Source organism: Carettochelys insculpta, chromosome 18, assembly GCF_033958435.1.
Source record: "Carettochelys insculpta isolate YL-2023 chromosome 18, ASM3395843v1, whole genome shotgun sequence".
NCBI lineage: Eukaryota > Metazoa > Chordata > Testudines > Carettochelyidae > Carettochelys > Carettochelys insculpta.
This window is the reverse complement of record NC_134154.1, coordinates 12,272,473-13,210,860: the sequence shown is the minus strand read 5'-3', so window position 1 is coordinate 13,210,860 and position 938,388 is coordinate 12,272,473. Positions and strand designations below refer to the sequence as shown.

The 938,388-nt window shown below is 43.7% G+C and overlaps 6 protein-coding genes and 1 long non-coding RNA gene across 29 annotated transcripts; 4 read left to right on the top strand and 3 right to left on the bottom strand.

Annotated features, from left to right (window-relative positions):
• Window positions 1–36,447: 36,447 nt before the first annotated feature.
• On the bottom strand, window positions 36,448–137,351 carry TANGO2 (transport and golgi organization 2 homolog). 4 transcript variants are annotated; one of them, XM_075012531.1, is made up of 11 exons: window positions 131,102–131,233; window positions 130,515–130,687; window positions 126,653–126,736; window positions 121,119–121,238; window positions 109,318–109,406; window positions 104,744–104,863; window positions 103,830–103,944; window positions 73,067–73,137; window positions 57,366–57,519; window positions 54,135–54,239; window positions 36,448–39,482 (listed from the first exon to the last, which is right to left on the bottom strand). In XM_075012531.1, exons 2-11 carry the CDS (start codon window positions 130,589–130,591, stop codon window positions 39,362–39,364), a joined length of 1,056 nt encoding a protein of 351 aa, XP_074868632.1. In that variant the 5' UTR covers window positions 130,592–130,687; window positions 131,102–131,233; the 3' UTR covers window positions 36,448–39,361. The 4 variants fall into 4 exon arrangements, with proteins under 4 accessions (XP_074868632.1, XP_074868636.1, XP_074868635.1 ...); XM_075012535.1 differs by lacking the exons at window positions 130,515–130,687; window positions 131,102–131,233 and adding an exon at window positions 137,292–137,346; XM_075012534.1 differs by lacking the exons at window positions 126,653–126,736; window positions 130,515–130,687; window positions 131,102–131,233 and adding exons at window positions 114,936–115,029; window positions 137,292–137,303.
• Window positions 137,352–154,685: 17,334 nt separating this feature from the next.
• ARVCF (ARVCF delta catenin family member) lies at window positions 154,686–684,470 on the top strand. 12 transcript variants are annotated; one of them, XM_075012622.1, is made up of 24 exons: window positions 154,686–154,848; window positions 155,227–155,325; window positions 192,574–192,645; window positions 212,389–212,484; window positions 235,565–235,615; window positions 359,082–359,172; window positions 385,458–385,556; window positions 391,916–392,160; window positions 519,397–519,555; window positions 536,542–537,146; window positions 550,792–551,291; window positions 567,730–567,913; window positions 597,479–597,596; window positions 598,620–598,791; window positions 608,189–608,260; window positions 651,632–651,759; window positions 653,502–653,652; window positions 655,143–655,335; window positions 658,657–658,768; window positions 667,274–667,364; window positions 668,372–668,425; window positions 672,755–672,846; window positions 675,593–675,706; window positions 678,542–680,210. In XM_075012622.1, the coding sequence occupies exons 8-23, from the start codon at window positions 391,945–391,947 to the stop codon at window positions 675,692–675,694; spliced, it is 2,949 nt and encodes a 982-aa protein (XP_074868723.1). In that variant the 5' UTR covers window positions 154,686–154,848; window positions 155,227–155,325; window positions 192,574–192,645; window positions 212,389–212,484; window positions 235,565–235,615; window positions 359,082–359,172; window positions 385,458–385,556; window positions 391,916–391,944; the 3' UTR covers window positions 675,695–675,706; window positions 678,542–680,210. The 12 variants fall into 12 exon arrangements, with proteins under 12 accessions (XP_074868723.1, XP_074868724.1, XP_074868728.1 ...); XM_075012623.1 differs by lacking the exons at window positions 154,686–154,848; window positions 668,372–668,425 and having other exon boundaries at window positions 155,121–155,325; XM_075012624.1 differs by lacking the exons at window positions 154,686–154,848; window positions 675,593–675,706; window positions 678,542–680,210 and adding an exon at window positions 681,920–684,470 and having other exon boundaries at window positions 155,123–155,325.
• Window positions 250,596–327,973, bottom strand: LOC142022828 (uncharacterized). Its single transcript, XM_075013047.1, is given in 3 exon segments — window positions 250,596–250,906; window positions 325,510–326,700; window positions 327,436–327,973. Coding segments are annotated over 3 exon segments (2,040 nt in total).
• A 10,655-nt stretch (window positions 684,471–695,125) lies between the features above and the next one.
• COMT (catechol-O-methyltransferase) lies at window positions 695,126–756,399 on the bottom strand. 4 transcript variants are annotated; one of them, XM_075012915.1, is made up of 5 exons: window positions 756,264–756,399; window positions 710,855–711,137; window positions 704,184–704,377; window positions 701,236–701,367; window positions 695,126–696,013 (listed from the first exon to the last, which is right to left on the bottom strand). In XM_075012915.1, exons 2-5 carry the CDS (start codon window positions 711,135–711,137, stop codon window positions 695,834–695,836), a joined length of 789 nt encoding a protein of 262 aa, XP_074869016.1. In that variant the 5' UTR covers window positions 756,264–756,399; the 3' UTR covers window positions 695,126–695,833. The 4 variants fall into 4 exon arrangements, with proteins under 4 accessions (XP_074869016.1, XP_074869018.1, XP_074869015.1 ...); XM_075012917.1 differs by lacking the exon at window positions 756,264–756,399 and adding an exon at window positions 743,366–743,426; XM_075012914.1 differs by lacking the exon at window positions 756,264–756,399 and adding an exon at window positions 741,763–741,780.
• On the top strand, window positions 742,081–751,578 carry LOC142022753 (uncharacterized). Its single transcript, XR_012648031.1, has 3 exons — window positions 742,081–742,215; window positions 742,611–742,704; window positions 750,992–751,578. It is a non-coding gene; the product is annotated as an uncharacterized LOC142022753 (long non-coding RNA).
• On the top strand, window positions 756,284–811,995 carry TXNRD2 (thioredoxin reductase 2). Its single transcript, XM_075012907.1, has 17 exons — window positions 756,284–756,496; window positions 758,899–758,964; window positions 759,480–759,536; window positions 760,526–760,670; window positions 760,957–761,031; window positions 762,462–762,540; window positions 763,693–763,755; window positions 767,353–767,423; window positions 776,702–776,721; window positions 777,079–777,170; window positions 781,273–781,447; window positions 798,307–798,443; window positions 804,829–804,924; window positions 805,155–805,247; window positions 806,766–806,837; window positions 809,080–809,177; window positions 811,859–811,995. Exons 1-17 carry the CDS (start codon window positions 756,421–756,423, stop codon window positions 811,980–811,982), a joined length of 1,539 nt encoding a protein of 512 aa, XP_074869008.1. The 5' UTR covers window positions 756,284–756,420; the 3' UTR covers window positions 811,983–811,995.
• Window positions 811,996–823,874: 11,879 nt separating this feature from the next.
• Window positions 823,875–933,824, top strand: GNB1L (G protein subunit beta 1 like). Of its 6 annotated transcripts, none has more exons than XM_075012909.1 (8): window positions 823,875–823,960; window positions 900,043–900,089; window positions 907,622–907,759; window positions 908,003–908,128; window positions 910,812–910,974; window positions 919,734–919,832; window positions 926,125–926,340; window positions 933,122–933,824. In XM_075012909.1, the coding sequence occupies exons 3-8, from the start codon at window positions 907,644–907,646 to the stop codon at window positions 933,386–933,388; spliced, it is 987 nt and encodes a 328-aa protein (XP_074869010.1). In that variant the 5' UTR covers window positions 823,875–823,960; window positions 900,043–900,089; window positions 907,622–907,643; the 3' UTR covers window positions 933,389–933,824. The 6 variants fall into 6 exon arrangements, with proteins under 6 accessions (XP_074869010.1, XP_074869014.1, XP_074869011.1 ...); XM_075012913.1 differs by lacking the exon at window positions 823,875–823,960 and adding an exon at window positions 864,415–864,597 and having other exon boundaries at window positions 907,632–907,759; XM_075012910.1 differs by lacking the exon at window positions 823,875–823,960 and adding an exon at window positions 864,416–864,597.
• Window positions 933,825–938,388: the final 4,564 nt, after the last annotated feature.

The window sequence follows — 938,388 nt, the reverse complement described above, 5'->3', positions numbered from 1 at the left end:
CTTGCACAAAATTTGAGTCCGCATGCTTGCCCAGGAACACAACCTATGCGTAAGTAGGGGGTCATAGCATGGCCATTCTTATGTTCAATCAGCCAAGGGGCTAGCCCTGTGCTCCTCCAATAGCAGGGTGCCCAAGCAGCTAGCCCCAAGGTCAGCTCAGCTGCAGTGGGATCTGCATCTCTGAAAGTCATGGAGGTAATGGAAAGTCATAGACTCAATGAAATCTGTTAACTCCATGACAGAATCACAGCCTTACCCTTGAGCTACTACACACTGATTTATTAAATCTTCACAGGCCTGAAACCCTGAGTTACCCAACTTACAGTATATATGGTAGGACAGCAAGTGCTAGAAAAGACTGATTTTCTTCCCATCAGAGACTGTGTACTGTTTGTACGTACAGGCCTTTACCCCTGAAAATAGCCTGTGAGCTTAGGAACCTCATGTTCAGAAACCTCTTACTTAACCTATGCTAACTAGCCTCAGTGCTGGTGCTCTGCATTGACACCTTCCAAACACAGTAAGATTATTTTTAAGACATCATGCAACGTGTCTAAATCACAACCCAAGAGTTCCTTCACACAAAAAGTGAGAGGGAGGGGAATGGATGTCAGGATAAAAACCAAGACAATTATAGAAAGACTAGGAAATAAAAATTGTTATAGTTTGCCTTCTTTCTAATTCCATTATTACTGGGTGTTGCAACAATGCAGCAGCCCAATGCATGCTGACTTGTGGTATCATAGCTTCAGCAACATTAGGCTGGAGCATGGAATTGTCAGTTTCTTTTCCAAAAATAAACCAATATAAAAACACACAAATACTACAAATGAGGTGGCCAACTCCTGCCTTAGACAAATTATTTAACTTCTGACTCATAGAAAAGTAACACAGTAATTACCTCCCAAGAATATTGTAAGGATTAATATTTGCACAGTGCTCTGTATTTCATATATACTAGCACTTACTTAATACACTGCTCTTCAGCAGGTTGTTATACAATGTTATTGTGTAGAAATTTGCTATAGACAGAGCAGGGGAGAGTGAGACTGTACAAAATTTCAGAAATACCTCTTCCCTTAATTTGAGAGTTTTTCCTTTTAAAATAATAAACCATGTGGAAGAAAAACAAACAAAAAAGTTTAGAGTGCTTGTTTGCATTCCAGTTTGGAAAAAGTATGGCAGGTGGCTAATGTAATATACTTTCTTTATAAGAACTTTGCAAGATACAGAATTTTATAGAGGGATCTCAATGTCTTTTACAAAAACTAAGCCTCACAGAAGCCTGTGAACAACACGAGTGTCTCCCATTTTACAAGAAGCAAACGAGGTATACATAAATTAAGTGGTTTGTGCAAGATCACACCATAAATGAGTGTCAGAACCATGAAAAGAATTAAGGACTTCTGACTCCAATCCCTCTCGCTAATCAATTAATTAATCATCTCTGCTCCTGAACACATCCCATGCGGGTGGGGGGAAATGGGGAACATGAACTAGGAATCTCTGTTATATTTGGATCTTTAAAAGTGTCTTGTTCACTCTACAGTCGCTATTTTGTCTGGTCATGTTTTCTAAATCTACGTTGATTGCGAGTCTGAAACATTCAGCCTGACTAAATTAAGGAGGGAAAACTAAGTCTTCTATACTAGATACAAATGGTGTAAAACCCATCATATCATGTAACGGAGTTAAGTGTTGTACAGTAGTAAACAAGCATTCAACAATGGCCAAGTTTTAAGGCAAACAAGGCTTGCATATCACATAGACAACAATCTTTTAAAAATAGCATTCATACTAACCTCAAAATGGCTATGGCAAAAGAGTAAAAAATTAACCTGATTTCAGCAACTTCACATTCTTTTTAGTTAAAGTTCCAGTCCCTGTAATAATGCAAAGATGTGTGGCAGGGACAATTAGTCTTGTGCCATCATGGCAGTGCCCTCAAGCAGTGAACAGCCACCTACACAGTGAATGAGAAGCCAGTGCTGTATTCTTGATTAATATGAGTCCTCTCTCTTTCTGATAACTTCTATAGATTTTCTTCCCACAGTTGTTCCTTTAGTTACACTCAAATTCTTAAGTCTGTCTTCCCCTGGTGAAAAAAAAAGGAATGGGTGGTTACTGGACTTTAAAACAAGTCCAAGACAGAAGAAAATGTCCATATCATATTTTCATTTAATCAGGAAATAAAGGGGTCCATTAACCTGGTTCAGAACAGGACTGAGGTTAGTCTGCAGACACACAAAGGAACATTGTCATGAGAGAAGTTAGGCCAAAATTAGAGGATTCTGCAGAATTCTGCCTGCCACATTTGGGTGCATCAGGATTACGTTTGATTTTTAAACGTTGTTACTAAAACAGTGAGTGATGATGTTTAAGACATGCACAGGCTATAATTTGTCTTTGAATGGTTGCAAATGTGTATTCTGTTCAGGTCTGCATGCGCCCAGCATACCAAAACCTAAGAATTTTGCTTAACTACCTTAGCAATATTGGTCAGGGCAGCTGCAAGTCTTAAACCTGTCCTCTAAAGCTAAAGTATAATCATAGATTGGAAGGGACCTCAGCAGGTCATATATCCAGTCCCCAGCACAGAGGCAGGAGTATCATGTGGAGTAGGGGCTGGTGAAAAACAGTTCCAGGGCTAGATTCAGCCCACCCCATTCCTGCAGCCCAGCAGAAGTCTTGGACAGGCTGCCTGTGTGCTCTGTCCCCTGCACGCTGCTCGAAGTGGCCAGCTGTGGGAGCCATGTGTTCTCTGCACACCACATGCCCAGGAGGAGGAGGGATCTGCATGCTGGCCCAATCCCCAGCACAATCTTGCATCTTGCATTGGCCAAAAATTGGCCAACGGGACCCATTTTGGCTGTGCTTGTGCCAAAGACAGCACACGGGGGGCCTTTAATAGGGGTGCATGGCATGCAGAGGCCACATGGCTCCTGTAGCTGGCCACTTTGAGCAATATGTGGAGGGCACAGAAAACAGGGAGCCTTGAGGGTCCCACTGCGAGCTGCATAGGTAAGCAACTCTCAGCCAGAGCCTGCAGCTGGCACCCTAACCCCAACCCTCTGCTTCCTCTACTTCACCCCTACACCAGGTCACCACCCAAAACACCTGTACTTCAACTCCTGCACCCATACCCGCTTCCGCACTCTGCCACCCCAATCTTCTGCCTCTAGTTACGACCCCCTCCTCCACCAAAACTCCCTCCCAAACCCCACACTCCCTCCTGCACACCAATCCTCTCCCTGAGCTCCCTTCTTCACCCAACCTCCATCGCAGACCCTGCAGCTCTTTCATGAATATCATGGAAGTGTGGCCATTGACTTGGACTGGCCTTCCATCAAAAATTATAGCCCACCCCTTATGTAGGCCACCCCTGACAGACACTTGTTTAACCCCCTCCCCCTACTTTGGAGAGTCCACAATCTCCCTGGGTAGTTTGTACATTGCTTTACTACCGTTACAGTTAGGGAAAACGTCTTATCTTAAATCTCCCTTGCTGCAATGTAAGATCATTATTGCTTGTCCTGTCCTCAGCAGCTAAAGCGAAAAATGTATCACCCTCCTCTTCATAGCCATCTTTTATGTACTTGAAAATGTATGTCCCCCCCTCAGTCTTCTTTTTCCAAACTATACAAGCCCAGTTTTTTTCATTCTTTCCACACAGCTCATGTCATTTCTGTTGCTCTTCTCTAGACTTATTCCAATTTGTTCACGTCTTTCCTGAAATGTGTTGCCCAAGAACAGGACATACTATTCCAGGTGAGGCTTTATCAGTGCTGAGTGGAGCGGAAGAACAATTTCTCACATCTTGCTGCCGATATTTCTGCTAAGACATCCCTAAAAGATATTCAATTTTCTTGCAACAGTATTATACCATTGACCACTATTAAGTTTGTGATCCACTATAACCCCCAGATCCTTTCCTGCAGTGCTCGTGCCTAGGCAGTCATATCCCTTTTGTATTTATGCAATTCCTTCCTAAGTGTAGTGTTTTGTGTTTGCCTTTGCTGAGTTTCATTCTGCTTAGTTCAGATCATTTTTTCAGTTTGTCAAGATCATTTTGAATTTTAATCCTGTCCTCCAAAGCCTTTGTAACTCTCCCCAGCTTGGCATCACCAACAAACTTGGTAAAGTATACGCTCTGTGACATTAGCCAAATCATTATGAAGATGTTGACTAGAACTGGAACCAAGACAGATCCCTGTAAAGACCCCATGGGTGGTTGGTGAGCTGCTAGTCTGGGGACACTGCCAGAGAACCTGCTCCTTCCACACCACCAAATCCTCCCCACTCCCTTGCAGCTGCTGGCTCCTATCCCAGGCTAGCATTCCCCACCTGAGAGTGCCGGGAAGGCAGCACAGCCTCAGTCTTCTCAGCCCTGGAGCGCCAGGCAGAGTGGTCCCAGCTTTCCTGGTCCTGGAGCACCAGGGGAGTGGAAGGGGCTGGGGTTGAGCAGGGTAGCCCCAGCCCCAGAGTGTGTGGAGGACAGGCAACTAGCCACAGGAGAGCCAGAAGCAGTAGAGGACTGTGGGTGAAGTGTGGGCAGGCCACACCTGGCTGTTTGGGGCGGCTGAGGCTTTCCTTGTCTCATATGCACCACACAAGGACCATATTCAATATACCCTTCCAGCTTGATTGTGCAATGTCTGGGGATATACAGTAAAATCAATTACAAAATATGACGGCTAGCCCCAGATAGTGACATCTGCAAATTCAAGTGCAACCTGAACACATCACACTCACCTAGCACTTCCAAAAGTGGAGACAACAATCTAGGCTCAGGATTGTCTGAGACTGGCCAGTAACCGGCATGAGGACTAATGGCTGCATCCTCACAGCCCAATTATTAAATCAGAACAAGTAACTAAGGAGTTATGCTATATAAATAACTTAGGTAGGTGTTTTCAGTTCTAGGTCGCCAGCTCGACTGCAGACCAGGTTAGAAGAAAATGAAAGTTGTTGCCACCTGGTTATTTTAGGAGGACCCAGTTGAAAAGTTTGAAGGGGGTTCAGTTCACTTTCCATTGAAAAGGAATCTGCATATCATTTCCTATCACAAAAAATACCACTACGGCTGGAAGCCACAGAAAAGGGACCAAGAATTAAGTGGACTGTGAAGAGAGCACTTTCCTTCTCATCCCTTGAGATTATTATTGCCAATCCTCCAGGTTTGTCCTGGGGTATCCAGGAATTAAAGATTAAAGAATACGTTATGTAAAAAAACATCCAGAAATATGTCTAGCCACAATTGACAACCCTACATACAGTGGCTGCTCCAATTCAGGACAACCTGAGGTGAAGCTTGTACCACTTATAATGGTACTTATAATGGACAGCAAACAACAATTCATTTGTAAATTTGACGCCATCAGTCAAGGACTGAATAGATACTGGGAATGGCTGGCCAACTACAAAAGCAGTTTCTCCTCTCTTGGCGTTCACACCTCTACATCAGCTGCTGTAAGTGGGCCACACCCTTCCTGATTGAATTGACCTCATCAGTTCTAGCCTTCCTCTTGATTGATAACTCCCTTCTTTTCACGAGCCTGTATCTTTCGACCTGCCTCTGGAATCTCCGCTACATGCATCTGACAAAGCAGGTCTTTGCCTATGAAAACTTATGCTCCAAAAAATCTGTCAGTCTATAAGGTGCCACAGGACCCCTTGCTGTTTTTGTGGATATAGACTAGCATGGCTACCCCTCTGATAGTTATCAGAGGATTTCATTGTCCAGGACTGCCAACTTTCACCTTGTACAAGTAAATTCACATGAAAATTATGTTTATAGACTTCCGGAAGCCAGATTCAAAATGTCTCAAACACCCAAATGCTTAACTACCAAAGCCCTGACCCTTCAATATGCTCAGTGTACATACATCTACGTAGAGCAGCTTGTTTTCAGGGCCAGGGCTTAAGGATGTAACAGTAGGAAATTTAATTAATGGTTAGCACTAGCAAAAGTCATTTCCTAATGCCACAGGGCTCATGGTATGCAGGCAGTGGTGGGTAGAAACAAATCCTTGACAACAACCAACAATTCAATATAACAGTGAGTTTAAAAAAAATGCCAGACAGTTATGACTCCTGATAATTCCCTCCTTTAATTTTACTACCCACAATATGCCACAAGAAAACAAACCTTAACAAGTCAGGAGTTTTAGATTTGCTAATAAAGCTGGCAAGACTGCATTTTATCAGACTGAGAATTAGGTGGAGCTAGTGTCTTTTTCATTTCTACAGTAGCGTACTCTCAGTTTGCAAGAACACAAGCCCATCTGAATGGCAGTGAAATCATGTATTGAAGACTGATTTTGCTCAATGCAGGCTGGATACTGAATACGCAGTTTTCCCTATTGGTGTTAAAAATTCTTGTTTTATTAAATTACAATCACTTCCAACAAATCAATTATTTTGATTTCTTACCTTGGCTTTTCAAAACCATTTTAAATATCAAATCAATGCTATCTACATAAAGCCATAAAAGTAAGCTTTGTATATGTGACATATTTCTGTGTACATTTTACAAAATATCATTCTTCTGTGAGGTTAAAACAACATAGGTCAGATCATGAGTCAGTATTAATGGTCTAGTACTACAGGTTGAACCTCTGTAATCTGGCACCCTCCAGATCTGACCAGTGCTGGATGAGAGAATTTGCCAGACCACAGGTGGTCAATATTGTCCAGCAGCATTACTAACACTTCCACTGCCTACTGGGCTCCCAGAAGACATTTCGAGGTAAATTACAGGTAAATAACAGCAGAGAACACTGAGAGCCAGGACTGGTCGCTGGAAGCAAGTTTTATGGGACCACAGGCAACTTTGCCACTCCCATGGTAACTAGTCATCCAGGTAACTAAAATCATGCCAGATTTCAGACATTGCCAGACAAGAGTTTCAGATTAGAAGGGTTCAACCTGTACCAAAGCCCACTAAATTACATCAGTTTACACCAGCAGCAAATCCCATGCAATATTTAAAAACAGACTGACTCAGATGTGTTTTTAAAAATCTGCTTTAATTTTTACGATTTTGTAATTTGTAATGACCAATTGTTACATTTCAGTTTGCTCAGAAATTAAAGAGACAGGTCAGGTCCAGAATATTTTCTAGTCAGATTCTCTTTTTTGAGTCTTGTGCCCTAGCACAATGCTGCAATAAGTGCAAGGTCTGTACTCCTGAGTCCGTAAGTGGCCACATCTGTCTGCTGTCATCCAAAATCCATTGACATCAACAACAATCCGTCCATTGACTTCAGTGGGAATCAGCTCAGGTGTCAAGTCAGGTGCCAGCCTTAATTGTCACCACTGTAAAAGATTGCTTGGGTGTACTGTATTTTGGATCATATCTTAGTATACTGCATCCCAATAATACCTGGTTTCCTAAGAGCAGGGAAAGGGAAAGAGTAAGATGATGTTGGTCCCATTCTAGAAAGCTTTGTGGGAAAATCCAAATTCTTGTCCTGTGTGAGTTTTTTTGCTTCCTAGGCCAACAAGAGGTACCAGACATAGTCAAACAACATTCACAAGCACGGAGAGAATAGGAAAGTAGAATTTTACATTGTCCAAAAGGCTCCTTGGTGAGTCCTATCATGTCATTCTGTTGGTGGAATTAAGATTTTTAGGGGAGAGGTCTTCAGGCAGGGATGACAAAGAACCCCAGCAAAAATAAATTCTAGCTTCAGTCATCCAACTGTGTCTTTGGAGGCAAACTGCAGATACAGACCTGATACATCCCACCCAGGGAGGCACTCTTTGAAACCACTATTTTTTTTTAAAGCTGGAAAATGTCAAAATAGAATCAATGTGCAACAATTAAATCCTAAACCCATTGAAATCAATGACAAATCTGCCACTGAATTCGATAGGGTTAGGACATCATCCCCAGTTAAGGTGACCCTCAGTCCTGTTTTGGCTGGGACAGTCCCATATTTATGGTAACTGTCCTGACTTTTTTTAAAAACAAAGGCATTTGTTCCATATTTTCAGCTCCAGCGCTCTCCCTGCTCCGCAGCTGCAGCTGCCTCTTCCTTCTGGCTGGCAGAATGCCCAGCAGGCTGCGGCCAGCAGGGGGTGCTCTCAGGCAGGGCTCAGAGGCAGACACACAGGAAGCCAGTCATAGGAGAGGCAGCCTGTGTGTGATGGACGGCTGTGGGGAGGGTAACCCCTTCCCATGTGCACCCTAAAGCAGCATTTTGCAATGGTGGGTGTGTGGATGGGTGTGCGGAGTCTGCCAGCCCTTTCAGGCTGTGGGGCTGAATCCCTGGTCCCTGGCACTCCCACACCCCACATGGAAGCTGAAAGCTGCAGAGCTGAATGTCCAAGTTGGTGACCCCACAGGGCTGAGGGCTGAAGACCCAACCTCTGGTGTGCCCGTCCCCAGAGGCTGAAGATCTGCTCCCCAATGCACCATTCCTCCCCGCACACCAGGCTGGACCCCCTAATCCCCAGCACACTCTTCCACTTAGGCTGAAGCTCTGATCCTTGCTGTTCCCTTTTCCTCCTGCCAATGAAGCTGGGAGCTGCGGGACTGAATGCCTGAGCCCTAGTGATCCCTGTGTGCCCCCTAAAAAACTTAAGTAAAAGTGGAGGGCAGACCCAGGGACAGACCTACTTCTCCTCTCTCCCTGCCTGTGGCCTGCTCCATGCCCACTTTTCTCACATAATCAGTAAGAGCTGCAAGGGTGGGGAACCCAGCTCTATAGCTGGCAGAGCCCTCAGAGAGCAAGGGCTGCAGGGGACTCCTCCTGGCACACAGACTTTAGTTACCCCATCCCTGCCCCCAAATGATCCCCTGCCCACACACAATCTCTAGATATACCTGCCTGCCCAGAGCCCCTAGCTACCCTCCCTGCACCCTGAGTTACCCCCTACCTGCATACAGGTCTAGCTAACCTTCTCTGCACGATGAGCTGCCCCCCTGCTGCAAACAGCCCCAAGCTACCCCTTCCTTGCATCATGAGCAACCTACTTCCCCCACACAGCCCCTAGTTACCCCTCCCTGCACCATGAGCTACCCCTTGTCCACACGCTGCTCTTAGCTACCCCCTCCCTGCCCTCTGCTCTACCCCCAGCTGCATATATCCCCAAGTTATCCTCTGTCTGTCCCGTGAGCTATCTCTTGCCTGCACCCTGAGATAGCTGTCTATACACACATGGCCCCTAAGTTATCCTTCCCTGAACCCTCAGCTGCCCGCACATAGCCCCTATCTAGCCCCTGCCTGCACACAGCCCTTGGGCAAACCCCTCCCTGCACCTTGAGCTGTTTTCAAACTTTTTCAGCTGAGCTGAGCCTCCCCTTCCCCCACACACACCACAGCCACGCCAGGCTGGGTGCTCTGTTGGCATGAAGGGGGTGGAAGTGGTGCTGCCTCCCTGGTCCTGTCATATGGAGATGGCTTGAGCCTGCAGGGCCCTGCCCCAAAACAGAACTCATACTACAGCTGGACCTGAGGCCCCCCTCTTAACCCAGAACCTCATGGACCTCCACCCTTGCTGGGCCCTGGATCTTTTAAACCATGTTGGGAACAGGGCCCCTTACAGGTCCAGAGAGGTCTGGGCCACTCCCAGCTTTTGAGGGCCCTCACCATAATACAAATAAAAAAATGATACATAAAAACAAAAGGCTCTAAAAAGAGTGAGACAGAACAGGAATACTTTCTTGCATTTAACAAATGCTTTTCTAGCCTATCAACTGCCGAAAAATTAACACGTGTCTATATCCGAGGCTCCCTTTGAGCTTGAGGTCAATGCCCTCTTCCCTCTGATTGTCCCTGGCCGGGGAGGGTGCCACTGAGTTCTGATTGATTGCCATTGAACTTGCTTGAAGTTGAGCAGTTTTACAAGGTGTTCCATCTTCATCGTAGGGAAATATGGTCACCCTATCCCTAGCGCACTACCTGCCTGAGATCATATGTGCCAACAAAACAAACATTCAATTGCTAGAAACTGCTGGTATGTTTTGAAGGAGGGGGATGAGAAGTCAAAGCTGCTAGGAAAGGAGACAGGGAAAGCAAATGTATCCCTACCCCCATCACATTGTAGTTTACATTTAAAGTGCCAAACACCTATGAAGGTGCTGAAGCTGCACCTTTCAGCAAAAATAAATAACGTGAATGCCACTGCTTTCCTTACCTGGCCTCCACAAATAACCATCTCTGTCAGCTGTGGGAAGTCCAAATCTCATGGAAGAGATGTCAAGGAGACTGCATGGTCATGCCCAAGTCAGTCCTCTAATGTCAAACAATGTTCTTTGATTGCTATAGAAGATAATGAGAATAGACACATCCTTTGTCTCTGTGCTACAGGGAAATTGCTTATGCTGCTTGTGACATGACCTCTGGTTTCCAATTTAGGTCTATTAAGGCTATGTTGCTGTTTTGTCTACAGAAGCTCTGATGGTCTAAGCAAAAGTATACCCTATTTTTCGTTGGAAAACATCTGCCTATAACATGATTGACTTTAATGCTTATGAGATTTTAGTTAATTGAATTAAAACCCCAACATCTCAAATTAATATGTATTCAAAGTTATTTGGAGGAAGAAAGTTGTGCGGCTACAGCATTGGGATGCAACGCTAGAGATCTCATTTCCTACCTCTCTCATGTACTTCTTGTGCAACCCGGGTGAGTCATGAACAAAGAAAATAAAAGGGGGGGGTGTAGATACTGTGATAGATCTTGTCTTGCTTCATGCAATTTTTGACTGATAAAGATAATAAAGGTTTAACCTCTCTTGTCTGGCACCCTTCGTACCTGACTGGTGCCAAATGAGAGAATTTGCCGTACTATGGGAGGTCAATATTATCAGCACATCACCAACACTTTCACTGCTTAGTGGGCTCTTTGAAGACATTTAGGGGTAAATGAAAGCTAAATAACAGCACAGAACACTTAGAGCCAGGACTGGTAGCTGTAAACAAGCTTTATGGGACCACAACAAACTTGGCCATTCTCTTGGTAAGTGTTCATTCAGCTAACTAAAATCATGCCTGATTAGATGTTGCCAGACAAGAGAGTTCCGGATTAGAGATGGTTCAACCTGTTGTGTTGCAACAGATTTGTGCAAGGCATTTGACTTTGTACTGTACAACTACATCAACATTGCACTCATTAAATGGATTAAAAATTGGATAACTGTAAGGTCTTAAATGTAAATGCCTGATCGTCAGCATGTAGGTGTATTTCTAGCGGGGTGCCATACTAATCAGTTCTTGGGCCAACACTATGTGACATCTTTATCAAATGACTTGGAGCAAAGCAAAATACTAATTAATAAGGTTTGCATTTTATAAAGTTTGAGAAAGCAGTAAATAATGAGGACAGCTCTTGAGTTCAGAGTAAGCTCGATTGCTTGGGAAACAGCACATTCAAACGATACGATTTAAATATGGCAAAACATAAGGTCAGATGTCTAGGAACAAAGAATATAAGCCATATGTATAAAATGGGGAGCCTTATCCTCTGAAGCAGGGACTCCGAAGAGGACTTGGTCGTCATGGTGGACAGTCAGCTTCAAGTAAGATGCGGTGACCAAAAAAGCTAACGTAATTCTTAGACGTATAAATGGGGAATATCAGAAAGAAGAGGTGGTTATATTACCTCTGTATTTGCAACTGATGCAAGTCTTACTGGAATACCATGACCAGTTTTCATGTAACCACAGTTCAAAAGGGATGTTGAAAAATGGAGGAGGGCTCAGAGATGACCAACGAGAACAATTATAGAGTTGCAGAAGATGCTGTACAGTGAGATGCTATAGGACAGGGATGGGCAACCAGCTGATTCATAATATCCCATTGCAGGGAAGGTGTGGAAAGAGCCGGGACAGAGAGTGAATCAGGTGATTTGTGTGCTCCAAAAGTGCTGGGACGGAGAGGGAGGCATAGGAAGTATGGGGCTCCAGTGCACAAGAAATGAGTGGGCCAGGGGTATATGCGGGGGTCTGCAGGCCACAGATGGAGCCCCACTGGGCTGCAGGTTGCCCACCACTGCTCTATGAGCTCAATCTATTTAGCTTATCAAAAAGAAAGTTCGGGGCTGATTTGATCATGGTTTAGAACAGAGGTCAGCAACCTTTCCAAAGTGGAGCACTAAGATTTGAATTTTTAACCTCTATGTACAGTCGTAGTGCCAGTGATACTTTTTAAAGTCACCAATGCTATGTCTACATGGCAGGAACAATTTTGGGATACTGCAGAATCCTGAAATAGCTGCCTCACGTCCATGCAACATGCTCTTCATTTCAAAATATTTTTCGAAATATTAGGCACTCAGTTTTGGCATCCCTGTACACCTCACTGCAGGAATGCCTCACAATAGTGCTTTATTTCAACGTGCAGCACCATTTAGACAGCACCACCTTCTGAAATAGCTAATTTAGAAATCGACTCAAAATAAGCTATACAATTTGCATAGTGCAAATTGTGTAGCTTATTTCGAGTTTAGGCTGTTCTATAGACATAGCCTTATAGTCTAACTTACAACAGCTTCATTAGTAAATTAAGATGCAGAGCTTTACCGTTTAGGTGGTGGTTGGTAGCATTAGCTGGTCTTTTGTTAATCCCCAGGCAGCATGGCTTTGAACAAGCTCCCATCTGCATGGGGGAGGAGGGGCAGGGCTGAGCTCCCGTCTTGTGTGCCAATGAAAACTGGTTTGTGTGCCATTCTTGGCACCCATGTTGGGAGCTGCTGACACCTGGATAAAAAAGACTTACATGGGAAACAAATATTTGATAACAGAGGGTTCTTTAGTCTGGTACTATAAGGGCTTGTCTATACTAAGCGAAGATCAACTTGGTCAGGGTTGATCTTCCAGAGTTCAATTTTGCGTGTCTAGTGAAGATGAGGCAAAAATCAATCTCTCTGGGCTCCACAGTCCACTGCTTTACTAGTATGGGAAGTCAACGCTAGAGTATAGAGGCTAGGTCTTCACTAGGGAAATAAGTTGATTCCAATATGTTGATTCTAGCTATGCAAATCCCATAGCTAGAATTGTGTATCTGAAATCAACTTATTTCCCTAGTATAGGCTTTCTCTAAGGTATAACAATTCAGGAGTCAAGAGTTAGAAGCTGAAGCCAAACAAATTCAGACTAGAAATAAGGTACAATTTTTTTAACAGTATAATTAGCCAAAACTGACAAAGGGTTGTGGTGGATTCTCCTTTATTGGAAAACTTAAAATCAGGATTCGATATTTTTCTAAAAGATATGCTGTATTTCAAGCACAGCTATTGGACTTAATTCAGGAAAGTCCTACGCCCTGATATTATGTAGGGAATCAAACTAAATGGTCCCTTTCTGACTTTAAAAAGAAATCTACGAATCATATCTAGCAGTTGCTCAGTGGCTTTTAAATTAGTAATCTTGACTCAGTTCCTTAATGATACCCAAAGCACACAAACTTCTGGCAATTTTTGGAGACTTGGCTCAGATCATTAAAGCTTGCCAATTTTGCTGTCAGCATACACATTGCACAAAAGGTGTATCAGCCAGAGTTGGGGTCCCTGCGGGTTAGAGCTGAGCCTGTGGTGGTGCTGTTGTATAGCAACTGAAGCTGCCCTCCCTTGTACTTGATTTATCTAAAAAAAAGACTAATTTCCAGTGCTGCAAACCCAGCAACCCTTAAATAACTACTTTCACCTATGGGAATAAAAGAAAAGCATTTAAACTATTTCCATGAGGGAAAGAATGCCAGTCTTAATAACACTTCACTTTATATAGGTCCTTTCATCTCAATAGATCAAAGCATTTTTCGAAAATGGATAAATATTATCTCCATTTATACAGATGGATAAATTTAAGCACAAAGGACAACCAATCCTTCTCACCAGTTAGTGGCTGCTCCATTTCAGAACAGCTCTGACAAAAGCAGTTTTTCAAATGTAAAAGAAAGACCTAATAATTTAAACTAAGTACTTCTTAGAAGCTGGAGCTGTTACATTCCATTAATAACCATATATTGATATCTTAGCTCTGTAAACCCAAGGCACTACAAACTTTGCCAGCATAAGTATGTATAGTTAAGCTAGTCAGAGGTGTAAGGAGAGGTAATTCCTTGATCCACATAGATGTGCCAGCAAAAGCCCCTAGAATACAAACTGCACTGATACTGGTACAGTTTCTTTTGCTAGCTGGGAGTGAAACAATCTATGACCGTGTCTACACGTGCCCCAAACTTCGAAATGGCCACGCAAATGGCCATTTCGAAGTTTACTAATGAAGCACTGAAATGCATATTCAGCGCTTCATTAGCATGCAGGCGGCCGCGGCACTTCGAAATTGACACGCCTCGCCGCCGCGCGTCTCGTCCAGACGGGGCTCCTTTTCGAAAGGACCCCGCCTACTTCAAAGTCCCCTTATTCCCCATCAGCTCATGGGAATAAGGGGACTTCAAAGTAGGTGGGGTCTTTTCGAAAAGGAGCCCCGTCTGGACGATATGTGCGGCGGCAAGGCACGTCAATTTCGAAGTGCTGCGGCCATCCGCATGCTAATGAAGCGCTGAATATGCATTTCAGTGCTTCATTAGTAAACTTCAAAATGGCCATTTGCGTGGCCATTTCAAAGTTTGGGGCACGTGTAGACGTAGCCTATAATCAGCAAACATTCAGCACATCTGGGAAGAAAGGGTTAAAAGCAACCCAAAAGGAGCCTGCACAAACCCAGCCAATAAGAGCTTGTCTTACAGGAAGCCAATCAGAAGGCAGTTTGCTGGGCCTGTCCAGATATAAGGAGCAGCTCAGCAGCGCAGAGGGCAGTTAAGTCCTGACCAGCAAGGGTGACAGACTGCTCCCATGAAAGGCATAGCACTTTGGAAAGAGCAGCACTAGGCAGGCATAGAGGAGCTGGAGAGAAGATCCAGTCTGATACCTCCTAGGTGGTGCACCATGATATAAGGGGAGAGAAGGTGCAAGGGTAACTGGGAAGTGGCCCAGGGAATAGGAGCAATCAAGGGGAGTGAAGGTTCCCCACCTTGCACCACATCTAGCCACCAAAAAATGTGGCCTTTACAAACTGCAGCTTGCCCCTGAGGCAAGGGCTAGATGTTTGGGGCTGCATTTGGCCACACAGCCGGGTATATTGACCAAGGATAGCTGATGCATCCTGGAAGAAGGAAGAATGGTGTGGTGGACATTGCTGGAGGACAGTGTCCCGAAGTGGACACTGCAGACCAAGGGAGCCATGTTAGTGGAGACCAGGACAGCAAAGCAATGATGGGCAAGGTGCCAACAAGGATGTGGTACACTTAGAACTAATTCCTGTTGCACTGATGAGCACATCCCATCACAAAGATGCATTAAAACTAGAAACATTGACAGTACAGCATACTAGTATAGCCATAGTAATAAAGTAATAGGAGGGTCTACTAGTGTAGACGTGGTTACCATTGAATGGTCACAAACAGAAAAACCTTGTGTAGTTGCTTGGCAAATTTAAAACTATTCTCTTACTACTATTGTGTAAAACAGGGGTCAGCAACATGTGGCTCTGGAGCCACATGCAGCTCTTTAAGGAGTCACTTGCGGCTCTGGGAGCTGCTGACTCCTTTGCAGCTGCCTGCCCTGCTGTGGGTGAAGTAATGGAACTCAATATAATTGGTTTAACCTCTGGCAGGGCAGTGGGAGGGATCTGGCCATTAAACCAATTAAATTTAGTTCATTATTTCAGCATGGCAGGTCAGGGAGCTTCCCGCACTGCAAATGGGAGAAGTGAGCAGTAGAGCTGGGGGGAGGGGTGGCCAAGTCTGCCCCTGCTTTTAGCCACTCCAAACTGTAATTGTTTCAAGGAAGGCAATGTAGTAGCTCTACAATTACCACAGTTCTCAAAGTAAGGCTTGCAGCAATGAATATTCTTGTTCTGAGGGTCTGCACCTTCTGCCCAGGCAAGGAGGGACCCATCTCTTGGTGCCCTGGTCTGGCTGGCTCTAGAGCCTTTGAGACAAAATTATTGATCTGAGGATCTTTTCTGACAGGATGTCTAAATCCAGATCCAAGCTTGCAAAGATCCAGTGTTTTTGCATCCAGTTTTGAAAACCTGTTGGCTGGGAAACCTAAAATCTTTTTTCTAACCATTCCTAAGAGCTTTACTACCCCTCCCATCCCCTCAATTATGAAAAGCACATATCTTATACAGGCGAGCCTGACCCCACCTGGAAAAAGGGACATTTGTTTAGCACGGCAGGGGGATGAGGGAAATGAAATGTGGGAACATGTCATCAGATACTCGCATTCACCTGTGGGGCTTTTTTTCCCCATGCTGCACCAGTGAAAATAGCCAGAATGCTACAGGCCCTAGGGAACTGTGGAATAGGTTACCATAATACTCTGCTGGAGCAGTCAATTTAACTTATTTGTATGTGGCAGCAATAAGTTGATTTTGTGGGAAGCATGTGGGAATGTGAGGATGCTCAAAATTGAATTGATAAAACCCAGCATTAATAAATCTATTTTAATAAAACAATTTTAGCTCGTAGTGTAGACGCAGTCTGAGAAAGTTTAAGCCTGGGAATGTGGGGGCAGGTTTGCAGGATGGGGGTAAACCATGGGGATAGGGGGTGGATTTTGGGGCTGAGGTGGGTAAAGCCTGTATATGGGGGTAACAACTTTCTAACTGGTACAAATCATTGTGTGTGCACGGTGCTTAAATTAGGGGTGACAAAAACTGTGGTTTGACAATATTTATTAAGGACTGTCTTGCACTCACATGCATTGTGGCTCTTGAAGTATTGATTTTGTAACTGAATTTGAAAAAAATTATTTTTGCTATTTTGTCTGCAGACTCCTGGTCTAAAACCTTTGGTTTGTGATGGTATCAGTCAGGCTCCAAGTAGGCTGCATGGCAAGTTTTTTTAAAGGAGCATAAATCATTTGTACTTTTCAGATGTTTGTGTTTTATTTGGTTTTCATTACCTCTCAAGTGCTACATTATTTCAGGAGAATGAAAAATAAAAGAATTAGCTGCACATTTAGTGTACCAGTATGGTGGGAAATTATTAGATTTAAATGCATACCAAAAAGTAGATGACAAACCATGACCCATGTGTTGTCCTAGTGATACACAAAGCATTGTATCCAATGACTGCACGTACTCAGCTCAGTTGCCACATTAAAAATATGACTGGGAAAGAACTCTTTACACAGAAGCCAGTACCCATACTTGCTTTTAATGATTCAGACTCAGTTCCTTCTGTTTTTCCTTCATCTAGTGAATAAAATCCTCTTCATTATTAATGGAGGCTGAAATATTTGATTGGCATATGATCTACCAGATTCCAGCAGTAGGGCCAACTACCTTTCTGAACAGGACATATACATGTGTGTGTATTCAGTGCTAGGAATATCCACAACTTCAAACACTTGGTATTCAACCATCAGCCACAATCTCACAAACTGCAGCATCCCTTTCTGGTCTCACTTTCTGTTGGTTCCGCCGCAGCCAATACTGGAAAAGGCAACAACACACTAGGCTGGATCACAAGCTGTGACCCTTCCTGGGATCCTCAGTTATCACTTTTGTTGTGTTTAGCTAAGGTCATTTTAGTGACCAGGGTTCATCTTTGTATATTTTTTCGAGAGTCTACATCATGAGGGGAGATGGAAGGGGACAAGGGGAAATGTAGAAATTCAAAAGCAAATGCAAAATCTTAACTGAATCTTAAAAGGGATTTAGAATAGTCAAGAGAATTGATCTGATGGATGGAAGAGTCTTATGGTAAAGATTTTCTTTTGAAGAAAGTTTAAAGAAATCGTTAAAGATACTATGTAGGAGGAATAACAAGTTGGAGAACATTAATAGATTATGCCTACCCTTGTCTTCCATGGTGCCTGCCTTTCCTTCCTGCACCTAAAAAAAATTAAAATAAAAATTAAAAAAAAAACCCACCACACCCCCAAAAGTATTTTAAGAAGTCAGCTGTCTGAAGTGAGCTCTTCTGAGTTTCAGTCTCATTTCCAACACATCATATCAAACAACTTCACCTCGGCTAGCTTCCTTGCTCATAGGCTTAGCAGGAATTCACTAGGTCCATGGGCACCGAACGATACTTTCATTGTTAGAGTTGATACCCCAAGGTTGGGATTAGAGCACACCAGTGGTGCAGTGTAGAGAAGCTTCCATTATTTTCGCTGTCTGTGTTCTACCTGTTTTCATGGACTGAGGACTTTGGTCTCCAACCCCATGAATCCAGCGCTCTTCACAAGCCCCCTTTTTGCTTTTGTTAACAAATTCCATCACACTTATCCATGCTTTCCTCTGTATCCCCAGAAGGCCAGGCTCTCATCATAACAACTAGAAAAATAATGCTATGTTGGAACCTGTCCATGAAATTGGTACCTTATGGAAAAAAATTGAAAAAAAAAAAACAGACTGAATATAGACAATTGCCAATGTATCTGTTGAAACAGAGCGTGCAAGCCCCATATGTGTGGTCACAAATGTACGATATGCATAGTCCTAACATTGTATTTGCTCTTGCCACTGTAAAAGGTCATGCACTTAAACTGCAAAAACATTACTGTGCAGACAGCAGGCTTTGAAAGCCTCTGCCCATGTATTTCTTATCAGTCTTTTGGGGCAGATCCAAACCTTACTGAAGTTAATTGGAGTCATTACAGTGACACTAGCAGTCAGATCAGGTCCTATCCTCTTTTGCATGATAACAAAATCAAGTTGTCTTAAGAATTTACCTGCAGTCACAGCCTATGCCATATCTGAAGTTCTCCTCAGAGCATGACTACTTTTAGAGCAATTACATGTAAATACAGGGAAGAAAATCCTGTCTCCTCCATAGGTACAGAGGACTTGACCTGCATTGGAACTGGTGTGACTCTACGGAGCAGAGCAGGAAGGTATTCACCTGAATCAACTTATTCAGCAAAACAGGTTAAAAAAACAAACAAACAAAAAAACCCACACCACCTCTAGTTTTACTCCAGATTTGTTGCTGCTGGTGGGCTATAAGTGCTCTCAAAAATGCGGAGAGAAGTAAAGCAATGACTCATTTTCACACTGCATATCATTTAGCTATATTCATGTATTGGGATTCAATTATGCCAACAGTCTAGGATCAGGGTAGCCTGGAAAAGTCTTATTATGCATGTGATGTTTGGAGATAGAAATGGGAGGGGGACAAGTTGCAAAAGTAAGGAGTGGTAACATTATATGATGGGGTAAGCCCTCTGTACTTTTCCTAAATATTTTTGTTATGATTCATAGTACATTTTGGGCTTCAGCTTACAAAGATGGAGGAAAAGGTTTTAAAAAGATATATTGACAACTTCAATACAACTCTAGAATTCTCATACCCTACAAAAAATTAAAAGTGCTAATGAAGCACTTTTAAGGAAGATGACAATATTCAGCATCAACAAAAACCAATACAACTATTTTCTAAATGTCCCCTCTATTTCCCTTAAGTGTTGCCTGATACTAGAAAGTCATCTCAAGATCAAAAATATTTCTTTCAAAGATTTCTTTTAGGAAGAAAACAGACGAGATTTCTGCAATACTTTTCAAATAATACTAAAGCAATACAAAAACCTCCCAAGCCTAGGATACATCTACACTTACTGGGAATGTTGAAGGCTGCAACGCAACTTTAAGTACACCAATTACACACCTAAAATCAATTTTGCAGCTGTCAACATTCGTTCCTGTCCTCACTGCAGAATGTTGAAGGGAGCATTCCTCCTCCTGACATTCCTTAATCCTTGTGGCTCACAAGGAGTTCCGGGGTCAGCACTGACCCCAGAATGTGCTGTTTCACGCATGCGTGAAACAGTGTCTCAGAAGATCAAACCTAAGTGTTTGATCTTCCATGGCCAGGGTAGACCTAGTCCTAAAAGCTTGTTTGGTATTCTGAAAGAGTGATCGTCTGGATCTGGAAACCACACATGAAGTCATCTAGGGAATAGTAATGTTTATTTATTTATTTATTCTTCCTCTGAAGAACAGTATGGAAGGAAGAGCCATTAGGATGACGTAAAAAGTTCTATAGTTGTTGCGAGAGGATGGCAATTTTTCCTAAATGCCAGATGTAGGCTGAAGGGGTGAACTTTACTTTGTGCACTGACTCTAGGACAAACCACCCAATCACCACCACACCAATGCACAGAGCCAAATTAGAGTGACTTTAAGAAACACATTTCTGAATCTGAGCCCTCTACTTGACAGTGGGCAATGTTCTCAATTACCTTATGTTATAATCACAGAGAGGTAGCCATTTATAGTTTTTATCTTCACAAAACAAACAAGCAGTCCTGTATCACTTTACAGACTAACAAAATAATTTATTAGGTGATGAACTTTTGGGAGACAGACCCACATCTTCAGATCTGGAGAACTGTGATCAGAATTTTCCAGATCTGAAGAAGTGGCTCTGTCACCTAATAAATCATTTTGTTAGTCTTTAAAGTGCTACAGGTCTACATTATATCACTCTACCACCAGAAAAGTCAAGATAAGTGAAGATGGTAAGAAGATTCTCAAGTCTATTATCTAATTTATCTCTTAATGAACCCAAGCAGAAGCAATCAATGGATGTTTATCATCTGTTCAAGTTACTGCCAAGAGTTGTTTTGCTGCCTATACAGGCTAGCATATCAGGTGAGATATCAGTTAAAGCATTTCCTGTCACAAGAGAACTTTTAAGATGCTTTATTATGCTATCAGACATTGCCTTTTCATATCACACAGCAAGCATACAAGCTTTTATGTAATAGACTGAGATTCAAGAACCATTCCCCTTCAGGAAGCCAGTTAAGCAGGTGCTAAACTTCATGTGTGTGGACTTCAGTGGGCGCTAACAGACCTGAGCATAGGCATAAAGTTAATTGTGCTTAAATGCTTCCTCAATCAGCTTTGGAGTAAATAGTTAAGGGATATTAAATAAAATAGTGATTTACATAATATGGCTATTTCTTTTCTGTTCAAAAATATGAAGAGACAGTAGCAAGTTAAAATCACACACCTACAGTGTCATTTTAGCTTCAGACTATATGGTCTTTGACGATTTGTCTTTCAAAGTATGTTCACCAACATAGTATCCAAGGTAGGGACCAGATCTTTACATGAATTTTTTACAATGATTAAACTACAATTGGGCCCTGGACATTACAGGAATACAAAAGTATTTTAAAAAATTAAGTGAATATTATGTCTATTCATGTTAACATTAGGTGCAGAGAGCTGGTGTAACAAAACTATAACCAAAACATGAAGCAAGAAAAATAAAGATCAGATTATGTATTGCTATCAGAAAATAATTAAATTTTGCTACTGAAGATATTTGAGATGAGGGTGATCTGATGGAAACAATGGAAGGAGAATGACAGTATTAGCAGTAAGATTTTGAATATTCAGTTGAATGAAGGGCTGAGATTTTCAGAAGAGGGCTAACTGAGTTATGTACCCAATTCCTTTTTGGCTTTCAGGGCCCTCTGAAAAGTCCAGCTGAGATAAAGAGCAGAACTTATTTCTTTTCCTATCTATTCTATTAAACTTTCTCCCACCTATGAAAGACAAAACTATGTATTTTTGAATGTGTATGTCGTCAATGGCCTATATCCCAAGATGTAAGAGTGGAAGAGGCTTACTAGTACTACTACTACGTTGTAAAGCTCAGGCTTTACAATATACACAACCTTTCCATGCATTACATAATTCTTCCTTAGGGCTCAAGCTTTTTGCCATAACTGGTGCAGAGCTCCAACCTCACTCAAAATGGTAATAATAGCTACATCCCATTCTGTACGGGAACTAATTAGTTTTATCATCTCTTGTTAATGACAATATTTTTGTACATCTCCTGTGAGCAGGCATCACTGGTTAAAAATCATGTTCTGATTAGCAACGGTTTGGATAAAGATATTAGAAGCTGAACCTCTCTCTTCCGGCACCCTCGGGACCTGACCAGTGCTTGATGAGAGAATTTACCAGATGACAGGAAGCAATGTGCTAGGAAATACTGACCAACACTTCTGCTGCTCCCTGGGCTCTTAGAAGACATTCAGGAGTAAATTACAGCTAAACAATAGCACAGAACACTGAAGGCCAGGACTGGTGTCTATAAATAAACTTTATAGGACTGCAGGAAACTTAGCCACATTTACAGTTAGTGGTGATGCTGCTAAATAAAATACTGGATTAGGGAGTTTGCTGGACGAGAGCATTCCAGATTAAGGAGGTTCAACTTGTACTACATGTTGAAACACTCTAGTCTGGCACTCCCTGATAATGGCAACATCCGTGGTATGGCAGGATGTCCACTTATGAGTGTGGCCAAGTTTCCCGTGGTCCCATGAATTTTGTCCTGGGTCAGTGTTCTGTGCTGTTATTTAGCTCTAAATTTACCCCTAAGTGTCCTCTAAGAGCCCAATAAGCAGCAGAAATGTTGGTAATGATGCTAGACAATACTGACCTCCTGCGGTTCAGCAAATTCTCAGGTTTGACATCAGTCAGGTCCTGAGGGTGTCAGACTAGAAAGGCTCAACCTGTACAGTGCCAACAAGTATCCCTTTTCTAGCACAGATATTCTAGAATTAGTCCCCTTGTCATATGACCAGTGCATTTCCACTTGAGTCTATGCAGCATTTCTAGCACGTTGTTCAAAAATGTTCTCTTCCCCCATTCTATTTGTCTTTTCCACGCAGAATTAACTATTTTCACATGCTTCATTCCTCAGGCTTGTGAGCTCTTCTGTAGAAGACACTTCTGTTCCATTGCCACTACAGACACACCAAAGCCTTTATGTGAACCAGGAAGTGAGATTATTCTATTGTTTTGTATCATCTTCCACTCTTACAAGATTCAAGTTTTCATTTATCCACTGTAACATTTACATTTTCTATATTTGCTGTAAACTGTTTTCCTCCCGGTATTTATATACCATAACCTCTATGGTCCGTCAGGCTTTTGAGTTGTACAGGTTGGAGGATGTTTTAGCACTCTAATTGTATCTTGCTTTTTATATTGTTTCTACAACTCTTCTCCAGGCAGAATATCAGACAGATAGCATCTTTTTGTGTAACTACATTCAATTTTATATCTTTGCTCTCATTGTTAAGCTTAACTATTATGGCTTGATTCACACAGATGGGTCTGCAGTTCTCATTTGCTCTGCTTCCTCTTCAGTAGATTATAATATAGATTCCTGTCCCACCAAGTCTAAACCCTTTCACGAGCCTTCAAAATTCATCAACAAGATGTCCCTGTGGAAAATGAAGCAGATGAAAAAATTATAGTGCGCTTTGTTATTTGAATCTGAATGATGAGGAACTAATTTCGAGCAGTTAATATTCTGTATAAATAAAGATATGTTGAACCAGAGGCACTATATTTATTATTTAAGTTGTTTGGCTAAATTTCAAGTTTAATACGCTTATCTTTCCTATTTACTCCATGGATATTTCAAGGACTCTTTTTTGAGACCTTGGTAAATACCATTTAGCGTCATTGTGGAGGAGAATATAAATCTCTTAAGATATTGTCTCACTATTTGGTTATTGATATATTTCACCTGCAATCAAATAATTTAAAAATCCATAGACCTTGGATTATGCTCAGATGTCTACAATACTGCCCAATCTTCTGAAGACAATACTGTAAATTTCTTTGATGGTATCAGATCTGTCTAAGATTTAGAGTTATTCCATCTTTAGCAGGGTTTCTTGCTCTTCATTAGTGCACAAAGGAAAGGAACATGGCATCATAATATCCAACAGCTCCTTGGTACGTTTACAAACTACTTTCTTGCAATTGGAGAGAAAGATGATGTCTGTCTGGATCTGGTTTTACAAAGTACTGTTATTGTTTTTCCTATTGTTGCTTTTGCATCTCTGGGAATGATAGTCTACCTGCTTGTCAGAAACCTGATGATCCCATAGCACCTTTCACCCAAGTTTCTATTACACCAACCCTTTAAGACTCCAAATCTTGACAACCTCTCTTGATAACAAAAAACATTTTGTACAGGACTCTTCACAACCTAGCCATGCTGCTTCTATACTAGCTCTACATTAGCTGAAGAGGGTCACAACCAAGCAACCTGAGGTGTAAAATAAAGGACTGAAGCATAAATGACATCAGATTCATGAACCACCTCATTTCTTGAAGGATAGTGCATAGTACCAACTGCGGGGACAGTGAATCTGACCCAGCATTCCTCTGTGGGAGAGATGGGAGAGGGAGTTTGGGACGCTTGTTTTAGGTCCACTAATAAGGTGTTCCTCAAACATGCTTTACAATTTACTTAAGTGGCTTAATAGTTGGCCAGATAATGCTTTTGACTGCATGTTAATCATGGATTTATCTGGGAACTCTCTCTCTCCTTTAACATGCCACCACATTGACCAAAGTAAGGACAATTCTGTCTAAGGAGTTGACTTCAGGTCAACCTCTTTTAGTCTCACCACACTGTTGGGATCATCATTCATCTCATCTCTGAGGCAAAAATACACAAGTTCTCTCTTGAGTGGTCACAGACAAGAAACAGGTAGGAGAGCAAGCCAATAAGACCTTTGCTTTTAAGACTTCGCAAAGGCAGAACCAGGAACATGAAACCCTTAAGGTAATCACATATTTCCAGACTTCTATAAGAAGAGCAAACCTAGCAAAAAGATTATGCTGTGCATACGTTGTTTCATTCTTGAGAGACCAGACTGCAGGACTCTCAAATGCAATCACTGCCTTTCTGGGGAACCTGTGTGCAAGGCTACCAGTCTTGTGGACAGAAGTCAATCTGCTCTACATATCCTTTAAGATTATATAGCCCAAAGTCCAGTATGATTCAGAAGCAGCCCAGGGAACAAGTTGTAGACTGAAAACTGTAGCATCTGGCTTTCCTGGACCCTGATTGGCTACTTCACTGGTAGCCACTCGACCCTGCTTGGAGGAGTTCTCTACTGCCTTTTTCTGGGGCAGAGTATGGCAGGACCACAAGGCCTTCATCAGGGAGTCTGAGGGCCTAGCCCACCCCTCCAACACCCAAAATATTCCTCAGTTCCTTTGCCAGATCAGAATCCAAATGATATAGGATTCTAACAGTGAGGAATGGGGATGAGTTATAGCATATATAAGAACCACATACCAAGGAGAATCACAATTGCTGCAAAGGTAAGTAACCATTTCTTCTTCATTGCAGATGCTCACAGGCAGTAACCTGATCACAGGAGATGGGTGTTAGGAGCCTCCTCTCACTAATGTAGACTGGAGAACATTGAATCACTTGGAAGACAGAAAGCGGAAATGGCTGCTAGAGGAAGTTTTACAGAGCTCCCGGACAGTCTTTAATTCTTTAAGGACAAAAGCATTCTGATACATCAGGTGGCAAATTAGAGATGAGAAACTCAAGTTGCTGGGTTGAGACAGTGAATTATTTCACTTGGCAGAGCAAGCTAGCCCTGTAGAATTTTCTAATTAGGAAAAGAATATTCTGAACCTCCAAAGAGCAGATCTACTGTTAACCAGTCAGCATTCATGCTTTGAAGTGCAGGGAAGTTGGTTCCATGCTGTGGTGGCTAACATGTTAGTTACTAGCCGTATGTGGCTATTTGGCCAGTTGAACATGATGGCTGTGTCTACACGTGCCCCAAACTTCGAAATGGCCATGCAAATGGCCATTTCGAAGTTTACTAATGAAGCGCTGAAATGCATATTCAGCGCTTCATTAGCATGCGGGCGGCAGCCGTGCTTCGAAATTGACGCGCCTTGCCGCCGCGCGGCGCGTCCAGACGGGGCTCCTTTTCGAAAGGACGCCGCCTACTTCGAAGTCCCCTTATTCCAATGAGCTCATGGGAATAAGGGGACTTCGAAGTAGGCGGCATCCTTTCGAAAAGGAGCCCCGTCTGGACGCACCGCGCGGCGGCAAGGAGCGTCAATTTCGAAGCGCGGCTGCCGCCCGCATGCTAATGAAGCACTGAATATGCATTTCAGCGCTTCATTAGTAAACTTCGAAATGGCCATTTGCATGGCCATTTCGAAGTTTGGGGCACGTGTAGACATAGCCATAGTGAGCCGATGCTCAGGTGCCAGCTAAGGGTCTGATGGGGCGAAAGGGGGTGATGCCACACCAGCAGCTACGCTATGCAGCCAGAGCAGGCTGGGTTCTTTGGTTTGTGTTTAGTTCGGGTACAGCAGCAAGAGGAAAATTACACTTAGAGAGGCTTTAACAGTTACTTTTTATTTATACAAAGATAGAAACAATTTAACTAAGACAAATGATTAAAGTACAAGTTAGTACTCGTGGTTTTTTAAAGGGGAAACAACACAATTTAACTTAAGAAAAGTTTTAGACAAACTAGCTAGCTTAAACTAATACAATTAACGTGTACACAAGAAAGGCACATTGCAGGTGTGATTTTTACCCCTGCCTCTTAGACCTGGTGGAACCAGAGTCTTTCCCTCAATTTCTATAGGAAAGAAGTGTAATACAGGTGTAATTCTTACCCCTGCCTCCTAGATCCGGTGTGACCCAGAATCTTTCTCTCAGTCCCTCGGGAAGAAGTAGATACGAACCAGGCGTCCCCCGTCTCGGGAGTTAATTCCAGACCTGACCAGCAGGTGTAGGTGATTGGAACTCAAAGGAGGGGTGGGCTGCCAAACCCCTTTATACCTCTTTTTTCACAGAGGCTTCTTCCTGGTCTCAAGTGGCCAATCGGGAGGAATGTTTTTTTGAACCCCAGGTTTCCAAGGGAAAGTGCAAGGCTCAATTTGCACCTGTGAATTGTGGACAATTGGGCACCTTTGGAGGTGATGGGCGGGGGTTCCCCGTTCTTCCTGGGGAAGTGATCAGGCATGTCAATCACCGAGATCAGCCAGAAGGGCGGCCATTAGCTAGCCCATTCACTGTCTGGTTTTTGTGTATAGTAGAGAGGCTGGGCGAGACAGCATACCTGCGTTCCCAGGACATCAAAGGCTACCTGTCTCCCCTGCTTCTCTCTCTGTCTCTCCCAGTGGGGGGCAGGGAGAAGAAGTAAAGGCCAAATGGGGGGTTCATGTCTGGCGACACATGGGTAGTTGTCTTGAACAAAAAATACATTTTCAAAATTATATGACTAGATGCCTATATATCTGCTATCAGTTGTATCCAACCAGTTCTGAAGCAGTAGCCACTATTTGTCCCTTCCTTTGGGATATCACATCTGGCTCAAGAGTTAACTGAACTGCATGTTAAATGGAGAGATTCATCAAATCTGACAACCACAATTGTCTTGACCAGATCAGCGCCTGTGTAATGATCTGGGCAGAGTCCTGAGTCTTCCGATGATTCTTGGAATTAGTGGAAACAGAGGATACACACATTAGCCCTCAGCCCAGGGCATCAGAAACATCTGACAGAGATATGAGATCTTGACCTTCCCTGGAACAGAACACTTTTGATGACTTTTATTCTCTTCCACAGAGCAGGGATGCACAGGTTGGCCTCAGATGGTAAATATGTCCTATCTGCTGATGTCCTTCATTGACTATTTAGTGCATTTATAAAACTCCCAGTGCTGGTGGTCCACCAGAACATTGTGTAAGCTTTTTAAGAAGTGCTTCTCAAGCAGTTTCATGTCAAATGTACAGCTTCTTGATAAAGGGCAGGGTGGATCTCGCTCTGCCCTGCCTATTCTCACAAAACATTGCTAAGGCGTGTTCATCATGATCAAAATAATTTGATCTCTCAGAACTGGGAAGAGTACTATGAAAGTTTTCCTGAAGAATCCATGGGCCTTGCATGTGAAGACTGCTTAGTATACCCAACTCAAGACTTGAGGCACCTATCATAAAGTCTTTGATGGAAGTGGTGAAGAGAAGAACTCTTTTGCTTACTTTGGGGACATGTTCTCCAGGACTTCAAGGGTCATGTAGCTTCATATTTATATTATATTGGTCGTACTAACATACAGATTTCAACCTCTCTGGCATGCAGCAAAGATTAAATCTGGGATGCTGAGTAATGTACACGCAAAGGAAGCCATTTATCCCGTAAGTCTGAAGCAAATTCTGACATCTGAGAATGGGCTTGTATATGACTGATGATCTCCTATGTCTTAATCTTTTTGGGGAAACTAGAACTGCATGAGCTTATAATTAATGGATATTACTGCCTTTACAAGTACAGTTTTCACATCCTTCATACTTTGCTTCTACCATAAAGGGTGCACCAATATTGATTGAAGTTGCGACCCTGCGCTTGCGAACAGGGTGACTGCTAACAGGAGGGAGTTTTGAGAGGGGAGTTTAGAGAGAACTAGTTATTCTATTGCCCTTAAACATAAATCTTTATAATAATCCCCATCTGAAGCATTTACTTAAAATCCCCATATATAATTAAATTAAATTCAATCAGAGCAGGCAATGGAGGCAGAAGCCCAGCAGCACAGTGGCGGCTATCCTGTTTATTGCGTCAAGTGTAATATGTATGACTACCTACCCTGTGGGCGGGTGGTGTATGTGTGCACTCGATGCAAGGAGCTCCTGACCCTGAGAGACTGAGTGTGGGCTTTGGAGGCCAGGATGGCTGAACTGGAGAAGCTAAGGGAGGCAGAGAGCTATGTTGATGAGGCTTTCCGGGACATAGTAGGGCTGTCCCAGCTCCAATCTGACAGCCCTGATGCTGTTAAGGAGGATGAAAAGCTCGGGGAAGGAGAGCAGTCAACCATCCCATAGTTGGGACCCTCCTTCCAGAGGGTGCTATGTTATCCTCTTGTGCTGAGGATACCTCTCCGGGGGAGGAAACACCAGTTGTTAGGAAGAGGCAGGTGTTAGTAGTGGGGGATTCGATCATTAGAAATATAGATAGTTAGGTTTGTGATGACCGGGAGAACCGTATGGTAACTTGCCTGCCTGGTGCGAAGGTTGCAGATCTTTTGAGGCAACTAGATAGACTTATATGAAGTGCTGGGGAGGAGCCGGTGGTCATGGTACATGTAGGTACCAAATGACATAGGGAAGGGTAGGAGAGATGTCCTGGAAGCCAAATTTAGGTTGCTAGGAAGGAGACTGAAATCCAGGACCTCTATGGTGGCATTCTCAGAAATGCTTCCAGTTCCGCGCGCAGGGCCAGGTAGACAGGCAGAGCTTCAGAGTTTCAATGTGTGGATGAGACGATGGTGTAGGGAGGAAGGGTTTAGATTTATTAGGAACTGGGGACACTTTTGGGGTAGGGGGAGCCTATATAGGAACGATGGGCTCCACCTAAAACAAGGTGGATCCAGACTGCTGGCATTAAACATTAAAAAGGTCATAGAGCAGTTTTAAACTATGAGATGGGGGAGCACGTGGATCGGACGGAGACTTCTCTTAGACGAGACTCCATTGATAGAGATTCCCTAGAACTCAGTCAGAAAGAGAAGATGGGAGATGGTAAAGTATGGGCCAGATCAGATGAGAAACAATCACATATAAAAAAAAAAATCCAACGCATCAGTGAAGGGCAGACATATAGATAGTGGTAGTTTTTTAAAGTGCTTTTACACAAATGATAGAAGTCTGTCTAATAAGATGGGTGAACTAGAGCACCTCATATCAAAAAGGAGGAGATTGACATAATAGGCATCACAGAAACCTGGTGGAATGAGGACAATCAGTGGGACACAATCAATCATACCGGGATATAAAATATATCGGAAAGACAGAACGGGTTGTGCGGGTGGTGGAATGGTACTATATGTAAAAGATAATACAGACTCAAATGAAGAAAAAATCCTAAATGAATCAAATTGTTCCATAGAATCATTATGGATAGCAATTCCTTCCTCTAATAGGACTATGGCACTAGGAATATATTATCGACCACATAACCAGGACAGTGATAGTGATGCTGAGATGTTAAGGGAGATTAGAGAGGCCATCAAAATAAAAAAATTCAGTAATAATAGGGGATTTCAATTATCCCCATATTGACTGGGTACATGCCACCTCAGGACAGGATTCAGAGATAAAATTTCTCGATGCCTTAAATGACTGCTTCTTGGAGCAGCTGGTACAGGAACCCACAAGGGGAGAGTCAATTCTCGATCTAGTACTGATTGGAATGCAGGATCTGGTCCAAGAAATAACTATTACAGGACCACTTGGAAATAGTGACCATAATATAATAACGTTTAATATGCCTATGTTGGGAAGAACACCACAGCAGTCCAACACTCTGGGATTTAATTTCAAAAAGGGGAATTATACAAAAATGAGGAGGTTAGTTAAACAGAAATTAAAAGGTAGAGTAACTAAAGTAAAATCCCTGCAGGCTGCGTGGAAACTTTTCAAGGATACCATATTAGAGGTCCAACTTAAATGTATACCCCAAATTAAAAAACACAGTAAGAGACCTAAAAAAGAGCCACCGTGGCTTAACAACCATGTAAAAGAGGCAGTGAGAGATAAAAAGGCATCCTTTAAACAGTGGAAGTCAAATCCTAGTGAGGAAAATAGAAAGGAACATAAACACTGCCAAATTAAGTGTAAAAATGTAATAAGAAAAAGCCAGAAAAGATTTTGAGGAACAGTTAGCCATAAATTCGAAAAACAACAGTAAAATGTTTTTTAAGTACGTTAGAAGCAGGAAGCCTGCTAACAAAGCAGTGGGACCCCTGGACGATAGAGATATAAAAGGAGCAATCAAGGAAGATGATGCCATTGCAGAGAAACTAAATGATTTCTTTGCTTCAGTCTTTGTGGCTGAGGATATTACAGAGGTTCCCAAATCTGAGCCGTCCTCTGTAGTTGACAAATCTGAGGAACTGTCCCAGATTGAAGTGTCAGTAGAAGAGGTTTTGGAACTAATTGATAAGCTAAACAGTAACAAGTCTCCAGGACCAGACAGCATTCACCCAAGGGTTCTGAAAGAACTCAAATGTGAAATTGCAGAGCTATTAATGGTGGTTTGTAACCTGTCCTTTAAATCAGCTTCGGTACCCAATAACTGGAAAACAGCTAATATAACGCCAATATTTAAAAAGGGCTCTACAGGAGACCCTGGCAATTACAGACCGGTAAGTCTAATGTCAGTACCGGGCAAGTTAGTAGAAACAATAGTAAAGAATAAAATTGTCAGACATGTAGAAGAACATGATTTGTTGGGCAAAAGTCAGCATGGTTTCTCCAGAGTGAAGTCGTGTCTTACTAATCTATTATAGTTCTTTGAAGGGGTAACAAACATGCAGACGGAGGGATCCAGTGGACATAATATACTTAGATTTCCAGAAAGCCTTTGACTAGGTCCCTCACCAAAGGCTCTTATGTAAATTAGGTGGTCATGGGATAGGAGGAAAGATCCTTTCATGGATTGGAAACTGGTTAAAAGACAGGAGACAAAGGGTTGGAATAAATGGTAAATTTTCACAATGGAGGGGGGTAACTAGTGGTGTTCCCCAGGGGTCAGTCCTGGGATTGATCCTGTTCAACTTGTTCATCAATGATCTAGAAAATGAGGTAAGCAGTGAGGTGGCAAAGTTTGCAGATGATACCAAGCTGTTCAGGATAGTCAAAACCAAAGTAGATTGTGAAGAACTTCAAAAAGATCTCAGCAAACTGAGTGATTGGGCAGCAAAATGGCCAATGAAATTTAATGTGGGTAAGTGTAAGGTAATGCACATTGGGAAAAATAACCCCAATAACACATACAATGCGATGGGAGCAAATTTAGATACAACAGATCAGGAAAGGGATCTTGGAATTGTAGTGGATATTTCTCTGAAAACATCCACACAGTGTGCAGCGGCAGTCAGTAAAGCAAATAGGATGTTAGGAATTATTAAAAAAGGGATAGAAAATAAGACTATCATACTTCCCCTATATAAAACTATAGTACGCCCACATCTTGAGTACTGCTTGAAGATGTGGTCTCCTCACCTCAAAAAAGATATACTAGCATTAGAAAAAGTTCAGAAAAGGGCAACTAAAATGATTAAGGGTTTGGAAAGGGTCCCATATGAGGAGAGGCAAGAGAGACTGGGACTTTTCAGTCTAGAAAACAGGAGACTGAGGGGCGATATGATAGAGGTATATAAAATCATGAATGGTGTGGAGAAAGTGAATATTGAAAAGTTATTTACTTGTTCCCATAATATAAGAACTAGAGGACACCAAATGAAATTAATGGGTAGTAGGTTCAAAACTAATAAAGAGAATTTTTCTTCACGCAGCACACAGTCAACCTGTGGAACTCCTTGCCGGAGGAGGCTGTGAAGGCCAGCACTCTAACAGAGTTTAAAATAGAGCTTGATAAATTTTTGGAGGTTAGGTCCATAAATGGCTATTAGCCAAGGGTAAAGTATGGTGCCCCTAGCCTTTAGTCAAAGGCTGGAGACAGATGGCAGGAGACAAATCACTTGATCATTGTCTTCGGTTCACCTCCTCTGGGGCACCTGGCACTGGCCACTGTCAGCAGACAGGATACTGGGCTGGATGGACCTTTGGTCTGACCCAGTATGGCCATTCTTATGTTCTCTCAAAGAAAGGTTTAAAACCAAAAGAAAACAAAAAACATCCCTCAACACACTACATTAAAAAACAATCCTGAACTATCTTCTGGGGCACAACTATTTACAAAAGACCAGAAACGAATTACTGACTCATAGCCACTTGAAGTGAAACGGAAATGAAGGATGGGTAGAGTTGTCCCTCCCTTTATGCTCTTATGCGGGAGGCACAAAGACTGTCCCTCCGCAATGGGCAGCCAGGATGGCTGTCGGGTGCCCCAAGAGTCTGCCCCGTGAAGGCAACACGACTCAGCGCTCAGCTTTTACTGCACCCTGTCACTGACCAGGCTGATATAGCCAAAAGGCTAAGGTTCTTTGTTTTGTGTTCGGCTGAGTTACAGTAACTGCAAGGAGTCAGGCTGAAAGCTTAAATGGTTGCTATTTATTAAAAAGCAGAAACAAGAATCTTAATGGTTACAAGATTATTGCTGTATCTTCTTAACTACTAGTAGGATGATACATATGATATGCCAATTAGATTACAAGTGAAAAGTTACCCATTTGAGGACCAGATGCCTCAGCCTAAAGAGCTCTTACTATTAAATGTGCACAAAAGTACATTGCAGGTATAATTCTCACCCCTGCATCCTTCGACTCCGGCATAGCCAATGTCATTCACTGAATCCCTCGGGAAGAACAATGCGAGGAGGGCGTCCCCTGGGTCCTCGGGAGGCAAAGACCTTACCCGACCGGCAGGTATAGGTAATTGGAGCGCCGTTAGAGTGGTCTGTCGGACCCTTCTTTATACCCCTTGGGTCATGCACATTCTTCCTTATCTAAAGGTACCAATTGCACTGGTTCGTCTTTGTGACGCCAGTTCTTACAAGGCAGTTGCAATTTAATTTACACTTGTAAGATAGAGATTACTAAATCATTAAAACAGGACATTCTTTTCGTATGGGCGGGAGGTTCCTCTTCTGGGATGAAATGTGGGCGTATCGATGATCAGTACCAGCCAAGGGCAGTTAGAGGCCCTGTGGTCAACAGCTATCCTGTTAGCCCCCTTGTTTGTATTCTTCAGTCCAGGGTCATGCTGACATAGCACATCTGTGTTTTGAAGCACAAAACTGGGCTTGAGATAAGCGCATCTGTGCTTTCAAACATTCTAAAACCGTGCTGTTTCTTTGTGCTTTGTGCTCAGAGGCACCTAAAAGGGGCAAGATGGAGTAGAGCAGGGGGATTCGGTCTGGCCACACTTCCCTACATATCTAGGCAAGACTTAGTAATTATGTTCCAGATACCTCCTTGAAGGATCCAAGAAGAACCAGAGGTTGTGACAGAGGGACATAGCCATGGGTTGTTAGAGAGTCTTCACATTTTCCATCTAGTCTTGCGGGGCATGAAGCAGCATTTGTTAAAGCTTGTGAGAAAAGGGGCAGCTGCTTAGAAGACAGACATTGGCAAAAGTTGTGGTAGAGGCTAGTCTGGATTCTGAGATGCTGCAAGAAGGGCTATGCAGCACATACTAGCAGATGGCAAAGGCTACGGGAAGCTACTGGCAGCAGCTATATGCCAGGTGGATTCTGCTGAGGAAGACTGCCTCCGGTACCTCTCCCACTCCACACTGAGTGAGAAGATACAGGCTGAAGAACATGGCACAACGTAGAGGGGAGTCCACTCCAGGGACAGTACTGGTGCCACTAAAAAAAAAGCAGTGTATGTACATGCCTGCATCTGAGTTGATGTACACAAACAGACTCTGTTAATTCCTCTTGTAATCTGTCTATCCACTTAAACTCTGTGCAATTTCTACTCTAGTTCCAAGAGAATTTGTCCATTTAATATTGAGCATTTACTCCCAAAATCCACAGAGAAGTTTACTTAAAAAAAAAAAAAAAGCGTGCCAAACTTCTGCAGCCAAACACTTGTATGTGACCACAACTTCTCCCCGATTCTGTTATGTTAAACTTTTGGTCCTACCGGTAGGCCAATGCTAAGCAATGTTTGAAAAAGCCACCCTGCGGGCGGTGGGGGGAACAACTTATTGAAAACGGATGTCATTATACATCCATCTTATTTCTAGTCCCTATTAATCACTCAGTGCCTCTTTACAATATACCTTCATGTGCACACAGGTACAAAACATACATACACAATTATTAGTGTGGCAAAGATTTGGTCACCAGTTTATTCTGATTCTGGCTTTGAATACAGATATACAAATGACAACACTTAAAATAGCTTAAATCAAAAAATGGACTCAAACAGCACAAATAGTATTTAAAAATTCCTTCTAATCGTCATCACAATGAAAACAAGTATTTGGTAGGAGAAAGAGATTATGACTTTAAAAAATATCCCCAAATATCCCCAAATCTGATTTGTAGCTTTCCATTTGATTTTCTCTTTTTAATTACCTTATAAAAATATAACACCGTCTCTGCATTCTGTCTTGTCACTTGGTTACAAGTCACTTTTTCCAGTGATTGAAGGCCACTAAAACTAACATTTGCAATGAACACCAGTTTATGCAGTTAATTATACCTGAATATTTCCATGCTTGAGCACCACTGCTGATATCAGTGAAGCTCTGAGAATAGAGGGTCTGATCCTTTTTCCACTGAAGCTAAAGGAAAAACTCTCACAAGCTTCAACAAGAATAAGCTGCGGTCACTGTATTAACTGTTGTTATACAGCCAGCAGAGGAAAGCTATACTTATTTTGCACAGTGCCCCCAAAACTCTTAGCTGAAATTAGTTCAATCAGAAAATGGATATATGGAACAAATACAAAACCCATCCATCAAGAGACTGATTTAAATTGCAGAAAATGGCGTTAAGATCTCATGGGGTTGAATCTAAGCTCCAACACTGGCAATCTGGCTACAGTGATAAACCCCTGTCTCAATTTCCCCATCTGTAAAATAGATTAATATTTCACTTTAATACTCACCTACCTCATAAGGCTGTTATGAAGACTGATGTTTGAAAAATATTTGGAGGAAAAACCATTGCCAGTATTTTTACGTTTTATGTACGTAAGTTTAAATGTAGATCAAATTTTGGCCATTTATACTTTGGCAACATTTCTGACATATATAAATAGATGGTAAATGATCATTTAACACTTTTAGTAAAAGTTAAGTACATACTTTCCAGTTATGCATTTGAAATTTAAAAGCAGGTTTTTAGTACTACATTGACAAAAGCTTAGGAGATTTGAGGCTCAACCAAACACTGACAAGACTAAATCCTTCAACACAAGGGAATTCTAACTGACTGGGTTATAGAATGTTTGAAAATGACTTTAAGCATTAATTTTAAATTAGAAAATACTTCCATGTATTCCTGATTATAGACTGTTTTTTTGGTTGTGTTTATATTGATTATGTTTGCAAGTACAATGGATTATTTTGTTTTTTGTATGTTTATTAACCCACACATATACCTGTGCCCCAGAGGATTTGATAGAATAAAACAATCATATAAAGAGACAGCAAATTCCTCACACAGCTCAGAAGAAGGAAATCCAGGCCTCCCCCCACTGAGGTGCAGGAGACACAAACAGGTGTAACTGCAGTAATAGCCTGGTAGATAAAATTTGTCAGAAGGTGCACTTGTGCATTTATTACACAGTGGCCGTGTCTACACGTGCCCCAAACTTCGAAATGGCCATTTGCATGGCCATTTCGAAGTTTACTAATGAAGCGCTGAAATGCATATTCAGCGCTTCATTAGCACGCGGGCGGCAGCGGCGCTTCGACATTGATGCGCCTCGCCGCCGCGCGGCGCGTCCAGACGGGGCTCCTTTTCGAAAGGACGCCACCTACTTCGAAGTCCCCTTATTCCCATGAGCTCATGGGAATAAGGGGACTTCGAAGTAGGCGGGGCCCTTTCGAAAAGGAGCCCCGTCTGGACGCGCCGCGCGGCGGCGAGGCGCATCAATTTCGAAGCGCCGCTGCCGCCCGCGTGCTAATGAAGCGCTGAATATGCATTTCAGCGCTTCATTAGTAAACTTCGAAATGGCCATTTGCATGGCCATTTCGAAGTTTGGGGCACGTGTAGACGTAGCCAGTGTGGCCCAGATCCACCAACACACTTAAACAGATTCTCAACTAAGCATGTGAGAGTAAGCCTGGTATCGCCAAAAATATTTAAACAGGCAAAACTCTTATCTAACGTGATCACAGGAGGGAAATAATTAACATGAATATTGTTTTGGTATCTCCAGATAGTCATCACCCTGGAAATGGCCTTTTGCAGTCCTATTGTAATCCCAGAGAGAAATGTGATTTCCTCTCGCATCATAGACTATACCCAAAGAGTCCTCATTTCCTCTAAGCATTTCACTTTAAAATATAGGCCCTGAGTGGAGGAAACAGCTGAACCTCTCTGCAGGCAATACAGGAAATACTGCTACATTGCAATCCTTTCCACGTTCTCTGAACACTGCAGTAAAGAATACATACACTGAGAGGGGAAGGGCAATAAATGAGTCAAATCATTATTTAAGTTTTGGGATCTGGAGTAAGTTACAGTACTATCATAATGGCAGCAAAATAATTTAGGATTTTCAAATACTTTGACATTAGCAAGAGATTCCCCTATCACACACCGCTGGTACAGACTAATGGAAAGAAAACATGGATTTAAATAACCAGCTATACAATTTATAGCTAAAAGAAACATGGGATGTATATTTTAACACCCACTTGTTTCCATACTAGAATACTGTAATAATGTAACTAATGAGAGAATTTGCCAGACCATGGGAGGTCAATTTTGTTTAGCAGCATTACGAACACTTTCACTGTTTACTGGTCTCTTAAAAGACATTGAGGGGTAAATTACAGCTAAATAACAGCAGAGAACACTAAGAGCCAGGACTGGTGGCTGTAAGCAAACTTCATGGGACTGCGGGAAACTTGGCTACACCCATGATAAGTGGTCATCCAGATAACTAAAATCAAGCCAGATTAGTGATGTTGCTGGATGAGAGAGTTCCAACCTGTACCGTAAAATATCAGCAATCACTCCCAGCTTTTAATACACTATACCAGTACAGAAATAAAGTTCAAATCAAAACTTTCAAAAAAGTGTAAGTGTAAACTTCACACACATCACTTCTCATAAAAATGGAAGGCATCTCAGGATATCATTGAGTTCAGTTCCCTGCCCTCTTGCAGGACCGAGCAGCACTCCTGACAGATTTTTTTTCCCCTGCTATTTATTTGCCTCAAGCCCCTGGCCTCCTCAAGGACTGAACTCATGATGCTGGATTTAGGAGGCCAATGCTAAAACCACTGAGCTATTTCTCCCGTTGGTTCTATTTCCATTTGCAAATATATCCTACTAGTCATCATCTAAAAGGGTTGGGGTGGGGCAGGAGGGAGAAGTGAAGGCCTATGGTGCTGGTTAGACTGCAGGCAACAAGGTGCCATCATATAGTGAGCCTAATTCTTTCACATCAGAGAGAGCCCAACACAACCCATGGTGTTTTAAACTCTCCTGAGAAAGAGATCAAAAGCAAAGACCTAAACTTCAGTTTCACTACCTTCCTGAAAACAAGTATTGGATACAAATGAGTATCATGTATTGTCTCCATACTCAACACCATAATATGTAAGGGAAAATAGATTTGTGAAAAATAATATCCCTTTTCCTTATGCAGAACACTGTCCCACCATGTATGTTTGAAAATTTTTTCTAGTTATGTTAAAAAGAATAATGCTGCAAAAGGTAACATGCATTCACCAATGCCAACATCTGTGATTAAAAAAGCCCTACAAGCATATGTTGAAAGGGCAGAGACAGATTTTCTAATACTATTATGGTCTAAGATCAATAGAAATGTTTTTCTGTAAAATTCTAATGAATTTTTTTTTAGATAACCACCAGTCCCAAGGAGCATTTCCATAAATCAAATTACATATTTGTGCCAATTTATAAAGTGACTAGAAATCAACCATAAACAAATAGGTATGCAACTAGTTTGTCTTTGTCCAAACTGAGTAAAGTGCAAAAAAAAAAAAAATTATCATTAGTGATTCAGAAAGCTTAAGTAAGATTATGAAAGTCTTTGAACTTAATAATGTAGGACTTGACGTCCTAAGGGGCTACATACCTTCAGTTCCACCTGAAATCAAAGGGAGCTAAATCATCTAACACCTCATAAGAAATACCAATTGCATACCAAAAAATTGACTTTGCAGCCGTCAACTTCCACAGCCATCTTTATGGCAGAAGGTCAACAGGAACGCTCTTCCCGTCAACCTTCCCAAATCCTTGCAGCTTGGAAGGAGTTTTGGGGTTGATGTTGACCCAGGAACATGTTGTTTTGCGCATGCGTGAAACGGCGCTTTGGAAGATCGAACCTACGCGGTTGATCTTCTATAGTCAGTGTAGATGTAGCCTTAGTTAAAAACCCTATCTAGAAAATAAACTTTGGCTACATCTAAACTGACTACAGAACATCAATTGCTTATGTTCAATCTTTTGGGGCGCTATTTAACGCATGCGCGAAACAGCACATTGTGGGGTCAATGTTGACCCCACAACTCTTCACAAGCCGTGGGCATTAAGGAAGGTCAACAGGAGGAGTGCTCCCATCGGCCTTCTGCCATGAAGACAGCCACAGAAGTTGACAGCTGCAAAGTCGATTTTTGCTGTGCAATTGGCCTTCTGGATAAGTGCAGATGTAGCCTTTGTCCCTCAGATTTAAAATAGAGACTTGCACACAGAAGCAACACATTTTTAATCCAGCCAAAATTTTACTGTAAAAACTTTCTTCCCTTGGTTTTGTGCAAAAAGGTTTTGGTAGTTGCTAGGATATGCTATGGACTTAATAAACTTTTCCTTTCCACCTCTGGGTTCTGGAGGCTGATATAAAGCAGTCAGCAGAGTTCAATGGCTTGTTCTCTTGTTTCTTTTATCATGATCCATTCAGATGGAAAGTTGTTAACTGTACAGTTTGAACTCATAGGTGCTCGTTTTCCATTGGTTGATATCTTCATTGAGCATGGTACGTTCTGTGAAAGTAACACATCCTTCTGCATCAATGAGAAGGACTGTATTAGTCCTGAAAGAAAATGAGGGAAGAACAAATTTTAAACTTTGTTTTTGCCTAATTATTTACACAATACTACTTTACTAATTTAGACTAAAGTAGTATCACACAGAAATAGGACTGAAAAACACTACGAAAATTCCAATTTAAATGACTCACTTGGATTCCCCTCCCCACTTCCATTCCACTGAATCAAATGCAGTACTATCTTGCTTCACCAAGGTACTTACTAAGGCCACAACCACACAAAGCTTAAGGCTGATGTATAAGGATAACAATAAATAGTAGAGAAAACTAACAATAAGCTTTTTAATTGCTGAATATGTCCATTTCAGTTTTAGCCTAAAAATAAATTTTACCTGGTAGCATTTACTTGGCATGAATATTATCACAAACATACGTCCTTGCTGATTATTTATATTAGCGCTGTTCTGCAATCTTCTCTTTGATATCAAATGCACGTACAAATCTCAGCTTTCCTGCTCACCAGCCCACAATACCACTAAACACCACTTAGGGACACAGATACAAGGTCATACAAGAACCTCTCCGTTTCTCTCCCTAAGGGCACAATACTTTCAAGAGCAATTTCTGAGCACTGAGATGCAAGTCTGCCCACACACAAACATAAAACTGCTATGTGTAACTCCAGTGTCTTCAGTAAAGCTACTTCTGATTTAGACTGAAAAAAAAATCAGGCTTTGTGAGACCTTGCTGCCCACTGTGGCTATGATTATCAGTTCTAATTAGCCCAGCCCTAAATCACAAATGTTCAGGAACAATTATCAATTATCGATTGTCAATTATCCTTTATTTCAAACCTGCACTGACCTCTTTTTTACATGAATTGTGTTTCATACAGGCAATTTAGTCTACTGGTTCACTCAAAGAATTGGCTGTTCACACTTCTGAGTTCCATTCCTAATGCTACCGCTAATTCTGTGGCACTGATCATATCACTTCTGTTCACCCACCTGCAAAATGGGTACGTTTACCTGAATGGGTTGTTTGGCGTAATATTTATAAAGTGTTCAAACTGCTGGATGAGGTGATCTGTGCAGCGTATCAAGTGTAGTATCTGTTCTTATTTAGAACTGAATTCCTAAAGAAACAGCAATAGTAAAAAGATAATCTAGACTAGTTCTGCTTACATGTTTGCTACACTCTTCCTACTGTGTCTTACACTGGGGGGCTTATTCTGCTTTGATTCCCATATTCAGAACTCTTCGTTGTGAAAAATGGTGCGACCGTATTCTCGCCTAATTCCAGTGATGTGCTGAGATACAACAATGATCATGCATTTTATCAGCAGCAAGTTCTCAACATATGTGAAGAGTATGTCCAACAAAGATGAAAATACATCTGATATTTTTACACAAGGCAATTGTGAGTGTCTGGGATAATTAAGCAAGAAAATGTTTTAGCATTTATGTTGCCTTATGCTCAGAATTAGGAAATACTAGACCTGGCATGCTGAACTAAAATTACTAATGTATTGGGAACAGGTCAAAACTATACATTGCCACACTGCCATTTCTTCTTTCCCTAAAATTGGCAGAGTACGACCAGTGAAACACAAAAACATAGTATTCCAATTCATATATTCCTTTAGGACTTCATCAGTACTCAGTATATAAACAAATTGGTCATGCTTCTGCCTATATTTTATTACCCATCAAAGCTCTGCATTTTGCTATGCCTTCTCAGTCAGTTCTTCCCAAATCTGTTTAAAGGCTCTTATGTTATTTTGTAAATCCCCAAATGAAATAAGCACCCGCAATTTCAGAGACCACCTCTCATTTATTACTCCCTTAAGGCTATATCTAAACTGCAGACTTCTGTCCACAAAACTTCTGTTGACAGTTTTGTCAGAGGTGCATCCAAACTGCAGACCTGTCAGCAGAGATGTGCCGGTCGGTACCATTCTATTGACATCCCTGTACACCTCATTCCACAAGGAAGATGGGATACCTCAGAGGGTTTTTTCCCCTCAACATTTGAACCCGTGTGGATGAATCAAATTTTGGAAAAGCCTCTCCCAACAGAACTGCCAGCAAAAGTTACACAAATACATCACACAATTTGCATATCTTTTGTTAACGGTTCTTGATAATCTAGACATTGTCTTAGATAGCTACAGCAATGGAAATTCCACAACTGACGGAACCAGTGATTGCAGGGTAGCCAGTTTATTTTCCTGGCAGATCCATAGCTAACGAATTCTCTGCCTCTAGGAATCAGCTGAGACATAATCTTGCCAGATTCAGGTGCAAGATATACATTATGCAAGACTTTTCATAACAATAACTCATTCACAATGTTTACTGCTTTCTTCCTGGAGAGAGAAAAGAGAAGTTACTCACCTGTAGTAACGATGGTTCTTTGAGATGTGTCCCCGTGGGTGCTCCACAATAGGTGTTGGGCTTGCCTGGCGCCGCAGATTGGAATTCTTCTAGCAGTTTCTATTGGATCGCGCATGCGCCGATGCGTGCCACTCCCCTGAGCGCCCCAGGCCATGTGCGCGATCCAGTCCCCGCCAGTTCCTTGACCAACCGCCTCGGATGCTCCTGAAAAACACCAGACAGAGATCCGAAGTGGGGAGGATGGGCGGGTGGTGGAGCACCCACGGGGACACATCTTGAAGAACCATCGTTACTACAGGTGAGTAACTTCTCTTTCTTCTTCGAGTGGTCCCCGTGGGTGCTCCACAATAGGTGACTACCCAGCAGTAACCCAAGTAAGGAGGTGGGTAATCGATTCATGTGCAGCTTGCCCCCAAGAGGACTGCTGTCGACAGATGGGTATCCTCCTCGAATACCCGATGAAGGGCATAATGCTTGGCGAAGGTGTTGTAGGATGACCAGGTCGCCGCTCTACAGATGTCTTTTAACGCGATGCCCTTGAAGAAGGCTGTTGACGCCGCCACCGCCCTGGTGGAGTGAGCCCTAGGCAGGGCCAGCAAAGGGGTCTTTCGAAGCTCATAGCACATTTTTATACAGGATACAATGTGCTTTGAAATTCTCTGTGAAGAGGGGCCTTCCCCTTTTGACCTGGGAGCGAGAGACACCAGAAGCCCGTCCGTTTTCCGGAAGGACTTAGTTCTGTCTATGTAAAAGGCCAACACCTTTCTCACGTCTAGGAGATGCAGGCACGCCTCCTTGCTGGAGCTGTGAGGCTTCGGGTAAAACGAGGGTAAAACTATTGGTTCGTTAAGATGGAACTCCAAGGAAACTTTTGGAATGAAGGCTGGGTGTAACCGTAAGGTTACTGCCTCCTTTGAGAATACTGTGCAGGGCGGCGTTGCCATCACTGCTGCGAGTGCGCTCACCCTGCGGACTGACATAATCGCAAGGAGGAAGGTTGTTTTCATCGTAAGGAGTCGGAGGGGTACCATGGCTAATGGTTCGAAGGGTGGTCCCGATAGTGTGCTGAGCACCAAGTCCAAACTCCACGATGGCGGAAGCGGTTTTTGAGGGGGGTACAGGTTTACCAGCCCCTTCAAGAACCTTGTGACAATAGGGTGGGCGAATACAGTGGGCCCTTCCTCTGTATGCCGAAAAGCTGATATAGCAGCGAGGTGGACCTTTAGCGAGGATAGAGAAAGCCCGTCTCGTTTGAGGTCCAATAGGTATTCTAGTATTACGGTTATAGGAACGTCAAGGGGAGCTAACTGTTTGGCGGAACACCAGGCTGTAAACCAAGTCCATTTCTGTTCATAAGTCCTCCTGGTGGAGGTCCTTCGGCTACACTCCAAGACTTGTTGTACTCCCTCCATACACGTGCTCTCTAAGGCGCTGAGCCATGGATTAACCATGCTTGTAGGCGCAGTCCCTGAGGGTGCGGGTGCACTATGGACCCCTGAGCCTGCGTGAGTAAGTCCGGCACCACCGGTAGGGGGAGTGGTGGATGATCCGACGTGTAGAAGCAAGGGAAACCATTGTTGCCGGTCCCAAGTTGGAACTATGAGTATCATGTGAGCTCTCTCCCTTCTGGCTTTCTGCAGAACCTTGTGGATAAGCGTTGTGGGGGGAAACGCGTAGAGTAGAGGGCCCTTCCATGAGATCATGAAGGCGTCCCCCAGGGACCCCTGCCCTATTCCTGCCCTGGAGCAGTACTGGGGACACTTCTTGTTGTACTGGGTGGCAAACAAATCGACTTGGGGAAACCCCCATGTACAAAATATGCGCCGTAGCAGGTCGGAGCGGATCTGCCATTCGTGTGTGAGTGTGAAGTACCTGCTCAGCTGATCTGCCTTCACGTTGTGGGTGCCCGGCAAGTACGAGGCTTTCAACGTTATGTTGTTGGCGATGCACCAGTTCCACAATTGGACTGCTTCCGCACATAACCCATGGGATCGTGCCCCTCCTTGTCGATTGATGTAAAACATAGTGGAGGTATTGTCGGTATTGAGCCCGACTACTTTGCCATGCAGGTATTCTCGAAAATGTCTGCACGTGTTGAACACTGCTCTGAGCTCCAGTATGTTTATGTGCAGTGTCTGTTCTACAGGGGACCATAGCCCTTGCGTCACCTTGCTGCCAATGTGCGCTCCCCATCCTATGTGGGAGGCATTGGTAGTAAGAAAAATAGAAATTTGTGGTTGGTGGAAAGGCACCCCCACTAGCAGATTCTCGGGATTTTCCCACCACGCTAGGGATCTGCGCACCTCCGTCATGGGCGACACTACCCTGTGGACAGTGTGGGATGCCGGTTTGTAAACACTTGCCAGCCAATGCTGCAGGCTTCGCATGTGTAACCTGGCATTCTGTACCACAAACGTTGCTGCCGCCATGTGCCCCAACAGTTGCAGACATGTTAGGACCGGCACCGTGGGGCTGTACGTCATGACTTGCACCAGGGAGTTGATGGTGCAGAAGCGGGCGTCGGGCAAGTATACTCTTGCTGTGATGGAGTTTATGCGTGCCCCTATGAACTCTATATCTTGCGTGGGTTCGGTCTTTGACTTTGCGAGGTTGATAACTAGGCCCAGTGAAGTAAACGTGTTCGCGGTGATGCGTATCATGCGTAGGACCTCTGCCTTTGAGGCCCCTTTCAATAGACAGTCGTACAGATATGGGAAAATAAACACCCCCTGTCTGTGCAGGTAGGCTGACACCACTGCCAGGGTTTTGGTAAAGACTCTGGGTGCCGAGGATAGGCCGAATGGAAGAACCCTGTACTGGAAATGTTCCCCGCCGACCGTGAAGCGGAGGAAGCACCTGTGTGCCGGGTGGATTGTTATATGAAAGTAAGCATCTTGTAAGTCGAGGGCTGCAAACCAGTCTCCATCGTCCAGTGCCGTAAGTATGGAGGCAACTGTGATCATCCGAAAGCGTTGCTTGCGCAAGTAACGGTTGGGGCTCCGTAGATCCAAAATCGGCCTCCAGCCTCCTGTTTTCTTCTCTGTTAGGAAGTAGCGTGAATAAAAACCTTTCCCTTGGAATTGTTCCGGCACTCTTTCCACCGCCCCTATGAACATGAGGTGATCTACCTCCTGCTTCAGCCTCGCCTCACGGGCAGCGTCCCCGAGATGAGGCCGGGCGGGAGGCTTCGTCGGTGGAAGTGACTGGAAAGGGATCGTGTAACCCGTGGCTATAATTTCTAGCACCCATTTGTCTGTGGTGATCTTTTGCCATTGGGAGTGGAACGGTTTGAGGCGATGATGGAACATGAGATGAGAATGGCATTGAGCGATGGTATTGATAGTGCAGCCCCCGACATACCCGCCGAACTTGCTGTCTCTGGGCCTGTCCCGAGGGTGTACGGCTTTGTTGAGAACGTTGCCTGGGAGCCCTGTACTGCTGCTGCTGTTGATGGCGCCCTTGGTCGTAGCCTCGCTGATATTGAGCGCGCTGTGGTTGGTAAGCATAGCGTCTTTGCTGAGGATAAAATTTCTTTTTCTTGTATGGGGGAGTATAAATACCCAAGGTCCTAAGTGTGGCCCTCGAGTCTTTGCTGGAGTGGAGGACCGAGTTGGTTGAGTCCACAAACAGCTTTTGCTTATCAAAGGGAAGATAAACGATCTTCGCCTATAGGTCTCTGGTGATACCAGACATCTGGAGCCAGGATTCCCTATGCATTACCACTGCTGCGGCTGTTGAACGTGCCGCTGTGTCCGCCACATCCAGGGCAATCTGGACTCCCATCCACGACGACGCATAGCCCTCTTGGACAATCGCCTTTAACACTGGCTTCTTGTCCTCCGGGAGTGAATCCATGAGGGGAGTGAGTCTAGAGTAATTGTCAAAGTTATGGTTTGATAGATGTGCCGCGTAATTTGCCATTCTCAATAATAGGGTAGAGGAGAAATAGACCTTCCTGCCAAACAGCTCTAGCTTCTTAGCATCTTTATCCGACCCCCCCCCCGGGTTTGTACTGAGACGTCTTCGACCTCTGCTGGGATGATTCGACCACCAAAGAATTGGGTTGCGGGTGACTAAAGAGGAACTCCATGCCCTTGGCTGGGATGAAGTACTTCTTATCCGCTCTCTTGTTCGTAGGCGGTATATAGAGGCCGGAGTCTGCCATATGTTAGTGGCTGACTCCATAATGGCTTCGTCCAGCAGGATAGCGATTTTAGATGAAGCCGGGGTCTCAAATTTTTCAGGAGTTTATGGTGCTTCTCCTGCACCTCTGCTATTTGAATGTCCTGCGTGAAAGCTACTCTTTTGAACAGCTCCTGGAATTCTTTAAGGTCATCCGGAGGGGAGACATCCCCAGGGGCCATGGCCTCATCTGGGGAGGATGAGGAGGAACCACTGGGGTAAACCTCCCCCAAATCCTCTGGCTCCCAAGTTCGGTGATATACTTGTTCCCTGGGGGACTGTGAAGGGAAGTCTCGGGATTCTGGACCTAATTCCCCCTGGGACAAATGTGTTCCCGTCCCAGAGCGAGAGTGTACCCGGGAGTATTGACGAGTAGTAGGAGAGGACCTGCCCCCGGATCTAGACCTGCGGTGTCTGTGTTCAGCATGATGAGGATGACCATAGCAGCATGGGCAAGGGCCCAGTGATGGAGACCTGGACCACGATCTGGGAGTGTACCCATGATGTCTGGGAGAGCGGGACCTCTGTGACGACATAGATAGTGGTGAAGCCGGTTTGTGATAGTACTCAAGAGGATCCATGCCCAAAAATGGTGAAGGTGGCCTGAGCCATGGCGAAATTGGTTGGAGGAATGGAGAGGGAGGCCTGAGATAAGCCGGTGGAGTTACAGCCCGGCGGTGCGGCGTGTGTATCTCGGGGGGGGCTGGGTGATAAGGGCAGCGCGGACCTGCCTGGAGATGGACTAAGGTGCCGAGTTTTTGGTTTTGCCTTGCCCCTCCCCTGTGGGGTGGGTGCCGCCCCCTCCCGTGCCGGGGATCTCGGCCCCGTTATCGGTACCACGCTCGGCACCGTCAGCGGCGGTGCTGCGCGGGTAGCTTCCTCCGGCGCCAATAGGCTCTGTGCCAGGTGCCCCTGCGCCGTCGGTGCCGCGGAAGCCGGTGCCGCATGCATCGGTGCTACCAATTCCGGCGCTTGCCGCACTGGCGCTCGCGGCGCCTTCCGTGCCGCCTGTTGTGTAATTGGAGGCTCGGCCTCTGCCACGTGCGCTGCTGCACTGCCGCTTTCATGAGCTCGCAGCTAGGGGCTCTGCGTTCTGCTTGTCCTGCCCACTGGGCCCGCCAGCAAGGATCGAGCTGGGGAGAGTTTCCTCCTCTTCTGCACAGAGGGGGTCAAAGAGACTGCCTTCCTTTTATGTGACCCAGAGGGCCCTTCTGTGTGAGGCTTCTCCGGTGGTTCAGGCTGGCGAGCCTTATCAAACAAGATCATTTTGAGCCTCATCTCTCTGTCTTTCCTGGCCCTGGCTGTAAGCTTAGCGCAGTGGGAACACTTCTGGGTAACATGCGACTCTCCCAGGCAGCAAATGCATTCACTATGCCCATCAGAGGCCAGCATAGCCTCGCGGCATGACTCACACTTCTTAAACCCCGAAGAAGCCATCGCGGTGAGTCTTTACTGTTAATAGGGTACTTAGCCACTAATCAGTGCTTTCTAACCCAAAATAACATTCACAGCCTTCAGAGAAGCAGACAGCTTAACAGCCTTCTTGCCTGCCCCTCTCTCCTTCGTTCCTCTTCTCTCTGCTGTCTAATATTCTCTCTCTTCTTTTTTTAATAGTGACAAAACAAACGAACTACACGCAAAAAACAACTATCTTATCTGTCTCTGGCTTTAGCTGGAGCGGAGTCTGTCTGCAGCCGATGGCGGTTGAGAAGGAACTGGCGGGGACCGGAGCGCGCACATGGCCGGGGGCGTGCAGGGGAGTGGCGCGCATCGGCGCATGTGGGATGCAATAGAAACTGCTAGAAGAATCTGATCTGCGGCGCCGGGCAAGCCCGACACCTATTGTGGAGCACCCACAGGGACCACTTGAAGAAAGTGAGAATTCCCCATGCACAAATTCAGAGAAGAAAAGACACCAGGAGTCCACTGATCACAATATTCTTAATCTGTGAATATGGCAGCTAGTTCTTACAGAGGTTTGACCACAGTAAGTCCCTAATACAATATATATTGTATACTGTACTGAAGCCTAACATAATTCATCACTTCCTAGCAGATCGGTTGCTTTGGTAATATGCTGGCTCACGGAGATGAGCAGAGAAAAGGTAAGCAAAGCTGAGATTAGTAAAGCAGAATGAATCTTTCAGTTCAGTAGTTTATTTGCCCAAGAATTAAGTTCTGGATTGACCGAAATTACTTGCAAACTGAGGCTGAATTCAGCAAATGGTTTCAGCTAACAGGATATAATTTCCCCCCCCAAGTAAAAATGTTTTGTTTTGACATTTCAAAATGAGTATTGTGACTTTGTTTTGAAATTTCCAAATTTAGCTAGATTTGAACAAAAAATTGTAAAATACCCAAAACCAAAATGATATTTTTAGTTAAATGATTCATTTTGGTGAGAACACACCATTTTTTTTTCCACTTAAATTGATCTGAACTGACTCACCCACCCCCACATTTTTATTGGTCTTGCCACAAAGTTGGAAAAAAAATATCAAATGTTCAATCAGCTCTAGTGATAAATCCAGCAGAATGCCTAGGAAGCAAAATTCAATAATTATTGTCAACTTCCTTTGCAGCCAACTCCACATGTAAAGAGTCTGAAGTAGAAGAAAATGGAATAATCTTAAATCAGTTTCTCTTTATAAACTCTGTCAAATTCAGGCAGCAAAAAGGACAAAATTAAATGTTAAAATAAAGGCCCACCAGAGAAATGGAGGAAAACACAAAGGAGAGGATGAACAAATAAAATGGAACTCAAATTATCAAATAAGATGGGAATGATCAGCAACTACATATTACTTCAACAGATGTCCTAGAAAGGCAACAAAACACCTAGTGGTGGAATAGTACCTCCTTCTCCCTGGTATCTTCAATTACAGCATAAGATTAGCAAAATACACCAAGTCATTCCAAACAGGGACCCAAAGTCTGCATTGGTAACCTTTAGGAGAGTTTAAGTTTCACCTGATTTCCTCTGAGGACTGGTGAGTGGAGGAGTAAAAAAAAAAAAAAAAACAACTGAGGTGCTGGTGCATGTGGAATTTTGCTCTGAGCTGAAGTGCAAGTGCCCAGTATAGTATTTCCATGTCCTTAGAAGAAGTTGTGGCAGTAACTTGTTCATGTGTGCACAAAGGTGTGCAGAGACAGCGTAATTTGTTGACCCTAAAGAACTTTTATGGGGTGAATGTAAAGTAAACTTTCTGAAACTGGCATTCTGAACAGGAAGAGGATAGTTAAAAATTTTTTTTGAAAGGGTTAAACTACTTAATGTTAAGGAAGTTACAGTTAGTAAGTGATTGAAATGGTAAAGCAGGCAATGATGAGCAAAGCCAAGTCTAAGGCTATGTCCACACTACATCATAAAGTGGATATTAAGGCACTTAGGTCAATTTTACAAGATGACGGTCTTCACTGCAGATAGCACTAGGTCAATTTTAAGGGGTGCTAAGGTTGACTTTCTTGCCCCACCGCTCCGATGCAGTGTAAGACGAAGTTTGAATTTAAAAAGTTGGATTAATGCTAGTGGAGAAACAGTGTTATATTAAATAGATTTTATTGGCCTCCAGACGTATGCCAAAGATATCCCACAGTGCCCCTCAGGTGTCCATTCTGGCCACTTTCACCTCCACTGCTCTCCAGATGCACAGGAAGTAGGTAACAGAAAGCCCCAGCATTTGAATTAATTTTTCTTTCTAACCAACGTGGACAGCCCACCTCAGGCACCATCTCATTCAGCCAAAATGAGTTCAGGGTTCTAGTTTTGATCAGAGTTCTCAGGGCTGCAAAAGAGCCCCAGCATGGAGCCATAACGAGATCCTGAATCTCATTTCTGTCTGGAGTGACGAATCTATGCTGAGCAGACTGCAAACCAGCAAAAGAAATGTGGACATTTATGGGAAGATTTCCCCCAGCATGATGAAGAAAGGGTACACCAGGGATACTCAGCAATGCTGGGTCAAAATCAAGAAGCTCATGCAGAACTATCAAAGGGTGGGAGAAGCCAACAGGGAATTTTGGACATCTCCCAAAACACGCCACTATTACGAGTAGCTCAATGCCATTCTTCGGAGGGACCGAACCATGCTCTCCGAGGGTAGCACGGGCTCCTCAGGACATCATCCTCAGGTCTCTGGAGAGAGCCAAGAGGGTGAGTAGGAGGTAGAGGCTGATGAAGAAGAGAACACCACCACTCAGCACATGCCCAAAGAAGCTGATTCTGCCAGCCCAGAGCTCTTTGTCACCCTGGAGTCAGTCCCTTCATCAACACCTGATGCTCCAGGGTCCAGCAATACTGGAGAGGGCTCATCCGGTGAGTATATTTTTTAAACTGCTAAAAGTGGGTGGCAGCTGGGTTGGGGTACAGGTTTACTTCCGTTAAGCATATTTTTTAAACTGCTACAAGTGGGTGATGGGTCAGGTGAGATGGATCTATGCCCCGTAGAACAGCTTTTTAATATTTCTGGGGATGGAGCGCCTCTCTTTTCTGGAGATCTCCATAAAGGTCTCCGCCAGGTATTCTTATTTTTCACGTGAGGTTTTTTGGGGAGGCCCAATTTATTTCAGCTTCCACATAGCACACTTTGCCATGCCAGACAACCAGAAAGAACTCTGGTATCATGGCACCACACGGATTTCTGGGAAATTTTCCAGCTCTGTGCTCACACAGTATAAGCATATTTTCTTTTCCACTTTTTGTTATTCTTAGGAGGCAACACAGAAGCAGCATGGGGCAAGTTTCATTAAAATCTGTCTCCTTAACATTATTGCACTTCTCCCTGGTCATCTACATTTCCCAGGACTGCCCTGCCACACTATTGTATCAAATTTTTACCTTGACTGTCTTCAACAGACAGCGTGAGTGGGGGAGACAAGGCTGCTGTGATGCGTTGCAGGAAAATATCCAAACAGGACCTCATCCTGCAGCAGCTTGAAAAGGCAGACAGGGAGTGAGCCAAAGCTGCTGCTGACAAAGTGGACCCAGCAGTGGTAACAAAGCAGTGTGTTGTGTCACATTTAAAAATTGTATCTAAATTTTGACCTAGGCTGTCTTCAACAAGCAGCGTGAATGGGGCAGATAAGGCTGCTGTGATGCATCTCAGAAAAATTTCCAGACAGAACCTGGCAGTGGTGACGAAGCATGCTCCAGTCCAGGAACTATGACTAGGGAGAGCTACTGACTGCCGTCAAGGAGCAAAGCAACATCCTGCAGTCCATGTTGGTATTGCAGAGGGACACCCACCACAGTACTCAGTTATGTGGTCTCCTCACCCCATTGCCTGGCCTCCCCTCAATATTGTCCAATTCCACCTTATTGGGGGTCCCAAATACAGGGTGGGTGGGGGGTGAGCAAGGAAAGTCTCATGGACCACTCCCAGGACCTCTCCACACTGTAAAGCTCACATTCTACCACACGATTCCAGAATTCCCTTCTTTTTCCTACGCCCTTAACACACCTTAAATAAAAAGAATGTTTTTGTAAAAAACATTCAATTATTGGTTCACATGGGGTGGGGTGCAATTGGAGATGCTTTCATAAAGATCAAGTGCATATCACTTTGGGGGATGGGGATGGTATCACAACAGTTAAATGCAGCACATTCATGTGGCTGTCTACTCATACATAAAGCTATTTTCAAAGCCTCACTGATTGCTGAGGCTTCTGCATATGCATTGCTGAATGCCCTTGTGTCCAGTTGTGCATAAGCACTGCCCAGGGCATCTGCCTCTGCAACCCAGGCTGACATGAAATTTCCCCCCTTTGATTTGCAAATGTTATGGAGGACACAGCACGCTGCCACCACAGGGTGACGTTGGCTTCCCAAAGGTCTGAATGGGTCAGAAGGCACCACAATCTGACTTTTAAATGGCCAAAGGCACATTCCACTGCCATTCTGCGCTTAGTCTGTAGCTGAAGTTTTCCTGACTGTGGCCGAGGGTGCCTGTGTTTGGCTTCATGAGCCAAGGGAGCAGAAGGTAAACAGGGTTGCTTAGTATCAGGATGGGCATCTCCATGTCACTAATCTTGATTTTCTGGTCTGAAAAGAAAGTCCCACCCTGGATATTTTTGTACTGACCTGAATTTCTAAAGATGCGCATATTGCACGCCTTTCCTGATCATCCCGCAGAGATGTCAGTGAAATGACTTTTGTGATCCACCAATGCCTGCAACTGCATGGAGAAGTACCCCTTGTGCTTTATGTACACTGAGGCCAGGTGGTCCGGGGAAAGGATGGGGATGTGTGTTCCATCTATTTCACCAATGCAGTTTGACAACCCCATGGTAGCAAAGCCATCCACTGCATCTTGCACATTTCCCAGAGTCATGGTCTTCCACAGCAGATAGGTACAAATTGCCTTAGTTACTTGGATCACTGTGGCTCCCACTGTAGATCCCACTGCCCAGCTTAAACTTGATTTCCCACTGATTACTAGCTGTCAGGCATTGCAAACTTCCACAGAGCAATTGCCACTTGCTTGTGAACTGTCAAAGCAGGTCTCATTATGATATCGCTGTACTTCAGGGCAGGGGACAGCAAATCACAAAGTTCCAGTAAAGTGGTCTTGCACATACAGAAGTTCTGCAGCCACTGCTGGTTGTCCCAGAGCTCCAAAATGTTGCAGCCTGACCAGTATGTGCTGGTTTCCCATCTCCAGAACCAGCACTCCACCACAAGCAATGCATCCAGGGCAGCAAGCAGTTCTGTATTCCTGGTCTCCAGTTTTTCAATATCGGCATCTGAATCATCTTTATACTCCCACTGACTTTATCTAATAAAAAACTGCATGACACTTGGGGAAGTGGTCATAACACACTGTGCAATGGCTCTAAGCTATTCAGGATGCATGGTAGCACCATGCAGCCAGAGGCAGAGTTTGTGAAAGTGGCCTGAAAAATGGCGCGAAATTTCTTGGGCTACTTGTTTTCCAACAGCCAGGGGGAGGAGGGGAGGGCATTGCATACTGTGATAACGATATAAGATACCCACAAACACTTGCATTGCATTTTTTCATGTAACACACTGGGAAAAAAACCCAGAATTCAATGGGGCTGCAGGCACACACATGTATAGCTGATACAGTCAAACCTAGCTAAGGCAATGGAGTCATGCTATGTTAACTTTCTGGACATTTGCAGATACTCATCTTTAACTTTATAGAAGTTAATGGTTAAAAAGCTGACTTCAATAAATTCGACTTTATTTCATAGTGTACACAGAGCCTAAGACAAAAAGTTAAGGAATAAAAAAGATAAATAAAAAATAGAAGATGATATTTCACTGGATTACAAGTCATTATCAAGACATAAGTTTAAAATTACTGAATAAACCCACTTTGGCTACGTCTACACGTGCAGTCGACATTGAAATAGTCTATTTCGATGAATAACGTCTACACGTTCTCCAGGGCCAGCAACGTCGATGTTCAACTTCGACGTTGCTCAGCCCAACATCGAAATAGGCACAGCGAGGGACCGTCTACACGTCAAAGTAGCACACATCGAAATAGGGATGCCAGGCACAGCTGCAGACAGGGTCACAGGGCGGACTCAACAGCAAGCCGCTCCCTTAAAGGGCCCCTCCCAGACACAGTTGCACTAAACAACACAAGATACACAGAGCTGACAACTGGTTGCAGACCCTGTGCCTGCAGCATAGATCCCCAGCTGCCGCAGAAGCAGCCAGAAGCCCTGGGCTAAGGGCTGCTGCCCACGGTGACCATAGAGCCCCGCAGGGGCTGGAGAGAGAGCATCTCTCAACCCCCCAGCTGATGGCCGCCATGGAGGACCCAGCAATTTCGACGTTGCGGGACGCGGATCGTCTACACGGTCCCTACTTCGACGTTGAACATCGAAGTAGGGCGCTATTCCTATCTCCTCATGAGGTTAGCGACTTCGACGTCTCGCCGCCTAACGTCGAAGTTAACTTCGAAATAGCGCCCGACGTGTGTAGACGCGACGGGCGCTATTTCGAAGTTGGTGCCGCTACTTCGAAGTAGCGTGCACGTGTAGACGCAGCTTTTATGTTCTAGAATGTTAAGTTTGTGGTAATATTTTACTTCAGACTTATCTATTATAAGATACAGCACATAATTTACCTCAAAGTATTTATTTTACCTTGTTCCATACCCTGGGCAACGAACACACAGAGCTGCTATTTTGTCCAGTATTGGCTGTACATACTCCTTTCCTTGATCCTCTATTGCAGGGTCTGGTAGCTGACTGAAAAAAATAAATAGCATTTTTACATACCCAGTATTAATCCAAAACAAATCCTCCTACACTTACTAGCCATAATCAAACACACAGCTTGATAACAATAAAAAACAAACGGCAAAATGTCAAAGTAAACGTGATTTTTTTTAAAGAAATAGGGACAGAAGGGACTAAAGACAAAAAGGTTTGTCAGCTGTTTCCAAGAGAAAATTTCTCAGGGACTTAGACTTTCACTTCATCAGCTTTCTATTTGTCAAATATTTTAATGAAGTTTTGCCATTCTTTTTCCTTTCATTGCTATTCCCTTCTTTCTGTATTTGTAGTGTCTCCTGAAACAAAAGAACACCACTTCTATTGTCAAATAACTGAAGACAAAGGTTGTGTCTACACAGGCACAAATCTTCGAAATAGCTGTATTTCGAAGATTACTAATGAGGCGCTGAATTGAATATTCAGCACCTCATTAGCATTAGGATGCTTCCGGCTGTGGCGCTTCGAAAGCACTGCTTTTGAAAGCGTGCAGCTTGGCGTGGCTACATGGGCTCCTTTTCAAAAGGACCCCGCACCTTTCGAAATCCCCTTATCCCGATCACTGATATTCAGTTCAGCGCCTCATTAGTAATCTTCGAAATACGGCTATTTTGAAGATTTGTGCCCGTGTAGACACAGCCAAAATGTGTAAAAAGTGAGTATTGCTCAAGATGGACTCAGAGGGTTTTTGTTTGTTTCAGACAGAATGCTGTCTTCAACCTTTAAGAGGCATTTGGAGTAGTTGGAAAATTATATTATAGAATGCTTAATAAATTTCTGTAGTTAACAAGTTTGCCATGGGGTAGTTCTGCTGTAGTTGGTGGCAGCACAACATGAACTTGCCTTAGACGGCAAAATAATCGGGACTTGATAGATACCATCATTACTGAGTTTAGAAATTATTTCGAAACAGCACCTCACAGTAAAGTGCTTTGATATATGTGTAAGCTGTAACGAAATCTTAAAACCCAAGATTCAAAGCACCCAAGGTCACTGAATGCACAGTGGAGTTGTGAATACCACCCAGATCTCCTGCCTTCCAAAACACTAGGTCATGCTCCATCAAATGTGGAAAAAAAATAAAGCTCATTGTGTTAATGACCAACTAATCTTAGATTTGGAAAAAATAAAACAAAAACAACCCATAACCAAATTAAAAATGCTATTTCTTACACCCTATGCCTGAGTGTAGTTCTCTGCCTCTTCCATCCCTGTCACTCTTCAGGTTTCTGTCTCCTTCTATAGGGCAAGTTGTGCCTGTTTCTATCAGCATAAGACAAAGTTGAGGAGCCAATTGGGCCATTGGGGTGCCAAAGACGACTGTGGAAGAAGACTGACGGAGGGCAGGAAAAAAGATTCGACCTAAGATATGCAACTCCAACTATGAGAACTGTGTACCTGGAAGCAACTTATCTTAGTTCAAATTTCCGGAGTGGACTCACTGCAGGAGGCCGACAGGTGAAACTCTCCCAGTGACTTCCCTTCTCATGACAGTGAGGTGTGTCGCTGTTCGAGGGATGCCCCCAGAGTTCAATTTAGCATGCTCCTACTAGGTATGTACTAAATCAAATAACAGAAGACTGGCTGTAGCAGAATTGATCTTCCCCTTAGTGTAGGCAAGCCCTCATTCAGTCTTTCTTTTCTAGAGTTTTTCCTGCTGCACAAAGAGATGATGCAGTTGAACGTAAACTTTAGTTGTGCCTTCTATTGAAGCACACTAATTCCAGATTAGCCTAAATTTCTTTTAGGGAAAATAGTACAAGCAGACTGTTTACCAAATGGGGAGACGGGGAGGTGCTAAAAGGATATCATGCCTTGTACAAACTCAGAGAGACCTTGAGGTGGGTCTGTTGTGTAAATTAAATCTCATCCAATAAACCTATTAGACAGCTCAAAGAATTAATATTTATCAAGTGCCAAATCTTTCATATGAAAGATATCTTTACTTCTTAAATCCCATAGGCTTCTCAGAAAAAAAAAAAAACTCTCAGCCTTTTATTTTTAAAAGTTTCAAATTTTAAAAACAATAAGTCTGACAAAGCGGATCTTTGCCCACAAAGCTTATGCTCCAATAAATCTGCTAGTCTACAAGATGCCACAGGATTTCTTATTGTTTTTATGGATAGAGGTGAACAAGGACACCCCCTCAGATACTTGTCAAACTTTAAAGTTACCTTTAAAATCCTCCCCTTTTTAACCCAAGTGATACTCTGAGGTGTCTATTAGCACAACTGTATATGCATCTGCATTGTGCAGTATTCCACAAGTCTTTCTGCTAAGTTAATTGTATAACATAGTAAGTTTTCTGGAGTACAGTGTTTTTTATTTGTAACATCAAATGCATAGTAAAAATGGAGCTTTCATATAGTGGAACAGATGCACAAATTAGCACCTAGTTCAGTTTCCAAAGCCCTCACCCTGTCACAAGAATTTTTTTCTCTTCTTTACTTCTTTTGAAGCTTTGAAAATGACATATGAACACACAAGTTTTATTTTTAACCAGATTAAGCTGATGAAAGGCTGAAAATTTTAAGTCCACATTCAATAAAATGTACGTGCTATTCAAGTGGAGGTAAGGTGTTTATGCAGGATAACTGCTATCGTCCTCTTGAAGGACTGGGACTAAATCAGGCTTATTTACCAGCTACATGTCAAGAGAAGCAGCCAAACAGTGCCAATACTGACCCTTCCTTTGAGCCACCCCAAACCTATGGCTCAAGCTAGGGCAATGTCTGAGGTCAAGAGTTATGGTAAGTAAATTTAAGCTTATCATGACTTATCCATTCTATATCTTGCCTGTGCTACTCCTGCCCTGGCATGAGTAATCTTTAAGGTACTGCTAAGTCACAACACAGACCCACAATAATGCCGCTTTTGCGGTCATAATGTAGGTCAGTATCTATCTCATAAAAAAAGAAATCAATCAGTAGGGTTGGAATTTGTTCCAAGGGGGAAGAAAAATATATTTTATCTTCAGCTTTTGTTTTCTTGGCTTTGGTTAATATAAATGGAAGCTTTAGCATTACCTGAACGCAGCTTTTGTAGGTGAGTTTTAAAATATTTGCACTTAATAATGAAGTAAAATATAGGTTATATTCTTACGGGTCTTGATTATTCAGCATTTTAATGAGCTCCTGCACCAGGTCTTCTTTGGCAAGGTCCTGACTTTGCTTGATCACCTCTGTGAAAAGCTGTTTTCCATACTGAAGTTTCTTCCATGGGGTATCCAACAGAGCATTACTCAATCCATAGATTCCTGGATGGATGAATACATAAATAAAAATAATAATAAATAATGATCATAAACTCTGGGGCAGGTGAGAAAAATGTTTGTATTAAGCATTTCTGTTGGGTGAAAAAAAATTAACATATATACAACACAGCCAAAATTTTAACACTGCCCCATTTTTCATGGTCTGAAGGAGAAAATAAATCATACCACATCTGCAAAATGCATCACAGACTTTTTGTCATCTTATCAAGAAAATGTGCTTATCTTTAGCACTTAAACCATTCCCACCTGCCCACATTCCTACTCTGCCTCCAATACAGTAAAGGGCATTAACCTATACGACAACAAGAACTGTAGTACTGTATTCTAATAACAAAATCAGTAGATGTAAAGTCTCATTTCCAGATGCTTAAGTCTTCCAAAACAAAGAGAAATTGGCATTTTATAAAACACAAAATTTAAGTTTAGCAATTTTGCTGAATATAAAATATGGATAATCACTAAATAATCACATATTTTTGTCACAGCTATTAATTAAATGTAGATGTAGTCGTTAAATCAGGTGCAATTTCAAGAATAGATTTTTTTTTCAGGACGACGAAATTGTAATGGAAATATCAATATAGTATATGACCTGAAATGGAAAAAATCCTCAAAATTATGACAGTGCAGTTACGTCACAAAAATAAAACAAACAATACTTCCATCTTTGAACTCCACCAAATAAATGGTACCAGGAATCATTAACAAGAGGTTATACACTAACAGTATTAGATTTCAAAAGTCATGCATTCACAGAACAATCCCTATGGATCTCTTCTAGCTGCAGAATCTCTCTATAGCTGCTAGCCTATTTTCAGAAGAACAAAACCTTAGAAAGGATTTTGTAGTGATTTAAAGATGCCATGTACAGATTTAATCAGTTTTGATCTCATTTAAATGATTCCCTAGCTAATCTTTATCATTAGATATGCTATAAAACTTACGTCCTGGTACTAGGCAGTAGATTGGCACCCTCCTAGCACACATTAGGGTATGGTTGTTTTCTACAGTGTTAACATTAAGTGATTTTACTTGTTGCTATTCCACATCTGCAGCAATCACTGTAAACCTTTAGTTTGATAATTTATGGAAAAGTATCTTTAGAATTATTAGTACTTTTGCAATTTAGTCTTTCAAATGTATTCCTTTTATCATGTAATTCATTTTTCTCTCTCATGACTCTTGTATAATACCATACACTGATGACAGCAGGGAAAATGCTCTTCAGTGGTGCCCTACATCTTCTGGCAACAATCCAATCGCATAAGCAGTAGCTGAACAATGCAAAGATCTTCCGAACCTCAGCTTTCCCTTAGTAGGACAAATCTATAGAGAATGAACTCTTTGTTGGAAGGTGGAGATCACGAATACCTCTGCTAGATTCTGCAAATACTGGGTTTTGTAATAGAAACAGAGAGTAAGCCATGCTAGTCTATACACTATCAAAACAAAAAGCAGTCAGGTAGCACTTTAAAGACTAGCTAAATAGTTTATTAGGTGAGCTTTCGTGGGACAGACCCACTTCTTCAGACCATAGGAGTCTGTTCTGGTCTGAAGAAGTGGGTCTGTCCCACGAAAGCTCACCTAATAAACTATTTTGCTAGTCTTTAAAGTGCTACCTGACTGCTTTTTGTTTTGGGTTTTGTAATGCCATTAAAAAAAACCAACAGCATAACTAAAGTTGCTAGTCTTTCAGAACAATATTAATGTACAATACATAAGACAGCTTATTAAAAAAATCTAGTCCAGACTTGTTACTGGCATATTCTGAAGCTGTTTACCCAAGAAATGGAGGTGATTCTATATAAACATTTTACCCACGCTATCATCCTGGACTGCTTTTTTTCTGTCTGGTAACTTTTTGCTGTCAAGAGCTGCCACTGCCAATGACACTTGCATTTGGAGGAGCATGCCAGAGAATGGTACAGAAGGAATATACAGAATAAAGCAAAAGCCATCACTGAAGACCATACCTGTCACCTTCACACAATATCCATGCGATTCACAACTAAGACCTCCAGTTTTCTCCCCAAACAGCACCACAGTCACCCTGAAGATTTTTATTATTAGTGATTAAATTTAGTGCTCCTGAAGGCAGTGGATTGACACACAGCGACCATAGGAGCTGCAAAAGCTTTTTCCTAAATCCTAGCCAGCAATTGCTCTGTTAGGTTCAGGGTGCCTCTTGTGCAGAGCATGCCAGTCATTCTGCGCTGCGTCAAACTCGATGGTTGGTCTCACTTTACAACAGATATGGGGAACCAGGTTGCCACCAAATTTGTTTGTACAAATCTTTATTTAAAAGAGTGGGAATTATGAGTATTTTTGTTGTAAACTAGAGGCCCCGCTGCAGCTCCACTTGCAAATGGAAGCTGGGCTGGAAATAAGTTCCATACAGCCAAAGTGTATGGGCCAGACCCTAGGCTGTCCATGGGAGGAGGTCTGCTGGGTCTGGGCCAGACCCTTTGCTGGCTGGGGGAATGAGGCTCCGTTGGGTGGGCTAGACAGGCCCTGTGCTGGCTGGGGAATGGGCTGGCATGATGCGAGGGGGGCTCCATTGAGGGGCTAGGCCAAGCACCTTGCTGGTCGGGGGAGGGGGGAAATCTATTGGGGGGCTGGGCCAGACCCTGTGCTGGCCAGGGTGAGAGGCTGGGGCTGGCACCATGTTTGTGTGGAATCAACTGGTCCCTGTGCTGGCAGGGGGATGGGAGTTCCATTGGGGGTGGGGGCTGGGCCAGGCCCTGTGCTGGCAGGGGAGGAACTGAGGGACTGGCATGGTATGGGGGTACCCCTCTGTTGGGGAGCTGAGCCAGGCACTCTGCTGGCTGGGGGAGGGGCTGGGACTGGGGCTGGCATGGTGTGGGGTTCTGTCGGGGGAGGAGCTGGGCTGGGCTAGGCCAGGCCACGCCTTGGCCAGGGGATGGGCTGGGACCAGCACAATGCAAGGGGGGCGAGGAACATAAACCCTGCTAGTAATTGATTAGGGAGCTTGCAAACAGGGCGTTTGCTAACGGTAGAGAGTTTTAAGAAGAGCTCTCCTGGTGAAGGAGGCGACAATTTACAGCACCTTGGGGTAAGTGGCTGTCTGGAGCGTGTGGGTGTTTGTTTGGAGGTTCAGGGCTTGAGTTTGTTTGTTTGTTTGTTTCAAAGGCCATGTGCCCAGACCAGCAGGAAGCTGTGAGCCTTGATTAGGATTTGCAATCAAAAACTCTCTGCTCATTGGTCAAGCCATAGCCAGAGCCAAAGGGAGCCAATCTCAGCCAGACGGAGGGACTATCAGGAAGACCAGAGCTTTATAAACCCTGCTAGTAAGTGACCAGGGTGCTTGGGAACAGGAGGGAGTTCAGAGGGCACTAGTTATTTCTGACCACCTTTAGACGTAAAACTTTATAAAACTATCTCTCAAACATTTAAGTAGCGGCACTGTACATAAATCAATTTTATTCTTAGAACAAAATGCAGGCAGAAGCCCAGCAGCAGAGTGGAGGCTATCTCGTTTGTTGCGTCAAGTCTAACACGTATGATTACCTGCCTTGTGGGAGGTGGCAAATGTGTGCACCCCCAGTGCAAGGAGCTCCTGACCCTCAGAAACTAAGTTCGGGCTTTGGAGACCAGGCTGGCTAAACTGGAGGAGCTAAGGGAGGCAGAAAGATTTGTTGTTGAAGCTTTCTGAGACACTGTAGTCCTGTCCCATCTCCAGTGTGACAACCTCAGGGCTGTTAAGGAAGATGAAAGGCTTAGGGGAAGAGAACAGTCAGTTGAAGCAGAGGGAAATCATCTCACAGTTGGGAACCTCCTTCCAGAGGATGTTATGGTATCCTCTCGCATTTAGGATACCTCTCTGAGGGAGGGAAAGCCAGTTGTTAGGAAGAGGCAGGGGTTAGTAGTGGATGATCTGATCAATAGAAACATAGATAGTTGGGTTTGTGATGACCAGAATAACCATATCATGACTTGCCTGCCTGGTGTGAAGGTTGTGGATCTCTCGAGGCATCTAGATAGACTTGTGTGTAGGGCTGGGGAGGAGTTGGTGGTTGTGGTACATGTAGGTACCAGTGACTAAGACAGGGGAAGGAGAGATGTCCCGGAGGCCAAATTTAGGCTGCTAGGAAAGAGACTGAAATCCAGGACCTCTACGGTGGCATTCTCAGAAATACTTTCCATTCCACAGGCAGGGCCAGGTAGGCAGGCAGAACCAGAGTCTCAATGAGTGAATGAGATGATGATGTAGGGAGGAGGGGTTTAATTTTATTAAGAACTGGGGATATTTTGGGATAGGGGAGCCTGTACAGGAAGGATGGGCTCCACCTAAACCAAGGTGGATCCAGACTGCTGGCACTAAACATTAAAAAGAGTGTAGAGCAGTGTTTAAACTAGGAGATGGGGAAAGATGATCGGCGCGGAGGAGCACGTGGATCGGACGGAGACTTCTCTTTCAGGAGAGTCCATTGATAGAGATTCTCTGGGTTTTAGTCAGAAAGAGATGAGGGGAGAGGATATAATACGCACCAGATCAGACAGGAAACACTCACATATAAAAGAAGTTAATACATCAGGGAAGGGCAGACAAACAGTGGCCATTTTTTAAAGTGCTTCTACACAAATGCTAGAAGTTTAACTAATAAGATGGGTGAACTAGAGTACCTTGTGTTAAAGGAGGAGATTGACATATTAGGCATCACAGAAAGCTGGGTGGTATTAGGACAAATCAGCAGGACACAAATCATACCAGGATATCAAATGTATCGGAAGGACAGAATAGGTTGTGCAGGTGGTAGAGTGGCACTGTATGTGAAAGATAGTGTAGAATCAAATGAAGTAAAAGTCTTAAATGAATCAAAATGTTCCATAGAATCACTATGGCTAGTAATTCCATTCTCTAATAAAGAATACAGCAGTAGGGATATATTATCAAACACCTCACCAGGACAGTGATAGTGACTTTGAAATATTAAGGGAGATTAGGGAAGCCATCAAAATAAAAAAACCTCAATAATAATAGGGGATTTCAATTATCCCCAAATTGACTGGGTGCATGTCACCTCAGGATGAAATACTATGATAAAGTTTTTTGATGCCTTAAATGACTGCTTCTTGGAGCAGCTAGTACAGGAACTCACCAGGGGAGAGGCAATTCTCCATTGAGTACTGAGTGGAACACAGGATCTGGTTCAGGAGGTAACTATCACAGGACCGCTTGGGAATAGTGACCATAATATAACAACATTTAACATTCCTGTAGTGGGAAGAACACCTCAGAAGTCCAACACTCTGGTATTTAAATTTCAAAAAGGGGAATTACACAAAAATGAGGAGGTTAGTTAAACAGAAATTAAAAGGTACAGTGACCAGAGTAAAATCCCTGCAAGTTGCATGGAAAATTTTCAAGGACACCATAAGAGGCCCAACTTAAATGAATACCCCAAATTAAAAAACATAGTAAGAGACCTAAGAAAGAGCCACCCTGGCTCAACAGCCACGTAAAAGAAGCAATGACAGATAAAAAGACATATTAAAAAGCAGAAGTCCAGTCCTAGTGATGTAAACAAGAAGGAGCATAAACACTGCCAAATTAAGTGTTAAAATGTAATAAGAAAAGCCAAAAAAGATTTTGAGGAACAGCTAGACAAAAACTCAGAAAGTAATAGCAAAAGGTTTTTTAAGTACATTAGAAGCAGGAAGCCTGCTAAACAACCAGTGAGGCGCCTAAATGATAAAGATACAAAAGGAGCAATCAAGGACAATAAAGCCACTGCGGAGAGACTAAATGATTTCTCTGCTTCAGTTCTTCTCGGCTGAGGATGTTAGGGAGATTCCCAAACCTGCACCATCCTTTGTCCATGATGAATCTGAGGAACTGTCCCGGACTGAAGTGTCATGAGATGAGGTTTTAGAACAAATACAAAAACTTAAGAGCAACAAATCACTGGGACTGGATTGCATTCATCAAAGGGTTCTGAAAGAACTCAAATATGTAAACTGTGGAAATATTAACTGTGATTTGTAACCTATCCTTTAAATCAGCTTCTGTACTCAAGGACTAGAAGACAGCCAACATAATGAAAATATTTAAAAAGGGCTCTAGAGGTGACCCTGGCAATTACAAACCTGTAAGTCTAATGTCAGAACCAGGCAAACTAGTTAAAATGGTAATAAAGAATGAAAATTTTCAGACATATAGAAGAATATGATTTGTTGGGCAAAAGTCAACATGGATTCTGTAAAGAGAAAAGAAAGGTTACTCACTGTAGTAACGGTGGTTCTTCGAGATGTGTCCCCGTGGGTGCTCCACATTAGGTGTCAAGCTCGCCTGGCGCCGCAGATCGGATCTTCCAAGCAGTTTCTGCCGGACCGCGCATGCGCCGGTGCGCGCTGCTCCCTTGCGCGCTCCTGGCCACATGCGCGATCCGGTCCCTGCCAGTTCCTTGACCAACCACCTCGGATGCTCCTGCAAAACACTAAACAGAGATCCGAAGCGGGGAGGATGGGCGGGTAGTGGAGCACCCACGGGGACACATCTCGAAGAACCACCGTTACTACGGTGAGTAACCTTTCTTTCTTCTTCGAGCGTCCCCGTGGGTGCTCCACATGAGGTGACTACCCAGCAGTAACCCAAGATAGGAGGTGGGTAATCGGATTATGTGCAGCTTGTCCCCGAGAGGACCGCTGTCGAGAGACGGGTATCCTCTTGGAATACCCTGTGAAGGGCATAATGTTTGGCGAAGGTGTCATAGGATGACCAGGTCGCCGCTCTGCAAATGTCTTTTAGCGCAACGCCCTTGAAAAAGGCTGTTGATGCCGCCACCGCCCTAGTGGAATGAGCCCTGGGCGTGGCCAGTAAAGGAGTCTTTTTGAGTTCGTAGCACATTTTTATGCAGGATATGATGTGCTTCGAGATTCTCTGCGAAGAGAGACCTTCTCCTTTCGATTTGGGAGCGAGAGAGACTAGGAGTCTATCCGTTTTCCGGAAGGACTTGGTCCTGTCTATATAGAAGGCTAGCGCCCTCCTCACGTCCAAGAGGTGTAGGCGCGCCTCTTTGTTAGAGTTACGAGGCTTTGGATAAAACGAGGGCAAAACAATAGGTTCGTTAATGTGAAACTCAGAAGAAACTTTAGGAACAAAGGCTAGATGCAGCCGTATGGTTACCGCCTCCTTGGAAAAAACAGTGCGGGGTGGCGTTGCCGGAACTGCCGCAAGCTCGCTCACCCTGCGAGCTGACGTGATTGCGAGAAGAAAGGTTGTCTTTATCGTAAGGAGGCGGAGGGAAACCGTGGCCAAAGGCTCGAACGGTGGTCCTGTTAGCACATTAAGCACCAGGTCCAAGTTCCACGAAGGTGGAAGCGGTTTCCGAGGGGGGTATAGGTTTACCAACCCTTTGAGGAACCTGGTAACCATGGGATGGGCGAACACCGTGTGCCCTTCCTCTTCGTGTCTGAACACCGAAATGGCGGCAAGGTGGACCTTGAACGAGGATAGTGCGAGTCCTCCTCTCTTGAGGTCCAGTAAATACTCTAATATTACAGGTATAGGCACCGAAAGGGGGGCTAGCTGTTTGGTAGAACACCATGCCGTGAAGCAAGTCCATTTCTGCTTGTAGGTCTTCCTGGTGGAAGTCCTCCTGCTACTTTCTAGGACTTGTTGCACTTCCTCCGTACATGTGCTCTCTAGGGAGCTGAGCCATGGATTAACCACGCTTGTAGTCACAGGCCTTGGGGGTGCAGATGCACTATGGACCCCTGAGCTTGCGCGAGCAGATCCAGCGCCACCGGAAGGGGCATCGGTGGACGGTCCGACATGCACAGGAGTAGGGGGAACCATTGCTGTCGATCCCACGTTGGGACTATCAGGATCATTCGGGCTCCTTCCCTCCTGGCTTTCTGCAAGACTTTGTGGATCAGCACTGTGGGAGGAAAAGCGTAAAGCAGGAGGGCCCCTCCAGGAGATCACGAATGCGTCCCCCAGGGACCCCCATCCCAGTCCTGCCCTGGAGCAGAATCGTGGGCACCTCTTGTTGTGTTGAGTGGCAAACAGGTCTATCTGGGGAAAACCCCATGCGTGAAAAATCAGTCGTAGCAGATCGGGACAGATCTGCCACTCGTGTGTGAGTGCGAAACGCCTGCTCAGCTGGTCTGCCTTCACATTGTGAGCGCCTGGTAAGTACGAGGCTTTCAAGATTATATTGTTGGCAATGCACCAGTTCCATAACCGGACTGCTTCCGCACATAAGGCACAGGACCAAGCTCCTCCTTGCCGATTTATATAAAACATGGTGGAGGTATTGTCTGTACTGATCCCGACTACTTTGCCTTGTACATGGTCTCGAAAGTGTCTGCAGGCATTGAACACTGCTCTGAGCTCCAGTATATTTATGTGCAGTGACTGCTCCATGGAGGACCAGAGCCCTTGAGTCACCTCTTCGCCCATGTGTGCTCCCCACCCTATGAGGGAGGCATCTGTAGTAAGAAAAACCGATATTTGTGGTTGGTGGAAGGGTACCCCTGTTAGCAAGTTCTTGGGGTTTACCCACCATTGCAGGGATTTGCGCACCTCTGCTGTGGGCGACACCACCCTGTGAACGGTGTGTGCTGCCAGTTTGTATACGCTCGCCAGCCAGTGCTGCATGCTGCGCATGTGTAACCTGGCGTTCTGTACTACGAACGTCACTGCTGCCATGTGGCCCAGCAGCTGTAAGCACGTCAGGACCGGCACCGTAGGGCTGAAGGTGATGACTTGCACAAGGGAGCCGATGGCCCGAAAGCGAGTCTCTGGTAGATACACTCTCACCGTAATAGAATTTATGCGTGCCCCTATGAACTCTGTGTCCTGTGTGGGGTCTATCTTTGATTTTGCCAGATTGATAACCAGGCCGAGCGAAGAGAACGTGCCTGCTGTGACGCGTATCATGCGTAGTACCTCCTCCTCCGAGGCCCCTTTGAGCAGGCAGTCGTCCAGATACGGGAATATAAATACCCCCTGTCTGTGCAGGTAGGCTGACACCACTGCCAAGGTCTTGGTGAAGACTCTGGGGGCCGAGGAGAGGCCAAACGGTAGGACTTTGTATTGAAAATGTTCTTTGCCTACCATGAACCAGAGGAATCGTCGGTGAGCCGGATGGATAGTTATGTGAAAACACGCGTCTTGTAAGTTGAGGGCTGAGAACCAATCTCCATCGTCTAGTGCCGTAAGGATGGAGGCGATTGTGATCATCCGAAAGCGTTGCTTGCGCAGGTACCGGTTGAGGCCTCGAAGATCTAAGATGGGCCTCCAGCCTCCTGTCTTTTTCTCCGTGAGGAAGTACCTCGAGTAGAACCCTTTCCCTTGCAGTTGCTCCGGCACTCTTTCCACTGCCCCTATGAGCATGAGATGGTCTACCTCCTGCTTGAGCCTCGCTACATGGGACGCCTCCTGGAGGTGGGGCCTGGGTGGAGGTCGTGGCGGTGGGAGCGACTGGAAGGGGATGGCGTAGCCCGTGGCTATGATCTCCAGCACCCATTTGTCTGTGGTGATCCTTTGCCACTGGTTGTAGAATGGTCGGAGGCGATGGTGGAATAACCGCTTCGGATGACCTTGTGCGATGGTAGTGATGGCACAGCCCTGGATCTGTGTGTCAAACTTGTGGTCTTTGGCCCTGCCCTGAGGACGCACGGCACTGTTGGGAACGTCGCCTGGGAGTTCTGTACTGCTGGTGCTGTTGATGTCGCCCTTGCTCGTAACCCCTGTGGTACTGGGGACGCTGTTGCTGGTACTGGTACCGTCTTTGTTGAGGGTAGTACTTTTTCTTTCTGTATGGAGGGGTGTAAATCCCCAGGGTCCTAAGTGTGGCTCTTGAATCTTTACTGGAATGAAGGACCGAGTCAGTTGATTCAGCAAACAGCTTCTGCGAGTCGAAGGGAAGATCGACTATCTTTGCCTGCAGATCCCACGGTATACCCGAAGTCTGGAGCCAGGACTCCCTTCGCATCACCACTGCCGTAGCTGTGGAGCACGCTGCTGTGTCCGCAACATCCAGGGCGATCTGAACTCCCATCCTCGAGGCCGCGTAGCCTTCTTGCACGATGGCCTTGAGCACCGGTTTCTTGTCCTCTGGAAGTGAGTCCATGAGGGAGGTTAACCTAGTGCAGTTGTCGAAATTATGGTTCGCTAGATGCGCTGCGTAATTTGCCATTTGCAACAGTAGAGTGGAGGAGGAGTAGACCTTTCTGCAGAACAGCTCTAGCTTCTTGGCATCTTTGTCTGTTCCCCCTGTCTTGAATTGAGATGTCTTTGATCTTTGTTGCGACAACTCCACCACCAAGGAATTTGGTTGTGGGTGGCTGAACACGAACTCCATGCCCTTCGCCGGCACGAAGTATTTCTTTTCCGCTCTCTTGTGGACAGGCGGAATAGTCGCAGGGGTCTGCCATATCATAGTGGCGGACTCCAAGATTGCTTCAGCAAGCGGTATTGCTATTTTGGAGGAGGCCGGAGGTCTCAGGTTTTTGAGGAGCTTATGGTGTTTCTCTTGCACCTCTGCTGTCTGGATGCCTTGCGTGAAGGCCACCCTCTTAAACAGCTCTTGAAACTGTATGAGATCGTCCGGAGGATGGACGTCCCCCAGGGCCGTAGCCTCGTCCGGGGAGGAGAGCGAGGAACCACTAGGATACGCCTCTCTGGACCCTTCCGGTTCCTGTTGGTGATGGTACATCCGCTCGCTGGAAGCTTGCGAGGGAAAATTTTGGGGTTCCATAACCAGTTCCCCCTGAGATATTTGAGTCTCTGTCCCCGTTCGCGATTGCCCTTGGGGATACGGGACCGTCTGTGGGGATCTTTCCCTGGTAGATTGCCGGTGGTGTCTATGCCCCGCATGATAGGGGCGACCATGGCAGCATGGGCACTGTTCTTGGGAAGGTGACCTAGACCACTCCCTTAGTGCATACCCTCTGCGTCTGGGGGAGCAAGATCGTCGAGAGACCTGGGACACTGGAGAGAGCGATTTGTGATAGTACTCCAGCGGCTCAAACCCCAGGAAGGGTGAAGGTGGTCCCAGCCAGGGTGAGGCTGGTTGTAAAAATGGAGACGGGGGCTCCGGGTAGGCTGGGGGGACCCCTGCCTTCTAGTTGGAGTCTGCAGCATGAGCGGAGGGCTGAGAGAAAACAACTCTGCAGCCCTGTCTGGAGAGGGGCTGCGGTGCCTTGTTTTGTGTGCAGCCTTCCCCCTCCCTTGAGGGGGTAGCTCCGCCCCCTGACGTGTAGTGGATCTCGGCCCCGTCCGCGCTGTGCTCGGCACGCTTATGGGCAGTGCCGCACGGGCGGTGTCCTCCGGTGCCTGCAGGCTGCGTGCCTGCGCGCTCTGCACCGCTGGTTCCCCGGGGGTCGGTGCCGCTGCCTGCGGTGCCGCCGGTACCGGCGCTTGTTTAGCCGCCACCCTGCCTGTGGTGCAGGGCGGCTGTTTGATTATCGGAGGCTGAGCCGCCTCCACGTGGCTCTCCGTGCCGCCGCCGATCAGCTGTTGCTGCGGCTGGGGGCTGTGCGCTCCTCCCGTCCTGCTCGCTCTTGCTGCCAGCAGGGATCGGGCTGGGGAGACTTTCCTCCGTTTTTGCGCTGATGGGGTGAGGGAGGCGGCTTTCCTTTTATGGGCCCCGGAGGGTCCCTCCTGCTGCGGCTGCTCCGGCACGTCTGGCTGGAGGGCCTTGTCGAAGAGCAGCATTTTAAGCCGCATCTCCCTGTCCTTCCTTGCTCTGGCTGTTAATTTTGCACAGAAGGAGCATTTCTGCGTGACATGGGACTTCCCCAGGCACCTTATGCAGTGACTGTGCCCATCAGACGCTGGCATTGCCTCTCGGCAAGACTCACATTTCTTGAATCCTGAAGAGGACATTGTTGGTGAGTCTTTCAGTTGTTAATGGGGTACTCAGCACCTTCTCTGTGCTGTTTTCCCCCTCTCCGATAGCCTGCCGTGGCAGGAGGGCTAATGGCCCTAGGCTCCTGGCCTCCGGTGCTCCGCTTGTTACTAGGACTGGACTGAATGCCGTCCCGCTTGTTGTTTTTTTTTTTGTTTTGTTTTTTGAAAATAACAACTGGCTAACTTAACAGTAGCCTAAGAACTTGAAAACTTTAAAGAAAAACAGTTAAAACCAGTGAATACGCTAACTTGGCCGTAGCCTCGTCAGATTCCGTCTGCAGCCGACGGCGGTTAAGAGGAACTGGCAGGGACCGGATCGTGCACGTGGCCAGGAGTGCGCAAGGGAACGGCGCGCACCGGCGCATGCACGGTCCAGAAGAAACTGCATGGAAGATCCGATCTGCGGCACCGGGCGAGCCCGACACCTAATGTGGAGCACCCATGGGGACACTCGAAGAAGAATCATATCTTACTAATCTATTAGAATTCTTTGAAGGGCTTAACAAACATGGGGGATCCAGTAGATATAGTATACTCAGATTTCCAGAAAGCCTTTGATAAAGTCCCTCACCAAAGGCTCTTCTGTAAATTTGGTTGTCATGGGATAAGATGGAAGATCCTTTCATGGATTGAGAACTGGTTAAAAGACAGGAAACAAAGGGTAGGAATAAATAGTAAATTTTCTGAATGGAGAAGGGTAACAAGTGGTGTTCCTCAAGGGTCAGTTCTAGGACCAATCCGAAACAACTTATTCAATGATCTAGAGAAAGGGGTAAGTAGTGAGGTGGTAAAGTTTGTGGGTGATACTAAACTCTTCAAAATAGTTAAGACAAAAGCAGACTGTGAAATATTTCGAAAAGATCGCACCAAACTGAGTGATTGGGCAACAAAAAATGGCAAATGAAATTTAATGTGGTGAGTGTACAGTAATGCACATTGGAAAAAATAACCCCAAGGATACATTGAATATGATGGGGGCTAATTTAGCTACACCTGATCAGGAGAGAGATCTTGGGGTTATCATGGATAGTTCTCTGAAAATATCCACACAGTATGCAGCAGCAGTGAAAAAAAGCAAATAGGATGTTAGGAATTAAAAAAGGGATAGACAATAAGACAAAAAATATTTTACTGACCCTTTATAAAACTATGGTACTCTCACATCTTGAATACTGTGTACAGATGTGGTCTCCTCACCTCAAAAAAGATATTTTGGCATTAAAGAAGTTCAGAAAAGGTCAACTAAAATGATTAGGGGTTTGGAATGGGTCCCATATAAGGATAAGTTAAAGAGACTGAGACTTTTCAGTTTAGAAAAGAGGAGACCAAGATGGGGTATGATAGAGGTATATAAAATCATGAGCGGTGTGGAGAGGGTGAATAAAGAGAAGTTAACTTACTTGTTCCCATAATATAAGAACTGGAGGACACCAAATGAAATCAATGGGCAGCAGCTTTAAAACTAATAAAATAAAGTTCTTTTTCACACAGCGCACAGTCAACCTGTGGAACTCCTCGCCAGAGGAGGCTGTGAAGGCTAGGACTGTAAGACAGTTCAAAGAAGAACTAGCTAAATTCATGGAGGTTAGGTCCATACAAGGCTATTAGGCCAGGGGTAGGAAGGGTGTCCCTGGCCTCTTTTTGTCAGAGGCTGGAGATGGATGGTAGGAGACAAGTCGCTTGATCATTGTCTTCGGTCCACCCCCTCTGGGGTACCTGGCACTGGCCACTGTCGGCAGATGGGATGCTGGGTTAGATGGACCTTTGGTCTGACCCAATAATGGCCATTCTTATTTCATATGATAGAACCTTGCCCAGACAGACAGACGGATGGACACATCAAAAATAATACATACAAGTTTTTAGTTGCCATTCAAGAGAATGTGACAGCTGTTTCAAAGGTGTTATGGTATAATTTCATTTTAACTATTTGCTTACTGGCAGTATTTTAGTTAATCTTATGAAAGGTAAATATAGATGCCATAAACATAAAAGAAAATCAAGAGCGAAGTTCCCATAAGCTACATTGTTCAGAATATTTTAATTTTTTTTTACCATTCAACAAAAATCAGCCTTTTGGAGTTGAAATTTTGGATTCATGTTTTGTAATCAAAACAAAAAGCAGTCAAGTAGCACTTTAAAGACTAGCAAAATAGTTTATTAGGTGAGCTTTCGTGGGACAAGAACTGGGTCTGTCCCACGAAAGCTCACCTAATAAACTATTTTGCTAGTCTTTAAAGTGCTACTTGACTGCTTTTTGTTTTGATAGTGTATAGACTAGCACGGATTACTCTCTGTTACTATTCAACATGTTTTGTAATGTTTGCTCATGCAAGGATGAGCATATGTTTTGTCAGCAGATTTAAAAATTCAGTTACTTGTGACATCACCCAAGAGGAAAATAAAAAAAAGGAACAAATGTGAGAATTAGCAATTAAAGAATTATTTTTGACTGTACTATACTGAAGGTGGGATATTTCAAAATGTAAGGTATGTCTACACTTATCGGAAGATGAATGCTCTTGCAGTCCATCTTCCAAGGTTCGATTTAGCACACCTAGTGGGGCTTTATTAAATTGAAGTATACGGTGCCACTGTTGATCCTGGCAGTTGTGAAGAATAAGGTAAGTCGACAAGAGAATTTATCCCATCAACCTGCCACTGCGAGGATGGTGGCAAAAAAAAAAAAAAAATCAGTTTTAGGTGTGTTGACTGCAGCTATGCAATTCTCACAGATGGATCTGTGTATCGAAACAAAAAAATTGATTTTAAACTCCTAGTATAGACCTCACTTCACTGTTACTTAGTACTTGAATTAACAGTGTCTAGTGATCCTAGTTATGACCTAGGGCCAGAATGAGCTAGGCATTGAATAAATACACAACAGAAAGTACCTGCCCTAAAGAGCTTGCAATCTAACTATAAAACAGGCAACAGATGGACATAGGGCAAGTGGGGATTACAAACGCACAAAATAATCACAATACTGTATGGCATGATATACAGAGGTTTCATCACATCTGGAGCTGAATCACTTAAGTTTTTAGTAGGCATCATGACATAGCAGGGGTATAGAAGATAATGATTTTATATTATATATTTATGGGGCACTCATTTCTCTTTTATGCATGGAGTTGCTTATTCAAAATTTAACAAGCGGACAATGCAGGCTGGCCTTCTAGATCAAGTGGAGGCAAGGGTAAACATTTTAATAGTGAGAGAGAGAGACAGTAGTTGATGCCAATAGGAGAAACACTGCTTCCAATCATATCAGTGGCAGTTTTACCACGGATTTTTGTGAGAAGTAAATATTTTTGAAAATATCACCTGTACAGACATAGGCCCCAGTTCTACAGCGATATCAGCATGGTTGTAGCCTCTCCAACTGCAGTGAGGCCCACTTGCATGGAGACAATTGTAGGGCTGGGCCACAGCATGAACTTTTTATTAATGAATGCTCCATTTATGAGTTTTCACAAACAGGATTTAAAATAATTTCTTTAAAGAACAGAATGTATCATAAAATTTAGTACTTGAATGCGTGTTATCTTCACATTTTCCCTATTTGTAACTAAGAGCTTACAGTGAACACACATTTCACTTTTTTGAAAAGGCAACAACAATATTAACTTTTTAAAATAAACCCACCAGCATTTAGGAAGATAGGGTCTGGTTCTCCTTTGTTTCCGTAGTAGCAAATTACATCTCCCTTGGTGGTGCTAAAAAAATAAAAATAAATAAAATTTTCTCCTTGAAAAGTGACAACTCATCTCTGTGATGAATTTCCAATTTCCTGCAACCCTCAATACAGCAAGAAATATTCCCTATTACTACTATCTGGCTCTACAGCCCAGACATAAGATAACTACTTGTATTTGCCCTCCCTCCCTTTATAATCTCACATGAAATCTTTGCGCCACTCTCACTTTTAAATGTCATCATAAAAAGCTAATAAAACTTCAAAAATACTGCACAGTAATTTGACTTAGTGAGCCATGTGTGCGTTCTTAATCACTAGTTCTCAACTAGGGGTACCTGTACCTGTGTGCGTCTGCAGTGGTTTTCAAGAGGGTACTTCAACTCATCTAGACATATGCCTAGTTTTACAAAGTCTGCATACAAAGCCCTAGCAAAGTCAGTACAAACTAAACTTTCCCATGACAAGTTTATACTACTCTATAAACACAATACACTGAAATGTAAGTATAGTATTTATATTTCAACTGATTTTTATAATTATATGGTAAAAATGGGACAATAAGAGCTATTTCGGTCATAGCATGCTCTGACACTTTTGTATTGTTATGTCTGATTTTGTAAGTAAGTAGTTTTTAAGAGAGGTGAAACTTAAGTGTAAATAAGACAAATCACACTCCTGAAACGGAAGCCTACAAAAGGTTGATAATCACTGTTCTGAATAAGAAAATATTACATTACTTGATAAGCATTCTCAAAACAAAAAGCAGTCAAGTAGCACTTTAAAGACTACCAAATAGTTTATCAGGTGAGCTTTCGTGGGACAGACCCACTTCTTCAGACCAAGAAGTGGGTCTGTCCCACGAAAGCTCACCTAATAAACTATTTTGCTAGTCTTTAAAGTGCTACTTGACTGCTTTTTGTTTTGATAGTGTATAGACTAGCACGGCTTACTCTCTGTTACTATTCAACTTGATAAGCATTGTATTTGTTTTCTGGCTGCCAGATTTCAAAAGAATAATCCATTGAGGCAAACAGCACTTCTATATAATTTCATTTAAATCTTCCATTCTATAAAGCAGTTCTATAAAGTTCATTGTGGGCTGCTTCACAAGTCATTTTATACCCTCATTAGATAGGATGTAATATTTATCTCAAAAAGAAATGCAGCTGCAGGCTGCTTTCAATGAACTGCAGCTTCTGGCTGTGTAAACTTTACATTTCTAGCACAGGTTGAACCTCTCTAGTTCAGCATCCTTTGAACCTGCCTGGGTGCCAAACGAGAGAACTTGCTGAACCACAGGAGGTCAATATTGTCTGGAAGCACTACCAATATGTCTACTGCTTACTGGACTCTTAAAATACATTGGGGTAAATTAGCACTAAATAACCAGTGCAGAACACTAAGAACCAGCAATGGGGCTGTAAAACTTTATGGGACTGTGGGAAACTTAGCTACACTCATGATAAATGGGCATCTGGCTATCTAAAATCATGCTGGACCAGAGAATGACGGACTAGAGAGTTTCAACCTGGAAGCACAGTTTAAAAGACATACTTTGAAATACTGTCCAGACTAGAACTATTGTTTCTGAGCAGTCTCGCAACATAGCTAACTATTTTACTTGGCAGGGCTGAGAACAGCGTATTTCTCTACAATTCAGAATGGTTTGAACAAATCTGAGTTTTTAAATAGCCTAGTTGATGTTGGCAGCATGCCAAACTCAAGTCAAACAACAAGAAAATCAAGTAATCCGTCCTCAAGATTTTTCTCTCTTAAGGGAGAAGGAAGGAAAAAAAATATTGCAAGCTGCCATTAAATGGTTTGCTGTCAGCATCCTTTGTTCCCTTTTGCAGACATGTGAACAGAATCCATCAAACTTCTATCAATTTATTGGCCAGGACACACCTGTAAGATATTACGTGAAAACGGGCATCACTCTAGTCACCAATAAATAAAGTACAACTGTACTGGAGGCCTTAATATATAGAAGCCTCAGAAACATTACCTCTTAAAACAGGATCTCCTTTTTGGATTTAAAATTTAAAACAAAATTTGAATTTTGTATGAGAAGTACAGTATTAGTACAGCACAGCAGATGAACCATTTCTAGTTTTGTGTTTTTTCAATCAAGTAAAAAGACAGGCACCAATAGTGTGTGGGAAGTTGCCTGTGCATAAATTAGCAGTACAATACAGCTGTCTTGCCTTACAATTGACCAAATATTCTGGATGCTTAGCAGGAAATTGATCTGGTGAGTGGATGTGCTGAAGGAGGTGGTCTTTAAAAGTGACCTACTTTATCTTACCTACTGCTATTAGAAGAACACTGTCTAGAGAAAACAGAAAATGTTTAATCTTTGAGGCCTGAAAATATTTACAATCCTTATCAGCATTTTGAATTAAGAGATTTATACACATTGGTAAGCTGCAGTTCCCCAGTCCTGATTGTAGGGATGCAGGTGGCTTCTTTTTCATTTGGGAGACAAGCATCAAAATCTGTGCTTGTGTTCTCTTTGTATACTGCCAGGCCACACTTTGGATAATAGTGGCTAGTTGTTCAGTTGTAACTATGGATACGGTAGCAGCTACCGTGTCCATCACTGGAGACATGGGATTCTTGGAACAAAAACACATTAATGTTATGCATCTTCAACATGTTTGCGAGATACTTGCACCTTACATGTTAAGTTGGAGGAATGTATCCAAAGAGTGAATGTGGTTTGGGGGAAAAAGGCTGGGAGAAAAATATCCTGGTTCTTGCAAAAGTGTGATGCTACCTTGTGGAGGAACATGGCATGTGAGTGTAACTGCACCTGGCACATAAAGAAGGCAATATAAGGGGGCTCCGATGTTAATGCTCTGAGCTAAGATACCTGTCTAGCCAGTGACAAAAAAAAAAAGTTACTTTCTACTTTCCCTGGAATCTTAACCTGGTTCTCAACTCTCATGACCCTACCAACTGAGCCCTCAGCACCATGTTCCCTGCAACATCTGTCCCAGCACACTGGAGCTTCTGATCGCTGCTGTTATATAAATATTAAGTACATGTTAATTATAAATTTATTAAGTCTTCTGGTCCTAGGCTATTATCCGGTCCAGTTACAAATTACAAATACTGACAGTGACATAGAAACGTGTAATATCAACAGTCTCAACGCATTCATAAAAGGCTTGATCCAACTAACACTGAGACATGAAAAATGAGAATTCCTTTATTATGGTGATGGTCCCTATATAAAATAAGTACACGTGTCCCAGGTAGACCTTTGTCAGATCTCATTTGGAACACTTTATACAACATGGCATTGAAGAGTCCAGACAAGATTAATTTTATGTACACAGGGATTGCTTTACAAGGGAAGTCTTTAAAGAACTAACCATATTCAGCCTGAAAACCATGGACTTATCATTTAGAAACACTGAATGACTGGGCATAATCCTAAGGTAAAATACACATTAGATACCAGAAAGGACTTTTATACCCACAGGAACACATTAGGTAACTTGCACAGTGATACTTAACAGTGGACGTGGTCAGCAGTGTCATATTTCAATCTAGACTGTACGCTGCAACTAGTGTTACCTGAAATTGGGCCAGCTACTAAGCTTAGGGAGGACCCAAGAGAGTTTGGCAGAAAGCAGCATGTTTACTGTACTGATAACTAAGTTCAAGGGGGTGGGATGTCACACTCAAACTCACACACTTCCCCACACCCCTATTTTTCTGCTGTACCCTCCCAGGACAGGCACAGCACTGGAGATGTCGGGATAGGGTGAGGTCAGTTTCCCGCAGCACACTGATGGATGGTGCAGTGGAGGTAGGTCTTCTCGAGGCACAATGGAATGCAACGCAGCAGACCACTGGCTGGGTAGTCCAGGCAAACATCCTTCCTGGGAGGTCCATTCTTGTGTGCATGCTCCTGAGCACCTGGCTCCTTCCCCTTTCAAGGACCTGCTCCTTATGGTGTGTGGCTAGAAACGCCTTGGCCGTTCCTGGTTGGTAAAACCTCAACTCGGGCAGTGTCCATGCATGGGTCATGTGATTGCTACTTGATCAGAATCCCAGACACCTTACCTACCTGGGAGCTTTTCTGATCTTCCAGCTGCTCAGACAGCCCATTCACCTCCACAAACATTCCAGGAAAGAGGGAGACAGGGGGAAGCCATCTCACAGGCATTCAATGAGAGAGGGTGGGGAAAGTGTAACAGGCTTTTTAGATATACTAATCACCACTACTCCTACAAGAACTAGTTAATGTTTTGGGGTGTTTGCTGAAAACTAGGCATTTTCATGCAGCAGAGAATGGATTATATTAGGCAGCTATGATTCTCCATGTTTCTTGCTAGATTAGCCACTACACAAGTAGTAAGAGGCTGTACGCAGTACAGGCTGAATCTCTCGTCCGCCACCCTTGGGACCTGACTGGTGCTGAATGAGTAAAATTTGCCAAAGACAACAATCTAGCAACATTATCAACACTTCCACTGTTCCCTGGGCTCTTAAAATATATTTAGGGGTAACTTAGAGCAAAACAACAGTACAGAACACTGGGAGCCAGGACTAGTGGCTGTAAACAAACTTAATGGGACCTCAGGAAACTTGGCCACACCCATGGTAAGTGGACATCCAGCTAAACTAAAATCATGCCAGACTACAGATGTTGCCAAATGAGAGGGATGATTAGAGAGTTTCAACCGGTATTGTCCAGTCACTACATGAAATTCTTAAAAACAAATCCAAAACACTAAAACCCTCCATTAAACCCTTCAATTACTGTTCTAACTACACCTCTGCCCCATTTCCTGTTTCCACTCTAAGTTGTGCTCCCTGCTGACTCCTAGCGCTATACCTTTGATCACTGCCATTTACACTTGAGCTGACATTTAGTAATTCTCTTCCAAGCCTTCTTTCCCCTGGCCCCCTTGAGAAATCAAGAAACCCAAATATTCCATGACTTTTCAGCTATGAAAATCATCATGCTGTATTATGTTGTAATTCTGTTAACAACTTTGACTGCTATTCATTATATTCTTCCAACTATAATTACCAAAAAATAATATGTTTCTTGGGCCAAATTCTTGAAGTGCTACAGCATAAAAGTCGCTCATTTCTACAAAATTTTCATAAATTGCCTCACTAATTTTAAAATTGGTTCTTAATTTAAAAAGGTGTTTTTAACTTTTTGTCTTTTTAATCACCAGACTCACAATGAAGCATCATTACTTCCATGTTACTCATGGGGAAACCGGGGAACAGCTAATTATAGCTATTTTCCTAACCCAAACCAATGGCAGACCCAAGACTAGAAATCAAGAGTTCCCAAATCTCAGTGTAAATCATATATATCTAATATAACTTAAAAGCTGGGTCTACATGTGCCCCCTCTGAGGCAGTTCAGAAGATGCTAATGAGCAGCTGACATGAATATGCAGCACCACATTAGCACAATGGCTGCTGTGTGCAATTTGCCAAATACGAACAAGGGGCTTGCGAAGTCAGCGGGGGTCCTTTTGAAAAGCACCATCTACATGGGCAGTGTGTTCCAAATGCAGCACTTTTGAATTGTGTCTGGCAGCCATTATGCTAATGAGGCACTGCATATTCATGTAAGTGTCACTAGCATCTTCCGAACTGCCTCATTAGCATGCCCCCTCTGAAAGGATGGGGGGGTCATGTGTAGAACCAGCTAAAAAGATCAAATAAATGGGCCTCTCACAAATGACCATCCCTCCAAGTGCAACACTGGTGGGGAGATCAAGTGAGACACTGAGTTAATAGCAATTTTGTTTAATTAGGAAGGGGCTGGACACAGCATTTTTAGTCTCTGGGACTTGCTCCTATTGTTCGTTCAGTGGAGATTGAGTTCCCTTACCTTGGCTCACACTGCCTCCAATCTTCTTCTGGGAACATAGACACTGATTCTGTGGGTGCTCAGCACACACTGGAAGTGGTATAGGTCAGCAACCCCTCTCCCAGAGCATCCAGCTCCCTGGTTGCCCTGACAATAAGCCTCTCTTCCACCCTTCCTCTGCCTCTCACCCATTACAATCAGCTGTGCTACAGCATGCAGGAGGCATTGTGGGAAAATGAGGAGTGGGTTCAGGAAGAGTGGGGCACTGGGGATAGGCTGGAGTGGGCGTATGGCCTGGAATGGAGAACCCAGGAACAGAGTAAGATGGTACCTGGGGATTAGGGTGTCCTGATTTGGGCTACATTGGAAGGAATTCAGATTGGCATTTTAAAAGAATTAAAACATTATTATGGCTTAATTTGGTCCACAACCCAATTACTTGGTTTCATTTCCCCTGGTGGGGTGCAGGAGAGGAGGACAACAGACTTTTACCATTCATTAGTGACAATGTACTGTAAGGCCTACAAGGCCCAAGCTGACTATCTCAATTTACCTAAATTATGGCTGCAAATTCAGTCAAGTTGCTTTAAAATGTAGTTTCTTCACTAAGGGATCTACAAGTTGACAATTTCCCTGTTCTTCGCTTAGAATACCTGTATTATGAATATTCAGATAATTTGTAACAAACAGGCTGAAGTAACGAGGGTGGTAAACAAAAGACATGATGAAAAAAACCTTCATATTTATAATATAAACAGTCCCAGTTTTCTGCTTACCCTTCAACAAATCTAAGATAAATATAAATCTTATTTATAGAATTGGGTAGATGCAAAAAAATTTTTCGTCCCTTTCTGCTAGACACACAATAATAAGGCAAGTCTTTAGAAAAAACTGGAAACTATTTTGTGACCAATGGGCCTATGTGAATTAGCAATATTATTACTATTTTTTAAAAAAAGAAGTGACACGGCATTTTCTATGGGTTAGTGAAAGGTCTGCTGAAGGCTAGAGCTGGAAGAATAATTTATGGTGAATAACTTCAGGAATATCACCTGATTTCCTAGACATTTATAACAGATTCTCCAGTTATAAATTAAGCAATTTGAATCTGTAGTTTGCCCATGAACAGTGGAATGCATAATCAAGAGTAAAGCTGTTCTGATTGGATGTAAAAATCTTAAGTTTTCTGATCACATGAGCTTAAGTAAAATTAAGTTACCTGTGCACGGACCTGCTGTCACAAATATTCACTTATTTTGCAGTTTCAGAGACCATTTCTGCCAAGAAATGCTTGCAAATAAAGAAAATAGTCAAAGCAGATATTGTTTCAAAAACAGACACAGGAACTTCTGAAGCATTCTTTCAGCATCTACGCAGGGATGAACCTGTATTTTGAAACATAAACTGGGGGTGTGGGGATGGGGGAGAGCTCTGTGACAGCCTCTCAAGCTCCAAGTATAAGAACATGGTGCTTGTGGGATTCAGTCTGAGTATAGATTTATGGCTTCCCTGAAACATCTTATTTAATTGTGTAAAACAAGTAGCACATCAGAGCTGAGAAGACTTAAGGGCTTGCTTAGAAATTCTTGCTTATCAATAACTATAGGAAAGAAGGGGGCCGTGTCAGCAATCTTTAAAAAAATCCACCGGTCCACATTTAGAGGGACACCTCAAACCTTCCCCTTTGGGAGAAGGTGACTGGGAAGCTGCTGACCATTCAGTTCCAGAAAAACCTGGACCCTGGCAACATCCTATGTATTCTCCAGTCTGGATTCCAGGCTTCTTCTGGGGAAAGAACAGTGTTTGCTGCGACTATAAATCATCATTTTTTAATTTTAGATTCAGCCTAGATAGTGAGCGGGCCCTTAGTAGGCCTTAGCAGCTTTTGAAATGACTGCTTGAATTCACTGAAAGAACAACTTAATGAAAATGGTGGTGGGTCTGGAAGTGCCCTCAAGTCATGCCTTAGAAAACTGGCTCCTGTCACTGGTAACAGACAAGCATTTGTAATCACAGAGGAATAATTTATGGTATTCCAAAGAGCTCTCAGCTCCTAAGAATGAGATTCAATACACATACTCAAACCTTGTAAATGAAATGATTTTAAACACTTATAGCAGGCATCCATCGATCCCAAGGGATCATGGGTTTGCGCCCCAGTTGGACTGATTAGAGCAGCGTCTTCTGTGGCTGTCCAATCCAATCTGGGAGTGGCAGTCCTTTCCGCACTATAAGCAACAGTAGGCAGATGTCACTCTGGTATCACGGGCACGGATCTTCCTGAGGGCTCTCCTGTCTTCCGCTTCCTTCACCAAGGTAGTTTCATACATAACAAGAGCTTCCTTCACTCCCTGTTTCCAGGCATGCCTGTCTGAGGCCAGCAAATGCCAGGTGTTCACACTGATAGAGAGCGCACTGAGGTCACGCTTGCACATGTCCTTGTAGCACAATTTAGGTCGCCCTTTCGGCCTCTTTCCAGACGCCAGCTCGCCAAAGAGGAGGTCCTTCAGTATTCGGCCATCCGTCATGTGTGAGACATGGCCCAGCCAGCGCATACGCCTCTGTTTGAGAAGGGTGAACATGGAGGTGGTGCCTGCCCTCTCAAGCACTGCGCTATTGGGGACCTTGTCCTGCCATGAGACACCGAGTATGCGCCTAAGGCAGCGCATGTGGAATGTGTTGAGACGCTGCTCTTGTTTTGAGCACAAAGTCCATGTTTCACTGGCGTACAGCAGTGTGCTCAAAACACAGGCTGTGTAGACCTGCACCTTGGTGTGTACAGTGAGCTTATTGTTAGCCCATACTCTCTTCGTCACCCTGGAGAACGTCGTGGCGGCTTTTCCAATGTGCTTGTTGATCTTGCTATCAAGTGACAAGTTGTCTGAGATTGTCGGGCCTAGGTACACGAACTCATGGACGACTTCCAGTTCGTAGTCTAGCACGTTGGTAGATGGCTCGTTACCCACGTTTTGGCCCATCACCTGGGTCTTCTTTAAGCTGATTGTGAGGCAAATTTCCATATATGCATCCGCAAAGCGAGTTATGAGTGACTGCACTTCCTGCTGAGTGTGAGCAGCAATAGCTGCATCGTCAGCAAAAAGGAACTCCCTTAGATGCTTCGTAAGCACCCTGGTCTTTGCTCTAAGCCTCAACAGTTTGAAGAGGTTGCCGTCCATTCTTGTGCAGAGAGAGATGCCCTCTGTAGCAGTTCCGAAGGCATATTTGAGCAAAACTGCAAAGAAGATGCTGAACAGTGTTGGAGCCAGCACACACCCCTGCTTCACTCCGCTGAGAATCTCAAAGGGTTCAGATGTGGATCTGTCGTATATGACGGTCCCCTTCATGCCTTCATGGAAGGCCCTAATAATGCTGAGCAGAGTTGGGGGACAGCCGATCTTAGCCAGAATTGCGAACAGACCTTTTCTGCTGATGAGGTCAAATGCCTTGGTCAGGTCAATGAAGGCAATATACAGAGGTTTGTTTTGCTTCCTGCACTTTTCTTGTAGTTGCCTAACAGAGAAAACCATGTCTATGGTGGACCGTTCAGCTCTGAACCCACCTTGAGACTCAGGGTAGACTCTCTCCGCGAGAACATTGGGCCTCTTCAGAACAACACGTGCAAATAGCTTCCCCATGGTACTGAGAAGGGAGATACCGTGATAGTTGTTACAAGCACTTTTGTCACCCTTGTTCTTGTAGACAGTAACGATGTTAGCTTCCCTCATACCTTGCGGTACGCTGCCTTCTCTCCAGCATTGGCAAAGTATTCCATGCAGCTCTGAAAGTAAGGTACCGTTGGCGCATTTGAGGATTTCTGAGGGAATACAGTCTTTCCCTGGGGCTTTTCCAGATGACAGTGCTTTTAGTGCGTCGCTGAGTTCCTCCAAGGTGGGCTCAGCATTGAGTTCAGTCATGGTGGGCAGAGGCTCGATGGCATTCAGGGCTCTCTCTGTAACTACTGTCTCTCTGGCATACAACTGTGAGTAGTGTTCCACCCAGCATTCCGTCTGCTTGGTTCTGTCCTTCAAGACCTCGCCTGTGGCCGACTTAAGTGGGGCAGTCTTTCTTCGTGATGGACCAATGGCCTGCTTGATCCCATCGTATATTTGTCGCATGTTACCAGTGTCCGCAGCCTGCTGACTCTTGGAGCAGAGTTGGAGCCAGTAATCGTTGGCACACCACTGAGCAACCTGCTGCACTTGACTCCGAGCAGACTGGAGCGCCTGCAGGTTCACCTCACTGGGAGAGGACCTGTATGCAGCCAGTGCCTGTCTCTTCTTCTCAATCAGGGGTGTCAGCACTTCAGTGTGGGCTTCAAACCAATCAGCAGACTTGACTGTCTTCTTCCCAAAGGTAGAGATCGCAGTATTATAGATTGCATCCTGTAGTTGTTCCCATCTCTTGCTGATATCAGTGTCGTCTGGGAGGGGCAAGGCCTCTTCAAGTGCTTGGACAAACTCGCATACTTTTGAAGGGTCAAGAGTCTTGCCAGTGTCTATGCGCGGCCTCCCTTCCTTTTTGGAGCGAAAGAATCTTTGCGGCTGGATGTGCACTTTACTACACACGAGCAAATGGTCAGTGTCACGGTCTGTGCTGTGGTAGCTACGTGTCACCCTGACATTACCTAAACGGCTGCGTTTGGTGAGGATGAGGTCAAGCTGGTGCCAATGTTTCGATCTTGGGTGTTACCACGAAACTTTGTGCTGGGGTTTGACGTTGAAGAAGGTATTGGTTACGCAGAGGTCATGTTGGCTGCGTCTACACATGCACGCTACTTCGAAGTAGCGGCAGTAACTTCGAAATAGCGCCCGTCACGTCTACACGTGTTGGGCGCTATTTCGAAGTTGAAATCGACGTTAGGCGGCGAGACGTCGAAGTTGCTAACCCCATGAGCGGATGGGAATAGCGCCCTACTTCGACGTTCAACATCGAAGTAGGGACGTGTAGACGATCCGCGTCCCGCAACATCGAAATAGCGGGGTCCTCCATGGCGGCCATCAGCTGGGGGGTTGAGAGATACTCTCTCTCCAGCCCTTGCGGGGCTCTGTGGTCACCGTGGGCAGCAGCCCTTAGCCCAGGGCTTCTGGCTGCTGCTGCTGCAGCTGGGGGTCCGTGCTGCATATACAGGGTCTGCAACTAGTTGTTGGCTCTGTGTATCTTGCACTGTTTAATGAAAGTGTGTCTGGGAGGGGCCCTTTAAGGGAGCGACTTGCTGTTGAGTCCGCCCCGTGACCCTGTCTGCAGCTGTGCCTGGCTCCCTTATTTCGATGTGTGCTACTTTGGCGTGTAGACGTTCCCTCGCTGCGCCTATTTCGATGTTGGGCTGAGCAACGTCGAAGTTGAACATCGACGTTGCTGGCCCTGGAGGACGTGTAGACGTTATTCATCGAAATAGCCTATTTCGATGTCACTACTTCGAAATTAGCTATTTCGATGTAGCGTGCACGTGTAGACGTAGCCGTTGGGAGCAGAGTTCAAGGAGGGTTTGTCCATTTTCATTCATCTTCCCTGTTCCAAACTGTCCCAGACAGGATGGCCAGCTGTGGTGGTTGCTGCCAGCTCTGGTGTTGAAGTCTCCAAGGATGAATAGCGGCTCATGGGAATGTACCTCACTGATGGCAATGCTAAGTTCATCATAGAACTTGTCCTTAACTTCCTGGGCAGAAGTTAAAGTAGGCGCATGGACGCTGAAGATGTTGACCATGCCCATTGGTGTTTGAAGCTGGATTTTCAGCACTCTCTCAGTTCCCACATTTGGTGGTATGACTGAGCCAACTAGGCTGTTTCTGATTGCGAAGCCAACACCGTGTTCCCTGGTCTCTTCTGGAGGCTTCCCATGCCAGAAAAAGGAAAAGTCCTTCTCCCTAAGACATTCAGAAGAAGATAGCCTTGTTTCCTGGAGGGCCACGATGTCCATCCGCAGTCTTCTCAGCTCGTTGTTAATGATTGCTGTCTTCTGGGGGTTACTAATGCTCTGTAGGTCTTCTGTAAGGCCCGGAGTCATGGTCCTTACATTCATGTGCCCAGCCTGAAGGCTGGATTATTTTGTTGCTTGTATGGTAGGGTTATTAGTATTCATATATAAACTCTTGCCCTATGCCTACTGTATGTTTATCACCCTCCTGGAAGAACGCTTGGATAGTATTGCCTGTCCTCAAGCCTAGGAAAATAAGGTTCTTGCTTAGAAAGGATTATGAAATTTCATGTCACTTGTCATTGAGGGGAATGAAGAATGAGTCAAGTTTCATGGCCCATTCAAAACATTCTTTCTATAGAAGCCTCACAAGAATCAGACATCTGCAAAGCTCTTTATACTCAGGTAAGGAATTTGAAAAGACCAAAGCCACATTTTTCTGAACTGCAATGAAGGGTCCTGTGGCACCTTATAGACTAACAGAAAAGTTTTGAGCATGAGCTGTCGTGAGCACAGATTCACTTCATCAGATGCCGGTCTTGGATACGTGGCCCTGCAGGTTTCCAAGACCAGCATCTGATGAAGTGAGTCTGTGCTCACGAAAGCTCATGCTCAGAACTTTTCTGTTAGTCTATAAGGTGCCACAGGACCCTTCGTTGCTGTTACAGATCCAGACTAACACGGCTACCCCTCCGATATTTTTCTGAACTGTAATATCCATTCTCATGATCACAGGACCAGATTATTGTAAATCCCGCTTTATAAACCCCCAGCAATGCTTTCTGTTTAAATTACATTCGTGCATTTGCACACAACTTTGAGTGACCTCCATTACATTTAATCAACATGCTTGATACTGGCTACCTCTAAGAAATGGACTGGCTAAACTGACACCTTTTTAAAGCCCTTAACAAGACATGTCTGCATTGTATCTGAAATCATCCTGCGAGTCCTATACTGAATGGTACTTTTTAGTAAACTACCATCAGACCTTAGCTGAGCAGGCATTTGTCATATGAGTGTGACACACAAGAACTGGAAATTAATAGTCTCCATTTCCAGACTTAAGTGACATGGCATGGCCATGCATTACAAAACATTATGCCTCTGACATTATCCATTGGCTCTAGTCAGATATTTTCCTTCAATTCTTTAGAAAAAGGAATACTATAATTTACCATTTAGATAGAGCTCTCATGTCACTAAAGTGATGTTTCTATGCAAAAAAACTTATTGCCTAAAGTGTTAGTATTTCATAACTAAATAAAGTGTTTGGTGAAAAAATCAAATGCAAATAAAAGTAACCAAAACCAAAGTAATATAGCCTTCTGCAAGCACAGAAAAAAAATGACCTAGGATACAGGTGAGAGCAGTGACTCCTCACAAGACAAATCAGAGGACTATTTTATGTCTGACTCTGAAAATATGCCTCAATTACCATCTGAGCCACAACCATATTCCCATCACAATTATTTTTCTAAAATGTTTTCTGAGATAGCTCATTGCATCACCAGTAAGCACCCACCTCTGCCGTCTGCATTTGCTGCTTCTGAGTTGGTCAGATATTAACTTAGTGACCAACAATTAGTAGCAATCAGTCATGTCCTAATTTTGGGCACAAAAAGATAACATGCAAGCCAAGAATTTTTAAACAAGTATTACCAGTAAGAGCAGTGCAAACACATTGCACTCCTGCCCTTTCTATGGAACAGTATTCCTGAACTTGATGCCCCACCTTCCACCAGGAGGGTCTGTGGAGGAGTATCAGTGGAAGCACAAATTGCTATTGCCAATTGTTAGATGAAATTTGAAGATAAGTGATAGGAGCGCCATAGGCTGCATTAATACTAGAACTAGAGAATTTGTTAGCTACAAAAACTGCCATGCAGCCAAGAAAATAGGAGAAACAAATGCATTTCCTTTTTATTTATTTCTCTATTTTCTATGGAACAGTAAGCCAAATTTGACAGATGGAGCAATGAACAAAAGAATTTGAGTATGCATATCCCATTACTCATTGCAATAGGGTTTCTTCTGGCTATTTAATATATCTATGTTTTTGTATAGATATTAATTCCTTACAAACAAATGCTGGACACATGAGACCACATTAAAAAAAACACTGAACTTTTTTTAGAGGAGGAGTAGAGGAGTGCTCTCTCCTGGAAGGCAACATAAATAAATGTGGTGCTCAATAAAAAGACAGAATCACTTCGACTATTTTACAACCCCTTGGAGATTTTTTTTTATTAGCTACTGGATTATTACACTTTTTATACTGTAAATATTTCATGGAATAGGAGAATAAGGCAAAATTCATTAATACAGATTGTGACATTATGAGTTATAGTATCACAGTATATAAATCAAAAGTGCTATAAGGTATTATGTCTTTAAAGGCACCAACAATTTTAATGGCTGTTTTATTAATGTAGGAACAATATCTTTTCAGATTACCAAACCTATAAATTGCAGTAGAGGTGCTTTCAGGAAAAGAAGGTTAGAATTATTCATATACCCAAGGGTCTGAACAGGTAAAGAAAACCAAGGTTTAATGGAAAGGGATGAAAATGACAGAATAGTCCTTAAACACAGCTATAAGCTAAGCATTAACATATATGAGACTTCCTGCTGAATAAGAAGTCACTACTGCCTTCCTTTACTGATGGCTTTTTGCGTGAAAGGAATATTAATATTTACCATCTGCTTTGGGATTCTTGTGACTGAGTAACACAGTAATAAGATTCCCTGGCGTTGAACAAGAAAAAAAGATGAAGAGTACATACAAATCACCAGGTCACTAATTCAAGACATCTGTATCTTATTGTTTCTACATTCCACATATTCCCAACCATACATTTTTCTATTACACATACCTCAACCATAAAGCTGCTGCTGCAGCATTCATAAAGGGAATTGCTTTGTCAAAATAAGATTGAGATCTTCCAGGAGAGTTCCTAAATGGAGATGCTTCCAAAGTTTTAGCTCAATGTGCCAGTCAGCTACTCCTGCTACTCCCATTTGGTTTTGACAGCTCTTTTCCTACTGTTTACAGCTACTCTGTACTGGAGCCCAGTGGCAGAAGCCAAGATGAAGCTTCATTACAAATCTGATTGTGAAAATAGTACAGAAATGCGGGACAGGGCTTCCACAGGGCAAAAAGCCTCAAACTGCTTCCCTTTTCCCCACCAGCTTCACAATCAATACCATTTGTTCGAGGTGAGTGATAAGGGGCAATTAAAACGGTTGCCTTGCATTTTGAGATTTCAGCCACATTTCTTATAAATCTCAGGATTTGTCTGTAGCAAAACAAGACATCACAAAACATATGGTACTTTAGATTTCTTCTCTCCTTAAATATAAGTAGTAATAAATATTTTAGATAACAAGTCATAAAGTAAGAGATGACTGCATAGCAACCGAAAACTATTCGGAATGTATCATTCCTGACTAACCCAATATAAGCAGTGTGTCCTTTTGCACATTTGCCCTGCCTCTACATTCATCACAGCTTCTTTGTTATATTACTGTTCATTTGCAAAAAGTGAAATGTAATGAGGAAATAAAGCAAAACCATGGGGATGGTCATCATGAGATAACCGTACCCTTGGGACATAATGAGGTTTAATCTGCAAACAGGATGAGTATGTTATATACAACAACGCAGTCTGATTTGTTTTACAGTGAATGTAATGGGTGCATGCATAATTTTCTGTGCAAGGGAGAAAAAAAAAAAAAGATTAAACTGGCAGTTTAAAATGCCCAACAGATATTTGAGCTGAGCTGTGTGATCCACATAAATTAATCAATTTCTTTAGAATGCTCATGAGGTAATCAGAATGCTCCTTCTGTTCAGAACTTCTTAAAAAAATACTTGTAATTTTTTACATACCACCATACATACCCTACCAATGAATAAGATGATAGAAAAGCATGGCCAGGTAGTCACAGCACATAAAATGTTCCTCAGCAAGTCTGCTGGCAGTGTCAGAAAAATATCAGTGTGTTAGTGTTCTGCTTTTTGGTGAGGAAGAGCCTTTGGCTAACAAGAAGAGATATCGGTTCCTTCCATACTCCATTTCAAAACTTTTTTCTTCCTATCTATGCTGGTGCATGGGATGCTCCAAATCTCATAAAACTCTTAAATAACTAAGTGCTCAAACATCAGCATGAACAATTCAATGAAGGTGGTGTAAAAGGACAAACACACACAGTTGGGTCCCTGTATTCATCATTAACCCACAGGCAAGGTGGCTTTACTGTGCAGAGGTAGGGACAGGATGAGGACTAAACAAAAAAAGAAATTTAAGCAAAGCTTACAGAAAGTCAAGAACAATATCTGACCCTCCTTCCACTTTCCCCAAGTTTTTTGTATTCTTCTCACAGAGCATGTCTACACTACAGAGTTATTCTGGAATAGTATATTCCAGAGTTGAATAGTAACAGAGAGGAAGCCGTGCTAGTCTATACACTATCAAAACAAAAAGCAGTCAAATAGCACTTTAAAGACTAGCAAAACAGTTTATTAGGTGAGCTTTCGTGGGACAGACCCACTTCTTCAGACCATAGCCAGACCAGAACAGACTCAATATTTAAGACACAGAGAACCAAAAACAGTAAGCAAGGAGGACAAATCAGAAAAAGATAATCAAGGTGAGCAAATCAGAGATTTGAGGGGTGGGGGGGAAGGTCAAGAAATTGATTGAGCCAAGTATGCAGACGAGCCCCTATAGTGACTTAGAAAGTTCCATCACGATTTAAACCATGTGTTAATGTTCCGAATTTGAATATAAAAGCCAGCTCGGCTGCTTCCCTTTCCAGAATGGTGCGATAATTCTTCTTCAGTAACACACATACCTTTAGGTCATTGACAGAATGCCCCATTCCATTAAAATGTTGACTAACTGGTTTGTGGATCTGGAGCATTTTGATGTCTGTTTTGTGCCCATTGACCCTTTGTCTAAGGGAGTTGGAAGTCTATCCAATATACAAAACATCTGGGCATTGTTGGCACATGATGGCATATATGATGTTAGTAGAGGAGCATGAGAAAGTGCCCGTGATTCTGTGAGTAACCTGGTTAGGTCCAGAGATGGTATTTCCAGAGAAGATATGCGGACAAAGCTGGCAGCAACAAAGCAACCCTGCAACAAAGCCCGCTGCCAGCTTTGTCCGCGTATCTTCTCTGGAAATACCATCTCTGGACCTAACCAGGTTACTCACAGAATCACGGGCACTTTCTCATGCTCCTCTACTAACATCATATATGCCATCATGTGCCAACAATGCCCAGATGCTTTGTATATTGGATAGACTTCCAACTCCCTTAGACAAAGGGTCAATGGGCACAAAACAGACATCAAAATGCTCCAGATCCACAAACCAGTTAGTCAACATTTTAATGGAATGGGGCATTCTGTCAATGACCTAAAGGTATGTGCGTTACTGAAGAAGAATTATCGCACCATTCTGGAAGGGGAAGCAGCCGAGCTGGCTTTTATATTCAAATTTGGCACATTAACACATGGTTTAAATCGTGATGGGAACTTTCTGAGTCACTATAGGGGCTCATCTGCATACTTGGCTCAATCTAATTCTTGACTTTCCCCCCCACCCCTCCACTCTCTGATTTGCTCACCTTGACTATCTTTTTCTGATTTATCCTCCTTGATTACTGTTTTTGGTTCTCTGTGTCTTAAATATTGAGTCTGTTCTGGTCTGGCTATGGTCTGAAGAAGTGGGTCTGTCCCACGAAAGCTCACTTAATAAACTATTTTGCTAGTCTTTAAAGTGCTACTTGACTACTTTTTATATTCCAGAGGTGTTATTCCAAAATAAACTATTCTGGAATAATGCATCTACACTACAGGGAAACCCCCAACTAAGCATAAAACTTGTTCTAAAATTGCGTGTCCATACACAATAGAGCCTATTTCAGATTAGAAGCAGTGCTTCCAGGGGGCTCTAATCTGAAATACTACGTCTACACAGCAGCTTTATTTCAAAATAAGGGCTATTTAGACATAGCTTATTTCCAAATAGCCCCTATTCCCTGCCTACACATCCCCCATTTCGAAATAGGCACTATCCCTCACTGCATGACGTTTACCAAATTTGAAATAAGGCATCCACTATTTCAAAATAGGTAGATGCTTACAAAGTTATTTTGAAATAGCAGCCATTATTTCGAAATAACTTCGCTGTGTAAACACACCCAAACTGACCTTATTCAACACACCAAAGCCTCCTGAACTACTGTGTGGGCCAATTACTACACTGCTCCCAAGTAATCATTCTGTTGACCATGTTGAAAAAGGCATCCTGCATTTCAAATTCAGGACAGGGTGTCCTAGATTTTGAGGATTACATAACTTCTCTTCTAGATACCACTTTCTTAAATTAACTCAGTTTGCTTCTCTCCCCCTGAATTTTATTGCAGTGGTGTCATGACATAATTAAGTAACTCTCTATACTTGAATGTAAAAAGTTTGGTTTTTCAGTCATTTGCTATTTCAGCAGATCTCACAGAGTTCAGTCCCATACATCACTGCTTGAATAATAAACCCAGCCAAACCTATCCAAAATTAACAAAATTAAAGGTCTGAATGGGCACCAAAAGAACATACCCACTTCTGATGACTACTTGCCAATCTTTCTCCTTTGAATCACTTTACCTTCATTACAGAGACCACATGCAAATTAAAAGAGGTTGTACAGTTATATTTACACAGCAAAAAATGCCCCACAACTGAGTCTCAAAGCTTGGGTCAGCTGATTCAGGCTTACAGGGCTTTCACTGGGGCAGGGCAGGGCAGGGCAGGGAAGAGCACTAAAAATAGCACAGATCTTTGGCCTTGGACTGGAGCCCAGGCTCTGAGACCCTCCGACCTCACCAGGGGACACAATAATTCATCTTGTAAAAGCTCAGTTTATTGTATGTCAAACCCCACTGAGCTAAAATGATCCTGTCCATAGTTTCCTCTAAATCAGCAAGGAGAGTGTTGCTTCCTAAACATACCACTTCAGAAGAGATAACAGGTAAAACACGCCATGCTGTTTCAAAGTGGCATATTTAGGAAGCAACAACAACAAAGAAAACTGAAGTATAGAGATTTTTTTTTCAGCTGCAGCCCTGTCATTAAAAATTTTAAAAAAAAATCCATTAAATTAAAGGCTACAAACACCTGTGATGACACTAGAAGTGGGTTAAACTAGCAATGTTAAACACTGTTTTTAAAATGAAGACACAAACAAACAATCTAAACTTTAAAAATCCTCACTGTTTCTCACCCAATCCTTTCCTCACATGGCTGCACCTTCAGTCTAACAGGATCTTATTATGCCAGGACAGAGAAGACCAAAACATGAATGTGTACAAACCTTCCCCATGTGGTGGATCAGTCTAAAAAGGCACTTCCTATTGTTTGTAGTGTCACATGCTTGGAAACTTCCCTCCCACACTGACTTTGTTAGACACAAACTAAATTAATAGTAAAAAGAACGTTAGATTCCCATTCCTGTTTGCTATCTATTGGTTGCACAGTAGAAAGCTTTGCCAAAAGATTTATCCATCTCTCTTTTAATGGTTATTTTCCTGGGCCATTTTACATCAATGCATGCAATAATAATCATGTTTTTCATTTACATGGAAAACAATTTATAAACAACATTTCTTTCAAGATTATTTCTAATTTCATTGCATGATGAGTTCACACATTTGATAGGAATTACTTTGCATCGTTAATGGGCTAAGAATCTTACTTCAATAGTGAGCATTGAGAAAAATTAGTCAACATGTACATCTTTCAGAAAGATACACCTATCTTAGTTCTTGAAAGTCTGACCCAAAACACAAAGACAAATTGTCTTATGGACCGGATATTTACCCACAGATCTAGTGCAATTCTTCATATTTTTACTCCTGTTACTAACACAGTAAACTGTTTCATATCTGGCAGCCCCAGGACCTGGAGGTTGCAGGATAGTCAAATGTTCTGTATAACAGAGAGGTATACTGAGCAATGCATAACACTGAAGGAAAACAAGATAGCTCATTGGATAGATTATTAGCTTTGTAAACCCAGGGTTGTGAATTCAGTCCCTGAAGGGATCTTTGAAGGGTTGGGGCAGGTTAGATTTAAAAAAGCCTGTCAGGGATGGTGACAGGTCCTGCTGTGAGGGCTGGGAACTGGACTTGATTACCTCTAGAAGTCCCTTCCAGTTCCCTGAGATAAATATGTGTATTAAGAAAAAAACAAAATTACATGCAGAGTACTTTGTTTACCAACAGAAGTATTGTACACTGTGAAGTGATGCTGTATTTATTTGAATTTACTTTCACAATACTGTACTCGTGGAAAACATTTATTTATGGTTAAAATGCTGGTTATTTGAGAGTTCTAGATAACAAAATACCAGATATGAAAGAGGTTACTGTTAGTTGAGGATTGCCTCCCAAACTCTCTTACTGTAATTATGAGAAGAGAGAAAAGCTTCCTGAAGAATAATGAATATACAGTAAACCCTCAATTTTACAGATCTCATTTTAGCAGACTTTGGGAACAATGGATGCCCACCAGCCCCCTCCCTATTGTTCTCCAAGTATGGCTCATAAAATGTGAAATGCCCCAGTAAAAATAAGTTGACTTGCCCAAACTGACAGAGCTGCTGCTGCTGAAACCTCCACTGTCACCTAGACTGCTGCTGCTGGAGCTGCCATGCACGCCTCCCACCAGAAGTGGGGCTTGTATGGAGGCAGATGACACACCTGTACTCACCCCATCCCTGGTGGGAGGAGCACATGGTGGCTCCGGCTGCGCAGCAGCAGGGCCAGCCGGGCCAGCCACACAGCTGCGGGGTTCCTCCAGCCGCAGCAGGCTGGCAGTTCCATCTGTATGGAGGGAGCGCTGCTCCATCCGTGGTGGGCCAGCAGTTCCAGTCCTGTACGGTGGGGTCTGGTAGCTCCTCCAACGGTGGCAGCTCTGGTGAGTCGCTGACATTTTTTGGGTGGGCAGTAAATGATCACATTTAATGGACTTTCGGGTTTAACAGACACCCCTCCCCTCATTTGTCCATTAAATCAAGTGTTTACTATACAATAAGACCGTTATTTTAAGGCCTTGCTTGGTCAATTTCAATCTCATTTTACCTGTTTCTTAAACCAACAAGAAGGTACCCACAGAATTTTTTTCTGATCTCTTTTCAGTTACAAATGTTTTATAACCTGACTTACAAATGTATTTAACATCCAACATCAGATAAATCTGTGGTTACTCAGCATATAAAAAAAATGCATTACAAATTTTAAATAGCAAGCCATATCATGTGTAAAAGTGCTATTTAGCTAATGGCTATGTCAGTGATGGGTAACCATGAATGGCTGAGTGAGCCACAGGAGTAGCCCTCCTTCCCCTTCTGTGGGCTTCAGCAGTCCGCGGTCCAATAGGTTTCCACCTGCAGCCCTACAGCCCCCATCCGCCTCACATACTGGGATACTGGAGCACTGCACAAAGGGCAAGTACATCATTCCTGAAAGATGTAGTGAGGAGTAGAAGTATTTACCACAGCTTCCAATACTGAGCCAGCTGTGGGGAGGGGAAGTGAGGCTGGCTTTTTCATTCTTTTCACTCTATTGGAAAACGATGGCACTTTGTTGTTACTTACTAATGATACCATTAAATATCACTAGAGGACGGGTTGAAAGAATCAACAATGCCTTCTGAATTCCTGCCTCCAGTGTTCACCCTAGATAAGTAAACACACCACCTTTCCAACATGGATGACCTTTTCTCCTGTCAGCAATAGCTGAAGTCCATTCTGGCCATTAAACTTGGTCACTCTATTGCCATAGTGAGCAACTAGAGATGTTTAACAGTTAACCGGACAGAGTTCACCAATGGCCAGCCTTGCCACTCCAGACCAGCTCCGATCGTAAAGGGGGCTGCTGGCCAGGTGGTAGAACCCCACAACTGTAGGTGACTGGTCCCAAATTCAAAGAGTTGACTGTTTTAACATCCCTATAGGCAACCTTTGGCCCATCAGGCTTCTACATGTGGCCCTCAAGACACATTGTTTACTTTGGCTCAACTGCAAAATCCAGCAATCCTGAATGAGTTTTTTCTTAACGGTACTGTATTACAACAGAGACACGAGAAGTGAGATTCAGACTTACTGCACACAACATTGACTGTCAGAGTTCTGCACTTCCTCTGCATCCACTCAAAACACTCCTACAATTCAGTCAGCATTCCCTGCAAATTCTAGGCTCTCAAGTGCAGTCAGCAAAATTGCCCTGTGCTGGGAGATTGTCTTGGTTACAACAACTGTGCAGCTCTCTGAAGTGAAGAGCCACTCATGCGGCCCACTCACTAGCCTAGGCCAGTGTTTCTTAACCAGGAGTATGTGTACCCTTGGAGGTACACTGAGGTCTTCCAGGGGGTACATCAACTCATCCAGATATTAGTGTAGTTTTACAACAGGCTACATAAAAAACACTAGTAAAGTCAGTACAATCTAAAAGTTCATTCAGACTACGATTTGTTTCTACTGCTTCATATGCCTAATGCTGAAATACAGTACAATATTTTATTACAATTAATTTATTTGATAAGAAGATGGTAGAAAGTCAGCAAGTTTTCAGTAGTAGTCTTCTGTGATACCATTGCATGTTTTTGTAAGTAAGAAGTTTTTAAGTGAGGTGTAACTTGGTGGTATGCAAAAAGGGTACAAGAATCTGGAAAGGTTGAATGGCACTTGTTTCAAGACTTCGGATTATCTTAGCCCCATGTTTCTCTACTGCTGGTACATGTACCTTTAGGGGTATTCAAGAGAAGCACTCACAATTTTTTTAAAGGGGTACTTTATAAAAAAAAAGATTGAGAAACACTGGCCTAGGCTGCCCATCACTGCTATACTGCCATGCAGTACACAGACAATGTCTTATAAACTTTGATTCTATACACCTTTTGCATTTGAGCTCTTGCTGTTTTTCACTCCCATGTGCAGCCATTTGACAAAGCAGATTCTTCCTCAAGCATTTCTTCCTTATCCTCTGATGCTGCAGATCCAGCAAAAGCGTGCAACTCATTAAATCAACAAAGAAAATCCTGCACATGGAGCTTCTCCTGGGGTTCTTTCTTTATACAAGAAAAGCAGGTTACCAGAGAGGTAGGTTGTATGAAAGAATAGGCCACACAAATAACCCAAAAGAATGTTCGTAAATATGGAAATAAAACTCTGACTAAACAAACAAGCAGTCATGTAGCACTTTAAGGATTAACAAAATAATTTATTAGATGATGAGCTTTTGTGGGGCAGATCCACTTCTTCAGATCTACTGTACCAGAAATGGAATGACATTGTTATCACACAGAGATTTAAACAAAAAAAAAAAAAAAAGTACATACATAGGACAGAAAGCGGGGGAAGTGAATTAGTAACTAAGAGTCCTCCCTGAGATTACTACGAATATCAAAGATAGGGAAGCTGTCTTTGTAATGTGTGAGGTAATTGCTACCTTTATTAAGGCCTAGCCTTAACAGAATTTGAGCATAAATAGCAGTTCAAGATGTCTCCCTTTGTAATCTGCCGTGAAATGATTTCTGTTGTGAGATGCACGGCCCACTCCATTGAAAGGCTCACTGACAGGTTTATGTGTATTCAGATTCTTATTGTCTGCTTTGCGTCCATTCATTCTTCGGTGCAGTGATTGTCCAATATACATATCAGAGGGGCATTGCTGGCATATATAATGTTGGTTGAGGTATAGGAGTATGAGTCCCTGATCCTGTAATTAACGTGGTTAGGTCCAACTGACTGCGCACCCAAATTGTCACATATCATCCCACACTGGAAACCAGAGGGGGTATCATCATACAGTTACAACCCATGCTTGATGGGGACTGCATCCCGACAAAATATTTCCTGAATCCCCTCTTCTAGCCTTCAAACAGAAACGTGCAACCTCACCATGAGAAGCAAGCTCTCCACAGACAGGACGCGTTAGATGAAAAAATGCCATCAGATTCTGCCATAACAGATGCAAAATCTGTATACACAATATCATCCCTTTCGAAGATTCACAGGTCCCACACATGCCTATCACTACATACAGTACACCTCATCCAGTGTACTAAAAACCCCAAAGAACAACTGTGTAGTTGAAACAAGACAATCACTGTGCTCTTGAATGAACTTGCATTAAAATATACATTGTTTTTATATTATATCATTTATGGCAGGGCTGGCCAGGCTCCTGGGCTCCAGGCCTCTATTCAGTCCACTCTTCCCTGGCCTGGACATCGCTGCGCTTCAAGAGGAGGGGCAAGGGGGAAGATGGTGGTCTGGGGGCAACCCGGGCCCCACCCACTTGTTCCAGCTTCTGGCCCAGGGACCTTGTGTGGCTGCTGGTGGTGGAGGAGGGCTCCTCTTGTATTGAGCGTCACAGCTCTTCCCTGGGCCACTTCCCCAGACAATTCCTTCCCCCACCGTACCTCCTTCAGGTAGTGGCAGTGGCAGTGGTAGTAGCAGCAGCAGCAGCCGCCTGTTCCCCCTCCTGGTTTGGCTCCTTCTGTGGATTCAGCCTGCCTGGCCTTACTCCAGATCCCAGGCCTCCTGGGCAGGGCCTTTAGCCCCTTGTGGCTCAACACTCCTCTCCTTCTTTTTGGTCCCTCTAGAAAACTCTCTTTGCTTTGCTTTATTTACTTTGCTTTGCTTTGCATCTGGCCTCTCCTCTCCTCTCCTCCAGCTCTCTCATCCTCCCTACTGGGCAAGGGTTCTTTTAAAAGCAGGCTTAAGTGGGACCACCTGGCAGCAATTGACCTAGGGCATCTTCTTCCCCAGCTGCTCACACCCTGCTTGCTTCCCTGTCCTGTTTTTCCCTCTCGTTCTTACCCCCTCCCAGTCCTACCTTGTCACACATTACAACTGACCATTCAGTCCTCACCCTGAAAGAAAACCTGAGTAACGAAAAAAATAAAAAAAAAGCAGACTAGGAGCTCAAATTCTGAAATGCTTCCAGTTCCACGCGCAGGGCCAGACAGAGAGGCAGAACTTCAGAGTCTCAATGTGTGGATGAGACGATGGTGTAGGGAAGAGGGGTTTAGATTTATTAGGAACTGGGGACACTTTTGGGGTAGGGGGAGCCTATACAGGAATGATGGGCTCCACCTAAATCAAGGTGGATCCAGACTGCTGGCATTAAACATTAAAAAGGTCGTAGAGCAGTTTTTAAACTAAGAGGTGGGGGAAAGCCGATTGGTGCGGGGGAGCACCTGGATCGGACGGAGACTTCTCTTACACGAGGCTCCATAGATAGGGATTCCCTAGAAGTTAGTCAGATAGGGAATGTGGGAAATAATATATGGGCAAGATCAGATGTGAAACAATTGCATATAAAAAAATCCAATGCATCTGTGAAAGGCGGACATATAAATAGTGGTAGTTTTTTAAAGTGCTTTTACAATAATGCTAGGAGTCTGTCGAATAACATGGGTAAACTGGAGTACCTCATATCAAAGGAGGAAGTTGACATAATAGGCATCACAGAAACATGGTGGAATGAGGACAATCAGTGGGACACTATCATACCGGGATATAAATTATATCGGAAAGACAGAACAGGTCGTGCGGGTGGCAGAGTGGTACTATATGTGAAGGATAATATAGAATCAAATGAAGCAAAAATCCTAAAGGAATCAAAATGTTCCATAGAATCATTATGGATAACAATTCATTCCTCTAATATGAATATGGCATTAGGAATATATTACCGACCACCTAACCAAGACAGTGATAGTGATGCTGAAATGTTAAGGGAGATTAGAGAGGCTATCAAAATAAAAAACACAGTAATAATAGGAGATTTCAATTATCCCCATATTGATTGGGTACATGTCACCTCAGGACGGGATTCAGAGATTAAATTTCTTGATGCCTTAAATGACTGCTTCTTGGAGCAGCTAGTACAGGAACCCACAAGGGGAGAGTCAATTCTCGATCTAGTCCTGACTGGAACGCAGGATCTGGTCCAAGAGGTAACTGTTACTGGACCGCTTGGAAATAGTGACCACAATATAATAACTTTTAATATTCCTGTGTTGGGAAGAACACCGTAGTGGTCAAACGCTCCGGCATTTAATTTCAAAAAGGGGAATTACACTAAAATGAGGAAGCTAGTTAAACAGAAACTAAAAGGTAGAGTAACTAAACTAAAATCCCTGGAAGCTGCATGGAAACTGTTTAAAGACACCATACTAGAGGCCCAACTTAAATGTATACCCCAAATAAAAAAACACAGTAAGAGACCTAACAAAGAACCGCCATGTTAAAAAGGCAGTGAGAGAGAAAAGGGCAGCTTTTAAAAAGTGGAAGTCAAATCCTAGTGAGGAAAATAGAAAGGAACACACACACTCCCAAATTAAAGTGTCATAATGTAGTAAGAAAAGCCAAAAGAGATTATGAGGAACGGCTAGCCAAAAATTCAAAAAATGATAGTAAAATGTTTTTTAAATATATTAGAAGCAGGAAGCCCGCTAAAAAAGCAGTGGGGCCCTTGGACGATAAAGATATAAAAGGAGCGATCAAGGAAGACAGTGCCATTGTGGAGCGATTAAATGATTTCTTTGCTTCAGTCTTCACAGCTGAGGATGTTACGGAGGTTCCTAAATCTGAGCCAGCCTTTTTAGGTGACAAATCTGAGGAACTGTCCCAGATTGAAGTTACATTAGAGGAGGTTTTGGAGTTAATTGATAAGCTGAATAGTAACAGGTCTCCAGGACCAGACGGTATTCACCCAAGGGTTCTGAAAGAACTCAAATGTGAAATTGCTGAGTTATTAACAGTGGTTTGTAACCTATCCTTTAAATCTGCTTTGGTACCCAATGACTGGAAGACGGCCAATATAACGCCAATATTTAAAAAAGGCTCTAGAGGAGACCCTGGCAATTATAGACCGATAAGTCTAACATCAGTACCAGGCAAATTAGTAGAAACAATAGTAAAGAATAAAATTGCAAGGCACGTAGAAGAGCACAAATTGTTGGGCAAAAGTCAGCATGGTTTCTGCAGAGGGAAGTCGTGTCTAACTAATCTATTGGAATTCTTTGAAGGGGTTAATAAACATGCGGACAAGGGGCACCCAGTGGACATAATATACCTAGATTTCCAGAAAGCCTTTGACACGGTCCCACACCAAAGGCTTTTATGTAAATTAGGCGGTGATGGGATAGGAGGAAAGATCCTTTCAGGGATTGGGAATTGGTTAAAAGACAGAAAACAAAGGTTGGAATAAATGGTAAATTTTCACAATGGAGGGGGGTAACTAGTGTTCTTCCCCAGGGGTCAGTCCTGGGACCGATCCTGTTCAACTTGTTCATCAATTATCTAGAAAATGAGGTAAGCAGTGAGGTGGCAAAGTTTACAGATGACACCAAGTTGTTCAGGACAGTCAAAACCAAAAGGGATTGTGAAGAACTACAAAAAGATCTCAGCAAACTGAGTGACTGGGCAGCAAAATGGCAAATGAAATTTAATGTGGGTAAGTGTAAGGTAATGCACATTGGAAAAAATAACCCAAATTACACGTACAACATGATGGGGTCAAATTTAGCTATGACAGATCAGGAAAGGGATCTTGGAGTTATAGTGGATAGTTCTCTGAAGACATCCACGCAGTGTGCAGCGGCAGTTAGTAAAGCAAATAGGATGTTAGGAATCATTAAAAAAGGGATAGATAATAAGACAAAAGATATCATACTTCCCCTATATAAAACTATGGTACGCCCACATCTTGAGTACGGCGTGCAGATGTGGTCTCCTCACCTCAAAAAAGATATACTGGCATTAGAAAAGGTTCAGAAAAGGGTGACTAAGATGATTAGGGGGTTTGGAATGGGTCCCATATGGGGACAGGCTAGAGAGACTGGGACTTTTCAGTCTGGAAAAGAGGCGATTGAGGGGCGATATGATAGAGGTATATAAAATCATGAATGGTGTGGAGAAAGTGAATATAGAAAAACTATTTACCTTTTCCCATAATACAAGAACTAGGGGACACCAAATGAAATTGATGGGTAATAGGTTCAAAACTAATAAAAGGAAATTTTTCTTCACACAGAGCACAGTCAACCTGTGGAACTCCTTGCCGGAGGAGGCTGTGAAGGCCAGGACTCTATTAGGGTTTAAAAAAGAGCTCGATAAATTTTTGCAGGTTAGGTCCAGAAATGGCGATTAGCCAGGGGTAAAGTATGGTGCCCTAGCCTTCAGTACAAGGGCAGGAGATGGATGGCAGGAGATAAATCACTTGATCATTGTCTTCTGTTCTCCTTCTCTGGGGCACCTGGCATTGGCCACTGTCGGCAGACGGGATACTGGGCTGGATGGACCTTTGGTCTGACCCAGTATGGCCATTCTTATGTTCTTATGTTCTCATTCAAAACTCATGGACTGAAGAGACACATTGGATTAATGGTTTATTACAAAAATCTATAATCCACTAACCTTCCTACCACTGCCTTTTTTCCTCCATTTTGCTTCTGTGGCTAGAAGGGTATTAACTGGTCACATCATCTTAAATGGCTCTTGAAACATAAAGTGTCGATTATTCATTCAGCTCTGCTTGGAAGTATCATTCAGAAGATTCTCACTGCAGTCTGTAATTTGTGAGTCTTTCATAACCTCTCAGTATTCTTGGGGTTAACTGGTAAAACATTTAATAACACCAGCTATTCTAGTTGAAAGCTAGCCAGACAGTAGCAAGCTGGGGCGAGGGGAAAAAGAAGTCCACAATTTTAAATACAGTAGAACTAAAGAAGTGATTCAAAGTAAAGCATGTGTGTGATAATGAACTTTTCAGAGTAGAGCACACCAAAGGTGGGAGAAGGAGCACATACTACAAGTGTCCAACTCCATTTCTGTATTGCCTAGTTAGTTTGTGTTCTGAGAACAATCTCTGCATGGTCCTAGCCACAAATATTCAGTTCACTAGTTTCAGCTTCAATAAATGGCAAAAGACCATCTACTTTTCAATGAATGGTTTCTGCAGGTTAACGATTCCTCCTCTATACCAGTCAACAGTGCTGTCAAATAGAGAGTGTGTGTGTTTGTGGACACACCCCAGTAGTCTGAACTATGGAGCAATGTAGACAAGATCTCATCACCATCAACTCATCAGGCTTTGCAGTTAAGTGTTGTTCCCCCTATTCATTTCATTTGCCATCAGACCTCCAAAACACTGTCTCATCTAATTCCAGATGAGCTTCTTGGCTATTTGGTCCTTCACCTATTCCCTGTAGCAACAATATGAGGGATTGGTTTGGTGTTTTCACATTTCTCTGAACTGTTCATTTTCTCTTTCTAATGTTGCAGTTCTTGGATCCAAGTCATTTATCCCTGAGGAGGAGCAGCAAGCACTGAAAGACTATTGGTATCTCCACAGTTGGAATGAGTCTGCCTTGATAAAACATGTTTCTCCTTCCAGCAACTGAAAACAGTTTTATTTTCCCCACCCACCTTAACACAGCAGTTCCTAAAAAAGGAAATAAATAGCCTGGAGGCTATGGTATTATGCACCTGAAGATCTTTAAAGTATTTTAGTCCTAGTACTTTACCTAAAAATGTCAAGGTGTAAAAAGTGATTGGATTATGACCAATGGAGATCACTTGAGGAAACAACAGATGTAGCAGAGACATATTTGTTGACAAGATTCTAGAAAGGTATAGTATGTAACAGGGTGCTCAAATGGTGGCTAGAGACGCACATGTGGCTTTTTTTACTCTTTACTCGGGCTCACAGGTCCTGCCAACCTCCTTCATTCACTGGTTACAAGACTGGTGCAGGTGTGTGTCTTGGTACCTCTGCCTTGCCAAAGGGTGCTAGGGTAGGGGTTTCTGCCCAGCAGGGAGGGGGATGTTGGAGCTTCAGTGCTTTTCAAACAGGACTACATTAATGTAAACTAGCAATCTTTTAGCTCACAACTGCAGTAGCCACATGGGGGCATTGCAGCACACCACTTTAGTGTGCACTGCTAGTCACACACCCGAGTAGTCTCAACTGTGGAGCAGTGCAGACGAGGTCTCATCATCATCTAATCATTGGCTTTTGCAGTTAAGCGTTTTTCCCCCACTCATCTCATTTAATTGATACTGCCAGACTCCATCAAATATACTTTGTTGAACTGATCAAGTTTCCAGGTTCAAAACACTCCAGCACCCTTCTCACAATCATTTCCTTCTGCGTTCTTATTTGCTTTCGGTACCGAAAATCTTAACCCTGATCTCTCAGCATAGTTACTACAGCTCACTAATCAAATATTGAGGTTTAGTTCCAATAGCACCAATGTATTGTTTACAATATGGGGTTTGTACTATCAGGGCAATGTTTGTGTTAGAATAGCTTTTTATTCCAGGGTCTTTTTCAGCTTATTTAAAAGTCAGGAGACCAGCCATACTTGTTTGCATTAAACTGGCAGGCCAAATTCTGAATCAGAATTTTTGTAGTTGTCCAGAAGTCTGTCAGTCAAAACAACATGTATCACAAAATAAGGAAGAAAAGAAATTTGGTGACATTTCAGTGAAAAAAAATTAACTTCTTAAAAGGACACATAACCAAGTTTTCTCCCTTCCTTCAAATAAGACAACTAATCTTCAGAAAGAAAATGTGGATATTATTATAGATTACTCAAGATAAATATAAGAGAGGCAATGCAAGAAAATACAAATGATAACAGTTCCCTGCTTCTGGTAGAAACAAAAACAAAAAATTCTAGAAAGAAATGGAGTAAGATTCAGAACTTTGAAAATCCATACCTGTTAGTAAAAACAAAACAACTATAGCTTTTGCCTGTGACAAGTAACAATATTGTGATAATTTAGTGCTAATAATTATATGAACTTAATTGCTTTCTTTTTCTCTCGTCACATTTCGATCAGTCAAGTTTTATAGACTTACCTCAAGTCTGCTGCTATTAAATTAAATCCATTGTAAAGGTGTCCTTCGGATGAAACTTTTTTCAAGTATGAAAAGCTGTCCAAATCTGTAGTCAAGAAGTTTGTTACAAGTGCACCTAAAAAGAAGAGGAAAGGGTTCAGAATTAGTTAGAATGATTTGCATATGGAAAGTGAGAATAATCTGGCAAATTAACTCAACCCCACCCCCAGAAAACATCAGGTTTAGGATTTCTGTTACTGACAAGGGGCAAAATACACAAATTAAGGATTTATGTAGTGCACAGATTAAAACAAAACAACAATTATGACACTTATATTCACTCTGAGGAAGAACTCCCAAATCTAAATTAACTGTATCAGATTTGTGATTCTGTATTAGATGCTCTTTCCCTTTACTACTCTTCTCAATCTTTAATTTCATTTCCCCTACATGTTCCTTTGTAGTGCTGGCTTGGTATACAACTAACATGGCTGCTTCATTTGATCTATTTAATGTTATATTTTTCCACTGTAGGGCCTTATGACCTGAGTTTGCAAGCAGACCAAACGTTCCTCTAAAAGTAATGAGAAAAAGTACCCTAAAAGAAAAAAGCACACATTTTTCCATTTCATATTATGTTCTGCTCACAAAAGTGCCCTAGGAATGCATCAATTTAAAAAAAGAAAGCTCAACCACAAGAAGTTTCAAGTAAGAACTTGTTACGTATTCAAAACTCTTCAGAAGAGGTGGAGGAGAAGGAGTGTATAAAAAGAATTTTTTTTTTACAAGCCTCATTAACAGCTAGTAGGCCCACTTAATTCAATGAGAAAAGGGGGTCAAGAGAGACTTAGTTAAGGTTGTAACAAACATTCCATTAAATAGTCTTCATTCTTTTTTCACTCATACATTTTCATTTCTTTATTGTGACTCCATACCTCTTCCCTTTGCATTTTTATCAATCTTTGGCTGCATGTAGTTTGTCAAGGCAGCCATCTTGCCTCTCTTACTGATTCCAAACCACGTCCCACCTTCTTTTCCTTCCTCCATATCCAAACCTAATGCAAACAGTGGCATAAGCAGAATGAGAAATTCAGAACTTTGCTGCAGTATCGTCTAATTTCAGAAACCTTAAACAACAGCTCCTTAATAAAAACTGAGATTAGCTATGGCTGGATTGTCGCCTACAGTCCCAAGCTTTGTTTGTTTGTAAAGTAAAAATGAAATGAGTTAAACTAATTCAGCATTTTGCAATTGTGCAATATTTACTATTTAATAAATTACAGTAATGATACATAAAAGGTCAGTAAATTAACCTAAATCAAGATTTAAAAATTTAGACGGTTAAAAAGGACTATAATTGGATTAGGTGGAACTAGAGTATTGGTTAATTCATATGCAAATCTCAAGAAAAGATTAGCTGTTGTTGTGTCTCAAATTTCCAGAGGTTACAATAACAGAAACAGTTTTAAGAGATGTAGTTTACTGAATGGAATATTGATTCTGGTTATCGTAAAGCCCCTGATTAATTATAAACGTCATTCTATGAGAAAATTAGATGAATGTTCTCTCCCTTACTTTTTAAAGTAAAAAGGTTATTCATCACCAAACTGCACTGAATTCCTTTGTTCTTAACATATTAACCACTGTGCGTTTTTCCATTTTTCTTTTGTTTCATCATAACGCTTATTTGTCATGAACCTCTACCTTTATCATCTTCACATCCGATCATTAGCAGTCATCTGGAACAGCTGGGTTTTAATCCCCGGTCAGAAACTAGTTCATTTTCTAGCATCCAAGTAAATGTCAGCATGGAAAATCAGCGAAGCTTAGAGTGGACACTCGAGTGGGCTTTCATGCATGATGGACATGCAGTAACAGACTTGTAGCATGCTAGCTTCAACAAAGCTAGTGCTCTACAAGCAGTGGCATGGATGTCAAGAAACTGGCTAACCACCCAAACCCATCCTGCTTGGTTAGAGGTAGGGAAGAAGCTGCTCAAACAGCTGCAAAGGAAGAAGAGGTCTCTGCAGGGAAGGCAGCTCTCTATCAGGATGATGGGCACAAGTAGTTTCCCATCTCTGCGTAGAAGGGCTCTCTACATATGCAGATTTCCATCTCCCATGCATATGCAGGATGTGCTGCTCTCTGCAGGAAAGAAGAGTCAGGCTGTGTATGTGTTGTGTATGACTGTAAAGTCTATATCCTGGCCAAGTGTTGAGGGGAGGTCCTAGAGCTGGGACATATTCACTCTATCAGGTGGTCTCTTTCAGACAAAACTAGGCCTGGTTCCCCCCTCCAGCCTCACTACAAGCAGATTCGGAGAAGCCTGCCACAGCATTATATGACTTGAGTATAGCCATAAATAGGATCTTGATGATCTGCCACCTTCTAAGTTCTTGTGCTGCTGGATGCAGGCCTCCATCTGCTGAGATGGATATGCACATGGGGTGACTAAGAAAATGACAAGGCCAAGCTGCCAGGGCGTAACTTCCTGAAGTACTGCAGCAAAGCTTCGTCATAGAATTCAGTGCTACATTCCAGATCTGGGTGCTAACTGTGGCCCATCCATAGCCATGTCATTGGCATGTGATAGTTTTACTGATGTTAAATCTGCAGAAAAGGCATTACTGCCACTCTCCACATAAATGGTAAAAGGATTAAAAAATAAAATGTCAGCCACCATACCTATGATGGACAATGCCTGCAAATTATGCTATAACAGTACAAAACAATAAGCACTGGTTTAAGTGTCAAGATGATCATCAATATTAAATGACAACAGGTAAGAATTAGTAACAGAGAAATATCCATGCTAGTCTATATATTATGAAAACAAAAAAGCAGTCAAGTACCACCTTAAAGACTAACAAAATAATTTATTAGGTGATAAGCTTTCGTGGGACAGACCTAGTTCTTCAGATCATAGCCATACCAGATTGAGTCTGTTCTGGTATGGCTATGATCTGAAGAAGTGGGTCTGTCCCACGAAAGCTCATCACCTAATAAATTATTTTGTTAGTCTTTAAAGTGCTACCGGACTGCTTTTTTGTTCACGTAAGAATTAATTTGACATATTTACTTCTTTGCCTCTCAATTTTCATTTGAAAGTGAATTAATTCAAGCAAATCTGAATTCAAATTCAGATGTTGCACACACAAAGGCCCTTAAACAAAACCAGGGGAGGAGGAGAAGTTGTACATTACATCATCAAAAATAGATTATACTGTCTGTACCCTTCGCTACAGGCTCGTATTCAGTTAATGTTCTGATTTCAAAAGCAGAATGTTTTGTTCCTTCCCACCAGCCACTGTGTAATAAAGGAGGCAGCACCCAAAGCGTCTGGCAGGAATTTTGGAACATGGGCCAGAATTTCAGAAAGCTAGGAAGCTGCAGTGCAGTGGGAATAATTTATCCTCACAGCCCTTCCCTTGCCAATAATAACATCACAAAACATCAATGAGAATTCTTTGCATAGTCAGAAAGTTCTATTTAAACAATGCTCTGTCTACCTGAGCCTCACATTTTTATTTTGGGAAACATCGAGAAGGATGTCAAATTGAAACTGTATTCAAAAATAAATTCTTTATTTAAAAAAAAAACACGCAACATTAAATATACAGTAAGTGCAGGGTAACTACCTAACAACAGCCAGGCAGAAAGCTAATAAACAAAACAACTTTGGTTATTAGTCAAAAAAAGCCAAACTGGTAAGAAATGAGCCATAGATGTTAAAATTTTAAATCCTGTCAGACTTGTTCCATTTAACAATTCTCAAGTCACTTACTACTAGTCAGCAATTCAATTTCCAGAGGGCTATTCAAGGTACTAAATAACTAGCTGTGTTAGATGATATAGTGAGACGCAGTGGCCTTCTCCCGACTGAGGCAGAGGAAGCCTCTGAGAGACCTTGGTAGGAAGGCCCAGAGCACCTGTGCTCTGCCCTGTTGCAGGTGGCACCTATGATCGAAGTGCCAGAGGCAGGGCCCAGGACTCATTAAAAGTGCGGCTTCTGAGCCAATCCGGGGCTTCTGGTCGGGCTCCTGCAAGCAGGAGCTGAAGGGCCCATGCCAGACTGGCCAGACCAGCTGGCCAGCTAGCCACCGTCACCGAACCCTAGAGCCACAACCAAGTTTGCCTCTGGCCCAGTACCAGGAGTTCTCAGATCTACTGGGGCCTCCAGGCACAGTGTGAGCCCCAGATCCAAAGGACCAGCATCTGCTTGGACCTGTGAGACTACCTGCTGCTGGCTATCCCAAGGGCCCAGACCTTGCCTAATCTGGTGACCCTGCCAGCTGCCTGCTACCCAGAGGTCCAGGATCTACCCAGCCCTACAATCCTGCCTCCCAGCCACTATCCTGATGATGTGGAAATGCTCAAGTGGCTGGACCTGCCTGCAGCTACACACCCGAAAGACGTCAACCTACCTAATCTCCTGGAGGACTCAGGGTGGGACCTGTTGTCAATGGAGATAGAAATAGGAAGTGGCCTGGTGGATGCTCTGCCAGAGCCCACGTCAGTGTGTTTCAGCCTGGATCCCCACTGACCAGCTTCCTGCGTGAGCTGTTGCCAGGGCCCTGGGCTGGGGTGCCATGGAGTGGGTAGGCCTGTGCTCCCCTCCCCATGGAGACGTAGTTTCTCGCCTCACAACAAAACACTGCCTAGGTAGTGTTCTTACCATTCTACCCTGCTTCAAAAAAGCCCCAGCGTACTGTTTGGACTGCTTAGCCCTGCCAAAAGGACACTGGGCCTGGCTGATCATTGCCCTGCCCTGCTCCACAGACAGGGACTACATACCGCATTGCTCAACCCTGCTGCAAGGTGCTGAGCTCACTAACTGCTGTTCTGCCCTGTCCCAGGGCTTACAGGTTGTATTGATCAGCCCTGCTACAATGTGCCGAGCTCATTAGCTACTGCCCCACCTGCCGCAGACCCAGGGCTTATAAACTACACCACTCAGCCCTGTGGGAAGGCATTGGGTTTACCAGCTTGCAGGGCTTTAGTGGGGTGTCATGACTGTTCCTGCCCTACAGAGGGTGGACCCCAGGCACCAACTGCTGCAGACAGTATAATGCTTTGTCCCTACATTGCTTAACTGTGGCTTTAGGAGAACACATGATGAAGTGTGAAGAACATTCAATACTTTTGTAGTCAACAAAATGCAGCAAAAAACTCAGTGGACTTCATGTAAAATCTGACCATGAGCACTCACAGCTTATTTGCAAATTACCATCAAAGGATTCACTGCATGAATTTACTTTGTCTCTGAAACACTTCATTCCAGAGTTAAAGTTTTTAAGTTACAATACAGATTGAATATATGAAAGAGCACTGCAATTAAAGCCCATTCCTCTTTCAAGCCCATAAATTGGTTTTCAATCATTACATGTGAGGACATGTTCTCAGAACCTTTAAATGCTCCTGTGTTTCTAGCAAAGTTTTTGTAGATTTGCAAATCAAAAGTACCTGGAAAGAAAGAGTCAAGACAAAAATCCACTAAAATGTTACATACCACTAAGAATCTCGTTGCTGCTATCCCAAAAGTCTGCTGATTTTGATGGTCTGTGGTAAAGTTCATCTCTATTAGCTGCTACGATAAGCCTGTAGAACAACAGGAAGACTATGAATTTCCTGCACAGAGGAGGGGAAACAATGCTTGTTGATTTTGCCCCTGCTTCCCAAAAAAAAAAATAGTTTATTTTTGCAGCAAGAGGAGCTCTAGCTAGGGGAGCTGTGTTGCTGGAATCGACTTACCTGAAATTGAATTACCTGTCCGTCCTCACTGATGAAAGTCAACAGGAGAGTGTCTCCTATCGATCTCACCTCCCTTATTCCTTGTGATAGCGAGGAGTACAAGGGTTGACTGCTGACCCTGAATACGACGATTTCACACATCCCTGCCAGACATGCAAAATCGAACCCTGGAAGATTGACCCTGAGTAAACTGGCAACCCAAGATTTCATAGAATCATAGAATCTGAGGGTTGGAAGGGACCTCAGGAGGTCATCTAGTCCAGCCCTCTGCCTAAAGCAGGATAAACCCTAACTAAATCATCCCAGCGAGGACTCTGCCAAGCCAGGACTTAAAAACCCTTAGGGATGGAGATTCCACCACCTCCGTAGGTAAGCATTCCAGTGCTTCACCATCCTCCTACTGGTTCCTGCCATTGAGTCAGGTGGTAAGTCTCCCAAAAACCAATCACAGAAAGACAATTAAAAATAAAGCAAAATAAAAACCAATTCTCTTTTGGGACAGGAAAGTTTGGCCTTCCTTCTCCTTGGAAGCAAGTTCTAGAACAGAGAACTTAAAAAATATACTAATGCTTAAGGCTGAACACAGTAAGAGTGCTGACTGTGTGCTTGTTTATTATAACAACATAGTATATTTTTTTCCCTCACAGCATACTTCCCTCAGTCAGGACACAAGACAGATGGGGCTCACTCAGAGGGTAGCTATTGGATCCTCATTGTTCAAAGTGTCGACCCATTTCCTACACACTATTCAAACCCATATCTAGAGACAGAAATATTAATTTCCTCATGGAGTATTCTATGACACGCTTACCTGACTTTTATTAAGATTAAGAACTAATCTTCATAGCACTCCTCTGAGGTGAAGGGGCGATATTATCCCCATTTTGCAGATTAGGAGCTGAGTCACAGAAAGATTCATGTTAAAATTTTCCTGTAAGTATTAATTTTGAGATAACCAAGACCCAACTTTTAGAGCACTTAGTTTTATATAGCACTTTATATAGTCAAGAACAGAAACCACTGACTTCAGCCATAGTTGTGACTGAGTTCTCAGCATTTTTGCAAATCATATCTCAAGGAATCTAGCTGGGCACCAAGAAAATGACGCACACACAATTAAGGATGACCTGACAGAAGTCTGTTTAAAAAGAGGCTTGCCTAGCATATCATAAGAAAATTTTGACAGAAGTAGGGATAAAATCCAGTTCTCCACGCAACATTCAAATGTACAATCAAGAGAGTATTTTATCTTTGTCTGAAATCCGCTGTCTCATTCATTGAACACCTTCCAACTTCTGCAATAAATGAGGCAGAGGTCTTACAGACAACACCTGCATTATGGCACAACTCTAATTCATCCCCAGACAAGTCCACCTGTGCACATAATGAGGCAGGTGTCCTATGGGGAAAAGAATATATGGTCATGTAATTACAGATGGTACACACAGTACATAACTCACATGGGCCTTAGATTCAGGTTACACAGGCAAACTTAATTATGGAATTTCATAACTTCAGAGATCTTGACTCTGAAACTCTAATATAGTTTGTAATATATTAGATAAACAATTCAATCAAATATAAAATAAAAAAATGACCTCTTTGTCCTCTATTCACCTTTAAATAGATGGTCATAGATGGTATAGTCATTCTATCTTAGGCTACATCTACACTACGAGAAATTGGAATTTATTAATATCGATTTTGTAATGGCGGATTTTATAAATTTGAGTTGACTGTCCTCACCTCCCCATGTGCTCCTCACAAAGTCGAGTTATTGCTGCCACACAACTGGCAAATATCAACTGTTGCAGCAGTGCATTGTGGGACCTTATCTCACAGTTCCCTCATCCACGCAGCATTCTGGGTATTTTCACTGGTATTTGATTTCCTTTTTCCACATTGCATTGCCCTCAGTCCCCTTCCATTGTAAGCAAACATCCATTTTTTCAGGTGGAAGGAAGGAATAACTAGTGCATCAACAAAGATCGCCAAATGCACAGAAATCTCTTTCTTATATAACTGAATTGCTTTTTAAAACTGCAGCTGTAAATGAATTATGAAAGATTTTATAAAAATCAGCAGGTTCGTTTTTTCTCAACTGGCCCTCCACCACCGTCTGATCCCATTATATCTGATCCCTGAAAATAATACAGGGACAATGAAAAGCACGAAGAAAGAGCAGATAGTAAAGGTTTTGAAAAAAGGCATTTGATGAGGGAGGGTTTTTGGCTTCCCAGTACGTTATACAGCTCCTGTGCACCATCTTTATTCTCAACTGGCCCTCCACCCACTCTTCCCTGAGTGCCGGGGTCCAAAGTTAGAAGAAAGGATAGAAAAGGCTAGGAAGAAAGGGTTTTGGCTTCCCATTTCTCTACACAGACATTACCAAGACAGGGCTTGCCAAATTTCATTGCCATTGTGGGACAGTCTGATATTTGGGAGGTTGAATGGCCCGTTGACATGGTCCGCGAAAATCTTTGTCTGCGGGGTCCATTGTTCAAGGGCCACTTGAACCATTTCTCCCATGTGGCAGCCAGCCTCTGCAATTCCTAGCTGCCAGGGGTCCTTGTTGAGGCAAGGAGGGGGTCCGGGGGGGGGCAGTTGAGGTAGTGCCCCCAGGTGGCTGCAACCCCCACAATTTGTAGCTGTTGGGGGAGATTTTCCCTCGCCAGTGACAGCTAGCTCCCTGGGTCCTTGTTGAGGCGGGAGGGGTTTCAGTCAGTGTGGGGGGGGGGCAGTTGAGATAGTTCCCCCCCCAGGTGACTGCAAGCCCCCAAAAATCTTCTCAGCCACCAGGGGAGACGTTCCGCCAGTGGCAGAAAGGCTCCAACATTTTTGCTGGGGATCCAGTTGAAGCAGTCCCCTGGACAGCTGCAACCCCCTGAAAATCTTAGCCGCCAGGGGAGACTTCCTGTGCGCCTAGAGAGCAGTGGCCAGAGCAGAGCACTGTGGGGTACATACAGGACAACTGTGGAGGCTAAAATTCAATTTTAAGATGTGGCACTTCACAATGGCCTTTATTCAAATTTGATATTAGACCCAGCTGGTTCTGATGATAGTATGACACCGATATTCGTGCTCCCGAAATTGAGCTAATACCATTTACCGTGAAGAGAGCTCGATATTACAATGTGAGTAACTGCCTTAAATTCCAATTTATCTCATAGTGTAGATGTAGCATTAGACCCATCCCCACAGTGAAAAATGAGCACCAAGATCATTTGTCCAAGTCTTACTTTACTGATAAATGCTATCTTTCACAGACAAAGGGAAGTGAAAGGGAAAGACCATACCCTCCTTTCATGGTAGCCAGAAAAAGCTGCATGAAGGCTGAGCTTAAGCCTCCTGGGAACAGTACAGAGAAACAATTTAATCCTTATTGAGATTTGGCCACTGCGGCAAATACTGCAGTAAGCTCATGGAAATTCCATAATCAAAGGCTAGTACGAAATTAAGAAATAGAACATATAACTGAAAAATACTGTCAGATGAAATTCTCTGTCTGTATTTGGTAATAAGCATTTCTTATCCTGTGGGCTCTCAGACTGGGTTGTGCTTTACAAAATGTGTTGCAGCTCTGGACACATTGTCAAAATCTAAGTCATGCAGGTTTAGAAAGTCAAACAAATACTATGGTATCAATGCTGGGTGTTACTAGGACCTACTGGAGGTATAAACAGAATACAAATTTTCTTCCAGTTATTTGTCTTGTGTTTTAGGATTTATGTAATTATAACTGGTCCTTCAAGACCGCAGAGGCGAACACATGAACATTTCAAATATGACTGCACATACAAAAACCACATGCAAAAGTGTTTTAAAAATCAGGCATTGTGGGAACACAAACCAGACAAATTAAGAAACTACTTAATGTCATGTCAGCCAGGACGTAAACACAGAGCACATGGGAAAAGAAAAGTCAATACATTTAGATTGCCTCAGGGGATTCAGAACAAGTATTCTAGCTTTTTTAACCTTTAAAATATAAACTTCTCTCAATACAATTATTAAATCAACGCACTCACATACGGTGTATTCCAATGCTCACCAGGGACCATCCTATACTACCATTTCATTCCCGTGCTAATGAAAGTTCAGGCTCACGTGTCTGCGCCACCCTCATCTTTTTTTGACCAAAAAAAAACCAAAAACAACATTAATACCTGCAATTGGTTAAAATCTTTGGCAGTCAGTCAGCATTGGAACTTTGACCTATTGTCTTAAGGCAACAATAAGCATATGCTTACACACACAAAGTAAGCTTCAAGAATAAAATGAAACAGTACTTGCCATTCCATGCCTATACAGTAAGGTCTCAGAGTACGCAAACCCAGAATATGCAACCCCACTCCTATGCAGCTGACCCCCAATTCCTACAGTAAACCCTGGAAATGCATGATTTCCAGTTGCGCTTAACTTGCTCCCCTACCCCACTGGCCTTGGCTCAACACCCCTGGCTCTGCATGGCCCTGGCTTTACTCACTACACACGTTTCACTCCTGCTTACCCACCACCACTGCCTTTGGCTCTAACTCAGTATCCCTCAGGCACTACTCCAGTTCAACCCTCCTGCCAGCTCACCCCCCATGCCTGGCTCCAGCTCACCACCCCTCACGTGCAGCTCCAGTTAACGCCCCGGTATAAACCCCCTGCTTGCAGCCCCAGTGCCATCCTCCCACCCTGGTTTAAACCCCTGACATGCAGCCCTCGCTCCAGTTCAACACCCCTCACCCCGGTTCAAACCCCCCACAGCCCAGCTCACCACCCGAGCATGGCTCCAGTTCACCACCCCCACACACAGCTCTGGCTCAACTCCAACCCTTGCTCCCCTGTAGCCCTACCCCACCCCAGGCTTAGCGCCCCTCCACCCGCCTCCCATGGCCCCAACCCACTGTCAGTCTTAACTCTCCCCAACTGCCTCCCCGCCCCAGGACTTACCTTCCTGCTGCTATCACCCCTTTCTCTGTTTTGTATCAAATAGAAAAGTCGCATTCCATGCACACCCTACCATTCTAGCACCATGACCTTGCTTTAAGTTACTACAAGAGAAAGCTGCATACAAAATTTGGTGGTTCTAGCTTTTATCGTTTAGGAGTACTTGAACAAACAGACTCAAAGACTGATGGACACGTATTTCTAAAATATACAGTAAGACTTCCCATGTACCTATCTATTGTGGGATAGGAGATACTGAAAAATGAAGTGGTACTGCTTACTAAAAGTGAAAGATCCCATCACAGAAAGCCTTAAGTATTTATATAACTTCAAGAACCATGTTTTTACCCACCTACCCAAAACAAAAAAACCCCACCAAACAACAAAACGCACATACCCCTCACAAGATTACAATGCTCAGGGTATGCCTATACTTACTGTGGGTTTGACACGCCACTGGAGTTCATTTTGCCCCATCAGACGCAGCAAAATCAATGTCTCTGGGCTCGGCTGTCAACGCTGATGCTCCACGCTGCCGCATGGAGTAAGGAACGTCAGTGTGAGCTCAAAGAGCTCCAATTTGTACCAGGGAATAAAGTCGATCCTGAGGTGTCAATTCTAGCTACACAAATGGCATGGCTAGAATTACTTATGTAGGATCAACTTTGATTCTCTAGTGTAGGCCAGGCCTAAAAGATTGCAAACAACTAACTTCTTCATGCCAAAGCAAGGAATAGGGTGGGAGAGGAAAGGAAAGAGGCCAAATAAGTTTAACGTGAAAAGTTCAAATTCTTAAAATATTTAAGTGTGAACTTGGAGAGAAGTTCTTCAAACTAATTAAATGTATTTGTTCATTATAAAGTAATGTCAGTGATCTAAAGAGTCCTTTAATCCAAATGCAATTAATTCACTGAAATAGGGTACAATGACTCCTAATGTTTGTGAACCATTTATCAAAGCCAGTTTTATGTTCAGTATTATAGTTATAATATCAATTACCATTTGTTTTGCTAACAACATTAGCACTTTTCTCTCTGACCTAGAAAATCCAAATTATTCCCTACCTCACCTCCATCTCCTCTGAACCAAAGCCAAACATCTCTTGTTAGCTCATTGATACTGTATTTACAGTAAAAGCCTTCTTATTTGCAACTCTGATAACTGGCACATTTATTAACCGGCACTCAGGGCAGCTGCTCTGCTGGGGCCTGCTAAACAGGGCTGGCTTCCTGACCTGGGCCAGCAGCTAGCTGGAGCCAGCTGAGCAGGGCAGGCTCTCCTGGCTGTGGCTGGCTGCCATGGGGCAGCTTCCCTTGTAGGGGCTGGCTGGTTAGTGACAGCTTCTCAGCTGGGGCTGGCTGCTGCAGGATGGCTTCCCTGGCCAGGGCTGGATGCCATGGTATGCTCTCCATACCCAGGGCCAGCTTGAGTGGGGCTTGCGGCACTGCTGGGGTTGGAAGCAGTGGGGCACTGCCTGCCCTCCACTCCTCCCCCATGTCAGCCAGAAAATTAGATTATCCAGCAATCCCTGTTCCCCACGAATGCTGGATAATCAAGCTTTCACTGTACTGCTCTTATTTTAGCATTTGTTGGTTCCATAAGCTGAACTGTAGGAATCGGGGTATCCTTGAAATGGACATGCAGGCAGAGAGAGAGGTGCACATCCCACATACACCATTCCCTCCCACTCCATTATAAAAAATTCAATGGGCAGTTTAAAGTTTCATTCTAATTTTAAAATGCATTGTGCACTTGCACTACCAAAAAGTAGCATTCTGAAAATTCATTTTTTCCCCATGAAAATTTAGAACAGATTTAGGAACACTTCAAAAGGAGAAGGTGTTTGTAACTAGCAATCTGTAATGCTAAGTAAATGGAACTACAGGCTGAACTTCCGCCATGTTGCAATGAAAACTGCCTCCTGAATATAAAGTTGGTGCATAACTTTGAGACTTTTTGGATACAATACCTCATATTTTTAACAAATGTATCGATTTTAATGTTACAATCTACTGGTCTGTATATTCCATTTTTTGCACATATTCTTGTATGTGAAATTAAAAATACAGAGTATGTCTGCTTATAGTTTTAAATGTGCTGATGAGGGCCACTACTGGTGCCCCAGCTCTAATGAATGGGTGAACCATTTAACCACTTCTAAACAGCTTTGTTTGTTTAGAAGTCTAGAAGGTGATTGGTGCTAGAAAGACATGTGACCATACCAGCTGGTATGGAAAGCCATTTTGATCCACTGTTTTTGCAAGGTGTGAAAGGGAAGTTATAAAACAGAGGTCTCCCAATCTATGAAGAAGCCTACTTAAGCAATGGGAATCTACCAGGTCTTCATCTTCAGCCTGTTTTGGAATCTGCCTGAAACACCCTAAGAAGAAACAAAGAACTATGAAAGGCTGTTAATCTGTATCAGAGAAAAACAACTGCTCTGGTTTGAAGCTTTTACATGACACGACAACAGCTCTTCAGTGTAAGAATCTGTATGCAATAAGTCACTTAGGGAGGTTAGATCAAAGTTAAGTTACTAACATGAAATGAAAAGAAAATGTATAGCTAGTTATATCAGCTTTCACTTATAATCTCTTAAATCCTACTGGTTTTGCTTAATAAAAGTTCTTTTGTTTATGATTCAGACCTGGGTGAGGGAGGGGAACCTACCAATCTGCATATCGCCTTTCCATTGATAAAGGGGTTACCTGAAAAGCCCTCTGCACAACTTTTGCACACAGAGATGGATTTGTTCAGGGGTTTGATCCATTTTGGATTGGCTTCCTGGGTGCTGTGCCTTAGAGCTGCATCCTAACCAAGCTGACTTAAATCAGCAACTCCATTCTTCTGCTTGGGGGCAGTAACCCCAAGTCTGTGCCTTGGCTTAGGCAGACCACAGAATCTGGCCCAGCAGGTAGTGGGGATCCCCAGAGAGCAAGAAGACAGATGTCAGTGGCATGATCTGCTCTTTAGGGAACATTCCCAAGGTTTCTTCTGTGACAGCACTGCCTCACACTTTCCTCTTTGAATGCCATTTAAACTGCCATGATAATTTTGGTTTTAGTATTGTCTAGTCTCATCTGTTCTAGATACTTGTACTCTAGAAACCTAGAATTCTTGCCATTTTGCTTAGATCTAATTGAACAACTTTATATACATAGAAAAAACATGCATATCTAAGCTTTCAAAACTAAATTGGAAAGTGGTTTCCCCAAGCTCCAGCTAGCATCAAAGCTTCAAGCCAGGTTTTCTTGTTGAATGGAAATGCAATTTAAAATGAAATCTCTTAAGACTTACCAATAAATCAATTTTTAAAAAAAAATGTTTATAAACAGAAGCACAAAGTTTAATTTAAACACTAGAGTACTGCTAAAATTAAAACATGTTCATTTTGTCTCAAGTCACAGCAATTATACAAAAGAGGAGCAATTTAAATGACCTTTATGACCATATAAATTATATAAATACTAAAAATAGATATTCTTAACAGTTGAAATACTTACATAACAAAATGTGGTGGCAGAGAGATGAAAATATGACTAATCATTACATTATAGCATTTTCCTGTGATATAGTTCATTTCCATAGAAAAAGATTATGTGATTACAGATTTGAAGCCATGAAACCTGTTCTGTTTATTAGTAGGACACACAGGCTATGTCTACACTAGCTCCCTACTTTGAAGGGAGCATGGTAAGTAGGGTGTCAGGAGACTATTAATAAAGTGCTGAGGGGTAAAGGCACTTTGAAGTACCAGTGGGTTAGCTGCAGCTACATGCAAGCTGGCCCTTCGAAGTTTAACACTTTGAAGTTGTCGTGGGGGGCGGGGGGGTTGCTTAATGAAGTGCTGCATATGCAGTGCAGCACTTCATTAATAATCTCCTGCCACCCTACTTACCATGCTCCCTTCAAAGTAGGGAGCTAGTGTAGACACAACCACACAATGTAGTTAGGTAAAATGGGATGCCAGCACACCACTTTTTATTACAGTCCAGGTAGCCATTCCCCACCCAGCAGATGATGAAGTGCTTCACAAAATGACACTTAAAAAAAAACCCCATGGTGTAGCTTGGATATAAAGTCTGTAGACAAAGGATACAAATAATAGGACAGATGGGCAAGTTTGAGGGTGCAAGAAGGCAGAGGTCCAATGGTGTACGACAAAGATCTACACTAGGCTTTGTGATTACTTTAGTCCTAATGAAATCAAATCAGGTCAACAGCCCAATAAATGACGTGTAATCGAATGTGAAGTTTTCCTAAAGGAGTAGTGAATGCATAGGTAATTATTTTTCCCCAACAATACTCTACTCCTATACCATGCCTCACCCAAAGCCCTGCATTGACTCCACCCTCTCCCTCAAGGTCTTGTCCTTGCTCCACCTCTTTCCAAACCTGCCATCTCCCAGAGGCCCTTATCCAACCACCATCATCTTTGTCTGCCCTTCTCCAACTCCTCCCACCAAGCTGCTGATTGGGGGCACCACCAAACAGCTGCAGCTGGTGGATGTTGAACTCCCACCACTTTTTCCCCCGTGAGTGCTCCACTCCTAGGTAAATGTGTTTACTGCCTAAGAATAGGAACTGTAGATAATTGCCCTGCACTGGTTATGGGGTGAAATGAATAGGTCAATCCAACAGTTCTGCTTAGCCTTCTATTTCCATTAAACCAGAGGAAATACATCTATTAAACTAGGAGGTGGGAGGAACGTGTGTGAAAAAGAAGAAGATCAGTATATGGGTCCAAACAACAACATAGTGACCTTGGCTGGACCTGTGACAAATTCCCTAAAATGTTAGCACATGCCAAGGAAATCTTGACATTACATTGGCCAGAGAACAGAAATAACATTTGAAACTAACATTTGTAAACGTAAGAAACACTAATGTGTATTTGAGAGAAGTGAAAGTTCTAGTAATTTGACTTGCAATATATTGCAATCCTTTGGTATGACCCACAGAGGAGATCAATTTCAGACATGTCAACATGCTGAAACAAACAATGTGCTAAAATTTCCACTAAAAGTATTTATATAAAAGTGCTCAAACAGAAAAATGCCCATGTTTTATAAAAGATAAGATTATTAACTGCAGCAGGCAAGAGCCAAATCTAAAATTTAGTTGGCCCTGTAATACAAACCCCAATTTTCATGTAGTAAGAGAGAGGGAGCCGTGCTAGTCTATATACTATCAAAACAAAAAGCAGTCAAGTAGCACTTTAAAGACAAGGAAAATAATTTATTAGGTGAGCTTTCGTGGGACAGACCCACTTCTTCAGACCATAGCCAGACCAGAACAGACTCAATATTTAAGGCACAAAGAACCAAAAACAGTAATCAAGGAGGACAAATCAGAAAAAAAATGATCGAGGTGAGCAAATCAGAGGGTGGAGGGTGCGGCGGGGGGGAAGGTCAAGAATTAGATTAAGCCAAGTATGTAGATGAGCCCCTATAGTGACTCAGAAAATTCCCATCCTGGTTCAAACCACATGTTAATGTGCTGAATTTGAATATAAAAGCCAGCTCAGCTGTTTCTCTTTGAATAGCGGTGCGAAAATTTTTTTTTCAGTAACACGCACACCCAATTTTCATGGGTTCAGATTTGGCATCTCAAGTGATATTAAGCAAAACTGAAACAAATATTCACATGTACAGGTTGAAGCTCCCTCATCAATCACTCTCTCATCCAGCAACATCCCTCATCTGGTAAGAGGAGGGAAGCTGCTGGATCAGAGAGCAACTGTGGGACTCCAACCAGAGGAACCATGGCAGCCCCTTGTCTGAGAGTCAGGAGGGGGCCCACTGTTTGGCCCCTGGCTGCCCTCCAGGGATGCCTTGCATGGGTCAGAAGGGGGCCCCCAAGGGGCCATGGGGGCTGCCATGAGGCCAGTAGGGTTCCTCTCCGACCTCGTTGTGAGGCCATGCTGCTGCAGGCTCGTGCGGTGCCTGCAGCCACCACACTCTCAGCTTCCTGCACAGGACTTCTGGGCCAATGCATCTTTAAACTCAGCCAGTCGAAAGAGTGCTCTGTGGAGCACCTACACCGGACCTCTTTTGAAAGAGGGGTTTCGAAAGGAGGGGCTCTTCCTGACACAGAAAGGAAAGAGCGACTTTGAAACAGCACCGCAATCTTCCGAAATTAACTTCGAAAGAGTGCTTTGTGTGTGTGGACATGTCATGTGCTCTTTTGAAAGGGCTTGCTAGTATAGATGTGGCCAGATGGAAAAAGAACAGTAATACAATGCTAGTGAGGCATGGTGACCAAGTAGTTCAGGTGCTCAACGAGAAATCTGGATTTTACAGGTTGGAATCTTACTTTATCACATCCAGTCCACCCAGATGCAAATGAATATCACATCCACTGGGTGAGAGTGTCAAATATGGTGTTTGTACATTATGCTATTGTGTATAATTAGCTATAAAAACTGCACTGGATGCAACTCAAAGCAGAGTGACCTTCTTCACTTAGGAGAACTATAAGCAACACTATGGAGTGTTGGCATTATACCAGCACAGTCTGAAGCTCTACACATTGGATTTGAAACAGGGCATTATTAGGGTAAAAGTATCAAACTAAAGTTGTAAAGAGAAATATTTTTGCTTTAACCATAGTTACAATTACCTGTATGCATTTTTTGAAACTGGACGAGGATCAAACTTCAAGAAAAGGATGCACATAGGTAATGGCTGGTGAAATCTTGCTTCTTCCAAAAGGATTAGAGCAAGGTCATACTGCAACAACCTGTGAACAAAATAAATGCAAAGAAGGAGGATATTACACTGCAATTTCCTAAGCTTAACTTACATCCCTCCAGGAGTTTATCATTAACTGCACTCCATGTTGAAAATCAACAGGATTTCAATGGTATGTTTATCTTAATGGATCCTTTTCCTCACATTGTCACTTCAAGCATTGCTTAAACAGGAATTCAGTTAAGAACTTTGGCAAAGAAACAAGTGACATGAAAATACTGATATATCCGAGGAGCAGTTTCTAAAGCAATAACTTTCCTGTCAAAGTAGGGAAGACAAAGAATTTATCTCAGAATTTTCTACTGATTGCCAGCACAGTGCAACAGTGATGCTTTATTGTGTGCACCAGCAAATCTGGCAAGTCATTCTTGTCAAGGTTTTTTCTTTAAAAAGCAAATCTGGAGAAGCACACCCATGTATACTGCAGCAGAAGCAGGAAAAAACATAAAAAAGTGTTTGCTCAGACACTAAAAGTGCCATCTTTTTTTGTAGAACTACCTATTAAAAACTAGGAGGGGGAAGAGGAGATGTTATAGAGGAGGAAAATATCAGTGGCAATTGACTAGAGTGGCAATAGAACATACATTTCAATGAACACTGTTTCCAGCACTTTCAGTAACTTTGAAATTCTGTCCACATTTAGAAGCGTGACAAATGTTCTTTACAGACCAAAGTCTCATAAGGGGTTTCAAATATTTGCTAAACTGCCCTTATGGAAACTTGTCTGGAAATAAAATTGGACCATGACCAAGTTTCAGCTAGCAAAAACAACTATTAGAACCTTACTAATGGAGCATGCTTAAGCCTGTTCTGCTCCTATGGGCAGCTCCCTCTGTGCCAGAAGTTTTCAGAGTACAGAGATAAAAATAAATAAAATAAAATAAAAAACTAAACTCTGCAACCATTCTGAGTTTATTTTGCCCTGGTGAGCAGTGACTAAAGTGAGTGGTACTAAAAATTTAACTGAAAGATTTTACAAATCCAACAATATCGTTGAAGAAACAATTACTTCAGTTTCCTGATACATACATTGTTGACCTCATCCATGATTTCTCATGTTTTAAATTTCAACAGAAGCCAGATTTTCCCACAATTCACACTATTTCACTTTTACCATCAAACGCAGAGCTACAAGTATACCATTTATGGAGATTTAAGTTAACTGCCTGACATTAGGTGTTGGCTTCTACAGAGACACAGTTCAGCATTACAGCTAGTTTGTTGTCCTGGTCATGGAACAACATATTCAGCCTCCCAATCAACAATATTCTGCAAAAGATGACTCTGTTGCTGCATGTTATTTAATCTGAAACAGAACTGATGCAAAAGACAGAACTGTTAGGAAAAAAAGTGGGGATGGAATAATAAGAGTAGTTTTATTGTCTGTTCCTATGCATAATTACTCTTTTAACGAGTGACTTGAAAAAGTGATGATTTTTATAGCTCTACTGGATGAGAACGGAGATAATTTAGATGTATGTAATATTTTCTCTTAAGACAGAATACCCTAAACTAATGACTAAATTGCTGTGCAGTTGGCATTGTGGATGAAAAAAATTAAGTCATGCAGTAGACTCGACCTAAAAAATGAATGCATGTTGTATATAAAGACAATGAAAAAATCTTCAGTGCAAGAAAAACTAAGATGTAGAAATGGGCCAACAGATCTAGTATGTGGGTTTTTAACAGAATGCATGTATAAATAATCTTCTTTTAAAAGGCAGAATCACAGAATAGTGGAACTGGAAGAGATTTGAAGAGGTCATCAAGTACAGTCCCCCTGCACTCACAGCACAACTAACCACCACTTTGCTCATCCCTGAGAGATGGTTATGTAGCCTGCTCTTAAAAATTACGGCTGGGTCCACATAGAGCTGTGTCGACAGAAGGCCCCAGGGAGCATCTATGCACTTAAAGCATTCTGTCAGAGTCTCGACAGAACTCTGCATTTTCCTTGACAGTATTATCCTTCAAAAATTTGAGGCATAAACAATCTCTCAACAGAGTACTGTTGATAGGTGTGCAGTGTAGACACATCTGTCAACAGAGGGCTTCTGGTTGCCAGGCAGCCCTCTTTCCAGGACTGCCATTCTGCTTTCTGGCACCAGAGGGCAGTGCAGTCTAGCAGTTCTCTGTCGACAGAGCAACTTTGCCTGGAGATGCAATCTACCAACAGAGACAGTGGTTCTGTCGAGATTTCCCTGTTGATAGTAATTTCTGTCAACAGATGCTTCTACTGTAGACATAGCCTATATCTGCAATGGAGATTGCACAACTTCCCTAGGCAATTTATTCCAGTGTTTAAATCATTTTTTTAAATATTCAACCTAATTCTCCCAAGGTGCAATTTATGTCCATCGTTTGTTGTCCTATCCTCAGAGGTTAAGGAGAATTTTTTTTCCTCCCTGTAACACCCTTTCTGGAACTTGAAAGCTCTTGTGTCCCCTCTCACTCTTCTCTTTTCCAACCTAAACAAACCCAGTTCTTTTAGTCTTCCCTCATAGATCACATTTTCTAGATTTTCAATGATTTGTGTTGCTCTTCTGTGGACCTTCTCCACTTTGTCCATTTCTTTCCTGAAATGGACAGCGCAGAACTGGACACAGTACTGCAGATGAGGCCTAATCAGTGCAGAGTAGAGTTGAAGAATTCTCTCGAGTCTTACTTACAACACTCCTGTTAATAAAGTTAGCTTTTTTATAACAGTGTTACACTGTTGACTCATATTTAGCTTGTGGTCCACTATGTCCCCATAGCTCCCTTTCTGCAGTACTCCTTCCTAGACAATCATTTCCCATTTTGTATATGTGAAACTGATTGTTCATAACTGCTTTTTATTTTACAAAGAGGCTTCAGTCTCACTATTAGCTGATTTGCAAAGTTTACTCTGATCAGTAAAACAGTAAATTTTTACAATAAGAACTTTTAGCTGTTTGGACCAAGGCACTGCCCAAGAGAAATTGCAAATAAACACTGGCATGAAAACAGCTCTTGATTTTTAAGCAGCAGGAAAAATAGGGTTTTCCCCTTGAAGTTTTTTTTTCTAATGCATTTTATAGTTACTTCACGGACATCATATTTTTTCAACTATTAACATAATACCTTTCTAGAAGACAAACTGTCCTCAATATTAATTTTGCTCACTTGACAACCCTAGTGAACACTAACTATGACACCAAGAGGAAGACTTACTTGCCTAAAATACCAAATTACCAAAAGCCACAAATTCACAAACCTTTTAGAAGCACTTTTTAAAAATTATATCTATCATACCAATTGCAAAAAAGATAGGGAATTTAAGTTACATTTCAAAAATGAACTTTTCTACAAAAAATTCTACTTTATAATGGTCTTCAGTGAAGGTGGCTTATTGCACCTCTTTACCTATCCCTGAACTGAACTTCAGTTCTAGGGCTTGGTCTACATTAGGAGATTAGGTCAGATTTAGATGATTTAGGTCAAATTTGTAAGCAGTCAGTTCTCACTACAGGAGCCATTTTGTCCACTTCAAGAGATCTTAAGGTCAACTTTTGTACTCCTACGTCTCACAAGGAGTATCGCCAAATTCAACCATAGGGTAGTGGAGACGGAGGGCTCAGAAATTCAACATTTTTGGCCTCCTGATGTGTCCCATGGTGCCTCCATGTGACCACTCTGGCCATCACTTTCAGCTCCGCTGCTCTCCAGGATGTAGGAAGCAGCCTAGAAAAATTTCAAAGTCATCTCTTGTTTGGCCAGTATGGCAAGTGGAGCAGGCAGCACTCCTCAGCAGCATATCTGGCCACCATGAATTCTCAGGGTTGAAGATGAGCTCCAGGATGGAACATGGAGGAGACCCAAGACCTCACCACTGTGTGGTGGGGGATGAATCTGTGCTGGTAAAACTACAAAGCAGCAAAAACACTGCAGACACATACTCTAAGATCTCACAGGGCATGGAGGAAAAAGGGTACATCAGGTACATGCACCAGTACCATGTGAAAATATAGGCATTCAGGCAGGCATACCAAAAGAAAAATAAAGCAAATGGGCATTCTGGGTCAATGATGGAAGTCCACACTGGCTGGCTGTGGCTACACTGCCACTCTCTTTCTGAAAGAGCATGCAAATGCAGCCAATTAGAAATGCAAATGAGGTGCAGATTTAAATATCTCATGCCTCATTTGCATACTCATATGGGATCTCGATTCTGGAAGACCTGATTTCGAAAGCCAAAACAGCCGTGTAGATGGGGTTCATTTGAAAGAAAACCCCGCTTTCAAAAGCACCCTTCTTCCTGAAAATAAATTAGGAAGAAGGGTGCCTTCGAAAACGGGGTTTCCTTTGAATAAACCCCATCTACACGGCTGTTTTGGCTTTCAAAATCTGCTCTTCCAGAATCAAGATCCCGTATGAGTATGCAAATTAGGTGCAAAATATTTAAATCCAGACTCATTTGTATTTCCAAATATTTAAATCCACACCTCATTTGTACTTCCAGTTGGCTGTATTTGCATGCCTCCTCGGAACGGGGGGGTAGCATAGCCACAAGCACTGTAATTTCATTCAGGTGGTCTAGGAAAACATAGTTAAGAAGATATATGCACACTTAAATATTCCTATGGTCTACATGAACAGCCACACAAACCCCCTTCACATCTGTGTAGTACAATGCCTGATATAAAGGGAGAGTCCTAAGTGGCTGAGTCTGGAAAACCCTCAGGAGAAGGTGCATCAGCTTCTTTGTTAGAAGCTCCTGAAACGTGTTCTATATCTAAGTTGCGTCTTGGAGAGCCAAACTCCATCAAAGGAGCTTCTTGTTAGACTCTTTGGCTGGGTCTACACTAGAGATTATTGTCGACAAAGGGGGCCTTCTGTCGACATAACTCAGGGAACAGCTACACACTTACAGCATTCTGTCAACAGAAGTGCCTACACTGCACTTCTACTACACTAGCAGAATCTGTCAACAGAAGTTACTGTCAATAGGGAAATCTCGACAGAACCTGTCACCAGATTGCATCTACATGCAAACTTGCTGTCGGCCAAGAACTGCCAGACTACGCTGCCCTCTGGTGTCAGAAAGCAGAATGGCAGCTCTGCAAAGAGGGCTGCCCAGCAACCGGAAGCCCCCTCTGTCGACAGACGTGTCTACACTACATGTCTGTCAACAGTACTCTGAAGGCCCCTTCTGTCAACAAAACTCTCTAGTGTAGACACAGCTTCTGCATGAAGCCACTTTAGTGCAGAATGAAAGCATCATTGCCACACATATGGTTGCAGCTTCTCTAGAGCATACACTATAGCACAGCATTCTTTTCCTGTAATGAACCATTGACTCTTCCTCTCAGAGATTTTGCCGAGAAACACGATGTGCCATGAACGAATATAGGGAAAGTGTTAACTCTCACAGAGACAACTCACTGCAGGAGTTGGTCAGGTAAGCCACTGGAAGAGAAACTTCTGAATGGAGAATAATTGCAGTCTGAGGGGTCTTTGTCTGTGTGGCTGCAGAGAACAGAGAGAAATTATTACTCTTAAACAGCTGGAATCAATCCAGTAAATATCCTGTCCATCTCATAATCAGCCATAGATATGTATTTAGACACAATCAGGTTACAGTTATTTTGAATTTACTGTGGACTTTTTTCAGTGGCTGTGCTTAACGTTTTCTTTTCCCTATACTCTAACACTTGTAAACTGAATCCCAGGAAAATAATTCTTTGTGCTGCATGGACACACTGAGACACAGTATCATGGGACCGACCTCCTCGATAAGACACCGTTCCTCGTCAAGCCACCAGTAAGTCATCCAGAATCATGGCATCACAAAGCAGTTTTGCACAACAGGCGGCCCTGTGCCCCACATTGAGTTAGTGTTCATTCCTTATCAGGCTCTTATTCTAAGCAGATTGGTGTCTCTTCTGGAATCTAGAAGCAGCAGGGTTAGGAACATTAAGCTGCTATATGATAGTACAAGCTACTCTACCATGCCCGAACCACCCACACAACCCCTTACCCAGGCTGCTAGGAAATTTTCACTGTTGTAGCAGAGCAGAGCAGAGCAGAGCAGGGTGGGCGGACATGTGGCTGCCCCAGAGAGTTTCAGGGGAGGAGTCCCATGCAGTAACCGAGAGAGCCAAAGAAGCTGCTCTGCCCTGCTGGGACACCACCGCCACCAGCACCACCCCACCCCACCCCAGGCTACTGAAGGAAGAAAAACTTTCAGTGCCCCAGCCAAGTGCTGAGGGGGAGACTATACAGTGAGAGAGAGGAAGGCACACACAGTGACCACCACTGTCACAGCCCCTTGCCAACCCCACACCACACACACATCTCTTTGCAGCATGCACAGCTGCGGAAACTGCTTTTTCAGTTACAGGCTTGAAAGTATGTCCCCAATCTGTGTCTTACCAAGCTGGAAGGGAATCATTTCAAGCAGATCCCTTAAGATCTCTATGCAGTACCTGCTGGACAGAGGATCCTTAAAAGCCCAAATTTGACCTTGCAAGGAAAACATGCCATCTGTCTTTCACAGAGGTACATTCAAGAGCTTCCTTTGTGTAGTGTTAAATATCAGCGGGGTAGCCGTATTAGTCTGTACCCACAAAAACTAAAAGTCCTATGGCACCTTATAGACGTAACAGATTTTTTTGGCACATAAGCTTTCATGGGCAAAGACCACTTCATCAAATGCATCTGACGACGCGCGCCTTTGCCCACAAAAGCTTATGCTCCAAAAAAATCTTTGAAGTCTATAAAGTGCCACAGGACTTGTCATTGTTTCTGTGCTGTTAAAAGTATCTCATCTACAGTAAATGTATCCCCTTAATGTCTCTCCTTCACTTAAGATTTGTTGCAAAATGCTCCTCAGCTCCTCTCCTCCCCCTCATGGTCGATACACATCTCTGCATTAATCATTTTAAAATATAGATACACCTCTGTATTAATCATTTTCACAAGTGTAGCTCTTCATCAATCTCTGTATTAAGCCTCTCTATACAACCTTCATTTGCATATAACTTTTTAAGTTCTTTCACATATAACTTTGCAATATGTCTTTTGCATTAAGTAAGGCAAAGAAAATGCCTTTATACGAGACAAGACCTCTCCCTTTTTACTTAATTGATTGCTCTACTGAATGAATGAGGTACAAATGGATAAGGCATGAAAAGCAAGTACACCCCAGCAACAGTGTTTGGAAAGGGGGTGGAAGCCAGATCCAAGAACTATAAGACACATGAAGTAGGCTCATTAAAAGAAGATGGGACAGATCCATGGCCTTGGGAGTCAGCAGCAAGTACCTGTTTTGGAAGCATCCTCTCTGAAGAGTGGCAACACTAAGACAACAACCAGAAGGCACCACAGATTCTGCACATGTATGTAATGACTAATTACTACAGATCTACATGAAAGAAAAGCTGTTATTAATCTATGGTATCTTGCAGGGGGACCCCAAGTTTCATTTCATTAACACTGGAGCACCAATCCAGATTGGCAGAAGCCCAGCTCCAGATTTCTCCCATCTAACTCACCTGATCAGTCAAGTTAGGGGGAGCAACTAAGACGTAACAACAAGGAGTGTGCTTGTGTGTGAGTAAATGAGAGTGATACATCATATGCATATGATAAAGTGGTGACCAATCTATGCATTACCAACTTATGTGGCATTTTGCCTTGTCACTCTGCAAAATTCTTAAGTACAACACTTCAGCTGTTAGACTGGTACAGATCAGCCAAAGAAAACTAACGTGGGAAGACATGTTCATAGAGCACATGAAGGCCACCTGCACAGAGAAGAAACAGTTAAATTCATGCAGTAGAAACAGGCTGCAGGAGAATCCAGCTGGTTCGGCAGAAAGGAGAGCAGATCATGAGGTAAGGAGAGAGCACAGAGAGCTTGAACTGCAGACTGCAGAGGGAGATGCTGCAGCTGATGAGGCAGCAACCAGAGCTCCTGCAGTCCCTGGTACAAGAGCACAGAGCCCACGGCAACCCAGGAACCACCACATGCTCCCCTCCCCATGTTCCCTAAATGCTCCTCCTCAGTGTCCCAGAATGCAGAGAAGAGGAAGGGGGTGGGGGGAGAGTAGAGGGCAGCCTTACATTCCACTTCCAGGGACACTTCTGATATCTCCCCACATGTAATAGCAAAATGCCCTTGCTTACCCACACCCAAAGCCCCTGCTATGAACTCTTTTAGTGTACCCTGAATAAAAACAATTAAGCTAAAAAAAAAAAACAGTGTCTTTATTGCTTGTGCTGAAAGAGGGGAGGGTGGTTTACAAACTTTACAGCAAGCACACATCATTCCTTAAGAGAAACTGATGTGACTGTCATGTCACTGTTTGGTCATTCATAAAGTTGTTTTTCAAAGCCTCCCTGATTTGCAGTGCCTCTCGCTGCCATTTCTTTATTGCCCTTATGTCTGGCTGCTTGTAATTACTGGCCAGGTGATCTACCTCTGTCTAAAATTCCCCCTCTTGCTCTCACATAAATTATGAAGCGCACAACATGCTACACCATGAGGGGACGCTGACTCTGCTGAGACCTGAGTCAGGAGGATCCTCCACTTGGCCTTTAAACAGCCAAATGCACTTTCTATTTCCATTCTGCACTTGCTCAGCCTGTTGTTGAACTGCTCCTTATTGCGGTCCACGCTTCCTGTGTATGGCTTCATGAGCCAAGGGAACAAGGGGTATAGTGGGTCACCCAGAATCACTATTGGGATCTCCACGTCTCCAACAGTGATTTTCTGGTCTGGGATGAGAGTCCTATTCTGCACCTTTCTAAACAGAACAGAGTTCCTAGCCCATATCATGCACCTTTCCTGACCATCCCACACTGATGTTGGGGAAACGACCCTTGTAATCCACCAAGACTACGGAGATGTACCCCTTGCAGTTTACATACTCTGTGGCAAGGTGATCTGGTGCCAAGACAGGGATGTGTGTGTCTATCACCCATCACACCAAATCTGTCCCCTATGTCCTGCACACTTCCCAGTCACTGTCTTTCATAGCAGAAGGGTATTGATTGCCTTGGCTACCTAGATCACAGCAGCACCCTCTGTAGATTTGTCCATTTAACATTGATTGCTCACTGACCGGTAGCTGTCTGGTGTTCCAAGCTTCCATGCAGCAACTGCCACACACTTCTGAACTATTAGAGCAGGTCTCATTTTAGTATCGCAGCACTTCAGGGCAGGGGAAAGAAATGCACAAAGTTCCATGGAAGCGGCCTTATGCATGTGGAAGTTTCGTAACCTCTGCTGGTCATCCCATACCTGCAGAACAATGTGGTCCCACCAGTCAGAGCTTGTTTCATGGCACCAGAACCAGTGACCCACTCTGTGCAAAGCATCGAGTGCAGCCAGCATCTTCCAGTTCCTCCCTCTACAATGTTTCACATTTGTATATGTCCGTGTCCTCGTTGGAGTCTTCATCACTTTTATGGCTACTAAGACGTGAAACATGCCACAGCACAATGCATTAGGTACTCATAATACTTGCCACAATACCTTTAGCTGCACAGGTTCCATGCTAGCCTTGCAATAGTGCCTGCAGGGATATGTAAATAAGATACAAAAACACTTTGTCGTTGCTTTCCAAAGGGAGTGGGAAGGGTGAAGTGCACTGTGGGATGCTGACATCACACACCCACAACAACCTGTAGCAAAATTTTTGTCACATCACACAGTGGGACAGAAACCCACAATGCAACATGGCAGAGGAACGGTGAGATAGCTACCCATAGCGCATTGCTGACAAAGTTGAACCGGCAAAGTTAATGGGGAGACACCCACTATCCATTTAATGTACCAGTGTGGACAAGCACCCTCAACTTCACAAAATCCAGTGCTAGAAAACTGACCTTAAATTCGACCTGATTTCCGAGTGTAGACATACCCTAGATGTGCAGGGAATGGCCATATCCACAGAGCCCTGTTCATACACAAAGTTGGTATCTGCCACTACAAAAATTATCTGCAAATATCCACATCCACATCTGCAGATGGAGACGTAAGATGGATATCCGCAAATCTGCAAGGTTATAAATACAAAATTAGCATTCCCCAACCACACCCAAACCTGCAAAAATGAGACACGGACACATGCAGGGCTCTACTTATCCATATTTATTTGTCACAATCAAGTTACCAAGTTTGCTGGAGGAGTTTCTACAGTAATTGTGTATAAGAGAAATTTAACTGATTGACACGGGCACCCCTCTCAGTCAAGTGCACCCTCACCCAGGGGCTGCCCCCCATCCCCCTTCCCATGAGATTACTCACCTGCAGCCATGCAAGCTGCCCAGGGCTGAAGCTGCACCACAGCAGGAGGAACGGCTTCCAACGCTGCTGCCACGCACTTGTCCCACCATGTGGTGGGGTGCATGCGCAGAGCAGGTGGAGGGGCACCCCACGTGTGCAGCTCTCCTGAGCCACATTTCACCACACTACACTGTGATGAAAGGGGAGGGTACTGGACACCGCAGTTCTACAGCTATCAAGGATAGGGAGGCAGGAGAGTCAGGAAAACACCCTCCACAGGTTGCACCACAGCCACACCTGATACATTATTGCTATCATCTGCATTGCAACAGACTCTGGGTCTGCTGAGCCAGACCTTTCCTAACTTAGCAGGTATACCAACAGGCTGATCTGCATGGGCTTGAGTCCACCTGAGTCTTCCGAGAGAAGAAATGGGTTTGGGCTTCAGCTTTAGCTCCGGGACCTCACAGTGTGGAATGGTCACAGAGCTTGGGCTCCCGCTTGAGCCTAGAAGTCTGCATAGCAGTGAAACAGCCCCTCACCTTTAATCCAAGTCACCTGGCATGGGCTAACCATAAGCTTTCTTTGCCACACAGACATACCTAAGAATCTGGGGGGGGCAGACAGGGGGAACAAATATAAAGGTTATTTCGTTTGCGCAAAATAATTTCAGATATCAATTAAACATAATCCTGACCATAAGCTTCTCATCAATACAATGTTTAAAAGCTTTGAATTACAGTTAGCAGGCAATTATGGAAACATAAGCTTTGAAAATAAAGAATCAATACTCAAGTTCCACAACTACAGAGCTGAGATGTGTGGCCAAGAGCCTTGAAAAGCAACTCAGTTAAGTAATGTCATTTTCACCAGGCAACTGTATCCCCTCCCCGCACGAGTCGAGTCGCCACTTCTCCTCCCGCTCCAATGTCTCTCTCGCTCTCTCGGAGCAGTTCCCGCCCTGCAGGTCCCCCGTCCTCCGGACCATCGTGATGGCACTTTCACCAGGCAAGTGGTGCAAAAGTTGAGGTATTGCTTTCAGGATGGATAGCACAGAGAGGTAGCTGTGTTGGTCTATATCCTCTCTCTCTCTCTCTCTCTCTCTCTCTCTCTCTCTCTCTCTCTCACACACACACACACGTCCTGTAACACTTTGAAGACAAAGAACATTAATTTTTTAGGTGATGAGCTTTCATGGGACAGACCACTTCAGAGTTTTTGCCAATCTGTCAGAATCAGTGGCAGTCTCTGCTAATGGAATATAGGAACATCTTAGCATATTCATAGATGAGGAACTGTGAAAAGAAGATATTTTACCCTGAACAGGCCCCGTAGGCAGGTCAGCAGCCTACTTCCTGTAGGAGTAAGTATTCTGGGCTTAATGCTAACAAGATAAAACTTTGGAAGTTTTGTGCACATTCATTGTTTTTGGGGGTTTTTTTTTCCAGTTGTTATACACCAGAACAGAGTACATATATCGACAACATGGAATGTAACGAGAAGTTATCAGGCTTAACTACATTACTGTGCAATATTACAGCAGAAATAACAACTGTCTAAAATTTCAGGTAATACAAATGAGACAATTTGTCTTTGTGCTTCATACCAGAACCTCATGTTAACTCTCAGAAGACCCATAACAACCGCATTTATAATCTATGAAAGCCTAATGAAAGTACCAGGAAATGCTTTCATCCTAATTCAAGATAGTGACCAAGATTCTCACTCATTAATCATCTTACTAGTAGATGCAGACTCACAGTATCCATAGGAAGATAAGGATTTGTTCCCCACTGTAAGTGTTCTAAAATCCACTAATGCAACTAACAGGTTTTTTTTCTTTTTTTAAACTGTAGAAACAGAGATCCAGAAACAGTTTTATTCATCCTTTATATCCCAGCTGCTGTAGAAGTTACCAGCTTTCTGACACAGCAGTTTGGACATGTTCGTTTTGTGTCAGTTAAAGGTGGAAGGGTGGATTGGTAAGACTTTACCCTCCCCACATGGCCAAGATGATTGTTTGCTAACATCTCAGAAGACGGTTTTGACTCTGACTTTTTTAAAAGAAAGAATATCCTGTTTTACTGAATTAAGTCATTGATAAAAGAAAAGTTACTTAAAAATAATCAACTGTTGCTTTTACTAAAGTAAGTGTCCCATTGGTTTTAACTCAGCAAAATGAAGCGATAGCATGAAATCTGCCCTTGGCTGGAACTCAAAATTCTGCCTGTTTACTTCAGAAAGGAGAAGATTACAGATTTTAATAAAGATTTAAATAGGTTGACTTTCGCATTAGTTGTGTTCTCAGTGATTGCCCAAATACTTTTTCACTTAGCTCTTAATACAGGGTCACCCTCTGAAATCAGTAACATCCCAGGAACATCCCTGGTCTCGCAGAACCATTAATGCTGCAGCACTAGAGACCCTCAGTGGCCAGGAGTGGGGGACAGCTGCGACCTGGCAGCTGCAGCCCAGATGGTGACCAGGAAGCTGGCAGCAGTCAAGGAGGCCCCGCTGGGTGCCAGTCTGCCAGAAGTAGCCAGGGATCCCATGCCAGGCCAGACTGCTGAGCTGGGAGCAGAGCCCAGTAGCTGGGGCTGGCCTCTAGGACCAAGCCAACAGCCCAGAAACCAGCAGGGGATCCTTGATCTCCCCTGGTCTTGCAAACTCCTGGTTCAGGATCGCTCAGGTCCCAAGGGTGCCAGACCAGGGAGATCCAACCTCTATACTGCCAGAGTAGTGGCTCACTTTAATATATTTTTGCCATCTGTCCAAAAGATATGAGATGTCCAGTACCTATAGTCAACTCATGATTTTATCAGGTCTCAATATTTGTTATTTCTTAAAGCCTCTGATTCTGCATACAAATCATCAGGTCAGAACTGGAGTTTTCATTTTAGGGAAAAAAAATTCTCATCCTCATCATTAGAGAGCAGTTTGGAAATACAATTTCACTCTACACAAATGGCTCACAAAAATCAAAAGGCAAATTAAAGAAGCCAAGCATCATTATTAGATTAAAACCCACAAATTTAAGAGTACTTCATGGTGATTTTTGGAGGCATGACATACAATTTTTGAACACTTGGAATTGGCAATGCTAGATAAACTTGAAGTGACTTTTCAAAATAATGACCTATCTGTAAGGAGAAATATACGCCTGTAGCTCAACTTGTAGTTAACTTTAAGGCTCCCCTCCCACCCCTGAAATATATAATTTGCAATGCTCATAGAAGTTTTTGTTTAAAAAAAAGAAAACACACTGGTTAGGGCAGGCTCTTGCCCCAGCCTCCCAACCCCAGAAGTTCATGAGAGGTTGTGTATTGTAATCATTTCCCCCTGCAGGTTCTCCTTTTAACCTCAATATTTTGAAAACACTATCTTACAGATTTTCCAATGCAATCAAAATGTGTCATTATTGAAATTACAAAGTAATACATTCCATGCAGCAAAGACAGAAGTTCTTTTCTGAGTACTTCTATAGCAAATCAATCTTGAAATATTGTTACATTTGCAAGGTAGGAGAGATACTACTACTCCATCTCCATGCATCTAACGAAGCAGGTCTTTACCCACAAAAGCTTATGCTCCAAAATATCTGTTAGTCTATAAGGCGCCACAGGACTTCTTGTTGTTTCCATTTCCATAGTTACTCTTGTTAACTTCTATACAGTTACATTCTTAGGCTCACTTGGAAACTTGCCGTTACCTACTACTTTCACTGTATGTTTACATGTCAATATTTTCTTATTAGTTGATCACTTGTTCATATTTATAATTAACTTTTTTCTACTCCCAGCAGGCATTTAATAGCATCATTTGTACACGCCATCAAGAACAATGCCAAACATACTTAGGACCACTATTACAATTCTCTGTCCAAAACATGTCTATTAGTTTCAGTTTTGGCAATGCTGACGCTGTTACAAATAGACATCCTCTTGAGCGCCTGTGAAAGTTCCTGCTTTGGTGCATGATCTGACATGCTTTTAAAGGCACCACACAAATGGAAAAGAAAATATTTCCTCCTTATTTTTTCATTTACAATAATCAGAGGTTAGTGCTGTTCTTCATTCAGGCTGGAGGAATGGCAGAACAGGGAGCCACTTGCCTGGAGGCTTTCATCCACTGCTCCCATTGGCTGGAATCGTCACCAATGGGAGCAGCAGGGGACGGTTCTGTGGAACATGGTGCCACGCGTCCCCTTAAGGAGCTATACAAGTTAAGCACCCCTCCATCACCCTCAAGTATCCCCTCCCACCCAGACCTGCACCCCAACCCACTCCTGTACCCCCCATCCCTCATTCCACCCAGACCCTATAAAACCATCCGCAACCACATCTTACTCCTGCACTCTCCATCCTGCTCCACAGCAGCCCTCTCCTGCACTATGAACCTCTAATTTCTGGGTCCACCCAAAAGCCCTGGCAGGATGGGACCCACAAAATCTAATAGCCCTGGGATGCTACAAGAGTTAATATGGCCAGGGGAAACCTGACCATCAGTTTCTTCATACCCTTCCCTGCATGGAGCTAGAGCACAGGGGGAACCAGGTGTCTCAGCCAGGGACCATATCAGTGAGCACTGAGGGTTTGGTTTTAGTTTTGGGTGGTGGTTTGTTTGTTTTTGTGCTTCCCACTGATTATTTTTGTGGGTCAGTGGCCCCCAAGCCAAAAAAAAATTCCCCACTCCTGCATCTAAAGCCTCCAGAACATTAGCTATTTGCTGTCCAGCACTTTGTGTGGTATGAAACTGAATATCACTAAATCACCATATCATAGTATAACATAGCATTAATGAGACCCTGTGACACAAATCAGCTTGAGAGAAAAATAAACATCTAATTCCATAGCACAAAGAGAAAACGAAAGACACAATCCCAGGGCAATGCAACCTAGGATTGTGCTCAGTCATCATGTAACATGGTAGTTACAAGCTAACAGGGCATAAAAGTAATTTTACCAATGTTAATTCAATAATCTTCATACTGTCAACCCTAACCATTCAAAAGTCATGAGTCAAACCCAAAGAAAAAGAGTAGGACAAATACGAGATTTGAAAGAGTAATCTGGGCTTCTTTTTATTTGTCTTCTGATGTTTAAGTCACTGAAGTTCATTAGAATCCAGACTTCTCTGCAAGCAAAACCTTCCTCACATCTTTTTTGTTGAAGCAAGGATCCTCAGGTGACCAACCTGACCCCAACAATCAGGGAGTTAAGAACCACAGAACAAGACCAAGGCTCCCTGCAAGCTGAACTCTTGGGCATCTGCCACACGGCTCATTAGCAGAGTACCCACAGCAGGCACCATGGATTTCTACTGATGGTGCACATCTGCCCATGCCTTGGTGCATGTAACATTTATTCCAGCCATGGCTAGAAAAAATTAGAGGGAACATTGAACGAGACTTGTGACAAATCCCAAATGTTGCCACACTGCATCCTCAATACCCAGATGAGGGAGGGAAAGGATCTCAGCCCCATTTATGAGCCAGGAACTGAGGTAGGGGTCAGATTAGGTGACGTGCCCAAGGTCCCACATGAAGACAGTGGCAGAGCCAGGAAAAAAACTCCAGATCACTCACGACCTTGACCTCAAGGCCATCCTACTCCGAGTGGCAGGTCACAGCTCAGACCCCCTCAGAGCTCTGAGGAAACCCTCGTGCGAGAAGCCCGCGGGGGCTCAGAGCCCTCAGCCCAGACGAAGACCCTGTCTATTCACACAGCCTGACACCATCACGATGTCCTCCTGCCCCATGGAGCATCGAGACGCTGACGCTCTCACACTCACCCGGCACCCGCACGCGCAGCACAACGCCGACCCTTCCTCGGGCTATCACACTTCCCGAAAAGCGCGACATCACAACAACAGACACACCCATTGGCTTCTCAGGCCCCTCCTTCTTCTCAGCTATTGGTGTTGGGGGGAGGGGCTCTTTTCTTCCGATCTCTGATTGGCTGGGTCCGGTGTCGCTTTGACCCGGTGCTCCCCATGCCTGGTGTGGCTGCTTCGTTCTGGGCGTTCCCCTCCCCTCATGAGTCGCCACTTCCCCTCCCTCAGCTCTTCTCCTCCCGCTCCAATGTCTCTGTCGCTCTCTCGGAGCAGTTCCCGCCCCGCAGGTCCCCCCTCCCCCAGACCATCGTGATGGAACCAGGACGGGGTTAACTGGGGGTGATGCTGTGGTCCTTAGCCCAGCAGCCCAGCTCAGGTGCTCTGTTCCGGGGCAGTGCTGGGGTTTCAACTGCACAGGCTGCTGGGAGTCACCTCACGCCTCACTTGTCCTCGGGGAAGTTCCTTCAAGATGCCCCTTCTGGTCCACCTCAGCATCCAGATATGGTCCTTAAGAAATAGCCCTGATGCCAGGGCTCTCTACACCTGTCATACTCACTTCAGTGGCTAGAGTGGCCTAGTTTGATGGATACATTACTGGAGATTTCATCAAATGGCAATCTTTTATTTAAGATTCGTATTTACTTGTCTTTTATTAGAGACAGAATTGCAGAATGGGCAACCCTATCAGTGGCTTACAGGCAGGATGGTGGTGATCCAGCTGGTGATGTCTCACCTGCCAGAAAGGCTCCCTGCACCCCGCAGCCACCTGAGCCCTGAGCTTACTCTCAGCTGGATACAAGGCAGGATCCCTAATTTATCCCAAGGGAAAACAGAAGGAAGCATTGTTCTCAGTTAGTGGATCAAATACAACATGGCCAGAATTGACAATCCTTTGATGATTCTACTTGGCATGGCCAATGGATGGAATCAACTCAACCCTCCATGTGTGCAGACTGAAATAGTGGCTCAAAGAATTTACCATGCAAGTCTTTAAAACAAGATGTTACTTAGGTCCTGCCAGCTTTTCTGAGCAGATAATGGTAGTTGTGTGGCTTCAGTGGAAACTGCTGTAAATTCAAACTTGAGTCTCAGGGGAAGGTAACATTAGAAACACTGCCTGCCTTCTGTGACAGCCGATGGAGATCCCCTGTGGACGAGTATGGTCAATTTCCATGGGAGTTACAGATCTTCAGGTGGCTGATGACTATCCTTGAACCACAATTTCTATTAGAGTGAGGACATGTAACACCTATCCTGGTGAGGTTAAATCAAGCCACTATGCAGACAGTATGAAAACAGTTCTTTAATATGAAGCACTATCACAGGAAAAGAGCTTCCAAAATAGTAACTATCATAAGATTGCATTTGTAGGAGGATGCATGGCTGACATACACAATAAAATTGAACTGTGCATAACTGTAGAGAAAAATAAATTTCAGTTTTGAGTTTCCTTTCGCATAAGGCAAATTAAACAAGATCAAGCTATTCTATAAAGACTTGACGAAGACACTGAAGGAGATACTGAAGAGAGATGTGTTGATCATTGTAAGAGACTGGAATGCAAAGGTTGGAAGAAATAGCAAAGATTGGGAGAGAGTCATGGGAATGTTTAGATATGGAAAAAGAAATGAATGAGGCGAAATACAGCACTACTAGAGTTTGCTACGGAGCATGAGATAGTGACCTGCAACACAGTATTCCAACAAAAGGACTGTAGGAATTGAATGACAGGAAGTCCAAGAACATGATAGATAGGATCTTGATAAGAAAAAGATGGGTAACATGAGTAAAGCAGTGCCAGACTTTCCAAGGAGTGGAGATAGACTTGGACTACAGTCTAGTGATCACAAACATCAAGATGAAACTCAAGAGAAAGTATAAGGCACAGTTTAAGAAAAGAGGAGACATGGCAAGTCAAGGCAAGGAAGAAATAGGGAATGCGTACAGAGCAGCTTTCAAAGAGAAGATTAGGAATGCGAGCACAGAGAAAGATCTAGATAAGAGAGTTGAAGAGATAACCATGGCAGTAGAAGAGGCAATTGAGCAGACTGTTCCAGAAAAATAGAATGTCAAAAAGGAGTGGATTATGCAGAAAACACTGAAGATGGTCCAAGAGAAGAGAGTGTTGATGATGAGAAGGGTTGCCTCTGAGAGGGTGGAATAGCAATGTAGAATGAAATACAACAAGGTAAGGAAACCGGCCAGAAAGGATAAGACAAAATGGTTAGAAGAGCAGTGTGAAGATACAGAGAGGTGAGTGTCAGACCAGGGTGGTGTACAAGATGATCAGAAATATTGATAGGAAGTGGCAGCTGAAACAGATGGCGATCAAAGACAAGAACAATGAGGTGCTCATGAACAAGGAGAAGGTTGTGAAGCGATGGATGAGGTATGGCACCAATCTGTACACAGTACAGCTGGATCTGAGTGTCACAGAGGGACTGATCAAAGAACTGAGAGAGAAAGCTCCGCTGAGCATCAAGAGCAAGACCTGTATTTCAAAGGGGGAAGTAGAAAGAGCAGTGAAACAAATCTTGGTAGTCCGTCATGTCCATCAATGACATCTTGAGCTTACACAGGGTGGATATTGGCATTTGAGAGGAGTTATAGAAATATCCTGAGAATAGGGTACATGCAGAAGGTCACCAACGAGGAACTATATAGGAAGATACAGCCAAAAGAGAACCTACTGCAGAGGGTTATACAATGGAAGTTACAGCTATTTGGGCATATCTGCAGAATTAACGATGAACGAAAAATCAAGACCCTGGTATTTAGCATAATTTATAGTTTGAATAGGAGAGGCAGACCCCACAGAGAATGAGTAGGTGATATAGTAGATTCATGCGGAGCTAGTCTATAGAAACTAAACCACTCTGCACTGGACAGGGAAAGATGGAAGGAAATAGTGAAAGAGGCATCAGACACCAACAGGCACTGTGCCCATGGTTGATGATGATGAAATTATACAAGCCTATCAATCTGCATGATTCTGCAACTAAATAGTTAATTGTACAGGGCTACATCTAAGTGAGAAGTCTCTGTCAACAGAAGTCACTGTTGGATGGGATTTCCCAGCAAAACTGCTGTTGACAGAATGCCTCTACACATAAAAGCAGATTGAAAGAGCAATCCACTCTGTCAACAGAGAGCAGCCAGAGTGCCTGGCCCTCTCTTGGCAGAATGGCTGTCTGGAAGTTCTGCAAACAGGGCTGCCCAGTGAACCAGAAGCCCTCTCTGTCGACAAAAAGGTCCCAGAGTACACAGCTTTTTTGATGACAAAACACTGTCAGGAAGGGCATTATACTTGAACGCTGCTGGCAGATGTGTCAGGTTTTGCGAACAAACTGTTGAGAAAGCACATTTTAGCTACGTCTACACTTGAACGCTATGTCAAAATAGCTTATTTTGAAGTAACGACACTGATATATTACTTTGATGCATAGCATCCACACATCCTCTGGAGCTGGTGCTGTTGACGTTCAGCATTGATGTAGCAATGTGCTACATCAAAAGGGGCACCGCAGGGGAGGGTCTACACACAAAAGCTGCCCCGATCAAAATAAGAGAGCTAGGAAAGCCTGCGGACAGGGTCACAGGGCGGACTAGCTCTTCTGGGGCTGCAGCAAGCTGCTCCTTTAAAGGGCCCCTCCCAGACACACCCATCCCACATGGCATGAGGTCCATGGAGCCGACACAGGTTGTAGACCCCGTGTACACAGCTTGGACCCCCAGCACCAGCGGCAGCTGCCAGAGGTCCTCAGGGCCGTCTCTTGGGCAGGGGCCTCCCTGCTCAGTGCCGCACAGGAGGCTGCCCAGCACCTCCTAGAAGATGAGCCCTCCTTGGGGGATGAAGGAGCTGCCCCAGACCATCACGGGGCCCTCCCCCCTACCCCGCCGTACACTCAGCCGCCTATGGAGGTACCTCACCAGCACAGAGTGGTGGGAGCAGCTGGTGCTTGAGGAGTGGGATGACGACCAGTGGCTCTGGAACTTCCGGATGAGCTGGCAGACATTCCTCGAGCTCTGCCAGTGGCTCACCCCTTGCCTGTGGCACCAGGACACTCCTATGCGGCGTACCCTCACCGTCGAGAAACAAGTCGGCATTGCTGTCTGGAAGCTGGCCACTCCAGATGGCTATCGATCCATAGGACAGCAGTTCGGTGTGGGCAAAGCCACCATTGGGGCCGTCGTCATGGAGGTAAGGAGGCCTGGGAGCGGACCCTGGGGGGCAGGGGGAGTCCGGGAGGTGGGGGGAGAAATCCCAGGGGGCAGAGGGGGAGCCTGGGGGCAGCTCGGCAGGGGGCCAGGCACACCCCACACACCCCTCACGGGTGCTTATGTCCTCCCCACACAGGTGGTCCGCACACTGAATTCTCTGCTGCTCCACAGGCTCGTGCAGCTCAGGGACCTGGATGCGGCCATCGCGGGGTTTGCTGGCATGGGATTCCCTAACTGCTTTGGGGTACTGGATGGGACCCATATCCCCATCCGTGCCCCAGAGCACAGTGGAGGATGCTTCCTGTACAGGAAGGGCTACCACTTGGTGGTCCTCCAGGCCATGGTGGACAGCCAGGGCTGCTTCCAGGACATATATGTTGGCTGACCTGGCAGCACCCACGATGCCCGCGTTTTTGGGAACTCGGGACTGTGCCGCTGGCTGGAGGCGGGGACCTACATCCCCCAGAGGGTTCTCCCTCTGGGGGACACCACTGTGCCCCTCTGCCTCATGGCAGATGCGGCCTACCCCTTCCAGCCCTGGCTTATGTATCCCTCCACAGGCCACCTGAGTGTCAGACAGGAGGGGTTCAACACCCGCCTGCACCATGCACGTCAGGTGGTCGAGCGGACTTTCGGCCGCCTCAAAGGCCGCTGGAGGTGCCTCCTCACCTGCCTGGACATGAGGCTCCCCAACACCCCCCAGGTTGTGGGCGCGTGCTGCATACTCCACAAGCTGGTGGAGAGCAAGGGGGAGGCCTTCGTGCAGGGCTGGGCTGTGGAGGCTGGCACAGCCTTCCCGCAGCCAGCCACCACCCTGAGCCGCCAAGCCAACCACAAGGAGATCTGGGTCCGGGAGGCCCTGCGGGCCCATTTCAACCAGGCTGTGGGTGAGTGCTGGTGTGGCCATGCCTGGTGGGCCACTCATTGCCCCCCCCCACCCACAACACACTTCTGCCCCCACCACGTATAACACACTACTGCCCCCACACCCACACTACTGCGCCCTAAGAACACATGACAACACAGTTTTTATTTTCAAAAAATAATCCTGAATAATTATTTAAACCAACAAAAATGATGCAATATTTTTAACAGGAAGCGGGGAACTATGTACATTGGGGGGACAGCTACTAAAGGGCGGGGGGTGGGACACAGCTATTTAAAGCGAGGCGGGGGGAACTATGTACAAAGGGGGGAGCCTGAGTGGTCCAGTCCTTGGCCCCCTTACTACTGTCCTTCGCTCAGTGTGGGGTGGAGCAACCTACACCTGGGCCGGAGGCCCCATTGAGGCCAGGAGGACCTCCTCCTGGAGGACTGGCAAATATGGTCAGGCCGGCTCCTGAGCCCCATGGTCTTTCTCCTTGGCGGGCTCCAGGGCAGGAGGAGGGTGTCTGGGAGGAACGGCGTCTGGAGCAGCTGGGGGCGGCATCTGATCGGCTATCCACTCCAGGGTCCCAGCAATTTGATCAAATGTCTGCAAGGAGGACCGCCGGGCCTCCTGGTGCCAGGCCAGTGCTCGCTCCTGCAAGTGGAGGTGGCGCTCCTCCACATGCAGGCAGCGCTCTGCCACCTCCACCGGGCGCCGGAGGGTGGCAAGGACCTGGGAGTCAGTGGCCTCCCATGGCTGGCTCTGGAGGTGGTGGGCTCATCCCAGGGCTGGTCCCTGCTCTATCGCCTGGTTGCCATGGAATGATGTCCCTGGTGGGCTGTCTGGCACGACAGACACGGCACCAGCGCTGTCGTGGCCCTTGGATTGTGCGGCTGCGGAAAAGAGTGGGGAAGAGAAAGGAGAGCCGTTAGTCTGGGCCCTGACCCGTGGCCCACACCCCCCTTCCCTCCCATTGCTTGGTCCCCATCCCCTGTCCCCTAGCACAGGTGTGGTGTCCCCATGGGTGACCCCCTTCGGGAGTTCTGCTCCCCACTACCCACAGGGATGGGGTGTGGTGCTGTCCGTGGGGGACGGGTGCTGACGGGCTCTGGGAGCCGTGCTGCTGCGGTCTTGGGGCCATGGTCTGGCTGGGCCGTGGTGGGCCGGGGTCAGCTGGGTGTGTGAGGGCCCCTGGTTGTGTCCATTGCCTTCGCCCCTTAACCCGGGGTGTGTGTCTGTGGGTACATACCTGACAGTCTGCTCCCACAGTCGGGGGACACCCGTTGGGCGGACGCCCTGCTGGAGCTGCAGGAGGGGAGGTCTATGTGGAGGTCCCCATCGCTGGAGCCCTCCTCCTCCTCCACTGTCCCAGGGGTGGGCTCCTCTGGGGGCCCCTGGGGTGCAGGGCTGGCCTCTGGGTTGGACTCCGGCTCCGAGGTCTGCTGGGGCTTCTCCTCAGCCACAGTGTCGGGGAGGAGGTGTAGCGGGGGCCCAGGATCTCCCTGAGCTCCCTGTAATAGGGACAAGCAGCAGGGGCGGCCCCAGACCATCTGGCTGTGTCACAGGCCAGGGCGTAACCCTGACGCAACTCCTTCACCTTACTCCTGACTTAGTCAGGAGTGAGGGCAGGTGACACTGGGCAGCCAGGCCCTTGGCCAGCCAGGTGAATGCATCTGCGTTCCATCGCTTGCTCTCCATTACCTGGAGCACCTCCTCCTCACCCCAAAGCCCCAGCAGGTCCCAGATTTCAGAGTCCATCCAAGAGGGGCCCTGCTGCCTCTTCCCCCCCGGCTGGACTGCTGGGAGCCCTGATTCCCCTGGGAGGGTGTGCCCTGGGGCACTTGGGGGGCTGGCTGGCTGCCACAGGTAGGGATTGGGGCCTATGGAGGGCATGCAGGGCGGCCATGTGTACGTGCTCCTGCCTGCACGCTCTCAGCTTCCTGCCACAGGATATCTGGGTGTGTGGTGCTTTAAGGGCTGCTGCAGACGGTGACCACAGAGTTCTGCAGGGGCTGCACAGCACGTCTCAACCCCTCAGCTGATTGCCGCCTTGGAGGACCCCACTATTTCAAAGTAGCAGGATATGGATCGTTTACACATGCCCTACTTCAACGATGAACGTCGAAGTAGGGCGCTATTCCCATCTTCTGATGGGGATAGCAATTTCAATGTCTCGCCACCTAACATTGATTTCAACTTCAAAATAGCGCATAGCGCGTGTAGACATGACGTGCACTATCTTGAAGTTGGGCCGGCTACTTCGAAATTGGCGACTGGTGTAGATGCGGCTTTTGTGTGTTGATGTGCCACGTTTTTTCCCAACAAAAGCCCAGTTTTGCTGGGAAATGCCTCTGATGTAGACAAAGTCAAGGGGAGGTGAGAGCACACAGTGACTGACAAGCAGTTACACAAGGATGAGTCTTGTAGCACCTTAGGCTAGGTGTAGAGAGTTTTGTTGACAAAATCTGCTGAGCATCCACATTACAAAGGCATTCTGTTGACACTAAGACAGAGCCGGGCACTTTTATTGACCGAGTTCTGCCATTCCCTCAGTGAGGCCTCTCGACAGAGATCTGTCAGCAGAAAGCCAATCTGGATGTTCCAGAGGGCCCTTGGTCAGCAGAAAATGCCTCCAGGGTGCTGTACAACTGCCCCAGGAGATGCCCTGTTCATAGCAAGCAGAGCTGTATGGTTGAAGGATAGTTAATTTTAAATCCTTTACTGAATGTTCAGGGAGACAGTTACACACTAATATGCAGAATTAAGGCCGAAGTTTGTTTAGAAAGATCTGTTGAATTCCATTGGGTTTTATTTAGCACATTTATAGATGATCTAGCAGATCATTTTGACATTAAGCAGAAGAAATCACTATTGGGAAGAAATGTCTTAAAAAATGCTTTAGAACAGTTGATCAAAGTACAGTAAAACGTTGTAAGTTATCCTTCTAGAGACTAACCATATTGGTTGTTTACCAGAGGCAGATGGGTAAGAAAGGACAAATAAAGTATGCTGAGATACTTTAATGTAGCCTTTTAAGACAGGAGTTTTCCTGATAAGGATGGTACCTTGAATAGGTTTGAATGCAATTTGAACAAACTGTGTTCCATAATGAATAGTCTCTCAGAGGTAGCCATGTTAGTCTGTATCTTTACAAAATAGCAACAACCAAAAATAGTCCTGTAGTGCCTTAAAGACTAACAATACTATTTATTTCTATTTATTAGGTGATAAGCTTTTGTGGGACAGACCCACTGCTTCAGATCTGAAGAAGTGGATCTGTCCCATGAAAGCTCATCAGCTAATAAATAATATTGTTAGTCTTTAAGGTGCTATAGGACTGCTTGTTTTGTTCTGTGTTCCATGGGTACTTCGTATTTTATCTTTGTGATATTTTTCTGTTTTAGCATTTTGATGTGGTATCCCTTCCCATGATAAGACTGTTTCTGTAAGATGCTAGTAAGGTCTTTTAGGAATCTAGAGCAGCTGTTCTTTCTTGTTGAAAGTATTTAACCAAATTAGAAATGCTTCTTGGCTTGATACCTATTAAAAACCGTCAGATGTTAGGGCTCTGTATGTCTTCAGCAGAAGATGCATCCCTGGAGAAGACGAAGAGGAAAATTCTCTATCAGTGTGAGAATGTAGATAACTGTGTTGACTTTCACTCCTAAGGAGGCCACATATTTTCTAGTTTTCTGTGCATTTTAAAAATGTGATTAGTTTTACTATGGCATTTGAAGGCTTTGTTTAATTAAGGAGGTTTCCCAAAAGCAGACTGTTAAGGGCTGGTAGACTTTTACTGGGTCTATGGCATATTTAATCTCCTGCTTCTCTTTCCTGTACCTATGGTATTTTCTTGTTTTCTTCAAAAATCCCAGTTGCAATTATATTCTTTGTTAACCCGTCTATTGAGGAATTGCACGTAGTGTTTATGACTAACCAAATTACATTAGTCCATTCTCAAGTGGATACAAATCACGTGTTTGTTTTGTGTGCACTCAGTGAAAGAAGTGGTAGAGATTCTGAGATGGGGGTCCATATGCCACTGGTGTTCTGTGGAGCATTTGCTGGTTGTCTAGAACAAGGGTGAGCAAAGGTGAGCAAATTTTTTATGTTGGGGCCCCACTTTTCATCCCTATAATTAGCAGGGTTCCCCCTGCAACCTGTCTAATGTAATCCAAACCGATGAAAATTTTGATTATGTTCATATGGAAAAAAAACCTTGTGGCATGTGTAAGAAAATAATTATGTTGAGTGTAAAAACTTCTAAATTGATATATCAATGTGAATACACATTAATAGAACAGTAACTGATTTGAACATTTTAAATTAGACAGATAAGCCCGAGTCTGGGTGGTGGGGAGCTCTGGCGAACTCCAAACACTGGCACTAACTGACTCCCAGCCTCCTCCTGCTGTGATCACTATGCAAATAGGGCTGGGAGGCCTGTGGGGTTTGGTCTGGGGCTGGGATTGGAGCTAGTGTGGGGCTAGGAGCTCCAAACATTTGTACTTAACTGTCTCTAAGTTTGCTCCTGCTGTGTGAGGGGGCAGATGCAGAGCAACAAAGGCACCGCGCTCTGAGAGATATCTCTGGACAGCCCCGAAAGCAAGTAGTGGTCTCCCAGAAGTGACGTGCCATGCTCCATCAGCAGTGGCAGAGGCCAAGACAGTCAGCAGAGGCCATCGGGGAGGGGTGGTGGTGGCTGATCGCACTGTGCCCCCAACCCGCTTACAAAATTTCATGTTTGCCTGCTTTGCGCACCACTGGTCTAGAGCAGTGAATGGTGCTACTAGTTCCTCCTGCTTATTCCTAGATGCTTAATGACCTCACAAGAGCTAAAAGAATACATTAGACTTTCCTAATTTTACTGTGACTGTCCATATGAAAAACTAGAAGATGTACCCAGGGTTGCCAGGGCTCCAGTGCTATGGTTACACTAGAGTGTTTTGTGGGCAAAACCCTGGTTTTGTTGGCAAAACTCATTGGGCGAGCATGTGCAAACGGAGATTTGTGAACAGTATCTGGACAAAACACAGCACTTTTGCTGGCAGTGTTCTGCGTCAAAGCTTTGACACCGAATGTTGAACCTGTCAACAAAAAAAGCTGTGTGGCCTCTCTGGGGAGTCTTCTCTTGACAGACAGGGCACCCACAACAATGGGCTGCTCTGTTTGCTGTGCTTCTGGGCACCTGTTTTGTTGAGAGAGCAGCCAAGCAGTCTATCTGCTCCATTGACAGGGCAGAGTGCTCTCCCAATTGGCTCTTGTGTGTGGCCGCACTCTGTCAACAGAAGTTTTGTCGGGAAATCTCTTCTGACAGTGACTTCTGTTGACAGAACTCTGTAGCATAACCATAGCCCAGGTGTGGGATTTGCAGGAATCAGGTTTTGGAGGTGAGGAAGGGCTTAGGGCAGTGTGTGTGGGATGTAGGAGTCAGGGCAGGGGGTTACGAGGTGTGGGAGGGCCCAGGGCTGGGGATGGGAGGTGCAGGATTTAGAGTATGGGGGGTGGGGAGGACTCAGGTCTGGGGTCTCAGAACATAGGACTGGGAGGTCAGGGGAGGGGGGCGCTTACCGGGGCCACCTGCAGCAGCGAGTGCAGCGCTGCTCCAGTGGCTATGGTTGCCTGGAGTGTTTGCAGAGACAGGGATCTGCACTACCCACGCCCCTTTCTGGTGCTGAGGCTAAGGGCATGGGGATTGTGCTGCAGCTATGGGGAATGGGGGCGAGGGGGGGTCACACAGTCTGCCTGCCAGGTTCTCCCCCTGAGGCTGTGTGGCAGTTGCTACCTGGGGCAGGTCAGGGTGTTAGGGGCTGTACTGCCGTCCAGCAGGTACTCTCTGGATCTGGGGTGCTTTCTGCCTCCCACCCCCATGGTCATTGGTGAGTGTAACTGCCCCTTCTCTCCTACCCTTCCTTTTCCATGTGATGTTCAATAATCACACTCCATACACAACCCCTTATCATGGAACCACCAAACCCTGACATCGCTTTATGTTAGGACAAAAGGAAGCTGCATACCAAATTTGGTCATCCTAGCTCTTACCATTTAGGAGGAGTTCTTGAACAAACAGATGCACACACTGAGGGCTGGATACACAGACAGATGCATAAACTCTTTAAAATATATAGTAGATTATAGCCACAGGAATGTGAGAGGAAATGTATTACACAACTGATTTAGAGGAGAAGTGGCTTGTGAGGCTTCTGTTTAATATGCCACTTGAACCTGATGGTTTAATTAGCTGGATCCTACAAGCATTATGATAGTAAGTTCAACTGAAGCCAAGGGAAATTCCAGGCAGAGGGCTCTTACAGAATCAGTCCCAGTTTTTATTATAGATGCTACCCATCTGCAAAGTTATAATTGTACTGTTGTATCTCATAGGGGTGTTGTCTTAAAAAACATATTTTCAGAGGTAAGTAAAGATTTTGCGTACCTCCATTTTGGATTGCCTAATTTGATGACTGGAAGAAGGGTCTGATTTACAAGGAGTGTCAGACTGAGCACCCAAAACCTGAGACCATATAAAGTCATGTTACTTTGAATATCTAATCTAACTGACGAATTTTCAGGAGGTTGGACTCACTTATTTTGAAGTGTAGGTGCTTCTGAGGTGCGTAGAGGCACATGTATTAATGTTTTCTTATATGAAAGCATACTTCCAACAACTGCAAAAAGAAGTTCTGCTTCAACCCTTCTGAACAATTAGCGTGGTATGGAGGTTCTTGGGAAGAGAAGGGAGATCTGGTTTTGATTTTTGACTGTGAGAATTCCTATGGTATTTGGAAACGGTATTTTATAAAGTGCTTTTACTAATATGTACTTTTGTTCAGAGATCACTTTTTGAAAAAGACAAAACTCATGGAGGTGAATGAGAATTTTAGCTGAATAAGGAGAGCAATATTGAGCCCAAAAGTAATACATACAGATGAAGGACTCTAAGGATGTGTTTCACTACAGCTCTGTTTCAAAATGAGAGCTTTTGAAATAGAACATCGAAAGACGGCCTTTCGAAACAGAGCATCCACGCACGCCAACAGGGACTGAAGGTTTGGTCTGTTCTTCCAAAAGGCCTCCAGCACAATTTCAAAAGGGAGCATCCACGCATACCAGGGCACTCTTTTGAAAGAACGGGGCAGGAAGCGCCACAGGCAGGGTTGCATGACGGATGAACCCTTTCGGGGCCACCACCTGCCATCCCCTTAAAGGGTCCCCCCCACAGGCCTTGGTCTGCACACGCATAGGGCCAGCAACCTGTCTCCAAGCACATCGAGAGAGAGAGAGCGGAGGAGGCATTCTGGGCCCCCATGGACCCCGAGCAGCATCCCCCCAACATCAAGGCTGTGGCCAGTGCACTGGGTGTGGTCCTGGTCGCTGTGCTCCAGTGGCTCTGGGTGGCCACTCTACTGTCCGCCCTCCGGGAGGCTGTCCTCAGGGCACGACATCCCCAGCCAGTCCTGAGGGTCATCTGCTGCTTGTGGAGCTTCCCCACAAGCAGCAACTGGTGGGACTGTCTGGTGCTGGAGGACTGGGGCGATGACTGGTGGCTACAGAAGTTCAGGATGGCCAAGGGGATGTTCCTGGAGCTGTGCCACTGGCTTGCCCCACTCCTCCAGCACTGGGACACACACATGAGGTCGGTGCTGCCCCTAAAGAAAAGGGTGGCCATCACCCTGTGGAAACTGGCCAACCTAGACAGCCACCAATCTGTCGGCCACCAGGTCAGGGTAGGCAGGGCCACTGTCGGGGCTGTCCTCAATGAGGTAAGCCATGGCTGGGTCACACCCATGCCACACACAGGGGTCCCCCAGCAAGGAGCACTATGGGGGACCGGTGGGGCATCCCCCGCCAGGGACAGGGGTGGGGAATCGTGGTGGGCAGGTGTGGAGGTTGCATCCCAGGCCACACTCATGAGCACATCCCCCACTGCCCCACAGGTAGTCTGTGCCATCAACAAAGTGCTCCTGCGGCAGCTGATCCATGCCAGGGACCTGGACAATGCCATGCAGGGCTTCCTGAACTGCTCTGGGGCCCTGGACGGCACCCACATCACCGTCAGGGCCCCAGAGCACAGTTGCCGGACTTACGTGAATTGGAAGGGCTACCACTCCATGGTCCTGCAGGTGCTCATCAATGCCAATGGCCGGTTCCAGGACATCTGTGTGGGCTGGTCTGGCCGCGCCCATGAAGCCAGAGTTTGCACGAACTTGGGACTGGGACACTGCATGGCCAAGGGGACCTTCATCCCCCAGTGGGAGCTGCCTGTTGGGGACATGACAATGCCGTCATGTATTGTGGCGGATGCGGCCTACCCCCTGCAGGCTTGGCTCATGAGGCCATACACGGAGCACATCCAGCCGAGCCAGGACCATTTTAACGAGCAGCTGAATTGGGCCCACAATATTGTGGAGCAAGCGTTTGTCCGCCTCAAGGAGCGCTTTAGGTGCCTCTACATGAGGCTGGAGGTGGGTCTGGCTGATGTCTTGGCAGTGGTTGGGGCCTGCTGCACCCTGCATAACCTCATCGAGGCCAAGAATGAGCCATTCATGCAGGGGTGGGCTGCTGAGCTGGGCCACGGGTACGAGCAGCCCCCTGCTGCCCGGTGCCTCCTGGCCCAGGAGGATGGGGTGCAGATCTGGGAAGCTCTGTGCCAGGTCTTTGAGTGGGGGCCACCATGACCCCCCTACCCTGCACACACACACACCACCATCCTGTGCGCACACACACACACCCCACCACCACCACCCATGCACAGGGGACATGGAGTGGAACACAAAAATAAACTCTTTACTTAAAACAACTGCATACAACTATTTTTCAAAAATTATTTACAAGGGGGGTGGAAAGGGTAATGGGGGCAGGGGGTAACTATTTACAGGAGTGGAGCAGCCTTAGTGGGCTTCCAGGGAGCCTCTGGGGGCCTCCATGAAGGGAGTCGGTATTAGCCCTCTAGGGGGCTTGACAGGCATGGTCCCCATTGACCACGCCTTGCCCGTTTTCCGCCCATGTCCAGGAACTCCATTGGGGCTGGGCTGAGGCCGGCAACACGGGCAGGTAGGGGTGCAGCTGGCACCAGGCCTGTGCAAGGTCGGCACAGGGGAAGCAGAGGGCGGGAGCCACGGCCTTCTCCTGCTTGGCCCTGGCTAGCAGCACCTGGGCCAGCAGGACAAGGTTGGCTGGGGGGCAAGGGGGTTGGGACCAGGGCAGCAAGGTTGGGCATTTGGCAGGGTGCACTGGGAGGGTAGGGTCGGAGGGTGGGGTGGGGGGAAGCTGGGAGGCCAACTGGGGGACTGGGGAGAGTGGGTGGGTAATGGGTGGACGGGGGTGGGGTGGGGGCGGGAAGGATGGCTGCGGGAGCGGCTGGTGATGAGGTGGCAGTTGGAGCCGGGTGGCCGACCACGGCCTGGGTCAGGGTGTCCAGGTTGGCCGCCACCCGGTCCCAGGCCTGCTGCTCCATGTCCAGCCACTGCCGCAGCATGCTGGAAAGATCCTGCAGTGTGGGCTGCATCCCCTGTTTCCTCCTCCCCACCCCGGTGGTGCTGGTGGATGGCCTGGTGCCAGGCCCACACAGGGACAGAACGGGGTCTGGGATGCTCCCCTTTGCCCTCAGTGGTCAGGCTGGTCCGGCCACTGGCTACAGGAGCTGTGGAGACAAAAGGGGAGAGCGGAGTTGGGGGGACATTAGTCCCAGGCACAGAATCTTGTGCCCCCCCAGGTGCCCTGCAATGCCTACGTCCCGGCATTCCGTGCATGGATGCCAAGGGCGCAGGCTTTCCCAAGCCACCCCTCTGGTCCCTCCACAGCCGGCCAGCCTGTGGTGCTGTCCTGCCCACGTGGCACTGAGCACTGTGCATTGACCCCCTGCCCAGGCCTTGGGAACGTGGCCATCTGGGGTCCACCGGCCCCGGGGGTGGCAGGCATGTAGGAGGGCTGCAGCCACCCAGGGTGGGACTGAATATCCCCTCCACAATCCCTGGGGTGGCTGGTGTGTGGGTCACCTACCTGTGAGTCCCTCCAGGAAGCTGGGTGAGGTGTGGATGGATGGGGCCCGGCTGGACAGGATATTGGTGACGAGGGCCCCCTCACTTGAGCCCTCGTCATCGCTGGTGGTAGCCAGCCTCTGTGGGTGCCTGGTGCTGGACACAGGTCCAGTTCGTCCAGGGGTCCCACCTCCTTGGGCCCAAGGAGGCAGTCCAGTTCTTGATAGGAAGGGCAGCTGGTGGGAGATGCCCCTGACTGCCTGGCTGTGTCCTGGGCCTGGCAGTATCCAGGGTCCAGGTGGGGTGACCCCGGCCAGTGAGGCCCATGGTGAGGTGCTGGAATGCTGCCGCGTTCCTGCGCTGCACCCCTCTCTGGTGCAGGACCTCCTTGTCTGCCCAGAGGGCGAGAAGGTCCCGCAGCTCAGCATCTGTCCAGGAGGGGGCCCAGCGCTTGGGGGCTGGCTCCCTTTCTGGGAGTGCTCCCAGTTTCCTTGGGGGGCCCCTGGGGTGGGCAGGGGTCGGGGTGCTGGCCATGATATTGAGGAGGGTGCTGGTCTGGCTGGAGTGTCGTCTCAGGGAGCAGGCTGTGCAGCAGCGTGGGCTCCCAGCTGCCTGCACGCTCTCAGCTTCCTGTCTGAGGGTTTCTGGGAGCCTGCGTCCTTAGACACGACCGGACTCTGGAGCCATAGAGCGCCGCTTATGCTGTGAGCAGCGCCGCCGCCTGCCAGCTGATCGCAGCCATGGAGGACTCTCTCTTTCGAAAGTGCGGGCCGCAGAGCGTCTACACTTGCTCTCTTTCGAACGGAGGCACACTTCCCATTCCGGGAACGGAGGACTGACTTCAAAAGAACGGGGGAGCTCTTTCAAAGTTAATTTCGAAAAGAGCGCCGTGTAAGTGTAGATGCTCTGTGGGTTCTTTCAAAAGAACTCCATCTTCCGACCTGGATTTCAAATGTACTTGCTAGTGTAGACGCCTCCTAAGTATATGCAGCACAATAAAAGATGGTTCAGTTTGTAATGTTTCCAGCTCATGTATTTTGTTGCCTGATTCAATATCTGGCATTCCCTATAGTCCCAGCTCCAGGACTGGTCTGACTGCAAGAGAATCTCTGCTTGCATTTGAAAAAAGTAAATGTCTTGAGTAGAGCAAAAGCTTGAAGATGTGGTATGAAATTTAAAGTTTTAAAAAAAGGAAAATCAATTTTTTTAAACTGTAGACTTTTTATAATTCTGATTTTTGGGCCCTGCTAAATATTTGAATGCTTGAACTTGTTGATACTGAGTTTATGTATTATTATGGTGGGGTGCTATGTAAAACTACTTGCAATCCTTTAACAACCAATCCGGTATCTTGGTATTCAATTCTTTCACTGACATCAGTGCAGATTTGGGGTATATCTGATTGTAAAATCAGATTCCTATTTGTTTGACGAGACTGCTGGACTAAAAGTGCTTGCTATCCAGATGCCCTGTTTCCTTTTCAGATTGTTACGTGTTTTAGAATCTGCAAAGTGTATATCTGTGATGTGTCATAAGGATTTTTAATTCCCTATTTTGTTTTTTTTTGTTAATCACCATGGCATTTCAAGCGATTAAACCAATTAACAGCCTTAAATCACAATGTATTTATTCCCAGACTGCATGCGACTTTCTTTCCCTCTTAGCGGGTGGTTAATTCCACTTTGACGGACATTTATGCTGTCCAATGCCAAACTGCGCTATCAGGCAGTGACCAGACTTGAGGAACTTCACCAATGAGCTGGTCGTTGCTGGGTTTAACAAAACAACGATGGGAAAAATGGCTCTCGCGGACTGCGTCGTTTTGTTTGCCGACTGCAGGCGGACAGCTGCGAACTGGGGGTGGGGGCGAGAAGCAGCACCAGTAGCAGTACCGTTGTCTGGATTTGGAGCACAAGTCAGCTCTTGTCCCCTACTCTCCCGCTTGCCCCTAGCACAGACACACCAGCCTGACTGCCCTGGAGGGAGGGGACATGAGTCCTGCTTCCATCACTCCGCATCCCCTCCTCCCTCCACATGCGATGCCGAGGAGGGATTAACACCCCGCCGAAAGGAGTTGGAAGGATGACTAGCAGCACCCGTTAGTTTGCAAGGTCCAGCGGCGGCTCTGGCGGGCCCCTCACAGAGGGGCTTTGGGAAGGGGCCTGTGGGAAATTAGGCATTCAAGCTTCACAGGTGACTGTGAAAGGTGCCCCTCAGGGCAGGGTACGGGCACGCCGTTTAAACAGACGTTATTCCTCAGCATTGTCTTGGCGGGAGGTGGGGGCAGCTTTTTGGGAAGGACCGTATGCCCGGCTGATTCTCCGTGGGACACGAAGAGCGCCAGCCCCTGTAGGAAGATAATGGCAGCAAGTTGGTCTTTTAAAAAGTAGGAATCCCAAGTGGGTTTTTTTCCCTAAGAAAAACAGCAAACAACCAACCCAAAAAGGTAAATAAAATCAGTTCAAAGCTCCCTCCTTTCTTCCCCCCTCTGGAGAGGGATCTGTTCTTGGTTCCCCTTTGTCAATGAGGTGGGAGGGGGGAGATTCAGTCAGAGCCTGATGCAGCAACTCTGTTCTCTCGGTAGATGAGGAGGGAACTGAATCTGCATCCGACGTGCTCGTTGTGATCCTTGAAGAGGAATTTATGAGTTGGGGGATGGAAAGGCGTTCAGTCCAAATCGCAGGCACCTCCGGCGTGTCTCCTGGGGTCGGGGAACAGGCAGTAGGGATGTAAAGGTGTTTCCTGCTTCTGGGGAAAGAAAAGGGGGAAGAGGACGAGGGTCGGTTGCTCTCCCGCTGATCAGTTGCTGATTATTTTATTTCAGAGGGTTTGTTTGATTTTTGGTGCACCGCTTCGTCGTGATTCCCCTGAAGCCGGAAGAGGCAAAGAAAATAAGCCCAGGACAGAAACAGAAGACGATATGGTGAGCAGATCATTGGGGGAGAAGGAACTGGACTGTTTTGTATCACGGATCTAGTGGGTGAAGTGAATTTAGAATGACTTTGCATCACGCTTGCAGCAGCCGAGCTTTGTTTGCTTAAGGTTGCACTTCAGGCTTGAAATGATACGTGTTTGTTTGTCCTGTGATATGCACTGGGAGAGCTGAGCTATGCGAATAGCTAAAATTGCAAATAGCCGCCAGACGCGCGCGCGCGCGCGCGCGCAAACCGTAAATAAACCAACAATGTGTGTTAATTCTGCAATATGATGGACAGCTCTCGTCATGGAGGGAAATGACTATTGCTCAGGTTATTTGTGGTGTGCATAGGGATGAGCCTCTTGCTTTGTAGCACAGAGCAAGCAAAACTAATCTTTTTAGCTTAATTTGTGACTTGATTAAATCCTCTTGCAATCTTACCATCCAAAGGAAGTGTTTTTTACTTTTTATTTGCAGTATTACTTTGCAGAGGTATAACTTAATGTTTCCAAAACTTGAGCAAATCTTCAAAACGTACAGATCACGCATATAAATGACAGAGACCTTCTCTTTTTTATATACTGTAGTAGATAGAGTCTTCTGAAATATTTATTTCCAGTTTTTATAATGCACTCTTGTGGTTAATTATGATGAACTCCAGATTTTATTCTTAGCATGTTCAAAATATACTAAGCTGAATTTTCCACAAGTTATATCACTTCACATTCCAATTCTATTAATCTTTTTAAACATTAACAGTATGACATTCACAAATAGGTGCATAAATATTTTTCCTTACTGTAGTGAGGATTTTTATGGTAACACTCTTGATTGCAAGTGACAGAATGTTGACAGTGGCTAATTGTATCTTTGGATGCAGTGCTGCAGTCTGCACCTATTTCAGCTTCTATGGCTTAAAGCGGTATCTTACTAAACTGCAGAAATTCTGTATTGTCAGTACTTGAATCTGACATCTTCTAAAAATGTCAGAAGAAACTGGAATAAGATAAAAGTGCAGTTTCATATTAAGTCTCCTTTGGAGCAAATTAGTAAGTGTTATATTAAACTAGCACTGCATATATATGAAGTCTGAAAGAATTGGAAGATTGGATGATTCATAGTTTATACAGAAAAACAACTTGTGAACTGCATTGTGGCCCCAGTAATGCAAAATATTTAGATAGATGGTGTTAAATTTATTTTAAGCAATGTCTTGGTAAATGGTTATCTGAAATATTTAAATTATACGCTCCATTAGCAAAATGGCTTTTTTTCCTTGGCTAGAGGAATGTATTTGGTGGGCAAGGTTTAGAGGAATAATGCATGTTTTGTCTAATGATGCTTAGGCTTTGTTTTATTTGATACTGGTTGTTATCCATGCAAAAGTGCCATTGCTGATGTGCTTTTATTTCATGGCTCCCCTGAACATAAATAACTAAAGCAGTGGATTTAACCATAGATTTGAACTGATACTATGTAGAAATAACTAATTAAAAATTATATCCCATTGCTTGTGGTTTTTCTCTGTTAATTCAAAATTCCTGCAGTAGAACTTGATTTCAGTAATACTTTGTTGTTGGAAGAACTAGTAGCAAAATGCAGTTTGCAGGATATATTGTTTGTAAGTAGTGCACTGGCAGAGGGTAGACTACTTCCTTTTAGTTGTACTTTATATTTTGCATAAGCTATAGTGGAGACTGGCATTTTATCATAGAAGTTTGTGTGCATGAATATGTTATACAAATTTAAGCATCTTTTATTTTATGTAATTCAATCAGCACTATTTTGCATTGTTTTTGGTAGATTTAAATTCACATCTGAAACTGTATACTGTCAGACAGTCTGCCAGAACTGTTGTAATACTAGATTTATAATTTGCTGCTCTTAATGATTTATATCCACATAATAAAATATTGACGCATATGCTGTAAACAAGTGCCTTTATAGCTGAAGAGTGAGACTACATTTAGTTTATCCACTTCCAGTTTAAGGGAAGTATGACACTGTTATGTAGTGGATTGTGTTAATAATTTCTGTCAGTGTAATCTCTAAAAAAGAAGTTCTGATAAAATATTGCTCTCCTGCTCCTCACATCTTCTTAGGAGAATAAGGACCAAATTTTGTTATGTTAGTATAGATTGGATTTAGTGATTACTCTGGGTTTACACCTGTCATATTGAAAGTAGAGTCTAGCTCCTTGTCTTTAGTGTAAATTCACATCTCCTTGCAGTTCAAAAGAGTCAGTCATCAAAGAATATTTACCTTCCTAACACAGAACACTTAGGACACAATGCAACAAGGCAAACTTTGCATTTTCTCCAAAAATTAGTGAAAAATATTGTATTGATATAACATTAAAAACAAGAAAAAAGACATCCTGTGCTATTCTTTGGTACACTGGCAGAATAGGCATTTTTACATATGTAATCAATAAATAAGGCTAAGGTTTTGGCATGGGTAATTTTGGTAAAGGTAAGAGACAGACAGGGCTTGGGCAATAAATAATAAATAATTGAAGCCACCGCCCTGCTGCCTAGGGCTGACAGCTGGACCCCAGCCTCAAAGGATTGAAGTTGCTGAGGCTATAGAAAATCACAAACTCAATGACCAACCCATAGCCTTAACGACCACAGTCATGTATTCAGCTGTCTTTGGAAAGCAGGGAAAGTTGATCTCATTATTAAAAATATTTCTGATCTGTCTTTCACTATCCATTTGAAAGAAAGCAAAATAAGTCTGAAAAACAGTGGCACATTTTCTATTAGCTCTTTCCACTTCCTCAACCATCAAAACCAAACAATCCACAAGAGCTTGAGGGTTCTATTATGATATACCAAGGTTTTAGGGCTCTAACTCCTGTGATCTAGACCAAGATGAACGTATGTGAAAAATCTGGTAAGATTGGGATATGCAAATTAATATGCGTACACTTGTGGTCACCTTATCTCTAAAAAGATATTTTGGCATTAGAAAATGTTAAAAAAAGGGTAACTAAAATAATTAGGGGTTTGGAATGGGTCCCATATGAAGAGAGATTAAAGAGACTAGGACTTTTCAACTTAGAAAAGTGGAGACTAAGAGGAGATATGTTAGAGGTATACAAATTATGAGTGATGTGGAGAAAATGAACAAGGAAAAATTATTTACTTGTTCCCATAATATCAGAACTAGAGGACACCAAATGAAATTAATGGGCAGCAGGTTTAAAACAAATAAAAGGAAGTTCTTCTTCACACAATGTACAGTCAACCTGTGGAACTCTTTTCCAGAGGAAGCTGTGAAGGCTAGGCCTGTAACAGGGTTTAAAAAAGAGATAGATACATGCCTGGAGGTTAGGTCCATTAGTGGCTATTAGCCAGGATAGGTAAGGAATGGTGTCCCTAGCCTCTGTCAGAAGGTGGAGAGGGATTACAGGAGAGAGATGGCTTGATCATTAGCTGTTCGGTTCACTCCCTGTTGGGCACCTGGCAGTGGCCACTGCTGCCAGACAGGATACTGGGCTGGATGGACATTTGGTCTGACCCAATATGGCTGTTCTTATGTTCTTAATTATGTGCTTTTTGTTTTCTGTCTCTCTGCAATGTTTGGTAATCAGATTTTCAAAAAGTGGCCCTTTGGTATCCACAGATATGCTGTTCTGATTGCCAAATGGTTGGCAGCAAGCCTTTCAAAAAATGGAGTTTACTACACTTTGCTGCCTTTTGCATTCTGAGCTCAACCACAAGAGTTAGAGCCCTAAAACTTTGGTATAACATCAGGGAACCCTAAAGGTTTTGTGCATTGTTTGGTTTTGGTTGTTGAGGAAGTGTTTAAATTTTTAGAAGTGTATGCTTCTTTACAGGCTACAAAATACTTGCTGGTCTTGATTCTAAATCTTTGCACTGCAGCCTCTCTCTAAATATCCCTTCACTATTCTAGCTCTCTCTCATCTAAACATTACTCATTCAGATAGTGTAGTTCTTGAGTAATCAGTTGCTGTGGCTTGCAGTGAGAAAACTTGAGTAAGGATTTGCAGGATCAGCCTTTTTTTTGATAATTTTACAAAGCGAAGTTAGGGTTTTAGGTCACAGGATCAATTTTGACTGGATTTGCTTATAAACGGAAAGGAATTATCATGCAAAACCTCTCTTGTGGCCTTTTGAAATGACAAGTTTGTCTTTATGTGCTGGTGGACAAGTGTAGCAGTCTCAGAGATCCACAGACTGCACTGGCATGGAGAAATTGGAGATATGTGAGTTTTGGTGTAAGAGACGGAGCCTCCATTTTAGTTTTGGGCAGCTGGTGGGAAACTTTCACTGGTGTTGCACTAGTTTTGAGGTACGAAGATTTCACTCTCCCAACACCGTAAATAAAGCACTGTCTGTGGGCACTTAGTCCACTTAAAAATAGAACGAAATGATAAAATTATGTTGTCACAAAATAGTGTGGAAGAGTTGGACACGTAAAATGGGGCTACTGCTAGAGCCCTATAAAGACTGCGGCACAAGCCCATGATTTTACAGTACTGACGAATTTGATGGTATTGGGAAGTAAAATAGTGTAATGGTAAGAAGACCTCATCAGTGGGAGCTGTCATTTGGGTGTAGTGACTGATTTGTGTGTTTTGGGGTCTTCAACTACTTAATCCCGTTTGTCTTTTATCTGTGAAAAATACCTGGTGGCAATTTTAAAAGGTATTAAGATTCATCAAGAACTTATGGGGAAGATGGTGCCTCTCTTACTTCACTAATCCATTTTATACTGTACTGTAAGACCATTTTGTGATGTTGGAAAATCTGAAGTATGCTGTGTTTCAACAAATATGACAGCATCCATAAGACGCTGTAAAATCTTTATTCCATATGATACTTGAGTGTACTATTTTAAATCTCCTGCATCTTTGCTACCATTTTTATAAGTATGGCTTTTCTGCTTCTTGTGCACAGCCTTTTTTTTATTTCAGAACCTTCTATAATATTTCCATGAACTACAGTGTAGAAATATGCCAGTGCACCAGTTTCTGATTTGTCGGTCGGTGAGAAATTGAGATTTTGCTACCTAAGCAGTATCATCTCCTTGCTGGTTCAGTGCTTGTGTGACATTTCAACTTGGCTAAAGATTAAAAGGAACTGTTGAGGTATCCTTCACAATTTTGTTTTTATTTGTATACTTACTGCTGTCATGAGACCTCGGAAGCTTGAAATCTGAAGCCTTACCAACAGTCTCTTTTCCTCCAGAACAGTGGGTTTTTTGTGGTTTACATAAGAATACTGAAGTATTTAGAGGGGGGGACAAATTTTTGAAGAATAACGTTGCAATAGTGAATAATGCAATGTGGTTTAAGGGGAAAAAGCAATTACAATTTTGGTGTAGGGAACTTTGCTATTATTTCATTATGTTAAAAATCAAGTACTGTACTTGATTTCCTCTCTCCCGTCAACCCCTTTAGAACTGTGCCCTTTATTCATCTTGAGAGTGTATGGGTAGGACTTCCTGTTCATAGAATCATAGTATTGGAAGGGGTCTTGAGAGATCATCTGGTGCTGTCACCTACACTCGTGGCAGGACTAAGTACTTTTTACACCATCACTGGGAAGTGTTTGTCTAGTATGCGCTTAAAAATCTCCAAAGAAAGAGATTCCTTAACCTTATGTGTTGACATTCTTATCAATTGACTTCCAAGACCTTCATTCTCAGTTGGGTACATTTTAAGTTGTAATACAGTGTTGTTCAAATCACAGTCCCATTGAGTTATTTTGGGCTCTATGTAGTTGTGAGGTCCTCCTGGGCAAAACACTGTACAGATCAAAGTTTCACTCTGTATATTGCACATTATGTCGCTTAGGAATGGATTTATTTCAGAACTTATTTCTGGGGCATAGAATATGCACTAGGTGCTTTCCAAGCAGAAAAAGGAGGACAGTCCATGTCCCAAGGTTGCTTACAATCTAAAAACCAGGGGTGTGGGAGGAAGGTTATGATATTAAGTTTGATTTGTAAACTGTTGGCAAAAAGCTTGAGAAGTATTTTTCAATCTCCTCCCCATAGTTGTCTTAGCAGAGGAGAGTATTCAGTGAAGAAATTCAACATGAAGAGAAAAGAGGTCTGAAGGATGAGCTCAGGAATGCTGTCACATTTTATAAGGTTGGAAACTTGCATTAGTCCAAGTTGCAAGGACTGTTCTTGTGGAATAAAATGATGCGTAATGATGAGGTCCTAGATGGCCACAGACTGAGTACAGCACTGTAAATTGTTGTTTTTGTAGGGTTGTTTATATTACAAAGTGTGCTTTTGGAGATCTAATAGAAATGCACAGTAGGTAGTTTTGACAGCGTTCAGATCTCTGAACATACGTTAAAACAAAATCTTCTAAAAATTCAAGATTAATATCCATCGGAAAATGTATTAGAAATGTTTAAAATCTTGCTTATTCTTTAAAAATGTATTTAAGAAGACTTCCCAATTGGATCCATTTTGAATTGCCTAATTGGAAAGTTGTTAGCCTGTGGGAATACTGCAAGTTCAGACAGGTGTATATTAAATCAGTCTAGAGCAGAGTTAGTTGCACTGGGATTTTTTAAAAATATATAAATTAGATAAAGCATTGTCCTTGCAAAAAGCAGCCCCCTGTTAAATATGGGTAACAGATACAGTGTTGATATTTCTTGGAGATTAGAAATTCATCTGATTTGATATGCTCAAATATAAACAAGTACTCTGCTTTAACTGAATAGCTCCAGTGAAGATATTTCTTTTTAGGGAATTCTATCACTTATCACAGTGATCATGTCTTTGCTTAATTTATCTATTTTTGTTTCAGTGTGAAACAAGTTAGTGAAACCAAAGCCACTCTAGCCAGGGATTTAATAGTGTGTTAATCAATTGTTATGGCAGCATAATTTCTGCACATGACTTGGAAGCATATCAGCACAATTCCTCCAAGGGGCTTTTTCCATTACAAAACACAATTCTTGCTTAATATGGGTTATGCAATGAGAAAGTGTCACCTTTATTTTTCACAATTAAATCTTTGAGCACTGAATTATTCTGATTATGGAGAGCAATAGAAGTGCTCACTTAGATAACTAAAGTAGTCCTTTGTGTAACAGATGTTACTACTGGGTCCACTGCTCGCTTACTAGCGGACTAGTTAGGCAGTTGGATGTACAGAAGAGGATTCTATTAACTTAGTTTTTAGTATTTTAAGTTTCAAAACTGAAATCCTTTGTAAACCACAGACTAGTAGCAAAAGTTGGAGATGCCAAAATACATCAGATTCTTGGCTGCCTCGCTCTAAAGCTGCCTACTAAAATGTGTAGAGCCCTACAGAAATGACAGCCATGCAAAATGTGTCACAGACCGTGCAATCTGGTGTCCTGTGAAATCTAACCTCTGTGTGCTTTTACTCATACTATAATTAAGGGAAGTGGGGAACCAGAGCTTCTCAAACTTGGGTCCTGACCCAGAAAGGAGTAGCAGGTGGATCACAAGGTTATTTTAGGAGGGTCATGGTACTGCTATCCTTACTTCTTTGCTGCCTTCAGAGCTGGGCAGCCACAGAGCAGTGGTTGTAATGTTGGCTAGGTGCCCAGCTCTGAAGGCAGCACCGTGTCAGGAGTAGGGCAGAAGTAAGGGTCGCAATATCATACTCATGTTGCCCTTACTTCTGTGCTGCTGCTTTCAGAGCTAGGCGGTTGGAGAGTGGTGCCTGCTGACTCAGGTCCCGACTCTGCAGGCTGCAGTGCAACAGTAAGGGTGGCAATACCATACCAGGCCATTCCTACTTCTGCGCTGCTGGATTCCTGACCAGCAGCCTCTGCTCTTCAGCTGCCCAGCTCTGAAGGCAATGCTGCTGCCAGCAGCTGTACAGAAGTAAGGATAGTAATACTCTTGTGACCCTTCCACCTCCAATTTAAGCTAGGAACTCTACAATTACAACACCATGAAATTTCAGATTTAAATATGGGAAGTAATGAAATTTACCATTTTAAAAAACCTGTGATTGCGAAACTTGACCAACATGGACCGTGAACTTGGTAAGGCCCTAAAAATGTGTTATGTCTTGGGGAGTTGGGAATCTCAGTACGAAGCTAGCCCTTAAGTAGATTTCTGTTTGTACTGGAAAAACATTCACTTGGGTTGTTAGTAACTGTACGTAAGGCCCATCTCTAAGATTAGCTTTTCTAAAAGATTTTCTAAAAGTCCTTTTCGTAATTTTGTGCCTTTGGCAGCATTTTGTCAGTTTCATGTTAATTGGTAATTTAACTTTTTGTGATGTGCACTGGCATGATAATATCATCCCTGTGCTGACCTGGAATGTCAAGAGAGCATGTACCAGTACTGTAATAGCAAATCTGAACTGGAATGTGAAGAGGAATTAGGCAGGAGTATGTTCAGAGCAGAAAGTAGTCTCAAGAATTGTTGGTGTGATTGTTCTGGAGCTTTCAATAGCACCATCTGAACATCAGCTAATGTACAAAACACTCCTAAAATATTTGTTAGAATGAATTAAAAAATAACGATGGGCTGTTCAAATGGTGGACAGCAGTGGTAAATTGAAGTTTTAAACATTCAGCTTGACAATGTCCGTTTAGATTAGAACTTGTACAAAAGAACCCTTTGTGATTATTAGTGTAGTTATTTTTAGTCATGGCCTGCTCTTCATTTTGAGGCACCTAGTAAGTATTTCTAACTATGCATACCAGACTGAAGTGCTTTAAAAGCTAAATTTCTGAAAGTATAAAACCTTTTCCGTCTTGTGCCTCAACATCCATTTTGGGACTGTTGTATATAGTTCAATGTCACTCTAATCCCAAAGTGGAGGTTGAAGCACAAGAGGGAAAAGGTTTTATGCTTCTAGCAATTGTTCTTATTTGCTACGTATAACAGATTCAGGTCAGCTGTAAAATCCATGGGTACAGAATGCTTAAGTATGCATTTCTGATAATTAAGATCAGATCACTTCATCTCTATTAAACTTTATAGTAGTTCTTACTGTCACTTAAATTAGCAAATAGTAATCTGCTACAATATATAGTATGGAAATTTTGATTTAGAAGTAAACTTTATTAAAAAAGAAAGCCTATTAAATAAGTCTAACATATTTGAGAAAGCTTTAAGGCCAAAGTGTGATGCAAGAAAGCTTTATACATACCAATTTGAAAAACAGTAGCCTATGATGAAACTTGTCCTGTGCCAGTTTTGCAACTGTATAAATAATAAACAGAAAGTATTTCAAAAGCAAAATTTTACTGTATAAAGGAGCCATAGATGTACGAGTTTCCCAGTAAGTTTAAGATGTAATATCTTTCTATGAATACATATGATATTTAACTTTGTCACCATAACACCAAGAGAAGCATCAAATACATATCCTGACTTAAACTGGGAGGTTGCATCTACACGGACAGCCTCTATCAAGAGAGGAACTCCTCTGTCGACAGAACTCGCCGAGCATCTATGCGGCTAAAGTGCTCTGTTGAGAGTCTGTTGACAAAACTCAGCTGTTCCATTGGCACCATTACTCCTCTCTCCGTTCAGGTGTAACACCTCTGTCGCTGGTGTTTAGTTGGTAGAGTGACCGTGTAGATGGTTCTGTCGACAGACCAGGTACTCCGTGGTGGCCGGCAGCTGGAGCCGGGAGACTCCCTCTCCACAGCCGGCAGGGCTCTATGGTTACTGCTTTCACTTCCCCTTAAAGCAACAGGGCTTCAAGAGCCTAGTGTAAGCAGCTGGGGGCATGGTCACATGCTGGCAGCATGTGCTCAGTCCCATGCCCCAGCAGCCACTTCCCAGCTGGCACAAACATGGCACATGCTGCCCGGGACTGCCCTGGCCTTTCCCAGAAGCCATCCCAGGAATCTGGTCAGGGGAGCTACAAGTGGGCACTGTCCTGATCCAGCGCTGAGGTCCAGGACCTGATAGCCCTCTCGGCGGATGAGCCGCTCGTCCTGGATCCCAGTACCACGCGCCGGAATGCCCCAGCTACGTTCGTATAGCCAGAGCCCTGTCGCAGCATGGGCACCTGACATACACCTTCCAACAGGTGTGCAAAAATCAAGGAGCTGCACCAGGGCTAAATGCAGGCCAGGGATGCCAGGCACTGCTCAGGAGGAGGGGTGCCCTTCTGCCCCCACTGCGATGCCCTGCTGGGGGGCGATGACAGGGTGCCAAGCTGGGAGACAGTGGACACTGGTGAGGAGATCCCTACCACCGAAGCTGTCACCTCAGACTCAGAATCGTCCCCAGAACCACAAGACAGCTTGACTTCCAACCCTGATTCCAGTCAGGGCACATAGACCATTGCCCTGTCTTCCGGCCCCTCCAGAGCCACAGTCTCGACTCGGGCATCCCTGGACCTGTTTCCAGCACCCTCCATTGAGTGTCCCATGGGGAGCGTACACCTGTTGAGGGGGAGGAGCCAGGGTGTGCCATGAGCCCTGATGGGAAAGCCTCGCCAGGAGCCTATCTCCCAGGCATGCATCTGTGCCGTGCACCCATCGCGGCATCCAACCCAGACCCCAAAGGTGACCCCCTGGACACAGCTGCCAGGCCAATCACAGCTCCATGATGAGCCAGCTGACTTCCAGGACCTCGGGGGAGGCAGCTGCTTGCCCCTCCCATGCCTGGGAACACACCAGCCACCCAGGTGACAGGCCACCCCACACACTGCCCCTCAGGGCGCAGCTTCCTACTATTGGGCACAGCCGCAGGTGATGGCCAACACCTACTCTTCTGGACAGTGCTACAGGCTGCATGCATGCAGGGGGAGGCCCTCTAGGGGCGGGGCCCAGGAAGCCTGCTGCCCAGAAGTCCCCATCCAACATGGTCTGCTGTCCAGGGGGCAAGGGTACACACACCCCCAAAGGACCCATCCCATGGTGTGGGGGGGGACTGCTGCCTGCAGGGGAGGGCTAGGCCAAAGGGGCTGTGCAGCAGTATGACCCCAGTGCTCCCCCACCTTCCCACGCTAGACCTGCACCATCTAGGGGCCAAGCCAGCCCTGCCACCCAGCCAGGCAGCCCTGGTGAGGAGCCCGAGTCAATGGGACCAGGACAAGCTTCACCCAGGGAGGACATATCACCACCGCTGGCATGCACCCATGGCCCAAGGGTCTGTTGCCACCCAGCAGAGAATGGCTACCGGGCATTGGCAGTCGCCATCCGGGAGCAGAACGCCAATGCCTGGAGCAGCTGGAAGTGGACTGGGAGCAGCTGCAGGCGGAGCAGGGACAGCTGCAGGCTCAGGTGCAGTCCTCGGAACTTTGGCTAGCCCAGGTGGACCATGCCCTGAACCTGGTCAAGGCCTGATTGGCCCGGTGTTCTGGGCCCCTGCCACCCCACAATTCCTGCCGCTGATGTCCCCTCTGCCACCAAGTCCATGCCACGGGTACTGTTACAGGTCATGAGGTGGGCAGCGGCAGTAACGCATGCCCTCCAGATCCCTCTGCTTCCTCCAGCCTCCCCACCGCCCCCACCGAGCCTGACTACCCACTCACCCCTACCTCCCTATGGTCCTGACCCAGCCCTAAGGTGGCTACTGGACCAAGGGTGGGCGGGAAACCTGTGGCCTGCATGGCTTGAGGCCATTCAGGCCCCCCAGGATGGTGCCCCGGGTCCAGTTCAGAGGCCCCATCATCCCAACCTCCACCCCATAGCTATGTGTGTAGTTCACAGATGTACATAGTCCATATAGAGGTCTTTATTTTTGCAAAGTTAGTTGGTTTAGGTCATTCACAGTTATCTATTGTTTGGCAAATGGCTTTGGCTTTTTTTGTAAAGGTTTGGTTGTTTTAAGATCATACCCCACATGCTTCCTTTTGGGTCTGGGTGGTGTGGGGTGACGGGTTGGGGGCTGGAAAAGCTGCAGGCCTGGGGCATCCCCGGTGGTGACCTAAGGAGGGTTATCGAGGGTCATGGGTGATGTGTTCCCACAGTGCGTCCTGGATGTGGACCCCCTTGGCATGTGCCTGCTGGCTAGGTGCAGCACCCGGGTGTTCGCAGGGGCTGCCACCCTCCGGACCCCACTCCTGCGGAAAGTCCTCCCCCTTCCACTCCGCCAAGTTATGGAGGGTGGAACAAGTGGCTGCAAAGCGGGGAACATTCTGCTCCCCCATGTCAAGCCAGTTCAGGGGGCACTGGAACCTCTCCTTCACATGCCCAAAGGTGAGCTCAGTGGGGTTCCATGCCCATGCCAGCCTGGTGTTGAATTTTTCCTGGGTGGGGTCCAGGTGCCCTGTGTAGGGCCTCATTAGCCATGGGAGGAATGAGTAGGCTGCATCCCAATGATGCACTGGTGCATCTGTGTGTTCCCAATGGCCATCTCCCAGTGGGGGATGCAGATGCACACCTCCATCTGCTGGAACAGGCTGGAGTTCTGGAAAACTCTCACGTCATGACACTGGCCCAACCACCTGATGTAGATGTCAAGGAATTGTCCTCGGCGGTTCACTGGGGTCTGTATCACCATGGAGTGGTGGCCCTTCTTATTAAGGTATTGGCCAGCACTGTGTTCTGGGGCCTGGATGGGGATGTGGGTCCCATCCGGTGCCCCGAAACAGTTGGGAAAGCCGCTGTGGTTGAAGCTGGTGATGAGGGTGTCCACGTCGCCGATCCACACCAACCTCCACAGCAGGACGGTGTTGATGGCTCGCACCACCTGTGGGTGGGTGTGACCAGATACACTTCTGAGGGTGTGGGGTGGATGGGGCCCCTGGGCTACAGCAAGCTCCACATCCCTCATCCCCCTGTCCTTTCCCCTCCTCCTCTGTCCCCCCATGTCTCCCTGTCTTCCCCTCTTCCACCTCCGCCCCCTCTCCTCATCCCCTGACCCCCACTCCCTCTTCCCCCTCTGCCCCCTCCTGTTGTGCACAGCCTGTGGCTGGATGGTTTCCTTACCTGTATCATGAGGGCCCCAACAGTAAATCTCCCAATGCCGAATTGGTGATCTATGGAGTGTTAGATGTTGGGGGTGGCCAGTTTCCAGAGGGTGATCATGACCCTCTTCTCCAGGGGAATGGCCAGCCACATGTTAGTATCGTGACATCTTAGGGCAGGGGCAAGCCAGTTGCACAGTTCCAGGAACATGCCCTTACGCATCCTGAAATTCTGTGTCCATTGGTCGTCACCGCATTGCCCCAGGACCAGCTGGTTCCACCCATCAGAGCTGCTGGGGTGCTGCTAGATCCGCCTGGTCACCTGAGGGGGTGAGTGTGGCAAGGGAACTGTGCTGTTGGGGGCTTGTTCTTCAGGTTGTCTCTTGGGGTTGTCCCCCCAGGTGTGGTCATAGAGACTGATAATGTCCGGTGTCAGGGCCAGCAGGAGCTGGTCCACAGTCTCAAGCGTGCCCGGGAGCTACTCTGCCATGGTCATGGTCGGGCGGGAGGGAGGGTTGTTGGGTCAGGGAGGGTGTAGGGTCTGGCGGGGTTTAGGTGTCCACAAGGGTGGGGTGTCAGGGAGGGTGAGGAGTCAGGAAAGATAGAGAGCAGTTTGGGAAGAGTGGTGTCTCTCACAAACAGCAAGGAGCCCTGCAACAGCTGAGCTTTCCCTGCAACGAATATGCAAGCCTCAGCATGGGCAGGGAGTGGGAGTAGGGGGTGCCCTTTAAGGTTAAGTGGAGACTGTGTGCCAGGAAGGGCTTTTCCCTCCATGCACGCCTGCCTTCCAGGGTAAAGGGCTGGTTCTGTTGACAGAGTGGCTGATGCGTGTAGACACTCTCTGTCAACAGGGCAGCTCGCTGGTGCAAGCCGCTTTTGTGCGTGGACAGACTCTGTCAACGGAGGTATTGTCTCAGTTTCTCAGTGACCTCTGTTGACTAAGGCTGCCCATGTAGACATAGCCAGGCTGTTCTGTTTCCTTGTGCTGTAGCCTGGATCATACCATGCTGGTATAACTACTCCACAAATTTTAGCCTAGCTATTCTTTAATTCATTGTGACAGTACAAGTACTGAGTTATTGCTGGCCGCTAAAGTGACACCATTATGACTGTAATCAATAACCCACCTGCACAGAATAATAACTACCACAGGGAACATATTTTGTATTGATTCAGAAGTTGTGCCTCCTTCAGTTCACCTCCCCCCCCGGCTTTACTTGCTTCATTTATGCAACAAAATCTGTACTTTTGAGAAGCTATTACAGAGTTTAATATTAAGAAAAGATGCTATATCCAGATGTAAATTACACAGTAAAGATTTCACTGTAAACAGAAATACCGCTTGCTAACTTCCCATGGATTCTGATTCAGGACCAAAATGCTTCCTCACCACAGTTTGCAAGATAATGTAAATTAAAAGCCATATTTAGACAATGTGCTAAATGGGGTTTGTGACAACGGAAGCCACTCAGTGGCCTCAAATAGTCCTAACTAAGCTGGAGACCTTGATAAGATTTCCTGACCAACAGGCATAACCCACATTCCAGCTCCCATTTCAAATTAAAATTTAACATGTGCACACACTCCTTCCTCCCTAATTTCACACTTCATCTTTTTCTTCTGATTTTCTCATTAATTGAGGAAGCTGTCATAAGAGGGCACCATTTTAAAAGATTGTTGCTCCCTAAAGGCTTACCTTCATCACTGGCAGGATTGATGCTGCAGCCATTGATCCAGCCGAGTGTTGATTTAGCAGGTTTAAGTGAAGAACCATTAACTCTACCTTCAGTCGCTAGCCTGTCAGCTATGATACTCCAGCAGAATGAGAAGAGTAAATGGAGTCGATGGGAGAAACCATTGACCCAGAATGGCATGGACTCCATGGAAAGTAGATCTTTAAGTTATGTCGTCTGAAGTTGTGCTACTAATGTAGATCAAATTGTGTAGCTTAGATCAACTTTTTCTTGTCACGTAGACCTGCTCTATCTACCTCTTCTGTGCCTAATTCTACTGAAATTCAACAGGAGATATGAGCTAAGTCCAGAATGCCAGGAACTACAGGATTTTTCTTGAGAACAAGACATCTCTGGGCCATCTGGGGACACATCCGCACCTTTCCAGCCCTGCCTAGCAGATTAGGCAAACTAGGCTGTTGGCAAGCTACCACACAGATTTATTAGGTGGAATAAAATCAAATTAAGGGCATTAAGAATTTGAACAGAAAACTTGTTCTAAGATTTTATTGTGAATAATCTCAGTATGTGAAGCGTTCCCTCGACTGCAGATACAACAGTCCATATATTTTTAGTTGTACTTTGTAGACTTTGCATTTAAAACTGATTGAAGAAACTTCAAGACTGAAAACTCAGATCTATATTCTGTTCTGCTAGTATTCCACTCATTAGTTCAGCTCCCATAGATGTTAAACCTCACTGCTGATATAAGTCCATATTAACCCTTTGTGATGCCTGCTCAGACTGTGGCTCCACACTGCACTGAGCCCCTTTCACTGCCCAAGCCTTGCCCACACTCGGTTTCTTCTTGAAACCCCGCTCGCCACTCATAGGGGGTGGAGAGGAGCAAGTGGGAGTTCTTGTGCAGAGGGGGCAGACTGCAGGCAGAGTTGGGCTGAGCCCTTTCTGATTGTGGCTCTGGTACCATTGTAAGCTGATACCATGCTTAAAATGCTCATTAGGCCTTTGCACCAGAAGCATCTACAATTTGCTTCAAGTGGTCACCCCGAAGATCTTCTTGTTGACTATCTTCTTTTCAGAAGTAGCTACCAAAGCTGTGATTGCGGTGGGCTTGACTGAGGCAAAAAAGCATTGGACTGCATTTTAAGATGGTGTACAGGGTGTACAACTGGTGTACAGGGATTCGGAGGGTGGGCAGTGGCCCTGTGCATCTATTATACTCCCTCCCCTGCCCGTGCACCCTCTATTCCCCTGGAAGTGCCTCACTGCTTCCAGTGAGCATGGGGGCAGTCTGCCTCCCCTCCCCATGATTGGTGTTGAAAAAGAAAATCGTCCGTAGGCATCCGTCAGTCCCGGAAGACTATATGGTGTGTTGTTGCACCCGGGTTTGGATCGACAGCAGCGTCTAGTGTGGCTGTAAAGTCCGATTCTTGAGTGACAGTCTTTTCCACACAGGGTACAGGAGAACACTGAACCCTGGTTGATGGACTGGGGGTGGGACTTCCTCAGGGTTCTTTTCTCTTCTGCTTGTTGCTTGAGGTTGTCTTCATACTGGGACAGTCCCTTTTTCACCTGTTGCTTCCACAGGCATTGATTGTTGGCGAGTGTCTCCCAGGTGGCAGTGCTGATGTTAGCAGCCTTCAAGTCGTGCTTGCACACATCTTTGTAGCGGAGATGAGGTCTTCCAACTGGCCTGGTCCCTGTCACCAGTTCACTGTAGAGCAAATCCTTAGGTATGTGACCGTCCTGCATACGGGAGATGTGACCTAGCCATCGTAGGCATCTCTGCTTGATCAAAGCGTGCATGGTGGCAGTCCCTGCTTGTTCGAGCACTGTGTTGTTGGTCACCTTGTCCCGCCAGGAGATTCCCAGGATGCATCTCAGGAAACACATATGAAATGAGTTGAGCCTATTTTCATACTTGGAGCTCAGCGTCCAAATTTCGCAGCCGTACAGGAGGGTATTCAGTATGCAGGCTCTATAGACTTGTGCTTTGGTGTTCTCTGTGAGTTTCCTGTTGGACCATGCTCTTTTTGTTAGCCTGGATAGTGTGGTGGCAGCCATTCCGATACGTTTGTTAATCTTGCTTTCAAGGGAGAGGTTGTTGGATATTGTGGAGCCCAGGTAAACAAACTCGTGGACAACTTCCAGCTGGTGATCGTTGATGCTTATGGCAAGCGGATGTTTAGTGTCCTGACTCATCACTTGTGTTTTCTTGATATTGATGATAAGCCTGAACTCTTTGCAGGCATCCGCAAAGTGATTCATGAGGTGCTGCAGTTCCTCCTGTGTATGAGTTGTAATAGCTGCATCATCCACAAAGAGGAAGTCTCGCAAACACCTAGTTTGCACTTTGGTCCTTGCTTTTAGCCTAGACAGCTGGAAGAGTTTGCCATCAGATCTCGTGTGAAGGTAAATGCCTGTTGTGGCTGAATCAAAGGCATATTTGAGCAGGACGGAAAAAAATATTCCAAGAAGTGTAGGGGCCAGAATGCAACCCTGCTTCTCTCCACTGTGGATACTGAAAGGTTCAGAGGTGGATCCATCATAGACAATGACTCCCTTCATTTCCTCGTGGAAAGACTTGATGATATTGAGCAGGGTGGGGGGACAGCCAATCTTTTCCAGAATTTGAAAAAGACCATTTCTGCTAGCAAGGTCAAAAGCCTTGGTTAGGTTGATAAGGATAAGGAGATGTTATTTACTTTTTCCCTGAAGAACTAGGGGTCACCAAGTGAAATTAACAGGTAGCAGGTTTAAAACAATGAAAAGGAAGTTCTTCACACAGTGCACAGTAGGTCTGTGGAACTCCTTGCCAGAGGATGTTGTGAAGACCAAGACTTTAACAGGCTTCAAGAAGAACTAGATACATTCATGGAGGTTAGGTCCATCAATAGATATCAACCAGGATAGGTAGGAATGATGTCCCTAGCCTCTGTTTGTCAGAGGTGGGAAATGGATGTCAGGAGAGAGATCACTGTTCTTTTCACTCCCTCTGGGGCATCAGGCATTGGCCCTGTGTTGGAAGAAAGACAGTGGGCTAGATGGACCTCTGGTCTGACCCAGTATGGCTGTTCTTTATGTTCTTATACTGCATCAGGCCACCAGTATCCTGTCTTCTAACAGTGGCCAATGCCAGATGCTCCAGAACGAGTGCATAGAACAGATAATTATCAAGTGATCCTCTCCTATCATCCATTTCCGACCTCTGACAAACAGAGACTAGGGACAGCATTCCTGCACATCCTGGCTAATAGCCAGTATTGGACCTAACCACCATGAATTTATCTAGCTCTTTTTTGAACCCTGTCGAAGTCTTGGTCTTCACAACATCCTCTTGTGAGGAGTTCCATGGCCTACCATTTTCTATGTGAAGAAAAACCTCCTTTGTTTGTTTTAAATCTGCTACCCATTAATTTCATTTGACCCCTAGTTCTTACAGGGAAAAGTAAATAACATCTCCTTATTCACTTTTTCAACACCAATCATGTTTTCATAGACCTCCATCATATCCCCTCTAGTCTTCTTTTTTCTAAGATGACCAGTCCCAGTCTTTTTAATCTCTCATCGTATGGCACCCTGTCCAAACCCTTAATCATTTTGTTCCCTTTTCTGAACTTTTTCCAATGCCAATATATCTTTTTTGAGGTGAGGTGACTACATCTGGACACAGTATTCAACATCTGAGCATACATAGATTTACATAAAGTGTGCCATATAAGATATCAGAAAAATCATAAAGTGTGACAACATATAGAAGAAATTATTAGATTCCACTGTATAGTGTTGATTAACAAGTGTTGTAAAATGAGATTGGCAAAAAGATCTGCCTCAAACAAAGGAGTGTCTGCTCCGCTTGATTTGCGTTTAAGTATTAAACATACCCAACAAGAACAGAATCAAAGGATGCTCAAACATGTGGGTAAAAGCAGCAGAGAACATTCTTCAACATGGACTTTTTATGTCCAGGTACCCTGGTAGAAATATTTTGAAGGGGGTGGGGGTGCTGAAGTGATAAAAATGAAGGACAAACACTCCAAGGTACCTATTTCTCTTTTCCTTTCCATGGAATCTTTGCCCCTGAAGAGACAAAGTAAACAGTTGTTGGACTCGGGGGAGGGATTCTGGCCTAAGAAGTTTGGTTGATAAGACTCGTGAAAGCATGCAATGAAAAAACTTTGCTTTGAATTCAATTAGTTAAGTTACGTACCAGTTGTACTTTCTCTATTTTTTCTTGTAAACATTTCTGACTTTTTTGCCTCTTTACTTATACACACTTGAAGTGTTCTCTCTTTGTAGTTAATAAACTTTTCTTACTATTTTATCCTATTCAGTGGGTTTGAATTATGTGTCTGGGAAACTCCATTTGGGCCATGTCTACACTTAGTAAAAACTTTGAAATGGCCATGTTAATGGCCTGATGGAAGAATACTAATAAGGTGCTAAAATGCCTATTCAGCACCTCATTAGCATGCCGGCGGCCGCGGCACTTCAAAATTGCCGCATTTCACTGCCACGCAGCTCGTCTACACCGGGGTCCTTTCCGAAAGGACCCTGCCAACTTCCCAATCCCCTTATTCCTATCAGCCTATAGGAATAAGGGGATTTCAATGTTGGTGGGATCTTTTCGAAAAGGACCCCGGTGTAGATGAACCGCGTGGCAGTGAAATGCGGCAATTTCGAAGTGCCATGGCCACCAGCATGCTAATGAGGCACTGAATATGCATTTTAGCACCTCATTAGTATTCTTCCATCTGGCCATTAACATGGCCATTTTGAAGTTTTTACTAAGTGTAGATGTAGCCTTGGGGTGGCAAATTGTATGCCTATTATTTCTGTTAAAAATAATGGACTTACTGTAACTTGTGTGTCCAGAAGAGGGCTGGGGAGTGAAGTAGATACATTTCTGGGGGAAATATTCATGACAGACGCTGTGTGGGAGTCACGCTGAAGCATAACCAGTGCTGGGGAAAGCCAGAATGTAACTCAGGTGTGTCTGGTAGGCAGCAGTTGCACGTAGACACTCAGGATACATCTACACTAGAATCATCTGTCTATAGAAGTTACTGTCAGAAGAGATGTTCCAACAAACCTTGTGTCAACAGATAGAGTCAACACATAAAAGTGGATTGATATTTTGACCTGCTCTGTAGAGAAAAGGGGCCCCCAGAGCATCTACACAGCTTTTTTGTTAATAGTTTCTGTTGACAAAACACATTTTGTGTATAGACACTCCACGAGCTTTGTCTACAAAACTCTCCAATGTAGATGTAGCCTCAGAGTGTGTATGCCTGAACAAACTGTTGTGTGCAGTCCAGGTGGGGACTCCGTTAGCAAAAAATCATAAGGCGTCAAGATTACAGGGCAAGGGTGGCACACCTACTCATTAGCCTAGCTTGTACCCTCATATGTCACACTCCCCTACTACCATGTGGGAATCTTGTACTGTTCAAAGGAAAGATATGTTCATGGAAGAATTTTTGCCATATTATCCTTTCCTACTAATTCTTTACTCTGAGAAGTTTCATAGATGTTAAATGCACTTTTCAGCCTTCACAAAACACTGGTTGAATTGATGATTGTATCCATGCAATTCTGCTTTGTCAAAGAAACAACCAGCTTGACTTGACACAGGGAAGTGTTCATCAGGGTTTCAGAGCAGAGAGTCATTGTACTGGTATTATTGAGTTTCAGAAAGATTGATATTTACATGGCCATTGATGTCTTACCACAGAATTGTAATTTGTTACATCATTAAGTATGAAGGAATTATAAGATTTGTCAAGGGGGTTGTAATAGAGGATCTGAAAGTAATGTGCCAGACAGTGTTATTGTTCCTGTTTTTGAAAAAGTTAATGGTTTTGATAATTGGAAATCAACATAAACACAAAGTATTATTGATCCTTGTGGATTGAAAGCATAATCTGTGCGTTCGTTTGCTGCTAGACAAATATTGGCATTTAGCTGAATGGAAAGTAACAAGAAATTCTCTTTTTCTGAGAGATGCTTTCTGATTAGATTGAAAAAATTTACAACCTTCTAAAATGAGAAGCCCTATTGTCTTCTCAATACATCTATTTCCAATTCTACTGAGATTGACTGGAAACACAGCAAGTTGATAGAGCATTTCCTGAGGGGCTGTACCTCCTAGCTAATGAGACGTTCAATTCTGAGAATTGTTATAAGTTTTGCAGGCATTACTTAACTGTGAACAAGCAGGATGTAATTCATTGTGATCAGATAATTCAATATTATATTGAAAGAATATCCATATTGACTGGACAACAAAATGAGCGTAATCTGCCAATGCAATGGAAAATAATGCATATTGGAAAACATAATCCCAATTATACAAACAAAATGAAAGGACATAAGTTAGCTGTTACCACTCAAAAAAGATCTAGGAGTCGTGGATGCTTCTCTGAAAACCATCTGTTCAATGTACAGTAGCAGTAAAAGAAGTTGACAGAATAATAGGAACCATTAGGAAAGGAATAGATAATGGCTGGGTCTACACTTGCCCCCATCTTTGAAGGGGGGATGTTAATTAAGGCGATGGGAGATTACTAGTGAAGTGCTGCAGTGAATACACAGCACTTCATTAGGCTAATTCTCCCCGGTGGCAACTTTGAAGTTGCTGGCATCCGTATACTACTTTGCCTGCACTACTTTGAAGTTCCTTTACTCCTCAAAATTTTGAAAGCAGCTCAGGCACTTCGAAGTGCCCATGGTTACATGCATACCAGCACTTCAAAGTTTGACACCACGAAGTTGCCATGGGGGAGGATTAGTCTAATGAAGTGCTGTGTTTTACCTGCAGCACTTCATTAGTAATCTCCCATCACTCTGATTAACATGCCCCCTTCAAAGTTGGGGGCAAGTGTAAACAAGCTCCATAACACACACACACTATTATAATTTCAAAACAAAAAGCAGTCAAGTAGCACTTTAAAGACTAGCAAAATAGTTTATTAGGTGAGCTTTGCTAGTCTTTTGATAGTGTATAGACTAGCACGACTTACTCTCTGTTAAAATATTATAATGCCCCTATTAAATTCAGATACATCCACACCTTGGCTACTGCAATCATCGCCCCATCTCAAAACACATGTATTAGAACTAGAAAAGGAACAGAGAAGGGCAATAAAAATGATTAAGAGTATGTAACAGCTACCATATGAGGAGAGATAAAAAAAGACTGGAAATGTTCACTTTGGAAGAGAGGCAACTAAGGTATGATGTAAAAGAGGTCTATAATACTATGAAAGATGTGGAGAAAGTGAATAAGGAAATGTTATTTACCCCTTCACATAACACAGGAAGAAAAACTCACCCAATAATAGGCAGCAGGTTTAAAACAAAAGGAAGTGCTACTTCACTCAATGGGTGGTCAATGTCTGGAACTTCTTCCCAGGGGATGTGGAGAAGGCCAAAACTATAAATGGGTGGATGAATATTGAGTCTGTTCTGGTAAGGCTATGGTCTGAAGAAGTGGGTCTGTCCCATGAAAGCTCGTCACCTAATAAATTATTTTGTTAGTCTTTAAAGTGCTACTGGACTGCTTTTTTGTTTTGATAGTATAAAGACCAGCACACTTATCTCTCTGTTACTGGGTTGATGAAAGGGTTAGATACATTTATGTGGGATGGGTGACTGTTACCCAAGGTAGGCAGGGATGCAATCCCATACTGTGGATGTCCATAGACCTGTGGCTGCCAGAAGGTGGGGCTGGAAGATGGGATGGATCACTCGATAATTGTCCTCATAGGCAATGTGTGTGAGGTGCACTGGGGGCCAAATGCACACCTGCCACTCACCTTGAGCACTGTGCTGCTTCTGTTCAGTAATGGGACAGTGGAACCCCTCCACTGCAGTGGTACAGCCTGAAAGCATTACTCCTAGGCCATGCTGCTCCAGAGGAGAGGAGGCGCTGCCCTCGCACTTATCAGAAGCAGCAAGGTGCTTCCATTGGAAGAGGCAGGTGGGGCTAGAGCAGAGGTCGAGAGAGGGCGAAGCATGGGCAAGGCAGGGGCAAGTAAGAAGTGGGACATGGGCAAGGCAGTGCTGAGAGGGGCAGGAGGAGGTAGAGAATGGGCAGAGCAGGGAATGAGGAGGGGCAGGGCAGGGCCATTTGGCCAGTGACCTCCTAGAATCTCTGCACTGGTCACCTCTGATTGTGCTGTTTATTCCCCCTGAAGCATCTGGCCGCTGTCAGAAGGCAGGATACAGGGTATATGGATCATTGGTCTGACCCAGTTTGGCTGTTTTAAAGTTGGAACAGCTGAACTCAGAATAAAAGGAATAAGAGCCCCTTGGTGGCTAAGCTAGAGAAGACCCTATTTCAGCTGGGGCATAAAAAGCTCTTAGGGAGTTAGTGACCAACTCTCATCAACCTGATTCATAGGCTTTCTGAAAGTTTCAGCATGAGGATATGGCCCTTAAAATGGTGTCATTTTGATAAAATTTACTGAAATATTTAAAGGGCAGTAAATTAATAAAACATTTTCCAGAAAGTCTGTGGGTAGAATAATTTTATAAATATGTACCAAATTCCCCAGGCAATCCAGCTAGTAGGAGTATTTTGCATCCACTGGTAGCCTACATTTACTTTATTTTTTTTCCTTTAGGTCCTCTGACACTTTTATCATGGTGATGTCACATTAGCCATGGAACCTCAAGGAAGCTTGAAGGCAACTCATGTTCCAGGGTCCACGTATTTTAGTTTTATGTATGTGTGCAGTTTTGCAAAGAGGAAAATATGAAGCCCCTTTTAACCAGCATGTGTAGGGTCACTGAGCATATTTGTAGACTTTTTAAAAAAATCCATTTGCAGGTTTCTTGTAACTGTGAAGAGCCTTTGCATACTACTTCCATTTATCTAATGAAGACTACATGTCTAAATCCATGCTGCAGTTAAGACTTCACCATTTAAAAAATATTGAAATTTATACCCGTCTAGGGCTATCTAGTAGGTTAGGTTGCCCACAGATAAACATAGAAATAAGGATGAGCATAATTTCAAACAGTTTCTTTTCCAATTAAGCAAGCTGATTTTATTTCCATCCCTGTAGGAAAACAGCGTTTCTGCTAAATGGAACATTGTGTGTGTCAAGTCCTTTTCTTCTGGAAGCCTTATTCCATCTTAGTACACTGAGCTTGTTTCTCTTTTTTTTCAGGTTTATGTCTATTTTACTTTATAACCTCAAGCTTTTCTTCCAATCTGCTTGACTGGACTTAAAAATAAAAAGTCAGCTCTTCATACTTTGGGTGTCACAAGGGTGATTAAATGTTATCTGGGCAGCAATTGAAAGTTTCACAGTTAATAATATGTTTTATAGTTCGTGGAGGATACAATCAAGGCAGGAGGCAAAATCAACATAATTTCACTTTGGGAACCAAAAATACACGTTCTGAGGCTTCTATGTCCAATATTTCATTGTAGTTCTTGGATCAGTCCATGAGAAGTGGGCCAACCACACCTTTTAGGCAGGGAATCTTGCTGTATTATCCATAGAAAGTACAGCATTCACAGCTTATCTCAGTACAGTATTGCAACTGATTCATGCACTTACTCTTTTCAGATTTTACTATTACTATTTGCTATTACTGCTGGATCCTCGAAGTAGGTGTTAGACGTTTATCCACTATCTGGTAGGCTTGCAAGGTCCAGCTCAATTCATACTGCAATCTGCAAGGTTTTTCTGCTGTCTGAGCGATGACTGATATAACTGTAATAACTGTTTTATGTGTATTTTATCACATCTACCATACTGCAGTGAGATGGTATACTTATCCACAGCCAGTGGACACCAGCAGTTGGGCATACTACTTAATGCATTATGTCAAGGTTCTTAGATACTATGGGCATGAGTGTGTTTTAAGAACCTGTGTACAATAGCTATCTCTGGTCTGAAAAACCAAAGTGGAATCATCTGTGCTCAAGAGCCTGCTGACACAGCAGTGATTGGCTAGTTATACAAATTTGTGTGGGTAGAATTTACCTGTCTGAGAGTCCAGAATGAGAGTGGCTATAGTCAGATGAGCAAACAGGCTGGACCTTGTCCTGGGGGAGACATGCGACAACTGCAGTAGCCCCAGAGTGGGCTGTCTGGGAGGAGAAGCCCCGGACCTCCCTTGGTCTGGCAAATTCTCCTTTGGCACCTGTCAGGTCCCAAACATGCCGGGTAAGGGAGGTGCAACCTGTAGCAGATTGATGAGGCACGATTTCCTTTTGCAGAAATCCTGGTGACTTTTCCCCAACACATTACATTCCTCTATGTGTCTGACTATTCTGTCCTTTACTATAGTTTAAACCAATTTGCCTGATTCTGAAGTTAGACTTATTGACCTTTATTTTGCAGGGTGACTTCTAGACCATGGGTGAGTGAACTTGTTGAATTGGGGCCCACTTTTCATCCCTGCAGTTAGCAGGACCCCCCAATTTCTCTAATGTCATCCAAACTGGTGGAAATTTCAGTTATCTTCATACAGAAAAAAAAACCGTGTGTAGAATGTAAACACTATTAATTGGTCTACAAACATGAAAAGACATAAAAATAATAACATATTTCAACATTTTTCATGAGATGGATGAACCTGAGACCCAGCAGCTGACTGTGCTGCATCCGCCTTATGAAATTTCACACTTCCCCTGAGGGGGCCTGCTCTCCACTTTGTACACCCAAGCTTTAGAGCCCTTTTTAAAAATTGATACCCTCCTTTCATATGCTGTGTCGATGGAAAAGAACTGTTAATGGACAAATGCGAAACCCCTCATAGGGATAGAGCTCTGTGCAGTAGCTTTGTGGAAGCAAAATCAAAGCACCTTGGAATGAAGTCATATGTAATGTCAGGAGGAGGTCATGGCCATGTCAGCCAGCAGCTGTCCAACATGAGGCTTCACTCAATTTTCTGCAACATGCACCCCTTAGTGTGTTGAGCACAATTAATATGGAGATGCTTCTGAATATTTATAAGAGACTTACTGAGCTAGTTCTCAGTGCAGTTGTTCAGTAAATATACTCATTACTTCCCAATAAGTGCAATGCTAGAAGATTGTTAGAGCTTATGTTACACCACTAGATTAAATGTTCTTTTCCATCATTTTTCTTTCATTAATGGTGTTAAGCAATGTTACTCACTCAGCAAGTTAAAAATACATTTCCACTTTTATCGCTGCTATACTTCTAGTTTTGGCCTGGTTCCTAAGAAATCCATACCTTTTGGGAGCTGCAGTTTTGCAGACTAAACTTTTCTAATAAGGTTATAAATGATGACGGGAAGACTTATCTGCCTCCAGTACTGCTTGACTTGCTTAATGTCATGCAACAGGGATATCCAACAACATATCTGACATATGCCTTATAGAATTTCAACACTAGAGATTTTATGAGACAAAAAGCTAAATGCAAGTTTCATCAGCAGGTGAATGTAGCTGTGTAATTCATTTATGGTTTATTTTGTAGAGCAGACTCACACCAGCTTGTTCTAATAAACTTCTAACAGGGCTTTGATGATGCCAAGTCCTGACTTTATTCTGATGAAAGTTTCCCTTGCTCCAGTAAGAGCTAAGATTGTGGTATCTCTGTCTCTGTCTCACGAGTTGGCTGGCCTAATAATGAAGTAGGTTCAACTCCTCGGTCTCAGAACAAGTACTCACATTTGGCCAACTAAGACAAAATGACAGCAGGTGGGGATAGTAAAGCAGGCTCAGTGAAGGAGAGACCCATTGAGTCAAGTCAGACTGAGTCAGCTAGGAGGCAACATGCTAGAACCTGGAGGCTGTGTGGTTCCTGGGAGATGGTTGAAGGCAGATGAGCAGCAAAAGAGGTTTGCTGGTTGGTGTTCCTGAGAAGCAGCAAAGAAAGTTGCCTTCTGGCTGTGCTCTGGAGAGGGCTTAAGGCAGTGGACAATAAGTGAGCTTATCACTGATAGTCCAGGGCCAGACAGCTATACCCAGAAAAGCAGAGGAGACTAGGGGAATGAGGGCTGTGGTACTGGTAAATATGGTCTTCCACCAGAGATACTGTTTGGGTTCTGGCTGGGAAGGGCTGGGTTTTAAGGACTGTTCTTAGGAAGTGATACAGACTACATTTTAGGGATTGTTTAAGCAAGAGAACCTAGCAGTGGGTTTGAGGTAACTGAAGGGGGAAACAGATGCAGACAGTCTGCAGAGAGCATCCTGAGGGGGGTCACTCCATGCTGGCCACTTCTTCACAAAGTAAGAGACAATCAGTTGTGCTTTGTAAACAACAACTAATATAAAGGGACAATTAAAGTTCTGAACTTCCTCCAGCCATGAGTAGTATGTGTTACAGACAGCCATAAGCATATCCTTGTGTTACAGGGAAAGAGTCTGATCATTTTTATAAGCAACCTATTGATCTTATAACAATCTGCAATTGATTTTTATTAAATCATTTATCTCTTTTTAAACTGTTAGTGGGATCTTAATAGAAATGGTCTCTTAAAGCTTCCTTATGTGTGTCTCATATCTGTGTGGAATGGATGAAAAAGTGAGCCCACTAAAATGGCACAAGTTATTGTCCAAAAGAACTGCAAGAACTCTTAAGTTCAGACTCGTAAGGCCATAGTACAAGGCTGGTGAACATACCCCATTCCAAAGTGGACATTCAAAGCTGTCCCAGTCCTAAGTAAACAAGGGCTGCAGCAGATGCAGCTGCCCCTGGGTAGTTTGGTTTGCTCCAGCCTCCCTGTATGCACATCTGACAAAGTGGTTTTTAACTATAAAAGTTTATGCCCAAATAATTCTGTTAGTCTTTAAGGTGCCACAGGACTCTCTGTTGTTTTTAAGAATTCTGATTCTAGGAATGCAATGAAAGAAGTGTCTGTGTAGGGAAGTTACAAGTGATCTACTCCTCTTGCCTCCTCAGCTGAACCATTGGGGATACCTGCACAGTAGAGAGCAAATGGACAGTATTTTGGCTGCTAGCATGCTACACTTAAGCTACGTCTAGACCAGGAGTCTGCAGCTTGCACCTCTGGAGGCATATGCAGCTCTTTAAGGACTTCTTTCTGGCTCCCAGTGCTATAATTGCAAAGTAAATGAGAAACCCTCCTGATTATTTCTGATAAACATTGAACGTCTTTAAAAGCCCAAAAATGAAAAACTCTTATCTAAATGTCAAACAATATGTCATCTCAAAACATTGGATAACTCTCCTTAGTGTCCTCCAGAGAGAGCAGGTTTGGGAGTGAAAGTCAGGAATTCAGTGGTACAAACACACATAAGCTACGTCTACACGTGAAGCCTACATCGAAGTAGCCTATTTTGATGAATAACGTCTACACGTCCTCCAGGGCTGGCAACGTCGATGTTCAACATCAACGTTGCGCAGCACCACATCGAAATAGGCGCAGCAAGGGAACGTCTACATGCCAAAGTAGCACACATTGAAATAAGGGTGCCAGGCACAGCTGCAGACAGGGTCACAGGGCGGGCTCAACAGCAAGCCGCTCCCTTAAAGGGCCCCTCCCAGACACACTTGCACTAAACAGCACAAGATCCACAGAGCCGACAACTGGTTGCAGACCCTGTGCATGCAGCACGGACCCCCAGCTGCAGCAGCAGCAGCCAGCAGCCCTGGGCTAAGGGCTGCTGCACATGGTGACCATAGATCCCCGCAGGGGCTGTAGAGAGAGCGTCTCTCAACCCCTCAGCTGATGGCCGCCATGGAGGACCCCGCAATTTCGATGTTGCGGGACGCGCAACGACTACACGTTCCCTACTGCGACGTTGAACGTCGAAGTAGGGCGCTATTCCCATCCTCTCATGGGGTTAGCGACTTCGACGTCTCGCCACCTAACGTTGATGTTAACATCGAAATAGCACCCAACACTTGTAGCCGTGATGGGCGCTATTTTGAAGTTAGTGCCACTACTTCGAAGTAGCGTGCATGTGTAGACACGGCTAATAAAGTGTAAGGAAATCAAATATGTAAAAAGTTTTTGAACTTCCTGTGGTAAATATGTATCACATTACAAATCATTGTGCATGCATTGTTCTTAAAATAGGAATTACAAAAAGTATGGTTTAATGTTATTTATGAAGGACCATCTCAGATTTGCATGCATTGTGTCTCTTGAATTATTGAGTTTTTTACCGAATTGGAAAAAAAATGGCTCTTCTTGCTATTTTGGTTGCTGATCCTATGTCTAGACTGTCTCCCTAAATCAAAACAGTTTATTTTGAACGTGGCGCTGAAGTTCAAAATGGGCAGGTATTTCAAGCTTTCTGCTACCCCTCTAATGATGAGGGATAGCAGAAGTGGAACACCGTGCTCAAAATAGCTGCTCTTTTGAGCGTGGCAAGTAGCTGTGGAGCCACTATATTCTAAACACAATCTATATAAACTATATCATAAACATAGCCTGAGAGAGTAAGGGATTTCCAGACATGCCCTGTTTTAGGAGCTGCATTCTTGTAAGAAAAGCATGATGAGGGAACCTGGAAAAGCCATGATTATGTTTACTGTGAATTTCCCACTGAAATAAAGTCCTCCCTTCTGTGGTGGGATTTACGTAGCATATCAAGGAAGGGTTTGCTGTGGTTTTTATGCAAAGCTTATCTCTTTATAGGAAGAGTTGATGATTTTGTGGGGTGTTTTTTTTTCTTTAAGTCCCAGCTCCTGGAGACATGAGACATAGCTTTCATTTTTATGTTTGCAAAGAAAAATTAGGAAACAGAATTCCTATAGGGCTTCAAAACCCGAGAAGAGAGGCCAAAAATGTAGTTTTAAATTCATGGGGTTTTTTTAAGCTAGTCATGTTATTTTGGGGTCCTGACTTGTGATTTTTGAACACTTGGGAGTGGCAGTTTTTACATACAGGATACAAAAGAAGTCTGATGCGGTTCAACAAGGAGAAGTGTAGAGTCCTGCAACTGGGGCAGAAGAATCCCAAGCATCGTTATAGGCTGGGGACTGACTGGCTCAGCAGCAGTACAGTGGAAAGAGACCTAGGGGTTATGGTGGATGCAAGGCTGGATATGTGTAAACAGTGTGCCCTTGTAGCCAAGAAGGCTAACAGCGTATTAGCGTGCATTAGGAGGAGCATTTTGAGCAGATCTGGAGAAGTAGTTATTCCCCTCTATTTGGCACTGGTGAGGCCACATCTGGAATATTGTGTCCTGTTTTGGGCCCCCCAGTATAAAAAGGATGTGGATTTGCTGGAGCAGGTTCAGTGGAGGGCAACAAAAATGATTAAGGGGCTGGAGCACATGATCTATGAGGAGAGGCTGCAGGATTTGGGCTTGTTTAGTTTATAGAAGGGAAGACTTAGGGGTGATTTAATAGCAGCCTTCAGCTTCCTGAAGGGGAGCTCTAAAGAGGAGGGTGAGAAACTGTTCTGAGTGGTGTCAGATGGCAGAACAAGGAGTAATGGTCTGAAGTTGAAGAGGGAGAGGTGTAGGTTAGATATTGGGAAAAACTGCTTCAGCGGGAGGGTGGTGAAGCATTGGAATGTGTTGCCTAGAGAGGTGGTGGATTCTCCATCCTTTGAGGTTTTTAAGTCCTGGCTTGACAAGGTGCTGGCTGAGATGACTTAGTGGGGGTTGATCCTGCTTAAAGCAGGGGGCTAGACTAGATGATCTCTTGAGGTCCCTTCCAGCCCTATGATTCTGTGATTGTATTATGGCAGGTCCAGAGCTAAATGGAAGGATTGATGCTAGCAGTGCACTTGTCCTATCAGCACTCCCCTGAAGGAGGCAGCCTGGCCGACTGCAGGGTGAGAGAAAGCTTGCCTGCACTGCTACAATTGTCATTTTTGAACACCATGGAAATCAGAGGGAGATGAGAGTCTCACATCCTTGTAAACACACCTCACAGATAACAAGAGTCTCATTCTCTGCAGTAGGAATTTTTGCTTGTACAATGAGTGCCCACGGTAAAAATATTAGAATTTAAGATTTTGACATCCAGTTTCCCTGAGTTTTCTTAATATTACAGTCATAAATTAAGACCGGTTCAGTCAACATTTATTCTTTTTTGACCAGATTCTTGCTGGTGAATTTTGTATAGGCTACACATTGCACTGATTGCTTTTAAATAAGAACCAAGAGAGCAAAGTGCAATATGACCCTCATTTTATATTTCCTAATATTGCAATTAATGTAACAGTTTTAAACTACAGCAGGTTTCCACCTGTAACATTACCTTAATGAAATCTTTATTTTTTGTTCTATCTTGTTGTTTTCACTGTATAATTTTTTTCCTTTGGGTAAATGAAAAGGGGTGTATGTATGTTTTATTTCTGGAAGGCTAGTTAATGCAGAACAAGATGTTCTGAAGGAATGCCAGAATTCTCTCTGACCTCCAGATCGAATTGCTCTGCAGGTGAAGCCTGAAATGCTAATAGAAATGATATTTGGAGAGGGTAAGATTCTTGGCTAAGGTTGGATTTGTTCAGATTCAGCGTAATTCTCTGACTACCAGCTCATGTCATTGTGGTTTCTGGAACACAGTGACCTTATTAAACCACTTTTCTTTGGTGGCAAACATATTTTCCGTGTATGTGCTTAAATTGCCAATATGTTTCTTCCATTAGTAATGGAATTTTTCCGCTGTTTTCCTTTGGCTAAACAAGATGTGGGACTTAATGGGACTTACTTATGAGAGCTGATGTAGATAAACAGAGCATCCTATTTACTAATTATGCCAAATAAACCTGCATCAAATGACTTCCTACAATTATTGGAAGTTGCTATATTAAGGTATGATGTTTCCTTGTACTTATAAATTGCCAAACCAGACAGAAAATTTACAGGGGATGGCAGTTGCACCCTGAGATGCTCAAATGTATGGTACCCAAATTCTAACTGGCTTATGAGAATGGAAAAAATCACACCATATTTGGCTTCACCGTATTATAATTTGTTTCCTCCTAAAACCAGGATCGGACCTAGTGTTATATTATGCAAATAGCCATGCTTGCTATTGCTAGTCCTTTTAAAAGGTGGTTATCAATTGTTTTATACAACAGTTGATTTTGTGATTTATTCAAGTTCTATACAGCCTTGTCATTCACATCTCATAATTTTTTCAATAGATGTTAGGCCCTTTATTTAAGGGGAAAAAATAACCTCATTGGATTCTGCTGTCAGTTACAGACTTAATTTCTATAATGATACACTGGTATAAATCTAAGGTTACTGAGATAAGAATTAGTCTGGTTAGTAGTAAATGCATCATAGATTAACGAGCCACTGTGTGGAAATGTATCTAGTTGTGTACATATCCTTTGTGAAATATTTGGTATTTTACACAAACTTGCAACTGATGGGTTTTTTTCCAAAATTCATACGTCATGAAAGCTCTAACAAGTCTACTATGTATTTTGGAAATATGTGTCTGTCTAGCCATCTGTCTGAGTCAGTTTGCTTAAGAACTCCTCCTAAATTGTAAGAACTAGGGCAGGGGTTGGCAACCAAAATAGCAAGAACCACCATTTTTTTTTCAAATTGTTTAAAAAAAGCAATAATTCAGGAGCCTCAATTCATGTGAATATGAGATGGTCCTTAATAAATAACATCAAGCCATACTTTTAGTAAGCCCTGTTTTAAGAATAGTGCACACACATGATACATCTACACTAGTGAGTTTTCTAGAAAAAGCCAGGGCTCTTTCAAAAAATCCTGTGGAGCCTCTACACACAAAATATGTTCTTTTTATATTAAATTGGAAGAATGCAGCACTTTTTCCGGCAGCCCTCTTCCTCCCCCAGAGGAGGAAGAGTGCCTTTTACTGAAAGATTCTGAGGGCCGTTTTTTCGAAAGAGTAGTCCTCATGGCTCTGGATTTTTTGATCCCTGGGCTGCTCTTTTGAAAGAGCGGGAGCTGTGTGGATATTCTCTAGCTAAAGAATGGATTGGTTTTTTTTCGATCCACTTTTTTGTGTGTGGACATGCTCCTTCAGAAGAAGTTTTTTCAGAAGAGATCTTCCAGAAGAACTTCTTTCAAAGGATTGTTGTAGTGTATATGTAGTCACAATAGTTTGTAAGGTGATACATGTTTATTGCGGGATGTTCACAAACTTTTTACATATGTATTTCCTCACACTGTACGTGTGTGTTTGTACCACTATCTTCCTGACTTCCACTCTCGAACCTTCTCTCTATCTGGAGGATGCTAGATTCTGAACAATTTTTTGTTTTTGAAATCACTGTACAGATGCGCTGATACTTTGATAAAGGTCCCTTTTATATATTCACCATCCATGAACAGCTTTCCTAATTTCATGATCTCTTGAGTTGTCACAGAACTAGCCACAGTTATGCTACTTGATGATTTCACCCACTTAGTGAATGTGTTCTTACTTTGATCTGCTTTGCTTAGCAACTTCTCCATGGCTTTTTTTCTGGCATCTCCAGCTGGAAACTGTTCAGCAAAAGTAGTATGTTTTTTGAGAAAATACCTATAGAGTTTGCATTTTTGGTTTTTGGTGAATTCTCATTGCAAATGAGAGACATAAAGGGAGTCCAGATTAACTTGATATAAATGCAAAGGACAGGGTCCATTCAGTTTGAAATTATCTGTTTTCATTTTCAGTTTTGCTCTTTTTTGAAGCCATTCCAAACCCATTTTAATTATGTCAGTTTTTCTTCATGTTTAATGTCAGTTTTCTTTCTTAAAATGCATGTTGCCCTTCACAGCAGGAATTCTGCAAGCTTTCCTTTCCTTTTCAAAATCAAGATTTTATTAAAAAGAACGAGAAGTCCTGTGGCACCTTATACACTAACAGATTTTTGGAGCAGATTTTTTGCCCATGCAAGTTTATGCTCCAGAAAATCTGCTAGTCTGTAAGGTGCCACAGGACTTCTAATTGTTTTTGTGGATACAGACTAACATGGCAACCCCTCTGATACTTGTCACCATGTAAGATTTTATGAGCAACACAATCAAAACACAGATACAGAATCATATCCCACAATGCACTGTACATATTAAAGGGGGATTTATCCAACATTACGACATCACATATTGTTTGCTCTTTAGATAGGAGTTGTTGTTCATTGTTGGGCTTTTTGACATTCACTATTTTATAAAAAAAAAAAAAAAATAATCAGGAGGTTTTTTTTTTTACTTTGCAGTTACAGCGTTGGGAGCCATAAAGAAGGCCTTAAAGAGCCACATGAAACTCCGGAGCCACAGATTGCATACACCTGAGCTAGGGCCACCAAATTTGGTATACAGCTTCCTCTTACCTTTACTTGAAGCAAGACACACTCCAGAGCCTCAGACCAAGCTACTCCTCCCTCTGGCCCTCAGCCCCAGTGCCAGACCAGGAGGTGGGAGCTCTGCCACCCAGCAGTCCCCACCCCTGGGAGCAGCCACCAGCCAGAGTTGTTCAGGGCATCCCCTCCTGGGGGAGCACCACTGGCAGAGCTGTGCAGCTGCAGCTGGCCTGGAAAGCGGACACTGGCTGGGGCCAGCCATTGCAGTTCCCACCACTGTATCCCCTTCTAACCTTTCCTCCCCTCTGGGTCCCCAGAAGAAGCTGCCAGCAGAGTAGTGCAGCCCTGAACCATCTGGGACGAGCCACCATCCAGACCCCAGCCACTGGGCAGACAGCACAGCCCTGGCTGGCCTGGGGAGCAGCCACCAGCTGGGCAGCATAGGTCCCCACATGGCTGCTCCCCCAGACTAGTTTTGTATAAGATAGAAGAAAGAATGGAGGGATATTTTTTTTTTGTTAGCATTATAGTGATTCATTAACAGTGCAAATGTAGAACACCAAGACTGCACTTTTCTGCTTATCCAAGATCATGTAGAGTTTAAAACTATATAATTTGGACTAGATAACAATTAGCCCTGCTATAAGTTTAGGGTGCTGGTCTATGTGAGCTCTTGAGGTCCCTTCCAGTCCTACGATGCTATAGTTTAAATGCATAATGTTGCCTTAAAATTATTTTTTTCTACCTTCTCTATGTGCGCAATGCCAACATGCATAAAAACCACTGGAGGTATATTTGGGAAAGTAGCCAGTCCTTTTCTATTTTTTCATCCCCCATCAGGTTGATTAGAAGTTGTGTAAAACAGATTGCAAAACTTTGTCAGATTTATTAGTGGTGGTCAGGAGTCCTCTGGTACTAACATCCAAGCATTCTGCTACCCTGCTGCATATATATAATTATACTATCAAAACAAAAAGCAGTCAAGTAGCAATTAAAGACTAGCAAAATAGTTTATTAGGTGAGCTTTCGTGGGACAGACCCACTTCTTCAGACCATAGCAGACCAGAACAGACTCAGTATTTAAGACACAGAGAACCAAAAACAGTAAGCAAGGAGGACAAATCAGAAAAAGATAATCAAGGTGAGCAAATCAGAGAGTGGAGGGGTGGCGGGGGGAAGGTCAAGAATTAGATTAAGTCAAGTATGCAGACGAGCCCCTATAGTGACTCAGAAAGTTCCCATCACGATTTAAACCATGTGTTAATGTTCCGAATTTGAATATAATTTAAATTGTTTAAAAATCTAATTCTTGATCTCCCACCCCCCACCCCTCCACTCTCTGATTTGCTCACCTTGATTATCTTTTTCTGATTTATCTTCCTTGCTTACTGTTTTTGGTTCTCTGTGTCTTAAATATTGAGTCTGTTCTGGTCTGGATATGGTCTGAAGAAGTGGGTCTGTCCCATGAAAGCTCACCTAATAAACTATTTTGCTAGTCTTTAAAGTGCTACTTGACTGCTTTTTGTTTTGATAGTGTATAGATTAGCACGGCTTACTCTCTGTTACTATAATTATACTATGGAATTCAGGGATGAAGACTGATTTTTTTTTATCAATGTCTTATAAGGCCAGAGTAAAATCCATCTCCTTTTTTTTCCAGCATAAGTCACAATCTGCCAAGAAGCTTTTTATTTGTTTAATGGGTTGTTTGTATTATTGTTCCACCTGCTTTGGAATAAGAATTTCAGATACTTTGATAAGTAGATTAGTGAAGTTCTCTTGTAGCTTCTATAAGTGTGTGTAATGCGAGGACATATAAATTTTGTTACTTCTTGAAGCTAATGCCACCACACTGGATAACCTTCTGACATTTACGCTAGTGATAAAAATATCATAGGAGACAAAACATCTTCCTTATCATATGTGAAGTTGTATTTATGTATGTGATTGAAGAAGAGGTACATGATGGCTGTATTCTGGTAGTTTTAATCAGTTATTTAGTTTAATGTAATCTACTACTGGGTGCTGTATTTTGTTTCACCTTGTATATTTTCCAGTCTCACTTCAGAAAGACTGAATTATCCTCTCGTAGTAAATTATCCTTAACGAGGTGGATTCACAAAAACAATTAAACAAGATTTTTTTTCTGAATATAAGTTCCAGGCGAACTGAATAATCATAGAAATGTAGAAATAGAAGAGACTTTAATAGGTCACGTGGGGCAGTCCCATGCACTGCAACAGGGCTAAGTATTCTCTGCACCATCTGCAATGGATGTTCATGCAACCACTGGCTCTTGCTGGAGAAATGCCAGAGTTTTGTAATTTTGTAGGCAGGGGTATTTCTTTGTTTCTATTTTAGTACATTGCATGGAGTTGGATTTTGGTTTTTAAAAAGCCATGATTAGTGTACCTGTGACACTAATAATAAATGAACAGGCCACGATGTGTTAGATCACTGTTTCAAGCACAGGCCTACCATTCTTCAGTATATCTACTGTATATTTGAGAGAGTTTGTCTGTCTGTGACTCTGTCTGTTCAAGAGCTCCTCTTAAACAGTAAGAGCTAGGCCCTTCAAATTTGGTATACAACTTCCTGTTCTCATAATTGAAAGCAAGGTGAGGGTTTGGTTGTTCTAAGAAAATGGGGTGTGCCTAGAATGGGATTGCTTCTCATAAAACCATACAGAAGAGAGACCGAAAGGGACTGTTTCTGCCCCAAGCCTCCCACACTCAGGTGTCCTTTAGGGAGGATGTGGGACGGAAGCTTCCCCCTTCCCCCTATTCATACTGGAACATTGTTGGCGTTTCCCTTCATCCGGGAGCAAGGGGAAAGTGCACAGTTTGTTGCATTCCTCACTCTGGCTGGTGAGAGCAGGGGGCAGATGAATCTGGATAACATGCATCCCTCCCCTAGCTGAGCACTCTGCAGCAGCTGTGGTCATGGAGAGTCACTTCTCACTTGACCCCAAGTTGCTGTGGTGAGAGAAGCCTGGGGTAGTCCTCTCTGTGTGGGGCAGCCTGCATACTGAACCCTTCACCCCCAGCCCTATCCTGGAGCAATAATTTTAATGAAGCGTGTAGATTTTCGTTTTATTTTCAAAAGCAACAAAAATTAATTGAGTTAAGGACCTCAGCAGCACCGTCTAAATCTTAAAGTATATAATAAAAGGAATAGGAGAGACGTATGCTAGACTGTGTCTTGTCATTATATTTTTCGAGCATTGTGATATTTTTGAACTTTGTTGGAAAAGGTTTCAGTGGAAGCCTGCTCAGTTGCCTAGCAGCATCTGAACCAAATGGGAAATGTCTTCTGTGACCTTGGATTGTCATAAACAGTAACTCTGAAGATCACTGAAAGTCTCATCATTGCAGCTTTACTCTCTGGGTACAACACTGCATTTAAAAAAACATTTTAGGGTGAGAAGCTGTGTTGTTGAAACTCAGCTCCATACAATATTTGTTCCTTTATTGGCATAGATTCTGAAACAATGGTCTCTCTGCCCCTTGTGTTTTTCAGGATCATCCTCATGCTTATTAAAGTGGGCTTTGTGAATTGTGGAAGAAGGTTGTCAAGTTGGTCGAAAGAGTGGTAAGAGCTGTCACAGATTTCAGAGATACGAGGATTTTTTTTTTCCCTTCGTTAACACACATTTGCCTAACTGTGGAATCTAGAATGCAAAAGTGCTGCTACCCTCTCTCTCTCTCCTACCCCTTATTGTTCCAGTTTGCATGACACTTGTCATTCTTTGCCTCACAAGAAAAACAGTGAAAGAATAAATTCATTTTCTGGAAATCATTTTAGTGTCCTTTCTGTCAAACAACAGGACCATTGTATTGATATATTTGTAAATTTAAGATGTTCAAGAGCTTGAATTAATTCACTTGGCACAGCAAAAATACTACGGGAAAACAAATTTCAGCTTAATCAAAATGTTGGCTAATTAACAGGCTATTGTAACAGTTAATAATAAAGCCTTTAAAACTTTATAAATGGATCCTTCTGAATGTTCCTGCTGACATCCCACTTCTAGATAAGGGGTGACATGGTTTTCTCCCTCTTAATCAAGAGTGTATCTTAATTGTTCTCAACAAACAGCAGTTTTATGTCCAATTGTAATGATACCGGCTGTGTGTGACTGTGCCCTCACAATACAAATGTACTTACCACTATTTCCAGCTAGGGGGGATCTTTGGTGCCAGTGGTAGAGACTTTTGTTATTGAAGTAAAAGGATCAAGCTTTAATAACCTATGTATAGGTGTCATTTATCTAGTATTTGGGTTTTTTTTTCCTACAGCATATAGATATTACACAGGTGTTGTGATGGCAGTTATCTATTTGCATAGATCAGTTGGATTGATCACTTTCCCAGATAAGTGGACCAACAACTGTTGGCCACATGTGCTACATTCACAAGTGCGTGAACTGTAAGCATGCCCTAATCAGGGTTGACTATATTTATTAGAATAAGGTTCCAGTGAAACCACGTAAGCATGTGACTGTTTTTGTTCTTATTGGAACTCATCAAACATACGTAAATTGATGTCCATAGTGTGATTCAAACTTGGGATGCCTTCACCGTAGTCAAGGATGATACCGTATCTCCATGGGTTCACAGCATCAGTCAATCCAACTGATCTACATATACTCCTTTCCCACCACCAATGCTGTGAACCTGTGGAGATATGGTATCATCCTTGACTATGGTGAAGGCATCCTGGGTTCAAATCACACTATGGATGTTGGTTTAGGCACGTCTGATGAGTTCCAATAAGAATGAAACTGCTCATGTGCTAAATTGGTTTCATCGGAACCTTATTCGAACATCTGTTTGTGTATTGTTTCTTCCCAGGCTGCTTATCTAATGTTCAGTGAAGAGTTCTCACTAGAACAGTACAAACGGCAGAGTTGAAGACCAGGTATTTCACTTTGATCACCTTAATTTTGGGGAATTGTTCCTGGGATATCTCATCCTACCCTGCCATGAGACAGAAGTTTTCTAACACTAGATAAAGCCATTAAAGTAGGTACACATCATGCTTTAGGTGTAATTGAATTCAGGATAACTAAAGGCGGAAGGCAGCTATGGTTACACAAAGAAAAAGTTGGTTACACAAATTGAAAGATTTTTAAATTGTTCAGTTTTCCAATATCTCTGAAGTGGTCTCTTGGCAACATTTTCTTTAGAATAATCATACTGTTGGATAAAGAGGAAATGCTATTAATATGGGGGGACGGAAGCAAGACTAAGAATTATGACTTCTTCACATGATGAGTAATACATGGCGGGCAGGCAAATTCTGAGGAGATCCTGTAATGAAGTTTTGCTCCTGTGTGAGTTTGCTAGTACATATAGCCATTAGAAGGTTACTAAAAATAGAAAATTGGCAGGGACTGGATAGAAATCATCCCTATCAAACCTCTTCATTTGTTCAGAATATGGTAAAACAGTAGACAGTATAGCCCCTGGCATCAAATTAATGCTGTGGGTGTGGGCATGAATAAGCAACTGGTTATTCCTTTAGGCTATGTCTACACTAGAAGCATCTGTCGACAGATGTTAGTGTCAATAGAGAAATCTTGACAGAATTGCTCTTGCACAGGCTGGGTCTATGCTAGAGAGTTTTATCAATAGAAGGGATATACTGTCAGCATAACCCAGGGAGCATCTACACACTACACACAGATTCTCGACAGAAGTCTGCATTTGCCTTAACAGTATTATCCCTCAAAAGTTTGAGGCACGACAACTTGTCGACAGAGAGAACTTCTGGTTGTCGGTCAGTCCTCTTTGCAGAGTTGCCCTTCCACTGCCCGGCACCAGAGGGCAGTGCAGTCTGGCAGCTCTCTGTCGACAGAGCAAGTTGTGTGTAGATGCATTCTGTTGACAGTGGTTCTGTTGAGACTTCCCTGTTGACAGTAACGTCTGTCGACAGATGCTTCTAATGTAGACATGGCCACACACAGCTTGCTCTGTTGACACAGAACTGCCAGACTGCACTGCCCTCTGGTAACGGAAAGTGCAGTGGCAACTCTGCAAATGGCTGCCCGGCAACCGGAAGCCCTCTCTGTCAACAGAAATGTCTACACTGCACGTCTGTAGTGTTATTCCTCAGATTTTTGAGGCAAATGCAGAGTTCTGTCGAGACTCCGTCAACAGAATACTTTGTGTGTGCAAACGCTCCCTGAGTTATGTTGACAGAAGGCCCCTTCTGTTGACAAATCTCTTGTGGAGACACAGCCTGAGTGAGTGTCAGTGATTGTAGAGGGGAAATTGTACAATGTTGTTGCTGCAGCTGCATTGAAAAGGGCTTCACAGAGTTACAGCCTAGTGGTTAGGTCCATGGATTATGATTCTCCCCATCTCTGTTGTGCCCTGCTTGTGGCCGCTCCAGCAAAGTGGCAGTCTCTCTTTTAAAAGATAGTAATTCAGCCCTCCAGGAAGGTCACCACTGAAAACCACCTCTTTTCAGGGCAACAGAGTCCAACAAAGTACAATATTCCCTAAAAAGATGTTTCTGGACCAATCTGGGTCCCCCAAATAACTCAAATCCTTACTTCAGGGCTTATGATAACCCTAACCCTATCCCACTTAACTCCAGAACGTGTTATTTATATGACCCTCATAGTTGTCTGATAGGGGAGCACAGGCCTTCCCTCTATTGTGCTCAGACCCTGGGCTCTGGAAATAGCATTAAGATCAAATATCCAGGAATGTTTGGAGGCTGCCTTCCCGGACCACTTCCTACTATTTCTGGGCCATGGTCGCAGTCTCACAAACATTCCAGGAGAAGATAGTGTGAAGTATTCTGTAATCCTTAAGGACAAGCTAGTCCCTCCTTCAGCACCTAGGATAGCTTCTGCTACTTGCACACTCCTCTACCAGTCTCATTATTCCTGCGTTTCTCTACCTATTGTGGGCTGCATGTGCAGTTCTGTGTTATATGGGATGCATCCACACAATCTATATATTACCTTTATGGCCCTTCGGTTGTCACATGGTTTGCAGCTCAGAGCTGCTTGGGCTGCAGGTTGTCTGCAAGTTTAAAAGTACTGCACTATATCTTACTGAGAAACTGTTTTCACCAGGGCTACCTAGTTCTGTTTTAAACTTATCTTCCAGGTTGAGTCAGTGCAGTTGAGCATGGCTGTTTGGGCCTAGAACAGCTCATTAACCCCTTCTATCTCAGTCTGAAATTTATATAGCTCATCACAGGTAGTAATAGTAGGATCATTACAAAGTTATTTCTATGGAGCTTGTGACTGAAACTGATTTCCTTGTTTCAGGAGTTAGGTGTCCTCTGCACATTTTAGAGACGATGTCACCTTTGGTCAGGAAAAACATGTCTTTTCTGAATGTTGATGCTTTCAGTTGATTGCTTATCAGACTTGGGGATACATTGACTAATTTCTTTACAGTGTGTAACGTGCTTGTTCAGGTAGTTTATTTCTACAATAAGTTTACACTTAGTTTGATTGGTGGATAGTGATCATAACATTTTATTTAATTTGCCACAAGCTATAGATAACTTGATGGAAAATCTTAAAAGCCAGGACTCTTTTGCTCAGATTCTCTTCAAATTCAGTGCTTTAAATTTTATTGCTTTCATTAGGAGCAATACCAGTCCTATATATCTAAAATTTATGCCATTGCTTTCAAGCACAATTGTAATATTGTGCTATAGTTAGACTGACAAAAAACTGTGCTACTTTCTGCATGGCTAGTATGAAGAAAGGAGTTGCTTTCATATGATGTGTTTAGGTTGGGAATTCTATGTGCTTCTTCCATGCCATCCATATTTTCCTCTTGTCCAGATCACATTTTACCATTCGCAGACCAAAGTTAGAGAAAAAAAGTTAAGTGCTCAGACTGTTTTTTATTTCCTCTACTCCAGGGGTGGGGAATGTTTTTTGGGTCAGGGGCCATTGATCCATAGACAAATCAGTTTTTTGGGGGGCAGGGCACATAAGTGAGAAGCAAAACAACAACAAAAACACACCTCACTGACATAGTTCCTGACTGAAAAACAAAAAAACACTCCCCTTGTTCCTCTCACACGCCAGCCCCAGAGCCTAGAGAGTCCGGGGTGGTACATTTTGTCATCCCCTTTAGTCTCTGGGGTGGGGCCAAAAATGAGGGGTTCATTGTGGGAGGGAGGGTGGAGGAGCAGGCTGGGGGTGGGCAGTCTGGACTGGAGTGGGGTGCAGGAGCGGTTTGTGGATGGGGGTCTGGGTGGGAGAGGGATGCAGGAGCAGGCTGGGAGTGGGGGTGTGGACAGGAGGGAGATGCAGGAGTGTTTGGGACATGGGGTCTGGAAGGAAGGAGTCAAGGTAGGGCTGAGGGGTGTGGGAGGGAGGCGGAAGGAGCAGGGTCGGCGGGGGAGGGAGTTTGGGCCAATTAGAGCAGTAGGATTAAGTCTGCAGACAGTGTTGCTGCTGCCACTGCCGCTCCTTCTCCATTTCCCAAGCTGGGGGAAACGGTAGCAAGTCATTTCCTCCGCACCCAGCCACCCGCTGCCCGCAGGCCCTGGACTGTATCCGGCCCCAGCTTGTCTGGTTCCAGCCTGTGAGGCTCCAAGCTCCTAGCCTTGGGTCTACATCCAGGCAAGCAGGAGTCTAAATTTGGATTGCAGGCTGGGGTCCCCGTCCCTGTTCTGCTGCATATAGCGCCAGAGCCTTAAGGTGCTAAGCACCCTCGTTAGACTGATGTCCGTGAGATCTGCACTTGTTGGGATCGGCTGTATAGTTGTAACTTAAGCCCCTTTGTGGCCAGGGTGCAATCTGCTCTGCATGAAGCTCTGACCAAGAGCAAGCGTGCACAGAAATGCAACAAGAAAAGTCCACTCCACCCCAGGAGCACCTGTTCCAAACCACTCAGAGGGATCACCCCCTCCACCCCCCGCCCACAAAAAAGTACAGTGAACATAGGAAGGGGATGAGAGGAGAAAAGCAGCAGAGGGGAGTACGGTGGGAGCGGAAAAACAAGGTTGCATTCTACTCTAGGCCCCGCTGGCCCAGGCAGTACCACAGTCTGGTGGGGTAGACACTGAGCAATGAGTCTGCACAGAGTTCAGGAGCCCTGGGCAAATTCCAGTCCAGCAATGAATCTTGGTTGCTCCTGGTCATCTTCAGTGCCAGTAAACTTCCCGCAACAAACCCTTCTGGTGCTCTCTTCTGCTGCTTTCTGCAGTACTGCGCAGAGTGACAACCTCCCCACTTAATTAACTAACAGCTTCCCTCCTCATTTCCAATGCAGAGTCACAGGCCCCAGTACTCATGGCTGCATACACCACTAAGAAGTAGCAGTAGTGGGTCCTGTTCTAGTTTATCCTTCTTGGGTGTTTCATCCGTGGTACAGTGCTCCTCCTGGCTCCTGTCCTGGGGTGTCTCACATTGCCCTCTCTGTCCCTCCAAAGCGTCAGGCCAGTTTTTGGCTGCTTCACTCCGAGAGGGCCTGCTTGCGGCAGCCTCCCATCTAGAAGTGCAGACGCACACAGTTTCCCCCTCCCACCAACAGCACTTTCTCCCTCTGGAACAATCAGCACCCCCGCCTTAGGAAAAAGATTTAAAGGGGACATGGTCTCTAAACCCTACAAGGGATTATCTAGTGAACACCAATGGCTAAATTCTGCAGCCCTAGACATCCCTAGTCACATCCTCAGAGATTCAAGAGAGAGCTTCAAAGCTACTCTGTACCTCTCTGTGCTAAAATTAAAAGGAGGGATTCAATTTGAACCTCAGATCTTGTGTTTTCTCAAACTGCGTTATTATTTCAGTTCTGCAGTCTTTCAGTCCAATACAAAAACAAAAATTTGATATGTCCTGACCTCATTCTTGTATAGACAGTTATTTTCCAAAAGTGTACACTTTTCAGCAGGCAAGAATATATTGACTATGTAGTAATAACTGCCATTAAATGTTTAAGAAGCAAAGGTGCCATTACAAGCAGCTATTGTATAGACATCTCCTGACAGTGTTCATCCTGGAGTGATCTTTGAAAAAATAATCATTGCTGCTTGCTCAAGAGTTCAAAATATGTAGGTTTGTCAGATGAAATCAAAATTTAAGCTGAACTGGGTAAAGATGAATTTCTTTATTTCTTTTCTGAATCCACTGTTGCTTAGCTGCTTGTAGTCAAAGCTACTCTTTTTGCTTTGATTATTCCAAACTATAATGTGAATTATGGTAAAGTGTTTGATATAAAAACACTTGACCTCAAACCTGTGAGTTTTAAAGGCCAAATTCTTGCCTCTGAAATGTGGGTATCACTCCTACTGATTTCACTGAAAGCATGTTTGGTCTAATCCTATATCCACTGAAGCTAACTGAAGCAAGATTTGGATCACAACTGTGTGGTTTCAGTGATTACTTTGTATGATCTACAAAAGCAATTCTAGACCTTTCCAGTAAATGTATAACAGGCTGGTTCTGGTGCTATATGTTCTAATAGGTTGATAATGCATAATATTTTACCAAAATTTGGAGGAATAAATGCTATTCCAGAATGCTTGACTTAAGTATTTTAATATCTTTTGAACATGAGCTTTTGATGGTATAATTTGTTTGTCACCATGTTTGGCCACATAAGTCAGTTTGTTGGTTCTTTTATTTTATCTTTCATTAACTTATGATGATACATTTTGGCATTCATCACAGGAGCTGGGAGTTAGTCTTCCTGAATTGATAGATTCTTCCAGATCAGGGAGGGGTAAATACTGGCCTATGGGCCAGATCTCTGGTGCACTGTATTTAGCCATGCCTTTTCAGTATTGGGTGATCACAGCTCTTGTTGACTGCAGTCCATTGTTTGCAGCCAATGGGAGTAGCCGAAAATGGTGTTCAGGTCCACGATGATTTCTGCTGCTCCCATTGAATCAATCCAGTTAGCTTCTGTGTTGAGGTAAGTGTCTCCGTGGACATGGGGAAGTCTATGGATGTGATATACCAAGTTTTTGTTTTAGTCTCTCACAGTGTTCTTGCCCACAAGTTAAGGAAGTATGGATTGGATCAATGGACTGTAAAGTGGATAGAAAGCTGGCTAGATGATCAGGCCCAGCGGGTAGGGATCAACAGCTCTATGTCTGGTTGGTAACTGGTTTCAAGTGGAGTACCCCAGGGATCAGTTTTAGGGCTGGTATTGTTCAACTCCTTTATTAATGACCTTGGTGAGGGAATGGGTTGCACTCTCATCAAATTTGTGGCTGACACTAGGCTAGGGGGACAAGTAGATAAGTTGGAGGTTTGGGCTAAAAGAAATCTGATGAGGTTCAACAAGGACAAGTGCAGAGTCCTGCACTCTGGATGGAAGAATCCCAAGCATTGTTACAGTCTGTGGACCAGCTAGCTAAATAGAAGTGCAGCAGAAAAGGACCTGGGGATTACAGGGGATGAGAGGATGCGTATGAGTCAACAGTGTGCCCTTGTAGCCAAGAAGGCTAATGGTATATTGTGGTACATTAGGAGGAGCATTTCCAAGAGATCTAGAGCAGTTATTATTCTCCTCTATTCAGCGCTGGTGAGGCCACGTCTGGAGTATTTCATCCAGTTCTGCACCATCACCACCCCATATAGAAAGGATGTAGATGCATTGGAGAGGGTCCAGTGGAGGGCAATGAAAATTATTAGGGGATTGGAGCACATGACCTATGAGGATAGGCCGAGGGATCTGGGCTTATTTAGTTTGCAGAAAAGAAGAGTAAGGGGTGATTTGATAGCAGCCTTCAGCTTCCTGAAGGCAGGCTCTAAAGAGGATGGAGACAGGCTGTTCTCAGTAGTGACAGATGGCAGAACAAAGAGCAATGACTTCAAGTTGCAGAGGGGGAGGTGTAGGTTGGATATTAGGAAAAACTATTCCACCAGGAGGGTGGTGAAGCACTGGAATGTGTTACCTAGAGAGATGGTGGAATCTTCATCCCTAGAGGTTTTTAAGTCCCATCTTAACAAAGTCCTGGCTGGGATGATTTAGTTAGGGTTGATCCTGCTTCAGGCAGGGGCATGGATTCAATGACCTCCTGAGGTTCCTTTCAGCCCTAGGGATGCTATGATTCTATGCTTGACCATGAACGGTGGTCGGTGGCCAACAACAGCTGCAATTGCCCGATACCTATGGAGGTGCAGATAAATAAAGCAGCAGCAACCCACCAGGGATTAAACCTGGTTGGCCACTGTTTTTTTTTTTATTGTGCACCCAGTTCTAGATTATGCAACTTCTAATTAATTTGTTTCATAAATTGAGCTGATCATTTCAGTTTCCAAAAATTCTCTTGATTTGTAAGTCTATTCTGGAAGACTTGGAGCCAAGCCTTGACATGTCAGGTTGGATTTCAGCATCTTAATTCCACAGGTATAATTTCCAAAGATAGCTCCCTAGTCTATAAATGTTTGTGCTGTTCAGCAAATTGGAGTCAAATATTTTAAAAGGAAAAATAACAAGGAGTCTTGTGGCACCTTAAAGACCTAACAATTTTTTTATGGCATAAGCTTTCATGAATTGCACCTCACTTCATCAGAGGCAAGAAGTGAAAGAAGAAAGAAACAGATGGTAGGGATACAGAGATAGAAGTATCGGAGGGGTAGCCGTGTTAGTCTGGATCTGTAACAGCAACGAAGGGTCCTGTGGCACCTTATAGACTAACAGAAAAGTTTTGAGGATGAGCTTTCATGAGCACAGACTCACCAGCATCTGATGAAGTGAGTCTGTGCTCACGAAAGCTCATGCTCAAAACTTTTCTATTAGTCTATAAGGTGCCACAGGACCCTTCGTTGCAGAGATAGAAGTGTTACATCAGAGCTAATTCAATCAGGGTAGATGTGGATAAGAAGGTGAGACTACCGAAAGTGGAAAATTAATTATGGTAATGAGTGAGCCATTCCCAGTCCCTATTCAGACACATTCTGTTGGCGTCACATTTGGATATGCATTCCAGCTCATCAGTTTCACATTGCAGCCTATTTCTGAAATGTTTTGCTTGAGAATGGCAGCTTTCCGGTCTGTAACCTTGTGTTCAATGTACATGTCAGAGAGACATTGCTGGCACATGATGGAATATATCATATTAGTAGATGTGCAGGTGAACGTGCCATTGATGCTGTGACTGATGTGGTGTCACAAGGACAGATGTGTGGACAGAATTGGGAAAGGGTTTTGTTCCAGGGACGGGTTCCTACATTAGCGTTTCTTTTGTGGGATATTTGATTGGTGGTCAGTATGTTTTTGTGTTTGGAAGACTGTGAGCAAGGACTGGTCTATCTCTCAAGGTCTCTGAAAGAGAGACAGATTGTGTATATGTGTGTGAACGAGAAACACTTGGTGTGTGAGAAACAGGCTTTGTGACACAGATTGAGTGTATGCTGGAGTGCATGGCTACGTCTACACGTGAAGCCAACATCGAAATAGGCTTTTTCGTTGAATAACGTCTACACGTCCTCCAGGGCTGGCAACATCGATGTTCAACTTCGATGTTGCGTGGCACCACATCGAAATAGGCACTGCGAGGGTACGTCTACACGCCAAAGTAGCACACATCGAAATAAGGGTGCCAGGCACAGCTGCAGACAGGGTCACAGGGCGGACTCAACAGCAAGCCGCTCCCTTAAAGGGCCCCTCCCAGACACAGTTGCACTAAACAACACAAGATACACAGAGCCAACAACTGGTTGCAGACCCTGTGCCTGCAGCATGGATCCCCAGCTGCCGCAGCAGCAGCCAGAAGCCCTGGGCTAAGGGCTGCTGCCCACGGTGACCATAGAGCCCCTCAGGGGCTGGAGAGAGAGCATCTCTCAACCCCCCAGCTGATGGCCGCCATGGAGGACCCAGCAATTTCGACGTTGCGGGACGCGGATCGTCTACACGGTCCCTACTTCGACATTGAACGTCGAAGTAGGGCGCTATTCCAATCCCCTCATGAGGTTAGCGACTTCGACGTCTCACCGCCTAACGTCGAAGTTAACTTCGAAATAGCGCCCGACGCGTGTAGCCGCGACGGGCACTATTTCGAAGTTAGTGCTGCTACTTCGAAGTAGCGTGCACGTGTAGACACAGCTCATATGTGACAGTGACTGTGTGCGCGGCACAGATGGGCTTTGTGTGAGTGTATGTCCCGGGTGCTGCTGGGTAAGTTTCAGAGATAAGCCATCCTCTGTTTCTTGAAGGGAAATCTCTCCTGTACTCTTTTCTGCCCCCTTCCCTGCTCTGCACTCCTGAGTCACTTACTATCCATGCTTCAAACTGGAGCAGCTTTGCTGTGTCCCAGTCCCTGATCCATGCTCTGCAGAGCTGGGGCAGAGGGGTCGGGGAACATGTGACTACAGCATTATCCTCTCCCTTCTCCCCCTCATCCTCCCCCCCCCCGCCCCCGCACAGCTAGCAGGAGAATCCTAGGAGCAGCTCAGCTGCAGAGAGAACAGGGTTGGGGGCAGCTGAACACACGCATGCTGTGCTAATTAGCTGGGTGGGCCCGAGAGAAATGCTTGTAGGGCTGAACCTGTCCTCTCCCCCCAAGGTGTGATTTTGACCACCCATGCGCTAGATGATTGCAATGGTCCTTTCTGGCCTTGGACTCTGTGAATAAGAATGTAATGCTCCAAAAACAGCTTCCTCTGGTGCAAGCATAACATGGCAAAGAGGGACGTACAAACCTGGGGGGATTAAAGTGAGAATTTTCATACATCCACAGCTGTGGGTTCATAAACCCATGAGTGCACAGTAGGTAAATTGAGCCATTATTTAAGTCACTGGTTAATGTTGGGATCTTTCTTTCACGTATATTAGTTCTGTGCTTCTGCCAGACTTCTAGGTGGGACTTTCGTTCATGTTCTGATTTGGAAATAGACAGAGGGTTGGGGGTTAGCTGGAACACAATGTCACGGTGAATTTGACTCAGGGAATAAATGTTTTGCTTAAGGAAACCCAATGAATCAGTGGCACAGACAGAGGCAGAAGTCAGTGTGATACTCTGATCTTTAGGTAACATTATATTAAGTGTTCCCTGAATGTAGACATAAAAGGCCATATTTTTAAAGCAGGTGTCTCAAGCTCCAGGGCTAAGGACCATCCCCAGCTCAAGTGATTGCACAGTCTGGCCTTGGACTCTCAGTAGGCTGGCGAGTCCATGTGTGGGGGCGGGGGAGTTTCCATTACTGGCGTCTAAATCTAGGGTTGCCAGATGTCCTTTACAAAAATACAGGACACCGGCAGTGATATGTGTGTGTGTGAAAATGTACAGTAATCCCTCGGTACACGCATCTCTCCCATTAGTGCAATTGGAGTGGGACCCCAGAGGTTCCAGCCCCAGGCAGCTGTTGAGGTGCTGGGGGGGGGTGTGTGGAGAGGAGAGCCCCCTGTCAAAGGGGAACAGAGCTGGCAGCAGCTACCTCTTCCCTGTAGTGTCACCATGGGGGGGGGTGAGGGGAGGCTCCAGCCTCCGCTGCATGCCCCCAGCTCCGGCTTCCACTGCATGCCCCCAGCTCCAGCCTTGCCGCAAGCCCCAGCTCCAGCCTCCACCGCAACCCCCTGGCTCCAGCCACTGCGGCTGTGGCTCCAAGCCCCCCGACCCAACCCCCACAGAACTGACTCAGCTCCACTCCCCATCCCTCTTGCAGCTGTAACCCACCCCAGGCTTAGCCCCCTTTACCCCTTCCATACCCTAACCCACTGCCCAAGCCCCCTGACTTACACGAATTTGAAAGTACATGAGGGCTGCTTGGAACACAACCCTTGTGTACCTTAGGGGATTACTGTATTTTCTTTGGGATGGAATGGGTGAGCAGCCAGCCCCTCCCCCAGTTGGGATGGGAATGGGACGGCAAGGGATTCCCCATATCTGAGACATAACAGCACCGGCCTGGAGCAGTGAGTTATGTGACGGATTCACAAGCTCAGACTCCACATGCGCTACAACTTCACCTCCGGTTCTGCCACACCCACTATTTCACCCCCATTGCCCAAGTGCCTGCCACCCAATCACAGAGCCCGGCGGGATAGAAGCAGGGATGCGGTGGCCAGTGACCAATTAGAGTTCCATCAAGGGGCTGGGAAGAGAGAGGCATCCTGCCCATACCAATTATCTTGTGCAGGAGGTAGGCTTGGGGGCGCTGCACTGCCAATCACCAAAGGAAGCTGGTGGTGAAGACGCCCAAGGCCAGTCCCAGAATGGCTAGGGATGAGACCGAGAGCCCTCCCCCAAGTCAGACGCAGCACTGAAGGCGGGGTGGGGGCAGCGTATGGGGAGGCCAATCGCAGAGCTGTGCGTGTTCAGAAAGGCCCCGCCCCTCCACTGGCTGACAACTTATAATGAAATTAAAATATCAGACATTTATGTGTCTGGTATTCTTTGTTTTTTTTTAACTGGACAGAGAGCCCAAATACCAGACTGTCCAGTTCAACACTGGACACCTGGCAATCCTATCCAAGACCCACCTCTTTCTGCCATCTCCCTCCCCGTGATACCCCATCCCTGAGGACATGGCTTTGAGGATCATTGGTGGGGACATGGGATCACATGGTGGAAGTGGTCATGTCCCCCCACGTTGACACCAAGCTCCATCCAGTGATCCCCAAAGCTACATTATCTGGGATGGGGTGCTGTGTGGGGCATATGGCTGGCCAATGGCATGACGGGGTGGTTTTGGGGGGCTGGTAATTGACAAGCCCCTCCCAGGAGTCTCGGGTCAGATTGTGCAATTGCCCTGGCTGGGTCTGGCCCATTGGGTGGAATTTTGAGACCCTTGATTTAAAGGAACTTCCTTTTAAACTCCTTTTCAGATTGTTGCACATGCAAATGATTATTTGTGACCAATTGTATACCACAAGCATATAGAGTTGGAGTTCCTACAGCTGTAGACTTAAGAAATGTTTTAAACAACTTGACTGCCTTCAGTGTATTTATTTACCTGTCTTGGAAGTTCATACTTATTTCTGGGAAGAGTTTTTACACAAAGTGAAGAATGATCTTGGGGGCACTGTAGTAAGAAACCTGTGGTCAGTTCTTGGCCCAAGATTTCCTGCCTCCCACAGCTAGTATGAGCAGTAGGGGCCATGTAGGATACCTGTGATGGCATAATGCAGTGCCCAAGGCAGGAGAATTCTCTGGATGCTTGTAGGCTGCTTCTGGTTCAGGGAAGAGGAAGGAGTTGGGTGGTATCTGAGAAGGAAATAAATTCTGAAGCAGGGTCTGGAGCTTATACCAGTCCTAAGTGGATAGAAAAGGTAGCTGAATGGATACCCACTAAGCACAGCAAAAAGTTAGGATCTCTGTAGTTTGTATATGTATATTAGAGAAAATGATCCACATGAACAGAGATAGTAAGAAACTGGAAAAAATGATGGTTTCCCTCAGCCCAACTGTAGGGCATGCCACACCCATCCTTGCTATGAGTTCTGACTGTTCTGACCTAGGACCTAGAATTAATGTAAGGGGGTCTAAAAATGGCTGCTTGTTTGGAATCCCAAGAAACATGTCCCAGCCTACTTATGATTTAAGGCAGTTTATTCAAGTTAATTACAAGGAAGCATGTTAACATCTTGAGACTGGACTTTACAGTTACATGAAAGCTGTCAGGACAAAGTTAGCATTATTTTGTACAAACAAAGGAGTTGGTCAAGCAGTAAGTTAAGAACACTGACATTTTAAGTACTAAATATATGTTTAAATTACTCATTAGGGAAAGAAAGTATATATACTAAACCTGGGAATTAAACATTATTTTAAAAAAAGTCCTACAGGGAGTTGGGTCCTGGGAAGTTTATGTCCCAAGAGGCTACAAATGGGCTACAGAAATATTATTTCACCATTGAGTTAGTAATTCAGTGCTGACTTTGGTAATAATGATTAGAAATTAGCATTACTGCATAGCTCTGAAGCACCTTTTATGGGTTTCTAGTGGGAGATTGGTAGACCCAGAAACCATAGCCCCAGGAACTAGTGTTCTAAAGCCTGGTTGACAACTGGAAGAAGTAGGAACCAGTTGAAAGTGCCAAAGGTATGTTTCCACAAGGGTTTTGTCTTATGTTATTTACTGAATGACTAAAGTAATGGAATATAAACTTAGGCTTTCTTTGTTAGTGCTAGATTTATCTGATGATTTTGTAGTTACTTTAACATCCTTCAAACTTAGAATGCTGCCTTCCACGTTTCAGGCTAGATTGTCTCACTCTGCTGAATGCTATAAGGGTTAGTGTGGAAGTGGATTGACCCAGCTGGAGCTCCAGGAAAATAAGGGAAACATGGCCAGAATATTTCCCAAGAGCAAAGTGCAGGATGTGTTCCTTCTTATCTCCCTGTATAGTATAGTGCTATTTGTGGTGGTGTTGTAGCTGTGTTGGTCCCAGGATATTAGAGACACCACAGGTGAAGCAATATCTTTTATTGGACCAACTTCTCTTGGTGAAAGATACACATATTTGAGCTACACAAAGCTCTTCTTCAGCTCTGGGCTTAATGCCAAATAGATTTGAATAATCATTTAGTAATTTTGAAAACCTTGTGAATGCAAAGGGAGATTTCTGCTTCCCCTATACACACTGTACAGTAGTACTCTTCCTTATTTGGGGGCACCTTAATTGGCATACTCATTAGGCTAAGTTGATCTTCATTATGCTCTTCTTTCAGTATTAAATTCGGAAAATTAAACTGTGGTCTCTGGTTAGCGATTGTTTATTGTTACGAATAAAAATTTAAATCTAGCGCTTCCTCTTTTTAAAAGATGGTTATAAACAAAGGAAATTTATAGTAATGTTAATGGTTTGGGAACTAGACAACAGAAATGTGATGAAGTGTACCAGGTTTTTGTGGGCCCCTGCAAGAAAGGAGCACTGGAAGTGAGGCCACCAAGCAGCCTGGAGAGGTTGCCTGGGATGCAGCCAATCACAGAACCTTTGCTGCCCTTATAAAAGGAGATGCAGTGCAGAGCAAAGGTCACTGGCTGCCTCTAGCCAGAGGAGTGAAGGTGATGCTCTTGGGTTGAAGGCCTTGGAGAACCTCAGACAGAATAGTTGCTGGCTTGGAACTCGAGGAGGAATGGTGCTGTACCTGGCTGGAAACTGCAGCAGCAGGACAGAGCATTTGTTGGCTGGGACTAGAAGTGAAGAGCTGGAAGGCCCCACAGGTACGCTGGGGAGAAATTCTGCCAAAGGTGAGACAGGACTGTGAAGCTCTCCAAGCGCGGTGGCTTGGAAGAGAGAACCTTGACAAGAAGGGCTAGAGACTGGTATAAGCTCATCAGGTGAAGGTTCCTGTGAGAAAAAACCAGAGAGGATAGGGCTGAGACTGTTAGACACTCCTGAAGCAAGGGGGCCTAGGACAGAGCCTGCTTAAGAGGGAACAGGATGAGGACGCAAGAAGCTGATGAGTAAGAATCTGAAGCAGCCCAGGGAATGCAGCAGCGGACACTAGTGAAGGAAGCAGCAGGTGGCTGCTAGTCTTAGGGTCCCTGGATTGGGATCTGGAGGGGTGGACAGCAGCTGGATTGTAATGACTGCTAAGCTACAGATTTAATTCTTTAATGACAATTTGTGTCTTGAGGAGCTGCAAAAATTCTGTAAAGAATCAATGTATTGAAGTGTGCATTCTCTTTTCACCTCGGGGATTTTGTGGGAAAGGTTTCAATGTGGGCTAGAATAGTTCCAAACCCAGTTAGTGCATCCTTGTTTTAAAGCAGTATATTTTTCACCAATCTAATTTGGTAAACATTTCTTCTAGAGGCCAAATAGTTATCAATGTACTTGTACCATATCTGTCTTCTGAAATATAGAAGTTGCCCAAAGAAGTGGCTAAACTGTTGATGTCTCTTTTTTGATGTCCAGGAGCAGTCCTCTTATATGTAGGTTGTCCATAGTGAGGTATGTGTAAGAAAAAATTATTTCTTTGTGTAAATTACTAGAGCCCTACAAATCTGCAGATAGTTGCTTTATATCTGTGGGTGTCCACATCTGTGGATGAGAATGCGGATATCCGTGGCTCATTTTTGCAGATGTGGAAAGAAATTTTATCTCTAGAAAACTTGCAGATTTGCAAATGCCCACTTTATATCTGTGGGCTCCTTTGTGTAGATATAGATCCAGATGTGGATACAATTTTTTTATCTGCTTAGGACTCTATGTCTATAAATCCCTGCTCCAGAAACAGAGTGAATGAACAGAAGCTTGAAAACACTTTTGTCATATCTGCTGTCATCATAGAAGATGAAGGAAAAAGTAATGAATTAACACTTATGCTCTTTTTACCAACTACATCTATCATGGAAGTGCTTACCAGGACTTTTTTAATGTTAATTGAACAGTCTTACATTAGGAATGCATAATATAGTTTCTCTTATCATTATCCATTGAAATGACAGTGCCTCATTTTGCAGTTTGAGACTTCAGTCTTAAAATTGCATGAAATATATTTGTGGCGAAGCCACTGACTATGGTTTATGAATCTAAAGCAGAATAAAACAGGATTAATTGTAAGCTTGGAACACACAGAGCAGTGGAAAGAATGGGGGAAAATCCTCAGTGAAGTCTAGAGGATAGCTTTTCTGGGTTTTGATATGATAGAAAATGTCAGTGGTCCAGGTGCTCTATTTATAGGACTCTTATTTATTTATGAGAAAATTGTGGTGTCTTGAAAAGAGCTTCTTGCAGCTGTCAAAGCTGAAAATTTTTGTCATGCAGTCTGTCATGTAATAGGTAAATTAATTGGACCAGTTTCATGTTAATGATGATTCAGTGGTACGCGCCATTTGGCAAAAACTGAGGCCCTTAATTGGGTGTGACAACTGCTGACTTCAGCAAATAACCACAGGAGGAAAACACTGACTTGGGTGGGAGTTGTACCTTATTAAGGCCTTCAAAATTTGTTTCTGTTTAGAAATTCAAGCTTATTCTACAAGGTTTTGGAAAACTGCAGTGTACATTGGTAGCGCTAAATTATTGATTTTTCACAAATACATTATGCATCAGTTTGACTAGCGCTGGGAATCTAGACCTGGAAGTACACAACGCTTTCATAGGTAGTCTTTCTCTGACAATCTCTATGTGCCTGTTGGAGTGTGGGACAAATTCTTCTTTGTTGCAGATCAGGAGTAGATCCACTGATATATTGGGGTTTTTTCCAGAATTAAACCAGTATGAATAAGACCATGCTGTTGTCTTGGAAGTTTTCTGGTCACATAAAACTGCTTCATCGGTTTGTCTTTGTTTTATGAAGGTTGATTTCTCTCTTGTCTGATTACTGAGTCTGTAGACTTGTGAAATTGCTGCATAACACCTGCAGCATTCTGGCACTTGCTTCACCAGAACTATGAGTGTAGCTCTTTTATATGTGGCTAGCTATTCTAAGCCTGTTTGATGTATTTTCTCTTCTATTCAATTATATGTCACTGAGACTCTTTTCTGGCAATGTAAAAGGCGGTGCCATTCACTGAAGTGCATCTCAGGAAGTCTGTGTGTGTGTGTGTGTGTGTGTCTGTGTGTTTTATAAATAAAGTAAGTACATGGATTTGAGCAACACTGTCTTTAAGAAAAGCAGGCGTGTACAAAATCCACATTGGAACAAGCTAGGAAGGGGTTAATGACTTGTCAATGAGAATGTGGCTGAAATTGTCTTCTCCTACACCACCTCGCCCCAGTATCATACTTTGGGGGAATGAAAAGAAGAGAGAATGTCTAGGGTGTAGGCTGAGCAGTAGAGGTGGGTAGGAAATGATTTTCCTGCCTTGTAAAAATTTTCAAGTTCAATTATTTTTCACCCTCCTCATTCTGCATGGGGCAAGACAAAGATTTCTTGACCCATCCATCCCATGCGTATGCCATTACTGCTGGGCTTTTACTTATTCTAGGCTGGGTCTCTTTCAGTTTCTGAGCAGCCCTTGTCTGTGATCATCTAAGATGAGAACCTAGGAGCAGACAAGCTTGGGAAGAAGATTTGAACAGCATTTTCTTACCTCATTTTCTGTGTCTGTCTAATATATGGTTCCAAAGTTAGTACTTAGAGGAATGTGAGTATTGCTCTTCTATTAAGGTCGGGTAGCCCAGGATTCCTCTCCACATCCTGCAAATTCAGGTCATTTGGGGTAGGAAGCAGGATATTATCCTGTCTCCTCCTAAACTCTAGATGTGCTTTATGCTATCTTTGCTGTGAATTAAGCAAAACAACTCCTCGCCCAACTTTGCATCAAACTGCCCTAATCTGGCTTTGAGACCATAAGCTATTTGGGACAGGATTTTTCATTTCACTCCTGGAAAGGGTCATGAATACATTTGACACTAAATATTAAAAAATACTGTGATTGTTACTCAAAGTGGTAGGATTTCCTGGTTATGGAAATTTCTGTTAGTGGTAAGGAGCCACATTCACAATATGGCTGTGGTGCAGTTCCTCATTACCATGCAGCGAAGGATTGAAAATAACCCCCAACATCTATTAATCTTCCCCTTGTAAATATTATAGTGACTGAAAATGATTTTGTCCTCTTCTGGCTTATTCCCGCTCCCCTCAGTTGTGAAGATTAAAGTATTATCCCTCTGCTAGTTGCTCTGTGTGGCTACGTCTACACGTGAAGCCAACATCGAAATAGTCTATTTCGATGAATAACATCTACACGTCCTCCAGGGCTGGCAACGTCGATGTTCAACTTCGACATTGCGCAGCACCACATCGAAATAGGTGCTGCGAGGGAACGTCTACACGCCAAAGTAGCACACATCAAAATAAGGGTGCCAGGCACAGCTGCAGACAGGGTCACAGGACGGACTCAACAGCAAGCCACTCCCTTAAAGGGCCCCTCCCAGACACAGTTGCACTAAACAACACAAGATACACAGAGCCGACAACTGGTTGCAGACCCTGTGCCTGCAGCATGGATCCCCAGCTGCCGCAGCAGCAGCCAGAAGCCCTGGGCTAAGGGCTGCTGCCCACGGTGACCATAGAGCCCTGCAGGGGCTGGAGAGAGAGTGTCTCTCAACCCCTCAGCTGATGGCTGCCATGGAGGACCCGGCAATTTCGACGTTGCGGGACGCGGATCGTCTACACGGTCCCTACTTCGACGTTGAACGTCGAAGTAGGGCGCTATTCCAATCCCCTCATGAGGTTAGCGACTTCGACGTCTCGCCGCCTAACGTCGAAGTTAACTTTGAAATAGCGCCCAACACGTGTAGCCGCGACGGGCGCTATTTCAAAGTTAGTGCCGCTACTTCGAAGTAGCGTGCGCGTGTAGACACAGCTTGTATGTTATATAATTTCCAATGTTAGTTTTTAGGAAGACCTTTGCTTTTCAAAACTGACTTCTGTTCTATAGCAGCTGCTTTTTTGGGACCTGAAGCTGAAAATAAATGCTTAAATCTCTCCTTTCAGTGACATCCATGAGAAGTGACTTTTATTATGTGGAGAAGATTCTGCTTGGACTAGTATGTGCTGAAAATCTCCGTTAATAATCCATAGTTGCCTCAGGTAAGTTAGACTTCATCTCTGTCTCTCTCATAAAAAAGCAAAGTGTTACTTAGTGTAAGAGAGGGAATGGTCCCACCATTGAGGGAAGCTCTCCAGATTTCTACCCTACGCTGCCCTGGTGAAATGGGCCCGCGAAAGCATCTGAGTCTCTGACCCCATGTCCTTTTCCCAGAGGCCTCCCTGACCCTGAGGGTGCCCCTTCCACTCTCCTGTGTGGCAGAGTCTGTGTAACCCCAACAAGGCTGGGCCCAGGATTTCTGGGGGCTCAAACCACAACCTTGTTGTGGTCACCTAGGGCTGGGCTTAGGGTGTCCCCATTCCAGGGTCCTCTCTTCACATTGAATGCTTCCCTGGCCCACTAATGATTACATACAGTTCAAAGCCAATACAATTCCTTAAAGAAAATTAATTAAGAAAAGAGGGAAAAAAAGGAAAAATAGAAAAGTTAAAGTGAGAGCACATTATTCTGCTTTGTGACACAGGAACCTCACAGACACTGTCTTGGGGATATCAGGGCAGGTCGCAGTCTGTTCCTCGTAGGACCCAGGGCCTCCTTCTCAGGCCCTGGCTGTGCTGCAGGGATGCTTCAGGTCAGACACTTGCTCTCGATGGCAGGACCTTTTTTCCCAGCATCAGTGCCTCCCTTGGCTGGTGGAGGCTCCCTGTCTTGGGCCTCTGCCCAGTGTCTCCCCTCTTTTTCCCCTGCAGTTCCCCACACCCAGCTCCAGCATGCTTCAGCTCTACTCTCAGCTGCACTGCTTCCAATTTCTGGGCTGCTTCTCTGGCTCTGTGAGCACAGCTCCATTCCCAGCATGGCTGTGCTCTCTGAGCTGTGGCTTAGGGTCTCTGGTTGTAGCTCTCCCTCCAGCATGGCTCTGCTGCTGGTCTCCGTCTCAGAATCTCTCTGGCTGGCATGTGTCTGCTCCCAGCCCAGCTCAGGCACATGTTGTCTCCTTAGCTTGGTCCTACTCAGTCTCACCCAGGTAGATCCAATTCACACGGAGGACAGGACTCTGGCCTCCTGAGTCCCTCGTTAGCCTGCCCAACCTATCAGTCAGGCTGACCTGGAGCAATGGCCTCTGCTCATGGTTCCTGGGCATTGTCACTCTCTGGGTCCTTTGATTTCTCATGTATCCTTCCTTTTCTTTTGGTACTGGGGCTAGTCAGCCAAAAAAAAACCCACTGAGTTTCAGGAAGGGGTTAATGGTCCCCTTACATTAGCTGAGGTGTTGGGTGAGTCCTGAAGGGAGGAGCATCGCATAACATCATAATAGTGAGTGTTAGTATAATGTATTTGATATGCTGATATTGGAAGCTATTTGTACATATAGCACAACAAGCTAAGCAGAATAAAAATAAAAGTTTACTGTCTCCTGTTAATTTCTCAACTCTATATTTTATGATATATATAGGTCTAATGTAACTTTGCTTGCTTTAAGTGTGGCTTTAGTTGAACTATTGTATTGCAAAATATTTCCACTTCTGAAGTTATAATAGTAGCATTCATCCCATTTGAATGTAATTGCTACACTTTGCATTTTATTCAGGAAATGGGATTTAAGCAAAGAATTCATCTTCACTATTGCTTTCCTGCCTGGTGGAATGTGCCACCCCCACCTTTAAATGACACCAAACAAAGAGTCGGCAGTGTTAGTCATGATGAAATCAATCCTTTGATGCCCCTCTGCAAGCTTAGGAAAGGATTCATCTTTACAGTATTTGTAAATTACTAAATAGAAATATGACACGTATATTTTGAAAGAGCACCATTCACTAAAAGCTGCTTAGATTTCTGGGTAAGGTGACAAGCTCAATTTGTAGTTTTTCACATTATGGTATATTTAATCCTACTTTATGGGTGGGACCTTTGCAAAATTATTGTGCAATTTCCAAATCTGTCAAGTGAGGAGAATACTTACAACTGTATCACAATCTTTATTTAATTGACATTTGTCAAATGTATTGCGATTCTCCAGAGGATGGTAAGTGTGAAGAGCTAACAAACATCTATTCCACATAACAAAATAGCAGTAAGTGTCTTGGTAGAATATCCATGCAGTACTGTCTTGTCTTTCATAAAGTCGTACTTAAAACGCCTGGGAAGAAGTCTCTTTAAAAACTTAAAATAAGCAGCACACGTGTAATTGCAGTGTCAGAAGTTAGTTTATAGATAAGCTGACACTGAAAACATTACCCATCGTGCGCCAACCTAAGTCCCATTTTCAAAATTAACTTTGCACTTAGGTTCTTAATTCACTTCTGGTACTTTTGCAAGTGTTATCCTGCATGTCCCTGTTGCCATGAACACAGTGTATTTATATCCCCTTTTCAGGGCAATGTATCACACTCAGCATATAGTTGCCTTTGCCCAGTTGTGTAGATTTGATTCTTGAAGGTGGTTGTAGAAAGCCCAAGGCCTACACAGCTGAAGAGAAACACATTTCAGGGTTCTGAGTCAAACAAATGAATATTTTTCTGGGACTTCAGCTTTACATTATACCTTTATTGCTTCAAGCAAAATAAAATAGCCTAGTAAAGTACCTGGCCACATTCATGTCATTAAGGCAAAATGTTTTCAAGCTCAAGCTGTAAAATAAGCATCTCCTATCCTTCGATAGCTCCTTGTCTGACACCTAGGGAGGCTCTTCTTTCTCTCCTGTAATGAAACCAGTTCTGCCAGTTATCTGATGTGGACTAAGGAGCATAGATCTTTCTCCAGTTCCTTTTAGCTTAGGGAGCCATTCCCAGACAGGAGGTGATAAACCTAATTGGAAAGCATGGCTGTGATTTAACCTTGAATTCTTCATGCTCCTGTCTCATTCCCTTGGGAAATGACCAAGGCTGGATATTTATCACAATGGACTATTTTGCTTGAGAGGAAAGACAATTTTAAAGGAAACAGCACAGCCAGATACAGTTCTCAAAAAGAAAGACTCAGGACTCCCATTCAGGTACGTGGGTGAGGATTATAGCTTAAGGACAGCTCTGTTCTCCACCCACAGTCTCTTAACACCTTTCTTTTTTTTTCTTTTTTTCATTAAAGAATAAATTGAAATATATTGAGATGTAGCTTGAACACAGTATCCTCCACTCTACTACCTACCCTCTTGATAGAACCCACTGTCAGGGTGACTGGATAGCAAATATGAAAAATTGAGAGGTAATAGGTGCCTGTATAAGAAAAAGCCCCAAATATCAGGACTGTCCCTATAAAATCTGTACATTTGGTCCTTTTACCTGCAGTGATGAGAATCATCTTTTGATGCAGATGTACTCTCTACTCTGCAGTAGCGTACTGGCTGCGCTCGGTGAAGAGACCAATGTGCAAATCAAAAGCAATGCAGCAGACAGTGGACTCTGAGGCATCTATGGAGCATTATTAACTCTTCACACACTACTTAGCTGCTGGAGGAAGCCTGGGGAGTGGAGCACGCTACTGGGTGTACAGGTTATCCTGTCTTTTTTATTCTTTACTGCCTGCATCAGTGTCGTCACTGGATGTCTTGAAATATTTGGGTCCCTGGGGGTTGTCTTCATCTGCAGTCTTGCTCCTGAGCAATTTCAATGCTACTAGCATCTAGTTTAGCATTGTTTCTTCAAGGATTATGTCCCTGACTGATTGCAGGGGTAAAAGAAAAAGAGAGATTGCAAATGGGTTTCTGTGCTATCAAAACTCTAAATAGCCTTGGCACTTGAATGCATGTCATACTACACCTCTGGGAATAAGGGGAAAAGCCTTTGAACCATAAAGAGCTTCAAATTCTGACATGCTGAATCAAGCTGTGATATTAGCCAATGTCTGGTGTCTGCTCAGTGCTAAATAAAAAAACCGTCATGTAGCACTTTAAAGACTAACCAAATAATTTATTTGGTGATGAGCTTTCGTGGGATAGACCCACTTCTTCAGATCATAGCCTTGTCAGAACAGACTCAATATAAAAAGCACAAAGGTCCAAAAATTGTTATCAGGGTTGACAAATCAGAAAAATTGTTATCAAGGCTGGTAAATCGGGAGAGCCGGGGGGTGCGGGGGGGGCATGGAGTGGGGAAGGTAGGAGTTAGGTCAAACATCAAAGTATGTGAAAGAGTCCTTATAATGGGTCAAGTAATTGCTGACACTGTTCAAACCAAGTGTTAATGTGTTGAATTTGAATATGAATGTTAGCTCCAAACATTCTCTCTGTAGACCGGTGGTTTCCAATTTTTTCGGCTTCATGACCCCCTTTTTGATATTTGAGAAACCCTCGTGCTCCCCCTCTTTTTTACCACAAGTCAGCAACCCCAGCTGCCTGTGAGCCGCCTGCCTGAGCCGCCCCCTCCCCCGAAAGCCAGGCACCACCAGCTCCTCATCTAACCCCATCTTCCCCCCCGCCCCAGCCAACACTAACTCACCTTTGCAGGGGGCAGGTAGCTCCACGTGGGCCTTTGCCGGCTGCCTGCTTTTTATAGCAGCTGCGTGGGGTTGCCCATGTGAAATGGCAGGGGCTGAGAGCCGGAAGCAAGGGCCGGCTTTTTCTTCAGGTGGGGGAAATGACTGGGGGAGCTGGGTTGCCTTGCACCTCCCCCTCTGGAATTTCTCCATGCCCCCCAGGGGGGCACGCGCCCCAGTTTGGGAAACCATGCTGTAGACGGTTGTTAAAGTTGCTTTTCTGCTGAACACAAACTCCCAGGTCTTTAACAGAATGGCCCACTCCGTAAAAGTGCTGGCCGACAGGTTTGTGTATTTGGAGATTTTTGATGTCTGTTCTGTGTCCATTCATTCTTTGTTGAAGACTGTTTGCAGTTTGCCCTATATACATGGTGTGTGGGCATTGTTGGCACATGATGGTATATATGATGTTAGTTGAGGAGCAAGAGAATGTGCCTGTGAGTCTGTGATTAACATGGTTAGGTCCAGTGATGGTATCTCCATAATAGATATGTTATAGATATAGATACATTAATTACAGAATCAAGGGCACAGGGCAGGACTGGAGGTTCTGCTCCTTTTCCTGGTGAGAGGCAGAGTAGGAAAAGCAGCAGAACTACCAGCATTTCGTCTAGCTGCCACACTGCTCCCTTCTGCGGGGATGCTGCTGTACAGGACCAGAGGAGACGTGGGTCTGTGGAAGTGGAGCGATAGGGCTGGGGGTTCTGCTCCTGACCTTGCTGAGAGGGGCAGAGTGGGGAAAGGAGCAGAATTCTGGCACCTTCTTTGGCTACCATCCCACTGCTGTCTCCCTACTCCCCACCACCCTGGTCTCCTGTGGCACTGTGTACAGGTGAGGCCAGAGAAGGGGCTGGAGTTGCTACAGTGCCTTCCTGGTGTTTTGCTAGCTAGAAATGTCTTGCTTACTTGCACCGCTGGAACTAGTGGCATTCACAAAATCCCTGCTCAGCAGCTGTCTGATCCTTTAGATGCCTAAGTTTCCACTATTACAGTCTCCAAGCTGCCTAAATTTCAGCAGCTGGGCTGGTCCATGGTGCCTAAGGACTGAGACTGCCCAGCAGGGTTGGTGCTTAACTCATGCCTAAACCCTAGCAGTATTCCTAGGTTAGGTATTTCCCCCACTTATCTTGCCTTCAGCCTTGATCCACTTGGTGTGATTGATGTTCACCTAAATCCTTGCTAAACATGGGGGAAGAAGGGACACAGCTGTTTTTTAAACTTTTTCATACTGTTTGCAGCACTCAGCCAGGATACGGAAGCCCCCCCCACCCCCATGGTTCATTCCCCCCATGGTCTGATGTAGAAAAAAGATTTTAATGTGTGTCTCCCTCTACTGTGAAAAAACCTCAGACATGAGATAGTCCTGGGTGGGGCCCCTCAATCTCTATTGTTTAAATTGGCCACGCTATGTAGATACAAAGTCCTAGGGCCTGAGAAAAAAAGCTAATTTGTATGGAGAGATACTACATTGTAAGCTGGGGTGTAATGCGGTAGCCTAACACTAACTGGCCATATGGACCCTGTTACTATGGACGAAAATTTCCATAGAGTGCTTTTATCAACTATGTGAAAGCACACTTTGGAACTTGTAGGGTGTGGAAGTAGAGTCCATAAAGCCAGTAAGTTTGTAGCAAGCGATTATGCTGTAGATTTCCAGATAGTTATGACTTGCTAGCTCACTACAGACAAGGGCAAAGATGAAGAGAGAGTGATTTTTTTTTTCTCAGTGGTGAGGGCATTCAGCTGGGATATGGGAGATGAAGGTTCAGATCCCTACTCCACCTGTTGCAGACCCTGAGTTTCTCACATCCTGGGTGAATGCAGTAGTCACTGAGATAAAAGTTACAAGGGGTGTGTGTTCCCTCTTATTTTTATTTCTAAAACAGGCTAATGGGACATTAGATGCACAACTCCAGGAGTACATTCATGTCTCTGAATCCGAAGAGGAGGAGGGTACCTGATTTAGGCACCTAAGTCCTTATGAGGGGTATAGTTAGTGCCTTATTTTTCTGCATTTTCTACTGGCTAGCTTAGGCAGGTCCCTTGCTTTTGTGAATTCCATCATTAGGGGACTAAGCTGGCCCATGCATTATATGTGGAACTCAGGTGCCTATCATTGCAGCACCAAGGCCTCCCTTCTGAATCACATACTTTGAGTTATAATTTACCATCTGAAGGTTTCCAGTGGTGAAATGCTGAGAGAAGTCAGAGTAAGGAAAAAGTTAAGAACTAAATGTCAATTTTTGACCTCCTGGGCTATTTATAAATGGCTCTATTAAACATTCATATAATAACAAAAAATCTACACAGCATGTTGCAACACATACAATAGAAAACAAACCAGTGAAAAAATTCCATGGGAGAAGATTTTAACAACTATTCTTATGCAGATTGGAAGGTTAAGAGGCAGCTGTGCTAGCAGAGAGGTGATCACAGAAGGCGGAGTATTACAACCCTAAAGAAGAAGAATCTAATATTTACTAAAGTTTCAAGCCATATTGTTACAGCTTTTCTTTCTTGGTTACAACTAGATCTATGAGATGTTTTTCCTTTGTGTTTCCCTGAACAGTCTTACTTTTTCTACCATCTCTAATTGTAAGTTTGAAAACCTCCAGTTCAAATTTACTGCACCACAAACCTCTAAAACTTCAGTATCAATCCCAAAAGATCTTGACCAATCAGTCAAAAAGAGTTTCTGGCACAAAGGTTGTTAGCAGGGAGAAAGAGCTAACAGCCCAAAGTCTATATGTCATAAACTCTGATTTTGAGAATGAGTTGAGTACAGTAATGGTGTTTTGAGTTTCTGAAACTCTTCATTTGAAAACTAGGCAACTGAAGGAAAAAGCTACAAGTCCATCCAACCTATGATTTTAATTCTACTGGCTATTTAAATGTTTAGTGGAATACCGTAATACAATTTAATTCTAAACAGATAAATAAAGGTCCAATGAATGTGATGGTTCTTTGTAATATTGTCATGAGACACTTAGCATGCAGGTACATGCTACAACTACTAAGTTCTGCATTAAAGCAAATGAAAATGGGGCTAGAATGGATGTTTTCTGGACCAATAAGTGGAATTTGCTTCCCAATCACTTTTTTATCCCCTTATTAATTTTGCCATGAGTTCTTTTGTATTAAGTTTAAAACTGGCAGATGGAATGTTTTAAAACTGTGTGGCTGAGCTTTGAAGTGTCTGTTTCTTCTTATGCCTTTGATGTAGTCTATATGTCTTACATCTGTAAGGCTTACTGCCAAAAGCAATGAAAGGGAAATTAAAGGGACACTCAAGATCACCACTGAAAAACATTCCCTAACCTGGCAGAGGTTTTGAAAATATATCCTGTCAGTGGTGATTTTCTGCAAGGATGGCCTCCAGGCTTCATGTAATGTTTTCACGACATTGTTCCTTGAATACCTGGCATGTAGGACTTCTCTTCTGCTGTTGGAAAAATGCAGTGCTTCTTCTTTTCTCACATGAAAGATAACTGGAAAACAGCTGTAAACTTGCAACCCCTACTGCTGTATTATGTCTTTGGCTGTTTGGAATATCATTCATTGATTTATATCTTCACTAAAGTCCTTCAGCATAATTTATTTTTGAGGTGGCTTGTTGTGCCCTTCTGTAACGACTGTAAACCTTTGATAACAACTCTCTAGGAATGATTATCCGACCAGTTATATACCCATTTTATAGTAGCCCTATCTATGTTATATTTTTCTAGTTTATTAATGAGAGGGTAATGTGAAACTGTATGAAATGCTTTAATAAAGTGTAGGTGTACCACATTTACCTTTCACCCCCTTATCCACAAGGCTTGTTATTCTGTCAAAGAAAGTTCTCAGGTTGGTTTGACATGGTTTGTTCTTCACAAACCCTTGCTGACTGTTACATTTCACCTTGTTATCTCCTAGATGATTACAAATGGATTCCTTAATTATTTGCTCCATTATCTTTCCTGGTACAGAAGTTAAACTGACTGGTCTGCAGTTTCCTGGGTTGTCCTTGTTTCCCTTTCTGTAGATGGGGACTATATTTGACCTTTCCCAGTCTTCTGGAATCTCTCTCATCTTATATGACTTTTCAAAGACAATAGTCAATGGTTTTGTGGGTCTAGGTCTCAGTCCATCCCTCCCCAAAATCAGACTTACATTATAAATTATTTTTCTTAGCAGGGTGGGTCAAAATAGGAGGCCATCTTACTTGCTAACTTAAACTGTTACCACGTAAACCCAAGTAAATTAGAGAGGGAGGAATGCCTCTTTTATGAGCTCTTTGGGAATTCTCCTCTCAAAGACTCATACAATTGTCAAGGACAAGAAGGATTCATTGCACATCCATCTACAGGAGCAGCATAATACATTCTCTTCCATCTTACCTGTTTCAGAAGACGGATAGAGAGGTGTGGTATGCAAAGATACAGAAAGCAGGGTCAGGTTTTTATGGTCCAAGCTTTTTTTTTTTCTTTTTAAGATTAAAGGGTTTCCATGTGCTATTCTCCCATCACAATCTTAAACCAATTTAATATGAAAATGAGGTTATTGTCGTGATGTTGATGGTAATGCTGACCAGGATCAGGTGACTGGGACATGAAGTTAAAAATCAGCCTTATGCCAATACTCCTTTGTGACAGAATAACTTTTGTTAAAATGAGAGATGAAGGCACTTCAGTGGGATAATATTTATCGTGAACCTTCAGAGCCTTCAGAACTCCTTGCAAATGTGTATATGGGGAGGTAATTCTAATCCTTTCTAGGTTTAATGTGGTCCTCTAAAGCAGTGCTCAGCAACCTTTATCACCTCGTAGCACATTTCAGCACTTGTTATAATTTCTTGGCACACCCCATATATATAACCCAGTCCCCTCCCTCTGACTCTTCCCCGGAGCTGTGCACCTCAGCCTGTACCTCCCCTGCTCTGACTTGATGCCGGCAACTCACCAGAGCTGACGCCACTGATCCCACAGCCCCAAAGCGGCTGCCGCTGCCATGCACTTCTCCCACCAAGCAGTGGGGCGCATGCACAGAGCACCGAACACGCAGCTCTAAGACACACCAAGTGCTGCTTTGTGGTGCACCGGTTGCAAATCACGGCTCTAAGTAGATACAGTAAAACCCCAATTAACCAACATAATTGGGACTGACAGATGGTCAGATAACTGGAAATGTTGGATAATTGGGAGAAAAGGCAAGCGGGCGAAGGGGAGCTGCAGGCTGCCCATTCCCTTCTGCAGCGGGGCCTGGCTGCCAGCTCCCTGGGTCAGGCTGATGGCTGTCACAGAGTCGGTACCCAGCTGCCTCAGGGTTGTGGGAGTGATTATCGGACTCCCCCGATATCCAACATTCCATTTTATCCCACACCACCCTGGGCCAGTGTTGGGTAAAACAGAAAGTTGGATAACCAGGGGTCAAATAATTGGAGTTTACTGTATATAATAATTTTTGAATAGTTTTAGCTGTTTGGTTAGCCAAAGGACTACAGACATGTTTGGAATATCTGTGCTCGCTGATTACAAATCTCTGATGTCCTTGACTACATGCAACTTATGAGGGGAAAAATCTGGTCTATGTATCTTGGTTTTACCTTAAAGATTATTCTTTCAAGTTTATTTATCTTGGTAATAATACCTTAAGTACAAAAATGCACAAAAATACACTGTTGTTTTAGAAATTAATTTAAATGAGCACATATATTTGTACACTTGTAAGGTAAGGTGCAATGGACTTTAGTCCTTTTGTTTGAAAGAACAATGGAACTAATCTACTGATTTCACTGAGTGGTAAAAAGCAGATATAGTCTGTTGGAACAGTGACTTCTGCTTATTCAACATAAACCTTTGCTATTGCTGGTCATATAATTGGAAATAAAATCTGAACATATTAGGCACAGTTTTTAAGTGGCCTATCCCAACACTAGAAGACCAATGTGGTCATAATTACTTCACCAGCCTCTCTCTCCTGCCCTCCCTCCCCCGCAGAGACTGTATGCTGTTCAAAATTCTTATCTTGAAAAGAAAGACCATGTGGGATGGTAGCTTTGTTTTGCAAGGGCTGAATAGCAGGAACTGTGAACAAAGCAAAAGTGTTGGGTTTCTGCCTTGATCTCTAATTGGAGTTGTTTCTTGAGGCGGAGTTTCTTCCTGGGATCCTGGAATTGACAATGGACTAAGATTCCTGAAAAGGTTTCTCTGCCCATTTTTGACCACCTCTGTTCCATAAGTGGAATATATCCATACTCCCTGTCACTGATTTCTTATGTACTAGGTAGCCATCACAACTGCTATCACCTCCCAGAAGGGCATCCATACTTAGTTCTTACAAATACTGAGTAATTGGGGCTATTGTGGACGAAGCGATTATTGCTAGGGGCATTTCACAAGTTGAAAAACGGCAGCACAGTGACTTTGAGGCCGTCTCCATTGAATTAACTTATTTCATATTCATAGTGATGTATCGAAGAGCTGGTTCTCGTACAAACAAAGGCTATGTCTACACTAGAGTGATCTGTTGACAGAAGTTACTATTGACAAAACTTCTGCTGACAGATTGCAGCCAGACTGCAAAGCAGATCGAAAGAGCAATCTGCTATGTCGACAGAGAGTGACTGGACTGCCCAGCCACTCTATTGGCAAAATGGCCAACTGGAAGCACAACAGACAGGGCTGCCCAGTGTCCCAGAAGCCCTGCCCGTTGACAGAAACACACGCCCGCCCCCCAGAACATCCAGACGGCTTTCTATGGACAGATCTCTGTCAACAGAGGTGTTGTGCCTCATGGGGGAGCAGCAGAATGCTGTTGACAAAAGTGCCGCATTCTGTCAGTTTACTGTTAGCAGAATGCCTTGGGAATCTGGACACTCCCTGGGTTCGGTTGACAAAACTCCAGGTTTGTTGAGAAAACTTTCTAGTGTAGACATAGCCAAAGTCTGTATCCACTTTTGCAAACTGTGCATGAGTCTCCACTGCCTGTCTCACCTTACATAGTCAGGCACAGGAGTACAAAGTAGATCTAAAACGCCACCAACCTGATTTGGTCGTATTTTACAGCCCCCTTACATATGTGTAATTGATTATGCAGTATGTCCAAATGCATAGGTTATACCTGCAGTGAGTTGCTGAGCAGCATTTGGCCCTTATTGTTGAAGCTGGCCTATTTAGTCTTTTGGAATCTGGAGTTTGACAAGAATGGATGGGTGAATGAGTATATTTGAATTCACTTGAGTCTCAGATTTACTGTCAAATTCAGTAGTTTGGCTTAGGGTTATTTCTGCCATTGACATCAGTCTGGGAAATATAGCTAATGAGCTCCCAAGGCTTGTGTTTATGATTGTTCTTATTCCCCTTCTCTGTAGAGCTTCCAGCTATATGTTCTCCTTTCAGTGCAGCAGTAGCAGCCTGCATGTGTTTTTTAACTTAATGGGGAATAAATATCAGAGAGGTAACCAAGTTAGTCTGTATCTTCAAAAACAACAAGAAGTCATGTGGCACTTTATAGACTAACAGATATTTCGGAGCGTAAGCTTTCAAAAGGAGCTACAGGACTTCTTGTTATTTTTAATGGGGGTAGACAGACTATGGGTTTTAAGAGGTTAAATGTTAGAATAGCTCCTTCTTGCTATTCCTTCTTCTGTTTGGTTGACAAACCTCAGAATGTTAAAATGGGGGATGTGGAGACCAAGGTGTGTTCTAAGTACCTATTTCCTCTTTACCCTGGAGTGTGTTTTGAATTTTCTGAAAGTTCTTCGTGTTTTAGATGTATGTAGTGTAGATATTAGACTGGTACATTCACTTTTCCATATGTGGGATGAAATTAACTTTGTCATAAAGACAGTAAGTCAGCTGTATAGGTTGGAATACTGGGAGATCGGACTTTGTGGATGGAGTGTGGGAAACTGGGGAGACCAAATCTCTTCCTGTTTGAAAAAGTGGGATCTTCAGAGGCAAATACTTTTTAATCTATTAATTGCCTACTTGTGTCTGTTTACATGGGAACCGCCAGCTGTTCCGTTGCCAAAATGTAAATTTCTCACTCACACCACTCTTCCTGACAAAGAATGCTCACTTATTCCAGTGATGTTCCATATCATTTGGCTGAAACCTGGCTGAGGTGCCTGTGTGCCTTTGTGTCTGATGAACTGGTTTGTGCCAGTTTTACTAAATTTGGAGCATGTCTCAGTAACGTCATACAACTTGACATACACTGTCGCCACACATATTTTATATTTAGGATGGAGGAGGATGTTCTGACCAAAAAAATCAAAGAAATTGTGCCACCGGTTAAAAAGGTTGCATATTTATTTGTCAACATAACACACTATAATCATGCCAGTTTCAATTATATTGGTAATCTATGTGTCAATACCTGTCAACAATACAGACCAAAAAAAGAGTTAAGTAATTTGTGCTGACAATAGATTCCTTAGGCATATTAATGTAGGTAATCAATATGGGTAATCAGTTTACATTACAATACAGAAACGTATTTCCCACACCCCTCAGAACCAGTGCAAGGGCTTGGGTACATCAGGAGTAACAGAAGAGCTAAGGAAAAAGGAAGGTGCCTAAGAATGAACCTGGAGGGTTGTTGGGTGTGGGTGGGAAACCTATGGGACAGGTTTTTGGAGGCGAGCAAAAGAATATTAGGGAGTTGGGGGGCCTCCCCATGCAGACCCTGGTTGACCCCACGCCTTTCCCATTCAGTCAGGCACATCTGTCCCTGTTCCTATGTGTTCCTGTATCACACATTTCCATACAGCTCTGTTTTGAAAAAGTAGAAAGTAAAAAGACGGGTATGAATGTTGTGTGGTACTTTGGTTTGACTTTACACTTGATCTAAAGAGTTATAGTTGTAATGACAGCACAGTTAAACAAGACTGGGTAAGCTTTTTGTGATGGAAGCTCTGTTGCTGAGGGTTTGATAACATGTCAAATGGCATACTTAGTCTGTAGGTTGTCAGACTTAATGGACTTTTTAAAGGATAGCTTTGAAAGTGCATTCACATTAGGAAGTTTTTTGTAATTTTGTAAGTGCATTCACATTAGGAAGTTTATTGTAATGAAATTATTTTGTACTTAATAGCAGCTCTATTTAGAAAAGTGACTAAGCAAAAATGGCACCACCTTAGTTTTGGTCAAAACAGAAGTTGCACTGGTTTAATTGAAAGTGTGATATTGCATTATGTGTGTTATGCCAGTACAACTTTGTGTGCAGATACTATCCCATTTAAAACCTAGATTTACATCGTTTACATCCTAATTTACATAGGCTTACTTTGTCTGTGTTATTTAAATAATAATGGCTACGTCTACACGTGAACACTACATCGAAATAGCTTATTTCGATGTAGCGACATCAAAATAGGCTATTTTGATGAATAACGTCTACACGTCCTTCAGGGCTGGTGCCGTCGATGTTCAACGTCGACGTTGGGCAGCACCACATCGAAATAGGTGCTGCGAGGGAACGTCTACACGCCAAAGTAGCACACATCGAAATAAGGGTGCCAGGAACAGCTGCAGACAGGGTCACAGGGCCGACTAGCGCTTCCAGGGCAACAGCTAGCTGCTCCCTTAAAGGGCCCCTCCCAGACACATGCAGCCTGCACAGCACGCGGTCTGAAGAGCCATAGGCACGCACACCTCGAGCGACGCAGTCATGGACCCTCAGCAGCAGCAGCAGCAGCAGCCAGAGGTCCACCCAGCCACCCCTGTAGGAGCAGTGCTCTCCCTGCTCCATGCCATGCAGGAGGCAGCTGAGCACATCCTTGCCACAGAGGAGGAGCTGCCTGCAGGGGAGGAGGACACAACCCCCAACCCTGCAGCACCCCGCTCCCCCCACCACCTCATATGCCGCCGGCTGTGGAGCTACCCCACCAGCACCGACTGGTGGGAGCGGCTGGTGCTCGGAGAGTGGGACGACGACCGCTGGCTCCAGAACTTTCGCATGAGCCGGAAGACGTTTCTGGAGCTATGCCAGTGGCTCACCCCTGCACTGAGGCACCAGGACACCTTCATGCGGCGTGCCCTCAGTGTGGAGAAACAGGTCGGCATCGCTGTCTGGAAGCTGGCCACTCCAGACAGCTACCGATCCGTGGGGCAGCAGTTTGGCGTCGGCAAGGCCACCGTCGGGGCTGTCCTCATGGAGGTAAGAGGACCCACGGGGGGAAGGGGGAGGCAGCCCTGGCAGGGGAGGAGAGCCCTGGCAGGGGAGGGCCACACACACCCTGCACACCCCTCATTGGTGCTCTCCCATGTGCTTCCCCTGCAGGTTGTCCGCGCCATCAACGCCCTGCTCCTCCACAGGCTCATGAGGCTTGGGGACCCGGATGCCGCCATCGCGGGTTTTGCCACCCTGGGCTTCCCCAATTGCTTTGGGGCTCTGGATGGGACCCACATCCCCATCCGCGCCCCAGAGCACAGTGGAGGACACTACTTAAACAGGAAGGGCTACCACTCAGTGGTCCTCCAGGCCTTGGTGGACAGCCGGGGCCATTTCCTGGACATTTATGTGGGCTGGCCTGGCAGCACCCACGACGCTTGGGTATACCGGAACTCAGGCCTGTGCTGCCGGCTGGAGGTGGGGACCTACATCCCCTAGCGGGAGATCCCTGTGGGGGACACCACCATGCCCCTCTGCGTCATTGCAGATGCGGCATACCCCCTCCGGCCCTGGCTCATGCACCCTTACATGGGCCACCTGTCAGCCAGCCAGGAGCGCTTCAACCAGTGCCTGAACCACGCACGCCAGGTGGTGGAGCACACATTTGGGCGCCTCAAAGGGTGCTGGAGGTGTCTCCTCACCCGCCTGGATGCGGGCCCCACCAACATCCCCCAGATTGTGGGCGCGTGCAGCACCCTCCACAAGCTCGTCGAGAGCAAGGGGGAGGCCTTCTTTCAGGGCTGGGCTGTGGAGGCCGGCAGGGCCGATGTGCAGCCACCCGCTGCCCCCAGTCTCCAGGTGGACCCTGAAGGGACCTGGGTCCGGGATGCCCTGCGGGCCCATTTCGATGAGGCCGCGGGGTGAACGGTGGCAGGCCCCCCACTGCCCCCCCGTCCTCCACAACACTCCCTGCCCCTACGCACACACCCAAGAGCACCCCCCCCCACCTTTCTTGAAAATAAAAACAGACATTTGTTTATAAAACCAGATCTATGTTGAATTCTCCTTATTAATATCTTAACTAACTATTTACAGGCCGAATAAATATTACTTATATATATATTATAAGTCTAATAAGATGAAAGAAAAAAAGGAGAAGACAAGGAAGGGGAGAACTATGTACACCGGGGGGCAGGTATCAGCATTATAACAACAACATAACAACAGGGGTCTAATAGAAACTATTTACAAACTAACATAAAACTGAGGGGAATATATACAAAGGAGGAGGGGGGGGCCACGTCCTGGGCCCCACACCCCCTAATATCCAGTGCTGGGGGTGGGCGGCCACGATCCACGCCTCGGCCTCAGCCCTGGCCGGGGCTGGCTGGGGGCCGGGAGGACTGGGAGATAAGGCCGGCGGGTGTCAGCTGGCCCCAAGTCCCCCTTGGTGGAAGGGCCCTCGGTGGCGGATGGCGGTGCGACGTTGGATGGAGCAGCGGGTGGAGCAGCGGGTGGAGCAGGCAGGGCGGGCAGAGCGGCGGCCGGCGCGGCATGGGGGGTCAGGTAGTCCGCGATATGCTCGAACGTACGCATGAAGGCCCCCCATGCCTCCTGGCGCCAGGCCAGCGCTCGCTCCTGCAGTTCAAGGCGCCGCTTGTCCACCCGCAGACGCTGCTCGGCGACCTCCAGCTGCCGATGGTGGATCTCCAGCAGCTGGGGGTCCGTCGCCGTCCAGTGGTGGTGCTGGGTCTGCTGTCGTCCCCGCCGTGGGGCTGGTTGGTCTTCTGCCGAGGGGCTGGCCTGGAGTGATGGTCCCGGTGGGCTCTCCGGGACCACTGACACCTCGCCGGTGCTCTCTGGTCCTTCCGATGGTGCAGCTGTGGAACATGGGGGGAAGAAGAGTGGAGACATCCATTAGTGTGGGCCCCGAGCCATGGCCCTTGTCCCCCCACCCCACTGCCGCAGGTTCCCCATCCCCATCCCCGGGAGATGCTGATGATGATGGGTGTCCCACCCCCTCCCCCTGGGGGACCCTAGGTTCCGCTCCCCCCAACCCCCGGGGATGGGGCATGGCACTGTTGTGCTGGGGGGCAGGGGCTGATGCACTCTTCTGAGGGACATGCCACTGCTATCCTTGGGGCCATGGTCATCTGGGCATGTGGAGGGCCGTGGTCATATCTGTTACCCCCTCCCCTCAACCCTGGGGGTGCACACCTGGGGGGTACATACCTGATGGTCCGCTCCCATGGTTGGGGGCCACCCGGTGGGCGGACGCCTGGCCGGAGCTCCTCGAGGGCAACATAATCCGCAGCCCCTCGTCACTGGAGGATGACGCCCCTTCTCCTCCTCCGGTGCCCCAGGGGTGGGCTCCTGGGGGGGCCCCCGGGGTGCGGGACTTACCTCCAGGGTGGACTCCACTTCCGGGGCCTGCTGGGGCTCGTCGGCCGATGTATCAAGTGTGTCCGGACGGGAGGAGGTATGCCGGGGGCCCAGGATGTCCCTGAGCTCCCTGAAAAAGGGGCAAGTGATGGGGGTGGCCCCAGATCGGCCGGCTGCATCCCAGGCCCGGGCGTCACCCTGCTGCAGCTCCTTCACTTTACTGCGGACATGATCCAGAGTGCGGGCAGGGTGAACCCGGGCGGCCAGGCCCTCGGCCAGCCGAGCGAACGCATCCACGTTCTGCCTCTTGCTCTGCATTACCTGGATCACCTCCTCCTCACTCCAGAGTCCCAGCAGGTCCCGAAGCTCAGCCTCCGTCCAGGAGGGGCCCCGCTGCCACTTCCCAGCCTGGCTGCTGGTCTGGGAGCCCTGGCTCCCCTTGGGGGGGGTGCCGTGGGGGTGCTTTGGGGGCTGGGGGTCGGCCATTGCAGTGGTGGGCGGCTGTTCTGGCTGCAGAGGAGCGTGCAGGCTGGCCGCATGGCTGGGCTGCCGCCTGCACGCTCTCTCAGCTTCCTGCACAGGAAGGCAGGGGGCGGGGAGCTTTAAGGGGCCACTGCACGCAGTGACCATCGAGCTCAGGGGCTGGAGAGAGCGTCTCTCAACCCCTCAGCTGATGGCCGCCATGGCGGACCCCACTATTTCGATGTTGCGGGACATGCAACGACTACACGTTCCCTACTTCGATGTTGAACGTTGAAGTAGGGCACTATTCCCATCTCCTGATGGGGGTAGCGACTTCGACGTCTCACCGCCTTACGTCAATGTCAACTTCGAAATAGCGCATGCCATGTGTAGCCGTGACGGGCACTATTTCGAAGTTGGCGTGGCCACTTCGAAGTAGCTGGCACATGTAGACGCAGCCAGTGTGATTAACAGCGGCATGCTAAACTAATATAAGCCATTTTGAAACTGGTGTAGTGTTCACACGTAGGCTACATCTACACTAACCCCCCTTTTGGAAAGGGCATGTAAATGCCGCAGATAGAAAATGCTAATGAGGTGCTGATATGAATATCTGGCACCTCATTTGCATAATGGCAGCCACACAGCACATCGAAAGTGCTGCTTTCAAATAGAAAACTAGCTGTGTAGATGATGTTCCTTTGAAAGGAAACCCCAACTTAAAAGCACCCTTTTTCCCAATGTTTTTTGTGAAGAAGGGTGCTTTTGAAATCGGGGTTTCCTTTTGAAGGAACCTCATCTACACTGCTACTTTTCAATTCGAAAGCAGCACTTTTCACACTCCAAGTGGCTGACATTATCCAAATGAGGTGCTGAATATTCATATCAGTGCTTCATTAGCATTTCCGATCCACAGCATTTACATGCCCTTTCTGAAAGGGAGGGGTAGTGTAGACGCGGCCATAAAGTTGCATTGATTTGACAAAATTAAGCAGTTATACAAGTTATATGGTTAAACCCACGCAACATGTGTAGAAGAGATCTTACTGATCAGGTCTTCCGGGTGTAGCTGTACTGCAGCTTGGAGTGAGCCTCCTAGCCTGGATAGGGAGAATCCAGCCAACACTAAATATAGCAGCAAGGCATTGCATTTTAAACTGCAGCTCAGGGTTTCAAGCCCAGGGGATCAGGTGGGTTGAGAGCTTGAGATGCAACATCCATATCACATTGCAGGTCTATCTACAGAGGCTGGGAAACTCACTCCCAGATGCAGCATCATTGTACTTGGAGCAGTTCTCCACTGCTTTGCATCTTGTATATTTGCTTGCTCCTGTTCTAAGTGGGTTTTAAATGCTACTATTCTGATTTAATAATATGTTTTAAACTCAGATAGGTCAGATGTAAGCCTACACAAATCACAAGACCAAGGAGAATCAGGCTTCTTTCATGTATTCCTAGCAACATTAGCACTTTAATCATCATATTAAATTGAGTGATCGTGCTTTCTGTGCTGAATTGTTTCATCTACACACAGGTCCACTTATTTAAAGTGCTGAGGTCTTCCTGGGAGGTATTGAGTACTCCATGTTTCCATTGAAAACAGGAGGTGCTTGAGCATGTTGCAGGATCAATGTTCCATTCTAACTGCAGGGCCAAATTCTGCCTTCATTTGCATGTATGCAATCCCTTTGAAAATAATTAATTTGCACATGCATAAGGGAGGGCAAAATTTAACCAGCAGAATCTATATTAGAGTTGATGATTTGTGGACTAGAAAGAACTCAGAGTAACTAAGTCTAAGTGCAATTTGTAGGATTGGCTGATAGAAAATACATCCTTTTAACTTGTAGTACAAATTTCTGGAAATTAGAGGTGAGAAATGTGAAATCTCATAGCATTTTTACTCATCCTTCAGGATACAAATGCATTGTAATACAGATTAAAGTTCCAATCAAAACAATAAGTAAAACAGTCTCTTGTTGGAACTGTATGACAAAGTTGCCATAGCTAAGTGCTGATGTTTTTTGGTTGGCTTACAAACTGTATTCTCTCACCAATGCTTCCTTGCATATTGAATTAAAAAAATAGATCCCCAAAATTTGTTTCCCAGCTGGAGAGTCCTTATGAAGTTGAGTGCATACTCACTTAAGACCTGATCCTTCAGCCTTCACTCAGGATTCTAACTCTCATAACGTCTGCAGGTCTGCAGTACAGGCAGGCAAAACAGTGCACTGGCGTGGAGACACCTTGAGCTCTTGTAGGGCCTCCTTCTGCATGCCTTTCTTATTGGCAATTCTATGCAGAGAACGTACAGGATGGAGCGCATAGCTTGGAACATCAAATAAGAAGTACACTGCACAATGCCTTCTTTGGGAGCCTGGGAAGTGGATGAGTTAGGCAGGTGCTATTTGAAATTGAAAGACTTGGTAGAATGTTTCATAACATGCTTCTTAAAAATAAATTAGTATTTTAATCCTAAAATCCTTGAAACGAGCAGATGACATGTCACTTTTGTATACTACACGTAGATTTGTTTTGCTCTTGTAGTGGCAAATTAGACTTGTTTTGGTCCAAAGCCAAATAATATATGAGGCAATTTTATGCCTCATGAATTATCAAAAAGAAAGTTAGGTATGTGTAACTTGTGTCTTGAGCCTGCTGGCTCCCCTTCCATTTCACTTAATCCCTTTGGGAATCTTAGTGTGAACCACCTTTCATGGCTTAAATAGTTTCTGAAAGTTGGGAGATTGCTCCAGCAGAATGAAAGGAATTTCAAATATGATCCCTTTCCTTCCTGATGGAATTTCTTCTTGCTAATTCCAGATGGTGGCAAAATATGCTTTAATCTTACCATAAAGGTCATCCTTGTCAAAAAACACTTTCTGAACTTGGGCTCAAAGGACACTAAAGGCAGTTAGTTATCTTAAAAATATTTTTCTGGGCCTTAGTATAAACTTTCTGAAAGACAAAATTAAAGTGTGTTTCTGTACTACAATATCTCTTCCTCCTTTACATCTTACATGCTAACAAATTAGGGTAATGCACAAGGGTGAGTCTACTGAACTTACTTTTTAAAAAAAGTTAAATCAGTTTGTGAAGAGAGAGGGAGGAAGAAGGAATTAAATTTTCTTAATACTTGTGCTTTAGATATGTGTATTATGTATTGTGCTCACATTTCGATTAAATCAGGGCTACTCTACCAGTTATTCTTTAGCAACCATATCAGTCTGCTATCCATGCTGGACGACTCCAACACTGCCCAAGTCACTTTCTGATCTATATTGCCAAATGCCTTCTGAAAATCAACAAAACAATTGTAGATGTTCTTGTTCTTTCCTCGAGCTTTCTCTGCTATCAGTCTTAGAGTCAATATCTGCTATATGGTACTTCTGTCCTTCCTGAATCCCACTTGCTTATCCGCTAGATGGTCTTCTATCTGCAATCTCAGTCTCTCCCTCAGCATCATCATCAGCATGTTCTCTAGATGACTTGTTAGGGAAATTGTTCTGTAGTTCTTGCATGCTAATGTTCTTAGTTTCTTGTGTATTTTCCCTAGCATGGATCTTGTCCATTCCTTAGGTGCCTTCCCTTCTCTCCATGCCATATTTATGACATAGTCAGTGTATTTCCTGAATCATACTTTCTGCACCATATTTGATCATCTCTCCCATGATCCTGTGATTTCCAGGGCTCTTGTTGTTCTTTAGTCATTTCACTGCTCTTTCTACTTCCTCCTTCAAAATATTGGTCTAGCTCTCGAGGGCCAGTTGAAATATCTCTTTCGGTCCTTCGTTCAGTCCCGCTGAGACATTTGGATGCAGCTGTGCTTTGTACATATTGGTGCAATATCTTGTTTATCGCTACACAGCTTTCTCCTTGTTCACGAGCACCTTGTCGTTCTTGTCTTTGATCGCCATCTCCTTTGGGTGCCACTGCAACGACAATGCGGAGTCTTCGGTGAGAACATGCAGAGAGTTGTGAAATTGGTTTAGAATGAGTAGAGGTACAAGACAAGAAGATCCGATATTGTGCACCTAGAGAGAGAGAGAGAACGATGGACAAGATCAAGGAAGAGGTAGAAGGGATATCTGTATACAGGATGAGAATCGACAACTTGAGGTTTGCAGATGATGTAGTTACTGTTTGAAGAAGATGAAGAGAAGTTACCGAGAACGATGCAGGTGCTAAAGTGGTATGGACTGATTATGAACATCGATAGAAATAATGGTATTGGGAGATAAGGAAGTAGGAAGGAAGATAAGTGTAGATGGGATCGAACTAGAGAACGTAGTAAATTTCACATATCTGGGGAGAACAAAACGTGTGATCTAGACTATAAGAAGGAAATAGCAACTAGCATAGCGAAAACAAGAGTGAGTTTGAAGGTGATGGATAAAATCTGGAAAATAAAAGTGATAAGCTTACTCCTCAAAATTTTGAGGAGAAAGGCGACTTCAAAGTTGCCCCAGCACTTTGAAGTACCAGTGGGTGCACCACAGCTAGACACATGCTGGTACTTAGAAGTTTAAAACTTCGAAGTTGCCATAGGGGGGGAATTTGCTTAATGAAGTGCTGCCTATGCACAGCAGCACTTCATTAGTAAATTCCCAACACCCTAATTACCATCCTTCCTTCGAAGGAAGGTGGTAGTGTAGACACAGCCATAGTGTAGTTACATGGCATAATGCCTAATGGCTTTGCTTAATTTGATAAGGAGCAGAGATTCAAATTTTATTTTCTGTGTTGGCATGAATAGTCCCCTTGAAATCAGTAGGGCTACTAACCTACTTGTCTGAGTAAAGAGGAAAAGGATTGGCTCCATCTTTTTAAAAAGACCCACAACTTGTATGAAAGCGCTTATTATATTAACATGTTAAAATATTTATGTAGTTTTTCCTCTTTCCCTTCCCCCATGTAGGATGGTAGAGTTTGAAAATTTTGCCTTAGTTATTTATGTACTGTATAGAGCTTAACAGTTCAGTTTTATTAGCTCTTGAGCCTTTTACCATGGCAACAGAAATCCCACGATGCAAAAATGGGCCCTAATCCGGTTTGCCTTCTAGTCCATGAAAGTTCTACTGTTTTTTTCAGAGGGCTCAAAATCAGGTCTGCATTCTCTGACAAAATGGGGCAAAATTAAATATAAATGAAAGTAGATAAATGCTGCTTACATGTTTCATACATGCAAACTAAAACCAGGGGACAGTCCCTCCAGATGTATACATCAATCAGGATAAAATTGCCAATACCTCACCTAGAATCAGGAGAAATAGTGTTTTAATATTAAGAAAGTGGGCTCCTAAAATGCAGTAACAAACTTGAGCACATGTCTGCATTGTATCTGGGAGGGATTATTTTTTCTAAAATAGCATGAAACCAGCATTGTTTGTTTAAGAGAGTTAACATTTTTGGGCACTATTTTAGGTACTGACAGGATTTTTCTGCGTTGTTTAAATTGGTCTTCTTTGCTTCTGTTTTTTTTTTTAAAGCTGCTGAACCTAGAACCAGACAGTATGTATAATACATTTTTCCTTTTATGAGTCATTTGAGCAACAGTGATGACTAAGCAATAACATGAAGAGGAGCTTCATGCTAATGAGCTACAATGTACTTGTATTTAAAATGTGGTGAAACATATCTGAATTTTTTGTTAATGGTTTTCCATTCTGGCTCAGTAGATACTGATTATGTTTTGACTTATCATTACAGAGTTCTCAATCATATGTCACATGGAGCTACTGTCAAGTTAGATCTGAGAAGGTAAGACATTATTTACCGTAATAAATAACCTCATTCTGACAAGATGATCCAGAAAAAGCAACATTTATTGTAGTAGCATAAGCAGACCTCAGCTCATGGGAATAAGGGGACTTCGAAGTAGGCGGGGTCCTTTCGAAAAGGAGCCCCGTCGGGACGAGCCATGCAGCGGCGAGGCGCGTCAATTTCTAAGTGCCATGGCCGCCCGCGTGCTAATGAAGCGCTGAATATGCATTTCAGTGCTTTATTAGTAAACTTCGAAATGGCCATTTGCGTGGCCATTATTAATTATATATTAAAATATATATTTGCCTCTGCTCAGTCTGACTGTTCTGCTTTATCATGATGTAGATGTTGTGTGTAGAACATACTGTTTGGAAGACAGAGTATAATTAATGTAGGGTTCTGTATGTACCAAGTACTCACAGAAGAGCATTAGCAATAGTGGCAACTGTTCATAAGCCATTTAATGCCTTGTTTGTCTGTTGTTTAAAAGGTAATAGCAACAGCACTTTCAAAACAAAAACACAGCGTTCCTTGTCCTTTTCTTTTACTTCAGAAACATGAATAATTACCTTGGTAAATGTCTCCCATTAACAGAAAATTAATGTGTGTGTCTGGTTTATAGTTTTCTCATTGCTTATCAATGAAGGATTGTTTGGGGGACATAGTTTGTCATATCAAAATGTGTGCTAAATGTCGATCAAAATTATTGAAACCCCTTTTGTATCATCTAAGAAAGAGCAGCCTACTAGTTAAAACACATAAGTGGTAGTTGAGACATGAGCTCTGTTTCTGACTCTGCAGCAGGCTGCGTGTGTGATCTTGGATGATTTGATTATCTCTGTGCCTCATTTTCCTATTAGTAAAATGGGGAATATACCTGGTTCACAAGTGTTAAGAGACTAAAGTTTTAATGTCTGTGAAAGTGCCATGAAATCCTAGATTTGAAGCTCTTTGGGGTAGGAACCATGTCTTTACATGTATTTTTACAGTGTCTACAAGGAGAAGCCCACAATCCTGAGCTGGTTTCTCTGGATATTACTCCATAGTTTGAAATAATCCTTGCATGGAGGGGATATAGCAATATATATATTTTGAAAAAGACATAGGTTTGAAAAAATGCAGGGGAATTGTGGTGGGATGCAGTCACAGAAGACCCCCTTGGGATGTTTCTCTTTGTGCTGATCAAGCCACTGATATCCTCCTTCCTGCTCTTTGGGGCTTCTCACCACCCTGTCCTGCTGGGCCAGATCCTCTGGTTTCCCCCAGCCAATGCACAGAGTTGGAGTTACAACCCCAGTGCAGACACTTATTTACTACAGCTCATGGAGGATGCAGTTCTAGGCCACAACACCTGGGAAATCAACCCCCAGAAGGGATCAATATCTGAAGTCAGTCAGTTTCTCTCTGTGCAAAAGATTTGCACAGGGAGGACTCATTAGGCAAGCCCCCTTTATCGGTGCAAGGGAGATGGGCACAGCGGTAGCCCTCTCCAGGTAATAACTTACACTGGGCATGATTATAAACAAAGGAGTTTTTATTAAGCAAAACAGTAGGATTTAAGTGATTATAAGAAAACAAACAGATCCAAGGGAGTTACCACAGTAAACAAAACATTTAGCTAATTATGTTCCACTAAGAATCTAGTTACTTGTAAGTTCTTACCATATGTGAGGTCTTACCATAAACAGATGCCTTTTATATCAGGTGAAAGCTTCAGGTCAGAAAAGATCCTATCCTGACCTTGGTCTCCAGTATACTGGAAAGCACAACCGTTTCTCCTTAGCCTGTATCAGGCAATTTCCAAGGCAGGCTAAAGACAACGATGGAGGAACCCCAGGGCCCTCTTTATACCTTTGCCCCGTGGAGGGAATTTCGCTGTTCTCTTTGTGTAAAAGAATACTCCAAAATGGAGATTGTCACGAGTGACATCACCTGTCTCTTTTTTTTAAGCAATCAGACATTGCTTATTTGTTGGTCTGAAGGTAGACAGCAAAGTTCTTCAAATGTGGTTTGGCACCCATTTATTAATTAAGTACTGCTAGCACCTGACAAGTCATGCTGTCACAATAGGGTAGCCACTCCTCCTCTTGAGGTCTTCACAGAGATAAACATTTGAAACACAGATATACAGATCAGGGGTCAGCAACCCCCCAGTATGGATGCCAAGAGTGGCATGCGAGCTGATTTTCATCAGCACACAAGGCTGAAGCTCAGCCCCACCTCTCCTCCCCCATGCAGCCAGGAGCTTGCTCAAAGCCAGGCTGTCTGTGAACTAACAAAAGGGCAGCTAGTGCTACCAGCCACCACCTAAGCGGTAAAATGCTGCACCTTTATTTATTAATGAAGTATCACTGCCACTGTACAGGAATGTCAAAAAGTCAAATTTCGGCACTCTGCCTCAGAAGGGTTTTGCTGATCCCTGATGTAGACAGGATTTGTAACTTCATCTAAAAGACTGATGCGGAGAAATGAGATTTACAGATTCAGCAGGTTATAACATTAAAATGACCAATTACAAGCCATATTTTTGCCAAAACATTTCTGAGTTATGCATGTTTATATTCATAACGTATTTTCTATAAAGCAGGGAGGGAGTGTCTGTCAAAGGAAGCTGCAGAGGAAGTAAACAGCAGGAAACTTTCAAAGAAGTAAAAAATAGGAACTTTCAAACTCCCCGTGTTTCCAGATAGAGTTGCTGTTTGTCAGTTATGCTAGCAGCCCTCAGCCTTGTATCGTGTCGATAACCCTTTCTTGGACAGAAGCGTGTTCTCAGCCGCTATTGGTGGTGATGCTTTAGCAAGTATTTTTCAAAATGATATTTTTCCTCTTTAAAATCTGAGTCTTTCGTCACATTAGCTGTTCCAAGCTGAGCTATTTTTGTTCATTTCAGCTCCTCCTGGAAAGTACAGTGAGGCATGAAAAAGAAAAATCCCAATATCTGGTGTGTTTTTATTACAGTAACTCCTTACATACTTCATCCACTGTTTTAATGGAGCCACCTCTGGGGTGGAATTCTGCTTGAAGGACAGGACAGGACAGGACTCTCCTTCAAGGAGAGAAGTGGGATCTCTGACCATGAGTGCTGTATGACCTCTTCAAAAGTGCATCTTCCCATAGTGGGACGTATTGACTGGAAGGATGGGCCACCAGACAAGGGGACCAAAAGGTTACCTACCTTGGGGCCTGGTGGTTTTAAAAAGGCCCAGGTCTCTCAGCTGGCCAGAGTCCTAGCCTCTTTAAATTGCTGCAGGAGCACTAAGTGGTCTGGGCCAGGCAGCACTGAAGGGAGGCCAACCCCCAGCCCTGTCCCTTCCATGGGAAACTCCACCCAATCCAGAGGCCTGAAGCTGTCCCTCCATCTTGCCTAGGGGCCTAGCAATTCTGTCAGCAGCTGGCCTTTTATGATTTCTTATAGGCTGTTCTCCTTGGAAGGCCTGAGGGAGGCTGACACCTGAAGAAGAGCTCCATGTGAGCTTGAAAGCTCATCTCCTTCACCAGCAGAAGTTGGTCTAACAAAAGACATTACCTAACTTACTTGTCTCCCTTGTATACCTGGGGCTGAAATGGCTGCAAAACTGCATACAGCTCTTTAGGTGTGGGAGCTGATGAGATCAGGCTCCAAGATGCAATAGCTGCAGGCCACATGTGCATTAGCTGAACATCAAGACAAGTGTGCTTTTAGTTTATTGATTTTCTGTTTCCCTATTAAAAATACCTTATTTAATAGGAAGACATTTCAAACTGTTCTACTGTAACTATAACAAACAAGGCTCTTACCAAGTCAAATCTGACATTGATTTAATGCCTTGGGTTTTTTAATGTTTAGCTCCTATCCTTTACTGCTTTGTGAAAATATTCATTATGAATGGATGGCTTATCTTACAGTATTCTCTGTATGCCTTCTAGTTGCATCAAACAATCTATACCCTAAAGGAGTATTTAAGCTAGGGAGTAGCACAACAGCTATTCAGTCCTCTGCAGGATTAGTGACTGCAAAGATTCTGTTAGCAAGTCTTTGTGAACAGTTCAATAGATGCTGTAGTTCAGCAAGAGATTGGAAAGTGGTTGTCTTCATGTCTCCTCATGATGATTCATCTATCTTGAGGATTAAATTCACTTTATTGCTTTTATTCAATTATTCTAGGCTAGTGTGTGTCCTGCTTGCTTTTACTGCCCTTAAGTATTGTGGCTTCAAGGTATTTAGACTAGGCTGGTGTCTGCCATTCATAGCTAGACACAATTGGACAGCTTCTATAATAGAAGGCAGAAATGGTATTTGAATTGTGATTCACTGAGCAGCCTGCTACTTCATAGCTCTTAGCTTCTAGTTCTCCTCTTTGGGGTGGGCATGTTCTGAGACTTCATTTTCCTGGTGCCAATGCTTTATCTCACCTATGTATTTTCTGTTGTTTTCACTCTGTCTTCAGTCTGCCCCCACCCCTTTATCTCCATGTGTTTTTCTGATTCTGTTTTTTGTTTGGTTCATTTTTTATTCTTTTGCCAGTTCTCTCTCCTCTTTTCTGACCTCCAGTTTCCTGATCTGTTTTTCCCTCTCTCCCTTTCCTGCCTCTTTTCTTGTTTCCTTTTCTAGTTCGCTCCCTGGCTTCATTCTTCTTCTGTTCTTATTTGTTCACAATGTTTAATTCTTTAGTAATATTTTCTACATACTGTCATTTCTCCTGTAAGTGTGAGGTCTGAGGTTTTCCTAACCCCAACTGATTGATAACTCAGTGGGATTATTCTGGTGAATTTTAGGTTATTTTCTTGGAAAGCAGGCGGCCTTGGTTCTTAAGGCTACACCAGCGCTGCAAGCGGCTGTCTGTCTGGGACAGCAGCTTGACTCAGGGTAGCTGCCCATGACAGGAAACCACGCCTGTCAGGGGCAGCATCTGCAAGTCAGGCTGCTGTCCCTCTCAGGAGTGGTTTTTCCCCACCTGACTCGTGGCTGCTGCCCTTGACAGAGTGGCTGCTGCCCCAACAGGAGCAGCTGCTGCCCCGACAGGAGCAGGGAGCCAGTTCTGTCAGGGGTGGCAAGAGTCAGGCTACTGCCCCTGACAGGAGCAGTTTCCCCACTCCTGTCAAGGACAGCAGCCTGATTTGCAGTTGCCACCCCTGTCAGCAGTGGTTTCCTGCTCCTGTTGGGGCAGCAGTCGTGTTAACCTGAGACACATGCAGCTTGATTGCGCATTTCTCAAGGGTTTTCTGTACTTAGATTTCTAGAAATCCTGTGACAAAGTTCCTCACTAAAGGCTCTTACGTAAATTAAGTTATTGGGAAAATTCTTTCATGAGTTGAGAACTGGCTAACAGACAAGAAACAAAGTGTAGGAATAAATGGTGAATGTTCAGAATGGAGAGGGGTAACTTGTGGTGTTCCCCAAAGGTCAGTCCTAGGACCAGTCTTATTAAACTTATTCACAAATGATCTGGAGAGAGGGTTAAACAGTGAGGTGGCGAACTTTGCAGACGATACTAAACTGCTCAGAGCAGACTGTTAAGAACTTCAAAAAGATCTCACAAAACTAAGTGATTGGCAACAAAATGGCAAATGAAATTTAATGTGGATAAATGTAAAGTAATGCACTTCAGAAAAAATAACCCCAACTAGACATACAACACGACCAGGGCTAATTTAGCTAGAACTATTCAGGTAAGAGATCATGGAATCGTCCTGGATAATTCTCTGAAAACATCTACACAGTGTGTAGCAGCAGTTAAAGAAGCCAACAGGATATTAGGGATTGTTAAAAAAGGGGGATAGAGAGTAAGACGGAGACTATCTTATGCCTTTATGTAAAACCATAGTGCTCCCACATCTTGAATACTGCATACTCCTCATCTCAAAAAAGATATATTGGCATTCGAAAAGGTTCAAAAAAGGGCAACTAAAATGATTAGGGATTTGGAAAGGGGCCCATATGAAGAGAGATTAAATAAACTAGGACTTTTCATTTTAGAGAAGAGGAGACTAAGGGGGGATATGATAGAGACAATAAAATCATGAGGGGTGTGGAGAAGGCGAATAAGGAAGAGTTATATATGTGTTCCCATTATATAAAAACTAGGGGTCACCAAATGAAATTAATGGGCAGCAGGTTCAAATAAAAGGAAATTCTTCTTCATACAGTGCACAGTCAACCTGGGGGAACTCCTTACCAGAGAAGGTTTGAAGGCTAGGACTATAACAGGATTTTTAAAAGAGTTAGATAAATTCATGGAGGTTATGTCCATTAATGTCTGTAAGTCAGGATGGTTAAGGAACGGTGTCCCTAGCCTCTGTTTATCGGCAGCTGGAGACAGCTGGCTGGAGAGAGATTGTTTGATCCTTACCTGTTCTATTCGCTCCATCTCGGGTACCCAACGTTGGCCAATGTTGTCAGAAGGCATATTGGGCTGGATGGACTTTTGGTCTGACCCAGTATGGCCATTTGTATGTTCTTATGTGGTCTTCCTTGCAAAACTCAGACCTATACATTTTGATGTATATGAAAATACAAATGGAAATGGAAAAAGTAGCCAAAAAAACCTTGAATAAGGTCACCCCCTGTTGCAGATTCAGTTTTAAAGGATTTTTTCTGAAAAGGTTTTTTCTCTGTTTCTCCCTCTTTTGTTTTAAGTTATTCTATTGGGAAATGGGGAAGTGATAGCATTCCCAGTGTGGAAGACATTTTAAAGCTGAAGCGAAAGCACGGATAGAGGTCTTCTCTGTCATTCTTATTCTTTATCTATTTACATGTAAAAGGCTGGATTATTGACACTTTATTGACACTGTATGATATTTGTTATACATTCCTGGATCTTGTTGTCATAGTTACAGCCTAGTAATCAGAAAGAGTTGATCTGGTTTCAATGTTACACAAATTGACGGTTTTGCAGGGAACATAATCCTCAAATTTCAGGTGCTAAATGATTATTCTTTCGCTAAAACTTGGACAATGGTTTTGTGTAGCCGTTTCTTATTGATCAGACTATATATGTAAACTAACTTTTTTGGTGAGAGGAAGTTAACTGCCAAAAGCTTTCAGTCAGTTTTGTCCTCCTTCCCCAGAACTCTGGGAAAGCTCTTTTCATTCATTGCTGGCATAAATTTGTGAGAAATGTCATTGTGTTAAATGAAATATTTCCCTAAATCTGAAGGAGGTGAGCACGGGTGAGCCCACTCTGACCTCATCTTGCAGCAGCAGTAGGTGCTATCCTGTGCAGCGGAGCCCAGCTCCTCGTTCCAGGTGTTGTGACGTAGCGAATATGATCCTAACACCATTCGGTTTTGGCCTGATTACCCCTCTGTAAGGATGACTGTGCTGTTATGACAGTAAATGGACAGGCAGGCCAAGTTTAAATGAGTGGAACTCTAACTGTTGCAGTGCCTGATTTCAATCAGCTAAAAAGGTATATGTGTGCAAGTTACACTGCCTGAGTGTAAATCATGTCTATACTACAGTCCTGAACTGATACAGCCACTTCAGTAACTAAATCCCAGTGCAGACCAGGACTTATTGACCTAACTAGGGTGGACATGTAAAATTAGTACTCCTTATGTGCAGTAATGGTTACAGAAATCCTCCTTACTTCCATCACTTATTAGCTGGGATACAGGGAGCAACAGCTCTTAATCCCGCTCCCTGGTAATTTCCTTTTAGTGCTATACATTTGGAAAGTCTTAAATTGAGTGCTCTGAATACTGAGTCTGTTTTAATGTCCAGTGGTAATTCAATTAAAAAATAAAACCTTAGGCACTTCCAGAGTTAGCAAAGTTAGCAAAAAGAACTTGTAGCGCTATCTGTGTATTTTGAAATGAAGGGGTGGTATGGGCAAAATTATTAGTGCAATCACTTTAAGCTGCTCTGAGGTAGAAACTGATTTGGGAGCACTTATACACATATTTCTGAGCTAGAGATGACTCTGAATAATGGGGAAGAGACTGTATTAGCTACCCCTATCCTTAAAGATATGGCTCTTCGGGCAAAAAGGGTATGTTTCCGTTGCGTCAGTATTATGGAATTTGTTTAACCCTGTTAAAAAGCCCCATTAAGACATAAGAAGCTGTTTTAGCCAAGGCTCCCTAATGTGCTGAATTATGGCTAACATGGCTTCATACGTGTTAGCTTGTATCTTAGACTATGTCTACACTACAGCACAAAGCTGGCTTTAAGGCAGCTCAATTTTACAATGTCACTGTCTTCACTGGAAATACCATTAGGTCAATTTTAGGGAGTGCTAAGTTCAACATTCTTACGTGGACCTTGTGAGATGGCATAATGCCAAGTTCAAATTTAAAAGGTCATATTAATGTAAGTGAGGAAATAGAACTACTTTAAATTGATTTTATTGGCCTCCAGAGGTGTCCCACAGGTATCCCACAATGCCCTACAGGTGTACCTTCTGTCCGCTTACACCTTCCCTGCTCTCCAGGCATGCAGGAAGTAGGAATTCTTCTTGGAGTGATTGCTCATGTGCATTCGAATTTGGGTGTGCGCCGAGCGCATGCTGTGGGAGTTCTGCTTGAAAGAGAGGCTGAGAAACTTCTTTTCTGCATTGCATATTTGTACGGGGTAACTCGCTCCCCCACGGGCACCATATGGCTGGTAGGCTAGCCCCAGCCACACCACACCATGTGCCTGCTGTGCAGGGTGGACCATGCTTCCAGACAACAGCATGTCCTGACCTGCGTGGCGTGAAGGCTTCTGTGCTTCACATTTTCCAGGGCTCCCCCAGTGCGGGAGGGGCTGGTTCCCCCCGTGGCAAAGATTTTTGGGGCTGGCTGGCCCCTGTAAGGCAACACACTCCAGGGATATGACTTATAAGAAACTAGATGACTGCACCATATCATCAGGAGCCTTGGTTGGTCCTTGTTTATGTTCGGGGGGCCAACCCCCAGCTGCTCCTGTTTTCGCAGCTGCCCCCCCCCCCCGCGTAGACACACAAAATGGCGGGGGGGAATGCAGGCCCCACAGAGGGAAGTGTAAATTTTCTGGGCTGACCCCCCTGCCTAATAAGAAATCAGGTGCTTAAACCCTGTCAAGAGGAGCCTTAGCTGGGCCCTGGTTATGTTGGGGGACTGGTCCCCGACTGCTCCTATTTTTGCAGCTGCCTCTATCACCTAGGCACACAAATGTGGGGCAGACTGGCCCAACAGAGGGCAATGTACACTACTACACTACTCTCCCTTCCCAAAACGTGTGGCTCGGGGGAGCCACAGTCTCAGCAGGGGTCTGCTTGCTGCATTTTTACCAGGGAAACACTGTTGCCATGATTCCCGCCCTACCATTCTGCATGTGGTCTGGTTTTAATTCTCTATTATTGGAAGGAAAGTGGGATTGAAAGTTCCCTGCCCTGTGAAAGGTGTTCTTTCACGAGGGGGAAAACTGAGGTACCTGTTGACATGGCAGAGTCAGCTGTGTGCACGCAGAGCACATGTTTGAAGAGTACTTCAGCTTCTGAAGCCCACCTCTTTGGCTGTACTTCCCTTGGGATGCCCTACTTTCCTTCTCTGGGGATAATATTAAGTCTTTCCCTATTCACATGGATCCAGATTCTTTCATTGTTTGATGTTCTTTCACTGGGGGAAAGCTAGTTGAGAAACCTGGTGACATGGTTCCTTCACGGTTTTCTTTCCTCTTGGATTCACTATTTTTCTTTCTTGCTTTCTGTAAAATGACCATTTGCTTTCAATGGGAGGGGGATCAGGGCAATGCAGTCTGGGAAGATGACAGGGGGTGCTCTCAGGATACATTTGGTTAAAAAGTCCATAATGTGGATGACTCAAACAATTTAACTGGGGAAAGGGACTTCTAAAAAATGGCCATTTGTTTTCAAAGGGAGGAGAAAGAGGGCAATGCAGTATGGGAAGATGACATCACACACCCACAACCACTTGCAGGGCATTTTTTCCCATGGAGCACCAGCAAAAAAACCCAGAATGCAGTAGGTCTGAGGGAACTGGGGGATAAGTTCCCACAATGCACAAAGTCAAACTTTGGTGATTTGGTGTGGATGCACCATGTTGACTTTGGGGAGGTGCAAGCACTCAATTTCTACTTTATAAAACTCAGTGTTACAAAGTCTACTTTAATAAATTTGACTTTATTTCATAGTGTAGACATAGCCTTAGAGAAACTTTTCAGTTGCATTAAGCTACCTTGACTGAGCTGACACAGTTGAGCTGCGTCTACATGTGCACGCTACTTCGAAGTAGCGGCACCAACTTTGAAATAGCACCCGTCACGGCTACATGTGTTAGGCGCTATTTCGAAGTTAACTTCGACGTTAGGTGGCGAGACGTCGAAGTCGCTAACCCCATGAGGGGATGGGAATAGTGCCCTACTTCGACGTTCAACGTCGAAGTAGGGAATGTGTAGACGATCCGCGTCCCGCAACATCAAAATAGCGGGGTCCTCCATGGCGGCCATCAGCTGAGGGGTTGAGAGACGCTCTCTCTCCAGCCCCTGTGGGGCTCTATGGTCACCGTGTGCAGCAGCCCTTAGCCCAGGGCTTCTGGCTGCTGCTGCTGCAGCTGGGGATCCATGCTGCATGCACAGGGTCTGCAACTAGTTGTTGGCTCTGTGTATCTTGTGCTGTTTAGTGCAAGTGTGTCTGGGAGGGGCCCTTTAAGGGAGCGGCTTGCTGTTGAGTCCACCCTGTGACCCTGTCTGCAGCTGTGCCTGGCACCCTTATTTCGATGTGTGCTACTTTGGCGTGTAGACGTTCTCTCGCAGCGCCTATTTCGACGTGGTGCTGCCCAACATCGACGTTGAACGTCGACGTTGCCAGCCCTGAAGGACATGTAGACACTATTCATCGAAATAGCTTATTACGATGTCGCTACATCGAAATAAGCTATTTCGATGTAGCGTGCACATGTAGACGTAGCCTTGAAGCACATCCTTCTGGTCGTCAGGATAAGGTCCACAGGAGCACTCCTACTCTCCCATACCTTTCTGCAACATTCTTGCCTGGAAACTAGCCATAAACTAGCATTGGAATCCACCTGCAAGGAAGCAGATTGCTTATGCTTTCAGCACATTAGTTTATACTGCTAGCTGTCACAGCTTTAAATTAAAACTACTTCAGCTTATGAATTGTTTAGGCAATACCTGGTGGCTGAAGTACAGGATGAATTGTCCAGAGGGTCAGATTCTATTCCTGGCCATGACACTGACTTCTAGCATGACTTCACACAACTATAAAATGATAAATACATAGTTTATTATTTCTTGTTTTAACTTGTGTAATTAATATATATTAAGCTTGTTGAAATTACTGAATTCAGTGTGAAACTAATGTATTCTGTTAGCCTGACAGCAACATATGTTCTCCTATCCTAACCTAGAATCATAGAACACTAGGACCGGAAGGGGCCTCGAGAGGCCATCGAGTCCAGTCCCCTGCCCCGACGGCAGGACCGACCACTATCTACACCATCCCTGATAGACATCTATCTAATCTGTTCTTAAATATCTCCAGTGAGGGAGATTCCACAACCTCCCTTGGCAACTTATTCCAGTACTTGACCACCCTGACAGTTAGGAACTTTTTCCTAATGTCCAACCTAAACTTCCCTTGCTGCAGTTTAAGTCCATTGCCTCTTGTTCTCTCCTCAGAGGCCAAGAAGAACAAGTTTTCTCCCTCCTCCTTATGACACCCTTTAAGATATCTGAAAACCGCTATCATGTCCCCCCTCAATCTTCTTTTTTCCAAGCTAAACAAGCCCAATTCTTTCAGCCTTTCTTCATAAGTCATGTTCTCCAGACCTTTTATCATTCTAGTTGCTCTTCTCTGGACCTTCTCTAATTTCTCCACATCTTTCTTGAATTGGGGTGCCCAGAACTGGACACAATATTCCAGCTGAGGTCTAACCAGCACAGTAAACCCGTGGCTTTACTTTTTGCTGTTGTTTGCTGTTGATTTGTGGAAACCCAACACCCTGCTAAAAAGGCTCTAATTCAACGGGAGGTTAGAGGGATGTGGTATATTCAGTAGTTTGTATGTCAGTTTATATTTCTAATTTGCTTTGAAACATAGTGATAATCTTACATTTATATGTTTTATTATCAAGATTTTTACCATAAATGGGATTTAAACTGAAAGCCCCTTAGGTTTTGTTTTGTGAAGCAGTTTTTCCTATTGTCTCCAGTGTGGTCTTCCAGTGATCTATGGGGATAGGTCAGTTTGGTTAGGGAAGTGTCTGCTTTCTTGCTGTAAACACGTTCTCCAGAGCTAAATAGAAAGCTAAATATACTATGAGGCAGTATTGAAAGTTGCTTCTCAAAGTGTAATACTTTCTCTTAACTAGCCTGGCTAATAACATTAACTGCATAGCTGATAGGACAATTAACTGGTTTTCTCTTTCATAAAATCTATAAATTTGGAAGACATTGCTTATATTCAGCCACTGCATTATCTTGAAAATGTAACATTTATGACCAAAGTGTAAACAAAATAAAATCTTCACTGCATGGTTTCAGTAAGAATTACTTTTATTTGAGGTTTGGCGAGGGGGAAATAGGACCAACAGCAACATCAGCCAGTACTACCCTGGGTAGATCCTGAGACTTCTGCAAGACATGCTTTTCCTTTAATTCCTCCTCTGCAAGTGGTGCTCAGTGCTCAGTAGCTTGCAGATTTGAGACCCTGTGATCTTATGGCTACTCTGGAAGCATGAGTGACATTTGCCAATGTAAAAGATTTAAAATAAAACCTGGAGCTTTAAAAAATAGTCTCCTGTGACAAAGATTATAGTTGAGTAAAATACCAGTGTTCACTGTGAGCGCTAAGTTAGTCTTGTTAACATGGTACATTTAATTTAACAAACCTATATAATTTTGTACAAGTGGTAGAATTTGTCAAGTTATATATCCACCCCCCACCAGCCTTCCGAATTCTCTTGATTTCTTTCAACACATGACATATATTTTTTCAGTGCAAAGAGAATGTTTTTTCTTCAAATGAAAACTTGTGGAAATAAAGTTGTCTTTAAAAAATGAGGGAATGTACTTCTAACGGTATTTTACGTAAGAGCTCTCGCTATATTATCTAGATTGACAGAATTCTGCCTACAGTGACCGGCTTCAAAAATTGGCTTGTGTGCCTGCGTGGTGATTTCCTAACTTTGCCATGGAGGTCACACTGTCAGATGGTATAGTAGACCTATTGTACTTAACAGAGAGGTAGCCGTGTTTGTTTGTACTTCAACAAAACCAAGCAGAAGAAATGTAGCACTTCAGAGACTAACAAAATGCTTTATTCAGTGATGAGCTTTTGTGGGACAGACCCATTTGCCTGATAAATGGGTCTGTCCCACAAAAGCTCATCACCGAATAAATGATTGTTAGTCTTTAAAGTGCTACATTTCTGCTGCTTTGCTGTTGTACTTAAGTTACAGCCTAAGTATTTTATTATAAGTGTGGCTTTGATGCCTGACAGCATGCTCATATGGTAAGCTTGGTGTTATTCATGATCCCCAGTTGTATAGTGCCTATGCTGTTACCAGAGCCAGTTTTATGGTCCTTGCATTATGTGCTGCTATTTTACTTCCCAAATAATTTATTATAGTTTTAAAATGTTGTCAGTACATCAATATAAAGAGTCTTTTCTTGGACTTAAACTGACACCAAATTTAAATTTTTAATGAACATGTTATCCAAGTCTGAGATGAGACTGGGGGGTTGAAACTGTCCTATACCCAGAATAAAACTTCTGGTGGGCATTTAAAAGAAAACCTGACACAAATTACCACAGGTCTTGATAACACAGCAGAGCCCTGATAATTTACACTAAGTATGAGAGTTAGTAAGTGAACAGAGAGTTAAGTGAGCTGAGGCATAAAATTATCAAGGACTTTTTATCATAAAATGTACTTCAGTCTCCTTATTTCAACAAATGTAGTTTAGTTTTCATTATTTGTGATTCTTCTGGCATATTAGGATATGAAGACATGTAAAGAAGTCTTAGTAACACGAGACTTCTCTACAGCTGTGCTGTTAAAGTTTTTGCTGGTAAGTGGGGTGAGGCTGCCAGATTATGTGTGTGAATTACTAGGTTTTATATATCATCATCATCGTCAACCACCATGGGCTCAGAGCCCATTGGTGTCTGATGCCTCTCTCACTATTTCCTTCCCTCTTTCCCTGTCCAATGTGGAGTGGCTTAGTTTCTGTAAACTGGCTCTGCACCAATCTATTATATCATATATCTGTTCTGTGTGGGGCCTGCTACTCCTATTCGAACCATCCATTATGCTGAATACCAGGGTCTCGATTTTTCCTTCATTATTCATTCTGCAGATATGCCCGAATGGCTGTAACTTCCTTTGTATAACTTTCTGCAGGAGGTTCTTTTTTGGTTGCATCTTTAGATATAATTCCTTGTTGGTGACCTTCTGCATCCATCCTATTCTCAGGATCTGTCTATAACAACTCCTTTCAAATGTCAGTATCCTTCTCTTCAAATCTTTTGTTATCACATTCATCACATATGTATAACATGCTGCTGAACACACGTTTTCAAGACGCTCAGCTTCATTCCTAAGCTAATTGCTTTGCTTTTACAGATCTTATCTATCACCTTCAAACTCACTCTTGCTTTTGCTATTCTAGCCACTATTTCCTTCTTACAGTCTAGATCATACGTTATGCTGCTCCCCAGATATGTGAACTTCTCTATATTCTCTAGTTCAGTCCCATATGCATTGATCTTTCTTCCTATTTCCTCATCTCCAAATACCATTGTTTTTTTATCAATGTTCCTAATCAGTCCATACTGCTTCCCTTTCTTGTTTAGCACCTGCACCATTTTCTCTAGCTTCTCCTCATCTTCCTGAATGATAACTGTATCACCCGCAAAGCTCACGTTAATTCTTTTCCCATGCACAGATACCCTTCTACCTCTTCTTTGATCTTGTTCATCACTCTCTTTAGATGCATGATGAAGATGCTTGGTGATATCAGATCTCCTTGTCTCATACCTCTGCTCATTCTAAACTAATGAGGCTCTTGGACCACCTTCAGTGTCTCCTGCGTAATCCACTTCTTACTGATCTTCTTTGCTTCTGGACTGTGCTCAGTTGCCTCTTCTATCGCCATGGCTATCCCTTCGACTCTTCTATCTGGGTCTTTCTTTGTGGCCTCGTTCCTAATCTTCTCTTCCAGCGCTGCTCTGCATGCATTCCCTACTTCTTCCTCGCCTTGCCTTGCCACATTTCTTCCCTTCTTAAACTGTGTCTTACATTCTCTCTTGAGTTTTAGCTTCATGTTTGCAATCACTACACTGTGGTCCAAGTCTGTATCTGCTCCTTGGAAAGTTCAGCACTGTTGTACTGATGTTACCAATCTTCTTCTTATCAAAATCATCTATCGTGTTCTTGGAATTCCTGTCATTCGATCGCCATGTCCACTTCCTATAGTCCTTTTGTTGGAATCTCATGTTACATGCTCCGTAGCAAACTCAAGTAGTTTCTCACCTCATTTGTTTCCTTCTCTGTATCCAAACATTCCCATGACTCTCTCTTAATCTGTGTTATCTGTTCCAACCTTCACGTTCCAATCTCCTCTGATGATCAACACATCTGTCTTCGTTATTTCCTCCTGTGTCTTTGTCAAATCTTTATAGAATAGCTCAATCTCTTCCTCCATGCTGTCTGACATGGGTGTATACATCTGAATGACCTGAGATGTTGAATGGTTTTGCCTCGAATCTCACTACCATCATTCTTGCACTCATACCTGCTCTAAGTATTTTATTAAGAAGGAATCCGACTCCTGCCTCATGCTTTCATTCCCTGATCAAATGTCTTTGTAACCACACATCTCTTGCGATGCCGTCCAGTGCATCTCCGCCAGTCCAAGTATATTGCCTCAGCATCTCTCCATCTTCTTCCGAAGTGGCTCTAATTTTCCAGTTGCCCACAGTGATTGGACAGTTAAGTTCCAATTTATATCATGCTAGTTGCAATTTTCTTTTGGTAGACAACTTCTCAACCCAACCCTGATCTCTCAGTTGGTGTTGTGGACCTTGTGTATCCAGGTGACATTTGAGACAGCATTTTTATAATTTAGTTGTACTAGAGTCAGATTTCATTCGCATTGTTGTTTAACGGTCAGCACATCATCAGTCATCTGACCAACCCTCCTCCTTCATCCAAGCTTAGGTCTATCATGGAACCCCTAGAGGCTTCATGGCAGAGTTAGGTTTTATATAGGAGCTTCCCTAATGTAGTCTACCTTTATTTTGTGTTAGTTCTTCAGCCTCATTGGTTCTTCTCTTGAGTTGAACAAGAGAGTGGGAACTCGTGGGAGTTAAAGTATATGCACATGTCAAAGAAACAGTAAGAACTGAAGGGCCAGGGAGATTGGAGTCTTTGAGAACAACAGTAGTCAGCAATAAAGGGATTAATTCTGTTTTTGTTGCATATGTGAGGCTGTGCCCAGTCTGGGATTTGCATAGGCATATGCAGAGGTAGAGTGCATTAAAGGTTCCATTTTATTGGTTGCGTCATGCCTCCCACAAGCTTCAAAATGAGTTTTCCCCAAATTCTGCCCTCAGTTATATGGGTACATTTCCTTTTGATAATGGTGCCTGTGTTACTGATGGGCTCTGGTGAGTGCTGCCTTTAAGGTAATTTTAGGCAGGGGACTGCAAATAGCTTTCTAATTGAATAACTAGAGTTCAGTAAGATAAGGAGTGAAGACTACAGAAGAGCCCTCGGGGTGCACACCACCTTGAAAATTGAATACAGTGCCTTATATTGGAGTAAAGTTAACACTCTAGTCATTACGGAACAAAACAACTCTCTGTCGCACTTATGTATCAACCATATCTTGTTCTGTGCTTGTGGGGTTGAGGGAGTATTAAACACACAAATTGCTGTAGAGGCAACTACAAGGTAGCAACAGTTCAAGCCAGTGGGCCAAATTCATCACTGTTGTTAGCTGGAGGGTAGAAGTCGTTACAGGTACAATATGATTGAATTTCATAGGTTTAAAGTAGGGACAAATGTACCTCAGTGCTGTTAAATGGGAGGCCTGAGTTAAGGACAGATACAGCAACTAGTGGTTGAAGGACGGGTGTTGGGAAGGTGGAGGCATAGTGTATTAAGAAAATTAGATTGAAGCCAAAAGTTTCGTTAAGGCAGGCAGAGAGGTGAACTAGAGGTTGTCATTAAAGATTTTAAGAGATGTGCAGTTAAATATCAAAAGTTAAATTAACAGTTTTGAATTTCAGTTGCTATTTAAGGAATTTAGCACATAATGTTGCATCTATAACTGAACAGACACTTATTTTTATAGTCATTATAAGGAGAGCTGGTAGCAAACTCCATATTTCAAGTTGTCTGATGCTTTCCATTAAGATTTTTGTGGCATTTTTAAAAGAAATGCTGATACCTCTTGTTCTCAGCTGGGTTTTTAAATCCAGCAGAAACTAAAACTCTGGTGCTGGAGATGTGCCTTGTCCCAGGAAATTCTGATCAGGTTTGGCTAGTTATAAATTATACTTATGTACTGGGTAAAACCTTATTAAGGGATCGAGATAGATAGATAGATGCAGATTGACGTTTCAGTTAACATAAGAGTAAGTATAAACTCCCACATAAGACAAAAGGACTGTGCTTAAGGTTGCATATTAGGTGAATACAAGGGTGCATTGAGTCACAGTTTGGAAAGCAGAACGAGAGAAACTAGAAAAGATGAAAAAGGGCAAGCACACACCTGAAGGAGTAGCTGAAAGCAGGGTGGCTGACCCTGGAAGAAACTTGGGTGAGAGTTTTGGATCAAGGCTACAGGCTGAAAAGGGTGGTTTTGGTGATGATGCTGTTTCCAGCTATTTGATTCTTTCGGTGTTCAGACACAGGACTTCATACATCCTTTGTAAATAAAGGAAATTGCATTTAAGAAAATACCAGACTCCATCTATTCTGCTTCCAACTAGACCATCCCCGGGGTTCTGAACTTTGACAAATCACACTTGTCAAAAGAGGAACCCTATTAATCACAATTTCCTCCCTCTCTTGGTTCCAATTTAGCAGTATTTCAGAATAAGTGAACACAGACGTTCCGAAGAGCCAGATCACCATGGCAGCACACAGTTTGTTCATGGACTCTCAGCAGCAGTGTTCCCTGTAAACTGTGCACTTGGGTGGCTACCCAGGAGATATTCAGGGTACAGCTACACTATGGTAGAAAGTCGATTTCTGATACGTAGTTCTAGCCACACCATTAGTGTAGCTAGAATCGATGTATCAGAATCAACTTTCTTACCCTGCGTACATCAGGGCTCTTCAGGCTCACACTGACGTCCCGTACTCCATGCAAAAGCGTGGAGTACCAGAGTCAACGACTGAGCCCCGAGAGATCAATTTTGCCGCTTCTTAACACGCGTGACAGAATCAAACTCCAGAAGATCAACCCCAACATGGTCGATCGGCTGGCAAATATAGATTGACCCTCCGATGCTGCCCAGCTGATTAGCAGAGCTCCCACAGCTAGTAGCGTGTATTTCTACTGGTGATGCGCATCTGTTCTTGCCTTGTTGTACACAACAAAATTTATTCTGCACATAGTTGTCAAAAATTAGAGGGAACATTGCTCAGCAGCCTATATGATCTGGAGCAGGCAGAGGAAAGAGGACTGGGCTTCCCTTAGCCACCCTCAGGACTATGATGCCAGCAGCCCACCCACACCATCAGAATGCCTGTTTCTTCCTGATGTCCTCTACCATAGTCAGTCTTGCAGTTCAAGCTGTGTTGTCATATTCTTGGTACAGGCTTGAAACCATGCTGGGGATTCATGGTAGGGATGTGCTTTTGTAATACACTCACCTGGTGGGTGTCATTCATTGGCCCATGTACTGGCACTTGAGACTCATTCTTTCTCTCTGGAATTTGTCTCTCTCCAGCCTTAGCTGAGTACCAGCTGTGTGTTAATTCAGACTGTAGAGGCTCATGCACTAAGGACTAGAGTCTTCAGGTTTGAGTCTGCCTGTCTTTGGTTAGAGTTACACTTGATTTACCTCCACCTTGCCCTATTTTTAAAACTTTTTTTCTTCCCTTTAAAAATAAAAAGCACCTAAGAAATTGCACATCAATAATTTTTGCTTTAATATAGATTTAGGTTACAAAGTCATTAACTTGAAAATTAGGAAAAACAGGCAGATGTAACCTTAATTCTGTCACCTTATGCATATGATAATATTTAATTATATTATTTAATAGATTGTATGGCCAGAAGGAAACACTGTGATCATCTGATGTGGTCACATACTATTTTCTCCTTTGATTCTTGCTGCATTCTTTGTAGACACTCAAGGGGTAAATTAGAATTAAGAATAAATGAGTCTCAGTAGTTCTGGCATTTCCTAACTTTACAGCACTTGATTTTGCAATTTGAATAACTTTATCTGAACTGTTTTTTGCATGTAATCAAATATATAATTTTAGAACATTCTCATACTAATTTAAGATTTTTATTAACATATGTTTTGTAGCTATACAGGTTGCAGTTTGATACAGAACAATTAAGTTAGTTGAAGTTTAATACTTAAGTAATTATTTTCATTACCAAGACAGCAGTATGTTTTCATTATTTTTTATTTTGGAATTTTATGCTATCATAATTGATGACAATGTGTTTTCTTGAAGTAATCCTTCTTGGATTAGAGCGTTCAAGGTCATTCAAAAGTAGTTTTATATTAAAATTTTACTTTGAACAGTAACTCTTCTATTAGTTATACAATGTTACCCTACAGTATATATTTTATAGACAAAAGATTCACGTTAGTTTAAATCAGATATGGGAGAGGGAAGATGATGCAGGGGAAGGTAAGGAGATATAGTTCTTAAAAGTTAATGGTAAAATGAGTATTTAAAAGGTATGTTTTTGAAAAAAGTATGATATAGGAGGGTAAAAGAGGAATATCAAACAAGAAAGTAGGATTTTTAAATGCCAGGCAGCACTTACTTATACAAAATTATTCTATTCAATCTGGATAACTGTTTATGTAAATACATATATAACTGGCCGTTTGTTTATGAACTTACCTGATGTTTTCATGATCATACTAATGATTATTGAAAATAAAACACACATAATATGCAGGCACAATTTAAAAAAAAAAGTCAGGTCCTTAAATTTCAAGAACTGAGTAGACTGTTAGTGGATTCTCCTGGAATAATTAATTATCTTTTGAATATATAATCAAAAAGCTGATTCTGATCACTAACAAATACAGTGGCTACGGTTATACTAGTTCTGCCGACAAAACTCCAAGGCCATGTCTACACTAGCCCCAGACTTCAAAATGGCCATGTAAATGGCCATTTTGAAGTTTACTAATGAAGCGCTGAAATACATATTCAGCACCTCATTAGCATGCAGGCGGCTGCGGCACTTTGAAATTGATGCAGCTCATCCCAACAGGTCTCCTTTTCGAAAGAACCCCGCCTACTTTGAAGTCCCCCTATTCCCATCTGCTCATAGGAATAAGGGGACTTCGAAGTAGGTGGGGTCCTTTCGAAAAGGAGCCCCGTCGGGACAAGCCGCGTGGCGGTGAGCCGTGTCAATTTTGAAGTGTCTCGGCCACCCGCATGCTAATGAGGCGCTGAATATGTATTTCAGCACTTCATTAGTAAACTTCAAAATGGCCATTTACATGGCCATTTCGAAGTTTGGGTCTAGTGTAGACATAGCCCAACAAAAGTGGTGGAATGTCCATGCGCAAAATGTGTTTTGTCAACAGTTTTTCGACAAAATTCAACACTTTCACCTCTCAGCCATGAGGCATAACACTGCTGTTGACAGATTCTGTCGACAAAAAAGCTGTATGGATGCTCTGGGGGGACTTCTCTTGACAGACAGGGCATCCAGAGTAATGGGCAGGCCTGTCTGCTGTGCTTCCAGCCACTCTGTCGGCAGAGAGAGCAGTCTTCTAGTTGGCTTTTGTGTGGCTGGGTCTACACTAGAGAGTTTTGTCGACATAAGGGGCCTTCGTCGACATAACCCAGGGAGCACCTACACGCTTAAAACAGTCTGTCGACAAAGTCTTGGCAAAACTCTGCATTTTCCTTGACAGTATTAGCCCTCAAAAATTTGAGGCATAACAATCTCTGGATAGAGTACTGTCGATAAAAGTGCAGTTTAGACACTTCTGTCAACAGACAGGGCTTCTGGTTGCCAGGCAGCCCTCTTTGCAGAGCTGCCATTCTGCTTTCTGGCACCAGAGGGCAGTGCAGTCTGGCAGTTCTCTGTCGATAGAGCAAGCTGTGTGTAGATGCAATCTTGACAGAGGTTCTGTCAAGATTTCTTTATCGACAGTAATTTCTGTCGACAGATTCTTCTAGTGTAGACATAGCAGCTGTGTCTACACTTGCATTCCTCTTTCAAAAGAGGTATGCAAATGAGGAATCTCAGAAATGCAAAAGAGGTCCAGATTTGCATATCTGGCACCTCATTTACATATTCTTATATCAAAAAAGTGAAGAAGGATTCTTTCAAAGATGAGGTTTACTTTCGAAAGAGCAGCATTTACACTGGCTTTCTTCTTTCAAAAGAAGCTCTTTTGAAATTAGAATATGAAAATGAGGTGCCACATATGCACATTATGCCTCATTTGCATACCTCTTTCGAAAGAGGAATGCAAGTGTAGACACAGCCAGCCTGTGTGGCCACACTCTGACAGAAGTTGTGTTGGGAAATCTCTTCTTTCAGTGACTTCTCTCAACAGAGAGCTATTGTGTAACCGTAGCCAGAAGGTGTTTTCTAAACTTGCATGGGTGAAGTTATAGATGGTTAAATGTAATTTGTGATTTAGTCTGGATTATTTTAACATGCTTAAAGAGCAGAAAGAAGTGAAAAGTGGAGGTTGTTCAGAAGTTACAAATTCTGTTCGTCTTTCTATTAGTAATAAAAATCTGATGTCCATTTAGGATATAATTTTTGGTCTACTATTACTGGATCATGTCCAACCCAAGAATGCCTGTGTAATTCCATATGCTATATTGCCAGGGGTCATATGTGTTTAGATTGTCTAAATTATTAAATTATACCATTTGTTATTTCAGCCTGTAAATTGAATTCAAAGTCTACTCAGTTTATCAATCATTGTCAGATGTGAGACTTCAAAAAAGAACTTAGGGTTCTTTTGCCTTATTAGAGTTTTTGGTTTCTCAAAGTGTCATGAACAAGGAGGTAGCAAAAGTGTCATGTTCTATGCACCATTCAAAAGAGGGATGTGTAAAGTAGGGGTGAGCAAACTTTTTACTTTGGGCCTCACTTTTTGCCCCTACAATTAGCAGGTTCCCCCACTCACAACCTGTCTAATGTAATTCAGACCGATGGAAATTTTGATTATGTTCATGTGAAAAAAAATCTCCTTTTGGCACATGTAAGAAAATAAGTTTGTAGAATGTAGAAACTTTATTAATTGGCCTATCAATGTGAATACACATATATAAAATCAGCGACATATTTCAACATTTTTAGTGAGGTGAATGAACCCAAGACCCAGCAGCCCTTACGAAATTTCATTCCCCTTCGAGGAGGCCCGCCCCACACTTTGCTCACCCCTGTGTTAAATAACACCGGTGAGGGTGAGGCTAAAAGGATAAGTCAGCTGCACTCACTTGAAGAAAATGGCTCCCATTTTGCTAAGCAGTAATATTTTGTTAAAGTACGGAGAGATAGGTTTTCCTTTTTTGTGTGGAATTTAATTGAAAATTGCATGTGGTATTTTTGAGGTTTCGGGGGGCAGAGTGCCCAGTGTGCTTGAGGCTGAAAGAATCTTGTTTTGGCTAACTGACCTGTACTTTTGCTTAGCTGGGCAGAATTATTAATTATGTGCCGCCAGACATAAGTATAGTAACAGAGAGGAAGCTGTGCTGGTCTATACACTAGTCTTCAGAAGTGGGTCTGTCCCACGAAAGCTCACCTAATAAACTATTTTGCTAGTCTTTTAAAGTGCTTCTTGACTGCTTTTTGTTTTGATAGTGTATAGACTAGCACGGCTTCCTCTCTCTGTTACTATTCAACATGCAAGGCACTACATTTAGCCGTTTGGAATGGAGATCAGGCATAAGTATGTTACTGGAAATTCCAGCTGAAATCTCTTTTGCTAGTTTCCATGAACATCTAGGCTTTGGGACTGTGCAGTGGATTTACTGGGCTACTGATTGTCTGATTGGAAACCAGGAGAGATTAGTAGTAATGAGCAGAAACCAGATAAACAGTTCTAAAGGAGTCTGACGGAATTTCCAGGAGAGTGCTACTAAAGTGCTCGGCAAGTCTGTGCTGTTCCCTTACAGAGGAAACAACTAACTGCTTGGGCTGGAGCTACACTAACCTCAGCCAATGTTCAGGCAGTTGTGTGCCATTTTTCCACCATTAATACCCCTACTGTAGGATTATTCCCACTGGAACCAGAATTTAAACCACGCAAAAATTATGGCTGCTCGCACTGCATAAGTGGGGCAGGCTTAGCTTATTTGTACTCATTGGCTATGTCTACACTACAGCGATCTGTTGACAGAAGTCACTGTTGGATTCCAACAAAACTGCTAGGCTGTGCCTACACTAGCACAAATGTTCAAAATGGCCATGCAAATGGCCATTTTGAAGATTACTAATGAGGCACTGAAATACATATTCAGTGCCTCATTAGCATGCTGCCGGCTGCAGCTCTTCAACATTGCTGCTTTTCGCTGATGTGTGGCACTCATCCAGACAGGGGTCCTTTTCGAAAGGACCCTGCCAACTTTGAAATCCCCCTGTCCTATCTGCTGAGAGGAATAAAGGGATTTCGAGGTTGGTTAGGTCCTTTTGAAAAAGACTCCCGTTTGGATGAGCTGCGCTGCAGTGAAAAGCAGCAATTTTGAAGAGCCGCGGTCGGTGGTATGCTAATGAGGCACCGAATATGCATTTCAGCGCCTTGTTAGTAATCTTCAAAATGGGCATTTGCATGGCCATTTCAAAGATTTGTGCTCGTGTAGACATAGCCCTATTGACAGAATGCAGCCACACACAAAAGTGGATCAAAAAAATGATCCGCCCTGTCAATGGAGAGTGGCCAGATTGCCTGGCCCTCTCTTGACAGAGTGTCCAATTGGAAGCACAGAAGACAGGGCTGCCTGGTGACCCAGAAGCCAAATCTGTCAATAGAGGGAGACCTGGAGTATCCACATGGCTTTTTTGTTGACAGATTCTGTTGAGAAAGGTGTTCTGCCTCGTTTTTCTGTGTGAACGCTCGAGTGTAGATGTAGGCTCTGTGTATGATTAATTAAGAGGCCTAGAGATGCACCGGAGATTAATGTGTTATGAATGGGCGTGGTTTTGTTGGAGAGAAGGGAATGGTTTGTGATTACATAGCTTACTGCATATTTTCTTGAAGTTTGACTCGTTTTGAAGATTTCATCAAATCTTGAACACTAAGGTAGAACTGAAAGTTGTGTGTACATTTGTCTAGAGTACATAAAGTGGTGTAAGAAATTCTAGTTTGTCAGTACAAAGTGCAATAAAAGGCAATTTATGCTAATAGGAGAAAGGACTGTATCTCATGGGCCGTGTCTATACTAGCCCCAAACTTCGAAATGGCCACTCAAATGGCCATTTTCAAGTTTACTAATGAAACGCTGAAATGCATATTCAGTGCTTGATTAGCATGCGGGCGGCCGCGGCACTTTGAAATTGACGCGCCTCGCCGCCGTGCGGCTCATCCAGACGGGGCTCCTTTTCGAAAGGACCCCACCTACTTCGAAGTCCCCTTATTCCCATGAGCTGATGGGAATAAGGGGACTTCGAAGTAGGTGGGGTCCTTTCGAAAAGGAGCCCCGTCAGGACGAGCCGCGCGGCGGCGAGGCACGTCAATTTCAAAGTGCCGCGGCCGCCCACATGCTAATGAAGCACTGAATATGCATTTCAGCGCTTCATAAGTAAACTTCGAAATGGCCATTTGCGTGGCCATTTCGAAGTTTGGGGCTAGTGTAGATGTAGCCGTGGAGTAGTATCAATACAGCATAGTTATAACTGACATTTTTGTTTTACCACTGAGGAAGAAGCTGGTCCAATAAAAGATATTACCTCTCCTGCCTTGTCCTTAAAGACTTTTGCGGCCTTGATTGAACAAATTGTGTATCCAACTTTTAAGCACAAGGTTTAGGGCAACTTGAATGGGTTTTAAGCACACACTGAAGTGCTTTGCTGGATCTGGGCCAAAGTACTTCAATTACCAATCTAATTTAACACTTTGACATTATTCACACATATATAATTACAGCACAAGATACGCTGGAGATGCAAGAATATGGCTGCTGCTGTTCAGTTGAGTTAAGGTAGATTTTAGGGGCTGAAACAACATTGTAATTTATTTATAAATTACATTTTAGAGTACATAATGTGGAAATAAAACTATGGTTTTGCTAAAACATTTTATTTTTGTATGTAGGGTTAAAAAAGGCTACCGGATTTTTGAACAAATATTTTATTTTATAATGCAGAGGAGAGTGAAGAGTATAAATTCTCATGTGTAAAAGCCTAAAAATTTAACACGAAGGCTGTGTCTACACGGGCACATATCTTCGAAATAGCTATATTTCGAAAATTACTGATGAGGCGCTCAATTGAATATTCAGCGCCTCATTAGCAATTAGGGCGCTTCTGGCTGTGGCACTTCGAAAGTGCCGCTTTTGAAAGCACGCGGCATGGCGTGGCTACACAAGGGTCCTTTTCGAAAGGACCCACACCTTTCGAAATCCCCTTATTCCAATCAGTGACCCTCACCTTTCGAAATCCCCTTATTCCAATCAGTGACCCGCACCTTTCGAAAAGGACCCCTGTGTAGCCGTGTGCAGCTGCACGCTTTTGAAAGCGGCGCTTTCGAAGTGCCGTGGCTGGAAGCGTCCTAATGCTAATGAGGCACTGAATATTCAATTCAGCGCCTCATTAGTAATCTTCGAAATGGCCATTAGCATGGCTATTTTGAAGATTTGTGCCCATATAGATCTACACTTGCATTCCTCTTTCGAAAGAGGCAGGCCAATGAAGTAAATTGAAAATGCAAATTAGTTATAAATTTCCATATTCAGCACCTCATTTGCATGTTCTAATTTTGAAAGAGCTTCTTTCAAAAGAAAAAAGCCAGTGTAGGTACTGCTCTTTTGAAAGTAAACCCATCTTCAAAAGAATCCTTCTTCCCTTTATTTAATGGGAAGAAGGATTCTTTCAAAGATGGGGTTTACTTTTGAAAGAGCAGCGTCTATACTGGCTTTCTTCCTTCGAAAGAAGCTCTTTTAAAATTAGAATATGCAAATGAGGAAATGAATACACAAATTCATAACTAATTTACATTTTCGCTTTACTTCATTTGCATGCCTCTTTGAAAGAGGAATGCAAGTGTAGACACACCCATAGAGTAAAATCTCTTTTGTTGCATACATTCAGTTGCAAGGTGCATTTGAAGACAAAAAAAAAAATCTTAAAAGTGAGTGGGTATGTGTACACTAGCCAAAAACGTTGAAATGGCCATGCAAATGGCCATTTCGAAATTTACTAATGAAGCACTGAAATACATATTCAGCGCCTCATTAGAATGTGGGCAGCCACGGCACTTCAAAATTGACGCGGCTCACCACCACTTGGCTCGTCTAGACGGGGCTCCTTCTCGAAAGGATCCCATCTACTTCAAAGTCCCCATATTCCTATGAGCAGATAGGAATAAGGCAATTTTGAAGTAGCCAGGGTCCTTTCGAGAAGGAGCCCTGTCTGGACGAGCCACGTGGCAGCAAGCCACGTCAATTTCGAAGTGCCGTGGCTGCCCACATTTAAATGAGGCACTGAATATGTATTTCAAAGTTCCATTAGTAAACTTCGAAATGGCCATTTACATGGCCATTTTGAAGTTTTTGGTTAGTGTAGACGTGGCCAGTGAAACACAAATTTTACTTTTTAAGGTGGAACGAAGATAACTTATTTGATACCAGTTAATACTGAAAGTTGTAATGCGTACCTCCCTCCACTTTCAAAAGCACCCAGATTCTCACGAAACTGCAAGCTGTCATTCTTTTCTGTAACATATTCTAGCTATAAATAATTGCATGTTTGATACACACTATAAATAGGAAGAGAACAAAATAATACTGATAGAACAAAAATGTTTAATATGTTTATCATTTTGACTTAATAACTGACAGCCTACATGAATTGGAATTGTTAAACAATGTTCAGAAAGAACAATTCATCTCAGCGCTGTAGAGACACTACTTATTTTTTATTTGTACTGAAGGAGCAAGTATCTATTTGGAGAAGTGTGATAAGATGCTACTGCATAACATTTTTCTAGGTGATGTCACTTAATCGCAGTTAACTCATGCAACAAAGTTTAAAAAAATCGCAATTTAGAAATTAATTGAATTTTATTCACACTAAAAAATTGAATATCAATTTAAATTTATTTTGGATGTTTTTGTACATTTTCAAATATGTTGATTTCAGTTGCAATACAGAATATTACGTGTACAGTGCTCACTTTTTATTATCTTTATTGGGTGTGTCTACACTTGTATTCCTCTTTCGAAAGAGGTATGCAAATGAGGTAAATCAAAAATACGAAGGAGGTATAAATTTGCATAGTTGGCACCTCATTTGAATATTCTACTTTCGAAAGAGCTTCCCTTTATTTAGTGGGAAGAAGGATTCTTTTGAAGAGCGGGTTTACTTTCGAAAGAGCAGAGCCTACACTGGCTTTCTTCTTTCAAAAGAAGCTGACAGGGTGAAAGCACTCCCCTATATCTATTTTGGTTGCTGGGCAGATTTGCTGTCATGTGGCATGGTCCCACCCTGTTCCTGTTTTGCTGCCAAACTGGAAAAAGGGAACCACAAGCCTGGAGAAGAAGGGGCACCAGGTTGAAGGCCAGGTTTTCCTTTTTCCTCTCCAAGATGGTGACCTCAACCAAGATAGGAATAATCTGTTTTTCTCCAGCACAGCTGCAACAGCGACATGTGGGTGCTTGTTCTCACTTTCAGGTGGGGTTGTAAATAAGAAGTGGGCAATATTATTTCCTGTACATATAAACAAACTTGCCTGAGCAATTAGCTGAACAAGAAGTATGACTGAATGGCTTTGTAGGGTTTAAAGTTTTCCATTGTTTTATTTTTGAATGCAGGTTTTTCGTACGTAAGTCTATTTGTAAGTCGACTTTCATGATAAAGAGATTGCACTAGACTACTTGTAATGGGGGAAATTGAAAACCACTCACTTTTGGTTTTTGTAATGCAAATATTTGTAATAAAATTTAATATAAAGTGAACATTGTACACTTTCTGCTCAGTATAATTTAAATCAAGATATTTAACAATGTTGCAAACATACAAGGATTAACATTTTAAATTGCTTGGCAGCCTGAATTTTTACATATCTAACTCTTCTGGCCCTGGAAAATCTACCAACCCTAAGGTAAAAAGCACATGGAACAGTCTGAGAGACAAATTAGTTCTTTATCACTACAAGTCATGTGAACTTGTGAGAGGTTAGCCACACATTGGTCTTATCTACACTTGCCCCCAACTTTGAAAGGGGCATGTTAATCAGGGTGATGGGAGATTACTAATGAAGTGCTGCAGTGAATATGCAGCACTTCATTGGGCTGATTCTCCCCTGCGGCAACTTTGAAGTGCTGGCATGTGTGTAGTCATGGGCACTTTGAAGTTCGACGTTTCGAAGTTGCCGTGGCGGAGAATTAGGCTAATGAAGTTCTGCATATTCACCGCAGCGCTTCATTAGTAATCTCCCATTGCCCTGATTAGCATGCCCCTTTGAAGTTGGGGGCAAGTGTAGACCTAGCCATTGTGTTGCAGCTTGTCTTTGCACTACTGCTCTGGTTTTGTAAAATAACTCTCATTATAACTCTTTCAACCATTAATGATTTCTTGACCATGAGTGGGTATTGCAGATTAAATTTCCTCCAGAAAACAAACTAGCTAGTCTCCTTTCATTTTTTAAAATAACTTTGTCACAGTTCTACTGACTTCTGCATATTTTGTGAAACAATCACAAAAGACATCACTTTGGGTAGCAGGCTGCAAAATGAATATTCAGAATAATGTATGGAGAGTCAAATAGTACAAGGAATAGCATGATTCCCTTTAAGATTGGATACCTGGTTTGAATTATCTTAAGCCTCCCTCTTCTCACGCAGATATAAGGCCTTCCTTGGGGTTGTTCAAAGGACATTAATCAACGAAGACTCTTTGTTCACTTGATTACAGGGATGTGCTCTAATGCATCTGCTGAACCACGAAAAGACACTTGCACAAGTGTCGTGGGTGAAGAGAATGATGAGTCACTGTGGGACTGGTAAATAAGGCTTTAAACCACATAGGCATGGATTCGTGGCTTTGCTCTCAGGGCATTAACTTACAAAGGTTTGTGTTCAGTGGGGGTAAGATGGGATGAAATCTTGAAGTAAATTGCAGAACAGAAGTCCTTCTGTCCTTTAACAAAACTGGTAAATTGTTTGTCTATCCTTTTGTGTGCTAGTAATAGTAGTGGAGCTGTCCTAGGTTTAAATTCTTGCTCTTATACATAGATTATTTCAAGTATAGAGAAAATATTCTCATCCAACCCCTGTGTTTGAATGGCATGAAAGGAGATCCTTTGACACCTCTCTCTTGCCTTGCACTACAGCAATGCCCAAGAGGCAGTACAAGGCTAGGTCACCCAGCTGTTTGTGCAGATGGACAGTTATCTTTTTTGAGAGGAAGAACTGAACTCAAATATCTAAATATCTGACCTGTATCTGACTTGGAGGAAACAGTTACTAAAAAGCAAAGATGGTCAGATAATTTGCATGGACTTTCAGGTCCTCCAGTACTACCTTCTGAATCTGGTAGTCAAGGGTACTTCTCGCTCTGCTTTAGTACTAATTATTAGGCTCTTTGAGTAAAACGTAAGCACAGAAACAGCAGTGGTATTTTAAATACTGTATCTGGATGACACATCTCAATGGGTCCTTTCTTCCTTTTTCTGGTCCATAGCCAGGGTAATTCTGAGTGCCCTCTGGTAGAGTACTTTAAACTGCTTATCAGGTCTTCCTCTCCCTTCTGGTTCTTTCCATCAGCTTAGAGAGATCCATCGTTCAAGATAACAACACCTAGAAAAGCTGTGTCTACACTTGCATTCCTCTTTCAAAAGAGGCATGCAAATAAAGGGGTTATCATGGAGAGTTCTCTGAAAACATCCACGCAGTGTGCAGTGACAGTCAAAAAAGCAAATAGGATGTTAGGAATTATTAAAAAAAGGGATAGAAAATAAGACAAAGAATATTTTACTGCCCCTTTATAAAACTATGGTACACCCACATCTTGAATACTGTGTACAGATATGTTCTCCTCACCTCAAAAAAGATATTTTGGCATTAGAAAAGGTTCAGAGAAGGGCAACTAAAATGATTAGGGGTTTGGAATGCATCCCATATGAGAAGTGGTTAAAGACACTGGGACTTTTAAGTTTAGAAAAGAGGGGACTGAGAGGGGATGTGATAGAGGGATGTCAAATCATGAGCGGTGTGGAGAGAGTGAATAAAGAGAAGTTATTTATTTGTTCTCATAATATAAGAACTGGAGGACATCAGATTAAATGAATGGATAGCAGGTTTTAAACTAATAAAAGAAAGTTCTTTTTCACACAGCACACAGTCAACCTGTGGAACTCCTCGCCAGAGGAGGCTGTGAAGGCCAGGACTATAAGAGAGTTCAAAGAAGAGCTAGATAAATTCATGGAGGTTAGGTCCATAAAAGGCTATTAGCCAGGGGGCAGCAATGGTGTCCCTGGCCTCTGTTTGTCAGAGGCTGGAGACAGATGGCAGGAGACAAGTGGCTTGATCATTGTCTTTGGTCCACTCCCTCTGGGGCACCTGGCACTGGCCACTGTCGGCAGACAGGATGCTTGGCTAGGTGGACCTTTGGTCTGACCCAGTAACGGCCATTCTTATGTTAAGGAAATTGAAAATGCAAATGAAGCACTGGTTTACATATCTGGTTCCTCATTTGCATACTCTTCTTTTGAAAGAAAAAAGCAGTGTAGGTGGGGATCTTTCAAAAGTAAACCCCATCTTTGAAAGAACCATTCTTCTCATTTTGTTTCCGGAAGAAGGAGTTTTTGGAAAATGGGGTTTACTTTCAAAAGATCCCCCTCTACACTGCTTTTTTTCTTTTGAAAGAAGTTCTTTTGAAAGGAGAACATACAAATGAGGTGCCATATATGTAAATCAGTGCCTCATTTGCATTTTCATTTTCTTTCATTTGCCTGCCTCTTTCAAAAGAGGAATGCCAGTATAGACACAGTTAAAGTGTTTATTTTCTTATAAGGGATTCAGCATTCCAAATCAGACGTGCCCTGAATCAAGTGTCCCCTTTTTTCATCTAATGCTGCTGTGATTCTCTTGATGCATAGTAATTTTGCAATGTATAAAGAACTTAGTCCAGATTATGGTCTGTTACATCCATGCATTTCCAGTCATGCCATTTACGGATAAAGATAAAAACAAGAACCAGAACTATCTGTTCTTGCCATGTCGCACTAAGTACATATGCACAAACAGAACTCCTTAATTGCTTCCATTTTGTCCATCTTTCTGACCAATTGGTAACAAACACTAATGTATAGTTTGGGCAGTGGTCGGGGGGAACCAGCCTTCTAACCTTATATCATTTAAGCCTTCCTTCTTTTCCTCTGCCTTTTTCACTTTATCATATCATGTATCATCCACAATTCCAATCAGAATCATTCACGGTAGATAGGAACAACTTCTAAAGTTCACTAATTCAGTGTCCAATTGCATAAAATGTCTGACCTGTAACACTGTTATCCCGGACATTCTAGTAGCTATTGTGTGCTATTCTAACTGGTAGAAATACCTAAAAAAGACATATGGGTAAGCTCAAAAGCTTGTCTCTTTCACCGAAGGATGTTGGTACAATAAAAGATTTGCTGGGACTGACACAGCTACAACAATACTATAAACAAATACCTTGTGATGATTTTCTTTCACTAACGTATTTTGGATAAAATGATTCATAGCACTAAGCAAGACTATTAAGAATATCTGTTAGGAAGGATAAAGTCAAAGAACTATTACTGACCTTGCCATTCTGACAGGAAGGTTTACAGTGCAGAAGAAGAAAGAAGTTTGCCTTGCAGTGATTAACATCAAATGGATCTGTTCTTATCAGATCAAATTATAATTTGTCTTTGGGTAAGAACTGTATTTGTAAAGATTACAAAATTGTAGTCTGGGGTTATCTGTCACATCTCTTGGGTGGGGACAAATCTGGATGATAATGTTAAGTCTTCTGGAAAATAGTCACCTTGTTTAATTGTGAAGATTTGAACTACACTAGATTCTGGGTATGAAAAATACAGAATATATTAAATTGACAGTGTATTAAGCTTTGCACCATATATTTAGAGAAAACTGTCTTAATATTTTCCCCATATTTGTAAAATGTGCTATGTCAAACATACTTACATCTAGACAGCTTGTCATTCTTGGACAGCTGTGCATTAGTTTCCATGATTTTGGTCAAATGCTATGATAAGAATGCCAGACTTGCAAAAGAAACTAGGTTTTGGCTCACATAATTGAGATTATCATAAAAAACAATACAACTGGGGGGGAACAACTTATTCATAATATTGTTCATATTGACAGACAATTAAAGCAGTATGTGAATGTTCACCTAGCCACGGTGCACTGTGGTCTCATCCTACAGGTCCTCATTTCTTCCTTAGCTGTTCCTGGTTTGCAATTCATTTTGGACAGATTTTTTCAGTGTGCTAATCAGTTTTTCAAGAAGTCCGGAATACAGGTTGGACCTGTCTGGTCCAGAACCCTTGGGACCAGACCAGTCCCAAATCAGGGAACTTGCCAGAGCAGGGGTGGTCTCCTGCTGCTGGCCCCTCAGCACTTCTGTCCCGGCTGGCACCCCACTGCTGGCTCATGCCTGGCTGTTTCGGCCCAGGTACCCATCCCTCCTGCAGCTGTAGGCTGCTTTGTCCCCTGGCCCTGCTGTGGCCTGCCCCACCCCCCTGCTTGCCACAGCTGCTGTGGCCCCATCCCCCAACCCTGCTGTGGCTGCCACGGCCCCATTCCCACAGCTGCATGGCCTTGGCTCCCAGCCCTGCTGTGGCCACCCTGACAGAGCTGGGAAATAGAGGCCACTTCAGCAGTACCACTCCCTGGCCACTGTTGGGCCACCACTTCTTGGTCCTAGCAGCAACTGCCTGCCAGTGTCACCACTCTCCAGCCCTGGTAGTGACAGTCACTCCCCCACTGCTGCCCAGCTGCTGCTCCCTGGCCATGGCTCCCTGACCACTGCTGGGCCCTGCTCTGATCCCCAGGCTCTCTGGTCCAGCGAAATCTGACCAGAGAGTGCCAGATTTCAGAGGTGCGACCTGTAGTCTCTTCTTTTTCACAGATGAAAGCTAATGACTTTGTTGGGCTCTGTTCAAACTGCGTTAGAGAAACCTGGGTACACTGGTGTTGCAATGCCATATAAATTGGCAGACTCAGGGAATGGGCAGGTGAAGCTAGTCCAGGGGCAAAAAGAGATTATAAGAGTTGGGGATTTTAGAAAGAGCAAGCCCGGCCTTAGGGCAAAGCAAGCAAAGCAGTTGCCTTGGTGGTCCCAGGCTCCAAATGACAATAAAATTCACTGCTAACCAGCTGGGCCGCGCTGTTAGCATGCGACCTCGGGCCCCCCTACCATCTGGGCCCCCCTAGGCCAGCTCAGATAGATATTATTAGGGAATGGGAACAATTTATCTCAATGTTTAGGAAAGATAGGAAGGAAAGAGATCACACTGCCTTAAATAGGAGATTTTGAACAACCTGAAGCTCAAAAAAGAGTTATACCAAAGTTGACACTAGGTCAAATTAGAAAGGATGAGCATAAAACCATCTCCCCCAAGCACACTGGGGCAAAATTAGAAAGGCCAAAGAACAAAATGAGGTTAAAGTAGCTGGAGACAAAAAGAGTAACAAGCAAAGGTTTTACAAATACATGAAAAGCGAGATGAAGGCCAAGGTAAACGAAGAGCAAAGCAGACGCCATTACTCAACACGGAGAGAAAGACAATAAAAGAAAACAATGAAATGGTCAAAATCCTAATTGTCTTTAGTGTTTTAGTTTTTTCCAAAAATGATAAGCAACGGTGAGATGGCAAACATAGTGAACATAATTATAAGTGAGGTAGGAGTTGAGGCTAAAATAGAAAGAACAGATAAAGAATTACTTAGAGAAATTAGATATATTCCACTTGTTGGGCCCTGATGACATACATCCTCGAATAGTTAAGGAACTAGGAGAAGAGATATTTGAGCCATTAGTGATTATCTCTGAGAACTCATGACGGATGGGAATGATCCCAGAGGACTAGAAAAGGGCAAATGTAGCACATACCTATAAAAAGGGCAATAAGGAAAAACCAGGGAAGCATAGATCAATCTGCTTAAATTAATAGAGTATAATGCAAAGAAAGACAAGAAAGCAAATAATCAAGCACCTGGGAGATAATCAAGTGAGAAGAAATAGTCAGCCTGGATTTGTTAATAACAAATCATACCAAACCAACCTAATATCCTTCTTTGACAGAGAAACAAAATTTATGAATAAAGGGAAAGCAGTTAATGTGATATATCTAGATTTTAGTATGGCTTTTGTTACTATCACACATCACCTTTTCATAAACAAACTGGGAAATATAGCCTACAAGAACCTATTATAAAGTGGGTGCACAAATGCAAACTACACTCCCAGGCTGCATCTATACTAGCAATTTCTTTCGGAAAATCAGGCCTGTGTTCGAAAGAACACGTGGAGCGTCCACACACAAAATGCTCTCTCTCGATCCGAAAGTGAAAGAATGTGCTCTTCCTCTGGAAGCCTTCTTCTGCTTCTGGATCAGGAAGAGCCCCTCCTTTTGAAAGCTTCTTTTGAAAAGAAGAGTGTGTAGATGCCCCGGGGCCCTTTTGTCAAGAGAGCGGTCCTCATGGCACCAGATTATTCAATCCCTGGCCCATTGTTTTAAGAGTGCGGGGGTGGGGGGGCACTATGCAGACAGTCTCTATAAAAGAGTGGATTGATCTCTTGATCCACTTTTTTGTGTGTGGATGCACTCTTTTGAAAGATCTTCCGGAAGATAATCCTTCGAAAGATTGCTGTAATGTAAACACGGCCCCAGAGTGAAAACTACAAGGAGACCTATGGTATCTGAAAGGCTAATAGAATTATTTGGACATAAACTTTTGTGAACAAAAAAACCACTTCATCAGATTCTTTTGACAAAGCAGGGTTTTGCCCAGGAAAGTTTATGCCCAAATAAGTCTATTAGTCCCTAGGACTCCTCATTGTTTCTGTGGATACAGATTAGCACAATTACCTATCAGATCTCACAGTGTAATTATCAACGGTTTAAACTCAAGATGGAAGTGTACATTGAGTAAAGCCCTGCAGGTGTCTGTCCTTGGTCCAGTTCTGTTCAGTAACTTCATAAATGATTTGAATAATGGCATAGAGAGTATGCTCACGAGAGTATATTGTGGCCAATACCAAGGTGGGAGGGATAGGAAGTGCTTAGGAGGATGAAATGAGAGTTCAAAATGATTTGACAATCTGGAGAAATGATCTGAAATAAATAGGATGAAATTCAACAAGGACAAAGGTACTAACACTTAAGAAGGAATAATGAACTGTACAAAATGCAAAGTGGGAAATGAAGGAAGGAGTCCTGCCAAAAAGATCTGGGGATTCTCATGGATCACGCACTAAATATGGTTCGACAATGTTATACTGTTGGGGAGAAAGCCCACATAAGACACGAGGGCTATGTCTACACTAGAAGCATCTGTCTACAGAAGTTACTTTCAGAAGAGATATTCCAACAAAACTTCTGTTGTCAGATCGCATCTACACATAAAAACAGTTCAATCTTTTGATTTGCTCTGTTGACACAAGGGCCACCAGAGTGTCTAGACAGCTTTTTTGTTGTCAGTTTCTGTCGAGAAAATGCAATTTATGTGTAGATGCTCTGCGAGTTTTGTCAACAAAACCCCTTTTGTTGACAAAGCTCTCTAGTGTAGACGAAGAAGTAATTTTTCCACTCAACACTGGTAAGGCCTCAAACGGAGTACTGTGTCCAGTTTTGGGCACAACACTTCAGGAAAGATTTGGACAAACTGAAGAATGTCCAGGGGGAAGAAAGAGCAATGCTTAAAAGTCTCAAAGATATAACATATCAAGAAACATTTTAAAGGGGTGGTGGGTTAGTCTAGAGAAGAGAAGAGGGGTAGAGGAAGGCATGGTAACAGTCTTCAGGTCTGTAAAAGACTTCTATAAAGAGAAGGGTGATTAAATTGCCCCCCTTAAGCACTGAGGAAAGCAAGGAGCTGAAATTGCAACAAGGGAGATTTAGGTGAGGCATTAAGGAAGAACTTCCAAACTGTTAGGGTAGTTAAGCACTGGAACAAATTATCTAGGGAAGTTACAGAATATCTGTTGTTGGATGTTTTTTAGCACAGGTTAGACAAATACCTGTCAGGGATGGTTTATCTAATACCAACTCTCACCTCAGAGTAGTGGACTAGATTAGATGGCCTATTGAGGTCTCTTTCAGGGTCCTACATTTCCATGATTCTGTATATGTGTAAATTTTATTGCGAATTGTAGCTTTATGAAAGAGAAATACTTGATGGTGGGTGACAGCTTCTTAATGTTTGGACTTCATTCTGCTTTGGAGGATAGTTGGCATAGCTGTATTCAGGAAAATTATTCCATATTATACTAGACTCTAGCTGCTGCTGTCAGCTTCTGTCAGAGCTGGAATGTGGCACACAACCAACATGGTGCTGTGCTAGAATTACAGTGAAAACATCCGGAGTGGGTGTTTACTGCAGTTTCAGCTGTAGCTGTGATATCAATATAACTACAGTGATTCTAGAGTCCTCTTTCACTGACAAAACAGTGCAATGAAGACCATGCAGCATGAGCCAGTTCTTTTCTGAGCTGCTGACCTAAGCTTGCTTGTTTTCTTATGAATATGTATTGTTTTGTTTGTTTTTGGTAAAAGAACCACTTCCGCCAGTTGGCAAGTTCAAGCTGTTCTTCAAAAAGGAATGTTATAAAATCATCTACTCTGCTAGGAGCACAGCTAAGAGGTTTATGAAATACTAGGATTTAATAGTCATTACTATTCTTTGGATTTGTTCCCTCTCAAACAGGAGATGGATGTCATGTTGGCCCAACACCACTAGGAAGCAAGAATAAATATTTGGTAAAAAATTCACGAATAATGAATCCTGTAGGGTTTGTATTATGTTTATTTTTACAGCACCCGCATGTGTGCTAGGCATATTGTGGAGATTTAAATTATGAGCTCTAGTTCCTTTTTATCTTTCTTTTTTTAAAACTTCCAGTACAGCAAAACCTTTTTATTGCTTGCCAGGTTATCTTACATGAGGAGGGTAAAGTCTAGGAATAATACTTGTATTGGATGATTCCAAACTCGAACTCTAAGAATATCAATAAATGTTCATTGTTTTTTGGGGTGGAGTGAGGTGGGGAGTGGAGGAAAGGGTATTGCTTCAAGGTTAACACTTTTCATCAGTGCCCTTGGGATATTTAGACAATCATATTATTTTTTGAAAAGCTACTTACAGAAATATGTAAGTGCCAAATCATGGGCCATTGAAGCCAGTGGGAATTTTGCTATTGATTTTGAAGAGATTAAGCTATGGCAGAGGTTCTCAAACAAGGAGTCAGGACCCCTCTGGGGGTCATAAGATTAGTACATGAGGTGCGCAAACTGTCAGCCTCTGCCCCAAACCTTGCTTTGCCTCTAACATTTATAAGGGTCAAGCAGTCCTGTAGCACCTTAAAGACTAACAATTTTATGTATTGAGCTTTCATGGGTAAGACCCACTTCCTCAGATTTCAGATTTTGCGGGTCTTACCCACGAAAGCTCATTACCTAGCATAAAATTGTTCGTCTTTAAGGTGCTAAAGGACTGCTTGTTTTTTGTGAAGCTACAGACTAACACAGCTACACCTCTGAGGCTATTTATGAAGGTGTTAAATACATGTAAAGTGTTTTGTTTTTTTTTTTAATTTTGGGCAGGGATCACACTCAGTCTTGCTGTGTGAAAGGGGTTACCAAGTACAGAAGTTTGGGAAACACTGGGCTATGGCATTATAGACATAGGTTTCTAATTCAGTTGAAATAACACTTCCAGTACAGTATACGGCATTGAAACCATTTATAACATGAAAGTAAAGTGATTTAAACATCCTTTTCCCCTATATTTGGAAAAAGATCTCAAGAATATTTGGTAATTTTCAGTAAACCCTCAATACCGCTGACCCCGTTTCACTGGACATCGGTAATAATGGACGTCCGCTCTCTTCCCCTCAAAGAAAGGGAATGGCGACTCATTAGAAGGCCACCATCCTCTCCCTTCCGTCTCCCGTGGCTGAAACCACCACAGCCATAGGGTCCGTGGCCATGGCTGGGAGAGCTGCTGCCGCCACTGCTGCTGGGCTTCCCCCCGCTCCCACGGCTGAAAGGGGGCAGCTCCAAGCCAGAGGAGCTCCTGCGCTCTGCCCTGAGATCAGGCAGCTCAGAGCCAGAGGAGCCGCCATGCTCAGGGCAGAGTGCAGAAGGCTGGGAGCTGAAGGAGCTACAATGCTATGTCGGAGCCAGGAGGAGCTGGAGCCAGAAATAGTTGTGAAGATCAGTGAGAAATCCTTGGATACAACAGACTTCTATTTTAATGGAAACCCTTCCCCCCATTGTCCATTATAGCGAGGGTCTACTGTATTTGTAAAGCTTTGCACACATCTCTAACTAAGTGAGCATGATGACTGTAATGTGTTTGTTTTTAGTGCCTTCCTTCAACTGGTTTGTTGCCCAAGATCAGGGAAACTGTGCAATATAGACAATTGCCATCAGAGGTAAATGTGACCAGCAAAACTGTATCCACAGTTTTTATTTTTGCTTTTACTGCATACGAATAGAAAAATGATTTAGCATAAAGACATTCAAACTAGAATATGACTGGTACAACAAACACCACCACCAGATTAGCAAATTAGAGTCACTCAGGCTCTGTCTAGATTGCAGGCTTCTGTTGGGATCCTGGAAGTCTGCTGCTCCGGGAGCCTTCTGCCGACATCCTGGTCATCCTTGTGTGAGGAAGAACAGATGTGTCGGCAGAGGGCATTTTCTTCATGTTTGGCCCTATGCGGATGGGCCAAATGTTGAGAACACCTCTCCTAACAGAACTGTTTGCAGACGATACACAAATGCGCTGTGCGGTTTGCATATCATTTGCCGACAGATCTCTTCAATCTAGACATAACCTCAGTGTAACTAGCCATATTCCTTACATTTAACAACACAATTGGGATTATATGTGTGCAACTGAGAAGAACACTTGGCCCACTCAGACAGTACTCTATAGAGGTTAGTTCTGTTTGTTTTACTACTGCCTAAATAAACCATACAGAAGTCTGGTCAGTTGCACAAGATAATTGGAAAAAGGCCAAGGCTCAGAGTTGGTGAAGGCTTTCAATATTTTTGAAAATGTTGGAGAAAGTGTCCTTTTAGAATACAAAATTCAAGAACTTGCTTTAATGCCCTTTTGGTAAAATTTGATTTTATTGAATTATCTGCCACTTCTGAACTACAGTAGCTTGATCTGTACTCCCAGTAGATATTCTGATTAGGTGTGCAGAACCTGGATTGTTTTTGAATCAGTGTTTAATTTGAGAATGAAAGCTGCCAATTAACCTGTGATTAAAAATCTCAAATACAGAACAGAGCCAGAAGGTTGCTTGTCCTATGTGCGCTCTTGTTGCCATGATCATTCATATCTTTGCGGGATTTTTTTAAGTTGGTGAAACGTTGCTCCAGTCAAAATCATCTACTTAGATGCAAAGAACTGTAATCATTCTCAAATATATTGTTGAAATATAAACTTTTTCAAAGATCTTAGTTCTTTTCAGGAGATGCCATCTCTTATCAGTGGTAAAAACAGGGACTGTTTATTTTTACATTTCTTAACCAATTAACTAATATGATCTGAGGCTGGAAGGGAACCACAGATCTCATTGTCATTTTTAGTAGATGCCGCAACCAGGCTGGCTAGTTTCTCTCACTTCAGGCATTTGCTCTCTTCCCTCATGCCCAAATTGTTTGAATGGTCCCAACTCACTTGTGGTGGAACTATAGAAATTCTGGTACAGCTTGTTGTCCTTTTCCTCCCCTCCCACAAAATTAAATTCTAAATTGGAAAGCACACTTGAAAATGTCTTGTTTGGATTCCCATCTTTAACTTGAGTTAAATTTGCAGTTTTCCCCCAACAGCAAGTCCAGGAATTCAAATACATTTCTCATGTAACCTCAAAAATTGCCCATTGTGGTGTTTAGATTTCAGCTGGGAAATAAAGCTGCTTCATGCATTCACTCTAATAATGTTAAATTTGTTGTACATGATTTGCAGCTAAGAGATTTTAAATGTAGGCATCCAGCACTGAAAAAGCCAATGACTCTGCTTGGCGGTTGCTCTTGTAAAATTTTGATTAAACTGACAATATCTGAAATCATTTATTTCCTTAAAGTAATTGGGGCATTTTTGTTTTATCTTTCCTTCTTTTTATCTTTTGAACTTGAAATTATTGTGGAGACACCAGGAAACAAACATTGAATTTTACATGTCTTTTTATTTCCTTATCTTTGCACTAGTGTAGTCTATGATAACACATTTCTGAAAATAGATTTTTTTTATGTTGCTTTTTAAAATCTTCAAAACTACAATGGTCAGCCTTATGTGAGTCTATAAATAGTATCTAATTTTAAAAAATAGACACTACATGCTTACATTTAGATGATGCAACATTTCATAATTAGCTTTTTCATCCTCTCTCCAGCTTTAAATGATAGTGGCTATGTCTACACATGCCCCAAACTTCGAAATGGCCATGCAAATGGCCATTTCGAAGTTTACTAATGAAGCGCTGAAATGCATATTCAGCGCTTCATTAGCATGCGGGCGGCAGTCGCGCTTCGAAATTGACGCTGCTTGCCGCCGCGCGGCGCGTCCAGACGGGGCTCCTTTTCGAAAGGATGCTGCCTACTTTGAAGTCCCCTTATTCCCATGAGCTCATTGGAATAAGGGGACTTCGAAGTAGGCGGCGTCCTTTCGAAAAGGAGCCCCATCTGTACGCGCCGCGCGGTGGCAAGGCGCATCAATTTCGAAGCGCGGCTGCCGCCCGCATGCTAATGAAGCGCTGAATATGCATTTCAGCGCTTCATTAGTAAACTTCGAAATGGCCATTTGCATGGCCATTTCGAAGTTTGGGGCACGTGTAGACACAGCCAGTGACTTACTTTTAGTTACTGCTTCCTATTGTTTTAATGACAAAGGCGTGGCTACTAAATCAGAGATGTCCCTTTACAAATTTCATGGTTATTAATGAGGGATACCTTAAACTGTAGAAATATGGGGTGGTCTTAAAGGCACAGAAGACTTTTATTTCATTCCCGAACTAATTTTATTTAAATATACTTAACGTGGCAGAGAGAGCCTGCAGTTAACTTGGACCTGCCATATTCATTTCTTCACACAGTAGTCCAGAGTTCTGTTGTCTATTATGAATGCCACATGCACATCCTTATATTATAATGAGAGCCATTTATATGATAGGATGTGATAGGACATTATAAATGGGTAGAGGGGAAATATGGTGATGCTGCTAAACTTCTGTATCCCTGTGTCTTAAGGGATTAGCAGAGCAGGGCCAGATTGAAGCCATTTTCAGATGAATAAATCTGTCACAAGAGCAAGCATGCAAACATGATTGGCACTGGAAGGCTGATTGAAGAGAGAACCTCCAAAAATTTATTGTGCTATGCTTGAGCATTTTCTCTAGTTTTGCCTGGTAAAGAATGGCCCAAACTTGTTGGCCATGGTTACACTGACATGAACCGCGGCCGCAGTGTGCAAATGGTTAGTCTTGAAAATGCAAATGGATGCTCATTTGCATACTTGCTCACTGGCAGATGCTGCTGTCGGCACAGAAAAGCTGTGTAAACGTGGTTCTGCAGGCGAACACCCCCTCCCCCCCGGCCTTTGTTGGCAGCCTCTTACACCTGAGATATAATGCTGCTGGCAGATATGCTGGGTTTTGTCAATTATCGACAAAGCACACTTTGTGTGTAGACACTCTGCGTTTTTTCCTGACAAAAGTCCAGTTCTGCTGGGAAAAGCATCTTGTGTGGACATAGCCTTTGTGTCTTAACCTTCCTAATTTTGCCCCTACATACTCGCATTACTTCTTTATATTTATCCTTTGTACTTTGATCTAGTTTCCACTTTTTATAGGACTCCTTTTAGATTTTTAGATCATCGAAGATCTCCTGGTTTAGCCAAGGTGGTCTCTTCCTGTTCCTCTTCCAAGGAATCCTCAGGCAGCGTCGGCTCCGCTGGCTTGGCCACGGCCACAGGATGAATGATGGAAGGATTCCTAAAGACATCCTGTATGGTGAGCTAGCCTCTGGCAAAAGACCTCCCGGATGCCCCCAGTTGCGCGACAAAGATGTCTGCAAGAGAGACCTCAGAGAGGTAGACATCAAGCTGGACAACTGGGAAGAACTAGCAGATGACCGCAGCAGATGGAGGCAAGGGTTACACAAGGGCCTTCAGAAGGGCGAGATGAGGATCAGACAGCTAGCAGAGGAGAAGTGAGCACGCAGAAAGCACACTGAGGACTTGCCAGACACCCACCACATCTGCAAGAGATGCAGCAAGGACTGTCACTCTCATGTGGGTCTTCATAGTCACAGTAGACGCTGTAAATGAAGCCCTCAATTGAAACTATAAAGGGCACGATCCATAGTCTATGCAGACTGAAGGATGCCTACTACTACTACTGTTTTTTCTATGCAGCGCAGTAGAGTGTTCTTGTGCCCTTAATGATGCCTCTTTGAAAAACTGCAAATTCTCTTCAATTGTTTCCCCTTTTAATTTTGCTTCCCATGGGACCTTACCTAAGAGCTCCCTGGGTTTCCTTCTTGAAAGCCATTGGCTTTATTTTACTGTCCTCCCTTCTACCATTCCTTAGTACAGGCAGGCCTGGGAGTCATTTGACCTATGTTACAAAGGATCAATCCAGAGGGGGGCACTTGGAGTACTGAGATGAGGAAGGCATGCCTCCTGCCTTTCCCAGCTAGTGTAGATATGTCTTCAGTTCTCGAAGGTCCTATTTCTGGGCATCGTGAAGCATATTGGCCTATTGAGCCGCACAGAGTAGAAAGCAGTTTCCTGGCCTTCACAATCTTGAGTGCATTGTAAAGAAGGGTTCCTTTGCAAACAAAAACTTGCTTCTTCCCTCCCTCCCTCCCTCCGTTCTGCTGAACAGGTAGTCCATTCCACTGCTCAAGCCTGAAGTATTCATCTCTGTGGCAAATATAAGATTGTTTAGCTAATATGAATGATTGACATAGTTACGGCTTCTTTATTGTGTAGTCTGTAATCCCATGTTAAAGCACTGTAATATGATTAAACTATTGCACATGGCTAAAATGTGTTTGGAAGAGGGGAGGAAATACCTCAGTCTAGGAATAGTCTTCTATCAGTAAAAATTCTGATAAACTCAGCTTGGCTACTTATAAGGTCCAGGAATACATTTTTAGTCATGTAAATAGTCCCCTGTATCACCCCTGTCATCTCTGCATCATGCTGAAAAGCTATCCAACCAGCCTTTTTATTTTACAGAAGCTGGAGAAAGTGATGAGAGGAGACACTAGTCTGGATTTGGTTCTGATAAACAGAAAGAAACAAGTAGGGTGTCTGAAGATGGAGTAGAAGGCATCTTGGGTGAAAGTGATCATAAGAACAGCCATACTGGGTCATACTGAAGGTCCGTCTTTCCAGTATCCTGTCTTCCAACAGTGGCCAGTGCCAGGTGCCCCAGAGTAATGAATAGAACAGAGAATCATCAAGTGATCCCTCCCCTGTCACCCATTACCAGCTTCTGACAAACAGGCTAGGGACACCATTTCTACTCATGTTAGCTAATAGCCACTAGTGGATCTATCCTTCATGAATTTTTCTAGCTCTTTTTTGCACCCTGTTAAAGTCTAGACCTTCCCAACATCCTCTGGCAAGGAGTTCCACAGGTTTACTGTGCATAGTGTGAAGAAATACTTCCTTTTGTTTGCTTTAAATCTGCCACCTATTAATTTCATTTGGTGACTCCCAGTTATTCCGTTTTGGGAGCAAGTAAATAACTTTTCCTTATCTACTTTCTCAACAACAGTCATGATTTTTTAGATCTCTATCATATCCCCCCTTAGTCTCATCTTTTGTAAGATGAAAAGACCCAAACTTGTTAATCTTTCCTCATATGGCAGCCATTCCAAACCTCTAATAATTTTTGTTACCCTTTTCTGAATAGGTCGCTGTACAGACCCCTGGGGACACCAGTAGTTACCCCTCTCCATTCTGGCTAGTTCTTCAAATTCATTTTTGGCCTTCCTAGTTATATTTTTACACTTCTTTGACATAGTTTATGCTCCTTTCCATTTTCTCCCCTAGGATTTAACTTCCACTTTTTTAAATGATATCTTTTTATCTCTCTCATTTACTTGGTTGGTAAGCCACAGTGGCACTTTTTTGGTTCTCTTAATATGTTTTTTTTAAATTTGGAGTACACATTTAAACTGAGCCTCTATTATGGTGTCTTTGAAAAGTTTCCATGCAGCTAGGAGGGATTTTATGTTTGTCATTATAACTTTTAATTTTGTTTTTATCTAGCCTTCTCATTTTTGTGGAGTTACCCTTTCTGAAATTAAACATCACAACAGTGTTGGGTCGCTGTGGTGTTTTTCCCCACCACCTGGATGTTAAATTTAGTTATATTATGGTCACTATTTCCAAGTGGTCCAGCTATAGTCAAGTCATAAAATGATAAGAGATCATGATTCTAAGGAATGGTTGAAAAGAAAATAGAATAATGACAGTGGACTTCAAGAAGGCAGACTTGAAAACTTATGTGATTGGTTGGTAAGATCTCATGGAAAGCAAATCTAAGGGGAAAAGAGTTCAGAAGATGTTGGGGATATTTTAAAGAGACATTATTAAAGACACAAGAGCAAACTATACCAAATTGCAGGAAAAATAAGTGGTATGGTAAGAGGCCATCCTTGATTAACAGGAGGTCTTCAACAGCCTGAAACTTTTTTTTTAATGTTGCACACAAGAAGTGGAAACTAGGTCAGATTATGATGGATGAATATAAAAATAACATAAGTATACAGGGAAAAAAGTAGAAAGGCAAAGGCACAAAACAAGGTTAAATAGGTTAGGGATATAAGGGATAAAGGATTGTATAAATACATAAGAAGCAAGAAGAAGACTACTGGACAAGTTAGCGTCATAATTTAGGCTATGTCTAGATTATTGTTGCTATTTTGGGATACTTTTTTGAGCATGGTATTTCGTTTCTGTTACCCCATTTCATGAGAGGATTAGCAAAAACATCGAAATAGCCCCTTATTTCAAACTTCAGTGTCATTTGGATGGCAGCAGATTTGGAATAAATAATTTACACAATTTGCGTTGTGCAAATTGTATAAATTATTTTGAGGCACAGCTACAGTCTAGACATAGCCTAAGTGAGGAAGGAAAGACAATAACCAGAAAATGCAGCAGTGGCCAAAGTATTAAGTACTTTACTTGTTTCAGTTTTTAACAGAAAGGTTAGGGGTGATTGGACAACTAATATAGTTAATATCAGCGTAAATGGGGTTGGATCTGAGGCTAAAATAGGAAAAGAACAAGTAAAGAATTAAGGCAAGTTAGAGGTCTTCAGGTTGGCTGGGCCTGGTGAAATATATCCCAGAATACTTAAGTATCAGGCTGTAGACATCTCTGAGTCATTACCAATTATCATAGAGAATTTGTGCAGAATGGGAAAGATCCCAGAGGACTGGAAAAGTGCAAACATAGTATCGATTTATAAAAAGGAGAATAAAAACAACTGAGGAAATTGTAGACCAGTCAACATAGTTTCAGTACTCAGAAAATAATGTAGCAAATAATCAATCAATCAATTTGTACGTATCTATAAGATAATAAAGTGGTAAGTAAGAGTCAACGTGGATTTGTCAAGAATAAATAATGTCCAATCAACCAAATATTCTTCTTTGTGAGGTTAACAAACCTTATGGATAAGGAGGAAAGAGTAGGTGCCATATATCTTGACTTTAGAAAAGCTTTTGATATTATATCACACAATCACTATATTCATCAGAATGGCCGAGTGATTAAAGTGTTGGGCTTAAGATCCAATGGGTGTATGCCCACTTGGTTTTGAGACCCGCTTCTAGTAGCAGTGTTCTTTTGTGAGGACTAGGACTATAACGGCATTTTAAAAAGAGCTAAATAAATTCATGGAGGTTAGGTCCGTTAGTGGCTATTAGCCAAGATAGGTAAAGATAAGGATGAGGTATCAGGGTTCTGTTGGAAAAAGGGGTTTTTGCCGACAGAACCCCATGTACACGGCATTTGTTTGTTGCCAAAATCTCTCCTGACAACACGATTGTGCAAGATTATGCAAATGAAACACAAGATTTGTAACTCGGTGCTTCGTTTGCAATATTGGGTTCCCTCATTTGCATTTCTCCCTCACAAGAAGAATGCTGTGTAGACCTGGCCATTATGAATACTGTGCTCTTCATTAACGAGTTTGTACTTAAAGAGCATCTTTAATTTAGATGTCAATTTTTTTCAAAGTGGGTAAATCTGTTTATCCCTGTAATACAGGTGAAAATAGTGTTCTGTGGAGTTGGTACTTTACACACTGAGCAACCAAAAAAGGAAGGAAGGCAGGAAAGAGATCCTAGGCAACTATAAGCTTTTAGCTTAGCAAAAGAAAGGCTGAAACTGCCTACATGAAGAACAAATATTTGATGTAAACGTAGGACAACCATAACTCCCTGTCCCAAATACGGGACAGGGAGATGTGGGGGAGGGGCAGCTCCTCCCATCTTCATCCAGCCCTTGGGAGCCAGGAAAGAGGCGGCAGCTGCTGACACTCCCCAGGAGCCCTGGGAAAGCAGCAGCTGCCAGCCCTCCCCCAGAACCCTGGGGAAATGGCAGCCACTGGCCTTGCCCTGGAGCCCCAGGGAAGTGGTAGCCACTGGCCCTGCCCTGGAGTCCTGGGGAAGCAGCAGGGACATGGCAGCGGCCCGCACTCCCCTTTCTTCCTTGAGGCTTGGGGAAGTGACTTCTGCCAGCAGCTGCATCTGCACAGCTGCTTCTGGAAAAGGTCAGCAGGGAGACTGCCCAAATTTGGGACAATTCGTCCCTTTTTAAAAATAAGTCGGGACGCCTTTTTGGAGTCCCAAATACGGGACTGTCCTGCCCAATACGGGATGAATGGTCACCTTTTGTAAAGGTCATGGAACTATGTGATAACAGTGTTTCCCTCTGACTTGGAATGTCTTGTTATATTTTTTAAAAAGCTATTTCTATAATAATGTTGAAAAACTCATGTAAACCTTCTATTGATCTTGACGTAAGATCCTATTTTTGCTAACCTGACATCTGAGTTCGATTTGTCTTACCTTTGAATTTCTAAACACTTCTTCATTTTAACTTATATTTTTCTCATGCCGATAAGGCAGCTTCCAAATGAGCCATTGGCTTGCAACAGTACTTTTAAATTATTTGGACTCTGTCCCACGCAGCTCAAAATCCGTGATTGTGCCATCACATGCTAGTGGTCTGGTTGTAACACAAGAGTTTAAAAGCAGACAACATTGTGTTGGGAAGATTATTGCCAACAGTGAGGGACTGCATGAATATCCACATATAGCCTGAGATTCTGTGAAGTGAGGCTGGAATCCCAGAGTTGGGTGACAGTGATATTTAGAAGGCAAGATCAGCCACTTTCTTTTGGTAAAGAATTGCTGCACCTCAGATCAGGTTTCACATCTGTGGTGGCCATGATTACTTTATGTATGGGGCTTGATTCTAGAACAGTGGTCAGCAACCTTTCCTAGGCGGAGTGCTGAAATTTGACCTTTTAACCTCCAGGTATGGTCTGAATGCCGGTGATAATTTTTAAAGTCACTGATAGTCCTACTTAAACAACTTCATTAATAAGTAAATTAAGATGCAGAGCTTTACCATTTACGTGGTGGTTGGTAGCATTGGTTGGTCTTCTGTTAATCCACATGCGGCCTGGCCTTGAGCAAGCTCCCAGATGCATGTGGGAGGAGGGGCAGGGCTGAGCTCCTGCCTCGCGTGCTGATAAAAATTGGCTCGTGTGCCACGGGTTGCTGACCTCTGTTCAAGGGTGTTGTTCCTCGTGGTCGTGGGAAGTAAGCTCAAAGCCTGGTTCAGTGACTCAGATATCTCACTCTGACTCTAGGCCTTCTGGGGCAGCTCACAGTGAATTCCCAGGCAGCCTGCTGGTACTTCTCCTGTGGTGCTCCAGCCATCTCTGTGGTGGAGGACAGAGATGGTACTTCTTGGGTTCCCTCTGTGGGAGGGAGAATCTTTCCTTGGGCTGGAGATCATTAGGAGATTCATTCATGGAATCATTCATTTTGTATTATATGTGCATAGCATGTAATATATTGAAGAGTAATGCAATATTTTTAGTACTGACGTGGAATAATCATGAAGTGTGCAATTTTTGCAGCATGACTATGGAAAATACCTTCGAGCCAAATTGAATATGAACATTTGTGAGAATGTGCCTGTAAGTCTGGATATAAAGGAATGAACAAATACCAAAGTGTTCTCATGAACAGAAATTACCTTCTAAAGTAATGTGAACTTGGGATGACTTTTTATTCTTTCAGTAATGAAGGGGAAATAGTTCATTTCTGCTCTTTTACCAGATGCTGCCTTCGAATTGTAAAAAGAAAGGAGGAGGGGGACACTGATAATGATTTCCAGTGAAGCCCAATTTGTTAAAAGGAACAATTAAGCTTTGAGATAAATAATTTAGCTTTTAAAACAGAAAGAGTAAAGAATTACACTCTATTCATAACCACAGCCTGTAAGGTAGCTTTCTGGCTCCCTTAAAATAAAGCATTGTGCATTCCAAAAATCTTTTTCATGATTGTATTCTGTATCTCTTAAACTGTATATCTGCAGAGACAGCTACTTTGCATCCATTTGAGGGCAGGTTATCTTATTCAAACCAGTAGGAGAAATTTCTTCTCCTGAGAAGTAAAGTATGTTGCTATAGCTACTGAGCTTGTGGCTCTAGTAGGATTTTTTTTAACCAATTTCCTAATGTAATTGTTAAATAAGGGTGTTATTGCCTGTAATATTCTTGTGCTGAGGCTGTTTTCAAGATGTATTTTTTTCTTCCTGCTAACATAGGAAGATATGCATATATTCCATTTGTGTGTGGCTATAGCCGGCATCAAATGCAGAGTAGATGAACAGCAAACATTCTTTCTCAGCCTGTGTTTATTTGAGAGTGCTCTCTTGATTTTCTGCCTATTTTACTTTGGGAACTATTCTAGGCTTCAGAATAATGAAGTTCAGTAAATGATATTGTAAAATGGGGCTCCTCTATGCACCATATGCTGAAATTGTGCTCTTGAAAATAATCTCTTCCCTCAAATATAAATGTCTGTACTGCAACTGAAATAGATGCACTAGTAAAAGGATTACTACCAAATGTGAACTGCTTATTTTATGAACATATTTAAAATGGTCCTGGGGCACTCTGAGAGTAAGTCACCTAGTCTACTGAGCAGTTCCTTGTTTAGAAGAACTTCTGATCCTTCATCTCACTTGCAGCAATTTCCACATTTTTTCTCATCTCTATCTGCAGTGATCCCAATTATGTGCCTTCTGCAGTAGCTTCCTAGTTATGTTAGCAAACCCCTGATTTCTAAGAGACATTGCTGAAATGGGTCATGGTTATGAAATGCTAGTTCATTATGGAAAGAGGCTTATTCATGTAAATAGTCCCATTGATTTAGTAAATACTCATTGGTCTAAGAAGCTGCCATCCAAATGACTGTTCAGATACTCCAAGTGTGTGCATAAAAGCATGATGTTTGTATTTAGCAGTAGTAACTTTATTAATGCATAGAACTAGAGTTGCTGTACAGACTTGTTCACAGATTTCCTTGGTAGCAATCACTTAACTGGTTATGGGAGCATAGTTGTCATGGTTGATATACTGTGCCCTGTAAGGCAACATGGCATGTGTGTGTTTATCAGCTCTTGGTGGAACTTTTAAAGCTTGTCTGTACTTACCGCTGGGTCAACATGATGGTGATCAATCTTCCAGAGTTTGATTTAGCATGCTTAGTAGGGCCATGCTAAATCGAATGCTCAGGGCATAGCTGTTGATCCCAGCACTCTTGACAGTTGCAAGGAGTAAGGGAAGTTGACGGAGAGTTTCTCCCATCAGTCTCCTGCTATGGGGGTGGCACAGAAAATCGATGCAAGGTACTCCAGCTACACAGTTCATGTAGCTGAAATTTTGCATCTTATGTCAATTTTATCCTCGGTGTAGACCTGAGATAAGTTGGAAATGGAAACCTCAGAGCTAATTTCTGTAGCAAGAACAAAATGGCAGATATCTTTATCTCAGGAATCTGCTATCTGGGGTGAAGGGAAATGCTGTAGCTGGAAAGCTAAGATTTGTGGTAGTAAACCATATTTAAAAAGTATTTAGGTGACTAAAGACATAGACAAGCACTTGGTCAGATTTTTTAAAAGTGAGATAGGTGCCCATCCAGCTGAGATGCTTTCGAAAAACCTGACAAGGCAACTTTCTCCCTCACTATATGTACACTGTTAAACATTATCAGGACGCACACTTAAAATCTGCATCAGACTTCTGTCAGGTCTAAATATGCCTTCACTTCCAACAGCTGTGGGACTGAAGGCGTATTTGGGAGTCACCTGAAGCGAACATTCTTAGGGACAAAACAAAAAGGCAGTCAAGTAGCACTTCAAAGTCTAACAAAATATGGTCTGAAGAAGTGGCTCTGTCCCGTGAAAGCTCACCTAATAAATTATTTTGTTAGTCTTCAAAGTGCTACTTGACTGCTTTTTTGTTTTGATAGTATATAGACTAACATGGCTCCCTCTCTGTTACTATTCATAGGGACACTAGTTGAAGAAGACAAAGAGGTGACCCTTTGTGCAGTAACTTGTCCTTTGAGGTGTGTGTCCCTACTTGTTCACCTACCAATTCACTTGCAGTCTTATGTACTCTGTGTGCAGCCATAGGTTGCATAAAACTCACATGCAAACCAAATGGATGTTGTTACGAGACAATCTCCAATCAAGGGCTTGCACTTGAAGTGGAGCTCCCTTAGGGACATATATCTAGATGAGCCACTTCTCCAATTCCTTGCATTTTTGTTGCAGCCTTAATAATTTTTAGCTCTTTGTATGTTCTAATGCTGTTCTGTTAGAACAAAAGTACAAAATGGTGATGCAATGATATATACAATCTGTGGCATGTACAAAGGACTCAGTATCCTAGTGGCCCAATAGATAGCGATTAATTTGCAGTAGTTGAAATATTTCTCTGGTAAATAGATTTTCTGGTAGAACAATAGCGTTCCTGACTTCTGTCTGCAGCATTTGATTTGAAATTAAGAATCTGAAAATTCTAAAAGTGTTTCCAAGCTAATTTTGGTGGGTCGCAATATGAGATTACCAGTTTGTTCACTGATGAATTCTGTAATTTAAAATAGATGCACAGGTTTCTTCATATCTGTATTGAAACGTGATGTTTGTGAAAACTGTATAGAGGGGAAATAAGTGAATTTACCTGTGGGTTATGCTTATATTATAATATACTATATGTTAAAATTAACTTCAGTTATACAAAACAAAGCAGCAGAAATGTAGCACTTTAAAGACTAACAAAATGATTTATTCGATGATGAGCTTTCGTGAGACAGACCCACAGTTGACATCTGAAGAAGTGGGTCTGTCCCACAAAAGTTCATCACCAAATAAATCATGTTGTTAGTCCTTAATGTGCTACATTTCTGCTGCTGTGTTTTGTTGGAGTATAGACTAACATGGCTACCTCTCTGTTACTGTTCAGTTATACAGTACAAGTAACTTCCTATTCCAAGTAAAATCTGAAACATTTCAGATTAGATTAGTATTGAGGGAATCAGTTATGATAATTTGGATAGATTATATTCCCAATACCTTTAAAAATAATTTGAACATTGCCATTTCTGAGTAATCACTTAAGATGATTATATCCTGTAATTTTCGGAGTGACTGTGACCCTGGACCTTGAGATTCTTGGCTTTAAAAAATTCCAAGCTTTAATCATTGCTGACTGAATAGTTTTAGCTACAGGATTTAAGCATTATCTGAAACAGAAATATATTAAATATATTAAATTCATAGAATTCATAGTTTTTTGGCTGCTATCATGGTGTCTGGAATGGCTCACAACTGTGAGTGCCTTCCCCTGGAGGCAGGGATAAAGGGGATAGCTGGAGCACAGCTACACTGGTGCTGGCAGCTGGATCCCTACCACCCAGGCTCAAGTACTCCGTCCTTCTCCCATCCCCATTCCCTCACTGGGAGGTAGCCCAGGCTCAGGCATCTTCCCTCCCCTAATCCCTTACCTGGAGAAAGCAGCACTCCAGCTCCCAGCCCCAGGGTGTCAGGAGTCAATCTATCAACCCCAGAATAGTAACCGTAGCATGGAATTAAGGGCTATAATGGGGCCCTGAATCTTGCTATAAAAATATATTGACAAATATCACTTTGCACATCGCCACCTTTCTGCACTGCTACTGACGTGATGCTGTTGTCAGAGCTGGGCACCCAGCCAGCAGCTTCTGCACTCCACTCTGCCTTCACACCCGTGTGACAGTATGAGTACCTGGGCAGAGAGCATAAATGACTACAGATATAAAGGAGAGAAGGAGGTGCAGATCAAATAAGTTTGAGTGCCTTTGATCTGTGCCAATACACAAGTGGATTGACCTAAGCAGACTCCAGCATGATCTGGTCTGCCAGTGTCACATCCCTCCTTAGCTACTCTAATTCCCTTTCAGTAGTAAAGAATCTGTTGCAGATTGTGGTAATGGGTGCGTGCTAGGTTATAGGGTACTGCTACAGTAATACCATATAAAGCTAATCAGCTCATGCTGAAGATAAATGAAGTGCGTAGGCACCAAATTTTTGTAGAAAAATTTATTTAAAAATATTAACTGCTGTGGTTCTTGATCATTTTAATGTGCAAATAGTACTTGGTGGTCAATCTTCTGTAGTTACAATGAAGCCACCATTGGGTGAAATATGAAAGAAGTTGACCAGCACCATTGCCCAATAGCTTAGGGCAGAAAGTGAAGATACCGTCTCTGCTTGAAACTGCAACAGGAATTTAGCTGGTGTAACATGTTGTTCTGTACTTTCTCTGGTAGCTATTACTGGTTCCATCTGAAAAAACTACTTCTTTGGCTCATGTGGTGTGGAATCCATACAAAGGCGGTGGTCTAGGCGGTATAGATAGTGCTTGGTGCTGCTGTGAGGGCAAGGAACTTGACTCGATGACCTCTTGAGGTCCCTTCCAGTTCTAGTGTTCAGTGATTTTATTTTGAAAAATCATAAGTACAGTGCCCACTGACAGTGAATGTGGGCTAGAATTAAATTTTGCTCCTGACATTAAGTTTAACATCTTTCCCCTTGTTTTTTCATGTCATCCAGCATCTCAGATGACCTGCTAATGTCTGCCTTGCCTTTGACTAGCGTGGAGACAGAAGGCAACCCAAAGAGAAGTTAGTTTTCCTTTGGTATTAAGCACATTTCTAGCAGTCAATAATAAAGATTTTTACTCTTACAAGATAAGAACTATTTTATTCTGGTGTAGTTTTTATTAAATATTAAGGTTTATTTTGATTTATTTAATGGTGCCTGAGACTCTTGGGCTACGTCTACACTACAGAGATCTTTCAAAAGAAGCCCTTCCAGAAGATCTCTTCTGAAAGAACTTCTTTTGAAAGAGTGCATCCGCACACAAAAAAGCAGATCAAAAGAGCAATCCGCTGTTTCAAAAAGAGAGTGTCCACACAGCCCCCAGTTCTTTTGAAAGAATGGGCCAGGGATGGAAAAGTCAGGCCCCATGAGGACTGTTCTTTTGAAAGTAGGGCCCTGCAGAGAGTTGACACGGCCATGTCTACACTAGCCCCCTCCTTTTGGAAGGGGCATGGTAATGAGGGATTTTGGCAGATGCTAATGAGGAGCTTTCATGCATACGCAGTGCCTCATTAGCATAATGGCGGCTGGGCATGATTCGAAAGGGCAGCTTTTGAAACACATGCTGCCCATATAGACGGGGGCCTTTTGAAAGGACCCCCTGATTTCAAAAGCCTCTTCTTCCCATTTGGCTTTAGGAAGAAGGGGCTTTCGAAGTCTGGGGAATCCGTTCGAAAGGCCCCTGTCTACATGGGTGGCATGCATTTCAAAAGTGGCACTTTCAAATCGTGCGTGGCTGCTATTATGCTAATGAGGCACTGCATATTCATGGTAGCACCTCATTAGCATTTGCCAAAATCCCTCATTAGCATGCCCCTTCTGAAAGGAGGGGGCTAGTGTAGAGGTGACCTATGTGTTTTCTTTCAGAAAAAAGCTTTTGAAAGAAGGTGCTCTACCTGAAATAGGAAAGGAAGAGCAATTTCTAAAGGTGCATCACATTCTTTCAATTTACTTTCGAAAGAACACTTTTTGTGTGTAGATGCTCCACGGGATTTTTCAAAAGAGTTCCCTTCTTTCGAAAAATCTTTTGAAAGAACTTGCTAGTGTAAACACTGCCTAGGTGTTCATAAAAGTAATTCAGAAAAACAATTAAAGTTAGAAATCAACAGCAGATAGCCCACCCCAGAAACACTACCCCCAAAATACAAACAACAGGCCGCTGAAACTCAACAAGAATACCTTTCTCTCTCTCCAAAAACGAATCACTTTATAACCACCCTGTGCTTTTCAAACCCTATTTAGCACATACAAGAAAACAGGTTGTTCTTAAGCATGAAATGAAGGGGAGGAGTCTTAGTTGTATATTCAAGAACCCTGTCTACACTGCAGTGAGGGGGCTGCAGTTCAGTTCTGTTCTTAATCGTTACTTTAGCTGTACTGCATGGGAAGAGAGGTCATCCCAGAAATAGGAGGTCCCAAACCAAAACTTCATTTCACTATCAATAAGCAGATAATGCAGATCCTAACCACTGACCAGAGTGGTTGATCTCTTTGAGACACCCTATTTAGCAAGGCAGAGCCTTCATTCTTTCATGTGCTGGCATATATTATCTATTTCCAAATGGATTCTTTGAATGAGGTTAGCTGAGTAAATGTAAGATTGGCATCTTAGATTTATTTATTTTGCTTTTGACGGTTAGTGTTTCTCAGACTTTTCTGCCTGTATTTGGCCTTGATCTTGCAAAGGCTCTCCTATGTGGAGTTCCCTAAAATTAGCATGCACCAAAACCATTTCTCAGGGTAGGGAATCTGTCTTGTTTTCTTTTGTCAGTAGGTTTGTGATTTTCCTATATTTACAATAGAGCTTGATTAGTAGCGTACTATGTGTTCTATCCCAACAAAGATGGAGCTTGATGTTAGTGTGGTTTTAATTTGCGGCCTCTTTTTTGTATAATTATAATCAATGATTTTGGTAGCACCTCTCTGGAAATGTAGGCTTTTGTTGGCTGTTATAGGGCCAGCAGGGAGAACCCAAGAGCACAGTATTTTGGATCTGTCTGTGTTCTTGAGACTTTAATTAATTTGTTGGCTACAAAGCTGAATTTCAGATTGTAGTAAATGGAAATATTTTAAAGTAGATGAGAATTTGGGCTCTTAATTAGTATTTCGTACTAATGTGCTTTTAAAATAAAACTTTTGCAGTTATGATCCACTCATGCCAATATACTTCCATGAATGAGGCTTAAACTTACAGCTATCCACATCAGAAGCACCAGGCCTTTTCTATTAAGCTGGAACAATAAAACATGTGAGAACAACAAGTCGTGTGGCACCTTTATAGACTAACAGATATTTTGGAGCATAAGCTTTTGTGGGCAAAGACCCGCTTCATCAGATGTATGAAGTGGGTCTTTGCCCACGAAAGCTTATGCTCCAAAATATCTGTTAGTCTTTAAGGTCCCACAGGACTTCTCGTTGTTCTCGAAGATACAGACTAACACGGATATCTCTCTGATAATAAAACGTGCTAACTCTACACTTTTAGCCTTACTAGAGCCAGCCAGTAGAGGGAAACATACATTAGATTAGTGTTACACAGTAACACTGTAATTTTGCATACATTTCATTGCACCATTGTAATTTAGGGTTTTAAATAGTTGTTCATCTACATGGCAGCTGTTGCTTCTCCTTTCTTCAGTGATAGAAGAAACTGAAAGGATGTGTATGTTAATTTTCTTGGGTGGAGATAAAAAGGAAGAGAGGACTATAAGTGGATCCTTCTGTGTTTGAAGGATGCAGAAGACCAATAAGAATTAAATAATGTTGGCCTTAACAGTCACACTTTCTCTCCAAGCTTTCAATAATTCACCATGATAGATTGCAGAATTCTTGTTTGTGTATATGTCTATGGTTAATATTGTTCCAATGTTTTAGATACAAATTTGTATTCTTAATGTCACCCATATAAATGCAGGATCAGTTAGGAATGAACATAAGGGGAAAACAGTGTCATGTTAATTATAGCGGATATTGTTAAAATTAATTGTTATGATACTTGCTGCTGACGAAGTCTGATATTTTACTTGAACATGCTAGAGTTGAAATGACCCTTCCTGATTTTTAACCCCTTCAGTTAAAGGCTTTGCTACAGTAAAAGCTGATCTACGGCAAAGAAAACTTTAACAAGACAAGGTTCTGGCATTCAAACAGCAATATGTAATTGTTTTCGTGTTTCTCCAAAACATCTCCCTCCTTTTCATGAGCCCATGTATTTGAACACTTCTCTGGAACCCCCTACTCATGCATCTGACGAAGCAGGCATTTGCCCATGAAAGCTTATATTCCAAAATATCTGTTAGTCTGTAAGGTGCCACAGGACTTCTTGTTGTTTTTGAAGATACAGACTAACTCGGCTCCCCCCTCTGATACTTATTTTCAGCAGTAACTCTCATAGTCAGGGAAACAAATCAAAAATGTTCAGCGAAGTACAAGAATTTTTCACTCAATCAGAAGAATGTAATCTTGGTGCAGAGCCAGTTGTTAGTCCCAGGAGAGTCTGGGAAGTGAGATCCATCCCTCAAAAGCAGGTTTCCTGCAGAAGTGGGTTAGATAAGCTATACCTTTTGGTCAAGGGATGTAGGATTAGGGAAGGTATATGGCACAGGAATTCCAAAAGGAGTAAGAAACAGGCTTATTATATTTCAGTTATCTGAAGGAGGCAAACAGGAGGGTTGAAAGTGAGTCTTCCCTGTGTTAAAGAAAAACTGTTGGAGTGAAATTTTTGGACTCTGTTGTATTGTATATTCATGGACAGTGGGGAAGGCAAGCCCCAGACCCGCGCCGAAGCCTCACCTCTTCTGCCTTGAAGCCCCTCCCCTTTGGCAACCTTCAGCCCTACCCCAACCCCCATTAAGCCAAGCTCCACCAGACCCTATCCCAATCTTAACTGGCCATCTGGAGGACCAGGGCTGACATGCCTCAGGCCTAGCCCTCCTGTGCAGCTGGTGAGCTGGTCTGCCATTCCTTGGCCTCTGCATTCCCTGGCCTCAGGAAGCATAGGCAGTATTGGGTAGGCAATGCCTTCCCTTGCCTACATTACCTACTGCTCATGTGTATCCTTTTGTCTCAGTATATCCTGGCTGTCTTGCCTATGAGGATCTTAACAGGCTGTCTTCTCTCTGGCTCCCATAAGTCATTTGTGACTTATGAGAGAGCATCCTTTCTGGGCACAACAGCAATATGCATCATTGGCCATTGTCATTTGGGCTATGTCTGCATTAGAGTGATCTGTCAACAGATATCTTCCAATAAAACTTCTGTTGACAGATTGTGGCCAAAGTGCCAAGTGTACTACAAGACCAATCCACTCTACCAGCAGAGAGTGGCCGGATTGCCTGGCTGGTCTGTTGGCAAAACAGCCAACTGGAAGCACAACAGACAAGGTTGTCTGGTGTTCCAAAAGCCCTGTCTGTTGACAGAACCCTTCTCCCCCACCCCCCAGAATGTCCAGTATAGCTTTCTGTTGACAGATCAGAATCTGGACACTCTGTGGTTTTTTGCCAACAAAACCATCTTGTGTAGACATAGCCACCATGTCTTCCTTGCTTTTCCTCCTGGAGGGGAATCCTGTGATTCTGTAGTCTTGAAGTCACATAGTTGGAAATGCTCTTTTGTGAATGGCTCAGTTTATAAACACACCACATTTTTCATGAATTACTCTCTCCCAGAGGCTTCGCTTTTGATGGTTTCAACTGCACTTTCAGATCATTCAGGTTTCCTTGTCTCTCTGATGGCTTTTGCCAGTCCCTGTGTGTCACAGTTTGGGGAGGAAGATCTAAACTTGTTTTCCATGCAACCTGTTGATTGTGCCAGTCATAGGAAGGCAACTGAGGAGCAATGTCTCATTACTTTTTAATAATTGTACTGGACTAGCCAGAGCTATAACCTGGGTGAGGTCCAAAATAAAATCTGATTTTTATTAGGCGATCGGAGAAATAGAAAAAATAAAGACACTGTAGATATGAAACTCCATCACATGCACAAATGCTGTGAAACAGATCTATACTGTATTGTTAACAGCAATATTTATTTATATTGTGGTAACGATCAAGGGTCCAGGCTGCATTATGCCAGGCTCTCTATAGGTACAGTGTTTACAATGTAGATGTCAGACAGGAAGTATGGGTGGGTGGGTGACAAGATGAACAGTGTTCCATAGAAAAAAGGTAGGTGGGTTGTGATGTCTAAGTATGTGAGTGGTTGAGGAGGCATTCTGCTCTGAAACAGAAGGTCTTCTGCTGCACTCTCTGGGATGGGGTATCTCCCATTTTCCTTTACTAAGGACTGGCCCTCAGATTTGGCCCAGAGAAATAATATAAATTGGCTGTGCAGTTTAATAATCTGTATTCTGTAAAGCATGCCTACAGGCTGAGCTGTCTATTGCACCAATACTTTTTTCCAAATAAAAACTCTGCTAAGAGATATCTATTTAGCCTGTAGCTACCACATAGCACCATCTGAAATCATCATAAAGAACAAATGTTTTTATTTTACGCAGGACTGAGTTAATGGTGATGTTTAATTCATGCTCAAATCCTTCAGCCTCTGAATTTCCTTTTTCATTAGATTACTTCTTAAACAGACTTAATAAGAGCTTCAATTCCCATGATTACCTCTTTGGAGATGTCACAGTATATCCCAGCTGCAGAGGAAGTTCTGCACAGCATTAATTATGCAGTAAAAACATAATGAAAGCACTTGACATTTCCCCAGATCCATATTGTATTCTCTTACTGTGTTTTGTTTGCATTATCTCTATTGATTGGAAAACTATGACATAACTTGTTCCAGGAGAAGCTTTAGGTACCACATAGTAGTTTCTACTTATCATCCATATGGGCTAAATGCTTTCTCCATTGAGTAATCCCTAAAATAAGTTTGTTGAATTCTACATCTGTATGACCTTAATCCAATAAAACTAATTAGATCATTGCTAGTTATTACTTTCCCTTCTTATTTTGTGCCTCCTTATCTGGTATCTAATGTATTCCATATCCTTTGTTCAATTAATTAGTCACTGTTTGCATCTTATTATATCAGGTCCTGTCTACACTACAGATGCCGTACTGTAACACAGTTGCCCAAGGTGTTTGACATCTCCATTTTATAGTATATACAGAAGCAAAACATTCAGAATAGTTAATTACTTCACACTTTTTTCACCTTCCTTCAAAATTCTTCACTGCATTAATTAGTTAATTAATTTGTGTGGGCTTCTTGTGAGATAGATACTATTGCCATTTTCCCAAACAAAAACATGAGGTACAGAAACAAAATCTAAGGGGACCAGTGGCAAAGCCAAGTAATTAAGCTCACATATTTTGACACAAGCACATCCATTGTCTCATGTGATTCAAAGGAATGTAGCTGTAGGTAGTTACAAAACATTTCTCTAAACGATAAAGTACTTATAGACCAATGGTTGTGATTGGAAAGTTTAATCTATTTATAAAAACAGTTGCTGTTCTCACATCAAGACAAATGGAACCATAAATAATGATCAAAGGAAGTTGGTCTCTATCAAGTGCAATTTAACAAATGTTTCTAAGAAGGAAGCATGGAACTGTTGATAATTCCCAGCTCGTCCTAAGGGACAAGATCACTGGTAGCAAGTTTTAGTTCTATATAACCATTAAATAAACAAATCATGGGACTGAGCCAGAAAAGTCAGCTAGGTTTCCCTTGTGCATTTCCAGCAGTGCCTCCTTTGGTGGGAGCTGTTTGGCAAGGAACGTGTTGTCTCTGGTATTGGAGAAACACTTGGAAATGCATGTTGTACTTTTAGTTTTGTAAACAGACTTCACATCAAGTTAAATTTTTTTTAAAAATCAATATATCAATTAAAAGGCTGTTGGAGATGCCTTTCTCCTAAAGTCTGTATAATCTGAGTATCATAAACTGCTGCTGTAATGAGATAAGTTGCTTTGGAATGAAAAGCCATCACTTTATGCAAACCAAGCCTTAGAATTAGTAATGCTGAGAGGTTTTATCTAATTTTTCTTCTTATGATTTTTACTTGCTTACTTCCCCTGCTTGGGTGAACACAGGAGAGATTTGTGTTAGTGCCAGCACTGAGCAAAAGAGCTAAGGTGACCATCCGTCCTGTATTGGATGGGACGGTCCTGTATTTGGGATGCCAAAAAGGTTTCCTGGCTTTTATTTTAAAAGGGACTCATTGTCCTGTGTTTGGTGCCCTCCCCCCACCCCCTGCTCCCAGCCTTGGGGAAGCAGGGGCAGTGTGGGCAGCTGCGGCTTCCTTGGGGCTCTGGGGGATTGCCAGTGGGTGCCGCTTTCCTGGGCTCCCGAGGAGCGCCGGTGGCAGCCCTTTCCCGGGGCTGCCATGGAGCACTGGCTGGCTTCCCTGGGGCTCCCAGTGAGCACCGGCAGCTGCTCCCTACATCCCGGCTCCCCAGGGCGTCCCAGGGCTTGGAGGAACCACCCTTTCCCTCCTCCACCCCATATCCCCTGTCCCGTATTTGGGACAGGGAGATATGGTCACCTTAAAAAGAGCATACAGGGTTTTGATAACTATCTACCCAAGGAGACATGCAGTCTCTGTCACATGGGGGCCATAATTTTGCACATGGCTTTGAAACTCCCTATAAAAATAAGTACTTGAGCGATAGCCGACTTAGTCTGTTTCTTCAAAAACAACAAGAAGTCCTGCGGCACCTTATAGACTAACAGATATTTTGGAGCATAAGCTTTCATGGGCAAAGACCCGCTTCATCAGATGCATGAGCTGCATGATAGATGCATGACTCATGCATGTGATGAAGTAGGTTTTTGCCCACCAAAGCTTATGCTGCACTATAAAAATAAGTTCTTGTTAAGGTGGGTGGGAGCTCAGAATGATACAGAGGCAGCATGGTCAGCCCTGTAAACATTCCCCACCTCTGGCTCTTTTAGGTGACTTAATGGAGATGCTGTTGTGAGAAGTCACTGAGTAGGTCATAACCTGAGTGGCTGGTAAGGTCCAGGGGGTGAGGGAATGTAAAAAGAAGACGTATGGGGGAAAAAGAAACTAAGTCTCAATCTTTCAGTCTTTTCTGACACGAAAAGTCTGGTTAAAGCCAGTGTGAAATCCTCTGAAATTCTGAGCACTGAAATCCATTGATTTTCATAGGAATCATAGCTGCTTAGCATTTATCAGGATTTCAGACTTCCTCTGTGCCAATGCTCAGGGTGATGCTTCAGGATTTGGCCTCAAAACTTCATAAAAGAATAAGGGCTGGAAGTCTGGCTCCCTACTACAAATTGTCTGCGTGTTTTATCTTTGGATCATGTTCTTTACTGGTCACATAATAGATTCACCTTTATGTTTTGTATTTTGGAAATATCTAGGTCACTCTAATAAGTTTGTGCACAGGTGGATGGTATGATGTTGTGTGTAGACAGTGTTGGACTAAATAGCCTATCATAGGACAGATGTGGACTAGAGTTTTCTTCCCACACAGGAGAATCAACCAGAATTCCTTAGAAATGGAAGAGGGGTAAAGAACATAACCAAGCATATTTGTCTCTGCTGGTAGTGTACAGGTACAATTGTGTTTGGCCTCAAATGGAGCTGTGATGTACTATGCAAAGTTACTGTAAAATGGCAAACTTCTGACAATATATTTTTACAGTCCTTATGTAAGTGACTGTGCGAGTGGATGGGAACAGAGAATCAGGCTGTGGATCTCCAAGGTTTAAGAATCTGTAAAGAGCTACACAGAAGCTGGATAAAAGCAGTAAGTGAACACACTCTAAATGGATACTCTAGAGGTGCATCTACACTTGCATTCCTCTTTTGAAAGAGGTATGCAAATGAGGTAAATTGAAAATGCAAATGAGGTGTGAATTTGCATATTTGGTACCTTATTTGCATGTTCTAATTTCAAAAGAGCTTCTTTTGAAAGAAGAAAGCGAGTGTAGATGCTGCTCTTTCGAAAGTAAACCCCATCTTCAAAAGAATCCTTCTTCCCTTTATTTAATGGTCTTGCTTTAATCTTTGTATAACATAGATCAAAAAAGGAAATAGCTACAATTTGGAATATTACTAAAAGTGTAAATACAGCTTTGTGCAGAACATCTGTCTATACTGGCATTTGTAGATATTGTAAAAATTCATCAGTTGCTACTCTTACGCTTAATCACTTCATTAAGATGTTGTCAGGACCCTGGTACTAAACCCAATTCTGCAGCAGGCTCCTAATTGCTGTGTGTGTAACCAACATCCCTGGAGACCTTGCTTATATCAAAAAAGACTACTCAACAGGAAGAGAAGGCTGTCCCAGCAGCAGGTCACTGCCTGCTGGTTGCATCCTACACTGTCTTTCCTTTCTGCCTTTGCATAACCTTGTCCTTACTCCATGCTGCCTCGCCTGCTTATTTCGTTTGAGCTGCGTCTACATTTGGATTCCTCTTTCGAAAGAGGCATGCAAATGAGTGAAATCTAACATACAAATGAGGCACTGGTTTACATATTTGGCACCTCATTTGCATATTCTCCTTTTGAAAGAGCTTCTTTCGAAAGAAAAAAAGCAGTGTAGATGCAGCTCTTTCAAAAGTAACCCCATCTTCGAAAGAACTTTTCCTCCTGTTTTGTTTCAGGAAGTGCAAGTGTAGACACAGTTTTGGTGTGTGTCGCTGTGTCACTCGACCTTGTCTTATAGCTGCCTGATCTTGCCTTGCTAAGCCACTGACCCAGCCACTTGGTTTGGCTCTCCTGACTACTGATCCCTGTGATAACTCTGATCCTTTTCCCAAACTGTCGCTGCTACTGGTTGACCTCCTTGTTACCTGACCACCTGTGTGCATTTGACCACTGTTGTGTATTGCCCTTCGTCTGCATTGGCCATATTAATAGAAGGCATGTTTCATAATGACCTACACTCTACTAAACAAGAAACAGTGAAAGTCATTACGGCCATCAGTGTTTTGGATGCTATAAAGTGTGTGTGTGTGTGTGTGTGTGTAAAGAACATGAGTGCAATTCTATTCTCCTACTGAGTTGACAGCAGTGTAGCTCCTTTGCAAACAATTACTTGCAGTTAACACCAGTGTAAGTGGCAGCTGCTTTCATTTGGCCCAATGATTTTTCTTCGGATAGTCAGACAAAAGCAAAAGTTCCTAACTGTCAGGGTGATCAAACACTGGAACAAATTGCCAAGGGAGGTGGTAGAATCTCCATCACTGGAGCTATTTAAGAAGAGGTTAGATAGATGGCTTTCAGGGATGGTCTAGAAAATGCTTGGTTCTGCCATGAGGGCAGGGGGCTGGACTCGATGGCCTCTCGAGGTCCCTTCCAGTCCTACTCTTCTATGATTCTATGAAAACAAGTATAGGAACCAAATCCTTATTCTCGTTGGCTCTGTCTACACTATAGACTTTTGTAGACAAAAGTGGAGTTTTGTTGATAAAACTTTCAAAGCATCTACACACCAAATGCATTTTGTTGACAGAAACTGTTGACAAGAAATCTGTGTGGATGCTCCAGGAGTCCTTTTATCGACAGAGCTGATCAAAAGAGTGATCTGTTTTTATGTGTAGATGCGATCTGTTGACAGAAGTTTTGTCAGAACATCTCTTCCAACAGTAACTTCTGCAGACAGATGCTTCTAGTGTAGTTGTAGCCAAACCTGACATCAGGAGATTACTTAGGAGAATAGATGGAGCGGGACGTATAATCCCCAGTTTGAAAAATGGTGCTTAAAAGTATTTCTATCACCTTTGTGATCCAGTGAGCATCTTGGACCATGGTTGAAGGCTTGAGTCCTTGCTCAGATATTTTCTTGCAACTGAGTGCTCCATGTAGTAGAACACATTACAAAAGTAATTGCTGAGTGGTCCATCGTTCTTTTCTACAGGTCTTAATGCCTTTTTAAATGCTAGAGTTCTTGTTTATGTTGCCAAATAACAGACCTCTCATTAACACATGCTCTGAAAATTTACGTCCTGACCATCTTTTAGAGTCATGTTAGGTAATATGATTACACATCTGTCATGTCGTTCTTTCTCTTCCGATAAGACTGTGTTATTTTTTAAATGTATTGGAATTTTTGTTTGCTGTGCTGTGTTTTAAGGAAGCTAAGATCAAAGAAGCATGGGTTGCATTTGGAAAGGACAGTAATTAGTTACGAAGTGATTCTTGTGTCCACTGTGAGTTCATTCCACAGTCTTGGACAGTTCTCCAAGACAGCTCTCTTCTGCACAAATGGCATTTACTAAGGTGATAAATGATTCCACTGTGCCAGAAGAGGAGTTTATGACTTGTTCTTATTCTGGAGCTATACATGGCCTTTTAGGTAACCTGCGTTCAGATTACTGTGTCTGTTGAAGATAAGGACAGACTTATCTGTGATTTTGATGTGATACTCTTCTGGGGAGCCACCTTTGTGGACTTCCATCTGGTTTGATTTGTTCATGGCAACTTCTGTGTCTGAACAGGTATGCAGATGCACGTTGTACTAGTTGTCATTTACATGGGGTTGATTGCTTTTTGTGTCAGTAGATTGCATTGTTGTGCTCCAGGAGGGATGGTAAAGGCACTTATTACTTGAGGGAACATCCTGCTGCAAGGTGCTTCAGCTACATAGCTAAAGATGAAGAATACTTGTAGTCATGGTTATGAGAGCTTAGTGTTCCTGGTTTTCTCATGGATGCCAAACTGCCAGTTGCCTTAATCAGTTGTAGGTGTGCATCTTTACCAGGAGGAAGCTGCTGTGGCTGAAAACTCAGCCAAGCTTTTTTTTCTGCCAACCAGTGTGACCTTCGTATTGCTGGGGCCCATAATCTGATTCTGGTGCTTCCCAGCTGATTAGGAAAGAACCCAAAGCTAGCAGCCTGTGTTTCTACTGGAGGTGCACATCTTAACATGCCTCAGTGCATGTAACAAAATTTTTTCTTCACAGGAATGGAAATCATAGAGGGAACATTGCTTATATTACAGGTTTTCTGAAACGCTATCATTTTTGCTCTCCTCTGGACTCTCTCCAGTTTGTCTACATCTTTCTTCAAGTGTGAGGCCCAAAACTGGGCGTGATAGTCAGCTGTGGCCTCACCAGGACAGAGTAGAATGGACAGATGCCTCCTATATGATACGTGCAACATTACTGTTAATCGGCCTCTGAATGCTGTTACTCCTTTTCACAACTGCACTACGCAGTTTGACTTTTTCTCAATTGTACCACATATTCAATTTGCGATCTACTATTACTTTCACATTTTTTCAGCCATATTATCACGTAGCCCATTATTCCTCATATTCTAGCTAAACCATTGATTTTTTCTTCCTTTGTTTAGTACTTTGCACTTGTCTTTATTGCCTTTCATCTTCTTGATTTCAGACCAATTCTCCAGTTTGTCAAGGCTGTTATGAATCCTAATCCTAGCCTCCAAAATGATAGCATCCACTCCCAACTATGTTGTCAAGGCTGAGGCCCACTCTCACACTCCAACTGCAAGGTACCTTTAAAATACCTTGCCTGTATAGGCTTCTGCTGAAAAGATTCCCAAGGTCACAGATTCCCTGACCCTGGGTTGCTGCTACCACTCAAGTAACCCCTTTTTAAAACCAAGGCAGACACACTTTGGATGTCTGCCTGTGGGGAAACCCCAAGCTCTTACCCCTCCCTTAGGAGAGAGCTTGAAAACAAAGAGGAAGAAATTAAGCTGCAATCTGATATGAGGGATCTCAAAACACAAAAGCTGTTCAGTGAACACTTCAATGGAGTGGGCCATTCTGTTAAAGACCTGAGAATTTGTGTCTTAGGACAAAGAGACTTTAAAAACAGATTACACAGAGAAAATTGTGAATTGGAGTTCATATTCAAATTTGACACATTAACACTTGGTATGAACAGAAACTATACTTACCTCACATATTAGGTAATTATTTCAGGCAAGACACTTCACATCCTCCACCCTTACCCCCTCCTTCAGTGTTATGTACTTGATTTGTCAGTTTTTATTGCAATTTTTTTGGACCTTTGTCCTTAGAGATGTCACTCTGTACTGGTAATCAAAACACAAAGCAGTCAAGTAGCACTTTAAAGACTAGCAAAATGGTTTATTAGGTGAGCTTTCGTGGGACAGACCCACTTCTTCAGACCATAGCCAGACCAGAACAGTGGTCTGAAGAAGTGGGTCTGTCCCACGAAAGCTCACCTAATAAACCATTTTGCTAGTCTTTAAAGTGCTACTTGACTGCTTTGTGTTTTGATAGTGTATAGACTAGCACAGCTTCCTCTTTGTACTGGTAATGTGATTGATCTGATGAAGTGGATCTGTCCCATGAAAGCTCATCACTGAATAAATCATTTTGTTAGACTTTAGAGTGCTACATTTCTGCTGTTGTGTTATGCCTTACACTGAAATGTAAGTGCAGTATTTGTATGCCAATGCATTTATTTGATAATAAGACTGTAAAAAGTCACCAAGTTTTCAGTAGTAGTCTTCTGTGATATTTTTGCATATTTTTGTAAGTAATTTGTAAGTGAGTTGTAACTTGGTGGTATGCAGAACAAATTTGACACCTGAAATGGGTACAGTAATCTGAAAGGGTTGAATGGAACTTGTTTTAAGACCTCAGATTACCATAGGAGCATGTTTCTCAACAGGTGGCATGTGTAGCTTTAGAGGTATGCAAGAGAAGTCTGGGGGTACTTAATTTTTTAAAGGGTACTTGATTAAAAAAAAGGTTGAGAAACACTGGGTTGAAGCACAGAGAATTACTTCCCTGGGACTCAGTTTAAAAGTTACAGTGTAGGGAGGGTACATCAGCCAGCCTGAGAAGTCCCACATCAAACTCAGATTTAAAAAAAAAAATAACCTGGTTGCATCTAACTAGATATTTCCTTTCTATTTACATATCTGTATGCCCAGATCGCCTTGTGGCCTGAATGTTTACTGAATACCTTAACCTGTTCAGTCTTAAACATCTCTGTCTCTCTCTCCTCCAGGTACACAAAAGAAAGAGTCTTTAGCAGGAGCTGTTTCAATTAAAAAATCTCCCTCTCTCTTCCCATTGGCTCACTTGGCTTTTGCCAGCAGAGAACCCACTCTCCTTGGCTGCATCTACACTAGCAAATTTTTTTGGAAAAGCTGGGCCTTTTTAAAAAAAACTGTGGCACATCTACACGCAAAATGCGCTCTTTCAATCTGAAGTTGAAAGACTCCTGAAAAGGATACAGTAACCTGGAAAGGTTGAATGGCGCTTATTTTAAGACCTCAGATTACCATAGGGCCATGGTTTCCCTTCCCATGCTTGCTCTTTTTCCCGCAACCCTCTTCCTCTCCCAGCTGAGGAAGATTGCCTTTTTCCAAAAGATTCTTTTGAAAGAAAAATGTGTCCCTTCTTTCGAAAGAGCAGTCCTCATAGCACCCGGTTTTTCTTTTCTCTGACCTGTTCTTTTGAAAGAGCAGGGGCTGTGTGGATGCTCTCTATCGAAAGAGTGGATTGATTTTTTTCATCCATTTTTGTTGTGTGGACGAGCTCTTTCGAAAGACGTTTTTTCGGAAGAGATCTTCCAGAAGAACTTTTTTCGAAAGATCGCTGTGGTGAAGTTGTAGCCTCTGAGTTTAACCCTTTACAGGCATTCATTCATGACATAGGTATGATCCATAAATTTTATAAGCATAATCTCTACCCTGTTGTCCAGTTCATTAGTAAAAATTCTGAATAGTGCTAAATGGTGTCTATGTTGTGGCCTTATGTGTCCAGAGAAGAGTATCCTTTACTCTTTTGATCGCAGCTAGGAACTGACCTGCTAAGCTCCTTTTATCTGTGCTGGCTGGGCACCGGTGTGCTACTTCTGTTAGGTGCCGCTGTCTCTAGGGCAGTGTTTTTCCACCAGTGTACCATGGCACACTGGTGTGCAGTAACAGCTGTCCAAGTGTGCCATGGAATTTCATCTATTTCTCCTTGCTGTGGCTCTTTTGCAGAGACATTGTGGGGTAGCGGGGAATTGATGACCACCTGCCAGCTCAGGCTCAAGCAGCAAGGCTGCCTGCGTCCCATCTGGCAAGGGTTGCATCAATTTCCCCTCCCGCTGTGGTGGCTCTTTGCAGATGCCATCCCCTCAGGATCCTGTTCGCACTGTGCGGCAGCTGAAATTCTGCTTCTCAGCCCAAATGAGCTAGCAGGGAGCCCATGCTGTGGCAACGGGGCGGGAAGGAAGGTGGGAGGCTGCTGGAGCTGGGATGTGGTTTAAATGCTGAGTCCTGGCTCCAAAGGGCTGGCAGGGAGGGGAGCCTGCTTTTAGTGGTTACTCGTTTACTCTACATCCCTAGCATGGCATTGAGCAGATTTTGAAAATGTCTGTGCTTGCTAACTCAATGCATTCTGTGGTGGATTTGAAACCTTAATGCATTTGATCCTTGTTTAGCTTGTTGTATGCACTACTGTTTTGCAAACCTCTCTAGTAAGATTGTGACTGTAATAAATGTAAGTAAATGTGATGTTTCTGAGCAGTCGATTCAGCTGAAAAAAGTGGGTGTGCTGTAGGATTGTTTGTCTCATAGAAGTGTGCCATATTACTGAAAAGGTTGGGGACCATTGCTGGAGAACTCACCTTTGCTGCTTCTTTCCTCCTACTTTGCTGTTTCATGAGGTGGTGTGTAGCAGGACTGTGAGGTCCTCGTGTAAGGAGCCACAAAGGCCAGGTATGCCCAGGTATACTGAGAATTTGTTTAAAACAAAGCAGCAGAAATTTAGCACTTCAAAGACTAACAAAATGATTTATTCGGTGATGAGCTTTCTTGGGACAGATACACTTCATCAGATCAATCTCGTTTCCAATACAGACTGACATTTATAAATACAAAGGCCAAAAATATATATATTGCAATAAAAACTGACTGATCAAATAGGATTGAAGGAGGGAGCTGAGGGGCAGGGGGATGTTAATTGTTATATCTGAGATAATTACCAGCATCAAAGGAAAGGAAGCAGTCCTTGTAATGCTTGAAGTAATTGATGTCTCTGTTCATACCACGTATTAATGTGTCGAATTTGAATATGAACTCCAGCTCACAAATTTCTCGCTCTAATCTGGTTTTGAATTGTTTATGCTCTTGGACACAAATTCTCAGGTCTTTAACAGAATGGCACACTTCATTGAAGTGTTCACTGACTGGCTTATGTGTATTGAGGTTCTTGATGTCTGCTCTGTGTCCATTTATTTGGTGAAGGTTTTGCCCAGTCTGTCCAATATACATAGAGGTAGGGCATTGTTGGCACATAATGACATATATAATGTTGCTGGATGTGCATAAGAATGTGCCTTTGATCTTGTAACTAACATGGTTAGGTCTAGTGATGGAGTCCCCAGAATAAATATGGGGACAAATTTGGCAGCAAGATTTGGTGACAGGAAAAGTTCCAGGATTAGTATTATTGTGGTGAAGCCTGTGATTGCTGGTGAGAATCTTTCTCAGGTTAGGAGATTTTCTACAAGAAAGGAAAGGACTGTGAGAATTTGTTTAGCAGTCAGACTGGAGATCAAGCATTCCTAAATTACTAAGGCATTTGCCACCAGTGACCAGTAAACAGGAGTCCTCAAGGTTTGCGATTGCCATGAATTGCAATCTGCAGTTCTGTAATCTTCTTTGAATGGCTTTTGCCTCCAAGGATTTAACCAACATAATAGTTATGATAATAGCATTTTTTATAGAAGGAATTGGAATCAGGCAATATCTCCTGGGCCAACCTTCTCTCTCTGGTTAACCTAACAAGGGTGTAGCAGAAATTGCTTTTCAAAAGAATCATGTCACAAGTATAGCAGAGTTCATTCTAGATCTAAGGCTCTGTTCCTAATATCTGGAGAGGAGAGCAAGCAGGTAATGAGATCCCATTTTCTGACTCACAGCAGTGATCAAACCTGGACTCCAAACCAGCATCATCTGCTCCCTAATTGTTTATCATACCATCGGTCTAGCTTAGCATGTCTGAAATGAATAAAGAACTTGTCTAAGATAAAAATCATACTGTCTATACTGCAGAAGTATAAATCTAAGTGTATAAATCTCTCTCAGCTCTGTGCAGCTGCGTATCTAATAAAAAGAAATCTTTCACCTCTCAAAATTGTGCTGTTTAAATAAAAAAGTTGTGAATAATTTACATTTTACTTACAGTGGTTACTACTTTAAACTTTGATTGCAATATCTAATTACCACAAATATTCCTGTAATAACAAAGGCAACTGAAAAAAGCCTTTCGTGTCTTACACCCCAAAGGATCCCAAAACACTCTACAAACAATTACATTGCACTACAGCAATGCTGCCAAGTCCTGAGTAGAGAGAGGCAGCTAGGCGAACAAGTAGTCAAAGCTCTAAATCACTAGAATAACTCATAATTTGCAGTAAAAGGATTGGTTCCTGCTGCACATGGCAGTATGCCTGCTGGGGTCTAAACTAAATGACTTCACAAGGTCCATTCCAACCCTACTTTTACAAGATTTTATGTAGTTTCAGGGAGAAAGTCTCACACACTCATCATATACTTCATATTTTTATTTCATTCACATCATTTTAGACAGTAGATGATGCTCAAAAAGCAGATAGAGCAAGACCACGTGTTTGTCCAGAAAACTGTCGCCTTGGGTATTGTTCCCCCTAGGCGCTAAGTTTTGCTCGCAGATTTGGGCCCTTTTCTGATGTTGTAAAATAAATTATAAAATGCAGTTGTTTTTGGAGTTGGGCGTAGGTATTCTGTACTGCAAAGTGTGACTTCATTTTTATGTTCCTGCCATACTATCCTGCAGTCCTGACTAGAGCCCCACATATCCATGGATGTCTGTGGATAGTGGAACGGATACCCATGCACTGTGTTCCTCCCGCCCCACCCAGCCAACAGGAGGTGTGGGGTGCCAAAGCAGGCCCCTGCATTGCTAGAAGGGAAAGGATGCCACAAGCTCCATCCTAAATCTCCCTGCGGGAGGGGCTGGGTGCTGGCCCTCTCTGATCCCCTCGTCTTTCTCGCCACCACCTGCCAGCTGCACATGGACCTGTGGAGCCCCAGCCTGAGTCCCTGCTGCTTCTCACACGCCAGTACTTGCTTTGATGCTGCCTTCCTCTTCCCTGCACATCCCTGGCCCCTCCTTGCTAATCTGTGCTCCCTGCCCGCTTCCCTCTAGATCCTTTGCTGCATGGATGCAAGTGAAATCCAGACTGTGGATTAGACAATACACTTTTGTATCTATGCAGGGCTCTATTGATAGCCCAGGCTTAGCGCATACTTATTTTTGGGAAGATGCCATGTAACAAAAAGAAAAACCAGCCAGTCGACAATGCTGATAGCTGCCTGTGTGAAGGAATTAGCTGGTCACTTACAGGTGCAGATCATAGGAGTGTTTAGTATTTGATCATTTAGATTCTGTGTCTAATAGAAAATGCATCCACTTTCTTCTAAATCAGCAGGAGAATATGAAGATCTGTATAGCTGGAATCAGGAGTTTGCATATAGCTCTTGCTAGGGAATCAATCTCCTAGACTCAGCAGGAGGCATACTACAGAAATAGTAGGAAAAGTCACTTGAAATGATGTGGGATGACTTTTCTTTAATGTAAGTGTAGGTTCATATAACCTCAGTTGTATGATTCACCATGTCTAATATAGAGAAGAAAAGGCACAATAGGTCCCGTTTTCTGAGGGTGGAAGTAAATTTGAACAAACCTAAACAAAGAGGCAAACTATAGAAAGCTTTTGAGTATCTTTGTCTTCAATGTCTGGCCTAGCATCTGTATGGTTACTTCTTTTATACTTGTCTAAAAAATGTTTTGGCCATTACTTCCAGGGGTGATGCCCAAAGAAGGGTCATTTGCTACAGCCATTATACTGTGCATACTTGTTGTTTGGCTGGACCTGAAAGTGTGCCAGGGTAGAAAACTTAGAGAACAGATAAAAATACATAATTCAAACCCAGAGAGCTCATGGTCTGTCAGGCATGATTCAATTAAAGGTTGTAACAAAAGAGTTGGAGAGGTAGGAACAGAGAAAATAAAGTTAAATTATTTTTAAAAGTAGAGATTGATCCATGACTGAACCAGAGCCAACATAGATTTGTTAAGAACAAACCATGCGAAACCAAACCAGCTTTCTATTTTGACAGGCCTAGTGCATTGGCTCATGACCTTTCCAGTCTACTGTATCTCTTTCAGACGTCTGGCTTGTCCTGTATACACCCAAGTTTCACCTCCCTTTGAAAACTGACTAACTTACTTGGCTTAAAGCTTTGTACCCCAAGTGGAGCATAGGTCATCTACTACTCTCCTCTTCACTCTGCCTTGGGACAAAATTTCTAGCTGACTCCAGGAATATCCCAGTTGTCGTTCAGTCTGAACAGATCTTCTCCATGTTGTCCGAGTTCTTCCTGTTTTGCATTTTCCTTGCGGGATCCATTTGAGAGCTTGATGGACTACACAACAGGATGGTTTTCTGAGAGGGTAGCCTCTCCATCCCCACGTTCTTCTCTTGATTTGAATATGAGGTGATTCATGTCTTGCTCTGTTCCAAAGCTCCTTGTTTGTGATCAAGTCTTACCAGATGAAGCAAAGGAAACACCTCATCTGCTTATGAATATCTGTAACTTGTGATTTTAAGACTTAAAAACTACATGCTTAAAAAATTAGACAAACACACAATTGATGAAAAATTGAATACTTTTTCATTGTTACATATAATTATAAAATAAATTGGAATATAAATATTGTACTTACATTTCAGTGTATAGCAGACAGAGCAGTATAAACAAGTCATTGTCTAAATGAAATTTTACCTTGTGCTGACTTTGCTAGTGTTTTACATGTATCCTGTTGTAAGACTAGGCAAAAATGTAGAAGAGTTGATGTACCTTCTGAAAGGCCTGTGTATACTTCAGGGGTACTGCATTGAGAACCTCTGGCCTAGTGGGTAGGTGGAAGAGGTAAATATAACATATTTTGATTTTACTAGGGCTTTCAACTCAAACTCCTATTACAGTCTCATAAGGAAATCAGGGAAATGTTGTCTAGATCATAGCTGCTGTGCAGTGGGTGTATAAGTGGCTGGAAGACCACAGTGAAAGGGTAAAGTTTTAAATACGAATCGGCAATGTCCATGCAACTGTGTAAAAGCTTAATTTTATTCTGAGTCTGGGATGGTCAATAGGTGGACTGCAGGCCAAATCTGGATCTCCAGATGCTCTTGAACAGACCCCCAAATCTTATTTAGCTATTATCATCATTGGTATTGGTTTTTAAATTATTAATATTTTCTCACGAGTGTGGATTTTGACTATACCTTAATCAAGAAGTTCAGCGCTTAACAAAAAATAATTGACTTATCCCTGTTTTGAGGTATATTAACAGCACTGTGATGTGTGTCCCATGGGAAGTAACTGTCCCACTTTTCTCTGCATTGATTAGGCTGTAGCTGGAATATCATGTCCAGCTTTGGGGATCACACTTTAGGAAAGATCTAGACAAACTGGAGAGAGAATCCGGATGAGAGCAACAGATGAAAGGTTTAGAAACCTAGAGATGTTATAAAGGAGAGAGTGATCGATTGTTTTCCATGTCCCATGGAGGTAGGCCAGGACGTAAGGGGCTTAGTCTGCAGTAAGGGAGATTTAGACTAGACATTAGAAAAAACTTTCCACCTAGAAAGGTTGTTGAGCTCTGTAATAGATTTCCAAGAGAGGTCCAGGAAGCCCCATAATTTGTGTTTTTCAAGAGGAGATTAGACAAATACCTGTAAGGAATTGTATGCTTGGTCCTAACTCTACAGGAGGAGCAGTGGAGGGGAACTGGACAAGATGACTTCTCAAAGTCCCTTCCAGCCTTATTTTTATTATTTTGTTTCCAGATATTTCAGCCATTTAATTTCATGTCAGCATGTTGATCAATGACACTGTCTCCTGTTTCCTAACACCTTACCTGGCTTAAAAACAAAAACGCAGTCCAATAGCACCTTAAAGACTAACAGAATAATTTATTAGGTGATGAGCTTTTGTGGGACAGACCCACTTCTTCAGATCATAGCCTTACCAGAACAGATTCAATATTTAAGCCACAGAGAACCAAAAATAGTAATCAGGGTTGACAAATCAGAAAAATATTATCAAGGTGAGCAAATCACAGAGTAGAGGGGCAGAAGGGGAGGGAGGGGAGAGTCAAGAATTAGATGCAAAAGAGCTCCTATAATGACCTAAAAATTCCTTACCTGGCTTGTTTGTTCATTATTATTTGTGTTATGATCAGGACCCCCCCCAGCATACAGATGAGTAAAATAAAGAATATTCTCTCCCCATGGAACTCGACTAGCAAAGATTAGATGTGATGACAGTTGCTGATTTTCCTGTGTGCATGCACACCTAAAATGATAAATCAAAACCTGTCATATGGAATACACAATACAAAGTATGGCTATTTCTCTTCTGTTGTCTTTGTCGTAAGCGTCCATGTACATGAGGAGGCAGCAGGAGAATTTGAACAAAATATTCAGATACAGGGCATGTTCTTCTTTCTTGACTTCAGCTTTGCAAAAGCCTGTCTTTCTAAAATCTAGAAGAGATGAACGTCAAAAACGTTCACTAAGCAATTCTCAGGTCTCACTTTGTGTAAAATATCTGACCGGGAGTAGGTGGCATGTCTAGATGTTTCTCCCCTTTGTTTCTCATATCTGTACAAGAGAGGCTGGGGGGGAAGGGGCAGTGGAGAGAAGGCAGCAGTTGCTGGATTCAGGACTTCATCATTGTTGCCATTTTTGGTGTAATTCCTCTCTACAGTCTTCTCTGAAATCCCACTGGTGCCAGCTCAGCAGTGCTCTGAGTCCTGAATATAGAAACCATCAGATACGCTGGAAATTGAATATTTTAGCCCAAGACAGAAAGAAGCATAAGAGAGACTTGGTGCAGTTTGCAATACCCAGTACTGTCTACGGTGCATCAGAAAAAAGTCTCAGAAGGTCACTTAATAAGATATATTTGTTTATGGAGAGGTAACTAAGACCCATAGGGTGTGTAATGTGTAGTGTATTATATATGACTGTGATAGAGGTAAATGGTAGCTTCCATGGCTCTGGAAAGGAGAGAAAAAGATACTTACTTTTCTAGACTGGTTATTTAGCTGTTGAGACTGATCTGTCCAATCTTTTAAAAATAATGTTTTGCACAGAAGTGAGGTGAGTAATTTCTTCACTGGTTTGAGCATTGGCCTGCTAAACCCAGGGTCGTTAGTTCAGTCCTTGAGGAGGCCATTTAGGGGCCTGGGGCAAATAGATTTAAAAAAATCTGACAGAGATGGTGCTTGATCTTGCCAAAGGGGCATGGGGCTGGACTTGATGACCTCCCGAGGTCCTTTCCAGCTCTATGAGATGCGTATCTCTTCAGTTTGTTACAGACAGTTGAGGATGTTGTGTAAAAGCGTAGATTACTATGAGAAGTGTTCACTCTTTATATTAATTTAAGATGTTGGTTGCAATGAGTCAGATGAAATTGTGCAGTAGGACCCTTGTAGACATCTACTGGATTTGCATGGATGGGGGAGAGGGAGAGAAGAGGAAATTGAGGCTAGGATATGGCTGCAGAAAGGATAGCTTTTTGTTGAGCCTCTTTAGGTTATTATTCTTTTGGGAAGTAGGGCTGCATGCGTCAGGGCACAAAAGCAGAGAAAATACTGTTTCACTGTTCCATTTCTGGGCTGCAAAGGGTTGCATATTCTATAGTACCAGTGCATTTAATGTTGAGAAAAGGGTCTGGAGGGAGGTGCCTCATATCACTGAATCCCCATCTCCATTCCTGCTGAATCAAAGGGTAACATTGCCAGATTCCACAGGTAGCCCTGTACATTCTCAGACCGCAGGTGCCCCTGTGACTGGAGGCCTCTGAAGCAAATGCATTAGGCTGTGACATGAAAAGGAACAGGGAACAAATTGTTCAGCAGACTCACTTTTGTGGCTTGTTGACAGCATAACACGCTGCACAGTTTTATGTTGGGAAGTCAAATTAGTTCTTAGTAGTATGTCTGCTACTCCAAAACGCCTTTTTTAGTGATAATTATGGACACTTCCAAGTTTTTGGCAATAAAAAAATTCTTCCTCCATGTTGTATTTCATTTCTTTGTGCACCTCATTCGCTCCTTACCTTAAAATACCCTTTCACTGCTTGTCCAAGTGGTTTCTTGTTGCTTTGTTTGTGTTTGGATTGATTTTTCAGGCTTCCACTCACTTCCTCTTTAAACAGAGGTCTGTAGCTTTGTAATAAAGCCAGTTGTTCCATGCAAAGCTGAGCTCATCAGCAGGATTTTAATGCTCTGGAGGAGACTTCTAATGAGAGTGGAGAAGCAGTGCTGTAATACAGTTGGCCTGTATGACTAATCAGTTAGATAAAGAATTCAGACTGCAGAATACCAGAGCCTTCATGCCTGATGGATGATAACAGCAGCCAAATGACTTATTGCCCTTACTGTTAGCATCCTCCACACTGTTAAAGAGAAGATTTCCTGTACTGTACAATAGATTTGTTCTGTTGTGCACAATGCGAGATCTTGTTGCACATGATACTGAAATCAAAAACAGAGGAGGTCAAACTGGATGGTTCTCTATATTTATTCACAAATGCAGTGACCTAGGAATGTGAACTCATGCTTGTTATGTCCCTTTCCTCTTGTACACATAACGAGAGCTCAGCTTATGTGTCTGAATTTATCGCAGTATGAAGAATTTGCTGTCTTGACCCTAATGACCTGGATCATGGGGGTTGTTTTATTTTCTTGTAATAAGTCTCCTAGAGCAAGGGTGTGCAAAGTGGGGGGGGTTCCTTGGGGGAGCATGAAATTTAATTGGGGGTGCCCCACGATCAGCTGTTGGGTCTCAGGCTCATCCATCTCATTAAAAATGTTGAAAAGTTACTGGTTTTATGCCTGCATATTTACGTGTATATACCAATTAATAACATTTTTACATCCTACAGACTTATTTTCTTGCACATGCTGAATGGGATTTTTTAATATGAACATAACTGAAATTTCCATCCATTTGGATTACATTGGAGAGGTTGAGGGGTGGGAGGGGCCTGCTAATTGCAGAGATGAAAAAGTGGGGCCCGAAGTAAAAAAGTTTGCTCACCCCATCCTAGAGCATAGGTGGGGCTAACTTCTGTGCATTGTGGTTATTTTGTTAACATACCTAAGCATAGAAATGAATGAATGAAATAATATTTCTTGTAAGGAAACAGTGGGAAAAAGAATTTGCTTAGTTTAACTTTAACTTATTTTGTGATATGGTTTAAGCTGTAAACGGTTCTTAGAAAATCATATTGACTGTTTGTGCCTAGTGATTTGAATCTACAGTCATATGTAGAAATATATGAAGCAAATAGTTACGTTGGGGAGAGGGGAGGAGGTTGGGAGAAGGGAGATTCTGCTGTGAATGAAAAGATGGAAATTCTTTCCTTGCAGAATCTGAGGTCCAACTGTAAACTTTAGAGTGCTACTTCACTCACTGTTCCGGAAGAAGTAATAAGGGAGAGGATTTGCTGGAATTTCTAACCCATAGCTTTGGTAATGTTTTATGTGAACTGTGTGAATTAATGATATATCTAACTCCTTGGGCTATTGTTTTGGAGTATGTGACTTTCTGGACCCTATAGCACTAATGGAGCAGAATAATGTGACTTTCTGGACCCTGTAGCACTGATGGAGTTTGTATTTTCTCCATTTGTGATATTCATCCATTGTGACTGGTACATTCACGAAAACAGAGGTGGAGGACATCTTCTGATGATTGGGTGTTTGGTCTACTAGCATAAAACATTTTTGAAACAGAATTCCATTGATTGCTTGGACTACCATCCTGGGCATTCTCACAGTTTACTAGAGTCATTGAGCTTCCTGAGTTCTAGCACATACTTTGAGAGGCTTCTTGTAGAAAGTGCCCAAATTGTAACTATCTGTCTCGAAGTCATTTCCATGCAGAAATTGCTCTTGATACTTGGCAAAAAACACTAGAATCTAATGGCTCACCATATAAGAACTAAGATCGGGTTCTGACTTTGAATGTGTACAGCATGGATGGTCCCTCTCACCACAATTTCTCACTCTTTTAAGTACAAAAGGTTCAGAGCAGAACATTGGTGTGATGCCTACGCCCCTTTAGCTTTGGAGAAACTTACACCTGGATAAAATTTACCTCATTCCTGACTCACATGCACACACTGCCTGGAAAGATTGTCTATGGCCGTGTCTACACGTGCCCCAAACTTCGAAATGGCCATGCAAATGGCCATTTCGAAGTTTACTAATGAAGCGCTGAAATGCATATTCAGCGCTTCATTAGCATGCGGGCGGCAGCCGCGCTTTGAAATTGACGTGCCTTGCCGCCGCGCGGCGCGTCCAGACGGGGCTCCTTTTCGAAAGGACGCCACCTACTTCGAAGTCCCCTTATTCCCATGAGCTCATGGGAATAAGGGGACTTCGAAGTAGGCGGGGCCCTTTTGAAAAGGAGCCCCGTCTGGACGTGCCGCGCGGCGGCAAGGCGCGTCAATTTCGAAGCGCGGCTGCTGCCCGCATGCTAATGAAGCACTGAATATGCATTTCAGCGCTTCATTAGTAAACTTCGAAATGGCCATTTGCATGGCCATTTCGAAGTTTGGGGCACGTGTAGACGTAGCCTATGAGTCTCTCCAGAATCTGTCAGGCAATAGGTGTTGGAATCTTCCCTTCAATTATTGGATGATAGCATTGAGATGTTGTCGCAGTTACTCTGAATGGGCACTAATAACTCAGGGTATTCCTGGCCCACAGTTTCTATAACAATACTGTTGCTACCAAAGACAAGCCCTGGTTCTTTAATACAAACACAGCTGAGTTGTTCATACTGGAATGCACTCTTCTTGCGAAAGGTATTAGTGCTAAGGACGGATTTTCAGAATAGCCAGGTTTAAGAAAATAAAAGGTCACAAGGGGTGTGTATACACGGGCACAAATCTTTGAAATGGCCATGCTAATAGCCATTTTGAAGATTACTAATGAGGCGCTGAATTGAATATTCAGCACCTCGTTAGCATTAGGACACTTGCGACTGTGGCGCTTCGAAAGCGCCGCTTTTGAACATGCGTGGTTCAGTGCGGCTACATGGGGGGTCCTTTTCAAAAGAGCCGGCAACTTTCAAAATCCCCTTATTCCGCTCAGCTGAACAGAAGAAAGGGATTTTGGAAGGTGCAGGGTCCTTTCGAAAAGGAACCCTGTGTAGCCACGTTGAGCTGCATGCGTTCGAAAGCAGCGCTTTCGAAGCGCTGCGGTCAGAAGTGTCCTAATGCTAATGAGGTGCTGAATATTCAATTCAGCGTCTCATTAGTAATCTTCAAAATGGCTATTAGCATGGCCATTTCGAAGATTTGTACCTGTGCAGACACACCCAAGCTGATTGATTTAGTTTTTGAGCTATCGGTTGTTTCTGAATGGTTTTTCTTTGTTGGTTCTAGATATTTTTGCGTAAAAGAGAACTTTGCTCCTGCGCACTTCATTCAATGATGGTAGAGTCCAGGGTACTGAAATATAACAGCAATATTGAGTAGCTGGTATTTATCGTCAGAATTGTTTTGGTTTTTGGAAGAAAATTTGGCACCGATGAAGGTGAGAAACTGTCAGCAGTTGCTGAAGTCCAGGCACCTTTGGGAAGGATCGCCTCACATCAGCTTTGTAATGGACAGTCAGTTGTACGGCACTGTCCAGTGTCTGGTACAGTTAAATGACCATCAAATTTAAATTTTCTTCTGATGTAAATGATACTGTGAATTTGGTCTCCATCTTTAGGTAACTGTAAACCAGGCATAAGTGTCCTGTTTAATAACTACCCTTTGGGTGGTGTCAGATACTACTCAAACTGGTATGAGTAACTTAAAATATAGCATTTTAGATTGTAATATAAATGTTCTGGATTCATAGATATCATAGAATCATAAGACTGCAAGAAATCTTGAGAGGTCAAGTCCAGTCGCTTGCACTCATGACAGGAACATCTAGACCATCTCTGACAGGTGTTTGTTAAACCTGTTCTTAGAAATCTCCAATGATGGAGATTCCACAGACTCTGTAGGCAATTTAATCCAGTACTTAACCACTCTGAGGGTGCGTCTACACTTGCATTCCCCTTTCGAAAGAGGTATGCAAATGAAGTAAATCAAAAATGAAAAACAAGGTATGAATTTGCATATTTGGCATTTCATTTGCATATTCTACTTTCAAAAGAAGAAAGCCAGTGTACACGCTGCTCTTTCGAAAGTAAACCCCATCTTTGAAAGAATCCTTCTTCCCTTTATTTAATGGGAAGAAGGATTCTTTCGAAGATGGGTTTACTTTCAAAACAGCAGCGTCTACACTGGCTTTCTTCTTCTGAAAAAAGCTCTTTTGAAATTAGAATATGCAAATGAGGTGCCAACTATGCAAATCTGTACCTCATTTGTATGTTCAATTTACCTCGTTTGCATTCCTCTTTTGAAAGAGGTATCCGAATGAAGAAATCCAAAATGCAAATAAGGTGCATTTTTTATGGGAAGAAGGATTCTTTTGAAGATGGATTTACTTTTGAAAGAGCAGTGTCGACACTGGTTTTCTTCTTTCGAAATAAGAATATGGAAATGGGGTGTTAAATATGCACCTCATTTGCATTTTGGATCTCTTCATTTGCATACCTCTTTCAAAAGAGGAATGCAAGTGTAGACGCACCCTGACAGTTAGAAGTTTTTTCCTAATGTCCATCCTAAACCTCCCTTGCTGCAGTTTAAGTCCATAGCTTCTTGTCCTTTCATGAAGGGAGTAATTTTTCTCGTTCCTAGTAACTGCTTTTTATGTACTTGTAAACTTTGATCATGTCCTTTCTGTCTTCTCTTATCTAGAATAAACAAACCCAATTCCTTCCATCTTTCCTCATAGGTCAGGTTTTATACCTCTTTAATAATTTTTATTGTTGTTCTCTGGTCCTTCTCCTTTTTGTTTACATCTTTACTGAAATGTGCCCAGAACTGGACACAGTATTCCCATCTGAGGCCTCATCAGTGCAGAACAGAGTGGAAATGTATCTGCATTACTTTAAGCTCCAGAGATATCAGCTAGTTTGCTATTTTGTTAAGAAATACTTCTACTGATTTGGTAAAAAGCAAGGCATGAAATGATGAACCTTCCTTATGCTGCATCTCCTAAACAGATGCCAAATAAAGAGGTTATAAATCTGGTACAAACCAGGATGCTATAATGTTCCCCAGACTAACAGCACTCACTCTTCTGTGGAGACATCCCTGCTTAACACCTTGTAAAAGGATCCTAGTGTCAAAGTCTGGATGGGCCACAGGATATGCTGCATGTGTGATCATAATGAAGATGGAGTTTTGTGTCATTTTGCTCAATGGAAGCAAATGTACAATCTTTTTCATTCTTATTTTTTGCAGGTTAGGCATGTTTTACAGACAGATTAAGATGATAAATTAGTTTAACTCTGAGGCCTCTGTTATTCAGTTGCCTACACTAGGATCAAAACAATTGATATTTAGCCTGTTTAGAGTGTTGCTGTGTCTGAATTGCTGGGTCTGGCGACAATTTTGGCTGCAGAGGTCTGCACAAACAGAAAAAGGAAAAAAAAAGAGAAGAAACGGGGATACATTGAAATGGCAAGTCATGATAATCTTGCTAGATGTGCGCCAGTCCCTGCCCTTTTCACCTCATAGCAACATGATACACAGTTGCACAGATGTATCCATTAGTGCTTTTTGTTTCATGAGCAGAATAAAGCAGCATGTGTAATCCTATTTAAAGGAACCACATAAATAAGTCCACAGGGAACTCCCAAAATAATTTTATAACAACAGAGACATGAGAAACAACACCAGACAATATAGAAGTTGTGAAGAGAGAAAACAAACACTGTGAGTGCTGTCATGGGTAGAGCTCAGTCAGATTTGCAGTTGCAACAGCAGAGTCAGGATCATAACTTTCCAGTGCTGGAGCTGTGTCCAACCAGCAGCAAAAGAGCAATGTTCCTAATATGCCTCCGAAGTGTTGGCTTGGCAGTTTGTGTTTTATAGCACCTTTCACCTCAGGAAATCTTTTAAAAAAGTGTTAGTTCCAGGGAAAAGAATCTTATCTATCTCAAAGTCAGACCCTCCTTGACCAGTCCACACACAGCTTCAGATACACTTGGCTGTTTAGGTAAAATTCATAGAAAACATTTGGAGGTATTCACCATTCTCTAACTTTAATGTTAAAAAGCGGAGTGTGGGTTCTTCTTACCCTCTGTTTTAATCTCATTGCTCATAAACTTGAAGCAGTTCCACTCAGGTTTATTGGGCTGTTCAGTGGAACTACTTCAAGGCAGTAGTCAATAAATCTATAAAATGTTTTATATTACAGTGACTCTTATGTCCTAACCTGCTTTTACTGTTCTGCCTGCTCCCACTGTAGAGTGAAAATTACAGAGCAAGCCAGCCCGTCAGGCTGGCAGGAGCCCTGTGGCGGAGTACAGAATTAGATAATACAAAAGATTGCTTTGCTTGTGTAGCAGGGTGAGATATATGGAACAATTCCAATGTTAAATTAAAAATATTAGAAACACACACAGTCCTTTTCTCTGCCTTTTTTCAGGCGCATCTAGTGACTACCTTGCTAATCCTGTAAGCTAGAAAAAAATCAGAGGTGATTCTTTCTGTTGTCCTAGTTCTGGCTATGTCTACGCTAGAGAGTTTTGTAGACAAAACTGGAGTTCATCGACAAAATTTGTGGAGCGTCTACACGCAAAATGCCATTGACAAAAGATCTGGGTAGATGCTCGGGGTGGGGGGGGGCTTTTTGCTGACAGAGCAGATCAAAAGATCAATCTGCTTTTATGTGCAGGTGCAATCAGTCAACAGAAGTTTTGTTGGAACAGCTCTTCCAACAATAACTTCTGTAGACAGATACTTCTAGTGTAGATGTAGCCTTAGGGTCTAGGTATGCATACCCCCTGATACTTCCTTATACTCTCACATGTTGGTCTGTAATTGCCATTGCATATTCCCCCTTTGAGAGATTAATTTACCCTCCACCTTTCCCCAGTGTATTCCTTAACGTCGTGTTTCATTGAACCGCAAGAATACTTAGAGTATTTCTGTACAGCAGTGTTAGGACTTCAGCCACAACTCACTTCCTGTTAATTTGCCACAGAAAAGAGTTGAATGACAATAACATTAATAAAAAAGCAGTAATATTTACTAGCAGAGGGGGCTGTCATTTTTCTTTCTTTTTTATAGAGACAGTTGCCCCTTATAAAATTCTTCCTTCAGAGTGGCATCCTCCATTGTTGCAGGCCTGGGCCAGCAGAGGGCACCTTCAGTCATCCCACACAGCCCTTCCTTGTGTCTTGTACTGTAAACCCCCAGCTTCTACATAGGTTACGTTCCTGGGCAACCACACATAAGTGAGATTTCGTACAAGTTGGGACCAGGTGGGGGAGAGGCCCCCGGTCCTGGCTGCTCCTTGGTCTCAGCTCCCCTCTGCTTACGGGAGCCAGGAAACTGACCAGCACCGCTGCTCCCAGGAGTGTCAGAGAGCTGGGAACAAGGCACAGCACTGGTCAATTTCCTGTCTCCCGCAAGCAAAGAGAAGCCAGGAGTGGAGGGGAGCCAGGAGCCAGGCTCTGTCTGGGTTCCCGCTCCCCACCACTCAAGATTTTGACTCACATTACTGCAAGTAATGCATAAGTCGAAATCATGTATGTTGGGGGTCTTCTGTATTGCTGCTGTTCTATAGTTAATGAAACCTCATTAGCCCACAGCAAATCCTGGAATTTCCCAGTAAGTTCCTGAGATCAGGACTCTGAGACAGCTGAATGGACTATTGCCAAGTTCTGAGATACCCAAAGGCTTCCCAATCAGTCATTTTAAATTATTAGGGGTGGCCACCACAAAATGAAATTTAAGATTAACTGAAAGAGCTTTTATTGGTCATATACCAGTGTTTCCTTTGCTCTTTGCAGGTCTAGTTTCGTTTGTGTTGTATGAGATTAATAGCTTCACGGGTATACCGATATTAATAAGCAATTCTTTGTTCAAGGTTATTTGAAACTGCTGAAGTTGGAGATGGAACTCTGCTAGGACAATACTGTGCATAAAACAGCCATCCTACTGAATTGTAGGGGATAAAATAATAATCTGCACAGTCAGATGTTTTGAAGCCACAGAGGAAGGCAATGGGATTTGAATGCAGTTGATTCACCTAGTAGAAGAACCAGAATACAAGCAGCAAATTCAGCAAAACAACCCACTGGTATATCAATTAAATCATTCTAGTAAATGAATCAAACAAGTGAAGTTTGGCTTTAGGCTTTTGATAGTGTTTCTGTAGCAGTAGTTTATTCATCAGTTGACAATTCTAATAATTAAATAATACTAGTACTTTAGTCTTCAGAGAACTGTGAAACATTAATGCAACAGTGCTTGCAAATTAAGTAAATATTCATTATCCCTAATTTGCAGATAGAGAGAAAGGGACTTGCTCAAGGCCACCCAGCAAGCCTGTGTTAGAGCTGGGACTGTCTCCCAGCCTGTGCTCAGACCACTAGATAACACTGTCTCTTTTGAACCTCTTAGAAGAAGTGACTATGTACCACAGGAAGTGGTACTTTATTATATTTTATTTTGGTGAGCTTAATGTAAAGAAATAGAAATGCGACTTGAAATTTTGATGGCATTCAGTAGTCAGCCCTGGCAAACATTTTATTTATTATTTGACGTAGCAGCTCAGAGTCCCATTCATGGGTGGGACCACTTTTATGTTCTTGGCGGGAGATACTGCTAGCACTTACCCGGAATGTAGGTTGAAATGCTGATGTTATGCTGTGAGGGACAGAGTACAGGATATGGAGTGGGGAATGTTCCTTGCCTCAACAGACACACCTTGCTTCTCTATTTTTATGCTTGGATTAGATTTTACGGCATTGAGAAGTTAATGGTGGCCATTTGTGCTGTCAGTGAAAGACTTGTCAATGTTAATATAAAACTGGGTATACTAATGGAGTTCACAAGTAAAGTAATGGTCACTTCATGGGTGGCCCTATGTGAGTTCATTCTGTTCTGGCTGAAAGAGGCAACCATAATCTGTCTGCAGAAGGTTGATGAACGCAGGGAGATTAGTTACCTAGTGTTAGCCCATGGGTGGAAGTACAACAGGAGAGGAATGCAGTAAAGAAACGTGCCTGAGAGTACATCTACCTAAGCAGTCTGCCAAAATGTCAGAAACCCCTCCTGTTCCGAGACATCCCTTCTTCCTCGTGGAACAATGTGTACAAGGATGTCGATAGAGCTCTCCCTGTCGGCGGATCTTCTGTGGGAGATCTGCAGTCTGGAAACAGTGGGTCTGTCCTACAAAAGCTCACCTAATGAATTATTTTGCTCGTCTTTAAAGTGCTACTTGACTGCTTTTTGTTTTGATAGTATATAGATTAGCACGGCTCCCTCTCTGTTTCCATTGACAGAAATTTTGTTGAAAGAAGCCTACAGTCTAGACATAGCCTTAGTGTGGCTTGATGATTTATCTCTCCGGAAAAAGAAACCTCATGAGAGAGCGCTCTAGACTACGTTAGTCTTTTTCAAGGTTTGTAGAAATGGTAATGTGTTCAGAACTCTGAACATGTGTGCTTCCATTGCCTCATAATGCTCTCAGATAATTGCGTCCCACCTTGTTTCCTATCTAAGAGAACTTCCTAAACAAATTAACATACGTTTGTTGCGGGCAAAACAGTTCTCTTCTGAAACCTGTCCCTACTGTAAGGATTAGAACTGTTCTTGCTTTTAACAAAATCATATTTTCAAGTAGCATCTACTTCAGTTTACAAACGTCTGACCATATGTTCCCGTATCTAGCTTGCTAAAAATATAACTTCTTACCCCAAAATTTGCCTCAAAAGCTTCCTATTGGTGTTCAGTCATAGGAAGTTAGTGTAGGGCCACGAAAAAGGTGGAAACAAGATCCACAAACTCAGAATTACTGTGGTGGGATAGAAACAAAGTAAAGCCAAAGTACTACATCTGCTCCTAAGATAAATCCGGCGTGTATCACTACAGAAAATATACAGCAAAGTAAAACTGCATTCAGTAATCCTACAAAATTTACAAAGTGGTGCTACAAAAATTGTCTAACTTACAATGCCCTGGTAGTAAGGGTAACAGAGGGATAGCTGTGTTAATCTATATACTATCAAAACAAAAAAGCAGTAATTTATTTTCTTAGTCTTTAAATTGCTACTGAACTGCTTTTTTGTTATGGTAGTAAGGGAACTTTGAAGGAGCACAGGTATTTTGAAGTGCCTGCAGCTAGACTGCTTGCCAGCACTTCAAAGTTCTTCGAAGTTCACATGGTGAGAATTATGCTAATGAGATGCTGCATATGCAGCACAGCACCTCCTTGCTATTCACCAAGCAGGCTCGTTTACACTCCCCCTTCGAAGGAAGGGGCTAGTGTAGGCGAATCCTTAGGAAGGAAAAATCAAATGTATACTTACAAAATTGGGAATGGCCAGCTAGCTGGGTTGTACTGCTAAAGAGGATCTGGTTACAGTAGATCATAAATTGAATATAAGACCATAATGTGATGCAGTTACAAAAAAGGCTAAGATCATTTTGAGGTATAGAAATAGGATTGCCATATGTATGTAATTGTAGGAGGGAATTGAGTTGCTCTCTTCTGCAGTGGTGAGGCCTCAGCTGGAGTGTTATGTCCAATTTGGTTGCTGCACTTTTGGAAAGATTTAGACAAACTGGACAGAGTCATGGGGAGAGCAAAAAATTGATAAAAGATTTAGAAAACCTGACCTTTGAGGAAAGGTTAAAAATCCTGGACATGTTAGTCCTGAGAAAAGACGACTGAGGAGGAACCAATAGCAGTCCTCAAATATGTTTAGAGCTTTTATAAAAAGGATGTTTATCAGCTGGTCTTCGTGTACATTGATGGTAGAACAAGAAGTAATGGACTTAAATTGTAGCAAAGGAGATTTAAGTCAGATATTAGGAAAGCCTTTCTGGTGATAAGGGTAGTTAAGCTCTGGAACTTCATTTGTAAAATGAGCAAATTTAATCTGGAATCATTGGGGTCTTGTTTAGATAACTGGGGAAAACAACTTTTTCACTAGCTTAGTTCGATGTCTCCTGACACCTCCAAAAACTCCATTTACAGCTATTGTACACACTTTAACATCTTTAGTTTGATTTTCAGCAGGTCAGGTTATATCCTAGACATTGATGTTAAGTGAGGTTTTAATTGGGTTAAGCTAGTTAAGTTTTAGGTAGTTTTCTTTAAAATAAATGCATGCCATATTTTTCTAGTCTAGACAGAACCTGACAGAAGGACACTTATCTAGAATTCCTTTTTCAAACCAGAGCTGCATTCTAAGAGTCTGTCTTGCAATGCAAATTATAAAATGATTGTTTGGATTAAGGCATTTTTCAAGTGTGAACAGTCCATGCTTCCCCTTTTCCTTATGATGCTGTAATTGAATGAGGGAAAATAGTGACTTTTTTCTCCTCTGCCATTCACTTTTAAGTACATATCTCTCTGTATATTTTTAGAGTTTGTCTGTCTGTGCTATGTTTGTTCCAAGAACTCCTCTTAAACTATAAGAGCTATGGCCACAAACTTAAATATGCAGCTTCCTCTTACTCTAGCGTAAACTAAAGTCAGGGTTTGGTTGTTCTGGGAAAGTGGGAAATGCCTGAAATCCCAAGATTTCTCAGAGCATGGAAAGAGAGAGTGGCATAAGCAGCAGGGAAAAATGTGGGGGGTACAGACAGGAGGGACGCAATACTGCGAGTGGCCACTGGGGGCAGCACTTACTTAGACTTAGGTCCACCTGTGCATCTGGGCACATTGGGCAACAAGTGCTTGCCAGCGATTTCAGTCGGCTGCAAATCATTCCGCCTCCTCCCATGATATACCAGTGTTTAATAAGTCTTCCTTAAATGTGGTGCACTAGGTCTTGAGTGGTCTGCCTCTCTTCCTTCTTCCCTCTGCCGGTATCCATCTCATTGCAGTCTTTGGGTGCAGTTGATCTGGCAGATGCAGAACGTGTCCAGCAAACTGCACTCTGTGCTCTGTCACAATATCCTGCAGTGCCCGTGACCTGCATCTTTGTAGCATCTCCTCATTGGTAACGCAATCGTGGTAGGTGACACCCAGGGCCTTTTGTAAGCAACACTGGTGGAATACATTGAGCTTGCATGCTACTCTTGATGTTATTTTCCACGTTTCGCTAGCGTAAATGGTGACTGGCGTGACGATGGTGTTATACAGTTGAACTTTTGTTGCAGTGTCGATTGTTGGTGCAGACCAAATTGGGCGCAGTCTTTGGAACACTGCTGACGCCTTACCGATTCTGCAGTTAACATCTGCCTCGACACCTCCGTCGTTAGACAGAGTGCTGCCAAGATAGGTGAATTGCTGTACTTCTTCTATGGGTTGGTGTCCGACCACTAGTGGTGTGTTTGTCTGAGTGTTCCCAACCCACATCAACTTTGTTTTATCACTATTTATCCTCAGCCCAATTTTCCCGGCTTCTGCTTCCAAATTTGTCATCATGCCTTGCAAGCATTCGCTCGTTTCTGCTAGCAGTACAATGTCGTCTGCAAAGTCCAGATCCATGAGTCGACGCTGATCTTTCCATGAGATACCTAGATGTGCGTCGCTCATCACCTTTCTCATGATGAAGTCCACCGCCAGAAGGAACAAGAATGGAGACAGGACGCACCCTTAAAGCCCTCGGAGTCAATGTTGAAAAAATCTGTCATCCCATTATCGGTCCTCATGCAGCAACTAGAATTTAGGTAAAGATTTCGGAAGATGTTGATGTAGTGTTGTGGGATGCCATATGTTCGCACTATGTTCCATAATGATTCTCTATGAACGCTGTCAAACGCCTTTTTAAAGTTGGTGTAGTTAATTAACAGCGACTGTTGGAACTCGATACTCTGTTCGATGATGTTGCGCAATGTGAAGATCTGTTCACTACACGATCGTCTGCAGCAAAATCCGGCTTGCTCTTCGCGTAGTGTTTTATCCACCACGCTCTGCAACCTCCTGAGTAGGACGGTGCAGAAGACCTTACCTGGGACCGAAAGGAGCATGATACCTCTCCAATTGTTACAATCAGTGACATTCCCCTTCTTTGTTAACTTGATAATCATTCCCTTCCTCCACTTGCCTGGGATGCACTCTGTTCTCCAACATTCATTCAACAGCCCTGTCAGTTCCTGCACCACGGCATTTCCACCATACTTCAATAGTTCAGCTGCAATTTGGTCTAGGCTAGCAGCCTTGTTGTTCTTTAGCGCCTTTATCGTTCTATGTGTTTCCTCAATCGTGAGCATGTCTAGGTCTACTTCCAGCTCATCAGGGAGACTGAAGTTACTGAAGTCGTAGGTTGCAGTTGGGTTCGGTTGATTTAATGTTTCTTTGAAGTGTTCTATCCAGTGCGCATCTTGCTCTTCTTTACTGGGTAAGATCTTCCCATTCTTGTCTTTGATGGGAGAGTTGCTATTGCTTCTTGCTCCTGTTAACTCCCGGACAATACGATATAGTGTCTTGGTGTCACATTTCTTCGCTGCCTCTTGTGCTTCAGTACCTTTATGTTCTAACCATTCTTTCTTGTCAGCGCTACAGCTTTTCTTGACTATATGATCCAGCAACTGGTACTTCGCCACAGCTTCCGCTTTCTCAGCTGGCAACTTTGCCTGATCTCTTTGCCTCTTCACAACCTTACGTTCATCAATCAACTGCCAGGTCCTGTCCTGTATCCAGCGTTCTTTTTGTGTGCCTCTTCTTCGACCAATCATCTCTTCTGCGATCTCAGTCACTGCTCTTTTGAACTGCATCCACTGGTCTTCGAGTGAAGTTTCACGTTGCATTTGTTGAAATCGGTTTCTAAGTTTAAGTTTGTACTGTTCAACTATGGCTTGGTCTCTTAACTTTTCAACTGTATAGGGCCGAGTTGTTTGCTGTTCTTGTTTTCTTTTAAGGCGAAGATGGAGCGATGCCATCAAAAGATGGGGGTCTGACCCGACATCAGCTCCATGGTATACTCTCACATCTAGTAAAGCTGGATGCCATCGTTTACTGATGCAGAAATAGTCTATTTCATTGTTAGTGATACTATCAGGCAACCTCCATGTTTTCTTGTGGATATTCTTGTGTGCAAAATAGGTGTTTCCAATGCACAAGTTGTTGATGCTACAGAATAGTAGTAAGCACTCTCCATGGTCACTCGTTTGTGTTGACGATCCGTACGGGCCAATCACATGTGTTGTCAGATGCTACCAGCGTGGTGCTCTGCTCTCTCCAATGTTGGCATCACTTGGCTGCATGCGTGTGTTCCCTCTGTGCGCTGCCCCAGCTCTGCAGATAGCCAACACAGCAGACCTGAAGAGAACCCCCAATGACCACAGAGTCTAGTAAGGTGCGAAGGCACGTCGGCCAGGTTTATTGCTGTATTGGACACAATAGTAGTTCCCCGTAGACTTCTTAGTCTAAGTCAGGGCATACTACAAATATGCACCCACGATCAATGGACTCGGCTCAGTCAGTGGCAGGACTTTCCACTGCCCCCTCGGCCGGACCCAGACCACACCCCAGGAGTACATTCTTATACACAGGTACAAACAATTTACACATCACTCCTGATGTATTGAGGTACAACCCTTCTACGTAGTCAGGTGCCGCCTCTCACCTTGTACATGTTGGTTTGAACAAAACAACTCTATCCATCATATTACCCTTTTGCCCCTGTCATTGGGATGGGTCGGCCTGTTCTTTCTTATCTGTGGAATGTTCCAGGGTAGGGTGTTCTGGTACCATGTTCCTACTTCAGTATGCTAGGTAGATAAGTTTATGCAGCATCAACCCTCTTCTTGCCAACTTCTGTGAGCAATGCATTCCTTTAGCTCACAGCTGAACTTTGCTTTCTGTTAGCAAAGTCTTGACCATTACTTTGGTTCAGGCCTAAGGCCTCATACTGGGCCTGTACTTACTACAACATGTTCCCATCCCTGTCTTCTGTTATCTATTTGCACGTTCATATCACCTATGAGTAACTTGATATCATGATTGGGAACATCACTGATGGTGTCTTGTAACAGATTGTAAAATGCGTCTTTTTCAGCTTTGTCAGCATCCTTGGTTGGTACATACACTTGGATGATTGTAGTCTTCGCATGCCTTGACTTGAATCTCGCTGTGATAATACGTTTGTTCACTGGCTTCCATCCAACCAATGCCCGTGACGCTTCCTTACTTAATATCAGGCCTACGCCGTGTATATGCTGACTATTGTTCCCTGAATAAAGAATGGTTTTCCCATCACTAACTAGCCTATTACTTCCTGTCCATCTCATCTCGCTAGTGCCTAAGAGGTCCATTCGATAACTGTCAAATTCACGGAGTAATTGCGCTAGCTTTCCTCATTGGAATAAGGTCCTTGAATTCCATGTTCCAATTTTTGTTGTGGTTTTGGCACTTAAAATCGAGCTCTGCATCAGGTACTGAACTTCCTTTCGGCTTTCATCCAGCACCGTCATAAAAAAAGAGTCGATACCTTCGCACCAAGTTAATTTTTGTTTATTTTGTTTGGTTGCACTTGTTGTTTCTGTAGCAATTGGTAGGTGTTACGGGATTGAGTTGCTAGCCCGACGCCCAACCTTCTTCCTTTTTCATCCGGGCTTAGGACCGACAATGGCAGAGTTTGGGGACAGCAACAGCACCAGAAAAGAGGCCAGCAGGGCTGGGGCTCTGCCTTCATGCCTGCCAAAAAGACTGGATAAGTAGCTCCCCTGCTCCAAACCCAGAGCCTGCTCTCTGCCCCCATGAAGAGCATATAGGCTGCAGAGGGGGCTGGTGGAGGGAGAAGCAGTCCCCAGGCAGCCTGTAGGCCATGGGAGGAGATGCCTAAGGCTGAAGGCAGCCCCTTGAACATTGCCCCACCCAGACAGCCTGCAGGCCATGGGGAGGGGGACTGCTGGAAGGAGGGACAACTGGAGAGAGGGGGCAGACCCTAGAACCTGGCTCTCCCCAGACGACCTACAGGCCCCAGGGGGGTTAGCCCTCTGGAGCCTGCTCCCCTCCTTGGACAGCCTGCAGACTGTAGGGGCCCAGCTGGAGAATGGGCAGCCCCCAGACACCTACAAACTACAGGATGGGGGTGCTCGAAGCTGGAGGCAGCCCTGGAACAGGACCCTACCCAGACAGCCTGCAGGACCTGGGATGCTGCTGGTGGGGGGGGGGGCAGTTGGAGAGGGCAGGACCCAGAGCCTAGCCCACCCAGACAGCCTGCGGACCATGGGGCAGCTGGAGTTGGCCCCCCTCTCTTGATAGTCTGCAGCCTACAGAGGGGCTGATGGAGAGTGGGACGACCCCCAGGCAGCCTGGAGGTTGTGGGGGAGGAGAAGCCCCTTGGAGGCTGGGGGCTGCTCCAGGAGCCTTGCCCCCACATGCAGCCCCGGATCCTCCCTCCCAGGAGGAGTCGCTGGGTGGGGAGCACAGCCACGGGGCTCATGGAAGAAGATGCCACCATAGCAGTGTTATCCTCACCACCACAGGGGGCCCTAGTACCACCCACCTCCTTGCCCCATGTCTTGGGACCCCCTGCCCTAACTTCTGCACCCCCCACCTTCCTTGACTTCCACCCCCCACCCTCTGCTTTGAGCCCCACATCAACGCTCTGTCCTAGGCCTATTATGTCTTCTCACCCCAAACCCTCACTCCAGCCTCCATTTTTCTTCGCTTTTGAGAAATGCTATCATTGAAAATACTTTTCATTTATTTTCAAAATATTACTTCAATTAAAGAGCCGAGCAACGCCGGGGTACATCTTCTACTGTAAAATAAAAACACTGTGTAATTGTTTCCTGCAGCCATTGTATCAATTAGAACTATTTCCTGCATGGTGGACACCACTAAAAAATTCAGTGTTTTCCAGAGTTAACACATCATGGTTTGACATACCACAGTTATTTCCTGGTGTAAGTAAGGAGAAATGCTGTGGCATCTGTGTGACAGTTGTTGACTTTTTAATTGTAAACACAATCCATATCATACACAATATCTGTCTTCCTTGTGTAATTCAAAAAAGCATGCTATTTTTCACAAACCATGCATTCATTGCATGGTAATTCCATGGTAACTTCCATTATTGATTCCATGTTCTCTCCAGAGATGAGTGAAATCATGCAGTTTCCCTGTTTCCCTTTTATATACAATAAAGCAAGAAATTATACGTTACTGTATTGGATTGAGAGTTTTATCGAATTATGTTGCTATGTTCCATTGCTCAGGTAACAAGATGCTCATGTTATTCTTCCCTCAGCTCTCCAGATTTAGTACGTTTGGTTTCTGCAGCCTGATTTATTTGTTTGTAGAGAAGGAAAAGACTCTAATTGCTGAATCAGATTATTTATGTATGTCTATGGGATGAAGCTGCACAAGTTAGCAAAAATTATCTTGTGAGGCCGCATCTGGAATATTGCGTCCAGTTCTGAGGCCCCCAGTATAGAAAGGATGTGCATGCGCTGGAGAGGGTCTAGCAGAGGGCAATGAAAATGATTAGGGGGCTGGAGCACAAGACCTGTGAGGAGAGACTGAGGTACTTGGGCTTATTTAGTTTGCAGAAGAGAAGAGTGAGGGGTGATTTGATAGCAGCCTTCAACTTCCTGAAGGGAGGCTCTAAAGAGGATGGAGAGAAACTGTTTCCTGTAGTGATGGATGGCAGAACAAGGGGCAATGGTGTAAAGTTACAGAGGGGAAGGTGTAGGTTGGGTATTAGAAAAAGCTATTCATCAGGAGAGTGGTAAAGTACAGGAATGAATTACTTGAGAGGTGGTGGAATCTCCCTCTGTAGAGGTTTTTAAGTCCAAGCTTGACAAAGTCTTGATTGGGATGATTTATTTAGGGTTGATCCTGCTTTAAGCTGGGGGCTGGACTCTATGATCTCCTGAGGTGCTTTCCAGCCCTATGATTCTATGATCCTATGAAATTAGAGATTATAATAATTGAATTTCAAGGTATTCAGGATATGGCAGATTCATGATTCCTATCCAATCTTAAAATTATGCATGACAGCAATATCACTGTAAGTTGAAATACACCAATTAGTGTGTGTATGCACAGATGCTTATCTGATACGAATACTCCAAAATGATGTCATTTGTAGCCATTTTATTTTTTATTCAGATTCATTTTCTGTTGTTCAGGCAACGCATGATGCAAACTTGCCTACACCTTAAATCTCTCTACAATCATGAGCATAATAAATTGTGCATGCAAGAAACCACAACTGCATGGGCCCATGTGTACCATTATTCAGGAGTTTAAATTTTAATGCAGATTTTACAGGGGGAAGTATCTGTTCATTTGAAAATTTCCCCATATTTAATAGTCCATCTTGGCGGTCACTCGATAATGAGCAGGACATCTTCATGTCACCCTCCTATTTGCGAGTCTGTTGATGGCTGACCAGCCTGGTTCTGGAGCTGCAGATTTTGTCACAGGAGGGGCAGGTGTTGGCAGCTGTTGAAGGGTCATGGGGCAGTTTTTGAGGCTCTTTTTTCTCTGCCTTTCTTTGGCTGTACTGTGGCGGGACATGTCAAATTGCATCACCCTGTCACAGATTACCATTCTCCACTAGAGACAGTCCAGGGCAAGTTCTCCCAAGTGTCAACAGCAATGCCTGACTTTTTCAAGTGTGCCTTCGGCATGTCCTTACATGCTTCCACTGGCCCCTATGGCTCCTCTGTCCTTCCTCCAACTCGGTAAACAGAAAGTTTTGGTAGGTACTAATCAGATTTAATAATAATAATAACAATAATAATAATAATGTATTGATAATTTAATAATACTTAGTGCTAATATAGCACTTTTTATCAGAAGATCTCAAAGGGTGCATCTACACTTGCATTCCTCTTTGAAAGACGCATGCAAATTAGGGAAATCAAAAATGCAAATGAGGTGCAGATTTACATATCTGGCCCCTCATTTGCGTATTCCTCTTTTGAAAGAAGAAAAGCAGTGTAGATACTGCTCTTTCAAAAGTAAATCCCATCTTTGAAAGAATCCTTCTTCCCTCTTTTTTATGGGAAGAAGGATTCTTTCAAAGATGGGGTTTTCTTTCAAAAGAGCAGAGTCTACACTGCTTTTCTTCTTTAGAAAGAAGCTCTTTTAAAAGAGGAATATGCAAATGAGGTGCCACATATATGAATCTTCACCTCATTTGCATTTTCGATTTCCCTAATTTGCATGCCTCTTTTGAAAGAGGAATGCAAGTGTAGACGCATGCAAAGTGCCTAAAGGAAGGCAAGTAACCACACTTTTACAGAGGGAGTAATTTCCCCAATGTCTAATAGTGCTTCAGAACGAGTAGCAGAACCCAGATTCTTTGACCTTTGATTCTATTCACTGAACTAAATGATTTCCCTTATCTTCAGAGTCCCTGTCTTAGGAATCCTCTGCATATAAATATTAAAGTTAGGGATCATGCCATTTATTGAGAAGCAATATGATGCATGGTTGAAGCTTGGAAGTAAAGATCACAAAATCACTTCAGTTCCAGCTTTTGCATAGTCATACCTTTGAGGCAAGACACTTAACCATTCTATGCACCTGTTTCCTGTTGAAAAATAGAGATGATCATTTTCTCACCTTTGTGTTGAGCTATTTAGATGGAAAAAGCTCTGAATGCAAAATGTTTTACAATAAATATAATTGTACTATTCACTTCTTACAGTCTCCTTCATTGGTGGAATGATAAGTGTCCCTCCACTCTCCAGATGTGGCGGGTGCTTCATGTTCTGTATCACATGATTTTTTAAGTATTTTAAACTTGCCTTTTAGCACCTCTCTGACAGCAGCCTAAAACAGGGAAGGAGGGGAATTCTGACAAAGAATTCAGTGAGTTAATTATCCTCTTGAGTTGTCAGTTTGGAATGCCAGCAAAATGCCAGTTGTCTTTACAAGATATGTTTGCTTTTTAGCCCAGGTGTGAAATGACTGATGATAGACTTCAGAAGTGGTGAAATACACTCTTTTTATCCTACATTTATATTTCATACTTTCAGTTAAAGGTATAATTGTAGGTGCTATTTACCATTGTGCTGCAGTCTGCCTCTCATGTCTTTGTGGAAAGACTGGATCATCTTGAGTAACCGTGGAGTACAACCTATTTTGTGGAGCAGTTTGAACAGTCCATCCCTGCTGACCAAGTCGAAAGCTTTGGTTAGATCGATGAAGGCAGTATAGAGTGGCTTCCTCTGCTCCCTGCATTTGTCCTGCAGTTGCCTCAGAGAGAAGACCATGTCAACGGTAGATCTCTCTGCGCGGAATCCGCACTGTGATTCAGGATACACCCTCTCAGCAATCTTCTGGAGTCTGTCGAGGATGACGCGAGCAAACAGTTTACCAGTGATGCTTAGGAGGGAGATTCCACGGTAGTTGTTGCAGTCGCTTCTGTCTCCTTTGTTCTTATACAAGGTTACGATGTTAGCGTCGCGCATGTCCTGTGGAACCTCTCCCTCTCTCCAGCACAGGCACAGTAGCTCATGTAGGGGTTCCAGGAGAGTGTCTGTGGCACACTTGATAACCTCTGGTGGTATACCATCCTGGCCCGGGCCCTTTCCTACTGCAGTGTTGTCAGTGGCTTTCTTTAGTTCATCCACCGTTGGTTCCTGATCCAGTTTGTCCATTACTGGTAGGAGTTCGACGGCATTGGGGGCTGAGTCGACCAGAATGTTCTCGTGTGAGTACAGCTCGGAGTAGTGCTCGACCCAGCGCTCCATCTGTTTGGCTTTGTCAGTGATGACTTCACCAGATTTGGATTTCAGAGGTAGCATCTTGTTCTGGGTGGGTCCTAATGCCTTCTTGATGCCCTCGTACATTCCCCTGAGGTTACCAAAGTCAGCACTGGTCTGGATGCCGCTGCATAGCTTGAGCCAGTAGTTGTTGGCGCAGCGCCTGGCCATCTGCTGTACTGTTTGTCTGGCTGCTCTGAGCACTTGCAGGGTATTCTGGCTTGGTGAACGTTTGTACTCCATGAGCGCAGCACACTTTTTTCGATGGTTGGAATCATCTAATCGGAGTTAGCTTCAAACCAGTCATTTGTGTTTCTAGCCCTTTTTCCAAACACCGACAAGGCCGTGTTGTACATTGTATCCCTCAGATGCTGCCATCTGGATGTCACATCAGCACCCCCAGGGTTGCTGCGCAGATTCTCCTCGAGGGTCACTCTGAACTTTTCAGCTCTCTCTGAGTTGGCCGTCTTTCTGGCATCGATGCAGGGCCTTCCAGTTGGTTTAGAGCGGTGCAGCTTCTTGTGAATCACCTTGAGTTTGGAGCAAACTAACGAGTGATCCGTATCAAGATGATCCAGTCTTTCCACGAAGACATGAGAGGAACTGTCCAATACAATGGCACATTATCGGATGCTTTTCGCATCAGGAGCGGCGTCAAACAAGGATGTGTCATTGCTCCGACATTGTTCGGGATCTTCTTCGCACTCCTCCTTAAACACGCCTTTGGATCTTCAACAGAGGGCATCTTTTTGCACACAAGATCTGATGGGAAACTGTTTAATCTTGCAAGGCTGAAAGCTAAATCTGAGATGTGGGAAGTCCTCATCAGAGAGATGCTGTTCGCAGATGCTGCTGCTGTCGTGTCACACACAGAAGACCAGCTTCAGAAGCTGCTGGATCGGTTCTCCAAAGCATGCAAGGACTTTGGGCTCTCCATCACCCTAAAGAAGACAAATGTACTTGCTCAGGATGTTGCTGATTCTCCATCAATCAGCATTGACAACTATACTTTAGAGGTAGTCCACGAGTTCGTTTACCTCGGGTCCACCATCACTGACACCCTGTCCTTGGAGACTGAGCTAAATAGGAGGATTGCTAAAGCAGCCACAACTCTGTCCAGACTCAGCGAGAGAGTGTGGAATAACAACAAGCTGTACACTCACACCAAAATGTAAGTCTACAGAGCCTGCATCCTCAGCACCCTCCTTTACGGCAGCGAGTCTTGGACCCTGTATGCCCGCCAGGAAAAGAGGCTGAACGTCTTCCACTTGCGCTGCCTCAGGCGCATCCTTGGAATATCGTGGAAAGACAGTGTCCAACACCGCCGTCCTTGAGCAAGCTGGAATCCCAACCATGCACACCCTCCTCAGGCAGCGGCGGCTCCGCTGGCTTGGCCACATCCACAGGATGAATGATGGAAGGATCCCAAAAGACATTCTGTATGGTGAGCTAGCCTCTGGCAAAAAACCTCCCGGACGCCCCCAGTTATGCTACAAAGATGTTTGCAAGAGAGACCTCAGGGAAGCAGACATCAAGCCAGACAGCTGGGAGGAGCCTTCAGAAGGGTGAGTTGAAGATCAGACAGCTAGCAAAGGAGAAGCGAGCCCACAGAAAGCACAGCAAGGACCTGCCAGACACCCATTACATATGCACCAGATGCAGCAAGGAGTGTCACTCTCGTGTGGTCTTCACAGTCACAGCCGACGCTGCAAATGAGGATGCTGAACGGAACTACGAAGGGCGCGATCCATAGTCTGCATAGACTGAAGGATGCTACTACTGCAGTCTGCCCTACAAAAACATTTTCTCTGCTCTTGTAATCATTTTAACTTTGTTGAGGGGAGGACATCACACGTCAATGCTTATACGATTCTATTGTGTTCTTCGCTGCAGGTGGATTCACAAGCAGGAACTCGAGAAATTTTGAAGTTCCTTGTAGTTGGCGCCTTAGTCTTATCTAGATTACACATAATGAAAATATTCACCTGGAAAAAGAGCTTGGGCTCTGAAAGTCAAGCTGAGTTCTTGACACTTTGCATATCACCAGTAATATGGATTTTGTCGGTCAAAATTTACCCTCCCTGACAGTTGTGCAACTCTGTTGCCATTAATGACTTTCAGCAGTGTAACTTACTTGCTCAGAAGAGCCTCCCTGGCTGCAGTGGGGTGCTAGTTGCATCAGGGTAGAGGAGAAAGTGAAGCAGTAATGGTGTTACCTCCTTGTGAACAGCCTGTGGGGATGAAGGCTTTTGAAGGGTGCTGTTGAGGATGAGCACAGTGATTTGAAGGCCTTCCCCAGGGAGTGCTGAATGTAGGAAAGACTTTGAAGGAGATTCAGAGCTTGTCCCCTAGAATTCTAAGTGCTCCAGCTCTCTGCATAGAAGCTGGAGAGCCCAGATGGCAAGTGATTGTTATTCCAAACTGCTACAATTTGGTTTAAGGAAAACTGCAGCAACTTTAACTGTGGAGCAGTTTAACAATCTTCAAACATTATTCCTGGAGTAGGTTCCACGTAATCCCTGTATGCAATAAATACGAAAAGTCTAGTAACCTAGTCAGGTCATGGCTTGTAGACCAAGAGACAGTTTCATACTCACACGCTTATGTGAACTATTTTTTTTCCATCAAGTGGTGGGGTCAGGGGAGACCGGTCATGATCCAGTAAATTTGATTGTCATGCACAGAAACTTTATTTTGGATAGCAAAATCCTGATGGGCTCACCTAGCAAATGTGGAGGGATAATCCATTTCTTAACTTTTAAAACATTCTCCATGCAGATGCTTAATTATAAAATATGTGATGTCTGAATGAGCTTTGTGTGCTACTTAAGCTGCAACATTATTTTTGGGTAAGGGCAGGCCTGGTACTTGGAACTGAAATTGACAAAAGCATGAGTTTATTACAGAATTGAAGCATATCCTGCAACTTAACAGGTTAAGAATATCAAAATAATGCTTATTCTTTTTCGAGACAGTCATGTATTAAATCCTTTTAAAATCTTGGCAGAGCATTGCTTTAAGCAACAGGGCCATTACTGTGATTCCATTCAGCTTAATTTATGCAAACTTGACAGTTTCAATAAATTGCACCAATAAAACCTTTGTTCCCAGGAAGCCAAGTTGTAGTTTAATTCTTAAATCTTTGGAATGCTTCTGGATTTCCATGACAGTTGGATGGGGTTCATTTCCTCAACATTGGATCCCCATGGCAGATGAATCAGTAAAAGCTTTCCTGCTGAAAGTTTTTTTTTCTCAAAGGCTTAAAAAATACCTACATTAAAGGAGTGTTGAGGTTATGAGCCCAAACTGCAAAAGGATTAAAATTCACAGTTAAGTATCAAGCCTCTAATACCATGACACAGTGGAGCACATCAGAGTAATTTTAACCATTGTGGTGTTTGTATTAGAATTTTGATCCCGATTTGGGAATTCCCATCCTCTTATTGGTTTAAGTCATAATGCTTTGGGTGAATTTTCTCTGAATTCACATTCAGTGCCAAATCATGCCATCCTTGGACCGGCCTCTGTCTAAGTAAGAACTGGGGCAAGACGACAGTGTTAGGTTCCAGATGTCAGGCGTATTGTAATAACTGTGGTTAAGATTAAAACTTTGTCACGTTTATTTTTGTTAAAAGTCACAGACACATTATGTGCACTAAACAGAAATTCACATGAGCCTGTAATCTGTCTGAGACTTCCACAAAACATAAATGGGGATGAGGAGGGCAGAGGAATGAAAACTAGAGCCACATCTGGAGGGCAAGACTAAGTCCCTCTGCTGTACTGGTGGGAAGGAGCACACATCCCAATCTTCATCCAAAACCGTGGGGCGGAGGTGCACAGCTCCAGCCCTGGCCACAGCCACAGGCGGGAGGACGGGGGCACATAGCCCCAAGAGAAGCCATAGTGTAGGAGCACACAGACTGGTTTTGGCCCCAGTAGTAGCCTCTGAGACCCAAAACCAACAAAACCCATGGTGGTCTGGTAAAGTCATAGAATCCTTGGCTTCTGTGACCTCCATGACTAAATCCTATCCTAAATTGTGGTGCGTATGCCAGCTATAAGGGAATTTGTGCCATAGTTCTCTGTTACAGAAAACAGATAAAATGGAACCCCCATTATATGCTTAAAAGATAGTGCCAACATTTTTGGGCTACGTCTACACTAGAGAGTGTTGTAGACAAAACTGGGGCATAGACATAAAAATTTACGGAGCATCTACACACAAAATGCATTTTGTCGACAGAAAGTGTACACACAAAAGCTGTGTAGGTGCTCCCGGGGCCCTTTTGTCAACAGACAGGATCAAAAGATCGATTTGCTTTTAGATGTAGATGCGATCTGCCAGCAGAAGTTTTGTTAGAACATCTCTTCTGAAAGTAACTTCTGTAGATAGATGCTTTTAGTGTGGATGTAGCCATACAGAATGATCAAAATCTGTGGAATGGTGGTATATTTTTACTTACAGAGCCAGCTAATATAAACTTGTTTTCCGTGCAGAAAGTCTTTGACTTCTTTTCCTCGTTTCTTCCAGGCACAGTGGAAAACCCATATGTTTTTTTGTCCCCAGTGGTTCTATGGAGAAGGATTAGAGATGATGGCAGTTTACTTTGTTCTTATGATGGGTAAATATTAGCCCTTTTTCATTATGTGGGCAGGCCAGTATATTGCAGCCTTGCAGAATTCTGTGCACCCACTTGCTTAAGGTGATTTAAATTTTTTGACAAGCAAGTAAAATATCATTAGATTTAGCATTACCATCAGTCATGACGGTAAACTGGAGGCGGGTAGACTTTGTGCCTCAGGTGGTAAAATTTCATGTAAATTTTGCAGGACTGTTATGTTATATATTGTCCTCATAGTATGCATTTTATTTTCTATATTTTAAACTTGTGAAGTGCCTAGAGCCAGTGACATTATCTTGGCTGTAAGTCAATATTAATATTCATTATCTCACTTCTCACTGATTTTGAAGCTATTTATATGAAGATGTTTTCCCCATTTTAAACAGACTCTGTCTGTCATGTTGAGGTTCCAGTCCAATGTCTTTGGATTCGTGATTCTTTCATGGCAGTTCACCTGTGATAGCACAAAAACTAGACAATAACAGGCAGGAAGTGTAAGAAAATTTGCACCTGCACACCAATAGCTTGATGGGGTCTTCTAATGATCTATTAGAGATATTCTAAATCTGCTTGCAAAGTTCCCCCACACTCATGGAACTATACACTATTGCTTGCAGTTGCTTAGCTGTTTGTAATAAATAGGTGTTCATTCAGATTAGAAGCACAGATGGAAGCCACATTCTGTATCTTAAATCTGAAGGTTATAAATATTTAAGATGCAAATCAAATCTGTGCAGCAGAATTATTACTTCTGTACTTTTGACAGTTAGGCCTATTCAGTTTTTATCACGCTTGAGGCTGCTAAACGGACACCGTCAGTGCTGGCAGCACTAAAATTAGATCTGCCACTTCTGTTTTTGGTTTGTGGGCACTCCTGTCGCATTGCCCTCTGTTTTACCTGCTGCATTTTTCTGAGCAAGGAGAGGGTTTGAAATGTGATGAGCAGTGTTCTTGAACAGCAAGTCTCTTGTAAGTCTCCATATTCTCCTTTTCCTCTGAGACTGGAACAGACAGATCAGCACTGCAGCATGATGTGCCCACAGTGTCAAATAAATCCCATGCCTTGTTTGTTATTTCTACCTGTTTTAAAATTTTTATTTTGTTAGGGGAACGAAAGAAAAGGGTTAGCATCTATTCATCGTACAAAACTTTTAGCAAATAGGAATGGTAAATGACCTCAAAACTGGTGAACACATAAGGTCTTCAAGCAGTGCTTATGGGGATCTGATCAGACCATGAATAATAATACTGCCAACATCTCAACCAGTGTCAGGAACTATGGTGATGAAAGTGGTGTAAATGCTTAGATGAAATAAGCTAGACAGACAGCTGGCAGGGTCATTGCCAGCTCCGTGTGTGCATTAAAATGTGGATCATGCTTCCTAACCTTAGGTTCTACCATAGAATGCCCTTCCATGGCTCCTGTCATGAGGGACAGGAAAGAGGGAGTATGGAATTGATTTTGCTGACGATGTCACCCTTCTTTCACACCAACTTGAAAGCATGGAAGAAAAGGTCACTACATTAGACAGAATTGCCTCAATGACTAGGCTGAGCATTAACATGGGAAAGACCAAGACAATGAGGATCAACCAATCCAACAACATCATCACCACACTGGGTTGGAATAACTTGGAAGTTTTGGAGCAGTTCACCGACTTGGGGAGTATTATGGGCAGAGACAGAGGAACAGAAAAGGGTATCAGTGCCAGGATAGGGAGAGCAACAGCTGCGTTCAAGATTTTTCATCTCATGTGGAGTTCACAAATATCTGCGAGACAAAACTGCAGCTCTTCAACACAAATGTGAAGAGTGTGCTGTTGTATGGATGCAAGACCTGGTGTACTGAAAAGTCTTAAATCACAAGCTAAAGACATTCATAAACAGATGACTGAGGCATATTCTTCACATCAAATGGTAAGACTGTCACAAATGAGGAGAGCAGGATAAGAACCACTTGATGCTCTAATCAAGAGAAGCAAGTGGGGATGGCTAGGCCACATTCCGGAAGACGATCATCCAGCATAGTCTGTCAAGGTCTCAAATGGAACCCGTAAGAAAAAGTGCAAAAGAGGAAGACCTCAGACAACATGGAGAAGATTTACTGAGATTGAAGGACAACAACTGGGGTACTCCTGGAGTCAGCTGGAAGTTTTGTCCCAGGACGGAGTGAAGTGGAGGAGACTTGTAAATGACCTATGCCCCATTCGGAGTACAAGGGTTTAAATCAAGTAAGTCATGGTTTTTGTCAGGAACCAGAATTACGTCTGGAAATCTCCCCCTAAAAGTCATCCTGCTTTGGATCAGCTCCATTAGAGTCACACATTTACGCCAATAGTGAATTTAGCACAGTTAGTCTGTCTTGATATTTAATACCTGTAATTTGCAAATGATGTAATATGGTTTTATCACTAAAAATTAGTTTTGAAGAGTGTGCTCCAAAATGGATCTTGACTTGTTGCCTTTATAAGGAATCTTAGACTGTGCTTACTTTCTGGGCCTAAACTATGGTATGTACATTAAATCTCAGAATAGTAACAGAGGCTATGTGTACACTGAAACAAAACTTTGAAATGGCCATTTCAAAGGTTACTAATGAGGCACAGAAATGCATATTCAGTGCCTCATTATCATGCCACCAGCTGCAGCTCTTTGAAATTGCTGCTTTTTGCTGCCGCACAGCTCATCCAGACAGGGGTCCTTTTCAAAAGGACCCCACCAACCTCGAAATCCTGTTATTCCTATCAGCATGCTAATGAGATGCTGAATATGCATTTCAGCACCTCATTAGTAGTCTTCGAAATGGCCATTTGCATGGCCATTTTGAAGTTTTGTTTCAATTTACACATAGCCAGAGAGATAGCTGTGTTAGTCTGTATTCTGTCAAAACAAAAAGGCAGTCCAGTAGCACTTTAAAGACTAACAAAATAATTTATTAGGTGGTAAGCTTTCATGGTGGGTCTGTCCCACAAAAGCTCACCATCTAATACATTATTTTGTTAGTCTTTAAAGTGCTACTGGACTGCCTTTTTGTTTTGAATTCTCAGAATGAAACTGCTAACATATAAAGAGGAAAGTTATTGATATAAAATTACTGATGAGAAGCTAACTTTCAAATTTGCTCTGAATTTTGATGGTGCTAAACTTTTTGGGTTTTTTCCCCCTTTCAGCATGCAGAGTCTCTCTTCCATGAGATGTCATTCCAATGTCAAGAAACCCATGTATGTGTTGGTACACCCATTTCCAAAAGTGGGTTCTGATTTTGAGTAATCAACTGGGGGTACCCATGTGACCCAATTTTTCAGATGTGCGGAGCATCTGCAGTTCTAACTGAAATCAGTGGTCCCAGCAAGGGCTCAATTGCTATGAATGTTGGGCCAAATTTTCATTTAAATTTGTGCACCCAAATAAAAGTTTACAGTATTTTGAAAAAATGAGTCCTAAATATCTAGCCATTCACACTAAGTACTCATGGATATCACAGATTAGGGAAGACAGGAAATAACTAATCAATAGCCTTCTTAGATTATAAACTGAATCCTGCTTACTTTTCTTGAGCATATATTCCCATGTCAATCTCTGGTACTGCTTGTACAGTTCAGAAAAACAGGATTTTTGTCAGAAGGGTAGCCATGTTAGTCTGAATCTGCAGAAACAACAAGAAGTCCTGTGGCAACTTGTAGACTAACAGATATTTTGGAGCATGGGTTTTGTGGGCAAAGATCCGCTTAGTCAGATGCAATGTAGTGGAGATTCCAGAGGCAGGTCTAATTATACAGGCTCTTGGAAAGGAGGGAGTCCCAATTGAGTGGAAGGCCAGAGTTGTCGAGGTCAGTTCAGTTGGGGAAGTAGGCCACATCTTCCACCAGCTAATGTGGAGTTATGAACACCAAAAGAGAAGAAACTGCTTTTGCAGTTGGCCAGCCATTCCCAGTCTTTCCCATGTGCCAGCAATGTCCCTCTGCCATATACATTGGCCAGACTGGACAGTCTCTATGTATAAGAATAAATGGACACAAATCAGATATCAGGAATGGTAACATACGAAAGCTTGTAAGAGGACTCGTCAGTTTCCCTGGACACTCAGTACCAGATTTAAAAGTAGCCATCCTGCAGCAAAATAACTTCAAAAACAGACTCCAAAGGAGACTGCAGAACTACAATTCATTTACAGATTTGACACCATCAGTCAAGGGTTGAACAAAGACTGGGAATGGCTGGCCAACTACAAAAACACCGTTTCTTCTCTCTTGGTGTTCACACCTCCACATTAGCTGCTGGAAGTGGGCCATATCCTCCCTGACTGAATTAACCTCATCAGCTCTGCCCTTCCTCTTGATTGGGACTCTCTTCTTTTCATGAATCTGTATAAAAGGGATTTTTGTCCTTATAAGAGCACTTAGCAGGAATAGTACACAATTCTAGATGGTAATTATGTGACTTAAAGCCCACGCAGCATCTTGAAAACAAATCTCTTCTATGCCTATAGAAATTAGGAAATTAGGAAGTTGAAAAAATATCAAGCATTGCTGAAACTGTCTCATCGTTAGAAATATGGTCATTATATCATAATAACAATTTCAAGGAAGCATGTGCAATATTGACACTGTCTCTGTTTACTCCTCCTCAAGTGCCATATGCTGTCCTTCATCCACATGCCTAAAACCCGTTGATATGCAGGAATTGTTCCTACTATTTGTAGTCTGAGATTGTTTTTTTCCTCAAAACTATGTGATTTGAATGCTAGGTTTGTATTGAAATTAACGGTTTTCTCACATCCTTGGGATCTTTGAAAAATTCATCAATTTTGTTACAGCCACAAAGGGTGTGGATTTTTCTAAGAATTATTTTGCAGTTGATCTTTCATTTGCAGCTGCCTCTTTTCTTTTCTGTCAGAGTTATTTAGTAGGATGTTATCAGCTGCATTTTGCCATAGCCCATCACTTTGCTTTCCCTGCTTGTGTATTCTTTCCTAGCAATGGTCTCCATAGTAGCTGAATCAGGTACCAAAGCGCTATCCTCAGAAGATCTCTAGTTTCAATTACTTATTTCAAACCTTGTTATGCTCTTTCTAGGCAAGTTCTTGTAACAGCCACACGACAGGAAGGCACTCAAAGGGATAAATACAATGATTCAGGCTCTTATTGACTCTATTTTTATCTTAGTTCCAAATGAACATTGGCATAAGCCTACATTGCCAATTCTCACTTGGCATTGCTGCTTCTGTTGACAGAGTGAGAGCATGGATCCCTTAGGCTTCTTCCTTGCCAGTTTTGCAGTGTTCTTCCTACGCAGAAAGTGAATTTATATCAGCAAGTTTCACGTGCTAGGCTTTGTGGCACGTGCTACACTTTTCAGTATTAGTGTCTGGTTAGTTATTTGGATTCTAGGTTGGTCTTTCAAAGAACTGTTTGATCTCTTGTTCATGCCTCCAGAGTTAATCAAATGCAGTGTTAGGGACAGAGTGAGATCAGGCTGTTATTGAAGATAGCTATAGTCAGTTTGCTATAATTGCTAATTTTCCTGTGCTCTGTGATTTGATAGTTAAAGGGGAACTGGCAAGTATTCTCATAACTTCGTATTTTAACCTTGTTTTTGTATCCTCTCATATCCTGGAACACATATTTTCCTGATCAGTTTTGTCAATTTAGGGGATAGATTTTCCTCCTGTATTTTTAAAAAAAGAAGTCAACAAACCCTTGAAATTAACAAGGTTAATTGCTGTCAGCGTAGTTGCAAAAACAGGGTTTGTTAATTTATTCTCCCATAGCTGGCCAAGCAGATGAACACAAAACCTTGTAGATCCTAAGAAAATAGTTCTAAAATGTCTGCAAGAAGAGCATAATAAATGTCCCACATCAGCAACGGTAAACTAGACAATGAATATCAGTTAACATCCATCATCAAGAGAATGGAAGCAATATGGTCCAATAGATCAATGTATGGGGAATCAGGAGGAACAGATTTTATTCCAGCTTTGCAGTTGATTTACAGCACTAGCATAAGCCAAACATGGGGCTGTGTCCCTTTAAAAAAATCGTCAGTTTATAAATTGCACAAGGTACTATCGTTTCGATAGTGATTGCCTGTTTTTCACCCTTTGAATATAGCTTATTTTGATATGTATCTTGCTTTTCTAGGGGCACTGGGCAAATGGCGTAGTGGTCTTGTGATTTTAGTGAGAATTTCCTTTGAGTTTTATTATGGAATGAATAACACAATGTGTATATGAGATAATTTAGCAAACACTGGTGCTTTTCTGATTTGTCCACCTTGAGTACTATTTTTGGTTCTCTGTGCCTTAAATATTGAGTCTGTTCTGGTATGGCTATGATCTGAAGAAGTGGGTCTGTCCCACGAAAGCTCACCTAATGAACTATTCTGTACATCTTTAAGGTGCTACTTGACTGCTTTTTTTTGTTTTGATAGTATATAGACTAGCACAGCTTTCTCTCTGTAACTGGTGCCTAAGTTTCTTACAAGGTATTCCATATTCCTACTTCGGCATACATATGGTACAGAAAGTACTATAGCTTTGACTTTCCAGATGAATGCTTAGAACTCATTTTATTTCTAACCCAACATATGTACATAATTCTATAGCTGCTGAACTCCATAACCTGAGAATCTGTTAGAAAATTGGACATGTTTATAGTTTTTTTTCAGTTGAAAATATATTCTCAGTGATCCCATATTTTATTTCTTTAAGATCTGGGTATTCACATACCTGGAAATTAATATGTCCTGGTCCACTTTAGTAACTCTTTCTGTTGTAAAAAGTAGTTGAACAAAACTATGCCACAAGTCTTAATGTGATAGCTTCCCATTAAGTAACCTAGATTCATCAGTGTGGTTGCCCAGCAGTTTGATCCTATTAGAAATGAAACATAGTGCTTGACACATACTCTGGATTTGGACCACAAATATGTTTAAAAAGCTCTTTTAGTAATCTTTCATTTGTTGTATATGTGGCTTGGTTTGTCAGTAAGGTGAGTAAACTTTGATCTATAGCAATTACAAATGATGCACTTCTTCTTTGCTTATTATCCATCTCACTATTTCTTTACATTGATGGGTCTCAGTGGTTGAGAAATATTTATAGCTCCCTCGTCTCATGATTGGTTTTCAGTGTAGAGTGCTACAACATTTCACCTTCAATTTTCACCTTCTTCCTTGGGTCCGTTTATATTAACAATCTAAATCTGTGCCTGTGCAATGCTGTTCTACATGTATGACTTAAGTCCAAGGTAGAACTTGTGTCTTTTGCTCTCTTCCTGTGAACATCCCATCGCTTTTCTGGCCAACGTCAATCAGTATGTCCTTCTTGATTATTTTTGAACAAACACACACATGCCTTTTTTGTAGTAAATAAATGAAACTAGTATATTTTCTCCAGTTTGTTGGATGACAACTTTCACATACTAATAACATTTATCTGCTCAGGATTCAGTGGCAGAATACCTTCTCCTCATAGTAACATGACTGAGTAGGTAATATTTTATGGAGACAAGTATTGGAGGGGTAGCCATGTTAGTCTGGATCTGTAACAGCAACGAAGGGTCCTGTGGCACCTTATAGACTAACAGAAATGGCAATATACAAAAACCCGTAGAAGAGCACTTCAATCTCCCAGGCCACACAGTAGCAGACTTAAAAGTAGCTATCCTACAGCAAAGAAATTTCAGGACCAGACTCCAAAGAGAAATTTCTGAGCTACAGTTCATCTGCAAATTCGACGCCCTCAGCTCAGGCTTAAACAAAGGCTGCGAATGGCTGGCTAAATACAGAAGCAGCTTCTCTTCCCTTGGTGTTCACACCTCCAGATCAACTGCTGGTAGTAAGCCTCACCCTTGCTGACTGAGCTAACCTTGTTATCCCCACCCTCGCTCTGGCTTATTTATACCTGGCCCTGCAGATTTCCAGGACCAGCATCTGATGAAGTGAGTCTGTGCTCACGAAAGCTCATGCTCAAAACTATTCTGTTAGTCTATAAGGTGCCACAGGACCCTTCGTTGATTTTATGGAGAGTTTGGAAAGGGCACTTGAAATGATCCAGCTCATATTTGTTGATACTATCTTTTCATTTCGTAATAGTTCATTATTCTGACGTTTGCAGTTGGTCCAGTCAGGACCCATTTCTCTAAAGTTCCTTGCAACAAGCATAGCACTCCTTGGGCTCCTCTGTGGAGATGCTTATTTTGATTTCACTATTCTCCTGCCTGTCTCCTGTCACTCACTCTTGGCACGAGACGTAGGCCAGATGGCCTTTTCAAAAATGAGGTGGAGTCCACTGCCTTGATAACAAATATGTAATTGTTAATGTCCTGTTTTCTTCAATTGTGCTCAAGAAAGCTGCTTGACATAGATAATTGTAAGAGGTGGCAATGTGTCTGAGGCCTGTTCTATCACTCTATTAGAAAGAAAGGGAGAGTTTAGTGGTTAAGGCACAGTTATGAATTGAGAAATCTGAGTTCAATTTATGCCTTTCTTTGGCCTTCAGCAATCTTCTTATTCTTGCTGCATCATTTTACGTACTTCTGCTTCTGTGGTGTATTCCTTTCTCCTATCCTTAGGGCTTATCTGCACTATCACGGAAGATCGTTGCACTCAGGGGTTTGATTTTGATTGACTTGCTCAATCTTCCATGGTTTAATTTTTGTTTCATGCATGTAGTCTCAACCTTGTAGTCCCTGTGAGATATGAGGAGTAAGGGAGGTCAAAGGGAGAAACTCTCCCACTGACCTTTCCCTGCATAAACAGGCAAGTTAGCCAAGTGCAGATATGTCGATTTTAGCTACAAAATTGGCATAGCTAGAATTGCATATCTGCGGTCGACTTTCTTGGTCTAGTGTAGACATAGCCTTAGTCTCATGTCTGTTTAGAAAATATTGGGAAGGTAAGGAGTATCACTTTACTATGTTTTATACACTGTATGGTACAAAGGAGGGGGACTAAGTTAATGAGGGCTGTTAAGTACTATGTAAAGTAACACTATTTCAGCATGGCTCATATTGTAGGCTGTAATTATTTATGCAGTTACTTAGTTCTAGTGTAACTTTGAAATGGAATACAGTTGTTAAGGTAAGGCAGGCTTTTTAATTCTAATGCATAAAATTCTGTTAATTGTCAAATGTTTGTTTTCCCCCCAAAATAAATGGGAGAGTCCTTTTTTTCCTTTGTCTATGTTAAAAAAGAACTTGAGGTTTTTTTAATACGTGGTTTAAGCAAGAAGTAATCCAGCAAAATAAAATATCTGGTGACTGCCTTTTGTTCAGAGTTGAAACCTTGCCAGCTTAATTGCTAAGCTGGTAGATGTTAGCCATTGGCAGCCAGTACAGCATAATTAAAATTCTAGAAGGATGTCAGATAAACACAGAAACATCTGACAGTGTTGACTGTAGAGTGCATCTGGTTATTGTAATTATAATAAAATTGTTACAGCACTGTATGGTTTTATAGCAACTAATTTGGGCTGTAAGAATACAATAAGGAATGGATTGTAAATCACAGTTTTCTTTGTACATTAAAATTGATGCAAAGATTTCTTTTCTTAAAGTTAACTAGTGAAAAATCACGATTCCTGTGAGAAGTCTGCCTTCTGAAAGAGATAAGTGAAGTGTCTGTGTAATTTTTAAAAACAGCGAGAAGTCCTGTAGCACCTTAGAGACTAATAGAGTGGGCCATTCTGTTAATGATTTAAGAGTTTGCATGTTACTGAAGAGGAATTTTCACACCACTCTTGAAAGAGAGGCTGCTGAACTCTCTTTTATATTCAGATTCGACACATTAACACGTGGTTTGAACCAGGATGGGAATTTTCTGGGACACTATAGGGGCTCATTTGCATACTTGGCTTAATCTAATTCTTGACACCCCCCCTTCTGCCCCTCTACTCTCTGATTTGCTCACCTCAATAATTTTTTTTTCTGATTTATCCACCGTGATTCCTGTTTTTGATTCTCTGTGCCTTAAATATTGAGTCTGTTCTGGTCTGGCTATGGTCTGAAGAAGTGGGTCTGTCCCTTGGAAGCTCACCTAATAAATTATTTTGTTAGTCTTTAAAGTGCTACTTGACTGCTTTTATGTTTTAATTAGAGCAGGGATGTGCAAAGGTAGGGGTGCGCCCCATTGGGGAGGCGTGACATTTCATAAGGGGAGTGCAGCACAAACGGCTGCTGGGTCTCAGGCTTATCCATCTCACTAAAAATGTAGATATATGCTAGTTTTTATGCTTGTGTATTCACGTTTATATAGCGATTAATTAAGTTTTTACATTCTACATGCTTATTTTCTTACACGTGCTGAAGGTTTTTTTTTTTCCATATGAACATAATCAAAATTTCCATAAGTTTGGATTACATTATACAGGTTGGAGGACCCCTGCTAATTAAAGGAACGAAAACTGGGGGCCAGTCTAAAAAGTTTGCACACCTCTGTATTTATAGCATAAGCTTTCATGGGGAAAACCCACTTCATCAGATGGACTGGCCGCTATGTATATAATTACTGCCAAAAAAAAATAGATGTTACTCTATTGTGTGTGTATGTATGTGTATATATCTGTGTGTATATATGTTATGTTATATTCTATCTTACATGTATACCTGCCTTTGCATTTCTACTCCAGTCCATCTGATGAAGTGTGTTCTACACACAGAACCTTATGCCCTAATAAATCCGTTAGTCTCTAAGGTGCCACAAGACTTCTTTTCGTTTTTACAGATACAGACTAACACAGCTATCCCTCTGTGCCTATTTTTGGTCTTTAAATATACAGTAAATCTTTCAAAGCAATTGTTGTATCACAAATATACTAAATTTCCCTTTTTCTCTAGTTGAAATCTTAATATTACTTTTCAAAACTTTTTGAGATCCCTGCCATGGTTCCATTTTGCTACCACCTGGATTAAATTACAGTGAATTTGATTGTTCATTGCAAGAAACTCAAATATAGTGTTGAGCAGAATTCACTACTGGAATCAGTGGAGCTTTGCCTCCTGCAGTCAAGCGTGAACATGGCCATCCACCCTAAAACTAAACAACTTTTTTCTTTCCTTTTCACTCCCTCCTTTGCCCTCTTCTGATAAAGATGGAGCTACACGCATCTCATAGAACTGGAAGGGACCTCAGGAGGTTGTCGAGTATACTTTTATTTGCTTCCGGCCTCTTTAGTTTCCTCTGCGTATTCCCTATCTGTTCTTCAATTGTGACTGCTAGAGTGCATAGGCACTAATCCAGATTAAGGGAGCCAGGCTCTGAGGCTACTTCCCTCCCCTAAACTTCAGTTAGGTTTCTGGGTTGGTTGAAGAACTGAGTAGTTTTGGAGTTAAAAGCCCCGGAATCAACAGGTTACTCAGAAAAGCAGGATTTTCCTGCTGGGGGATGAGCGGTGCAGCTCTCACAGTGAATATAAGACAATCGTTTTGTGGTATTTGATCCTTAGCAGAAACTTTCTAATTTAGTTTGATCATGTAAAGCAACTGTTTCTCTCATGTATAAGGGAATGTCTTGTGCATATATCTTGAAAATAAAAATATACCACTCAAAAGTTATTAGAATTATTATTATTTAATAAACGATTGGCTGTTCTGCAGGGCATCACAAATCATATACTCAATGACTTCTTATTTCTATTTCACAAGGTTACAATAATACTTATATTGAAATTTAAATTTATTGCCTTAGTGTGTGTCTACACTTGCATTCCTCTTTCGAAAGAGGTATGCAAATGAGGTAAATTGAAAATGCAAATGAGGCATAAAATTGCCTATTTGACACATAATTTGCATATTTTAATTTCGAAAGACAAAAGCCGGTGTAGACGCTGCTCTTTCAAAAGTAAACCCATCTTGGAAAGAATCCTTCTTCCCTTTATTTAATGGGAAGAAGGATTCTTTCCAAGATGGGTTTACTTTCGGAAGAGCAGCGTCTACACTGGCTTTCTTCTTTCGAAAGAAGCTCTTTTAAAATTAAAATATGCAAATGAGATGTTGAATATGCAAATTTATACCTCGTTTGCATTTTTGTTTGCCTCGTTTGCATGTCTCTTTCAAAAGAGGAATGCAACTATAGATGCACCCTTAGGCTACGTCTAAACGTGCACCCAACTTCGAAATAGCTTATTTCGATGTTGCGACATCGAAATAGGCTATTTCGATGAATAACGTCTACACGTCCGCCAGGGCTGGCAACGTCGATGTTCAACTTCGACGTTGCTCAGCCCAACATCGAAATAGGCACAGCGAGGGAACGTCTACACGCCAAAGTAGCACACATCGAAATAAGGGAGCCAGGCACAGCTGCAGACAGGGTCACGGGGCGGACTCAACAGCAAGTCGCTCCCTTAAAGGGCCCCTCCCAGACACACTTTCATTAAACAGTGCAAGATACACAGAGCCAACAACTAGTTGCAGACCCTGTATATGCAGCACGGACCCCCAGCTGCAGCAGCAGCAGCCAGAAGCCCTGGGCTAAGGGCTGCTGCCCACGGTGACCACAGAGCGCCGCAAGGGCTGGAGAGAGAGTATCTCTCAACCCCCCAGCTGATGGCCGCCATGGAGGACCCCGCTATTTCGATGTTGCGGGACGCGGATCGTCTACACGTCCCTACTTCGATGTTGAACGTCGAAGTAGGGCGCTATTCCCATCCCCTCATGGGGTTAGTGACTTCGACGTCTCGCCGCCTAACGTCGATTTCAACTTCGAAATAGCGCCCAACACGTGTAGACGTGACGGGCGCTATTTCGAAGTTACTGCCGCTACTTCGAAGTAGCGTGCACGTGTAGACGCAGCTTTAGTGTTCTATTTGTTTTGAGATGTGACTAAGCTGTTTTAATTGATGAAGTTTTATTGAAAAGAGCAAAGAAATTAGTAAGCTGTTAATAAGATAAGAAAAAATTGAACATTTATACTCACAAGTGGTAAATTCATCTTACTGACTGGCTGACTGTTCATGATGAAATCTTATTGAATGTGATATTCTGTGGAGACCATATTAAAGAGGAATGATTTTCAGTGCCGCTTGTTCTCGGCAAGCTCATCACCTAATAAGTTATTTTGTTAGTCTTTAAAGTGCTACTGGACTGCTTTTGTGTTTTGATAATGAGAAAAAGAATCTATGAAATCTTCACATGTTCAGTGTTCTTGGCCTGAACTTGCCCTCTTTTGGTGACAGAGGGGGTTTTTGGCTGTTTTGCCTGTTTACTGCCGGCAGCACCCTCTGCCTGCAGTGAGATCTTGCACGGCTATGCTAATGAGCTGCCGAAATATGCTAAAGAGTAGTCATTTGCAATTGCGAGACTGCTCATTAGCATGAAGCTGCCAGCAGTACGTCTCCATATAGACCCCACCTTGGACTTACCTATGTTATCATCCTTTCTAATGACTCATCCTAAGGAACACACCAAAGTGCATATTATCCATACACAGCTCTGCTTTAGGGTGCTAAACAAATCTGTGAGTCAGTTAGAAATACTCCAAAGATTGTGGGACGGAGTGTGGGAGGCTCAGAGAAGTGGGTTGGCAATGTGGGTGTGCAGGTGTCAGGGTTGGAGTATATGAGGTGCTCAGGGTACAGGATTGCAGTGTGTTGGGGGTGCAGAAGTTAGGGCAGGATGCTGGGGATGTGGAGGTGCAGGACTCAGGGTTGGGGTACATGGGGGCTAAGGGTGGTGGGGGCTGCAATATGTGGGTTCAGAAGTTAGGGTAGGATGCTGGGGATGACACGGATACAGGAGTAAGGTCTGGGACATGGGAGGGGCCCAAGCAGGGCACTGGGATGGGGAGACAACGCAGTGGGCTGGACTTGGGAGCAGGGTGTAAGGTGTATGGGAAAAGGGGACTACCCTGGGGCTCGGTTATCTTACCTGGTTGCTGGTGCTGGACAGCTGAGGTTGGGTCCAGATTGGAGATGGGCTGCTGCCATGTCTGGGACTACTGGGGCTACAGCTGCTGCTGCTGGGGCAGGGCCACCCCCAGTTCAGCACCACACTCCCTGCTTGGCCAGATGATCCCGCCCCTACTCAGTCCCAACATCCCTCCCTGCTTGGCCCAAACACATGCACACCCTGCTCGGCCTGAACATTTCCCCATCTGCCGCTCAGCCTGGACAACATCTCCCCCCATATGCTCAGCTCAAGCACCCCCATACACTCAGCACAAACACCCAACCCCGGCTGGTGCCAGGCCCCAGTGGTGCAGGGCCACCACACCTGCCTCTCCCCATACAGCCAGCTGAACTTTGCAGGAGAGGAGGTGGAAAGGCTGCCATCATGGCCAGGACCACTGGGGCTACAGCCACTGGATCTGGACCACCCCAAGTTCGGTCCCCTCACTCAACCCCTTGTTCAGCCCACAGACACACACTCCCCATCGTCCCTACCACTTGCCCCGAAGACATCCTCCCCCCACGATCAGCCTGAACAGCCCACTCCCGGCCAGTGTTGGGCCCAAGCCACAGCTGCTGCACTCGCCCCTTCCCCACAGCCAGATGATCTTTGCAGGGGAACCAGAAGAACCTTGAGTGCTGCCGACCTTTTCACACCCTTCACACACCCCCAACCCGCATACAGGCCTGAAAATCTTCAACGGTTTCTTTAGTGCCTAGGATTACTTGCTGGTGTCATATGAAGTTAATATACTACGTTGCTTTCTGTTGGCTTTTGTAGTTATAGATGGCTTTTAATTTTCCTTGAAGGTAGAAATATGCTAAACTTAAAATTACTGTTTCAGCAAATTACTGTCTGAATCTACAATAGGAAATAGGTGCATTTAGTTTTCCAACCTTAGTTTAGAGGGCATTTCCTTAATAAATGATTTACATCACTGCCATCTTGTAACGACTTGGGTGACATTTTATAAGCCGCTGTGCATTTTAAGTCCTGACATTTTAGGAAGCCATAGCTCTTGTTTATGGCATGTATGCATGCTGATGTGCCTTTGTTCACTTCTTATGTAATATTTATATACAATTTAATGGTAATAGCAGCTCTCACCCTTAACATCTATTTTGGAAGGTGTGGATATCTATCCAGCAGGCACTTTTAACTGGTGAATGAACCATTATTAAGATTTTCTGTAATTTTCTAGAAGTTCTGCCCTTGCTTTCTTTTTAGTCTTTGCCCAGGTTTTTAATCTCGTATTCTGTTGATTTAATTTATGATGGCCTTCTCCATAGTAATTTCACCAATTTACAGTATAATTAACAGTGAGTAGGAATTTGCAAGGGAGTTCAAAATCATGAGTTACACAAATCTATTTTTTAATTAATTCTTAACAATAATTAAATAAGTATTAGCGAATCAGGCAGCTTGGAGTCTGCCTCTTCTGGATGGACTATATTATGCAAATATGTGAAGCGTTACAATTTATAATCTGTACGGTGTGGTATACATAGTTAGTATCTATTGTGACTTGTTTTTGGTAGAGTATACTTTTAAATGGAGAGATTTAGCTCCCTGCTACCATTTTATATGTTCTTCAGATGCAGCCTGAAGTAGAGGTCACACCTACACATTTGGCTGCATTATGGGATACCTTATGATTGTTCTTTCTTGTTTTATCGATATTTTAATATAAAAACAACCATAAGCTTTCAGTCAGAATGGCCTGAGTCTATGGAAAAAAATAACAAGAATTCTGCAAGGACAGGAGGTGAAACGAGAGAGCTCAGAAAAGCAGTTCGAGATTCTCTCTTATTCTTTGTGCCCTTGTTAGAAAGAAAAAAAGTTACAGCAGAAATGAAGTATTGGGCAGTAGCATGGACACTCAGAGTGATTGTCACTTTAGTTCAGCTTAAAGTTCCTACTTGAGTGGTTTTATAATTTGAATGCAAGAACTGGTTACAGTTAATACAAATTGAACAGAAATTGAAGGTCAAATTGGACTTTCGTGTAAAGGTGCATGGTTCTTTTCTCATCGCAGGTTTGTACTGGTGCAAATGACTGAAGAATTGATCCACTGAAGTTGATTCTAGATTTCAGGTGTGAAGTGAGAGCTGCCATTCCGTGGGTTACTTTAGTATAACGGCATAAGTTACATAAGCCAAATTCTCCATTCTCCTTATCTGTGCGTTACTGCGTAGGATGCCTACGAGGGACAGATGCCTGACATCATTGTGTGTTAGGCCTTTCTATCCTGCTTTCACTGTGTCAAAGTCTAAGACAATTCTCATAGGTAAATTGATAGGCATTTGCAGCAGATTACAATGCCACTTTAGATATTGTTGGGCAACCATTTAAGAGAAATGGGATCTGTATAGTTAGAAAACCAGTCTTGTCATTCAACTTGGGTTCATGCCATCTGAAGTTTTCACTTGTTCAAAGATCCTTCATCAGGATGGTATCCAAATTCTTTTCAGTCATGGCAGTGGGAGGCTGTATTTCACTTCCACAGATCAGAAGGATGACCACTGATGTATTATCCTCAGCTTTGTCTCAAGGAGGAAGGGAGTGCTTATTACATTATATGGAGGGGCTGTTCAAGGCGTTCGGAGTGATGCAAAAGATGGCACAATTGAAGGGAGCAAGCATGGACAGAGTTAGGAGTTGTGGGAGGAGATGAATGCAGAGGTCCAAGCTGGGACAGATAGATGCACTGAAGATGACAAGAAATTCTCAATGGATATGTGTTTATTTTCCTATCCATTTTGCTGTTCAAGACAATTTGATCTGGTAGTTACAACTGCCTGAAAGTATTTATTTGCATTAGTTGTCACAAGGTTGGTTTAAATGTGTCTAATTTTTATTTTTATTTTTTTTAATGCTGAAGATATTTGGTTGAGAGAATGTAAAAAGCCTAAGACTCTTGTACCTGCCTGACTTGGGTAATTAGTTGCGAGTGAGAGAGAACAAGCAATTAGAAAAACCGTTAAAGGTTTTTCTCCACTTTTAAGACCTGAGTGCTGTTAGATATTTGACGTTATCACAGATTTTAAGTATAGCATTGGAATGGAGTAGCATTTACAATACAGATTGTTGCGCTTGGAACTTGTGTATGTGTCTCTGGCTTTTTGTCTCTGCACACATGTGCATGCTCCCCAGGTCATGTCATTGAAATGGACAGCAGCTGAGTATTGTAAAAGGGACTCTGAGCTATAATGATGAGCATCAACATGCTCCAGACTTGTAATGACTCTGGGCTTGATTTCTCCGTTTACCTTTCAGCAGTGTAAATCTTAAAGAACGCTGCTGAGGTCACAGTGTAAATGAGGGAGAATCAGGTCTTTTGTAGATTCAGAACTTCTCAAGTTCTGTAAAACAGCTACCTACATGTTCAGTGTAGTGGCAAGTGAGAAAATGTCTTTCCCAAACAAGGCCACTTGCTGATGCATCCAGCATAAAAGAATGACGGGGCCACACAATTGGCCTAAATGTGGTTTGATTCTTGAACTGCCACACTGGGAATCCTGGTGACTGGTGTCCTTTGTTTATTCATAGGAGGGGCACAGCACATGGAATGGCAGGATGGCCATCCCTACACTTTCTCTGTCACTCTAATTCTGACCCCGTGTAGCGTGTTCTCATATGAATGTTATTTTGGAGATATCAAATCAAAATTCTTCACTTCTTTGGGGGTTATGTAGTGCAACCATGTCTCAACTCATCGCAAATCCTTCCTTTTACTTTGCATGTTTCTTACTTCTTCCTTTCGAGCCTGATGCAGTTCCCACAAAAGTGAATGCCATATAAGGTTAGAATGAATATTTTATCATCTAAGTTGGTATTCAGTAGAGGCTATGGACTGTGGGGTAAGGGGAGGAGAAGTGAGTGAGTGATGGAGAACAGAACAGAAAGTAGTGTAAGTGAGATTGCAAGCTAATCACGCTTCTCTCATCTGAGAGCTCAATCTCACACAGAGTTTTGAAAAAGGATTCTAACAAAGGAGACAATTGGATTGCTGGACATCTTTACACAGCCAGGGAACTGAGATAATTTATTCCCTTAGTTGACAATATATGTCATTCGATTTTACTTTTCAGTTCTCATAAAACTCCTCTTATTCACTTATATCTGGTAAATCTCCCAAAGTGGAATGGGAAACAGGGAATCAGTCAATAGTACAGCAAGTATGCTTTGGATATTATTACTGCTTCTCTTCTGTTACCACATTAGTTATTACTACACTAATAATACAATCATTGTTACTTTGTATCTAACACTGTTAAGAGATGTAGTGGGTAAGCAGTTCAGGAGTATAGGACATTTAAGCCGTGTCTACACGTGCACGCTACTTCGAAGTAGCGGCACTAACTTCGAAATAGCGCCCGTCACGGCTACACGTGTTGGGCGCTATTTTGATGTTAACATCGACGTTAGGCGGCGAGACGTCGAAGCCGCTAACCCCATGAGGGGATGGGAATAGCACCCTACTTCGAAGTTGAACGTTGAAGTAGGGCACGTGTAGACGATCCGCGTCCCGCAACATCGAAATAGCGGGGTCCGCCATGGTGGCCATCAGCTGAGGGGTTGAGAGACGCTCTCTCCAGCCCCTGCGGGGCTCTATGGTCACCGTGTGCAGCAGCCCTTAGCCCAGGGCTTCTGGCTGCTGCTGCAGCAGCTGGAGATCCATGCTGCATGCACAGGGTCTGCAACCAGTTGTCAGCTCTGTGGATCTTGTGTTGTTTAGTGCAAGTGTGTCTGGGAGGGGCCCTTTAAGGGAGCGGCTTGCTGTTGAGTCTGCCCTGTGACCCTGTTTGCAGCTGTGCCTGGCACCCTTATTTCGATGTGTGCTACTTTGGCGTGTAGACGTTCCTGCGCAGCGCCTATTTCGATGTGGTGCTACGCAACGTCGATGTTGAACGTCGATGTTGCCAGCCCTGGAGGACGTGTAGACGTTATTCATCGAAATAGCCTATTTCGATGTCGCTACATCGAAATAAGCTACTTCGATGTAGGCTTCACATGTAGACGTAGCTTTACAGGCTTTCCCTGTAAATCCTGTCTATTATACTACACTTAATTATCTGATTCACAGGCCACATTTATGCTTAAAGAAACTTTAACAATAAACTAGACTTATTTTTAATACAATGTACATTCTTCTTTGAGGAGTGTCCCCATGGGTGCACCACCTAGCTATTACAGTGCCACTGTGCCTGTGGTTGGAGAATTATGGTAGCAGTTTCCTGGTGGGTTGCACCCAAAGAGCCGTCAGCACTTGTTGAATGTGGTGGCTGCTGTGCGTGTGCAGCCTGATGACCCCTCAAGTTCCTTCTCTGCCGCCATTGGCACCATTAGAACACACAGTTTTTCCTCTTAAACTTCACTTTCCTTCATAGTTTAGTTTGTTTAGATCGTTACTTGTGCGTTTGTTCATAGTAGTAGTTATGGTGTTAGTAGAGTTCATTGTTGTTTTTAAAAAACATATTCTACTGTTAGCTGCTTCTCTTGGGTCAGTCATGCCTAGCTCACTAGTTTTAAAAGATGCTTGATCTGGAGAATGTCCATACCAGTTGCAGATGGACATTCTCAATGGCTGTGTCTACACAGGCACAAATCTTCAAAATAGCCATGCTAATGGTTGTTTCGAAGATTACTAATGAGGCGCTGAATTGAATATTCAGTGCCTCATTAGCATTGGGATGCTTCCAGCCGTGGTGCTTCAAAAGCGCCACTTTCAGATGCCCTCGGCTTGGCGTGGCTGCACCGGGGTCCTTTTCAAAAGGACTCCACACATTTCAAAATCCTCTTGTGCTGTTCAGCTGAGCGGAATGGCTATTTCGAAGATTTGTGCCCTTGTAGACCCAGCCAATGTGTGTAATATCTTGTGAGGGACACTCTACAAGCAAATGTCTCCACTGTAAAAAGCTCACCACCAGAACAAGAAAGGTGAGAGCGCTCCAACTCAAGCTGTTCCTTATAGAAGAATCCATGAGGCCAGTCTCCACTCCTGCGCACTCATTGCCACTCAGGCAACCTTCACTGCTGGGGAGCTCTCGTTGTAAAATAAACACCAATTAAGTTCAAACAAAAGAAGAAAAGTCAGCACTTGTCTAAAGTCAGCTTCAGAGCCCAGCCCTCTCCCCATTCAGGAGAATGAATTGTTTTCTGTGGGGTGACAGAGCCGGCCCTGTGTGAATACCACTCAGGGAAAAAGCTTCCAGTACTGGTGCATGTGGTGAGCACATACCTATAATGGAATGGACGTGAGCAACACATCTTGAAGAACAACATTTAAGAAAGATAAATTGTCTGTTTCCAAATAATGTAGTGGGATATGAGTAAGGTATTTTCAGTTGAGTTTCCACATGAGACACGGGGCAACAACCTATGCCAAAGCAGACTTGTTCTACAGCAATTTTTCCTGGTTGCAAGTAGGGATGTAAAATCCCATGTAATTGGTTAGCTGGTTAAACACTAGACTTAAATGGGTTGAGGTTGACAGCTGTGGAAGCTGCTCTGTGCCAGGTGGGCTGGAGAGTCCCCCTGTCGTGGTCAGGAGCTGCTTCAGCTGGACTGGAGCTCCTGTTTGTGGCACACTGGCCTGGCTGGAGCATCCCTGCCCATGGTGCTGCTGTGGGGGTGGGACACTCCAGCACAGCTGGAGCAGCCCCCATCTGCAGCAGCCTCAGGTGTGCCACAGGGCTGGGGCACTCCAGCTGGGCCAGAGCAGTCCCTGTCTGCAGTGGCCACTGGTGCACGGTGGGCAGGGGTGCTGCAGCTGGGCCAAAGCAGCTCTGGTCCCCACGCCACAGGCAGGAGTGCTCCAGCTGAGCTGGAGCAGCCGCTTTCTATGGCAGGGAGGCCGCCCCACCTCAGCTAGGCTGGAGTGGCCTCCCCAGCTGCCCTTCCCCCCCAGGGGCCATCACTGACAGGACTACTCTAGCACTGCTGGACTGCACCCCACCTGTGATGGCCCTTAGGGCATACACCAACCCCCTGATTGCGGTGGGCAGGGGTCTGCTCTAGCCCATCCCACTTAACCATATCCGATAAGCCTCATGTGTTTTGGATGAGCCTAACCAGTTAAATGGTTAACCTTTAACATCCCTAGTTGTAAGAGAATTGAAGGGAACTTGACTTTATTTTTGGTGGGGAACAAACTTTGAGGCAGAATTCCTGTGCCTCCCCTGTCATAGAGAATCATGGATTCACATCTGTGCACAAAAGCAGGGGAAGTCAAGGAGACTGAACATTGAAGTGTTTTTACTTCATAAATGTCATTCTTTTTGTAAACACAGTAGTTCCCTCCCCTGGCATAGAATAATACATCTTTCTTCTTTCCGATAGATACAGTTATCATCAGATATTCCCTGGGCTTAATACCAAGGGAGAAGAACTTTTCTTTTAAAGCAACTACAAGAAGAGGACAATACAAAAGGTATTGTGTTTCTGCAGTTGATTACAGTCCGTTCCTCTTGTGTAATTTTCTGCTTTGATACCATATTAGGGTTTTTAATTCATTAAGTCTTGTTTTAGTTTTAAGATTCTGTTTTTGTTCCTTTGTAAAACACATTCAGTCTTACTCTACTAAAGACCCTAAATCTGTAAAAGTGGGTAAGAAAGGAGGAAGGGGGGTTGTAGTCAAGATGAGAATCTAAGTTCTCTGAGACAAGCAAAATAGACTGTAATTTCAGATTTTCGTTCACAAACTCTGTAGTGACAGAGCCATAGATAATGATGAAATTCAAGTGCTAGGCAAGAATATACCTTACTAGCTTGTTCTTCCTTGCTTCCATCCTGTCTGGTTTCTTTCTCATACCCAAGTTTCATACCTCTCTCCTCAGACACTCCCCACTCATCAACTGTTCACCCTCTCTAGGAGGGTCCGTTGCCAGCTTTGTCCACATATCTATTCTGGAGATACCATCACTGGACCTAACCAGAACAACAAGAAGTCTTGTGGCACCTTATAGACTAACAGATATTTTGGAGCATAAGCTTTTGCGGGCAAAGACCCACTTCATCAGATGCATGAGTGGGGGTGGGTGTTCAGAGGGGTATTTAAAGAGTGGCGTCCCAGTAAGAGGGAGGGCCACAGCTGACAAGGTCTGTTCAGCAAGGTGGAAATGAGCCAGTATCAACAATACTTATCAAAAGAGGAAAAAACAAGTCAGATCAGATGGGGGGATGTGAGCCTTTGTAGAGTCTAATGGGGATATATTAGCAGCCAGAGCAGAGAAACTGTCTTTGTAAGCTGCGAGCCACTCCCCGTCTCTGTTTCGTCCATGGTTTATGGAGTAAAATTTTCAAATAAATTGCAGCTCAGAGGTTTCTCTCTGCATCTGATACTTGGACCTAACCAGGTTATTCACAGAATCATGGGGACATTCTCATGTTCCTCAACTAACATCATATATGCCGTCATGTCCCAACGATGCCCAGATGCTTTATATATTGGACAGATTTCAAACTCTCTCAAAGAATTAATGGGCACAAAACAGACATAAGAACACTCCTGATTCACAAACTGGTCAGTCAACATTTTAATGGAGTGGGCCATTCTGTTAATGACTTAAAAGTTTGCGTTTTAATGAAGAGGAATTTTCACAACAGTCTGCAAAGAGAGGCTTCTGAACTCTCTTTTATATTCAAATTCGACATATTAACACGTGGTTTGAACCCAGATGTGAATTTTCTGGGTCATTATAGGGGCTCTTTTGCATACTTGGCTTAATCTAATTCTTGACTCACCCCCACACGTCTGCCCCTCTATTCTCTGATTTGCTCACCTTGATAATTTTTTTCTGATTTGTCAACCTTGATTACATTTTTGATTCTCTGTGCCTTAAATATTGAGTCTGTTCTGGTCTGGCTATGGTCTGAAGAAGTGGGTCTGTCCCACGAAAGCTCACCATCTAATAAATTATTTTGTTAGTCTTTAAAGTGCTACTTGACTGCTTTTTTAGTTTTGATAGTATATAGACTAGCACGGCTTTCTCTTTTTCACTAGGATGGTAGTATGCTCTCTTCCGGTATAACCTCCTGCAGCCATGCTTCCAGGGGATGGACTACAGGGTTTCTTAGGCAAGATGGTCTTCTTTTCTTGTGCACTTCAAAGAGATGTCTGTCTGTGCTGTACCTAAATCTGGCACTGGTGAAGCCACCTAAGATTTGGGTGGCTCCGCTACTGGATTCCAGAGCTCCACACTGTTGCTGAGTCAATCCCAAAATGATTGGTTTGAAATCAGGATCATACTCTGAGAATTGTAACAAGTACAAATGAAATCAGAAGCCACATTCTTTGTCCAATAGATGAGTTAGAGTAGGAGAAGTAACATTTTCACTGTGATTTTGGTGTCCTGTATGTTTTTCATGTGAGTACTTGTGCTCCAAAAATTCCATTATTGAGCATCAACAGTGCATCAAATATTAAAGGTTTTTCTGTTTGTTTCCCTGAAATGTTATTCCATTCATGCACTCTGTTTCCTTTGTCTCGTTTTAGGTGAGTTAAAGCTTGAGCCAAGCATTCTTCTACAAATATCTTGACTGGGAAATGGCTCTCCCAGCTGTCTAAATTAGCAAGTTTCATATATTCTTTTCTGATTTTACTTCTTCCCCCTTTGCAGATGATTATTATTTTTGTTAAACATTGTCTCTGGTTTGTGAGCCAGAGCTGAAGGTGTTTGTAATTCTTATTAAAGTTCTCAAACTCTTTGTAGGAAGGATTCTGAAAAGTTTACTTAGTCCTTGAATTTTCTTTGCCAGTTATCTATATCACTTATACAAACTTAATAAAAATGAGTTTAAAGATATGTTTATTATAGCTAAAAACCTGTTTAAACAGCTCAGGTTCTTGATGTAGTAGTGGAGAGAATTTATTATTAAACATTTGAAATGGCCAGACAGTGCAAGCAGATCTTATTTTTACCCATGCCTCAACATAAGTAGCAACAGAGTAGTTATTAAAAAGGGATGGTTAAATTCAAATCTAGTTTCAAGCAGATCTTAGGTAATCATCTGGAAGCTAAATATCTCTACCACTAAACAGCTGCAGTTAGGCACTAGTGAAATATTCCAATGGAAGGGAAACAACCCACTGATGTGGAGTTTAAGCTGTGAAGAGCATTGGGAGTTAGTCAAAGGGCACTGAGATTAAGTTACACAACTAATGGAGCTATGGACAGAAAGAAGGCATTGTATGGCTACATCATCCTGGAAGGAAATAACTGGGGTTTCCAAAAGGTTAAGTGGAGCTAAACTCTAATCCAACCTGCCTCTGGAAATTTGAGGTGGTTTGGACTGGGATCTGAACTCTGCAACACAGGCCAATATTTAATTATTATTGATTCCCACTTTGATCAGGGCGCCCACTGACAGGATCTTCTATTAACAGCACTTACAACATTAAACTGAGATGAGTGTTGAAACCTCTACTGCTCTGAGTTCTTTTTTGCCAAGAGGTGGGAATGGTGAAACACTCTGCTCCTGGATTCCCTGGCTTTCAGTTGAAATTTTGATGTAGAGGAATCTTTCTCTATGCTCACTCTCTCTTCTGCTTGTCTCCACTGGGGAAACCAGACAACCCTGAGATCACTTCTGCACTCTCTTGTTTGGAGGGCTGGCGGTGATCGATTGCTTCTCTGTAGTAGAAGCAAAGAATCCTTTGGGCTTTGTTAACTGCTCCTGTTTGCTAAGCTAGGCAGACTCCTGGCATGGAAAGCTTCAGTCCAAATGCATACAACTTTGCAATTAGAAGCTGTTGAAAAAGGGGTCTGCAAACAAAAGTATCAGGCAGTTTTAACTACAGGAGCTGCCTATAGAATCATAGAACACTGAACTCAAAGGGAACTCGAGGTCATCAAGTCCAGTGTACTGCTCTCATGGCAGGACCAGGCACTGCCTAGACCATTCCTGATTATGTCTGTCTAACCTGCTCTTAAATATCTCCAGTGATGGAGATTTCACCAGTTCCCTGCGAAGCTTAGTCCAGTGTTTATCCATCCTGACAGTTAGGAAGTTTTTCTTAATATCCAAACTAAACCTCCCTTGCTGCACTTTAAGCCCGGTACTCCTTTGTCCTGTCCTCAGAGGCCAAGGAGAACAATTTTTCTCCCTCCTCCTTGTAACCCTCTTTGAAGCACTTGAAAACTGCTCTCATGTCCCCTCTAAGTCTTCTCTTTTCTAAATTAAACAAGCCCATTTATTTCAGTCTTCCCTCATAGCTCATGTTCTCTAGACCCCTAATCATTCTTGTTGCTCTTCTCTGGACCTTCTCCAACTTCTTCACATCTTCCTTGAAATGTGGTGCCCAAAACTGGACACAGTACTCCAATTGAAGCCTAATAAGTGCTGAGTAGAGCGGAAGAATGACTTCTCATGTCTTGTTAATGACACTCCTGTTAATGCATCCTAGAACTGTGTTTGCTTTTTTGCAGCAGCAGCCTCACACTGCTGACTCATGTTTAGCTTGTGGTCCACTATGATCCCTAGATCCTTTTCTGCGGTACTCTTTCCTAGACAGCCACTTCCCATTCTGTATGTGTGCCTTACTAAAGTCTAGATATACCACAGCCACAGCTTCTGCCTTATTCACAAGATTTGCTGTCCTGTCAAAGAAAGCCATCAGATTGGTTTGCCATGATTTGTTCTTTACAAAATCAAGCTAGCTGCTACCTGTCATCTTATTTCCTTCCAGATGTTTGCAGATGAATTCCTTTATTACTTGCTCCATTATCTTTCCTGGCACAGAAGTTAAACTGACTGGTCTGTAGTTTCCATATTTGCCCTTTTCCAGTCTTCTGGAATCTCTCCTGACTCCCAGGACTTTTTCAGAGTTGATAGCTAAAGGGTCATATACCTCCCCTATCAGCTCCTTGAGTTGGATGCATTAGAATGCATTTCACCAGGCCTTGGTGACTTGCAGACATCTAATTTTGCTAAGTAATTTTTAACTTGTTCTTTTTTTATTTATCTTCTAAACTTACCCTCTTCCAATAAACAATAACATTGATTTTGGCTAAATGTCTGAGTAGAGTATTTTGAAGTTTAAGTGTGGACCACACCTGTGTTTCACTTAAATATGAGACACCTCTGGATTAGTAAAGGATGTGTGGAAGTTCAGGGTATTTTTCTCACAGCATTTATTTGAATTGGCACTAATCTGTGAAATCACTCTGACTCTTTGGCTTACCAAATTGTACAAGCTAGGCATAACATTATCCTCTGGTGGCTAAATTCTGCTGTTGATGCAACACTCATATCAGTGTATCAGCATGTAAAACAGAACTTGATCTGGTTCTTGGAAGACCAAGTGCTAAAATCTGTACTTCCAGAAGCCGCCAATTTCTTGTTCTCCAGCGGTTGGAAGTTAATTGGCCGGGTTCCTGCTGCTGTTTTTGCCTCTCAAACAAGCAGCTACACTCTGGATTAAGAGGTTGTCATTGTCCGTAACAAAGACTGCTCTGTTGGCAGTGTGTTATATGCTAGAATCTATCATATGAAACCATAGGTCTCTGAGACTGATTAAAATGTATCTGTTTTTTCCTGCTTTTGAATGTTTATGCATGAAACGCTGATTATTTGAGTTGCCTAATGAGCTGAGTACATTTGTGTCTTGCACATATTCATTAGTTCCCAAAATATATATTTGCATTGTGAAACTAGAATGCTGAAGTTTTGTCCAGGAGGGAACTGGATTGTACTTTACATTTATAAAGCTAAACTGAGACGTGGGGTAAACAGACACATCTCTCTTGACTGAAGGGGAGCTGGCCTCTGCTTACTCCAACTCTGAATTTGTTTCCTAAAGACTACCAACCAAGGTATCCTTCAGTCTGCATGGACTATGGATTGCGCCCTTTGTAACTCCTTTTAAGATCGTCATTTGCAGCGTTGACTATGACTGTGGAGGCCCACATGAGAGTGACAGTCCTTGCTACATCTGCTGCATATGTAGTGGGTGTCTGGCAGGTCCTTGCTGTCCTTTCTATGGGCTCGCTTCTCCTCTGCCAGCTGCTTGATCTTCATCTCGCCCTTCTGAAGGCCCTTGTGTAGTTCCTGCTTCCAGCTGCTGCGGTCGTCTGCCAGCTCTTCTCAACTATCTGGGTCAATGTCTACCTCCTTGTGGTCCCTCTTACAGACATCTTTGTAGCGCAGTTGGGGGCATCCGGGAGGTCTTTTGCCAGAGGCTCTCTCGCCATACAGGATGTCTTTTAGGATCCTTCCATCATTCATCCTGTGGACGTGGCCAAGCCAGCGGAGCTGCTGCTGCCTGGGGAGGGAATGCATGGTTGGAATTCCAGCTTGCTTGGGGACAGCGTTGTTGGGCACTCTGTCCTTCCATGATATCCCAAGAATGCGCCTGAGGCAGCACAAGTGGAAGACATTCAGCTTCTTTTCCTGGTGAGCATACAAGGTCCAAGACTCGCTGCCGTAGAGGAGGGTGCTGAGGACGAGGCTCTGTAGACTTGCATTTTGGTGTGAGTGTACAGCTTGTTGTTCTTCCACACTCCCTGGCTAAGTCTGAACAGAGTTGTGGCTGCTTTTCCAATCCTCCTGTTTAGCTCAGACTCCGGCGACAGGGTGTTGGTGATGGTGGACCCGGGGTAAGTAAACTCGTGGACGACCTCTAGCGTGTAATTGTTAATGCTGATTGATGGAGGTTCAGCAACGTCCTGACCAAGTACGTTTGTTTTCTCTAGGCTGATGGTAAACCCGAAGTCCTTGGATGGTTTGGAGAACTGATCCAGCAGTTTTTGAAGCTGGCCTTCTGTGTGTGTCACTACAGCAGTGTCATCTGTGAACAGCACGTCTCTAATGAGCACTTCCTGTACCTTAGACTTAGCCTTCAGCCTTGCAAGATTAAACAGTTTCCTGTCAGATCTTGTGAGCAAAAAGATGCCCTCTGCTGAGGATCCAAAGGGATGCTTCAGGAGGAGTGTGAAGAAGATCCCGAACAATGTTGGAGCAAGGACGCATCCTTGTTTGGCGCCACTCCTGGTGCTGAAGGCATCCGATGATGTGCCATTATATTGGATGGTCCCTCTCGTGTCTTTGTGGAAAGACTGGATCATCATGAGTAGCCATGGTGGACAGCCTATCTTGTGGAGCAGTTTGAACAGTCCATCCCTACTGACCGAGTCGAAAGCCTTGGTCAGGTGGATGAAAGCAACATAGAGTGGCTTCCTCTGCTCTGTGCATTTCTCCTGCAGCTGCCTCAGGGAGAAGACTATGTCAATGGTAGATCTCTCGGCACGGAATCCGCACTGGGATTCAGGATACACCTTCTCATCAAGCTTCTGGAGTCTGCTGAGGATGACACGAGCGAACAATTTACCAGTGATACTTAGGAGGGAGATTCCACGGTAATTGTTACAGTCACTTCTGTCTCCTTTGTTCTTATACAAGGTTACAATGTTGGCGTCCCGCATATCCTGTGGAACCTCACCCTCCCTCCAGCACAGGAATAGCAGCTCATCTAGGGATTCCAGGAGTGTGTCCTTACACTTGATTGCCTCTGGTGGTATACCATCCTGGCCTGGGTGGCCTTTCCTACTGCAGTGCTGTCAGTAGCTTTCTTCAATTCGACCACAGTTGGTTCCTGGTCCAGCTCATCCATGACTGACAGGAGCTCGACAGCATTGAGGGCTGTATCAACCACAGTGTCCTCGCATGAGTACAGTTTGGAATAGTGCTTGACCCGTCGCTCCATCTGTTTGGCTTTCAGTGATGACTTCACCAGATTTGGATTTCAGAGGTGCGGTCTTGTTCTGGATGGGTCCCATTGCCTTCTTTATGTCCTCGTACATTCCCCTGAGATTACCAGAGTCAGCACTGGTCTGGATACTGCTGCACAGCTTAAGCCAGTAGTTGTTGGCACAGCGCCTGGCTGTCTGCTGTACTATTTTTTCTGGCTACTCTGAGTGCTTGCTGGGTGCTCTGACTGGGTGAGCGTTTATACTCCAGAAGTGCAGCACGCTTCTTTTTGATGACTGAAATCATCTCATCGGAGTTAGCTTCGAACCAGTCATTTGTGTTTCCAGCTCTTCTTCCAAACACTGACAAGACCGTATTGTAGATTGTGTCCCTCAGGTGCTGCCATCTGGATGTTGCATCAGCACTCCCCGGGCTGCTGCGCAGATTCTCCTCAATGGTCTCTCTGAACATTTCACCTTTTTCTGAGTTTGCGGTCTTTCTGGCATCAATGCGGGGCCTTCCATTTGGTTTAGAATGGTGCAGCTTCTTGGGTCTCAGCTTGAGCTTGGAGCAGACTAGCAAATGATCTGCATCGCAGTCGTCACTATGGTAGCTGCGTGTCAGAAGGATGTTTTTGACATTGTCACGTCTGGTGATGACCAAGTCTAATTGGTGCCAGTGTTTCGAGCGTGGGTGTCTCCATGACACTCTGTGCTTTGCTGTATTCGGAAAAATGTGTTTGTGATGCACAGATTGTGGTACGTGCAAAGTTTGAGGAGATGCTGTCCGTTGTCATTCATTTTTCTGACACCAAAGTGACCTAGGCAAGAGGGCCACGAGTCATGATTGGCTCCAACTCTTGTATTAAAGTCACCCAAAAGGTACAGTTGGTCACGAGCAGGTATTTGCACTATGGCGGCACTGAGCTCGTCATAGAACTTGTCCTTTGCTTCTGGTATGGCATTCAGGGTTGGACCATAAGCACTGATCGGGTGGACGGGACCGGCGCAGGTTTGAAGTTTGACCTGAAGGAGTCTTTCTGATCCGCCCTTGACTAGTTCACCATTTGCAGAAGGGTGTTTCTGATGGCAAAGCCAACACCATGCTCCCTGGGTTCCTCTTGGGCTTTGCCCTGCCAGAAAAAGGTGTAGTCCTTTTTCTTTAGGGATCCCGAAGCTGTGAGTCGCGTCTCCTGCAAAGTGGTGATATCAGCTCGGACCCTCTTCAGTTCCTTGTTGATGACAGCAGTCTTTCAGGTGTCGCTGATGTCCTGAAGATCTTCAGTCAAACCAGTCAACATGGTCCGTACATTCCAACAAGCAAGCTTGAAACTTTGATGATTTCCTTTTCTTAATAGTTTTCTTGTTGGTTTGTCTGGTGCTCATTTCAGTCACTTGTCAGGTTTGGGAACCTTAAGCCTCGTGCACCCAGTGAGGCAAGTGAACTGTGGCGAGACAATACCCTACTGGCTGGGGGCTGCCCAGCTTAAGGCAGGCGGTGACTGTCCAATGAGATGCAATGATCTCTCCCACCATCGGAAGCAACCCCTGGCACTCGTTCTCTACGCCAGTCGAGCAAGAGCTTATAACCGGTATCTGTTGCCTCCCGTGTTGGCTCACCGCTGTTAAGCGATGCTGGAGTACCTCTCCAGGCACGAGCCTGGGCAATTTTTATGGAGACCCTGGGCTGCCCAGACACCAGGCCCCTGCTCTCGGCTTTACTGATATAGTCCAAAGGAAAGGATAAGCTCTATGTTTGGTACCAGCTCAGGTGCAGGAGTTGCCAGGACAGTGCCAGAAGTTGACACAGAACCACCTTAGGACGCCCCTCTGGATTTTCTGTCAGGGTTTACTCCCTTAGCCTTACTCCTTCCCAGGATAACCCACAAGGCAGTGGGGCATCTTCCTCCGCCTTCACAGGATTTGTCGATTTGCAGCACCGCACCTCCTGGTCTGTCGTTGAGACTGTGCATTAGAAGGGAGAAGGAACAAGTCCCTTCATAAGGTCAGTATGTGAGACAGACCAGACCCCCCCTCACTGTGTTTCACCTGCGAGCTGACGCAGTTGCCCGGGGGATGGCGTCACTGTAATGCACAACAGCTGCTAGGAGCCAACACTGAGAGCTGAGTGGTGGGTGAGGACCGGTGCTTCCGTCCGCCTGAAAAGGCGCAGCTGCTGGAGAGTCAAAGGAACTACCTGTACCCCAGACACCCCATATCCTAAAGACTACAGAAGACAAGTAAAGCACTGATCTGTATGTGTCTACACAAGCTGGAAATTACACCTCCAACACCAGTGTAATGTGTCCTTAGAATGGGACATACACTTCCTGGAGAGAATTAGAGCACTTGAGTCTCATTCTGTTTTCACCCTAGCTTCACACTGATGTCATTGACTTCAGTGGCATTTGCCCAGTTTAAAATAACATGAGATCTGAATTTGTTTGCTATTTCTCAGTGACACAGAAGCTGCCATAAGGGAGAGTAATGCTTGTGGGAGTGGTTGGTAAGCAGTTGTTAAAGTCAGTTTGTTTTTGTAGCTTTGGGAATTTCAAGCATGAACATGAACTATTGTTCTGTCAGAGGTATTATTTGTACATGTTTTTGCAGACCCTCTGAAGAGGTGGTGAAGAAGCCACATATCCCATAGGAAGGTGAGGGAAAGATTTTTAAAATAAGGTACACATTGAGAGAAACAGTAAAAGGGGTATTTTTTTTCCTCTGTTCTCTAAGACCCTTTAGAAAAACATGTTCTGAAATCCGTCTGTCTGTCTAATCTAATATGGTGTTTCTCCCCCAGGAGTAAATTTGTATTGCCAGAAAACTCATCCTGCAGAGTTCAGAACATTTTATATATATATTTTAAAAAAATTTTCGATTCAGGCTTGTAAAAAATATTTTCTGCTTTGATACCTTTGTTTGCATTACTTCCATAAGTGCTAGTGAAAGTTGCCCTCATAAATCCACTGTGAACAGAGCACTAGAATTGCAAAACTTTTGTTAGTAAAGAAAGTATGAACGCTCTGTTATTGGAACTAGCCTTCCTTCCACAGTAATCTACAGATCTCATTTAGCTACAGGCATCCCTGCACTTCTTCAACATAAAAGGAAGCAAATCTCTCAATAGCCTGAAATCAAATTAGGTCTGTGTTTATCTACATGTAAAACACCTGACCCACTGTGCCTCCCTTGAGTGCAAATAATTTTGCTGATAAACAAAACTAGACCATGGGCTTTGGATCTGAGATTAAGCAGCTTTGTGTTTTTATCTTGTGATACTATTTATAGAATCAATTAACTCCTCATTGTTGGGATAAGTTGTTTGACGCATCTGTTGCTGAGCTCAGACACACACTCCTCTATATGGTGGCAGTTTGATTTCTTCCTCTCACCTCAGAAAAAACACTTTCTTGATTCCTTGGCTCTCGTACCCTATTACCCCTTCTTTACTTATGCTACATCGATGACATCTTTATCGTTTGGACCCACGGTAAAGAGACTCCAGAGAGAATTCCACAGAGATTTTAACTTGCACCCTGCCATCAGTCTCAGCCTTAACTATTCCGCACAGGAGAGAGATTTTCTGGAACCACAGTACAAACCACAGATCACATTAACACTACTCTCTACCTGAAACCCACTGACTGCTACACTTACCTGCATGCCTTCAGCTTCCATCCAGCACACACCACACGGTCCATCATTTATAGTCAAGCCCTCAGATACAATAGCATCTGCTCTCATCCTACTGACAGAGACCGAAAACTTCAAGACCTCTAGCAAGCATCCATAAAACTTAATTACCCACTGGGAGACATAAAAAAACAGATTGACAGGGCCAGACGAATACCCAGAAACCAGCTACTTCACAGTAGCCCCGGAACATCAGTAACAGAATACCACTTGTCATACCTGTAGCCCCCAGCTAAACCCCCTGCAACACATCATTAAAAACCTACACCCTATTCTAGATCATGATGCTACACTCCGGAAGGCTGTAGATGACAGGCTTGTCCTCTCCTATAGACAACTTCCTAACCTAAGAAAGTTTCTCACTACCAATCACAGGCTACACCACAGTAATACTAATCCTGGAACTTTTCCTTCCAACAAACCCTGCTGCCAACTTTGTCCACATATTTATTCTGGGCATACCATCACTGGACCTAACCGTGTTATTTACAAGATAAAGGACTCATTCTCGTGTACCTCAACCAATATTATATATTTCATCATGTGCCAACAATGTCCCTTTACAATGTACATTGGACAGACTGGGCAAACTCTTGGCCAAAGAATGAATGGACACAGAGCAGACATCAGGAATCTCAAAACACATCAGCCAGTCAGTGAGCACTCCAGTGGAATGGGCTGTCCTGTTAAAGACCTGAGAACTTGCATTTTACAACAGAGACTTTAAAAACACTGCATAAAGAAAGCTGTGAAATGGAGTTTATATTCAAATTTGACACACTAACATTTGGTATTAACAAACACAACAATTACCTCACGTATTACAAGGACTGTTTCCCTTCCTTTGATGCTCATAATTATCTCAGGCAAGACACTTAACATCCCCCCCTTTTCAGTCCTATGTACTTGATTTGCCAGTTTTTATTGCAATTTTTTTTTGGATCTCTGTACTTATAGGTATCAATCTGTATTGGAAATGAAATTGATCTGATGAAGTGGGTCTGTCTCACGAAAGCTCTTCATCAAATAAATCATTTTGTTAGTTTTTAAAGTGCTACATTACTGCTGTTCCTCTTTCTAGCTATCTATTATCTTAAAACTCCTGCCTAGTGATTATTATTGCACTGTTTGTAGTCTATGAAGCTGGCCACAGAACCTGAACAACTTCCTTCATCCCTGCCACTTGCCATATTTTTTTCCTTTGTCATCACAATCACATTATCTGTGAAAGGATGAGGCTGCAGGGTTTCCACATCCTGCTGCAATGTTTTTGTTGCTGTATGTTGCTGTAGAAGGGATCTCCTCTGCCTGTAACTGTTGAGATGACTCCCTAACTGCCTGTTCTTCTGATCTTAAATGTTTCAAAATGGTGATTAACTATAAATGTTTAGAGTCTAGCAATTGACAGCTTACAAGCAACTCCAGGCTAATCCAAATGTTAGTACAGAACTAATCTAATTCAGAACTCTGTCGTCTGGCAACGTTCGTAATCTAGCATGTGGCGACCACTTATCATGGGTGTGGCTAAGTTTCCTGTGGTCTCATAAAGTTTGTTCACAGCCACCAGTTGTGGTTCTTATTGTTCTCTGCTTTTATTTAGCTGTAGTTTACCCCAAATGTCTAAGTGCCCAGTAAGAAGTGGAAGTGTTGGTAATGTGCTAGGCTGAGGTCTGCAAACTGAGGCTCTGGAACCACATGTGGCTCTTTAAGGACTTCTTTGTGGCTCCCAACTCTGTAATTGCAAAGAGGGAAAAAAAAACCCAAACAGCCAAACCCAAAAAACCTCCTGATTATTTCCGATAAACGGTGAACATCTAAAAGCCCAAAAGTGGACAACTCAAATCTAAATAGCAAATAATATGTGATCTTGAAACGTTGAATAACTCCCCCTAGCATCCTCCAGAGAGGGAGAAGGTTTGGGAGTGAAAGTCAGTAAGACAGTGGTATAAAAACACACAAAGTGCCTTCCACATAAACCAACATATTCACCTCCCAATCTTCTTCCCCAGGCCTCTCTATGATAAGAGAGAAGCAAATATTCTATACACTTGACATCAGGGGAGCGTTAGCATTCTGGTTGTACGCAACAAAAATTTTCATAACATCCCCTAAACTAGTCCTTGCAATTGCAGAGAGATCTAAAAGATCCTCTGTCTCATAACAAAATGGGTATCAAATTGCATCATCTATTGCTATCATATGCACAATCTTCAACCTCCATCTGGAGTTCCCACTCATTCCATGAGATCTGTTTCCATTTTTATAGTCTTCAGAAAAAAAAGTTCCCATCACAGAAATATGTGCAGAGCAGCAACATGGGCATCCATTCATATTTTGGAGACCATTATGAAGTCACCTATGAGTCAGTATCAGACGCCAAGTTTGAATCCATAGTATTATAATCAGTACTAGACTCAGTTCCAAAGCCCGATCTCTCCATCATGGATAGTGCTATGAAGTACTCAAAGAGGAACACCCATAGGGACACTACTACTTGAAAAAGAAGAGGTTGGTTACTTACCCTGAGCCATAACTGTGGTTCTGTAAGATGTGTGTTCCTGTGGATGCTTCAAGACCCCCCCCTTTACCGACCTTACTGCAGAGTTGTTAGGAAGCATCTCTGCACTAGAGCAGGAACTAATTGCAGTTTATCCACGCAGCCCTTGAAACAAGTCATGAAACAGGGAGGCTGTTTCTACACAAGCCACTTCCTTTGGAAGTGGCATGCTAATACATGGAGCGAAAGATGCTAATGAGGCGCAGATGCAAACTCCCTGTGCCTCAATAGCATAACATCACGTGATTTGGGGTCTGGAAGACCATTTTTCCGGAGTCCAAAATGCTGTGTAGAAGCGTGGCCACGGGCGGGCTTCTGGAAGGAAGTCCTTCCAGATGCCCCTTCTTCCCAAAAATTTTCTGGAAGAAGGGGCCTCCGGAAGAAGGACTTTCTTCCGGAATCTACCCCCGGGGCCATGCTTCTACATGGCGTTTTGGAGTCCAGAAGAACGGTCTTCTGGACTCCAAATCATGTGACGTTATGCTAATAAGGCACTGGGAATTTGCATCCATGCCTCATTAGCATCTTTTGCTCCGTGTATTAGCATGCCACTTCCGAAGGAAGTGGCCTGTGTAGAATCGGCCAGAGAGTGCACATGCAGGCCTACTGGATGCTGTTATCTAAATTCTCTGATCTCAGGGTCAGGGATGGAAAGGCTCCCAGAGGGACATATATCTCAAAGAACAGCAGATACTGCACAGAGTGGGTGATGCCGCCTTGTATTCCTGATACAGATCTAACTTGTCAGTTCTAGCTTTAGATTAAGATCAAAATAATGGATCAAATATAAAATTCCCTAGTAAATTTCGCTTCAGTTCTCGAATGCAATAAAAGAATAAATATAGAGAAAAAGATCTAATTATGCGGGGAACACTGGTGTCCTGAACAATAATCCTGTTTATGAAGAACAAATGAAACCAAGCAAACTGAAATGCTTTGTTAAAGAAGGATAGCAAAATTGGTGATGAACGCAAAGAATGATGATATAAAGTATATTTGGACCTTGGTAAATATTTGAGCGGATGTTGGAAGTGATCATGATCTAGTGATGATATCATTCCGCCTATGCTTGCAGAAGATCTTAAAATCAAGGCACACAAGAATTAAGTTTGACCTTGAAAAGCTCAAAGATCCTGAGGTGGCAGAAGCCTTCCAAGTAAAAATAGGAGGGAGACTTGCACCACTGTTCATCCTTGGTGCTGAAGAAGCAGGTGAGGACATAATGGCCTATATCTTTAATACAGCAGTAGTAGAAACAGCTACTGAGATTCTTGGCAAACACTGCCCAAAGAAGAAACCTTGGGTTACTGCTGATCTGCTTGACCTCTGTGACAAACGGCGAGAACTGAAAAAGCAGAAAGGTGAAGCTGGTGGGACTGAGAAATACAGAGAAATCAACAAGACCATCAGGAAAGGCATGAAGGCGGCAAAACAGAATTGGGTAGAAGACCAGTGCAAGGAAATAGAAGACAGCCTTAACAAAAATAACAGCAAGAAGGCATACCAGACAGTAAGAGAGCTGACAAACGTTCGACAACCTAGAGTTTCCATAGTCCAGAACAAGGCAGGGAACTGCCTCACTGAAGAGAAAGGGATCCTTGGCAGGTGGACAGAATACTGTTCTGAGCTGTACAATGATAAGGTCGATGGAGGCCCAGAAATACTGAAATGTCCATATGCTACCGAAGAGGATGGCCTCCCAATCCTTCGGGAAGAAGTAGAGGCAGCAGTGTGATCACTGAAGAAAGGAAAGTCAGCTGGAGTGGACAATATCCCAGCAGAATTGATACAAGCAGGGGGAGAAGCCATGATCAGTGCCCTTACCAACATATGCAATAAGATCTGGCAGACGGGAAAATGGCATATGTCATGGACCCAGTCGCTAGTGATTGCACTTCCCAAAAAGGGCAACCTCCAACAGTGCCGAAACTATCGTATGATAAGCCTCATTAGCCACCCAAGTAAAGTCTTACTGAAAGTAATATTGAACAGGTTGAAGCCCCAAGCTGAGATGATTATTGCTGAGGAGCAAGCCGTCTTAAGGCAGGGCGGAGTACCACTGAACAAATATTCAACCTGAGAATTCTCTGCGAGAAATATCTGCAGCACCAACAGCACCTGTGCCATGTTTTTGTGGACTTCAAAAAGGCCTTTGACAGAGTTTGGCAGGCAGCATTATGGGCCACCATGAGAAAGTACAACATCAGCCCCAACCTTGTCCAAGTTGTTGAACATCTGTATGACAATGCCACCAGTGCAGTTTTCTACAATGGTACCATTGGAAGCTGGTTCAGAACGACAGTGGGCGTCCGTCAGGGTTGTCTGCTTTCCCCCATGCTTTTCAACATCTTTCTGGAGCGCATCATGATTGCTGACTTCGAAGACCATGAAGGAACTGTCAGCATAGGGGGCAGAATAATCACCAACCTTTGCTTCGCTGATGATATAGACGGATTAGCTGGAGGAGAAGAGAAACTTGCCAGCTTGGTAGAACGGCTGGATACCACCTCGAAAGCCTATGGAATGGAGATAAATGCAGAAAAGACAAAACTGATGACCAATAACACCAAAGGCGTCAGTAGGGATATAATGGTGAATGGACAAGCTCTTCAATGTGCGTCCAGCTTCAAGTACTTAGGTGTAATCGTGTCAGATGAGAGGTCCAGACCAGAAGTCCTCTCCAGAATAGCGCAAACAACAGCAGTGCTTGTAAAACTTAGACCCATCTGGAGGGACAAGAACATCAGTCTGAGATCGAAAGTAAGATTGATGCGCTCACTGGTCATCTCAGTGTTCTTGTACGCTTGCAAAACGTGGACCCTTACAGGAGAACTGCCGAAAAAGATCCAAAGCATGGAGATGAGATGCTATAGGAGGCTTTTGGGCATCTCTTATATTGAACATGTCACGAACGAAGAAGTATGACATAGGATCAGGCATGTCATAGGCCCACATGACGACCTGCTCACTGTGGTGCAGAAGCGCAAGCTCAGATGGTACGATGACGTCATTAGATCATCAGGCCTTTCGAAGACCGTCTTGCAAGGCACAGTACCTGGTGGTAGAAGGAAAGGCAGGCAAAAGAAGAGATGGGAAGATAACATCAAAGAGTGGACAAACCTGAATGTGAGCGAGTCACAGAGAGCTGCACAGGACAGGATGAGGTGGACTGAGTTGATCAGGAAGTCATCTGCGGTGCCCCAATGACCCTCAAAAGGGGTTCTGGGATAGAGATGAGAGAGAGAGATGAAATATTTGAGGCAATGTTTCACAAAATCTTACTTGAAGAACTAATTTACATTGGAGTGGATTAAGTTATTGTCACGTGGATTAAAAATTACCTGAGAGGTTGTAAACAAAGGCAAACTCCAAAATATCAAGCAGGGAAGAGAATTAGTGGAGTACTGTGCTAGATACAGTGCTTTTTTTTGTGCCGGTACGTATCGGTACTGAGGTCTAGCACCTTGGCAGCCCCAGCCTTGGGATTGGTTGGGGCTGGGGGTGGTGAGCCAGCTGAGTATCAGTTCCTCTGTTTTTTTTTTTAAAAAGACACTGGTTAGATCCATTCTTATTTAACATCTTTATTGCAGGGGCACCATTGCGGGGAGGCTAGTGAGGCTGTTTGAATTCATACTTGAGGTCTGCGTAAAGTGCATGCTGTATCCCCTGACCCAGCTCTTAACTGCAACAGAATTTGTGCTGCTCCAGCTGTGCCTTTGGGGCAAGGACTTTGTTTGTAAACAGAAGAAGGCAGCTTGTTTAAGATAAAACAGTGTTTGTCATTCAAGTAAATGAAAGATCATTATATGATCATGAAAACTTTGCCAGCTACTCTACTTAAAAGATAGAAAACAAAGAGTAGTAATAAACAATGGAGTCTGTATTTGGGCCATGGCTGTTCAGCTATCTTGAAAAAGGGATAAACGGGGCAAATTTTGCAGCAGATGATATAAAATTACTCAGAATAGTTATGGCCTAAGGTGACTGCAGGGGGTTGCAAAGGGAATTCACAAAACTGAGTGATTGGGCAACATAACAGCAAATGGAATTCAACCTTGATAAGTGCAAAGTAGGGTGTATGGAAAAATATAATCCTAGCTATACATACAAAATGATGGGATTTCAATTAGCTGTTACCACTCAGGAAAGAGATCTTGGGATCATTGTGGATAGTTCCTTGAAAACATCTGCTCCATGTGCAATGGCAATCTAAAAAACTGACAAAGTATTGTGAATCATTAGGGGAGGAATAGATAACAGGACAGAAAATATTATATTACCTCTCTATGGATAAAGTCACATGTACCCACATCTTGATTACTGCATACGGACCTGATCACCCCATCTTGAAAAAAGGTACATTGGATTTGGAAAAGGTACAGGAAAAGGGAACAGAAATGATTTGGGGTAAGGAACAGCTGCCACACGAGGAAAGATTAAAAGACTGGGACTTTTTAACTTGGAAAAGAAATGATCAAAGCAGGGGTCAGCAACTTTTCCGAGACACAGTGCTGAAATTTGACCTTTTGACCTCTATGTACAGTCCAAGTTCTACTTTCAAGAACTTCATTAATAAATAAATGCAGGTGCAGAGCTTTACTGTTCAGGTGCTGGTTGGTAGCACTAGCTGGTCTTTTTTTAATCCTTGTGCGGCGTGGCTGTGAGTAAGCTCTCCTGGCTGCACTGGGAGGAGGGGCAGGGCTGAGCTTTCACCTCACATGCAGGTGAAAATTGGCTTGTGTGACATGCCAGGGGTTGCTGATCCCTAAACTAAATATTAGGGGAGATATGTAGAGATCTATAAAATGATGCTGTGGGAAAATTGAATAAGGAAATGTTATTTATTCCTTGACTAACATAGCACAAGAAGGTCACCCAATGAAATTTATAGACAGCAGATTTAAAACAAAAAAAAAAATATTCACAGCCAGCCAAGGGATGATGGAAAGGCCCACACTATAGCAGAGTTCCAATCAGGATGAAATAGTTCATGGAGGACAGGTCCGTCAATGGCAGCTAGCCAGGATGGGCACCGATGATATCACTATCCTGTTTGCAAGAAGCTGATGATGAGTGATGGGATGGATTACTTGAGGAGTGCTTCATTCCTTCTGAAGCACCTGGCATTGGCCGCTGTTGGAAGACAGGCTAGATGGGCCATTGGTCTGACTCAGTTTGGGCGTTTGATGTTCTTATAGAGAACGCAAATGTATCTGCCTCCGTTGTAACCCAGTAGATCCCACTCCCCTTCCAGAGCTGAGATAGAGCCCAGGAATCCTGTTAGCATCCCTCTCTCTTTCCACAGAGTTACTAACAAATTAAGAATATGCATTAACATTTTAAGCCTAGTCAAGGGTCCCTTCAGAAACTTGTCCCAAGAGGTCAGAAAATGTTAGTATGAGAGCTGAGTGGAAATAGTTATTTAATTTTCTTTCTTTTATATAGGAATTAGATACAGTACTCCTGTCAGCGGATTGCTGAATTATCTGCCGAAGCACTAACATTTTCAAGTGCCTTAGTAGCGCCTGGAAAAAGGTGATGTTAGTTGCGGGGGGAAGGCAGACAAGGTCAATCTCCCCCACCTATTTGCTGCCTAGTTTATACTGAGCATGCTTAGGAACACAGCTCAAGCCAATGTTCTCACTCTACACCCTCACTCCGCCCTCACTCTGACCTCTCCGCTATCGAGGAAATGGTGCACCTGGTTAATTGATGGCCTGAAAAGGGGGTTGAGTGTAAATGGGGAAGTTTGGTAAACCCTGATTACAGAACAATAATAAAAGGGACCTAAACTGGTTAATGTGGAGTATGAGGGAAATATCTGATTTATTGTAAATATCACGTGCATCTTTGTGACATTATTTTGCTGGACCCTTAAAATAAATCAAATCAACTGGGGAGTACCCTGACCAGGCCCCAGCATGGTAGGCAAAGTGTATTTTTCCCAGACACAGGATCAGTGGAACAGATTGAAACGTTTTATTTTAGTGAATGTTTCAAAGTCAAGTTATAGTAGAAGTTTAAAAGGCAGCAAGGAGATAGGGAATTTGGGATCAAGTTTTGGGTTGGGGGAGAAGGACAGAAATCAGTGTACATAATGGATGAGATCAGGTACACGGTGCTCAAGGTTGGTGTATGTAAATGCTTTAGATATTTCATTATGTCATGTGACTTCATGTACAGAATCAAATTTGCATAGTCAATAAGATATATAGGTTTCACATTGTGAGAGGGTAACGAAACTTTCCGAGTAGCTGCTTATTCTGAACTTCGGTGCCGTTTGAATGGCACCAAGTTCAGAAAAAGGTATTTCAAGATTACTTACACAATTTACATTGCACAAATTGCATAAATTATTTCAAAAGACAGACACAGTCTAAACATAGCTGTAGGCACATTCTGTTGGGTGACAGATGTGGGATGCAGGGTTTGGGAGTACAAGAAACAGGTTACAAAGTTCCCAGTGTGTATCTTGAGTGTCACCTGAATTGACCGGGCTGGAGGTGGGTGGGTGATTTCTAACTCATTCCATATGAGGCTTTGGGGATACTTCCCCAAATTATAGAATCATAGAATTCTAGGGCTGGAAGGGACCTCAAGAGGTCATCAAGTCCAGCCCCCTGCCTAAAACAGGATCAGTCCTAACTAAAACAACAAGAAGTCCTGTGGCACCTTATAGAGTAACAGATATTTTGGAGCATAAACTTTTGTGGGCAAAGACCTGCTTCATCAGATGAAGCAGGTCTTTGCCCATGAAAGCTTGTGCTCCAAAATATCTGTTAGTCTATAAGGTGCCAAATGACTTCTTCTTGTTTTTGAAGATACAGACAAACACGGCTACCTCTCTGATACTTGTAATCCTAACTAAATCATTCCAATCAGGACTTTGTCAAGCCAGGACTTAAAAAACTCTAGGGGCTGAGATTCCACCACCTCTCTAGGTAATGCATTCCGTGCTTCACCATCCTCCTGGTGAAAGTTTTTCCTAATATCCAACCTATACCTTCCCCTCTGTAACTTCAGGCCATTGCTCTTTGTGCTGCCCCTAAGGCGGAAAGAGTCTTTGCCTCTGGCAAAATTATCTGGCTGCAGCTTGACAGGCAAGGTATATTCTTCCCAGATTCAAAGGGGTACTAAAACCTTTAAGATCCTAGCCCATGCAGAAAGGTTGGAGGTTTGAGTGAGTTGTTTTCAGAAGCTGGGTAGGAGCGAGTGGCAGAGTAAGACACAAATTGCAGCAAATTACTGGGCTGAATGAAATTTATCAGTGCTGGGAAGGAAAGATTAAGACTTATCATCCCTAAAATGAATAAAGATTTTTTTGTTTGTTTGTCTTGTCCTTTTACTTTGTGTGTCATGCATCTTTTGGGTAAAGTAATTTAGTTTGAAAAAACAGTTTTTAGTTACTTTAATCTGCTCCTGTCATACTTCCCCAGAGGAAAACAGCTCACGGGTGCCAAGCACAGTTGTGTTAGCACAATTGGGAAAGAGTCTGTCACCAGAGATCTAATCCAAGAGTGGCTAGACCACAGGGGTCTATACTTACAGATGCAAGGGGCCTGAATGGGAACTAAAGCACAGCTTGCCCTTTAAACTGTGACAATTAGAAATACGGGAATAAACTGAATGAATGGGAGGATAGAAGAATGTAAGGAAGGAAACACTGATGATCAATGAGAATGAAATACTTTTAAAATACTACTATCAAAAGACATGTAGCAGTTATAAATGGACGTAACCGTCACTAAATATGATGTAAGGCCTCGTTTATGTCAAAAACTTAGGGTGGACCTGGATGTATTGTTCCAGGCTTGAAAAATGTCACACTATGTGCAACAGATAGTTCAACCGAACTTCCTCTGCTGTAGACAGAACTACATCAGTGGAAGAATTCTTACATCAACCCACCTACTGCCCCAGGGAGAGGTGGATTATGTATACAAACAAAAGGGATTATAAAGGGCTGATGGAACAGCACCTACAACATGGTATGTGATCAGTTCTGGGTCTCTAAATACCAGGAATAATTTGCCAAAGTTGAGAAAATTCAGAGAACAGCATATTTGACTAAGCATAGATAAGGGATTGAAAAATCATAAATATCTGTTATACAGCATGCAAGGACAATGTTGAAATGTATGTAAAAGGTAGGGATCAAATTGGAAGAAAAATGATGATGTGGCACTCTTCCAAACTTTCCTCATAAAATAAACCCCACCTATCTGAATCACAAGAATGACACTGAATTCCCAGTAGAATGTGCTGATGTTTAAAATAAGATCATAATTGCTCTCTGTTTCTTGAGCTTACTTCCCCCTCAAGTATGGCAGTTGGTCCTGCTTGTTACTTTATACTTAGCTTCTTGATTGAAAGAAAAAACAGGTGTTATCTCCTAAATGCCAACCACTTATGGCCCCAAAATAAACAAGTTTTAGCAAAGTGTGCAGAACTATTATCCCCTCTGCACTTTCTTACATGAGGAATGAAGTAGTTATCAATGTTGACATTTCAGTTGTCATCACTGAGTATGTGAAACTGAGTTAACACCTCACTGAGATGAATGTAGCAGATCACACCTCAGAGCGACTGTTGCAGGCTCTTGCGAATTTTCTCACACATCTCTGCACTGATGACGTTTCATATTTCTGAAGTTTTCTTTGTAAAACTTATGATTAAATATTGCTTTTTCTGTGTTTTCGTGGAAGTTGAGATTCTGGAGAACAAGGTCTCATTTTAAAGAGATGCTGGTAGGATGTACCAGCTCGAGATGCTGGTAAGGTGCACCAGCTCAAGCTGAGTCCTACTGGAAGTTTTGGAATATTAAGAAAAGATATAAATTATTGAGTTATTCCCAAGAGGATAATTTGGCATGGTCTACACTTCAAAATTATGCCAAAGCAATGAGGGGGCCTTTGGGACCTTATAGACTAACAGAAATGTATGAGCGTAAGCTTTCATGGGCAAAGACCCACTTCGTCAGGACCTGCATCTGACAAAGTGGGTCTTTGCCCACGAAAGCTTATGCTCATACATTTCTGTTAGTCTATAAGGTGCCACACGGCCCCTCGTTGCTTTTGCAGATCCAGACTAACATGGCTACCCCTCTGATACTTCAAAATTATGTCAATCCGGCTATTTTGGTTGGGGCTTTTTTATGTCTGTTTTAACTGAAATAGTTCAGCTGTTACTGTTTTAAATATGGATGCACTTATAATGGCAGAAAGGTACCTTATATATCTTACATTCCTATAATTTTCCCCCTTCCTGTGCAGGAATAAGCTATACCAGCATGAGCACTTCTGTACTGGTAGAATTGGGGAGGTTGTACTCCTTTAATTGCACCAGTATGATTAAACATATACTTCTTTTATGTGGAGACAAGCCTTAAGATTGATTAGAATTAAATTTGTGATAGAAAACTTAGTCTGAAAAACCAAAAGAAATTCTATCTGCAAGCACTATTGGATTGTGGAATAATTTCCCAAGGGAAGTCGGAGAAAGTCTGTGGCTATTCTCTTATAAAATATATACAGAACAATCTTGTGTTGGTAGTAAGGTACAATAATTGTTCTTAACTTCTGTGTTAAAATCCATGAAAAGATTATGTTTCTACAATACTTTTTTCATCCAGTGACCTCAAAGAGCTTTCGTCAGTGTGAACTCCTGCCTTCTGAAGAAGGTGAAGGTAAACTGGTTAGGGTTGTACTCAGACAAACTGAGGCACTGATAAGTAGTTTGAGCATCTTACCCAAGATTTCACAGGCTGTAGGTGAGTGAAGCAGTGGCATAGGCAGGATGGGACAGGTGGGTGGGCCCTAACTTCAGGTGGACAGGCAGTGATGTGGGTGTGGGAACTAAGAGCGATAGGGCCACCTCTCCCACCTCCAGCTGGCCTAGAGTGGTTAGGGACAGATGGTCTGGCTAGGGGCCCTGTAAAAATGTGCCCCCTGTGTCCCCATCCACTTTAGCCCACCACCTGGCGCCCAGAGCTTGCCTCACTCCAGCCAGTATGTGCTTCTGCAAGGGGTAGTGATCAGACCTTGCCCTCCTCTGTCCACTGACTGCTCCTGCCGGGGGGTACGGTCAGGGCACCAGGGTTTGCCATGCTTTGTCCACCCTGTGGTCCCAGTGTGGAGCAGGTACACTGCCCAGGGGGCTTACCCTGCTCTGACCACCTAGTACTGTAGCAATGGAGCAGGGTTGGCGTGCAGAGGCTTGCCCCATACGGTGCTCCAGCCACAAAGCAGGACCAGTGGCTTGCCCTGCTCCCCCTGTCCACCACCATTGGGATGCAGGAGCTTGCAAGCCTTTGGTTCCATGCTCTTGCAGGAGTGTTGGGCTAGCAGAGTGGAACAGGCCCCGAACCCACTGCCTGGGCCCAGCTGGAGCAGGGGGTGGACATGGATGAAATGTGTAGTCAGTGTTATGCCCCTGGAGTGACATCCAAGAATCCTGGTCCCCAGCCTCTGGTTTGGCCCCCTGTATAAGAATGGGAGTCCAAGCATGTGTGTGTGTATCTGAGACTAATTCTATTTTTCTAGCCATTGCACCTTTTTGTGAGTTCATATGTGATTTCTCTGCCTTTAATTGAGAGGTTTATTAGGGAAAAATAACTTTCAAACCCACCAGGAAACCAGTTACATCTCATTATTAAATTGCCACAGACTGAATTTAATAAAAGCTCCTTTGAGCCGTCTGATTGTGGAAATCTCAAATGCTTTGAGAAAAAAATTGTGCTGGAAATAATGAAACTGGGGAGCTGCGAGATGTGCTGATTTATCCACACAACACAAACTCTAAAACCACAAAATTCCTGCCCAAGGAAGTGTCTGCTTAGTTGTCCTGTTAGCACTTCCACTGTCCTTGTTCCTTTCCTGGTGGAAGCCTTGTTTCACAGACTGCTTTTATCCCCAGTACCAAAAAAAACCCTAACCAGCCTTTTTGTTTCTTTTGTCACCAACCGAGTATGTCAGCCTGTGCCTAGGCCAGAGCTATATTGAAATAGCTTTCTTTGTGAATTTCTCATTGCTATTCATGGGTGGGGACGTCGCTTAAGGGTCAAATTAGAACTCAGTCAACCAGAGCGGCGACAGTGAGTGGAGCCAGCCTCCAGCTAGATTTCCCCTCTTAAGTTCTGAAAAGCTGTTTACTTAAAGTTCATCCCATGCATTATATATTTGTCTTGCAAAATGCTTTTTTCTTATGCACAGGCTGAACTCTGTTTTTGTTTCGTCCTTGTGGTCATTTATGTTGAGAGCTCACCTTTTGCCCTATCTGCTTACTTTCATCTTGGCATCACAGGATATGTGCGTCCTTTCAGATGAGCTGTTGATAACTAGTGTTGAACTTCCATCATTTTAAGGAAAACTGCTTATTTGAGTGAAATGGATTTTTTTTCTCTTCTCTGGGATTATACAGTAGTAAATTTGTAACCCTTGACCTGAAAGAGTTCTGGCCCTGAATCCTCCTACAGGCAAAATTGTATAAAAGGCAGATTTGAGATTCTTTGAGCTACATGCAGGTTGTTAACACTAAGGATCTGCCTTCATTCAAGTTCCCTGTAGGAATGGAGTTCAAATGGCTACTTTAAATAGATTAAGGTAGTTTGTTGTTGTAGTCCAAGATGGGCAATAATTTTTGATAGGGGACCACGCCAAGATTTTGGTAAATGATCCAGGATTGCACTTTTCTACAGAGGGGGTTTGAGGCAGAGGTTGGGTGCCGAAGGCAGCTCAGAGTAGGGGACTGGGGTGAAGAGTCCAGGAGAGGATACAGGTGCAGGAGAGGATTCTGGTCTGAGGGAAACATGCAGGGTCTGGATAGGAGCTGTGACCTGAGACGGGGATGTGGGGAGTGCAGAGGAACTGAGTGGTAACCTGGGACAGGGAACTGGTGAGTGGGATATCAGAGGCAGGCTCTGGCCAGGAGGCGCCAATCTAGGCAGCTTCCAGCCAGCAGCCCAGAGGGACTGTCAGGCAGGTTCTCTGCCTGCTGCAGCCCCAGACTGCTCAAAGAAGCTTTGCTGCTCTATGTTCCTGTCTGCACCACGTGCCTGGCAGGGACAGGAGGGAGGTTTAACAAGGTACATGGAACAGTGAGATGCTTTGAGCAGCTTGGGACCCAGTGGGGGGGCTGTGGGTGGGGTCCAGCCCTCAGGTTGTATCTTGCTCACCCTTGTTGTAGCCTGTAGCAGAACATATATCGTAAACTTGACCAACATCAATGGGATGTTATGTTGGGTTGACGTTTCCAATCTGAGTGCCTAATGTTAAGCATCTAAATAAATGGGTTGATGTTTTGTTTCCCATTGTTGATAAGCATCCACAGCCACCCTGGAGTTTAACTTGGATGTGGGATAATCTGCCCTTCCTAAAAATGGGTGGCTCAATTTCCTAAATGTGGCTCTGAGTGCCTGAGATTAGGCCCCACATTTTGAACATTCTGGCCATAATGTCAAGGGGTATTAATTTCTGAATCCAACCTGAGAGCCAGAATTTTCAGCTCATGTAGGACACTTGCAGTACATTTCTCCAGTAACAAGTAAGTATTTCCATCAATAATAAATTGGTCAATGTGATTTTTGTAAAGCTCACGTGTTTGATTCTATATATGTGGTTTCTTTTTTTCTTCTGAGTTCTGCAGAAAATGATATATATTCAAACTGTGACTTTCATATTGCATGGAAAGAAAGACATATGGAGTGACCATGTTTAGAAAGAGGCTATTGAAGTACTCACTTTAACTATGACTGACTTTTCTTCTTCTTCTTTTCTGTTGTAGCTGATTCTACTTGAGACTGCTGTCCTGCTTTCTCTACGCTTTTCTAGCCTTAGTTGATGTTACAGCATCTTTAACATTCAGATCCTCATACTCAGCTAGGTGTGTATTGCTTGGTTTTCAATGCATGATTTCTAATGTTGCATGGGAGATAGCATTCACTCTCGGACTGCTTGTGTACGCTGGCAACTTTTAGCTTTGAATCAATAGACTTTTTCAACCCTAGTTTCTGTTATGTTATTTCCTTTTCAGACGCACATAGCTTTTGTGCCCCTGCATACACATACATCTCATGTTCTGTCTTGCTTTCTCTTGTTTTCCCATAGCATGATGCTTCTTGTTACTTCCCAAGCAGTATTCCTTGTTAGTAGGACTTGTTTGCTTGGATGCAAACTGGGTTGTGAGAGTAGCCACAAGCCATCAGCGGGGTTTGTAACTCATAACGTGAATGGGGTATAGAGGTCACTGGGCATGCAAGAAAATGGTCACATGCAATGAGATTCTGAGAAGCATGCTGTCCTCAGAAGAGTCTAGCACAGACTCGATGAGCCTCATGGCTGACCCAGCTCTGTTTCTAAATGCAGCTTGCTCAGGTAGCTGCTGTTCTTCATTTTCAGGAAGAATAACTGCAAATCCCATACCTGCTGGCGTGTTTAGGCTCAGATTTCTGAAGTAGCATAGAGAAGTCAGCCCTGCTCCCCCCACTCGAATTTCAGCTGCATTATGTCTCCTCTTCTCCACAATAGCCGGATGCGAGCCTCTTATGTGGGTAACCGACCCCTGCTGTCAGGATTCAAGCTAGTGTTCGAAAAGCAGCATTATGGATATTGCCGCTGGGGCAGCAGCACAGGCTCCCAAGCTTGCCTGAACCTCCTGGGTCTGGGTTTGGTTGCTTAGCTGGCCTCTCTGCTGGACTTGCAATATACACAGTGGGTTTTTTTTAGCATGTTAGTTCCTGATCTGCTAGCACAAGAGTCTGCCTCGGGCTGGGAGGCTGGCTGGCTCCCAGCTGCAGTGTTGACACATTCCTAGAGCCCCTCAGGCTCTTTTAAACTCCCCAGGCAATACTTGTCCTCCACCCCCAGCCCATTAGTTCAGAGAGCACAGTTCAGTGAACAGTTAGGGCTTTACTCACATTCCTGAGCATAGTGCAGAGATTTGTACACAAAAGAGACAATCTGGAAGTCTCTCTGCATGCTAGCACTTTGACTCTTCAAACCTCAGAGTCCTTGGGGATGAATCGCCCCTTTGCAGAAGACTGGCAAAAGGCCTGTGCATTCCATAAATTCCAAAAGATGCACACCTTAAAAGAAAGGGCATAAGTTGGATGTAAGTGGTATGTAGCACTTTTGTTGGTCCTTTTGTGAAAGGGGGACTATTACCCTCCTTTACACTTAAACTAGTGTTGCTTATGTTGACCCACATGAGGCAACTCGGTGCATTGATTCTAAATATGAGCATTCAGAAGAGACACACCAATATACTGCAGGTCTGTATTGTAGCTGTGATACAACATAATAGGGCATTTAGAATCACATATGTAGGACAAAATAGATTTGCTTTTGTCAGCATAGCCTTTGACACTCTTTATGCAGTTGTTTGCTGTGTTCAGAGTAAGCACAAGGAATAATCCTTACCTGGCTGCTCTAGTTTAAGTATTTTTCATTTATTTATAGGGTTTCCAGTGCTGTTTAATTTATTTACAAATGGTAGCAAATTGCAAGTGACAGGCTGCGTACCAAACTTCATGAGTCAGTCCTTTTTTACATAGTCTAGACTGCTGATAGTGTAAATTGTTGAAACACTAGGTAAATAATTGGAAGGGCAATCAACAGCAAGCAAGTATTTATCTACTAATCTATCATTTGGAATGCATAAGTTTGTCTTTGCCCAGCCATTCTTAAAAGGCGTTTAGTGGTTGTGCTGCTGCTTCTGTGTAGCAATCAGGATTTTTATGGTCACTAATTGTGCATATATTTTCTGCTTGTGTTTCTCTGTACGCAAAGAAAAGAAACACGATATTTATGGTTGCAAAGAGGTTCACATGTTACTTCCTGCATGGAGTCTTATAAGATTCTCTAGAGATTGACATTATTTATATAATTTCATTTTTGCAGAGGTGGCAAGCATCAGCAGCCATCTACGTTTGTGCAAAGATTTTTCTGAAGGGGAATCTTTGTCACACATTCAAAGAGCATGACTTGAAAAGTATATAGCAACTCAGAGATCTAGCCCCATCTCTTTCCTTGTATATTAATGACACTGCTGTGTTAAATCATCAGTTGGACCGGAGAAGACAGGGCAGGGGAACTATTCATCTTTCAAACTTTAGTTGTTAGATGTTCCTTGTGAGAAAGACAATGTGAATTGTACAGCATTTTGTTCTTATACTGCTAGGGGAAAGTAGATTTGTAATTTGTTTAAAGTTGTTTATACACTCTTTTGGTATCCTCTCCTCCATCTCAGTCCCAGCTAATTCCCCTTCTGTAGACAATCAAAGCATCTCATAGGAATATTTCGAGTGTCCCACAATGAAAATAGAAACATGAGTAATGCATTCGGTGTGCTGAGAAAAGCTTTGTTAGATCAGGCCAAGACAGATGTTTGTTGATCACTGAGGGTGAGTCTACACTCGCATTCCTCTTTCGAAGAGGTATGCAAATGAGGTATAAATTGTGTATTTAATACCTCATTTGCATATTCTAATTTTGAAAGACCTTCCTTTGAAAGAAGAAAGCCAGTGTAGACGCTGCTCTTTTGAAAGTAAACCCCATCTTCGAAAGAATCCTTCTTCCCTTTATTTAATGGGAAGAAGGATTCTTTCAAAGATGGGATTTACTTTCGAAAGAGCAGCATCTCCACTGGCTTTCTTCTTTCGAAAGAAGCTCTTTTGAAATTAGAATATGCAGATGGTGTCACATGCAAATTTATATCTCATTTGTATTTTCAATTTACTTAATTTGCATACCTCTTCAAAAGAGGAATGCAAGTGTAGACACACTCTGAAAGTCTAAAATATGAAATTTGTAGCTATATTATTCTTACTTTGGGCTCAGTTATTTTGTTTTCTGGAAGTCATTACTTTTATGAATCCCTACAGTTGGAATGAGCTTAAATTCATGATAGGCTCTGCTTCTGAAAGATCTTGATTTTATTTTGCTGCCTCTTGTTGGCTATTAGAGGAAGCAGGGTAAGTTTTGTAGAAGTGAGTTTTCCATAGGAACTCAATGTCAGGCTACTCTTGAGGCAATCAAGGAAACATTTGGAGAAATTACATCAGGACTTCAACTCATCACATATATTTTCTTCCTGTTAAAATCATGTATGGTAGTAGATCTCTATTTATGGTCTACAGACTACTCTGTGGTCCATGAACCACTCCCAGGAGGTCTGAAGAGCTGCGTACATAGGGAGGTAACTGGCAGTTTTCAAACATTTTTTTTTCTCCACAGGGATATTTTAACCAAATTCAGAACTCTTACGATGCCCAGAGGATTTTTGGATCAGTAAATTGATAAGAAGACTATCTTCCCACAGGTTTATCTCTGCCAGGTGCTCCTTAGGTATAAATGGTGCCATGATCCAAAGTTGTGGATGACTCCAAAACTGGAGAAGTACCAAATACAGAATGTAACGAAACTGCACTGCAATAAAGGGAGATTAGAAAAGTGAGGGCTGCAGACAACCAACACAAGTTCAGTCCTAATAGATTGGAAATCCTACAAATATGAAGAAGAAATGAACAGCACAGCTACAGAGTGGTTACACAAACCTTGCTCTCCACGCAGGGTGTGCACTGCATATCAACCAGATCTCTGCTACTGTATCACAATTTAACAGTCCTGAATAGGGCTAGGAGAAGGGAATGGTTTGCTGCTTTCTGCGTATGGTGTTCCTTAATGCTCTCCAGTTCATCCACTGCAGTATTAATACAAACTTTGCATGTTTGCATAGCCCTTGGTTCTACCTAGGTGAAAAGGGGATGTTGAAGAGGGAACAAAACTTCCTTTTCCCATGGCTCCCTTTCATAGCAGCTCACCATAGACAGGCGAGTGAAGAAGGCTGGTGGCAGGGTGCATCTCTTCAGCCTGTTAGATTGGTGGATCTGATTTAGCCAGAAGTCCTTCCATATCTCTTTACTACAGGGTTGGGCCTTGTAGGCTTGATCTAGCCCAAAGTCTGTAAAACACCATGAAGAGTCAATTGTGAAATTCCCAGAAAGAAGCATCAAACCATGGAGGAGAAATTAGACTTGTTATGGTGACCGCCAGGCCCGTATGCAGGAATTTCTCGGGGGGAGGGATGCTTTTTTTGTAAATGTGGACCCTCACCGTGGGCCCTGCCCTTCTTCCCTCACTCCTGGCTCTCCATCTGGCCTTGCCCCTCTGCTTCCCCTATGGTCACCCTGGTTTAGCCCCACCACAGTCACCCAACAGTCCCCTCCACCCCCTCCAGGCCAGAAGATCTGCTCCACCCTGCTTCTTGGCCCAAACATCCTACCTCCCCTCAGCCCAAGGATCCCCCCCATGCCTCACCCCCCACTCAGACTGTCCCCCCGCCGCAAGGCCCTGGACTGAACACAGTCCTCCACTCGGCCTGACCACACACACCCTCAGAACAAACACCCCACCCCCTCTTGAACCAAAGTTTCCCCCACACCCCCAAGTTGGCCTGGTAGAGGGAGGAATACCTAGAGTAAGAGTCTGGGCAGTGGCAGCAGCCTCAGGGGATTGCCCTCCCCCTCCTCCTAGCACTCACCACACAGCGCTCCACATTGGCCTCCTGGTCCGCTGAGCCCTGCTTCTCTGTGGGCAGTTGGGAGGCCTCCAGCCACCCAGCGGAGCTCAGAGGGCTTGGAGGAGGTGGCGGAGTGCTTTGTGGTGAGTGCCGGGTAGGTGGGTTAGGGAGATAATCTCTTGCAGCTGCTGCTGCTGTCCACCACGTGGCCCCCTTCTTGGGTGGGGGAGGAGTGGGAAAGGAGTTGGGTAGGGCCCTACACCCCTGCACCCCCTTGCATATGGGCCTGACAGTAGAGGTCTTGTGCTTTTCAAGTGCAATTGAAGAAAATCATGTAGTGTCCATACAGAAAAGGATGGTGGGCTATTCCTTAGGGGTTAACTATATGTTGCAGGGCTACAACAATACAGGGTGGATCTTTTGTAGAAAAATAATAGAAGGAACTACCGACATATAAGTAGAGCAGGTAACTATATCTTGTGTATCACATGTAAAATCTTTTGAAAGGACATGTTCTGTAGCTCCTGACAAGATAGGACATTTGCAAGCATTGTGGGGAAAACAAAGAATATTGTCTTGTGAGCACACCCAAGTTACAGACTTTGTAAGTAGTTTACTCATTATGGTTTAATTTCAGTAAACACTTTGATCTGAAACCATCATGCCCCTTTGCATAATGTTCATAATTTGTATATAAAATATTTTAAGTCCCCATTAACCTTAAACATTGGCAAGGTCAGTGGAAAGTTGTGCATCATGGATAACATACACACTGAGAGGGCTTCATACAGAGCGCATCTTTAATATAATGTAGTCAGCGCAGAGATATCTCAAAAGAAACCTGACTGATTTGCTGTGTTTTTCCAACATATGGAGACAAGCAGACCTGTACATTTTCCGTGGAAAGTGTCCTTTTGTTTTTTCTCATTTACATTAATAGGAAGCAGCTGCATGTCTAACTCCTATGTGTAAAAATGTTTATTGGTTATCACGCATGCATATAGCATGGTAATACGATCTAAGAGAAGGTGCTGAAATCATGACAACTGCATTTAAAAAGCATGTTCTGTATATAATTTGCCATTCCCTTCTCATTACAGCATGTCATGTTTTTGTCCAATTTTCTAAATTTACAAGGATCCTTCTATTGTTTTTAAAGGATTCTTTACAACATGTACCCAGTTGGTGACCTTATTAGGATAAATGTATAAAACCAATAAGGGAATGGCTTTAGTTGTCTGGAAGCATGAAATTTCACTGTTTGGAAGCCTTAACTATTATTATAATCCCTGCTGTCAAAGGCAGAGATGTCAGATGAAAAGTTATAAAGAATATGTTCTTCCAGCCAAAAAAGGAAAGTAAGATAATTTTTATATCCTTTTAAAAGTACATTATTGTTTGCACAGTGAAATTAGTTTTGCAAGAGGCATGAAAACCTCTTGTGAGACAGAAGTTTTAAGATAAAGATAAAGGAATTATACAATAATTCTATCAAAGGTGAGGTTTTTTGTTTGTTTTTTTTTTAAATGGAAAGCCTTGGAATAATTACTTTTAATTTGAAATCAAATCAGTGGATGCAGATGAAGTCTTTTTAAAGAGCAATTGGAGTTTGCATCTTAGAATGAATGCTATTTAATAGAGTAATTAATATGTATTTTTATTCTTAACCTCTGACCTGTGCCCTCCTGCCCCTTTACTTAACCCTTTCCATTTGCCCTGGTCAGTTAACAGGCAGGAATATTTGAGAACAGTGATGGAGGACTATGATATCAGGTCTGCTGCCAGCATTTTGGCATCTGTTAAAGAGCAAGAAGCTCGTTTCGAGAGGCTCACACGTGCCCTTGAAGAAGAGCGACGCAATGTCTCCTTGCAGCTTGAACGTGCTAATCAGCCCTCAGAACGAATGAGCATGTGCAGCATTGGCAATGGTCAGCCACTGGCAACTGCGTGGCAGCAACTTGTCCTGCAGGTAACAGCCTGCTTCTCTTACCTGTCACTATAATTCACACACCCCAGACCTTCCCATTCCAGAATGCGAAGAGCCTCTTTCAATTTGTTTGTCACCAGCATTTCATTCCATAGTGTGTGCTCGGAAATAGAAAAACATTGAACTCGGTATGTTTGTTTGATTGCCTGAGGTGAGTAGCATGGGTTATAGCATCTAGGTTAAAATGTTACACCCCTCTTTTTATCTCAAGGATCATTCGTAAAAATGGTAGATCTCTGAGATTTAAACCCAATAAAGAACTTCACACCCACTTTTACAGCTGTGTGCTTTGTACAGTGTGGTGCTCGCTGCGCTTTTAAATGCTTTAAATGCAGGGCCAAACTATCATTTTCTTTTGAAGGCAACTAGAGTTCAATAGAACAGGGACTGGGTGAACACGGTGGATTTCCTCTGTTGAGGGCTGCAGGCCTGCTCCTTGAATAAGGGCTTCATGATTTGACACACGTGTCGGGCACCTCATTTGCATATTGTTTTGAAAGAGCTTCTTTCTAAAGAAGAAAAGCAGTGCAGATGTGGCTCTTTCGAAAGTAATCCCCATCTTCGAAAGAAACCTTCTTCCTCTTTTGAAGGTGGGGATCATTTTCAAAAGAGCCATGTCTACACTGCTTTTCTTCTTTGGAAAGAAGAATATGCCAAGGAGGTGCCAGATATGTAAATCTGCACCTCATTTGCATTTTCGGTTTCCCTCATTTGCATGCCTCTTTCAAAAGATAAATGCTAGTGTAGACACAGCTACTATGTTTATTGAGATGAAGGACAACTCTGATCTGTATGTGTGTCTATTCATAATTCCCTGTCATAGTTTTGCCTCTTGTTTGCTCCTTCACACTTTTTTAATGTCAAATGACAAATTGGTTGCATTTCTAATTGATTCTTCAAACTAGCAAATTTTTTGGAATCCTGAGGTAAATGCGGTGAGAACAGTCACATTGTGAAGGTTCTGGTCCACAATGGAACCCTGATCTTCTAAGGACTTTAGAGCTTGCCTCAATGATACCAAACTCTTGCATTGATCAGTACATGTAGACGGTGTTCATGTTACGTCAAAACAGCTGTGTGCTAATACATTTTTGGTGGCCAGTATTTCATGGAAGCTGTCTACGTCAGAGAGTTCTATCTTGGTGTTCTGTCCCGTACAGATTCAGTGGGTGGAGGTAGAGGAATTTATTTAATGAAAAGCAGCTGTACAGAAAATGGGTGCCATGTTACTCCATGTCGTCACTGTTTAATTATCTTTACCATCTGTTGTCAAGTAGAACATGCAGCTGTAAAGAGCTGACCTTTACCGCTTGGGCAAAAGGAATAACTCCATTAACTGTTAGCAGTTGTAAGTTGTTATCCTGATGATTAGCCACTGGGGGGGGTGCTGCATACATTTTAAAAGAATGGTACACCTGCACCTATGGTCTGCTCTGAGTACGGGGTTTAAGTAAGTTAAGTACACATCCACCTTTGCTTTTCTGAGTGACTTTGTGAAAGGTGTGTGATTAACAGACCCAGCGTCAAGTTCTTTGTCCACAGATCAGGGACAGGATGAGCTTTCCTGCACTGCCATGCCTTAAAGTCCAATCAACTGTTAAAATCAGTAGGAGAGCTGATGTAACCTGTCCCTACGCTATCCTTCTTCTGGAAGGCACCTCCGGCATAAGTGAAACCAGTATTCCATCTATGTGTGTATTCAGTCCTTGGCCTCTTGGGGGGGATAGACATGAAATGCTTCATTTGTAAACATTAGTGTTCAGCTTTTTGTGGTAGCTTGTATAGAAAAAAATGGTACTGTTTTTGAAATAACATTTTTAATTGGCTAAAGATGCACAATTAGGACTTCATAACAATGTGTGGTTAACATTTATGTGAAATACCTGAAAACAATAATGGTCAATTTAATTTCTGGTGCAACAGCAATGACCTTATTAGAGTTTAGAAGAGGGATGAAATTTGCCCATACAGTCTCATACAGAATATTTAAAGATTGCAAAAGTACAGGTTGAATCTCTCCATTCCAGCAGCCTCAGGACCTGACTGGAGCTGGCTGAGAGCATTTGCTGGACCACAGGACATCATTATTGTCTAGCCAACACTTCCACTGCTCACTGGCCTCCCAGAAGATATTTAGGGGTAAATTATCGTTAAAAAACAGCATAGAACACTGAGAACCAGGACTGGTGGCTGTAAACAAACTTTTTGGGGCCTTGGAAACTTGGCTACACTATGATAAGTGGTTGTCCAACTAATTAAAATCATGTCAGATCACAGATGTTGCTGGAAGACAGTGTGCTGGACTATAGAGGTTCAACCTGTAGTACCTTTACATTGACTTCCTTCTGTCATTTAAGGTTACACCCAGCACTTGATAGTCTCAGTGCTGCTGAGTGGCTGTAATTTGTTGATGGATGATGAATGCACTCTATGCACTACACAATCTCAAAAAAAAAGTGCTAGAACTGGAAGAGGTACAGAGAAGGGCAACAAAATGAGTAAGGATACAGAACACTTTTCATGGGAGGAGAGGTTAAAAAGACTGGAATTATTCCACTTGAAAAAAATCAACCATATATATATAATCTTGAAAAAATCTACCAAAATCAATCAAAAATATGGTAGAGGTCCATAAAATCATGAATGGTGTGGAGAAGGTGAATAAGGAAGTGTTATTTATGCCATCTCATAACAGAAGAACCCAGGGGCAGCCAAAGAAACTAACAAGCTGCAGGCTTAAATAGGGTTGCCAACTCTATCAGACTGTATGGATCAGATGCCATTAACCACAAATGACACCCAGTCCGTCCAGTCGGGAGAGCTGGCAACTGGGTTCAAAACAGAATTAGATAATTTCGTGGAGAATAGGTCCATGAATGACGATTAGACAAAATAGTCAGGGATGTGCTATGCTTTGGATGTCCCTAAATCTTTGCCAAAAAGCTGCAGTGAGATGAGTGGATTGATCACTTGATAAATTTCTCTGTTCAGTTCATTCTCTGTAAAGTATCTGGCACTGGCTGCTGTAGGAAGATAGGAAACTAGGGTGGATAGACCATGGGACTAACCTAATGTGGCTGTTCTTACGTTTCATATAATATAACTGTTGCTGTCTATGTATTCTTAGTGTTATTCCATTTGACACTACGCAGGGAACATAATCATCCCTTCTGGAATTTGGAAAGAAATGAGGAATATCACCCTGTTCTTTTGGAAAGTGCCATGTAATCTGTATGAATCCTGTGCCCAGGACTTCTCTTTTACATTTTGTCTGACAGGTGGGGTGGAAACTGACCAAAGAACATGCTCGGTGAAGTATTTGTAGGCAAAGCTTTGCTATATGCTTGCAGCAGCATTACTGTGTGCTTTTCTTTGTATTAACACACTCCCAAGCTTCTCCCAGATAGAATTCTTAGCTGAATTTTCTTTCTTTTTTTTAAAAAAAAGAGTTTATTTAAAAGGAGACGAGGACAGAGGCAATGTGCCAGAATTAGAACAGTTTTCTGAAGTCCTCCAAAGACCAAATCAAGGACTTATGCAAATGTTGTTTCTAATTCATTTGAGATATCTTGTCAGCTGCACTCCTTTTTTATTTTTACTCCAGCCTTAAACTCTCGTTATCTCAACAGTGTCTCCTTGTTTTAGCAGCTCAGCTAGCCATTTCACTAAGTGGAAAGAAAAATAATCTTATGATATTCTGTCTGTTCAGTCTGATCTGGGAGTGCATAAATAGCAAAAGCTAATTGTATTCCATTTGTCTATGTTTGTTTCATGTGCTTCAGGCATTATTTAGCTGTTTACATAATCTCTTAACCGCCACCTGGAAATGTCAGATGGGCAAATGATGTCAGAGCTGCTTTCTAATTGCAAGAAGATTTTAACTTAAGTGCAGTTATTTAAGTGGGGGGAGAAAGCCTTCGGGGCAAAGGTTGCTGAAAGCTTTTTAAAATATTTGTTTTGATGTCCAGAGAAGTAATTTCACCAACTCTCCCACTGTAAGTACTCAGTAAAGGATTGTTTGCATGGTAATCGGAAATGTCTAGAATGATGCTTGAAGATTTTTTGTCTACAGGACCAAATTTGATGATGTACCATGATGGGAAAGATCTGCTCAAATATTGTCACCACACTATGGTCTGCTCCTCCTGAGAGCTGGTAATATTTGTGATTCCTATTGACTTCAGTGAGTTTTGCCAGAGGAAAAGCTGAGGCAGGGGAGCGGGGAGGGGGAGACGACTAATTATGGTTGGCTTGCACAATCCTTTATTGTAGGTAGCACGCCTGCCAAAGCAAAGCTTTGGAGTATGCAGAGGCTGTGTGCTTGCTTGTACTTTCCTTGGTTAGGGGATGATTAACTAACTCCATGTCGAGGGACAGCGCCATGTTGTTCCTGGAGATAGGAGTAACAAGTACCACGTGATTAATGCTGCTAAACAAACTGGGATAAATGCGTGGACATTTTTGTAAATATAATCCCTATTTTAATGGTACTAAGACACAGATAATCCAGACTGGTTTCTAGCTATGTTTTTGTTCAGTCAAGCTTACAGGAGTTGACTTGAACTGTCTCCTGCATTGCCAGCATCATAGCATCCTTAAAATAATGTAGGAAACCTTTCTTGCCCTATGGCATGCTAACAGCATGTAAAGTTTAAATGCGTATTAGTCTTACAGAGTTCATTGCTAAAATCCACACCACTTCCAGCGCCACTCAGGTCAGTGTATTCTTCTGGAGATTTGGGCACTAGAAGGTGTGTAGCTACTTTGCTACATGTTACTGACCCAAATCCAGGTGCACTCAACTGAGCAGAGCCAGCTGTCCCTGCATGCTTGTGTTTGCTTTCCTACATGTTACTACAGAACAGGGTGCACAAAATGGGGGGTGAGCCCCATCAGGGTGTGTGTGAAATTTTGTAAGGGGGGCTCAGCGCAGTTTGGCTCATCCATCTCATTAAAAATATTGAAATAAGTTACTGTTTTTATGTATGTGTATTCACATTTATGTACTGATTAATAAAGTTTTTACATTTTATATACTTAATTTCTTATAATTGCCAAAAGGTTTTTCTTTTTTTCCATGTGAACTTAACTGAAATTTCCATTTGTGTGGATTACATTAGACAGGTTGGAGGCAGGGGCTCTGGTAATTGCTGGGACGAAAAGTGGAGCCTGATGTAAAAAGTCAAGAATGTGAAGAGGTGACTCTGTAGTTGGATGTCCCAAGCTGTCAGTGTACTGGCAGCACAGAGGGATTTGGCCATTTTAGTCTTTTACCCACACTGACACAACACGATAACCTTTTAAGTGTGGCATTTATGACTAGTGCGTATCGTGTTTCTTTCACAAATGTTGAAGACCCTAGTGATGATGTCATTTTTATAAGCTTGATAAAGCTTAATACTCTTCATGTGTGAGGGGTTTTATTTAATCTGCCTGCTTCTATTTCACTTCTCTTCCAATCAAACTTCAACTTAGTTCCTTCTATGAAGAGTGGTAGGGTAGAAAAAAAATATGGAAGTGCACATGTGCAGGGTCTTTACCATAACATCATGAAGAGCAGCAATATTGCTGTTGGATCATGGCTAACCATGCAATTTTTTAATATTCAAGAACATTCTTTTTAACAGAAACAGCTCACACACATGAAACTTATTATAGAAAATGGCTGGATTCTTAGCAGATGTAAATTGACATTATCTTTAATAAAGTTCTGTCAATTCGCATCAGCTGAAAACCTGACCAAAAATGTTCACATTCAAAGGCTCCTGCCCCTGTCAGTACACTGACAACTTCCATTAATGTTAATGCTTCTTTAAAAAAAAAAAAAAACCACACCGTTTTCCTCAATTAAATTAACTTATCCCAATATACAACACAACAATATTTTGATCTCTCTCCAGTCTTCTTTCCAGTGATCTTGCAGTGCTTTACAAGGATTTCAAAGTATTTTCCTACTTATCATGCAAGGAGGCGAGTATTCCTGTTTTACAGATTGAAAAACTGAAACACAAAAATTAAATGACTTGTCCAAGATTTTAAAGTGAGTCTGTGGCATAATTTGCAGTAGATTCTAGATCTTTTTAATTCTGTGTCCCATGCCTTGCCCACAAGACAGTCCCTCCTGTCCTTCAGATTGAGACTATTAAAATGGAATCTGAAAAGACTTAAAACTGACAAAATCCTACTGAATTAAACTACTCACTGCATTTCACTGCTTTGACTTTGAGGTCCCATTTTTTTTAATCTTCATTTTGTAAATTCTCCGCAAATAGAGCTTAGAATTTTCTTTAACAGTTGGCTGAAGAGTCACTCGCAGGTAGTTTATGTCCAAAATGGAAGTTTCATATGGGCACATACAACATACATAACAAACAGTCCTGTAGCACCTTACAGACTAATAAATTTATTAGGTCATGAGCTGTTGTGGGTAAGACCCACTTCCACAGATGATTGGAATAGACAAATAGAATCCAGGGTTTATATAATGTGGGGTGGTGGGGAGGAAGGAAGAAAGAGAAAATAAAAGGTTACCTGTAACTAGTAGGACTAGCAAATTAAGTAGGATGTGTCCCATTCCTGTGAATATCAAAGGTGGGGAAACTGCCCTTGTAATGCATAAGATAGTTGAGATCTCTGTATGTAGGAGGGGACTGGCCAGACAGCCAGTCTGTAGGCTGTCCCCTGCAGACAGCCACCCACTCGAGAAAATACTCACCAGCAGAAACACACCATATACCACAAAAACACTAACCCTGGAATCTGCCTCTGCAACAAACCCCATTGCAAACTCTGTCCACATATCTATTCAAGCGACACCATCAAGGACCTAACCACCTCAACCATACCATTAGTAGCACATAAACCTGCACGTCCACTTATGTGCCATGTGCCAGTGAAGTACATTGGACAAACTGGGCAGTCTCTGCACCAAAGGATGAATGGACATAAATCCCATATCGGGAATTGGAATACACATAAACCTATAGGGCAACACTTTAACCTCTTTGGATATTTAATAATGGATTTAAAAGTAGCCATTCTTCTCTGAAAGCATTTTAGCACAAGATTTCAAAGGGAGACATCTTAATTGGAACTCATTTGCAAATTTGACACATTTAAACAAGTATCAGAGAGGTAGCTGTAAACTAGACCTTAACAGAGACCTCAGATGTGTTATGTACTACAAAGTCTATTTCTCCACCTTTGATATTCGCAGGAATGGGACATATCCTACTTAATTTGCTTCTTGAACAAGTCCTAGGAGTGACAGTCAACCTTTTTTTTTTTCTGCCTTCCTTCCCTGCCCCCGCCCCCATGCTATATAAACCCTGGATTCTATGTGTCTACTCCAGTCATCTGAGGAAGTGGGTCTTACCCATAAAAGCTTATCTGTGAAAACTCATGACCTAGTAAATTTGTTAGTCTGTAATGTACTACAGGACTGCTTGCTATTTGTGAAGCTGCAGACTAACAGTTACCCCCTTACACTGTATTCCATACCTAGACTTACAAAACCTAGCATTGAAAGAAATGTGGGTATGAATTCACCCAGAGGCACATCTTGCCTTAGAATATTAATCCTCTGTCACCTATTTGCATTCTTTCTGTTTAAATTGATAGACTGTGTCTACATATGTGCCTCCTTTTCGGAAGGGGCATGTTAATGAGGCAGTTCAGAACATGTTAATGAGGTTCTGACATGCATATTCAGCACCTCATTAGCATAATGGCAACCAGTCATGCTTTGAAAGTTCTGCTTTTGAAATGCAGACTGGCTGTATAGACGTGGGCACTTTTGAAATAAGTGCCACACTTCAAAATTCCCTTATTTGCAAAACAAATTGGGAATAGGGGAATTTCGAAGTGTTGGGTTTATTTTGAAGTGCCTGCGTCTATACAGCCAGTCTGCATTTTGAAAGCAGCACTTTCGAAGTGTGACTAGCTGCCATCATGCTAATGAGGTGCTGAATATGCATGTCAACACCTCATTAACCTGTTCCAAAGTGCATCATTAACATGCGGCTTCCAAAAGGGAGGAGCATGTGTAGACACGGCCATAGTTTTACTACTGTGAGCGCTCTGGATCTTTGCTGTACTGTATGGAGTACTGTTTTATTGGAAATAATAGCTCTCATGGGGAAGGAAAGCTGGGTTTAGTGTTGTGCTGAGAACATGGAATTGGCATACATTGTTAAGGAGTGACTATTGACTGAACCGTGGTTGTAGGGGAGCTTGTGGTGATTATATACCTATTCCTCCCAGCAAGTGTATTGTTTGTGAGGAGGAGATGTCTTAGGAGACCTAGAATTGGAAACTATAAATATGATTAGTACATTGATTTTCTTTTCAGTGGCTGCTTTTCCCCTGAATGGAATGGCAAAGTAGCTCCAGAAATGCAAAACTAAAAAGCAGTCTGTAGCACTTCAAAGACGAACAAATGATTGGTTAGATAATGAGCTTCCATGGGACAGACCCACTTCTTCAGAGCTGAAAGTTCTGTGAAAGTGAACCGCAGTTGTTTCTAAACACAAATACCAACACTGAGTTTTTCACATTATGATCTGATAACCTTTAACTGTTGTTTGGCGCCTGTGTTAGTCCAGCAGCTCCACAGCTTCAAAGATTTATTTCAGATTGGGCACTGGGAAACTAATCCTTTGGCCCTATTCTAATTCCGGGATGCAATCACACTGTACACTTAGGTTTCTTGTTTTCGAAGATACAGACTAACATGGCTACCTCTCTGATACTGTACACTTAAGTTACTATTTAACTCTCACATCTGCTTTCGTTCATCTGAGTGCCTGATCCTGCACTTAGGTCAGTGATGAATATGTGTGCCTGTCTTGTAAAATCAGCACTGCTGAACAGTTGTGCAAATGCATTAGCTAACATTGAATGCCCAAAGATCTGAAGGTGGGATTGAGCTTCTTCTTTGTACCTTTTGTTATTCAGCACAGAATAATTTACTCTCTTACTGAATGAAGAACTTCTCTGCAGCTGAGTTTGTGATTGTCCTGTTTGTAAAGGGTTATTAGAGATTCACTAAGGCCAAGTCTTCACAGCTTCCATACAGATTTAACTGTTTCATGTGGGGCTCTACGAATGGGTTGACTCATTGCCAGGAATGTCTTAGGAGCTGTCTTCTGAGGTTCTCCACCTGCGGCTGCTCCACCTCTGCAGAGGTGCTGACTTTGAGTTTCCATCATGGTGGGGGTTGACACTGGCTCTCCCTGGCTACACCTCTGCTTCACCACTTTTCTCAAACTCCCGTGATCCACCCCACCTCTTTCTGCCCTGCCTCTTCATCTCCCATTCTACAAATAGAGCCTAAGCCTCTCCCATCTCTTCCTGCCCCCGCATCTTCCACCACCAGGCCTCCTGCATGCAGTTGAACAGTTAATCACTAGCAGGTAATAGGCCCTTGGGGCAAGCAAGAGGAGCTGACTGGCAGGGCTGCCATTTTTATTGTGGATGCTCCAGCTTTGAGCACCCACTGAGTTGGTCCTTGTAGTGCCCTGCCTGTTCTTGTGACTTGGCCCTTCTGGGGTACTTCCTAAAGTGAGCAAGGGGAATTAATGCCACAAAACTGAATGAACAAAAGATACAGGAAATGACATCCCCTCAGGTGTGTTAGGATCTGTCCCATCCCTTCTTCACGGAGGGGGCTTCTGACTGGTTGTCTGACAGCCTTTTCCTTAGGAACAGGTGGTTTAGTGCCTGTTCTCTTCCCGTGCCTGCTAACAAGAGAGCTGTTCTGCTCCCCCTTTAAATAACTCCTCCAGTCTGTGCATGCCTTGCTTGCTGTGGTGGGGTGGAGCTAGCTGAGCTCAGAGCAAATCACCTACCTTTTATTGCCCAGTGGGGGGTATGTATATCTCATCTCAGGCTCTCATTTGCTTTTTGCTTTACTGAAGTACAAACCTGAGTGTGGAAGAAGTTAGATTGATATAGAAGAGCCTTAGACTGGTAAAACCCCATCCACATTCAGGGAATTATACGGCTTTAACAATTCCAAACTGGGATAGTTAAAGCAACAGAAAAATTATGTGTAGATCAGGCTGTTTCCAAAAAGAAAAAAAAGTGGTTCCATCATTTCAATTGACAATGCTCTAGCACAAGGATCCTTTGTTACTGACATTTTGATTAACTTGTGGGTCCAGACTCTTGCTACACTGGTGTTTTGCCTTAGAACTAGTGAGAAACCTTTTCTTTAGCATAGGCGTATCTTTATAATAATAATAATAATATAATATATGGTCCCTTTTCATCTCGAGAGACTGTGGCTAGCAGTGGTGGTGAGGATCTATGGGCAGTGTTTGAGTCTGCAGCTTCTCTTGTGGCTTATCCATCCAATATTGGATTTGCACGCTTGATTGCAATAACCGCATGTCAGTCTATTTCGGAAATCTGGAGTCTAAGAGTTTTTCCTGCTAAGGTGAAGGTCTTTTGTGTGGCTTGCACATATATTATTGAAGGATGATGTGCCCTGTTGTAGCAATTGTCACCAGGTATTTCCATCTGATGATGTACATTCCTGGAATTTTGGATCAATGTTGAACTTTTCAACAGTTCAACATCTTTATTCTATGTTGTCCATAAATCACTAAATAATTTTGGTGCTCGCTTTGCCTTTTTCTTTTAATTTAACCTAGGCACTAGGGAGGTGCCAGTGAGGGGAGTTAAGGGAACATGAGGGAAGAAAGACTTGAGAGATCCCCACATTAGTTGTCTTTGGGCTTGTGTAAACTACTACCTTCCTTCGAAGGAAGGATGGTAATTAGGGTGTTGGGAGTTTACTAATGAAGTGCTGCTGTGCATAGGCAGCACTTCATTAAGCAAATTTCCCCCCCGAGAAACTTTGAAGTTTTAAACTTCGAAGTACCGGTACATGTCTAGCCACAGCGCATCTGCCGATACTTCGAAGTGCCAGTGCAACTTCGAAGTCCCCTTACTCCTCAGAATTTTAGGATGTGCGCCGGTACTTTGAAATTTAAAGCTTCGGAGTTGCCACGGGGAGAGAGGGGAAAGAATTTGCTTAATGAAGTGCTGCCTATGCAAGGCAGCACTTCGTTAGTAAACTCCCAACACCCTAATTACCATCCTTCCTTTGAAGGAAGGTGGTAGTGTAGACACAGCCTTTGTCAGGACAACCTGAAAACACAGATCAAAATGCCATTAATCAAGCGAGTTACAAGTAACCCCACTTAAATCTTTTTCCACTGTGCGAGTATGGGTCTGGCTGCTCAAGCAAAACCAACTTGCTAAAAAAAAAGCTACAGAATGTTTCTTGTTTGAGATCCTGTTCACTTATCTTTCTGGAGCCAGCTGGAACAGGAGAGAGATTATAAACGAGCAAGTGGGTTATTTTGTAAGTTTTCTGTCTGATGTATTTTGTGTCAGTAATCAAGTGCCAGCATTTTTCTGTTCTACATTAATATTGTGGTGCCTTTGTGGTAGAGTGGTAGAACAAACGCTCTTGCCAAAAGTGACATTCCTTTTGGGGAAGTGAGGCTGAGGTTCAAGCACAAGATAAGCTCAAAAGTACAGCAGAGCATACAGCAAGAGTACAAGCTACAAGAAGAAATTAGTGCAAAAGTTTGCTGAAGAACCCCTCCCCTCACTTAATTACTTAGTGTTTCACCTGTGTAACATTAAGCCCATTGTTTAGCTGACCCAAATATCACATTGGGTACTTGATAGACTCAGTAAACCAGTGGATCTACCTTTTTGCTTTTTGTCTCCAAATTACAGAGCTCAATCAATTCCTCAGATAAAGGCAACAAAGTTTATCTCCTAAGATTGTCTGCCCTGAATAAGTCTGTGGAACTGGACTGTTGAAATTTAGAGGCCAGTTCTGTCATCTTGATATTATAGGTGATAAATGCATTAGAAATGCGTATATGGTTACAGATAGTACAGCAGAGAAAAAAGGTGTAGCCTGATCTAAACCGAGGCTTTGCTTGAGTGCCTGGGGAGTTTACTTGTCCTTCCATTTCACCCTCCTACCCCCATGCAGAGTGTATGAAGTCCCCTTTTCAGCTGTTTCACTATAGTCCACAGGGTCCCCTCGCTATAGGGAAGTTCATGCTTTTGTTCCAGTGGAACTAACATATTTGCACTCATGTTAAGGGATTGATCGTACTAGAAAGTAACATGCATTCTTTCCTTATGGGTAAGGTGCTGGAAGAGGTGCAGACATGATCCCTGTTGGTTTGCAACTGCTCTCTGGAGTGCTGGCATGCTATTTCTTTCAGTGCCATGAGTCCCACTGTTTGAGAGGTCCAGCCAAGCCTGCCAATGGAGGAGGAGCATGGAGGGTGGGAGGGTGCAAGAGGACAGTTACCCCAGGGCCCAGCCTTGCAAAGGGGCCCAGACCTCTGGCTATAGCAGCAGCTTTAATCCTAGTCTAAATTCAGTGAACACCATAAAAATGAAGGGGCTGCTCCTTCAATTGTTACTCCTGTCTGACATCTCATTGACTTTCCAGGAAACTATCTGGGGCAGATTTTGATAAAACTCTCACATGGATGCACAATAAAGTTGCACTCACTGCTCTTTTACCAGGGCTAGCCAGAATCCCAACAGGGTTTGTAATTCTTGCTTCCTCTTAGGGCACCACCACTCATAGGGTATGAAATAGGGTGAGGTCATCACAGAGTCAAAGGCAGTGTGCCTGGCTCCTTTAAAACCCTTTTTGCACTCCAAACAGTGCACAGGGCAGAATCTGGCCCCACAGGAATGGGCTTTAAATTAATGCAAGAATTGAGACGGTGAAAATGCATGTCCAAAAACTGGAGCATTATCGTTGATTTCAGTGGGATTACAGTTGGACCCTTAGGAACAGAGCCCATGACATGCAAAGACCCTTCTGCGTGGAGGTGACCAGTATGACCACTTTTAAGGTCTACTGATGTCAGCTGGAGTTAAGAACACTCCGTATCTTGCAGAGCAACTCATTAGAATTAATAGTCTCAGGGAGGTAGCCGTGTTAGTCTGTATCTTCAGAAAACAATAAAAGCAGTCCTCTAGTGCCTTAAAGATTAACAGTATTATTTGTCAGGAGATGAGCTTTCATGGGACAGACGCACTTCTTCAGATCTGAGGAATAACTAATAGCTGGGAGAAAAAGAATTTAAAAAAGACAGAAAAAAATGAAAGAAAAAGCTGATGAATCAGCTGGATGGAGGGAGGAGGAGAAAAAAAGCCTCTGCAAGTGTCTATAAAGTTAAGTGGGATGCCTGCAATCACTGTCAATATCAAAGGTGGGGAAATTGTCCTGGTGGTGTGTAGGATAATTGAGATCTTTGTTGAATCCATGGTGATGGGTATCAAACTTGAAAATAAATTCCAGTTCAGATGTCTCCCTTTGTAATCTGGTGTCAAAATGTCTTTGTTTTAAAACACTGTAAGGGAACGTGAGGAAGGCCTGGAAGTGCAGGGGCTAAACAGAGCCTGTTTGCCCAATGAGCCCCACCTCGTTTCACCTGCCACCAGTGTCAGGCTTGGAGGCAGAATAAAAAGAGGACGCTAGCCCAGGTAAGGGCTGACCAGCCAAGAGGTAGTAGCTGGCTCTGATGCCCCTGGGTCAGCCGCCGGAGGATGCAGCCTCCAAACCCTCCCCCATGCTCAAAGGAGGAGAATCCCGTAGAACTCTCTTCCTAAGGAGGGGAAAACTAGACTTGCAGGGCCACTCCCGACACTGAGGCTACAGCATCTAGTGAGTGGGCTCAAGTCCTACACCTTGGGCCCATAGGCTCCACAGGGGCCTAGCCACTAGGACACCCTACCAATAGTGGTACCTGTTTACAAACACCTTGGCTGTGTCTACACTAGCCCAAAACTTCGAAATAGCCATGCACATGGCTATTTCAAAGTTTACTAATGAAGCGCTGAAATACATATTCAGCGCCTCATTAGAATGCCGGCAGCTGCGGCACTTCGAAATTGACGCGACTCGTCCAGACAGAGCTCCTTTTCGAAAGGACCCCAGCAATTTCGATATCCCCTTATGGGAATAAGGGGATTTCAAAGTTGCTGGGGTCTTTAGAAAAGGAGCCCCGTCTGGACGAGCTGTGTGCCAGCGAGCCGCGTCAATTTTGATGGGGATTTTGAAGTTGCCAGGGTCCTTTCGAAAAGGAGCCCCATCTGGATGAGCCGTGCAGCGGCGAGCCGCGTCAATTTCGAAGGGGATTTTGAAGTTGCCGGGGTCCTTTCGAAAAGGAGCCCCATCTGGATGAGCCACGCGGCAGCGAGCCACGTCAATTTTGAAGTGCTGCGGCTACCGGCATTCTAATGAGGTGCTGAATATGTATTTCAGCGCTTCATTAGTAAACTTTGAAACAGCCATTTGCATGGCCATGTCGAAGTTTTGGGCTAGTGTAGACGTAGCCATTCTGTTACATCTTTGGTAGCATGTCCTACCAAATTGAAATTCTCACTTACCAGTTTATATGTATTCAGATTTCTAATGTCTGATTTGTGTCCATTCACCCTTTGGCAAAGCAATTGGCCTGTCTGCCCAGTTTGGCGAAGTGATTGTCCACTTTGTACATGGCATAGTGGCATTGCTGGCACATGGTGGCATATATCACATTAGCGGAAGTGCAGGAATATGAGCCCTTGAGTGTGTGACCGATGTGTTTTGGTCCAGTGATGTTATCTCCAGTGTAAATTTGCAGACAGAGATGGCAATGTGGTTTGTTGCAAGGAAGGGTTCTAGCAGTAGTATTTCTGTGGTGTGGTGTGTGGTTGCTAGTGAGAATTTTCCTGAGGTTGGATGGAAGCTGAAGGCATCTAGGTAAGAGTAGCGGTCAGTGGGTTTCCGGTATAGACTGGTATTGATTTGACCATCAGTGGTTTGTACTGTGGTGTCTAGGAAATGGATCTCTCGTGTGGAATGGTCAAGGCTGAGACTGATGGTGGGGTGCAAGTTGTTGAAATCCCTGGGAATACTTCAGTGGTCTCTTTACCATGGGTCCAAATGATAAAGATATCCTCAAAGTAGCGTAAGTAAAGGAGGGATAATAGGGGATAGGAGCTGAGGAAACATTGTTCTAAGTCAGCCATAAAAATGTTAGCATACTGTGGGGACATGCAGGTGCCCATAGCAGTGCCGCTGATCTGGAGGTATAATTTGTCCCCAAATCGGAAATAATTGTGGGTGAGGATAAAGTAAGTGCATGTTAACGTTTTACATAGATCTGCAAACAATACAGTGTTTCCTGTTAGGACTTCTGTACTGAGACCCTTCCAAGCTTAATTTTATACAGAATACCAGCCTTATGAAACCAAGAAATCTGATTGTCCTCCTTTGCAATGTGCCATTTTGTATATCTGATTATTGCAGGGTTTGTTGATGCATCTCAAACAGGCAAAAGCAGGAACAAACAGCATTAAGGACTAAAATAATTAAGTAATATTGTGTTAAACAGGATCTGTTTTTTCAGAAAAGCATGCTACCAACATTAATCTTAGAGAATTAAAACAGCATCTTTAAGTTTAAAACTTTCTAGTTCTCATGCACAATTCTGCGAAGTTCTAGATGCTGAGAGGGGAAAGTTTAAAACCTGACAATAACTTGTTTTCATTAGACCTTTTTTTAATTTCTTGGAATCATTTTATTAGTTTGCTTCCTGATCATGCAGATGTATCTGAACAGGCAGAGGTGCTTCACTGAAGCCATGTGGCTTTGTAAGGGTTTGCCCTACCTATCAACCTGCAGGATCAAGCTCATGTTTTGTAGAGATGTCATACAAACAAATTCTTGAATTTTGAATCCAAACTATCAGTCTTTGTTTTAAAACAGCAAAAAACATCTGCCCAAAACAAAAAGTTGAGCGCCACTCTTGGCTACCCACTGGATTGCTGGGGGTGAGGAAGAGCCTTTCCAGGCAAAAGTATCTCAGGGCCTCTCCCCGGCTGCAGGTCTCTGTTGCCTCTCTCCCACATAGGCCTCTGACCACAAAGCTCCGCCCTGCCTTTCTTGATCCTGAGACATTTCTAGTAGCTTAAACACTTACTGTTCTAGAACTCCAGTGCTGTGACATTGTGGGTGCACAGGTTAACTCCTCTAGTGGTTGAGGTACACTGATACATCGCACAGCATTCTGATTCTACTTAATCCCACATAAAATGCACAGATTTGTACAGAAGTAATAAACTCTGCTGTACTTACCATGCCATGCCACTTGGGATGTGATTAGCATTGTCTGGCCTACAGTTGCCAACTCTCCTGACCATGTGCCATTTGGAGCAATGGCGGGACCATCCAGAATCCCCTGTTGCAGTGCATAGATTGTTTTACGAAACATGGAGCCTTCAGATCTCCATTTGTCCTCTTGGACCTAGGCTGGTCTTTCCCCTTTCTATTTTCTGCTCAAAAACTTCTTTTGCGTCATTGAATCATCCCCACTGAGTCCTTTTTAAAGACTAAAATCACCGTGTTGGTGTATTGGTTCTGCTGCTAGTAATTTTCCACTCCCCCCAACATATATGCTGGAAGGAGAAAAGCGGAGACAGTATCTTCTGGCTTCAGCTAACTCATTGTCATTCAAATATTTCCACCTATATTGGCAGCCCTTAAATTCTAATATCTCATTGTTGTCCCTTGTCTGGCAGAGACACAATACAGCCCTGTTAACCAATGGTGAATTCCCCATTTATAAAGAGGCTTTCACTGAAGCAGCAATTTTTTACAGCAGCACCTTCATAATATTAACCAGAATACTTAAATTGTGTAGCCGATTTGCTCAAATCTTCCATTTGATTTTGTTTTGCTGTCTTGAAAGCTAAAATTGAGTTAGACTTGTGAAAGGAGTTTGTTAATGAAATTGAGGGTTATAATTGCCATCACTGAATTATCGAATGGCTACGTCTACACTAGGGGAAATCTTTGAAATGGCCATGCTAATGACGAAATCGGAGAATACTAATGAGGCACTGAAATGAATATTCAGCCATGTTTCGCTCACGCGCAGCTCATCTACACGGGGGTCCTTTTCGAAAGGACCCTGCAAATGTTGAAATTCCCTGCTAGGAATAAGAGGACGTCAATGTTTGCAGGGTCCTTTTGAAAAGGACCCCTGTATAGATGAGCTGCGTGCAAGCAAAACGTGGCACTTTCGCAGTGCCACAGCCAGCAGCATGCTAATGAGGTGCTGAATATTCATTTCAGCACTTCATTAGTATTCTCCGATTTGGTCATTAGCATGGCCATTTTGAAGTTTTCCCCTAGTGTAGACGTAGCCAATATGTTGCTAGCCTGGGTCATCATATGAAAAGTGTTTTCATGCTTTATGTGTCAGATTTTGTTCGTAGGCCAGGTCTACACTGCAGACTTATACCAGTTTAACTGTGTTGCTCAGGATGTGAAAAATCTACACCCCTGAGCAACTGACCTAAACCGCTAGTGTAGGCAGTACTATGTCAGTGGAATTACTACAGGTTGAACCTCTCTCGTCCAGCACCCTCAGGACCTGACAGGTGCCGATTTGAGAGAATTTGCCAGACAATGGGAGGTCAGTATTGTCTAGCAGCATTACCAACACTTCCTCTGCTTACTGGACATTTAGAGGTAAATTACAGCTAAATAACAGCACAGAACACTGAGAGCCAGGACTGGGGACAGTAAACAAACTTTATGGGATCACGGGAAACTTGGCCACACCCATGATAAATGGTCATCCAGCTAACTAAAATCATGTTGGATTATGGATGTTGCCGGACAGAGAGTGACAGACTAGAGAGATTCAACCTGGATTAACTCTGCCAGTAGGAGAAGCTCTTTGCATCAGCGTACTCTTGTCTTTGCTAAAGCACTGCTGTGACACAGCTGTACTGATGTAGCTGCATCTATGTAGCTCTGTATGTGAAGAAGAGCCCTTTGCTTCACCATTGGAGGCCTGAAATAATTCACTGAAGTCAGTGGACTCAGCAGTGGAACTCAAAACAGAATGGCAAAGGATAGCCATCAACAGCCTGAGGTTGAGTACCAAGTGTAATTACAGCCCTTATTTTAAAATAAACTTCACAGTTTATTCATGGTAAAAAGCTTCTGTCATTTCTAAACTGAAAATTGCTGGGCAGAACAAAATATTCTTTTAACTATAGCTGTGGAGATGGAAAGTTCTACATAATGTTACTGAAGTGCTTTTAGAAACAGGACTTAACCAGAGATGTATCTTTAGCCAATGACACAGTGATGGTTTTAGGCCACTATAGTTAAAGGCGGGATTTGAATTTCCATTAATTGTTCTCCTCCTCTGCAAATCTATTTTCATGCGTGAGTCTCTGAAGTGCATGAACTTTGCCAAGGGCTAAGATTTAACACACAAGGCCTTTACTCAGGAGACTTTACCCCTCATTTCAGAAGAAAATGTAGAGTTGTTTCAAATGGCTTATTTTTCCTTTGCATTACCATTCAAAAACAGGTTTTGTTTTGTAATAAAAAAAGTTAGACTAAATCAGGAGCAAAGAAGATATATAACTGCTTTTGAGATTTTTGAAATGAATAAACCATACCAACCACCTTCTGCCAATAAAACTTTGAATTTTGGCAAATTAATGTATCCCCCAAAAGATCCATCCCTGAGTGATGTCTGACACAAATGTATACCAATAAATGCTCCCAGAACAGCATACAAGAAAATCATCCAGAAGCTCTTGCTGTATGATCATTTGATTTTGACATATACTAGTATGTGGATTTTTTTAAGCAATTACTAAAGTGTTTAGTAAATAACTCCTTTTTAGCTCATGCAGTTTTGAAGGATAGCTGGAAATAATGGACACTCTAAACGTAAAGGAGGCTCTTTTTGGAGAGTGCCTTGAAGATACAGTGGTTTATTTCCAGCTGTGCTTTTTAAAAGAATTAAAATAGGGCACACCTACACATGCCCGTGTACCAGTACTTAGTATTCTGGTGCTCTTTGCTACTTTTTTTTCACATGCTAAATGGAACAGAGGCAAGTGGTTTACCCATGATGCTAAAGTAATAAAAAATAAAAAAGGCTGACTGGTATTGAGTGAGTACTATGACAGGCAACCCGAAGATTTCTGTCTGTATGGAGAGTTCTTGAACTGCTTTGGTAGCTCCTGCTTTGCTGGCTTTTTATGAAAGCTACAAGTCACTGAAGTCCAGAGGTGAAAGTAAAGCGGGTGCACCCTGGGGTGCAGCTCCAGCAAGAGCTGGCGTGGCTCTGGCAAAAGCCAGCAGAGAGCTATGTAAAGAGCTGGCAGGGAGCCATGTTGTAATAGGACAGTACCTGCAATAAATTTTAAGTTGTTTTCACCCCTGCAGAAGTCATATGCTGTGTCTCCAGGCAATGCTCACTTTTACTCCTGAGCAAATGCAGGGAAGATTTCTAGAGTGGTTCACCTGAATATATCCAGGGAAAGTGGGATTAAATTTAATAAAACAAAAAGGAAATCTTAGGCCAAGCACTGAGAAAAATTGTATTGTGAGATCTTATTGTGATATAATCTCTGAATCAGGGGTTGAAATCTCCTTGGGGAAAAACCTAGACAGGTTTTACATTACTAAAGAAAATCCTGCATTGTTACAGAGTTAAAACCTTCTTTTTCCTTCTAATTTCTAAAAGAGAAGAAAAGCTGCATCTGCAAGAAAAGTGGTACCTTTAAAAAAGAAAAAAAAATCAAGTGCAGAGAAGTATGGAAGGAAAGACTAGGGGCAAAAAGCAACCCTTAGAATGAGATAGGCGAGTATCATCACCAACATTCAGATGGCAAAGGACAGGCAGTCTGTTGCCATCATTTAAAGTTCAAAGGAAGTAATTTAAGGGTTCGGTCCTGCAAACACATCTGATGAAGTGGGTCTTTTCCCACAAAAGCTTGTGCTCCAAAATATCTATTAGTCTATAAGGTGCCACAGGACTTCTTGTTGTTTTCGAAGATACAGACTAAGTCAGCTATCCCTCTGATACTTTTTAAAGTGAATAGTAACAACGAGGAAGCCGTGCTAGTCTATACACTATCAAAACAAAAAGCAGTCAAGTAGCACTTTAAAGACCAACAAAATGGTTTATTAGGTGAGCTTTCGTGGGACAGACCCACTTCTTCAGACCATAGCCAGACCAGAACAGACTCAATATTTAAGGCACAGAGAACCAAAAACAGTAAGCAAGGAGGACAAACCAGCAAAAGATAATCAAGGTGAGCAAACCAGAGAGTGGAGTTGCTCACCTTGATTATCTTTTTCTGATTTGTCCTCCTTGCTTACTGTTTTTGGTTCTCTGTGCCTTAAATATTGAGTTTGTTCTGGTCTGGCTATGGTCTGAAGAAATGGGTCTGTCCCACGAAAGCTCACCTAATAAACCATTTTGCTGGTCTTTAAAGTGCTACTTGACTGCTTTTTGTTTTTAAAGTGACTACTTCCATTTGTCTCTGCATCAGACTCCCCATTGCCTGCTACAGTTACGTCTACATGACAGCCCTTTTTGAAATGGATATTTCTAAATATCTTATTTCGAAATAACACAAGCAAACACAAAATGCATTTAAAAATAGAACTTAGCTATTTTGAAATAGCATTTCCAGTCCATAACATTATTTCGAAATAATGCCATTGAAGCCCATTATGACTTATTTCACAATGGCTACGTCTACACGTGCAGCCAACATCGAAATAGGCTATTTCGATGAATAACGTCTACACGTCCTCCAGGGCCGGCAACGTCGATGTTCAACTTCGACGTTGCTCAGCCCAACATCGAAATAGGCGCAGCGAGGGAACATCTACACGTCAAAGTAGCACACATCGAAATAGGGATGCCAGGCACAGCTGCAGACAGGGTCACAGGGCGGACTCAACAGCCAGCCGCTCCCTTAAAGGGCCCCTCCCAGACACAGTTGCACTAAACAACACAAGATACACAGAGCTGACAACTGGTTGCAGACCCTGTGCCTGCAGCATAGGTCCCCAGCTGCCGCAGAAGCAGCCAGAAGCCCTGGGCTAAGGGCTGCTGCCCACGGTGACCATAGAGCCCCGCAGGGGCTGGAGAGAGAGCATCTCTCAACCCCCCAGCTGATGGCCGCCATGGAGGACCCAGCAATTTCGACGTTGCGGGACGCGGATCGTCTACACGGTCCCTACTTCGACGTTGAACGTCGAAGTAGGGCGCTATTCCTATCTCCTCATGAGGTTAGCGACTTCGACGTCTCGCTGCCTAACGTCGAAGTTAACTTCGAAATAGCGCCCGACACGTGTAGACGCGACGGGCGCTATTTCGAAGTTGGTGCCGCTACTTCGAAGTAGCGTGCACGTGTAGACGCAGCTAATAGGTGTTATACCTAGGCAGTGGGGTTTACCGCAATTGAAATAATGCACCTGGTATTTTGAATTTATTTCAAAATAGTGTGTGTGTCATTTAGGCTGTGGCCAGACTAGCCCCTCCTTTCGAAGGGGGCATGGTAATGTGGCACTTTGGGAGATGCTAATGAGGCAGTACTATGCATATGCAGTGCCTCATTAGCATAATGGTGGCCACGCGTGCTTTCAAAGTGCCACTTTCGAAACGTGCTCTGCCTATGTAGCCAGGGGCCTTTCGAAACGATCCCCCTGATTTTGAAACCCCCTTCTTCCCATTTGGTTTTGAGAAGAAGGGGCTTTCAAAATTGCGGTCGTTTCAAAAGGCCCCTGGCTACACGGGCAGCATGTGTTTTGAAAGCAGCACTTTTGAAGTGCATGTGGCCGCCATTATGTTGATGAGGCACTACATATTCATGGCAGCACCTCATCAGCATCTGACAAAGTGCCACATTGTCATGCCCCCTTCAAAAGAAGGGGCTAGTGTGGCTATAGCCTTAGAGAATGCCAAAGTTATTTTGAAATAACTGCTCATATTTCAAGATAACGTGGCCATGCAGACGTAGTCTAAGAGTTCAAAAACTCATGAGCTGAGCCCTTAAAATATTGTGAGATTGCCTTGGAAATCATGGGACCTGAAATACATTGTGAATTTTTGATTTGCCTTCTGATTTTTGAGCTTCTAGGGTTTACATTTTCAAGTTTTTCTCCAGAACCATAAAGGTGACAAATTTGTTTTTTAACAAACACTGAGATTCTTATATACCAAATATCACAGGGCTTGCAAAAATATGAGCTCTGACAACGTGAGAGTACTTACCTGTGTTAGAGCTGCCAGAGTCATGTCTGAAATTTTCCATTGCATTGGCTTTCATGCACAAGTAGGTCTTTCAATGTTATATTGATACAGACTTTACACTCCGTAAAAGAAAATATCATAGAGGCCTGGGCCCTGACATATATCCCTGCACGTTTGGCATGTTTTCTGTGCCATGGCTGACTCTGCAGAAGTTGAATTGTTTTATTTAGTTAACTAAAAGAGGGCTCACTTTTCTTCCATGCTATTAATACACATTCCTTTTGCCCTGCTTTGCCATGACTTTAAGAATGTTTTCACAGCCTGTTGCCAGCCTGCCTCTAGTGTAAACTGCTACATTTTAATTGAACTCTGAACATTTCTTGCCCGTTGGAGCAAACTGGGGTGGCACAGGTAACAAGAGTTTTAGATTGGGATGAATTTTGGCATAGCATCTACTATTGCTGTCAGCCAGAGGAGCCTTTGTGATTTTTTTTTTTAAACTGTCTGATCTGAGACTTAGGCTACGTAGTTCTGCTCAGTTGTCTGGCCCTTAAAATGCAAAGCCTAAACCATTTGTCCCAGAGCGCTCACGTCCAGCTCAACCTCTGACTTGCTGGGCAGTAAGAAAGCTGAAGATACAACTCTGATTCCTACCTGTTTTTTGAACATCACTCTGGGATACTCCTCCATCTGATTTTCATATTAAAATTGATGTTAGTTGAGGTTGGTAGCTGGGGTTACTATCTGGCCAGTATTTGACCAGCCTTACTGGATTTTTTCAGTTTGTTTTGTTATAGATTTGCCAGTTGTCCAGAAAATAATTTATCCTACCTGGGTGTAGTTTACGTGTGTCTAAAGATTTGCCTTATTTACACAATACAGTACACTGGACATTCAGTGTTAGAAGTTTCTGTGACCAGTTCCCACTTGTGCAATATAAGCAATAGCTGATCAAAACTGTTGATAGCACAGCAGCTGTCTGCCCACTAGCATGTGTGCAAGAGAAGGGTTGAGTCACAGAAGAGTAAGGAGATGTGTGATGTTATCAATCTTGTCTGTACACCTTATCAGTCTACAGGTTGCAGAGTTGCCTTGAGGTTGAAACTGTCTTGGGGGTGCGGGGTGTTGCATTTCAAAGGTAGTAAGTACCTATTGGTAACAGGAGCTGGAAACCTCCTCCAGAATTGAAGGCAAAAAGTGTGAGAATCCTGAGGGTAAACAAGCTTGCTGTGTGAAATCGTGTGCTCCAAAAATGCACAATATTTGTGTGTGACCCTAATTTACGACTCTCTGGTACCTGGCTCCAGAGTCTATTGATAGCTGCACCTATTTTCCACAAACATGCTCTAATTTGGAGCCTGGTGCCCTGCAGCGCAGTTAGCAGTTCATTCCTAATTACCATTGTTCAGACCGCTGGCTGCTAGAGTGATGAATTTATTTATTGCACGGCTTGTTTGCTGCAGGAAGCTAGTCTGAAAGGGACAAAATATTCTCAACCCATTGGCTAGTGACTGAGAGTTAGTTAGCATTGGAGGCAGGGCTTAGCTGGCTGACTCAACCCCCACTGATGGCTTACATCTGAAGGGCAGGGGTTCAGTGTCAGAATGCTTGGTAGGTGACGTTCTGTTTCCCTCTCCTGGATCAGCAGGTGATCAAGCGGTCACATCAACTAAGGTAGGTTTCCAAGAACAGAGCTTTTCCAAGAGACAATGTGCTTGTGGGGTATGAATTTCTCTTGCTGCTCTTTGCAAGGTGCAGAGAGAGGGATCAGACGCTGGTGCTGAGGCATGGGAATTGGTCTTCCTCAACAGTCACTGCTTTCAGGAGGGCAACTAAGATGTTTTGTTCAAGTCAGGGTAGCTTGTTTCTATTAAGAATATCAAGATCCTGCAGTATCTGGATGGCAAAGTCTTTGTTTTTTCCACTGAGCAAAATAAATATGAAATACCAACACAGTCCACAGTCTTGGCTAAAATAATGCCCCACAAAAAGTGCAAAATTATTGTACAAGAATATGTATGGTTAATGGACTCAGAGCAGTAGCAGTGCCAGTTCGTAGCTTCACAAATAACAAGCCGTCCTGTAGCACCTTAATGACTAGCAAAAGTATTGGGTGATGAGCTTTGCTGGGTTAAGATCCACCTCCTCAGATTTCTTATCTGCAAAAGCTCATTACGTAATAATATGTGTTAGTCTTTAAAGTGCTACAGGAATACTTGTGATTTGTGAGACGTGTGTATGTGTATTATGGCAGTGCCTGATAGCAACTTCCCTGTGTGTTTTTAAATGATAAAAAAAATTATTTGAGGATTGTAGTTAATTGTAACTCCCAGTTTTCCTGTGCTGGGAATTTAAGAGGGGAGGAGGCTGATTAAAAATGGATGATCTTCCTTTTGTGCTGGCCAGTCTGTTTACTTGCCTGGTCCGAAGTGAGGGAATTGCAAACAAGTAGGAGGATTTTTTTTTCCTTGCTCAAGATTGCAAACTGATGAGACCCTGTTCCTAGTTCATCAAGAAAACTGCTTAGCTGCACTTCAGGTTCAGGGGTGTTTCACTGAGAAGCTGCTTCGGAGGCTGTGGAACAACCTCCCTCCTGTCTGAAAACTTGTCTTTATTTTTGCACGTAGTAAGAGAGAGGAAGCCTTGCTAGTCTATATAGTATCAGAACAAAAAAAAGCAGTCCAGTAGCACTTTAAAGACTAACAAAAAATTTATTAGGTGATGAGCTTTCCTGGGTCTGTCCCACCACAGCTCACCTAATAAGCTGCCCAGCGGCGGGGTTTGGGCCTGGCCGGCCGGGCAGGAGAGCAAGGCTGCCTCTTCCGTGCGGCTGCGGTGCTGGGAGGAACAGCCTGCGCGAGCGACCCCTCCCCTCCAGCGCTGCTGTCTTACGCCGGCTCCAGCCTGTGTCTCCCGCTCCCCGGCTGCCGCCCGCTGGGTGTGGCTAGTGCCGCTTTATTGGCGCTTCCAGCTGTGGCTGTCTGTCAGGTGCCGCCCCCGAAGAGGAGTGAGTGGGCAGGGGCTGGGCGCTGCGGGAGGAGGAGCGGGACGAGCGGCGGCGCGCGGAGGTCAGGTTTGCTTTCCCCCGGGGAGTGGGAGAGAAGTGGCGCGGGGAGGGGAAGCCCCTTTTCTCTGCTGGCCTCACCCCTTTGCCTCCCGAGCAACTTTGGTTGTGGGCTCTCGTCGCTGGCGGGGGGCGGGAGGCTGCGGAGAAGCTCTCAAGCGGCCACTGAGCCGATTACAAAGGGGGTGTGGGGGGCTCATTGAGAAAAGAGGCCCGGAAGGCCGGTGAACCGGATTGCCAAGCCGAAGAGCCTCCCATAAGCCGGAGTCTTTGCCTAAATAGGGGACTGTAAAACTCTGCTCCTTTTCACGAATGCCCCGCAGAATTCAAACAGGTTAGTGCACAACTTGCATTGCTTTCCTCCCCCACCCCACCCGTCCTCTGTGCATGTCCGCGTTTATTTAGGCGAGTCTGTTTGGAGGCTTGTGTTAGAGTGTCAGGGCGATGGGGAGGGAGAGGTTTTGTGTCTTTTTGTTTTAAGTGGGAGAGGAATCTAAGATGCTTTTTCTAACAGACTGTTGGAGAGAAATTTTGCTTTTGTCTCTTGTTAACTGTTGAATTCCAGTTCTCACCCCCCGCACCCAGCAAGCTATTGTGTACTTTGACCTTCAATAAATCCAGGGCACTCTTGGGCACTGAATAGCTGGAAATGGTGTTCTTTATTTTTTTTTAAAATGACACTGTCAAAGGTTTGCTTGTCACTCAGTATTCTTCTGCTTTCTCTTCAATTTTGATTATTGAATGTCCCAGAAGATGAGGTTTAAACAAGAGAGAAGTTGGTTTAAACAAACCCTTCTTACATTATGAGTCATAAAACGTGTTACTATTGTGCTCTGTGGAGGAAAAAAAATTAACATTCTCTCTTACCTTGGAGTGTGATTGGGTAATGCTTAAAAAAGCTCTTTGCAAGTTCAATATAAATACAGATCCTGTAGACTTCAGTTCCCCTGGAATAAGGGGAGCAAAACCTGCAGATGACACTGTGTGCTTGTGATACCAGCTAGCATGCTGAAAGTGGTGGTGATTCAGCTTGCTTTGATTATCTCAGCTGGAAGTTATCCATGCATCTTAGTAACATAGTTGAATTGAATTTCCCAAAGCAAGCAGAGTATGAAAAAGTCACTCTTTTTCCTGGGGGTTTGTGGGAATCCTTGAATCATTAGTGGTACACAAATGGTTGTTCCAAGCACTGATCTTTCTGCTAGAGATGGTAGGATTCCTATCGTGTTTAGGTGCTGCTTGTCTGTCTTTTTAATCCTGTGGACTTTTCAAGGGGAAAGGCATGGCATTTTACTTCTTTGTACTGCTTGATCTGTAACTCTTGTGGCCATCAAATTACATGTGGTTGGTGGCTGATGTACACAAAGATAGCAACAGAAACCTGTCTCCTTGGATATTTTTCCACTGGGAGGAAAAAGCTGGAGGTGAGGAGCAGAATGCTAACTACCAAAAAGGCACATCTGAGGTGAACAAATTTGTGTGTTTCTGTATAGGCAGGGAGGAGACAGCATAGGAGAAGATGAAATAACCACATCAGTAATACATTTCAAATAATTTCTCTATGTAATTTTTTTTTTTTTTTGGTATCAGAATAATAGGCTAGTATTATCATCTTAATTTTACGTGCATCTGTATGTGTTTTAAGATAAATAGGTTTTTATTTCCACTGCCTTTCTTTGTGGATAATGGTGGATTGAGGTCCCTTTACAGTGTAACTTTCAAGCAGTACTTTAGTTGGGTATTAGAGGGTTCTTCATTTTAAGAATGGTGAGGGTTCCTCGACTGTTTGTCAAAGAAACTTTATTGTGCAGTTGCAGAGAGAGGAGTGACAGTATTAAAGGAAACCAACTCTAAAATAAAACTAGACTGTGATAAAAGTTCTGTCTACAAAGCAAATACAGGCCAACATTGAAGTCGGCCAGAGAATAATCTAAAATTATTAGACTGGAGAGGAGATGAAAGTTGCCACATAGGAAGAGGCAAGACTAGACAGGCTGTTTATATGTGAAAACATACTGCAGTCACATGAGGCATCTTGATTATAGTAGTTGCTTTACAGAGGGTAGGGCTTGGAAAGGGCACCAAGTTAAACTAGGTCCAAGCCCTAGCCATGTAGGCTAGGAGGTGCTAGGATCAGAACTGGGTCCTAATTGCTTGAAGTGAACTAATAGTGTTTTAGTTTATTTCGAGCTATGTGATTACACATTAGCCAGTGGAAATGCAAAGTTTTCAGGCAAATGTTTGCCCAGTAATATGACTGAAACTTTTATCAACACAACAGCTGAAACCCTGCCAAAAACTCATGGACCTTAAATCCATTGTTAAAGGGACCAACACTAATCTTCAGTCATCCTCTAGCTTTTATGAAGTGCTGTCGATTGTCTTCAGATTTGTAGGTACAGCAGCTACATAAGAATGATGTCCAATGAAATACTTATTGGGGGATCCTTCTCCAGTCTTGACTGTAGAAATAAGAGCTTCCTGGTTATGTGACACAATTGCCAGCTCTGGTTTTCAGCTCCTACAGATAGTGATATTCCTGAGCTTGCCCACCTGTTTCCAGTTGAGTTGGCCAATGTCAGAACCACAGTCCTCATCAAAGGTTATGTCTTGGAATTAATTCTGAAAGGGGTTAAAGTAATATGGAGTCTGATACTTGTGAAGTGTAGATCTAGTTTTCAAAGCCTCAAGGTTTTGTGAGTCTTTGCATGCAGAGTCGTGGTTTGGCCACTACGGTGATGTGACATTCAGACTCAGGTTTGAAATGTAGATATGGGATGTTGCTTCAGGGCTCTCAGGGGCTCCAGAACTGGCTCAGACACTAACTTGGGCCAAATATCAAAGTCCACAATTCCCTTTTGTTGTAACTGCTCTGTGTGCTGTATTCCTCCTCTGTTGAGGAGGAACAACAGAGAGGGGACAAATGTCAACAGAGAGAGGTGCTTGTCTACATTAGCACAGAAAGGCATTTAAGGACAAGCTAAATATGAGTCACAAGTATAATACTGTTGCCAAAAATGCAAACGCTTTTCTGGGATGTATTATAAGCAAGACAGGAGGAGTAATCCTTCTGCTCTACTCTTGCTGATTAGGCCTCAACTGGAGTATTGTGTCCCGTTCCAGGTTCAACATTTCAGGAGACAGGTGAACAAATTGGAGAAAGTACAGAGAAGAGCTACAAAAGTGAATAAAGGACTAGAAAACATGACCTGTGAGGGAAGATTAAAAGAATTGGATTTGTTTAGCCTGGAAAAGAGAAGACAGAGTACATGTTTAAAGCTTTTAATTACCTATGGGGTTTCTACAAAGAGGAAGGAGAAATTATTCTCCTCATCTGCTGATGATAGGACTTGAAGCTGTGGGCTTAAATTGCAACAAGGGAGGTTGAGTTTGAACATTAGGAAAACCTTACTATCCGTCTGGTATCAGAGGGATAGCTGTGTTAATCTGTATCTGCAAAAACAGTGAAAAATCCTGTGGCACCTTTATAGACTTAACAGGTTTTTTGGAGCCTAAGATTTCGTGAGCAAAGACCCGCTTCATCAGATGCATGTAGTGGAGTTTTTAGAGGCAGGTCTAAATATATGGGCTCATGAAAAGAAGGGAGTACCAATTAAGAGGAAGATCAGAGTTGATGAGGTCAGTCCAGTCAGGGATGTGGTTCACTTCCAGCAGCTGATGTGGAGGTGTGAATGCCGAGAGGAGAAACTGTTTTTGTAGTTGGCCAGCCATTCCCAGTCTTGGTTCAGTTCTTGCTTGATGGTGTCAGAGTTGCAAATGAATTGCATCTCTGCAGTCACTCTTTGGAGTCTGTTTTTTGAAGTTGTTGTTGCAGGATGGCTACTTTTAAATCTGTTACTGAGTGTCCAGGGAGATTTAAGTCTTCTCCTACACCTATAGGTTTTTGTGTGTTACCGTTCCTGATATCTGGCTTGTGTCCATTTTTTCTTTTATGTAGAAACTGTCCAGTTTGGCCAATGTATGTGGCAGAGGGGCATTGCTGGCACATGAAGGCATATATTACATTAGTAGATGTGCAGGTGAATGAACCCCTGATGGTGTAGTTGACGTGATTAGGTCCTGTGATGGTGTCACTGATGTAGATATGTGGCAAGAATTGGCACCGAGGTTTGTTGCAGGCATTGGTTCCTGAGTTAGTTACTGTGGTGCAATCTGTAGTTGCTGGTATGAATTTGTTTCAAGGATCATTACCCACGATGGGTTGCAGGTCACTGATGATGCGCTGGAGAGATTTTAGCTGGGGGCTGTAGGTGATGGTCTGTGGTGTTCTGTTATTTTCCTTGGCCCTGTCTTGTAGCAGGTGGTTTCTGGGTATGCATCAGTGCATCATTAGTTACCTGCTCCCCTGGCCTCCTTCCCAGCACTTTGAGACTGCATGAATTGTGCTCTCTACTTGCTCTTCCCCATCCCTTCCCAAGCTGAAGCAGCAATGAACAGCTGCTTTACAGCATTCCAGCTCTGAGAGGGAGAGAAAGGAGCAGAGATGGAGCATGAATCAGGTGAGTCACAGATGTCTGAAAATTCTGGGAGGGGAAGGGGAGGCTTTGGAAGTGCAGGGCTCTAGTGTCCTGGTGAATGAGAAGGACATGGGGGAGGGAGGAGAAGCTTGGGGGGTCTGCATGCTACAGGTGGAGCCCCAGTGGGCTGCAAGTTGCCCCGCACTGTCTTACACTAATAGACTAAGCGGGGGGTGAGCTACTGTAAGTGAGACGTTGATGTTCACCAGCAGTTCAACCATTATGACTGAGGCCATGTCTGCACTAGCCCTTAAATTTTATTGTGGGTATGCAGTTCCAGCTATGGCAACTGAGTAGCTGGAATTGACTTGTCTACAACCAACTAACCCGGCCATCCTCGCTGAGGAAGGTCAATGGGAGAAACTCTCCCATAGACCTCCCCTACTCCTCGCGAGATTGAGGAGTACAGGGCTGACCCTGGTAGCTCAGTTGCATGCATCCCCATTTGGTGAGAGAGATCAAACCCTGGAAGATTGACCCTCACCAGGTCCATCTTCCAAGTAGCAAAGACCTATCCTTAAACTTGCTCTGAAAAGCATCAGATTATGCACTGGTTACAAAGCGGTTGGCCTGTTAACATAGGACCGGGGTCTGCAACCTGTGGCTCTGGAGCCACATGCAGTTCTTGCAGGACTGCTTTGTGGCTCCTGGTGCTATAATTCCAAAGTTCTTTTTAAAAAACAAAAACAAAAACACCCTACTGATTATTTTCAACACTTGGGTGAACATGTAAATGCCCAACAATGAACAACTCATATCTAAATAACAAATGATATGTGATCTCAATGTTAAATAACTCCCCCTTTAATACATGCAGTGCATTGTGGGATATGTGCACACACTGTTCTTAAATTAAGGGTTACAAAAAGTACAGTGTGATGTTATTTATGAAGGACTGTCTCGTATTCATATGCATTGTGGCTCTTGGATTATTGTGTGTGTTTGGTTGGTTGGTTTTTACTGAATTCGAAAAAATGGCTCTTCCTGCTCTGTTGGCTGCCCACCACTGACACAGAGCTTTGGCCTTTGGATCTGCACCAGTAGCAGGATGTTTGAAAGAAAATGTTACTGTTGATACAATACGAGTTTTGTGACTTTAGTTTTTAAACTCGCCTTAAACCTCCTCCTGAGTAAATTGGTTTCCAGCATGATTTGGCCAGTAGGGACCAAGCTAGAAAGGGGGCTGAATATCTTGCATAGATCAGTGTCTGGGCTGGTGTGCACATTTTAAACATGGGTTGCTCATGTCTACGTTGAACAGTGCCACTTCGAGGGGTGTAACATCCTGGAGTTAGGTAGCGATTAAAAACAATTTCAGTATCTATCAAAGACGAATCCTGAGGTCCTTAGACAAGACATGATGAGATTTTTTTTTTTTATATATATAAAAATTTATATATAAATTCAGATAAAACTTCAGGATTTGGATCATAGTGGATGCTGGATCTGCTGTTAGTGAATGTTGGCCTTAAATTGTGTTACTGTCAGGAGGAAGGGACAGGAATATGTCAGTTGGGCCCACTGACAGGGTGGGGATGCTGGTACTGGGGGTAGGTACCTTGGGCCCCAATGATTCAAAAAGGCCAGGGCTCCTGGCTGTGGCAGCAGTGGCCCGAGTCCTGCCCTTAAATCATCACGAGTGCTGCCCCCCAGCCCTAACCCTTCCGCCCGAGGCCCCTGGGGAAGGGGAGGCAGAGGGGAACGGTGCCAAGTCTGTTCAACCCCCTGATGCCAACAAGCTTGTAGGCACTGTGGTAATACAAATAAGTGTGCATGGATTATGAGCAGTAAGTGCTTAATAAATTAACATTTGTTTTTTAAAAGGGCTTTTGATCAAATGTTTTGTCATGGACAATTGGTAGGCATTATGAACTTTGCTATCTCAAAAAATAACATGTACCTAGGAATGTGTTAAGCCCGCGTAATAAGGTGAGTCAAGAAAAAACATTTGAGTGTGATGATTGCATTTCCAGGGTATCGTTTAGCTCTCTGCCTTACAAGTCACAAGGTGAGCTGTGTCATGGTGCATTGATGGTCCTGGCTTTATGTCTGTTTTTTAGTGTTGTCATAAAAATAGACTGAAATTCTTTTGGTACCTCAAAGCTTTCCTTTTACAAAGACATATGAAATATTGGGACTTTAAAAAAAAAAAAAAAATAAAAAATTGCTGGGATTGATACTGATAGAACTTTGAAAGTGTGTGAGGTTCAGCATTTGAAGTAACTTGTGCATTCAAATGTTTAAAGGTTTCCTTTTTATTTAGGCATTTTTTGATATTACCTTCAGTAGGAACAAGGTCAGGCTAATTATGTGAAAATAGTTATGGCACATATGAAATGTCTGTTAAATCCTGCACAGCAAAGGTGGCATTCCTCTAAGCACTGAGGATTTTAACATGAGTTCCCAGTAACTTTTTTGTGGCTTACTACATTTTTTTCCTCAGATGTGTAACTTTAATTTCTTCCTCAAGTATTTGCAAAATTCTGGAATAGCATGCAAGGAAAATATTGTGCCTGACCTGCTGCTTTATTTGAAGTATGTTGTAACATTATTGGAACATGTCACAAAAGTACAGAACATTTATGTTGCTTCTCTTGTCCCAAATACTGTGAGTGTGCCTAAAGTGCATTATGCGATGGTGGTAGCAAATTTTGTAGTAAAGATAGATGGTAACTTCCACTTATAGCCTGACTTTTTAATACCCTGCTCTTTCTATTCCACTTCTCCTTCCCCCATCCCCTTCCCCCCCCAAAAAAACCTTCAAAATGTTGCTGAGCCTGTTTATTTCAGAATAATGTTGTTTTTTTCCTTCAGAATTTGGATTTATAAAGAAGTTTCAGGTAACTACCACTTATCTCCTTTCACTTCTTTGGTGCCTCAGATCTCCAAAATGGCATGGCTTGGTGTATTTGGTTTGGTTAGTTCTTCTGCAGATCTGGGCACTGAGTGAGGGGTTAAACATGATGGTTACAATGTTGCTCTTTATGTGCTTGAAAGTGGCCATTCTTTCCTACCTCTCCCCTGATTTATGCCTTATGTATCACCTTCTGCAGGCCATTTGCAACTAGTAGGGGGTAACGTTAAAGCTGCACAAGTGCAATGATAGTGGTTGAAATACATAGCTGGGGAAATAAGTGTCCTTTAGCTGTGTATGCCCAGACTTTTTAACTTGTAGAATTTTTGGAAAGTGTAAGTGGAGTTCTCGGGAAGCAAGTAGAGTTAATTGAAACATACTTTCAATGTTAACTCCTACAAACAGAATCACAGGGCTGGAAGGGACCTCAGGAGGTTATCTAGTCCAGCCCCTTGCTTCAAGCCAAGGCCAAATCAGCACTGTGGGGATTTCATGGGAGAGGGTGTGGGAAAGCTTTTTAGAGGGGTCATTTTATACACCAATTGAGTGCTGTTTGGTATGAAATGTGGGGGCTATGTAGCAGACTACAGTGCTTCAAGGCAGTGAAGAATACCTTGTCCCAGTTCAATAGCAGTTGGGCCAAACTGGCAGAAGTGTACGTGTGTGTGTTGTGTTGTGGAAGCATGCTGCAAAGGAGTAGGAACAGGAAGTCTAGTTAATGGGGAGCTAATACAGGAGTATATAGTTAGTTGCAACTTGAGTGGTGTTGCACACAGATAAATGCTAAAAGTGCAAAGTCCCAAGCATAAAGGAGACCTGGGGTTTTGTAGGGGACCTTGTCCCTGTAATAAGGAAGGACTTAACTCTTACATAGACCTAGATCTAGGTCTATGTATCCTCTGCTCCTCTTATGAGAAGGGCTATGTCTACATTAGAGCGATCTGTCAACAGACGTTTCTATCTTCTGACAAATTTTCTCTTGACAGATCGTGGCCAGATGGCCAAGCGGATTGAAAGAGCAATCTGCTGTGTTGAACCCAGAAAATATTTGGACTCCAGAATTGTCCTCTTTGCAGCATGCTTTCTGCAGCTAAATCACTTATTTTTTTCCCTCCTAATTGTATTCTGTATAACGTTCATGGTTATTGCAGCTGTGGCTTCTGACAATCTTGAGATGTTGGAGGCATTCCAGAAGACCTCAGAAATCACCCAGAAGCCTGAAATAAAACAGGAATTTCACAGCCTTGTTTTAAGTGACAGTGTGCACTGCATGTGTATAAGGAATTTAGACATACATATGTGAAAACCCAGGCAGATGTCCACTAGCCCTTAAAGTTGGTCACAGACACACAATTCCAGCTACAGCAATTGTGAAGCTGGAATTTACACATCTATGACTGACTTTTCTGGCTGTCCTCACTGAGGGAGGGCGACAAGAGAAACGCTCCCATTGACCTCCCTTTCACCTCCTTGAGAATGAGGGGTACAGGAGTCAGCTGTCTACCCTGATTGTTTGGTTTTTCTCATCTCTCTAGGTGTGCGAAATTGAATTCCAGAATATTGCCTCTGACCAGGTCAATCTCCCCACTACTGTAGATGTACCCCCCCCCCCCAGAATCAAGGCCACTTTGTGGGGTTACACTGGATGTCTAGTGGTAAAACAGGCCCAAATCAGATCTGTCATTTAATTACTACTACTACTTAACCTTTGTACTCAAGTGGACCATAGGTCATCTACAATTCTTCTCCACTAGACTCTGACTCAGGACAAAACTTCTAGCTGTCTCCAGGAGTACCCCGGTTGTTGTCCTTTGATTTCAGTAGGCAAGGTCTTTCTCTTTTGTGTCTTCCTTGCAGGTTCCATGGGAGAGCTTGATGGACTATGATGGTTTTCTGAGAGAGTGGCCTAGCCACCCCTTTCCCCCCTTGATTTCAGGGTCAATTGGTTCTTGTTCTGCTCTGTTCCTAAGCTCCTCAGTTGTGACCAAGTCTTAGCATTTGATGTGAAGAATGTACCTCAGTCATCTGTTTATGAATGTGTGTAGCTTGTGTTCTTGAAGATTTTTTTTGGTAAACCAGGTCTCTTATCCATACAACAGCACGCTCTTCACACTTGGGTTGAAGATAGACAGTTTCTTCTTCGCAGATATTATTTGTGAACTTCATATGGGATGGAGAGTTTTGAATGCAGCTTTTGCTTTCCCTGTGCTGACACTGATATCCTTATCTGTTCCTCCATCTCTGCACACAATACTCCTCCAGTAGGTGAACTGCTCCACATCTTTCAGTCACTTGAGTGGAACTCCTCCCCATACATAACCTTCATAGACTTTGGAAGAAGTCTTTGACAGCGTTGATAGACACTTTGTGGAAACTACTACAACGCCATGGGATCCCATCCAAAATTAACTTGATTCGTTCAACGTATGAACCCTTGACGTGCCAAGTTGTTCACAATGGTGTCTTGACAGAATCCTTCAGCGTACTCTCAGGAGTGTGACAAGGGTGTGTGTTGTCACCTTTCCTGTTTTCGATCACAGTGGACTGAATGATGAATGGGACCATAGATGGCCATCAATGAGGTATTCAGTGGACACTTTTCAAATGGCTAGAGGGCATTGGTCTTGCTGACGATGTTGCCCTCCTTTCACACTGACATGAAAGTATGGAAGAAAAGGTCACAATACTAGCCAAAACTGCCACAGTGACTGGACTGAGCATTAACAAGGGAAAGACCAAGGCAATGAGGATCAGCCAGTCCAACAACCACATCATCATATTGGGTGGGGATGACCTGGAAGATGTGGAGCAGCTCACCTACTTGAGGAGTAATCTGGGCAGAGATGGAGGAACAGATAAGGATATCAATCTGTCATATAAATGACCTTCCAAATGGAAAATTAAGTTGTAATTCATTAGGGAGTGGATATGAGACAGGACAGCTCAGTTTATTCAATGGCAGAGCTCTGTGATGCAAATAAAGTTCCTATGAATACTGAGGACTATTCTGGTATTCAAAATACAAGCCGTTAAAATTTAGCAAATTTTGCATCTTTAGCCATTTACATTTTTTTTCTTGATATGATAGCCAAGGGAGTTTTATAGTTGATAGCATAAAGGCCTTGTCACTTTCAGGCACATCAATATGTAGGCCTCAGCCAGCTTGTTTTCTGGTTCACTTAACAAAGAAGTAAACCACAAGTACACACAAAGATTAGAGCTTTACAGACTTGAATGAAATGAGAGTTAGGTAATTAAAGAGCTTAGAAAAGGCTATTGACAGTATATTAAATGTTTTTAAGTAGCTGTGGAGAAGAATTTGAAAGGGAGGCTGGTATAAAGTTATATACTGTATTTCCCACTGTATTGAGTTACATCTACTCTATTGAACAATACATGGTTGAGGGTGAAACACATTCTTGACCTAGACAGAAGAAAGCACATAAATTTGTTTTTAAAATGGTTATACAGATGGCTGCGTTTTTAAATTATCCCCTTTGTGAACCTTTATCCACATTAGCAGAGCCTGTCCTATTTCCATAAATTGAAATGGTGGCCTGGTGTTCACGGCGTTAGAACTTCACCTGTGTAAATTTAGTTCTGTTCCTCCTACTCCTTCCCTTAGAAGAAAAAATTTATTATAATTTTGAAAAATCCTCTTGGGAATTTTCCTACTATAGCAAGATTAGGCCCAGGTCTGCTTTCTTTGACTAAACAGGGACTTTAGGGTCCCCAAGGAATGCAGTTCCACTTCTGCTTGGTTACTTTCTTGCCCACCTGAAAATGCTCCTATCACATTTAAACAGATGAATATTGCTAACACTGGTATCAACATAGACTTCTGTTAATGTCTAAGTTAGTTCTATGCCTACTTAGTTTTAGGCACATGAATAGTCCCACTGAAGTCAGTGGAATGACTTACAATTCAGGGCTTATCTTCGCTTCCATGGAGAGTGACCCAGTCAGGATCGATCTTCTGGAGTTTGATATTTATGCCTCTGGTAAAGGTGCGCACAATTGATCTCTTTGGGGTTAGCGTACTCGTTATCATGAGGAGTAAGGGAGGCTAACAGGAGAGGTGCTCCTGTCGACCTTCCTTAGTGAAGACAATCAAATAAATCAAATTCCAATCTGTCAATTCTAGCTGCACAATTACCATGGCTAGAATTGTGTATCTGAAATTGACTGACTTTTTCGTAGTATAGACCAAGCCTCAGTTAAATAAATGTGTGTTTAAAGTACTTTAATGATTTGTCATAAGTGTGCTGTCTTAACCCTTCTTGCTAACAGGGTCGTTCTCCCGTTACTCATAATATTGATTCCCAACCTCTTCAGTAACACAGCATACTTTGAGACCAGTAATTTCATGGCACACCCCCTTAAATATTGCTCCCCTCTGCCAGCCCATTGACGCTGAGATGCAGCATTTAAATAGCATCCCAGCTCCAACTGGCTCCTCTTCATCTCTTGTCCTCCCTCCCCCCTTGCCAGAACAGGCATCCTTGCTGCTTGAGCCCAAGCTGGCACAGGGCCATCAATTCCCCCTGTGGTGGCTCTGTAGAGAGCCACAGTAAAGGGAAACTGACGAAGTTTCTCAGCACATGTGGACAGTTCTCATGGCACACTGGATGAAAATCATTGCTCTATAAACTTCAGCTAGAGGAAGAACCCTTTACAACTTTGTTTAGCTTATGCTATGTATTATTGGCCTGAATTACTGATGCAAAAATTGTACTATGTTCTTTGGGACAGCAGTAATGCCTGTTCTGGTGATTCCTTCTCCTGTGTCTCTACTCGCTCTTCCCAAATCTCTTAGGAATCATAGATGTGGTTTTTCATCAGCTGCCTTCTGTGCACAGCTTTTTAGCAATTCTATATTAATATGCTGTTTACATGATATTTTAATAACCTCAATAGTAACACAAAGTATTTATTTCTCCTTTTCGGAGACTTTAAATATTGCCTCCTAGCTAAATGCTGTAGGGGCATATAGCAGCCATAAGTAATATTTCTGGGTGTCTATGCATAAAATATGGCAATATTGCTACTAACTGTAGAATTTTACTTTCACGTCCATAAATTAATTTACAGCCTCAACTGGTGTCATTGGGAACCTAAAACTTCCCCTCTCAGCCCAGTATTTTACAGCTGATTTTTTTTTGGATAACTAACAACATTAGTGAATTATATTTCATAGTTTCTCTAATAAAGTGGAATTGTGTTTTGTACATTATAATTTCAAAAACAATTCAGCTTTATCAGTTCATTTTAGTGTTGATTGGTTTGCGTGTTATCATAGCTTAGCTGTTTCCGTTGAGTTAATAATATCTGAAATTGCTGGAAGACAGCCAAAGAAATTCTTTACTCAGTACTTCCTTATCACCTTGTTTTATTGTTGCCAGTTCCTATGAAATACAGTCATAAATCAGTATTTGAGGAGAAAGGGTCTTCACATCTCATGAGCCCTGAACGCTCTTGAATGAGATGATTGGACTTCATGGGTGAGAGATTCTCCTCTATTGGGTGGTTTAGTTTTCTCATTCACTGCCCTTCATGGTTTTTGTATTGGTAAAAGAAAATGAGTTGGAAATGTAAGCTCCTTCAGAAATGATAGTTATTAGATAATATACTGCACTTAATCGGTGGAAAAATATCTTCTCTATAGTAATAGGTGGCTTAATGGTAGTATTTAAAAAAAGTTCCTCCCCAAACTTATGAATGCTGCTGAGCTGACCACAAATGAAGACACTGTGCTCTTAAGTCTAAATTCCATTTGTGATGACTTCAGAAGATTGATTTTTCTTTTCTCCCCATTACCCCACCCCCATGGTTTATGTACTTTATAGGCCTTTGTAGGGTTGGTTTGAAGTGGGGTCAATGCAAGTGGAAAGGGTGGAGATGGGGAGGTTAGAAGTTTTTCTTTTTGTCTCTGGACCCCTCAAATTGTGTAAACAAGTTTAGCTTTTTTTCAATTTAAACTGGTTTTAGTGCTGTTGTCATCTATTAATAATAGCATATTGACTATCTGAAGCTAAGCACATTAAAAGCTTCCTGGATGCGTTTCAGAAGAGATCACACACGTAAGGCTGTCTTATGTTAGAAGCCTTTCTGTGCTGTCTAGCTCTGACTAGGTACTTGGTGGATATTTAATAAAGTAGATTGGGCCTTTCTTACAGATGAGGTGCTGAAGACACTTGGGCATCATGATGATGCAAATGTATAAGATTGTGAATAGACTCTCTTAGTGACAGCTATTCAGAGAGCCACAACAGAACAATAAAATATTTTCTGTAAACAAGATGGTAAGAGAATGGACTGAGAAGAAGTTACAAGATATTGTAAATGGTGAATGTTCACGTTTTATATTTGTCCTTTCCAGTTTCATCTTATCTGGATAGATTGTCCTCTTTTCTTCACCAAATTCTGTTATTTCCTGAGGCTAAACTGCGTGTTGGTCAAGGCTACAAATTTATATTGTATTTTATGATGTGATCATATCGCATCCCATTTCTGTGCTCTTTCCTCTTCAACTTTTCATCAGTCACTGACAGTCCTGACACCAGCTGGTGGCATAGTAATACCAGCACTGTGTATTACTGAACACAGCTTGCAGCTTTTATGCATGGTACCCTGTTTTGAGGTATGATATGCTTTTTGGCAGGCTATTTCTGGAGGGGAGAAATATTTGTAATTACATCAGAACACCAGCTATGGATCACTTTTTTTGCCACAGGAAATAGCAAAAAGGCCTTCCTTGGGTGGCAGACAGGAAATATGAAGAAAATAACCTATTTTCTCTCTCTACTGAAAGAATAAAAAGCAAGGAAATGCTAATTCTGTTTAAGAATCGGGAATTACCATATTGTACAACATCCATGGTTTAATGCCATTATTTTATGTACAGTAGATCCTTGCACATCCTCAATAAGTCAGATGTCATATAATTTGGGGGAGCCAGGAAACTGACCAATGCAGCAGTTTCTTGTCTCCTGTCAGTGGTGGGCAGCCAAAGCCTCCTGTCAGTGGGGCCCAGCCTGACTCTGCTGTCCCTGAGGGGAGCGGAGAAACTGCTCCTGTTGTGGGGGGGGAAACCTGGTCAGTTTCCTAGCACAGCAGCTCAGGTCTGTGTCCCGGCTCTCTTGAGTGGCAGGCAGCTTGGAATCAGATGCCAGCTCCCTGCTGCTCAGAGTTGTGTTAACTTGAGATATGCGTACTCAAATTGCATGTATCTCAGGGTTCCACTGTCTGTTTATTTTACTTATTTATTTATTTTAACAAGTTTTTTTTCATCAACTCACTAAAAACACAAGCATGGTAAAGGGAATCGTATATTTACATAAATCCCTGCCTGCAGACATTGAGGGTTTTAATTTGCTGGAATTAACATGGAATTTTTTTTTAATATTTGTTTTTGAAAGAAGAGCTTTTTCTGCCATATAGGCAACTAAAGAAGGGCCAGATTTTCAGAAGAGCTCTATCAGCTATCACCTACCAATGTGATACTTAATCAGATATTTTTCAAAAGAGTGCTGAGTACTTTTGGAAATCCTATTATGTATTTTGAAGCCAAAATGGGAAGTAAGCTCTTATGATAAAATCTTGGTCCAAATCACTTGAAATCTAGCGTTAACATGCTTTTTGATCTCCAGTAAGTGTCTTCCCCCCAGCTTTTTAACTGAGGCTCAAAAGCCGATTTTTTTATGAGGGGTTGTCAAAATTTTGTGTTGGTATTATTTAGCTTGAGTTTTTCTCTTTTTTTTTTTTTTTTTCCAAACTCTACTTTTTCTGTAGAAGATGTTTTTAAAAAAAAAAAAAAAAAAAAAGACCACCACATCCCAAAGCAATTATTTTTAAGACCCACATAAAATATATTTTTTCTGCTTTGCTGTCTGTAGAAGAGGCATAACAAATACTGTATAAAACTCCCAAAGCCTGGCATCCGTGCAAACATATTCTGGAAAAAGAAACTCTGATAAAATCAATGTCTGCCATGTGCAACAAAGATAGCTACAGAAAGATTTGTGTTCACAGTGGTTCCAATGTGTATAATAAATGTTATATACTTAAATGGGTGGGTGCGTTTCTAAACTTACTGCTTGTCAGGCTTTCTTGTGTCCAATTTGGCTTATAAACATTTTGTGGATATCGTTTTGGCAGCTGGAACCACAAAATTGGTTACAAAAGACTCTGGTTCTTCCACCTCTTTTCCCAGCCCTTCCTGTTTTTAAAATAGAATGAGGAAATTTTATTCCTCCCTAAGATGTTTGGATTCTGAGGTTTGTTTATTTCAAAGAAAAGTAGACTCCAGTGGGTTTGCTTATGGGCATAAATTATAGGCAATTTAAACTTCTGAGGTTCTTGCCGATTTCAAGTTGAGTTAGGGACAGTAAAGTGACATTAAAACATTGTGTTTCTTGATCCTCAGTGGCTTCCCAAACTTTTTGTAGACTATCAGATAGAAACATATTTTTGTTTCTCTCCTCATAACTTTGTACTTCATGCTCTGGTAACCAAAATGAAGTTTCCTGATTGATGCTGTGCATCGTAAACAGGTGCAAGTTCTGGGAACTAGGTTGATGAGTGGCTAATTACTTTTGTGTGGATTTTTTTTTTTATTTAGATGCTAGGCTCTTTTGTATTCTGTGTGCTGATGGTAGTGAAAAATATGGGCTGTCCTATATCCCTGGTAAAATTACACTAACTGCTGTTGAGTTCCACCAAGGATTGCAATGCCCTATGATCTTTTAATGCACTACCTGATATGGTTGAGATGTACACAGGGGTAAGATGCAATCTCAGCTGCAGACACAAAACTATGCTGTGCTGATGTCATATAGATTTCTGTACAATGACCTTCTTCAGGTAGGTTTCCTGTCCAGGCTAAAATTTCAGCTTGTCTCTGACATCTCCTTGTGAATGTTCAGCCGCCAGCTCAACTTGGCTAAAACAAGCTCCTAAGCTTCCCATGACCTCCTTTGTTGATTCACTGTGGGCAAAACTGTTAGTTATCAGGCCTTAACCTGGGTATCATCTTTGATTCATACTTGCTATGTCCAAACATCCAGGCCATGTCCAAAACTTTCTGTGTAAGGTCACTAAGGGAATGTCTACCCATCTTCTAAGAGGTGCGATTCTGAGGTTTTTGTAGGCATAGACACTCCAGCTCTGCTTGATCTAGCATATGAAAATATCCTAGCCTGAGCTGTCCATACCACCTTAGCCATCTGGCTGAGTACAATACCACTTCACTCCCTTATGCCTCCTTCTCTAAGGCTCCTAATCTGGCAGCTGGCCTGAGCCACCATCCATGTTTCCTTGGACACATTGCATTTGTCAAGACCACAGGGAAGCATGTTAAGATAAGAGCTGTGCGGATGGAGAAGAGAGGCCATGACAGGGATATGTCTACAAAGCAGCATGGAGGTGTGATTATGAAGCTGGGTAGACATACGTGTTCTAGTTCTGCTTAATCTAATCTAGCAATTAAAAATAGTGATCTTGTTAGTACCATTTGTATGCAAGCTACTGCAAAGATCATTTCCTTAGCTTGTTGCCTTGACGGTGTCACTTTCTCTCTCTGAGTCTGTCCACTGGTTACCTCCTCTTAGAGCATCAGGTACAAGCTTCTTGTTCTTTCTTAAGGTTCTTCAGTCAGTCCTTACCCTGCCTATCCTCTTTGATTCTCACCTTCAACTGGTTCATGCTGCTGGTATCCAGTACTCACTTGTTTGATTTTCAAAGAGGTGTCTTCATGTTTTCTCCCATGTGTTTTGGGAGGTCTACGTCCACAAACCAGGGGTCAGCAGTGTTTTCAATGTAGAGTGCTGAAATTTGACCATTTGACCTCTCTGGTCCAAGTGCTGGTGATACTTTTTAAAGCCACTAATAGTCCTACTTACAACAGCTGCATTAATAAGTAAAGATGCAGAGCTTTACTGTTTAGGTGGTGATTGGTAGCATTAGCTGGTCTTTTGTTAACCCCCAGGTGGCCTGGCTTTGAGCAAGCTTCTGGCAGTATGAGGGAAGAGGGTCAGGGCTGAGCGCCTGCTCATGTACTACTCTTGGCACCTATGCTGTGAGTTGCTGATTCCATGCCATAAACATTTACATGTCTAACTCCCTACTCTCCTTTGCTGTAATGCTTGCAAAAAACTTGACGATGGTAAGGTTGCTGGTGTGTGGAGACCGCTATCAGTCACACCGACTAATAGTGTCTTACTGTTCAGTTGTTCTCCCATACGTGTCAATCTTCTTTGCCTCTTACACTTGGATTGGAACCTTTGGGGAGTAGAGATCATCTGCTTGCACATCACCTACCAAAATGATATTGGTCTCCTAGATGCTTAAGCAATGCTAGTAATAATTCTAGAGTACTAGCTGAAAGACCTAGCTGCACAGTTCTCTTAATTGTGTAACTTTTGTCAATTTTTGTCCTTACTTTTTGTGAGTTGCAAAGTGGATACAGTTTCTAGGTGGAAAGACTTCTGGGTCACTGATGTCAGTGTGGTTTTTTTGCTCATATACCCGTGACTTCAGAAGGACATACATACTCTTGATTTATGCTTGTGGAAGTGGAATCAGACTCTGCCCTCTTTGAGTTGGCAGATATAAATATTATTGTAACCTGTAGTGGAGGGGCTAAAGAGGTAGAGGTGATTATGACTTGTGCTGAGCAGTCAGTGTGCTGGAAAATAAAGAGTTTACAGCACTGGAATCTCAGTTTGGGGGTTGTGGTCTCTTGAGAGAATGCCATTAAGTACTATTTCACAGTTGTTTTAGTTTAATTGACATATCCCAGAAAGTAACTTTCCCTTATGAATCCTTGACAGTGGCTTGTCCTTGTTGTACAAGCTAACAAGTGGATTTTTTGTTTAGTTCTGAAACTCCTGTGTAAAAGTAGATGCTTGTGTGATTCAGGAATATGTTTGTTTACCTGCCCATTTTAATTGAAATTCCAGTCATTGTTAATTTCTTTTTGACTTCAAAGTCCTTTCTAACAACCTTATAAGTGCGTGGACTTATTTAAGGAAAGATGCATTTGAATTTCATTGGAAGCTGGTTATCTCTTGGGATTTCAGCTTGCTTCAGCCTAAATTAATGAAAGCTCTTTTTCTGCTGCAGATGAGACTGTTGTGCAGAATTTTTAGCCCCAAGCTCTCATGATAAATGGGAGGGTTAAACAATAGATATTTAAATATATATTTTGGCTGTAAAAGTGACATCAGGATTGCACCTTTTCAACAGCTTGTTCTAGCAATAACATTTCTCTGCTGCAGGTGAGTCAAGCTATAAAGCATAACTAAACCAGATGATAAGCAGCCCCTTCTCATGAAATGTGCAGGGATGCAGACACTTGCAGTTCCCAGTAGAGTTTTACGAAGTGTTTACAACAGCAGCCCAAAGAAACAGAATTATTGCTGTTCCTGGGCAGGATTATCCTAGTTCCTTTTCTTAAGCCTTGTCATACTACTGTCTTTTGCCCCTGCTGTGTCCTGTGAATGATAAAATATATTCTCTGTAGCTGCTAGTGGAAATTCGCACACAGTAGGAGCTTTTTGCTTAAACAATTTTGCATTTGCTGGCTGGCTTTTTTCAAAAACTCCCTTTTAAAGAAGGATGAACTCCACCACACACAACCTGAGTACTCCTGTTTAGTATTTAATCTACATCTGCACTCTAGTTGTCCATTTTGGGGCTGAACCAAAATTTAATGTCTGAACATCTTGGAAATTTTGAGAGAGCCCAGAACTGAATTATATTGACTCAAGCCAATTTCCATTGCTATTTTCCCAACATCCCAGCATTTTATTAGCTTAAAATTTATTTCCAAAATAATTTAAACTAGCAGTCCCATATCACAATATTTTATTAATAGGTACATGCTGGTATGCAGAACTTCGGAGAGTAGATTCTTAAAGGTGTTGAACAACATCATAAATCCATTCTACAAAGTGTAATAACCTCTTTAGTGGCTTTGTTCAGAGAGTTTATGCTTCTGTGCGTGTGATTTTTCTGGGAGAGTTATGTAACATTAGAAAGAGTAATTGGTGTGTTCCCAAGGCTGTGACTTCTTTAGTTGAGTTCCCTGCCAGCCACTGCTTCCAGAAAGATGGATCAATGGTAACGTGGGTGGGCTAAATAAGAAATGACAGCTAGAGGTCATGACCTAGTGAACTCCACTTAGAATTAAGTGGTGTGTGTGGCTTTTTTTCCTTCCAGCCGTAAGTAGGATTTGAATTGGGGGTGGTTTTGTTTTTAAATTAGAATAAGGGGTTTTAAATCCTTTGTCTTCGTGTCTGATTTGTTAGAGAAAGATGGATCAAGAAAAGAGACCCAGGTAGAGTGTCCCTCTGTTGGCTACCCATCTCATAGAGCATGTGATCCCGATTTTAGGGAATCTACATGAAGACCAACCAGAGAAGTCTCATGACAAGTGTGGTGGCACAGTGAAGTGTATTAGTCCCATTGGGCTAAGTGTTCAGTGGAGCATAAAGAGGAAGGGCAACATGGGTGCTGGAGAGGTTATGTATCAGCCTCCATAAGATATGAATAAAACTGGCAGAAGACAAAATTAACTCCTGTTGTACTAGCTGATGGGGCAGCAGAGCATGAAGAACCAGGGCCATTAAATGTAGTGTTCCAAGTGCTTGATTTGAATGGTGATTGGTAATGCAGTGGTGAACGTTGTTCATAGGCTGCCATTAGAGAGACTGGCCAATCAGCAGGCAATACTTGTTTGTAAACCCCCAGCCAGAGCCTAGGACGGAGTGGGCAAATACTGGTGCATGGGCCAGATCCAGTTCCCCATCATTGGCCCCTGGTGGGCGGCTGCTGCTGGTCTTAGATGGACCGTTGCAGGTAGAGGTGATTAGCAACTCCTCTTGGCTGTGGAGCACTGTTCCCAGCCAATGGGAGCTGCAGGGAGTGGTGTTCTGGTCCACGCCACTTCCTGCAGCTCCTATTAGTCAGGAACAGTGATCCATGGCCAATGGGACCTGCAGAGATAAAGGTAAATATAGCAGCAGCCCACCAGGGGCTAAGCCTGGTGAACTGCTGCAGGTTTATTGCCCACCCCAGTCTGGGAACTCCATCTAAACCTCGGCGAGTCTCCGCCTGCTAAGTACCTTCGTTTAGAATACCACGTACACCGTTGCATGAAGGAGGCAAATGTTCCTCTCCCCAAACTCAGTCTGTAACAGTGTGGCATCTGAACACTCTCACCTTCTGGAGGGTTGTTTTATAACCATGAGCAATGTTATCTATTAGGGGTTGGGGTTGGAAGATAAAGGCAGTTCTGCTGGTGGTCGAAAGCTTTATGTCCTTGGTTATGTTTCTGTATCGGTTATGTAATGTGCCTGCAATTTATGATAGCCACAGGGACTAAATCTAAATACGTTCATTACATCAGCCTCCTTTTCCAATTTTTAACCTGCTTTCCATCAGATGAATAGTTTTTTTTGAGTACAATAAACCCTTGATTTAACAGACCAATGGGGGGAAGGGTGTCTACTATTCCCGAAAGTCAGTGAAATGAGAGGATTGGCTGGAGGAGCTGCCGCGTGCTCCTCCCACCAGGGATGGGGCATGTATGCGAGTGTCAGTCTGCCTGTGTTCGCTCCCCACGCCTGGTGGGAGGAGCGCATAGCAGCTCCAGCAGAGGAGGTGGCGACTCCTCTAGGCTGTGGCAACAGTAAGTCTCTTAATGCGTTTTTGGAGGGGGATGACTTTAGGGGCACCAGTGGACTTTGGGAACAATGAGGAGGCATCTGTTTTTTTCCTGAAATCTGCCAAATCAGGGTTTGTATAATCGAGGGTTTACTGTATTAAGGTGGTGTGTTTTAAAACCTGTTTAATGTTTATCATGACACAGAATGCCAGGCCTAGATGTGCTTTATAAACAATGGAAGTTCACGCAGCTCCCTTGCTTCTTAGGTCATAGATTGTGGCAGATGTCACCAGTTCTGTTTTTAAGTTTCCATTCCTCACGGGTTTCCACCTTACTCATACTGGTGTAGTTCTTCTACAAACCTTTTACGTTCAGAACCTACATATATTGCCTAATATTAACAACATTTTCAGTTGATCTGCTTTTAAATAACAAAATATGGCAAATTTTACATATATCCTGTAAAGTCATATATAGTAAAGCCAGGGGATGTATTTTTTTTTTCTTTAAAAAGGGGAAAGGGTGTTCTTCCTACCTCCAGGGCTCTTGTAAGCGAATAACCTGGAAGAATATTATTACATGCAGCTTATTGTTCAGTCACACAGTATCTATTGTTCACGGTCAATGTGATTTTAGATCTGGGGTGGCTTGCAGGCTAACTGTGCTGCATTCTTTGTTTTGTGTGTTCCAGGACTGCCCCATGCTCTGGTTAATTTAAATAGGCTTACCATTTATTTTTAGTCAGTTTTTAGAGGGTATTAGGTTTTGACTATATTCTGCTGGGAAAGCTACTTTTTGTGCTGTTCAGATGACAAAAACCTGGAGTAATAAGAGAAACTGTTCAGCCTCCCGTGCAGCACGGTGCAGATTTAACACTTGATCTGTAAAGGAACGTTCTGGTGTATGCACTTGGATTCACAATCTGAAGCATGTTTGTGTCCTCCAGGTGAAATTTCAGCTCCCATTAGGGCATAAAGTTAGTGGACTTGAACCCTGTGCCTTCTGAGGTGGAATTTCCCCCCCCAGCCCAGTATTCAGTGTGCCAGAAAGAAAGATATATTTCTGTAGCCACTGGCACAGAAGCCTCTGGGACACTTACAAGTATCTGACACCTTAGCTAGAAATCAGATGTAGATATTAAGGTGTGACCACACCAGCACTTAGTGTTCCCTCCTAACGTTTTATGTCCATATGTGGAATGACTTCTGAAGTGTGTGTACTGACAGAGTGGATGTATCCCATAACAAAAGTCATTCCTCACGCGGGCAGTGTGTGATAGGGTGGGACCAAGAGGTGGAAGTGAAGGCTGTAAATGGGGGGGGGGCTCCAGGTGTTGGAGGGGGCTCTGGGCTGGGGCAGGTACTTGGGATAAAGGCTCCAACTGGGGGGCATGAGCTCTGTAGAGGGGCTTGGGGTGCGGAAGGGGGTTGCAGGGTGTGGCCGGGGGATTTAGACTACAGGAGGGGGCTGTGGGTTGTGGCAGGGGGTTGAGGTGCAGGGAGAGTGTGTGGAACCAGTGCATAGGGTGGGGGCAGCATGTGGAGTCCTCCCAAGGAATTGGAGCTGCTGCTGTCTGCTTCCCCACTGGCCCTAGCAGAGCTGCCCCAGGCATAGCAGCTGTTTTGGGGCTGGTGGTGAGAGGTGCCTCTCCCCTGGCCACAGCAGCTTCAGGGCTTGGGGAGAGGCTTCTCAGCATGCTGAAGTCCTAAGCCCCTGCATGGGGCTAAACAGGAAGCTGTTCAGCCTAGAGGTAACTTAGCTTGTGTCAGAACAGCCTAGTGTCTGAGCCATCTTTGTTGCCTATACAGATAGGGAGACAGCTAGAAGGCAGTGCGGAGCCCTCCTCCGCTAAACTGCCAGACATGAAAGGAAAAGGGAATTGCATTGGGATCTGCCAGTATCTGTTTTTCTGAGTATCTTTCAGTTGCACACACTTTTGATGATGCTACGGCTACTTCAGAGATGGATTCTAGGGTTTTGTCTGCACTGAACAGTTTTTAGCCACATGGGTGTGTCAACAGAGCCATGTCACTGAAAGTCAGGCAGTATAAACACTGTCAGCATTATTTCTGACAAAATATTCCACCTGCCACTAATGGAGTTGGGAGGAGCTCGCTCCTGCTGACCACAAGAAGTTTACACTGCCACTTGCCATGGCAAAGCTTTGGTCTTTCGGGTGTAACAAAAAATTGAGGTTCATTTGGCAGTGTAGACAAAGCCTAAGCAGTGTTGAGCACCTGGCAGCTACTCTGAGTCACAGGAAGTTTTGGACACTTAAGACTAGGGTTACCATATTTGACCTTTCAGAAAAGAGGACACCGCTGAGAGGAAATGTGCCTGTATCAGTATCTAAAAACTCAGGTTGTATTAATGTGCTATGTATATTATAACACATTAATACAATGTAACTTGGGAGATGCTGATACAGATACACATCCCCTCAGTGGCATCCTCATTTTTATATGGTAACCCTCTTAAGTTGGGATCAGGCCCCTAACTTGGATCTCCTTTTCTTAGAGAAGGACAAACTAGTTCTAGGAAAACTAAGGAACTTCTGAAAGCAACCTGTTCCTGAGTCTGGGGGAGGAACATTTAGTTCACTGTTTCTGACAGCAAATTAACTTGGCTGTTGGTGGTGGCGGTGGGCAGTTTTTGCTTCAGAGAAGAACCCCTGAAGCAAAGCAAAGCATAGGTGACACTGCTCTTCTGATATTTCTGGTCTGACTTTAAGCAGGAAGTACCGAGCTTCTGTGTAGAGAGCCTGTTCTTAAATCTGTCCTTCCTAAGGACTCAATCCTATACCACTGCCATTGATGAGACTTTTACCATTGATTGCTACTGGAGTGTGATCAGGCTTGTTTCATAGAATCATAGAATGCTAGGACTGGAAGGGACCTCGAGAGGTCATCGAGTCCAGCCCCCTGCCCTCATGGTAGGACCAAGTACTGTCTAGACTGTCCTTGATAGACATTTGTCTAACCTGTTCTTAAATATCTCCAGTGATGGAGATTCCACAACCTCACTAGGCAACTTATTCCAGTGTTTGACCACCCTGACAGTTAGGAACTTTTTCCTAATGTCCGACTTAAACCTCCCTTGCTGCAGTTTAAGCCCATTGCTTCTTGCTCTATCCTCAGAGGCCAAGAAGAACAAGTTTGGATGATCTATGAAATGAACATGAGTAAACAAACATTTGGGTGCTCACCTGCAGTGACCGAGGTTCACCTTTGCTGAGTATGATTTTTATTCATATTGATTGTTTGCAGTGCTGAGTTTCCCTTTTTATTTTGCCTGATAAGGAAATTTTGGGTATAGTGGCTATATGACCACTACACTGAGTGAACATGGTACTGCTTTCTTGATGAGGTCCAAATTCCAGGCTTTTAAAGGTGCAAACTGTTAGCCATCGCAAGAATGATTTCTCCCCGCCGCCCCCAACCTTGCACCTCTCGTCAGGCATGTGCAGTCAAAAGTATTTCTGTGCTTTGTTGAGAAAGTGTGTCTAAAAAAGCCAGTTAAATTTACAGCAGATGCAGACAGCTTCTTGTACAATACACAGGAGAACAACCTGAACGAGTAATTAACTCGAAGAAAAGAATCGATGGGGAAGGGAGGGAAATTATTGCTTGACATCTGTGATAAATGGTCACTGGTAAACTTTTATTGTATTGGCCTACTGAAGTTATTGGGAGTACTATAAAGGTTGAGAATTCATGCAGCTTTGTTGTCCAGCTGTTGGAAGGACAGTACTGTTTTGCTTTTAAAATATGTATATTTGCCATTTGTCTGCTCTATTTCAGTGGAACTCTTCCAGTCTACTGCAATTCTTCAGTGGGAGGGATCTTCGGACGTGCTTAAAGGAATTGGAAAATTAATGGGTGCCTAACTCCCTTAAGTGCTCTTGAAAACATCAACTTGTCTCTGTGTATAGCCCTCAAATACGGGCAAGCATCCTTTTCAGCACTAGAGACAGAAGAATGTAGCTGGCTTCCTTGAAGGCCTTATCCTCTCGAACTCTGACCCGCTACAGCAGGTGGAGAAGCTATTTGAATGTCGAGGATAAGTTGTTCCAGGAATATGTGATAGGAAGGAGGCAAGGGTGGCCAACATGTCTGGCTCTTTTCTCCGACTCCCAGGGAATGTTTCAGCAGTGGAGATGGGATAGCTTTGGGCCCTCACCTGTGGTGTTAAAGGCAGAGTACTGAAGCCTTTAGAAAGGGCTGCTCCCTCGCTTGTGTTCTGGCCATTGCTGCAGATTGCCGTCTGGTAACACCTTGGTAACAAGTATGGAAAATGGATATTACTGAGCACTAGGAGTATGGTAACCCCGCTCCGAGCTTTGGTGTTGCATCTCCTGTAGCTATTTTACACTGTACTAGGTACTCCATAGAATGCTGCTGCTTAACTAGCTGGCCTAGGCATAGTGGTAGGTCAAGGTACTATATTTTCTTTTGGCATCCTTGCTTTTGCAGCTGGCAGGCAGCTTGGCACAGCTTATTGTCTGTAAGCAGGAGAGACTGGAATAGCAGGATTGTGGCAGGTCAGGTTTCAGGTGTTGTAGAAGAGCTACATTGAAAAATCTTCTACAGGACATACGTGTGCTGTGTTGTATTGGCCTTTCACTAGTGATGCTATTCTCCATCTTCCATGGGGTTTTAAAATGAATTTATTTAAAACAACAAACTCACAACCTACAGTAGTTGGAATGTGTGGAATGAAGAGTGTCTTGCACTGGTTGTGTTTCCATGGTTGATGGGGGCAAGGCTGGGGCAGATGAGTGTGAAACACATTAGGGCATAATCCCAGGTGAACGTAAGCCATTGTGTCCCTGATGCACCACTCCAGCATGGTGGGGCACTCAGCTGCAGGAGGAGGTGTGGGCACTCCCAGCCAGGCTCCAGGGGCTTTTCTGCTAAGCATCAGGCTAGATGAGGTGGGCTGAGGGGTGTGTGCCCTCTACAAAATTAGGGGGAGCACTGCTGCAGCCCCTCCTGCCTCCTGAAATGGTTCCCTTGTCACTCACCCCTACATGTGCCCCAGCCCTCTGCTCTGAGCCCCCACACTCCCAGCATCCTGCTTTGAGCCCCATCTAATATCCTGACTCCTGAGCCCCCCACCAATGTCAAGCTCCTTCCCTGACTGCTGCATGCCTCACATCCCCATCCTCTGCCCTGAGTGCCTCACTCCCACTCAGTTTTTTACGGATAATTACATATTGCATCCCCCACATCTTTGTGCCCTGAGCCCTTCCCCTGGGCAGAGCAGGAGAAATGTGCCCAGGGTGAAAGTAACAAGTCATGTTGCACAATACAACTCTAAAATGTAAATCTAAATGGGGAACCAGTTTCTCATGGGCTTACTGTGGATGTTAACCTGTTGTGATCTGAGAAGCCATGTCTACATGGGAGAAACAGGGTGGAACTAATGTTAGGAGAACAACATGGACACCCACAAACACTAACTACACACAGAGGTGTGGCACAGCCCCCATCTCTAAATATTTTGTTTGTTGTGTGTTGCCAGTTTTAGGAGGTTCAAGTCCTGCCATGGATGTTACTGGACTAGAGACCCAAGGTTGGTAGGGGGAACTTGGCTACTCCACGCAGGGCTTGTGTCCCATGTGGCTGGACTGTGGCATCCATAGCCAGCAGCCTGAGGTAGGTTTGGGCAGGAGGTGAAGGGGCACCAGGGGTTTTGTGGGACAGCAAAAGAGGAGCTGGTAGCAAGAAGGGGTGGCAGACTGGGTGGTCAGAGCTGGGAGACCCCCATTCATCAGGCCAGTTTCCTTGTTTGGGACTAGACAAGGGAGGTGCAACTTGTAAAAATAGTTCTTTGGCACTAAAATTTGATACAGCATTTTGCTAAATAGGTTCTGCTTATAGGTGGTGGAAGCCCAGGGAGCCACTAAAGAGCTGTATGTGCCCCTGCCCACTACATGATTAAAAGGGGAACCATCTCTTGAGTTGCTTGGGCTTAGTGTGCTTATGCCTAGTGCCAGCTTTAGTCCTGATCCTACAGCTGGAATGACATTCCTGCATGGGCCTGCTTTTGTGCGTCTGGGGCCATCAATGATGCATGTTTCCTGCCCTCAGGAGCGTATAAACTTAGACAAGTCACACGTTTGCAGAGAGGGGAGGTACATAATGATTACTGATATAGGAGAAGGAGAAAGGACAGTGTGACTAGCCAAGTTTTGAGAGGGTATTTGAGAGAGATGTAACTTGTACGTACTGTGGATCGCATGTACTTTTACACTAAAAAGACATTTAAAATTTTTCTTTCTTTGGTTCCTTGGTAGACAGTGAAAATGCAGTTGAGAACTGTGATCTACTCGCAATTGTGGCAAATCTATTTTACTCAAGATAAGTAGCAGAATGCTAGATATAATACTATCCTCCTGTACAAAAAGGAATGACCTTGAGATTATATAGAGGACAGCCTCTGTATTTAGTAGACATCAGAAAAATCTAATTGTCGGACAACAGTTTGAATACTGATGAATTTTTTTATAGTATTATTATTGCCAAAAGGGACACAGTTTGTTGGAAGGAGGGGAAATATGTTTTAACCACCAAACCTCATATCTTTAAATTCAGTGCAATTAGATATTCTTGAGCCAGGTGTAAATCGAGTTGATATAATCATTGGACAATGTCATTTGTTTCTGTGTTTTGAGTGAAGAACTGACTTGTTCATGAAGTCGGCTTTTAAGCACTGATCTTCCTCTATCTGAAATGTAATTTTGAGTGGGTGTAAAATCTTTTCAAGCCTTTTCTTGCCTCAAATTGTACTTTTTTGATTTTTTTGTGCTTTGTGGCTTTTGGACAGCTGCATTGTGAAATCAAGTAGGCGTCTAGTAGATGGACCGTATTTAAAAGGTTCTTTTTATCTGCATCTGCTGGCATTTTGAAGGCTGAACAGAAGATTCCTGTCTTTGTTTTTGCTGATTATTTTGTGTCACAGTAAGAATGTTGTGGGTGAAGTCCCTTTATTTAGTCCTGAGGAAAGATCACTGGCATTACCCTTCCATTTATAGTCACTGTGGGTCTGAATGCAGTTGGAGGCTATTATAAGAGTCCTCACTCGTGTTTTCTCTCCTGGTGTTTGTCAAATGGGAAAACTCTCTAAAGAAGAGGATTCAGATTTATACCTCTAAAAATGTAAACAGAGTCTGAATGAGGTCTCTCCTGACAGCTAGTTGGAGAGGGGGAGAGTGACTTCAGAAGCAAATTGTATTTACATATACACACCTATCTGCCTGTGTATCCCTCAGATAGTTCCTGTATAGCTCCAAGTAATTAACCTTGACTGATGTTAGGTCACAAAGCACTGAATGGAAAGCTAGTGAAATGTTATCAGTGTTGTTGTCTTTATTGTATGAATAATGGAAAGCAGAATAGTGCTTGTCACCTTCAGCTAAAAGGACCTTGTTAAGTCAAGGGGTGTGAAAGTCAGTGCGGTGGAATGGGTATCGCAACAAGGAGGAGTGGACTCTGCCTAAGGGTCACTGATGTGATCTAACCTGTTTCTCACAAGTGGATCTTTGCCCGCAAAAGCTTATGCTCCAAAATGTTAGTCTATAAGGCGCCACAGGACTTCTTGTTGCTCTTGAAGATAGAGACTAACATGGCTGCCTCTCTGATACTTGTTTAAAAATAGAGCTGCGTATGCTCTGTGGTGGAGTGGCTGCCCCCTTACTGGCATCTAAGAGGTTAAAGACTGCATGGGTGGAAGTCAATACGGAAAAGGTTTGTAGAGCCACCCAATTAGGAGAAGGTTTATTGGAGGCAGCCAATCAGGGCCAGCTTGAGTAATATGAGAAGGGGGTGCTGAGGAGAGGAGTCACTCCCTGAAGTTCAAGTAGGGAGGAAGACTGGCTACCCTGAAGGAGGAAGAAGAGACGGCACCATGGACAGCAGTGCTAGGCAGGAGCAGGGCTCTGCTTACAGGGTGCAGAAGGTGCTAGGGCTGCAGGGAGGTGGCCCAGTGAAACAGATGGTGGGGATTGGAAGTGACGCACCCCACAGCTGCTAGCCACAAGTCCCCCTCCCATTTAACCTTATTTGTCCTGAGGGGAGTGGCTACAGTGTGGACTGCAGTTGGCCACTGAGGCAGGTAGCTAGGCTATGGTCTGCAGCAGGCTGCTGAGGTTAGTGTCTGGATACAGGACTGCTGTCCTCCCAGAAGGGTAGACTGTGGCCCTGATAACAACATGAGTCTTGATGACAGCAGTGACAGTGGGGAGATGCCCCTTGGTGAAGGCACACAAGCAAACCAAAGCTAATTTGCAGGATGTCCAGGAGAAGGTAGTGATTGACAAACCCCTCCCTCCTTTCCAGTTACTAAGAGGCTCCATTAGTAACTTTGTTTTAAGCACTCAAAAGGGCTGGCCATCACTCCTGGTAGGCCAGCATTTCTCTCCAGCCTAAAAGCTTAAAATCACCAAGAGACTGAAGAGGTCACAGCAGAAAGTGAGCAGTTGGTGATAGGGGGCTGCTCAGATGTCAGAGCAAGCCAGACGCCTTCTTCCCTGGGAACTTGTCGCACCTTCTTTGAAACCTGGATACTCACTGACCAAGGACATACGCTGAGTGTGTGGTATGGTGGAGGTGTGGGGGGGGCGGGGAATGGCACAGCAAAGGAATCTTTGGTTGTAGAACTGAAGAACATAGGTAGAAGACATTCTGGGGTGGGCACCCTGCTTTTTGTTTTATGTTTATGAATCCTGCTTGTGGCATTTCCCCTGACTAATGTAGGGTGACTTCTCTCCTTTCTTTTCTATACTCGCACTTTGCGCGCGAGTGGGGAAGTATTGCCTCTGAGGTGCCCAAGGGCAGAATGTTACTTGGTGGAGACTTCAGCTGGTTCTGTGTCTTGTTTAAAAAGGAACTTGTAGATTTTGAAACTGGCTCTGGTTGATGCCAGCTCCACCTGTCAAAAGGGTGTCCAAAAAAACAAGGCTTGTGCTTAAGAAATGCAGTGGTTAAAAGCCCTTTCATCATATTTTTCCTGCTGCTCTTATGTGAGGACCTAGGCCTGCTTTGAACAAGCCAACAAAAATCAGGAAGCCTTGGACATTAATCTAGAAAATCCTTGTGTTACTTTGTATGTTTAGATGGTTTTGAAAAACTACTCAGGTTAGACTACCATTTAGGAGCTGCTATAGGTTAACCATTTGATGGGAATCCCCATGGTTCTGCGTCATAGGGCTTGTCTATGCTGGCGGGATTTTTTGCAGGAGAAAAAAAGACCCCTCAAAACCCATGGAGCATTCATGTTGCTGTGCATGAAAAGTCAAGATATATAAGGGCTTTTCCCTCCAAATCATAACTCTAGCTCTGCAAATGACTTTCATCTCCCCTACCTGACTCCAAGGTTCAAAACAAATGCATGTGAACAAATCACAGCTCTTATAGGCTTATGTGACTGCAGCCTTTTGCAATGCTATGGCTGTGTGAGTGCAATATTTCGACAGACTTATTTTGACCTTGGGAGGTCAAAATGAATTTTTCCCCCCCCAGGGGCACGTAGGGGTGGCAGGGGCAGGGCAGTGTAGACACAGCCATAGATTTAACCTGGAACTGGCATCGCATCTTGCTCTGTCACTGGCTTTACTTAGTCTTAGTGTACCTTGGTCATTCTTACAGTTAGGTAACACGTGGTTTTATCTGAAGACTGACTCAAGAACATCAAAAGAGCATATAGAAGGGGAAGATCAGCGAGATACCTCTTGAGGAAAGCACTTCGGCATTTGCTTGAGGCTCGCTGATTTGGGGCTTCAATTAACTTAGTGCACTCAAGGGATGACTTGTGGGAGATGGATTTATCATTATTTACATGACAAGGATGATAAATTGAGCAGGCTGCTTTATTAATATGGGAGGAAATATGGGAGATGGAAAAGTTCTACAAGCCAGTCTGTCTTTCCTTAAGACTGTGTATCTCATGTGCTTCCAGCCCAGCTTCTACCAGGTTTCCAGGCTTAAACCTAACGCTGATCAACTTTTTTGACATCTTTCTTTGAGTGCCCTTCATAACGGACTTAAATTATTCAATAATTTTACTTCAGTTACTCTAATGTCCATGAGCTGTTCAGTGTCTTAGCCCAGGACACTGCTGTGTTAGGTGCTGTATGGAAAGTGTCATGTCAAATATCCCTCTTACTGCCAGCATTTTGAAAAGATTGAACTGTTCCCTTGTTAAATATGCAGCTAAATCGTTTTTTACAGTGCTTTGAATAAAAGGCCTCACCTTTCACAGGGCATGTCTACACTTGGGAGCAAAGTTGAATTTGTTAATGTCAAATTTTTAACACTAGATTTTATAAAGTCGAGGTTGTGTCCTGACTAGCTTTGAAAGTCAATTTAGCGTGTTCCCACATGGTTGCCTAAGTCCGACTGTGGAAGCAGTGCATTCTGGGCATCTATCCCATAGCTCCTGCCGTGTGTGGCATTTTGGGATTTTGTGCCGGTATCTTTTGCAGGGAGAGGCAGGGAAGTCGTCATAAGTGGTTCTGGGTTTCTCATGGCATCATCCAAGAATGCATTTTCCTCATCTCCCTTCCTGGCTCGGGGGGGGGAACTGCATTTTTGCACGGTTTTCTTATTGTCTGCCAGCCTCCATTACAGGCACAAACATGAATTCTGGGTACTCTTCGAAGTTTGATGCAGTGTTTTTGTGCTCAGTTCCAACACTGTGGTGTGGTATCTTCTGAACAGAATGCTCATGCAGAATTAGCTTGTAGTTTCTGGGGGCATTGACAGAGTTGAGAAGAACAGCAGCGTTTCTGGCAATACTGGAAGAACTATACAGCATGAAGTGCAGGTTTGGGAGCCATGAAACTACTACAGACTGGTGAGGCCACGTCATCTTGCAGTCCTAGTCCGATCAGCAGTGGCTACGAAACTTGATGTGTCAGGCAACTTTCAAGGAACTTTGAATGGCTGTCTCCCACCACGAAGCACAGCGATACAAGAATAAGACTTACTTTGACAATGGAGAAGCACATCACAATTGTTCTTTGGAAGTTTGCAATGCCAGACAGTGACTGGTCAGCGGGAAATCACTTTGGAGGGGCCAGATCTCTGGTTGGGGCTGTCATCATCCAGGTAGCCAAGGTGATCAATAGGCTTCTCCTGTGGGAAATGCGCAGGAGATAGTGGATGGATTTGCTGCCAGTCAGGTTCCCCAACTGTGGTGGAGCCCATAAATGGAATCACATCCCTATCCTGGCACTGGACCACCAGGCTTCAGAGTGCGTTAACTGTAAGGGGTACTCCTCTAGGGTGTTGCAGGCATTGGTGGATCACAAAGGTCATTTGACCGACATTAACGTGGGGTGGTTGGGAAAGGTGCATGGTGCGCGAATCTTTAGGAACTCTGGTCTGTTTAGAGGGCTCAAGAGTGGAACTTCCTTCCCAAACCAGAAAATTAATATTGAGAGCATGGAAATGGCCATTGTAAAGGTACTGGGGGGAAGTTTCATACCTGGCTGGGGGAGGGGGGGAGGCAGAGACCCTGTTGAGAAATTATCAGCAGCTGACTCCAAGGGAAAATAGAAAGGCTCAGAAAGAGGCACTGAAAATCAGGGGTGCCTTGAAAATCATGTTTGCGAATGAGCACATACTGAACTGAGATCCAAGATCTCCTGATGACTGCATGCTGGGGCCCTTTTACAATCCTGGGAACTCATGGCTACAAGGTGTGCTGCAGAGATGTGATCCACACATCTGCTTGCCACGTTGGCTAGAGAGGAAAGGAAATCAAAATTCCTGGGCTGACTAACAGTGCTTCCTGTCACCTACTTCTAGCTCAGCTGGAGAGCAGCGGAGGTGGAGCAATGCCCAGAAAAAATGCCTCAAGGGGCTCTGTGGGACAGTTTAAAGGCTAATAAAATCGGTTTTAATAATGCTGCCATTTCCACTTGTATAGTTTGACTTTACAAATTCAAGTTACTTCAGGGGGAAGTCAGCATTGCAAAAGTTGACCTGTTGAGTGCTGGGGTGTAGACGGATAGTTTTATCTGTTCAAATTTAGACCGTTTAATTTGACTTAATCTCCTAGTGTAGTTTGGGCGATAAACACTGCAGGTCCCACAGTGATTATATCTATTTTTGTTCACACTAGATTTATAAAGGCCAGCCTTTCTATATACACTTACTGGGTATATTGAACATTGTTGGAGCATTATTAAATCGCTTGGGATACTGAACCAGAGACTTTTGAAATAGTAAACTTGCCTTTCTCTGTGGTTATAGGAGGAGAAGCTCAGTTGAGCAACTTGAAAGAGAAACATAAGATGCATGTACTTTCAGGTATTGGTAGCATCATAGTCCTGTATTTGTAAATAATCTAATAGAAAAGACTACAACTTCCACTGGAATGTTTTTTGTTCTTGCTGAGGGAAATGAGGTTTGATTTAATTGATTGTGAAATTGTGGTTATGTCATGGTTCTATGGTTTTCTTAATCCATTTATAAATCAACTTTGCGGTATTTTTAAGTGGAGGTAGTGTTTTGCTGCTCTCACTTGAGAATCCTTAAGATCCCATGTTTTAATAGTTTATACAGTTAGAGATGAGGACTAACTTTACAAATAAACCCCCCCCACTATGATTGTGTAAAAGGAAGGTGTGTGCGTGCGTGTAAGTAAAATACATCTATGGAAAATGGTAGGGAAATTGGGAAATCTATTGCTGAATTTGGAAATTGTAACTGGTATGTTTTCTGGTTAGGATTTTATGGGCAAGTGAAATTACATTCTAGCCCACAGAGGAAGAATAATATAGTGAACAAAAGCATTTTAAACTTCCTGGAGGGAAGTGCAAAATAAAAACGAAATATGTAGATATCTTTCCCATGCTCAACCACTTTTATCTGAATTGGCAAATAAGACCATACACTTGATAAGATTTCAGCTCTGACCCTTATCAGCTAGTTTAGTGATCCAGAATGACTTTTTCCTCTCTTCCTGAATGTGGAAAACTCCACTGTCATTTAGTGCCTCACAAGCTAGTGGGTAATACAGTTTGTTTTGTGTTTTTGACTTGGAAGAAGTCAGCCTTGCCTTTCACAATGGAGAGAACCTGCTTATTTCAGAGTTGCTTGAGGGTGAGTTTGTTGTTTTGTTTTTTGTTTCTGTTTCTGTTTAAAGTTGAATATTTTACTTATGCCTGTGGGGAGAATCTGTTAAGCTTCACTGCTAAATAAAACTAGGGAACATCTCTACAGAATTGTGTTCAGAGCAAAGGCAGAAGATTTGGACTAAGTAGTAACTTGATTTTTAGTGACAGTGAAATGAGGAGAGATTAAACTTTTTTTTGGTTTTGGGTTTTTTCTGTTGGGCCCAAAAGTAGTAAAATTTTTGGTGTGAGGAATCTGGCTTTAACCCAAAAAAGTGATGGCAGCACAGAGTTTTGGAGGAGGAGTTGTGGAGTTTTTTGTTTTGTTTTTTTGTCTGAATTAAAGTGTGTTCTTACAACTATTTTTAAAAACCACACGTACACAGTGAACAAGTACTTCTCTCATACTGTAAGTCAATTCACATCTACCAGATAAACAGAAAGGGCCACAATTTTTCAAAAGGGATGACAATAAAGGATCTATTCAGCAAAAAGCAGATATTTTACTTAAGTTCTTAATGGCTCTAGGCATCTATCATGCTCAGCCCATTTTGCCCCTTAAGAGACTCCATTTCATGGACCATCAACCCAACAGATTCTAATGGGCCTCTTCTGAGCTATTTGGTTCTGTCAGGACAGTGCGGGGCACTTCTGATATGGGGGTCAGTAGGAGTTCAAGTTAAAGACCTTCACAGGCCCTTAACTTGTGTTAAACGATATGGCTCAGTCTTCATTCAGTTTGAAAATGTCTGTCTGATTGTATATATCATCCAAGGCTGAAATTTGGGTCAAAATTGTCATGGGCTTACAGAACCCAGATTTTGGTTTGTTTTGTTTCTACTGTTTGTATTTTTTTATTTCTGTAGGTTCCTGTTTTTAGATTAGTGTGTTGGAGCTCTGTCTGTCTCCTTTCTGAGGAAATGGAGGGGATGTGACAGTTATGGTTTGTGCAGTAATGCGGACGGAGTTCTGATAATGGCAAACTATGGAGGCCAACAACATACAGGGTGAGGGAACAAATATGTCTGCCGCAAAATGAGCTATGTATGTCAAGTGTACTAGGTTAGCTGAATGTAATTTCTGGCTGTTTAAGTTACTCTTTTTTTTTTTTTTTTTCCTAACCAACTTCAGAGTTTTGTTCAACCATTCGTATTTATTCATTCACAGAATTACCGTTGAATGTGAAACTTTCACCAGACTCAGGCCCTTGTTGCAAGTTGGGCTGGAGCAAGAACAGAGAGGGAAGCTTAGCCTACTGCATGCTGTTGCATTTTATCCATTTACCATGGAACTTTCGTTTCTTTCCTCCTCCAACCGCTTAAAACATAGTATGAAATGCTGAATTGAAATAGACCTAGCCTGCTCTAACGGTCACTCTAGCCCCGAGCCACAAGTTTTAGTGCTGAAAATTGCCATTATAGTTGTTTGTTCAGGGTGGGGTTTTTTATCACCAGAAGAGCTCTCCCCAACAGCAAAGCATCGCTATGCTGTCCAGGTCACAGCACTGCAGTAGTAGCAGTGCTGCCAGCCATGGTATGATTTGGGCAGTGTAGACATATCGGTAAACGTATAGATTCATCCCTCCTAGAGTATTGGGGAAAACAGCAGTATATGGTGCCTTTGCACTTTGAACAGTGAGGAAGGGAGCTCTTGAAAATCCAAAACATACCAAGGAAGTCCCTCACCCTCTTAGTGAGCTGGAGAGAGAGATGGATTTTGCAGTGTGGGTAAGGAACTTGGACAGTGTAGTTTTGTTGTGGAAACACAGTAAATGTATTGCACTGGGACTGATCCCAAAGTTCCAACTCTGCCAATTGGTAACTGGAATGCTTCAGGGACATTTTTGAAGAGGAAGTTGTTGTATGGTAATTGCAGAGCAAACATTGTTTTGTTTGGTAGTTCAGCAACAGGGTTGAGCACTCAACATTTTTAATTGTGGTATGTGGATCCTGCTGATGTTTCCAGAGGCATTTGGAATGACAACAAATTATTTAGCCAAGTGTAGGAGAATCATTGTTGGGAAAATGCTCCCCATGAAATTTCTAGCATTTAAAGGGACAGAAAGAACTCTTTGTTCTTTTTAAATGTGATAGATGCTGTGCAAATGCAGAAATGTTCTCACTTGTTCTTGGAACTGATATGAGCTTGCTATTCTTGTGGCTTTGAGTACTTCCAACTTCACTGTTCTTAGAGGCAGAGGTAGCACACCCGCTGAAACAACAGGACATCTTACATTCTTGGAATATGGCTACTGGAATCATTGCCACCCTATTAGAGTCTTCATTTCTCTTCTTTCTCCTGTGCATGGATTTGGTTTCTTTCTCTGTTTTTTTGGATTCGGTTTAAAACATTTCATTAAAAAATACACACTTCGCCGAGCATATCAAGCATGTGGCCTGGGGCCCACATGCCACCCATCGAATTTTTTTGCGGGGTGTGACTACATGTTGATAATGTAAGTGCGGCCAGCATGCCTGCCCCAGATGTGCTTCACGGGAGCTTGTCTGCCACGCCCCTTGCCCGCCTGTGCGATTTGCCATGAATGACCGACTGGAGACAGCAGCAGCTCCTCCTCCCCTTGCTCCCGTTGGTGTGGGCAGCGGTGGGCTGAGGAGCTGGCTGGGAGCTGCTGCTTGGTATGAGGAGCAGCAGGTGGCCATCCCCCAAGCCAGATACTCTAGGAATGGGTGTGGCAATGGCCCCAGCCTGATGTCTGGCCGGGGCAGCAGGAGCAGTGTGGGGACCTGTCCCTATTCAGTCCCAACATCTAGGCCTCTTGGCACTGCTTGTCAGTATCCTGGGCTTGTATTACTACTTGGTGGTGCTGCACTCCTGCTTCCAGTGCCTGCATATCCCCACCCCCTCTTCCTGCTCAACATCAGCTGCAGCTGCCACCAGGCCTGGGTTGTGGCCAACTTGCCCCTGGGACAGCTTCAGCAGTAGCCTCTTCACTAAGGCAGGGAGCCCCTCTGACCCTTTCCCCACCACATCCCCCCACTACTGCCCGCCTCTCTCCATCCTACACCGTCCCTCCGTATTGCCACCTCCCACCATCAGAGGTGGGCTAGCAGGTCATGCCCCCCCGCCTTTTTTTTTTTTTTTTTTCCAATTCCTGCAAGGGAGATGGGTCAGGTCATGGGCACATGCCCCACTCTCCAGCAGGAGTGCCAGGTAGGCAGAGCAGGTTGGGCACAGGGCCACCTCTTTTGTGGGGGCTCCAGATTGGTTGGGATCCCTGTTCACAGCAGGTTGGCTCAGTGGCTAATCCACCACTGCCCCCTATATCGCCCACCTCATGATAAACTTGCTCCATTTACCACCAGCCCTCTCTTTCTCTTTCCCCAGCCTCATCATCCCACAGCCCCTCTACCCACATACTGTACAATGTTTCCTCTCGTTTCACTTTCTAGCTCAAACCTCTACCCATGCTTTGTCCTCTGCCTTCCACCACCACGTTACCCCAACTCCATCCCTTTGCCCCAGTCCTACAACATGCTCTACCTTATCTCCCCCGCCCCATCTCCAAATCCATCAATGTATTTTCTCTATATCCCTACTGACTCTATTCTATCTGCCCACCAACATATTCCACCAGTTTTGTTCTCTGATTAATAGTTTCCCCATCACCTCTTCCTTTTTTTCCTCCAGCACCTGACATTTATATTTGAATTAAAAATTATTATATATGCACAATTTCACACACCAATTTTATGAACTATTAATAACATTACAAAACAATACAATTCATATTAAGTATTAAATTCAACTCTAATTTTGTATTATTGAAACAAAACCTGAAAAATATTATAAAGTATACCTAAAGCCTAGTCTATAATAAATAATTATGACTTTCTAATAGATGTACATTTTCTTTGGTGGCCCTGAAAACTATCAGTTTTTGTGTGTGTGGCCCATGGTAGGCTTTGAGTTCGACATGCCTGCACTAGCCCAACATTCAGTATCCTCTGTGTATTGAGGCACAAGTTCCGTGCACCACTTAAGGGTTCAAGTGGGACTTAGCCAGCACTAGGCTTACGTGCTGCTTATCTGCACAGGAAGAGTTTTCCCTCCAGCTGATTGGTGTCTGTTGCAATTGTTTATTGATCTGCCCATCAGTTTTGTTTCTCAGTAGCCGTGTCTACACGTGCACGCTACTTCAAAGTAGTGGCACTAACTTCGAAATAGCGCCCGTCACGGCTACACGTGTTGGGTGCTATTTCGATGTTAACATTGACGTTAGGCGGCGAGACGTCGAAGCCGCTAACCCCATGAGGGGATGGGAATAGCACCCTACTTCGACGTTCAACGTGTAGTCGTTGCGCATCCCGCAACTTCGAAATAACGGGGTCCACCATGGCGGCCATCAGCTGAGGGGTTGAGAGACGTGCTCTCTCCAGCCCCTGCGGGGCTCTATGGTCACCGTGTGCAGCAGCCCTTAGCCCAGGGCTTCTGGCTGCTGCTGCTGCAGCTGGGGATCCATGCTGCAGGCACAGGGTCTGCAACCAGTTGTCGGCTCTGTGGATCTTGTGTTGTTTAGTGCAAGTGTGTCTGGGAGGGGCCCTTTAAGGGAGCGGCTTGCTGTTGAGTCTGCCCTGTGACCCTGTCTGCAGCTGTGCCTGGCACCCTTATTTTCATGTGTGCTACTTTGGCGTGTAGACGTTCCCTCGCAGCGCCTATTTCGATGTGGTGCTGCCGAACCCCAGCCCTGGAGGACGTGTAGGCGTTATTCATCGAAATAGCCTATTTCGATGTCACTATATCGAAATAAGCTACTTCGATGTAGGCTTCATGTGTAGACGTAGCCAGTGTCATCTCTGCCTTATGTGTATTTCTGGCCTATTTTATGGGAAATAAAAATGAGGCATCATAGTGTAGCACAAGACCTGTCAACTTAGTCTTGAAAATAATCCCAACTTTTACCCTCTCTGCAAAATCTCAGCACCCACAAGTACATAATCTGCAGGTTTGAAGGTCTGTTGTTGAACCAAATGGCAAGAACATAGAAATGTAAAATTGAAATCTGTGCCTGGTGCTGTTCCCTCCAAGATACCTTGGAGTTGTGACCTGATGGGAGTCTCTCTTGAAAAGACTGGCCATCACCCACAGACTCTGCTCACTCTGTCAACGTCCACACTAGGGGCAGCATGAGTGGTGTAAGAAATGCCCTGTGGGTATGTATCCTGTGCAGCTGGTCGCTGGCATTCCCTCCCAGTTCTCCTGCAGCCTCTGCAGCTACCAGGAGCAGCATTGTGAGTAGCTGAGTTTTCTGTGCTAGGGAATGCCAGAGCAGCAAAATCTCTCTTCACTGTCCCAACAGACTCCCTGCTGCTGCAGCGTGCTTGCAGATACGTTCCTAATGCAAAGCAGAGCAAGAATGGTCCCCAAATGGAGCAGTACAAAGAGCAAAGACCAAAACACTGAGCAGAGCAACCAGGGCAGGTGTTCCTAGAATTCTAGAACTGGAAGGAACAGTACTCCAGTTGAGGCCTAATTAGTACAGAGTAGAGTGTAAGAATTACTTCTCGTGTCTTGCTTACAACCCTCCTGTTAATATATCCCAGAATGGTTTTTGCATCAATGTTATTTGTTGACTCATATTTATCTTGTGGTCCACGATGACCTTTTCTTCAGTGCCCATTTTAGATAGTCACTTCCCATTTTGTACATGTGAAACTGATTGCTCCTTCCTAAGTGGAGTACTTTGCATGTGCCCTGATTGAACTTCATCCTGTTTACCTTAGACCAGGCATGTCCAGCCCGTGGGCCGCATGCGGCCCTGGACAGCTAGTAATGCAGCCCCACAAGATCCTAAACTTTTAACATTATTATGTGATTTATATTCATTAACTACATTTTATATGCGGCCCAAGACAATTCCTCTTCACTCAGTGCGGCCCAGGCAAGCCAAAAGGTTGGACACCCATGCCTTAGACCATTTTTCCAGTTTGTCCAGATGATTTTGAATTGTACTCATGTTCTGCAAAGCACTTGCAATCACTCCAAGCTTGGTATCATCTGCAAACTTTATAAGCCTACTCTCTATGGCATTCTCTAGTTAGTTGATGAATATATTGAACAGAACCAGTCCCAAAACTAGTCCCTGCAGAGCTCCCCTTGTTATGCCTGTCCAGCATAACTACAACTCATTGATAACAATTCCCAGAGAGGAGTTATCAAACCATTTATGCACACTTGTTTATAGTAGCCCAGTCTAGGTTGTATTTCCATAGTTGTTAGAGATCATTCAAGACTGTGTCAAATGCCTTCCTGAAGTCTAGATACACCATATCTACCATTTTCCCCCTTCTGCACAATACTTTTTATCCTATCCAGGAATGCTGTCAGTTTAGTTTCATATGATTTGTTTACAAATCCATACTGACTGTTCCTTTTCTTATCTTCTAGATGTTTGCAAATGGATTTCTTAATTGTCTTTTCTGGCACAGAATTTAAACAAACTGATGGATTGTTTCCTGGGGTGTTGTCCTCATTTCCCTTTTTATAGATGGGCACTATATTTGCCCTTTTACCGTCTTCTGGCTTTTTTAATGTCTTCCATGACTTTTCAAAAATGATAGCTAATGGCTCAGATATCTCTTGATAACAGCTGCTTTGAGTGTTCTAGGATTCATTTAGTGATGATTTCCCGCCCCCCCCCCCCGCGCTTTATGAAAACTCAGTGGTTAATATATATCACTTGAAGATGCTTTAAACAAAACTGTTCCATGTAACCCATCAATTTCAATGTTTCATTCGACTGGATCTGTATATCCTATTTTTGTGCACGTGTAATTCTTGTTCTTGAGGTTAGAAATGTAAATCTGTTTTATAATTCTAAATGTGCTAATGAGAGCCGCCATTCGTGTCTGGGAAGTCTAATGATTTGGAGATCAACTGAATGACCTTATAAACAGCCTTGTTTTGTCCTGTAAGTCCAAGCATTGGTTGGTGCTAGAAAGACATGTGACCATCCCACCTGATACTGAACTGTATTTTTAACCTGGTAGTTTTCCATGAGAGGGAGGGTGTAAAACGTTGGATTCCCACCCTGGGAGAAAGCCTGTTTAAGGAATGAGAAGTGATCCTCTTTTGTCTTTGTCTGGCTTTAGAAAATGCCAGTCATGCCCTAAGAGGTGTGGGGAACTCCTGCACCGTGATCTGGGTGTGGACTGTGGCTTGTCGGGCTCCGGCCCCCAGGTTCAAGGCTACCATCTTCAGCATTCAGCCCACTGAGCCTTGTGGACCAGATCAAGACAAGCCGGGGCTGGAACTAGCTCAGAGGCCCTGCCTTATTGGGAGCAAGAAGCAGAGACACTACTGCTACCTGTGTCGCTGCTGCTGCTGCTACTGCCGCTTGCACTGTCCTGGCTGGGAGAACAGCAGCTCCCTAGAGGGTCTCTTCTCCCTGTCTCTCCCCAGCAGGGCTCCCTGCTGCTCTGATTGGCCAAATTCCAGGTAAAACTTCGTACTTCCCCCATTTTTGACTCCACTCCAAGCCCCCAAGAGTGTCTTCTGGCCCAGGGGAAGCCCTGAACCTCAGTCCCCACTTTTCCACTCTCTGGCCCATAGGGCTGGCGTCTGAGTTGAGTGAGGTGTCTCATTCAGCCATGTGCGTGGGTGTACTGTGTTTGTGACACCCCCTCCCCACTGACTTTTCTTTCCCCCCCTGTGGGTCAGTGGCTGCCAACCCCAAAAAGGTTCCCCATCTATGCCCTAAAAGATACAAAGAATTTTAAAGAGGGCTGGAGACCCAAGTTGGAATAAAAAATTTCTCTGACTTCGTTATTATCTGAAGTAAGAACAGCTGTGTACAGTAAGATTTTTGCATGTAACAAGTTTATCAGTGAAGTAGAACTAGCGATGGGTTTTCTATGAATTTTAATTGAGTAACTTTGATCTGTCTTTTTCATGTGGAACCACTTTAAAACCTGCTTGGTTTTTTTTTTTAGCTTTAGTAAATGAAAGTGTCTTTTATTATCCGGCCCAGTGTAAGTAAACGTTACAGGGCGGGGTGGTGGGGAGCAATCACTGTGCATCTCTTGCTTTCATTGTTAAAGGGAGCTTTCCTGATGAGGTTTTTTACAGAGGTGGGTTTAGTTGGGGTTAAATTCCTTTTTGGTGCTTGGTTTCCTAGGTGCCATTCCCTTGAACTCTCTTCCCAAAGCTGAAGTGGTTCAGTGTTTGCATTGCTTTGCAGGGCATGGTAACCCCAACTTTATTCTTTATCTGGGGACACCCAATAGGACAGGGTGGTGGGGAGCCCCAAAGAGCAAGAAGGTGTGTGTAAGTGGCAAGACAATTCTGAGATGTCATCTGTGACCACACCCTATCACATATTTCATCAGGCTCTGGTGACTTGAAGACATCTAACTTTTCCTATTTTAACTTTGAGCTTACCTGATTTTTCTCCCTCATTCACTGTGCTGTGTCCAGTCACCACCAACCTTCTGTGTGAAAACCGAAACACCAACACACACAGTATTGTAGCTGTCACAGCATCTCGATGTGGTACATCAAACCACTGAGTTGCCTGGCACATTATGCCAGTGTTCATAAATCACTGGCAGATACTGAAGCCGCTCCAAATGCTAAGTCCTGGAGGTGTCAGTCAGCCATGGTGGATCCAAAAACAATTGACACACGGCTAAGTGAGAGGTTATTTTACTAGGACTGTCAGAAAGAGGAAGATTACAAATAGTCTTGGCACAGAGGGTTAAATACTGCAAATTAGGATCAAACTAGTGGTTTCTAATTGTGCATGTAAGGAGCTTGCCTGCTGTTCCTCAGATGTCTTACCATGGTCAAATTCCCTGCTGCTCCAGGTTTTTTCCCATGAGGCTGTTGCTCACCCCCTAGTAAGATTACTTCCTGGACCAGGGTCTTTCATTGTGATTGTCTCCTACCCCTACAGTAAAAGGATGTGCATGTGTGTCCATCTTACAGGGTCATGGATTAGTGTGGAAGGAGTTAAATGTTAGTTTCTCAATTAATCATAGTAGCATTGAGCTCAGACCTCTGCTCATGCACCCTTCATTGAAATGAACAGATGCTAAAAATCCGAAGATTTCCTTTTATACAGTAAATCAATAATTAGTTGCTTGTACATTGTGTGACTGTTTCTAATGTAATTCATCTTTTTGGGGAGCTTGCCTCAAGAAGACACGAAGGAGTTCTCTCTAACGTGACAAGCCTGATATTATTTCAATGAAAGCTTTTTTTAACCTGCTAACTGTGTGGTAAATATATTTTAGAATCATTTCCTCTCTCCTACATAGACTGTGAAAAAGGGGAATGCAAGTTTAGGCAATCCTTATCGCATTTGTATCCCTTCTTGTCATGCCCGGCTCTGGCATGAAACATACTCGGTTGAGAGGGAGATTAAAGACTTGACTGTAAATTCCTGCTAAAGTTGATTTGTTGTCCAGTAAAGGCATTGAAAAATATATAACAAATGTACTCTGCGTGTTGCAAACTGAGTGCCTTATGTTACATGAGCTCCATGCTCATGAGCCGCAGTAAAAGTTACGCAATAGATGGCAGATTTTTTTTTTTTAAAAACCTCTGGTGTGGAAAGAAGCTACATTTTCTTCCCCCCCCCCCCCCACATCATGTAGATTCCATGAATAACTTTATCGATGTTATTTGTGTTGATTAAAGATGTAGTCTCGATTTATTGGGGATTTTTGAGCTCATATGACAAATGTCATTGTTGGGTGAAGTTGATTAGCGGGTGTTGCTTATGGATAATGGAATGTCAGATTAATACATATTCTAATGCTTTTGGCTAAGGTTGAATGGAAGTTATTCAAATGAGAATTTCCCAATAACACAAGAGCCTGAAAGTTGCCCTTATAAAGTGTGAGGTTCAGAATGAAGAGGCTTTACTGGAACATAACAAAAAAGACAAGTTCTAAGCCAAATAAACCTAAATCAAAGCTGCTTGTTTAATGTGATTTGGGAGGCTTGGAGTATATCATCTAATGGCTATTAGGGCATCCTTATGGGATCACTGTAGAATGATGATTTTATTCTTGTCCTGCACTAATATTCACCCATTAAGTACACACAAACTAAAATGCATTTGCATGCTTCCAAAAAGATTCCAGAACCAGCACTGAAGTAATAGATTTGCTGGAATGGACGAGCCACACCCATGTAGAATTTTCACTGCCACTGTGGCATTCCCTGACCCCACCCAGGGTTGCCTCTAATTTTTTCTACCCATGGGCAGAATAAATTTTATGTGTACCACAGCATGCGGTGATGTGCATCACCGGCAGAAATACATGCTGCTGACTGTGGGTGGCTGTGGGCACTCTGCTATTCAGCTGCTGGCCATCTCACTCTCTCCTGGGTGTAGCTGTCCAGCCACTCAGGTTACAGGGAACTCTGCACACCCTCCGACTTACATGGTAAACTTCTGTTGAGTAACCAATCAAGAGGCAGGCATTCGTAGAAACCAAAAAAAAAAAAATGCCTGGGAAAAAAACCTGGGTCCATTGTGCCATTGTTAGTAACTTATAGGAAATGGGAAGTGAACACATCAGTTTGACAAGCCAAAATAATAGCTGTTGTGGGATGGTTCAGTTACAGCAGCAAGTCAGCTGCAGAGGAGGTGGCACTTCATGAGGCAAAGAAATGGGAATTCAACTTAGTGAACACAAGTCAGTAATTCCCTTTGTGACTGAGAGGGAAGGCTGTAAATCAGCACTTTTCAGCAATGCTAGCCCACCATAGGGATGTTAATGGTTATCCGGTAAGCCTCATCCATTTTGGTTATGGTTAACTGGTAGGGGCTGGAGCAGTCCCCAAATGTCCAGTTCCTCTCTGACCCCACCTGTGACAGGTCGGGGGCTGCTTTGGCTGGGTCAGCCATCCTCTGCCCCTGGAAGCAAGCTGAGGATGGGAGGGTGCTCTGGCTGGACTACTGCCCCCCTTGCCCGCCCTCCAACCCCAGCACGCTGGGGACGGGCTGCTCCGCCCAGCTGGAGCAGCCCCGGTTCTCTGCATGCCGTGGGGGTGGCTGGACTGGGAAAAGGCAGCTGCCCTCCTGTAGTTGTTTAACAGATTAAACCTACTGATTTAACTGTTAACCAGTTAAAGGGGGGATTTGGCATCCCTAGTCCACAAAATCTCTTGCTAAGTCAGTCTTCAGCATGGGCAGCTGATGACTACTTGAATAAATACTGATTTAATCATCTTGGTGGAAGGTCATTCCAGCCATATCTAGTGACTTATTTATTGTGGAGAGGTTCTCTATTATGTGCCACAGTACCTCTTCAGTCCATAGTTGTCAATGCTCTAATTCCACTTACTCGCAGTCCTTTGTTTTAAGGTAGTTGTAGTTATATCTCTTGGGAAATCCACAGAGGAAGGCACTGTTAGAACCTAGTAGAACATTGGATGCCGTTGAGCTCTACAGTCATCTGCTAGGCTGCAAGGAAGTACTGAAACCTGTATTGTGTAAATTAAGCCAATGCATGTTCAAGCAGTCTACAAATACATGGTGAGACGCCATAACAGTGGCTCTCTGGAGTCTGTAGCTGTAATGTGTTTGCTGTCTCCCTGAGGTACCCGTGAAATGATCTTAGAAGGTAAAGCTGTTAGATTTTTAACAGGAAGAGAGAGTGGCTGTTTATTGTCTCTCACGTTGTGTGTAGTTTTGCCATATCAATTTTTCTTCTGTAACCAAAATATTAGCACCCATCGTTAGGTCCTTTCCCTATTCCATTCTTTTTGCTGTTTATTGTAGATATTTGTAGTGTTGGCTCTTAGGCTCAATCTAAATACCCTGAGTAAATGAAGATCTGGATTTGTGGTTTCCAGGACGATTGAAGGGGTTTTAAAGGAAAATTGAAAGACTTGAGGTTTCGTCAGGGTGCTTAACTGCACTGGAAATGCTCCATTTTCTGTGTTGTAGTGTTCACTTGCTTTCCTGTGGCTACCTTGAAGACTATCTGATGGAAATGTTTTCAGTCCCTAGTTGGTTGGTTTCTTGTTTGTTGTGTGCTAGCCTGAAAATCTTTTTCCAGGAGTGGACATTGCTTCCTTGTTAGGCCGATGGAAGCTGTGGACCTGTTTGTTTGCCTTTTCAAGACCAAATTCCTCCACAGCTGAAATCTGAAAACTAGCTACTTATTACTGCAGCATCCTGGAGGTTTTATCGTGAATTTACATGCCACACTGAACTTAATTTAGCATTAAAATGCAGGTGAGTGCAGGAACCAGTAGTTGAGCTGGGATGGTGCTGCTGAGTGTTCCAGGGGAACATTGTTTTCACTAGCCTGATGAATATATGCCCACTCTGCACACCAGGGAACCAAAGGCCTTGGGTTCAGAACCTAACTTCAGTTTCTCTACCACAGATTAAGGTCAGTGTGGAGGTGAACAAGTTAGACTCCAAAGATTGAGGTTGGCCAAGGAGTGTGGTGAGCTCTAAAGTAGGTATTTGTTGGTTGATGGCCCCTGCAATAGAGAGAATGATTTGTTGAAAAGAGTATTCAAGGCAGTCTGCATGGCTGGCGTTGGCACTTATGGGTGGGAAACTGAAACTGTGCACGTGTCCCCAAGGGGGAAACTGCAAGACTTAAGTCTTGTTATTGGCGGGGAGAGGAGAGAGTGCTGCCATTGTACTGTTGTATAAAAGAATGCAGTAAATTTCCATCTTACCAGTCCTGTAAGCTCAAATGCATGTTTTATTGGCTCTTGGCCTTCCCTATGTCTTGGTTTCACGTAGCTTCACTTATCAGAGGTTTATGAAGAGGAGATATTTCAATTCAAACTTAAATGAACAGGTCCTAGTTCTGTTTTAATTTAAAATATATTTTTACTATTTTTTGTTCCACCAGAGGTGGTCCAAGCATGCTAGAAACAGAGCCAACTAAAACAGTGAATAATTCAGCCATTGGACAAAGTGCTATCAGAAAGAGAACCTATTTAATGAAAGCAAAAAAGCCTCTATGGTTTCTGAAGAATGACCATCTGCCTTCTCTGTGAACCTGTTGAATTTCATTATTGCATTTTATTTCTCCTTTCTCTAATTTGGGTTTTGCCTGTTGTTCTGGCATCTTCCCAAAACCACCTGCTGGCTTCCTATCATGTGTCTTCTAGACACAAGATCATTTGCCCATAAACCAAGCAGTTCCTTTAGGGCATGGGTGTCCAACCTTTTGGCTTGCCTGGGCTGCATTGAGTGAAGAGGAATTGTCTTGGGCCGCATATAAAATATATAATATAGTTCATGTATGTAAATCACATAATAATGTTAAAAGGTTAGGATCTTGTGGGGCTGCATTACTAGCTGTCCAGGGCCGTATACGGGCCACGGGTTGGACACGCCTGCTTTAGAGTAAGGGTCTGCAACTGAAACAGCAAGAAGAGCCATTTTTTCAAATTGATTTAAAAACTCAATCGTTCAAGAGCAGCAATGCATGTGAATACAAGACAGTCCTTAGTAAATAATGTCAAACCTTATTGTTAATCACCCCTATTTTAAGAACAGCACGCACACATTGATTTTTGTACCAGTTAGAAAGTTGTTACCCCCCCATCTCCAGGCTTAACATGCCCCCCGCCCCCAATTAACTGGCCTCAGTGCATGCAGCTTCTCCGTGTCTGCTGCCGCCTCTGCGGAGTAGTGTGGTTCTGGCAGGGGCAGGCTCGGCCACCCCCTGCCCCCCAGCTTTCCTGCGGGCTTAGCGCTTCCCCCACCTGTAATGGGGGCAGCTCCCTGCTGTGTTGCAGCTTTCTTCTCCAGGGCTTCCTACCACACCTGACTGCTCGGCAGCTCCAGAGGCTGCCACCGCTTAAACAAAACAAAATCTTAAAATTCAACTGGGTTAATGGCAGGCAACTGAATTTAATTTTTCTGTTTTTAAGCAGAGGCCACCTCTGGAGCCACAAGAGGAAGTCAGTGGCAGCAGTGGCTCTGGAGTTGCAGGTTGCCAACCCTTGCTTTATGTGAACACCAGATTATTTGGCAAAGCAGGATGGGAAGTGGAGCTTCATTAAAAGCTACCTATTGCTCCCTCCTTTCGTGTAGTTGTTTTTGCTTAGCAGTTCTTTAGTCATCACTTCCAGGGTCAACTTCCACAGTGTGCTGTTTAGATTGTTCTTACTGTATGTTAGAGGTGTAGACATAGTCCTAATTTCTGAGCACCTTGCAAGAGGCATTGGTACAATAACACGCACCTTCTGTTCCCCAGGAGCTGCCAGTCACTTCCTTAACTTCTCCAAATCTTCTCAACTTGAGCAGCTAAATCCCGTAAAGTATTAATAGCACCTTTTATTTCTGCTGGAAGTAAACCTAACCTCTTGTCTACACCTTTCTCCTGCCTGACTTTCAGAAATATTCATTTCCTTTGCAGTCAAAGCCCCTGCTTCGTCTTGAGAACGAGCTATGACTAGTGAGTTTTGGATTGTTCAGTTTTTGACAGCCTAACTTCTGACATCTGAAGTTCTGTTTTGAGGAAATGTTGAGCATTTGCCCTCTGAACTCTGACCCCCTTCACAGTATTGCAAGGTGGGCACTTAATCATTAATCACTTCAGAAATATTTAGGACTTTGCCTTTAAGTGGTATGTTTTGGTAAGAATATGTGGAATTGGAACCTGGCACCATGTGATTTCTGAGTTCTGAGCTGGGGATGCTGCCATTGCAAGTTGAGGCTGGGTTTCATCTGGAGGACCCTGTGAAACTAGGTGCTGCAAGAAGTACCACCAAGCAGGACCTGAATGGGGACCTCTTAGAGTTTGACTGGCTCATGCTGATTATATAAAGCAGGAAGTCACAAAGGGAGTTGTTTGAGCAACAACGCAGACTTACCTGGCTTTCCTCTGCTCTAGGCCTTGCCTTGCTGTGAATCCTAGACTCCATCTTCTGACTCAGATGTGGCCTGCTGTTTGTGAGCTAGTGCCTGACTCTCTGATATCCTTACTCAGCTAAGCCCTGACTCTACACTCAAGAGACCAGGAGCAACTTGGTAATTGCCCTTTGCATATAGGCTGCCAGTAGCCTGGCCCTGACAGGGTGACATAGTCTTGAGATTAGGGTTGCCAGTTTTAGTTGGATGTATTCCTGGAGGTTTCACCATGTGATGTAATCTTTAAGGTTAATTTGTAGCAAATGGGCTGTCTTATTATTGGCAAATGGGGGCTGACTCCAGCTCTGCTTCCTCCTTCCCTCAAATGCTTGAAGGTAACAAGGCGAAGTATGGAGACTGGTGGCTACTTGGCTTCTTGTGATGGTGGGTGGTGTCCAGAGCAATGAGGTTCCACATGCTGTTACTCAGTAGTAGTAGTAGTAGTAGTAGTAGCAGCATCCTTCAGTCTACGTAGACTATGGATCGCGCCCTTCGTAGTTACATTTGGGATCATCATTTGCAGCGTCGACTGTGACTGTGAAGGCCCACGTGAGAGTGACAGTCCTTGCTGCATCTGTTCCATGTGTAATGGGTGTCTGGCAGGTCCTTACTGTGTTTTCTGTGGGCTCGCTTCTCCTCTGCTAGCTGTCTGATCCTCATCTCACCCTTCTGAAGGCCCTTGTGTAGTTCCTGCCTTCATCTGCAGTGATCATCTGCCAGGTCCTCCCAGCTGTCTGACTCGATGTCTACCTCCCTGAGGTCCCTCTTGCAAACATCTTTGTAGTGCAGCTGGGGGCGTCTGGGAGGTCTTTTGCCAGAGGCTAGCTCTCCATACAGGAGATCTTTTGGGATCCTTCCATCATTCATCCTGTGGACGTGGCCAAGCCAGCAGAGCCGCTGCTGCCTGAGGAGGGTGTGCATGGTTGGGATTCCAGCTTGCTCAAGGACAGCCGTGTTGGACACTGTCTTTCCATGATATTCCAAGGATGCGCCTGAGGCAGCACAAGTGGAAGACGTTCAGCCTCTTTTCCTGGCAGGCATACAGGGTCCAAGACTCGCTGCCATAAAGGAGGGTGCTGAGGATGCAGGCTCTGTAGATTTGCATTTTGGTGTGGGTGTACAACTTGATGTTGTTCCACATTCTCTTGCTGAGTCTGAACAGAGTTGTGGCTGCTTTTCCGATCCTCCTGTTTAGCTCAGACTCCAATGATGGTGTCAGTGATGGTGGACCCGAGGTAAACGAACTTGTGGACGACCTCTAACATAGAGTTGTCAGTGCTGATTGGTGGAGGGTCAGCAACGTCCTGAGCAAGTACATTTGTCGTCTTTAGGCTGATGGAAAGACCAAAGTCCTTGCATGCTTTGGAGAACCGATCTGAAGCTGCTCTTCTGTGTGTGATACTACAGCAGCATCATCTGCAAACAGCAAATCTCTGAGGACTTCCCACACCTTGGATTTAGCTTTCAGCCTTGCAAAATTGAACAGTTTCCCATCAGATCTTGTGTGCAAAAAGATGCCCTCTGTTGAAGATCCAAAGGCGTGCTTCAGGAGGAGTGCGAAGAAGATCCTGAACGATATCGGAGAAAGGACGCGTCCTTGTTTGATGCCGCTCCTGATGCTGAAAACATCCGATGATGTGCCGTCATATTGGATGGTTCCTCTCATGTCTTTGTGGAAAGATCCCTGCTGACCAAGTCGAAGGCCTTGGTCAGGTCGATGAAGGCAATATAGAGTAGCTTCCTCTGCTCCCTGCATTTCTCCTGCATCTGCCTCAGAGAGAAGACCATGTCAACAGTAGATCTCTCTGCACGGAATCCGCACTGTGATTCGGGATACACCTTCTCAGCAATCTTCTGGAGTCTGCCAAGGATGACGCGAGCGAACAGTTTACCAGTGATGCTTCGGAGGGAGATTCCACGGTAATTGTTGCCGTCGCTTCTGTCTCCTTTGTACTTATACAAGGTTATGATGTTAGCATCGCGCATATCCTGTGGAACCTCTCCCTCTCTCCAGCACAGGCACAGTAGCTCATGTAGGGGTTCAAGGAGGGTGTCCGTGGCACACTTGATAACCTCTGGTGGTATACCATCCTGGCCCAGGACCTTTCCTACTGCAATGCCGTTGATGGCTTTCTTTAGTTCATCCACAGTTGGTTCCTGATCCAGTTTGTCCATTACTGGTAGGAGCTCGACGGCATCGAGGGCTGTATCAACCACAACGTTCTTGTGTGAGTACAGTTTGGAGTAGTGCTCGACCCAGCACTCCATCTGTTTGGCTTTGTCAGTGATTGACTTCACCAGATTTGGATTTGAGGTGCCATCTTGTTCTGGGTGGGTCCTAATGCCTTCTTGATGCCCTCGTACATTCCCCTGAGATTACCAAAGTCAGCACTGGTCTGGATGCTGCTACATAGCTTGAGCCAGTAGTTGTTGGCACAGCGCCTGGCCGTCTGTTGTACTGTTTTTTTTTTTTTTTTCTGGCTGTTCTGAGTGCTTCCAGGGTACTCTGGCTCGGCGAGCGTTTGTACTCCAGAAGTGCAGTATGCTTCTTTTCGATGGCTGGAATCATCTCATTGGAGTTAACTTTGAACCAGTCATTTGTGTTTCTAGCTCTTCTTCCAAACATCGGCAAGGCCGTGTTGTAAATTGTATCCCTCAGATGCTGCCATCTGGATGTCGCATCGGCACCACCAGGGCTGCTGCGCAGATTCTCCTCGAGGGTCTCTCTGAACTTTTCAGCTCTCTGAGTTTGCTGTCTTTCTGGCATCAATGTGGGGGGCCTTGCAGTTGGTTTAGAGTAGCACAGCTTCTTGGGAATCACCTTGAGTTTGGAGCAAACTAGCGAGTCATCTGTATCGCAGTCGGCACTATGATAGCTGTGTATCAGAAGGACACTTTTGAGGTTATCATGTCTAGCGATGACCACGTCCAGTTGATACCAGTGTTTCGAGCGTGGGTGTCTGCATGACTCTCTGTGCTGTGGCTTGGTTTGGAAAAATGTGTTTGTGATGCACAGATTGTGGTACATGCAAAGTTCGAGAAGACACTGTCCATTTTCATTCATTTTTCTCACACCGAAGTGGCCTAAGCAGGAAGGCCATGAGTCACGATTGGCTCCAACTCTCGTATTGAAGTCACCCAAAATGTACAGTTGTTCGAGAGCAGGTATTTGCGCTATGGCAGAACTAAGCATGTCATAGAACTTGTCTTTTACTTCCGGTGCGGCGTACAGGGTTGATGCGTAAATGCTGATCAGGTGGACAGGACCAGCACAAGTTTGAAGTATGACCTGAAGGAGTCTTTCTGATCCGCCCATGACTAATTCCACCATTTTGTCGAAGGGTGTTTCCGATGGCGAAGCCAACATCATGCTCCCTGGGTTATTCTTGGGCTTTACCCTGCCAGAAAAAGGTGTAGTCCTTTTCCTTTAGAGATCCCAAATCTGTGAGTCTCCTCTCTTGCAGGGCAGCAATGTCAACTTGGAGTCTCTTCAGTTCCTCATTGATGACGGCGGTCTTTCAGGTGTCACTGATGTCCTGAAGATCTTCAGTCAAACTGGTCAGCATGGTCTACACATTCCAGCAAGCAAGCTTAAAACTTTGATGGTTTCCTTTTCTTGTTGTTTTTCTTATTGGTTTGCCTGGTGCTTAAATTTCAGTCACTTATCAGGTTTGGGAACCTTCAGCCTCATGCACCCAGTGAGGCAGGTGAACTGTGGCGGGACCGTACCCTTCTGGCTGCGGGTGGTGACTGTCCAGTGAGATGCGACGATCTCTCCCACCGTCAAAGGAAACCCCTGGCGCTCGTTCTCTATGCCAGTTGAGCAAGAGCTCATAACTGGTATCTGTTACCTCCCGTGTTGGTTCAGTGCTGTTAAGCGATGCTGGAGTACCTCTCCAGGCGCGAGCCTGGGCAATTTTTTGGGACCCTGGGCTGCCCAGACGCTCTGTTACTCTGGGGCTGAAGTATTATCCAGATTGGAATTTGTTTATTTTTGTTTCCACCATCACAGTAGCATGGTGGTGGTTTGTTGCATTTTCCCAATCGCTGAAACATCCTACCCACTGAAAGTGCTGCAGTCCCCAAACTACCTTTCTTGGACATGCTGTTAGGGGCCAGTCCGGAACGTTTCAGGGTGTAATTTAGCCATACGTTCAACTTCAAAAAGTGGAATAACCAGAGTGTGAAGGGCTGTGATAGCAACTTGAGCGCACAACTTTTTTTCCATGGAGATGCTGCACTCTTCCAAAAATGTGTGGTGGGTCCATGTGTCTAATGTACCCATGCTCAGAGTTAAGGAAGACAGTGAGGCTTAACCAAAAGTGTGAGCCTTTAGGTAACACATGAGCTGTTTGCTTATTAGGTCTGAATTTAGAGTGTTGTAAATCGTAGATAGTCCTTCATGTCCGACGACATCTTGAGCTTGCACAGGATCATCGGTTGTGGACTTGCATGTGGCTAAGGAGTCCAGGCTTTGAACGGCATGGGCGTTCACAGTGGGGGCAGGGGGATTGTCCTAGCTCTGTTGGTGCAGCTGTTGCTTTCTTCCTCTCAGAGCATCAATGAGGCGTACGTGTTGCTGCTCTTCAAAGTTGTCATATGAGTGTTATATGACAGCACACCAGCCTGTTCAGTCTTTTGCATGCTGCTCTAGCTGATCTGTATTTAAACCAGCATGAGCAATGTTGGCCTTCACGCAGTCTTTATAGCTCTTGAGAGTATATTTAGAATCATATATTTAGAGTATTGGAAGCAAGTTTTAGACTAATATGTGCAATAGGCCTACTGGGACCCAGGCAACTTCAAATACATTTTCAAGAGAGAGATGCTTGTCTATGTGGAACTTCACACATTTCTCAACTCAAAGATCTGAATGCAAAATGTTGTACTGGGGTCATCATACAGTTATGTGCCTCTTTGGGAAGGGGGAGCAGGACTTTGAGTCCATAAAGTCTTGACAAGATTTTACTGATCCATATGTGGTGTTTTTCAGTTGTAACCATATAGTCTTCCTGTAATTTGTAGTAATAGGACAAGAATCTTCTTGCACACAGGTTCCCAAACTTTTTGGCATCACACCCCACTTTTGATTTTTGAGGAAACCGTCATGTCCTTCACCTTTTCTTTATCATCATCCAACCCCCCCTCAGGAAAAAAAAGTTCAATTAGTAATTTTAAAATAAAGTTGATTATAAAACTTGATACAGAAGTGTTACCTAAAATTAAAAATAAGCAGAAATAGTTTTTCCTGTCTCCTTGCAGGTGCTTGGTACAACCCCAGCTGGCCGGCTGCCTGAGCTCCATGCCAGCTCCTTGCATCACCCCCCCCCCCCAACCCAACTCTGCCAGAGCCACCTGCCCAAGCCCCACACTGTTGGGGGCCACCCGCCTGCCTGCCTGCCAGATGCCAGGGCCCCATGTCTCTGGGGCCAGCTGCCCGCCCACCCACCAGATGCCCGAGCTCTGTGCTGCTAGGGCCGGCTGCCTGGCCACCTGGGCCCTGCACTGCTGGGGCCAACCGCCCTCCTGAACTCCCATGCTGCTGGGTCCAGCTGCCTGCCTGCCAGTCTGAGCCCTGCAAGCCAAGAGCTAGCTGCCCAAGCCCCTCCCCTCCCCTAAAGCCAGGCACCACCAGCCCCCTGCTCTTACCCCATCCCCCTCCCCAAGCCAAGCACCCCTAACTCCCCTATCTAACCCCATTCTCCTTCTCCTCTCCCCTGCCCTCCCCCCCACCCACACTCTCACCTTTGCAGGAGGCAGCTAGCTCCACATGGGTCTTCACTGACTGCCTGCTTTTTTAGTATTGGAGAGGTAGCCATGTTAGGCTGTGTCTTCAAGAACAAGAAGTAGTCTCGTGGCACCTTATAGACTAACAGATATTTTGGAACATAAGCTTTCATGGGCAAAGACCCACTTCATCAGATGCATGGGGAGGGGGAGGTTGCACCTGATGAAGCGGGTCTTTGCCTGTGAAAGCTTATGCACCAAAATATCTGTTAGTCTATACGGTGCAACAGGATGTCTTGTTGCTTTCTTAGTAGCTGCGTCAGGTCGCCCACATAAAATGGTAGGGGTTGAGAGCCAGAAGCAAAGGCCAGCTCTTAGGGTGGGAGGAATGATGGGGGGCGGGGGCTGGGTTGCCTCATGTCCTCCCCCAGAATTTCATGCCCCCTGGTTTGGGAAACCATGTTGTTGTACATCAGTAAATGGCCATGCACTGTGATAGAGCTGTGTAAACAGCTTGTTTCCCCCTTGATATCGTACATCTGACTTTTGCAGTCCGTAAAAGAATCCTGCTGCTGCCATATACTTGGTCAAGGAGTTTTGCATCATTTTTTCGGGTGAGATGCAACATTTCATGGCATGTGATATCCTGCTCATTTGACATGAAAGGCATATAATAAACCTGCCTCTTAGCCATGGTGCAATTGAAAAAACACAGTATGATGATCAGTTTGAGTCATGGTACATACTTCAAAATGTTGCTTTCCCTATTCGTGTGTCATAAGTGGTTCTCCTTTTATTACCTGAATTTCAGAAAGCACAGTATAAACACTACTGGGCATAGTGTTGAAACAGAAAGGAAAGAATAAGTTGTAGGGGTAACTATACTGAATCCCCCCTGCTTTCTCCCCCCACCCATAGATGGTTTCATTCAGTGGGACTATAGTGTCGACCTAAATACAGTATCATCCTAATGCAGTAGCTTCATCTGTAATTGATGTGGATAAATATTTTAAGGTACAGATTCTGTATCGTGCTTATAATCTACTCTCTGCTCCTGTCTATACTTGCTAAGAAATTTTAAGCCAATAGTACTAGCCCTCAAACAATTTCTCAAACAATTCTAATTCAGATGCTCTGATCTTTTTTTTTTTTAATCTGCAAAATTACAATTAGGTATTTTGCATCAGATTAGAAGGCAGAATCAAAATGGAAGCCTTGCTGGCCATATGTGTGAATGAAACAGTGACCATGAAATGAAAAAGTGCAGAAGAAATCAGAGGCATAGCCGAGTTAGTCTGTATCTTCAAAAACCACAAGAAGTCCTGTGGCACCTTATAAGGTAACAGATATTTTTGGAGCATAAACTTTTGTGGGCAAAGACCCGCTTCATGAGATGCCTCTGACACTATCTAAAATATCTGTTAGTTTATAAGGTGCCACAGGACGACTTGTTGTTTTTTGCAGAAGAAATGTCTCCTTTCTTGTGAAGTGCAGACACAGCACTTGCCACTTCCACTGAAAGTGAGTATTTGGCACCTTTTCAGGGTCACACATCAAAAGTGCATTGTTTATGTTGTAGTGTGCAGTGAGGCTTCCTTTTTCAGTGTGTTTTTTGTTTTTAAATAGAGTCCTGAGCTGAACCCTTAGTCAGGAGCTAGTGTGCAATTAAACTTTGCATTTTGTAATTTTAGGGGCTTTCAGTAATTCTTGTAAGCCATCTAGTTTATTTCATGTAAATGACCTGATTGCTTTCTCCTGCATGAAGACACTTCCTGAGCAGAGCTCTGCACAAAACTTGCATTCTTATTTAAAAAAAAAAAAACACATTTGGGTTCTTCTGATTTGCCTTCAGTTTGCTGAGCCATTCAGTTTGTTTTTCAAACTGTTTTCTTTCCTCTAATTACAGGGGTCTACACTTTCTACAAACCAATTTTTTGAAAATTAAAGTTACATTTCATGTAATTGGTTGGTTGTCTACAGAGGCTGATGCTTAAATTGTAGCTCCCAAATATTGCCCAACTTGTGATGGCATTACCACTGCTTGCAGTTTTAAGTTGGACTTACCCATCAAACTGCTTAGGCTGGAAGGTTGAGATCTTTGCATACTCATACTAGGAGTTCTGGCTTTTTGGTTCCTGATTTCTCCATCACTGTATCAGTTGGATAGAAGTGTAAATGCCTGGAAGTGACGCTTTCATGCTGTTGCACCTAATTGCCTAGCCAAGAGTACAGTGCAGTTACAAGGTCTACACCACTATTCATGGAGACAAGGGCAGATCTGTACATCTGCCTAAGCTTTGACACCCTTCCTTTTCATAGGAGCCACTCATGTTAAAATATAGCTAATGGGATGGTGCTTTAAAGTGCATTTCCATAAGAAAAGTTAAGCTAGTTTTAAGTTTCTCGTAAAAACTCCCTCTGTTTTCACTGGTGGTCTTAATTTTATTTTCCCAATTACCTGCCCACTAGCAAATGCATTATCAAATATATGAGCGGGCCAAGTTAATAAATTCTAAATAATTTTTGTCTGCCTTACACATTTGAGGCTATGGCGGGCTCAGTTAACACAGGCCGGGATGAGTTGGTAAAATGAAACTCTTTGGATTTTCTCATAATACTGATATTGGTTACTTTGATTTGTATTTACAAAGTATTTGAAAACATCTCTCCAAAGTATAAAACCAGGCAAGCGTGCCCCAAATATCTTCTCTAGGGAAAATTTCCCCAGATGAGGGGAAAAATTGTTCTGATAAACTCAAATCTCCTGTAGTAACAGAGAGGAAGCCGTGCTAGTCTATATACTATCAAAACAAAAAGCAGTCAAGTAGCACTTTAAAGACTAGCAAAATGGTTTATTAGGTGAGCTTTCGTGGGACAGACCCACGTCTTCAGACCATAGCCAGACCAGCACATACTCAATATTTAAGACACAGAGAACCAAAAACAGTAAGCAAGGAGGACAAATCAGGAAAAGATAATCAAGGTGAGCAAATCAGAGAGTGGAGGGGTGGGGGGGAAGGTCAAGAATTAGACTGAGCCAAGTATGCAGACAAGCCCCTATAGTGACTCAAAGTTTCTTTGTGACATTCTGAGTCACTATAGGGGCTTGTCTGCATACTTGGCTCAGTCTAATTCTTGACCTTCCCCCCCACCCCTCCACTCTCTGATTTGCTCACCTTGATTATCTTTTCCTGATTTTTTTTGTCCTTGCTTACTGTTTTTGGTTCTCTGTGTCTTAAATATTGAGTCTGTTCTGGTCTGGCTATGGTCTGAAGACGTGGGTCTGTCCCACGAAAGCTCACCTAATAAACCATTTTGCTAGTCTTTAAAGTGCTACTTGACTGCTTTTTGTTTCAAATCTCCTAGCAATCCTTAAACCTCATCTCTATCAGGGAACAATTTGCGTTACGCCAAAGGAGTGGGGTATGGGGACATGGACCACATCCCAGACTAGATGGGGCTTCAAATCCATTAGACAACTGTCCTGCATGTGATTTATCGTCTGCCAACTTAGAGAAGGAGCCTTATTTTTACCTTCTTACCCCAACACCCAAGGAAAGGCTGGGGACATTAATCTTTAGCTCAAGTAACAAGAAGTCCTGTAGCATCTTAAAAACTAGGACATTTATTAGGTACCTTTTGTAGGTAAGACCCACTTTCTCAGATTTTATTCCTTTACCTCAGTCGCAGTTATCCTGAATGTAGGAGGCTACGTTGCTGTGCAGGTGATGAGCTGTAGAGTAGCTGCTCTGTGATTAAAACAAAAAAGCAGTCCAGTATCACTTTAAAGATTAACAACATCATTTATTAGGTGATCTCTGTGATTGTTTCCCTCCATCCATCCTTTCTCCTAGGATCCTTAAAGCTCCAACAATTCACTGATCATGCAGATAAGCTCCGATGGCCTGAGGGGAGTGGGAAACGTTTCCTGAACAGCAGTTTTCTCTTTCAATCAGTTATTGGCCAGTTTGTTCCTTTTACTCCTGCACCACCCGGGGTAGGTAAGGAAATAGCCCATTGTCATAAGCCATTATCAGTAAATGACCCTGACCAAGAACATCTCATTTACATTGAAAAGAATAGCATTCTTTCTGGGTGTATCTGATTAAGAAAAATCATGTTTTTTGTGTTTTTTTTTGTTTTTTTGTTTTTTTTTTAATTGGTAAAGACCATGGGTAAAATTTTCCAAAGCACCTCAATCGTCTCAACTTTTTAGGCACTTGTGAGTATTTTTGTCCGATAAAACCGGATGAAACTTTAAACTAAAAAACTGAGTCAGTAAAACTTGTCCAAAGAACAGATTATATATACCCACTTAGTACATAAATTAGCTTCAGTTATTTAGCATATTAACATATTAAATGCTTCCGTGCTGAGCAGTCAAATTGCTTTTTACTCTAGACAGCTGGCACTAAGGAATTAAATAGCCTTTGTGACTGCTGTAAGGCTATTTTGCATCCAACGTTGACACAGCATCATCAGTTAGAACTGAGCACCATACCATAGGACTATTTCAGTTAGGTGTTTTGTTTTTTTTTCGGTGGAACACCTCATTTTTCCCCTGTAGACTAAACCATTTTCATTCAAGTTTCTACACTTCTGATTGATCTGAAGGAGTAGGTCTGTCCCATGAAAGCTCATCACCTAATAAATTATTTTGTTAGTCTTTAAAGTGCTACATGACTGCTGGTTTGTTTTGTTAGAATACAGACTAAAATGTCTACCTTTCTATTTCTTCTGAAAGTGTATTTGCGCAAATGTAGCGGAGACAGTGGTTTGAATGCCCTAGAGAGAGCTTGCTGCATCGCAAGGGAAGATACTGTCAGCACATGGCGCTTCTAAGGCGAATGGTGATAAAAATCTATCGTCCAAAACCCATTTTGCTGTGTGCTTCAGACTGCCTTCAGATCCTGTTACACAAGCTTGCCTGGTGGCTACACAGCAACAAAAAAATGAACCCTTGGTGTGAAACAAATCACTGTCCGTCCATTGGTGAACTTACACAGATTTAAGCAGGCAGGGGTCAAGAAAAATACTAATTTTGACCACAAAGGCTAGATGGCTGTAGGTTTGATAAGCAGATAATGGTAGGCTAGAGATGCTAAAAATTGTAGCAGATACTTAGCAGTAGACGTGCATGTGAAGTACATAATCAGAATTTGCGAAGAGGCAAAGTCAGTAGAACTTTTTGTGGAAGTGCGCTAGATTTTGCGACTGTACTTCTAAGCGGGATGTATGCTCACTTGACAAAGAAGTTTCCTTAGTTTGCTGTACTACTCATGCCAAATGCATTGCTCTTTCATGCCGGGAGTTGAGGTTTAACATTTGGAGTGCATATACAGATAGCTTTGCTGTGGAGACCTGAAGAGCGATTTTTTGTTTCTGAGAGAAAAGGACTTTCAAAATATATGAATGTACTCTTACAAAAATATTTTTGAAAGCACATTTTAATTCATATTGTAATGATTCTGTCAACTGCAGGTGTGGTAATTTCATAGAATTGAGTCTTTCACTACATAGAAATAAGAAATTTGGGGGATGGGCATATTTCTTTAATCTATCCTAATGAAGAACTAATGTTGCTTTAGTTGATCATCAGAGACATTGCTCTTCCTCAAACAAGCACATGAGCAGAACTATGCTCAACTGGATGCATCTAGTCTTTATGCTCTCATCACCCATTATTTTGATGTACCAAAAGAAGGCCAGTATTAAAGAATCTTTGAGATTTAAGTGAATTTCAATAGACAGATATTTTCCTGGCAGGAGTTAAACTACTATGTGATGGTGCTTTTGCATAAACCGGGGGAAAACAGGTGGTGTTATATAAGACTTTAACACACTGCTTTTTATTCTTAAAGCTCAAAACACTTTACGAAGTGTATAAATATCATTTATCTCCATTTTACAAGTGGTGTGAGAGAACAGGGGGTTTAAAAGATTCAGTGGTAGTCATCCCGCAAAGTAGTGATTGAGTTAAGGGCAGGTCTATGCTGGACCTGAAAGTCGAGCTTAGATATGCAATTCCAGCTACAGCAACTGCATAGCTGGAATCCATGTATCTAAGATAAATTGATCAGTCCATCCTCTGGTCAACTTCCTTTATAACTCACAAGAGTACTAGGGTTGACTGTTAAACCCTGATGGATAGATTTAGTGTGTCCCCCACTAGATGTGCTGAATCAAACTCTGGAAACCAGATTCAGTCTTCTGGTAAGTATAGACATACTCTAAGACTAACCCCCCCAGTTGTGTTACAAAAGTGTCTGCAAGAGAGACCTCAGAGAGGTAGACATGGAGCTGGACAACTGGGAAGAACTAGCAGACGACCGCAGCAGATGGAGGCAGGGGTTACACAAGGGCCTTCAGAAGGGCGAGTTGAAGATCCGGCAGCTAGCAGAGGAGAAGTGAGCACACACAAAGCACAATAAGGACTTGCCAGACACCCACTACATCTGCAAGAGATGCAGCAAGGACTGTCACTCTTGTGTGGGTCTTTATAGTCACAATAGACGCTGTAAATGAAGTCCTCAATTGAAACTTTAAAGGGCGCGATCCATAGTCTATGCAGACTGAAGGATGCCTACTATTACTAAGACTAACCCACCCCTGTCTTGAGTCCCTATCTAGTGCAATTTTCAGTATGTAACATTCCGTCCCTTAGCATAAGCAACAAATGTGGTAAAGTGAAAAGAGATCAGGTACAAGCAATACTAGTTGTGATGATGGATTGTTTCTACTCCCTCCAGTCTACTAAGTGAGTCTATCTTTGGTTCCATGTTTATATTGAAAGGGGATGGAAATAAACTTAAGCAGAACTCCTTTGATTCAATAGTTCTAAAAGGCTGCTGTAAAAAGGGAAGAAGAAATTAACTGCTCTTGCTGTCCTGCTGGTGGAAGAGCTGATTTTTCAGAGTTGCTAAATGGGAGGCTGAATGCTTCAGATATGCATTGAAGAGATGGATGCACGGCACCAAATGCCAAGGTAGGATGGGCCATAAGGAGGCAAAGAATTATTTGACAATGTCTAAAGAGATAATGACCATTGTGTTGCTGGAAATGGGAGCTTGTATGTTCAGAACTTAAGAAAAATCACAAGAGTGTCAAGGACACTGAATCCCTGCAGGGGAAGGAATGCTTATGAAAATTACCAATGATAAAAGCCTGGGCTATAGAAGAGCACTTAAAGTATGAACAGGAAAAGGAAAAAAAAGTGCAGAGCTTAGTGATTTCACCCTGACTGGTCATGTTGATTCAACTTGTAGCCATATAAAGACCATGGAATTTCATATTCTCATCACAGTGTGGAGGGAATTATGATTACCATTAATGGGAATTTTGTAACTTCCCACAAATTTAATCCTTCAGGGTTGAGGTGATCCAGCAAACTCTTACATTAACAAGAACATAAACTGATTGTGCAACATCTGTGTAGAGGATTTCTGAAATTCCTCAAACAAATTTGAGGCAACCAGTTCTACATTTTAACCTCGCTTTTCTGTGTAACTTTACAAAACACGCTTCCCAAAAAGAATTAAGTGGCAGAAAGCCTGAAAGATTTTTTTGTGATTAAGATACAGGACTGAGCCAGGAGAGAAAAACCTTCTTTCTGTTCCAGGCTTTCACAGAGGCTGACTATTAGTGGTTTGTGTAAGTAGGCGGAGGTTTGGTGTTTAGTGTGATGAGTTAACACATTAGCCAAACCCAGCCTAAAATTGACCTGTTTCCCTAATCTAGACAAGTTCTGTGCCAATGTGTGCCTCAGTTTACTCATATGGGAAAATATAGATGTTACTACTAAGCAGGAGTATTGCGATCATGCTCGTCAATGTTTTATGAGCCCTGGGGTTCTAGGATGGCAGTTTCTCTAGAATTGTAAATTACTATTATTGAAAGGGATTGAAAAATATTGTCAGCTGCACAGTATGAATGAAAACAGGGCCCTTGTTTGGTCGGGGACATGTCCTGCAGCGTATTAAAGCTGTTCTTCTCTCTGCTCCTTACCAGGGTCATTCTGTCAATATCCTCCCAGATGTGAATCCTTGTGGTCTGTCCAAATGTGGCTTTTCCCTGTGTGGTGTTAATAGTTTTTGAGCTGGCTTCCAGCAGGGCTCCACCCTAATGTTTTCACCTTCTTGTTTCAAGTTTCCTATCTTCTTTCTGCTTTTTAAATTGTTTGCATGTCAGCCCTCCCCTAACAGGACAGTTAATTAGGGAAGAAGTCTTTCCCATTTTCCATTTGCAGCAGAGAAGCGTTAAGGGAAAGGGGCCCCCAAAGCAAATTATAGTAGGTGGAGGATAGGAGATACTTGAAGAATCATAGCAGTAGCAGTCTCTGAGAAGTGTGTATCCTGTAGCAGATAGACTACTGCTGGACGCACTGCCCTCCTTCTGTAAAATCAGGCACACCCTCAAGGATAAGTGGGTTAATGTGAATGTTTTGGTTAAAGGGTGGGGCAGGGACCCAGAAGCGTTTCTGCATGCCACAACTCTACCACTTGATTTGTCTGGCAGCGCAGAAGGTTTGTGGGGGCAAGGAGCAGGGACCCTATCTGCCCACACTTTGGCATTAATCACCACTGCAAGTATCTCATCTTGAAGAGCAGCAAATGATGCTATGTAAGGTCATAGTTTTTTATTTTTCTCCTCATAAAATGCATGTTCACTTTAGGGGTGAAACCACATGCTTCTCTGAAAACGTGTGGTCTGACCATGTTATTACTCAGTGTTTTAGTGCAACAGACCATGTCTAGTAGATAGCAGCCCGGAGATAACATGGGTGTAATCCAATCAAAACTACATTTTCCCCCCAGTTGTACTGGGTCAAGCAAATAGAATGTTACCCAATTCTGTGTTTGCTTCCAGCATAAACTATTATGTGCTTTAGTCTTCACAAATATTTGGATTGGAATGTGTTTGTGAGTTCTTTCACCAAGTATGTGTCTTGTGGACATCTTGCAATTATTTTTAGAGGTAAAAAAGTTCAGGAAAGAACTCCAAAATCTGCTGCTTAGATTTGTTGTTTTTTTTTAGGATACCTTCTCCCCACCCCATTTTTTTTCCCCTTGGCAGGCACGAGAGATTTGGGTCTTCCTTCACTTGTAGTGGTGTAATGTCATTGCTTTCAGTGAAGTTAATGATCTGCATAATGATCCCATGTGCCTGATTTTACACCAGTATATGCAGCATATATAGTAACGTAGAATAAGTTTAAGGATGACGCCTTGCTTGGCTTTGCCTTAGACAGTTAACGTTCAGCGTCTTTCATTTTGGGTCATTAATATAAAGATGGGCCTGAGTTGGGTAAGGTGGAACTAGGTCCAGACTTTCTCATAGTTGACAGAGCTTTAAAAGAAAAAATATAGTAAAATAGGTCACTGTTGAATATAGATCAGTTCAGGTTCCACACATGGATATTTTTTTTTTTTTTAATTTGGGAGGGAGAGATGGGCTATGTCTACACGTGCCCCAAACTTTGAAATGGCCATGCAAATGGCCATTTGGAAGCTTACTAATGAAGCGCTGAAATGCATATTCAGCGCTTCATTAGCATGCGTGCTGCCACGGCGCTTCGAAATTGACGTGCCTCGCCGCCGTGCGGCGCGTCCCGAGGGGGCTCCTTTTCAAAAGGACCCCGCCTACTTCGAAGTCCCCTTATTCCCACATGGAATCCATGTGTGGAACCTGAACTGATAGGGCTTTACAGCTATAGATCCTGAAGAACTTCACAAATCTGAGTAATACATATCATTGCCTCTCATTTTATAAAGGGGATATGGACATCAAGCTGTTTTTCACCTTGCTCTGTGTCCATGGCAGAGATGGAACAGAACTGCAGTCTCCTCAGTTCCTCATGTCTGTGTTCTAGCTACTGGAACGTGCTTCCATCCCCCTTACCTCTCCATGGCCGTGTCTACACGTGCCCCAAACTTCGAAATGGCCATGCAAATGGCCATTTCGAAGTTTACTAATGAAGCGCTGAAATGCATATTCAGCGCTTCATTAGCATGCGCGCTGCCTCGGCGCTTCGAAATTGATGTGCCTTGCTGCCGCGCGGCGCGTCCCGATGGGGCTCCTTTTCAAAAGGACCCTGCCTACTTCGAAGTCCCCTTATTCCCACACGTGCCCCAAACTTCGAAATGGCCATGCAAATGGTGAGGTGAAAAGCAAGGTGAAAAACAGCTTGATGTCCATATCCCCTTTATAAAATGAGAGGCAAGGATATGTATTACTCAGATTTGTGAAGTTCTTCAGGATCTATAGCTGTAAAGCCCTATCAGTTCAGGTTCCACACATGGATTCCATGTGGGAATAAGGGGACTTCGAAGTAGGCGGGGTCCTTTCGAAAAGGAGCCCCCTTGGGACGTGCCGTGCGGTGGCGAGGCATGTCAATTTCGAAGCGCCGCAGCAGCGCGCATGCTAATGAAGTGCTGAATATGCATTTCAGCGCTTCATTAGTAAACTTCGAAATGGCCATTTGCATGGCCATTTCGAAGTTTGGGGCATGTGTAGACACGGCCATGGAGAGGTAAGGGGGATGGAAGCATGTTCCAGTAGCTAGAACACAGGCATGAGGAACTGAGGAGACTTCGGTTCTGTTCCATCTCTGCCATGGACACAGAGCAAGGTGAAAAACAGCTTGATGTCCATATCCCCTTTATAAAATGAGAGGCAATTATATGTATTATTCAGATTTGTAAAGTTCTTCAGGATCTATAGCTGTAAAGCCCTATATTAAAGATGATCACTAGGACTGTCATCCACGAGTGAACATTGCAATTTAAGGTATTTTGCCTTGCTTTTTTTGCCATTTAATCTTGCAGTAAACACTGTAAGACACATTTAGGTCTTACGTGAATTCATTTAATTGATATCAGTGCAGATGGGCAATATTAATCTCTGGCACCAATATTAAATCTGGGCTATTTGATCAAATAAAACCAAGATAATTCCTTCACTGCAACTTCAAGCAGACTGTGAGATTTTGATTTTAAAAATCATAAATAAAAAAAAAAGATGCACACAAAATGGATTAAAAATTGGTTGATAGGTCTCAACTGTTGTCTGTTTACAATTACATTTTCTTGTGTGTGTTTTCAGTGGGGACCAGCAGGGATTGGTTCTTGGCCCTGTGGTATTTGACACGTCTGTAAATGAGCTGAAAGAAAACATAAAATAATCACAGATCAGTGATGACACTAAAATAATGAAGAGGACGGGAAACTCAAAGTGAGTTAGCTGGTTTGTTTAATAAGCTGGGTGTGCACAAACACTATCTAGTTTAATGTGGATAAAAATAAATACATCACTTGAAACAAAGACTGTGGGCCATACTTACAGGGTGGACTCTCTCCTGGGAGGTGACTCAAAAAAGATTTAAGCATCATGGTGGATAATCAGCTGAACATGAACTCCCAGTGTAATTCTGTGGCCAAAAGAGCTCATGTATTCCTGGGATGCATAAATAGTGGAATCTTGAGTAGGACTAGAGATTTGTTTTATTTCTGTATTTGAGGCTGGTATGGCTGCTTCTGGAAAGCACAATGTGCTGCTTTGGGCCCACAATTCAGGAAGGATGCTAGAAAATTTGAGGGGGTTCACAGAAGAGCCACAAGAAGGATTAAAGGAATAGAAAGCAAGACTTGCACTGGTGGACCCAAATAGCTCAATCTGTGCATCTTAACAAAGAGAAGGTTAAGGGTGATTTTGATTACAATCTACAAGTACCTACACAGGGAAGAAATATTTAATAATGGATGCCTCAGTCTAGCACAGAAAGTAGAACATGATATAAGGCAGGAAATTTGAATCTAGAAAAATTCAGGCTAGAAACAGGGTGTAGATTTGTCAAGTGGAAGTGATTAACCATGGGAACAATTGACTAAAGGTCGTAGTGTATTCTCTGTGGCAGACAAGTCAAGCTTGGATGTTTTTTGGAAAGGGGTACTCCCTGTGAATGATTTGGGGAAGTTCTTTGGCCTGTATAACAAAGGATTTGAGACTGGATGATCCCAATGGTGCCTTCTGGCCTTGGAATTTATGGATTGTGTGTGAGGTCTTTTTATAATGCAGCTGTCTGAAACAGTGTGCCAAAACAGCAATTGGTGTACAAAATTTACAGCCCAAGAGGGTTGGCAGTATTTTTTCATTGACGTGCTGCATTGTGTAAATTCTCCTCAGAGTCCTAACTATTTTTCTGTGTTTTATCTTCCTCCTACTTTCCCACAACTGTCATGTCTTCCCAAAAATCTACTGCTGGGTATAAAATCCAGGGACACTGCTCAGCAGGGCTTCTGCAGCTCCTGTGTCATAACTTTCTTCCACCTTGTCTATAAATCCATTCCAGCTAATGTCCCTGGTGCCCTTTGTGGGGGAATGATCCACATCGTCTCAAGTGTTCGATAAAGTATTGAGTAAACTGTTCAGCAGTTTTACATAATAAACATGGAGGATTAAATGAACTTCCTGGCTTTTTAATGGTTTAGTTCATTACTATCTCAAGAAATGCATGTTTTCGTAGGTGTAAAGAGGGGAAAGCTAAACATCTTCTTATGGAATAGTAACTGAGAAGTAGCAGTGTTAGTCTGTACTCCAACAAAACAGCAGATATTTGTACGTTAAGACTAACAAAATAATGTATTCGGTGATGAGCTTTCGTGGGACAGACCCACTTCCTCAGATCAATTTCATTTCCAATAGACTGATATAAGTACAGAAGACAAAAAAAAAAAAATTGCAATAAAAACTGACAAGTATCTAGGACCAAAGGGGGCAGGGGGAAATGTTAAGTGTCCTGCCTGAGATAATTCCAAACCTCAAAGGAAGGGAAGCAGTCCTTTTAATGTGTGAGGTAATTTAGTGTCCCTGTTCATACCACGTGTTCATGTGTCGAATTTGAATATGGAATTGGTGGTGGTAATATCTGTGTACATGAACTGATTACTGTTCAGGTAGATGGTTATTTCTTTTTTTCCAGTGTGCTCATCTGCTTTTGGATGATCCCATGCCTGAAAAGTGATGAGCAGGGCCAAATAGTATGTACTGAGGGCATTTGATTGTTTTCCCTTGAAAATACATGCCATATTTGGCTCACTTTTATAGGAACACCAATGTAAATGGTTTTGTTTAGATTAAAAAGATATCATTTTTACCAGCTCAAAATCAACTTGTACTACGATTACCACTCCTGCCATAGGGATTGTCAACCTGATAGCAGACTGTTTGTTTTTGTTCTTATCCCGGGCTCCAGCTGTTACAGTGTGACTGGAGATGAGTTTTTGGTGTGTAGTAGCTGAAGTTGGCAATGGTTCTTGAGCTGTCAGTACAGCACCTCAGTCTGGTACACGGGCTAAGTCCAATTACCATCTCGAACAGTGAAAGCACCTATTTCGATGTGCATTAAATAATATGAAAATTGCCAGTAAATCTGCAGTCGTCTTCCTAGTTTATATAAATGGAAATGAAGTGGAGAATGGTGAAAAGAATTTCATCTTTGTGCTAAGAAATCATGAGTGCTGTCACGTTTGTGGAGGAGGGGAAGCCTAATTGCAGTTCCCAGTGCACTCTCAGTAGTTGTTTTGTGCTCATTCCCCAGTGGAGGTTCTTCAATATTTCTTAGTTACAATAGAAGCCATAATTCTCAGGGCAGCAGCTGTCAGAGAAACTGTTTTCTTTGGCTCTTTATGTACAATATGGAGAATTCTAAAGCATTCAGAGGTCAAAGTGGAATCAAAAAGTGAGAATTCCACCATGTGCACTTGTTTGGCATGACAGCTCTTCCCTTTCCTCCTGGTGGAGCCCTGCCCTAGTAACTGGATACCACAAAAGGCTGCTGCAGTGTAGGCACACAGACAGCTGGGATTAATGGGCCAAAATCAAAGTAAGGAAAAAATCAAAGTGAAAAGAGAATGGGGAGCTTGGTTAAACACTAGAATGGTTGCTTGAGGACAGTGGTAGAAACCAAATTGCTTGGGATAATTGGTAAACAGTATAAAGCCCTGGATGATATTGCAGCATCCCTGCTATGGCAGGATGATGTGCCAGGTAACCTCAACAGGATTCTTCAGTTTGTAACTTCTCACATCTAAACACATGCTTTGTGCTTATTAGCTGATTGTTTCTGCTTCTTCCAACTTGCTCTGCTCATCCTTGAAGCTGCATCTGGGGATTAGGTGTGACAGTCTCATCCCTACCTGCACTTACTCACTCAGTGTCTGTCTCTTGGAGAGCTGCTGCTGCTTCTTCATGGCATGCCCCCCACTCCTCCAAGTCACTATAGTTCTTCCCTTCCAGAAAGTTTTTGCATGCAGTCAAGCCCCCTCGAAACTGTTCCAGGCAATCTTCCCATTCACTAACCTTTTAATGGCATCATTCCCCAGTGGCACATAGTTGAACCCACATCCATCCTCTTCATTGGGTTCCATCCCAGGGGCCTTCCAATGAGCAGCCTTCGTTAGCACGGTCCAAAACCTTACTGATTGTATCCCTGGTCTGCTTCCTACCTTGCCTTCTCTGACCCAAAAGGGCAACCCTCTACAGCCCCCATCTCTGCTGCTACCAGCTGACACTTAAAATTGTGGTCACCGGGCTTCAGAGTTAACAGATACTGCAATGAAAGAAGTCACTCACTACTTCTTTAGTTGACAATGCATCACACTGTCAAAAATCTGCTCTTTATTTTTAGAAGGGTCACTGCATGTCCAATACAGAAAATGCACCATGGTCACCATTTTAAAAAGTTGCCGCCTTAATTTGGAGGAAGATTTTCAAAGGTACAAATGAGATTTAGGTGCTGAACTGTTTGGGATACTTTTGAAATACTCTTCCTTTTTACTTCAACTGTTGGAAATTTTGCAGTGCAAGTTGCAGCTCTCAAATTGGGCACACTCTTGTCTGACAACATCTGTGGTCTGGCATGAGAGTGTCGCTGGCTGAGGTTGCTGGGCCAGGGCTGGAGCAGTAGCTAGCAACCCAGCTGGGAGTGGGAGTAGGAGCCCCTGGTCTGCCCTGCACTGGGAGCCTGGGCTAGGGCTGGAGTCCTGGAGAAGGCAGGACGTGGGCAGAAGCCCTCAACTAACCTGCTCCAGCAAATTCCCTCATTGGGGATTTGATACTATGGTAAACTTTCATATCTGGCAACCATGGGACCAGGAGGTTGTTGGATATTCAAATATTTATAGAGAGGTGTACCCTAGCAAGACCTAACATCAAAGAAAAACAAGATTAGATGTTAAACAAAAAAATGTATGTGGAGTACTTTATTTGCCACCAACAGTAGTATTGTACACTGTAAACTTATAGGCTGTGTCTACACTACAAAAATGACTTCAAAGTACAATTTCAAAGTCAGAGACTTTGAAGCTGTGCATCTACGCATATCCTACTTTGAAGTTAAACTTCAAAGTAGGGCACTACTCCATTCCTGGGAATGGAGCAAGGACTTTGAAGTTGGGGAAAATGGGTATAGACTCTCTCTGCTGGCTACTTTTGAAGTAGTGCCTAACTTTAGAGTTAGCTCCGAGTGTAGATGCACCCATACTGCATTTGCTGTATTTGTACTTTATTTGTATTTATTTCACTATTACACACTTATGGAAAATGTAACTAAAATTTTCTTATGGTTAAAATGCCGGTTCTTTGAGAGTTCTGGATGATAGAATGCTGGATATCAAAGAGTTTACTGTATGATGTATGTGGTAAATAGTAAAAGCTGGATGTTTCACTGCAATAGTCTTCCACATCCAGCAGTGTCCTTGAACTGCAGTTACCTTTATCGAAGTTCAGAGTGCTCAACACCTTGCAATATTAGGTCCTAACTACCTACAATTACAGTTGCAGCAAATCTCTCTCCTTAAAATCTTCCAGGCTGCAACAGACTTTAGGACACTGTCTAATGTGCATAGGTTTAGCTGAACCTGTCTATTTGCCAGACCTTCGTTAGTCTGTCACTTGTGAGGGTTTTTTGGGATGCACATCGCAGTGTAACTGAAGACTTGCAAGAAATAGTGTCACCTCACCTTTGCCCCCCCACTTGCACCTCTTCCTCTGACATCTGCCCCTCCCTTTCCTTTTTCTTCTGTTTAGCTGATCATCTCCTCAGGAAGCCCGCCCAAATAACATGACATTTACTGCCCTCACGTTGCCAGCTCTGTTTGTGTGTTCTTCTGCTTCCCCCCCGCTTTGTCTGTCTCCCCATCCGTCTATATCCATCTATTGTCTCTTGTCTTTTTATTTAGATTGTAAATTCTTTTGGGGCAGGGACCAGTGTTTTTGTTTTGTTTGAACAGTATCTAGTTCAGACAAGGTCCAGCTTCATGACTAAGGCTCCTAGGAACTATGGTAATACAAATAATAATTTTTTTGCCTTAAAAAGCCCCTTTTAAGAGCAATAGCCACTGTGGTAAAAATCACGGGTAATCCTGAAGGCTGTTGTCTTCAAAATACTATAGAGGAGAAACAGATGAGCTGGCTTTTATATTCAAATTCGGCACATTAACACGAGGTTTAAACCAGGGTGGGAATTTTCTGAGTCACTGTTGGGGCTCGTCTGCATACTTGGCTTAATTTTATTCTTGACACCCCCCCCCGCCCCCTCTCTGATTTACGCACCTTTTTTTCTGATTTGTCCTTCTTGCTTACTGTTTTTGGTTTTCCATGCCTTAAATATTGAGTCTGTTCTGGTATGGCGATGGTCTGAAGAAGTGGGTCTGTCCCACGAAAGCTCACCTAATAAACCATTTTGCGAGTCTTTAAAGTGCTACTTGACTGCTTTTTGTTTTGACAGCTACATTTGGAAGGTTATCTTTTTAATGCACTCGAGCAGAGAGGAGATCTTTTAGTGACACAGAATGCAGTGCAAGACCCATTCTTGTGGGCAGCTGTTAGCTGCATTCTTTTGGAGTTGAAAAAGAAGTGTTCCTAGAGATGTAAAGTGAAGCTGTCATGTGAAGTCCAGCCAATGCAAGAGTTAAATGTCGAGAGTTGTAAACTGGAGTTGGTGTCCCTGTGTTAAGTTTAGAGGGAAAGGAAGTTGCCATGATAAATCTGTATATTGTATGCTCTTCCCTTCTCCAGTGACTTTAAAAAAAAAATTATTCCTATAGAAAAATAGCTGGAGATCCAGAGTTCGGTCTCTAAGGATTTTCAGCAAGGATTGCACAGGGTTGTTCAAGTCACAAAAGGAACTAAAGATATGAATGTGATCAAACAACTATAAAATCTTATGGTGAAGAAACAAATCTCATGTTTTATAACAAGTATTCTATAAACCCACAGACGTTATCTTCACAGTTGCAATAAACAAAGAAAAAACAAAAGTACGACATGAACAGTTCAGCGCGCACACACAACACAGTAAGAAGAAGCTGAGAGATCCCAAAAGCTTAGGTTTAGTTCATCTAAGTCTCAGTCAGTGTCTTTGATCACCAAATCTGTACAATTTGCTGAATTTGAACCATTTTCCCTCCCCTAGCTTGTAGGGATCCTCAGTTGGAATCCAGGAAGATTTTCCTATCCTGTGTATCACTGCTAGATAGCCAATTAACCAATTTAGCTGTGTGACTGATTAATCACAAGTACACTAAACACTCAATTTAATGGACGAAGCCCCCAGCCTCTCCTCCCCACCCCCCGAAAGCTGTTGACTTGCTATAGTTGCTGCTGCTGTAGCTGCTGGAGGCGTCCTGCCGCATGTGTTCTGAAGCTGCTCTGTCATGCATGGCTGGAGGGGCCACTGTGAGGCCTGAAGGAACTGCTTCCATTGTCAAAGCCAGCCTGCCGCTTCTCCCAACAGGGGTGGGGTGCATATGCAAGTGCCACCTGCCCGCATATGTGTCCTATCGCTGGAGAGAAGAGTTGCGTGGTGGCTCCTCCAGGCCATGGCAGTGGTCAGCCCCTTAACTGTTTTTTGGGAGGAAGTGGCGGGGGCTGGCGGGGGGGGGGGGTGTCTGGATTTTACAGACCCCAGCAGACTTCAGGAACAGGGTTGTCCATTCCCGAAGTCTGCTAAATCAGGGTCCATAAAATCGAGGGTTTATTGTATGCAGACTTAAAGAAAACGCTGTTACAAGAAAATACAAAGACCAGGAAAAACAAAATAGGAATGACTTTCTCCACTGTTCAGTTAACAATGCCCATGTTGCCCGTTTAGAGGATTAACATGAATATCTGCTGCAAAGGGCTTCAGAGTGAGGGACTCCAGCCTGTTAGCTGCTCCTGAGCTCAGCTGCTCCCAGCTCACACATAGCACAAGGCCTTAGAACAGCAGCACCCCTGTCTGCTTTCTCTCATGGAGTCTGACCCTACTAACAGAGCCTACTGGAGCAGACCCCATGATGACCGCACCCAATTCCAGAAGCTTCTGAGTGTGGAGTGTTAAATCTGCCTCGCAACAATGACCCAGACGCGATTTACTCCCAACGGCCTGCCCAGGAGTCTCTTAATGAGATATCTCCTGATTAGGTACATGGGTTACACTCAGACTTTAAATGCAACTACAGTACTTAATCTGCACACCATCCCTCTTCCCTTAATTCCTGTGTAGAATATTACTTTAAAAATACAAATCAGGTCCGGTTTTATGTAAGATTTGCATCACTCAGCTCCCAGTTGCACTGATGCATTGGCTTTGTATTGGAACTCCGGCACTGGGGTGTCTTGTCTTCAAGGGGGAAAGGGACAACTATAGCTATTCCAGAATACATTGAAGAGTAAGCAAACCACTTAATGTGGATTAAAGTTGCTCTTATGTCACAATAGTACGACCACGTGGGAGAGTCGATCTGGCAAAGCAATTCTTGTGTATTTCAGCTGTAGCTATTTTCCCATGTAGGCAACTGGAAATGAGGAAACCGTAAAAGAAATGGGGGGGGGGGCGTTGGGGGTGCTTCTGACATTCCCATACTACTAAAGCAAAAGATGACTTGGCAAGATCTCTTGAGGGATCCTTCTGATATGCTCGTATGCTGTAGGAAGCAGCTGCAATAATGCAACGTCTGTTGGATTTCGGGTCTAGGGAGACCTTTTATTTCTATGTACTTTCATAAGCACTTAAAAATGTGTAGGTGCAGTATATCTAAATAAATCAAGCAGTTTGGTTCTGCTAGCTAGGTAACCGTGTCTATATACGTTGTAAATTGTACCTGTCATTTCCCCTTTCCCCCAGTTCCTAATTCCCTTTCTCCCCCCTCTTCATTGTTCTCATTTTGATTATCTGAAATGCTATGTCTTCTGGTGGACCACTTCAGTCACTCCATCTGGAATAACTTCGGAGTGGGAGGCACTGAACTGCATTCTGTCATTAAAGTTGACTTCAGGCAATTTTAATAACTCACTAGGATTGTGTTGCATCCATTTAAGTAACTGGCGGGTTTGATAATTCAAGGTGTGACATCCCTCCAGGGTCTGTTTCTGCGGAACATGGGTTGAACCATCTATAGGATGGATTAGACCATAATACACTGAAGTTCTGTCAGATCAGTCACTTGTGAATGTGGGGTATCATCGTCTTTGGTGTATAGACATGAGAACTGCTTGTAGGATATTTATACTTGAAGGGTAAATAGATGGTGTAAGGGATTATTTAATGTTCTTCCCCAATCTATTATGAATAAATCTAGTTAGGTATAAGGAAGGCAGGTTCTTCCCGTGTAACGATTACGTTGTGTGGCATACACACTGAGCAAGAATTTTGCCTTTGTGCTTTGAGTTGGCATATGTTGTCCACTTGAAAATACTCCTCAGTACCGACGGTTTTTTTCCCCTTTCTAACTTTTGAGTTCCCAGATATTGTACTGCACACACACACAAAAAAAAACAAAAAACAAGACTTACGGCTGCTCGCAGTCTCTCTCAGCTTCATTTTATGCCATGTTCTTTTTGTTTTAATAAAACAGAGGGAAATTGGGGAGAAGAGAGAGAAGTCCTAACAGCTGTTTGCATTTGATTTTTCTTCTTGGAGGTTAACCATTTAAATGTATGAAATATATTCCCAGGCATGGCCCTGTCAACATACAGGGTATCCCGTAGCCTAGTGGAGTCAGAAGAAAGATGCCCATTGACTTCGAGCCCCTATGTAGAATATAAGTGGCATCTTTTTTGAATGACTGACTCTATATCGATGGGGCACTGTGGGCACCACAATTACTGAACAGCCTTTCATCAAACATTTGCAGGGCCTGCACCGACGATCAACGTACCTCAAAGCCAGACAGTCCTCAGACACTAGCTAAAAGAGCAGAGTCTGAAAGACACATCCTCCTAAATGCTACATCAGAGGATTTTAATCATTAGGAAGGGCAGAAAGTCTGACTTGAAGAGCAGCAGTTCACAGGTTTGCAAGAGATTTGCCAGCTCAGAAAGATGAGTGCCTTACTCAGTTCCATATGGCATGCTGCAAACCTTTCAAAAACCGTGATCCCAGTGACGAGGAAGCTTGTCACCACCTTGGCTGCATCACTACTCATTGCATCGTACACCAGTACGCCTAGCTGATAAATTTCAGAAGTCTTCTTTTACATGTGCCCAGCATCAAAAGAAAACATTTGCCAGGGAGATGAGTGTCTGCTGTGTGCCGCCCACATGCGGAACAGATGTTGCTTTTGCGACAGCTAGTGTGAATGTTTTTTTTTTTGTTGTGTTTTTTTTTTTACAACTAATGATGTGCGAGATGGAACAGCTCAATGATTAGTGAAGCACTTTGATTAAAAATGTGGAGTAAGTGTCTCCCCATACTCCCCTTCATTTCTTGTGAGCACAACCTACTGTGCTTTTCTCAGCAGGTGGGCTAATTTTGGGCACATTACAAAGCTTCACAGGTTAATAAATAGATTTATTTTTGGAACGCTTTCACCACCATGATTACAGCAAAGAGCCTTTTTGGAATATCACAGATCTGCTCTGCTACCAATAACAAGAAGTCCTGTAGCATCTTATAGACTAACAGATATTTTGGAGCATAAGCTTTCGTGCATCTAATGTTCAAGTGCATCTGATGAAGTGGGTCTTTGCCCACAAAAGCTTATGCTCCAAAATATCTGTTAGTCTATAAGGTGCCACAGGACTTCTTGTTGTTCTCAAAGATACAGACCTAACACGGCTACCTCTCTGATACCTGCTACCAATATGACCCTTTGGTTTATGCTTCTTTTTGTGCAGATAGAAATGAGATAGTTAACTGAGGTTGTATTCAGAGCTTTCTTGATGTGTGGTTTTGGGTTTCTTCTTTTCCTCCTTCTCCTAGAATCCTGTGTAAATGTTGGTAACTAGATAGGCACCATTTTAACTTGCATGATATACAATACTACAGTTTGAGAGTTCAGAGCAGAGGGGTTGTGATCTGCAACATAAGGATATTGAAACCACTGCATACAGATTTAATCCGGACTGCTCCTAGATTTTGCAAGGACGCTATCCAGATCTCCTGGAGACATCTGTAATCACAGATAGCTTGAATAGTCCCCTTGTGAGACTCCTGGGTGACTTAGGTTCTATTGACATCACAGCATGCAAGCTCTAGAACAGGCGTGTCCAACCTGCGGCCCTAAACAGCTAGTAATGCGGCCCCACACGATCGTAAACTTTTAACATTATTATGTGATTTATATACATTAACTATATTATATATTTTATATGTGGCCCAAGACAATTGTTCTTCACTCAGTGTGCCCCAGGCAAGTCAAAAGGTTGGACGCCCATGCTTTAGAACAAATAAAATCATAGCCCCATGTAATATTATGTAGTTGTTGGCAAAGATCGGGGAGGAGTGTTAGTGTGCATGCAGATTAGGTACACCACTTGGGACATGGAATGAAGTTAGGTCACAGTCCCAGTGAGTGGAACCAGTCAGCTTGTGTTTCACCTGATGACTGCCTCCCACGATGTTGTTGTCTGTTACCAAGCAGTGAATGGAGGCTAATATTTAGTGACCCTGTGCTGTTGACAAGTTTATACGGGGTTTTCATTAAAAAGATCTGTGTTCTGACTTTAATTAAATCAAGGGAATTGTCCTAAATGTGTTTAACCATTACCTGCAATGTGTGTCTTGAGATCAGTTTTGCTGTAAGGTTTGGAATAGCTGAATTTACAAGCTTTCTGGACATGTTGGTACAGTTGTCTGTCTGAGCAGTGGCCGGACATCTGGGCTTGGGGCCTGGAATGCTTGCTTACAATAGTGTGTTGTTATAGTGACAATGTGGTTGTCAGAACTTGAAATACGACATGCTTATTTAGCAAGGATAAAATTTTGATCCCAGAAATACTGACTTTAAAAATACGCCTGAGAAGAAGCCAGTTTTGTCTGGTGTGTGGACACTTCTGAGCTGTACACAGTGCAACTTGAGTCTGCCGCTGGGTGTGGTAATAATAGTTGTTACCATGTTTCTGGATTGGGCTAAATGGACCCTACCCAGGTGATGGACAGCTGAAATTAGAGAGCTAGAGTAAACTGACATCTGTGGACAGACACAGACGACATTTTTTTGGGATTGGAAGTCATTGACCCACAGAAAAATCAGTTGGGTGGGTGGGGGAGGTGCACGCAAATGAGAAGCAGAAAAGAAACAAAAATCCCCTCACTAACCTGGCCCCCAAGGGAGAAGTGGTGGGGGAAGATGCATCATTCCGCTTGAGGTCCAGCACCACGGTGTGTGGGGGAGGGGCGAATGAGGCCAGGGCTTTTCCCCCTATCGCTCCACTGCATTCGGCAGAATAACTCTTCTGGGAGCCTGCTGCTAGTAGATTTTTGTGGAGCCCCCTAGGCTCAGGGGTGAGGCCAGAACGAGGGGCTCAGTGCAGGACTGGGCTGAGTGAGCCCCTGTGTGGAAGGGGGCAGCCAGGGAAGGGCTCGGTGAGTTAACAGGGCTTCTGGGAAGCGAGGTGGAGGTGGGGATCTGGGCAGGAGGAATGGTGCTGAAACGATCTGGGGGATGGGGGCTCCTACTTGTTCCATCTCTCCCGGAGGGGTGGATGGATCACTGCTTGCAGGCACTGCCATTGGGCAGTGACAAGGGTGGAACCCGCAAACAAGCACGGGGACAGAGCTTCCCTGTGTCGCCGTTCTGTCTGGGTGGGGGAGAAGGCAGGAAAGGATGGCAGCTCCTTGATCCAGGCCACAAGGCTTGGGCCTACCCCCCGCCCAAACCCCTGCAGCAGTGAGTTGGCACTGGCACTCCAGCCATAAGAGGGGCTGCCATTAAAAATGTTTCCCCAAGGGCAGTTATAAGACAGAGATTTCTTTGCTCTATGATCCTATCAGAGCCTGAGCTGAAGCAGACAGGTCAATGAAGGAAAACTCCTACACCAGTAAATGAAAAGTCACTGATCCTGCCAGCAGACGTTATTTGTGTGTGTGATTGAAAAAAGACTCTGAATGAAACCAATAGCATTGGAAAATGTCGTCACCATATAAGCTCGTGCCAGGTGCGCTGTCAGAATCCAAAAATATTCCTCCTACACTGTGTGCTGATGAAAGGGAGTGGGACTGAGAGGATACGCTGGATTTAAAGCTTAATTGGATGGCAGTAGCAACAGCTACTGCAAATAGATTTTTATATGGAGCCTAAAGGTAGGTATTTGGACAGAAGTGCTCTATTCTGATGGATGCTTAACTCATAGGGGGGGGTGGATCCAGACCAGTCTCTTCTGTCTTACCTACTAAAAATGCTGTATCTTCCCAAAAGAGGCTATACTTCTGTCTGAAGGACGAGCATAAGTCATTCTTATGTAGTTGGCTGGATTTCTTTTCAGACTTCTTAATTTTCTCTTAAATACAGAAGAAATGCTTTGTGCTTAGCAAAACCAGAAAACCAAGTAGGTAGGTTTTGGGATTGAATTTACTGCTCTCAGGAGCCTCTTAATTAGGGGTTACACAGGCCAGTTTTATCTATAGATCGGTAGACTGGGAGCATGGTAATTTAATTCAGTTGATCAATTAACAAATACATTTTGCTCTGGGGGAGGACCTTTTTAAGTCCACCTCATAATTAGCTCACAGGTGGGGTGTGTTTCTCTGTATGCTAAATACAACATTTTGTAACTTTTGCTACCTGTTTTGTTTTTCAGATATTTTAACATATACATTTTGTGTGCTTAACAGAAGCCCTGTTTCAGGACAGGCTAGCAACATGTCAGCCTCATGAGTATCATGCATCTGCGTTTGCAATATAGCTGATGGTTCATTGATGCAAGCATTATAAAGATGAATTTAAAAAAAAGAAATTACATCTCATGGCATGGAAACACTGATGGCAAATCAATATATGCAGTTCTGATAGAATAATAAAGTAACACTTGAGCTTTAGTTTGGTGGTTGACAGAAAAGATCTTGAAAATCTTCTGTCCCTGTTTCTGACAGCTAATTTGGTTCAAAACAAAAAGCAGTCAAGTAGCACTTTAAAGACTAGCAAAATAATTTATTAGGTGAGCTTTTGGTGGGACAGACCCACTTCTTCAGACCATAGCCAGACCAGAACAGACTCAATATTTAAGGCACAGAGAACCAAAAACAGTAAGCAAGGAGGACAAATCAGAAAAAGATAATCAAGGTGAGCAAATCAGAGTGGAGGGTGGGGGGGGGAAGGTCGAGAGTTAGATTGAGCCAAGTATGCAGACAAGCCCCTACAGTGACTCAAAGTTCCCATCGTGATTTAAACCATGTATTAATGTGCCAAATTTGAATATAAAAGTCAGCTCGGCTGCTTCCCTTTCCAGAACGGTGCGATAATTCCTTTTCAGTAACACACGTACCTTTTAGGTCATTGACAGAATGCCTCATTCCATTAAAATGTTGACTAACTGGTTTGTGGATCTGGAGTGTTTTGATGTCTGTTTTGTGCCCATTGACCCTTTGTCTAAGGGAGTTAGAAGTCTGTCCAATATACAAAGCACCTGGGCATTGTTGGCACATGGCGGCATATATGATGTTAGTGGAGGAGCATGAGAAAGTGCCTGTGATTCTGTGAGTAACCTGGTTAGGTCCAGTGATGGTATTTCCAGAGAAGATATGTGGACAAAGCTGGCAGCGGGCTTTGTTGCAGGGAAAGGTTCCAGGACTGGTATTCCCGGGGTATAGACTGTGGCTGTTAGTGAGGATCCTCATGAGATTGGGAGGTTGTCTGTAGGAGAGAACAGGCATGTCACCCAGGGCCTTCTGGAGTGTGACATCCTGATGCCTGTTCTCTCCTACAGACAACCTCCCAATCTGAATATCTGAAACTTCAAGTTAATGGTTTAAGAAAAGACATAATATTTTAGTTTGTTATGGTTTGGCTTTGAAATACAGCAAATGTTCTCAGTAATTCTTTCACCACTTTTGTTTTGGATGTTTAATTGTAAAATCCAACTAAATTAAATTATATGAGCTTGTACTGAAGTTTATCTCTTCATGTGTTTGATATGAACTAAATATTAAAATGGGGACAGCCTGTGTCACACGATCACCTTCAGAATAAAATATTTGTGTTCCTGCTTATGTCTGAAAAGGACACTTAAAATAAGTAATATACAGAAGGCTCAGCCCAGCAGTCCTCATCCTGGCAAACTCCCACTCAGTTAAAAATAAAACGACAGAGCTTACAAAACCAGCAAAGTGACTTTCGGTTGTCTTTAATAATCCAAGATGGATTCTATCCTTGTCTCATCTGGAAAACATTGGAAGTTTCCCTGCCTACAGGATCAGGCCAAGAGTATTTAATTCCGCCTTCCATGGAAACTTAAATTCTGCTTATAATTTAAAATCGTCGTCTTTTAGGTGTGTGTCAGCTTTTAGTGTTTGGAGCCTGCATGTTTGCACTGGAGAAAAAGAGAGGGGTCTTCATGACCAATCCGGGGTGCAGTGCCCTCTTTTCTTGTTTTGCTATTGAAAACATGTTCTGGAATGTATTTGAGACTAAAGCAATTTTCTGTGATTACATATTTATAGAATGAAATTTTGAAATTTAAAAAAAGAAAACAAGGGATAGCTTCCAAATGATGAAAGCTGAAATATAGATAATTGGAGTTCATGGTATGTATTTTGAAAATAATGAAATGCGTTTTCAGTATATGTGAATTCCATATGGCTCCTGAAAATTCCTGTGGAGAAGCTATCAGCATAAAGGTCCATAAAGTGTTTTAGTTGATCACGTCTCTTAAAAAAAAAATTACCTTTTTTCTGTTTGCAGATCACTTGCAATCTGAAATAGATTTCCACAAGCATTAATACTCTGTGTAATAATTTAGATAAACAATATTTAGCTTATTGGATATGAACCAGCACTTCCTTTAGACTACTCATTTTCTAAAGTGAAGTTGCTCACCTCGGTCACGTGGCATTGATTTTGCTCCTTGATTATATGACTTGAGACTTTTTATAAAGTAAAATAGTGAATAATTAATATTTTATTCATGCATGAAGACTCACGTTTATATGTGAATTACCATTTATATGAGAGAACAGCATTTGCCAATAGCTGTTCACAAAAGCTTATGCCCATAGATGTTTGTGAGTGTAAATAATGAGGTGGCGGCAACATGGCTGAATCAGTGATTTTAGAACCTGAGTGTTCACAAACTGTCTTCTAGTATTCTATCACTGTTAGTGCTGTGTGTGTGTGTGTGTGTGTATATATATATATATATAAATATATATGCTGCTGTTTCTGTTCTTTAAAGTTCCCCAGTTCTCAGTAGTGGAATATATACCTTTTGCAACATTTGTGCTATCAAAATGTCTCTTCTCTCTTTCAGCCACGTACATACTTTTTTACCTTATTTTCAGCCTAACCCCTTAGTGGAAATTATTAGTCCCCGATGATTGTAACTAAAATGCCACATGAAGTCGACAAAAACCTTTTTGCCCCCAGTGAACTGGCAGAGAAGGCTTATAACCAGCAAACTGCAGAGCTTTGCAAGATATTGTGGTTTCAAAGGCACAATGAATTATGTCTACAAGATTTAAAAGACTAGAATTAACAAATGGCTGTAACTTCTACCACCAGGGTCATAAAACAAGTTATCTGGTATTCTTCAGTTCCAAAATATAGTAACAAAAGTATACCAAGCATCTGTTAGAATATTGTGGCTTTATAATCAGAATTGAATGGTCTGATTACTCAGAGGATTTCCTTTAATTTATCAGATAAAGTTTACTTCTTGATCTTAGGCAACAAATCATGTACTCAAAGATTAGGGTTGGAAGAAACTCAGTTTGTCATCTAGTCCAATTCCCATACTTTTTTTTTGCAAACTAATTTATTGATGGCCAACTTCAACTAGACTTTTTCTGACTCAAGTTTTTTTAATTTCTGCTTGTTGATAAATGCTAGTAAACTATGAACACCGAAGTAGGGGATCATTGTACACAGAGAACTTTGAATTAAATGAGTGGGACTGGATTTTTCATGTGTGAAAGAAAACTCCAGATATTTTGCATAAAAGTGTATTTGCTGGAAAAGAGTCCCAAATAGCTGCAGTTATGTACTGCACAGATGGGTACTTTAAGTTCTTTGCACAAAACCATCCTTTTTAGTAGGCTTTTATGCTCATTTAGGAAGGCTCCATTATTTTTCTCTGCTTAATACAAAATGTATTAATAGATGTTCTCCTGTAGCATTTTGACTTTTTTCATTCTTGCTTGACTCTGGAATTTGTCATCAATTGTTGATCTCTGTCATCCAAGCCAGCTGAGCTACATCTGTGAAATTCTGCTTCTTGTTTGGATCAGGAAACTCAGATGAGGAGCAATAGCTGTAGCTTTCCAAAGTAGGATGTGGCTGAATGCCTTGTATTTGCATTGGCAGCCCATTCTATGAGTTGCTTGTAGGAGCAGCTCTGCAATGAGTGAGAACGTTCCTATTGAACATGTTTCCACTCTGTGCTGAAACCTGGATCATCCGGTGATATTTTTTTTAAGTAAGCATACTGTGTTTAAATATACTGTAATTATAAAAAAACTAAGTATTTTGAAGGGAGGACGTTGGCTGGGAATAGTGAGGTCTAACTTTCTACATTCATATCTGTGCATGTGCACAACATAAGCAAGTGTTACAATTTATGTGTATGTTCTTTGTGCCAGTACATGAAGTTAGAATAAACCTATAAACAGGGCACTGTGCCATTGTAATGTCTTTTGGTTTAAAGATACTGGAAATTAAACAAACCTCAGTCTCCTGAAATGAGCAAGACTAGTTTTGTTTTACGCAACCTTTTAATTTCCTAGCCTCACCACTCTCAACTCTTCAAAATCTTGAATTCAGCATTTACATACCAGTGGTTACCTCTTACTGAAATATTTGCCTTTCCTTGAGTACTAAAATGACAAGAAGGCAGATGTTGATAGAGGCTTCTTTATCTCCCCCCCCGCCCCCCCTCCCATGGTTGCATTAAGTTGACAGCAAGGCCTGTGCTTGAGGTTCTTGTGCTTTATCTTTCTTCTCTGGGGATACTGGTATATGATATTCCTAGTGAATGTTTGGAAACCCAAAAATAACATATGCAAACTATATATATAAAAAGCAAAGACTACCAACTGAATTGTTTGGAGACCTGGAGGTCAGGGGGTGGGGGGGAGAGGAGGAAATGTTGTGTAAAGTAGCATGACAAAAGGAACACTTAACAAATAAGAAAACAAATGGAAGATTTAAATATGTAGTGTTTACCCCATTTTACCTCCCTCTCTTTTTCTACCACTCTTCCATTCATCTTTCTTCCTGCATTCAACTGCCATATCCTAAAATCTCCTTTCTGTTTTTTCATTCTCCTGTGCATCTTTCTCTCTCCCCAGTGCTGACTCCTCGCATATTCTTTCACGATTCTCATCTGACCCCTCCTCTCCTCTCTCCCTCTTAGTCCCATAATAGCTTTTTTTCCTTTGCTCTGCTCCAATCCACTGCTCCATGATTATCCCACCGTCTGATTTAACAAGCTGGACTGCAGAACTGCATTGCTGTTCTGCTTTGCTTGCTTCTCCCATATTAAAAAGAAAACAAAAAGCAGTGGCTTTAGTAGATGGTACAAAGCAGTAAATGTTGTTATGGTTGCCAGCCATGGGCTCAGTGTAAGAAGGTTAGTGAATTAGCGAAAACAAAAACACATGGCAGATGCTCAAGCTTGTTTTGTTTTCCTCTGTTCAGACAAACCTAAGGCCAGCTGCCTTATTTAACAGGAATAGAGTGTGAAGCTGTGTTGGGAGCATTGATCTGCCAGTTCTTTCCAATAACTCCATCACCACTTGGCCTTGTCTGAGTGAATGCCATTGATGTGTGTGGGTCAAACTGAACATGTCTAGATCCTTTCTGTGAATAGGAACCGGGAAGCCTTTTATAGCTGCTGCCAAACATAACAAAGAACTGACAGAAGATAATGGCATGATTGCTATATTTGTGCAACTCCTGTTGTTGTTTGGGTTCCTGGTTAGCTTGATGGATGGAATGATGCTTCCTTTTATGAAGGAAGGAAGCTTCTATAAAAATATAAATATTTTGTTTTCATGCCTTGCTAGTGAAGTCTGTGACCTCACGTTGCATTTGCTTGACTTCTATTGTAGCAAAAAAACAGTGATTTAGATTTTGAAGTTTTGTCCTAATATCACCCCTGTTTATAGAGATGACTCCAGTTGGGAATGTCATTAAGAATGAAAGCTTAGCTGGATATCAGTGGAGTTGAAACATGGTATAGCAACATTTGAGCAGAAGTTATGTGCTAGCTATGTCAATTTCTTACAGTATATTTGGGAGATGTTACCATATTAAGTTTATATGTCATTGTGTGCAAGAGACTGCAACCTGAATTGCATGGGGCAGGGTAATCCTAGCTTCCTGAGCAACTAAAACGTGTGTGTAGGGATGATTAGACAAAGTCACTCAAGTTGTAATCCTTCAGAGAAGGACTACCACCTAGAGAGGCTTGTGTACATACTTCGAACCTGATTCTGCGGAGATCAACTGCCCTTTTCCTAATTTAGCAAATGGATAGGTCCTTCAGTCCAAGGAAGAATCCAACCCTATAAGAGGGATTGGAAAGACTCATCTCCTGGGAGCCCATAGGACTGCTGGGTTACCTTTGGTGAGATGTTAGAATAGATATAAGTATGTATGTTTCTTATATTTTCTCTTTGATGCTTTTACCAGAGGAATAAATGTGCTTGCTGACGACAAGCTGGGTAGTAATTTATTAAGGCTGGCAATAAGCTGTCTGTAGCACTAGAGGAGAAAACTAAGCATAGGTATTGACTGTCTTGCAAGGGACACTGGAGTGCCATCCAGGGAACTGTGCAGCCTTAAAACCCCTTATCGGAGAGGGGAGAGAGGCAGATTTCTGCCCAAATGATTAATGGTAGTCAGCTATGTGATGAAGGGGCGGTGTGTATGTGAGGATTTTATTCCCTTGATAAGGTTGCAGGTGTTTCCTACTGTCTTGTAGTAACCTGAGGTATATGCCTCAGTTTCCCTTGGTGCAGCATCAGTGTATAGTGGTGAACCTTTCAGTGTGATGACTTCTCGCATTTTCACAATGATCCTCCATGGCCTTCGTAACCTAATCAACCAGCTGACATCTTTTTCACTCGGGAAACAGGACAAAGGAGGGAGGAGGGGTTTGGCTGGTTTGAATTGGAACTGGGCTGTGGAGTGAAGCAGTCTCGTCTAGCTGGAGAGGGAGGAAGGAGGGCCTGGGCCCCTGCTCCCCAAGGTAAAGTTTACTGACCGTTTCTGGTTTCTAGCTGACAAGTCTGTTCTATGCTGTGTCCCTGTTGATTAATAAACCTTCTGTTTTACCTGCTGAATGGACTGCACTTGGGGTGCAGAGCCTGGTGAAACTGGAAACCTTTAAGTGCTTTCCCATGGTGGACCATGGAGGGGAAGACGAGTACAGTTGCTCTGAACTGTGATGATTTATATATGTTTAGTAGGGACTCCAAAAATAAATGGGAAAGTGCCATCTATTTTAAGAACAGAGCGGCAGTCTGATGTTCCAAAACCTAAGAAAATGAACTCTGCTTGGTGTATGGTCTCAGTAAATTATCCATTGGATTAGCTATGGAACATGGATTGATGGTAATGGCAGCCAGTCAGTTTATTCCGTAACTTACATTTGGAGGAATCTTCTGCTCCTGTGTACATCTCTTGGCAGTCACTCAATGAGTAGGATGTCTTCATATCACCCTCCTGTTTGTGCGTCCAGTGAGTTTTCATGTCCACCACAAATTTCTTTGCTTCCCTGTAGAAGAATTACTTTCTGAATGCGAGGTGGCAAGGGTGATCATGTGTTCCTCCCCAGCTGCATATGAGCACATGGTTTCAGGCTTCCCAGGGTAGCCAGAGAAGAGGTAGGTCACTCTGGTGAGGAGGGTAGGGCTCAGGATGTCGTGGCTGGCACAAGGTTGGACCCAACCCCCATCTGCCCAAATCACATGCATCTAGATTCTCCCTTCTTCATACTCGGATACCTCCATTGAGCCTCACCCCTCCACACCCAGAAGCTCCAACTGAGCCCCGTGAAGCCAACCACCCCAATTCTTGGTGCACACTGAGCTCCCCGGTATCTAGACATCCCTTCTGAGCCTCACTCCCCACCGCCTGGTCCTCCCTAGGCCCCTCCAGGGCTGGGCCTGCTCCATTGATGGCTCGCACCCAGTGTTGGGCTCAGCTGGGAGCTACTCCCCACTGGGCTTCAAGTGGGAGAGGTGTGTGTTTTCCTTACATGGAATAGCTCCTGCTGTGTCAGATCAATCCTCAGAAACCTCTCCTGATTCTGAACTTTCTCTTGCTTCCTGCCCCATCGCTCATTAGCCATGGTGGGAGTAACTGTATGGGGAGTGGCTCACTGATTAAAAAGGGTATTCATCATCTGCTCTCCAATTCCATAATGCCAATTATCAGGCCCTTGTGACAAAATATCATTAAAATACTCCAAACTGAATGACTTTATTGAATGCAGGACAGTTATATTGTGACTCATTTAAGGCCATTTTCTGGTAGATCCAATTAGTGGCAAAGAGATTTCTGCAGTCAGCCCTCAATAAGTGGCTAGCTCCAGCTCCAGATGTGGTGATGTGACAGGCATCATGGCTCCTCTTTCAGGTAGCCTGAAAGATGGAACAATATACAATTTGAGCACCTGCCTTTTGAGGGTTCACTGATCCCTTTCCTGGTCCTTCCACACCTCGCTTCACAGAAGAGAATGTGTACCCCACATCCCAGCTTAAGGAGTCTTCACTTCAAGGCATGTCTTTTGCTTAGTTCCAACACCTAGAATGCTATTGGTCAGGGGAGGTACAAGAGGTTCAGTTACATGACAGAAAGTCCTCAACTTGACAAGTTACCTGCAAAAATGATCCAGGTTTCAGATTTGGTGCTCTTTGCAATAAATTTCCTCAAAATCCAGAAGTATTCCACATGTCCTAGAAAATGCATTGGCCCTAAAGAAATGGGGTCTCTTTCTAAGCTCTCTCCAGATCCACCTAGCAATTACCCAGTTCTCCACCAGTCTGTTGAGGGATACTCAGTGCTGTCACATCCAGCCATTACAAGGTTTCTCATGAGTGTAGTAAACCTCTTCCCACAACTGCAACTCCCATGTGGGACCTAAACCTGGTACTTGAAAGCACTGAGCTTTCAAACCTACGTCAGCAAACGCAGCTGTATCATTCCATGAAAACTTTCTTCCTGATTGCAATTCCCAGCCAATGATAGCTACAGAATCAGTGCTGGGGGCCTGGGCAGTGTCTAAGGCATAAACTTGTCTGGGAGGGAGGGAGTGGCAGGTAGGCATGAGCACACAATTAGAGCAGCTGTATCTCTAACATTCCTGGCAAAGGTAATTGCTATCAGTGGGAGCTACAAGGACAGTGGCCACAGGCAAGGGCAGGGCATGGAGTTCTCCACTCCTAGTGGATGCAGGGACATGCTGTCTTCTTCCAGGAGCAATGTGGGGCCAGCTCAGGTAGGGATGCCTGCCTTAGCCCCACTGCACTCCTGACCAGGACCCAACCAAAGTAAGCTCTGCCCTAGCAGACCCTGCACCTCAGCCCTGTCCCAGCCCTGAGCCCCCTCCAGTACCCAAATTCCCTCCCAGAGCATGCACCCCATGTCCACTGCCCCAGGCTCAGCCTAGAGACCCCTCCCATATGCCAAACCACTTGGCCCCAGCTAATACTCCAAACCCCGCCCCATTCCAGTGACAGTGAGTGACAGTTGGGAACTCTAGGAGAGTGGTTTGCCTTGCGTTTGTTTTTGGAGTGTAAACAGAACCAAGTCGTGATCTCATGCATCTAACAACCACTGGATTTGGTTCTGGGAGCAGCTCCTGAACTCTTAAACTGAGATCTAATACCCCCATGTTAGATGCAACGTATCATCAGTTAGTCTTCTATAGTGCTTAGAATTCCAGGGATGCTTTCGTAAGAACAGCATGTGAGGAGCGTGTTACTCAGATTTAAGTCTCCTTTTATAACCGTTTTATTTCCCTTTAATGATAGGTGTTTTAAGACTTACCTTCACAGGGACACTCAGGAAGGTTAAGCTGAATCAAGTAGATACAAAGTAGATATGTATAAATTAAAACACAAACATGGTTCCTGCTGCTCTGCATGCTTTTATTCATGAGTACGGTGGGTTTAGTTAACTCAGTTTAGCAACTCTTGAATGAAAGCACATATGGAGGTCAGGAACATGTTTAATGTACACATTGACATTGACTAATTGGCCTTAACCTTGCTGTGTGTCCCTGTGTAGATAAGCCCTCAAACTTAGTGGGAAGTTGAGCTTTAGCAGGCACCACCTAATACATCATCTTGTGCTTTACCTGTTAAAACACTGGTCCATAGGCTTTCACGATCCTTTATATCTGAGTTGGAAATGGATAATGCCACTTTTTGTTTTAATCCCCTCCTTTTGCCCATTTGGTCCTTTCTGAATAGGTTGTAACAATTGATTAACATTCCAGTCATGCAAAATCTTCCTACCAGCTTTCGGTAGTAGGTTGAATTTATGTTCATAAATGAGCAATTACAATTCCCCTTGTTTTTTACCTCTGTTCCTCACACAGTTATATACCTAATTAAATAATTCTCTTTGCGTCCCTTGGTGCCTCCATTACCTTTCCCCCCACCCCCACACTGTGATTTGGATGTAAAGGAGCATACATAGGTCTCCCCTTTCATCTTGCCCTTCTGTTGCCAGTCTGTATTATTAGTTTAGGGTCCGGTTTTGCAAACCTTTCCTCACGTGAGCCATTGTTCCTTTCTCAAGTGGTCTCTCCCGTATGCCTAGAGACTCTGCTGGTGTAAGTAAGGGCTGCAAATTCAGCCTTTTGCTATATATTTCAAGGTGGATGAAAGTGAGCAGGATAAAGGAAGAAAATGAAAAATTGTCAGTGAAGTCTCTTGGGTTGTTACAAAAAGGCAGTAACTGCCATTGCCACGTGGTCTTTCTGCTGGAATCCATTTTCTTATTCTTTTGGAAGGTTTACAGTAAAAGAAGCAGCCCCTGGTTTTGCTGGTTGATTTGCATCTCCCATGAAGGTACTTTCCTGCTGTCACTGTTTTGTGTGTTTGTTTTTTTTAAACTCTTTGTGGAGACATACTATTGAGAGCCAGGCTGGTGTTAAGAAGCTGAACTCGCGTACCCTGCTATGTTCAGTTTAGAAAATGGCTTCTTACAAAAATAACTTTATTTAACATAGATCGTCGTCCTTGGACTGCTGTTGACTTGGCTTCTTAATTCCAAACAAACCTGCCTTGGTGCTTAACAGTAGGAAATGTTGGCCAGTTCCTGCTGCGTGGGATAGGTGAGGGTGAGATTTATCACCAATCACTTCATACTCCCCAGAATAAGAAATGATTTATTTAAGAAATGCCTCTCTTTGAATTTAGGCTGTAGAACAGCCTTTTATCAGGACCCACTTTGGGCTTGTGCAGGTTTGAGGGTTTCACTTGATGTAGTTCAAACAGCTGCACAAGTGGGAGGAGGCTAAGTTGAATGTAGTCTGGAGTTGACACACCACTGGGACATATAGAGAAATTATGGCCAAGTCTTGGTGGTCATCCACTTCTACAGCTTCTGGATTTACTTGGCTTTGAGACACATTAGGTATTTTGTGGAAGTTCTTTATACCAGTGCAGTTTACTTGCATAGTTTCCTCACCACCATGCAGCCGATGTGGTGTGCTCTGTGTGTATATAGAAACCTGAAACCAAAGTCCATCCAGTTATAACTATTGGGCTCTGTGGGACTCAGTGTGCATGTGTGCACAGATGTGTTAGTGATTGACCTAAGTGACTACTTCCTAAAAAAGGAAATCTGTCAAGCTGAGTAAAAGACCTCAGTTGCTCCCATATATATGTAAGCTTGGGGACTTTATGCACATATAAATACGTGCAACATCTCAGTTCCTGATCAAAACCTTGGCTGGGGGAGGGGAGGAGAAATGTATCTTAAATGTCTGACGAGAAATGGGCAGTGCGAAGGACTCATCCTTTCCATAACCCTGTATTCCAGTATTACATAGCAGCAGGCCAAGTGGAAGAACGTTGTGTTGAAAGATTGTACTACATAAAACAACCTTACCACTAAGAAGACTCTCGCTCAGTTTTACTTCATCTAGTTCACCTGAAAACCCTAGGAAGCCAACAACTAGATGTCTGTTGTGTTGAGCTCAGTACACAACTGATACTTGTTCAGTCAAATTTTAGATGTGCTAGCAATGTTTGTTACTTTTTTTTTTTTTTTTTTTTAAGTAAATCTCCCTGTGGTATTTGTTTAGTCTGTGGCTTACTAATAGCAGTTGGCTAGCAAATTGCAGGTCTGTAATAGTGCAAAGGAAAGAGCATGTTATCTGTGCAGTTGCAGGAAGAATGTGTTTTCCTCTTGGTTTAATATGATCTCATGGTGGACAGATTTTTCTGATTTAAATACTGGAAGTGCAGCTTATGTTGCTATAGCTAAGAGAAGCATGATTTGTCCAGAGTGCAATCTGCCTTGTCTTTTTTTAACCTACCTAAAGCCTGTCACCCCAAAAAGAAACGACTCTAAAACCTACAGCGCACACACGATATGCTGTTTGTCTAGTTCCTGAAGCTAAGCTGTTAAGGTGAATAGCTGGCCTTGTGACTGAGGCTAACCAGGACACCTTGGTTCAGTTCTGAGACTTGTCTCCTAGATTTCTGAACTTGCCCAAGTTCAGAAAGTGTGGTGTCCCTTTGTCTCCCCATCACAATGGTAAGGATAATGCCTGCCTCATTCTTTCAGGAACGTTGTAATAAATTCATTCCCTGAAAATTCCTTTGCACTCTATGGCTGGAAGGTGCTATAATGTGCCAAGTGTTTTGAGTGGTGCTTCTGCTTGTACAAGTTTTGTCTAAGGGCATGCCTGCACGGCGCAGAAAACAAGTTCCCCACTGCAGTAAGTGTCATAGACTGAGTCAGTTGACTTGGGCTCATGCAGCAGAGCTAAATTTAAAAGACTTGTCTCCGTCTGGAGCCCAGGCTTGAAAAATGCGTGCGGAGTCTAAGCATGGACTCCAGCCTTGCCCTAAATGAGCCTAGAGTGCTCTTTTGAACCTCCCCCAGCCTGAGACTTGCTGGTGCATATTGATAGGTGTGTTTGTATAGACATACCCAAAGAAGCACCTTTTGTCTTTGCACCACTCAGCACATATGTTTAGTGATTTCTTCCTGTGCTACTTCCCATAGAGGTCAGAAAATGCACTGTTCTTAGGCAGAGCAAGTTCGCTCAGCATCAGTTGGAAAAGGTAAGGCTCCCCTGTTAGTTTTGAATCTGTCTCCAATCTTCCTTTTTGTCAATGCCAGATGTCAGTGACGAAGCGGGTCTTCGTCCATGAGAGCTTATGCTCCAAAATATCTGTTAGTCTATAAGGTGCCACAGGGCTTCTTGTTGTTTTTGAAGATACGGACTAACCCGGCTACCTCTCTGATACTTGAAACACACCAACTTAGTAGCTGTTTCATTTTGTTCACAATGCAGCTCTCGGTCTAAACGGAGTGCTCATCAAGACAGATTTGGGATTGTTGAGGTGGTTTGCTCCAGTGCATGCACTATGTGGCTGCTTCCCAGTGGCTGTCCGTAAGTCACCGGGCCTGCCTCATTCATACGTTACTTGTTTAATGTGGTGGGACGGTGAACATATAATACACGCAGATGCACATAACCTGCTTTGAAGATGGCCGGGATTTAAAGCATCAGCCTATTCACTTTGCACCAAAATGGTCTGGAAAAAAATGATTGTTGTAGCAAGACAAGGTGACAGCACCGTGAGACCTCCTCTTTGTCAAAGTGGTGAATTGCTGTTTCTGATCTACCAGGCCAGCTTGCCTGGTAGAACTGTGCAGCACCGTAGCCTTCAGCTAATGGAGGAAGGGACGGGAAGCCTGTGGGGAAAAACCTACTGTTCATTGTCCTCCACCTCACCACTTTTGTTACTGCCTTGGGTTCAGGTTTTTCATTTTCTCTCCTCCCAAAACAATTTTGTTGCTGGCCTATAATTGCCTAGGTGATCCAGCAGGTTAAGAGAGAGACAGTGTCTCTGGAATTCCCTTCCATTCTTAAAACCCTGATTAGTGTATCTATGGTTTTCTTGCTTTGTGGAAAAGTTCAGTGGGTCAGTGTCCTCTCTACCTTCATCCATCATTCCAGTCAATTAGAAATAGTTGAGGGCCAATTGACCAGTCTTCCATTAACTGAGACACCTTTAGATAGTTAAAATAGCATAAGAGCTCTCTTTGTCTGCTGGGCAGAAACTGAAGATTTCCCTGTTGATGGGCTGAACAGAACACTAGTGTATTTTGCTGCACTTCAGGGATGAATATTTCTACTGCTAGTTCTGTTTGGTGTGTGTGTGTTTGTTTTTTTTTCTTTTTTACTTACCTGGAAAGATGTGATACCTCATGGAGCCCTCAGACTATGAATTCCTGTAGCCTGTTACACTGCCCACCTCTGGGGCTGAAAATACTTTCCAGAATGACTTTCCAGTGGTGGAAAAGCCCCTTCCTTATGCAGGCTTGTAAGGCCTTCAGCATCATGCTTTATTCACCCATCTGTTACATGCTTGTGTCTGAAGGTCATGGGGAGTGTGGAATGGCTCTGAGAACAGCTGTGGTGCCACTGGGGTCATTGTGGTATAACTTTCCTGGCTAGTGTTTTGTTTTGTTTAGGGAAAATAGTTTTTCTTTTGTGCAGATTTGACTGACTTCAGGATATGGCTTCTGAGAGTGCCCACGCCATGGAGCCGAAGTGTCATTTAGTCCAGTGGTCTCCAACCTTTTATATGCCCAAGATCACTTATTTTTAAATTTCAGGGCAACCATGGATATGCAACGTCCCTTCCCCACAGCTCCACCCACTCCATTTCCCCCTCTCTCCATCACTTGCTGTCCCCCAGTCTCGGTCTTTCACTGGGCTGGGGTAAGCTCTGGACTGGGGCTGAGGGATTCAGGTCCAGGAAGCAAAGATGGGCACGAGCTCTGGGAGGAGTTGGAGCACAGGAGGATACTGCAGGGTAGAGCAAAGTGTTAGAGTAGAGAAAGGTGGGTTGGCTCTGGCAGGGGGCTTCAGGCTGGGGCAGAGTTTGGGGTGCAAGTGGGAGTGCGAGGTATAGACTCGGGGAGGTGGATCCCAGCTGGGCTCAGACAGGCTGCCTGCCATGGCCCATGCTTCTCCCAGAAGTGGCCAGCCGCAGGCTTCTCTCTGTAATCCCCCAAGCTTGGAGGGGAGACGGACAGCAAGTCCACATCCTCACAGTTCCCATTGGCTAGGAGCCAGCCAGTGGTGCTGCAGGCACCAGTAGCTTCCACATACCGGCTGTCCCCCTTCCACCCAGGAGAGCGCTGAGATGAGCCGGCAGCCAGCTGCTTCTGGGAGCGACATGGGGCCATGGCAGGCAGGCCTGGCTGAGTCCTGCTCTGCTGCCGACTTCAGTGGACCAGAGATCGCAAGCAACTGGCTGAAACTCCAGGATCAACCTGTCGATTTGCAGTTGGTGGGTTGGTGACTGACCTAATCTGAACTCCTGTATCACACAGTCAAGTGCCTTCACTAAGACTCAACTTGGCTTGGGCTCCCCGTCACAGGACAGTGACTTTGAGTGCTCATTTCAGTGAGTTCTGTTGTTTAGTTTCAATTAGTAGTGGTAATTCAGTGTGACCTTGAGTCCCCAACCAAGTGTAGGTTCCTATTGTGCTATCAACTGTACCACTATCAAAGTCCCTGCTTCAACGAGCTTACAGCCTGAGGATTTGTCAACATACAGAGTTACTCTGCCTTAGCTGGTGCACTTTATATTCACAGCCTAACTTAATCTGAAATATCTGTTCAAGAGTACTCAAGCCCAAATGCTTGATCCTGCAAAAAATGACTTGTGCTCTTCACTTTATACATGTAAGTAGTCTTACTACATAAAGCCATTCATGTAGTAAGGACCAGGGCTTCTATAGAAAAGTCAGACAGGGTAGGAGATGAGACTGACTTTTATTCTAGTAGAAATATCATCTGAGTTAAGTATGCCCAGATTTCTAGTATATTTCCAGTAATGAACACATTTTGGTTTTGTGTACACGAGGCTTTTATTGACAAATGTCCCACTGGTGTAAGCACAGCCTTGATGTCTTGCTGAAACATGCAACCCTGCTATCTAATGTTCACCTGTAGTAAACCTGAATAACCTCCACTGCAATCCACTAAACAGGCGGTTACTTCAAGATGGAAGATTACTAGATGGATATGCCGTGAATGTTTTTGGAAAGTGACTGTTTTGGTGGGAAGAGGTGAATTCCTGTAACTGAAACTGCTTAATAAGTAGAGAATAAAATAAAATAACTTCTCAGTCTCAGTGTAAGGTGTGCGATCCTTCGGGGGGAGCTTATTCTTTTATTAAACACACACAAATAGTCACATTGATGGAAAGATAATGCTGGAAATCAAAATGATGATGCGATATTCTAATGTCCAGAAGGCCCTAGATGATATTTCTGTATGGCAAGTCACTCTACTTTTAACAAAACAAGAATTACTATTTTACCATTCTTGTCTGAAATGTCTAAAACTGTTTCAAATGCACTAAACTTTTACAGGTTGGGGATAAATTGTTTTTGTTTTTTGTTTCGTTTTGTTTTTAAACAAATAGCTTGTTTTTAGAGGCTGCTGGAAATTTCAAGCCCAGCTAAACAGGAATGTAATTCATACATTACGCTGATGAAGGTGACGGGGAAAAGCCTTTGAGAGTGATACATATTCCCAATCCAATTATTGAGAAATCCTTGTTAAAAAAAGTTGCGTTGACTTCTGGTTTCCTTGTGGCAGACTCGGATAGAATGGCTCATGTGCTATGTTCAGTGAATTTTCTGGGTGACACGTTGCAGTATGCTCTTTTATCATAAGAGAACTCCTGCCAGGATTTTATGTAAACGCTCTTAAATTTCTGTAGTCCGACCATCAAGCTTGAATGGTTAAATGAGATGTTTTGGTCTCTGGAAGGCAAGGCAGGGAATAAAGTCTCTCTCCTGACTGTCTAGAGCAGGGTGAGAGATTCTTTTTTTTTTTGAGCCAGGGGCCACTGATCCAAAAAAAAAAAAAAAAAAAAAAAGTCAGGGACCATACAAAACTGAGAAATGTCCCGTCCACCCCGCCCTGCCCCCAACAACAAACAGCCCTCTCTGATGTGGCCCCTGACTGAGACACCTCAGTCCCCTCATGCTCCAGCCACATGTTGGGGGAGGGAAGTAGAAATGTAAAATCCTGCTGAACTGTTTAAACCAGAAGTCTGCAACCTGTGGCTCCAGAGATGCTTACAGTATTGTAAGGACTTCTTCGTGGCTCCCGACACGCTAATTGCAAAGTAAAAAACCCAAATGTTTCCTGATTATTTGCGGTAAGATGAACATCTAAAAGCTGAACAGTGAACAACTTGTATCTAAATAGCAAATGATATGTGATCTTGAAATGTTGTTTAATATGTGCAGTGCATTGTGGGATATGTGCGTACACTGCTTTTAAAACAGGAGTTACAGAAAGTACAGTGTGATGTTATTTATTAAGAACTGTCTCATATTCACATGCATTGCAGCTCTGGAATTACTGAGTTCTTTACCAAATGGGGGTGGGGGAAGGCTCTTCTGGTTGCTGACCCCTGGGTTAAACACTTTGGTGCAGCCCTGATTCCCACCACACTGTGTGCACTGCGTTTGAGGGTGGCACGTGGGGGCTGGTCCAGCCTGGCTAGGCTGGAGCAGCCTCCCTGGTATGCTCTCCCCACCTATCCAGCTGCCACAGACAGGGGCTACCCTGGCTGTGCTGGAGTGCCCCTCTCTGCTCTAGCTCAGTGGGGCTGGAGTAATCCACTGGCAATGGGGTCTGCTGGAGCATCACTGGGCTGGAGCACCAGTGTGGGCTCCTCGGGGAAGAGGCAAGCCCTGAGCCTCACAGGCCCGATCCAGGCAAGGTATGCGTCAGATCCAATGCATGGCCCATAGGTTTCCCACCCCTGCTCTAGAGCAGTGGTTAAACCTCAGCTTTCCCACAGTGGGCTCCTTCTTTCATTTAACTATGGAAAGCGCAAGAGGGCAGGGCTGTCATAGCCCCCTACACCTGTTCAGTCGCCAGAGTAAGAAGTCCTGCTCTAAATGTAGGCAACTCATGTTTTGCCTGCTAGTACCCTAGCAAAAGGAGCAAAGAAGTTGGGATGTGGGTCAAAGCTGGAATCTCCTGCTGTGTGAAGGGATATGAAACTGGAATGGAATGATCTAGTTGGGACTGGCCTTGCTGTGATCGGGGGGTTGGACTAGAAGACCTACTGAGGTCTCTTCCACCCCATATCTTTGAGAGTTTGTCTGAGTGAACAAGCGAGTCTCTGTCCATCTGTTGGTTTAATCAGTCCTCTTAAATGGTAAGTACTAGCACCACCACATTTGGTTTGCAGCTTCCCCTTATAACTTAAAGCAAGGGTAAGGGTTTGATTGAGCCATGATGATGGGATGTGCCTGGAATGCAATTGTTTTTTACAACCTGGAGAGGGAGGTGGCTGCTAGCAGGGATGGTTATACTGGATAATGAACACAGCAGGGCAGCAAGGGACCAGGACAACTATAAGCATTTTTTTCCACGTGGTTACTTACTCTTTCACCCAAAACATGAGTTAAGAACTTTAAAAAGGCTTTGGAGATCCGAGAGCCTCCTCTTGGAAGTCTGCTGGGGGACCAGAAGGTTGAATGACATTCCACCCTCCTCGCTCACATGTCTCTGGATAGTTTATGCTATAAGAAGGTAGATCCATGCAAATGCAGTCTAGGTAGCTGCATTGGGAAATCTACCTTGAACTAGGTAGGTATTTAATCTTTAGATGCACAGGACAGTCTTCTCCAACTCAGCACACTATGTTAAGGATGCAAATCCCCTGTCAAATCTCTCAGGATCATCATTTTAGAAGCAGCTATAGGAGAACAAGCACCAGTGTTCATTTAAAGTCAGCGTGCTCTAGTTTGCAGTTTGCTCATGTTTAAGTGCCAGGCTTTAAAGATTTCTTTTGGCCATACGCAGCCTAAATACAAAGGCAGATGATTATTATTGCTGCTGCTGTTTTGGGATTTATTCTATTTATTACTTTAAAAATATCACAAAAACAGAAAAAGGACAAACCACTTTTTGTTTCCCTCCATTTTCCTAGGTTTGTTATCACAAAGCAGGGTTTGCCTCCCAGAAATTTAGAGAAGGAGAGAAACTAAGTTAGTTCAGTAGCTTCAAAATGCAGCCAGAAGTGAGTGGGTGTGCAAGGGAGAGAACAAAATCTTCAGCTTTAAACATTATGGGGATTTGATACCACCTGAAAGTTGGCAGTGAAGAGAATACAATGAACTGTGTCTAATGGATGTGGGTATTGTGTAACTTTTATAGTGAAGAATAGTGCAAGTCCTGAATCCTTCAGTGTGTTACAATATACCACTTGCCTTCTGATAATAGAGAATCTCCTCTTAACGTGAAATTTTTCTGTGGGGTGGCAAAAATGGTTCCTTATAAGGAGTTGGAATTAAAGCATATGGGAGGTTTTGTTTCTTCCTGGAAAATATGAAGCTCTGAATAGATTTGCCACAGGATTTAATTTCCCCTTTCGCCTATGGCGATACAAAAAAAAAAAAAAAAAAAAAAAAGCTTAGAATTGCAAGATTCAGCATGTATCCCAAGTCATTGGCATAGTGGTTAGAGAAATGAAAGCTTGCAAACAAATGGGCAATATATTTTTTTTCTGCCCCCCTCTGGGATTTTTATCATATTCAGGCTAACAGATTCTCCAGTCTGTTATGCTGTGTTCCCAAAAGAGTGCTTACATCACCAGTTAATTTGGCCCAATGTCTTCATTCCTTTTATAATTTTGTTCTCCTTCTGATTGCATCAAGCTGTGTGCATCAGCTGAATGTCTGTATTGAAGTCTGTGACAGGGTTAATATTAATGTCCACCTGGACATGAAAACTATTCACTAGTTTAAAATATAACCACAAATTGCACTAGCAGGTATTAGCTGGAATGTCTGCCTTTAACTGTAAATAAAGTCAACTGAACAAGGGCACCTTACCCAGCTTGTTTCAAAGAAGGTTACAAATCATGTGAGAATTAAATGAAATATTTTTTTTTCTGTTCTGTGGAGTCTAATGAGAGAGTTCAAAGCCCTGCTCCTGTTTGTTTTGCATGAAGTCTGCTTGGAAGTATACTTGCCTTCAGGACTTGACAGAACTCTTGTCACCACATAGGATGCCAACCAGCGTGCCATGGGGATGAAATGTAATTTCCGAAATAAAATACTGGAGTATATTGTTTTGTAGCTTCTTAGTGATTGACAGTGCTCCTAGGTGCAGGCCGTTTATCGTAACAGAATTATTTCACCACCTGCATAGAAACAGTTTAATCCCCATCATTTTGTTTCCATATGAGGTGAAGAGAGCTTAGAATCATAAGGCTGGAAGGGACCTCAGGAGGTCATCTAGTCCAGCCCCCTGCTTCAAGCAGGATCAACCTCAACTAAGTCATCTCAGCCAGGACCTTGTCAAGCCAGGACTTAAAAACCTCTAGGGACGGAGAATCCACCACCTCTCTAGGCAACGCATTCCAATGCTTCACCACCCTCCCGCTGAAGTAGTTTTTCCCTAATATCCAACCTATACCCCTCTAACTTCAGACCATTGCTCCTTGTTCTGCCATCTGACACCATTGGGAACAGTTTCTCACCCTCTTCTAGATTCCCCTTCAGGAAGTTGAAGGCTGCTATTAAATCACCCCCTCAATCTTCTCTTCTGTAAACTAAACAACCCCAGATCCCTCAGCCTTCTCTTATAGGTCATGTGCTTCAGCCCCTTAATCATTTTCGTTGCCGTCCACTGAAACTGCTCCAGCAAATCCACATCTTTTTTTATACTGGGGGGCCCAAAACTGGACACACTATTCCAGATGTGACCTCATCAGTGCTGAATAAAGGGAAACAACCACTTCTCCAGATCTGCTCAAAATGCTCCTCCTAATGCACCCAATATGCCATTAGCCTTCTTGGCTACGAGCGTACATGGTTTACTCATATCCAGCCTTTCATCCACCATAACCCCAAGGTCCCTTTCCGCTGTACTGCTGCTTAGTCAGTTGGTCCCCAGCCTATAACAATGCTTGGAATTCTTCCATCCCAAGCGGAGGACTCTACACTTCTTGTTGAACTGCATCAGATTTCTTTTGGCTCAGTCCTCCAATTGATCCAGGTCACTCTGGATCCTATCTCTACTCTCCAACTTATCTACCTCTCCTCCAGCTTAGTGTCATCTGCAAACTTGCTGAGAGTGCAATTCAGTCCCTCATCCAGGTCATTAGTAAAGATGTTGAACAACACTGGCCCCAGGACCGAGCCTTGCAGCATTCTGCTTGAAAATGACTGCCATCAAGATATTGAGTCATTGACGGCTACCTGTTGGGCCTGACCGTCAAGACAGTTTTCTATCTGTCTTACAGTTCATGGATCCAATCCATACTTCTGTGATGGGGTTCAGGGGTCCCCCTGCACTGCACCCCGTCCGCTGGCAGGAGTGATTCTCACTCAGCAGGTACAACAGGAGGCTTATTAGGCAACAGATGCCCAGTTTCTCACAGAAGCGTCAGTACAGCAGCTAGAGACAGTCCTTCCAACCCATCCTGGGGAGAAGACCCCAAGGGGTGCCCCTCTGGGGTGTAGCTTTCCCCCTCCTCTGGCTGGCTCCTTCCAGCTCTCTCTCTCCCTAGCCTCAAACTGCCGCCCCCTGATTCAAAACCCAGCTCGGCTCCTCCCTCCTCTTTGTTCAGGGCAGAGGTGTTACCTGCCAGTTGTAGCCCCAGGGTCATCCTTAGCCACTGGGAGCTGCTGCTTGCCTCAGACACCCAGCCTGACTCTCACATGCATTCCCCCCACTCCATCACAACTTCCCTAACTTATGGGCAATTACGGCCCTACACCTTCTCTGATAACCCGCTTATTGCTAACATACCTGTAGAAACAGTTCTTGTTACCCTTCACATCCCTTGCCAGCTGCAGTTCCAATTGTACTTTTGCTTTCCTGATTACTCTCCAGCATTCATCAGTCATGTTTTATACTCCTCCTTAGTCAGCTGTCCACATTTCCATTTCTTATAGGCATCCTTTTTGATTTGAAGCTGACCAAGGATTTCCCTGTCAAGACAAGCTGGTTACCTACCATATTTGCATTTCTTACTGTGCAGTGGGATGCTTTGTTCCTGTTCCTTCAGTAACACTTTAAAATACTGCCAGTTTTCTTGAACTCTTTTCCCAGCCCAGGTTTCCACCCACTTCTATTTCTCTTACTAGATCTTCCCTGTTTGTGAGCAGCAGGTCAAGTTGTGCAAGACCCCTGGTCAGTTCCTTCAGCACTTGTACCAAGAAGTCATCCTCCACAGTCTCCAAAAACTTCTTGGATTGACTTACCCACAATCATTTCATAAAAGGGTCAGTTTGCATTGCAGTTGATTCTACGTAGGGCCATAATACTTCACTCCTGTTTTTTAGACATTTCATTATCGTAATAAATATTGGCATATCATAGATTCTTCATCTAGTAGGACATAACTTTGTAAGAATAAGTCCTGATTCTGCTTTAGGCTCTGAACTCTTAAACTTGTGCACAACCCACTGGCTTTTGGGAGTATAGCAAAAATGAGCAATGTTTATATTATTGTTCCTATCCAAGGATTGCAAAATATTTTGGAAACGTCTTTATTTCTCAGTTTATAAGCCAGTACTTCATTTGTCCATGCATTCGGATGCTTTTGAAATTCATTAATTAAGCTATACCTCTTCTGATTTCTGTTGCCATGCGAGAGAGACTAATTGTACAAGAAAAAACTCAACAAATTTCTGCTGGAGAGGCAGAAGAATCGTCTTTGGGTAGTATTTCTCAAGAGAATTCTCCTTTGTAAAGAAATTTTGTGTTCTACAGCTGAATACTCTGTGCGTGCATGCGTGTTTGTGTGTGTGTTACAACTTTTAACTGATATTGTGACCAGCTGGGCTTTGTCTCTACTGTAGGTTATTCAGCAGAAAAATTCCCACTTCTGAAACCATCAGTTCAGTTATGCAGTTCTTTAGCTAAATACATTTCCTTAATTATCACCTTTACCCATGTCAGATGTATTCGAGTACTAAGTAACTAGAAGGCCTTGCTAGATCATTTACAGCCTTGTGCTCATCACTACTGAGGTCCAAATAATGCATTTTGTCAGTTTAAAATAAGATTTTGTCAGTAAATAAGTTTAAGAACTCCGAAACATATGATCCTGTTTACCATGGAGCATGAGGGCTATTGTTTTTTGGGGGGTGGAGCTGGGGGTATTAATGCACAGATACTCCACTCATCCTAGATTAAACGCAAAATAAAAAAGCAGTCCTGTAGTACTTCAAAGAATAACAAAATAATTCATTAGGTGACAGCTTTCGTGGGGCAAACCTAGGTTAGATCTGGAATTAGTGCTGAAAATTAAGACTAAGCACGGCAGGAAAAGTGCAAATAAAAAGTAAATGTGAAGAGTGTCTCTTGTAAGTGGGCACAAATGCGGAGTCCTTGATGTCAGCTTCAAAATTCTCTACTTACTGAGGTTATCCAGTCAGGCTGGTGTACCCTCAGCTGGTTATTCCTGTGTCAGTCAAACCCTCCTTTCTGAATCTGTGTTTCCAGGCATCTAACATCTTACCCGTTATTTTGAAACAACAAATAACTTTCTAGGTAGTGCTGGTATAAATGATGAACCTGTTCCAATTTATTTCTTAGGAGCAAAGCCCCAGCAACCAGACATCAATAACAATGATGCAAGAGCCACAGGAGATGGTAGAGGAGACTGTGACTGTGGAGGAAGACCCGGGAACACCTACTTCCCATGTATCTATTGTGACTTCAGAAGATGGAACCACAAGGAGAACTGAGACCAAGGTAGGAATTTCTAGACCATGTTGGGGATGTGAGTTAGGGATATAAAAAGGATTATTTCAAAGGTAAGGCTTTCTCTTCTTTTATCATGAGGTCCATTATGGAGAAATGATAAAACCTCAGACTACTTACACAAGAATAAGAATTATTAGTAGCAAGTAGAATAGGAATAGAATAGTATAGTCATGCCTCTGTGTATCTCTATTTGCGATCCTTATTAATAGCATGAGTCTGCCTTGCTTTGTTCTTCAGAAAATAGCTTTGTAGTTTCCAGTATGTAATAGGCATAATGGACAGTTAGAAGAGGAGAGGCAGGTCCAATACAGAATGGGTAGATGATATAGTAGATTAGTGCAAAGCAGGTCTATAGAAACTAAGCCACTCTGCACTGGGCAGGGAAAGACGGAAGAAATAGTGAGAGAGGCATCAGACACCAATGGGCAACGACCCCATGGTGGTTGTTAGATTTTGTGTTAAATATCAACACAATTGCAAACTTTGGTGAAAAGATCTGAGAGAGAATATCTGCTTCTAATGCACCTGAGTGATTCTGTAGGGCCTCTGTCTGTACCACGTATGTAGAATACCAGATTCATTACGAGTATAGATCTTCCCATTGGTCTTCCTTCCCCTTTGCTCACCTTGTGCTTACTTGCTCCCATCACTTTGTCTTGTCTCTCATAAGTTTGTTTTCCATGGGAAGAGTCTTGTGTTTTTGGAGCTGCTTAGCACAGTTTGGTAAGTTCTTAGAATAGCATTGTGTCTAAAGATCTGGATCTCACAGTTAAGCTGACATCTTTAATAGGGTTTAGTTCTGTGAAGGGTCAAGGGTGTTTCCATTTTTAAACCTGTTAGACAGCATCAGTTAAAATGAGACTGTCCAGCTGTTTCCCTCTTAGACTGCATATAACTGGACAGCCAGAAAGGCTGTGGAGAAGTTACCCTGTGGATAAGTGTATGTAATTGCAATCCCTTAAGATATCAGTTCAATCTGTCAGGTCTCAGGCTGGTGCAAAGGGGAACTTTTCTGCTAAAGTCAACAGAGCTGTGCATATGCATACACACAGACCCCCACTACGATTCTTAATTAGTATAAATGTTCTTTTGGCTGTTTTAAATGCATCTCTCTCTAGAGTTCAAAAAAAACTGCCCTTTTCTAGTATGTTTTGTGTATAGAATTCAGAAGGCGCCTCACCCTCCTCCCATTTTATTTGTGGGGTTTACAGTTCAGTATTTTAAGGTTTTAAAACTGTTACATCTTTAAATTATATGGACTAAATATATTTGTGTGTTCTCCAGCAAAAAAAAAAAAGTATACGTGAAGGAAGTAATAAATTTAGGCACGGATGAGATGGTGTAGCTTTTTATAATTTAATTATATTGCACAGCTTTGAGGCCTTTCAAAGGGATAAAATGGTAGATGTGACCTAAAGGGTAATGTGGTTTGTAAAAATAACAGAGGCCTCCTTTCCATGCAACGGCTGCTAGATAAGAGTACTACGTGGATGATGTGGTTTGTCCAAAATAGTCGTATCACTGATAAAGTCTTTTTGTTCTTGTCATGTGAATGGAGTAATCTCATACATGACATACCTGCGATTTCACCATCTTCCCCGCATACCTTAAATACCATACCTGTCCTTTCTCACTCAGACAACCTTTTTTTCCATACTCCGAAGAAAATCCTATCCAGAAAAACATGGCAGATTTTGGAATGTAGCAGAACTATTTTCCTGAGACAATAGTTAATTTCCCCATTTTGATTCAAGAATTACCTTGAAATGTTAAAATTCAGATTGGCCCAACCACTTGTAATTCTGTCAGAAAAGCATTGTGGTTTCAAAGGAGATGTTTGCTCTCTTGGAAAGTCCATGTTTTTTAGTTCTGTGTTTGTATGTGGTTTAGATGTTAACAGCCCCTTAGAAGTGAAACTGGTCTTCAGCTTGTCGTTCATTTGATAGCAAATGCAAAAATGGAGAGAGACTTGCAGTGCTTTGGAAGTTGATTGGCGTTATTCTAGTTAGTGCAATGATGGGAGCTATATACACACCTATCTGAACACCTGTCAAAGAAAATTAAATTTTATGGTTACTCCTTCGAGGTAAAGACGTACTGTCCCCGTTTCACAGATAAGAAGGGAGAGGTACAGTTGCATAGGAAGTGTGGAGCAAACGGGGTGACTGACAAAATTGCCAGGTCCTTGGGGGTTTGGCTTCAGACTTGCAGAAGGGGTGGGGTCTCAGGTGGAAGAGGCAGTGTTAGGGAGCAGCCAGCCCTTTTCGCTGCTCAGGCAGCTTCATGCTTCCAGCTGTCTCTTAGTGCTGGGCTCAGGGCTCTGGCTGTTGTCACTGCCTCAGTATACCTAGGGCAGTTTCCCTCTTTGTCCTCTCCCTCAGCAGGCCCAGGGCAGAGTCCAAGTTTCCTGACTGTTAGTCTTGTACCATAAGACTGGCCTTCATCCCAGAAGTTTAGGTGCTAGCTTGGGGTTCAGGAGACCCAGGTTCACTTCCCTGCTCCACCACAGACCTCCTGTATCATCTGCGAGAAGTCACTCTCTCTCCATGCCTCAAGTGGGGATAATGAGGGTTAGAGGTACCCTGCCCATAGGATGGGGGGTGGGGGGGATTACCTGGGACAGGGCCCAGGTGGCAGGGATAAGTGGTGGCAGCAGCAGCAGCCCCAGGGGATAGTGTCCCCATGTGGAGCAAGTGACAGCTTGCTCTGCTCTGCCCTTGCCTCCCAGCCCAGTGAGCCACATTTCTCCATGGGTGGTTGAGGCCTTTGCTCCTAGCCACCCACAGAAAATTGGGGCTCAGTGGGCTGGGAGGGTTCTGTGGAGTGACATATGGTTGGGGGGGAGGGGGGGAAGCCAAGGGAAGGTGACCCCATTTGGCTGCTGCTCTCTGTTGCTCACTCCCTGCCCCAGATAATCTCTGGGCAGGCTGGTTGGGGAGGAGGCTGGGATCAGCGTGAGTGGAGCAGAGAAGGGATGCTGTGGTTCAGGGGCTTGTCCTGAGACCCCGTGACTGCAGGAGTGGGGGTGGGGATGCCCAAGATTCTGCTTCTGGACAGCCCTGTTGAGGGTTCCCTATCACAGGGTAAAGAGAGACTGTGAAGGGCTCAAAGAATACAATGATGGGCACTAGGGTACCATTACCCACTAGCCCACTTTATGGCCATTTATACCATTACAGGACACAACAGTGGAATCTGCTTGGCAGAATAAGTGATAGGCAATGACAGTTAATTACTCCTTTGTCACTGACCTGATTATTTAGCCATCAGATTTTGATCTGCTAAGATACTTGTGGTCACCTCTGTACTGGTTTGGAGTAGGACCGGGAACTTGTGTGGCCAGTCTCCTTAAACAGGGTTTTTCTAATGACCTGTGATGCACCGATGGTTAATCCAGACCATGTTGTGTATCCCTGACTGGTGCCCAGTTGACTTATGTGGCTGGCAGACTCCTGTCTCTCCATGTGGTGGTTGATGATGATGACGCCGCCATCAGGTAGCTGGGCGCATTGTGCATACGCTGAGTAGTGGAGGTAATCAAATAATAATAAACTAAAATAGATACACCAAGAGCTGCTTTGATACATCCTGGTCCAGGATTCCTACCAGCAGAAAACAGGACTGTGTTAGGGAGCTCCCAGATGGCTAATGTAATCATGTATGTGAGGAGGAGGATGGATGGAAGAGGATACAGAAGCTTATAGATATGCTAATTTATTTAGTTTCTTCTAAAATAAAAAAAACTACCACTAGTCAGATTACGATGGAGTTGCTCCACCTGAATGGCTTAAAATAGTGCTAGTCACTGTTTTAAATGTGCACTTGCATTTTTGCACTTTTTAAAAACAGTATTTTAGACACTAGCATTAGGACCATCTTCAGACGCACACATTACATCTATTTCACGTAATGTTTAATGCATTACTTTAATAAAAGTGGTATTAAAAATTGACACTGCTCCTATTTTATGTCTATAAATACATACTACACCCCACTCCCCGCACGTTTCTCAGCCAGCAGCTCATTACCTTCCCTTGCAACTAACTGCCCCTGAACACTTTGGCCCAGATTAACCCTTCCGTCATCTGAGACTTGACTCCTAAACTGCTCTGGCACAGATCATGTTCTACTTCCTGCCTAATCATTACATGTCAACTTTCCTCCCATATGCCAGTCAATTTCCCTTCAGCTTTCCAGGCAAGTCATCGATCCTCAGTTCAGTTCTGCCCTATTTGCTCTCCCAATATAGGTCTCCAGCTGGAGACTGCTGCCTTTCCCACTCAGATAAGAGCTTCGGGGCATGTCCACTCTAGGCTTTTTTACCTTGAGTTAATGGATTGCTGGTGAGCTTGTGGTAGTTTAACACGTTATCATGGCTTTTCCAGACTACAATCCTTTGTTGGGATGAGACTTCCCTGTCCCTCTCGTGGCAGCTGAATGTTCTGGAACAAGCCAGGCCAGCCACTTTCCCCAACTGTTCTTCCTCTCAAGGGAGCAGCAGTGCCAGACCGCTCCTCTGACGGGCGGTTGTTCTGAGTTCAGTGTCTTGAAGACCAGAGAAGACAAGGATCTGCTCCTCCACCAGCCAGGTGTGTGAGAGGAGCCCCCCAAGGTCCCATTACCTCTACGGGGACTTCTTTTCAACGATTACTTCAGCGCTGGGGGGTGGGGAGAGGGGGTCTTCAAGCCCTATAATTCTGTGACTTGCTCAATTTGATGTGCTATTTAGAACATGCTTTTGGAGATCGAGAACGTTTTGATGTTTAGATTTTGGGCTCCGTTTCTTTCACTTTAATTTTGCATATGAAACTTCAGAGCAAGAATTGAAATCTAGCATCTGATATAAATGTCGGTGCACCTGCAAATTCTGTTCCCTTGTGCTTTCTTTTATACTTGTTTTTTCAGGACCATAATATACTACTGTTTTTTGTTTTGTTTTTTGCAAAGTATAATTCAAGCAGATAGTCTCAACTCTGAGGCACTGAAATTTGACACTGTGCTTTTCCTTTCTTCTTTTCTTTGAAACTGTCCATTGCAGTGAGCTGTGTTAAGGAGGGTTAATGAAACTCAATAATTGACATCTTTTAACTGGAAAAATCCTCCCTTCATGCAGCATTTTGAAATGCACTTTCTGATACTGCTCTCCAAACTATTTTGCTGTTTACTATACATACCTTGCTGGCTTGATCTCTGCATATCATATCACATCACATATATATATATGCTGCACAAAGGATGTATCAGATATGCTCCACCTCAGCTTTACAGGCTGTCCTGGAAGGCAAATATCTAACATGTTTAAAATGGTGAAGGTCACCTTGGGGAGGAAGCTACCACATTTAGTTTTTAGCATAGGAGCATTGTGGCAGGTTAAATGAAGCCTGTTTTTAAGTGGTTGAAGAGCACATTATTTTGGAGGGAGTGCTAATAAATATACTCCTTCCTCTATTTTTTGGATGTTTATTCTCATCTTCACTGACATGCTAAGCACTTTTTCAAGAGCGTTTTGGGGGCTTTTTTAGTTGCATAAAACAATATGCATATATTATTAGATGTTTTGTATTTTTAAAACACAAAAACAAGCCTGTCTGAGATCATGCACACGCTCTGCCTTGTGATTTTCATTGCTTGCCAGGAGCCCAATCCTGCAAAGTGCTGAATATCTGCTACTCCTATTGTGGGGATTGAAAGTGTTTGTGATTTAAGCTCCAGATTCCTGTGGTGTCTTTTAGTTCCATAGGGCAGCTGTACACTTATGCAGAGCTTTTTGAAAGGGCCTTAAGGGGACTTAGGCATTGCAGCTGGAATGAATTTCAGTGGGAGTTAAGTACTTCACTGGCCCAGGCCTCTTTGAAAATGTCAAGTTTAAGTGGGGGGGGGGGGGGGGAGAATTTGAGCTGTGTTTTTGAAAATCTGTAGGGTTGATTCCACCCCGGCTTTAACAGGAAGGTAAAGGCTTGAATCTGTTTGGCCTGATGATTTGATAGTCTGCAGTTCAAAAATAAGCACTCAGAAATGTCTGTGTGTTTTTTATCCTTGAGTGCTGCCTTCTTTCCTGTTTCTATTTTGTGACATGGTTTTAGCAACCTCTCTTGTCCTGTCAGCTTCTGTAAAATATTTCGCTCTTCAGAGGTGTTCTGCAAAAATAACACAACATGGAATGTCGGAATTGTAGATACTGCTTAACCAGGTGTATACATTTGAACAAAGGTAAACCATTAAAATAAAATCCTGATATGATCTTTCTCTGTATTAAGGTTTGCACTTCTCACTCTTTGAGAAACCAATATGTGCTGTGAGCGTATCTATCGAGTGGTCTCTCATGTACAATAATTGCTGTAATTTTTTTCAGTTTCTCCATTCGCTGTTCCTATGACTTCAAAGCAGGTTCTTATCCTCCAGTGGAGCTGAACAGGCCCCCCAGAAAGGAAACACTGCTGTCTGAAAGGACTGGCGGGAGGTACAGCCAAGCCAGAGGAGCTGTAGGTGGGGAACACTGGCTCCTGGGAGCAGCAATCCCATGTTCTGCTTCTTTCGCTGCTGTAGTTCCCTGGAGAGCCCTGTGGTTCAGCACATACAGACTTCCATCCATGGATACCTGTGTCCATAGGTGTAAACTTGTATCCATGCAGGGCTTTAGTCATGGAACATCTGCACGGGGTGGGGTGGAGATGTTGGTACTGTACAGGTAAGAGAGAAAATCTGCTGGTGTAAACATTTGTCATAGGGCAAGCTGGAATTGTCAATCTGCAGTGCCCCAGCATGCTGAGCATTGGCTTTCCATGAGGGCAACATACTGGGGAGCTGATAGTGCAGGTTCCCCAGGGAGAGTCCATCATGCAGCTTGGCAGAGTGCTATAGATTTCCATCCCGACTTCATGCATGTTAATGCCCCATTTAGACAGCCTTGGTTTATGGAGAATTGACTTTCATGTCTCTTTTTCCGATGCCCCATGGGATTGCAGTAGGGAAAATGTTGAAAACCTCTGGATTAAGTAATCTATTCAAAAACAACATTTGAGTAGACCAGAGAGCGTATCCACTTCGTGCGTGAAGTCTTCTGGCATTGTCATAAGACAAATTTTTGCCCTTCCAGGATGAGAGTTGAGCAGTTGGCTGAGCAGTAACAAAGTTCATGCCGTGGCAGTTATGATTGGGCATGTTGTGCGATCTCCTCCTTTTTATACCCAAATGTGCAGATGTCGTCTGTCTTCCTTTGAAGAGGGCTGTGTACTTCCAGTGATTGATCACTGACTCTTCACTTCCTGCTAGGAGGGGTTAAATAATCATGGTAAAAAACTAAAATCCCTGGAAGCTGCATGGAAACTGTTTAAAGACACCATACTAGAGGCCCAACTTAAATGTATACCCCAAATAAAAAAACACAGTAAGAGACCTAACAAAGAACCACCATGGCTAAACAGCCATGTTAAAAAGGCAGTGAGAGAGAAAAGGGCAGCTTTTAAAAAGTGGAAGTCAAATCCTAGTGAGGAAAATAGAAAGGAACATAAACACTCCCAAATTAACTGTCATAATGTAGTAAGAAAAGCCAAAAAAGAGTTTGAGGAACAGCTAGCCAAAAATTCAAAAAACAATAGTAAAATGTTTTTTAAATACATTAGAAGCAGGAAGCCTGCTAAAAAAGCAGTGGGGCCCTTGGATGATAAAGATATAAAAGGAGCGATCAAGGAAGACAGTGCCATTGCGGAGCGATTAAATGATTTCTTTGCTTCAGTCTTCACGGCTGAAGATGTTACAGAGGTTCCTAAATCTGAGCCAGCCTTTTTAGGCGACAAATCTGAGGAACTCACTCAGATTGAAGTGACATTAGAGGAGGTTTTGGAATTAATTGATAAGCTGAATAGTAACAAGTCTCCAGGACCGGACGGCATTCACCCAAGGGTTCTGAAAGAACTCAAATGTGAAATTGCGGAGTTATTAACAGTGGTTTGTAACCTATCCTTTAAATCCACTTTGGTACCAAATGACTGGAAGACGGCCAATATAACACCAATATTTAAAAAAGGCTCTAGAGGAGATCCTGGCAATTATAGACCGATAAGTTTAACATCAGTACCAGGTAAATTAGTAGAAACACTAGTAAAGAGTAAAATTGCAAGGCACATAGAAAAGCATGAATTGTTGGGCAAAAGTCAGCATGGTTTCTGCAGAGGGAAGTCGTGTCTGTCTAATCTATTAGAATTCTTTGAAGGGGTTAATAAACATGCGGACAAGGGGCACCCAGTGGACATAATATACCTAGATTTCCAGAAAGCCTTTGACACGGTCCCACACCAAAGGCTTTTATGTAAATTAGGTGGTCATGGGATAGGAGGAAAGGTCCTTTCATGGATCGGGAATTGGTTAAAAGACAGAAAACAAAGGGTTGGAATAAATGGTAAATTTTCACAATGGAGGGGGGTAACTAGTGGTGTTCCCCAGGGCTCAGTCCTGGGACCGATCCTGTTCAACTTGTTCATCAATGATCTAGAAAATGAGGTAAGCAGTGAGGTGGCAAAGTTTGCAGATGACACCAAGTTGTTCAGGACAGTCAAAAGCAAAAGGGATTGTGAAGAACTACAAAAAGATCTCAGCAAACTGAGTGATTGGGCAGCAAAATGGCAAATAAAATTTAATGTGGGTAAGTGTAAGGTAATGCATGTTGGAAAAAATAACCCAAATTACACGTACTACATGATGGGGTCAAATTTAGCTACGACAGATCAGGAAAGGGATCTTGGAGTTATAGTGGATAGTTCTCTGAAGACATCCACGCAGTGTGCAGCGGCAGTTAGTAAGGCAAATAGGATGTTAGGAATTATTAAAAAAGGGATCGATAATAAGACAAAAGATATCATACTTCCCCTATATAAAACTATGGTACGCCCACATCTTGAGTACTGCGTGCAGATGTGGTCTCCTCACCTCAAAAAAGATATATTGGCATTAGAAAAGGTTCAGAAAAGGGCGACTAAGATGATTAGGGGCTTGGAAAGGGTCCCATATGGGGAGAGGCTAGAGAGACTGGGACTTTTCAGTTTGGAAAAGAGGCGATTGAGGGGCGATATGATAGAGGTATATAAAATCATGAATGGTGTGGAGAAAGTGAATATAGAAAAATTATTTACCTTTTCCCATAATACAAGAACTAGGGGACACCAAATGAAATTGATGGGTAGTAGGTTCAAAACTAATAAAAGGAAATTTTTCTTCACGCAGCGCACAGTCAACCTGTGGAACTCCTTGCCCGAGGAGGCTGTGAAGGCCAGGACTCTATTAGGGTTTAAAAAAGAGCTTGATAAATTTTTGCAGGTTAGGTCCATAAATGGCTATTAGCCAGGGATAAAGTATGGTGCCCTAGCCTTCATAACAAGGGCAGGAGATGGATGGCAGGAGATAAATCACTTGTCTTCTGTTCTCCTTCTCTGGGGCACCTGGCATTGGCCACCATCGGCAGATGGGATGCTGGGCTTGATGGACCTTTGGTCTGACCCAGTATGGCCATTCTTATGTTCTTATGGTAGTAGTATGGCTTGTTAAGCAATCAGCAGAGGGAATTGCATTGTGGTGGTTGGTGAGATGCATACATGTATAAAGGGCCTGATCTTTCCGAAGTTTTGCCCAACTCTAAGTTCTTTAGTTTATTAGTAAATCTGCTGAAAAATGCAGCTTCAGATCAAAATCAGCAAATACTTTCAGACAAATAAAAAGCAAAAATTGAGTTAAGTCCAAATGGTTCATTTTAGAAATGTGATTTTTTGAAAGGAATCTCTCCCTCTCATCCCTTCATCTCCACCGTGCGCTGGCCCACAGCCCTACGAGTGCCCGAGTTGTCCACTCAGCGGGGATCCAAACCACAACACACTGACTCCGTGATCCCTGGGCCACTTCCAGATTCCCCCTCCGGGGCGTACCTCACTGGGCAGCAGGCTCGGTTCCTCCATGTCTGTGTGGAGCAGGTTCTCTGTCCCCACTTGTAGCTCCTCTTCTGTGATGTCAAGCTGTTGGCCTGGTGGTCTGTGCCGTTCTTCAGACTCCTTCAGGGCTGCATCAGTCTCCCAGCCTGAGAGCTTGAGACGGGCGTCTAGCTTCTCTGGTGTCCGGGCCTCAGCTGAGCTCCTGGGCTTGGCTTTGATACTTCCTGTCCCACCCCCTGGCTTCTGGTCAGAGGATGGGCAGGTGTGGGGCTCTGCTCACCAGGGCTCAAGGCAGGGTTCTTACCCCTATGTGTCGGTGAGGGGCCATTCCACCTCACTGCAGTGTGACATTACTAACTTCTCAATTCTGGCTATGTCCCTGAAGGGAAAATGAATGGACTATGCCATAGTTAGATTTCCTGCAGTGAGAGTGTTTTGCTTCCTTGGAATCCTAATGCAGTAAATTCTTTCATATCTGTCAGCCCTGGGACTGGGAGGTTGCTGGACATTCAAATATTCTGGATAATAGAGAGGTATCCCTAGCAATACATAACACTGAAGAAAAACAAGATTAGATATTATGAAACAGATGTATTCAGAGTACTTTATTTACCAACAAGAGTAATATTGTACACTGTAAACTTATACTGTATTTGCTGTATTTATTTGTATTTACTTTCACTGTACTGTACTTATGGAAATCATAACTAAAATTTACTTATGGTTAAAATGCCAGTTCTTTGTGAGTTCCGGATGATAGAATGCTGGATATGACAGAGTTTACCGTGTTTATGGTCTGAGGACAGTTAAAAAGAGGAAATCACACGTGATGTAGCTAGTAGTAGCCCTGGCTGTCCTTCTCTATGCAGAAATCTCTTTAAAGCTACTTGAGCTGTCTCTCTGCCTGTATCTTTATTCCTGGATTCGTCTCCAAAAACACAGTAATATTCAAGATTGTAACCTCCTGTTTTGTCTTGCTGCTGTAGACAAGTCCCCACGTGCACCAACCTGAGAGATTTTCTACCACTTCAAAGTAGTTTTGTATCTGGCATTGGAAAGGGTGGAATTGAAAGGTAGCACCCACTTTCCTGGCTGGGTACTAGCAGCTTTCTACTTATTTTAACCCATACCACTCTCTTCCTGGGGAAGCACCTTTAATTGGATGAGACAAACCCCGTTGTGTTTTGCAAATATAATAAAACAAAATATAAACTGCCAGGCCCTATTAATTCAGCAAAACTGTTGTTGGTCTCTTAAGTGTGGTTCTCCATCTTTTGGTGAACCAGAAGACAAAAATAGACTAAGCTGCAGGGAGGGTACTAATTACGAAGGAAAACCTTCAGGATGCAGACAAAAATTTCTTTCACTTGTACTAAGGACAGAAAAGATCATGTTATCAGAGTATGCATCATTCAGCTCATGATGCTTAATTATGCTGTTGGTAGAGAGCCATTCTTGCCATTTTGTAGACTTACAGGACTTAATCATTTCATTAAGCTGAAGTGTCATTTGATTTCAGATGTATCTGGGGAAAAAACACTGCTTGGGTGAAATTTCCTGTGTCAAAACATCTGGCTGGAGGATATGTCTGGAGCAGCTTTAAAAGATGTGCTGTCGTTCTGTTCTAACAGTGGCTTGGCTAATCTGGTCACCAATTGATATTTTTTAATCAAAGGCTGCGGATCGAAATCTGTTTGGGCTTCTGAGCCATCGAACATACCGGAAGCAAATTTGGTATCTGCCATTTTATTCCTGTGTTGTACAGTTTAGGTTAAAAAAGTGTAACATACTTAGCTTATCCCTTTAACACTATCCATAGTTTCTAATTCTTTGGTTTAAAAATATCTTTCTCATGATTTTTGTTCTTTTCCAGTGGCTAAGACAGGTTAATATATTCTCCTCCTCACTCCGTTGTTTCTGATGTCAGTAATTAACATGACTCTATAACCTGCTTTATATGAGGAATGTCACATTCCTTGAGGCTAGCATAACTTTCAGAATATTGTATTATGAGCTAATTGCTACTGCAGTTCTAACAGGAATATCACTTTTCCCCTTTTTTGATTAGGGGTTAGATGGGCTTTGGAAGAGACACAAATCTTCATGCCTTAGCTCTCAAGCCAGCCTTAGGGTTCAGAGGAAACTTTCCATACAGAGAGATTATCTCTGCACTCCTTTGTCTCCTCTGAAGCAGCTTTTACTGGTTTATTGTGATAAATGGGCCACAATTTACCTTAGTGGTCAGCTTTCATAAGATGTCGTAATCATCTGTAACACATGGGAATGAGAAAAGTTGCAAAAGTAAGACCAACTGAATTAGTCCACAAAACGAACAGCAGTCCTGTAGCACCTTGAAGACTAACAATAGTAATTATTAGGTGCTGAGATTTCTTGGGACAGAGCCACTTCTTTGAGTCCTCGAGGGTGCTCTACTCTGGGTGTCAGCTCATCCTTGCACTGGCGCTCAGAGATTCTTCTATAGCTGTGTTTCCTATGCCACGCGTGTGCAGTAGCACTGCCTCATGCTATCTGCTATGTGTGCAGTGTGGGCCCCTCAGTTCCCTGTGTACCATCCCAAGCTGCAGACGGAATCTCTCTCTCTCTCTGAAAGACAAAGAGCAGCTTAGGTAGATAGATTAGCATTTATTATTCCCTTATTCAAGTTCTCTCTCCTGTTCAAATAACAAAAAAAGTTAAGTGTTTAGAATTAGTTGCTATGTCGTCATCATGCCAGGGTCCCTGGGCTTCAAGAGATGCGCAGCGTGTAGGGAAGCCATGTTGGCCTCCGACAGCCATGCCTCCTGCATCAAGTATCTGGGTGAAGGCCACCAAAACCAGTCCTGCACCCATGGCTCCAGACTCACAGCAAGGGCCAGGAGTGACCAAGCCAACAGGCCCCAGACTTATCTATATGAAAAGTCCCCCTCAACCACTGACGCTGGAGAGCTCTGCACCGAGAAACTGGCAGAGAAGACCAGGTGTATGGACACTCCTTATCCCTTTCCTCCTTGCCACAACCTCCTGCCTCAGGACTTCGCATCCAACCTTCACCCTAATCCGTTCAAGCTGCGTCTCCTCATGTGCCTTTTTCATGGTTCCAGAATGCCAAAATCGCATGCTCTGAAGGGGTAAAGAGGGTTCTTGTTAACAGCAGATGGGAATCCACCCACAAATCCTATCTCTACAGGCGGGCACTCTTCTCTGTGTGGTTGCATGCTGATCATTCTGTGCTTCCTCATGCTGCACCCCTTCCTGTCCTCCTGGACTACCTGCTGCACCTGAGGACATACCCTCGGTAGTGTCTGGATGCGTGCCAGGTGTTGGCAGCTTTCCACGGACTGGAGGATGGGATTTCCTTCCTTGCCTGTCCCATCACCAAACGTTTGCTGATGGGTCTGCAAAACATCTTTCTGTCAGTACATCCTCTGGTCCCTATTTAGGACCTTAACCATCTACTCACCTGCCTCATGAAACTGCCCTTTGAACCCGCGGCAAGATGTTCCTGGCTCCAGCTATCAATGAAGGTCTCGTTTTTTGTTTCTGTCACGTCAGCTGCTCTAAGGGCTGAACCTCCTTTTTTGGTGTTTATTAAGGATAGAGTCACTCTTCACTCTCATCCTAAGTTTCTCCCTAAGGTTCCCTTTCCATGTCATATCAATGAACCTATCCACTTACCTGCGTTCTTCCCAAAGCCACACTCCAACCCTGCGCATGTGGCGTGGCACACTCTGGACGTTTGTCAGGCAGTGGTCTTCTACATCGAAGCCTTAATGCAAGTCTCCGAGGCTCTTCCTGTCGTCCATGGAGCAATCCAAGGATCTTCTCGTTTCATCTCAGCAACTGTCCAAGTGGGTCTTCACTGGTATTCACACATTATGTGCTTCATCAAAAAGAGCTTCCAGGTGGTGTCACCTCCCATTCTACCAGGGTTGTGTCTTCCACCGCTGCCTTTCTCAAGACTATGGACACATGCAAGGTGGTGACATGGTCTTCCTCCAACACGTTTGCATAGCACTATGCTCTTGCGTCTTCCATTGCTTCCTGCATTCAAGTGGGTCAAGCAGTTCCGCCAACTATAATTGTTACTGGGTTCCAAACCCACCTCCAAAGTGCAACTTCTGCTTTATAGTCACCCAAAGTGGAGCACTAACAGGGACACTACTCAAAAAAGAGGAGGAAGTTATTCACCTTGTTCAGCAATGATGGTTCCTCGAGATGTATGTCCCCAGGGGTTCTCCACTTCCCTCCCTCCTTTTTCCTGCTTTGGAGTATCCTGCTGTATTGCAAGGGTAGAGAAGGAAGGGAAGGGTCCGCACCATGTGTGCGCCAGATAACACAGAGATGCTACTGCACATGCACGGTGCAGGAAGCCACTGCTATAGGAGATTCTCCAAGTGCCAGTGTGAGGATGCGCTGACAGCCAGACTGGAAAACCCACAGGGGGGACACATCTCAAAGAGCCATCATTACTGCACAAGGTGAGTAACTTCCTCTTCTTCAGATCTGGAAAAGTGGGTCTGTCCCCTGAAAGCTCATCAGCTAATAAATAACATTGTTAGTCTTTTGAGGTGCTACCAGACTGCTTGTTTTGTTCTGGGAAGGTACAGACTAACATGGCTACTTTGCTGGCTTCATCCAAACAGACCAACTGATCTCATTCAAGATTTCTGATAAAATCATGAGCAAGAGAAACGGGGGCCTGAAATGAGTGAGCCACAAATAGTGGGTCAGACATCCAGCCTATTGGGTAACAAAATAAGGGAAGACAGACTATTCTGCCTTATACTTGCTTCGTGGTTGCCACTTTTACTGTGTCCCACGGCTCTGTCCCTCCGTCATTCTGATCATGAAAAACGTCTGAACAGACTGGGCCAGTTTACACTCTCTTCTCCCCCGGCCCCAACACTCTAATTTCTTTCCATTGATGTGCAGAGTAAAATTTTGTTGTAGGTGCCAAGACACGTGTTGATGTGCACCACCAATAGACAGCTGTGGGCATTCTACTAATCATCTGGGCTGCACCTGAATCTCTCCTGGGCAGCTGCCCAAGCACTCAGCTCACAGGGAACACTGACTACCACCTCACTCTGGGATGTGAGGTTTTGTTCTTACCCTCACCGTTGCCCCACTATATTCTGTTTCTGCTGGCAAGACGATATTTTACAATGCAGTTCTAAAGCTGCGGCCCAGCGCGAGGCAGGTGAAGCAGTGCTCTAAACCAGAGAGGCAGAACCTATGGCCTATGACTGACTTTTTGATTCAGCCCGTGAGGCGTGGGAGTCATGGTCAATGGGTGTTTCCAGCCCAGTGCCTGCAGGGAGTGCTCCCCTGCAGCACGCAGAGCTGCACAGAGCCATGTTTGTGGGCCCCCAGCCCCACTTTCTCACCCACCTGAAACCGTTCCAGGTAGGTAGCCCTGTCGCCTGCCCCTCCTGCCCAGACCCCACTTCCTACCTGCTCCTGCACCCTGTTCCTGCCCAGATCCCACCCCTAGCCCACTTGTTTGCATCCCCACCTGCAAATTGAACCCCTAATTTTGGTCCCATCCCAGAGCCTAGGAGGCCCCACAAAATGTATTAACCCCAGTCTCCCAGAAGCAGGTAAGCCCTGAGCTTCCGCACTCCATCCCTCCTGTAGGACTGGAGTGTGAGGGGAGTATCTTCTTCTTCTCGCTTACAGACCAGTCGTTGAGGGTACTTCCCACAATTCGTGTGGCTCCCAACTGATATCTTTTTCCCCCTTGTGGGTCAGTAGCTTCTGACCCAGAAGATGTTTCCCACATCTGCCCTAAACAGTCTGAAGCTGTTGTTGTGTTCACTGTGTTTTCCGTCTTCGCTCAATGACTGTGCCAGCCTATCTCAGGTAACTTTTTATTTTTGTTCCCTCAAAAGGACCGTTATTACCACCCTAATACTGTCTGAGACAGTATTTTCCAGTGTTCTCCAGGTAAAGAGAAGGGATGTTGTTGTTTAAAATGAAAGCTTAATTTAACAATTAACATTTGAAATGTTAAGTGTTCTCTGTATTTTTAAACAAGGTTCCAAGTGTGCTGGCTATGATATTGCGCTGGCTGAAGTTTTCATATACCAAATCCTGAGCCTTGTTAAATATTCTTTTAATGTAGGATTGTGCATGTGTCATATTTGCATCTTTGTTTCTTTTGGCCCAATTGGCCCATCTGAATTAATTCAGCAGGCCACTGTTAGTGAAAAAGGCTGCATTGGACACCAGTTCAGATCCAGAATGACTTCCCCCCCTCCCCCATGTCTGTATGTAAAAGTCCTTATTTTCTTTTGTTGTCACCTTATGTTCTCCAAACTCTGTTCTCGTGTATGGTCATTAGCTATTCCTCATGTATTTAGAGGGACCACAGCATGGGAAATGTCACATCCCATGGTAGAGGACTCGCTCCCTTGGCCAGGGGCCCTAATGGGTTGAGCTCCAGAAACCCTGCTTTGTGTCCTCTCAAAGCTGAAGTTTGTTTTCACGTCTGTGTGTGATCAGTGTGAAATACCCAAACAGTCTAACCCCATTAGCGTTGGAATAAACATGATTTATAAAGAGGATAACATTTGTTATAAGCATAACTTTAAAAAGTGTCTGAAATTCTGCAGAAGCTCACTACATGGGTATGGTTTGGGATGGATGCAATTATGAAAGTCTTCCATGTAGTTATGTTAGATTATCGCCAGCATAATAGAGAGTAGCCAGTGGTCTTTGCAGGGGTTTGGTATGAGGGGTACAGGAGTGGTGCCTCAAAGGAGAAAGAGTTGGATTAACTAACATCCTTATTCTTATTTCCTTCTGCTTTGACTGTCCACCTTTATATAAAATCAATTTTCTAATTGTTAGGGTGGTTTCCTCGGACTAGTTTGAAATCTATAAATCAGTTGGGTAACCTAGTGCCTGCCAGCATTTCACTTGCAGTATGTTTTTCCAGTGCCTTTCCTAGATTAATTTTAGACTGCCTCACTAGGAATTTCCCTTGTACTCGTTCCAAAACTTAGAACATGGCAGAAGGAAAAGGTTAACGTCTGTATTGGTTTCTGCTTTACAGGTTACAAAAATGGTGAAAACAGTCACCACTAGAACTGTACGCCAGGTCCCCCTTGGGCCTGATGGACTACCGGTAATGGATGGCTCCTCTCCCATGGGTAGCTACACAGATTCAATAGACAGAAGATACATGAAGAATGGAGAGCGTTACATCACACCTCAAGCTTCGTCCACATTGACCAGATCCTACAATAGCTATGATTCTTATCCTGATGGCCATGATGGTCAGTATCGCCCTTTTGTCAGCCATGATGGCTATGGAGACCTAGCTGACAACTACGGTAGCTTGTCCCGGGGCATCAATTACCGTCCTCGCTATGCCTACATGCCAGGAAATAGTTATCGGCCTGAAGATGGTAGTTTCACCTTGCCAAGCAGGAGAGAGAACTATGGTCCCATTGCCCAGCCCCAAGTGCCAACAGGCAGCAATGTTGACTTGAATCGCTCCCAGCCAGAACGTTTCCAGCCAGAGCCTTATGGGCTGGAGGACGATAACCGCAGCCTTGGGGTTGATGATGAAGGGTATGAACTGGACCCAGATTACTCTATGGTGAACCGAAGGACATCTGCTGGGGTGCCGGAGAGGGGAAGACCTCACAAAGGAAGGTAAAATCCTGTGGCCAAATGTTTGCGGTGCTATCTGCTGCTCTTTTAGTGATGTACTTTTAAGCTTAAGACATTAACCTTCTACAGTGTGCGTAAGCATCTGGAGTGCTTGAGCAGCAAAAGCAGCCACAGTTGCAGTCTCGGTGATCTTTCCCAGAACAACTAACCTTTTATAATTGCAAGAAATCAAAAGTACCTAACAATCAAAAAAGGAAAAAGTGTAAAATTCTTGCTTGGGTTTCCAATCCACTTCTGAATCTGGGTGTGGAGATGGCTTTCTCCCAAAGGATTTCTGTGCCTCCTAGTTAATATTGTTTCAACCCTTCTCCGAACATCTAGCAACAGGGAGTCTGAATGGGGTTAGAGAAAAGATGGCCGCCGTGAGGCAGTGGGCTTCATCTGAGAGAGTAGCTTGCTTACCACAAACCACCAGTCTGTGTGTAAAGATCCTTTCACAATTTCAGGGCAGCTTAGTTTCAGGTTATATTTAGAAAGAGAAAGCGCTGACTCTTACAAAGGGCTGTGTTGCTTTATTTGTAAAGAGGTTGTGACTTGTATTGGCTTCCCCCACGAGGCACCAACAAGGGGAAATGGAGTAGGGAATTTCGAAAGGACTGGGCGTCAGACAGATTTGCTGGTTCGCTGTACAATGTGTGTGTGGTGGGCTTTGCGCTCCCAGGAGGCAGCAGGCAGTCCTCAGCACCTCCCTGGATCTCACTGCACCAAGCCTCTCCATTCTCCCACAAGCAGCCCTCAAAGACAGTTGCCTGCTTTCATGCTCTCCCCTTCTCTCCCTTCCCATCAGCGAGCTTGGAAAGGGCCAGAATCCTATGTAGCTGCCAGACGGGAATGTTAAAATTAGCAGCTGTCTGGTTACAGTTCTAGGAGGCTTAGGGCTGTTGTTTCATGTTGCTGAAGGAATACCTCTTCCAATACGTGTGCTCTGGTGAGATACACAGTGTGGAGATACGGGTGCTTGGCACTTCCCAGGGCTTAAAAAATGGTCTCTTGTGAGAAAACTTAAGCTCAAGAGCAAGGGGTTCCTTGTCAGTTGAAAGTCGGTGGTTGGCTTTAGAAACCTTTGACCATTTAAAGTGTGTTTGTGACTTCTAGCTATGAAATTCACTGACTTTTTTTCATTTGTTCACCCCTGCCCCACCCACCCTTCTGTGGGCTGATCTAGCTGGAATACAAACTTGGCCTGTCTCTGATGTGCACTTAATGCCTGTCATTTTTCATGTAAAATAAGTTAAAGTCATGGGTGCAGTAACTTGTGTCAAGCTCCATCACCCTGACAGCATTTTGGGGGTTACTTCTGAAGATACATAAAAGCAGGGCCACGGATGGTGGGGAGGGGCCTCCAAGACAACAGCTGCCCAACAGCCTGCTGCTACCTGGGCAGGTGTAGCAGCTGGATCCTCAGGCCCTTTATCATGGCATCCAGTGTGGCATGCCCTCTAGCACTGAAGGGCTGGCTGAGGGAGGCTAGCCCTCAGCCCCGCCCGTTCTGTGGGTTAGAGACAGCACCAGCTACCCCCTGCCTGGCAAGTGTCTTGTCAGCCCTGCCTAAAAGCAATCACCACAAACTGGTACCTACAAAGACAGACTGGAGGAGAAGTCAGAGCTGCACCACAGGAGCCTCTGAAATTTCCACTTTGCCCTCTCTCATGCTTACACCTATCAGGGGCTGCAGTGAACACTAATCTGACAGCTGGTGGGTACTGAACTATTGATTCATCTACCAAGTGTGGGTAACCTCTCTGTTTCCTCGAGGCGATGTTTTTATTTTATAGCCCTTGTTATAAGTTGTCAGGCAACAAGGGACTTCAGTTTTTGTTACTGTTATGCAAATGACATGCCAGATGAATACCTAAATACTCTTAGAACCTATCAATTTGCATTTTCAAAAGTTTTTTGAAATATCTCTTTTGATGTATTGTTCCACAGCAGTCGTGATAGGACTAATTTACAATTTTGCATTTCTTTTGTTGCTTTTCCATATTTAATATGATCACGGGGCTTTGACAAGCAATTATTTTGAATGTGGCAGTAAAGTTTAGCTTGTGAAAACTTAGGAGCGAATGAGGTCTACTTCATAAAACGGTTGCTTTTAAACATTTTACAATTACTCAAAGAAACATTTTAACAATTAAACCTGATCTCAGGTATGCCCTTGATCTGTAAGAAGCTAATGCAACAAATAGTGCTTCATGTTTAGTGATGAAGCCTCACAGTAATTGGTGCCTGATTACAGCTGTTCAATTCTCTGTAGTTTTTTTTTCCCATCTTAAAAGAAAAGTTCCTGCCTGTCCAGCTGTCTGGAGTGGTGCATGACTGAGTGTGCTAGTCTCAGAGCGGACTGTCAGAAGTAGGGCAGACATCTGAAACTGGTGGTATGTTCTATTAGATTTCACCAAACCATTAACTAATGTGAACTCCTTGATGACTAAACCAGTCTTATCACAGGATTGCAGACAGACCCTTTGAGACCTCCAGTCTGTCTTGCCAGGCAAGCAAGACTTAGTCGAAGTGGTCACTTACACCCAAAATTACAGCAACTTCCAGATGCATGAGGCTAGTCATTTACCTCAGATCAGTTTGTTCCTTAAATTTCACATCAAAGACTGACAAAAGAAAGGACAGATGTAGTAGTCAGCATTGGCTGTCTTGTTCAAACTTAACCCAGATTAATAAATTTATATTTTTAATCTTGTATCATGGAATACAAACATTACAAGTAAGATTAATGCTACTTACAAACATATAGAGGCCAAATCCATGTCTACACTAGAGGGTTTTGTTTTGGGGTGGGGCTGGCCCAGCCCTCAGCTGGTATAGATGCAGCTCTAAGGAATATAGGGAGGAGAGACGGTGAGTCATTCATGCAGTGCAGCTTCTGATATCCTGCCCCCCCCGGTGAGCAACAACCAACACCCAGGGCCAAGGTATAGGAATGACCCAGGAGAAAAGCCTTGTGTGGCCTGCACAGTGGGACCTGCCACATGGGGACTCTGTCATTTGTCGACAGATCTATGTCAACAGAGGCGTTCTTCGTTGTAGGGAGCTGGATAGAGCTGTTGACTAAAGTGCTGCTTTCTGTTGACTTACTGTCGACAGAACACACTTATGAGTAACTTGGACATTCCTGAGGTTTTGTCGACAAAAGCGTGCCTTAAGGTGGCTGAAGGCACACTCGGACCTGCATTCTGTCCTGGTTGGGGTGGACATTGAAGAGTTCCTGGCTGGAGTCCACTTGACCAGTGTACAATTTCATGAGCTACAGCATGAGGGGGTAGGCCGTGTCCCTGGTGATTCACGTTGGTATCTGCACATCCCTGACTGCTCACTCATGGCGGGGGACGAACATGCCCACCTCCATCCTCTGGCATAGGCACAGTTGTGTGCCCAGCCTGACCACCTGATGTAAATGTCTGTGAACTGTCCATGGTGGCTGACTAGGGCCTGCAGCATTGTGAAGTATTCCCTTTGCTTTATATACTTGGCCACGCAATGCTCCATGGCACAGATCGGGATATGGATCCCACTGATAATCCCAGGGCGGGAAAGCTGACCACAACTGCATCCGTGTCTCCCAGACAGGCAACCCTCCACAGCAGCATGGTGTTGGTAGCTGTCTTGACCTGCAGAGGGAGGGGACTGAACACATGTCAGGGACTCAGGGAGGGAGTCCCTGGGCCTTGGGGGGGGGGCCCTCCTCAGGCCCCCACACTGAAGATCTTCAGGAGCCCCCCTGTGTGGCTGCACCCTAACCCCCCCCCTTGCACCCCCAAGCCCACTTCGTGAGGCTCTTCCCTGATGTAGGGACTGCAGACAGAATGTGCCTTACCTCCATGAAGTGGGCCCTGATGCTGGACTTCCCTACACCAAACTGGTTTCCCATCAAGCGGTAGCTGTCGGGGGTGGCAAGCTTCCATAGGGCAACTGTGACCTGCTTCTCCATGGGGATGGCAGGCCTCAGCCAGGTCTCCTATCTCCAGAGGGCAGGGGTGAGCCAGGCACAGAGCTCCAGAAAGTTATCTTTCTGCCTAGGGAAGTTGTAGAGCCACTGCCGGTTGTCTCACTGCCTCATGTCCTGCTGGTCCTGCCAGTTGGAATTGGTGAAATGCTTCCAAATCTGGCTGTGCATCCAGGGGGGTGGACGTAGGTATGATGTCCAGCAGCAACAGCAAGCTCCTTGAAGGTGGTGGTGGGCTCGCCTTCCCTAAGGAAGATGGTGGCCATAAGGAGCTGCAGCAGGTGCTGAAGCACGGCAGCATGGGGCCAGCGCAAGCCTAGGGGCTGCTCTGGCACCCTGGGTCACTGAGAAAAGCTGTTGCTCCTAGCGGGTGTTGAAACCCTGCTGCAGCAGCTGCGCTTTTTCTTGCGGAGGTAGGTGCACTTCAGCGTGGACAGGGAATGGGTGTCTTGTGAGGGGGCCCTTTTAAGGGCGCATCTCACTGAGTCTCCGGTAGGGGATTGTGGGCCACGAGACCCTGTCTGCCGTTAGTCTGGCTGGCTCCTTTGTCTGCAGTCTGTTGACAGAAGTTTTGTTGGAAGATATCATAGAATGCTAGGACTGGAAGGGACCTTGAGAGGTTGATGGTGTTTATTCTCAACACACTCCATACCAAACCGCTCTTAGCACAGTGTTGTGTGAGGGCAAGATATACAATGATACTCATCAGTACCTGATGGGAGGGCACTGTTCACAGAGGAATGCCAGGGAAAAGGTATTAAAAAGGTGAATGGGTGATCCCATGGTTGATCCCCAATCAAAATATTGACCTGCAATTAATTATTTCTGTAAGAGAAATTATATAAACTTGTGTAGAAAGGTGAAAACTGGAATAAATTCAACACTTCTGAATCAGTTTGTTAGACTGGTGGCTCTCTGCCTGTAGCAGGCACAGGGCCTTCTGCTTTTGGCAGCGACCTTGGTATTTTTGCTGAGTTGGATTCACACGTGCCTCTGATAAGACATTGTAGAAGTACCCCAGATCTTCCCTGACTTTGCCAAACTTCTTGATGCTCCAGTTTCAACATAGTTTCCTAAGCAGCAATGAATTGTGCAAGAGATGAGTTGTATGTGACAATGTTTCTGGTTCAACAAATATTATCTGGAGTTCAGAAAAGACCAGCAGATTTATTTTATTTTGTCCCAGGTCATTTTCAGGAAAAGTTGATACTTTCAGGAATAAATTACACATAATAAACAAGTATCGGAGGGGTAGCCGTGTTAGTCTGGATTTGCAGATTTCAAAGACCAGCATCTGATGAAGTGAGTCTTTGCTCACGAAAGTTCATGCTCAAAACTTTTCTGTTAGTCTATAAGGTGCCACAGGACCCTTCTTTGCTGTTACATAATAAACAATATGCCAGCATGCGGTGATAAAGTGCTTGAAAATGGATCATTGTGTGCTCAAATCTCAGCATCTTTTGCTCTTTCATTGCATGGAGTTGTGAATGAGCTGGACTCGGCTTGTGGCAGAAATCCAGGTTTAAGGCCCTTTTTAAATGCAATTTTTTAAACTATTGCTACCTTAAGATGTTACTGGAGTTTAAAATAATAAATATCATGATCTGTGCCGGGTGTCATTCCATCCCTTCAAACTTAGTTAAAAGCTAGTCACTAGGTCTGCTGCAGTATATTTTACCTCATGCATTGTGTTGACGTGATTTAACTTCATAAGAAGAGCATCCTAATCATGTGGATTATTGTCTTGTCCAGTTGGTGGAGGGGAAGAAAAATTTTTATCCATATCCAATCAGCCAGCGTTTGACAGTAGTCTCATTCTCCTCTCTTCACCTGACTAATTTAGACCAGTTGTATTTGAGTAGAAATTGAAGAAAAGAATTGCTTCGTTGTTGTCATCTCTTCAAATACAGATGAGTGTACAAAGCCAATTTTTCCATTTGTTTGCATTCCCTTGCATGTAGCTGTGGTTGGTTTTGCAAAGGCATCTTTGCTCTCTCTTGAGCATTTGTTTGAATTGTACGCATTTATGGAATGCATCCTTCAGACAGACCCTAACAATTCAGAACTCAAGCAACTTTGTGATTGATGTTAATGTCATGTCCCCAACACTGGAGTTTAGCTGACAAAACTGTTTAGTTTTTGTGCTTTCTTGTAGGAGGTAAAAAACAAACATGCAAGACATTGGGTGCAAAACTGTCAAAACCGGTCAGAATTGTAGACCTATGTTGAAGTGTCCCTGTAGGTCCTAAAAAAAAAAAAAAAGCATATTTTAAACAAAGGAATTAAACCACCAAAGTATGTCAAATGTGAGGTTGACTAACATCTGCCAGAAGTCTAGAAATTGGTGCACTTGAGTGAAGGTTTCATTGGTAAAGGGATTCTGTACAATTTCTATGACCAAAATTAATACTTTGTTAGTGTTTGTCTCTTATTATAGGTTTTATCTCACTGATTATGATGCATTTTCTTTTTACTGGTCCATGCTACGACATATATTGCTGTTTAACAGGAGAAAAATTGTATAACCATGCTCGGTTCTTGAGGAGTGTGCACAGGTCTGCTTACAGTGGCTTCCACAGTAATTTAAGCAGAAAGAAATGCACTTAGATCTTGGGCAAAATAGAGCCCTGGCCTGCCTTGCATTAAATGTGATTTGTCAAAGTATTTTTTTTTAATTGGATTCATGCCTTGTGGGTTTTTTCTTTAAATGCACTGGTTTTTCTGCATTTTTAAATCTCAGGACTATCTGCTATTCAGTTTTTAACTTTATTGGAACATTTGTTGGGGTCTGACAGGATGTATATTCGTGAGCTTACACAATTGACTGAGGGACGGGAAGTGCTAAACCATTTTAATCATTTTAAAGCCTTCTGTTCTCCACAGTATTTCTTGATTTTAAAAGCTAAATGGATGTTGTTAAACATTAAGAGAAATCAGGATTGTAGATCTCTTCCTGCAGATTGTTCAACTTTCACTCTCTTGTAATTCTTAGTGTCAGCATTCTACCGATGGAGTATCAATGGTGTGGGTTGTTTTTGTGGGGTTTTTTTTGTTTTTGTTTTTCTAAACTACCCCATTCATCATTACCAGAGAATATTCTCAGCTAGACAGGACCTGAATTTCTAATATTTATACAACAAAGTCTTTTGAAGTCTCTCTCTCTCAATATATTGCGAAAGCAGAAATAAATGAGGGCACACAAGCCCAATTAAAACAAGAGAAAGCCCTCCAGGTCACTTCTAAAGTAAACAGACTCTAGAGCATCTCTTATATCTGACCAAGTAATGTTTAGTTCTAATAATCATGAGTGTATATCCCTTCTACTGTTACACCTAAATACTGTGGAAGTTTGAAACTGGGAGATAAACAATATGTATAAAAACTTACATTGCGAAAGTTGATTTTTGTGGGTAATTAGTCTTTCACTTTAAGCAGGACTATGCTTTTAATGTTTTTTTTTTAAAAAAAAAAAAAAAAAATCTGAAATGCACCAGGCAAATACTTTCAATTCAGGTCAGTTTTCTTTTAAACAGAGGGGGGGGGAAATAGGGGGGAGAAGCAGATTTTGCACCAGAATGAAGTTAACCATGAGACACCAGCTTAGTTCTGATAGAAGAAATGTTCCTGCTGATCTTTCCACCCATGTGCGGAATAATTTTCATATGCACCTAGTTATGTGTGAATGTGCACCACCAGTAGAAACCAAAAACAAACAACAAAAACCGAAACTAAAACAAAAAAGCCTAGCACTGGGTGATGTGCTAATCAGGTTGGTGGTATTTGAATCTCTCCTGATGGGCTGTACAAGGCACGCATAGGTTTCAAGGAACACTGGGTGGTAGTGTATTGAGATGCCTGGCCAGAGTCAGGCAGAATGAAGTTCTGATGCAGTTCAGAATTTTAATTATTTTCACGTATTTTAATTTTCTGTCTCAACAGTCAGTGCAAGCTTGTTTTTCTGATTAGCCTCCAGGGGTTATATTTTTCCATGCAGAGGTACAAAAAGTACCCCTGTAAAAGTACAGCTGCTTTGGGGAAAAAATGTAATTATTGTAAAAGTTGGAGTATGCCTTATGGAATGCTACTTGAGTAAATGTACAAAGCATCACATCTTAGTTGTACTCAAGTATCCAGAAATGTCCATGGATTTCCATAAGGTGGACACTTCTGGAAAATTGTATGCAATCAAGGTGTAATATTCTTATACTTTTATTCAAGTAGTTTTCCACAAGGACCTCTGAGTTTTATTTATTTAACCATCCCCTCCCATCTCCCCGTCCCCAGTAACTTTTTGGGTACTCTTCCCACCTCATGTTCCTTTTTCCTGGATGTTTGGAAGCACCTCTGCAGAGAGAGAATGACCTGTTAAGTTTTCCTGTTTAAATTCCCAAAAAAACCCTATTTTCCCCATTTTTAAAAAGTGTGTTTATTTTTTTAAATTATTATTCTGACTTAATGACTTTTACTATTTTGAACCTGAGCTCAGACAGAAACCTGTTTGCATTCATCGAGCCCTCTTCTATTCCCTTTAATTCCCTTTCAACAGTTCTGGGTTCACAGATATTAACTCATTGCCCTGCATTGGAAACTTCCAGATGTTGCTTGTGCTAGATGGAGAGGCCATTCCCGGTAGGTTAGCCATGCATCAGATGAGGGAAAAACTACCTTTTTTCATTCAGTTGAGGTCCACTGGGCCAAAATTTGTGTATACTTATTAACATTGTGTACCGCATATTAAAAGTTCCCTAGAAAATACTTTGAAGTAAATGTTAATCTTGTTTAAGGCAAATACCATTATATACCAAGGATTGCAACAGATTTGTAATCCTCTTGGTTTCACTACAATAACTGTTACATGGAAGATGACTTTCATTGGTAAGAACAGAGTTTGCGGAAGTCTGACAAGCCTATGCAAGAATCAGACTTAATAGGAGGATTAATAGAGTTGGGTACCTGCCAACATTTTGTGCAGTGCAGGCTTTTGTGTGGTTTTTTTTTCGATGTGTGCTTCTAGTCTGACTATGGGCTGGCAGCTAGCTTGGCATTGCTTGACTGGTCAAGCTGTTGCTGATGGCTACAAAGGAGCATTTCCTTTTTCCTTGCTTTCCTTGACTTTGATGCACACAGTCTTTTTTGCACTTAGGGGCTCAGGAGCACATCGGATCTGAGGGAAAATGAGGCATTTCGTGCCTTCTCTTATTGAATGCAGGGTTATGCTGAAATGATTGGATTTCAGCAGAGTGATACTTCTACAGCAAGCCTCAGCAAAATCAATAGGTCATTGTGTTACGTGCCTAGTTTTGTATTGGAGTAATCCAAGACACGAGCCTTTCCTCCCCATTCTGGTTCTTCAAAGTAGCAAAAGTGGATTTGATCCTTTCGAAGAACTTGTAAATACAATTTACTAGCATTTTAGTTTATTTTAAATAGTTTATGCTTGAATAATTGGTAATACAATAATAGAGTGTTGTGGCATACAAGAGGACATAATTGTTTCACTTGACTCCACTACTGCTTTCTTGAATTTTGGTTCCTGTGGGCAGGCTTTATGAAATCAAGGGGCGTATGTTTGGACTGCTCATTTGAATCCAAACTACAAGACCAATACCAACGTGAAAAGAGGCTTTCTTGTAGTGAGTCAAAAAATCTTGTTTAGAGATGAGGCCTATTTTAATTTTCATGCATGAAACCCCCATGATTAGTTGGAAGAGAATAGTATAGACCAGTTGAACCTCTCTAGTCCAGCACCTTCAGGGCCTAATCAGCCAAACCAGAGAATTTGCTGACTCACGGGAGGTCAGTGGTGTTGTCTAGCAGCATTACCAACTCTTACTCTGCTTACTGGGCTTTTAGAAGACATTTAAGGGAAATTAGAGTTAAATAAAACAGAACATTGAGAGCCAGGACTGGTGGCTGTAAACAAACTTTATGGGACTATGGGAAGTTTGGCTCCTCGCATGATAAGTGGATGTCTTGCTAACTAGAACCATGCCAGACCATGGACATTGCCAGACTAGTGAGTGCTGGATGAGAGAGGCTCAACCTGTACTTAATTTTACAGTTCAGTTGAATTGGTAGGTGGTTTACATGTAAACAGTTGACCTGAATGTCTTTTGATTGACAAGTTACCTAGGCACAACAGCAAGTCTGTAGAGGGTGATTCTTCAGCGCTTATTTCTGTCTCCTACTGCTTTGCTGGTGCATCAGAGACAGCATTAGGAACTAGATCGTTGCAAGGAGCTAGCATGTTTTCCATTCTATCCTAAGTGCAGGTTGTGCACAGTTTGTGTATATAAAAACAAAACCCCACTTGTTACGGTAGAGTTCTGGTGCTTTCTTTACCCTTTTTGTTTTTATATAGCAATACATCATTTTAATGTTATTGCTTCCCCTTATAATGAAGACTGAAAACAGCTTTGATACATAACGGGAAATGTAATGGCTGTTCAGACACTGTAAATTGCAGCCTGGAAAAAGTAAGGAATTACACATACACAACTGCATCACTAAAAGGATTTTCTTCAGCTGCTGTCACAGTGGTGTGAATACCTGTCTGTTGATTTATATACTTTGCCTTCTTCCTCCCCACCCATTTCTGGTTGTGATCAGCAATTAGAGTATCTTAAAGTTAGAAGAAGATGCTTTTCACACACACATTAGTTGTGCTGTTCTGAGCCCAGACTCCATCCACAGTTGCTCTTCTCAGGGTTCTAGTTTAATTAGCAGTCCCTTAGAAAAATGCTGTTCTCCTTTTTGCAGAGTATTAATAGTCTGTTTCCTTCTGCATGACATGAGGGATATTTCGGCACTGCACAATGCGTGCCTAAAATCAAACTTTAAGAACCTTTTTCCTGCAATTAAAATTGCTTGTTTGACGGAGAGAGTCACAGTTCCAATCTGTCCACAACAATGGCAGCTGGCAAAGTCTTCCACTGCTTAAATAAAGCAAATAAGCTGGACTTGCTATTTCATGTCTGTTCCCACACACACTTGGTGGAAAGGGCTGTGTTGTCTTGGATTCTGCTGGGCTTTTCTAAATAGTAACCTTAATAGTCATCCCATCTGTCAGGTTTATTGAGCAATGGAAGAAGTAATGTAATTAATTTCTAAGAAGTTGCTTTATTTTAACAGATGCAAAAAAATGCAATTAATTGAAAGAGAGGCAGAACGTTCCCCTTTTATACACCATAGCTGTATGGATGCCTTATGATCTTCAGCATCTGGTTTAAAACTGATTTATTGTCACACAGGTTCAGATCCTCCTAGAAGTAACTCATTTGTATGAGTGAAGTTAAGAATATTGATGTGTTTTCAGTTGCGGTGGCTGGCTTTTCCCTCCCCCTGCCCCTTTGATCCCACTGTTGTGTGATATGTTGCTCACTAGTGAGATTTTACTGGTTATAGGCTATGTCTACAGGTGCACGGTACATTCGAAATAGCTTATTTCGATGTAGCGACATCGAAATAGTCTATTTCGATGAATAATGTCTACATGTCCTCCAGGGCTGGCAACATCGACGTTCAACTTCGACGATGGGCAGCACCACATCGAAATAGGCGCTGCGAGGGTACGTCTACATGCCAAAGTATCACACACCGAAATAAGGGTGCCAGGAACAGCTGCAGACAGGGTCACAGGGCGGACTCAACAGCAAGCCGCTCCCTTAAAGGGCCCCTCCCAGACATACTTGCACTAAACAACACAAGATCCACAGAGCCGACAACTGGTTGCAGACCCTGTGCATGCAGCATGGATCCCCAGCTGCAGCAGCCAGAAGCCCTGGGCTAAGGGCTGCTGCCCACGGTGACCATAGAGCCCCGCAGGGGCTGGAGAGAGAGCGTCTCTCAACCCCTCAGCTGATGGCCGCCATGGCGGACCCCGCTATTTCGAAGTTGCGGGACGCGCAATGACTACACGGTCCCTACTTCGACGTTGAACGTCGAAGTAGGGCGCTATTCCCATCCCCTCATGGGGTTAGCGACTTCGACGTCTTGCTGCCTAACATCGATTTCAACTTCAAAATAGCGCCCAACATGTGTAGCCGTGACGGGCGCTATTTCGAAGTTGGTGCCGCTACTTTGAAGTAGCGTGCACGTGTAGACATGGCCATTGTATTTTACCTGTGCTTTAAGATAGTTTGCGAAATGCTGAGCCTACATGATAGAAGAGGTAAGGTCCTCCTCCCAAATGTCATTTTGAACAGAAATGATTAACTATATATTCCTTTCATTAACAAATTCTTGAGCTTAAAAAAAAATCTCCTTACAAATACAGTAATACATTGAGATACATGAGGGTTGTGTTCCATGTACCTTGAATTGTGCGTAAATTGGAGAGGGCTTGGAGGACGGTTTGGGGCTCTGGAAGGGGGGCAGGGGGCACCTGCAGCCATCGCTTCCTTGGGGATCTGGGCGGGGAATGCCCGCGGCCACTGCTTCAGCAGGGCACCAGGGGGCTTTGGCAGGGCTCTGGGTCCAGGATCACCCATGGCCGCCTCTTCCCTAGGGTTCTGGGCAGGGAAAAGGGGCCTTTAGCCTGTGAGCTAAAAGCCCTCCCCCTAGCTTCCCAGAGTGATGCCGAGAAGCTACACAGGCTGAGGGCCCAGCAGCTTCACATTGTGCAAAACTTGTGTTAATGAGGATTTACTGTTTGTTTGGAAGAAACTTCACAACTGGATGCCTGAGAGACCATCTTTCTCAAAGCAGGAGGATAAAATTGTCCTGACTGTCATGAAAAAGTCATTGCCGTAACTGCCATGAACGAGTCAGTTTCATCTGCTAACACCTACCCTTCTTCCAATAAGGGCTTTTCAAAGAGAGAGAATATTTGGGGTGGCTGTGGCTGGCCTTTTGTCATAACTATATAAAATAAATTTACAACGCTTTTAGTTAGAGGGAGATCAGTACAGTTCTTAATTCACGGAATGTCTGCAGCTAGGGTCTTGCGTTTGGGTTTAGCCATGGTCCAGGAGGGAAGTGACAGGGTGGTGACATGACTTGCTCTAGGTCATATAGCAGTTCAGTGGGGAAATCCTGGTCTCCTGGCAATCAGTTGAGGGTATCAGTCCTGGACCACTCTTCAGAAGAGATATTTGATATGGGCTTTGATCCCAAATATTGGAAGTTTCATCAGTCATGCATGAATTGAGGGAGCTTGTCTAGGCCTTAGGAGCATGCTCTGAGTTGGAAATGTAGTGAACCGTGTTACACCTGCTAAAAAGTATGTGTTGGTGCAATGTTCGGGGAGAGGACTACAAGAAATTTAGAAGTGCTTTCTGTCCATACTTCAGACGCCTTCGGTTTGATTTCTAGCTCATCATAAGAGGAGGATCATTGGTGGGGTTCAGTGTTTCCTGTCAAATTGCTTTGCTAAGTAGCCTAAACAAACACAGCATCTCTGAATTACAATTCCTGTCATTATTCTACTGCTCACCAAACAAATACTGTGCTGTGGTGTTGTCATTGCTGAGTTCTGTTTCATGCTGCTTAGTTGTTGTTGTATGGTCAGAACAACACTATTTGGAAAAAAAGTAATTTTAAATATCCTACCTGTAAAGCTTTTTTGATGTTAAAGGGATTGATCGTCCCCCCCAGATATTAATTCTGGCTCGGAGGCACTGAATATGAACCACACTTCTTTTTAATTTTGGAATGTTCTTCTGTGTGCAGGGGCTATGATGACCCTATTGAGACAGAGATGGTTGACGAGAGGATCCCTTATCTTCATGGTGGCTACGCAGCACCATTAGCACAGCCAGAGAGAGGGAGCATGGCCAGCATTGACCGTCTGGGCAAGCGCTCCCCCTCCATTGACAGCATCCGCAAAGACCCCCGGTGGCGGGATCCTGATCTCCCTGAAGTAATTGCCATGCTCAGCCATCCCATTGATCCAGTCAAGTCCAACGCAGCGGCATACTTGCAGCACTTGTGCTATGAGAACGATAAAATAAAAAAGGATGTGCGACATCTCAAAGGAATTCCCATCTTGGTGGGACTGCTAGATCACCCAAAGCCAGAGGTCCATCGCAAAGCTTGTGGAGCGCTCAGAAACATCTCTTATGGGAAGGATAATGAGAACAAGGTGGCTATAAAGAACTGCGATGGGATCCCAGCATTGATCAGGTTATTGCGGAAGACAAATGACATGGAAGTGCGAGAACTCATTACAGGTCAGTGCCTGTGTTTTTCAAGGGAAGACTTTATCGGTTTTAGGAGCAAGAATTTTTGAAAGTGGCAGGATTGTCGAAGAGTTAGGAATCACTAACTGCAGTCATTTGTCCAAGGGCATGTCTGTACAATGAGTCAGCATGTGGCAGGGTGTGTGTGTGTGTGTGTGAGAATATATAGCACTGAAGTAGGCTATGCCCTAAAAGTTGGTAGGGACCTCTGTCCACCATAGAAGTCTAGATTGTGGGCATGTCTGGCTCTTAAGTCCTTCAGGATATTGCAATGAAGACAAGTCCTAAGAGTGCTACTTTGGGTACATTTATACTACTGGAAGATTGACTGACTTATTCAGGATGGATCTTCTGGGGTTCGATTTAGCACTCCTAGTGGAGACGTGCTAAATCAAACGATCAGGGCTCTACAAACAACCCTGGTACTCCTCACTGTTACAAGGAGTAAGGAAGGTCAACAGGAGAGTTTGTCCCACTGATCTCCTGCTGTGTGGACAGACAGAAAAATCAATCTGCAGTACGTTGATTCCAGCTACGCAATTGCTGCAGATGGAATTGCGTATCTGAAATGGGCTTTTTTAATATAGTGTAGACCTGGTCATAAGTATGTAACAGATCAAGTTACTTCATTCCAGCAAGCTTAGCTGGAATGAGAGCAATAACATTCAAGCTGCAGAGTGAGTTGCATCCTTACGGTATTACTAGTGAGCACATCAAGAGCCCTAAGAGAACCATTTAGCCGAAATGAGAGATCTGTATATCTGGGAGTCTGGTTATGGGTAATATTTGAGTTGTATTCTGTGAAGACATTAGGTGCCTGATGTTATAAGAGATGCACTGCATGAAGCAGCATTATTTCCTGGTGTAGCTGCTTGTAGCTGGGGAGAAACCAAGGTGGCGTGTGGTGAGGTTGCGTGACTAAAGCTAAAGGCTGGAAAATTTGCAAATTCATAGGCCCAAGGACTGCTGCTTGGGTGGATTTGGGAGGGGATTGTTCATTTTAATACCAGGAAAGGAGACACTATTGTTTTTAAAAGTGCTAGTATTTGGTACATAAGTCCTTGTGATTTTTTTCCACTTTTGAGAGAGTCCATTATTCAACCAGCTTTTGTTTGAACTTAGTCTTGGACATACTCCAAAATGAGTACTGAATTACATGCTAGGTGTCAGTGTTAAGCTATTGAGTTATTGGGGGTGGAGGAGGGGGCAGTGGGAAAATGGGTTGTCAGCTCTTTACGTTGTTAAGATGAATTCGCCAACCTTCCATAACTCGAAAGCAGGAATATAGATTTTCTTTTCCCTTCTCTTTGGAGAGTTGAGGTGGGGGAGGAGGAAGAATGACAGTTAAGCAGAAACTACATGTGGGATTTTACACCAAAACTAGTTCTTCAGAAAGTTCTGAGCATGTGCAAATAGGTCTGTATGACTGAAATATTTAACTACCTTATCTGTATTGGGACCTGCCAAGCAAGTGCAATTATAAATGTGGCATAAGACATTGGACATAAACATTATAATGCTATAATCATCTTAGAACTCATTGTGGCAACTGTCCAGGATTTTCAGTCATTGCCCTTCGAGAAAGGTGGTGATGTTCCTCAAGCATTATTGTTTGTTCAGCAACCTGGGCAGAACCATAAAACCTACAACCTAGCTTCCCTCTTCCCCCACCTCCCCAGTCCTTCTCCATAGAACAAGGAAAGGGGAGGCCTTCGTTAAAGTATTTGATTCAGTCTGATGGCCGACTTTCCTTTGTCTGAGGAAAAATTGGACAAATAGAATGTGTTTTATCTGCAGTTCTGGTTTGCTCAAAACTCATTTCTTGAGATCTGCCAAGGAATAAATTTATTTAGTCAGATTCAAAAAAGAAAAAGCTAATCTATAATTTACTCTGTAGGAACATCCTTGTAATGTTAAGTGGTAATCAGTCATCTCAGACATGACAAAAACAAACTGGAGTTTGCCCACCTTCCCTCTAAATGCTGTTTGCTTTGAATCACTACTGATGAATTAATTTTACAATGTCATGTTCCATTTGATCCTACCTCAGCAGTAAAATAGTAATTTTGCTCTGCATCCTTATGTAGGTATAGTTCCTACTTGCTGTTTTAAGCTGTTTTTCCTTTACTGAGAAACACGCCAAATGTTAAAGGTATTAATCTAAACAGATGTCCAGCGGCAGATGAGGATTCATCACTCTCCATCAATGTGGGGGTGCATTTAAATCTTCTCTTAATCAATAGTATCAGAACTGCATGCTTAAACATTCAAGGGGAACAGTGTTCTAACCACATTTGCATGGGCTGAAGCTGGTGGAATTGCAGCTGATATTCAGACTTGTCTGAGAATGAACCACCCATTTAGGAAAAAAAAGTGTTCAGAAGGACAAAATCAGGAAGAAATAAGAGTCAAGTCATTAAAACAATATAAGAGGAGCAGTCAGCCAATACTACTGCAACAGGACTACATGCTAAGCAGTGTTTCATACACTGGTTACAGTTCTGGTGCGCTCATGATGATCAGTTGACTTTCGTATCAGAATAGCTTCCCACAGCAATAGATCAGGATATCTGTTTTCCATGAATATATTTTATTCCATCTGGAATGAAAGCTTTGGCAACTTTCGCCACCATGCAGAAGTTTGTTCAGATTCAGATGGAGGTAAAGAAGAATGAGCTTGATTTCTTCTTTTAAAAGATTGAAATTTCAAGCCGGTTTTTACATGTTGTCTAGACTGATATTCGTGAAAGGAGATTATGATTGCTATTCAAATCTGAATTGTTGCCAGCCATTAAGGGGCCATTCTAGTTGTGGTTGTATTATAAAAGAGGTTTGAGATTTCCAGAAGGTCTAAGTTTATGTTCCCGAATCCCACTGCAAATTTGGCATCTCACTGCCTTCAGCTCCTCTAAAACAAAAGCCTCAGCCTGGATGTTTGTATCAATATGTATCCTAGAATGCTAACTCTGAAAGGACACAGGTTAAACATTCATGGTAAAACAAAAGCAAAGAAACCCCAACCTCCTGAGGCGAGTCTCGTTGCTGAGGCTAACACTAATTGGACTCATATTGTAGAACTAAAAAGGGCAGTTGTAACTGTTTCAGATCCAGGCTGGAGCTGGGGCTCTGAAACCTGGCACATGGGGAGGCTCTGAAGTCCAGGCTCCAGCCCAAGTCCAAACAGCCACGCTGCTATTTTTAACCCCACACTGTGAACCACACAACTTGACCGTTTGACTCTGGCCGCCTGAATTTCTGCTGGGGCCAAGGCGGGTTTCTGGGTAAACATATTCATTGTTTCACCCAGCAGTTTAGATGGATGTTCCTATTCTGATATTCCCACTACTGCTAGACTAGGTAGGTCTGTAGCTTTTTTCTTCTGGTGGTATTTCCCTCCTCAGAACTGAAAGACTCTTGTTGCTCAACATCATAGCTCTTTTGCCAGAAGTCCTGCATATATCTGGGAATGGCATGATGACCCCTCAGCATGCGCGCCAGGCATTAAAAATTCCCTGGCAATTCCCCAAGATGAAGTCTTCAATCTCACTCCTTTTTCAAAAAAGTCAGGGGAAGAAAAAGTCTAGAGTTGCCTGAAGAGTGTGCACTGATTCCACTGCGGAAATTTCAGTTTAAGGTTTCCAAAGCTAAACCATGAAGAGCGCGGCAATCAGAAGTGCTGCTCTGAGGAGATCTTCCTTGAATCTATCCCCGGTTATTCGCTTGGGTTTGTACAAAACTATCCATTCAGTGGATCGTTTTCTGACTTCAGACATGGGACGAAACAAGAGCTGGGTTGATAGAAGAAGAAACTTGTTCTGATCGGAAAAGCTGCGAAGGTTTTTTATCTTGAACAATAAGGTTTGCTGGGGAACAAATGTTCCCATCAGATATTCAAGACGGGAATTCTATTACACTTGTTTGACAAGCAATCAGAAGTTAGTCGCTTTTAATGAATTTTTCATTCTTTGTGTCTCATTGAAATGTAATTTTGTTGTTTAACGACACTGTGTGATATTTTAAGTGGTGCAGAACGTTATTCTCCTGACACTCTGTATTGGCAAATTGGGTTCAGTTGAAAAAAATGATTGACCTTAAATGTTCTAAGGATAAAATCTTTAAACAAATAATGCTCTATATAGAAGCTTGCTGACTGACACAGCCAATCAGAATCCATTATTCTGGGCATTAATTTGTGTAAGAAGCCTGGTAGCTAATAAGAATTCATTTCAGTGGCATTAATGCCTCTTGGAAGTCCACAAATATGATCAGTATGTTTACTAATAACAGATGAATTTACTTCTTTTTTTTCCCATTGGGGAAACCTGTCAAAAGAATATATATTTAATGAAACACTCTGTAACCCAGTAATTTATCTTTGGATCCTGTGTGTGACTGCTTTCTGCCGGGGATGCACAATTCCCATCACCAGAGTTCAATTTTTTTTAAAGACTGCATATATAATATATGTCAGACAGATGACTGCGGAATCGACTTATATCAAGAGCTCTCAATGAATATATGCAATTTAAGTTAGATGTCAAATGATTCAGTATACTGCGTAGATGAAAGGTAAACAGGTTCTTGATTTGTTTTAATTTAACAGTAGCATTGGATTCTGCAACTAAGCAGAGCAAGAAAACAAATTCTGTCGTGAATTTCAAATAGTGTTAACATGTCTGTTTGCACTTTCTTTAATCCTTCCCATCAGAGGCAGTTACTGAAAGGTGACACCCAAAGCATTTGGAATTGTAGCTTAATAGCTTGTGTATGGCTACATCTACACTAGAGTGATCTGTTGACAGAAGTTATTTTTGGAAGAGGAGATCAGACAAAGCTCCTGTCGATAGATCAGGTCCATACAGCAAAGTGAGTCACTCTGGTGACAGATCCGCCAGACTGCCCATCTGCTTCCTCTACAGAACGGGCCCTGGAACGCCATCACACAGGGTTACATGGATGGCAAGGTGTTCCGAGAGCCCCGGCCAGGTGCTGCCCCCATTGTATGTCCCCATTCTCTGCTTAGGCTTGCCTACCTTGTTGAGGAACAGCATACCTACAGCAGTGCTCCCATGCTTTCTGTGAGAGTTTGCACTTTCCCATATAGCTGTGGTGCCAGAGCAGCCCCTGGGCTTGCCTTGGACCCACGCACGTCTGCTCAAGCTGCTGATCACCCTGATCATGGCTGTCCTCCATTTCTTCTGTGGGATGAGCCCAACTCTGGTATTAAGGAGTACTCCCTGGCTGCTGTACAGGCTCACCTATGCCTGCCCCCTCAGGTGACCAGGAGGGCGTCGAGGTACACCATCAGTTCTGACTGGGGGGACCAGCTGGTCATGGGGCTGTGGGGTGACCACCAGTGGCTCCAGAACTTCCATATGCAGAAGCTCACCCATGCCCTTGGCTCGCTCATGCCCTTGGGAGATAGGACACCCACCTGTGGCCCACCTTCTCCATGGAGAAGTGGGTCGCAGTTGCCCTCTGGAAGCTCACCACTCCATACAGCTACCACTCCATTAAGAACCAGATTGGTGTCGGGAAGTCCACCGTCGGGGCTGTCATCATGCGGGTAAGGCACTCTCAGTCTGCAGGCCCTGCATGGAGGGGATGAGAGGGGGCCAACCTAATGAGGCTCCTCAAGGAGTGGGGTGAGTGGTTGTGGGAGGGGGAGCCCTATCCCTCTGGGACTATGACATCCCACCCTCACACAGATCTGCTGCGGGGTGGGCATCCTCGTGGGGAGAGGAAGGGGGATGGGAGGAGGCAGGGGAGCTGGCTGGGGCCTACGGGCGCTCTTCCTCACCCAGGGACACCCTCTCTGTCCTTCATGTATGTTTGGTCTCCTCTTGCAGGAAGTTATGGCCATCAGCGTGGTCCTATCCCAGAGGGTCTTCTGTCTGGGAGACATGGATGCAGTCATGACCAGATTCACGGTTGTGGAGTTCCCCAACTGCTTCAGGGCAGTCAGTGGAACCCACATCCCAATCTGTGCCCTGGACTTCAGTGTGGCCTAGTACATAAATGACAAGGAAATATTACTCCATGGTGCTGCAGGCCCTGGGTCGACCACTAGGGACAATTCATCAACATACGTCAGGTGGTCGTGCCGGGCACACAATGCCCAAATGTTCCGCAATTCCGGCCTGTGTCGGAGGATGGAGGCAGGCACCTAGTTCCGCCTCTGGGAGCTGGCAGTCAGGGACGTGCACATGCCACTCTGCATTGTGGGGGATGCCACCTGGACCCAAGCCAGGAACTGTTTAATACGCAGTTCAAGCACAGAAACAGGCTGAGTGTGCCTTCAGCTGCCTGAAGTCACTTTGTAGGTGCCTCCTGACCTGGCTGGATGTGGGGGAGCACAATGTCCCACAAGTCATGAGGGCATGCTGTGCCCTCAACAACATAGTGGAGGGAAAGGGGGAGGCCTTCCTCCTGGGTTTGGCGGTGGATGCTGGTCATGCCTATGAACAGCCAGGCGGAGCTCCCATCCACCAAATCCAGGAGGCCCTACAGGAGAGCTTCTCCCAAGAACCCTCCCTGGGCGGGGTCTCTGGCCCACAGCCCTACCTGTCCCCACCCTGATCCCTCCACATCCCCACCCCAATAAACATGGATGCAGGGGTGGTGTTCAAATACTAGTTTACTTAAAGACAGGTAAATGTAGAAAATAAACTTTGTGAAAACAAACTATGTACACTGTGCAATGCACTCTAACTATATATAGTGGAGGTGTCTTGGAATGGGTTGGAGGCGTCTGAACACAAATGGGGGTCTTGGGATAGAGGTGGGGGGCCATCAATCCAGGGAAGGGGTGGGGGGCCATGACCCTGTGGGGGAGCGAGACCCTGAACAACGTTGACCCTGGGATCCCCTCCCACCATGGGTTCAGGGTCCCTTTTGGGGCTGGGTTGGGGCCAGGAGCATGGGGAGGTATGGTTACAGTGGGGCTGTGGCAGGGGTGGGTGTAGCATGGAGGCCTTCAGGAATCTGGGGACTATCGTGGCCATCAGCCACTGTACCATGTCCAACACCCCTTGAGGGATGGCTGGGGGTGGGCAGCTGCAAGTGGCTGGGCCAGCTGGTCCTGCCAGATGCCAGTGATGGTGTCTAAATGGAACATCAGTTGGCTTCAGGCCCACATCCTCCACTTCCAGTCTTCCTGCAGCTGCACTCTGGGAGGACAGTTAGCCTCCAGAGGGTGGCAGCGTGAGCCCTCTGGTCAAGGTGCTGCCCATGCCTCATTGGGTTGCTGTCCTGTCCTGGTGCTGGTCCTGGTACGCCTGGCTCTGGCTTCAGGCTGGGGCTGGCCCAGCCCTTGGATGGTGCAGGTGTAATGAAGACAAGGAGGAGAGATGGGTAGTCATTCATGCAACATAGCCCCCGAAGGCTGCACGTCCCCCCTCCACCGAACATGAGCAGTGGCTTCCACCCCTTGGGATGTCCTGGGAGCACAGGTATGTGTGTCTTTCATGGCAAACCCTGCTACATGGGGGCTCCCCACTGTCTTGGGGATGGGTAGACTGCCTCCTCTCCCCACTGGATGGGCTAGTAGCCAAGGGGATGTGTCCGGCCAGAGAGAGGTCCCTCCATGATGGTGGGTGAGCCCAGGTATGGCCTGACTGTCCCTGGGGCCCCCACACAGGTGTGCGGCTTGCAGCGCTGTCTGCAGAAGCGGGTGCTAATATTTGCTGTGGGCATGCCCGCCTGCCAGGAGCTGCACTCCTCAGTAGTGTGTCCAGGGTCAAGTTGGTACCTGTGTGGCTGGTCCTCTTCCAGCAGTGGCAGGGTACACCACCCCCATGCCCCTGAGGGGGTGTGATACGCAGAGCTTTGACTTGCAGCTACTGTTTTAATGGGGTGATTTATCTTTAGAGTAATTTTGCTGAACTCATAAATTGACAGAAGTTTTTAAACTAACAATGTTTGCATAGCTTAATTGTGCTAATCAATGCAGTGAATAACTAAAGGCAAAGATCAAATCACAGGTGATTTTAATCCTTGTCACTTTTTGTTCCTGCTCCTCTTAAATTCATTTCCTTTAAACTGTACATTAATCTGTTAAAGAATAAACTCATGTTGCTGTGATTGCCACCATGAGAAACTCTTCCTGAGCTTGGTCTTGAGGGATGCCTAGAAGTAAAGTTGTGATGTAACCTCCTGGGTTCATACTATTGGAAAAGAAAATAGTTTTACTGATTATTATCTGCATCTATTTTAAGCAGTCTTTCCCACATCACCAAATGTTGCATATATAGTATGAACAAAGCTTGGCCTCCTCTGGACCACTTTTTGCATATACAACTAGTTGTCTCTCTGAGTACTGTTTGATGGAGATTATTTTGATCTGTATTCCCCATGTAGTCAGCTACTGGAGTCTTGTAATTTCAAGTGTTTATTCCATTTGAACATCTTAAAGATTCCACTTGCATACTTTTTGTATAATATGGGGTATCTTTTGGGTCAGTTGTTATAGTGCATTGATGTCTCCTGTTGAGGATCAGGAAAAGTTTTGTGAAACCATAGTTGGAGCTTTGCGCCCAAAAGGGACAGAGAAGTATGGGTGAGGGGTGAGGTGTTCTTTTTGCTGTCAGCATGTTGTCTTGCAGCCCCTACAAGGAGCAGCTATTTGGCTGCTCAAGTGTGCGTTTGGTGTTAGTCTTGTTAGAGTTTGCAGACATTTCTTTAGAAACGATGGATGAAGGTGCCCGTGAGTACCTTTTGCTTATTCAAGTAGTCCCACTCTTGGTTTCATTGTCACCAATGGTGTGAGTGAAATGGTTCATGTATTACATATTTTGCAGGGCTGTTTGTTTTTGTGGTCATTCAAGCTGTGCTATCCAGATGTGATTCTGTGGAATCCCGTTAGGATTTAGTCTGTTCGGAAATAGCTACCAGTAACTGACAACCTAGTTCAGATGAAATTTGAAGATAAGATCTTTATTTTACGTATCTCAGGCATATTAAAAATATTCACAGATGTTTTCAAGGTGGTATGCAAGTACTGGAGAAGTTTCCCAAATCCTCTGATATTAGGACTACTGGTTTTTCTGTGGTGGTAGAAGTGCTAAAGCTTTTTGGTTTTCTTTTCCCCCCTGCTTTCTGTGTTTGAAGGCTGTTGCTAAATTGGACTATTCTGTCCTAATTCTAATAGTAAAATTTCAGATTATTTTTTAGACTTTTTTAAAATAATTTCCCAGTTGATTCGTTTCTTGAGATTAGAAAAGAAATTACTTATTCTTGCAGCATAGCGATGCAATTAATTGTCAGCGCTCTAGGGCAGGGACGTCCAACAGGTGGCCTGTGAGCCAGAACCCGGCCCGCAAAGCCTTTTTGTCTGGCCTGTGGGGCCAGAAGCCACGTCGGCACTGGCTTCCACAGGGCTGGGGTGTGTGACTAGAGGCAGAGCAGGTGGGGAGGGATAGCTCAGTGGTTTGATTTTTGGCCTGCTAAATCCACGATTGAGAGTTCAGTCCTTGACAGGGGCCATTTAGGGATCTGGAGTGAACAGATTTACAAAAAAAAAATCTGTTAGAGATGATGGTAGGTCCTGGGGAGCAGAGCCCTGAGTGGGGTGTGGAGCCAGCCACAAAGCCCCGGTGGCTGGAGTGCCAAGCAACCGCAGGCCCTGGGGTGCAGGACTGGCAGCAGATCGGTTTGGAGCTGCTATGGGGGGTTAAAAGCCTGTGAGTGGCCAGGGAGTGGGGCATGGAGTGGGGCATAGATTGGGGTTTGTTGGGGGGTAGGGGGAGGGTTACAGTTGGGTGCTGAGGGCTTTAACCCCGGGGAGGTGAGGGGGGCTATTTTGTTTGGTCCCACAGAACACACACAAAATTGCCATGTGGCCCTGAAGAAGAAAAACTTGGATACCCCAGGTCGAGAGCAAGGGGAGAGAGGAAACATCCTGTTTCAGAGAAAGAAAATGTTGTTGTGAATCTTTTTAGCAATAAAACCACTCAAATATGATGGGTGTAAAACTTTTAATACTTAGTTCAGAAGGTGTCTGTGGCCAAGGGGATGGGAGCGGGGATATGATAGCAGTTTTCAGGTATTTAAAAGGGTGTCATAAGGCAGAGGGAGGGAACTTGTTCTTCCTTGCCTCTGAAAATAGAACAAGAGGCAATGGACTGAAATTGCAGCAGGGGAGGTTCAGGTTAGACATTAGGAAAAAGTTCCTAACTGTCAGGGTGATCAAGCACTGGAACGAATTGCCAAGGGAGGTGGTAGAATCTCCATCACTGGAGCTATTTAAGAAGAGGTTAGATAGATGGCTTTCAGGGATGGTCTAGAAAATGCTTGGTCCTGCCATGAGGGCAGGGGGCTGGACTCGATGGCCTCTCAAGGTCCCTTCCAGTCCTGCTATTCTATGATTCTGTATTGGACCCTCCCAAACTCAGAAGTATGGGTTAAAGATTTATTTTTTTTAAATCTAAAATTGTTTTATTAGCTCAGGTGAAGAACCACGGTAGGAGAGTAGAAATATAGGAACCAGAGATATTGTCCTATCCATTGCATGACACCAGTGATCAATCTCTCTTGTTATCGTGGTTCTGCCAGTTGCAAACGCCCGGTGCTTCAGAGCAAAGTATAAGAAACAGTTATGCAATAAATAAGCCCAAAAAACATTTTGTAAGGACCCAAGGGCTAGAACCTAGGTCTGCAGAGCATGGTGTAGCTGATATTCCTACAGTGCCACCAGGAGGCCAAGTAAAGGTGTAACTAGGAAGTGCTGTGGATAGTAGGCCCCACAGGAAGTACTGCCCACGAGATCAGAATGCCAGTACCCTTGAGACTACGATTGGCCATATACCCCTACTTAACCCCAGAAAGTTGTTTGGCCTGCTGCAATGTCAGATTTTACATTATCTCCTGATTTTTATTCTCTGATTCTAGCTCAGCATTGCCTCTGACTCTTGTTTACAAGAGCTGGCCTTGTAATTTATCCAGCTCCTGCCCAATGATGTCCATTCCTGGTGGGGGCAGCAACGAAGGGTCCTGTGGCACCTTATAGACTAACAGAGAAATTTCTGAGCTACAATTCATCTGTAAATTCAATGCCCTCAGCTCTGGCTTAAACAAAGACTGCGAATGGCTGGCTAAATATAGAAGCAGCTTCCCCTCCCTTGGTGTTCACACCTCCAGATCAACTGCTGGTAGTAAGCCTCACCCTTGCTGACTGAGCTAACCTTGTTATCCCCACCTTTGCTCTGGCTTATTTATACCTGGCCCTGCAGATTTTCAAGACCAACATCTGATGAAGTGAGGCTGTGCTCACGAAAGCTCATGCTCAAAACTTTTCTGTTAGTCTATAAGGTGCCACAGGACCCTTTGTTGCTGTTACAGATCCAGACTAACACGGCTACCCCTCCGATACTTCATTCCTGGTGGGCAGACCTAAACTCAGTGGTGACTGCTAGGTTAGACCTCCCATGCTCCCTTCCTTTGCATATTTTTTCCTTAACCCCCATCGGATAAAGGTTGACTTTGACCCTGAAGCAATAAGGGTTTATGTTCCTTAAATTTTAATTTTGTCTGTTATAATAGTGAGTATTCTCATTTCCACATACTTCATATAGCCGTGATGTAGCAAAACATTTAAGCACATTCATATCATAAGCACATTGGCCATTGAAGTCAGTGGGACTATTGACAAGCTTTGATGGGTCATGAGTAACAAGGATGACTTGTTAAATCCAAGGGTTTGATATGGTTCTGATGACAACTTATTGAACAATTCTGTGTTGCCTGATTTATAAATATTTTACATTGATTATGTAATTGGCTTTGTGCTTTCTTTGTTGTATCTCTGTTACCTGAAGAAAAGAGAAATTGCTATGTGCTTTTTTTTCAGAGCAAAGTGGAGATGTTAAGCTTTTATTTTTCTCATTGCTTTCCTTTTTTTAAACTATCAGAGTGTTCAGTAGATTCTGTGATAATGAGGACATGTTTATTTAATTTATAAATTGGTAACAATTGAAAGCTAATTTACATATCATTTATATTATCTTGTAACCTGTATTTAAATGCTAAATAAAATAATTTCCAAAAAGCACACACACCTTGTATTGTGCTGTCTTGGTACAGTAGGTGAAATACGCTAAGTAAATAATATCTGTACCTAGAAAGAGATTAAAGTAATGAAAGACGTGTGTTAACATCTGAAGTAAATTCTTTTGTTTACAACCGGATTTGTTTAATAATTAATGTGTTCAATTACATCTAAATAGATGCCTGGGTTTTGTAAGCGCCACTTCTAATAGGAGGCATCATAAAGTATAAGTCTCTAAGTTCTGTTAATTGTCAGCTGCCTGAGTTATAATTGCCACTCACTACTGGTAGTAGACATAGATACCAGATTGGAAAGGAATTAGAAGGCTACGTCGACACTAAACATAAATTCAGTTTTAAGGGAGTTAGGTTGATTTTTATAATGTGCCTGTCTTCACTACAAATATCATTAGGTCAACTTTTAAGGGGTCCTAACCTCGAATTTTCTGCCCCAGCTTTTTCATGAGGAGTAATGCCACATTTGAATTTATAAGGTCAACTTAATGCTAATGTAGACACAGTAGTGTTTAATTTGATTTTTATTGGCCTCTAGAATTATCCAGAAATGCCCCAAAGGTATCATTCAGACCATCTCTTTCATCTGCACTGCTCTCCAGGTAAGCAGAAAGTAGGAATCAGCCTGGGTTCTCTGGCTTGGGACACCGCCCCCACCCCCTCACGCACCACACAGTTGCCGGGCTCTCCGGCTTAGCTTCCTGCATCACGTGGCTGCCAGGTTCTCTGGCTGCTCCCTTCACCATGCTGCTATTCCCACACGCACCACACGGCTGCCAGCTCTCCAGTTGCACCATGCAGCTGCCCGTCTCTCTGGCTCACCACCCCCCCACCCCACCACATAGTTGCTGGGTCACTTTGAAGCATTTCAACAATACCAAAAACAGCTTTTTCAATAGCTCCAAATGCAAATTTTTCAGATTTTTATTTCTGCATTTTACATTTCTTAGGACTGGGCCGCTAGCCTTGTAATGGTGTGTGTCAGGGGCAGGCAGTAGAAAAGTGGCACAAAAATGCATTTGGCAGCTTGTTTCCAATGGAAGTGAGGGCAATGCACTCTGGGATGAGGACATCAGATACCCACAGCCACTTGAAGCACATTTCCCCCCCAGTAACACAGAAACCCAGAATGCAACAGGGGTGCAGGATCTGTGGGATAGGTACCCACAATGCACTGCTTGTACAGATGAACTTTAGCAACGGCAATGGGGACACACTATGTTGACTTTCTAAATGTGTGGACGCTCATCATCGACTTTATAAAATCTGTAGGTTTAAAGTCAACTTTAAGAAGTTTGACTTTATTTCACAGTGTAGGCATAGACTAACATGTAGAGTTACTATAGATTGACTATATACAGCGCACTCTGTTGAAATAGAACACTAGACATTTACCATCTCTTGCTTGTTGCAGTGAAAGCTTGAACATTAAGCATTCATTACAACCTACAGCAGGGAAGATTCAGTATTACAACTTTTATTTTTGTTGATTTACCTAAAGGTATAGCAGGAGTGGTCTGTCTTTCACATGCACTGCTTCTGCACTGGTAGAACTCGCTGATTTCACTGGCATTACTCCTGATTAACACCAGGATAACTGAGCATAACTGGGGACAGCGAGGCAATATCTGGTACATAGTTTAAAAAGACTTTTGGGAGAAGAAATTGGATCCATGAGAATGGAAGCTTTTATAACCTCGAAACTTGGAGAGATTGATGTAGGACTAAAACAATAGTCTAGACATACACAGAATCACAGGGCTGGAAGGGACCTCAGGAGGTCATCTAGTCCAGCCCCCTGCTTCAAGCAGGATCAACCCCTATTAAGTCATCCCAGCCAGGTCCTTGTCCAGCTGGGACTTAAAAACCTCAAGGGATGGAGAATCCACCACCTCTCTAGGCAATGCATTCCAATGCTTCACCACCCGCCTGGTGAGGTAGTTCTTCCTAATATCTAACCTACACCTCTCCCTCTTCAACTTCTGACCATTACTCCTTGTTCTGCCATCTGACAACACTGAGAACTGTTTCTCACCCTCCTTTTAGAGCTCCCCTTCAGGAAGCTGAAGGCTGCTATTAAATCACCTCTAAGTCTTCTGTTCTGTAAACTAAACAAGCCCAAATCCCTCATCCTATCCTCATAGGTCTTGTGCTCCAGACCCTTAATCATTTTTGTTGCCCTTCGCTGAACCTGCTCCAGCAAATCCATATACTTTTTAATGTTCCAAGTGATTTCTCGTCAAGTGTTAGACTAATATTTGCAGCTTAAGGAGTTGGTATGCAAAAATATGTAGGCCTAATGCTGCAGTTTGCATGTATATTAATGGTGTGTATTATTTAAGAGAGTCTCCCTGGATATTTAGGAAAGCTTGATCATTTTTCCATTCAGCCCCCTTAATTCTTGTGCGTTTCAGTGGAGAGAGAAGCTGTGTACCTGTTTCTCTCCCTGTATATGCTTATTTATAGTTTTGAAATGTTGCCAAGTTGGAATAATAAATTCTGTACCATGAAATGAAGACTCTATTTTAGTCCAAACTCAGTAAGGGGTAGCCTTTGTAAACTGCAATTTTGAAGTATATTGTAATTCTGCATTAGTTTGCTTGACACAACGTATGGAATACGGAAAGTTTTAGCAAAAATTTTCTAACTAGATATCAGCTTTGTCCTTTGGTTTGGAGGTGTGACTCTGCTGAAAGCATGAGGTGAACAAAAATAAGGTTTTATTTACCTTTCTCGAATTAGTCAGCTTTGTGAAGGCTGCATTTCATCTATTTTTCAACAGAAACCGAGTGATGTTTACAAAAATATACTTCATCTTGGCTGTCTCTACACTACAGGAAGAACTTTGAAGTAAGCAGTTTCAAAGTTGAGAGTCTACACATACCCGACTTTGAAGTTAAACTTCGAAGTAGGGCACTACTCCATTCCCAGGAATGGAGTAAGGGCTTCAAAGGAAGGGGAAAAAATGTGTGTAGACTCTCTGGTGGCCGCTTCAAAGTAGTTCCTAACTTCGAAGTTAGTTTCTAGTGTACACACACCCCTTCTGATTTCAAAGAAAAGTCTAAATTATCCAATTAAGAAAACCCTAAATCTAGAATGGTCTTTTCTTGAATAACTCTATTTCAAGTTGAAATAACTGGTGTCCAAATGTTTTACCTTGTACAGTGTTGATTGTTTCAAGCCATTTTTAAGGGTTGGTCTGTTTGAAGTTCTGACGCTTTCTGCTTGAACTGTGTGAATACAGATGAACACATCTTCCCCTGAGTGTAGATGCTGTTATAACAGTTTCAAAGTGAAATAAGGTATACAGGCCCCCTTATGGGGGATCGATGGGGGGGAGGGCAAACGAGGCAACTGCCCCAGGGTCCAGAGATTCAAAATAGCCCAGGGCTCCTGGCTCCTGCTACTGTGGCAACAGCTAGTGCCCAGAGCTCTTCAGATTACAGAGCTCTGGTAGCTCTGAAGGGCTGGCAGCCATTTGGAGGAGGGTAAGCTAGCCTCAGCCCCTCGCCTTCTGCCTGAGGCCCCACCTCTTTCTGTGAGCACAGATCTGGCCTCTCCTCACCTGGCTTAGTGGCCCTGCAAGTCTGTTGGCCTCCCTGCCGGTATAGGTACCTGTATATTAGTATCTCAGCATATATTAGAGTTTTAACCAGCATAAGCACTGGCAAAAACCAACCAACCAAAGCAAAAGACCTTCCCCCAATTGACAGTTACATTCTACAGGTGTGGTTCAAAGTCAAGGTGAGCTAAAAACAGGGTTATAGGTGCTCCGCCTTCCCTAGGAACAATGCCCTTAGTAAACCCTATGTGCCTGTGACACAGTGAATAATATGGCAGTAAATATGGAAAGCAAAAAGTGTGAGGTGGAATTTAACCCTGTGTAGAGTTAACACCAGAGCTGTGTGTCTCTTAGAGCCAATGTAAGCCCCATTTTGAGGTGTTATGTGACACGCTGGCATTTCACGGGCTTCTGCATCGGGGTGAATTTTTTTTAAGGCGTAAGTAGATTTGCAAGTTTAATTATATTAGAAATATATATTATATTAACATTAAATAAATGACTGTATTGAGCCTTTACGTACTTAGTTTATGTAGATGATTAAGGAACACTTAAAGTGCCTCCTGTACATGATATGGCCCAGCAGTTTCAGATGCTCTACCTGTTCTAAATATAACTGCATTTGGAATGGTTGCAGCTCCTGAGTGAGTCCTAACCAAGTGGTTATATTGAATTGTCAGGAATGTTGTCAGACGAGTAATTTCCCCTGTTCACGTTGTTTTATGATTTAATCTTTTGTAAATGCTATTCTGCATGAGCAGTACCTGTAAACTACTTTAACTTGGCTAATGATCATTACTCTTTTCTAAGGCACTCTTTGGAACTTGTCATCCTATGAGCCCCTAAAGATGGTGATCATTAACCATGGTCTGCAGACACTGACAAATGAGGTGATTATCCCACATTCTGGATGGGAGAGCGAGCCAAATGAGGATTCTAAGCCTCGGGATGCTGAGTGGACCACGGTCTTCAAGAACACATCTGGTTGCTTGCGGTAAGATGGGAGCATGGATTCTACTTTTGCTGTTCATAGCATCTTAATGAATGTTTAAGAAAGTGGTTGATTTTCCCCTCACTTTGAAATCAAATATCCTTAATTTGTTTTGCCTAGGTGCACTTTGGAGGCCAATGTGGTGATATGGAAGGTGGTTGTTTTTCCCACAGAGTTTCTCGTACTAGAGCTTTGTAAGTGCTAAAACAATGAGGAGTCCTGTGACATCTAACAGATTTATTTGGCCATAAGCTTTCATGGGTGAAGCCCATTTCATCACATGTATCCGATGAAGTGGGCTTTACCGACAAAAGCCTATGCCCAAATAAATCCATTTGGCCTTTGAGGTGCCGCAGGACTCCTCATTATTTTTTGCAGATACAGACTAACATGCCTACCCTGCTGAGATTTGTAAACATGGACATTCCAGTCATGTGTGGGAGTGGTTGATCCCTTTTGTTACATAATGTTCCATCTGTGTATAAATTTTAACCTTTCCCCTAGTGGGGTCAATGTTTAGTAGAATGGTGATTGTCTGGTGATATCCAGAAAATAAAATAGCCCATTACAAGCATAGTCAGAAGTCCTAGGGACCCAGTTTTATTTCCTCAGGAATGCTGGGAACAATAGGTTGATTCTAGTTGCTTGTTGAATCCTTTCCTTGGCTGCCCATTTGAGGGCTTTTTTTTTTTTTTTTTTAATGACAAGCATTGTAAGTGATTTAGTTTTTTTGAAATTGTAACTACACAAGTGGAATTTTATTCCAGTTAGTGAAGGAATACATAATATCAGTATTAGCTTAAATCAATAAAAAAAAGTTAAATCTAGAAGATTTGGATTCAGATTTATCTGCAGACCGCCCAGATGAAGATATCGACTAACTTGATTTCAAATTGCAGTGCGGAAGGACCTGTGGGATATATATTATGATCCTGTCGGAGATGCACATTCAATATATTTCCTAGGCATTAGCTTTAGCTACAGTTTGCCTGCTGAGCATTTGAGAATCAGCTTCAAGTGTTCCTGGTACAAGAGATCTTTGATTAAGTATTTTTATTTCTGAATTCTCCCACAACTGGATAGTGTGTGTCAGAGCACAGGGTCTGAAAGAGCCCGTGAAGATTTCAGGTATCGACATTCTGTCCAGAATGATTGACTTTCATTTGGATACGTTTTCCCTTGATGTTTTCGTAAATAGTCTATAAAAGATTAAACGGTGCATATATGCTGTTAGATTCTTCACTGGTGAGATCTAATAATTCAAACAAAACTAATAATGATTCTATGTTGCACCTTGTGGTGCACTGACATGTATTTCTGTCAGATTTCTACTGATTAATGCATCTTCAAAAAGTTGGTTCATTTCCATTTCTTGGGCTTGTGGTCTCTAAATTGCACCCACTATTCCCAAGAATAACTTCATGAATGGAGAAAATAATAAAAAGCATTCTGAAATGGCCCATTACTGCAATTATTTGCAATCCCACTGGAGATGAAGGTCTTCTGAGTAGGATCCAGACATCCTCATTTTTCCTTAGCGGTGCCTCCCTTTCTAATGGTTCTGCAAGAGGAAATTAGTTATGGTCAGGATAAAAATTATCTGAACGAGTATGAGATTCTCTAATGATTGCAGACAAAAATTGATTGTTAGTAGATTAAGCTGATCCATGTCATAAATTTTCTATTAGCACCTGCCTACGGTGCTCTGATCTATTTGGAGTTTTTCATACCAAGTGATTTAAAAAAAAAATACTGCTTTTGGAGGAGTAAGAAGAATAAGAATTTTATTTAAAGACCCAGCTTTCTTCGGTGTAGTGAACGTGGATGTACAGAGCTAGTATGGTGTTAAGACAAGCAAAATAGGCCCTGGGGGCTGGATTTCCCCCCACCCCCAAAGCCTTTTAATCTGGTCCCTGACGGGCCCCAAGGGCTGCCGAGGGAGCAGAGCTTCAAGTACTGTCCCTGACCCCTTAGGAAACTGTCTTAGCTCTTATTGGCTGGAAACCAGCAAATGGGAGGTGAGAAATTGGGTGGCACTGCCCCATCTCCAGCAAAATCTCTCAGTTCCTATTGACTGGATGCACAAAACGGACTGGTGGGAACTGAAAGATTTTGCTGAGCATAGGGATGGCACAGCACAATTTCTCAGCTCCCATTGGCTGATTTCTGGCCAACATGAGCTGAGAGATTTTGCTAAGGATAGGAGTGGGAAAGCCTAACTACAGTGCCCCATCTCCAGCAAAATCTCTCAGTTCCTATTGACTGGATGCACAAAACAGACTGGTGGGAACTGAAAGATTTTGCTGAGCAGTGCAGAGAGCCACGTGGAACAACCAGTGAGGTGGAGCTGCTGGTCAACAGGAAAGCTAGGGCTGTCAGGGAAGCTTGCCTGAGAGTGCTGCTGGCCAGGAGCTGCTTAGGTCAGTGCCTTTCGACCAGAGTCTGCTTCTGATACCTCACTTTGACTCCCTCTCAGACCCTGCACCCCCTTTTGCCCCTCCCCCAGGCCAGCATCCTCTCCTGCTGAGAAACCATACTTCATCCTGGACTCTGCACCCCAATACCACTCCTGAGGTCACAACCCCCTCCTTCATACAAACTCCCTCTCAGGCCTCCCTGCTGTCCCTCCTGCACCGCAGGTCCCTACCCTGAGCTTCCTTCTGCATCCAAACTGTGTCCTAGATCTCACACATGCTCCATAAAAACAGTGCAGCCCTTGAGCACTTACCAAGATCTTGGTGTGCCCCCCTCCAATCAAAAATTATTGCTCACCCGCTTGTTAACATCTGCTTGGTACAGAATTTCACCTCGTTTTTTGATAAAGTGGTCCTGTTTTAAGAAACTATTTGAATTACATTGTAATGGCACTCAGAGATGTATATGGTCCCTGCTGCTAGAGCTGAGCATAAAAATGTCCTACAGTCTTCATGTCTGCGGTCTTTCTTCTGTTGCTATGTGGAGAAGATCCTCCCTCTCTCTCTCTCTCTCGCATATGCGCGCTCTCTCTCTCTCTCTCTCTCTCTCTCTCTTTTTTAAATTCAGAGAGAGCTAGTCATTGGAGAAGGCTGAGTTTGTGACCGAGCAGTAGCTTAAGTAAATGGGAAAATCTGGGACAGTTGAAGAAGCCAGATTGTCAATTTTTGTTTAAAAAATGTAGTTGGACCAAATAGCTATTGTGCAGAGACTAGGGAGTTGGTTGATACAACTGGTTTTATTCCATTGCAACCAGGAGGCATCGAAGGGGAGGCAGGATGAACCACACATAGAGCGAAGGCTTGGGAGAAAGGAGAGGTGACTCTTTTCAGGCTGTGGGGTTTCCCCTTCTGTTTTATGTGGGTAATTACACACCACTTCTCAAAAGTGCTGTGGGTAAAAGGACTATATAAGTAGAAAGTATTACAATGGTTTTTGGAAATCTTTTGGCATCTATAACAGCTTGTTGCCATTCTTTGAATCTATCATCAACATAAGATGGTTAATGCTATCAATAAATTGTGTTGTTTTAGCTGGCTTATGCTGCAGCCATCTGTTTGACTGACAGCCATATTAAAGCCCCCTTGCCTGCTCTTCTGTGGATGCAGCAGTTGGTCATAGAAATTCAATTTTTGGTGAAGGGAGCTAATTACAAACTGTGAAGAATACTTACTGTTTGCAAAAAAAAAAAAAACAAAAAAAACCCACATGATCAGATTTGTACTTGGGAGGTTATTTCTCTTGATCGTTTGCCAAGCCCACCTCATCTTCTCTGCAGGTGATTCTGAAGGGATTGCTGCACTGCTATCTGAATGAAGAAGCTGAGAAATGAGCAATTATTTTGACTGAGTTCTTGGAAGTAATTAAGATCTCTTGGACTCAGCAGTGCCAGTACACAGCATGCATATTACACGTGCACAGCTGCTTTCATTGCAGTGTTCCCTTTTTTTCCCCCGAAATGTTAATGAAATTTGCCAGCGAGTGTGGGTGGGTTTGCATCAAACTCCTTACTTCACTATTGAGTTGCTGCTATGCTAGCCTCTGCTTTTGCAGGGGTATTTCCTGATGTTATCTTGTACTGGTTTGCAGATGGGGAAGCTGGGGGACAGTGCTAATATGACCAGGTCATAGGCACTAACTCTCTGGGTGCTCTGAGGCTGTAGCATCTATGGGGAAGAATTAGTGGAGGCTCAGCACCCACTGGCAACCAAGCTCAGTGTTCTGCCCACAGCACCTCCTGCCTGCCTCAAAACAGTTCAGGATGCTCTGGGAGGGAGGGGAAGGACCAGGAATGCAGTGCCCTTGAGGGAGGAGGTGGAACAGGTTCTAGGGGGAAGATGTATAATGTGTGGGACAAAGGCAGGGTGGGGGTGTGGCTTTGGTGGAAATGATGGCTCGAAGGCGGGGCTGGAAATGGAGGGGAGGGAGGTTGTGAAACCTCAGTTAGAGGGCAAGCTGGCATCTATGGTGCTGATATTGTGAACATGTGCAGGATACTCTGGCTGAAGAGCAGCGTTCAGAGATAGTATCTCAGCTGAGATCCAAATGGTCACTGTGATCTCAGTGCTGGATCTGCTTTTATTTAGGGTACCTACTTCTTTTAACATTGTGAAGTTTAAAGAACACACACAAACCAAGGTAAGTTGCTTATGATTTAGTGCTAGACCTCCCATTTGCCAAGCTGGCAGAAACACTTAAGTAGAGCCTGATGTTGATGATAGCCATGATGGCTGGAAGGAAGCATATTCCGCAGGTGCTAAGAAACATGGGTTATAATTAGTGACTAGAGACCAGTAATAAATATAATGTCCCTTTCTGTCCAAAAGCCTAAATAAAGAATCCACTTGATATTTGTTTCACCCAAGTTCTCTCTTCTCTGCCCTAAGTCACATAATTCCTGGACAGCCAATAACCAGATGAAACACTACTCTGAGCTACCAGAGAATACACATGATCTTGAAATGCCAAGTAGGGACCAGAGGATGACAAAGCTTCCTTCCCACACTAGGGTTGATTTTGGAAATATTATTGTTTTGGTGGTTGCTTTTGCATTGCTGGGGCAAGTTCCTATTGTTTGTGTATCAATATTAGACTGAAATATGAAAAGCAGCTTCCATCCATCACCCTAGTTCTAGCCACTCCACCTTCACTGTGTATGCAATCTAATGGTTACCAACTGCAAATTATGAGCAGGAAAACATGAGATTTCATTCTGTTAGTGCAAAAGGTAACAGTTACAACACTGTCACCAGGAACTGGGGTTGCTGTATGTTGTCTGTTTCATCAGGAATCTGGCAATCATTCATGAATTTGTGGAGATGATCCTTATGTTCTCTTCTGTTTTTTTAATCATTGTCCTTGTTGAAGGAACAATGAATTGGCCATTTTCATTGCCAATATCAGATTCCTGAGACTGGGAAGATCATCTGACAGCTCAGAATAGCCATAAGTCTTTTCAAACTAATTAGAATGTTGCACAAGATTTGACAGTTCCTTATCCTAGTGGCCATGCACAGAGAGAAGGGGGAGTGTTGAAAATCAGGGAAAATGTTATATGCTTTAACCTTTTTCCAGGAGTGTGTTTGCTGGTCTCTTGACCTAGAGAGGCTGTATCTCAGTTTTAAGGAATTTGGTTGCTATGTAGGATCAGGCTTTGGAATGTTGTTCCCATTTTGTCAGTGTATATTTGGAAAACTCAAGGTAATCCCATAAATAGTTGGATCCAAGTTCCAAAGATCTGAGCAATACGTCTTACTGAGAAAGTTCTATCCTGGGCCCTATCTATAGTATAAAAATGCTGTTTGTGTATGAGTGTTTTCAGCTTTCTAAAAAACATTCCAGGTGATCTGAACTGTATAACACCAAAATATAATCACCAGCCTATTGCATGCCTCCCTCTGAGCTTGATTTCCTCACCAGCCAGCAAATCACTGATCTGTCCTGTCCTTTTCTTACCTGCCATAAATTGTTTAGCAACCCTTCCAAAAAAGAAAAGTTGTTCTACTGAATTATTCTGATGTGTGGGACTAGGAAGGAAGAAGGGACCTTGCCAACAGAATCCATAATAAACACAGGTGATTCTCTTACTTCATTTGCTGTGCAAATTTGATGTCCTTAAACAGCTCTATTCTTCTTAGGTGTGTGGAAAAAGAGATCTTTCAATTTCTCTCCCCCTCTCATTCAATTCCTGCCTGCATTTCCAGCCCAGAAACATTTGCTTTTAAGCTATACTGTACTCCAGTTTAAATAATGCGGTGACTAGATGTACCTTTAAAAGGCCATTTAGCAATCCTTCGTTCAGCTTTGACTAAGACATTAGGGCTCATTAGTGAATGGGTGCACTTAATGGGATCACTCAGGGAGAGAGATGGAATTCAGGTTAGCCTGCTGCACACATTAACTCAGTGCCGGAGACCTTCAGTATTTCTCCATGTTCTTGCTCAGTTGTTTCTATTTGGCTCATTCAGATAGTACACTGTTTGCTCGTGGTCAGGAGTAGCAGTGTGAGACCTTTCGTTCAGGAACTGCTGTTCCAGTCAGACTTTTTCATTTCCTATACAGTTCTATATCACGACTCTGAGTCCTGGAGAAGCATCAAAGCTTGTAACTGCTTAAAATTAATTCTGTGATTAATTACCATCCCCCTCCTTTAAATGACCATTCATTGTCTTTTGCACCTTGAAGATTTTTTCCAGTTTTCAAGGGGAAGGAAAGTAAAATTTAGATCCTAAATTATGGATTTTATAATGTGGATCGTGTGCTAAACTGACTTGCTGTCAACAAATAATTGGTTTGCTTACCTAGTAAACAGATGAGAAGCGTTACTTTTCCAGGTTGCCATCCGCAGCTTTTCCTATCAATTTCCCTATTACACAGGGACCCCTGCTCACATGTAGGGCTTACTCCTGGCCATGGAAGTACAAGTTTGTAAAGAGAGACTCAGCCTACTTGATTTACACCAATAAATGAATGCTGTACAAAACAGTCTTGCACAGAATGGCTGTTCAGGAAGGAAAGCACTTATCTGGGCTCTGGATGATCCAGGTTCAGTGACTGCTCCGCCACAAACATCTTATCTGACTCGGGGCAAATCATGGAGGCTATGTCTAGCTGAAAGTAATTTATGCAGTTTGTACAATGCAAATCAAGATCCCTTATTTCAAATTGGGTGCCCTTCAGACTGCACTGAGGTTCAAATAAGGGTCTGTTTTGAATGCTCTGTGACCCGCCCCCATGACAAGGGGTAGCAGAACTGGAATACTGTGCTTGAAATAGCCACGCTATTTTGAGCATGGAGAAAATCCACAGCATTGCTATGTTGGGATACATTTGTATCCGGAAATAGAAACCTTAGTCTAGACGTAGGTGTAGTGTGTCTGTCTCATTTCCAGTTTGTAAAATCAGGAAAAATAGAGAAGTACTAGCTCACATTAAAGATTATGGGGCACTTCAATGCTATGATGATGGTGGCTGAAGCATCCAGTTTAGGCCAATGTCAATAGCCCCATTCTTTGAAATCAAAATACACAAGAAACTGTGTGGGTGTGTGTGTGTAAAAGTAATACTCAAATCTTTGTACACTATTCCAGGTGGTTTGGGGAAAAGGGACTCATTGATACACTAAACTCTCAAAATTTGCAACTTCAGGTTGCGCTTAACTTACATTAATGCGCATTTAAGCACAACTCAAAGCCACTTTTCAGCTGTCTGCCCACCAGGCTCCCCTAGATGGGGGAAACCAGGGCAGACCTCCACTGCCACTGGGCAAAGCCAGGGAGAAGTGGAGCATGGCTCTGAGTGGCGGGGAACCAGGAAGCAGGTATCAATCCTGGTTCCCTGCTCCCTGCCACTCTGGGAGCCAGGAAACTGACCACCCCACCAGGGCTGGTTAGTTTCCTAGATCCCACCAGAGGAGGGGAGATGGGAACCAGACCACTGATTGGTTCCCAGCTCCCCCACCCCCTGCTTGCAGGACCCAGGAAACTGACATAAGAAACTAGTGGGGTGGTCAGTTTCCTGGGTCCCGCTAGCAGCAGGGCGATAAGAACCAAGTGGCAGCCTAGTTCCCAGCTCCCCTGCACTGGTGGGATCCAGGAAACTGACTTATGTGCTGGTCAGTTGGCCAGGTCTCACAAGCAGCAGGAAGAGACAAACCAGTCTGCTGCCTGGTTCTCACTCCCCACCACTCTGGGATCCAGGAAACTGATGGGTTGGTCAGTTTTTCTGCTCTTGCAAGCCCAGAGGAGCTGGGAACCAGAAGGCAACCTGGTTCCCATCTCCCCTGACTTGTGTAAAACTTGAGTTACATGGGGGGTGCAAGGAATACAACTCTGGCTCAACTTAGGGGTCTACTGTACCTTATAAGTCACTGTATTATGGACATGTTATTCCAGATGTATTTAATGGTAGTTTAACTGTCTTCTTTCAGAAGCCAGAACATATTCTAGCACATGAAGATTGCCCAGCAGAATGAATTCATTACTGTTTCGAGCATGGAGTGTGACAGCAGCAGCAATACAGAGTACAATCTGTTAACCCAATACCATTCCTTTAACTTGTTGTTTTCTCCTCCTTCGGCTATGGGAAATGTATTGGTAGCTACTAAGCTCTGTGGGGCTTCCGTAGGAGGTAGTGGGTCTAGCATGACACTTCACAAGGTGGACCTGTAGAAAAGCTCTGTTCAGAGATCACTAGTTACCAAGTCATGGTGGCACCAGTGAATAAGAAAAATTTATTTCTTTTCCCTCTCCACCTGTGTGAAAGGAAAGCCCTGATAAATTGCCCTGTTGGAAGAGTAACAGGGACTATTCCCACTAATTTGAGAAGTTTGGCCTATGCATGTGTAATGGAGAGCTGGGATTGAGTGCTCTACTTAAGGTTGGTTCCTGTATGGGCATGCTAATGTGTAGCCATTTTGGAAAGTAAGCTATAGTGAGAATTTTTCTGGGGTCTGAAACCTCTTTAAGGACTTTTGTGGCTGCAGACACTATAATGGCCAAGTATTTAGGGGGAAAAAAAAAGCCCCCTGATTATTTTAGTTACATGGTGAACATGTAAAATCCCAACAATAAACTCATATCTAAATAGCAAATTATGTGATTTTGAAATGTTGGTTAGCTCCCCTTTTTAATGCAATGCATTGTGGGATATAATACCATATCTGTGTTTTGATTGTGTTGCTAATAGTCTTGGTTTTGAAAAGGAAGTTTGTGGCATTTCTGCAGTGAAGAGCAATCTCCATTTTAAGAAAAAAAACCCTGAAATTAAATATTAAATATTAAAATTGGGATAATTAAAATAGGTTTGGGAGTGAAATTGAGGAAGACAGTGGTACAAACCATGCACATGTATAGTGTGAGGAAATAGAATATGTAAAAAGTTTGTGACCATCCTGCAGTACACATGGCTCATTACAGATAATTGTGTGTACCCTGTTCTTAAAATAGGGGTTATAAAAAGTATGATTTGACATTATTATGGAATTTTGTGTTCACGTGCATTGTACTCTTGAATTACTGAATTTTTACCAAAGTTGGGGGGGAAAAATGGCTCTCTTTGCTATTTTGGTTGCTGACCTTTGTCTTGTACTTTTGTGTCCCACTGTATAGCTTGGCTTTTTCTGCCTGTTGAAGGTATGTTTTCACCAGCGGCCAGATCTATAATGTGGCTAGCCTAAGTAATTGTTATGTTACCTTACTCTGTGAGGTGAGGAGGAGGGAAGGATTCTTCCAGGAATACATCATTTCCCATGTACAAGCCTACATGCACACTCCTCTCCAGCATTGCTTCACAGGGCTTCTCTCTCTAATCAACGAAAACTGGGAGCTGCTCTCTTGATTTGGACAGTAGAGGCTGAACCCCTCTAATCTGGAACTCTCGTGTGACAGACTCCATAATTCAGCATGATTTTAGTTAGCCAGGCAACCACTTTCCCATAATGTTTGTTTACAGCCACCTGTTCTGGCTCTGTGTTCTGTGCTGTTACTTAGTTGTAATTCACTCCTGAATGTCTTCTAAGAGCCCAGTAAGCAGTGGAAATGTTGGTCAAGTACTAGACAATATTGACCTCCTCTGGTTCAGCAAATTCTCTTGTCCAGCACCGGTCAGGTCCCAAGGATGCTGGACAAGAGGGGTTCAACCTGTAACATGTTTGCCAGCTAAGGGGAATGGTATTAAAATGTTGCAGGCAGATGCAAGCTTCCCATACTTCCACTCCTGGAAGTGGGGGACCATGCTCAGTCATCCAGATGACCCCATTCTGTTACCTTTTCCAGAGCCTGACATCTGTGAATGTTGAGTTCAAAGGAAGGAGGGAAAATAAGATTTGTCAAAATGCACCAATTATAGCCTCTTTGCCTGTTAATAATGATTAATGTGTGGCTTTTTCTCCAAAGAAAAGTGGAATTTGTTTTCCAATTAAATAACTGTCGGGCTTTGCCTTCCAATCCTGCAAGCATGGTAATAAATACATAATAACCGTAGCATTATATTTCTCCTATCCACCCTCCCACCTATGTGAGGTAGCGTTGAACACAAACTGACAGAAGTGGAAAAGCAACAAAGCGTGAATCTTGGGCTGGGGAGAGCTGGCTGTGTGTGTTGCTTCTAAATAGCTGCATCTGCTAAAGGAGAGGGCATGGGAGGTGAGGCACTGGGAGATCAGTACCTACTGTCAAGCTGCTGCTGGCCACCGTCAGGGAACATTGATTCATTTGTCTGTTGAAGCATGGCAGGACAGAGGTGGTTTTCAGATGCAGGCTTTCTTAAAATGACAGCGAATTAATAACTAGTTGTAAGTGGTAACAGAGAGCCGTGCTCGTCTATAAAGTGCTACTGGACTGCTTTTTTGTTTTGATAGTATAAAGACTAACAAAATAGCCTTGCTATGATCTCAAGAAGTGGGTCTGTCCCATGAAAGCTCATCACCTAGTAAACTATTTTGTTAGTCTTTAAAGTGCTACTGGTCTGCAGTTTTGTGTTAATCGTAAGTGGTGTATATTTTATACAGAGAAACATCATTCCATAACTGCTCTCCGAGGGCCAAGAAAGGGTCCAAGATGCCCCTTGACCCTGTAACGTGATGGTCTTTTTGTTGGTCTTTCTCCATTTATCACCCCCATTCCTCAACTCCAGTCTGACCACCTATTTCAGCTGGTATCCTTTTAGCCCAGGAAGATTGAACAAGGCCTCTTTCAAAGCATATCAGTGCGGTCACACACAGGAACTGTAGCTGAGTGGCCCAAAGTGCTGCTGAATTACTGTTCACCTTCACCATCTATAGAGACCACTGTTAAAATTTCATCATTGTCACAGTCAACAGCATGTGTGGGGCATTGGGCTAGTTGCCTGACCCTGTGTTTCAGTCAGTGTACTAGAAAATGAAGTTTAAAAATGTGTATTAGATTTTTGCTGATAAACAGGTACATTTTGAGCTTAACTATCCTCAGGGAAATAACCTCAAAAAGTGAGGAAAATTGAATTGATGACATTAAAACAACTTTTCTCTTTAGGGTCAGCAAACACTGAACAAACTGGAAAGAGGGTAAGGTTTATCTGAAGAGCGCATACTCAAACAGGCTGCTAAAGAAGCTTAATAAAGAGGAGAAAACTAAGTCAGTTTCTTAATTACGTTACTGATACTGTCATAGCATATGGTTGTCTTGGGGCTTGTATGAACAGCTGAGTGTTTAATTCCTGCTAGGAGGAGCTGTTAGAGTTCTGCCTGACGGTTCCTGATGTTTAGCTTGCAATTTAAATAAATAATGCATAGATTTTAGTAGCAGAGACTTAACCTAGTTACACACAACCTTAATGCTTTACAACCAATTTGAAGGTATAAATAAAAGTTTTATATTTGCTTATTGCCTTCTGTCATTTCCTTAGGAAGGAATATGAGTCCCTTACCTCTTGGTTCTAAGTGAAGGCAATTAGAAAATGTGTGTCCCTATGGTTTGATGAAACGTGAGTTCACAACAAAACTAGTAATGCCAGTACCTTTTGAATGGGGCTGCGGTAGGAAGTGGGCATAGCTTATGCTCTGTACACCTAATGGATGCAGAGTCTGGCTGTTTTCACACAGAGTAATTCAGAGGGTCTTTTCACATTGTAACAACTGCAGGCAGTAGGGCAAGCAGAGTCTTAGCTTTCTCTCAGAGCAAAAAATTGGAATGATTCTGAAGCTAAGCAGCAGCCAGCCTTTCCAATATTCTCTTGCAGCATGTTTTGGAGCAGCTCATTGTTAGAAGAACAAAACAAGGCTCCCACAAATAGGTCACATTAAGGGTAACTAGCAAATACTTTATGAAAAAAACGCTATGTGTATTTTTATGTGCTGCATGCCCCAAATAGCAAAGGGCAAACATCACAGCTGCAGTTGAACTTTGTCCAGCTGTGCTGGAAGAGCATGAGATAATGGATATGATTTAAATTAGGACACAACATAATTATCTTGAGTATGTGGGAGTATCCAGCAAATAAATTGTACAGTGCCGGTTGTCATAATTTCCAGAATTCTTTTTATATGTGTGGGGGGGCTGCTGTCTCACAAGTTGGGTGTCATTTATGAGCTAACTCGTTTGCCCCCTCCCACCAGGCACCCAACCCACTTTTCCTGGGATCTGGGCAGGAAGTTTTCCCTCACTGCCAGATTGGCTGAGGCAAAGGGCGACTAGCAAAATTCTCACATGTGGTCATGATGAAACCTAGTACTTCGACTTCTGCCATGGTTGGGAAGGTGGGTCCTGCCAGGCTAGTCAAATTGAAAGAGGGCTTTACAGAAACTACATAGGGCATATAAATATCTCACTTTCTTCTGGTTAGCTCAGGGAGAGCCCTTCCTCACCACACAGAGGCTGTACAGCTTCCTGCTCCTCCCTTGCTGTGAACTGGAAAGGGGGCCTTAAAGGGGCAATCGCCTCTCTCTTTCCGGCCTGCTGGAGGTAGACCACATCAGATGCGTTACTGAGGTAAATACTGCTTCTCTTTTCTTTTTATCCAGCTGGTTACTTGACCCACTATATATGGTGTCACTGTTAAACAAAGACACCGGCTGTTCCCTTCTTGGTTACCCCTGGGACCTGCATAAATCGGAGAGAGTCAGGAAGGCAATGGTGGGCTTTCTTGGTTGTCTCTGCACTATCCCAGTTTCACTAGAGCAGAGATTAAACTCCCTGTTAGAGAGCTTGGCTGTCTGGCAGCTGTTTGCCAATATTTGACCGATTTTTGAAAACAGCTTAGCTTTTGAATAGATAAAAGGGCCTGTGCCACGTTGAGCAGCCATTGCTGCAGAAGCTCTATTCTGTTGTCCTGATTGTTTCTCCATGCTGGATTCCCAGCTTTCCCCCGCAGAGAGACCTCCTGATCCCATCCTTGGGCTTTGTCCTTCTCTCTGGTTTCTTACTGTCATCTGACCTCCAGCGTTAAGATCCAGATCTGACTGCCCTTCGGCTACTGTTGCAGAGCCTTCTTTAATGCCAGTGATCTCTGTACAGCCAAACAATTCCCATTAGCTTCCTTCTGTTACATGTCATCTCTTGGTGACTGACTTTGTCCCTCTCACCCCTTCCTAGGTCCTTTTTCACATTGCAGGCTACTTTCCATTTTATTCAAGTTACTAGGATCCATGTTCCCTGAATTTCAAAGTCAGGTTGCTTGGGTTCAGTGGAATTCATCACATCTTTACTCAAAATAGAACCTTGGGCTTCCAGACTTCTTGGTCAGCTCTCCATGTTAGCAAATGATACTACTTTTCTGCAAGATGGCTGACACCACAGTTGTTTTTGCTGAAAGAGATTGTATAGTCTAACATCCTGGTTACTTTCTCCAGATCTGAGGTCTGTGAGGCTCAAATGCATGTGTGTTCCACCAACAGAAGCTGAGTCAATAAAAACTGCATTCTGTACCTGGTGTTACTGTGAATTGTAAGTTTCTGTGATCCTTTTGTCCATACTTTGGGGGCATTGCTGCTCTTCCAAGTATCATGACGGCTTTTATTTGTGTTGAAAGAGTACAAATTAAGTGCTATGTATTTAATAGATTGAAAAAATTTTCCTGTTGACAATGATTTGTGAAGCTCAGATAGCAGAGGCTGCATACCTGTCTCAGAGAGGTAAAGTCAGTCAACTCAGTTATTGTGGACCTTGATATTACATTGAGAGTATGTCTACACTTACCGGATTGAAAGGGTGATCTCCTGGAGTTCAATTGTGTGCCTCTGATAGAGGCATAAAATCGATCTCTCTGGGTCTGCAGTCGACCCCCTATTCTCTTGATTTTGCAAGGAATAAGGGAGGTTGATGGGAGAAATGCTTCTATCAGACTCTCTCATTGAGGACAGACCTTACAATCAACTGCAAATACATCGATTCTAGCTACGCAATTACCATTGCTAGAACTGCATACCTACACTTCTAGCTACGGCAATTGCATAGCTAGAATCAACATATTTGCAGTTGACTGTAAGGTCTAGTGTAGACCAAGTCTGAGACTTACATATTAGAGCGGTGTTTCTTAAACGTTTTGAGATCATGGAATACAAAACAATAATATATTTGTGCAGAACACCTATGAAATTTTCTTCAAAAAAAAAAAAAGAATTGGACCAAAAAACAAAACAACAAAAAAAAAAAAAAGCCCTAACAAACAGCAACATATACAGCAAAACCAAAATGAAGTAATTTAATCAGACATCATAGCAATGAAGACACAACATTGTATTTGGTTTTAATAACAGAAAATATATACCATTAGTGTATGATATCAAAAAAAGTGTCGGATACTTGCAGCACATCTACGAGTTCTTAATGGAACACCAGTGTTCAGCAGAACATAGTTTAAGAAACGCTGATGTAGAGGCTGATGTGATAGTTACTAAAGCCACAGCTAATAAAAGCTGGATTCTTCATGTTTACTCTTCTTTTTCATAGTCTTTTATACCAGCAGACCAGATTCCTAGTGTGATGAATTGCTATGCTGGGAGGTATTTACTTTTATTTAATATTTACTCGGAGTTCCTTCATTCTGTTTTTCTAGGGAAAGCGAGTATTTAAACAACCATACAAATCCTCCTTTATTCTTCCTGCCTACAGATCATTGAGTAATACTTTTGAGATGGGAGAGAGAATATTTAGGTCACCTTCTCCTTTAGCTGAAAGACGGGAAGAGGGATGTCAAATCCAGATGTAAGATTCTGCACACTACTGTTTCTGTGCCTGACAGCTTTTACATGAAATCAGTCATGCACTTACACTAATTCTAGCAGAATCATTCATTATGGTGCATTCCTGGTTATGTTTGTCCTAACTGCATCTTTAGTTAATATTAATACTGGCCTTCATATGTTCCACTATGGCTTAAAGATGCCATCAGTGTTTGTTGAGGCTCTCTATTATTTATACTACTGTAGCCCTCTGTTGGAAAGGTCCGAAGAGCAGGGATTGACAAGAAGCCAGAGTTCCTTGTGCCAGGAAAGAGACTGTTCAGCATTTCTTCATAGAACTCTGAAGATGAAAATTCCTTTCTGATCAAAGAGTTAAGGAGATTCATAGCTTAAGGCCAGAAAGGACCATCAGCTCATGTAGTCTGAGCTCCTGTAGGGCATAAGCTATAGGATTTCTGCCAGTTACAGTTTATATTGAGCCCAACAAGACTCCTCACCAGATTTTTAATAACTGGAATCTTTTTCCTAAATATTTTCTTAGTTTTTAAAATCCATTTTCATTCTGGGGAAAAGTTGCTGCATTAACAGCCCTGGAGCCAGACATCCAGAATGCTAGAAGGGAGAATGGAGCAAGTCAGACATGTAGCAGCTGGATTCTCTTCACCAATTAATCACACTGGCACACAGAATAAGCTGAGGCATCCTCCCCCAGTTCCCATCCATTTAGACAGGCAGGCAGATTATTTCATCCATAACATCATGTTCCCCTTCATGAATGTTTGAAAACTTAAATTGGCCTCTAACTTGAACAACAGAAAACCATCCCAGACTTTACTGAGACCGCTGGGCCCAAATACTATGAGCTAGAGCCTCAGCTTGTGTGTATCAAATTAACTCAAATTATCCAAGGTGATAGACAAACACTGGCCCAATGTTTTATCCCATTTTCCCTCTCATTCCCCCTGAACACAGACTTCATTTCTCCTTTGGTTAGTTGTATAAAGGTGTGTTTGTGTATGAGATGTATTGACAATGATCAGCAAAAAAGCATAACTCTGTACCTGAGATCTGCGTTTGCCATATGTTGCCTCTGTGCCTGTTGCATGCAGTTCAGAAATTTCTGGATCTGTGGTCAGTAAACCCTGGTGACGCTTCCTCCTCTTTCTCTGGAATATCACACTGTCCAAGCAGTCTACAAATGCTCATTTATATCTACTGGATGCTGTGGAGCAGCGGTGTCAAATAGGAATTCAAAGATCGCCGCACGTGCGGTTGTCATCCTTCCATATTTTCCCCAGGGTCTACCTGCGTGCACACTCTAAATAAATGCCCTGCCAGGCCCCCTAAGCCCCCTGTTCTAAATCAATGCCAGCTACTCACCAGACCCACATACCAAAAATGTATACTTGAATGATGTGCGTGTTGCCTGTCAATAGGCACCCAGGAGAGATTCAGATGCCACCCAACTGATTAGCTCAGCACCTACAGTTAGCAGCATGTGTTTTTTATTGATGGTTCTCATCCCTACGTCCCTTGGCAAACATCATAAAATGTATTCTGCCCATGGATGGAAAAAAATTAGGGGGAAGCCTTGGTGTTGCATGTGATAGAGGACAAGATATGAAGTAATGATCCCATGGCCATTTCTAGTGATTCTCCTCCCCTTTATAAGGTGAGAGATGCAGTAAAAATCAAGGTGTGGGGAAGAGATGCACTTCAATATGGTGATATGGGTGTGGAATAACATAATTCAGTTGAGTTTCTGGAGTCTTAAAGTACACTAACAATCTGAGCCCTTGACGCACAGTTCTGTCAAAGGCATAAGCAAGGTTGCAAGCCCCTCGGAGAAGATACTGATGCAACATATAGAAGTGTGAGAGGCGGCGTCCTCCAGTACCTACCTGTGAGAGGATAGAGAATTATTATGAGCTTAAATATTGCTCCTTAAGCTTCTGCCATGGTCTGAGAGAGACAGTCAATTCTTTGCCTATGTTCAAACATCTCCCGAAGACACACTTCCTATGACAGTTACAGGTTGTTAGCTGACTGATGATGACAAGGTTGAGGACCACTGGGTGGTTAGTTCTCTGTACACAAGGGTGCAGAGGTAGGGTAAATACCTGTGAGGGAATAAGGACAGGAGGAAAAAGGGGAGGTAGAACTGGTGAGAGTAGAAGAGAAGCCAAGAAGAACTCTCTCTAGGGAGTAGTGATGAAGGCCATCCTACATGGAGGAGACTGCTCCACATGGTTGTGGGTAGGGGCCACAAAGGTGGCATTTCCTCAATTTTCAAGCCTCCATGCCCCCAGTCTTGGGGTCATTTGAGGAGTATTTCAGACCCAGGGCAAATTAAGTCAAGTGGGCTTCTCTACCTTTGTAAAGGCCCCTGTGAGCTGTTATACCAGGGTGGGCAAATTTTTTGGCCTAAAGGCCTCAACTCAGTAGGGAAATTATATTGCAGGCCATAAAAGTAGGGGTGAGGCAGGTGATTAGGGGTCAGACAGGAGTACAGGGTGCAAGAAGGGGCTCGGGGCAGGGGTTCGGGGCTTGGGGTTGAGGTGCGGGGTGTTAGTTGGGATGTAGGCTCTGGTTGGATGCAGCTTATCTCAGGCAGCTGGTGAAGACTGTCTGTGGAGCCCTTTGTGACATCTTCCCCCCCACCCACTCCTTGCTGACCAGGGGCTGCAGGGGATGTGCCAGCTGCTTCTGGGAGTGGCACAGGCTAATAGCAGGCAGAGAATCTACCTTTGCCCCCCGTGTCCCTGGACTGGTAATCCTAAAGGCAGATTAAAAGCCTTAACTGGCTGGATGTGGCTCATGGACTGTAGTTTTGCCCATCCCTGTCTGGTATTGAAATTGCCAGAGGAAAACAACATCTTTCAGCCAAAACCATCCCATCCCCGTGCTGGGTAGCCAGTTCTGTGTGGCAAAGCACTGTCGTCTAAGCATTCCCTATAAAAGGGGAATACTACTCCCCCAGCTGCTCCGCTTTTTGTTTGCATTGCCAGAATGGCACAAAAGGCACTTAGCCCACATCCAACCCTTATACTAAGTGGATTTAACCTACCTATGATGCTGTTGGTGCGTTGTCCCTTGGGGAGCCCGGCATGTTTGCTGTGAGCTGGAATAAAGCACCGTTTCGTGCCTACAATTTATTGTCCTGGCTCGCTAACTGCCACAATGAGCAGAAATCTAGTGACCCAGCTGGACACAGTCCCAAACACCAGGTACTCTCAAAAGCAGGTGTAGTTCCATGAGTTGTTTATAAAGAGGGGATATGTCCTCTCATAGTGTTACCAAAGGGAAGGTGGATAATAACTAGTGGTAGCAACCTTGCCATGTGCTAGTAATGGAATTAAAACCTTGACATCTAGTGTTGTGTATGTTCTTTACAGCATCACTAATCTGCTGACCTGATTCTTTTTGTTTACATTTATCCTAGGATTTGAGAGAGACAAGGGGTGAGGTATCAGGTAATACCTTGTATTGGACCAGCTTCTGATGGGATGAGGGGCAAACCTTTGAGCTACACTCACAGTCGTTCACTGCTATGGCATTTAAAGGGACCCCGAGCTGCTGCCTCTGCTACTATGGCAGTGGTAGCAGCTGACTCAGTGGGCCCTTTGAAAGGCCAGCCCCAGGGGCAACTGCCGTCTTTGCCCCTCCCCTTCCACTGTCAGTGGATCTGTATTTACCTCACCCAACTTGTCCTTCTTTTTATTTTAGTTCCTTACACCATAATGTATGCTTGTGACACATGAGAATTTACTTTTAATGCACGTGCAGCTTAGATTTCAATCCTTTAACTCCTTAATCCAAGGTGCATAAAGGGCTTCTAACATTCACAAATTGAGATTTTCTTTATTGGTGCATTTGCAAGCTATGTCTATGCATGTGCACATTAATGTTAATCCTAAAAATAAAAATGTTTAGGAAAATACAAAATCCCTAATGTTGCTGTAAGGTAAATCTGCAAATGCATGAAATGAGCATTATTGTAAGTGTGGTTTCATAAATGACCCATTTAAAATTCTCTTCTGTATGGATGATAAGGTGAGGGAGGGAAGACATTCTGTCTGTGGAATAATCTGATCATCTCTTCATTACAGTTTTGTCAGTTTTCCTTAAATTTAAAAAGAAGAGAGATTAAAATATATAATAGGGGAATTGAAGTAGGACATGCAACTCCAGGTGGTCCATTCTCATTGTACATTTGTCACCCTTCAGCTTAACACCTAATGTTACATTTTAATGTACATGAAGGTGGAGCATCTATCACTGTCATTTTTAAAACTGCTGTTCAGTTACCAAGAGAGAACTTAAATCCTAATTTCAGTTTCACAAAGTTAGAACTCTCAGCAGGCTTTTGATACTACTTGATGAGTACAAGAGGAGAAAAAATGCCATACAGAATTCAACTTTCCACACATCCAGTGAAAACTCATCCTTGGCATTCACTTCTGCTGCCCCTTTATTGGCTGTTCTGAGCGGAGATGTGTATTATGGTTTGAGAATATGATTTTATTTATCATTACATTTTTCTTACATTCTAACTATTAAGAGTTAATATGCTATAACATGAAACTTATAATTCAGTGTGTGTTTGTTTGTATTTTGAAAGGTCTCTAAGCAAATGTTTCCTTTTAGTTATCTAATTAACATCTCAACATGCCCATAAAGATGTGGGTAACGATTAATTTGTTAATTTAATTGAACAATATTGGTAGTACTTGAAATGAAATTGGCTGTGCGGGTCAAATGGAAAAGGGCAGTGATTCCAGAACTTGGGCTTTTGAGAGTTGGCATTTTTCGTACAGGATTCTGAAATTCAAAGATTCTGAAGTTGACACATGGCCCATGTTTCTTTTCATATTCATTAGTAACTGTCCATCTTTGACAATCACATGGAAGGAGGCTTCTAAAGAATGCACTCAAGCATGGTGCAGGAGCATTTTCATTCCCTTGAGTGTGAATGGAAGTAGGGAAGCTAAATTTTTCTGAAGTGCTTGCAAAATTGGATTGTAATGTGAAGTTGGCTGGGAGAAGCAGTTAGTTCTTCCAGTGTATGACACAGAAAAGAGAGCGACATTGTCTCAAGGTGCATTGTTAGTTCAAGTTAACGTAGTTGAAGTGCTCCAGTCCAGCTAAACTAGATCAAACGAGTAGCCACTGGACAAAGGGTGACTTGAGCCAGGCTCAAGTTCCTGCCTGTGCGCTGTCACAATACCAATCTGAGCAGAGGTGCTTGCTTTCTGGGGGAGCATGTCCTTGGGTTCTTTTCACTCCATTATTTCTAGCTCCTCCTTTCAATCTCTGTGGTGTAGTTTAGGTGAATGTTTTGTCAGCTGTGGGCGCACAGAAGTAGTGGTTGCCCAGCAATTAATTAGAGCTCACCATTCCCTTTTGTGGTGTTTATCTGCACTCTGGTGAGAAGCCACGATTCTTCTTCGAGTGTCCCCGTGGGTGCTCCACAATAGGTGTCGGGCTTGCCCGGCGCCGCAGATCGGATCTTCCAAGCAGTTTCTGCCGGACCACGCATGCGCTGGCGCGCACCGCTCCCTTGCGCACTCCTGGCCATGTGCGCGATCCGGTCCCCGCCAGTTCCTCTTAACCGCCGTCGGCTGCAGACGGAATCCGAACTAGGCTAAGGCCAAGTAACGTATTCAATGACTTCAACTGTTTTTCTTTAAAGTTTTTTCAAGTACTTAGGCTACTGCAAGTTAGCCGGTTGTTATTTTTGCAAAAAAAAAAAGCAACGAACAAACTACAAGTGGGACAGCTTCAATCCAGTCCCAGAAACAAGCGCCGGAGGCCAGAAGCATAGGGCCATCAGCCCTCCTGCTGCGGCAGGCCATCGGAAGGGGAAAACAGCACAGAGAAGGTGCTAAGTACCCGTTTAACAACTGAAAGACTCACCAACAATGTCCTTTTCAGGATTTAAAAAATGTGAGTCCTGCTGAGAGGCGATGCCAGCGTCCGATGGGCACAGTCTATGCATAAGGTGCCTTGGGGAGTCCCATGTTGCACAGAAATGCTCCTGTGCTAAATTAACAGCCAGAGCAAGGAGAGACAGGGAGATGTGGCTTAAAATGCTGCTTTTTGATAAGGCCCTCCAGCCAGACGTGCCGGAGCGGCCGCAGCAGGAGGGACCCTCCGGGGCCCATAAAAGGAAAGCTGCCTCCCTCACCCCATCAGCGCAAAAACGGAGGAAAGCCTCCCCAGCCCGATCCCTGCCGGCAGCAACAGTGAGCGGGACGGGAGGAGCGAGCAGCCCCCAGCCGCAGCAACAGCTGATCGGCGGCGGCACGGAGAGCCACGTGGAAGCGGCTCAGCCTCCGATAATCAGCCAGCCGCCCCACACTGCAGGCAGGGCGGCGGCTAAACAAGCGCCGATACCGGCGGCACCGCAGGCAGCGGCACCGACCCCCGGGGAACCGGTGGTGCAGAGCGCGCAGGCATGCAGCCTGCAGGCGCCGAAGGACACCGCACGTGCGGCACCTCCCTCGAGCGGGCTGAGCACGGTGCAGACGGGGCCGGGATCCCCTGTGCGTCAGGGGGCGGAGTTACCTCCTCCAGGGAGGGGGAAGGCTGCACACAAGAGGAGGCATTCCAGCCCCTTTCCGGACAGGGCTGTGGAGTTGCTTTCTCACAGCCCTCCGCTTCTGTTGCAGACTCCAACCAGAAGGCAGGGGTCCCCCCTAGCCTACCCGGAGCCCCCTTCTCCATTTTTGCAACCAGCCTCACCCTGGCTGGGACCACCTTCACCCTTCCTGGGGTTTGAACCGCTGGACTATTATGCAAAATCGCTCTCTCCAGTGTCTCGACGATCTCCCTCCCCCAGAGGCAGAGGGTATGCACCAAGGGAGTGGTCTAGGTCACCTTCCCAAGAACAGTGCCTATACTGCCATGGTCGCCCCTACCACGCGGGGCATAGACACCATCGGCAATCTACTAGGGAAAGATCCCCACAGACGATCTCGTACCCCCGAGGGCAATTGCGACCGGGGACAGAGACTCAAGCATCTCAGGGGGGACTGGTTATGGAACCCCGAGATTTTCCCTCGCAAACCTCTAGTGAGAGGGTGTACCATCACCAGCAGGAACCGGAAGGGTCCAGAGAGACGTACCCCAGCGGTTCCTCGCTCTCCTCCCCGGACGAGGCTACGGCCCCGGGGGACGTCCATCCTCCGGACGATCTCAAACAGTTTTAAGAGCTGTTTAAGAGGGTGGCCTTCACGCAAGGCATCCAGACAGCAGAGGTGCAAGAGAAACACCATAAGCTCCTCAAAAACCTGAGACCTCCGGCCTCTTCCAGAGTAGCAATACCGCTTGATGAAGCAATCTTAGAGTCCGCCACTACGATGTGGCAGACCCCTGCGACTATTCCGCCTGTCCAAAAGAGAGCGGATAAGAAATACTTCGTGCCGGCGAAGGGCATGGAGTTCCTGTTCAGCCACCCACAGCCAAATTCCTTGGTGGTGGAGTCGTCACAACAAAGATCAAAGACATCTCAATTCAGGACAGGGGGAACAGACAAAGATGCCAAGAAGCTAGAGCTGTTCGGCAGAAAGGTCTACTCCTCCTCCACTTTAACGTTGCGAATGGCAAATTACGCAGTGCACTTAGCGAACCATAATTTCGACAACTATTCCAGGTTAACCTCCCTCATGGACTCGCTTCCAGAGGACAAAAAGCCGGTACTCAAGGCCATAGTGCAAGAAGGCTACGCGGCCTCAAGGACGGGAGTTCAGATTGCCCTGGACGTTGCGGACACAGCAGCACGTTCCACAGCAACGGCAGTGGTGATGCGAAGGGACTCCTGGCTCCAGACTTCGGGTATACCGAGGGATCTGCAGGCGAAGATAGTTGACCTTCCCTTTGACTCGCAGAAGCTGTTTGCTGAATCAACGGACTCGGTCCTTCATTCCAGTAAAGATTCAAGAGCCACACTCAGGACCCTGGGGATTTACACCCCTCCATGCAGAAAGAAAAAGTACTACCCTCAACAAAGACGGTACCAGTACCAGCAACAGCGCCCCCAGTACCACAGGGGTTACGAGCAAGGGCGACGTTCACAACAGAGCCGTGCGTCCTCGGGGCGGGGCCAAAGGCCGCAAGTTTGACATACAGATCCAGGGCTGTGCCATCACTACCATCGCACAAGGTCATCCAAAGCGACTATTCCACCATCGCCTCCGACCATTCTATGACCAGTGGCAAAGGATCACCACAGACAAATGGGTGCTGGAGATCATAGCCACGGGGTACGCCATCCCCTTCCAGTCGCTCCCACCGTCACGACCTCCACCCAAGCCCCACCTCCAGGAGGCCTCCCATGTAGCGAGGCTCAGGCAGGAGGTGGACCATCTCGTGCTCATAGGGGCAGTGGAAAGAGTGCCGGAGCAACTGCAAGGGAAAGGGTTCTACTCCAGGTACTTCCTCACGGAGAAAAAGACAGGAGGCTGGAGGCCCATCTTAGATCTTCGCGGCCTCAACCGGTACCTGCGCAAGCAACGTTTTCGGATGACCACAATCGCCTCCATCCTTACATCACTGGACGATGGAGACTGGTTCGCAGCCCTCGATTTACAAGACGCGTACTTCCACATAACTATCCATCCGGCTCACCGGCGATTCCTCCGGTTCATGGTAGGCAACGAACACTTCCAATACAAGGTCCTACCATTTGGCCTCTCCTCGGCCCCCAGAGTCTTCACCAAGACCTTGGCAGTGGTGTCAGCCTACCTGCACAGACAGGGGGTATTTATTTTCCCGTATTTGGACGACTGCCTGCTCAAAGGGGCCTCAAAGGGGGAGGGTCTGCGCATGATACGCGTCACAGCAAACACGTTCTCTTCACTCGGCCTGGTTATCAATCTGGCAAAATCAAAAATAGACCCCACACAGGACATAGAGTTCATAGGGGCTTGCATAAACTCGGTTACAGCGAGAGTATATCTACCAGAGACTCGCTTTCGGGCCATCGGTTCCCTCGTGCAGGTCATCACCTTCAGCCCTACGGTGCCAGTCTTGACGTGCTTGCAGCTGCTGGGCCACATGGCAGCAGCGACGTTCGTAGTACAGAACGCCAGGTTACACATGCGCAGCATGCAGCACTGGCTGGCGAGTGTATACAAACCGGCAGTACACACCGTTCACAGGGTGGTGTCGCCCACAGCCGGGGTGCGCAAATCCCTACCATGGTGGGTAAACCCCAGGAACCTGCTAACAGGGGTACCCTTCCACCAGCTGCAAATATCGGTTTTTCTCACTACAGATGCCTCCCTCATAGGGTGGGGAGCGCACATGGGCGAAGAGGTGACTCAAGGACTGTGGTCACCCACGGAACAGTCACTACACATAAATATACTGGAGCTCAGAGCAGTGTTCAACGCCTGCAGACACTTTCGAGACCATATACAAGGCAAAGTCGTCGGGATAAGTACAGACAATACCTCCATCATGTTTTATATAAACAGGCAAGGAGGAGCTCGATCCCGTGCCTTATGCGTGGAAGCAATCCGCTTATGGAACTGGTGCATCGCCAACAATATAATCTTGAAAGCCTCATACTTGCCAGGTGCGCACAATGTGAAGGCAGACGAGCTGAGCAGGCATTTTGCACTCACACACGAGTGGCAGATCCGTCCCGATCTGCTACGGCCGATTTTCCACGCGTGGGGCTTTCCCCAAATAGACCTGTTTGCCACTCAGCACAACAAGAAGTGCCCACAATTCTGCTCCAGGGCAGGACTGGGATGGGGGTCTCTGGGGGACGCGTTCGCGATCCCGTGGAGGGGCTCCCTGCTTTATGCTTTTCCTCCCACAGTGCTGATCCACAAAGTCTTGCAGAAAGCCAGGAGGGAAAGGGCCCGGATGATCCTGATAGTCCCAACGTGGGATCGACAACAATGGTTCCCCCTACTCCTGCGCATGTCGGACCGTCCACCGATGCCTCTTCCGGTGGTGCCGGATCTGCTCACGCAAGCCCAGGGGTCCATAGTGCACCCGCACCCCCAAAGCCTGCGACTGCAAGCGTGGTTAATCCATGGCTCAGCTCCCTAGAGAGCACATGCACAGTGGAAGTACAGCAAGTCCTAGAAAGTAGCAGGAGGACTTCCACCAGGAAGACCTACAAGCAAAAATGGACTCGCTTCACGGCTTGGTGTTGTACCAAACAGCTGGCCCCCCTTTTGGTGCCTATACCTACAATACTAGAGTATTTACTGGATCTCAAGAGAGGAGGACTCTCGCTATCCTCGTTGAAGGTCCACCTTGCCGCCATCTCAGCGTTCAGACACGAGGAGGAAGGGCACACGGTGTTCGCCCACCCTATGGTTACCAGGTTCCTCAAAGGGTTGGTAAACCTATACCCCCCTCGGAAACCGATTCCACCTTCGTGGAACTTGGACCTGGTGCTTACCACGCTAATGGGACCACCGTTCGAGCCCTTGGCCACGGTTCCCCTCCGCCTCCTTACAATAAAGACGACCTTTCTTCTTGCAATTACGTCAGCTCGTAGGGTGAGCGAGCTCGCGGCAGTCATGGCAACGCCACCCTGCACTGTTTTTTCCAAGGAGGCGGTAACCATACGGCTGCATCCAGCCTTTGTTCCCAAAGTTTCTTCTGAGTTTCACATTAACGAACCTATTGTTCTACCCTTGTTTTATCCAAAGCCTCATAACTCCAACGAAGACGCGCGCCTACACCTCCTGGACGTGAGGAGGGCGCTAGCCTTCTACGTAGACAGGACCAAGTCCTTCCGGAAAACGGATAGACTCCTAGTCTCCCTCCCTCCCAAATTGAAAGGAGAAGGTCTCTCCTCGCAGAGAATCTCAAAGCACACTGTATCCTGCATAGAAATGTGCTACGAGCTCAAAAAGACTCCTTTATCGGCCACTCCCAGGGCTCATTCCACTAGGGCGGTGGCGGCATCAACAGCCTTTTTCAAGGGCGTTGCGTTAAAAGACATTTGCAGAGCGGCGACCTGGTCTTCCTACGACACCTTCGCCAAACATTACGCCCTTCACAGGGTATTCCAAGAGGATACCCGTCTCTCTGCAGCGGTCCTCTCGGGGACAAGCTGCACATAATCCGCTTACCCACCTCCTATCTTGGGTTACTGCTGGGTAGTCACCTATTGTGGAGCACCCACGGGGACACTCGAAGAAGAAAGAGAAGTTACTCACCGTAGTAACGGTGGTTCTTCGAGATGTGTCCCCGTGGGTGCTCCACTACCCGCCCATCCTCCCCGCTTCGGATCTCTGTTAGTGTTTTGCAGGGGCACCCGAGGCGGTTGGTCGAGGAACTGGCGGGGACCGGATCGCGCACATGGCCAGGAGCGTGCGAGGGAGCGGCGCGCGCCGGCGTATGCGTGGTCCGGCAGAAACTGCTTGGAAGATCCGATCTGCGGCGCCGGGCAAGCCCGACACCTATTGTGGAGCACCCACGGGGACACATCTCGAAGAACCACCGTTACTACGGTGAGTAACTTCTCTGTCCGATCCCAAAAGAAGAGCTTTACAAACTGCTGATCTTTGTAGAGCTGTCGTTTTGGGGACACAAGCACCTCATGGAGTACTAGATGCAGCGAAGCAGTCTTTCGACATTGGCTCGTCAACCTGAGAAGATGGGAACAGGCTTTCCAGAGTAGACCATGCACACTTACAGACCTGGTGGGCGAGTAGAAACTCATCGTGCAGCCATTCAGAGTTGTGCAGTGCTCCTGTGCAAACCTGTGGCTCCCAGATGAGGATCATAAGCACCAAGTAAAGGGTCTCATAGAATGACCAGTTGTCAGACCCTGCAGTTCATAGTAACAGGGCAGGGAGGTGACAGAAGCAGACTGAGCCTGGTCCTGTAACCCACTAACCTACTGTTCGTTTGTTTGTTTTTTGTCTATGGCCAAAGGGTGTCAATGGGCCAGTTTACCTTGAATGATCCCTCAGAATATGTGTTAGGGATTTAGGCCATTGGACCCTCTATTTGGCTGTGATGCTCAGAGTATCTTTTCCAGACCTGAGGAGGAATTCTATATAGTTCAAATGCTCATCTCTCTCACCAACAGATCTTGGTCCAAAAGGCTGTTCAGTGGCCACCTTTCCTGGGACACTGTTGTTTTTAAAAGGTTAGACTGCCTCTTTATATGCTTATGTGTCAGTACCTGGTTTGAGAGAGAGCAGTGTCCTAATCTATGCCCCTTGCAGTTGCTTGTCCCACCCCAATCCTGCATTCGCAGGCGTTTGTAAGTTTGTATTAATAATGCCTGCTATGTACACATGCAGCTGTATTCTACGTTAGTCAGTGTCACGTGTTGACAATTTTTTCCCACTCTAGTAATTCATCTTGGATTCCATGTGCATGCCGAGGAGAGGAATGGTGGTTCCAATGTCCAGAAGCAAATGAACAATCAGCATTAACTAAAGCCTGCCTTCCCGATGTGAGATGTGTTTGTGTGAGAAAGGGAAGGGTGGTTCTACCTCCCTTCCTCCAAGGAAGCTGTATACAGTATTTCTTAAAGCCTCGACCTCCGCCAGATGATGCGTCTCTGTAGAGGTCATGGTAGATCCCTTACATCATAACTCCTAACAATAACAGTGATGACTGGAGGCCGCCCCTGGCTGGAGTGGTGCTGTTTCATCTGCCACTTCTTCTCTATATCCTTCCTCTCTGAGTTCCTCTACTACTTTCCCAGAGTCCTGGACAAGGGCAAAGTGGCTGTAGCCACCCGATGGAAAGTGTTGGTGTTGCCTTGTCTTGACTTCTGTGGCTGTTACCAGCTGTAGATCATCCACTGGGACCTCTGCACTAGGTCACTCTTTAGCCTCCACGATGGTACTAGAGCTGTCAAGAAGATAGGACAGGATTTGTGGTGTGGGTGCTAGAGAGCACCCAGCTAAAATGCTTGTCGTACAGGATGCTCGTTGGATTTTATGAGGCTTGGAATTGCAGTCCACTTGTGGCGTTTTCGGGGATTAGATCTCCCAGCTCTGGTAACCAAACCATTGGACCCCTTCCTCAAACAGCTGACATATGTCGTCATGAGCCAGCTGATGTCATATTGGAATTTCTAGTATAGGTCTGGTATGAGCGCCAGGCTAGCTCATCACATGCTGGAAGGGTGGTTCTACCCTGTGTCCCTGGAAACCTTCTGACTGAACATGTAAAACAGAACTACAGGTGCTGTATGTGGAAAGAACTGTGCATAAGGCAGGGTCAGAAAATCAGAATGGTTTAGAGCACCACTTAACTTGAGCCAAAACCACTTTTGTGTTCTGATGGGAGTCATGCTAAGACCAGTGCTTGCTACAACAGTGAAGAAATGGGATAAAAGTCATCCATACATGTTGTGGGTCTGACTCTCCCCCTTAAATAAGGTGCAGGTTCTTCCAGTAGAAGAATGAAGGAGGTATGAGAGGACATCAGCATTGAAGCGCTAGTCAAAGGCAGTAGCAGACAGTGCTCTTCAGACAGTGCCACCTACTGCCTTTGCTTGGTACAGAGTTTCTGCACATTAGTCCCACCTCTTTATTGAAACTACCATGATTAGATGTTGTAACAGAAACATGTCCTGGTTTTGGAAGCCAGCTCTTGTTTGCATGCCTGAGAAACCACCAGCTTGAGTTCCGTAATTGCACAATTTTCAGCTTTGTTGTGTGCTTTTGACTAATGAGAGATCATTTATCGGAAAATGCCTTTTGGGGGGTTTTACAGGTGATCTCTGGCTCCTGTCAGTAGAATTAGGGCTAGTAAAAATGGAAAATGTGCACTATGTATAGATTCTGATTAAATAAACCTTAGCTCTTTGGATTTCAGCTAATCTTAATATCTGTTGTTTCATGAAACTAAAAACGTGATGTACAGGAAGAGACTTGTGTGCTGTATTTTAATTGCCTGTGAATTCCTGGGAAATGTGCTGCTGCTCTGGAGTCTTTGGTTTGGGGATGATGCGTAACTTTGCAAACTCCTTAGGTCAATCATCTGCACATGATCTGTCGCAAAAGAAACACTTCTGTCTTGTAGACCCAAGTAGGTAATGCTGTTTTTGCAGATGAATTTGGTTGAGAAGGGATTGCAGGTTTGGGTTTAAGTGTAATAACTGGAATAAGTATATTGTGAAATGAGGTTTGAGCTGCAGTGGAAACCAGATGAATAAACTGATCAATCTTCCTGTAATCATCTAATCCCATTTTCATCCAGAATTGTTACTTGTCTTGTTTATGGTCCTTGCTTCAGACAGTAGGTGAAGAAGATCTCATGCTTTGTCAGTCTCTCTCTCCAGCTGAACCCTTTCTTGTTACCAGAAATCTCCCAAGGTCAATCCATGTGTTTTGGGTTCTTCAAAAATGTTGAACAAAGGTATGCAGTTTCGGTCTTCACTGTGAAGTTACAATGCCAAATGTTGCTTTTGCATTTGATTTTTTTTTTTTTTTTGTCAGGAATGTAAGTTCGGATGGAGCAGAAGCTCGCAGAAGACTAAGAGAGTGTGATGGCTTAGTGGATGCCCTCCTTCATGCTCTACAATCTGCAATAGGCAAGAAGGATACAGATAACAAGGTGATCTTGTGTATTACTGTTTGAATGAGTGTTTACTCTGAGTTCAGTGAAAGCTGAGTTTTGTTTGCCATGCAAAGTAGGCCTGCATTTGTCTGAGTCTTTCTGGAAGGATAATCTAATAGTTTATCTGTGAAGAGTAGAGAGTATTAGGGTGGGAGGAAGGAACAAATGGAAAGAGAGTGCCACAGTAAATACTTTTCATTGTAGTTACTCTTCATTTATTTTATGTTTGTGCCCTAAGACAGAACTGGTGCCCTATTATGTTAGGCTTTGTATGAAATATAGCTAAGGAGACAGTCCCGCTCTAGAGAACTTTAGTTTTGTTGAGACAGTATTGTATACCTTGTTACAAGACCAAATTCTTTTTTCACACTGCTCTCACTGAACTCATCAAGTACTGAGTGCTCTCTGAGGGAGCCACTTGGCCCATATGGCTATACCATATCCCATGACATGTAAGTGACTGACTTATGAGACAGAAAGCCAAATGCCTTCATGTCCTTGAAAAATCAGGGAACATGGTAGAATGTTATTACTCTGAATGCTTTGTTGGTTATATAAAAAGCCTTAGCTTTATATGTTTTTCTTCAAACTAATGAGTCCCTGTATGAGACCTGCAGAAGCAAACAGAATTTGGAAGCTTTGACGCTTAAATCACAGACCATTTTGAAACCACCTGGTTTCCTTTGCAACCACAGAACAGTAAAGATTAAGTATTGCAACAAGACATCTGCAATGGTCAGTTTGAACTTACAGTAGGTCTGTATTCTTTAAATAAGATCAGTTAGTGTCTTTGATCAGAGAACATGGTGCTTATGTGTGAAGGGTGTTTAAGTACGGTTAAACCAATGTTTTAAATTTCAAGTAAGGTTTATTTGATCAAACCCACTTTGAAAACTTTCTTCCCTGGAAAGATTTTTAATCCCCCCCACCCTCCCCCAGTAGTCTTAAAAGTTTGCAATATGAGGGTGTGTTCGTTTTTTTTTTTTTTTTTCCCTCCTCGATTTAAATCTCTTCTAACAGTCTGTGGAGAACTGTGTGTGCATTATGCGAAACCTTTCCTATCACGTCCACAAAGAGGTCCCAGGAGCTGAAAAGTACCAAGAGCTAGAGGCAAATCAGCCTACCAGCACAGGAGGCTCGCAAAAGAAGAAGAAAGACGATGCTGGCTGCTTTGGAGGGAAGAAAGCTAAAGGTGTGTGTGATCGTGGTCTCATAAATAAGAGTGATTCTTGGAGCCACATTGCCGTATTGCTGTGACTTACCCTGCTCCTGCAAACAAGCTTGTGAAATTTTACTAAAAAATAATTTGATTGGAACCAGTGGGACTACTTGCATGAGTAGTTACAGTTGCATGTTTATAGTACTGGGGTATGCGTTAATCTTCCCTGTTCATCCTTACTAAATATTTTAGGAACTATTCTTTCATTGACATGTATGTGTAACATCCGTTTAACAAGAGTGTTAATGTGCACTGAAATATGACCAGCCCCCTTCTTGTCCACTGGTGGCGGTTGCTGATGTGTTCCATGTCTTGTTATGGGCCAGTGTTGCCTTATGCAGCAAATCCCCTGAAAGTTTCATGTTATTTCCATCCATCTTGTTCTGCAGCATTTGCTGATTTACCTGGAAGCAAGCCAAGTACATGCTAATTTCCATGCATGGTTGTCCCGTCTCTGCCAGTTTCATATTTTTTAATCTGTCTCGTTTTTAAAAAAGCACAATGCCGTCACTCTGACATTCATTTAAATTGCAAATGTGATTCCAGTACCTTTTAATTGTCAATCACTTTAGACCTGTTTTCTCCTTGTTGGGCACGAGTGTCACAAATACGTTGCATCTCAAGAGAGGATTAATAAAATCACAGTAAACCTCCTTTTTTATCTTCCTTTCAAATGCCGACACTCAAGTTACATATTTCCTCATTAGTTTTGGAAATTCAGCTTGCAGACTGAATTGAGAGAATTGCTAAAGTTTCCAAGTTGGGAACCTAGTTCCTTGTTTGTGTGTACTCAGAGTACTTCAGGCAAGAGTAACCAGATACTGTTTGGAGTTTTTTTTGCTGCTAATTGGCTAGGCATGGAATTGCTCTAACTTGAGTGCACAGATTGAAGGCCCTAAATAACCTATTGCTCCTAGGTTTAAAAATTTAGTCCCCATACATATACTGAACTTAAATACAATCAAGATGTTCTGTTTCAGTGTACTACTGTAATTACTGTACTATGTATCCCAGTATCTACAGTTTGTGTTCAGCTTGCCCTAATGTGATTTTAAATAAAAGAGAGAGGATTTTAGCAATTTGGAAAAAATCTCCAGGGAGACAGAAAACATTACTTGTTCTGCCAGGACTTACACAGGGTTTATATGGGCAAAGGTAACGTGATTTTCTTTACAAACAATTAACTTATGCTCACTGGGACCATCTGTTCTTTCCATTTGTGGGTCCCCATTATCCTGCCACTTGAGAACAAAACCGCTAGGGTGGAAGCATGTGACAAAATAAATATGATGTGTGAAATATATTCCCTGTGTAGATGGCGAGCGAGTGCGTGATTGAGATCTAATGGTTTTCATCTTGATGAGTGAAGAGACTGAGAACTTTTGCATGACTGCTTTTCTCTTGTATGTCAGGCATCTGTCCATGTCCCATAGGACCCAGCTCTCTATATGTGTTCTGTCTGTATATGACTTTTGCATTTATAATACCATTTATAATAATTTGGGGAAAGGGCACCAACATCATAAGGGACATAAAGGACAAACCAACTTTGACCTGAGTGAGAGATGAGGGTACTTGCTGGCCTCTCAGTTTTTGGCTCACAATGTTCAGCAGAAAATCCCAATTTTTCATGAGCACATTTTAGCTCTTTCCCCATTCAGCACTCAGTCATAAAAATTCACGCTGTTCTCTAGGATAGAACTGATTAGTAGCACGGTAGCACTTCCAGTTGGTGATGTGCAGATCAGAAGGGGTGTGAGGGACAGTGCAGGCTTAGTATTAACACAAAAACAAAACCATTAATAAGTCTGCTTTTAGAAACACACACAAAGTAACTTCTCTTACTTATAAATTGCTCTGAAAATCTAGACTAACAACCCTTTATGCTTCTTGCTCAGTCTAGCACTTGAAAATAGATCATTTCAGTTTTTTCTTTTTAAAAAAAATATTTTGTGATGCTTTATTTTATTTCATGATCATTGATCATAGCATTTCAAACACCTCTGGAAAGGGATAGTCAGCCTCCTTTCCCCCGCAGTACCTTGAGCCTTTTTGGAAATAACAAAAAAGTAAAAAAGAACCTTCTGGGGAAAAGAATATTCCTCCGGCAGGAACAAGAGGGGAGGGAGAAGTGTTTTGATTAGTGAGACTTGGTTCAGACTTGTACATGTGAGGTTTGAGTCTGTGCTGTGAAATTCTGCCTCTTTGTGATTGTTCCTTTTTATGTTGTTCCTTCCTGTAAACTTTTGTTTTTCCTTTACTGCTATTCTGGTAATTAGAGGAGTGGTTCAATCAAGGTGAGTCCTTCCAGTACTCTTTCGAACATTGTCATAATCTACTTCGTCCATGTTTTCCATGTGAGGATCAGAGTTTGCACAGTGGCCTCAGTGACCTAATGCCTGAAATACAGGCGATAGCTCTGTTTTTCCCTGGTGTTCATTTCTGCTGCTGTCACCTGGAGATCTCTTACATGCACACAAGCCACTCCCATCTGATGAAGGGGCTGTTTCCAGTCTTGTTGGTACTATTTGGATGGAGCCACCCTCTTTAAAGAATACAGGGCTGTGCTCATCCCAGACATAAGCCCACTAAGTGCATTGAATTTTATTTGGGAATTTAGCCTTATATTCATGTGCTAAGGGGTCAGGAAAATGTACATGGCCAAATTTGTCCCACCAAACACAGTGAGAGGCCTAGTCTAGCGCTCTGAATTTGACACTAGGGTGCCAGAAATCTTTGTTCTAGTCCCAGCTCTTTACTAACACCATTTATCATCCCACACAAATCACTTAACCTACTGGAGCATGTTTCCCCCTCTCACCTGGCAGGTTTAGGATTTGTCAGTTCAGACAGTGCCTTGAAGATGAAAAGTGATGCTCTGTTGGTTGACGTTGATTTGCTGGTGGCTGCTAGAATGGTATAGGTTTCAGGCAATGACATATGATTAGCTGCTGGAGGTGTAGTGGATGGAAGAACTCTAGGGTAAAGAGCTGGTGGTGGCCTGCAGTATCATTAGGGAGAGAGTGTCCCAGCTTCCCATTCATCAGGCCATGGAGCGGGAGTATTGCTAAGGTGGATCTCACCTTCTGGGAGCACCAAGTGCCTCATGTTGCTTAAGTGGGCTTCTTTCTAGCTGATGCATTAACAGCAAGTTATTGACTGGTCCTTACAGGGCTCTTCCCCTTTCAGTTCTTTTCACCAGAGAGATGCTGGCTGGGATTTTGTCCCTGAGGGAAGTGTGGTGTAAAATGGAAGACACACAAGGGATAGCCTTTGGGCTTTGGATGGGAGCGTGCGACTGTTGTGGGAAGAACACTGAACTACTACTCGTAAATAACACTGGGTTGCATCCTGAAGTCCTTACGAACTCTTCAGAAAACATTTGATCCAGTAAGGGTAACAGGACATGAGCCAGAGGAATGTTTTCTAAAGGAAGAAACTTTAATTTCACTGCTTATATGTATATAAATCATGTATTACACCATCAAGTTTCTTGCCAGGCTGCTGTCCCACACCAGAACGTTGTACCAGCTCCTCTAGCCCAGCCCCATAACACAGACCGCTCAGCAGCTGCATTAAAAGCTGCCTTTTTTGTAGTGAGGTTCTGAGCTGTGCTTGAGATCTGACTGGGGAGAAAAAAACATTAGCACAAAATTTATCCTTTAAAATGTTTTGTTGTCATTTGCCAGTGGAATCCTTAGGCATCACTGTGGTTTGTGAGAATCACTGAAGGAGTGTCTGAATTTGTCAGAGGCTTAGGGCAGAACTTCATGGAAGAGGGCTGATCTGATGTAGGTTGTGTGGGACATGAGAAGGGGAAGAGGCTCATGCCACACAATTTTGTAGTATGGTAAAATTGTGATTGGATTTTAAAATTGATAAATTGAAGCCATTTTTTTCCAATGTCCGTCCTCTCATGGGAGAGCGGCAGAAACCATTTTAAACTAATCCAGCTCAGTAGTCCAAAGAAGACCATAATTGTATGAACCTCCCCAGCCCCACACACGCTTCTCTTGACTCCTCCCCTACGTCACAGACTTGAACATCCTCCCTACAGGAAAAACTCTGAAAATGTAGATACCTCACAATGCAATCTGCAGTTTCTCAACCCTGGCACTTGGTGGACCAACAGGCAGAGGTGCAAGTGAGGCGGTGTGCCCTGGTGCACCGCTCTGGTAGGAAGGCACCAGCCAGTGTTGGGGTGCTCTACTGCAGGTGGAAGAGGGGTGGCACAGTCCCAGTCAGGCTCCTGGGGATGTCCTGCAAGCTGGCGCTAGCCCTGTGCACTGCGGTGAGTGGCGGGAAGCCAGGCAAGTTAAAGGGACTGGCTGGGGGCATGCTGTAGGAGGCATGCATGTGTCCAGTCAGGCATCCACATCCCAGCCTGTCCTGTCCCTCACCCACCATTCTGGATGGACACCAGGCAGCGTGGAAACAGGAGCAGCATGGGGCGGGGCCCTACCCACAGCCAGGTAACCTGTCTGCGACTGGTCCAGCCCCAGCCCCTCCCCACAAGATTGCCTTTAGGAATGAGGGGGGATTGGACCCCTGCCTCAGATTCATGCCAGGATGCTGCTTGCATTTCTTCCCCTTCCCCTTGCTCTAAGGGCAGGAGAAGAAAGTACACCGCTTGCATCGCTTACTGCTCTGCCCCCTCCCCTCCCTGACCAGGAGTGAGAGAAATGCCCACAAGTCACGTTCTTTTCTCCCCCTCTCTGGTCGTGAGGGGATGAGTGAGCAGTGTCCTGGTACGAATCTGAGGTCTTCAGCCCTCCTGCCCTTCCCAAACGGTGCCCTTGTCCCTCCTGCACGCCCTCCGTACACACATACGCAGCCAGCTCCCTGTACTTAGCCACCCCCCAGCCGCAGCTCCCTGCTCTGACTGCACCACTCTGAACACTCCCCAGCCCTCTGCCCTACGTCCATCCCCAGCCCTGACTCCTGCACCCCCTTACCACACCTGCCCTGAGCCTCTTCTCTCTCAATCCTACACTTGAGTTTCTTACGTGTACTGCTATATCACAACCTCAGTCCTTGTGGTCTGACAGTACCTGTCAGAAATTTCATTTGCTTTCCTCCCCTGTTGACTGGGAAGAGGAATTTCCAGAATGCAGGACTGTCCTCGCTGAGAATATAATGTTTTCCCTTTAACCTGCCAGTTGATTACAGCTGCTGTCATACCACGTGAGACGCAAAGCTGCTTCTTATGTGGCCAGGAGGCAAGTCACCGAGGGCTTTGTAGGGGAAAGCCAGCACCTCTATCTTGCCCAGAAACTGAATGGCTGTCAGTGAGAATCACAGAACACAGGTAGGATGCTCCATCCGTGTGAGGTACTGCTTAATAAACAGGTAGTTGCACTTTGCACCCCCAGTATTGCAGGTTCTGCAGCCTAAAATTGGCTGTGTCATCTCTGTGAACTGCGTCTTCAGAGATCATGCGCAGAAGGGTCTTGTCTGAGTGTAGTGAACAGTTACGTTGATGATATGCACAAGGAGGAGTGGAATCCAGCCCACGTTCTTTCCCTGCTAACTCAGCAGAGCTAATAGGAATAACCAGATCCTCCAGGGAGCGGGGGAGGGAAAGCAAGAGGGTCAGTTGCCCCTGGGGACCCTTGATTCAAAAGATCCCAGAGCTGCTGGCTGCCAACACTGCTACTGTGACATTGGCAGTGGCTGGAATCCAGGCCCCTTTGCATTGCCCTCAAAGCGCCACATGCATGGCGCTAGGGTGGGGTGCTCTGCACTCTGAGCCCCACTGAGGGCTGGCTGTCCTTAGGCCTGCCCCTTCCACCCAAGGTCCCACCCTTTCCAGGCACAGAGCTGGTTTCCCCCACACTTTGCCCTGGGGTCCCTGGTAGCTGTCAGTCCCAGTGAGAATAAAACACAAACTTCTATTTTAAAGTATGTAGGACTCCAGGCAGATCTGTTTGGTGTTGCTTTCTGCAGCCTTCCCCCCCGCCTCCCCAGGGTTAGAACTGTGCTGAGTTTGGAACTTGCCAGTGCTAGTGACAGAAGACGTAACGGCCTGCAGTAAAATTATGATCTAAACTAAATTGTGCATATAAAACGGAGACACTTCTTCTGTGTGCATACAGAGCTTCCCTGCCCCCCGCGCCCCACTAATTTTAAGCCTCCCTCCCTTCAATGTTCCTCTTTCCTTTGTTGAGGGATTTTTCTTAGCTCTGAACAGCAACAAGCAGAGCAGAGTTCTCAGCTGAAGAGCCAGGTTCAGCTGTCACCATAAAACATAGCATCCCTTCATAATGCCTGACATTTTGTCTTCCTTCTCACTCGCTCCCCAAGCAACATATTGCTGAATTTTGCCATGTCCCAAGAACTGGAGCGGGGGTATAGGACTACCATGGATTCCCCGTCCCTCATTTCAGCAAAGATGTGTTTCAAAAGGAATGGAACGAAATGTAGTGGTATGAACTGTTGGCAGATAAGACGACTGGGCTTTATGATCTGGTACAACTAAGAAAACACTTTTCAAACCAGCAAAGCTTTAGGTTCATGTGCCCAGTGTCTGATATGGGGCAAAAGAGAGAGCACTATGCAGTAGTTAGGGGCAAATGGTAGTTTGTGAAGATGAATTTGGTCAGCAGTTGTCATGTTGGTAAATGTTCTTTAAGGGACGATCTGGTTAAATTGAAGCAAACTGAAAGATTCCCACTGACTCCAGTAGAAGGTGGAATGGGTGCTAAATGGTTTTGGAGCAGTTAATTTATTTTGGAGCCCAAAATATTGACACACGAGTGTGTTTCTTGCATTTCACACTTACAGGCATTTCCCATCTCATAACCAGATCCTGCAACACAGCCAGATTATTCACTGCATCATATTTTCAAGTGCTTTGTCCTGTTTACTTTTAGATGACCCAATTGATGCCACTTCCAACCCTTCACTTGGGAAATTATTCTGTAGTCTAATAGATGCTTGCCTAAATTGTTTTGTTCTGAATGTCATCCCATTGCTCCTAGGCCTGGTTTACACTAGGGATCCATGTCAATCCCAGCTACACAATTCTAGCCACATCGTTCGTGTAGCTAGAATCAACATCAGGATCAGCTTCGTTCCCTGGTGTAGATCAGGTCTCTTCAGGCTTACACCAACATCCCTTACTCCCTGCAGCAGTGTAGAGTATCAGGGTCAATGGCCAAGCCCAGAAAGATTGATTTTGCTGCATCTTCACTGATGCAGCAAAATTGAACTCAGTTGCACCTCGTGGAACCCGCAGTAAGCATGGGCATTCCCCTAGTTAAACCCATTTGTACCATCCTAAGTAACTCCTTGATTATTGTGTGTTGTGAAAAATAATTATGCTGTGGCCCCTTCACTTAGTTTACTGCAGTATTTACAGTAAAGCTTTATTTTCTCATAAGCCTTTCAACCTCTTGATCTTTCTTCAAACTCTCTCTAATCTATCAGTGCTTTTCTGATGGTAAGGATCCCTGAAGTCAACACAGTTTCAAGGTGTGGTTGCCCTAAAACAAAATGTTTCCTCTCTACATCTTAGTAAAGAAAAAAATGGTGAAAATTAAACCATTTACCACACACCCCCACCTCATCTCCCCACGTCGTTATTTTTGGAACACATTGATAAATTTAACAGTGCTAGGTTACCAAGACCACGTGGTATTCAGCCTAGTGTTAAGTGTTGTGAAGAAATTCAGATACTAAACTGCAAAATTACTAATAGTTGTACATGTTGCTTAAATCAGCATCTGTACCAGGTGACTAGCGGTCGTTAATGTAATACCAATTTTTTAAAAAAAGACTTGAGACAGTCCTGGCTATTACAGGCTAGTAAGCCCAACTAGAACAAAATTATCAGGCACACAAGAATGCAGTGTGTTGGGGAAGAAGCAACTTGGCTTTTGTAAGGGGAAATCATGCCTCTGCAATCTAGTAGAATTTTTATGAAGCATCAGTGAAGGTGGGCAAGGCTGATTAAGTACATTGCATCAACTGGGAGCTGAGAGCTTTTGACAAGGTCCCTGACTCATGGTTCTTAAGAGAAGAAAACTTTGATAGGATAAGAGGAAATATCTTCTCTTGGCCCAGTAACTGGTTAAAAGACAGGAAACAAAGAAATTCAGAATGGAGAGAGAGAAATAGTTACATCCCTGAGGAATCTATACTGGGACCAGAGCTGTTCAATATACTCCTAATTCATCTGGAAGAGGGGTAGTCAGTGAAGTGGCAAAATACAGAGGTGGAACCGAAGTACTCAAGCTAGTTACGCCCAAAGCAAGCTGTGAAGAGTTATGAAGAAATCTAAGAAAACTGTGTGATTGGGCAACAAAATGGCAGAGGAAATTCAAAGCTGATCAATGTAAAGTAGCATACAGGGGAAAACATAATCATAAGTACACATACAGAATGATGGGATCCAAATTAGCAAAGGTCCATCAATTAGTCATATTCTCGTTATCCTAATTGCCCTGGTCTGTTCATTTCTTCTGCAATGGTGGCCAATGACAAGAGCTTCAAACAGGATTTTGGGCCAGATAGACCACTGATCTGACCCAGTATGGCTGCTGCTAGGTTCTACTTTTGGAGCCCTGAATTCAAAACTTGACTTTAGTTCATGCATGCACCAGAAAATCCATATTTCCATGGTTTTTGTCAAAATGTTCAGAGTGCTGCCATTGGCTAAACTAAACTTCCTTTAAAGTAAAGTTGATGGTATGAATCTGCCCATATGCCTTAGCCAAGTGTTTAAAGCACAAAATCATTTCCCTTAGTGTTTAATAAGCAGCCAAAATTACACTGTGTTGATTGAAGGGCAGTTTAAGGTTATTTTCCATCCTATTGCAGTACATTAACCCCAGGCCTTCTAGTTCAGTAAATATCACTAACAAGGTGATCCATTCTATTTCTTGCTACACTTCATCCTTGTTTTAATATACAGCTGTTCAGTGAATCTTAATAGTCAAGATGTATCTTCTAAAAACCAGACTAATCCTCATGCAGCTGTAAGCCTGTGAGGCAAGAATTTTTGTCTACATTTTTTGTAACTGGATGAGCCACTAAATTTGAGTGAGGATTAACTTGGCAATGAAGCTAAATGACCTGAATTTCAGAGGAGCTGAGTGACCCACAATACTCGCTGAATTGAAAGGAACTGAAGATAGTCAGAACTTTTGTACATCAGGCCAGGAAGTGTGCAGTTATGTACCTAAATTGCTTGTAAAGGCGCAATGGCTACATGCACAGACTGAAGGCTGAATATATACCAGTAAAGAAGATCTCTGTTGCATAAATGCTGGTACTGTCACCCCCTTTCATACTGTGGTTGCACAGAATAGTACCTGTTGTAGCCATGCACTGAAGCCGTTTGTCATTTATTGTCTTGTTTTATGTTCAGGAAAGAAAAATGGAGACCTGGACAGGAATTTTGATACACTCGATTTACCCAAGCGTTCTGAAGCAGCAAAAGGTAATATGCTATTCTGCATACCTGCCCTTGAAAATAAGGGAAGTCGAAAGTGGGGATTCTTAAAGGGACTTGCAAAATGAGCAACACGCAGTGCTTATTCCTTTATTTTGTGCTCAGGTGAAATAATGGATGCATGTCAGTGCTCTGGTTCTCTTCCCATGTACAATACTTGATGTAGGTTTCTATTGATTAAACTGATGAGAAGAGATAATCTGAGTAGATTAGACTGAAAGTCTAATTTCCCTCTAAGCCCCACGCAGGGCTCAGTGTGGTGGTGGGGAGATGCACCTCTCCCTCAGTGTAGACCTGCTGTGGTGGGAAGAGGATCCCTCTGCTTGCTGGCCTCAACCCAGATCTGCCACAGTTGGGGACAGGCACCCTCGTGGCCCTGGTGGATCCTCAACAACCATGGAGAAGCACCTTTCATCTGGCTCCAGGCTGCCACAGTGATGCTGTGTGGGGAGAAAGGGATTCATCCCTTAGTCAGCCTGCATCCCAAATGTCTCATCCCAGCCCTTCCCCAGAGCCCTCTCCACCTACACCCCAATCCTCTACCTCACATTTGCCCCCTCTACTTCACACATGCACCCTGAATCCCTCGGCCCCATCTCCACTATACGCCATCCATGTATGGAATTAATTTCATTACATGCAGCAGTAGGGAGGTGAAGTCTAGCCATAGAATCATAGGGCTGGAAGGGACCTCAGGAGGTCATCTACTCCAGCCCCCTGCTTCAAGCAGGATCACCCCCCACTGTGTCATCCCAGCCAGCACCTTGTCAAGCTAAGACTTAAAAACCTCGGGGGATGGAGAAAAATGTAACACAATTAATTCCACACAGGAATATAACATATTAAAGGGGATATTTCCTTGGGTTGCTGGCAAATGACTCCACTCGGAGTAGAAACATGGGAGCCACTCGTAAAACAATTTTGCACTTTCTCCACATTAGATGCAAGCTTGGGGTGTTGTGTAGATCAGGATACGTAGGAGGTTATTTACAAGAGCTGTCCTCTTCCATTGTATGCTGTCCTCACAATCTGCCATGACTGACAGCTTTAAGATTCTCCACTAGCTGGCATTAGTTTAGGGTCTTTGGAGGCATTATGTCATCAGCTGTTGGTTGACTTTCCTCGATAATGGTAATTTGGCCTGCTGCAGTCAGCAGCACCGGTAAGCGTTTCGAGGCATCCAGAGACTTGACGGTCCACAGGGCAGATTTTGATGGATTACACAATGCCAAAGAAAGCCAAAGTATATGTGTTTCAGCTATTGGGAGAAGTAAAATCTCTTCTCAAACATTTGCTGCATAGCAGTCTTCTCAGCAGTAACATAGGGAATAATTTGGGGCTCTTCTGTGACTTTGACTGCATGCTGCAAGTTTCTGCAGATCTCAGGCTTTCAGTTAGAATAAAACCTTCTTTCCACTGCCAAGATACAGCTTCTGCCATGCAAACTTATGCAGTGCTGCCGTGCAGAAAATTTTCTGTGAACTCCATTCACCTAAATGAGATGTGACTACCAAGATCTAAGTGGGTCTAAGTGAAAAATTTAACATACCCAAGCATTTTTTCTCATTTTTCTTTATTTAAAAAACAGAAAAGGAAAATAAGAGAAAAAAATGTTAGTTTTCTATTTGCATGTGTAGTTTATACAGTGTGTTGGGGAGGCAATGTGAGACTCAAGATACCTGGATTCTGTTTCCAGCTCTACCACTGACCTGATGCAGATGATCTTGGACAAGTCACTTCTCCTCACTGCGTCCAAGTTTCTCCATCTGTAAAATGCAGATACTGCCATTTATATACATGTTAAACACTTAATTTTTAAAGTAGGAACCAAATATTTCATAGGCAATGAGACTGTTATTTGTATATACTGATACATTGGGCTCAATCTATTATATACTGGTTTATATAGAGACACAATTTGGCTCTCTTTGCTGAAAACTGCAGTTGTGTTTTGCTAGACAGGTGCTTCAGTACAAATTTTGTTCAGGGGTTAAACTCAGTGCTCCTGGAAATTCCTAAGAGCTTTCACAGACCTATTGATTCAGAGCTAGGTCCCTGGTTTGGTTGCAGAGCAAAAGAGGCCTTTTAAGCTTTTAAAAAACAAAACAAAAAAATTAGTCTGGGCCTGAAGTATGTTCCAGGAGTTGGGGTTGGCTTTTTGTTTGGGTTTTTAAGAGCTTAAATGAGTACTTTGCCTTTTTGAACAAATGGGCTTGATAATTAGAGAATTGAGAAATGCGAAGTAAAAAAGGAAAGGAAAACAAAGTTAACATGTATGGCATAAATCAAGTCTCAACCCTTTAATTTACTGTAAAGTGTGGTTGCAACATGCATGCCAGGCAGAGAAAAATGGACATACAAGATTTCTACAGAGAAATGCATCTTATGCAAACATTGTATTATCCCCCCCCAAAAAATGGGGAAGGACTTTGTTGACAACAGTGTTTTGTATGTAGATGTGCCTACTGGGACTCTCAACTGTGTCACATTGCCTGTGCAATGGTGGAATAGCCATGTTTGGTCCCAGGATGTTAGAAAAACAAATGAGTGAAGTAGTATCTTTTATTGGACCACCTTCTGTCCAATAAATGATATTACCTCACCCACCTTGGCCTCCTCATCTCAGTGCCTATTATCATATTGGATTGTGACTGCTAAGATTATGTGCTGTTGCAAAGGTTTTCTTTGATAAGAAAAAAAGACCCCCCCCTTAATCTATATGGGTAATGCTAGTCTGACAAAATATCGCATAGTAGGTTAGGGCAAAAGATTAATCAAATCATCATTTTGATAGATGAGGACTCCTGGGAAACAAGGGACGTGAAAAACCATTTACTGAAGTGTACTTGTAAAGGAAAAACAAATTAACTTTTATGACTTTTTTTCTACCAGAATTTTCCTGCAAAACAGCTAGATTACCAGTAATCTCTGGGTCCTGAAGGTTCTAACAAGATTTACGCTACATTGAATTGTTCAGAAAGATAAGTAAAATAAAACTGCAGTTTCAAAACAGTTCATAGCTCAGGTCAGATCTGGGCCATGGAGCCTAACTGACTCTGAAGAAATCAGCTTCAACTGAGGCAGAATCTCATTTTGAAGATAGAAAAATCATGCAAGTTTTAATGATCAAATGCATTTGGTTTGAGTGACACAATGAAGTGCTTTCTCAGAAACCAACAATTACAGATTAATCTGTGTCATGTATTATTAAAGCCGTATTAAAGTGAGTTTTCTGCTGGAATCTTTGTGCAAGGAAATGAAACTACAGTAGCTAATCAGAGCTGTTCATGCTCAGCATCAAATAAACATTGTGGTTAACAGATATTGGGAGGCGGTGGTACTAGGTTTTCTAAATCTTAACCCTAGGGTTCATCAGGCAAGCAAAGGAGCAGCCTTAAGAACTGCAGGTCTTGATTTCCTTATAGAAATGCATCATAAATGTAATCATTGGGTTCAGTTGAGCTGGTATTCCTGTTGGCTTTAGAAATCTGTGAACTAGAAAGAGAGCAGTTTGTTTGCCAATATCTCTAGTAAGCGCTTGGCTTTATGTGTGTGTTTTCTGCCCTGGCATAAAGCATTTTGTTGCCAAGTGGAATGGAACTGATGGTATCGTGCAGGTTTTCAGGCAAGGATCTCAAGTCTTAAAAATGTGAGCTGCTTTCTGACGGTGATTGTTCATTTTTAAATGCATGTCAAACTATCCTGTAAGCAAAGTTTGCCTTGCCTTAGATCTCATTAAACACATGTAGCCTTTCCCTGCCTTGGTCTGGGAAACACTTTTTAGCTTAAGGCTGCTTATTTGTGGATAAATCTGTTAACGCAGGGTTAGGATGATACAGGGTGTTTTGAGAAATGGTCCCATCTAATAGAAGAAGTCTTGGCTGGCATTGTCCAGAGTGCTATGCTCATGGTAAGAGAGGAAGTCTAAAGAACTGCATTCCCCTTTTTCCACCTCCTTGAAGGACATGGCACATGTTTGGCTGTGTCTACACGAGGTTCTAAGTTCAAGTTAACAGATGCAATTTCAGCTATGTTAATTGTGTATCTGGAGTCAACGCTTTGATTCGAACTTCAGCGCCATCCCCATAGCAGGAGGGTGGTGGAAGTAGATGGGAGTGTTTCCTCTCTTTACTCCTTGTGACTGCGAGAGTACCAGATTCGACAGGCACATCAGCAATATTTGATTTAGCATGTTTCTATTACAGAAGATAAATCGAACCCCAGAATAACCACGTCTGGAGTGTTGATCCCCGGGTAAGAATAGACATGCCCTTTGTAACAGGTGAGGCAGGGGAGTAAACTGGTGGCTAACCCCTGAGAGTCCAAAGGGAACAGCATAGAGTGCTAATGGGAAAACACAATGGCTAAACTGGGGCAGTCATGATCAAAACTCCCATTTAGAGTCCATTGTTAGATAAACTATTGGACAGACTTCATCCTCTCTTAGACAGAGTTAATGGGCACAAAACAGACATAAAAACACTCCTGATCCACAAACCTGTTAGCTGGCATTTTAATGGAGTCTGTTAATGACTTCAGAGTTTGCGTGTTATTGAAGAGGACTTTTCACAACATTCTTGAAAGAGATGCTGCTGAAATCTTTTATATTCAAATTAAACACATTAACACATGGTTTGAACCGGGATGGGAATTTTCTGGGTCACTATAGAGGCTTGTTCACATACTTGGCTTAATCTAATTCCTGACCCACCTGTCCGCCGCCCCTCTACTCTCTGATTTGCTCACCTTGATAATTTTTTTTTCTGATTTGTCCACCTTGATTACTGTTTTTGGTTCTCTGTGCCTTAAATATTGAGTCTGTTCTGGTATGACTATGGTCTGAAGAAGTGGGTCTGTCCCACGAAAGCACATCAAATAAATTATTTTGTTAGTCTTTAAAGTGCTACTTGACTGCTTTTTTGTTTTGATTCTAAAGTAAGTTGAGAAAAATTCTGTTGGCTAATTGCCTCCCCTGCAGCGTGTCCTTTTTGAAAGTGAATACCACAAACTGTGCAAGGATTCATTTCTCCTGTGCAAAACAAAAAAGAAGAGTATATACAGCACAGCCTGTCTCCTTTGCTTTGCGTTTGGAGCCCTTACTTCTACCACTGGTAAGGTGGTAAGGTGGAAATAAACTGACAAGACAATGAAGGGGATCAGGAGTGTTTTGATGCCATCAAACACTTTTTGATGTCAGACATCAAAACGCTTCTGATCCACAAACCAGTTAGTCTACGTTTTAATGGAGTGGGCCATTCTGTTAATGACGTAAGAGTTTGCGTCTTATTGAAGAAGAATTTTCACACTGCTTTGGAAAGAGAGACTGCTGAACTCTCTCTCATATTCAGATTCGACACATTAACACACAGTTTGAACCGGGATGCAAATTTTCTGGGACACTACAGGGGCTCTTTTGCATACTTGGCTTAATCTACTTCTTGACTCCCCCGACCCTACCCCTCTGCTCTCTGATTTGCTCACCTTGATCATTTTTTTTCTGAGTTGTCAACCTTGATTACTATTTTTGCTTCTCTATGCCTTAAATATTGAGACTGTTCTGGTCTGGCTATGGTCTGAAGAAGTGGGTCTGTCCCACGAAAGCTCACCTAATAAATTATTATGTTAGTCTTTAAAGTGCTACTTGACTGCTTTTTTTGTTTTGCTAACAGGTGAATTGCTTCTCTGTGTACAGTAAACTCTTCCATATCTGGCAGCCTCAGGACTGGGAGATTGATGGATATTCAAATATTCTGGATAACGGAGAGGGTCCCTTTGCCATCTGGGAACTGTACAGTGCCAACACTCCATTCTCTGAAGCCTTGAGCACCCTGCCCCCAGATCACTGTCTCCGCCAGTGCATCCTGCTCCATGCTTGCAGCAGCTCGGGCCCTGTCCTGTGCTGCTGTGAGCGGGGTGGGAGAGGAGCGCTGGCTCCCCATGCTCTGACCACCCATTCTGCTGCACTCCCTGCGGGCCACTGGGTTTAAGCTGCTCCCAGCAGCAGGCCCCAGCCTGTGCTGCCACAGGGGGGAAGTGGGAGGTGGCTGAATTCCTGTGCTCTAGCCACCTGTCCCTGCCAGGGTGAAGCTGCCGGGTCCTCCAGCCCACGCTGCTGCGCCAGGGGTGGGGCAGGGCACTGGGCAGGTGCTCTGTCCTGCCATGCAAGGGGTGGGATTGTACAGATGGGTGCTCTGGTCACCTGTTTCTGCTGTGGGTTGAAGAGCTCCCAGTGGCACAGCTCCCCTGGACTAGGAAATCCAGGTGCCAGGAATAGTACCTGGTGTCAGTGCCGGTTATCTGAGAGTACTGGTTAAATGAATACCGGTTACAAGGACTGTACAGTGTAGCACAGTGATCAGTGGCTTTCTGTCTAGTCTCTGATACAGTGAACAGATTTTCTGTTCCAAAAGGTGAGTATTTCAAACTGGCTAAAAAATCTCTTGTGTTGCGGCCCATCAGCAGCTGAACTTAGACTTCTTCGAGTGTCCCCGTGGGTGCTCCACATTAGGTGTCGGGCTCGCCCGGCGCCGCAGATCGGATCTTCCAAGCAGTTTCTGCCGGACCGCGCATGTGCCAGTGCGCGCCGCTCCCTTGCGCGCTCCTGGCCACGTGTGCGATCCTGTCCCCGCCAGTTCCTCTTAACTGCCGTCGGCTGCAGACGGAATCGGACTAGGCTACGGCCAAGTTAGCATATTCAATGGCTTTAGCTGTTTTCTTTAAAGTTTTCAAGTTCTTAGTCTATTGTTAAGTTAGCCAGTTGTTATTTTCAAAAAAAAAAAAAGAAAAAAAAAAAGAAACAACAAGCGGGACGGAGTTCAGTCCAGTCCTAGTAACAAGCGGAGCACCGGAGGCCAGGAGCCTAGGGCCATTAGCCCTCCTGCCGTGGCAGGCTATCCGCGAGGGGGAAAACAGCACAGAGAAGGTGCTAAGTACCGCATTAACAACTAAAAGACTCACCAACAATGTCCTCTTCAGGATTCAAGAAATGTGAGTCTTGCCGAGAGGCAATGCCAGCGTCTGATGGGCACAGTCACTGTATAAGGTGCCTTGGGGAGTCCCATGTCACGCAGAAATGCTCCTTCAGTGCAAAATTAACAGCCAGAGCAAGGAAGGACAGGGAGATGCAGCTTAAAATGCTGCTCTTCAACAAGGCCCTCCAGCCAGACGTGCCGGAGCGGCCGCAGCAGGAGGGACCCTCCGGGGCCCATAAAAGGAAAGCTGCCTCCCTCACCCCATCAGTGCAAAAATGGAGAAAAGTCTCCCCAACCGGATCCCTGCCGGCAGCAACAGCGAGCAGGACGGGAGGAGCGCACAGCCCCCAGCCGCAGCAACAGCTGATCGGCGGCGGCACAGAGAGCCACGTGGAGGCGGCTCAGCCTCCGATGATCAAACAGCCGCCCCGCACTGCAGGCAGGGCGGCAGCTAAACAAGCACCGGTACCGGCAGCACCGCAGGCAGCGGCACCGACCCCCGGGGAACCGGCGGTGCAGAGCGCGCAGGCACAGAGCCTGCAGGCACCGGAGGACACCGCCCGCGCGGCACCACCCAAGAGCGTGCCAAGTGCGGCATGGACGGGGCCGAGATCCCCTGCACGTCAGGGGGCGGAGCCACCCCCTCAAGGGAGGGGGAAGGCTGCACAGAAAACAAGGCACTGCAGCCCCTCTCCAGACAGGGCTGCAGAGTTGCTTTCTCTCAGCCCTTCACTCGTGCTGCGGACTCCAACTAGAAGGCAGGGGTCCCCCCAGCCTACCCGGAGCCCCCGTCTCCATTTTTACAACCAGCCTCGCCTTGGCTGGGACCACCCTCACCCTTCTTGGGGTTTGAGCCTCTGGAGTACTATCACAAATCACTCTCTCCAGTGTCCCACGTCTCTCAACGATCTTGCTCCCCCAAACGCAGGGGGTACGCACCAAGGGAGTGGTCCAGGTCACCTTCCCAAGAACAGTGCCCATGCTGCCATGGTTGTCCCTATCACGCGGGGCATAGACACCATCGGCATTCTACCAGGGAAAGATCCCCACAGACGGTCCCGTATCCCCGAGGGCAATCGCGAACGGGGACAGAGACTCAAGTATCTCAGGGGGAACTGGTTATGAAACCCCGAGATTTTCCCTTGCAAGCTTCCAGCGAGCGGATGTACCATCGCCAACAGGAACCAGAAGGGTCCAGAGAGGCATATCCTAGTGGTTCCTCGCTCTCCTCCCCGGACGAGGCTACGGCCCCGGGGGACGTCCATCCTCCGGACGATCTCAGACAGCTTCAAGAGCTGTTTAAATGGGTGGCCTTCACGCAAGGCATCCAGACAGCAGAGGTGCAAGAGAAACACCATAAGCTCCTCAAAAATCTGAGACCTCCGGCCCCCTCCAAAATAGCAATACCGCTTGACGAAGCAATCTTGGAGTCTGCCATTACGATATGGCAGACCCCTGCGACTATTCCGCCTGTCCACAAGAGAGCGGACAAGAAATACTTCGTGCCGGCGAAGGGCATGGAGTTTCTGTTCAGCCACCCACAACCAAATTCCTTGGTGGTAGAGTCGTCGCAACAAAGATCAAAGACATCTCAATTCAAGACGGGGAACAGACAAAGATGCCAAGAAGCTAGAGCTGTTCGGCAGAAAGGTCTACTCCTCCTCCACTCTACTGTTGCGAATGGCAAATTACGCAGCGCATCTAGCAAACCACAATTTCAACAACTACACTAGGTTAACCTCCCTCATGGACTCGCTTCCAGAGGACAAGAAACCGGTGCTCAAGGCCATCGTGCAAGAAGACTACGCGGCCTCGAGGACGGGAGTTCAGATCGCCCTGGATGTTGCGGACACAGCAGCATGCTCCACAGCTACGGCAGTGGTGATGCGAAGGGAGTCCTGGCCCCAGACTTCGGGTATACCGAGGGATCTGCAGGCAAAGATCGTCGATCTTCCCTTCAACTCGCAGAAGCTGTTTGCTGAATCAACTGACTCGGTCCTTCATTCCAGTAAAGATTCAAGAGCCACACTTAGGACCCTGGGGATTTACACCCCTCCATACAGAAAGAAAAAGTACTACCCTCAACAAAGACGGTACCAGTACCAGCAACAGCGTCCCCAGTACCACAGGGGTTACGAGCAAGGGCGACATCAACAGCACCAGCAGTACAGAACTCCCAGGCGACGTTCCCAACAGAGCCATGCGTCCTCGGGGCAGGGCCAAAGGCCACAGGTTTGACACACAGATCCAGGGCTGCGCCATCACTACCATCGCACAAGGTCATCCGAAGCGGCTATTCCACCATCGCCTCCGACCATTCTACGACCAGTGGCAAAGGATCACCACAGACAAATGGGTGCTGGAGATCATAGGCACGGGCTACGCCATCCCCTTCCAGTCGCTCCCACTGCCACGACCTCCACCCAGGCCCCACCTCCAGGAGGCCTCCCATGTAGCGAGGCTCAAGCAGGAGGTAGACCATCTCATGCTCATAGGGGCAGTGGAAAGAGTGCCGGAGCAACTGCAAGGGAAAGGGTTCTACTCGAGGTACTTCCTCATGGAGAAAAAGACAGGAGGCTGGAGGCCCATCTTAGATCTTCGGGGCCTCAACCGGTACCTGCGCAAGCAACGCTTTCGGATGATAACAATCGCCTCCATCCTTATGGCACTAGACGATGGAGATTGGTTCGCAGCCCTCGACTTACAAGACGCGTATTTTCACATAACTATCCATCCGGCTCACCGACGATTCCTCTGGTTCATGGTAGGCAAAGAACATTTTCAATACAAGGTCCTACCGTTTGGCCTCTCCTCGGCCCCCAGAGTCTTCACCAAGACCTTGGCAGTGGTGTCAGCCTACCTGCACAGACAGGGGGTATTTATATTCCCGTATCTGGACGACTGCCTACTCAAAGGGGCCTCGAAGGAGGAGGTACTACGCATGATACGCGTCACAGCAGGCACGTTCTCTTCGCTCGGCCTGGTTATCAATCTGGCAAGATCAAAGATAGACCCCACACAGGACATAGAGTTCATAGGGGCACGCATAAATTCTATTACAGCGAGAGTGTGTCTACCAGAGACTCGCTTTCGGGCCATCGGCTCCCTCGTGCAAGTCATCACCTTCAGCCCTACGGTGCCGGTCCTGATGTGCTTACAGCTGCTGGGCCACATGGCAGCAGCGACATTCGTAGTACAGAACGCCGGGTTACACATGCGCAGCATGCAGCACTGGCTGGTGAGCGTATACAAACCGGCAGCACACACCGTTCACAGGGTGGTGTCGCCCACGACAGAGGTGCGCAAATCCCTGCAATGGTGGGTAAACCCCAAGAACTTGCTAACGGGTACCCTTCCACCAACCACAAATATCGGTTTTTCTTACTACAGATGCCTCCCTCATAGGGTGGGGAGCACACATGGGCGAAGAGGTGACTCAAGGGCTGTGGTCCTCCACGGAGCAGTCACTGCACATAAATATACTGGAGCTCAGAGCAGTGTTCAACGCCTGCAGACACTTTCGAGACCATATACAAGGCAAAGTCGTCGGGATCAGTACAGACAATACCTCCACTATGTTTTATATAAATCGGCAAGGAGGAGCTCGGTCCCGTGCCTTATGTGCGGAAGCAGTCCGGTTGTGGAACTGGTGCATCGCAACAATATAACCTTGAAAGCCTCGTACTTACCAGGCGCTCACAATGTGAAGGCAGAGCAGCTGAGCAGGCGTTTCGCACTCACGCATGAGTGGCAGATCCGTCCCGATCTGCTACGACCGATTTTTCAAGCATGGGGTTTTTCCCAGATAGACCTGTTTGCTACTCAACACAACAAGAAGTGCCCACGATTCTACTCCATGGCAGGACTGGGACGGGGGTCCCTGGGGGATGCATTCGCGATCTCCTGGAGGGGCCCCCTGCTTTACGCTTTTCCTCCCACAGTGCTGATCCACAAAGTCTTGCAGAAAGCCAGGAGGGAAGGAGCCCGAATGATCCTGATAGTCCCAACGTGGGATCGACAGCAATGGTTCCCACTACTCCTGCTCATGTCGCACTGTCCACCTTGCCCCTTCCGGTGGTGCCGGATCTGCTTGCGCAAGCCCAGGGGTCCATAGTGCATCCGCACCCCCAAGGCGTGTGACTACAAGCGTGGCTAATCCATGGCTCAGCTCCCTAGAGAGCACATGTACGGAGGAAGTGCAACAAGTCCTAGAAAGTAGCAGGAGGGCTTCCACCAGGAAGACCTACAAGCAGAAATGGGCTCGCTTCACGGCATGGTGTTCTACCAAACGGCTAGCCCCCCCTTTCGGTGCCTATACCTGTAATATTAGTGCATTTACTGGACCTCAAGAGAGGAGGGCTCTCACTATCCTCGTTAAAGGTCCACCGTGCCGCCATTTCGGCGTTCAGACACGAAGAGGAAGGGCACACGGTGTTTGCCCATCCCATGGTTACCAGGTTCCTCAAAGGGTTGGTAAACCTATACCCCCCTCGGAAACTGCTTCCACCTTCATGGAACTTGGACCTGGTGCTTAATGCACTAACGGGACCACCGTTCAAGCCTTTGGCCACAGTTTCCCTCCGCCTCCTTACGATAAAGACGACCTTTCTTCTCGCAATCACGTCGGCTCTCAGGGTGAGCGAGCTTGCGGCAGTTATGGCAACGCCACCCTGTACTGTTTTTTCCAAGGAGGTGGTAACCATACAGCTGCATCCAGCCTTTGTTCCTAAAGTTTCTTCTGAGTTTCATATTAACGAACCTATTGTTTTACCCTCGTTTTATCCAAAGCCTCATAACTCTAACAAAGAGGCGCGCCTACACTTCCTGGACGTGAGGAGGGCGCTAGCCTTCTATATAGACAGGACCAAGTCCTTCCAGAAAACGGATAGACTCCTAGTCTCTCTCGCTCCCAAAGTGAAAGGAGAAGGTCTCTCTTCGCAGAGGATCTCGAAGCACATCGTATCCTGCATAAAAATATGCTACAAACTCAAAAAGACTCCTTTACTGGCCACGCCCAGGGCTCATTCCACTAGGGCCGTGGTGGCATCAACAGCCTTTTTCAAGAGCGTTGCGCTAAAAGACATTTGCAGAGCAGCGACCTAGTCATCCTATGACACCTTCGCCAAACATTACGCCCTTCACAGGGTATTCCAAGAGGATACCCGTGTCTCGACAGCAGTCCTCTTGGGGACAAGCTGCACATAATCCGATTACCCACCTCCTACCTTGGGTTACTGCTGGGTAGTCACCTAATGTGGAGCACCCACGGGGACACTCGAAGAAGAAAGAAAGGTTACTCACTGTAGTAACGGTGGTTCTTCAAGATGTGTCCCCGTGGGTGCTCCACCACCCGCCCATCCTCCCCGCTTCGGATCTCTGTTTAGTGTTTTGCAGGAGCATCCGAGGCGGTTGGTCAAGGAACTGTCGAGGACCGGATCGTGCATGTGGCCAGGAGCGTGCAAGGGAGCGGTGCGCACTGGCACATGCGCGGTCCGGCAGAAACTGCTTGGAAGATCCGATCTGCGGCGCCGGGCGAGCCTGACACCTATTGTGGAGCACCCACGGGGACACATCTCGAAGAACCACCGTTACTACGGTGAGTAACCTTTCTTTTCTGGCAGATTCATGGTAATGATCCTAAGATAGTAGATTACAAAAATACTATTAATTTTTCTTTGACTACAGGTGAAACTGTGTGTGGGGCAGGGGGTGAACGAGAGAGAAACTTCATTAAAAGTTTTATCTTGCTTGTGGGTTTGTGAATAAGCTCTGCCACTGTTCTAGCACTTACTATCACTTTCACTTGGTTTCTTTAAAACCTTACAAGTTTACTGAAGTGTTCCTGTACCATTTTCTGACTCCTTTCACTCATGAGTTTTGATTGCAGTGCTGTGAATAAATGGTTATGACTATTAATACCACCACACCCACTTCTTCTCCTGCCAATGAACACTGTAAGGAGAGTTTTTCTCAATCCCCTAGAATAACTGTAACGTGTTATTACATTACCATCTAAGTATTAGGCACGTGAAATTGAGAATTCCCATCAGAATTATTAAGTATCTCATATTTCTGTTGCTTTACTAAATACAAGGTTCATTTTAGCCCTCGGTGTTCATACTTTACAAAGCAGTGAAAGACTGCTCATCTGTCTTTCAGTAGCTTGAAACAGAGAAACTTTATTACCTTGGTTAAGAGAATCCCCTATGCGGCCTTCTCTTGATAAACTTTTTTGTAGTCTGATGCATGTAAATTCTCACTTGTCCTCTTGTGCCAGGAATTTAGACTGGGAGCCATTTGGTTTCTGCTTCATTATTCAAAACTCATTCAGATAAGCCGTTGGTTGACTTCTAAAAGTTGGGTGATTTATTCTGGGATGTTTGTGTTTTTTACTTTATTTTGTACCCTTTTGGATTTTTTCCATTGATCCTTGGTTTCTTCATCATTTAAAATGTGGTATTGGATTGCTGAATGGTCCACTGAAATTGAATTATGGGTGTCATTCAGATGGAAAGTTTAGTTATTTTGCAGCTCTTGAGCATCTCCAAAAATAATTACGTGAGTCATGAATCACTATATGACTGAAACTGTTCTGAAAAGTCTTGAGGACCGTAGACTACCATGTGGGTGTCCAATTCAATTAGCTACATTATATACAAAATGAGTCTGATTGACTGAAATGGACTTTACACCAGACCCTGTATTAATTTAAACACCACATCTAAGTTTTATTTATTTGGCAGTACCTCTTGTGTGCACACCTTCTGTTTGTATGTGGGAAGACGCCATACTCATTGCAATAAAGGCTAGGCAGCACTTATTTCTAATCACTTTTTTGCCAGTTCATTTTGTGTGATTCTTCTGTCATCAAATTTCTATTTCCTCACCTTGGCACAACAACATGTAAAATCACCTGAAGCGTAGTCCAATCATATAACACCTACCAATGTATTATCTAAAAAAGTGCTTAGCTTGGACAAGTAACTATAATATTTCCATTAACAGATGACCCTATCGGGCTGAGATGTCTCAGCATAGTTCTTCTCGGGTTGGCAAGCGACTCCTCTTCCCCTTGGAGTTTAGTGGGTGAACCGTCCTCCTTCTCTGTGTCTTGTGGAGGTCCCTGGACCTCCACCTCAGATGAATGGGACGCTCTCTGTGACAGAGCATCAGAGGAGAATAAGCAAAATAAAGCTGGTCCAACTGAATGAATCTTATGTAGCTTCAGTTCACCTTCAGGCATTCAAGGAGCCAGGACTACCACCATGTGGCTTACAGAACTCCATTGCAAGCAGTCCAGCTCAAAATTCAGAAAGGCATGATGAAAATTTGTAACCCACATTAACACAATGTGTCACCGTCTCCCCCTTCCTTACTTCAGTAGTGAATGACTCAAGATACCTTTTACCTGAGGCAGGTACCAGCCATTCTGTTAACATGGGTTATGTTGGTCTCAAAATGTTCTGTTATTACCTTGATCGTGCACTCTGTTCACGTTATGAACAAAATGTCCTGAATGAACCAATTGCATAGAGTTGTTTCAGAGGCACAAATTTTTCACAAACTCAGAGCGAGGTATATTTTGATTTAATTTGTTCTGTAACCGATATTTTATCCAATTTTGTTAGTTGTCACCAGAGATGTGTCCACTGTATGCTGAAAAGATGGCTGTCTATTCTTTGCCTTACCTAAATGTTTCTTCTTGTCTTCCAAGCCACCTACTTGCAAAAATGGTGGTGTATTTTTTCAGAGTTGAATGTTCTGTGACACTTGCATGGGTGTTGGCCAAGGGAGAAAAAACACAGCAGAAAAAGTTGCCTAAGTATGCATGGCAGGATCAGCTGTTTGGTACAAATCTATTGAAACAAGAAGTCTTTTTATAGCTGTGAAATCTACATTCACCGTTGCAATGTAATAGTGTAACTGTTAAAGATGGCTGTCCTCAGCACTATTATTTTCCATTCTATTCAGGGAGTTTTCTGACATGTATGGAATTTAAAATCCCTTTTACAACTGTAGCTTATATTAGGTTGGTTTGTTAGGAGTATCTTTCCCTTAGCACAGATGTCATTATTTGAGATGGAAAATGTCATCATTTTGTCATGACATTCCCTGCCACGTACATTATTCTAAATGCCTTTATCATCCTGCAGTACAATACCAGTATTAGCGGGTAGCATTTTTCTGGTAGGTTTCTGACTGCTGCTTAATCATGCAGGGCTGTTGAGTTTCATCACTGAAATAATCTTACTAGGTACTAATTCACAGTCTTGTCTTGCGGTGAACCCCCACTGCTACACAGATGTTGCATAAAATAAATCATTAGCACAGCACTTAAAAGAAATGCTCCTTGCTTGTTTGCTTTTCTGCAGGTAGTAGGCGCTGAACGGTTTGGCCTTTGAAGTGTGGTGTCCCTGGTATGACCTCCATTTTCCATGTAGATTAGCTCTGGAGCAGGAGGTTTTAAAAAAAAAAAAAAAAAATCCTACCAACCAGTTTCAAAGAGAGATTTAACTGGCTGAAAGGAGCAGCTTGTCCCCAAGTGGCTTGTGTCCCCATAAGAATAACCCTAGTTTTTCCCCCATATATTTTCCATAACTTAAAGTATGGGCTGGGAAGGGACTGAGAGAGACGGCAAGAAGAGGCTTCTGGCTGGCAAAAGCGCAAATACTTTGTAAAGGTGATTGCTGTTTCCATGGTAGCAGCAGTGCTGTAAGACTCTTGCTGTTTTTCTGCCCCCATATTCCCCATGTGTAGCATTTTCTGCTGCTGAAGTGGTGTCGTCCGTCATCCCCTCTCTTCCCTCCTCCCCGCAGGATTCCTGTGGGGATTCAGCTCTGCTCAGTGCAGCTGCAGTCCTGGCATCTCTGTTTGTTTAACTGAATGCTTGGCTGTGTCTGTTCCTGGGCTGGGAGATCTCAGAGGGATGCCAGCCTCTTGGTAGGCTTCGCTGTTCTTGGCCATCCCTGCCCTTGCAAACTGCTTTTCGAAGTTAATGTTTTCTATTTTTGACCTCTACACATTGCAGATTCTTTCCTTCCGTGACCACAGAGTGGCTTCTAACCCCAGTCTCCTTTCAAAATGTACCATAGATTTGTGACACACCAGAAGCTGCAAATCTGCTAAGTGGTTTTTCTGGTTTGAGGTTTTTTCAGTGAGCTCAAAAGGTTTTTAAACTATTAACCACTGGACAGAGAACATGATCTCTAAGGTCGTCTCCTGCAAGGTGCTGAAGTTACTCCAAATGACATCTAGGAAAAGCTGAGGGCCTGGTACAGAGCACCTGGAATACACAGTGGAGTGCAGGGGAATGAACCAGATGACCTCTTGAGGTTTCTTCCAGTCTTATGATTCTATGAAATGTGTAGTATTCTTTGGATGCCAGAAGAAAACTAGTAGAAAATAAAACCATCTGACATTTCCTATTAACGCTGCTTTGGAGAAATCCAGGAGGAGGTGAGGGGAGCTGGCTAGTGCAGCTGCCTGCTAGAAATGCAGCTTCGATAAATGTTTAATAACTGAGAAATAGCAGTTGAGTCTGTTCCAGTTTACTTTCATATCTTGGTCTCCTGCAGAATAGCGCACCAAGCTTCCATGGTCACAGTGCCTGCCTCTATTGTTTCCTCTATGGTCAGAAAGTGTGAGGGTTCTTTTCTCTCCTTCCTCTTGAATCCTGTGGTGTTTGTGTAAGGTGATGGGCTTGTATTTCCCAGCTGACTATTGAGAACATATGCTAGCATTGCTTGCTGTTGTCCTCTAGCTCTTTGTCTCGGTTTTGCTGAGTATTTAGATTCTGTTCCCCATTTTACCAAATAGACAGTATGAATCTTTCCAAATGACTTATTCCACACGTATTCAGGAATAGAGATGGTTGGGACTTCTCCTGTTGGCATGTTTACGTAAGCACTTACTTCATAGCAAGCTGTGAGTATAGCTCTACATTGCTCCAGTGTGCCACCCAGGAAGTGTATGCGAGGCTCCTGTTTATACAAGTTCCTACTGCACTTCGACGTACTGTTGTTCCAAATTGCAGTGGGTCACTGTATATTATGGGACATTCCATGCACATCAGCTAGGTCTACATGGACACTTTGTGGGTGGCAGGCAGGCAGGACTGTAGAGCTACACCCCTACTTGTCTAGGAAGTGCTTATCTAGACATGCCCTGAGCATCTGGCCTGTATTGTAACCTTTTAGGGAATATGAATTTAACTTCTTGTGAAGGAAATACTAAGCCAGGCTATTTTAGATGCACACATTAAATAAGGCTTTTGGGTTGGAAAAGATACAAATTTCAGCACTCTTCCATCTGTTGGAACGTTTTTCTGAAGCTGGGCCTGTAATGGCTAACTGATTTCCCCACCTCCTGACTCACAATGAAGACATTAGCACAGCTAATGATAGTGAAGGTACGTCCATGTTCCCCTTATTCTATATCCATGAAATAAATGTGGGAGAAGAATTGACAGGCTGAGACTAGATGGTCCTTTTGTCCCTTCAGGTTCTGTGACCTGTGGCTCTCTGGAGGCTATGTAATAACTTGATTTATTTCATAAATTCGTTCCCAAATCTCTTGTTCCTGACACCCAAGAATACAGCTTTAGTATAATAACTAGCAATATATTCAAAAAGCAGGAGTCCCCATGGTAAATTTCCTCTTTCTAGCATGTTGTAAACTTGTGGCCAAATTATAAATTTGCAGGAAATGAAATTTATAATGCATGTGCTTATAACATCTGAAAATAGGAATGAAAAAATACATTTATGGAATAGAATAGCCTTTGCGTAACCAAACAGCAGACACTCCACTGCTGTACAGTGTACTTATGACAGCCATGAGAGAGAGCATGTGTGTTCAGCAAAGAAAGGTACTGGAAGCTAAGAAACTTATTTTGATACGAGCATAGCTACTGACTTGTTGAACGGCCTTGGGCATGTCTGTTGATCTCCGAGATTGTGTCTTTAAGAAGCATATTTTAACATATTGTGCCATTGTGCTAGACTGTTGTATAATCATGTCAGAGTAAGTAGCTGACGTGATAGCAAAAACAGCAACAGCTGCCAGTACTTAATCCACAGTAGAAATTCTGCCATTGGTAGTACTGCTGATATCGGTGGGAAATGTTAGTAAAAAGCTCAGTGTAGACAATGTTTCTGTCAGTCCTAGATGATGCTCATTTACATCTCCGAGACTGGATTGAGTAATTTATGGTAAATGAAGCTTTTGGAAAATGGAAAATCTTATGAAGAGCTTGGTATTTTACTGTTCAGTCTTTTAATAGTTTTCCTTTATTTGGGTAACTAGTGTCATGACACGTGTGTGCACATGTAAATCTATAAATAAAATTAGGTCTTTGGAAGATTGCCCAGGTAAGCTATTTGATTTAGCTACGTCAACATACGTTATCTTACAATTATGAAACTAACAGTCCAGGTTGAACCTCTCTAGTCCAGAACACTCTGATCTTGCATGATTTTAGTTAGCTGGATGTCCAGTTATCATGGGTGTGACCAAGTTTCCCTGAATCCTATTGAGTTTGTTTTCATCCACCAGTCCTTGTGCTGTTGTTTATCTCTAATTTACCCTTAAATATCTTCTGTGTGCCCAGAAAGCAGTGGAAGTGTTGGTAATGCTGTTAGACAATATTGACGTCCTGTGGTCCAGCAAATTCTCTGGTTCAGCACCCAGTCAGGTCCCGAAGGGGCCAGACTAGAGAGGTTCAACCTGTGTTTTAAAATTAGTACCATTTGTGTATTTGCATTTCCTTTTTACTTAAGTTTGAGCTATGTGACTACCGTTTCTGAAGATACCAGCTGCCACTGGAAAGTGACAGCTATCTGGTTGCTACCATTGTTTCTTCTTTCTCCTCTCCTTCCAAACTAAACCCTGTGTTATGCATTGCTGCCTGCTTTGGCTGAGAAGAGTTAATTTTTTTTCATCTTTCTTGGTTTGTGTGTGTGTGTCTCATTTACCACTTCTATTCTACAAGCAATTATAATGGTTACTCCAAAATAGAATGACTGTTATTGGAGTCCAACTCAATATGCAGATCCTCTTATAGAATTGTGTATAAAATGAGAATGTGCCAAGCAAGTCTGCCAGGAATGAAAACAGAGGAGTTGAAGGGAGAAGGGCATTTTCCATATTATTGCAGCTGGCTTGGTCTTGGGACTTAGTCACAGTGGTAAAAAACTGCCCATCCATCCAGAACAGTTTAGAACGTAAGACCAGCCATAGTGGGTTAGACCAAAGGTCCATTTAGCCCTGTATCCTGTCTTCTGACAGATGGCAATGCCTGATGCCCCAGTGGGAAAGGTAATCATAAAAGCAACTCCTGTCCTGACATCTGTTTCCAACCTCTGACAAACAGAGGCTAGAGATATTGTTCCTACCTCTCCTGTCTAATCTCCATCGATGGACCTAACTTCCATGAATTTTTCTAGTTATTTTTTAAACCCTATTAAAGTATTGGTCTTTGCAACCTCTTCTGGTAAGCAGTTCCACAGGCTTACTATGCGTGCTGCAAAGAAGAACTTCCTTTTCTTAGTTTTAAAGCTGCTACCCATGAATTTTATTTGGTGACCCCTAGTTCTTTTGTTATAGGAACAAGTAAATAACTTTTCCTTATTCACTTTTTCCACACCAGTCAGTTATATAAACAGAGATGCCAGGACTGCAGCTGCACTCAAACAGAGCTAAATGTTTACAGGAGCCCCCTCTCAGGGGTGGAAGGGGGTTCAGTGGCAGAAACACTACATTTGGGCGGGGGGGCAGAAAAGAAGCAACATTCTTACAGCACTGCTGCTACATCACTGTTTACCGCTTTTTCTAGATCATTTATAAATACGTTGAATAAGATTGGTGCCAGAACATATCCTTGGAAGACACCACTAGTTACCACTCTCTATTCTGAAAATTTACCGTTTTATTCCCACCCTTTGTTTCTTGTCTTTTAAGCAGTTTTCAGTCCATGAGAGGACCTTCTCCCTTATCCCATGACAACTTATTTTACTTAATAGCCTTTGGTGAGGCACCTGATCACAGGCTTTCTAGAAATCCTAAATTCATGACACCCACTGGATCTGTGAATTGTTTCACTATATCCACTGGATCTATGGATTATAGTAACAAATAAAATTGTCAAACATGTAAATGAACATAACTTGTTGGGGGAGAGTCAATATGGTATTTTATAAGGGAAATCATGCCTTACTAATCTAGGAGAGTTCTTTGAGATGGCCAGTAAGTATACGGTATTTACTTACCTGCATACTTAGTGGCCATCTCAAAGAACTCTCCTAGATTAGAAAGGCATGACTTCCCTTATAGAAACCATATTGACTTCCCCCAACAAGTTATGTTCATTTACATGTTTGACAATTTTATTCGTTACTATAACATCAGCTAATTTGCCCGGTACTGTCATTAGACTTAGTGGTTCATAATTGCCAGGATCACCTTTAGAGCCCTTTCAAAATATTGGTTGCACACTAACTATGTTCCAGTTAATAGGTGCAGAATAGGTGCAGAAACCGATTTAAAGAATAAATTACAAATCAGTTAATAGTTCTGCAGCTTCCCGTTTGAGTTCTTTCAGAACTCTTGGGCAAATGCCATCTGGTCCCGATGACTTGTTACTATTAAGTTTATCCATTTGTTCTAAAACCTCCTCTGACACCTCAGTCTTGACCAATTCCTCAGATGTGTCACCTGAAAAGAATGGCTCATGTTTGGGTATCTTGCTAACATCCTCAGTGGTGAAGACTGAAGCAAAGAATTCATTTAGCTTCTCTGCGATGGACTTATCTTTGAGGGCTCCCTTAGCATGTTGATCTACCAGTGGCCCCACTGGTTGTTAAGCAGGCTTCCTGTGTCTAGTATACTTAAAAACATTGCATGTATTAAAGGGGGACTTATCCAACATTACAAGATCACTTATTTGTTATTTAGATGTGAGTTCATTATTAGGCTTTTAGATGTTCACCATTTATCAAACATAATGAGGAGGGTTTTTGGTTTGATTTTGTTTTTAGCTTTGGGAACTACAAAGAAGTCCTTAACGAGCTGCAAGTGGCTCTGGAATTGCAGGTTGCAGACTCCTGCCTTTTCCTATGACTGGTGTTCCTTCCCCTGGAGAGGTATCTGTAGTGCAAGAGTATACCATAACATTATTTGGAAGGAGGGTCCCAGCTGTGGGATGATTTCCCTCTGCTCTAGTTGAATGGTGGTCTCCTTCCCTGAGAATTTCACACTCCTCAACAACACAGCGGCTGTCGGATTGAAGGTGGGATAGTGCTACAGTGTCCCAGAAAGCCTCATCCATGTACCTCTCTGCCTCCCTTAGCTCCTCCAATTCAGCCACCCTGGCCTCCAAAGCCCATACCCTGTCTCTCTGAGGGCCAGGAGCTCCTTGCATTGAATGCTCACATATGCCACCTATCCATAAGGCAGGTAATCATACATGCTGCACTAGGTGCAATAAACAGGAAAACCTCCCTTCTGCTCCTGGGCTTCCAACCATCTACAAATAATTATATTTTTTTTTATAGGGGGCTTTATTTAAATCAAGTAAGTTTCATTTTAGTTTAATTTAGAATAGGTATTAAAGAATGCCACGTGTATCTAGCTCCCTCTAAACTCTCAAATTCCCCCTATAAATTCTCTCACAGAACTCCTGTTAGCTGCTCTTGTGAGCTCAGCTCCTTTGTCTCAGGCTCTGTGATCACTTTACTTGCAAGCTTTGTATAGCCCTTGCCTTCCTGATAGCCCCACACCCAGCTGGTGTAAGTAAGTTTTCTGCCATGCCAGTTCTTCAATTTCAATTAAGCAGCAACAACAAAAGACTATTCCATTTAACGTAAGTGTTTTTAAAAAAAGCCCAAAACAATGGAGCTGATGCTTTTAAGAAGAGTGACAGTCTAGAAGTTGCCTAGCCTACATTATAAAAAAAGGCAAGGAATAAGCACTAAGTTGCTCTTGTCAATGCGTGGAGCTTAAATTTACTTGTTGAAGTCCTTTATCCCCTAACTTTGTACAATATGGTTTTTGTATCTACCCTTGCAGCAAAATTCTAGTGACGGGCACTTGCCAAATTCAGAGATGGGCAGAGTGACAGTGAACTTTGGATAAGATGGTAAACTGAGTTCTCTAGTTGTCCAGACATGAATAGAACATCCTGGATAATTTTTCTCAACACAGCCGCTGAGGGTACTGAGCTGCTGCAGCTGAAGGTGTGATGGGCAGCTCACCTAGATGTATTCACACTATCTGTAATCTAGCTAGTGCACTAAAGAGACGTGAGGAGGCTATGGTGTCCTCACTTCTGTTTTTGGTGAGCTAGCAAGAGTGGCTCACTTGGGTGAGTCTGCATGACCTGCCATTCACAATCCCCTGCTCCAGCTGTCGTGGTGGTGATTTACCTTGAAAATACGTTTCCAGGTACATTGGGATCTGGTCCCATGAAACTCAGTGTGGATTTCCCAAAGAAGACTTTTTTCCTGAAAGGGATGATATTGGCAAAGTCAGAATTAGAACTGGCAAATGACCAAGGGGGAGACTGGATCTGCTCTGTGTGTTATCGACAGATGTAACTGCTCAAGTCAGTGACAAAAGTGTTTTTATTGTCTTTCACTTCAGTTAGCCCTGCAGGGCCAGAGGAAGGCGGTGAATTCCCTAAGTTCCTACTGTATGGCCAAATTGTGAGGTTAACTTAGGGCAGAATTCTTCAGCCCTCAGAACTTTTATTTCTGAGCCATAATGTGCAAAACTCTGCTGACTATCAGATCTCAACTTTGACTTTCAAAGGGTAGCAGTTAATAACTTAAGTTCACTGTAACCTGAGCACATTTCATTTGGAGGCATCCTAATACAAAATATGGAACCCTCGCAGTACCATTTTAAATCACTTTTCAAGAGCATGCTTGAGATCTTGAAGAAGACAAAAAACAAAGAAAAGGAAGAGAATAGACAACAGAAGTCCAGCAAAGAGGTCTTTGCTACAACCAAAAAGAGAGAGAAGTAATGCATATCTCAAGATCTGAGCAGCTTATCAGTTCAACGAGAACTATTTTTTTCAAAAAGTTAATGATGAATTTTAATCAATTGAAAGATAACTTGGCACCTAACCATTGATATACAAGGATGGAATTAAGATGCATGGACTTGTTTGCAGAAGGATGTTACAGAATCAAAATATAAAACTTCTGTTTCCTTTCTATTTGTAATAACTAGTACATTTACCTAGATAGCTTGCTCAGGAAGGACCAGCAAGGAAAAAAGGGAGGAAGGGGTGTTGAGATATATATAAAAAATGTATACACTTGGACTGAGGTTGAGATGGTATAGGACACGGACCTCAAAGAGAGCAACTTACTGTGCTGATTAGGCCTCTGCTGGGGTACTGTCTCCAGTTCTGAGCACCACATTTTAGGAAAGATGTGTACAAATTGAAGAAGGTCCAGAGTAGAGCAAGACAGATGATTGAAGGTCTGGAGAACATGACCTGTGAGGGAAGATTGAAAGAAATGGGTTTGTTTAGTCTGGAGAAGAGAAGGCTAGAGTGGGGGGGTGGAGTGGGGGAGAGGGGTGAAAGAGAGGTACAATAATGGCTTTCAAGTAACTAAAAAGTGGTTACAAGGAGGAGGGAGAACAATTTTTCTCTTGAATTTCTGTTGATAGGACAAGAGGCAACAGGCTTAAATTGCAGCAAGGAATGTTTAAGTTGGAAATTAGAAAAAGCTTTCTAACTTTCAGGGTGGTTAAGCATTGGAATAAATTGTCTGGGGAAGTTGTGGAATCTCCATCTTGGGAGATTTTTAAGAACAGGTTGGGCAAACATCTGTCAGGGATGGTCTAGATGGTACTTGGTCTCACCATGAGTGCAGGGGAATGGACTCGATCACCTCTGGAGGTTCCTTCCAGCTCTAGTAACAGAGGGAAAGCCGTGCTAGCCTATATCCTATCAAAAAAAAAAAAAAGCAGTCCAGTAGCACTTTAAAGACTAACAAACTAATTTATTAGGTGATGAGCTTTCGTGGGACAGACCCACTTCTTCAGATCATAGCCATACCAGAACAGACTCAATATTTAAGGCACAGAGAACCAAAAACAGTAATCAAGGTTGACAAATCAGAAAAATATTTTTTTCTTTCAGTTGTTGTATTCTGTGATTGGTCTAAGGTGATACAGCAAGGCAGTAGTGCAGCTGAGATTAGACCCTTGCTGTACTGATTTTGCAGCTCCTTCAAATGTGCCGATAAGACATGCAGATAACTTTTTCTGTATGAGACTGTCTTATTTTCCATGTTGACACTGTATTCAAATTCAATATCAAAAGAATATTTAATGAGCTCTGCTCTGAGACCTTTGAAATCATAATCATCAAAGCTGTGATCATGATCAAGCCCAGAATTACATCATGTCCAACTGAGAGCTTAAAAAATGATGAAGGAAAAGCTTCTTCTAAGACTCTTAACACACGTGCAAGGGCAGGAACATGAAAGGACCTGGAGAACGGGGTATGCTTTAGCTAGCTGGTTTCCCAAATGATTTTAAATGCTTAGGAATGGAGGCTTTTTGACCTCCTCTGAAAACGTGGGGTTTCTGTTTCCCTTCCTCTGGGTGAGTCAGGTAGTAGTAAGTGGCAGCCCTTGCAGTAAGCGTGAAAAGACAGCTAACAGAGGTTGAGGAGACGAGATTAGTAACAAAGATGACTGTGGTGCTTGATTCATCGTGTGCATTGGGACTTCTCAAGGAAAGGAAAATATATAAACGTTAAGCGCATGAGCTCAATTAAATGAAATTTGCTCCAGGAGAACGTTTTCGTTTGAGTTATGGGTAGGTTATAAAATTTAATAGGCTCAAGAGGGCACATATAACTCCCATATTTGTGCAACTCAAAGTTTTTTTCCTTAAACTATATTTAGGCTTAAATGCAACAGGCAACTTCCCTTCTGCCTTCCACCCACTCTCCCTCCCACTGAAAATAAAACTGAAGTTAATCTGGTGGGGAGCAATTGTAAAGCATTCCACATGTGGCCAAACGTGACCCTCCTAGACTGTGCTGACCAGAGGCCGTGCCTGGCCTGCCTGAAAGCCGGTGCTTCCAATTTCTTAATCCCAGTGTGAGCCAGCTATCCAGAGAGACACTCCTTGCTTTATATTTCCCTGATTTCTCATTTCTGAGAAAGTGAGTCTGACACATGAAAACTCATCATCTAATATATAAAAGTGTCAGTCTTTTAAGATGCTATGGGACTGCTTGCTCTGTTTTGTGAAGGTACAGACTCACCCAGCTACTGCTCTGAATCAGTGAAGAACTGTGTGTCTCCCCAGCATTGTTTCAGTAAATGTCTAAAAAATTGAAGTAGGTGCTAATGTGGTAGAAAATGTGTTTGAATGTACATAGGATTATGCTTATTGCCGAGTTCCCATCACTTTTTGTTTTTCAAGCTCCATGCAGATCTGAATAGCTTCTATATGGAATTGTACACTTTTCCCTAAAATCCATGAAATGTTGTTTTAAAAATGAACACCTCAGCCAAAATATCACTATATATCTGCATTATGTGATCCAGTTTTAATAAAAGATTTAAAAAAAAGTCCCTAATGGTACAATTTTCACAAAGATTGGAGGGGTGTTACTATCTTTTTTTTTTTTAATAGTGTGGAGGTGAAGTGGTTAAAGCATTTATCAGAACTCCTGCTGTTGCTCTCTGTGTATGCATTTGCTCCACAGAGAGAAGCTCACAGGGCTGAATCCTAGAGACTGAGTCGACTGACTGAGACTCGTGGCTCTTACACTGCAAGGCTAAAAACAGAGTAGATGTTCACACATCAGGTGACCCCAGAGTGAGAGTGGGGCTTCAGCTGTTAACTCCAAAGCTTGAGCGGCACATGTCTGAGTCAAAGTTGATCTGGGCTTTGAGATTCCTTGCAGCATAAACTTGTCCAAGTGTTAAACTTTCTTTGCTATGCTGCTTTGAGTGTATTGTGAATAAATGCCTGTAAATGGTTGAACCCACTCTCGCTGGGTCTTGTGTTGGCAAGCAGCCTGGTGAGCCAATAGGAAGAGAGGGGAATTTTTTAATTCAAATAGTTACTCGCTGAGGGGTGGGTCTTTTGTGTGGTCAGAGGAGAGTGAGATAGAGACCGTTTAAGCCTGAGCAGACTTGGGGAATTCAGTAAATATCTGGGCCTCAAGGAGAACTGGGCATACAGATATGTAAGTAGAAAGGAAATGTTTAGTTAAATATACAATTACCCAATTATGTCTAAGATCTGGTGTGGGGCTTCTCAGGCTGGCTGATGTACCCAGCTGTACTCTAACTTGTTAGTGTCTCCCAGGGATAAATCTACCTTTTTTTTTTTTTTTTTTTAAAAAAAAAGTTTCTTTAACATCTAGCAACCAAGTATGCCTTACCATGTAAATCTTTAGTTAATAAATCGTTTTTTTTAAAGGCAATGATTTGATCCTTGTGTCCTAGAGAAGAGTCTGTGTATATGCATGCCTAAGACTGAAAGGTTAACTATCACATTGCAGCTTAATTTCTTACTCTTTGTTTTCAAGCTGTGCCCTAAGAGAGGGTTAAGAGCTTAGGGTTGTCCCACAGGGAGCCCTCCCAAGTGTGTCTTCCTGCATTCTAAAGAGGGATTTTCTCACGTGGGTGCTGTCAGCTAAATCCCAGGGTCAAGACATCTGTGACCTTGGAATCTTTTAAGCAGAAGATTGAGTAAGAATATGGTTGGAGCCAGTGTGGGGGGCTGGTGATGACTCTAGCAGTATCCGAGGGTGCATAGAGAGGAATGCAAGCAGATGTGCAAAGCAGGGATATTGGAACGGCCAAAATTTACAGTAATCAAGGTACTTGGGCAAGGAGTTCAGAAGTGCCCTTACGAGTTTGTCTGTGTATTACGGTAGTGGTTACAGTTCCAGTTGTGCTGGGGCTCCATTGAACTAGTTCCTTCTCCCAAAGAACTTTATCTCAATAAAGGCAGAAATGGGTAGTGGGGCAAACTGAGGCAGAGATGTGAAGTGATTGAAGATCACTAAATAGGTCAATGGCAGAGTCTTAGAATAGGAGTAAAGTCTCCTGAATCACAGGCTGATACTCTAGTCCTACTTTGCCTTCCAGTCAGTAGGAAAGTGCAGATTTTGATATTACATAACTTCATTTTTATAGTCCTCTGCACTCACGACTGCTTAAATCACTTACGCTTCCTGTCTCCTTTTACCACTAGTGTCCAATGGGAATTCAAAGATTGCTGCCATTGTGGTTGTCATCTTTCCATATTTGCCACATTATTCACACCCCCAGTCCTCCTCCTGCCCCGCTCTAAATAAATGCACCCGCCTCCTCCAAAACCAGGCACCTCTCCGCACCCCCTCCCCCCTCTCCCAATTCTAATTTAAAAACAGCAACTCACCAGAGCTGCCTGGGCTGCCACCGCGAACTTCTCCCACGCAACGATGGGAACACGTGTGGAGCAAGTGAATGGCACTCCCTGCGTGTGGCTTTCAGGAGGAGCCACATTCACCACAATGCGGTATTGGACATCATAGTTCTATTCTCTTTGTCCCAGATGTGCAGGTGGGACACTCTCTCTCATCAGGATATTTGAGAAAGGATCTGAAAAAGTCTGCTCTTTTCAGAGAGCTTAAAGATGATTGTGTTCTACACTGACCCGGCAGCTATTTGATGCTGAAAAGCTACTTTGTTCTGGTTACTGGGAGATGATTCTATTGTCTGGCAGCAGCAGACTGGATGGATGTAATACAGAGATAGAGGGGTGTTTAGAAGCACAAGCTTTCCTCTGGAGATGTGTCACAGCTTTCATGAAATTCTGAGAACTGAAGTGGGAAGTAATTAGCAATTTCAGATAGCAGGCAAGATTGGAGGATGCATTTGGCTGTTCGTACAGTAGCTTATTAAATATCAAGCAAGTTAGGAGCATCTCATAAATACATCTGATTGTTAAGCACTTTTGAATACCTTTTTGTGGGTGAGCCTTTTCTTAGTTCTTGTACCTAATAATAGCAAACTGCTTAGTGGTAGTTGTCATTGTAAACTTATTCCCAGTGCAATTCCACAAAACTCTGCCTGCAGCGGACCAAATACTAGCCCTTAAGGGGAAGCGACAGTGGCCCAGAGTTACTGCAGGCTGAGATTCAGGTTGCATATGGTTTCCTACCACAAACCAGGATTACCTTTCCCACAAAAGTTCCATGTTATCTTATGAAGAGTCTTTAGCATGGTCATTCCTTCCGGTTTACATCAGAGCAGTTCCCTCACTGGTATCCAGTGTGAGTCTGAAGTGACTCTGAATTTACTCCAGTATGTGATAATGAAGAATGCGATCCCTTCTCCTTTGGTATGACATCTTGGAACGCAACCCAGAGGTCGACATTCAAGTTTGCCATCCAGTTAGCTGCTTCTAGTGACATGGGGGAAAGAGTACGATTTTTAGGATTGGGTGTTCCATAATTTTTGTCTCTTCTCTGTTTGCATATCAGGCTGTCCTTCATTTTCTATTTGTGTGCCACATAATTGTAACCCCTGGGTGAGGTTGTGGGTGATTCTCTGGAAGCCGAGGGGTGCAGAGTTCTATTCGCTTTTGTCACCTGATGCAAACTTCAAAAATCAGGAGCAACTGAATTAATATTTATGCTTTGAAACAAGAGAGTCAAAGTGAACTCCCTGAAGCATGAGTAACCTAAAAACAAGCTTTCCACACCATAAAGTTAGCTGCCAAGCGTGGCGTGATGTGTAGGTTTTGAAAGATCTGTTTTGTTTTCTAAGTTGCTTTTGCCCAGGCACTGAATATAAAACTCAAACAACCTGCTTGTCAGAGTAAGAACCTGACAGGTGTCAGCCCTAGCTGAAATGTGATTAGACAGACAACATCTGTTGAAGTTGGACAGTGCCCACCATTGTGGAACCTGAGTACCATGTCGTGGGTGTGCGTGCCTTTAAAACAGGAGTAGAAAGTAATTGATGATGCAGTGAATGTTTGAAATGTGATAAGCGGAGGTCCCATAGTCCTGTCCCAGACAGAACACAATCTCATTCTCCAAATATCCAAGTGATGTTCTATTTTCTTCACCCTGGGGACAAATATCAAATTGTAACTACTACTACAAAGGCAAAGGGCCCAGAATCATAGAGCCCTATGGCCTCTCACAGGCCCTCTGAAAGCCAGAATGTGTTTGGAGGCCCAGTGGAGAGGAGGGAACGGCACCCTTCACAGCACCCATTCACTAGGTGTAGCCAGGAATTTTCCCCAAAAAGCCTACCCACCATGACACAGCGGCTGTGGTCCCTCTCGATGATCTCCCCAGCTGGGGTCACTGGCACTGCCAACATTACTAGCTGTTCTTTTCTTTTCCTGGCATAAAGTTAGTTTATGCTGCCTCACCCCTACCTGGCCCACTAATGTGAGGAGTGGCGCTCTGTGATTGATTCTTCACTTACCTCACTCTTGTAGGTGACGGCAAAACTCAGCCCTCAAGTAGTGGGCTCCATGAGTGAGCATGTGAGTTTGACTACCTGGTTAGTTGAGGGACCAGCATAATGTGTCTTCGCTTTTCCCGTGTCCTCCTTGCATATCTCACAATCTGTCATTTCCTCCTTTCCCATTTTGGAGAGGAGTTCAGACCTGTGAGAGGTTGTCACTCCTGCTCTGTAATCCAGGTGCCTTCAGTGCTCTTCTGCTCTGATGGCAGAACAGTGTTGAGTTCACCGAGTGTCTGCATGCTGTGTAGCCCTGGTTCAGCACTCTGACCACAGCTGCCTGCCTATAACACAACAGTGCCATCCTAGTCTTCACCAGCTCTAGTTACTAGTCGCTTGTGATCCCAGTTCACCTCCACCCAGTGTTCCCTGTAACCTGTGCACTTGGGTATCCACCGAGGAGAGAGTCACATGCTGCCCAGCTGATTAAGCAGAGTGGCCGTAATTGGCAGCATGTGGTGATACACAGCTGCACCTGTCTCAGCGCACATGGATGAAAAAAATTAGAGGGAACATTGCCCCTGCCCCAAATTCCCCCTGCCCCAAGTATCCGCCCACAAATGTCCAGCCCTCATTCAGAGGAGTCCACTGCTCCTTTAAAGAGATGAAAACACAGCAGCTTGTTGTCTTGACTGGAGGTAACCATCACTGAAATTCAAATGCCGTACTGAGTCGGTGTAGATCGTTTGGTTTACGAAGACAAATTTATTAACAAAAGAGAGAGGGGTAAAGTGAGCTCAAGTACAAGGGTTAGAGACAGAATGATTACAAGCAAGTGAATGTAAAATACACTTCCTAGTGGCAATAGTTTGACTTAACTCACCATGGCTTTGGTAAGAAGTCTTCCTAGAACCAGACTCTTCTTCTCAGTCATGGCTGAATTTGTTAGTCAAGACTTACACAGAAGTACAAGATTCTGGTTTCCCTTCGTCATCATCAGTGAATGATCTTTGCCTCAGCAGGTTTCTCATGTAGATTTGGCACCCAGAGACTTCAGTCTTTCTGATTGAAAGGTCCTTCTTTTTCAGTTTGCGAGGGTATGGTGCCTTCTGTCTGTCCAATGATGGATCCTGAGATGGTTTCTCCTCTCTTTCTTCCCCATGACACTGTTCTGTTCCCAGACTCAGAATGACCCACTTATTCTTCCTTTCCTGTTCACTTCCCATCCCCCGGCAGCGTCACATGTCAATGGGGGCTCCAATGGTTTTGGTCACACTGTGCTTAGTGGTAGATCACTTCCTTTATGCCTGTCTGGGAGAGAACCTGCTTCTCCCTTCATTTGGTCACAGACCACAAAATCAGTGATACTGATCACTAGTGTGTCATTAGCTTTTTCTGAAAGATCTTAGCTGATACTTTTTTACAATACACAAATATAGTATATAATCCCTTGACTCAAGTACTTATTTCAGGTTCAGATCCTCATTCCCCATTTGGGAGGTTATTGGTTTGTTTCCTTTAATGTGAGTGTCGTCACTGTCTCTGATGGCAAGTGAATACACATTCCTGTGCCTAGGCAGGCTGGGTTTATGCATTGCTGGTCAAATACATTTTAAGAATAGCATTGTAGTGTGTGTCCTTATCTCTCTTCATGCGCCCAGTACTTACATAAAACAAGATCAGTGGGTTACGAGCTTTCTAGAGGTATATTTCATGCTGCTTTTTGGGTCTGTAATGTGAAAATAGTGTGTTGTAAGTTTGTCAGGGCTGATGAGTTGCTGACAGACTCGTGTACCACCCAGGGACTCTGTTACACCTTTGCTCCTATAGTCGTCTGCTCACTGTGATTTATGACTGTAGATAAAACCCTTAAAGATGTAAACAGTCAAATACTGGAAACTTTTTATCAAATGAGTTAACTTACATGCCCCTGTAGCAAAATGGCATGTAGATTTCCTCTTGCCATGAAAATTTCTTCACACATGGATTACAGAACTGGAGAGGAAGCTAAAAGCTCTCTAACTTGGAGTCAACGCAGCTGATACGCATCTGCAAATACTGAGCACTCAAGGGGCAGAGAACCTAGCTGAGACTGGTCCGAGAGGAAAAGAATATGAAGTTCGGAGCATCCAGTCTGTAGCTGACAATGCATGAAGTACTAGAAGAAGCAGAATGGTGGGTCCAAGCAACTAGAAGTGCAAGAAGGGAGTCCTGTAATGTCACCTTCTCAAGCTGTTGAAGTAAGAAATTGCAGCATTCGTAGTTATTGGTTTTGCTGACGAGAAGCCAAAGCACCATTTTTTAAAATTGAAAATACCCGTGGCCTTTTCATGGCTGTTCCTTCAGCTATCTGCTTGGGCCCTCACTTTGCCTAAGAAGTCCTTTGGACCTTTTGATAATTCGTCTGGATAAAGAGGCATCACAGAGAATCAAACTGAATTCTGCAAATAGGCAGTTGTGATCAGAAAATTGATGGTGCCTCTTTGGTGACTTCTGAGTCGCATCTGGTGGGGTCATGAAGAAAATAAGCACTCTCCCTTTTGTTTTAGGAAAAAAGTCCTCTTGTGATTTTCAGGCACACATGCAACCAGCTCTAAAAGCACATCAACTGAGTCAGTCTCGACTTCTAATACAGAATTCCTCAGTCATGCTCTCTTCCCCCATTTCCTGCCCACCCTTGGAAAGCCTGGAGGAAAAGTCATTAAACCTAAGCTCTATGAAACCACAGGGGCAGAAGCAAATTCCAAACTAGAGGACCCTCCACTAAGAAGCTGAAAGATGGTTTCTGTGTTCACTTGTATGAAGTGTCAGTATTTTTTCAGCATTATCTGATTGCTAGTAAGTGGCTTTCCTTGAAGGCTGCAGTAGTGGCTTCTGTTGGCATGGGGTCTCCCGGTGTTCTTGGTTTGTGCTCAAGGCTGGTCAGCAGATACCTGTCAGAGCACCCGGGTTCCCTGCTTGTGTAGCTGGCCCAAACTCCAGCAAGGCAGATGGGATGGACATTGTTCCTACTCCTGATTTGTTTTTCACAGGTGTTGCAATTGCTGTGCCTGCCGGAATAGGAGGGGTGACAAAACTGAGCTTTGTGACACACTGCACGTGAATCAAGAACCTTCAGGGCAAATGAGCAATCACCAAACACTACCATCTGGGTCCTTTCAGGGAGAAAAGAATAGAGCCATTCAAGTATGACTCTTCCTATTCGTGCCACGGTCCACCTGTTTTTCAAAAACACCCTGAGGTCAGCAGTAGCAAAGAGATAAAATACATATTGGATAATCAGCATGGACACTTGATCTTTGTCTAATAATGGCAGATCGCCAGCCAAAGACGACATACTATTCTCCGTACAATGCCCCAGACTGGAAAAGGATGTGGAAATTCTGAGGGTCAGGAAGGGATGATGACCCTGATCAGAAAGGGCTGAGGGAAAGGTGTGATACCTGGCAGAACTGTCAATGTCAAAAACCTTCAGCCTGGGCCAAATTGCCACCTCCCAGCTCATCTTGCCTTTCTGAAAAGATGCACTAACAATTCACACCACTGCCTGAGCCAGTTTCTTCGGTAAAAATTATCAGCTGTGAGGATGAGCATTGATCCAAATAAAAAAGTTTCAGGAAGATGTTCCCAGGAACTTGGGAGGGAGACTGGCTGGAGTGCAGAATGTTTTGCATTTGTATGTTTATGCCGTGCCTATATGTGGTTATACGGACGGGTGGCATATGGCTTCTGCAGGACAAACAGTTTGACCCAGTGACATATTGTGTAGCCCACACAGCTATGGGAGAAGGAAAGGGATTCTACTCTGGATCAGGTATCGTGAGTAGAATTTTTGTTGGTTCCAGTTACAGGCTCTCTTTGTCTTTGCCTGGTGGTTCAGGGACTAGAAAGAACACAGCTTTTCCACCTCTTGAATGGGTTTGCAACCTTGTCAGTCAAAGGAAACAGATAATATTTGTATGCAGTTAACTGTGGGAATCCCTAGAATGTCTTTATTTTAAAGAGTCCCTTTTCAACTAATAACCACACTTTGAAATGGTTTGTTTTGTAGGCAGCACGTTCTCCCATCCCACTCCCCAGAAATGAAACACGCTTAGTGCTACCACTGAGAATTAAAAATCCACAACTTTGGCAAGAAAGAGAGCCTTACCGCTTGATGTACTGTACTTAAAAAATCCAAGGTCAGATGTGAGTCTTCAGGGACTGTTCAGGGCAAAAAGTGACTTACAGGAACTGTGCATTTTAGTCATTCCGCTGAAATCCTCAGTGGTGACTTTGGAACTGAAGCAGATTCAGTTGTGTGATGGGGTGGGGCATTTTTAAAAGGGGATCTACAAATGGTATGTCTATGTATTTGACCATCACTCCTACTAAGCAGAGGAAAGGGAACCTTGCACACCTCACCCCTCCCCACACCAACCTCAGTGGTGGGAATTTCTTTCCCCTTCTGTCCCCCCCCAACTAGGCTGAGAAGGACATCGTTAGAGCCCTGCGTGGATACGAAAATGGTGTCCACATGTGCAAAAATGATCCACATTGGTGGATGTAGACACCCACAGGGGTAAGACAGATGTCTGTGGCTTTGGGCTCTAGGCATCATCCCCCCCTTACTGAATTGCCACGCCGGGGTCACTTAGTATTTCCCTGAATTTCAAGTTAGACTCTCTCCCTGCTGAATATGCTGATGGGCTTCTCAAGACCCTAAGGCCTCCTTGTCTGGGTGGGCAAGAAGAGAATTGTTGCTGAAATCCCCTTGAAAGCAGGAGGAAGGCCCACGCTATGCAGTGAGTGCCAGTGGGCGGGCATAATACTGTTGAAACAAACCCCGATTATGATGTCATTTTGCAGGTTGCTTGCAGGGAGGGATAGCTCAGTGGTTTAAGCATGGATCTGCTAAACCCAGGGTTGGGACTTCAATCCTTGAGGGGGCCATTTAGGGATTTGGGGCAAATAGATTAAAAAAGAAGGGGGTGGGGGGGATTGTGCTTAGTCCCACCAAGAGGGCAGGAAACTTGATTAAATGATCTCTAGAGGTTTCTTCCAGCTCTGAGATGTGTATTTCTATATATTATTATTAGCTCAAAGATGTGGCCACATGGAAAATGTGGAGTGTTGGGTTGTTTCATTGCCACATCTCTTGTTTAAATAATGTATATGCAATATATATATTCTATCTGAATAAACTAAAATCGTATGTCCTTGTCTTGTGCCGTCTCTTTCTGCTACAAGAGTCTCTCCCGCTTACTCAGCCACCCATCCCTATCTATTTCCTGGGCATCTCTCCATCTGCTTTATATTCAGGTGGATTCATTCTCATGTCCTTGTGCATTCCACTTTGTGTATCCCTGATAACTGATTCCATACATTCCTGCAGTATCCTTTGTGTGCCTCTGGCTTTCATGCCAACATCTTTCCAGTGTGACTATGGGGGTGTAAACAGTACGCAAGTTTGTTTACTGTTAGAAATCCAGTATGTAACTTAACTAAAGCCATGCACTCTGGTCTCTTTTGCTACCTAGATAAGTCCCTCCTTGACTTTCCCTTATGGTTTGAGTCTCCTGTGTCAGTTTTTGCGAGCTCTTTTCTGCATTCTTCAAAGACTGTTCTGTCCTTTTTCTTCAGGGATTGTAATCTGTGCCTGATAAAGTGCTGTTGAGCAGATCTAACTATTCAGTACGTTCTGTTGTAAGAATAATACATATTCTGATATCTATTGCACCTTGAAGTGAAGGCTATATGGATTATTCAATACTTTACTTTTCTCACTGCTTCTTCATAAGCTGCAGCATTTTTTCTATCTAAAAGGTATCTCTTTTCTTATCCCTCGACAGTTTGACATTCTGTATTCTACATTGATCTGCTCTGAGCTGCATTTTCCATCTGTCATTCCAAGCACTTGGCTGTTAGATCTGACTGCATCTATGCTACCTTAAAACCCTTTAATTCAGAGAAACCTTCAAATTTATCTTGATATTCAGGTTGCTTTGTGTACCATGTATTGAAGCACAGAATACAAATGAAATGGCACTAGTGTTAATTTTAGAAAAACACAAATCATGTTTTGTCATCTTAAAAATACATGTTTAAGGAGATTTTCTCAAATGATATAATGTAGAGCAAAGTCTCTTGTTGAACTGCTTGAATGTGCATCCTTTCAAAGCGCCCGGTTTCAATTGAAAATGACCATGAACTCTGGTTTTACAACTGTTTAATGCACCACCGGTGAACTTACATGGTTTGTAATGAAGTTAGCAGCCCATTGCTGAAATAGGGCAGAAGTCCAAGATTTGCTAAGTTTCTCTTCCTTACAGAATTTAAAAAAAAAAAGTTGATTTCCATTACTGACATGAATGTTTCCTTTTGGCTCATTTTCCTAGTTGCTTAGGGAACCATTCGCTTTCTCTACCACATGTACTTTTCTGTGACCTTGCAGGGGAACAGTAGTTCCAGTTTGGGATTCCTCTTGCACCATCTGGTGGTAGCTATCAAGTTAAGCACTGTTTGATCTGGCTGACACAGACACCTCAGCAATGGATAATCAACAAGCTACAGTTACGTGTTTTTCTAAGATTGATGGACTTGCTATATAGCTCTACCAGGGTGTCTCCTATACCATCTTTGTAGGGCATGTGCTCCTCTCCTTTGAAATTGTGAGCTGGATTTATGCAGCAATAGAAAATAAACCAACAAAGCTGTTTTTCTGCTCCAGTAACTATTCTTAGGGGTGTAGTCTGTCATCTCAGCATAGCGCATATGTGCAGAATTCCCCATGTCTACCAGGGGGCAACTAAACTGCTGAATAGATGATGGAGAGGGAGAGTATGGCAGCCTTGCTCTGAGAATAATCACTTTGGTTTGGAACTGCACTATCCTGCCAGGGTAATATACTTGCTACAGTCATTTCCATGAGTACCAGAGTGGTGGTGGTTAGAGATGTAATTTGTGTAGTCATAAATAGGTTCTGTGGGGGGACAGATCTGTGACTTAGCAACAATGCTGCACACAGGACCGGGATGTGACCCCTTGTCTGGATTTTCCCATTTTTCCTCTGTGCACCAATTGTGATAGGATAGAAATGCTGCAGAATTTACACCCTCCACTACCATAGGTGGAGAAAGATGCTTTGTGGTGGCTAGAAGTGCCCGTACGAAGGGGGGACTGTGGGGTTCATCAGTTGGTCGGGGAACTATAGCACCTTACCTCTTGGGATTCACATTGTGACCGAATATTCATTCTAAATTGATGATTCTTTGGGGACCAGGCATGGTTTGGCAATGCACTTTCCAGTCTTCATCCACTGCACGGGAATTGGTACTGTTGTTGGCACTCTTAACAAAGAGACTGAGGATTGAAAGGGCTGTGAAGATCGAATGCCTCTTGTGTCTCATGGGGATCCTCAAAGTCAAGGTTGAGGCACAGTGGTGAGACCGTACATGCATTACTTCTGCCTCTCCACTTCTGTGAATAAGGAGAGGCGTGGTACCTCTGGAGAGTGCTAGATTCACAGAAAATAAACTCCTCTGCCAACTAAGGAACAATAAATAGTAACAGAGGCTCATCTGCCCCCCGCTCCACCCCACCATGCTCAATTAGAGAGATGAGACTGCAACAATTGTTAAGAGGAGCTAGCACAAGAGAACATCAGACTCCACCTGAAAAGGGAGTGACAAACCTGGATAATAGAAAAGTTTTAAGGAGGGAAAGGATTATAGGGGAACAGCTATATATTTCTTGAACAGCTGTTCCAATAACTGCCTGCTTTGCCTCTCTGTTTAGCAGGAATTCTCAAGTACCCACAATGGTGATGTCACCTGATCTTTCTCGTAATCCTTAAAAAAAAAAAAAAAAAAAAAGGCTAAAAACCAGCCAGTTTACTAACCACCATATCCTTGTTTCCTCCTCTCTTCCCCGCCCCCGACCCCCACCACAAAAAGGGTATGGATAAATTTAACATATGCTTTTCCAGGAGAAGAGCTGAGTCACCACAGCTCTTAAGCACATGCCTGAGTCTGTTTACTTCAGTGAGATTTAAACATATGCTTCAGCACTTGCTGAATTGCGGCCATAATTCAAACGACCTTTTAAAGAAACAAAAGGAAAGCAATTGACATTTTTTCGTGACTCATTACCGATCGTGAATGATCCTCTCCTTTTTTAAATTCTATTTTAAAAATGGATACAGGTGATTATCCATATATTACACAAGTACCTGGAAAAATAATTAAGATCTTGAAATTGAAGAAGTAAGTTTAGAAAAGAAACAGGTGCTTAATGGAGGTGAGGCCAGCTGTGCTTCCCAGGAGCGTGGGAAAGTACTTCAGAGAAAAGAAATCTGAGGCCTCTGTACACCACTGGAAAGAAATTACAGTACTTCCGATAAAATCTGTCCTATACATAGCAGAATGGGCTTCATTACATTAGGCAGATGGAGAGAATACAAAATTCTTTCAAGTGAATACAAGGTTTAGGAAAAGTGAGGTTGAAACCAATGGGGAAAGTCCTTCAGGAAGAGCATTAACTTTATCAGTACAAGGCTCTTGTCTTTGATCATGTGCATCAACTCAAGAGGTCCTGGTTTAGCAGTCCCCCTTCTCCTGCAAGGTTAGCAAGATGGGTAGGGGTAGGCTTTAGAGAATAAGCCTATAGGGGCAGGGAGATAAAATTATGGGGTGGTTATTTTAGGGATGGGGTCATTCACCAGAGTGTCTGTTTAAGGGATAGCACCCGGGACAGAAGCATACTCGTAACTAATAAAGGAAATGCTGATCGTAACTTAGACCAATAAAAAGTGTGAGAGGTGCTCTTACGCTCACGTTGGAAATACAGGGAAACAAGCAGAAGAAAACCAGGGAGCTCTTTTGCAGGAAGAAAAGTCATGACAGCGGCACAGCAGGAGATGCAGGACTGGAATGCCAGTGTCTCCAGACAGCTTCTGTCTGCAGTAGGTGGGATGCAGGAGGGGGAAGTGGAGATGATATGGTTACTGTGTCAGTAATACGCTGTGTGAACTAATGTGCAGAGCCGAGGAAGATGAAAGTGTCTGGGTTCAGCTAAAGTATTTAGAACTTGGCACTGATGGTGAGGATAAATGATAAGCGATACAATGAGGGAGCAGGGGAGGATGACCCTCTCCTGGAGCTGTTTCCAAGAATGTCAAAGTTATGACAACACTGTCTTAAAGCAGTGCTCTTAAGTGGACTTTGAGTGAAAAATTGCCAGCTATTTAATTGCAGTCAGCGAAGAGCTCCTGTACAAAGCTGATCTCCCTCTTACAATGATGTTTAGTGTGTTGTAACACTGCCGTTATCCTTCTGGCTTGTCTGATGCATGTTTAAAGTTAAAACATAGAGTAAAAAGGTTTTTTACAAGGTACTGAAATGCCTATAAATGATAATTCTTGAGGTAAATTAATACAAAAAAAGTGTAAGGTCCACTTATGGCCCAAAGAATATTTTACTTGATGGTGACTTGTTCCCTATGTCAAATGTGAAAGCAGCAACACAGGGTCTGGCGTGCGGTGTGGGGGAGTGGTCACAAAACTGGCAGATTCGTGGTGCAAATGAATTCTAGAAATTCACAATAGCCATGGAGAAGGAGATGGCTCAGGTCACTGGTCAGTTCTGACAGCAGGCAGTGCTCCATTCCTGCTCCCAACCCTCCCACCGTGGTGCTGGGAAACCATTGTGCCGTTCTGGATGCAGGAGATAAGGAATCACCACCTACAGCAGAAGCAGAGAAGCCTTGTACCCCCGAGGCTGAGAGCTGCTGCCATCAGTACGAGGAGACAATGTAGGGTAGTGGTGGTCAAAGGCACTCCTCTGAAGGGGACAGAGGCACCTATCTATTACCCTGACATGTCCTTCTGGGAGGTGTGCTCCCGGCAAGGAGCCCGTATCTGAGATGTTACAGAGGCACAGTCGAGGATTAGCTGGCCTGCTGACAACTACCCCATGCTGCTCATCTGTGTGGGCACAAATGATACTACAAGGTGTAACCTTGAGCAGATCAAGTGTGACTACAGGGCTCTGGGAGTACATGTGAAGGAATTGGGAGTGCAGATAATGTTCTCAGTCCTTCCTGTCAAAGGTGGGGGCCCAGGCAGAGACAGGTGCATCCTGGAGGTGAATGCCTGGCTGAGAGGATGGTGTCACCAGGAGCACTTTGGCTTCCTCGATCATGGGATGCTATTTCAAGAAGGGCTGCTAAGGGGGGGATAGGGTTCACCTTTCAAGGAATGGGAGGGCTGTATTTGGATCAACCTAGTGAGGAGGGCTTTAAACTGGACTCAACAGGGATAGGTGACCAAAGCCCACAGTTAAGTAAAAAACCTGGAGACCTGGGAATTGGGTTGGAAATGGGAAGGATCGTGGGCCGTAATAACAGAGAAAAAAGAGGAACTAGGCAGAATTGGGAGGCAAAAGTAAGTCAGTATCTCAGATGCCTATATACAAATGCAAGAAGTGTGGGGAATAAGCAGGAAAAACTTGAAGTCCTAATAAATAAATACAACTATGATATATTTAGTATCACAGAGACTTGGTGGGATGATACACATGATTGGAATATTGGTATAGAAAGGTGCAGCTTACTTAGGAAGGATAGGCAGGGTCAACAGGGAGGAGGTTTTGCCTTATATATTAGTGCACACCTGGACCGAGGTAGAGATGGGGACAGACGCACTGAAAGTCTCTGGGTTAGGTTAAAAAGGGTAAAAAACCAAGGGTAATGTCATGCTAGCGGGGTCTCCTACAAACCACCAACTCAGCTAGAAGAGGTAGATGAGGCTTTTTCTAAGCAACTAATAAAATCCAAAGTGCAAGATTTGGTGGTGATGGGGGACTTCACCTATACAGACATATGTTGGGAAATTAACATAGCAAGGCACAGACTATCCAGAAAGTTTTTGCACTGCGTTGAGGACAATTTTTTTATTTCAGAAGGTGGAAAAAGCTACTGGGGGAACAGCAGCTGCTAGATTTGATTTTAACAAATAGGGAGGAACTGGTTGAGAATCTGAAAGTGGAAGGCAGCTTGGGAGAAAGTGACCATGAAATCATAGAATTCTGGATTCTAAGAAGTGATGAAAGGGAGAACAGCAAAATAGAGACAATGGATTTATGGAAGGCAGATTTTGGTAAACTCAGAGAGCTGGTACGTGAGGTTCCATGGGAAGCAAGACTAAGAAAAAACAACTGAAGAGAGTTGGTAGTCTTTCAAAGACACATTATTAGGGATCCAAAAGCAACCCATACGAAAGTGTAGGAAGGATGGTAAGTATGGTAAAAGGCTCCCCTGGCTCAGCCAGGGGATCTAGCATGATCTCAAAATCAAAAAGGATTCATACAAAATGGAAATGAGAAATTACAAAGGATGAATAGAAGTAAACAAAAAGTGCATTCAGGGGCAAGATTAGAAAAGCAAAGGCACAAAATGAGCTCAAACTAGCTAGAGACATAGAGGGGAAAAAGGAGACATTCTATAAATATATTAGAAGCAAGAGGAAGACCAAGAATAGGGTAGGTCCACTGTTCAGTGAGGAGGAAGAAACAATATCAGGAAACTTGGAAATGGCAGAGGTGCTTAATGACTTTTGTTTCAATGTTCACCAAGAAGTCTGATGGAGAAATGCCTAACATGGTGAATGCTAGTGGGAAGTGGGTAGGTTTGGAGAATAAAATAAAAAAAGAACAAGTTAAAAATTACTTAGAAAAATTAGATGTTTGCAAGTCACCAGGGCCTGATGAAATGCATCCTAGAATACTCAAAGATCTGATAGAGGAGGTAGCAGAACCTTTACTTATCTTTGAAAAGTGCTGGAAGTTGAGAGATTCCAGAAGACTGGAAAGGGGTAAGTACAGTGCCCATCTTTAAAAAAGGGAAAAAAGAACAACCCAAAACAAAGGAGGTCATTTTTCCTTTCTATTCAGTGCTCATTAGGCCTCAACTGGAGTACTGTCCAGTTCTGGGCACCACATTTTAGGAAAATGTGGAGAAATTGGAGAAGGTCCAGAGGAGAGCAGCCAGACTGATGAAAGGCAAAGAGAACATGAGCTATGAGGGAAGACTGAAAGAACTGGCCTTGTTTAGCTTAGCAAAAAGAAGGCTTGGAGGGGACACAATAGCGGTTTTCAAGAACCTTAAAGAGGGTTACAAGGAGGAGGGAGAATAATTGTTCTCCTTGGCCTCTGAGGATAGGACACGGAGCAGTGGGCTTAAACTGCAGCAAGGGAGGTTGGACATTAGGGAAAACTTTCTAACTCTCAGGGTGGTTAACCACTGAAATAAATTGCCTCGGGAGGTTGTGGAATCTCCATCACTGGAGATATTTAAGAGCAGGTTAGATGAACATCTGTCAGGGATGCTCTAGACAGTGCACGGTCCTGCCGTGAGGCCAGGGGACTGGACTCAATGACCCCTCAAGGTCCTTCCTAGTTCTAGTATTCTGTGATTCCCTGCTGTCATGGATTGTAGCCATTCGTTAATTTGTCAACCTCATAACACCAAGCTGAGTGTTACCCTCATTCTACAGTTGGAGAAAGGACCATACAGAGTGGTTGAGTGACTTGCTTGAGGTCAGGCATTACGTGTTCTGGTCTTGACAAAACCTGCTTTTCCCAGCTTTGTGCTCTAACCATTTGGTAATACTGCATTCTGTTAGGACATTAAAATCAGTTGTGGTAATAAGTATAATGTGTAGAATAAAAGAAAAAAGGTAAGGGTGTATGCAGTATAATAGATGAAAGCCCGAAGACCAACAATAGCAACAAAATTTAAAAATACAAGGATTATATTTAAAAAAGGTGTTGGGGGGGGTCAGTTGAAGGTAGTAAAAGACCTGAAATACAAAAAGGATGCTCCTCTGTGGGAAGTGAGTAATTGTAGTGAGATAAAATAAGGGAGGCTAAAAAGCAAAAGGAAGTATTTCTGCTTGTACGATTATAATGTTGATATGCTACATAAAAGCTCGTCACCATGGTGAAACATCCTCTTAACACTACTACCATAGACTAAAAGCACCTGCAGTCTTCAGCTCAATGGATGTTTAAATGGCATCAGCTAATGTAATTAGGCTTACAAAACCTCTCCAAAGTAAATAAACATCATTCTCATGAAACAGGACCTAGTGCACTGGGGTACTGGTCTATGCTTAGGGCTCCTAGATGCTATAGTCATACACACAATGCATCATCAACATAAGTGTACAAGTGAGGATGCTGAGCTTACAGTTCTAACTTGCCCAAGATCACCAGGGGGAGTTTGTGGCAGAACCAGAAGTGTGCAAGGCCTTAACTGCAGAACTGATGTGTTCTGTGTGTTCCATCTATCACTGCCTCAAGATTTAATACAATGCTTGTACATTTCTTTAATAATTGAGCCAAAATTATTTAGTTGTATTTCTCTGCATCTCACCAGCTGCTGATTCTGATCAATCAACTTTTCATGACCTTCTTTTAGCAGGCAGGAGGAAGGAGGCCTATGGTATGACTATGCTGTATGTTCCCACTATGGGCTTTATTAATCTTGTCTAGAAAGTGACTGAAATGGAGTGTATAAAGCTGTGCAGATTGACTTCATACCCTGGGTTGCTAAGCAATACAGGTATGGATTTGTGTAAACAGACCCACACGCTGAGCATGTGTGTGTGCGGTGTTAATTTAAATATGTGGAAGCAGAGTGACATGTAGGTTTCTAAGCAGTCAGCCATGAGGTGGGATCTCCTTCCTGAAAATGAGCACAGTGAATTCGTGTGCCAGGGTTCTCGAACCTGCAGAGCTGAAAACATGTTCCAGCAGGTGGCTAGAGAAGAAGCGGAGTTTAAGTGAAAGTCTTATCTGTAGTCTGGCAGCATACTGTGTGTTGCCATGTTCCTCGTGCACGGTGAACTAAAGACATATCCAATATTGATCTGTACATTGCCTCTCCCTGTTTCCCCCTTTTAGGCTTTGAATTGCTCTACCAGCCAGGAGTGGTCCGGCTCTACCTCTCTATCCTCACGGAAAGCCAGAACTTCAACACTTTGGAAGCTGCAGCAGGAGCTCTACAGAATCTCAGTGCTGGAAACTGGACAGTGAGTGCAGCCTTTTCCTTTGCGTAATTCTAGCTAGAAGTTGGCACAGTAGAAATTCTCTTTTAGCGCTCTAGGACTGATGTTGCTCGGTAACTTGCAAAGTACACTCTTACTTTTTCATTATGACCCTTCTGAAAGGTTTTTACTTGGGGTTTGAAGAAAGTTTAAATGATTTAGCTTTTTAGAAAAGATTTTGGTGTCACATTCAAGTATTTTAAAAATAAAATAGATTGTATGTACGCTTCTGTTTGACATATTCATCGAAGGCCTGATTCTGGCTAAAGGTGAAGAACAAACTCTTTCTTTTCAGAGAGGCTAAATCTAGTCTTTGCGGTATCTGGGTCAAGTTCTCAAGGGCCTAATGACTTTGAATTTCAAAGAGACTTAGGTGGTAACTCACCTGAGCATTTTTAATAAATTTTTGAAGTTCTCTTTTTACCGGTAAACATGGAGGAGTCAACTCCCAAAGAAAACCTGCCAGTTTTCTGTTACTAAAGCAACACTGGAGATAAGACAGACACTGTGACAAACAGAAGTAGAATTGCTCAATTCTGTTGACTTTCCAGTTGTTCTGACATTTGTCATCTTTACTGTTGTCAGATAAGCTAGATGCATGGGAGTTCTATTTGGAATTTGCAAACAGTGTATGTGACTGTTGCCACCTTGCAAAATTATCATGAGAGTTTACCAACTTGGGCACAAAAATCTACTATTTCTTTACCATGATGATTGATTGGTAATGGGAAAAATCCTGATCCTATTTTAACTTAGTTGGTCAGACAAACAATAATTCACTTGTCCCAGGCAAATAGAATTTTGTATTGCTGGAGTGTTGTCACTGAGATTAAAGAGAATGCAGATCTTAAGATGAGCAAGTGCTACTTTTTAGACCACTTATGTGCCCCTTTCATTTGTGGGTTTCTTCAGCAGTTTTTAGAGGTTGTCTTGTTTTTAGTTCTGGGCAGCCACAATGGTTCATCAGATACCCCTGGGAGTTTGCTACAATCAGTCCACTTTTGACAAAGAATACAGGAATGTCTTTGAATATGACAAAGTGAGGTCACCCACAGCAGCTGCTAGTCTATGGAGCAACAAGTTAACAGGCACAGTACATGCTTTGCTGGGCCCTCTAAGTGACATTTTTTCTGATGGAGAGGAGCATGGTTTCCATTGAGGAGTATATGGTAGCCTGTACCTTTCTTCAGCTGCTCTTAAGGTTTTTATAGAATGGATGATATTTCTTCCCTATTCCATCTTCTCCTCTCCTCCCCTCTCATCACCCAGATATTAGGTGAAATGCCAGAGGTGGAAAAAGTACCCAAAAAGTTACTTGAGTAAAAGTGCAGCTGCTGTCACTTTTGGGTACTTGAGTGCAGTAACGATTACATGTGTTCTGTACTTTTACCCAAGTAATTTTTCAGAGGGACTTGTACTTAAATACACCCCTACCCACACCCCCAGCAGCTGTACTTTTACTCAAGTAACTTTTTGGATACTTTTCCCATCCTTGTGAAACACTACCATTCACCTGCTTTTTGTGCTTGGTGCACAATGGACTTGGACGGTGGGGTAAGTCATTGACACGTCAACATGCAGAGAGTGAGGAGGAACTGTTAGCATTAGGGGAAATATTTTAATTTCATGCTGGAAAAAATCAGAACCCAGTACTGAAAGAAATTCAGGAAAATGGATCTCTAAATTCACAGTAATACGTGTTGCTTTTCTTGTATGCACACAATCAGTGGTCCACGTACATCCGGGCAACAGTACGAAAGGAGAGAGGCTTACCTGTCCTCGTTGAGCTTCTCCAGTCTGACTCTGACAAGGTTGTGAGAGCTGTTTCAATTGCACTGAGGAATCTCTCTATGGATCGGCGCAATAAGGATCTCATAGGTACCTTCTGAAGTTCTCTTACAGGACACGCATGGGCACTGTAAAACTGTTCAGGCTTTTGTCAAGTGTTGAAGCTGAGGTTTATTCTGCATATAAATCCCATTCACTCTGGAGTCTAGTGTAAGCCTCCAAGTGAAGAATTGCTATCTAAAAATTCAGTTCCAACCCATCCAGTTTCTATACCTGCACATGATGATGTGATTTCAATGGAAGTGAATCTTTACAGCTGAAATCAAAGCATGATGCCTTTTTCATAGAATCAGAGCGCTAGAACTGGAAGGGACCTCGCGTGGTCATCGAGTCCAGTCCCCTAGCTTCACGGCAGCACCAAGTACTGTTTGGAGCATCCCTGATAGGTGTCTGTCTAACCTGCTCTTAAATATCTCCAGTGATTGGGGATTCCACAACCTCCCTAGACAATTTATTCCAGTGCTTAACCACCCCAATAGTAAGTTTTTCCTAGTGTCCATCTAAACCTCCCTTGCTGCTGTTCACGCCCTTGATTGGATATGATTCCCCCTTTGGTGCTCTTTGCTCTGTCAATGTCCTTTGCTTCTCCCACTCTTAGCCTTTTGCCTTTTCCTGTGCAACCAACTGTACCTAGAAGTCAGCTGCCTAAATGCTGGTCAGCTCATCTCCACTTAAAACACTACTTCTCTGCAATGCTCTGCACTCTAATCCACATTAGCACAAATGCACTCACCTGCTCATTAAATGAAAACGGTAGAGGCTGAACTGTAAGCTAAAGCCTTTCTTTGGATTTCCCAGTACATTTCCTGGGCATTTTGTCCTCTCTGTTTGAACTGTAACCTCACCAGGAAAGGAAAAGTTTGTGCTGCGTACAGAGCACAGATGCTGATGCAGATCTTCAGTTCTACATTAATATGCCTACAATTCATAAAAACCACAACCAATGTAGAGCTGTAGATAGCCAGTGGAGTAAACACACACCTGGGAGTCATGGGCCTGGGATTCCTTGGATTTTCTTCAGTGCTGCCTAGTGTGAAGGCCAAATGCGCCCCAGAGGGCAGAGGTTCTTACCATTCAGGGGAAGTTTAATAGATGCATTTATGCATGTCTTGCCCCTGCAGACTTCTTACAAGGCTACGTTGAGTAAACTGTGTGTGCATGTGTTAGCATTAATATGGGACTGTTAGCCACAGTTGCTCTGCCTGTGGCAAACAAGCATTCAGAAAAGTGTGATGTGTTGGTTGTGAAATTCTTTATAAACATTCCATGTTCTTTGTTCCATTGATACCTGTAGGATTGATTAGGCACAGCGAGTTTGCTTTGGATATCTGTTCTCACATGCCTTGGGAAATTTAATGAGACACGCAGTAGGCAAATGGTCTTAAGATTCAAGGAGGTTACATTAGAAAAATCGTTAGACTTTGGGAACTTCCTTATGTTTTAGCTTTCAGGACAGGAAACTATTTATTTCATGAAATGATTGTCAGGTATGACTAATGGTAGCTCTTCTCCTTATCTAGGTAGTTATGCCATGGGTGAACTGGTAAGAAATCTGCCTAGCAGGCAGCAGAGATCTGCTAAAAACCTGGAAGAGGATACTGTGGTTGCAGTCTTGAATACCATCCATGAAATCATTACTGACAGTTCAGAAAATACAAGGTCCCTGATCCAGACACAAGGCATTCAGAAGCTGGTTGCTATCAGCAAGTCCGGGTAGGTTTTGAACTAGAATAGAAAACAGAAGAGAGGATTCTGTTTACTAACCCGACTGTGATGCTGCCTGGACATTTTGACCTTTCACTTGTGACACTGAAGTATTTAAAACATGCAATAAAAACAAGTCCTAAGTCAGTGCCTTTAATGCAGTTAGTTGACTTAGAGTGGGGAATGTTTTTGGGTCAGGGACCACTGAGCCGCAACAAATGAGTTGGGGGCCATAGACAGAGAAGCAGAAAATCCCAAACCCTCATTGATCTGACCCCCAAGTAAGGAGAGAAAAAAAACCCTCCCAGATGTGACCCCAACTGAGATACAGGAAAAGAAAACAAACCAGCAGTCATGTAGCACTTTAAAGACTGGCAAAATCATTTATTAGGCAATGAGCTTTCGTGGGGCAGACCCACTTCTTCAGATGTGGAAACAGACATGGAAATTGGGAGTCGGGGGAGACACTTGCCTCACTCCCCTCGCATCCCAGTCTCACAGTGGGGTTCAGGGCTCTTTCCTCAACCCCACCCCATCTGGACTGGATTAACTTGGCGGGGGTGAGATGATTGTGTGAGACCTCCCTAGACTCTAAGTTGAGGCCAAACTGATGGGTTCAGTGTGCAGGAACAGGCTAGGGAATTGGGGGATGCAGGGTCTGGGCAGGAGGGAGGTAGGCTATTGGAGCGCTTACCTGGTACAGCTCCCAGAGGCATAGGTGACTTCAAGCCATCCTACAACAAACCCTCGATTTAATGGACTGATGAGGAAGAGGGACGTCCGTTAAATCCAGACATCTGTTAAATTGGAGGGTTTGAGACCCACCCCTGCCAGGCTCCCCCAGCCCGTGCTGCCCCACCCCCAGACGTCCCCACTACTCACCTGCTGCTGGAGGAGCTGGAGCTTAGTCGGGGGGGGGGGGTGCAAATGCCATCTGCCCGCATACGTTCCCCACCCTGGATAAGTCCCCTTTATGGGGGGTGGGGAGTTGGAGGGCGGCAGGGGAGATTTAGGATTTTGCAGGCCCCAGTTAAGCAGGCGTTGGGAGCCGTAGGGCTCTGGCAGATATCCATTGTTCCCTAAGCCCCCTAAATTGGCATCCGTGAAATTAAGGGTTTGCTGTACTTGCAGTTATCACCTCCTGCCATTTTCATTGCTGGCCAATGGGAATGAAAGGTGGAGCATGAAAGCAGAGGACAGATGGAGATTCCCTGCACTACCCTGTAAGTTGCCTCCTTCCCCTGCTAGGCAGAGCCCACAGGCTGGATGCAGCCTGTAGCTTGCCTTGATCCAGCCCGTGAAGCTCAGGGCTCCCTTGCACCCTGGTGGGGACCTGGTGCTGGCGCTCAAGCCACATCGGGGGAGATGAGGGTTGGAGACTCGTTGCATAGCTGGAATGCCGGTGCCAGCTCACCCCGCTGCAGTGGTGAGGATGGGAGCCCTGAACCTCGCAGGCTAGATCAAGGTGAGTCACAGGCCGTAGGTTCCCCCATCCCTGCCCCATCCCTGACTTGAGGGCTGAAAAGTTCTGTCATCTCAGGATACCGTCTCTGCTTGTTATGTGCCTTAACATTGTACATGCATTGAGCTGACGTCCTGTGCAGTGAATCTCAGACATACGTTAGCGAAGTGGAAGACCTTCAGCCTGTCACATTCCATTCCTGAAATGCCAGTGATGCAACTTGGGTTCTGTTAAATTGAAATGGTTAAAGATTTGCACTAATCCTTCTGTCTGAAGGACAGCAGTGATCATTTAAATGGTGCTTCTGTACCATGTAGCCAGGGCTTACGACACACTTCACTGTGCCCTGGGCATGGGACGGGCGGTTGGGGGTCGGGGAGAGACTGGCTCCTAGGGCCCCAGAAGGTGCAGAGCCTTAAGTGCAAGTGGTGGGGAGGCTGGCTGCAGCCCTGGGCCCTTTAAAATCACTGGGCCCTGGAGCAGCTGCCTCTTTGCCCCCATCCCACTTGTTGGCAGCCTTGCAGGTAGCCCTGTTGGAAAGCTGTTTTCTGATTGGACAAGAGTGAACTCCTTCAGCCAACTAGAAATGAGCTCATTTGTAAATGCCTTTTTAACTATCAGTTGAGAGATTGGCTGAAGATTTCTTTAACTTTTGCCTTTTCTTCAGAAAGGGCTCGTCTGTACAGTGTTTAGCTCTCATCAGAGGGGTATAAATTTTATGCTAGTGTGTCACTCGCTAACTGGCCATAGGGACATCACTGGCCTATGCTAAGTTCTATGCTGTGTGGTGTTGTCACAATAGGGAATTCTGTGTGCATCAGGAGGGTCAATGCCAGCAGGTTAGTTCACCACAGGTTAGCAGAGTAAACTCTGCACCCCTCTGGTGCAGACAAACCTTAAGAACCAGCAAGCAGTTGAGCAGCAGGTTGTTCTGAATGGCAGACTGGTGCTCACTTGGCAAGGAATGGAAGAATTAATGCCTTTCAAGTGAGAACTGGTCATATTCATTCTTTGGCCCTTGTGCTGCGGGGGCGGGGCGGGGGGGGCTGTTTCAAACATTGGGTGATTTCAGCTAAATTCTGTACTTCTGCACTCTTGGGCCAAACTTTTGAAAAGTGGCCTCTGGGTTTCTTTTGGTTCCCCAACTTTAGATGTTAAGTTCTTGTTTTCCAGAAGTGATTAACTACTGATTTCTTTTTGAGTTTTGGGTGCTGGGCACTTCTGCTTTGACCTGTTGAATGCCTATTGAAATCCAGTAGCTCAAAGGACAAAGTTATCCAACTGGCCTCTGTACCCATGTGCTGTGAATATGAAAATTAGACATCTGTATATTATCTGTTGCTAATCCAGATTACTCCTTTGAGTGAATGCGTATTTATACATTTAGACACCCACATAGAAGGTGATAAAGAATTTGGCTCAAAGAATATATATTTGAGCTGTCGCACACTTTAATCCTAGCCTCAGAGAGGTAGCTGTGTTATTCTGTATCTTCACAAAACAAAAAAGGAGTCCTGTAGTACCTTTAAAGACTAACGATAACATTTACTATGTGATGAGCTTTCATGGGACAGACTTCTTCAAATCAGGAGAATACTGATGCATACGTGTGGAGTACCAGTATTACCAGTATTTTCCAGATCTGAAAATTTGGATCTGTCCCACGAAAACTAAATAACCTAGTAAATGTTATTGCTAGTCTTTAAGGTGCTACAGGACTGCTTTTTTGTTGTATGACTTTAATCCTGCCTATTGCACCTCTTCATGCAGACCTCCTATACAATTATGCATTTTAAAGTAAAGGGGTCAACATACAAATGAGTTTGTATTGCTAATGTTTGAGGCTCTAATTTTGTCTCTCAAACTAGCCAGTCCGCCAGGGAAACAAAGGCTGCATCTCATGTTCTTCAGATGGTCTGGAGTTACAAAGAGCTACGAAACGTTCTACAGAAAGATGGGTGGAACAAATCCCATTTCCAGGTAAAGATGCAGAGTCTTAGTCCAGGTCAGTGGTAACCAAAAATTCCCTCCATATTCAGGCCCCCCACCCATTGCTGACAATGTCAGGCAGACCAACTCAGTAGTTTCCACAGTTATAGTAAAAGGATACCATAAATGCACTCTTGGGTGCATATCTGTAAGAACTGTGGCATGTGCCTTCCACATTTTAGGGGTTATTCCACCTTAGATATACCAAATCTACCCTACAAATAATATATATTGCATCAAGAAAAGACATGCTCCATTTTCATCAGTTGTGGCCCCCTTGGGATATAGCATGTAGCAGGTTGGACATATGGCTGTTCTTTATGTGAAGGTGCTGCCCTTTCCCTGTGTGAAAAGTAACTGGCTTTTACCATGACCTGTAAAGCAGCTACTTGCTTACTCGACCAGATGGTGAGAGAAGGCGGAATCATCGGCAAAACTGCAGTGAATTAAAAAATATTCAGAATCCCAAATTAGATTCCAGCTGAACATCAGTTTATCACGAGTGGATGGAATGGGAACATGTTTCCAGACATTTTTCAAGTTTACTGTTTTTTTTTTAAATGGTTTACTTCTGCCTCTGTCACAAGAGGTCAGATCAGTGGTCCATCTAGCCTGGTATCCTGCCTTCTGCTAGTGGCCAGTGTCAGGTGCTTCAGAAGAGGAAGGAAACAGAGGAGGGCAATTATCAAAGGATTCATCTGCTGTCATCCAGTCCCAGGATCTGGAAAGTCAGAGCCTTAGGAACGCCTCGAACAAAGTTCCATCACTGACTGGCTTGGCCAATAGATGTTGACAGACCTGTCCTCCATGAACATATATAATCCTTTTTTGACTCCAGTTGTGATTTTGATCTTCACAGCAACATCTGGCAACGAATTCTACAGGTTGGCTGGGTGTTGTATGAAAAAGTAACTTCTTTTGTTGTATGTAAATCTGCTGCCTGTTGATTTCATTGTGTGACCACAAATGGTCATGGTATGTGAAGGGGGTAAATAACACTTTCTCCACATCACTCATGATTTTTTAAGCTCCTGTCTCATTCCTCCTTTCTTGTTTCTGTTCCAAGGGTAATGGTCCCAGTCTGTTGTATTTCTCCTCATAGGGAAGCTGTTTTCCAATGTGCCTCACTTCGCATTTGTCAAAACTGAATTTCATCTGTTTTATTGCCCTGTAGCCCAGTTTTGTGAAATTACTCTAACTCTTCTATAATATTGGAGGTTTGTCCAAGCCCAGCTGAGAGAGCCAAATCAAAGCAAAATGCTTAAAACAGGGCTACTTACAACCCAAAACTGGGTGTCCTCCACTACAAGTCACAGCAAACCAGTTACAAAGAGCACCCCGTTGCCACTCTGTCCAGCAAGAAGATACACAAGCAAATTGCTCAGGAACTCCACCTTCCCTTGTGCCACAACCTGTATCCCTCCTTACGCAGATGAGAGGTAATGTAAATAAATGTCACCAGATCCAAACAAGTTCTTCTCATCCCAATGGACCGACCACATTCCCAAGTCAATATATATCTTAGATCTTACCCAAAAGAGCATGCTGTGCCGGTCTGTTAGCATCTAACATCTAAAGGTGTCTTAATAAAAGAAAGAATAGGATGAGAGTAAAATGGTTAAAGCAGTCAAATTACATACACCAGTCACACAGTTCTCAAGGCAGGCTTGCAGCAGCGGTGGAATAAGCTGCATCTCTGAAGTCTCTGGAGTATAGCCTTTGTTAGCATGAGTCCATAATCATTCTGGGCTCAGTTCATAGCAGAGCTGCCAGAGGGCTAGGGTATTGCTCTGATCAGACACGGGTGTCTCACCCTTTCTCAGCGACAGGCAGAAAATGTGCACCAGAATTGTTTGGTCTCTGGGATTTTCTCATGACACTAACAGGATTCAACCGAGTTTACAGCATCATGCTCCCTAGCAGACACAAACTTCGGACCATTCCCTTTCTGGGCTTCGGTTATGTCAAGAGCCAACTCTGGGACAACTGCACTACCCTTGGACACCACAGTCTGATAGGCACCTTCCTTAGACAAAGGACTAGCTTCCTCCATGGGCATGCCCCTCCTGAATACAGACAAACAATTGGAGACATTCTCTTCTTTGTCCCAGCCACCATGGCTGGTTTCAGACACACACCTGGAAATTGAGACAACTCCCTTCACAGACAACCTGCCACTCCCAGCAGAGAGAGACTGCTAGTCTCCACAGACAGTGGCTGATTACACTGAGCTCCTTTACACAAATCACCTTCGTCTCATTCAGGTTCACCTCTACACATTTCACTAGTACCATCACAAACTTCACTCTCTTTCTTAGTTAGGTTTTCAACCTGATTACCAATTTCAATCTGCTTTAAAGAAAATTTTTCCAAGTCACTGCATTCCCCCCGTGCTTAATCTAATTCCACATTCCTTTCAGATATATTAGACCAACATTCAGAAATCTCACACTCTCACATGCTTCTTTTCTGTACAGACACAGGCATCCTCCCATGGCATACCTCAAGAGAAACTATTCACAGGCAAGTCAATGCCCCTAACAAAGGGTCAGAATTATTCCTTCCCGATGCTGTGTTCATGATACTAGCTGGACTGAGCAAAGCTGTAATATGATTCCCAATTTAAAGATCCTTAGGAATTGAATTTTCTTCATCGAGTGTCCCCGTGGGTGCTCCACAATAGGTGTCTGGCTCGCCCCGGTGCCGCAGATCAGAAACTTTCCAGCAGTTTCTCCCGGACCGCGCATGCGCTGGCGCGCGCCACTCCCCTGCGCATCCCCGGCCACGTGCACGCTCCAGTCCCCGCCAGTTCCTTCTCAACCGCCATCGGCTGCAGACGGAATCTGCTCAGGCTACGGCCAGAGTCAGCTTAGTTAGAGTTTTTTAGTGCCCGTGCTGCCATGGTCGCTCTTACCATGCTGGGCATAGACACCCCAGGCATGCACCTAGGGGCAGGTCCCCCCCGACCGTCCAATACCCCCGCGGACACTCTCGGACAGGGACGGAAACACAGCTGTCTCAAGGGGAGTTCATTTTGGAACCCCAAGACTTTTCTTCGCAAGCCTCTAGTGAGCTTGTGTACCACCGACCGCAAGACCCTGAGAGTTCAAGGGAGGCTTACCCTAGTGGTTCCTCCTTGTCCTCCCCCGACGAGGCTACGGCCCCTGGGGACGTTGCTCCACCAGACGACCTCAAACAGTTTCAGGAGCTGTTTAAAAGGGTGGCTTTCACGCAAGGCATCCAAACGGCGGAGGTACAGGAGAAGCATCACAAACTCCTCAAAAATCTGAGACCCCCGGCTTCATCCAAAATCGCTATCCCGCTCGACGAAGCCATCATGGAGTCAGCCACCACCATATGGCAGACTCCAGCTTCCGCTCCACCTACAAACAAGAGAGCGGATAAGAAATACTTCGTCCTGGCGAAGGACATGGAGTTCCTTTTTAGTCACCCACAACCAAATTCATTGGTGGTAGAATCGTCTCAGCAGAGATCAAAGACTTCCCAGTACAAAGCGGGGGGTACGGACAGAGATGCCAAGAAGCTAGAGCTGTTCGGCAGAAAGGTATACTCCTCCTCCACCCTGCTGTTGAGAGTGGCAAATTATGCAGCACATCTAGCGAACCATAATTTCGACAATTACTCCAGGCTTACTTCTCTCATGGATTCGCTTCCGGAAGATAAGAAGCCGGTGCTGAAGGCGATTGTGCAAGAGGGCTATGCAGCTTCGAGGACAGGAGTCCAGATCGCCCTGGACGTGCCAGACTCAGCAGCACGCTCAACAGCTACAGCAGTGGTCATGCGCAGGGAATCCTGGCTTCAGACATCGGGTATCCCGAGGGATCTGCAGGCGAAGATTGTTGATCTCCCCTTTGACATGCAGAAGTTGTTTGCAGATTCAACCGATTCCGTCCTTCACTCCAGTAAGGACTCAAGAGCTACACTCAGAACCCTGAGTATTTATACCCCTCCATACAGGAAGAAAAAGTGTTACCCTCAGCAAAGATGATACCCGTACCAACCACAGCGTGCTCAGTAGCAACGGGGCTACGACCCAAGGGCGACATCAACAGCAGCAACAGTATAGAACTCCTAGGCGACGTTCCCAACAAAGCCGTGCATCCTCGGGGCAGGCCCAAAGGCAACAAGTTTGACAGGCATGTCGAGGGCTGCACGATCACTACCATCGCGCAATGCCATCCCCAGCTAATGTTCCATCGCCGCCTCCGACCGTTCCACCCCCAATGGCAAAAGATCACCACAGACAAATGGGTCCTGGAGATCATAGCCACGGGTTACACGATCCCCTTCCAGTCACTCCCACCGCCGAAACCTCCGCCCAGTCCCCACCTCAGGGATGCTTCCCACGAGGCGAGACTCAAACAGGAGGTGGACCACCTTATGTTCATAGGGGCAGTGGAAAGAGTGCTGGAGCGATTCCAGGGGAAAGGTTTTTATTCACGATACTTCCTTACAGAGAAGAAAACAGGAGGCTGGAGGCCGGAGGCCCATCTTAGATCTTCGGGGCCTCAACTGGTACTTGCGCAAACAACGTTTTCGGATGATCACAGTCGCCTCTATACTCATGGCACTGGACGATGGAGATTGGTTTTCAGCCCTCGACTTACAAGATGCGTATTTTCATATAACGATTCACCCGGCACACAGACGCTTTCTCTGTTTTATGGTCGGCAAGGAGCATTTCCAATACAAGGTTCTTCCGTTCGGCCTCTCCTCGGCCCCCAGTGTCTTTTTACCAAAACCCTGGCAGTTGTGTCAGCCTACCTGCATAGACAAGGGGTATTTATATTCCCATATCTGGACGACTGCCTTCTGAAAGGGGCCTCAAAGGCAGAGGTACTACGCATGATACGCGTAACAGCAGACACGTTTTCTTCACTGGGCCTGGTCATCAACCTCGCGAAGTCCAAGACCGACCCCACACAAGACATAGAGTTCATAGGGGCACATATAAACTCTATTACAGCAAGGGTCTATCTACCCGACTCCCGCTTTCGCGCCATCAGTTCGCTGGTACAAGTCATTACATACAGCCCCACGGCGCCGGTCTTAACGTGCTTGCAGCTGCTAGGCCACATGGCGGCGGCAACGTTTGTGGTGCAGAACGCCAGATTGCATATGCGCAGCCTGCAGCATTGGCTGGCGAGCGTCTACAAGCCGACATCCCACACTGTCCACAGGGTGGTGTCGCCCACGACAGAGGTGCGCAGATCCCTGCAGTGGTGGGTAAACCCCAAGAACATGCTGACGGGGGTACCCTTTCACCAACCACAAATCTCTATTTTTCTTACTACAGATGCTTCCCACATAGGATGGGGAGCTCACATCGGTGACAAAGTGACGCAAGGACTATGGTCCCCTATGGAACAGTCACTGCACATAAATATACTGGAGCTCAGAGCAGTGTTCAATGCCTGCAAACACTTTCGAGACCACATACAAGGCAAAGTAGTCGGGATCAATACAGACAATACCTCCACCATGTTTTATATAAATCGACAAGGAGGAGCTCGATCCCATGCCCTATGTGCGGAAGCAGTCTGGCTGTGGAACTGGTGCATCGCCAACAATATAACGTTGAAAGCCTCGTATTTGCTGGGCGCTCACAATGTGAAAGCAGACCAGCTGAGCAGGCGCTTTGCACTCACGCACGAATGGCAGATCCGTTCCCATCTGCTATGACCGATCTTTCACACATGGGGGTTTCCTCAGATAGATCTGTTTGCCACTCAGCACAACAAGAAGTGCCCCCAGTACTGCTCCAGGGCAGGATTGGGGCGGGGGTCCCTGGGGGACACATTCGCGATTTCATGGAAGAGCCCCCTACTTTACGTGTTTCCCCCCACAGTGCTCATCCACAAGGTCTTGCAGAAAGCCAGAAGGGAGAGAGCCCGCATGATTCTAGTAGTCCCAACGTGGGATCGACAGCAATGGTTCCCCTTGCTTCTGCGCATGTTGGACCGCCCACTGCTCCCCCTTCCGGTGGCGCCAGACCTACTCACGCAGGCCCAGGGGTCCATAGTGCACCCACACCCTCAAGGCCTGCACCTACAAGCATGGCTAATCCATGGCTCAGCTCACTAGAGAGCACATGTACGGAGGGAGTACAGCAAGTCCTGGAGAGTAGCCGAAGGACCTCCACCAGGAAGACCTACAAGCAGAAATGGACTCGATTCACTGCATGGTTTTTTGCCAAGCAGTTAGCTCCCCTTGACGTTCCTATACCGGTAATGCTAGAATACTTATTGGACTTCAAGAGGGGCGGGCTTTCCCTATCCTCACTAAAGGTCCACCTCGCCGCTATATCTGCTTTTCGGCATGAAGAGGAGGGGCCCACGGTATTTGCCCATCCTATTGGTACCAGATTCCTGAAGGGGCTGGTAAACCTGTACCCACCTCGGAAACCGCTTCCACCATCGTGGAACTTGGACCTGGTGCTCAGCGCGCTAACGGGCCCACCATTTGAACCCTTAGCCACAGTTCCCCTACGTCTCCTTACGATAAAAACAACCTTCCTCCTTGCAATTACGTCAGCTCGCAGGGTGAGTGAGCTCGCAGCAGTTATGGCAATGCCGCCCTGCACAGTATTCTCAAAGGAGACGGTAACTTTACGGCTGCACCCAGCCTTTGTTCCGAAAGTTTCTTCAGAGTTCCACCTTAACAAACCCATAGTTTTACCCTCGTTTTACCCGAAGCCTCACAGCTCCAGCAAGGAGGCATGCATACATCTCCTGGACGTGAGGAGGGCGTTGGCCTTCTACATAGACAGAACTAAGTCCTTCTGGAAAACGGACAGACTTCTAGTCTCTCTCGCTCCCAGGTCAAAAGGAGAGGGTCTCTCTTCACAGAGAATCTCGAAGCACATTGTGTCCTGTATAAAAATGTGCTACGAACTTCGAAAGACTCCTTTGCTGGCCCCGCCTAGGGCTCACTCCACCAGGGCAGTGGCAGCGTCAACAGCCTTTTTCAAGGGCATCGTGTTAAAAGACATCTGTAGAGCGGCGACCTGGTCATCCGATGACACCTTTGCCAAGCATTATGCCGTACATCGGGTATTCCAAGAGGATACCCGCCTCTCGACAGCGGTCCTTTCGGGGGCAAGCTGCACATAAACCGATTACCCACCTCCTTACTTGGGTTACTGCTGGGTAGTCACCTATTGTGAAGCACCAACGGGGACACTCGATGAAGAAAGAGAAGTTACTCACCGTAGTAACAATGGTTCTTCGAGATGTGTCCCCGTGGATGCTCCACCACCCGCCCATCCTCCCCGCTTCGGATCTCTGTTTAGTGTTTTTCAGGAGCATCTGAGGCGGTTGGTCAAGGACCTGGCGGGGACCAGATCGCGCACGTGGCCGGGGATGTGTAGGGGAGTGGCGCGCGCCAGCGCATGCGCGGTCCGGGAGAAACTGCTGGAAAGTTTCCGATCTGCGGCGCCGGGGCGAGCCCGACACCTATTGTGAAGCACCCACAAGGACACATCTTGAAGAACCATTGTTACTACGGTGAGTAACTTCTCTTTTCACTTCCACTACTATGGTGCCATCAAATCCCTTCCATTTAAGATGGATTTTAGCCAAAGGCACTGTTAAAAAATATTCAGACAAGGCTACAACAGTCAGATTCCGGCAAATAATCTTCCTCCTTGACAAGGCATGCCTTAACCAGAGTAACTTCTGCTGCAGTATCTCTCCATGCCTCACACTCTACTCCATTCACTTCAGCACCACTAATAAATTCTGCATTGTGGTTCCCATGTTTAGCCCTAATCGGAGTTCTAAGGTCAAGCCCCGCAGAAACAACAGACACAGCATTTGCACACAGGGAACCAGCGCCCTCTGTGGGCCTCACCTGTGTCTTTATAACAATTTGCAGGTTCTGGATTTGGAGACTTATTTTTTACAATGGGACGCTGATTTCATGGGTCCAGGTGTCCCACACAAGTGACAGACCACTTGCCTTCCCTTGGAGAAGGAGGTTTTCTGTTCACGAGCTTTTCTCTGGGAAGCTGGGCTGGTCCCAACTCTAAACCCTTCGCTCCTCCTAGATTGGGGTGAATAAGGATTACCCTTGCTAGGGGCTTTATACCCTTCTCTAGCTGTGTTCTGGGTATGTGCATCTGCAAACTTTGCAGCCCGTAGGACTGACTCAGGCTCTGTCACACACAGTTGCCCTAATATGCTCAGACCCAACATCTAAAAATTGCTCCAAAGTTATTAAATCCAGCATCTTTTCAAAACTCCCAGGCCTATTTGCCCCCATAACCCATTTTTTAACAAAACCCAACAGCTTTTGAGCACTTTCCACAAAGGTACATTCACTAGACATTCAGAACTTTCTAAATTGAACCCTGTTGGTTCAGGGGTGACCCTGAATTGCCTCAATACAGTTTTATGAGATTACTGTGTAACTCCTCGCAGTCTGCCTTGGACTTACCTATCCTGAGTGTTCCTATTCTTCCATTTTGTCTTCTAGTCTCTCTCTGCAGCACCAAAGGGATCCAAAGCTACTTCTGGCAAGTCTTGCTACGATGACAGTACTCTGCCACTGGTGGATAAAAGCCAAGGTCAGTTCTCCTTCTTGATGTGCACCAGAATGGTTTTCCTTGCGTTATTCCCCATTTCTGTGAAGTGCATTTCTCTAATTGGATAACTGTTATCTCTTAGGGTGCGTTTTGTCCAAGGATTTAGAAATAGTTGGCATTACAGACTGTATAGACAAGGATCACTTTCTCTGCATGAAGTATATGACATCCCATTCTGGACAAAATATTCCATTGAAAATTGTAGGAAGTACTGTAGATAGGCACAAAGTAACTACTCAGTAGGAATTTAACCAAGGACCAGACTAATGACTGTGATAAGTGGATGGTGTTTTTACTGACCACAAGTTATCAAATCTTGCTGTTGGTATTTCATACAAAGGGCATCACCTCCACTAGTGTACAGGGACATGGGTTTAGTGCTGATTTATATGGGGTACCCTCTGTTGAATCACCTGCCCTGTGTCACTTAGCTTTGCAATGGATGTATTCTGTCCAAGTAGTGACCCAACCATGTTTAGTGTGTCAGATTTGACAGTAATCACATCAACAGTGCCCTGGTTCCAGGCCACATTGATTTTCTTAATCTTTCAATTTAGATCATGATGGAAATCAAAACCAATATTATCCCATGAGACCTTTGATCTCCTACTTATTGCTCTTTTCTGTGGGTAGAGTAGGGAACCTCATTCCCCCTTGGAGGGGTCCAGAGAGAAATGCCAGAAAGTGTAAGTGGTTCAGAGCAGTCTCAAAGTCGGTGGCATTCTTTGGATAGAGGAATGTATGTGATGCAGAGCCATGGCACAAGATGTCAATTTAATGCGGTCTTTGGGATCTGTCGCTGAACCTTTCTTTGTGAACTATCAGAACATTAATACTGTTTCATTATAATGTCTTGAGTCCTCATTATAGCCTCTTAAAGAGAATGATTTATTGCACTTACTTCTTCCAGCCCTGTGATTAATCCTAGCCTGCTCTGCTTTAGTGTCAGGAAGCATGGGACAACCAGTTTCAATGCTTCTGTTTTGTAGATAATGAGAAAGCTGGAAGTCGTGATATGATTCCTCTGGATGAACTTGGTCCAGGTAAATGCAGTCCCGGATTGACCCCGTCTCTTTCAATAGAGCACACTGTCATTCATGGGAAGGTTCAGTGCTTTGTCTGGGAGGTATTCTTTCATGTGGATAAAGCTGACATTTAAAAACAGAACTTTTCCTTCCATTGCTAGGTTTTTTATAAATGTGTATCCTGCATGTATATTGGTATCCTCACTACTTTAACCATGTCATATCTACCTGAAAGAGACTGGAGAAAGGAAGTACAGATTGAACCTCTTTAGTCCAGCATCCTCAGGACCTGACTGGTGCCAGACCCGAGGAGGTCAATATTGTCTAACAGCATTACCAACACTTGCACTTCTTATTGGGTTCTTAAAAGACATTTAGGGGTAAATTACAGCTAAATAACAGCACAGAACACTGAGAGCCAGGTCTGGTGGCTGTAAAGAAACTTTATGGGACCATGGGAAACTTGGTGACAGACATAAGTGGCCATCTGGCTAACTAAAATCATGTGGGCCAGAGAGTGCCAAACCGTAGAGGTTCAACCTGCACTTCTATTTTTCAGTCTCTATTTTTGGTTTCCCTGAATTCAGTCAGCAAGTTAGTCAACCTGTGGCACACGTGGGTCTTACACAAAAAGAGAAGAAGAAAAACATTTCTCAAAAATAGGAATATGTGAGTGTAAAAATCTCCTAAGTATGATAGGAGTTATGCTGGAGTTTTTCTGTGTGCAAAATAGAGCTGAAAAGCAGATAGGCATAATTAATCCAACAGCTCTAACCTGTTCCTCGTTGGCTCAATGGGATTTCTGCCTGGGTGAGGACAGAACAAAATCTGAGCAAGGAATAATAGGGTGTGTGTGTGTGTGAGAGAGAGAGATTGAAAAATGAGATGAAGAAATAACCTCCATCCCTCCTTCCACGTACAAAATGCAGGCTGTGACAAAGTAATGACTTCTCCTTCTCTTAGCTCCACCAGTCCATCACATGCATCTCTCAAAAGCCAGGCAGACTGGCTTCATTTTCCCAGTACAAGTGATAGGAATGGGTCCCTTTCACCAAACTTTTCTAGAGATTCTTTTGGGTTTGAGACCTGCAAGGACCAGTGAAGAACAAGATGCTACAGACCACAGCACAATCCCTGTCATCTGTCTTGGTAACACCGGCATTAGTGTGCTGTGCAGTCCATTGAAATAGAGGGCATCCAGCTGCCTTGTGCACAGCAACCGGTACTGGACAGAGAGAGGAAATTTCACCAGTATTTGGAAAAACCTCCACTCTGGTACAGGTGCACCTAACATAAAGCAAACTAGGCCACCAGGATCAGCAGAGAGAGGATTTCCCCTAAGTCCAATGCAATAAGGACCACAGATAAAACCCCAGACAGCTGGGTGATATTGAGAATGTTCTTCAGCTGTGGAGTAGCAGCAGCAGGAGGAACCCATGGCTCTAAAGACAGAAGCAAAGCTCCATCCATGTGAGAGATTCTTTTTCAAAGTACTGCTCAATTAGGTGGCATGGATGTGAGAGTAATTTATTCAGGGCCCTGGGCCCTGAAGAGGACAAAGATAATTGAAAGCCTGAGCTGCTGCTTTGTCTGCAATAACTGGAAAAAGAGGAATTAAGTCATGTGATTATGGACCTTCCTCTGGCATGAGAAAAAGGGGTTTTCCTGTTAATAGCCACTTCTGAGGCAAGAGGTTCTCCAGATAAAGGTTTCAGTGTTGCCTGGAAAGCAGGGGTGTATGAGCGGGCAGGGCTGTGAGTCAAGAGATGGGATTGGTGCTCCTGACTGCCAATGACTCGCTGTGATTGGTTCTGCCTCAGTTTCTCTATCCATAATATAGGAATGAGTTGATATTTCTATGGGGCCCTTTGAGACTTGAAAGGCCCCACAATCTGGGACATACCATCTATTTCCTTTTACTAAAACAGCCTAAATTTAGTGTTGTTGGGCATATGACTCAGTTGTCCAGCTGCAAATATTTGTATTTCACTTGTCAGCAGGACTTCTCTGTAGCTTGTCACCAATACCTTCAGAGGCCAACTCACAGGGAATATGCTAACTCTAGGTAACTGATTTGCTCCACTAAACTCCCCCATCCACCCCTCTCCCCCCCAAAAAAGTTAATACTTGACTCTCCCTACCTCCGTCTCCTCCATCCAAAGTTCACATTGCTTATACCCTCCTCCGGCACCCTCCAGGTTGCTTGTCATTCCATGTAGACTAAATTAAATTTGATGTTTAGAATTAATCTTGAAACACTGGGAAGGAACTGAGTTTGCTAATAGTGCCCTGCAGGCAGTGACCCCTGGTACAGAGGTATTACTGCACTGGTACAGCTTCTTCAGTATAGTTTTCATTTTAATAAGTTTAATCACTAAACCGTCCTACCTCAGTTGCTCTCTTGATTTATTCTCCAATCAGCAAGTGCCTTTTAGTGCCAAACAAGCTATAGAAATTGACACATGCAGCACAGTTAACCAGAGATCAATGTTCAATTGAAAATATGTGCTACAAAATGCCTTGTAGCTCAGCCATAAATCCAAAGAACCTGACCATTTTTATCACTTTGCTTCAGATTAGGATTCTGAAGGCTGATCTAGTGAGTAGACATGAGTTTTTACCGACTTAAAATATCTACTTTTTTTCATTTGTACGTAATGGTAGTCTTTACCTTCTCTCCTAAACTGTTGCAAAATGTGAAACGCTAGAGATTTATCCTCTCCATGGCTGCTGCATTTTGGGGGTGGGTGAATCCTTTGTAGTTTACCTATTCTTAATGTGCTTTGTGCCCCTTCTTAGTGAAAGGTGGTACCCAATATCAATGGTTTATTATTTAAGTAACTATGACTAAATAAACTTTCAAATGTGAAGAGTTGCTGCTGAGTTGACAACCAAGATTAGTTGGACGGGGGTGGGGGGGTGTGTGTGATTTGAAACTGAATGCCTGTTTGTACACTCCTCCAATAGTGTTGGTTAGATATATGGTTGGGAATTTTTCGTCTTACTGTCACAAACAGGGATGCTAGGTTTCTTAGCTGTTAGCAGAGAACTGAAAGTAAAACTGTGTAGCTGTGGTTCTCAAAGTTTGTTACCTAGCACATAACCCAAATGTACTTGATATGGTGCCTTAGTCATTTTATCAGTGTAGTTATGGTTTTTCTTTTTATGCAATATTGATCGTAATTAAACATACAGACCGTATCCAGAATGCCTGGTCATTCTGTAAGGCTTGTACAGAAGAGGATTTACTGAGCCAAGTATAAAGACAAACTAATTGGATTGCAGCCTGAGTTCCCCATTTTGAGAACTGCTACTCTATAGACTACATTTGCCAGGACTCACTCTGTGTACAAAGCTTTTTGTTCTGCAACTTAACATGACGCACAAAACCGACATCTGGAGAAACTGATTGATTTTAGCAGGCCTGTTGAATGCAAGCAATAAATGAAGACATGATGCATTTTGACATTTCATGTAAACTCTCTTTGATGAATACAGTTTGACAGGAAGTAGAACCTGTAATGATTCTTTAATTACAGGGAGAGATGCAAGCCATAAACTTGACTGTCAGTTAGTCCAGATTACAGTGCTATCAAAGCAGGCAGGAGAATCTATTTGTCCGTGATAATGAAGGAAACTTGATGCACCTGGGAAATAAATTTAATATTTGTAACCTCTGACAGGGAATCCAAGTAGTTTGTGAAATAATTACAGGATTTCTTCAGAAGGCTCCTTCACCCGCTTCTCTCCTGTTTCTCATATATTCACATTGCTTTTCATCTGCTAGGGAGAGAAATCACCAACAGGCTGTGCCACTTCAAAATGAGAGGCAGGTCCACCACAGCAGGGTTTGCATCAAGAGCTCATAAAACTCCACAGGCTGCCTTCCTTATCATTCCAGGGTGATGTCTCCAAAGTTTGTCATGTTCTGCTGGTAGTCAAGTTTAGAAGGAGTAGGAATGTGTTGCATGCTGCTCAGAGAAGGAACGCAGCCAATTAATCAGGTTGTTAAACTCAGAACATGATTTCAGCTGGATTTGGAGCTCATTAGTCACAGGGTATAAAGTAACAGCTTGCTGCTTTCCTTGAATGGACTGCTACTACACTGTAGCAGGCCAGAATGGAAACTTTGCTGTTTTTTAATGAGATACCAGCTTTGATGCTGAGGTGGTGGTAGGAAAGGAGTTGGTTTTGAAAAGAAAAGTGGTTAAAAATAAGGTTTTTCTAAGCATCAACACATGAAAAAGGCACATCCCTGTATCCTTCTCTCTAGTGCTTTGACGATGTCAAACAGCTAGAACACCCATGGTTTTGCTGCTGCCCGATTGTCATGTCATTTCTTCACAGATGGGTACTCCACCATCGATCACCGGGACAAAGAGCGCAAATACAAGGCCAATGACAATCTAGGTGATGCATTGGAGAAAGAACCTTTAAAAGTAAGCTTCCAGCTATTCCATGGGATGCTTAATGCCATTATAGAATGGGACGTACAGTGTCAGGCAGAAAGGAACTTGTGTGTCGCAAGTACTCAGCAGGGGCTTGTAAATGGTTTTATAAGCAATGAAGATGGTTTCATAAGTGATCACTGGACAGCCTTAAACGGACGCAAAGGCTGATTTCTAATAAGGGAGCAACTGCAGGAGAGGTTTTATAAACTGATATGTGCTCAAGTTCCTGCAGGTAAATAAGTTTTACAAAGAATGTGTTTGCTTTATCACATCCAGGTCCTCCCTCTAAGTACATTCCCCAGTCCTAGAATGTGTAGCTGGGCAAGATACTTTATTCTGAGAGTAGCCACATCAAGCAGTTGCTTCCCACCTTGAGAACTATAAAGCAGAGTTAGGTGGAAGCATGTATCCATGTTGTGTACATAGCTCCTGGGCCTCACTCATATTCTCCCACCAGTGGGCTCTGTATATAGGTTAGTCTCTTCCACTCTCTTAAGCAGAACCTTAGTGAAAATGAATTTTCAACTCTTCTTCCACACAATTTTCATACAGCAAAATCAGACTTGAATTTTCCGCTTCCATTGTGGGCTGCTGTTTACCAAAACAGGCTGCATACTAGGAATGGATTCTCTGCAATTTTTCTTACATTCATGCATCATTTTAATTTTTTATAAGCAGTTGCTTTTTACTGCCAGTGGTGTGTTGGCACATGGGAGTCCCCTGTTTTGCAACAACTCTTGTATTCTCGCCTGTGTCTGTCAGCTGTGAGGAAAAACAGACAACAAAATGAGTTAGTGACAGAAGACATTTCTGCCCGCCCTGGGGCTGGTGTTAGGACCTCAGTGCTAGGGAGTTCTGAACATCTGTTGTGAAATGTCCTCCATGCTTTATAGAAATACCAGGGGATCAAGATGCTGCAGGTTAAAAGGCTGTGCAATTGAAAATGAAAGACCTTCCACGCAGTGCAAGGCACTGGAAGAAATAAAATGGAGAAAAATGTTTCCACAGACTGAGACAGTAGCACACCTACCCAGCTATTAACATGTGGACACAAGCCTCCCTCCAGACAGAGCTGTAGTTACCCCGCCTCTCTATTAAAGAGAGAGACCAGCTGCAGTCCACCCTTTAATTGTTTAGAGACAAATATTTTTCCCCTCTTTAGTTCAAAGGCTCTCTTAAACCTTCACCTTGTGAGAGGCATCTCATCTAGCAACCTCATTAATCTCAGCCAATGTCTTCTAATATCCCTCCAGTGCCAAATCCTGCAAGCCGGCTGTTCCATTAGCCAGCCTGAATGAGTAGGAGACTCACTTGGTGTGGCTGCAGTGTGACTGAACCACTGACCTCTTCACCCTCTGGTACCCAGCCTCCAATCTCACTCTAATGTGACCTTCCACTATTCAGCACTGTAAGTGGGTGAAGATTATGGCTGTGCATGGATAAGGAGACCTCAGTGACTCCTAACGCTGCACTGCACTAGCTTTCCTATTTAGTCGGTGTACAATCCATTTCCTAAGCCAGCACCATAGTGCTGTCTGTACATAATGGGATTTGACAGCGCTTGCCTTTTGGTCAGAACATGTAGAATTGTAATTACATTTATGCTTTACAGTCACTAGTGTAGATGAAAAGGAGGCAAAATCATCGGTTGCTCTCCTCTTTGCTTTTGGAAGTGGATGGAGCGCCCTTCGTTTGTTCACTCTCTGTCCTATCCTGTGCAGTAGCCCTCATCAGAATGGGAAATTTCTGTCACAAGGGCTTAGGAGCACTTCACTTCATATTATGCCAATGTTTCAGGGTAAATTTCCAAAGTGCTACACAAGGGTTGAGGCACAAGTCTCTGAAATTGCTGCTAACAGAAATCAGGTGTCTTAAGCTTGGTTACCCACTTTGGAAATGCCATTTGATTGACACAGATGTTGTTCTGATATGGAAACAGATGGCCCAGGCTGAAACTAAGCTTACTGGCATAAGCTTGCAAATCCACCCAGCCACATTTGTTGTGTACACTGCAGGATGCTGAGGAGGAGGAACAAGGGAAGATGGCTGCAAAGATTATGATGCTGTTCTGCAAGGATGACAGAACAAGTTTTTACCAGAGGAAAGGGGTTGGGGTAGGAAGAGAGGAAATTAGCAAGCGCTTATTACACGCGTAGCCAAATACAGCCCAGAGAGTCATACAGTGCAACCCAAGGCTGAGATGCAGAGAGGTTCCTTGTTCAGTGTGTTGGCTGGAGCAGAGCAGAAGTTACTTGCATCAAGATGCATTACTGGGACCCAACTCTTCCTCGGTCTGTGCTTCCTTCCTAGTTAAGATGGAGGTCAACCCAAATACAGTCTGTTTTATACTCCTAAGGTGCTCCCTTTGGCTTCCTGCCATGTTGCTGAAACAGCCATTACTTGGGCAAAGTCTAGGTACCCCCTGCACTACCTTAGCCAGTAGAAATACGTGTGCTGATTCCTAGCTGGCAAACAGTCCACTAACCCCATGACTCAGAGGCACCACAAGGGGCAAGAACTTGTGATTAATGATTGCAATGAAGTGAAGTGCTTTCTTCTTGGATCCTGCCAGTGCTTTTGTCCGTGCCTGTGGAATAGCTCACACCTTTGCCAGTTTTGTTTCTTTCCGTGTCTCCACTAATTCCCTCCTTGCAACCTTTTGAGCTGACTGATTTGTTCGTGTTTGATTAATCCGCTCTGTTTTGCCTTTAACTCTTTACCCTGTTTGCTGCAGAATGACACAAATAGGAAAAACATTAGCAGGAGTAACAGGGCTTCGGTGAATCTGGTGGATGCCCGTGACATTAAACCCCAGCCTGTTGACTCCTGGGTCTAATTTGCATGCATGGTAGGTCCTTTTTAATGGTAATTGGTGCTAGTGATTACCTTGTCTCATTGTGCATGTTCTGTATTGCTGCAGGATCTGTCTGAGGCTGCCGGCTAACTGGTTCCTTTTAGGCAAATGAAAATACAGTGAAAAAGGGATGTGTATAGTGCACACTGTATCTTCAATAAAACACGATAAACCACTGCTGTTGGATTTAACAATAACCTGTCCCGTAACCAGGCAGTGAATTAATATCCTGATTGATGGTCTGTCAGCTGAAATGTGAAGGATCTCTGCCATTAGGCTAGGCCATGGGAATTAAATAGAATAGCATTGTCTTGCCTGATCTGAAATGTTTTAGCTGGGTTTTCCCCCCCTCAGACTCATGACTGGGTTTAGCCTGTGCCCTCAGGAAAAGTACCTCCTGGCTATTCATGGATTTCCCCAGAGGCTCCCAAGAATTCCCTGGTCCTGGCCCCTGAGGGACCGTGGGTGGCCATGCATGCAGATTCCCAGGGGAGAGAACATCCCTGAGAGTCATTTAATAAACAGGGAGCTGCAAGTCCTACCTCCTGCTCCTCCACAGTTCAAGGCTTTGTTTTTTGGTCCTTTTCTTGTTCTCTGCCTTCTCTGTGTGCCACTCTCTTCAAAACTGTGCCAGCTTTGACCACTCCTGCTGCCACTAATCTTCCTCCTGCTGCCCAGTCTGTTATCCATGTCACGCCTCCCGGCAGACTGTTGGACACCGCATTGTGGGTATTACCACAGACTGCGTGGCTGGCTGCTGACAACAAGAATGTCTCTAGTAACCAAGAGGATTGAAGTCTGCAGCTTCTCCTTCCCAGTGTCTGATAGTCCCTGATAGCCAGAGATAGTGAGCATGCAATACCCATTGCTCCGTGATGCAGCAGATCAGTCCTTTTCTGTACGTGGAACTCACATAAATCAGTGAGAAGGAAGCTGATTGGAGCGCAGAGCAATATAAAGGATCCGAGTTCATGACTCGTTTTTCTTTCTGTGGTGAAAAGGCCTGGAAACCTCTGTCCACTGCAGTTTATAACAGACCCATATAAGGCCTTTCTCACCTACTCTCCTAGTCCTGAGGGAGAGCTCAGCGTGGTTTGAGAGCGTCTCTCTCTCCCCAATAAATATTGGTGCAATAAAAATAGTACCTCAGTCATGTTGTCTCCATAGTTCTCCCCATGTGTATTCGGTCCTTGGCTCCTAATTGTCCCTTTTCTGGTCTTAAACTGCTGACAGGATGTGGGAGCCAGCACTGCCACTTTTTAACCTGTGCCTGTTACGGAGGTGGGTCTTTGGGCTTCAGTCCTTGGGTGTGTCAGTCAGGCCCCTCGACCTGGCTTTGTGCAGGCTTTAGAAGAAATTACAATTTCTGATGGGGCTGCTTTGCTGGCACCCCAAGTGTTGTTCCAAAGAATAATTCCTCCACTTCCCAAGAACACTTGGAAGACCTGCCATGTCTTGTCACAAATTCCTGATAGAAATATAAGGCATTGAGGAACAATAGAGGTTTAAGAGAGACATTCTCAGGGCTTTGGAGACTCCCAAGAGAATGTTTCTAAAAAAATCAAACATGAAGCTGTTAGAGTAACTTTGCCATGTAAGTATCAGTGAGGTAGCTGTGTTAGTCTGTATCTTCAAAAACAACAAGAGGTCCTGTGGCACCTTGTAGACTAACAGCTACTTTGGAGCATAAACTTGGTGGGTCTTTGCCCACGAAAGCTTATGCTCCAAAATATCTGTTAGTTGATAAGGTGCCACAGGACTTCTTGTCATTTTTGCCATGTAAACAGCCCCTGGCGCTGCTGCACTTCTTGGGCTCTTGGCATTCTCCTCATGACTCCTAGAAAGTAACTTTAAACCTGAAACCTTTTGGAGGTCTCAAATTTAGATCCACTTAGGGAAGTTACAAAGACCTTAAAATGATGGGGAAGGAAAAAGCTCCTCTTCCTGTTCAGAGGCACGTCAGGGCATTACGTGCATATGAAGGTGAGGGGTTGTAGTGCCAGCAGACCATTTGCCACTGCAGCTCTGCACTTTGCTCCACCTGCAGTGCTCCAGCTGTTCCAGTCCTGAGTCCTTGTTGACAAGACAACACTGACTGGGCCAAACTGTGTGGTAGTTTTGTGGTGCAGACCCACAAGGGACTGGATTATGCCCAGCAGACTCCTTTTCACTTGATTGAAGAGTTGAGCCCTGCTCTCTCGAAGTGCACAAGCCCCTGGGCTTCCTGGTGCCCCCTTAGGACAGTGTTTCCAGTCTGCTGCTTTAGGAATCTGGGCCCTGACCATAAAGTCTTTACTTGAGAGATTTGCATTGAAAGCAGGTGGAAGTCTCTCTGAAGCAAAAAGAGGAAGTTCAGGCACCTGATTCCCCCAGGCTCTGTCCTGAAAATTCATGCCCATCTGGCTACTGCACATGGGAAACACCTGGAGGCTTTGTTGTTGCCATAGATTGTTCTTGGTTGCAGCGCTACTACCATACAAATAATCAGAGCCCCCCAGGGCTAGCAGCAGTAGGAAATTGTGGTCCCTGCTCCACAAATGGAGATACAAAGCTTTGATCAGACACAGTAGTCCCACATTTGTGGGATGTTTCTTCAGAGCAGAGACAGCATTGAGGGTGGGTGAGGGATCCGTTTTAAACTTGGGAGTGTGGGCTTTTGTTGTGTTCCCCCCCCCCCCCCAACTAATTTCTGACCTTAAAGGAATCATGATATGGGGTGTGTGGGTGAATGTTTCCAGCTGTCCTGCTACCTGAGCTCACACTATATGTACTTGAGGTCATCAAAGGTGCATCATTTCATCTATTAATCAGCATGGCTTTATCTTCCAGGCCTAGAGTCCAACTACTTTTTCATTTTTTAAACTGAGGGGAAAAAACAATTTGAACCAACACACAGGATCTCATTAATCACCACTGCCATTCAGATTCGGAGGGCGCCTCATCCGTGAACTGTCTGCAGATTCTGGGAGGATGTAGGGAGAAAACAGACAACTGCCCTCAGCCCACCCTGGAGCACCATGCCTTACAGAAAGACAATTTGCTTTTTAAAACTCGGTTACATTCCCACCAGATGCAGCGTCCTCCCTTTGCCTCCCACTCCCTCGAAGAAGAAAGAATCCAAGCTTATGTCTGACTGGTCAGATTCTGAGATGACTCTTAAAATGAGGATGGTGTCAAGTATGAGAAGAGAAGGTCCAGTAGTGGGAAAGAGGAGAGCTTTGCAAGTGAAAGAAGAACTGCAGAATATTTGAAATACATCTTAGGTGTAGTCATGAGGAAACTAGCACTTTTCATTTGTTTGTCGCGGGGAGGGTTGTTTTGAACTGTGAATTTAATTAAGAGTTTTATTTTTAGGGAGTTAGAGGGTTTTTTGGTTTGGGGGTTTTACACTTTTTCACAAGGAGTGCAGGAATGTTGAGTGGGTTTGTTGGATTTTGATGAAAGGAAAAAACTACGCTGGTTTGAATGAACTGGAATGTGGACAGTCAAGTTGATGCGAGCTGTATAATCTGCTATTAGAGTCAGCAATATCACACTGTGCTGTATTATCATTATAATCTGGTGTAAAATACTTCTGCCTTTTGACTTCTGTAATGGTTCTGTTTTTACTTCCACATATGTAAACAGCTTGTTGAAGGTTCTGCTGTCCCAATTCTGAACTCCATGCTAAGAAATGGAGTACATTGCAATTTTATTTTTGTTGCTCATGACTGCAGTAAAGGAGTTGCTCTTTTCCCCCCCTCTTAAGTGTTGATAATGGATGGATGGTGATTCAATCTATAACATAATTTTCTTCCCATAGCTGTTAACACACGGGAGAGGAATGGAAGCTTCCTCATTAGAGAGTCACCATTATAACACTCTGTAGCCCTCAGATGGGTTGGCCCTTTGTATTTTTGATGATTGACTCAGCTGCTCTTGGAACCATGTATGGTTTGGGCTGTAGAGGTTGTACAAAGGAGACTGATGTTTTTTAAAGAAATCATCATCCTGGTTTTGTTGTATTGGTTTTTGTTTTGAATTTGCCCACTTAAGGGTAAAATTCAGCCATATGCTGACAGTTGCTTCAAAGCCGTCTTACAGGCCATAGGCAGTATCTGCACAAGGTTGAATTTTTGCCCCATGGGGTCACGTTTTACACACACCACTATCCAGTGATGCTATGTATTAAATGCAAATCATTGATTTCCTTTGGGTTTTGGTCTGAGAGAGAAGGATGAATACAAGAATCAAATCTCTGTCCTAGCACTGGATGGATGCCTTTTACCTTGTTTAGTTACCGTTGTCCTTTGGTTGCCATGTTCACACCTACAAGTTCTTAAATGCAGTGTGATTGGAAAGCACATTTTTGAATCAAGCAAAGTTAATTTTGGGTTTTCGGTGCCTGCCATTTCGTTTGTAATTTAAAAATGGGAAAAAAAAACCCACAACAAAAAAAAATTCCTGTAATAGTAAACGTCTAATTTTTTGTACAAAATTAAAAAACTAAAAAAAGCAAGCATCAAGAGCTTTGTATCTTCTTGAATATAATAAAATTTGACAAATACATATATATAATATATGTATATATAATATATATATGTGCATATAACTGTGCAGATGATAGATTTGCCAAAACCACTTGAAGTGGTATGCAGGAGGACTGATTCAGGGAAAGGCTGATGCCCGAAGCTGCCAGCAGTTTGGATGATACATGCACTAACTTGCTCCCCCTTCCCATCTCACTCACATGCAGAGGTGTTCCTTCTGGGTCCTTAGAAAAGTGAAGTTGTTGGGTGCAAAGTAAGATGACAGTCATTGGTCCTTTACCCTTCTAAGGGGATGTTATGTGCTTAGCCATTCAGGGGATCCATCTGTGAGTACAATTAAACTCTTCCATATCCAGCAGCCCAAGGACCAGGAGGTTGCCGGATATTCAAATATTCTGGATAATAGAGAGGTACACCTAGCAATGCATAACACTAAAGAAAAAAAGATTAGAAATTAAGAAACAAGCAAAAATGTATGCAGCGTACTTTATTTACCAACAACAGTAGTATTGTACACTGTAGACTTATCCTGTGTTTGCTGTATTTATTTGTATATACTTTCAATATACTGTACTTATGGAAAACGTAACTAAAATTTACTTAGGGTTAAAATGCTGGTTATTTGAGAGTTCTGGGTAATAGAATGCCAGATATGAAAGAGTTTATTGTATTTGGATTCTGATGGGCAGGGGTTTTTTTCTTCATGTAAAGCATAGTGGGTGAAACCAGATACATAGTTTTAGTGTATATTCTAACAATGGTGCTCTTTTCATACTACTTCTTCTAATAAACAGAGACCCTTTTAACAAGGCTGTTACATAGAAGAGTTTTATACCGCTTTGGGTTCTGAACCTCGTGTATTCTTTTTGTATATGAAAAGATTTTTTTAACAAACTTTCTTCAGCATTTAGCAATGGAACCTTCTTTGTAGCATATCAGAAATGCATACGAAAAGGTCCCAACACACTCCTGGTGTCAATCTGTCCCTCATTATTCTTATCAAAGTATTATTTACCAAAGGTGTCTCAGCAAAAGATTACTTGTGGCAAACAACTAGCCAAATGTTTCAAGGCATTTTGGATAAGATAATTCCAAAGCCAAGGAGAGGTTAGCAGGGAGAATGGCCAAAAGGGAAGACTTCTCCCTGGGGAGAAGAAACAGGCCAATAAACATAAGTGATCTCCTGCCCATGGAAAGGCTTGAAACAGAACTCCAGAGCTAAATGCCCGTGCTATGAGACTGCTCAAAATCTGGATGAGAATCCACAGTGGGCAAATAACCTCTCTTTACAGTGGGCTGAACGAAAAACAGATGGATGTTTTGAGAAGCAGATTGTGGTTTGTATTGTAAGCAGAACCCATCCCCCCAGATTTGAAAATGTGGAACTGGTTGCTTGGAATCACTGTAGCTAATTGCTCTTTTTCTTTGTTTCTTGCTTACTCTTTTGTGACTTTGTTCGCAGGGCTTCTTGCTCCTTAGTAATAGAAGACTTCCCTCCCTCTCACCCCGTTACTAATATGTGGCGTTTTTATCAGGAAGCAAAATATCAGGACTGTTAACAGGAGCAGTGTGGCTCCAAGCACACTCGTTACAGTGATGATTTATTCAGAGTATGTTGCAATAACAAGAATTTAATCATGTACATTTCACTGCTTTTCTTCTGCTCCTCTCTCCCAAGCCTTACCCCGGACACTGAGCAGAGGGAAGGACTCCCAAGGCTGACTTACACATGGGAATGGCCTCAAGCCTCGGCAGCACCTTCTACCAGCCCTAGACCAAGTCAGGAAACCCTGTCCTCTAAAATGACACTGCCAATCTATCCTAGCGTTGCATTCAGTCAAGAGGCAATGAAAGCCTGTTGCAGGAGGTGGGCCCACCTGCAGGAGAAATATGGGGATAGGGACAATGTGTGGGAGCTGTAGCTAGCTGATACCATAGTGGGACCTTTCTAGATGTGTGTTCCCACCTGTCACTTCCAATGCTTCCCTCCAGCATCCACCTGTTGCTTCCCAGCTGGGTACAGACTTCATTTGAGAAGACAGGGAATGTGAAGGATGGACGCCATCAGCATTTTAGCAGGGTTTGAATGCAGAGGTGGGAAAATAGAGTGAGAAACTAGTAAGTCAAGCAGCTTCAGAGGCCCCTGCCAAGGTATGCAGGTCAGTCGGGTCTCAAGAATAAGCATGCAACCTCCCCACTGTCATTTGCTCCAGGCTTCTTCACTGCAGTACCCAGAGGCCAGGTCTACAGCCAGGGCAGGTTTAGGGTATGCTGAGGCCCTAAGCTATGCCAAATTTGAGGCCCTATAACATGACCCAAAAATGTGTATTATGCTATTAGCAGCTCCTCATCATCTGAAGCCCTAACCTGTAGCTTACCTACCTTGTGTATAAATCTGACTCTGTCCACAGAGGGACAAGGACTAGAAAAAAATGCACCAGAGTTTCGAGTGACGTATTGGAGGAAGCTAGAGTAACAGTGGGTGCTGGCTTCCTGGTGAGCAGGAGGAGGAGGGAACCTCTGTTGCTCCAGCTGCGGCTGTGGTGAAGTGGGGGATAGTTTGCCCCTAAGAGATGCGAGTTATCCCACAGAGCTCTGTCCCCAGGAGGCAGTGGCAGTACAGCCCAGGGCACTACACTGTGACCACTGAAGAAAACAAGCTCCCAGTTTGGTGGGGCTGCCACACTCCAGGAGCTTTCTGTGGCTGTAGGTTTCGTTGCTGTGTGGTGGAGGAATAGTGGTACCAAGTCAGTGGGTTCCTACACAGACAGGGTCAGATGCCCACATTAGGTCGGGCTGCCTAGTGCAGGACCATGGGAGAGGTGGGGAAATAGGGGTTCTAAGCTACCTTTCTGCTCCCCTGATTCTGGAATTGGCCAAGTGCCAGTTCCCCCCATCTGCACAACTTGGATGAGCCCAAAAACTAGTGGCTGGATGGGTGGCCGGCTGTAGATTTGGTTTGCTCTGGCCACCCCAAGCTATGTTCTCAGGAATGCTCCCAACAGAGGGTGGAGTGAATGGCACAGAGCAAGTGGTACACTTCTTTGCCACCAGGGGTTCCTCCTGCCGCTCTTAGAGCAGCGCTGGGTCTCCAAAACATCCCAAAAGAGCCTGATTTGGAACTGGCCCATGACATGGAAACACCCAGAGGAAGCTGTGTGGTTTGTGAGCGTGGTTCCACCAGCCCAGTAAGCTTTTGCCAGTACTGATGAGAATTGGTGACGTGGCCTGCTCTGTGTGAGGCTTGTGTTGTGCAAAGCACTTTTGCACTTGGGTGCAACTTTCAGACCATTAAGATGGAGAGTCTCCCATTTTCATTATTTACCTGCACCATATTGGGTGGTTTAGGCTTCATTATGGTGGGAGCTGGGTGCATTAGAAGTCTCTGGATACCAGGAGGCAAATCCTATAGGGCCAAGGCCATACTAGTGAGATCGGTTTTATTGCTTCCTGCTGTGATACTTCTTGTAGTTTCACACCATAAAGTATTCATAGCTTATGCACATGCTTCTGTGCTCTTGAATGGATGTTTCTCTCTCCCCACAGCCCATACTTTCAGAAGTGTTTACAGCTGTAAGCATCTGGCAATGTCTCCTCACTGCTCCACTCCTAAAAAGCTGATGTTTTCTTACCTTTTGCAGAGAGTGTTTTTGCTGCTTATCGGTACGGTAACTAGTCTAGTGCATTAAGGGACAGTGAAGGTCGACTCTTATTTCCCCCATCTTAAATTTACGTGGGATAGAATGTTCTGCAACACGATTGCAAGATGAGGGAGGAGGAGGAAAGAGTATATGCTGCAAAACCTGCCAATCCAGTTGGTGTAACTCTTCAGCAAACTAAAGCATAACTAGACGAAGAAGCTCACTGGTAATTAGTAGCTAATGTGTTTGTAACTATCATGTGCCTTAAAATTTTCATGGTAGGAAAATTTAAAAAAAAAAAATCACCAACATGTTTTCTGTAATATTACTCGACATTGCTGTAGTTTAAACGGTGGGATTTTGCATTGTATTTACACTGTACTATATGAACTGGAACACTTAGAATGGTTTTATTTTAAGAGTAAGGAGGGGGGGATTAAAAGGTGAATTATGCTTTCATAGAACAAATGTTATCGTAACAGAATGTATTATTATAGGAATTTTCCATAACATTGATAAGTAGAATGCTTGTTAGAAATCAGGCATGTAGGATAGCAGTTTGATGTGTTTTCAATAAACCGTGCCTGGAAAGAATGTGTGTGCCATTCATTATTTATATTTGTTATATGTCCTAAATATTCTCTGGCCCAGCATTCAGCTAGGATACAGGCCGTTGGGACCCTAGCACAGGCCAGCAGAGGGCTGCAAAAAGACCACTGGTAATTAAAGTGGTTGGAGTTTGCTTTAATGTGCTGCCACTGGAAACAATATTTCTGTGACTGTGCATCAGAGTTGCAACAAAAAAAATATAGATTGTGGTTTTATTAAGATACAAGCATATGTTAGTGGGGTAGACAGATACCTGCATGGGTCTGTTCAAAGGACTGGATGTTTGGATTGACAAGCATATCTTACTGGATGCATTTGTGAGGTCACTGATCTTTCCCAATGCTTGCCGATAAAAATGTATATATTATAGTACTACACATCACACGATTGTGAAGTGTGTGCATGTGCAAGGCAGATTTAACCCAGAAGCTGAGGAGACAACTTCCAAGTACATGACATTGCCAATTGCTGACAGATCTGTTGTGTTAATGGAATTAGCTGGGCCCAGGCAATCAAAGGTGTTAATGTGATACTACAGCTATACAGCACTAAAGAGTTAAACATGGTTCAAGGTTTTGAAGATAGAGACCTCAACTTATTTAGTCTTGTGACAGCCATCACTAGGAAACATTTTGTAACCTGAGCTGCAGAAAAGAGAGAGAAACAGTTAAAGCATTTCAGATGTGATGTATGAAGTACAGCTTTCATTGTACAATATTTTTCATTCCTTCCTTTCTTCAGCAGTAGAGGTTTTTATAGGGGACCCTGGTCCCAGCCCACGCCATTGGACAGTCTTTTAGTTGCTGATAACTGTGCTTCCTGAGGGAAAGAGAAGTTTGTTCAGATGTCTGGAGCTGCTGGTAAAAACTGCTCTCATTCCCTTGAAGATCAAACAAGACAAATGGACACGCACAATGACAGCAAAGAAAAACCAAGACAAAAAATGCAGCTTTAGTTGTTGATGCTGACCCTCTTGGAGGAACTCAGGAACAGACAGCATGTGGTCTTATCAGCCAACCCCGAGACCTGGCAAATGCGTACAAGCACTGGGAGGTGTAGGGCATTTTTTTTAGAGGTGTGTCTGGTCATGAGCTTCCAGCAGGGTCTGGCTAAGCTGGACACTTAGTAGAAGGAGAAAGATCTAAGAGAGAAGAAATAAGACAGAGGGAGGTCAAGGGCAGCACACCAGGGAAGAATGACAGTGGGAATCCAAATCTCCTGTTCACAATTTAACAAAAGTGGATGAAGTGACTGATGTATTGGTTCCCTCCCTGTGCCCTGGATTGGTCAGTGCACCTTTGACTGTCAGGATCCTGGCATCCCAGGAGATGGTGAGTATGGCAGCCATGATAAAGTTCTCTCATTCCAGTCCACCAAACTCCACCTTTTTGATTCACCCCAAAAAGAGGTTTGGTTTTGTTTTTAAAAGATTCTTTAAAGGAGGCACTGAGTAGTGCAGGCCATCTCCTCTGTATTTGGTCCACCAATTATCTTATTTACCTTCCTATTCCATTCTTTTTGTTTTAGTCATGATCCTAATGCAGTCCTTCAGTCATTTCAGGGTATCTTTTTGTTTGACCTAATACTGTCTCATTTCTGTCAACTTTTATATAACTATTATGTGACAGGCTGTGTTAGCTATTTGTGACCTTGGACAATGCAGAGAACAGACCTCTGCTCAACAGATCTTCTCCAAGGGACACCCTTGAGGACTGACTGACCGGCAGTTCATCAATGTTGATCAGATCAACAGATTGATATGACCTAATGATGTCACACTTCCTGACCTGCACTCGTCAGGTATGGGGAAGGTCCAGCAACAATCTGTGACAGTAACAGTGCCCTGCAGTGAGCTCGTGAGCAAGAGGGTGGGGGTTTTTCCTGGAAGCGAAACATTTAGGCTAAGTCTACAGGGTCCACTGCTCCCTGCAGGGTCATACAAATCAGGGAACTCAACAGTGCAGATGGCTGCTCATTTGCATAGTCACGTGAGATCGCTGTCCCGGCAGAGGCTTCTGTCATCATAAAACAAGCCGTGTAGATGGGGGTCTGTTGACCAAAACCCCCTTGTCAACAGCCCCTTATCCCTGGAAAAAATGAGGAATAAGGGGCTGTTGACAAGGCAGGTTTTGGTCAACAGAACCCCATCTATGCATCTTGTTTTGTTACAACAGAAGCCGCTGCTGGGACAGCAATCTTGTGCGATTATGCAAACGAGAGTCTATTTGCATTGTCAAGTGTCCTCATTTGCATGACCCTGCCAACACCAGCGCGCCGTATAGGCGTAGCCTTAGTGAATCACATGACTGGTTGTAAGAGACCAAATGTCTCATCACTTGTTAAAGCTTCATTATACTATTAATAGGTTAAGACTTTTGAGGCTACGAAGACCTTTCATTGTGGATGTTTGTTAGAAGTAATGGTGAGTTTATCTTCAACTTCTCTTCCTTCCTTTAAATCTGATGTCTGGAAGGTATTCCAAGTTGTTTTGCAAAATCATCTGCTGATCTTGTGCACTTGCATGGAACTCTCTTTCCAAGCGATGCGGTTTTTGCCCTCGGAATCTGGCTTCTCGTCAGTATTGCCAACATTCCGCTGCAGGAAAGAACCTGACTTTTGTTTTCTCTATGGCTGCGCTCAAGTGGCAATGAATAGTAGATGCTGTAGGTAAGATGCTGAGCTAAAACAAATACGTGGTTTCTACAGTTGACCTTTTACAGCTGTCAGAGGAATTTAATTTTCAGACCATCAACTTCTGGCCAAATTGGAGAACAGAGTCCTTGAGGTGAAAGGTTAACATGGGAACAATGAAATATCACTCTGATTTCAACAAAATCTCCAGTGAGCATCATGTCACCAGAGTGGTGTTCACCAGTATTTTTGGCTTCCTGTTCTAACAACTTCCTTTGTAACTGATGCACAGTACTGTATTGCAAAGCCAGGCTCTAGGACAGATAAGTAAATGAAAAGTCGGCTGGACTTTGGTAAATTTAGTTGACCGTTCTCCTCACTCCAGTTTTTTGGCTGTCGTCTTACCTGTTTAAAAAAACAGTTTAATTTTTGTGTGTGTTGGTCCTTAGCCATAATGGGGGCAGGATGAGATGGTAAGGAGATACTACTCTAAGAACAGTTGTAGGATCCTGCTCCCTCACATAGGACTGCTCAGTACCACTGGGCCCTGCCAATATTTTTCATTTGGCTAATTCATCTCAATTAGGATTGTCTAGAATTGATAATTTGCAAGGTGAGTTGGGAGACCTGGCTGGAGGAGTTTATTTATTTTAGGTAGTTTCCATTAGTGGCACTTAAGCTGACAGTCCTATCAAACATTTGAGCTCTGATTTACTCTTCGGTGAGAACAGGATTGTCAATATTTGGGTTGTCTTTGATACCCATTGCAGTAGGAAGATACTGCATTGTGAGTCAGTCGATGCTGGCGTGTTTAGGACGCTGCATAGCCTGCTTTGTGCAAGGACAAATGGCTGGCCAACAGCCTGCACTGCTTCCAAAATGTGCTTTTACTCAGGAAAGCAGCTCTGGCTGCCAGTCATTCGAACTGAGCTAGGCTCCTTTCCTTTCGTTCTTGGTTACATGGGTCTGGCTGAGGGCAGAAGTGGTCCTTGCCTTCGGAACTTCATTACTAACTAGGTAATGCACAAACAGAAGTAGAACTCAGCTCTTTCCACACTCCAAAGTAAAACACTTAATTTTGACATGAAAAGAAGTGGCCATAGCTCTGATTGCCTACACCGAGTGGGCTGGGGGGTTGGGGGTGTCTGGAAGGGATGGAGGGCACAGGATTCGGAGGGTGGGGGACAGGAGATGGGAGTGTCTACCTGGCACAATGGGGGTGCGGGGGGGCGTGTGTGGCTCCTTGTAGTTCTGTGTGGTGCAGGGAACTGCCCCCTGGTGCTCCCATTGCCTGCAATTTCACCAATGGGAGCGAAGGAGGGGAGGCTCAGTGCTCCTCACGCCCATTTGCTGCTGGTGTTGGTGTTCCACCATCACACAACCCTTTTTCCCCACCTGGCTGGAGCACCAGCTGACTTGTGAGCAGGCAATATTCATCTTGTGTGCCTGGGCACCTGAGCATACTGATATTATAGGCGACCCTGACTATCCCCATTGTGATGGATTCATGGGAAGTCTCTACCCACCTATTTGCTGCAGTCCCTTCACTAGAAATTCAGCATTGGTGGTGCCTCCTCCTGGCTGGCCCTTGTTATGACCAGGTGTCCTGAGAGTTAACCCTTTGTCCTGCGTCCCAGCCAGCCTAAAATAGGGGTGCCATTTGTCACGCTATTAAGGTGAGGTGAGCCGCACGCATGGTATGAGGAGGAGGTAAGTGGCGAGGTGAGCAGCAGGTGAGGCAAATTGCGAGTCAGTGGCATGGGGGTGAGGGGGCCAGCGGGTGGCCACACAGGAGCTGGGTGAGGAGGTCAAGCGGGCAGCCAGCTGGAGGTGTGGAGGGAGGAGAGTAAGGAGGTGAGCAGCAGTTGGGGGATTTAGGAGGGATGGAGCAAGTCCACAATGGGCAGGGGTCGATGGGGGTGTGGCTGGGGCAGTGGCATAACCTGCGGAAAATGTGGGCAGGATCAACAGAACGGGGGGAGCTGGGGTGCCTGGCTCTGGGGTAGGCTATTTATTTAGAGAGAGGGTGGGGAGTGCCTGGCTCCGTAAAGTTCCTATAGTATAATGGGGCGAATATGGAAAGACGACAACTGTTGAGTGCGGTGAGCTCTGAATTCCCATTGGACACCACTGTTGCAGGGGATGTGAAGGAAAGCAGGAGTCAAGGCTGAGGGTGTGAGGGTCTTGGAGTTGGCGTGAGGAAGGGCTCAGGGCATGGGTGGTTGGAGGTGCAGGAGTGAATGTTGGGGGGGATTAAAGAGAGGCTTGGGGCAGGGATCTGGTGATGTGAGGAGTGTGCAAGTTTTGAAAAACACAAACATCGAGCATTGGTCTTGTAAACCCAAGGTTGTGAGTTCGATCCTTGAGGAAGCCATTTAGGGGTCTGGGGCAAAGCTATATGTATATAAAAATTAAAAAAAAATTTGTCAGGGAGGGTGCTTGGTCCTGCCTTGAGGGCAGCGGACTGGACTCAATGACTTCTCAAGGTCCCTTCCAGTTCTATGAAATATACATATCTCCATAAGCATGAACATTTTTCTTTCATTGCCTGAAGAAAATCCCACATTATTATTGATTTAAGGACCTGAGCAGCACTGAGTAAATTTGCTAGTTACAAATAATATACTTTAAATTTATTTAACTTAGCTTTAACACACCTAGTTAACAACTAAATAGGGTTTAACAGACTAAGTATCACTCTGAATTATAAAATCAATTAACAACCAGAGGACACAGGCATAAATAAAACTTTTCTAACTGGCATTTACCCTGCTGGCATTTACCCAACTCCAGAGTGAGCACTCCTGGATTCCAGCATCCCAGGCACAGGTGTGAAAATCTGCAGCTGGAGTGGAGACAGCACTGTGGAGGTTCTGTGCATTATTCCATCTAAAGCAACTAGCTGCACAACCCCTCTGAAGAAGGGAGCTGCCCCCACCATGTGCCAGCAGCTCTAGGTCCCAGTTCAGTGTGGAGATCGCTCTGCCTCTTCAGATTCAGGTTCTCGGCTGTGCTCTCTTGGCAACCATTTTGCCAAGTGGTCTCAGTTCCAGTTCCTTCCCTATGGGCCCCTCTTGGTAAGCTCCAGGCAGAACAAAAATCTCTCAGGGACAACCACCAATAGCCTCTGAAGCTCCCCGCAGGCTCTTAACAGCAGACTCTAGCTTCCCAGCAGCCGCTCCTGGTCTGGAAAGAATTTCCACACCAGCAATCTGGCTCCTCTCTGCAAAATGAAGCCCAGCACTTGCCCTCTCTGCATTGCCTGGAAGAGGGATTCCCTCACTTTTTCCCAAGGCATCATGCAAGGTTGACTGGTGAGGAAGGGAACAGGGGAGGTTACCAGCCACATGCCTCCTCCTCACACCACCTGGGAGAGGGCTGGGGCAACACCTCCTTTATGTCAGGCCCCACCCCTTCTCTGCCCTGGCCTGACCTTCACCTCTTCCTCTAATTCTCCTCCAAGCACTGCAGTGGGGGGGGGCCTGGCCTGGATGTCAGGGGTCAGGCCCCCTCACACTCACCAGCAAAAGTGGGGAGAGTTGGAGCCATGTGGCTCTGCTCTCCCAGCACCCAGCCACATTGCTGCACTTCCCACTGGTGTGAGTTGAGAGAGTGGTTCCACCCCTACCTTGAGTGATGCAGCTCTGGGGAGCAGAGCCACGTTGCTCCACTTCTACCCCTGCCACTGCTAGTGAGTTGGGTGGAGGGGGGGGCCTGACTCCAGCTGCCAGTGCTAGGCCCCTGGGCTTCCCAGAGGCTCTGGTCCCTTGCCCTCCTGCCCACAGCGTTTGGGGGAGCACGTGGCCCCTTGCGTGTGGCCAGTGGCGTCATGGATCTTGTAGTCTGTAAGGCTAGATTGCGGCCCACAAGGTCTGCCCAATGAAGGTCAGATGTGCCTATAGTAAAAGGGGGCCTACAGTTGTTTACAATTTTATTTCAGGGGGAGAGGTGGCTGCCCAAGAGGCTCAGAAAGGAATGACACACCCATGCTCAGTACAGCATTTTCCTACTAGCTAGGGGCACTATAAGACATCACCTCATAGAATCAAAGAACACAAGAACTGGAAGGGACCTCAAGAGGCCTTTGTAGGACCAAACACCATCTAGATCATCCCCAATAGGTGTCTGTCTAACCTGCTCTAAAATATCTCCAGTGATAGAGATTCTACACCCTCCCTAGGTAACTTATTCCAGTGTTTAACCATCCTGACAGTTACGATGTTTTTCATAATGTCTAATCTAAGCCTCTTTTGCTGCAGTTTAAGCCCATTGCTCCTTGTCCTAGTCTCAGAAGCCAAGGAGAACAATTTTTCTCCCTCCTCCTTGTAACCCTCTTTGAGGCACTTGAAAACCCGGTAGCACGTCCCCGCTAAGTCTTCTCTTTTTCTAAACTAAACAAGCCCAGTTCTTTCAGTCTTCCCTCATAGGTTGTGTTCTCTAGACCTTTAATCGTTCTTGTTGCTCTTCTCTGGACATTTTCCAGTTTCTTCACATCTTTCTTGAAATGTGGTGCCCAGAACTGGACACACAACTCCAATTGAGGCCTAATGAGCTCTGAGCAGAGCGGAAGAATGACTTCTTGTGTCTTGCTCACAGCACACCTGTTAATGCATCCCAGAATCATGTTTGCTTTTTTGGCAGCAGCATCATGCTCTTGACTCATATTTAGCTTGTTGTCCCCTATGACCCCCTAAGTCCCTTTCTGCAGAGCTCCTTCCTAGACATTTGCTTCCCAGTCTATGGCTACGTCTACACTGGCCCAAAACTTCGAAATGGCCATTTGGAAGTTTACTAATGAAGAGCTTAAATACATATTCAGCACCTCATTAGAATGCTGGGAGCCGCGGCACTTCAAAATTGACGTGGCTCACTGCCGCATGGCTCGTCCAGACGGGGCTCCTGTTCGAAAGGACCCTGGCAAGTTCGAAATCCCCTTATTCCTACCAGCAGGTAGGAATAAAGGAGATTTCGAAGTTGCCAGGTCCTTTCGAAAAGGAGCCCTGTCTGGAAGAGCCGTGCAGCAGTGAGCCACGTCAATTTCGAAGTGCCGCGGCTGCCAGCATTCTAATGCGGTGCTGAATATGTATTTCAGCTCTTCATTCGTAAACTTTCAAACGGCCATTTGCATGGCCATTGCGAAGTTTTGGGCTAGTGTAGACACAGCCTATATGTATAAAGCTGATTGTGCTTCCAAAGTGAAGTACTTTGCATTTGTCCTTATTAAACTTCATCCTGTTTACCTCAGACCATTTCTCCAGATCATTCTGAATTATGAGCCTGTCCTTTCAAAGCAATTGCAACCCTTCCCAGCCTGGTATCAGTGATTGGCTACTGCTGGAGAGTCAGTACGGGAGTGGAGGGACTTAGGAGTCTGCTCCAGCTGAGTTTGTTTGAGAAAGAACTATTTGTCTCTTTGGAAAGTAAGTAGCCACAATGGGCTGCATGTCGGAAACCATGGTGGGAATGGTCAGTCCCCTTGGTCACAGCCATGGTAAGAGGGGCCTAGTAATGAGAGCCAAGGTTCGGAACCAGACTCAGGAGTCCAGTTAGAGCAAGGGAGGAGCAGGCCTAGGAACGAGAACAAGGCTGGATCAGACTAAGGCTTGGGGAGTCGGTTGCCCCTGGTTTAATTGGTAAAATTAATTCTGGTGTTTGGCACAATGGGCACGCCATCTTGGAAGTTCAAACAACAACCTGGACTCCATCTTGGCTGCTCTTCTCCTACTACCCTGAGGGCATTTTCCTGCCCTCTTGATTTTTTGGCAGGAAACTAGACAGGCATGTGACCTGAGTTCTGCATTGTAACAACTGGCTATTCAAGGGCTGCCTCACCAGATGCAAGGGGCAGCCCTTCCGAGTAGCAGAGTTTTGGAGCTGCTCAGGGGACCACTCCAGCACCATGCTGAAGATCTGGTTGTGGGAGGGTGAGCATACCAGCAGACAAGTGGTGTGTTACCAGCTGCCACCCCTCAACCCCAAGGAGACACATGGACCCACAATGACCCACGGAGAGAGAGCAAGCTAATCCATCACTGAGGAGCCGACATCGCCTACGCGTTCGTTACCTGCCAGTGCCAACTAAGGACAGAATCCAGAGCTGTCTCATCACTGTGAGGGTCCTCAGCTGCAGGATGCGGTAATGGTTTCTGAAATCTTCCCTCCCCAGGACAGGATGCAGGGACAGGAATGGAAGCCACCTGAGGCATGGTCAGCATTCCATTCCTTTGTGACTTACTGTTAGTTGTGGGGGTCCTCATTATTCCTCTTTTTTATATCCCTTGGCTTATCTTTTATTCACTTTGTTGAGTTGTTGAATCAATAACCTGCTTGTTTACACCCACATTTTGGTCAGTTTTATTTCCTTTAAAGGGTGGGGCTAAGACAAACATGATAAAAGTGAGGCGGGGCGGTGTTCCTCTAGGCTGGTTCCCTTTTGGCTGGGTGTACCAGTCAATGCTGTCAGGCAGGAGAGTGTGCCAAGCCCTGGAGTGTTCTTCCTGTGAGTGCTATACCTGCCTGAAGAGCCACCAGAGCAGTGTCAGGCTTGTGGATCGGCTGGCAGCTAGCACTGGAGTGACTCCTCACTTTACGTTGGTTTCCTACAGTTACCTCTATCCGTTTCAATCTGATCTTACATCAGTGGAGAACTTGCTCTCAGTGCTGGTTGTACTGTTTGAGGTCTTTGTCAAGCTCTTTTTCACTGCCTGGGAGACGCGATTCTCTCCAGCTCCTGAGCCAGTATTAATAACGCTTCAGGGAGGCGACCTGCAAAAGCAGCTGGCTAAACAATATGGCTCTATTGAATAGTTCTGACTCTCTACTTTGGCATCTCCTGCTGGTCACGCTAGAAATTAGCTCAGTCCCTGGAGTGCAGCGCCTTCTGAGCGACGTCTTGCCCCTCATCACCCAGCTCTCCAGTCTCCACCCTCTGGCTCTAGACCCATGTTGAGCCTCTGGTCTGTAGTGGTCTCTCCAGCAGTGCCCACCACTCCGTTCTAGTCCCTGGCCTCAGGGGCAAGCTGCAGTCTGTAAAGGCCATGCTCTGTGGTGACTAGGTGCAAAGGGAGGTGGACGTGGGGGGAGAAATCCAGACCTGCCCACAACTCTGGTTCCTGACTCAGGGGACCCTCTGGCAGCAGCCTTGTCCTGCCCTCGTCCTCTGCCCTTGACTGCTCCCATTGCCGGGGCCACTTCACTGTGACCCTTGCACCTTTCAGCCCTTGTTTCAAGGCCACAGCCTGGGAACTGCTCAGGGGAACCAGAGAGATGGCCCAGCACTGCTCTCCCAGGGGCTGCTGGTTGCCTTCCCTACTGGAACCCCGCTCCTTTTCCCTTGCTGGTCAGGCTGAGGGAGTTCCTCTCTCCTCTGTGGCCTTTATAGGTCCCAGCCTGGCCCTGATTGGCTGACTGCTCTTCATCCTGATAAGTCAGCTTTGTGCTGGCTTCCTCCTGCCTGCTTTTAACCATCTCCCTGCTGGAGTGGGCTATCGCACCACTACAAAGTGGGAGGGGAGAAGCGATGCTTTCTACTGATTTTTAGAATACAGGGGTCCATGGCTATAGCTGCTCCAGGGCTTGCCACCAACAGCAGAAGTGCTGTGGAGCTTCCGTGTGGAAGAAAACAGTCACGTATACGCACGTCATTTTTTTCCCCTTTCATTTTTATTTACGAATTTTAAATTTCAGTCGTGTAAAAGCAATGGGACACACTGAGAAGTGCCCTGCCAGGGAGTTACTGCACCATTCAGGTGAATGAAAGCCACTTCAGGTTAGCCTGGTACCTAAATAATAATCCTTAGTATAACTGTAATGGGAGCACGACCCAGGAAGTACAATAATTGCCCAGAAAGGCACAGCCTGTTGTGTCCTATTATAAATCATTAGCCCACACGTTACATTTATGCAGCTCCTGGCCCCAAGTAGGAAGCATATCCTGTTCCCAAAGAGCGTACGCTGGTTATGTATAATGCAAAGGGTTAGAAAAACAGCAGTTTGTCAAGGTCTTGGCAATTTATGTGCATTTGGCCATTTGTTATAAAAAAAAAAAAAAAAAAAAAAAGCTGCTCTCTTGATGTCTGTTAAAAGGAAGCCGCAAATGTATATTTTCACCCATTTAATCTCCTATAGCCTTCCTGTCCTCTCCCCTACAATCATATCAATCACCTTGCCCACTGTCAAACTGTTTTGTTTTATTTTCCCCAGCATTGGACACAATGAATATTTAGCAACATATGTGATGTAAGATGTTGCTTCACAGCAGCACGCTGCTAGTTATTTAGCAAAATCCAAGTGGCTGAAATATTCCTTCCCTGAACACTGTTTCTCTCTCTCTCAGAAGCAATTCATATGATTTGGCTTGGGGACGCAGACTGGGCAGTTGCTGTGATTTTCTGTTTCAATCTTGGCTGTTAGGGTTTGAAATCACAGGCAAGTGACCAGTGTTGCCATTTGGCAAAAAGCAGAATGCCTTAAGCCCATGCATACCATCCTGGAGAGAGAGAGCCATTTGAAAAATCCAGGCTGCTCCCTCTCATCTGTGGCTGCCTACCCTATTTCTACACATACTTTTTAACCTTGGGCTCCCCTCTTCTCTAAAGACATCTTCATTATAACGTTTTTTAATTACAGTCCCCAAAAGTATAGAAAGCTAAACTTGAAGCATGGACAGAGTTACACCGCTTGAAACAACAGTTCGATGCCAGTGGGTCCCTTTATCCCAAAAACACAGCTTTCTCCATGGCATCCTCCGTACGCAGGTACTCCACATGTGACGGAAAGTTGGTACATTCAAAACGGCTGTTGTTGCGGACGTATTTAATGAACTCTGGTGCCCCAGGGCAGAGGATGTTGTCTGCCAGAATAACAGAGCCCTTCCTCAGCAAGCCACATTCCTAGAAAGGAGGAGAAAGTTGAAGAATCTGTTGATTTTTAGACAGCATTTACAATTCCTAGGTGCAATGCAGGCGCATGTTAGTGACAGCTCGTGCTAAGGTGAATTCCTGTCCGAACATGCTAACATCAATTGGATCAGGAAAAAATAGCAGTGACTACACACATTCTGCACACAACAGCTGAAAAGCTGAATCCATCTGCTGACATCATTAGCAGTAAAATAGTTAATGATGCTGATAGTAAATGGATGTCATTAGGATTCAGATGCAACAATCCTGGCAATGAATGGGGAACAGATCCACTCCTCTTGTTTACTGTTTCTGGCTGTCTCTGCATAATTCACATTTGGAAGGAGTTCTTCATATGCGTGGAGACTTAATTATTCCTCTTAATGTCAGATGAATGTTGACATCTTGCAGAAGCGACTGAAGCCCCCAGAGAGGGGGCTGCTTGCAACGTTCCCTCTAACCTTTCCCATCTGTGTGTGGAATAAACTTTATGTACACGTGTGCCACCACTAGAAACAAAAATCCTTGCACGGGGCTCTCTGCTAATCTGCTGGGAGGCATTTGAATCTCTTCTGAGTGACCACACAAGTGTGCAGCTTACAGGGAACGTTGGCTGTCTGGCATTCTGGGTGGCAGAGTCACAACTGGGCCTCTGGTTCATTAGTGGAAAAACTGGACTGAAATTTACTGTTCTCAATCTTCCTCAAGCCCATCCAACCTTTGGCTGCTTTAGCTGGCAACAGAGCACAGCTGGTGCCCAAAGAGGGCGAGGCTGGTGTGTTACCAAGAATTCAAGGGGCACAACTAACTTGCCATATACCTGAGCATCCAATCTTTAACAAATGTAAAGCTGCAGCCCTAGGGTGCTCATCTCTCCCTGTGCTCAATACGAGCCATCTGGGCCTCAAGTGAGTTGAACAGCAATCAATCAGAACTAGCAGTGCAAATTTTCAAATTGACTGAGCCTGTTTAAACACACACACACACACCCCGCCAGATAGGTGGTATCGCATTTACCGTCTTTCCTTTAAGTGACACATACATACACTCCCACGCAGCTCTCTCACGTGGGGCTGGGGGCCACTGACCAACCTGACAACTCTCCTTGCCCCGTGCTCTCTACTCTCCATGCTTGGCTGGGCCGCCAGGATAGACCTGCCTCTCCACATGCCTGCTGCCCCATTTTCTCAAGGTGACATGTCGGGGGTCATGCAGAGTCATGGTTCGTCCCTCCCCAGATTGCTGTCAGGATTCATACCCTAGCATAGCCAGCAGCAGCCTTTCAGCACTATGTGAGAAGGAAGGGATGGAGCTGTTTCCAGCCAAAGCAGTGTGATGTTTTTGGATTTTAAAATGAACGTGAGCACCACTAGTGTAACCACTTTCCCAAGGTTGCACCAAATCCTGCGTCAAGTGGGCCAAGTGAGGTGTCTAATGAAAGCGGGTAATTCACTTAATCTGCTTATAGCTCTGTATCATTTGTGTATGTGAAGTTATGAGATTGGCTCTGCATTAGAATGTTACATTCTGGGCAACAGCAGTCGGGGAGGGTGGGGGGGCAACCTCCCAGTCTGGTAAAGCATTACTTAACCTCGCATTACCCTAATCCACCTCTCAGGAATTTAGCTGGGGATAGGTCATCTGTGATGCTGCCAATGGCACAATGCCCAAAAAAGGGACACAGGCAAATGACAATGCTCATATGACTGTTCATTAAAAACCTGCTCTTAGACAGTGAGGAACGATGGATTTCCCTCCACATGGGCAAGAGCAGAAGGGGGGGCCCTGGGATCACTCCATCTCGTTTGCAATCTCCATTTTTGTCTCCACTTTGCAGTTCGCAGGAACAACTCTACTATGAAGTGCACCTGAATGAATTGCTGACCCAGCCTGACAATGCATGTATTCCAGAGAATATGAAGAGGGAGCAGCCTGCTGCAGCCTGCATTAAGAAATGCACGATGAATGTATGTAATTTGACCACTTTAATAATTGTTACTGTTACCATATTTCTTTTGCTCTCTTTCTTGTTATTGATAAACCTTTAGGCTAGTGCTACATGCTCACCCCTACTGCTGGCAGCTTGACGCAAATGAGCAGTTTTGAAAATGCAAAATGTCTGCTCATTTGCATATTTGAGTGGCTCATTTGCATGTTCATAGCAGAAAACAAGCAATGACGACGTGGTTCTGACAGCAGGGATAAGGGGCTGACGACACAGGGTGTTTTTGCTGGTAGACCCACCGCTTTACGGCTTGTTTTCTGTTGTGTATATGCAAATGAGTCACTCAAATATGCAAATGAGAGCTCATTTTGCATTTTCAAAACTCTTCATTTGCATCAAACTGCCAGCACTAGAGGTGAGTGCAGCACTAGCCTTAGATTTTAGTTTCTAAAGGATTGGCACAGTGTGCTGTTTTGGGTAAGATCTAAGCATATTGACCTGGGAACATGGCTGGTTCTTTTGAGTTGGAAAGACCGTTATTTACTGAGATTAGTTTTCATAATCTCTCATCTGTGTAAGGAGGAAGACTGGTTGTGGCACAAGGGAAGCTGGCGTGCCTGAGGGATTTGCTTGTGTAACTTCTGGCTGGCCAGGAAGGCAGCAGAGGGGCTCTTTGTGGCCGGTTTGGTTTGCCTTATAGGCTACGTCTACACAAGCCAAAAACTTCGAAATGGCCATGCAAATGGCCATTTCGAAGTTTACTAATCAAGTACTGAAATACATATTCAGCGCCTCATTAGAATGCAGGTAGCCACAGTGCTTCGAAATTGACGCGGCTCGCCGCTGCACGGCTCGTCCAGATGGGGCTCCTTTTTGAAAGGACCCCACCTACTTCGAAGTCCCCTTATTCCTATGAGCAGATGGGAATAAGGGGACTTCAAAGTAGCTTGGGTCCTTTTGAAAAGGAGCCACATCTGGATGAGCCGCATGGCAGTGAGCCGCGTCAATTTTGAAGCGCCGAGGCCGCCCGCATGCTAATGAAGTGCTGAATATGTATTTCAGTGCTTCATTAGTAAACTTCGAAATGGCCATTTGCATAGCCATTTCGAAGTTTTTGGCTCGTGTATACATAGCCACTGTGGTTCCCAGGCCGGCTGCTCCTTGTAGCAAGGAACATTTCTCGACCTGTGTGAAGGCGGAATGGCTTGGGGGGACACCCCCCTGGCCTGTTCCCTAACAAGTGCAGAATGCTAGCTTGGAGAAATGTCCACAGGGTTGCCTTTGGCCACTCCATCTGCAATCCCCGGCCCCTCCTACACTGCAGTGATTCATGAGAACAGGCAAAAACGACACCGCGGTTTGCAGTCACATCCAACAGTGGTCTGAGCAGCTTGGAGCTAATCCTTTGTTTTAGTTGTTTTGGGTGCTTGGAAATGGTGCTTTAGCAGCTCCAAAGAGCTGGGAGCTACGGTAACAATGACAGAGCCAGTTTAACATTCTCAGGAGGCAAAGGAATTTCAGTACAAAATATTTACAGTCTCCCAGGACGAATTTACTGATGGGTAAATTCAAAGGTGAGTTTTTTTTAAAAAGTCCCAAAGAAACCCTCTACATTTCAAACAGCTGTGTGCGGAGGGGAGAGGAAAAATGACCAAATACAGGAGCCTAGGCCAGAGAGCTTGTATTCTCTAAGCAGGGTGTTATGGAAAGGAGGAAGAATGGGACGAAGGCAGAGCAGTCAGCCTTCACAGGGAGTGGGGGTAGTTACTTGTGGAGAATAGCCATAGACACAGGAACTAGAGGTCTGAGGGATGCTGCAGTACCCTCAGATCCATTGCTCATCCCCCTTGCCTAAGGTTCAGGCTGCCAGCCTCAGGGCCCTGCTCCCAGCCCCATGCGTACCCCGCTCAGGGGGAAGGGGGCTGGCTTTCAGCACTCTCACCGTTCAAAGTGCTCCTGCACCACTGAATGCCACTGGAAAAATGGCATTGCACGCCAGTTTGTCATTTTGTTCTAGAGATAATCACAGGTCTAATGGTGCTGTTGAGCTGTGATGAGATGGGCTGTTTTCATAAGCACAGAGGCTGTGATTAGCACTGGGCTGTTCAGTGACATTTGGAAATACCCTTGGGTCCCTCGTTTGTCACTACCTATCTGTTTAAAACCAACCCATAATTTGCTATTGCTGTAATAGCCTCCAAATTTTATAATGAAGTGTCATTAATTGTTACCTATGTGGATGACAAAATCTGTCCCCACATCTAGCTATGGGTGGAAAGCATCTGAATGGCATTGCCTGGTGCGAGAGCCTGGCATGGTCCTAGGAATAGTCTCTCCTTTGCTAAGGGCTACTTTATAGCCAACTGGATGGTAAGGACATTCCCAGCATTCATGGAAAGGTGGTACAAACATTCTCTAAAGACAGATTTCCTTTAAGGAGCTCTGGTAGCAGCACAAGCCCCGGCAGCCGAGTGAGAGGTGTTTACCACCAGGCAGGAGTGATAAGTGGGGTCACACAGGTGGCCATGTGCCATCCAGGTACTCAGCCAGCTCCCCACCCTCCACCCCAGCCAGTCCCATGTCTGGGGCTGCTGAGGTGCCAGTACTCAGTACTGGCGCAAAAAAAGCACTGGTGCCACCCTTCCCTCCCCTTGCACTCATTGGAAGCAGCAAGGTGCTTCTGCAGGAAGTGGATAGGGAGTGAAACAAGGGGAGGGGTGTGGGTGGGAAGGGGTTGGAGCATGGGCAGGGAGGGGGAGGGGCAATGGCACCTGGCTGGTGCCCCCCAGTACCTCCACACTAGTCACAATGCACCAGGAAATTGGAAGCCTGAAGGCTGGGCTGGGAATCTGAACTCCTCCAAAATTCAGGACACACAGATCAGGTGTCCTGGCTTAATCTAATAGGGAAAGACTTAGGTCATGAGGTTCGGACCCAAAGCTGCCCCGCCCCAGCCTTTGTGGGTGGTTCTCACTGGATATTTAGCTTCCAGCCTTTCCATGCAGGAAGAACCAGCCAGGAGCTGAACAATCCCTGGAAGTTGTGAGCACTTTCAACTCTCATTGAGAGCAATGGGAGAGCAGAGGGAATGTAGCACGGGTGGGAGCCTATCCCCAAAGCCCCATATGGCTGGCTGCTTGTCAAAGCTCCCCCATGAGCACCCGCTGCAGCTAGCGAGAACGCGCGCTTCCCAAATGATCTGGGAAGATCTTACGGCTAACTGGATATTTGCTACGCGGGTCTCGGGGCTGAAATTGTTCCAACTCACGAGCATCAGGACAGTGTCTGGCTGGTATCTCTCTTTCCAATGGTCGAGAAAGACAAAATCCACTGTGTCCACTTCATGCTTTTTCTTCAGCTGCGGGATAATTACCTCTGAAGAACCTTCCAGAATTGTCACCTAAAAAGCAAATTCATTTCCTGTTGGTCTTTGCACCTTGTGGTAAGCACATTACCCCTCACCTTTTAAATCGCAGTCAGATTTCTGCTATCATGTTAATAGCCTTGGTGGATAACGTCGGCCGCTGGCAGGCTTTGGATCACATGGGCTTTTTTGATAAATTGACTCAATTATCTTTTTTTTTTTTTTTTTTTTCCTATGTGCAATTATAAGACGTTTGTGACCTTGGCTCTGCTGGGCAAAATGACTCTCTGCTGGTGACATGGGAAGCCCATGCCAAAAACAGCGTGTGGCTTGGACTGGAATTGCAGTCACATCTCCATCAAACCTTGCCCCAAGCAAACAATGTGCGAAAGAGAGGTTAAAGTGATTGGGGTTATTTAGTGTGGAACAGAGCTTGCAGGCAGAACATGTAAAGCAACGAATCCGTTCTCCTCCTGCACAGTCAGGCCACGTCTGCATAGGTGTTCCCTGCATAGGTTCTGGGATACTACACCAGCAAAGCCTTCCTGCTCTGGCTGCAGCTAATACAGGTTCAACCTCTATGGTCTGGACTTCCATAAGCCAACAACATCTGTAGTCTGGTGTCCTGGTGGGTGCTCTGGGGCTGGAGCCCTCACGAGGCAAAGCCAGCCCTGTGCTCGGCAACTCCTCCCACATCCTCCCAGAGCTTCTGGAGTGCTGCAAGTAGCTCATTTGTGGTAGTGGGGCTTGGAGATGCTTGGGGGAGGAGGCAGGAGGCTGTGGAGCCTGCAGCTGGGAGCATGGCCCAGCTGCTGTGGGGCTTAATGTGCTCCCGCATGGGATTCCACATCCACCCTGCCTCTCCCCGGGTCCGCATCCTCCACTTGGTCAACGCCAGCCTCTCTGCTGATGCTGGAGCAGAGCCCTGCAGCTGGCAGCAGCAGAGGGGTCAGCACTGACCTCCCTTTGTCTGGCAGATTCTGTAGTCCGAGGGTGCCAGACCAGGAGGGTACAACCCGTACGGGCAAAACAGCTTTTCCCAGCATAGCTTGTTCCAGCCCCAAGTAAATATGCAGCCCCAGTAAACACAGAACTGCAGCTACACTAGGGCCTTTTGCCAATCAGCTGTCAGTCCTAATCACCCATCGCTCACAGCCACATGGGCAAAATCTGAAGCATAGACCTGGCCGCAGCAGAAGGCAGCGTTCCCTGTAAGCTGAGTGCTTGGGTGGCTGCCTAGGCAAGATTCAGGTTCTGCCCAACTGATTAGCAGAAAGGCCCCCAGCCAGAAGCATGTGCTTCTATTAGTGGTGCACGTCCACACATACCTAGGTGCACATAACAAAAGGTATTCCGCTAGGGATAGAAAAAATTAGAGGGCTCATCGGAAGAAGGTGCAGGCAGGGAAGCAGCATGTGCCCCAATTACTTGGTTATCAGCCCAAGTTCTACTGGTTTGAGAGGAACTGTGGCACTAGTGTTTGCTATACGGGTGCCCTATGGGTTGAGCAAAACTGAAAGGTGAGGGAGTCTGTATGTTCTGGCTGCTGGGTCATTCCTCAGAGCCTTTGCCTTACACTCCCCTAGCCAACAACTTGTCAGAGAATCGCCTTAACATGCTCCGGTGATGAGTCAGTAGATACACACCTATAAGGCAAAGAATCCAGCCATTCCCAGTGTGATAAACAGCCCTTGGTCTCCATGGATAACCACTTACTAGAAAACAGGACAACCCTTGAGAAAGAAATCTGAATGCTTCCCAACACTAGGTAGCTTTTGATTTAACTCACAGTTCCTGTATGTGCTGCTACGTATCTTTGTTCTGTCTCCGACAGCTGGAAACTTGAGAGTAGCTCATGCAGTTATGGGAATCTCAAAGTCTAATTCCAGCTCTCACTTGAGTGCCAATCTCTTTCCAAACCCTGTTATAGATTGGAATTGCACTATTCTAAGAACATAAGAACAGCCATGCGGGGTCAGACCGATGGTGCATTTAGCCCAGCATCTTGTCTGCCAATAATAGCCAATGAATGCCAGGTGCCCCAGAGGGAATGAAGAGACTAGTTAATCATCAACGGATCCATTCCCTTCGCCCATTCCCAGCTTCTGACAAAACAGAAGTTAGGGACACCATCCCCGCCCATCCTAACTAAGAGCCACTAATGAACCTACCATCCATGAATTCATGTAGTTCTTTTTTTTAATCTTTATTATACTCTTGGCCTTCACAGCATCCTCTGGCAAGAAGTTCCACAGGTTGCCTGTGCATTGTATGAAGAAGTACTTCCTTTGTTTGTTTCAAACCTGCCGCCTATTAATTTCCTTTGGTAACCCCTAAGTTTTGCATTATGAGAGAGGGTAAATAGCACTTCCTTTTTCGCTTTTTACCACAAACCACCACAGTTTTATAGCTCTCTGTCATTTCCCTCCTTAGTCATCTCTTTTCCAAGCTGAAAAGTCCTGGTTCTATTAATCTCTCCTCATATGAAAGGTTATCCTTACCCCTAACAATTGTTATTGTCACTTTCTGTATCTTTTCCAGTTCCAATATATCTCTTGAGATAGGGAGACTAGATCTGCATGCTGCATTTAAGATGTGAGCCTACCATGGGTTTATACAGCAACAATCTGATAGTTTGTCTTATTATCTCGCTTTGCTAATTACTAAGTTATCTTAATGGATGTTTCCCAACTTCACACATCTACCACACAGATAAACTCAAATGCCATGTCAGTTCACGGCTAAAATATTGCTCTGTTAGCCTAAATATAAGAGGTGAAATACCAGTATTTCTTCTGACATAACATCTACTTAGTCCCCTCATTCACCAGCCACAGAAGAACAAGGTGTACCTTATCTTGCACTCCAGCAAACTCAATCATCTGCTTGGCAATAGCAGCGAAGACAGGGTCCAACTCGATAGTCAATAAGTGAGCGCCAGGCTTCAACAGCCGAGCAATCCTCACAGCAGAGTAGCCACAATACGTTCCCAGCTCCAGCGCGACTGATGGCTTTGTCTCTTGCACTATCTTATCTAGAATCAAACCTGAATCAAAGAGAAGCAGGTTAACCTTGGATTAAATCCAACTGTATCAAATAAGGATGGAATGCTTGTGGGATGGCATCTTACAAGTTAATTTTCTAAGCTGCTAGAGAGAGATTCAAAATGTGATGACTGGTGATAAATTACACAAGGCTTCTTTTGCAGACTGTCTGTCACTTAAAATGAGATTCATTTTGAAATGTCAGGGAATTGACAAGAAACCTCCTACAAATACCTCTAATGAAACTGCTGCTTATTGTATCAATGGGGCCCATGTGAAGCTGAAATACTATTGTAAATGTTTTCACAATTTTTTTCTTTCTTCTACACTAGGGCAACTTCAGGAAGTAGAATGTCTTATATTACTCTGTGAAAACTGACCACCTGACTGCGGCTTCACATTTTAAATTTTCAAAGAAAAATAAGTACTTAGAAGCGGTTAAAATATTCTAAAAGCCCTCACATTTTCAAGTGAAGCTGGATCTGCATTAAGTAACATTTAGCATAGTTTTGAGTGAAAAATACAACACTTCATAAAGGAGTTTAATTGTTGCAAAATTTATCCACATTCATGAAATGGACACTACTGAAACTTTGAGAGCGTTCATTTTGTTAATAATATTACATTTGGCGGCCTTCATGTAAGATTTTTAAGTTAATAAATATTGACTGTAAAAGGAAATGTCTAGTCAGCTGACACTGGCTCCATCTATTCCTACTAGAAAGTCCAGGAGCCATTATCCAACTGTAAATAACTAAAACTGGAAACTATATCCAATCCTTGCAAATAAATGAATTCCATGGCAGAAGTCTCTTCTGACTTTAATGTTCTATGGTCCCATGAAACACAAACACCAACACCTGAATCTAAATGAGCACCTGAAGGTATTTAGCCTTTTATGTCATGTTGCGTGAGCCACCTGAGCTGTTTAGATAAACACTGTTGGCATGCACCTTGTCCTGTACTAGTTATGCCTCTCTTGGGTACATACTGGTGTGATGTTGCAATCTGTAACTGGGCGGCCTTGTTTAGTCTTCAAGGTTTAGAAATTAAAAAATAACTTTGGGATGTTGCTCATCCTGCGGGAGCACTACCCCTTGGCACTCACTGTATTGCAGGTTTGTCAGCATATCACATATCCTAGACACTGTTGGGCACCGTGAAGCAATGCACGCTGCAGCTCTTAATACCCACCTGCTAAATCAGGGGGAAAAAATTGTGTAGATTTTAAACTGCCAGCCATAGGCCAGATACAGCCTAATCCACATACACTCCCATTTAAAAATCGCACTGCAATTCAAGTCCACTCTAATTGCAGTGAGTGGAACAACCCATATAGGCACTGGTCAGAGCTTATTGCAAAGGCAAACTCTTTAGCAATGTTGGATTCTAGGCAGTTTCTCATTTCAGACCATGTGTAAGCTAACTAGGAATTTGCTGAATATGTGTTTGCTTCTGCACCGAGTCCTTTGCTGATATAAGAGAAACTGATTAGATAACAGAAATCCACAAGATCTTGCTGTGAGGTGCCAATAAAACTCCCAGTTCAATAAACTTTGGTCGGTTTCTCTCTATTTTCATGACGTGGTGCTTTATACATGGAAAGCCTGCAGAGGCAAACCAAACAGAAAGTTAATTTTTTTCCTTGTGCAGCTTTTCCACATGGGCTATGTGTACACTAGTGGGATTTGTTGTCAAAATAGGTGTGCCCAGCCTGCCCACCCGATGCAAATGTCCGTGAACTGTTTGTGACGGTTGACCTAAGCCACAGCACCACTGAAAAGTAGCCTTTGTGTTTGATATACTTGGCCACACTATGCTCCAGGGCACGGATTGGGATGTGGGTCCCATTTTATAGCCTCCATGCAGTTTGAAAACCCCAGGGCAGCAAATCCAGCCATGACTGCATCCACGTCTCCCATACGGATGACACTCTGCAGTAGGATGGTGTTGATGGCTGTCATGACCTGCAGAGGGAGGGAACCAAACACACACATCAGGGACTGAGGGAGGAAGTCCCTGGGTGCTCAGGGTATCCCTGGTCCCCCAAGATCTCCAAGACACCCTTCTCCATGACACCCCCCTGCCCAGCAGCAGGGCTGTGAGAGGGTGGGATGGCCCAGTACCCCAGGGATTGGGCTTCCTCCTCACCCCAAACCCTCGCATCCTTAACCCAGCTTACTGAGGGTCCCCCCATCCCCATGCAGGGAGTGCAGCCTGAGAGTGCCTTACCTCACCTCCATGAGGTGGGTCCCGACGCTGGACTTCCCCATGCCATACCAGCTGCTCGCCGAGCAGTAGCTCTCCTGAGTGGCAAGCTTCCAGAGGGTGACTGCAACCCACTTCTCCACATGGATGGCAGGCCACAGCCGGATGTCCTGGCTCCAGAGGGTGGGGGTGAGCCAGGCACAGAGCTCCAGGAAGGTGGCCTTCTGCATTTCGAAGTTCTAGTACTGCTGCTTGTCATTCCACTGCCCCATGACCAGCTGGTCCCACCAGTCGTAACTGGTGAGATGCCTCCAGATGCGCCTGTGTAACTTGGGGGAGGGGGTCTGGTGTAGGTGTGACCGTCCTGCAGCCACAGCAAGGTCCACGCAGGTGGTTTCGGTCTTGCCCTCCGTGTGAAAGAAGGGGACAGATGTCACAAGTTGCAGCAGCTGCTGAAGCACCTCTGGGTGGGGGCCAGCACAAGCCCAGGGGGCTATTCTGGCACCATAGCTCCCTGGGATGAGCAGTGTCTCCCAGAAACACGTGAAGCCCTGGTCTAGCTGCGCTGTCCCTCAAGGAGGTAGGCACACCTGCAGCACAGGCACGGAACGGATGGCTGAGGGGGCCCCTTTAAGGGAGTGTCTTGAATAGGCTCCTGGAAGGGAATGGTCACCTATGACCCTGTCTGCTGTGGTTTCAGGTGGCTGTTTACCAGCAGAGTGGCCAAGCAGTCTGGCCTCTCTCTGTCAACAACGTGGATCATGCTTTCAATCTGCTTTGCTGTCTGGACGCAATCTGTCGACAGAAGTTTTGTCACAAGATATCTGCTGACAAAAAATTCTGCCGACAAATCGATCTAATCTAGACATAGCCACGGAAAGCACTTCAAAAGCTTCGCAGAGTATAAATGGCAAGGTGGATTGAAAAATGCTAAAGAAAAAGGAAGGGTGACAGCAGATGGAAATGGGAAAATGAGGGTGGAGGGGCAGACTAGGACAGAATACGGCGATTAAAAGGAAGGCGAAAAAAGAAACAGAAAATGTGGGAGGAAATGCATTAAGACAGACAGAGAAGCAGGAGGGAGAGAGAACTTGGGAGAAAGGGAAAGATACACTGGAAGTGTTTCTTAAACTCTTTGAGACCATGGACCACCAAACAATAATATTTTTTATGCTGAACTCCTATGAAAATTTTCTTCCAAAACAATTGTCAGACAAAAAATAAATAAATAAAAAAGCAACGTAGCCAGCAAAAGCAAAATGAAGTAATTTAATCATGGCGCTGAAGAAGTAACATTGGATCTGGTTTTAATAACAGAACATATACACCATCAGTGTATTTTTCTAAATGCTTGTGCTACACCTGCGAGTCTGTCTTCAATGCTTACTTATGGGATTATCTGCTTTAATAAATGCAATCAGTCATCTATATAGCAGATTGTTCCAATTTATGGTAGATTAGGGATGGCTGGTAGTCATAGACTGGTGTGGTGTTATGTGCTTTTTTGGGATATGATCTCACCGCTGACATTTCTGGTCAATAATTGGATGAGAGGCAAGGGATACTTGGATGAGAAGGGGATGAGAGCTGTTGAACCTAACTGGAAACCCTGTATATAATGGAAACCAACCACTTCAAAATGGGGAGGAGGGGGTGCTAAGCCCCCAGTTCCAGCATCTATGTAAGAAGCCTCCAAAGAAATCTAGGGCAGTTTAGGAATCCAGGCTGGTGATTCAGTGGGTGACCTGTGTCCTTCTCAACAAGTATTGAATTAGTGTCCTAGCAGCAAACCATTGAAAATGTTGTTGCAAATGAGCGATAAGACAATGTCCAGGCCACTTGGGGCCACTAAACGATCCCAGGGTGTTAGCCCTAGCCAAATCCCCAATTTGGGGAGTTTGGTAACTGTGGTATATCTGTGCGCTGTGTACTGAGCTTTGAAGCTACTCCTGTCAGGAGTTTTGGAGCTGTTTAAGATGAGAAGTACTAAATAAATCCAAGAGAGGGTCATTATATAATTTAGTGAATTGTGGGATAATTAAGAACCTCACTTTGTTTTCACTCAAGCAAGTTTCTACTGAAAACCAGAGCATTTGTCCAAGCAATCACCTGAGAACATGGCCAAATATTACCAGGGTTAGAGCTTCAACAATGTGTGCATAGATATAAGCAGCTACTTCTTCCACCCCACATTGGCCCCCTTTGACTAAGATTTACAAGTGCAAGTTTACCATCTTCTAAACCCTAGATTATTATAAGCTGTCCTTTGGCACCTTAGAGGCTAACAAAGTTACATGAGCTTTCGTGGTTAAGACCCACTTCCTCAGGGTTTTTAACTGTGACCTAATACGTTTGTCAGGCTCTAAGGCTGTGTCTGCACAGCAGTGTTATTTTGAAATAAGCTATTCTGAAAGGCTGTGTCTACACTGGTACAAATCTTCGAAATGGCCATCAGCATGGCCATTTCAAAGATTACTAATGAGGCGCTGAATTGAATATTCAGCGCCTCATTCGCATTAGCACCCTTCTGGCCACAGCGCTACAAAAGCACCGCTTTCAAATGCCCACAGCTCAGCACGGCTACACGGGGGTTCGTTTTGAAAGCACCTTATTCTCGTCAGCTGACAGGAATAAGTGGATTTCGAAACGTGCAGGGTCCTTTCAAAAAGGACCCATGTAGTCGCGCTGAGCCGTGGATGTTTGAAAGAGGTGCTTTCAAAGCGCTGTGGTCAGAAGCATGCTAATAAGGCGCTGAATGTTCAATTCGGTGCCTCATTAGTTAGCTTTGAAACAGCCATTAGCATGGCTATTTCGAAAATTTGTACCAGTGTAGACATGACCGAAGAGATTTTCCATAATAGCTTATTTCAAAATAACACTGCTACACACAAAATGCATTTTGAAATAGATGAGTGCTATTTTGAAATGGGGCATCCAGGCACAAGAGACCCATTGGACACTATGGCTTTATCTTCTGTCCACTCATGGAATAGGCACTATTCCTTGTACAATGAGGTTTACCAATTTTGAAATAAGCTGTCCGCTAGTTTGAATTATTTAGATGCTCGCAAAGTTATTTCAAAATAACTTTGCAGTGTAGACAGACATACCCCTAAAGTGCCACAGGACTGCTTGTTACTCGTGAAGCTACAGACTAACATGGCTACTCCTCTGAGCCTAGATTATGTTTAACCTTCAAAATGACCTCCAAATCCTCTGCACTGCCTTCAAACACAAAAAGGATCGTGTTCTAAGAGAAGTGCACACATTTGGCATTCACAGGAAGGCTCTGTTAGAAGCCTACTACTACAGTTGCATGAGAAATAAATGAATTTTTTAAGATGCAAAGTAGTGAAACAATGACTGTATCCCTAGAAGCACAATTTTTACCACTTACTTGCCAGATGAGACTGTGAAAGCTAGGGCTATAACATAACTTAAGAAAGAGCTAGGTAAATTCATGGAGGTTAGGTCCATAAAAGGTTATTAGCCAAGGGTAGGAATGGTGTCCCTGGCCTCTGATTGTCAGAGGCTGGAGGTGGATGGCAGGAGACATATCATTTGATCATTGGGGCACCTGTTACTGGCTATTGTCTGCAGAAAGGCTACTGGTCTGGATGGACTGACCCAGTATGGCTGTTCTTTTAAGGGTCAAATGAGCTCATGCTTGACAAGCGACAACAATGTCAGATTCACCTATCAGTATATAGCACAGCTTCTTCTGTACGTTACGTATGTGTGAGCTCTCTTCCCTCAAAAATACACTGCCTATAGCTATTATTTCTACATGCACAACTTGCTGTATTTGAATGCTCATGGTTTGCACATTGCAATCAAGGATCTCAAAATGCTTTGTAAATACCAGCATATTAAAGTTCAAGGACACCTTCTGCTGAACATAAGTTATGATCTGTTACAATGGAGGTACAGAAAGTCAGTGACTTTTCCAAGGCAACATAGCAAGAAACTGGCAGGAATACAAGACAGTTTTTTGTTTTATCAACTCCCCAGGCGCCAGCCCTCCCTTATAAAGCAACATGCAGAGGAAATCAAAAAAGGACATTTGGTCCCATGACCACACAGTGCAGGTGACTGGATCCTCACACAGAGATTTCCACCACCTTGCAGGAATGTTTACATAACCACCATTGAGGCGAGCAAGGAGGCTGCATTTTTTCCAATCACAGCAGTGACTGACGGAATAACATATCCTGTACTGTGCCAGTCTCCAGCTCAAAAGTAGCTTTCAAAAGCTTCTCTGATGTGATTACCTTTTTCATCCCCCACATTCATAGCCCACTCTTTCTTGGAGCAGTACGAATCTATGGCGTCCACAACACTCTGGGCGTCCCCTCTGACTGCATTCTGGCGCACAAAGTTTAAAATCCTTTCTTCTTTGCTATGAGACATGATGATGTTGTTTATTTTTCCCAGGACTATTTCATGCCACAGAAGGGCTGCCCTGCTATTGTTTCTGATCAGCACTGCTAGCAGCAGCAAAATGAAGAGCAAGCTGATAACAGTGGACAAAAGGACGTGAGAGCTCTCCAGCATCTGGAACGAGAGAGAGAAAACAGGTATTTAGTTAAGGTGGCACAAAGGAGAACCATCTTTTGCATAAGCGTTAAGGTAGAAAAACCCCAAAGCAATACCCATGTTAGGAATATAGAGAGCTTACTATAATTCTACTGTACAGTATGGTTGGGAAAAGCTTCTTTGTCTCCAGAGATAGACACTGAGCTGTGAGTATCCTTTAGAGGCAAATTTCACAGTCAACACGTGGCTACTCCCCTCCTCCACATGGTTCTGACCGCATCCGAAAACACCATTGCACTGACTGGCTGTGACCTTCAAAAAAAAAAAAAACAACCTACCACAATGTCCAACAAGCTCTGAAGGAAGAGCCACTATAGTGGTTAGTGCTTGAGCAAACTGGCCACATTATTCTGAAAATATATTTATTGTTCAAGCCAACTAGCCACATTCAACTTTGCCACATGCAGCTAGTGTTGGACACCACCGCTTTAAAAGCTTCTTTAAACATTAGAATAGGTTAAGAATCCTAAATAATTGTCCTGTGTGATTTCTCCCCCCCACCACACACACACACACATCCCCTTTTTGTGCGGGTGAGGCAGGAGTGGTGTTAAGACAGCTGATGACATAGGAAGCGTTTCACCTTTAGTACTGAGCACTGTGCTCTGTACTGTCTGTAGCGCTCAGAGAGGGTTATGCAAAGTTTTCTGTTGGGATGGCCAACCAGTTAGAGTCTAAGTGCCAAAACAGCTGTATATAGAGCGCAAAGAACCACAGGTTATATATTTATTTGTATCTATTTATCTATAGTTAGATAAAAATAAATATATAATACATGGCTCAATGCCTTCCCCCAGAGCCAGGCACCCCCAGGCCCTACCCACTTAAACCAAACGCCTGGGACTCACCAGACCTGCCTCCACCACTGCTGCTGCCATGCGCTTCTCCCTCCAGGTGCTGGGGCATGTGCACAGAGCAGTGGTAAGCACTCCTGGCACACAGCTCTGAGCAGGAGCCAGGTTTCATTGCTCAAAGAGGACCATAGGTTGGCCACCCCTGCTATGTGAAATGAGCGTTCAGGAGAATGGATCACCATGTCAACAGTAAATACAGTAAACTCTTTCATATACAGTAGCAGTGGGAGCAGGAGGTTGCTGGATATTCAAATATGCTGGATAATCAAGAGGTATACCTAGCAACACACCCCACTAAAGAAAAACAAGGTTAGATATTGAGAAATGAAAAAAAAAAGTATGTAAAGTACTTGATTTACCAGCCACAGTAGTATTGTACACTGTAAACTTATAGTGCATTTGCTGTATTTATTTGTATACATTCACTATACTGTACTTATGGAAAACATAACTAAAACTTACTTATGGTTAAAATGCCAGTTATTTGAGAGTTCAGATGATAGACTGCTGGATACAAAAGAGTTTACTGTACATCACAAAGCCCATCATTGCTAGCTCCTGCCTTGCTGGCATGCTCTGCGGAGACCTGAATGGGAGTTACAGAGATTGAAGTATTCTCTCCCACTTCAAGGTCACAGTTGAGGCACTTGCAGCACAGTCTCTCCATGTGCTGACAAAACCTTGGATAGCTGAGAAATCAATCTGGCTCTTTCCACAAACACAAAGTTCATTTAACTTTTTGTTTGAAGGCACAGATTCTTTTTTTCCTTCTTCAGTTATAAAATACAAAGTTGAATCTCATCTCTGTATTGCAGCAGAAGAATCTGAGCCCATGAAATTCAGTGGATGTAACAAAAGGGTCATTGTATTTCAGTAACAAGCTAGGTTTTGCTGCCAGCCTTGCAATCACCTCATGAGGTTGTGCTTATTATTTCCAAGGGACTTGGTTTCTTTGCAGAAGGTGATTGTGTGCAGGTCAGGGGTCGGCAACCTGTGGCTCTGGAGTCACATGTGACTCTTTAAGGAGCCATTGGAGCTTCCAGACGCTCACTGCTCTGCAGTGCTGGACATTGGGATGACCCTGCTCTGCCACCCCTGAAACAATAGATTGTATCTCCAGCCTGACCAGCACTCAACTCTCCCTCCTCCTCCCATGTCTGGCCAGGTCAGGGGCCAGCATGGCAGCAAGGGATGGGGCTGGCCAGCACTCAACTCAGCCTCCTGCTCCTCTCACAACTGGGCAAGGCAGTGAAGGGGGCTGGCCCTATTGCTGGGGCTGTATGTTTTGGTCATAGCGTGATCATCAGCATCTGGGAGGATGAAAACATACCACAGGACCTCCACGATGCTATTATTGTCTCCCTTTTCACGAATAAAGGCAGCAAAGCAGAATGTGGAAACTACAGAGGCATATCCCTCCTCTCCGTTGGAGGGAAGATCATCGCCCGCATCATCTTGAACCGCCTAATAGCCAGGATTTCCGAGGCAAATCTACCTGAAAGTCAATGCAGTTTTCGACCTGGCCGGAGCACAGCTGATATGGTGTTTGCTGTCAGACAAATACAAGAGAAGTGCATTGAACGGAACATGCCCCTGTATGCTGTCTTCACAGATCTGACAAAGGTGTTTGATACCGTCAACAGGGAAGCCCTTTGGACCATTCTAATACGACTTGGCTGCCCAAGAAAATTTGTCCAGATTATACACCTTTTCCATGACGACACGACAGGCAAAGTACTGTCTGATGGAGCCACATCAGCCCCCTTCAACATCACTAACAGCGTGAAACAAGGATGTGTTCTCGCTCCTGTTTTATTTAACCTGTTCTTTGCATGCATCCTTAACCGTGCAATGAAAGATCTGGACCGAGGTATATACTTGAAATACTGGCATGATGGTTCACTTTTTGACTTCCGTCACCTGAACACAAAGACTGACAGTGCAGAAACTCCTTTCTGAGCCACTCTTTGCCAATGACTGTGCCCTTACGGCTCACACTGAAAACAATCTTCAGCACATTGTCAACAAGTTTGCTGAGGCCTCGCAACTTTTCGGACTAACTATCAGACTTGGAAAGACGGAAGTTCTCCATCAACCTGCACCTGGATCAAATGCTCCTGTCCCGAGTAGCTCCATTGACGGCACTCAGCTTAAAGTAGTGGAGAACTTTAAATACTTTGGTAGTGTCATATCCAGTGATGGATCACTGGATAATGAGATCAACATGCGAATATCCAAAGCGAGCCAGGCACTTGGCTGTCTGTGTGTCAAAGTTCTAAACCACCATAACATCCAGATGTCAACAAAACTGCTTGTGTACAGAGCTGTTGTTCTCTCATCTCTTTTGTACGGGTGCAAAACATGGACACTGTATAAGCGTCACATCAAGCAGCTTGAAGCATTCCACGTGCGCTGCCTCCGTAACATCATGAAGATGCGCTGGCGAGACAAAGTGCCCAATCTTGAGGTCCTCGAGAGAGCCCAGATGACAAGCATCGAAATGATGATTATAAAGTCACAACTACATTGGACTGGTCATGTCAGCCGCATGGATGCCAACAGAATCCCTCGCCAGCTTCTGTATGGTGAACTCTCCCAGGGCATCCGGCGTATAGGGCGTCCACGGAAATGCTACAAGGATACCATCAAAGATCTGCAGTAGAGCAGTATCAAATCTAGGGACCTTGAGGACGCCGCCAGTGACAGAACACAGTGGTGTGCAACAGTCAGAAATACCTGCGTTGCCTTTTAGGAAGACCGCTGCCGGCGTCTACAAGAGGCACGCGAACAACGTCACAGAGCATCAGCAATGCACAACCCACAGATTACAAACTTCCCATGCGCCACCTCCGGCAAAATGTGCACCTCTAGAACTGGCTTATACAGTCACCAGAGGGCACACCATGAGACCAATAACAGATGCTCTGCAGATTTGTCATCATCGGATCGATGGACTACCATTATGTTTTGGTGCAACTCTCCCTGTGGGGTCCAGATCCTGTCTGGGCTCAAGCACAGTGTAGTGCAGTGGCCTGTGGTGAGAGGGGTCCTGTTCCAGCCAGGCATGGAGAGGTTTGGGTGTCTCTCCCCTCACCCCCTCCCACCCAGTTTTAAAATGGGGATTCTCAAATGTTTTTGGTTCACATCTGAAAAGAGAATTTTTTTCATGGACCACCACCAACCCTTGCATTTGTGAAAAATAACATCTCTTTGGCAGTTATTGATTGCTTATGGGGAAAAATAATATTAGGAATGTGTTTAGTGTGTTTTAATTGCCTTTGAATGTGATTTAGCAACTGGAAATAAAGGAGAGGTGGGTAAATGCTGTAATGGGATGCAGTAAAGAAGTTAGAGACTAAGAGAAAATTAGTAACGTTTCAGAGAGACACATTTTATAATAAAATAGAAATGGAAGATCACAAGCTGTTGTTTTTATACAAATGCAAAGAGCACCCCTTGTAAATAAGATCACTAAATTGTATGCTCCTAAATTGCCCCCCCTTTGGATTCCAAATTAATTTCTGGTACTTGTTGCCACTAGAAAGGACTGATCTTTGAGTTTACTAGGACTCAGAAAAGAGTTAAATATTTACATGGACTGTATTACAAATCATTGCGTGTGCACTATTCTTAAAACAGAGATAACAAAAAGTATGGTTTGATATTACTAGTAAGGACAGCCTTGTATTCACAGGCATTGTGGCTCATAGAATCATAGAAGAGTAGGACTGGAAGGGACCTCGAGAGGCCAGCGAGTCCAGCCCCCTGCCCTCATGGCAGGACCAAGCACTTTCTAGACCATCCCTGAAAGCCATCTATCTAACCTCTTCTTAAATATCTCCAGTGATAGAGATTCTACCACTTCCCTTGGCAATTCGTTCCAGTGTTTGATCACCCTGACAGTTAGGAATTTTTTCCTAATGTCCAACCTGAACCTCCCCTGCTGCAATTTCAGTCCATTGCCTCTTGTTCTATCCTCAGAGGCAAGGAAGAACAAGTTCCCTCCCTCTGCTTTATGACACCCGTTTAGATACCTGAAAACTGCTATCATGTCCCCCCTCAATCTTCTCTTTTCCAAACTAAACAAGCCCGATTCTTTCCGCCTTTCTTCATAGGTCATGTTCTCTAGACCTTTGATCATTCTCGTTGCTCTCCTCTGGACCCTCTCCAATTTCTCCACATCCTTCCTGAACTGCGGTGCCCAGAACTGGACACAATACTCCAGCTGAGGCCTAACCAGCGCAGAGTAGAGCGGGAGAATGACTTCTCGTGTCTTGTTCACAACACACCTGTTAGTGCATCCTAGAATCATGTTTGCTTTTTTCGCAACAGCATCACACTCTTGACTCATATTTAGCTTGTGGTCCACTATAACCCCTAGATCCCTTTCTGCTGTACTCATTCCTAGGCAGTCCTTTCCCATTCTGTATGTGTGACACTGATTGTTCCTTCCTAAGTGGAGCACTTTGCATTTGTCCTTATTAAACTTCATCCTGTTTACCTCAGCCCATTTCTCCAGTTTATCCAGATCCTTTTGAATTATGACTCTATCCTCCAAAGAAGTTGCAACCCCTCCCAGCTTGGTATCATCTGCAAACTTAGTAAGTGTACTTTCTATGTCAATATCGAAATCGTTAATGAAGATATTGAACAGAACTGGTCCAAAACCAGACCCCTGCGGAACCCCACTAGTGATACTTTTCCAGCAGGATTGAAAACCATTAATAACTACTCTCTGGGTACGGTTATCCAGCCAGTTGTTCACCCACCTTATAGTAGCCCCATCTAAGTTGTATTTGTGTAGTTTATTGATAAGTATATTATGTGAGACCGTGTCAAATGCTTTACTGAAGTCTAGGTATACCACATCCACCACTTCTCCCTTATACACAAGGCTCGTTATTCTATCAAAGAAAGCTATTAGATTGGTTTGACATGATCTGTTTTTAACAAAACCATACTGGCTGTTCCCTATCACCTTACCACCTTCCAAATGCTTGCAGATGATTTCTTTAATTACCTGCTCCATTATCTTTCCTGGCACAGAAATTAAGCTGACTGGCCTGTAGTTTTCCGGGTTATTCTTGTTCCCCTTTTTACAAATGGGTACTATATTTGCCCTTTTCCAGTCTTCTGGAATCTCTCCCGTCTCCCATGATTTTCCAAAAATGATTGCTAAAGGCTCAGATACCTCTTCTATCAGCTCCTTGAGGATTCTAGGATGCATTTCATCAGGCCCTGATGATTTGCAGACATCTAATTTTTCTAAGTAAATTTTAATTTGTTCTTTTCTTATTTCAACTTCTAAACCTGCCCCTTTTTCACTAGCATTCTCTATGTCAGGCATTCCTTCAGATTTCTCAGTGAAGACCGAAACAAAGAAATCATTAAACATCTCTGCCATTTCCAAATTTCTTGTTACTGTTTCTCCCTCCTCACTGACCAATGGCCCTACCCTCTCCTTGGTCTTCCTCTTGTTACCAATGTATTTGTAAAAAGCCTTCTTGTTTCCCTTTATGCTTGTAGCTAGCTTGAGCTCATTTTGTGCCTTAGCCTTTCTAATCTTGCTCCTGCATGCTCGTGTTGTTTGCCTATATTCGTCCTTTGTAATTTGTCCTAGTTTCCATTTCTTATACGATTCCTTTTTTATTTTGAGATCATGCAAGATCTCCTGGTTAAGCCAAGGCAGTCTTTTGCCATGTTTTCTATCTTTCCTACGCAGCGGGATAGCTTGCTTTTGGGCCCTTAATAATGTCCCTTTGAAAAACTGCCAACTCTCCTCCATTGTTTTTCCCCTCAGTTTAGCTTCCCATGGGACCTTACCTACCAGCTGTCTGAGTTTACCAAAATCTGCCTTCCTGAAATCCGTTATCTCTATTGTACTGTTTTCCCTTCTACCCTTCCTTAGAATTGTGAACTCTATGATTTCATGATCACTTTCACCCAAGCATCCTTCCACTTTCAAATTCTCAATAATTTCCTCCCTATTTGTTAAAATTAAATCTAGAACAGCTTCCCCCCGGTAGCTTTTTCAGCCTTTTGGAATAAAAAGTTCTCTGCAATGCAATCCAAGAATTTATTGGACAGTCTGTCCCCTGCTGTGGCTACATCTACATGTGCCCCAAACTTCGAAATGGCCACGCAAATGGCCATTTCGAAGTTTACTAATGAAGCGCTGAAACGCATATTCAGCGCTTCATTAGAATGCGGGCGGCTGCGGCGCTTCGAAACTGACGCGGCTTGCCGCCGCGCGTCTCGTCCAGACAGGGCTCCTTTTCGAAAGGACCCCGCCTACTTCAAAAAGAAGCCCTGTCTGGACGAGATGCGCGGCGGCAAGCCGCGTCAGTTTCGAAGCACCGCGGCCGCCCGCATTCTAATGAAGCGCTGAATATGCGTTTCAGCGCTTCATTAGTAAACTTCGAAATGGCCATTTGCGTGGCCATTTCAAAGTTTGGGGCACATGTAGACATGGCCTATATTAGTTTCCCAACATATACCTGGATAGTTGAAGTCCCCCATCACCACCCAATTCTGGGCCCTGGATGATTTTGTTAGCTGTTTAAAGGAAGCCTCTTCCACCTGGCTAGGGGGCTGTAATGGAGTGGGGGGAGTGCATGTGTGAGTCAGGCTGGATGTCTGAGGCAAGCAGCAGCTCCCAGTGGCTAAGGATGACCCTGGGGCTACAACTGGAAGGTAACACCTCTGCCTGAACAAAGAGCAGGGAGGAGCTGAGCTGGGTTTTGAATCGGGGGCGGCAGTTAGAGGCTAGGAAAAGGGAGAGCTGGAAGGCAGCCAGCCTGAGGAGGGGGAAGCTACACCCCAGAGGGGCACCCCTCGGGGTCTTCTCCCCAGGACAGGTTGGAAGGGCTGTCTCTGGCTGCTGTACTGTTGCTTCTGTGAGAAACTGGGCTTCTGTTGCCTAATAAACCTTGTGTTGTACCTGCTGAGTGAGAGTCACTCCTGCCAGCGGATGGGGTGCAGTGCAGGGGGACCCCTGAACCCCATCACACTGGTGTCAAGAGTGGGATGCACTGCACCCACGGATGAGCTCCCAGCAGTGGCTGACTGAGCACAAGAGAAGGAAGGAGTCTCACAAGAGCCAGAGGGGGAAAGACAGGTTACTCACCCTAGTAATGGTGGTTCTTCGAGATGTGTCCCCGTGGGTGCTCCACAATAGGTGTCGGGCTTGCCCGGCACCGCAGATCGGATCTTCCAAGCAGTTTCTGCCGGACCGTGCATGCGCCGGCGCACGCCGCTCCCTTGCGCGCTCCTGGCCATGTGCGCGATCCAGTCCCCGCCAGTTCCTTGACCAACCGCCTCGGATGCCACAGCAAAACACTAACAGAGATCCGAAGCAGGGAGGATGGGCGGGTAGTGGAGCACCCACGGGGACACATCTCGAAGAACCACCGTTACTATGGTGAGTAACCTGTCTTTCTTCTTCGAGTGTCCCCGTGGGTGCTCCACAATAGGTGACTACCCAGCAGCAACCCAAGATAGGAGGTGGGTAATCGGATTATGTGCAGCTTGTCCCCGAGAGGACCGCTGCAGAGAGACGGGTATCCTCTTGGAATACCCTGTGAAGGGCGTAATGTATGGCGAAGGTGTCGTAGGATGACCAGGTCGCCGCTCTGCAAATGTCTTTTAACGCAACGCCCTTGAAAAAGGCTGTTGATGCCGCCACCGCCCTAGTGGAATGAGCCCTGGGAGTGGCCAATAAAGGAGTCTTTTTGAGCTCGTAGCACATTTTTATGCAGGATACGATGTGCTTTGAGATTCTCTGCAAAGAGAGACCTTCTTCTTTCGATTTGGGAGCGAGGGAGACTAGGAGTCTATCCGTTTTCCGGAAGGACTTGGTCCTGTCTACGTAGAAGGCTAGCGCCCTCCTCACGTCCAGGAGGTGTAGGCGCGCCTCTTCGTTGGAGTTATGAGGCTGTGGATAAAACGAGGGTAGAACAATAGGTTCGTTAATGTGAAACTCAGAAGAAACTTTGGGAACAAAGGCTGGATGCAGCCATATGGTTACCGCCTCCTTGGAAAAAACAGTGCAGGGTGGCATTGCCATGACTGCCGCAAGATCGCTCACCCTGCGAGCTGACGTAATTGCAAGAAGAAAGGTCGTCTTTATCGTAAGGAGGCGGAGGGGGACCGTGGCCAAGGGCTCGAACGGTGGTCCCATTAGCGCGGTAAGCACCAAGTCCAAGTTCCACGAAGGTGGAATCGGTTTCCGAGGGGGGTATAGGTTTACCAACCCTTTGAGGAACCTGGTAACCATAGGATGGGCGAACACCGTGTGCCCTTCCTCCTCGTGTCTGAACGCCGAAATGGCGGCAAGGTGGACCTTCAACGAGGCTAGCGAGAGTCCTCCTCTCTTGAGGTCTAGTAAATACTCTAGTATTGTAGGTATAGGCACCGAAGGGGGGGCCAGCTGTTTGGTAGAACACCAAGCCGTGAAGCGAGTCCATTTCTGCTTGTAGGTCTTCCTTGTGGAAGTCCTCCTGCTACTTTCTAGGACTTGCTGCACTTCCTCTGTGCATGTGCTTTCTAGGGAGCTGAGCCATGGATTAACCACACTTGTAGTCGCAGGCTTTGGGGGTGCGGGTGCACTATGGACCCCTGGCCTTGCGTGAGCAGATCCGGCGCCACCGGAAGAGGCATCGGTGGACGGTCCGACATGCGCAGGAGTAGGGGGAACCATTGCTGTCGATCCCACGTTGGGACTATCAGGATCATCCGGGCCCCTTCCCTCCTGGCTCTCTGCATGACTTTGTGGATCAGCACTGTGGGAGGAAAAGCATAAAGCAGGGGGCCCCTCCACGGAATCGCGAACGCGTCCCCCAGGGACCCCCATCCCAGTCCTGCCCTGGAGCAGAATCGTGGGCACTTCTTGTTGTGCTGAGTGGCAAACAGGTCTATCTGGGGAAAACCCCATGCGTGGAAAATTGGCCGTAGCAGATCGGGACGGATCTGCCACTCGTGCGTGAGTGCAAAACACCTGCTCAGCTGCTCTGCCTTCACATTGTGCGCGCCTGGTAAGTATGAGGCTTTCAAGATTATATTGTTGGCGATGCACCAGTTCCATAATTGGACTGCTTCCGCACATAAGGCACGGGATCGAGCTCCTCCTTGCCTGTTTATATAAAACATGGTGGAGGTATTGTCTGTACTGATCCCGACGACTTTGCCTTGTATATGGTCTCGAAAGTGTCTGCAGGCGTTGAACACTGCTCTGAGCTCCAGTATATTTATGTGCAGTGATTGCTCCGTGGATGACCACAGTCCTTGAGTCACCTCTTCGCCCATGTGCGCTCCCCACCCTATGAGGGAGGCATCTGTAGTGAGAAAAACCGATATTTGTGGTTGGTGGAAGGGTACCCCTGTTAGCAAGTTCCTGGGGTTTACCCACCATTGCAGGGATTTGCGCACCTCCGCTGTGGGCGACACCACCCTGTGAACGGTGTGTACTGCCGGTTTGTATACGCTCGCCAGCCAGTGCTGCATGCTGCGCATGTGTAACCTGGCGTTCTGTACTACGAACGTCGCCGCTGCCATGTGGCCCAGCAGCTGTAAGCACGTCAAGACCATCACCGTAGGGCTGAAGGTGATGACCTGCACGAGGGAGCCGATGGCCCGAAAGCAAGCCTCTGGTAGATATACTCTCGCTGTAATAGAGTTTATGCGAGCCCCTATGAACTCTATGTCCTGTGTGGGGTCTATTTTTGATTTTGCCAGATTGATAACCAGGCCGAGTGAACAGAACGTGTTTGCTGTGACGCGTATCATGCGTAGTACCTCCCCCTTCGAGGCCCCTTTGAGCAGGCAGTCGTCCAGATACGGGATTATAAATACCCCCGTCTGTGCAGGTAGGCTGACACCACTGCCAAGGTCTTGGTGAAGACTCTGGGGGCCGAGGAGAGGCCCAACGGTAGGACCTTGTATTGGAAATGTTCGTTGCCTACCATGAACCGGAGGAATCGCCGGTGAGCCGGATGGATAGTTATGTGGAAGTACGCGTCTTGTAAATGGAGGGCTGCGAACCAGTCTCCATCGTCCAGTGCTGTAAGGATGGAGGCGATTGTGATCATCCGAAAGCGTTGCTTGCGCAGGTACCGGTTGAGGCCGCGAAGATCTAAGATGGGCCTCCAGCCTCCTGTCTTTTTCTCCGTGAGGAAGTACCTCGAGTAGAACCCTTTTCCTTGCAGTTGCTCCGGCACTCTTTCCACTGCCCCTATGAGCATGAGATGGTCCACCTCCTGCTTGAGCCTCGCTACATGGGAGGCCTCCTGGAGGTGGGGCCTGGGTGGAGGTCGTGGCGGTGTGGGAGCGACTGGAAGGGGATGGCGTACCCCGTGGCTATGATCTCCAGCACCCATTTGTCTGTGGTGATCCTTTGCCACTGGTCATAGAATGGTCCGAGGCGATGGTGGAATAGCTGCTTCGGATGACTTTGTGTGATGGTAGTGATGGCGCAGCCCTGGATCTGTGTGTCAAACTTGTGGCCTTTGGCCCTGCCCCGAGGACGCACAGCTCTGTTGGGAACGTCGCCTGGGAGTTCTGTACTGCTGGTGCTGTTGATGTCGCCCTTGCTCGTAACCCCTGTGGTACTGGGGACGCTGTTGCTGGTACTGGTACCATCTTTGTTGAGGGTAGTACTTTTTCTTTCTGTATGGAGGGGTGTAAATCCCCAGGGTCCTAAGTGTGGCTCTTGAATCTTTACTGGAATGAAGGACCGAGTCAGTTGATTCAGCAAACAGCTTCTGCGAGTCGAAGGGAAGGTCAACTATCTTTGCCTGCAGATCCCTCGGTATACCCGAAGTCTGGAGCCAGGACTCCCTTCGCATCACCACTGCCGTAGCTGTGGAACGTACTGCTGTGTCCGCAACGTCCAGGGCGATGTGAACTCCCGTCCTCGAGGCCGCGTAGCCTTCTTGCACGATGGCCTTGAGCACCGGCTTCTTGTCCTCTGGAAGCGAGTCCATGAGGGAGGTTAACCTAGTATAGTTGTCGAAATTATGATTCGCTAAATGCGCTGCGTAATTTGCCATTCGCAACATTAGAGTGGAGGAGGAGTAGACCTTTCTGCCGAACAGCTCTAGCTTCTTGGCATCTTTGTCTGTTCCCCCTGTCCTGAATTGAGATGTCTTTGATCTTTGTTGCGACGACTCCACCACCAAGGAATTTGACTGTGGGTGGCTGAACAGGAACTCCATGCCCTTCGCCGGCACGAAGTATTTCTTATCCGCTCTCTTGTGGACAGGCGGAATAGTCGCAGGGGTCTGCCATATCATAGTGGCTGACTCCAAGATTGCTTCATCAAGCAGTATTGCTATTTTGGAGGAGGCCGGAGGTCTCAGATTTTTGAGGAGCTTATGGTGTTTTTCTTGCACCTCTGCTGTCTGGATGCCTTGCGTGAAGGCCACTCTCTTAAAAAGCTCTTGAAACTGTTTGAGATCGTCCGGGGGATGGACGTCCCCCGGGGCCGTAGCCTCGTCTGGGGAGGAGAGTGAGGAACCGCTGGGTTACGCCTCTCTGGACCCTTCCGGTTCCTGTTGGTGATGGTACACCCTCTCACTAGAGGTTTGCGAGGGAAAATCTCGGGGTTCCATAACCAGTCCCCCCTGAGATGCTTGAGTCTCTGTCCCCGGTCGCAATTGCCCTCGGGGATACGAGATCGTCTGTGGGGATCTTTCCCTGGTAGATTGCCGGTGGTGTCTATGCCCCGCGTGATAGGGGCGACCATGGCAGTATAGGCACTGTTCTTGGGAAGGTGACCTAGACCACTCCCTTAGTGCATACCCTCTGCGTCTGGGGGAGCGAGATCGTCGAGAGATCTGGGACACTGGAGAGAGCGATTTTGAATAGTATTCCAGCGGTTCAAACCCCAGGAAGGGTGAAGGTGGTCCCCGCCAGGGTGAGGCTGATTGCAAAAATGGAGAAGGGGGCTCTGGGTAGGCTAGGGGGGACCCCTGCCTTCTGGTTGGAGTCTGCAACAAAAGCGGAGGGCTGAGAGAAAGCAACTCCACAGCCCTGTCTGGAGAGGGGCTGCGGTGCCTCGTCTTGTGTGCAGCCTTCCCCCTCCCTTGAGGAGGTAACTCCGCCCCTTGGCATGTAGGGGATCTCTGCCCCGTCCGCGCCGTGCTCGGCACACTCGAGGGCGGTGCCGCACATGCGGTGTCCTCCGGTGCCTGCAGGCTGCGTGCCTGCGCGCTCTGCACCACCGGTTCCCCGGGGGTCGGTGCCGCTGCTTGCGGTGCCACCGGTACCAGCGCTTGTTAAGCCGCCGCCCTGCCTGCGGTGTGGGGCGGCTGCTTGATTATCAGAGGCTGAGCCGCTTCCACGTGGCTCTCCGTGCCGCCGCCGATCAGCTGTTGCTGCGGCTGGGGGCTGCTCGCTCCTCCCGTCCCGCTCGCTGTTGCTGCCGGCAGGGATCGGGCTGGGGAGGCTTTCCTCCGTTTTTGCGCTGATGGGGTGAGGGAGGCAGCTTCCCTTTTATGGGCCCCGGAGGGTCCCTCCTGCTGCGGCCGCTCCAGCACGTCCGGCTGGAGGGCCTTGTCGAAGAGCAGCATTTTAAGCCGCATCTCCCTGTCCTTCCTTGCTGTGGCTGTTAGTTTTGCACAGAAGGAGCATTTCTGTGTAACATGGGACTCCCCAAGGCACCTTATGCATAGACTGTGCCCATCAGACGCTGGCATTGCCTCTCGGCAGGACTCACATTTCTTAAATCCTGAAGAGGACATTGTTGGTGAGTCTTTCAGTTGTTAACGGGTACTTAGCACCTTCTCTGTGCTGTTTTCCCCTTCTCTGATGGCCTGCTGCAGCCCTAGGCTCCTGGCCTCCGGCGCTTGTTGCTGGGACTGGACTGAAATGCCGTCCCGCTTGCTGTTTTTTTTTTTGTTTTTGTTTTTTTGAAAAATAACAACCGGCTAACTTGCAGTAGCCTAAGAACTTGAAAACTTTAAGAAAACTTTAAAGAAAAAACAGTTAAAACCATTGAATACGCTAACTTGGCCTTAGCCTAGTTCGGATTCCGTCTGCAGCCGACGGCGGTTAAGAGGAACTGGCGGGGACCGGATCGCGCACATGGCCAGGAGCGCGCAAGGGAGCGGCGCGCACCGGCGCATGCGTGGTCCGGCAGAAACTGCTTGGAAGATCCGATCTGCGGTGCCGGGCAAGCCCGACACCTATTGTGGAGCACCCACGGGGACACTCGAAGAAGAACAGAGCCATTCCTGCAGCTGCTGCTGGTGAGTGGATACCCTGGGAGATAGCGGGGAGATGGATTATACCCGACTCCTGAAGGCAGAGCTAGCGGGGCTGTGCAGAGAGAGGGGCCTGACCGTGGGGAAGGCGACCAAGGCTCAGCTGATTGCCCAGCTGGAAGAGAATGACGGATCTGGGGGCGCAGAGCCTGTCCCGGCAGAAAGTGGCTGGTCAGCCTCGGGAAGCGTTTCGGATTCTCCGACAGGAGCAGGGGCTCGACGCCGTCAGACAGACGCAGTGCCCGCCAGGTCGCGCTCAGCTAGCGGTGGTCCATCGCGGGCAGAGTCCCCCGCCACAGAGCTGCGACGGCTGGAACTCGAGGTGAAATTAAAGGAACTGGAAGCCCAGGAACGGCAGAGGGAGCACGAGCGCCAGCTACAAGAGAGACAGCGGGCGGAAAGAGAGCGAGAGCGGGAGGAGAAAGAACGAGAACGGAAGGAGAGAGAGCGAGAGCGGGAGCATGAGCGAACCATGGCAGAGGCGAGACGCCAAGAGGCCCCAGCTGCGGTAAGCAGGGAGAGGGCCAGACGGATCGGGGTGGCCAGTCACTTAGAGGCGCGTGTGCTGGCCCAGTGTCCGGACCCAAGGGACATGGACAAGTTCCTTACCGCCTTTGAGCGAGCCTGTGAGTTGCATGAGGTTCCCCCAGATGAGTGGTTCCGGCACCTCACCCCCTTGCTGGGCCAGAAGGCCGCAGCGGTGCTCAGCCAGCTGGAGGGGCTGCAGCCTGGGGACTATGAATGGTTCAAACAGGCCCTGCTGCATAAGTTCGGGCTGACTCCGGAGATGTACAAAAAGAAGTTCCAGGAGGCGCAGAAGAGGCCAGAGGAAACCCATGTAGATACAACCGCCCGCCTGAAGCAATACTACCAGAAGTGGGCGTTCGGAATGGGAGTCCAGTCCGTAGAGGACCTGATGGAGCTGGCGGTCGTGGAGCGATTCTACGAGATGTGCGCACCTGACCTGAGGGTGTGGCTCGTGGACTGGAAGCCAGGGGACTCACACGATGCAGGGAAACTGGCAGATGACTTCACAAACAGCTGGGCCAGGTTTGAAAGTGAGTCCCACAAAGAGAGGGAGTCCCGGAGGGAGAGGGAGTCCCGGAGAAACCGAGAATCTCAGAGAGACTGGTCCCTAACTGTACGACAGAGGGGACCACCTCTTGGGCAAGCCCAGGAAAGAGGGGCCAGCCACCCACCCCCCAGAGAGCCAAACAGAGCCCGGACAGAGCAGCCGGCCCGAGGGACACAACAAGACCCAGGCTGTTATTGCTGTGGGCGAAAGGGGCATAGAGCAGCCCAGTGCCCCAGGCTCCCAGACAGGTTGAGCAGGCCGGGGGATCATGGAGTCAACTGGGTGGGGTCCCAGAAGCCAGAGGGGCTGGCGGCCAAGGCGGGTGGTGCTGACAATGGGCACTCGGATTGGGCCAAGTCCGCCCCACAGACCAGCTCCTCAGGGGGACCAAATGCTCAGAGGTCGGTTTACAGAGTGGGGGTGGCACTACCTCTGTGGAGCAAGTGTCTCAAACACCTCGAAGTAGATGGGAAAAAGGTCACGGGGTTCTGGGACACAGGCGCTGACGTGACGCTGGCCCGACCCGGGGTGGTGGCACCGGGCTGCATGATACCCAATTCCCACCTGACGATAACAGGAATTGATGGGACCCCTTTCAAGGTGCCCATAGTGAGGGTGCACCTGAAATGGGGGAAGAAGGAAGGCCCCAAGGAAGTGGGCGTGCACAGCCATTTGCCGGCGGATGTACTGATGGGGGCTGACCTGGAGAACTGGCAAGGTGAACGCCCTCGTGCCCTGGTCCTGACCTGTAGCCAAAGAAAATGAGGGGTGCGCTCCCCAGATTCAGGGGTACAGGCCCAGCCAAAGTCACAGGAGCCACAGGGGCCAACCCTGAGAGAAAGGGGGCCCCCAAAAACCAGATCTCACAGGCCAGGGGTGCTGGAGCCAGGCAGGGATGGGGGAGTAGCATCCGCCCCTGCCCCAGCGGAAGAATTCCAGGCAGAGCAGCAGAGAGACCCCTCCTTGCAGAAGCTGAGGGAACTGGCCAGTCTCAGCCCAGCTCCACAGGTGGGGGAGGGCTGCAGGGAGAGATTCCTGTGGGAAAAAGGATTCCTGTACCGGGAGTGGGCTCCCAGATGCAAAGCGGAGCCATGGAAGGTCCAGAGGCAACTGGTGGTCCCCCAAAAGTACCGGCGCAGGTTGCTGTACCTAGCCCATGATGTCCCGCTCGCGGGACACCAGGGGATCCACCGCACCAGGAGAAGGTTGTTACAGAACTTTTTTTGGCCAGGGATCTTTGCAGCTGTCCATCTCTATTGCCTGTCCTGCGATCCCTGCCAGAGGGTGGGGAAGACCCGGGACAAGGGGAAAGCTGCCCTGAGGCCACTGCCCATCATAGAGGAGCCTTTCCAGAAAGTGGCTATAGACATAGTGGGCCCCTTCAGCAAGGCAACGCGTTCGGGGAAGAAATATATTTTGGTAGTGGTAGATTTTGCCACGCGATACCCAGAAGCTGTGGCCTTGACCTCTATCGACGCTGACACCGTGGCGGATGCACTGCTGTCCATTTTCAGCAGAGTGGGGTTCCCCAAGGAGGTCCTCACAGATCAGGGGTCCAACTTCATGTTGGCCCTACTGCAAAGCTTGTGGGACAAGTGTGGGGTCCGGCACACCTGGGCCACAGCCTACCACCCGCAGACCAATGGGCTGGTGGAGAGGTTCAATGGGACTCTGAAGCAGATGCTGAGAACCTTCATGAATCAATACCCCCATGACTGGGACAAGTACTTACCCCACCTGCTGTTTGCATACAGGGAGGTGCCCCAGGAATCCACGGGGTTCTCCCCGTTTGAGCTGCTGTATGGAAGGAGGGTACGGGGACCCTTGGACTTGCTCAGAGAAGAGTGGGAGGGGACGGCCTCTCCTGAAGGGGAGTCAGTGGTACAGTATGTACTGACCTTTCGAGAAAAACTCACCAAGCTCATGGGCCTGGCCAGGGAGAACCTCTCCATGGCCCAGAGGAAGCAAAAGGTCCGGTATGACCGTAACGCCCGGGCCCGAGCCTATGCCACCGGGGATTAAGTGATGGTCCTTGTACCTGTGCGGCGGAACAAGCTGCAAGCGGCCTGGGATGGGCCCTTCAAGGTTGTCAAACAGCTAAATGACGTGAATTATGTGGTGGAACTGTCGAACCGGGCCCACAGCCACCGGGTCTATCATGTGAACATGATGAAACCTTACTGGGACAGACAGAACTTGGTGCTGGCCGTGTGCAGACACTGGGAGGGGCAGGGGGATGATCCCTTGGTGGATTTGCTCACAAGGACTGGAGCCGGCTCCTTGCTGGAGTCTATTCCCCTCTCAGACCAGGTGACCCCTGCCCAGCAGATGGAGATCAAGGAGGTGCTGCATTCGCATCAACAGCTGTTCTCGGACAGACCCGGACGCACTGACCTGGCTGGCCACCAAATAGAGACAGGCACCCACGCCCCTATCAAGTGTGTGCCATTCAGAGCCACAGGGAGGATGGCTCAGGACATAGAGGGGGAGGTTGAAGACATGCTGGCTCTGGGGGTGATCCAACCCTCCTCCAGCCCCTGGGCCTCTCCCGTGGTGTTAGTCCCTAAAAAAGATGGGTCTGTTTGGTTTTGTGTGGACTATCGCAAGCTTAACGCCATCACTGTATCGGACGCCTACCCCATGCCCAGGCCTGATGACCTTTTAGACAAGCTGGGGGGAGCCCGTTACCTCACCACCATAGACCTCACCAAGGGGTACTGGCAAGTGCCATTAGACGAAGATGCCCGGCTCAAGTCGGCATTCATCACCCCTGTGGGGCTCTACGAGTTCCTGGTCCTGCCCTTTGGCCTCAAGGGGGCACCAGCTACTGAAAGGGATGGAGAGCTTTGCCCTGGCTTACATGGACGACATTTGCATCTTCAGCCAGACGTGGGAGGACCATGTGTCCCAAGTCAAGCAGGTGCTGGACCGACTCCAGAAGGCCGGACTGACTATCAAGGCAGGAAGTGCAAGGTGGGAATGGCTGAGGTGACCTACCTGGGCCACAAGGTGGGCAGCGGCTGCTTAAAGCCAGAGCCAGCTAAAGTGGAGGCTGTCAGAGATTGGCCAACACCCCAGACTAAGAAACAGGTCCAGGCCTTCATTGGGATGGCGGGGTACTACCGGAGGTTTGTGCCCCACTTTAGCTCCATCGCAGCCCCCCTCACGGAGCTATGTAAAAAGGGAAAGCCTGACAAGGTGGTCTGGACTGAGCAGTGCCAAGAGGCCCTCTGCGCGCTGAAGGAGGCTCTGGTCAGGGCCCCAGTGCTGGCAAATCCAGACTTCAACAAGCCCTTCCTGGCGTTCACCGATGCCTCAGACGTGGGGCTGGGGGCGGTGCTAATGCAAGTGAATGACAAAGGGGAGAAACACCCCATCGTGTACCTGAGTAAGAAGCTGCTGCCCCGGGAGCAGAACTACGCAGCTATAGAGAAGCAATGTCTGGCCATGGTGTGGGCGCTGGGGAAGCTGCAGCCGTACCTGTTTGGACGGCGTTTCACTGTGTACACCGATCACTCACCCCTGACCTGGCTGCATCACATGAAAGGGGCCAATGCCAAGCTCCTGCGGTGGAGTCTGCTCCTGCAGGACTACGACATGGAGGTGGTCCATGTGAAGGGGAACAACAACACCATAGCCGATGCCCTGTCACGCAGGGAGGGCCCCAAACTTCCCCAGGTCACTGGCTAAGTGACCCCGCTCAGTTCGGTCTGGAAGGGGGGGGAGATGTAATGGAGTGGGGGAAGTGCATGTGTGAGTCAGGCTGGATGTCTGAGGCAAGCAGCAGCTCCCAGTGGCTAAGGATGACCCTGGGGCTACAACTGGCAGGTAACAACTCTGCCTGAACAAAGAGGAGGGAGGAGCTGAGCTGGGTTTTGAATCAGGGGCGGCAGTTAGAGGCTAGGAAAAGGGAGAGCTGGAAGGCAGCCAGCCTGAGGAGGGGGAAGCTACACCCCAGAGGGGCACCCCTCGGGGTCTTCTCCCCAGGACAGGTTGGAAGGGCCGTCTCTGGCTGCTGTACTGTCGCTTCTGTGAGAAACTGGGCTTCTGTTGCCTAATAAACCTTGTGTTGTACCTGCTGAGTGAGAGTCACTCCTGCCAGCGGATGGGGTGCAGTGCAGGGGGACCCCTGAACCCCATCACAGGGGCCTGTAGTAGACTCCTAGTAGGACCTCATCCTTGTTTTTCACTCCCCTGAGTCTAACCCAGAGACTTTCAACCTGTCCATCTCCACCTCTGTCCAAGTGTGTACATTTTTAATATACATGGCAACACCTCCTCACTTCTTTCCCTGTCTGTCCTTCCTAAGCAGGCTGTACCCTTCAATTCCAACATTCCAATCATGAGTATTATCCCACCAAGTTTCTGTGATGCCAACAATATCATAGTTGTATTCATTTGTTAGTACTTCCAATTCTTCTTGTTTATTTCCCATACTTCTTGCATTTGTATATAGGCATCGCAAACATTGATTTGGTCTTGCCTTCCAGTTTTGCCTGGGCCCTCTTTTTACTCTCCTAGTGTAGCCCATACTCCCTCCCATTTCAAGTTCATCTCCCAGGTTCATCTCTTGAAGTATTGATTTTTGTAACTGAATTAGAAAAAATATGTGTCTCTTTTCTATTTTGGTTGCAGACCCCTGGTGTAGGTTATAGGCATATGTCTTGCAGAGTGCAGGGCATTAGGCCTTGTAACTCTCCAGATGGGATGCACATCATCCTGTTCAGCTCAAGTGATAAATCCCTCCAAAGCCATTTAGCTGCACAGACAACTCTCTACAGAAAGGTGAGTATATTATGGCAGGGAATGACTGACTGATTTTGAATTGCCCATAGCCCAGCAGATCTGCTACGGAATGTTTCTTTAAATGAAAAATTAATTCAGGCCATATCTACATTGCCTGGAAGATTTGGCTCTGAGCACCAAACGGTCAATTCTTCCAGCATTGGATTTTGCACGTCTGGTAGGGGCATGCAAAATCTACCTAGTGGAGTCGGCAGACAACCCCTGCACTGGTTTCTATCGTAAGGAGTGAGGGAGGTCCATGGGAGAATTTCTCCAATCAACCCTCCTCAGGGAGGACTGTCAAGTAAGTCGATTCCAGATAAGTCGATTCCAGCTTTGCAATTGCCACCGCTGGAATTGCCTATCTGCTATTGACTTACCAGCCTAGTGTAAACCAAGCCTTAGTATTTATGGAGTGCAGAACTAAGAGCACTGAGTGCACAAGGCTCCCATACAGCACTGCCAGGGCGTCTCACTACCGTGGATGCAGTCTGTAACATGTATTACTCCACTTCCATGCCACCATTTGAACTGGGTTTCGTGATCAAGGTTCCCTCTAATTTTTTCCATCCAGGGCTGGAATAATTTTATGTGCACCAAGGCATATGGGGATGTGCACACCAATAGACACACACTTGCTGCCAGCTGTGGCTGCTCTGCTAATCAGCTGGGCAGCACCTCAGTCTCTCCTGGGCAGCCAGCCAAGTGCTCAGTTTCCAGGAAACACTGTGCACAACCTCATGGAGGAGCTGGAACATGCATGAGTCAGGACAAAGATGAGTGAATGCTGCAGTCATTTTCTCTTGCACTTGAACCTTGGATTTGCGCACAGCTCTATGGGATTCAGGGCTCCTGCTCACCCGCCACCCTGCCCCCAGGTCTGTACTGGAAAACGTAGTGTGGTCTCTCAGCCATTTTTAGTATGGGCCCCAGTGACCCTCCCCCGTGCACCCCTTGCAGGCTCCTCCAGCCCGCAACCCTACCCTGTCCCCCTACAACCCCTCCCACCCATCCACCCCACACCCCCCAATACTGAGGAACATGGGGGTGCTGAACAAAGAAACAGTTTATTGCATCAAACTGAAATATATGCAAACCCAAATAAACCCAACAAACTATATACCGGGGGAACTTGGGATGGGGAGGCCTGGGAAAGGGGGTGGGAGGCACAAGCCATGGCGTCTGCACTTGCCCCTCCCACGCCGGATCCCCAGCGGGGCTGGGATGTGGACTATGAGGTTGTGCACAGTGTTTCCTGGAAACTGAGCACTTGGCTGGCTGCCCAGGAGAGACTGAGGTGCTGCCCAGCTGATTAGCAGAGCAGGCCCAACCCTGAAGGCCGTGTCCTCCACCCACTGCGAGACGGTAGGGGTGCTGGATAGGGGCAGTGGGCTGGGACTTGGCAGGGAGGGTGGGTAGAAGCAGGGGACGGAGGAGCATACAGTGGAAGTGGGGAGGTCAGGCAGGAGTAGGGCAGCAAATGCAGTGCTGGAGAGGTTCAGCAGCTGGGCCAGCTGCCCCGTGAGGGCCCTGCAGAGTCCCCATCAGTTCGACCTAGGCCTTCCATCACCAGATCAGGGCGGCCTCGTCCAGCCACAGCCGCCACTCCGTGAGCTGGGTCTCTTGGTGGAGGGTGGCTGTGCAGGTGGCAGTCTCGTTGTCCTGGGGTGACAACATTACCACCTGCCATGGGCCCAGCTGGGCACTGGTGCTGGGGGTGCCCTGGCCCCCTCTGCAGCCGCTGGCCCAGACTCATGGGCCCAACATGGGGGACAGGGCTGGCCAGCTCCAGGGTGGTGCTGGGGCTCTCCCAGCTCTTGGACAGAGTAGCTGTAAGGATGGAAAGGGACAGAGATGGTCCGTCAGTCCCACAGCCCAGCCCTGAAGGCCGTGTCCTCCACCCACTGTGGACAGTGGCCCCCCACCCCCAGGCAGGGGGACAGGGATGTTTCAGGAGTGGTGGTGTGTGTGCCCCACAGGGCAGGCCCTGCCACACATGGACTCCATGTTGCCTTGAGGATGGGGCTCACTGTTGCGGGTCACCCCCTGCCCCCATCGGGGAATGGGCTAGCGGCCAAGGGGGGTGTCCAGGCACATGGGTTCCTGCATGGGTGAGCTGGGTGTGGCCTGCCCCCCCCGCCAGGGTCCCCTCACATGGCTGTGGGAGCTGGTCCTGACCACTGCCTGCAGGGGTGCCCATGTGCCAGGGACGCACCTCTCGGTGACGTGTGCGGGGTTGTGACATCGTTGGTGACTGACCCACGCCCAGCCATGGCAGAGGCAGGCACCCCACTGAGCCAGGGTGTGCGACATGCCTGGTGCTTACCGGCGAGTTCCTCTCACTGATGTTGCGGGATATCTGGCTGGAGGTCCCTGAAAGGACGGTGATGACCAGGACTCCGTTGGAGGAGCAGCTGTCCAATGGAGCCTCTGGCTCAGGCTGTCTGGTGCAGATCGGGAGTCCCAGCTGGCCTGTCTCCTCCGTCACCTCTGGCACCACCAGAGGCTCCAGGGCTGCTGTACTGTGGGGAGTTTGGGGGGAGCTGTTTTCATCTGCAAGGAGGCCATGCAGCTCCCCGTAGAAGGGCCAGGTGGCCTGCCCTGCCCCCAAGTGCCTGACAGTGTCCCTGGCCTGCACATACCCCTGCTGCTGCTCTTTCACCTTGGAACTGACCTGCTCCAAGGTGCAGCCAGGGCGTCCACGGGCTGACAGTCCAGTGGCCAACTAGCTGCAGGCGGCAGCATTCCACCTCCTCCCCACCATCACCTGCAGGATCTCTTTCTCCTCTCACAGAGCAAGTAGGTCCCGGAGCTTGGCCTCGCACCATGAGGGTGCCCTTCATCTCGCAGCCGGGGTGGGCTCCTGAGACCCCTCTGAAGGCTCCCTGGGAGTCATGGGGCAGCTGGCTCTCAGCCATGGTGTAGCCCGTCACTTCAGAGGGAAGGAGGGAGGGCATGCAGCTGCTGAGCTTGTACGCTCGCTGCCACCACGCTCTCAGCTTCCTGCCACGGGATCTCTGGGGCTCCCTGTACCTTTAAGGTGGCCAGTCATCTGGAGCATAGAGCTCTGTAAGTGCTGGCCAGGCTGTCCCTGCTGGCTGGAGCCATGAAGGACTTCCCATTCAAAAAAAGAGCCTGCTAAGCATTTACACATGCTTTCTTTTGAGTCTTTCAGAAGCAGGTGTTCTTCCTGAGCTGGGTGCAGAAGAGCACCTTTGAAAGCAGGGCCACGTTCTTTCGATTTACTTTTGATAGAGTACATTGTGTGTAGATGCTCTGTGTGTTCTGAAAGAACTTGCTAGTGTAGATTCAGGCATACTGAAATCGCAGCTATATGCTGATGAGACATAGCTGCTCTACACCTGTTGCCCTGTTAAGCCAGTCTTTTCTCTGGAGGAATACTTGGATGGCTGGATTCATCCGATTTATGTCACTGACATATTCGAGGAGAAAAGAGGAGAGCTGTGTCTTCCTCTCTTCTGCTGTCATAGAGGACTTTTTGGAGGTAACAACTTCTGCAACTTTCTCATACCACTTTCAATAGGCTTTCAGTGGGAAAGTGATTTTTCAGCTGTATGCTTTTCTTATGCCATTATCCTTATTTAATGACAAGCTTGCCAATTAACAAGTAATGTCCCTTCAATTATGTCTTCCATCAGTGTTGCTGCTTTGTCTGAAGCCTGGGGAGTACAGGCACTCAGTGGGTGAAATCACATTTCAATCACTGCCTGGAAAGCGGTGGATTCGTTTTACAGTATGTCTGCTGGTTTTTAATACATTTAATGATCTAGGTCTAGTCTACATGTATGCAAACACCTAGCCCAGGGGCCTCCAGCAGATGGATAGCTGCATTCTGACATCAGTTTCCATTTAAGCATTCTGCCATTGTGGCTCAGCTTGGCAAGTGATCATAGGTCCACATCACTGGGTCCTCCAGCTACAAAGCTATCTCGCTCCCCACTTCTAAGACCGAGATCTTCTTTCCCAAAGGCAGCTCTTCCCCCAACCCTCCCCCATTGGTTCCATTATTGCCACATGTGGTGCCTCAAGTCAGTTTGAAAGCTCACATATTACAACATGCATAGTTCTGACTTTTTGTGACGCTCAGAAAAATGCTCTGAACCACAAATAACCCAACCTTAACCCCTCCCTGCCACCACCACCAGCCGCCTCGCAAGCAAAAGGCTAAATGAACAGACAGGCCTCCTCATTTACTCTGAAGTTGGTTGGTTTGTTTGAAGTTGGTGCTTCAGCTGTCTCTTTTGAACCAAATGGGAAAGCAAATTCCTGAGTCCAGGGCTACGAGTAATGCTCCCTCTAATCTTTTCCATCCCTACGCAGAATAACTTTATGTGCACCAAGGCATGTGCAAATGTGCACCACCAGTAGAAACACAAAGCCTGGGCACTCTGCTAATCAACTGGGTGGCACTGAATTTCTGCTGAGCCTCCACACAAGTGCACAGCTTATGGGAACACTGGCTATGAGTAGTAATTTATTTCACTGCAGCTTTCACCCATGACTGTGGGTTTCAAGCTAAAATTATTACTGGCTTGGCTCACATTGCCACAATGGACCTAAAGTAGAAAAATTTTTTTTTTTTTTGCTTAGAACACTGGTTCCTTTTTGTTTCAGCTGACAGCGATTTGGCAGGGAAATCTAATGTACTATAAAGGGCCTTTTATTTTAGGATGGTGTTAAAAGCCTGACTCCTCTCACCCCATCCCAAACTCTTAATCTGCAAAGTAACTATTAGTCTTTACTAACTGATTAAAGAGTTGGACGAACTGGTCCCTTATAATATTTTAGTTTGACACCTACACATGTAAATTCCTTACCTGAGGATTGTAAGTGGCTAAAGATTAAAACTGCTGTTCTCCAGATCCCTAGAGTTAAAATTTGAGACACTGCTGCCCGTAGCCTACATAAAATATCTCTCGGCCTTCTCCCGTCTAGGACACTTGGACTACGGTTACACTACAGCGCTCTGTCGACAGAAGTCGCTGTCAGAACAGATTTCCTGACAAAACTTCTGTCATCACACAGAAAAGCCAACCTCGGAAACGAGCTCTGCTTTGTCGACAGAGCAGCCGGACTGCCTGGCTGCTCTCTTGATAAACCAGGCACCTGAAAGCACAGAAGACGGGGCTGCCCATTGTTCTGGACGCCCTGTCTGCCGCGAGAAGGCTCCCCAGAGTGTCCGCACAGCTTTTTTGCTGACCGCAGTGCTTTTCTTCTAGGAAACAAGGGTGCTGGAACTCAGCCTCTGTCCGCCCCCACAATCCCCAGGCGTAAACCTCCCTCAGCCCCGACCCTGCCTCCCACCCCCAGGATTAACCTGCCTGAGACAACAGCTCTGCGTGCTGTCTACCTCCCCCAGCTGCCGAGGCAGGAGGAGGCAGTCTGGAGCTGGTGCTCACCCCCCTTGCAGCACAGGCAGATGGTGAAGTCTAGGGAGGACTCTCCCCACTGCAGATAGGTGCTTCTGAGCCGGCGGCAGTAGCCGGGAAGCAGGAGGGAGCAAACAGCTGGCAGAAGAGTGGCTGCCTCTCTTCCCCCTTTGGCTGCGGCTCCGCGCTGCAGGTGGAGTGGCGCTGCCCGTTCTCTCACTGGCTGCTGGTGCTGAAGACAGCACCTGGAGCAGGTGGCAGCAGCCAGACAGCGCCAGCCGGGTGGGTCGGAGCAGGGCAGCAGTTGGAGGAGGATGAGGGCCCCCGGGCTGGGAGCGGAGAAGCAGCACGGGCCCTAGGGGTCAGCTGGCTGCTTGCTTCTCCCATCTCCCTGGCAGGGTTGGGGGTTGCCCACAGCTGCAGGGTGGGGTGAGCCTGGTTCCTGCTCTGCTCCTCCATGGCCACTGCCTCCCCCCACTGCCGCCTCCTTCTCAGTGTGGCTCCAGCAAGGGCAGGCTCGGCTACCCATCCCCCTCAGCTCTCCTGCAGGCCTAGTGGCTTCCTCTTCTGGGGCTCCCTGGTGCAGCTGACTGCTCAGTGGCTCCACAGGCTGTCCCCACTTAGAGAAAAATACTAAATTCAGTTTTAACGGTGGGTATCATTTTAGCAGGGACAGCCTCCAGAGGCACAAGTGGAGTCAGTATCAGCGCTCAGAGCCGCGGGTTACCAACCCCTGCACATGCAACTTGCAGCCTCCAAAAATGGTGCCGGAACTCTGTTCTGGTGCGTCCCCTCCCAGAAAAAATGCCTTGAATCTGTCAACAACAGCGTTATAGGTGATTTGTTTTTTCATTAGCTAACAAATGTGATGTGCAAAATTAAAATTGTAATTCAACCAGCGTAAAACCAGCATTAGACAGATCCTCATGCGTGAGTTCATTATAACAGTATTAGAAAATGCAGCTGTAACTGAAGCTTTAATGTGGATTCATGGAACACATTAAATGTATAGAGAAACTGAAATAAATCATGGAGAATAGCTACTGTTATTAAATACTTGTGTTACAGCAGGGCTCAACAGCCCCAGTTAACATTAGCATCTGTGTTAGAAACACATTGGGCAGATACGCTCCCTGCCCAGCAAACCTAAAATCTAAACAGAGAAGACAAACAACAACAAACACATGTAAAATGTTACCAAGGGAAACACCACCCCCTCCCAGCCCACACACACACACTGGTGAGGTAACCGGCCAAAATGACTAATCAGTTTTGTCACCAAGCCCATAGGTATGGCAGGGATGGAAAAAAATGCATACGGAAAAGTTATTTATTTGTTCCCCTAACAAAAGAACTATGGCAGTTTTTATGAGCTGCAGGGCCAGCACACGCGGGAAGTGGTGTGCGAAGGCCTGCCCCTCCCTCCCCAACTTGGAGCCACTGCCAGAGGGGTGCGCTGGTCACTTCCATAGGCATGCCACCTCAGGTAAGCACCTCACCCTTTCCACACCCCAATCCCCTGCCCCATGCCACAGCCTGCACCCCACTTCCATACCCCACCCCACTGTCCCAGCACCCGAACACCCTCCCACAGCCCGATCCCCAACCTCCTTCCCCAAGCAAGGTACCCTGCTTTATTTTCATTTACTTCCTAGTACTTATAAGAGGAGGATGAAGAAAAAAAATGAAAAATCATGGGGGAGGAGATAAGGGAGAGTGGTGTTTTTCCTGGCTGTGAAGGCCCAAAAGGAAGCGGCACACAGCACTCCACTACCTTTAAATCTGCTTTTGCTCTTACTACCTTAAGCAAGATAACGTTATTTACCAGTTACCTAAGGATGTTTCTCCAATCAGACTGCATCAGTTAAGGCCTGGTGTGCACCTAGAGTTCTTTTAAATGCAAAACATATTGGTAACTTGAACTGATGAGATTAGTTTTATGCTCCACAATATATGTTTCATGGAAAGGTGGGATAGGCAGGATTTGATGTAAAGTGGAGAATAGTGGTAATAATCTATTTCCCATTTCATCCCCCCCCCAAAAATCTCCATGTGCAGCAAATTGAAATTTATGGAGAAGAAAAGTAAAAAAGTTATTTTACAAATATTGTTTGAGGGCCTCTTGCAAGTGAGTGTGTCAATGGTTTGGCACAAGCAGCTCAGGGTTTCACTATTCTTACAATGAAATATTAAAAAATGTAATGATTAAATGAGCTTAAAATAGGATTAGTTAAATTTTAGGAAGGTTGAGTTCAGTAATGATAACGTTTTGACTTAAGTCCTCATCTGCTGCTGCTGCAGAAATGAGCTGATAATGAAAAAATACTTGGAGATAAATGATTGTTCTTAATTTTTATTTTAAAAAATACAAACTGAATCGTAGTAAACCGAATTATAGAGTACATCATTATCAATTTATCCAAGATAAAACTACACAGCTCTGCTCTGTAATCATGTCTGGAAAGACTCATAAAAATCCCGATGCTGCAAATACATAATATACCCTTAGGCTGTTGTCTTCCATGAGAGATGGCTTCATGGTCTTGAGGCAGGAGGACCTAGGTTTTAGTTCCATTTTAGCAGCACTATACCTGCATGACCAAGTCACTTGACTGCTTGGAACTTCCGTTACGCTATGAGAAAAATACCACTTGTCTAACTCATGGGCTGTGTCTATACTACAGTCCCCTTTCGGAAGGGGAATGCAAACAAGTGAGAAAAAATGCAAATGAAGCACTGATTTATAAATTGCAGGCTTCATTAGCATAATCTCATGTGATCGCATTTCTGGCAGTGATTTTTAAAAAAAAAACAAAACAAAAAAAACAGCTGTGTAGATAGGGTTCCTTCAGGAAAAAAAAAAACCATTTTTGAAAAAACCCTTCTTCCTATTTTGTTTAAGGAATAAAGGTTCTTTTGGAAACAGGGCTTTTACTTGAAGAAGCCCTGTATACACAGCTGTGTTTTTTTTTTCTCCCCCCAAAAAAATCACTTCTGGAAATGCGTTTGCTTGAGATTATGCAAATGAAGTACGAGATTTGTAAATCAGCACTTCATTTGCATTTTCAATCTCACTCATTTGCATTCCCCTTCCAAGAGGGGAATGTAGGGTACATGTAGAAATGAGGTATGATGAAGCTAAATTAAAACAGGTCTGGAAGGTACACTGATATGCTTTGGACAGATGGCAACTGAGAGAGAGAGTTTTTATCTATATTGACTCAAGAGATCCATTTCAGGATACCTTGATAAACACCAAGGTGACACGTTAATATTCTTGATGTTATGAGTAACTGGTGAAAACATGGCTCCACACAGTACTTCATATGCTTCCCTTAATTGATTTTGTCCCACTAATATAGCATCCCTTTGTGGGAAGATGACCATATTGTCTTCAATTTTTTTATCTTTCATATATTTAATCTGACTGCCAATTGCTTGGTTGGTTGTTCTGAGTTTGAGTCACTGAGCAGTCAGTTGATAGTGTTGTGTTACAGTAGTGGGGGAGGGAAGGTGCGTATAATTCCATCTAGATTTTATTAGCTCCCATAACCTGGTGTGAATGGAGAATGCTCAGTAAATTTATACCATTCATTCAACCTGCTTTCACAAAAGAATCTCTCCACTGGCCTGACAGCCTTGATACATAGACTACAATAGAAGAGTGCCCAGGGATAATGGTGCCTGAACTCATTGCAGAAAGACTGCTGCTAATCGCCAGCATCCATCAGAGGGGAATATAATATACTGAGCAATTACATAGCATTTTCCTTCAAAAGGCCCTGCACATTAACTGATTAACCCTCCTCTCACCCTGTGAGGTAGATAAGCAGTATTATCCCAGTTTTTCAGGTGGTGAAACTGACATTCAGAGAGCTTGAAAATTTTAAAAGCTCATGCTCAAGTTGTGCATTGAATCACCTGTTAGACTAGTGAAAGTCACGGATGTGCATGTTTGCAAGTTTGCTCCGATGGCCAGCATTTTATATTTGCATTTTGTTCATGTGCACAGGTTTTTGCACATACTTTTAAAACATAGGTTGAAATACTTCTCCAAAAGTCAGGGGGAATTTGCATCAAAGCCAAGCTTAAAATTCAAATTCCTGACTCTGTCCTACACTAAGAGCATCTTGCTTTCTATGGCATTCAGTGGGTGCTTATTTTCAGCCTTTTCCTTGGAGCAAGATCAGCAGACATATTGGGCTAGAGTGTCCAGGTAAGCAGAAGTGGAAAAGGTACACCAAAAAGTTACTTGTGTACAGTTGCTTTTGGGGGGGAAATGTCAAAGTACAAGTCATCAGTGTCCCTCTGGAAAACTACTTGAGCAAATGTACACATGCACACGCATGCACATGTCATATCTTGATGGTATTCAAGCATCCGGAAGGGAAAGCAGCTGCATTTTCACTCAGGTAACTTTTTGGGTACCTTTTCCACATCTGCAGGGAAGTCTCTGCCAAAGATACAGTACTGCCATAGCAAGCACAAGTTCAAATTAAAAAAAATATATATATAGAAAGAAAGAAAGAAAGAAAAAGAAAGAACCCCAACCAAACCCCAACCAACCCTTACTCAGATTTTTAAAAAAACAGGAAGAATATTTTCACTTTTGTTTTCTGACAGAAGCAACAGGCTGAAAGTCAAACATGGTGGCTTTTTAAAATCTTTCACTGTCAGAAACCCAGCGTATTGCTAAACATGAAGTTATCAGATAGCCAAGAAAGCATAATGTGGTCTTTGTTGGCTTTTGTTGAGTACGAAGTAATTAGTTTTTCCATCAACATCTTGTTATCAAGGTAGAGGCGCTTTCACTTTTTTTTCCCCACTGAGGACTTCCTCATTTATAATTTAACTCTGACTCCTCATGCTGTCCTAGTACTATATTTCTGCTTCATTACCATGACGACATAAACGTCAGTCTCCAATAAATGCAAAATTCTGCTATTTAGAGGTTTTAAAAATCTGTTTCTTTTGTCTTTTAAATCTGCCTTTTTCCAAGTTGAAAGATAAAGACAGGTTTCTCCTCATTTTTCTGGATGACAGGAAGGGGACAGAGAGAATAATACATGCTTAATAAGTGCTAGAATCCCCATTAATTAGGCTTCAGAGAATGTTTATCACCATTGAATTGGACAGATTTCAAGTAAGATAATTATGTTCTGCCCTCCTAAAACTCCATCAGTAGTACCTATTGGCTTTATGATTCTCTTCTGGACTCACCTGTCCTAAAAAACTATGTAGTTCTCTGTGCTGTGTAGAAGGGATTCTAATTTTCGGTAGTATATCATTCTTGCCCCAGCCAGCAATCCAGTCCAGGTAGGTACAAGGGTCTGCAGACAGGGATCACATTGTAAGATTAGGGCCAGAATTTGTTCTTTAAAAATGGTTTTTTTACATGTAAGAAATATCTATTATAATATATCCCAAATAGCTACAGCTTTACGGGGATATCGTTTTTTAATGACTTTAATTATTTTTAACGTGTCCTTATTTCTGTTTCATAATTGTTTACAAGTTTGTGTTATTGTTTTGAGCTATCAACAGGCATGGCTGTACACTGCAGATCAAATACATGGCCTGCTGGGCTGTCAAATGTACCATGTGTACCCTAACACGGACAGTGATGGAATGCTGACAGATAACAGCAGGTGGAGGTTGACTGACAACGAAAAGGTAAAACTAGATCTCTGGCAGTAGATTGCTCAAGTAAGATGAGACAGAATAGACTAAACAAACACCTGAGTGCCCCCAAACACATTGCTGACAGTGTTAGTGTTTAATAGGACCAGCACGTTTCTGGGAATGCAGACAAAAGCCATCAATCAGAAGATCATGGTGGTATACTGTAAATACTGCAGCATTACACTTGGGCATGAAAACCAGAAATCAAAATTAAGCAGTCTATTATTGTATTCCCTGGCTGAGCAAGTGCAAAAAGCAAACCGAAAAACGCAGAAATCTTGATATAAATTTGATATTAAAAATTAAACAGTTTTAACAATCTGAGGTGTTGCTAGTAACCCTGGCAAGGAAAAAATTTTTTTTTTTTTGTTTTTGTTTTTTTTAAGTGTCCCAGTAAAGGAAGGTAAGAACCAGGGGCAACAAAGAGCTACCATGGGAGGAGCCGCAGTTCCTCTTCAGAGGGGAAAAAAGGCACTTGTGGTAAGAGCTTCCTAACCAGAATGCAAATCAGGCTAAAATATAGCTACAGTAACACATTTATCAATGCCATTATCCATCATCACAAATATAAGCTTGACTTATGTTCGATATCCCAGCAAAGCTGTAGCTATCTGGGATATATTATAATAGATATTTGTTACATGTAAAAAAAGCATTTTTAAAGAACAAATTCTGGCCCTAATCTTACAATGTGATCCCTGTCTGCAGACCCTTGTACCTACCCGGACTGGATTGCTGGCTGGGGGAAGAATGATATACTACAGAAAATCAGAATCCCTTCTACAGAGCACATAAGCTTGACTTATGTTCAGCCTTATTTTGAAAAGTAATTCTAACGCATACTAGATGCCAGCATAGTTATTCATCATTTACATTTTCAGCCTGCTCAGGATTAGCTCCTCTTGCTCTTTCAACTGCTGTGGTTTCCAGTATAGCAAGAAAGCATTCCATACAATATGTTCAGCTCTTCTCTGAAGAATTGTTGCTGCTCATAAATGAGCTTCACTAAAGTGCCTGGCAGTCTGAAATATGGCAAAAGCTTCCTCCTCCTCCCCAGCGCCCCCTGAAATAGCAGTGTTCTCTAAGAGAGTACAGCATATAAGATACCACTTCTAAGAAACAGGAAAATATAAACCTGTACCTTCTTGCATAGAACAGAAGCTGTTCCCTCTTTACAGCATACGAGTCGAAGAGCCTGCAATAGTCAGTCACGTGTTCATATCACTGGCCCAGCTTACACATTCTGGTATACAGTGATTCTAATAGGAGACGTCTCTCTCCCCCGCCACACACAGACTCCTTACACAGCAGCCATTTCTGAAAGTTGCTTGCACAGCTGCTCCTTCAGAGAACACAATACTGTACTGTATAAATTGGCTCTACCTTCCAGTGCAACTGTTGTTACAACACAGTGAATACTGACAATCAGGCATGAGCCAAATTCATTTTCATTGTAGTCCACTGTAGTTAGTGGAGTTACACCAGGGATGAATATGGCCTTCTGGGTATAATTTTTGTTTCCAGTCCAGACTTACCATGGCTATAACCAATGTATAAATAATATATAATTAATAAACAAACAAATACTGTATAAATATATAAATACAAGACCAACGCACGTCCATCAACTGCAATGCTACTGAGGTCTTCTGTCTAATTGCATTAACCCCATGAACTAGGAAAAGAGGGAGAAGTGATAAATACCTTACAGAAAACCAATTACAATCCCATCCTTACCTTAAGTTTTGAAATAATTCTGCAAGACAGCAATCGGAAGAGGCACACCCTAGAAGCTCTGTCTGTCAGGCTTACAAGGAGACAAAGGACATGCTTTAAACTTTAAAAGAAATCTAAAGCATGGCCTGTCACTTTAATATTAGGAATACTGAAGATAGTTGAACTGTAACTCACACAGATAGTCAGGGGGATGGGGAGAAAGGAAGGCCATTCAACAGCATACAGGTATAAATAAGTCAGCGGTTTGAGCATTGGCCTGTTAAACCTGAGATTGTGAGTTCAGTCCTTGAGGAGGCCATTTAGGCGACTGGGGCAAATAGATTTAAAAAAAAAAAAAAAGAAAGAAAATCTCGCAGGGATGGTGCTTGGCCCTCCCAAGAGTGCAGGGGACTGGACTCAATGACCTCCTGGGGTCCCTTTCAGCTGTAGGAGATGTGTATCACCAAATAGACTTGACTGTGGATCAGCAGTAGGCATGAGCATATTTCTATGATGCCATCATGGAAACTGCCCTAAAAGGGCTGCAGAGAAGAATGATCTTACCCAAATAGCACCTGAGTGGTGGAGCAAGCATGTCAAACTTGTGGCCCAATCAGATTTTTTTGCAGCCCACACTACCTGTTTATAAAGTATCTAAGTGAGGCCCACCAGTTACATTATTTAACCTCCATGGGGAATGTGCCTGTGAAGGAGCCAGAGGTTGCATTCATGAGAACTGGGCACTGCTGCAGAATGTGCCAGGCAGACCCTCTTCCATCTCCCGGCCCCAAGGCATGTACTGGGCAGGCAGGACTGGGCGAGCATGGGGCTCAGGGTCGCTGGGGCCAGGCACAGTACCAGCACTACTACGTCATCGAGAGGAGTGAGGCCACATCCCATGGGTGCTGCGGTGAAGGCTACTCTGGGGAGTGTGCTCCTGGGGAGCCCTCAACCCTTCTAAGGCAAAGCCCCCCCATGAGCTCTCTCCCTCAGTCATGCCGCCACCTGAGGTGAAGCCTTTCTGTACCCCCAACCTACCTGAGCTGAACCCCACATGCACCCAAAATGAGCCTGAGCCAGCTGGCAGCACAGAGATCCCCTCGCAGAGCTGCTGTGAATCCTTCCTGGCTAGACACCTCATGGATTCTGCCAGCACCCGGCTCTGAGCAGCCCTAGTTTGGCCGCCCCAGCAGTGCTGAGTCAGCAAAGGGGGCAGCTCACTGGAGACCCCCATGTGCCTTGGGTAGTGCAAGCCTGGGATCTTGCCCGCCCACTCTTCCCTTCCCTGCCCCAGCTAGCAAGGAGTCGGTGTCCGGGCCTGGGTGTGCCTTGGCCCAGGCACACCCCACTCCCATCTGCACAAAGCCCTCTGCCACGGCCCCTGCAGATCTCAAGAGCTCCTCTGCCCCCCAAGCACACACCCAGCCCTCTCTCGACAGGACGTCTGACTGAAAGCTCTGAAAACAGGGCTGTGCAGTGAACCGGAGGCCCTGTCTATTGACAAAAGAGCCCCAGAGCATCTACACAGCTGTTCGCCAACCGAACACTGTCGAGAGAGGCATTATACCGGAATAGGGAGAGGCAAAAGGCTGAGAGCATATGGGTCAAGTTTTGTCGACAAATTGTCGACGAAGCGCATTTGCCGTGTAGATGCACTGCAATTTTAGCTGGCAAAAGTCTGTTTTTGCCAGGAAAAGACAGTCATGTAAACTTGGCCCCTGAGTTTAAGGAGAAGGAACACATGTAAGAGCAACGGATGACATGAGTAAGGCACTGTGGGAGGTCAGGAGTAATGTGTGAGGACTGCGTGGTTCTGTACCTCTTTCAAGAAAAAACAAAAACCAACAAAAACCAACTTTGGCCTGGAGCACAATAAACAACATTATTTTGATACACAATGGCTGTGTCTAGACTAGCCCCAAACTTTAAAGGGGGTACAGCAATTAGGGTGTCGGGAGATTACTAATGAAGTGCTGTGGTGCATATGCAGCACTTCATTAGGCTAAATCTTCCCCGTGGCAACTTCGAAGTGTGAAAGTTCAAAGTGCCAGCTTGCGTGCAGCTGCAGGTACTTCGAAGTACCTGCGCTCCTTTGAAGTCCCTTTACTTTTTGAGGAGTAAAGGGACTGCGAAGGAGTGCGGGCGCTTTGAAGTACCCACGGCTGACCCGCGGCTACGCGCAAGCTGGCACTTCCAAGTTTCACACTTCGAAGTTGCGGCAGGGGAGATTTAGCCTAATGAAGTGCTGCATATGCCCCGCAGCACTTCATTAGTAGTCTCCTGCCACCCTAATTACCATGCCCCCTTCACAGTTCAGGGCTAGCCTAGACACAGCCAATGACTTTAAAAGGTCTCTGCTATGTTTCAGAGCTTCGGCTTGATACATCTTTTCCTGCGTTACAGACGACAAAGCAACAATGGACTTTGTTCACCTGCAATAATTTTCCACTTGCATCTGAAAACAAAACAAACCCCGTTGACAAAACTAAACATGACTCCACAACTAAAGATTTCTTTACATTGACACACTCATTAAGTTCAATAAAACATCTAATGCAAAAGTGACACAAGCCACTTTGGCTGGTTTTCCACAGCTTTTCTCTATGCAGCGTCTTCTAAAGGCAAGAGGACCAATGCCTACAGGAAGACTAAGGCCAGATCTACACTAGACCTTAAAGTCAATCATAGATGAGCAATTCAAGCTATGGCAATTGTGTAGCTTGAATCAACTTATCAACTTACCTGGCCATCATCACTGAGGGAAGTGGATGGGAGAAACTCTCTCATCAACCTCCCTTACTCCCCATGAGATCATTTTGAAGATCTTCACAGTCTGCTTTGTTCTTAACTATCTTGAGCAGTTTAATATCATCTGCAAATTTTGCCACCTCACTGTTTACCCCTTTTCTCCAGATCATTTATAAATAGGTTAAATGGGATTTGTCAAAGTATGGACCCTTGGGAGACACCACTGATTACCACACTCCATTCTGAAAACTTGCTGTTTATTCCTACCCTTTAATTCCAGTCTTTTAAAAAGTTATCAGTCCATGAGATGATCTTCCCTCTCATCCCATGACAGCTCACTTTACTTAAGAGTCCTTGATGAGGAACTTTGTCAAAGGCCTATACCCACTGGATCCCCCTTGTCCACATGCTTATTGACCCCCCCGCCCACTCAAAAAGCTCTACTAGATAAGTAAGGCATGATTTCCCTCTAGAGAAATCATGTTGACTTGTTCCCCAACAAATTATGTTCATCTATGTATCTGACAATTTTATTCTTTGCTACAGTTTCAACTAATTAGCCTGGTACTGACATTAGACTTCCCAGTCTGTAATTGCCAGGATAGCCTCTAGAGCCTTTTTAAATATTGGCATCATATTAGCTATCTTCCAGGCATCAGGTACAGAAGCTGATTTAAAAGTAAGTTACAAGCCATAGTTAATAGTTTTGCAATTTCATATTTGAGTTTTTTTCAGAACTCTTAGGTGAATGCCATCTGGTCCCAGTGACTTCTTAGTATTAAGTTTATCAGTTTGTTCCAAACCCTCCTCTAATGACACCCCAATCTGGGACAATTCCTCAGATTTGTGACCTAAAAAGAATGGGTCAGGTTTGGGATCCTCAGCTGTGAAGACTAAACCAAAGAATTAATTTAGTTTCTCCACAATGGCCTTATCATCTTTGAGTTCTCCCTCAGCACCTCAATCAGCCAGAGGTCCCACTGTTTGTTCAGCAGGATTGCTGCTTCTGATGTAATCAAAAACATTTTGCTATTACTTTTTGAGTTTTTGGCTGTCTGTTCTTCAAACTCCTTTTTGGTTTTTCTTATTATGTCTTTACACTTAACTTGAGAGAGTTTATGCTCCTTTCTATTTTCCTCACTGGGATTTAACTTCCACTTTTTAAAGGATGCCTTTTTATCTCTGACTGCTTCTTTATATGGTTGTTTAGCCACAGTGGTACTTTTTGGCACTCTGTGTTTTTTTTAATTTGGGTTATACGTTTAAGTTGGGCCTTTATTATGGTGTCTTGAAGTTTCCATGCAGCTTGAAGGGATTTTACTTTTGGCACTGTACATTTCAATTTCTGCTTAACTAGCTTCCTCATTTTTGTGTAGTTTTCCCCCTCCTGAAATTAAATGCCACAGTGTCGGGTTGCTGAGACGTTCTCCCCATCACAGGGATGTTAAATTTTATTATATTGTGGTCACTATTTCCAAGTGGTCCAGTTATATTTACCTCTTGGACCAGATCCTGCACTTCACTTAGGACTAAATCAAGAATTACCTCTCCGCTTTTAGGTTCCAGAACCAGCTGATCCAAGAAGCAGTCAGTTAAGGTATCAACGAAGGGTCCTGTGGCACCTTATAGACTAACAGGACCCTTCGTTGCTGCTACAGATCCAGACTAACACGGCTACCCCTCTGATACTTAGGGTATCAAGAAATTCTTATCTCAGCATCCTCTCCTGAGGTGATGTGTACCTAGTCAATGCAGGGATAGCCAAAATCCCCCATTACTATTTAGTTTTTTATTTTGATAGGCTCTCTAATCTCCCTTAGCATTTCATAGTCACTACCACTATCCTGGTCAGGTGGTTGGTAATATAACCCTAGTGCCATATTCTCATTATTAAAGTGTGGAATTAGTATCCACAGAGATTCTATGGAACATTTTGCTTCATTTAAGATTTTTTACTTCATTTGATTCTACATTTTCTTTCATGTATAGTGCCACCCCCCAACCAGTACAACCTGTTTTGTCCTTCTCATATATTTTGTACCCTGGTATGATTGTGTCCCATTGATTGTCCTCATTCCACCAAGTTTCTGTGATGCCAATTACATTGATGTCCTTCTTAAATATAAGGTGCTCTAATTCACCCATCTTACTATTTAGATTTCTAACATTTGTGTATAAGCACTCTAACAATTTGTCACTGTTTATCTGTCTGCCATTTCCTGATGTGCTACTCTTTTTCATTTGACTGTTTCTCAAATGTCACGAGACATCATTTTCAGTCCCCTCCTCTTTACTAGAGCATAGAGAATCTCTATTAATAGACCCTCGCCTAAGAGATGTCTCTGTCTGATACATGTGCTCCTCTGCATCAATCAGCTTTCCCCCAGCGCTTAGTTTAAAAACTGCCCTACAACCTTTTTAATGTTAAGTGCCAGCAGTCTGGTTCCATTTTGCTTTAGGTGGAGCTCATCCTTCCTGTATACGCTTCCCCCATCCCCAAAAGTTTCCCCAGTTCCTAATGAATATAAGTCCCTGCTCCCTACACTATCGTCTCATCCCTGCACAGAGACTCTGTAGTTCTACCTGCCTACCTGGCCCCACACATGGAACTGGAAGCATTTCAGAGAATGCTACCCTAGAAGTCCTGGATTTCAGTCCCTTTCCTAGTAGCCTACATTTGCTTCCAGAACCTTTCTCCTCCCCTTCCCTATGTCATTGATACCTACACATACCACAACCACTGGCTTCCCCCCAGCACTACACATAAGTCTATCAATATGTCTCAACAGCTCTACAACCTTTGCACCAGGAAGGCAAGTCACCATATGATTCTCCTGGTCATCATACACCATGCTGTCTGTGTCTAATGATCAAATCCTTTACTAACACCTGTTTTTTTCTAAGAATTGGAGTTCCCACGCTCAGAGAGGTATCCACAGTGAGATCCCAACTATGGGATGGTTCCCCTCAGCTCCAGTTGCATGTTCTCCTTACCTGAGTCTTTCACCCTGCTCAACAACACCAGGGCTGTCTGAATGGAGATATGGGACAGTTCTAGAGTGTCCTGGAAAGCCTCATTTATGTACCTCTCTGCCTCCCTTAGCTAGTCCAATTCAAGAGAAGTCCTGTGGCACCTTGTAGACTAACAGAATTTTTGGAGTATAAGCTTTTGTGGACAAACACTCACTCTGTCAGATACATGTCAGTCTATAAGGTGCCACAGGACTTCGGGTTGTTATCACGGATAAGACCAACACAGCTATCTCTCTGATACTCCTCCAGTTCAGCCACCCTGGCCTCCAACACCTGTATGCAGTCCCTGAGGGCCAGGAGCTCCTTGCATCAAATAAACATACATGCCACCTATCCAAAGGGCAGTTAATCACATATGCTGCATTAAGTACAAGACACAGGGTAACCCACACTCTGCCTATGCGCTTCTGCCTGCTTTTCCTCCTACAGATTAGATTTTTGATACTGTTTTTATTTAAATCACAATTTTAGTTTAGCTCAAAAGAGATTTTAAAGAATGCCAAGTGTATCTAGCCCTCTTCAAACTTCCCCTCTAAACTCCCACATGAAACTCCCTGTTGGCTGCTCCTGTTTGCTAAGCTCCCTGGTCACTTACTACCAGCTTTATACAGCCTTGGCCTCCTTGATAACCCTCCCCCAGATAAGGCTTGATCTGGGTTTGGCAACCAATGGCTCCAGAACTGCAAGCAGCACTTTAAGGACTGCTTTGTGACTCGGATGCTATAATTGCAAAGTTAAAAACAAAAACAAAAAAACCCTCCTGGTTATTTTTGATAAACAGTGAACATCTCAAAGTCCAACAATGACCAACTCATATCTAAATAGCAAATCATATGTGATCTCAAAATGCTGGATAACTCCCCCTTTAATAAGTGCAGTGCATTGTGGGATACAATACTGTATCTGTGATTTGATTGTGTTGCTAATAGTCCTGATTTTGTAATGGAATAGGAAGCCTGCAGCATTCCCACTGTGAAGGGCAACGCACATTTTAAGAAAGAAAACAAATTAAACGTGAAGTAAAATTGGTATATAATTAAAGTGCAGTTGGAATAGCTTCAAAAAGGGGAAAATCAAAAATAAGAGAATTTCAGACTGAATGAATTCAATCCTTCGCATTTATATCGAGTTTGGCTGGGGTCCCTTTATGTGTCAGTTGCAATGAGAAATTCACTAACAACAAAAAATGCAACCTCAACACAGATGGACTGAAATGCTTGATATTAAAAAACAAGACCAAACTGTGCTTAAGTTTGGAATTCTTTACCAGATGCCTATAGTAACAGGAAGAGAGATGCATTTGGTATCCTGTCCATCTTGGGACCTACTTACCTGTGTGAGCAAGTTTTTTCAGATGTGAACTTCATAAAAAGCAAACTGAGAAGCCAACTGAATGATGAAAGTGTACAGTTCTCCTTGAAAATGAAAGCGACAGCCTACTCTCCAAACTTTGAACAACTCACCAAAGAAACTCAGCAGTAGAAATTACACTAAAATATTGGTAAGCTGAAAATTTTATCAGTATATTTAGAATGCTGAAAATAATTAAATGTCCTATTTCATTGATATGAACTCACATTAGTAGTGTGTATTTTGAAAATATCAATAAGCTGAAAATTTTTGTGAGTATATTTAAGATGCTAAAAATAAACAAATGTCTCATTTCATTTGTACAAATTCACATTGTGTATTTGTTTGAAACAACAAAAGTGTCTCGATATGCTTACTGTATTTGACAGGAAGAAACAGATGACATCTATTGTCCTCCAGAGAGAGAAAAGGTTTGGGAAAGAAAGTAACTTAGTGGTACAAACACACACATGTAAAGTCTAACGAAACAGAGTACTTAAAAAGTTGGTGAACGTCCTACAATAAATATGTATTGTATTACAAATCACCGTGTGTGCGCTGTTCTTAAACTGGGAGTTACAAAAAGTATGGTTTGATGCTATTTATTAAGGACCATCTCATAGCGACATACATTGCAGCTCTTTAATTATTGAGTTTTTTACCAGATTAAAAAAAAAAAAAAAGTCTGCTCTTGCTATTTTGGTTGCCGACCCCTGGGCTTGACTATTGAACAGAAGATTATAGATTTCAAATCCTTGTTATGAAGCTCACAGCTTCCAACTGCCAGCCACAGCACATAGACCCTCAAACAAACAGCTCAGTGTGTGGATCTCCAAACACAAACACAAGCTCTTCACATAGGATCTTTAAGGCAATCAGCAAGTAACCCCCAGCACACAGCCACTTACCTCGAAGGTCCTGTAATCATATCACCTGAAGAACTCCCACATGAAACTCCCTGTTGGCTGATCCTATTTGCTAAGCTCCCTGGCCACTGACTAGGAGCTTTATATAGCCTCGGCCTTCCTGATAGCCCCTCCCCCAGTAAGGCTTGACCACTGAACCGAGGGTTATGGATTTCAAATCCTCCTTATGAAGCTCACAGCTTCCAATTGCCGGCTTCAGCACATGGTCATTCAAACAGCTCAGCATGTGGATCTCCAAACAGACAGACAAGATGAGCACACAGTATTTTTAAAGCAACCAGCTATCAGGCTCCATACAGTCAAGTGACTACAGAAAGTAACATTGTTTAAAGCAACAGTAAGTCCTCTATAGAAAGATGTTTAGCTCAACCGATGAACCCAGTTCCATCCACACACTAGTAGGACATTCTATACAATTGCAGTAAGATACAATTGTTTTAATTCACCCCTTTTCTTTCAAAACAAAATAATAGTGTAGGAAATTTTAAAAATAGTAGCTACCCAGTTTGGCTGCTCTTCTCTTTCTAGTTACAGGTTGTACCTCCCTTCGTCCAGCATCCTTGGGACCTGATTGGTCCCGAACCAGTTTTGCTGGATCAGGGGCGGTCAGGCCTCCTGGCTGCCCGGGGGAAGGGGAGAACAACAGGCTGCCAGCTGGGCTCCCCTCCTGGTCACCTGTCCCCAGGGTGTCTGCTGTGCTCCACTCCAGCTCCCTGCCACCAGGCTGCCAGTTAGGGCACCCCACAGGACTCCCAGTGCTGGGCTGCCAGTGGAGTCCATGCCCCAGCTGGGCTCCCCTGGCAGCAGGACTGTGGGGCCCCCCCACCCAGCCAGGCTCCCCACTGCCATGGGGAGGCCAGCAGGCTCATACCCCAGCTGGGCTCCTGTGCCCCAGATGGGCTCCTTAGTGTTGCAGGAGTACAGGGATCCTCCACCCTGGTCAAGCTCACCAGATGGCTTCCTTGTTGCAGGGCTGTGGGTGGGGGGAGGGGACCTGCCTGGCCAGGCTCCCTACTTCTGTAGGTCTGCCGGCAGGGTCCATGCTCCAGCTGGGCTCCCCAGCCACCTGCCTGCTGAGGGGCAGTGGGGCTCTTCTGGCCTGAGCTTCCTGCCCTAGCTTGGCTCCCCACTGCTGCAGAGCTCCCCAGACTCAACCAGGTTCCTCACCACTGAAGGAATGCTGGCATGGTCCATGCCTCAGCCGCGATCCCCAGCTGGCTCCCGCTGTGGGGCTCCCCCATCTGAGCTCCCTGCCCTGGCAGGGCTCCCAACCCCAGCTGCTCTGCCCACAGTGGGGCTCCAAGGCCTGGCTCCCCACCCTACGGCTGCCCCGCTGACTCCCGGAGTGGGCTGCCAGCAGGGCTCCCTGTCACCAGCAGGACTCTGCTGCAGTTGTGCAGCTGGAACTCTCTTCAGGTGCTCTCTGTCTAGCAACCTCTGTGGTCCTGCTGGACAAGGGAAGTTGCTAGACAAGAGAGTGCCAGATGAATTTCAACCTGTAGTACAATTGGAAAGCATTACTTAGATATAAACAGAATAGAGACAAAAAATCAGGAAAATTGAGATAAGGTGTTGTATGTATCAGAGAGAGAAGGTGTCTGTGGTTAATATTTTTAGGGGACCAGCTTCAGGGGGTGACAGAGAAATTTTCATAAAACACTTCTTCAGGCTTGCAAGCATAAGAACAAAAGATTGCTTCAGAAGTTGGTCCAATAAAAGAGAAGTACTTTACTCATCTTGTCTCTCTAATATCCTGGGACCAACACCACTACAACCACACACAGCAGAATACCAATCAAAGCTACAAAAATATTTTTCACGATGTGCATCTCAAACAGGTTCTCTCCATGAAGGAGACTTTAAAAGTTGTATTGAAAAACACAAACATACAAACCCTCATTACAAAGAGGCACAGACTTTTAAAAGTGTCCTGAAATTTTAATCCCCAAATGAGTCTTTTCCTTAGAAGCACTCTTATTGTCCTACACGTAGGCTGTTTCTACACTACCACCTTCCTTCGAAGGAAGGATGGTAAGTAGGGTGTTGGGAGTTTACTAATGAAGTGCTGCCGTGCATAGGTAGCACTTCATTAAGCAAATTCTCCCCCGCGGCAAATTTGAAGTACCAGCATGCGTCTAGCCGCGGCGTACCCGCCAGTACTTCGAAGTGCCAGGGCAACTTCAAAGTCCCTTTGCTGCACAAAATTTACTCCCTTTACCCTTCAAAAAAGAGGTTAAATGTATGGGTTGGTTTCTTGTTGAGTTTATTGAAAAGTATTTCTGAAACCTCATGCATTGCCATTCTTTTTACCATTTTCATAGTGTATTTAGCCTGTATCTTCACAAACAACAAGTCCTGTGGCACCTTCTAGACTAACATATTTTGGAGCATAAGATTTCGTGGGCAAAGACCCACTTCGTCAGATGTATAAGGCTGTCGGCAGTATCTTGCCACTTTAAACTCTTTTCCTACTAGTGAAATAATGTAACAATGTAACAACGCTTTTCCATGGAAAAGAACCATGATGATAAATCCACAGCAAGGAGAACTTCCCCGTATTTTGTACATATTGAACGCTTCTCTTCAGTTTTGTGCACTTCACTTACATGGTATGCAACAGGCAATGTACCAAGGTCTTTATCCTGATACCAGACAACTTGTCAATTTTCTTATCAAAATGTTGCAGTTTTCATTTCATGGGTTATGAAACAATTATAACACACAAAGAAATTTATTATGTATGCAGAGCATTTCTAGCCACCTTAGGTAGTGTCTTTAGTCTCTCAAATCTTACTTTTCTCCAATTTTAGTTCCCTTTCATCCTGCCTCTGCCTCTGCCCTGCTCACCAGTAAGCCCTCAGCCCTGCGTGGGACTGACCTCTGTTCAAGCACAAGATGGCTGGATGAAGTTCTCATATGAGCCAATTGGTGCTGTTCCTGAACTAACTTAAGGAGGCACTAGGGAATAATTAAAGATGGTCTCTTCTCGGAGCTTCACCTCCAAAGGGGCAGGGGCCAAAAGTCCCAAGAACAGACCTGTCTACCTTAGTATTTGCAAAAAAATGAATCACCAAAGTATGTAGATTTCAATCTCGTGACACATTAGTCTATAGTTATGCCATGGTACTGGGCAATAGTAAGAAGTTTTGAATGACTAGAAATTCTCTTATCCCTCTGACATAAACTTTGACTGATGACTGTTTTGCATTTCTATAGCAAGTTTTATCAGAGGATCACAGAACCCTTCCACGAACAATTCACAGGTGTGCCACGAGCATTTGGGAAAAATAATTCAAAGTACATATTTTCTGTCATTAGAAGCAGATATGATGTTCCTTCTTCATTAGTGTGTTACCTGATTAAATTACCTCATTTTGGCTGTTTATGTTGCTCTTTGTTTTTTGTGTAACACCTTTTTTAAAATAAATTTCATAGGTAGTCTACATAAAAAGGTATTATTGTTTTGTGTACTGGGGTCTCAAAAAGTTTAAGAAACTCCGCCTTTGCTTGTGTGGCTGGGCAGGGCCCCCTGGTAACCCAAGAGTAGTGCCAGGGGGATGATTAGGAGGAAAGATGGGCTCATCTTTGAGAAGGCATGCTCAGATTTCAGTAACTGTTGCAGTCATTCATTTGCACTAGTGCAGATGCCCCAGTTCTCCACAGCTACAGTCACGCCCACAATGTCAGATGCGAATAGTTGGAAAAATTAGTTTGGTTCTTAAAAGGTATTCTTTGCTCAACTGTTTGTGATGCTTATTAAAAAAATAATCTGACCCCCTTTTGTAGTGACCTTCCCACCATTTCTGTAGTTGGGGGCTTGCTAAGGCACATGGGCCAATTCCAAAAAACTCTGCTCACTGAAACAGAAAGTCAACTCCTCTATTGCCAGAGGGCCTGTTTAAATAACCATTCCCCCGCGTTAAAGCTGAGTTGGTGTGAGACTACTGCAAACATACACGCACAACACTGGGGGGTGAGGGAGAGATCAACAATGAAACCGTTAGTTCATGAAGGTGGAGTTTTGGGGTGACGTTTCCTGTAGGACCTGAGCCCCACCCCCTTGGCCAACGCTACTACCCAGGGCACACCGAGACTAAGTGACTTGACCAAGGGCACCGCACCTCTGACATCGGATCTCGAACCCCACCCCCTCCCTTTGCCTAGAACCATTCAGGGTCGCCCAACACCGCGTTCAGCTTGCACTGCGGGTGGTGTTTTCCCCACGGCCGCTGCTCGCCGCTTGAGTCGCGCAGCCCCCGAACTAACCTACTGCCTTGCTAAGGAGCCCGCAGCCGCCGCCTCCGGGAAGTGGTGCTAGAAAGCGCGGCCTCTCCCTGCCATTCCATCAGGCACTGTCCAGGACAGTCCGGAGCTTTAGGGGCCTTCTGAGCAGGGGTCGCCGCGCTCATTTCTGCCGTACAACATGGCGGCGCTGTGGTGTGGCCGGAAGCGCTTCCAGTGGAAGCCTGTGCTTTGCTGTACGGCTCGGGTACTGTCAGGTGCGACGGACCCCCATCCCCTTGCCGGTTACTCTGTCCTGGCGGCGGCCGGAGATGGCGTCGCCCTTGTGTCTCCTGGCGGGCTGCTGCGGGGGGGATGGGAGGGGGTCTCCCTGTTGGGGGAGCTGCTGCTGGGAGGAGGGGCGGGCTCCCCAGCCTGCCTTGGACGGGGGGGCAGCAGCTGTGGCCGCCGGGGGAGGTGACTGAGGGCTTCCTGGGGGAGGGGGCGCCTGGTTCTAGGTGGGGGGGGGGAGGGGAGGTGGCCCCCTCCCCTGGAAATGTTGGGAGGCGGGATACAGGGCTCTGTGCCCTTCCCAGCTTGACACCCCGCCCCTCAATGGGCTGCCAGTGACCCCTCTGCAGGCAGCTAACCAGTGTTTAAGCTGCCCCATCATACGATAGGAGCTGGGTGGGCCTGGGCCAAGGGGTGAGTGGTCATTCCTGCAGAGGGGCCATGCCACCAGTGCTGGTAGTGGTCATGGCTGGTGCTGGCCCCCTGGCAGTGGCAGGGTCTTGGGCAGAAGGGTTGGGTGCTACAGAGAGAGACAAAAGCCAGTGTCTGACAGAGTAACACTGTGAGAGAGACAGACTTTGTGACCCAGATTGTGTGCTGCAGTGTATATGGGATAGTGGCGATGTGTGTGGGGCACAGACTGTATATGTGTGAGTGTATGGCCTGGCTGCTGCTGGTTAAGTTTCTGAGAGAAGCCCCGCTCCGCACAGGAAATTTGTCCTGCTCTGTCATCTCTTCCTTTCCATGCTTCAAAGTGGAGCAGCTTTGCTGTATGTCTCCCTCTACCTGATCCCTGCTGTGCAGAGAAGAGGTACAGGGACAGGGGAATACCTTGACTTCAGCACTACCCTCTTTCCTCCACTCCATTCTCATCTGCACAGCTAGCAGGATAATCCTAGCAGCAGTTTGGCTCAGATGGAACAATGGGTGGGGAAGGGCAGCTAAACACATGCTGCTGGCAGTAATTATGCATGATCTGCTAATCCGCTGAGCAGGCTGGAGAGGAATGCTTGTGGAGGGGCTGGAATTGACCCCCGGGTGTGATTTTTTTGCCCAACCCTGGTCTATATTCAATCATCTCTCTCTGTTCTGAAATGTACACCTCAGCCAAGAAACCTCTCCCCAGGCTTAAGAGGGCCTGAGAATATGATTTGCTCATGGCCTGCAAGTTGTTTAGTACTATCACTTCTTACTGATTTGTAGTCAAATCAGTAGCCCTCGGTAGCTTGAAAAAAAATCAGGCAGTTAGAAATCAAGTGGTTTGGCTGTATTTGATAGAAATCACTTGGTTTTGATCTTTGTATATTTCTGTAGATTAAAAATATTTGTGAAAACACCCTTGGTGATTTCAGACCACTAGTTTGCAAAGTAGATTGCCAGTTTTACTTGGTTGAGAACAAATATTAAATACTTTGGTGTATTCTACCTTAGCAACAACTTTTTTTTTCAACTAAAGTGTTATAAGACTCTTAGCTTTTGAGAGTGCATACATGGAAACTTCAGCCACAATACAGGACCTCTTACACTCTCATCAATTAAAATATGCATTAGACTTCCAGTTATAATCTACTAATTCTAGTAAGTGAGGGCTTGTCTACGCTTGCCCCCAACTTTGGGCGACAGGAGATTACTAATGCAGTGCTGCTGTGAATACGCAGCACTTCATGAGGCTAATTCTCCCCCACAGCAACTTTGAAGCTTCAAACTTAGAAGTGCCGGCATGTGTATAGCTGCAGGCACTTTGAAGTGCCCACACTACTTCAAAATCCCTTTCTTCCTCAAAGTTTGAAGTTTCGATGTTGCCGCAGCACTTCATTAGCAATCTCCTGTCACCCTGATTAACATGCCCCCTTCGAAGTTTGGGGCAAGTGTAGACCAGCCTGAGAGTCATTATGACTTTTTGGTGGACAGTGTAAGTACAATATCAAATTTAATGATCACCTTTTGTGGTTTGTTTGTATTTTGCTTTTCATTTAATTTTTGAGAGCAAACTGGTTAGTTTATCATGCACTAGCACGGGGTTGTTTTGGAGGGTAGAATGTGTTAGTGGGTATGAAACAAACAAAGAGTCTTGTAGCACTTTAAAGATGAACAAAATAATTTATTAGGTGATGTGCTTTCGTGAGGCAGACCTACTTCTTCAGTTTTGCAGAGTGGGTCTGCCCCAGAAAAGCTCATCACCTAATAAATTATTTTGTTTGCCTTTAAAGTGCTATGTGACTGCTTGTTTGTTTTGTTAGAATACAGACTAACACAGCTACAAATACAGTGAAGTGTTATGCAGTGTTGATAGGATATAATGTTTTAATTAAAAAAAACCCCACATGTGACACCTCATCTACCTCTGCCATCTTTCTCATTTCTTCTTTTATAAATGTTCTTTTCATAGGGAAGAATGAGTATGATCTTCTGGTGATTGGTGGAGGTTCTGGAGGCCTTGCCTGTGCAAAAGAAGGTTTGGCGCTGCAAAGAAATAAGATTAATTTTTTGTTTACGTTATTACAATGTTGGTTATCTCTCTACTGTCTCTGTTAGTTTTCTTAAAGCATTTAGTCCCCACAAAGAATGTTTGCTTAAATCATTGATTCAGTTACATCTAAAGAGTCATTCATAGATAACCACAGAACAGTCTTACAAGTTTTTTATTCCCTTATCTTTCTTTAAACTCTGGCTTCACTGCCATTTGGTTTTTTTAACACACAACATTAACGAAATAAGGGATTAAATTAAGCCGAATGATTTAGTAGACAGTATCCCTTCCTGCTTTTTTCTTGTTTATATATGGTAAGAACAGTTGAAAATCCAAACAGGTATTGGAAACGTCAGGGAAATCCTCTGCTTACCAACTGTATTTAACACATTTAATAACCTTGTATTTTCCCCCCAAACTGCACCACTATTAATGAGGTTTTCCTTCTTGTGTTTCCCTCTTTGCTAATATGCTTGCTTACCATGTTTTTTGTTTTGAAGCTGCTCAGTTTCAAAAGAAGGTGGCTGTTATAGATTATGTGACTCCTTCACCTAAAGGTATGATAGTAAACAACAATCACTTTTTATATCAAACAAGTCTTTAAATAGGTCTGTTTCTAAACACGGTGGGTGTGTCTACACTAGATCCCTACTTCGAAGGGAGTATGGAAAGTAGGGTGTCTGGAGATTATTAATGAACTGCTGTGGTGCATATGCAGCACTTCATTAAGCTAATTCTCTCCCGCGGCAACTTCCAAGTGTTAAACTTCGAAGTGCTGGCTCGCATGTAGCCACGGCTAACTCGCCGGTACTTCGAAGTCCCTTTACTCCTCGAAGACTTTACTCCTTGAGTAAAGGGACTTCGAAGTTGCCCAGGCACTTCGAAGTACTGGTGGGTTAGCCACGGCTACACGTGAGCTGGCACTTTGAAGTTTAACACTTCGAAGTTGCCGCAGGGGAGAATTAGTTTAATGAAGTGCTGCATATGCACCGCAGCACTTCATTAATAATCTCCCAACACCCTACTTACCATGCTCCCTTTGAAGTAGAGAGCTATTGTAGACACAGCCAGTGCAGTTTTGGCTGTGCTTGGCATTGTAAATGTAATGTTTGAGTCAGCCATTTGCCTATTAAAAATCAATAGCATAATTCCTTTTGATTTCAATGGGAGCAGAACATGTATAAAGTTCAATATCATTGTCTCAGTTAAACCATTACTGCTGGCAAATGTAACTTGCAATTCAGCTTGTGTTCATTATCTTAACGTCAAATCAAGTGGCTCTTCATTTGCTAGGAGGTAGCAATGTACACGTTTGAATGGGATTGTACATAGTTGCTGGACTTTAAATCTTTTGTGCACTGAGCAGTGTAAGACAGGTTTTTTTTCAGAACTAATTTTAAACTTAAAAAAAAGTTATTTCCATAAATACCATGAGCAGAGTTAGAAACACATCTGTAGCAGATTGTGTAAATGTGAGTGGTGTCTGTAATTTGCGAACTCAGTGCATTAATTTAAAATTTTCTGGTTTTTTGTATTTTCTCTTTAGGAACCAAATGGGGACTTGGGGGCACTTGTGTGAACGTTGGCTGCATTCCTAAAAAGCTCATGCATCAAGCAGCTCTTTTAGGGAGTGCCCTTAAAGATGCCCAGCATTATGGCTGGAATATATCCCATCCTGTTCACCATGACTGGTAAAGAATATTGTATTGTGTTTTGCTGTATGTATGTAACAAAACTACCAACATTTTCCCCATTGACCTTCACTCAGAGATAGTAACAGAATTGAATTTCACTTGACCCTTACTTTGGCCACTCTTTGGGGGGAAAAAAATCAGGCTTGCTAGTTTTAAGGCCGGGGGGAAGAGAGAGAGTGAGTGAGTGTTTAATTCCATCAATTACCTGTGCATCAATATTTAACTGCATTTCAGAATCCTTACTATGATGATTTAACACTTTGTGTCTTGGTTTTTTTGATAGGTCTACGATGGCACAAGCTGTTCAAGATTATGTCAAATCCTTGAACTGGGGACACAGGGTGCAGCTACAGGAAAAGTAAATTAAACTATAAATTTCATCTTCCCTCACATAATCAAACAGTTTTCTCATCTTCGCTGTTCCAACGGGGGGGGCGGTGTGTGTGTGTAATATTTTTGCAAGGATTGTAATGCTCCAAATTTTATTAATCTGTTTTTAAATGTCAGTAAAATGAGTGATCTTGTTTGCCACTTTTTCCTTATGTGCAAAGTGATTAAGAGACATCAGTAGACAAAAGCTGTCAAGTTTTTTCATTCCAGAGATTTAGGTCTAGAGTGCCACATAGCTTAAGTGAAGAATGTGATTAAAAATCTTTCTGCTGGGCTGATTCAAAGTAGAACTGATAAGTTTTGGAAGGAACTGTGCCTAGAGACTTCTGCAAAGACCACTGCATTAATTTTATGTGTGAATGTGAGTGAATAGGATGGTTCTTCACGTTCAGAGAACACACACTCTGGTGCTCAGGAAGATTTACATGAATATAAAATAGATTAGATATGGTGCTCCTTTGAGAGAGGTTGCAAATAGTGAGCTTGTAAATAGCATTGCTGAGCTACAGAAAAAAACTCTGTCCCCAGGTTTCAGCCCTCAGGCCTTTTCACAAGTTGTCTAGATTGTTTGCCAATTTTTCCTTAATGGGTAAGTTAGGAGGTGCGTAGGTAACTTCAAAGGGGCCGTGTCTACACTAGCCCCAAACTTCGAAATGGCCACTCAAATGGCCATTTCGAAGTTTACTAATGAAGCGCTGAAATGCATATTCAGCGCTTCATTAGCATGGGGACGGCCGCGGCGCTTCGAAATTGACGCGGCTCCTCCCGACGGGGCTCCTTTTCGAAAGGACCCCGCCTACTTCGAAGCCCCCTTATTCCCATGAATGCCATATGGTTGAATGCCATGAATAAGGGGGCTTCGAAGTAGGCGGGGTCCTTTCGAAAAGGAGCCCCGTCGGGAGGAGCCGCGTCAATTTCGAAGCGCCGCGGCCGTCCCCATGCTAATGAAGCGCTGAATATGCATTTCAGCGCTTCATTAGTAAACTTCGAAATGGCCATTTGAGTGGCCATTTCGAAGTTTGGGGCTAGTGTAGACACGGCCAGGGAGTCACAAAGCTTGTTTTCCTAAGTATGCACATATTTGGTACTTGTCATCTCAGAGGGCAGTGGAGATTAAGCATTAAACTTACAATATATTTTACAATAGATACTATTCCCATTGAGTAGATAACTTTTGTGTCAGTTTACTTAATAGACCTGCCTAAGGTCACATAATAAGTCAGTGATGAAGTCACAAATAGATCTAGGACATGCTAATGCTCCTCTTCCATTTACTTCCTGTTTTGCTGCTGTTCACTGCCTCTTTTTCACTTTAGATGTGATGTTCTTAAGAGTGGGCTAGGTGATTGTATGTCATTTGATTTTTGTTCACTAAGCATGTGTAATTTTTTTAAACAGAAAGGTGAAGTATTTTAACCTCGCAGGCAGCTTTGTGGATGCACACACAATCCGTGGTTTGACAAATGCAGGTAAAGAGGTGAGCTAAGTGGCTGATGGTTAGAGCATCACTTGGTTGAAGTTCGGAAACTCTAGCCCCCAAGTCTCTTATTAACTACAAACTAATATCCAGTATATTTGATAGCTATCAAACCAGAACTTTCCACACATGGAAGTTAGTAGAACTTTACAGTTGTAAAGCACTCTCCAGCCTATGATATCCAAGTGTTTAAATAAATGTTAATATATTGATGATAAATCCTACTCCTGACCTTGTTAGCTTGCATTATCATTTCCACTTTACAGACAAGAAAACTCAGGCACAAGAAGGTTAATTGTCTTGGTTAAAGTCCCATAATATTGGCATAGCCACAATCAATGGGAGAGGTTTTAGATGGAACCCAGATCTCTTCACTCTGTCATGCTGCAACCACTGGACAAAACTCATTCTGTCTCCTACATCATCTGAGAGAGAGTTGCTTTTCTTCTAGGTACAAAACTGTAAAAAAAAATTACATTCATATTTCTTAATGTTAACATACTACAGTTTCTATTTAAGCACTTAACTGGAGGGTCATGGTTGGTAGTTACCTATGACCTTTTGGCAAAACATCTGAAAATTTTGGCACATTTTTATAATTTTACACAAGTGAATGTTTGAGGATCTTTAAGTATGCTTGATATTCAAATAGCAGATGATCAGCATTTTCTAAAAATCAGACTAATCTTAATATGTCTTGATTTTGGTACCCAAAATCATTTCACTTTTGAAAATCTTGCACATGGTCTCTATCTTTTTAGGGCCAAATTAGAGAAGAAAAATAGCAACTCTTGGTACACAACAATTGCATCCAAAAGGAACTTTTCAGGCTTCATTCAACATCCATAAGATCAGTTGCAAACCTTCCCATAGTAAAAAAGACAAACTGGTGGGGAGAGTATAAGAAGAGTGTTTGTGCGCATGCTTTAGATGAATGCAACCTTTGTTAATATATTGCTGGTTGGTGCATCAACTACACAAATAGCCTGTTCTAATGCCAATTATTTGCAGTTCTTATCACCCAGGTGTGTATAATTAAAAGCTAATGACAGATAAGAAGGTTGTCTGAGAATAAAGCTGGTGATTTGTACAGAGATTGGTTGGAGGACTCTGTTGATCATGATGATCCTAATTTTGTATATGTATTTGCAGACTATAATTACTGCAGAAAACATCGTCATTGCAACAGGAGGGAGACCAAAATACCCTACGAATGTAAGTCACGTCTACTGTGTAACATCTACAGTAGCTTTACTTTCCCTGCTGTAGCTCACACCAAACGTTTGCAAGGCTTAACAAAGGATGTCAGTGTGCAGGTGAGATCACACATTATTAACTTCTGGAACTGTGTAAGCTGGAACAGTCATCTTTACTGTAATATGTGGCTTTCCAGTAAAAAATTAAAGCATAAAACTCTTGAAGTTAAGTTGAATTAGTTCATCAACTTAAAGGCATAAATGTTGCTTGTCAAGTAAGCTCAAAACTTTGACCAATTCAGGATCTTATCATTCTGGCTTTGTGATATGGGGTAATTCGAGATTGATTTTATTAAAATCAGACCATTACCCATTGCTCTGTTTCACTACCCTGAATATCATTGAGCTCAAAAGCCTCCTCTATAGGTATAGCTTTGCCCAGTTTAAACCTCCTAAGGGAGCAGAACAAGTAGAAATAATGCAGGGCTTTTGTCGAATCTTCCAGGGGGCTGTGCAAAGGATCCCATGCCACGTAATCCAGTTTCATGAGATGTCTTGGGGCCAGTCATCTCAAGTTGGAGGACAATAGGCAGGTTCTGTTTCTTTTAAAAGTATTTTTAGTGCCAGTGAGAGGTGCCAGATTAAGTTCTTAAAACTGGAATTATCTTGTACAACAGACAATTAAATATGGGCACTCATCCCACATTGTCTTGACAATGTGTATTTACCTTGATTGGGAAGGACAGCCTTTAGGGAATAGGGTGATTTAATTTCTTGGGACTCTTCTAAAAATGCCAGTTAGTTTAGTAATCATGACTTTGAGAGGTAAATACCTGCCCACTGGAAACCGAATTGAAATGTCTGAAGTCATTTCACATAAGCCACTGGTTTATTCTCAAATGAAGGTACTATCAGCCAGAGACAATTTCTAAGCAGTGACTTGGTGATAATGAATCCATAGCATATTAATTGTCCTGAGGCCTTTTCTGTTGTTTACCAAAGGCTGATCTTGCTGAACCTTATTTCTCTCAGAACTAACTGGCAATACCTGTATCACCCATTATGACTTTTTTCTGCAGGTGTAATTCCATCATCCTTTTTTGTGTAATGCATTTATGAAAGACGGGTGAAAGCCTGACCTAGTCAAATCTAAAAATGGTTGTAGCCCTTGCAAGGAGAAACGAGTTTCTTCATAAGAGTTATAGAGGTGGTATTGAACACCATTTTGTATAACAGTTGCTCTTAAGATCTATGTCTGTTCAGTAAGGCATGTCAGGGTTGTCTCCCAATTTCCTGTCATTATCATGGGGAGATACTGGGACTTTGATGCTCTGATATTACAAACATTATTGATACAGCTTAAATGGCAGTTGCTTCAGTGGCACTGATGGATGATCTTGTGCTGTCATTGGATGGAGGACAGCCATCCATTTTCTTCCTGGTGAACCACTCTGCAGCATTCAACACTGTTGACCATGAGAATGTTCTCTTGCCTGAGAGAGGTGGCCAGCTTCTAGGATAATACATCTAAAATGGTTAGAATTATTTCTGAAAGAATGCTCACAATGAGTACTGATGAGGAACTGCACCTCCGCCACTAGAACCAATTTTCTGTTCCTTTTCAACATATATCTACATATAATCTCTAAAAGAAATGTTCAGATGACATGGATTAAAGTTCCAGCAGTCCACAGAGGATATACAGATCTACTTATCCTTCACCACATACAGGCAATGTCACAAGATAGCCCAGTGCTTGAATGAGATCAGCTTTTGAATGAAGAACAGTTTGTTGAAAAAACACAGCTTGTGGGCAGAGAAAAGTATTCTGAAGAACTGGCAGACAAACTGCAATCTTTGTTGGCTGAAGATACATACCCCTAACTAGACATTTCAGCTTGAAGTCTAGGAATGCTCTGGGATTCCTTGCTGAGGCAAAATTATCTCACAGCAGCATCTATAAGTAATTTTCTACCATTCCCACTTTGCTAGGAAGCTCCAGCCCATCCTTGCAGACAAAACCTGCTGTCAGTAGTTCATGCCTTCTTCACCACTTGGCTGGGTAACCATCAGGTGATGTACCAGAGTATGAAACCCTTCAGCATGCCAGAAACTCCAGCTAGTAGTACAGAACACTCCAGTGTGTGTCCTATGTGAACACAGCATATCTGTCCTTCAGTCTCTACACTGGTTTTTCATAGAATTTTGAATCTAGTCCAAAGTCGGTCCGTATCTTCAAGGTACTCAATGGCTTGGGACCAGGATATGTAAAAGATCACCTAAAGCTTATGGATGAAGACAACTATACTCTTCTGGCATAATGGAACTCTTTACAAAAACAGTAAAGCTTGTCTGTGTGGGAGGCAAAAGCCTACCTAGGGGTGGTCTGAGACTGTGAAATGAACTCCCTCATGACTTAGGGCCATCCAAAACCTTGCCACCTTTTGTTCCAAGTGCAGGTCACATTTCTTCAACCTGGTCGTCTCTATCATAAACAGAGAGCAGTGCCAAAACCAGAAACTCCACTTTGTATGATCCTTCCTTTGTGGGGAGAATGAGAGAACAAACACATGACAGGTGTATAGTCATGGGGTTTATTGCACTAGCGAAATGCACTCATACTGTATTGTTAAGTATGGTATAAAAACCTCCGTAGACTTGAATAGAAAAATTCAGTCTTAGCTTCACAGTTACGAGTTGTGTAGAGCTTCAGCTTGTGGATCACACCTAAACACTTGCCTAGTCCCTTAGATTACTTACCTTAGTATTACTCTTGGAAGCATTCAGTGGTTTTTTTTTTTTTTAACGTGTTTAAAATAGGGGGGTAGCACAGTACCACTCCCACTTCTTTTGATAAAAGAAGAAGACTTCCTGTCTTGTGCTTGGTTTGGATAAGCAGTGCTTACTGTACTTGACTGCTGTTATGAGATTTTCCCCTTTTGTTTCAATGACTGTGTCTACCCTACAAAAATAATTTCAAAGTTGAGCATCTACACACACCCTGCTCTGAAATTAAACTTCGAAGTAGGTTCTACTCCATTCCTGGGGATGGAGTAAGGACTTCGAAGTTGAGTTCCCTTCTTCAAAGTTAACTTCGAAGTAAGGGAGAAATGTGTGTAGACTCTCTGCTGGGTACTTCGAAGTAGTGCCTAACTTTGAAGTTAACATCAAAGTTCCTAGAGTAAATGCACCCAATCTGTGTCAAGTACTGTTCCAATAGTAAATGCAGTCTCTTGTTTCCTATTGCAGCTACTTTATCTGTAGATAACACTGATGTTTATGTGGGTGACCAGTACTACAAATCTAAGTCAAAGCTTTCTGGAAAGTCAGTGGGCACAATCAAAACCACAGGGTTGATTCCAAACAGAAGCAATGGGTATTTCAGGGGTGCTTAAAATATGGTGGCTTTAAAAAAAATTGGGCATGCTATCAAATGCAGAAAAATTGTAAAATGTGTATTAGCACCTCTGTAACTTTTTTAGCTTTGTATTTTTTTTTATTTTGTAGAAAATCAGAACTGAGCTAATGGAAATGTTGTCTTATAGTGCTCAAGTTAATTTGTTGACTTTGTTAATGTGCTCTATCAGCTCCAAAATTATCTATATTTTATTCATAGATTGCAGGTGCATTGGAATATGGAATTACAAGTGATGATATATTTTGGTTGAAAGAATCCCCTGGAAAAACGTAAGACTTTTGTATGTGCTGTTACTTGCATTCTTACCGTGCTACAGTAAGGCAAAATAATGATCTAAATTACTGCTTTTGCATTCTAGCTATTGCTGTTTAACCTCTGAAACTTTTTTCCTGAATACTATTGTCTTAAATTTGTAAAGCTATTTTGTAGCTTTATTTCTGAAACTGTCACAGAAATATTTTTGCATAAGAAGCACCATTTACAAGCAAATTGCTCCTCTAACAAGCTAAACATTCAGTTTTTTTCCATGTTAGCAGTTACAAAGAGGAGCCGCAAGAGGGCATCAAGTGCTTAGAATTTAATACAGTATTGTTATTTTTCACTGTGAATCTTCTGTGTTTGTTTGAAATATTTTTTTTCAGGCTGGTAAAATGTAGTCCAGTTTATTTTTACTTGCATTTACTGTTAACTGGTACCACTACTTTGATGGCAAGTCAAAGAATGTGTTGAGGTTTTCCAGGTTATATTTATCATTCTCTTAATTTACTTTTTGTTTACTTCAAACTAGAAATACTAATTTGACTAGTACCCAATTAAGTTTAGTAAAACTCTTTCATTTGTACACTGCAAGCTAATTATATTGCAACTAGCATGCATGTGTTCATGAAGAAAGCTCCAAAATTTCAATGCATTAAAGTGTGCCAGTTACAGTAAACACTTTATGGTGTAGTTCTGTGTGGAGGTTAAATAATGAGTAACAGAGGTTTCTACTCTACTAAATTGTAAGCTCTTTGGGACAGAAACTGTCTTTTTATTCTGTTTATACAACATCTTGCACATTGGGGTCTTGGTTTATGCCTGGGCCTCCACAATTCAAATACGGCTTGAAAGTTCTATAGCCAAATAAAGACGTTTATATTTTTAACTTTCTCTAGTGAGTTGTTTTCATGAACTAAATATATTTGTATCTCCTGGGGAAGCTAAAATTGCTATTTTGGAACAAAATGTAGGTAGGTGCCATTCCCAGCTACCAGGAATACAGAAATACACTGTATCTTCAGTTAAACATCAACAGATAAACAGAGACCCTTAGTACAGTTTAAAAAGAAAGCAAATCTGCAGTTGTTTGCAGTATATCAGTCACCTCTTGAATTTTGAGAGCATGATTTATGTGAGGAAATAGTTTTTTTTTTTTAAAAATCCTAAAGAAGATTTATCCCTGTAAGATGTTTCCATGAAAATGTGGCTTTTGTCCAATCACTGTTAATGCAAGTTGTAACAGTGTAATGTGGGAGTCTAGTGTTTATATGTTGCATTCCTAAGCTTTAGTCAAAATAAGCCTTGAGGGGCTACAGTAGCATTTCTGTGCTTTATCAGCCTATGCTAAAGTTGATGAAGGAGGGAGCTGTTCACATTCAGAAGGGTTTTTTCTGTCCAATTTATTTCTTTTAAGCTGAACCTTGGGGATATTTATAACGCCTTTTTGTTTGCATTCTGATCTGGGTTCTAATTATTCTGCTGTTTTTCATATTTCTTGCATTTAGCAACATATAAATTACAGGGCTGTCAATCTTCAATTGTTTTTCTAAGGGAGACTTAAAAACGACCAGACCAGACCCAACCAACCAACCTAAAAGTCTTAAAAGTCTCTTGATAGATATTCACATACAATAAAATCCTTCACGCCAACAGTGAGAACTGAAAGACTGCCATAAAGTCAATCCAAATTGACGGAGTCTTCTTCCACATGAGGGAGTCTTGGCAGTTGAGAAATGGCTGTGTTCTGGCTTTTAATCCTGCCTTTTGACACTGAAGATGTCAAGGACACAACTGGTTTGTAGGAGGGGCTGGAAATCACATTAAATGCTGGTCGTATATATGGACCCTGAGTTGCATCTATTTCCCATCTAAGGAAAGAAGGGAGCAAATGTGTGTCCAAAATACAGAAGTCCTTATTCTACTCCCTGTAGATATGCAGTGAATATTTCCTTATAGAAACACTGGTTTTCTGCATTTGCAATTATGATAGGTAATGTTGGGCTGTTGAGAGAGGAGGAGTGCGTATGTTCTTTTCCAAGAGAAATCCAGGTGCCTACCATTAGGCAAATTTCATTCAGAGTATGATCAATTATCAAACTTTAACATATGCCACTTTGGGTTTCCTTTTAGCTCCACCAGTAACCTCAACCTCTTAATCCTGTTTAAGTTGTGTAGATTTTCTTTCAGGACCTTTTGAGGGTTTTCATCTTTCTTATGCTTAGCGCTCTAGCACAACTTGCCAGGTGATGGTACCCTTTAATTCGCCTGAGAGACGGCTCCTGGGTGACATGAGATGTACTCTCCATTGCCAGTTTTGTATCACACTTGTTCCTGCCATAACAAAACCCTGTGGTGGAGAAAGATGCACACATCAAACCTGAGTTTCCCTTTTGGCAGCAGAGTTTGAAGCTATGACTTGCCCATGGCTTCCTAATAGGTCAGTAGCAGAGCCCCTGATTTGTTGACCCCCACTTCAATGCCTTCTCTACTGGATCTCACACTCTCACTAAATTTGAATGGTTTTTATTGGCAATGTGTGTTTGCACTTTTGATTTTTAAGGGCTTTGTTGTGCTTCTGTAACTAAATAGTGTTTTGAAATGTTCAAACCACTAAGTTTTTATGAGAGCTAGTGGTTCTGCCAGTTTGCAAAATATTTTAAAACCAGGTGTACATTTTTATGAAAAGGTGCATCTACATCCAGCATTTGTCATACACATATATTTTGCATTAATATTAAAAATGATATTTTCTTTGTTAAATATGTTGTATCAAGCACCATGCTAGAAAGATTCTGCTTAAACCAACATTTAGGCAAAACATCGAAGAAAAAACAATAGAGATGCTAATAGTGCAGGTTGGTCTTGGAACTGTATTGGTCCTCTTATGATCCTCTCTCTTTAAATGTCACATCTGTGCAGTTGGCAGTTGAAGATTTAGAATTAATTGATGAAAACCACTGCTGGAAGAAGACCCCTACTCAAGGGATTATCTTCAGGCAGCTATTGCCTCCTGCCTTCTCTGTGCTGGCACTGCTTCTTGTGTTCTGAAAGCCTTACCTTTCTAAAAGCAGAAAGAAAAGAAGGTGGGTGGGTGTTAAAAAAAGTCAAAACAGATGTTAGAAAGTCCTCTGACCTCTGTTTCACATACTTTTAAATTTCTTTTAAAAGCCAGGATGTATAGCTAAAGATCAGTGTAAAAATGGAGACTACCTTAATGCCTCCATATTGTGTCCCATAATACCCATTTAGGAATTTTGATCCATAATGTGGAATTTCCTTAAGTAGTGAACTTTCATTCTTTTACTATAGTTTTAGTTGACTTATAGGGGTTGTTTGAATTTATTACCAAACAATGGGATTTAAGAGCACAAAAACAACAGAGCATAGTACCAGATTTCACTCCCAGATTCTAAAAAGGATGTGGTTTAATAGATGGTATTGTGCATAAATCTGTGATTGTCCAAGTTCTTTGGTAATAAGCTAAAACAAGAAAACATTGATACATATGTTTTCAAAAACAGGTAGACTACGTATTTGAGTGCTGCCTAAATTAATATAGTAGGCATTTGTGTGGCGCATGTGTATAAATTTAAAAAAGCCAAAATTTTAGCAATAATAAAACAAGGAAAAGAGCTATTAGTTCCTATAGAATGGGATCCAGCGCAAACATAAGATTGTTTTTTTTGAAAAAAGATAATTTGATTCTTCTTTTATATTGCTCTCTTAAAAATAAAAAACACTTATTCAATAAACATGAACTGCATAAAGAACTTTTGAATAATATTTTTAAGCTCAACCAATGTTACTCTTTTGTCCTGTCTGCATATTGAATGCAAATGGATTCTTAGCATTCAAATTAAGGAAACCTTTCACTCCTGTTATGGCTTTTACCATTTTACATTTGTTTGTGGTAGAATAATGGCCTAAATTTGAAATGCCAGATTCTGTAACTAATGCAAGTTTTCAAGGGATATTTCAATGTCAGTCGTTTTCTGATCATCAGTTTATTAAGCTTGTTGCTAGGACTCATGATACAGGGATGCAGAAATGCTTAGTAATGTACTGTATGGGAGATCAAAGGAAGCCTAATAATCTTTAAATTTCCCAGACTAGGTAGTCTGTCCTCTTCAGATTTTTCTTTTCTTTTTTTTTCCCCACAAGTTAACCAAATCTTGGTTTGATCCCATGAGCCTATCTATTACAAAAATTAAGTAATACTTTACATTAACTGGACAGTTGGAAGCTTCAACCATCTTCAAAAGATTTATCAGCATTGCTTCAGACGATAACTCCAGGCACATTCCTGTCACCCACCTCTCATGAGGCTAGTGAATGTGAGTCACTTTCTGCAGGGCACATAGAACATAATTCTGAGAGAAGTCATTTTTTAAAAAAATAGAATTATATTATCATTACTTGTAGTATTGAGCACTGTCATTAGAATTATCCATTCTAGCATCACCATGCTTCTTCCGAAAAACCAAACACCAAGTTTTATTAGGCCACCCACAACTAAGTTTTTCCTGTCTCTGATCTGTCTTAAAATGTACAATATAATTTTCAAAAGTAGAAACTTTTTAAATTTGATTTATTTCAGAAAATTTTTGTTACATTGTTTCTTAAATCCAAACACACACTAATAGTTTTCTACTGTCAAGGTGCTCTTTTGGACAAGGACATAGGCAGTGCTCTCTAGTAGTGAGAGCAGATATCAGGTCTAGTGGACAGAACAGCAACTCAGATTGGAGAATGAAGGCAAGGTTCAGCATCAGTGTTTCCTGTAAGCTGAGCGCTTAGGTGGCTACCCAGGAGTGATTCCAGTGCCACCTAGCTGGTTAGCAGAGTACTTGCTACAGCAATATATGATTCTATGGGTGTTGCACCTGCACACACAAATTTTACTCTTCCCATGGGAGGAAAATACTAGTGGAATCATTGGTCAGCCCCAGAGTCAAAAGCCAGTTATTTTAACCAGCGATCAAGCCAGAGGCAAAAGCAGGAATCGGAGGTGAAGTCGGATGCCAACTGTCAGAGCTAAGGGTCAAGATCAGAAAATGGAGGTTGGGGTAAGAGTTGGAACTGCTTGCTGATGAGCGGAAGAGATGAGAAGGCAAGGATCAAGTGCCAGGAAGGTGGGAACAGGAATGAGGAAGGATCCAGGAGCAGAGAAGGAATGAGGTTGGGTGCAGGGTCCAATGCAGCCACATCAGGAAACTGTCTGATCGCGCAGACAAACTTCCTGCTCTCCCATCTGGCTTAAACAGTGTGTTTAGACTAACTGGGGGAGATGGGCAGTCTTGCAATCAGAACTCCTGTGGATGGTGGGAGCCCTGACTGGGGCTCTAGTCCTAATGTTGTCTCAGGCCACCCCATTTCAGTACATATGCGGTGGATGGTTTGAGAACTGACATAGCTGTTCTATACTGGGAACCATTAACTTCTAACTTGGGAGTGGAAAGTTTCTCTTTGGCCTCCCTTTATGAATTTTGGGTTTGAAATACCAAATGTTTCCCATTGCACATTGTCAATTGAGCAAGGACTCTGTATCCTTGCCGCAATCCTTCTGTTGCTATAATCTCTGTCAGAATTAGGGCTGAGCTGAATAAGGTGCTGTTATAGGCATTTGAAAAAATAGCACATCCTTGATCAACTTGACTAATAGCCATTGCTGGATCTATCCGCCATGAGCTTATCTAATTTGTTTTTTGGATCCGTTTATAATTTTGGTCCTCACCACATCCCCTGGCAGCAAGTTCCATGTATTGATTGTGCATTGTGTGAAGATGTACTGCCTTATATTTGTATTAACCCTGCTGCCTATTAATTTAATTGGGTGACCCCTGATTAGTGCATTATGTGAGGGCGTACACAATACTGCAATGTCCAGTTTCTCCACACCATTGATGATTTGACTGTCCTTTTACCACGGTAGCATTTAACTTCAAAAGAACTATGCAAAAATGAGGAGGCTAATTGAAAAGAAATTAAAGGCAATGGCTTAAAGAAACCATCTATTTAGAATATCCGATTTCTCTGTTAATATCTTGCTGTCTTTTGATTTCAAGCAGCCGGATGATGAGCATGATGTTTTTCCTGTTACCTCCTGGATGCGCTTATGCATCTCTTTTGTACTGTTTCTATGCTGCTTATACTGCTCATTTAGCCAATTCTGCTTCTCAATATTACATTTTAACACTATTTTCTTCTTCAGTTTTTCATATTTGTTTTTCCTCCTATTTAATCTCCTTTTGTCCATTAACTGCAAAATTTCCTCTGTCATCCATTTCTTCTTTGCATCTCTTTTCTTCATTGGTGTGCTCTCTACTGTGGTGGCCTTAACTGAATCCCTCAGTGCTTCCCATTGTTTTTCAACATCACTTAGGTCTCCTAAGGCACTAAATCTATTCTTAACAGCTATACTGAATTTCTCCTGAACTTGTCTATTTGTTTGCAGTAACTTTAGATCCAGTTTTATGTTTCTCTCTGCTCTTCTGATTCTCTTTAACTTTGCTCTCAGCTTTCCTACTACCAGTACGTGCTCACTATAGCAATTGACACCTGGCATCGCTTTAGCTGATATGAGAGCATTTCTGAATCTTTTATTTATCAAAATAAAATCAATTTGGTTTTTGACATTATCTTCTGGACTTCTCTACGTCCACAACTTTCTTGGATGTTGCTTGAACCATGTATTGCCTATGCTACTAGTCTTTCGTCTCTCTCATTTCTACAACCTAGACCATGAGGCCCTGCAATATCCTCTGTTCTTTCACATCCAACCTTGACATTGAAATCTCTTTGAACAACTATTTTTTCACCTGACTTACAGAATCACAGGGCTGGAAGGGACCTCAGGAGGTCATCTAGTCCAGCCCCCTGCTTCAAGCAGGATCAACCCCTACTAAGTCATCCCAGCCAGGACCTTGTCCAGCTGGGACTTAAAAACCTCAAGGGATGGAGAATCCACCGCCTCTTCAGGCAACGCATTCCAGTGCTTCACCACCCACCTGGTGAATTAGTTTTTCCTAATATCCAACCTACACCTTTCCCTCTTCAACTTCTGACCATTACTCCTTGTTCTGCCATCTGACAACACTGAGAACAGGTTCTCACCCTCCTTTTTAGAGCTCTCCTTCAGGAAGTTGAAGGCTGCTATTAAATCACCTCTAAGTCTTCTCTTCTGTAAACTAAACAAGCCCAAATCCCTCATCCTGTCCTCATAGGTCTTGTGCTCCAGACCCTTAATCATTTTTGTTGCCCTTCGCTGAACCTGCTCCAGCAAATCCACATCCTTTTTATACTGGGGAGCCCAAAACAGGACACAATATTCCAGATGTGGCCTCACCAGTGCCGAATAAAGAGGAATAACTACTTCTCTAGATCTGCTCGAAATACTCCTCCTAATGCACCCCAGTATGCTGTTAGCTTTCTTGGCTACAAGGGCACACTGTTTACTCATATCCAGCCTTTCATCCACCATAACCTGTAGGTCCCTTTCCATCCTACTGCTGCTGAGCCAGTCGGTCCCCAGCCTGTAACAATGTTTGGGATTCTTCCACCCCAGGTGCAGGACTCTACACTTCTCCTTATTGAACCACATCAGATTTCTTTTGGCCCAGTCCTCCAATTTATCCAGGTCCCTCTGGATTCTCTCTCTACCCTACAACATATCTACCTCTCCCCCTAGTTTTGTCATCTGCAAACTTGCTGAGGGTGCAACCCAGTCCCTCATCCAGGTCATTAATAAAGATGTCGAATAACACCGGCCCCAGACCCGAGCCTTGTGGCACGCTGCTTGAAACAGACCGCCATCCAGATATTGAGCCATTGACCACTACCCGTTGGGCCCAACCATCAAGCCAGCTTTCTATCCATCTTATAGTCCAAGGATCCAATCCATATTTCCTTAACTTATGGACAAGAATGTTGTAGGAGACCGTATCAAAAGCCTTGCTGAAGTCAAGGTATATCACATCCCCTGACTTCCCCATGTCCACAGAGCTTGTTACCTTGTCATAGAAGCTAATCAGATTGGTCAGGCAGGACTTGCCCCTGGTGAATCCATGTTGGCTACTTTTGATCACTTTCCTCTCTTCCAAGTGCTTCAAAATGGATTCCTTGAGGATTCCCTCCATTATTTTCCCAGGGATTGAGGTAAGGCTGATGGGTCTATAGTTCCCTGGATTGTCCTTCTTTCCTTTATTAAAGATGGGCACTACGTTTGCCTTCTTCCGGTCATCCAGTATGTCCCCCGATCTCCAAGAGTCTTCAAGGATAATTACAGTAATACTTTGCTTGTGCTACTTCTGCATAGAACCTTTCTCATGCTCCTCTACTAACATCATATATGCCATCGTGTGCCAACAATGCCCAGATGCTTTGTATATTGGACAGATTTCTAACTGCCTTAGACAAAGGGTTAATGGGCACAAAACAGACATCAAAACACTCCAGATCCACGAACCAGTTAGTCAACATTTTAATGGAATGGGGCATTCTATTAATGACCTAAAGGTATGTGTGTTACTGAAAAAGAACTTTCGCACCGTTCTTCAAAGGGAAGCAGCCGAGCTGGCTTTTATAATCAAATTCGGCACATTAACACATGGTTTAAACTGGGACGGGCACTTTCTGAGTCACTATAGGGGCTCGTCTGCATACTTGGCTTAATCTAATTCTTGACCTCCCCCCCCACCCTTCCACTGTCTGATTTGCTCACCTTGATTATCGTTTTCTGATTTGTCCTCCTTGCTTACTGTTTTTGGTTCTCTGTGCCTTAAATATTGAGTCTGTTCTGGTCTGGCTATGGTCTGAAGAAGTGGGTCTGTCCCACAAAAGCTCACCTAATAAACTATTTTGCAAGTCTTTAAAGTGCTACTTGACTGCTTTTTGTTTTGATAGTGTATAGACTAGCACGGCTTCCTCTCTGTTACTACCCAATAAATGTGTTTATCTGTGATTTATTTTAACCCCTTGTTATTCCTACTTCGTGTACGGTTTTTATCTGTTTTGTTTTACAAAACGTCTCTTAGATGTTTTATTTTACAAAATAAAAACTATTTAATAAACTTTATCATTTTTTATTTAATTAAAATGGGTTCAGAATGAAATCTGATTTTTTTTAGCATATTTGTCTTTATGTTGGAATTTGCAAACCCCATGCTTACCGTTCAGATGTGCAGACCACACCTGTAACCTTGTAATTATACTACACTACAGAAAATAATTTTATATCAGTTGTGTGAAAATAAGCATAAGCTCACTCCACTGCTATATTTTTCCTTAACAGGTTGGTGGTTGGAGCCAGTTGTATCCTTTATAAAGGATGTAATGATTTATGAATACAATTGTTATATTTTATCTTTTCTGTGAAGGCTGTTTTCTGAATTCCTCTGTTCTTGAATGGTTTATCTGCATCAATAGTTAGACTACTTTTGAGCAGTACAGTCAGAAGAATTCAGATCAGATGATGCTGAATTCTGAGGGTCTTGCAAATATTTATGTATGAATTTTCTTGAACATTAGCTTACTTTTGTTCTTTATACAACAGCAGTGTTCTATCCTTGGATATTTATAATCTAAATCTCATTGTGGCAGTAATTTAGTTTTGGTTATTTTTTATCTGAAATCTGTAATTTGGATTCCTTTAATTTGATAATTCACAAGATGTTTCCTTGGAGTGTGCCGGTTTTCTCACGGGCATTGGACAGGATACTACGGTCATGGTCAGAAGTATCCCACTTAGAGGGTTTGATCAGGTAACCATCAGTACAGCTTAAATCTCTTGAAGTGTGTGGGGTATTTTTGTCTCCTGTTGAAATAACAACCCTTTCCTTCACAAAATATTCCCTTGTCAGTGTGTTATAAATATTAATCCTATTTTACAAAAGGGAGGGGAGGGGAAGCTTAGTGACACTCCAGGCTACAAAGGGAATTGGATCAGAACTGAGAATAGAACTTGATTGTTCCTGGCTCAGTCTTGTGTTCAGACCACTAGATCACACTTTTTTTTCCTTCTGCTTAATTCAAGTAAAAGATAAGTGGCTGATTTGATTTATACTGGTTGTCCCATGGCTCGACATGTCAGACTCTCTCCCTTGAAAATTAGCCTAGTTTCCAATCTTGTACTGTCTAAACCATTCTTTCTCATACATATAATAAACCTAGAGAATTTTAGCTTGAAGGATGAAACCTTTGGAAAATTAGCCATTTGAAAGCAGAAGCTTAGAATAGAAACCAAGATGCAACACTAGCTATAGTGAGCATTCCCCCTGTAATTAATTGATCTTTTTAATATCAGTTGCATATAGTTGATTGATTAGTTTTTATAGTTATAAACTTTTTAAAAATAATGTTTTCCATATTTCTGTGTAAATTGGATGGGGCCAGATGATTTTTAAATATGGCTACATCTCATGTATTTGAAAAAAGGCACAAGATATAGCCTAAATTGGCTAATATTTGGGGATTTAGTCTCATCTTGCTATGAGATCTTCACCTGTAAATCTCTAATCGTAGAAACCTAGGGCTGGAAGGGACCTCAGGAGGTCATGGAGTCCATCCCCCTTCCCAAAGCAGGATCATCCCTAACTAAATCATCCCAGCCAGAACTTTGTCAATCTGGGATTTAAAAATCTTTAGGGATGGAGATTCCACCACCTCTAGGTAATGCATTCCAGTGCTTCACCACCCCCAGGAGAAATAGTTTTTCCTAATGTTCAGCCTACACCTCTTGCTCTGTAGCTTGGACCATTGTTTCTTGTTCTGCCATCCGTCACTACCGAGAACAGCCTCTCTCCATCCTCTTTAGAGCCCCCCCCTCAGGAAGCTGACAGCTCCTATTACAGGATTTTAGAGTTTTTATAAAGTACTGTGAATGTGTGACTCTTTATAAAACATGTGCGGAATATCCTTGCCCTCTGGAACTTTGTCTTGTGTGGGTAGAAACAATACATGATCTTAGAGTTTAAATGCAGCGAAGAGTGGAGGCAAAAGAGGTCTGTGCATAGGTGTAGTCAGATTACTAAATTGAAACTGATGAGGTAATATTGATATATTAGGTTTCAGGGGAGAAATAATATTGGCCTTTGTTTTACTGTATTGCCAGCCACAACTTTTAGATTGAAAATAAAATGTTTTGTATAAGCCTAGAACCAGCACTTTTTCTGTTTCCATAGTTTGATGATAATATCTCTGTATGTAAGCAATAAAGTACAACCTGGCTCCCCACAGTGGAGCAATAATGACATTTCTGAATAAACCTGTCAGTCGGACACTCCACTGCTCGACAGTGGCATGGCATTCGTTGAAACACATTTATCAAAGGGGTCTACTAAAACCCACCAGTTCCTTTTGCACAAAAGCTTTTTTCAGACTACCTGAATGATTCACATTTATTGCAGAGAGGTGTGATAGGTATAGTGGCAGTAGGCAACACCACGGTTAATTGGGTTATGTAAAGGTTTCCCATATTCAAACTACCAGAAAAATTGAAATTCTGACAATGGTAATGTTGAATTAGCTTTTTTTTTAAATAAACTTTTGATGTATCTCAAATGATTTGGAAAACCGCCAACCTAGCACTTCTTGCTTTACATTTTTGAAAGTAAGCTACAAACTTGAATCCCCTGAATTCCCTGGGAGGCGGGTGAGTATAACGTACTCACTTTTTATGATGGAAAAACTGACAGAGTCTAAGTGACTATCAGAATGCCATGCAATAGGTCTGTCAACAGAATAAGGATTACATCTTGGGGCTTATTGGCTCTTTGACCCAGACTCAGTCCAATAGATGATGTCAGCTGCCTACAACATTGAACAGCTTTAATGTCCCAGTGTATTTTGAACAATGTGTTGTAAATAGTGCATACAACTGCCGTAATGTTTTATGTTCTATATCTGAAAGTGAGCAGCAGCATAATTCAGTCCACTCACACAAGTTTGAAACATTTGGTTTTTGCTCACTGCTTGCCCAAAGGGGTGTGGTGTGTGTAGGACAGTGTTGGTCACCTGCAGAAGTAACGCTGTCTAAAAGCAGCGTTGTTAGAGAGAGAAGTCATAGGTGTCCTCTAGAAAAAAACAGAGGGTACAGATAGTGAGCAAGACTGGAGTTTAGGAATCATACACTGTGTATAAAAGATTAATAATGATATGAATGCATTTAGAAAGGATGATGATGTATTTGTCACCTAATTGGTAATATATTGGGACAAAAGACCTGTAGAGGATAGTGAAAACACAAGTAAGTATATAAGCACCAAAAGGAATTTGCTAGCATTTTTGTCATCTTAGGCTGCATCTACACTACGAGATAAATTGAATTTAAAGGAGTTAGCTTGACATTAAAACATCATTGTCTTCACCGTAAAAGTCATTAGATTGATTTAGGCTGCCCTAATATCGATAAAATGTCGATATTAATGGATGGGTACAGCATCGATCTCAAAATTAAAATGTTGAATAAAGGCTGTTGTGGAAGCGCCATGTCTTTCATTCAAATTTATTGGCCGCCACAAGTGTCCCGTATGTATCCCACAAAGCTACATTCTGCACCCGGCTCCCAGCTCCCTGCTACTAGTGGGCACTTGGAAACTGATGAGGGCTGCTGTGCTGTCAGTTTCTTGAGTCCTGCAGCTTGGAAGCTGGGAAATTGACCAGGGCTGCTGCACTATGAGTTTTCCAGGTCCCCCATGCTGCTAGGATCCAGGAAACTGACAGTGCTTCTGCACCTGGCTCCCAGCTCCTTGCTTCTAGCAGAAGCCAGGAAACGGACCAGGGCTGCTGCATTGTCAGTTTCCTAGGTCTCCCAAGCTGTGGGGTCTGGGAAACTGACAACACTGCTGCACCTGGCTCCCGGCTCACAATGTGGGGCAGAGGGAACTGTGGGATAGGTTCCCATAATGCACTGCTGCAACAATTGCTGTTTGGTGATTTCAGTGTTGAAGCAAGATGTCAAATTTGTTGGGAGCCTGTGAGAAGTGAGGATACTCAAAACGGAATTTAAAAAAACAGCATTATGACATCGATTTTTAATCATTTGAATTTATCTTGTAGTGTAGGCATAGCCATAGTTGACTTTGACCTCAGTTGATAGCAAAATGATCAAATGTTCAAGTCCTTTCAATTTCCTAGGTGACCGGTTAAGGATCTTTGTAATGCACATATTGCTTCTTATTGTACTTAAGGTGTGTAGCAAGGCCCCAAAGCTGATGTATACAAGAGAATTTTGTTACATTGTGCCATATCACTAACTGATTATGGAATCTTGATTGTAAAAATTCAATTATGAAATATGACACAATGCTATCTTAAAAATCCAGTTCTTGTCAGAGAGAAGTATAAAGACTTACCCTCATGATCAGCCAAGTATGCGGACTTTGGTCAGAATACATCTAAGAAACTAGTGATATCTGGCAAAACAGATGAATTAAAATTAATGCTGAAATGTGACCTGTGCTGTGAGACATGACTTGTGGATGTAAATATGAGAGAGATCCCCTCATTCTGTGAGGCTCACTGGATTTCTCTGGAACTGCATGAGAAATCCCAAGGCATGAATGTTAGGTTTTCTCTTAAGGCATCAAAAAAAAAAATCAAACCAACCAACCAAAAAAACTAATCTGTATTTTTTACACACTGATATCTTACTCTATTTCCTGTGCAATTTGAATGAGACTAGAGGTAGTATATTCTAAGCCAGGCCATCCAAAACAAAGGAAAAAGATACTCAGGGGACAGCTGTTTAAAACAATTATAATTTTTTAAGTAAATCACTGAGTTATATAGTGAGTATTTTTAAAATACTTGAATGCTTGCTTTTAAATAAAATGTTTAGTTTTGTTTTTTTTTTAAACTTCACAGCAAATGTCCTCCTTAGTAACTGATTATATGGAATCCTGTGGCACAAGGTTTTTAAAGAAGTGCTCCCCAAGTAAAGTTGGAAAGCTGGAGAATGGCAAACTGCAAGTTACCTGGAAACACATTGACTCAGGCAAAGAAGAAATGGATAACTTTGACACAGTTCTGTGGGCAGTAGGTAAATTAGATCATTTTAAAATAACTTCTTAAAAATGATTTCTATTTTTGAATTGAAATCCCTCACCCCTTGTGTTTGGTGTCAAGCAGCCTGTCCCTCTGTGGGTCTTAGCACCTCACCACTGATTCTCACTCTGCTATGCTTGACTTGCATAGTCACAGTTCAAAAGTTCTTTTTTTCTTGACGTTTGAGACTGTTGCCATTTCTGCTAGCTGCCTCTAAATACAGCATCCTCCCCTGCCATGCTCATCATCCAGTTATGAGAGAGATGATAGCCTTCTCTAAGAACCCCAGTAAAAAAATCTAGTAGTTGGAGGTATTTTTGTATCTCTCACTCTTCCTGTTAAGAGCTGAACTATTTGTCCTTTACATGCTTAAATTGCTGTCAGCTGAAGTGGGAGACCCAATTCCTAAATCAGTCTTATGTACAGAAAAGCCTCTGAGCCATTCTGCTAGTCATCAAAAACTTATAGGTAAGAATAAAATAAAAGAGGATTTCCACTTCAGTGACATGAAACGTGTTAGAAAATGCCAAGTGTTGGTTCATGTGGAGTCCAGAGTGTTGAGTACCATATAATACAAGGCTTCCATTATATAGAAAGGAAAACCATTTTTTTTTCCTGCCTCATCTTCCACAACTCTGCTATCACTACCATTGTCAATTTGCCTTCACTTTCTGTGGGCCTTTATTTAGATTGTATTCTGTTTAGAATATGGGACCTGTTGACTTTGAATTTTGTAAAGCTCAATGCATATCTATGGCAGGATACATCAGCTGGAGGTAGGAGAAATCTGGCTAACAGATTGCATTTAACAGACCAGATCAGACTGAAACTTGTTGCCCCAGAAATCTGTCTGACACTAGGAAAAATATAAGCTTTATGATTTAATTCTTATTGTAAATCTATTTATACTACTTCTAACTATAGTACTTCTACTCTTTCCTCTGTCGATGTGCATTACAGGTTAATCCTCTCTGGTCCAGCAACATCCATGGTCCAGCATGATTTTAGTTAGCCAGATGTCCACTTATCAATGTTGTGGTTGAGTTTTGTTTCCCGTAAAGTTGGTTTACAGCCGGTAGTTCTGGCTCTCAGTGTTCTGTGCTGTTATTTAGCTGGAATGTATCCATAAATGTCTTCTGTGAGCCCAGTAAGCAGTGGGAGGGTTGGTAATGCTTCTGGACAATATTGACCTCCTGTGCTTCAGTGAATTCTTTTCTTCGGCATGGGTCAGGTCCTGAGGGTGCCAGATGAGAGAGAGTCAACCTGCATAATCATTGAGTAAAGATTACCCATTTTACACATGGTGAGAACTGAAGGGACTGTGATTTGCTTAAGTTTATCAAGTGGATCAGTGACGAGTCATTGGTAGGACCTGGCCGTTCTGACTTACAGCATTCAGTGGTCTGTCCAATAGACTACAGGTTCTATCCTAGTTGTCTCTTCCTCTCCTGGAGTAAACAATTTTTTTTCCATATAACCAAGGAACAGGGATGTAGGATATGAACCCTGATCAGATTTTGCTTTGTTGATTTCAACATTATGGCTCTCCACCTGAAATTAATGGGGTTCTTTAATGTCCATTAAAAACTATTTTAATAACTAATTCCCCTCTCCCCAAACTAATCAAAGGTACCAGTGTTTGCCAAGACCAGAAAGCTCATGCTGTTTTAGAGGTGGGACAAACTGAAAACATTAGAAAAATATTCAAGAACTGAGATGATAATATTTTTCACACCTGTGTGTTTCCCATATCATAGAATCATAGAAGAGTAGGACTGGAAGGGACCTTGAGAGGCCATCGAGTCCACCCCCCTACCCTCATGGCAGGACCAAGCACTTTCTAGACCATCCCTGAAAGCCATCTATCTAAACTCTTCTTAAATATCTCCAGTGATAGAGATTCTACCACCTCCCTTGGCAATTCGTTCCAGTGTTTGATCACCCTGACAGTTAGGAACTTTTTCCTAATGTCCAACCTGAGCCTCCCCTGCTGCAATTTAAGTCCATTGCCACTTGCTCCATCCTCAGAGGCAAGGAAGAACAAGTTCCCTCCCTCTGCCTTATGACACCCGTTTAGATACCTGAAGACTATCATCATGTCCCCCCTCAATCTTCTCTTTTCCAAACTAAACAAGCCCAATTCTTTCAGCCTTTCTTCATAGGTCATGTTCTCTAGACCTTTGATCATTCTTGTTGCTCTCCTCTGGACCCTCTCTAATTTCTCCACGTCCTTCCTGAACTGCGGTGCCCAGAACTGGACACAATACTCCAGCTGAGGCCTAACCAGCGCAGAGTAGAGCGGGAGAATGACTTCTCGTGTCTTGTTCACAACACACCTGTTAATGCATCCTAGAATCATGTTTGCTTTTTTTGCAACATCATCATACTGTTGACTCATATTTAGCTTGTGGTCCACTATAACCCCTAGATCCCTTTCTGCTGTACTCATTCCTAGGCAGTCCTTTCCCATTCTGTATGTGTGACACTGATTGTTCCTTCCTAAGTGGAGCACTTTGCATTTGTCCTTATTAAACTTCATCCTGTTTACCTCAGCCCATTTCTCCAGTTTATCCAGATCCTTTTGAATTATGACCCTATCCTCCAAAGAAGTTGCAACCCCTCCCAGCTTGGTATCATCTGCAAACTTAATAAGTGTACTTTCTATGTCGATATCGAAATCGTTAATGAAGATATTGAACAGAACCAGTCCTAAAACAGACCCCTGCGGAACCCCACTAGTTATACTTTTCCAGCAGGATTGAAAACCATTAATAACTACTCTCTGGGTACGGTTACCCAGCCAGTTGTTCACCCACCTTATAGTAGCCCCATCTAAGTTGTATTTGCTTAGTTTATTGATAAGTATATTATGTGAGACCGTGTCAAATGCTTTACTGAAGTCTAGGTATACCACCTCCACTGCTTCTCCCTTATCCACAAGGCTCGTTATTCTATCAAAGAAAGCTATTAGATTGGTTTGACATGATCTGTTTTTAACAAAACCATACTGGCTGTTCCCTATCACCTTACCACCTTCCAAATGCTTGCAGATGATTTCTTTAATTACCTGCTCCATTATCTTTCCTGGCACAGAAGTTAAGCTGACTGGCCTGTAGTTTCCCGGGTTATTCTTGTTCCCCTTTTTATAAATGGGGTACTATATTTGCCCTTTTCCAGTCTTCTGGAATCTCTCCCGTCTCCCATGATTTTCCAAAAATGATTGCTAAAGGCTCAGATACCTCTTCTATCAGCTCCTTGAGGATTCTAGGATGCATTTCATCAGGCCCTGGTGATTTGCAGACATCTAATTTTTCTAAGTAAATTTTAATTTGTTCTTTTCTTATTTCAACTTCTAAACCTGCCCCTTTTTCACTAGCATTCTCTATGTCAGGCATTCCTTCAGATTTCTCAGTGAAGACCGAAACAAAGAGATCATTAAACATCTCTGCCATTTCCAAATTTCCTGTTACTGTTTCTCCCTCCTCACTGACCAATGGCCCTACCCTCTCCTTGGTCTTCCTCTTGTTACCAATGTATTTGTAAAAAGCCTTCTTGTTTCCTTTTATGCTTGTAGCTAGTTTGAGCTCATTTTGTGCCTTAGCCTTTCTAATCTTGCTCCTGCATGCTCGTGTTGTTTGCCTATATTTGTCCTTTGTAATTTGTCCTAGTTTCCATTTCTTATACGATTCCTTTTTTATTTTGAGATCATGCAAGATCTCCTGGTTAAGCCAAGGCAGTCTTTTGCCATGTTTTTTATCTTTCCTACGCAGCGGGATAGCTTGCTTTTGGGCCCTTAATAATGTCCCTTTGAAAAACTGCCAACTCTCCTCAGCTGTTTTTCCCCTCAGTTTAGCTTCCCCTGGGACCTTACCTACCAGCTGTCTGAGTTTACCAAAATCTGCCTTCCTGAAATCCATTATCTCTATTGTACTGTTTTCCCTTCTACCCTTCCTTAGAATTGTGAACTCTATGATTTCATGATCACTTTCACCCAAGCATCCTTCCACTTTCAAATTCTCAATAATTTCCTCCCTATTTGTTAAAATTAAATCTAGAACAGCTTTCCCCTGTTAGCTTTTTCAACCTTTTGGAATAAAAAGTTGTCTGCAGTGCAATCCAAGAATTTATTGGACAGTCTGTCCCCTGCTGTATTAGTTTCCCAACATATACCTGGGTAGTTGAAGTCCCCCATCACCACCAAATTCTGGGCCCTGGATGATTTTGTTAGCTGTTTCAAGAAAGCCTCGTCCACCTCTTCCACCTGGCTAGGGGGCCTGTAGTAGACTCCTAGTAGGACCTCATCCTTGTTTTTTACTCCTCTGAGTCTAACCCAGAGACTTTCTACCCGTCCATCTCCACCTCTGTCCAAGTGTGTACATTTTTAATATACAAGGCAACACCTCCTCCCTTCTTTCCCTGTCTGTCCTTCCTAAGCAGGCTGTACCCTTCAATACCAACATTCCAATCATGAGTATCATCCCACCAAGTTTCTGTGATGCCAACGATATCATAGGTGTATTCACTTAGTAGTAGTAGTAGTAGGCATCCTTCAGTCTGCATAGACTATGGATTCATTTACAGCATCTACTGTGACTATGAAGACCCACAGGAGAGTGACAGTCCTTGCTGCACCTCTTGCAGATTTGGTGGGTGTCTGGCAAGTCCTTAGTGTGCTTTCTGTGCGCTCGCTTCTCCTCTGCTAGCTGTCTGATCCTCATCTCGCCCTTCTGAAGGCCCTTGTGTAACCCCTGCCTCCATCTGCTGCGGTCGTCTGCTAGTTCTTCCCAGTTGTCCAGCTCAATGTCTACCTCTCTGAAGTCTCTCTTGCAGACATCTTTGTAGCGCAACTGGGGGCGTCCAGGAGGTCTTTTGCCAGAGGCTAGCTCACCATACAGAATGTCTTTTGGAATCCTTCCATCATTCATCCTGCGGATGTGGTCAAGCCAGCAGCGCTGACGCTGCCTGAGGAGGGTGTGCATGGTTTGGATTCCAGCTTGCTCAAGGACGGTGGTGTTGGTCACTCTGTCCTTCCATGATATTCCAAGGATGCGCCTGAGGCAGCGCAAGTTTAGTACTTCTATTTCTTCTTGTTTATTTCCCATACTTCTTGCATTTGTATATAGGCATCTCAGACATTGATTTGGTCTTGCCTCCCAGTTTTGCCCTGGCCCTCTTTTTACTCTCCCAGTGCAGCCCATACTCCCTCCCATTTCAAGTTCATCTCCCAGGTATCCATGCTGTCCACTTACCTGCAGGCTTTGCTCCCCTGCCCCCGTCGAACCTAGTTTAAAGCCCTCCTCACTAGGTTAGCCAGCCTGTGTCCGAATATGGTCTTCCCCCTCCTCAAAAGGTGAACGCCATCTCTGCCTAGCAGTCCTTCCCGGAAAAGGATCCCGTGGTCGAAGAAACCAAAGCCTTCCTGGCGACACCATCTATGCAACCAAGCATTCACCTCTAGAATACACCTGTCTCTGCCTAGGCCCCTACCTCTGACAGGCAGGATTGAAGAGAATACCACCTGTGCCCCAAACTCCCTGACCCGTGCCCCCAGAGCCCTGAAGTCACTCTTGACCGGCTCAGCTTCGCACCTCGCAGTATCATTAGTGCCCACATGGATGAGAAGCATGGGATAGTAGTCAGAGGGCCGGATAATCCTCGACAATGCCTGCGTAACATCTCGGATGTGGGCCCCCGGCAGGCAGCACACCTCCCGAGATGAAATGTCAGGGCGACAGATGGGCGCCTCTGTCCCCCTCAGGAGAGAGTCTCCAACCACCACTACTCTACATTTTTCCTTCTTGCAGGGGTGGCAGTAGACTTCCTAGCCTTGGGGATACAAGGCTTCTCCTCTTCTGTATGGATTAATTCTTGGTCTCCTGTAGCAAGTGCAGCATAACAGTTTTCCAGTACCACGGTGGGAGGGTTCTGAGCAGGGGTGGGACACTGTCTGCTGCGAGAAGTAACCAGCTGCCAGCGTCCACCCTGGTCCACCTCCTCCAGTGGTTTATCAGCCGTCCTGTGCACTGGGACAGTTACCTTATCTGATTTGCCTCAGACTTTCCAGTAAAATTCTACCTGGGTGTGTAACCACATCTGTGAACTTCTGGTAGATTGAATTACTTTTGACAATGTTGCAAGCAGGAGCTGTTTAAAATCAAGCTGGTAAAGGAAACCTGGCTTTAACCGTAACCATAATCTGTAAAGATGACTAAAATATTACTACAGGTCAGTTGAAATAGAAACCTAATTCACAGCTTTAATTCAAATTAAAGCTAAGTATTAAAAAGCATTTTAGAATAATTAAATTGGTTGTATATTTTGGAAACGTTAACAACTGAAATATATTTTTTCCCTCAGTGTTCACTTTTGTGCTCCATCCTTTAAGTATTAAATACATTAACAGTGAAAGCTGGTTAATTGATGTGCATTTGGGGTATGATTCATTGTTTTTTCTTTGAATCAACACACCCACACCAGGTGTCTCAGATAATAGACTGGGAAACTTAGTAGTGTTGAGGATTTCCTGTCTGCAGATGTGCCAATTACTATGCTGATTGAAAAAAGTCAACTTGTACTGTTTGGTAGAAATTAGCCTCTGCAGTTAACTAGTTGTGGCGTGAATCATAGTAACCATTTCATTGTTTAATGTTTGCATACACAGTAATTCAAAAATACTCGAATTTTATTAATTAAACTAAAACATAAACTATATATTGCTGCATTGTGTTAGGTTCTTCTCACAATACTATCTCGGTAAATAAACTGGATACCTATTTATTATAGGATGCTTGCTAGCTCTTTTCATGATGTTTATTCTCTTCAATAGAACTGTTTTTTTTTAATTGTTCAGCTTCTCCATATGTATAGGTTAGGCTACTAAAACATTGTCTGTATTATGCCCCAGTTTTAAATCTGTTTGAGCTAAACCAGGTTTTTAAACCAGTTACAATATGTGAGAAATTTGCCCTAATATAGCCAGCAGTTCCTGTAGCACTCCCATGCTTGTGTGCAGTGTGGCTGTAAGCGTGTTGGTCCCAGGATATTAGAGAGGCAAGGTAGGTGAGCTAATATCTTTTTATCTTTGTTTTATTGACCTACTTCTATTAGTGAGAGCGACAAGTTTTCAAGACAGAGTTAGTCCAATAACAATATTACCTCACCCACCTTGTATGATGTCTATTATGTCATTTAGAAGGCTTCAACCCAAAAGCTTCGCATGCTGACAAGTGTTCCTTCTAACTTTTCTCATCCATGAGCAGAATAAATTTTATGTGTACCAATGCATGCACAGATATGCACCACCAGTAGAAACACATGCTGCCGACTGTGGGCGCTCTGATCAGCTGAGCAGCAACTGAATCTCTCTTGAGTAGTTTCCCAAGCACACAGCTTACAGAGTACACTAGTGCTGGCCTCAAATGGGACTATATTACATTGCTGAATAATTGAAAGTCCTTAATTCATCTAATCTTCTGTCTGAGTTGGCAGTTTTGTAATGCTCATCATCATAGTATCTGAACCTCCATCTGAAGACTGTTGTTTCAGAATAATTCCCACAAGTTCCGGAGACAATGGAATTCTACTGCAAAGACAGTCTTTTGAAATCTACTGTGATATTATGCAAATAACTTTTTAATGTTGATAGATCACCTTTTATTCCTGAAAGACTTCAACACACTTGAAACATGTGGGCCTGTTTCATCACTTCAATTTATACCTGTACCGCCTAAGTGTAAAATGCTGCCAAATCAAAAGGGTGATGAATTGTACCTACTGTGTACATGTATAAATGATGATTCAACATGCACAGCTCTAGAGAATCAGATCCTACATGTTGAGATTACTTCAACAGCCACTGCAATGCTCTATCCTGGAGGATGAACACTGCAGCTGTTTAGCAGCATAGAGCAACACTTCATAAACATTTATAACAGGAAGCGAAGAATAATGTATCTGTTTGAAATTGCAAGGGGAATTTAAGAAGGCAGAACTTATTACCCAAACTGGAATTTGCTTGCCTCATCAAGGATAGCACCCCAAGTTCTGTGAAAAGTGTTATATTTAATTACTACAGTTCTGGGTGGGAGCTGGTAATCGTGTAGATCAGCTGTGCTAGATGTGTTTCCAAAGATAAAAACACTTTTTAAAAAAGTTTATGGTTCCAGTTTAGGAAGCTAGATGGGGTGGTGGTTGGACCTCAGTTCGGAATGATAAAAAGATATTTTTGTATGCCTCTTTTCCTCTTTCCAAAAATAAGCCATCACGTGTTTATAAAAGCTTGATATTAAAAAACTCTCAATGAAGCATCTTTGTACCAATATTAAACCCAAGAATGGAACTCTGAGTACAAGAGTTGCTAGTCAATCTTTAACTCACTGTTGTACTGGTCTTGTGATAGTGATGTATTATTATGCTATGGCACATAGGTTCAAATGGGTAAGTTAAGGAACCTGGCAATTGTTTGTTTGCCTCCATTAGTCAGAGTCTTAATATTTGTGGTTTAATAGTTGTAGGTCAAATTCTGCCAATTTAAATTTCTCCTGTCAGTTCTGTTGGAGGAACTAATATTCACTTCCTGATCTCAAATACCTTTGTTCCTGTATTCTGTTAAAGTACTTCCCTGTTCCACCCCAGAAATGATTTCAGCATTAGAGCATTCCTTCTAATAGGCGAGGTCAACAAAGGACCCCATTGCGTGCAAGTTGATCATTGAGTGTCTGGCACTTGTGAGCTTGTCTGGAAGGTGCTCCGATAATAGGGTGATGTGTACCAGTATAAACCTTTAAGACTGGCTAGATAGGCTCAAAGGCTATGTCTACGCTAGCAGGTTGTGTTGGCAAAATGGCTGTTTTGTTGACAAACCCCACGGAGCCTCCACATTCCAAAGGTGTTCTGTTGACAGTAAATCAACAGAACACAGCAATTTTGTTGACAGCTGTACCCCACTCTCCACGATGAATAATACCTCTATCAACAGAAATCTGTCAACACAAAGCTGGTTTGGACGTTTCTGGTGGGGAAGGGGTAGGCCTCTGTCGATAGACAGGGCTTCTAGGACACCAGGCTGCCCGGTCTGCTATGCTTCTGGTTGGCCATTTTGCCGCTAGAGCGTCCGGGCAGTCTGACCATTCTCTGTCAACAGAGTGGATTGCTCTTGAGATCCGCTTGGCAGTTTGGCCGTGATCGGTTGACAGAAGTTTTGTCAGAAGATATCTTCAGACAAAAACTTCTGTCGACGAATTCCTATAATCTAGACATAGCCGAAGTGGATGAGAGAATACCAGGGAAAAGAGAGCCAATCAGCTTTAGTTTTAAAAGGCTGGGAGGAGATTGCATTTAAGTCCTCTTGGCCATTTAAAGTAAAGTTGTGATGCCAACCAGCAAGGCTGACCACCACCGCAAGGCCTGGGGCAAGGTGGGAGGGAGGCCCACCTCCATGCCCGTGGAAGGGGTGAAGTCAAGGGGAGAAGTAGCAGGACCTCGAGCAGTCAGCCCTCAACGCTGCTGGAATCATGGTGCTGGGCTCGCATGAATCCCCCTATTACATTAGCAGCTTGGGAAATGTTAGGGAGCAGGTTTTATTTATTGCCTTTGAATCTGTTAGAAAGTGCTATGCCAACATGCAAATTAAAGTGTATGTCTTTGAGTTCTGATCTATCGATAGACAAACCAACTTTATGGAATATACCAAAGTTATTTTCATAGGCAAAATAAGATAGTGTTCTGATAATAGTGCTGGCACACAATGAGAAGCACAGACGGAGCCACCAAGAGAGGTGGTCAGTTTATAGGTTCATCTCACGAAAAAGAGCATTGGTTCCCAGAAATATACAGTGGAACAAACTTTTTGAGTCTCTGTGCTTGCTGTTATGTTTGCACTTACACACCACTGTCATACAGGCATTGTGTATTTCAAATAAAATCAGTTTTGCTGTATAAATATTCTATGCCTTAAGCTTTTTGAAAACAAAAGGTATGAGATAGTCCTCCTTAGATGTGCTCAAGCACTATGTCTTATGACTCCGCACACCAGGTGATCTCTTTTCTTGTGTGTGTGTGACTGAAGATAGATAATTGTTTTTCAAAATTAAGAAAGGGTTAAGCCTGCCTGAATTGTTTTTATACCAGTCTTTTTCAAACCTTCCACCACCTCAGTTTGGATTAACCAAAACCAAACAGAAACAAACAAAAAAAAAAACAACAAAATTTGCTTTGCAGCTTTCCTTTGATACTTCCCATATGTGAAAGTAATGCCCTGATCTGCTCTGATATAACCCTACTAGGCTCCATCGCAAAAGGGAGTCTTGAGACTCCTCTTCAGGGAGTAGGCTAACCAATGGATTCTTAACCTTTGAACTGTTTAGTGGAAAATAATGTGTCTCTGTTAAGCTCAGAAAACCTTTACCATTAATGTGCTGTAGTTTGCTGTGAGCCTAGATATTTTGTTCTGAATTCCCATTATCTTTCATTTGTCTCACTCATTTTAAATTTTAAATATTCTGGTAGCATGTGATTTCAACCTTCTACTGCTGGAAATTCAAGTGGCACCTCCATTAAGGGCTAGCCAGTGATGGAGTCTTTCTAGGGTTTTCCCAAAGCCCTATTGCAGTGAGACGTATCAGTATTTTCCTTACAATGACATTTATTGCTATATTGTGTGAGAGGTAATTGGCTAGTGCTAGCTATGTTGTACGTTGTTTATTTCCTTTTTTTTCATGGATAAATATGAGAGATCTGAATTTTGTTGTGTGCTACTTTTATCATCATGTGGGTTCCTGCAATCTCTGCTTAGTGTTTTGTCAAAGTTAAGAAACATGAGAATGTAATTTACCCTCTGATCTGTGTATGCAAGTGGATTTTTGAACAGCTGAGATGTGAGTTGATGAGCATCGTCCTTTGCAATTTCCAGGATGGTAGAATCATGGAAATAAAGGACTTGAAGGGACCTCAAGAGGTCATCTAGGTCAGTCCCCTGTGCTGAGGCAGGACCAGATAAACTTAGACCATCCCTGGCTGGTGTTGGTCCAATCTGATCTTTGGGAGGGGAAAAAAAAAAAAAACTTCAGTGACAGGGATTCCACAACCTTACTTGGAGGATTATTTCAGAGTTAACTACCCTTATAATTAGAAAGTTTTTCCCAACGTTTAGCCTACATGTCTCTTGCTACTTATTAAGTCCATTGTATTTTGTTCTGCCTTCAGTGAACATGGAGAACACTGCCTTCTTTATAATAGCTCTTAAGATAGCTGAAGATTGTAATCAATTGTCTTCCTTCCTCTACCCCAGCATCTTTTCTTCAGATTAAACATGCAAAGTTCTTTTAACCTTTTTGCAGAGGTCAGGTTTTCTAAACTTTTTATCATTTTTACTTTGTTGTTCCTTTCCTCTGGTATCTCTCCACTTTGTCTACATCTTTCCTAAAGTGTGGCACCCAGAAAGGAATACAATATTTCAGCTGAAGCCTCTCCAGAGCCAACTAGAATTTGAAATTCTCCCTAGTGTTTTCACAAATGACACACTTATTACTACACCCCAAAATATTAACTTTTTCATAACAGCCCAATTTTGTTATCTCTCATTCAATTTGTGATCCACAATAACCACCAGACACTTTTCAGTAGTCCTACCACTTTCACAGGTATTTCCCTATTTTGTAGTTGCAAATCTAATTTTTCCTTCCAGGTGCAAACTACTTTACTTGTCTTTATTGAATGTCACATTGGTGATTTCAGATCAACTCTTGAATTCTGATCCTGTCCTCCAACGTGCTTGTAACCGCTCCTAGCAGGGAATAATCTGCAGATTTCTAAGTATACTGTTCTGCATTATATAAGTCAGTAATGTCATCTATAAATACCTGACTTGGATGTCAGTGTGAAAATGCTGTTTTGTGGAAAATGCTGCAAAGTAATTCCATGTCACTGTTCTAACTAATGCTACATTACCTTAAAAGTTCTTATAATTGAACAAAAAAGTCTGTTTTCCTTAGCATGGTGAAGACAGAAACTGGTGACCACCATTAAAAATGGTCAGTCAGAGCATTGCTTTATATGAGTACCACAGCCAGCCTTTATGAACTCACAAAGTTCTGGGTCATTGTCCCCTTAAATTGGTAGACATAGTAATCTGAAAGAGAATCTGCACTTTCAGTCTTGTAAAGTGTCTTGAATTTCAAATTTATGTAAACTACTCTCTAGGTCTGCTTGTTAGATTTCATTCCTAAGGATTACAGATTATCCTCCCAGTTATAAAGTTACCCAGAATTCCCATGTCCAAAGCCATAGATGCTTTGGTTTTTGTTGTTGGTTGTGGCAAGACAGTAGGTCACATTACTGCTCTATGTTTGTTGGCTCAAGAGCAAACTCCTTAACAGTTGCTGAGCTAGTTCCTGCACTGAACAACAAATACCATCTTCCCCAGATGGATGGGCATTTCCGTACCACAAGAAAAATTGGTTGGCATAGCAAAATAAGCAAGTGGCTAATTGTAGCTGTGACACATAGTCTGTGGCCTTTGCTGAGTCTCACAAGCAGTGCTCACAAGAACTTACAGGCTTCTAGGGGAGATTTTCTAAAGTGCTTTAGTGACTTCGAACCATGAGTGCTTTTCTCATGACAGTCTCCTAAATCATTTTGGTGGTTTTGAAAATTTTAACCACCATCAGTATTTTTTCCTCTTTTTTTTCCACCCCCCTTTCAAGCATGTTATTGCCATCTGGTTCTACTGGGGCATTAGTAGCTGATTTCTTGTAGGCATCGTAATAGAAGAAGGCTTTGGAGGCGGAAAAGGTAGTGACCTGAAAAATCAGTTCAGTAAGGGTAGTTCATACATTGAGGGACAGTGTGAAGAAAAATGCCAGTTGTGTATCAGGGGGTAGCCGTTTTAGTCTGGATCTGTAACAGCAACGAGGGGTCCTGTGGCACCTTGTAGACTAACAGAAAAGTTTTGAGCATGAGCTTTCGTGAGCAAAGACTCACTTCATCAGATGCTGGTCATGGAAATCTGCAGGGCCAGGTATAAATAAGCCAGGTGACCTCCAGATCAACTGCTGGTAGTAAGCCTCATCCTTCCTGACTGAGCTAACTTTGTTATCCCCAGCCTTGCTCTGGCTTATTTATACCTGGCCCTGCAGATTTCCAAGACCAGCATCTGAAGAAGTGAGTCTGTGCTAACGAAAGCTCATGCTCAAAACTTTTCTGTTAGTCTATAAGGTGCCATAGGACTCTTTGTTGCTGTTACAGTTGTGGGAAAGCAGACAAATGAGGGATTAAGACAAACCTCAAGGCATTGCTGGTTGAGTAGAGAGTTAATGCAATATGGGACAAGAGCAGATGAGCAGTGAGGGACATGGTTGTGAAGGAGCCATTAAACTTGATGTATGTACCAGAAAACTTAAATTGCTAGCCCTCACCAAAATCCTCTGATTGATCCTATGCATAGTGGTGTCTGATCATGGTAGACAGGATTCCTTTACTGCAAAAACGCATTGGTGGTTCGTCATGTGAAGCTGTCCAAGAAATATCCATGTAAGTGATATAAAATATGCCTTTTATCACCACTAGGAAATGAGCAGACTGTTGTAGGCTTATTGACAGACCTGTGTTTTTAGGGGTGGGAGATTCCTGTCTGTACCCATTACTGAGGCTTTTTCTGACTGTAGTTGGAGGGTCTGTTGACACGTGATGGTGCAATAGGTACCAACTCTGTAGCTACTTAAAAGGAAAAAAAAAGTGGGTGCTCTGCACCACCAGCTACCGCACGGATAAGTGCCTCTCACCACTGGTTGCCACACCTATTCACTCCTCCCTCTCCTTGTGGTCACTTTCCATCTGCCATGATCAGCTGTTCAGTGACCTGCAAGAGGCTCTGACAGGGGTGGGAGGATCAGAGGCCAGAAGAGATGGGGGAAGGATAGAGCAGGGTAGGCAGTGATGGAGACGTAAGTAAAGAACAGGAGCAGTGGGGAAGGCCTGGGGTGGAGGTACGTTCAAGCAAACACCCCCAGGAGCCAAGGAAGCTGGTGCCTACATAGATGGTAGCTGTGAACAGTACTGCATGAATCTGGTTATGTGTGAGCAAAGTTTGGTCAAAGAGCTGCTTATTGGGAGACCTCATGTATGCCCTGCTAGCAACATTTATTGTATGACTGATCTGGTGTTGGTCCTGGAAGGGAACATATGGTTGACTTGCTGTTTTCATTAGCTCAGTTGACTGACAGGTTCCTTCAGGAAGCCCACCCTGCCGAGGCTTACCTAAAACATTATTTTGTGTGTGGACAGCAAGGGAGTAGGGCCAGGGATATAATCTGTTTTTCACTGAGACATGGTTCCCTTATTTGTCTGAGGTGATATTGTCATGTTCATTCATAATTATTGAAGGGCTGGGTGGGGTCATGGTGGACAAGAGTCAACCATTATTTAAAAGAGGAACAGGATTCTGTATGCTTTTCCTAGCGGCATGACATAATATGTTGCAGATCTGATTTTGTTTGCGTGTTTGTTTGTTTTTTAAATCTATAGTCAGTCCTGTGTCCTTTCTGCATGCATAGACTTGTTGTTCTTCAGAGCTCAAGGCAGAGGCCATCTTCAGTGTTTGGAACTGTGATTAAAAGCATGTGTGTTGACTTGTGAGAGAGGCCATTTCTCTGCTTCGATTGGTGGAGTTTGGAGAATGCTTAGGTTTTCTCTTCCTGGGAAGAAGCTGTAAACTGACACATTCCCAAAACTGTACTTTAAAAAAAGCTGAAACAACCTCAAGTACTTGAGTAATTTATCAGAACTAAATAGCCCTGATACCTGACATTAGAAAGACATGTTAATAACTGCTGTACTATTGCACCTACATGAATGTGGGAAAAAGTTAGGGCTTCCTACATTTGTGATTAGATTTAATCAAGCTACTTGACTGTATGTGAGAGAATTTGTGAGCTGAAGGTTCATACAGTTGATCTGAAGTAAGAATATTAAATGTAATTCTAGTGTGCGAATTTGAGCCACTGGGGCTCGGAGCGAATAAAAATTCAACTGAGGTTGAATATTTTATTACTGCTTTCATAACTGCTCTTGGCTAGTGTGGATGGGAATAGAAGGGAGTTTCAGAATGATCAGCAAAGCGTACTTAATGTAATTCTTTAGTGATTTGATACAAATCTATATACAGGTTAAGATAGATCGGAATTGAAAGGCTAAGTGTTATATAGCAGATTTGATAAGCTGTGTTTTTTGTCACAGTACCTCAAAGTAATTTGATTGATGAAGTGAGGGGATGCATTTTTTTTGGTTTTTGTTTTGTGTTGTTTTTCTTTTTTTTTTTTTTAATGTCTCCTGTTGCGTGCTAAGCTTTCTCTTGACTTGGGCTGGGCAGGAAAAAGGGGAAACTAGAAATCCCCATTAGCTGTCCATTTGCAGAATATCCAGGCTTTACTCTCAGTACACAAAGAAATACAACGGTAGGAAGTTGTTTCACATCCGAGCCAAGATAAGGTCCTGGAGGTTTATTATTTTTGTTGCCTGATAGTATCAGGACTGTGGAGCAAGGGGCAGAGAAGGAACAGCAGATCAACATCCCGTGGGGACAACAGAAGGGAAGACAGACAGATAGCCAAGTGCCGACAGCTTCAGTCAGTACTCCCAGAGGAAGTGTTGGTTTCACCAGATGAAATTAATACACAGAAGTCCTTACTGAGGCGTTCAGATGTGACATTGTTTGTGGGGGTTGGTGATATGGCAGATGTGTAAAGCAGTGAATCATATGTTTACATATAATTAGCTCTGCATTGACATGCCAGGTTTTCCTTTTGTTTAATAATTTCCTACATTAACATCAAAGACCTTGTATTTTTATAATGCAAACACATTTCCCTTTTTGTTTTGCTTTGCCATACATAGCTCTGTGTTAACATCAAACACAAAACCCTGGGTCCCACGCAAAGAGCATATGCTTCTGTTCCCCTCCTTTAGCCTCCAAAAATGAATATAACTTCAATAGGAAAAGGAAATTTTTCCTTATTTGGATTTCTTTTGCTAATTTATCCTATGCTATCATATTTACCTTTGCAAACTCTGCTGATTCTGTTTCTTACCTTCAAAATAATTTAATATTTGTATTCCAGTTTAGCTTAAAAACACCATCAAGGGCCTGTAGAGCTAGGCATTGTACAGACTCCTTTTGATTGACAAGTAGAGTACTTGTTTGCATTTTTTTGCCATTTAGATTCCAAGCCACATACATTTTATAACTTAGAAAAGCAGTCTGTACTCAAATTTGTACCCGACTTTATGAAAACTTTATGAAAGGAAGATGTTATGAAACCTAGGTCCAATAGAAACATTGCCCCAAATTTTAAAAACATAGTTTTAAAATACACAAATACTCCCATATAATATGAGAGACTTGAACATGACATCACTGTAATCTTGAAAGTGAAGTTGACTTCATTGATTTTCTTCATTATCCAAGCTGAAAGAAGTGAAAGGGTGATCCAGAAGAGCAGGGGAGTAGGGTAGTTAGAGGTCATTTTACTGTATATGAATGCAAAATTTTCAGAGATGACACGCAAAACATATGTTAATACGTAACAGTAAATCCTCTGGCTTCTTCATGTAATTCTAATAATTTTGTTATGGGACAACTTTCTTGAAAATGATCTAAATAAGGGTACTTGTATTTTCCTTTCATGAAGAGAAATTCATGTAAATAATATCCACTATTAGACACAGTTTAATTATTTTCCTTCTTGTTAGGTTCTTGAAGAGCACCAAATTCTTGGAAACCTTTCACAGCGAATGATAGCTATTTTAGATAAAAGCTGATGGATAAATATTTCTAGTTTAAGTTTTCTCATTTCCTTAAAGGCCGAGCACCTGACACTAAGACTCTGAATTTGGAGACAGTTGGGGTGAAAATTAACTCTGAAACTGGAAAGATCATTGTTGATGCCAGTGAAGCTACTTCTGTTCCTCACATTTATGCAATTGGAGACATAACAGAGGTATGTCTACATAAACTATTTTACAACTAATAGATGTCATCGTATTCTAGCGCATATTGGTCTTTTTCACTTCATACAATGTTATGCCAGCTACCTGTGCCAGTAATTTCCCTGACCAAAATCTTGTGAAGTATCTTGGTCTTAGACGATTGCTGATGATTTTCAGGAAGTGCTTTACCAGGCAGAAGATAATATCTGTAATGTTGTGTCATCCCTTCAAATATTTTTCTTTGTACAATCCATGAATGTTGAGTTAAAATACACATAACTGCTCGTGCTGAATGAATAATTCTCAATATGTGTGTGGAGTGTGAAAAAGTCAATGAATATTGAGTTTTTAAGAGTTTTATTGGTTAATTTTGATTTGGTCACATGACACTTTCTACTCCCAAATATGGAATTCTTCTGGCACAGGAAGTGGCATCTGTGAATTTTAAAATTTGATTGCCCCATATATTTGTGCATGTGAGTTCTGCTGTTCACTCTCTGAACTTCCATGCCAAATAAAATTCAATTGCTCAGAAGTTGATGGCCAGAGAACATAAAAGGGACATGAGTATTCTTGAAGCTCATTCAGTAATTAGTAAAACAAAATGAGCAAAACAGATAGTCACAGATTCTTGCAGCATTAACCAATTCTAGTAGCAATGTACCAAATGTGCTCTGACAACAGTATCTTGCACCTGTCAGAGTGTACTTTGAGTCACAAGGCCAGATGTTTTCAGTCATTTAAAAACTCAAAAGTATCCAGGATAAACCGAGTTATCTTCATAAAATATGTAATTATGTATGTCTGCATTGTAAGCCTTACAGTGATAGCAATAAATCAGATTGCTTGATACGCAAAGCACAACTTAAAAGTATTTGAGATACACAATATGTGTAATCTATGGGCCTGATCTTGCAAGATACAGCTTTCCTCCAGCTACCACTGCAGTTAGTGGCTCTTGAATGCGTTGGGTTTGTTCCTTGTACACTTGGGATCTTTTCTTTCAAAAAGTTTTGAATGCTGTGATGACATTGCAATATCCTTAAATGGTTTGTGACTGCCACATTCAAACAATACAGTTGTCCCAGCTCTTCCAAGAGGTATGGTTACATAATATGCCAAGGATAGTCCAGTACATTCCTAACGAGGTCTCTGGAACCAGACACACATCTCATAAATCTACCTCTCCACCTTTTGACCCTTTCTCCTTCATCTAGGCTCACATCTCTTCTTGTTTGTCTCTCTCTGTTACTTCTTTTTAAACTGTCAAAATTGAGACACTCCTTTCCTCTTAAACCCTTTCCCCTCCCCCTTTCTCTGTCGTTGACAACTTCATTATCCTTCCCCACCAGTCAGGCTCACAACTTTAGGGGTTATCTTTGATTTCTCACATCCAGACTCTTACCATATCTTATCAGTTCTCCCTCTGTTACATTTCTAGAAGTTCACCATTCCCCTCCGTACCTCAGTCAAATCCCTGGATCTTGCCATAGTTTTCCCCTGACCTCCTGATTTTCCCCTCCAAATGTATTCTGAATTGGAATTTTTTGGTTGTCTTCCTCTGACCATCACAGATGACCACAGCTGCAGCTGGGACACTGAATAGGGTGTGCTTATACTCTGAGTTGTCAGTGAAAGTTCTTTCTCTCAGCTGGCTGGTTCTTGCTCAGATGCTTAGGATATGGATTGCGTGAGGAGATTGCCGTCCTCTGCTGTGTGGTGCGCTAGTTGTTTGCCAGAGTTGTCTGGGCGTACCTCATTTAGTCAATTTCCTGCCATTGGTCCCTCCTATTTGCTGACTGGCACATAATAGTTTAATCTCTTGAGTGTTGTGTAATATTTTGGTGTACTTCTAGTTGTTGAGTATTGTGTGGGTGGCTGGTTGGTAGTGATAATCTGTGATATGCAGGAGGTCTGACTAGATGATTGGGTGATCTCTTCTGGCCTTAACTTTGTGGCTCTAACCTTTCTTCTCTTGAATTTCTCCAGTTCAGACACTAGAGGCCATGTGGTTAGAGCACTGGACTGGAATTCAGGAGACTGCAATTCAGAATTCACAGTTCTGCTGATGTGTCATATGACCCTGGGCAAATCACATTGTCTCTCTGTGTCTCGCTCCTCATCCTCAAAAATGTTAGCACTTAGAAAGCTCGATGCATGTTCTACTGAGACTCATGTTTTCTTTGTGTTTGATTTTTTTTTTTTTTTTTTTTTTTTAATGCTTGTCTCTTCTTTTCCTGTTCTGGTGCCATTTGCCTCCTTTATGTTGTAAACTCTTCAGTGTAGGGACTTTGGAATCACAATGAAAGTCTCATTTTTACACTGTGGGACAAGCACCACAGGAACTGAATCAGTGAAGTCCAGATATACTCAGTTAAGCTCATATTTATGTATCTCTTTCTATACTGTTTCAGTGCCTTCATTTAAGTAGGTCCCTATAAACCAAGACATAATAGGGTATACTGTTCAGAGTCATAAAATTTAAAGCCATAAGGGACCATTATGATCATCTAGTCTGACTTTCGTAACATAGGCCAGAGAATTTCTTCCAGTGTTGAAGAGGTTGAATTAAGTGATACAATCATGTTACATAAATGCCAAATAGTTTGTATAAAGCATTCATTTACTTTTTAAAAACTAGCAAGGCTGTTGGTTCCACGAGCTGTCAGTGAAATGAAACTCCCAACTTAGTTGTATTTTTCTAGCAGATCAGATATCAGGTTTGAAATCACCATGCACTCTAAAATCATTGGTTTGCATCACAGCAAGGTAATCTTGGGTCTTCCACATATACTAATTGAGACATGTGTTTTTTGAGTATGCATATGCTTTGGATAAGACCTTTACAAAGAAGAAAAAATGCCCTGCCAACATTGTCCTTGCTATATGTGAACATCAGTGATACCCCATTCTACCCATAAAAGTAGGGTTTACCACATGGTCCTTGGCCAGCATTGTCCCTCCCTCTGATTTTATATAGGGTCTTGCACACTGGTTTTCCACTTGTATGCTCCCCTTACATGTAATTGGCAGCATTTTAGTGTCACTGGAAGTGTATAGTTTATGATCTTCATTAAAGTCCTTTGAGATGAAGATTGTATTTGAAAGCTGTTATCCCTCATGTTGCATAGACGCTAACTTGCTACTAAGTGCGAAGACTTCAGTGGGGAGGTTTACCCACAAATGTGGTTCCATCCACCTAATCAGAATGAGTATTGTTACTTTTAAGAGACATACCTGGCTGTTATAAATGTAGAATTGTGTGTGCGTGGTTGTGCTCTTGTTTGGAAGATAAGATCGTAAATTCATGTGAACTATTCACTTGTAAACTTCCCAGGGGAGAATCCAATGCTATTGAAAAGGTGTCAGAATCTTTTAATAGTGGTTTCCCTTTTTTTTTTTTTTTAATATTAACTCTTTTGTTTCTTCATTATCAACAATCATGAGAGGGGTTGTCTCGGCAGATTTTATGTCTGACCAGGCAAATATATGTGACAGTTTTGCAAGTCTGGTATAAATTTTATGTTTGTTAATATCCTTCTATAAGAATAATATTGTAAAGAAAAGCATGCTGCAAAGAAGTGTTTTTATAATAATGCCTAATGTACGTAGGAGCCACTGTAAACCCACATTTCTCATACGGCTAAATGCAGTGCCTTGCATAGTGACAAGTATCAGAGAGGTAGCCGTGTTAGTCTGTATCTTCAAAACCAACAAGAAGTCCTGTGGCATCTTATAGACTAACAGATATTTTGGAGCATAAGGTTTCCTGGGCAAATACCCGCTTCGTCAGATGCATGACTAAGTGGGTCTTTGCCCAGGAAAGCATATGCTCCAAAATATCTGTTGTTCTGTAAGATGCCACAGGACTTCTTGTTGGTTTTGAAGATACACACTAACACGGCTGCTTCTCTAATACTTTCTCATAAGGTGTTGTAGCAACTATAAGAGTATGGAAGATACAGCATGTTGCTTTGATAAGGCATTCTGAATAGAAATAGACCTAAAAATGAGTCATGTTAGAACAAGTATACAGCACTTCAAAGGTTTTTAATTCTCCTAGGAGGCCTTAATGTGTAATATGTTGAAAGGATTCTTATGAGCAATTCAGATTCATGATAATCACCTGCGTAGTTGTACACATGGCTGTATGGCTGTAAAGTGAGTGTTAACTTCAAATATTTATCAGGAAACATCTTAAAGCTGTTGTTTTATGAGAAACTGTGCTTTATCTGCATGGATGTTTTAGTAATTAGTTGGGTTTTGTGGAATGCATGGCAGCGCTTTCACAATTTTATCTGTCGTTCCAATCTTCTATTCATTTCTGGAATGCCAAAACAACATCTGTATTTCCTGCTACAGTAATGATTGGCAGACATTTTTCAGGCAAATGTGTGTAAGGAGAAACAAATGGCAAACTTCATCTGGTAAATGACATTTACAGATCTTGGAAGTGAAAATGCTCTGTTTGAAAAGCCATTACTTGATGGACTTAGGAAAAAAAGCGTGGGTTTGCAGTTGCGTAATTTGTCATGGTTTGTGAAGAAAAATGGGCTAGTCTTCATTAACGTTTAAAGTGTGTGCAACAGGTACAAATACATGCTTATAATACTAAATTGTTTGGACTTAACGTTTGATATGCAGGTCTGTAACTCCATCACTGCTCAGTGAGTATTAACACAGAGAATCCAAGTTTGAAGAAGGTAGAGGAGATGATAAAAGTCAAGGAGAACTATAAGAAAATGTGTGGTTCAACTGATATGCCCTTGTGCACCGAAGTGATTCACAGCTACTAATATATAGAGTAAACCCTTGAGATATTGTGCAATCAAGTTGTGCATGTCTTGGGTTAATGTGACTGCCACCCCTGACAGAAGTGGGAAACCACTCCTATCAGGGGCAGCAGCCACGAGTCAGGCTAAAACCACTCTGATCGGGGCAGCAGCTGAGAGTCAGGCTGCAGTCCCTTACAAGAGTGGTTTTAACCTGCTCCTTTCGGGGATGGCAGCCTGACTCGTGGCTGCTGCCCAGACAGGAAATCCTGTGAGTCAGGCTACTGCCCCTGACAGGAGGAGTTTCCTGGGAACCAGGCAGCAGCCTGGTTCCCGGCTCCCTTCCACTTGCAAAGCCAGGAAACTGAGCAGGGCAGTAGCCCTGGTTGGCTTCCTGGCTCCAAGGAGTGGAGTGAAGGGAAGCCAGGAGCCAGGCTGCCCCTGGTTCCCAGCTCCCCTCCACTGGCTGGAGCCAGGAAACTGACTAAGACTGCTGCCCTGCTCAGTTTCCCTTCTCTGCAAGTGGTCAGTTTCCTAGGGTGCTGGTCAGTTTCTCAGGGTGCCACAAGCCTAGATGGTTGCCTGCTGTGCTGGTCAGTTTCCAGGCTCCTGCAAGCCCAGGGGAGCGCGGGACCATGCTGTAGCCTGTTTCCTGTCTCCCCTTGACTTGCATGAAAATTCAAGTTACATGGGTGTTGCAGCAATGTAACTGCCTGCATAACTCAAGGGTTTGCTGTAAAGGGGAACTTACATACCTCTAGAAATCTTATGGATAAGCTGGGAGGAGGGAATTAATCAGTATTGTTAACTATTCCAAGTGTTTTACAGTAGTAATTGAAAGTTTGAAAAGCCTGAGCGAGCAGAGTTGGGTTGTTTCTGATATTTGATGAATCCCGTTTTGAAGGTGGAGGTCAGTTGGGAATGCAGTTAAACTGCAAAAGTATTAGGGCAGCCACATAATGGCTTTGTGTGAATCTGAGAAGTATGACTTCTAGGTGGGAGCTAAATCCACCAAAATGTCAGGGGCCTTTATAAAACATGAGAGTTATCTCAAAAAAAAAAAAAATCAATCCAACTAATGCCTCTTCACTTCCCCACATTTCTCCCCTTAGTTTCTTTGTCACTTCCCTGCATCAGGCAGACATCCCTGTCCCTTTCCCAGCATGGATTCCTTGACCTTGGGTGGACTCTTGGGCAGAGTTTCCTCTAACTTTTTCTATCCATAAACAGAATAAATTTTGTTATATGCATCAAGGCATGTGCAGATGTGCACCACCATAGAAACACATGTTGCCAGCTGTGGGCGCTTTGTTAATCAGTTGGATGGCACCTGAATCTCTCCTGGGCAGCTGCCCAAGTGCTCAGCTTATGGAGAACATTGACTACTCTTGGGACTTATCCTGACTAGAACATAAAGGTGTGGTGTTAGGACTCATTAGCTCTCATGTTCTAACTCAACCTCTGATCCTAGATGGGACAAATCCTTGGGTATTCACTACTATGCTTTGACTTCTGACTGCTTGGTTGGGATCCCAAACTCTTGTGTCTCTCCGGCTGCCATCACTGGGGAAAGTCATGACTTCCAGTTGAAGCAAACTTTTTTTTTTTTTTAATCCCTTCTCAGGGGCGCCCTGAACTGACGCCTGTGGCAATAGCTGCAGGAAAGCTGCTGGCTCAGCGTCTGTTTGGCCAGTCTTCGGAACTGATGGATTATGACAATGTGAGTTTTAAAGTATTATTTGTAATGGCTAAAAAACAAACCCTGACATCCTACTAAATAAATGAAGAATCACTTTTGGTAATTCAGGACCTGCTTTTCAGAATGGTTGCAATGAAACTAGGACTCTTCTCCCTATCAAATTGCCTCTTTTGTAGCTGCTAAATGTCTAGTGAGTTTCTTCATCATGTGGTTCAACAAGTAACATTTGCAGTTATTTTATGATGCATCAGGTACCCACCACAGTTTTCACTCCTCTGGAATACGGTTGTGTAGGACTGTCAGAAGAAAAGGCGGTGGAACGATATGGACTGGATAATGTAGAGGTATGGAAGTTTTAATTGTGTACGTAGAACTTAGTTTCATTATGGAGAGGTGGAAACTTTTCACTGTGGAAACTATGATAATGTGTAAAAGTGATTTTTTTTTAGACACTCATTAGTCTTGATCCCCAAGTTACTGCTCCATAATGTTATGAAGATTGAATGGAACTGCTCCAGAGAAGCCAAGCACCTCAGTTTCAAAAGCAGGTTGTACAATGTGTCTGGAGAAACCTAGTTCCTATTTTAATGGGTTATACCATATAGGCATCATTAAATGAAGTTGCTATATCCCATTTGAGTCTTCAAAATTAGCTGCCTACCTGCCTTAATCACCAAAAGATTTCTGATGTCCCATAGAACTTTCAGGTAAACAAGAATATACTATAGTTCCATTGATTTGACTGAAAATACACTGGTCTGGCATACTTATGCACTGCAGTCTGATGACTAAAATTGCATCAGGAATACATTCACATCCAAGCAGGTCATGGTGAGTGGCATGTGAGTTGTACTAGACCATTGCTGATGAAGAAGTGCATTATTTCTATTCAACTGCTGCACTGTGATGACAAATCAAGATTCCAGTTAGACGCTTTGCAAACAAAATGTTGGGGTACCTTTCTTCAGTGTTCATCTAAGTTTCATCTAAAGTTCATCTAAGTTTAACTTTAGTTGTGGAAGTGGAAACTGCAATAATTGGCAACTCTACCTCGTGCAGTTACTAATACTTTCCTTGTTACACTGATGTTAAGTTTATAATTTTGAAATAAGCATTAGGCTTTAGTGCTTTTATTGCTTCAGTTACACTGCATTACTTTCTAGGTCTTACCAGTATATGGAGGAACATAAATGGCAACAAAGCAATTTGGTTTTTTTTCCAAGCAGTAAGTTTTTTGCGTACAGCATTTAGCTTTACCCATGGCTATAGGTGGACTTGATTATACTGATATCTACATGCAAACAAGAAAGAAAATGATTGATTGGTTTAAACTGGTACCACAAGCAAAACTAACAGCTAAAAAATAACAAAAATGGTTACTGGGCAATCAGAAAAAAATACTTTTTCAACTTCCTCTGCAGTACATGATTACAGATATGGAAAGCTTACACTTTTTCATATACTTAAAAACTTTGGCATTCCCTAAGCTTTTGGTTGAAAGAAGTCTGAAGCTAATTAAGCTCAGATTACTCTGAATTCAGTACACTTTAGAAATGAGTAATCTTTTTTTATCCAGTATAAATATCTGAGCTTTGTGTAAGAAAGATGTTTTCTATGTGTGTGCTTGCTTTCCTTGTGCACTTTATATCACAGTAATTGTATATCGTTTAATCTTTAAAAAAGAAATCTAGTCCACTAATTAATGCTGTTATAAGCTTATCTTGGTCTATTTTTCTGTTAATACAGCACTATCTTATAGTACCAATTTTGTACAATAATAATAGTCATGATAGCATATCAAATGGTAATTGTAGATTTATATATTCTATAAAGAAATCTTAATATTAATTTTTCCCAATCAGGTATACCATGCATATTATAAACCTTTGGAATTTACAGTGGCTGAAAGAGATGCAGCTCAGTGTTACATAAAAGTAAGTGTTCAGAATGTATATCTTTCATTAAAACAAGAGATATGGTCTATATTTTGCCTTCTGAACAAAGCATTCATCAGATTGCAAAAATAATACTTTCTAAACATTTATGAGCTTTTTTTTCCCAATCAGCTGCCTTTTTTCCTCTACTCATAGTCTCTCACTTTTGATATTCCTCACAGAACACTTTATATCTTCAAATCACTCAGTGATTGTTACTGAATTAGCAGTTTTCACTGCTGACACTCTGCTGATAGAGAGGTCCACAGACAAAACTTTCAGTTCATAGTGAATTTTTGAATATTTATTCACTTCAAGATATTACACTGTCTTCTTTTTTAAAACAAGGGAGGCAATGCTTAATTAGCTAAATGTAATCTGTGACTTGTCACCCTATTTGTCCTTCTGAAACAAGCCACAAAGACCTCCCTCTTTTAGACCAGAGCTTCAGGCCTGGAGCATGTCTCATTTTGGGTTATAATTCATTTGCAGGCACACATCACTGTATAGCAAAGAAGCTTGATGATGGTAAGGTTTGCAGGCACACATCACTGTATAGCAAAGAAGCTTAGCTGGGATGAAGCATAATGTCCGAGGACTAACTTTTGCCTTTGCAGTGGGATGAACATATTGACCTAACAGATCAATTTTGAAGTACTGTGTTTCTAACATTCTGTGCCTCGAATACGCCAGACACTGATAGTTGAAGGGATTTCACTCTTTGGATTTTATCAAATGCACCATGCAAAAACAGCTGGGTTGCTGTTTTCTGTTTCCTACCCAGCATAAGCACCTAAGTGGTGTTACTTCTTCATAACCATTACCTTTAGATAGTGGTAATGTAGTGCAGTATTTGAGAACCAGAGGGAAGTTATGTATCTGCTAAAAGTCACTGTGCAGATAATGCTTATTAAACTCTCTCACAAAACAAGGGAATAAACATTAAACTTGCAGCTGATTTTGAACTTCTGTGTAGGGTTTGTTTGCTTTTAATTACAATCTTTTCAGTATTAAGAAATGTCTTATAAGGAGCACTGCTGTGAAACAGCAGTCATGAATGAATCCACCGTCTGTCTGCAGCCTTTAACAGTCCAGCCTGCTGTGCATAGCAGAACCTTTTGGAGCAGGGGCAGTTCAGTGCCTGAATGAGATGCTCAGCTATGTAAAATAAACTCTTTCATATCCAGCAGCCGCAGGTCTGGGAGATTGCTGGATATTCAGACATTCTGGATAACAGAGAGGCATACCTAACAATGCATTACACTAAAGAAAAACAAGATTAGGTATTAAGTAACAAACAAAAATGTATGCAGAGCACTTTATTTACCAACAACATTAGCACTGTACCCTGTAAACTTATACTGTATTTGCTGAATTATTTGTATTTGCTTTCACTATACTGTATTTATGGAGAAGGTAACTAAAATTTACTTATGGTTAAAATGTCAGTTATTTGAGAGTTCTGGATGGTAGAATGCTGGATATGAAAGAGTTTACTGTAGGGTGATTCGCACTGTTCTTAGCGTGAAAGTGCTAACATGCTGTCCTGTATAACCTACTTTCCAATATTGTTTTGGAACAGAGGTGAGCACTCGGTGAGTCAGGCTTCCATGGTCTTTACTTGTCCACAGCAGAGTCTGCACCCTTGTCTCCTTTCTGGGCTCAACTGACTTTGTATTTTAAAAAAGTCATGTTGCAATAGGGTAAAAATGTACTCTAGGGTAAATGCATGGGCTGCTGTAAATGTTCTTTGACTAAATTGTAGTGGCACAGGAAGATCTGTGGTCAATGGTAAGCATCTTTGGAAGTCCAGCTAATCGGCTGCCAAGAATTCCCACGTGACCAGACCATATTGCAGAGATGTACTAACTTGGCCAGTCTGGGTCAAAATGATGTTAAGGTAGAATGGGTATTGGACCTCGAAGGACACTTGAGAGGATGTCAAACAAATGGCGAACCACAAAACATGTCACTTGCTTGATTTAAATCACTGCTGACTAATGGCTCAGTAAAGTCTGCAGGATGTGCCACAGAGAAGCCTGAAGTGTTGAGAATGTAGATTAAAGCCTCAGTTCAGCAAATCATTTAAGCCCAAATCCCAATGAAATCAGTGCTTAAATGTTTTGCTCCAGCAGGGATAGGCAGTTGAACTGGTGCATTGCGGAAGACTAGTTCCATTTTGCCCAACTTCATGCCCTATCTTCAGACTTTCTAAGAGAAGTTCTCTATGTTTGGCATTCAGATGGTATGTTTGCGCGACAGAGAGCAGCGGATCCTTGGCCTTCATTTCATTGGCCCAAATGCAGGTGAAGTGATTCAGGGATTTGCACTTGGAATAAAGTAAGTACAAAAGAGTGTCTCAACTTCTAAAGCATGCTTTTTAAGCCTTTGTAAGATTTTAAAATATATTTGGTCAATGTTTGTCAACAGTGTAAAGAATCTGTTTTGTTTACTTTTAGTTAGTATTGCACATATTTTCAATAAAAGACTATAGTTCTTCGCTATGATATATGGATTTCTTTTAAAGAAGTAGGTGTAGTTAACAAACAACTGAGGCAAAGTATATGGCTGGCCAGACGTTGTTATACCAAAAAGTCCACTTGAACTTCCATCTATTAAGTTTGTTTTCCTCAAAGAATGACAGAGCAGCCTTTTCAAGCATACCACCCACAAGGCAGGAAATAGTTTTATAAACCTGCACAAGGCTTTTCTTTTTTTAAAAGAAGTTCACTTTGATGGGTTTTCCATTACACTTCTCCTTATACCAGCCAAGTTTCTTCCCTCCAGTTCTCTGCCTTTTAAATGTGTCACCTTCCAGAGCCTGATTCAGGTTGAGCCACCTTCTGACTTACATGGGACTAGAGAACTCCTTCCTTGCCTGAAGCCCTATTTGAGCTTTTGTGTGTCAGGGCATAAGCCAGTTGCTAAGCATGAAGGTGAGGAGGAAGCTTCTCCTATGCTGGGGAGTTATTCTGTAATTTCCCATTACATGGAAGTTTTATATGATATGAAGTATTTGGTATCAGCCATTGAGACAGGCAAGATACTGGATTATAGGCGACCCATTGGTCTGGTGTAGTATGAGAATTTGTTTTTATTGATTATTGAGGCACTTTATCTTTTTGAGTTGAGTCACTGCCTTCCTTTCACTCCCAGGTTGAGCAATAATCCTGGGTTCATAGGTTTAAGTGCAGAACGTCTCCACCACGTCCCAAAGGTGCCCTAACGATTTTTTCCTTCCTCCCTTTGTCGCCAACTTCTATGTTCAGAAATGTTTATTATAATGATTCAATTTGTAGTTCTTACTACAAATAGATCATACTGTTTTATAGAGAAGGCAAACTCTTCCCTGAGAAATTTTTTCCTAAAGATAATGTCAGCTAATTGTCCTAAATGACATGGCCATATTTTATGGCATTTTGGGCTTCTACTTCTGAGTGACTAGCGTAAATCAAAAGCAGAAGTGTTTAAGGCTGTAGGACCACAAGTATCATGTGAGGAATCTCTTGGAAATCAGTAACTGCCGTATACCCCAAGTATGCATGTTCCCAACATGTTTGTAGTTCATCAGTTGCCAGCGGTAGAAATTTTAGTATTGCATTTTGTAGAATGTCATCATTTTGAAGTCTTATCCAAAATAACCATTGAAAAGGAAGTATATGAAACTGGAGCACTTTTTTGCCTTGCCTCTAGCCATGGGAAAAGGTTTTCGGAAGGTTAAATATTGGTGTTAGTATATTTTATAAGTCTTGGGTTTCTAAGACTCAATACATTCCTAATAAGTATGAACTGCCATTTCACTTTGTCAAATATTCACTCTTATGTTAACCCCCACTCCTTCAAAGGATGTCCCCTGCCAAAATAATCTGTGCTCTGGTGATATTTGTGGTCTATGCTGATTCTTATCTTGCAGGGATTCTCCGATACATACAGGATACTAGTAAAGATTTTCTCCTCTTTTCTCACCTAGCTAATTTTTTCCAGTCTAAAATAATTCTTAAGTTTAGACCTTTGATCATGTTGCAGCATTCTCATAAAATGACCTGATAGGAATAGTGGCAGATTTTGGCTATGATAACACTGTAGCTGGGAGTGTACCTCAGAGCCGGAAAGACAGACTGGCACTAATTTTGCTCAAGCTATCATGCTAAAAATAGCAGCATGAACATAGCAGCTCAAGTTAACCATGCAGGTCCAAGCCCATCCAGCCCCCTTTGTCTGAACTCAACTGGCAAGCCTGAGCCACTGCCTGTTCTACAGTATTCACCCAGCTCTTTTAGTGTAATAGCTGGCACAGAACTAAAGTGTGTCTGCATACCCACGCTGAGAGGTACAGTCCTACCTGCAGTGTAGACGAACCCTTAATGGTCTAAGTCTCAAGAAACTAAGCAAGTAGGATTGGCAAATGCAAAGTGGTAATCATGGATACACTCCATGTACCTTTTGGAGAAGTTTTCTTTTGTTTGCATTATTGGAAATTGCAGATGTAAGCACCATATATCCCCTGATATCCTGAGTGAGCAATCTAGTGTTCCACTGATTTTTGCCTAGAATCCAAACTGATTTTTTTCTCCATGTCTACCAGTAGCAAAACTTGATGGCCCTGTGCAAACATTTCAGTACCTGAATGGATGGCCTTGTGGTTAAGAAACTGGACTGTGACTTATCTGGGCTTAGTTCCTTGCTTTACCCCATTCACTATTTGGCCTTGGGCACATGAGTTAATCTGTCTGCAGTTTAAATCTGCATCTATAAAAATGAGAATAGTAATCCCTGCCTATCTCACAGTGTTGTGAAGGTAAATCCTTGAATGGTTACCTTGTAAGTACCTTCATAGACTCTGATTTGTGTTGACAATTGTCTCTTCTTTGTGCTTTGGCAAAAGCTTCAAATGTAACTCCTTCACTGGTTATCGCTTTAGAAAAAAAGAATAAGGTAAAGCCAGTCTAATGCTTTGTGCCATTATAGCTGTGTTAAATGCACAGGGTCTGACCTTGTTTTCTTCATTTTCTTTTTGGCAGATGTGGCGCTACTTATGAACAGATGATGAAAACTGTTGGCATTCACCCGACTTGTGCCGAAGAAGTAACCAAGTTACGTATCACTAAGCGCTCTGGTTTGGATGCAAATGTCACAGGTTGCTGAGGCTAAGTACAATCCCTGGACAGAAATTAAAAGCACACAATAGAATTGAGAAGAAAAAAGAGGTTTCTGAACTGACACGGCTTTGGTAATCACGGTCTGGCAGCTCAAGGTCTCCGAGGTGTCATGCCTTCAGTAGACAGCAAAAAAGGAAATTTTACAATCCTAGCCATGCAGTACCTCCTTCAGAACCATCCACATCTATCTTTACCATGACTGTAGTGATTAACCTTCACAACACAGGATTTATGTCCAAAAGTATCACTTTGGAAGTGCCTGTATCTTTCTGGTTGCTGGAAGCTATAGAACATCATGTCTCTGGCCCATCACTTGCCATGTACAACTTAAACAGCTGCCACTTTGTTAGAAGAATTGTGACCATCACATGACTAACCACGCCCACCCATTGATAGATTAATTCCATTTGCATGTCAGCCCTCAGGGAAATGCGTTGTCAAACTGAGGCATCATGCAATGTGCTTGTGAGGATGCCAAGTGTTTGGAGGTCTTTGGCAGTGTATGTGTGACTACCATAGGCAGGGTTTTCCCAAGAGAACACCTTGCTACTGACCTCCCCAGGAATTTACCCATGAGGATTGGTGTCCAAATCTGACTGAACTGAACCAGAGTGCCAAATGGTGAGTAGAAAACTCAGGCAATCATTCCTTCTCAGCTCTGGCAAGATGGCTCCCTACTTGTGACAATTGCAAGAGTTTAAAGTCAAGGCTCACTGACAAGGGACGGATCCCAAAACGTATAGCAGTAGGTCAGCAACCATCAGCGTTTCAGGGAAAAGGACTGTGTATGGGAACTGGTGATAGAGGAGAACATAAAGTGACCATTAACACTTCCATACTATTAGGTGAGTTCACCGTTGGCATAAGGCAGGGTGTATCATAGAGGAAACTCACAGAATTTCTTTAGCAATGGGGAAACTCTACCACTGAAACACTTACAAAAAGCACTCAGGGTTGGTGATGACTTTCCTGCCCATTTTTCAAACTGACAATTAACTTCAGCACAGATTTGAATTGGCAGGTCACAAAAATTGCTGCTCCAGCGCCAAACAGAAAGCAGTAGCAAAAGCTGGAATTGAACACACACAGAGAAAGCTGTCTGCTGTCCACATAGCTCAGATATTTGATATTAATTGGAGTATGGTTTATGTGAGCTGTAGTTTTTTAAATAGATTTTTCATTGATAAACTATACCTCCTGGGATACTCACCATTAACTTGCAGCAGTTGGACTCTAAACTGCATTACATAAACAGTGAAGCCAGAAAGGAGAAGTACCTGTTCAGACCTCTCCATAAGATATTATCAGCAAAGTGTTCCTTCAGTTTATTGCTCAAACTTTCTGTCGAAGAAAGTTCACCTAGTGTGACGACTTCTTTTTCATATTGGCCAGAAGGGGGAGATCCTGACTAACATGTAGCAATATAAAAAAAAAATCCAATAGCAAAGCTGCTTTTGCCAAATACTGTTAAACAGGTAGCATGACAAAAGCAAAACAAAATACAAACCCTTAGAATTTCATTTCACTTAGCAGTGTATTGCTTATAGTGTATTTTGATAAGTGCAATTCCATATTTACTCAGGACTTGTTAAAACAGGACATGTGGGAAGAGGAGGGAGTAGGTAAAAGTCTTTACAAAGACCAAGAAAAATTAGTCTTTCGTGCTGTATTTTAAACAGCAGTATTTTAACTAATGAGTTTGCACAGTTCCTACCCATCCTAGCCCTACTAGCTGCAAAGTGCTTAACAGTTTGGCTGTGTATAATCTTGATTTTTTTTCTTAGCCCATCCATTTTAAGTCATTATGTTGGTTTATTATTTCACTCTGAGTTACACTATAGACAAATGGTAAATTTAATTCAAAATATATCTTACCGTCAGAAATAGACAGCATATACCATAGACGCTAGTGAAAAACTCTGAAATTTCAGCAGACATTATCCAAACAAATGTAACAGTATTTATCAACATGCCATCAAGGTGGCATTAAAATACATTCCGTTCAGGGATCTGATTTTAGAAGACAAAACAAATCCCCACATGCCTGTACTGGTTCTATCTGCATCATTTCCAAAGTTTGACACTATATATCTTAAATGTGTTATAGAAGTAATAATTCTTGATACTGTAGATGAAGCAGATAATATACCCTAGCCGCACAGCAAGAGCAAATAGCTTTCCTACTGCTGTTCAGGAAACATAGAAGTAAAAGCTATATGTGATGGGTTACAATATTTCTAAGTTGGTTTCACAAGGTTAGAGTTTCAGGATACAATTCACAGCTATTGCTGCTTTTCCTTAAACCATATACATAAATTATGGATAAGTTGCCTCCCAGATCTCTGGCTCTTACCTTTACAGATTTTAGAATAGCAAGTTGAAGCCAGAATTTGTATTGTGTAATCTGTGAAAGAGAGGAGTGGTTCATTCAAACGGCGTTGCCTAATGAATATGGCATTCTGCATTATTCATCACCGTTGTTGATTTATTTGATGCAATGTTAAGAACAAGTCTGCAGACTTCCATGTAAAAGGAAACTTTTTGAGAACGGAAGTGTATTTGGTGTACTGCCTTTTTGTTGCTGCTCCCTTCCCCGAAAATGTTTTGAAAGTGTCATGTTCACACATGCATAGTCAAAAACTCCCTATCTCCTCTGGTAGGAGAGGACATCCTGTGGAAATAGTATATTGGAGCCAAAATAACTCTATACATTTCTGAGCAATTAAAATAAAAAGCTTACAGTACCTTAAAAGTCTTAAAAAATATTTTAGTTGATTTAAATGTTGAGCATTTCAGAGCAAACTCTATTTTAATCTTTTTCAGCTGCTGGAGTGTGTTATCTGCTTCACCTAGAGCACTTCAGTCTGTGGAAATCTGGCTTAGGAGAAGCAGTCCTTGCTTATAAAATTGAAATTCTGTGAACATATCTAATGTGTTGCACCCTGGAATTGCTCGTTCCTTTGGCATGCATTTCTTAGGCACCCACTTGTTTGGCCATGGACCATATTGCTATTCTACCAATCCTACCTGGGGAATTTAGGTGCATTATATGCCAACAGAGAGAAGCCCAAGAGGTGAGATGAGCTAATTTCACTTCCATCATGAGACTGCCAGTGGACAAAGTAACTTGCTGTACTACAACCAGTAAAGAGATCTGGTGGGAAATTGTACTAGATTTTATGTGGGATGTGAAATTAATCCACATCATCACTGTCTAAAGTAGCATCTAATGGAGACTTTTTGTTTTCAAGAATTTATTTTCGCTAGTTTAGACTCACATTATGGGCTTTTATAGACTCCATGAAAATTGATCTTGCATCTTAAATTGCACCCTGGCTCTGGCCCTCATTGCCTACAAGGTGTTGTCCACTGAAGTAAATCTTGATGTATGTTCACAGCTACAAAACACTGACGTGTCAGAACCAACAGTGAGGCAGAGTAACTGAAAACTACTCGGATTGATATTATTTTCTTGGTGGATTCTTTGTGTGCTCTCCAGGGATAGACTTTTGTAATAAAATCAGCCTGACTAATGTCATGTGAAAAGTCAGATAGATGCTGCAAATTATTTTCTCTGTGTGTAAGTGAAAGTGTGCTTTTCAATGAGTACACACAGTCACACTGTCTTCTCAGGGTTCCAGCTAATGATGGCTTGTGTGTCAAACCACACAGTGGAGTAGACAAGTCTGAAGATTGCTGGGCCCCTATTAGACATAGGTATTATCCTGATATTTATTGTAGCGTTACGGAAAAATAAATGATTTTCTTAAAGAATATGTTGCAGTGTCTTTGCTTAACTTAGTTTACATGCAGTCTGTGCTCACTGAAAACCTCATCCTAGTGGTCATGAGATAAAAGTGGGACATTTTTGTTCTAATATTTCTGTTGGAGGGTTGCTGATTAGATGGGAAACTAAAAACAGTCACCAAATTAAACTATATGTCTTGAACGTGGAGTCACAGACAAGTCTTCCAGCTGCCTAATCTCTCTAGTTTTCCAGCCCCTAAAACCTTTTGTGTATTACTAGCTTTACAGCACAGCAGGACAAACACCTTATTTTATTTTATTTTATTTCTGTGCTGTAGCAATGATTCAAATGCTCCTAAGGACTGCCCACATAATGAGAGCTAAAGGATTGGCTCATAATAGATGTGTCTTGATGATGCACCTTCAAGAAGCATGCTAAGAGGAAACTCCCTTGAAACACTGTGAAGTCAAAGCATTAAACAATGCATATATTTACCTTGTTTTGAAGGCAAAAATAAAACAGATTGGAAGGCAGTCCTTGGACCTACGATACAATTGGTTCCTGAAAATTGTGTCGCAAGTTAAAATGTCATAACTTGGAAATGCAACCAGCACCCCTGCAAGACCAAGCCTCATAAAGACAACACAAATGTAAGTCAAATCAGGGTATCCATTACAAAATGTAAATGCTGTTCATCATAAGTTGAACATCATAAAGTTGAGAACTGCTTGTGTAATGAAACTCCATTACAGCAAAATTATTTAGTTTATATGGGTTGGGGCTAGCAGAAAACATGTTGCAAAGGAAATTCTGAATTGACCGTAGCAGAACATTGCCATAGCACATGAGATGAACCTCTGTTCATCAGAGGAGAAAGAACATAGTCTGGCTGCATTCTCAACTTCTTTTTATCTCTTTAGTCTGCTCTCCTTGATGAGATATTCCCATTTAGGCTTTGCCTGACTCAGACCTCTAACTGGTTAATTTAGAATGAATTCTCATATGGAATCTGCCCTTGGTGTGGCCATGGAAAGGAATATTGTCACTTAACTGTATTAAAAGCTTTTCACTCACACAAAGTTGATCTCCTGGGTTTTCACTGTAGCCTTTAACTTTGTAGTAAGTATTAACTCCTTTGTCACCCCTTGAAGTGGCTGAAAATCAACAAGGCAAGCATTATTCTGGACCCATCTGTCTTAGTTCCAACATAGCATTTTAATCCTATGGCAAATTAAAATACAGAAAAGAATAACAGCACAGGCATAGCTTGATGCATCTAGGCTAGTCTTTAAACCTGGGCATTCACTATACGGCATTATTTAAGCATGGCTGTTGCGCTAGAGATGTATGCATCTTGCTGAGGGAAAGAGAGGTTCAAATGCTGGCTGCCTGGGCCTTTGTTTTTCAAATGAGCCCAGCTGGCTCAACAACAAAGGGCCAGATCTTTAATCTGGGGGGCTAGGGTTCAAGTTTCTGCTCAGGAGATATCTTTTCTAGGACTTTTTTGGGGAAGGTTCATGGCTTGTGTTTATGTAGGAGGTCTGACCACATGATCACGATAAGTCTTCCTGGCCTTGGAATGTATTCATCTGGGACTCCGTAGCCCATCCCTATTAAGCACATGCTTAAATCTCAATGCAACAATAGATCTGAAGTTAACTTTAATGGGATATACATGTTAAATTGGAATAGACTTAAACCTAAAAGCAGCTTTTATTCAGTGTTCAAAAACATATGAAACACAATGGATAGCTAGATGGATTCCATGGGATGTTGATCCAGGAAGAAAGATTGCTAGGAAGAAATGGGATCCACCTAATGAAGAGAGGGAACAGCATGTTCATAGACAGGCTTGCTAACCTAGTGAGAAGGTTTTAAACTAGGTTCACCAGGGGATGGTGACCTAAACCCTGAGGTAAGTAGGGAAGTGGGATATCAGAAGGAAACATGAGGGGGAGGGCACAAGAGGCAAGGCCTCCTGATCTCTATTGAGAAAGTAGGGCGATAGGCTAGTTGTCCTTGGTGCTTGTATATGAACGTAAGAAGCCTGGGAAACAAGAAGACTAAGAAATCCTGGCAAATTCAAGGAAATATGATGTGATTGGAATTACTTGGTACCAGTAACTCACATGACTGGAGCACTGTCATAAAAGGGTGTCAACCGTTCAGAAAAGAGAAGTCGGGGCAAAAAAGATGGGAGTTGCATTGAATGTAAAAGGAAAGTATCATTGCTCAGAGCTACAGTATGAAACAGGAGAAGAGTCTGTTGAGAGTATCTGAGTTAATATTAGAGGTGACAGCAACAACGGTGGTGGCGTTGTGGGTGTCTGCTATAGACCACCAGAGCAGGAGGGTGAGGTAGATGAGGTGTTCAGACAATTAGCAGAATGTTTAGATCACAGGCCCTGGTTCTCATGGGGGACTTCAATCACAGTGACATCTGCTGGGAGAGCAATACAGCAGTGCATGGACAATCCAGGAAGTTTTGGAAGAGTGATGGAGAAAAACTTTCTAGTGCCAAGGGCTGGTGGAGACATGCTCCTTTTGAGCTGCTGCACACAAACAAGGAAGAATTGCTGGGGGAAGCAGAAGCAGGTGGCAACCTATGCAGCCATTAGCACAAGATGGTTGAGTTCAGGATCCTGAAAAGAGGAAGAAAGGAGAGCTTCAGAATACAGACCCTAGACTTCAGAAAAGCAGACTTTGACTCTCTCAGGCAACTGATGGGCAGGGTCCCCTGAAAGGCTAATTTAAGCAGGAAACAAATCCAGGAGAACTTAGCTGTGTTTTAAAGAAATCTTTTTGAGGGCACAGGAGCAAACCATCTCAATGTGCACAAAGAATAGCAAATTTGGCAGGCAACTAGCTTGGCTTAGCAGAGAAATCTTCAGTTGAGCTTAAATACAAAAAGAAAGCTTACAAGAAGTGGAAACTTGGACTGATGACTAGGGAGGAGTATGAAAATATTGCTCCAGGGGTATAATCAGGAGGGCCAATGTGCAACTGGAGTTGTGGCTAGCAAGGGATGTGAAGAATAAGGGCTTCTACAGCCAGAGCTAATGCAAATTAGGGTGTGGAGAGCGTTGGCTGATATGATTGCAGGGCCATTGGCCATTTTTTCTGAGAACTAGTAGTGATCAGAATCAGAGGGGTAACTGGGTTAGTCTGTATCTACAAAAACAACAAGAAATCCTGTGGCACCTTATAGACTAACTGATATATTGGAGCATAAGCTTTCATAAGTGAAGACCCACTTCATCAGATGCATTCAGATGCATTGCCCATGAAAGCTTATGCTCCAATATATCTGTTAAAGTGCCACAGGACTTCTTGTCGTTTTTGTAATTATCAGAGTGACTGGAAAAAGGCAAATGTAGTGCCCATCTTTAAAAGAGGGAAGAAGGTGAACTTGGGGAACTTCAGACCTCGGCCCTTGGAAAAATCAAGGGGCAGGTCCCCAAGGAATCCATTTTGAAACGCTTAGAGGAGAGGATGGTGATCAGGAAGAATCAACATGGATTCACCAAGGGCAAATCATGGATGATCATCCCGTTTACCATCTATGGTCAGACAACTGGCTCTGTGGATATGAGAGAAGCAGTAGATGTGATATACTTTTACTTTAGTGAAGCTTTTGGTACAGTCTGACCCGGTATTCTTGCCAATAAAATTGAAGGAGTATGGCTTAGATGACTGAGCTATAGGGTGGAAAGAAAGCTAGCTCGGTCATTGGGCTCAATGGATAGTGATCAACAGCTCGATGTCTATCTAGCGACAGGTATCAAGCAGGGTGCCCCAGAGGTCAGCCCTGGAGCTGGTTTTGTTCACCATCTTCATTAGACATCTGGATGATGGGATGGCTTGCACAATCAGCAAGTTTGCAGGTGACACTTAGCAAGGGGAGAGGTAGATATGATGGAGGGTAGGGATAGGGTCCAGCATGATCTAGAGAAATTGGTGGATTGGGCCAAAAGAAATCTGATGGGGTTCTACAAGAACAAGTGCAGAGTCCTGCACTTGAGATGGAAGAATGCCAAGCACTGCAACAGGCTGGGAACTGTCTGTCTAGGCAACAGTTGTGCAGGAAAAGGCCCTGGGAAACACAGTACATGAGAAGCTGGGTATGAGTCAACAGTGTTCCTTTGTTGCCAAAAAGGCTTACGGCATATTGGGCTGCATTTGAAGCCACATTGCCAACAGATCAACGGAAGTGATTACTCCCCTCTATTTGGCACTGATGAGGTCACATCTGGAATATTGCATCCAGTCTCCCCTGCCCCCCCCCACCCCGGCCATACAGAAAAGATATGGACAAATTGGAGCAACACCAGCAGAAGGTAAAGAAAATAAGGGGACTCTGGCTCATGACTTATGAAGAGAGGCTGAGGGAACTGGGCTTGCTTAGTGTGCAGAAGAGAAGAATGGGGGGAAATTTGATAACAGCTTTCAAGAACTTGAAGAGTGGGGGCTGTGGAGTCCGAAAAGTGTGGAGCTAGGCTATTCTCAGTAGCAGACGGCAGAATAAGGAGCAGTGGTCTCCAGTTGCAATGGGGAAGGTCTAGGTTGGATATTAGGGAAAACTTTATCACTAGGAGGGTGGTGAAGCCCTGGAATGGGTTACCTAGGAAGATGGTGGAATCTCCATCCTTAGAGGCATCTAAGGCCATTCTTGACAAAGCCCTGGCTGGAATGGTTGGGGACGATCCTGATTTGAACAAGGGGTTGGACTAGATGGCCTCCTGAGGTCTCTTCCAATCCTAATCCTCTATGATTTTCTGCACAGCTGAAGGCTTGCAACAAAACATGCCCCTATTGGCCTAATTCGGGGATTTAGATGTGTTTTAACTTAAACTCATCTGTCCAAGCTTACTTCACACTTAGCCATGCTTGTAGTATCCAGCTTGTCTGCGTGTTCAGATTCTGTGCACGCTGTGGTAGATATTTGTTACGAGCATTCCGTATATGGATTTTCTAATGTTATGCTATCAAAAAGGCATGGCATGCAGTGGTTCTAGCACTACATTGAAATTATATCGAGAAATTAATAACAAAAGTTTTTTTTCCTACAAGGCAGCACGTACAGGTTCTAGTGTAATTACCTTAACTGATTAAAAATATTGAGCATTTCCGTCCATTAAATGTCAGCTAGTGAATTATATTTCCATCATGGCACTTAGTCAGTATTGTCAGCTCTTCTGAGTTCTAATCCTCTTCATTGAAGTTTGATGGGCCAGGTGAAATATTCTTTTCAGCAGCTTATTGTAGCACTTGTCACTCATCTTGCCATGAAAAACGTCATGTTAAAGAGGCCCCGGCACTGTTGTGGCACTATGCATCTGATTTTACAGTCTGTAATTTTGTGTATGCCTTAAGGAAATATGGTTCAGCTTACTGGTGCTCTGTAGAGCTGGATGGGGCCCTATTTGTTCGGAAATGAGCTCATCGTTAATGAGTATAATAAAACCCTTAAGACATGTCACTCTGCAGGCAAGGTAGTGTATTTGCCAGTCTAGGGAGGAGGCCACTGTTAGGATAGTAAATCAATCTTAACGATGAGCACAGTATCTCGTACTGTCAAGCTAAATGTGATTTCTTGGCTGTTTGTGCAGCGTGAGGTGCTACATCTCGGAATTACTTTGAGGAAGTTTGCTGGCCTGTGTTATACAGGATGTCAGACTAGATGGATGTAATGGTCCCTTCTGGCCTTAGAATCTATGAATCTCTAATATATCTGCTACAATTTCCCATGTAAAGAAATCTCTTTGCATAAAAGTAGTCAGTTTGAGCTCCTGACATATCTCCAAAGCCATACCAGCAAATGACTGTGCTGTAGTTAAGGCACTCGACTGGGAAGCATCAGACAGGATTCAATTCTTGCCTGTGACCTTGAGCAAGTCACTTAATCATTCTCTCACTCAGAATCCCCAACTGTAAGATAGGGATAAATATTTCCCCTACCCCTTTTCTTGTTTGTTTGAATTCTAAGAGCTTTGGGGAATGAACATTGTCATTTGATGGTGGGCGGGGGGCGGTCTCCTCACAGCAGCCTGGAGAGGGTTAGTGAGGCTGAGGAAGGAGTCAATAAGATAGACCACATCTGAGGGGAATGAGGTGGCCTAAGTCTCCCTCGATTGATGACTGAGCCCGTCTGAAAGAGAAGAGGTGAGGTTAGTATAAAAGCAGGAAGCTGGCAGAACAGAGGGCTGTGGTGAAGGTCCCTGCCGTGACTCCAGAGAGGCGAAGCAAGAGACCCTAGGAAGCCAGACACTGAGGGAAGGGTTGGCCAAGAAGGGTGGTGGAGTGAAAGCTTGAGCAAGGAAGAGTAGGAAAAGGCTCAGCGAAACAGCAGCAAAGGTGGAAGGTGGCAGACCTTGGTTGCTACTTAGAGAATCCTTGAACTTGAACCTGAATTAGAAGATGGGCCTGGGCTTCCATGCCAGCCACTAGGGAAGTGGTGCTGTTGACAGTGGGCTTGATGATTGCCTGGAACAGTTTGCCCTGTGGGACTTGGACAACTCTAGAAGGGAAAGACATGTAGCACCCAACCAAAGGCCCAGGCCATGAAGAGAGAGAGGCAGAGGGCATGGCTGTGGGGCACACAAACAAGCCCCAGAAAAGCAGCACTGGAGCTAGTAGGATCTAATCTCCAGAGCAGTCAGGAAGTGCCTCTGCAGTGAGTGACTCCTGGGGTAATTGGATGAAAAATACAGGTTTCTGCCTTACAGCCCCTTACCTACTTTTCTACAGTCATTCTCCTGGCTTTATACTAGCCCTGCCTGTCTCTCCATCCTAAGTCAGGAATCAGGTCACACTGGAAGGGCTTTAACTGGCCTGTCTGGTGAACTGGGCCCTTCTCCACCTCATTAACCTTCTCCTGGCCAGCGTGAGGTGAACATCCAATCTTGGGGACGCTTTGTGTATGTCCAGCAGCTGATGTGCTTAGTTCTATGTAATAATAAAGCCAGGAGCCTATAAGCTTCACTGTTTTACAGTGAGCTGTTTATTAAAGGAATTTCAGACAATAGCCTGAGGCGGTTTTGTGACGTGGATAGAGTTCATGACTGCAAGTCAGGCCCCTGGGTTTCTAATTCGAACTCTGGTTCATGAAGTTGGCATCTCACAAACGTCTGTTATCTGTGTTTCGTTTGAACTGGCTGTTCAATGGGTGTCATAGTACTTAGCTCTTCCAGGCTCAGTGCTTGTAATGTGACATGAGACCCTTAACCAAACAGCACAAAAAACGAGAATTTGTTTCAGTATGAGTTTGTCACGCCTTGCTACCCTAGATTTTGGTAATGATTTAATGGCATTCAAAGGATGCCAAGAAAGCTCGCCTAGATATACTGCTCATGGGCCTACCCTCGTGGGTCCTTCGTACAACTATTATGACAAATTATTGCTCCTGAGGATTTCTGTGTCTCTTTAAATTTATACGTTTACCATAATAATTACAATCCAGGATCAAAGCACTGATTAAAGCCTCTCTTAAAAATATCTGTTTGAGAATTATTGTATAATCCTATTTTAGAATCATGGAAAGACCTCTTTACATTATTTAATCTACACCTATTCCAATCCAGCACTGGTCACTAGCGTGCATTTTTAAATACAGCGCATGCTGTCCTGTTTTTAATTCCTATAGGCAGGATGTAGCACATTCAGTAAGGGCTCATCCTAAATGGAAAATTAACATCATCCTTGGAATATAAACTAACAAGGCAAGTTTTCAGAAACTGGTTGTGTCAGTCAAGTTACACAGTGATGAGAAAACTGGAGATTCCCTGGGGCAAGAGTGGCAGTGGAGACCGGCCTTGTTTGAACAAGGTTCTCTGTATGAACTAGACAGAGGTATTGGAAATTTTCAGCCTGTCACAACCAGCATCTACAAGGAAAACTTTGTTACAAGCAAGCGTCTCTTTGCAATTCCTTTTTGGGGAGTAGGGCTCAAATCAGCTCACATATTAATACTCAAATTCAAGGCAACTGTTTGACCTTTGAGCTAACTACAAAACAGCCTGAACCACATCAGTGCACCCCCCACCTGCCATCCCCTTTTTTTTTTTTTTTATTCTGTATTTTGTACTATGTTTTACTTTCTTCTTGTTTTTCCTTCCTTGGAAACACCAGGAGAATCCACTCTGGCTTTCTGCGTGTGGACTGAAAAAAAGAAAAGGAGTAGGGGAGTTTGCCTAGCCCTCAGCCATTGTCTTTTACAGGTAATGCTTTTCTCCCAACTCTGTTGGGCATCTGAGTTAAATAAGGGTGGACAAAAGGAAACAAAAAAACAAACCCAATCCCAAGAGTTTAAACAGTAAAACTGTAGAGCTCTTCCGCACGCAATTACTCCTGTCTTTAGCTCATGTGGTGTTAAGACCCCATGAGTTCTCCAGCAAATCACAGAAATAAAAAAGTGCTACTTCTAAAGTTAAAAATAAGGGGGCGTGAGAGGTTCACACAAGGGACCGGGTGGCCTAGTGGCTAGTCCCCCTGGGCAGGGCCTGTTGGGTGGGTCTTCAGCCCCACCCAAGAGTCTATGGGTTGAGTTTGGGGTGTGTCCCCAAGAAACTAGTTCCCCCTTTGGCAGGAGAGGGGTTCTCTGTGGGGGGGGGGTACTCCCCACTCCCTCAGTGCCTGGCAGAGGGTCCTGGGCTGCGCTCTCTGGCAGGCGACTGGGTGGCAGCTCTGGCTTGGGGCCTGCTGCCTCAGAGCCAGCTCCTGCCTCTGGGCTGGTCAGCCCCGAACTGGGCTGGCTTCCTTCCTTTTACACCCCTCCAGGCCTGCTGCTGGCCACAGGTGAACCGGCGTGGGGCTGATTGGGCCAACAGCCCTTGTTTAACCCCTGCCTTGCCTGGCCTCCCTCTCACACTCTTACAGCGGTGTTATGTGCAGGTGGGGTCGGGGAGGCTTGTGTGTTGGGAGAAGGGGCACGCAATATGTCTCTTCTACATGGTCTTCAAAGGAGACAAATATTTGGGCCCTTGCTTTTTTTCTCCCGACTTTGTTTTTGGCGCATTTTAGAAAAGACAAAGTCCGTGCCTGTTGACTACCTTGTCCTAGCACATACTACTGAGTAGCCCCAAACTGTTTATTGAAAATTAGTGTGGTTTCTTCTTAAAGTGTAAACAGACACAAATGAAGAGAGGCAAGCTGCCATTCAAGTTTATATAACTAATTCCATAGCTCTTTTGGGTTTATTCAAGAGGTTGAATAGTCTTATGTGGGTTTAGAGTCTTCAAAGAAACTCAGAACACCCAGGAATCTGGAATATTTATTAAAATATTTGTATTTAATAGGGGCTAAACCAGCAGAATCCAATAAAAATTCAAAGATCGCCACACTTGTGGTGGTCGTCTTTCCATATTTGTCACATATTATTAAATAAATAATTACCTAAAAAATGCCCTCCCCAGGCTCCCCCACAGCCAGACATCCCCAGCCCCCACATTCAAATTCAATTCCAGCGACTCACTGGGGCCCCTGCTGGAGCCACCACTGCCATGTGCTTCTCCCACAAAGCGGCGGGTTGTGTGCACGGACCAGGTCGACAGCACTCTCCTTGGGCAGCTCTCAGGAGGAGCTGCATTTAAAATGTTCCAAGAGCCAATTGCAGCTCGAGAGCTGCAGACTGGCCACTCCCACATTCATCACAACACAGTGTCCTATTCGCAACATGTGGCGAGTAGCGAATGTATTGGACACCGCAGGGCTAAACAGTTGCGACTAAACTTTTTTTTCATCACCCTTGCTCGTACTGCATTGCCTCTTCCTTACAAAGGATGAACAGAAAATACATTAATATTCACCTTCACACAAAGGTGACGTGCACACACCCCTAAAAACATCAGGAAACCTAGTTTTTCTTTTTTCTTCCTTAGAGAAATGTAACTAGCATTCTGTTGGCAGGAGACTTAAATAATGCAGAAGACATTGTTCTTAAATGTTGTGGGTTTGGAAGGCTTACCATTCTTAGTCTTTGTATTGCTGCTTGCTTTGGTTAGGCTAGATGAATGGTTTCAGTAATGTATAAAGTAGCAATTATAACATATATAACAGGAAGCAATTGAAAGCGCACAAGACACTTTGGAGACATCAGGAATGGCTATTTAGGTCGCCAAAGCCCATGTCTTTATTTGTTTAAGCACTCATTTTGCACTTGGCTTGAATCTAACTAGATCTTGAAAGACCTTTTGATTTTTGCCTCTGCACAGCTCCCCATCTAGTTCATGCCACACACTTGGATCCGATGGATGAAAATGGGCAAGATTTTCTTGAGGCTTTGGACTGCTTTCTTTGATTTTTGTCTTGTTCATTTATAAGTGTGACGGGTTGACTGGAACTATTAGCTTAGGAGTTTTGGTCCTACTCTGTTTAGAGTTTTTTTTGTTTACTTTTCTGTATCTTTCGTCTCTTGTACATGGCTACATCTACACGAAAGGTTTTTGTTGGCAAAACCGGACTTTTGTCGGGAAAAAACGTGGAGCATCTACACACAAAATGCACTTTGTCAACAGTTTGTTGACAAAATCCGGCACATCTGCAGCATTATATCTCTCCTCATTCAGGTATAACACCTCTCTCGACAGTGTTCTGTTGACTAAACAGCTGCGTAGACGCTCCAGGACCCTCTGTCAACAGACAGGGCTTCCAGTTCACCTTTTTGTAGAGTTTCTGGTCAGCCATTCTATTGAGAGAGGGCTGGGCAGCCTGGCTGATCTCTGTTGACAGAGCGGATGGCTCTTTCAGTCTGCTTTGATGTGTAGATTCAGTCTGTCAGCAGAAGTTTTGCCTTCCGACTGTCACTTCTGTCAGCAGAGGCTTCTTCTGTAGACATGGCCCCTGAGTCCTCTGGTCCATGGCCAGTGCTATATTTACACATTATCAAATTTACCTGGCATTGCTCAGGTCCTTAACTCAATTGTTTTTTTAATAAAAGGAAAAAGTACATGCTTTATTTAAATGACTATTTTTCAAAAACAGTCTTATTTTTATAAAGTTAATTTTTATTTCAGATGTCTTTAAAAAGAGATTGTTGAAATTTGTCCATTTAATTTTTTTTAATGGGAATTCCATCAAGTATAATTTTTCCTTTGTCTCTACAAACTCTTATAATTGCTAAGTTTTAACAAAAAAGGGCACTAACCAATTTGGTTTCCAATAACATTTTCTTCTGATTTCCAGACCTTAAGCATTGATTTAGCTGTCCCAAAACAGAGCACTACTCAAAATTTCTCCATTTTACCTCTTTTCTGTAAAGTTTATTGAGAAGCAGTCCCATTCCAGGCACATCCTATTTTTCTGGCTCATCCTTGGTTCAGTCTCTTTCAACATTCATTCCATTGGATTAGTTTTGAGGACTCTGCTTAAGCCAGTGATCCTGTCTCTTTTCTGTTTAGTTTTATGAGAAGCAGTCCCATTCCAGGCACATCCCATTTTCCTAGCACAACCAAACCCTGACTTTGATTTAAGCTACAATAAGAGGAAGCTATATACTGAATTTGGAGGTCCTCGCTCTTACGATTTAGGGGAGTTCTGGATCAAACAGACAAACTCTAACAGCTTTGTCCTTGTTCAGTGAGTACTTTCCTCCTTATCCCTCCCTGAGCACTGAGGGATTCCCTTATTGTTCCTTCCTCTAAATCCCTTACCTCTGTGGCTGCATATTTCCCAATACACGCTGAACTGGATGCTCTTCATGGCCCCGCCATGCCACAGCTTCAGAAGAGGCAGCTTTAAAACCATGCTGAACATTTCTTCCCCACCATGAGCTGCATAGACTCCCTCTGCAGTACCCTAAAAAGCGTGACTGCCTGAAATGTAAGGAACCAGAGCAAACACCGAAACCTAAGCCTCTACCCTGGCACTGCTGGAGCTCCTACACCCAAAACAGGTCTGAGTCTCCAATGATAACCAAAGTTCCTGATGGCAGAGCACGACATCAGCTAAACCCAGCTTGCTCTGTTTCATTGAAGCACAAATACTTCTCTTCATCTACCTCTTTGGGTATTGTGACTTCTTAGCTCCCAGGGTCACGTGCTAAGAAGCAGTAAATTCTCAGATAGGAGCATGCAGCTCCCATGGCCTTCAGTGGGATGACATATGTATGAGGCACAAATGCTTTCCTTGTGCTGGATTGTCACCTTGCTCTGTGATTTTGGAAGCATTGGTAATAGCACTTCTTTTAGCAAAGCAGGTGAATGTGCATCCCAAGTTACTGGCTTGCCCTCCAGCAAGCAAGAGGAGATCACTTGAGCCTGAATTACTGATCCAAGCTCTCTGTACTTCAGTGTAGCGTAGCCAAGAACAAAGTGATAAGAGTTACGCTAAATGACGAGGGAGTTTCTCAGGCTGTGCTGTTACAGCATTAGTCTGGCTGAAGAGAAAAGCTGATACTTAAATCTTTTGAGCTGCCAAGGGCTGGGCCATTGCTTGAAGGGGGAAGCACATGAATGGCCCACTTGTCATGTTTTATTTTTCCTCCAGCTTTGACTAATGGTGCATTTCCTCTGACCTCCCACGGGCTGTCCGTGGCTGACTTGCTTTGTCACTCTTCACATCTGGTCTCTGCCTTCCTTGTCCACCCTGTTCCCATGGCAAGAACGCAGTGTCCTCCAAAAAAACACCCAGACACAAATCGTCTGTCATTCTCCCCACTCCTCTTCAAATGGCCACTTCCCACACTGTGTGGCCTTGCAGGCTGAGGGCAGTGAAAACACTGTCTGCCTCCCCCCACATGCCTGGAGTGCATACCCGCCAAGTCTCCTGGCTTGATAAGGGAGCTCCTTCCATTAGTGTGCCTGTGAAAATACTAATGGGCATCTCCCTGTTGATAACAAGCCCTCTCCCTTTTATTGTGTTTGAAGGATGATAAGTTGTCTGGATCAACAAGGAATTGTCCCTTTTACCCTCTTTGAAGCTGACAGTACTAGGGTCAAATTAGGTTTAACTCAAAAGATGAATTATTCAAAGAACAAATAGAGGCCAAGTTCTGAGCCACCCTGTTGTAAATGGAACACAGCTAAAGACTGGAAGGGAGGAGAAGAGGGCAGAGAAGATTGAGCATCCAGGGGAGCAGCAAGCATTGCCCCAGCAAGGGAGACAAACGTGTCACAGAGAGGGTGATGGTCAACCTCTGTGAATCACCCTGAATGCTCGTGACAGCCCTGGAGTCTGCTTCCAGCCACAGCTGTGTGACCTGTGCTTGGTTTGGTCTCCTGCAGCCACAAATCATCAGAGATGTGCTGGAACTATGCAGTGATTATATTTTGCCTGGGAATCTGACTTGTCCGCAGGAGGCTGCACTGGGAGAGCAGGATATTCGGCTTCTCTGTCTGGCCAGAGAGTGGGTTTCTGTGTGTATTTTTGAGTTTGCAGTTGCTTTGCTTTCAAATCTCCAGCTACAGCCCCAGTAGAAACAGGTCATTCGGGATTCTAGTATCTTGGCCCATGTCTCTCAGACTCTGATGATTCCACATGAGTATGGCACCACAGCCAATGTTTTATGGCTGCATGCGACCAGGATGACCACAGAAGGCAATTTGCTAGGATTTAATAACATTACAGATGGTGGGAGATATGTCTGGTGTCTGCATTAGTGCCAAGAAACTTTACAGGGACCAATTTCTATTATTCTTTTAATCATAAGTATTTTAAAGAGCGTATTTGCAGAGGTCTTAGAGAAGTGGTGGGCAATCTGTGGCCGATGGCCCTCATGCAGCCCACTGGGATTCTGTGTGTGGTCCACAAGACATTTTGTTTACCGTTGCCCATGCGCAGCATTGACCAATTCCCTGGTTTCCAGCTGCATCATTTTTTTTTCCTACCAGTATTGCTCATGTGACATGTATGTGCAGCCAGGGCACGTGAAGTGAGGCGTGTGCAGATTGCACACAACATTGACTATGGAAGCCGTGTGCTCCCTCTGTAGCTGATCAAAGCACTGCTGCAATTCAATCAGCACACCGTACAAACTCTAGGTACACAAGTGCAGTTAGCAAAACCACCCCGGGGGCTGTGTTGGTTATAATTTTGTAGCCCACTGAGATGAGGGGGGGCCCCTCTTGCAGCCCACTCACTAGCCTAGGTTGCCTATCATTGTATTAGAGCTTATTTGTATTAGTTCTGCAGGGCCAGGGCCAGAGGGTGTAAATCCATTGGGGCTACAACTGATTTACATGAGCTGCGTGTATGGCCTTTCATTTTTAGGTAACCCTTAGAGATATTTCTGTCAGCAAACCACACCTTCCTACCTGAAATGGTGTCCTTCTGAAGCATTTCCTTCACTGCCTTATGCTCTCCACAGCATTTCATGATCAGCTACCCTCTGCTCGTGTAGCAATGCTGACAGTGCTTACTCTGACAACATTAAGGCAGACGTTAGGGGTGGATATTACATTTCTTTATGTTATGCCAGCAAACTCTGCAATTAATAGAACTCTTCCAGCACTCTCATTGAATTCATCTTTGTTGTGAGGCAGCTTATGCAAATACTCACTGGCCTGTGCTGAGAGGGGCCTGGTTTGGATTATACTACACCAATTTTACATCAGTCTAAATGGATTTACTCCCTGTCTACACCAGAGTCATTGATAGCAGAATTGGTTCCTGAGGGACATTTCTAAGGCATTGCTCTGGCTACAAGCCATTCTGAGGGGCCAGTCTGCACTGCAAATTGGACCCCTACTGTAATAGGGTTGGGGACAAGTGTGTCATTTCACCAGCTCTCCTGCTATGACTGAGGTCATGATGCGGACAGAAATGGAGGCAAGGCTGCCCAGCTCTCTTTTCTCATGTGTGTTTCTGTTACTCCCTTCTTCCCAGCTCTGTGCACCAGGGGCATCATTCTACTATGTGAATAAATGGCACTGCTGCCCAGGGGTCAAATTCAGCCCTTAAAATCTCCTAAAGTTACCTGGGAGCTGTGTGCCTTACCTGAGAGCTGTGTATCTGGCTCTAGAGACCCTAACACAAGGGGAATAGGTTGTACCTCCCTGAAGCCCTGAGTGTGAGGATGTCTCTTGCCTATGGAAGTCCACTTAATTTCCTGAAGTAAAAGCTCTGAATCCTGGGCCTATTAAAAGCAGAAACACAAAGTGTGTTGGATTTGCTCATTGTCGTTACAAAGCTCTGTTCATTTACTGGCAGCAATGGGAGATTGGCCTTTTTCCACGGCCAACTTCTATTCCCTTCACCAGCCAAAACAGAATGATGGGAGGAATTCATCTCTCATTTATCTCAATAGACTTACAGCATCTCCTAAGACCTGGAGCCAGCATTACCCCCATTTGCAGCACAGTTTTCTGAAGCAGGACCTACATATGGAAGGGTTTTCCCCTTCTCTTAGCAAAACTAATTGTTTAGCCTCCTCTTGTCTCCTGATGTAGCCTAAGTTACAAGGAACTCTTGCCTTTGAAGCCGATGAAAGATCTGTTCCTGTGCTATCAGCCATGGTTCTTTTGCCATCTCAGTTTCATACTGACTGCCTCTGCCTAGGAGCCAATACAGCAGCAACAGTTATGCTTGGCCAAAGCAGTCTTTTGTACAGGAAGATGATGGATGGCACTGCAATTATTTTCTTCTACATGGCTGGGGCACTGAAAATGTGTGAAACCTCTTTTACACATCTTGCCTCACATTTTTTTTTTGCCTTCTTCCATGCTGGGATTTTTTGCAATTAAATCACCTTGTTGATGAATGAATAATGCAGCTCCATTATGTTACAGTAAGTTGTAAAAACAAGTTTTATGACCCAACTATGCATCACTCGTGTCTCAAAATCAAATTGCACTGAAAGAATTTTCTGTTGTAGATGGCACAGTGGGTTGGTACCTTAGGCTTTCCACTGGGGTGACCAGATGAGGGCAGAGTGGAAATTACTCTAATTTCCTGAACGTAGTCACTAGTGGGCACTTGTTCTCCCCTTGAATTCTGCTTCCTTTCTTCATCACCATCCTCTGTCTGTAGAGATGAAAATGTCCACATATGAGTAGTCTTTGCTTCGAGAGATGCCTAGGGTGTTGTGGGTCTGGACTGGAATACAGATCCAGAGCTGTAAGAGGGGGTCCCCTCCCAGTCAGTGTTTTTCATAAGTTCAGCATGTGGGCAGCCACCCAGGAGAGAGACAAATGCCATCCAGGTGATCACCAGAGCAACCACAACTGGCAACATGTGTTTCTACTGGTGGTGCATGTCCACACATGCCTTGGTGCGCATAACAGTTTATTCCACATATGAATGTTAAAAATTAGAGGGACCTTCGCCCACAATGGCTGTTTCTACACAGGCCACTTCCTTTGGAAGTGGCATGCTAATACACAGAGCGAAAGATGCTAATGAGGCACAGATGCAAATTCCCTGCACCTCATTAGCATAACATCACGTGATTTGGAGTCCGGAAGACCATTCTTCCGGACTCCAAAACGCCATGTAGAAGCGTGCGCCGGGCGTGGGGTGGGGTGGGGGTGGGGGCTTCCAGGAGGAAGTCCTTCTTCCGGATGCCCCTTCTTCCTGAAAATTTTTGGGAAGAAGGGGCCTCCGGAAGAAGCACGTCCTTCCGGAAGACCCCCAGGACTGCGTTTCTACGCAGCATTTTGGAGTCTGGAAGAACAGTCTTCTGTACTCCAAATGACATGATGTTATGCTAATGAAGTGTGGGGAATTTGCATCCGCGCCTCATTAGCATCTTTCGCTCTGTGTATTAGCATCCTGTGTAGAAACAGCCAATATGTGCTTGTCTGTGTTAGGGGTGTTTTTTCGTTTGTTTGTTTTTTGTTTTTGGGCTTTTTTTTTTTTTTTTGAAAAAGCCAAGATAGCCATTTTGCACCTGCACATCTATTAATATAATATATGCCATCATGTGCCAGCAATGCCCCACTGCAATTTACATTGGCCAAACTGGACAGTCTCGACATAAAAGAATAAATGGACATAAATCAAACATCAGAAAAGGCAACATACAAAAACCTGTAGGAGAACACTTCAGTCTTCCTGGGCACTCAGTGACAGATTTAAAAGTAGCAGTCCTACAACAAAAATTTTTCAAAAATAAACTGAAAAGAGAAATTTCAGAGCTGCAGTTCATTTGCAAATGTGACTACATCAACCAAGGCTTGAAGAGAGACGGTGAGTAGCTGGCCCATTACAAAAGCAGTTTTTCTGCTCTTGATATTCACACCTCCATATTAGCAACTGACAATGGGCCACATCCCTCCTGGCTGAACTGACTTGATTTCTCCTCTCTTGATGTTCACAACTCCACATTAACTGACAGTAATGGGCAACATCCACCCTGACTGAATAGACCTAGTCAGCTGTGGCCCTCCTCTTTACTGATGTGCCCTCTTTAACTCCTCCTCTGAAAACACCCTCACTCATGTATCTGGTGAAGCAGGTCTTTGCCCACAAAAGCTTATGCCGCAAAATATATGTCAGCCTATAAGGTGCCGCCAGACTTCTTGTTGATTTTGCACCTGTAGATCAAGGCAACTTTTCCTGGGCTGTAGCTACACTAGTGCAAAAAATCACTAATGCAGACAAGCCCCTTTTTGGTGCACAGCTGCATTAACAGCCTCTCTTGTGTTTGCGGTATTAAAACACACCACAGGCTTTCTGAAATCCACTTTGAATGCTCAAGGAGCTTCACCAGACAAATTTGTATCTCTAAGCTGGGTTTGGCTATACACTCCTGATCTGATTAACACAGGATGAGGGGTTCTGACAGGCACAAAGTATCTTTCTTTGTACCACATGGTGCTAGCCACTGCAGGAGACAAGCTACTGGCCTATGTGGACCATGTGTTTGAAGCAGTGTTGCAGTTCCTTGGTGCCAATGGAGGAAAAGAGGAGCTGTGTGGAGGAGGCCTTTCTAGAAGCAGCACTCACTGTCCTGTTGGTCGTGGAGGAAGATGGCAAGAAGCAGACAGAATGGGGAGGAAGAGGCCAATTGCCTTCAAATGGGCGGCTGGGAAACTCCTCAGACTTGTGCTGCACTCTGCGGGACTGACAGCCACTGTGGGCCCTGGGGCAAGGTGTGGAGAGGGCCTGGCTCCATACCCCCCAGAAGGGGCCAGGCCTCAGGCAGAAGTGGCAAGGGCCAGAGGCAGCCAGAACCTCTGCACTGCCCAGACTACAGCACACCCTTCCCGCAGCCCAGCCGTCAGAGCTGCGCAGAACACCCAGCCTGGTGCTCTAGCAATAATTCAAAGGGGCCTGGGGCTCTGGGGCCCAGAGTTCTGGGGATGGCTGAGAGCCCTGGGCACCTGGCCCAAGGGCAGCATCTCCCTTCAGCCCCACCCCATTGGTGGGCCGGCTGCACTGCAGTGTGATTGCTTGGCAGAGTTCTGCCAGCACTGAAGTAGTTAGAGCTGAAAAGTGTGTGGGCTTTTTGTTTTCCTTCCCAATTTGTGCTTGGAGGCTGCCCAACTTGGCATGCGCTCTCAGCTGGGCATCAGCAGCCCAGATGTGGAAACCACAAACCCAAATCGTATGAACCTAAAGTAAAATAAATAAATAAATAAAATCAGAAACCTCCCCTGCCCCACCCCCAAACTCTTCAAATAAGCTTATAAATAAAACCAGACTTTATGGATGATTTGTTTCCCTATTTGTCTATAAAAGGCCCTACTCAATGTTTATCTGGCTTGGGGAGTGACACAGGTATTTGTATTTCCAATAAAAACTTAAATCAGAATGAAATGTACCAAACGAGCTTAAGTTATTTGTGCGGAAGATGATTGCAACCACCTGACACATGTAATTGCTTACATGAAATGTTAGCCTGCTCCGAAGAGATTTAACAGACTCTAAGTCCAAAATAATCAATTTATAAAGAAAAGGGGATTTCAGACACAGGATCCTCCAGGACCAATCAGACTGGGATGGATGAGACTGTGGATAAGGCACAGGGCTTGTCCCCAGGAGAACTTAGTCACAGACTTCCTATGTGATCTTGGACAAGTCACTTAATCCAGCAATTCTCAGCCTGGAGTATGTAGAGGTCTTCCAGAAGGCACATCAACTCATCTAGATATTTGCCCAGTTTTACAATGGGCTTCTTAAAAAAGTGCTAGCAAAGTCAGTGCAAACTAAAATTTCATACAGCCACTAAATTGTGTATAGTACTCATTATACTTTACAAAATGTAAGTACAACATTTCTGTTCCAGGTGCTTTATTTTATAACTACACTAGAAGATTTACCTGGTCTTGCTCAGGGCCTGAACTCAAGCAATTTTTGTTCTTTGGAAAATACAATGAAAATGCACATGCTCGATTGAAGTCATTGCTCTGGGAAAGGTTTGGGGCTGAGGGGTTCACTATGCAGGCTGCCCCAGGGAGGATAGGACCACACCAGCACTGCAGTTTGGGGCAGTCGAGAAGTGCCTCTCCATGGGCACTGCAGGGGCCACAGCTGTGGGAGGGGGTGCGTGTCCCCCATCTGGGGCAGGCCCAGGTTCATCTGCCCCCTGTGCTCCCCAGCCAGAGTGAGGAATGCAGTGAACTGCGCATTTTACCCTTGCTCCCTGACAAAGAGGATCTGCCAGCAACATTCCTGTATGAATTGGAGTGGGGGGAGAAAGGTTGGGCCCCAGCCCTCTCTAAAGCATGCCAAGAGGCTTGGCGCTCAGCTAGTCCTAGACTGGGTGGGGGGGTTGCCCCATCAGCCAGCTGCTTGCACCTGCCCGGTGTTGCTGTCACTTTTCAGTATGGTTTTATGAGAAGCTCAAATCTATAGTAGGTAGCTGCCACCTTCACCACCCCTGCCCTCTGCTGCCCAACAGAGTTATAGCCACCCCAGTCCGTGCCTCTGCCCCCTTGCCAGCCCCCTATGATCATTATACAGTATAATTGTCCCTGCTTTCCACCCCATATCCCCGGTATATAGGAGAGGCCTCTTCCCCTTTCCATTTTCAGGAGACGTAATTCCATTCCAAGCACATCGCACTGCCTTGGCACAAACCCTGACCTTGTGCTAAGCTATGATAAGTGGAAGCTCTCTACCAAATTTGGTCCTCCCCCCCACCCCCCGCCACCCAGGACTTACTGTTTGGGAGGTGTGCTTGAACAAACAGCCAGACATACTCCCCTAACTACATGGGAAAACTGAGAATGGATGCAATTTGCCAGTCATAGTGTGTGCTGGGACACGTTTGTATTTTAGGTGTGATTTTGTAAGCCAGTTGTTCTTACATGAGGTGACACTTAGGGGTACGCAATACAAATCAGATGCCTGACTAGAATCCGATGGTCTGGAAAGGTTGAGCACCATTGAGTTAGCGTAACCCTTGTCTCACAACCCTGTCTGTGACTCATGTTCCCTGGAAGTCGAGTGCTTGGGCAGCTGCCCAGGTGAGCTTGAGGTGCAGCCCAGCTGATTAGCAGAGTGCCCACAGCAAGCAGCATGAGCTTCTAATGGTGGTGCACGGCCATGCATGCCTTGGTGCACATAAGAAAATTTGTTCTGCCCATGGATGGAGAAAGTTATGACATGGGGATAACAATCCTCCCCTTCATTTGGGGTGTTGTGAGGCTAAAACCTGTTAATGGCTGTGAAGCCCTCAGATACTGAAATGATAAGAGCTCTACCTATGTCTTGCATCCCCAAGAGAATCCACCACCATGCCACAGGGGCATATCTGAGCATCTCCACTCACTTATTTCCTTGCCTTTCTCTGCCAAGTCCCTGTACCAAAGACATCAAACTCCAGGCAAAGTAGTGTACACCATGGTAACCATCTGCAAAGCTTCTCTGCCAGTGCTGCCAAACAACTTGATGCAAGGTGGAGCTTGCTGTGCTGGGGCCTGTATCTCCAAGGCCTAGGGTTCTGTACTGAAGACAAGCAAGTCCACAGTCACCTCCATTTAAATGCAGATTTGTGTGGGCTTTGGACTCCCGGAAGGCTGCCATCGTGGCCTGTGGTCGGGAAAAGTTAAGCATCCTGCTCAATTACAGTTTATTTTGTTTTACATTTCTGGTATGGCACAGGACAGGCCTCTTACAGAGTGACATTTACCCTGTGCAAGGGGCCTGTGCAAAGCCCTTTGAAGGGATACCTGAGACTGGCTCACAACCTTAGACAGGCTCTGTGAATAAGGGTGTCTTTTACCTGCAGAAACCTAAGCACCTCGTTAGGTGCATGAGGTGCCCTTTTGTAGTGGACTGGCTCTAAGACAAAATACACCAGCGTTCTCTTCTTCATGTTCAGAAAAATAGCAAAGGGAAAAAAACCTCCCATCGCCTTTGTTAGGATAGCCACAGCAGAGGAAAGACACTATTCAAAGGCCTAGTTTTTGTTTCCAAGTGTCTCTCTAAGTTCCTTTTTAATTTTTCCCCCTTCAGCTGTTTGAGCAACGACCTGTGCTTATGAACAAGCTAAACATCTTGTCAGCCTCATAATGGCCCTGACATCTTATTGTTTGAAAGGCGATAGGGTCACTCAAAGTAAACTCGCCCTTGCTAGATAATGTTTTTCCACATGGAAATTCTGGAGGCCCATTATGTGCTGCTAGGTTAGAAAGGCCAGAAGAAGCCTTCCAAACCCCCCAGGTGCCTTTATGTTTGTTTTTAATGTTATATCATGTGTAATATTATCATTAATATTATGTCCAAAGCAACTCTGTTTAAATATGCTCAACATGTCCCATCATTCCTCGATCTACCATCAGAAAGAATTAAGGGCTAAAGTCAGTGCCACGCCTCCCCGAAGAGACTAAATATGACATTCTAGAGGACTAGGAAAACAAAGCTAATGTTATGCTAATATTTCCAGAGAGTCAATGAGAGCAACTCCACTACCTTTATTAGCTGCACTCATAAACTCATGCAAAAAGATATCAAGTTAATGCCACAGGATGCATTTTCTAACCCAATAGCTTTTTGAAGTGAGATTACAAGGTTGATTGACAAAGGTAATGGAGTTGATTTAATACACTTTGCCTTCTGCAAGGCATATGACTTAATACCACACAACATTTTGATTAACAAAATGGAATGTTATCACATGAACGTGGCTCACATTACACTGATTAACAGCTGGCCAAGCGAGAGGGGTCAGAATGTAAATGTAAACAGGGAATCGTCATCAAATTGGTTGGTTTTAGCAGCTTTCTTCAGGGACTGGTTCTTGGCCCTATGCTATTTAACGTTGTTGTCAATGATCTAGAAGAGAACATCAGTCTACAGTTAATTATGGCTAAACAAAAACGTATACCTCTCAGGACAACGAACGCAGACCTGACTGACCGAATAGAGGCCGCTCTCCTGAGGAGCTGTGCCTTTGAAAAAGACTTGGCGGAACAGGGTGATGAATCAGGTGACTATGAGCTCCTAGTGCAGTGGTGGGCAACATGCAGCCTGTGAGCTGCATGCAAACTGCTAGGGTGCCACCTGTGACCTGCAGACCACTGTTTTGCCCCCTCCCCAACGCTCCTCTCATGCACTGGGGCACTGGAGCCCAGCACGTCCCTGCTCCTCCCAGCACGTTGAGAGGAGCCACCAATCACCAGGTTTGCACTGCATCGCTGCTCCCACCCCCTCTCTCCCAGAGCTGGAATGCTGTACATCAGCTGTTCGCTGTGTTCCAGCTCTGGGAAGGAGTGGGAGGAGCAGGACAGAGGGTAAATCAGATGATTCGCAGTGCTGAAAGTGCTGGGAGGGTGGGGAACCTGGTAAGTGTGGAGCTTTGGTTTCCCAGCGTTTGTGAGGCATGTGGGGGAGCAGGGCTGAGGTAGAACCCCAGTGGACCATGGGCTGCTGTGGCCCACTGAGGAGGAGGGCCACTCGTGCATCCCACCCACAATTCCTGGTGGCTTATCTCTGTGCTAGTGTCACACTGCAGCCAAAAAAGCTAATGCTACCCTTGGATTCATAACTGGGGAATATCGAGTAGGAGCAGGGGGTTATTTTACCTGTGTATTTGGCACTGATGCCACTGTGGCTGGAATATTGTGTCCAGTTCTGGTGCCCACAATTCACAAAAGCTGTTGATAAACTGGAGAGGGAAGAGCTGTGGTGCTGATTAGAAAACACACGCAGTGGCGCTGACAGCTGCCATGGGCCCAAGGGTAAGGTGAGGGGGGAGGCCCGGCTCTGCACCCTGCGTGGAGTGGGGCCAAGGGCAGAAGGGGCTGGGTAGTCAGCCCTGGCCCACCCTACTGTGCTCACACAGCAGCAGCACAGTGCCCTGTGGCATTTCAAAGGGTACAGAGCTCCAGTTGTTGCTGCTGCTAGTAAGGCAGTGGCTGGAGTTCTGGGCCCCTTTGAAATGCTGAGCCTAGGGGACAACTGCCCCCTTCCTGTCCCCCAACACCCCGTTTAGGGGGCCTGAACATACCTTTTAGCAACAGACTCAAAAAGCACAGGCTATTTAGCTTAACAAAGGGAAGGTTAAGTGGTGACTTGGTTACAGTCTTTATGTACCTATGTGAGGAAATACTACTTTATAGTGGGCTTGCAATCTAGCAGAGAAAAGTGTAACACAATGTCTGGAAGTCAGAGCCAGAGCAATTCAGATGGAAGTAAAGTATAAATTTTTAACAGTGAAGGTAATTAACCACTGGAACAATTTATCAAGGCTCATGGTCAATATTCCTCCTAATTTTCTACATCCATGAGCAGAATAAATTTTATGGGCACCAAGGTACATTGACCACCAATGGAAACACATGCAGTCAACTGGGAGCACTCTGCTAATCAGCTGGGCAGCATTTGACTCTCTCCTGGATGGCCACCCAAGTGCTCAGCATACAGGAAAGAATGACTCATGGTGCATCCTCCATCCATGGCAATCTTTAAATCATGATCCTCTACATAAAAAATCTAATCTGGTCTCAGGATCATTATGGGGAAGTTCTCTGCCCTCTGTTCCAATGTTCCCTCTAAATTTTTTCCATTCATGTGCAGAATAAATTTTATTATGTGCACAGAGGCATGTTCAGATGTGCACCACCAATAGAAACTCATACTATTAGCTGTGGGTGCTCTGCAAATCAGGTGGGCAGCACTTGAATCTCTTCTGGGCAGCTGGCCAAGTGCTCAGCTTACAGGGAACATTGTTGTGTTCTACAGGAGGTCAGATTAGATGACCATAGTGCTTGCTTCTGGCCTTGGAATCTATTATATGATCTGGTTAAACCACGACTTGAATGACATAGTGTTCCCTGACATAGCAGAGAAGAATAATTCTCTCCACTGCAGGAATTACTGGATAAAATGCTGTGCCACAGTATGTGGGAGGTCAAAAATAAATGATGTAGCCTTAAAACCAGTGAATCTCAAGATGTTGGTCCCTTCCCAATGGCCCACTCCACCTAAGGGGAGGAAATAAAAAATGTGCCCTCTCCTCTGTAGGGCTGCCAAGTATGGAGTTTGGCAAACAGAAACATAATCAAGCATACGCAAGACTGCATTGCACAGAGTGTCCGAGTACTGAGTGAGCATCCAATGAGCCATAACAAAATGCACAACTGAGTCAAAAGAAAATGGAACATATTTCATAAAGTCCATCTTTGCATCCCTTTTCTCTCTTGATATATTGCCTCTTATTCACGGCTGCCCAGGTCTTGGCCCATGTATAAATATGTCAGTTCACCAATGAGATGGAACACTGTCACTGGGAAACAGACGGCTGTTAGGCAATAAAATGCTGAGCTGGCACTGAGGCATTTACTGTAACTAAGGGTCAAGGCAAAGCAGGGAAGTTCAGGTTTGTCTTCAGGCTCCAGGGACTGCTACTCCAGCTCCTCTCACGCGCACCACACGTATGTGGGCAAACATATTTACTTTCAGAATCCAACTTTCGGAGCATGTGACAAGGCCCCAAAATATTGTTAGAAGGCTGTAGTCCCCTGGGACTTCATATCTCTTTCTACGCCGTGCTCAGTGACCACCAGAAGTTCACAGTGGTGGCAGGTGCAGAAGTTGAATTCTTGTGCTCCAAACTCCTTGCCTGACTTAAAGGGGAACCTCCATAAACAGGTAGCAGTATAGGGCCTGTTACACAATTAACCAGTCCTTGTTCAGTACGGCAGAGAACACTGGTGCACATAAATACTAGATAATATGTTTTGGTATTATCAGCTGACTGATGCCCGTAGCAGATGTGGTCATGTCTTTGCTCTAGACAATAGCCCAGTGGCAGTCCCACAATTGCGGGGGGGGGGGGGGCACAAGCGAGGCAGTTGCTCTAGGGCCTGCTGTTTCAAAGGGCACTGGAGCTCTGGCCAGCACCACAGTTACTGCAGCAGTGATGGAAGCTGGAGCGTCAGGCCCCTTTGAAATGGCATGGGAGCACCGCTCTGTGTGGCTCTCAGGGAGGGGAAGAGAACCCCAGTGCCACCGTATGAGTGGCACTAAGAGCTGACTGCCCTATACCCTGCCCTTTATGCCTTTGGCCCTGCCCTTTCCAGGCCCAAAGCCAGGCCCCCACCCCCCACTTTGCCACAGGGACCACAGTGGCGGTCAGCCCCACGTCCAGCGGAGCAGGGGTGGTTCTGTATTCCGTGTTCTGCCTACTGCCTGGCTCACAGAGTAGACTGGGGTTCTTCAGCTAGTCGTACAGCAGGCTATTGGCAGCCATAGCGACTCGGCCTTTTGAGAGCTTTTTGGTTTATGCTTTCACCCAAAATGACGTGTATACAGTAAACCCTCAATTTAACGGCCTAATTGTGGGGGAAGGGGTGTCTGTTAATGCTGAAAGTCCATTAAATTTGAATTGTTATAGTGTATGATGATGGACTGACCTTCCAGCCCATCGCTCACTCCTGGTCCTCTGCGCTGTTTCCCCCCCCCCCCCCCCCCACATTCTTCCCTTCAATCTCCCCCTCCCAATTACCAGGAGAGGAGCTGCACGCTGGCCTGGCTCCTTCCACTCCCGCTGCTCTCAGTGTGCTCAGCCCTGCGGCTCTTCCAGCCTCCGGCTCTGAGCCGCTCACATGAAGGCAGAGCGTGGCTGCCGCCCCCAGCCTGCCAGTAAGCAGCAGCCTCTGACACCTTGGCTGCTGCTCAGCGCCACTGGAGGCAGCGGTGGACAGGTGCCAACACCCTCCACACACACAGGGTGGGGGGGGGGGGGGCGAAGAGCTCCTGCACCCCACCGCAGCGCCCCCCCCCCACCAGCTCCTCCAGCCTGAGTGGCTCCGACTCTGGCAACTCTGGTGAGGAGCCAGCATTTATTGCCTGAGGTGACCATCCGTCCCGTATTGTGCGGAACGCTCCCGTATTTCGGATGCCAAAAAGGTATCCTGACTTACTTATTTTTAAAAAGGGACTCGTTGTCCTACATTTGGGCCATCCCTCCGCTGAGCTTTTCCACCAGCAGCTGCACTGGTGCAGCTGCCAGCAGGAGTCACTTCCCCAAGCCTCAGGAAAGTGTGGGGAGCGTGGGCAGCTGCCATGTCCCTGCCGCTTTCCCAGGCTCCCAGGGAACGCTGGCAGCTGCTGCCTCCTTCCTGTCTCCCTGGGGCTTGGTGGAGCTGGGAGGAGCCAGCCCTCCCACCCATATGGTCGCCCTATTGGTGGCTGGTCCCCAAGGGAGGTTGGGCCAATAGGGGCTGCAGTCCCTGGCTGGCGGCTGCTCCCCCCAGGGGAGTCTGGGGCAGCAGGGACCTGGCTGGCTTTCTGGGCTCCATTCCCTGGTGTCTGGCACTGGGCATGAGGGTTTGGGCTCTGGCTATAGGGCTGGGGTGCCTCTTACCTGTGCAGGGCAACATGCAGAACCCCATCCCCAGCTGGCCATTCTCATACAGTTGTGGTCCGGTACTGTTGTCACTCTGCAGTATAACTGCCTCCAATGTTTGCTGCCCTACTGCAGTCATTCCAGAGCATACCCATGCCTGCTATCAGAACGCTCCCTTTCCATGTTATGGGAAACAATCAGTCCAGGTACGTCCCATTGTGCTGGCACAACCAAACCCTGACCTTGCCTTAAGTTATGATAACAGGAAGCCGCCTACCAAATTTGGTGGTTTATTTAGGAGGAGTTCTTGAACAAACAGAGTCAGATGAATGGGTAGAGATACAAACATCTCTGAAATATTTAGTAGGCTAAGAGATCACCGTCCTATTCTTCTGTGATGACTGTAACTGCTTCATTTGTGACTGGCGCAATGTAGTGTACCCATTGACATGAAAATCTTCCTTTGCAAAAGAAAACCAATTAACTCAATAAGAGAAAGCAAACCAAGAAGCAGCTCTGCTTTTTCACAAAAGGTAGCGGCTGGATGAACGCGGTCATTAGTCATTGATATCTCTAGAACATTTACAAGACTGACTGGCTGCTGAGAACGACTATGCTTTTGAAAATCAATGGAAGTTGTCAGTGCTCACCACCTTGAAAAATTAGGCTCCCTGGTACTAAAACCAGCAAGTATGTTCTCTCCAGATTAGACGGGATGCGAATTCTGATGAAAGATCATAGCAGAGTAATACAGAGGTGAGCAGTAATTTTTGCAGTGGGGCCATTCCATGAATTTTGTTACTCGTCATGGGTCAGTTCTGGGCTCTTCAAAAGAGGTTGGGGGGGGGGCCTCAGACAGAAGGGGTGATGCTGGAGGCTACGGAGAGGGACAGAGCATGTGAGTATGAAGGAGAAACACTTTGGCTGTTGCTGCACTAGCCCCCGCCTTTCGAAAGGGGTATGCTAATGAGCCACTTCGGCAGATGCTAATGAGGCACTGGCATGAATATGTAGCGCCTTATTAGCATAACGGCAGCCACGCACATTTCAGAAGTGCCACTTTCAAAACACAGGCAGCTCATTTAGGCAGGGTCCTCTCAAAAGGACCCCCCCCACAATTTCAAAAGCCCCTTCTTTCCAAAACCAAATGGGAAGAAGGGGCTTTTGAAGTCCGGGGGTGGGGGTGGGGGGTCCTTTCAAAAGGCCCCTGGCTACACGAGCAGTTTGTTGCAGTTTCATGGCAGCCCCTCATTAGCATCTGCCAAAGTGGCTCATTAGCATACCCTTTCGAAAGGTGGGGGCTAGTGTAGCCACGACCTTTGTGTGTGAGATGAATTTTGTGACACCGATTGAGCGTGTGCTGCAGTATAGATGTGTCAGTGCTTGTGTGTGAGGGGCACAGATTGGGTATGTGTGGCAGTGACAGAGTGTATGTGCTGGCTGCTGCTGGATAAGTTTCAGAAGGAATCCACCTTTTGCCTCTTTAAGGGAAAACTCTCCCTGCTCTGCACTCCTGAGTCAGTCACCATCCATGCTTCAGACTGGAGCTGCTCCGCTGTGTGTTTCCCTCTCTCTAATCCCTGCTCTCTAGAGATGGGGTACAGGGGCAGGAGGGTGAGACTTCAGCATTACCTTCTCCTGTCCACACCTCCCACTCTGCACAGCTAGCTGGAGAATCCTAGGAGCAGCTTGGCTGCGGAGAGAATAAGGTGCGGCGAAGGACAGCTGAAAACATGCTGCTGGCTGTAAGAATGCATGCTCTGCTAATCAGCTGCACAGGCTAGCGAGAAATTCTTGGCAGGCCGAATCCAGCCCTAGCATTGATTTTTGCCCACCACTGCTCTAATATATCCTTTCATTCACCCATTGGAGATCCTGCATGTTCCAAGTGGAAACTGCTAGAATATTGCTAACATGGAACTCACCTCTCTAATAATCATGGTATTCTGGTTCCCTGGCCTGTGCTTAGATCACAGCTCCCTTGCTTGAAAGAATCTTCACTGAGAACTACTGTCATAGTCCAAGTAAAACCGAATTTGTGTAGTTTTAAACTTGTTTGGGGGTGGGGGTTTATGACACATGGATTCTCTACCAATATGTTTGTTCTTGAAGAAGTAATTATTTGTGTTTCCAGCTACATAGAACTGGCCACATTTTTTGGATATAACCAGAGGCAAAAGTAAGTGGGTGTGCAGAGAGCCGTTAAAAAGCTGTCAGCTTGCCCAGGTTGCAACAGGGCAGTGCCCGTAAGAAATTTTAAATTACTTTCACCCCTGGATCCAACTCCCATTGCTCTCAACCTCCTACGGTGGAGGTCTGGCCTTGTGTCTTCATTTCTGTTTTACATCATTTCCTAATACCATCAAATTGTGTGAGTGTATAGATCATAGAATTGCCCATAGATTTGCTCAATAGCAATATTCCCCTCACATTTTGAAGACCAATGTGTTTGCTAATGGCTTTTTGGCAGCTTGATGGGTGGACATTCACTGGAGGCCTCTGTTTTTCTCCTGTCTCTGGGGAATTTACTCATCAAACCATGATTTCCTGATGTTTGCCAGTGGAAAATGGTCCATTTCACCCTGAAGGGCATTCATGGATATTTTTGAGTGGCTCTGATTTTTATACTTGCAGCGCAGAAGCTGCTAACGTCATCACTATCCCTGAGATTTGGCTTCTCACAGTGAGTCTTTTACTGTTAGCTCCATCTAACACACAAAGCAAATGCCACAGTAAACCCTCAGAAAGCCTAACATCACACTCCTTAGGTTTTGTTCTACTAGAAACTAACACGGAATGGTGCTGTTATTAGCTGACATTTGGCTGAAACAAAAGCCAAATGTTGATGAATGTCTTATCCAAAATGTAAACAGTTTGATTTTCTTTCTTTGCGAGTCTTGGACCCTCAGGAGTTTTATCTGATTTTGGCAATCTCGTGCACATGTAGAGGTCCAAAGCATGTTTTTAATTGTTACATCACAAAACTTGCCAAAATAACAAAGTATACAGCTTAAGAACTCAATCTTTATGAAACTTGTCCACAGCTTGACTAACATAATAATTACTGGAACCAGATTGTATTGCCTAGTGGCAAATGGAATTTTTTCATAATGATGCTGTCTGTCATTAACAACAGCATTTGTTCTTTTCTCTAAAAGACTGGGGCCAAAAATCTACAGTATCCTTTTTTATTACAGCTAACAGCACCGGATAGGGTAATCCATTATAGCTATAGATATACCCAGCATAATTTATCATGTCCAAAACAAAAATGTGTTTAATTGGGCTGTTAATCATTTTGTAATTCTAAAAAAGTTGGAGCTGTATGGATTTATATACTGTTGCTCTGAGACATCACTAATATTTCCCATAGTTTTTGCTGATATTATGTTTTCAGTAGTAGTGTTTCATGGAAAAAAATCCCAGAAATAAATTATGATTGCTCCATTCATTGGTAGAAGTCTGCCATTTATATGCCTTCCCTTTCTTTTTTTTCCCTCCAGCCTAAGCCATGAAAAATAACATATTATGTACCCTAACTAGCTCTGATACTATTTTAGAGCATGCCAATCTTCTCATCTAATTAAAAGTTTCTTCTTTACTGTTTTTATTAAGTGACATTGTTGTGGAAACCAGGATTTTACCAGGAAAGAATTGTTGGCTAGTGATTACAAAACAAGAGAGAAAATCAGGAGTTCTGGTTTCTGTGCCCAACTCACCTACTGACTATCTATGACACCTTCAGCAAATCAATTACTCTCTGTACTGCTGTCTGTCCATCTGTAAAGTGGGTGTTGAGATGGCTGCCTCACAGGGCTGCTGCAAAACTTGTTAAAGGGCTTTGAAAGCCTTGGACAAAGGTGCTGTAAAAATTATAAGTGTTATGGGTCAATTATACCCTCTCTGAAAACCATTATGAGGGAAGAAAGGAGCTTTTCATGTTACATGATTGAAGTCACAAGTGTGGAGATTGAAATGACATCAAAACTTCTCCCTGCTTTTCAATTGAAACAATATGATGTTAGCAACAACAGCTTTAGCGGAGCAGAGCAAAAGGATTTGTAGCTACAGGGAATCAGCTTAGCAATAGGGCACTCTGATTTTCCTCTTTAGCATCATTTATATTTCTGTCACTTCACGTTAAAACTGCTTTCCATTGGGATCAGAGTCCCGTTTTGCTAGGTGTTTGCATACAGGTCTGCAATCTAGGTCTCTTGTTAATGAATTGTAGTAATATTAATATTTGAGAATTGACACTAATATGTTCAGACTCTCTCTTTATCTGGCTGCTGTTTGCACGCTGCAAAACTACTTTGCCCTGGCACATCAAAGCTGATCCTTCCACTAGGGAAGATATTTGGAGCCTGGCTCATAAAATCTCCACCTGCTTTCAACTGAAGGCTCCCTCCTACAATCCCGAAAGTCTACTTTTGTGGCTCAGCATTGCTGAATTCCCTTTCAGTTCAACTTATTTTCTTTTTTAGCCTTGAGATTAACTCATGGCAAAGTGTTTAAAACAATAAGCACTGCTCCTGCAGTTGGATCTGCATGTTAGCTTCAGTGGGGTTTTGTGGGGCTCTGATCACAGGATTGAGGCTATAGTGTGTAAATGCAAGAAAGGACCTGGAACTGGCCCTACTGGTGACAAGTAACCCTTTTTTTTAATTCCTTCCTTCTGCTCCCCCAATCCCCGTTATATAAACTCTGGATTCGAATTGTCTGCTCCCATAATCTGAAGAAGTGGGTCTTACCCACGAAAGCTCATGACCTAATAAATCTGTTACTCTTTATGGTGCTACAGGGCTGCTTATTATTGGCTCAGCTGAGTGTATCAACATTCCCAGTGCGTCCCTTTGCACAATTTAATGATGCTGTTACTGTCACCAGGGTAGGCTTTCTGAGACTCTTAGCTATCACATTAAAGACAACCTGTCGTGAAGAAAATACATTGTTGCTTTGGTACAGATCCCCTGTTAATGAGGATGCAGTAAAGGAGGGCTGGTTTCCTTGTATGTCAGGTGAAAACTACAGTTCTGGTTCACATACATACCATATTGACCTCCCAGTTTTGAACGTTGGATCAAATGATTTTATTGTTGTTTGTTGCAGCTGTTTTTACCCCCTTGTTCCATTGATTTTATCACTTGCCTCTGCCCAATGAAAAAGACAAGGAAAGGGGTGTAAATGAAACAGCTGTTATGCGGGAAGTGTCTGCTTTCTAATTGCTGGTGTTGGAATTCAGGGGAGAGAGAGGTGGGAAATTGATGGCTACACTTAAATAATAAGGCAGGACTTGCACAAACTCCAGCTGTGAGTATGGGATCAGTCTGTAAAAGATAAACTCAGGAGGTCGGGCTGAGGGCTTGAGTTCCTTCTAATGCTCAAGCTCAAGACATGCTGTTGGGTACAGGGTGGGTGTCCTCTAAGCCTTTAGCTTATTCTGTTTGAATCAGAAGTAGAATATCCATTGCCACCCACCTACCCCTGCTCCAGGGAGAAAAAGTAGTAATAATAAATAATAATAATAATAATAATAATAATAATAAACCTTAAAGACTAACGATTTTACCATGGCATAAGCTTTCATAAGTTGCAGCTCATTTCATCAGATGCATGGAAGGAAAGAAAAAGAAACTGTAGGTAGGGGAACAAATCTATTTCCTCTTCTTTCCTGTCATGCATCTGATGAAGTGCGTTGGAACTCATGAAAGCTGCCTTATGCCGCAATAAAAATGCTAGTTTTTAAGGTGCCACAGGACTTCTTGATGTTGTTGCTGAAACAGACTAACACGGCTACTTCTGAAACCTGAAATACAAAACCTATATGACAAAAATCAAAGGTTGTAAAGTTATATTCTAGAGCTGGGATAAAGCCACCACACTTGGACTCTGAGCTTGAACCCATAAAAAGTTTGTGGACTTCTGAGTCAGTGTTTTGGCCGTGCCTTTCACAAAAAGAGGTGGCATTTGCAAAAATCTGGATTCAGATCAGGGTTTGCATTCCCATCTTTTCTTCACCTAGTAGAGGGGTTTCAGATCAGGCCTGGATCCACCTCTAAGGTCTATGAAAAAAAACACATTTCTGCTTGCTGGCTCAGGCTTGTGGCTGTGAGAGAGAACCTGGCTGGATTGTCCTGTGGTGACTGGGAATGCTGCAGAGGCACTGTGGTCAGCTATTGGCAGACAGAGATGGTGAGTGTCCTAACAACATTTAGCAGTGACCCCTCCAAATGAAATTATATCTATTTCCTTCTGTCTGAAAGCTGGCAGCCATGACTTCAATCCTTAACTAAGGCTGTGAGGAGCTCATCAAGATAGCTGCCAGGAATATGGAAGAGCACCTAAGAACACATTTACTTATGGTAAAAATGTTTTAATGTTTATCTTGCTGTCTTACCCACTGCCACAAAAAGCAGACAGTGGTGTGATCACCTCCAGTGCAAGGTCATTCCAAACCCAGAGGCGAGATTAACATGGTGCATTGCTCCTGATTTCAATGGAGTTTTTAAACTCCTTATACCCATGTCAGGCTCTCACAATACAATGCCAAAGTGTTTGCCTTAACACTTTTGGGCTACGTCTACACGTGAAGCCTACATCAAAGTAGCCTATTTCGATGTGGAGACATCGAAATAGGCTATTTCGATGAATAACGTCTACACGTCCTCCAGGGCTGGCAACGTCGACATTCAACATCGACGTTGTGCAGCACCACATCGAAATAGGCGCTGCGAGGGAACGTCTACATGCCAAAGTAGCACACATCGAAATAAGGGTGCCAGGCACAGCTGCAGACAGAGTCACAGGGCGGACTCAACAGCAAGCCACTCCCTTAAAGGGCCCCTCCCAGACACAGTTGCACTAAACAACACAAGATCCACAGAGCCGACAACTGGTTGCAGACCCTGTACATGCAGCATGGATCCCCAGCTGCAGCAGCAGCAGCCAGAAGCCCTGGGCTAAGGGCTGCTGCACACGGTGACCATAGAGCCCCGCAGGGGCTGGAGAGAGAGTGTCTCTCAACCCCTCAGCTGATGGCCACCATGGCGGAACCCGCTATTTTGATGTTGCGGGATGCGGATCAGCTACACGTGCCCTACTTCGACGTTCAACTTCGAAGTAGGGCGCTATTCCCATCCCCTCATGGGGTTAGCGACTTCGACGTCTCGCCACCTAATGTCGATGTTAACATCGAAATAGCACCCAACACGTGTAGCCGTGACGGGCACTATTTCAAAGTTAGTGCCGCTACTTCGAAGTAGCGTGCACGTGTAGACACGGCTTTGAAGTCCTATACAAATAAAATTCCAGGAGGCAAAGTCTTTACAGTTCACAGTATGTCATATGTTTTATGTGATTATATCATGAGTGGGAGGCAGAAGACATGATGGGGTATATAAATACATGAAAAGCTTGGGAGGGGAACCATCTCTCTTCTTTATAGCAAATGACACCACTGCTGATCACTTTAATTTGAGCTGAAGGAGTCTTCATTTCTGCTTTGACTTTTCTGATCTCCCCTTTGGCCTGCCCTTTATTCTGAATCCTCACAGCTTCAGGCGCTCTTGTAATTCTTATGCCGAGGACACATCATATTTCTGACAAGACGTTTTTGTTTGTGTGTTCGAAATGCAGTTGCGGGGAAGGGAAGCCCTAAGTCCTTACTGATTGGTCGCAGCAACCCTAGACAGTGTGACCTTCCGCCATGCAGGAAAAACAATTCTGAATGTTACAGCATGTTTCCAACAAAGAAAGGTGGGGCCCCTTTCCCAAAGCTGTGTAAACAGCCACTCTTTCTCACCGAGACCTGACTGTGCTGCTGATTTCAAAGGTTGGTTTCAAAGTGCTGACTCAGAGCAACCGGCCAGTATTGTTTTATCTGACTGAGATTAGGACTCAGAATGTTGTGGTTTTGCAACATAGATTCCAGTGGAACCAGCTGCATATTTGACACAGGATTGTTATTCAAGCTCAAATAACCATTTAATTTAAGGTTGTCATGATTATGTACATATATCTGTTTTTTTTCTTTTCAAGCTTAGGGCAGTCATGTATGAAACTCCCACTCAGCCTCCTTTGGTTCCTAATACTTTCATTTTCATTATTCTGATATTCTTATTTTATGATTATGGCCTTGACCGGGTAGTTGATAATATTTCCCTCTGTCCTTCCTTACACACCCAAGAAGGAGGGGAAAATCCTCTACTTACTTCAAGAAATTATATCTAAAAGTCAAGCCAAGGGCAGCTCCCATGCCATAAATAATATTTTATATAGTTATCAAGTTTATTAAGTCTTCCCAGTTTGCCTCCTTCTCATTTTCCTTTGATTTGAGGGGATGTGTCATTTGGAAAACAGTCTTGTTTTTTCATTTCTCTGTATTTGTTTGGAGGTCGAACATAAAATATGGGCTGCACATGAGAGAAATGTTTGTCAAAAACTTACAAATAATAGCTGGATGTGTGAGCATTGGTCAAAATGGCCAAATATGGTTGAGGGATAGTTGATTTTTCTGAATAATACACAAGTATACAATGAAAAAGGAACAGAGAGGTAGCTGTGTTAATCTGTATCACTTAATGAATCATTTTGTTAGTCTTTAAAGTGCTTAATGAAAAAGGAGATAAACATGTTAATTCCCTCCACCATGTTTCCCTTATTAAATTGTCATTCATTATTTAAATAGGTATAATAATTTAAGCCCCAAATCAACAGCCCCTCCTTATTCAGCAAAGTACTTAGCAAGTTCTTATCTTTCTGCTTTCATTTACTTGCCAGGTGCTTAAATACTTTACTGAATTGGGACCCAATGTAGTCAAAATAGGTCTACACTAGCCTAGAGGATTGATGTGGCTCAGAGTCAATCTTCTGGGATTTAATTTTGCGTATCTAGTATGACTGTGAGAAATCAACCCCTGAGGGGTTGCAGTCGACCTCTGTACCCCTCACGAGATGCGAGGAGTAAGAGAGGTCAATGGGAGAAAGTCTCCTGTCAATCTTCCCCTGTATGAACAGTCAAGTTGGCCAAGTGGAGATATATCAATTTTTAGCTATGCAATTGCTGTAGCTAGAATTGTGTATCTGTGGTTGACTTACTTTGCCTAGTGTAGATGCAGCCAGAGACCTAGTGTACACAAGGGCAGAAAGTCGATTCCAGATATACTATTCTAGCTACACCAGTAGTAACGGTGGCAATGGTAAGAAATAATCCCAGTGCAGATAAAGGTAGTGGGCAAGTTGCTGATGGTTCCAAGTACAGACAAGGCCAGGAAGTCTAAGACTGTGGCTACACTAGCCCACCCCTTTCGAAAGGGGGATGCTAATGAGGTGCTACCATGAATATGCAGCACCTCATTAGCATAACGGCGGCCGCACGTGTTTCGAAAGTGCTGCTTTCGAAACTCACGCTGCCAGTGTAGACAGGGGCCTTCAAAAGAACCCCCCAGGTTTTGAAAGCCCCTTCTTCCCATTTGGTTTTGGGAAGAAGGGGCTTCTGAAAACTGGGGGTCCTTTTGAAAGGCCCCATCTACATGCGCGGCATGCGTTTTGAAAGCGGCACTTTCAAAAGTCGCATGGCCACCATTATGCTAATGAGGTGCTGCATATTCATGGAAGTGCCTCATTAGCATCCCCCTTTCAAAAGGGGTGGGGCTGGTGTAGCGATGGCCTATGTGTATTAACCTTACTGCTTATACCATTAAACTTTTTCTTCCAATTAATCTATTACTGGTAAACAAAGTGTCTTGAACTTCTGAATCAGACCTGATGATGTTCTCTTAAAGACACAAGCATAAATCTATTGTGTCCCTCTGCTTATTAACTAACATATGCTGCCAAGGCCATACATGCTGCAGAGAAAGACTATAATTTACATTAGCTGTGTGACAAACTTTAATATACATTTGCTATACAACAGGCAGCAATTACCAAAATGTGATACCCAAATAAAAATCCTTGCTCCATTTGCACAATAGACCTACAATTTGCTCTCATTCATTCTAGACACCCCCATAAAAATTATATCCAGCCTTAAAATCACTTAGAAGCACATTCTGAAAGACCCCACAGTTGCAAACGATACTCCAGTCCTAAGCTAATGCTCATGTTTCTATGGCTTTGCCTTCATGATTCTTTCAGTGGTTCCTTTACATTTTCTGGTATTCTGCCAAACACCTGTGAATCAGTGTGCAACAACTATTCTTACTATTTAATTTAGCTTTGCACAGAAAGGCTGCATTAGGCTTGATGTAGACCTAATCCCAACCCTCTAAAGAGGTTTAAGGAACTCTAGTTTCACCTAATCCCGAAACCTAAACCTAGAATCTTTGAAAACCTCCATAACACCACAGGCATGGGCAAATAAAGGTTTTCCACTATTAAATTATTAAAAGGACACAGTGTGTCTTTTGGATTTGAAACCTAAAGCTTTACCTAAGGAGCTTGGTCCTATCCACAATAAAAGAGTGTTTATTTTGAAGATAATAGATTGAAGAGTTTATTTGACTAAAGTCTTATCACTAAAAACTAGAAGTGATATTTCTGCGCAAAGCACATCCAGGTTTCTGTTTATGGGTGATCCAAATTCAGGACTGGTAACAGGAGTACATAGAATGGGGCCCTATGCAGGACTGACACCTCAAACACTGAACATTGCTCACAAAAACTGTAATATTAATATTACTAATTTGATACTGTGAATGATGTTTACATTGTTTTTTTCAAAATTTTGAATCCAGATCGCTTTGGGGTGTCAGACTGGTGATCAACAGCACGCAAAAACTTGTAACATGACGGCTCTTAACAAATTGCATCCAACTGCAATAAATTTTTGCTTGTGTTATTTCAGGCTTAATTAATTGAATTCTTTCGTTCTAGAGGCCCACTGATCACTTTATCAGGCCACACAGCTCATTAACTTTGTGCTGTGAAAGGGGATGTTTAATTTTCAAGGAGCCTATGGGGAGTAATAACTGCATCATATTCTAATACACATTATTTTTTAATAAATGGAAAACCTCAGGATACACTGAGCATTTGGTTTTATAATATGCAGAATTTTACAGCAACATTGCAGTTTCAAGTCTTTTTTTCTGAAGTCAGATGAATTAAGAAAATAATACAGGAATCCCATTTGTGCATTGTACTATGTTGAGGATATTTTCTCTGCTTAACAAGTTGTTAATTTATGTCCAAAACCAAAACATACGGAACCTTTCTGGGTTGGGGACCACTGACTCACAGAATAATCACATAATAGTGCTCCAGCTCCATGGGGTGGCAGGGGAAAGGGAGGACTGAGTTTCAGGGTTTCCAACAGCCCCTAACCCTTCTGGGATCCCGAGACGAGTAACTTTTGTGTGTTCTGGGGTGGGGCCAAAAATGAGAGGTTCTGTGTACAGGAAAGGACTGGTGGGGATGAGGGTGCGAGGTCTGAGTGGGCAGTAAGGTGCAGGAGTGGGCGGAGCATGGAGGGACTGGGTGGGAGATGGGGTCTGGCTGGAGTTGGGGGGTCTGAATGGGAGACGGGGTGTGGGGTCTTGGCAGGAGATGGTATGCGTGAGAGAGATGGGCTGCGTGGGGTGCTAACCTAGTGCAGAACCCTGGGGCACACGTGGCTCTGTGCCCCATGATGCCACTCTGTGGCACTGCCTCCGCTGTTCCCTTTGACCGCTATTTCAGTCAATGTGAGCAGCAGGGTGAAAACCCTCCAGACAAATTGTTTCCTGCAATGCTGTTCCCCCAGCTGGGGACAGGGGAAGCAGCAGCATGTGGAGCCGCTCTCCTGCCCCCGCCATGAACAAAATCTAGGCCCTGGCTTGCCTGGACCCAGCCTGTGAGGCTCAGGGCTCCCTCACCCCCTACAGCTGGAAACATGCACTGGTGCTCCAACCTTGCGAGGTGTGGGGTGGTAGCTGGACTTCCAGTGTGGGCTCCCTGCTGCAGAGGGGAGCTGGGCCTCAAACCCATGGTGCACCTACGAGACCATCACAAACCACACTTCGAGAACCATTGATCTAGGGCTTTGGCTGGGGAAAGGCACCTAGGTGCCTGGAGTGAGGCAGCAGTACACCTATGCAGAGCAAGGAACTTAAGAGGCCAATGGAATGTAGGTGCTTACAAGACTCAGTGGGAGTTTTGTGGATTGTAGTGAACCAAAAACCCGGGCGTAAATGCCTGAATCTGAGTGTGAGATGACTCAGTATGTCTGTGGATGCTACACTGTGTACGCCTTTGTTCCCCCCTCTGTAACCAGGATAGAATATTACTTATCTGATAGCACAGTCATACTAGCTTTCAAAGCTGAGATCCTTAGATAAACAGTATTGAAATACAAAGAATCATTAGAAGAATACACCTTATGGGGTAGATACTCAGTTGAACCTCACTGACGCTATAGCAATTCACACTAGCTGAGATTCTACCCCTTAAATGCTGCCGAAAACAGTGTTGTTTTCCTTTTTGTGATCAGGTGTTATAAATAATTGAATCAGGGGTTCTTCCCTTCTTATTCCCTGAGGATCTCTCCCATTTTGCTCTTCTCTGGGCCTTGCATCACAGGCACCGTCCTGCTGGCTGAGAAGGCTGGGAGTATGCCCCTCAACTTCTTCAATATCCCACAACAAGCAAGCCTCAGTGTATTTGGAGAGTGATAAGAGCCATTCCCACTTTCCCGGGGAGCTGTCAACTTAGGAGCAATGGACTCAGCTTGGGTTCTGATCTCTTTTCAGACTGTCGCACAGCTGCTTTGGGACTATAGCTGAGAATGTCACTAGAAACCCAGAGTTCAGTTACAGTCCCACATACAGTATTTCTGCAATAGCAGCAGAATTTCAATTTATTCATCTGGTGATTTATTAATTGCTTAAAATGTTGAGCTCTTCTACTTGCTCGTTAATTACAGTTTTAACAAATTAATGCTAATTGCTCTGCCTCAGCAGTCAACTTGTCACTTTAAGTAGTTTGTTCTGTCAGAAGACTTTGGTAAATTAACTTCTAATAGCAGTTGTGCATGCCAGAAAGGTTTTGTGACTGTTATCTTAATGGTCCTGCCATTAAAAGTCTACATTAAATTTAAATTATCCCACAAAATTAGGATGGGTGACAGCCTTACATACAGGGCAAATTACCTCTTATTTAGAAGACACAAAAATTACAAAAAAATGCTGAGTGGATCAACCAGCTAACAGAGTTCCTGGTAAATTACAGCAACAAGAACAATGAAAAGGCAGGGTTAGTTCACAGCCTTCACTAACTGAATTTGATAAAGCATCAGAAAAGCTTTCAGGGATATCTTGTTTGTAAAAGACTTCATAAATACATGAGCATAAATGCATGTCTACGTTTAGTGGCTGGCTCCAATGACTATAACAGCTGTAGTACTGACTCAGGTAAAGGCCTCCTTTTGCTCAAGCTCTAAAACCATGCTTTCGTTGCTAAAGGTTCCATGTGATATCCTTGGTTAGGATGGTGGAATCCTGCCGAATGTGACCCCAGTTTGTTATATGAGGACCAGTCTGAAATGAGTAGGTTCCTGGGAATGATAAAGTTAAATTCCAACAGGATTATCTTCGCCTTTCATCTTTCTCGGGGTCAAATGAGTTCCATCCAGCTTACTGCAAACACCCGTACAGTTCACTTACTAGCCTTGGTTGCCAATCACTGGTATAGACATAACATATAGGATTCCTATTTCATTATTCATAAAGTAGAAAATAAGTTAAAAAGGATGGAACAAATTAGCATAACTGAGAAAATGTCTGAGCCCAAACCATGGTATGCACCAATGATATGTGTTATTAAGGAAATGGAAAATACAAATGTATGCATATTAAAAGAATTAATGATGCAGTTGTGCGAGAAACCTATATTTTCCGAACACTGGATGATTTCCTCCTCCTACATGTTGGATGTCTTGAGTGGACTCTGGCAAATTCTTTTAATCAAAGAAAGTGCTAAACTGATTATATTTATACAAAAAAGCAGTCTAGTAGCACTTTAAAGACTAACAAAATAATTTATTAGGTGAGCTTTCGTGGGACAGACCCACTTCTTCCGACCATGGTCTGAAGAAGTGGGTCTGTCCCACGAAAGCTCACCTAATAAATTATTTTGATAGTCTTTAAAGTGCTACTTGACTGCTTTTTCGTTTTGATAGTATATACACTAGCACAGCTTTCTCTCTGTTACTGATTATACTTATATACTTTGGGAGATTTTGCTTTTGAATATTACCTGGATTAGTAGAGCACATGAAATTTTCCATAGAAAGGTGGCAGAACTATGGATGATCACAAAAGGAGTTAGTTTTTCTGGACCATATTCTGATATAGGGATCGTCAATGGAAAAACATAAAACTCTCAGCAAAGTCCTAAGCCTAGTCAGTCCATCCAGACTAAAGGTAAACAAGGAAAAATGCATTTTCTGTCTACCCCAGAATGAATGTTAGGTACAAGCAATAAATAGAATTGATTCCATCTTTAACTCCAAGAAAGGAAGAACAGTGAGGCTGTGGCCACACTAGCCCCCTCCTTTCGGAAGGGGCATGATAATGAGGAATTTTGACAGCTACTACTGAGGCATCACCATGAATATGCAGTGCCTTATTAGCATAATGGCAGCTGCACGCCATTCGAAAATGCTGCTTTCAAAATGCATGCTGCCTGTGTAGCTGGGGGCCTTTTGAAAGGACCCCATGATTTTGAAAGTCCCTTCTTCCCATTTGGTTTTGGAAAGAAAGGGCTTCCGAAATCAGAGGAGTCCTTTTGTAAGGACCCCGGCGACATGGGCAGAGTGCCTTTCAAAAGCGTTACTTTCGAATCATGTGCAGCCACCACTATGCTAATGAGGTGCTGCATATTCATGACAGCAACTCATTAGCATCTGCCAAAATCCCTCATTACCATGCCCCTTTCGAAAGGAGGGGGCTAGTGTGGCCACAGCCTTAGAGAATTTAATGCATTGACTACTGTACCAGAACCAAGACATAGGCTGTGCTGTGGTAAATTACATTGGCTGACTCCTAAAAAAAACGCTTTGTACAGCTCCACAGCTTTGAATGAACTGTTAAAACCCAACACATCTTGGCTGTGGGGGGCCAGTCAAGAAATTGCCCTTGAAAAAGTAAAAAAAAAAATTATCTTAATAACTCCAGTTCTTAAGTACCATGAAGTGAACGAAGCCACAATGGTCACTTGGTGGGGTGTAAGCAGGTATGTCCTGGTTTGTGTGTTGTTGCAACAACAAGGGTCTGAGAGGAAGATAGTTATATTTTGCTCTTGTGTGCTCACAGAAGTAGAAAAACCATATTCAGAGAATGAAAAGGAAAGCCAAGCAAGCTTATGGGCACGTGAGAACTTTTTCAGATCTTTGTGTGGGCTGGCTTTTCTTACACTGATAATAGACTGGAAACAGCTCGTAATCCTCATCAACAGAAGAGGCCTGGATTGAGCACCAGTGAGTGCCAAAGTCTATTGCTAAGGTTAATGTTATTGCTGTATGAAGAAAAATTAAGAAGATTGGGACATTTCAACTTAGAAAAAAGGAGACTAAGGGGGATAGGATAGAGGTCTTTAAAATCATGACAGGTATGGAGAAAGTGAGTAAGGAAAAATTATTTATTTGTTCCCATAACATAACTACTAGGCATCACCAAATGAAATTAATGGGTAGCAGGTTCAGAACTAAAAAAGGAAGTTTTTTTTTTTTCATGCAGCGCATAGTAGGCCTGTGGAACTCCTTGCCAGAGGCTGTTGTGAAGACCAAAACTTTAAAAGGGTTCAAAAAAGAACTAGATAAATTCATGGAGGCTAGGTCCATTAGCGACTATTGGCCAGTATGGGGAGGAATTGTGTCCCTAGCCTCTGTTTGTCAGGCTGGAAATGGATGAAAGGAGAGGGATCACTTGGATGATTACCTCTTCTGTTCACACCCTCTGAGTCATCTGACATTGGGTTCTGTTAAAAGACAGGATATTGAGCTACATGAACCTTTGGTCTGACCCAGTATGGCTGTTCTTATGTTCTGAACTCTAAGTGTGAGACACTATACCGGCAACAACAAAAAAAACCTCAACAGACCCACAACTTCAGGAAGGCATCTGGCCAACATATTTAAAGGACATTAAGTAAGAGACGAGACTCTGTTGCTGCGCTTGGACAATTGAGTCAAATTGACTCATGATTAAACTGCAGTTGCATCATAATTCCAAAAGAAATGAGAGCAGAAATCTTAAACCTCATCATGAAGGGCATCAAGGATTAACTAATTGCCATGAACTGGCCAACCAGTGTAGTGGCCACAGAATAAAGTGACTGCATGTGAGCACTGCAGAATCAACAGACCAACAGGACACACAGAATCTTTAACTATAATGCCTCTAGTAGCTAAACCTTTAGAATAGTTTCAGATTCACAAAAACAAAAATCTGAAGATGCTCATCTTGGTAACTTAATTTTTGGTCTAACAACTTTGGTAATGTTCCTTTAATGGATTGTAGAAAGTATTGTGAATGATAGCTGAATCAGGGCTCTCTTTTGTATTCTCTTATGTCATTGTGATATAAGTACTTAAATGACCTCTCAATCAAGCTTCTCAGACATAGTTTTTTCAGTCAAAACAAAAAAGCAGTTAATTAATAAATTATTTTCTGCGTCTTTAAAGTGCTACTTGACTGGTTTTTTGTTTTGATAGAATACAGACTAACATGGCTATCTCTCTCTCACTATTGATAGATTTTCATCATCATCATCATCATCATCATCGATAACCGTGGGCTCAGCTCCTGTTGGTGTCTGATGCCTCTCTCACTATTTCCTTCCATCTTTCCCTGTCTAGTGCGGAGCGACTTAGTTTCTGCAGACTAGCTCCGCACCAATCTACTATATCATCTATCCGTTCTCTGTGGAGTCTGCCTCTCCTATTCCAACTGTCCATTATGTCAAATAACAGGGTCTTGATTTTTCGTTCATTGTTCATTCTGCAAATATGCCCAAATAGTTGTAGCTTCTGTGTTATAACCTTCTGCAGCAGGTTCTCTTTTGGCTGCATCTTTCTCTAGAATTCCTCATTGGTGACCTTCTGCATCCATCCTATTCTCAGAATCTTTCTATAACAACTCCTTTCGAACACCAGTGTTCTTCTTTTTGAATCTTTCATTATCACCCATGTCTCACATACATACAACATGCCGCTGAATACACGTTTTCAAGATGCTCAGCTTCGTTCTTAAGCTAATTGCTTTGCTTTTCCAGATCTTATCCATCGCCTTCAAACTTGCTCTTTGCTATTGTAGTTGCTATTTCCTTCTTACAGTCTAGATCATACATTATGTTGCTCCCCAGATATGTGAACTTCTCTACATTTTCTAGTTCAATACTACTGACACTGATCTTCCTTCCTATTTCCTTATCTCCAAATACCATTGTTTTTATCGATGTTCATAATCAATTTGTATCGCCTCCCTTCTTTGTTTGACACCTGCGCTGTTTTTGCTAGCTTCTCCTCCTCTTCCTCAACGATAACTATATCATCTGAAAACCTTAAGTTGTTAATTCTTTTCCATGCACAGATATCCCTTCTACCTCTTCCTTGATCTTGTCCATCGCTCTCTTCAGAGGTGCAATGAAGATACTTGGTGATATTGGATCTCCTTGTCTTGTACCTCTGCTTGTTTTAAGCCAACTTTCCAACTCCCTGCATGTTCTCACAGCTGCCTCTGCATTATCATTGATATCCTTCAACAACCGTATCAGTCTGCTATCCACTCCATATGACTCCAACACTGCCCAAGTCACTTTCTGATCTATACTGTCAAATGCCTTTCGAAAATCAATGAAGCAAGTGTATATGTTCTTTCATCGAGCTTTCTCTGCTATCAGTCTTAGTGCCAATATCTATTGTATGGTACTTCTATCTTTTCTGCTATATGTTCTTCTATCTGTGATCTTAATCTCTCAGGAGGTATCATCATCAGCACCTTACCTAGGTGACTTGTAAGGCAATTGTTCTGTAGTTCTTACACTCCCAAATACTTCCTTTCTGGGGTATTGTCACTAGCACAGATCTTGTCTGTTTCTTAAGCATCTTCCCATGCTATATTACATAGTCAGTGTATTTCCTCAATCATGCTTTCTCTGCTGTATTTGATCATTGCTCCTGTGATCTTATTATTTCCAGGGCTCTTGTGGTTGTTTAGTTGTTTCACTGTTTCCTCCTTTGAAATATTGGTCTTGTTCTTGAAGCTCAGGGGAGATATCTGTTTCAGTTCCTCAATTAGTCTCTCTGAAACACTCAGGTCCAACTATGCTTTGTATAGATTGGTGCAATATCTTGTCCATTGCTGCACAATCTTCTCCCTGTTCATGAGCACTTCTTTGTTCTCATCTTTGATCACCATCTGCTTTGGTTGCCAGTTCCTGTTAACATTCCTACTTGTCTTATACACCTCCCTATATCTTCATATTGCTCCTCTAACCATTTCTCCTTTCTGGCTGCTTTCCTTACCTCTTTGCATTTCACCCTCTATTGCTGTTCTGCCATCTCAGAAACATCTGTTCTGATCTTCTTTCCTAATTGGAGATGCACATCTCCTAGAGCGGGAAGGCACCTCAGGAAGTCATCTACTCCAGTCCTCTGCCCTCTTGGCAGGAGCAAGCCCCATCCTGGGCATCTATTTGCCCCAGTCCCTACATGTCAGCCTGAAGGGCTGAACTCCCAACCCTGTGTTTAGTAGGCCAATGCTCAAACCACTGAGCTATCCCTCTCCCCAACTTCAATACTCTATTCTCTTGAACCAACTTCAGTGTCTCCTGGGTAATCCACTTCTTATTGATCTTTTCTTCTTCTGGAACAGTTTGCTTGACTGCCTCTTCTATAGATTTTCAGTGTGATCTAATTATCCTGAACCTATGAAAAGGAACCATGTAATCCTGAGTTTCAGTTCTCACTTTAGCTGTGTTTCCTTTAGTTGTTTAGGGCAAGCCACTTCACTTCTCTGCCTCTGTTCTTCTCTTTGTAAAATGGTGAGTCGAAGATTTCGAGGGATGGTGTTGGAATGATTGTCAGCAAAACATTGTATGAGTGCTAAGTATTATTTGTTTTTCTTTCTTGACCATAAGCCTTACTGCTTTAGAAATCTACCCTGAGCAGGGAACACTGGCACCAACTGGCTTGTGCTGCTACAGGGGGAATTGCAAAATTCACAGGCCCAATCTAGGCAAGCTGGGGCCAGATCTGGCTTGTGGGCTCTGCCTGGCAGCGGGGAAGTGGCTCTGTGCTACAGGGAAGGGCTTCATATTGGCACCATCCTCAATCATTCCCATTGGCTGAACCACAGCCAAATAGGAAGGTGGGGGGCACTTCCCTGCAGCAAGCAGAGCTACATGCGCATCCATCCCCCCAAAGCTGCATCAGGTAGGACAACCATGCCCCCATCGCCTCCCCGCCTCCCACCCAGATTCCACACCCACCCCAATTCTGAGCTCCCCTCCCTTCCAAACCTTATGCATCAGCAGTTCCCAACCTTTTCCAGATGGGGACCGATTTTGACAATTCAGGAAGACTTGGTGACCCAAAGCAATTCAAAAACAGGGGGACAGGGCAGAGGGGGAAGGCGGGGAGCAGTGCTGTAACTAGCTAATTTTCTGCCTGAGGCAAGAATATGAAGTTGTACCCCCTTACATTTCTGTATTAATAGTTATTTCATAAAAAAGGTAAATACATTAATAAAATAACACTATTATTATTATTATTATTATTATTATTATACTTAATTTGAGTTGTGGTGGGAGAAAGACTCATCCTCGAACTGCTCCACCCTACCTCTGGCTTAAACCCCACACTCAAAGGCTGGAGGGGCTGAGGAAAGTCACAAACAAAAAGCTGGAAACTGAGAAATCAGCTACATAGAAGGGGTGGGGGCAAAAAGGGGGAAGGGAGGAGGTGGGGGGTAAAAATTACTGCCAGAGACTAGTAAGTGGCTTGCCTGGGATCACTATGAGTATGAAAGACACAGAAGCAGTCTTTGTAATACATAAGGAAGGAAGAAAACCTTTTCTTTCACTGGGAGCCACATGGTGATTTTTTAAATGTTCCAGGGGCTGAACAAAAATAGCCCCAATCCACCACCACCAGCCCACCCCTGACCCCACTCTTAGACTCCTCCAGCAGCCCCAAACCACCCCTGGCCTTAGACCCCCCAAGAAGCCCAAAACCACCCCCAGCCTTAGGCCCCCCAGCAGCCCCAAACTGCCCCAGACTTAGAACACCCAGAAACCCCAAACTGCACCTCCAGCCTTAGAACCTCTCCCCCAATAGCCCCCAGCCTCAGATCCCTCCTGCAGCCCTAAATAGCCCCAGCCTTAGACACTTGCCCTCCACAGCCTCTTCACCCTCACTGGGCTGCTAGGCTGGGTGGTTCTGCCAGCCCTCCTGATCCCAGCAGGTAACAGTCCTTAGAACCAATTAACTCAAGTACTAAGCTTTCAACACCTCAGCATAAGGTAACTGCTGTCTCTAGTAATAGCGGTAGCTGTGGTCTCCAGCAGCTATCTCTAGTGATAGATCTATCTGCCTGAGGCATCAGCGTTAAGAAACTGCAAATGGCTTCTTTAACAGCCACATGCATCTGGGAACTGCCCAGCTGGTGACCCTTAACAAATCTAATGGTGACCCATGTTTGGGTCCAGACCCATTGGTTGGGAATCCCTGCCTATACATCCTTCTAGACTCTATGCACCCCCAGCTCACTCCTGCACTGTCCCTCCCTTCCTGACCCCTCACCCCCAGCCCACTCCTGCACCCTCTATCTCACCAAACCCCACACTCCTTCCTCCTGCCCAGACCCTGCAACCATGCTCAGCTCCTTCATTCTACCTCCCAGACAGGCCCCTCACCACCAGCCAACTACTGCATCCTACCTCCTTCCTAGATGCCCCCAGCCTGCTCCACAGCAGCCCCCTCCCATGCATTGAACCCCTCATTTTTGGCTCCACCCCCAAGCATAGGATGGCTCCACAAAATCTACTAGCCTAATTCTCCCTACTTTCTAGGGTGGAGCTTGAGAGTAGTGAGGTGAATGTCTTTTATTTCTGCTTCTCAGTTATGGCTCACATCTGCAAGGGTTTTTAATACATTATTATTATTATTATTATTATTATTATTATTGTTTGGAGTTCTTTTGCTTCTCACTTGCATGCGGCACCGAGCTGCTTTTTCTGTGGATCAGGAGACCTGCCATAAAAAGGTTCCCCCCTCCCACTGTAAGAGAGAAAACTTATGGTGTTTAAGAGACGAGGCATCCTACCACCAGAGTAGCCAACTCTCCCAAGGGACCAAATGCCATTTGTGTTAGTCTTTAAAGTGCTAGATTACTGCTGTTTTGTTTTGTTAGAATACAGCCTAAGAGGGCTCCCTCTCCGTTGCTAGTTGTGACAACGGCATCCAATCTGTCCAGTCCAGGAGAGCTGACAACTCGGAGTGCCGTAAGCGTATTGATACCCCAAAGCAGGGCTAGTCAATAGGCAAACTGTGAGCCAAACCCAGACTAGTGGATGAGTTTGAACACACCCCAGAATCTGTATTACTTTACATTCATTATTGTCTCTGGGCTTTGGACCTTCATCAAAACAAACAAACAAAACCCCTTGACTCTGCTGCCCCAAATTACCATAGCCCAGGCCAGGGGAGCTCACAGACGTGCGGCCCCTGTGCCACACGTATGGGTAAGAGCCACGAAAGGGTGGGGCTAGAACGGAGGGGCGTGGCTAGGGCTAGTCTCCTCCCCCGACCCTGGGTGAGCGTTCAGGGCTTTCGCGCCGCGGGGCAGCTCCGCGCCTCAGACTCACTCGCGCCACTTGGGCTTCACGGCGCATGCCCCGTTCGCTCCCCAAGAGAGAAGCGGTCTCAGTCACGGGAGCGACGTGCCAAGGGTCTCATGTGATTGTCCAGCCTGGCTGCTGTTGCATCATGACGCTCGACGCTCTGCTGCCTCGGTCTGGTCCTTCGGTGAATCTTGCGGTGTAGCTAGTAGAGCGCCGAGTGATCGATCAGTTTCGTTCTCTTCACCTCCCCACCCCTGTCACCCCCCGGGCACCGGAGGGATGTCCCTGCTCGTCCCGCGGGCAGCTTGGTGAGGGGCCTCTGCGTGTGCCGCTACCTCTGGGCTCGGGAAGCGCCAGGCGAGCCGGGTCAGTGTTGCCACGGGGCGGGAGGGAGCCAGAACCCAAGTGGCTGAGGGGTGAGGCGTCCGTGTTGCTATGGGGGGCCCTGTGAGAGTGAGGGGTCCGTGTTGCTATGGGGGGCCCTGTGAGAGTGAGGGGTCCGTGTTGCTATGGGGGGGCCTGTGAGAGTGAGGGGTCCGTGTTGCTATGGGGGCCCTGTGAGAGTGAGGGGTCCCTGTTGCTCTGGGGAGGACCCTGTGGGAGTGAGGGGACTTTGTTGCTGTTGGGGGGGACCCTGTGGGAGTTGAGGGGTCCGTGTTGCTGTTGACAGGGGGCCCTGTGAGCACAAGAGGTCTATACCAATATCAGTGATATTGGAGAGACGATCCACTTGCTGGAGGGGAAATCCCTGTATGATATCTGGGAATGCTGGTTTGCTGTCATGTCTGACAAATATCAGAGAGGTAGCCGTGCTAGTCTTTATCCTCCAGAGCAACAGGAAGTCCTGTGGCACCTTATAGACTAACATGTTTTGGAGTATAAGCTTTCATGGGCAAAGACCCACTTCATCAGATGCATCTGATAAGCAGATCTTTGCCCACAAAAGCTTATCATCCAAAATATCTGTTAGTCTGTAAGGTGCCACAGGACTTCCTGTTGTCACTTGTCAGGGGAAGAGGGACTGCACAGTGGTGCAACTGGGGAGCACCTCTGCAGGGAAAGGGGTTGGAGGGCCCTTGTGTCACTGGGGGGGATAGTTTCAGCTAGGTAGTCACGTTAGTCTGTAGCTTCCCAAATAACAAACAGTCCTGTAGCAACTTAAAGCTTAACAAATTTGTTAGGGCATGAACTTTCATGGTTACGACTCACTCCTATCCACAAAAGCTAGTGACCTAATAAATTGGTTAGTCTTTAAGGTGCTGCAGGACTGCTTGTTATTTGTTACTGGAGGAGTCATTATATGGACTTTTCAGTTATGACATAAATGAATTCTTATAACACCCATGTGAGACTGTTATCTCCAGTGTGCAAGTGGGGACACTGAGGCACTGAGAAGTGAAGCAACTTGCAGAAATTCACACAGGTAGTCAATGGAAGAGCCAGGAATGAAACATGTGAGCTCTCTATCTTGCAGCCATTTCTCATGGCAACACACTGACTATACATATGTTTAATATAAGTCCTTTGAAGCAGGGTCAGGTTTTTGCATGTCACCTGATGCTTTGCACAAAGGGGAACCTGATGCAGAATGGGACCTTTGGACACTGTTGCAATACAAATATTAAATGACAGTAATTTATTACATCATTATACCACAAGATATCAATTAAAAGCTAAATGAAGTCAGGACTCATCAATATTTAAGAACCATGCCTAACACCACCTCCTCATTTAATGTCATGGACTTTCTCTCCCCCTCTTGTCTCCCTGTGGATGGATTCTAGAGTTTTTTTCTGATTTGCAGATTTTGAGCTTTCTTCCATAAGGGACAACAAGCTGGCAGTAGTGATTTGGGCACTGGTCTGTTATTTGCTACTCCGTCTTTCACTCGTAGGGTTCCTCTCACTGATTATGTGGTCTAGATCCTGCTGTAATTTATCTGCACAGATGTCCTTATGTCATTTGTTTCATATGCTCTTTTTAGTTAATAATATTGACAGAGAGACCTAGAATTTTGCAGCAGAGGAAGTGGAGATGGGGAAAATAATCCACTATATTCTATAATAATAGAGTAAAATAATAGTTTATTACTATCTAAGTCTGTGTATTTATAGTTAACCTGTTGCTCTGAAATATTCCAGGGTTATTGTGGATTTCTGGAGGAAACATCCTCTTTAGACAGCCGTTGGATAACATTATTTTCTAGCAGCTGCCATTTGTGATGCTAATGCCTTGTGCATTGAGTTTAGAATATATCACATCAGCTCTTTATTATTAGTAAGCCATAAATACTAAACAGAAAAGGAACATATCTCATAATTTTAGTGTATTGAATTTTACAAGTTCTATAGTAATCTGTGCATTTATTGTATGACCAACAAAAATGAGTATTTTGTGAGGTTTTAAAGAATATTATTTCACTAGGAGAGTGTTGAAGCTCTGGAGTGAATCCTGGCTTGACAACGTCCTGACTGGAATGATTTAATTGGGATTGGTTCTGCTTTCAGCAGGTGGTGGGACTCAGTGACCTCCCCAGGTCTCTTTGGGTCTTTGCCCATGAAAGCTTATGCTCTTACATTTTCGTTAGTCTATAAGGTGCCACAGGACCCCTCGTTGCTTTTGCAACCCTAAGATTCTATAATTCAGGTGCATTTTCCTATGCATAAAGGGGCATTGTAATTTGTGATATACTGGCTACAGCAAGGTGGGACAGGGAATGCCAAACAACTCTGCTACTAATTTACTTTGTGACCTTGGGTATGTAGCTTACCTTCTGTAAGTGTCAGGTCCCTGAAGAGGAAAATTAGTCGTAATACAATATGAATTTTAAAGTGTTAAGAGACCTTCAAATGAAAGAGTATTTACAAACATAGAAGTATTGTTACATTTTGTACATTATAGCTTTTTAGTATCAAATTTAGCCCAGGCATAACTCCATGGAAGTCATTGGCATTGCCCCAAATTACACCAGGATTGGAGTTACCCCAGGGACTTTTGCTACCTATTACTGATCCCTCCCAGAAGCTAGAAAATGCTGTTTTCTTGCTAGATTTGTCATTTTCTGTTTGGTAAACAGTGTTTCCCCTCATCTCCTTCTTATGCCATGCAGCCCAATGAAGCTTTACTGTACTTCCTTGTTAGGAGTGTCATTGATATTGTCATAGTTTTGACAAAGTGCTTTATTTATTTTTGCTCCCTCTACTGGCAGCCTGACTGTACAGCAACCAAGCAATAAACAAGTATCAGAGAGGTAGCCGCATTAGTCAGTAGCTTTGAGAACAACAAGAAGTCCTGTGGCACCTTATAGACTAACAGATATTTTGGAGTATAAGCTTTCATGGGCAAAGATGCATCTGATGAAGTAGGTCTTTGCCCATGAAAGCTTATACTCCAAAATATCTTTTAGTCTATAAGGTGCCACAGGACTTCTTGTTGTTCTGCAAGCAGTAAACAGTTTCTCTAACTTCTTTGCACCGTGACCCTCTTCTGACAACAAAAAAATACCACACAACCCAGGAAACTGGAGCAAAGCCCAAGCCTTGCTGCCCTGGGGAGGGAAGGGCAAACCTGAAGCTTGAGGGGTTCAGACTTTGAGGGGGTGAGAGGGACAAAGGGGGTTATAACCTGAGCCCTGTCACCCGTGGTTGAAGCTCTCCGGCTTTGGCTTCAGCCCTAGATAATGGGACTCAGACTTTGGCTTCAGCTCTGGGCCCAGGAAATCTAACACCAGCCCTGGTGACTCCATTAAAATTGTGTTGTGACCTACTTGAAGTCCTAATCCACAGTTTGCGAATCACTGCTCTATCAGATCATGCATTAAAGTAGGTGAGGCAAAATCTACAAACATGGATACACCATGCCTGACAGGGCGGGTAAAAAATGATAATTTTTTTAAATAAAAAAAATCAAGACTTTTTAAATTGATTTTTAAATCATCAATAAAATATTAAATTTCTTATTTAAAAATATTTATAATTAAATCTCATCACAGACATACTACACATACACTTACACTGTAATAAAAATAAATTAATGGTGCTAGTCTGTCCAACCTAACTACAAGCTCTTGCTTCTTGCAAGTTCTGGACTATCAGTTTCTGTTTCTCAGCAGACTAAAAAGTCGGGTGACCATATCTCCCTATCCCAAATACAGGACAGGGGGATATGGAGGGGAGAGGCAGCTCTTCCAAGCCCCACGGAGCCGGGAAGGAGGTGGCAGCCACCTGCCCTCCCTGAGCCCTGGGCCACAGCAGCCCCCCGCACTCCTGGGAACCCCCAGGAAGCAGCAGGGATGGAGCAGCTGAGGCGCTTCCCCCCGCTTCTCTGAACCCCAAGGAAGCTGCAGTGATGGGGCAGCCATGGCACTTCCCCCCGCTTCTCTGAGCCCTGAGGAAGCTGCAGGGACAGGGCGGGTGCGGCACTTCCCCCTGCTTCCCGCGCCGTGAGGAAGCTGCATGGACGGGGCAGCCACAATGCTTCCTCCCACTTCCCTGAGCTTCAGTGGCCAGCTGAAGCACTTTCCTCCCGACCTTCCTCAAGCCCTGAGAAAACTGCAGGGGCAGGGCAGCCGTGGCGCTTCCCACTGCCTTCCCCGGGCTGGGGCACCCGTGGCAGCTGGCGGAAAATGCGGGACGATTAGTCCTTTTTCTAAAATAAGTAGGGATGCCTTTTGGCATCCCATGGAAGCAGCATAGAAAGGAACAGTGAGCTTCCTGTATTCCCCCACACTTTTGCTCCAGAAAAACTGATGGTGTCTGGCTGTAAGCAAAACTCTCTCAGGGAATATTTTGAAGAAATTCATTCCCTGGGTCAAAAAGGAAAAAGTTTCATGAAAAAGAAGTGCAGAAAAAGAGGCAGAGTTTAGTTTCAAGAATGAAACATCATAAGGAAAATGGCTTATTGGGAGGAAATTATGTGAATGAAGATATGGCTGAGTGGATCAACTAATTAGTAACTTAATTCAAAACCAGTGAGGAGTTCAGTGTCACCTTAAAGACAAACAGCTAATTATTGTCTTATCTTTAAGGTACCACAGGGCTTCTTGTTGTTTTTGCAGATACCAACTAACACAGCTACCTCTCTGAGACTTAAATAATTCACTTTGCAATGCATCATTCTTCAAAACTCTCTGCCTTTTAGTGAAAGTGTGCTTTGAAAAGTAAATTCCCAAGTTGATTGTTGAGTTGGATTTTGCTGTAAAAGACAGTTTAATTTAGGTAATCTTTTTGGCTTGTTTAATTAGTTAACTAGGTTTAGAATCTATCACTGAAGTATACAATACAGAAAGCTTCAGTCAGAGAAGTCTAGAGTTGCCAGTTGCCAGTGACAGTCATTTTCTTATTTTATATTACAGGTTGCACTTCCCTGGTCTGGCACCCTGGGGACCTGAGTGGTCCCGAACAAGGGATTTTGGCAGACCAGGTTAATGCTCCCCTGTTGGCTGACAGCCCCACTCTTGGGTTCCCCTCTGGGTTATTGTCTCACTCTCAACGGCTAGCCCCAGCCACCACTGGCTTCCCACTCCCTGTCTGTGGTTCCTGCTCCTGTGGTTCTTGCTTCTTGGCTGTGGCCAGCTTCCCAGCCTCCCCCTACCCCCTCTGAGGCTCCTGCTCCTTGGCTGCTGCCAGCTTTCTAGCTGCTGGTGTGGCAGCTCAGTTTCAGCTGCAGCTCCCTGGCCCCTGCCACCAGAGCCCAGGCCCCTATTGCAGTGGCTCATCTCTGGCCAGCTCCCTGGCCCCTGCCACCAGCAGTCCATCAGCTTAGCGCTGGCTGCAGGTTCCCAGCCCCTGCCACCAGTTGCCTGGCCCCTTCTGCAGCGGCTTAGCCCCAGCCAGCTCTCTGGCTCCTGCCTCCAGCTCCCCAACCCTGGCTGCAGCAACCTGACTCCAGCCACGGCTCCCTGGCTATTGCAGACTTCCTGGCCACAGCTGGTACTCCTGCTGCAGAACTCCTAGCTGGACCCTGCTCCTGGACCAGACAGCCTCAAATTGCAGATGTTCAACATAACACATACCCCTTGTTTTGGAACATCATGGCCACAGACCATTCGAGTGATGCTGTAAATCTGTTCTCTCTTTAATTCAGTATAATTCAGCTTTTTGAATGTAAGCCCATTCTATACTTGTTTTCTCAAAAAACAGAAGTACCAGTGAGTTAAATGGGCCTTACTCTAGGTGCACTCAAAACACAGTCAGTCTTAGCTTTTTTGGTAACTTGACTTACCATCATTGATTTAAGTGGCCTATATTATCCCCTTGTACAAAAGTTTAAACACAGCAGCTTTACGGGGATTGCTGAATTTGCAAATCCTGTGTCCCGTGCCCTAATTCATGGGACTAGTAAAGCGCAAAATGAGCAGGATGCATGGCCCCAAAAAGATCACAGCCTCTGTTGTCCATATTTTTTAGACAAAAATAAAAAAGCAGTTATGGAGCACTTTAAAGACTAACAAAATAATTTATTAGGTGATGAGCTTTCATGGGACAGACCCACTTCTTCAGATCATAGCTTTACCAGAACAGACTAGATATATAAAGCATAGAGGTCCAAAAATCGTTATCAAGGTTGGCAAATCAGAAGAGCAGAGCAATGGGTGGGCGGGGAGGGAAGTTAAGAGTGAGATAAAACATTTTCAGACAGAAATTCTCTGCAAGATTTCTTGATGAGAAGCGTGTGGTATTGGAGGAATATTCTTTTTACTGCAGCTTGTTCCTGATGCACCTCTATCCTCACTCCACCTCAGATCTGAACCCTACTAATTTCTTCCATGAATCTAGTCAGAGGGAACAATGTAACGAAGAACTATCTACAAAGGGACTTAAGCATTGCAATGGTCAGTCCAGAAAATGCAGGAACAAAACTGTTTTTCACCAGGCTGAGTTAGGCACATAGGCTCCAATGCACTGAATGTGGAGACAAAGGAATCTAAGAATGGAATCCTCAGAAGCATGCCTACCTACTAGGTCAGGAGCCATTTAAGATAGCCAATAAGAAATCCTAATGAGAGGGGTGTGTGCTAAGCCTCTGTCTTGGAGATAGAAGCTTAAGTCCAAGCTGCAAGGAAATGTCTGGTTCTGCTTGGCGATCCGTGAAGAACCACCCACTGCCTCGAGTCAGGTTGCTTAGGCACCTGAGGTGTTTCTTGCAGGAACAAGTTAGGAGCCTGCTTCATTTGACACAAGATGACTAATGATAGAGAGGCACAGCTTATAACTTTTAGCTTAGTGGTTAGAGCATGCATGTGGCATGTTGGAGACTCAAGTTCAGTTCCCTCTTCTTTGTGAGAGGGCAAAAAGGGATTTGAGCCTCCTACCATTCAGTAAAGCACTTGAACTACTAAACAATGGCATATTATGATGTGGAGCTACTGGAACCACTCCTGTTGAAGTTGATTCATGGTGCAATGGGAGCAACCAAACTGAAGATGTCTTTTTTGCCTCTTAATTACTTCCCTGACCATAGCTGCATTTTATAGTATTACAGATTACCTTTACAGCTCAACCCTTCTGCAGTGTCCTTTGTGTTCTTACATTCCTGTTCTTCAAATTACCTGCTTTGTACCATGCGGTGTATCTTGCTATTACATGTCTCATATATGCATGCCTTTTATATTTTAACTTGAAAACTAATTCTCTATAAGCCCAGTCATGACAATATGCAGTTGTCCTGCAATATTAAGAACTGTGAACCAGTCAGTTATGCAGTAAACTCTTTCATATCCAGCATTCTATTATCCAGAACTCTCAAATAACCAGAATTTTAACCATAAATAAATTTTAGTTAAATTTTCCATAAGTACAGTATGATGAAAGTAAATAAATACAGCAAATACAGTATAAGTTTACAGTGCACAGTACTACTGTTGTTGGTAAATAAAGTGGTCTGCATACATGTTTGTTTGTTAATATCTAATCATGTTTTTCTTTAGTGTTATGCATTGCTAGGCAGACATCTGTATTATGCAGAACATTTGAGTATCTGGCAACCTCCTGGTCCCAGGGCTGTTGGATATGAAAGAGTTCACTGTGCCTAGTTTTGCAACAAAGACTAATGAAAACAACACACACAATTCCCTTTTTCCAAGGTATATGTATGTTGCCAGTATTAAAGAAAAATTTAATGCTGACAAATAAAAACTTGTACATTTTCCTTATGCAGTTTGCACATAGGTATATTATTTTTTAAAAGAGAAAAGAGAGTTAAACTTAAATGACAGTGCAGGTTGAACCTCTCTAGTCTGACACCCTCGGGACCCGGCTGGTGTAGAACAAGAGAATTTGCCAAACCACAGGGGATTTAGCAGCATTACCAACACTTCCATTGTTTACTGGTCTCTTAGGAGACAGTTAGGGTCAGTTAGAGCTAAATAACAGGACAGAACACTGAGAACCAGGAGTGGTGGCTGTAAACAAACATTATGGGACCACAGGAAACTTGGCCACACCCATGGTAAAGTGTTTAGCCAGCTAACTAAAATCATTCTGCATGTTACTGGAAGAGAGAGTTCTGGATTGGAGAGGTTCAACCTGTAATAGCATTTTGGGTCTAAAAATGTATGTAGGTGGATGTATGGACCATATTTTAAAAATATTAAAGTTTGAGCCATTAAAATGCATTTGGTAGTACAAATGAAGAGTTTAAAATTAGCAATGGCTCAAAAATCACTGAGCTATTTCAAAATTATTGGGCTCTCTGGAGCCATAAAATTGATCACAAAATAAGCAGAATAAAATAAATTCTTGAAAAACCTGTTCAGTTTTTGCCACAGCTGAGAGCTGAAGAAAAGCTGTCTCCAAGTATAGTTTTGGCACACTGGAACGTGTCAGAAATAGACTCTTGAGGCTTTTGTCACATACCATATAACTGTTGCAGATTGCCACTGTGATGTAGCTTGTTTAATGCTTTTTTCCACTCCTCAGATGAGATGCAATCATATTATTACAATAGCAAAAAAAACTGAACAAACTTATTTTCAGATCATGGTGCAGATGTGGATGTGTATATATTTTTATATGTCACACACACTTAGAAATAGCATACAAAGTAGAAATTTTGGTGTGGTAGAAAAATTTTACTAATTTGAATTTCTGATAGCTTTATTACTTATGTACATGAAAGCCACGAAAGGTGTCATCTCAAATGATCTCAAAACCTAATATTTCTACTATCAAAAAACTTCTAAATGTGTTATGTTCATATAAGTAGTACAAACATAACAGTTCAAAACATGAATAAAAATCTCCTTTTTTCACCAGGGAAAACCTGTTTCTCACAAATAGCTCTGACAAGCCTTCTTATGATGCATTTTGATTATGAGCTTCTAATGGTGGTTCTATTCAGTTCTGTTTAAGTTAACTTGGTGGTAGATACATATGACTTACTGGAAAACATTAAGGTATAAAGGAATTCTGCCGAAGAGCTGGGTGTCTCCGACAGCTGTGAAGCTAGTATAAGTCTGTTTTCTGGAGATAATATGTCCCATTAAACTGCAGTTGTTAGCTGAACCAAGTTGTAAAACCATGGACATTTAGGTCCTATGTACATTGCAAACATTGCATTTGTTACTGCTGACCAGTAACAAAAGGATAGTTCCTGACATGTTAAAAAAAAGTATATTGGCCTTGCAGTGTAGAAGGGGATTGTTAACTTCCCAAAGTGGCATGGTTAAGAAACATACTTAAAATGTGATTTGTCTCATCAGTGCTGCAAAATGAAGAGAGACTGTTACGTGGGCTCTTTGTAATTTCCATTGTCAATTATTTAAATTGTGAATAGCCATGATTTACATACATGGTTATATGCACACACAGCCACTCAGACCAAATAACAGTCTCTACTCACAGGCCTCTTAGCAGAAATAAAATCTCCAATGGAGCTATATCCAAAGGAGTAGACAAAAAGAATTATGGTAAAAGTTGTGACATCCAGCACTGGGAAAACTGGCACATTTAGTTGACTGTCATGACAGGGTCAGTTACCATGAGGCTGGCCACTGCAGGGCAGGGGTTGGCTGATGCAGGGCCGGAGGCCATCTGACTCAGAACCAGCTGACCAGTTGGGACTGGCGGAGAAGAGCTGGCTACCCACTGTTATATCTGAGTACAGTATATAATGTGCCATTTCAATGTCCAGCACATTTTATTTTATAAATCACATTTTATAGATCTTGTACATTCATGGAATATGTGGCCTTTCATGGCTATTAGTGAAGATGGTCAGGGATGAACCTCATGCTCTGGGTGTCCATAAACTTGATTTTCAGAAGTTGGAACAGGATGACAGAGCATGGATCGCTTGTTATTGTCCTGTTATGTTCATTCCCTCTGAAGCATCTGGCACTAGCCACTGTTAGACAGGATACTGGGCTAGATGGACTATAGGTCTGATCCAGTATGACTATTCTTAAATTCTTATTATCTCAAAAAGAGCAAATGTCATGCTACAAAACTGTGCCACTTACTGTGCATCAGGAATATTTAGGTTCGTTATGTTTTTAAAAAGTCATAATCTTCTAGTTATTCATTTCAGTTTTTTGCTATCTTTCATTTTTTTCTTTCTGTGAAATTCTCATCATACCAGTGTACTCTTGCAGAATTTCCAGATCTGAAGAAGTGGGTCTGTCCCATGGAAGCTCATCACCTAATAAATCATTGCTAGTGTTTAAAGTACTAAAAGGCTTCTTTTTGGGTTTGTAAAGATACAGACAGACTAGCATGGCTATCTCTCTGTGGCTAGGTATAGGGCTGTAACTTCTCAGCCATTAATCAAAAAAAAGTAGGGAAAAATGTCAGTATAAACATATTCTGCGAATCCCAGACAATTAAAGAATCATTCCCAACCCATCCACCCATCTATGTAATAGACTGTAAAACTGAAGGATACTCTTGTAGGAGTCAGGATTTCTAATGCATTGGTAGCAGCAAGGTTATGTTACTCTTAGCTTTTTGGGTTTTTTTTTAGGGTTTGAATTTCATTTCTACCTTCTAAATCCCTGATCAATAAGAATACAGTCAGCATAAAGAAAGAACCAGTAGATATGAAATATGTTAAACTGATTTTGAATTTTTAAAACAATGATTAAAGCACACAGAGCAAAGCGCTTATATCGCATCAGGCTTGCATTTGATGGAATGGCAGGTAGCATTTTCTAACTGGACCAGTTGACCTATGATTCTGTGCATGTGCTACAATGTCTTTTTTCTGAAGCACACCTACTAACCAGACAGCACACTGAGCATGTGGTACTTTTGACAGCCAGCAGTTAATCAAGTGACAAATTATCAGGTTTAAAGAAATAATAAAGTAGAATCCAGCTGTGAATTTTGGATGCAAATCCCAGCATCTCCAATATTTATCTCATGAACGTTTCAATTTATGGGAAAAATGGGGTAGAGGGAATTTCTCCACCCTTTCTCATGTGAGCCATAAAATAGATTTATTAGCTAGATTATATTCTGTGTTTTCTCCTGAAGGAAAAGTATGGGAAATGGTGGAACAAGTTTTATTTTTTTTAAAAACACTGGGATTTTTTTATGATGAATTCAAAGTCACATTTTAGATCTTATTTGTATCATAAGGCTCTCCTATTTAATACTGAAGTCCAAGGTTTCTCAATTTTTCTGATACCAAGGACAGGCTTGCTGCTGTCCTAAACTGTGTGAGGCAGCCCTGGTCCACAGACCAGTTATTGAGAAACACCGCACTAGTCACACGTTCTGCCTTCTTAAATCTTGTAGCACTGCCTTTACAATTTCAGTGGGAACATCTATCATTGTTACAGCTGTCTGAATGTGGAAAGTCTTCCCTGAAATTCCTATCTGGTACATTTTTAAAATAGAATTCAACCCCCATCCATATTATCAATGGTCTTTGCCTCCTATTGAAAAATTGTGGTGTAACTCTCATGCTAAGAAACACCAGTCTGCATTCCTCCTTGGCTAATTCTGACTCAGCTTCACCTCCCATACCCCAGGTGCACAGGAGAAGCTCTATAAGGGAATGTCTGCCATGTCTGACCCGTGACTGGCCCATGCCAGCTGAGTAGGACTCATGGGGCTTCAGCTGACAGGCTGTGACCCAAACTATGAAGTTGTCTTACCTTGCAGTGTCATGCATCTACACCACAAGTAAACAGCCCCTTATTCTGAGCCCTACTAGCTTGAGTCAGCTGGGAGGGCCCCAAGAGTGGCTATTTGGGAAAGAAAAAGGAGAGAGTGTATTTAGAAAGATTGGACTCTGCACTCAGGGACTGTAGGAATGGGCTGAACCCCAGCTGGGAATTTTTCCTATGTATTTTTTCTCTGATTGTAAAAATAATCTGCTGACTGTTAATAAATCATGAGAAAGAGAGTTGGCTTTTTTCCCTTTTCTTCTGAGCTTTGCCACTAGCTTATACGCTGACATTATCATTCTATTTTGGGTGCATCAAGCTTCTAATAACACTCAAAGGCCTACAAGACTGAGTTATGTGTTTGCAACACAGGTTGTCCACACCAGAGTGGTAAGAGAGTTCATTACTGCAGCCAGGTTCCATAGTGCTCTCCCCCTGCTCTCCTCTCAGTCTTCCTGGCACTACTTCATGGGCTTTCCCTGGTAGAATTTAGTCTTTCGTGCCAATAAATTTGTTCTTTTTTTAAATTGGATCATTTTATCTTGTACTTTGTTTTTTAATTTTACCGTTTGTTCCTTAAATTCCAACACCTGTTCACAATTTCACATTGTTGAACTAGACCAACGAATATGGAGATTATAATGAACAAGAGGAATGTTCAGGAACTGTTTCAGCTTTGTGTCTTTTTCTAGTTGCATTTGCAGACCCTCTCCTCCCTCCCCCGCCCCCCAACACTCCTCATTGAACAATTGAGGGTGTTGGTTACTTCCTTCAGTGTTTATGTAAGAAAACTTTTTATAGTCAGTTTTTCCAGTTGGCATATGTACTTCCGGGCTTTCAGTCCAGCGCATCATTCCTCCCACTCTCTCCCAACAAATGAACCCTAATGAAAGTCCTTCCTTTATTATTTGTGGTTGTTGGTGTAAAGCATGGAAGTGACTGCCAGCTTGAAAATGTGCTGCTTTGACTTACTTTGTTTCGCTTGCTAGTTCCCAGTAGTTGAGAAAGAAAGTGGTTAGTAGAGCTTAATCAGCTATGTACATGTTACTGAGTTTTTAAGCAGCTCCAGAGACTGTCATTGCCAGCCTGCTTATTTCGGTGAAATCAGAGACCAAAAGGTTTATCAAAGCAGTGGGGTGGAAAACATTTTTCTTTTTTTCATTTTATTGCATGCATTTTAGATGACTGTCAAATGTAAGATTTTTTTTTCAGATTAAGTTCTAGTTCAGCCCGTCCCTGTTGGAGTGAATGGATATAAGGAACTTCCTCACCCACCCGCCCTTGTGCACTCACCCAGAAGCCTAGCTAAGTGGCAGCATCTGAATTCTATAGATTGCAAGCTGTGTTTTAAGCTAGTGCTCAGCAACATTAGCTGCCTCATACAGAGGGCCAGGGCCAGGCCTCTATGTTACTGACTAGCAGAACTGGCCAGTTGTAGGAGAGTGCACACTGCACCCTACCTCTGGATAGTGGCAACACTGACACCCCCTCATTTTAGATAGGCCTCTGTGTCCCCCCCTCATTGTAGGTAGGCCATAGTGTGCTCCTGCCCATTATGTATCCTTGCTACCTTCTATCTTGAACTGTGATTTAGCACCACAGTTGCGCTATTAGAATTAAACTGTTATATCATCTGTCTTTTTTCTATGACAGATTAGTTATTTGAATTGTTTGCCAAAGGAAGGGTTGCATATAATTTCCTACATTTTGGATCGTGTTCATGAATAAGAGTTAGGTATTGTAACTCATTTTTCCAAAATAGAAATTCAAGATTTTTAATATAATCGTCAAGGTGATTTACAACATCAATTAACTGAGCCCTGACCTTCCAATAAGATGCATGCAGGCAGACACCTGTGTCCATGTGGAGCCCATTTATTAGATGATATTTCAGTTAAAGGTGAACTGAAATGCTTCATAACTATTAAATACATTCTTCAGTGTTCAAGTTCTTTGGTATTTTCATGCCTGACTATACCTCAGTTTCCCTGAGTGGCTAATCATAAGTGAGGGAACATAGTATCTCTATAGTCAAGGGTGCATGCCCAGACTAACACATGGGCAGACTGTGTCCTCATTAGCGTTGCAAGCTTTGACTTTGTCAGCAATGCACTATGTGTACTTATTGCACAGTTCCTGCTGCCCCGTTGCGTTGTGGTTTTAATTCCAGTGCCTGTTGGGACAAAAATGTGCTGTAGGTGGGTCTGGGCGTATGAGGTCAGCATCCCATCATGCATTTGTCTCCTCCCCTTCCCTGTGGAAAGAAATGGCAAAAAGTATTTTTGCACCCTTTTCTATATCTGTGTACATGCTATTGCAAGACTAGCGTGGAATCCATGCATCTTCAAATTACTGTGACAAGTGTGATGAGCACCTCACACATTGTGCTGCATTATGTGCAGAGCCTAAGCACCTAAGAGAGCAATGAAGACTCTGAGGAGGACACAGACAACATGTACAAATATGAGACACTGCAGAGGAGGAAAGGGGAGCTACTGGCTGCATTCAATACTTTGTACGGAGTGGAGCGCTGGTTCTGGTGCCATGAAACAAGCTCGCACTGGCGGGATCACATACTTCTGCAAGAATGGGATGATCAGCAGTGGCTACAAAACTTCTGTGTGCGTAAGGCCACTTTCATGAAACTTTTTGAATTTCTTTCGCCCGCTCTGAAGTGCTGTGATACCAGAATTAGACTTGCTCTGACAGTTCAGAAGCATGTGGCAATAGCTCTGTGGAAGCTTGCAACACCAGATGGCTACCAGTCTGTGAACAAATAAAATAGGAATGGGCAAATCTACAGTTGTGATCCAGGTAGTCAAGACAATCAATGTGCTTCTGCTATGCAAGACAGTGACTTGGGGAAATGTGCAGGACGTAGTGGATGGTTTTCCTGTATGGGGTTCCCTAACTGCAGAAGGGCAATAGATGGAACGCACATCCTTATCTTGGCACCAGACCATTTTGCCACAGAGTACATAAACCTCAAGGGGTACTTCTCCGTGGTTGCAGGAACTGGTGGATCACAAGGATCATTTCACTGACATCAGTGTGGGCTGGCTGGGAAAGGTGCATGATGCACACATCTGTAGGAACTCTGGTTTCTTCAGAAAGCTGCAGAATGGGACTTTCTTCCCAGACCAGAAAATCACCAGTGGAGATGCCAATATTGTTTCTGAGTGACCCAGATTACCCCTTGCTACCTTGACTCATGAAGCAATACACAGGCAACTGAAAAGGAGCAGTTCAACTACAGGCTGAACAAGTGCAGAATGGTAGTAGAATGTGCATTCAGTCACTTAAAAGCCAGCTTCAGCAGCCTCCTGACTTGGTTAGACATCAGCGAAGGCAGCATTCCCCTCCTGGCAGCAGCCTGCTGTGTCCTTCGTAATTCATGTGAGAGCAAAAGGTAAAATTCCTGCCAGGCTGGAGGACAGAGGCAGATCACTTGGCCAGTAATTGTGAGCAGCCAGACACCCGAGCAGTAAAGAGAGTACAGCAAGGGGCACTGCTAATCAGGGGGGCTTTGAAAAATAGCTTTATGACAGACAGCGATGTGACATTCATGTCTGTTGCTCTTAAGGAGTCCCCCCGAATGATGTGTGCTTGCCTGAAAAGTGTGTATGCCCCCCACCTCCCTCCCATGCAACACAATCAATAAAGACACTGGTTTTGTTAGCTTAATTGTTTCTATTCAGGGGACACTAAAGGAGTTCATGGCAGGGGTTTTGGGAGTGGGTAAACAAGGGCATTTTGCCATCACAGGTGGGGGAATGTCAGCCGCCTTCTCTTAGAAGCATGCGTGGGAGTAGAATGCAAGGCTCCTCTTGACACTTCCCTTCCCCTTCCCCCGCATTCTGAGATGCCAACAGGGGGAGGGTTAGGGACATGGTGAGGATGTCATGTGGTTCAGCATGCGCTGCAGTGGGGCACTGAGCTCCTGTACCGGGCACCTCAGGAGCGCTGTTTGCTGCCTCATCAGCTGCAACATCTCTTCTTGGGTCTCCAGTTCCTGCTGTCTGAGTGCTGTCCTGGCCTCACAATCCACTCTCCTTTCTTTCTGATCAACTCCCCTCTCCTCCAGTGTGATTCTTCTCCTCACATTTAACTGTGCATTGTCTGCGTGGCCTGTCTTCCATGTGCTCTATGAACATATTTTCCTGCTTTAGATTTTTCCTGCAGATCTGTGCCAGTCTAGCACCTGGAGGCAGGGGGAGTGGGCAGCGTTGGGGGGAAAGGTGAGCGGCGGTCAAAGAGTCTGCGGTTGAGCACACTGCAACAAAACATAAGTGAAAGCTAGACATTAGGGAGATACGTTTTTTGTAGATAAGTTTAACAGCACACAAAGGAATTTCATGGAAGAACCTCTCTGCAAGACAATAGGGCTGTAGTCTGTGCAAGGACAGATTTTGGGTTTTGGCAGCAGGTACTATACAGAGATCTTAAGGGACCTGCTGAAATTGGTTCTCTTACAGGCATGGTGTCCAATCCACATGTGGCGAACTGGACACCACGGTGTGGCAAAGCAGCTCATTAGAGCTGCACGTGTGGAGCAACCTCTGCTGGCTTCACGCATGCACCCCACTATTTGGTGGGATAAGCACATGACAGCAGCAGCAGAGGTGGCTCCTCCTGTGGCTCTGGTGGGACTCATGGTGACAGCTCCAGACACAGGGCAGCTTGTGGGGCATGGTGCGGCTTCAGTTGTGGAGAGTTCATGTGGTGCAGTTCCAGCCATGGGGTGGTGCTTGCAATGCAGCTTGGCTCCAGCTGTGGGGCAGCGCATGTGGTTTGGCTCACCTGAGCTAGGCTACAGCCATAGCGTGGCTTGTGCATGGTGGGTCCAGCGAGTCACTGGCAGTTTGTGGGGTGGACGGGTGTCTGGCTGGGGGAGGGGGTGGCATCTGGCTGGGAGTGGGGGGTACGTGTGTGGCGAGCCATACATTTCTGTTGGACACCACTGGCTTACAGCTATGGTAAGGCACAGATTGGGGGCATGTTTTCAAGCCTGGGGTTGCAAAAGCAGTTTCTGTAGCTGTTCATGCTACAAGTGGGTTGGGAGGAGGGGGGCTGGCTAGGGGCTGTGGCAGTGGTGGTCACCACATGCTTCTCCTTCCACTTTGCTGGGACATTGAGCTTTCCCTTCCCCCAGTGGCCTGAGGAAAGAAAGGGAGATGAGGTGGGGGGAAAGCATAGCAGTGCAGTTGTGCTATCGGGGCTTTGTGTCTCTCAGTCACTGCATGCCTCTACTCTCTGCTCTGTTGTGACAGTGAAAGTTTTCCTTCCCCCAACAGCCCATGAAAGGGAAGGTGGGAAGTGTTCAGGCATGGTGGAGCAGATTGCACTTTCCCCTTTGTGGCTGATTACCCTGTGGTTCCCACCCCACCCCCCATTGGGACAGTAAAAGTTTCCCTTCCCCCAGCAGTGCAGGGTGGGAAGGGCACTGGTCCAGACATGGCAGAGCAGCTTGTACCATCATGCAGTAGCTTATTGTCCCTTCCTCTGCTTCCTCTAGAGTTCAAAAAGATATATTAGTCTCCCTAGAATAACCAATATTGATAAGGAATGGATGCTGACTGAATGTGGGCACAAAGCTGGTCGGTATGTTGCACTGCTCTGAGGTGTCATGATGCCAGATTTGTTACTGATGGCTTGGTGTCCTATCAGGGAGGTCAGAATAAGGCAGGCTTCCCCAAAAACCTTATGAAAAGAATTAATTAGAGTGCTTGTCTGAGAGCTTTATGGAGGTGTACAAGGAGGATTGGCACTCCATCCCCAGACACATTAACAAGTTGTTCTGTGGGCCCCGGACTGTGTGGGTACAGCGGCTGCCCCAGATCACACCCAGGTACATTAGCCCAGTTGTAGCATGATTAAAAATGAGAACTTACCAGAGATGCCTTCCCTGCCATCAGAGTCCAGCTACGAAATGTCCTGGGAGGAGGGGATGAGCTCCAACATTACAAAAAGTTCCTGGCTGTTGGCAATATCAGCTGTTTCATTAGCTTTGCTGACCATTGTCTTTGTCCTCATCTATGTTCTCCTTGCTGTTGCCAGAGGCTTCCTGAGGAGTCTCTCTGGAGGTATCCATAGACTCTTTGGGCACAATGGTTGGATCATTCCCTAGAATCCCATGCAACTGATCATAGAAGCTGCATGTTTGCAGTCATGACCAGAATGTTGGTTTGCTTCTTTAGGTTTATGTTATGCCTGCCTGAGCTCCTTTATTTTCATGCAGAACTGCTGGGCATCCCTGGTGTATCCTTTTTCCTCCATGCCTTGTGAGATCTTGGCGTAAATGTCTGTGTTTCTTTTGCTGCTGTGTAGTTTTCCCAGCACAGATTCATTCCCCGACACAGCAATGAGGTTCTGGATCTCCTTCATGCTCCATGCTGGACCTTGTCTGTAACTTTGGGAATTCATGGCCAGGTGTGCTGATGAAGAGGGCTGTCTGCTCTGCTCCCTATGCTGGCCATACAGGAAATGAAATTCAAATTTTTCCCAGCTGTTTTCTACACACCTGGAGAGCAGCAGAGCTGAAAGTGGTGGCCAAAGTGGTCACATTGGGGCACTCTGGGATACATCCAGGAGGCTAAGAACATTGAATTTCACAATGCTGCATCTTCATTACTGTAAGGTCAACCATGCAAGGTCAATTTTGGCTTTCCTCCTTGTGAAAAGTAGGAGTACAGAAGTCAACCTTAGGCACCCTTAAAGTCAATGGAATGGACCCTATAGCATGGACTGACGCCTTAGAAATTCAACCTGATGCTTGAAAGTGTATCTTCTGAAGTAGTACTCTTCTTCTTGGCAATAATTATGCCAGCTTTGAACAAATTTGTCCCTAGCCCTACCACAACTAGTAAGGGAGTAGTGGGACGTAAGCTGCCATCCTATGTCCACTTCCATCATCTCCTCCCTCCCCTCCTAACACCATGCCATGGCTGCTTTTACATGCTTTGGACGGATGGGGCAAAGGAAGGACCATAAAGCTTGCATGCTAAATATTTCCACCACCACTTCCCTGAGAAAGGGGGTCAGGAAATGGGTTCCCCCCTGTGTCCTGGCCTGAGGTGCTGGCTAGGAGTAAGCAAAGAATAAACTGCACCGGAAATCACTGTCTTCCCAAACAAAAAGGGAGCAGGGATGGAATGGTGACCATCCGAGGCAACTTCTTCCTGCTGCACCTCCTCTGGTGGTATAGCTACCTGTTGCTCGGCCCTGTGGCTAGAACTGTTGCTCTGTTGAGTCTCAGGCCAGGTCAACACAACAGGGTAGCTACAAATAAAGTTACGCAACTCCAGCTACTTAAATAGCATAGCTGGAGTTGACATACCTTAGATTTTGTTACCATGACATCCCCACTGTACCGGGGTCAATGGGAAAAGCTCTTATTGATTCTCCTTATGCTTCTTGTTCCAGTGGAGTGCTGGAGTCAGTAAGAGTGCAATCAGCAGTCGGGTTAGCATGTCTTTACTAAAATCACTAAATTGATACTTGAGGGCTCAATCTTCCCCTAAGTGTAGACAAGGCCTCAAGAAACAAGTATTTTAGAGAAGTTCCAATTTCTGGTAATTACTTCCATGCAATGAAATGTTTCTTCTTCGGTCTGGTCTTGTTGATTATTTTTATGCTTTGTTTTATTCCTTTTTTATTTCGTCCTGCAACTATGGTAGGTGCACATTTGTTTGTCTGTGGGCAAGCTGTTTTTGAATACAATAGACTGTCAATCGGTCCTTGAGGGGAAAAAAGTCTGACGTCAAACCTCCTCCTGAGAAATGCTGAAACTTTGAAACCACTGACTTCCCTGGCTGGGGGTTGTGGGTATACAGCAGCTCTCAGAATCAGACTCCTGTTGCTGTAAGATCATTACCATTCCTACTGATTGCCTGAAATTGCAGCTTTTGTGGATGCCTGGGACTTTCTTGCAGAGCCGAGTGCTGAATAGAAACTGAATCCAAAATGCCCAGCGCTGAATGGGCATATGAGGAATAGCTACAATTTTAGGTTCCAGAGGGTCATTGACACTATTTATTGGAGACGGGTAGTAATAGTGAACAGAGACATTCCATGCCAACCTGTCCTGGGATTTAAAAATACCTGAAGTTCAGCCAGTGAAATCCAGCCAAGTTTTATAAAGATTATAGTAGTGGCTTTTATTTAATATCAGCTATGCTCTTAAAGTGTAGAAAGTATTCAGTTCGCTTAAAGGAGTTATTTTGCCAAACCATAAATATACCAATAACTAAAGCAAGGAAAAACCATTTAGGAAATCTAAATTTACAGACTGTAGAAGAAAAAGCTTAGACCTTCAGATTTTAAAAAACCTTTCTGCTTAAGCATGTGACTTATCTTTAATCTGGTTATATTAAATTCACATCTACTATACACATGAGTTTGTGTATCTGTATGGATGTTCCTCTGTCTGTGGTAGGCTGACCATCCATCCCATATATGGTGGGATGGTCCCTACTTATTTTTTAAAAAGGACTAATTGTTCCATATTTGGGCCCTCCCTTCGCTGGCTGGAGAGCAGATAGGTCACTTCCCTGAGCCTCAGGGAAGCCAGAGGGGAGTGTGGGCAGCTGCCGTATCACTTCCGCTTCCCTGGGGCTGCCACTTCTCTGTGTTGCTGAAGAGGACTGGCGGCTACCGCTTCCCTAGGGCTCTGGGGGAGCTCTGGGGGCTGCCACTTCCCAGGGTAGTGCTGGCAGCTGCCACCTCCTTCCTAGCTCCCCAGGGCTTGGTGGAGCTGGGAGGAACCATGCCTCCCCACCATATCTCCCTGTCCCGTACGGTCACCCTTGTCTGTGAGTCCATTTAGTCAAGAACTCCTCCTAAATGGTAAGAGCTAGGACCACCATATTTGGTATGCAGCTTCCTCTAATCACAGCTTAAAGCAAGGTCAGCGTATGGCTGTGCCAGAACGATGGGATGTGTGTGGAATGTGATTGTTTCTTATCAAACAGAAAACAAAGAGTCTGGTAGCAGGGACAGTCATACTCCAGAATGACCACAGAGGGGCAGCAAGCAGGCACACCCTCACAACCCTGGAGAGCCCTGGAGCAGCCACCAGCTGGGCAGCACAACCCCTAACACCACAGGCCAGCTCCCAGCACCCAGGCAGTGCAGTATCCACCCCTGCCCTGACCCCTCCACGCCTTCCAACCCCTGCCCTGGCTCCTGCATCCCCCAACCCCATGCCCTGAATCTTCACACCTTCCAACACTCTGCCCTGATTCCTGTACCTCTCCCCTAAGATCCCCACACACTGTCCTAACTCCTGCTTCCCCACCCACATGCCCTGAGCCCTCCAAGCCCCTGTCCTGACTTCTGTACCCCTCACATCCCTAGCCACCTGCCCTGAAAGACCTGAGCAACGCCAGGTAAATTGTCTAGTTTATAAATATATATATATGTGTGTGTATAGTGTGGGGTATGTGCTTCATATGATTAATTGACTTGTTCATGTTATCTCAATGCTGACTAGGATTTAGCTATTTTGAGCTCTTGTTTAGAATAGAATGCTCTAGTCTGTTATCTTTTACATGCGTTTCTGAAATCCATCATATTGTATCCACAAGAAATTAACGAATACACATAATTCATAGCATCCAATAAAATTTAATAACATTCTGCAAACATAAACAAGGGTCATTTATGTACAAAAAGGACCTAGCCTCAACCATGAAGAATTTATTGCAATAGCAGATATAATACTCTTCACACAGAATTCTTCCATGAACGCAGTACGCGCAGTTTTTTGCAAGACCAACAGACTGAAGGTCTTGCAGGGTAATTTATAAGTGTTTTATACAAACTACATAATTTTGAAAACTTTCATGTTTTGAGGTCCTTTAAAACTGATCTCCAAATGAACATTTCAGGGGTGCTTTGATGCAGACCTACACAGTTATTATTCATGTGACTAGCCTGCCAAATTACTTTTGTATTGTTGCTATTTAACCATTGAGGAAATTGCAAAAGAGTCATTGCTGTCATATATCCTGATTTGCAAGTAAACAAACAGTTTTATAACTTGTGCAGAGATGGATCACCAGCAATTTTAACAAAGCTCAGCCTCATTACTCCTTGTAAAAACTGAGTTGGAAATATGGTGCTTGAGCCTGAGACGGTCCATAAGAGGAAGGGAAGAAAAGGAATTGCCATAATGCGCCCTGGCTGCTTCCTGTTGCTGAAATACACAATACATGCTATGAGAGCTAGGAATGTGAGTAAAGAAATGCCTTACAGGCCTGGAGTTGTGGAGGTATTGACACCTTCTCCTCAGTCCCTTGAGCTGAAGTTCAGAGGAATTTTCTCTTTTATTGTTCCTGGCTGTGCCTATTTTAATTTTCCAGGCTACGCTGTATGTGCTTATTCATAGAATTATTTCTTCACAATTTTGATCAAACGTTTAATTAAGATGAGGTAAAACAAAAAAGCAGTCAAGTAGCACTTTAAAGACAAACAAAATAATTTATTAGGTGAGCTTTCGTGGGGCAGCCACGAAAACTCACCTACTAAATTATTTTATTAGTCTTTAAATAGCTACTTGACTGCTTTTTTGTTTTGATAGTATATAGACTAGCACAGCTCCCTCTCTGTTACTCTTTAAGATGAGGTAAGTTGTACATGAGAAATACCCATTCCAACCACAATTTCTAGGTGACACCAAGTGTTTTTGAAGTAGGGCAGGATTTGCCCATATGTAAAATCCTCCATTGAAATGCAGCCAACTCGAAGGTGAAGAGTGATAACCAGATGGTATGCTGCACTGTAGTGTGAAGGAAAGGGGCTTAGGCCTTGGACACCAACATACATTCTTACAAAAAGTGCTGAGTATAATTCTTTAGTGTTGATACAGGACAGATAGGCCTTTAAAGGTCTACACTGAAAGCTAAATGCATGGTAGATGAAAGCAGGCTGTTTAAAGTGGAAGAATGAAGGACTGAGTCAATTCTGCTGGGATTTTAACTAGTAGTTCCAGGAAGTCAAAAGCTGTGGTTACACCAGCAAGTTTTGCTGGCAAAACCCCGGTTTTGTCGGCAAAACTCATGGAGTGTGAACAGACAAAACATATATTGTCAACAGTATCTGGACAGAACACAGCACTTTTGCCGGCAGTGTTCTGCCTCAAAGCTTTGAGGTATAATGCTGCTGTTGACAGATTCTGCCTGCAAAAAAGCTGCCTGGCCACTCTGGGGGAGCCTTTTCTTGACCGACGGGGGAATCCACAACACTGGGCAGCCATGTCTGATGTGCTTCTGGGTGCCTGTTTTGTCGAGAGACCAGCCAGGCACTCCAGCTGTTTTGTCGACAGAGCTGAGTGCTCTCCCAGTTGGCTTTTGTGTATGGCCACACTCTATCAACAGAAGTTTAGTCGGGAAAACTCTCCTGACAGTAATTTCCATATTTGTATGTTCTCATTTCTCTTGCGGCTGTCTGGGACTTTCTTTCAGAGCATTGTAGTGTAACTTTAGCCTAAGTGTTTTTAAAAATGTATTTAAGCTCTTGTACCATTTTTCCAGCATTTGAATGGTACAGTCACCCTCTGCCTGTCCAAGCATTAATGTTCAATATTTACCCTTTTCTTCCTCCCTTAGCCCCACTACAGAAATCTTAAAATTCTTAGAGATTAAGAGAGTCTTATACTGGATAAGACTCAGAATAACCAGAGTAATATTTATTCAGTAGCAAAACCCCTTTTTTCTTTAAAGGGTACATAAGATTTTGGTTTTTATAAGGTTTTTTTAATGGTACAAGTGATAGTGTGAGGGGGAAGACACCTTATGCTGGAACTATTAGTCTTAAATTTAGAGTTTTATAAAGGGAAATGTAATAAGAGTATTTCAGACTAATGGTGTTAATATTGATTTTAGCAGATGGCATATTAATATGGTATTTGAAATAGTTACATGCATTTTACAGTTGGATCCACTGATAGTTCAGTACCTACCGATTGTTATACTTACAATGACATTTGATTGGAAAAATATGAGACTTGGGAGCTTTGGTATCTTTTTGTTATTGCTGGCACTGAAGTTGTTACTTCTGAAGTGGAAACTGATCCAGATGTGCTGCATGATGCCTTCTGCACCACTTAAGTTCTGAAGAGGGAGGTACACAGAAAATGGGAATGGAGTAATTCCACAAATTACCTTCACACGCCCTATATGCTACAGAACTGTCTTCATGAAAATTCCATATAGACCGTAGAGATCTCTGCATATGAATTGGAGAAAAGGCCATGGGTTTAATACATCTGTGGCTTCTATGGCCTCAAACCCCCACGTAGGAGTTGCAGCCATGATGCCAGTAGCATGGTGCTTAAGTAGCGCCATGGAGGGGCTCTGATATCCCTGCAGGTTTGTGTGTGTGATTCTTATCTATTTCCATTCTCACTTAGTGCCTGGCCAAAAATCCTGATCATTAATACACTGAATGTCTGTTTTCTGAAAGTAATTAACTTCTGGTAATTATAAACTTTTTGGTTGGCTTTAAAAGTTATCTACAAAAGGAATGCTGGATGAGAAAATGAGCTTGTGACTTCATATGTGTCTTTGTTATGAATAAATAGGGCATAAAAGTTTTTTTCTAAAATGTTTCTAAGGTAAAATATGAGGAGGTGAACCATTTGAGACATCATGTCTTGTATACCATTATTGTGGGAGGATTTGCTTTATCTACACTGCAGTTTTTGTATGTACCTGCACTGTTGTATCTACATCAGGAGAAACCTTTAGGCGATGTCTAGACTGTAGAGTTTGTCAACAAAACAGCCATTTTGTCGACAAAACTCGGAGAGAACCAGATTGCAGAGCATGTTCTGTCAACAGAACAGAGTGCTTTTTTTCGACAGCCGTACCCCTCTCGCCATGAGGAAGAACTTCTCTGTCGAGAGGGATCTGTCATCAAAAGGTGGGTCTGGATGTTTCGGGGGGCCTTCTGTCAACAGAAAAGGCTCCTGGGATGCCACACAGGTGCCCCGATGGACACTCTGTCCACAGCAATCAGCCCTCTATGGTTCCTGCCTCCAGCCTTTCTTAAAACTTCAGGGAGCCTGGGGAATCCCATGGGAAGAAGCTGAGAGCATAGGAGCAGCCGTGTGGCACTCAGCTTTCCACCATGGCCACACCATGTGAGATGGCAGAATACCAGGCACCCCGAGACCCCCCCAAGCCCTCAAGGGAGCAGCCTCAGGGGTCCCAGGAAGTCCCAGGTGGGACATGCCTACCCAGCCTTCCACTGCTGCCCCTGGTGCCCTGCACCTGCCTGCCCTCCCACAAGGCACACTGGACCCCTGCCAGCTCCCCGGGCAATGGCCATGCCCTCTCCCCCTGCATCCCATATCCCCCCACTCCTCATACACCCCCCAACAACCCAGACTCTGCCCCAGCCCCTCCTTGTCCATACCTCCCAATGGTCCTGGCCCCAGGCCAGCCCCAAAAGGGATCCCCTCCTGCCGCACATTTGGGACCTCAAGGCCAATGCTTCTCAGGGTCCCGCATCCTCTCATGTTTGCAGCCCCACCCCATATCCAAGTTGAAAGGCCCCTCACGACCCTACAGTCCCAGCCACCTCCCCCCAACTTTGTAAATAGTTTTCACATTAAGTCGAAGTATCAGAGGGGTAGCCTCTTAGTCGGTATCTGCAAAAATAACAAGGGCCATGTCTACACTAGCCCCAAACTTCGAAATGGCCATGTAAATGGCCGTTTTGAAGTTTACTAATGAAGCGCTGAAATACATATTCAGCGCCTCATTAGCATGCGGGCGGTCGCAGCACTTCGAAATTGACGCGGCTCGCCACCGTGTGGCTCCCATCTGCTCACAGGAATAAGGGGACTTCGAAGTAGGCGGGGTCCTTTTGAAAAGGGGCCTCGTCAGGATGAGCCGCGCGGTGGCGAGCCGCATCAGTTTTGAAGTGCTGCGGCCTCCTGCATGCTAATGAGGCGCTGAATATGTATTTCAGCGCTTCATTAGTAAACTTCAAAATGGCTATTTACATGGCCATTTTGAAGTTTGGGGCTAGTGTAGACATAGCCAAGAAGTCCTGTGGCACCTTATAGACTAGCAGAAATATTGGAGCACAGGCTTTTGTGGCTGAAGTCCCACTTCATTAGATGAATTGTGCTTATGCTTCAATATATCTGTTAGTCTATAAGGTGCCACCGGACTTCTTGTTCTTTTTCATTAAACCCAGTTATCATTCTCCACACTAGCATCTGCCTTTATTGTGCGGGGGGCAGGAAGGGGTGAAGGAGCTAAGGAAGGAGTCATGGTGGGGATGGACGAGGGCTGTAGGCCTGAGGCCCCCACTGGGGGAGCCTGGGGAGGGTTACTGGGGTCCTTGAGAAAAGCTCTCCCTTGGGGCCTCACAAATCTGCACCCCATCCTGATGAGCCTGACAGAGGGTGGCTGTTCTCAACTGTTCATAGGCCTGTCCCCCACCGCAGGAGGAAGGCCTCCCTCTGTCCTTCGGCAGTATTGTGCAGGATACAGCAAGCCTCCACAACCTGGGGTATGTTGTGCTCCCCGTCAATGAGGCTGGTCAGCAGGCACCTGAACCGTGCCCTGAGGTGGCCAAAGGCGCACTTGTTCTGCATCCTGGTGTGATTCAGGCACTCATTGAACTGTTCCCTGCTGGGATCCAGCTGAGTGGTATATGGCTTCATCAGCCATGGCATGAGGGAGTAGGCTGTGTCCCCCTTGATCCAGAGTGGTGCCTGCATGTTTCCAACTGCCAGATCATGGTGGGGGATGAATGTGCCTGCCTCCAACTTTTGGCACAGCCTGGAATTGCAGAAAACGTGTTGTGCACCCTGCCTGACCACCTGACTTAAATGTCTGTGAACTGTCTACGGTGGTTGACTAGGACCTGCAGCACCATGAATAAGTAGCGTTTCTGTTGATGAACTTGGCCATGCAATGCTCCATGGTGTGGATTGGGATGTGGGTCCCATCAGTGGCTCCGATGCAGTTTGGAAACGCCAGCACCGCAAATCTGGTCATGACCTGATCAAGGTTTCCCAGAAGGATGATCCTCCACAGCAGGATTGAGTTGATAGCCCTCATGACCTGCAGATGGAGGCACAAACACATGACAGGGACAGAGAGAGGGCACCTGGGTCCTTGGGGCCCCCAGCTCCTTCCTGCCTGCTCCCCCACAGCCCTCCAGGATTTTCCCCCATAAGGCCGCCCCCCTGCCCCCAGCAGCAGAGCTGTGTGAGGGCTGGACAGAACAATCCCCAGGGGACGGGGCTTCCCCTGCACCCTACCTCCACCCCTGACACCCCCAAACTGGCTTCCCAAGGGTCGCCCTTTTACAGCATGCCCCGCATCTGGGTGGGGACTGGTGCCCAAGAGTGCATTACCTCCACGAGGAGGGCCCCGACAGTAGACTTCTCCACGCCAAACTAGTTGCCTTCTGACTGGTAGCTGTCAGAGGTGGCAAGCTTCCAGATGGCGATTGCAACCTGCTTTTCCACGGGGATGGCGGGCTGCAGGTGGGTGTTCTGTCTCTGGAGGGTGGGGGTGAGCCAGGCACAATGCTCCAAGGAGGTGGCTTTCCACACGTGAAAGTTTTGAAGCCACTGCTGGTAATCCCACTGCTTCATGACTAGCTGTTCCCACCAGTCTGAACTGGTCCAGAGCTGCCTGTGCACCATGGGAGTCAGGCGTGTAGCTTCTGCATCCAGGACAACAGTCCCGAACATGATCTTGGGGTCAACTCCACTGAGAAACAGGAAGGCAGCTGCCAGAAAGTTCAGTACAAGCCACAGTGTGTCCGTGTGGGGTCATTGCAATCCCAGGGGCAGCTCCGGCAGCGTGGCACCCAGGGACCAGCTGTGTTGGCTGCAAACACAGGGCAAGCACAGCGGGCACTGTGAGAACTTTGCAGTCCGTCACAGGGATAGGTGAGCCCGCAGCAGAGATAGGGAGTGGTTGTCTGGAGGGGTCATTTTAAGTACGCATCTCCACAGGGCTCTGGCACTGGCTCTGGGCAAGAACCTGGCTGATGTGGTTCTGGGTGGCCATTTTGCCGATAGAGCGTCCAGGCTGTCTGTCTGCTCTCTGTGGGGAGAGTGGGTCACTCTTTCAATGCGCCTTGATGTTTGGATGCGCTCTGTCAACGGGTTGTGTCATAAGGCATCTTCCAACACAAACTTCTGTCGACAAAACCCTGCAGTCTAGACGTAACGTTAGTGTCACACTGGTGCAAGTCATGCACCATTTCTGAGTGAGGGGTTTGCACAGGTGTCTGAAAATCCCAGGGTAAATAAGGCCTCACTAATGGTCTCATATGTGTGTTGTGACTACTCGCTTTGCCTTTAAGTGAAAGGGAAAATGGGTGCTTTATCCTTAACACAGATACTTTTTTCTACTGAGAGTTTTGTTTAAATATACATTAATAAAAAACAAATACTTTTCTCAGATAGTTATGATTCACCTCCTTGATATCTGTGATGTTGCAACGTTCTAAATTTTCCAGGCATCTAATGCCTTCCAGAGAAGACAAGATTTGAATTTCATATATAGAGGAAATACAAATAAAGCCACCTCAAGCTTTTTTTCATGCAGACACAAGCCCCTGTTTAGAGTCAGAAAGGTTGTTTTGTTTTATTTGTGCAAGTCCTCCTTTTAAAAAAAAACTGTTTGTTCCAAATTATAACAATTTCTCTTTATTATTCCTTAACTATTTTAAATTGTTGTATTTACAGCGAGACTGCTGTTAGTATTTAGTTCAAAGGAAAACTTTTAAGTACAAAAAGTTCTGTTGTGTAAAACTGAATATGTGTTTGATATCATAGTAGTTTAGGAGACAATGCAAAGGTCAATTATGTTGCTTGCTCGCATGTCACATGATGTGGATGTGTATATGAATGCATCCCTGGAATTCCACTGTGGGATCTGCATCTTTGAAGCTGATGCTAAAATTACTGCCTAGACTCTTGCAGAGGCGGATACTGATAGAAGAGTCAATGAAATCGAAGGTCGTTGGTCTCGTACGTGTTGAAAGATACCTGGCTATGATACTATTTCTGATTTAATAATGCGAGTGGGAGGCTAGTCCTTTGTAATAATTAGGACTAATTACTGAAGAGGTGTTGACAGATGGGCTAAGAGGAAACAAACTGCCTTTATCCAGTGGCTTAGAGTCAGATTACTGGTCTTGTGTTATCTGTTTCTCAGAAAGTAGAAGCTTCAGTCATTCAGTAAGTCTTCAAAGGGGAAAGGGATCTTAACAATATACAGGATTTGGGATGAAGCTATGAAATAAGTCTTTGACTCAAAATGGCTAACTTAATCCTTTTCCGTAAATTATTATAGTTTTAAAATTTGAGTCACAGATAGAGAATTTGATTATAGTTTGAAGTGAGTGGCACCAATATTGGTGACTGTCTGTTGTTCATTGATTAGTCAGTATCTAATTCCTTCCTCTCCTGAATGCTCTGTTTCCTCCTCAGAGATCTATGGCTGATATCCACTTGGAAGGAGGAGGAAAAAGCAGTTGCTTAGGACTTTCTCATCTTATTACATGGAACATGAGGGTTTATAGCATGTAGACACAATCTTTGTGTGAAAATTAAAGCAAAACAGATTTATATTGGCACCAAATTTCTTTATACACACAGAAAAAAGATGAAAATTTAAATAAAAATTGGCAGATTTTGGTATAGTTTTGCTAGTCTGGGAATTAACTTATTTACTATAACACATTTTTAAAAAACATTCTACCCCTCCACCCCCCTTATTCTTTCTGAGGGGATTTCCATCCCCTCAATCTGGAGTCTCTTGTCCAAGCAGCTGATGTTGTCCGTCATTTCTTTGTCTGGTAGGAAGGGGTTTTGTAAAGACTTTAAAGAGTTAAGTCTTTCACTGGAATATGCAAGTGGCTTACTATAGACAAAAGATTTAAAACTCTAGCTATCCTCCATGTTCTCAAATGACTCTCTTTTATATGCACTTCTTCCCACCCTCCACCCAATCTTGACCCCAATTTTCTGTGAAACAGTGCATAAATATGGTGGACTTTGATAGTTTTATAAAGAGAGGTAGCTTTAAATTATTTATTTACTTTTTAACAATGAGGCACTTTAATTAGTGTTTAAATATTTATAATCAGTTTTATTGTTCTGTAAAATCTATTATACTTTGATCTAGATTTTCTGGTTTGAGATAATGATGCTCGTAAAGGTTTTCTTAATTAATGTGATCAGAACACAATATAATCTATTATTCGATGAAAGACTGACACTTCAGTTCCTGCAAGCATAGAAGAGCAGTACAAAAGGGGGCTGTTCAGACCCCGTTCAAAGGCTGGAAGTTCAAGTTCAGGTACTGCAGGCTGGTTCAAGATTCAGAATTAAGATGGTGAAACAGTTTTAGATTTCGGTTTTGGGTTTTTGTTTTTCTGTTTGTTTTTTTTTTGTTTTTGTTTTTTTTTTGCTGGCTTTGATTGGGGTGGGGTGTGTGTGTGTTTTAATTGTGTTTCATAGTAGACAAGGGGACTGAAGGTTTAAACAAGTAATATAACACTAGACATGTTGATGGTCTTCGGGAATTTTTGGTTTAGCAAGTAGAGAGAAATAAATAGCAAATGTAAGACATTAATATTAAAAATATTGGAGAGCTAACTGATCAGAATGTGCCAGGCATCAGTAATGTTCAATACTAGAAATTCCTGCATAAAGGTTATTGAAGAATTATTGAACTGGTGTTGCAGTTGTCACTCTCTTTTAATTAATATCCTCTCATTTTGACTATTTACCTGTTTGATATTGTTATCTCAGGAATGTGAAGAATAAGCACTGCAATATTGGTATATACTATATTAGTACCAGAATATGAGAGAAACCAGGGGTGAAGTAATATCTTTTAATGGGCCAACTTTCATTGGTGGAAGAGACAATCTTTTGGACTGCATGGAGTTCTTCTTCCAATATTACCAAAGATTTTAAAGATACTCCCTCACTCGGCTTGTCTCTCTCAAAATGAGTAGTCTCAGACAGGTAGTTATGTTAGTCTGTATCTTCAAAAAACAAAAAAAGCAGTGCTGTAACACCTTAAAATTAATATATTTAACAATTGCATCCTACGTGGTCATGGAAATGGATCTAGAATTATGTGATCGAGTTGACATGAAACAGCAATTGTGGTTCTAAATTCTAAGATTAGGCTAATCTGTTAAAATAAACTTTTGCTCTCTTTGATGATCCAGGTAACATTTACACTGTTCTCATTCTTGTTTGTCCCAGAATTATGGTACTGTACATTCTTGGATGGACTACTTGGCCATCTGATAACTTGGCTTAGTCAAATAACATCTATCTATCTATATTGTATCTGATGGAAATTACAATGGACAAAAGTAGGTCCTGATGCCAATTAATCTTGAATTTTAGTGAGATGTACAGCACAAAAATGCTTTTTTTTTTTAACCTGCTTCTCTGAATTCTAAACTTGAAATGGCTGATATACGTCATTGGCCTTCTTAAAAATAAAATAAAAAATTGATTCGTGAAATAGTAAAAGTTATGGACCAAATTCCACAGTCCTAATTGAGGCAAAACTTCCAGTGACCCCACTGGGACTGCTGTCTACAAAAGTCTGTAAATTTTGACCTAATGAATTAATGCAGAATAGAGGATTGTCACACAACCTTATAATACAGTTTTAGACCTTTCTTTTCTTACAAAACGTTTAGTAAATTCGCTTTTGTTGTGCTTACAGAGAGCTGGGAGCCCATAAATCCTATGCTAATCCTTGGTCTTTCAATGACTCTGTTGTCCCAGGCAAATCACTTAACCTTTCTGCCTCAGTTTCTCTATCTGTAAAATGACATATAGTAACACTTGCCTCGCAGGAGTAATATAATTTAGTTAACAAGCATAAATATTCCAAAGAAGTAATGAATTTATTGATTGTCATTACTGCATCCCTGGAGATTAAATTATATTTTTATTTAAGGGCGTAATTCTGCAATGCTCACGGCTTTAAGGAGATTGCTCAAGCGAGTAAGGATTTACAGGATGGGTCTAAAATACAAACTAGGAAAACAAGCAGGAACCATAGCAACTGATTTAGTGTTTGCTTACTTATTTCAATATATTACCATTGATTATTTGTGACAGGTGCATTTTTTAAAAGTTGGTTTATTTTTAAACGTGTTTATAAAACAGAAAGCATGTGAAAAAAGTAAATACAGTATTTTGTTCTGGATATACCCTGTAAAGTGACAATGCTTATAGAGTTTCTTGCTTGATTTAATTATAAAAATACTTCCTTTTCTCTCCAGCTCTTCCAATGATTTTGTATTTTGTCAGTGCTTCCCTTGGTATTTCAGAAGATAGGGCAATAAGGATAAAAAAGAATATTTTGATAGGCTTTTTGGAAAATTCAATCAGGAGATGCTTTGAGTACAGTGTTTGGGTACACAGTGAAATAACTTGTCCCCTCTAGAATTAGACTCATTTGGATAAGTGGTATCTGTGATCAATATAGTACATAATATAGCAGAAAATAACACAAAATCCAGTAACTGCTTCAAAAGATTGAAAAGAATATGAACTAGCAATCATTGCTCCCTGCATGCTGTGTGCTTGTGTGAGCACTCAGGAGAGAGGCAGAAGCCCCCCGATGATGAGCAGAGCATTCAGACCTAGGTTTTATGTTTCTACTGATGGTGCACATTCACACATACTTTGGAGCACATGAAAGAAATTATTCTACACATAGGAAATGTCTTCACATGGATGGAAAAGATTAGAGTGAACACGCACTAACATGTTGCTTCTATAAATGTCTAAAATTAATCCATTCTCAGTTCCTCCTTCTGAAAAAAATACGTGCACAGATATGGGGTGCCAACTTTGGAGGAAGAGCCAGGACTACGAATCTCAGGAAGGGATATGCTGATGGAAGTTTAAGGGCTCCCAACAATAAAAGGGGCAGCAATGGCTTGTGGGATTTTTTTAATTTATAGTTTTTATCTCTAAATTGGTAAAGACAGGAACAAAAATGCCATTGTTACTTCTATTTGTGATATTTAAGTACATTTGTGCTGTAACATTGTTTATTGCAAACGAATACCATTCTTCCAGCAGTAGTGATTTATAAAGCAAGGTGTGCGAGGGTTTGTTTTTTATTTTGGTTGAAGCTTGTGTAACTCAATTTTGTCAAATGGAGGCTAAAATTATACAGTAAGACTCTGTCTACACAGCACACTGCTTCCAGCAGGGTCATACAAATGAGGGCACTCAACAATGCAAATAGTTGCTCATTTGCATAGTCATGCATTTCATTTACATAGTTGCATGACATCACTGTCCCGGCAGAGGTTTCTGTTGTCACAAAACAAGCTGTGTAGATGGGTTTCTGTTGACCAAACCCCCGCTTGTTGACAGCCCCTTATTCCTCTTTGTTTTCAGGAATAAGGAACTGTCAACAAGGGGGGTTTTGGTCTACAGAACCTCATCTATATGGCTTGTTTTGTGACAACAGAAGCTGCTGCTGGGACAATGATCTTGCACGACTATGCAAATGAGGCATGTGACTATGCAAATGATTGCCCATGTGCATTGTTGAGTGCCCTCATTTGCATGACCATGCCAGCAGCAGCGTGCCCTGTAGACATAGCCCAAGTTTAATTAAAGTAAATCTGACACAAATGTTAAAATAAATTTGTATTGTGTGTGAACTTTCCAAACTAGCATGAAACATTTCATTTGATCCTTCATCCCCTGTTCTTAGATATTATAGAACATCTTGGCTACATCTACGCTAAGAAGCATCTGTCTACAGAAGTTTCTGTTGGAACATACGTTCCGACAAAACTTCTGTTGACAGATCTCATCCACACATAAAAGTGGATCAATCTTTTGATCTGCTCTGTTGACAAAAGGGCCCCGGGAACACCTACACAGCTTTTTTGTTGATGGTTTCTGTCGACAAAACACATGTTGTGTGTAGATGCTGCTTGAGCTTTGTTTACAAAACCCCAGTTTTGTCTACAAAACTCTCTAGTGTAGGCGTAGGCCTTCTGCGGAGCTGGCGGCCAATAGCAGCAATCCAGTTTATTCTAGCTGAGGATTTAGACTTGTATGTCAATAGTAAATTGACTACCTATTTTGTGATATATATTGCTAGAACTGTAACATAATTTCTTAATATTTGTATTTTTATTATGTAGTATCATATTTCATATGCATTGATATTGAATTTAAACAAGATTTATGTTATGTTTCACATTTTGAGGAAAAAAACTATAGAACACAAAAAGTTATCCTGTGCATATTGTGTTTCACATTCATGTGCCCTGTGGGAGGAAAGGAAAAGTAGTAGAACAGGCAAAGGAATAAAGGTGGTGTTGAAACTGACATTTCAGAGTCTGCTGTTGCACAACGGAACCTCAATCAATTTACCGTCTTTATTGGTTGAATGCCAGAAAAATAATAATACTGTTATATAAGGCCAGATTAATTAAGGAGTAATTAGAAGTAAATAAATCAAGTAGTCATAAAATTTAGTCATGGGAAAAATATGTGTCTAGAATTAATTAGTTTTCAAATAAAGTATATATTTTAATTGCTGAAAATTACAGAATTCTTAATAATAGAGATGTGAGTTTGGCTGAAATCACTTCAGTTGCAGTAAGAACCTGATATATTTCTTCTCTGTCTTTTTTTAATAATTTGCTACTAAACAAAAGTATTTCAGAAAATGTCTGTTAAAATGTCTTAAAGGTGTTTTATTAAATCAGGACAGTATGAGCTAGTTATTTCTATTGGAAACAAGAGATTCATGACTGGTGCTAAAGTAGGCAGCACCCCTAATTAAGGAGGCTGGATAGACAGATCTCTGTTGCTGACAGATTGCAATGCATGGCTGAATTGAAAGGCTAATCACAACAGCCTTTGATGGTCCTTAGCTTATCAATTTTATGCTAGATTGCAATGATTTATCAAGTGTGCAAACTTAATTCAACTTTTAAGCCTGAATATTGTGTTATACAGAGGTAATTATGTGAATCCTCTTTCATTTTTCAGGAAGATTTGGTGTTTGAGGGTCTATATCTTTTTCCAATAGCCATATGGAGAGTCTGTTTTGGAGCTGAACTACTGTGTACTTTGTGTCAGATTTCTTTCTCCTAAAACAAGGCTTTCCGTAGTTTTATCTTGTGCTTCACTGAGCAATTAATGGCTTCATAAAGCAAAACAGATGGGTTTCTCTTTCCTTAATCTGGACAATGAACCTGTTTATGAAACACTAAAATTTCATCAGTTTCAGCTGTGTTTTCATGCTGTATTTTAAGCCTGATATATTAAAAACAAGCACGGTGGCATAAGTATAACCATGATATTTGGCTTTCTCAAAAATGTTTACTTCAGTGAGATTTGCAGTGCTTAAAATGTTTAACTGTGTTAAGAAAGGTCAGCCAGCTGATAGCTAACGGCAAGTATGTCAAAGTGAAAGACTGAAAAAAAATTATCATTCTGACACACTAGGAGTATTAGAATGATTAATGTTTATGTTAATTTATGGCTTTTACATATTGATAAATTGCTTTTTGTTTCAGTGACTAAAATGTGTAGGGACAATGAGATCCATATGCTACCTCAATGTTCTTCGTTTTGTTCCCAAGCTGAATCTGCATTTTCATATGGAAAATAATTATAGTGATTTTTTTTTTAATTGCAGATGGAAGTATTTGGAAGTGATCCTCAAGACACCAGCTCAGATCCCAGGTATTTCTGAATCATATATTTGAATTGTGTACATTTTCCTTAAAAACTTGATTGTTTAAAGACTTAACTGACTGTGTTTTGGTCTGTCAGTTAGATGATGGCTGTGTGAGGAGAAAAGATGCTAAAACTGTAACTAGTCATTCACAGACAGAAAATGACTGGAAAAATCATATGGTTATTAGTAGCCAATTTTTTCCTGCTTTGATTGGAGTTCTTGGCATGTATTTGCACCAGCGGCTGACAAATCAGTTTGCTCCTTACCCGTTTATCGGCTTACGTAGTGTAAACGTGGAAACTTCCATTGTCTGCATGGGTGCAGGAAAGCAGGTAGCTTTCGGGCAGATCCTGATGGAGGTTTTTCTCCTAACCTCCTGTTAATTTCAATAGCAGAGAAAATTTTGCACCTCTCAGGATTAGACTTATTGTTTTGAAGTGTTGTTCTGAGCAGTCATTACTGGCCATTAACAACTATTGTGTGGTCAGTTAGAATGAAATCTCTTGCAGTACTGACTTCCAGACCTATGATCTGAAGAAGTGGTCTGTCCTATGAAACCTCACCACCTAATAAATTATGTTGTTAGCCTTTAAAGTGCTACTGGACTGCTTTTTTGACTTCCAGACCTATAATCTTTTGTAACAAAGTATGTGTGGCTAATACATTATCCTGTACCTTGGTCATATAAACCAGTGAACCCTGTTTCACACTGTTATGTGTTCAAATTTAAAGTTTCAAAAGCAAGGATGTTATGTCCAGTGCTTTTTATTGTGTGGAGGCGGTAGGGCGGGAGGAGGGAAGGTGGAGGGGGAGGGGGACTGGGTGAGTACTGACTCCTCTTTTTTTACCAAAACAGCACTAGTTATGTCAATGTGGAAATCTCTTAGTTATATTATTTTTGTTCACGTTTCAGTTCACATTGCAGCATGCTTGCAGTACATTGCCATAATTTTGTTTTTGCTTCATTTTTCACGAGTCTTTTAAGATCCAATGACACTGCTTAATTCCTACTTTGACACTGATATTTGAGGATTAATGTAGGTAAAGAATAAATATACAAAGTAATTGGGTAGTGCTAATGTAAAGCACTGGATATACACATTGCTAAAAGGAGTGAATCTTTCTTATTTTTCATATGTTAAATCATTCTATTTGAAACCCGTTATATTTACTTAATTGGCTTTTTAACTTAAACACTAAAGCACAATATTATAGAATTAGTATTTTTATAGCATTAATAGTATAGCAAGAATAGTGTCAAACAGACCCGTAAAGTAAAATGTTTAACTGTCACATTCATATTTTCTTTGCATGTATTTCAGAAGTTAATGTAGTGCTCACTTGTCTAAAAGCAACTTATGCAGACAAACTTCCCTCCACCCCAAGATCGACCAATGCACCTCAGTTCTGACTTCGGTTTTCTGTACAGTTTCACTCCTGTGTTTTCCTTGAGGAAAGCGCGGAGATTATATCAAATTATGTAGTGAAGCTGTGATATGTAAAATGGAGTCCAGGCTGAGATTGTCAGGATCTTGCTACTTGTTGCCTAAATCTTCATTTAATAATAAATAAAAGCCTTTTTGCAATTTTAGCTTATTATGGAGTACAAACTAAATGTGCTTTGCTCGGATACTTCTCTGATTGAAATGTTCTTCCCTACTTCTGTGTGTTTGTGTAAAGTTTATAAGATTTGCAGAGTCAAACTGAGAGGCAGTGGGCTGAAAATTTACCACAAAAGGCCAGCGAGCATGTTTTACGAACTATTTAACCTGCTTTAAGAGCCTATTTTCTGAGTATGCATTAAACTGCAAATACTTCTCTTTGAGTTCAAATACTCTGAAACAAGCAGTTCAGTTTTTTTCTGCAGATGTATCTGGAAGCTGCCAAACCATCTGTATTTTAGTTATATTTGGATAAAGTGGATACTTGTAATTGTGTACTTTGATCCTGTGCCTGCTAGAAATGCCACATGTCCAAACAGCATTTGCCTGAACTACTGTTGTCTGAGTATGTGCAAGTTCCCTTTTGTGTTTTGGCATTTCAAGAAAAGTAGATTTAGGAGAAGGCCAGGCAGGTGGCTAGGACTCTGTTGATCCAGACTGGCAGCTCAAGATAAAGATCAGAGAGGCAGCTGTGTTAGTCTGTATCTTCGAGAACAACAAGAAGTCCTGTGGCACCTTATAGACTAACAGATATTTTGGAACATAAGCTTTCGTGGACAAAGACCTGCTTTGTCAGATGCATGCATGCAGGTCTTTGCCCACGAAAGCTTATGTTCCAGAATATCTGTTAGCTCAAGATAAGTGGATCATCCAGCCAACAAACTGAACTGGGGGAGGCCCACAATTTTTAAATGTAGCCATGCAGTATGGGCATTGCTGGGAGCAGAAGGAGATATTGCTCCACCAAGAGAGCTCAACTTTAATTATGATTTATAGACAGAAAGCATGGATGTGATTGGGCTTGTGGGCCCTTTAGAAAGCTCATACTACAAGGGCCACCTATCATATTTTAAAATTAAAAATGGGCTTGGGAGTAACATAAATTGATTATGTGCTTAATACTATAAACTTAATAAAATTGCCCTTTCCACCGGTTTTCTTTGAAATTACATACTATATATTCTTATTGAATGCAGATGCTAAATAGTTATGTCTGGTTAGTTAGCTCTAAGATGTGGGAAATATGCCTTAAAAATCATTATGAAAGGACCAAAGTTACTCTTTAAACCAAAAGGGAAAGACTGAAATGTAGTCTGGAGAGGGCCTTTCATGCATGAGAACAGAGAAGAAAAAATGTTATTCATATTTTTACTGAATAATTATTTAATCTGACTCTTCTTTGGGAGGCTGGCACCTGGTAGGCTAGGAATTTTCAGAAATAAAAGGGATTTCATGTATTTGATGATGAGCACACCTGGATGTGTTGAATATTTTGCAGTAATTATTATATCGGCACACCTGCTAGTTAAAGACCTGAATCAGTTTGCCAGACATGCCGAGAGAGATTTATCTCTGGCATACTAGAAAAATCTCTCTTTAGCACCAATTTTTTTGCTACTCTGTGAACAACAACAGAATAGGAAGCCTTTTTAATCTGCTCAGTCTATCTGTACCTGAGCTGAATTTGTGGGTGAAAGGAGGTGCTTAGGTGATAGTTTACTAGCTGTTAGTTTTTGCTTCAGTGTGTGATGGCAATAGGAGCATTGTTGAATTCAGCTGGAATTTTTCCTTCAGGAATCTGTTAGGTTTTTTAAATATTGTGTGAGATTTTTCTGAGGTAAACCTTCTGACATTTACGTTTTAAATGACTTATTTGAAAGATCAACTTTTTTCTGTTCTTTTTTTTTTTTTTTAATCAAATGCTGGAGTAGTGCATTTTTCGCTGCGTAGAAACTCAAATAACTTAAGGAAAGTTCCCTTAATTACGTTCTAAACAATGTTTTTATAGATGTTATTGGTAATTTGTTCTCTAAAATGAAGTAGCTTTATATTTTTTAAGAAGCCTAAACAATTCCCAGTTTGAGTAGAAACATGTTTTGCATGTTTCCGATACTGTGTCTGACATGCGCAGTCATTTACTAACTGGAATACCGATCTGGACACCTGGATTTTCCAGTCAGCATGCAATTTGGAGGTGGATCAAAAGTGATCAACATAATATATCTAGGGTTTGTATTGTATCCTGTCAAAAGAACTTCTGGAGCACAGTTTGGTCCCAGAAGGAGGAGTGTGTTACCAGCACAGGAAAGACAAGGAAAAAAATAGGATTAATGTCTATTTAAAACAACAGGAAATAAAATTAAAAGAAAGTTGATTTTGACTTTGTCTGGGATGGTGTTCTCTTAATAATGTCGTAAGCAAAATTTAATGCATGTCTTCTGGTGTCCTATTTTTAGAAGACAGTGGGCACAACATCTGGGTGCATCTGCATGAGTCATACTCTAGGACCGAGGACATTTTTGAAAGCATTTTTTGTAAATTTCTTTCTGTGGCTATCACTTCGCTACTTAGGCTAGAGCCACGGTAATGCCAGAGATTGACCCGCTGAGGCAAGGAATAAGGAAGGTTGACAGGAAAAATTCTGCTGTCAACTTTCTGTGGTGTGGACTGACATGGAAGTCGACCACAGATAAATCAATTTTTAGCTATGCATTTGGCGTAGCTAAAATTGCATATCAGCGGTCGACTTCTATGATTACTATAGACATAGCCTAAGAGCCCTGGGACCTGCATCTGGTCTCACACCAATATTAGTCACTTTTGAAAATAGGACTCACGCTCTTAAATCGTTTAGGAACTTTATAAAGATAGCCACGTAAATGCGTTTGAAAAATCTTACCGGGCACCTATCTGCATTTTCAGGTATTTAATTGTGTTTAAAAATTTCCTTAAGTGACTTGCCAAAATTCACAGAGGAAATTAGCAAAAGCTGGGATTAGAATGTGGAAGTTCATTACTCTTGGCCTTTTTTGGCTAAGATCATGTGCTCAAACTGCTATGTGACAGCTAGGCCGTGTCTACACTACCCCTCCCATTCGAAAAGGATATTTAAATGACACAGATCGGAACTGGTTAATGAGGCAGTGATATGAATATTCAGTGCTTTATTAGTATAATGGCAGCCTGTCACATTTCAAAAGTGCCGCTTTCGAAATGCAAACTGCCTATGCAGATGCAAGTGCTTCAAAGTAAACCCCCGACTTTGAAATTCCCTTATTCCCAATTCATTTTGGGAATAAGGGTATTTTGAAGTCTGGGGTTTATTTTGAAGCACCCATATCTACACAGGCAGTTTGCATTTCAAAAGCAGCACTTTTGAAAAATGACGGTCCGCCATTATTCTAATGAGGCACTGAATATTCATATCAGAGCCTCATTAACCACTTCCAATTCGTGTCATTTTAAATACCCCTTCCAAAAGAGGGGGTAGTGTAGACACAGCACTACTGAGGATCAGTAGAAAACTTCAAATTGTGCTGCTGCCACTTCTCATCAAGCACAATTGTCTGTCTTGCTGTACAGCCTCTGATGGTTTAGCAGTAGCAATTAATAATAGAAAATAATCTCATTCCCTAGAAAAACACAACATGGGGCTATTAATAAAAACCATATACTATTAAATCCAGATTTCCAGATTGGTGTATATATGACTAGAAAAATCCTAATTCTGGCGATTACAAATTTACGTTAAATCCATAACTAAATAATTTGATTACAGTACTAGTATTTTTCCTATATCCCAATCTGAGGATTTTCTACAGTATTGTCCTTGTAAAGACATGCATAAGGAGCATCTGTTTCATGCCAGCTAAAACCCTCCTCATTTCCATGCACACCTTTCTAGTCTGTTAGCAAAACTTTTGTGCTGGTAATTAGAAAAATGCTATTAAATCCTGCTTCGTAATCCCAGATGGCCTCTGGGCTGACTCAGTTCCATTTTGTCTCCCTCCCTCTCTTGGAACTATACTTTGGAATAATTCCCTCATAAAAAGGAACACCTCCCTATAACATATTGTGTTAGCTACATTTAATGCTCAGAGAGTTCCAAAGAGCAATTGTCACATTGAGGATTATTAGAATGGTTTTGGGTACAGTTATGTAGCTCTGATCAAGTGATCTTCAATGACAAAGAAATGGACAGCCTCATAATAAGGATGAAGTATGTTACAGATACAGATGAGTGAGTTGAATCTCACCTTGTGTAACAACCTTTCACAAGCATGTAATCATCTGAAAATTTATTCCAAGCTTGTCAAGAGTCTGGATCATCAGACAAAATCATAAAACAGATGAATCAGTGTGTTAAAACATAGATGTTACACACTGAGCTCATTATTTGTGTAGCTTACTTTACAATACTGTTCAGGAAGAAAGGTATGATAGATTGTAAAAACCTGGTTCATGACTAGACCTAAAGTATTTAATTAAGAATTAGAGATACCATGGAGACCACTGTTAAAGAAAGGCTTAAATTTCTCTCATCCCAGCTGAGTTGCACTAGTCAGCGCATCCATTTAATAAAGCAAGAGTCCAAATCTGACAAGAATGCATTGTGGGTGTGTACTTAATAGCTGAAATGTTTGAATTTTTCATGTAATACTTAGTTTTACTTCTGTGTTACACTTCTTTCTGGTGCCTACTCTGTGATTCAGCTGGGAGAAAGAACCCTGTTGACCTCGAATTATTTAACTTAGAAACTTTGAGCTTGTGGAACACATGAGTAAACAGCTTTTTGAAAGAATCGTGATGCTCGACATTCATCAAGGCGGCATCCCCTTTTCAATCTACGCATCTATGAATGTGAACACAGGCACTCAAGTAAGAGACGAAAAGATAGGGTGTATGGGGCATGGCCGTTAATTTCACACAGAAAGGACTGTGTCATTTTCCAAATGTCTCTAAAGTGAATTTGGAGCTCATAAAGGCTGCTAAATTAATAGGTATGCCTCAGTATTGTTCTGGAGGATCCTCTTTAGCGACTTGATGTATTGTTCAGTTTTTACTGCTGTTTGGTCTTTGTTGTCTTTGAAGAAATTTTTTACAAAGGCATTAATTTTTATGGGCATTTTTGCACCGTGAACATGTTTTGCTAAGGCCTGGCATCACCAAGCCCTAAAGAATGTTCCTAACTGGATCATGTGACTAGCTCTGTTGAATTCAACAGGATTACTCATGGGCTTGAAGTTTTATGCATGTGGTTAAGAGTTCTGTTGAATTGCAACCTATGATCAACCACTTGCTTTCCATAGTCCACCAGTCCAGTCATCAAATGATATTTTTTGGTTACTACTGGTGCTGGGCCATATTTGAACTAATGACTTGGAGGTGAAAAGATCTGTATCTGTTTCCCAATCCTCTGAAGAATGCAGCCCCTCTGAATGCCATATTTAGTGGTCATAAAGTTAAAAAGTATGCTGGCTTGATTTTTTTTTCTTAATAATCATACCTGGAATCAAAAGCTGGAGCACTTGGGAATAATGAAACACTGGTGTAACCATGATTAACACTCTAATCTTATCTGAAATCCTTCTCAGTGGATATGTATACCTTTGCCAGAGAGCACAGTAAAAGGATTATTTTGGAAGGAAGGAGATAGAGTTGCTGAGGGTCTAACTGGAATAATAAATGTGCTTGCTCCACTACATTTGTGCCCAATTCTTTGCTTGTAGTTGTCACTTATGAGTCCAGTTTGCAGCATGGGGAATAGCCAAACACATTTGTATATCCTAATATACAGTGGGCGCATATTCATCTAGCAAGCTCAGCACTTCTTTGAGTTTGACATGGATGGATAGCAATGAGAAGCAGATCTAGTATATACTTGATGCATAAATGTACCAGGGAGCATTTCCATTTGCATTATATAGTGAATAGCCTCAATATAACATTAGCTATAAGGGGAAAGTACATACCCTTATGTGAAGCAAATGTTTAAAGCAGAGCACATTTGCAGTTCTGTTATTCATAATATATACTTCTAAACACTGTGTATTAAGAAAATCTTGTGCTTTTCTCTGATTTCTCTTCTTGGAAAGGTGTATCTAGATTATTGTTGGTATGGCTCTTCCACCTCCAGACCCACAGTTTGTTCTACGGGGTATTAACGCAGAAGTCAATTCTCTGCATTTTTATTGTGGAGGCCAGGAACCTGACTACCCCATTCTCTTCTCTGGGTGAGTATCAGCCTTCAAATACATTTCTCACCAGAAGCTGTTGCAGAAGTGAGAATCCTTTAAACCTTTTTTTTTTTAAGAGCACATATTCTTTAAGTAAATTATAGCTAAGAAAAACAACAAAATGTATTTACAATAAGTGATTGATGCAGTGAATGAAGCCTTTGTACACTTCAGAGTCCCAGAGGTGGAAAAACAGCAAAATTTCTTATGAGATTTTTACATGATTGTTCCCTCTACCAGATCTTCCAGTGGGCTTATCCATATCTGGAACCTGAAGACACGCAGAGTGGACACAATTCTAGATGGTCATGGAGGAAAATCTGTGTACTGGGTGGAAGCAAGCTGTGGCAGTGACAGGCTCCTCAGGTCAGTGCAGTAGTCAAAAAGGACAAAAAATTGTGGCGTTTGTATTAAACTTGTTGCTGTAACATACTGGATTATAAGGTATCACTTATTTCTGAAGTCACTGTAAGTCTTGTCTCAGAACATACAAAATAAAGTGAGACACTATTTACAATAAAGGACCAAATTTAAAAGCCACAAAATAAAAATGGAGAACACTTTAAAAAATATTTTCCATTTCTTCAGAGTGAATACTACTTCCTGTAACAGCATCACAATTCAGTATTTCTGGTGTCTGTTAGTATATTAATAAAAGATAGGTAGTCTGAAGTCTTTAGTTGAAGAAAATAATTTGGTGTAAATTGACAAATGTTCCACAGTAGGTTTTTTTTTAAAGAGAAATACAGAATAAGGCCATGTTTACACTAGTGAGCTGTATTACTGTAAGATTGCTTGTGTAACCACTGTGTCAATGGGAGAGATCATCTGCTATTGACACAGCACTGTCCACCCCAGCGCTTCTGTCACAGTAATTTAAGTCACTCAGAGGAGTGTTTTTTCACACCCCAGAGTGACCTACCATGTACCTATAAAAGTGCTAGTGCAGAGACAGCTGTGTTACAGAGTAGAAAATTATAAAGACAAAGGCAGCAAGTGAGCTTAAGATATATGAAAAGTAAAGGATTGAAGGATGTGGAAGAAGACCAGGAATAACATTGGTATCCACCAAACAGAACAAGAATGCTGGGTTACATATGCACAGTCCTTTACAAAATACATTACATTCTGCTGCAAAGAGGGATGTTTCAGAGATTTTTGTGTACCTTGGAATACAGAAGTGATCCGTCTTCCCTGCAGCAGATTCCAAAGTGTGTGTGATTTTGAGGTGTTGTGACATGTTTATCAGGAAAAGACATCTCTTGTAAAGTACTCTACAGCTTATTAGCATTTCTATTTGTTGTCTGCTTAAAATCAGTTAACACCCTAAAGAAATTTGATATTGAAGTAAAATTGTTCATCTAATTATCCAGTTTCTCCCCTCATCTGTTCTGTACTCTGTATTTTTAACATTATGGGGATCTAAATATCTACTATAATTCCCGGGCTATAATTACCTCTCTGTTTCCTTATCTTCCAGCATCTAAAATTTATACAGAACAAACCATTTCCCCCATCTCCTGATAGATTCTTAAATTGTAAAGTCTCATGGTCGACAGAACTATTCAGTACAGTTTCTATTTTATGAATAACTGGGATTGAGGAGTTCATAAAATCAAAGTTCATAAAATTGAACATTTCAGAATTATAGTAGGTGTATTGTATAACAGTTTATAAATTGTTTGATGATGATGTACGTGAACAAATGTATACAGTATACTTGATTTTTGAGAGAGAGTAGCATTTCTTCTTTGCTGCCAAATCTGTCTTTTCAGACCTGTACAGTCACTTAACCATTGTGTGAAGAATTGACGTCACGTTTTGTGGCAGAAAGATCACATCATCACCCAAATGGTTCATGGGCATGAAGGTCATAAAATTGGGACGCAACCATACATAACACTGTGTTGTGTAATGCTTCTGTCAAGTGCAAAGATCGTTATTAAGAAATAGAATGCCTGAATTCGTATAATGTGGAAGAGATGCTTGGGGGAGCTCCTTATCCCAGATGATAACCTGAGGGCAAATATATTTCATGAATTCACTGTTTCGTTGTTGACAACAAATATTGGGTCAGAACCTGCAATTGCTTGTAACTTGGATTGACTGTGTAGGTTTCATCTTTAAAAACTATGTGATTACTTGATTTCTGGGAAACAGAAGGTTTCAGGATATCGATAATGGAATTTTTTCAAATTACTCCATATCAGTGTTGACTAATAGGTATTACCAGCTGATGCTGGTTTGGTGTTAGAATGGATTTAATCCTAGGAAGTGAACTGAAACCATTCTCATCCTTCTGCGTAAAGCTTTAAATATTCATGTTCTATATTTGTGGAGTACAGAACGTAAATGAGGTGAAATGCATCCCCTCTATCGGGAGACAGGCACTGTGCTCTTTTAGCTTATGGAATGGACAACCGCATATTCTGTGCACCAGTTGTGTAATGGAACAATGAGATCCACATAACTATGGAACTTTTCATTCCTTCCCCTCTGTTGTGACTTTGTGTCTGAGTATGTGAAACCAGCACAGAGTCCTGTCCATGGCAGTAGGAGGTGTGATTTCTGTGCATTCTTTCCATCAACAGATCCAGGGTGAACTCTCCTCTTTTGACCCACTGCCATACTATGGAAAATTTCAGACAATTAATCCTTGTTACTCGTCATGTTACTGGTTTGTTTTTTTCCCATCGTCTCTCCATAGAGATACAATATTCCTAAAATCTTTTAACACAGATTTTACCTTGTTTGTATTACCTTAGTCTAGTTTGCCTTCTCTAGTAAATGGTTGAATTTTGTTTTGTCCTTCATTTACATGGCTTATAGAATCATTACTATTTGACTATTTTGTTTGATGACACATGCAAATTTTTATTTCATTTCTGGGAGAAATTGTGTTATATGGTCTCTTTTATGTGTGTGATTCTGCCCTTTGTAATTATGTTTAAATTATTATAACTTATATCTTCTTACTGCAAAACCTCTCATTTGTGAATGATCACATGTAATGTTTTTGTTGTTTTGTTTGCTTTTTTTATTGTAAAAGTCAGGGTCGTAACCAAAAGATCTGCCTCTGGGATTTGGCAGAAGGAAGGAACACAGTGACAGATTCTGTTTTCATTGAGAATGTGGGCTTTTGCAAATGTTCACTTCTAACAGTGGCAGAGGGACGTTGGATAATGGCCATGCCAGGAAAAGACCTAGATGAGGTAGGAAAGCTGTTCTTGTCTGTTGCTTGGAAAGGGGACGCATTTAACATGCTGTGTTCCTTACATTATCTTGACATAGATGAAGTTTCAACTTTTCAAACTAATCTGTTTGAGAAGAGACCCAAGGAGATTTTTGTGGCTGCTGATTGGACCTGCCAGGGATATGATTGAACCATAAATAATGCTCTAATAACAAAGCTTCTATCCTGGTTTTATCTGACATTTAAATATTTGCAGCTGATGATCCTGTTGTGTAGGAAGGAGTTTTGAAAACCTTCGTTAATACAGCCATCTGAATAAAGGGGAACAAGTGTTCTGCTAACTTTAATGTTCAAATCGTTCATCGTATTGAAGTACTGTTGCTTCATCTGAAATTTCAAATAACATTGTAGTATGAGATTTTTATGGCTGTAGTGATTGTTAATGCCATAAACAGTCTTTCATCCCTACGTTAATGGTTTTACTAAAACCAAGTAGGAAATAGTTAAAAGTTACCACCAGAGGATAGATGCTTCAACTGTGTGTCTTGATTTGATGATCTCAATCAGTTCCTCATGGACACACATGCATATTTCAAGCCAGTCACCGCAACTGCTGTTATTTGACAGGCTTCTTAGTAGTATCAATAAGGTGTCCAAGGTCTGAATGGATGTGGAACCTGAACCCCTCCTTTAGAGATGTGATCCCTTCAAAACAAGGCTGAGGACATTGTGCAGTAGTTTGCAGTGCCACTGCCTGTGGTGTGCTTGTGCTGGACTGTGGTACTCTGAGGGCTTGTCTACACTTGCCCCCAACTTAGAAGGGGGCATGTTAATCAGGGTGTTGGGAGACTACTAATGAAGCGCTGCAGTGAATATGCAGCACTTCATTAGGCTAATTCTCCACTGTGGCAACTTCAAAGGGTCAAAGTTAGAAGTGCCGGCATGCATGTAGCCACTGGCACTTTGAAGTGCCTTTACTCCCCAAAATTTTGAGGAATAAAGGCACTTCAAAGTGCCTGTGGCTACATGCATGCCGGCACTTCGACGTTTGGCACTTCAAAGTTGCCGCAGAGTGGAATTAACTTAACGAAGTGCTGCATATTCACAGCAGCACTTCATTCATCATCTCCTGTCACCCTGATTAACATGCCCCCTGCAAAGTGGGGGCAAGTGTAGACTCAGCCTGAGTCTGATCTCTTGAGAGCACTGAATTAGCCAAAACCTTTTTTAAAAGTAACCTTAAGTTGGGTGATACAACTTTTGTGATGCATATTGTCTATTTTACCAAGTTTATATTGTAGAAATCTCTTTTTTGGCTTGGAATAGACAGATGTCTGTAACTCTAAATTTGAGAGTATTAAATAGAGACACAGTGCACTAAACAGATAAATATTAAAATACATAAAATACACATATGAATAAACATAAACATTGTTATTAAATATCAAATAAGCATCAAAGGACAATTGATTTCTTGTATTTCAAGGTGCACATACATGAGGTAAAGTAATGCACATACTTTAGTGCTTTGCTGGATCAAGGCCAGAATGCTCAGCACCTTGCAGGAGCAAGTCCTAAGCCTGCACGTTAGATCATTATAAGGTTGTGCCATTTTTGTTCAATAAGAACATAGAACTACAGCCATTTCAGAGCAAGTACTTCATCTTAAATCTGAAAGGAATATATTCTGCTGTTTTGGGGAGGGGATAGTCCTTATGTTTTCTCTCCCTTCATGAAGAATGATGAAAGTACCTAATCCAACAAGAAGGAAGTTGGTTACACTTTCTTACAATTCATCTGTGTCTTATTTACATTTGTACGCATTGGCCCTGCAAACTGAGAACGATCTGTTGTCCTCCAAGGTAAAAAAAAAAAAAAAAAAAAAGTTCCACTCTGTGTACATGAACCTTTACATTGGACGAGGGTGACCATATCTTCCAGGGTCACCTACAGAACGCTCCCCCCTCTTTCCCAAGCCTCGGAGAAATGGCCAAGATGGAGCAGCCACAGTGTTCCCTCTCCCCTTCCCCAAGGTATGGGGAAGTGGCAGGGACAGGGCAGCCATTGCCATCCCGCTCCCATAGCTAACCCGCCGGCTCCCTCTGTTGGAGAGTAGGTACTGATGCACAGTATGTTTTCTCCGGCAGGCAGCTGTGCCTGTGCAGCAGATACGGGACAATTAGTCCCATTTTAAAAATTATTCGGCATGCCTCTTTGGTGTCCCAAATATGGGACTGTCCCACCAAAAACGGGATGGATGGTCACCGTACATTAGACCTGTTATTCACATACGTCCAAAGAGGCAGGACTGTGTGAGACACAGAGTAAGAACTTTTATGGCTTATGATTAGAATAAAAGTTAATAAGTGTTTATGTTTGGCCGGTGCCCAAAAAAGAGTAATTTTGTCTTAAAGCAGGTTCAGTCCATAAATAATAAGATCTGAACAGGCATTTATTTGTTCATGATTGCATTTAAATCACAAATTATGAGTTACATGCACTTCTCTTGCCAATTTGCCAGAAACATGTTAAAAGTTTTATTAATGTGAAAATGAAAAAGGGTGTGTTTCCTTGTGGCCATCTTTAGCCACCCAGGAACAGTATTAACCTCAGGCAAAGGCAAATCTTTCTTCTATTAAGCAAAACCAATATAAACACAGAACTTCAAGTTTTAAGTTACAGTTGTCAAAATATATGAACAGGTATTTATTGCTGAAGCTCCATATCCATCAATACAGACTCATCTGGAACAGTCAGTCCAACAAAGGCAGATAGTGCCTTCTCCAGTCAGCTCTTCTAGTCTTCTTGCTCCCCTTTGTCCTTGGCAAGAAAGTTAATTCTCTTCTGCAGCATGCTATGGTGGAAGAAAAGGAAGCTTTAAAAAGATGCAGCAATGCACTAAACACAATGACATCTCTTTCCTCTTTTTCTGAACACTCTTATTTCAGTCTCTTGCTTCCTTTGCTCTAAGGCTGTGTCTACACTAGCCCAAATCTTCAAAATGGCCATGCAAATGATTACTAATGAGGTGCTGAAATACATATTCAGCACCTCATTAGCATGCCATCGGCCGCAGCATTTCAAAATTGCTACGTCTCGCTGCTGCGCGGCTCATCCAGATGGGGCTCCTTTTCGAAAGGACCCCACCAACTTCAAATCCCCTTGTTCCTATCTGTATTTCAGTGCTTCATTAAAAATCTTCGAAATGGCCATTTGCATGGCCATTTTGAAGATTTGGGCTAGTGTAGATGTAGCCTAAGAGTCAGATTCAGGGACAAAAAATGAAGTGTAATTTTTTCTGCTATTTCTTTTCCAGTTATTTCTATGTTTAACTCGTTGGTTACTAGTGGTGGCAATGGAGTCTCCGGAAAAGAGAACTTTTAGTTGGAGTAAGACTCCAGTAAACAAAAACTCCCAGCTAGCCAAAACTGAGTGTGCTGTCTGTACTTGGCCTGGTCTAGGGGCTGGTTCCTCATCATTGCAATCTGGAAAATACAGGTCAAACTTCTCTCATCCAGCACACTCTTGTTCAGCAACATCTGTAATCTGGCATGATTTTAGTTAGCTGGTTGTCCACTTATCTTGGGTTTGACCAGGTTTCCCATGGTCCTATAAATTTTCTTTACAGCCACCGGTCCTGACTCTCAGGGTACGGCTGTGCTAGAGAGTATTGTTAACAAAACTTGTGGAGTGTCTACACACAAAATGTGGACTGTCGCAAAACTCAGCACTTCCACCAACAGCATTCTGAGGAATAATGCCTTTGTCAACGCTTTCTCTTGACAAAAAGGCTGTGCAGACGCTCGAGGTGGCCCTTTGGCGACAGACAGGGCTTCCAGTTCACTGGGCAGCCCTGTTTGCTGATCCTCTGGCTGGCTGTTCTGTCGACAGAGCTGATTGCTCTTTTGATCTGCTTTTGTATGTGGATGTGATTTGTTGACAGAAATTTTGCTGGAAGATCTCTTCCAACAGTAACTTCTGTCAACAGATCACTGTACTGTAGACGTAGCCTCAGGGTTCAGTGCTGTTATGTAGCTCTAATTTACCTCTTAATGTTTTCTAAGAGCTCAATAAGCAGTGAAAGTGTTGGTAGTCCTGCTAGACAATATTGATCTCCTATAGCTTAGCACGTTTTCTCATTTGGCACCACTCAAGTCCCACGGGTGCTGGACTAGAGAGGTTAAACCTGTAGTCCCCTCTTCTATTGTTGATTGGAGTTGAGGAAATTTTCTGTGTTCTTTTTAGTGCATTCTGGCTTCCCCAAGGCTGGAGAACAGCTGGCTTTTGGCTAACCAGCTGACAATCTGTAGAACTGAAGAAGATGTCCTGGCAGGCTTTGAAGTAAAGATATGGAAACCAAAAGAGACCACAGCTGCCTCTGGCTTGATTGATGGCTCCCCAAAGAGACAGAAGTTCCTATATGGCTAGTATCTTAGATGGACTTGCACAACACACATTGACTAGAATTGAAGTTGTACACTTGTATTTAAAATCAAAATTTGGAGACACTAAACATTTGCATTCCTTTTTTGTTCAGCAATAGAGATTCCAGGCCAGTGCTTATTTAAGCAGAATGACATGTACGTTCAGTAATTAAATGTGCGTGAGCACTAGGGGAAACCATTAATAATATTTTTGACAATAAGTAATTGTTACCTAGGAATCTGGCTGCCTTAGTGCTAATTGACACGTACAGTTTTGCCCATCTGTCATGCCAAAGGACATGCACAAAAATGAAAATTCCAAGGGTTTGATCCTCAGCCCCTTGTCCAGCTGTTCTGCATGCTTCACAAAGGGTCTGGAAAGCTGCACTAAACTGACAGTCAAGGAGTCTCCCTGCTGTTGGAGAATCCTCGGACAATACAGAGATTGCTATGTTTGCTTTACATCATCCATTTCCTCTCCACACTCTTTCCATGGGAAGGACCAGAGCATGTATCCCTTGGCCAGTACCACAGTCCCTGTAATAATCACAGTCAGCATAATTCTGAGAAGTTTGAAGGGTTACTGGGGCTTATTTCGGAGCCTCCTGGACCCAAGATCTGGAGTGATAGATTATTTGAAAACCACCATCATCTTCGCTGTGCTAGTTATGCGCATAGAGCTGCTGAGGATGCACCCCTACATGTGACAGGTTTTTGACAGATGGGAATTATGTAGGTGGATCTAAATAGTTTGAGATCCAGAACAGCTCTTATTAAGAGATGGTTAGTGTTGTGCCATTCCAATCCAGAGCCCTATTGGTGAATGCTATGGCACAAGCATTTAACATAAATGTCTCGAAAGGTAACAATAAATTGGAGATCTGCTTTTCAGTGTTCTAGGCATTTCTTGGATCATAGAATCATAGAACAATAGAGCTGGAAGAGACCTAAAAAAGCCATCGAGTCCAGCCCCCTGCTCTAAGCAGGACCAAACCCATCAGATCAGCCCCACCAGGGCTTTGTCGAGGCAAGATTTAAACACCTCCAGGGATGGAGACTCCATTACTTCCCTGGGTAGACCATTCCAATGCTTCACCACCCTCCTAGTGAAAACGTTTTTCCTAATGTTCAACCTGGGCCTTTCCAACTGCAAATCGAGACCATTGTTCCGTGTTCTGCCATCCGTGACCACTGTGAACAGCCTCTCTCTAGCCTCTTTGCAACCTCCCTTCAGTAAGTTGAAGGCTATTATCAAGTCCCCCCTCAGTCTTCTCTTCTGCAGACTAAACAGTCTCAATTCCCTCAACCTTTCTTCATAAGTCATATGCTCCAGCCCCCTAATTATTTTGGTTGCCCTCCGCTGGACCCTCTCCAGGGTATCCACATCCTTCCTATAACTGGGGGCCCAGAACTGGACACAGTACTCCAGATGCAGCCTCACCAAAGCCAAATAAAGAGGAATAATCACTTCTCTGGATCTACTAGCAATGTTCCTCTTGATGCAACCTAATATGTCGTTAGCTTTCTTGGCTACAACAGCACACTGTTGACTCATGTCCAGCTTCTTGTCCACTACAACTCCCAGGTCCTTTTCTGCAAAACTGCTACCAAGCCAGTCAGACCCCAGCCTGTAACAATACTTGGGATTCTTCTGGCCCAAGTGCAGGACTCTGCACTTGTCCTTACTGAACCTCATCAGATTTCTTGCAGCCCAGTCTTCCAATTTGTCTAAGTCAGTCTGGACCCTGTCCACACCCCCTAGCGTATCTACCTCTCCCCCTAGCTTAGTGTCATCCACAAACTTGCTGAGGGTGCAATGCAACCCCTCATCCAGGTCATTGATAAATATGTGGAACAGAACAGGACCCAGAACTGAACCTTGGGGCACTCCACTAGAAACCGACCACCGTCCCGACATCGAGCCGTTGATCACTACCCGCTGGGCCCGACCTTCTAGCCAGCTTTCTATCCATCTTACCGTCCATTTATCCAATCCACATTCCTTTAACTTGCTGACAAGAATATTGTGGGAGACCATATCAAATCTTTGCTAAAGTCAAAATAAATCACATCCATTGATTTTCCCCATCCATAGAGCCAGTTATCTCATTGTAGAAACTCATCAGATTGGTCAGGCATGACTTGCCCTTCATGAATCCATGCTGACTATTCCTGATCACTCTCCCCTCCTCCAAGTGCCTCAAAATGACTTCCTTGAGGAGCCGCTCCATGATTTTTCCAGGGACTGATGTAAGACTGACCAGCCTATAGTTCCCTGGATCATCCTTCTTCCCTTTTTTAAAGATGGGCACTACATTTGCCTTTTTCCAATCGTCCAGGATCTCTCCCGATCTCCATGACTTTTCAAAGATAATGGCCAAGGGCTCATCAACAACATATACCAACTCCCTCAGAACTCTAGGATGAATTAGGTCTGGGCCCATCAATTTATGTACATTTAGCTTTTTTAGATAGCTCCTAACCTGTTCTTTCCCCACCAAAGGCTGTCCATTTTCATCCCACAATGCACCACTTCTTGCATTAGTCCAGGAGCTGTCTTTGTCCGTGAAGACAGAGGCAAAGAAAGCATTAAGTACTTCAGCTTTCCCTACATCATCTGTCACTGGGTTACCTCCCTCATCCAGTAGGGGCCCCACACCCTCTCTGATCACCTTCTTCTTGGTAATATGCCTGTAGAAGCTTTTCTTGTTATCCTTCACATTCCTCACAAGTGGCAATTCCAGTAGCGCTTTCGCCTTCCTGATAACAGCCCTACGTTCTCAAGCTGTACGTTTATACCCCTCCCTAGACATCTGTCCACGTTTCCACTTTTTGTAAGCTCCCTTTTTGTTCCTAAGTTTTCCAAGGATTTCCCCATTAAGCCAGTCTGGGTGTTTATATTTTTGTTAATTTAGTTTCCAACTCCCACCCCAGAAAAGGAGATTTGGCTGCATTCAACTTTCGTGATATCCTAGAAGAATGGTACTTCTGTAGATTATCATATATATTGAAATAGAGTTATTAATTTTTCTTCTGCTTAAGTTCACAGCTCTTTAAGGTTTCACTGTGTGTGTTATAAACTTAGACTTGAACTGTTGATTGTACTTTTACAACCAAAAGAGATTGAAACTCATGTTTGGATAAGACTTTCTTGACCTAGCCCTTTAAATGCAGATTTAAACCTTTTAATCATTAAAGGTGTGTTCAGATTTTAAATCCTCTGTGTTATTTATCCAAACAATACAAATAACAATAGCATGTGAGAATCAAAGAGCCCTGAACCTCCAGTGCAGAGCCTGATCACCTGTGTTAAGGGAAGGAATCCTCCTCTTGTCCTAAGACTCCGAGCAGCAGCAGCCTCTGTCTCCATTGTCTTCCCTTCCAGCTCAGGGCACAGCACTTGTGGCCTTCCACACAAGCGGCTTGGCTGATGATTCTGCATAGTGGCAGTTCTGTTGCTCCAGCATGCATCCCAAGGCATATCCCACAGCTAAGATTCCACAAATTTTACAGCCGTGCTTTTCGCACAGTGTTGCAGTGGAACTGCACTCATTCCACTAAAGGTAACACCCTCTGTGCCCATGCAGGAAAGGCTAACATTTGACCAAAAATGACCTTGTACCTTAGAAAAAGATAGAACCCCCTAGTACATTACCATCAATAAGAGTAATGCAGGATTCTGTTGTGTATACAAGGGACAAGTATGTCACACGGTGATGTTTGACCCTATTCAAAATATGGTCAGGCTATATGGAATCAAAATGTCTGTGTGCTATCAGTGCTACAGCTTCTGCCAGTGGAGAATTAAGGATGTGAATTTTGCCAGTGTAGACTCAGAGTTCAAAACTGGGTGAAATCAGTATGCTGCTATACCTGCACACACAACCATCATGTGTCCAAAATGTAAGAGATGAGGAGAAGAAATGCAAGCATCCACTAGCAAACATAACAGACATGTTTAACAACAAACATAAAGGAAGAAAGGAAGATTTTAAAAAAATAAAATCCGCCTATGTTAACATCCAGTTGTATTGGAGATGATTGCAAAATAAGGAAATAGCAGAAAGTGGAAGGGGAATTTTTGTTATATCCTAGCACAGATGTTGTTTCTTTGTTTTTAAAGAGAACGAAAAAAAATGTGCCTATCTAGATAAGGATTCTACAAGCGATCAGGCTTCCAAAAGCAACTCAGATCCTGCTTAGATTTAAGACTGCTTGCCAAGTTCCCCCTAGAGAGCGTATATACAAAAATGAAGCAGCTTATACCAGCCTTAATCACTTTATAGGAGTCATGTTTGTACAGCTAAATCATGACCTGGATCCTGACCAAATAAACTTGCTCACCTAATTTCAGGTTCAGGTTTTGGAGCTGCCAAGCAAGACGTCAGTCTGTACCTTGAAGCCAGAGGCGGATGCCAAACTGGGCATGCCTATGTGCCTGAAGCTATGGCAGGTAAGGTAATCAGGCCTGCTAATTGTGAAATGTTTCCCTTGTGCTTCATTTTATATGGAACATGAATCATTCTTCACTCTGATTTTGATTTATTGTCAAACAATCAAATACAGTAGCGTCTCAACATTTGCGAGTTCACATTCGCGAATTCAGTTATTTATGAGTGGCCTCACTTCCCCAGGGTTCTGGGACTGGGAGCACTGGCAGCTGCTGCGGCTTTCCCAGGGCTCTGGGTGGGGAGCGCCGGTGGCTACCACGGCTTCCCCGGGGCTCTGGGGCCGGGAGCGCCAGTGGCTACCGTGGCTTCCCCGGGGCTCTGGGGCCGGGAGCGCCGGCGGCTACCGTGGCTTCCCCGGGGCTCTGGGGCCGGGAGCGCCGGCGGCTACCGCGGCTTCCCCGGGGCTCTGGGGCCGGGAGCGCCGGCGGCTACCATGGCTTCCCCGGGGCTCTGGGGCCGGGAGTGCCGGTGGCTACCGCGGCTTTCCCGGGGCTCCGGGGCTGGGAGCGCCAGCGGCTACTGTGGCTTCCCTGGGGCTCCAGGGCTGGGAGTGCCGATGGCTGCCATGGCTTCCCTGGGACCCCGGGCGGGGAGTGCCGGCAGCTGCCACTTCCTTGGGGCCGGGAGCAAACCCTTGCAAATATTGAGACCCTACTGTAATTATGCTATAATGGGAGTGAGGGGGAAGGTACATCCTTAGTGTAATATTCTGAATTATCCAAGCTTTAATGGACGGTACATGACTTGCAAATGCTTACTGGAAGCTTTGCAACCTTAGAATAGGTGCATTTATTTATTTTTTTTTGTATCAGCCAAGAAGAAAATGGGTGAAGTATAGAATCAAATCTTTTCTTATGTGGATAAGTCCAACCTATTTTGACTGTTGCTATCTATTTTTTAGCAATTTTAATGATAGGTTGAACTAATCCACTAAGAAAGTAGGTTAATGACCATTATTTTAATTCTAGACATGGCATATGGACAGCATATTTAAACCTCATTTATATGGGATAAAAAATAGAAATAAAACAATTATTTTAAAAGTATTAGTAATCTGCACAGCATGAGGTAGGTATCACTCCTCAGCTGAGGAAAAGAAAGTTGAAGTAATTTGCCCTGAGTCTCACAGCGTGGTGGTGGCGGCACTGGAAATACAAATCCTGATTCACGGTTCCCTACTCTGACCACTTAGATCAATTCCCTCCCAGTTTTTGTTAGGGCTTCACAATTGGAAATTATTTACAAATTATTAAATGCCTGCAACCAAATTATACTGTTGAACTACGCTCTAAATTCTCATTGACTTCCAGGGAAGGAATCACCATATGAAGCAATTGCAAGAATGGGGTGACCTTACCCCAGCTTGCTTTCCTTGAAATCTTAAAGGAGTTTTGCTGTGGACTTCAGCCAAAAGTGGTTGGGCCCATAGATCTAACTCATGTGGTGCGTCTACACTAGCTGGCTACTTTGAAGTAGCCAGCACAACGTCGAAATAGCACGCGTCGCATCTACGCGCGCCATGTGCTATTTCGACGTTGAAATCAACGTTAGGCGGTGTGATGGGGTTCAGGGGTCCCCCTGCACTGCACCCCGTCCGCTGGCAGGAGTGACTCTCACTCAGCAGGTACAACACAAGGTTTATTAGGCAACAGAAGTCCAGTTTCTCACAGAAGCGACAGTACAGCAGCCAGAGACAGTCCTTCCAACCTGTCCTGGGGAGAAGACCCCGAGGGGTGCCCCTCTGGGGTGTAGCTTTCCCCCTCCTCAGGCTGGCTGCCTTCCAGCTCTCCCTTTTCCTAGCCTCTAACTGCCGCCCCCGATTCAAAACCCAGCTCAGCTCCTCCCTCCTCTTTGTTCAGGCAGAGGTGTTACCTGCCAGTTGTAGCCCCAGGGTCATCCTTAGCCACTGGGAGCTGCTGCTTGCCTCAGACATCCAGCCTGACTCACACATGCACTCCCCCCACTCCATCACAGGCGGCGAAATGTCGAAATCGCTATTCCCATCCGAAGATGGGAATAGCGCCCTACTTCGACGTTCAACGTCGAAGTAGGGTGTGTGTAGATGATCCGCGTCCCGCTACTTCGAAATAGTGGGGTCCTCCATGGCGGCCATCAGCTGAGGGGTTGAGAGACGCTCTGTCCAGCCCCTGCGGGACTCTGTGGTCACTGTGTGCAGCAGCCCTTAGCCCAGGGCTTCTGGCTGCTGCTGCAGCTGCAGCTAGGGGTCCATGCTGCGTGCAGAGGGTCTGCAACTGGTTGTCAGCTCTATGGATCTCATCCTGTGCAGGCTGTGTGTGTCTGGGAGGGGCCCTTTAAGGGAGCAGCTTGGGGCTTTGCTGGCCTTATTTCGACGGGGAGCACTTGTGTGTGTGTACGCTCCGCATTTCCTTCCGGGGCAGCTCCTTTCGACGTTCTCTATCGCTACTTCGATGTTGAACGTCGATGGCACCAGCCCTGGAGGATGTGTAGACGATACGCGTCGAAGTAGCCTATTTCGAAATTCTTACGTCGAAATAGGCTACTTCGACATAGCGTGCTAGTGTAGACATAGCCATGGTGTTTTAAAGATTCTTGGACCATCAGAAATAAATTAAAATGCTCCTACAGGAATTTTATGGATCAAAATAAGTTTTTAAAAGGTCTAATAAATTTTCAGCATTTGATACAGGAAGTGTAGGTGTCTGTCTCTTGGATTCAAGTATCAGAAAGGTAGCCAGGTTAGTCTGTATCTGCAAGAGCAACAAGAAGTCCTGTGCACCACATAGACTAACAGATTTATCGGAGCATAAGCTTTTGTGGGCAAAGACCCACTTCATCAGATGCATGTCTTGGATTATTAGGTTTAATTCATTAATGTTTGTAAAACTATTGGAGGTGCTGGGATGGAAGGTGCTCTTTTTATTATTATTGTTAATTATAGTGAAAATATCAGTTTTGTGCCTTTGTTAGAAGTGGGGTGGTTGGTTTTCTCATTGTAAGCCTCTGCATTAAAATTAGGAACACCATTCTATGTACGCTATCCTCCTACATGTGAGGTCAAAAATGTGACATGAGTCAGTGGAGTAATACCCCTGCTGGGAAGAACATAATTTAGAAACTTAGCTGTAGAGTGGGAGAAAATTGAGGTTTGCGTTAGACTTGTGCTTTTAGAGACGTTGGCTTCTCCTAACCAGTTAAAAAGCAGGCATCAGCATATTTTGTCATGTTGAGGGCACAGTAAAAATTAAGATCTCATTTTACTAAGCCTGTACTTATAAATATTGATCCAGGATTGAGATAAGTATTTTTCCTCTCGCAAAGGAGCATATCCATAAATGCGGTTGATACACAGGGATTGTCTGATGCACTTCACACCTTCCTGCCATTACCAACTGGGTGTGGTAGGATTTGCAAGAGTCAGGATATTTTCCCTTGAATTGATTTTTTGCACTCCCTGGCAAAGGCATCATCTTGCATAGTGGGACAAACAAACAAAATGAACAAGAGTAATACATGTAAAAACTGGAAATGCAGAGTTATTGTTTTATGTAAACTATAGTAATTATTCCTGTTGAGTTGACAGCAGATCACCTTTTCCTCCTTCATTGACAATCATCCAAATTCAACAACAAAATGCTCTACTTAAAAGGAAAAATGTGACTTATTTTTCCCTGAAACCAGATGAGAGTGGAAGATTTTTCTTTAATGGTGCCCATTTCTCTAGCAAGTAGGTTGTTGTGGTTTACTGCTTTATAAGAAAGGGATCAAACCTAGACATCCATCTTATTTCAATAACTACATCATAACTTTATACATACAAAAGCATTTGTACTTGTTCAACTATGAAACTACATGTAATTTGTATTATCCTGTGCAAACATTCTCCTCTTCATCCAAACTATGTTTATTATTGAATAAGACCAGTTGATAATGGTTATTTTCACTAGGAAAATAAAAACTTGGGGCCAGGCTTTCCTAAAATGTTCAGTACCCAGCAGGTTCTAGGTATTCTCAGTGGAAACTGCAAAGTGGTGAGCACCTGTAAACGGCTGCCCATTAAATTATAAAAAGACAAAGGATGTGACAAACTGGCCCATAGCTATCTTGCTTTATTGACTAGCAAAACGTATCCCCATCTTGGAGATAATTGCTCCTGAAATGTCACATGCTGGTGGTCATTCATTGTGCAAGCATCTTGCAAGGGACAGTTCCAACCTGAGCACAAGCCATGCCTTTGCAGAAGAGGACTCTGTCATTTAAAGCAGGGAAGTGCAAAGTGAGGGGCTGGCCCCCCTGCGGGGGAATGTGAACCGTCATAAGGGAGGAGCAGCACAATTGGCTGCTGGGTCTCAGGCTTGTCCATCTCCTTAAAAATGTTGAAATGTGTTACTGTTTTTGTGTATGTGTATTCACATTTCTATGCCGATTAATAACATTTTTACATTCTACGTAATCAATTTCTTACACTTGCCGAAACACGTTTCATATGAACATAACTAAAATTTCTGTTGGTTTGGATTACGTTAGACAGGTTGCCGGGCCCTGCTATTTGTAGAGACGAAAATTTTGTAGAGACATAATTTTGTTCACCCCTGATTTAAAGGATGCGGCATCCACAGGATCCCAGCTTTCATATGGAGCCACGATCAGCTAGGGAGTTCGCACGCACACTGGCTTGGGCACTGCTCCTTCATAAAATAGATGAGAGGGGTTTTGCTGTGTTTAATTGCTGTTTTTATAGGCCACTTTCAATCTGACACTTTGGTTTTGCCAGCCCTGATACTTACTTCAGGATTTTTTCCCACACTGACCCCTTCCTCACGCTGAAAGAGCATATATCTTGGGGCTATGAAGAAAGGGCTCTAACTGCAAGCACTCATGTAAAGGCCATTCTCTTTCCCTCCATCAAGGAGAGCTCTTATTAGCAGGACCACCCGCTGTTGTTAGTTTAGCTACTTCTCCTAAAATGAATGTTTTAATAACTAGGGTGAGAATAGTCTGGAAAATTAATAGTGACAGTGAAGATTTGTCCATTATACATTTATTTCATACTAGCGAGTCTCTGGTGATTTGAGAGGGAGCCCGTATAGTGACACAGAATGCCAGGTGTTAGTTCATTCTGTGGAAACTTCCTAGAAGTTTATTTTCAAATCAAAGACCAAACACAGTAGGCATATAGGATCAACAAATAGATGTTTGAAAATAATAAAGTAAACTAATATCTGCATTCCTGAGAAAGATGTCTCTAAACATGGTAACGGTAAAACCCAGGGCCTATTCTAGGAGCTTTTCTCCTGTTAAAGAAATAGTTGACTTTTACAGGCGCTTGTTTTTCAGTTGCTTTTCATTAGGGATTTGCATCCTGGCTCACATGACCAGTTACCGTTTACGGGGTCATTAGCCTTTTGGCTAGTGCAATGATGAATATTTTCCTGAAGTGTGACATGTAATCCAGTAACGTTCCCTTCTCTGAGTTATTTCAGAGGCTTAAATAAATTAGGTGTCTGCCCAGGGTGCCATGCCCTTTGGCCTCTGACATCATTAATCAAAATATCTCTCAATTGGTTACAGTGAGATTCGGACCTCTGTTAACTCTTTGATAACTAACAAAGAGGTTTCCAAATAGATGTTTAGCTGTTGGGTCTTAAGCATGGCAATGGATTTTTAGAAATTTATCTGCATGCAGGAGTTGTGGATGTTTTCACCTTGGCAAGATAAAAGTGAAATATAATTAGTAGGATAAATGGACAAAAATAATCCAAGAGATTATGTGAGACTGGAAAGTGATTAAAAACACACTTCTGTGAGAAAATGGAGCATGCATCTTGGTAAAATGTTGGGAATGTAACTTTGGTATTCTATCTTTAAAATTCTGAAATAACTTTCAGAGAAAAAAAGTAATTGGGTTGTGATAGCCTGATTATGACTTGGTTACTATGTCTCAACTATTTCCTGAGGAACCCCACTCAAGTTTAGACCATGAACAATTTCAGTATGCTATTCTGATGTTTTGATAGTCATAATGTTTGAATCAAGTAATAAAAAAGAAAATTGTTTATATTTTCAGAACCAAAAGTAATTCATGTGCTACAGTGATGGACGCTACAAATTGATTTTTCAGTAATTGTTCTGAATAAATGTGCATGGGATTCAAGGGGTTGCCGTTAATGGCAACCTTCTGGATTATTTGCTGTTCATTGTTTACTTCAGAGTTATGTTTTTTTCCATTGCTTTTCTTGGTGCTTGTGCTAAAGCCTGTCTAGGGTGTGGGAAAACAACTATTCCTGTAAAACTTTTTGTTATGTTTCTGAACAGCATGACTTTGGTTCATGTCCTTTTCTTCTGGTTGGCTACGAGGACGGATCAGTGATTCTGTGGAATTTATCAGAGGGAAAAATTGTAAGCCGACTTGCTTGCCACCAGGAGCCAGTGATGAGCCTTGACTTTGACTCTGAGAAGACTAAAGGGATCTCAGGCTCATCTGAGAAGATGCTTAATGTCTGGAGCCTTGATGAGCAGCAGAACTTAAAGGTCAGGATCATCGCTGCCTCTGCCATTTATCCCACTTTGCACTAACAGTTTGATAGACTAAAATAATATTTAGTCATGAAGACGAGTTGTTGCAGATCTCTAACTAATTACTCACAGACTGGTTAGAGTGCAGGAGAAGGCTGTCTATGTAGTTAGGCTGTATTTGAAGAAAGGTGGGGATATTTTTTTAAACCTGTCACGTTTTGGATTTTATCAAAGCTGTATTTTGGCAACCAGCATGTAGGCCTAGCAGTCCACTTTTATCAGAACGTTATTGTCCAATAATCAGAGCACTTAGTAAACAAAATTTTTACAAATAGAAATAAAAGGTTGTTTTCTTAAGGATTTTGCTTGAGTGTCAAGAGATTTCCCTTTACCTAAGGTGCGGGGGGGCACATGTTAAGAAAGTTACAGATAAATGATTTAGGCTACAATAAGTTATTTACATGCCAACTGGTAATACAGATTCCATCGTAAGACATCAAAAAAGCTATATCATCAGTTTACATACTAGAACATTCTGCTTACCTGAAATGGTTCATTAATGAAGCTATGTCCTAAAAAAACAGTCAAGCCTAATGGTGGTGAATGGCATAGAGCCTGGGCTGATCTGCATATCATTAGTGAACGTTGTGTCAGTGCCAAGAGATTAAGTGGTGGTTAACCAGGAGTGGAAATTCTAGGCTCTTGTTCTCTAATGCAGAAGTTGGCAAATGATGATTGTGGATAAAATTTATGGAAGCGTAAATGTCCCCGCACAGGGGTTCTATATTGCCTGAGTTTCTCTTCACAGCATATGAGAAAGGGGCATTTAACATAAGAACTGCCATACTGGGTTAGACCAAAGGTCCATCTAGCCCAGTATTCTGTCTTTGGACAGTGGCCTGTGCCTGGTGCCCCTGAGGGAATGAACAGAACTGGTCATCATCGAGTGATCAAGCCCCTGTCTCCCACTCCCAGCTTCGGACAGACAGAGGCTAGGGACACCAGCCCTGCCCGACCTGGCTAATATCCACTGATGGGCCTATGCTCCACGAATTTATCTACTTCTTTTTTAAGCCCTGTTAAAGTCTTGGCCTTTACACCTCCTGTGTGCAGCACACCAGTCTGCAGAGATCATTTTGTGGAAAGGCTACTGGATCTGCATTTGTACTGCCTCCTGGAGGATAAGCAGCTGCTATTTATGCTCCTGGGTTTCCTGCAGCTTTGTGTAATGCAAAGGGAGCAATCAGTTTCATCCTAGGAGGAGAAGTAATTTATTTCTATTCAATATAGCTACCTTACACTGGATTTTCTGTATTGACATTAGTCTGTGATAAATCAAGTAGGAAAGAAAGGGATGTTTTCCTCCCAATATCCTCTCAGTTATAAAAATTAATCTTAATGGGAGATGATAAGTGTGATTTGAGGGGTGAATAAACGCTGAAGTTGTTCACTTGAGAGTCTTTCATGTTTGGATTTTTAATGGATTTTATTTCCAAACTTATATTCCCAATAGATTTACAGTTGGTTACTGCAGGTTTAACTGACAGTAGTTTTCCTTGGATGAAGTGCTATTTAAGTGCAAAGTATTAAGCCATAAATAACATTTTTTACTTTATGCATAGTGTGAATCCACTAATAAAATAAATAAAATGTGTCTCCCACACGACTGCTAGAAATAGCCAAGGACACAGATTAAGTTTTTTTCCACTGTTGCATTAATAATACAAACCAGATGGAGATTTTTCCTGACATTCCAGGTACCTGAGGTAATGGTAGTATTTGGAAAGCCACGCAGTGGCACACTATTTTTACTTTAAAAAGTTCTAATACTTGAAGTTGGTGCATAGTTATCTGCCTTTGGAGACCTAATGATGCAATGATGGCATTGCACTGCTGTTTTATGTGGCGTGGTTCCAGTATGTCAGTGAAAAGACTATGAAGCAATCTATATGGCTTAGCCGCATGAGGGCAGCTGGCATATTGTCTGGTACCAGTAAGTTACTGATGTCATCAGTATGAGTGAATGGCTGAATTAGTTATGAGGCTTCTGATTTGGATGAGAGTATAATTAAGGGATAATGTTTGTGGCAGAGGAATACCGAAGGGAATAAACAGTCTTGCGGTGATTTAACAGCAAAGCAGAGCTGAGGCATTCAGTAATAGTCAAAGCTCTTTACTGCTCATAAACTCCACCTTGCTCTGGTTAAATAATGAAAAGGAAGAGTCAACAAACCACAGTGTAAATCAGAAAATTGTTTTTTTCTTGCCTCTTCAGCCTTTAAAAGCTCAGTGTTGCTGCTGCCTGCTTGGCTAGAACATGGGCCCAGAACAAGGGCAGGGCTTGAGGGAATATGTGTTTACTGATGGATTTTTTTAAAGTCTCCTTAGTGAAAAGGGGGTGGCATGTCAAAGACTCAGGTAATAGTTTCTAGGATGGTGACAGAGAGGTAGCCATGTTAGTCTGTATTCTATCAAAGCAAAAAAGCAGTCATGTAGCACTTCAAAGACTAACAAAATAATTTATTAGGTGATGAGCTTTTGTATTTGGAGATTTTTGATGTCTGTTCTGTGTCCATTCATTGTCAAAGAGTGTGTGCAGTCTGTCCTATATGCATGGTGTGTGCACATTGTTGGCATATGATGTTAGTTGAGGAGCAGGAGAATGTGCCTGTGATTCTGCAGTTAATGTGTTTAGATCCAGGGATGGTATCTCCAGAATAGATATGTGGACAAAGTTGGCATCATATATGCCATCATGTGCCAACAATGCCCACACACCATGTATATAAAAACAAAAAGCAGTCAAGTAGCACTTTAAAGACTAGCAAAATGGTCTATTAGGTGAGCTTTCGTGGGACAGACCCACTTCTTCAGACCATAGCCAGACCAGAACAGACTCAATATTTAAGGCACAGAGAACCAAAAACAGTAAGCAAGGAGGACAAATCAGAAAAAGATAATCAAGGTGAGCAAATCAGAGAGTGGAGGGGTGCGGGGGGAGGTCAAGAATTAGATTGAGCCAAGTATGCAGAAGAGCCCCTATAGTGACTCAGAAAGTTCCCATCACGATTTAAACCATGTGTTAATGTGCCAAATTTGAATATAAAAGCCAGCTCAGATGTTTCTCTTTCCAAAATGGTGCGATAATTCCTTTTCAGTAACACACATACCTTTCGGTCATTGACAGAATGCCCCATTCCATTAAAATGTTGACTAACTGGTTTGTGGATCTGGAGTGTTTTGATGTCTGTTTTGTGTCCATTGACCCTTTGTCTAAGGGAGTTAGAAGTCTGTCCAATATACAAAGCATCTGGGCATTGTTGGCACATGATGGCATATATGATGTTAGCAGAGGAGCCTGTGATTCTGTGAGTAACCTGGTTAGGTCCAGTGATGGTACTTCCAGAGAAGATATGTGGACAAAGCTGGCAGCGGGCTTTGTTGCAGGGAAAGGGTCCAGGATTGGTATTCCTGGGGTATAGACTGTGGCTGTTAGGGAGGATCCTCATGAGGTTGGGAGGTTGTCTGTAGGAGAGAACAGGCATGTCACCCAGGGCCTTCCGGAGTGTGGTATCCTGATTAAGGATAGGTTGTAGGTCTTTAATAATTCGTTGCAGTGGTCTGAGTTGGGGGCTGTAGGTGATGACCAGTGGTGTTCTGTTCTTGGCTTTTTTGGGCCGATCTTGGAGTAGCTGGTCTCTGGGTATTCGTCTGGCCCTGTCGATTTGTTTTTTTTACTTCTCCTGGTGGGTAATCCAGGTTTATGAATATTTGGTAAAGTTCTTGTAGTTTTTGGTCTCTGTCAGTTGGATCAGAGCAAATGTGATTGTACCTAAGAGCTTGACTGTAAACAATGGATCTAGTCACGTGTGCAGGATGGAAACTAGAAGGGTGTAGATAAGTATAGCGATCAGTAGGTTTTTGGTACAGTGGGGTACTGATCAGGCCATCCTTGATTAGTACTGTAGTGTCCAGGAAATGTATCTCTTGCATGTTGTAATTGAAGCATAAGTTGATGGTGGGGTGTAGATTGTTAAAGGCTCTGTGGAATTCCTCTAGAGCCTCTGTACCATGGGTCCAAATCATAAAGATGTCATCAATGTATCTTAAGTAGAGGAGTGGTAATAGGGGACAAGAGCTGAGGAATCGTTGTTCCAGGTCAGCCATAAATATATTAGCATATTGTGGGGCCATGCGGGTGCCCATAGCAGTTCCACTAATCTGGAGGTATAAATTGTCCCCAAAACAGAAATAATTGTGTGTGAGAACAAAGTTACAGAGGTCAGACACCAGATTAGCTGTGGTGGCATCAGGGTTGGTATTCCTGATTGCTTGTAATCCATCTTTATGTGGAATATTAGTGGACAGAGCCTCTACATCCATTGTGGCAAGGATGGCGTTATCAGGAACTTTTCCGATGTTTTGTAACTTCCTCAGGAAGTCGGTGGTATCTCGGATATAGCTGGGAGCATTGGTGGCATAGGGTTTGAGGAGGGAGTCCACGTAACTGGATAGTCCGGTGGTAAGGGTGCCAATACCTGAAATGATAGGGCGTCCAGGGTTTCCAGGTTTGTGGATTTTGGGAAGTAAATAGAATAGTCCCGGCTGCGGCTCAGATGGTGTGTCTGAGTTAATGAGGTCCCGAGTAGCAGCAGGGAGTTCCTTCAGTAGTTGTTGTAATGTCCTTTGGAATTCCAAAGTGGGATCAGCGGAGAGAGCTTTGTCCACATATCTTCTCTGGAAATACCATCACTGGACCTAACCAGGTTACTCACAGAATCACGGGCACTTTCTCATGCTCCTCTACTAACATCATATATGCCATCATGTGCCAACAATGCCCAGATGCTTTGTATATTGGACAGACTTCTAACTCCCTTAGACAAAGGGTCAATGGGCACAAAACAGACATCAAAACACTCCAGATCCACAAACCAGTTAGTCAACATTTTAATGGAATGGGGCATTCTGTCAATGACCGAAAGGTATGTGTGTTACTGAAAAGGAATTATCGCACCGTTTTGGAAAGAGAAACATCTGAGTTGGCTTTTATATTCAGATTTGGCACATTAACACATGGTTTAAATCGTGATGGGAACTTTCTGAGTCACTATAGGGGCTCTTCTGCATACTTGGCTCAATCTAATTCTTGACCTTCCCCCCCACCCCTCCACTCTCTGATTTGCTCACCTTGATTATCTTTTTCTGATTTGTCCTCCTTGCTTACTGTTTTTGGTTCTCTGTGCCTTAAATATTGAGTCTGTTCTGGTCTGGCTATGGTCTGAAGAAGTGGGTCTGTCCCACGAAAGCTCACCTAATTAACTATTTTGCTAGTCTTTAAAGTGCTACTTGACTGCTTTTTGTTTTGTTGAAGAGTGTTTGCAGTCTGTCCTATATACATGGTGTGTGGGCATTGTTGATGTTAGTTGAGGAACAGGCAAATGTGCCCATGATTCTGTAATTAATGTGGTTAGGTCCAGTGATGATATCTCCAGAACAGGTCTGTGGTTATTAGTTTGATTCTCATATTAAATCTGTTTACTATGCATTCGCAATCCCCCTCAATAAATAAAACATGTTTTGGGGTACCCTCAATCCTGAAAGTACTCAGTATCTCACAAGGGATGCTAAGTGCCCTCACCTGCTGCTAACACCAAACTTTGCACCTCACAGGTGTGTGCTCAATGAATCTCCTGAGAGCAGGAATAAAAAGCTTCCAAGTTTGAAATCTGTAATTAGCTCATAATCCCCTTCTCACTATGTGGTGCATCAAAAGTCTCTTGGAATGTGAGCAGTATAGCTCAGGCCCATCTGTGTGAAGGGTACAAACATATCCCGCCCCATGTCCGGTTTCTCTCCTTTCCTCCTTGCTGCACTGTGCAAGAGGAGCCCCCAGGGCATGATGGGAAAATCCAGAGTACCCTAGGAGCTGTAGTTTCTTGGCCAGCTGCCTGCCTAAAGAGCTGGTCATAGAGCGGGAAGGGACTACATTTCTCAGCATACCCATGGCCACTAGCAACAGGAAACGGAGGAGGATGAGAGAATATTGTTTTTCACTTAGGATATTACAGCAATATCCCAGAAGGTAATTTCTATAAAACCTTTTTTACTATCTACATTTTTAGAATGCTGTAACTTCATCATTTTACTACTCTTTCAACTCAAGTTTTTCATTGGCCTCTTTTATGCACGCTAATTGCACAAGTATTTTGACCTCCTTTATTTAAAAAAATTGCAATTCACATTTACAAAAAGCACATACACCCTCTCCTCCAACCCCGCCCTGAATTCCTATGTCCGAGCCTGTAGATGTATGGACATTGGACCTAATTCTTGGAAGCATTTCTTTCTCAGGGCTCTGCATAGAGTGCCATCACAACAGCCTGTTGGTGATCCAGGTTACCACGTCAGTAGGATCAAGTAGTAGGTATTTTACTCTAAGATGAAAGCCCTTCACGGGAGTACCCCTGAAGTCCAGGAAAAAAAAGCTTTGGCTCTGAACTTTGCAGCTCAGGCCCATATCTGAGAATCACTGGAATCAGAGAACAAATCTATATAAACTGTTCTCAGTTTAATCACGTTTTTAGTGATGGCCTAGTGTAAACAGTTTAAATTGCAAAATCTGGACTGGACTTTAATGGTCTTCTATCTCTATTTTCATCCTGACTATAGCATCACCCCCCCACATGTGATTTAAAAGCTGGGGTTCTCACTAACAGGCTAACTGATAACTGTTGCTACTTCTAAAATCACAAAGACTTGGTTATCATGTGCTTACTGTAACTTTATCCCTCAGGTTTGGAAAAAACACAAACTTGTCAATGCTGGGATTGCTGATGTTACCATCCGCCAAGACAAAAAGATCCTGGCAACAGCAGGGTGGGATCATCGTATCAGGATCTTTGGCTGGAAGAAACTGAAGCCCTTGGCAATGCTTGACTACCATACTGCAACTGTCCACTGTGTGTCCTTCTCAGATCACAGTAGGACAGGTGAAAGACTGCTGGCAGCTGGCTCCAAAGACCACCGCATTAGTATCTGGTCAATCTATAATCAAACGTGAGGAACTCTACAATGTCTTGTGGAGAACAGAAAGCCAGACTAATAGACTAGAAATTATGTGATTAAAATCTGGGGATGGGAGAATTTTTGACCATCTGCAATTTGAGGTGCAAGTCCCCAGAAGGACCTGTTTACTATAGAAAATGTTTTGTTGTGGAAGGGAAGATAAAGGTCAGAAGGAAAGAATGAGTGATCATGCAGTTACAGCAAAGAGAGTCTCAGAGATGGATTTACATGCTCTGCCACATGCTTCTTTTGGCAAATTGTTTTGATTCATTGCATCAGTTTGCTCATCTGTAAAATGGAGATGGGTGCTGTCATGTGGGATGTGTGATCTAGAGTACACTGGATTTCTAAATCATATTGAGATCCTTAATGTATGTAAATACAAAGAATCTGCTTTATGTGAACTTGAACCCATTAAACCATCCATAGTAGTTTCTCGTATAAGTTAGTTTTTCTTCCCCATAACTGAAACGCCATTAGACCAACCTTGATTTGTTCATGCTTCGTCTGTTTCTAGCGTAAGCCAACAGTCAAGAATGTGATAGGGATGGTCTGTGTCATTTATGTTCCCTGTCACCTCGACCATTGCAATTAATCATAGAAAGAAAAAGGAATCTTTCCATGTACAGCATTGTAAAGCTATGTAAAGCCTTTTTCAGAGCCAGTGCTAAATCCTTTCCTTAGCCGGACTAGCAGAAGGATTTAAACTGAGCAATCCAATTAGCGCCCTTCTCCTTGGAGATTTGGGTGTGTGTGTCATTTCTCAGTATGGTGAGCCTGGGATTTGGCGACACCTCTCCCATTAACATTAATGGGAATAGCATGGATAAATCCGTCTGCACTCCCCTGAAAATGTACCCTTAATTTGTCATCTCCAGGGTCATGGAAACTGAAATCCAGTTTGAAAGTTGATTGTTTTTGCTCGAGTCAAGGCACAGTGTTTGCATTCTCCTTTTTAAAGATATCCCAATCTGTTTGCAGGCTGGGAGATCTCACTACTGATGTAAGCCAGTAAGATGCTTTTATATGTACACCAAAAAAGCAGTTAATAGTGTGACTTTAAATAAAGAGTAGTTTAGAAATGGTAGATGCTTCTTGACATCAGAAATATTTACCATCAGAAAATAGCATCTGTTCTGCAAAGGGGGACTTCCAGGATACCAGTGCTGTTCTGTTGATTCTTTATTGGAAATGCTTATTCCTACACATTTATGGGAATGGACATCAAAACGGAACTAGTCCAAAGATTTCAGTACTACATTTCAAACACTAAACTCAGGTAATGCTGGCAGAAAAGCTAAACATAAAACTGGGCCTGCTATGCACCTTTACCATACGTACAAGAATGTTGAACAAGGGCTTTCTAACTCAGTAGAAGACATTTTCCTTAGGTGCCAAGCCCCAGTGTTCCTTCTATTAGAGAATATAGAACCTACTGCAACAAGGCTTGTTCTAATGAAACTTAAAGTTGTGCCACACATCGAAATGTGTTCCTGCATTTCTTTGGTTATTTCTCTCTTATTAGTAGCCTGATATTTACTAATGAAGCTCTTTATTCATGAAGGCATGTATAAGAATATTTGCATATTATCACCCCTTACTGTAGTAGTTGTTTATATTTTTCAGGCTAGGAAATTTTAAAACACCAATCCTGCACTAGAGTAAATAGATGAACACACATCTTCAGTCCTGCAAACCAATACACACACAAGGACATACAGCAATCATGGCTACATCTACACTAGAGAATTTTGTCGATAAAACCAGGGTTTTGTTGACAAAACTCGTTGAGCGTCCACACTAAAAGTGTGTTCTGTCAACACACTGTTGACAAAACTTGGCACTTTTGTCGACAGCCTTCTGCCACTCCCCCATGAAGCAGAACACCTTTCTTGATAGAATCTGTCAACAAGACGGCTGTGTGGACACTCTGTGGGGGCCATTTGTCAACAGACCGGGCTTCTGGGTTATCAGGCAGCCCTGCCTGCTGTGCTTCTGGGTGGCTGTTGTGTTGAGAAAGCGGCCAGGCAGTCTGGCAACTCTCTATTGACAGAGCAGATCGAGAGAGCTATCTGCTTTTGTGTGTGGCTGCGATTTGTCGACAGAAGTTTTGTTGGAAGATCTCCTCTGACAGCAACGTCTCTCGACAGATCACTCTAGTGTAGATATAGCTGTTGACTTTAAGAGGAGGAGGCACTGTGTGTGCAGATCAGCTTTCAGGAGTAGGACTCTATTTGTACTTTGATTCTTTTGCCCCTTCAAGTTGCACATAATAACAAGTTTTTCACGGGTGAAAGGTTTAATCAGCACCATACATTTTCAATCACATTTTACTTTTCTGATTCTTATAGCTTGTGCTTGGTAAAATACATTTTTCAGTTTCCAAGTTACTGCACCCAGACATTTGCTTGGATCCATTAGAGGTGGACCTAAACTGCACATTTATAATGTGCCTCACAGCTTTCCTGAAATTTATGAAGTTATTTACTTCAGGATCAAGACATAAATTGAAGTCTCAGACCTGAACTTTCCCAAAGTAAAGAAGCGTTCAGATCACAATATTGGTTTGGGTCCATCTCTGTTCAGATGGAACTATAAATATGGTCATGTTTACCCTACTGAAGATTTCAGCTGACTCTGTCATGAAGGTTTTGAGAAAAGAACCAACATGACCTGGTGGAGTTAGTCCCTGAATCTCACCTGTCAGGGAGGACTAGCCTGTAGTTAGCCTAAAGGAATCAGGACTGAAGGTGATGACTGCTAAATTTTTGTAAAAAGGCTTTCTCCCAAGAAGTGGGAGATTAGGTATGTCATTGTGGGCGTGGGGCTGGAAGGCAACCAACATACATAAGCTAATTGAAATGCATCCCAAAAAATAGCATTTGTGCAGCAATTATGTGGAATATTTATCACCAATGAAATGAATGCTGAACTCTGACCCTCAGATGTTCCTTGTAAATGAATGTGTTAGTGCCAAGCTCTTCCTCTGATCTGAATGTGATGTATGGGGTTTCCTAGGTGGAGATGAGCTCAGGAAGAGGAAGATAAACAGCCAGGGTTACAGCAAAGAGCTAAAAAGAAATCAGCATGAGGGTCTATGAAGGGAGCAAATTGTAAAATCTTCCCTCCTGCCCTCTGAAATTGAAATTAGTGATCAAAAATCACCTCTGGCATAAATTACTATGGAGCTCTACTGGAACTGTTACAACTTTTTTAAAAAGGGGCATAGATTTAAAGTCAAGACTGTTATAGTTTCTAGAATGTCCAAAATGCATCTTACAAGATGAGATTTTGTGAAATGCTAGCAGACACAACTAGAGTTATAAATCTTTTCTTCTGTTCAGTGTCCCCAGTAGAGAGAGAAAGGTGAAGTGACTAGCACAGCATCCAGCCTAATTGGAGTGCACTGAGTCAATTACTGAGCCAAAAATCAGTTCGTTCCTTATCTACCATTGTCACTGTGGTGTGAAAATGTCTCATTATTTACTGCCTAGATTAATAGGACATAAAACGTTAAGATGACAGCATGTGTCCCAAACAAACAGTGATCTATGTAAAGCCTTTAAGCATGACTTTGTGCTACCACATGAATTATGGAGATGAGCTGATACGACATGCAGAGACCTTCTGTTATTCACACAGCGTTTTGAAACCCTAGTCAGCGTCCAGTGCTGGAGGCATTTTTCCCGCTGAGGCCAGCTATATGGCATCAATTTGATGAGTGCAATTAAGTAGTTGTGTACAGACAAAAGGAGGACATACTCCCCAAACAGCTTGCTCCGTCCAGTATTCAGACCTGATAGGCCAAACTCCTTGATGCTGTACCTTCACTGGGACAGTGCAGCTGCACCAACGACACAGGTGGCCTATCATCCAGAACAGGGTAGTTTAACTGCAGCATTCGTTTGTATCATTACAGGTACTGAAAACAGTATAGGAACTGCCGCAGAGACATTGTGTGGCTACGACCCCTGAAGGAGCAGTTAAATGTCTAAGTCAACTGGTAGACACCACTGGCATGCACACAGGCACTAGTTAGCTGCATGAGATCTGTGGGCACCTATTTCTGCCCGAGGATGTATGCACAGCTGCCTGAGCCCTGACGCTGCTAAGCAGCGTGGCACCAAGTTCATGCCTAAACTGGTATTCTCAGATCAAGAGGCTCCTTGTCTTTGGAGCCCGGTTTAGGAGGTGTGTGCTGAGACACCACACCCAGACAAAAGATGGGAGGGAATTAAATATTCATTGGAAGGATACGGCCCCCAAAGTTCTCTCACCACCAGGCTGTAAAGTCATTCTTGATATCACTTTCTGGGCTGATACATGTTTATGCATTTCATGCAAACTGGAAGATCTGCACCGGGAGAGAACTGAGAGCATCCCGTCCCAGAATAGCCCCAGCAGCCTCTTTTAGGGTTATCAACTGCCTCACCGCTGTGGTACTTGTTTTCCTTTGGTCCATAAAAAATGTTATCAGATACCAGGGTTATTTGGGTTAAAGCAGCTGTTTCCTCCTTTTGTTGGAGTGTGTACTTCTTAGATTCAGCTGCATTTACTCAGGCTGGTGAAAGGAAAATCTTAGCCTGAGCAGTTTCTACCAGAGAAATGACCCCTCTATATTTAATGCACATGCCTGAGGAGGTTCATTCTAACTTCTAGCTATTGGTGGTTTATTCCTTCTCAATCCCATCCATCATGCAGCCTTTGGCACTTTAATGTATTATTAAACCACATAGCTGGGATTGTAGCAACATAATCCCTGAATTGTGAATGTTTTGCCCATGTGATTAATGGTGTGAAATATATCTGTACATGTTTTACCAGCATTATGATGTGTGTTACTTTAGTCTAACTTTGCCTGAAGGAATTTGATGCAAAGTTCAGCACTGTGGCTAAAAATGTGTCCCTTACGTGGTATAAAGATCCTGGGAAATCTTAAAAGGTTCCCAAAGCAAATAATTGCACAGTGTCCAAAGATACCAGATTCTGATCACA

Excerpts from the sequence above, each read along its gene's own strand:
- TXNRD2 (XM_075012907.1), top strand. The coding sequence starts at position 756,421 with ATGGCGGCGCTGTGGTGTGGCCGGAAGCGCTTCCAGTGGAAGCCTGTG. Across the intron at positions 759,537-760,525 it reads TGTGACTCCTTCACCTAAAG|GAACCAAATGGGGACTTGGG; the intron begins GTATGATAGTAA and ends TTTTCTCTTTAG. Across the intron at positions 763,756-767,352 it reads GACCAAAATACCCTACGAAT|ATTGCAGGTGCATTGGAATA; the intron begins GTAAGTCACGTC and ends TTTTATTCATAG.
- ARVCF (XM_075012622.1), top strand. The coding sequence starts at position 391,945 with ATGGAGGACTATGATATCAGGTCTGCTGCCAGCATTTTGGCATCTGTT. Across the intron at positions 651,760-653,501 it reads TCAGTGCTGGAAACTGGACA|TGGTCCACGTACATCCGGGC; the intron begins GTGAGTGCAGCC and ends GCACACAATCAG. Across the intron at positions 668,426-672,754 it reads TCTGGATGAACTTGGTCCAG|ATGGGTACTCCACCATCGAT; the intron begins GTAAATGCAGTC and ends ATTTCTTCACAG.
- GNB1L (XM_075012908.1), top strand. The coding sequence starts at position 906,333 with ATGCTCGACATTCATCAAGGCGGCATCCCCTTTTCAATCTACGCATCT. Across the intron at positions 906,405-907,631 it reads ATGTGAACACAGGCACTCAA|ATTATTGTTGGTATGGCTCT; the intron begins GTAAGAGACGAA and ends AGGTGTATCTAG. Across the intron at positions 926,341-933,121 it reads ATGAGCAGCAGAACTTAAAG|GTTTGGAAAAAACACAAACT; the intron begins GTCAGGATCATC and ends TTTATCCCTCAG.
- COMT (XM_075012915.1), bottom strand. The coding sequence starts at position 711,137 with ATGCTGGAGAGCTCTCACGTCCTTTTGTCCACTGTTATCAGCTTGCTC. Across the intron at positions 704,378-710,854 it reads GAATGTGGGGGATGAAAAAG|GTTTGATTCTAGATAAGATA; the intron begins GTAATCACATCA and ends TCTTTGATTCAG. Across the intron at positions 696,014-701,235 it reads CAGACACTGTCCTGATGCTC|GAATGTGGCTTGCTGAGGAA; the intron begins GTGAGTTGGAAC and ends CCTCCTTTCTAG.
- TANGO2 (XM_075012531.1), bottom strand. The coding sequence starts at position 130,591 with ATGCTTTGCACAGAGTGGGTCACTGGTTCTGGTGCCATGAAACAAGCT. Across the intron at positions 126,737-130,514 it reads GGGACCACATTGTTCTGCAG|CCACACAGACAAAGACCCCT; the intron begins GTATGGGATGAC and ends TGTTCTCTGCAG. Across the intron at positions 109,407-121,118 it reads GTTTCAAAAAATGCATACAG|GCTTATCGTAGCAGCTAATA; the intron begins GTAATTGTAACT and ends GTTGTTCTACAG.